The 1,073,491-nt window shown below is 32.2% G+C and overlaps 48 protein-coding genes, 3 long non-coding RNA genes and 4 other non-coding genes across 128 annotated transcripts; 25 read left to right on the forward strand and 30 right to left on the reverse strand.

Annotated features, from left to right (window-relative positions):
* Positions 1–63,221: 63,221 nt before the first annotated feature.
* On the reverse strand, positions 63,222–80,965 carry LOC140669691 (uncharacterized). Its single transcript, XR_012047379.1, has 3 exons — positions 80,867–80,965; positions 80,359–80,603; positions 63,222–63,290 (listed from the first exon to the last, which is right to left on the reverse strand). It is a non-coding gene; the product is annotated as an uncharacterized lncRNA (long non-coding RNA).
* A 40,479-nt stretch (positions 80,966–121,444) lies between these two features.
* Positions 121,445–169,280, forward strand: Ephrin (ephrin). Its single transcript, XM_072898820.1, has 5 exons — positions 121,445–122,869; positions 160,628–160,772; positions 161,944–162,247; positions 164,469–164,783; positions 165,783–169,280. Exons 1-5 carry the CDS (start codon positions 122,751–122,753, stop codon positions 165,935–165,937), a joined length of 1,038 nt encoding a protein of 345 aa, XP_072754921.1. The 5' UTR covers positions 121,445–122,750; the 3' UTR covers positions 165,938–169,280.
* Positions 169,281–173,155: 3,875 nt separating this feature from the next.
* On the reverse strand, positions 173,156–177,302 carry U3-55k (U3 small nuclear riboprotein factor 55K). Its single transcript, XM_072898819.1, has 8 exons — positions 177,152–177,302; positions 176,647–176,780; positions 176,447–176,556; positions 176,134–176,361; positions 175,870–175,982; positions 175,598–175,794; positions 175,160–175,506; positions 173,156–175,078 (listed from the first exon to the last, which is right to left on the reverse strand). Exons 1-8 carry the CDS (start codon positions 177,203–177,205, stop codon positions 174,846–174,848), a joined length of 1,416 nt encoding a protein of 471 aa, XP_072754920.1. The 5' UTR covers positions 177,206–177,302; the 3' UTR covers positions 173,156–174,845.
* A 625-nt stretch (positions 177,303–177,927) lies between these two features.
* Gstcd (glutathione S-transferase, C-terminal domain containing) lies at positions 177,928–179,793 on the reverse strand. Its single transcript, XM_072899521.1, has one exon. It carries the CDS (start codon positions 179,791–179,793, stop codon positions 178,081–178,083), a length of 1,713 nt encoding a protein of 570 aa, XP_072755622.1. The 3' UTR covers positions 177,928–178,080.
* An 80-nt stretch (positions 179,794–179,873) lies between these two features.
* Positions 179,874–180,712, reverse strand: Jtbr (jumping translocation breakpoint protein JTBR). Its single transcript, XM_072899522.1, has 3 exons — positions 180,495–180,712; positions 180,110–180,343; positions 179,874–180,036 (listed from the first exon to the last, which is right to left on the reverse strand). Exons 1-3 carry the CDS (start codon positions 180,548–180,550, stop codon positions 179,874–179,876), a joined length of 453 nt encoding a protein of 150 aa, XP_072755623.1. The 5' UTR covers positions 180,551–180,712.
* A 7,378-nt stretch (positions 180,713–188,090) lies between these two features.
* Lnk (SH2B adapter-like protein Lnk) lies at positions 188,091–195,676 on the forward strand. 3 transcript variants are annotated; one of them, XM_072898929.1, is made up of 6 exons: positions 188,091–188,254; positions 188,853–189,591; positions 191,037–191,914; positions 192,005–192,195; positions 192,275–192,532; positions 193,823–195,676. In XM_072898929.1, exons 2-6 carry the CDS (start codon positions 189,038–189,040, stop codon positions 193,961–193,963), a joined length of 2,022 nt encoding a protein of 673 aa, XP_072755030.1. In that variant the 5' UTR covers positions 188,091–188,254; positions 188,853–189,037; the 3' UTR covers positions 193,964–195,676. The 3 variants fall into 3 exon arrangements, with proteins under 3 accessions (XP_072755030.1, XP_072755029.1, XP_072755031.1); XM_072898928.1 differs by having other exon boundaries at positions 188,091–189,591; XM_072898930.1 differs by having other exon boundaries at positions 188,091–189,591; positions 192,275–192,616; positions 193,823–194,030.
* Positions 195,677–196,682: 1,006 nt separating this feature from the next.
* On the forward strand, positions 196,683–197,525 carry Atox1 (Antioxidant 1 copper chaperone). Its single transcript, XM_072898935.1, has 3 exons — positions 196,683–196,811; positions 196,882–196,957; positions 197,240–197,525. The coding sequence occupies exons 1-3, from the start codon at positions 196,800–196,802 to the stop codon at positions 197,368–197,370; spliced, it is 219 nt and encodes a 72-aa protein (XP_072755036.1). The 5' UTR covers positions 196,683–196,799; the 3' UTR covers positions 197,371–197,525.
* An 89-nt stretch (positions 197,526–197,614) lies between these two features.
* Poc1 (Proteome of centrioles 1) lies at positions 197,615–200,373 on the reverse strand. Of its 3 annotated transcripts, none has more exons than XM_072898933.1 (6): positions 200,295–200,373; positions 199,152–199,504; positions 198,872–199,082; positions 198,607–198,806; positions 198,223–198,510; positions 197,615–198,104 (listed from the first exon to the last, which is right to left on the reverse strand). In XM_072898933.1, the coding sequence occupies exons 2-6, from the start codon at positions 199,497–199,499 to the stop codon at positions 197,796–197,798; spliced, it is 1,356 nt and encodes a 451-aa protein (XP_072755034.1). In that variant the 5' UTR covers positions 199,500–199,504; positions 200,295–200,373; the 3' UTR covers positions 197,615–197,795. The 3 variants fall into 3 exon arrangements, with proteins under 3 accessions (XP_072755034.1, XP_072755035.1, XP_072755033.1); XM_072898934.1 differs by lacking the exon at positions 200,295–200,373 and adding an exon at positions 199,984–200,121; XM_072898932.1 differs by lacking the exon at positions 200,295–200,373 and having other exon boundaries at positions 199,152–199,553.
* Positions 200,374–200,517: 144 nt separating this feature from the next.
* LOC140669212 (putative RNA-binding protein EEED8.10) lies at positions 200,518–203,783 on the forward strand. 2 transcript variants are annotated; one of them, XM_072898833.1, is made up of 7 exons: positions 200,518–200,677; positions 201,386–201,456; positions 201,527–201,654; positions 201,742–202,022; positions 202,152–202,657; positions 202,750–203,026; positions 203,098–203,783. In XM_072898833.1, exons 1-7 carry the CDS (start codon positions 200,611–200,613, stop codon positions 203,640–203,642), a joined length of 1,875 nt encoding a protein of 624 aa, XP_072754934.1. In that variant the 5' UTR covers positions 200,518–200,610; the 3' UTR covers positions 203,643–203,783. The 2 variants fall into 2 exon arrangements, with proteins under 2 accessions (XP_072754934.1, XP_072754936.1); XM_072898835.1 differs by lacking the exon at positions 200,518–200,677 and having other exon boundaries at positions 201,386–201,489; positions 201,595–201,654.
* Positions 203,784–205,024: 1,241 nt separating this feature from the next.
* Dsor1 (mitogen-activated protein kinase kinase 1) lies at positions 205,025–212,600 on the reverse strand. Its single transcript, XM_072898836.1, has 8 exons — positions 211,894–212,600; positions 211,335–211,563; positions 211,125–211,237; positions 210,916–211,027; positions 207,208–207,384; positions 206,875–207,088; positions 206,644–206,810; positions 205,025–206,557 (listed from the first exon to the last, which is right to left on the reverse strand). Exons 1-8 carry the CDS (start codon positions 212,013–212,015, stop codon positions 206,441–206,443), a joined length of 1,251 nt encoding a protein of 416 aa, XP_072754937.1. The 5' UTR covers positions 212,016–212,600; the 3' UTR covers positions 205,025–206,440.
* LOC140669210 (sodium/potassium-transporting ATPase subunit alpha-B) lies at positions 207,560–210,652 on the forward strand. Its single transcript, XM_072898831.1, has one exon. The coding sequence runs from the start codon at positions 207,560–207,562 to the stop codon at positions 210,650–210,652; it is 3,093 nt and encodes a 1,030-aa protein (XP_072754932.1).
* A 131-nt stretch (positions 212,601–212,731) lies between the features above and the next one.
* Positions 212,732–214,150, forward strand: LOC140669214 (uncharacterized). Of its 2 annotated transcripts, none has more exons than XM_072898837.1 (2): positions 212,732–212,844; positions 212,956–214,150. In XM_072898837.1, exon 2 carries the CDS (start codon positions 213,017–213,019, stop codon positions 214,148–214,150), a length of 1,134 nt encoding a protein of 377 aa, XP_072754938.1. In that variant the 5' UTR covers positions 212,732–212,844; positions 212,956–213,016. The 2 variants fall into 2 exon arrangements, with proteins under 2 accessions (XP_072754938.1, XP_072754939.1); XM_072898838.1 differs by having other exon boundaries at positions 212,765–212,840.
* LOC140669211 (oxysterol-binding protein-related protein 9) lies at positions 213,231–221,782 on the reverse strand. The gene is made up of 13 exons (XM_072898832.1): positions 221,424–221,782; positions 221,058–221,273; positions 220,687–220,911; positions 220,534–220,609; positions 219,958–220,047; positions 219,491–219,605; positions 219,169–219,278; positions 217,120–217,149; positions 216,859–217,021; positions 216,448–216,719; positions 215,958–216,352; positions 215,529–215,756; positions 213,231–215,440 (listed from the first exon to the last, which is right to left on the reverse strand). Exons 1-13 carry the CDS (start codon positions 221,529–221,531, stop codon positions 215,348–215,350), a joined length of 2,121 nt encoding a protein of 706 aa, XP_072754933.1. The 5' UTR covers positions 221,532–221,782; the 3' UTR covers positions 213,231–215,347.
* A 975-nt stretch (positions 221,783–222,757) lies between these two features.
* Atpsyno (ATP synthase subunit O, mitochondrial) lies at positions 222,758–228,256 on the reverse strand. 4 transcript variants are annotated; one of them, XM_072899095.1, is made up of 5 exons: positions 228,097–228,256; positions 227,852–227,896; positions 227,535–227,645; positions 226,997–227,448; positions 222,758–222,889 (listed from the first exon to the last, which is right to left on the reverse strand). In XM_072899095.1, exons 1-4 carry the CDS (start codon positions 228,115–228,117, stop codon positions 227,002–227,004), a joined length of 624 nt encoding a protein of 207 aa, XP_072755196.1. In that variant the 5' UTR covers positions 228,118–228,256; the 3' UTR covers positions 222,758–222,889; positions 226,997–227,001. The 4 variants fall into 4 exon arrangements, with proteins under 4 accessions (XP_072755196.1, XP_072755195.1, XP_072755194.1 ...); XM_072899094.1 differs by lacking the exon at positions 222,758–222,889 and adding an exon at positions 223,069–223,216; XM_072899093.1 differs by lacking the exon at positions 222,758–222,889 and adding an exon at positions 224,791–224,926.
* Positions 222,814–226,816, forward strand: LOC140669342 (WD repeat-containing protein CG11141). Its single transcript, XM_072899091.1, has 9 exons — positions 222,814–223,038; positions 223,159–223,314; positions 223,389–223,520; positions 223,602–223,762; positions 223,835–223,970; positions 224,043–224,340; positions 224,417–224,579; positions 224,691–225,535; positions 225,621–226,816. The coding sequence occupies exons 1-9, from the start codon at positions 222,814–222,816 to the stop codon at positions 225,710–225,712; spliced, it is 2,208 nt and encodes a 735-aa protein (XP_072755192.1). The 3' UTR covers positions 225,713–226,816.
* A 3,171-nt stretch (positions 228,257–231,427) lies between the features above and the next one.
* LOC140669215 (uncharacterized) lies at positions 231,428–232,403 on the forward strand. Its single transcript, XR_012047315.1, has 2 exons — positions 231,428–232,056; positions 232,356–232,403. It is a non-coding gene; the product is annotated as an uncharacterized lncRNA (long non-coding RNA).
* Positions 232,404–232,830: 427 nt separating this feature from the next.
* On the forward strand, positions 232,831–235,151 carry LOC140669173 (protein arginine methyltransferase NDUFAF7, mitochondrial). Of its 2 annotated transcripts, XM_072898748.1 has the most exons (6): positions 232,831–233,579; positions 233,772–233,879; positions 233,952–234,233; positions 234,323–234,439; positions 234,520–234,546; positions 234,856–235,151. In XM_072898748.1, exons 1-6 carry the CDS (start codon positions 233,268–233,270, stop codon positions 235,015–235,017), a joined length of 1,008 nt encoding a protein of 335 aa, XP_072754849.1. In that variant the 5' UTR covers positions 232,831–233,267; the 3' UTR covers positions 235,018–235,151. The 2 variants fall into 2 exon arrangements, with proteins under 2 accessions (XP_072754849.1, XP_072754848.1); XM_072898747.1 differs by having other exon boundaries at positions 232,834–233,579; positions 234,520–235,151.
* Positions 235,152–235,188: 37 nt separating this feature from the next.
* Positions 235,189–238,751, reverse strand: LOC140669170 (CWF19-like protein 2). 2 transcript variants are annotated; one of them, XM_072898733.1, is made up of 12 exons: positions 238,626–238,751; positions 238,452–238,481; positions 238,153–238,326; positions 237,651–238,073; positions 237,053–237,562; positions 236,833–236,944; positions 236,610–236,752; positions 236,468–236,533; positions 236,088–236,396; positions 235,849–236,004; positions 235,579–235,761; positions 235,189–235,465 (listed from the first exon to the last, which is right to left on the reverse strand). In XM_072898733.1, the coding sequence occupies exons 2-12, from the start codon at positions 238,452–238,454 to the stop codon at positions 235,322–235,324; spliced, it is 2,223 nt and encodes a 740-aa protein (XP_072754834.1). In that variant the 5' UTR covers positions 238,455–238,481; positions 238,626–238,751; the 3' UTR covers positions 235,189–235,321. The 2 variants fall into 2 exon arrangements, with proteins under 2 accessions (XP_072754834.1, XP_072754833.1); XM_072898732.1 differs by lacking the exon at positions 238,626–238,751 and having other exon boundaries at positions 238,452–238,591.
* LOC140669174 (cytochrome c oxidase assembly factor 5) lies at positions 238,699–239,543 on the forward strand. The gene is made up of 3 exons (XM_072898750.1): positions 238,699–238,839; positions 239,147–239,248; positions 239,379–239,543. Exons 1-3 carry the CDS (start codon positions 238,732–238,734, stop codon positions 239,418–239,420), a joined length of 252 nt encoding a protein of 83 aa, XP_072754851.1. The 5' UTR covers positions 238,699–238,731; the 3' UTR covers positions 239,421–239,543.
* Positions 239,544–240,037: 494 nt separating this feature from the next.
* LOC140669172 (uncharacterized) lies at positions 240,038–270,804 on the reverse strand. Of its 9 annotated transcripts, XM_072898742.1 has the most exons (8): positions 258,342–258,743; positions 257,494–257,559; positions 255,812–256,918; positions 250,865–251,029; positions 243,073–243,310; positions 242,678–242,989; positions 242,114–242,415; positions 240,038–242,010 (listed from the first exon to the last, which is right to left on the reverse strand). In XM_072898742.1, the coding sequence occupies exons 3-7, from the start codon at positions 256,304–256,306 to the stop codon at positions 242,201–242,203; spliced, it is 1,425 nt and encodes a 474-aa protein (XP_072754843.1). In that variant the 5' UTR covers positions 256,307–256,918; positions 257,494–257,559; positions 258,342–258,743; the 3' UTR covers positions 240,038–242,010; positions 242,114–242,200. The 9 variants fall into 9 exon arrangements, with proteins under 9 accessions (XP_072754843.1, XP_072754844.1, XP_072754845.1 ...); XM_072898743.1 differs by lacking the exons at positions 257,494–257,559; positions 258,342–258,743 and adding an exon at positions 270,786–270,804; XM_072898744.1 differs by lacking the exons at positions 257,494–257,559; positions 258,342–258,743 and adding an exon at positions 264,415–264,433.
* LOC140669171 (gamma-aminobutyric acid receptor subunit alpha-6) lies at positions 245,406–363,114 on the forward strand. 3 transcript variants are annotated; one of them, XM_072898735.1, is made up of 12 exons: positions 245,406–246,213; positions 249,905–249,952; positions 355,537–355,604; positions 356,060–356,280; positions 356,728–356,810; positions 357,918–358,117; positions 358,222–358,309; positions 358,831–358,991; positions 359,485–359,664; positions 360,068–360,216; positions 360,880–361,140; positions 362,981–363,114. In XM_072898735.1, exons 3-11 carry the CDS (start codon positions 355,539–355,541, stop codon positions 361,100–361,102), a joined length of 1,371 nt encoding a protein of 456 aa, XP_072754836.1. In that variant the 5' UTR covers positions 245,406–246,213; positions 249,905–249,952; positions 355,537–355,538; the 3' UTR covers positions 361,103–361,140; positions 362,981–363,114. The 3 variants fall into 3 exon arrangements, with proteins under 3 accessions (XP_072754836.1, XP_072754835.1, XP_072754837.1); XM_072898734.1 differs by lacking the exons at positions 245,406–246,213; positions 249,905–249,952 and adding exons at positions 350,117–350,234; positions 354,160–354,392; XM_072898736.1 differs by lacking the exons at positions 245,406–246,213; positions 249,905–249,952 and adding an exon at positions 355,118–355,245.
* Positions 279,868–302,874, reverse strand: LOC140669334 (monocarboxylate transporter 12). 5 transcript variants are annotated; one of them, XM_072899076.1, is made up of 12 exons: positions 302,284–302,874; positions 290,169–290,319; positions 287,622–287,826; positions 284,827–284,967; positions 284,251–284,439; positions 283,721–283,964; positions 283,429–283,630; positions 282,632–282,799; positions 282,172–282,394; positions 281,505–281,744; positions 281,232–281,357; positions 279,869–280,956 (listed from the first exon to the last, which is right to left on the reverse strand). In XM_072899076.1, the coding sequence occupies exons 2-12, from the start codon at positions 290,298–290,300 to the stop codon at positions 280,796–280,798; spliced, it is 2,031 nt and encodes a 676-aa protein (XP_072755177.1). In that variant the 5' UTR covers positions 290,301–290,319; positions 302,284–302,874; the 3' UTR covers positions 279,869–280,795. The 5 variants fall into 5 exon arrangements, with proteins under 5 accessions (XP_072755179.1, XP_072755180.1, XP_072755177.1 ...); XM_072899075.1 differs by lacking the exon at positions 302,284–302,874 and adding an exon at positions 298,934–299,105; XM_072899078.1 differs by lacking the exon at positions 302,284–302,874 and having other exon boundaries at positions 279,868–280,956; positions 287,608–287,826; positions 290,169–290,303.
* Positions 303,983–327,615, reverse strand: LOC140669216 (monocarboxylate transporter 9). Of its 6 annotated transcripts, none has more exons than XM_072898840.1 (11): positions 326,160–327,615; positions 311,523–311,826; positions 311,000–311,143; positions 310,699–310,904; positions 310,339–310,567; positions 309,105–309,547; positions 308,734–308,956; positions 308,459–308,634; positions 308,155–308,377; positions 307,745–307,992; positions 303,983–307,609 (listed from the first exon to the last, which is right to left on the reverse strand). In XM_072898840.1, exons 1-11 carry the CDS (start codon positions 326,262–326,264, stop codon positions 307,460–307,462), a joined length of 2,451 nt encoding a protein of 816 aa, XP_072754941.1. In that variant the 5' UTR covers positions 326,265–327,615; the 3' UTR covers positions 303,983–307,459. The 6 variants fall into 6 exon arrangements, with proteins under 6 accessions (XP_072754941.1, XP_072754940.1, XP_072754945.1 ...); XM_072898839.1 differs by having other exon boundaries at positions 309,105–309,565; XM_072898844.1 differs by lacking the exon at positions 326,160–327,615 and adding an exon at positions 323,231–323,495 and having other exon boundaries at positions 309,105–309,565.
* LOC140669681 (heat shock factor 2-binding protein) lies at positions 329,659–331,543 on the reverse strand. The gene is made up of 6 exons (XM_072899715.1): positions 331,505–331,543; positions 331,246–331,411; positions 330,982–331,100; positions 330,627–330,731; positions 330,185–330,450; positions 329,659–329,974 (listed from the first exon to the last, which is right to left on the reverse strand). The coding sequence occupies exons 1-6, from the start codon at positions 331,541–331,543 to the stop codon at positions 329,659–329,661; spliced, it is 1,011 nt and encodes a 336-aa protein (XP_072755816.1).
* Lbr (lamin B receptor) lies at positions 332,579–336,603 on the forward strand. The gene is made up of 9 exons (XM_072899589.1): positions 332,579–332,948; positions 333,455–333,614; positions 333,773–334,016; positions 334,092–334,333; positions 334,480–334,834; positions 334,918–335,216; positions 335,304–335,557; positions 335,641–335,765; positions 335,853–336,603. The coding sequence occupies exons 2-9, from the start codon at positions 333,465–333,467 to the stop codon at positions 336,134–336,136; spliced, it is 1,953 nt and encodes a 650-aa protein (XP_072755690.1). The 5' UTR covers positions 332,579–332,948; positions 333,455–333,464; the 3' UTR covers positions 336,137–336,603.
* Lcch3 (Ligand-gated chloride channel homolog 3) lies at positions 337,819–347,266 on the reverse strand. The gene is made up of 10 exons (XM_072899562.1): positions 346,763–347,266; positions 344,725–344,920; positions 342,999–343,105; positions 342,257–342,324; positions 341,099–341,244; positions 340,791–340,948; positions 340,129–340,413; positions 339,587–339,817; positions 339,256–339,512; positions 337,819–338,926 (listed from the first exon to the last, which is right to left on the reverse strand). Exons 2-10 carry the CDS (start codon positions 344,796–344,798, stop codon positions 338,774–338,776), a joined length of 1,479 nt encoding a protein of 492 aa, XP_072755663.1. The 5' UTR covers positions 344,799–344,920; positions 346,763–347,266; the 3' UTR covers positions 337,819–338,773.
* A 2,223-nt stretch (positions 363,115–365,337) lies between the features above and the next one.
* LOC140669793 (Rab escort protein) lies at positions 365,338–370,069 on the reverse strand. The gene is made up of 11 exons (XM_072899909.1): positions 369,728–370,069; positions 369,559–369,625; positions 368,884–369,075; positions 368,607–368,793; positions 368,286–368,523; positions 367,976–368,198; positions 367,689–367,895; positions 367,427–367,551; positions 367,173–367,336; positions 366,904–367,074; positions 365,338–366,583 (listed from the first exon to the last, which is right to left on the reverse strand). The coding sequence occupies exons 1-11, from the start codon at positions 369,774–369,776 to the stop codon at positions 366,410–366,412; spliced, it is 1,797 nt and encodes a 598-aa protein (XP_072756010.1). The 5' UTR covers positions 369,777–370,069; the 3' UTR covers positions 365,338–366,409.
* A 323-nt stretch (positions 370,070–370,392) lies between these two features.
* LOC140669794 (translation initiation factor eIF2 assembly protein) lies at positions 370,393–372,426 on the forward strand. Its single transcript, XM_072899910.1, has 6 exons — positions 370,393–370,762; positions 370,859–370,963; positions 371,292–371,514; positions 371,643–371,765; positions 371,834–372,093; positions 372,204–372,426. Exons 1-6 carry the CDS (start codon positions 370,553–370,555, stop codon positions 372,258–372,260), a joined length of 978 nt encoding a protein of 325 aa, XP_072756011.1. The 5' UTR covers positions 370,393–370,552; the 3' UTR covers positions 372,261–372,426.
* Positions 372,427–372,915: 489 nt separating this feature from the next.
* On the reverse strand, positions 372,916–445,646 carry LOC140669792 (uncharacterized). Of its 2 annotated transcripts, XM_072899907.1 has the most exons (9): positions 443,913–445,646; positions 396,513–396,578; positions 392,953–393,095; positions 391,268–391,485; positions 389,807–390,033; positions 388,440–388,760; positions 382,162–388,192; positions 381,285–381,570; positions 372,916–380,939 (listed from the first exon to the last, which is right to left on the reverse strand). In XM_072899907.1, exons 1-9 carry the CDS (start codon positions 444,024–444,026, stop codon positions 379,367–379,369), a joined length of 8,979 nt encoding a protein of 2,992 aa, XP_072756008.1. In that variant the 5' UTR covers positions 444,027–445,646; the 3' UTR covers positions 372,916–379,366. The 2 variants fall into 2 exon arrangements, with proteins under 2 accessions (XP_072756008.1, XP_072756009.1); XM_072899908.1 differs by lacking the exon at positions 443,913–445,646 and having other exon boundaries at positions 396,467–396,574.
* A 1,246-nt stretch (positions 445,647–446,892) lies between these two features.
* On the reverse strand, positions 446,893–454,039 carry LOC140669496 (transketolase). 2 transcript variants are annotated; one of them, XM_072899388.1, is made up of 8 exons: positions 453,797–454,039; positions 450,039–450,184; positions 449,620–449,809; positions 449,153–449,387; positions 448,922–449,065; positions 448,573–448,746; positions 448,275–448,490; positions 446,893–448,194 (listed from the first exon to the last, which is right to left on the reverse strand). In XM_072899388.1, exons 1-8 carry the CDS (start codon positions 453,901–453,903, stop codon positions 447,523–447,525), a joined length of 1,884 nt encoding a protein of 627 aa, XP_072755489.1. In that variant the 5' UTR covers positions 453,904–454,039; the 3' UTR covers positions 446,893–447,522. The 2 variants fall into 2 exon arrangements, with proteins under 2 accessions (XP_072755489.1, XP_072755490.1); XM_072899389.1 differs by lacking the exon at positions 453,797–454,039 and adding an exon at positions 450,972–451,151.
* A 934-nt stretch (positions 454,040–454,973) lies between these two features.
* On the forward strand, positions 454,974–460,251 carry LOC140669625 (uncharacterized). 5 transcript variants are annotated; one of them, XM_072899629.1, is made up of 6 exons: positions 454,974–455,048; positions 456,843–457,077; positions 457,243–457,345; positions 457,442–457,706; positions 458,587–458,740; positions 459,012–460,251. In XM_072899629.1, exons 2-6 carry the CDS (start codon positions 456,843–456,845, stop codon positions 459,203–459,205), a joined length of 951 nt encoding a protein of 316 aa, XP_072755730.1. In that variant the 5' UTR covers positions 454,974–455,048; the 3' UTR covers positions 459,206–460,251. The 5 variants fall into 5 exon arrangements, with proteins under 5 accessions (XP_072755730.1, XP_072755727.1, XP_072755731.1 ...); XM_072899626.1 differs by lacking the exon at positions 454,974–455,048 and adding an exon at positions 456,218–456,303; XM_072899630.1 differs by lacking the exon at positions 454,974–455,048 and adding an exon at positions 456,218–456,303 and having other exon boundaries at positions 457,442–457,694.
* A 989-nt stretch (positions 460,252–461,240) lies between these two features.
* On the reverse strand, positions 461,241–691,684 carry Nrx-1 (neurexin 1). 3 transcript variants are annotated; one of them, XM_072899352.1, is made up of 25 exons: positions 688,739–691,684; positions 677,861–677,911; positions 601,158–601,299; positions 582,264–582,407; positions 577,755–577,915; positions 567,362–567,388; positions 561,488–561,646; positions 557,483–557,635; positions 542,289–542,363; positions 529,994–530,101; positions 528,579–528,771; positions 525,708–525,899; positions 524,306–524,449; positions 523,726–523,943; positions 515,529–515,637; positions 506,177–506,499; positions 505,364–505,655; positions 498,803–499,096; positions 497,479–497,657; positions 496,966–497,137; positions 477,488–477,729; positions 477,299–477,416; positions 474,404–474,577; positions 472,329–472,488; positions 461,241–471,569 (listed from the first exon to the last, which is right to left on the reverse strand). In XM_072899352.1, exons 1-25 carry the CDS (start codon positions 689,345–689,347, stop codon positions 471,149–471,151), a joined length of 4,860 nt encoding a protein of 1,619 aa, XP_072755453.1. In that variant the 5' UTR covers positions 689,348–691,684; the 3' UTR covers positions 461,241–471,148. The 3 variants fall into 3 exon arrangements, with proteins under 3 accessions (XP_072755453.1, XP_072755452.1, XP_072755454.1); XM_072899351.1 differs by having other exon boundaries at positions 477,293–477,416; XM_072899353.1 differs by lacking the exon at positions 542,289–542,363 and having other exon boundaries at positions 477,293–477,416.
* LOC140669846 (U6atac minor spliceosomal RNA) lies at positions 476,134–476,242 on the reverse strand. The gene has a single exon (XR_012047423.1). It is a non-coding gene; the product is annotated as a U6atac minor spliceosomal RNA (small nuclear RNA).
* On the reverse strand, positions 478,433–478,626 carry LOC140669844 (U2 spliceosomal RNA). The gene has a single exon (XR_012047421.1). It is a non-coding gene; the product is annotated as a U2 spliceosomal RNA (small nuclear RNA).
* Positions 502,134–504,470, forward strand: LOC140669688 (uncharacterized). Its single transcript, XM_072899722.1, has 3 exons — positions 502,134–502,633; positions 503,662–503,883; positions 504,066–504,470. Exons 1-3 carry the CDS (start codon positions 502,371–502,373, stop codon positions 504,070–504,072), a joined length of 492 nt encoding a protein of 163 aa, XP_072755823.1. The 5' UTR covers positions 502,134–502,370; the 3' UTR covers positions 504,073–504,470.
* Trnas-cga (transfer RNA serine (anticodon CGA)) lies at positions 525,141–525,222 on the forward strand. The gene has a single exon. It is a non-coding gene; the product is annotated as a tRNA-Ser (tRNA).
* On the reverse strand, positions 532,533–532,652 carry LOC140669845 (U5 spliceosomal RNA). The gene has a single exon (XR_012047422.1). It is a non-coding gene; the product is annotated as a U5 spliceosomal RNA (small nuclear RNA).
* Positions 691,685–713,705: 22,021 nt separating the features above from the next.
* Positions 713,706–740,528, forward strand: LOC140669475 (uncharacterized). 3 transcript variants are annotated; one of them, XM_072899349.1, is made up of 10 exons: positions 713,706–713,839; positions 719,633–719,728; positions 729,533–729,721; positions 729,955–730,308; positions 730,524–730,846; positions 731,614–735,754; positions 736,112–736,375; positions 738,104–738,291; positions 739,107–739,290; positions 739,670–740,528. In XM_072899349.1, exons 2-10 carry the CDS (start codon positions 719,687–719,689, stop codon positions 739,943–739,945), a joined length of 5,961 nt encoding a protein of 1,986 aa, XP_072755450.1. In that variant the 5' UTR covers positions 713,706–713,839; positions 719,633–719,686; the 3' UTR covers positions 739,946–740,528. The 3 variants fall into 3 exon arrangements, with proteins under 3 accessions (XP_072755450.1, XP_072755451.1, XP_072755448.1); XM_072899350.1 differs by lacking the exons at positions 713,706–713,839; positions 719,633–719,728 and adding an exon at positions 725,765–726,046; XM_072899347.1 differs by lacking the exons at positions 713,706–713,839; positions 719,633–719,728 and adding an exon at positions 726,831–727,543.
* Positions 740,529–742,181: 1,653 nt separating this feature from the next.
* On the forward strand, positions 742,182–745,337 carry Cabp1 (Protein disulfide-isomerase A6 homolog CaBP1). Its single transcript, XM_072899276.1, has 6 exons — positions 742,182–742,347; positions 742,606–742,799; positions 742,881–743,105; positions 743,252–743,458; positions 743,540–743,865; positions 744,249–745,337. Exons 1-6 carry the CDS (start codon positions 742,299–742,301, stop codon positions 744,571–744,573), a joined length of 1,326 nt encoding a protein of 441 aa, XP_072755377.1. The 5' UTR covers positions 742,182–742,298; the 3' UTR covers positions 744,574–745,337.
* Positions 745,338–747,681: 2,344 nt separating this feature from the next.
* Positions 747,682–748,576, forward strand: Mrps14 (mitochondrial ribosomal protein S14). Its single transcript, XM_072899277.1, has 3 exons — positions 747,682–747,802; positions 747,892–748,029; positions 748,291–748,576. The coding sequence occupies exons 1-3, from the start codon at positions 747,725–747,727 to the stop codon at positions 748,474–748,476; spliced, it is 402 nt and encodes a 133-aa protein (XP_072755378.1). The 5' UTR covers positions 747,682–747,724; the 3' UTR covers positions 748,477–748,576.
* An 870-nt stretch (positions 748,577–749,446) lies between these two features.
* On the forward strand, positions 749,447–757,029 carry LOC140669633 (gustatory receptor for sugar taste 64e). 4 transcript variants are annotated; one of them, XM_072899636.1, is made up of 9 exons: positions 749,447–750,008; positions 752,658–752,963; positions 753,263–753,494; positions 753,896–754,031; positions 754,741–754,943; positions 755,264–755,355; positions 755,489–755,706; positions 756,065–756,233; positions 756,379–756,622. In XM_072899636.1, exons 2-9 carry the CDS (start codon positions 752,709–752,711, stop codon positions 756,538–756,540), a joined length of 1,467 nt encoding a protein of 488 aa, XP_072755737.1. In that variant the 5' UTR covers positions 749,447–750,008; positions 752,658–752,708; the 3' UTR covers positions 756,541–756,622. The 4 variants fall into 4 exon arrangements, with proteins under 4 accessions (XP_072755737.1, XP_072755739.1, XP_072755740.1 ...); XM_072899638.1 differs by lacking the exon at positions 749,447–750,008 and adding an exon at positions 752,035–752,049 and having other exon boundaries at positions 752,694–752,963; positions 756,379–756,623; XM_072899639.1 differs by lacking the exon at positions 749,447–750,008 and adding an exon at positions 756,814–757,029 and having other exon boundaries at positions 752,077–752,963; positions 756,379–756,468.
* Positions 757,030–757,315: 286 nt separating this feature from the next.
* LOC140669207 (gustatory receptor for sugar taste 64f) lies at positions 757,316–803,770 on the reverse strand. 6 transcript variants are annotated; one of them, XM_072898824.1, is made up of 13 exons: positions 782,461–782,681; positions 764,582–764,752; positions 762,417–762,478; positions 762,203–762,347; positions 761,925–762,055; positions 761,657–761,851; positions 760,798–760,907; positions 760,308–760,478; positions 759,926–760,098; positions 759,453–759,615; positions 759,098–759,187; positions 758,788–758,883; positions 757,316–757,786 (listed from the first exon to the last, which is right to left on the reverse strand). In XM_072898824.1, exons 2-13 carry the CDS (start codon positions 764,668–764,670, stop codon positions 757,775–757,777), a joined length of 1,437 nt encoding a protein of 478 aa, XP_072754925.1. In that variant the 5' UTR covers positions 764,671–764,752; positions 782,461–782,681; the 3' UTR covers positions 757,316–757,774. The 6 variants fall into 6 exon arrangements, with proteins under 6 accessions (XP_072754925.1, XP_072754929.1, XP_072754924.1 ...); XM_072898828.1 differs by lacking the exon at positions 782,461–782,681 and adding an exon at positions 765,004–769,428 and having other exon boundaries at positions 759,926–760,080; XM_072898823.1 differs by lacking the exon at positions 782,461–782,681 and adding an exon at positions 765,004–769,428.
* Positions 769,564–782,892, reverse strand: LOC140669208 (uncharacterized). The gene is made up of 4 exons (XM_072898829.1): positions 782,688–782,892; positions 775,521–775,659; positions 771,120–771,383; positions 769,564–770,736 (listed from the first exon to the last, which is right to left on the reverse strand). Exons 1-4 carry the CDS (start codon positions 782,688–782,690, stop codon positions 770,678–770,680), a joined length of 465 nt encoding a protein of 154 aa, XP_072754930.1. The 5' UTR covers positions 782,691–782,892; the 3' UTR covers positions 769,564–770,677.
* On the forward strand, positions 782,967–805,280 carry LOC140669206 (nose resistant to fluoxetine protein 6). The gene is made up of 14 exons (XM_072898821.1): positions 782,967–783,450; positions 786,922–787,060; positions 789,030–789,785; positions 799,175–799,330; positions 800,191–800,411; positions 802,184–802,392; positions 802,838–803,093; positions 803,437–803,597; positions 803,680–803,848; positions 804,024–804,217; positions 804,303–804,432; positions 804,511–804,703; positions 804,781–804,926; positions 805,083–805,280. The coding sequence occupies exons 3-14, from the start codon at positions 789,512–789,514 to the stop codon at positions 805,227–805,229; spliced, it is 2,256 nt and encodes a 751-aa protein (XP_072754922.1). The 5' UTR covers positions 782,967–783,450; positions 786,922–787,060; positions 789,030–789,511; the 3' UTR covers positions 805,230–805,280.
* Positions 805,281–806,588: 1,308 nt separating this feature from the next.
* On the reverse strand, positions 806,589–811,393 carry Tms1 (serine incorporator TMS1). Of its 6 annotated transcripts, none has more exons than XM_072898989.1 (11): positions 811,176–811,389; positions 810,333–810,497; positions 810,047–810,228; positions 809,761–809,970; positions 809,605–809,689; positions 809,326–809,509; positions 809,040–809,234; positions 808,787–808,825; positions 808,060–808,210; positions 807,783–807,967; positions 806,589–806,839 (listed from the first exon to the last, which is right to left on the reverse strand). In XM_072898989.1, exons 1-10 carry the CDS (start codon positions 811,200–811,202, stop codon positions 807,829–807,831), a joined length of 1,377 nt encoding a protein of 458 aa, XP_072755090.1. In that variant the 5' UTR covers positions 811,203–811,389; the 3' UTR covers positions 806,589–806,839; positions 807,783–807,828. The 6 variants fall into 6 exon arrangements, with proteins under 6 accessions (XP_072755090.1, XP_072755089.1, XP_072755092.1 ...); XM_072898988.1 differs by lacking the exon at positions 806,589–806,839 and adding an exon at positions 807,478–807,682 and having other exon boundaries at positions 811,176–811,388; XM_072898991.1 differs by lacking the exons at positions 806,589–806,839; positions 808,787–808,825 and adding an exon at positions 807,486–807,682 and having other exon boundaries at positions 808,060–808,222; positions 811,176–811,386.
* A 57-nt stretch (positions 811,394–811,450) lies between these two features.
* Esyt2 (extended synaptotagmin-like protein 2) lies at positions 811,451–821,505 on the forward strand. 6 transcript variants are annotated; one of them, XM_072898987.1, is made up of 18 exons: positions 811,470–811,582; positions 813,753–813,830; positions 814,170–814,556; positions 814,685–814,825; positions 814,989–815,065; positions 815,145–815,211; positions 815,281–815,426; positions 815,537–815,657; positions 815,761–815,931; positions 816,503–816,588; positions 818,824–818,872; positions 818,954–819,043; positions 819,123–819,209; positions 819,289–819,447; positions 819,532–819,684; positions 819,787–819,910; positions 820,058–820,334; positions 820,415–821,504. In XM_072898987.1, the coding sequence occupies exons 3-18, from the start codon at positions 814,215–814,217 to the stop codon at positions 820,740–820,742; spliced, it is 2,418 nt and encodes an 805-aa protein (XP_072755088.1). In that variant the 5' UTR covers positions 811,470–811,582; positions 813,753–813,830; positions 814,170–814,214; the 3' UTR covers positions 820,743–821,504. The 6 variants fall into 6 exon arrangements, with proteins under 6 accessions (XP_072755085.1, XP_072755088.1, XP_072755083.1 ...); XM_072898982.1 differs by lacking the exon at positions 816,503–816,588 and adding an exon at positions 817,281–817,378; XM_072898986.1 differs by lacking the exon at positions 816,503–816,588 and adding an exon at positions 817,986–818,077.
* A 535-nt stretch (positions 821,506–822,040) lies between these two features.
* On the forward strand, positions 822,041–826,938 carry LOC140669494 (EF-hand domain-containing family member C2). The gene is made up of 14 exons (XM_072899387.1): positions 822,041–822,425; positions 822,646–822,810; positions 823,028–823,178; positions 823,434–823,657; positions 823,800–824,042; positions 824,208–824,434; positions 824,512–824,700; positions 824,769–824,911; positions 825,216–825,412; positions 825,848–825,987; positions 826,061–826,174; positions 826,356–826,535; positions 826,620–826,722; positions 826,807–826,938. Exons 1-14 carry the CDS (start codon positions 822,366–822,368, stop codon positions 826,936–826,938), a joined length of 2,268 nt encoding a protein of 755 aa, XP_072755488.1. The 5' UTR covers positions 822,041–822,365.
* An 11,010-nt stretch (positions 826,939–837,948) lies between these two features.
* On the reverse strand, positions 837,949–854,711 carry LOC140669692 (protein Wnt-11b-2). Of its 6 annotated transcripts, none has more exons than XM_072899728.1 (6): positions 854,455–854,711; positions 853,627–853,882; positions 845,911–846,155; positions 844,271–844,623; positions 843,786–844,057; positions 837,949–839,261 (listed from the first exon to the last, which is right to left on the reverse strand). In XM_072899728.1, exons 2-6 carry the CDS (start codon positions 853,710–853,712, stop codon positions 839,087–839,089), a joined length of 1,131 nt encoding a protein of 376 aa, XP_072755829.1. In that variant the 5' UTR covers positions 853,713–853,882; positions 854,455–854,711; the 3' UTR covers positions 837,949–839,086. The 6 variants fall into 6 exon arrangements, with proteins under 6 accessions (XP_072755829.1, XP_072755827.1, XP_072755828.1 ...); XM_072899726.1 differs by having other exon boundaries at positions 853,627–854,013; XM_072899727.1 differs by having other exon boundaries at positions 854,438–854,711.
* Positions 854,712–857,762: 3,051 nt separating this feature from the next.
* LOC140669162 (arylsulfatase B) lies at positions 857,763–864,747 on the reverse strand. 2 transcript variants are annotated; one of them, XM_072898717.1, is made up of 9 exons: positions 863,982–864,747; positions 863,121–863,280; positions 862,587–862,813; positions 861,839–862,100; positions 861,365–861,522; positions 860,839–861,130; positions 860,331–860,608; positions 859,698–859,911; positions 857,763–858,203 (listed from the first exon to the last, which is right to left on the reverse strand). In XM_072898717.1, the coding sequence occupies exons 1-8, from the start codon at positions 864,117–864,119 to the stop codon at positions 859,729–859,731; spliced, it is 1,698 nt and encodes a 565-aa protein (XP_072754818.1). In that variant the 5' UTR covers positions 864,120–864,747; the 3' UTR covers positions 857,763–858,203; positions 859,698–859,728. The 2 variants fall into 2 exon arrangements, with proteins under 2 accessions (XP_072754818.1, XP_072754817.1); XM_072898716.1 differs by lacking the exon at positions 857,763–858,203 and having other exon boundaries at positions 858,303–859,911.
* A 616-nt stretch (positions 864,748–865,363) lies between these two features.
* Positions 865,364–873,384, reverse strand: LOC140669161 (arylsulfatase B). Its single transcript, XM_072898715.1, has 8 exons — positions 873,073–873,384; positions 870,639–870,798; positions 870,030–870,256; positions 869,443–869,686; positions 869,113–869,270; positions 868,469–868,760; positions 867,787–868,106; positions 865,364–867,515 (listed from the first exon to the last, which is right to left on the reverse strand). The coding sequence occupies exons 1-8, from the start codon at positions 873,193–873,195 to the stop codon at positions 867,282–867,284; spliced, it is 1,758 nt and encodes a 585-aa protein (XP_072754816.1). The 5' UTR covers positions 873,196–873,384; the 3' UTR covers positions 865,364–867,281.
* Positions 873,385–874,723: 1,339 nt separating this feature from the next.
* Idi (Isopentenyl-diphosphate delta isomerase) lies at positions 874,724–877,347 on the reverse strand. Of its 3 annotated transcripts, none has more exons than XM_072898718.1 (4): positions 877,208–877,347; positions 876,881–877,131; positions 876,353–876,677; positions 874,724–876,093 (listed from the first exon to the last, which is right to left on the reverse strand). In XM_072898718.1, the coding sequence occupies exons 3-4, from the start codon at positions 876,632–876,634 to the stop codon at positions 875,635–875,637; spliced, it is 741 nt and encodes a 246-aa protein (XP_072754819.1). In that variant the 5' UTR covers positions 876,635–876,677; positions 876,881–877,131; positions 877,208–877,347; the 3' UTR covers positions 874,724–875,634. The 3 variants fall into 3 exon arrangements, with proteins under 3 accessions (XP_072754819.1, XP_072754821.1, XP_072754822.1); XM_072898720.1 differs by having other exon boundaries at positions 876,881–876,957; positions 877,208–877,294; XM_072898721.1 differs by having other exon boundaries at positions 876,353–876,659; positions 876,881–877,297.
* Positions 877,348–877,569: 222 nt separating this feature from the next.
* Positions 877,570–883,110, forward strand: Vap (RAS p21 protein activator vap). Its single transcript, XM_072898714.1, has 15 exons — positions 877,570–877,835; positions 878,331–878,512; positions 878,649–878,830; positions 879,149–879,546; positions 879,652–879,797; positions 879,881–880,214; positions 880,409–880,752; positions 880,831–881,022; positions 881,171–881,320; positions 881,388–881,436; positions 881,514–881,732; positions 881,808–882,040; positions 882,151–882,292; positions 882,447–882,584; positions 882,682–883,110. Exons 1-15 carry the CDS (start codon positions 877,788–877,790, stop codon positions 882,757–882,759), a joined length of 2,835 nt encoding a protein of 944 aa, XP_072754815.1. The 5' UTR covers positions 877,570–877,787; the 3' UTR covers positions 882,760–883,110.
* Positions 883,111–883,923: 813 nt separating this feature from the next.
* Ras85d (ras-like protein 1) lies at positions 883,924–888,213 on the reverse strand. Of its 2 annotated transcripts, XM_072898722.1 has the most exons (6): positions 888,028–888,213; positions 887,541–887,733; positions 886,708–886,901; positions 886,267–886,410; positions 885,968–886,174; positions 883,924–885,786 (listed from the first exon to the last, which is right to left on the reverse strand). In XM_072898722.1, exons 2-6 carry the CDS (start codon positions 887,614–887,616, stop codon positions 885,700–885,702), a joined length of 708 nt encoding a protein of 235 aa, XP_072754823.1. In that variant the 5' UTR covers positions 887,617–887,733; positions 888,028–888,213; the 3' UTR covers positions 883,924–885,699. The 2 variants fall into 2 exon arrangements, with proteins under 2 accessions (XP_072754823.1, XP_072754824.1); XM_072898723.1 differs by lacking the exon at positions 887,541–887,733 and having other exon boundaries at positions 888,028–888,211.
* A 1,628-nt stretch (positions 888,214–889,841) lies between these two features.
* On the forward strand, positions 889,842–987,904 carry LOC140669586 (uncharacterized). Its single transcript, XR_012047364.1, has 3 exons — positions 889,842–890,843; positions 891,352–891,432; positions 987,258–987,904. It is a non-coding gene; the product is annotated as an uncharacterized lncRNA (long non-coding RNA).
* A 15,059-nt stretch (positions 987,905–1,002,963) lies between these two features.
* Positions 1,002,964–1,039,105, reverse strand: LOC140669582 (LHFPL tetraspan subfamily member 6 protein). Of its 7 annotated transcripts, none has more exons than XR_012047363.1 (6): positions 1,037,685–1,039,105; positions 1,033,514–1,033,632; positions 1,028,834–1,029,009; positions 1,027,338–1,027,436; positions 1,025,238–1,025,485; positions 1,002,964–1,003,308 (listed from the first exon to the last, which is right to left on the reverse strand). XR_012047363.1 is itself a non-coding variant. In XM_072899574.1 (6 exons), the coding sequence occupies exons 1-5, from the start codon at positions 1,037,772–1,037,774 to the stop codon at positions 1,004,883–1,004,885; spliced, it is 585 nt and encodes a 194-aa protein (XP_072755675.1). In that variant the 5' UTR covers positions 1,037,775–1,039,105; the 3' UTR covers positions 1,002,964–1,003,308; positions 1,004,850–1,004,882. The 7 variants fall into 7 exon arrangements, 5 of the variants coding, with proteins under 5 accessions (XP_072755675.1, XP_072755674.1, XP_072755673.1 ...); XM_072899574.1 differs by lacking the exon at positions 1,025,238–1,025,485 and adding an exon at positions 1,004,850–1,004,983; XR_012047362.1 differs by lacking the exon at positions 1,002,964–1,003,308 and adding an exon at positions 1,004,709–1,004,983.
* Between the last annotated feature and the right edge of the window lie 34,386 nt (positions 1,039,106–1,073,491).

A 1,073,491-nucleotide genomic window follows, 5' to 3' on the forward strand; every position in this document is an offset into this window, starting at 1 on the left:
AAAGACAATAAAAAAATTTTAGATTAGACTTTTTCTCCGTAATATTTCTACAAATATTAAAAATATTTTTTTATCTATAAATGCATTCTACTAGTCATCATTAGCAGAGCACTCTTCGTACTTTTATTCTGAATTTTTATTCGTATTGTTGAGCGTAAACTATTATTTATATGAAAATTTACATTTTTTTTTGTAAATATATTCTGTTTTTTTTTTCAACGAATTATATATTTGTCGAAAGAAAACTGTATAAATTCTTCTTTATCAACTTCTTCTTCTATCGCCCTGCGCTCTTATATCGTTCTATTAGTAGCTCGACTAGCTGACGTTCAAATCAAAGTGTGTATGGTGGAAGACAAGAAGCTGCACGAGAAAGCCAACAGAAGATCCGTATCGCAATCTTGTTGGGCCGAATGAAGAAATGTAAACGTCAATTAATTACATTTTATTGATACACTTACGTCGTGTACTTGCGCGTCTGTTTTCTACTAACCACGTTCGACCGATCACTGCATCCGAATAGGCTCCTTTTGTCAGTACGTGTATCGTTAAGTAACGTAAAAGGGGAGGTTTTGCTTCTCGTGGACCTAATCCACCCGTCGTTCTCAGTTAATGACATCAGGAGATCGCGAAATCGAGATAGAATCGATCGTGTCTGGCCGACAGACGCGGAGCCGCGCTAATCGTGCGAAAACGATCGTGCCTTAATCGAACGTGTTGGCGACGACCGCGATACGACTATAATCATGCGAGGATCTCGAAAAAGCGTTGCGATCAGCAAGTAATGTTGCCACATTATTCACAACTCGAAGCACCCGATACGCTCCAATTTAGATACCGATCAATAATCGAGGTTGGTTTGTTAACGAGTGTCATGTATATTTACGCACAGTTAATAATAGTTCTTCTAACATGCAATACATATTGTAAATAGTGTAGATTGGAAAATTAATAAAATAACTAGGTAGTATAATGTTACGAGATAGATAAAGAGAAAAAGAAAGATTTATATATTTATTTTTTTCTACAGTTATAATTTTTCTCTCGCGAAAATTTAACCAAATTGAAATGAGCAAGTCCATAAGTTTGATATTGAAAATTATTTTTGCATTTTTTAAATATGAATCTTATATAAATTTTGACATTAACAATTTTTACCTCTATACTGTTTAAATACGCTTCGTTGAGTGATCTTTACAGGCTATAATAATGGGGTTCTACCCTCCGTCAAACGAGCAGACGTGATAATTCCATTTTCCTCACCCACGCGTGAAGAGTGGGATGTGTCGGAGGTGTTAAGCGAACCTAATAATTCTATAGAGAATCAGAAATGCCGTGTGAGTGCGATAAGCACGCAACGCCCCGGCCGCGGCCGGGCGCTGCGCTTATGCAATAAAATAATGCGCGTTGCTTTTCATCGTGTAAGTACTATGGCGTTATCGAAGAGAATAAATGCGCGTGTAAGGTGTCAGTCAAGAAACAGCGCGAGTCGCTCCATAATAATAACGTAACAACGAAGAATCCGTAACAATGTCGAGATGGTAGTGACGGCGGCGGCGGCGGCGGCGGCGGCGGTCTCCTATAATTGGAGGATGAACTTTCCGCGGGATAATTAGACGTTGCCACCTCGAGTAACCACGGAGATACGGAATGGTGCGAGAACTCAAATGGCAGGCACGCGCACATACGCACGGACCAAAGTATTTCGTGCGTGTAAGCATTGCACTGATGAAACCAACGCAAAGACGAGGGATGTCGGTCGTCAACCGAGAAACATCATCGCTAGACAACTCCGTTTCCATCCCTTTTCTCTTTAGGGGCGCTCTTCTCGGAAAAGAAACTGACAAACATCGCAGATCCGAGCCTCTCGATCCGCGGACTTGAGATCTTTTCGCATCAGCGTTTACGTAACGGACAATATGACTTATGCTTTTCCCACCCACTAGAGAATAATCGTGCCTGTCACGCCTTTTTTCACGAAGGACTACCGTATGCATATTCCGGGACGTTTCAATCGCGCGAGAAATCTTTTGCCGATCTAATCTTCAAATTATTGAATTTTTAGCTTTACTCGCGAATTTCTCACTGAATCAATTTAATAATAATTATCGAGAATAATTTAGGGACCTCAATCAGATTTTGTCTTTTAATATTTCGTACGTCAAGATAATTACTTCCTCAAGAAGATAATTCTCAATTCATTTAATCACGGCATTAAACTTATAATATGATATATAATACGTTTATTAATTATTATTAGCAATTATTGGAAGCTGATAGAACACTTTTCATCATCTCTAGCTTTTTAATACAATCGTAAAATTCTGTCATAATTTTATGAACAGTACATTATTTTACATTATTTCAGATACATATACTAAAGATTAGATTTATCGATTATAATTGAGATATATCATACGTTGCATGATGAACTTTTAAAGTTTATTTTTAACATTGATGATATCGACATGTGATGTTATAATCAAATATTTCTCTCTTCTTCTCTTTTGATTTAGATACAAGCATTTTCTTCGCATCAGCAAGTGCATGATAGCCGTAATATTCAGCCGCATGCTCTCTCCATCGTGACGTGTATGACACAGAATGTTATATATGTTGCATAACGCCAACCAAGAGCCAACCAAAAAAACCTTTTATCTTTTTGCCTTAGCAAAAGCTCATAAACATCTGTTAAAATGTTAAGTTATCATCTATGATATACGTAGCTTCGTTTCACGGTTTCAACTTGTGTAAATGTAAGCCTGTGTGTATGTATGCTTGCGAAGGCATGATGTGGTGTCACGAGTAAAGATAAATATCATCGGATAATCTGCAGTGGCATCTCAATGGTTTAAAAGTCGATTCATAGGTTCATAATTCATGCACTCGAAATTGCAAAATCTCACCGAACGGTCACGAGAAAGCATTTTCGATTATTATAAGAATTATTGAGGCTAATTCGAGATAATATGTTTTTTCTTGAATTAGACTTATTGTATATCGCGCGAGAAAACAAATTATAAATTTTTCTGCAACTTTTATCATTGGTATTTAAAAGTGTAAAATTGTAGATAATTAACTTTCGGTGACTACATCTGATATACATTTAATAACGTCGAAATCACGTTCATAAATTCGCCACGAGGATGCTGCAAAGTTGTTTGGAGAACTTCCTCCCCGCGATACTTGAATCCGACAGATTCGGTAAACGGATATACCAGGCGGATCTCCTCCATTCGCCGTTACAGTCCCGCGATTATCTCCGCTTTCCTGCCATAGATCTCTCGTAGTGGCTCCGTTATCTATGATACTCTGTTATCTTACATCATCTGGTGGCAGCATATCGCTCCAAAGATTACGAGTTCGCAAAATGGGTGCGCGTTTTTAATGCTGCGAAATCGCAAAAAAGCTGATATTGTTATTATTGTGATTATTATTACAATTATAAAACTATCAATTTATTTTTATCGATAAATTTTATATATATCGCTCGTTTTCTACCTCAAAATAAATTTGTTTTATAACGAAAATTATCAACAATTTTTTGGCAAATATCGCCTACTTTCGCCTTAAATATTAAAAAAAAAATACAAACTGCAATTTCTTTAGTGTGTATAAATTATTATATTTTTATTTTCTATTTATTTTTATACAAATGTTATATGAAAGTATGAAGAAACATTATATTTATTACGTAAATTATTAACTCGTCGCCGACAGTGCGACGATTAAATGATCAATCGCTGGTATGGATTAAATGATAAATCTCCGGAAATTTTTATATTGTAGACATCGCTGGTATGCGAAATAGATAATAAAATCGCGCGTGGCAGCATGAAATATAATCACGTACAAAGTCAAATAACAAATCTCTCTAGCTACTTGTCCCCATTATTTACTTCCATTCGCGCGGTCCATTTTCCGGTCGGTTGCGGCGGCGCTTATGCGCGAGAATTATCGTAGATGCGCGCGCGTTAAAGAACGCAGATGGAATTCGACGATAGGAAGAGACTTCAAACGGCGGCGTATTCACGAGAAAGAAAGAATTCAGAAAGAAAAACTACGATGATCCCGCGATTTCTCTTCTCTCTCCTTTCGTGTCCGTGCTGCAGAAAACGTGGGAGATTGTATGAACCACGTATTATATTTACTCACGTCTGTGACGCACCCCATGGACTGAGAAATGCCCATTGAAATCTCGCGTCGAAGTCTGCCGGAGTCGTTGGTGCGAGCGAGAGAAACAGGAGGGTATAGGGAAAGGGACAGGGTGAAGGAACGGGCCGAAGGAAGGCAAGCAAAACGGAACAATTGATGATAGCGAGCCGTCACGAGTGTACCGAGCCTCGACGGAGACGGAGACGGAGACTGAGACTGAGACTGAGACGGGTTCGCAGTCTTTGTGGGGTGTCTCACGACCGCGAACGGACCGTGACCCCACCGTCGGGGCCGCTCTCGGCCGCGAAAAAAAGACGCCCGTCCCGATGGATATCTTAATGCCGTTGTGTGTATGCGTGTTCGGTATGTCGCGGTTCATCGCGGACTTGAATCGACGCCCCGCACGGCGCCGGTATGGAAATGTAGTCTCGGCCAGGGTCACGGCGCTTCTTGGCAATGACTCGAATCGAGACGCTTAGAGCACTCGAGGAATGCGAAACGCAGCCCGAGCGCCTCGCGAAGAAAATCTGAGGGAAAGAGAGGGGACGAAGGGAGGGAGAGAGAGAGCGAGGAATAGGAGAGAGAAATTCTCAGCTCCTAAGCAACTGGCTGGTTGAGGAAACCACTCGGGACGTCATAGTGCCGTTGCGACTACAGACTGCAGCGTGGTCGACGAACCAACATTACGACACGGTCATGGATATGGAAATGCACTCGCGGGACGTTACGGTACCTCCTCGTCGGAATCGTGGCTACGGAATGGTGCTCTTCGGAAAGCGATGATGATATGCGCGTCCGGGCTACGAGCTACGAATCGAAGACACGACACACGACGTCGACGATGAGTCTGACAAACAGTTAACCCTTTGGGACTCGACGGTTACATCGTCGAGACCGCGACCGTTTGAAGTTCTGATTCGTACTGCTACCTTCGATCGAAAAAGGATTTCAAACATGTAGTTTCGTAGGATCCTTCCTTTTGAAGACTCAAGCGTGTACGATTCAATCCCAGTTGGTTCCGAAACAGAACTTTGTTCAAAGGCTAACTTTGTGTGAGAACGATTTCGTGCGAATGTGAAAGTAGCGGCATTTAAAAGAAGGGGTTAAATATCGCGCATCGCGTACGATTTATTCGCGGCCGTACACACGACCGGATCGTGCGATTCTTATCATTGCGAGTAGTTGATTTTTTCCTATCTATCACCCGCGCAGTTTATTCTTTTTCAAGTCTCCGCCGCTCCCGAATGCATTATTATCCGTACGATCTCGATCAGATCGCTGCCGTCCTTGATCTTCCAGCGCGCGCGCGTGTACTCACTTCATTCTCTTCGTCCATTCCTTTTCTCTCATTCGTCTCGTCTTTTCTCGCAGGCAGTCTGAAAATCGGTACGGGACTTAAAGTGCCGGCACGGCCAAACGCGCGCTCGAACGAATCGATGAAAAATAACACCTGTCCCGGTCCGAGACTGCCAAGATCGTAAACGCGCCGCGAATATATAGTGTGTAGGAAAGTATCGGGTCCTGTGGATCTATGGCAGGGTGACGGGGAGCGTGTAACACGAGATATATATTTCAGCATCCCGTAAACGGGTTGCACACGACCAAAACACAACGAAAACAACCGGGAAAGAGATAGACAGAGAGAAGCGTTTACTATAATATATTACATCCTAGGGCAAGCCCAGAAGAATTCAAGAATATCGTGGTAAACATGAAATGATTTATGAAACATTAATCTTACTATTAAAGGGAGCTATAAAAATAATATTTAAATTAGAATTGAATAAAATTGAGCAAAAAAATGATTTGAATGAGCATCGACAATTGTAATTGTAATTGTTAACGAGTGCTAACACTAGGATTGAGATTTGCGGTTTGTCGCAGATGGCAGAAGAGATTGTTTTTAAATGAAACAAGACTCGCGACTTTCTGTTTTCAAGTTAAGAAACTGAAAGAAAAAGAGAGAGTCGGTCTCAGTTAGCAGCGCACAGTTTGGTTTATAGCTGCACGTCCGATGACAATGTCCACGCGGCTTTAAATCTCTCCCTCTTTGCCTCCCTCTGTCGCGCGGGCCGGGTCGTAGCGGTGGTTTCTTTTTTTCTTCATTGTTCTTTTTTGCTTTTGCATTATATCATATTCCATTCCTTCCGCCGTGCGTTCCCGAGTGTTGCGTCGCTCCGCCTTCTTCGCCTGCTGCAACTTCTTCTTCCTCTTCTTCTTCTGCCTCCTCCTTCGTTTGCGATGACCTTTTATTTCTTTTCTCAATTTTTTGCTCTTTATACTTTTCGGTGTCCCCTCTCGACGCAGAAAGACTACGCATATAACTCGCGACGTGAACAACGACAGGGTGTACCAGCATGGAAAACGAATGTTTATGTACTGATAATTGACAGCATCCCAGTGTAGAAGATACCGATCTGACTGCGTTCTCGGAGCATATCTTCGATTATCCATTTTTCAAAATCTTTTCTGAATGTTTTATCTCTTCATGAGTATTGAAATATAAGTACGATAATATATGTGTGTTGATATGTATATATATTATTTATTTATTTATTTGTTATGCGTTTATATATTATTTTTAATTATCTTTATATATTACATCGTACAAATATTATAATTTTTTTTTTTTTAATATTTCCTATGCTTTGTTAACTTAATTCATGATTTCTAACTATATCTATTCTAGTTGTAAGTATAACTTATATATAAAATACTGAACATAAACTGTTCATTTAAAGTTTCCGTATCATTTAAATATATGTGGAGTATCACATATAAGAAATAATTTTTAAAAATTCCGTCGCAAAAGGATGAAAATAATTTGATATATTCGAAAACGATAATCAACTAATGTCCGTCTTGCGACTTGTCTCGAACGAAAGAAGATGACGAAGAGTTCTTATCTCGATCGACTAAGCCAGAGATCACAACGGCTTTTCAATCAAGGATTTATTTTTCTCTGTGAACCATTTCCTCGCTTACGAGAAATGTCGCTTCTCTGCCCTTCGTGTTGTTCGCTTTACTTCACGCATCATGCAAAGCGAAGAGACCTGGTCGCGCAACGTTTTACGATCGCAACCCGTTAATTCAGCGGTCCCGAGGCTCGGCCAGGAGATTTACAGTGGTGCTTTGGAGAGTCCTGTCCCGCGTGAGGACGTGCCTATGAACTCGAGCTCGCTATCCATCTTCCTCTTTTACCAACTCTCCGCCCGACACCTCAGTTGATTCTCCGACACCTTCCTTCTCTCGCGTCCTGCGAGGGCTCGTTGCGTGTGAATCGATGACCCCCTCACTCTAGTATGACAAATGTTATCCCCGATAATAAACGTCGCTAGTTTAGGCGCCATGATTCATGACGCCGTGGGCATAAGTCGGCGCTCCGAAGGGCCGCGCGGGCTTACTTTATTTGCGGCTTAATTTTATGTGCTCCTCGAAGGAACCATTTTATGTCCGGCATCTCGCGCTCACGCTCGGTCTTCTTGTCTTGTGAAATTTCGCAGTTGAAGATACATGTGCGCAGTTCACATCGTCGATCAACGACACGAATCGTGGAACACATGTTTTTCATCGTTTTCATTCCTCTTTCGTAAATAAAAAGACAAATAAAAATGTGATTTAATAATATTTCCGAGACTTTGGTCTGAAGAAATTTTTTAAAAGTCGATTACACTCAAACGATTCTTTGTATGAGGAATAGAGCGAATTTTGTCGGTTGTTTTGGTCAAAATAAAATGTTGGTGTACGTCGGACCCCCTCCGTGTCGGGGTTCATTGAATCGGAGTTGACTATGTCGGACACCAGACGACACAGCGCATCGTGTCACTCTCCGCATCCCTTATTATCCCTGACGAGATAGTACATTCACGATTGTATTAATCATAGACGATGCAGCGTGGATCCGGCAGACACGACCTCTCGAGACTTGAGACCTTATCTACACAGCCCTAAAGACCTGCGTCCCTTTCCCTTCCGTGTCTGATATTCCGCCGGCAGATCGATTATCTCACGGGAACATGGGACACGGTATATCGTCGCTTTGAGGGTTTCATCATTCCTCCGCGGGCCGACGAGTAACCGATTTGTCAACGTATAATCCACCGTGCGTTTCGGGAATCGTATTTTCCAGATAATTAATACGTCTTCCCGTGTGGCAAACGTCAGCTATTTGTAAAAATAGAGACGCGCTTGTTCAATCCTCGTTTATCCTTCTGTGTTTGGTGATAAATTAATAATAACTGTCAAGATGTTATCGCATTACATTCTTTTATAGATAATAAACAACACAACGAAAAGATAGTAAAGACTGTAATCATTTCCAATTTAAACGACGAGAAAGAACTCTATTCATCTAACCGCGATAACAGTAATCTTGAAATAGAGAATTGCATATGCTATGTGCTTAATTTTGCAACGACTTTATCACTCACCACAACATCATACTTGTCCTTACATTATCGTAAAAAATTCAGGGAGATCCCAGTAGTCTCTGAAATGGCAATAACTTGATCGTTTGTTTCGCGGTCATCTGTCTTCCACCAGTTCTGCATTTTCCTCAAACGAACGTAAGTCATCGTCTGTCAGAGACGATCTCGTCGTCATCAAAACAAACAATTTTCGGAACAATCTCGCGCGCGAATACAAGTTTTATAAAATACGCTTTGAAGTCCGATTCGATGGCCGTGGTATTTCCAGACGAGACTCGCCACGATAGAAATGTTCGGAATCTCGTTGACGTGATTATCTCTCCCATCGCCCAGAGCTCGCGCAATCGCCGACCAGATAATTACGCTATAAATCAGCTGATAAATAGACTCCCGCGCGAGCGCGCGTGTCACGACGTCGTCGACCGTCACCGTGCGTCGTCGTTCTTCGCCATCACCGCATAGTAGAAGTTCGCAATTAGTACGTTGGCAGGAATTTTACTACCAACGTTCCGAGGACAATGAACTTCACAGTACATTCGAACCGCGCTCAAGTATCTCTTTAATCTCTCAAGTAAATGCAACGATAGAAAAGGTTAAGTTTCACTTAATCATCACGTTCCGAGGAAGTTGGAAAAAGCTTATCCCGGAATTGCTTTACCATCGAAAATTCAATGCTTCCTGTAAACATAACTTTCGTCCTTGTCGACGCATGTTCAAATTGAGCTGTTACACAACATTTTGAGGATATCGAACAAGTAAATTCTAATAGATATGTACTATTCGAACGGAGAAAAAGATCGGAGCAGACGGAAGACGATAAACGACGAGAGTGAGAAAAGGAAGGACACTAGCGCGCAGAAAGACAGAATGTCGGCTGGACGGAGAGAGGAGGAAACTACATTCTTAGTTATCTGATCAGAGACTTAAAGTTACTTTGAATGAGATGAATGCCTTTATGTGTCTCTTGCGTGAGCTTACCTAGGCGCATCCATTCGCTCTTTCATTTCAAGCAATCCGTTGCCCTTTTCTGGGTGGCTGCCCTTTCTTCGTATAACTACAGCCATATCTATTACTTTTTCTACCCTTTCTCTTCTTCTCTTATTTAGTGTGGAGGCTTATAACCTGTGGTTTATGTAATTTAAATTTTTCATTTGTGTCAAAACTTTACGAACATCAAGCGACTTTGATTTCTGAATTTTTATTCTTATACAGCTCTGATAACATGCTATAATAATACATTTTCCGATTTAATCAATCAATTATAATTTAATTCATTAATTATTTTTTATGTTTTCTTTATAAAACTCTTACGTGAATTTTATTTCATAAATCTTATTTTTCTTCGTCAGGAAAAATACTCCTTTATATAATTGGAAATTGCCGTAAAAATTAACATTCTTATTCTAGTTAATGTAATTATGTTTAAGTAATCATTTAAATCAGAATTCATTAAGAACGTCACGCGCTACGACAACGTTTGAAAGATGCATGGCAATGTAAAGTGCCATTTGCTACATCTATACGATGACACTATCTACGATGAGATGAGACATGCGAAACGCGACAAAGTGTCTCCGTGGACATCTCGGAATGAAGAAGACGAGCAGAATGAACACTACTCGTCGCATAGCGGATCAACGATTGGCGCTAATTTAACGAGGTATAAATACAGCTGGAAGGCGTGGAAGGTTTGAGACGGAGGAAGTTGGAAAGACTTTGAGTAGGGTTCATAAGGAGGAGGAGGAGGAGGAAGAGAAAGATGACGAAGGGGGAAGGACGCGCTTTGGAGCCTGGCGGCGAGATAGAGGTGGTTGGACCGAAGGCTGGTTAGCTGTTTCGGAATGACAAGTTCATTTTATTAAGACGCCTTCAGCTGCATTATGGTCGTCACGTGTTATTCGCGGACCTGCAGCCGACCGGAGTTACCCATATCCTCCGCGGAACGCAAAATGTGTGTGTGTGTGTGTGCGCGCACGCATACCGATGCAACGATACGGTCCACGAACGGACAACCCAGGAACAGGAGGGAACATATATGAGTGCCGAGTGTGAACGGATATGCCGCTTTCTTTGATGTCTCCGTCTTCTTCTCCAATGACGATGAGGATGACGACTACGACGATGAAGAGGAAGAGAAAGAGAAAGAAGAAAAACGTGACGACGACGACGACAAAAAGCGTAGCGAGAGTATAGTTCTTTCTCTCCTTTTTTCTCGCAGTCTGTTTTCTCTCTCTTTTCTTCGACTATCCCTTGTTTCATTGTCTGTGTTTTTGGCTATGTCTTAGCTATTCACTTATTTTTTTCTCGCTCGGTGCTTGTTGGATAAGCGAGGTCAAGAACTATTATAGGTCTTATATCTCGAATGTGTTCTTTCTTCATGACTTTCGCTGCAAACGACACTCGCTTATTTCTTTATCTAGACATTTGCAAAAGAGAAAAATTTTTAAAAACTACACTATGCAGTTATCATGTTTTCTAGTTGCAGAAGTATATGAGATAACTACGCAATAATAATTTCTAGAAAAGATTATAAACGCGTTATGCAGCATATGATTGAATTTTGCATGTCATGCTATTCAATTTGAAAATTGTATGTCTTTATACTTTCATTAAACAATTTTTTTATTAATCTTGAAATATAGATAGATTGTTAAAAAAAAGTCGTGAATTTTCGCACATATTATATGTATATAAATTCCAATGATCTTGAATAGGTGACACCGGAAGTGAAAAGGTTAAATAACACAGCGTTCACACCATATCATTAGACATCTGCAGACAATCGGAGTACAATAATCCATTAATACCTTTCGACGAGTCCTCACGTGGCATTTATTACGGCGAACGAAATAAGCTGCTTTTACACCCGCTTTCTAAACAACGTCATATCTCGCGGAGTAATGCGACAACGCTTTAAAGAATCTTAATGGATGAGAGGAAAAAATATAAATTGAAGTGTGAGTGCGAGGAGCTTTTGATAAAAGATCGCGACGAGCGAGATGACGACAGTACCAATTCAGCGCTTTCTCTTCTTCTCTCTCTTTCGGCCGAGGAATACTGGAATAACTCGAACAAAGTTACCCTATAAATACGCGCTCGCCATGATTTTCTATTTTTTTTCTTCCTTACTCCTCGATATCGGAGCGATGAAATATTCCTATCGTCAATCCGAAATTTAATTCGCTCTCTTTTTCTTCTTTATTATTACTTTATTTTATTTCGACATTATTTTTCTCTCTTTATCCAATCCATGATATTCTTGAATGTTATCTCGCACATTCGCGTAGAAAAAGTTCTACGGTCTTTCTTGTATCTGATAGAATCGGAGAAGCGTTCTCTTTGAAAATATAAACATCATATTCTTTTTCTGACATTTTCAGAATATCACAATACATGATAATAATTTCGGTTATTCATACAATTAATATTTTTTATAGTTTTCCACGTGGTATTTTCCGGTCATATCGGCATCCTACAGATATTACATCGTGTTGTTTCAATATCTGTGACGTCTGTGAGTCGTGTTTCAAGCGCGAGCATGTCTGTATTCCGCCACTACCGCATGATTACGTAACATGGTTAAAGTGGCTTGCATGTTTTATGTGGTTCATTCTTTCATAAAAATAGATGACAAGGTTAAATATATTATTAAAATTTTTTAAATGAAAAAACATTACATATATATAAACTATATAAAAAATATTTATATTTCTTCTTTTTGTGTGTGTGTATATATTACGAAATGAGTAAATTTCTTATTCATTCGTTAATGCAAACATTTTATGTTAATACAAGCATTTGCCTTTACTTCTTTTTGTACTGCCTCGTATAAACAGAATCTATAAGAACGTCATACAAGTTAGTTTGCACAAAACTGCCTTTTGTCGTTTTGAAATAGTGTGTGTGTAAATGGATATTAATTAAGAAAGATTATATTTAAGACATTACCGGCAACTAATTAGAGACAGAAACTGTATACTTTTTAGCCTTTAAATAGAAAACAAAGAGAGATCTGAAATACGTATTTTGTCAGATTCCATGTAAGCGTTTGAGAGAAATATAGTTATACTAATTAATTATAATACTAATTAATTATTATGTCAATGCGATTTCCTAACATTATAAGCGGGAAAGAAATTCTTTTCTGAAAGTAAAAGACGATAGGAACATAAAGGAATCCTCAGAAACTAAGACGATTTCAAAGCCGATTCTATGAGCGAGCCTCTCTTCGAGACTCCTCTTGAGATCTTTACATCTTTTACGACCGTATGGCATTTTTCTTTCGCACAATTTTCATCGATGGCTGTGAAATTGTTGTTATCGTCCTGAAACCGGTTTGCTCCCTAGCGAGTGTATCCGCGCACGGTCCTTTAACTTTTATCTCTTGCGTGGCTTCGCCTGCTACTGCGCTCGTAATACGGAATTTTTACGCGTGTAAATTTTCTCGAAGGTATCACGTGTTCATACGTGCGAGATTTTTTAATACTACTATCGCACAAATTCTAGGTAAATAAAAGTACCGGTAAGTGCAGGTGGAAAAAAATTACTTTTAATAGAATAAACTTGCAGTTTGAAAAAAAAATGCAACGCTAAATTAAAGAACCGATGTTGCGTACAACAGGCATTTAATTAGCCGTAAAAATAAAAGCTAAACTTACATTCTCTATTAGCCTTGTGCAGTTGTGTAACTTATACATACATATTAATGCACAGTACATATAATTGCACAATATCGTCAAATTTTAGTCACAAGTTACTTACAAAAATTAATTCAGGACGAAATAATAACGTTGCATTAATGTTATTATTAATTCTGAGTAATTTTTTTTCCTTTTTCATTGATTAAGAAATAATATAAATTAAAAATTATACTTCATTTCATTTTTTGAATCTGTTTGAACATAAAATACGTTTGCTTTGTTTTCTCTGCGACACGAGAGGGAAATGGCATGCGCATAACTATTCTCACACAGTTGAACGTGCAGGTTTCCACGTGTCTAACACGGTACTCACTCACACAGAGCGCACGCATTCTTTTATGCGATAGCATGCGTATGAAGCGTCGTTGGTGCGCAGGTGTGGGCGTGATCACCTGCTCTGGTACATATCCGGACCTTTGCCCTCCCGCTGTTTCCAGCCGGCGCAGCTAGTGCTACATATTTCGCTCGGTATTTCACCAACGCGCCAGGTTTAATTTTCAACGCCGCTTTTCGGTGCTGACGTAATTTCTGAGAAATTCTGAAGCGACGTGTACGTGCGGATTGTGTTGTCACCTGCGAGAACACGATTCCCACTTGGCGTGGAATGTTCGCGATGTGCAAGCATATGTAGGCAAGATTTTATGACACTATATTAGCCAAGTTTCGAACCATTGAGTTTCCTTTGACGATTTTATGCTAATGATGAGTTTCTCTTTCTAACGCAATGTATAATGAAAAGTATGAAAAGATCTAACGGCATACTATTGTATAATAAGGTATTTGCAGATTCGTCAGTGTGACCTAAAATGCTCAAATGAGTTTCGTCGATTTATGATCAACGCAGCGATGCAATATCTTTTTTCGGCGTTTCATTATCGTTTCCGTAATTCTTCCGCTCTTCTTATCTTTCGCTCCTCCTCCTTCTTCATCCTCGATTTCAATCCCTTTTCGCTTCATTCTTCGCCGCTGTTCTCTTTCTCGTCTACTATCTTCTTTTCTTTCCATCGCTTCGTACGTTATATCGAAAGCGGCGGACGAAAGAAACCGTGACGTCGCAATTAGCGAAATTGCTAATTTACAGCCTTTTTAATCAAATTAATGAGAGGGTAGACGTGCACTTTTATGCCCCCGTCCAGTTATTTATGGTTTATGGTAACTGCCCGAAACGGACCTGTGCGTCCATCGGTCGTGGTCGGGACTTACGGCCGCCCCTTGTGCAAAACTCGCTTCCCAGGCGACCGCCCTTTTTCCTTTCGCAGGACTTTGCTCGCGCGCGCCTTTCGTACGTTCTTTATCACTTTCTTCTTGTCCTTTTGCCCATTCGCTTCTTCGTTTACCCACCTTCCGCGTTCGACCGTTCAAAGCTGCCTAATTAACGGCGTGTCCCAATCGCGAGGGGTCACCGGCTTGTAATTTTTTGTCACGCGCTCCTCCGCACACTGTCTTACTGCACATGCATGTCCATGCTGTTTATAAAGAATTGAAACAATGGTAATTAAGGCACATATACAACTAAAAGTTCATAATCTCAAATATGAAGTTTAAAATATTGCAAGAAATCTAAAGAAATGTCAGAATACAATATTTTTGTGAGTTGGGTCTCTGATTGAATTTATAAATAATAATAATATAAAATAACATAATTCATGTTAGATGAAATCCTATTTAAATATTCATTTTATTGTACGAATTGGAAATAAATATTTCAAAAGTATGTATTATTTTTCATTGGAAAACTAAAGAAATTAATTTTTTCTCGCTGACAATAGTTCCTCTTTCCGACTGAAAAATGAGATCTTGAAACTCGACTACGCGATGGCTGTTGTCATCCGAATGGACAAACCAATAGAAGACTTACAGAGATTTACTTAGATCAAATTGGTTATTTCTGCGGAATTATCTTAAGTACTTTCCACCACGCATTGATGATACCAACAAGAATCGCGTAAATCATGTTGCCTTTCGATCGAGATACGTACTTCTCACGTCTCGAGTCTTTATATATCGTTTCTTTAAATTATAATCCACTTCCTTGTGCTCCCGTAAACCGCATCGAATCCTTTAGAAGAAATATCCCGTCTTTCGCGATTTGTAATTACGACTTTAGCGGAACTCGATTCCTATTGTGTCTGTAAGCCGCTCCTAAATCGCGAACCGCAAGCTTCACGAGTAGCTTTTCATAGGTTTGCTTCCAGCTCGAATACAGTTAATGTGCATCGCGACAGTCGTCATTAATTAACTTCGCTTCTATTTTAACGGCGGTTTATAATAAGTTCTTTGCTGGGAGTGACAAAAAAGTTCCGGTGATATTAAAATTGTTAAATGCTTATCCCACAACATATTTTTATCTCTGAATATATTGTTAAATATATATATATATATATTTTAGTTAATATATTTTTTCTTAGCTTTTTTTTCAAATTCAATCAGCAAAAGTCTTCAGGACAACATGATTCATTTGAATATCGCGATGCAAATTCAAGACCTATATACAATATAAACGCATGTGCATGCATGTGATCTATTGCTGAGCAGGTATTATTCACAATCGACAAGATTTCAGTGCATTGTTTCGAGCGAGCCGATTCTGAAGTAAGAAAGTAGGCGGGCAAAGCAGGCAAAGTGATGCGCGGTCGCCGAGAATCGACAGAAGAGCCGACAGAGACTGATACGAGAGACGCGTTCTTATACACAAGTATCGCGAGAGTAACGTGTGTATATCGCTCAGAGAACAGAGATGCGCACATAACGACATAATTCATTAACAATTCGATTCACGGGGAACAATCGGATTCATTAGTACCCGTGGCGTGGTCTTCGCCGCTCCGTTCGTCCGTCAGTCTGTCTGTCTGTCGGTCTTCTCGTTCGTCTTCTCGTTCGTCCCTGAAAGGTATAAATACGTCTCTTATTGCCCGACTCACACGATTATTCGTTTTACCAATCAACGCTCGCGGTTATATCTCGCTTCGGTGAGCGAAAGCGCATACACAGAATCTCGGATCGATGAAGGACCAGAGGGGAATTCCGCCCGTTTCTATTCGAGAAACTCTTCTCTCTCTCTCTCTCTCTCTCTCTCTCTCTCTCTCTCTCTCTCTCTCTCTCTCTCTCTCTTTTCCTGCGGTAGCTTCTTTCTCTCGTCTTCTTCGCCTCTATCTATCTCTCTGTCGCGGCATCAGATGATAGACGCGGGGCCTACTATGTGGCCCAGTCGATCGATACATCTTGCGCCAGGAAGATAAATACCCGAGCGAGTACTCGGCTGAGGATTTAGACGAACAATCGGCTAATGATGTCAAGGTTGAAAAGTCGCTTCGTTAAGGTAACGAAGCAATTTCGAAGATCCCTTCGCGGATTCTTCCTATTCTTTCTCTTTCCCTCCTTGTCTGTCTTGCCAGGGCTCATTTGCGTGCCAATGCGCGAGGTGGCCTTCCGCGTTTTACATAATTTTAATATCTCTCGACAGTTGCATCTCGAGAAGAAGGAGAAGCCATTTTGCGGCCGTGGACTATTTTGTGTCTGAATGGCGTCGGCCATTTGTTTCCCGCACGCACGAATAAAGGAATCGATTATGTCGGCCATCGGGCCCCTCGCGTGGTACTGAATGGCCGTCGATTTACTCGGGGTATGTTGGCGCGCACCGCCTCTGACAACTCGGGTGTGGACGCCTTAAATGTATGCAGATTGCCCGCGGCGTGATATTTCGCCGGTGCCTTGTGTTCACGCGACAAGTAAGACATACGCGTATTATTAATGTTCCGTATTTGTTGCGAGAAGCTGTAGATATTTAAATATAACATATACTATCTCTCTCGCAAAGATTAACATAAATTTTCAAAATACATTTTTAATAATCGAATGGGTAATCTATGTTGCCTTGTTGTTTGAGGATTTAAAGTGACATATGATTATATTTTTCCAATTTTTATATAAGTCACGTGACTCAAAAATTTCTTTAGCACATAAATATTTCTGAAATAGAATAAAAAATATATACTATAAATTTTTGTCTCGTGCTGAAATTCTTTGTTCTTCAAAATATTATCGCACATTTGAAATAAATGTTTTATACGATTACACATTATTTCTATCAAGTCGATTAAATGATTCTAACAATTGTCTGGAAAAACAGTTTCGTCGATTGCAAATACTCATCATAAATAAATTTTTTGTGAGTTGAAAGCCTCGAATATCGATAAGAAGGCACATATGAAAATAAAGCAAATGTACGGTAGTAAAAATACAGGTAAGAGGATTAGTATACTGGAAAATAAAAAGAGAGAGAGAGAGAAATTTTGCTTCGTGTTGAATACATTCGAATTTCGTTCAATGCAATACAACAATGGCGGATGCCTGTTTGTCCATACACGCTGCTGCTGGTTCATCCATCCATCCAACCATCTATATTCTCGCTCGCGGGCCATTCGCACTTTGCCAAGCAATCCTCATTCCTATTTATCACTTCTTCCTCCGCCGCTCCTTCTTTTCTATCAGCCTGTTCTTCCTTGGCGCGTCCTTCTTTTTTAAACCCTTCGACTCCAATTGGTTTCTTTCGGGGCCTCTTATTCGAATGCCTCTTTCGTCCTTTCTTTATTCGTCTTCTTCGTCTTCTTCTTCTTCTTCTTCTTCTTCTTCTTCTTTTTCTTCTTCTTCTTCTTCTTCTCTTTCCGCGAGTCTTTGCTGCTCTTTCTTTCCTTCTTCCTTTCATTCCATCCTACGCAGATACGCAGATGCGAATTTGTTCTCCCATGTCGTTTCGTTCAGTCCAACGCACTTTTTTATTTCTGACTACCTCGGGGGAAGAGAATTTGCGAAAGAAAGGTGCACGACGATGTCCGAAAAGGGAGCTACCGAAACATTGGGCTGGACCAAACATTTGCACGCTTTGTTGCACATGAGAAGAGAATGTTCGCGATCCGACAGCGTGGAAAATCGATCGTTAGAATCGCCTATTATTGCGATTCTCTTATTCTCCACAATTACACCCTGATCATGCACGAAGAAACAATCTATATTCCATTCAATTAACCTTTCATTAGCAAGAAATTTAATAAGAAGAAAATATAAATATATAATATATGTATATAATATATATTATATAATATATAATATATAATATAATGCTGCTTGTTTTAAAGAACCAAACGACTAATAATAATATTATAATATTCTTGGCTTTGCTCTCTTGTCATGTTAAACTCAATGTCGCCACATTTTATTACGTATCTTTTCGACAAGAAATTTTGTTTGCCGTTGAAAACTTCTCGCGTGTCTCGTTGTTCTGCGATGTTATAACGGAAAATAACATTCCCGTTTCCTTAGAATATTACCAGATTCTTTTTCATTATATATCACTATAATGCGGCATTATTTCTAAGATCTTCGACGGTAATCACGGACGATTATTGTCCCGGTGGCCACCTACCGAGTATTAATAAAGCCGAAGAAAGGTGGCGGCAGGTCGCCACGTTAACCCCGACTGCGCGGCTTGACGTAGAGGAATCGAGATTTCGGTCTTGTCCGAGCCACCGTTGGGTGGCTGGACTCGGCCAAGGCCCTGAGGGAATATCATAAGGGAATAGCCCGCGTGCGAGATACGAGAGGGCCCTTCCTGGAAGAAATAAGCGGGAGAGAAGCCTTATCGTTTGTGATCGCCAGCCCCGGTCTCACAATCAATACTTAAGTTAATAATGAGGCTGCAGCATTCTCTGACATTTTATTATCATTATTATTTATTGTTAATTCGCCTCCTCCTGAGCCATACCTGCCATGGATAGTAATAACACCTCGAAAAGAACAATGCGCCCGTTGTTATATGGTGGTCAAAAGGAAAGCAGTGACGCCGAATGATTTGCATTCAACTCTGATTCTTGTTGTTCGACTGTCAGTGTATTTCACAACAGAAAATGTCCTTCCGTTTATTTCTTCAATCATTACTTTTTAAATTATTACACGTATGACAAATATACATATATACATAATATATAAAATTAAAATTATATCGAATTTTTTAAAAAGTGATGATGCTCATGCTTTCAATTTTTTAAAGAAATGATACGGTCTCGTACTTTCGACCTCTGAGAGAGATCAGTCTCAGTGACGAGCTATGAGAAAGCGAATATGCGAAGAAAAGCCGTTCTTTTTAGCCATATACTTGGCTTTTGCAGAATATTGTTAATCTCAGCCTTTGTGACATTTCATTGTGCCGCGTTCACGGAAGACAGCACAACGACGTATACATTGTGACCGCGCGTCGTCTACGCAGCTTATCCTCTAACTCTCTCCCTAAAGGAATAACTGTTATACTTACACAAAACGCATTTTTGTCCACGAAGGCAAAGATAAACCATTGCCATTTTGAGTACGCTATTATTCACAATATTAGTACTAATAATATAAGATGCTAAAAAATATCTCGATATTGTTTTTTCTCTCAGGCTCAAACTTATGATCTATATAATTTATGATTAGAATATAATTATTTTCTGAAAATAAATTGATAAATTGAAAACAATCACATTTGTAATTTTTATTCAATTAAATATCCAATTATGACGTTTTAATCCCTGTTTTGCGCGTATATGATCGTGAAATATCCTTTAGTGCATCTTGCGAGGATAATAAGCGGCAGCTTGAGGTCTTCGCGTTTTCAATTAGCTTCAGTGACGATGGCTCGTCGGTTCCTTCGGACACTCACGTGATTGCGATTAGAGCCGGCTTAGGCAAGGTATCAGCGAGATATTGAATCGTTCGATAACTTAGCACGGACCAGCTGCACCTTCAAAGACGGGACAAAGCAGAAAGTATCCGATCTTTCACGGTGTTTTCTTCCAGAGGGAGAAAGAGAGAGAGAGAGACAAGAAATAATAACTTAAAATCTGCACGAACAGACTACACTAATAGAGGATTTCATTTCTATAAAACGTGGGTGGTTTTGTGCTTGCTAGTATTAGTACTTTAAAGTTACCTAGTCATAGAATTGAAACGCCCACGTTAAAGATGCTTCAATGTCTAATTAGCAAACAAGAGGTATTGTCGCATCTTCTTGCATTGTGGTAAGATGTTGCAAAAAGTGACATGGAACGGGTACACTTGTGACATTTCATCATATATGTATAATATCTAACAGAGTAAAAGTGAGAAAAGGAAGAAAAAAATTATCGAGTAAAGCCTTCGATCGACTCAACAGAATATATACTCTTATCGGATTTCGTCTTAGCATTCAATCGCGAGAAGGGCGTCGAAGCTTTCGACAATTCAATTGTCACTTAAGAGCGCCGTCGTGTGTGTCACATAATTAAGGCGAAGCACAAGATAGGATTGTATTACTAGTTCCAGCCTTTTGTACGCTCTCGAGTCGTACCTCTCGCGCCCAAAGTTCTTGAACTAGTTTCGCGAAACTGACGTCTGAAAGTTCTGCACACAGTGACAACAATGCCGTCTTCGGTACTCAATCAACGTACATCCAATCGGATCCCTTGTTCCGTCTTTACACAGTTCGACGAGATAATTTCCAACAGTTAACCATTGCTACGTCACGTATAGAATAAATGCCAATTTAAATTTTCTATACAAAATAAAGATTAATTTATCTATTTGCATTCTCAATATATATATAAATATTAATAGAAAACTTTTGATGCACTGATATACATATATGTATATGTATATAGTAGGAAAGAAAATAAATATTGGTTTAAACATTTACAAAATTTTGCACATTTCATTTTTACTATAGAGTTAAAGTAGAGAATTCATTGCAATGCTTTGCGACGTGTATTCGAATGGGCGTTCCTCTGTATAACGAGCAGTGACGAGGTCTAATACCTTACATCACTCGCAATCATTTCGCATACCCGAAATGGCTTAAACCTATCGCAGGCATCGCATAGAAATCCGCCGAAGCGAGAAACGCCGAGAATCGCGTCCTTGATTATCCGTCACTGAAGAGGTCGCTTGAAAGGCGCGGATGTCTCAAACGCAAGATATTCCTCAATGCATTTATTTCTCTAGTCCGCCGACGGCACAATACTTGTGTCGTTTCGCGATGAGATTACAGTCACGTGTGTGACGTATCTGCGGATTAATGTGAAATGCCACGTGATCAACCGTTTCTAACTCGAGGCTCTTTGTGCGCGCTCAGTCGAGGATTCCAAACTTCTTCACCATCCAAGTTCAGTCGGCGATGCTTCAATGACAAGGAATAGCCTCTCTCTCTCTTTTTAATATTTCTCTTTCTCTCTCTTTTTCTTAATTAGATTTCGCGATATGTTGCTTATCATCGATAGCGAGGTAGATGCTCGTGCCGATTGAAAAATTCTACCAAAACCGTAAATTATTATCGACTTTAGTAATTATTTATACCCGACTCCGAATATAGGCGTGATATGTCGAGTTATAATTCTAGTCACATATAAATCATAAATACGACATGTACCTTCATATCATTCTAACCACGCGCTTATTTTATTACCGTGTCGGTTTTTCTCCTTGTGTATGTGAACGCGCCAATCAATACTCTTTCCGCGGAAGTCAAAGCGCGTAATACGATGTAATCCAGAAATATTATATGTCTGTCGTCGACAGTGCAAACGCATCGTAATTCAACGACAAAACGTATTTGATGTTCGCAGTGGCATTAGTATATGTTTACTAGACGGTATCGAAAGTACGATATATTTTTAAATAAAATTTCGCTAGAAAAAAAAATCTCTTCGTTTCGAAACCGATTGAATCGGAATTTTGCTCATTTGCTTGTCACAAAATTGAATCACGCCGTCACATCACGCCGTTCATTAAAAATCAATGGACAGCCACACTATTTTCGTTCTTCTGACAAGTATTTGTGAAAGATATTTGGAGACATGTGAAAACGTCTCTAGGAAGAGAACGAAGGCTACAGCGGTAAACGTTAGTATGTCACGAATTAATTAATGATTCGTCCATCCCATGCTTAATTGATATACGCGCGTGCACGATTAATTTATCGACATCTCCGATGAGACCTTCTACACCGGTAATCATCGCTCTCGACGTCCTAGGTGCTTAAGTAGTCATTATTATAGACGTGTTGACGATATAGGAAGGTATTTCATGCTCGCACACATGATATAATTAATAATAATTGCAAAACCGCTCGGCGACCCCGAATGTCTAGTACGGCCAATCACGTTATCGAATACAAGACATTAATTTAACGTTACTTAATTCGACGTTATTTACTATATCAAGAATATTTTTAATTGATGAAATTATTGATAAAATTGTATATTTGTATATAAAAAATTGATAAAATTATATATAATCTGTAAATTATTGATATTATTGTAATTAGTGTTTAATTTTAATAGTCATACTAAAATAATGTGTATGCGCATAAAATTATATAAAAGGTTAATAATACTTTGCTGATAAACGGTAATATAATTTTTATCGAATGACAAGTGTTGTTACGATCAGAAAATGTTGGAACAAATATTATATCTTTGCATCGTAAAAAGGAAGGAAATCTCTTGCCTTTCTATGTTTCTTCTCGCGTTTTATCTCTATGATATTTATTAGTCCTGAGATATTCAAACATACTCAGTAGTAGATACACTCTTGCTTGGCCAATTCAACTGTACAACGCAAATATTTACTGTCTGTGTGAGTTTTGACCGGCGAGAATGCCCAAGATGCTTAACGTACTTATCGTTGAAAAATATTTTATGTTTTTTTATCAATGATATACAAAATATTCCAACGTTCTGACGATGGAACGAACCGTGTAAAGTAATTAGAAGAAGCACAAAAAATGGCGCAAATAAGATTCCGAGATTTTTATCATTGACAAAACGAAATGATCGCCGGTCGTATCTCGTGGAAAGACGCGTGTATAGTAAAATTACTTGTCACCGCATAGCTGCACGATTATTAATTAATGCGAAGTTATGCGCGACGCGCACACGCGGAACGCACTTATGGGCACATGACAAAGCCTGCCTCGCCATTTCTTGAAATAAACTGTCAACGTGAAAACTGAACCGGCGCTGTGCAACGAATGCTTTTCTCCGGCAAAGCGAAGACGCCCGAAGCGTCGCGCTTGCATCCTCAACTCTTTTTTTATTCTCCCTTTTGCCTGTTTTCCTCGTTTATTTTGCCCACGCTTTGCGATGTGTTCGCCTCGAGAGGCTTAATGAAATATGACAAAAGGCAAAGACTTGCTTGTCTTAGAACGAAGTCTTTGAACGTCAGTGGCTTGTAGGATATACATTGTCCCTGTACAAAATAAATAAAGTGGAGTTTATTCAAAAAGAAACTATTCAGTAAGGGTTATCAGAATTATAAATCTGTTTAGTATTTAAAAGATTAGTTTATCTTAGTTTTCGATGCTTTTTTTTAAATTAAATTTAAATTTTTTAAATTTAATTATGTATATATGTATGTATAAAATATTTTTTTCTCATATTTTTGAGATTGTAAGAATTTTGTAACACTTAGCGCGTAGTATGTTCCCGTAAATATACTGTAATTAAATTTGTAATTAACTTCCCTCGCAGAAGATTCAAAACTTCATCAATACACTTCTGCTACTGATTCGCATTTTTTCAACCGCATTCTACATACGATGCCTGTTTTTTTTCTTACGATGACGCCTGAAGCAACGTGTACCTTCTCTTCCCTTCCCTTCGTTTCTCTTGGCCAGCACATACGGCGGCTCTTATCTTGTACGCGTATCATTACTCAATGACGAATGCCTCCGCCGGCGAAAAAATCATTAAGAACGCTCATCCATTATGGCAGCCGTGAAAGTCCCTGTGGCCGCCGTTGCTGCCGCAGCCGTAGCAACACCTTCGTTTTAGTGGCCGCGGTGTGGCCGAGATATCTTTCTTTTCATTACAGCCACGCCTGATCTTCGACATGAACGAGAATCGATAGTCACCGGATCGGTGGGAAATGATTCCTGGTCAGTATTCTTTCTTGAATCGATATGTTGAAGGAGAAATGGCTCGAATTATGTCCAACATGTTTCTTAATCATCTAAAAGGAATGGCCTTCCCAGTGTCTTTTACCAAAAAAGGCCATTTAAAAAATCATAACGTGTTAATTCTAGCATATTACATTTATATATATACCTAAATAAAATGAAAAAAATATAAAAGATATTTTTAAATTGAATACTTTGTAACAGTATTTTTTATTAATCTAATAGAATATGAGAATATTTTTTCAACTTGACAATAATTAAAATACTTTTTTATTTTCTGTCATATTTAACATATGCTTCTGCTTCCTTTATTTTTTCTACATCATGTTAAATTTATATTACAACTGTAAAGATAATCCTATTAAAAATAATTATTTCTTTCAAACAATTAATTAGCATTGACATGTTCGCATTATTACGATGTAATAATGCCGAACTTGATTCAGATCACTGACTTTACCGGCACTGTAATTAATATGATGGGTTGAAGCGTCTAGGAAAAATAATTATCCGCGGATACCTTTACGCGTGTAAACACGCAACTGGCGGCTTCAGCGGTTTGTACGCGTCGGTTGGAAAGCTTGACGTTAATGAATAGTGGTAAACCAATCCGGAAATAATGATCCTCAAAATAGACCGTTTCTCCGAATATATCCGATACTTTTCATTCATCGTAACGGGAATCGCTTATTTTCAAATACTCTGATCATTTATCATCTATCAAGGATAACAGATATCGTGCTAAAGAAAATGAATATAATTGAAATAGAAAATAACAAATAAATATTGTAATTCTTTCGAAATTTAATATATGAACGATACACAGTTCGCTGTGAGATTTTCTGCATAAAAATTTGATGCGAGACCATCTCTTTTGATATAATACTGTCAAATAGAAAAATGTAAAAAGCTACTTTCGACATAAGAATGTTGCCACCGTTGTTACGTTAAGACACATCTCGTAATAAAACCTACGTCTTTGACAAGACTCGATCTTAGCTTATTCGCCCATAAATAGGCATCATATGTCAGAGATCATTGACCCATCCCTAGCAGATCGTTCTCTTCGACGAGAAGGAAGGTCTTCAACCGGTAAGCATCTGCACGGTGCATTCAACGACGTGTATATACCGCTATGTGCACGGATATACACACAACACAGGACGGATATACACAGGACGTTCTTGCTGCAATACGATAAAAACGCTACGAGCTATCCACGAGAAATCCCTTTCTTACTCTAGACACACCGTTAAATAGAAATCTACATGGACACCATCGGCATCCAAGCCGGACGATTATGGGCGACAACGGCAGGTGAGGAGCGAAAGAAAATAAACGAGGATGAGGAAGATAAGTACCGTCTGATCGCAGCGAAGGAAATGGTGGGCGTAGGGTAATATCGTAAGGAAATTACGAGACCGAGGAGACTAATACATCGAATGCGCTCGAGAGAAAGAGAGAATGCATGACTGATATTCTGTGACAACGATGTTAATGGCCCTTCTTGACGCGGAAAGGCCGAGTTGATTTTGAAACATACCATTTCTAGATTCGAGTGCAAAAGATGTTAAAGCTTATAGGTGTATCATCGTCATGGAAAGTTTCTTTCGTTAGTTGTCTCCGCGATTGATGCCTTTTATCGTTATTACTTAAATTGTATATATAAATTACTATTCAATAAAACATTCGTTGCAGCGTTAGGTTTAATAAGTAAAAACAATGAATTTATCAATAAGAATAAATGTCTAAAATGTCTAAATCGTAAAAGAAAAAGAAATAGAAAGCACAAATTTATGAAATTAGTATTCAAATATTTTACTATTCAAGTAATGAAAAAACAATGATTTTAATTGATTATTTGATTCATATTTATTTTCTTTAACATGACTATCTGTTATCCTTGATAGATGATAAATGATCAAAGTATATTTGAAAATAAGCAATTTCCGTTACGATGAATGAAAAGTATCAGATATATTCGGAGAAACACTCTATTTTGAGGATCATTATTTCCGGATCGGTTTACCACTATTCATTAACGTCAAATTAATTAATTTTAATTGATTATTTTTTTTATATTTCAACTTATTGACACGTACTACATGTAACTGTTAAATTTATCGATTACCAGCACATACATATATCCTCAAAGTACCATTATTATATTAATTTGACGTTATATATTAGATATTAAGAAAATAACAATTAGAATGATAAAATAAGTTTAACAATGCAACTTGTTCATTTGTTTAGTTATTGTCGTTAGATATATAAATATGATCAATTAGTATATAAAAATGTTCACATAATTATGTGCAAAACGCACATAGTTATTATTGAATTTAATTTATTTGCGATAAAAAAAATTTTGATAGCCTAAAGAGGATAGTAAAGATATTTTCATGATAATCTCCGTAATACATTTGAATAGTTTTATTTTTTTCCGCAGAATCAATAAATCTATTCGCGATAAACGCGAAACTATTGAATTTCTGATCGCTTCCAGATCGCTTCCGAGCACAAAACGAGTTATTGCCGTTGGAAACTTCTTGACTTTTCGGCGCACGTGGAGGAACTAATCCCAGCTTAAGACCTAATACCGGCTTACCGCAAGCATAAAGTCGTCTCAAGTCGTGTCCATCTTAACGCGCGGTAGCCAGCCGCGTTTAAGTTCATCCTCGACTCTTAACCCCGTTGTCACATCGCGACAGAGTCGTAAAAGGCGAGCTAGCAAACTGCTTTACACATGGAGGAGGGTGTTTAAAGGGAAAGTCAAATGGGAATGCGGAATGAACTTCGACTTTACGATCGAATATATATCATACTCGCGCGGTCCGGAAGCCGATTAGCGGGAATAACTTAATTCACAGATTCGAGACGTGCTTGATACATCGTCTTTTCGTTCTACACGAAAATATATCTCTATACGTGTCACGTTTAGAGATTAATTTATAGCATTTGCGAGTAACTAGTTGCTCAATCATATTTTACAGGCGGTCGGAAGCACGTTTGAATTACGATCGGCAAACTTGAATTAACGTTTACGCGTCGATTACCTTTTAATCAAAACGCATCGACGCGTCTAAAACCGAGCTCGCTTTAATTGCAGGGCCAGCAGTGCCTGCACTCAATGGATGGCTAACGTAGTTATATGATTTCCAATTGGCTTCCGATCTCTGCATAGCCGGCAGATATTTCTACGGTTGAGTAACGAAGGGATAGCATCAAAACCGCTCGGTAAATTAATACTTTGGTTTTTTGCACCGTCATCCGCGAAACGAGTGATAATAATAATTATCAGTCGACGATAGGCATTATTCCCGTTAGGAATTACACGTTTACAATCATCGCTCGTCAAAGTTGTCTTCATAACGAAGTTAATAAGTCAATTTTAGTAGAAATGGCATTTTTTTTCTTTGTTTAGTAAATACAGAAATTTTTTGAAATTTCTCAAATTTGCATATAAATATAGTTTTTAGAATTTAGAATTTTTATATTACTCTCGTCACCAGGGAAAACTTAAATATTATACAGCTAGCTATTTCCTTACCGTTTAGTAAAGCAACGCTTTTTATGGTAACGCGAGAATCATGTTAACAACAGCACACACGACATCGCGATGTAGGTTTCGTGATTCAACCGAAGGTGTATTTCTGATGCAGCGTAAAGGAAGAATAAAGGGAGTTCATCGGCGCCAGGATCAGCTACGGATGCGAACGGTTCGTCGAGACCCTTCGCCAACTCACGTTTCGCAATATTTATAAGCCACATTTCAATGATATTATTCCGAGTCGTTCCATTCGTATCGCGCAAGCATTCAAGCTAGAACTCAACCACTAGCGGAATCTAACGCCATAGAAATTCAAATAGTGAATCTATCAGATAACGTATTTTTCTATTTTGGATGTCTTGAATAGTGGGAAAAAATAATCCAATTGCATTCATATTGTATTGAAGTTCTTGTTTAATAATTATAACTTTCAAGAATTCTGCATCTCTCACAAGTTATAGATAATTATAGGAAATTACGAATAAATTATGTTCTCGAAACACAAATTATACATGCAGCGAGAATATAAATGTTTAATGTGCGATATATAACTATATTACATGATCGTTGTAGAACATGCCTCGAGCATACAGCTGAGATATTTTCGTACATTTACTCTACGTTGCATCTGACACCAAACACAGATATACGCTTGGATATCAGAATCTTGTTAGAAACATGGCTCGATATTAACGCAACACGTTCCAAACATATCGTATACGATGCGGTTATATCAATATCTTATATACATATGCTATTGCTGTGTTCATTATTACGAAATAAATCGGTATATAATAGATGAGATCGAGAGATAAAATTTGAATTTATAATTATCAAACTATATATAGCGAAATTAAAAATAACAACTATATATATATATATACATAGATGAGAAAAGGAAATAAAATAGTCATGTTTTGTTTTTTACAGTGATAATGTAATCTTAATTCTTTATTAAAATTACAGAATTGATTTAGTGAAATTTTACTTCTCTCAGGATGTAATGGAAAAAAATAAATTAATAAAAGCTTTTTTACATCGTGGATCAAAACAAAGGTAACTTTTTTTTTAACTTTTTAATCTTAAATTTTTACTTTTTAATATCTCTGTAATATAATATTCGCAAATATGTTATCTCGTGATTAAGATAAAAATTTAATTTTAACACTCACCGGTACGATTTACAGCAGTGAAAAACACAATATAAATCTGTAAAAAAAAAACACAAACATAAAAATTATATTCAAAACAAAATAATATTTAAATTATATAAAATAAAACTCAAAATTATTAATATTTTAAAAAATAATAACTGCGCATACAGTAAAATAAAATTTTTATATTCTTCTGTTTAAATAAATAATTAACAAAAGAAACTATATACTTTAGAATAAGATTTATTTCAAATATAAGCTTTCTTGTATAAAATACATATCAGATAAAAAATAGAAACTTAATTCATAAATAAATCATAAAAAATTATAAATTCTAAACATAAAACTCATATTTTTATATATATATAAAATTATATATATATATATATATATTTATATATATATATATATTATTATATATATATATTTGATTAATTTATTAATTATTATTTATAAAATTAATTGCACGCTTATACTCGCAATAGTACAATCGATTTTTTAAGTTAGTAAAATATGTGTACAATTATATATATATATATATATATATATATATATATATATATATAATTGTACACATATTTTACTAACTTAAAAAATCGATTGTACTATTGCGAGTATAAGCGAGCAATTAATTTTATAAATAATAATTAATAAATTAATCAAATTATGAATTACTCACCGTATAGTTGTCGTTGTCAAATGTCTCTTCAAATTTCCTCCTCTTTTCTTGTTTGTCTTCTTTACTACTTCTTCATGGCACTCATACTACACTCACTTGCGAAAACACGATTAATTACGATTGCGCACGCATTAATCACCGGAATACGACGATCGCGCGGGACTTTATATAGCACTCTCGACGTTAATTGCATACGACGCGCACTTTATTTTGTATTATGACGAAAAAAAACGATAATCACAAAGTTACGATTCGCTTGGTGTTAAAAAATTAAGCGTCCAAATATATCACACAAATGAACTGATTTTGTGTATCACTTAATGTAATAATCGTAAAGAATGTAATTACGTTTAATATCTCCTATATTATATAATATTTTTCACGATCATATTTTGAAAGATAAATACGACAAATGGAACTCAACAACTTTTGTCACTTGCTGTTCGTTCTAATCTCACTGTGCAAATAATACAAGATGACCGTATATAAAAAATAGTGTGCTACGTTAGTCTTATTATTGTTGTTATTCACGAAATTCCAATGCGAAGATAGTGGCATGAGGTTCTGTTTATCGTCGTATTATCCTTTGAAACGCAATTTACGAAATGTTTTCTACGATTATTACAATAAGCGATTATAAATCCGCATTATAATTAATTTTTCGCATCTTCATTTAATTCGCATGATGTACAAAGCAATATATTCTTATACCTATATTATATTTTAGGAATATCTTTAATTTTAACTTGTATATTTATTTATATTAAATGAAAAAATAATAATTGCCATAAAATACGTATATTATTTATCAGCAACAAAGATAGCATTATGAATTCAGTCGCGATTTTCTAGTATCAAGTAAATCGTAGCTTTGTGTAACCATCTTTTATATTTCTTTATCGTAGTTGTAAGGAATTGCAAGAAATTTTACGGAGAGGATAAGCTGAAATCACAATGAAAGTTGCCTACATTGATAGAAAACAGTATATGATACGTCTTTCTTACCGTACGAACGTTAACAAAATCATAATAATTTTCGTTTTTCTGCACGTAGTAGGTCGTAGTCGTTGTCCTTTCCTCTTCTCGCTGCCTTTCGTTGGTAGAATGGGGCACGCCATTACTATATGCATTGACATACCAACAAGTATGTCAACAAGGACAGGTCGTTATTTCTTACACATATGAAATAAAGTACGCAACGTCTGCGATTAACGTCGGAAGTGCTATGTAAAATGTTGCACGATCGTCTTATTCCGGTGATTAATGCGCGCGCGATCATAATTAACCGTGTCTTCACGAGTGAGTGTCGTGTGAGTACCATGAAAAAGCAGTAAAGAACAAACAAGACAGGAAGAGATCTGAAGAAGCATCGGGCGACGATGGAGCAACGATGAGGTAAGTAATTTATAGTTTAGTTAATTTGTTATTTAAAAAATTAATTACTTTTTTTATTCTGGCAATAGTGACTTATTTTACATTATATAACACGATGAGTATAAATACATATTATAATATTCTACATTGTTTGATATATATTTTAAAATATATACTTAAAATATTTAATAAAACATTTATAATTGTAATAATTTATATTAATATATTATAATGCTTTGTATTTATTTTATATTCATGTAAAATATTTCAGTAGTATTTAAGATGTACAATTCGTTAGAGAATGATACTTAATTAAAAAGTTAAATTTCTATTTATTTAAAAAAAAAGGTTTATATCCGAATCAAATGTTTTTTGTAACTTATGTAATTTAGAATATTTTGTTTAAATACAAATTTTTTATTGAGCAATATTTATTGTTTAAAATATTTATTATACTTTAGATATCACTTAGATTTTATATGATTTCGATATATTTGTATTTTACAAATCAACCCTATGTTGCTCAATTACAATTCCTGTCATGAGTGAGTGTATGTTAAATTATTTTTCTTATCTTAATTACAAAGTAACACAGGTATTTGTTAATATAGAAGGGCGATTCCTGTCTTCTACACCTCGGTATCACATCTGCGCATCTTACTGACATAAATTCAATCGGAATCTTTTCTTCCGTGGTATGCGAGCAGCATAATGCGAGTCTGCACATTATGAATTTACAACGAGCAAGATGCGTTTGCACCTATGATGCCGCACGAGATTGGACGCATCGACTTTATACACACACCTTCGTTTCTACACAAAATGTGCGAACAAGTGCAAGAGAGGTGATACACGCGCGCGTATCGTCTTGAACATGGAAAATATTCAAGTTCCCGAGCCACGAATACCTTAGGCGGATTACGTATTATGATGCCCTATTGTATACAAATACGAATACATACCTTGTACTATATGGGCATAGACACGAAGATAGCCTTGTCTTGGAAATGCGCCATCGTCGCTGCTCGAACGGAAGCCTTCTGATTTGCCTTCCAGAATCGGCATGAAAAATCACAGTCTGTCGTATCTGAAGCTTGGAAGAAATGCCTTTCTCTGTTAAAGAAGAAGAAAATATAATGAGAAAATAACTATATATATATATATATATATATATATATATATATATATATGTATATATATATATATATATATATAATATATATATATTAGATATATATATATATATTATATATATATATATATATATATATATATATATTACATATGTTTATAATTTCAAAATATGTATAATTAAAAATAGACACTTTAATTGCCTTTTAAAAAACTATAGAATAAATACAGAGAAAGATTAGATTATAGTTACAAATCACCTGTGTTAAAACTGTTTCTTCGTTATTATATTTAATTTTGCACATTTGCAATCCTCAGCGTTAAAAATATATACAATATAACTTAAATATATAATATATAAAATATCAATTTTAATTTGTACGATAAAACCTATATTTCCATTAAAAATGACCATTTTTCATTGATCGGAGATTGATCTCGCGGACGTGCGTTAATTACAGTATAGCATCGCGCAATTACACAGCTCCAAGAGTTTTCTGAAAATGATATCTCTTCTTCGAATCGACCACACCGCTCCTCCTATTTCTTTATTCCAATATGCGTGATTCATGCGTAGGAACCAACCCGTAAATCAACGAGTGCGCTACTGCTCGTTATAAACTCTCATCTTTCAACTTCTCCGTTTCTTCTTCATCGTCGACCGTTTCTCTTGCCTCCTTGCGATCCGATCGAAATTTCGAGGGAGTCGTTAAATCATCCGTGGGCCACGGTGTTGATCGGCAAATTTTTTTCTTATCCTTTCTCTTCTCATTCTCGGCGTTATGATTGGAAGAGAAACACGAGATTAAAGAGATAACCGGAGAACAAAAACCAACGAATGTCGTTAATCAGTTCAAACAAGATTAATTTAGTTATAGACTTGAGAAAAGTATTTCTAGAAAATTTACTAAGGATTGTCAAATTGATCAGTGATTATAAACACATTTTGCTTTACTAACGTCAAAAATATTGATATTTAACAGCTATAACAAAAAGTGATAATAGGTCAATATTATATATTAGAGAATAATGAAAAAAGCTCTCACTTTTATTTCCTATGGGAGATATAAGGGTAATTGATTGACGGTATATATTCTCGATTCTCCACCCTAACTTAATCTAATGGCGCGGAAACCGTTGCTATTTTCTGAGCACTTGAGATGATAATACTTTTTCTAGTCAAGCAGAAAGACGTTGTTCGATGTAATTATTTAGATGGTACATTTACATCAACATAATTAACTTTCCCCCTCTCTCCTTCACAAATCTATTAACATTGTCATAGATTTATTCGTTAGATTATTTTGTAAGAATATATAGTATCTAAAAAGAATATTATGTAGTTTGTCGATCTAGTAGTATATTTAAAAAAAATTTATTATCTAAAAAACCTATTGCTGTAAATTAAAGATCCGCCTACGCTGCTAAAGTTTGATATAACCGTGCACAATTATTGCCATAAAACATTTTGATGAAGATACTTGTTACTGATTGAACAGAAGCACGTTTCGTAATAAGTGAGTTAATCAGTTTTTGCATAAAGTCGTTGCGTTTGGGATCGAGATATCGGCGGGCTCGATCTCTAGTCACGGAAGGGATGACCTATGCAAAGGAAGCACACCAGTGCCCACACTCGAGACCTTATTGCATCTCCTTTTCTTCGCGTTCGTGTCTCCTGCATTTTTGCACCCAGCAGCTTCATGCTACTAATAACAGCCGCTTTGCAAGTGTGAAATAATTACTTCGAATGGCATCCAAACCAGTTTCACCGACAAGATTAGCATAAGTGATCGAAATGATCAATGAGCCTGTGGCCTCCGCGCGACGTGACTCCTTCCTCCGCCCCCTCTCTTCTTTCTTTCTCTCTCTCTCATCTTCCTTCTCAATCTCCTCACGTGCGGTCGCTTTGCTCGTGCGCATATTATTCTCGCTTCCTAACTGCAGGTAAAAGGAGGAAAAGAAGGACAATCTCTATCTTTCATTCTCTCTCTTTCTTTTGTAAAGGTAGGTGACTTACTGTGGCCCTTTCGCGCATAACGTACGTACCCGCGTACATACTCGCGCGGATCGCTAATACAACCGGTAGGATTTACGATCGCGGAGTACGTCGTGCTCGGTCGCCGCATCGTTGATCGTCGTCATCCTCTCGCCGGGATTCTTCTCCCGCCTCCTCTCTCTAGGGATACTTTCTCCGGTGTAGATGCTTATAATTATTCCTACGCATTTTTCTCGCAACGACCCCCTGTAGATTATCCGGGTTGGGTTTGATGTCCGTGAGTAATATGGGAAAGTTTACTTGCACGCGCGCGTGACTTTCGTTTTTTAATAATAAATATATGCCCAATATTTGATTAAAGAAACCTAAATCGATAGTTTTCTTTTTATAGCTGCTTGTATATTTGTAGCTGAATGAATGTAAACTTTGACTGGTTTTATGTCATCTTACTAATCTTAAATTTGATTTTTTATATTATAATATGAACTCTTTGTAACTCTCTTTTTGTTAATAATAATTTTTTAAAATGTGTAACACAGTTGTTTTCTTTCATATTGATATTATAAATTAGACTTTACATAACTATCTCGAATTAATTATTTATTATTTGATTGTTCTTGTTAATATGGACTTGAAAAACGCATGTCTTGCTGTTAGCTTTCGCGTTTTTAACTGCTATTTACATATATGTATATTTTTTAGACTCTGTCGCACATTTTTGCGCATAACATTTGTATATGTAGATATTTACAATCGATGCTGCAGTTACAATTTACGATCACAGTCTCCCGCATAATCAATTACGCATTACATTACTACTAATCATTACATTCCCTTCAAAGGAAAACTTTCTTTTCAGTATCGTGTAGCGACGAACGAAACGTCTTATATTTATCGACAGTAAGTTCAAACTTAAATGTAACGTAAACTTCAGTGGATGTTTATCAAAGCAACGTTATTTTCCATTAGTCAAACACGTGCTGCAATGTTTAATGGATATCTCAAACCATTAATTTAACTTTTAAGAGTTTGCTTCCATATACTTGGCAAGTAGTCAAGAGTACTTAATAATAATTCAGTATAATTTATAATTAGAAATTTAACTTAGACATTACGAGACAAAATACAATTTAAAATCGCTGGTATAATATATGTAGAATTAATATCTTAGTAGGTATTATTATTTTTTTCTTTTTCAGTTATAATATAACTGAAGTTGCTGCGTCAAAAAAAACTTACATAATTCTCCCGTAATAAATGAATATGATTACGTTTCGAATAATTAAATATTTCAGCGACTTAATTCGCGCAGAAAATAGATGGCACTGTCAACCTTTGTCGATGGTGGCCCCCTTTGAGGTAATTTTTCTTCCTTCGCTCATCTAACTCGTTGAATGTGCGCGCGAGGCAAAATTTTGACGAGACCGTGATATATATTCGGCCCGACGACGAATAGCACATCGTTACAGAAACGCACAATCCTGACCTGAGGGTATTTATTACAAGTAGATGCTGATGAATGATGCGACGCATTAGACGCGCGCGCGCTGCGATTATCAGGCCCGGAAATTAGGACAATGAGAGAAGTACGGTACGCGTCGTAGCCCGGGGCTATATTCTCGATGACGATTAGCGTACACGAACACCATGTATATCCTCTTCTTGCCGACAGGAAAGCAAAGAGGACAAGGCAACCTTTCTTTCGGCCCCGGCGATACCGTTGCTCATGAGAACACGCTGTCGTCAATGCCACTCTGTTCGCTCCGGCTTCTCCTTACATCGGTCACCGGTGTTGTGTATATACGCAAATGTACAACAAGCTCGAAACAGTATAGTCAGAAAGAGAGAGAAAGAGAGAGAGGGAAGACCTATCCAACTAACGTTTGATTTTTAGCCCGTATCCTTAACGGAACATCCACGTTCCGCGATAAATCTCTCTGAAGTTTCGAGCACTCTCCGCGAGAAAGCTCGTCTCGTCACGAAAATCATCCTCTCGTGCCACTGTAATAAATTGAGATGGATTTGGGAAAGAAAAAGAGAAGAGAGAGAGAGAGAGAGAGAGAGAGAGATTAACTTGAGAATTAGACTTTCTTGCATTTTTGTCGTTTACATTGAAAAAATAAAGGAAAATAACACACGTTATTAGCCTTAATCACGAATGTTTTACGATTTTGAAAAATCGCATTTCATTAAACCTTTAACGTAGAATATTTTTAAATTCAAATTATCATAAGTTTAAAATTCAACCAGGATTAATAATTATTTCTCTCGGTATAATAAGATATTTAAAAGAAAATCTTTTTATCGGAAAACGACTTATATGTACTACATACAATATGAATATAATTAGTTGAATAAAACAAGATGACCGATGAATGACCTATAAGATTTTCGTTAAAATTCCAAAAGCGTGATAAAACAGACACGTAACGCTTCGCGGATAAATTCATCATTTTTTTCGATCTGAAGCGTAACCGAACTTATCGGACATATGACAATGTGATATTCATTTTATGAAATATAATTTAGTATAACGAGTTCAGCGAGAGTCAAGCAAAATACCGCACCGATATCTGAATAATAACGCGGATATAGATCGCGCAACACATGTCGTTGGATTAAATCGAAAATTGGCTTCGCCGTGCCGGCTGCACTCGCAAATCCTACTGGTTCGATTATAACACGGTAGGTCCTTTTTCGCGGTTCGAATTTAAATTAGCCGGTGGCAAACGTTCAATAGAGCGCGAGCATTATCTCCGACATCACGGTGCCTCGTAATCCGCCACTAATCGTTGCTCGAACGGATAGAATGACGCATAAACGCGCACAATGGCCAGATCATTAATTCGCATTTAATGATTGGCATTGACGAGCGTTTATTCCGCGTACGGTCATGTTGGATTGGTGCTGCTGTAATTCCGCCCATGGAATTGGCGATGCTTAAGAGTGACGCTTGTAACGAGCCGAAAACACGGACCGATACAAATTCATAAGCAGCAGAACGGCATATTCCCAGCCACGCAGATAAAATACCGCTATATGAACAATGGTAAATCTATAATAACCTTATGGCTATATGGGCACGTGTATAGTTGTGTAGGTATATGCGTATGAATATGCGCGCATCTTTTTTCTGTCATATTTAACACTTTAATATTGACGGAATAAAATTATTATAAATTTTTGCAAGTAATTTAATATCTTATCTATGATTTATAAAAATGGCATTCGATCATAAATTATTAAAATTTATGAAATTGTTTGACGCACGTAAGAAACTGACAGGTGTAATGTTTGAAAATTTATTTCTATAAACGATCCGAGTCAAAGTAAAAAATGCTAACAGTAATGATCGCGCATGGCATATCGTTATTCAACGAACGTGTCAAGTTAAGAGCGTTCGTGCGCGAACGCAATATACTCACGAGAGAGTTACGGTCTACCTGACGCAAGATCTCGAAATTCCTCGCTGAGGACACGGAAGCGACCTCGGCGGTAATTGGCCCGGTCATGCATACTATTACTTGGCGTCTCGTTGTCGTGAATGCCGCTACGAAAAAGTCGGGTTTAAGCTGTGTGTGAGAAGGTGTCAGCCAAGTTGATGGAACGAGCCTTCGAGAATGATTCTGGACAGTGCCTTCTCGAACCCGAGGAGGCGCTGCTCGCATTCTCACGACCTCACGGACTGTTCGGTGATATCTTCCAACCAACAGCATTTATGATGAATATCCCCATTATCGAGATCACAAATACAATATTTATATGACGCTCAGCAGTTTAGACTACATCTTAGCAGTTTGTGCAAAAATAAAATAAAAAGAGATAGTTGAAAATTTATTTTGTGTATTTAAGAGTTTTAAAATTTTTCAAGAGAGGGAGATTAATTTTTTAGAGTATTTAATTTTATTGCATCACAATACATTTTAATTAATTTATATTACTTTTATATACATATATTATATAAATATATATTTGCCAGTATAATATTTTTTTCTCTGTTACTTTTATTAATAATGATTAATTTTACTTTTTTAATTTTTTCTCATATATTGTACATTAAAATTATTTTTTTATAATGTCGCCACTAAAGAAAGCATTAATCATTATCGAAATATTCTTTTCTAGCTTTTGTTGCATTTTTAGCTTCGTACCTATTGTTAAATCCGATTTAATCTGAAACAAATTGCCCAACTAATCATGCTTTTGCCTTCTTCGAGAAGATCTTCCTCATATATTCACAAACAATTAATATGCCGTAGGCGTATTCACGTAGGACGTAATCGAGGACCAAAAGCCAGCTTTTTTAATGCAACGAATGCCGGAGAAAAATTCAAACGACAGATATATGATCGAAGTTTATTAGATTCAGGCGTTATGGGTATTTTTTAAGTACTAAATTAGCTAAATCTTGGAGGAATCCCAGTGTCGCGATGAAAGCGACCGGGAATAAAGCGACGTGTAGCACTCTTCCCGCCGGCGCTCTTATCTCCACGGCCGGTAAAGTTTTAGAGGCTCCGTCGTTCTCTGTATCGCGCGCTATTAACCAAGAACCGAAAACTTCTTGGGTGGCTACCTCACCCGTACATACGTACTATCGCGCACATGCACTCTTCGCACACGCGTCCATCCGTGTTTCCACGTGCCCAGGTCCTCCGTTTCATTTACTACCGATTCGACGTATCAACGCCCTTCGGCTACCGTTCACGAGGGAGACGCATCCTGAATTCCTGCCGCATTCCGTCCGGATGCGCCCGCCGGCTCCTATCCAAGAGTCTCGCGCTATCGCGCGATGCGTCGACGAAAGAGAGGGAGAGAAAAAAAAAAGGTCTCCAAGAGCACGTCATTCGTCCGTCCGGGTCCTTAACACGAAACGATACTTAAGTCAGGCCGCGAGTAAACCGCGAAATAACAATTAAATTTAATACCGTGTTATAATACCTTCGCGTTCAGATATAAGATATAAAGGCCGATCTGTGTACCATTGCAAGAAGCTGGCACTGCAAGGATATTTTAAAGCATCATCATATTCCTATCTACAAATATATCTGAGATGTTTCTAATCGAATTTTTATTAAATGATACTTTTGTTTTCTAATTATATTTAATAATACTTTTCTTTTTCTCTTTTTTTTCTGTAGTTATTTGTTACGGAATAGTTTTTATTTTTAGTATGTGGACGTTACATTAAATGTTTTTTTGAAATAAGCTTCGTGAATTAGCTTGTGTAATAAAGATACGCGTTGTCCAAATCGGCAATATAATGCATAGTTTCTATTTCTACATTTCCATTATGATTTTAGAGAAACTTTGTTATCAGAGCTATAAAGTATAAATTTACAGAATAAGTCCTTAATGCCTTTGCGGCTCTTTCTACGAACCCTCCCATTTATGGCATATCGTTGATAAAAGTACCATAAGATCATAATGGCGAATGATTTTTCCAGAAAGAAACTTGTATGTATGTACATGCATACCGCTACCGTGGAATAGTTGCGAAACGTCGCGATACCGTCGTAATTGAGCGAATTCGCACGCTCGTTTATCTCGCACGGACAAAGCGAGTGCATCGGCCACCATGATAATTAATAATACCTCCGTCGAGAGATCGAGAGAGCCGAAAGTCCTCTGAGGCCTTTGCGAATGGTAAATCGTGGCGTACGGATAGTAAATTGCGGACCGTCAAGTGACAGAGTACGCTCGGCGAAAGATGAAATTTTTTAAAGGAAGAGGGAGAAGGCGTGCGTACTTTCGCGAAAGAATCGAGAGTGAAGTCGTATATGCAGAGATTATATCGTCCCGCTTACTTGTCGCCCGTGTTACCGGTGACGTACATGGAACCTGCGCCCCGTGTACATACATTGTGTACGTTTGTTACGGTATCGTTCCATGCTCAGGCTGGAACGAGCGCTTATATCATCGTCCTCGAAGGAGAGCGCATGTACATTCGCCTGCTGGCCATGCGTACTCATACTCTCTCTTTTTCTCTCGGTGGATTTCAATGCCAACGAGAAACGTAGGTGTGCGAACATAAAAGGGGGATGTGCAGAGAGGGAAAGAGAGAGAATGCCTTAAGTCGAGGCTAATGATACGCGATGATACGCGGCATTCGTCACTGTCCGATGTCTGGCTTGATTGCCGCTACTGTTCTCTATGCTTTATCTTTCGCGAGCTCTCGCCACCAACGCACGCGTATACGCGTCAATGTGCGTGCAGGAAAAAGCAAGGCTTAATGATAGATCCGTCATGGGCAAGTTGCCGGGCCGGGCGAAAATATTAGCACGGCGATTCTCGGTTAATTGATCGATTGAACGATTAATTGAGATCTAATCAAAATTCGGCGAGAGAATATCGTTTTTAATAATATAATATTGTTTTAAATATTTATTTTATATACACTATGTATAATGTTGATGCTATCATGAATTTTATTTGATTTATTTTTAAATATTTTTAAAAAGTTATATATTATGTTAAATTAGTAAATAATTCTTATGAAAAGATATAACATTTAAAAAAAAATTTCAAGAATAATTACAATGACAATTTATAAATTGTTATTCATTAAATTCATTTTACAATTGTGAAACATTATGTAGTTGAGTATAAAACCACGTGTATATGGGTTAACATATAATCTCTAGTTTAAGATAAGATCACAGATACGATGACAAAGTGGATTGTGTGATACGACCGTTGAAAGTAATGGAGAGAGAGAAATTGAGAAAGATTCATTTATATTAATCTACGAGCTCTATAAAATTATTATTAAATATCTTTTAAACAATCATTATTTATTAATTTCAGATTTGATTTAAATGTATTTAATTTTATTTTTATTTTGAGCCTATTAAATGTAAAAAAATAAATATGATTTACTTTCAATAAAAAGATAGATTAATTCATCTGATAGATATATTAAGATTACTCTACGAATAGCAAATTTGGAAACTTAGGAAAAGTTTAAAAATAAGAAAAAAAGATAAGAAAGTGAACAGTAAAAAATCAGTTTGACACTCAAACATCGATATATAGAACTGCGTCTTTTGCGGCGAACAAGATTTAAAACGCTCGATCGTAATTTATCAGACAACTCCACGACTCGGCAACGTGGTCTGTTTCTCTCTTGTCTTCTGACAGCCGCATGCGAAAAAAGTTAACTTATTCTAAGCGTGAAACCCAACTGACTTTGGGAAAAACGTAACTATGTCGTAATCATGTACGTCGCTCTCCGTGGGTGCTCCAGTTTAATTCGAGATAAAACATATTGGGATTCACGAAAAAATGTTCCTCTGATTTTTTGTTGCATATACAAAATTAAACGAACGAATTTTTTTATTACAAAACAGATATTAAATGACTTATTACCCAAGGTCTCGACATTTCGACACTTTAATATTCTATTCATTTTTTCTGTCCATTCGCGATCAGTACATTCATCTGTCTAATATAATATCTACTCACTATAGCTATTGCTGACGCACAACATGACGAATCTCTTTTTTCCATTGTATTTGCAAATTGATTACAAACGATAGAACTTGTAATGATTGTCAAAACCAGATTTCGAAGATGTGCACAATTTATGAAAATATTATATATAATTTTTTGCATATAAAAAAGTTTATATTATTTTAAAAAATTATTGACGTAATATATTTTTAAAATGAAGAAAAAATTTCTATATTTCTTTTAAAATTTATGTACGTAACGTATTATCTAATGTCTTTCTTTCTTTATTCACTCACGATAATTAAATAATGAACTTATGTCCATATCATATTTGCACCGGCTCCTATTCTCGGGTTCGTCCCATCGTCGCTAATATTTCGCAGGCACGCAAACCCATTCTCGTGCGAAATAACCGACGATACTGCGCGTCGCGTCGGTTGCGACCATCCCGAGCCGCGATTAATTAACGTTAATCGCCGAATGAGACAAAACCAGTTCGCAACGAGCCCGCTCGTGTCCCTTTCGCGATACTGGCCGCTCCCGCTGTATTTCCAAGATTTGTTGAACGATTCGGGATGCCGACTTATCGCAGCGCAGCGTGCCTCTATTATTTCACGGTTTGTGTCCCACAAATATCTGGCCGTCACGCGATCTCGCGTCGCTCCTCGGTCCCGGCACCCGCGAATATATACTTCCCCCTTTCTTGCCTTCGTCTCTCTCTCTCTCTCTCTCTCTCTCTCTCTCTCTCTCTCTCTCTCTCTCTCTCTCTCTCTCTCTCTCTCTCTCTCTCTCTCTCTCTCTCTCTCTCTCTCTCTCTCTCTCTCTCTCTCTCTCTCTCTCTCTCTCTCTCTCTCATCCCTCGAGAATGGTCGGCACGATCACGGGGCACCGGCATTAATCAATGCTGTGTAGAAATTAATATAGCTCGCGGTGCTGTACCGTAACAACGAGCAAAGAGAGCCAGACCGATAAAGAGGCAGAGCAGGATTTTTAACGAAATGAAAGAGAGCACGTTCTTGTACGAGGCGTGGGCCGCCAAGCAAACTCGTCTCTCGTACACGACGATATATACCCTCCACCGATGCGAGAAATGCGAGACCTCGCGGTGCCCTGATACATCCGTGACGAAGATCCGGGGCCCTATTAAGCGCCGCATGATCACCTAGATCAAATATTTTATTCGTACGTCGAAGAGATACGTCTTCACCGGACGATTTCTTACTCTCCAACGCTCATTGTCCTCGTCGTTCTTCATGCCTACGTCCACGTCCACGTCGTTCTGTGTAGTGCGTGTCTCCTCTTTGACGTCCCGCACTTCGTTCGTCTCCCCGGGACATTTCCATCTCCGAGCTTTGTCAGATTAACTGATCGTCGAACTGTGCACGATCGATCGATACAAGTTCGATCGTCTATAACCAACTCGTAAATGCAACGGAAAAAGGAAAGGATCTTGTGCCGGAAACGCGCGCAAGAGTCGTAGTAAATAAATTAGATATATTAAACGAATGAAAAAATATATTGTTTATAAATGAGAATATAAAGGAAATATCAAAATGTCGAATGACGCGAACCCTTTGATTTTTTTCTTTCTCTCTCTCTCTCTCTCTCTCTCTCTCTCGATATATTTTTATACATTTTAATAAAATCTGTTCTTTGTTTAAAAAATAAAATGCAATTTTGAATCATTCAAATATTAATTGAAATTATCTCAATGCATTTTGTTACATTTTTACTCGAATTACTAAAAAAATTATAGAATAATTTACTCACCAATTGTTGGCATTTGTTGCATGGCATATTTGCTGTGTCGTCGGTATCAATTTTTATTTATTCAAAGTTCTACAAAGAAGATTTATTCACACACATGGATAAATCGCGAAAACACACTCGATCATGACTGTGCGCGAATATTTACACGATATACGATTTAAATATTACACTACTTTCAATTTACACACACACTTGCGATAATTTCCGAATCATCACTAAAAAATCGCCAGTAATATTTTATTTTCAATATATTTAATGTTTGTTAATGCGACTAATTATACTTCGTCGATCAATAAGTAATTACTAATTAGTATCATATTAAAGGGAGAGATTATGTAAATATGATATTTTGTTCAACACTGTTCATGCTCATCCGTTTTCGACGATTGAGAAAAGAACGCAGAAACGTTACTGCAATTTAACTCGACAATATAGGATACGCAATATAAACATATTTTCCTTATTCAAAGAAAATATCGCATATCGCGAAGCGAACTATTGTAACAAATATGGACTCGACGGACGATTCTTGAAATTAGAAACGAATTTACGTCGTATGTACAAACACGTGATGTTAGACGTGCCTGTCGAATGCGCGAGATATTCGACTTCGTCTACAGAAATCTAAATCCGCGTACTTATAAATTAAAACACGTAATATTAATTAGTAATTATCTTTCGAGCGACGAAAGATTCTGGTAGTGTAATCGCGATGAACATATCGTTGCGTCACTAAATAAATATCGACAAGAAGTTTGGCGCGCTTGTGAGCGACTAGGTTGTGTTCTAAAATTCACTGTCATCAGTATGTTGTCATCTTTGTCTAGTGAGTAAACAAAGATGAGGATATGTTGACAGTACTGTCAGTGAATTTTGGAACAGTCTTGCCGAGTGAATATAGAGTAACTACTAAAGACATTTCGCGCCTTTTTTAATCGGACAATATTAATCGTCTTGAATTATACGAAAGACATGAGTGTCGAAAATTGAAATTAATTACTAAAATAAAATATCGCGTATTCCAAGTATGTCGTAATTATAGAAATTTTGAATTTAATAGAATTAACATTTGATCGAATGTGAACGCAGTCGCGCATAAGCGATTAATCAGACACGTCGTCGAGATTATACGATAATAGAAGCCGTGACGATTGACATGTGAACCCTTAAAGTTGCGTTTTCACTCAGATGGAATTAAGTAATTAATTTCAGAAATGTCGAGAAAAATATTGTGATAGTGAGCTTTATTAATTAAATTATTGCGATGCATGTACCGCGGTTGACAGGCGCGACGATATTCAACGGACGCTTTAATGCGGTGTGTGTACGCGCCTTTAATGCAATCGCGCGCGTCTTCGCGTCTTCTAGTTGTCGAATGACCGCCATAACGGTTGGTTTGATTTCGGGAGCGCCGAGGAAAATATTGAACAATTAGCGTGATGGAAATCGAGGAGCAGTATGTATTTCCCGAATAATAGCGACGGATGTTTAATCGTGAATTAACAGAGGCTTCACGGAATGTCTCTCAGTCAGTGGCATATTTACTTGCGATACGTCTTCTAGTCGTTGAATGGCCGCCATAACGCTTTGACTGATTTCGGGATCGCCGAGGAAAATATTGGACAATTATCGTGATGGAAATCGAAGAGCAGTATGTATTTCCCGAATAATAGTGATGGATGTTTAATCGTGAATTAACAGAGGCTTCATGGAATGTCTCTCAGTCAGTATTTACTTGCGACACGTTGAATATTCGTGAATTCGCGACTGATACGCGTCATCGATCGTCGAATTAATAATTGTTAATTAATTACTATTACATTAGAACTCAAAGGAATTATTTTCCGCGATATTCAATATATTGTTAACGATATATCCACGTTTTTACTGGTAGCATATAGTACGTCTTTTTCTGGAATTAGCTCGACGCGAGGGTACGTAATGTAATATTATATTTTCTCTATTCAAAGACATACGTATCGCGCGAAGCGATTACTAGAAAACAAACGCACTTGGACTCGGCGCTCGGCAGGATTCTCGGAATTGGGGGAGTGGGGGGAACGCGCGAGCTGGCGTCGCCGTCCGTCGTCGCGACTCCGCACCTGCATGTCACGAAGTTGACGATAGTTGAATTTCGAGCGTTTTGAAAGTAAAATATCGAGCGATTACTTTTAAAATTAACTACTTCGTGATTATAGTAATGCATGAATCGCGGTTCGTCGAGCATCTTCTTTCGACAATCTTTTGACATCTTGATTATTAGCGTGTAAATCCTTCATACGTTTGCGTGTCCGCTAATTCGAATGGTAATCGTCGCGTATAATTATGTACGTGAATATGAAAACAAATTGCTGATTTATGCATCTGTTTCAGTCGTCGAATGATAATCGTATTTACGTGAATTTTGGGAAAAAGTATCGAATGAAGATACATTGATTGCACCGCGTTTTTTAAGTTAATAATATGATGCAAATTGTTATCAAATTGATCATCGTGCATAAATGTGTCGAATAAAAGTGTCGGGCAGTTACACAAGTAGGTAAATATATACCTATGTGATCAACATTTGATCGAAGAAAAGTGTATATCGTGGTGCGTGAATGTCGAGGAAAAATATATCCTGAGTTCTTTTTCGATAGTAGTTGATATCTGAATATAAATATGCATCGGGAGTGTCGGAAAAAAGTATTGCGCGATCATCAAATTTTAAACTGTCGCAAGTGATAATACCGTGAAAGTGATAATAATTGACACTCAATTGACTGATCCAGTTGCATATGCAATGAATCATCAATCATCGATAATCAAAGCTTCGGAGAAAGATCAGATGACGAGAAAAAAAACAAGGACAACTGGTGAGTCTATAATTATGATCACAATTAATTAGATCATATTTAATCCATACGCGATGAGTTGATACGATTATGTAATAATAAATTCTGTTCCTTTATAGATACATTAATGAAAATTATTTATTAATATAATAATTATTAATATAATAACATAACAACAAATTATTTTAAAAATATGTGGCAAAAATAAGATATATATTTCATATATAATTTTTAATCATTTTTATATTACTTAATTGTTATTTACATAACAATTAAGGAACCGCAGTGCATTAAATTTTATATTGTATAATAAAAAATACACAGAATTTACTTTTACATTTTATAAATTACAGATTGAAAAATGATATGAGTTTATCCGCGATTACATAATATATTCTGATACATAATAATACATTATATAATAATACATTCTGTTTCTTCTTTATGGATACATTAGCGAAAATTATTTATTAATTATATGACAAATTATTTTAAAAATATACATGAGATATATTTTTCATCTGTAAATTTGACACGAAATTTTTAAATTTTATATTTGCAGATTAAGAAAACAATATTATTATTAAATACTAATATAAGTATGATCAATTTTATTCAATCAATAGTAATGTAGTAAACATTAATTACTCACCAATATTTATTGTGGCTATTCTATATGTATAATCTATTCATGAACAGATTAAACTTAATACTAGGTATTATGTTTATAATACTACTTAGCCAATAGTTGATTTTGAATAACATTGTAATGATAGAGAATGTATCTAGGCACAATCTTTCATATATAAAAGTGTGAAGAGCAAGAAAATTTTCCAAGTAAAAAAAAAACATTTCTGAAAAAATCGAAATTCTGTTTAAATAATAATAATTGTTATTTTTAATTATTATCGATTACTGTTTAAAGAATAATTACTGTATTAATTCAAGCAATATCGATTATCATTTATTGATATTTGATAATGATCTATTAATTTAAAGCAACATTAATATTAAAATTTTTTCTTAATTACAGTGTCAATGCCCCTGAATAGCCTTCTTATATTAATTACATTTTAAAAACAATGAGCATGTTTTATTATTTTTACTTTATACATAATGTAATTTCGCGGAACGCTATAAAATTTTATTCACTGAAATCACCCTGATAAACTTCACACATTCTTAAAGTCAATTAAAGATGCATTTGATCTTTATATACGTTTCGAAATCAATTCACGTCGAAATTTAAAAAAAATAGACACGCGATAATTTAGATAAAATTCAAAGATCACCCTATAATCATCGAATATTAACGAGAAAATAGTATGCGATTTAGAGAACGGAATGCTTGTACAGAGCAACATGATACGAGATCATACGTATGTTTTTCCCAGATTTATTTTATTATTTCTCGACCTATCCCTTTTCTGGCTCGCTCGCCGCTACTCTCACGCTATCTCATCTATATGGCACGTTAGTATGTATGTAACCAATATGATTGACGTTACTTGACGTACTCTTGCCGAGTCTAAAGTTCTTACGAGCCACAAGCTAATCCTTCGGCGGTAAAGCCGTCGTTATGAGCTCTCCTACTGTGTTTCAATCTTTTCTATAAGCTTTGCGAGTTACGTTGTAAGTTACGGTAACCGGCCTTTATATTTCGTACACATATAAGAACGGATGCAATAATTCGCGTTTACTACGGCCGTATATCAGGTGTAAAAAGCACGACATCATCGTCGCTGTCATAGGTTTTTCCAGGAACTTTGAGTACCTGGACACTAAACTCGGAATCATCAAAACCGTTGAATCATCAACGATTATGTGTTGTCGAATTATTCATGCTACTCCACAATTACGTCAAAGTACCAGCGCAATAAAATTTTATTCAGCATTGGTGAATTTTTTGCGATTATAAAGAAATGTTCTCCCGAATTCCAGTCATGTTTTCGACAGTTTGTTGAATCGACTTTTCGAATGTAACCGACATATTCGCATATTTTATCGGTTATATATACATATAACCATTCAGTCTCTTCATATTATTATGTTTCGAAAGAAAAATCTAGATATATATCAAAAATTTATAGATAAGATCTCTATAAGAATTTTCTGATATTATACTTAAAAATTTGAGAAAAATATTTGACTTGAATACATACAAAAACATTGTTGGATTTTTTTAAACTTCTAAATATATAGGTATATGGGCGTTGCTTGTGTGCTTTGTAATTTTAAAACAATTTTGTTATACTCTGATCAGAAAAATACTATTTCTTAAAAGATTTTATATTGAAAATTTAAACCTATATAATATATAAATCGAGAGATTATTTGTATTTGCAAATAAATTTTTTGAATTAATAACATTTCTTTATTTACCACTTAATATATTTGGCATAAATTAATTCAATGTTAAAATTTTATTTTTTTGGTTTTATTTTAGTTTTTTACATACTCTATACTATATACAAAATTTTGGTTACTTATAAATTCTATATTTTAATTTAATTTTCTTTTGATATACGTATAAAGATCACTAAGAAATTATAAAAAAGAAATTCTTCATTTTTATAAATATTTTCAAAATGTGAAAAAATTTTCAAAGAATATCGAAATTAGATTATTAATACCGTTTATAAGAAAACTATTTTGACTTTTAATAATAAATACAATATAATATGATACCATGCCGTCTCTTCTTCAGCCTCGTACGATTATCATTTTAGAAGAAGCCGCGAAAAATCAGGACAAACCATTGTAAAGGTGAAATAACAAAATAACGCGGCGAAAACGACCAAGAAGGATCCGGTACAAGACAGAATCGATAGGGCTGGGTGTAGGACCGGCGGACAGGGTACGATCGTGAAGAGATCCGCGGGTAGATTTAACGGCTACCGCTGACAAGACAATAGCTGTTCCCCTCGTTTCCTGCGAGCACGCATTCCGCGGCCAAGTGTGCACGCTTCATGAGAAGCACAGGACGCGCGCGAATCGCACCCGGTTTCGAGAAACGTGTCCCGTCTCTCTCCTCTTGTTTCTCCTTGCTTTCACCCCTTGTCTTTTGTCTCTTGTCTGGTCTCCTTGGCTTTTGCCGTCTCTTCCTTTCGCGTTGCGCGCGAGGAATGGTCTCCATTCGTCTGTCCTGCGCCGATTCCTGCCCATATTTATCGCCGTCGCGAGAGTGACATTTTCGCATTCCCATTAAGCTTGGAATACAATAACTTTTACTTGAAGTTGTTACAATAGAAGCTAATCAAGGAACAGCAAAGTCTAACTGATTTCTATATACATATATTATATTTATTTAATGTACGTGATAGAATTTATATATTTAATTTTTTGCCAGTTTTTATCGCAATTTTTTAAGACAATAGATTAAAACAAAATTATTCCTAACGAAATAGTCATAACGAATAATTGCAAATCGCAGGTTTTTAAATAAAAAAAGTGTGCAACGCACGTGATATCGCCGTGAATAACGTCGTTTTGAATAACGCGAATGATGTTTCGGAAGTTAAAGAGGATCTTATTCTCTGTTTTTAAAGGGGCGACTCGTAATGGAAGACTCGTATATGCGTATCGCAGATTCGGTCGTATGTACGATGTTTTACTCACACACGCGGCGCTGGTAACTTAATATCCCGACGCAGAGACAAATTTCCGACTATCGATACCTGTTGCTCGCCATGGCGCGAAATCTACATTCATTAGCCCGATACCGCTTGCAAAACGTTGCATCTCATCTCGCGTCTGTTAAACTCGCTGTGCGCGAGTGTTTAAACGCTCGCGGTCTTGCGCGATGCTTCTCTCTTCTCCTCCTCTTTCATTCGTCTTCACGCACACACAGACGCGGCCTAAAAGCGCGTAAACTGGCACTGTAGCTGAGTGATAAATGCCGAAGAGAAAAAGAATTCGCGCATCTCGTCTTCGGGAGTCGATTCGCGCTCTCCTTTCCCTTCGGCGAGAGGAGGATCTGCGCTTCTCGATCGATGTCGTTTAAAAAGTGACTTCGCTCGTTCGTTATGTATTATTCATTATATATTATTGCGGGGACTCGTCGATTCATTTGCTGCCGTGGCGGAAGATTATTATTTTACGCGTCGCAAGATGGGATAAAATTACGGCGGCAATTTCGTACCGTGAAAGAAAAGATTTGGGATAGGATGTTCGTATATACAATTCGTCTATGAATTAATAAAAATATATCGCCTGGATATATATTTCGTAAAGATAAAGTCGGTGCCCTTGTAATTTTTCTAAATTGTTTTCCTCGCAATTCTCGGAATTGATGTATCCAGATCGAACAAATTTCGGCTATCAATAACGAACGTTTCTGGCAAGACAGCGATTGACGACGAATGAATCTCAAGACAGTCGCAATCTACCTTGCGTACTCCCGTTTGTACCCTTCGTCATCTCCCTCCTTCCTCCATCTCTTCCTCATTTGTCTCTCGACAGCACGACTTATACATGCACGATCTAAAAGCGCGTAAACTGGCGCGGCTGCCGGGTGATAAATGCCGGAGAGAAGAGGATTCGCACGCCGACATCGGTCGTCTTCTCTCCTCCTTCCTTCTTCTTGCTGCAAGCTCCTTCTGAAGCTGCGGATCGCTCGTTACCTCCTGCACGCGTCGCGTGTATATCGCATACTTACACACGTGCATCGTGCTTACATGTATGTGCGCTTGCTGACATATCGAGAGGAGATGCCGCACACACATGTCTGCACGTGCACGCACGCACGCACGCACGCACGCACGCACGCACGCACGTACGTACGTACGTACGTACGCATTCACTCGAGTCTCATTCTTCTTGAGGCTACTGACGCGCCAATAAGCGCGCGCGTTTCATTTGTAATTAGGGAGAATGTAAATCAAAGTCCTGGGCCGCGCCGCCTTCTGTTCCTGCGAGCATCTTCTTTCCTTCTTTATTCTCTCGTTGTCTCGCGAATGTATGCTTACGAACGTATGTGTACGCGTGAATGTGTATGCCCTCTTGATTCTGTGTCTAGTATCACGCACACGACAAAAAACGTTCGACGGTTAGACGCAATGCGCGTTGCAACCAGCTCCTACGGACGAGTACACGTATACACATACACATATAATTATTAACATTCTGAACATATGTGTGCGTGTGTAAAACGCACATACCCGACACACGTGGAACGGCTCGACGAGACTTCCTCGGGCTCGCGCATTAGTTAGCTGTCCATCTGCGTCCAGGTGTCCGCACAGTTAAATGTTAATTTCGTGCTTGGGTTGGAAGTTCGCTAATTAGAAACTATCTATCCAAACGCCGCGCAGATTGTGTGTGTATGTGTGTGCGGAGGTTCCGCAATGAGTACAGCTCTATTTCGGCCACGCGACGATTTGATCGGATTTGAATCAAGATATGCCTTATAAGTATTTATTCCGAGTGGCCTTGTTTTTTGTTTTGAGTAAAATTAATAAACTTTATATTGTAGAACATATATAGTCATTAAAAAGCATACAATCACAAGTATAGTAAATTATATAAATTAATATACATATAAATATTATGTTAAATTTATATTTAATTACATTCTCAAAGCTAGGACATGATACGGCGATTCAGCTCGATTAAAAGTATATTATCCATCATTGTAATGGCGCGGTCTAAATAATAATAATAAGAACGAAAGAATAAAGAATTTCGCCTAACTCTTCCTTCCTTTTTACTCATCGCGATTCTCCTCGCTTTATAGCGTTCGTGTGAAAGTGACCCATCGTCAAATAAGATTGGGAAACTTTTGTTAGTGCTATATGTGTGTTAACTTGTTGCATGAATTCGGATTTCGAATCATTTAATAGGAATTCACGTTCAAAGTAACGAAAAAAATTAAGGCTCAAGCAACAAAATTTGGATTAAAGAAACAATTAACACATATTAATACATATTAAATAAATTAGTACATATATAAAATTACATTTTCTAAGGCGCGATCTTATTTGGTAATGATGAAGTGGGCCATCTTAATGGAGATGAAGGGAGCAGGGAAAAAATTGAAAAGAAATAGAAATTAAGCGGTGAGATCCGGTTACGAAATCATCATCATTATTAAACGCTTCATTGAGCGTCTCGTGTATTATAACGAGCGCGCATTTCGGCGGCCACCGACACGAATTCTTGACTCGTGTCGTCGTCTGTGCGGAATTTCTACGTTCGTGAAGCGATGTGTGTAAGAAGAGAAAAACATTGCTACCGCCGCCTGCATTTATTTCACGGCGATCGCTCGGCTCTTTAGAACGTTGATTTATCATCCAACGAGAGCGCCCAATGATAGCTTTGCGATGTGGTGAGAAGCGATTTTTTGCGCTAGATAGGCCCATCAAACATCCGGTAAACATCGAATTTTTTTTTAGAATTAAACCGAAAGCCGTATATCGCGCGTAATATATCGGTTTGTCTCTCTAATTTTCTTCTATCTAATAATATCAAAATTTGATTTCACATTTAAATATGACTCAAAATTGATCAAAGAAACGTAACGGAAAAAAATGTGCAGATAATTGGATAATCTTGATTAGTTGGATAAATAGCATGTGTATAATATATGATAATAGAAATTCAGATATATTATTCCAGAGTGTCTATTTCCTGGAAAACCTGGAATTCTTAAGGATTTTTTTTGTATCTAGAAAAAAATCAGGAAAGTCTCGTGAAATTTTATTAGAATTTAGGGAATTTTTTTGATAATTCTCTTTTTGATAATTTTGCTCTCATATTTTGAACAGTCAGCTGTGTGTGAAACTGGCGTTTCTCACTTGAAATTCATTAATTGTTGAGCATCTCGTTTTTATTATTAATTGTTTTAGTTTTTGATAGATTAAACCAAAAAAATGGGACAAGCTGAGACGCCAAGAGAACACCAAGTTTATGCTGCTTACTTTATTTGTGACAATTTTTTTAAGTATTGTATTTCTTATCAGATTTTCAGTGCTTGAAAATTCTACAATAGTTCTACAAAAAGTTCTATGCATAACGATTATTAGAAAATTAATTTAATTAATTAAATAAATTAAATCTTCCGAGATGTCGGACATGTAGCGAACAAGTACCGAAGTGAACAAGACACTCGTATCTCCGCAAATAAATTAATTGTAATTAATTTATATGTACAGAAGGTCATTAATGTCTTTACAAATGAATTTATGCATATCAATACATTTATATATTTTGTATATGGAAAACATGTTCTTCCTATACGCTGTCATTCTCGCACGTATTTCGGCGGTCATTTGCTCGATCGACAAGTGTCGCGAGTTTTGTGGGATATTACAGGGGAGTACACGAATGTTGACGGAGACCCGCGAGTGTTAAGGAACGTATCTATAGCTACCATATGGATCCTGAATTCATCGGAAACAGTGATACGGATTGCGACAAGAAGGAGGAATAGTGAACATTGCGCGCGAACGAATATATCGGGAGTGTCAAATTCAAAAACGATCATTTCATTATACATATCTATTAATCCGAAAAAGTAGGCCTTGTATTTTTTGTATGTATACAACGCATTGTACGCAGTGATTTTATTATCATTCGAGCGACGATACCTAAGGGAGAAAGTACCGGTCTGATGTAGATTTCGTACATCTATAAACGTCGTAATATATGTCGAAATCGAGTGTTGCACAAAATATCTCGCGGGTGTTTTGTGAGTGCTTTTGAAGATGCAACAAAAAAGCACTCACAAAACACCCGCGAGATATTTTGTGAGTGCTTTTGAAGATGCAACAACGAAGGGTTAGGAAAAAAATAAACAGACCTAGGATGGCATCGGGCTTTGCGGGAGCAATCAGATTATTTATTATATAAGGTAATTTATTATTACTACGTATTCGCGGAGTTAATTTTTTTTGTCGCAATTATGGTATAGCATATTTCGTGCAATTTAAGTATGTGTGTAAAGCTGGCGTCTCACTTCGGAGACTCATTAATTATTGAGAGCTTTGATTTATTTTTAATAGTTCTAAAATTCTTGATAAATTAAATAAAATAGTGCCAGCTATTAAAAGCATGGCCTGGAAAAAAATCGAGACGCTAGATTCCTTTGTCCTTTGACGATTTTTTTATCTGGCATTCTTGCCAGATTTTAAGAGGGCTGCAATAGTTTTACAAAAAATTCTATGCGTAAAAATTATGCGTTAAAAAATGTTATTATAATTATACAAATTAGATCGCTGGACATAAATGAGACATGTTATACTCTCTCGGCGTCTCGATCTAATTTATTTAATAAATATTCTAAAAGTTTTTACGTATACCTAGAACTTTATATAGAAAGTGATTGCACATCGACACAAAAAGAATATCAAAATCTCATTTAAAATTGATATAACAATCGAAATATCCAGTGTCTCATCTCGGTATTTGTACGTTTGGCGTTTCAGATAATCTAATGTGTTTTAATAAATTTCTTATAAATAATTTTTACGCATATAAGACTCTCTGCAAATTAAAAATGATTATAGACTGATATGAAATCTCATTAAAGTAGAACTATCGAAATACGACCACTGCTCATCTCGGTATTTATATGTTTGGCGTTTCGAGCGATTTAATTCGTTGAAAAATATTCTAATTTTTACGTATTAATTTTTTGTAGAACTATTGCAGCTCTCTCAAGCGTTTAAGCCTTCATACACATACACACAGCTTGTCAAATAAATCATGCGTTTAAAATATATTATATATATATATATTTTTTTTTGTTTATATATTCCATGTCTTGACATAATATTGAAGTACATATTCTTTGTAATTTTTAATGAAATTTTATGCAATTAAAAAATTTATTTTACGAAAGTTATTCAGTTTTTTTAGTACATTTACAAATCTAGAAATTTAAGAGGCTGTGTGTTTTTTCTTTATATGAATGAAAAATTTTTAAATACGTATGTAATAAAAAATTTATTTTACAGAAAGTTATATTTTTAAAAATCTTGAAAATATTCTTTTTACTTGAAATTTTGAATAAAAATACTTAAAAAAAGTCAGAGAATTTTTAGATAATTTTTTTTACAAGATTTGATGTAAGATAGATACTCTGTATTCACCCATGTGTTACAGAAAATATGAAAAATATTGCAATGTTTGTGGATCACATGTTGCGTGTATTTATTAATTAAACACCGGAACTTGTCGAAACTGCTAATTTTGAAAGAATTAATTTGATTACTTTCTCCGAAATTTTATATCGCGCAATTAGTCGGACTTAATCGCTTATTTGTAGCGCAAAAACAACTCCGACGAAATATAGAAAATTGGCTCCACCATCCCGAGAAAGTAATTTCGCGAAACTGCGGCATAAATCTCGTTACGCGCAACAGCACACATGATAACGGAACGAAAACTATTCGTGAACATTCCATACATCAAGCGCAAACAATCGCTGCTCTGGCAGCCAGCAAAGATTTCCTCGCAAATTGCTTCTTGGTCCACGTCTTCAAACTTCTCACTCTCTTTCTCTCTCATCAGCCAGCAATTCTCTCTCTTTTTTTTCAGTCCTCTTTCTTCTTCCTTATTTAGCCCAGGCCTTCGTCCATGCGTCCTCTAAGATCGTCGGTCCTGTCGATCCTCAGGACCCTCTCGCCGAGGGATAATAATAAAATATCACAATCATCACGGCTAACTACTGTTTCATTAAACGATTAATTAATCCACGATATATTACGTAGATAGCGCCGACGATTCTCCTCCTCCATCCCATCGCTTGCTGATTGCTTCTATAGTGCCCACGATAATGCTTGCCATGCGGCCAAGACACGTCACGGTGGCAGTGGCCTCTTTCTCTGCTTTCCATCTTCTTCCTTTTTCCTTTTTTTTTTTTTTTTTTTTTTTTATGTCCTATCCATCTTTACGTTCAGAGATATCGGGAATCTTCTTGAAATTTGTATGCTTCCTCGTCGATACGTTTATGCACGAACAACGTAACAGATGCTTTGTTACACAATCGAGTGTTTAGATAAAATAAAAACATATACATATAACTTGAAAAATATATACATACAACTTGAATTTGAAATCTTTAATTATTTGAACGATATGTAAAATATTGTTTATCTCCTTAAATTAAGAATTGCATAGAATAGGAGGACATAATTTTTTAATACTTTATTTCACTAAAAATCGGATGTCTTAAAAATCATAATCAGATTTCAAAAAGTTATTAAACTATATTTGCTTCTAAAAATAGAAAAGATAAATGAAAGATCATAAAAAATCAAAGAAACTTACGCGATTCGATGTTTATTTTTTACATTCACGTGTAGAACTGTTTACTGTTACCGTTATGACGGCGCGTTTTGATGAAGAAAAGTAGGTCTAGTATAGGCATTATCCAATTATAATAATGAGCGACTCTCGACGGACCCACGTTTGTCGTCGCACTTCAATATACATGGACAGTTCTTCTCTTCTCTAATTCTAATAACGATATACAGCCGAATAATTCTGATAATCGCGTTTCTTTTTCTCTTTTTCTCTCTTCAGAAACCCGGTACCGCGTAATAATTTAATGACGGCTTGTGGCGAGTTTAACAGACTGACGATGGATTATAGGCTACCTGAAAATTTTGATTGCCATGATTCTTTGACATTTGCCGAATTGTATAATAGAACTACTTTGATTTCATCGCGCATATTAAATCATTACTTAAGACAACGTCATCATATATATATAACATTTTTTAAATAAATGTGATATACTATTAAATATCGGGTAGTAATAATGATCTAAACTATTACCTTTTGACATTGTACTAATAAATTCTGTCTCTATATATTTTCTCTTTTTTATATTATTTTCTATTTGGTTATGCACTTTCATTACAGTTAATATTATAATATTACATCTCTTTCGCTTTATTTACTTTCCCAAATTTCCTTTTACAATCATTCTTCTGCAGGTTTGCCATAGATATTTTTATATATCTATGATGGAGCATTTTTTATTCCATCATTGAATGCACCAGAAAGTCCTTGAACCGCGGACGTAAAAGCAACGTATTGCAAGATTTGGATCTCTCGTTTGTCCACTGACGACAGTCTCGTCGCTGCCTCGCGTCTATTATATCCGATGATTCGTATTATGCATGTTACGCCAATAAGCCTCGTTAATTAATAACAACTCATTATGTCGTTAGCGGGTGCATCCGCGCGCGCCGCTTCGACGAGATAAGGATTCGCGAACGGCTTTAACATCCGCTGAAAAGTAAATTCACCGTTGTCCAGCCGCGAGCACGCCATGGCTGCCTACCTGTCCGCCCGTCCTCGCGCCTTCAATTGCGCTTTATTTATCACAATTTGCTGACGTTGATGTATCGTTACACGGGCCGCACGACACATACGTACCGTGCCGTCGCAATTTACATTGGCCATCTCTCAATGTAACCGTCTTACTTAACGACCGGCTAAGAGGTACGGAGATGTGCTCTCCCTCCCATCCTTTTTGCGCGGAAGAAAATCCTGTAGTGGTCACTGAGTTTTCATTCGGCATATGATAGTACCTTTGAAAACCTCGTGCGATATGCTTATCGTGCCTTTTTTCATACGGCAGATAAAACCAGTCTCTGTCGCGCTTAATGCACGCGTGTAGAAATATTGGAAAGTGTTTCTTACACGCGCGCGATTAATCATGAGGAAATATCGCATCGCCATTTCGAAAAGACTAGGCGGGTTCTCGGGATTGTAGGAGATAGCTCCTTATGACTCTGCTTATTGTACATCTGTGACGAATTTACATGGCATTTATCTCAAAGAAACTCGAAAACTTTGCTTTCCTAATAGAGAGATTATGAGTTATGACATAATAAAGTCCTCAGACATAACGCAGTGGGTTTCATTCGAATGACATTTCAATTTCTAGTCAAATCGTATAACATCATTAATTTGATAATTACATTTGATATAAAATGTTTGTATTCTGTTGGAATAGAAAAATAACAAAGAAAAAATCACAGCTCGAGACACGAGGAGATAGGTGACTGAAGGATTACGATGTTAAATATTCACAGCAAGAATCGTATGTTATAGAACGAAACATCGCTATTCATCTATTTGTCAATGTGTGAGTCCTCTCATAACCCACGCACATTCTTTATTTCTTCACTATTTGCATATCTGAATCTGCGTTGTCAATCTCATGTAATTTTACACATTATTTTTAAAATGGCATGTATATATATACATATGTAATGTGTCTATTATAATATATATTATTAATTCTATTAATAGAAGAAAATGAGATTTACATTATTAATATCATAATTTTAAATACAAGTACAAAATTTACTTTTGCAAATTTCTTACACATCTTGGTTTGCTTGATATGATAAATACTACCAGATAAAGAAAACAATTAAAAACATTCGCGATACATATCGCATGTGAACTATAACATTGTAATTGTATCCATCGCAGTGAATCATTAACATTTCTTTCTCGTTTTTTATCATATTTCTTTACATTTTTTTTCTAAGCTATTCGATTGGTTTAAACGATTCGCGCGCAGCGGCAAACCAATAAAAAAAAACGCGGTTATCCCCATGTTTGTTATGCAAAATATTTTTGGCCGTCGAAATCGTCCCTTCGAGATCCACTTAGCCGACCATAATGATCGAAAATCATCACTTACGTGCGCGAGAGACCAGTACACCAATATCATTCCCCATCGTCCTCTCGCTGTAAAATGTAATAAACGTAGAGGGAAGCCCAAAATTTTACTATCCAGCTCTTTCAATAATTGCGCCGACCCTGTTTGCTGATATTCGTTCACATACATATTATTGGTTGACCTCTCATGGGCATCCAGATGATAGCGAGTAATTCAATATTTTTTGTGACATTCTCTCGAAGGGAAAAGACTTCTGCAAAATGATGTAAATCTCAATTATTTGAATTTTTTTACCGTATAATACGTTAACTTGCATTCATATAATAAATGAATATTACAAACAAGTATTGATATTAGAAAGAAAGCAAAAAGAAGTTCAACATTTTAATGATTTAATTTCGCGAAAATATACTTGCCATTTTGCGACAATATTTTTATATATTAAAAATATCTAAATTTTTTCCAAAAGATTATGAAATAAATATTTACTGAAAGAAAGAGAAAGATAAAATATTTATTGAATTACTCAAAACCATATAATTCGTAAGCTTTCGTTTAATGAGGAACTTATATTAATCGGAGTTGAAAGGATCTTTTATAACATCCACATGTTCATACAGACGTATATACTGTACGCATTTGAAACGATCTGTCATGGAAAAAATATTTGATTACGGACTGAATACGAATATATATAGGACGAGAATTTATCGATTTTAGTTTCACATGAATAAAATGACACACGGGGCTTATAAACATCAATAATAGAGTACTGTTTTCAAGGCATCGATTGCAAATGATGACCGGCAACAATCGCGACAATAGTAATCTCCAAGCAGCTGGACCATCTAATGAACCGACGATGATTCGTCGATAGATCTGAACATTTTTCGTGCGCTAGATTTAGAACTTGAAATATCCCACCGCGCGGTTATTAAACCTCAAAGGATCACACGGCTGGGAAAAAGTATAACGGGAAATATACATAACGCATATAAATTCTCGACAGATTTTTGATAATGGATTTTATCTAAATAATTAATTTTATCTGAAGTTCCTATATAATAAAGAATGAGAGAAAAAGAGACGAAACTTTTTATTATACACATTAATTTACTTAATTTTATAATTTACAATGTGAATTTTATATTTTAGTAAAAATATAAAATAATGAATATACATTTAAATAAGAACTTGAAACCAATCATCAAAATAAAGTATACTAAGGATATTGGTAAAATACTTTAAAACCAACATTAATTTAACAATAATTTAGACTTTTATATAGCTTTAAATTAACGTATCTATTCGACATAATTATTTCTCAGTATTGTACGGTCTGGATAACAATTAATCGTAACAAGATCGCTACGTTGAACGCGGAAACGTGCGTAGACACGCACTCGCGCAACAGCCGGAAGAAACATGAAGCAGATGGGTACCTTCCGTCAGAAGGCACCCAGTGATTGGTCATCGGAATAAAACGATCTGATAAAACGGCACTATAGATTATGTTCTGGAATTTTTGATCGCACGCTTATCGCTTAAAACGTACCTTTTTCTTTTTCTCTATTGTCTTCTCGTTTTCGTTAATCGTTCCTATTTACAATTATCTGTGTAACGCAAGAGCATTATTGATAAGAAAAGACTGCAGAATTTTTTTGTTCAAGAAAAATTCATTTCAATTAATTATCGCTAAGCGCTAACAATGACATGCTGACGATTGAACTGATGAACAATAATTCTTGTGATGATTAATTTAATAACCTAAGTTTAAATTTTTTTTTTCTTTCATGTTTCGTTTCAATAATCTCGGTGAACGAGAGGCTGTACTTGTAATTGTCAGGAACGTAATCGCGGCTTTACAATCTGTCTCATTCGACCCTCTCGAAAATGTCCAGAGATGTCTAACACAACGACAACAAGACGACGAGGCACCTATCGTTTCGAGTCTTCGATGCTGAAGAGGAACTCACTTTCTCGTTCGTTTAGAAAAAACAATACTCTCTTCCTATACCGGTAATGTCACACTTCGCGCCTCTCTCTCTCTCTCTCTCTCTCTCTCTTGCTTCCTCGTGTTCGTTCCGTTTTCGCTCGAATCATGGATCATGAATCGGCTGCTTTCCTTGCAATGCTGTCGCAATGCTTGTCAACATCGGTTAGTGGGACATTTCCTCTCGCGCGGGCATCGGTCCATTGATGTCACGCACAACGCTACCGAAGCGGAGACGGAACGGGGCTTCTTTTCATGGCTCTATCCCGCGGCGTTTTCGACGCATAAGCACACCTATGAGGCCATCGAGCCTCTGTGTTTTTCTTCCCCGCGTCTCTCCTTCCTTTTTGTGCCCTCTTGATGGGCCCGCACAGTACCGTGAGCGAGATGGAGAGACAGAGAAGAGGAAGAGAGAGATGGTATATCTGGTCTCTTTTATATTTCATGAGGCCCGCTTTGTCAAACGCATTCGCTCGAGTACAGGTTTCTTCGCGTCTTCTTTGTTAGCGAGGCGAGAAATTCTGCCTGTCCTTCACAATTACGCGGCCGCGACACTCGTTTTGCAGCCAAAGCAGCCTCCGGGATCGTTGGATCTCGAAGTGTGATCCCAACCACTCGCAATCGTCTTACGCAATTGCGCGAACATCTGAGTATGCGTGGGGTTCGTTGCATTCATGTTGTTCGCATTTCCAAGTGCCACACTCCGATTGGAAATGCATTCTAGAGCGTGCAATGCGTCGCCTATTCAATGCCTCGATATGTGCTCGAGTGCCGCGTAATCGGCCAACGACCGATCTACGATCGTATAAAAACATGTTTATGTATATATAATAATAATATATATATGTGTACGAGAAATTGAAGATGGCGGTCGGTTGTTTTTTTCTATCTTGCATATAGACACTAGTGAGATACGCTGTCTCACAATTAAACAATTAAAAGATGTACTTAATCAACCGCAAATTCATTGTATTTTTGCTACATTATTTTTACGAGTTCCTTATGCAACCTTATTTTCGATAATAATGCTAATAATTATCATACACAGCAGCATACATTAAATAAGATCGACAAAGGATCTGTGTACATTTTTCTACTCATAGTTTATGCAAAATGTTTTTTGCAAATTTATTGCGATACTGAAATCATATTTAATTCTGTGACAGAGAGGAAATAACATTATTTCAAGATTCTATTAAATTTAAATAATTATTAAATCGTTAAATTTAAATAGTTGTAATTTTAAACAAATAATTTTCACTTTGCTTATATTAATGTATATTTATTTTTTCTGTTTTAGGTAAGTCTTGATGGTTTTTCGTTACAACGCAGATTGGCACTTGTACCTGCAAGGATATAGAGTTCTTTAAAGATATCTATGAGTAAGTAACTAATTAGTGTAGTAATATTCTAAATTTGATAGGAAGAGATTGCGCAATCTGCGTGACGTTTCACGTTCAACCCTATTTTGAGGAAGGGAGCATTATCGAAAAACATTGACGAACGAAGTGTTCTACAGACGGATCAAAATTTATGTACTATGTATAATTTCGTCGAATCTCTTCATTCACTTTTCTCATTTTACTATTAAAAATTCCTGGATGAATATACCCCTGTCAATGAGATCAAACAGATAAATTGCGAGCGACAGGTTTCGCGAAAACAACTTACTGCGTTTCTACTCATTGCAATTAATTAAACGAATACGTGGCAGAATATCAAGCAAATGAAACTTTATAATATAAACAGTAATAAAGTTTGATGGTCGACTGAATGATTTGCAATTAATTGTAAAATGAAATTTCTTTAATAATATGAAATTGAATTGTTTTACATAATAACGTCAAAGCGCAAATAATTTTCAAACAAAATTAAAAATCAAAGTTTCTACTACAAATACTACGTGATTAAAATTACGTTATATTTTCTGAAACTAAATTATTCCGCAAAGTATATTATTCATTAATTTTTCACACAGTTTTTATACACATTTTATATACAAATATATATATTTTTTAATTTATTTTAATATCCAACTTGGTTGGAACAATCACGTCAACGATATAATACCGAGCGCTTTCTGAAAAAAACGCAGACAAGAAAGGAGGATACCCCGAGCGAAGGGGATCCGGTAGGTGCTATCGGTGGATAGGTAGTCAGCTCGCTCATACGTATATTCATGTGCCTCCGAATAACTTCGAAGCGATGATATCGAAGCTACAAATTACCAGGAGGCCAACCACGAAACCCGCGATGGGAGCCCTCTTCTTTCCTCGCGATTTCTCCTTCGCTTGGTAATCATTTTTTCTTCCTCTTCTTTTACCTTCGTCTTATCCTCTCCGTACGGTCCAACTTTTGCTTCTTGCTGTTTTTGTTGTGCCGCGAGATCGACTCTTCCTCCTTCTTCCCTTACCTCTTGAATCTCGCCTGGCTACCCGAGTCTTCGCTTCATCAAAGGTCCATCCACTGAAATTATAATAACAATAATGATAAAAGCAGAAACAACGTGCTGTGTCCGCAAGAATATAGGTAAAGGACCGCGGTAGAGGGAAACGGTAGGAAGGAGAGGGACGGTGACGGAAGGTCCTCCACCTGCCGCCCGGGAGCCATCGTCTTTTTCTTCATCTTCCACCTCTGGCATGTCTTACCATGCCACTCTGCGTTGAATCGCCCATCAGTATATCCGCGATTGATTGGAAAAGAGCATCCACTTTAAAAAGAACGCGCATGAACAGGAGAATGCCAATTAATAATTCATAATAAACCTATAATTATTCCGAACATTAATTAGTATATATAGTTAATAAGAAGCATACTCAGGAATAGTCTCTACTTCTGAAAAGTTTTTTTTTTACATTTCTAAAATTTCTGATGAAATTTATAAAAACAGAATAAATTCTTTTATCGACAGAAGATAGCTTACTAAAAATAACAATGCATCAAAAGAGTCTTAATAAAAATATTTTCCTCAAAATTTCTTTATTATTCATACGTCTTTTTAAAAATAAATTTTTCAATTATAATTATATATTTGTCTTTTAAATCTCTCAAGGAGGCGAACTCAACCTATAGTTAGATATTTTCAATGTCAATATGCGTCAAGACGTAAGAGGATTATCAGTGTCTAACAGACGATGCAATGTTGGGGCAGAATAAGCAGCTACGGAGCTGCTTTTTGATGCACGCAGTGTGCGAGAAACCCGCGGTCCTCCTAATAATTAATGCGGAGGCGTTTGAAATACGCCACACCCATCGGAACTCAATCAACGCGAAGCTAAAGATAAGCAAGGGATTTTGTAGAGGCGATGAGCAAACGAGAGAGAGAGAGAGAGAGAGAGAGAGAAAGAAAGAAAGAGCGAGAAGGGCTTATCTCGAAGAGGCTCGAGTCATCCTAATCAATAGCGTTGGTGGACGCGATGATGGTGCTCATCGTCTTTTTCACAGCACGCTGCAATATGATATGTATTTTCCATCTCTTTCTCTTGTGGCACGTCGTCTGCTATATCGCTCGCATTGTGTTTGTTTCCCGCATTGCAGCATTAATTAAAATGCTGTTTTTCATAGCCACGCATTTCTTTCGCGTCCATACGTGATACGCCTTTATACGCGCATTTCTTCGATCAAGCAGCTTAATCACGTACGAGAAGTCGACGTTCGCGATATCGTCCTCAGGTGATTTACACACGTGGATATTACGATCGCCGCCTATAGTATTGGGAACGAATCAATTTGCGAGTGTAACACAATGGTGACGCGAGCACCCGCCGGGTTTATCAATAACGATTGAACGTGACTGGAGCTTTACTTAAGTCCTTGGCGGGCTTCTAAGCAACTTTTATACTTGCCGGGTTTTTCTTACTTGAACAGATTCAACTATACCGATCCTATCTTGTTAAAGATTTAAAGTTCTTGCGAATAATAACGATAAATCGTACAATGTCTAGAGTTAAACAAAATAAAACTTCCAACAATAGTAAAACTTTATTGTCAGCAAATACATAGATGAAAGAATGTTTCGGAATCGTTCTTATTTAAAAACTCTATTATAAAATACTTGTTTATTTACTGAACTAATAACTCTCAGCTGATAACGACTAATTAACAATTATCTTTATCTATATATTTTGTAATTATAATTTTATTTATTTTTGAGAAAAAAAAACGATACTATAATGAATTTCCGTATGTCGGCAAAATAACCGAAGAAATTCTTTATTCTCGTGCACAAGTTACTTGCAACGATTGTTTCTGTGTGGTTAGAAAGGAGGCAGAGAAACGAAATGGACGCGGTGAGAAGAGACGAATGGAGAAAGAGCACATTCTTGGCGGAGAACTGATTTATTTCGCGGTCTCGTTAAGTCTCCGCACGACGAAGGGTATCGAAAAGAAGCCCCGACAAGAGAACGCAAAGGGAGTCCCTTTCTCCGAATTTCGTCCGCTCCTGTCTGCTCCTTGCGACAAACAAATTGTTTGTTGGAACACGCGGAAATCGCTTCGACATGCCACGTTTCCCTCCCGTAGACTTGCGATCCGACGGCGAGATTCGAGGGTCGAGAGATCGCGCGAGTGACGAAACAAGAAGGATAAGGTGAAGGGGATACATGGCTGGACAAAAAACGGCAAAACCGATCGTGATTTAATGGGCAATTTCTCGAGTTCCATAAAAGCGATAGTTCGTAAAACATCGATAACGTTGTGGATTATATGTACGTCACGTAAACCAGCGAGCCTCTTGTAGTATGCAATTATTACATAATACGTATTTCGAAATTATTCACACATTGATTATATATATCTTAATGCATTTTTGCTTGGATTTATTATATAAGTACGTCGTTAAAAAATATTACGGAATTATATTTTTTTTTTTTACATTTGATCGCGTGACTTTTATGAAAGAGTTATGTTACTTTTCTCTTACAATATATTCATATGAATAAAAAATAATCTCTTTATCATGACGTTAAATAAGCTTAGATATTTCAAGATGCACATGATCACACTATTATTATGTAATATTTCGCGAAATAAGCGTCCAAAGTAAAAAGAAAAAAAAGGAAAATATCGCCATTTAACGTTGAGAAGACCCAAAGAGAGGGATTACGTCGACGCGCAATTTAGGAAGGCACCGACGGCGTGTTACCCCCGTCGCGCGTCATTGTCATTTGTCATTGTCTCTTATGTTAATGTTCACCGACACTGGCACGATGGTGGGGGCTTACTAATAGCGGTAATTAGCGCCGTGGAGCCGGCCGCTCGATATACATCACTTTCAAGTCGCGTTCTCGCTCGGAGAGAGGAGAAACTCTCCTCGCCTACATCTTTCCTCTGCCACCTTTCGTCTTTCCTTTCTCACTGTCCGTCTATCCATCCGTTCGCAGTCTGGATGCGCGATGATTTCGCATACGTTGGCGAATCATCGCTAGATCATTACGCACGGCGGCGCTCGCATGCATCGATCCGTCTAGAGAATTGTTGCTGGTCATCGTCTGCAATCGATATCGGCTCTTGAGACGGTAGTTCGTGCGTATCTTATACCGAGAGAAGAACCCTTTCTTTCTCTTTCTCTTTCTCTCTCTCTCTCTCTCACTTCCTGGCCGGTGTACGAGGGAGCGACTAATTATTCTTACAATTTAGAGCTTGTCTTATTACTGGTGCGGTATTTACGCAGTCACGACGTTATGCCGATTCATGATTGCGCGGCGTGTGCGACCCATGTGGGAATGTTTTCTCGTCTCCGTCGTCGTCGCGTTGCGTCGTCGCCATCGCGCCAGTGATTAATATACGCATACGCGAACGAGCGAAGGCGCATACTCGCTCATACGCGAAACTCGTTTAACGAGTTCGATTTTGCCCGGCGCCGTTAATTCGTTTTTGCATCTCCATTCCATTCTCGCCGTTAATCATTTTTCCACTCGGGTAACGCGCCGTGAGACGTGGAGAGAAAGTCGAATTCGATTAATATTTTTTTTTTTTTTTTTTTTTTTTTTTTTTTTTTTTAACTCAAGTTCATTCTACGTTCGAGATAGACGGTGAGGGGGCGGCTGGCGATACGAGAATCGATGTTCAAATGTCGTTTCGGTTTTTATGATCGATTTCGGGAAATAGCCATGGCGATATAAACGAGTTCCGTTATTTCAAATTGAAAATCATCTTAGTGGCGCACTCGTTGATGCTAAAAACTAACTATGTCAAATCCCGATCTCGCGCCAATGAAATTTGTATCAATTCTATTCTGTTTTATTTGCCTTGCTCGGTTTTTAATACGTTGCGCGCGCGCGTTTGTTATATAGATGTTCTCCATTATACTTTTTCCCGGCCATAGCCTTTGATTGAACTTAATAACCGCGCGGCAGGTTATTTCGAGTTCCAAATCTGACGCACGAAACTTTTTCAGGTCTATCGACGAATCATCGTCGGTTCATTAAATTGCCTAACTGCGTGGAGATTACTATTGTTGCAATTATTGCCCGTCATCATTTGCAATTGATGCCTCGAAAACAGTAACATCTATTCTTAATATATGTCATGTGAGTTTTATGCGTCATTTAATTCGCATATTATCAAAATAGATAGATTCACCACATGTATATATATTAGAAACATATATAAACTATAATTAAATATTATTCCCGAATTGTTTCGAATACTTGATTATTATACATGATGATATATACATGATGAAAATATTATGTATGACAAAAGATCTTTTTAACTTTGGTTTATAAAGGGTTTCTTATTAAGCGAAAAGTGTGACTTGAATTAGATTTTGGTAATTTCAAAAATATTTGTACCTTTGTATCTCTTTTTTTCTTTTAATGAAGTAATCTTATTTGTAATGTTTTAAAATTAAAAAGAAAGAAAAAAACTAATATAAAGATTTTTATTTAAAAATTTAAAAAAAATTTTATTCTATAAAAATATTTTATTATACTATACAATTATGGTTTTTTTCCCATAAAATAGATAAATTTAGAAAGTATTGAGATATGTTACACAGTAATTGGAAATTCAAACTTTTAATATGTGTATATATTTTGTGATATATGTCACATATGTCTAATTAAAATTAATTAATATAGAGATATATGTATTTCCCCAAATTTGTTTTAAAACTTAATTATTTATTAAAAGATTTTGCTGAGATATTCTAAGATATTATATGTCATTAAAATTGCATGAAGCGCTCAGGCGATTTCGCTGCTGAATGTTCTTCATCATCTCTAATTGTAGCTCTAGAAGTAGCTGTGGAAGCAAATGAGTCGCCACGAAGACGAGGCTCTTTCTTCAGAAAGCGGAAAACAAGCGTGACCGTGTAGTGTGTACATTTATTGTCAATTACCGAGAACTCCCCTGTTGCGTACGCAAAGGAATTTTAGCCGCGTTTTCTCAATATGGCACGATAATCACGGTGCTCCGTGGCGTGCAACGTTAATTGTCATTATGTCAGTTTATTGCAGTATGAGAGTACGAAAAGAGAAAGAAAGAGAGAGAGAAAGAGACGTATACACTCGGCCGTAAGAGCCGTAAGCATATTCCCGCGAGCACACCTCGCATATTCATTCGCGTCCACTTTGCTACCAAGTTTACATTTGCCTCTAAAGAAACGCGTTTGTTTCAATATACATTTCTCCTATGCGAAATTTGCTCCGTATTTTCTCAAATAATTTTCCACAATTCGCAATCATTCTTAAGCAACTAACAATAAGTCGTTGCTTTTTGTTGCAACTAATTTTCGCTTATTTTCTCTCTATATAAGTTGAATTTTTATCGACTATTTCAAAAAAACCTTCTTTTTCTAATCGATGCAGTTATAATTTAACTTTGACCGGAAATTAGATTCTTTCCAATCGAACGTGAAAAATCGTTATTCAAGCTATATATCTGAATTCTTCTGTCAGTAAGTGACAATGATACTCGACATATTTAGGGCTTCTTCTCTACTTTGAGGGAAGCGCATTGGTTTCCCTCGCCCTAAGTGCACGTATTGCCTGACAATGAAGAGACTCGAACGTATAACACGCGCGCGCTCTGCATACATAAACGAATTAATTATTCTTTGTCGTGATCGCCGCCAATTACGCCCGAGGCGCCACAATCTTAATGAAAGCGCGCGAGCGAGCGCGCGCGCGCGCTCGCGCGCTGACCGCAACATAGATCGCAATTACGTGAAAAGCAGGACAACGACTTCGCCTTCCGCCTTTGGCCACTCGGTGAGTGAATGCAGTTCGATCGATATACAGTCGGTACATGGTCGACGAAGGGAAAGGGTTTCGTGCGTTCTATCGCTCGCGCGCTACACCGGGGCGACTCTTAACTTTTACATGGGCGCGTGAATACATTAAGCGCGCGGCTCGACGAGATACGCGGTTTCTTTAATCTTAATCAGAAGACGTATGGACATGGCGGGGCAACTACATTCGAACACGAGTACGCCATTAGCAAACAAGATCACCTGCCTGACCCTTACGCTCTTTCTACGGTCCGATCTTTCCCCCCTCTCCCCCACCCCCTCTCCGTTCTTAAAATACCTTTGTAAATCGGTGATAAACCAGCGGCACGAGTGTGTCCTATAGCACTGAAAACTCAGATCGAGAGTCGATTGTTGAATTATTGATGTTAACTCATGATACCTCTTGATACAACGGCAATAGGTGTTTATTAATAGTCGTGTTTTATTCACGTAGAGCGAATCTTTGTATAATAAATAAAGCACGTTCGCTAATATTTGCGTAGCAAATTTCTAGTGAAGGAAAATCTAAGATGAGAAATAGGTTTCTCTTTGAATAATGAACGAGTCATTATCTTAATATGAGATCAGATAGTGAGGTGAAGTACTGACGTTGAAAAGAATATTAATGAAGTAATACTGACGAAAAGCTATTAACGTTATTAACTACGATATTAATACTTTGAAGGAAAATGCAAGCTATACTTGCTACTTTGAAATTATTGTCGGTGTGCTGTTATTAGAAATATGCATTTCTAGTAGCATGTCTAATAGAATCTAATAGAATTCAATTCATTCTGCGCGATCACTTTCCTATCGGTCGATAATTAATATACATATAAGACTACATACGATTGCATTAATATCAGGCGCTAATAACAGCGTGCGATAAAGTGATTTACAAGTCATGATGAGTAGCGAAGCAGTCGATAATTGCTCCTCGCTAATCACAGAGTTTACTTCGCCTCGTAATATCTGTGCGCATTATCTACTATAAGAACCGGATCGCGACAGCCTCTTTGACTTAACGTCAAGAATTTCCTTGGCGCTGTCAGAGTCCTGTCGCTCTCTAAACCATTAAATGCGATCGCGATCGTGCGACGTACAATGTAATCGCAGATCTAAAGGCATGCTAATACAGCTTAATAGCGTATCGCGGATATACGTATGAGCAATTTGCAGCGTCGGATACGTCGAAGATGGGCAACCAGCCGTTACATTTTAAAGAATAATTTTACTCGCAATCCACTCGGCCGAAAAGGAGAACCGTATTTTAATAACGAAAATTCCATTTCACGGCCTACACATACATATATCTCGCTGTAAGTTACGAATAACTCACATGTGGATGCGCGCGGTCGTACGTTACATTTACACACACATAAGTACACTTTTGCAGTGCGGGATAGATACGAGCCGAAGGCCGGCGTCTGTTCTCTTATCTGCTTAATGTCTCGTTACTGTAATGATTTCGCCTCGGATCTGCGCCTCTTCATTTATTCGCCGGCAGTATTGGCCGATCGCAGGCTGATAACCGAGGCCTCTCTCTCGTTATACTAACGGTATTAAACTCACGGCTCACAAGCGCCTCTCAACCTCTCTTCTCCGTCTTCCGTCGTGGCGAGTTGCCGCGCGAATTTCGTGAACGAGTTAGCTACGAGGAGGTGATTTATCATCGACGCGTAGCCGCCGGTGATAGAACGTCGACGTCTGGTAATCCGCGAGAATTTCTCGTTCCGTTAAAGAATCGTTCCTTCGACAAATGACGTCGCCGCGTAACTCTCGCCGCGATGAAAAATGCGTTCCTTTATCGCATTCATGTCACGACCATGTCTTATGGTATTGCATATATTATCTTTCTCGCTACGATATCGTAAACTACACGTTTCTCTTTTCTCTCTTTTCTAACATAGTCTTTTATCTAAATCGATTTTTCTCGTAGAAGAGTAGAAAAGTGGAAATAGAATATTCAATTTCTCTCTAGTGCATTATTATTCTCAATCGTATCTTTGTGATATCACTATTATTATTTTTATAAAAACTACCAAATTTTATAGATTCTGCATCTTTTTCTTTCATAACTTTATTATACTGACAGTTTTATACGACGGAGGATCAATGTCATGTAGCAATTTTCGTGAGGTGGTAAAGTTGATCCATCACCGAGTCTATAGATCGGACGATCGCGAATCGAATGGGATCGTGTGTAGGCTGTCGGACGGACGTGAACTAATGATCGGTCATCCGCGCGTCACATCGTACCCGTCAGCGTGGGCGTCAGAAATCCCGTTGCCGCGTATATATCAGCGAGCGAGTCGTACGAAGCAGCGAAGCACACCGAAGTCATCCACGCAAATTACCCCGGCCGCCATTAATGAGAGGCTTCGGTCGCCACACGTCGAAAGTCATTGCGTACTTCAGAGATCAAGTCGAATCGCCGCGTCGTGCCACGCCGGTCCCTTAATTTCTCGTTACCGTATCGGCGCGGTGGCGTGAGGTCATCAGCCACGAAAAGAAAGGAAATGCGAGTTTAGTCTTTTAAGTAATTAAAACCATCGCATTTGTCACCAAATCGCCGCGCCATTAATTATCTCTAATTACTCATAAGGCATTTGCCTCTTTTGCATTTGCCATATCTTGTTTCGATTTCGGAACGCAAGAAAGAGCATTTTTTGCATGATCACCGAGACCGCGGCTCGTTAATAGCGGAAAATTATAATGAACGATCTAAAAGCGCGACTGAATTTTTTCTCGACGACCGTAAAATATCTTACATACTGCTCTCTGTTTATGAAGAATACAATTATATTTAATAAAACGTTAAATAAGATTAATAGGGCGTTATTTAATGAATAATCAGAATTCTGTGAATTTATATTTTCTCTATTTTTTATTGATGATTTAATTTAAAGCATAATTTTAAATAATTTATTATGAATTTTTTTCAAAGGCTAACAAAAACAGATTTATTTTCATCAATTTGTATTATTTTTTTTTTAATTATTTTATTAATCCATTCAAGCGGCACGTGCGAGCACGTTACGCACGATCGAACTAAACTTAAGATTGATTCGTTACACCTACATGGTGTTCGGATATTGGTGATGCGCGATAAAGGTGGCAGACGATATCCGTCAAGCATCGAAATATCAGCGTCGTTGTGGGATACGATGGGAGTCAACATCGTTAAATCGTTCCTCCTTTTCTTTCATACGTCATGATTTAATTATCCACCAGCGACAAGTCGGAGAGATACTAAACTTTACTGCTATCTTTATCTAGTTTCCTGCCTCTCAAAAATGCACGATCTCGTCGTGATAAGACTTAACGATATGAAAATTAATTCAAATGTTTTATTAAAATATCTTTTAGGAATTTTGCGAATGTATTATATTTTGATTAACAACAATGTTCATATTCTATTATTTTAATTATCGAATTATGAATTATTTTAAAATACATATATATATTGTGTTTTGTAGAATTTATTATTATCAGACAAAATCTTATTTCTTCCATCAGTGCAATGAGAAAAGTAGCACATTTTTCATTCCGTAAAAACTAATACAACGAAAGCTGCAAAGACAATATCCTCTTTCAGATACAGTGTCGTTGAAAACGTTTTTCTGCAAATTTATTCATATTTTATCCTCATAAATTTCCACATCTATCTTTTTCCAAAGACATATTCATTTTTTTATATCGTATTTCGCTAATTTTTCGAATGATTCTCTTTTCGTTTCTGTCTCTCTCATCACGTTTCTTTGGACTTAATTACGTCGATGTATTTTACTGTTAGTGACAATCGACGCCTAAATCGTTTACGAGAGCCCCTCCTTCGATACGATCGGCACAAGCGATATATATGTAATAGTATCTGACCCAAAGTAAAAAATTTGCAATGTACTGAAAAAGCATTTAAAGAAAAAGATTGAAATCTCAACTTATTCCGATTTTGTGACAACTTTTATGCCCGCAATATTAATTATTTTCAGTTGGTTTTATTGGAATATTCTATTGGTTATATCTTTAATCATATTTTCATTGTACTCCGCTTTTCGTTGATACATTCACTCAAATATTTCTCTTATCTGTTTTATATAAAATGATTGGTTGGCTAAATCTATATAGAATAGATATATACATATAGTCTAATAATTTAGGAAATATTTTATATAACATTGTATTTAAAATTTTATATAATATGTTTCCATAATGCTAATATTATATAAAAGTGATAATTCTAAATTAATTGGTTAGAAATAGTTTTATAATAAAATCATCTTACCATAGCTATCAATAATTTTTGAGACATTAACCTTCCAATATTACTAAATTATAAAAATATTGGAAACGTATCCCAAATATCAAAATGTTTCCAGATTAGTACTATTACGGAGAAAAAGAAAGAAATTTTTTAAATAGAATTTTTGCTATCGATAGATATATGTATACATTGCATTACGATACAGAGTTAATCAATATTAGTGAAAACGATTCTTGATATGCATATTCGTTGACGAATTTTGACACGCATTTTAATGCGTCGAGCCTCGAGCATCCATAGGATAACTAGACAAAGCTCGCTGCTATATCTATAGCTAAAGAGTTCGATCGATGGCAATCCGAAGCTCGGGTCTAAGCGCGCCCGCACACGTTCCGACCATTTACCTCCTCCATCGCTTCTAGCGAGGCTGCGGCTATATAGATATACCAATAGATGAACAGGCAACAGGTGGGTTCATGCTGAATCCGATCTGACCCATTTCAACGAGTTTCCTTTTCGCGGACCGTTATACAGGAAATTTCCTGCACGTTTCCGCGTAAACTTTCCTGTAGCCGTTGCGTCGATGACAGCGATGGTGACTTTTTGCTTCAGGAACTTTGCCGCTGGCACGACTCTACGCGAACGTCTGGAAAACTTTATTTCCTGCGGTCGTGCGTGGCAAAGCTCCCGTGAAAAAAACATTGTTGTGAAGCTAATCTTTTTTTCAAGCGATATTTCACGATACCAAGTCTAAGTTTTAGTTTACTTTGCATTATATTTCTATACATTCGTTTAAGTTGACTACTTTCAAAATTTGATCTTTGGTTAAAATATAATGGACACTGTATCTAAATCGTTTATATAGATTATAGATAAATGCTCGCGACGATCTTACGCTTATTATTGCATAATAATGAAAGGAGAGATTAGATAGATTTGAAAGCACATTAAATGGAATCGAAATAATAGTGCACAAATTTTCTTTAAATATTTGTCGGTATTTTCGGTCAGCACATACGAAATGTATATGTATAATTTCCCTTTGTCTATAATATATATCTTTTTCTATGTCTATATACTATATATTATAATAAAGTATATTAGTATATATTACATATATATATATATATATATATAAGTATTTTATAGAATATTTATAGAATTCTGTGCTTTTCTAATAATATTTTGTGTACTATTATTGCATACATATTTTTATATTTCTGTGCAATAGAAATATTTGATTTAACAAGTTTTTCGCGAAATGTAATAATTGTCTGTTTTTCTATCGTGGTGAGAATGCTTACAACTAAAAAGTTTCCTTTTCTTTTCGCTGCAAATTAACGCCTCGATGGACAGCACACGTTCATCCGCCAGGTGGGAAATTTTTTTCCGCGACCAGCCGGTCGCGCCGCGAGACATTCCGGCCTGGTTGCCGGGCTTGTATGATCTTCATTACGCGAAATTAGCGCCGCGCAAATACGGGCGCCGCACCCACGCGTCCTGCTCGTGTCTCGACGACAACCCGGACAGTCCGGTCGGTGCGTTTTTTCCACGCTCGGGAGAATTAACACCCAGAGCGGGTATTAATTTTACGAGACTACGCGAGATATCAACCGGTTGGTCAAATTTTTTTTTTCACGCGCAACGCGGTTGTGTAAGCGACTTTATAACTCGCAGATTAATTAAGGAATTTATGAGTATGTACAACCACTAATTCGCAAAAATTCACATAACCGATCGTTTTATGAAAGGCTATCGTAATTATATCTAATGATTTTAAAAAAATTGTTCACAGACTAAATCTGTTGATCCAAAATTAACACATATTTTTATATTTGTTGCATTATTAGAAAGTCAACAATTAAAAGTGGAAATTTGAGATTACATAAGTTAAGAGATAAGGAAAAGTTAATTAAAATGGAAATGCATTATATGAATCAATAATGTGTTTGCGACAAAAGTACTATTTTTATTTAAAAAAATACATACAATTTAATGCTTCCTTTATAATTACACATTAATATTTATTATCCCTATCCTCGATCAATATTATCAGGCTTTAATAGATAACGGAATTAATATTTATATAAATTAACTTATATTGGCAGGGGATAGATAACTGAATCTCTTCAAAACGACAATTATAAATGAATCCGATGCCAAGCCGGACGTCGGCATTTCTTACGGTACTTAATAGCATTAACAGTACGAGAATCCAGTAATCGAAACCGGAATCCAGCCGGCTGTATCGGACGTTGAGGAACATACGATCCCACGCAAGGCGCGAGCGATCCCGAAAGTAAACCGCCTGCTTGCTCTAGTATCATTACGCGATATTTAACAGAGCGCTAAGCAACTCGGACTAACTGGACTCGAAGAGCCAGAACGAAGTCCTGCTCGACCAGCTGCAAAATTTACCGCCAGGTTCGTGGGAATTTATGCAAAAAGAGATTGCGCCGCGATACGCTACACATTGCTATAGAAGTGAAATACGTAAAACGAAAGGTAAATTTAAAAAGCAAGAAATCTATTTTTGCAAACCAGCACGGAAAAACTCATCGGTTTGTGTATATTTTTAGCGAGTGACATCTTCTTTCTCTCCTACCAATACATTTTTCCGACGATGCATCATACTGGCTTGTTTTATATGTAAACTTTAGCGGCAAAAAAATATCTAAATATATACAAAAATTTCAATTATTACATTTATACAACTTGTAAGATAATCAAGTTTTAATAACAAACAACGAAAAATTTTTGTATGTAAGAGCAATCAAATGAAATTTTTTTATTTTTTAACAATAAGTCGTATATTTGAAATCCACGTGCAATAAAAAATTAAAATATTTAAAAAATTATGTATTACTGACCTTAAGATTCATTTAATTATGTTTACAAATCTATTAAAAATCTTTATGCTTGCAGAATATAATTATACAATATGTAGAAAGATATAGCTTTTAATGATAAAATTACTGAATAACGTTAATGTCTCGGCTATTCATTGGCATTTCATTTGAATTCGTGTTGGAATAACATGCAGAATGGTTTCCGACGCTTATGTGCATGGATTACAGCATACGACTATGCACATTCGACGCTATCATCGCTGAACACGAGGAATAATCGTCGCAACGAAGTTCAGTCTTAATGAATCGCTCGTTGGAACAGGTCCTGAAATGAGTATGCTCGGGAAATTTCTACCGAAATGACAGGTCAGAGTTCGCGGTCGACGGAACGGTTGGAATTTTAAGCTGGTTTCACGATCCGTGGGATCTGTTGCGAACGGTTTATTAAAGTGGTAGCGCGTACTCGCGTTAATATGTTAATAATTTTACAACTCGATGTTTCATCGCATATATGTATCTGTGATGATATGTAATTACTGGAAACTAATTACGTTGCTACAACTAATTATCTGGGGGTTCAGAATTAAAACGTGTCGTTGTTTGACATAAATGCTGAGATTGATATAAATGTTGTAAATTATTACAGCGAGAGAGTTTAAGAAAACATTTTCACAGAGTGATATACGTAGTTGTATTAAAACTGATTGATTTATTCATATAGTTAAAATTGTTATCTCTTTAATATTTATTATCTCTTTAAAAATTTCTACTTTAACATGTATATATATATATATATATATATATATATATTCTCACTTTACTAACACGATTATCTTCTAGCATACTTTACAAGATTTTTCTCACCCAATAAATATTATCATAAAAATGCATTGTTTAAAAGCGTCAATTAATTACTTCGTTCCCATTATGTGCGATCGTAGGAGCGCGCAGAACGGAACGGCTGAAGCGCTCGAAGAGCGTCGGCCGCATCGGTAACGGCTAATTAACTTCCCTCCTTTACTGTGTCTTCGCGCGGCATTCTATCACGATTCCCTATAACAGTTATTCCCTTGAACGAGAAAGGAGAAAGAGAGAAAGAGAGCGAAGCGTCCCGACGCGAGCTCATCCGCGAAACCGTAGCCTGCACTAAACGCATCCCGCTGGCGCTTTTCAACTGCTCGTTCGAGCATGGCGATCCAAACGAGACGTCGACGTGGTCGCAAGAAACTCCGCGAACAAACAGAACCGCAAGTAAGTGGAAGAAACTACCTCCATTACTCGCGACACGGCGATCCTTTTTATCGCGAATTCGCCTCGCGCGCAACAGATCATTCGCTCTCGCGCGGCCCTGCAAATAGGTAAGGCTAATAAATCCGCCGGTAAGAAACGGATAATCACCTTATGCCGACTCGCTCAGCGTACGCTCGAGTCGCTCCGCTTTGCCTCAGATGAATTGCCGGCAAAAACCAAACACTCTGGGGTGCAAATATAAAAGAATATCAGAGAGATTAATTAAGATAAGTGCACGCGATTATTGTCATATATAGAATTAGTACAAATACTTGTTTTAAATGAGCGTGCTTCTCTAAATTTTATTTAATTAACATAGATCAGCTGATATATGTTCTAATTGCAATGCTTTATTAATTGAGTAATCTCTTTTATACACGAAATAAGTCAAATTATTTTATTATACATACTATAATTCTTTTTACAGTTTAGGGGAATACTTTTTTAAAAATCTATTCTATCTTTATTTATATAATGAATCATTTTTAACAAAAAATATAATTTTTCTTTTTTCTATAGTGAAACGAGAAAAAATGAATTTTAACTATGGTTGCTAATTTTTTTTTTTTTTTTACAAAATTTATATTAATAATTAAACTTACTTTTAAATCTCAATTTTAAACTATCATTAAATATAATTTATTATTTTATTACTTTATTTGGGATATGATTAATTTTGTACGTAATTTCCAAGCAATGTGTAACTTAACGTTTAAGTCGCCGACGTTGTCTGCGGCCAGATTGATAGCCTGCGGGTGGCATAAGCGTGGTAAGGATCAGGAAGACCTTATCAGATTTTCCGACCCTTTTTTCATCTAAACGCGTGATAGTAAGACAAAGAAAGAGAGTCCGGCCCAAAGCTCATCGTCAACAGCGGGAGCTTAAATATTTGAGGAATCGCGCGGACCAATCACGCTTCAAAACAAGCGTCCATAATATCTCAAGTCACCCTCCACGTAGCCCGACGTCGTTCAAGGCATTAACAAGGCATCGTTATAACCGGTACACGTCACACTGACTACGGCATCTCGACTTATCCATACTGCTGCCTGCCGGGCCATTGAAAAAGTTTCGAACAACATTCAAGATGGTTGGAAAGAGTCTCTCCCCTTTTCTTATTTTCTTCTCTTAGGAAAAACATCGAGCCCTACGGGCGGCACTCCGCGGAACGACCGCGGGTGGATTTCGTAGGATTATCCCTTCGATCCTTAGGTACGCCCTAGCGAACGATGTCGTTGTTGGTCGACTTCCGCTCCGCCCGTCTCTCACCCTCCTTCCGCATGGCGACCGCTGGCGAAATCTCTTCCTTTGTCCTTGATCTTACGGCCTCGAGGAACATCCAGGCAAGCCTATTTTTCAGGAACGCTCTTCTTTTCTCTGTTCAAGTAGGGTGCACAGGGTCCCCCTATGATTTGGGTTATTATACTCTCGTCATCGGCCCCTGGATGGAAAATCAGGGGAACACGAATGGACTTCCGTGACTAGGCGGATTACGTACTTCGATGTGGAAAGGCGAAATTAATCAGGCAAACCGCTCTTTCTTTCCAGATCATCGAACGGAGCCGATTGAAGCCCCCCTGCGGCTCTTGTTCTCGATTGTAGCGGGATTTTTAGCGTCGTGATCTCGCGTTGAAGGATAGTGGAATTTCGTACAAAATTAATTTTATGAAAAATTATATTTGTGCTGACTTGCAGTATTTAAAATCTATTGTATAATTATCGAAATTCAATGTTTTATTTTAATTTGAATTCAAATTTTTAACAATGAAAAATTGAGATCTAAACAAAAAATGATTTTAACTATTACAATTAAAAAATTAAATAAATAATATTATATCATATAAATAATATTAACATAATATTATGAAATGATATTCGAGTATTAAATTGTGTCATAATTGCACAAATTACAAAAAGTAACTTTTTAAAAGGAAAAGACTAGTCATTTACTGTAGTTTTTTTTGCTGGAAACATTTTGGTCTTTAAAATGCTACTTTTGTTACTTTTAACATTTTGCTTTTAAGGTCAAAGTTATAAAAAAGAAATATTTAATTTTTAACGTTTAACAATTTCAACTTTTAACATATTTTATACAACCATGACATATTACACGTTGGGAACACTTTATTCATTTTTGTATAAAAAATATATTGTCTAAATTTTTACTTCTCAAAAAATATTTATTGTGAAGATTAAGCTTAATAAGATACTCTAACTAAATAATATTAGATCTGTGGGAAAGCAATGAATTATAATTTTTAATTAATGTTTGATCACAAAAATTTTGTTAAACTTTGAGATATTCACGCTATATTTCTTTTAAAAGTTAAAAGTTCTAACAATATAATTAATTATGAATAAAATAACTATATATATTTTTAACTATACATTTCGTTATATAAACTAACATTATAAGTAATAATAATAAGTAATAAATTATAACTAACACAAGTAACATGATAAATTACATTATAGCTTTTCTATTTTGTTTTACCCTAATTTTTTCGAGATTGTGGCATGTAATATTTTTAAGATTGTATTTAACATCAGAAACTTCAAGCAGTAATTATAATTGCCTTTTCTTTTAAAATTTATTATCAATCTTGTTTCTACATAATTCTTATAAAATGCCACACACTTTGATATTTTATTAGCATATTTAATTCCTGCTATCACTAGTTTTGAAAGAGTTAGTGCTGGTTCTTGTTCACGCACTTTAATTTTCGGATATACGGTGATAGAAAACACATGATTCACACGACCAAGACGGTATAAATTACCACGAAACCCGGGATATCGAATGTGTATATATCGAGACTAATCTCTTGGTGTCTCAGCAGCATCAGTTTGGGAGTGACAAATGCGTCCTCTATAGATCGAACCTAAGGTTATACATACCTGGCTATCTCGATACTTGGGCGCGTATACGCGCGTATATATCAGGTGACCAAGAGTATAAAGCCCTGATATTCCTTATCCTCGACTAGAGCCTAGATTAGACTCTAAAACCCTTTCTCCGATAACGGCATCCTTAAGCTGTCCATTCGTCTATTGCTGGTCCATTCGTGAACCGTATAATAGTAAAATCGAAGAACCGGCATAGTAAAATCGAATATTATATTGATGATCAGAAAATAGTTGGTCTGAAAAAACAGTTATTAAATAAATAATTTTTATATGATATTTGTAATTTAATAAATTGAATATAATTAAGAGTATTTGAATGAGAGTGAGTGTATAGTGTATTTTATTAAGAAAAAAAAAAATAGAAAAACAATTTCTATATTAATTCTAGTAATATTAATACTATCTTTTAATAACATTATTGCTAGAAGAGTAAAATAAATCATAATATATTATTTAATATTTTTACGGTCTTAAAAAATAAATTGTATGTCATACTTACTTGATAAATAATGTGTACTCTATTATGTATGCGATATGTTGTCTTACATACATAATATAGTCGTGTTACACATATTTATATTATTCATTTAGATATTTCGTCGAACAGTTCATTTCGTTACCGCGTATGCTTCCTGCTGTCTCGTCTGCATACCGTCTATTGACTAGGCAAGTTGTCCTTCATTTTTTCACATACGCAACGTTACTGGACGAAGTTACGATGGAAATCTTTTATGTAGTATTTTTTTTCCGTTGAGTTACGAGGGCAGATAGTGACGAGTGAAACGTACATAGATACTCGCGGCTGTGACAGTTTGACGACTCGAGAGATATTTGAGTTATCGCCAGAATGACACACCCGTCTTCGGTCTACCATAAAATAGCGTTCCAACGTGCTTTTACGACGAGGATATCGACTTAGTTACTTAGACAGTCGGAAATATTTGATGTTTATAGATTATTTCGTAGGCATTTCTCTTTAAAAGAATTGTTTTTTGGCTATCCAAAGTAAAGATAACTCATATATAATGTTACAGCAATTGATAAACTGCTAATTTTTCTTTACAAAATGTCACATAATCGTCCAATTCTCGATCATATTCTGACACTTTTCCGGTTCTCACGTTCTGCGTAATCGCAGAGTGGACTTTTTGTCGAGGGAAATCAAGACTGCGTACAAACTCATGTCGCAGGTCAGAGAAGACACACGCATCCACCGAACAACAATGGTGAGGTCTCGTGGGGTGCATCCCATTAGCGCTACTGCTGCTGTTGCTGCTGCTGCTGCTGCTGCTGTTGCTATTGCCGAGCGCCAGCGCCTCGAACGATCGGGCTAAGAGCCCGCAGTACAGTGCGGCAAGAACATGTCATACATTATTAACGTACGCGACGGACAGGACGCCCACTATCTAATAGCCAATATATATTCATCGACATAATTGATTTCTCGCACGCACACGTATTATCTTATCCAAGGCCGCGACGCGCACCTCGGCCGTTAATTTTTGCCCAAGTTATTGCGCAAATTTACGAGCGCTCCGTTACCGTAATATGCATGGCAATCCAGTTGCACGGCTAACTGGAAACTTAATTAGGTTTTATACGGATGCGCGGAAAGAGAGAAAGAGAGGAACGAGAGGAAGGAGGGAGCTCAGAAAACGCGGAGATAATGTTAATTTACGATAAGCGCGCATGTCTGCAACACAACCCGCTATAACGCGAACTTGAAGTTACTGTTTGAACGTTAAGTGCGATGTAAATCGTACGAGTGCAATAATAATTCCCACAATCGTAAACATATGTGATACTTTATGCTGTAATGAATAAATGCTTTGCATATGGATTACAATGCGGTTAAAATAAAGAGAGAAAAATTTTCGTAATATATATTTTCTTCGTGGAAACAACGGTGTTGTGAAAAAGCATTTATTATATTTATACTTATATATTTCACGTTATGTACGTGCGTGCGTAATAGCAAAATTTACTTACACATGTTGCTAACAGAAAACATCAAAGATGCCGGTATGTTAGAAAAGAAATTGCCAAGATAAGTGAACGTTGAGACATGTCACACAAATTTAAGCCTGTTTGCTTTCCGTATTCAAGTCATGCATTTTCCAGCAACATCACGGAAGCCTTTTACGTAAATCATTATGGATTATCTTGGTGAATACTCTCCGACAATACGACATACACGCGTGTTGACGATACGATGAACATACTTCAACAACGAAGATTACATTAAGAGAAATAACTTTCTCTTCTCCGGTTCTCCGCGCGAGCGAAACTCGACTGTGACGTGCTCGAGTCATGATCTCTTATGTAGATCCACTTTTTCCACCTTCCTTTTCTCCTTTACCTTTTCTCAACGTTCCTTTATAGTCGCCTTTGCTCCGGTATTGCTCTCTTACCTCATCACCTCGTTGCAATATACACCCGCGATCTTTGAAGACACGCTTTCTCGCATCTCGTTGTACGTATATGTCGGTCGCTCGAGTATCCCCACAGGATCGTAAATCTAACAAGCAGACTAGAAAGCAGTGTTGTATACTATACAAGCAGACTAGAAATAGTTATTTTTAGTAATAATTTACTCATACATATATAAAATACAGATATTAAAATATGGAGAATATTATAGTTATTAAAATTAAGTTAATAAAAACAATTATATTATATTAAAAAATCATGTAAAATTTTTCTTAATATAATATATTACTCGAAAAGTAGCATAAAACTTACTTTGAGAACCAACCGAATTATTTATTTTCTATGCAAACAGACGATATATGATTTGAATAGTATGGCTTTTCAAGTCGCAGCAGACATTTGCATTTGTTATACATATTATTTGTAATGACGGCAGGATACAATGTGACGTTTGGTCTGCTCACTTTGACAAGACACAATGCTTCAAGCGTGCCTGGTACGAGGAAACCGGTATACAATCGGGTCGCGCGATGCACAGTTTCTCGCAAAATGCTCTATCTCCGACGCAACATTTATCATTATTGCCGCTATTAGTGTTCTAGCATGGAGATAGCGAATCGGTAAGCTGGCGTAGGAGACCACGATCGACGCCTGGCGGGCTCGCGCGAAATCGCGCTTGCTATTAACTCGCTATTACCGCGCGGTATCCGCCCACCGGTGTATATTCGCCGGGACCCCCTCGTTAAGAATCGCGGAATATAATTTAAGACGACCAGCCGCAGCCTTTGTGCCCCCGCAGCAATAACTCCGGCGCTTCGGAACGCCGCGACGTCGCGACGCGACAGAAAACAAAAGAAAAAGGATCTTTATTTATGCGTTATTTAATAAGCGTTTACTTTACGCGCGCGAGGAAATTACTCTCTTTTGTCCGAACGATGAGAAAAGACGCGAAGCTGAAGAAACGTGCGATTACAAGCTCGGTATGTAATTTGAAGAACGCTGTCGTCGTTGGATTAATGAAGCTTCTCCTCGTTAATAGAGAATAACTTATGCGCTAATAAAACTATCAGCGACGCTTAACCATCCTGCCGCATGCACCGCCGCCGCCCAACGCGACTAGTTTCTCATTGCTCAACGCAGTCGGCGACCTAAATAATTACAGATACTGGGTGCACAATCGACATTCCGACGCCTATATATATGTAAGAACCGCCTACGTCGGCAACGAGACTCTCTATGAAAGCCACGATTTTGCACTCATCGACTTGTACACGCTCCTAATCGTCTGGATCTTTATGTTTGCTCTGCCGCAGTGGCTCGGAGACAATCTCTTGTCATTGATACCGCATATATTAAAACGGAGGACAAAGATTACCAATCGACTACGCTAAAGAACCTGTACTCGATAGTATCAATGGTAATTGGTATTAACTTACAATCAGATTTTGCTTCATATTTTATATTCACGTAATCCGATCGATTTTTACGGATTATTGTTACGTTTTGACATAAATTAAAAGAGTGAAGGTTTCAGTCACACTTGCATTTTGAATCACGAATTATTTCCACTTGAGATATGTCACTTTGAAATATTATAATCTTTATTTAATCTAAAGACATTTTGCTTGAAGAACAAATATAAAACTTTTAAATTAAATCTTAAGTTTACATATATTTTTGCAATGAATTTAACCATATTGCTGTACTTGAGATATTTCTCATTTCTCTTGAAATATCAAAATAATCTCAAAATTGCACTGAGTAATATCCACATAAGTTAACATCAATGATTATTAAATTACATATTTATATAATATTTAATTTTGACTCTTAACACAATTGTCAGTTAAATATTATCGTTAACTGTAGATACAAACAGATAAATTTAATTTGCTTCTATAATTTATCAACATACAGTAGCACAGTCACAAAAGAAGACATTTGCTTGTTCCCCTCTCATCTTGTAAATTTATAGTTGACGTTGAATGCGGAATCTCCGAAGAAAGCTAGCATCTTAGACTCATAAGTACTTGCAAATGATACAGTCGGGCAATTACGATTCCACGAGGAGGAGCTTAGATAACATTGTAAATGAGCGAAACGTGAAACGTTCGCGCAAATAACGTTTGCGGCGAATCGGTACAGAAATTTAGCCCACGCTCAACTATCTACCTACCTATACATACTTACCTCGTGTACGATCATCATGATCTTGCATCGCGCGTTCGCTTTCAGTCGCAGGGCGAATGATATCATTGCGGCGTTAAGGAGTGAGTCATTTCCTATTGGCATTAAGAGAGCGACAATCAAGCGCCATATTTAAGCATGCTGCTGCTATGGATAACTTCCATAGACTTCTTCTTCTTCAAACGCTAACTGGATGAATATTGTGCTCGACCTAAGGAGGTTGACCCGATTACGCAATCCCCTTGTTACACAAGGATGTATATACGTATTAACGAATCTGGTTTAAGCGTGGCCGCATCCGCGATGGATTCCGCTGTGCTTTGTTTCTCCTGAAACAGAGAGACAAATCCGTGATGCTCTGTATCGTAACGGAGAAAGTGCTTATTAACTTTTAATGAAATGTTAATTGGACACAATGTCTCTGCTTAATTCGTGGAGACTATTATATCGTAATGTTAATTCGACTTCAATTGTGAGAATTAATTTTAATGTCTTTATCAGATTAGTGTGTGACAATAAAAAGACGTTTTAATTTGTTTTAATTAGCTGTTTTCGACTTAATTTTGACTTCTTTCTAGGAAATAAATCCTAGAAATATATTACTCTCTTATCTCAAATATTTTAAATTTATATAAAATCTTATAAATATAATATTATTTTAATCTTGTGTAAAAGTTAGTTATAACTATATAACTTGTATAAAGTTAGTTACGTATAAATAGAAATTCGTACATATAAATAGAGATATGAAATACACAGACATGCATACTGTTAAAATAATAGTCACAAGAATTCTCTCGGTTATTGAATTTTGTATTTGATACAATTTTTCTTAATGTAATCATTGTTATTAAACTAGGTTTATTCTCAGCATTCTCAGCACGCATGTCGTATTAGAGGGCACGCGTGTCGTGTTAGAGAGCATTCATTGAAGTAATTCGATTTGCCTGAAAAATTAATGAAACTTGCAGGAAATGCATTATTTGCAAATTTTTCTTTGTAATTATATAAAAACATTTTAATATGCCTTATTTTTCGCAAGTAACTTTTTTATTTAATTTGACATGTCACTCTAATCAAATTTCAACATATTACGGATTAAATTTTTTATTCAATAAACTTTAATAAAGATATTTGTTTTGAGTAACGAAATATACGACAAGTAAAATAGATTTCATTTTAGTTTAGTGATACATTTGCGCACTATTAAACTATTAGTTCGTAATTCTTTTTCGGTATGTTTGCGTTGCTCTTTGACCTTTGATCTTAATCTTGTACCATTAGTCGCAATTAGACTTCGCAATGAATTTTCTATGAGCGAATAATCAGGCGTGTTTATAACTTGGAAACGTCGTCGAGCGATTACCCTTTCATGATCGAGAATCGGCGGTCGAGCTCGATGACTCGTTGAAACGGCTGGAAGATTAGATTAAGGTTTTTCGAAATCGCCAATCTGTTTTTATGGTGATTGTTGCTACCGATTTCGTAGCACCTAATCGATGGATCATACCGGCATTTTCCTTAATGAGTTGCAATCACAGGCATGCAAATGTTCTGAATGATCAGCGATTCACGATCTAAATATAACTCACAATCAGTTCTGATCGTCATCGAATAGCCAACTGTTCCCTAACTCTTTGAATTAAATAGATATCGTTGTCAAAGGATATCATCGTTAAAGAAATTACATTTTAATTTTCACAGATATTTTTTACTGATTTCTTAATTTAATCATTTCTACGACAATTACGCATTTTTACACGTAAAATATTGTTTTTGTTTTTTTCTTATCTTTATTTTAAAATTTAATTTGATTCTGATTAGAAGAAAATTGACGTGCTCTGCTTTTCATAGTTCGATTTTTAAGACACGATTTCATTCTCTATGTTCGGTTCATCCGCAACTTCGTGCAACGATATCGATAATTAATCGATAATGTCTTCTCGTTACTTGTAAGTAACGCCTACCACGTGGTAAACTGGCTCGGAACGCTGATCGGACAGTTATTAATAATTACACTTTCGAGAGAGAAAAAGAGAGAGACCGGTCAGATCGGCAAAGATATATCTAGACGTTTGGCTGATTTGTCAATATACGCAGAGTAATGTTTCGCCGCGTGGCCGAGCCTGATTACGATATTTGTTCGCCCGCGAAACGATAATGCTCCTCGCGATAACAAGATGCTGATTGTATTGCCATATATGTCGGGTTTGATTGACGTTGTTATCATTGTATACATCAGAATGTCGCAAATTTAATTTAACATGAATATTACATGTATAAGATAATATCATTAAGGGATACAGAATGTTTCTAATTTTTTATAATTTTAATTTTTAATACAAATTATAATTAAAACATTGAAGCATAAATGGTTTTTGAAATATCAGAGAGTTGAAAATAAGAGATTATTGCTGATGAATAAATTTTGAATATTTTTTACAAATATAATAAGATATTTATTCATTTTATTTCTTATAGTATTTTTTTTCACTGAATAGTAACATAACTGAACACGTGTGGTCTTATTACAATGTATATATCAATATAAAATGACGAACCAACTTATTAAAGAATATGTTTTCGTCGTAAAGAAAAAATTGCATTAGTATATCCACTTTCACCGTAATAAATCAAAATATGTCGATTATTAACACAGTTGGGTTAGAGTCTGCTAGTTACACACTCTAAGTTATAACTTAAATATGTTTATATTGTTGTAACATGCCCTATAATCCACTCTTTGTAAGAGATACTCGAAAAGATGAAGACACTTTAATATATCCTCTGCTTTTCTGTTGTGTGTGTGTGTGTGTGTGTGTGTGTGTGTGTGTGTGTGTGTGTGTGTGTGTGTGTGTGTGTATGGATTATTTCTTTTGTACGATGTCGTAAATTCTCGAGACTTTCTTGTGGTAAAGTAGAAAGCAGAGCTATTTTATTTCCAATCTGCTATAAATTCGATAAAACGAATTAAAAAGAGAGTCCCTCCTTCATAGTATTAAAATATCTAAAATTCCTGAATTACGAGCTTTAAAAGATTAAAAAGTTTGATAAATAAGAAAATGTAAAAACAGATTGAAAGAGAGCTTATTCTTTAAAATTTAAATTTGATTTTTATAGAATTGTGAGTCCTAGATGTCTCTATATAAACATATGTTTGATGGTAAAAACTGATATAAATTCATAATGTGTGTTCATAATTGCTATCTATTAATGATTGTGTATACGACAGATTATTAATTATTATATTATATTACGGTGTATACAACATACAACACACGCATCGTTTGTCAACGCATAATAATTAATCAGTTTGCTATGCTAAATGTACATTTGATACGCAAATTCTGTTAATGTAAACTCGTAATACTTTTCAATGATTGTCAGATGCTGTGGGTTGTATTGATGATTCAACAGAACTCTATGTTATGTCTACGTGATGCATGACTCATTGCCGTACCTTCATCACATGCGACGATACAGCCAAATTAAACCTTCATAAATGTAATTTGATAAAATTATATTAATCTGTTCATAAAATATACATGATAGAACGCATAGAATCGTATCAATTAACTATTAGAAGAATACAAATTAACATAAAATAATGTAAAAAAAAGCCAAAAATTGTCTTTTATGTATCTTAAATTGTCGATTTATACACACTTTTAAATATACATATATGTATACATATATAAAAGATATTTTATTTAATAGATTGTGAATTTGTCTTAGGATTATTAGGTATAATATTATGCAAGTCTTAAAATGTCTATGTCAGCACATTTAGCGATCACATTTTCGCCGTTTCAACCATTGTTATAGGCAGGGTAACCGACGATGTGCGTGTGCAAGATTAGTCATTGATTTCAGACAACTAAACCTATGGTTACAGACGCTCGCACGATACAGAGATTCCACTGCGTTGAGTTTAACTATGATTCGCGTAATGACATCCGTGTGCGCGCGTTCAGTTAAATCGTATCTTCCGTTCCAGCAGATAAACCCGGCATTTACTTCTTTTTTTTCCATCTGAAATGATATAATAATACGGCTGTCTGTCAATACGCGAACGCGCCCGCTGTTCCTTTCTGTGCGCGCGACGTAATTCGCACCAAACGGGTGGCACACCTATTTGACGTAAAAACTTGCCTTTACATAGACAATTCAGCCAATAATTACACGTTTTTAATAATGCAAATCGGTCTGACCTTGAACAGTTTCTTCCTTTGGTATTCCTGTGCGTTTTGTTAGAGCCCTTAGAATGATTTCTCTCTTCCATACTTTCGATTCCTTTTTTTCTACAATTATTTTGCAAACTTCTGCCGAGATCTTGTTATTATTTTTTTTTTGAATCTTTAAAAGATTATCCAAGATTTAAAGATAATTATATCCATTTAGCGTGCTTGCGTTTCATATTGATTTCCTCGTATTGTGGTTAGTTAATAAATATGCTATTATAAGATAAACGCTACCTTTTAATGCACTATAAAAACTTTAATAGGGAGCATTAGTTATTTTCAGTCAAGTTGTGTGTTCTTTTTATTCGATAATTTATCTCGTGACACACGCGATGCACCACGACGTTGGTGATGTTTCTCGTGCGGGACGATCGCCGGATACGAAGCAAAGAGATCGCAGAACTAGAATGATTTTCATTCGATGTAGGAGATAGGAGTAGCTTTGTTTCTGATCGCTGTCTCTGCACTCGAAGTAATCTACGTGTTTCTTCCCACGTAATTCACGATCGCGGATAATTGCCGATTTAACTATCGTTTGCTTACTCGACTGTACACAGACTGTTTCCGACGTCGGAATATCTTTTCACGCTCGTGCGTCGTGCAATTAGAAATTTCCCTTCTCCGGCTCATTGACACTAATTGCACGGACATCTCCGTTTTTCTCTTTTTATTTATTTATGTTACCCTTCTTTCTCTTTTTCCCTTTTTTACCTTTTTTTATTGTCACACCCGCACTTTGATATAACCTTCGATCATATATGTATGGTAGAAACCGATTAGTTTAATGATCAGTTACACAACCGCGCGTTCAATTATACTTTCGCGTCGCACGCAACGCATAATTTCTTGACAAATTTTCGCACTCACGTCAAACATTAACGAATATATGAATTTGCATAGTAGGTTGCGCGTTATGTTTTACGAGTTTCTCAATCTTTTGAAAATTTCGTATATATAAAAAATTGTGAGACATTTCAAAAATTAAATATTTAAAAACAAAAACATAATAATCTGAAATAAAAGTGCCAGATATTAAATAAATTTTGCAAAATTATTACCGTGAATATTTTTATTCATTTCTTCCATAATAGCTTTATATTAGTCAAAGAATTCAAAGTTGATTATTAATAATAATTTATACGATTCAATTATGTTTCTAAATATCAAGTAGAATATTTAAAAAATTGTACATTATATAATATATAAACTGTTTCACGAATGATATAAATACAAACGTGATTTTTTTATCTTTTTTGAAATTTTTTAATATATTTTTAATAACGTGCATGTTCATTTTTCCAACACATATTGCCGTCATATAATTACATATAAATTAAATGGAAATTTTATCAAAAACAGGTGAAAAATGTAATAAAATAATATATATATATTAAAGTAAAGCTATTTCTCTTCGTGTATAGTTTGTAGTATATAATTTAGTGTGAAACACTGCGCGAAAATAAATTACATATTTCTTTCATCAACATATTTCTTTTTATTTCTTTCTTTTTCTGTCAACGGCAGCGCTTTTTTGCGAATCATTCGTAGCTATTAGACCCGAGTTATCTTTCCTCTACTCTCCAAGAAAATCCAGTGGCACCACTTTCACGAATATTGTTAAGCGGTCGTTTCCACTGCTACCGCCATCCGAGTTAAATAATAGCTCCGCTTATTAGAAATTCAGAAAGAACTGCCCCAAGTCTAATGACTCCCCCAGAGCATTTTCGAAAGGGAGCCAGAACTCGCTCGCCGCGATGCGAAAACATAGCACGCCGAGTCGATTCTCACGGACCGCTTGAGAATGACTCGTCTCGGGGGCTCCTTTCATAATAGATAGTCGAAATTCGTGGGTCCCCGTTTACTCTGTTCTCTGTTTTGCTACAGCGGAACAAACGAAACGGACGAAATAAATGCGGGAAGAAAGGAAGAAACGGACTATAGCGTGGCACGCTCTAATCTCGAGCCAGTGTCTAATCGCGGTGGGCCCGCGGGGCCCGCGGGGCACGCAATAGCAAGCGGAGAAAGGAAGGTAGAAAAGGGCGGAGGAAAAGAGAGGACAGGCGGAGGGGAGGATTGTTGCTGCATCGGCAGCAACAGGTATCGGCCCGTGCAACAACTGTGATATCGATGTCTCGAATAGGATGCTACGACGGTCGACCGATAAAAATGGCATAGACGTATATTTTGACGACTGAAAATCGTCGGCTATCGCTATGAATGCGCCTCCGGGTACCCCGCACCTTTGACTTTTTTTTCCTTTTTTTTTTTTTTTTTTCTCGATCCGTTGTATTCCTACGCGCCGATCGAAATCGTTCCGTTCTTCGGACTTTAAAGATCAAGATTAACCGCGCTCTTCATCGAGAATAGCTCTCTATTATTTTCCAAGATATCGACCGCGAAGTTATAAATGCACGTTCGAAATAACGCTTGCTCTCTCGATTTCGTTTCCGAATGCTCGCAGGTGCATTAAAAAATGCGATGCGATCATTTTGCTCCATTTCGAACCGGAATATCTATGCGTCGGATTCAAATTATAATACACACCGAGGCGGAACCGCGAATTTTCTGTCGATTCGGCAGATGGTAATGAGACGGAATTAACGAGCCGTCTCCGTTTTGGGCTGCGTTTTTTTCGGGTAGCTCCCTTCAAAAATTCCGTGTTACTACCCCTCCTTCTGCTCTTACGCACTCTCTATTCGTCTACTAATTTTACGGCGCGACTATTAAGCACGATCTACAGCACGCATATCTAACGATCCGCTCGCGGTCGGTTGTTTCTCGTCTGGGGTATTTCGCGCAGTGCAGTAATAACACAAATGGCAGGTTCCTCATTTCAAACGGCGTGGTCTCGACGTTAAAGTCAGGATGCACGGGCGGCCACATTCCAGATGGAAATCGCCGTTCCGGTGTTTTTCGTTTGTCATGCTTCCTGTTTCGCGGTGCCACGCGGCGCGGGTGCGTTGAGTGTTCTATAGAACTTGGCGTTCCTTTCTCCCCTATGGGAATCGCTTCAAATTTTATGGACGATTTAAATAATATTAAATTCTTTCTTTTTCCGACAAGATACAATAGAAACAATTATGAATAATAAAACAATTTCCGCATTCTTACCTCGACTCCTTAAATTTAAATTAATTATATCAAGAATTATTTTCGAGCAGATACGTGATTATTTATGAAACTGTAATTCAAGTTTGCGAGATTGCGTATGAGATTTTATTTCGATTAAAACAGTTTTCATTAAAGCTACTTTCAGATCTCTCATGAAAATTTATCAAACATGTAATTTGTGTGAATTCATGTTTCTTTTATTTTTTAATTCAGTTTTTTTATAATCAGTTTTAAACATCATTTTAATTTGCAATTACTTTATCTTTAACACGTTTTTTTCAGAGATAAAAAGTGTTTTTTAAGCCAAGGAGATAAATACCTTCATAGTTTCATTTGTTGTAATTATCTTGCACTTCTGTAATGCGTATATTATTCTTTAGTAACGTCGATCAACCGGCGATACATTTAATTTGATGCTAGATTTGGTTGCAATAAAACTTAACGGTACATTCTGCGCGAACGGAAAGCGACGAACATAAGGCACAAGGAGAGTGAGAGTCGCCATAACGACGTATAAGCAAAGATTTACACCATATTAGAGACTAGAATCGATTTGCCGCGATCCGCATCGATGAACCCTAGAAAATTGTAGAAATTTGCGCTACTTTCTTACTTGCAGAGATGTTAAGCGATGATTATTACAGATGATCTTGAAATCGATTCTCATTATCTCGTTTCTGGATCAGCGATTCTAGGAATTTATGAAAAACATACTTTTCTTGTCTAAAAAAATGTATCCTACTGTGCGATTATTTGAAAAATATAGGCAAACGTCGATTTAAAGTGGATATTATTACTATATACCGTTAATCCATTTCTCCATTTATGAGAAATGCAAGTCCAAATAGCTGTACAATTTTATCATTCAAAATATAAAGATATAGTGTGAAGAAGATAATAAACAATAGGTAATAGATAAAAACAAGATTACCGTACTAGATTTTTCTATAACTATATATGTATACTTTTACATATATTATATAAGGTGTAATCCAAAGTTAAATTAAAAAATATAGTGAAATTTATTCTAAGCACTGATATATTGTAATTTGTCACACTCTTTCGTGATATTAAATCAAATAACGTTAAATATGTAATATCTTAACGTTATCCGTTTCCTTTCAGTTAGGAGAGGTGTCTACGTTTGATAAACGCGGGTTATAAGTATATCAACGTTCAGAAATTCTATATGATATCGCTGACATGCCTATTTTCTTATTTTCTCACAAAAAATTTAGAGCAATAGAGATATCTATTCTTTTCAAGAGTTTATTGGGAATCGATCTCACAAATGTATCCGAATGTTTAAAAGAACCCTAATTTTACACAATTTTTAATTTATAGTTTAATAATGGTTTCTGTTTCGTGGTTTAAAGAAATTTGCATTAATTAAAAAATAATATGGATGCGTAATTAAATTGGATCACGCACGTACTTTACATACTTCAAAATTTAAATGCTCATCGATATACAATCGTATACATATATTGTAGAGTACAGTTTGCAACTCTCGTTCCCTTTTCTTGCTTCACGACTATCAGAACTTTCTCTCGAGGCTCTTTGGAGGGCCACGTCTATAGGGATTTATTAGTGAGTTTCATAGCTCGCGCGATAAATTATGGATTTATTGGGTAAGCAGGCAGATAGCAGACGGCTTTGTGGCACGAAAGGATATGTATGATTGAGGAGAAAAGACAGAGCACGAAGAGATTCTTTATCGCTATCGCTTTGGTTGGAAGTCGATATTTCTGGCCGATTAAAAATCACAAGAGAATAAGTCGAATCGGTTCCATTGATTTTAATTAGATAGACGATCTCTTTCTATTTTTTCTATTTTTTTTTTTTTTGCGATGCTTATTGCGTGCACAATAATAATTCAGTATTTTTCGTGTATGTGATATTTCAAATCAAATTTGCGATACACCAGTACTCCAGTACATTTTCAAGGGACGGTACTTTAAACGTAAATCTTCTCGTTAGTCCGGTCACGGACGAAACTATTGCGAATAATATTAGGTGCCAGTACGTCACGATAAATTACACGGTTTTGTCTCTGTTCGTTTAGTTTATGGATCTTAACTCAAATGCGCGATAAACGTGAAATGAGTATCATTATAATTGTATTGTAATATATTATATTTAGATGGTACATTAATACTACTACTCTCGAAGATGTGAAAAATACTTTATTGACAATACTACTATACTTAAAATGAATTCTCATCATGTTTGCTACCTTATGAATAAATAAATAATGAATGTTGCGTTTTCTAACGATCATTATTTAAGCGAGCAGACATTAATTTAAAATGCAAATACTGTTTTTTTATTTTTTATTTTTAGTTATAATTATAAGTCATAATTTGAATTATATCGAAATTTCGCGCACATGTTTTAAGATTTGCATGATGTAATAATTTTTTTCACATCGGAACATGTAATAAAATGACAAGTTACACAACAAACCTGTCAGCACTGGTACGCAGGTTGGTCTGTTAATATATGTCTGTAAAAGTTTACATGTTATATGTGAAATATGTCTACATTATGCCATTCTGAAAAATTACTTTTCTAAAAAGACTTTTTAACTGTAAGCGAGAAGTTGCGTAGCACTTGGTTTAATTCTCATTCCTCAGCGAAATATTTCATATAATGTATTTTTTTCGAGTCTCAAATTATTAGAATTAACGATTGGTACGTCGATTAGAAATTAAAAATGGCCATAATTAAATCACCCTTTAATTAATTCGGAATATGAATTTATTACCGGTCGAAATATAAGGCCATATCATCGTTCATTATTTCCAACTAATTTGTGATCGCATCTCGTTAGGCCAAACGGTATGACCTCGGTTTGAAAAAAATGAAAAGAAAGACTCGCAAGGCGAATTCTTTCGATTAGAATTAACCTACTTTTTCGCCGACCTTTTTCCTCGGCCTCATGCCGTCATTTATTATAGATACGTGTATATATGTATATATCATTAGACCTTCCTCTCGTTTAGAATTCATAACTAAATAAACTAAACATTTGAAAGAAAACTTTCATTAATACAAGGTACATATTTTTGTATAAGAATATTTCATTCTTTCCATTATTTGAACAAATCAAAATAGCTTAATTTTTAAGCGAAATAATTTCCATAATTAATTCCATAATTTATTTTTTATATAAGAGCGAAACAGATTTACTTCTTAATTTTAGCATTTTTCATATGTATATAACAGAAGTGTAAAAATTCTCAGCCGCCCATGATACCACTTCTACACGCCAGCACATGCTAAAAAAAATTGCCTTGCGTTCCGTAGAAACCGCTTATTCCTCACGCTCCTTTGCGTGTGTGTAGATACGTCCTCGGCCGGAGGAAGAATTCCACGGCAGCCCTTCTTTCTTTCCTTTACTAATTTCTCGTCGAGCAATAACCAGTATATGAAAGTATTTTAATGATATACACACATAATCATAATGTACGATATTCTATGCGTTTCATTTTCTGTAACATCTTGTTTTCATATCCTCATAACTAGTGCACATACACACACACACACACACACCACACACTGTATCGTGCCATAATCCTTCAATCTTAAAAGATCTGAACTGAGTAATGACATTAGGTGAATATAATCAATTCACATCAGATTCGTCGTGTACATCGACAAGAAATATTAAAAAATCGCGAAAAGACGCGAAGAAATCTCCTCATTCTCCTCTCTCTCTTACCCGACTCTTACCTACCAGTCATTCTCACGAGGCGCGTATTCTATCTCGCGAAGCCTGCCATGTGTACCGGCAGCTCCTGCTTTTCGGCTTGCTCATCCGCACAGCCGCACTTCCGGTAGGTTGTAAAATATATCGCGCTTTGTTTTCCAGCCTACGTTTTTTAGGCGACGTGCCAGTGGCGCTTTTCAGGCCGTCGAAAGCACAGAATGTGAATTGCGGATAGTGCGAAATTGGAAGCAATATACATATTTCTACGGCTTTTATTTCCGTTGTAGATTTAACGCTAAATGCATCTGTCAAGTTGTCACGTTAATATTGCATACGCTCATCGCATTACAGAAATAAATAGGTCGGTATAAAATATTTTCTTCTAAATATGATTGCATAGAGTTTAAAATACATGCAATATAATACTTGAAAATAAAAATTTTCATAGCCATACAGGAATAAATAAATTCAATGATCATTTATTATTACACAACTAAATATTTTATCGGTTTTTATTGCTATCAGCAATGATAAAATTTTTGTGTTAGTGCAATGACAATGGGATAAAAGTTGCATACTAATTCAAAATAACGTTTTTTAAAAGCAAGCATAAATGTCTAAATGGATATTGAAATAACTGGGTTAATATATAATAGTTTTTTCGACTGATAAAATGCATTTTTTATGATGCATATTTATAATTATATTTAGCAGTTGCTAAGGAATAAATACCCGCATACGATCAAAATGTAAATAATAAACAAATTTTTGCCGCAACGATTGGTGAAGGAAAGCAGGAGTCTTGGAAATGGCAAGAAACTGCTCTAGAAAATTTTTACACGCAAGACTTCTCTCTTTTCTGAACGCGGAACGAGCGAACAAGCAAATCATTACTCAGCAGAAGGCGGGACAATGTACCCAGCGAGCAAGAAATTGTTTTCATGCACCGATCATCATGTCGATGTGCGCCTGGGGGTCTTTCAATCGCGAGACATAGGCTGCTCGATGATTTTTGTCCCACACTCGTTAACGATACGCGTGCATTAATTATTCCCTGCCCCGCGCCCGTCCCCTTGACACTTTTTTCAACCAGCCCGCTTCTTTCTCGCCTCGTTCGCGAGTCTCATCAGCAAATCGTGGCTTGTCTCGCGATACAACTTTTCTGCCTCGTTCCTCCTCCCGTATGGATAAAATGTATAACGAGCCAACAACGGAAGAGAGGGTGACGATGACGATGCATGCACGTACCCGCACGAATATATAAGGTGTATCGTAAACTCTAAAAATATCAGTAGCATCGTAATAAATCAGTTTCGCAATAAACTAAAAATTATCTTTTTTTCCTTAACATTTAATTTATAAAATCTATTAATCTCTGTGTAATATTTATTATTGAATATTTGTGTGTGAAAAGACAGTAAAATTTGTAAATATTTAAATACTATTAAACTATAGGGCATTTATCTGCTAATCAGTTAAACATTATAAATTAAAAGTTTCTGCTCATATAAATAATTTCATTAAATAATATATTCCTAATATCAATTTCTATTTTTTTTTTTACGACACACCCTGTAGAGAAAGACCCCATGTGCACCCGTATACGAATATATATTCACGCAATATGTATACGCGCACGTGTATATACGAGGGGAAAGGTAAGAACATCATGGTGTTCTCTCAAGCTTCAAGTAAGAAGACGCGGGCCAATGATTGGTCGACAGCACCCCTCGCACGCCCACATGCGTATGCATTACGTGATGTTAAGGGGTTACTGTACTCACGAACATGCATCCCCACGAGAGAGAGAGGGGCTGGAAAGTCATTCGGTTCCCCTTTTCACCTCTCTTTATTTACCTCGGGGCCGATCATTAAAATGGCTGCCGTTATGCTAGTCTCTCATTGGTCGAGAAAATCCCTTCCTCTTTTGCGTCCTACAAACTCTTTTTTTCTCTTCACATCTGACGCACTTATTCTCTATATCCACATTCTTAAGAAGCTCTCATTTTTTCTTTTGCAAATTGTACTTACAAAATCTCAAAAAACTCCAAACTCTTTCATCTCTTGTTGTTAGATCACTTTGTAGATATTCTATAGATATTTTTTAATTAAAAAATAAATATGATTTTTACTTGATCATTATGATATTTTTTATAGCTTTATTTCGTTATGCGTAATATTTTTATATTTTCATTTCTAAAAAAAATTTTTTGTCTTTCTTTGGATCCATATACAATAGTTAGGACCTTCGCCGAAGACAACAGTGTTTCTTCTCAGATTGCTTTTCTCGGTATCTATAATTTTTCGTTTAAACGAACTCCAAAGTCTCCCACATTTTTCGTCTGCTCTTCGGGCCCGCATTCCAAAATCTAGAGCGAACGCGACGAAGCGAGCGCCCGCCGGTGCCGCCTTTATTTGCTTATTTTCCTGAAGCGGATAGGAGAAGAAGATGAAGGTGAGGCGGGGAGAGGTTAGAGGAGATGGACTGTCACCGGTGGTAATACATCGTCGCCTTCGCTTGTTCTCTTATAGACGGACAGACACGGAGGACGGGTTCACGCAAACACGTGTTACGAACAACAGGTCCGTTACGTCCTCTTCAGCTTCTCATCCTCCTCGTCTTTTCCTTACCGCTTCGTTTCCACTCAGTTTCTCCTCCGGCCGAGATGCAGCATCCGTCTGGCAAGAGTGGCAGGTAGCTCGTTCGTTTCGTTCTGCTTCGTTCTGTTCCGTGGTTCGAATCATTCGAGAAAGAAGGAAAGAGAGAGAAATAGAAGAGGGAGTGAGAACAGTCAGTAGCCGCAGGGTCTTCGGCGGACTACAAACGAGTCGTATTCGCCAAATCCAGCTAACTCGAACCGAACTGAATCGAAGGAATCCGTCTGCCGGCCGAACGTTCTCCTCTATCGTTCACTATCCTCTTCTCTTGCAGCCTTTGAGTGACCGTTTCCTCCACGTTTGCCACCATTTCCACTACCCATTGAAATGTCTGGACGTGTATTCATCCAGGATTTCAATCACATTAAATAACGCCTGTATGGAATTAGCTCAGAATAATACGGTATATAAAAGGAGTAATTTAAACAAAGCTACACTTAAAAATTGATAACTTTGAATGAAAGCTGTTAAACTTAGTCGTATTAATTTAACAATTAATATTTATAAAAATTATTGACACATGACAAACCAACTTGTTTTATAATTTATATAAAAATTTGTAAAATTTGTTATATCCAATTCTTATAATATTACTAATTTAGAAGATAATAGATTAATATAGCTTAATATAGCTTCAATAATATAGCTTAATATAGCTTCATAAGTTATTATAAGCATATAAAAGGGAAAGATTTATACGATGATTTTGAGAGATGAACTCTTATATCTGATGAAAGAATATCGATTAATCTGTTTTGAACACGATTAAGTTTATGAGAATTTTTGTGAAAGAGCTAACTATTTTATCATTAAATTTGACATTGTTGGATGCTTCTACTTGCGGCATAAATTTCAGAAGAGTTACAACGCGGATTACTTTCTTAATCTACGAAAGGCGTAAATTAATGAAAAGTTATCGCGAACCATTTCCTAAGGTCTCCATAGGAAGCGGCTTCTCCGTAAGATTTTATTAATCCTATTCACGAAGTAGTTTGAGTTACTAACGCGAAGTACATATTGTATAATCTCTCCTGCAGTCAGTAGTTCGAGTTTCATGGAAGCGATTTTCCTTAAATTCTTTCGTATTTGATTCGTTCCTGGAAAAAAGGCTAATATCTGATCCTAATCACACAAAATTCTTTATATTAATATAATAGACATATTTTTTTCTTTTCTAATAATGTTGTTAAAAGTCAGAGTTTACTGACACATAAGAACATAACTGCAGTTTATATATATATATATATATATATATATATATATATATATATATATATATATATATATATATATACATACACACACATAAACGTATTATAAATTATTTCATATATTAATTATTATTCTATATATTATTATATTATTTATTATAATTATTCTTATATTAATTTGATCTGCACTCGTGAAGATATTCATAAAATCAAATCAAAATTTGAGTATATATGTTAATCTTAGTTTTCACACGATAAAAGATAATAAGGATGATTTTCGAAATAAATGTTAAAACATAAAATTTAATAAAAACCTAAGCATATCGCGTCATACTATTTGTATAATTTTAATATCGCTAAGTAAAAAAAATAAATGTTAAAGTCTTAATAGCTCTAGATTCGATTTAAGATTGAAGCGTATACGACAAAACGAATAACTGGAGCAGAAGCGAATCAGTCCGTGAGACCGAGCGAGAACGCAACCGTTCAATTCTCCGTTCATGCGCTTAATGAAATCGTAAAACCGTTTAATAAGTCCGCTGCTACTCGATCGTTAGATCTCGCCATCGTCGGGCCCCATTAAAAGCACAGAGTCGCGCAGAGTTACGAGGGCTTTTCGGCATTTCGGTCCGGGATTAATAAACCCGTTTACAATCTCTCTCATCGTAATACAGCCCCGCCGCGAAATTATGCTTCGTGATTACACTTCGCTATTCTTGATTTACGTCTGAAAACCGGTAGTACGCCGCGCGCGTAGCCGTCCATTTTATAGCGCGCTATTCTTGGTTTCGATTGCGAAATCAATCTCGCTCTCGCTCGTAACACGGCGCCCGCGCTCTCCCAGTATCGATATATAGACAGTATATCCGCCATACGTCTCGTAATTCATTAAAGCGGTATTCTTTGGACTCCGTCGCTGCGTCGCGCCGTGGCGGCGTGGTGCTCCGCATTCTATTCTGCCGGTTCCTCTATGCAGAGAATCGCGAATAAGGCTTCGAATTCATCTTGTGAATTAATTATTGCATACGTGAAATATACAAGCGACGTCAATTGATGCTATAACGGTAGATGCGGTCATTCGCTTTTATTCTTGTGTCTCTTAATGTTTCTTATACCTTATTTTACCTCTTCATGTTTTTGCCGTCTGAATCGCTGCATTTTTTTGCACGCGTACGAAATACACCTAACAATAAACCTTGATTTATCTTTAATGATATTTCGTGAATAAAAACGATGTTTGTGCGATATTTAACAATATTTTTGTTCGCTCATTAAGAATAATTGTATATGGATTCCCTCTTGATCAGATGTTGTTCCATTATTAATATAGGTCGTCAGTTATGTCAAAACTAGAACCTGACGTTAACAGTAACGAAATTTTTCAAGAGTTATACACTTGTTCATACCCTGTATTTTGCAATGTTTATTATTATGTACCTGTGTTCGATTATTGATGCAAACAACGTGAAATGAAATAAGTACAACGTACACACACACACACACACACACACACGTACATTAGTTCTCGCACGCCTATTGCACGGCTCGATTCTTCTCTTCTTTTTGTTCCTCTTTACCTGTGCCTGGCAGTTTCCCACCCGCGAGATTCTTCTTTCTAAGCGGATAAGAGAACACTTCAACGACAAAGTGGACAATTAACCTCGGAGAGAAGGTCGAGGAGAGGCATCATCGACAGATCGCAACCGCCTTCGTGGCCTAGCAGAACAGGGGAACGTCACGAAGATCCTCCCTCTTACCATTTCCCCTCCCCCCCCACCCCTCCGGCCATTTTTATTGCACCACTGAAGGTGAGAGCGTTGTCCCCATGAGTAACACGATAGAGGGTGGGCTTATGAAGATCAAAACCCCGTATCGGATTCCTTATATCTCTCAAATGGCCGCGTTGGATGGTGTTGGTTACAAGCATCAGCCATCTTAGCGACTCTTCATGTGCTTCCTTTTCGGAACTTGTGCCATTGCATGGGCAGAAAACACAGCTCTTTCGCTCGTGACTGACTGTTAAAAATTAACATCTCTCGATAATGTGAAGGAACATTTTATTGACAATGAAAATGAAGACGCTTGGATTATCAATGATACATACACATTAAACTTATGCAACAGAAGAACATGTATAGACACTCGAGACAGCCTCTTAGTCATAATGGCTGATTTTATCGACATACAATTTTAATTGCAAACAAGAGGATGGAAAGAAAAGATTAATCTGAAACAGTGGAATGCAGAAAATATTCTCCTTGAGAATATGCGTCCGGAAAGGGTTATGCAAACATAACTCGTACTTCCTGGATTCTAGAAGCCTAAAGCCTAAAGGAATGGGAGGTATGCGAATTGCGTCGAGGCGATGATACTAATAATTAATACACATGCACATACACCAAGAATTCTCTTCTCTGTCTTTCTTCTTGCCGGTTTCGCCTTCGTTCCTCGTTTCCCCTTCCGCGCTCATCTTCCTCGCCGCGGGTCGGGACGATAGCCGGCGAGACAGCAACTCTGTTGATGGCCGGAGTCCAAAGGCAAGAATACCGTTTTAATGAATTATGGGATGTACAGTAGTTATATCGTACCGTCCATACCGAGTTCGACGCGGCCAATCCTTTAAGAAATGCCCCTTTGATTTTCTTGCTCGTAAGAGAAAATACTATTCATTAATATATCAAATTAAATAATAAAGTGTATCTTTTTTTAAAAAAACAAGCTGTAAAGATTATCGAATTTTAATACTTACATGTATGTATATTTAAAATATTAAATTTAACTACTGTAATTACATTTACTTTGAAAACAGTTATACCGTGACGTATTCGAAGAAGCATTATATATAGTACAGAAATACATAGGAAATCAGAAGAGGAGTATATTAATGTGTGTTGTTACACATTATTTTATTGTTACATATAAATTTGTTATTTTATTTGCAGATTATGACCTTAGCATTGAACGATCTTATTACTGCAACTGCAATAATATATTGTCCGACGAACAGTTTCTAATACTTGTCCTTGCCTTATCTCGCGATCGCGCGTAATCCGGTCGAAAGTTATTACGACCAGTCGGTTTTGTTTCGCTACGAGCGAACCGTAGAGTAAGAACGATCCTATGAAAAGTGCTTTTGCCTTAATCTCGCGGTCATCGTTTTCACACGGTGTCTCATTTATGATATAGATATACTCGCAATTTGTCACATTGATTTTACACCTGAGTGTCCTTGATGACCAAGATGACAACTCTGTACTAATCTTACGATTCTATGTCAGCAAGAAAAAAAAAATATATATATATATATATATAAAAGACTATCTCAGTTATATCGTGGTCTAGCCGGTTTATGTCACACAAGAAAAACGCGTTGCACGCCTTCCGATAGAGTCCTCTCGTCCGTACAGCCGTCGAAGAAAGTTGCCGCTATCTTCAAGGTCATCGGCGTCGCACGGACACTCTTAAGGGTTGAATACGTTAGTTAGTCACGGCCGTAAGTTGCCATCTTGTTTCGCCGGCTTGTATCGAGATACGCTGGTTGGGATATACACGGCTCCTCGTCGTGTTGCCGGACAATTTAATTTCGAGCGTTGCGAGTTTAATGGTACCGCGAAGACACTCCGCTATCGGTTTTGCAATTAATATAGGATAATGGAATTAAAGGCACTCCGAGATCTGATTACGAACGTTCCTATCGGAGGAACTTTCACCTTGGTGGACTCTGCAAGTGGATCTTCAGCAGCTTAACTTCATTAGGATAGAGTTAAATTTGTTTTAATTAGTTTTTCTTATTTCTGAAACATGAAAAAAGCGCCAAATATATCTCAATTATTCCGTCAGATTAAAAATATTATTTTCTCTATTATTAGAAACTTTTACTAAAACGTGATATTCAGAAAGTAATTAATTCCAAATTTAATTTATATAAAAAATTTTACGCATTTATTTAAAAATTCTAGTTTTATAAAAAATATATTCAGTATGCTTTTATGAAGTAATGTTTTAAAATTATATAACTCATTTTTAATTTATATAATTATTCACGTATGTTGTATCATAAAATATTATGGTTTGTATTTTGCGATAGTGCATATGCTCGCTTCTTTTTACACAGCCGAAGAAACTCACCGCGAATAATACTGCTACGAAATATACTAATTAGTTATATATGTTTTGTCGTATAATTGTAGATTCATCTTTAAGTCGGCTTACTTCGTTTCATTACGAAATGTGAACGCAAAGCGAATTGATACATTGACATTAATATCGTCCTGTCGATCGAGAGATTTTCGGTCTGATTGGTTTCATTGGACATTGCCCGAAATCACGATCGACGAGCATATATCTCCTTTGTGAGGAGACTGGGCTTTCAAGAATACTACATCTGTTAATCTGTTGGGCAATTCACGCGTGAACGAAAGAAAAGCGATAAAGGTGACCAGTCGGCCTCACTCCTCGCGAGAGATCCGTTCGCACAAGCCTTTTTCACGCTTCGCCGGCTCTCTAGTTATAGTATAGCACTTGTATCGAGATAAAGGATTAAGCTCAGTTTTATATACTTTGTGTTACACATCTATTCATACTTGAGATGTCTTTTAAACGTAAAATGCTGAAATTGGTATTTTCCTTAATAGTAAAATTGAATAATATAATTATTAAAAGAATGATATTAATTTATTGTTTTGTAATATATTATTTTATCTGTGTTATTCTTAAGAGCTGTTAGAATTTGATTAATTCTAACATCAATATTTCATATCATTTATGGACATCAAATTTTAATTATTTTATCTCTATAGATACGTTCTGTTTGTGATAAAGTAAAAAAAACAGTAATAGGTATATACATATATTTACGTATATATTTACAAATTAAAATAATTTGTATAGATTCCAGCGATATCAGTAAAAAATAATATTTACTGGTTCTTACTCGTCCTTACACCTGCTGATTGGCTCTGATTTTTTATAAGATTTCTTTTATTTATTTACACTTGACATTTCTGATTTTTACTTATGTTATATGTGATATCTAGTCTATAAATACAAAAACATATATATATATTTAAAATTTTCAATACAATTTTCTTCATGATTTTTGCAACTTTTATTCTAATTTGACGTTTTTTAAAAGCAAATATATTTATGAATCTCCTTTACAATAGCGCAGCTCCACTTTACTTTCCATCTTTCTCTCTCTCTTTCTTTCTGTCTTGCGTATTGTTATAATTATCCGATAACATCAACCTTTCTGACATACAATGAGCTTCATTCTTTCGTTCTATTCATGTTCCCACCTCTTGTATGCCGCATATCTACAAATTTCCCAGAACTTTTTATAACCCAATATTACTAATCGCGATTTCGAGGCAAAATTTAAAAAACCTAATATATTCTTATTTTGATCGCTTGTAAGTAATTATGTAAGTCGGTTTAAGAAAGACGGATCAACTATATAAATAATTAATAAATAAATCTGATATATTTCGAGACTCACTAATTTGACATGGGGTACTTTTAGTCTTTTAAAATATAAAATTTTAATTTCAAAGTTACTTTAATTTTAAAATAAATATTATTTTATATTGAACTAACTTTTTTATAATGACTGCACCGAGAAGATTTTATAGTAACTGTACATAAAAATTCATGAAAATAAAAATTTTAATTCTACAAAGCAAATCTTTACTTTAACTAACAAATCAATTATTAATAATGATTTAATATTTTAAAAGGTTAAAAGGAACTTTGCGCGACGTTGAATTTATGAATCTCAAAAAATAATGAATTTATTAATTTTTTACCTGATCCGACCAATATTTTTTTAATTCTCGAAATGCACATTTTTTGCACAAAAGATTACTTTTAACTAATGTATTCAATTAACTCTATCTTCAGTTTTTTCCATTATTTATATTCTTACGAATTAAAGGAAAAAAAGTTTAATCACGTGAGAATTTTAGGATTATATTTTAGAAGAGAAAGTAATTAAAAAGCAAGTAAATAATAAATTTGTGTGCATTGTACGACAGTTTTGCAAAACTGAGTCAGCATTTGTCACAAAATTTAGCTCTATGCGTATCATTACAGCTAAATGATCTAGCGAAGGTCTTCGCGTGCCTTTATTCGACTTTTACGGAACCCACGATCTATTCTCCCTTGTCTCACAAAATATACAATTTCTCTCTTTTACCGATGGTTTAAGCGATCTTGCCGCGACACGTAAAAGGTGCGATAAACTAGAAGCTTTACTGGGTATTACGGAAGACGTTAAAACCTTATTCGAGCGCCACCAGCACACCAAACCGCAAAATTACGCCATAAAATTGCGTGAAATACATGGCACGCGCACTTGATCATGTCACATGATAAACCTTGAGAAAGTCGATAGTTATTTGTTATTTAATTATATCTCTCTCGAGACTATCACTTCTTTTTGCAACAGTTAACAAAGTGAAGCGCTTTGAGATCTTGTCAACTGAAGTGATATTTTAATCATGTTGGAAGTTTGGATTAGTTATACCTCTTGGTTTATCAACTCTAGTTAGCAATTCTCTGTCCCTCTGTAGATGTTAGTTTCATAAATTCCATAAATTTAGATTAACATAAATACAGAAAGAGAATTTAATTATTTAAGATGAGCGCGTAAATCAATGTTAGTAAAATAGAAATAGAGAACTCATTCTTTATTAAAAATTATCATAAAAATTATTATTTCTAACAAATCTGAATATATTATATTCCTACGAGAAATTATATTCTGACGTTGCCAAGGTCTTCATTAAAAACGGATAAAGAGACTCAGCACTTCCTTCTGGGGCATAAATAGTCTATGCAAGGGCATAAACGTCCTTCCGCTATAAGGAGATACTTGTAGCGGCCGACTCGTTATTATGGCTCTTCGCGTTAATCATTTGCGATAGGTTTTCCACGTGCAAAGCACGAAGCTCAAAAATCGTCTGTCTTCAATGAATCATTTTGAAATATAACGGAGGCGAATGAGCGCGTGTGTGCGCAACTTAAAAATTAAAAATTAAATTATTTGATAAAAAGCAACATTGTTTAAAATTAATCGTCAATACAGATAGATGTTTCAGTAAAATTACACGAAGAAAAGAAAAAAAGATGTTAATTTTAATCTGAGATAGAGGGTTGAACGCACGCATGGTAGAGCGGGCGACGGAGAATACGTGAAAGGGAGAAATCAAGAGAAAAAGGAAGAGGGAGATGAAACTGGTAGTACACACCGCGGCTAATACATTATTGCATTGCGCACAACTAGGTAGGCAGTTAATTTAGCAGTGGCATGCCTCCATCGTCGGCCGATTGCTTCTTGTATTGCCTTCCACTGGTCATATGCATAATGTAATTGACTTCATCCCGTGCTCCCCCGGCTTTTCGCCCGGTCTTCGTTGGCCTTTATTTCCGTTCCGTCATCCCCGATATTATTTCCTCGCCGTCGTTCGGACCTGCTCTTTCACCCCTATCGACGTGTATTTACAGGTACACAATAGTTATTGAAATAATATCACATCGATGAAAAAAACGAGCAATATTCACATTGACCAAGCCTCGTTTCAACTTGGACCTGAATAGATTTGTGGAGCAAACAAAAATAATTTTTACATTTGTTCCATTTCCAATATCAAATTTAAAAACGCTCGATGCACATTGCAAATTGTTGAAGGTAAAATGTTTTTTCAATCTTTTAAACACTATGAAAATCTTTTTTTATCTCCGATAAACTCTGAATGCGGCTATAGTATTTTTGAAAATAGCGATCAATACGTTTTGAAATAAAATAATACACATTGCTTTTAGTTCTTTAAACTTGAATGAAAATATCAATGCAGTTTGAAATAGAATTTGTTGTATTTGTTGCTGTATATTAATAATGTAATAACGCAAATTATAATTGATAAAAAAGTTATATCTAAATTTTTCGCTTGAAGAAAAGAATCATTAACATTGTAAGAAGTCGCTTCGATTTATATGCTTAAGAGGCTTTTAAAATTCTCGTACCGCACACGGACGCGCAGACGGAGAAAGACGAAAAGAAACGGATTGTGTTTCGTCTGATCGCGGTTATGCTCACAACGCGTGACGGAGAATTCTGATGGATCGTGGTCGCGGATCGTTACGGCGTAATTGTCCCGCGGGTGGACCTGATCGACAGATATGTCCGACCGACTAGAAAGGTCAATTTCATGTTTCAGCGATAGTTATGTCGGGAGGCACGTCAAAGGTGCCGGGTGTCGCAATCGAATCCCATCGGTGCTTTCAACGCGGTGTTACGGACCCTCTTCAAAGCCTGTTAATCGCACATGATACTCCATCGAATAGCACTGTAGAAAGTAACAATACACGCGAAATAACATCTCGTGTCTGCGATTGAATTTCGCGTGATTTGTAAAAAAAGAACGTTCGATTCTCGAGCATGCGATTTTCGAATTAATATCTCTTTCAATCGGAGATAATGAGAATATATATACGATATCAATATTTTACCCTATTGATATAATAAAAATTTTAACACTTTCCCTTGTGGAAATATAACAAGGCTTTTCGAGAGCATGCAGACATTCATCATCTATATATACAGGATAAAAGAATTAAAATAAAGATCTGATAAAAGAATTAAAAACTTTAGAAATAGATTATAATTTTAATTATACTCTAATTACTTTAATTAAGCTGAAAAGTTTTAAATGTAAAACGAATGATTCAGAATATCGTCTAAATAAATGCTGACTGATACTAATTCCAAAAATATGACGATGATACACATGAGACCCAAGAATGTTCCCATGAAAAAATTTAACTTTAAAGTTTTATTTTATAAAATTGAGTAATTTATGCCAGTCATTTAGCCGGTTAGGTTACTCCACCTGTCTCTAACCGTAGTCTTTTTTTCTATTTCAGGTACGTAAGATAAATCAATGGAATATTAGGATAGACGCTACCAGCAAGATCGTAAGTTAAAATACTCCATTAATTCTCGATACCCTATTTCCACCGGCTCTCAATTACGCCGAGTAAACAATGAGGGCCGAAAACTTCTCTTAATTTATGACATTGCTCGACATCGCCAGATAATCGAGAGAGTTTTCAAGCGTTGTCGAAATGGCCGCATTGAATTATTTTTTTATTTGGTAGATTAGTCGCGTATCTTGGCGATATCGAGCTCTGATGCGGTACAACCGCGGTAAGGACGAGGAAACAGAGAAATGGCAGAATGGTCAAAAGAGAAAAAGAGCGGTACGGAAAAGAGAAAGGGGGACAGGAGAGCGAAACGCCGAGCAAGGAGAGAGCGGTAGAGGAGGCACTTTATGCGTTTCTTTCGTCGCGGGGTTTCGTTTGCAATAATTTATGCGGGAAGACAGCTTGAGAAATGACCGTTGGCTCCTTGTGCAACCTTAATTTGCAACAGTTTACTTCAGGAACGTTTTGAGAAATGGCCGCTGGCGAGATACGAGGGCACGGCCCGCACTACGTTTGCGGCGGATCGCATGAAGACATTTATCGCGGATCGACCATTGATGAGAGAAAATAAAAGAGGCGAAAGATCTCGGTCTTTTATACGTTTCCGTTCGTGTAATTAACAAGTAAAGCTTCTTAATTCTCATATTTATAAAAACAATGTTTTATTAGAGAAAAATTTAATCAAAGTTTGCTGGAGTCTGTGATAAATCATGATATAAATCGATATCAGCCAGTTGAATTACTTCATATTTATTTAAAATAAATATCGTTGGAAAATCGTAAAAAGAGACGTTAATTCACTTTAAGCAGCAATCTCGTTCGAAAAATATATTTCTGTTATAAATTAGCCTCGCGAATGAGACCGCAAAAACGAAACGATTAATGGTTCAAATATTCGCTTGTTGACGTTGATGAAATGTCACGTCAAAATCGCGTACCAGTCTTGAAATATTTAGATAATGTGAAGAAGCAGATTACGATCTTTTCATTTAATATACATAAGTGTTTGACGGAGCGAATAATTTACAATATAATTTATGTCTTTTTTCTCTAAAGATTATTTTAACAGAAATAATAATCTGTTTACTTAAACAAATTACATACACTTGTATGCGTGCATATATAGTTGAATTCATATTCACAATCAAACGATGACTCGTTATTTATTCCGTCGAATAAATTGTTCCACGTGGAATAGCCGAAATCATTCGTTCAATCACAATGCGAATCTCACATCCCGCGCTAATAAAAAGTGCCGCGTGCCCCCGAGATTCTCGACAAGGATCATTCAAAGGAGAGAAAGAGAGAGCATTCGAAGAGGCCCGGCAGGACTTCTATAACGCAAAGTAATACGGTGCGGTTAATTCGACGAAAATTGCGAAGCTGTCTGCCCTTATCCATCAATTTTAATTCAGCTCGCGGCCCACCCACCGTGGGCGCGCCGCCTCTAGCAACTTCCGTTCGCGGTCCTTTCGTGAAAAGAGGCGCAGGCCTCTCCCTTCGTTTATTCAACGGAAGAAGGGTACCACGAAAAATCTCTATTAATCGTTGTCAAGCGAAAATGCGATCGCATTCAGCATCTAGAATTCAAGCTATTGCTATATTTCATATAGGAATTACTCGCAACTGGCGGTTACTAAAGCGGTATTATTAACGGAAGACATAAAAATATCCGAATGTGTGTTGTAAAACTTCGAATATCATTTGTCGATACCGTAAGAATCTCTTATTCTATCATATCTCCTGTCTTTTTAAACATTGCTTTGCTAAAACATCGAACTACTAAAAGTCGAATTTTATACAAATAATAAGAATAATATACACGTGAAATAAGCTACAGCAGTTTTTTACGAGCAGTTAATGGAAAAAGGTACAATACATTTTCGTTTAACTTTTTTTAAAAACTTTCTGAATTTTTTGCTCCTTTCTAGAATGTAAGAAAAGTGAGATTTTAGGATTCACTATATGCTTTTTAAATCTTTATACCTGGTACTTAACTCTTCTTTTTGTAGTTAAAATTTACATTGTTCAAAAGGACCTTTCTAATCCTCCACTTCCTTTCTTCGTGGTGAAAAACTAGAAATATAGTTAACGTACCGCTCGTCAAGTGGATTAGCTTTTACTGCCTTCGAGACTATATGGTACATCTACCTGTCAGACTTATACCCTCTACCTAGTTTCCTTAGCCGCTTTTCCTTCGATTCCCGAGACAATACTACCGTGTCCATTCGATCAACATAAATTAGAATAAATAATGATTTTTACAAGTCTTTATATTTAGCATAAATTATAAAATTAAAAGATCCCCTGATTAAATCAGTTAAATTAGTTATGAAATTATCTTTGAGCCACGCGCAATCTATAATAATCTTTAGATTTTTCTACATAAATAAGAAAACAAATTCATCGAACTGCGTGTGTGTGTGTGTGTGTGTATATATATATAGATATTAATATCGTTCATCAAAATATGTCCAGAGTAAAATTAAAATTGTTTACGTACAAAGTACAAAGAAATATAAATATAAATACAAATTTATTTTCTTGAAGAAAAAAGATATTTTATATAGAAAGAACTGTGTGTGTGAAAACATATAAAAAATATAATATATATAATATTTACGAAGATTCAAGACAATCAAATCAAATGTTAATTCAAATCAAGTAAAAGATATATCATTAATACAACTGTTCGCTGATTCTTTTCGCTTTCTGTTTCTTGTTAGACAAATGTGTATCGTTTACAATACAGTGTGACATTTTCTCTTTTTAAAAGAAATTATTTTTTGCAAAATTTATTTATTTGCAGCAGTAATTCTTACGGGACCACCTAACAGGCAAAGTAAAATTGAAAGAAAACTAACAGTAAGGGAAACTTTCTCACTTTTTTTTGTTTAATTTTTTGCTCCAATTTTAGGTCAGCATGGTCAATCTTGAGCCAATGTCTAGAAGTGCATTTGGGGAAAAATTCTCCTTTTAACGTCATGCTTTTTCGAAATTATCTAGTACGGTTGGCAATAATTTTTCCGAAACCCCTCAGACGGGTTTTTTTGCAACATTTGAACTGTCGTTCACCATTTTCACGAGCGATAGAGTGATTACGAAAGAGTATGTCATCTCTTTCTAAATTCATCTTTTCCTCAAAACTTTTGTACATCTTTGTATTATAGGATATATAATAGGATTCACGAAGAACTTAGTTTCAACCATGATATTCATTTTTAGGTTGTATCAATTTATAACAGTATTTATACAGTCTTTTATATAAATCTCGCAAAATAGTATAAATATATAAAATGAAAATAGATGTAACTCTATAATTTATATAAAATTCATTTTAGGTCTAAATATATTTAAAATAGGTTTTACAAATATACTTTTATAGAATTATTCTATATTTTCATATTACAAGTCTAATAAAATCTATATATAATTTTATGTTTTAAATAAATGTATCTTTTTTTAAAATATATATACATATATACGCGGTGCGTTATCGCGTAATTCACACGGCAAGAATTTAATTTCATGTAAAGCGCGTGAAGATATAATGTTCTCGGCTGAGTTAAGGCACATGTGATTACATAGGGCGCCCTGTAAGCCTTATTATTATCGTTCAAAATTTCCAGACTGCAATGTATAATCGAGTCGATTAACACGACTACGTAAGAGAAGGCACAGTTCTCGTTGGTCTCTTGCGAGCTATGAATTAACACGACGTGGTACACGTTCTCTTTCTCCGCTTGCGGGCTTTTAAGAGCGAGAGTGCTTCCTTGACTTACGATCGGCACTAGCTCGCGTTTCCTGTTACAATCTCGCACGCGCCGTGCGTCTCTTTCTAATTCTGGCGTGCCCTTGTCTTTGTGTTTTGCTTCAGAATAGTATCCCAAGGAAGTTTCTTCGCGATTATACGTGCTCGTCTAAATTACGAACAATTCTTTCTAAGAAATTTGGAATTGACTTTTACACGGCCAATATTTAAATCCCAACTATTTAATTATTTGTGTGAAATATTTTAACTAATTAGAGAAAAAATTGTTGAGATAAATTTGTGGAATTTCTATTGGAACAATTTTATTGTGTTAATAATTTGTCATAATAATTCTTTTGTATTATTTTATCTCTTTTCTTTAGTTTTTATACATAAAATAATTTTGACGAAATAATGTATTGTATTTAATTTTTTTAATATTAATTTAATGCTATTCACTTTAAATTAATTTTCTTTTACATTAACTTAATGTATTAATTTATTTTTAAAAGAAATTAAGTGAAATTGCTCTTTTTCTCCCAACTAAGAAATTTGCATATGAAATTAAATTCAGTGCGATTTAGTTTCTTCTCAATATTTTATGCATGAATTTCTACAATAAACTCAAATACATGGGTCTTGTCAAAAAACGATCATTATCCTCTCATGAGACATGGTCTCTCTCTCTCTCTCTCTCTCTCTCTCTCTCTCTCTCTCTCTCTCTCTCGGAAATCACAAAAACCGGTATTTACTCATGGACAGTCATGTTGATCATTAGTCGGACTAATGTTTCAAATTCTATCGGATGTTACGTTCTTCCTCCCACTGAAATGTCGAATCGTTAAGACACTGTACGAACATCTATCTGTTTTGCATTTTGTACGTGTTACATTTTCTCTCTTCTCTTGTCCTCTCTTCTCTGCGTCTCTCTTCTGATTTTCTAATTAACGCGGGCTCCGCCAAAACTCGAGATAAGGATCGGAGCTCGTTAGGTCGAAATCGACAGCGTCTCTTAGATTAATGTTCGCCGGTGCGAATGACAGCGATTTAACAAACGAGAGCACACGTAATATCGTGACATGTTATTTCATTAATTTATCGCGAAACGTTTAATAATAATTAAATGCTACATGTTAAATGGTAGCTTCGCAATAGTATCCTTGAAAATTACAATTACGTTTGTACGAACCATTGCCTGATTTATTAACACATTTGGATTTATTATTAATATTATTAATTGAATAAATGACTGTCATTAGATTATGCTTGTTGTATTAATGATAGCGTGCTTTCGCTTGCAACCCGAAATAATAGGTAGCAGCAGAGCGTGGATAGTTCAAAGAATAGAAATAAAACGGATATGGCGAATGATTATTCGCCCATTCTCCGTAGCGTTGATTTTTCTCTACAGTCACGGGCGATTAAGCAGACATGTTTCACCACTCCCGTCCGTGTATATTCATGATAAAGCTTGAATCTGCCATTTAAATCTGACCTATATATGGGCTCAATGTGATTTTTACATAATGGCAAAAGAAAAATTTAATAAAGGAAAGCGCAAAACGCGAAATGGAAAGAAACAAGAAATAAATTATTATCTTAGCGTCTATACAATGCTAATTTCCAATTCTGAAATGATATTAATTAATACAACACATGTATATATGTGCGAGAGAAACAGTAATATCTCGGAAAATAGCTTGCATTTACATATTTTCTCATTTATTTATTAGTATCTTGAAATACTTTTTCCAAGTATATTCTTGTGCGCTTTCTTTTTTATAAATATCCATATATTTTGCAAAAAGAAATACAATTTTTTTTTTACGAAAACTCTAGTTGAAAATTGGCACTATATGCATTATTGTTGACAAACGTTATTGAGACTGCGAAAGAATATGATAATAAATTGCTTACGTAAGGTGGCGAGTTGGCGCGTCGCGAGGAAAATAGTCTATGCAAGTAGGGTGAAAAACGATGACGTCATAAAAGAAGCGTAAAAATTGATTTCTATTTTCGCGGACGCATTGTTCCGCTGTTGACAAGTTGACGGGCATGAATGTCGGTTAATGGCTAATGGATCCTCGGGGCATCGCCGCGTTTCTCGCGTGGATCCACAGGTGCAGAAGAGCTCGTTGAACGTTCGATCGAATAACGGCCAGTCGATCGATCGATCGACGCGCGTCTTGTCCCGTCTCCTCTCCTCTCTCGTATCCTTCTATTTTGCTCGCGGAAAGGCCGCGAGCCGATACGAGGCGATATCGTCAGCGCGATTGACGAAGGTGAGAAGAGGCGAAGCGTTTATGCACGCGCGCGCCCGAGACGCCTCGAATCAGGATCGACGAGGATCGATGTAACGTGTCCAATCATAGTTCAAGGCAGGGTCAGGAAGAAGAGCCTCGGATCCTCGCGAGAGGAACGCCATAATGAAGCAAAATGGATTGGACCCGACCGGCGTGAGTGCGTGTACGCGCATCGACTAACACGCGCGTTTCTTCTCTTCTCTGCGCGACGTAAGTGTGCGTGCGATACGAATTTGGCGAACGGCGATAAATAATGATGATCGATGGCCGTTGAGAATTTCGTATTGTGCGAGCAAAGATCGCGATTACCTCGCAAATTAGGCGTAGCCAAGCTTTCGGTTCTTGGGACTTATTAACATATGATAATCCGTTCTCCAAGCAGATCGTTTCGTAGGATCAGTGACCTATCGGAGTAGGATAGTAATCTACGAGCTATCGGTCAACTCGTAACAACCATTTGTACATTACGAAAGAGATCGTTATCTGACGAAAAAAATACCTTGAGAAATTGTCTATCACATCAAAAATTTTTTCGGATCATCATCACTTTCATACGTACTTTGTATGGTTACGCTAATAAATTTCATGTAATTATCGAGCTGCGAAATTCCTTAAGCGTGACTTATCCTCTCTTTCACTTGTGATTATTCTCGCATGAGCAAATATAAATGTTGAAAATACACTATTCTCTACGAGTAATCGACAAATCCAAAATATTACTCCAAAATCTTGCACCTGTTCTTCTATTATAGAGCCATTTGCGTGTTCGTCTTCAGACGGGAGTCTAACAGTTAATAGACTCTCGAGAAAAAAATTCTTTCCGAAAAGAATCGTTGCTATTCATTATAAGAGGTTTTTACCTGCAATATCTATAATTCAAAAATGATGATTAGGACATTTTATTATAATGTGAAAGACTCGTCGCTATGTATCGTGGAAATATATTGTACGACAGTCTAATGAAGGTCGAGATATATATTTGTTGATATTTTCCCGAACCAACTCAGGTAACCAATTTTTCCGCAGCGGTATGATGTTTCCGAAAAAATCGCACCTGTCTTCCAGGATGCATCTGCGGTTTCTCACTCAAATGGACCCACAAAAGGGGATGTTCTTTAAAAAGCGTTCAAACCGGTGTTTCGAATATGTACATAAGATTTGACTTTTTCCCCGGCTTCCTTTCTCCGGCTCCTCGACTGTAAGGTCGATGGCGATCAATATTTGCGAAGCACTTTCATTTTCGTGATGCGTTGCTCGAGATATACTCACGTATTTCTGGTCAGAGCGCCGCTTTACCCACTACCTTACATCCATTTAATACCTTCATTGTGCCGCGCTCTCATGCGAGACTGCTTTGCACATAGGACAGGGAAAGAAGACGAAAGCGGAAAGTTGAGGGAGAAGGATAGAAACAAACAGAGAGGAGAGAATGCACAGGCGAGATGTGTAACAAACGGATCGCGGGTCAACGATCAAGGACCGGCCCGGGTTTGTTTGAGAAGGATTTAAAGATCTTTCTGTATGACTCAGCTTTATTAAAACCGGCCCTAAAGCGAATCTATATCTGGAGAAAGTAATCTAAGATTTTAATAAATAAACGAGGGAATAAGTAATAATGTAAGATGTTTTTCCCATCTCTTCCCATGTGCTACTAATTTTCGCGACCGTTTCGTCATTAAAAACCAACGACAATGTGTAGACGCTGAGACAATGCTTCTTCCCGTCATCCTTCATTGTTTCGGACGCGCGTCTGGAATCTTAAAAGACTACCCCATTATTATACATCCATCCGGAGAGGGACCCTCTTCCTTCGTGTAATCCCCGAAATCAAATTGACGAGCACACGAGACACCTGCGTGAAATCAGGCGGCATCTAAAAGCGTTTGCGCGAAATTTCACTAATCAAATTTTATCAACTTTCTAAGTTTTCAACATTATTTCATGCATAAAATATTGCATAATATTTATATTTCTCCGCGCGAGTATACGCTTTTTCTCATTAAGAGTCTATTGTATTCTAACGTGCAGTAATCGTTTCCAGTGTTTACGATGCTTTCTTCATTGGTAATATGCAAACGTAGTTATATATTAAAAAAATGGTTCACATTAAAAAATTAAAAATGATAAAAAAGAAAATTTTAACTATCTATAATTTTCAAGTGATTCAATAAGAAGAGGGAGGAGGAGGAAGAAATCTTTTACGAAATTAAAAAAAAAAACGAAATCATTCTCATTAATATAAAACTACTTTATTTTATTGCTCACTCAAATGAATCCTAATCATTCTTACGAAACACGTGCGCACCTGTACGACGTGTATAGTTAAAATCGCTCTCCCCAACGCGACCCATGCGCTGATGTCACGGATCGAAACCGTCGCTTCCTCTATCTCGAGCGGACCTCCGTCGTACGTGCTTATGTTACATCATTACGCATTTGAATGCTCGACAAATTATGCTCAAAGTACCACATACGTTGAACGGCGATGTGTCATGGTGCGTGAGCGAACAACAATCTCGGAATCTCTTTCACAACTCTTTGACGCCGCGCGAACAACGCTTTTCACGAGAATCGAAGAAGTAGCATAATACGCGTGACACGAATACGTATGCCGGTCGCATAATCACGGTAAATTTCTCTCGATGGGCGGAAAACATAATGGCTCGGCTACCATAGATGCATTACGAAAGAACGAAAATATGTGCTGTATCTTTCTTTCTCTCTCTATCTCTATATATATTTTTTTTTTTTTTGCTCATCCATGCATCTCAATACGCGCATTTGTAACCGCATACACGCATACACACGCGAGTAACCGATACGCGTTTGTACCCACCATCGGATCAAGAGAAAGAGAGAGACAGAAAGAAACACAATGGCAAATGGTATTCTATTATTCCAGATAGGCCCCGTGCGCATCTCTCCTTCGTTGCTCACGGGGTCCGAGGAATGCAGGCATGAAATCATTCTCCAATATCTCACCGTAGGACTCTTCCCCCTTCATCTCTCTCTCTCTCTCTCTCTCTCTCTTTCTCCCCTTGCCCTCCCCACGCCACAGCGCTCAAACAACCACCGCGTCTGTAACCCGAAAGTAAATCCTAACCACTGGCATCCCCCACGTCGCGCGATACGCCCCTGTCTGCGCCGGTCATTCATCACTCTCGTCTAATAATCCTCTTTGCTCGTCGAGGTAACATTAATTGTGGCATGAGATGCATCGCGCTGAATGCAGCGGACACGCGTCGAGATGTGCCCCGAACGATGATGATCGATACTCCGCTTTTTTTCGCGGTTTTCACTTTAGTCTGGATTATGGTGCTTCGGTATCTTTTATTTCTTGTCATCTGTAACAGCCGCGTTTAAGATTGAATGGTGCTCATCCAAGTCCTTTGAACGGTCGCTTTTACGCTCGACAGTTTTAACGTTATAGCCTTGACCGAAATTATGGGGAACGTTTGATAAATTATGGTAAGTCAAACTAGTCACTCTGAAAATATCAAATTATGGTAGATATTAAAATCTAATAGAATTAAAATATAGAGTCATAAAAAGGTTTCTTTTAAATTTATTGTAAAGTTTAAATATACAAATAAACTAATTAATTTGACTTACTTGTGATTTATTAAAAGTGCAACATAATTTCTTATTGTTAGCAAATTATTTCGCACAAATAATTATCAGCATTCGCAGCACTTGACAAAATTAAAAATAATGGTAAAATATAAAAATAACTTTACACAGACACACACACACACACACACACACACACACACATTCGAGTCAGTATTTTCATTGTAAATTATAAAATTATAGCGGTTTATTTTTTTGCACATGGATTAATGATTGTATTTAAGATCTTTTCTTTCTTTTTTCTCTCTTTCTCTTCGTGTTACATTTCGGAGGGAATGAGAAATTGCGAGCAATGGTTCGGAACAGGTTCTATTCCGTCTTGCGTTTTTTCGCGTTTGTTCCCTACGTTATTTTCAATTCTGGAAATGTTTTTTGTAACGAACGTCCGTCGTGAGACATATTTATCATTATCTTCATGTTCTTCTAAAGTTCCTGAAAAAAAGAGGAAATGAAAATATCGCCGATATTAACCCGCGAATTTTAACCATCTCTTCATATCGCTCGTATTTATTTTACGGTAGGCAGGAGATATCGGAATATATGCGATATGAAGAAAATTTCTATCTCAAGCCATCTTTGCAAAATAAATTATTATTGCGAGAATTCTCGTATAGGTTTTGCCTGCTTCGAAATATAAACTCATATAACAGAGGAAACAGTATTCCAGCGTTGCAGACGAAAATTGACAATGTATTTGCATATGATACTAACTTCTTTACAAGTTTCCATAAATTCTAATTTATACTCGAAAATATTCTCGCTGGTTTATTGCATGACATAATAGAATATTTAGCCGCGATACTCGTGTGAATTCAATGCTCCATTTGTTCGTGGCCGATATTTGATACCTGTTCGTAGACATGGAATATTATTCCGTGTATGTGACAGGTGCACATCATACGTTTATGGAAGAGGCTCTCTTCGCTTTTTCGAATGAGAGCAGAGATTCTATGCGTAATTCCACCTGCTGTAAAGTGACAGTGACGACGAGTCACGTCTCGAGGAGTGTAAATTTGCAGATTAATATTCGAGACATTTACCTTAACTCTTCTGCGTGATTCGGCCCATTTAATACCTATAATTCTATATCGGTAATAGTTCAGAATTTCAACTCAATTCCATGACCCATAAACCCGGTAAGTCTGGGAACGACGGTCAGCTCGACCGACAGCAAAAAAGTACCACAACGGTGTCTCATTAACGCGTGCGTATCCCACTTTGTGAAGAGGTTCCCTAGTAGCGTAGCCACGTTGACGCGGCTCAAAGGGTGCGAAATAATTGAGACTCTCTCGAGGGAACGGGAGAGAGTGCGGACGATCACGGGAAAAGAGAGCGGAAAGCCTTTCGAGCGAGAGCGTATCGCACGAGAGTCATCATCTTCCGCCTATATCGACCATATCCGTGCGTACATCTCTCGTTTTTCACTCCCCCTCGTCAGCTGTTCTCCCCTGGAACCCTTGCGTATTTCCATGGATGATACCCCGCAGTGCGTTTGAATGCTCCGCGACGCTCCAACCTCCGTAAACACGCGTGATTCGTCCCTTCATAAAGAGAGAAAGAGAGAGAAAAAGTGCAAGAGCCAGACACGCGGATTGCGGAGATGGCTCTCCCCGGCTGGATTATAAAAGGAAAAAGATTTACAACCCTCGTATGAGATTCATATACACTTCGCACCTACCATCGCCTACGGGTGGCATCAAAGAGTACGCGCCGTCCCCTTTTCTCTCAACATTCCTTCTTCTTCAGAATTGAATCTCTGTTTTTCGCCTTTCCGCGCCGGAAAGTGCCGAGACGAGGGAGCGTTGATGGCATGAACAAGAAATATCCCTGTCGTAATCGAACCTCTTTCTGCTTCTGCCTCTAAAATCGAAGATGAAGGGAAAATACTAAAACGAGAATTGTACGTAATGATTTTAAAATAGTGTTGCTGTGTATAATATTAACGCGTAAAAAATGAATATATACGACATGCTGTTTTTCTATCCGACTGCCGGAACGAATTCTGCATGGTGGTTGCTTTTCTTAATGAGTGTCAAACTACCCTTTTTCCCCTCGAGAATTGGAGAAACATTTGAGCTTGTCACAGCAATACTGTAGCCGAAATAACGGCCAGCATTGACAGTCGAGCTTGTTTGATCTGCCTTGTGTCAGTCCTGCTTCATTTCGATGAAGTAATAAATCTAAAAAAAATATTATAGCATTTTGTATGAAAAATTTAAGACTAAAAGATTATAGATTTCTCATTATTTATCTATAAAATAGAAAATGTCTTTTGTAGCATAAAAGAAAATATAATATATTTAAGTACAAAACATTTTATTCTTTTTAAATTGCAAGGAATAACATGTGCTATTTAATGAAACCTTTAAATCATTATTATTATTATTTAGCATTTTAACACGACAAGTTTAAAGAACAGATGTTTCACGTAATTTAAGTTAAATACATAAAACCTGTCCTGTCATAAATCACTATATATTCTTTTATTCGACTAGAATATTCTGCATCGAGTTTACGTGGATAATAGTATAAAAAAAAAAAAAGAAACGTATTCAGGCAAAATTTTTGTCACTGTAAGCGCAAAATCCCCTGACTGACCGCGGCGAACGAACACGTTTCTGCATAGAAAGAGGAATGGACAGTCGCTCCAAAACTCACATCTCGCGAGCGAGCGGCATAATACCGTCGCATAGCCAGCAAGAGCCAAAGAACCCGAGACTCGCTGACAAAGAGAGAGAACGAGAGATACACATATACGGGACAGCGCAAAGATTCGTCCGACTTCGTGCAAGTCCGCTGACGCTCGGCGCTCGGCGCTCGAGCCGCCGGCGCCGCCGACGACCGAGTCTGCCGACGCGAGACGAACGGTTCGCTCGACAGACGCGTCCGCGACGCCGAGCAGCGAGGTTGCGTTTACTCTTTAGTCTGCCAACTAAAGAGAGAATTATATCTCGCGGACATTCGCGTCCTATACTCTAACTTGGCCTAATGGTCATCGTCGCGAGAAATCGATCGTCGTAATATCGATGCAATAGTAGTGTTTCGTCGCGCGCGTTCGTTCTTCGACAGATTCCTCGCCGGCCGGAAACCTTCTTGGAATTCCGTGGGAATCGTCGCGAGTGTGACTTTGAAAGTGTTTATTCGACGCGTCGTCAGTATAGAGGATACTGTACAGTGTTTGTGCCGAGAGGGATAATATCATTCTAATATTGTGGGATTCCAGTATACCGATATCAGTGAGATTTACGCTGTGTGCAACTAATTCTAAGATCTGCGTTCAACAAGCTCCGCATTTCGCGTTTCAACGGATATGTGGAAGTTTGAGAGTTTCTCTTAAGGTGCGCTTAAAAAGTATGAAAGTTATGAATCTGCCGATCTAGCATTGTCACGGAATATTCATTTTACGCATGTTCTGCATTCCCGAGACTACTACTAGCCACCGAGAATCGGCTTTCGCTTTAACATATTGAGCGCTGTCGCGTGCCTTCGCTGTATCGAATGATCGACGGCGAGCGACGGGTAGCTTCGCGCTCTGCAACGATTCCTACCAAGAACACCGCCGTAGCGTTTCGCGTTTGTGTAGCGTGTCGTAGCAGCAACCGCGTATCGGTATCGTCTCTGTATAATTTCCGAAGAATCTCGGAAGAAAAACTGAACCAATGAACGGTCTAGGCAACTGTGCTCCGGGCGAGAGAAACACAGGCTGGATCCATGGAACCGGCGCTATCATCTCGGATACCATCGACAACGACGCGCCGAGAAAAACGAATCGCGTCTGATCGCTCCAGCTTAGATACGTGTGAAATCGAATCCTCGTCGATACATTGAATTTACGATAATTTTTTTTTTTTTTTGTCAAATATTAAGAATCGTTGTAAAGATCATTGGATTGGATTATTTGGAATGACGGTGTGAAAGCAACGGAAATTCTCTTGATAAGTAAAGTGGATAAGGAGGCGTCGCAGAATCAGTCGATTCGTCGACGAAAAAAAACAACGGTCAAAGTGGAGTGTGCATGTGGCGGGGGTGCGATAGTGGTGGAAGAAGTAGGTGGTCGTTGTGGACGACTGCAACGAGGTCGCGGGCGAAAGTGCAACGAGTGCTTCTGGTGGTTATTGTCGAATCCGAGTGCCCGTGGTGACGGTGTTAGTCGTCCACGTTGTTACCATGGTTTCCACGTCATTCGTAACTCTGGTGTTCCTCGTGTGTCTACAAACGGTACTACTGTCGACTGTGAGCAATTGCGCCAAGACGATCAGCATGTACTGGAACACCACTAATTCCATGTAAGTGCTCAAATGCGTGTAATCTTAATTGCGATCCTAACAATTGATCATATTAATTCTCGAGTGAAGGTTTTTTTAAACGAAAGAATGCGAGAGAATTTTCTACGAATTTGTAATCTCGTTAGTTTGTTCGATACGCAACGCAAAGGATATTGGACGGGAAAAATGAAAAAAGTTTGGTGAGAATTCGTGATTAACTTACTATAGTGAACTTGTGGAAGATGCGAAAAGAATAATGAATTAAGTCATACATGCGGCAGAATTTTTTTTCTTGAACAATCTCATTTTATGAAAATTCCTTTTTTAACAAAATATAATATTCGGAAATTTTGCAAAATTGACTATAAAATCAAGATTTTACTAATGAATCTTTTTTTTTAATTAAAATTATATTGAAATTTTAAAATTATATTAATTTAAAATTATATTGAGCGGAAAATCATATTCGGTGAAATATTAAAAATTCTCACATCACATATTTCATTCTAAATGTGACATTTCGGATATTAATTTTAAATATGTTATAAAAATTTGATAATGTCGTTCTTACAATTAATATTAAATATACAGTAAAAAAAAAGTCTCGTAACATATTCAACAAAGAATAATATATAAACACAGCTACATGTAAACTGTAAATGGACAAACTCAACGTATCCGCTCTTCCTACTGATATCGCTTAGAAATATCCGTTAAGCTCGAGACCTCATGACAGATCTTTTCCTGGCATTTTTCTCTGCCATCGCCCCAATGTCCCAAGTTCCAATCTTTTCTCTTGTCGTTAGCGACAAGAATCGCGCGGGCGAAGAGAACTATACGTGCATTTGGCGCGTGTGCCAAGACGTTTAAGGTCGCCTGTGTGTATGCTTGCAAGCGAGCAAGCGAGCATTTTACCGGCAAATCGATTTCTCACGGCGGAACCGGCGTCGTCGTTTCGAATAACAGCCACCCTCTTGCTCCCTTGCTTGATTCTCGCTCCATTCACTTCCGGCGTGCTTTTATCCTGCCGGGCGTGGTATCATCGCCTCTGCCAAAATTGCGGCAGCAGCGCCGCATATGTGTATGTACGTACGACTTTAATGCGCTGGCGAATTGGCCGATCCCGGTCGTGGCGAGGATTTCCTTCGTGACGTCCAAATTGCAGATCGTGGAGAAAAAGAGAGGCGGAAGCGACGTGTCAGAAGCGCGGGATTATGGCAGGCGCAATATCGTAGCCGATGTTGCTGCTGCTGCTGCTGCTGTTGCTGCTGCTGCTGCTGCAGTCGCGAACGTGCTGTATAGAACACTCGATGCAAATCGGAGGAAAGTTCGTTGTAACGGTAGTGGTAACCAATCCTGTGATTGACGCAAGAGAAGTAATTTCGTAACTAAAAGTCCAGAACTTTTCGATATCGAAAATTCCGCAGTTGAAAGTTGAGAATTTCTGAACTGCGAGCCGAAAATTTCGGAACCGTGAGCTTGAAAGTTAGAAGTTAGAAATTGAAAATTTCTGGCAGTTGAGATATTTCAATAGTTTTATACACACGTGAACAATCTCGAATATATTGAATTTTGTTGTTCTCAATATGTCGCAAGTTTCGAAATGTGCAAATTTTCGAAATTAAGAATTTATAATTTTATTAAGCAATGTTGCCAATTTTGTTTAATCCCAAAATATGTAAAGAGGATATTGTTTTATTCAAACGAATAATCTTTCTGTAATAGGATTATATATATATATATATATCTTTGTGTATTTGATGTGGAATGTTTTTGGCAGTAATTGATCGATATACATAAGAACGGCTAAACACGACTTGTCTAATCGAGAATAACGACGCAAAACTGCAACGAATCACGCATGCATGTATATATGTATATGTACGCGTGTGGATATGTAATATTGTGACCGACTTTGTAGCTGAACTCCTGTCCGCTTGCTTGCATAACTATACGCAGTAAAGTTAGCTGTCTCGCAGTCTCGTAACGTTTCTTTTTTTGGAAACACGGACCTTATATCGTACCTCGTTAACCCCGACGATTTCTTCTGTCTAGTGTGAAGCGGTTTGCGTAATTCGCGACAAACTTTTTTTTTGTTTTTTTGTCCTCGACGACGAGAGATATGTCTTGCCGACTATATTTGCTCGTGCTACCTGTATTTCGCATCTCGAATCTGCCGATCTCCGAGTCTTAACGAGTGTGAACATCCGCATTTTTGCGTTATAGAAGCGTAAGAAGCCGGTTAATTTCTTTCTTGACATGAAATAACATCGATTAACGACCGCAGTCAATGACATCAATTAACGTTTGATCATTTCAACTACTGCTTTTAATGTCGCATCGAACTTCGATAACACGCATATTGATTTCCTTATTTTGAATTATATTAAATGATCTAAAAATCTTACATATCTCTAATTATCCAGTAAGAAGACAAATGTCCGTTTCTTCGCTTTCAATCGCGATTACGAACTCACATCCTGTTGATGTCTTTATAATTGCATCTGTCGCTTGATTTCGCTTAACAGGATAATTTTTTTTATTTTCAATATGCTTTAATTTCGTGGTCGTGTGTCGCTGGCATAGCAAAATCCAGACATTCTATTCTCAGCTTACGAAGACCCGTCAAGTCAATCTTACCCTGACCTGACTTTGACGATCATGCATGCATTACAAGCCGGTTACAGTTTCTCGGTGAGCAAGCGAATGCGTGAATCAGTGAGTGAGTGAGTGAGCGTTGCACGCGTTCTCGCGTACGTGAATCCATTTCGCGCAGGAGAGGGACGCTGTCAGGCCGTCTTCCTCGTAGGGCGTATGAAGGGGCAATAAAAAAGCGCGTGCACCTTCTTCACGAGGCTCGAAAAAAAGAGTCCCAAGCATGCAGCGAGGAGAGGGGACATGACAAGGCGCAAAAAAGGCGCCCGGGCAAAACGGGAGGTCGTAAATCTCGGCCTCTTATTGGGAAATCGAAATTCGTTTTAAGAAAGCTATCGCGGCCGCTAGTGAGAAAAAGAGAGAGAAAAAAAGAGACAACCGATGCCGCTTGATTATCATAAATCTGCTTCCGCGATGATCGCAGCAACTATCGAATGAAGCGTGAACTCCGACGTTTACTGCCTGTTCGAGAATGGATCGCTCGAAAATGATTGCTCCTCCGTAAGCTTTGTACGGTTTATTAAAAGAGGAAAAGAAAAAAAAAAAAGAGAACTCGTGAAGTATGTTCTCGCGCGTTGTGCAAATGGTGACAGCGTCCATTATGAGAGCTATATCGTGCTCCGTTTTTTTAAATCGCTATGTCAGAAATACGCAGGCGAGAATTTTCTCTTTTTTTTCTCTCAAGACACTACGATGTAAAGTAATACACTTCCGTGATTCTCTCTTTTTCTCTCTTTCTTCGTCTCTGTGTCACTTTTCACACGCGAACGAGCGAAAAACAGGCGAAAACGAGAAGTCGTGGCATTTCGCCGTTGGAGACTTCAATGCTAACAACGAGATCCGCGTTCCTAGATTATTGAACTCTCTGCCTCTTCTTCTATCTCTCCTCTCTCTCTGCTCTATTGATATCGCAGTTGATTTTATCGGATTCAATAACAGCAACAACTAATGATAATAATTTGACGATATTAAAATTTATTCTTTTTTTTTACTATACTTTTTTTACACACTCAATCTTTTTTTCTTTTTGAAAAATTTGAAGATATGCCTGCTTTTTGTTTATTTACATTTTTGATTTACATTTCGATAAGAATATTGCTATATTACACAGTACCAATAACACCGATATTATAAAGAAAATCAAAATTTTTAAAAAGCGTATTTATATTTTTGTACAGATATAATGCTTTTTTTATCGAATGCTGACTTTTTACAACGTTTTTTACAATGTTTATATCATCACGATGAAACAATGATATCCGTGACAGCTGTTACAACATCTTTTCGAGTTTTTTTTCTGCATATGATAACCCAGTAGATATAATCGATATCTTTATATAAATATCAGGTTTCAAGTCTGGCGACATACTTTATTCCAATATTAGTTTTTTTGTTTGATTATTACGTTCGATATGCCAGACCTCGACGTTGCGAACAATCTTAATGAATAGCGAATGTTTGGCTTGATACCAAGCAGCTAACAAGTCGAATACCCAGAACTCGTGACCGTAACCTATTCGTCATATCGTTGGAATTGCCAGTGTCGAAATATGCTTAGTAGGTGGATTTATATATGCATCATTGTATAGAGCCGACTGGCCACATCATTCGAAGAATTCGTGCAGTGAATTCTGCAACTATACACATGTGTATCTCTCTTTCGCTTTATCGCTCTCTCTCTCTCTCTCTCTCTCTCTCTCTCTCTCTCTCTCTCTCTCTCTCTCTCTCTCTCTCTCTCTCTCTTTCTCTTTGTTCCGTTTCTCGGAACACGCGTGACAACGTCAACAAAATCTCTCGCACAATATAGATAACATCATATAAATAATCTGATACTTTGAGGACCGTTACACTCGTATACTAAATTAATGTTTTGGTTAAATTTGTATCATAAGGCAATTTTTTCTCAGATTTGTAAAATTACTAAACAACGATCTCTGTCAGAGGAAAGTTATTAATTAATTTTCCACGAAAATGCGGTTACTCGTTACACTTTAGCCCACGGATCCCGTTATTAAATTGCCATGGTACACACGAGAGAAGGTACGGTGAGAAGTTCGTTTTTGAAAGCCGCAGAAGCTTCCTTCTATTATCTACCTTCGTACCTACAGGTACCGTGGCGCTTTACAGCACCGAGTATTAAAGCAACATCGATTTACAGCCACCGCAAATCAGCGGTTTCCCGAGGAAACTAGTACCTTCCGTTCCTGAGGATTGAGAATTCGCTGGTCGATTCGTGGAAATAACCCATTGCTTGGGCGCGCTACCGTCATAGCGAATCACGCGGAAATCGACGGATGTTTCAGTCACGACGAGCCATGAACGGCAGCACGTAGGCGTAAAAATACTCATATCGGAATCTTAATCGCCATTACACGAACGTTGCTTGTCGCCGTAAATCTTAGATATCGCATTAAACGCCGATTGCACGAACAATATTTTATAATTCAATCATTTTGAATTATAAATTCAATAAATTATATAAATATGTACTTTTTAATCGCGTAAAGTGAGAGAGATAAAGAATTAATCTATTGCTATTTAACGGGAATTGATGTACGAGTGAAATAATTTTTTTTAAATATCTCACGAACACAAAAATTTCCCGTTATCGTTTGACAAAATATACATTGTAATAGCGGATAAATCATTCACAATGGCTAGAAGATTAAAGTTTTCTCATTTGAACTTTGACCGCGGAACTCGGTGCCACCAATCACCTTTCTTTGACGCTTATTAGCGAAAGCAGGTCAGCTGGAATACGACAGCGAGTTCGAAGAAGATCCAATGTAGCACGCGAATGCTGCGCGTCACCGGTAGCTTCGCACCGTGGGCTATGATTACGAGAGCGGTGTGAAATCTCCTATACACGGACGCGCGTCCCTTAAATCGACGGCTTCCCCGAGCAAAGTAACGCCTATCTTCCGTCTTGAAAATTGAAAATTCCTAGGTGAATTCGCAGCGATAATTGTGACAGCCGCCGCACGTTTTGCATTTCAAATGATTCGAACGCGAAACAAAAAGGTCCGTACAATTACTGTGGTTATAGCGAGAAATAAAAATCTAATTGAACATACACACGCTATATCGTTAAAAAGAGATGACCTATTTTAGGACGAGTACGGTGAGCAGCGTGAAGTCCGAGAGAGGTGAGAACGGTCGGCGCGAGCGCGACTTAACGAGCCGCAAATTAATTATTCATCATTAAAGTCTAACAGGCTGTCATGTCGAGCCGAGGAAAACGAGAAGCGAGACGCCGTGGCGACATTTACGAGTACGCGGACAGCGCGTAAATATCTCCGTGAACTTGCGAGACACTTTCTTTCTGTCTTACGGTGTCCTTCGTGTTAATTCTTTTGGATCGAGCGACGGAGGGCAATATATGCCGGCGGACACGACTGGTCATTATAAACTCGTTTAGAGGCTTATTTATCCGTGTAATACTTTTTTTTTTTTTTTTTTTTTTTTTTTCGAAACATATGTCTAACTATACTATTACGACGCTACCGTGACTTGATGCAAATTTTACTTCATTACCAAATTGATGATACAATCTTAATTTAGTAAATCTTTATTTCCCTCTCCCCCTCTCCTGAAAAAAACCAATGATTTATCTAGGAAGTATTTTTATTGCTAAAAGTAAAAAAAATTTATTAAAAAATTTAGTTTTATACATGATTTTTATCAATAAAAGCTATCTTGATTTAACAAAATAAACATACGAGATATATATCGCAAAGTCTGTTAAAGCATGTGCTACCGATGATATCAATATTACTTTGTGGCTTCAAAGTACAAAGAAAGGCAAATATTTTATATTTAAAGATTCCACTTTCAAGCTATTGACATTACCGTTATTTCCCGATCACTCGATATTTATTCCCGAAACGATGCAAAAGCGAATGGAGAATCGGGCGAGCGCGTTTTCCAGTAATTCAGGAAACTGGTTCCGCGCGTTTGCAATTGGTCGTCTGCGGCCAATTCGCGCAGGCACTTTATGAACCCGTTCGTACGGTAAAAATGTCCTGGTGCGACAGCCACACCCGCTAATCGCCACTCCATATTGGAGTAATCCGTTCCGACGCCACTTCCTGCTCGAAACACGACGAGCTCGCCATTCGAGCGCCAAGTCGTTCGAGTACGAACCACATTACATCGTCGAAAAAATGTACCGTCGCACATTACCGGGATCTCATTACGGTTAATTATGGCATCAGGAGAGCCTGGAAACTGGAAACTCGACAGGGTGCGATGGCGACACAGAACTCTCCGCAAAAGCGAAAAGCCACCACTGCAACGTAATCGAAAAAGTGTCGTCGTGGCTGCAGCTGCTTCCTGTTGGGGAGGAGCTTTGTGAGCCACCTCGGGAAAGATGAAGGGCTCGCCCTCGCATCCCCCGTGCGTCCCCCGAACAGCCCCTGGTTAGCCCTGGTTACTTAAAGGGATACTGTAGCACGTCGACCAGGGCAGCAAACTGTAATCCATAAAACGCGCGACCACTCAACCGCCAGAATTTACCGCCATGCCTAATTCGTGTCATACCACATTGCCTGACGAAGACGATGCACCGTATCCGTTTCTGTTATTCGAGGGTGGCGTGAATAATAACATTCCGGATGTCTGACGTAAGGGCTGCGACAGTGCCGTTTGTGGCTCGATATAATAGGGTGTAATTACGTAAATGTAAACTGTCTTTCTTTTGAGAACACCAATGTCTCGCCTATAACGAAATTAATTGAATTATTAAATATCATGATTGCATTTTTAGAATGATTACAGATATAATTAATTCTTTATCCTTTATAAAATTAATTGATATTATTTTAACCTTTCGCAATTATAATTTAATATTATATTATTGCATAAGCGTTAACCTTTGAACTCTAACGTCTTATATATTCATCATAAATTAATTTGTTAGTTGCAACATTCTTTTTTATTACATTTTATCAGCGTAATTGTTACTTATATACAAAGTGTCTTTATTAAAATTGAACAGTTATACTACACATAAATATAAAACATTTTGAAACATGTAAATTACTCTTACATACCCACATTTTATATACATATATATATATATATATATGAATAAGATAGTACCTACACAGTGTTCGAATTTCGCGAACGATATTTCGCGAATTGCAATTTTTCATAATTATGGCCATGTGGAAACGAGCGACAGCGTCGAGCGCCGAGTACTGGTACGACATCAATAACGAACGGGACAAACGTCGGTTATAAATTCACCGTAATGCTAAAAGCCACGCACCACGTATCTCCGCGAGGTACCGAGACGCGCGGTCAAAATTATTAACGATTACATCGACGGGCGATCTCCGGTAACCGAAACCTTCGCGTCTCAGCGGGCGACGGCGACGGCCCGAAGAAAAACTATATCGCCAGGATTCTCGGTGTACCGTAACGATCATTATTACGCCTATTAATTCACGCCCACATGCGTACGTATGTACATACATCGTCGTACACGGACGCGCCGCGTTATCCGCGTTCGGCACGCGATTCCGTCCGCGGGAACGTCATTAATAGCTACTTGGATATCGCCGCGCACTTAAAATAATTGCGGGCCCGCCGCGCGCACGCCGATGCATTTTCGAGCCTGCGTGCACACACGCGCGTCTATACGTGAACAGCGCGGGATAATTTCATTCCCACGGGAAGTCGCGGGCGCGAGAAGATACTCATCGGCGTTCGTTGGCCCAATTAGCGATCGACGTGTTTGCTTGCGTGCAAAATACATGCCCGACTGCGTTATTTGCGTGAATCTTAACGCGTTGTAATAAGTCGGTTACTAGAGATTGAATGCATTAAAAATATATCGATTGCGGAAAAATTGATGGTCTTTGAAAATTTGAAATATAGCTTTGTTTCTTCTCATTTCTTTTTCTTTATTCTTTATTATATATAATATTTAAAATAACGCAAATTATTTTAAACCACAATTTCTAATAATTGAAACTTATCTTTTAAAATTATCTGAATTAGTAATTTTCCGAATTAGTCCTTTTACAAATTATATTTATGAAAAATGAAAGAGAGAGATGAGAATTTTATTCAAGAGATATACTTATTTAAATAAATTTCTATTTTCATTTCTATATTAAAAATGTAACTCACATATATATATATATATATTCGCTTTCAGTTTATCGTGTATTATTCAAGAGATATACTTGTTTAAATAAATTTCTATTTTCATTTCTATATTAAAAATGTAACTCACACATATATATATATATAGATATTCGCTTTCAGTTTATCGTGTATTATTACACGTAAATAGAATAAGAATCGATTGGCTTGTGCGTGAATTTCTCGCGATCGAAACGTCTAATCAAAATTTCTTACACGCTACGCTCGACGAGCAAAACGTCGAGCGTGCGAGCACAATCGCCATCACGACGCATTGGCTCTTCGTTCTCCCCTTATGATTGCCGTTGCATAGCACACGTAGTGAAAAGCGAGTCCTCGCCCTGGCACGGCGATCCATTCCCTTCTTTCTTCCGAGGCGCGAGTCGTGCGCGAAGAGCGAAGAGCCATGCTAGCGCGACACAATGGCGATTTCCGCTCCGTCACACCCGGAAGACTCAGTGATTTCTCTAAAGCTCGGTGTGTCGAGGCAGGGGGATTCGTATGCTCTCGTCTACGAAGCGACATGCATAGTATGCGAAGAAACGAGGGTGGACATGGACTGGAGAGAATGCGTCAAGTGCGTATAAGTGCAGGTTTCGCTCGCGAAACCGTGAAGGAGATTGCACCTTGGAATCTTTCGTTCAAATGAAAGGAACGTGCGTATGTGCGTGCGTACGTGTATGATAACTGTCCTTGGTTTCCGACATATCCTCCGAATTATTCAAATTTTAGACTGAAAAGATGAAAATAAATTACCTGTGTCAAATTAATCTTTCGAGATTTGGTTTTTCTCTTTTAATTTTTTGGATAAACATATTAAAAACGTATAGCAAAACTTATAAATTACTTAAACGTAAGTTTTTAACATGGTTTATATATATATATATATATATATATATATATATATATATATATGAGAATAACAATTATGAAGTGTTTTACTCAATAGTATTAATGCAACTCTATTAAAAGATATAAAAAGATGTCATTCTCACGTTTACTGCGCGTTCGGAATACATTTTTTTATATCATATTTCTTTTAACCGCCCAGTTGAAACGCGTGTTCCTTTTCATCTTCTTTTGTCCTTCGTCCGCTTTTCTCATCCTCCTTCCATACTCTACACTTCCTCGTTTCGTCCTTCTTTAGAGTTTCGTTCTTTCTTCCACCTCGCTTCCAAATCGAAAGACCCAAAGAGCGAGAACGGGCTCTCTCGAATCGAATCCCTTATTGTCGACTCGGTAATTCGAGAAGAATCGAAATAACCCATTATATCGTAAGGAGCCACGCATTCACAATCGTCCTGCGCCCGTAAACTTATATATATGCGTATGTGCGTGTGCGTCGTTATAATACATTTATATTATATAGCATCGTTCATAAATTCGCGAACATCGCTGATACACGCATTAAATAAACAGTCTTTACCATTCGAGAAACTACATTGCATCAAATTACATTTATTGAAATTCTTGCGAGGAATTTACGTGGAAATTGCACTAAGTGGATGTAAATTAATACGCGAGTGTAATTTCAATTTAAAATCCATTCTAATTCCACTCAGTTATTACATTATAATAACTCGCGATCGTTATCATTGATATTATCGGCATTCTGTTTAGAAGTTGCATAGTTATCATTGCATCTTTCATAAATCTACTGTAATTTCTCCGCGAGAGAACTTGTGAACGCCAGCGTACACCGAGTTATCCCGCAGAGACACATTTCGAGTTTGACATTTGAGTGCGAATGAGCCACTTCTTTCGGCACAAGGTGCGATCTCCTTCTCTTTGGCTTCGTGTAATTGAGGTATATGCGCGGCTGTGCACGCATTTTTTTTTTGTCGCTCCGGGGAACTACTTTCTTTATCTGGAAGATTAGTCTTCGCGCGCAGCGCGACGGCTACACTGCAGCCGCAACGTGACTCTCGTCCAGGGCTGGGCGCATTGTGAGGGTATGAATGACGTCGCAATTATTGCGGCTGCACTTTGTTGCGCCGCGGAAGACGGAGGGTCTCGAAACGGGGAAGCGTTTAATGAGATAATTTGCGCCCCGAGTGCAGTTTGCGCTGCGTCGACTGCGCTGAAATTTCACCGCGCCCCGAAGTCTTTAATATTTACCCGTCTCATTCGCGCAATGTGCTCATCAACAGAAACAGAAGGAAAAAAGCTGTTATATAAATATGAAAACTTTGTGAAAATTGTAAAAAGTTACAGTGTTTAAAAACGCCAAAAAAGCAGAAAATTTTCCATTGCAGCGAATCGTACAAACGTTTATTATGAATAAGATGCAAATATATCATATATTACATTACAGTTTCTTCATTAAAAAAATTTCGCAATTTACGTAACTTATCAAACACATGTTTTATCTATCATAAATATAATATCGTATATTAACATTGTTATAATTAAAAGAGAGGCAATATTTATAGTATCTATCTTTCTTATTGTTTATTAAATTAATTCCATTTATTCCCGTAGGGAACTTTTAACGATCAAAAGTTTTCTACGTGTAACTTTACGCCGCTTCGAAACGACCGAAATCTCAGGTAGGAAAGGTAGTTGAACAAGTTATAAGACGAAAAATATTTTAAGCAATGCAAAGCGTAAAGCGTGGTAACACCATGTCTTTTGCGTGTTGTTTCTAAAGAATATATTCACGGGTAGAGAATTAAATGAGATTCTCGAATCTCAACCTGTTTTCCTGGAGCTACATAGGACGCCATCTCTGAAGACAACTAGAAACCACAGTTGACTGCGTTTTATAATTCATTCAAAAAGCAATGGTACCCCACTTTCCCTTTCGAACAGCGCGAAATTTTCTATATATGTATATTCTGATATATTTTTAAAATATATTTCTGTCTAAATAAATCGGACATGTTCAATTTTACACAGATTACAATGTTAATTTGTTTAAATAAAAGAAATGTAGAAGAATATAGGAAATCTTCTCCAGTATATTCGCACATATTGTATATAATCTAAGTTTAAAAATAGGCTATCAACGAATTTTTTTCTTTGCCATAATTATAATATATCTTGTAACTAATATTGTTATCGTGTCTAGCCAATTGTGAGTCTTCAAAAAAGTAAGAGAAAGAGAGAAAGTTTTTTATCTTATCAAATAATGGAAGGACTATCTTTTGTACAATGCATTTTCTCAATTGTTTACAGTTCTTTTTTGTCTTGCTAGGCGATTACAGCTTTCGTAGTCGCCTAATCTTCTGAAAACAAAAAAAAAAAACTTGCCAGAATTTTATCTACCAACGCATACTTGTGTCGCTTTTGATATTTTTCGAGTACCTTCTAATGGCGCTTAGAGATATAAATTCATATCCAACTTCTTCTGGACAGATGTAGTATAGAATCAGAAAACTCGCTAATGGATCGAAATATTGACACAAGTTTGTTTACAGGGACAACATCCCGACAGATGTTTTACTGCGTTTTTATAGGCGCCATTATTATAGGCGCTATGCACTAATCGTTGTATATCTTGGAAATGGACACGCTAAACGCAACATAATCTTCAGATAATGAAAAACAAAAAGAATGCAGAAATAAAGAATACGGGAATTTACTACCTGGTTTCTTTCGACGGTCGTAAGATGTCAACGATCCGATTTCCCGATATTTCGATTTTCAAATAACATTCTCCAAAATATTTACATATTTACATATTTTTCGTTCTTTGCTTCTCTGTCCTCATCAGTACTAACACTAATAAGCCAAACGCTGGAAATAACATAAATTTTAAAGAAAAATAAGATAAAATAATTTTATGCATGTGTAACTTGAATAATTTATAGTTTCTGATTCTATTGTCATGCATGTCATAGAGGCATTTTCGTCGTCGCGAATAATCATATGTTTGTCGAACGTCATCTAACGTAGAACGACGAATTGTAAAAAACACGAATGGAAAGAATAAGAACACCTGGATGAAACGCTACCTGTTCCGAATGATCGTTTCTTCCTAGATGAAAGAGAGAGGGAGAAATTCTCTCCCTATATATATATATATATATATATATATATATATATATATATATATATATATATATATATATATATATATGTATATTCCTTTTTTAATTTTAAATTTCTTTCGAGACGGAGGATTAATAGGCATTCGAGGGTCGCGATATATAGAAAGCGAACCGAAGAAGTGCGGCCGTACTGTTCGGTCTCTCGCAACACCCTATTCCATCCACCACGGGTTGCCTCGAAGCAGGAATGCCATAATCTAGATAACCTGGCATAATAGAATACCCGGACCCAGACTGGTCGCTTTCTACATCGTTGCACCTTCACCTTTTCCCTCCCTTCCCCAGGATCGATCCTCCCATCTGGCCCAGCTTGTTCTGCTTTTCCACGATGGTCGTCAACGATGAAGATTCTCCGTCCTTTGCTTCTCTGTCCTCATCATATTTTAGTGACGAGGATATTCCCTCGTGCTTGACAAGAGATGAGGAATGCACTGATCAACCGGATCGATCCTGCGCATGTCTTGTAGTCCGGGACATGTGTTTTCCAACGATCCGGCAGCCACCGAAACAAGGAAAAGTCCTGTCATTATGGGAAACCGTAGGAGGGAACGATCCTATCAGATTTCGTAGGTCGGGGAGAACAGCTTATTTATGCGGATGGAAAAATTTTGGTAAATACTGTCGAAAAAAAAGGTAAAAATGGAAACTTTTCAGGTAGTTGATTCTCGTTATTTTCTCGTTTGTTCATGATTTCACAAACTTCATTGTCCGTAAGTCGAGTAAGCTCGCATATTATTCACGGTTCGTTCTGTATACAAACAGCATAGCGTTACCATAATTATATAGACAAGAGACTAACTTCGAAGAAACTTACTCTTGTTTCATAATAGAGATCAAAGTTACCATATTGTACCGTTGTGACTCACCATTCACCATATCAGATTCAAGGTGTTTAAGGTCCAAACAAAGAAGAGTTCGATGTTATAATCTTGTAGTTTTACTATATTTGAAAAATTTGTTAAAATCTCAGGCATTTCTACAAATCTAGGAAATACAAGAATTTAATAAATCTAATTTCTTTAAAAAAAAAAAAAAAAAAAAAAATTTGATTTTTTTCTTGCAAAATAATAAACTTTAATTTACTTGATATCATTTAATAATAGCAATTTTTCTCTTCAGTAGAAAACTAAATTGCCGTGTTGTTTTTGCGATACAAGTAAAAAAAAACACGCTTGTTTACATTCGGTTAAGTTCGCAGAAGATTGTCATCGTCGCGAACGCGTTCGCAGAGAATTAAAATTTTCATTCAACGAGAACATTACTGACTTTTCCTCTTCTTCCCTTTCCCCTCTCTCATTCTCGTAGAGATAGAGCGAGGAAGGGAATTCCGCGTCCTGAGACCGCGATCGTTTACTTTTACGTTTATCGTCGCCGTTGCGAAATCTCGTTTCCAATTGTCTTTCACGTCCGTCGGATAGCGATATGGATCGCCGTTTATACTACGACTCTATCTAGATGGACCTGACCACCTCCGCTATTCCCTTCTTTCGTGTCTCGAGGCACGAAAGGGTCGAAGTTCCCCGGGCGCGTTATCGGTAGAGAGCCGATGGTAATTAAGCGCTTCCGCGGAGGAAGGAAGGCTTCTCACGGTGATTAGTCGAAGTACTGAGTCGCTTCGTGGCCTTTGCGGCTCTTAGATCCGGGGTTCGAGTTACTTGGACCTTGCTTCGCGTAACATTAAACCCAGACGCTATCTGTGCATGTTGTTTGTGTCTTCCGCTAACGCTGATAGAGCACCGCTAGCTTGCATTCGACGGATTCACTCCGGGATGAACTACTGCGTTACGTCATCCTCGAGATGACAGTCTTGCACCTGGTCGGATATACGTGAGAGAATTGTTTGAGAACTTCTGAATGTTATAGAATCACGTCACCGTCATGTCTGCGTTACAGATGCATTTTCTCATATTTCATTACACACGTGGCTTTAAATTAAATTAAATTCAAATAAGAGTATAAAACTTTTACTTTTAAATATATGTATATGCCAAAAATATAATTAGAAAAATTATAATAGGTTATATATTATATATGTACATAAAATTATAAAACGATACACAATTATATAAGAGTTAAAAAAGAGAATATTAATTATATCAACAAATTATATCAAATTATACATATTTAGTAAGATTGTTTTGCTTTCTAAAATTGAGCAACTCATGACAGCCATTTTAGAATAACTTCGTTATTGCTCGCGTCTGGTACGACGGCGCCATTTAACGTGTCTTACACACATGTCCTGAGTGAAACGTTAAAGGTCAGACCGACCGGCGGTCTGACATTAATTTCCCCTCGATTTTCTTCATTTAAGCGCGTAGCGCACACACGTTAAAGGGCCCGGTCGGAGCGTGACGGGAACGAGTTACGTTCCTCTACGGGAACGAACGGACTGTTCCCTTCGGGGCGATCGTGAATGGTCTACCGTGTTGGAAGCGCTTCTCTCTCGGCATCACGAGAAACCTTCAAGATGCAGCCAGCGATCATTTGTAATATTTAATTACGGGCAGGTCGCTCTGGGAGAACCTACTCGGCTAGTTTAGATTAAGTCTCTGAGTTTCTGGCTTCAACTTTTTGTCTCATTTCTCAGTTTAAACTCGCGACTTCCTCAAAAATCGCTCAAAATCTCGAACCAGAAACTTTTTTTTTCCCGCCCCGACTCTTGTACACCCTCGATAATAGTGTCTGACCAATCTGACGTAGAGAATTGAAATTGGTATAATATTAGTGCGTATCTCGATTTCGACATTGCGAATAAATCATAAAGATAGATGCAAATTTGCACATGTTTCCAGGATTGAAAATAAATCCGACTGAAATTACAATGACGTTAACCTATGATTTTCACATGGCACCACGCGTAAATTTATGCGACGATCAAGTACTAATCAAGAATAATGCGATTAACGATGAGTGACGTCCACGCGCTACGCGGCTTATTACAGAGACGGTCGTCTGTAATTTGCTCCTATGTTTTTCCATAGCCGGGTATGAATACTTTTAAAGCCGCATAGCACTGTAATTTAATCCTGCTCTATCGTTGCCGTTATGGTACCCTTCTATCTCACCATTTATCTGCCTAATGTAACACTGCACGTCGCCGTGTAATAACTTCCTCGCGCGCGCGCGACGCAACGTCGTCGAGCTGACGAAATTTGGAAGGCGACGGCATGCCATCTCGGAGATATTATATAATACAATCTGGCGAGAAGTTAATGCCGTTAATTCGTCGATACCTTGGATGGTCGCATCTCGTCGTTTTTCTCCACTGCGAGACCGGAAGAGCTCGCGGACTCGATCTGTAACGGCTCGACGTTGCCTTTAATACCGGGCAAATTGTCGGTTTTGCTCGATACGTGCGCGCGACGTGGCGTCACTTCCCGCCGGCATTCTTCTAAAATTGTCGATAACTTATCGGGGATTGACGGTAATTTTCCGTCATGTGTGTACGCCATCGAGCGAGGAACGATTTTCCCGTCCGCCTCTCTTGCTCGCTCGTCGCGACGCAATTCACGCACTCATACTTACTCTGTCTCGAAATCGGTGTATAAAATGGCTATTTCTTTACGATACGTTCTTATCCCGGTAGCAGCTCCGCTGCATCCTGTTCTCTTTTCCTGTATCCTAGCAACAGGACAAGTATCCTCCCACGTATCGCTCGAGAATCTGCACACATATATTACGATATATTATATAAATTAATATGATAAATATATTATCATTATATTTTCTTAATATTGAATGAAATACTAATTTTTTATTAACTTAATTAATTTGTTAATAATAAATTCTTTGTAAAGGTTTTAATCTATCATATTTTATTATGACAAAATATATGATGATAATATAGGTTTAATATTTTTTTTGCATCGTAATTTAAGGTATTTCGATTTTACAACATTGTGAAAACTAATCTCAAAAATGCTAATAATTATTATGAAATGTTCTTTTGATAATGTGAATGAATAAAATTGATAATAATGTACAGATTATCAAAAGTAGTTCTACAAAAATCACACGTGACAATTTTCATATATGCAAAAAACTAGGTTAATGCGAAATGAGACATCATTTGTAAAAATTACATTCATATAGCTTTATTTAGATATAATATAATAATATTTTCATTTTATTCAAGAGTTATATTTTTAGAAAGTATCATTTTAGCATTACAAAAAATATCCGAACTTTTGCCACGAGCATCTACATCTCTCTTACTGTAATGAAAAGAAAAAGTTTACTTTCATGAATATCAAATTTACTTTTATCTTTTATCATCTCCATTCTTTTATATAATAAAGATTAATTAAAAAGATTTTTGAAAATCTATTTTAATTTATAAAACATATATATTTATTTAATTAAAATACTAATTATATACACAGAGTTAATTCAAAATTATTTTTATGTCAAAATGATCTTAGTATTATCTTATTAAATATCTTGGAGATTTAAATTATCGAAAAAATAAACTTGTTCACGCTGTTCGCGACAACATGTGGCAAGACGACTTTTCATATACAATAGTCGAAAAGCCGATAATCTCTCCGTCGTACGCATCAAGATATACGTTTGTCCGAGGGATCGCTTTCTGGAGTGGCGCGTTTGTCATATGTGCGTCGGTATATTCATTCCTTTATATAAATCCCGATCACGCGGGGAAACGTGAATGAAGTACTTCAAAGACTCTAGTATATTTACATCTGCACCGGCATCCCTGAGATTTTCGTGCAGCTGAAAGTATACGGCTGCGACTTATTCGCATTTCTTGAATGAGGGGACCGAGAGCGAGGATTTACGTTTCGTTGAATGAAGCTTAAGATTCGATACAATACCGGCGAATGGTACCGGTCTTTCGTCCGCGCGGGACACGTTTCCACCAAATACACACTGTGTACACTATAACGCGTACTTAAGCGCAAAGTAAACAGACAGTGTACCTCTTCTCTTCCCGTCTCTCTAGCACAAATACCTTACTCTCGATGAACTATCCTTGAGACGGTGAACAAATGTCTGCGGAGCAACTCCGCGTGCCCCCTTCGTAGCACACGACGGTGGATTAATATAAGAAACTTGTCGGGAAAAAAAGAAACCATATTTTAATGCACATAAAGTATGATTCATAACTATTGGCTTATCATTCATCTCACATAAAATGTAAATCAGCTGCAACATATTTCTTATACTGTTGTAGTACATAATTCGAGAGACAAGTGAAAAGGTCCATTTCAAGAAATAACATTGAATGGAGAAATAATCCTGAACATGATTTGATCGAAAAACACGTATTCGATTAAATGTAACACGTACGAAACAAGTCTGTATGTCTTTTGCATCATGTCTAATGGTTATCATTTGATTACCATCAATTGTTGTCATAACATATTACTCTGATAACATTTCTTATAGAATACAATAATAAAATAGCTTGTAGTATCAACATAATCCATACCGATACTATCATTGACACATTATTCAATTACACCGGCGCGGCCGCTGTTTACTTTCATCTCATTCTAAACACATATACAAATCGGCAGTTTTTCATTTTATACGTAATAACACTATTTAATCATTAATGAAACTCCCGAAAGTAGTTATGCATATATCAATCTTACCGAAACGCTATGTTGACGAAACAATATTATGCCTATTTTATTTTCTCATGTATTTCACTTTCTTTCAAACATGCTACGTTTTTCCACATGATTCGCAGAATGAGGGCTTGCGTGTACCATATGATCACCCGCTATATTCACGAATATACTTCGCATATTACGCGCGGATCAAAATACGTGCAAGAGATGTTATTACCGTGCGTTCGTCGAACATGGACTCGGGAAAGGAGATCGACCGGTCGTCTTTTCGGTGCCGAGATCCTGCAAGAGGATGCATCTCGGAGAAAAAAGTGCCGCGTAATGCGCCGCGGGCCCAAAATGAGGATGACCGAAACGAGGGATGAGAGGCCGATGAGAAGGACGATGCACACGGGGTGGGAAGGAAGACCGGCAGATGCGGTTTCCAAGCTGCAGAAGAAGAAGAAGCAGCTGCACCCAGCCGTGGTGTCGTCCTCCTTGCGTTATGTGCTGTGATTCGATTCTCTCGATCGCCTCTCATACGAACGAGAAATTGTGATACTCTCGTCAATATACCGTCTCGATCATTTCTCTCTATTGCCTTTCGATTTCTCCGATTCCAGCCTGTCGTAAACATCATTCTTTGGATTTATATAAAGGAATGAATATACCGACGCATACGATAAAAAAGCATCACTATGATGGGTATTTCGTAACGCGATCCTCAAAGAGATGTCTATTTTTTTTTTGTATTGGCAGCTCGCAGCAGCAAGCTTGTAGATTTTATATCGTGTCGTAACGTCTAAAACGAAATTTATTATTTATCGTATGTGTATACACACACTTGGCTTTACTTAACTTTATATCACTTTATTTTTTACATCTCTCGCTCAGTCGTTTATTTTTATTCGTTATACTTTACTATATTTTGATAGTATACACAATTAATTTTTATTGGGAGTATTGTAAATTATTCGTTATTTTTTTCAATTTTTATATTATACGTATTATTACGTATTCTCAAAAGATCTAGAATATTTACATTTATTATATTATTATAAAATTTATTACATTATTTTATTACTATATTTATTACATTATTATATTATAAAATTTTTATTAATTATTTTTACAATCTATATCTTACTACTTGTCTGATTAACACTCTTAAAAAATAACATTATCTCTATATATCCTATTATGTTTCTCGATGCATCGCTACTACACTGCACAAGTATTCCTTCCGATACGATAAGAATATCAGTATCTTTAATAGAACCTTATCACTACTATTCTGAAAGATGGGGAGAAGCCTCTACTTTCCGAAAATTACCTGCTAATGCATGATGGAATTTTTCTAACAGATGCTGATATTCAGACGTGAATGTAAATATCATTTATTAATATACAAAAATATTTTTGTTATAAAACATTCAATTATTTTATGCCGAATCTTATAAAACCTTTAACAAATAGATCGTATAATAATGTTTGAAACCCTTTTACAATAAATACGAATATATTATTTAATTTTTCTATATACATATAAATATATATATATTGTATATAAAGTATATTATTCGAGAAGGAAAGAGATAAATCATTTTATCATTCTTATCGCAGTGTTACGTTTACTTTTCTCTTGTATCATCACATAGACGAGAATCAAATTCAAGTAATTAAATTGAACCATCTCTGTCGGTCTACGCTATTATTAATTCAGTAAAGTATTTAACCGTCAAAAATCAGAGATACATACATATACACACTGGTATAGACAAAATGAAAAAAATACCTAATGTCAAACTAATATTCGTAAAACGCGCGCGATAGTCATATTTTCTTAGTCCTACCGGAGGAGAGAAAGGGGAAAAGAGGGAAAGGACAGATAAAATCTAATTGCTGTGCGTAGGAGTGGCGCCAGAACGCGATGCGTTTGCTTACCCATTTGTAATGGACGAACAATATATAGATACGTGGAAGCGAATGGTAACAGTAGTTGAGCACAAAGGCAAAATGCAGAATCCAGAATAGCGTGTCTATCCGTGGCATCGCCCTCTCAATTAGCTGTTTTGCGTACGGAATTATAATTAGAACCAGGAATATCGAGTTACGCGGTTTGTTTGCACGCGAGTGTACGTGCGTATATACGTGGCTGAAGCCGTGTCCGATTCAATTATATCTTGCTCGTGATGTGCACTTACATAGTACGCGCATAGTACGTATTTCAATGTAGCGTGCAATTAACGACGCGGATCGCGTTTTAATGACGCTTCGAAAGACCTATCTTGGATTTTCATAAAACGTTTCGCGGTCTAGTAAGTGCTACGCAGTAAGGTTGTTTGTAACCGATTAGTATAAATTCACATATATTAACAACGATACGATCCAGAACTGGTCATAGTTTAATTTCACGTTGCATTCATGATTTTATATTTCTTTTTAGCTTATTATAATATTCCTCTCGATCTATTTCTTCCTTCTATGCCATTTGCGATCATCTGCCAGCAGATCGTGAAGCCAATCGAGAGCTGTGCAAAGCTGCAAAAATAGGCTTCTATAGCAGGTGTCAGAGCAACGTTTAATTAGCACAGTATTTCCGAGGTCCGGGATTACGTCCTTCGTCGCGCGGCGTAAGAAAATAGACGAGACTCTCGAGAATCTCTCGAGAGTAAGTCGAGCGAGAGTGGGTGAAAGGGGAGGAAGAGGAAGATGAGTAGAAAAGAGAGGAGAAAGAGAGAGAGAAGGCGAGAGAAGAGCGCCAGTTATCGAAGGTTCAATCTTCGGGCCATGGGGCCGGTCACTATATGGGATTCTGGAGATACAGGGGAGGTAATCGATTACCATGGGACCGATCTTTCTCCTCCTTCTTTTCCCCCTTCTTTTATACCCTGCTCTTCTCCTTCCCCCGCCTCCCGCGGCCTTTCCTCGTCTCCTCACCCACCCCAACGAGTGCGCGTTGCCGACGCCAGAATTTATACCTGGCGGCTGCTACGGAGATGCACCCTCGTCTGAATGGAGGCAGGGCATTCAACGGCGCCGCGAACTGTGAAACGAAAAATATATGGTTTCCGAAAGAACAGCCGTAGGTCGATTCTCTCGAGGGGCGAACGAGCGAAGGGAGGATGAGAGAAGGAGGCGCGGGAGAAAGAGAGCGATCGAGAAGGAGGCGAGGAGAACGATGCGCGCACAAGAGGCGAGGAAGAGTGAAATGGATTCTTTGTATTACGGAGACCGCCACCCGTTTCTGGATATCCATAATTGCACCTTGCACGATCGACGGAGATCCACGTGATTGATGATGTAGTTCGTGGATTTCGTCGAGAGCAGCCTCGACGCGCAATCTCTCTTCTCTCAGAATTCTATATCTATAAATATATTGCACAAGAAAATTATTGACAGACGTTTATTTAGTTATAAAAATCCGCATGTATATATATATATATATTTCTAAAAAAAAAAAAATAAGAAGATAATACTTTATTAATGTTTCCTTCAACTTTTTGAACTTGAAACTGGCATTTCTCTTTAAACGGAAACTTATTGAGCCTTTGCCGAAAACTAGATTTAACATAAACGGTCTAATGTTACAAAAACTACTCGTTATAAAAACAATAATCCCAAGTATACATACGATTTCATCATTTGTATGGAATAAACGGTTCCGCCCATTAGTGAACATCTGTTGTCAAGCCGCGCGATTCCGAAAAAATTCCAACAACAAACCACTCTACTATTAACCTCTGGACGACAATACCGAGCAAACAAAGTACGCCACTTCTAGCCGCAATATTTCTTTTCTCCGCGATATGATGCCTTGAATCTCGACAATAGATCTCATGTTTCCCTACGATACGGATGAAGCGTGCATGACAGGGATGTCCCTCGTATCTTTGCTTAAGATACCCACAATCAAGTGGGCCATTATTTGCTGAAAACTCGACGATACACCGAGGGGTTAGAGGGAAAATGCGAAGAAGACGCAGAGAGAAGAGCAGGGAAAATCTCCCAAAGGGAGACGCGAGCACAATTTGACGTACCTGGAGAAGACGGCTTGGAAATTCTCGCTGGGGGAAGAAGCCCAGGTACACGTGTGTCTTTCTATACGACTAAACCTTGAAAATCGAAAATCGAAAATGACTACTGCTTTATACGTTTGTCGTGGTCGGACAAAAGCAGCGAGCGCAGGGTCTTGTGCGTGCGCGTGTAGAGAACTCGCGTACGCACCGTTAAAACCTATTCATCTAAATCTAGGACATGGGATTTATGTCCGACCGACTCCTCCCTAGGTCCAAGCGAGATTTCCGTAGCCGAAGAATCTTGCGAAGGAAAAAAATTTATCCGTATAAATTTAAAAGCAAATTTAAAAAAGCGTAAAATAAAAACTTGTAATATTTTGTAATTTAATTAAATATGACTCGCATTAAAATATTCATTATTGTTATGCAAAAATAATATGAAAACCATACGCAAAAACAAAATATAAAAATTAGACGCAACTTTTTTCTATTTCAAATTCTTTCGATTTAAAATACCGCACAACAGTTGCATATTAATCGTATTGTCATCGTCATTTAAACCATTTAGAAGAAATAAGATCTTATTTACGATTCGCGTTTATCCTTACACCTCCTCTCTCTCTCTCTCGCTTGCGAACTCATTTTTCGTCTCAAATTTAACGCGAGCATTTTTCTATGATAGCGCGAATGAGATCGCGCTTATGAAAACTGCATCGACGCGAGTATCTGAGGATTGCAACGCAAACAAGTCGGACGCCGTTCGATGCATCGTCCTTCGATGAACAAAGAGAGGCCTCGTGGCATGCTCACGCAGGACTCCACGCAAGCACGCACCGTTACGAGGGCCTCCATTTGTCTAGGGCGCCGAGATTTATACCGTAGCTAGCCCGCCCCGGGTCCACGCGCACATCCAGGGCCCGCTTATTCCGGATCGACAAGGACGATCGAGATACTCGCGAAGAAAAAAAGGGGAGGGGGAGAAGAGAGTTTCTCAAGGTTAATTTCCACACCACTTGCCGGCCTCATATTGGCACAATCACTTGCCTCCGTCACATAAATAGAGAACCCTGTCCCCCACCGTGCGGATTATGAGACCCGGATTTCGGGACTCGGAGCCTTTGTCCCGAGGGACCGCACGTGGTGCAATCGAGGTTGCGATGGGCGGTGCCGTTTCTCTCTGTCTTTCTCTACTCAACGCAGCAGGAGGAAGACTCTGTGTCAGTTGAAAGTCACGTGCGGAAACCGGGACCGAGGTAAAAAGTCGAGGGAGGTAAGACCTCGGGTCGACTTAACGTCAACGAGAACGACGGTCCCGAGGTGTTTACCTTGCTTCTTAGCACATTGTAAAGGGATGACGAGTCTATTTCCTTAGAACAAGTGCCGGCGACGCTGGAGATTATAGAAGGCACACGGACGAAGGCATGATTTATGCGCGGAGAGGAGGACTCTCCGAAGGAATCGTCGAAATGTTGACAGACGGACAGAATGTGGCAAAGAGTCCTGTTCTTTGCGCACTAGGAAGAATCTTATCGAAAATAAAGGATAATAAGTACACTTCGCGTTCACGTGGACAAACAATAGTAAGGACATCTTACCAAGGACTGCGTGAAAAGAAATATCCTCGCGTGAAAAGAAAAAAAGAATGAAATAAGCTTGTTAAAATTTATAATAAAAATTCACATAAAAATTAACATAATATTTAATGGCACAATGATTGGCGGGAAAGATAATTATCATAATAAGTCATAATTACCACAATTATACGGAAGAACCCGCGATAATTATACTTAGCTCCTATTCTTTTACTTAATGTGTCTAATTTGATACATTTAATTATTTAATTTTCACGATTGTTTTTTAAATTAAATTTCTGATTAATGATACATAGTTACACTATTATTATCTTCGCAATATTCTTATGTTATTAGTCTTTAAATAAAACATGTATGCACACGATACTTTGCGTATTCTATCGAAGATAGAGCAAAAAAAATACTTAAATATTTAAACTTTATACTTCTAAACTTGTAAAGTTAAATGTGGTTATAATTTTTGCCAAATAATTTATTTCTTGCAGATAGAAATAAGATTAGAAATCAAATAAAACTTTATAAAATATATAAAGTATAATAAAATTATATAAAATAATAAATATAAACATCTACTAAACGATATAATATATATATATATATATATATATATATATATACATATATATACACACATACAAGAAATTCTATATAAATATTACTTTAATAATCATATTTTTTATATACCATTTGTATATTTTATTACTATATACTAGATACTATTAATCTATTCATTAAAATCGAAAGCATCATGTAAAATACTTATTTGATTCCACTCAATAATACATTAAAAACTAGAGAGAAACTATATCACAAAAATGTTTAATATAATAAAATTATTAAATATATATATATATACATATATATATTAAAATTGGAAGATATTAGATTAGAATTATAGTTATTTTTATTTTTATTTGCCTTCGTCGAACTACGAGTATTGCAAGTATACAAGTACCCACACGTCCATTCGCGCGTACAAAATAATATAGAAGCCGAGATTTCTCGCTCGATGACGATCGGAACGAAGATACAGCTCGTTCCGTTGTCGGGAACACGGCGCGGCGGGATCGAGTTTATCGTCGGTGATTTTCCGTGGTGCGGTCACGCGAATTCGTGACTGTACAACCGCTGAATCGCACCGCGCCAATGTGTCACGCTGGTGTGAAATGTTCCGACACTAGGAAGTGACCCCGAACTGTCGCGACGACAATGGTCCGGCGTACCTGGTACCTGCCTGTCTGCGCACGATGCCAACATCCAACGAATAATGGAGCTATCGCGGGGATATCAACACGACGGCGTAGTCCCGGGAATCTGAACTCTGAGGCCCGAGATCCGAAATGAACGGATCTCGAGACCCGCGGGACGTGGGTTATCCCGTTCGTATCAGCCCAACAGAAATGTCTCAATGCGGATCTCCTTGAAGTTCGAAGAAAATCCGGTCGTGATTAGTCCTATCATCCGGAAGACATCGAACTCGGAAAGCACCTCTATCGGATAGCTTGACATTACAATTGATGCCACATGGTTCAAGAAAGTCTATACTCTCTCAAGACATTAATCGTCCCTTCCTCCTCTTTACGAGCGGGATAAAAGACGGAACAGGAAGCTACGATTCGATACCGTGGATTTTACTGGCGTAGCTTTTTAGCAACATCGATATTTTCTATCTTCTTTAGGATCGAGCAGAATGTCCCCAAGTACTCCGTATTTTCATCTGATTGTTTAATCAATTTATAACCTTAGGCTTCCTTAGCGTAACATCGATTGAGCGTTATATCTTTTTCACATGAGTTCTTAATGCAATTTAAAGTATTGCTGCAATTTAAAAAAGATGTAGGAACGTAGATGTTATTTCCTGAAGTTTAATTTTGATTATATAGATTCATGCATCAGTGCTGATTATAACAATCATAAATAAAGATATAATACGATAATCTTAAAGATATCAGAAATATAATGCACCGTAACAATAACGCGTTTCTAAAGTTCTGTAACTAACTGGATACACGATTAAATGAATAATTTCAAACATCTAGATCTAAAAAATTAAACATAAGATGCAAGTATGTATCTGATTCACATAAATGATATTAGATTTTTTTTACAGATATATATCGTATTTATTATACCATTCTTGATATAATGAGGAATATTTTATAATTATTGCAAATGTATAAGTATGCACAGGTATTAGTTATATAGTTGTATGTTGTATACTGATAAAAACATGGATAGCTCATATCGTATACGATACTTGATGTTTCTCAATTCCATTCGATCGAAAATTTACTTAAATGTAATTATTTTTTTTTTTTTCATCTTTAATGCACAGGAAGAATTCTCACAATCGTAAAGCTTTCATCGAGTTTCCTCTTACACGGACTCGGTATCAGCCATAAACCTGAAGAGGTCGTAACATAGCAAGGTCGTCGCAAGTTCCGCGCTTTCTTCCTAAATTCGAAGACTAAGACCACGACAACTCCGCCCAAGAGTGGTTTCTCCTAATCGACTTTCGAGAGTCCCATAAAATCAACGATCGTAAAATTAAATCGTCGTCAAATGTCATCGTGGATCGCTCGGTTTCTCGTTGCTCTTATGGCGGTTATTGCCACAAAGTAAATCGCTTGAAATTAGGAAACGTGCAATTAAATCATTTTTAATGTAGCTGAAGCATCTCGTAATTTGGCTACCTTAAAAAACATACAAATTTATGCGGGAAAATATAATTTAATCGTTAATCGATATAATTCTTTTTACTTTATATACGCAGTTCGATGATGAATAATTTATAACGATATAAAATGTTATTATAGCTTTTAATTTTATGAATTCCTCGAATCGCATCAATTGATCTAACATATTAAATTTCGGGTATGGGTCAAAAGTATGGGTCACTCCCTCGCGTCTACAATACGATGATTGATGATTCGACGCGTACGAAAGCAACCAACACAAAAATAATAGCAGTCATAAACTCGAACAAATGTTTAACGCAACATGTCGTTTCCAACTGCAATAAATCGACGACACGAAGTTTTCGGCTATTAATCCTAGACCAAACTACAAATAATAGATTTTACCGTTAAATATTGAGCAACTTATTTATCGTGTGCATACAAAAAATATCAAGTATATAATTTTTAAATAAATGTTTTTAATAAATTACTTTATTCAATCTTTATATGTTTTTACAACTAAATGAATATCTTACTAATTATTTTATGAATTTTCTTAATGAAAAGAATCTATATATATGTGTATATATATATATATATATATATATATATATATATATATATATATATATATATATATTTATCTCAATCTTTCTCTTTAATTAAAAAATAGTTTTATTCTATTTGCAAGTTCGAGCTTAATTTGTTAAATTCTTTTATTTTATCTTTAATTCATATAATTTTATATTTACTTATTTTTATTATGAAAAACTAAATTATATATAAGAGAAAATAAACTATATATCAATAAATATCTTATTGTCTAGCATTCTACAATACATGTAGAGAGAGGAACATTTATATATATTTGTGTGTACATATATACATATATACATATATTTCTTAATATATGTATGTACACTATCTGTTAATAACTATAAATCATACATTTATTCTCTGTGATATTTCCGAAATCTATGAAAATTCGATGACGTTATTTAAGTATTAACCTGCAACGGCGGTGACATGTCTTGCTCGTGTTATCACCTGTTGAGCCACGACGTGAATGCAAAGGATGAAGGCTGTAAGTTGTCGCGGCTTTCGACGACGCTTTTGATAAATCGACGAATTGCGACGCGTCAAGGGAGAACGCGACGCAAGCTCCGAAAACACGTGCGCTACGCGTTTCTCCCCGACACAAAACTATTTCTTTCCCAACGTCGGCCCTCTGATCTCTCGCCGCGCCGGTACTCCGACACCGACACTCTGTCCGCGTCCGGCCACTTTAGTGCCTCTGCACCACGCCTCGCGCCTCGCGGCGGAGGTGGCTTTTAATAGGACGCTCGGCGTCGTGGCGCGCGTGGATCGATGAACTTTTGGCTATAGGCACAGCTAAAAGCCCTCTAATAAAAATCACGGAGTAATGTCAAAGTCGACTCGCGCACTATAGCTTTCTCCCCTCATCGTTTTTGAATAGAGATGGATTTATTATTGTAACAATAACAGTAAATTATATATAAGTTGTTTTCGACGAAAAAAAATAGCGAATAATAAAAATAACTTTCCACAAATATATCTAATCAAAGCCTAATTAAAACTGCATTCAAATGTATATTTTTTACGTTTTCTATTTATTTTATTTATTTATTTTTTTTTTTTAATTTTTTTATGCCACTTTTCAATAGTATAACTTCTACAGAATTATTACATGGTAAAACGTATGGCGGCATCGATCAGAAAACGAAAATGTTATTTCGCGACTCTTATTATTATCGTTGAATTCGCTCACGAGATTGATCGAGAAAGATTTTTCTCGAGTTGGAGGAGAATTTATAGACCTATTCCCCTCGGAGACGTCGCACTCTGCGAGTTGACGACAGGAAGATACGGATAATGTTGCGATAGATAAGGAGAAATGCAATGACGAGAGAGGCGGCGATGTTTTCTGAACGATGCTCATAAAACGGATTATATTCGTTACGAGTAAAAGACGAGAACGTAAAGAAAATAAGGAGGGTTGGAAACTTTAACGCCTCACTGAAAATTAATTTATGGACAAGGTTCAGCAATGAAGTAGCTGCTCTTTTTTTTTATTATAACATTCAAATATCACCTACCCCACTGTTCAGAGTAGATTTCATCATTATTGTCAACAATTGTTGATGAGTGATTCATTTCAAGTACGATTTCAAATGCACTCCACATTTGCATGTGAATTTCTTTTTATATTAAACTCGCGAGTCATGCAATTCTCTGCGGATTGCGCAAACGTCGATCTAACTCTTTGTAAAGTAAGAACTATCTCATTAATCCGTTCGCGAGCGAATCATTTCGTCGCGCGGAATAACGAACGAAACATACCATCGATAATGGATTTGTTCGAACAGCCGCGACGAAATTCAAGAAATTATCGGTATTTTGCCACGATATAGTTAAACTCGCCGATCAGGACGAAGTTTCAGCTCGATGAGGCGGGAAAGAGGGCGGATGGAAGGAAGTAAAATCACCCAACGTCTCATTAACTAGCATTTCCCTCCCCCGCTACATTACACCGGGAGCAGTGTTTCTTTCTCGGCTCTTTTTCCAGCAACATGCTCGCGCGATGATTGCCTTGCTGGCCGCGGCAAAAAGACACGAGAGATTGGCGTAACGAATGCGCAAAACGCGAATGATGCAACACTATGCCATAGCAACCTTTTTTTCCGAATGGAGGAAATACGCTCGAATTCTCGTACACGTTTCCGCTCGTCTTCTATTTCTTCTTGATTCTTTTTCTCTGCGCGAGTGCAAAATATTAGTCCAAGTTTAGACGAAATAAATATATTTAAGAAAAACTTGATTAATACTCGAAGAAATTAAATCAATATTTACTAAGTTATATTTACTAGTTTAGGAGACTCTCTACCGCTCGATTTTTTAATTATATTTGTTTTTATAATTATCAGGTGACATTTTATATTGTTCTGTATGTGTCTCATTCTTTCTTTTCTTAATATTTAATTACATTTTATTTCGTATTACTGACCAAAATATTTTTCTGAAATATTGAGTGATAATCTGATCTATAACTTTAGTTATCGATCTGTAAAACTATTTAATAAATTGCTATTTATTATTGTGCAAAGCTATATCTCACATCTTATTGAAATGATATAATCTAAATTAATCCATCAAATTATAATTTTTATCTCTCGTATTTATTAATTGTAAGACATAATAATTCAATAAATAAGGTAATATTAATAATTGTACGTATATAACGTATTACCTTACTCATTGTTATCTTTATTGAATTGTCCTCGTATTTTTAAATTGATTTTTGACATTTATTCAAATCCAAGATTAAGACTATATTATTTTTCGCTTATTGGATAAATCAAGTTTTACTTCTTTACAACTCCTTATTTAACTGGAATATAAGAATAGCCTGAACAAGACATATCCATCGAGCGACAGACGACAGAATTGGGGCGTGCGAAGGAAGAATACGATAAATATTTGAAGTTAACTAATAATAACGCCCTGCGAGTCGTTTTAAATGGAGAGAGACATCCAAAGACGCCGACGAGTCATCCGCACGCAGCACGCGAGACGACGCATTTACGTAACGCCTTAATGCCTTGCATTAAGCGGGCCGCTCGTGGAGACCAAGACCCCGTCGTTGTCATCCAGGAAGTTGTTGTAAAGCCGCGTCCATGTCGCTGCCGCCGCCGCAACATTTCTGAATATCAGCGGCGTGCAAGAATGTTGCCGCACGTTGCAGTTGCAAATGATAGGTGTGTAGGCGCTAACGACCAATTATTGCGTTTCTCTTTCTTAGGGTAGCGCAATACATGCGTGCGAAACACGAGATATTGCCGTGAGAGATCTCCAAACGGGCACTTGAACGGCAACTGCAAGAATGCAGAAGAATTGAAGGGTACGTGAATCGGATAAATCCGCTTTTCAAATGTTACAGAAGAGCCAGATGCTCCTCAGGATCGGATCCGAGAGTTTTATTTGTCTTATATGCATATCATATGCAATGTTATTTCAGGCTGAAAATCAAATAGAGCTACATTCAGTGTTAAGTATGAATGAGATATGAATACGCGTCTATCACACTGAATAAAATAATATTATACCAAAGCAAATTCTCGAAAAAGCTCATTTTTTTATTTTAAGACAATGAAGCTCGGTTGATTCTCGCACTAAAGTCTTTTTGAATAAAACTGAAAAGACATCCTGTATAAGCCACTACGCCATTACTAAATGTTAGTTTTTTTCAATCTTTAAAATTTTGCAAAGTATACATTCAAAGTAATAATCTTAATATTATTTCGCAAGATGCAAGATCAGATAGAACTATATTAAACTAACAATGAATACAGGTAAAAAAATTTTAAAGAACTGCAGTTTGCTGAACGAAAACAAAAAAAAAAAAAAAAAAAAAAAAAAGGCAAAAGGAAAGAAAGAAAAGAAAGATGTGATGATCCAGAAATATCGTCTTATAATTAAAAAAGTCTTCGATAGAAAAGTGATGGCAAGATTCTTCTCTGGATCGCGAAGAGAATCGATCACCACGTGCGTGCTCGACAAATTTACATCTTTGTGAGCCTCGCGGCGTGATCGACACCAACGGAAATTGGAAAGTGTCCCGAATGCAACTGTCGAAGGGGTAACAAAGGGTCCGCATATCGGGCGGAAATAAAATCATCCCCCCTCGAGAGAACCAATCACGGTGCTCTCTATATGTAGCACTTGCAACTGTCGGTGGAACCGGGCAGGTGCGAAGGATTCAATATACGTCTTCCGAGAAACGATTTCGTGTCCGTGAACGCGTTATATGCCAACGCCCATCATTTTGGGGTTTCACATGGAAAATTAACGCTTTCTTTATACGTCTTTCGGACACGATTTACGAGCGTGAGGAAGTTTCTTGACCTGATTACGATTGTTTTCTAATCGTGTCTCGCACATGGCGTGTTATCAGTTCTTTCGATATCATGTTTAAATATATACCTTTTATCTAAAAAAATAATTATTTCTTCTAAAATGGCAGCTGATTCGTTTAAATTGCGCAATATTTAATCTAGAATGAGATAAGAAAATCCAGAATATAAATAAATAAACTTACACGTTGACGTAACTATACAAACCAAAATTTATATCTTCGTTTACAATTTGCGGTTTCGCAAATTACGACTTTGTACGCGTCATGCAAGCGAAGAGAAAGAAACGTACATCACGTACAGACACAATACTCGTTTGTGGAATGAACATGATGAATGAAAGAGTCAAGCGATGGTCCCGAAGCCGTAACGTCCACGCTCCGTCCACACTGTTTTTTAAGCTCGCTTCTTTCCTCTTTCTTTCTTCCTTTCTTTTTTTCTCCTTCTCTTTCTATACGATCTCTCTTTCTCTCTCTCTCTCTCTCTCTCTCTCTCTCTCTTCACTTTCTTTGACGCGCGGTCTTGGCTTTGATATTCCTACCAAAATATCCCACTTATATGTGTATATACTATATACATATATAGTTGATATATATACGAGCGTCCATTCCGTCTGTCCCTCCGTTTTCTCTTCGCTAATAGGGACGAATCCATATATAAAGCAATGAAATTTTAGTCTCAGATTTACAATTCTGTTAAACAATCCTGTAAAAATAATGTCATTTAAAAATAAGTATCAATTTTTCTAATTGAATGAGAAAATTAAAAACATACAAAAGTTATCAGCTAATATCGGTGAATTATTACTTACTCCTGTTGTAAATTATTAATATAATTTGAATTTGTTAATATATACTTGAAAAAGTGTAAATATTGCATGTATAAAAATTAATAAATATATAATGATATAAACAAACTCTGAATATACACATCGCTATTCGCTTTCGTACTGATTTATTTATTATTATTATTATTATTTTTTTTTTTTAATCAGCCTTTCCATATTTCTCTTCCTCTTGGTGTCTCTTTTCTTCACGGCGCACGTGGGTACGCTTTCCTCACGGTTTCTCACCGAGTCTTCTTTGTCCCGCCGTCGGGTCTGCACGAAGTTGCACGCTTCGGAAATTGCGCGCGACTCTCATCTCGCACGCCCGAAGCCGCGAATCCTCTCTTTCAATTTGACGACACGCGAGGGTCAAGGATCGAGAAAGAACGAAAGGTTCTCTTTTGTGGGCGAATGTATCGCCTCGCTTTCGGTCAGGTAGGTTAACTCGCCTCCGCTTTCGTTCGCACTTTTATTTTGATCATTGTGGATCCAAACGGCAGATCGTGACGATTGCATTAACCCTATACGATGCACTTTGAAGATTGAAAAAGCCGTTACATATAATTGTGTGGTTTATATAATTTTTTATTGCACGTATAACAATGAGTGCACGAAAATATAAAAATTTATTTACAATTATCTTTGAACATTTTTACGCGAGAAAAAAATTAAATAAAAAATTAAATAAAAATTAAATATTGTGTAATATTTCTAATAATAAAAAAGAAAAATACCAAACTTATTCTTTAATATCAATTCTTATTTAAAAGATACACTTATATATTACAGAATGAAATAAGAGCATTATAGAAATATACAAAGTTATTGATGTTCAAATTAGTGGGATAGAAAATTGCCATCGCCGAATGGCTGACAGGAATTCGCAGGAGCGAACTGAAATGATGCTGTACCCCATCGAAACACGCCCACTTTTTCGCGATTCCAATTAGGAAGACCCTCTCACAGGGTTTACTGGGTAGTTGATTGGCGTCGACTAGATAGTGGTGGGAATTAATGAAGACAGTTGGAAATGGAGTGTACGGTACTATTACGACGTTGGCGACCAAATTCATTTTTGTATTCGTACGGAAATCACTTTTAAAATTGCTCGAAAATGTTTTGTCGATATGATAAAATGTTATTATTAAAAATTATCCATTACACATCATCAAAAAATCTATTTCTTTTTAATACCAGTGCATTTTACATTTTACAGGTATTTATTTAGCAGTTTGTTAGCATTTGCGATTTTTTTATTCATTCGTTCAATGCTATGTAAATATCAAATACAATAGAAAAAAATAGTATTCTAGCATTGCGTACATTTAATTTAATAGGTTTTTTATAATCTAGATAAGAACTTTAATTAATTGAAGTAAATACGGATAATCTTAAGTCTTAAATATGATAAATGTTTAAAAAACCCAGTGATATCTTCCACGTTTATTCATTCTTATCCATGAAAAGATGGCAATCAGATTTGCCTGCTATATTATTTCGATACTCCGTTATTCGTTGTTGCAAGACTAGGTCAATATAGAGACTCGCGGAATAATACGCGTATTCAGTAACATATTGTTAGGATCCTCTATGACGATCATAAGCATAAGAGATGCGTGACCACGAAGTGAGGCTCAATGTCCATTGCGTAGTACTTTCGAGTCGTGGACACGGGTCACCGACGAGGTGGCATACATATTCATGTCGAGTGTTTACCTAAGGCCAGAAAAGAACTGTTAAGGACCGAGGCAAGGTATCACATTAATACGAGGATACTCGAGGGCTCCTACGAATACGTAGATATATGCAAATGACATCGTTCCCCGGAGGGGAGAGTCTTAAATCACACATCGGGATTACCAATAACACGTCCGGCGCGACGTATACAAGACGCGTTCTTTCTGTCGATTAGAAAGAGAGAGAGAATAGCTAAGGACGAAAGAGAGGAATTTTTGAAAAGCAAAAAGAATGATCTTACTTTATAGCGTGAAGAAAAAAGGAAACGCCAACGTCAGCAGGAAAAGGTCGGTCGAACTTTGGCGATTAAGAGGAAGACGCGACCGAGGGTCTCTTTCGCTAAGTCTCTAACCCGGCGGTAGCAATAATCGGGCAAATAAAAAAATTCCTGCGTGAAGGAACGGACGGACGGACGGTCGAGCGAGGCAAAAAAGTTAAACACGTTTGACTACGTGTTTCGGCGGAAACGGCGATAAAGTTGCTCTCGCTCGAATCGCCTCCTCCGCGTACATTATCCGTGACAACGATGACGACGTCTGTCTAAAACCTTTCGCTCTTTTAACCGCCCTTTTTTAGGATGCCAGGCAATACGAGACGAAAAAAGAAAATGATGCGTTTTTATCGCGAGTAATTCAGGCTGCTACGCTGCTATTTTTAATAAATTCGTGAACCTCTAATAATGACCAAGTCGCGAACAAAATATTCTATACGCATTCACTACACACTCCATACATGCATGCACATGCGCGCGTGCATATCCATGCCGTTGTTGTGCTTACTTACGGATACCAGATCGATGAAGGTACTACGAAAAAAAAAAAAAAAAGAGAGAGAGAGAGAGAGAGAGCGAGCGGATATTATCGCCAAACGTTAATTTAGCCGAGGTCCGGCCTACCTTCCAATTTTCGAGCCCTTACACGCCCACTTATGAGATTGTCCGTTAACGCTCCGAAACGTCGGAACCGCGTATATTCGACGCCCGCGTTTCTCTCTGTAACAGCGTCGCCGTGCTTGTCCCGTGTGACAAGCGTGACTGGTACACGCGGGCGGGCTCTCTTGAAGAGCTTTATATCAAAATTGAGGATCGCATCGCGTTTGACAAATTTGCGGTCAACCTACCTACCTACCTACCTACCTACCCTATCATAATCCTGTAACTGAGAACAAGAGGGAGTACCTAAAATTATCGGTTTTGACATATCTATGTCTTTATAGTTAGGAGAAGTCACATGAGCGTTACAAATCATAAACGAAAATAACTCTGAAACGAACGCGCGCTTCTCAAATATTGTGTGTGTGTGAGTATGTCTGTGCATATATATATATATATATATATATATATATATATATATATAACTGAAGATTCTTTAAAGCTGTTACGCAATGATACGATGACTTGTATATTTTATATGAATTTAATATCGAAAATTGATAAAGTGTTTATAGGTGTATATATATATAATTAATTTTATGCTAAAAACTTTAAATATATATACATATAGGGAAAAAAGTAAATGAATACAATTTAAAGTTTACATCATGCGTGACCGACTATACTCGATCTAACCGCGGAAGCGCACGTGAACGTAATATAAAAAATAAACAAGAAAAATATTTATACTGTAGCGTGCGCGTGCGTAGTGGTGGTGCCGACTCGGATAAACTCTCTAAACATGTGTAAGAACATATATGTACCAACACAAAAACAAAATGTACATAAGAAAGAACGAGAGATAGAGAATAAATACGGTTATACGGCGTGTAAAGCTCTTCACATCGTGCGGCTTGGACGCGCTCGTAATGTGAGCGCAAAAAGTAGATGCATCAGACAGTGCGTGCACCTACAAACGCGTAAACGCGAATGAGAACGAGTGAATGAAAAACGGCAAAATAAAAGGCAGTACAATGCTCAACGTCCGCAACACGGATGTGAAATGTACTACTATTTAACGAAACCAGGCCGTCAGATCAAAAGATATATTTTGTTGGTGCGTACATCCTATGTACTACATACGTAATAAAAAAATTATATTTTATAAAAAATGCATTGACTATGTAAATAAATATTAATAAATAACGAGTACATTTTTATATAAATGTGTAATTATTATATAGACATGTAAAAAAATAAATATGTAATAAAAAATAAATGCTGGAGAATATAGAATTTTTAAATACATATTGAATTTTACATAGATATTGAGTTTATTTGAGGTCTAATTTTATTGGATGATAACGCAGTTTTTGTCGACTCGCGAATTTGAAATAGGTGGATGACGCGAAATATGGGGGGACATCGCTGTTACGTACACGTTCGTACGGACTTACGGAACGCGTATTAGCGTGTGCGAGAGTGTTCACGATGAGAGAACCGGTTATATAGGAACCGTCCGCCACCTCTTCTCTCTGCACCTACTCCTCTTCTCTTCCTATCATCCGCCGACCTTTCGTTCCTTCATCCTTACCGAGTATATCCTCTCTGGCAAACTCACCGCTACATAATGCGGCGATGTGCACGCCCGCGCGTTGTGTGTGTATGTATCCACGCGTATACAATTGCTAGCTAACGCATACTTGCACTTGTATAAATGTATGGGGTGTCCGAAGTTCGAACTAAGATCCAGGGGGCTAAACTAAACAAAAACATGATCGACATTTACACTTCAATGTGGAAGTATCTCTCAGTTCAGTTCTAAATAGGTAATAAGAATTAATTTTTTACTTTATCTGAGTTCTACAAAATGCATCGATATAATATAAAATAAAATCTTTTCAAGATATTAATATTAATGTTAATAAAAATAACACACCAAAAAAAAAGGCAATAATAATTCAAATTTTTATTTTATTCGGGAAATAATTTCCATATATAAAAAGAATTGTAGATTGTTTCTGAGACACTCTGTATAACGGTCGGTACGTACATACAATTTGCACGATGCTTCGACACCATAGGTGCCTGCCTATCTGACGTTGGGTACGAGAGCGAGTTCGCGTCTTTTCTTTTTCTTCGTTTCCTGACCTGGCTACCGACAGGCCGTAGGGACGCTAGCTCTGTCTCTCCCTATCTCTCTCGCTCCCTCCGAGAGTTCATTTCTCGAGGCGTCGGCATCTCGCGAATGTTTTAGATAGAACTCGGTATGCGCTGGAAACGGCGGTATGCACGGTATCATCATAGGCTGCGGAAAATACAATCTTTGTCGAAAAAGGTTTGCTGTGAAAAAGACTTTTGATTAAGATATGAAAATATATTTTCAGTAAAGCGCCTTCAAAAATTTCGATACACATTTTGAGAATAACACAAAAATAATTATGTGATATTTATTTTTTTTTTATAAATATCTATAATATTATATCATCCAATGTCATAAAGAGATATTAAAATGTAATATTTGAACAATACTTTATCGCCCGCACGCATACATAGAATAAATAATATTGTATAAGACTGCACCTGTTATTTCTGTTTATAATTAGAAAAAGATGGATTTTTATTTGCACATGTAATGAACAGAAATTGTATCTTCGATCGAGTTGCTTATGAATCTATTTTTCTGTTACAGATTTCGAATAGACAACACAGATCATATAATCGACGTAAACAAGAACAATGCAGCGTTCGAGTACGATCAAGTCAATATAATATGTCCGGTGTACCCGCCGGACTCGTATGTTGATGATGACGCTGAAAAATACATCATTTATAATGTAAGTTAATTTTTATAACTTTTATTCTAATATTGATAACTGCTATAGAGAAAACATTAATTAGCTATATAGCAAGAGATAAAAACTACCCTCTCTGTGAATATTATTTTTTATAAAATTTTTATAAAATTTTAGATATAATGCATTATTACTCTTTATCTTTTTTAATGTTTTATAAAAAATAAATTAATTATTTTATATATTTTATTCTTGAAAATGTATTAGATAATGAATATAAAAATATATCATGATATATATATATATGATAACATGAGGCATATTGAAAAAAAATTGTCAGTCAAAAACTCTATCAATATTTAGACAGCTGCTACTTGAAACTGGTTCTTTAACTAGCTTCCATTACTGATTCTTTAACCAGCTTCCATTATATTCCCAAAACTACATCCGCTCTTCAACAAGCACACTATGCTACTGAAATGAAAAATTTATTGATAAATTGGGAAAATTATATTAGACATAGTCTATATATACAAGCACATTGAACTTAAACACATGAGCTCTTTTTCTATTTTTAATCTTTGTATAAAATGCGTGGTTTTATGTTGGGATGAAAATAGGTATAGAATTTATTTTTCTATTATTTAATTTTTTTATATTTATTAAATTAATTATTTGTTTCAATTTAAAATATTTAAATATCTTTGTTCGTCACAGAACAATTAATCTTGTTTAAATGTTTATTCTGCTTCAAAAGTGATTGATATCAGAACGCGTAAAAATGTGTAACTTCGCATACTCGAGACAGAGAGATTACATACATTCTTATAAACTTTTATTCACAAAAGCCAATACCGGATATTGCGACCAATTCTCTCGACTTTCACAGATATAGCCATGGAAAATTCCATCTTCTCAAGCAAAGCAAAATCTCTCAAAGACTATTCGGCGGCGACTTAATCGCTTCAGTCCACTTGATTGTCCCTCTGCTCTCCGCCATCAGCTATCCCATTGTCTCCATCGTTCTTCCTACACGACGATTAGCTTCAACAATGAAGCCCTCTTGTGCAGAAGAACACAGGAATCGGTTCGCTGGGGGGATGCCAGGATGGCATCTTTCACAGCAGTCAATCAACGATTAATGTCGACAATCCACGCGTTACCGATCGATTATACCGTCGCATTCGACTGATCTCTCTTGAACGTTTTACAGGTGTCCAAGGAGGAATACGAGACATGTCGGATAACGAACCCTAGTCCGCGGGTAATAGCGGTGTGCGACAAGCCGCGTAAAATGATGTACTTCACCATCACCTTCAGGCCGTTTACGCCACAACCGGGAGGCCTCGAGTTCCTCCCGGGCCACGATTACTACTTCATCAGCACCTCGTCCAAGGACGATCTCCACAGGCGCATCGGCGGACGGTGCACCAGCCACAACATGAAGGTCGTCTTCAAGGTCTGCTGCGGTAATGAGGCCGAGACCTCGTCCTCGTCGGCGACATCGCGCAACAACTGTAAGTATTTAAAATGGATATGTCGTAGTAAAAAGGTCAAAGAATACGAGAATTAATTTTTAAGCAGAAAGAGAAATATTTTTTAATATATCAATTACTGTTGTGTGTGTGTGTGTGTGTGTGTAATAATTAAATGTTTTGTAAGAAACATTACAAAATTTAATACACACTTTAACACGCATATTCTGGTTACTACTCTATTAACAATAAAAATTTCAAATTCTTTTAACTTATTTTTTAGAAGAAATTTAGTTGGAAATTTAGTCGGAATTTTTATATATTTTTTTATATATATTAGATATATTGATATAATTGATTTTAAAATTAACATGTGCATATTTCATTTAATAAAACGATTTATTAAGTTGCGTGAGTGTGGATGCAAAAGTTTTATCAAGTGTTTTATAAATTAAATTTTCTTGTTTTAATCTTTTCTTAAAAGTTTTGGATAATTAATGACAGCAGCGAGTTTCCTTCGTTCTTTATCGGAGAACCGAAAGTTAGCAAACAATTCGTGTAACATAATTTGGTGTGTAGTTAACTCGCGTGCGTTTCTCATTTGCATCGTGCATCATTCACGAAATGGTATCCGAAATGCAAGCTCTTCTTCCCATGGAAGCCATTTCGCACGCAGCAATTATATTCTAATTTCTCAATTATCATAATCTAAAATTACAGGCGCCCTTTGCAAGAGGGAGACCGCCTTTTCATTTCGCGTGTAAATCACGTTTTTTAACTCTTCACGCTTTCTCGTTTCGCGCGACCTCTGTTGAAGACGCGCGTTCCAGAAAAAAAAAAGCGTAGAAAGGGAAGAGAGATTAAGGGGCGAAACAGAAATGATTCATAAATTCATTATCCTGCAATTAGTTACATGAGAAACGACTATCATAACAGGCGGTGTACTCGTTTGTTCTCCAGTTTGCTTATCATCCTTTCGAGCTCATTTTCACCTTATCGTTTTATCCAACTCTTACCTTCACCTCTCTCAACCGCTTTCTTTCTCTCTCTCTCTCTCTCTCTCTCTCTCTCTCTCTCTCTCTCTCTCTTAAATAATCCCTATCGATTATAATCTTCGTCGTGCGTTATTTGTTGCGATCGAGGCGACCAACACTATGTCCCGGGGCACAATAAATTCTACCATTTCATTTCAGCTCGCTATTCTCTCTCTCTCTCTCTCTCTCTCTCCAATTCGTTCCGAAGCATCCTCAAGAGAAGCGTCCTTTCGCTTCTTTCTCCCCTGCTTTCCCCCTCTTCTCTCTCTCTCTCTCTTTTTCTTCATGCCACCTCCGCCCTGGTAGAGACGATTCATGCGCCATAATGACCAGCTATTTCGCTGGCCGGGAACTCTGAACTCTCCTCCTCCTCGCCGTCTCGAGCATTGAAAATTCCACGGCAAAACCTGAACTCGCGTCCACGGTAGACGCACGTCGAGGGTTCGCGCGCAGCTACTTCCATACAATTATATCGCCGGGGGGTGCGTACCTTCTCGGTCGCGAGTTTTATTTCCGAAGAGTTTGCAGCTACAGCGTCAAGTTATGCGCTCAGAATAATATGAGAATCATCCTTGGCCTCGCGATGGGAAAGTGTGAATATGACGAGGGTTACCGTTCGCTATATTTGATTGCTGCTTTGGTAAAATTATTTATGTTCTACATTAAAAACGAAGGACTCTTTTGTTGCATTTTTTTTTGTTTATTATAAAAATTTATTACTTATTATTAGATGTAAAACTTTATTAATATATGTGTGTGACAAGGAAATTATTTGAATATAAATATAATAAAATAAAAAATAAAAAATGCAAGCTCTTAAAAGATTCTAAGTTAATTTATAAATTTAATAGAATATTTAATAGAAATTAATAGTAATTGAGGATAGAAGTAAATGCCATCTGCAATAATTTTAAATTGTAAATTTTGTTAAATTGTGTTATCTCTCTACACATAACAATACAATATAGTCCTTCGTTTGTTGAAAACAATCGTATAATTAAATGAAAATAAATAAATACTATCGGATAATTTTATACTTGTAAGACTCGATGATAAAATGTTCAAACGTCATATTTCAAGCAGCCAGTACATTTCAAAACATAACGGTCATGATGATGACCGTAATCACGTCACCAATTATATTCCTCAACACCTGCGCGACTCGGATCGCAAACGGATGAACGGACGAGAGACGTTTAATGACCGATACAATGCCGTCCGTTTTCCAGCCGTAGCCGTGACCAGCAGCACCGTACCCAGCAGCAGCTCCACGAGCACCGCGGTTTTGGGCAGCGGAGCCGCCGGTCTACCGCCCCCGCCGCCGCCGCCGAGCGTCTACAGGGGCGGAGATCGATTCTACCCGGGGAGCATTCATCATCGTCCCGATCATCATCAGACGGGCACGGCGGCGCCGACCCTGTCCCACGCGCCTCCGCCGGCCATCTACCCTGCGCATCCGCATCCCCATCAGCCGCCGATTTACAATGGACCGCCGTCCTCGATCACGCCGCCCAAGACTTCAACCGGCCAGAAGAAGAAGAACAGTACGTATCACGTCGTCAATATCACTATTGCACTCTGTCTATCTTACCAGTCTGATGAAATCTTGTTTTGAGACGCTTTGTCATTTCTATGCCTCGTATTTGATTCGAGTCATACTTGGTACTGACTCAAACCAGTCGAGGTCTGTAAAGTCATAAAAGAGATTTGTGAAAATTATCTTTGATTGCTGATTTCTTTTTGCATGATTGAAGAACATTTGGCGTAATTAAATCACACATATGTACGCTCGAATATAAAGTGCACTGCAATAATTATTGATGAATATCAATCGATATTAATTGTCAGTCGCATTGACAATAATACCAGTTATATTTAGATACCGTGGAAATTTTTTTTAATGCATTTAATTAAACTTTATTCTATGACGAGCGAACGAGCACATCTCTTATTATCTTCTATTATCTGCATAATGCTATGCGCTATTCTGTCCTTTTTAGTACTCATGGTAAATTATAGTAGAAATAATAATGAAAGATGACAACCGTCAATTATTACTGGTTGCAAATTATGTTCTTCCGAGTTAGTCCGTGCTCTTCAGTTTCTAGCTCATATTCTTAATTCATGACATGAATTTCCGCTCTTCTCAGTCGTATAATATTTATAGAAGTAAAAAAGATTATATTTATTTATAACGCTATATTTACACGTAAAAATCAGATTGCTTCACGTAAATTTATTGTTAGATATATGCTGTAAACCGTTTTGTCAGTTTCCGGTGAAGTATAATGTCAAGATCCGATCGGATGAAAATAGGCTGCAAGCCGTCTGTCGGTCATGACATCGCTTGCTTTTTAACATGTTTATATTTACGATATAAAATTTGCATCTTCTAAATTTGTGTTATGCAGTTTGATAAGTTCACAGACTGCTGCTTAACCATTAATAGTGATAAAACTCAACTTTCTTAATCACATCACTATCGCTCATCAATAGTAATGGGAATCAATGACTAACTTATGATTTTTATTCTTGTTTTACAGAGGAATATTCAGACCATCCGAACGAGGTGGTAAAGAACGAGGAGTTGACGTACAACGGCGCGAATTCGTACACACAGTTCCGGTACACACAGAGCCTAATCCTGGCAGTGGGCAGTCTGCTGATGAGCACATTGCTGCAACAGCTGCTACGGTGAAGCGATAGCACCGACAATGTACGAGAACGTCGTATATCCCATGCGTCGAAACCCCTTCTTCTGTGATTATCCTACGTTTAATTGATTTCTTGAGAAGCGCGCGAGACATACACATCGCGTCCCTCGGCCGTCCCTTGATCGTAGTAAGACACGCACGATCCATGGTCGCGCCGACTCGAGAGATAGCAGAGAAGAGAGAAGAGATAGACGGAGAGAGAGAAAAGACGAAGATAGAAAGGAGCGAGAGACACATCGAGAGAAGAGACACGCACGACACACGAGCGGCAACGCCATATTAACTACAATTAATATAAACTAGCAGGGTTCCAAGATGGAATACCATAGGGCGATAAAAACGATAAAGCCGAAGGTAGGACGGGAAATAGAGAAAGCGGAAAGAAAAGGAAAACGCTACTATTAAACACTACTTATAGTACACGCCCACTATTATTACTACTATAAATGGTAGTCGTATTGGTTGTCCTTTTTATCATTACGCTGATAGCTATTTATTCGAATACGACAGAGACCGAAGTGAGAGTCGTAGTAGCGTGCTAAGTATCCTCAAGCGAAAAAAGTGTACGAGAAAAATGGAGTCTATTAGTATATTAGCAGCAGGGCTACGCGAGAAAATCCGAGATCGCGTCTCTTTAATTCCAGCGTCGTGAGTCCCATAATCCAGGACAAAATATCGCGTAGACTCGACCAACAACGACGAACGATCCTTCGTTAAGGGGTCCTTGCACGGAATCGACAAAGTCATAGCTTTTTCCGAGTGCGATCATTTGAGCACGCTGCGCCCCGAGAAAAGAGTACCTGAAAATCCTTGAATATTTGCAGTTCGCAGCCAAGACGATTCAGAACGAACAATTGCGATCCTTATTGCGAGAGTCTCTCCTAAAAATCTCGTAGATTCTTCGAAAATCACCGATGCGACTTATCGTAGTTCCTCGATGATTGGTTGAAGGATCAAAAAATTAAAAGAATCGTGTAGGAATAATCAAGTCTCTCGCGTGGCGTTTAAGCTCAAATCGATCGCTGTGGATGCCCAGCTAATAGCAGGACGTCGAGGACGAAGGATCATTCGAGTTCGCGTGCGAGATCGTAAGTAGGATAGTTAGCACGCGTGTAAATAAATTCCTAATGAATATGTACAAGTGGCTCTTGGTCGTCTTGTATGCCGATGGGCAGCAGGGGGCCAGTGAGATTAAAGAAAGAGTGCCGTATTTCTAGATAAATCTTATGAGAGAAAGAGATAGTGAGAATGTGTATCAGAAAGAGAAAGTGTGAGCGATTATGATGCGAGCACTATAAAGGTACTCATCGGACAAAGCGACGCGAGACACGAATTTTTGCCATTATGTCGAACTAATTATGTCATTGTTGTCAGTTAACAACAAGAATTACGTGTATCATTGACTCGAGCTGTTAGATAAGAAAGATAATGGAGAAAAAGAGCAAATGAATGAACGAATGAGCAGCAAATAGAGAATATTATTGTGCAAGAGAGACTGAATTGTAAGTCGAGTAAGAGACAAATTTGTATAATAGCTGTATCATACCGAGACTTCTATCTATAGAGATCTGTATTATATTTATTATGCATGATCATTACGCTACGAATATTCAACACTCGATATTCTATATTCGCTAGTGAAATATCAAATTTAATAACAAATAAATTAACGTACTGCCGGCGCCGGGGGTAAAGCAACAATCGTGGCGCGAACAAACCCCCAAGGCCAATTCCTGACATTTGTTATTTTCCTCGTTTTTGATTCCGTTCCAAATATTATAAATATTATATATTATATATTATACGCGGATAATATTTCTATTAAAAAGAAACTCTATTCACGGTATCTAATTAGTCAGTTGTTCGATCATGTTTCTGATTTATTAATTCTATATAGGTTTTCTTTTTTTATTATTGTATTTATTTACTAAAAAAAAAAAAAAAGACTTGCGCACGTATCATGTCACACGCGCGTATACATATATTTCATGCCACATATTCGCGGATTCATCTTTCACGCGACGCCATTACGCTTCGAAAGCAAGATTACGCGTATACGCGTTTACGCGACACATGCGTGCGCAGACATGACATGCGAGAAAGAAAGATGAAGCAGTGAATAATTTTTTCTTTTCGTGTCTGCTCTAAAACAAAATTTCAACCGTAAATACACTAACGAATTATTGTAAATACGAACTTATGCGGAAAATGAGTACCGTGACAAGAGAATGTATATGAGTGCCTGTGCGGATGCGTGCGTGTGAGATAAGTGCGAAGGAGAACAAGAGGTCCTTACTCAGGATCTTTAGATAGCGAAACAATAGTCCTTACGAGTGTAAGATTGTTCAACGTGACCCGGCTCGCTTTCGACGAGTTCGTTCATGATTCGTCGTCCCTTGCGTCTACGATCACAACAGCGACTGATTACGATCAGCCGAGAATTGCGAACATGTAGTGGAAATTCAGCAGCAGTATTATAAGCCTAAGTGTTTTTTGTGTTATATCCTACAATATTATACAAGCAAACCAGGCAACGCGATTTTTCACGATTCCAACTGATTATTGTTTCGAAACTCACGTCTTTGTTTAGATAAATAATATTAAGTAAAATGCATCCGCAGACAATCATTATTGCAAAGTGTTTCCGAATTCGTCAAAATATAAATTCATTTATGTCACAAATATTTATCCTTGATTTCCTTGGTTAAAATGTTCGCATATCATTATAGTCGATTATTATTATATAGTTCATCAACAATCATATGCCTTAACAATAGAAATGTGTTATTTATAAATATATACGTCAATTGCTATACCAATGGTATAAAGCATCCCTTGATAATACTGCCAATAATTACAAAAACTGCCAATTGTTGCAATAATATCTTTTTATTGTTATCTTTATCTAATATTATTCTTGAAATAAATCCACAATCATAAAGATATCTAATAATTCTTAAAAGCATTTTAGACATTTTTCAACCAAGGTTATCATATCTTCTTTTAACATTATACACGTCATCAGTAATCTTATTTTGCGAAATTTTAAATTTCGCTTAGCGAATAATAAACGCGCTTATTGCGTTATGTTTGTGTATTATAAGGAATCGTGAAAATGTCGCCGATCACGAATTGAATTTATTTCTTGATGAAAAGAGAACCACCGCTTGATCGATTGTTCGTGCGCAAAAGGCGACGTGCGCAGAGATGATACGTGAATTAACGTAAATGGTACTCATCCGCGCGAACGATAAGCGAACACGCTATAACAATAATATAGACTCAAATTATTCGATATAGAAAATAGACAAGGTCACTCACTGCAAATTTATTTTTCTTTTTATTTTATCTATCCCTCTTTCTTTTATTTCTATTTCATTCACATCCATTATATCCACATACCCCGATGTCGCAAACCGCGAGACGTGAGGCGTCCTGCTGCCGACGAGGAAGAAAGTATTTTTTTAACAACAGATAGAATGTATCTTTGGTGGGTTTGTTTGTTCAGAGACATATGTAAATAGATGTAACATGTATACACAAGATGGAAGATATATACGATATGTATTACCAGTCGGATCTATATCGGTCCATGTGATCTGATGGATCCGTCACGATACGACTTAAACACGTGTAAATAAACGTCCGAAATAAGATTTAAAAAAAAAGAAAAAGCGATAACACAGGATACGCTTCACGTCCATCCCGAGGAGATCCGAATTCCCGTCTACTATTATGTTCGGTATGCCACCTCGCTTACGTAATCATCTACTCGTGTGCGTGTACAAGAACAAAAAAGGATGCCCGACGAAACGCGCGCGGATGCCTCTCGCACGAATGAGAGACACACCGCGCGTTATTTATGCACATTATAAAAGAAATATTTGTTCCTCTCTTCTCGAGATCGAGGGTAAAATATCCACCGCGCTGACAACGCGGTCGTGCGGTTTATAATGAATTAAATAATTAACATAAAAAGAGCGAGGAGATAAAGTGAATTTCGTAAATATTCGCGTCTCTGTAAATAAATTAACGATTAATAACGATAAACGCGATGAAATTTATATTAAAGTGCATAGCGAGTACGAGATAGGTTTCTAATAACGATTTATTATAAAAATAAAAAAAATGAATGTATGTTGATGTCTAAGATTTTTAACAAGATGGAAGATACAGAGTGGTTAATTATAACTATGATTAAACTATTCATAATCGAAGAACACTAATTAAACAGGAAGCAGATTCGAGTGTGGAGCAAGCACTTAGCCAGATCGTGATTTCTCACGTTGCGTATATTATTTTGTAACCGGAGCATACAGGACCCATACATATACACTCTCGACGTCACGGTTACCATACGCGGCGTTTTGTATCGTAAACTGAGCGAATCATTCAAAGATTATAAAAGAAAGATTGAAAACTTTGGCATACGCTCGATATAAGATAAAAATATGACAAATGGCATTAAAATAAAAGTATATTTAGTTTCTTTTTTTTTATCCCTAATTATAATATTTGCAAATTACATATATTAATTTTACTTTAATGTTTTACTTTAATGTTAATTTTTGCAGAAAGTCTCATAGAACGTTTTAATAATTCATTTTTATCTGAACATATATGATATATTAATATTTTTATTCGAGCGATTATATTTTTCCGCCGAATTCCGTGAACAATGAATCATGATGTTCACGTTTATGGTACTAGGATAATAATTGAAAATCTATGATCTCTCGATCGATAAAGCTCGTTAAAGAATGTACTTATCGTTTTTATTCCGCGCTCGGTTCGTCGCCGCGTATGGTATCCTTGGAACAAAACCTTATAGATTGCGTGTGTTCACCAGTATGCACATTCAAGTACAGTATCAGTCGTTCATTACGAAGCGTTACAGGATACAATACAAAGTAGCGTAGCATTCATAACGGTAGTTATCCACTATAGCGAAATAGTATTTAAATGAGCGACCACAGGTTGCAAAAAAAAAAAACAGGAAAAACGTCATAATCAACCAAAAAAATTGCAGATAACAATGTATAAAAAAGAGATAAACGTAAACCAAGTTTTCACAAAAAGGAGACATGCAGACACAAGGCACACATCACATACGTCACAAACATGCAGCTGTCGCGAAACTATGCAATGCAGTAAGATTATATACGCGTGATAGAGAGAGAAAGAGAGGGAGAGAATGCGAAATAGTGAGAGAAAGAGAATGTGAGAAAAAGCACGAAGATAAAGTGAAGCACACGATATATCTAAAACTGCGTTCATATAAACGCAATATGCACGCAAGCACGCGTGCGATGGATGCGTGAGAATGAAAGACGGGAGGTGAGCAAGATGTACGTGGTCCTACGCGAGGGAACGTAGGCTCGTCGGTGTTACACAATTTATGTAGGTATATTCTATATGTATGTCGATATATAGCGAAGTATATCGATGGCAAACGAAAGTAATTTAACAAAAAAGAAAATGAAAGGGGAAAAAATCGTGCGTCAGGTCGAAGGACTAGCTGCATCGTATTTTGGTACGAAATACCTTGCGGAAATCATTCCTGTTTGTCGGAAAAGGTCTGGAGAAAAAGATCAGAGAGAGAGAGAGAGAGAGAGAGAGAGAGAGAGAGGGAGAGAGAGAGGGAGACAAACAGGAGAAGAAAAACAGAAAGGACGGTCCAAAAGAATTGAGAAGAAGATTTCAGAAAGTAGAGTACTCTTATAAAAAATAGTACATTAATCGCATAGGTTTCTTATGATATGTATTTAAAGAATCATGGCTTGTCTAGTTTATAATATTCCTTCAGAATCTGTTATCGTGTAACGCGAATATATTGCAAATTAGAAAATTTTATAATTCTAGTAGTTAAGAAACGAAAATATTCAACATAGCAATATTTACCTTTTGTACAAATATTTATTTAATATATAAATATATGTTGTAATTTTTGCTCTCGCGCACGCTAAATTATTTTTACAATTTATAGCAAATAGAGAATGTTCACTACAGAATATGGACCGTCCTGTCTTACGCGCGATCTTGCTGTTAGTACAAAAAAGAGATAGTCGATGCACGAAACATGCACGATCTACTCGACTTGTGTCGTATAAATCACAGACAAATAACAACATTGGCACTAATTCATTACTCGAGTAATGCAACTTCTAGTCTATTCTTCTATTTTAATCGCTCGTTCATATTAATACATCAAAGTCAAGGATTATCTTAAATTTGCAAGAAGTTTCATTTCATAAAATATGTAATTTTTATTATATACATAAAAGGAGTAATTTACGAAAAAAGGAACGGTATGTTATATATGATTGCTCGGATATCTGTACGCCATTATTTATAACTCAATAACTACACATATCGATCTTGAATATGTTAAAAGCTTTATTAATCTAAAATATTGTTCCTAAATAATGTCCTAATTTTAATTCAAATATAATCTTTATATATTTGTATGTCATGAAAAGAGGCCTAAGAATTTTTATCTAAAAGAAATGTTTTAAATTGCAATTGAATATTCCTGCTATTGTCACTAAATCTAAACTAAAGAACGCTATTAATAAAGCTCAAATAATAATTTTTTTTATAGTATAAATGTGATATATATTTTTCATTCGTATAAAATAAACATATATACACTTTGCGCGAAATATAATAGAACAGTAACTGTGGAGATTCCACTACTAATTTGATGCAAGAGCGCAATTTTCTCGAAATAAACTGCTACATTTAATCATCAATTTCTAACTCAATTAATATGTTGCTAACAAAAAAGGAAGATACAAACAAAATCAGAAATCATCTAGGTAAAGAGAGCCAATAAACTTTAGTACATTCCAACAGAATAAAAAATACGTTCCAATGTTTTGCTATTACTGTTAATTTTAAGTTCATTTTAATAGAACTTAAAAAATAATAATAAATATTATTTCGCATATGCAAACTCTATTTTCTCTTTCTAGTTGCTTTTTCACAAACACAAAAAATGATACATGACGCGCTTTATTGATGATAGTATAACTATATCAATCTAAATGAATGCAAATCATTATTGTATTACTTAATGCTTTTATATGTAAAGTCTGTCAGCTATTTAAGAAGTTATATGATAATTAGAAAACAGATATTCTCACGAGACTTGTATGTGCATTTCTGCATTTATTCTTTAGTTATGCATTGCACATTTGACGTTGAAAATTTAATCGCATTACGCTTAAGGAATTATGTTACAACGCATATTCTTGATAACTTTTCTTCAACAGATTATAACGTGCTATAAATGTAATATCTTTTCGATGTAATATCGAGCCATATCTAACATGCAACGAGCGCATCGATTGCACACCAAAGACGCATCTCTCTTCCCGCGATTATTGTAATCCTTTTTGCGACGGCGAAAAAAAATCTAAACCATGTACATTGGAACGGAATTGGGCGAACATATTTTCTATAGCAATAAAATAATCGCTTTCGTGATTCTATACAATATTGTACAATAAGGCAACAATATATCACATAGTGAAATATCTATAAAAACAGATACTGTTTGTTGTGATAAAAAATAAGCAAAAAAATAAGTGATTTATCGATCAAGAGAAACGGAATAGCGCGCGCCCAATTTCGCTTCAAAAAAGGAAAAAGCATTGTCAGAGTTATTCAAGCGGTTCTGTCAAACACAAATCATTTATTATATTAGATCTTAGATTAAAACTTTTTTGAAACCTGATTGATTTTCAAAACAAGAGCTACGGTGAAAAAAATTAATGATCAACACAATACGAAGACTGGCGAGAAGAATAAAAAGTTGCGTCTGTCGCGACTAATACATACCAACCCCGTCAAAGGCCTCGAACAATTAAATAATATAATGTCGACGAAAAAAAGAGAGATGTAGAATCAACTATGGCAAGAAAAACTGGTGGAAGATAAACAAGATAAACATCAGAATCCATCTGGCTATTAGTGCTGGTTTAAAGAGAAACAGGGAGAGATTTAATCGCGTATTTTGCAGAAGACGATGTTGCTTAAGAACCTTTAAAAAAAAGGAACACATTGAACAGCACCCTTACGGCCTGAAGAGATAGCAAAGGAGTAAATAAAAAAAAAGGAAGAAAGGGTGGCATGCCCCTCATTAAGGATGGCCTATATATCGCACTCGTTTGAAAACTTATCGCAAGAATGCACAAGAAGTAGCGTACACTCGCTGTACTACTGTTTGTTGACTTGAATAAATATGCGGATTAAAAAAATCGGTTTGGTTTATATGTACATGGTGAGTCCAAAATTCGTGCAAACAGAACGTTGGTGATCGCCCGGAAGCGAAGCCGGGATTGCGTGTATATTATTTACGCAGAATAACTAGCGAAATATCGAATGTGAAAAAAAACTCGGAGAACGCTTTCGGACGAGTATGAGCGTTCCATGCGGCGATATTGTTATTATACGAGCGTACTCACAAGACGGCATGGTATACAAGACTAAGAACAAGACCTAAAATAGGGACATAATATTTTATAACTCAACTTTTGTACAGAATAAATAAATACTTGTACTGTGGACCAATATTTCTTTCATTTCATTCACACCTTGTTTAATGCATAGACCTTTCATCGCGATAAGATTGCTGACACCATCTTGGCATTAATTTTATTTTTGTTTAAGTATTAAAATATGATTATTACAAATTTATTAATTAATTTAAGTCAAAATTTTACTTATCTTTAATTTGAATATCTTTTGTTTTTAATATATTTGTTACAAATGAGGAAGGTAAGTATAAAATGTTTTACATAAATTATAAAAAAGATATATCGATCTTTAAAAGAATCAGATAAATTATATATACACATGCAGATATTGTGTAAAGTAATTTAATGACGGCTATTTGTCTTTTTTATTTATCAATGGTATAATAACAATACTATTTTTTGCTTCTGGTATTCGCCACCACCTACCACTTCTATGTTCATTACCTACACCAGCAATTAGCTGAGTCCCATCGGGTGTGAAAGTAAGTGCATTTATGAAACCTGTCAGTTTAACTTCGAACAATAAATTTAAAGACCTAAAATCCTGACCACACTGCCACAATTTGACGGCACCATTTCGCGATCCTAAAAATCACAATATAAAAAAAAAAATATAGAGAATGGTATCTTTATATCTAAATAGATAAAGAGACAATAATAATGTACCTGATGCTACTAAATCTGTATTTAATAATGTTGCGATACTTGAAATCCACATTGGTTGTCCATTAGTTTCGTCTCTTCCATGCGCGTCTGGTAGTGAATATAACGGCTTTTTTTTCAAACATCCCCAAACACAGAGTTGTCCATCATCTCCGCCGCTTAAGAAATTCTCTTCATTTATAAGCTTAACCACATCGATGGTATTACCTCCGAGACTATGTCCATTATATATTAACTGCGATCCTTCAACTATTTTCCATATTCTAATGGAACCATCATAACCACCGCTCGTGATAGCACGCTCTCGTGAAAGTGCGTCGATAAATGTAATACCACTTTGATGTCCAAATCTTTAAAGAGTGAACAATATTACAGTCAGAAATGATGTTAAAGTAGCAAATGATATCATCATTATATCATTATTTAAATAAAACTATTTACAGAGATTCGACATAAGCCATATCATCCAGATTCCAAACTTTCACGCTTCTATCTTCAGACGCAGAATATAACGTATGAGTATCTTTTCGAAATATCAATCCAGATACAAATTTCCTATGGCCTTGTAGATTCTTTATATGATCCAAGGTATCACCAGAAAACACTTTTATATCATTACATCCATTACCTCCTACTACCTAATATGAAGAAAATTACATCTTTATAGTTATACATATTTTATAAAATTTAAAAAAATTTTTATTTAAACTCACTAGAAATTTTCCATCTGTGCTAATTGCCATACATTGTATAGATTTCATTCCACCTTTTGTCTTTCCTTTCTTTCTTTTAATAGCTTTTAATTTTATCTTTTCCTTTACTGACCCTAAGAAATGAGATTATTACAATAAGACTTATCACATTATTTAAAAAGCAAGCATATAATTGATAGCAAGCATATATGCATATTATTTTTAAAAAAGTTCTTTAAATAACAATATCATTGTTTTAAATTTTCTATAAATTTAAGAACTTACATTTAACTAAACTGCCATCTTTGGATCCCGAATATAATGTACTACCATCACTGGAAAGACAAATGCAAGTAATAGGTCCTATATGCTCTTTACATCTCAATAATATAAGTTCTTTATGGCCAATATAATTTGATGCTACAGTTTTTTTTAATCGACCCTTTTGCTCTAAATATTCCTCTCGTAATCTTTGTGCAACTGCACCTTCTTCAAATTCTGCTCTATCCCTTTCTACAATTTTTGATAAATAATATAATTGTAAAAATAAAATAAAAATAATATAATCAAATAAAATAAGGAAAATTTTCCTTTGTACCTTGTTCTTCAATTTCTTGAAGATACTTTTTTGCAAGTCTCACACTCTTTTCTTGTGCAGTTTCTTCTTCCTCTTCTTCTGTTTCACTTTCAAACTTTTCTGTATTTTTCCTGTTTTTTTTTTTTTTAAGACAAAACCTCTTATTTATAATGTTTATATTTTTTTACTAAATATATATTTTCAATATATTTCATTATTACCTTATATTATCTTCCGCAAATTCTTCATCCGTACTAGCAATACTTTCATTGTCATTATGTACAGACTTATTTGCTTTCTTTAATCGCTTTGATGCAAACTGAGCTTTGGATGTCTTACCATGATAACCGTTGAGCTATACAATTGCATATTTTAAATTATACAAAGTAGTTATTAGCATATTAAAATTATATTTATTTATATTTATTGTTAAATTAATATTATAATTGATGTTGTTCTCTCTCACTCTCTTTAAATAAGTAAATAAACGCAAGGCATAGGCATTTGTATAATTACAACTATATATATATAGTTGAATACACAATAGATTATATAGAAGTTGAATACATATATAGGAGTTGAATAAGAATTTTAAAAAATAAAATAAAAATTATACTTATAATGTGCATGAATTTTATTCTAATCTCCAAATAGAGAAGAGAGGGAACCATGCACATAACACATAACAATTTTTCCAGAATAAAATAAAATAAATTGAAAGTTTACTTTGCGTTTTTGTGCTCCACTTCCTCGACCAACATTTCTGATAAAAAACGACATCACAATAACGAAAAATAATTTTGTCACTGATTAGCCTCTTTTAATTGAAACTAAAACCACGTGCGACGTAACTAAAAACCAGCAAATCAGATGCACACATCCATAAACTTAAAAACATTAATAGATGTAATGGAGGAATTCATATTATTTGAGGTACGACGTCCATTGGCTATCAAATAGAGAATTTCTGGAGTCCAATCCTGAGCCTAAGAAGTCTCTATCTGATAGCCAATCGGTATCCGTTTGACACGTCGACAAACGTTAAATGAAATCGTACTCTAATGTTGTGTAATGGGTGGCACGCACATGTGTTACATTTTGAAAAAATCAAGATTTAAAGCGCGAGAATTCAAAATATAGAAGATATATAACATCTGGATTTTTCGCCCAATTCAGATTTCTAAAATTTATTTGTCTAATATTTTTTTTCCTATGATTTTGGATTTTCAAGCTTTTTTTACAGTTACGTTATTAGTTTTTAAGATTTTGTATTATTAGTAATTATATTACATAACTGATACCTCACTTTGCATTTGTAAATAAATTTAAATAAGAATAAAGTTCTAAAAGAATTTGAGAATTTGTTTATATAAGTTCATTTATCATGAATGGACATTGATTTTGCTTGTAGTTGTACGTCTTATTTTATGTAAAAAAAACTACATATGCAACTTAATAAATATTATACAGATATATTTAAAATATTATATAAAATATTATTTTTATAGTTAGAATTTTTATATTCTCCTCGTATTATAATAAAAAATACATCTATTGATATCAATATACAAAAATTGTTGACGTAAAAAATACAATTATTATTTTTTTAATAATAATAATACCGTTTATTTATAACATGTCGGAGAAACAATTATTTAAATATTGCCATTTGCTAATTTATTGTTTGGTATACCAACTAACAAATGATTTTTAAGTGTACATGTTTCTGGAACTAATTTTGCAAAGTAAACTTTATATCCAAATTGTTCGGCAAACAATTTTCTATCAGTATCTACAATTGTCATGCATTTATAGCCTTGTTTGGTCTTAATATTCAATTCTTCATGCGTTTGGTCCGCGGCATGACTTAAAAATGAGTATTCTTTATTACCAATGTGCTTTTTAAAAATATCACTTCGTGGATACGTTAATTGATGGCAATCTTGCAGCGAGCCATAACAACATGGACAACTTACAAAAATCGCATTTTTTTGTATACAGCATCGCATAACTAAGTCGGTAACTAAACCACAAGCATGTAATGATGTGCCGATATCAAAATCTGCTTTAAAATAATCCAAATTACATTGGCAAAATTTAACATTTGTCAACTTTAATCTTTCGACCCTCTTCTTGGCTCTATTTAAAGATTCTTCTTTATTCTCTAGTAGAATAATCGTACAGCTAGGCAATAAGTATGCTATTAATATTCCTAAATGTCCACTACCCGAACAAAAATCTACAATGATGTCTCCTGTTTTCGCTAATTTCAGAACGGGTTTGCACAAGTTTTGTAATTGCTCTTGCTTACGTTGCAGTCTTGCGGGTGGCAACGAACCACCTTCTGGTGTGGCGTCGAAAGGCACATCGGACCAATCCAAGTTTATTTCTGTACCAAAGGGTTCAGCATCGAGCTCCAGTGAAATATTGATGTCTTCGACTAATTGCAACGAATGTTGTATATCCTCCTGCTTCGTATATGTACAATTTTTGGACTTGTACCGTTTAGGATCACTTTTGTATAAGCTTTCATTTATTATAGCTGGAAATGTATATTGAAGTATATTTGAACTTTGACTCTTTAACAAAGGTAAACAATTTAAGCATTTTATTATAAATTGATCTGCCAACATCCTATTATACCATTTGACTGTTAGAGGTATCAATTTTAGTATTGTTTCATTTGAAAATGTACTCAACAAAATGTGTATACATACAAATATGATTATGTCGGCTAATGTAATGTATGTGCCTTCTGCATACGTATGTTCCAACAAACCTGTTTTATCCTGTTTAGCTATATTGAGTGCAGCAAATTTTTTGCACATTGTATATTTATATAAATTATGCAATCTAACTGGTTGAGACATATGACATTCAAATCTGGCTAAACTAATGGGTAGTTCAGGTTTATCTAAATCTTTTTTATCTAAAGATTTCAAAGTTAAAATCAGATCAACTTCACAAAATTTAGTCCATATACTCGCCTCTGAACAGGCCATCAAGCAAGAACCCTTAAATCCTAATAATTTTGTACAATAGTGCATTGAATGTTCTGTGCTAACATCTTTTACAATTTGTCTTAAGACTGTACACAAACCAGCCACACAGCTGTTTTCATTTATAATGATGTTTGGTAATTCGCACAAACTTGCATAATAAGGTATTTCATTCACGTTTATAATCTCATAAGCAAAATTGGAGAGACTTATTACATAAGCTTGTTCAGTTAAGTCTTGCTTGGTTGGTATTAGCTTGATATTAATTGAAGACTTGCAATATTTTATGGTAAACAGAGTTATTATCGTTTCTATTGGTGCAAGACATAAGTCTGCTATCGAATATATTGCTAAATATACCTCACTCATTTCGCTTCTTCAAATGTACAACACAAAAAATATATAAATATAAAATATATGAAGACTCCTATTTCAGCTTCAAACAGTATTCACACACTAATTCGCAACTGTTTTGCTACTTTTCTGATCATTCTTTGTCTTAATATATTCTCTCTCCAATATGTGCTAAGACAAGAAATAATAGCTGAGGCAAACATGAAACCTTCAAACTTCCAAAATGTTCTTTCCTCTAGCCAAGCTACTTTGTCACAACTGTAATATAAAATATACATGTGAAAATGGTATTGCTATGTGAATATATTAAATCTTATCAATGCATTTTTACCTTCTTGTTAATGTCTCCCCACTTTTACACTTCAGCACTTCCTTATATCTTGCATGAATACAAACGCCGATACTTTCGCTAGCAATTTCAAAAGCTGTGCATGGATGACATTCAGATATTATTTCATATTCGTCATTCGAGATACAAGAGGAATTATTTTCAAAATTATCAACGTAAAGCTTATTTGAGCTGCTTGTCCAATGGCTCTCAATAATTAGTGCTAAAACTGTTAATCTGTAGGAAATAAAATTTAATTATTTATTCTTGTTATTATGTTTTATTAATTCTATGAGTTATAAGAAAAAAATAACATTAATACTTTAATAATTTCAATTTATATCACATTAATCTGTTATTTTAATACAGTACATTAGTTACAACTAACCCTCCTAAAAATGTAATACCTAGCAGCATTCGCTTTTTCGTACAAGATTCGATCATTTCTTTATTTCTTTAATTTTTACTATTTTAATTAAGTTAAAAAAATCAGTGAATGAGAAATGAAGAATGAGCCAACTCAATCATCGACCACTGACACCGATCACCGATTTAGTTTTGGAAAAAAAATCCCATCCGTTGAAAGCGCGAAGTTAGGAAATGGAAGCCTGAGGGATTCCACGCTGTTATTTTTCATACAATTTTTCCACATTGTACACTAGCGTCACATACATCCATTTTTATGGAACTACATGGCCACTTTCGTTGATGATAAAGCAGTCATGGATGTAGCACGGATATGAACCGGTCGGTTTAATGTAATCTTCAATAGAATTTATCATATACTGAATTAAATAAATATTTACTCTCCTATCGTAACTATATTTAATTTTTCCTAATATATATTTAAAAATATATATATATTTATAATTAAAAATATATATATATATTAAAAGTCTAACTTTTTCTATGATTTTTGCTTGCAAATATAAATTCGCTTGCGAAAGGATCATATTACGATTATTATTTTATTACTATATTATAAATATTATTTATAATATAGTACATTTTTTTCATATATGTCAGGTGATGTGATATACCAGCTATTCAGTTCTTACGATTGGGACGGAGTGCGGTTCCGCAACAGAGCGCTATGCCTGTCATGTCAAAAAGATCCTAGGATCGAGACCCGTCCCATATTCTCGTATTCCCATATATTTAGAGTGTTTAATAAACACTCCCAGCTTTACTTACTTGAAAATAATTTTAATGGATTAATGAGATTTTTATGATTAAAATGATATCAAACACGATATAAATCGGATATTATTTAATTAAATATATTTAATTTTTTTTATTTACATATAAATTTTAAACTCAATTATTTAATTTATAAAAAAAATTTTAATATATACTTAATTATATTATAACTGATAATATAAATAAACTTCCACATGAGTAATTTTTCCTTTTCGCCAAAGAAAACAAAAAAAAGTGTTATACAAATAATCGACTAATTATAACGTTAAGTAGAAAGGCAAGGTGCAAATAAAAACTTTTTTAATAAAAAAAGCATTTATTTAAAAGTTTTGGTCTATCTTCAGACCATCTTTAACATATATGAATATATATACTATGTAAGATGAAATATAATAGTTATATAAAGTATCTAAAAGTACGCAGATACGCAAAATGTAATACGTTTCTTGTGACTCTAAACTTTACAAACAAAAGTACCGAATGCTCAAATGCACTTCCTATATACGTTACAATGGTAAAATTGAAAGAAAAAACAATAGGAACTAGAAAAATACTCACCACAGATTTCCAACGCATTAGAAGATTTTAATTGTAACAAAGTGCAACACACAACTCAGTATATTTCAAATGTATTACAAAATATATATATTATACAATTAATCCTAAAAGTTACATATAAAATTAATAATACATATTACAAATATATTTTACGAAATAGAATTCAAAATTTAATATAATTTAAATAATTTTTTTTACATAATTTAAAATTTAATACAAAATAATTGTATTACATGAAATTACACGAAAATATTCGAAATACGTTCAATATAAAATTTAATAGAAATTTTTAGATCAAACTCTGATAGTCTATCACGACCAAAAGAATTATTAATAAATTTATCATGTTTCTCTTAATTAAAAGAACTTAGAATTCTAATAAAATTTTGTGTTATTGTTCGTGTTTTTTCAATTTCATGTAATTTAAAAGATTTTTTTATAATGGATATACAATAAATATATGTATACATGTAATATTATATACATATATAATATACAAATATACAATAAATACAAAGTTACACATATAATGTAATGTAACTTAAATGTATCTCATACAATAAAGTTCAATATTTTTTATGTTTTTTCATAATTAAATTTATTAAATATAAATTTAATTTTTACCTAATAATCTTTATTTATAATTATCTTTATTATATAATTGTTTTCTCAATTTGTTATACGTTATTTATATTTAATTTATATTTAATTAATTTTTTAATTAAAAGAACTTAGAATTCTTATTCCTCTATCTATCTAAAATATTATATATTTACATTTTTTTTCCTTAAAAATAAATTTAATTTAATTTTATAGCTTTTATAGTTCTTATAATTTTGATTTTCTTAAATTTTATTTTCTTTTTTAATATCCTAAGCTCTAGCAAACCTAACAGACTTCACTCTACTTGCCGACTACGCATCTAAAAAAATAATGAAGCGATATAAGGAGTTTTAATTGGAAATTCGCGATAACGCGAGATTTGGAAATTTGCGATCGCATTATCTTTTACGCATTGTGACCAGAAATGACGACGTATTTTCAAGCCAGTTGGACCTACCTTTCGTTGCTCCTGGCTATTCATTCTGACTCGATTTCTATGAGCCAGACGTCGAGGAAGGGAATAACTTCTTCCTCTTGCCGATTAATTAATTATATCGTCGATAAATAAGACGATATTCGTTTCGACGACTTATATTCGTTTCGAATCATACGATATTATAATGGTTTTATAAACGTGTACCGTCGTTTAATATCGTCAAAAGTTGCAAGAGGCGAATCATATGTACATACACCGAAAAAATTGTATTCTTAATGTATACTTTATAAGTCCTCTTAATAAGATCTAAAGATATTCTTAATAAATAGGAATAATTTTCTTTTTTACATGATAGTTTTTGAAATCTTATTTATAAATTAAATTAAAACTATTGTATATATATTTAACTTGTCAAAGTTTTAATAAATAGTAAATGTCTATTTGTAAAATTGTTTTTTGTTATCACTGGGATTAATAATTTCAAATATTAAATAATATAATGGTAAGATATTCTATTCAGTATATATTCTTATATCTATATGCTAAGAAATGTAAACTACTCTACTCCTTAGAGATTTTTCTTTTAAGAGGACCCTTGTAATGTTTATTTTAACGAAAAATAAGTAATTATAAAGATAAGTAAAAGATTCTTAAGATAATAATATAATTTTTTCGATGTATGTAAAATATATTAGCATGCATATTATCCCTCTGTCGGTGGATCATTAAACATCTGTATCTTTAAAATTGTTTTATAAAATTAATATATAATTGAAATAAATATTTAATGTATGTCTTGCATAAAATTGGAATAAACATTATATATTTCATTTTTAAAATATTTTTCCTTTTCTTTCAATTTTTATATACAAATAGTATATCTATTTTAATAAAAGTTAAAAAGTAAATAAAAAATATAATATACAATTTTCTTTTGGAATATAATAGATACAAAAAGAAATTGTTTTATAATTTAAAATTGATCCAGAGTCCGTCATGTACGCGGTTATGCCGCCGTCCGAGGGTTAAAGCAACGGATTTATCTATAATCTACATCAAATCTATTAATCTACATCTACAATCTACATCTATAAATTTCTAAACAAATCCGTTGTTTTAAAATATAATAAAAACTTTTTGTCACTCACCGACACTGATGCGCAACAGCGGAGTTGTCGATATTGAAGCTATGTTATCTGTAACATACAAAATAAAATCCAAATTATAGCAGCGATTTTAAATAATTAATATTAAAGAATTTATTATTATACTTAATAAATTTATATTTGATTCGTACAATAATAAGCAGATATATATAAATATGGAATAACTTTGTAAATTAATAAAACTTTTCTTTTTAAATAAAAACTTTTATAAGATTTATACAAAAATCTTTATCTCTGAATTTCTTTTAATTAAATCATTCAACTAAAAGAATCGAATTATTTCGTATCAAACATTTATTAATTAATATACAAATAATATTTACCCTGGGGTTGCTCCGCCGATGCAGGATGCCTCTCCTAGGCCTCCTCCTCCTCTCAGATTGTAAGGGACGTCAGGAACTATTATTTTATATGCGCGATATATTTTTTTAAATTTGTTTAAACCGCACAAAAATAAAATCGCGCAATATTTTAAACCGTACGGAAGTAAAAACGCGCGATAGTTTGGACGGCACTTCCGCACTTTTACGCGCGATACTTTGACGGCACTCCCGAATTTCTCAACGATCGAAAATCCTATTTTATCACGCGCGAGAATCATACTTGGAGTCGACAGGTCGGGCACGATCAAACTCCAACGAAAGAAAGATCAAAAACAGGATAAATAAACGAAAACACAATCGCGATCGCGACGAAGTCGAGACAAATGTCAAAAACAATAGCGCTCTATATGTCACTAAGATCGAATGTTATTATTTTATTTCGGAGTCATTTTAGACGTACTTTAACACGTTAAGATTAATCGTAATATTATTACATATTATTCGAATTATTATTACGTATTATCGTCGCGAGAAACGTGTACGGCGCGCTCGACCTCGAGGTGACCGAACGCGAGGCGCACGTGCCGACATTGGAGTAAAAACACGTGCGCACACTACGCCCGCCGGAGTAAGAATGAATGACTCATGGCTGTCACTAGTCACGTACGCCGTACGCGCCGGGCTCCCCTCTCTTACTATGGAATGCGTGACGTCAAAGACAAGGTCGAGTATGCTCATTCTCTCTCTCTCTTTCTCCTCGCGCCAGACAATAACAAATACGTACTATACTACGTGATATAATCTCTCGCGCGCGCGCGCACTATACTATGTGACAAACAAATTCGTATTATACGTGACAAAGCTTGATACGTTAAAATATATACGTACATCAAGGGATTCTAAAATGTGTAAAAATATGTAAAATTTTTTAACTAAAGTGATATTATATTCGATATATTTAACGCACTTTAAAGAGTGTATGTAAAACATGATAATAATAAAATATAATGCAAAGTACTTATCTTAACGAAAATAAACTTATAACTTGTTGTATAACTGTGTACAACGATTCTATTTTCTTATTACATTCATTGTAATGAATACATTATAATGAAAATTATTGTTAATTAATGTTAAAGATTATTTGAAAAACAGAAATTTCTATTATAGAAACAGGCATAAGTATATAGTTTATTAGACTTAATTAAATGTAAATTGATTGTGAAAAATAGAGAAAATTACGTATATATATAGTATACATATTTACAATGCATATAAATACATTTACTGAATATAACTCTTTGCTATTATAGAAATTTGTTATATTAAATAAATCATCTTTTTTTATCGTAACTATTTAATTATTTCTATATATAAACTATTCTATTGAATTTATTTAGTTAAAATATGAATTTTGATTTCAATTATTTAATTTATAAAAAAATTTTAATAATAAATAATTATAACAAACAATATAATCGACAAGTGACATGAACCGAAAAATATTTGAGAATGAGTTATGAATTCTTATAAAATTTGTATACAATTTTTAATTAAATATGTAACTAAAATTGTAATTACATATTTAATTAAAAATTATTGATTGAAATGAGATTGAAATGAGAAAAAATTATGTCATGTTTGGTGTGTTATATTTTAATCACAAAAATCTCATTACTATTAAAATTATTTTCAAACCGATAAAATATGAAATATGAGAGTATGATTGAAAGTATGAAATATGATTTTATTTGGTAAGATGGTAAGATTATATGTAAAAGACTATAATAAATAAAATAAACCTCATGAAAGAAATCTCTCTGATTTTGATATTACTCATCTCTCTTGTTCCTTATATTCATTTTCGCTCCTACTTTCGGCGACTTTAACATTGAAGATCTTTCCTTATCTCTTTATAATATAAATATCTTATTATTAATAAAAAAAATTTTATTTTTTATTTTGTCCGTTTAAATATAATTGTAATAAATTAATAAGATTTTTACGACATTAAAATGACACCAAATACGACATAATTCGAATAATTTTTTATTTTATTTCGATTGCAAAAATGATAACTCTAATAGCGTTTTTGAGTGAACGACTCAATCCGGATCAATTAATCACTTTTTTATTATGAATGACTATTCAAGTCTTTTATTGACAGAGAGAAATACAATGATCATTATAGGTATGTCATTCTCGGAGTGATTAAACCTCCCATATAGCAAAAAGACTAAAAAATGATAAGATATGTGTCTTTAAGTCGTCTTTTTTAGGAACATGTGTTATGGGCTGCTTCATTCGAAAACACTATAAAATTATGTTCTCAATAAAATATTATAATACTGCACAATAAGAGAAAATGTGTGTACACACACACACACACACACACACACACACACACACACACACACATACGTGTAATTTTGATATTTATATGGATTTCAATACTTTATTTTAAGTGCTTCCAACTCGTAGAATTTTATCTGACACATTTATATCTAGACTTTAATTCCAAAGTATAACTTTTTTATACAGTGTTATAATTTTGTATGTGTATCAGTGTATACGTGTGGTTGTGAATGTGTGCAGTGTACAGAACTCGGGACCGGGGGATCGTTAAACCCCCAACTATTGTGCACATCAATAGTTCCCTGCGGGAAGATTTTAATATAAATAATAATAAAAATAATATAATAATCTTTAATATATATTATCAATACTATATAATATGCATATCTAAATTTGCAGTAAAAATTAAAAGCATTATATATTAATTTATTAATATTGCTTTTGAAAGAGGTATCCTTCTTATATTTTTCTAAGAATAATAAAATAAAAGAAACAATATTTATTACAAATAACAATAATATATTTATTATACAAATAATATTTTTATTACAAATTTCTTTTACATTGTATTTAGAAAAAAATGTTTATTTTATTGTATATACATATAAATCTATATAATTTATGTGGCCGTATTTCTGTCTACAATTTGTGGATGTAGCACGGACATAAACCGGTTGGTTCATGTCCGTGCTACGACCACAACTGTTTCATCATCACAGATGTAGTCACATAGTTTCAAGCGGCTGAAAAATATGGATGTATGCGACGCTAATTTATAATGTAGAAAAAGCATCGTATGAAAATGGCACCTGTGGCACCGTGGCTTCTTTCAGAGCCACTTCGACCAAGTTCCGATTAATTTGCTTTTCTTTTTATGGATTTTTGTCTTCAGAGAGAAAAAGAAAACGAATTAATCAGAGCTTAGTCAAAGTGTCCCTCAAGCTTCTATTTGACAGAGATAAATATGTATCTGTTCTGCATTGACGTCGCACGTGTTCAAATCGACATATTATACCAGCCAATCACGGAATGACTGGTCACGTGACCAGTTAGCTCTTTTCTCTTCTAGAGGTTCTCCAAACCGCAGACTCAATGTCACGCAATTGGCTATTGAATAGAGAATTTTTAGTCCCGAAAATTTATCTATTTGACAGCCAATCGTGTGACATTGATTTTTCTCGCTTCCAAAGCTCTCCATTTTAGTAACACAAAATTATGAGAGTTGCGCTTCTGTATATATTGCTACGTCTATGACTATGGCTGATGACTTAAATGCGAATTTTCATGTGCGATAGCAAACCACGCGATCGCCTAACCTTAACGCATAATAAGCGGAGCAGAGAGCGCCAGTGGTACCAGTATCATGTACTAGTACGTGTGTGTCGCAACTTTATAATGTCCGTAAATATTTCCTGACATTTTCACAGAACGACGGTTTGGTCGCGTGTGTCTCACACACGAGGGAGACCGTTACTTTTAAAGACGCGTGTGATAAGATTAACGCCGGGTGCGTACTCAATATGTCTTGGAGAAAATCGCCGCCACCGCTGTCGATCACTATCATTCACCGGCAACGAAAGATACAGAGATAGAGTCAGGAAAAATAGGAGATCGTTCATAGATGCAGATAGACGCGAGTGATTAGTGAAATATCAACGAAGGATTTTTTCCTCAAATTAGATTATTTGAAAAATTCATTAGCGCTCATATATCTCTTAATATATATTTCGGTGCTCTACATTTTGCAGAGAATAATATAATTAAATAGAGAAATATATATCGAATAATGCGAATTGATCCAAGAGCAGTTAAGCCCAGCTGTCGCGACTCGTTTATTTTGCACGAATTCGCCGAAATTAACGTAAAATCATATCAATGTTCTCTCATATATTCTGTTACATATTCTCTTCCTTTTCCCCTTCCCCTTCCTCGACTTTAGTGTGTTATTTGACTGCTACGCCATTCAACAACCGTCGTATTTAGTTAGTTTTCCACCCGGTGGATGTGTGTACGGTGTATAACGTAAAAGAGAGACGCAACGGGAGTATCACACGCCACGCGGATGTGATATGTCAAACGCGTGAGCTTGTATTCTTTGTCAACAGCATCAGCCGCGAGGCTTGCGATCGCGAAAGAATCCCGTAGCTGATAGTGACGGCGGCGGCACTTCTTTGGCGGGGACGGTGGATGAGAGTGGTGGGCGACGGGTGGTGACGACGACGGCAGTGGTAGTGGCGGTGGCACAAGGGGGGGGAGATCTTCCGCCCCCTTCGCGAGCCAGACGCCGGTAATGAGTGTTTACACTGCGAACACGCCGAGTACCGCTATATCGCCGGCGATAAATGCGACGGCAATAGTGGCATCGACAACGACGACAGCAACAACAACGATAGCTTCTGCGGTTACATTGACAACGTCGACGGTAACGACGACGACGACGACGACGACGGCGACGACGGCGACGGCGACGACGACGACGACGGCGACGACGACGACGACGACGGTGACGGCGACGGCGACGACAACGGTGACAGTGACGACGACGGCGAGGCCGACGGCAGTGGCGGTAGGGGCGGTGGTAACGGTGGCACCAGTTACAACGACGACGGCCACATCATCCACGGCGATCGCCGCGTCGCCCGAAACAGCGACCGGTTGGATCGAGTTCTGCGAGAGACACGCCCGCGCTTCGGCCTCCGACTTTGCTAAAGCGTTTTGCACCTACGTCAATCTAAATTTGCCTGAGAGCGCCCGCACTGATCTTTCGCATCGCGACTTCCTTAGAAAGTTTGTCGAGAGCTTCTGCGAGCACTTCGAGAATGAGTATTTGCGTCAAAACGTAAGGTATGTCAGCCTGTAAAGGTAGTCGCCTGGTTTTTGTATTGTTATTGTTATGTGGCTATGTTAATTGTCATGTCAGAATCATTAATCTTTTAAATGTTGAGAAGTAAACATTGGAGTAATTCCCTAATTTACACACACACACACACACACACACACACACACACACACACACACACACACACATATATATATATATATATATATAGTGATCCTTATTTTATAGTCAATATTTTAATGTAACAAAACTTAAAATAGAAGAAGAAAATGTTATTGAAATATAAATTGTTTAAGTTAATTTTATTTTATAAATAAAATAATTTTTAAAGATAATATTTTCAGATAATCAATTTTCTGTTAATGCCATGATTGTTGAGGCCTTTTTTTAGAACCTTATTTTTCAACAATGCAAAGCTACATTTGTTACAATTTTTTACAAAATAACTTTCTAGAATTCAGAAGATCCCTATATACTAACAAGATTTACTTGTAGCTCATGCTCATTAATATATTTCTTTCTACAGTGTCTACAGTGTCTTTTTAGATAACATTTTTTTAGAACGATGAATAGAACAAGGAGAGTTTTATCTCTTTAGAATGCGGTCAAAACTATGCTACAAATATTTCAAAATATCATTCAATCTTTATTCTCATAGAATATAGAACAAAGATAGAATGATGTTTGAAAGTATTTGTAGCAAAGTCTTGACCACTTAATCTCCTGATTTTAATTTATTTTTTTTCCCAGGAACACTTATCTATTGTATGCAACACAAATCAATGACATTTATGATCCACAAGCAAAGATTAAAAAAGGATTTGAATTTATTCAAACATATGGAAAGGACGGGGGGGGGGGGAGCGGGGGGAGGATACTTTCCAACACACTCAAGTGCAAGAATCACTTTTAAGATATACCACAATATGCATTACAATGTCATTTTGAGTATTTTTTAAAATTATATAACTCTGAAAATATATAAAATTTAAAGTATTTAATAAGAATTTTTTTTCATTCAATATATAATTTATGAAATAATAAATTGAACATGTAGATGTATAGATATTCTTGTGTATGTTTGTCTATTGCATAAATTATACATAAGAATATGGAATGTCTATGTATGTGTATGCAAAGGTACTTTAATAACAAATTAAATAAAGATAATATACTAACATTATATTAAAAAAAGATAAATAAATAGAAACATGAAGTTTTTATTTTATACGCGAAAAAATTGTTTATAATTATGTTCATAATTTTTTCTCTTTACTATAATATATGCTGTTTTATATACATACACTTTTTCTTTCATTTTTTATATTTAAAAAATTTTTTTATTTTAGTCTTATAGTTTATCTCTAATATTAATGTAATTTTTTCTTATTAAATTTTGCATATTGAAATTATGTTTTCAGAGATCTATATGTTTTCTTATATTTTTCAGATCACTATCATTGCATGATACTAGGAGTATAGCATCCAATGAAAGAGATACAAATCTTGCAAGTCAAAATGCTACTAATGCACCAGCCCTTGCATCGTCGCACGAGGAATTCAGTGACTATTCTGAACATGAAGGAGAAGCAGTATCACCAAAACCTGCTCACAAACCCTTCTATCGCAGATTATCTTTTAAAGGACTTAAAAAAGGCAAGAGTTTCTTCCACAAACAACAAAGTGATGAGGTCGAATTATCTCATATTGAACATCGCAAGGATAAGCACTCTAAAGCCAAGTTATCGAAAATTGTGGTAGAATGTAGGAAGGAGGGAATTATGAATACTATAATGGGAGATAATATAGAGAAGAAAGTATGGGAAAAGTCGCGACTAGCATTGATAAAAGCAATCGGTGGGTACATGTTGGAATTTTATTCCCCGCCGAAAGACGTAAAACCACGAAGCGGCGTGTTTTGTTCTGCGATAACGGAAGCGAGGGAATCCACGGCGCTTGAAATGCCAGATCACGAGAATACATTTATTCTGAAAACTCAAAACGGAATGGAATTCATCATAGAAGCACATGACTCGACCGATATGAAATCGTGGTTGGCAACGATTAGATACTGCATGCGAAAGGTACAACAAAGTATTAGCGCACCTGGTTCTGGACTGGGTGATTCCTTAGGAGATTCCCTCGGCCACAGTTCATTTACTCTCGGATTTGATATTGATCGAATACGAGCCAATTCAGCGAGTAAGCACCGATCCGCTAGTCATGAACAAGATGACACGGGCAATGCATCAGAAATATCTGCAAGAAGCCATGATATACGTAGTAGCAGTAATCTAGAATTACGTTCATCTCAAGATGTCGATCAAAGTAAGAAATAAGTCCGTGCACGTATTATAAGGCTAATATTGACAAAGGTAAATCGAGATTAAAACAAGTTACATATTTATTTGTTTACAGCGAATGAGGGCGAAGATTTTTCGAGTAACTTACGAGATTACGCATGGTTTCATGGCACTCTTCCTCGCTCTGATGCCGCGCAGCTTGTATTAGATAAAGCAGCTAATGGTCACGGTATCTTTCTGATTCGGCAAAGTGAAACCAGAAAAGGCGAATATGTATTAACTTTTAATTTCCAAGGAAGAGCAAAAGTAATTATAGATATTTTTTATGCTTCTTCCAATGAATAATATTGAAACAATCTTTTTTATTAAACCGTTCTTGTTACAGCATTTACGGATGACACTGAATGATCAAGGTCATTGTCGTGTCCAACATCTATGTTTTCCTGCAATATTCGATATGATAGAACACTTTCGCGCGAACCCGATACCTCTCGAGTCCGGTGGGACTGCGGATGTTATTTTAACGGACTTCGTAATTATGACGAACCAGACGCGATCAGGACATCATACTGTGACGTATGGCTCGAATGTGCAACAGTTGGTGCAAGAAAGGAGACCTCCGGCAACCTTGGAGCCTAGAGAAGTAAGAGTTCGCAGTGGAAGTCTAACTCATCTTGTGTGAGCGCGAGTGGCCAACACCCACAGTCTGAAGTCTAATCTACAGATAGTGAGTAGATAATCAACTAAAGCGCCCATATTTATCGTATGGTCGATGATACAGGACAAATTTAATCGGTATCTTCATTTCTGTAAACTAAACTTGCTGTAAATTTCATGGAAATTTGTATAGATTGATATACAAAGTTAAATTATGGAATGCAACTTATTTATGTACTTTTCTTGACGAGCCACAATATTTGTTATAATTTATTTAATATAATATGTTCAAAAAAAGATTTAAAAACAAATTATATAATGTATTATTAAAATTCCTTATGTGTTCATATTTTTTTCTAATTTCCTTATATCCGAAATACATAATGTTTACAACATACACAATTACACTTTTTATTTATTTATTATTTTATAAATAATTTTTTATATTGTGAATTTGTATATCATTCGCCTAAATATACAAAAATATCACCATGTGATAAAATTCTTGTGAAAAGTTTAAAATGATATATAAATATATATGCGTGAAATATATAATTCAGAAAAAAAATATGACCGTGGGACAAGGAGCTCGCTTTTACGTGTAAAAGCTTTGTCTTGAAATTTCTGGTTTGCTTTATTATATTATAAAGGCTTATATGTTTCAATTTCAATGTCACAAGCAATATGGGAACGTCCAGAAATTTACATTGACTAATATCACAATGATTTAAAAATAAAGTCGCATAATGTACAATTTCTTACATCAGAAATTTATAACAAAAGTATTTGTTAAATTACTATTAATGATATTATTAATTTAACAAATATTTATATATATATATGTGTGTGTGTGTGTATGTGTATATATATATATATATATATATATATATATATATATATATATATATACATATACATATACACATATATACTCTGGACGAGAGAGATCCTATTTGCTTATTTATCTTACAAAGTGTTAAAAAAATTCCATGTCAATATTTTCGATAGTGAATCTATGAAATGTATAAAATACAGAGTATTGTGTTTAACGTAGAACATATCATGCTTAAACAATAGCAAATTTAATTAAATAACTCAAAATGCTTATTTTTTTCCATATTGTAATTTAGTTTTAGTCTCTAAAATGTTGACATGTATTTTTGACATTTTGTATATGTTTTACGTTACTTTCATTATCCAGAAACTTTAAGAGAAACTTTTGATAAAATAATAAGATTAAGAATATGTGGGAACTTATGAAATATTAATAAAATAGGTACGCACTTATGGTGGTTCTGTAAGAACGCGTGCGGAATCGTTGGAGAGACTAGAACAACAACAGAACACTATTGCGGAACAACAGGGCTCGGCTTCATCCACTGGCAGAGCAGTTCAGAACACTTATAGTTTTCTCTGACGTTGGATTCATGCTAATCCACCATCAGGCTACAATCCAGTTAGTCCGACGGACTGAACATAAATAATATGATGAAGTAATCGTAAAGTTTTTATTTCCAGAATTGCGTCACGCCGTAAAACTACTGTTTGACAAGCGCATCGTTCTACTAGTACAAAACAACTGCATTTCTTTTTTGGAATGTCTATCTTCCAATTATTGATTGTATGTATGTGTAGCATTTGACATCATACAACTTTATGATTTTTATGATTTATTAGCAACGTATTTGCATTGCGTTTACATCGAAAAATAATAAGAAATAGAATAGACTGCCGAGAACAAAACGAGTGTCTCAGCAATAATTATTTCATAATATTTATGTGCACAAATTACCACCGATTTACTTCTTCTCCAAGTAATGTTGCAGCATACTTTCCATGGAGCTCCCTTTCGCATGTCGCGTATATCTACGACTCGTCTTTTTATCAAGATTGAACTAACGGTTTCCTCATGTATTTATAAAGAGAGAATGGATATATTTTAATGAGGAGACTGAAATCTCGTTACATCGCTTAACTAATTTATGGTATATGTACTTACATAATATTACGCTTAAGAAAGAACATACATATATGCCACATGTACACAGTTTAGTAGGGAATGATAATTCTCTAAAATCACAAACTATGAACTGCCATGCAATCCCCATTTATGTCCATCATCCCAAAGACTTAACAAGTACGCCAAAATTAAAAATTAATACTATTAAATCCTGCTTTATTACAATTACAATTTATTATACAAAATTGCATTTTAGCCACATTGTCACTGGTCCTGCTTCATAGGGCGTTAAGTATAATAGACATGCCCTTTAATCCAATCAAGATAAGCATAAAATATTACTCGATATTTATTATTAATCCCAATATAAATTTTCCTATTTCTCGAACAAATAAAAAGAAGGGAGAGAGAAAGAAGCTATATTATTATCCTGGATAAATCGAAAGGAAAATGTATTTCGAGCTACAGTAAGTATATGGATTCCATGTATCCCTGCAGAAATAGCAGCATTATATTCGATAAGCGTATCAAGAAGTGTATTAACGAAATGTGTATTAATGATTAAGAAACTATTACTGATACTGTAGAGCAATATGACTGAGTGTGTGTAAAATTAGATTATAGATAAATGTATGAATGAATGGTACATGTACGATGGAGAGCAATGATTGACAGAATATCTGATTTGTAAAACGTGCAAAGCAGATATTCTCAATACGAGCCGAACTGATTACTGTGATAAGATCTTTCATTTGCACAGGCATCTAATAATCCCGTTGCCGTCCGCATACTAATCTTATCCAAAATTACTACACAGAAACAACAGGGAAAAATTTATCACACGTGTATATTTTAATTGCTTATTTGCCATCAAAACTTTGTATAAATAGAATTTCCATCGCAATATTAAAAGAAGAGAAAAATTGTACGAAAATTATAGTATCGATCTGGAAAAAAAAAATCTATATCACAAATTTACTCTTTAGCCAAAATGCTCGCAAGATCATGCTGTAAGTAGAATATAAGCTTGGTCTCTGTATATTTAAAACGCAGTTGAAACGACAGTCCTGAGATATTACAGAGTCTGACAACTAGGCATTCAATAAAAATACTTTTTTACCTTATGTTAAGATGCAGAGATGAAAATAAAAATACTAAATTCCCTGAGAATTTTGTAATTGTCTAATATTTTAATTTTTTACAGATATGTATGTAGTCGCAAAATATCGTCTTTATTAAAATGTGTGAGTTATATGATTATAAAAGATAATATTTAATTTACAAATATTTCCATGTTATTGAAATTAATTCAAAAGTATATTTTCACAAATTTTTAATTTAAAACTGAAGAAATGTGTTTTAATTTCTAAAAAAATATTGTGCAATCTACGAAAGAGCAATCTGCAAATAAAACATTTTATGACAAAAGTATTCTCATATATGTTTGAAAGAAATAGGTAAATTTAAAACTATATATATATATATATATATATATATATATATACACATGAAATTACATAGAGGTTTCTCTAAATTTCAGTTTTGACGATAGTATATATATGCATGCATTTGTCACGAATAAAAAAAACAACTTTTAATTTTTAAAGCTTTTTAATCGATTATATAATACTCGAATATCAATTCGATTTTTTCAATTTAAATGTTAACCGAGCTTATAGTTTCGGCGAACATAAAACATTTTATACTTTGAGACAAATATTATCTTTCTACGTTTCTGTAAATAGTGCGTACAAAATTGATTCGTTAATATATTTTACACCTTATTTATATTCAATATACATATATATTAGCTTATAAAAATCAGATATAATTAAATATAAATTGTTTTTTTAGAAACGTGTAGTTTGTTTTTAATTCTTTTTTATCTGACATGAAAGTTACATTTCGGTGAACATATATATAGGTATGTAAAATCATAAAAGTGATATACTTACGATTACACATACTATTACATAAAAAAACCAGTTTTACTAAATTATTGACAATAATATTTCCATAATTAAAACTTTTAGTGAAATATTGTGTTAATTGTTATTTTAGAAATATATATTAAATTTAACACCTTATTATCCCGTATGTGTGTGTGTGTGTATGTATGTATGTGCATATGTGTGTATGTATTACTAACTCATTCACAATTATTCTGTATTATCTTTTATAATATACCTCCACAGATAAGACTTCTGTTACACTTTTGATGCAATCTCTATTTCACCTGAGGCTGAGCTAGAAATAACACACATTTGCCACGTCAAACCATATTATCTTCATTATGGCAGCTCAGGTAATAATAAAATATAATTCGATCAAAGAAATTTAAACAAATAGAATGTTTGAAATGATCTATTTATAAGGTACACGAATTCAGCGTCGAAATGACATGTGAAGGATGTTTGAATGCTGTACAAAATGTGCTTAAGAAAAAAGTAGGTACGTATGTAAAAATATTTTCAGTCAATTTCGCAAATGTAAAAATTTTGTACTATGTGTGATTATGTTCTATAAATATTTTATTAATATTTTCTAAAGTCATCTTCGTAAAAATCGAATGTATGAAATGAGGTTAAATATGTACTTTGGTATATGTCATATGAAAGAGGAAATAGAAATATTAAAACAAAAATAATTTTAATAAAAAAGATGATGTCAATATTAAAGTTTAAATTTAAAATATCTTAAATATATAAATCACTGTATATTACATATATATAGGCGTCGACCACATCAAGATAGATTTACCAGACAAAAAGGTATCCGTAACTACTGCGCTTGATTCAGATGAGATATTGGAGACAATCAAGAAGACAGGAAAAACATGTCAATTTTTAAGGACACATAATTAAGGATCTATGTGATTATGGTGCTGCTAATATGTCAGGCATATATTGTAACAAAAATATTTTTTGTTATAATTTTTCTATAAAAAAAATTGAATTTTAATTATTCATTAATATGTATAAAAAAGTACAAAAATAATTTAAGATCTTATATAACAAAATATCTTCTATATACAGCTCACCTCACTTATATTACTGATTACAGGTTTTGAATTCACAATGCATTATATAATATTACATTTATATTTATATTAAACACGCTTGATATATTAGCAAAAAGAAACACTTTAATGTGATTGTTGTACTATAGTTTACAAAGTTATTCCCAATTCAAATTCTGCTTGAAAAACAGAATTATGTATAAATATTTCACACGCATGCACATATATTATTCTAATCAATAAGTAAAAAATCTAACAGAGAAATCAAAATTATTTTCTAATTGCCTCCTCTAATACCGTCAAGCGTTGTTCTAATATATTAACAGTATCATGTAACGATTGTACTTGATCACAGAGTGCTTCTACTGTTTTAATGGATTGACTAGACGAATGCACATAAGCCGATATCTGATCTTGTGGAACTAAAATATTTGCCATACTACGTTTTTCGGGAGATTTAATGTTTCTTGTATCGATCACTTCAGGTTCAATTTTTTTTCTTGGTATCTCGGCTATGGGTCCTTTACAATGATTTTCATCTGATTCCAAATCCAATTCTTCTAATGATTCTAATAAATACTGAAATAATACATCCTATAAAATTTACAGTTCCTAATAATATAAAAATTAACATTTTTTTTAATGCACACAATCATTAGGTTTTTAATATTATTATATTTGCATATCAATTTATTACTTCCTCTTGATCATGTTCCTCTTGCACATCTTTTTTTTGCTTGTCATTGTTTGCAAATGATTTTTCATCTTCATTGTCAAATTCTTGTTTACTAGAAGAAGGTATTAATCGTCTAGCAACTTTGCGAGGTTTGTCATCCTTACAAAAATTAGATTTCCACATTAGGATCTGTCGATCAGTACCACCAGAAGCAAAAAAATCACCATCTTGTGAAAATGTTATTGATGTTACATTATCAACATGTCCTTTCAAAGTATAAATTGGTCGGCCCTCTAATAAATCTAAAACCTAAATGTTTTCTAATAATTTTCTTATCTCTTATCAGTAAAGATAAAAACAGTTTACTAAGATCACTATATATAAAGTCATGAAATTTTAAATTACCTTCATTGTAGAATCATTAGAAGCTGTTAACATAAAGTTACCCTTTGGATGAAACTTGATCATGTTTACAGATCCTTTATGGGCAGCATAATGTTGATATAAAGAGCCTGTTCTTAAGTCATACAGTTTGATACATGCACCCACGTTTGCCGATCCAATAGCTGCACCACTTGGATGGAACTCTACGTATGCAGCAGGTGCTAACAGAAACAAACAATTTTTATTTTGGATGTTCAGAATTTCAAAATTATCATATCTAACAAACCTTTTATTTCATTAAAAGTCTTAATACATTGTCCAGAAATAATGTCCCATACTTTTATTGTTTTATCATCGCTACAAGACACTAAAAGTCTACCATCGGGAGAAAATTTTACGCATCGAACCCAATTTGTATGTCCACCAAATGACATGAGGAATCTTCTCTGACATACCATCCACAGCTTTATACTTTTATCATCTGATGCAGTAACCAACTAAACAAGCAATTAATCAAATATTATGAAAGAACAAATTAACTAATAATTAATTAAAGTAAGATTTACCTTTTCTCCATCTGGACTAAATTGTACCGATCTCACAGCAGAACTGTGAGCTTTAAAGTCTAGTGATTGTCCTGTAACTTTAGGAACCCATATTCGTACAGATCTATCCTTTGAAGCACTGGCTATAATTTCTCCAGATGGTGCATAGCACACATCCAAAATACCATCTTTATGAGCTATAAATCTATAAGCTCGTACCGATTCTGTCAAATTCCACACCAATAGTGTTTTATCCAGACTACTTGACACAAGCTGAATAGCATTTGGATGAAAGCATAAAGCTGTAACTTCATCTTTGTGACCTTTAAAGTGTCTTTCGAATGTAGGATCACAAGCAGTTGCCACCATTATTCCTGATAACATAATAAAATTGTTCAGAAGCAAAATATATATAGAAAATAATATAAAAATACATTAAATAAAAATATGCAATGTATGTATAAGCAAGATTAGATAATATATATAAAGTTTGTTAAACTAATATTAATCTAACAATAAATAATTTAACACTTATATTGAATAAAAATTAGTTCAGCGCATAAAATAATTCCAAGACATACATATATATATATTTAATTTTGTAATAAAAAAATATTAAATAAAAACGTGACCCTAATAAATAGTGTTAGATATATGTATCACTTTTTTATACATCCTTTAATGTTTACTTAAAAATACAACTTTCATAACATAAATATAAAATTGATAATAGCTTATTAAACGCGTTATTAATGCTTTCCACTGTATATTATTTAATTTGCGACGTTTCTTGACTGTATAACTGTTTACAGAAAGAATATTTTCTCTAAAATATATATATTACTTTACGTACTCGAAATATTTATACGTTGCGTCTGAATTAAAAATATTTTACATTGTTCGATATTTTTTCTATATCGATATAAGAATATCGAATAAAAATTTTTTATAAATCTCTCCGATATATTCTTATTTCGATATCAGATTATACGCATTGAAAATTGAGATTGAAGATTGAAATTAGACCAATCAGGACAAAGAAATGTTAACTCCTTTTGTTCCGATTGTCAAATTTCAATTTTTAATCTTTAATTTTCAACGCATAATCTGATACGGAGTTTTAGACGGATTAGATCTAAAATTATAAATATAATGAACTCATACCAAACGATAACTGTCATCGGCAATATCGAAAAGTTGTTTTGGGTTTTGGCTACATAATTCTACCGTATGTATGTTTCAAAATGAACGTAGAGTACAGATGGCGGTATTAAACGAGGAGAGTAAATGGGCTTTCCATTTAGCGACAAAAGCGTCTTTTTTTCAACAACCAATAACAATAAAGATAGAATGACGTTTGTGTCAACTTGTGTCGCTGAATGGAAAGCACCTAAATGTAGGCTAGATATTAGAATGACTGCTTTCTTCACTTTCTGTGTGCTTTTGTAAGAAGAGAGTTTGGATAAAATAGAAATCAACAATGATTGACATTATAGAAGCCGAATATGTCGAAACGCTTTGTCACATAAGTAAAATCGTGTCGGATGGTAAGTCTAATTTTATGCTTACGTGTATATGTTTATAATTTTACAACTTTTGATTGTTGTCTCATGGCGAATTTCATTCGATACGTTAGACAGGTCAAAGCCTGCTTTTATACGCTAATCTATTTAGATATATGAAAGAATAATACAGTAAATTCTGTTTTTTATAGAGCATCTTTTTTTATTTAAATATTCTCTAATGTCTGAATACACTTTTTTTGAACGAGTGAGCGAGAGCCTTGAGGTTTATATTTATGATTATTTGATATACAGCCGACTGTTGAAACTTTGATGTTAACCCATCTTGTTCGATTCTTGATTTCATTTTCTTGGCAAATTGTCAACACGATTTATGGATAGCTCCTGGTAGATAAACTAGTCTAGCATTTATATGTTGTGATTCACTCCCAATCAGGAGACGAAATAATTGTATAAACACCTGAATAAAATGTCAAATATACATATATACACACACATACACACACACACACACACACACACACACACACATATATATATATATATATATATTATATTATATTATATTATCAAGCAATACAAAAAGAATTGTATTTTGATTATATATAGACTTATATTATGATTTGTGTACAATATCTTTGAATGTATATCAATGTATATTGTGTATCAATGTATATATAGTGTATTAATCATGTTTATTATAAGACTTATATAGTGGTCTTTTTTTTCTAGATGGTTTGTGTGAGGAAACTATAGATGGTGTACCAATACGAAAATTATTTGTCGATAATTTAGCTGAAAGGGTTTGTCATATTTTCACTTTTTCTAATTCTTATGTAAGTACACTATTCAATTGTTTCAAATTGTTTACAGACAACTTTTAAAGATTTACGTAATTGTTTTTCTGCATATGGAAATATTGAAAATTGTTATTTACGTAGAAATCAAGGGAAAAAAAACTATGCATTTGTTACATTCACCAAAGTAGAAGATGCAATGGCGTAAGTTTAAAAACAATTATTAATAATTACCAGTAAATTATTAACAAATACAATAGTTATTTATAACAAATTATAAATAACTTGTAGAGCTATGCAAGATGGGAGTAGGAAACAAATAAGAGTACACAATAGGGACTTGAGGGTGATGGCTGCTGATTCCTGGCATCAACCTGATAGTATAGATCAAAAAATGTATACTATAGGAAAAGAATCATACAAAACTTTTGAGAAAAAAACTACTAATGAACAGTATCTTCAATGTTTGCAAAATGATACTGAAGATGTATCCATTCATATATTGAATGATGATTGTTTGAGACATATTTTTTTATTTTTACCAATTATTGACAGAGTTCGCATAGAAAGAGGCAAGCACTTTATTATATTAATGTTAGAGATTTTATATATCTATTAGCAGATCATATTTATTATTTTTGCTCTCTATAAGATAGACTTTATACATTATTTATATATTGTTGTTACTATTATTTTTATAGTTTGCAAACGCTGGAAAGATCTAAGTCAAGATTCTTGGCGTATGATGAAAACATTGGATCTTTCAGCCTCTACATGGGGTTTCTTAGAAACTCATACAATTTGTACTGCCATACTTCGTAAAATATTATTAAAATGCGGCAAGTACCTAACAGAAATAAATCTATCTGATACAAGCAATTTTTTACGGCAAAGTACACTGACCATTATTGGGAAACTTTGTCCTAATCTTACAAGTATCGATGTTACTGCACTAACAATTTGTGCATCAGGCATTAGTACATTAGCAAGTAATTGTAAAAATATAACCAAGTTTAAGTTAGGACCTTCAACATACAGCTGTGATAATGAATTAAAGAATCTCTTCAAACTAAATAAAAACTTGGAACATCTTGCTATAAGCAAAAATAATATTGCGGGCAAATCTTTACTATGCTTACCATCACAAACTATGCATACAATTATATTAGACAGATGTGATAATATTCAAGATAATCATTTTTCTACAGTAAGTAATAACTTCATTTAATTTTGTTAGTTTATTAATACTAATGTGTGTGTAGATATATGTAAGATACATATTGAAATTGTTATGTACAGGCATTAAAAAAACTCAAAAATTTGAAACATCTTGCAATAACTAACTGTACTGGCATAACTGTAATCACATTGAAAGCTATCGGCGAACATTGTAAAAGCCTGAATGAGTTAGAGATTGAAGGAAGTCTCCTTTTCGCAGAAGGAAAGGATGTGTTACATTTAACTAAGCTTGTCAATCTGAAAGTTTTGAAATTTATATACAATCCCCTAGTGTCAGACGAATTCCTTATTAATTTGACACAACAATGTCAACAGCTTACTTATTTAGACATTACAGGTAATTCACAATTATTATATGTATGATATATTCTACGTTAACGTTTTAATTTTATATTATTTATCCAACAGGTTCCCTCGATGTGACTGATGCTGGATTAGCAGCTATCGCTACATTACCAACATTGGAAAAATTAATAATTAATTATGTACGGAAAATTACTGATAAAGGATTGGAAAATATGTGTGGTCTAAAAGAATTAGAGTGTCGAAAATGTACATCAATTAGCGATGAAGGCATGTCAATGTTCATTAGATCCTCACCTCAGTTACAACTACTAGATATCTCTGGATGTCATAATATTACCAACATCACTCTCGATGCCGCTAAAGACGCCTGCAACACGCGAGCGAATAACTTAATGTTAAAGATGATTATTGGAAGCACATATATTTTCCCTACAAAAGAACAAGATGAAGAACAAATGTCCCCACTTTTGCAAATAGTTAATGTAGATTTATGTGACAATGACTTTATTATGTTTGATGATGATATGATTGATGAATATGATATATATCATGAATATACTGATAATGAATCTTGGATTGATGAAGATTCAGATTGGGATTATAATTATGAGAATGAAGATTTTTCGCCTGACAATATATATTTTTAAAGATTTGGCATATGTTTATTTTGTCTTTCTATGATTGTATAATTTTCTATGGAATAGATTAGATTTTCTATGAATAGTTATATACTACCAAAGAATAGTTATATATACTCTATTAATACTAATTGATTCTAAAAACTGTGTATAATGATATTTTACTTTATATTATACGAAAAAAATAAAGATAAATATAAAATCAATAAAAGAGAATTTTTTATATCATAAATCGATTCCATGTGTTATCACATATACATGTTTTATTAATAAAAAAAAATTTTATGACTCACATAAAACCATATTACATATAGCTACATTGAGTATTGAGTTATTAAACATAGAGTTACACTTACAATATTGTGATTATTTTATTATAATGCTTAGATAAACATAGTGAATCCATATAATTGCAATTATTATGCACATATTTGCAACAAGGAATGTGCACATATTTTAATAAGTGCTATAGGAATTACGAACTTTGCTGAAATTTATGATTTATCGCTTGATAAAATTGCTAAATTATATTGGCATATTATACATTTTATCACACGATTCTGCTGCAACTAAATATGTATATTGTCATTCTATGACAGATAATAGAGATCACACTTTACAATAAATGGCATTATATGCATGAATCCTTACTATTAATTATCATTGTTTCTATTAATTGTGATATAAACATAATATGAAATTTTACTTGAGCGTTTTACGCTTCTACATATTGTGAGAAGTATCTCACTTATAAACATTATGATGCATATCGTAATCACAATCTGGTGATTTTTAAGCCAACTCGCAAATTGCTCTCTCTCTCTCTCTCTCTCTCTCTCTCTCTCTCTCTATTACATACAATATAACACTAACTTGCAAATTGTATCTACAAAATATGTTCAACATAAAAAACTTCAACAAACGATAAATCAGTTCTAAAATTACAATTTAGTACATATATTATATTCTATTTGTATTTTTTTATAACAATCCTACTGTCTGTACCTGTGATATTTGAATTTGTTTTGATGAATATTTTAAATTCTTTTACCAATAATAATGTAACTATTGACTAAGTACTATAAAATTAAATGTGTTTAAATGCGAATTACAATTTATATTTAATGATGTGTACATATAAAGTGACAGACAAGAACGAAATAAAGAATTTATCTTAATATCTAGTTCCTCAAATATTCGTAAAATTCAAATTATTATTTATAAAGTGACATTTTTAAAATGCACTTTATATATGCTGTATGTACATACAAAAGGATTGAGCATACAATTAGATGCACAAAAGTCAATCCTCTTGCTGTTTGGGTAATCTTATAATAATTTTTTTTATAATAATTATTACTTATCAACAAAACGAAAATAAGATATTTCAATTTTATTCTATTATTATCATGTCTTTTATTTATATATTTATATCTTTTGATAAAAGGGCAATGGTGTTATAGTCCTCATCGCATATTTAGTGTTAAATGGAATTAAAAATATCACCCACTGTGCATACATATACATACTTAGCAGCAAAAGGACTCACATATATTAATTCTATTTATCTTATAAATCGAATATATAAACATGGTTCAAATTGTGTGTTATGAGAAGTATTGTAATCACTTATACTGTAAGGCCGCAATTATATATGAAAAATCAGGTTTGCTTTTTTTTTCACATAAGTCTGTATTGATTACACAATGATAACAGTTGGCCTTTTATATCAGATGTAGGATAATCTACTAAATCTAGATTTACATATCAGTAAATATATCGATAAATTTGCAAAAATTTAATAATTTAAAATAAGCACACAAATTAATATTTAGGAAAAGTAAAAATATAAATTATATTTTTTTTAACGATTATCTTATGATGAAAAACATTTCATTATATAGAAAAATTAAAATTAAATTTGAAATCGTTTCTAATCGCAGCTATATATTGATATAAAAACAACTTCTTAACATGAAGTTTAATCGTTTAATCGTGTAAATAACGTTCCTATGGATGTGTCAGGTACAAATGTTATAGAAGTATAATTCGATCTAGTTAATTTTCTCTCCAACGAGACATTCATAAGTTCGATGCTCATTCGTGTATCCTAATTATATCACGGGGAACATAATTTGCCCATGAGTTTCTAATAATAAACTTATATATTGCAATTTTTTTTCTTACATACTCTCAACACAAGCATAAAAAACGAACATATAAGGTGAAAGAAATTAATATTTGGCACAGTGGCGTGTTATGTGTAAATTGCTTGGACGATGATACATTTCACGCTAAGCGAGTAGATTTCAAATGAAACATGATTCGTCCTATCGCAAAAATTAATAGATAATAGAGACTTTACCTATATAACAATGTTTTATAGATTATCACTTTTATACATTACATGATTTAATCATTTTCTTCCTTTCTTATAATAGCAAGAAATTGACCAAGACAGATGATTTAAGATTCCTGTTTCCTACATTCATATTGAATTACGATCGATAAGGAAATAGATGCTTTAATGCGATATTAATCAATCGGGTTTTTTTATATTACTATTTTTTTTATAGATACATCCTTGGTAAACTTGAATCATTCACGCAGTGCTCAATGGTGATTCATTCAACAGAGCATCGTTTTAACGCATCCCGATAGATTTTATTAAAAAAAATTGCAATGAACGGATACACAATGGATATACGCCACCGTTTGACCGAATGAAAACCTAAATAAAACTAATAGATGACTTAGGAATACTGAACGCGAATATATGTAGTCAAGTATGTAAGAGTTACATTTATTCAGGATTGCACGCTCGCTAAATGCGTTGGCGTAGTTGGTTGTAAGTCCATCGTACGACACACCCAGCCAGCAAAGTCTACGTTTTCTGATTCGGCTTTTTTTATCCATTCGTGATTCTAGAATATATGATCGTGAAACATAATGTTTCTCTTTCCATTAAGCTATCAATCAGGTTTTTAATCTGAAAGAGAAAGAGACTTACCATTAATGTCTTTAGGTCTGCTCTTTCAGCTGGGTTTTTCTTCAAGCATCGATCGACGAAATCCATAAAAGCGTCGCTAAATATTCCAGGCGGCAGTTTCGGCGGTGGCTCGTTGACTATGTATTCCAACAGCTCGAATACTGCCATGGGTCTTGGACTGCTTGCACCTACGAGATGAAGAATCAACGATTAACAATATATTATTTGCAAAGTTCACGAGCAAATACTGACTGTGTCCTGGTGATTGTGTAGTCGGCGTAGGCACACTATTCGTTATCGGATTCTCCGTAGGCGGTTGTGCAGATTGCGGGCCGAATATTGAAGCTAAGGTCTTCTCGTCTGGCGGTGGTATCGGATACATCCCGATTGCCATTTCCACGAGCGACAATCCGAGTGACCAAACGTCGCTCTGTACTGAGTAATGCGTTCCTTGGAGTCTTTCAGGCTGTAAAGTAAAAACACACAATATTAATCCGTCTCGCAGATATTTGTATATCATTCTATATGATAGAATAATTATATTGATTCGTTATGATTAGATATGATGATTCACTATAAGCTTACCGACATGTAGCTTCGTGTTCCAACAAATGAATTTGCCATTGAATCGATCAGTTGTCCGGAAACACCAAAGTCACAGATTTTGATTTCGCCTGCACTATTAACTAAGATGTTGCTGGGTTTTACATCGCGGTGCATTATGGCATGTTTGTCTCGCAAGTAACTCAAGCCTTTCAAAACCTGTAAGAAGAACCGCAATAGTTCGCGTTATTATTTCAAAAAGAAATCGATAGCAAACAAGTAGGGAGATGACTTCGGATCGTTAATTAAATATGAAAAAGAAGAGAAGCGTTATGTGTGAACGTGTGAAGTTGTATCTCTATGGAAGTATCTTTTGCAAAATCCCGTTGCAAAAATGCAGCCGAGCACTTCGAAGGTGCAGCAACCGATCCATGTGCCCTCCGTACTGCATCAAGCAACTCGCCCGTCCTCTTTGCACCTGCATAAGAAAAAACTGACCGAGCTGGAAATAGAAGAGCTGCATCAAGAGTTAGAGACTATCGATCATATGATAGCTTTGGATATTCTATGCGAGAAATTGAATACGAATACGGAAACAGGTCTGACGAACGAAGAGGCGCTCAAAATTTTCGTACGAGACGGACCAAACGCTATGTCACCGCCCAAGGTCACGCCAGAATACCTCAAATTCTTAAAGTGCATGTTCCACGGATTCGCCGCGTTGCTTTGGGTTTGTGCAATTCTATGCTTTATTCTGTACGTTGTTACTTACTTTATGAGACAGCCCGATATTGGTATCGTATGGCTGGGCATAATCATCGTCTTGATATGCATCACTTCAGGTGTGTTTGCATACATACAGGAAAGTAAAAATATCAAAGTGATGGAGTCCTTCAAAAAGATGGTGCCCACTTTCGCTACGGTGATTCGCGATGGTGTAAAATTACGTCTAGGTACGGAAGAGCTGGTTCTGGGTGATCTGGTGGAGATACGGATGGGTGACAAAATACCAGCCGACATCAGGATAATAGAGTGTCGTGGATTAAGAGTCGAGAACTCCAGCATCACTGGTGAAAGCGAGCCGGTGACGCGCACCGATTATCCCACCGATAAGAATCCTCTCGAGTCCGCCAACATAGCCTTCTCCACGTCGTTTGCCGTAGCGGGCGACGGCAAGGGAATCGTAATCGCCACAGGCGATAATACAATGATAGGTCGACTAGCCGGTCTCACGTCGCATCTCGCTAAAATTGAGACGCCGATCGCCAAAGAAATCAGACACTTTGTCGAGATCATTACGATCGTATCGATTCTGTGTGGTGTTATTTTTTTCGGATTATCACTGCTGCTGGAGCCCAATCTCGTGCGGGCGTTCACCTATCTGCTCGGAATAGTTATCGCCAATGTACCTGAGGTATTGTTGGTGACCGTGACGACGGTTTTAACGTTAACTGCACAAAAAATGGCGATCAAGAACTGTCTGGTGAAGAATCTGGAAGCAGTCGAAACTCTAGGCTCGACGTCGACAATCTGTTCCGATAAGACAGGCACTCTTACGCAAAACAAGATGTCTGTGTCTAATATGTGGTTCGGCCATACTAGGTACAAGTTCCCGCCGGGTGAAAGTATCGGTGTCGAAAGAGACTTATTGCTGGAGAAGCCGGCTTTTGGTATTATGCTGAAAGCTTCCACTCTCTGTCTGCGTGCTGAATTCACCGCCGAGTCCTATAGATTGGCGCCCATCGAGGAGCGTAAGATCATCGGCGACGCGTCCGAAACTGGTATCCTCAAGTTTTGCGAACATATACATCCTACACAGAAGTTTCGTGAGACTTATCCAAAAGTAGCTGAGATCCCTTTCACTTCTATGACCAAGTATCAGATGTCGATACACCAAGATACCGATGGTTATACGATGATACTGAAAGGTGCTCCGGAAGTGATATTGGAGAACTGCACGACAATACTGACGACAGATGGAGAGACCAAGAAGATGACTAGCCACGACTATGCTATATCTCGTAGAGCCTGCATGGAATTAGGCTATCTCGGTGAACGTGTATTTGCGTATTGCGATATATTTCTGCCAAATAATGTATACGGGCCGAACTACAAGTTTAATACCGATTCCCCTGAGTCCTACAATTTTCCTACCATGGGATACAGATTCGTCGGATTAATAAGCCTGCAGGATCCGCCGAGGCCCGGCGTACCCGAAGCAGTACAGAAGTGCCGTACCGCCGGTATCAAGGTGATTATGGTGACGGGCGATCATCCGGTGACGGCGATGGCGATTGCCAAAAAAGTGGGTATCATAAGTGAAGGTCAAGAGACTCGTTACGAACGGGCAATCTTACAAGATAAATCTTCCTCGCAAGTGACTGATATGGATACCGGCGCGATCATTATCACTGGCGCCGAATTGAGAAACATGAATTCAAACGAGTTAGATAATATTATACGCCATTACGAGGAGATTGTGTTTGCGAGGACATCACCGCAGCAAAAATTGCTGATCGTGGAGAGCTGTCAACGGTTGGGAGAGATCGTGGCAGTCACCGGCGACGGCGTGAACGACTCGCCGGCATTGCGAAAGGCTGATATAGGAGTTGCGATGGGTATCGCCGGTTCCGACGTAGCCAAGAATGCTGCTGACATGATACTCATGGATGACAACTTTGCGTCGATTGTTACCGGCGTCGAAGAGGGCCGTCTGATATTCGATAATCTGAAGAAATCAATCGCGTACACTTTAACATCAAGTGTACCGGAAATGTTGCCGATGCTGAGTGGTTTGATATTTGCGATTCCCCTACCATTGGTCATCGAATTGGTCATCTGCATAGATGTCGGCACTGATGTGGTTCCTGCCATCGCTTTGGCGTATGAGAAGGCCGAATCTGATATAATGCGTCGCGCGCCGAGAAATCCTCAGTACGATAAGTTGGTGAACAAGCGTTTAATATCTATTACTTATGGTCAAATAGGAATGACGCAGTCCTTTGCTGGATTCTATACATACTTTATGATCCTTATGCTGTATGGGTTTATGCCCGATCGTCTATTAGGTTTACGAATGGAATGGGAGAATCCATCTATCAACGATTTACAAGATTCCTGGGGTCAAACGTGGACTTATGAGAATAGGATGAACTTGTTAATGGAAGCGCAAAGTGGATATTTTCTCTCCATCGTTATAACACAAATGATAGATTTAGTAATGTGCAAAACTAGGCGCAACTCCATCTTTCAACAAGGAATGGACAACTGGTTCGTCAACTTCTCTTTTGTCTTCGAAGTTGTTCTAACAGGAATCTTACTCTATGTTCCAGGAACAGAGTATGTTTTAAACACAATGCCGCTGTTTGCTTATTGGTATTGGCCTTGCTTGCCACTTGGTGCGTTTCTTTGGACTTATGATGAAATTAGACGATTATGTATTCGTCTCTTTCCTGGTGGAATTATGGAAAGAGAAACGTACTATTAAAAATTTTTTTTTCTATTATAATTTTATAGAAAAACTTATATACTTTCCAATGTATAATTTAACACACTCATTAATCAACAATCTATCACATATGCATAGTACCTCTATTTGTAGTTCATATTTGATATCTTATGTTTAATTAGAAAAGTAGTTGTTATTATTAGATTGTAAGTGTATATATATACATTGTATGTTGTCATATTTAATTCAGACTGTTCCTCTCTTCTCTCTCTAATTATATTAATAATAAAAATTTAACTTACAGCAGATGTTATTGTACCTAGGATAGGTTCTGGAATTCGTCCTGCTTTTTTCAAAATTAAGTCTAATGATCCACCATCCATATATTCCATGCATATGCTAATTTCTCCATCACTGAAATATAATATATATATATATATATATATATGTACTTGACTCTTACAAAAAAATATCTTTTTTATGTATTTTAAAAATAATTTTTAAGAATTACCTATAAAAAGCACCATAAAATCCAACTATATGTGCAAAATTACACTCGTGAAGTACTTTTAATTCTCTGATTATTTGTTTCTTAATAGCTGGCTTTACTTCCAAATGTATTAACTGAAATATAAAAAAATTTCAGATAAAAATGCATCTATCTTTAACTAGTATTTTGAAAATATAAAAATTTTTAAAGTATACAACACAAATTATTTACCTTCCTTGCCATTATAAGACCATACTTTTTGTGCCTGACTTTCATAACAACACCACCATTACCTGCACCCAATTCACCTAATTTTTCAAAATCGTCATCACATAATTCCCCAACTTTTTCTTTCTGTCCAAGAAAGCTTTCTAATCGTTTTCTCTGCTCCTCATCCATTTTTAATTCCTCTAAACTTTCTTGAATAGCATCTATGCTCATTTTACCACTCATTACACCACTGCAAAAAGTTTTATTTTTAGAGTTACATCTAAAAATTCTATGTAATTATTTCATACATATATAACAGAAGAGAAAATTAAATAAAGAGAAAAAAATTCAAATATAGAAAATAAAAGTTAAGATTGTGTATCATTCAAGACTCGCTTAAATGTTCACAATATTTATGATGCATATATAAAATTTGTTCAAACTTTTTATATATCAGCAATATTCTAAATTTAAACTTAAATTTTTTAAAATAATTAAATCTTGAACCTTATATTACATTCAAAGAGAATATTAATGCTTGACTAATGTAGCGCTTGAAATAATTGAACCTTCAACTTACTCAGGTATCACTGGAGGTTCCGAGTACGTGGGTAAAGGTGGAACTGGCGGTGACGGTGACACTGCTGGTGCCGGTTCTATCGAACCAGGTGGTAGTGTCAAGTTTAGTTTGTTTTTTGACATTTGGTCTGCTTTAAAAGCGTCAGTAATAAATAATATATACTACACGAGATTATCACTTGAAATCAATGTGAATTCGCGAATCATGTAACACTTATCTTTTTTATATGTTTGTTCCTCTTCTCAAGTTAATATTTAATAGTAAGATATTTATCGGAACGATTAATTTATATATATTCTGTCCGCTGATATTCTCTGCAATTCTTCCACACGAACTACAACTTTCGTGTAAATCTCAAGTCTGCATTGCGTATTTTTTTTTTCATGAATTCACAAAAGGAACGAATCGTTCACTCGGTATATGTCGCTGATAAGAACGAGATGTCAGCTACCCTTGACTATTGTCAGGTCAGATCATCAATAAATTACTTCATTTACCAACGATTTTGTCATTCTGTAAGAGACACGTTTCTATTACGTGACAGTTACTGACAATCGTCGAAACTACATACGATACGGAAAAACACGTCGACGTTGTAGACGTGAAACGATCGAAAAAGCTGAAGTAAAGAGGTTATGCGAATCTTCGCGGGAACATCGCGAGAATATAACATAACGCCAGAGAGTATGTCCGTACTACTGCCACACGCCACACGTTACATTTGTGAATCAGGAATATAGGAATTTATGCGATATATATGCGCATGTGCAATAAAATAAATGACCAATCAGAACAAAGAAGTCTTTGTCCTGATTGGCCAATTAAAATGCTTCAAAACTTTCTGTCAATTTTTAGAACGCACTTCGAATAGCCGATATCATACCTTTTTGATTTTATGATAAGCACGTGTTGGATTACTATTACGTCGTATGACAAATGACAATATCGTAGGTAATTAGTATTTTTTTAAATAAAATTATATAAAATATATTAGAAATAAAACATATTAACATAATAAACGCACTATAAGAAAGAAAGTCTTATTTTGTATTGTATTTTTAGAATTACAATTGAAGAAAGATGCATTACACCATGACACGGTTACATCAGTGAATGATAACCAATGGAGTTTATTACGTTAGAGTTAAGACCACGATTGCAATCTTGCAATGCGTTTATTGCCGTACGAAAAGATCTCTGTTTAAAAAATGTTCGAATTAAACTCTTGGAAAGTAACATAATATTAATACTCAAAGATTGTCACATAGATCTTTTGTTGCCATCTGTAAAAGTTATACCTACTTCTCTATCTATGTTAAGTGTAATAAATAATTGGATTTGCTTTCGTTTACAAACGGCGCCATTAGAATCTGTATTTGGATCATTTAGTACAGAAATCGTAACTGATACACATACATCAGCAGTTCAATCGAGTAACAGTCAACAGCCATTTTTAGATAATATCAAATTGTTTGAAACATCAGAATGTATTATGTTATGTACTTGTTGTAAAAATGTTCTTTCAAAATCGATTAATTTTAAGAGATTTTTATCTTTACCCGATCTAGAATACGATCCAGATGAATGGTTCTGTTGTAAGCATAGTTCCAATGTCATGACAAATTTACAATTACAGGAATTTGACTATTTATATGGCTCTTGTTTTTCTGTATTGCATAAAAATATTTTTGAAAACCATGTACATATAGATAATAAAACATTAACTTGCAATAAATGTTTATTACATATAGGAACACTTCATGCATATAATTTATTTAAAATATGGAATTGTTGCGTGGATTACAAACCACAAAGTAATGCATTGAATATTGTAAATGCTACTGATCCACTCAATGATTTTCTAATACTTATAAAAGAATCATTGAGTGAAATTTTAGGAGAAGAAATTATCTTGCAAACATCTGTTGGCAAACAAATTCATTGTCTTCTGATAAAACCAATGGACTGTAAATTAAATTTAATTACAGAGCCTAATCACAAAGTAATGAATATTGACACTATTTCCTTACAACAGAAATGTGTAGCTAAAGTTTTATATAAATATGGAACAAGTAAAATTACTAATACTAATTATTCGAATATTAAACATCTGGAAGTAAGTTTACCTATAATAGAAGCTGGTTTAAATTACTTGTTATCATCGACAAAACGACTGCCACATGTTTATAGAACTGTTGCTATAGACTATTTTCTTGGTTATATTGTGTTACAAGAACTAAATACTATAGCTAAATAATGATGTATAATAATTTTTATATATTACATATTTTTGTATACTTATTTTTTATATGTAATAAAGAAATATTTGCCTGTTTGTGTTATACATATTTCATAAAAACAAAACTAATATATTAATTCTAATCTCTCTGTTTCAAATGGAACATTTAAAGATATCAAAAAAATTTAAGAGATATATTTAGATACAATATTTCTAAAATGTAATAGAAATGTTATTAATTTAATAACCATTTCATTATATATATATATTTCTATTATATCTTAGAAACATAGTATCTATAAATATCTTATTCAATCAAGAAATTTAGATTGCATTATGGACATTGCATAATTAATAGTATACTAATATGCCTATGTAGAACATACTTTACAATATATTTCTATTTATTATACATTTTTATTGATAACTTATTTGACTAAGAATAAAATTAGAAATTTTTTCCAGAATTTATAAAATGAAATTTATATATTGCAATAAAAATAAAATATTAGTTCTTATTTATGTTTTTTGTCTAAGAAATGCATATATATAATTTATTTATTTTAAAAAACCATGATTATGAAATCTGTGAATTATTTATTATATATTGAAGATATGTATTTGCCAATAAGAAATCAGCAAGATTTCACAAAAATAATTTTATAATTTTTAGAATAATTATATGTCTAATCTGACATCATAAACTTTTGTGCATACAAGCATGCAATCTGTACAATACAATATACATAGATTTTGCATTTATTGTACATATAATTCTCTTCTTATACTCTTCTATATAAATTTAACGTCAAATGTTATATACATAAAAAATTATCATATATATGAAATATTAATATAATAAAAGTTTGAAATCTTTATCTGTGAAATTATTTCAAGGATAAAGAAAAGGCAAATATAATTTTATACCATAAAAATTCATATTATTAATGTTATTGAAAAGATATATGTTTATTATATGTATATAAACTAAAAACGTGACGTGAAAAATAAAATGACGAATAATATCGTTGTCTCCTTTCTAATTGAGCTAAATGACTATTATGCATAAAAATATTCAATAAAATTATTCAGATGCATGAAAGTATGTATTTTGAATTAAGCTTATTTTATTACAGCTCTTATGGCCTTTTGTTAGGCCATAATCTTTCCTCTAATATTGTGCTGTATCTGCTGTGTCAAGTATATAATGTTATATTACGTGATATTCATTTGATCATTAGAACTACATATTCTATCTACAAGAGGTTTTATGTACATCCAGCCACCGTCTTTGGTTTCCTTAAAAATCTGTTGAATAAAAATTAAAAAAATATTGTCAATAAGTTGACAATAATCATATGGTAAACAAAAGGATCAAATAAAAATTTTCCCTTACTTTCGTTTGCCACGCCATATTATTCTCCTTTCGAAATCGTGCTTCGTCCCGTTGTTTTTGCTCAATTGCAATTTTCGCTGCTGTAGCTTTATCCATATCGTTAATACGTAGGCCAACTGTTACATCGCGCCAAACCCTTCGTGACTCGCATTCTTCTTGCTCGCATACTGTCTTAACTAATTTCCTTTCTGTACTAAGCTCTCTTACATCAGCAAACATTTCACTCCTCTGTAAAAAAAAAAAAAAAAAAAAAAAAAAATACATGGCAGACAATTAGCTTTTATGAATGATTATATTGTATACATTAGAATTCTTTAATAGTTTTTACAGTAACTTATTACATATGATATTGAAACATTCAAATTATTATATTATTTAATTTTTATTAATTAATATCATGTTGAAACTATTTATAATATTTCAACTTACACCATCCGGCCACTTTGCTTCCATTGCACCACTCCATTCTCCGTTTATAACGAGAAACGGTTTTTTATCTCCTGCTTGAAACGCTTGACATGTAATCCGATTCCGTTTGCCACCATAAAAAGGTTTTGTTAAAAATTCTACCGTTGCATGGTAGCCAGTTTGTACGCAATTTATTGTTACAGTTCCTCCTAATTCTATCCATGGTATAGTAAGGATAGATCTGCCATAACCATTAGGAAAGGTTAGAACATATTCCTCCCCGTGTTGTAGAACATTTACCCAACCCTTTCCCACGTTGTGTACGCCTATGCTTAAGCCTAAGAACTTGCTCTTTGTCCAAACATGAGCTCCAAAACTAATTTTTTTTCCAACATGCTCAGCATAAAATGCACTAACTGCAAAAAATATAGTAAAATAATAAGTCATTTTATATGATCATATATAATTAGATAAAGTATATTTTAGTTAAAAATACTTAAAAAAAATTTACCTGGTGGATGATGAGAGACTTGCTCAGCAATAAAAGAAAGTTGATTTTCTTTACACCATGGTACTGGACCATCTGCAGCAAGTTTGCTATAATCTGTAGCATTATCAGAAGAATTAACATTCGGTATGTTCCAATGACATCGAAAAATTTCACCTAATATGGGATTGTATGGTTTTTTAGCTACACCAGATTTACGTCCTGCATGAAAGCTACACAAGTACCAACGGATTACTTGCACCATTCTCTCCCGAGGTGTAGGCATATCTGCAATGCTAAATTAAGAAAAATACCATTATTTTCAAAAGTATATCATGCAAAAATTTTAAAACAAATACAATAATATATGTTGAATAATCTTATTAAGTCAAAGTTATAAAAAATTATAATTATAATTAATATAATAAATAGTACCTCACAAACTGATCAGGATGAGCAAAATAATCGGCGTACATCTCAAGGAGTGATCTGCGTTCTAGGATAAATGTTGGTAAGGCAACTTTTGTCAAATCCATACCAATCTTCACTTGGGACAGAAGATGAGTCACGACTGATCCATGACTCTCCATGGAATCCACTATAAATAATAAACATAAAGAAAAAAATATTAACATATAAAACTATTTTTTAATAACAGTTTATACTTTTATTGTTTATTTTTTATATATTACTTACTCTCTGTTTCGCTTTCTTCTTCGTAAAGAGCTGTAACAGACATGCATTCACAGTTTAAGTTCATAATAAATGTTTACAATATGAGGAAATTTTGAAAATACTGTCAATTTGAATTCATAAATCTCTCTCATTGCAACAATATCATACAAGATATGTATATAAAAGTTCTAAATTTGCAGAAACTTAACCTGAGAACTTTTTATTGCATATATATATATGTATATATATCTGTACTAATATATAACTTACGACTTGAAGTTATGTCCAACATATTGTCTTGTAAGAGTAAACCAACTAGTATCCATTCCTAAGCTCCTTAATCCGGAGGATCAAACAGTTTTTGATTAACGCGAAGTATCTTGACGGATGCTTCGATTTAAAAACAAACAACAGAACGTGAAATTCTGTCGTAGTTCTCTTTCCTTATTCACCGTCATGATAATTAAATAGATGCACACACTCGCTCTATTTACTTAAAAGAGAAATGAAGCGTTCGCAAGTGTCTGCTTATAGAACGCTAATACGTCAAAAGGAATTCATGATCACCGAGAGATCAATAATTGTCACGGCGGATAAAACAGATGATTAGACGTATAAAACACGGTCTGCATTATCGACGATAAAACTATTGTACATTTGCATAAATGTTATGCATATATCTCTATTCTTTCCTACACTCATTATAACTGCATTATTTATTAAAGCAAATCATATGTATATATGGTTAAATATACAATACGATTATATATTTAACAAAAGGCATGCAAGACATTAATTATATATCCTAATCGCAAAACTCAATTCTTCCTTGTACCATAATATGTACAAAATGTACTCAAATCTTGTATCATATCTAAATCTTATATCATATGCAAATATTTTGCACATGCAGTCTTTATCAATATATAAATATTTTATACATGCAGTCTCTATATTCTTCATGATTTTACAAAAACTCATCTTTAAAAGTCATGCATGTTACGTCAATAAAAATGTCTATTCTTAAACACTATTTTTATTTTCAGTTATTTTTAAATTATAAAGGAAAAAAAATTATATATAACTTTCTTTTCCTTCATCAATGTATGCAGTCACTATCAGCAGCACTACTTTTTATTTATTCATTTGAAATTGATTTTTCTTTTCTGATGAACGATGTCATGAGAAATCGTGATTTCTTGTGGTTTGCTTCTACTTTTAATATTACAGTGGATATGAGATATTCTATTTATATTCAGTAACTATAAAAAAGTATTCATATAGTAACCAATTTCTCTGTCAGCAAAATCTTTGTATAATTTCATTAATTAATTTTATAATTTTAATAAAATAATTTTTATAAAACAATGTATATAGATTATTAGAAAAAGGAATATATTATATATATATATATATATATAAATAAAATAAATACTTCTTTTTCTTTCTCTTTTTTGTGAAAATGTTATTAAAAATTTAAAAAATAGCAGAAATGATAAGTAATTGTGTGTAAAGATTTTCATAATATACACATTCTTTTTTGCATTATTAAGACTAGAATTTTATAAACAATTTGATAGATTATTCAAAGATTAAGACCAAAGTGTTGTAAAAATAGATGAACAGTAATGCACTTGCATTAAATTTTAATTTCACTGATTTTGTAATCAATTTATCAAAGATATCTGCAAGTGAATTAGCCATACACATATTTCTCTTTACTACACTCTAGCTTTATAAATCAAATGTACATATAATGACTTTATTATTTAAAATAATGATACTTTAAAACAAACTTTCTTCTTTTTTTCCATTCTAGAAGTTTTGTTATTTTATTTTCAACTATATATGTATATCAAGATATTATTTTTATAATTTAGCAATTTTTCTGGTACAGATATCACAATTAACAGACTGTGTAACGCTGAATGTAGTGCCAAATAAATTCGGTGTTACATTTCACCCGTAAAATTATAACTTTCTATAATCAATAGTAATAAAGTTTAAAAGAAATTAAACTAACAAATAATATGTAACAAAATCTATATTAAAATGGAAGTGTTGACTCACCATCGTAATCTACTGATCCATCACCTTTGATAGGCGGTAGAGGCGGTTCTTTGCGTTTATCTCCGATGATGTTTTCCATAGATGAATATAATCGCTCAGAATCTTGACGTCTAAAGAAAAAAAAATTATATTATTTTATCATATAATGGAATACATCTATGTTTGCATATATAATTTTGTCAATACCAATGTCAGCTCTTTATCAGAAAGATTACAAAGTTTGTATTAATATGCTATATTACATAAACAAAAAAAAATATTCTCTATGTATTTCATATAGAGATATATTTATTAATTATTTGTTATTATCTATTATACTTGCAGAGTAATGTGATTCTGAATCGGAGTTTGTATTTCGTCTGCTGCATCGAAATAATCGTCATCTTCATCAGACGATGAGTATGAGAACTGTGGTACTGGTAAATCTCTGTCTACAACTGAAAATGTAAAATAATTGTAAAAATAATGACCTTTAATACCACAGACCATATATAATATACAGACTGCGCGTTTAGCTCAAAACATCAAAAATTTAATAGAGAAAGCATGCTTTAGGTCACCGTTGGTGACAAAGACAGTTTTATTTAACAATAACGGAAAAATTAGAATGGTGATTAGAAAAAGATAGAATAATGATTCAAAGTATGCTCTTTCTATTTTCTAATGCATCTTGACAATTGAAGACATAGAGAACGTGTAGTTTATATATTATATTTATCTATGTTCAACACACAGTTAATGAGATGAAACTAAATTGTACATTTTATGTTAAAATAAATATTAACTAACCATTTGATAATATGGGTACTCTTGGTTCCACACATTCTGAGCCTAATTCAATACCAGTTTGCACTGTTGCTTCAGGTGTTCCAGCTGCAACTGAAAATATTAAATCTTAAGAATACAATTTTTTATAAATATAAGCACATGTGCAAGTAAATTAGATATCATAATACTCCTAGTTACACACTCCTCTTTACTACATACTATGTGTACATATATAAGGTCTGTTTTTTATTGCTAAACTGCAAACAGTGTAGCTATAGACTGGCTCTTATTTCAATATAGAAAGAAAAAGATATCTTCTGAACTGAAGTGCAGCCTAGTTCAGCAACAAAGAACAGATATAATATTTAAATCAAATGTATATATAATTTTAAAATAATGATATTTTTTAGAACAAATTTTTTTTATTTTAGAAGTTTTATTTTCTATATATGTAATAATAATATAAAAATATATGTAATAATAACTATATATGTAATAATTATGTATATCAAGATATTATTTTTATAATTTCATTTCTTCATAGACATAAGCATATTGATAAAATAAAACACAACTAGAAATGCAAAATATTCTTACCATGAGGGAGTTGAGGTGAGACATGTATAGAATTTGATGGTCCTCTATATATGCCATTAACAGGTATTGCTGTGTTCTAAAAATATTATTTAATCCATACATAAGAATAATAATTACATCAAATAATAAATAATAAATGCATATAATAACTACCTTTGCAATTTGTAATTGAACAATAGTGTGTTTAATGGAATTGAGCATAGCATTAGCCTGTGACAAAACAGCAGAATACTTTTCTTGTTTGTCTTCATTTTCGGCTGCATTTCGTTTGTCTTCAATTAATTTAATTTGTTCAATCAGAAGTTGAAGATAGACATCAGCCTCTGCTACTTTGCGATCAAAATCCTGTTTAGGAGGTGATTTTTTAGGATCCCATCTCTGTAACAATTAATTTTCTACATTGTATTGCATTTTACAATATTAATTTATATAACAATCTTTTATTATATTATTTTTTTAACATATTATAAAAAATATAATTATATTATCAATTTAACAAGTCCTCTCTCTATATTTCTTCATACCGTATGAGAATGTCGAAGTATTGTATCTTCTAGCGCACGAACCCAGCGTTCTCTTTCTTCACCATTACGTGTTTGGAAATGAAACGTTTTTGGATCATCTTTGCAGGAGGTTGTTGTGATGGTAAATGTACTGTCATCTTCATCATCGATACCAATAATAGCACCTCTCAATCGTACGCAACCACGACGGGCTCCACGCATCATTTTCTCTTTGCTCTAAATAAAAGTAAATTTAATTAGAGATATAATAAAGGTTACTCGTAAAAAAAGAATGGAGCAAAGTATCGCATGCATATATTGTGAAAGAAAAAAAAGTAGGTTATAATTTATATTTAATGTAACTGTATTCTTGCAGAGATATTTTACCGTATAATATGACAGAAGGCCAGCGTTGTCGTCCAAAACAAACCATCGATATTGCCATCCATTAACAACATTTGTCCACTTGCTGAGCGAGCCTTCCATCGTCGACATATTTATGTATTTGCTGCTCGTCGATCGGCTATGGCGAATTTCTACTGATTCTTATATATAATCTCACAACACATATCTCAAAGAAAAAACCATCTGGACTTCTATATAATGGAATATTACCGCGTCATTCTAATCTCCCTAACAAATTGCACAGATACAATAAATTGCATCTTACGATTTACGATTTGAGATCTTGTATCTTGTACTATAGTCCATAAACATAAGAAAAATAAACAGAGTACGAAGTTCGATAAACGGGATATATGTATTCAATCTAGTACCTTTGTTTCTTTTTCTAATAAAAGAAAGTGTGGAAATCACTAACTGATAGAACCACCAATCCACTCGTTTCCGCGAATGCGTAGACGCGAATGAGAGGAAAGCTTTGACTATATATATAGTCAAAGGAGAGAAGAGAATTCCTTTTGTCATTTGCCTCTTTTTCTATCTTGTTAAGGCACTATGAATATAAAGTAAATATTTATTAATCGTTCTTTGATGAATGATAAATTCTTAATTCTTCTTTAATTTTTATTTTGATCAAGAAAAACTAGACATACGATTGATTATCGAAGAAAAAAAAAAACAGAACTTCAAAAATTCTCTATTTACTAGCCGTCATTTCCGTGTCCGATATTTGCGGATCGAACGATATTCTAGATATTTGTGAATCGTGACTGCTAATTTTTGACAGGAATTGGCAATCCAGCATGTCGGCAATTTTGCGATAAACAGCTGTCTGACCTACAATATAAGGTTAACTCGTAGAAGCGTATGAAAAAATTGCGAGTGCGATTCACAGACACGTAATCGCTCTAGATACAGTTGTACAGCTGTTATATGCAATTGACGTAATCGTCGTAGACATTCGCGAAGAATTCGAATGGGTTTATAATTGAAAGTGCGTAGCGTTCTTTCAATTATAAATACGATAGAGATTAGATACACTTTGCAGCATTAATTGTAGTCGAGTTTCGCAATTCTCTCTTCCATCTCTCACATCTTGATTAAAACAAAGGTATATTTTCTGCATTACATTACAATAACTTGAAGCCACTTTGACCAAACTCTGATTTATTTACTTGCCGATTGATCTATAAAATATCTGTTATTAATATTTTTAATAGATATAGATAGAATTTTTATATATAATTTTAAAAATCTGTCATTTTTTTATACTAAATATTGTTCTTTTATATATAGTTGTATGCATTATTGTCAAAATTTTGATTGTGGAACTTCTGTCATAATCTATTTTTGTGACATGTCTAGTTTTGCAACAATGACAACACCTATGTGCGAGGATGGTGGACCATTAAGGGAATGGGCACCGCTTGCTGTCCTTTTGCAACAGATACCTGCCAAAATACAAAATGGTATTTTTACACAAGATATTAATTTTACCTGCATCGCTGCCCTGACTGAATTTATTGCTATTGGAACTAATCATGGACTTGTTTACTGGTATAATAGAGAAAAGCAGGATCTGCAAAGATTACGTTGTGAGGTAATTGAGAATTTTGGAGCCTATTTTCAAAAATTAAGCTTTATTAATATTTTTAATAGACATAGATAGAATTAATATATTTAATTACTTTGATACAAATATTTTTTCTCTTGTTAACAGAATCTTAATTCAAAAATTACAAGCATACAAATAATATCTACAGTCGATTACATGGTTGCTGCTGGCAGTGAACATGGTGTTGTCACAGTTTTCCAAGTTCCCAAAAGTCCACCCGATTCATTGCCAGACAGTTTAAAACCAAAACAAAAAAAACAGGTAAATTATAAAAATTTTGATTAATAAGATGCAGAAACAATACATAAATCTTGTGCTATTATTATTATTACAAGGTGGAAAGGTATAGCATAAGTGGTTTACACAATACTGCAGTAACGGCAGTAGAGTGGTCTAAGAATGGTATGAAATTATTTAGTGGAGATAAAGATGGTTTAGTGGTTTTAACCGAGATTGATTTTTATATGGTATGTAAATATTTAAAAAATCTGAACGTATTTTTTTAATTTTTTATAGATGCATATATCTCAACATTTCCTTTTTTATAGCATTTATCTAAATCATCAAAATTATTAAATGAGAAATATTCTGTGGTACAATTGAGCTACCAGCAAGGTTTGTTATTAGTTTCCACTATATTACGTACAATTTTGGTAAACAGAAATGAAAACGGGAAGGTGACGCAAGTTGGCCAAAAAGAACGCAAAACGTTAGTATAAATTCGAAATTGCTATATCATTCATTTTTTAGGAAATTTAAAATAAATTTTTCAATGTTTTAGACTAGGTAAACTAGGTGCAGTATTTGGTTCTCGACAAAATTATGTACAAGAATCAGTAATCTATGCAAGCAGACCAGGGTTGCGTCTATGGCAAGCTGATAAGAGTGGGACTGTATTGAAAACACTCATATTTAAGGTATTAACAGCTAATATTTATATTCTTTTTTAATATATATTAATCTCTTTATGTTAAAAATATTTTAAAAAGGATGCAGTTAGATCAGGTCATACAGAAGTGGAGTTATTAAATCCTGCATCTGAAGACTTGAGAAAGAATCGCGGTGAACCTTCGTTCGGCATTGTATTGCCATTTTGTGATGATTTATTAGTAACATATTGTCACGATGTAGTCTATGTTGTAAATCCAAACACTATTGCAATAACATCGATCGTAAATGATTTACGGCGTGTTACTGATGTGGCTTGCACGAAAGATGAAATATTTATATTGGAAGGAGAAAGAAATATTTTGCGTATTGGCTATTATCCTGAAAATATTATATCTGGTATGTACTTAATTACTATGTCTTTGAGATATAAATGAAAAATTTTATAATGCATCCTAATTATTTTATCACACAGGAGAAATAAGCAACACTCTGGATCCTTTATCGTCGTTTGCTGAATATAGTGAACCAGTTGCCAATAGTATACTAGGATTAACTTCAAGATTAACGGAAAATAATATAGTACCAACTATTCCCTTTTCTAAAATCAATCCAACCAATATTATTCAATCTGTAGGGTAAGCAAAAGATAATTTGATTTCTGATATTGCATTATATTCTCTTGCTAAAATTAAAAATTTATTTTTTTTCAAAGTGAATAAATGAAAAATTTAAAAATTGCATTGCAGCATTTTGCCAACTGTTACGGTCGGTACCGATGCCAACATTGCGAATGCAGAAGAAGCTGTGGAAATACCTCCAATAGTTCCAATAGATTTAAATACTACACTCATAACAGATATTAATAAGATACCAGAACATAATGATATCAATAAAAGAAGAAATGTGGAAGACAAGAGCAATGATCGCCGAGAAATATTCCAAAAAATTGGCCAACAAGCATTCGAGGACGTTGTTTTTACGCCTGAAAGAAAACAGAAGAAATCTCGAATTAAAACAGTTAATGGTAGCGAGAATGTCATATCACCACACAATAACACTGATAATTTATCAAGTAGCTTAAATATTGATCATGTAAATAACAAGACAACGACAACTTATTCTTCTTTAATGCAATTGAGTCTCGACGATGATTTTATATTGAAATCGGATCGAGATTTAGAAACAATTCAACGAGATGTAGAAGATAAGGAGAAATTATTAGCAGATGTTCTCGATTTTGACTTATCCAAATATATGACGAGTAGTCGAATAAGCGAAGATAATTCGAATGTATCCAATCATATAGATACTATAACAGGTATCAATTGTAATGTACATTCCAACAATGAGATAAATGAAGAACAAGATGCGAACAAAGAAAGCGAGAATATCGAACAGAGTGATCAGACGGGAACCGAGTCAGGGGAGGAAGATGTTAGCTATCGCACCGAGCTAAAGCGATTAGAAGATCTCGGAGAATGCAGAAAGACTCTTTTACAAAATAAACCTGACGATATCCCACCAACTCGTAATAATTTCGTTAATATTCCACAAGTACAAGATCGAGACGAACTAGAACATCAATTTAATGGTAGATAATGACTAGAATATCTAAGAACATATATCGTTTATGATTGGCTATAAATAATTATTACAAAATATTTTTGTGCTTTTAGCTTTGGCAAAGGAATGTGCCACATCCGTTATTCTCGAGGAAGAAGATTGGGTTTTAGTCAAAGATGACATACCTTCGATCACGATGTTTTAAGCAAGAGTTGCTTCGCATCTTATATAAACATAAGTATATCATTGTTAAAAAATAATAAATAATTTATGTGATATGTATGACAGCAGCAATTAGTAATCTTTTCACTATCAGTTGTTTCTTCTATAAAATATCTCTTATTAATTATAAAAAGATTAAACTTTTTTGGCTGTTGTCAACAATTTATAAATTATTGGACTGCACAAAAATATTATTTCAAGTAATTCATAAGTTTAGATATCACAAATATTAGGAAATGAATTATTATAAAATAAATAATTACAAAATAATGCATATTGTGAAAAATGCACAATTATAAATATTTTGCATATAAAGACATTATTATTGATATTAAAAGAGATAATATTAGTCATTGCCTTAATATTTTAATATAATAATAAATGTAATAATAATATTAATACATTTATGATTATACACAATTTCTTATGACATTGAGAAATTCAGAGAGAAATTTACTTTAAGAATATACACAATCTCTTATGAATTGATTATTTTATAAAATGTAATCAATGTTATATAATACTATTAAATATTTAATAATTCTTTATACAACATAATTTTTTGCATAATTGAATAGTATTTTTGCATAATATCCTAATTTTGCTAAACTTTCTAAAATTTGCTATTTATCTAATATTTTGTAAATTAATACAAACAAAAAATCTTATATAAGTTTGTGTATAACAGTTATTATTGGCGCCTTTGTATTATAAATTTGTAAGCTTTTGTACACACATACACACACGTGTATATATATATATATATACATATATATATACAAGCAACAATTTTAAACATATTAAGCTTTAATATCTTTTGACATTATTACTTTGAACATATTGTTCATTCATATTTAGTTTTGTAATATATACTTGTTTGTAATTGGAGAGGATTAAAGCAGCAGAAATAGTATGTAAATATGAGAGATTTATATTATGTGACTCTAAAATAAATTATTTCCTACACATCAATTAGTATGCTGTATAATATGAAAACATTATATAAATTGTGTTAATAATAAGTAACAAAACACTTTTGTGCAATTATTTCAGATAATTATACTTTATCAACTAAAATAAAATAAATTTAAAATTGTTTTACATATACATTTATATTTTCCTATCATGTATAATACACAAAAAATAATCATTGGACTTATACCAATTTATTATATTTTTTTATTTATTGTTTAATCATTTACACAACATTTAAATATGTTTCTGTGTAAATAAAGAATAATTTATTTCATTGCTTCATATTACTGACCTTGATTACGCTGTGGCTTGAATGATATCAGTGTATTTTTTAATTTTGCTAGCAACACTCATATCTACATATTTGTCACCTATTGAGACCACCATGCCACCAATAAGTGAAGGATCCACTTTGGCAGTGAGAAGGATAGTTTGACCTTTCTTTAGAAAACCTTTTAAAGCTGACTCCAATTTGCTCTTTGTATCTGCATCAAGTGGTTTTGCAGTAACAACTTCACACACCACCTCTCCTCTGTTAGCAGCCATAATCAGTTTATACAAATTGATGATTTGGTTGAGTTTTGTCAATCGACCATTCTCTGCAAGTAATGTCAGTAGATTTGCAGTAGCTGGATTTAAATTAACTTTGCTTCCAATAGCCTTAAAAGCTTCCGCTTTATCCTTTCGTTTTATTGAAGGATCCTTTACAAAGTCTGTTAATTTGGCATTTGTTTTCAAGAGACCCTAATTTACACAATTAAAAATTAACATTTCAAAATAAAATATAAATACTTAATCATCAATATAATTTTCTGTTTATATAATTATACCTGAAAAGTGATCAAATCCTTTTCCACTGCATCTAAAGCTTTCTCTTTGGATGCAGCTGAATAAAGAGCCATTGCATATCTGCCTTCTAATCCAAAAACTTGAATTGGAGGCTATATTAACATATGAAATGGAATGAAAATAATGATCATACATATAAATAAATATCTGTTTATAGAATTCATAAATATTATAAAACACTACAAAATAAATACCAAAAGTTGAAAACTACAACTTGATACATAAAATTTATTAGAGCATGTCATGAACTTATCAGCTAGAACTATTACATAAAAGTCCATTAAAAAATTAATATTACCTTTACCAACTGTTGCGCGACAGACGACGCAGAAAAAGCTCGTGTCTAAAACAAAAAAATTATTCGTATCATTGACAGATAGGTGTAAAATAAGTAGTGATATGCCAAAAATACAAGGGTGATATATCTTTCAATTGTAAATATAAATATAGTTTAACAGTACATTGTGTGCAAATAAACAATTAGTTTTTATAATGCTACAGTGTATAGTTTATATTTCATTATCCCAATGAATATGTACTCACAATTATTTTACTAATAGACATTTTTACGAATTTCCAGCAGTTCACAGAAATGTAAAGAGAAGCAAGGTATATAAGCTCACACACACCATTATATAATAAATGCTTCCATTTACATGAATTCTAAGGCAGGATTCACATTGCATCCGACTGATATTCAGAGATCTAATAGCAGAGAGAAGCCACGGCCCAGTTTTACGCACAGACTTCTATAGTATAGAAGTCTGTGGTTTTACGTAATCCCTGAAAGCGATACGCCCTCTGTGGACGTAAAAACGTGGACATTGAACTACATAGCCAATGTCCACGAATGTTCTCAATGGATAACACATAATTCGAAACAGTTTTGGTTGCGATCCGTGCTATGTCCACAAAATTTATTAACACATTTTGCTTATTCACTTTCACCTAAAAATAATTTGTTATTTCTCCAAACTGGCAATAATTTACTTTTAATATTGAATAACCATGTAAATATTGTCAATATTCTAATTTTGCCAATAATATCTTGATTTTTGGTAATTCTTTTTTTTTTATTAAACGCTATTTTTACATTCTACAATTGACTCAGAACTCACTAGAATACGTTATCCTGCCGTCCGAGGATTAAAGCAACGGATTTATTTACAATCTACATCTCTATCTACCAGAATCTCTACATAAATTCGTTGCTTTAAAATATAATAAAAGCTTTTTGTCACTCACCGACACTGATGCGCAACAGCGGAGTTGTCGATATTGAAGATATGTTATCTGTAACATACAAAAAATAAAATCCAAATTATAGCAGCGATTTTAAATAATTAATATTAAATAATTTATTATTATACTTAATAAATTTATATTCGACGCGTACAATAATAAGCAGATATATATATATAAATATGGAATAACTTTGTAAATTAAAAAAACTTTTCTTTTTAAATAAAAACTTTTATAAGATTAATACAAAAATCTTTATCTCTGAATTTTTTTTGATTAAATCATTCAACTAAAAGAATCAAATTATTTCGTATAAGACATTTATTAATTAATATACAAATAATATTTACCCTGGGGTTGCTCCGCCGACGCAGGATGCCTCCCCTAGGCCTCCTCCTCCTCTCACATTCAGATTGTAAGGGACGTCAGGAACTATTGTTTTATACGCGCGATATACTTATTTTAATTTGTTGAAACCGCACAAAAATAAAATCGCGCAATATTTCAAACCGTACAAAAGTAAAAACGCGCGATAATTGAACGGCACTCCCGCACTTTTATGCGCGATACTTTGACAGCACTCCCGAATTTCGGAACGATCGAAAATCCCATTTTATCACGCGCGAGAATCATACTTGGAGTCGACAGGTCGGGCACGATCAAACTCCAACGAAAGAAAGATCAAAATCAGGATAAATGAACGAAAACACGATCGCGATCGCGGCAAAGTCGAGACAAATGTCAAAAACAATAGCGCTCTATATGTCACTAAGATCGAATGTTATTATTTTATTTCGGAGTCATTTTAGACGTACTTTAACACGTTAAGATTTATCGTAATATTATTACATATTATTCGTATTATTATTACGTATTATCGTCGCGAGAAACGTGTACGGCGCGCTCGACCTCGAGGTGACCGAACGCGAAACGCACATGCCGGCGCCGGCGTCGGAGTAAAAACACGTGCGCACACTACGCCCGCCCAAGTCGGAATGAATGACTCACCGCTGTCACGAGTCGCGTACGCCGTGGTCTCCCCTCTCTTACCTCTTACTATGGAATGCGTGACGTCAAAGACAAGGTCGAGTATGCTCATTCATCCCGCGGGAAGAGCGATACCTTTTTTTGCGAAATATGTTCTCCTAATAACTCAGAAGCGAATTTTCGAGCATTTTAAAATACATTACTGCTCCTGAAGTATATTGCCGATATCTAAGTAAAATATTTTATTAATAAAAACTGAACTTTCGAGGATATTAGAAGACACATATTACTAATCGCGTACAAGAATATGTCAATTGCATAATCGGCATTAATTAACAGTGATTAATAAAGTTTCTTTTTCCGAAATTAATATATCAATCGTCCTGCTCTTAAAATTGTAAATTCAAAGCGACAAATAGATGAATTAAATGACTCAATTGATGATATATAAACTTATATATATGTACAATGAATAGCGCGCGCTTGTGGTTTTCTAGTGATATAAAAAGAATATCATTCGATAAAGAAATAGTAATTTAAAAAAAACTATAATGTTAAAGACTTATAAGCTTGCCAGAGAAAGTTGATAATATATGTCTCTATAAAACTATTTAACGAGCAATTGATTATTCTTACAAATGTGGACCCGATGTCTGTTGACTAATTAGCTGAGAAATCATTCAATAAAGAAAACAAATATAAATTGCCGAATTGAACTTTTTCATTCTTTACAGGTCGCGTTCGGGGAGACACTATTAACACTAACAGCGTCGTTATGTAAGGAATGAAAAACGTGTTTAAATAAATTACAATGAAATTGTTGTTTTATATATAATTCTATACATTTTTTCAAATTTATGAGAACGACGCTGTTAGTGTTAATAGTGTCTCCCCGAACGCGACCTGTAAAGAATGAAAAAGTTCAATTCGGCAATTTATATTTGTTTTCTTTATTGAATGATTTCTCAGCTAATTAGTCAACAGACATCGGGTCCACATTTGTAAGAATAATCAATTGCTCGTTAAATAGTTTTATAGAGACATATATTATCAACTTTCTCTGGCAAGCTTATAAGTCTTTAACATTATAGTTTTTTTTAAATTACTATTTCTTTATCGAATGATATTCTTTTTATATCACTAGAAAACCACAAGCGCGCGCTATTCATTGTACATATATATAAGTTTATATATCATCAATTGAGTCATTTAATTCATCTATTTGTCGCTTTGAATTTACAATTTTAAGAGCAGGACGATTGATATATTAATTTCGGAAAAAGAAACTTTATTAATCACTGTTAATTAATGCCGATTATGCAATTGACATATTCTTGTACGCGATTAGTAATATGTGTCTTCTAATATCCTCGAAAGTTCAGTTTTTATTAATAAAATATTTTACTTAGATATCGGCAATGTACTTCAGGAGCAGTAATGTATTTTAAAATGCTCGAAAATTCGCTTCTGAGTTATTAGGAGAACATATTTCGCAAAAAAAGGTATCGCTCTTCCCGCGGGATGAATGAGCATACTCGACCTTGTCTTTGACGTCACGCATTCCATAGTAAGAGGTAAGAGAGGGGAGACCACGGCGTACGCGACTCGTGACAGCGGTGAGTCATTCATTCCGACTTGGGCGGGCGTAGTGTGCGCACGTGTTTTTACTCCGACGCCGGCGCCGGCATGTGCGTTTCGCGTTCGGTCACCTCGAGGTCGAGCGCGCCGTACACGTTTCTCGCGACGATAATACGTAATAATAATACGAATAATATGTAATAATATTACGATAAATCTTAACGTGTTAAAGTACGTCTAAAATGACTCCGAAATAAAATAATAACATTCGATCTTAGTGACATATAGAGCGCTATTGTTTTTGACATTTGTCTCGACTTTGCCGCGATCGCGATCGTGTTTTCGTTCATTTATTCTGATTTTGATCTTTCTTTCGTTGGAGTTTGATCGTGCCCGACCTGTCGACTCCAAGTATGATTCTCGCGCGTGATAAAATGGGATTTTCGATCGTTCCGAAATTCGGGAGTGCTGTCAAAGTATCGCGCATAAAAGTGCGGGAGTGCCGTTCAATTATCGCGCGTTTTTACTTTTGTACGGTTTGAAATATTGCGCGATTTTATTTTTGTGCGGTTTCAACAAATTAAAATAAGTATATCGCGCGTATAAAACAATAGTTCCTGACGTCCCTTACAATCTGAATGTGAGAGGAGGAGGAGGCCTAGGGGAGGCATCCTGCGTCGGCGGAGCAACCCCAGGGTAAATATTATTTGTATATTAATTAATAAATGTCTTATACGAAATAATTTGATTCTTTTAGTTGAATGATTTAATCAAAAAAAATTCAGAGATAAAGATTTTTGTATTAATCTTATAAAAGTTTTTATTTAAAAAGAAAAGTTTTTTTAATTTACAAAGTTATTCCATATTTATATATATATATATCTGCTTATTATTGTACGCGTCGAATATAAATTTATTAAGTATAATAATAAATTATTTAATATTAATTATTTAAAATCGCTGCTATAATTTGGATTTTATTTTGTATGTTACAGATAACATATCTTCAATATCGACAACTCCGCTGTTGCGCATCAGTGTCGGTGAGTGACAAAAAGCTTTTATTATATTTTAAAGCAACGAATTTATGTAGAGATTCTGGTAGATAGAGATGTAGATTGTAAATAAATCCGTTGCTTTAATCCTCGGACGGCAGGATAACGTATTCTAGTGAGTTCTGAGTCAATTGTAGAATGTAAAAATAGCGTTTAATAAAAAAAAAAGAATTACCAAAAATCAAGATATTATTGGCAAAATTAGAATATTGACAATATTTACATGGTTATTCAATATTAAAAGTAAATTATTGCCAGTTTGGAGAAATAACAAATTATTTTTAGGTGAAAGTGAATAAGCAAAATGTGTTAATAAATTTTGTGGACATAGCACGGATCGCAACCAAAACTGTTTCGAATTATGTGTTATCCATTGAGAATATTCGTGGACTTTGGCTATGTAGTTCAATGTCCACGTTTTTACGTCCACAGAGGGCGTATCGCTTTCAGGGATCACGTAAAACCACAGATCTCTATACTATAGAAGTCTGTGCGTAAAACTGGGCCGTGGCGTCTCTCAGGCTTTTCTCTGTTAATAGAAGAGTTTGTTTTCTAGTGATTTTAACTATGTAGTAACAAAAACTTTTCTAATTCAAAAAATTCTCTATTCGATAATGTGTAATGTGTGATTGTGTCTAATTTCAAACAGATCTTATGTTCGTAATTGTTGGCAATTGTTGTTTACAACTACTATTATCAGGTATCAGCTGATATATAAAGTAAAATTTAACGTTGATTTAAAATTGAAAATTTCATGATTTTGGATCATTGGAATAAAGGAAATGTTTGGATGATGTTATAATAAAAAAAAAAAATCAGAGGAAGTCGATTGTAAATTATAAATACAGCAACATGAGATTACAATTATTACACACTTTTGAAAAATGTGTTAATACTTTTTCAATAATGAATATACATACAAAACAATATAGAAATTTCATTTTACTGAAGAGATTATGCTCATCAAACTATTTAGACAAAAAAGGATCAGATCTGTATCGTCAGTTGTATGCAAAAATATTAGCATGTGGTCCTATAACACTCGCAGAGTATATGAAAGAGATTTTAACTCATCCTACTGCGGGTTATTATACAACTAAAGATATAATTGGACAGAAAGGTGATTTTACAACTTCTCCAGAAATCAGTCAACTTTTTGGAGAAGTATGTAATTCTTATTATCTAAATGAATATAATCCATTTATTATTTTATAGTTGTATGTTTGATTATATAAAGGAATTATATAACTTTAATATTTTTTGTAAAAAAAAATTTCTTTTTTTCTTATATGCATTATAAGAACAATAATTATTACATAATAATAATTGAATTATTTTATTAATTATTGCTGATAGATTATAGCAATTTGGATAATCAATGAATGGAGGAAGATTAGCAAAGAATCTATCCAACTTGTAGAATTAGGTGCAGGAAGAGGTACTTTAATCAGTGATATATTACGGGTATATTTGCAGTATTGTTATATTTATAAATTAAATGTATAAGTGAAAAAATTATAACTGCTTATTTTTTAGGTATTTAAAAAACTAAATGTTTTGAATAAGACATCAGTTCATTTAGTGGAAATTAGTCCTGTTTTATCTATGATTCAAGCAAAGAAATTGTGCACAGAAAGCAGAGATAATGAACTAAGAGTCAATGAAAATCAGAAAAATTCCATCACACATTATAGAGAAGGTGTTACAAAAGATGGAGTAAAGATATATTGGTATTACACTATCAAGGATGTTCCCAGAAAATTTAGTGTATTTGTGGCACAAGAATTTTTTGATGCTCTGCCAATACACAAGTTTCAGGTATCCAAATTCAGGATGTTAATACATAAAATGAAGAGTATATAAAATATATAAAGAGTAATTATGGCAAAAGCTATATTTAATTTTAGAAAACTGACAAAGGTTGGAGAGAAATCTTAGTGGATATAACACAGGAAGCTAAACAAGAAAAATTTCGATATGTACTTTCACAAATGCCAACAGCTGCTTGTAAAGTATATTTATCTGTAAGCATTTATTTATTATTTTATATTACAGCATTTAAATTCTGTACACAATAGATTAATGTCAAAGCATTATCTTCCAGCCAAATGAGAAAAGAGAGCATGTGGAGGTAAGTCCACAGTGTTCTATAATAATAGATTATATGTCCCAATTTTTATGGGAATGTGGAGGCTTTGCTCTAGTGATTGATTATGGTCATGAGAGAGAAAAGACTGATACATTTCGTGCATTTTATCAACATAAATTACACGATCCCTTGTTAAATCCTGGAACTGCAGATTTAACTGCTGATGTTGATTTTTTATCAATGAAAGAGATTGCAGAAAAAGATAATAGATTAATCACATTTGGTCCAGTAACACAAAGAAAGTTTCTTAAAAGTCTTGGTATTGATTTACGATTAAAAATGATTTTACAGAATGCTACTAATGTTCAGAAGCAACAAATTGAATCAGGATATCATATGATAACCGACGAAAACAAAATGGGAAATTGTTTTAAAGTATTGTCTCTCTTTCCTTTTGTCTTGAAAGACTATTTGAAAAAATGGCCAGTAGCAGGATTTCAGAATCAAGATTAAATGCAATCTTGAATTGTTTTTACACATTACTAGGATATGTATTTATATTTTTCTAATCATATTAATTATATAAATAACATACATATGCAGAGTGTATATATACTGGGAGAACTATGCTTCAATAACATTGTAGAGAAATAAATTTATAAACAAGATTTGTATATATGTTTGTATATGTATATATAAATATTGTGTATGCTTGTATTATACATTTCTGTTGTATCTTTTTAAGAAAAAGAAGTAATTATGTATTAAATCTAAATTCGTATAAATCAAAAAGATATAAATTTTTTGAATATAATTACTAAATATCTTCTGATTGTGAAGAATCATATTTTTTCCATATTTTTGTAAACTTTAGCGTTTTTTCTCTTTGTTCATCAAAACTCTGTTTTTTTGGTTTTCGCCATAAGTTACAATCCAAATCCAGCATTCCACCTATTATTTCCTAGAATAATACAAATAAAATTTGAAAATATTGAAAATAAAATGTATTTTCAGTATATCAATTGACATTTACATAAAAAATTATGAAACTTTAGAAATTTTATTGACTCTCACCTCGGCAAAATTCTTTGGAAACATGTCTTCATCCTCAATTACATGAGCATAACCGGGATGTGAAGCAAACTCTATCATAAAATATGATAGACCGTTTGGTAAAGCGTGACGTATATCTTTATTTTTTAAATCAATTATTTTCTTGTTAATGGACCATTCAGTTTCACATTCCAATAAAGCTTTCTATTTAAAAAATCGGAGATAATATATGTAATTTCTTTAAAGATTAGAATAGAACATTTTTTAGATTATAATTCAATGATGTATTACCTTAAAGTACATTGGTGCTGATTCACCAGTTTCTTTTGGCAGCGGAATACATTCTAATTGCATATGTGAAAATTTACGACGTTTTTTATACACTTCAAAAAATACTGGGTAAAGATCTTCTTTCATAAACATTTTTATCAATTTTCTTTTAAATTCCTGTAAAGAAATGTCATATTATGTTAGAACAGCTAATTATAAAAGTATAATAATTTGTTATATATAATAAAATTAAAACTCACGTTCAGTTTATACCATACATCTTCATCTAATTGTAACTGACAAGATATGTGCTCCATAGGTGTCAATATACATTGATTAGTAGTCAAGGAAGTATAAGCAGGTAAACTTAAGCAAATCATAGAATCCATTGTAACTATCATGTGTTTTAACATGTTCTTTGAATCTAAACACCACAAACAATTTTCCATTCTATTAGATAAATATTTGTGCTCTTTAATTGCATGCGAACGCTCTCGCCTGTCTTGTTTCATTTCAGAATCTGTTCGTGCAATTTGTTGTTCATATATATCGTCTACATGATCTGTTTTCTGCAAGAGGATATAAAAATATTTATTTTGAGTTTCAACATTTATAATTTTAAATTTATTCAGTATGTTACCTTAACAACAAGTTTAGTAAACATTGCATCATCTTCGTTTGTAAATCTTCCTTTTTCTCGTTGAAACTATAGTGAAAATGTATCAGTTTAAATTTATATTATTAAAATCCTCTAATCAATATTAATCAGTTTAATTACTTACTATTTCTTGTAAGGAATATTTATCATCGTCTGCAAAATACCGTACTCTCTCACCAGAAACATGTGTCTCTGCAGGTTTCTTCTTTCTATAACTTTCTGCAAATTGCTTAGACTGACTTCTAGATTGAATTGGTCTTGCAACACCTAGTACAAAGTTTCATATTATTTCTAACAATAGTTATTAATTTTTACAGTTGAAAAAAATCATTGAAAAGAGAACATACCTTTTGCATCAGTTTTTGTAAGAATCACAGTTTCTTCTTGTACATTAATATTGTTTGCTGCAACAAGCTTTCTTGCCTGCTCTAATTGCACTTTAAGCTTAGCTGCCAATTCCTAGGTGAATAAAATAATTCTAGTAAAAATAATTCTAGTAAATATAAAACACACACTGAAATAAGTTAAAAAAAAACAATAAATAATAAAGACAGTGTAATAGCATACATTATCGCCCATTATTTCAGCTTTAATAATTTTTGCTCCTAATTTGTTCATTTCTGCTTCTGTTAAAATGCCAACAGTTTTGTTTTGATCCTTATTTATATTACTAATATTCTCTGTTTTGATTTCTTCCACCTTCGATAATTCAATTAACTCAGATTCATGCTTTCTCTCATCTTTTTTATCTTTCTTCCAATTTTTTATATGATTACTAGTAGATCTGTGTGTACTTTGTTGATAATAATTGTCATTATCTTTGGGTCTTTGATAGCTTCGTTTTTTCTCTATGTGATGTGAGAAATAGTCAGGTGTATTATATTTTCCAGTGTGTTCTCTACTTCTAGATTTAGATCTAGATCTACTTCTAGATCTAGGACGATTTCTTAATCTTGAAATTCCACGTGAATCTTTGTTATGTCTGTCATTGTAATGTTTTTTAACATATAGTTTATTCTGTTCAGAATTTGACATTTTTTCTGCATTGATTATCATTGACTGTATAGTTTCTAGAGACTACAAAGAAAGATTCATCATTTATATTATTATATTAATAATTAGTTTAAAGCATTTTTATATTATTTTTATATTTTAATTAACTTACACCCCAACGTTCTGCAGCCACTTCTTCTAGAGTTTTACCATCTCTATGAGCTTGTTCCTCAGCACGCCGGAGACTTTTTTTTAGCCAGTTTGCATCCAAAATTTGTGGATTATCAAATCTTCCTGGGTTAATTTGAGGTAATCCATCACCTCCATCTTTCCAATATGGATTTAACTCTCTGTCGCTTTGTCCTGGTTTATCCAGGAGATTTTTGGCTTTGTCTTCCTCTTTCTTATCCGATTTTTGGTTTTTTACATCAGATTTTGATACATATGGAAGAAAACTTTCCACATTCATCCATTCATCTCTTTTAAGCAGATTTTCTTGTGTCTCACTATTAACAAGATTTTCAATGTTATGTAAAGAAGTTTGGTCTTCAACTTTTTTTTCTACCCATTCCAATTTGTCACTGTCATCAGAGTCCTACAAAATATATTGCATAATTTCTAGATCACAAATTCATATAAGTATTAAGTATAACATTACAAGCTTTGATACTCACACTACTTGAAGATGAGCATTTCTTCTTTTTCTTATATTTTTTATTACTTTTCTTTTTATCGCTTTTCTTCCTTTTAGACAAAGACTTTTTGCTTGATTTTCTATGTGTAGAGACAATATCTTTATCGCTAGATTTTACCTTGTCAACTTGCAGTGTACAAGTAACTAATTGTTCCTGAACAAAGAAATTACAATATTATATACATATATATATAAAATATATTTATTATATGTAAATCTATTTACTATATTTACAATTTTGTATTTATAAAAAAAGAAATAAATTTAAATAATAATTACCATAATTGTAAGTTTTACACAAGCTGTAAACTATAAAAAACTTGTGTATTTTTAAATGATTTAAAAATTTTCTTAATTAATGTAGATATTTACGTAAAAATCTTTCTTTACGTATTTCTAATATATTAAAAAAGTTTTTCGATACTATAATAATAATAGGTTAAATCTGTTTACGTCCACGGTCCACAGAGTCCACTGTGACTGTCTACTGTCCACACGCGTCTTTTAGGTTATTTGAGTCGAATAGTCCGAGTAGTCGAAGAGTGTTTTGCTATTCAAAATGATGCAATTTGAAGAAGAAGGCGAAACATTGAAGGACAAATCTCGCTGCGCAAATATTCGCGCTGATTTAAAATTGTGTTTGCTCCAAAGTAACTGCTGCAAAATTGTAAGTAAACACGAATTACTATTATAACCTAGCAATATGCATTCTAACGTTTATTATGCGCGCATAAATAAGATGTAAATATGAAAATAAAAAATAGATACAAGTTTTAGATGAAAAATAAAATGTTTTATCTTCTGGTAATATATTTTTTATTCTTTGAGCGACGTATTAAATAAGTCTCAACTAACAATAAGATATCCATTGATATCCAATTGTTACGTATTTCCATTTCCGATTTTCAAAATTTTTCTAAATTCAGAAACTTGTATAAATATAAATTAAGTACGTTATTTTATTTTCTTTGCAGTACAAGCATACTCCTAGAGAATGCCTTAAGATACATGATGGTTCAGTACCTGACGAATGCTTTGCTTTGCGAAACACATTCTTTGATTGTAAACATTCTATAGTAAGTATAAATAAATTTGCATATTAAGTTGTGGATATTAGGAAAAGAAATTGCAATTTTATTTTTAAGTCTACAGGATTTATATGGATTTACATAGATTTATTTTGCTTTTTTTTTTATCTTTTCATAGATTGATGGCAGAAGAAGGTTTAGGGGTCCCAAAGGATATTAATTGTCTAATAATATATATTTATGTATATATTTATATATAATTTATTATTGTATACAGTTAAATACATATAATTTAACTATTAATGAATAATTGTATTTCTCTTTAATTGAGTAATCATAATTTTGGGAGGAATATTTATGTAAATATAAACAGATAAGAAAATGCTAGTGTAACTTATTGATAAGAAAGAGAAAATAAACTATGATGTTAGAAGATTTATTATCTGTTATATTTCGTTGTATGTACATGATTTAATAAATTTATTATACTTATTAAGTAGCAACATGTCATCAATATCATATAATTCATTGTATTTGTTTATGTATATTGTAATATAATTTTCAAGAAAATTGTTTTCTTTTAAGATAACCAATTGTGATTTAATAAATACGATGTTTTGTATGATAAAGTAGCAAAGCTATCTTAAAGAGGCATGCTTTTCTATATAGAACATACATTTTTTTTTGTAAGCAAACAAGAGACGTATCTTTTCTTAAAGAACAAAAGTGGTCCTATTTTAACTCTTTCAGTATTCTATAATTCAGATATTAATTTTTAACGAAAATATATGATAAACTGATTTTTTTTTCATTTTACGATGCTAAGTATATAATAAACCATACATAAAATCAATAAAAATGATACTGCAACAAAAAATAAAGTAAAAATGTTTTTAATAATTAAATAAAATGAAACTATATATAAGAGAAAGATTATATTTTAAATTATATTTAATCTGTTACTGAAAGGGCTAAATGTGATGTCCAATCTCTTTTTTTTTTAATATTAAAATTTTTCATATGTTCCCACGAAATATCATGCAAAATCTAAACATATTTTGGTACAGATATGCAATAAAAAAATGCGAATGTAGTAGCCAAATGTTTTATTAGCGCAGTTTAATTATAATCAATGCTTCTTGTTTTAATGATGTACATATTATAGACTGGACACCATTGTGTGACTACCGCTTTATGTACCATATCTCACAATTGCGCTTTTTTGTTGCAGTGAATCGTAAACACGAATGCGTGTATCGAACATGATACGCATATAATCACAGTAAAATCGCGAATTTTCCTTACTTTCCATTTTTTCTTATAGTTAAGAGTTATCTTGTTCCACTTTGTATTCAGCGAGTACGAATCCAGCGTATGATAAGTACGCCATCGAGTCGGGTAATTACAAATCTACTGAGTGACGATCACGCCTGCGTAATCATCCTAGCTATTGTCTGTATGCAACACAAGCGTATATTGGCTGTATGATTTTTTTTTGTACTACAATGCCAACTCACACTACTCTTTCACTCATTATGGCTATAGGCACCTAAAAAATGGGATTTGTATAAGCTTTTCCCGCACATGCCTTTATTCTATTCTCATTTCTTTCCAATAGAGAGAGATTTACACTGAATGTGGATAAAATATGAATTTAAATAACAAAAATAAAACTGTATTAAATATAAATAACTTTTTTTTTAATAGTCGGTTATATTTTCATATTTTCATAATGCTACTATATAGAAAAAGAAAGATTAAAACTTTTTATTTTTTCAAAAAACGATTATACCTGCATGTACTTAACATCGTTTATTCCTTCAAAGATAAAAATTATCTTTATCTAAATCATAATTTTTACAATAAAAGAATTGTATCTTTTTTATCATTTTCTGAAAGAGTAATATTATAATTAGATAAAAGTTTGTTAAAGTTTTTTGGAATTGTAATCCACATTTGCATTTGCCGATCAAATTTCGCGAGCGTCAATAATCCGCATATCTGAATATATAATATCAAATATAAAGATAATCGATAAAAGGCTTTAAATTACACTCTATTGCGTCGGCTTTCAAAGTTTTACTACCTTGTATCTAAATCATCTAAATTGATTTTAATAATAGCATTTTCAAGAGTAGATTTCAAGAAGATTTATCTTTCATTGTGATATATACGCTCGCTCAAATATCACAGTTTATCGAGTATGATATGTAATTAGCGATTATTCGATAGTTACCAATAATGTAAGAAAAGTACGTTGCATATATTAATATGGTTATGTATATCGCGCGATACCCATAGAGTAACCAAAAATCGTTAATCAATAATACGGTACATCGTTATCTATTCCATGTTGACGCACTGAATGTTTCTACTTCCCAAGAAATTAAGTATCAAGGATTCTTCCACCTGTATATAAGGGATTATTTCTTGGATACCTGTTTTGCATTAAGTATAAATGCGATACTTTCTGCTGCCTACATATCAATTTTATCGCTATTTGTTCTGTACTTCCGTTTCGTTTGGTGATCCTATTTGGGTAACGCTCGTTTGTATGATGAACGAAATAGTAAAGTCGAAAAATACAAACAGGTCCAGTGGCGTATCTAGTCGAGCATGCTGTTTCGTCGATTATTCGACAAGACTTATCTAAAGCGTATACGAAGTTGCGCTTCTTAAAATAGATAGTACGATAGTAGAAATCACAGTGTCTCGTTTGTAGGCGGCATTTGCGACGATATATTTGACGATTCCTGCAAAAATCAGTATCGTGCTTTCTCTTGGCAACCGCTATGACTTGGATTGCCTTTCTGCAATCAAAATGACAACTATTAATATTAAAAATATATTAAGATATTAATATCTATTTTCAGCCACACATAAAATGTAAAGGATTTAAATGTGATACAATACCGTTTCATTTTGATTTTCCTGTGGAGAGATGCACGTAATGCAATTCGATACAATACTTCTCGCAGAGTCTAATAGCTGGGTAAGAAATCAGAAACACACGGAGGGTCTATAAAGCCCGGTGTATCCGCACAGACGTGCGCGAAGTGCCGGTAAAAGTATTGCCGCAGCAGATAAATTGTCCTGCAGTTGCGAACACTCGCAGATTAACAGATACATCTTGTCGCCTTGCGATATCGATTTGTGCAAAGTGATGCGCCTCAGACCCACCGATTTTGGCAAATATCGATACATCATTCGCGCGCCTATGATATACAAAAGGTCAAATCATATCTTGATATAGTATCAGAATAAAATAGAAAATAATTGTATACATCTCTATACATCTGTATCAGAATGTAACTACTTTATATATATATATAGAGAGAGAGAGAGAGAAACATATATAATAGCACTTTCTATATACAATAAATAAGAAAAATTTTATCATATAGATTTTTAATTTTTAAAAGCTCTCGAATTGAGGTATTGCTAATAAAAAAAATAGGAAGAAATGTATTTATTTACCCGTCCAATAGAGCCAATTTTGTTCAAATTTAAGACCATCGTCACCCTCGAAAACTTTGAAAATCGACACTATGTAACCGGTGGACGGAATGGGTGGTCTTCCACCGGGTGGTTCGAGCGGCGGTCTTGCGATAGTTGCTACCTCATTGAACAGATCCAATGTGTGATTGGCCGCATATCTGAGATCTCGGGGCTCAAACTTACGTAAAGCCGCACATTGCACTTCATTGTAAAAGTCCGTAGGATCCGTGTTTTGCTTGTTTATTAGATAATATGTGATGAATGGGAAATCCGCTGAAAGAGATGAAAAATCTTAACTAAACAATCTTAAAAAAGACTCTTCACATATTGTCACATATTCTCTAAACCATGAATATTCTAAAAACTTTATGTACCGTTTTTCTCCATATTCGTGAGCAAGATACTTTGTGACGCAGTGGGTGCTAACTCGGCGACTAGTTCTGCGGCGGTATCGCGTTGTAGAACCAGCGGACGAGATACTGGAGATTCAATTAAAGGATCTAGAGGCTCCAACGGTGTCATAAAATGCGCGAGAACACACTGCTTCGGATCCTCGACCTCGAGAACTGATAGAGGACTTCCCGGTCTCTTCTTGTCAGCGACAGGAGCATGCTTTGAATAAATAAAAAGTCACAAAATAAAATTATAAAACAGAAAAAAACGGGAATTATATTATTTAAATATTGTGGTAATGTTTAAAGATTTGTTGTACAAAAATTATATCTTATGATTAAAACAATTTTTCATTAGCTAATTTATCAAAGAATTTGAAATAATTTTTTATGATTGCATATTATTTATTATTAGACTATAGATATAATAAATTTAAAAAATCTGAATAAAAATGATTGCAAATATTAAATTTAGGTAATTTTTTATTACTCATATTTTTTTTAAATGCTATGGTATTAAAATTTAGGAAATACAACTTATAAATTTAAAAATTTTTGCTTTTTCGAATTAGTTTTGTCTCAATTCAATCAAATTTTCTATAAAATAAAATTATATTTTTTATTATTATTATTTTATTAATAAAATAAAATTGTATATTTTATTATTATTAGTTTTTTTATTATTTATTATTATTTTTATTATTATCATTATATTTGATAAATAATGACAGATTGTATGAATAATAGTGTACAACAATTATAAAAATAGAATTTTTAGAATTGTATATATATATACATATATAAGATAAAAAATACAGGTAGCCTATTTAAAAAAGCTTGACTACTGTTAAACTTTATCAACTTTGTTAATAATTATAATATAGATATAAAAAGTTACTTTTTTTAAAAAATAGGAATTCCTGTATTTTTCATCTATTATGTATGTATATATACACTGTCCGATTTTTGTAATAAATTAATTCTAATATCTTTTTAGCATATGTACACATTTTTTTGTAAATCTAATTGAAATTATTTTTGATGAATTGAATTAAAGAGTCAATTTAAATAAACTTCAATAAGTTTGTAATAAACAATTTTCTGATTAATGTTATGTTTTTATTTGTGTGATCATGTTCTTTTAACAAAATTTAATTATTGATTTAATAATCAATGTATGACGAAAGAAAAAATTGATAATAATTGATACAATTGACTTTTTCTATGAATTTTCGTTAAAAAAAATAATGTTTGAATTAAAGAAAGTTCTCACGTGTACAAAAACTCTCGCCCTTTTTGTTCGTTTTTTTAACCGAAAAGGACGATGACCATTACGTTATCAATATCTAGTCCATCTTTTCCTTCGTTGATAAAGATATCGATATGAAATAATGCAATATGATGCAACCTCATATTGACAAGGTGTTCTCAATCGTATTCTCGTACACATAAATTAAAAGTTTGACAGTTAAAAGCCTTAGTAGTTGATATATTAAATACTACATTATATAGAAGAGATTAATTCCTAAAATTAAAAAAAATATTAAATCACTTTAATTTTCAATTTAACCATCGGATTGACAGAACATGATAGTATATATTTATAGCAAATTATAATTGTATTATACAATATCTTCGATGTTTTTCTTTTATTACCTGCTTTGACATCGTCGTTAAGAGAAAGATGCTGTAACCTCATCTTCTAAATTCTATACGCAATTGCTATACATACGCTGTTTTGTTTAAAGTGGCTTTTATCGCATAAGTATGCAAAATTTTAATTTATATTTTGAATTATGTATATACATATTGTATCCTGTTCCCTACCATTGCGTACGTCAAGCTATTTTATTTTTTTCATTACAACTGTGGTTATGTATTTACTGTAGAAGTACAATAGATCTTATCAACTCCACAGTCTATGATCTTATTCCATAAAATATAAAGATAGACTATTGACTATGCATTATTTGTCTTAAGAAAAAAAAGAGAAAATTAGAATTATTTTTGTGTTCTCTTTACATCAGCAAAAATAAGAATATTTATAGCCTTGACCCTTTCCCTTCTCGCAAGTTTTTCCATTTCGATCTAATATATAATACAGAAAATACAAAAAATTACGTTAGATCTATTTTTATATTTATCATATCTATGTCCAATTCGAAGTATCTATGAACACGTGGTGACATCCTCGCGCTGATTCGCGGACCGCGACATTGCCTCACTTCGCTCATCTCGCGTCGCGAGGGGTACCAACCGTGTGTTATACGCCGAGAAATTTATTATTGCAAAGTTGCCATAAATTTTAAATTTTCGATAAACTCAAGTTCGCCTAAGAAACGTTGCGAGTGTTGGACGAGGTAGCGGACGTTTCTTCGCGATCGCGTTGATTTATGCGTTTCGAAGGTGCGTCGTGAGTGCAATAAGTATTCCGAAACGATAAACAAGTAGCGGGCAACTGTCAGATCGCGATATTTGACTCGCGTTTATCGTAATTAGCCATACTTTTCCATACGTGAATAAAGTGGCAAAAGACAGTACTAATGGCGGCGTAACGGATACCGCGATACAGCGAGAAAAGACAGAGTTATTTGAATATCAGTGCACCGGCAAGTGTCAAACTGTGACAATTCACCTCCGTAATCATAATTAATTATTTTTCCAATTAGCGTGTACATACATGTAGGAGTAAGTGTTCGAAATAATAGATCATCGCCGCGTCGTATGTAACGGATTTGCCGTGAAAAGTGATCAAAGATCGTTGCGTTTCGCGTTGATTTATTCGCGTCGAATACGTCACGAGTGAAGTAAATCTTCGGGAGCGCCGTGCAAAGTAACGTGCGAGTATCGAATCGCGACAATTAATAATACAGTACGCGCTTTTTCGATCAACACGTGTGTATATATATATATATTTATCAGTATCGAAAACAGAGTAGAAGCAGTGCTCGAGTCGCTTCGAATTTCCGAGAATCGAAGTCGTGTCGCGTTTCGTGCAACGTCGCGAATGTGTATGTGTGCGTGTGTGAAGTTACAAGAAATCCGTGTGCAATAAAGCGAGTATCTAAAACAATTGGATCACGTGGATTAAGTAGATTACGGAAGGGATAATAAGGACGGCAGGTGAGAGAGTTGATTAATTATTTAAAATTTTTTTTCTTTTAATATCCATTGCTGAGATATCTATATATATAATGATTAAAATTTTGAAATTCATGTCAGCGTCTCTTTTTCTCTCTACGTAATTTGAGGTACATTAGTATGTAAATAGTACCTGCTGATGCAACAAGAGGTAAAATGCAATGTGAAAAAGCGAAATATTCTCATATATAATGATACGTTATTTGCTTTGAATTTCTTTTGGATATCAACGATATTTTAAATTTATTTGATGTTTGAAAATATATTCTCAAAAAGAAAATCTTAAGTTTGCTAGTATATTAAAGAGGTCTATAAAAACTGTTACATATAATTGTAAAACAATAAAATTATTAAAAGTAGCAAAAAACAAACTTGAGAGGTAAATAATATAAAAAAAAACTCAAAAACTGAGATCACAAATTTTTGTAAAAAAATCAACATTACGTACAAAACAATACATATTTAATTAGTTAACGCATTATTTAAAATATTTCATGAAACAATTAAATTAATAGTAGTTTTATTAAATTCGATATTTTCACATATACACAAAGAATTTTTAATAATTGTGCCCGCATTTTATAACAGCAAAAATATTAAATTTAAGTTTATAATAGGTAAGACATTTAATAAAATATATTCATATTTAATATTTTTATATAAAAAACAGAGAGAATAAAAAATTTATTTCTGATATTTTTTATTTTTTATTATATCATAAAATCAATTTTAACAGAATGTTTTAGCATTATAGTTGAATGTTGTATGCATTATATGGCATAAAATTAGTATAAAATTATCAATGTCGCAAAGAGAGACCAAGTTTACAAGAAATATTGAATTAATTTGTAAGTGTTATATATTTTTCGTTCATCTGATGGTTACCTCTGCTATTGTCTGATATTTTCTCGAGTCTGCTCTTTTTTTGTTATTTATCCTTTTGTTTTTTATTATTCTTTCATGACACCAACAATATTTACTTGTAAAAATACTTTTTAATTATGACACGCGCGCTAATTAGCAGAATACGATGGTTGTGCGACACATATACATTATACATTTTTGATGTATCGCACACAATGCACGGTTTATTATATACGTTAAGCTAACAGATAAATATCCCTGAGTTGTGTATGTAATATTTGACAAATATGTAAGTTCGACTATTTGCACGCGATCGATCTTGCCTGAATAAATTTCACGAAACACATAATAAATGTTTTGACAAATTACAATGACATAAAAATTATTTATAGTACGCGGTTGTTAAATTATTACATAGCGATTATATTTATTAATTAAACACGATATTTCTTAATTACTTGAATATATTTACTACATTCTTGTCCGTAATGTTTTATTAATGATCGTAAAAAAAAGGATCGATACTTTACTCTAATACCGTGCAATTATACGAGTCGAGTTAATGGTTAATTAAAAAATATGTCTAAAAATACATAAAACTCCATATTGCACACCTGATACAGTTCTGTTATTTTATATATTCTACATAAATCCTGTGTAATAAATGTATATTATAAATGATCTTTTCTTTGCTCAATTATTCGCTTTGGTGAATTCGGTTTTGTGTATTACTCTGTGTTTTTAATCAGAAAATGATTAATTATACTTTATTTAGCAAAAAGCTTAATCAAAGCACGAGGCAAAATATATATAATCGAAACATTATTCATGAATTCATGAATGAAAATTTATTGTTTTAAATGTAATTAATAATATAATCGCAATAAGTATTAGAATTATTAACTCTTACCTCCTGTCGTTTCGATTTTTATTTCAAAGAAACATGTTGCGCGAAAAAATAGTTTTTATTTCAGTAAATAGCCGTCGCCGCGATACGCATACGGATTATTAATCGCGAAAGTTATTTAATTACGCGGATAGATAATCATTATAATTGTAATGATAATGATTGCATGTCGCGCCCGGTACTTCTTGTGATCACGTTTGGACGTGTAATGAAACAATGTATGAAACAGCTCGCTCGCAGCAGCGTTGCTGTGTTGTGTCTTTCTCTACTTTTTGTACTCCCTATTCTTACACACACTAGGTCGTCGCGTACTCAAGGCCACTATGTGTTTACAAAGCGTAATACCGTGTGACTGTTAACTCATTGTTGTAGAAACAATTAATGTATTATAAAATAAAAGAATGCGATATATATTTTTTTGATCTTCCAATTAATTATTAATAAATGTTTTATGCACTACAGTTTTTTTTGTTATTTGATTCACTTTATCTTATAATTCATACATGCTCTTAATTCGAAAATAATGGAAAAATTACATTTAAATCGGTGTCAAAGCTCGATGTAACATCTTCGCAAATTTCTCTTCACAAATATATTTAAAGAAATAATTATTACCCATAAAAAAAAATCGCGATGAAATAATAATGTACAATTCTTTCGTTTCGATTTCTGTTTGAAATGTATATAAATTGCAAAAAATATCTGCTAGATTTAATAAATCGTCTCGGTTCAAATCATTAATCGCTAAAATTTATTAATCGTGCGAAGTACTTGTCAATAATTATCGTTAGGTAATAATCCCGTTTAACATCTTTCAGTGTAGCATCTTTTCATCTTTTCTTCGCAATTATATTTTATCGAGAAATAATATCCTACAACGACACTCAAGTAAGCACATAGTGGCGTAAATTTTATTCTGTATCATCTTGTTATCTCCCAATATATGACTGCATTATGAAATGTTTTAAACGTAATCATTACTTACATTTATTATAATTAACGGTTATCAGTTCAGTCAATCGATTAACTCCTGCGATAAATAACATGTATGTACAAATTGATGATGATTATTTATCGAAGCATGTATTTCGCTTGATTGTTTTTTTTTTAAATAGAAAACGATAGGAAATGATAATCTAAATTATTTAATTTATAATTAATAATTAAATTGTTCAATTCTTAAATGTTTAATTTTTAATTTCTAATTTCTATACTTAAGAAAATATTGTTTTTTTGAAACTTGGATTTTGCATTGTATTTTAAATTTTAATTTACATATATAATTTGCAAATTAATTATGTAAAATTTATAGAATATAGAGTAATACACAAATTATTAAATCGAATAATGGAATAAAGGAAAGAATAACATATTGATTATTACTGATTATTAATACATTTATTTCGTCGAATTTGTGTTTGAATTGTATCGGACGTGCAATATTGAATTTTGTAAATTTTCGGACTACTTTTTTAAGTAGTTCGAATTTATTAACTCGACTTATGTATAACATCCCATGATAACAAAATAAAGTGTTGATGTAATTTTCAGTCATTAATAAAATATTACAGGTGCGAGATTAATGCATAACAAAAGTAACGATATTTTATTTTAATTTTTAATTATTTGTTTAAAAAATTTGTTGAAAGAGTAAAATAAATTTAATTGAACGCAATAATTATGCATATTTCTAAATGTTAATTATTTACAGGTGCGAGATTAATGCATAACAAAAGTAACGATATTTTATTTTAATTTTTAATTATTTGTTTAAAAAATTTGTTGAAAGAGTAAAATAAATTTAATTGAACGCAATAATTATGCATATTTCTAAATGTTAATTATTTTGGACACTGTGTTATATATAATTTGGATATATTTATATATATTTATATTTTACAGATGACGTTGTGTACTACAACTCCGTTGTTGCGCATCGCGTGCGTACCGGTAAGTTTTAAATTATTTATTTTATATACATATATATACGTAAAATCGAAAAGATCAATTTAATGAAATTATATCAGATATGTATGTAGTACTGAGTGAGAATAGAAAAAAACGCACAGATATAATTATGAAAAATTTTGTTAATCGCACATCAGTAAAATATCAGATACAATAGAACTTTTCCAAATTCTGATTGTTATTAAATTGTTTCTTGTATATTATAAATGTCATTCTAAGGAATATTTATTAATTAATGAATATTAAATTTTAATGATTCAATAACGCTATAAAGTTTGACGAGATGTTAAATTTTACTTTTTAATTATTATGCTTATATAAAAATATATAAATTATTATGTTTATAAAAAATTTGAATTACAATATTTTTTTATTAATGGGGAATGGAAATATTTTGAAATTAAATATATCGAGCTAGTCTTTTTGAGTGATTTTTGGCTAATAATGTCTGACAAGTAGGCAAACAACATGATCTATATAAATATTCACTCTCGTTCGTACACGTGTCACGCACACTCACTCCACTTATCCAAGTCCAACATATCTATATATAAGCTATAACATCAAGATTTAAAATCTTGATATATGTATATACATATATACGTACAGCTTGTCCTAGAATTTCTTATAAATTTTAAAGTTAATCTATACTCGCAATAAAAAACATGAAAAGACATTATCGTTTATCATAACTTCTCAACAATATATAACGGTTTATTCCAACACTATTAGAATATTTTATTGATATTTTAGTAAATAAAATACGCTTTTAAATTTTGTAAAAAAATATCGTATGTAGATTTACTTTCTACAAATTAGGAAGAAATTTTTCTGTAAATAAACATAATATATTTTGAGTTAAACAAAATCAAGATAAATTTTTCGGTCACTCACTGGTACACCCGCTGGTAAAAAACGCTCGAGAGAAGCGAGAGGTATGATAAAGCAGTCACGGTCCAAAGTGGCCAAGGAAATTGGTTCGCCTCGCGGTGGACTGTTTCCAGAGACCACGAGAGGTGTGTAAGTGCCGGAAGCACGGTTACCGCTGAAAGACACCTGCTAAAATAATAATACAATTAGAGAATTATATATTAGATGTAACACACGCTAATATTTGCGAGTATAAACACTATAAGAGATTACTCTCACATCAGTTACATATGTACACAATTTTATCTTTAATATTTTATATTAATATCAAGTTTGCAACACAGAATGTGCTTAAGGTCAGTAATTAGATAAACGTGTGAAATATTATTTAGAATATATGTGCACAAAATAAAAATACGTTTAAGTCGGCCTATTAATTTTAATTGATGTCTATAGACTTTCGATTGTAAGATTTTTAATTCGATTGTAAGCAAGTAATATTTATTGACTCAATTATTTTGCAATTTATAAATCAAGATAAATAATATATTTTGTCTAACGATCTCTTTCTCTCTCCTTCTCTCTCTATTAGATTTAATATATAATAATATCATCAATTTAGCCAAAAAAAAATTAAAAATGAAGTTTTACTTGTTACAAAGGTGAAGAAAGAACTCTTAATCAAGGTGTTTATTTAAATATCTTTTATTAATTAGATTTAAGCCTATTACAGTTTTTAAAAAACACATATTATTTACATTTTTACATTATACAATTTATTATTTCAAATTTATAATTTAGTTGATAAAAACATTTTAGCATAAAAATTTTGTATGTTCTATTTAAGAGTATACATATACTCAACATACATAATTTGAAAACTAAAAATTACTCCAAGCACCGTGCTTACAATCGAAAGTCAAAGTACATTCAACTAAACGGGTTTAAATTGTTTTTTAAATTTATTTAAAAATTTGAATTATTTAAAAAATTAATTTTTTTATTAATAATCAAATATAAGTTTATCCTGTATCATCTTAAATATATTACATATCTTGCAATAGTGATATGATTATAAGAGGGGGATATGAATAATAACTTGCTTGTATAAATTTTATAAAAGATTCTTTCTGGCTACGTATAAATATATTTAAAGATATTAAATAAACTTTACATAATATTCTGCAATCGCTTTTTATAGGCTAAAAAAATTTCACTGCGTTAAAATAAATTGACAATGATTTATGATGTAGGTTATTATTATCGCAAAATTAGAAATAAAAAAATTCGGATTTCAGTATGTGCATATAAGTATGTACATACATGTGTGCAATATGTGTAAATCGGTGTAAATATAGATTCACGCTCATGAGGACTTGTCCAAATAATTTATATTAGCAATAATAAAGATGTCAAGAGATAATATGTGTTCAAATAAAATAAAAATAGACTGTGGTATAGACGGAAAAGAATAGCGTAGCATGGGCAGATGTGCACGTGTGCGCTTGGCGTCTGACTCGACTTGTCTTTTACTACTTGCGCCCAAGCACAAACGGTCACCATGGTAGGTCTGGTCGCGTTTTTCCCACTGTACGTTTCACCTCTTGACTCTCGTAAAGTCTTACAGTTTTATAGTTCACGTACGCGCGATGCTGCATGGTTTACGTTGCATGTCAATTTTGCAAGTACGCTCGGCGTTAGCGATTGATCACACTGCCTTGTAATTTTTTATTTCTCTACAACTTGGTAACTGTGAAATGTTGTCTTTTATAAAGTAGAATCGGATAAAATATATACGAAAAATATATTTTAGAAGTAAAATAATTTATTGCTATTTTTTCTTAATGTATACAAATTAAAACTTTAATCTTTTGATTGTATATATTTCCTTTTAAACAATCTCATTAATAAAGTTCTTCTAATTTTTTGCAGTTAAGTTTTCGCTAGAATGGTGAAATTTTTTATGTTTATCTGTGTATATCTATCATTAAATATATGTATATATATTGTGTATATATATATATATATATATATATATATGTATATCACTGATTTTATATATTATTTCAATGTTACATACATTATGGTAGAAAACACTCTAATGTGCACATCATTAATGTATTGTGCGAAATGCACATATGCAAAGAAAAACTGACAGAATCGATAACAATTTACATGCTATTTAATGTGTAAAAATAGTGTGTCGGATAACGCAATAGGGACTGCGAGGTTTCTACTTGCATTATGTTTACACGCACGGCACGCAGACACACAAATGTGCAATATGTCTGTATTTACTACTTTACGCTTCCAAATTTATTTGTTATAAAATTCAAATTACTTTCCAAATATACATCTTGATTATTTTTATAATTAGAATATAAAATAGCAAAATAGTCTAAAACTGTCTAGTGGAAAGTAAACTCAGATATTTCATTACAATATATACATTCGTTTGCAATATTATCTCTCGTTTGTATAATTATCTCTAAGTAAATACACACACACATACATATTAAAAATATCGGATATTATATACATATAGATCTATATGTATTATGTATGTGTGTGTGCGTGTAGGTATTAATTAGGATGACGAACAGCCAACTATTTAAAAATAATAGCTCTACTGGGAGATGTTAACACAGTCACTTTTTTCTCATACAGATTAAGCAAACACTTTATTATCAGTTATGTATAATTAGACGCATGCAAATTTGCTCTATGTCAACACGTTATCAAGCATTCTGCAAATTTTCCAAGTGTTTTCTCAGAAGACATTTCTTAAGAAAGAGAGTATTGTAGCTTGAGAAAATTGATATGATAACGATAGATAAAAATGTTTAAAAATCGAAATATATACAAATATAATTTCGTTTTCCTTTTTTTAAGTAGAATTTGCACTGTGATATAAAAAAATAAAATTGTCTATTAATTTTATAAATCTAATTGCAATTTGCAATTTCTTTTTCCATAAATTGAATCTGCAATAGACAAGTAAAATATCAAATTTTATAAATGTCCATCTATATTACTTTTATATATTATTTTTAAATTAGCAAAGAATGTCGCGAATTTAAAAATTAGCAAATTATACTCGTTTCATTTATAGAATGCGCATTTATTAGAACGCAAACTTTCGCTTCTCATGTTGAAGTAAGATAAGCTATTGGCACGCGATTCTCTGCGTTGAAACATTTTTCATTTTTTTACATTTGCATAAATACGCGAAAAAAGTATGCCTAGTGTTTTGATCGTGTTGCATTGCGGATATACTATATAACGGTAAATGTTCACGGTACGCATCGTAAAGGTCAAAGATCGTTATATGACACTGCAGTCTTCGTTAGATTGTAAAAGCCGCAGCAACAACTTCAATCGCGAATTTCCGCACGTTACATTTTTCATGCTGCACGTTCTTTTCGATCACGCGAAAAGTATAACAAGGAGTTTGCTATTTCATATATCGTTTTATATGCTTCCAATATTTCTTATCTGCATCAATTTATTTCTAGGTTCGATTGTAATAATGTGGTACGCGAATGTTAATATAAAACATTTTTTTTCCTGATGTTAAAATTAATAAAAAATTATCGTTTTTTAAGAGTAAAATCCTATGACATCATTAAATGAATTATCATTGTCTTTCAATGATTCGATCAGTTGAGGATCGCTGTAAGACGTGAAACGTTATTATAATGTAATTTTCAGGTTGTTACTGAACTTAAACGTTCTTTAAATTCCGTTTGTCGATCAAACGATGCGATCGTGAGCTTTATTGCACTATTATACTACGAATCCGGCCCGAAAGTATCTTTTCTTGTTTGTAGAATACGACGTACTAAACGTTGGCGAAGAGACATCGCGATGGAATGCAATGTCAGGAGATTTTCAACGGAGTTGATAGCGATGAATTAAGTGTCGAATACTTGCATCGGGGCGAATTTATAACACGTTCTTGAATCCACTATGACGCGCAATAAGATAGTGACTTTGCGTGTTGCAGAGCTAGGTACTACTTTATGCCACTCCTCCTATAAATTATCTACATATTTCTCCTCTGTAACTTTACTTTATTTTTCGCTATCTGGTGGCCCACTTTAAACCATGACAATATAGCACTTGATTGTAATAATGACAATAGCAATTGAATGTAATTAATTTCTGTTAAGAAACTTGATAGTTATTATACTATATCTTATATATTTTTCATATATATTTTATTTATTATACTATATTTATAGTTCATTTTTTTAGTTAAATTATTTACTTTTTAATTAAATCGTATTACGAGTCTTAAAATTATTTATAGATCTAAATAAAAAAATTATATGTCAATACAAATTAAAAAAGCCATTATTGCGTGAACATAAAATATAGAATTATCCTAAATTAAATTAGTAATTAATTAATGTTTCATATAGTGGAACTTTTAATTTTTATGTAAATGATAGTTCAAGAATAATAAACCACCTACATATGTATAATGCATCGTTATGATTCGTTTGCTACAAACACATTCGTTTCTTGAATCAAATAATTTTAATGTCACAATCGCAGATTAATTTTGTTCCTCTTTCCTTTGATCGATTGTAAAGGAAATTATTATAATTATGATTAATTGCAGAATATGTATAACATTACTGCGGTAGTTTTCCGTGCATTCAAAGATATAGACATTAAAAGATAAATATCCTTGATAATTTATAGTATTATTTTCTATCATACACCGCAATCAATGTTATTTTTAAGAAATTTTTCATCAGTAGATAGTAGTCATATCAGAAGATAAATTAAGGTATACATATATTTCTTTAAGAATATCTTATATATTTTATCATGCAAACTTAATTATGCATCTAACAATGAAGGATTTAGATAATTTTCTGTAAATGAAGAAATGTTAAAAAGATCGCTCATCAGGTTTTTTTCCCTTTCGAATTCGTTAGAATTTTCAAATTATATACTTACTTGCCTAGACGCAGTCGGGGTCGGTGGATCGGAAGATTCCTTCTGGTTTTGCTTTCTTCTGGCCTGATTCTGCGCACCCTGCGCAGAACCGCCGACGGGTCCGCCGCCACCCCACTTGATTACATGAGGTCCCGAATTACGACGTGGCGGCGGACCCAGCCGCTCGCCCTGATCCTCGGGTGGCGAGCCAAGCGCCCCACCTGGTGGTGACAGGAACAAGTGAGTACGATAGCCGTGCCCCTGGTGCTCGTGATCGCCCATCGACGGAAAGTATCCGAATTCCCGGCTGCGTCGTATGGGTCCACGTGCGCCGCCGACCACCGACTGGCCGACGCGCGCCGCGCCAAAACGCGTTCCTAGCTGACCGAACGAAGCCGCACCGGTTCCGTAAACGCTACCCAGGACAGGCCGAACTTCCCCTAGTCCTCCTCCACCTAGTCCGCCACCACCGGATCCTTTCTCGCCTCCGAAATTCTTGCGGAACATAAGATTCATGACTGACTTCAGTGCACGATTTCAGATCGCTATCAGCATATATTTCTCGTGGTGTGTATGTGTGTTTGTTTTTTTTTTTTTTTTTTTTTTCCTTTTCTCTTTTTACTCGACCGTATGATATGTTCGGTCGATTCGGTCGGGTGTTCGAGGATGCGCGTGGAAGAGAGACATTTTGGTGGTGGCGGTGTGCGACAATCACAAGGAGGTATGGAAACGTTTAGCGTTTCTTTAAATCTTTCTTAAAGATTCCCGATACACGATTTCGTGTCTAGGATTTTGCCGTTTTTTCGACACAAAATCTTTTCTTTTTTTTTTTTGCGCACGATCCTCTCTGGGCACATCGATAGCCGTGTCTAACTCATGGCGGAATGTACACTATGAGATTAACGACACATTGTAAACGCCAATTTTGGCGTATGATGTTTCGTCCGAGCCCAGGAGAAATCGGCGTAATGTAGCAGCGGACATCATTGAAATCGGAATTGGAGTTTAAGCCGCTCGTGCAAAGGCGCTGACAATCAATCCCCGATAGGGGATACTCGCGGAAATGTTCGAGTACTTTAACTTTTACCGACTTCTGCCGTGTTGTACTAAAGCACTCGCGTGGCTGATCTAGGTCGAATGAAAAGAATGATAATGATCTGTCGCGCGATCTCTCGACCGAAATACACGGAAGATAATAGAAACTTTTGACTTCAGAATACTGATTGTGAAAACGGATAAAATCTTTACGTATATATATATATATATATATATATATATATGTATATTTTGTGGAGAGTATATATTAAAATACAAACGTGATAAAAATTTAAACTTTTTAATATTTTACGAAAATTATAAAATATTAATATTGCCTTAAAATGAAGCACAAAATTATCGAATAATCTATTCTATTTAATAATATAATTATTTAAGATATATACGTCTGCTTTGTCAGCGTGTGTGAAAATTATTGTTAGTATTTCAAAATATTTTTACTCTGTTGAATAAATGTACATTTTATTAAAACTTTATTAAAATTTTATTAATATGTAAATTTTAGATATGCAAAAACTAGATTAATTTTTTCGCGACGCCTATTTATCGATGTCGTACTCTTCGTGTTTTTAAAAAGCGTGAGCGATATAAGAAATCACGAATTTATATCTGAATTTATATCTGAAAACTAAGTTAACGGCACTTACACGTTATTTCTCCGAACTATCCATAGTTTACAAAGAATGTACAAAAGAAAAGAAACATAAAGAAACCTGCATAATTAAACAAGATCAATACCCTGAAAGACGACTTGATAAAATACTATAAATACATAAGTATAATTAAAAATATAACAACGGTCTGTGTATTATTTTTTTCTATTAATTGACACCTTATATTAAAGAGTTATAGGATAATTTTCTTTACTAACAACAAAATGAACTCAGGATATTTTCATACAGTTGATACGTACATATAAATAAAGTACAAAATAAATAAACTGCATAATTTCAAAATTAAATAAACAACGTTATAAATCGCGTTAGCTTAATACATATTAATAGTTTCTCTAATTTTGTACATGTAAGTGATAATACACATCACACAGTTGAAAAACAATAAGATCGCGAAAATCGAAACACTGATTCAATATGCGAAATAAATATTAAATGATTCGTTAACATTGTTGTAATTCAATTTCCAATTTGCTCTTTATCAAATATAAGCTTTATAATTCGATACACTGATAAAAAGATAACGGAAAGTACTCGTTAAATCGAAGTTGTTGAATGATAACTTAAACAATTTTAACACCTAAGGTCGCGTGTAATTAGATTTTGTCAATTCGATACACATTCTAAAGAGCTATATGCAGATCGTGCTATTAATCCTTTGCGTCAGCTGCACTGGATGAAATATTATTTTGAATATTTAACAATATTAAATTATTCGTTCGTGTTAAAAAATATTTATGCACTGTTCAATAATTTATATATTTTACATTTTATTAAATTTATTTGTGTTTAAATTTGTTTGATATTATTTGTAATCTCACTTTTTTGAAAAATTAAGTTTATAAAAGTAGGACATTTAAATTAACCACAGAGAGTTATATATAATGCGTGACATATAAGATTAAATGAGGCACGAAAACGCGTACGTTGACTAACGTTTGCCACTTCGCAGTGAACTGTCTCGTTGTAGAAACGGCACGAGCTTTAATAGTCTCTCGATTGATCTAAAGCAGACTGCTTTATCAGTAGCATACGACGCAGACATAGATGCGTAAAAACGAAAAAATTATTTAATTCATTTTAATGCTGCGCGTTTTAATCGACAATAATAAAAAATGTAATCTATATTGACTCGAATGTTATAATAACTGAATGTTATAATATCTGAAGAGTATTTCTTGTTTAACAAATCTTGTTGCGACGATATTTTTGTAGTAATTTAATTCTAATAATTAAAAACTTGCAAAAAGTATTTGATAAAACATTCTATCCAAAGTTTGTGATATGTCGAATGACATTCTAATGGTATGTTTTATAAAAAAATTTTACAATTTTAAAATTCTAAGATCAGTTCTTCCAAATTATTTTGAAATGAGATAGAATTTTTGCAACTTATAATTTGTTTTAAGCACGTGTTCCATTACTTTATATGATAACGATGCAAATCAGTTAACGAGGTAAACGTCTTTTACTATTTTATTTGATCTATAGGCAAGGTACGTGACCGTGAGTTTATATTAGTTACTGGACTTAATATACAAGGTTATTGTTTCCTCTGTTTATATCTTCTAATGCAATATGTCACATTAAACTAAATTATATGTTTAAAAAAATATTAAAGCATTTATATAATAAAGATTTTTTAATCAATTTTACTAATTTCAAGCATTATTTGTGTACGTGTTATACTTCAATTTTTATTTAACATTTTTTAATTTTAATATATTAAAACAATTAGCAAAAATAACAAAATATTAAAAAATTTAAAGTTATATGATACATATATTAGTTTCGAATATTCTATATCATGGTATAAAAATTTCATGTAATTTATTTTTCATATTGTAAGATTAAATAAATGTGTAATAGTACAAAATATAATGTAATATATAAATGTATAAAAATAATTTATCTCGTTTGTTTGAAGCAAATAAAAATAATTCGAAGCGGGAAAGTCATCATCTAAGAATTTTAGTCAGTAACTACATGCGAAAGAAACAAATTGCTTGAATGCTACAATACTGTGGCAACAAACTACGGCAATTTATCTCATTGACTTTTTAACGAAATCCGCCGAATTTACTCTGTTATCGAGTCACGTATCGTGGAGAGAAAATTCAACTTTTCCTGGCAATAAAGCAAATATCGAGATTAACATTTATTCTCGGATTTGCACTAAAGCAGTTTATGCGGTTTCAAATACTGTCATAATAGTGACTATATATAATAATTAAAAGAAGAACTTTTAATTATTATAAATATAACTGTTCTCTTATTATATTAATATGTTTAATGGACTAAATTTTAAACATTAGATATATTAATTACATTCTAACTATAATTATTCTACTCAATAATAAATAAATATTTCGAGAGATTTAACATGCAAGTTTCAGATTATAACCTAAAACAAAAATCTCTCTTTAATCTTTCTACAATTATTCTTAATATTAAATTATTAAGTTAAAATGTTTTTTTCCCATTTTTATTATTGTGTTAAATATAGATGTCAATTTTATTGACCTGTCAGTTTGATGGCCATATTTTGAATGAAATTCAAAGCTAATCCCGATCGATTATTCTGGCTTCATCGTGACTTTTATTTTTTTCTATGTAACACAGTACACACAGACACACAAAATAAATATAGTTTGATACGATAATGATTTTTTATTTCGTCGAAAAAAAACCTTGCACTTCAAACTAATTTTACATATATACTTTCTTCGCAAAATCTCGATTGTTAAACTAACTTGGTAGACTATGAACGGCTTCTACTACTAGAGGAAACAATCGTTCAAACTTTATGCAAATTTTGGAGTTTTACACGAGTAAAGCAAGCGAGCAACTGTCTCCGTGATAATATGCGAATATATAAGGACAAGGACGAGACTGTCGTCTATCACAGCTGTCGGAATGCCATTACAAGCGATGACCGATATAAAACTCACGGTTGATCAAAAACTACAATTATATACATAGAGAGAGAGTACGATAGATCTAGAAATATTTTTCACAACATAATGAGGACACATTGCGTGATAATTAAATGCACTATTATACGACGAAAACGAAAGCTGGAAATGGATAGGAATGATCAATGAATGATTTACAGTTGATTTATATCGTTTTAAAATATTCAAATAAGAGAAGATGTTTAACATTACGCGATATTCGATTATATGAATAAAATATCACTTGAAATATTCTTTTAAGCGCGAAAAAATCTATAAAATTTTAAAATTTTTTATACTTTATAATTTTATAAAGTATAAAAAATATATAATTACATATAAAAATTATAATAAAAATGAATGTGCGAATATCTTAATTTGAACATTCTTTTGTGATAAAAAGTTTTCAAAAACATTTCGCGTATAAATCGTATAAACTTAAACCACGGTCATTCTATCAGAAAAAACAAAGTTATATTGATGTGAAAGCACGAATACTTGGACGTCTACTTTGCTCTGTAGATCGATACTATATTGAAATATTCACGAGTAACTCGATTGGCATGAGTGCACAGCCGCATTGCAAGGATGAAGTAAAAGAAAATGACGATTAAAGACTTTTATCTATTTGTGTTTCCAGCATTGGTGACTATAATGTCCGTCTTATATGAAAGAGCTTAAACTCTGTCATATCATTTCACATAATTCGCAATATAAAAGCATAAATGGTATTATTCATATCAGATATATTCAATGCCATTGAATTCCGCGTTTATTCTATTCATACGAGACAAGCGAGGAAAAATAACGTCAAAGTCACGATAGACAGTACAGAGGCATTTATGAAACACGTGTTCTGTGCAGTCGATCGATCTTGTATTGTAATATTCACACTACACACGCGATTGTCGGCAAGGTTCGGATTCGGCATCTTTGAGATAACGGGTGATTTAAATGAACGGTGTACTTCAATGGTATAACTTTATTGGTCGCAACGTGACATGCATTTCGTATCGATGAAATATAGAGTAACGGGAGTGGCATATTTATGCTAGAATTCGTTTTGTAAATGATATTTCGGCAAGTTTCTTTTCGGTTCGGTAAGATAACTTGATCTTATAATTCAACAAAGTAATGCTGCGTGCACAACGCGATCTCGCAATTTGAGTAATCTTGTGACAGTCGTATTAATACTTGGGCAAGTTAATCTCGCGCGAAAAATTCGATCATAATTTTCCATTAATCATTGAATTATCGAAAGGGTGAGGATGATCGGTATCATACACGTTAGTACTCGTGAAACCTGTGTTTTGCGCGGTAAATCGATAACGCTTTGAAATATTTACACGCGCGACACGAAATACGCACATTAATCGCGAAGGAAATATTTTTTTACGGGATGACAGAATGACAGCGCGTATAATGGTAATCTGATGTGTAAAACTGCGCATAGGATGGAAGGCAGATTTTTCTACGAATACGACGAGTACACGATAGGATTGGAGAGAGAGAGAGAGAAGAGTACAGACACATGACACACACGTGTTCCAGACGCGATAGATCGATATACTGATTGAAATATTCACTGTATAACGCGATGTGTGCCGCGACGTCAAGGTCTCTCCACGAAGGTTATTATCTCTGCTTGTCTTGACTTGCTTGATCCAGACATGCGATGCCACGCGATGCCACGCGATGTCAGCTTGACGGCGTGTGTCACGATGGTACCTCGGTCGAGAGTGAATACGGTCCTGGCGACGCACGCATTCACTCGAGTGAGAGCGCGTTCTTTCGCGTTACTTTGAAAGATCGCGGCAGGGTGCGCGGAAAAGAAAGAGAGAAATGGAGAAAGAATGAGAAATGGAGAAAGACGGAACGAGCGTAGAGACGCGGCGCACTCCTGGCGAACGACACCTTCGCACTGAGCCATGGCACGAGGTATCGCGACGTTTCTCAGGGCCGTCGAGAAACTGTAGCTCCCCGCGAACGTGCTGTGCGACTAGATAGACGAAGACACGTGGGAGTCGCGCTACGTCGTCTGCCTAATTCAAGCGTAGCAATTGCTACCTCGCGCGCAGTTTCGATAATGTCATTTTCTTATGAGGAGTGATTAAGTTATTACGCGTCATTGTATAATATATTTGGCAAACGTCACCCCAGACGATATCTATTTTAGAAGCGCGTTCTGGCGCAGGCAGAACTTTTCGGACGCAGTTAAGTTAAAAATTAATTTTTATCAGTTAGAATTATAATGTGAGTCATGTGAGTAATATGCAGTGTGATGTTATCGTATTTGCTTATTGAAGAAAATATTTATTCCATGAAAATGACGAAGAGATATTGCAGTATTTCTGAATTTAGACGTTTGCTTGCATAAGGTTGACAAGTCAAACAGATATATTATATATGACAATGTTTATATATTAATATTGATTGAGATTTTTATAGGATTTTATTTGTGTTATAACAAATATAAAAAATATCATAAAAGAAATTTTTTATAAAAAAGATAAAAGATTAAGTATATGAAGAATAGAAACGTGAATTTCTTGATTAAATTAGATGTCGAAAGACGAAAACTATTTTACACACCATTATGAACATACATATTTTTTTATCATTTTAAAATCATTAATTAACGGATAATATCGTGCTTGTAAATATTCGAATATTTTTTATTTATATTATATTTTCTTCTAATAGCTACTAATTGACTTAAAGATCTTCAATAAAATCATCTGCCTTTTTTTATTTAGAATAATCTAGAATACAAAAAGATTGAAATTCTATTTTTAATGTGTATACTTTTTATAATTATATATATTAAGAAATATTTAATGAAGAATCGATAAAATATCTAATGAAATTATTTAAACGGGAATAAATGCAAAAATATTTTTATTTAGTTAATTTATAATTATATAAATTAATATTAATAATTATATATTAATAATTATATAAATTAATAATATATAATTGTATTATATAATAGCGAATTAAAAATTAATACGATCACATGATTATTCGCTGAATATATTTTTTGGTATGTATAAACGTATTCTAAAGTATCTATTTTTATATTTATGAAACAAAAACGATAGCATTAATTCTAAAAATATGGCATTTTGTATGTGAGTGACATATTAATTATCTGACAAGTATCGCAATTTTTATATGCAACTGTTTAATACTGCAGAAAGAAATACTTTAAAAAGAAATCTCCATCGCAAATTGAAAAAGTAAATAATGTAAATAAATTTTCCTACATATCATAGAACTATTTAATTACTTTCACTGTTTAAATTCTAAGATTCTAATTTTGTGAGTAAGGCAAACACAAAAATAATACTGGTAAAATATAAGAGTCATGAAACGCATGGAATACAAAACACAGGTCATCATGTTTCTTTGCAAAAGTTAATTTACAAGAGGTAGAACAGAAAAAGATATATATGTATATGTATATTTATGTGTGCAGCGTGTTGCACTAATAAAAACACTTGTGCCACTTTTTTTACTGGATGTATAGAAAAGAAATAATCATAGAATGTTATCATTTCAAACTAATGAGTAATTCAAATAGATAATTAAAATATTTGTTTTATTATATATACACACATTTAATTGATTATGTATATTTTTTATATATTTATACATATTTTATATATATATTTTAGATTATATATACATTATATTTACACAATATAATTATAAATGATTTGATTATTGAAATATTATAATTGATATTTAGTTATTAAGATAACTGTGTAAATTAGATCGAATTAAAAACACATTAAGTTGTTTATACTTTCAGCAGTATAGATAAATATTTTTTTCACGTTACATTATTGATAAATGTAACGTTAAAATGAGTGCCGAATTTTGATCACAAGTTTGCTGGTGAAGCCATCTATTTTTTAGAATTGGTAGTTTTTCTTACATCGTTCGAAAGTCTGTCTGCCAAGAATCACACGTTCACTGCTGACAGACACAAGGTAGTTTTTTTATTTGAGGAAATTCGTCTTTCACGGGTCAATAGTTACTATTCGACACGACATGCATGTTGAAAGAAAGAGAAAGAGAGAGGAACAAAAGTGGAAAATGCTCGCCGTACCCAATCGCGATTGTTGCACTTCAAAAGATTTATACTTTAGTTGCCAAGAATTGGCACACCTTCTGCCTTAATAAAACGAGCTACATTCCCGGATATATGTGACTTCGATTTATCTCTTTCAATTAATGGTATCTCTGTCGTCGTCTTTATTGCTTTACTTATTTCCTTGAACCTATTTGTGCTGCTCTTAAACCACACACCCGGCCGATACAAGATTACAAAGAGCTGAAATAATACTACTTCTGTAGAGGTATTAAATTGATAGACATAAATGTTTTTTTCCGAATTTTTAGGCAGATCGGTTATTTGCAATCGATTTAACTTCTCGGCTTCACCGTCGCTTCTGAGATCGAAATCTTTCGGGGGAGACACAACTTATCGTTATATTTATGTGCCGCGACGTACGTTTATTCTTGGCAAACGTTTGAAAACTAAAGTTGTCTCAAGTATTAATAGTGCGACGGTAATATGGCAGAACTATGAATACCTCAAGGTGTTCGTGACAGACGGCTCATGCTGGCACAGACGTGTCAGACGACATTTCAAAATCATTGATCTGATATTTTGATTTAGTCGAGTCAGTTTACAATATGACTCTTCAATTCGTCTTTTTTTCATTTGATATTTTGAGGTGGAAAACTCCTCTGATATTTATATTATCAATTGCTATAACAGAATGAAAAATCGATCGACTTTGATCGAAGGGTTTGAGTCGATCGAGTACCTCCATTTGGACACTTTATAGATGAGATACATTTTGACACTTTCTTCATGTATTTTATATACTCAAAATAAGGAAGCATTACCTAATGGTACTTTAAAAGCTAAAGTCTTTTGTATTGTGTTCTCATATGGCTTAAAATTAATTTCTTTTAATGTAGAGTATAATTCTTAAAAATAAAAATAAAAAAAATATAAATAAATAAAATTTACGAGCACACATTTCTTAATAAATAGTCTTAATAGAGAAATGTTTATCGTCTGCGGAGATATATTAGAAAAGATCTGCATTGTGTAAATATGTGAGGAATGTTACATGGATATAAATGTTACGAGCTACGAGCACTTTTATCATCGACGAGTCGCAAAAGTCTATAAACCGGAAAGTAAATTTGAAAAACGACCGTGTGCATGTTCGTTTTTCAGATTATGACATATTTGAAATTGCAAGAATAACATGATCGATTAATAAGTTGTAACTTTTGCATGTGTTCTTCAACCTTGAACAATTTATATTTGATTGTGATTTTTTTATATCCGTTGGTATAATATGTCACCTTTTTTATATGTAGAATTTAATAGTTGTATTATTTTAAGTATAGTATTCTGTTTTTTCGTTTACACAATTTCTAAACATTTAAAAACTACGTTGATTAGTTTAATTAATGCGAAAAAACAATAATAGATTAAATGCATTATTTGATTGTTTCTTCTAGAAATGAAAAGAATAACGACGCGATTATTATTTGTACAAAATAAAATTGTAACATAAAAATTAGCGTTTTTTTTAATTTATAGTTAATTTAATATTGAATTTAAAAAAGCAAAAGATTGTTGGATATTTTTTCTTACATGTCATTCCCAAAAATAGATTTGGCAACAGTAACGATATTCAAATATCACATCTGTTAATTAATTCAATTAAATAGAATTAAATATACTTTGCCGCAATTTATCATATTTCTCACTCACATTCATTCATTATAAAACCACCTGTGACGTGTTTGGCACTCTATCTACCACGGTTTTTGAGTATTTATTGGAGATGCGTAGAGTCATAAATAATTTCTGAATCATTTTAATTCGAGGGATTGGTCACTAACAGTTATAATGTACAAAAATTACCCTTTGATACGGATTACCCTTAAATTATACCTCGGATTACTTAAGATTACCTAATAGTATCTCAAATTAAAAATAAATTTTGAAAAAGAAATTTTACTTTAAATTATTTTAACGCTAAAGATTATTTAGATTTACCAAAAATAACCTTGGATTACCCAAAATTTTGCTGGGATTGCCGCTGAATTACCTAGCCCTTGTACAAAAATTACCTCAGTGACCAACCCCTCGTTCTAACTTTTTTGTGAAAATTTAATTATATCAAACTTTTCAGTATCACGTAAGAATATACGTAACACGTAAGAATACATATATATATATAATATTCAATATAGCTTTTGTGCACCCATGAAATATATATATATATATATATATATATATATTTATTTTAGTAACAAAAAAAGTTACAAGAGAAAAAATAAAAAATTCCTTAATCAAATATTTATATTTTTAATTTTTACAAATGCAAATTAGATATTTAAATATATATATATATAACAGATTAATCTGTTTTTTAAAAAAGAGGAAATTTTATTATATTATGATTAAAAATATATTTTCGTTTAATTTAACAAGATAAACTTATCAGCTGTCTGCAATTTTTTGTTTTAAAACAGAACCTTGATATTTATATATTTTATATTTCGTGCGATCTGATCTACGAACAGTCTCAAATTTATTATTTCATTCTGGTTGATGTAAAAATATTATGATGAAAAATATCGTTTACGCTAATATGAGATACGTAAATTTTTATTATGATCTTCGGACGAATCTACCACGACTAACGCAATATCACTGTAATTACAATCTATTTTCGTGTCTAGCTTAATTCGTATATTAAAAACGAGTCAAATAAATTTTTTACTTCTTTGATTATTTAATTGCTAAATTATTTTTTACAATGATTTATTTATGCGACCAAACTGGCAAATCAAATTTATTATTAAAAGGTTGACATCGATGACGTTTCGACCTTTGGTTTAGGTCCTTTTCTAGTCTTGATTGACACTGACGGTTGAGGTGTTACATTAAACTTACACGTCAGAAAGTCGACTGAAAAGGACTTAAACCAAAGGTCGAAACGTCGTCGATGTCAACCTTTTAATAATAAATTTGATTTGCTAGTTTGGTTGCATAAATAAATCATTGTATAATTTTCATTACTGGTGATATAAATTAATATCAATAAATTATTTTTTATTTAAAAATTAGTTTTTATATGATAAATTAAATGTAAAAACATTTGTAGTGTATTCTGTTTATTCGTATAAGCGGAAGATATTAATAACGTTATATAATATATTATGTATTATAACAATATTAAAATTACTGATATAATTATAGCGACATTAATAAATATTATTCTTTTCTCTTATGAGAATTTATAAAAAAAGCATTCCTTTCTAGATCATATATTTTGATTACAAAACAATAGTTAATAATATTCCTGTTATACAAATGAAACATTATCACATATATTTAACTAAATTTCGAGTTTTTAAATTTAAGATCGAGATCTAGAGTAGAGCCGATGAGATTCGCAGGATTCACTGAAATGCACTATCTCTAGAGTATACATTTTCGATATATTTCTCAAGATCTAGCGTTTATATGTATTTATGCCATGTTGCAGGCTAGCCGTGTCCGATCATTTCCTGATCCGCTGCATATTAGAGTGCTACATTCACTCGATTTAACTATTCAGTGTATTACTAAAAAAATATTTAGATAAATTTTTAGAGTGTTCGCGCGAAACAATATAAAATATATAATAAAAATTCTGTTTTAAACATTGAATTAGATAGTATATAATTTAGCCTAAAAAATATAATAGATAAGTATGTATTGTTGATATAACAGATCATTAATTAAAGTATTATTTTATGTCATCTTTTCATATTTCTGTTACATATATTGTATATTTAAGTTTTAATTCCTTCAAAACCTAAGAATAGTATTTATTATAATATAAGTTATATATTCTGGTATTAATTAATATTACTAAAAATGTAGAAGGATAATATTAATGACATAATTAAGGTAATATTAATTCTCGTAATGTCTGTTATGGTATCACGAATGTGTTAATTAGATTTTATTTATTTCATCTGACCGAAGTTTTTCATCTACAGATCACATATGTGATAAAACAAGAGGTCCACTCGCGAAATTCATGTGTATATATTTAAAACAAATACGTTACACCTGGCGAGATACGATAATTTATTCGCGCGCAAAAAGCTCTAGAGGATCACGAGGTATTATTTACCGAGACAATTATGCCTGTCTCCCGGATTTTCATTTCGTCGCAGAGCACATTCTTGTTTCAAATTTTATGCTATTCACCACAGCATAATTTGGAAATAGCGTACATCATTCTGGCACACAAATAGTTTTGAGGGTTTTGAAGAAATTAAAACTTGAATATATAATATATGTATATAGAAGTGTGGAAAAGTGACGTAAAATAATAACTCACTAATTTAGTTTAAAATAATATCACCTTTAATTAATAATCTGTTACATCAACAACAGATATATATAATTATTTATCTATTATGTTTTTTTTAGATAAATTATATATGAATAAGCAGAAAATATTAATAATTACATATATGATTTATTATAACAATATTAAAATTAATAATATAATTGTATGTATTAATGAAATTCTAATTCTTCTCTCTAGGTGTTCTGGAATTATTTCTTTCTTGACAATATTAAATAAAATTGAGCATTTATTAAAAATATTTTATTTACGAATATAAATAAAAAATAAATTTAAAAAAGATTTTTTTTAAATTATAATATTTATGCAGTTATTCCATGAAAATTAAATCTGTTGGTTAACTTTTGATTAGTTAAATGGATTAAATTTTATTTCTTTAATCTGTAGTAAGTAATGAGTAGATAATTACAGCAAAGATTAAGCTTATCGCTTGTTTCGTTGCAATACGGTGCAGCAGACAGAAAGTATAATTAATCTAAGAGTACGTGAAACTGGTTAGCACGCTTCATTCCGCATTAAATTATAAATTTTATTGCATGAGAAAAAATGCGAAATGCCAGAATACGACTTTAGTTAAATTACAAAGTACAATTGCATGGAAGAATAAAGAATATTAATGTTTAGCTTAATGCATCAGAGCATATATCAATAAAATGTCTTAGATTTTTATCGAAATTTACAGTATCATTTTTAATATTTGGAGTCAAATTTCTCTTAACTAATTTTATATATTATATACATTATGTATGCACATATATTAAAGATAGAATACGTAAACTTAATATAAAACATCATTAAAAAAATAAGTCTTAAGTGGTTATATAGTTTCAGTAAATATGCAAATAGAAATTATTATGTACATCGCTGTGTTAGTTACACTATACACTATTAGTCTAAAATTCGTGCATAATAATAAATAAAGCAATTGAAATTTTTCTTTTTAATGACACGGACTTATCAATTATATTTACATTTAACTCAGAATGAACTTTTGGAATACAATATAGAATTACGTATTTGATAGTGAACTATTCAAATATCATTCTGTAAACATCAAGAAGTTCGTTATAATTGATAAAACCCTTTGATTTACATACGAACAATTAATTCTCTCTCACGTAAAAGGTTATACATTTAATAATTTACGATCGTGATGTTTAATTTTCATTCCGCACAATTTTGTGTATTATTATAGATATGTACATACATCTAATACAATCAGATCTATTCAATAATTTGATGTATTATACTATAATAATCTATACGGATAATCATGTGTATGTGTATATATGTGTAATAATATACAAAATTTATACTTTTGTTGCTTGACAATGCCTTTTTTAACGCGCCATATTTTAATAAACTTACTTTTCCAACTTATTTGAAACTATATCGCGTTATCTTGTATTGACTTTCGCATAGGGCCTATCATCGTAGATCGATCACGAGCACCTGTCTTTAGATTAATCCTAATCGTTATTGATTATGCTATGTAATTAGTTATTATATTCACTTAATTGTAAAAAATCGATCATACAGTTCAAGATAGAAAGATAGAAAATCTAATAAGCATAAAATAAAACTGATATCTCACTAATAATCAAACAATTATTAAAATTATGTATGTGCGATAAAAATATTTCTATATTATATCCAAAGGAAATTTCTCAAAGTTTCTAAAATTTTATATAGAATTGTAAAGTGCACCTAAAATTGAACATGTGATGCATGATCATACCGAATTATGCAGAGTACAGTGAGTGATAGAGGAGAAAAGATAGAGAGAGAAAGATCAAAGACAAAGCGATCATATGGTCATATATCAATTATATGGTGCACTTACCGGTGTCATATAATGGGCATGGCATATAGCCGTATCGTTGTTCGGGATGTACAACGGACTTGTTCCTCTGTCCGCTGGTCATCGTGGCGAATTTGGTCACGTACTGCAGGAGCTTGTCATAGAACAGCAGGAAGGTCGTGCGAATTATCGTTAACGAAAGTTGCAAACACACGGGCTTTTAAGGCGCACTTTACAAGGCTCTTTATCACCGACGACAAATAGAAGGATGATTATCCTGATGTGGTTACGTGTAACTGCATTTTGCGATGACTGTTCACGACGTGGTACATCGGCCAATCGAGCCACACCAACGAATTAGTAGGCACCGTTTCGATGCCAATTAGCCGCCTCCCTCTTTAAAACCAAATGTGGACGTCGTTTAATTAGCGCTAAAATAATTAGCTACGACGTCGTCGTTGACGTACAATCTCTTTTTCGTCGCGTTTCGCTACTTTTCGTCACTGTGCAGGTGGCCGATGTTTTGCTTAAATGAGGAATGCACAAATATTAAGAATGCGTTTACAGAGTAAAATCGTATTTGAATTAAAGTGTGAGCTAATAACAACAAACAGAACGTTTTCAGGAACAAAGAACTACCTAAACATGGAATGAAATTCACAAATTCATTTACAAAATGAAAAATGGCAAAAAATATACGCGCTGATGAACTAAACTTGATTACAAGGTTTTGCAGTTTATCTAAAAATATATACGTTATTAGGCTTTTATACATACATATATAGTTACGACTCGCACTTAAAGAATCGAGAACAAATCTAATTTAAGAACTCGAGAAAATTAATTCGAATCTAAGATGAATTTTCTGAAATTCTTAAAAAATAGATTATAGCCTATTATTTTATTACATTTTTAATTGAAAATTTATTTATCTCACAGCTTCTTTCTGAAAGTAATTCGATTTTTACATCATATATGTATATGCAGCGACATTAAAAATATTTGCCTAATTTTTTGATTAAAGTATTTTTAGTACATAACATGCGCTGCGTCCTCATAAACATTTGATAAATTACAATGCATTATCGTTTTGAATAAAATGGAAATGATAAGTTTATATTAAAATGCAAATTGGATCTGCTCTATAGCAAATAAGTTGATATTCAAAAGCTATAAAAGCTGTTGCGTGAAATTGGCGGTCTTTAAGAGTCAGTAATACACGAACAATACTTGCTTTAAAAGCTTTTTATGTAAAGGTTTTTTTTAGCTGATAGAGGATTTATCTTGCGTATTCGGTTTACACAAAAATATACTTCACTATTTTATTATTAAAAAACTTGCGGATATATGTTTGCGCGAGTATATGGTTGTGGAAAAAAATGATAGGTTCAATAGACGCAATCGATAAACGCAAATATAAATATAAATTTTCTGCTATTAATTATAAAAATATTTGCTGACTTGAAAATAAACTTCTTTTTTTATTTATAGATGAATAAAATATTGATATATTCATTAGGCTATTTTTGCGAGCATGCTTTTTAACACAAATTTGAAATAGACTGATACATTTTGCACACACGGTATTGTACATTTCACGCGCCTATACTGATTCTGACATTGCATTGTAATTGATATTAATACACTCATCTATCTCAATTATTTGATTTTCTTGTCGGTATGGTAATTTTAATCGCGATTTGCAATATATATATATATATATATATATACATATTAGTATAAATGTAATACATTTTTTTTGAAAGCCAAAAAGTAAAAACTTGAAAATAAACGTTACAAAAAAAAACTCGAAATATCAATATTATATACGTATATTATGTGTGTGCGTGCGCGCGCGCGTGTGTGTGTGTACACACACACATACGTGTCACTTATGTATTTTACAAATTTATATTGTCATTATATTTTATATATTTGAATTATTTACAATTACTTATTCAACGGATCTACTCTCTCTCTTTTTCTTATTTCAGAATTTTATTACTTTATCTCTCTCACATTCTAGTCTTCTTGAATCCGTATTTGAAAAATTCAATTTCGTGATTAAATCAGGAAAATTTCATTCAAAAACAGTCTTAAAATCTCTACGATCTCACTTCTGTGTTTTATTTATCGAAGCAATTCGCGCATTCTTTTTCTCTCGTAATTTTGCTTATTAATCCGCATTACATAAATATCCAAGTTTTTTAAAGAATGATTTTAAAAGAAACAAGATTAATATGTACAAGTATCCATGTTTTGCAGAATTTTTCTATCAAGTCGTTTCATTATTCTCGAATTATTTGAAAACCAATCGATTAATTCTTGAGAAAAAGAATTAATTCTAAATTGACTTCTGTATACTGCAGAGGATTTTTTAAAGCTTCTTGAGTTCTTTAAAAAAATTTCTCGGAAAAACAAGATTATAATTTCTCGCCCTGAGTCCTAGAGCGAATAAGTTCACATGCTGCCGCGAGAGTACTCCTCTCTTGCTCTGGCATTTAATCTATAAGTGTACCACGTGGATGCAGTCGTTCGATTCAGCGATTTCCTTTCAATCCGTCGCGGGCTTTTTCTTCACTAGCGTAGCGCAAAAACGTCTTCACGAGTGTATTGTCGAACGTGAACTGTGAACGACATCGGTGCACGCGTGATCGACGTGCGTGCCCGTACTTGCAACTAGACGCACTACGAACCGCTTCGTGCACGCTCCAACGCCGTACTGGACCGACTGAGGTGAAATGGAGAAAGGGAGGTGTAATAGAGAGAAAGAGAGGAAGAGAAATGCGCGCGAGATGGAGAGACGAAGGCGACGAAAACGAATGTAAAGTGTAAAAAGGAACGAGAGGAAAGCCGGAAGAGAAACAAAGAACTGAGACGAAAGGACAGAGTAGTATTATCGAAAGCAGGCAGATAAAGAGAGAGAAAAAAAGAGTGAGAGCGAGAGTAAATGGACGACAGGGGATGCTGCGGTTGCGGGGTGGAAAATCGTTCTGTCTTACTCTAGCCTTTAGCCCGCAGCGGCGCGCATCACGTCCCCCTCTTTCCGAGCCCCGAACCCCAACTAACCCACTACCCCGCCGTGTGCCTAGTGCGCTACCCTCTTCTCCGCAGCCGCGAGGGAGAACCTCTACACCAACCACCCCCCTATTCTATGTCGCAATGCATCCGCAGTCGGAGGCAGAAAACCCGGTGGCTTCGGACCGGTACCAAACGATTCCGCATAATTTCATGACTTTCGTAAGGATATCGTATCATTATCGCCGGCAATTACATTTTTTTTGACATATTTTTTTACTCTTAATAGAACAATATAATTATTTGATAAAAATAATGATTCAGTCTCTCAAATATAACTTGAATTATATTCAATTAAATATTATAAGCTTTAAATTATAAAGTAATATAGCGCGAGACAGTATCGTGTGTCTGTTGACTCATTATTTTCAAAAATATTGATAACCTCGTACTAATTTTGAACGTTATTTTTGTGTATTAAAATATAATTGTAGAAAATAGCTTTTGATTTTACAGCTAACTATAGAACAGAAACTAATATTATAATTATTATGATAATAACAATCATGACACTAACAGTTTGTATTATTTATTTCGAGATGTGCTATTTTGAAGTTGAGTGTAAAAGTATTTTCTGAGTAAGAAAGAATTATGGCCAAAAAAGTAGTGTTTTATGTATATTCGCGAAGCATTAAATACCAAAGGGAGAGATGCAATTGTGTCATAAACACAATTTGATTTGAAGTGATGCCAAGTGTTTTTTAAGATATTTTGTTACATGTTATTGCAGGATGTGTGGGGGATATATATAGGCAAACAATAATGCGGGCGATGAATTGAGAAATATATTTGGACAGATCTTTGCCAACAATGTTAATACAATTTTTTGTTCGCGCAGGTCAGGAAAAACAATCATGGCATAGAAAGTTGAATAAAGCCAATTTAGAATTAACGAATGAACGTAAATATAATTACTATGAAATTAACTTTAAGGCATTGCTTGTTGATGTGAAGTTTCCCCTTTATTAATTACACGCTAACATGCTGGTAGTTGATGTGAGATTATGATAACATAATATTTGTCGTTATTTGTAATATTTTTAACTCTGCTATATATATATATATATATTTATTACATTTATATTCTATTTTAATTGATATCATTTTTAAATATAATAATTCTCTGTAAGAAGTTAAAAGAAATGGACTATATTAATTTTAATATACATATTTATACTTTATAGTTTATTACAGTTATTTTTTTATGCACACATTTCTAAAAATATTTTTAAAACATGAATATCGTCAATTAATTTCACTACATTTTCTAATAGTCTCTAATAATAGTGTTTGTTTTAAAACGTTATTATTAAAACGTTCTTTATGTTTACAGTGAAATTTCTAAAATAACATAATTGCACGCTTAAGAATATAAAGTAAAGAAGAAATAAAATTTTCTAACAAAAATTATACATATTTTAAATAGTAATTTCAAGTATGTATTACATCTTATTACATGATCTCGTACAGAAAACATGGTACTTATATAAAAAACTCTTTGTCCAAACTCGCCTTTCAAACTTTTCTCTCGTTTAGCGCAGTTTGTTTAAATTGAAAAGCAAAAGAGAACTCTTGCGTGTGAAATATTGTCGCAATTTCACAGAAAACGCACGGTCGAAGGTGGCTTTAAGAATACGCACGAGATGGAAAGTGAGTCGCTTTTAATGAAAGAAATAATTTATGCTTTTACTTGGAAAATTTTTTACTTTCGGTGTAGGTGTTTCGTAAAACTTGTGTTTGAAATTTTTTTTCCATATTTGACTTATAAGTAAAAAAAGATTGTTCAAGGTATAATAATGAATTTTATGAAGTAGAATGTATAATACATCCTTTCTAGTATTCCGTTAAATTTTTATATGATTATACATATATTGGTTTATTAAATAATATACGTATATAAATTTATAAATTAAAGAAGTAAAACACAATTTGAGTTTAAAATAAGAAAAAAAATGAAAGAGAATGGTTTATTTTTATTGATTACATTTTTTATAATCTCTACGAATAAAATAAAACTTATAAAAATGATGTATCTCTTGGTGAGAGAGTAAATTAAAAAAATGTTTTGTTAATATACATGTCTTTCAGTTACTGGGCCCTCGATAATATTCACGATGCACATACTTTAATATTTATTTGTATTATTACGGATATGATGGCTTAATACGAAATAATGATACGAGATTTTGGGATTTAAAGTTTTATTTAATGTAATAATTCAAAGTAGATTAGATTTGTGATATTTTTACAATTATGTCTCGTTATATCTTCTTAAATATTTTCATGAGCGGCAGACAATTAATTTGCGATAAAATTCCCAGAGAAAGCATCAGAGTAAATTATGAAAGTAAAAACCGTCTATGCAAATTTAACAAAGAATCAAAAGGCTCATATATACAAATGTCCAAATATTATATAATTAACACAAATGTCTAGAATAATCGATGCTTGATGATATCTTTATTGATACATAAAAAACTTTTTATTATTATAATGCAATGTTTTGCATGCTCTATATACTCTCAGTTATAAACGTATAGAAAAACATTTAGAAATTTGAAAATCGATCGGAATTTGAAAATTGATCTGTGTACAGTTACAATTCTCTGTAGAAAAGGTACAAAATTGGAAAAGAAATTAAAAACAGGAAGGTCAGTAAAAGGAAAATTCTACCAATTTAAACGAGGACAATAATTTAGTTTGAACATGGTTGTGCGAAGAAAAAGAAAAGAAACACCCTATTAATACTGATGAAGGTGCTGAAATTGGTGACCTCGTATAATACAAAGCGAATAGATGCTACGGGTGGCAATTCGCTTTTATATATTCTGGTAGAGTCCATCTAAATTTCATTAGAATCACTTGAAAAATTGATGAGATAGATAATTGAAGAGAATAAATAGGCGAAAATATATGAGAAAGAATAGAGAGTATATTAACTATAAAGTGAATATAGAAAAGAGTAGCAAGAAAATCAAATAATACAACTGTGCTGCAAAGACTGTGTTATAAAAATGCAAAGACTACACATTGTAAAATTGTCCATATGTAAAACAAATATGTAATTTATGTCAAATTATTATGCCCAAAAAAGAGCTAACAATTCATACATATTTGCCGTAGACGTGTATATAGATTGCGTGTTCCTTATGTCTTCAAGATGAATCAGAAAATATAGAGAGCATGCTTTGGATCACCATTCTTTTTTTAACATTTGTCAGATACACTTGTCTTTGTCACATCAACGGTGACTCAAAGCATGCTCTCTCTGTTCAATATTTTACGTTGAACTGAACGCGTAGTCTATATATTATACGTCTATGATATTTGCATGCATTTTATTTGGATCCATGTTCGTCGAACATTCCATTTTGATATTAAGGGAATTTTCACTTCTTGTGTTTTATTTCACACAATAGTATTTCGAATTGTCTTTTTTAGTTATTATTATAAATATAAATTTTGGAAACATTGATAGAAGTATGCCATCTGGCATCTCAGCAAACATTGTAATTTATTATATGTTCCTCAGTCAGCATGCGATTTTCTACAATAAATAACACAGCATGTCGAGTTACTTTGCATATGTCATATCGAAGAAAAACATCGTTTGCATTCCTACTGTATTCCACCTTTCGTTATGTATCTGACATCTACACAGCGCGATACGTCACTTTGTTCGCGGTAAATATGTTTGTTCTCGAGCATATCACATTGCAAATGAAACTAGTACGTGGCTACGTGATAATTCACGATTTCATGCGTCGACATATGATTCACATCCTGTCCCAGGAGACGGAATGACTTTGACGTATTGGCAAATGTTTGTCGCTATATAATATGTATATGTAAGTACGTATATATAATATTATTATTAGCGAAATACATAAATTGATCTTGTATCATGTGCGTGAACCTGTCGTATTATTTCATGGAAACTCGTAAATAATTAAGAGTTCTGAGTTTAATAATTTTATAATTCCTTAATTCTTAATAACTTAAACCTTAAACAAATAATTCTAGTCGTTAAATCAAAGAAAATACCTCAAGACAAACTGAGAAGCCAGGTTATTTACGAAGTATTTTTGTTTTGCAATATTTTCCTTATTTTTCGTAAGATTTTCAAAAATGTATAGTTTTACGTTAGTTCTAGAATGAGCTCTAGAAGAGTTTTTTTAAAGCAAAAAAATATTGATTAAAATAAAATAATCATCAGCAAACCCGCACATGTACATATATTCATATAAAATACTGGTCGATTTTCGAGAAAATTCAGTTTATTTTATTCTAAACCAGTTTCTAAAACAGTTTTTATATAGTTTTAAACATAACTATTTGTTTCAACTATCAAGATAGCTTATAAAACTATTGGAAATAATGTCAATGAATTTTTAATTTTTTATATCTTTATAAAATGATACACCAGCTTCACACTAAAAATGCTTTATGTAGATTTTATATAGAACATTTTAATGTTGTTTTTTTAACAGAAATTGAAAAAATCGATAAATCTTGCGTTTGATGTTGCTAAATTGATTGCTTAATTAAAATTGTTAAGTAAGAGCATTATATTAATACATTATATTTTAAAACATTAGTTTCCAAATTTTACAAAAATGATTTAGATATTGAAAAGTGAATAGAATAGGCTAGTGTACAAATTGATATAAAAATGATGCGATTAACTTATGAATTCTCTTAACGTACTTTAATTTTTAAAATTATTAGACATATTTTATTAATGTTATTATATCATTTTATCTTGGCATAAATTCTTTGAATTGTGCACAATGCATTTCCGAAGATTGCGCACATGATTTTATAAAAATAAGATATAAGATGTGCATAGGTCTATTACTTGAATTAATAATTAGAAAGATTTATTAATAGAAACGGATTTTTGAGAACTTTTGAGTAAATCCTTACATTTAATGGATAAAATGTCATAATTTTACTTGATCAATAGATACTCAAATTGATTTTAAAATGAACTAAATTTTTCGTATTTATGTGATAATAATTTTATAAATATAAAAATGCATTTACTAAATTGTTTAATAAAAAATTAAGTTATTTGAATGCAGTAATGTCTTTGTATAAAAAATGGACTTAATTATATCATTGCGAAATAAGCTGTTTTTGCAAAAATAGATTTTTCAACAAAGAATTTAGCCAGTTTTAAAAGTAGATAAATTGATATACTGTCTTTTTACATAACATTATATCGAAAAAATGCATGTTCTATGAAAGAGATGACGTAGAAAAGTACAACTCATTGATACATACGGACACATGCATAATGCACATCACATACTTTGTTTTCTTCTCTTAACTTTTACTTATGGCATATACACAAGTGAATGATGCAGATGTTTACATAAAATCTTATGAAAGACTAACAATTATATGATGTATATGTGGCAGTTTATATATATATATATGTACTATTTTAGCATAATATATTTTGCATATAACGTCATCAATATCCGAAATAAAACATTGTGCACTTTATTGTAATGAAATTATATTTTAATTAAAACACAAACATTACTTAAGCTCTAACATCTTTTGCAAGAGAAAAAGAAAAAATTTCACTTTATAAAAATACGAACTGAATTGTAACAAATTCAATCTATTCACATCCTACTTTCTTGCGAAATTTTCGTTGCTAAAAAAATCTTCGATTAAAACAATGTTCTTTTGCTGTTTATATTGTTGCGTTTCATTAAAGTTAATCGTGACATCACAATTTTCAACGACAAAATTAATAACTATTTTTTGCGATGTATGTGACTATTAAATTCTTATTTTATAATAATATTTATTATATTATTTTCAATATATTTTATTCTTTTTATACTATTACTCATAAATATTACATATTTTTTAATAAAAAGAGATTAATAATATTTTTTATAATTAAATTTTAGAAATTTAATTATAAAGTCTAGAATCATAAATAATAAATATTTGTGTTATTACATTTAAATTATAATTACATAGTAAATTTTTTATTAAGTAATAAATATTGTGATATCACAATTATCTTAACAATTTTATATCGTTAGTCGCGTAGTGAATTAATAAATCAACAATTTAAATGGGAGTTTTTCGAAAGTTTTTTGTGCATAACATGATTTAAATTGTATATTTAAAATTTCAAAAATTTTTAATAATTATATTTTATACTAAATATAAAGTACAAATACCTACACATATAATACCTGTGTATTACATGTATTACTGATGAAATAAAGATGTAAGTAAATGCAATTGAATCTGGATTACGAAAAAGTTTTCTATCATATTTCTATGTTTTTTAGTAAATAAAAGGAGAGTAGCTAGAAGAATAACTTTGCTAGTAAATAAAATTACAGAGATCAACAAAGTGTGTATGCGTGTGTATGTGTAAAAGTCATTTTATCTATTTTTATAGAAACATAAAAATTTTATAAAATTCAAAATTTTGTAGTTATTTTTTTATTATTTTATAAAAAGAAAAATTTTATATATTATTAGAAAATTGGAATCACTGTGGTCAACGGAATGCATAAATCGCTTATTAAAAATTTAAAATGCGGGAAAATTAGAGAGAAAGAGTTATTGATAAAATTGCAAGATGATAAAATTATTGATAAAATTGCATGAATTACGTTCTGTTAAGGAAATGATCAAAGCTTTGATCAGTGTGGATTACAAGCATGTCAAAGGCACTTTTTTTCGCGTATTCGTTTTTTATAAGATGAAAATATTTTCTAGACAAATTGAAATTCTGCTCTAAGAAGTTATTTTTAAGTGCCAGCAAACGCAATCAATCGCGCACGAAATCGATCGTTTCTTATTCGGTGGCGTGAACGCGTACGGTATAATTACATTCTCGATTCAAACGTGCTATAAATTATGCATCAATATGTACAACGCATATGAGCACGCTCATGGAGTATGTTGAGTGTGGCATAGTTTTGCGTCTTTAATCAGGACGCAAAAAGATCCGTCGCAACTGGATTTTTTTCGCCACGCCTTTCCCACGTGTTGATTCTTTTTAACGGGTAACAAATCACAGCTGATAGGAGAATCAAGCTGCCAGATAGGTAGAATGAGGCGTCATAACTTCCAGTCGCATCCATGAACGCACCTGTTTACACATGTGAATATCATTTGAATGAATTGAACTTTTGTAATTGATTAATTATTATATCGTAAACTACAATTTATAAGATCGGCACATATAATAATGAATAACGAACGATATAAACATTTCCTGGAATCGAAGAATAATCGCTCTATCGCGGTCAGATAAAAGTCGCGATATGTAAATCAGTACTATTTCCACTAACTAAAGTGGATTTTTTTGTATTACTGTTTACAAAGATATATTACGAAGAATATAATCAGTATAATTATAATTACCTGCGAGAGGTGCGCCCACAGTCGCTGCCACGCCTTGAAACAGAAGAAGCAGTCCAAAAGCATTTGTCAGTTTTTCTAAACCGAGCAGATCCACAACGAGAATCGATCTCAGAGAAGCAAAGACGGCTGAAAACATGTTTTTGCAAACTTAATAAATATAAAACTAAATCGGTATAAAAATTCTAAATCAAATCATTATGAATCATATATAAGATACATACAAAAGATATATTTATATAGAGAAAAATTTAGAAGTTCGCATATACTACTTACATATACTGAGACCAAAACTGGCTGCATAAAAGAACTGATATTCCTCCGTTAGAGAAATTCCGGAGAGTATTGTGACTAAACCGCCGACACTAATAAACATATTATTCACGACTAGAGCATTAACTCCAGGCAAGCTGCTTGCTAAACCACAAACGATACGACCGATAGTATTACCGATACCAATCACCGAAACGAGAAACATGGCCGTAGAAGCATCGATGTTAGCTTTTATAGCTCGATCTACAAGAATGGCGAATAAAAGATATTTATTTTATAATAAATATTAAATCTAATAAATATTTATAAACATTTATTTTTTATTTAAATAAAAGTAACACGTAAAAAGAAATAGGTTACAGAGATATAAAATATAAATAAATAACGTAAAAAGATTTTAAAATTTAATAATAAAATCAAAATAAAAATTCTTTATTTTTGTTTAATTTGTAATATTATTTATTTATTTATTTATTATTTTACTTTTGTTTTCTAGTAATTTTTTAAATCGCTTTTTATTAATTTATTATTCGAATTTTATGTATTATATTATTAGAAAAAATTCTAATTTACAAGTTCTTTTAACTTTACATGTTTTTTAAACATGTAATTAATTGTAATTAAAAAAGCTACAAAGAGCAAATATTATATTGATCGATATAATACATACCTGGCACATACATAAAAGGTGTATAAAAACCCATCATGGTGAGCCCGCCAGAAATCGCTAGTATTAGAAAGGAAGGGCTTTTTAGAAGGCTTAAATCAAGCATTGTGGTCAGAATTCGTCGTACACTTTCAGGACACAGGTAGCAACTTCCACTCTCTTCCTCTGCCACATCCGTCGCCGTCGGCAGCCGCGTCACTGACATGTGATAACCGACTGATGATTGCTGCAAAATTGCAAGCTTTTGATAATTCTAAATAAAATGTATCTATACGAGATCGCGGATTTATTAACATCAATTTAATTTTAATCAAGTTTAATTTATTATTTTGCGTTTTTATAGAATTAAGATTAGAAAGAAGCAAACTTTATTTTCACGCCTCAAAAAATAATTTGTTTTTAAATATAATTAATATACATATATGAAAGTATTACATGTGTGAGGCTAATTGATAGAATTTACCTGCGATCTGTAATGAGAAAGTCTGTTCAAAGAGCCTCCATAAAAAATATCGTCCCTATAAAACGGTCTCTGCGGATCTTTTGGATTTCGTTTACCCATCTTAAGAGATTTTTGACTGCATTCTGAATCCGTTCGAAGGCGCCTGCCGCTAATCGTATGTCGGCGGATCTAAAAAATAAAGTAGAATATTTGTAATCAATCGCGCGTGATTTTTTTTTTTTAATATTATATATTAAGTATTTTCGTGAATTATACAAAAATATAGATGTTGGCAAAAATAAGTAATTCATGTTTCAAAACTTTGAGAATTTTCTAGGTCATCAGATCAACTTTTATAACTTGAAAAGTGCTAAATTTTCGTTTCTTGGCAATAGTAAACAATGTTACTTTTTCTTGTACGTCCATATATTTTAGACATTCATCACTTCGAAAATAACAAAAGAGATAAATGAGATTCGCGAGAATCTGGACTAATAAGTTCGCAATGTTCGTCAAGTCCGATGTAAAATTGAAACATTTTCCCGGTATTGTTGTTTTAATCTATCATTTAGCAGTTAAATCTAACAATCTTTAATTATGTATTTTATTAATCGCGACTGCATCTCAAACGAATTAGATAAACAATATATTTATGTGTCATATTTTATATATCTTTATTATTTACTGTGACAGTTTTAGGCAAACATTTGTTTTGGTTACGGTATCTTACGGTTAATTGCAAATTGCTCGAATTTACAGAGCTTTTATTTTTCATTCTTCTAACAAGTACGTATACTCTATACATATGTCGATCTTACCGTTGGTACTTTTCCATTTAACCGTTCCAAGTCGCCGCTGAGCAGATTGTTCTCCTCTTCGACTATCTTTTCTTCGTTCTTTACAACGTCCAAGTCAGGATATATTGGCACGGATAGCCGTTTCTCCGAAGTACTCACCTTCCTCTCCAAAGTTTGCGTCTCCACGTGCACCTTGTGCAGCGAATGCAAGGACTTAGATACACTGAAACATAAATCGATGAATCTCGTGACGTGATGCGTTAAAAGAAACGATTGTCACTATTGTTATTAATCGGAATCTTTCATTTATTACTTTACTATATTAGGGTTACTTCCGAAAAGTTCCGCTGCCGTCGGATATTCCGTGTTATTATTTGTGCCAAAGAAACCGCTTCTATTTGGCTGGGCGCAATGTAATGAGGTCGTTGACACATGATTTCCCACCAACGTGGTTTTTACTTCGAGCGGGGCGTTTTCTGGAGTGTTCTTCACCTTAATCCTCGTTGGTTTCAAAGGACGGAACATTGCACCGAATATGGCGCAATTTAACAGCATGCCTATAAGCCACACAATTCGTTCCTTCATTATCCATATTTACACCAACATGAATATTGTGTGTGTGTATTAATATTATATATAACTTTATTTTATATTAATATTTTAATAAATATTAATATATATAAATATATATGTGTGTGTGCATATATAATATTATATTGATTGATATAAATATTTATTCATTAATATGTTTCTTTATCATATCAAAATGGATTATATAAAGAGATTGTTGTAATGGATACTACAATTACCTTTAAATTTTTTAACATTATGCATAAAACCCACCTGCTTGAAATAACAAAGCTCCCCTCCAGCCAAAATTCTTTATGAGTATATCCGAGATCGGCGCAAGCAAAAATGCACCGATACCAGAGCCACATACCGCGATACCTGTAGCTAGTGCTCGCCATCTCTCGAAATAAAATCCGGTGGTTATTACAGCTGGAACGTATATCAGGCCCGCACCAATACCACCTAAGTTTTTGACAGAAAGTTTTCTTAAAGAAGGAGTGTTTATTATATATAAATCTCTAATATTTATGTTTTTGTTCTAAAATATATAATCTGAGTCGATTTCAGTGAGAACATTCTATTTATTATTAAATTTCTTTACAATATATTCTTTAATTTTTAATACATGTTGTATTATCGTGTGTAATCAATTTTTATATGTATTATTTTAAAATATATATATTAATACAAGATGCGGTCTGAATCTTGTAAAGAATTTTCTGCGCAAGATTGAATAAAAAAAAAATCACTGAAAATATCGTGTATATATATAAGAAAATTCTTTAAGAAATTCGATGGAGACATCAGACAACTGTGGTAATAAGAAATATTTGAGATAGAAAAACTTACCGATAGCACCATAAGAAATGTAGAGGAATTCGATAGATGTACTGAAATACGAGAGGACGAAGGCGATGCAACTTATTACGCTTCCTAATATCGTGACCAGTCTAAAACCATATCGGTTGGCAAGGGCGGATACGAAAGGACCTAAAAAAAGTGATACATAATTTAAGGAGGAAAAAACTGACAGATCAGCTATGTCAAAAGTTAATAAATCTAATACATTTGAGATAAATTCGACATTGCACAAAATACTTTTAGCCTTTTAAAATATAAAATTAATAATTGATTTGTGAGTTGAAAACTAAATATTTGCCCTGTAGAAAATATAATTTAATCTTGAAAACCCTAAATATTATCTTATATTGAACAAATTTTTTTATACTGTACCACGAAAATTTTATAGTGACTATACATAAAAATTCATGAAAATACAAATTTAATTTTATACTTTAAAAAGCTTATACTTTTATACTTCAAAAAGTGCTTTGCACAATGTCATTCATTAATCTTGAAATATATTAGATTAATTTTTGACGTAACTAATTTGTCCAGTTTCTCTTTAATTTATGTCAATAGTTTACTTTGTCGATGATTATGCATAGATTTTTAACCTTCAAATATCCGGTCAAATGGAAACATGCAAATCATTCGTTACTTTTATTATCGATCCGATCCTAATTGACTTTATTTAGCGACTGTTGTGTATATTGATTATTTGACAATATACGCAACTTTTACAGTTAGCACAAATCGTCAATAACAGAAAATTTAGGAAATTTGTAGAAATAACATATACCTATGTCATATATTTATAATTCTATTAATATATTGTTACCGTGATAACGATGGTATATAATATCAAATGGCAACATGTCATATTTAAAGCTATTAAAAGAAAAATATCTAAAAATATATCTCGCATATATATAATTAAAAATAAAAAATATTTATTAAATAAAAAAATAGAAATATTTTTTAAATAGATAAATAAATAAATAAATAAATATATATATATATATATATATATATATATATAGAGAGAGAGAGAGAGAGAGAGAGAGAGAAGTATAATTTAAAATATTTATTAAAATAATTTAAACTATTTACACATAAATTCAACATTCTTAAATAAATAGTATTTATAAATATTTTCCATGTTTCAACGTAATTTTCTAATTAGTTTGGAGTTTAATTTTATATTATATGGTAAATATTTGGTATTTTTTATATAAGTTAATAGTGAAAAAATTGCGCTTATAAAATATGAAATATATATATATATATATGTAATATATAAATAATTCTTAATTTTTGGGGAATATGAGTACATACAATATTAAAGATAAATTGTAGAAAATAAATAACTTTTAAATTATTATTCTTTATCATCATAGATAATTAACTGCATTTTTGGAACCCATGCATATACATTACTATGCTAATTACGTCCTGTACATGAAGGGTTCGTGGTATTTTTCATAATAACACATAAATTGTCATGTATTTTCTTTCAAATCTTAATTTAAAGTCATTAGATACTACACACTACTACACTTGAATTAAATTAAACGCCTTTATTGTTTATGAAATGCGATTACTAATTATTGATATCTTATCGCTAATCTGAGATTATAATACCTTAACAAAAATGTTGTTAAAAACATTCATTATACATTAAATTGAGCGCTGAATGAAAAAGTTTTCGTGTATTTTCCTGAATTACACTGCGAAAATCATCCTTGAGACTGATCGTATAAACAGTTACTTATTGCAATGCTAATTCGAGTGCAAATACAAGTGTCATATGCTACTTTATTGATCGATCCGATATGTATCAAAAAGATTCCACAAATGTGAGTTTATTATATCATTAATAATTTACAAACAGATTTATCAGTTACGTACATTTGGCAAAAACACAGCTATCTTTATCGTGTATTTTCGGCATCTTGTACAAAATATATTGCGTCAATATTGTAATTTGATCTCAAGGAAAGTATAAACTTTAGATTGTAGAATATTTTATCTAGAATAGATGAATTACATATTCAATCTATTGATTAAACGATGTGGCATATTTTATATCTCACGTTTTATTTATGTTTTTCTAATTTAAATATGAATCTGATATGAATTTATGACTCAGGATATATTTTTTTGTACTAATATATATATATAGTTTTATATATATATAGTTATATACATACTTGTTTAATAGCAGAACTGATAAAGCATATCATTATGTAAATTAAGTCTATAAAAAGACTTAATTTTATCATTATTGTTAAGAAGGAAATCTAAAATCTTGTATATTTTTTAAACAGTCTCTCTCTCTCTCTCTATATATATATATATATATATATATATATATATATATATATGTATATGTATGTATGTATAATATTCTTTATTTTTATTTCCAGATTTTTTTATTAAAATCTTATTAAGTTTATTGAATTTTAGGATCACTCCTTTGAATTTCTAATTACTTATCTCATTTTTATTTAACAATTTTTTTTAAACTCATTTTTATTAAACAATTTTTTATTTTTTTCAATTATTTTATATTTGAAATTGAAAAATAGTTTTGAAATCTCAAAAAAAAAAGCACGACATTGAAGCGCTAGGACGAAAAAGTATTATTTTAAATTTTCTAACAATAAGTATACAAAAATACCACAAAGATAATATTACATATTTTTATGATAAAATTAAATATAAATCAGAATGCAGCGTTATAAGCTTATATTAATATTTCTAGACTTGCTATTAAATATTACATACATGTCGCTACTAACCAGCCATGAGATAAAATCCAGTTTGTAATGAGCCGACAAGAGCGACTCTCGCTTTCGATATGGAAAATGCATCCGCAATATGATTTAGAAATACGCCGAAACTGAAGATGATACCGTCGACGAATAAATTGCACATGAAGGAGGCTGCGACAATTACCCAGCCCCATCCTCCATCAGGTGGTACCACCATTTCCACTTCGATGGTCTGTTGACCCACAAAACTTTTACAGTGATTCATAAGTATCAAGCAAAAATTACTCATTAAATGTTTTGCATAAATGTGTATTTATGCAAAATTGTTATAAAATAATTATTTTCATGTATAAACAAATTTTGTTGCAATTCTGTTTTGCTTAAGATTGAATAAAGATATTACTACATTCAAGAGTTAGAACAAGTTTTAAAGATTTTATTGATAATATATCGATTACTGAGAATATTAATAGGAATGTATACATACATATAAATAAGATGTTAAATTGAATTATCAAGATATATATTAGAATAAATCAAGATATTATATTAAAAATTATGATACTAGAATGATTAAATAAATAAAATGTAGATATAACTCTAGTAACAAAATTATTTTTTATTACAATATAAAAGACTGATTGTGAGTAATGTGTGATAAGAAATTAAACATTAACATACATGATATTGAACATGAAAATATTGTGGATAATATTCTCATATGCAATTTGTGTAAGCAATCATATGATAAACAAATTAAAATTTGCTGCGGCTCGATTTTTCAAGAAAAAAAATACAATCAACGAAAACTTGCTTTGGATTTATATGGACAAACGTTATAATGGAAATTGAAGACCTGTGACTTCTAATTAGTATGGAAATTTTTGCAGCCAGTGTTTGTTCATGTTTGAAAGAAAATGAGGGTTTATTTAAATAGCTATTAGATACAATGCTTTTAGCTACAATACTAAAAACAATAAAATTAACGAGACTATTCTCGAATATAAATTATTTAAAAATATACAAGAAAACAAATTTATAAAGATCTTACTGATAAACTATTGTAAATCTAAGTGTATTAGTTTTAATCTAAATTTTTTAAATATAAAAACTCGAATTTAAATATGATAATCATAATATTTTGCTTATGCGACAAACGATTTTTTATAATTATTAATAATTTATTGATAATTAGCTTTAGAAACAATTGTATCTTCTGTAACTTTTTGTAGATGTTATGTTGTATTCGTTATTTGTCGGAAAATGTGTATGATTTTTGCGCAAAACAAACAACAAAATTAAAATTTTCATACCTCAATCATTAATACAATTTAAAGATGATAATTATTGCGTAAGAAAGTTGTTTTTTTTGTTTGTTAGAAAATACGATGCATTATGATTTACCAAGGCAAACTCGGTAAATGTGACTATTTTCTGATATTTCAACATCAATGTCCGCTCGCTAAAAATTTACAAGGTGCTAAGGTCAAGGCCGCTCAGAAATCTGCCAAGAGACCGGCCTTTAGTATTTCGGTCGTTTCGTGACCCAAAACTTCGAAAGTTATCAATTCAAGCGCCAAGCCACATACGCTTAAAACATTAACTTAACCGTACATGATATATTTACTTCGATAGCTTCAATAATGTTTTACTTAATAAAATCTAAAGAAAAATTGAATTTAACAATTAATAAGAAATCAATATCTTTAAGTTTTTAAACAAGTTAAAAAAATTATGCAATCAAGTTACATTTTAATCATCTATATTGTCATTTGTAACTATAATTCTTAAGAAAAGAAACGAAAAAATTTATCTGTAATAAATTAATAATCATATTTTCATTTCTTATTTTTACTTTTACTTTTATCTCTGCTATACATTGCATTGCTTGCTCTCTATTGTCTTTATCAACCATTTAGTTTATTATAAAAGAGAGCCTTGATCTTATTTATTTATTATCTGTAATATTTAATGATATAAATCAATTAATACAAAAATATAAAAGATAAAAACTCAACGCGACTAAAGAGCGCAAAACGTTTCTTACAGTTTCTTTCAGAAATTGTCTTTTTTATTTTTTGTAAAGTTTCCGTTGATGAATATGAAAGTACTTTCTCACGAATCGAAAACACAAATGTATAATCCGGAGAGATTTTGTCAGAAAGATCTATTGTTTGCATACAGAAGAACGTGTGCCATCAGTCATTCGCAAAAAAATCAGAATGATTTTTTATTGTCGCTTGTGCGATGACATTAGGAACGAACGCAGGCAGCAATAATTTACGTTGTTAACTTTGAAGTGAATTGATAACGAAAAATTCAGTGGGGAATGCGTGTCCGCCTCTAGATGACCTACAACGAGACAAGGACTATCGGATCCCATTAGTATGTCGTAAATACAACGATATCGCGTTTGCAGTTTTTAATACATATGTATAACGATCCGCCCGTCACTTTCAACATGAATATACTGATCGCTGAAGCTGTATCGCGAGTAATCGCGTGATACGTTTTTTTTGCAGCTTTTGCATTTTGACGCACCTACAGTGCGCGTGTTATATGTTGTCGGCTCACCTCATCATTGTTATTGTCGTTAATGTCCTCGAGCTGCAGCTCCTCAATCTTATTGCAGTTGCGATTATTTTGCTGCGATTTGCTCGTATCGAAAATCTGCTCTTCCGTTTTGCTAGCTATCACCGTCGACATTGTCGTACCGTTTAAATATCTGAAACACATTCGCATACATTGAAATTGATGTTACAAAGACGAATGTAATAAATTCAATATGACTCGAAAAGTCAGCTGCTACAAAAAGTTTAAATTTATGTATATTTGGGAATATTAAAATTATATAAGATTTCCTTTCCTTTTCTTTCTTTTTCTTTCTCTTAAAAATGTTAACAAAAAATTTTATTGATTTAAAGTACTTGAGAACGCTTTTGAATCAAATGTTTTTTAATAATTTAAAAAAATAATTTTTAAATTTAAATATTTATGTAATGCAACACACGCACGCACATACATACACACAAACATACATATATAAGTGTTAGGATTACATGATGAAAAGAATATTTAATAATATTTTTATTAAATAATATTTATAAAGCATTTCACGCAACATCTCGATTGTCTGAATTACAAAAGTATTCAAATAAATTTAATTTGATGAGCAAATATTTATAGTTTTTACTAATTTTCCTGTTATTTGCATTGGCATTTCACGATTTCATTAAGAAGCAATAAAAATTGAGTAACACACAATGAAGTTCAATTGTCGCTCAAAAATAACGAGTAATATTCGAAATGTCTATGCTTGATTATTTCTCGTATCATAATTAAACAATTAAACTTGAATTATTTCTATTATATAAATGTCTATTTCATTTAACATTTTCTATGAAAAAAATACGAATACTTTTACGAACAAAATTTTATAATTAACAATATATTGTTTTATCATTTGAATAGTTTAGTGTAGTCGTAAAATATATCGTTGAGCAGATATCGAAAAATTGATATCAAAGATTAATGAGTTGTGAAAAAAATTGCTTTTCTAATTGATTCGTTTTAAGAAAATATCTTTTATCAGTGTCACGTGATACGTTGTTTTTAATTCTGGTAATTACTAGAGAAGTAAATGAGAGAAGTAGCCGATTGGTTGCAATAAGTTACCTTATCAGGAAAAAAGTGGATAAACAAACAATTATAGAATTAGATGATTTCGCTATCGCAATCAGTCGTTACGGTAACAAGCAAAATCAAGCAGAGTTAGCTTTAAGAGAATTCTTTGATGAATTTAGAATTGATTGTTTTATTTCGAGAATATCTAAGATTATTATTTATGTTATTAGTTAATTTTAGATATATTAAATATTTTTGAAATTAATTTAAAATAAATATAAAGTTTCTATTTTATATATATATATATAATTAAATAAATTTTACTGTATGTATATGCTTCAATGCAAGTAGTTTTTTGGAAAAGATTTATAATATTCAGTCTCTTATAGTTTATATAAATTGTTGACCTCACAATTAAAGAAGTGCAGAAAGATGCTAAATTGAAAGAAATTCAAAGAATTTGTATTAAAATATGACTTAGTAGGTCTGAGATAGTTATGTATGCATATGTGTGTGTTGTGATTAAACTAAAAAAAATCAAACAATTGTTCGTTGAAACCGTACTTATTTACTAGCCCAATAAAAGTTCATGAGGACTTATTGAAATAAGTAATTATAATAATGGTTGACACGTCTGAAATGTCGCCACGTTTTAAGTATCTTGTATTTTATAAATCCATGATAAGATAAATCCGAGAAAATATTTATTTCTGATATACCACATACAAATAACTTCTGCAAATCAGAGCATCTATCTTATATTTGATACTAATTTTATGATGTTTCGCAATATACATGTGAATATGTTATCTATTTCTCAGATACAATATCAAAAATGATTAAGAATTACGACCTCATTTTTCGCGCACGCACGACGCGACATTAAAAAAGCTATATTATATGCACAACAGCTTCCGTGTAAACTTTAATTGATAACGGATGTTTATTTTTAACTAACTTAGTTTAGATTTCGTTCTCTCTTACTAAGCGATAATCAGCAAAAGGAGAAAGTAAATTCTAAAACTTTACAAAGCATTCGAAATATTAAATTCTAAAACTTTGTTTTACTTTTTTGCTCTTATTGGACGATTTCCTTTAACTGTAATGGCTTTAAATAAATTATAACAAAATATTGATGTTAAATTTATAGATTTGTAATATAATAAGAATGAAATATAAACGCGTAATATTTTACGGGAAAATATATATTATTTAATTACTTTTTATTTTATAACAAAAAATTAAATTGGCGAAAGGCTGTAGAGAGCAAGGAAGTGAGTCAACTCAGAACAAAGCATAATGTAGTGTTACAAAAATATACATATAATTCAACGAACCAAGATATAAAAATGACAAAAACAAATAAAAAGTTTTAGATACGGTAAATAAAGCAAAACTAAAAATGAATAAGCGAACGTTTTGGGCTCCTGTTTTGAGCCTTCTTCTTTGACATTGTAAGTACATTACCAATCATCTGTACGGTTTAGTGACTTGTATCATGTTAAAATGAAATTGAATATTTCTAGGATTCAACTGGTACTGTAATCAAGTAACTAAGCTTTTTTAAACTACATGAATTAATTCTTCTCGACCTACCAACCGTGGAGTTTTATTTAAAGGACACTCGTGAATTATTTTTGTATGCGTTGTTTGTAACTGCGTTTCGCCGACGTTTACTCATGATTTTTTAATAATTCTGTAATTTTATCTTTATATTTTTATTATTTTTTTTTAATTCTACACATTTATACTTCGCGCTGAAGAAGGCTCAAAACAGAAGCCCGGCGAAAGTTCGCTTATTCATTTTTGATTTTGCTTTATTTACCGTATTTAAAACTTTTTATTTATTTTTGTCATTCTTATATCTTGGTTCGTTGAATTATATATTTTTGTAACACTATATTATGCTTTGTTCTGAGTTGACTCACTTCCTTGTTCTCTACAGCCTTCCGCCAATTTAATTTTTTGTTATTTAAATGAGAGCTCTTTTTATGTTTTTTTTATTTTATATTACCTAAGTTTATATTAATTTTATACTTATTTATTTATTTTTATATATTAGCATTATGTATTGTTATACTTCACTTATAATCGTATATTTAAGAATTATTTTCTGAATATTTATTTATTTTTATTATTTTTCTGAATATTTTTTTATTACTCTGTCTGAGATTATTGAACATGTATGGTCTGTAGATTTGAAGAACTATTATTTTTTTAAACACACGATGTAGATAACATATAAGCATTCATGATCCATGCTATTTCACATGTAATTAGTTACATAATGCCGATTTTTGAGTTTTAGATAAGATATAAATTATTATCGTACTATTTACATATTACATTAATGTGTGATTGACATCGCACAGAAGATTAAGTTATCTATCATGATTGAGTTACACTCAAAGACTTCTAATTAACGCGTATTTTATATGTGCATTACTTTTTTTCTACTTTGTTTGACATAAGTTTGACTTAAAAAAAATAAGACTAGTAAAAGTAAAACGAATACATTGTACGATACATAGATATAAGATATTTGCATATATGCTCAAGATATTATATTATGTTCCCGCTATAATGACGTAGAGATTCACATCAATGATAATAAAGAAAATAATGGAGACGAGAAAAGAAAAATGTGATGAAATAAGGCAATCGCAGAGATTCGGACATGGCCCTATAGTATAATCACTGTTCTAGAAATAAGGATGATTTTTGCAAGAATGCTGATTACCTCTTTAAACGTCAAGATAAACCATTATCGATGCGCAATGGACAATGCAATTCTGCTAACTTACTGATAAATTATACTTATTATGTATGTATTTATTGAGCAAGCAGACATCTTACTTTTTACTAAAGATAAAATGCCAATAAAACTTCATAGTTTTACACAATATACCATAGCACGTGAGTATTGCATCGATCGACAATAAATTATTGCCACTTCAAAGAGAATTATCATCCGCGAGGGAATAATGAGAAGATTAAATACTCATAATGATAATTGTGATCGCAACGTGACCAAACTCGCCTATACGCCGAATGACGGTTATTATATCTTTTCATAAAAAGAAATAAAGAGAACACAATACTTGCTCATACTGATACATTTTTAATGTTTGATAAACAATGCAGTATTGTAAGCGATTGATTGTTGAAAAAAATTTAAAGATATAGTGTATTTATGCGTTATCGCAACTACAAAGTGAAGCGGCAAGATTTTTATTGATAAGAGAAGTAATTACCGCGGAAGTTGAAACGCATAATTTGTGCGAAATTGTAAGTCATAGTAATAATTTTATAGATTTTGTATTATGGTCTTGTATTATTATTATTATAATATGTTTTTTGTATCTCCTTTTTCATGGAATACGTCAATAATTTTTTTTATTTTGAATTATTTTATACTTTTAATTTGTTTCTTTAATAATATTATTATGCACTCCTAAAAAATACGCGTACTTCCTCCGTTTTTTTGGCAACCTTAAGTTGACAGCAATCGGGAGTAAAAACAATCGAAAGAATGATTTTTAGATTATGCGCAGTCATTTTAACTTGTATTGTCGATGTACTGAAATTTTGAAGCTTGGAATTCAAAGTGCAAAACAGCATGCAAACAGAAATCATGTCTCAAATTTAGCCGTACTACTTGAAAGTTGTTACTTCAAAATGCTTTTGTTTCACTCTTGTACGATGATCTGTTCGTCTAATATGGCCTATTAAAGTTTAAAAAGAATTTTTTTGTTTAAAGTGGAATAACTTGGCAAAAAAAAAATCGTACGAAGAAAAATAAAAAACGAAATTAAAGCTAAAGGAATGATAACCTTTCTCTTGAAATTTGTTTGATAGACCAGAAAAAAATCACTTCATTCGATGCGATGCGTTAAAGTTGAGATTTCCATTTCCTTATTTGCCTTATTCCGCTTCGAAGTCACATAATTTCAAAATTAATAAATATATCGTCATTAGGCTAAACGCACCTCAAAGTGGACATTTTAAACTTTAATTTGCTTTTTTGTTCGTTTCAGTAGAATAATTTTTCGCAAAGTTACAGCACTTCAAAGTTTGACAATGTTTTTCGTCAAAAAATTGTTAATTTTTTTGAGGAGTGTATAAGATTTTAATATAGGATTTCCATAATATTTCAAATTTTGTAAAACATTATCCGCTTAATAAATAATAAATAACAAAACTTCTTTAATTATATGCTACAAAAACAATTAAGAATGTTGAGTATAATTAGGTTATCTAATTTATTTATATTCGAGTTTTTTTGTCGTTAGTTAGAGACTTTTCATTTAATATTCTCTTACAATTCTTTATTTTCAGAGTCTCTCGTAGTCAGCATTTTTTTATTTCATGAGAATATGTACATAAAAATATATATGTATATAAATTAGATTTCAAATGTGATGCAAAAAAGGATGATATTTCTGTAAATATATTTTAATTGTCATCTCTTAAAGCGCTATACGTCTCAAAGATCATATGTAAGTAATATTTTTAGTATTTGAAAAGTGTTCGCATATTTATTTTATGACTATAAGTTGTTGTAAATTGCATTCTAAAAATTAAAAACGTAGTAAAATGTTTCTTTGATAAGTTTAAACTGCATAGTACTTGCAAGAGTTTTCGTAAAATATATTTCTAATAAACTGTATAAAATGCGCGCTGGCCAGACTATTTCGATAAGTATAATAAACGATATTACACTTCAATAAAAGATATCCACTCTGCTCTTTATGATCTGACTCTTTCCAAGATATCTACAATCTTATTCCATACTTTCACGTCCTCAATTTTTCTGTGCAAACCGATGACATATAAAGACCCGATCTTCATTTACTTCATCAGAAGTCGATAAATATTGATATTTGCGTGAACCGATTTACGCTGTGGCTGCAATAACATAATTATCGCAAAAGTGGTTCCGAAATAGTTTTCTGAAAGTTCAACAAACATTATAAAAAACTGACCATTCGGAAGATGTTTTTTGCGAATTGTCATTAAATTATTATTGTAGAATATGTTAAATTCGATATTATAAGAATCACAATTTATTGTGAAAATTTAATATCTTATGGTGTTTTGGAAAAATTTTAAATTTTATATCGATTCAAAAGATGTTTGATTATTGATAGAAATATATAATAATCATAACGAGATTTAACAAACTATCAAAGTGACATTTTAGTTATCCGAAAAAGATTTTAATCGCTATCTTTAAATAAATTGGCCAATAATGAATTGAAAGTGTTCGCCGATTTTTATCTATCTCATAGCTGATTTCTTTAAATTTATAGAGATACTATCGAGAAAAATTTATTACTCCGAAATTTATGAATCAGTTCAATTTCATTGCCTCACTTTACGTTATGAATGAGATACAACAGGAGATTGAGTATAGTAAAAATAAAAAGATATAAATAAAATATATAATCTCCATGTAATATAATAGCATCGCTATTTTTTATATGTCGTTTAATTAATATATCAAAAAAATATATAAAATTATTGAAAATCAAATACAAAACGTCAATGTCATTTTTTTAAAAATGTGTCTTTATAGGATTGATTTATTCAGTTGCACTGAACTAATTTGGCAATATGTTTTTCATACACATTTCGTCACTAATAAAGGGGGGAAAAGTTGAATTATATATATCGGGATCAAAGTTCGAAGAGACTTATCTAACGACTTTGCGTGCACTGCATTTATTTACTAACAATACTTGCGATTCATGATAACAACACGTGTCAAAAATTTATACAAGATCGCTGTAGAAATAACCACAGACAGGTTATTAAACCGTATTCTTCTCACGCTTTTGTCATTTTCTTTTATACTTTTATTCCTCAGTTAGAACGAGATTGAAAATTTTTCTAAAGACACAGATTAAACAGAAAAAGTCTAATATACTAATGTGTGATATGATTAATGTTTGCATGTTCTGTGATAGGTGGATAATTAAGATAATTATAATAATTTAAAGTTTAAAAAAAGAGAAATGTGTTAAATAATCTTTTTAATTAAATTTAATAACTGATAATTATATAAATGTATATGTGTGTACTTATAAAATTATATATATAATTTTATACGTTAGTTTTAAAGTTATATTTCTGGCAATCTTGCTATCTTATGCACATGAAATAGTCTCTGCATCTGCAGGATTATCAAGTGTGCGAAAGAAATGTCATTTATATAAAAGACCTCCAAATCACACGACTTGCTGATTAACTTTTAAATTCCTCACGTAATGAACTGGATGGATTCCATCATGTTCGGTGATGTAAAAAAAAGAAGATACGCCGAAAAGGAACCAGATGATGGCCTTACTATTAAAAATATTCGTAACTATCTTGAGTCTTTTGAAACAACTTTTCTACTATCTTACGTTCTGACATTCCGATTAAATTTCATAGTTTTAAAAAACACCTGCTCACGGTATTCAAATTTACGAAACATTTTTTTGGACTGTATCTTGTGAAAAAATCCACGCTAGAAATAATTTCTTTATTTTATAGTATATATGTATATATCTTTGCAATATGTGTTTATGCAACTGATTATGAGTAGTTCCGTATTGCAAAGTTTAATTAATAGATGAAAGTAGTTTCCTAACGTAATAAATGCATGTAAAAAGCAACAGTGTTCAATAAAATAAGTAGAGAGAAATTGATAAATATATGATAAATATATGACTATATATTATAATATATATAGTCTATAGGCTATATATTATAATATATATTTAAATTAAAAGTAATACATATAATATATATAATAAAATTTTAAAAAGAGAAGTCTTTTAAAAATATTAGAAAATATAAAAAAACTTTAATTTAGATTCGCTTCAAAATAAATTCAGCATCAGATTCACGAGATCTTGAAGAAGTTACAATGCTATGCCGTGGTGTTGGTATAAAAATACTTTGAATCTAAAAATAACTATAGAGAGCAGATCATGATCTCCCACAACAATGCGCAGACACACAGATATATTATATATCCTTTCATTTATGATTTTATCGATAAATTCTGGCGGTTATTTAATTATTTCTTCCATGATTTTTAACATTAATTGCTCTTGGCATACTATCGATTTTAATATTTGGTTAAATATTTAAAAGAAGCTTTCGATTTTTTCGGATGTTTCTTAAGGAGACTAAAAGTGTAAAATTTTTCCTTTCTTAAGAATAGCTATTTAAATATTTCTAAATATTAGAGGAGGAAAATATACATATATATCTTCTTACACATAAATACTTTATCATTTTTTACAAATATTTCGGATAATGATTGCCGCGTTTTTAATACACTATTAATGAATATTAATGTACGCTGTATCATAAACAGCTGCGCGCAAACATTCGCGTTTACCATAATGAATCGAATATCATATAAGTAATGATACTTGTAAATTTTCATTAATTTTTTATAATTGTGGTTCACTGGGGTTTATCGATAGTAAAATATTCAACGCACGTGTAAATGTGCATTGTGTACGCATGCGTGGCTAAGTCTGCGCGGGAAACACTCGCAGAAGAAATTCCACATGGCTATGATATCAGATCCGTCATTCTTTTTACTTCTTCCATATTCGCACTCACTTTCTAAAATATTTCCAGCTGATTTTCATGCTCTTTGTCTCTTTGTTTTAAGAAAATAAAGTACATTTAACATAAAGACGGAGACGTATTACCTATTTATCTTTCCGAAATCACTGTCACCGACCGCCAAGTCCCGATGTGCCGAAAGAAAAGAGAGCCGAAGAAACGAGATACACTACTCGCCCGCGCGTACGTGTGCGTAGACGCGTGCAAACGCGTGTACTAAAGTGTCGCGCGCTCCGATTCCGAACGGCGCGACTTTACGTCGGTGATAACGACGGGATGTCAGATTGGCCCATTTTGGAGTGGAAGTGTTGCGAGTGTCACGATGATTCCCGTCGGGCACGAGATATACAAAAGAGATTTCTATTTTCTTCCTTCCTTTTTTTTCTTCATTTCATGACGTTTCTTCGGGAAAACTGTTTTTGCCCGATAAGCATTGAAGTTAATTAAAGATTATAATCTTTGAAGAGAATCTTGATAAATAATTGTTTCTCGATTTAAAAAGTCAATCAAGAGTTTGTGCAAGCGCGAATAATGTAGGTTAATCATTATTTTGTGATCTTTTTTTTTATTTTTAATTAAAATGAATTATTTAACTGATTGATATATCATTGATATCGTTATGGTTCACGACATGTGAATTAATTCGATATTAAAAAAAAAGATACTAGATTACTAATAATATTGTTTTTATTAGCGTGCAAACATATATTTAGATAAAATATCATAAACTCTGAAACTGATGCTCTATTTCAAAATCATAGTTGATAATTATAAATCGATCGCATATTATATCTCCTATACGATAAGATTTTAAATGCTCATATTAAAACGAAGCACTGAATATTTAATTTGCACGTCTCGTTGTGACGGTTCGGAATGACGCAATGATCGTAGAAAGTTTCGGTGCTGAAAATTCAGGGTCGACCGTTTGTGAATGAATCGTTATTTATATATTGCGAATTTAACGACTGATTGCCCTAAATTTCTGCAGTCATTTTATATATCGATATATTCTCAGGATGAGATCATACGAAAATTAAACGTGATCATTAACAGCATTATGAGGATTTCATAAACAGATATAAAAATATAATTGAAACATAAAGATGAGTTTGTTAATGTAATTTTTATTTTTTATGGATATTATATAGAATATATGCCGGATGGAAATATTTATCATAAGAATCTGCCATACCTGCCGTACGGTGTGATTGAAATAGGTCACCAAATTTCAAGTGACTGCATCTATTTATTATACGCATTACTGATATCGTTTGCTGATTACGCGAATACATTATGTAAATTTTAATTAAATTTGATGATTTGTATTTCACAGCAAAGCGCAACAACATTTGTTTGCTACTAGCAATAAGTTTCCGTTAAGGATAAAGAAAATATAATGTGAATAAAAAATTATTTATTAGAAAAAATAATGTACCAAAGTATATAATTTAATTTTTACATTTTAAATAAATAATTATATAAGTAAATAAATAAATAAATATATATATATATATTATATATAATACAAACATAAATGAAACTAAGAGTAACATTAATAATGTTATGTAATGTAACAATGACTAATGTAACTTTTATCGTTATCTAAAACAAATTTTGTTATAAAATAACAACAATTTAAACGCTATTAATATTTGTTTGTTTTATTTTTTAATTCTATTCTCGATTTTATAATATTTAGAAGACCTGTAGTCAGTTTGTAGCTTTAATGTCAAGATTCAAGTTTATACGTTTTATATTTCAGATTTACATTATGTAGTAGCATGCGTAAATATGTACATAGGTATTTATACATGTGCGAATTTATTATAGATTGCAAATATGTCTCTCGACGTCGATCAGATACACACTATGCATAACTAAATAAAACCTAATGTACCGAGCCAACTTAAGCAATATACGTGTACATTATATATATTTTGATTATGCAAATTTAACTTTAACTGTGCGTGCTCATTGTGCGTACATCGAGCTGCAGGCGCTTTTAGAAATCGCATTGCGATCAAATAATCGTATTGCATGATTGAGTCGTTCATTTGTCATAATAGATAGTCTTACTGTGTCGAACAAATGTGACAAACATGATGAATAATTTCCGATCATTCTTATCTCCTTGTAACCTACAAGGCGATAGAAACCGAACAAGTATTGTGCAACTACATAAAATTAGTAACATATAAAATAAAATATTCAATTTCCGAACGTATATATCTTTTTTCAAATGTACATAAAATTTTAGAAACTGATTTTTGTGTGAAGAATTTTTATACTATTGGATAAAAAATGTCGAGGAAGATATCAAGTTAAAATTATATAGATTAAAGCTTCAAGAGTAGATCGGATGCACATAGTATAGCAGGCGCCGCGTCGTACATTAATTATACAATGGCGCAAGTGCCGTCGATCAACGATAAGGATTTCGTAGGCGACTGTCCGATAACCCGTTTCACAGAGCAGGAGATTGTACGAACGCGCAACTCGTTTTTGAAGTTTTCAAGCGTGTTAATAGCAATGACATTTGGCGCGACATGTGACGTAACGACGCGATTATAGATTGATAAGTGAGCGACGACGGTGAAAAGTTTGCCGATGAACTCAATCCTTCATCTTGAACGGATCGAGATCCATGATAGAGATCTATAGATCTTCATTATTCACTCGCGTCGTGCTCATTGGCAAATAATTACTCAGTTGCAAGTCGCGAGGACAACTAACAGACCATATGCGAAAAAGCTGTTATGGGGCGATTCAAACACACTTATTGCGTGTGACACGAGATCGTGCTACGCAAAAGTACGCACCGTTGTCAATTCGGAGTGTCATGTGATCGTCATTTTCTATAATCAATTAATTAATCATGACTTTGATCAATGCCGGTTCGCAAAATGCTTATTTTTTTTTCTCTTTTAGAAAACAAATTTTCTAAATATTGTTTATGATTTTGCATTCTATGAAAGTAGAAGAGAAAAATGCGGAAAAATTGAACATTTATTTTTTTACTATACTAACTAATTAATTATAAATAACACATGAAAAGTGTTTTTAGAAATTAAGGAAATATATTATTATTTTAGACCAATTAAAAATAATACATACACACTCGAATAACAAAAATTATTTTTATTTGTAAAATGTGGTTTATTTAGTTTGTAAAAAACTATAGATTTCTTTTTGTTAAAGAATTGAAATATTTTCTATTATTCAAGAATTTATATCAATTTGTTATTGTATTTTATTTTTGTTATAAAAGTCTTATTTTTTAATAGAAAATATAGTGCATGTATCTTTTCTGAAATTTCATAAAATATACCGTAACAGTTTCTAGATTATTGGAAAACGTAAATGAATTAATTGCATGTAAATTACATATTATTTTATCGCGGTGATATATTTTATTGCAATTTACTGCACTTACCGTTTTATTCTGTCAGATGATCGCGAATTTGTGCGGTGATTTTCCTTCTACCACATAGGCAGACAAAGCAAGACGCGTCTTTTTTCTTGGAGGCGCTTCCACGGTTTTTTTAGCAACAGCTCTTTGTTTGTCTTTCTCTCGGACGATCCGCGGTACGTCAGTGGTCCACATGCGCGAGTGATTCAATGTATTATCGTCATGTTAAAACGAATCGACGCGCGAACAAAATAAATCCTTATCGCTCTCATTTGCGCGACAAAGGCCAATACTTATGTGAATTCGCTGTTATTTCTTTTTTTTCACTTTTTTCACCCAACACTAATTACTATACACCTTCGTAAAAAAAAAAAAAAAAAAAAAATGTACGCGCGTGTACGGTGATATGATCACACGTTTCTGTTCGTACGCCAAGAGTTGACGATAAAGAAGGTGGACAACTCGCACGGTATAACTTGTAGTCGCTCAGAATTCTCGTTGGTTTGCAAGCCGACGATTCGCGACTTGCGAAAGCATTTTTCTATACCTTCCGCGCGCAATTTCCTCGACAACTTCGAGCTCCCTCCTGCATTATCCGCTTGAACGAAAGTACAAGTTTTACTTGCGGGACTTGGTCATGCAGACTTGGCTTGAACCCGCTCTTCTCCCTCTCTTGAGAACGTATAAGAAAAGAGACAAAAAATGAGAGAATCAAGTATTTTCGAATTGCACCTCATTCCCGATCGAGCACATGTATGTTACATACATATGTAATACGGCGATTGTATAGTTAAAATACTTCCTGATAGTGGGCATTCTTGTTAGTTTTGTTATATAATATTATATATATATGTATGTATATAATATTATATTAATATATATAATATTAATTTGTTATATAATAAATATATTTCGTTCTGATTTTCTCGAAATAGTGCGCGAAGCGGATTGATAACTAGTGTCACGTGTTAGATGGCATTCTATTTATATGGATAATTGGAACTGCATTATTAATTAATTCGTAATCATGATACAAAGATTCATTTTCCCCTTTTCTAAACAGCTGAAGAATGCGCAAAGAATAAAATATATATATATATAAATACTTTTTCTCTCTTTTTCCAATGTACGCCAAAGAGGATTATTATATAATATAGTATATTTATTAACGTAAGTAACGTATTATTGATGTAAGAAATTTATCAGACTATTTTTTAACTAACACAATAAGAAGTATATAATTTATAACTGCGTATAATCTATATATTTTAACAAAGCTTATTACGTTGCGACAATTAATAAAGATTTATGGTTATCTATTCACGAACCGTATAATTCATCGTAAATGTATGCTATCAGATACGAGTCTCAAAAGAATTAATTAACTTCAATATACACACAGTAAGAACAATTCTCGCTTCTAATATCATAATTTTCAAAGGTATTATGCAATAATAAGCCTAAGAAAGAGCCCATTTGATAATTTATCAGAACGAAACACGTGCTGTATTGCAGCAATATAACGCCATGTAATTTGATACAATAATTTATTGCTGATAATTTACCTCCAATCTACGCTATTTACATGCAATGAAATAATTTCCATATTTACATGCTACCTATGTACAGAATCACGATTCGAAAAAGTCGATGTGTTGCTAAATTTTTAACTTAAATAATGCTAAATATGTGTGAGGTATACATGCAAGAAATAAACACAAGATTTTCAATAATAAAAAGTCATAATTCCTCTTCTCAATTTTCGATAAACGTTACCTAATACATTTGTCCTTCTTTGTACCATATCATATATTTAACATACGCACGGAGTAGGGCGTACGTGTTCCTTTTTTTTTTTACGCTCAGTACACGGAGAGAATAGTGTGGCAGTAAGCGGCAATCTATATCGGATTACGAGAGCGTGGACCGGCGTGTCGTGAGCAGACGGATCTTCGACAAATAATTCGCTTGATTGCATATTATTAGCGATTTTGTGTACGCGCGTTAACACAACGTTCGTGTTATTATCTATACTAACATATTTAGAAGCCATTACACGATATTATGTTCGCGCTAAACGTTCTACCTACTGACAATGCTACACGTTCACCTGATTCTAGAACCTCACACTAAAGTTCAGTATTGTGGATCTCTACCTTTAAAAAATGTATTCAAGAAAACCTAATCCTATAAAGAATAGATGTTGTAGCGTCTCTATCATAAAATTCATAAACATTTATCTTTTGATTAAAGTTTTGAAAATATTTTTTGCTAAAAAGATGTTTTTAGTCTACTGAAAAAATTTTTCTCTCTTCTTTAGGTATTAGTTTTTTTTTCTTAAAATTAATTTTAGATAAAATTCAAAGAAAAAAGCAAGTAATTAAGCTTGTAGAATCTGTTGGACCAGTGTGATGTTCGAGTGTTAGCTTTTGAGATGTGGTGCTCGATAGTTAACGCAACTACAGTACATCTAAACTATAACTCGTACATATCTCGATTTCTTAACTGAATCAAGTGTATTTAAAAAAAAATTTTACTCCAAAAATGTCAAAAACTTGTTTCTAGTGTATGTAGTGTTTTGTATATAGACATACATTCGTGTATAAAAAAGATGTTTCAGCCATTGGCGTAGTAGTAATTAAAATACCTCTATACATTAGTTTTTTTAACGCTTTCAAGAATATTTATATCTTTAAAAAATAAAAATTTTTTGGAGTAGTATTTTTTTTTAAATGAATTCATTTTATATTCAATAATATATATATATATAAAATTATATATATATGTATATTATTTTATATATGTGTATATAACAAATTAATAATAATTTTAAATATTATATATAATATTGTTATATACATATATATGTATGTAGGTGTGTGAATATTAATATTTAATATTATTACACTTAATAATATATAATAATAAATATATCTCGATATTTCTTTTCAATAATAATATATATTCTGCTCGTTGCGCGCGTCGCCACAATATCTCTCTACGTTGTGAGTGTACACGCACATTGCGCGCACGTTGCACACATACCACTGTACATCTAACGCACATAAGGTGTTCGTTCCGCCTCGTACGTCCCGCACGTACATACATATTGAACATAAACGTGCGAATTGTCACGCGACACGAGTGCATGTGCGCATCGATATATAATTTAATAATATAATGTAACTCTTTGCAGGGGATTTTCGTCGTGATGCGCACGTGCACGCGTGTGTACACGCATCTTTTTGGATGCACATTTGTATTCTATAATCGCGTTTGATTGTAATCACAAAACATAATTTCTTCTCCCCATTTTTTCTAACTCCGCACAATATGATCGTAAAACGGGAACGTAAGTAACGTGCGTTTTCATAATTGTACTACGGTAATATTTTAATTGTGTGTGTGTGTGTGTGTGTGTAATAAAGTGTGTGTATGTGATAAAGTGTGGTAATAGCGATAGCAGCAGCGGTGGCGAATAGCGTAATAGCACTGTTGGTTCTTATAGCAAAATTCTTCTTTTCTTTACCTTTTTTCTTTACCCGAAATCGCGCGTGTGACGATAAACACACATTTAATTATTACGAAATCATATATACATTGTAAATACATGTGTATTCTTGTCATTCAACAAGATTTACAACTCCTCGATCTATATGTATGCAGAATCGCATACGTAGCAATATATTATATACGCACATATATGTGTTTATATTGTGTGTACATTTGTAGGCGTACATTCGCAAACCATACCGATCCAATAATGATCTTTGCCGCCGTAAGAAAATTAGTTACATGTAATTCGCACAAGAAACGCTTACAATCGCTTGGCATACCACGTGGGACACGTCAGTCCTTATTAGTTTTGTATTATTTAATATGCTTGGTAAGTGATCATCTTACAAAGCACAGTCACACAGTTCCATTCACTAAACGATTAAATCTATTCATACCAACTAGCTGTAACAGGCGAGACGTATTTTATACATTGATCAAATAAGAATTCTGTGGTTTGAAAATAATCGATTATTTAATCTACCTAACAATACGTTAATTGTCCCTTAACGAATACATTAATTGCGAAACCTTCCAGCGAGCGAAAAACTTATAACTTCACTTGACTTAATTCTAGAGTTCGTTATTATCATTTTGTAATTCTTTATAAATTATTTACATTTTATCCTGTGTGCAACATAGCAACATATATTTGTTGCATGTAAATTAATAATTTACATTCCTTCGCATATATATATATATAATTATAGGTATGCATATGTACACACAAAACACATACAAACACACGCAACATATGCGTACACACATACACATAAATCCACACATACATATACATACTTCTATTTTGTCGCAAGTACGCAAGAAAATATCTCTTTGAATTGTCAATAATTCAAGTTGCATCTTTGGATGTGGCCAAAAATAGATTTAACTAACACGACAGATCATAGGTGGGATCTTTTCGATGAAGGATGGGTCAATCGTACATTGATTAGACTAAAATATATTTTAGACTAAAATACTCGTGTATGACACAACATCATTTTTATCAACAATACGCCATTGTTTCATATACGAGTTACTTTCGCAAAATAAAAACATGTGTATGCTACAATTAATAAATGTAGAATACATATTTTATTCATGTATATATCATTAAAAGTCTCATTTAAAACGAGCGAGTCCGATTAATGATACGATGACCGATCCTTGTACATATAATTGCGTATATTATATAATTTTCGAATTATTTAATATTACATTCCTATGATGCAGATTAATAATTTATCAAGATATGCATGGTATAAGATCATTTTTTTAGTTTAATATTTTTTTCTTTATATATAATATACATATACTGCTGGATCGATACTGATTAGATTAATAAAACGCTCTATTATTTTTTCACTATTACACGTAGGCAATTAAGTATCTATACCTGATGGGATTTCATGTAATATAACGTTTATCAGTTTTTCAATAGAAAAACAAAAAAAAAACAAGAAAAATATACATACAAATCTAAGTACGTAACTACGATAAAAATTCCATCAGGTATGCCACTAATTTGTGCTTTATCAATTAAATGTGTAACAAAGAAGTACATTTTTGAGACTTTAAAGTAGCAGCCCTATCACAGTGTGGCTCGGAGTGAAGGCGATTTTTATTTAAAAATGATCAGAAGTATTTATAAAACAGACTCTATTTGCTTGATTTCTTTTTCAGGTGGTTCTAAGGGTGACGGCGCAGTTTCTATTATTTCCGGTAAGTCCTCCTCGTTCTCTTCCTCGATATCTTCGTCAATTGGAGTCAATGTATCTAATATCACAGGTTGAGTCTATGATGAAGAAATAAAATAATTCATTAATGCCATTAAATGCTATTAAATGCAAACGCATGCTGGATACATAATAATTAGCTTATTTATATAAAATAATCTTGAATATTGAAAAGAAAGATTAATATAAATTACCTGCGGCGTAGTGCACCGTTTCATAGCAGGGGCCATGAAACTAGTAACAGTGCTTATAAGGAAGAAAAACCCTGCCATGAAAAACGGGATGCTATAGCTTTGCGTTGCGTCGTAAACAGCGCCCGCTAAGGGTGAGCCAACTATAGCAGCAGCCCCTCTGAACAGAATTAAAAGGCCGAAAGCGTTCGTTAATTTATCTAATCCCAAGAGATCCACCAAAATGATCGATGTTAATGAGATATACCCAGCTGAAAAATTATAAACAATTATATATTAAAAAAATGACAAAATATTAAATATGTATATTCAAGACAAAATTCGCGAATATAACATTTTAATAATCACTTAAAATAATAGTTTCCAATCGAAAATTCATAGATATTAGATAATTGTATAATTGAAATACTTACATATTGCTATTCCGAAAAATATGCTCATGATAATATAAGCTGCGTAAGTATGGCAAAATGGCGTTGCAGCTACTGCGATTGTAGATATAATTAAGCAAATATTGTTTAACAGTAAGGAATCAACTTGCGGAAAGTCGGCGACATATCCACAAGCAACACGACCTATAGTATTCGTTATTCCAATAATGGATAATAAGAACGATGCAGAATTGCTTTCAATTCCCTTAAAAAAAAAGAAACAAATAATTTAACGCCTGATTATAACGTGATACAATAATATAGTAAAAATTAATAAATAACGTACATCTAAGACCGCAGCATCCACTAGATATACAAAAGGTACATACAATCCAGCCATACCAAACACGTTACTAATACCAATTAGAAGAAAAACAGGATCTTTCAACAAAGACATATCCATCATTGTCGCTAGAGCTTCCTTAAACGAGTCAGGCAATACCAAGCAAGGGCATAAAGGTTCTAAGAAATTTAAATTTATGTTAAAAATTTTTTGAAATTTTTAATAATATTGATTGAATTTTTTAAGATTGGAAACGATATATATATATATATACATACGTTGTTGCCCTTTTTCCATATCGACTACGTCACCACGTACAGATTTGGGAATAGATATAACACTTTGACGATAATTGGCGAGAGATTTCTGGCTTTGGTATTCTGGTAAATTGACTACGCTACCACTGTAGAAAATATCCTTTCTCGACAAGGGACGGACCATCATTGGTTTTTCCTTTGGAATACTAGTTTTACTGGTAGTAAAAGTAATACTCTCACCATCCTAGTACAAATAATTATTATGCGTTATTATTATTTGATTAATAGAAAATAAAAATATGTGATTAATTTGTCTAGCAATATATATAAATCTAATTAACGTTTCTTTCTCGTAAGATAAAACGTTCAAATTTGTAAATGTATAAACTTACATCAACTTCAGCGTTATTATTTCGCGATCCCAGCATACTACTTGTGGAAAGTCTCAGATGCAAGCTCTTTCTGATATCTCCATTAGAGTTAAGCGTTGTCCTAGAGTTTTTTATTGCACTAAGGCTGGGCTTGTAGCGCTCGCTGGTACTCGTTTTACGAATTCTATCGAAGAATGGCACAGAGCCGTTTTTAGGCAAACCTTGAACGTGGGTCGTGAAAGCCGGCTGCGATGCGTTTCTGGGGATTATCGTCTTATTAAATTCATTCTCGGGCTTCTCCGCGTCCTTGGTTTTCTCCGCGTCTTTAGTTTCCTCGATATTTTTGCTTTTAGGTTTATTCGAAATATTCTTTAAATCCATGCTGCTGTCGCTGGTATGTCCACTGGAAGAGTGTTCTTGTACCTTCACTTCGGATATAGTTGGAAGGGTTGGCACCGTTGGAACTGGTGTTAAAGGAGTTCCTTTAATATTATGGGTATTCAATGAAATACTTCTTATGTATTTCTTATAATTTATATATTATTTTCATGATGACCGGTATATACTCCTCAAGTAATCGAGATGATAACCATCTTGATTATTTGAGGAGATATACCCGTCATTATTGAAAACGGTAATAGAAGTCATATATTTTTATTTTGAGATAATTAGATTTTTGTATATTAAAAAATATTTTTTAATAATATCCTCAAAAAATTATATTTAATTAAAATATTATTCTATTTTTGTATATCTTATATATATTACATTATAAAATTAGAATATCTAATTTTATAATGTAAAACTAATGTAAAATATATGCATATATAATCTAATTGGTTTTATATTTAGTTGTAAAGTATACAAGACATGTAATGTATAAAATAAATATAAAAATCTTAAAGTATTATATATATATATATAATACTATAGTATAATAATAAGTGTATTATATATATATATATATATATATATATAATACACTTAAGATCTATTTATTTTATATATTATATATCTTGTATAATTAATAATAAGTATAAAACTAAATATAAAATACTAGAGTAATATAAAAAATAAACAGAAAAGAGAAAAAAGTATAATTTTAGAAATAATAAGAGCAATTTTTGGCTTATTATCTCTCAGAATAAATTACAATAAACAATGATTAAATTTTATTTCTGTATATTTTAATGACTTGTGCTGTTTTCACAATCAAGAAATATGAAAGAGAACTGATTGCCAAAGAGTTTCTTACCAGGCACTAATTGGTCTAAATTGAAGCTGGAATGAACACCAGGATCAATATTGATGGGCATTTTCATTCTCTTTTCCATAGATCCGTCTGGTAATTGTACCATAAAATAAGAACCACCGATGCTGCCACGTTCCATCTGAAATCTCTTCTCTTCGGCCATTCTTTGTAATAATGGTTTAACGGAGGAAGCTTTCGGATATTCCAAAGGCCTCATCATGGCACCAAATACCTAAAAATCATCTGTTAGAATTATCAGATATACGAGATATATTATCTTTATTAATCTAATGCGTTGTATTGCTCCTGCATAAGCAAAGTAGCGAAGCACAATGTGAGTGAGATATTTCACTGTTTACTTACTGCGCAATTTAAGATGAGGCCAGCCAGGATTAGATTTGCTCCCTTCCAGCTGTACGTCTCAAGCAATATGGTCGCGAGAGGCGCGAATGCGAACGTGCCGAATCCCGATCCGCATACAGCGATACCCGTAGCTAAGGATCTTTTAGTTTCAAAATAATAGCCTACGCAAACTACTGCAGGTAGATATATCAAACCAAATCCAATTCCTAAAAGAGCAATAGAAATATGAACTAAAAAGAAACTGGCGAGGCATAAAAAGATTGCACGAATAATTGGGAAAAAAAGATAGATAATTACGCACCTCCCATAATACCGTAAGTCATCATAAGCATATTTACACTGCTTGAAAATGTTGAAAGTACAAATGCGGCGGCGCCTAAGAAACTTCCTGCCATACACACTGCTCTACAGCCATACTTATTTGTTAAAGCACTGACAACAGGACCTATGATAAAGAAAAATTATTATATATCCATTATAATTTATTTTAGCTATTTAATTTCATTAATTTAGTACAAATTAAATTTAAATAATTTAGTTTTATCCTAAGCATCACCTATAAAAAATTCGTAACTTTTAATCTTCTTTCACTGATTGTGAGATAAAATACAGTTGATAAAAAGATAAGATTTTATTATTCTCGATTGATACTAAATATCTCGTAGTAATTATATCTTTTTAAATCAAAATTTTCGCTAAGAAAAAATTAACTTCTCATAAAAAATAAGAGATGTTAAAATATATTTTTGATAGTGATTGTAATACATTTTATATTTTAAAATTCAGTGCAAACGAAATTTTGGAAACATTCATGTATATCTTACCAGCGCTAAGGTACATTCCAGACAGCAACGAGCCGACCCAAGCTGTCTTGCCCTTTCCTTCCCCAAAGTATTTAACAAACTCCCCTAGAAAGACGCCGAACGTATAGGCAATACCGTCCACTATCATGTTGCACATAAACGATGCAAATACCACCACCCAACCATAACCACCGTCAGGTGGGGGTGGTATATCGTGATATTCGCAGAGTGAACCTCCTTCATCTTCCGGCGAAGCTTCATCGCCTCCTGGTCCATCGGCCCCCGTTAATCTCGATTGTTCTTCTACAGAATATTCGCTCTCCGTCTGAAAAGAAACATAATCAATAATAATAATCTGTTATTTTTTTACAAATATATAAAATAACATGTGAAACATATTTTTTGCATTTTGAAAGTACCATATTTTTCTAAAATTTTCTATAAAACTACTTTTTATTTATTAAAAACAAATAATTCTTAATATCATAAAAAAAACTGCTAGAGGGAAAAGAATAATTTCAGCTATTTATTTTTTATTGTATTATTTGTATCATAATCTTGCACTTAACGTTGTTAAAATAAAAAGAAACTGATATAAATTACTCTTACTATATATCTCACAATTCAAACTTTTTATGCTCCAGTAATTTAATACCGATAATTTTATGACACAATACAGACTGCGTATAATAATTTCGCAAAAAAACCGGAAAATGCATATAACTGAAGACTATCTTATACTTTGCAGCATAAACTCATTGCTTTCGCCTTGAATAAGATTTGCAGTTTACCTTGAATGCTCTAAGAAAAAGTCTCCTTTCATGACGATGTATTACAAACAAGTATTTATTTCTACAATTATCGACTTACGAAATGTTGTCGATAAAATTATTCAGATCACGCATGCATATAAAATGCGATATTTTTTTCAATACATTAAAAGAAATGCACGTAGATTTAAAATCAAGTTTTAAATTTAATAAATTTACTTTTTTTATATATAATGAGAAAGAATCTCTGAGAAATCGCGTACATGCAAAATCATACAGCACGACTCGACAATGATTTCGTTAATCTTGGTCCAGAAATTATCACGGAATGTAACACAAGAATAACACCACGTGCTACTATGGTAGGATGATATCATAACGCAAACGCTAGCATAGATATTAAATAGCTATTGTGACTTAATCGGTCTCTAAGGCTACATGTAGTCAAGGTGATATATAAGAATGTATCTCTAGAATCAAATTAATGAAGAAATGATTGTTTTCAATTTAAACTGCGTTTCTTCTGTAATATAATTGGATTTATCGCTAAACTATTAGTATGTGATTCATATGAAAAAAAAAACAATATTTTAATTAGAATAAATTTAAAAAAATTTTCTACTACACGCATATGCGAAGAAATAAAGTAAAAGATTAATTTAAATGTACGTGTCTGTATTAAAACTAATGTTTATTAAGATAAAAGTTATAATAAAAATAGGATACATCGCGATAGATTTGCTATCAGTGTGTTATATAAACACATCACATAAATTAGTTCTATTAAAGGCGTGTTTCTTTTATTTAGATTTTAGATAAACGAATACTGTTAAGAATGTATATACATAATGGAAAATCTGGAAATATTACTGGCATTTCAAACAATTGGAAATTCACAACTTATATTAACCTTACAATGAAGTACACGATGCCTCAAAAAGTAATTTTAGGAATTTTTTTTTTATTAAGAGTTTTTTGCTTATATTTGTCAAGTATTATATACTCTAAAGTGATTCTTTTTTGAAAACATTTTGTATATGATAATGTTTTTTTAAGTTATTAATTATACCTATTTGTTAATCTCTATCATATTAAATTGATTTATAAAGCATTATATAACAAAAATAAAAATTTTATTTTTATCAGATATAGCTTTTTGTATCTGAGATTCTATTTAATGGATTTTTGTGTGAGAAGGTAATGCATTTGCTATTGAAAAAGCTACATATAAAATATATTAGTTTATTTAATTATCAAATATCATTTAATTTAAGTCTGACTATATTGTCAAATGCTACATTAAATTAGATAATAATTCCAATCATATCGGACTTTAATAAAAAAGCATGTTAATATATATATATATATATATATATATATATATATACACGGAGATATTAATACCATTATAATCAAGAAGGGGAAATATCGAACTGCGCCTACACGATATGATTAATCGACATTTTAACATTTGCATGTCTTCTAACATAATTATAATTACATGAGACTGTTAAATTATAAAAATTAATGAAAGCACTTAACATATTCGAATGTTGTTAATTACTTTAGCAGTCTGAGAAGATAAGCAATTATTTTAATTATTATTTTAATGATATTAGTAAAATAATCTTCTATATAATTTTATTAGTTTTGTTCGTGACAAGATTAAGTATAATAACAACGATAAAATATTATAAAACTATGTAATTTTCCAGTATCTAGCCATTAGTAAATGATTTATTTGATAGGAAAAATTGCGGGAAATTGTACTTTTTTCTTTTTAAAATTTTTGTAGAAATGTACAATTACTGCCTCTTATTCTATATCTCGCTCCTGTGTATTTCACTACGAGCAATATATAATTGATATAGTCTTATTATTATAGATTTGGATCAACGACCTCGTATATTGCGGCCGCGAAGACGAATTTAAATGCAGCGCGTGTGCTCGCGTTTGCGTCCGCGCGGATGACTTGGCCGAACGGAAGGTCACAGCTGATCAGCTGATCGTGCTGTCATTCCAATCGCGCCACCCGACGACGAGATGCGTAAAACTTACCGCGAGAATCGCTCATGTTCACATCTGACCTTGCTGTTTTTTAGCACGGTATTACTGTTGTACACATGGTTTTACTGTGTTACGCGCCATTATAATGCGTACGTAAAGTTCGTTACGGATCGTGCGTAGGAATACAACAATGTATCCTCTCGTCACGGACAGCTGCCTGTCAACCGTCAAGGCTGTCACATGTCACCTTTCTTCATAAAGAATTGTGCGACTGCGCCAATGATTATAGATGATGCATAAAAAATGATTATCATCCAACGGTTGCGAGACTACATAAAAATACACGCAAATTAAACGGCTCATTTAGATAGATCGCATAGGAATCGGTAACGAAAATATGAAATAGAAACGCAGGAACATATCGATAATAATGTAAATTTTTTACTCTAACATTAAATTTTATGTATTTTTATGACAAAAAAAGATTCAGGCATATCAAAGATGTTCTTTATGTATCTATAATGAAGCAACATGAGACTGCAGAATGTAGCATTTAAAAAAAAGGATTTATTATTTTTTGCATGTCTTTCAGATCTCTCTTCTAAGCTTTTGTTTTGCTCAGGTAGTCACTGATCGAATCGCCAATATCTGACAATAATCACGTAGAAAACGAGAACGTTGTGTTCCAGTACTCGCAAGACGGAGAACAAAAAGGTAGAGAGGAATCAAGAATGTGGTGGGACAGATTTTTGAATATAACCGACAACACCAACACACAATTATATACGATATACAAACCGTACCGAGCTGATCTTGCGGACGCGACGCGAGCCGTACTGCGACTTGTTGAGTGACACGCGCGACATTCTACGAACCGCCTTAAACCGTCAGTTACTCTTCTCTCTATCTTTCTCTCCGGTACCCTTTTTCCCTCCCTGCAGCCTCCTCCTCTCTTTTCGCTCGAAACAACGTTCTATTTTCGAGCACGCTCGACGCGACACGAGCGATCTAATGCCGCTCTCTTCGCTCGCGAGAGCGGCTTTATCCCCGGCAGATTCTCCGCTCCTTTTATTGTCTATGTTCCTTCCGCACTTTTTCTCACTCTATTACCACTCACACTCTCTCTCTCTCCTTCCGGCCCGCCAAACCTCCCGTCTACAATCTCACTCGTCGTAATCCGCTGCCATGTCGATCACGACTGTTCTACTGGCGCGCTCACGTCGTCGGCATTCGCTCGCTTAGCGCACTGCCATTGCGCACAGCGCACGCCGCGTCGGTATCCGATAACTTGCTTCGTCGAAGTGGAACTGGTGGGAGAATGATCCCTCGAACTCTTCTGCTCCAAGGAGAGCACCTTGAGGACAAGATACCGACTCTGAGAATGTCCTCGATGCGCGAATATAGAGTTTTTTTCTCGCGAAACGGCTGTTGATTTTTCACGCACACATTTTGAACTTCTTTCTCTTTGAAAGTTATTTTTCAGTTAATGTCGCGTCTAATTTCGTCAAAAAGATTGAATAAGTCTTCTCCTAATTTTCTCAATATGTCAATTTTCTTGATATGCTCCAATTTTTCCTGTGACTTTTTAATACAAATATTTTTTTGCCAAAAATTATTTTTATTTTTGTGTTTTACTATTTTATTTGTATTCCTCGTAATCAGTTAAATAAATTTTTCGTCGATAAGTATTTCAATACGTCAATATTACAATTTCCACCATTTGTGTATCGTGTTTTTCAATATTTTCTTTCCAAATATTGCTTTTTATAAAATTAATTTTCTTTTCACGAAATTTTTGTGTTTAAATTTTTTTCCCTGGAGAGATTCTTAGAACTTTTAATTTTCGTTGCACTTTGACGATAATTGGTTATAACTTTCACAAAATTTATCTTATTATCTTTCTTATTGCCTTTCTTGAAGTTAAAAGTTTAAAATAAAGATAGTTTTTTTTTTTTTTTTTCTTTTAACGAAAAGACACCAAGCAGCGTCGTATCCGCGACGACTGCGCAGTGATGTTTCCTCTCAAAGTATACACGTGCCAAATGACTCACGTGTGCCGCGAACAAAAGGTGCATGTGCATATAACGCACTCGCTTATGAGAGCTTTGTCTAGTACCTTTTCTTTTGTTGCGTTTTGTCACGTCGATATAATACGCTACTTCTGTTCGGATACTTTGTCAACCTTTGTCAGGAATCATTCAAGCGAACACTTTACTACTTTAGAAACGAAAATGTCTTATTTTGATATTTTCTCGTAGATAATGCAATTATCACTTTTACTGCATCCTTTCAATGCTAAGCTTCCGACATTTAACAAATATCTTCATTTCAAAAAAAAGAAAAAACTAAGATAATTTTTAAAAAACATAAAAAAACACGAACATTTAATCAAAAGAATTAAAAACAGTTTAGCGTTTCTTTCTAGCTTTCTTTGAAGTAAGTTTTGATGTATTTTTGCATCAAAAATATTACAAGTCACAATCAGCGTGAAAAATGACAACAGTATAATTTTTCACGCTGTATCTCTCAAAGAGAATAATTCGCGTCCACGTGCTCACTAATGTCGGAAAAAAAAATACGATGCACTCGTGCACGGGACTATATACATATATATCTAATCACTCAGTTTTCCTGGTACTTTTATTTTCCTCAGTTTTGTCTTCAAGATAGAATCGACGTTTCCTGTATTTTCGCGCGATCTTGATACATCTCCTTTAAGTTTTCTGCGCAAGACGGTCGAGAGCCCTTCACTGAAACGTCTCGATACACTCACGTGCAACGGTTGCGGATAATTGCAGGCAATTTACTAGTGTTCTTTCGAATTACGTAGCTCGAACTTTCTCGATACTGACAATTTGCGCATTATCAAGAACGACACGGCATGTTAATATATATCCAGAATAACACTATTGAGAATATCCACGACGTAGCAGATTCTATTTATATTCGAGAACGCGGCGATTGTCGAAGCTCGTCGAACTTCCGCGAACAAAGCGCTCGTCCTTTGCGTTTTGTTCTTTAAATCGAGACTGCTTTCGTGTCACAATGTGTCAAGAAGTGAAAACGATCATTGGTCGATCATGATATTGTCCGATTACGAGCACTAAAAGTAAAATCAAAATCAGTAATCTCGATTTCTCAAAACAAGCAGAAGTGAACAAATGTCACTTGATTGTTGTTTAAAGCATAATCCCAAGGAAAATCATATATTCGATTCAATGTGATACTTTCGAAGCGAATCGGAGCGAGCCTCGTGATGACAAACATTTTGCCACAACGTTTGCGTTGTATGTCGATTTAAAATGTGATTTTTCCAAAGTTAATTATAAAGAAATTATACGTTCACGTTGATGACATTTGTTGCGCACAAGACGGAACGCATGGTTCAGGTCGGAGCAAAGCGCGGCACTGCGCGAAGCTCATCTATCATCTACCTACATGTCATGAAAGGCATGTTGCACTCTCGCTTACGCGCGTGCGTTCCCCACTCGGACTCGAATTGCGTGGCGCGTCACGGCGAAGCGCGTTCGCTTTATGGTGTCAAGGGACGCGCGTCATCCGCTAATTTCTTAACAGAGGCGTTTCGCATTATTTCAAAACCCTAATTTTCATGCACATTTATTTTATAAATTTCACTTTTATAATCTTGGAATCTATTATACATATATATATATATATATATATATATATATATATATATATACATTGCTCTGAATAATAATAATATTTGTTTCTTGGTATTGTATTTGTGTATACGTGTGTGCGTTCAAATATAATTAGTTAAATGTATTTTATCATTATATGTTTAGAATTCGAATTTTTAAAACCATTATTGTATGCTTAGATTCGGATCTTTAAAAACATTATTCTTTTAGATTTTCTCCTTTGCATCATAACTATAAAAAGAATGTCACTTCACTCATTGTCAGTAATAATCTCGAGAATAGTTTTGTTTGGCCTGGAGAGAAAATAAATGAGAAATAACAGCTTGATTAAATGAGTAATTTTATAGGCTTATCTTTGAAGGAGCAAATATTTGACGCATTTGTTTTCCCTTCAATTAATGGATGATTCATTATAATTCACTGCGGTACTGTCGTATATAATAACAAGACATTAAATATTGAGACCTTTCAATTGAAAAGAGCTTTAAACGGATTTCGTCAAATTTTTGAATGGATAATTAAAATTAGATAGAGCCAAAAATTTATGTTATCAAGTAATTTTGTAAAATTTTATCGTAGTTAAGATAAAAATGAATATGATTGGATCTTATCATTCTTCGTTGAAAGTAGATGTAAGAATCAAATAAAAAAAAAAAAAAAAGAATTATAAAGCGCTTAGTAAGGGCTGAGTTATGCTGAATGCAGTCGTTTAAATAATTTAAGATAGATAAGATAGATACATTTTTTAAGATAAAGATATAGCTAATACATCTCATTATTATCAGACAAAAATTATATCTTACATTTAAAGTAATTCTTATGCACATATCTTTTTTTATATACATACTGAATCTTTTATCAAAAATATATAACCAAATTATATATTACAGATAATATAAAATCTCTTTTATACTTCAAGAAGTAAAAAATGTAAAAACAAAGAAATTTATAGAGACAGCTTCTTCTCGGACAGTTGGAATAAAATCTTAATGGACCGTTTGTCTACATGTGAGGTCTTCAATCGAATCAAAGATGGAACTTACGATGAAATACTCTAGATGCTGATCCGCTGAATCGGCCATAGTCTGTATCGCGTCACGATAAGCTCGTATTCCTTGAATTGTCAGCCGTGAAGATCACGGTAAGAGAACGTATATTAACGACGCCAGTTTCATCAGCGAAATGTAAGATGAGCGGGACAATTGCGGAACACACAATGTTCATAAATTTAGTCTAACGCGGCCGCGAGCTCCGATCACGCGAAACACTGTGCAGCAGCACAGCGCGATGCTTGTACGGCTGATGACGCTTATGAATTAATTAGATAATAACCAGCGACAATTAGAGGCAAAGGCACCGACACATGAAAATACCATCTGCTTCTCATCTCTGTGTAAAAGTTTTCTAGCAAATTCCCGCGGTAGCATGAGAACGCGCAAATACAGTAGATATATCCATCCAATGAATTCTTCTATAGGTTTTTACATAATAATATTTAATTGAAATTTCGTAGGAAAATTGCTAATATATTATTAGTCTATATTCTCAATTTGCAAATATAAATATCATGATTGAAGTAGGTAAAAAAAAGTTTTATTATGCTTGAAATTTTAAGTTATATATTATAATGTAATATAAAATATCTCTGAAAACAAGCACTCTCAATTTTTTTATAAATCTAAGTTTATAACTTACATAATTATTAAGTTTACATTACGTTATTGGAGTTTTAATTTTCTTCTTAATTCCTTAGACTTTACAAATTTCTCTTGAAAATTCCCAAGATTCTCAATCAAAAACACATTAATAAAACAAAATAAAATTTTTAAATTTATAATTTGTTTTGAATATATTTTGATTAAGTTGTTGAATATTTATTAAAAGAATGATTATTCTCTTCGTTCAAAGAAAAGACGTTTAGGACAGATCATAATAATCAATTAACGTGTGTTAAAACGAATTTAAAATATTTTACATCACCAAGCAGATTGACAATTCTAACTAAACAGTTTGTGAAGTCACTCATTTATGCTTATTGGTCTGACAATTTGTTCAAAAGGTCACATAAGCTGATAAAAATTAAAGTAGCCATTCCCAACGATAAAAGAAGGATCGATCACTATTTATCTAGTATGAGATATCAATTTTTTTGTTATTTAAATGAAGTTATCTAGATAACCAATTATTTAAATGAAACAATTTCTTATTTTATTTTTTTCTAGATAATAATGAGATGTATTAGCAAGGAAAAAGTGTTAGCTATCTTAAATTATTTAAAATAATGGCTGCATTCAGCATAACTCAGTCTTTACTAAGTGCTTTATAATTCTTTAATATGTTTGATTCTTACATTTAGTTTAAACGAAGAATGATAAGATCCAATCATATTTATTTTTATCTTAGCTATGATAAAATTTTATATCTTATCTTTATCTAGATGATTTCAATGTTATCTACATGGAACACGTGGATATCACCTATTCTTTTTCCAGCATAAACGCGATTTAATCGTGAACTCGTTATTGCTATTTGCTTTCAATTATGATTATTTGGAGTTGTTATAAAAAACGCGGTCTAAAGAGAAGAGCAACGTTCTCGAATGCATCTGATGAGTCACGTTAGTATTATTTGTGCATGCGTTCTAATTACTGCAACCTTACTGGATTGTACAGCCTGTTGATAACGAAGTCCGAGCATTTCCGTACTGCATTCTCAGACAAACAATCGCTGATTACATTCAACGCGGTCATCGTAGAAAGGGCATGTCGGAAAAGAAATAACATTTTATCAGAAAGTTTTTACAGTTGCAGTTGTGAGATGTGAAAAAATTTCACTAACTTGAAATAATAAAACTTTATGCACAAATTTTAGTGTTATCAATGATATCTTTTTTTATAGAACGTGTAACTTGACTTTTTTTGTTATGATTGCGATAAAATCTTTAATTTAGTTCATGGAAACCTTTTTTTATGTAATAAAACAAATCTTACTTATTAAGAGTTATTTATGAGATGGAGAATATTATCCTCAAAAAATAATCTGAGATAAAAATAAAATCTAATATTTTTCAGTTGAACAGTCACAAATCCGAGTTCCTGTTCGACATCGATAGAGAATGATAAGAAGTTCAATAAACACTTAAAAGATAAAAGACTCGCAGAAAAGTAGATTTTAATCTCTCGAATCTCACGAATGCGTTATAATCTATCGTGTTAGACTTCGATAAAAGCCAGTCTTAGCCAGTTTAGCAAAGCTTCTTCTCGAGTCGCTTTTCTGTGTTTTCAGAATTAAAGACTTTTATTAGAGGATTTTTCTAATAAATATATTTATATTTAATATAATGTTCTTAGCGAACGTGGCAAGACAGAGAAAAAGAAAGAGAGAGGAAAATAAAAGAGAAAAATAGAAAGGGAGAGAGAAAAGAGTTGTATTCGCGGAAACAGTGTAGCGTATCGTCCAGCGGAATTTAATATCGTGTTTGTCAGTACTGCGGCGTTACATTATAAATTTTCCTCGTCAATTAAGCCTACAACCCACTTTCACTCGCGCATTTTGCGATTGTTCAATCATTACGCAGATTTTTATCATTTATCTTTTAAAAATCAATTGAGAAATGATTGTCAAAAAGACATGCGCAAAAAATGTACATTTTAAATAAATCATATTACTATGTTCTTATATTGTATTATTACGTACACACTATATACTTCCCATTGCTCCATTTTTTAGATAAGATATAGAGAATATCTCATACTCTTATTGTTAAACTCTTTAATACTTTTTTATACTCTTAGAATATCATTTATATTACATAAATAAGTATTAATGAGTATTAAATAAGTACAAATTTATATTAAATAATTATCTTTATAATAAATAAGATTTAAATGAATAAAATAACATACATATATTTTGTGTTTAACATTTTTTAAAACAAAAAACAAAGCAAATTTAGGAACTTTGGAAAGAGAAAATAATCTTTTTCACGCTTTTTCAGTTCGTAAACATTAATTTTTTTATACGCAATTGATTTTCCTCACCATTACATTATACTTACTTGTTATACGTGTAATTAATTTTTCCTATCTTTTAGTGACAGTGCGTAAATCGTCTGGAAATGCATATCTGTTTAGCGAATATATGTGTATATTAGACGAGTGAATCACAACGTAAAATGTCGAGTCGCCGTAAAACAATATGATTACACAAATAATCTAACACAGTCTCGAATTAACGACGAGGAAACTTTTAATTTCAAGTTTATTCATTTCATTTACTTTTTCATGATATCTAAATACATATTATATTCAACGGCAAATATTTGAAAATTGTCTAGAAAATTGTCTAGTAAATGATGAATCTCTCGACATTTTTCAAGCAAAGATAATAATCTGAAAGACTAGACGCACGAAATGTATGAGGGAATAAAGTTATTATGCATAAACGGAAAAACTAAATGCGTCAACGGAATAATTATATGTTGTCATAAATGCGATAGGTTATTACAACAAAATTCTATCAAAGAAGAGACAGAAAACTGGATTACGCCCACAGAAATAATCATACACCGTTGCTTCGCTATCGGTTCGATTCAAATTCCTGCTAACGTTGCTGAGACGTGAGATTGCTTGAGAACACGTAGTCTTACGTGAAATATATCGCTCTTCGTAAAATTCGGCATAATCTTTTGTGAAAGAAGAATGATACTACGAAATCAAAGCTTTCATAAAATTTGTAACGTTACGTAGAAAGCAATGATTTTGCTTTCTATGTAACGTTACAAATTTTATAATGTGGAATTATACATTGAGTTACCATCAACGATATTTTTGAATAATTGTTAATAGCATTATATATTAATTGTTAAAACATTGTTAAAACAGTCATAATGTCATTGCCACAGTATTCCCTATTATGTCAATAATATTTACACATTGGTTATCAGGTTTTGGAATTTATATAGGTTGAATTCAAATGTTACTAATACACGAAAATATATTTCTTCTTATTCGGACATGTGATAGAAAAATATGATTATTACAAATATGTAACAATTTCTAATTTGTTAAAAATAATAGAATATCGCAATTATCTAATGGTATTTTGAACATGCCTGTGATTACGTCATAATATTAAAAGAAAAATATATTTGGAATTATTTCATGTTAATTGCAGCATCATTAAATATAAGCGATTATATAATATTATATAACGACGCTTGCAATTAAGTTTATGCAATGTTAATATATTGTTTCGAGACGATTTTTCAAGCGATCATTATGATTACCTTATTTTTAGGCGACATGATGGTGGTAGGTTTCTGTTCTCTTAGTCGGAGGCGAATGCACCCTCGTGGGCGACAACGTGAATGAACGACGATGCGAGACGTGCGTGAATGAGCGAGATGGTACGCGAGATGGTACGCGAGAGCCGCGGCACCTGATCCGCGCGATATACACACGCGTAGAGGAGGCGTCGGGAGCTTAACTCGGCGCGAAACGCGAAACGCGAATACGCGCTACGCGCCACAAAATGCGCTTCGCTCAATCACCGAGCAACTTAATCACACGGACACAGGATGCGTAGTCCATTCGTGATTCCCCACTCTGGGGAACGCCGCACATCTTGCCGCGCTTATCCCCGTCATCATCGTCGTCATCGTCATCGTTGTTGCCATTTCGCTTCGCGTGTATACCCCGTATCTCCCTTTCTTCTTCATTGTCCCATCATCTCCCCGCGCTGCATCCACCAATCTTAATCGTCCGTCTTTCTCGCCCCCGCGCTTCTCTAAACACTCCCGGCGAGATATTACTCATGGGTATGCGTTTGTGCGAAGAAAATCGACGAATAATACAAAGTTCTATATGTATAATGCGCGCGATATTTTTTGATATTTTTTTTTAGGTAACATAAGTTCGCGACGTGTTTCATAGATAATGTCTTTTGTTCTCTGTCTCTTTCTTTTTCTCTTTTTCTTCCCCGCGGGAGGTTACGTCGTAAGATTATCTAATCGTCACGTGTGAACGATCGTGGTAATCGAGTTTATGAGATGTAGAAGCTCTATAATGCAATTTTGAATGCATCTTGAATTATTTAGTACAACATATACATATATCAGTATATTGAAAAATTTTATCTAATATGGATCTTTTGATTCAAGTCAAAATCGATGTAGCATTTGAATATAAAAATGTTTATCGACGAGGAATAAGATATTTAATAAAATAATATGTATTATTATATGTGTGTATATATATATATATATATATATATATATATATATATTTTTTGTTAAGGAAATTGTTTAAAATTTGACTAGGAAATATCTTAATCTCTTAAAGAACAATGCATGATGGGAATACAGTATGCCCATATGTGCATAATAGTGTTCTTCATATATACATTAATATATTTTTGTCGCAATGCTGTCAAAACTTATAAAATTTGGAACCAAATTAAAATGTGGATTAAATTATGCTAAATTATAATAAATACTGATACTGTAATTGCGAGCATGAATAGTAAATTTGATTTAATTATTGTTAAGGATAAGAAAATAATCGTAATCGATTTTTCATTGTGATTCTTATCAGCATATCGCATGTAATTTATTCCATAAAATTACTATATTATTTTGATTATCGGATATTGCGATGGTAATGTATGTATATATTTTTTTCTAACATGATATACAGTAATATACATAAATTATAAAAATATCATGATAACGTTATCTTAATATGACATTACCGCAGTTTCTCATATTTGCAAGAATTAGATGATTTCATCGACGTTGACGAAGCTTTGGAAGAAATGCAAATATTGCTTTTGTATAAGATATACAATGGTGTAAAATTCAAAATCATAGTACAATTGAAAAATGATTGGTTTATCGGATGAAAATAAAAAATATGGAATGAAATTTTTTTCTACAAAGCTTTGTATTCGTGAAAATTGAATTTGAGCAAATTGGGAAATTAATATTTAATATTTTTTAAGCTTAAATAAAAATAGAATAAAATTATATTCTACATCAACTTATTTTTGCCCGATAAATCACCTTTCTCGATTTTGTTGTAATATGATTTTGGATATACCTAATATTTATTTTGCTTTTTCTCTTTTATTTCTATTTTAATTTATATATTAATCATAAATATCATAAAATAATTAATTCAATTTTTAATAAATTATAGAAAAATCGAATTGTATACGTATTATTAAGAATATATTCGGAGATATATTGAGACTTTGAAGATTTAATTTTGCATAAAATAAAATGGTAAATATAGTGAAATATCTAAATTTTTAACTTCTTGTAGATATATAAAATCAGGACAAGTTTAATCCTTTAATTATGAATATATTATAACACAATATGTACAATACAGACTAAGATCATTAAGCTTACTATTTCATTTCTTAGTGATAAAAAAATGCCTAACAAAATTATTTACTTTAAAAGAATGATTTTGTAGTCAATCCGGTTTTGTTCGAAGTAAAGATGTTTTCGTGATCTAAAGATCAAATGAGACAGCAGAAGGCCACTTTCTTTTAAATAAAATTATATGCTGATATCAGAAAGCAAGCAACTTTTATCTTATTCTTGCTTATCTTGTATATATATAGTAGAATCGAGGTGTATATATATATGTAGTAAAAAGCAAGTAAAATTTTAAACAAATAACTGATTAAGACTTTATTATTTTAATTCAACATTGTTGTTTTATTAATATGGAAATAATAAATAAGGATAAGTACGTGCAACATGCAGAAAATCTCTATTTGTTGATAATTAAAAAAAAAACTTTTATATTAAAATAAAATAATATAAATAAAATTCTGATATGTCTTTCTGAGAATCAGAATATCATCGCAGATGATTATGTTTGTTTTAAAACTAAAAGAGTAACAAAACGGCTAAGAACAATTTGTTACTATCAATGAAAGTTAGTATCAATGATACAGTCTAATTTCATATTTCGTTATTATAAATTAAATATAAGTTTTTTTTTTTAATTTCTTATATTGTAATGTGATTTAAATTAATTAATTAATTTATTTTGTTATACCGTAATGTGATTTTAATTTATTCAAGAAAAAAGTTTATAAATTAATTTTAACAGTGTCGCTCATTTCTCAGTGAAAAAGACTGCTTAGTTAATATTTTCTAATATTTGATATAAATTGTATGATGATAAAAACGAGATACTTACACTTACGATATTGTTCGCCAGTATCATCGGCTTCGGGTGGATCTGTAGGCCATCGTCGTCACCGATTTGCTCGCCAATCTGCTCGCGACTGCTGGCGGGGCCCATTTCAGCGCCGCAGCACCTCCCGGACGGTAGACGAGGCCTTTCCTCCTCGACGCTTCGTCGAAATCGAGGTGACGATTAAGCAATCGCTTAACCGATCGACCGATTCGAATAATCGAACGCAGTCTTAACGGCGACTTATGACGTTTCCATCGGCATGAAATTTGTGACAGGGATCCTATGGAAGTCAACTTCCTCGGTCACGTTTATGTCCATTTGTCTCACAAAAGCGATTGACTTCCAACTTTTTCCTCTTGTATCTGTTTTTAATTTTCACGGTGTTATTTCTTATTTTTGTCTGTTACTTGATACGCTTAAATCTTTGTCTCACTTTATGTGATAAAATTAATTTTCTCGGCACTCTCTCGCAATCGCACTTTCAATTCAATGATCAGGAGTGTGAAAATAATCGATCGTGCGGAATCGCAAAATTCTTCTCCGCCCACGCCTTCTTGGAAAAATTACTTCCACGCAAATTATCGTCATCCACTGATGAACTTTAAAGTTAAAACTTAGCGTTAAAATTTAGCCACAGCAGCAGTTAAAGCGATCCTCGTTTCTCTATTTTGTGCTATCTTTGAATGATTCCCGAACGCCGGTGATCTCTTTTCGTTATTTTCCACAGCGGCGTTTGAAGGAGGTATCTGGGGCAACTTCGATTTAATTCGATATCTCGGTATACCTGCCTGCGCTGACTTCAACGATGTAAGTATGAAACATATGATTTTCCTTTTGTAATCTCTTCGATTTCACTGTTTCTTCACAAAACCGGTTCTTCAGTAGTGACGAGAACGATTTTCCAGCGTTATCACTTTTTATCCTCACAGTCCTTTTATAAATATTTTGTAGATTCTTCTCTATATAAATATTCTTGAAAGGTGCTCAAAGAGTTTCTGTAACGTTGCGACAGCAACCGGCGTGAATACTTTACGAGAAACTTTTCTGGTTAGCCTTTAGGTTATTCGTTCGCCCTTCTTTTCACTTATTGTGCGATTACACGTCCCACGACGATCGATCGTGCCTGTTTCCTGACCGCTACCAAGAAACTGACTGATACCGACGACGACGACGACGACGACGGTGTCGTTGCACACACCCACCGGCCGGCTCCAAGTTGCACCGCGAAAAAAAAGGGGAAGAGATTCGAGAGGCCCGATATCGCATGGGGTGGAAAGAACGTCGGGGGAAAATCGGCCCGCCGGTTTCGGAGGTTCGAAAGGACGAAGAGACGATGAAGAAAATCGTCCTCCTCCAGGGAGAAGAATTTCCTCTCGCCAGCAGGCTCTACCCCGCCGCGGGTGGGTAGCGCCGCGGCGCCCCAGAATCAATAAAACGCCCGTCCGGCCGTCGCCTGTCTTAGGTCCTTCCTGTCTGGTCTCTGCCTGCCGAGGTCTATCGTTTGCTCGCCCGACGCCGGACGTCCCGACGCGACGCGTCACGCGCCTGCCCGTCATCCCCGGCGCGCACTCCGTGCGCGCCAATCCCTGGACGCGACGGCACCGCGGTGCCGCGCCGCGCTCCGACGCGATCTTGGTGCACCGAGCGCACACTCCCTCGCGTGCGGGACTCGCGCCGCGGATCGATATTCAACCCCGCGGTCAGGAGCGTCTGCGGACGAAGATTTAAGTGGAAAACGCGTTCGCAAAATCCGATGACTTTTCTAGCAAATTCAGGAGTGGACATAGAGGATGCCTTACGTGAAGAGCGTCTTCTCTCTCTATTTCTGCTAAAAGATAATATTTTTTATAAAATTTTTTAATTTATCAAGAAATATAGATAATGTGATACGAGGGAAATGGTATTGAAAAAAAGGAATGATACAATAAAGAAAATTTTAATTTTTTTTTCTTATAATAGGTATTAATATTGAATAGAATATGTGGACTAAGAAAGGGAAAAAGAGAATTATAAAAAAAGACGTGCTTTATTGAGATATCATATATTTAGTATTAGGTGCTCTCACAATCGCACTTTCGTTGTGATTGGATATTCTCATTACTGCATGCACTCCTGCATGTAGTATACTTGCTGCATAATGTCATACACATACACAATATATTATAAGAACATTAGAAATATTAGTTTTTTTTCAAGAACAAGTTAGATAAGAGATAAAGCTATACGTATAGTAACAAATTGTACATGGAATATCATTATATATATAAATTTCACGAAAAAATATGATACGATTAATTTAGTGAAAAAAATGTTATTTTAAACTATATCAAATACATAAAAACTATTATTTTACTATTAGAATTTTTAGACTATTCGTTTTATTATTATTTTTTATTCTATTACAGTTTATTTCAGAAAGAGAAAGGAATTAATATTTTATATTTTTTATCAATAAAAAATGGTATCTGAAATATATATTTTGTGAAAATATTTCTGATTTTTTATATAGCACACGCTTAAGATATTTAAATTAAAATTATGCGCATTGTATTATCGAATAAGTATGAAAGCATACACAAAGTTTTATCTAGAGCGGTCGGTCATTACCTCAATATACCTTCTGGGTCAATGCAATTGATGTGTCTCGCTTTTCTTTTATAATTTGTTATGAAAACAAACCAATAGATTTTGAACGTATTAATAATCAAATAAATTAATAAATTTGAATTACAACAACGCAGTCTTAATTGTTAGAATTGATATGCAAAGTGCATATTTTATGTTATAATCGTAGTTAATTATTCAAGAGAACCTAATTTACACATTTTTGTTCCATTATTATGTGTAATTTATTTTTCATCATTATATAATTTATTTTACATACATTGCTACATAACTACTATATTATATAACTCGTATAATATCGACTTGTCGTTATAGTATACTGCATCCTAATCGCTTTCATTTTGTTTCTGCTCTTTGCAGATCGATATTGCCGACAACCCTCGTGGTAGTCACGAACATATGTTCCAAGGATAGTCTGTATATATTCTGGCGATATGTTCTATTATTAGATAGTGAAGAAAACATGTCTAAAAATTTAGTGCAGTAGACTATTAAATAGACTTTCTAATATGTAAACTCTAAATTATTTAAACAAAAATTATATATAAATAAAACTTATATAAATAAATAAATAAAACTTAACAAACATAACGAGATATATATTGAATATATATCAAAAAGTATTGTTATAAATAATGTAATTGACATAAATGATAAACATATTTATAACATATTTTAATTTCTATATTATATTATATTATAACAGTATTAATACATTTTAAAAATACGCATAATAAAATATTTCGCCAAACGCAAAAAAATTATTTTAAAAACATTTAATCGTTTACTTATTATACGCGTGATTATATATTTATTTTTGCAATGATAATGCATTGGTGTGTTACAGAATGCATCAGTGTATTATACATTATAGTCATTTAATATTTTTTTTAGTATCTTGTATATATTTTATAACTTGTTTTGCTGCATCGCTGATATCGCTGCGTTTTGAGCACGTCATAGTCTCGATTCTTTCGATCGCAATTGTTGTTGTCAAAGCGTGAATGTACTTCGGTTCGGTGAGACCGTACGTGACTGATTGTAGAACGCGAAGACAGAGCAATTGCACCTCTTCCGAAGACGATTCATCTTCCATACAATGACTTAACGTGGTTTCTAATTGGGACTCCAGGAGATATTGCAAACCGGTCTTATTCATACTCACGTTGTACAGAATCATTAATATTAATCTGCAATTACAACTGCGTTTGAGATTTTAACATATATCAACATACATAAGCGTATTGTAAAAAAGATTTGTCTCTCTTTCAATAAAAACATACATACTATGAAAGTTAGAAAAAAAGATATTTTTTATATGTAAAGATAGAGATAAATCACATCTAGAAATATGACAAGAGGAGGGGGGGGGAAGGAAATCTGTTAAAATATATTTATACCTCTTTAGAGATAATGATCCGGGAGCTGATGGCAATTCAGGCGTTAATTTAATTATTTTTTGTACGAATTCTCTGCCATTGGAATTTGTAATTAAAAATTCGCGACCTTCCGGACTCGCGGATATATTAGTAACAATCCCGAGGAGTCCTATTACAAATTGGTATTCAATATTGCTCGTCGGAGGAAATATGTTTCTATAAGTATTAATGAACGCACCAAAAGTGCCGTTTACTATCGACAAAAATTCTCCTATTTTATTCTGAAACTAGAAATATTACATGATTGAACTTATATATTGCTTGGCATTATATATAAATATAAAAAATGTGTAATATTATATTTTTATAAAGTTTTAATTAGATTTTTCTTTTTATTATATTTATTTCAAATACAATAAAATTTACTATGCTCTTTTACTTAATATTTTCAACGTATACTTACGGTCGTTAACCAAATATCGACTATTTGCGGAAATCTAGAAGCACGCCAAGTCAGGTTACTTAATACTGCACCTAGGCTTGTGCAATAGGTACTCTGACTTATTATCTATTCGAAAGTAAAGAGACATAAATAAATTAATGAACAGTATTTTCAAAAAATGATTGAGATACTGTACTTATAATATTTCAGCAGATTTTCGAAATGAAGAATAAATAAAATACATTCGAAAAATTCTTAATTTAAAGAAAGCTACAGTATAAAAATGCAGTACAAGAACATAGTCAAATAATAAATATATAATAGTATAATGATGCTATATTAAAATTAATAAAGAAATGAAATTATAAAGTTTTACTTGATCTTTTAAACGTTCTATTTCTTTGAATGCAGTTTCTTTTTCTTTCGTTAAATGATGAACTTGATCACACAGCTCTTCGCACTTTGATTCCAATGTCATTATTTTATTTGTATTATCTATGCATAAATTCAATGTCTAATTTATGTTAACGTAAAAATATAACAACTTATAATGCGTTTAGTTGCAAGTTCACTGTTATTAATTGCAAAAAAAATTTAATTATATTTTATAGTGCGTGGACTAAAGTATTAAACTTATAACCTTGTGACGCATCAGATGACGTTATTGAAAAGTTATTAAAAAGATTTTGCTTTTCATTCGTCTCTTCCTGAAACTTGAGATTGTTAGTTGCAAATGTTTGTGGAATGTCATCTATGAATTTGTGAAAATTATGTTCGCTGGAATTTATAATTTTCTCTAAAGAATTCTGAAAGTATGAAATTTAAAAAACCTGTCGTTATGAAATAAATAAGTTACGTACATAAATAAAATTAAGTATCTTATCATCTGAAACACATACTAAGAGTTCAGATTCATTATTTAAATTGAATTCCTCCATGTGTTTTCTCTCTCTTTTGCGGTATCGGGAAAGAATAGCAATTTACTCGCAGTCGTTATAAACAAATGCTTTCCAAATTACTCGTTGCAATTTGATGCGTAATGTCAAGACTTTAAATTACTCCCTTTGTAACCTATTAATTAATTTCGCAATTAATAGAAGGGGAATGCAATTTTTGAAACAGATTTTACATTTATATTTTTAATATTTCTCTACATATATGATGAATATTATAATGAAAAATTTTAAATAGAGAGAAGTTAAATTAAAAAATAGTATATATATAAATATTAGAAATTTATAAAAACCTTATATATGTGGAGACATGATGTTGACGTTTTTTAAATTTGACATCTATAATTCTATACTTTCTCAGAAATCTTCTTCATGTGAGGATATAAAATTACTAAAATCACGCATACACATTAATTTTATTAATATATTTAGAATAATTCTAACTTTTACTTGATACAACTTTTGTTTCCAATTTGTATTTAACAAACTTATTTGGAGCAAATTATACAACTACGTGCCTATACGTGCATGTATAATATCTTGACATCTCGAATTTTGTTCGAATTTCAAGATATATATTCTAAAGATAATTTATTGTTTAATAGAAAAAAATTATTTAATAACTTTTATATTTATATTACTATATTATTAATATATACTTTCTCTAATAGTAACTCTTATAATTAATATTATTATTAAAAAAAAGTAATCTAAAGTATATTATTATTAATTTATGGAATGATACTTAATTACTTTTTTATAATTTGTTATATTTATAATATACGTTGTTAATCCAACGTTTTTTTCTTTAAAATAAATGTGGAAGAAATTCTGTATTTAAATGCTTCTATTATAAAAACAAAGAGAGTACAATTTTTTATAAAGTTAAATTTTTTCTGTTTATATTAGAATAATATGTGTATGAGAATATGTGACATTAGTTTTAATATTAATAAATATTTACTACACAGAAAACTATGTAGTTTAAGACCGCTTAATTACCGGCAAGGTTTCACCGTAACGCAATTTCCGTTCATTATGATAAGATAAAATGTACTCGACTGGGTATTCGTTACATATATTCGGCTCGAATATCATGAGGAATCAGCGCGCTGTAGTAAAAGGTCGAATATGAGCATCGCAAAATGTGAACGCACCCATTGACGTAACGGTAAGTTGTTCTGTCGCGTGGCCTACATCGGATGTATCTCGGAACGCATGGCGTGTGCGTGCTGCGTGCATTTGCGCGTCCCTCCCGTATATTATATTATGATGCACCAGAGCGGTATCAGGCGTAACCTCGCGACTTGTGGAAGTTTTATTATTTTTTACGCATCGTGAATATCTGCCGAGCAGAGAGAGAGCCGACCGTCCCGGATCAGCACGACACGTAAGTCGCACAGTGAATTTTATTCCGATTAAAGATTTACTTGCGTTTTAATGCAAGATTGAGATTACTATAAAAGCGCGCGATGACGCTTTCCCGCTTCAGTTTGCATACCTTCGTTCGATGGACAATTATACAAAATTTACCCGCGTTACCGCTTTTTTTGTGATCGTGAGAATTTCTATCTTGCATAATTATTCGCCAATGTGATCTTATTTATGTATAAAGCGATAATTAATTGTGATTGTTCTTTTTTTTAACTAGAATTGTATAATTTACGACTAAATCTGAAGTAAATAATAAATAAGCCTGATCGAATAACGTTTTTTTTTAGATTATTGCCTTATATCTAATACGTAATTTGACAGAGAAAGTTTAATTATCGAGATTTTGCTAATAAATTAATAAATATAATTAACCTTTGATAATTTTTTATATTTATATTTTAATATATATATATATATATATATATATATATATTATAAATAATTTTTTTAATATTACGCTAGATCTTGCGCAATGAAGTTTACCAAGGGTGAACAGGTTCTTGCCAAATATCCGAATACTTCTGAATATTATAAAGGAAGGATTCTCTATGGTAGAGGTGATCATTACAAAATACAATTTGAAACAGGCATCCAACATATGGTTGGAGAAAATGACATAAAGGTAATAGTTAAGTGCTATAAAGAAATATTACAAAAATTATATATAGTTAGGAAGAATGTAGAATAAATTTTGGACAAAAATTTTGTTTGTTTTTAATTGAAGATATATTCCATATTATAAAATGATACACATTTGTAATCCTCTTTATATTTTTTAAGTATGAGAGAGTAGGGAGAAGTACGAGTAGAACAAGTAGGAAAAGTCCTTCGAGATATTCGCCTAGCAGGAAATCACCAAGTAGAAGATCACCAGCTAGACAATCAGGTAGATCACCTGGGAGATCGCCTGCGAGATCGCCTGCAAGATCGCCTGCGAGATCGCCAACACTTACATCTAGAAAACTGCCTATTCGTAGTACTCGCCTCGCTAAGATCTCTCTATCGCGCATAGATGCCGAAAGTGGTAAGCATATGCTATATTTGCTATATGTTTGCTATATATATTTTTACATACAAATTTGTTTTTACTAATAAACAGATAAAGTAAGCAATCACAGAGAAGGAAACAAAGGACTGGAAGAGAGTCCAACTGAAGCAATGCCTTTGCAACAACGCTTGCAAAGAGAAGTAACGCGTAGACCGACTCTTCTAAAAACTGAGCAAGAATACAAGAAATTATTCAGAAATATCGATAGAGCTGTTTCACTTCCACTAGAAAGGAAAAGTTATATACATGATTATCCTTCAGGAGAAAGGGGATATTCGATGCAAAGAGATCAAGTAAATTTTTAATTTATTTTAATATATTCTTAATATTATATTCTATTAATATTTCTCCATTTTTGCTCCATTTTTATATTCTGTATCGTATTGTTTTTATTCTATGTAAATGCAGTTTACCTAATGTGTTAATAATTATATCTTAGGATTTAAAACCCTTATTATCGCAAGAGACTGAAAAGTGGGAAGAAACAGTGAAACGTGAAAAAGAGATTAACAGAGTAGATGAACCGCAAGAATGGGGTGGATGGATTGGAACAACTTTTCTTATTTTTATCTTACCAATGTCTATAATCTTACCGCAACTCTTGTGCTCGAAAGGACAATGCAAATTTGCTCGCATAGAATTTCCTACTAACTTGGAATCTTACATAAATTTACACGGATTATTATCTTATATTGCATTCTTAATATTATTGACTTGTATTTCAATTATACCAATTGGAAAAACTGTAGATGGACAACAAAGTAAAATTGGGAGACTTCAATATCGTATAAATGGTATATGCTTAATAATGCGTGATTTTTAATTATATTTTGGTGTTTTTAATAATATTTTTTATAAATTTTTATTAAATTTTTAGGTTTTTTATGCGCTTTATTGATTATAATAGTATTTGGTTTATGCATGTCCAAAAATATTTTGGTCAGTGATTTTATCTTGGATAATATTATGCAGTTGTCAGTCAGTGGCTGGCTTGTGGGAACGTTTTTAGCACTGGGATTGTATATCAAAGCAGGAAAAGCTCCGATAGCCAATTTAAATATATATGCATCAACTAAAAGCAAGATATATAATTTTTGGCAGGGTAGAGAAATCAATCCAAGAATTGGTGTTTTGGATATTAAACTGTTATTAATACGAGCTTCTCTTATTGGCACGGTAATTATTTTATATTTCTATTATTGCGAAAGATTTTGAGGATTTGAAAGAAATGAATATGATTATAATTATTTTTTTATTTTACAGTTAATCGTGAACATGGCTGTCATAATTAAAGTTATTGGCGATATAAAGAGTCTAAATATTGAGCAACATAATGTAACTGCATTGTTGGTTATCTTATTGCAACAATTCTATATTGTAGATGGATTAATATTTGAAGCTACTATTTTTACATCCTTTGCAATAATGTATGAAGGAACTGGATACATGACATGCGTCAGTCACTTGTTATATCCATTCTTAACAACTCTTACAACAAGATTTATATTATATCAAAAGTAAGCATATAGATAATATATAACATATATAAGTATATAAGAATTTAATTTAATATATTAATCTCTGTTTAATGTACTTCTAGGATAAAATTTAATTATTTTGCTGGAATATTTGTTTTAAGTTTTATAATGGGATATGCCTTGTACAGGATTAGTAATTTGCGAAAAAATGAATTCAGAAAAAATCCCGTTTCGCCAACAGTACCTTGTAAGTGTAAGAAGAAATAATGATTATTTTTTCCGATTTTTCCTATTTTAAAGTGAATTAAAATATATCTATTTTTGAAATTTATAGATTTAGAAACCATCCCAACATCGCGTGGGAAAAAATTGATGTTATCTGGTTTATGGGGTCATGTGAGGCATCCTAATTATTTGGGTGACATTATAATGCAATGGTCAATCGCGGTTATAAGTTTGATGAGTGACATATTACCGTATTATGCAGCAATCTGCTGCACATTAACACTGGCTTATAGAGCTATAAGAGACAATAGACGTTGTCAGAGACGATATGGATATGCATGGGAACAATATTGTTCTCGCGTGAAGTACATGATCTTGAAGCGTATATTTTAAAGCAATAGAACACAAGTAGCAAAGTATTTTTTTATAATACCGTAAATCCTATATTACAGCTTTATTTTTTCAAAAGTATGCTCCGAAGGTACGCTCATTATAAAGTACACATTATAAGATCTCTAAACGTGCATTTTTAAATATTTTTGTGAGATAGTGATATAGTAGTATTATAAAATGTAGAATTACAAATGTAGAATTCGTTAAGAGCCAAAAATATTTTGAGATTTATAATATTGAGAGATTTTTCACATTAGAAATATTTAAGTTTATAAAAGAAATCTCTATATATGTGATGATGATACGCGCGATAGAAAAGAGAATAAAACGATGCTGCACGTTTTTGCTGAATGAGGGAAGAGTTTATGTATTTGTATTTAAAAATAAGTATAAAGATATAAAATATTTTATAACAGATTGTGCCTGTAATGTCGAGCATTATAAAAATATAAATTAAGAAATTTTATACTTCTATATATATATTATATATATATACATATATATATGTGTATGTATTATATATATATATATATATAGATACACATATACATACTTAGATATATACTTAGATATACATTATAATTTTTTCATCTGACATTATGATAAGCAAACTTTATTAAAGATACGTTCTTTTTTTAATAAAAAAAATATATATATATTATTGTCTATATTTTTTCTTGTTTGTAATGCAGTAAATTTCAACAAGGATATACTTTTACATTTTAACAAAATCATATTTTTAAATTATTTAAGACATAATATAAAAAAAAGAAAGTCATTTATATAAATAAAACAGTAAAAATAAACGAAATATTACAAAACTACTAAATTTCTAAATAAAGTATCAAATTAACTGTCTGCATGTAAAAGTGAGATAAGTAAAATTTGAAAGAATGATTATACACGTAAAAAAATATGTATTATAAGGATATTATATATATATATAAATAGAATGAAACAGATTCGAAGTTGTAAATGGATCGTTAATGATACTATATTTAAAAGTATGTATTATATATTTATGCACACTTATTTTTTATTAAATTTTTGTTCGTATATTTACATATGTACCTAATTACTATAAAAACAATTTTCGTTAAAGTGGATTCTTAAAAATGTGTCCACTTAATTCATTCATCTGCAATATAATCGTCAAACTAAAGTTTGAGTATTCTTATATTGTGTGTAAATCATTATGTATCTTAGCCAGTCATTGATAAGATAGTATTTTCTGTTCTTTACATACATGTCTTTTTTTATAATAAATATTCTCTATCTTCTAAAAATAAATAAAATTCTTCCAAAATTGCGTATATGTATGATTTATTTGTGAAGTAATAGAAGCAAATTTCTGCCACATATATATCTGCATATCTATTCACAATAGATGCGTGATTAATCGTCAGAATAATTATATTTAGTTGCTATTTTTTTTTTGTATTTGATATTTGTTAAAATTATGTTTAGAAATTGTCGCATTACTTAAGAGCTTTACATTTTTACGTAATATTCTTTAAATTATGTGTACTTTTTTCATAAAAATATTTTTTAAATTTGCATGCAATATAAATCATGTCTCTTTTCAGTTATATGATAAAAAAAAAATTATAAAAATATATATCTATAACTTATCATTTTTTTCGTACTTTATATATTTTATATAAGTATGGAAAAAATGATAAATAAAATGATTATAATTGCCAATGTGTTAAATATTGTCGATACAGTTCCCTAAATTTTTATTAATTAATATATAATTTGTTAATTATAGCCAATTGTCATTAAGTTAATATTGGTAATTTTTTATCTTTAATATTTGTTTCAATTTTATCGGTCGCTATTAAAATTTGTAATGTAATTTATTCATTTCGCACTTTCAATATTGATTTTAAATGTACTTTATAAAATTCGAAACCAGAGAATTTGTGAGCTGGTGATTAAAAATGTGAAATATATATCACAAACATTGAAAAAAAATAATATATATAATTTTTATATATTATTTTACACGAAATATATACTTATATGAAATACTGCGTCTCAGTGCAGAAAAACAATCATTAAATAATATTCTCTTTTTGATGTATTAAAAAAAAATACATATAAACGAAGAAACAAAGTTTACATTTATCTCCAAAATAAAAGATATGACATAGATTACTTTTATCATCATGGGTGCAAATATCTTATTCTAATTTATCTTTATTTTATTTTTGGATTTCATTGCGACTTTTCTCGTTCATTACCAAATTATTACTCATTGGTGCCTTTTTCATGTAATGCACATGACATAGCTATCACGTTTCATTAGGAACATATTGTCGCTTGTTCGTATCTCTTATCTATTTATATTGTACGCTTTCTAATTAACAAAAATCTCGTAAACGCTGTTAACACACATAAGTCTCACAAGTACATTTTATTTCTATCGATAAGTGTGTTTCATGGCAGTACTTTCGATTCAGTACTTTCATCACCTGTTTGTATATTCGGTGGATCTTTATTTCCGCGAAAAATATTATACATCGCTCCATATGTATATCGACGTGCTCGAAAACTTGAAAGAATCCTCCCGAATTGATTGGTCCTTTTTTAGATACAGATGTGGCCGAATTCGATTTAATATCCATTCGCTGCTCAGAAAAAATAGAAGATCCAGTACACGGCATTGAACAGCATAAAGCTGACTGGGAAAATAATTCGCGAATACTTATCTATCATATTCACATCCTTGATCTTTGGCATTGATACGCGCAACACGGAAGCTCCTCTACGTAGAGCATGTAATACCTATCAAAACATATAAAATAAATCAGATCACATAATGAATTAAATTGAAACCATGCATTATAATTGCTTCTTTTTCTTTAGCTTCAATTTTTAGAGAAATCAGCGATAGTTCGTTTTAAATGTTTTATCAGTTTATAATTTTTCAGAATACTTCTATCATTTTTTCGTGTAAGATATTCTTTTTTCTTATGATCTGTTAATGTAATGGATATATTTCCTCACAAAAATGTGAAGCGCAAAAATTATGTGGAAAGACTTTTAGACTTTTTTACATATTTTCTAATTGTGCGTTGTGTGTTTAAAAATACTTTTAGTATAATTGAGCATACCTTTGGTTTGTGCGGTCTCGGGCCTCTGTACCTGAGACCGCTATTTCGAGTGTGCGTGTTGTAAGCTGCGACCCTGGAAATACGAAAGCTCGGCGGAAACTTGGCCGGGTCGTGATCCCTTCCAGCTCCCGGCGTCAATGAAGCGCTGACTAGGCCTGACCTATTTCTAATGCTCGGTAAAGGCGACATTCTGAGATCCTGAAGCTCTATGATATCCGCGTCCGTAGAATCAGGAAAAGGCGAACTGGCTTTACTTCCTGAAGAAAAATAAAAAGTCAATCGAACAAAAAAAAATAATCTAAAAAAAGATCCTTAATTAATATTCAGTTACCGATTTTAGAAGAGAGCACTTTCTTCTCGTCAGTTTCTTTTTTCTTGGTCTTTTTTTTCGCTCTGGCGCCCCAATATGTATAATTGACCGCTGCATATTCCAATAGAGCCGCAAATACGAAAACGAAGCACATCACCAAATAAATATCGATGGCTTTCACGTAACTAATCCGTGGCAGTGAGCTTCTAACACCCGTTGATATAGTTGTCATCGTTAACACGGTCGTAATACCTGAAAGAATATACTGTATTATCTACATATTTAACGAGAATTTCTTTCTAGAGAATTTTATAGAAAGAAGAAATTGAAGAGAGAATTTTATAAATTCCTAATTTCAGAATAAAATAAAATAATTTACTAATTCTAAATTAATGGAAATTTTATTTTTAATTTAAGTAATATATAAATAACTTTGATAATATGTTTTTAAAAAATTATATAATTTATGTAATTACGTATAAAAAACAGTTTATAAATAGTTAAGTAAAAAAAAAATTAATTAAGACAAATGTTTTAGAAACAAAATTTTATCCCAATTTTACCGAGAGCTACTCTTGCGCTGGTAGCTTCATGATTGATCCAGAAGCTGACCCAGCTAAGCATTACGATTAGTATACTCGGCAGGTATGTCTGAAAAACGAAATAACCGATGTTCCTTTGAAGTTTAAAACTCAGTGAGAGTCTCTGGTAGATGCCTGTTGCCAACTTCTCCTTTCGATCATTGGTCTCGTAGCCGATTATCGTAAATTGTGGCAATTCCGCTTCCTCGACTCCGCGAACGGGAGTTTCTTTCCAGTACATTACTACGTCGAGAACTGTATATCCATCTAAATATTTAAAATAGCATAATTTATAAGGGAACATAAATTATATTTTATTGGAATTCAATCTTCTTGTACTTTTCTCATTTATTGATCAATATTTAAATAATTTGTTTTCTAAACGTTCTATTATATATATCCTAAAATTTATATATAGGAAATTATTTAAAATTTAATAATTATAATTTTTAGACATAAATCTACAGAAAAATTTAATTTAAATGAATATATAGAAGGGATATATGTGGGTATGTGTATATCTGTTTTATATATTTTACATATTTTATATAAAAGGCCACTCTTTATGAAAGAATGAAAAAAAGAATTTTGATAGATATTTTATTTGCTCGAATGATATATTAGATACATATTTCAATACGTACAGCTCTCGATTTCGACGGTGCAATTTTGTGAATCGAGAGGATAGTAATGCAGATCCATCATGCAGGCTAGGGTTGTTGTGAATCTCATGCCATATGTGACCGAACCGTCGCCCGATAATCTGACGAGTTTATTGCGCTCGGTGACGTCATGCAGAAAGCTGCAAACAGGTGAAAGCAGTTCAGTAAAACGGTATAAAACATAATTCACGACAAAAAAGAGAACAAAAATTCAAAACACGATAAAACTGTTACGAATATTCAGCAAGTTTTTGAAGCGTCACTCATGAGTTATTCATTGCCGCAATTACCTGTTTTTATCGTTTGCGAAAAACGTATCTGGAACCCAAATCTTTTCCGCGAAATCACCGCTTAACGTCAAGACTTCGTCTTCATGCGAAAAAGCGAGTCTCTCGTCCTTCCAGTATTGATTTAAGTACATCGTTATCGTATAATCCTGAGACGCAGATAACGACATCAATGTAATTTATTATTATAAATTTATATAAATGAGTACAAGGTGTGGAGAGCTGTAATATACAGCTCTCTACACCTTGTACTCATTTATATATATTTTAATTAAGTTAAGAGAGCTTTTATACACCGTTATTATTGTTATAATTAATTGTGACTTATTATTATAATTAATTATGAAAAAGACTTCTAGATATAATTTATCTTATACATAATATTATTATATCTCTTATACATATAATTATTAAATGTTTTTTACATCACAACTGTTCTCAAGACTTTTTACAGTTATTTATCATGCATAAGAAGATTCTTTGCGGAATAGTGATAGAAAAGAAATATTACTCGAAGACTATCAACAGAGCGATATTGAAGAAGATGGAGGAAAAGTTTATCAGAGGCCTCAAGGTAAGAATCGATTCAAGAAAACGCTGATAAAAATGTTATATGAATATTAGATTGTGTGAAAGTAGTTTTTGTATTATTATACATGTAATATTCTAAACAGACATCTTAATTTACATTTGTACAAGAATATAATATATATATATATATATAATGAACGAGATGTAATGATATAAATAAAAAATATAAATAATGTAAATAAAAAAAATAAAAAAAGATAATCAAATTTAGAAATAAATTTACATATAAATTATATATAAAGAATTACATATAATTTACATATGAAGAAATTAATCTAACACATCTTTTTAAAAAACTATCTTTTTTCAGATGTTTAGATCTCTTTCAGATCTTTTTAAGAAATAGTTTTTCAGATGATTAGATTTTCGTTACACACAATTTAATTTAAATCTTGCATTTAACACAAATTGACACTAAAGAAGTAAAGTTTAAAGTTAAAAAAAAGATATGAAATTTATATTATTTTCTAAAAATGTTAAAAAAAGATAATTATGTAAAAATTTTATATTGAGAAGAAAAAAATTTCTTTCTACTGTTTAAATATGTATTTTTTTGTTTTATTTTCTTACCATATTGACTTCTGAGATCGCATCGAAACTTGCAATGGTGAGATCCATCCCGACTAATAATGGATCACCTTTAAATAACAATCTCTCATTAAATGTTGAATTATCTTTTGTACACGAAAAAAAGTCAGCATCCTAATTCCCTTATTTTTTAAACTGTTTATAATGACGAGCTATTAAATTAAGTGAATAAAGAGATAGATTAAAGCCTTTTTCTAATCCTGATGATAATATCGGCAAATTATTTCCCCTCGTTGCATGTTCGATTAAAAGCGCTGATTGCGATCGTACTTCGTTGAATGGTGTGGAAAACTTTATTAAAAGCTTTTCTAACGTTATATATCTTTGCCTACCTTCAGGCGAACGGGCTCTATTTTAGAATTTAGTTTTGTCACAAATAGCTTGATATCTAAGTGTGAATAGTTTTTCAAAATCCCCAATATAATTGATATATTTTTTTTCTTTGTGTTATACTTTTAGAAAATATATATATGTATACGTAACTATTAATTTTAACAAATATAATTTTAATCATATTTTTTATACATTTTCTAATTTTACAATTTATAGTGTTTTATTATAACTAAACTATTCTTTAATTATATATAATATATGTATACTCCTTTTTGTATATTGAAATTAAATAACATAAGAGTACACACATAATTGTTGTAACAAACATATTTAATTTTAATTGAATAATTTTCAATAAAACGTGCAACAAAGTCACAAAGCTAGAGCTCACCGCCAAAGTTTGGCCTTAATCGAATATCATAGCCGTCGAGTATCCTCGAAATCGTCTGCGTAACGTTCTCCAGTCTATCGGACATTCCGATACTCTCTAGGGAAGCCCTGTAAAGTGTGAACTTTCAAAATACGAAAATTGGCTTAAAACATTGTTAAAATATTCTTGATGAAGAGCAATACATTTATCAGGTTTCTCAAATATGTTATATAATAATATAATATAAAAAATAGATTCGGGAAAGTTCTTTTTTCACATACATATAACTCAAATTTTTAATATTAATACATTGTAATATTTATATTTAAATTAATTTTTGAATTATAACATTTTAATATTAATAAAAATATATTATGAATTAATTACATATTATATTTATCGATTGTACGATAAAATTATATAAACACTTGATAATTAGATTAATTTCAATTAGAAGTTTTACTTTTTGAAGTATGCATCGAAACATTTACATCTTTGATGTTCATTTCTGTTAAACATGGCGAAAAAAATCTAAATTATATATTCTCCGTAATATAATACAAAAATTATTCATATCTAACAGACCTTTATTTCTCTCTCTCTCTCTTTCTAATACTTTTATACAGTAACAAATTATTAGTATTATTATTAATATTTTTACCTAAAACGCAAATAATATTGCATATGTGAAATGTGACGTGTGATACGCAAGGATGCAACGATATAACATCGAAGAATAAAATAAGACAATATTGAAGAATAGAAATTAATACATAAACGAAGAACCATGGATATAAAAGAGATACTGGCACGCATTGCAAAATTTCTTCCATTGACTAATTCAGGCACTGTCGACTTGGTCTGGTCCATAGCGATTATTTTACTTGTGACTGTAATATGTTTTATTATTATGAGCAAATAAGGGAACATTTTTAAAATTGTGAGAAAATCATGAGATGGTTTAAAATCCATCGTTGTTTAGAAAGGATTATCAGGTTCGTCTTTTGCCCGGGAAATGGAGCTTTGTTGTCTCTTGTTGTTTACAGTGGACTGATTGGAGTTCTGATTGCCCAAACAATCGCTCGTGTCGCGACTCGGGCTTAATTCAGGTATTTAATTTACTTCCTTTTGTTCCTTAATTATTTTATGTCATTTTATTTATGTATATATTAGCTCCCCTTTGTTGCATTTATATATATTTTTAGTTGAGTTAGCCTATGTTAGTTTATAACATTATTATTAAGATATTAATTTAAACTTTATTTTAACTTTGACCGCGTTGTAGATTATTATATTAGATGTCTAATTTGCCAGAAGGTACTTTGAGTATAATTTCTTTATGCTTGGAGTTCGTTAAACAACAAATGAGTCTGAAAAATCGGCATCTTTCGTAGACATTCAAAGTAATTTGTCATTGTTCTTTGAATTAAGAGAGTAACGATTTTATTTTTTAATTGTATATTTTTTTAAATATATCATGTGTTTACATATCTCTTTCTTTTTACTACGTTCTTTACTTTTGATTGTATGTGTCTGTGTGTTTTATTTGAAAATAATTTATACGTCACATTTACACACAAAAGTTTTCCTTGTCTCAAGTATGTACCTAAATACACTTACGGATAGAAAATTGAAATCGCATTCGTTACGTATTCATGCCACGTGTGGGCAAGGCGGGAAAAGCATTCGCGTTATTATTTGCCGCAATTTTTTATATTAGGGGAAAAATTTGAATGTCGGTGCTCACCAGATGAGACGGTAGCGTAGCTGCACGAGGAGGAAAACGATCAACGACAGCCCGCGCAGCAGCATCCTGCCCATCCTCTTCGTTATCCGACCGAGATTACGTCAGTGAATGACGAGCGCGATGGAGAACGTCATCTCGCGGTATCCTCGCATCCCCTCGGCATCCCCGTAACCGGCTCGTCGCCGCTGTCGTCGTTCTAAAATCGCAGATAAAAGGAAAGACCCTGTATCTCTCTTTCCTTGCCGCCCTTGACCTTCGTATGCCAGTTCCACGCGTACTCTCACTCTACGCACCCTCAAGTTATCCCGCTCATGGGACAAACACACATATATGTAAAACTCACCACATCTGTAATAAGTTCTCTACCCGGTTTAACTCTTGCATGTGACGAGATGTAGAAGATTTAACTTATCGATATACACATGTATATATATATATATATATATACTCGTTTCTTGAAACTTACCAACCGGAAATAAGTACAAATTTATAAATAAATTTTATGACAAAAATATTTATTACTTAAACTTGGTTTCTCTCTTTTCTCTCATTAATTGTTATTAAGATTTAAGAGAGCTGATTTGTATGTATACAAACAAGAATTATATTGTTGTGATGTGTATTTCAGCTTTAAAATATTATTTTTTATCTTTTTCTTTTTAATTTTCGAGTATGCAGAAGATCGATTAATTAAGAACTAGATATATAACTCCATATTATTCTAGTGATTGATTAGATTCAAGAGTAAAACAACAAAATGGGCCAACATGATAAAGCATTACAATAGCATACAATACAGCGTGCGAAATAAAAATCTCGTATAACACGCTCTACATATCGCCTGTGCTACAATACATTATTCACTTTCCATTCAAAGATCGCGCACGAACAGAGCCGATTTTCGCTTACGTAAACTCGATGAATACGTCAAACAATAATAAAAAGTTGTAAAATATATTCTATATAATATTGTATATTCTTGATACAATTATTCTCTAAGGCAATCAAGATGAAGATCTTGTTAGTCACGAGACACCATAAATAATGACAGGAGAATGTTTTTCCCTCCCTTCAGTTGACTTTATTAATGCTTGAGTTTTAAATCGACGACAGAGAATATTTCATGCACATGATACCTTATATAATTTATTATTTTACCCCAAAACAATGCGAAGTAGCTTTTTGGTTCTTTAAAATATAAAATCTAATATAAAATAAAATTTTTTGTTGTTTACTGTTCTAATCTATATATACTTTTCTAATATCATATAAATATGAATCTTCTCACTAATATTTAATGATTAATCTTTCCGAATAATCAAAATGTACAATAAATATTACATTTCATTGTACACATCATTTAAATAATGTGACAATAGATAGTATAAACAATAGACAATTAAATATATATATATATATATATATATATATATATATATGTATACAAATAAAAATAAAAATATAAATAAACAGATTATTTTACTTAATAATTAATTTATATAGAATATTAACTTGATTTTTTCGAACTTTGAATTAAAAATAAAATGATAAACTAATTTTTTTTAACAGAAATAATGATTTATTACAAATATATTTTCAGAAATTGAAAATACAAGTTATTTCAGTCATTACAAGTAAAAGTAGTGATGTAATAAGTAAAAATCAATAATATAATATTGTTACAAAGATATTCTGTATGATACATATGGCGTTTGCAAATGTATAGTTTTTAATGTTATATAATACAACATTAGGAAAATATTTGAAATAGTTTTTATAAATATTTGTATATTTGGAAATATTATATATATTCGTAATATATTATTTAAGATTTAAATTATGTAAGAATAATACAAGAAAATGCAATGCTATAAAATTTAAAAATTTGGATCTGAATGTTATTGGCTTTTTATTGGAAAGCATACAAAAATCTTAGGCTTTTTTATTGAAAAGCATATAAATAAAGTAGCTCGATTTGTTTAAAAATCGTTAACTCTATACTTTTCTAATGAATTTCTTATTTAAGTTTACACTATACCTGATGCATCCGACGAAAATCACGATGCGGGCGACGATTTCATTGTCAATTTGATGGAATCGGAATATTACACTGAGTATCACGTTATCGACTGGCGTTATCGTTAACGCGCACTTTAGTCCATAATTATAACTCGAAGTGGATCGCAGCGCAAGATCGCAATTTTTCGAACATTGGCCCGCCGTTATCAGCGTTCACGGGGGTTCACTGTTATTAGCGTTCACAAGACCCGGCGTTGTTACCACTTCATGAAATACGGTCGAGCTCGCGACTTCGAACGCGTTGTCACGAGCGCCTGTCATTGATCGTTGCTCATTGTCAGCATCACTTTTCGTTCTCGTTCACGTTATCGTCGTCGTCGTCGTCGTCAACGTTGACGTTGTCAACGTCCTCTGACAGATACGAAAGCGCGAGGTATTCCCATGCGCCACTAGTCTCGCGGAGTTTGCTGCCTTTCATCCCTCGGTAGCTAACGCGGATCCACTGTCGATTTCTCTCTTCAGATTCTCCCTCCCCCTCTCCTTCTCTGTCTCTCTCTTGCTCCCTCCCCTCTTTTACTCCCTCATTGCGAATGTGTTCTTTCTCTCTCTCCCGCTCTCTCCTGTTCACTCCGGAAATCATCCTCTCGCTCTTATCTGCTAACATGCTGGTTACTATCTTTATCACATCCACCCTCTTCTCTCCCCCGTCCCTCCCTCTTCCAACGCTCTCGTTTTCGTGGGTCCTCCGTCCCTCTCGCTCGCATCTACTTTTTCACGTGCAATCGCTTCGTTCTACCCCGAATGTTTCCTCTACCCGTTTCCTCGCATCCAATCTCCCTCTGTCCCTCTCTTGCTGCGCCTGTTCTCTTGGATCGCCTTGATGCTTCTCTCTTTTGCTCCTCCGAGATCCCTCCTCGTCTTTCGTCACCATTCCCCGGGCTTTCGTCGCGACTTGCGCGCATGCACAGTATACCTATCTCGCTATACCCTCTATCTCGGCCGACCTAGTGACACACAGCGAGTGATCGGATTTTCAGAGGGAGCCGATCAAACACTATCGCCATCACTATTACCACTCATCTCCTCTCCAACATCCTTAGAATGTGGCAGGAGGTGTCATTAACCTTTGAGAATTGTAACGCGGAAAGAATCGGAATGATCGATACTTATTTTGGGATGCGCGACAAAAACCAATCAGCTGGGTATTCCTGGCGGACGTGACGAAGCTTCAATAAAAAACTAACAGGGAAGAAAAGCGACGGAGTTTCTTTCCTTACAAGTTACATATTTCTCAATCAATCTGCTAACTTTTTTTTACATGCACTATTATTTCTATAATAATAATGATCTGATATGTAATATACAAAATATATAATAATATATAATATAAAAAATTCGCAAGCAGGAATTTTCGTAACATCTTAATGAAAATAACGTTTTTAAATGAGAGTCTCTTAAAAATAAGAGTAAAAAGTAGGCATGAAGATAAGATCAAATTAATAGGCGCTCGACTAAGCATTAATGAAGATTCACTTCCGCGTCATATCACACACATTACCACGACAAAGCTATCCGATAAGTGAACTATCGAGATTTGGGGCACTTTTCAAGAGTGTACAGGGTGATTTGTGGCTAACATTAAAAACAGATTCTTCATTAAAATCTCGAACAAAAATTCTCTTATAATAAAAGATACTATATTACAACATATTTTAAATTTTCAACTAATATTTAATTAAATATGCTTAATAATTAAATCGCCTGAAATTTAAAAAATGAGAGTTTGTTTACTCTGCTTGAATTTATTTAAAAATTTAAAAATTTATTTAGAAGTTATTAGCATATTCTCCTTAACTATTCTCATTTTAAATTTAGAAAATTAGAGAATTTCTCTAAATCTGTCTTTGACGTTTTATACGTTGGTTGTACATCCCATGTGACATGATAAAGTAATAGTGGTTAGATTCATAATCGATAAGCAAAGAGACATCCATCGTGCCGCCGGCAGGATAGGTTCACTTATGTATCTTCGCGAGAGACGATAAGAGTCTTCCTGTCGGCAACATCGATGTTGGTCGGAAATCATTTCCACCCCCGGCGTCTTGGAAGACGCGTTTTCATCAGTTTCGAAATGTCCGCGAGGAAACTCGAGCGAAAAATCACAACATTATATCTTTGCAACGGCAGTTTCCAAATGAAGGACCGTTTCTGCAAAATTCAATTTAAAAAAGAAATGTAAAACTATCAAAGGAAAGCACCCATATCCATATTTTAACTATTATTTTAATAAACATATATACTATCGAAAAAAGAGAAAATTATTTTTAAGACTATATTAAATTTTATTAGTTATATAATTTATGTATGATATATTATTATTACATCTTTGCAAGACTTTTAATGAATGATATCATCAATGCTTGTTATATTTCTGTAATATAATGTACATATAATTTATTTTGATATTTATTTTAATTGCACATCCATAAGATTCACAGACTTCAGTGCAGTTTAACGTGCTATTGCTCTAGATTGTCCTCTCTATATATAATTTTCACACTTGAATGTAAATGAAAGCAATCCTTCTAAATAAAGCCTAGCTGAAACATGACACGATCAGAAACACGCCCAGAAACTTGCTAATTAACGTGTTTAAATTTCGTAGCTGCTCGAAGTTTAATGTGATTTGACGAGAATAGTGACGCGTGAAATTTCGTTGATTGTAGGTACTTTGAATTATCTCAGAATTAAATGCGCTTAGCTAATTTCTCAAACCTTGACGATTTAATAATATTATAATAATCAGAAATAATGTGCGTATTAAAATATAAAATAACATTTGTTTGCTATATTTTTTTGCTAAAATAATATTTTATTAAAAATTGAATGTCCACTTGTTATATAAAAGGAAAAAGAGAGATCAAGTTTTTATTTAACTTATAAGATTTAATGAACATAAAATCCTTTCTCTTCAGCCTATATATGACATGAACATTTTCGACGTTGGAATTTGTCGTTTTCAATTTTCTCAAAATTAACTTAATAAAAATATTTCATAAAACTTAAGTATAAACTTTAAGTTTATTATGGCTTTAAAATTATCCTCTAACCGTACGAATACTCGATATATATATATATATATAGTATAGACGCGAAGAGGATTAAAGATTGATTAAGCTCCTAATTATTCAAATCGCAAGTTTATCGTGCGATCGTCGCGAATACGCATGACGTTAAGAATTAAAAGCGTGAATATATTATATATGATCGCGATTTCGGGACTTGCGCGTCGCGACTCCGCTTGAAACTCCGCGTCTTAGGGGGTTCGCGGTAGGAAGATCCACGCGGCCGCCGCAATGGCCTGTAGCACCTCGTGACGAGTGTCAAACTCATCGGTATCATCGACAAGTACAAGCGTATCCCATAGAATTCTCAAGTGAAACGAAAGTTCTTGAATCAATATCGAAGATGACACCAAAGAAAATATCATTGTGAGTAAAACATAATTATTGACGAATTATCATAGCGAAAATTATTGCGTCTTGCGACATTTGCGAAGGATACGCATCTTTTAAATGCATATTTTTATTTTTATATAATGTATGTGTTATAAGAAGACGCAATAAAATAAACAAAATAACTATTAACGTAAAGTTTGACGTATAAAAATCATATACAAAAATTGAGAACTGCATGTACTTGATATATTTGCTTCATATAATTGAGAATTCTAATATATATTATTGATAGCTTTAAATATGTAATATATAGTAGATAACGCATACATATTGTTTTTTATATATGTATTTCTCGTTGCACTTTATAGAATATTATTAAAATAGATATTTGAAATAATTTTGAAGCAGATTAGATAAAAATCGTGAACATATTTGCGTACATAAAATTTAAAAAAAAAATTAAAATAAAATATTAATTAATAAAAACTAATTATTTTAAATTATTTTATGATACATTTAAAATATACATATTTAAGCTATCAACAATATATATTAGAGTTCTCAATTATATGAAGCAAATATATCAAGTACATGCAATTCTCAATTTTTTTATATGATTTTTTATACGTGAAACTTTACGTTAATAGTTTTATTTTGCTTATTTTATTTTATATCAATATTTTTATAATAGTCATCAGTTATGCAATTTTCAATTATATGTAAAGATAATTGATAAAATATATTGATACACAAGTTAAACTGTTAAAAATAACTATATATTATCATTAAATTGTAATTATAATGCCTTTTTTGTAGCATTAAATTATATCTTGTTTAAATTAATTCATTTTAAGAACATTTTGATAACATGAAAAAAAATTATTCTCAAATTATGTTCTTTCTTGTATGGAAAACTATAGTACCGATTGTTATTCAGATCGCTTTTAACTCATTTAATGTAATCGTTGTTTTACTCCATATTCACAAACGTTTTGTATCTTGAATTAATAAAAATCTCAATCGCTGTATATCAAAGCCAGCGGCTTCTGACGCATGAAACTCAAAGATGCATCTTAGGCAATTATAACCGTACGTGTAGATCGCGAAACTTGGAAAAGCATCTGAATATTTCAAGAGCAGATTTCGAGGCAGTCATCATAGGAAATCTAATTACTCTTTGAATATAATCGAGCATATTTAACAAGTTATTATTCATGCATACAAACGTCGAACACATCCAAAACATCTTTTCGTAAATTATCGGATTGTAATAATAAGTATAATTGTAAATTGCTTTTGCATGTTTTAACCAAATAATAACGATATTTTTAATTTATAAGAATTTATAATATAATGATTTTATAATGATTTTGGTAAATAATAAAAAGATCTTCATATTTGTTTCATCGACAATTGTAGCGATAAAATTGAGAGAATGTTGTTTAAAGATTATTGAAAAATAATCAAATTTAGGCTATAATAATAACGTAGATAGTGAGATGATTTTGTCTATTCGTGAATTCTTTACATAATCAATACGGTAGTACATACGCAGATACTTTGTTAATTTAATATGTTATATTTTTACAGATAAGCGCAATAAATTTGTTTTTCAAATAATAATGTTTTTACATTAATACATTCAAAGAAAAAAAATACTATTTACATATAACAATTTATTAACTCTTTAAACTCTATAATTAAATTTTAAAATTTATGTAACAATGAGTTATGGTATCATGGTGTCTCTTACAAGTAAATCTTTGAATTTTTTACTTTTTGATTCGTATCATATGATTGTATTATTCGTTAGTAATTAATCAAACTAAAAATTAATTTATGATTTATTGATTTTAATGATATAATTATTTGATTGTTTTATTTACAATTATTTTATATTGACACTTGATTTTGGAACATAAAATTTCTTTCCTCATCATTGTTTTTTTATGATAGATATTTTTGGATAAATAAAATATTGTCTACGTTCTGCCATTACTATCGACACTTTATACAATTACTTGAATGGTCCGAAAACGGCAAGTAAAATGCTCATATAATCTTACAAAATTATGATGTAACAAAGCGTAACGTTCTTCCGAAACAATGACGAACTCTTGTGGATCACGGACGGATGCTGCTGAATCGGCGAATGACAAGAGGCACTTTCGTGCACTTTTCCTTCCCGCCACGCCGCGATTCCAGCCTCGCTTTATATCTTAAATCAAATGATGCTCGTCGTTTACCCCTTTGCGACTCTATTACGGCTTTTCGAGTCCTTCACGGTGGAAATTAAAACGGATACAAAGTCGAGTCATAATGAATAGTAACGTAAAGAATCGTAAGTTGATAAAATTATTAATATTCTATAAATCTTTCTACATGCAAAGTTTGGAGCTATAAAATTATTCGATTTTTGTAATCTGTAAAATATTCAGTTTGGTCAAATTTGTGTACATAAATTTTATTACACGTTTTTTTACTAAATAATGTGTGTACTAAAGTTTATTGCAGTATCAAAATTTTTCTTTACATAATTGCTTTAGAAAACATTTTGTAGAAGGAAGATTTTGAAAGATATCGCGCGCAATAATATGTTTCGATACGCTTACAATTAGCAAGCGAATATCTTTAAACATATGTTACAAGCTGCGGTTTATCTGACCCCCTGTACGGAGAAATATTCTGACCCCTGCATGAATAAAGTTCTCTCTTGGCACGTGGACGATGCTATTTCGCGGTGGCTATGTCAAAAAGATGACAGAGAATGTGGACAATAGAGGTGAGGGAGAGTAAGAACGTGCTTCACATAACTCCTTGTAATATCTTTTAACGTCGTCATTATATCATGTTACACTATTCGAGAAGCTTTGAATATTGTGCGCATCTTTCGAGTCTTTCGTCGATTTCTACTTGACGAAAAACTCGCCGTAGGGTCCTTTTGAAAGTGATTAAAAATAAATGAAATAATATAGGATATATAATATAGAATCTATAAATGATTACATATGAAATGATTTTTCTTTTTGTGGATATAAACTGGTGAATAATTTAAAAACAAATAATATTATAAGTGCATGGGAATAAAACTAGATGCAAGTAATGTTCGTTTGATTTATGTCATTATGTTGTAAATAATTAGAAATATTAAATAGAATTAAATTTTTTGTGAAATTTTATGTGAATAATTTAAAAAATATTACACGTGGTTAATTATGAAAAGGAATGTTCTCGTTACAACGAAGGTATTATAAAAATTTGAAACTGAGGATGGTATTAATTGGTTCTTTTTAGGATTAAAATACATGCGTAATCGATACGGCTTGAAATGAATTTCTCTCGATATGCAGAATATCAACTTTAGAGGCGAATCTAGCAGCTACGAGATGATCGATCTCACACAATCATAAAAGTGCACTCACGTTTACTAAATACTTAATGAATTTCAATTATCGACATTTAGGACTCATTTATAATGCTGAATATAACTATCAATCATTACTCAAATGTATATTCTATTTACAATTTTTAAAATATTATCACGCGGTACGTGATATATCTCTCTAATCTGTCTATTATTATGCTTTGATTCGTTAATTTCAAATATTAAAAAAATTTTAATTTATCTTTTGTGTTTGATTACTTTATTTATTATTTGTTTATGTATATATCTTTTAATTAATTTATTTATAATTTTAACATAATTAACAATTATATTAAAAAACTTGAATAAATAAATGAATAAATAAATAATTAATAATAAAAAGTTATATATACCTAGACTTCTAATACACATAATTTCTCACATTGTGTGTATCAGAGATCTCTCTAATTCTCAAATTCAAGTTGTTTATTTTTGCGCAGGATACCTATACTAATTTTGTATAAAGATAATACAATAAAGATAAATACAGGCCTCCGGTGAAATAATAAATGTATCTGTGCATTATTTGCATAGCTTTGTTGTTCTCGTGTCGCTCACTGTGTGCAAGTATCGTTATTACGCATTCGAACTCAGAGCAACATCGGATTTTGCGTCATCATCATTAGGATCATTGGAATCAATGTTGACGGTCGATAGAAGGATACCCAGGGCCACCTTGAACGACATTGTCTCGAAGAACATCACTCTGGTTCTCGAAAATCTGCTGATGAATTACGAAAATAGTCAACTGCCTACTCACGGTAAAGGTAAAAAAATTAGGAAGTGCAGAATTCTTTCTATTACAATTACAATTAGTTTTCAGAATCTCCCTCTCAACCGAAATTTATAATTAAAATGTAATTCTTATATTTAATGTAATATAAATAAGATTGGGGGGGAATGTCATATTTCTTTGGCATAGATTATCTATGCAAAACATTTTTTTGGGGGAAAATATATATTTATTTATAAAGTGTAAAAGAATTTTTTTCTGTAAATACAAATTTATGCACACACCTATTACATTTTGCTGTTTCTTTTGTTAATAGATGTGACATTTGCGGAAATTTATTTACTAAATTGAATCTGAACTTGATGGAAATGTAATGGAACTGGGGAACACTTTACTTGTATACTGTTGTCACATGTTTCACGTTAGGTTACTCCTCACATGTGCATAACGTCCACCAGTATTATCCTTCGAATCATTTAAAGTTACGAATCGCCAAAGTTAGAATTGTATATGTTGCATTGATTATCATATAATAATTTCAGCAATGATTATAATAATGTTACATAACAAATTTTATTTCTTTAATTTTGTTAATATTTAATATTTCAATTTAAAAGATCCATTTTTCTAGAACATTGAATTAATAAATAACATTAAATACAATAAGCATATATTCAATATTGATATTAATATTACAAATGTGATGAACGTGCATTGTGGTCACTAGAACATTGGAACTGCATTTCATTATTCATTATATCCTATATTTGCGCTAATCGCAGCCTTATGCATACGACGGAAAATAATATCGGAGAATAATTGAATTCCGAAGAGTCCAAGAAAATAGTCTGATATGATCTAACCGCCGATTAATTGTCGATCAATAAGTAATATAAACTACAATGCCATAGATTAATGATAATCGTTTAATAATGAGTTGCAAATTAAAACTTTTTTAAAAAAATATATATTTTAGTTTTTTCACTTCTAATTAAAAATCTGAATAAATAATAATCTAATCGTCATCTACGATTATTACAATTATTACTTTTTTTCAAAAGCTGTATTCTAAATTTTCCTTAAAATGCTGATCTTGACATTTTATAATTATGAAAAGTTGCATGTCAAAGTTTTGATATTAATCATATTACGTATTGATATTAGTCATACTTTTTCAGGCATGCCTACAGTGGTAAAAACCAATATCTTAATTAGAAGTATGGGTCCAGTATCCGAGCTCGATATGGTGAGTTTTAAAACTTTTTATTAGGGAAGATATGATAATGTTACTTTATTTTTTTACGATCACATATAAAATAATATAAGTATATATAGTGTCCCATAATATTTATATAATTATTATGTATTTAAAATGAGACCCAATTATTTACAACTAATGATCGCTAAATACTCTCATTATTTTAACATCCTTTTTCATTATTAATCTTAGATAGTATATATTTTTAACACAAAGTGTTAACAATATTTAACGAATTTAAAAACTTGTATAAAAAAATATAACATATTGAGAAAAAGAGAGAGAGCGATACATATTTATTTATTGCTATATAAATTTGATTATATAGCAATATATACTTTTTTATTATTTTTTAGTACTAGTATCCTGTATTACTTCCTAACAGATAAATCTTTATCTGATAGCGAAACTAATCTACTACCGTTTGAAAATTACTTTACCAGGATTATTCAATGGATTGCTACTTTCGACAATCATGGCGTGATTCGCGTTTAAGTTTTCTGGGCCCAATCAAATCTCTCAGTCTCAGCATCAAAATGCTCGAGAGGATCTGGCGTCCTGATACTTACTTTTACAATGGCAAGCATAGCTATGTACATACGATCACCGTGCCAAACAAATTGTTAAGGATCTCCCAGGACGGCGATATATTATACTCCATGAGGTACTCTGTTCGCGCGTAAATTTATGCATCAAATATTATATCGCGCGATTTCACCAATTCTAGTTATATATTTTCGGATTTTACATCGTTGTATTCGTACGCTCGACATATAGAAAAATTTAATTATAAACTCGATAATATATATTTCTCCAAAAATAATGTTTTTATTTTTCAAATAATTATAATAGATAAATTAAGTTTTTGTAAGTAAATTTTTATTCTAGAAAGGCTTATTTATATAGTATAATGAGAAGATAAAATTACAAAAATTAGAGATGAATTAAATATTATAATATTGTCCAATTTTATAATATAATTAATATTGTCTAATTTTAACATAAAATTAATGATATAAGAAAAATTTTACAATACAAAAATTGTTATATATCAATGTCGGGAAATTTTTTTATTTGCTTTTTTAAAAATATTGTCTCATAATATGTATAGGCTTACTATCAAGGCTAAATGTCCCATGGAGTTGAGGAACTTTCCTATGGATCGACAATCTTGCCCATTGATAATGGGAAGCTGTATGTATAAATTTCTCAAGCAAAATAACTAGCTAATATATGTAGAGCATCTTGAAAAGATAAGAGTGTTACAGTTAGAAAAAAAATAATAATTAATTTATGTGCTTAAAAAAAATGCATTTAATTCTATAAAATAGAATAAAAGAAAATAAGATGGAATAAAGGCAGATATTGTTAGATACTTTTGATCGATAATATCGCGGCTTTTCCTTTTAAGTTGCAATTTGATAAACATAAAATATTTTTATGCTTTGTCATTAAATTGAATCAAAACTGATGGAAACGTAATGAAACTGGGGAATATTTTATTTGTATACTGTTGCACGTCTTCACGTTATGTTACTCCTCACATGTGCATAATGTCCACCAATATTATCCTTCAAATAATTCACCCCAAATTTACGATTGCAATAAATTTGATATTACTTTACATTTCGGCTTTACGGTGCCTCTGGTGAGCCACCTTTTGTCACAACAGCTGGTACTAAGGCCCATCATGTGATGTAATATCAGAATTTATCATAAGCGTGTCGAACTTTTTTCAAACCGAAAGACATGATTTAAAATTAGTCATTGATATTCGGGTAGTGAATAAATTTCCGAACAAAATGCTATATAAACGTCTATTTAGCGAATATGTATCGTAAAAGATTCTCAGATGTTCAAGATTGATATAATCTAGAAATAAATATAAAATACCATATTGAAAATAGTTATGATTAGATGATTTGTTTATTAAATATTTTGAAAACTTGTAATAAAATATCTTCATGTAATAATATTTCTTAGATACCATTATATATAAAATTGATATGAATATCTCTCTTTCATTTTTTATATAATATATACTTATAATATATACTTCATTGTGAAGCAATTTTTTCTTCAGCTAATTGTAAGAAGAAGATTTAAGTTTAAAAATCAAAATACTAATTTTGTAGATGTACGCATCGCTGAGAATAAATTTTCAGATAAATAATATATTATACTTCAGGTATTGTATTGCACGAATATTACAATGCTCGAAGACTCTCTGCATAAAATATTTTATGTTCTCTCTGCCCTCTTACTTAAATTTCTTTCATGATATTGTTACATATTTATTAGATGCATACACATCAGGACAGTTGGTTTATGAATGGCAAGAAGGTTCATCAGTGAACTTTGTGCCTGGAATGGCCCTTTCGCAATTCGATTTGATGGGTTCGCCATATAGAAATCTCACATTTGTTCGCCGCGAGGGCGAGTTTTCGGTATTGCAAGTATCTTTCAATTTGCAACGGCATACCGGATATTTTCTTATACAAGTAAGCACGCGCAAATTGTAGCGGTTATTATAAATATTTAACTAAAACAATAAATATATATATACAAATTAAAAAAAATTTTTGTATATTTTATATATTGACAGGTTTATGTACCATGTGTTTTGATAGTTGTATTAAGTTGGGTATCTTTTTGGATTCATCGTGAAGCAACAAGTGATCGAGTAGGTTTAGGTATGTGCTTTTAAAAATCAATCTTTAAAATCTTCTTTTCTTTTTGATTTCTTAGCGATTTATATATAATTATTTTTCATAAGTTTCTTATATCGTCTTGAATATATATATATATATATATATATATATATATATATATATATATATATATATATATATTTTTTTTTTTTTACATATAATATAAAGAGTTAAAAATTGTCAAAAGTTATGTTAAGTTTTTGAAATATTTTTTTACTTTCTTCCAGTATAGATATTTGAAGAAATCATATGATATAATTTATATATTTGACTTCTTTTTATTCATGTTTACATTATTTTTCAGTCTCATAAGCTTTTGCTTATCATAAAGAAAAAGATTTTAGGTTTGCTTTTGTTATTATTTATACTTTTCTTATCTTCTTTGTCTTTTTTTATAGATCTTGAAAGTTTTATAGATTGTTATAATGCACAATGCTTCTAGTATCTAATGGAAAGTCAGGCGAGGATGATATTGTATTATATTATGTATTATATGTATTTAGGTATCACTACCGTTTTGACGTTATCAACGATAAGCCTCGATTCCAGAACGGATTTACCGAAAGTTAGATATGCCACTGCTTTAGATTGGTTTCTCTTGATGAGCTTTGGCTATTGTATTGCTACCCTTTTGGAATTTGCTGGTGTTCATTACTTCACAAAGGTGATATTGTTTAATTGTGATGTTTCAAATATCTGATCATTATTCTTTATAAGAAGAAGAAGAAGATAGAAGATGTACTGAATTTCGAGTTATAATTAATGAAATTAAATATTTTAGAGAAATTCAATTATAAAAGAGTATTTATAAAACAATTATAAAATTAATAATAAAATTAAATAATGTAAAATCGTTGATAAACTAATATTTTACGATTTTACATTTTATATTTTATGTCACAATATATTTTATATATATATATATATATTTTTTTTTTTTTTTTGTGAAATATATATATGTGTGTGTGTGTATAAAATTAAATTATGAAACATATTTTTAATAAATTTTTTATTCTTTATAATTTTGTTTTAATAATCTTTGGTAGAATAATGTTGACAAAATCAATTTTTGTAAAAGAAATCTTTTTGTCTTATATATAAATATGTATACTACAAGATAAAAGATTTATATACTAATAATGTTGATTAATTTGCAGATTGGTAGTGGCGAGATTCCCTTGGATGATGAAGAGTGGGAAGATTGGGAGGGCATCACGAGTGAAGAATTCGAGGATACATTTCACACAATGATTTCTTGCAGTCCTCAGACTGTTCATCCGGAAATCGTTGACACGAGTACTAGAAGACGTGGGTCCCTTATGTCTACACTGTATAACGTAAGTTAGAAATGTCATTAATAAAAAGATTGAAATAAATAGAACATGCAAATATGAGACATTTTTGCCTTTTGGAAAAATAAATGATATTACACACAAAATATATTTAAACAGTTTCTAAAATATTTTTAAATACATAAAAATATTTGCGTGGTATATATTCAGCTTCCTTATAAAAATCGATATAAATTAATTCATGTGGAAATTAATTATGAATAATTAATGTATAGTCTATCTCCTTTCTCCTTCATGTAAATTTATTAAAATTCTTGATCTTTGAAATTTTATAAATGAGTATAAAAATATTTTATTTTTTTTATTCTTTTTTTAAATTTCTACAGTTTTTCTTAGAATTATTTAATAGAATATTAATTATAATACATATAAATTTTGCTTTTGGCAGGATGGGGTCACATATGAAGATTCCTGTCGTTCTATAACAGTCGCTATTTCTTCAAAACCGTCAACGATGGAAAGACAGACACAAACTGAGCTCATTTTGCCATTGTGGCGGCAGTTTCTCTATTGCTTAGCAGGAGATGATGCTTTTAGGTATCTGTTGCTTGTGTAGAAAATTAGTGCTTGTATAGAAAATTATATTTATGCGGAAAAATATATATTTGTATTATAAATTATTTATAATATTTATATAATAATACATAGGACACAATTGCTTTATGTACACATACATATTATTAATAATTAACACATATTTATTATTTTTATTATTTATTATTAATATGTTCACGGAAAACAGGCCACTGAGTTTTCCGCGGCGCGTTTTTCGTAAAAACAATCTCTATTTAACTCATTGTTTAAGCGCACCAAGTTAAAAAAACATGTTGCATATGTTGCATAAATCAATAGATGTTTTCTTGTCCTTTTTAGTGATGCTATTATTTTGATTGAAAAAATGTTATTTTAATGTTATTTTAAGTCAAAAACGGAATTAAAACTTTACATATGCAACACATTTTTTTCTAGCTTGGTGCATTTGAACAATGTCGAGTAAGGAATGTTTTATGCAAAAAAGTGGGAGCCCGCTTTCTGTGGACGCTGTCCTATATGAATATATATATATATATATATATATATATATTCATATAGGACAGCGTCCACAGAAAGCGGGCTCCCACTTTTTTGCATAAAACATTTCCTATATATATATTCGTAACGAAATGTAAGACACATTATAATTAATATTGAATATTACAGACGCCGTCGACAACGGGAAATAGCCAATAGCTATCGAAAATGCGGTGATCGTATATCGAGACACATAAACAGCGTGTCTTACATCGATAGAGTGGCGCGAATAGTCTTTCCCGCATCTTTTGGTCTACTTAACGTTTGCTACTGGGTAGTTTACGTCACTTATCAAGAGGAATTTAAATGGCAAGACCCACCGATCGGATCGATAACGCCAATCTCTCATTAATAAAATCTGGATGGACAAATGACAATAAAGCATAAATAGTATGTATATATACATACATTACAGATCAAAATTAGAAAAACTGTATGCATGTATATCCAACTCTTCTTCATAAATTGAATGTCTTAAATTGAATTAACTGATTAATATATCATATATTACATTTAATATTATATATTTCTATAATGTGCATCACATTACTTGACATATGCAAACTGATATATAGCGTTTTCGAATGGTACGTATATATTAACTCGTTTTTGTTAAATTAAATGACTATGATTGGTCCATTTTTTAAGAAATAGCTATGAGTGGTCATAGATTTACCCAGAATGGATTAATGCTACTATTTTTTTTTATTATGATAAGGCCATCCATGCCCACCAGTTATATAAATTGGACATGTCTTAAACGGAAAATAATAGATGTATAAAGTACAATAATTGTATGTGTGTCAGTGTATTTGGATGTGTGTGTGTGTGTGTGAGCAATGTAAAGAACTCGGGACTGGAGGGACGTTAAATCTCGACGTTTATGCACATCAAACATCCCCTGCAGGAAATTCTACCCATTCGAAAACGCTATTAGAACCATACATCGCAACAACACAGTATATATATATATATATATATACAGTAGCGCAACTTTGGCAATTTTAGCACATCTAAAAATGAATTGCACATGCGTGGACTTGATAGATAACTAGTCATGGGAGAGAGATCTTCTGTCTTAGTTCCTCTCTATTTAAGTTCTCTCTCTCAATTTTATAGATATGTCTGTATAATTGTATATATATCCAATTTATCTTTAAATAATCTTATGAAAAGTTATTCTTATTATATATATAGAGTGCCGAATCTACAAATCTGAAATATTTGTTACTTTTAAAAATGCAAAAAAATTTCTAAAAAAAAATATTTGTTTTAAATAAATAAATAGATATAATAATAATTTTTTCTTAAGATAAAAATGTTTGTTTTTGTATTATATTTATTCATTTAAAACAAATACTTTTCTTTTTAGAATTTTTTGCATTCTCAACAGTAACGGAGATTCAGATTCGTAGATTCATCACCCTGTATAGTAAGTTAGAAAGAGAAAGAAAAGTGAGGAAGGTAGAGTAAGTGAGACAGAGACACTAGCTATGATTGGTTACCTACCAAGTCCTCTTATGTGCAGTTCATTTTTAGATACGGTGACATCAAAGATGCCGACAGAGAGTTATGATACTGTATAACTGTGGCAATAGGCTTTGTCGAATGTATTGATTGGTTGTTATTGCAAGAAACTTTCAAAACAAGAGAAATATAGTCCATATCTTCGATAGCCAACCACTATGTTCGACAAACTCAATGTGTACAGATTTCTATACTATAGAAGTCTGTGTAAATGTCACGTCAGCCTCTCTAGTTTCTCTCTATGCTATGTTACATTCTCTTCCAAGTTTTGATAAGTTGGTAAGTCTGATTCCATAACACATAGTATTGTGTGAATAAATAATAAAATTCTAAAAAGTTATTCTTTCGAACAGTTGTGTAAAAGATAGAAATGAAAATTTTTTCCAAGTATGTTCTATAGAATAGCATTAAAGGCTTTTTTTCTATTTTTCTTATTTTTTGGTATAAACATATAAAAAGATATATATCATTTTTTAATATTAAAAAGTAATTATTTAGAAAGATAAGTTTTAATTAATGACAATAAAATGATTTTATTACAGTGAAATTTTGTTATCATTAATTAAAACTTTAATATATTAAAAATTATACAAGATATATGAATTTGAAAGTTAACACATCTATTATGTTAAATTTTTTTCTTAACTAATATAGCTTATTGATTTAAAAGTTATATTTTACAATATAATATTTTTTATTGTAGCATCAGAAATAAGAAGAGACCAGAGCATTTCAATATAAAATTTAATGTGCAATAATCAAAAGATGGAAGACAATGACAAGGTAGTTTGCAATGAAGCATTGGAAGAAATCGACCAGAATATTGTCAAAGTTGAGTTGATGAAATGTGAACAAAATTTTGACACTGAAACTCTAGCAGTTGATCTGACCCCTCCAATGGAGCAATATAATACCACTGTTTTACCAAAACGTAGAGGCAGACGTAGCAAGAAATCGTTAGAGCTTGCTAAGTTGCAATCTTCAACACTAAATTACTCCACAGACTTAAAATTAGGATTATGGAAGGAGCGCTTCCGCCCAATACGACCAAAACCTTTACCATCTAGTGCTTCACCATTAAAACATAAATCACTTGGAATATCATCTACATTGAACATGCCTACCTTAACACCAAATGTGACTGTGCCAATTAAGGATAAAACTTTGAATAGTCCCAGCAAAACAAATAATTGCATTAAAGCAGACAATGATGATACCGAAAGTACTACACCAACAATTAAGGAATGTAAGATTAACAAAAATATAAATGCAAATTTGCACATCATGGGTAACAGTAGAGGTTTACGTAATACTAAGACAACGTCTATATCCCATAAGAATAGTATCGAATTATTTTTTGCAAGTATGGCACAGACTGTATTGAATTTGCCTAGGGAAGTACAAGCAGACATTAAAATGCAGATCTGTAAAATTGTTACTATGGCAGAGGTAAAATATTCTGGATTACAGATTAAAGGCTGATTAAATTTTGAAAACTGATAAAACTGTTGTTATCTATCAAGTTGGAATTTGTGTGGTTTTTTATTATATATGTCAGATTTTGTAAAGAAAATAATTGAATATATAATTTGAAATTGATATAATATGTATGTGAATAGAGTTGATATATATATGTATCATATACATCGCAAACATTTTTTTATTTTATTACAAATAAAATATAAAAAATAAAGCTTAAAGAATATGCTTATGACTTTTTTTTCTTATTGTTAACTCTATAGTTTACTTCTTGAAATTGACATATAATTAAAAATCACTCACATATGTACACACACACACACTCACATATACGCGCGCATGCACACATACATATATACATACACACACACACACACATGTATATATACTTGTTATCAAATACAAATATTCTTTTAAATCACAAGTTTATTTTTAATAAGAAACAAAAGGAGAAGGCACTCGTGTTAAATTAAATTGACTTATACATATATAATGAGTTTTTATATATATATATATATATATATAAATATGTGCTCTTACATTTTTATATCTTGATTGGATAGTGCGTTTTTTTATATTAAAAATGTAACGAGCAACCTATGTACATCGATGAAAAAGAAATAAATATATAGGTTTTATTACAGTTGTATATGAAATCAATAAAAATTAGGTCATACATTTTTTATGTATCTATTAATCTATTAATTTTTTGAACAAGTAACTTGTAAGAAATAATAGTGTATAAATAAAAACATTTATGTCAGCAGTACATAGTTTTGTAAAAAGATATACTATAATATATATAATTAAATATATAGTATAACATTGTAAACAAATGCTGATGTATTACCAAAATTATGAATTTGTTAAAAACTATTTACATAAAAAAAAATCTCACAAATATCTGAAAATTTGTGTTTATGTTATTTAATTCTTATTATACTATTAAATAATATAAATGTTGTTATATGTATAATATAAAACGCAAAATAATAAATATATTTGTAGGATTTAGTATAAATTATTTTTTGCAATCCTATAAAAATGTGATAGTAAAGGTATTATAAGTATATCTATAAAAATTAAAAGACTCAATGTATGTGAGGTAAAACTCAAATTAATTAAATTCAGTTTTTGTAAATTTAATTTTAATAATAAATTAATGTTCTGATACTAAAATAAAAAAATTGAATTAATCAGTTTGGCTTTTAAGGCTCATAAAAAGTTGCGAAAAAGATTATAATTTTACATTTATGCTATCTATATTAAAGCTTGTAAAATAGTAGTTTAAATATTAAAATATTTAAATATAAAAAAATAAAACGTTTCTCTCAGAGCTATAATTTTTTCTTTACTTTTAATAATGAAAAGAAATATATAAATAGTTATTATACTGAGAAATTTTATATAATATATATATATGTGTGTGTATATATATATATATATATATATATATATATATATATATATATATATATATATGTATAAAATTTGATACAAAAGAGCTCTAAAATAAATAAAACATTAATTGATTCTTCATAAAATTAAATTATATAGGATATATAAATAATAGACCATAAATATATTAGATGCTTTATGTCTGAAAATAAGTACTAAAACCATTTTAAATTGTTATCTTATTTAAGCCACAAACACGTTGGATGAGTACAACCACGTTCTCTTATTATATAGACAAATATAAATTTAAGAAAATAATCAATGCCTTTTTCGTCGTAAAAATCACTGAAAAAAAATTATTATAACATAATGCATTAAAAACGACAATTGTGCACTTAACTATTAACAAATTATTCATTTCAACTGAGTTTAGAGTTGCGCACTTTTTTCATGTTTATTACAGATATATCGTGACAAGTGCATTGAAGATAACAAATCCACTTATGTGTAATGCACATAATACAAACTATCAATCCCAATACATAATGACGATTATCTAAATGACTTTTGCACATACAATACATTATATATAATTGCAGTGTACCATTAATATCTATTGAAGTATAAAAGCGTGACGCCATATTTTTGTATTTTTATCATTTCTGCTGATATTGTTATGTGATCTATAGATATGAATATCTTGAATCTAATGATTACGAGCGCTATATCTACTTCGAATTTCAAAAATGCATCTGAATTTTTTTTTATGTAATAATGATTATAATTGCACAAAAGGAATTATTAATGTATATAAAATGAATATTACATTAAGATATAAACTTAATAAATACGTGATAAGTTTATATTTACTTTGGTAAACGCATTTGTGCTCTCCTAACGAGTCTGTGTCCTTGCAAAAGCATAATACTACCTGCTCGTATTATGAATAAAATGTGAAATGCGAAAATATCTATCTATATTGGCGTGAGATAAATCGGAGATACGCAATTCGATAATAACAATATTTTGAATAGACGAAAAATAACGAGTATAATAAATAAACAAGATAATGTCGTGAAATTTCTCCTCATTATTACTGTCTCACATAGTATCTCATTGTAATTTTTTCTTTTTTTTTTTAATTATGTTTAATTTCATAAGGAAATGCAATAACGATAAAGATAAAAGACACTAAAGGCGCAAGCCTTATCTTCTCTTTAATATTGGAGACGCAAAAGCATTATATGATAATTATTCATTCTTCCTTTTCGGCCTTTTCAACATCTTGCTTCTCTTCACCTTCTGCAGGCTCACCACTCTCGAATTTCGGACCTGGTGTTTCATCACCTTCCAAGACGATTTCCTCTGGATCAGGTGCACGCGGTAGAAAATCTTCATCTGGATACATAGATTCAAAAATATTCTTGGCCTGTAAATAAAAAAACAAGTTTTTTACTTAAAAAAAAAAGAATAATTTTAAATAATAAAAGAGTATATTATTTATTAATTTTAAATAGTAAAAGAGTATATTACTTATTATATAGATTAAAGCAATCAAAATAACTAGTTTTGTACTAGATATATTTAAAAATCATATAATTATAATTATTTACAGGAAGAAGAAAACATTTAAATAATTTTTTTTAATTGTATTTTTCACAGGAATAAAGTTATTTTATTATGTTACTATATAAATGAAATTATTATATTATTGTATGTGTAAGATTTTATTATTAATATGTTTTATACCTGATTCACAGCAAAATCAAAATCAAGTTCAAGATCCGGTCCAGAACATAAATGTATGTTACTCGGCGCAGAATTACTTAATTTAATGTCGCTTGCAGGTAAATTCAAATATAAAGACCATAATACTTGAGGTAATGGATATTCACTTTCTTCCTTTTCTCGTTGATCAACCTATATATCAATATAATTATCAAAAAGAAATTGATTAAACATATATTATATACTTACTTTTAATTTACTTTTTTTTTCTTTAATAAATTTTTTATTACCTGAAGATGTCGTTTATCAGGAGAGACCGTTTGGGTATGAGAATCAGATAAATTACGTACAGCATTGGTAAGATCGAGTGGTTCAGCTCTCAAGAACTTATTCACGACATATGCCAAATCTTCCTTTGCGTTCTTAGTACGTTTACATGTCATATGAACCATGACTAAAGGAAAAACAGAAAAAACACGATACAAATACAACTCGATTGTAAAATAGCAATTGTGAAATATATTCACATTAATTTTATACATACACAATCCTTGAGGACAAGCATTAGTGGATGGACCCAATTCAATTAGAGTAACAGGTTCTTGGCCTTGTTCTTCTGGTGGATAGTACAAAAGAGTTAGACTTTCTTTTTCACCTTGCATAATTGACCTGCAGAAATCAAGTAATGTCTAATAAAGTATATAATATTGTGTGTGCATACATATGTGTAATACTATATATAATTTTTTTTATAACTATATATGTGTAATTATTTATTTTAAACTACATAAAAAAGTAGCAGATACCTATCGGTAATAAAAATTCCACGCGAAATTTGATTTTCTCCCTCAGAGGCTACAATCTCCGGTGGCAAGTGTCCTTGCCCTACAACTAAATGTTCCAAAGCTAATCGTTGTTTCCCAGTAATAATAGCGTTGCATTTATCTTGATTAACTACCACACCGTCTAATTGTCTTTTTAAACAATAAACTCCACCAAAGACTGCACACAGTCTAAAAAATGCAAAGAAAATTATTTTCATAACACAAATCAATTATTTATAAAAAAAGTTTGACATTCTTGCAAAATATACCTGCAAAAGCATTGAGGCAGTTCCCCACTTCCATACATAGGCCATAAAAAGGGTGTATTTCCATAACGTCCAAGACTGTTGAGAAAATGCTTCGTACGATTAACACCACTTCTACATGATGTTTTGTCCGTTGCCATTGCAATAGCTTGTACAACATAATGCTGCACTATAGGTGTAAGATTTTTCGTATTAAGATATTCTAAGAATGTTTTGTCACGGAAACCTACAAAGTAAAAGAGCTAGATTAGATTCAGTTTAAATAAAAAATGAAATAATTAAGTCATGAAACTAACTTCTTCATGTTACATACCATCAAACTCTGGACTATCGGCACCTTGTTCCATGCAAGATGTTAGAAGTTGCATCAACATTCTCTTCTCGACCACGCTAACAGTTTTGTTCGCAAATACATCGGCTCGAGAACAAGGGACTTGCGTAAGTTTACCATCCATATAAGTGGCAACCCTAGAAACTGCACGGAATTCGGCATAACGTGCAATGTTGCTAGAAATTAACAATTCTACTAATTCTCCACGGGCAAATAATAGCTGTAATAAAAATCATATGTATTAAAAGAAATATATACATGTGTGTGTATTTTCTTATTTCTTTATAGATATAACAATTTTACTTTTGGTGCCAAATCAATATTAAATCTTCTATATTCTTTTTTAATACGGTCTATGCTCCATTGTTTCACATTTTCCTTCTTATCAGCCTTGTCCTGATCAGTCTTTTCCGCACTTTCGGCTGCAGCGCTATCTCCCGAACTTTCAGTCTGGGTATCTTTTGAGGAAACATCAGGTAAATCTGCATCACTATATAGAAATGAAAAAAAAAAAAACTCTAATTAGAATATACAAAGTATTTTAAATTCATTAAGCCATTAATATATGTTTATTCCTTACTTGGAAATGTACCAGGTTTCTCCAATATTCTCAACTGTAGAATATTGATCACTAGCCTTTAGAAATTTTTCACCCTCTTCCAAATCAACATTTGTATTTCTAGTGTTATTCTTAGCTGTTTTTAAATCTTCTATCCATTTTTGTAAGCCATCAAAGTTAAATGTAGCCCAAAGACCTCCATAGTATTCGTTGCTAAATTAAAAAATAAGACTATTTAATACATAATTATTGTATTATAAAATAATGTAATATATATTTTATCTTTGTTATAAATGGCTTATCATATCATTCTAAGAAATGTATATAGATCTCTTTATCTCTGACAAAATGATAAAAATTCAAGATAAAAAAGTAAGATTTTTTCCCTTTTCTCAAATATGAGCAAATCTATTTTATTATAATCTTTTTGATATATATTAATAAATCAATAAATATATATTTCTTTTTACATTTTAAAAAACATATTTAATATTTAATTACAAAATTATCAACTGTAATTAACATGCAATTAATAGTATATATAGCAATGCATAATTATTTCATATACAGTTTTGACATTTTCTGATATTTAATGAGACAATGAATGCAATTATATATATCGAGTATATGTGAGATTGTGATAGTAATTAACGATGCGAGAGATAGAAAAAAAAATAAATGCCGGTCGGACATTACCTATCCAAGTGTAGAACCTTTTTGCCGATCCTGCTTGCTGCCGCGGCAACGATGGACTCGGTCATACCTGTCGGAAATCATGATAGCGAGAGTGATTACTGACAGAAAAGTTGGTTTCCCGGCGAATACGGGAAACTCGTTTCTCTCTCGTATTGATAAAAATCAATACCTGTTCCTACGACGACCACGTCGTATTCGGTCGGCAAGTCGTCCTCCATGGCTGTCTTCCCCGCAGCTGTCACAGATCCGATCGAATTCACGGGCGATAAATCGTGTAAAGGGTATATAATTCGACGATACTAGTGCGACAGACACGGGCCGATCAATTCATCTTCTTCGGCGATCGCGATAATACCAATGAAATTCCCGCAAAAGAGGCCCCACCCTGCACGCAAACTTTCACTCGCTCGCAACTTACGGGCTTTCACCCCTTTTTGTTCTAAGTTTGACAGAACGGTGGAATACGCCAGGCAATGACAGGGAGAACGGGGTCGTACGAAGGGGAGAAGGGGAGAGAGAGAGAGAGAGATCGTTAACTCACCGTCTCGCTCGTGCCAGCTGTCGCGTTGCTTTGCGGACACATTGACGTTAGATGCCCGTTTTCATCAACACGATTTATTTTCATGATTCGCCACTTTGTCCTTTCCATTTGACATTACAAAAGTTTCGAATCGTTTGACCAATCAGAACGAAAGAAGAAAAGATCTCTCTGTTCTGACTGGTCATTCACAGGGTTCACACTTTCATATAGGACAGACACACTTTTTGTTTAATATGATACTCCTTCTAGTTATTTTTTTTCATGGTTTGAATCTTGATAAATGATAGATTCGCTAATCTCACTTTATTTTCTTGACAGACTTCAAATTTTAGGAAAAGTAAAAGCATTCGTCTCGTTTTACGAGAATTTTTTTTAAAGCATTTTAAATAAAGTACGATAAAGTATTTGTATATATAAATATATATATATATATATATAGAATCATTCAAAAAGATGGTGAGTGATTTAAAACCGGAATGTTCCTTCTCGTCCTGGTATCCAACATTCAAGAAAAATTCCTTAGAGGCTATGATCCTCGATATTCCTGATGATGTCTTAAAATACTTGGAACAAGACGCATTTGTGTTGCCTATCGAGGCGGTCAGATCGTTAGCAGAGAATTCCGAATGGACTGACGGCTCACCGGTAACCGGTGAAGAAGAGGTGCTTACATTCTTTCTGTTTCAAAAAAATTCATGATGGAATTATAATTAGAGACAATTACTTAATTTAAAAAAAAAATCTCTTTAATTATTATAGGAAACGGACTATCAACCAACATTTCCTGAATTCAGTAAAAAAATACAAGACGTATTAGATAAGTATGATGCAATATTCATCAAAACCAATTGGAGTTCACCTGCAGTAAGTTATCTTTCATTGTATGTTATTATGTCTGCAATTAAATGATTTATTTTCGAAAGAAAATAAACTTTTTCCCAAAATGCTTATTTTTCTAGAAGTATAAAAAAAAGAAATGCTTTGGGTGTAATAAAAATCAAATTTTTTCCTAAAATAAGTGAATCACGATTCATGGTTCAACTAACATATTTATAAATTTTTTATTTCATATTAAATTCATTTAATTCATTTAACATAATGTACTTTTCTAATAATTATTATTTTAATAATTGCACAAATATGATATGAATGTAATTGCAACAATTTACAATTGTTTTTAATTATCTTGCAGGATGCAACATGGGTTGCGCCAACAAAGACTCTAAAATGTAAAACCTTGGAGGAAGTCTATTTATTGTTGAAGAGTTCTGATAGAATTGCTAAAGATTTGAATACTGTACAATCTTTAGGAGATTGCGAGAATCCTTTGTCATTCTGCTTAGTATTGAAACAATGGCGAGACATCAATCCCTGCACAGAATTTCGCTGCTTTGTTATGGACAATGAGCTCATTGGTAATTTATCGACTCAATTTTTTTCTTCAACTATTAATTTTTATTCAATATCAACTGCTTCCACCTGGATTTCTGCCTGTTATTACAAAGTCAACTCTTGTTGTAACAAATTGCATTTTATATTGCAGCTATAAGTCAGAGAGATATATCGCAGTACCACAGTTCCAATGAGTCAGAAAAATATAGTATACAGACAGACATCAAGAGCTTGTTTTCAGAGCGCATCAAAGGCAGATTTTCATTGTGTAATTGTAAGTAAAATTAATAATGAAATTAGAATATCTATAATTATATCATCCATAGAGTTTGTCTCTTATAGATTCTTTCGATGTCGTACGACATAAAAAGGACAAAGTAAAAATAATAGACTTCGGTCCGATGAATGCATCGTCTACGAAAGGAACGCTCTTTACATACGAGGAATTACAAAATCATATTAATGACACACCAGAATTTCGTTTTATCGGAGAGGAAATAGGTATTCAACCAAAACCTCCTACGCACTTTTGCATTCCGCAAGAGATCAGCGAATTTTTCCAATCGGATAATAATGTCACATTATTGGACATTATTCAGAGGGTATGTTTTGCTGAAGAAATACACCTGAAAAATTTAGCAACTTTTTTTACTGTTATTTTTAAATTTGATATTTTCAACGACAATTTAGTATTCTATTTTCTTTGTTGCAGGAGGTGGAAAGTCAACGGAAAGAACATGAAAATACTAACAGTTCAGAGAATACTTGATGTATATATATATATCAATGTTAGATGTAACTTTCTTTCAGCAGTAACTGTCTTATTCATATTTGTATAAGAGATACAAAGTTTAAAAAAAGAAATGTAAATTCTCGATATATTTTATCTTTTCCAAGAAAAACGTAAAACTAGCATCTAATGTAAAAGCTAATAAATATATAAACGATTATACAATAAATAGGTTCTTTGTTAATTTTCATATATTACATTTCTAGCCCGTTTAAGTCCCATATTTTGAGATCATTCGATTAATATCAGAATGCTAAGAGGAATAATCGAACTTGTTCAAAAAAATTACTTGTTAAAATATCAAATCTCAAAATTCTCCCTTGCACAGTTTTTTTACTCTCTATCTCGTGATACGATATATAGGAAGAAATCTTGTTTTTAAATCACCTGCATGCAACTTAGACGATATTATTTATCAATTAACTTAAGGCCGATTTGTAGTATAATTTTTGTTATGTAACGATAAATTACGATCCAAAGCTTCTCCGAACTATATAGTTACAATTAAATGCTCCTGATCATCATTAAATCGCTCGCACATCTTGACGATGCGATATATATGTGTGTGTGTGTGTGTGTGTGGTGTGTGTGTGTGTATACCTGTATATGTGAATGAATATACACCGACAAGATATTTAAATACAGAACTTTCACTTTTATTCTGCCAGACCCTCTTTCTATCATTACATTACATAAAACGATTAAAGGCTATCCTACCGCTTGAAAGAATTATCATAATATTGCAGTATTTTTTCGAGCCATCGGCCTGTTTACCGAGCGACGTTCCTTATATAGAAAATATGTCTTGTTTATGTACAATATGCAATCCTTAATACTTCAGTTTTGAAAAAGGATCCTCGATATATGTATCTCCGGACAAGTTAATACGCTGTACAGTCATATCCACGGAGTATTTTCATCATTCTCTTTCGTCCTTTACAATCTCCACAGAAATAAAATCCATAGGATAGGGCGACTACTGCTGTGTGCGATTTTACAACTTCCACCAGTGGATCATGGTACATTTCTAAAATTCGACCCTTTTATCGCAAAACGATTCTGCAGCTTTTCGCATCGCACTTTATCTGTACATTTTCTGTAAAGTATTAAGGATAAAAACTGCACAAATGCTTAAATTCTAATTTCTCGTAACGTACATAAATTTTGTAAACTTTTTATCGATAGCAGTAATGCAAAAACACATTTCTCTCAATATTATAACATAGACATATGTATAATTACTTAATATACACAAAAGTAATATATATATAAATATATATTATTAATTTTTTGTTAGCTTTTAGAAAAATTTTCTAAACAAAATTCTACACTGGTATTATAATACACATAAAAATAATTACAAGAATACAAACTATTCTAAATTCTGAATAGATGTTTAAAATTTTTTACTACAAGAGACCAGTTTTAATCGCACTACAGTTTAGTTTTAATGAGTTTGATGGAAAATTAATTATATTTTTTTTATCGCGCATTTAATGTCAAATCTGACCATGTAACTCGGAATTTTATTCGTTTAGCATGTAAAAGCTATATAAACACAAGGTCTGAAATAAGACATTGCACTTAGTCATTAGTTCAACTACGAATTAAAGATTCATAAAAAAAAGCGCAATACGATGAAAAAAGTTGCGAAGTCGCTTCGCGAAATAAAGCCCTATTTACAGAGCGTCCTCTTTTTTTGCGAGCAAAATACGACAGACTGCTTCGTCACTACTTCATTATACAGAAAACTTTTCCCATGTCAGTCACAATTTGTGCATCGATTTTTTGCTTAATATACATGCAAATATCGGCGGAACGGATTTTATTTAAGAAGGTATCAAATGTCTTATATTAAATTTAAAAAAAAAGGAAAGAATAAGATTAAATTTTTTTTAGACAAAGAAAAAATATGATGTTATGTCGCATAATAAGAATAATTTGCCACATACATATCGCTGTTTCTAAATAACAACAGATAGTATCGATAACGTTGTGTGCATAGACGTCAAAAAAAAAAAAAAAAAAAAAAAAAAATATATATATATATATATCTTCAATAAAGTAATCATTATATCATCGATTAATCGAAGAATGGGGAAGCAAATAATTTCCTTTACATATAAACCTTTTCGCGACTCAAATTCAGAGAAAAGTCCCTTCTCGCGAAATATATCATGAAGGAACACCCTTTCGCATCGCTCTCGAGAGACACTTGATACAATTTTCTTACAGTGCATATGTATAGCGGTGATGTACCGTACCTAGAAATGTTCCCTTCTTGCGAAATGTGATTATATCTCGTCTCTTCTATTATTCGCGTTATGTACACTGGAGCGTTTCTTTTTTTTTTTCGCGCGTCTTCGGAGATGACTGTACCCGGTCTCCGTCCGGTCTCTCCATTCATTAATTAATATTTTACGTCACGTTTTTATATACTTCTTTCGCGTACTCTCTCGGTTCTTTACTCGAACTTTACTTTAGTACTTATTCCGATTGTTCAAAATGTTTCGACTGATTTGTGCTAAACGACATTACGTAGCTTAATGAATGAACATTTTGCAACGTATGGCCGTTTGCTTGTCCCTTCCGAGTCTCTTCTTCATTTTACATCTTTTTTTTCTCCACCCTTTATTCGCTCGCATTAGCATATTTATTCCCTTCGTTTTTATTATATACGTCGCTCGTTTTAATGATACTAAAGTGACGTATAACACTCGCACATTCTCTCTCTTGTTTTCCTTTTTCGCTCTCTTTCACTCGCTCGCTCTTTTTCTCTCGAATACTGGTAGAGTGTTGAGTGGAAAAAAGAAAAAAAAAAAGAAAAAACAGTAGTCTTAACAAACATACGATACAAAACTCTTAAGTTATCGCTTAACGGCCAGTGTAAAGCGGTTTATTAATTTTATCATTTTTTTTTTTCTTCTCTTCCCTTCTCTTTAAGTACCTGAAGAAGCTTAGCTTTGGAAATTCTTGCCTCAAATATAGGATCTAAAACCGATAAAATTTAGGTGAAGTCAAGATTTTTTTTTATGATGATAATCGAAAAGCGACAATTTGGCGGTTTTTCTTCAGCATCAAGAATTGAACTCACCGAAATTATACGGTCATGATCCTTGCTTCTTAAACAATTTCGCGTATTCTTTCTCTTGCTTCCATCCCCAATTTGCCTTAACAACAAAGACTACACATCCCTCTATGATAAATGCGATTGGTACGACTAAATTGGGTGGCGAAAGGCCAGACTATCACCGACGAATCGAGTGTACGCGCACGCATATATCTAGCGTGCGAGAGCTAGAAGCTATATCTCTCTTTTGGAGAGACGTCTCATTCAAAAAATACGCATCTCTATTTGGTATGAGACATTCGCTCGGAATTTTATACATGCATACGAAGACATGCCGTTTTGACATTTCTCCGTATTTTTTTTCGTCTCTTTCTTTCTCTTTGCGCACCTTTTCTTTTCTTCTCTTTTCTCTCTCTCTCGCTCTCTCTCTCTCTCTCTCTCTCTCTCTCTCTCTCTCTCTCTCTCTCTAATATACAGGAAGATATAATTCGCCTTCTTATCTTTAGCATGAGAATAAATAGACTGAACTTTATACAAACGGCTCCGGTAGAAACGCGATTTTCTTTCTTTCTTTTTTTCTTTTCAAGAAACGCTTTTCACGATCAAGAGTGAACAAATATTAAGGTCGTAGAAGAAAATGCCACATAAAATTGAGATGCAAATGTAAATTGAGACAATCTATAGAAAAAAAGAACGTCTTTTCTCCAGAGATCAATTTACTTAATTCAAATAATGTTTGTAGAATAACTTTTCTTAAATTAAAAATTAAATCATTAATTAAGAGATGTTTTTCTTCTCTATAGATCAGCTCAATTATACACAAGTTTAATTTTAATATAAAAATAAATAAAATAACTCAATATGGTCGAAACCCGGCTCGCTTAACGCAAAATAAAAATGCACTCTTCTTCTTGTCGTGAGAAGGAAGAAAATTGAATATATGTATATCGATTTCATAATATAGATGAATAAAAATATAAACAAAATACTGGAAAATGCTCTAGGCCATGCTACAATAAGATTATTGGATTAATGCAATAGTATTCATCAAAAACTTGTACCTTTTAATTATGTACCTGTAGCAAATATCAAAATTAACATAAATACTACTCAACATATTTATTTACACATATTTAATTACAGAATCTTTCTTCCCGAGATCTATACTTTAACGCTTTAAATCGTATAAAATAAAAATTGATTTGGATTAAATAATTGCAGATATTATAAGAAAAGAAATAGCGGCAAAGTACTGTTTTTCGATGCATATCGCGTTTTTACACCATAAAATAAAATGCTGTCGAGCAAAAACTATCACGTTTCGAGTGATGTTTTTACGTATAGATGTTCAAACTTCTATGCTCTCACGAGAGAATTGTTATAATCAAAATAAACTAAAAAGGGATTAAGCGGAGGAGGTAGATATTTTTTTTACTCATCATTTAACTACTAACTGAACGAATCAAAAGGAACGTGATAATTATTCACATTTAGCAAAGCGATTATATTATATAATCACAGAAAAAGGATATTAGTCATTTTATTCGCAGTGTTAGCATACGTGTAGAATGTAAATTATGAAAAAAATTGGAATAGAAAATTATATTGATCACTATTTTACTTATACTCATTGTCAGATTGTATATACAAAATAAGTTATAATAATTAAAACCAAATCGACTGAAAAGATTGTAGCATTTAAAAATTTTTTTATATTATTATTTCATCAGAAAAAATATGATCACTATAATATAAATAATATATAAATAATTATATATTTCTTTTATAAAATTAATTTTTCATAATCATACATATAAAAGACTATTAAAGAAAAATTAGAAGTTTAGTGCTGTTTAGTGCCAAGTGATTGATTGTGTGTAATTTCTGTATTAGATACATGTATAATAATAGTGTCTAGTTTTTGATCTCCTTAATTGTAAATAATATTTATAAAACTACTGAAAAAATAATTAAATTATTATTCTACAGAAAAAAAACAAGAAAAAACAAAACGAGCGTATAGAGTTTAGTCTAATACAATTTACATACTCTACACGTGTGCAATGCTGTTCATCTACCACATCAATTATTCGCGTTTCTCTCATCTCCTTCTCAACAGAGTCTTTACTTTGGTTCATATCACGTAATGAGACACTATTCGCAGGAACAGTTATACCTCGATTACTTGAAGCTACAATTTTTTTGCAACATCGAAAGAGAACAGAAAAAGAGAGAAAGAACAAATCGCAATGAGTTTTCTCTATATGTGTATATATACATACATGCATACATATATATATATTTGTATATATATATATATATATATATATATATATATATTTGTATATATATGTATATATATATATGTACATATGTATATATATGTATATATATATATCTCGCGTGCCGAGTAAAAGTTTGGAATGGATATCAGCGTTAATTGCAATTATTACAACAAAACGTTGGATAAACTCATACTCCCACGCAGCCTTTTTCACGAGCTTTTATAAGTTATAAGTTTAGAGTAAGTCCATATAGCAAAATTTACGGCCATTCACACGATAGCAATCTCACGATAACACACCATATTAATACGATGTAAATGTCATTTTCATTCGAAACAAAGTGAAGCATTTTTGTACTAAAGTGCAGCGAGATATATATGTATATATATGTATATATATATATATATATATATATATATATATATAAAATATTATATTACTTTTTTCCATGAATTATTTATGCAATGTTGTTGTGTGTTGTGTACAATTTGTTGGATTTTTGCACGCACCATAACAAGGTATGATCGGGCCGCTACAACAGACAGCTATTAAAATGATCAATAGAACGTGTTATTGCCATTTCATTTTTTTACTTTTCTCTCATGTTGCACTTAAATTGTGCGGATGTAAATATATATACATATACATACATATATATATATATATACATATATACATATATATATATATATCTTTTTATCGTTCGAACAATCCCGTTTTTTTTCAAGGATTGCTTTGCAAGAGCAGAGCGCCGAGAATTTACAACGATAGTTTCATCTCTATATATAGAGTTATACAGATACAAGTAAGCATTACACGAAAGGCAAAGACGATGCATTCCAAAGAGATTGCACATCCTTGTTACTATGTTCTAATCTTTTTTCGGAAAGAGAACTCTATTATTATTTGTCTATTCAGTCTGACCACACCATGTTACAACGTGGAATAGAGCTTTGTCATGACAGACATACTGTAGATTGAATTATATAAATTCAGGCTCTCTCTCTTTACTCTGCGAGGGATCTATTAACGATCGCATTACGGTATCTCTTTTATGTCATCCATAATAATTTGTTTATACTCGTCGCCCACATCCTCGTCACAAAACGACTTGACTAGATTGCATCGCTAAACGGTCCTTAACGATTTAAAATCTAAGTCTGCCATACATAAATGATCTGTACCTTACAATCTAATATCGTAGTTAACACCTAATGGTAGAAGGATTGATCTACTGTTATATCGACGAGAACTCTAATATAAATCATACGTCTATTATACCCGTTCTCTCTTATACGCACTTACATACATTCATACATATTCATATGCACATACACACACGCAAGCACGCAAGTCAACGTGTCAACGTAAATTTATCATTAATTTATCATTAATTTAAACTCACGGAGAATATTTCTTTCGGCTAAATCTGCATGTAGCCGTCAAATGTTTCAAATGTTGCAAATGTGGTAAATCACGTAATTCACGCATCTAAGCGCGTTTCTAATATTTACAATAACATGTCCAATCGATATCTTTCGATTTGAGAATAAGATCATTTACTGTTCAAATCATCTTCTCCTCGGCGAGAGAAGTACAACATCCCTGTCGATCCAATTTCGATCGCGCTGAAACGCTCGTGTTGTTTCAAAAGCCATCAATGACAATGATGATACGTTAATGATATAATAACATGTTGCGGTGCTCATACGAGCGTTCGATCGCTAGGACTACCTTCTCTTACCGGGCTGTTTCGACGATAAGCGTTTCTTCAATTTGTGATCCGTCGACTTAACCGTCGTCGTCGTCTTCTTCTTCGGTCGTTCCGGCGAGCCGTTGCAACACGCGCAACCTTTCTTCACATGGCCACGCAAACTGGATCTTCTGGCACGGCAATCCGCCGGCTCCATCAGCACGATATTACTAGCTTCGTCTTCAGACGCTTCCGACGCTTTGTCGCTCGACACCACCATCGACTCTGTTACCGCTATCGATTCCGTCTTGGGAATTCGCTTAGGAAGCGTTGCCACCGTCGCTTTATGATCGGTACGATTTAAAACTACTCTCGCATTCACTTGTAGCTTATCCTTCTTCTTTACGTAGGTGCAACGTCGATCAGTGGACAGGGATTTTAATGTCTGTACACTGTCTTCTAAGCCATTACTCAATGCAACGTTGTCCTCCGGTTGGCTGCTGATTGACTCGCTGATGCTCGAGTCCTCGTCCTCGCTGCTGGACCTCGTGCGTTCAGACATTGGACTCTCCCATGACATATATGAGTCCATGCGCATTTTGGATGACATGCGCTTTTTGTTGGCGTACGTATACTTGTGCGTGGATAACAATGGCCCAGCCGCAGCTAATGGTGATAATGGTGATGGTATAGTATGGTGATCCGCGGTGTTACCGCTAAGTAGAGTTAGACTTTCGTCACCTGAGCTCGCTGCTGATGTATTGTTAACGTTGATGCTGGGTGGCAACGATTCCGAATCCAGATCAATGTCCAGTTTCATGTTAGACGGTATACTGGACACGCTGCTAGGTGTACCTTCTTTTGAACCGCTCCTTGAGATCAGTTTGACGCGATGATGACCACTCATGTCTTTCGACGAGTCGTTCTCCAACGAGCCGAGATTTGTCGGCGATAGTCTAGAGATGTCCGAGTTGCTGTTCGACGCTTCGTCTTGACTTAGATTGTCCAGAGTAAGTCGCATATGTTTTGCTGGGTTTTCCAATTGTAAATCCTCCTTTTCTCGTTTGCCTCTTTTCAACGAATCCTTCAAAGTTCTAGCGCGCTGATTCATACTCCTTTTACACTCGTTTGACTTGAAATCGCTCGTCGGACTAGCATCTCTGCTGCCGCTCGATGAGTCTAGCGACCGGAAATACGAGCTATTATATGGCTTCATGCCCAAAGACTGACTGCAGGACGCATCCTGCGAGGAATGATCGAACGACGGTGAGTGATTCGTATCAAATAACAAATCCGCCTCGGGAAATAGATCGCTGGTACTGGGTTCGTCGACTCCCAGATCTTCGCATTCTTCTGATAAACTCTTTTGCAACTTAAGTTCGCGCTCATACGCTGCGGTTTTTCTCTCTATCCTCTGCTGCATTAATTCCCGGTCCAATCTAGGAATTAGTTGCGTTTTCATCAGGTTGCTTTTATTGGAATACGAAGTATCTAGAGTGTGATTCATAAAGTATTTTTTCGTGTTTGACTGGTAGATCTGCCCGCTCGCCATCTCGATGCTCTGGCCCTTGTTGATGATCTGCAGCACGCTTTCTGAGTTGTCACTGTCCCTGAAATTAAATATAGTCTTTGAGTCTCTCTTTTCTTCTATTTTCTCTACCCCTCTCTCTCTCTCTCTCTCTCTGAAATTTTCAAGTAATCTATTTATTGTAAAGTTTAATTCATTTCAAATATTATTTATATAAAGTTAATCATTTTTATAAAGATATAAAGTAAATGTAAAGTAAATAAAAGAATATGTCAGTCAAAATTAAATCTTTCAAATTTTTCAAGATTTTGAAGAATCTTTAAAAAGTTTGACAATATTTAAATTATATAAAAATAATATATGTAAAATAAAGTAATATTTATATGTAGAACCAAAATTCTTTTTTTTTGTTAAATGAAATTGTTACCTGGAATAGCCTTTCAACGAGTCATTGCTCAGCGTATTCATCGATGTAGGAACGTATCTCCATGGCGTGTCGGGTGAAATTTTTCCCTCTGATTCCCAAGCTTCCTGTAAGCGCGCGTTTTCATACAATAATCCGTTTCCGACTTTGCAAGATCCGTCGATTGTTTCGGTGGATTGTTGCATAGACGATTCTTGACTATCTGAACTGCTCGGTCCACCGGTTACCAAGAATTGTGTCGTGCTGTCGATGACGCTAGATTGTTTGTTTGTGGAGGTAATCGAAGACTCTATAAGAAGAATAATTTGTATTAAAAAAAAAAAAATTAAATTGTATATCTGCGAAATCAGCATATGCTATTTATGCGATGTAAGATATTCTATAACAAAAAATCTGTAAGTATTATTTTTATCGACATTCATTTTTCTGGAAATTATACATTATTTGAATGTAAGTATAACAGTATACGAAGTATACAGATCTCTATATGATTTACTTAAAAACTTTTAAGAATACAATTTTATTAAAAATTTTTCTTTTTAAATTTGAACAATAGAGAATTATAAAACAATTGTATAGGATAATTTATATAATATACTTATAACTACATTATTCCATTGTAAAAACATTTTATTTGAGAAAAATTTCTTTAATTATATTATTATGTAAAGTATAATTTAATTATCTATAGATTTTTAATTATATTATTAAATATAATTATCAATAGATAGCTATACTTAAATAATAATATAATTAAAGAAATTCTTTTACATAAAATGTTTTTAACTACAACAGAATAATGTGTAAATGTGTCGTGCAAAAAAAGAAAAAAAATCATACTCACACAAGAAAGGTGTAAAATAATATTTCGACTACATACCAATTTTAGTATTATTCTGTAATGACGTGGCAATGTTCGTGGAAATCAAAGTTCTCGGCGATATGTTCTCCTGTATGCCGATAACATCATTGAATTTTCTCTTTTTCGGGGAAATAATCTTGCTGCCGGATGTTATCTCGGTAGACGTCTCCTTCGTGTCTTTTTGCTGTTGCTGACTAGCGTCGTTGAGTATGGCGTTCACATCAGTCTGCGAGGCAAACGTCAGTGCGATGGTAGCGCCTGTTGGTATAGACACCGGTTTCTCAGCATGAATCTCCCGTCCGTCCTGAGATGATTTCTTGTCTGGTGGGTGAGAGACTGCAGCAGCCGCTGGCGCTATGCAGACCACATTATCCGCCTTCAGGGTGGCAGGCGTCGATAGTTTATGTATCCCCGAATTGAAAAGCCTCGTTGTGCCTTGCAGTGTTGGATTGCTAGTGATGACGCCGCATATCTGCTGATTATCTGATATCTCGTTGATGGTCCGAGTGCCAATCAGGCTGATAGTAGGATTATTGCTCTTGTTCACTACGATGGCGGTATTCGTTGCTGCTGATTCAACTGCGATCCCGCTGCCAACAGATACGGCCGCTTCATTTTTCAACGTCAGGTCAGCGATCACGTTCGACTTCACGTCTGGCGACGTTACTGTCGCCGTGGCCGTTTCTCCGACGAATTGCGCGCTTCCAGTTTGAGGTATTACTACAGACGTGCTCTGAATGTTTTGCGCACCAGTCAGCTGATTGTTACTCGACAGTGTCTGCAAGGTGGGTTGCATTTTCATCTGTTTAACATTCGGCTGCGTGATCAGTTTGGTACTCTGATTAAGAAATGACTGTAACACCAAGGTGTTAGCATTGCCACCAGCACGCACAGTTGTTGGCATTGTCGCAAGTAACTTAGATCCAGATACTATAGTGTATTGAGTGCCCTTGGCTACCAATGGTAGCACGATACTGGTCGGCATCAATACCGATGCGCCGCCCATCTTGCTCGTGACTGCAATTGCCTCGCTGACGCTCACCGAGTTTGGTTGTATCGCTTCCTGCACGATTACTGTGCGCGGTTGGCCCGACTCCGTAAAGATGAGATTACGCCGTTTCACGTTCAATTCAACGCCATCGTTCGAATCGTTCGTCAGGCTGCGCACCTCCGCGCTCGCTTCCGCAGCTACGTGACTGCTGGCATTGACATTCCCTGATGGTTCCTCTGGTGCGGAAAATCCGGCCGGACTATCCTGCACGTGTACAACACCGCTAGATGAATCCTCGCTGCCCATAGTTCTGCCGAGATCGTCCGTACTAGGGCTCAATTCGGAAGTTTGCTGTCCCACTGGTTTACTCTTGTTCGAGCTCGACTTCTTTCTTTTCGATGATTGGCTTGGATTGGTCGGTGGATTTGACCTTCTTCGAGGCGCCGGTTTATTGTTAAGATCCGGTGAATTTCTCAACTGTTCAGCATACTCGTCGAGGATTGCGTAGATCCGCTGGGCAGTCTGCTCGTCTTCTTGCGGTTTTTGTTGCGGTTTTGGTATCGGCGACGCTTTGGACGTGTTAGTGGCGCTGGTTTTGACCGTCTTTGGCGTCGATTTCTTCACGCCGGTCTTGGCGGCGGCGGCGGCAGCGGCCGCGGCTACAGCGGACGGTGGCGTCGGAGGAGTTTTACCGGCGGACGGCGCCGGTGCCGGCGTTACGCATGGACTCGATGAACTCTGTGATGTAACGCTTAATGCGGGTGACGCTGCCGGTTGACAATAACTAGTGACCACAACCACCGGCGTTGGCGTAGAGTTAGCTGCCACTTTGGCAGTAACAACTTGGTTACCACTGCTCGGATTTACATAGGCTACAGAAACCTTCTGCGAAAACACAGATTCTTGCTGGAATGTCACAGTATTACCATTACTGGCGAATGATTCGCTATTAGCGCTAGGTTGCGTAGGCATCATCAATTGTTGTGCTAGAGCGCTAACGGAAATTTGTTGTTGTTGCTGTTGTTTGTTCGCCTGAGTCTGCTGGGTAGTAGTCTGTGTCTGTACGGTTGTCGTGGTCGCGCTGTTGGAGATCGAATGGTGAGCTTGCGGCTGAATGCTTCTCTCCTTCACCTGTTCTAACACACTTTCAAACTCCCGTAACTGTTCCAAAGTCGTCGAGCTCACTTGATTATTCACTTCAATCGGAGAACCAATTAGACTATCTGTTCTTACAGTCTGTTGCTGCTGCTGTTGCTGTTGTTGTTGCTGCAGTCTCGGTGTCAGGACAGCCTGAATAGCTCCCGTCATCTGTCTACTAACCGGACGAATGATGTTAAGTTTAACCACTGGAGTTCTCCCCGGTATCGAGTTGGTGTGCGATATGGTCGGTATAATATTGAGTTGATTCGGATTATTGGTTATTACTTTGTGCGTGTATATGACACCAGTGCTAGGCGAGTTCGCATTCTGTACGAGTTGCGTGATTGTTTGGTTAGCGGCCTGATTCGAGTTGATGGCGGTGTTTGCCGGGCCGTTATTACCGGAGCTTGGCACAATATTAACTACTTGCCTATTGGCTAATTGCAGATTGGGAATGATCGATTGCACATTAATGCCACCAGCATTTGTCTGCTGTTGTTGTTGATGTTGTGGTTGTTGCTGATTGTTCGGCACAGATGTTTGCACTGCCTTTGATAGATTCGTCGTCGTTTTTTGTGTGGACGCGACTGCTGTCGTTTGTTGGATGTTGCCTAGAGACGTATCATTTGGGGCGCTGGCGACGCTTGCAGGCGTATCAGTTGACATGGTATAGAGTGTTTTGCGAAAGGCCTGATTAAACTTGGGCAGAACAGCATTCTGACTGGACTGTGATGCGCTCTTCACAGAGGAAGTAGTAAGTCGATCGTAAGCGTTTCTATTAGACGACGCGCTGACTGTCGCGTCTGTGACACGTTGTTGCTGCTGCGTTGTTTGTCGCGCAAAACCAGTACCGTCGTCCAGATTTTGCAAGCCTAAAAGATTCCTCTGGTTGGGATTAAGCGATGTAATGTGATAACTGCCGTCCGGTTTGCAGATGACGGCCTTTAACGGCTCGGACGTGATGGCTGTCGCGGCTAATCCTCCTGGAGACGTTGTCGTAGTCGTTGTCGTCATTGTCGTGGTTATGATCGCAATCGTACCCGTGGAACACGGAGAGGAAGGTGATTTTCTTGGCGACTGATTGTTGTGCTGATTGCTCGCGCGACGTATCTGTGATATTGTTCGCACTGTACCGGATGATTCGATAACAGCGGCGGTAGCAGCATCAAACTGATGTATCGTTGAGGCATTGTTGGTGGTCATCGTCGTCGCTGGGATCGTCGGACTGATGGTCGTCGGCGACGCAGCATCCGGCAGCTGATTGGCGTCCTCGCCAACCGCGTCCGGCGGGGTTCCGAGATTCGACGATGATCTCAGTGGTGGTGTCTGGCCAGCTGGACTCATACCAACGCCACTATCATGGCCGCCTGTTGAGGACGGCGTGCCGGGTAACTGCATGCTATTATTGCCACCGCTGCTACTTTGGTTACTAGCCACGCTTGGTGTGCGCGTGGGCCGTGGCGGCGTATTGCCGCTAACATTAATAGTTGTCGTCGTGCCCGTGGCAGAACTTGGGCTCTGCGAAATGCCACTCCTGGAAAGCTGTACAACGTTTACCGTAGAACGCTGCCGCGGCGGCACCATCATGTCCAGCGAATTCATACCCGGCACATTTTTAGTCAATATGTCGGAATCCCTAACGGCCTTTGCAAGAATATCATACTTGGTCTTACCCAAATTAGACTTGACGGAGCTGAGACGACGATGGCCGTCGACTACCACGGAACAGTCTAAGTCGTTTTTACCATTGGCATTACTGTTTTTACCACTCGTGGCGTGTTCCTTTTGTTTCTTCTGGTACGTCATTACGTTCTTACTGTTCGGTGAAAATGGCATCGTCGTCTTTATATTAATCAGTTCGCTAGTAATGTCACCGCTGCTCAGCCGTTGTTGCTTTTTGGAGCGGTTTGTGAGTTTGCGGTCAACCTCGTCTGTGCGTGTCAACACAATCTTCGGATTTAGATTTAGCGTGCTCAGCATCGGTGCGAATTTCGCGATGTTATTTGTTCCTTGTTGTTCAGTGCAATCCACCCGATTGCCGTTGTTGGTATCCTTGTTCTTATTTAACAGATTCTTTTGCAAGATCTGCGAGATCCTCGATGGCTTCTTCTTTGAATTCTGCGGTCGGTACATCCTGAGAGATTTGAGCACTGCCGGATCGCTTCGCCTTTCTGTAGTCGTGATGATCAACTGTGCCGCAGCAGTATATGCTGAGCCTTTGATCGTCTCGCGTTTGTTTTCATCCATATCGGCGGAGAAAAGGGTAATGATGTCATTGCTGCTGACATCAGAGCCGCTGGCATCCTCATGCGTGTTTGTGCGTCGAGTGTCTTCATTTACTAGCATGTGAAAATGCGAGACAGATTCGACGGTGAGTTTCGATGCCTTCGATCGTTTTTTGCTGGATTCTTTGCCGCTCGATTTGTTGGGTTTCTTTTTAGTTTCCAATCGGCAACCGTCGCTACCTAAGCTATCAGTCTGACTATCTTGCGTATTGCTGTCGCTATCCGATACCGAGCTGATCCTATCTCTAAAGCGCTTTGGTTTAGGCTCGGCGCTATCGTAATCACTTTCAGACGATTCTAACCGATGGATCTTGCGCGTTCGTGCAGTACGTCGCACGCGCAGTACACTACCGCTGTCAGAGTCCGTGGTATCGTCCAAACTACGACGCGTCGATGAGCGCTTGTAGCCGGCCGCCGGTTGAAAGCTGCCAAATTGCTCTGAACTGTCAGATGGCAGGTCGGCCCACTGCTCGTAACCCTTTTCGATGCCAAAAAAGATATCCTTAGTGTCGTCCTCCGATGGCCAATCCTTGAACTGTGAATAATCGATGTTCAGGTATTTGAGCTCCTTATTCGTATTGCGCATTTCTTCGGCATTTTCCAGATATTGCTCGCACGAGTTCTTCAACTCTTTCCAATCTAGCACCCAGCTGAGCAAGTTGAAACGCGGACTATTCAGTACTACGGCCAGATCGTCACATAGTTGTGGCGAAAGACCTAGTTTCTCGCCATTTAGAACTTGGCTGGGCACAGATTTCTCGTCATAGTTGGCCGAACCTGTCACTGTCTCGTCCTTGATCAGAGTTAATGTATCTAGTGGTTTTTCCATGCTGTTGTTGCTCGGTATCGCGCTGACTTCGCTCACTTGTGATTTATCGTCGTTCAGTTTGCTGTTCCCAGTAAATTCATCACAATTGAAATAGAGTTCGCTTAGCGGCTCATCGGACGAAGGTTCGTGCTTTGGATGTAACGTACACTTGTCGTTTGTCGACGCCACGGTTGTCGTATTATACATCATCTTGTCGAGCTTCTTCGCTGTTAACAGACTTTTCAATAATTGATCGGTTTGTTCGAACGTCTTCGTCACGTGCTCATTTTGAAAGTCTATGTTCTTTTCGATGTTCGAATTTTGATACGACGGTTGTGTTTCCGAAACTATCAAACTTGACGACTGTGCTGAAAATGTCTCCGTGACGTTATCAACGCTGGTGTTGACGTCATTACCCATTATCTTGGATTTCACGTCGATCCTGATAGTTGATGTAGGAAGATCATCCTCTCTTGAATTTTTCTCTTCAGTTTTAACGTCAGGTTCCTCTTTCTTAGGGATTTCCTCCTCTTGCGAAACGCCATCTTCCTTGGCCTTTCCGCACGCCACTGCTAATTCCTTTATTCTGTCGTAGCAAGCTCTGGTAGGATGTAAAGAGAATGCCGTCAGGACGCATTCCTTGGCGATGCCGATATTACTATTTACTACGTCCGCCAATTTGAGGAATTGCGTACTAAGACGCTTAGCGGTCTCGCGCTCCTTATCCTTGTCTGATTTTGCCTTCTGACTTTCGAGCTCGTTCATGTCCGTTGTTAGCGCTCTAATATATAATTCGATCACCAAAGGTTTTATTTTCTCGCCAAACTGCAATTAAAAAAGAAGTCAATTAAGTTTATTAATTATAAAATTGTTTAATTATTAGATTATTATTTAATTTCTTTATATATATATAAATATATACACATATGTATGCACGTATGTATGTATGTATAATTTTATTCTTATAAATTTATTCTTTCAATAAGAAGAAAAAAGTAGTAAATAAAAAGAATATTTTAATTTTTCATATACTTTTAAGATCTTTAATTTTTTTAATTAAATCTCTACTTACATGTTTTGCAAGTACTGCACAGAAGATATAAATATGTTGAGCACTTTCCGCGGGTTCAATTAATTTCCTAATCATGCCGGGTAGAGTAGCGTCATTCAATTTTGCGTGTAATAGCGCCCAAGAGTTTAAGATCTGCTCCAAAATATTTGCACCCGATTCTGATATCGGTCGAACCATCCCGGCAGTAACAAGATATTGCGCGACCAATTCTGCCGCCTTTATCGAATTTTTCCAAACTCGCGTCGTTCCATATTTGGTTGGTTTTTCACCGCTAAGCCTTTGGACCAATTCAAGCCCGTCGTTGAGGTCCATTAATTTTAACTGTAACAAAGCCCAGTTATGAATTCCAGGATGACAGAATTCATATAATGCAAGACATGCATGTCTGCGATTGCAAAGAAATTCTGAATACACTATGCATAATAATTCTAATAAACTCAATTGATTTAAGAAAATGTTTTTCATATTTATAGCTTAATTTTACAAAGCCTTGTATTTTAACTTTTCACAAAATAAGTAAATAAATCAATGTGACTGTGAGATGGTTGAGTAACCTAATATTTTCCACATTTCGAAAATGTTAGATGTCATAATGTTGTAATTCTAGTTATTTAAATGAGTCAAATTAGTTTAAGAATTTTTGAAATTCGAGAATCTAAAGAAATTCTTGAATATTTACATTTTAAACAAGATTGGCTGGAAAAGTCTAGTGAGTGAAAAAATTATGGTAAATTTCAGATTTTGTTGTGTTAAACTTTATTCATAATAAACTGGCAAAAAATATAAAAATAATTAATATGTACTAAAATATATTTATATAACTTATGCAAAAAGATATTTTGCTTTAATTAATATCAATGAATATCATATTAATATCATATTACTAATTTATTAAAAAATGAAATCAATATAATAATAAAGTCTTTTTTAATTCAAATTAATATAAGAAATTAAAAAAAAAATATATATATATATATATAAGTATTATTAATTTTTATATTAATTTTTAGTTTAATAAAAAACTGTAATAGTAACAGAATTAAAAATTTTTATCGATATAGATTAGCATTTATCTTTTAACATCGTGTAACAAACTTGTTTAATTTGCTATGTCAATTCCTAATATATTACGGATTTTATTTTGAATAAAGCTTAAATTAGAAAATACTTTCTCAATCAATAAATATCGATAAAAAATGTTTTCTATTTATTTTTACATTTTTAATAAAAAATATTAGTTTTTGCTAGTTTTCACCATCGGTATGGATTTTATCAAAAAAATGTAGAACTTTGCCAATCCTGATTTTAAGCGAATGACCAAACGGGATTTGGGATAAAATAATCGGATATCTTCAATCGATACTTACTTGAGCGAAAATATCTTGCGTGCGTTTCATTTTGTACAAGAGGATAATATACACGTCGATCATGTAGTGGACGTGATGAGACTCCGAGAGCGATCGTAGTCGATCGCTTCGTCTGAGGGAGCGTACGCACGCAGCGGCGAGGTTCACCGCTATGTCCTCGCAGCGGTCCTCGCAGAGCATTTTCAGTCTCATCGTCAGCAGCTCGCCTTGCTCCGAACAACAGAATTCTAAAATCACGACACACGTGCCACTTTAATAAATCATCCAGCGGTGACAAAGCATCAATTTTTTACAAAAAAAAAGATGTTAAAATTCTTCATCTTCGCTTATTAAATTCAATCACTGAAATATTTACTCAAGTACCGCAAGCAATTTAATCTGAAGTGAATGAAAAATATCACGAAAAAAAAAAAAAAAACAGTTGGTAAAAGTTTCTTGATAAAATTATACTAACAATATATAAATGTAAAAAACTTGTACTAATTTTCTCAGTGAATTCGCAATAAACATTCTCATTGAGGATCGTAAAGATACTTTAATAACAAGTTAAAGAATTTAAGAAGCACAATTGAACAAATAAAATGACTTGTTACTGGTCAAGAACAATTAAAGATCTAATGTATTAAAGACAAGCAATTGTCATATATGCAACTGCTATATAGAAGTATCATGCCACATGTTATTCTATGACTCATCTCTTACTCAACATGAGAGAGAGAGATTACAACTCATGGATAATCTTATTAGTTGCAATCATATTCAGTATATTTGATAACATCGTCAAATATTTGATATTTAAACGCGATAACACATAAAGGAAAAACATTCCTTTTCATTACATAATTAAAAAAACATACATAAATGTTTAAATAATTTTTCTACAGAGATAATACAAAATACTATAAAATTAACGAAGTCATCATACTTTCGTTTAAATTTCAAATGAGATTATATTGTAATAAAATATAAAGTTTTATCTTTTTAAAAAATTCAAAGAACAAGTTTTATATGTAAAATTAAAACTTCATTAAATTATATTATTGATTATTTTCTAATATCTTTTAGATATCTTTTGTTATTTTCTTTCACAAAAAAGTTCAACTAGATTTTGCAGACTTCCAGATTTTCAATTTCTTCTTATTAATTTTACAAGAAAGGTAATGGTATGTATCTATATTTGATTCGAATATTTTTAATAATAAAACATAATATATGTCGAATTATTACTTTTTTTCATTTTTAAACTTATACCAAACGTGATAAACAACTCATTTTCAAACTTTTTTTTACTAATATCTTAAAATGTCAACTTTCAAATTACATATACGTGCATGAAACCGAAGCCAAATGTACTCACATAACGCGACTCTAGAGTCAACCATTGTCGAAAAAGAAAAAGAAAAGACAAAAAGACCTTTTGGCTGACTCAATGGTATTAACATATACTTCGTCTCTTCTTACCCTCTTCATGTTCGGAATCCAGTTGCTCGTTAAGTAAACTGGTGAGAATGGGATGCGTCCATGGATTGTTCACCAGAGCCAGCAGAGCGGTACACCTGGGCGCAGCGGGGTGTTGCACCAGCTGAGACGCACACCTCTGTAGTGTTACGGAGAGGTGCGTTTTGGTGACGGGTGCTAACTTCGGCCACTCCCCGCGCAATACCAGTGTCAACGTATGTCTGCACAACAGAGGACAACAACGTGAGTGAGTTGCGACGCGTAAAAGAACGTGTTTGCGCGCACTTGTTTTCGTTTACTTCTCTATTTACGACACCCCCGCCTAAACATTGTGAGAATATTAAAACAAAAGAGAAGAGAGGAGTCTGTATCTCGAATTAGATAAAATCAGAAACGCCATATATTTAAAGTATTTTAAAACAACCTTTTTTAAAATTCATTATTTCTAGTTCATCATTAATAATTTATTACATTGTTAATTTATAAGTATTAACGAGAAACAGAAAGAAAATAATAATTTATTTTATCTCAATTAAATGTTCATTCTTTTTAAAATTTAAATACTATTTTGGAAATCACAATCTCCTTAATCTATTGTGATTTTGTACTGACAATGATAAAATAATAAAAAGAATATCCACTAGATTAAACAAAAAACAAAATTTCGTTATTTATTCACGTCTATGAGTATATTTAATACATTCGCGTCAAAAACAATATCGAATAGCTCTCTAATTAGATCTTCGATAAAGGGGAAGCAACTGAAGAATATTTCACGAAGAATAATTTTTCAGAATAATATTTTCGTATATCCTTTCCGGACCAGCCTGTATCTGTAAGGTGTCTCGGTTGTATACCTGTCACGTTAACGTGAATTTGCGTCGCATTGCTATTCAAAATTCCAGGATCGTTTGTATGACGGTGCTACATACGTGCAGATTCATTACTCTCAGTGCAGTCGGTCTCTCTTTTTCACTCTATCCCCTCCCCCTCTCGCGTTTTTTCTCTCTCCCGTCACGTTCATCTGCCGTAGAATGACGCTGTTACATCGAAACTCGTTACATGCTACCTTTGTGTCGAAAAAAGTTCCGACCGAGTAGTAACAAAAAAAAGTCGAGTATACATATTACCCGTTAAATGGGTCATATGCATATGTAAATATTTTATAATGTAATAATAATGCTAAAATTAAGTGACAAAAATAAATAAAACTCAACAATTTGATAAATGTTAAAGTTAAGTAATTATATATAATATATATAATAATATATATGAATAACAAAAATAAGAATAATGTGATAAAAGCTAAAAGAATTTTTCTTCCATACACTTCCAAAATATTCATTCGATATAATTCTTTAAAAAAAGTCTTAAAAATTAATAGCAATAAAAATAAGGGATCATTGGCGTTTATTATGTAAGCTTGATTTATCATATTTCTTAATCAGAATATAGATTTCTTACATAAAAGGTCTTTATATTAACAATTATAATTTACGAATTATGATAGCTCTTTTGAACAACGATGTAACTTGATAAATGATTCTGATATATAACAATATGATCTGATATATTCCTATAGTGCTACTTTTGAAACCCTCTTTTCCCTAAGTCTTCACGAAGCGAGTTTGCCATTAATTGAGAGCCAGCTGCGTAATTGCAACCATCGATGAATGACTTGTACTCACCTGTGAGCCCATTCTATGACAGACTGGATGGCCTCGGGCGGTGCCGCAGGAATATAATTGGTGACATACTCCCACGCTGACAGAAGTGCATTCACCTTGTCGGTGTACTTTTTCTTGCTGTCACTTAGTGTCGCCTCGAGGCCCTGCGAAAAGAAGAAACCGATTAAAAGAAACCGGAAAATCATCGAAAAATGGAAATGGAAAAATTAGAATCATCGTATGAATGTACGAGATGCATCATGAGATATCTAGGATGATATTACATTTTCCATATTTACATTGCACTGAAATTTCAATATTATTAAATACAGATTACTTTTTCTGATTGAAAACGTATTTCCTCGTCCATCTAATTACAACCTATATTTGTGCACAGATATTCTCTATTTGTAGACGGCAAATAATCAATATTTGTGCCTTAAAGTAATTAATTAACCAAATGTATACCTAAATATCCTATGTATCTCCCAGCTTTCAATTCCAATTTTCATATTTCTATTCTATTTCCTCTCTCTCTCTCTCTCTCTCTCTCTCTCTCTCTCTCTCTCTCTCTCTCTCTCTCTGTCTCATTTAATAAATTAAATTTATAAAACCAAGATATATATATGTGTGTGAAATTGTTTGATTTTGTAAAAATGTTATGTATATATTTTAGATAAAAGTCTAAAGTTCCTTTTCATTACATCAAGATACTTTAAGTATTATTAATCTAAGATTCGAAATATTACACTAAATATTAAAATCTATAAGATAAAATAAAACGGTCAGACACTGAGCTATAGTTAATCAATATTAATAAATCAAATTATTGATCATATTAAATCTATAAGATAAAATAAAATGGTCAGACACTGAGCTATAGTTAATCAATATTAATAAATCAAATTATTGATCACATATTAAATTATGATTTAAAAAACTAAGAGAATATTGAGAGATGTGAATAACATAAAAGAAATAACCATGTATCAATATAATCGATAAAGCACAAAAAAGAAGCACAAAATTTCCAATCGCGAAAAAAGCGGAATATATATTAAAAGGCATAACCTCATAATATTCGTGTTCCTTAAAAAACGATATCTTTTAGTGTCGATCGATATTGTATAAGCACACCTGACAATTTTACGTTAACGATAAAGTGTGTGTTAAATAAAAAATACAATATTATCGCGTGTGATGGAAAAACACTTTAAAAATTTCACAGTTACTTTGACTCTTTGCAATAATGTAAATGCAAATGCAATATGCATTTTATTTGTAATATTGTCAAAGAAGTATGGAAGCATCTCTCTCCTATCAATTTAATGAGCTTTCAATATATTGTAAGATAGTTTATAAAATGAGAGACACATATCTTTTTACAAATAATTTCTCGTAAGAGTTGAAATGAGAACTATCAAAGATACCTTGGTATATTTCATTTCCAGTGAATAACATCGAAACCGTGAGATATATGAAAAATCGATTCAGATAAAAGTCTAAAGTTCTTTAATGGCCTTTTATAACATACTTAAATTTTTAGAAAATGTACTTTTTGCAATGTACCACCTTTTCCCAAATGCCTTGAAAATCTGAGAGGAACTCTTATATATTTTTTAGTAAGATATAACATATAGCTCTAATTTATTATAGACATGTATCTCGCGATAAAGATTTATAAAAATTTAAATAAACAAAAATTTCTAAAATTTTAAACGCTGCCAAAAAAATTACACTAAAATTACTTAAAAGAAGAAACAAAGAAAAATAAAAAAAACATTTCATCTAAAAATGCAAAAAGTTATTTAAGGCTCCTTTTTTTAAAAAAAAAAAGAAAACTATCTTACAAAAAAATCTTAAAACAAAAACTTCTTGTGTATTATTAATGCAGAAATCAATTACATCGGTTATTAAAAATTTTTTAAAATTTTCGGGTTAAAGAAATCCTACTATATTTGTGCGCTTATTTATTCTTTGAGGAAAAGCGCAGTCGCATGTAACAAGCGTTGACATTTATCTAGAAGACTTTGAAGCGACGTTCCCTCAGCAAACAATGTTTACCTAGGGCCATATAGTTTCGCGGAGCATTGATAACGCAGTTAAAGCTGCGGGGTTATTCAGGAATCACATTATTCAAAGCAATGGCGTGCAAAGTTTGCGCAAAATCGTACAAAAAAAGTGATCTGAATTGCAAAAGAACACTAATCTTCTTTATTGAAAATTTGACATGAAACTAATTGCATACAATTTCATAGAGCTCCTGGCTAGCTTCAAGTTTCAAAAAAAAAAGTTAATTTCTCCATTGTGATTGTAACTAATTACATCATAAAAAGTAATTACTCAATCATAATTATTTATAACAATAATATTCAATCTGCATTAAATTCAGTATATATATCTATATCTAATGAAAAACAATATTGCTTCAAATTCGTGTTTTAATTATATTTATTATTAAATAATTTCACACACACACACACACACACACACACACACACACGCACGCACATATGGAAAAATATATATGTATTAATATTATAAAAAGAATATTGCATTCGAGTAAGGCTTGGTGCATCGAGATATTCGTTTTTTGCCTGAAATATTTCGAGACTATAATGAAATGGTCCACAGGATAAAAGTTTGTCGTATAAGCTGTGAAAAACATCAGCAAAGAGATTTGTGCGAATCCGATTTACTATCATAAACATATTAGACAGGATAAGATTTTGTAATAGTCGCAAATATCCAGCAATCAAAATGAATTTGGCATAGTGCTGGCAAATTAGTCAAATAAATGCCTTGATTTTTATCAGTTTTTTGTTAATTACAAATTGATGCATCTCTTTCGCAAAGTGCCATCTATATATGCAAAAGACACGGCCAAGCTATGTGTTTGTGTTTTGTAAGCATTTCTTCATTATGAAAAATAAAACAATGTTACGAAAATTCCTAAAAATATTTTTATTTTAATTCAATGGAAACTGCATGATTCATACATATATTTTTTGCCATATTAATATAAAAATTCATAAAAGTAATAATTAATATAAATTGCAAATAAATATGAACTATGACAGTCTTATAAATAACATTAATGATAATATTGAGAGAGAATTTTCTTGTGTTTTATCAATTATTAATTAAAGTTATGTAGCATTCTGTTACATTTGTGCTTATAACGTTATCATCAAGCATAGAAAAGCTTTTTCCTTTGTTTGCTAACATTCCTCTTCACCATATTTGAAAGAGGTATTCTCTCTGTGAAGAGATGAAGAAAATATGGAAGTTCTTATTTATCTCGTAAAATCTTAATATCATATAATATTATTCTGTTCTCTCTCTTCTAGAATATTTCATGATGTTCATGATGCGCATCTATCACGTTAAAAATTGCCACAAGAATTAATAATATTGAAAACAAGAAATAAAAGATTCAAATAATCCATAAATTAAATAAAAAATATAAATTGAATAATTGGTAATCTAAATATTAATTTAGAGAAATAAATTTAACTAAATTTAACTAAATTACCTCAGCTATAAAATTCATCTCTTCTTCAATTTTGTGCTAATGTTACCTTTAAAAGATATTCTTGTCCCTTGGAGCTCACAAATGGGCCACTGTGCGTCGTTGATGATTGCAGCTGTAAATAAACAATATAGAGATTAAAAAATATTCAGAAGTAAAAGGTGGTTTTTGCTAATATATCATTATATTTTATATTAAAATTAAACTTTACATATAAAATATTTAATAATTAATGCATTATATTATATGAGCACTTAAAGAATACAAATTTAATTTCAGGAAAAAAGTATTTTTCAATCAAAAATATAGAGTATATGACGTAGTTTAGAATCCGTCTGTATATTACAGTCTATAATCAAGATAGTTTTTTTATTATTATAATAAATAAGATTGAAACTCATTGTCAGTCGTATTTAAAATTGAAATTATGCGGTGGATATAAATACGAAATCGTTGTAACATCGATGTAACTCCGAGTAGAAGAGAAGGAGAAAAAGAGAGAAGGAGAGAGAGACAGAGAGAGAGAGAGAGAGAGAGAGAAAGACCGAAATGTCATCCTCGTTGAGAGACGTCGCGACGCTTCGCAGGAATACCGCCGACGGTATTCCTAGCAATGTATATATTCAGGAACGTACTCGACACGTCGCCCACAAATTCCCCGCGAATGTGCCTGATGTATCGTGTATCCGGAATACCGAGCGGTATATAGCGCGCGCAAGATTCCCCGATAGGTGTGTGTGCGTATATATGTGCGTGTGTGTGCGTGTGTGTGTGTGTGTGTGTGTGTGTGTGTGTGTGAGAGAGAGAGAGAGAGAGAGAGAGAGAGAGAGAGAGAGAGAGAGAGAGAGAACACATTTTTGCACGATCAGCGAAAAATCTCGATATATAGGATAAACATAATACGAGACACGATGACGCTACTTTCATCCACCAATGCACCAAATTTCCGCAAAAAAATTCAGTATTTCATCACTTACTATGTGATGAAATATATCCATTGTAAACATGTGCATGGGAAGGAAAAGTTTTTTGGTTCGAAACTTTATAAAGGAAAAATAAATAAGAATTTTATAATATTAAATTACAAATTAAATTTACAACATTAAAAAAATTAAACATCATATTAATTATTATATGTGTCACTTTTAAAATCATATATGATGGTTTAGATATATATGTATATATATGTATCTTCATACAAGTAATATCAACAAGTTTCTTAAATCTTTTAAAAGCTGCAAGCACGCGAGATTATTACAGTGAATGCTGCAGTATATCTAGCCTATGCAATAACCTTAGCAATGGCTACGTCACAAATCAATTGTAATGTCGGCTTTTATTATGAAATACAAGTCAATATAAGTTCTCCTAAAGCAATTTACCTCTACACTCATACGTATGTCAACCACATAACTATAATGTTTGTCGCATGTTATATGCAATTGGGATAAATCACAGTTACAATTTCGGTGCTTATGATTTTTAGATTTAAAACATTAAAATTTAAATTCAAGAAAATAACAATAACATGGTTGGCAAAATTTTACATTTTTTAAATAAAATTTTTTAATAAAATCCATGGCAGTGATAGAAACTGGTATTTTTCGGAAAAAAAAATCAGTAAAAACCGATATTTTCTATTAAAAATGTTAAAATAAAAATATGAAACCTTTTTAATATTGGTCAATTGAGAGAGTGTTTTCTAATTTAAACTTTATCTAAAATAAAATCCGTAATAAATTAGAAATCGACGTAGCAAAGAGTTTTTTATTAAAGAAAATGTTGAAAGGTAAACGCGAACCAGATTTTGATAAAAATTTTTAATTCTGTTACTATTACTGTTATTGTTATTTTTCTTATTAAACTAAAAATTAATATAAAATTTAAAAACATTTATATTTTCAAAGCTTTTGTTTTAAAAATTTTACATATTAATCTAAATTGAAAAAAACTTTATTATTATATTAATTTTTAAATTATTAGGGATCAGTATTGTATTGTAGTATATGATTTATTAATTAAAGTAAAAATATCTTTTTGTATAAAGTTATATACATATATTTTAGTGTGACATGTTAGTTATTTCTATAGTTATTTTTACCAGTTTATATCCTTGGATAAAATCTAATAGAGAATAGTCTAATAGAGTTGTTATATTTGAATCAATTACAGTCTCTCAGCAAAAATATTTAAAAAAAAAAAAAAATATATATATATATATATATATATATATATAGGTAGCTTATAAATAAATACTCTGTATTTTTTAAATTTAAAACTTTCTTATATTTATGAAATACCTATACTTATTATTTTTTTCGATGTTAACATTTATTTTACAATTTTTTTCGTTGAAAATAATTTCTTTCTACTTTTTTTTTTGCAGATACTGCGAGACACTTTTAGGTAGCTCCAATTCCACTCTAGTTTATTCAATTTTTTTAAACTTTTTGCTAGCGATCATATTAGTTTTAATCCGTTGCACGTTTTTGCGATGTGTAAGTTTTGTTTTCAATCCGCTTAGCGTTATCATGTGACAAAAGCGTTGAAAATATCGAGCGCAGCCTAGACTTAATTTCGCAGCATTTATCAGAATCGATTTATCCATCGGGTGATCTCGTTCGCGAATCTATGGATTGGTCTTCGATAGTACGGCCAACTTTCCGGAGATTTACGAATCTGGGTCAAATGGATCCACCGCGTAATAACTTTTGAGGTTGACATTGAGGTAGCACGAAATTCCTCGAGGGCTTCATCCGCTTGAACGATAATATGACAAAAAGAATTGCTCTTGTCATATAAAAGATTTTTGTTCATAGTGTATTATTATTGTACTTTATTATTATCAACCTAAAAGTATAAGTATAAAACCTAAATATATTTCCTAAATTTTTTGAAAAGTAAAACTTTTCAAAATTAATTAAAATTTCCTAAGTCAAAATATAAGAAAAAACCTTAATTTTAGCACATCATAATTTTTTAAGATTTCATATTAGGAAGAAGAATTGTTTTTTTTTTTTTTTTTATTTGTTCCTATCTTTTGTATCTTTATCTTAATTGAATATATCTTTATATGAAACATTAACTACAGGGCGCAGAAAAACTTATAACGAGTCAATCAAACGTAATCCGAATGGCAATAAAAATTTCCAAGAGCAGGTGCAAAACTTACAATTTCTTTTCCAAGCACGCACACTGGTCGATCGTTAGACTGGAGCTTTATTCTAAAGCACAACTTGCAAGCTCGATTACTTACACGGAAAGACCTCCGATTCTGCGCCCCGCGTAACTTTGATCATTTGCAACTTTCGTGTTGCGTTCCGACGAAGCTTTCGTTCTTGCCTTCTCTGGAAAGCGAACCTCGTTTTCCTTGATTTTGTTTTCTTTCCGATGAAAATAGTTTTATATTCTCACATAACAAACCTTACGGACGGCGCGAGAGAGCGAGAAAGAGAGACTCCTTTAATATTTCCCTTTTCTCTCTCTTTCATAATATCTTTTCCAAGCTTTTGAGATAAACAGATGTTAGAATAGCAATTCCGCTTTTCTTCAAAATGCAATTGTACGAGATGTGAAAAAATAAGCGTACAACACGTATGATATAAAATAATAAGAAATTTTTTCAAAAGAGATTTGAAGTTGAATTTGTGTTACACAAACAGTGCTTATAGAGTTAATTCAGCTATTAAAATAAATATTTGATAAAGCTAGTAAAATAGTTGTGTAAGATTATAAAATAGTGTGCTTGATTATAAATTTTAAAGTACTTAATTTTTAAATGCGTAAATTTATAATATCACACACACACACACACACACACACACACATATATATATATATATCGTTGGTAATTATAAAAACTAATAATTATAAAAATTATAATAATTAATTATATATCTAATTTTATTGTTATAAATGTTAAACACATTTAATTTTAAAATTAGATTTAAAAACAAAATTAAAAAATTATAAAAAATTGATTCAAAATTATTAATACTAAAATCAAGTTAAATCAAAATTCTATATTCAAATTGGAAATATCTGTTATATATTAACATTTTTAACTCTTAACCTATAACGGTGTTCGATCTTTTTATTACATAAATTTATTCCATGTATCTTGAGACTTCATTGAATCTTCTAAGGAAACGTATATTTTCTTTAGACAACTTGAAAATTAATTTATTTTGAATAGTAGGTTCAATGTCCTGCCATTCCATCTAATTGTAAGATGGAATTCATGATAGAAACAATCGTCTGTGTTACTAATTCTTCAGTCAATTCTTAATTAATAAGCATTATTGTTTACCAAAGTACTAGCATAAATGGCTGAATATGCGCCAAATCAAATAAAAATTAAAACTGTAATGTCAAGATTTAATAAAATAAATGTGCTATATCAGAGTTTTTCATAAAATTTATCAGCGCTAATGAAATTATTGTTTCCTATAATATGATTATTAATTGGCCATGTATTCAGAGTGTATCATTCAATATGCAATGAATGCAATGAATTGTTCAATATGTAATATAGGAAAGAGAATCGTATCAGAATCCAATTATATATTTGCTATCTTTTAACAATTATTCTTTCTTTGTCTCTTTTTAGTATAAAATATTTAATTTTATTATACATACATATATTATTTTAAAATATAATAACCAAATATTATATATATACTATATGTATATATATATGTATATATATATATATATATATATATATATATATATATATATACATACTAGTAAATTATATATTAATCAGTTATATATAAATTAAAAAAAAAATAGTTAAATTATAATACATTTTTTACTCAATTAGAAAATAAAACTATATTTGCCTGTATTTATTTACTTTATTGTAGAGCTGAAATTAATTAGTAAGCTCTTTAAAAAATAATGTAATTGTTTGAGATGTATTTCTAAATATCTACGTCGTTATTATTTTGGTTTTATATCATCTAACAATTTTAAGTAATGTTTTAACAACGTTGTTCGCAATTAATCATTCATAATAATGTAATGTTCTCACATATAAAACCTAATATAAATAAATTATACAAATATGATATATAAATTTGTTATTAAATATGTTATTTCTTAAGCATCTGCTAATATTTAAAAAAACATTAGCAAAATAATATACAAGAAAATAGTTTATTTCATCAATTCTCTGGATTACTTCATTTTAAATAATATAACAATATAAACTTAGTTTATATCTCAAAAAATAAAATAAAATAGTTAAAATATGTTTACAGAGAATTTAACCTTAAAATATTTTAATTTCAATAATATAATTGATAGATAATTATTTGTATCTGATTGTACTATATTTCATTTTGCTTTTTGTTCATTTAAATATTTTTCAAACTATTGCTCTTTCTAGATGTTAAAAAAAAAAAAAAAATATATATATATATATATATATATATATATATATATATGTGTGTGTGTGTGTGTACGTAGCTGATAATTTTAAAAAATTATAATAAATTAGATTATCAAGAATTGCTAAATGCAGTAATTTTGAACTCTTTGAGACAGAAACAAAATAAAAAAATAGTAGAAATAATCTATGTGTATTATTAATTTTTATTTCTTATAAAGTTACCAATTTTTCATATCGTTAGATTTAAAAGAAAAAAAAGAGAAAAGAAGAAATTTTCTTTTTATTAGAAATAAAAATAAATCGTGCAACAACATCAAATGCAGGTCGTATCGGTTTTCTAATTTAGAGCAGCATCCAGCCGCACACGAAGCCGACAATCGATACGTTCAATTATTAATAAGAAATTACTATTTTGAGATGCAGTTAATTATATTTGGAGAATTGATGTCTATCGTTGAAGAAATGGCGCGTGTCATCAACACGTTTTGCAATCTTATTCTCGGTAGTCGATGTCATCGTTAAAGAATTTTCGATATCAATAATATCTCACAAGGAAATAATATGAGATACATAAAATGATAGGTTGTATATTGCCACATACGCATTTAAAAATACTATCGATTCATTCGTGAATATTGTATTAAACTATACAATGCGCAATATCGTACGCGTATTATTAAGCACAACAATAACTCGACGATATTTGTGAGATTTAAATTATAATTTAATTATTTAGGAGTTAAAATGAGAAAGAGCTTTCTAATTTTCTCGATGTATATTGAAAACAACAATTATTATTTATTCAAGTGGTTGAGCTATGTTAAAATTCATTTGATCTCAGCATGTAAACCAATGCTGAACTTAATAATTAACTTTATGATGTAATGCTTTTAGCACTTATCTAAAATTTCTTTGCGTAAAATTCAAATACCCTTTGTATCCATGAAATGTGTAAGATAATCTAAATAAGTAATTGCAATAATACAAATATGACAATAAAAAATATTTTTTAATATAATAAATGTGATATTTATGATTAATATTTATAATTAATAGATATTTTTCATAAATAATATTATTATTTATAATATTATTTATTTATATTATTTATAATATTAATGTATATATTAATTTTTTTTTTTTTAAAGAAGATTGAAGATGTTATATCTGTTTTTCAATACTTTTTTTTAAATATTTTATGTACTACGTATGGGACAAGATAGTTCTATTTAACAACATTATTATATATTATATAAATACTTAACAGTATTACCCGTTTCGATTGCAATGTTCTAAATTTTATTGTCGCTGAGAATAAAATGGGTATACAACTTGAATTCTAATACTGCTATGTGTGTGATAAGTGCAAGTAAAAATAAAATAAGACTCAATAATTATTCCATAATTATCTAGACATTAATATATAACTGATATGTACATATATAACTCAGAATATGTTTAAACATATAAATATTTTAACAATCTGTTGTATAAACAAAATTGAAGAAAATCTCATTTTCGTTTATTTTGAAAACATAGTATTTAAATAAGAAACTTATATTTAATGAAGTAGTAAGATCTTTCTAATGGATTAAAGAGATTATATTTACATTTCGATAAAAAAATGTTTTATCACAATTGAGGACAATGAACTTTCAGAGTGGCCTCCATGTGTTTTTTCCGCATAAAAAATAAATCGTTGCTAAGTGAGAACTGTTCACATATATGTAATATTCCATTCTCATATCGCAGTCAACTTTTTTTAAGAATCTGAAACATTACATTTCATCTATTTGTGAATTTGGAAAAGATAGAACAATAAAGAAAATAATGCTGAAATATCAAAGGGAATTTTTCTGCGTCACGTTTTGTACAAAACAATCGTCCAAGGAGAAATGGCATGAAAGCAATGCACCAGCCACGCACTCTTTGGGAAACTGCCAAGTCAAGTATAATGCTCAGTGGAAAAAGTCGATTCATCGAATCGGTGAAGTTGGTATGCACGGCATTCATTCGAGGAATATTCGAAATATTCATTTGATTACACTCTTTTCTCAATATACTCTTTCTACTTTGCTGTTTTTTGATACACGATAGTTCACAATTTCGTAGCATAAAATAAAAATAATAAAATACGCTAACACAAGAAACAGATACAAATTTTTGTTTGTATTCTTAGTACGCCGAATCTTTGAACGTGTCAAGATTTTTAGAGAGGCATAAGATCGATTTTATTTTTGATACGCATAATAATAGGATTAATGGCGCAAATCAAAGTCGGACAGTCCAGTAAGTCTATCCTTTATCCCGATTTGCTTACGTTTGTCACATACCGGCCAAAAAATCATCATGTCACCGATCCTTATGTGACCTTTCATTCATTAGACCTGCAAGTCTTGTGATAGTAGACATTAATAAGTCGTTTTTATTTTTTCACTTTTAGTAATAAATAATAGAATGTCTTCAATATCAATTCTCCTCTTCAGTAATGAAATTTAAAAAATTGCAATCAAAGCGTATGTATATATGTATATACATGTATAAGATGATAATAATATATTGCAGTATTAAATAATTATTTAGATTTATCTTGCCGTTCATAGTATGTAATTTGTTTAAAAAAAGTATTTAAAAAGATATAATTTTTTTCCAATATTCTTTAAAAAAAAAAAAAGAGAGTTTGTATATAACTGGTAAATTTTTTCTTATTTAAGAAAATAAATTACAAATTTTTCATCAAGACTATATTGCTATTTGATAAGCTATAAATGTTTAATACTATCACAATAGTGTTTTTCACGTCAATGAAGACAAAAGGATCAAACTACCATCGAGTTACACAAACAGATAAATCTTAATTCCGGAAAAATAGAACGGTAAAATACCATGCCGTTTTTCCGCGATCCCCTTGATCGGCATTTTTTCAAATCGAAATAAAATACGCGCGGACGGTAACGTAAACCCCACGGCGCTTATTGCACAAGCGTTCATCCGCCTCCCTTCCTCCCTTCTTGTCTCTCTCCCTTGCACACACAAGTGTATAAAAATGGACCAGCCAACTGGGAGATGGTGGATTATTCGCATGGAATTCCGCGGTTGTATACGTCCAAAGCTTTGAGCTTTGAAATTCCTTTCTGGCGATACTGACAGCCAATTAGCGCGATGACGCCCGCACGCGCGAGCTCCCTCTTTCTCTCTCTCGTGCCTGTAACATCGTGAAATCGGAAGCAAAGAGGATTAAGCTCGCCACGTGCTCTCCTTTCCTTCCTGATTGCCGGATTCAAAGTTCGTGATCCTGCGTCAATATGAGACCGTAAAATAAGGTTAAATTGCAACATGATAAATCAATAGCAGAAGACAATAGCGAAAAACAGAAGATTAAAGAAAATTAATCGGTGCCAAATGTTCTTTTATATTGTTTAAAATAAAAAAATAATATATATATCTTGTTTTTATCAATGGCTAAACATACGATAAAAAAAAAATTTCTCATACAAAATTCTAAAACGTGGAGTAAAATTTTTTCGTTGATATTATTTTTAAGAAAATTGACTCTTTCTAAAGACTACAACATTAATAATATATTTATGCTTTGTCAAGAGAGAATATACGTCGCAAGAGAATATAAGAGTCGGCATGGTATTTTAAATTATAAATGCTCAAAAACAGAATAATAGAACGTATTCTTATAGCTTTGAAAATATTTATAAACCTATTCTTGCATTAAAAGTGCAAAATTTTAAGAAAGCATTTTTGTAAAAGAACAAAATTTATTTTTTATCTAAGGAACGTTGCGACAAAAAATAATATGTTCAACATTTTAGAACGGCATATAATCAGTATGTAATAAATTTGAAGGAAAGTTATAATCAAATGTGAAAATTTTTAAGATTTTTTTCATTTATTTTTGTAAATTAAAGTAGTGAATGAGAAGATCGAATAACTACAAGATAGATTGCTGCTTGAAATAAACAGAAGCTTTAATTTTTAAGGTAAAAAAATTAGTATTTCGTATATTAGCTGATGTTTTAATTATATTTAGTTTAATTAATCAATGACATTCGTCAATAACATATCAAAGTTTTATAAATACATATTTCGGATTCATTGATGCTTTAAACTACTTTTAGCATATAGGATTAAATTCTCGATTGAGCGCATCGTCTGTAGATATTTGCACTTTAGATTAATAGCTAATACTTTTATAGTGATATCGTCCAATTAATATATTACAATAAATAATTTTTCATTATATATTTCTACATTTAAAAAATTATTTCTTGACAAAGTGACAGCAATGAAACTCTTAAGCAAAAAGTTTTGCTAAAATAAATGTAAAGATAACGTTTAAAATTTAGTGTCAAAGATGATTTAACTATAGTAATCACGGATATAGCAGTTATAATTCTATATTCTATCTATTCAAATATTTCGATTAAATGATTCAAAACATGCTTGTTCCTATGTTCTATGATTTTGTGATAGACAATCCATTTTTAAATCTATTTTTCCGAAATATATAATTATAATTTCTGTTTGTAATAATAGGAACTTTATATAAATTTATTATAATCCATATATTAAAGTTTTCCAATATATTCCTATTAGAACAGTCAAAGATAGAGATTTATTATTTTACGATAGAACATCAAATTGTTTTATAATTTCTGATAATTTGTTTCAATAAAAATAATTTTTTAGGTATATACACATACTTTATCTAGTGCACGCGGATTTGCGTTTAGTCAATGCCGATACCAAATATCAGGCGGGACGAGAATAGCAGTGCCACTAAGGTGGACGATACTTTATTTTCAGAATAGGAATGGTCCACGCGTTTCCGTCCAACTCGAATTTCGATAGCATATCGCGCGAGTCAGATCGATTCTTTCGCCGGGAAAGTTAGTCTTTTATTCTGAAAGAATAACAGTGGTTTCTCTCGGTCCGTTCTTCCCCGTGCGCTGAACGAGGCTGTATTGGATCTGCGTCTTACAAAGAGAGAAAAAGTATTTGATTCATCCAAGAAAAGAAAAATATTTTCCAACACATACGCAGCTAACGTAATCTCATGCCGGAGAAATGTAGAAAAACCGTATTCATTTTTATATATTTTTCTTTTTATTTAATATATTAATATGCTTATTGCTATTCGAATCGCAACATAATTTTTTATATATAAATAGATTCAATACTTTTAAGTATTAAACAGATTTTCAAGATTTAATATGTAAATACAAATGAAATATGTTAAAATATTAAAAATGTTTTAATGGATATTTTAAATGTTAATTAAATTTATATATATTAATTAATTAATATTAATAGAAATAAATCAATTAGAGAAATAATAAACCGACTATTTAAATTCACAGTTAAAATTTGTATAAATTTGGTATTAATTTATACCACCGATAATTTACAATATCTTGTTTGCCTCTCTGGAAACGAATTTATTTCCATTTATATTTACAAATATAATAGATAATAAAATACTAAATATACATTTTACAATATTTCACAATATTTGAATATAAAAAAAACCTTTCGTGAATTATCTTTAAGTAATTTTTATAATTTGAAAATAATTCAGCAACTGAAAAAAAAATGTCAACCATCATTGAGATACAAATTTTTCCGCTACTTAACATTTGAATGACATTATGTCAAACCCAGACTGTAGTTGCTCTTTTCTCCAATGAGAATAAAAGCACTTTCATTGAAACATAACTTCTATTAACTTTTAGTATTTTCAACTAGTTATAAACCGGCCAGATTATGCTGATAAAATAATGAACAGATAGAGTTTCTTGCTTGTGTGTGTATCCTTTTTAGCTTTGTCAAATATCTACTGCTAATCCTCTTTTCTCCCTCTTCTCATCATCATTTCTCTCCGTCTGAAGTGCTTCGCGTAAGATTAATCGGCGCTGTTTCTTATTGGTCGCTTCTGCTTATTCGTGACGAGCAGCAATTATTCTCCCTTCAACGTCTCACGACGAAGCTAGGCCTCAACTCTCTCATACACACATACATACACACATTTATCTATCGATTACTTGATTTCAAATATACTTTACGCGAAATTTTGGTTTCAGATAGTTGTCTAATGAATTTAAGTTGTTAGGAGTTTGTTTAAATTTTAAGTAGATGTTATAATCAAAATAATATCTAAATATCTATGTAATTAATGAAAAACGATTAACTATTTAAAAGCTGAAATATTTACACTTATAAATAGTATCCTTAAAACTTGTACTGAATTAGTGTTACTACTTTGTTTTTTATTTTACAATTATAGTATTCACACAAACTATTAAAGTTACTATTAAAGTACTATTAAAGTAAATTAAAAAAATTCAAGTTCTTTATTAAAAACAATTAAGTAGTTAAAGATAATTATATAAGCATTATGGAAAGAGTTGTGGATTATCAATAATGTGATTTTTAAATAAAAGCCTTGAAAAGAGTGCAATTTTTAATTAGGTTTTAACTCGTAAGATTAAAGATACTAATGTTAAACAAGAACACGACAAGATGCGATCGTTTGAAGCCTAATACGGCAGAAACAAGGGAAGTTTATCTTCGTTCCCGACTTGAAAGCGAATGTCGGCAACGAGTAACTAGATCCGTTGGCGCGACGTGTTATCACTTCGCATTTTAATTCGCTATCGTACCAAATTGCACGTGAATACTTTCTCGCGCGTTATATAATCGCGATTTATTCCGCTGAAATTCCTTGAAACTACTCAGATTTCCGGTTCTATACACTAACTAATGTTAAGATACCAGAAACATTTGAACCTAAATATTAAAAGTTCGAATAAAAGTTAAAAAAAAAAAACATTATAAATATTGTTATTTAAATATATAAATTAGTACGTTAATTTTTGCCTATCAAACTTTTTTTTTATTATTATTTCAGCGCATATGCAAAATATCATATATTCTATATCCAAATACTCTGGGATATTATTTTTGACTTATTAGATTATTCTTTTATGATTTTACTACAAAGGTACATATTTAAAATTGTAAAAATATCGATTATTTCATTACAAAAAAAAAATCAATATTTATCCGACAATCTATCTAAATATCTGAACATTTGTTTATTCTGAATCACTATATATATATATATATATATATATATATATATATATATATATATATACATATATATAATAGCTGATTAATTATGGTAAAAATAATTATTTGGAGCAGCAAAATTTTGATGCATTTTTGTGAAGCTGCGTATTCACAAAGATGCATCACACATATATGTCTGTCTTACAGAAGAACTTGGCATCTTAAGCACGGACAAACATCTACGAAAAGAAGGAAAAGCATTTTACGAGTTCGACTAAATTTTTACATATGTGCGTATATATATATATATATATATATTTACATACGTATGTGTGTATGCAGTTTAAAGCACCATTCCACCGGTACTTCATCGACAAAAACTGTTCTGACCGTATTCGCATACATAGAGAGTCATGATATTTTGCACGTGCATCGCACAGTGCGCTCCATATTATGCGTAAATTTTCACGTGACCGCGCACACGAATGGCTGCATCATTCACGGCAACTCGCCGAATAGCCGGCGTGTTATTTCAGCGTGAAAGCAAATATGTTTGCGGGAGGAAGGGTGGATAGACTCTGGGTAAAAAGGCACGTGTCGCTTATTTAGCTCATGCCACGTTCGTCCAATGTTTCTAACCCCGTTATTGCGCTGGTTTATAATCTTATAATATTGGAAACGTAGTGGAACGCGCGATGCGTTGAAACTTCCATGTTTCGCTCGCGTAAAAATGTTTAACGACTTTTTAGTTCGCGGAATAAAAATGAAAGTTGTTTGTTCCATGGATGCTACTCGGTAATTCAGCTTGCTTTTAATATCTGCGATATTAATGTTATATATTTTTCGAAAATATTTTATTTATCTAATAATTAATGTATGTAATGATAAAAGATACATTGATAAATTTATGCACACGCTATAGAAGAATTAAAAGAGAAATAACGAAAGTTTAATGTCTGTAAATTTGAAAAAAAATTAATGCTTTAAATTAAAATTTAAATTAATTAAAATTAAAAGTAAGTAATTGCGCGTTATTTTGCTTTTTCCAAATAATATGTAGGGCAGCTAAATATAATCGACACGTTATGTAAAAAGGGAAACTACCTTTACAAGATTGTTTTACTCTTCTCTTCTTTTTTTTTGCTTCTTTTAACTTTCGACCTTTTAGCGACACCATTAACTCCCCTTTTTGGGGAAAGCGAAAGCCAAAGAGTCGGTGAAGCGGTTTGCCTATTTTCAAGAGAATAAAAACAGGGTTCTTAATCTTATAATATATGCACTGTATGACGTCAGAAATAAAGGTAGTTGTGTGAAAAATAACGGAATCGAAATGATTCTCGTATTCTTTGTAGCATGAGACTGTGTGATAAAGGTAGTTGTGTGAAAAATAACGGAATCGAAACGCTTTTCGTATTCTTTGTAGCATGAGACTGTGTGCAAGTCGAGTGTATGTGTATGCAAATCGAATGCATGTGTATACGAGATATTCCAGAAACGGATGTGCAACAGAGCTGCGTTCTAGTAACAAAATATGTTGCATTTGTTGAAACAGTTTAATTTTTTAAAATTTTTCTCAAATTTCTAATTTTCTATAAATGTAGAATTTTTTAAAATAAATAATATTAAATTTTCAAACATTTTTTAAAAGAAAATAACATACAATTTATTTAATTTGCTTAGTTGTTCTGCTCACTGTGCTCACTTTTAATTAATTTTTAATTGACTTCATTATGAAAAGTGTGCAAATGACAATTCAATTGGATGTTTGTGTAAATAAAACTCTATCGAATAGATCGATAAAAATAAAATTTTGTAAAATATATTAAATAAAGTTAGCTCCGAAAAATTTTTTGTTTATAACTTTATTATTAAATAAAAGTTCAACTCGGACGTCAATATGCAAACGAAAATCTATCAAATTAACTAAAAATAAAAAAAAATTGTTTAAAGTTGAGGGAGGAGGCAGTATAAGCTTAACTACTTTACATTTTTTTTAATAACTGCTTCTCTAGAGATATGTAAATAAAAATTCAAAAACAAATATGTGCAAGCAATTTACAATCAAATAACATATAAAAATTTTTTAGACTATCGAGGGGTTAATTTTATGTTTTTTTTTTTAGAACTTATGACTTTTTCAAAACTATATACGAACGTTATTGTTAGAAAAACACAGTGCAAAAATACTCAAGTTACCGAATAATTTAGTCTCAAAAAAATTCATTATCGAACACGATCATCTTGGGAAGAAAAGCGAACAGAGAAGAATTTTACAGGTACCTCATAATTAAACGTGAACTGTTTCGAAACCATCCATAGGAAAACTTTAATCACGATATCAACTTCGTCTTCCTTTATCAAGTGGAAAGGGAAAAAATTGCAAGTATAAAATATAAAGCTCGTGAAATGCTTTACTGAATAATCCATGTTTTATATCTCTTCAAAAATATATTTTGAAAACTGGAATACCAACTTTCAGATAAATGCCATTATGAATTATATCTTAATTTTTTCAATAAAATAGAAATAAAATTGGAAATAAAATAGGTAAATATATATTTGAAAATAAAATATTGAACAATCTTTTATCTTCTACAAGTCTTATAATATTATTACCAAAAGTGCATAAAAATAAATATGGCAAAGTTATTGTTCAGAAAACACAAATAAACTATTATTGGTGTTTTTGTCTTTCTTTTTTCTTTTCTGCAGCATTAATTTGGTCTGTCAAGGCAATGTATCGTATGTATCGTGACTTTCGCGTGCAACACGCGAAAGGTCGCAAGCTTTAACTGTGCTTTGAAGCTTTAAAAACTACGATTCGTCGATCTACACGATCTTCAGATTTGTTACTTCAGATGTTTCAACCGATGAGTCAGATAAATTAAAAGACTAATATTGAAAAACTTTTATTTTGATTTTTTCTTCTTTTATTGTACTAATGGATACAATTATTCAGGCCTATATAAATTATACATTAGAGAATAACGCAAAAAGAGTTCGGATTGTCATTCAATAATTACAAAAAACAATTTGCAAAAGCTGGAGAAAAAGTAAAATAACTGTGAAATTAATTTCTGTCACTAATTTGTGATATATCTATTATTGCGTGGCAACAGATAAAACTTCATGCAAATAAATAAAAAACAATCTTAATCAGTTTCCCAGACATATATAAATAATCTCACGCGCTTAATAATTTAAAAATGTGAATCTTTATTACAAAAAAAATTTTTTTTTATAAAAAAAAGAAAAAAATACAGACAAGATAATTTACTTATATAAAAATGTAAATATTTTTCAATCTCTTTTTAATTTTTTTTATATTATATGTGTGATGTACAAATATGACTTTTTTATTGTACGCTTCAAGTCAATAAGAAAATGATTAATTTATAAAATTATAAATTGTATGTAAATAAAATTTTTATCGACAACTCCATCTTCGTCTTGAAATTATAGTCTCAGTTTTATTTTATTTTTGTTGCTTATTAAGATGTCATGTATGCAGATATCATATAATCGTCATCAATCTCTTTGATATCAAGCCACCGTTTGATTTGTCAATATAAAATAAATTATAAAAAACTTAACTTTTCTTTTCTATTTCTTTTTTTTACGTTTTTTGCTGCTTATAACCATAGATGGTTGTATTCTTGTTACAATCTATCTTCCTAAATTCTAAAATGTTAATTTATAAAAATGACATAATATTCATCCGCACGTTATAATAATAATAATGCACATTAAAAACTCAAATGCTACAGATGTGGCACAATGCACGTTAAACTTTGCTAATATTGCCAAACTTCTATCATGAACTACAGTAAATATAGTTTTCGTGTAGTATTAAAATGTGACGCTGAAAATGACTATATTGACTTCGTTCTAGATTATTTAATGACACGGGCGAACGTCAAAGAATTTTCTTGCTCTTCTTATGTATATCCCCTTTAAAAGGTACCCTAGAGTCAGGCGGACGCGCTGAAAGAAAAGCGAGCGGTAAGCAGGGGAGAAAGACCTACCCTATCTGAGCACCGAATGTGGGAAGAGCAAAGAGAGAGGTACTCTTTCTCTCTTGTTAAATATCACATCGAAGAACCTTTCCATCAGAGACTTTCGAGGACAAAACGGAACGTCGGTCGCTTGCAAAATATTGCGAGTTACAGCATAGGGTACGCTATTGTTCTTCTCAAAGGGAGAACGAAAATACAGAACAGACAGAAAGGAAGATATGTAAGAGAACCGAAATTATAATTAAATTTTCGTTCGTTTGCAAATATTATCTGAGAGTGGAGATAAAGTGTTATCTTTATATTTACGCTAAATATGACTACACGATAAGATAATCTCTATATATGTTTAGTATTATAAATATGACTATGCGTGATACTGATCTTTATATGACATCATTAAATAAGTCATTCAATTAACGTTAACTGGAAGAGTTCGAAAAAATTCTTAATAGATAAGCCGCGAATCAGATAATTTTCGAACATAAGTGATAAAACTGCGGTCCGCAATATATATATATATATACATGTATTTTTTTATTGCATCATATTTTATTACATGAACATAAATAGAGACTATTAATCGATACAAAAATCCATAACTTTATATTAAACTATAACTATGTAGCTTTAATATATCCTTTTTGACAATGTAGATGTTGAATGTTTAGAGAAAAAACAAGCTTTAAAAAGCTAATATTATAAGATTAAGTTCATAAAATCCATTTAAATCAACTAGGTTTATAAAAAATATAATTAAAAAAATACATGATTAAAATCTCACTTTTGTGTACATTTAGAGTCTATTATAATCATATTGTACATATTATAAAACAAAAGCGACAGCAAACATTCCTTTTTCATAAAAAGAGAAATAGTACAAAATAATTCAGTGAAAGAATATTTGTCTTTTTTGCATTCTTCTTGCACTTTTGCAATCCAATATATATCTCGTTGCTGGGATTTAATTAAATCACATAACGGCGATTGTAACATGACAAAATAAAGTTTCATTTCGAATATGGGTTTCCGCGAAGAGAACATTGTCGGTAAAAATCCTTTGTTGGATATTTGAACACGACTAGTGTAATAACAACTGCGCCTCACGATCCAATTAATTTCGCTGCTTTCAACAGAAAGAAGTAGATGTATAACGTAAAGCACGATAACGATGATTAGATATGCCGCGAATTTGGGCAGTTGCAACACAACAAACTTCAAAAAGTTGTTTCGCGGTTGAAAAGTTATACGAGTACAAGTTGGTGAATATTCCTTTGTTAAAAACACGTTGCGCACGCGCAACAAGACTGTTTTTTTTTTCTCTTTCTCCCTTTTCTATATACTTTTATACAGTTTTTTTTTAAAAAACCTTAATTTTTATCTCATTTTATCTCTATTGTTCTAGCGGGATCTTACTTGATCGTAGAAGCTCGTACTTTTTGCAAGAGTATTATATTATTTTAATTTTTATAATTACAAGAGATATGGTATATCAACAAAGTATATAAATGAGAAATATAACGATTTTCTTTTTGAAATATCACGTTTTTAAGTCAGATAAACGTTTAAACCTTGACACGAATTCATATATATTCTGAAAACTTGCTGCTTTTATTCTGCAGGCGAAATAAAAGTCACACAGCGTGAAACTTATGTGTCATGATTTTATTGCGCGATAGTGACTTATGCAAGTTGCATTAAGATATCCGATGTTATTAAAATATAATATTGTTTAATTTCGAGTAATAATATTTCTACATATTCGCAGATTTTCTCGAGAAAAGATTTTATGAATTCACAATCCTTCTGGGTTTCAGCCATATCAAAATAATAACGCCATTAAACTACTATCATTACACAAGTCGGGAGGAATAGGGATAATTAAAAGCTTGTGCGCGCGATGGGAAATTTGTTTCGCCGGACTGTGCTCAATCGGGGATACGAGTTTTCAAGAACAATTCACCGAGAAGTACGCGTACGTTTCAGTCCGAAACAGACGCGTGTTGCACGCGCGCACATGCAAATTTGTACGCGAGAGCAATGGAAAGCGGGGGCGGGAAGAGCGAGGGGGAAGAGATGTAAAAGCGCCGTAACAATTATCGGGAGGCATCGCGCGCGCGTACTTCGGGTTTGCACTCAGACGTAAAAGCTTACAATGCATATCGCCGTGTTACAGCAGCGTCAGGCCGCTTTATCATGTAAATGAAACGTCAACCATGAAGAATAACGATAAATCCCAAAGACGAGTGACACGGGAGCGTTATATAAATGCACGAGCGCGGTGTATTGCAACGGCGCGATTAATAAATAATGTAATTTGCAATTTTCGCGTGTGCTACGTACGCGTATTTGCGCAAGATATTGATATTTCGAAATTGTAACGAGCGATGTCGTGTTTTGCGTAGCGATTTCGTAAGCAAACAAATTTTACATACGTATAAACATTGCCTTCCTTTTGGCTTTAAACCGCAGGATGATATTAATTAATGTTGCTTTTAGAACGATTAAAAAAAAAATATCATGAAATGTTTTGAAAAAACGTTTGTAACGTTTTAAAAAATATATTACAAAGAAAAGACATGTAATGATGCACAAAGTATTTCGCATATATAACTAGCATATATAATGCTTTATATATTATTATATATATTTCAGTATAAACAAATTTTGTATTATTAGTAAGTTGAAACAATTATAAAAACGTCGATTACTAAATATTTTAATTACAGATTGAAGTTGAAAATTTTTCGTAAAATGACGATTTAAGGATGCAGAGAGCTAAGAAAACTTTATTATTCATTTAATTTCAAGCACACTTTATAACGGAGTTTTTTAATTCCACATTTACTTACCAAGGAATTTAATATCATAAATTACGAGATCCTAATAAATAATGAGGTTCTTCGAAATTTTCATAAGAATTTTCATCTTAGATTTAAATAACAAAACTAATGTATTCTATAATGTTTTATAGCGAATTTTACCGTACAAAAAAGCAAAGTATCAATATCTAAGCTCGGAAATAGTAGTTGATAACAAGTTTATGATTGTTGTACCATCATACTACGTTGTTCGCTCGCGATTCAAAGCCAGAATTGCAGAATATCACGCAGGTGCAATAATTAATAGCATCTCATTATCGATTTTTGTAAGAAGATTATTTGCCAGCAAATTAATAATATACATGCACAAATAATATAATTACTTACACGATATCTCATCAATTCAATTAAAATATATTTTAACGCGGTGCAGCAATGTTATTTTTCCACGGGAGGAAAAAGCAGTTTTTCTGAAAGCGCGTCGATCGAACTCCACCCACCGACGTGTTTCCGGCCAGCGGGGCGAAGGAGGGAAAAGAGGCCGAGGGTGAAAGCCAACGGCAGAAAGGTCGACCATCAAAAGCCACAGTGTATCCCCTTTAAGCCCGTGGAAAAACGAGTACGTGCGTGCATGCGTACGTATATATGTTTTTTGTATGCATGTTCATGTATGCGTTCTCATGTGTGCGGAACTTGTAGTAAGAAGGCGAACGACGGAATCGTACTCCGAGGCGATCTGCGCACTTTACCGGCACAACGCTGCCTGATTAGATAGCGCGGATAATTGTAGCAGCGTGGTAAAACCTCATGGACTTTTAACGCCGAATTAACTCAATACATGACTCGTCGTACAGCACACGCTGCCTTTTACGAAATAAAACATGTGATAGTGTTAACATGTGTGAAACATATGTGAGTTTTGCAAACGAAGAAAAAAAAGATTTAATTTCCACATTTCTAGAATCAATTTCATTTTTTTTTAATTTTAATCGTAGAACATATAATTAGAGAGATAGAGATAGAGAGAGAGAGAGAGAGAGATAGAGATAGAGAGTTCTCTGGTATTAAAATTAAGAAATTTTAAAAAAATGAAGTCGATCAGTTTAGCTGTTAATGATATTTTCCTCTTAAATTCGATATATAAACGTGTTTACAAATAATTTAACAAAAACATATTTAAAAAATCTGGAAAAGAATATCCGGATGTTCTATTTTTAGACTCTATACCAACATTATTTTTGTATCTACAATATTGGTTTTAAACCGTTCGTATCTGTCTGTGATTTTTATAACTGCAGTGACGAATCTCGTAACGATATACATATGGATTTCTGATAACAATAATAAAAGTTCGTAAAAAAGAACCAGACTTGAAAAGATGTTAATAAGCGCTGTAACTGTTAATAAGCATGTAATTACGGCGTATAATTGGTTTTTTGATGCATAGATTAACTGTAAGCGCCTGCTGTTTCGTATGCAATCTTAACTTCGCTAATTGCCTTTTCTAATGTAACGGTAAGACGTAATGTAACATACGAAAACGTAATCAACTTACGATAAACATCGTAATGTTACCTATCCTAATTCCGATGTATAATTTAAATAAACAGAATACAATAGCCAGAGAACATATACTTGTTTCGGTATGTACTTGCTTGATAATGAACTAAATGACGTTTGCACCCTATGCTCGATTAATTATTATCGATATGTAATGGTCACAGTATGTGATATTGCAACATGTACTTTGTAACGAGCAACGGAATACTTGTTGTTATAATCATGCTTGTTGAAAGCAATTATTCGATACGATTAAGTTTAACTAATTATTTGAGCTGTAATAATCCTGCGCTGGCTATTAAATTATGTCATTTGCTACGTTGGTAATTGGCATAATTATTTATTATTTGCATCGGAATAGTTATAAAAAAGTTTAATATACAAAATGTTAAACTATTTTGTTGTAACTCATTCAATTTGGCTCTGGCATAAATATATAATACTTTGTACGATAGAACAGTAATTTAATTTTTTTAAATTAACATTAATACTGAATTTCTTTGATTAAAGCAATAAAAACATATAAATTTAGTGGAGCTTATTACATATTAAAACTATCTGTAATCTAATATTATTTTATCATATTTATATATACAATTATATGATAAAGCAATTTTATATATCTGTGTCATCAATTTAAAAAAAATAATTAAAAATTAATTAAAAAAATTTTACATCTCTCTCTCTCTCTCTCTCTGTATGTGTGTATCTCATCAATTAAAATTCTTACTATAAAACATTTTTGCAATTAAAAGAAATTTATCGTTTTTTTCTCTAATTCATCATCGGAATTAAATTAGCCTTTCTTTTGTTACCTCTGTTCTTTGTTGTATCTTTTTTTAAACTAGCATGAAAATGTAATGAGAATTATTACATGCTAATTGTCGCTCAATTTCTAGCGTAAATTACATAGGTCAGTCGAAATGGCAATATTATCGATGCAACATCGATGCGATAGTTATAATTAATTACTTTTGGTTCGCCAAGGCTTGGTTCGCGTGTTAAATAATCCAAATATTGTAGCACTTTAAACAATGGACGTGCTGTTTAGCCTATTCGACCAATTATACACGTTTTGCACACGTCACGTCTGCTACTCACACTTCATATTTCATAGACTTGTTTCATGTAATGCTTTTTCTTTATACGATTCCATATGTATCGGTCTCAAATTTCTAATAAAAAATTTCGAAAATCGCGCATGTAAATATAACTGTCAAACTGTGTGTATGTGTGTAAAATACATTACTTTTTTTCTGAAAAATATGTATCGCGTTCTAAGAACAATATTATATCAAGTTATATAAACTAGAAATAGGTGAATTTTTCAGAGGATACAAGATTTTAGAAATTGATAGAATTTTTTCTATATTTTATTCTTACACAGTTTAAACTTTTTCTACAATTTAATTTTTAAAATATTATTAAAAAATTTTTGTATTTATATAATATATAATATATAACATATAATTATAAGTTATTTATTATACATTTTATATTAAAAAAATTTTTTAATTTTACTCGCATGTATTATAAAAATTGTGTAAAAATTAAAACTGACATTTTTCCAAATTATAAATAAAAAGTATTTATACGAATGTAAAAATTTTAAATTGATTTTTTGAGCTGTAACAAAAAGTCTTCTTTCGAGTGCAATCTATATGCGCGAGCCATATATGATATTTATTCTCGCTGGTAAATTACGATAAGCGGTATTCGAGTCACGATAAGCTTTTCATCGTCACGAATATTGATTGACATCGACGTGAGTTTGTAATAAATAAATCGCACCAGAGAGATGATTTATAGCCATGTGTCCGGAAAGTCGATGTATGGGTACATATTATATTGACTGTTAGAAATTATAACCAATGATTATAGATAATAGATACATAAATTGATAAATTCGCGGTGATTTAGTATTATTACGAATGAAGAAAGAAAGAGAAAGATATCTAATAGCTGCATATATTTAATAGTTGAAATTATATTATATTTTAAGTAGTAAATATCAGTGTGTGATACACATATTGTACGTGTACAGTACACACACATATAGTATGTATGCATATATATATAAAATTTTCTCACATATATAATATATTCACTTACAATATCCATTATAAATTGGTTCTGAAATTTCCAAAGAGTTATAAATTTATTATTTAAATATGTAATTTTTTATTAGTCTGTATTATTATATAATAAAAATAAAAATATAATAATAAAATAATTAAAATATTTGTATCATTTTAATTAATAGTTCTCTGTAGATACATACAAAATATTTTAATTGTGTGCAAGATTTATAATCATTTAGATTATTTATATAAAAATTAAATTATCATATTATTCAAAAGTTTATATTTTAAAAAACTTTTTGATAATTATTTATTTATCTCACGATATTTTATTAATTATTTGTTTAAAAATTAAAGAAAAAAAATTTTGTTTACTCATATTAATTAACTTTTAAACATTATTATATATATATATATATATATATATATATATAAGTTGTTATATAAAAATGTTAAAATTACAAAATAAATATTAATAAATACAAAATAAAATTTAGTAAAAAATTGCAAGAAGAAATTATAATTAAGTTCTATTTAAATTGTATAATAATATAATTATCTATTTTGCGTTTGTTATTTTCTCATAATTGAAATCTATCTTGTGCCATTATCGTCGAGCGCAGGAAGCATTAACTATGGCTATTCCTGACAGTGGCGTTTCACCCTCCGAAAATGTCTATAACAATTGTTCAGCGCTGTGTTTGCTTCTGCATTCGTCGTCTCGTCACGAAAACCCAGAAACCCAGAACATTTCGTGCACCCTATATATCTACCCTCTACTGCGAATCACCGCCCCAGTCCAACCCCTCGGTAATCCAGCTAGAAACACATGGCGTCATCGCGTTCGACTGCCTGGCATATGCAGCAAGATGCCTCGCGTTTAAATAAGAGCAAAAATCATCAAACCGATCCTGCATGCATACATATATAGATATGTACATGTAAAACAAATAATTAATATTTAAACCATCAATTATTACAATCAATTACATCAATCGAATTTTTCATTATTTTTTTAAAGAAATATTTAATAAACTAGATAGTATAATTAGCAAAAAAGTCTTTCTTAGTTAAATAAAGCTGTTGATAAATATATAATAAAAATAAAAATATAATTATTATATAAAAAAATAATCTACATAATTATAAACATAATATATTAATAAATATTTTATTATAGATATTTTAAGTATTAAAACAAATGTCTAAGTACAAAAAAAATAATTTATGAATTACTTACTCTACAGTTGCTCCGCTGTTAGCTGACACTTCTATGAATTTCTTTTTCATTCCTTTTCGCTCTTTTGTGACATAGAAATCGGTTAATTACCATTATCATGTTATAATAATTATTCCATATGACTCTCGATATTAATTGCACGCCGACACAGATTTTATATCGCCATGAGAAAACAAAGTTTGCCGATTATTCATTATGATAAATTTCGATCAAACGTTTTTGCGCATAATACGATTTGACAAATTACAATAATGTGAATTTGCTGAATTTAAAACACAGTGATTAATAAATATTAAAACACGCAATTGAAATCCACCCAACATAAAATTCCGCAACTTATTTTGTAGTTAATATTTCGCGTGACAGCAAAAAACTGACTGACTTACACGATGTTCGACGCTTGTTTCTTACATGCTTTGTTGACACGCGGTGGTCTTGTTATCACTCACGTCTCGAAACTCAGAAGTAGGGAGACCGGTACGAGTCACCTTTCGTACATCATTGTACTATCCTTCAAAACGCGAATATTTTCTATAATATTACAATTAATATTACAATTAACGATTATAAATCTACAGAGTTAATTAATTTTTGCAATAATACATAAAAATATTGCGGTGATGGCCATTTAACTCAATAAAAAAAAAGCATAATATATATCGTCATTTTATGAATAACAAATGTATTTCACGAAATTACATTAGAATACACTATGTTTTTAAAATATTGAATTTTTATTGTGTCTTTTATCGCGTCTTTATTAGTCCAATAATTCCATTCGCGTAGTATCGCAAGATATCAAGTTAAAAAGGCTGAGATTATAATTTTCGTATTTTTCAGTCATTAACAAAACGTTACGAGGTTATGGATTAAACAGTCGAGACGCATTTAATTAATAAGTATATTCGTAATTATTCCCGTCATTTGTCAATAATTGATTAATCATGATCATTTATGATCATGTTATAAATGAGGTGTTTATATATTGTTATAATTTGTCAAAACGCATATTTCGTGAGATTTACTTGATCGAAGGCTGTCGTGTGACTAGTCGATAAATTTATCTATATTCTTGAATATTGCAATTTATATGTATTTCCCTTTAATTTTAACTTGTAACGAAATAAAAAAATTGTCCTAAAATAAATGAATATATAAGTATAATAAAAAATGAAACATTTTATCTCAATGAGTGGTGCATGAATCTCAATAGATGAGTTTTTATCAAATTCTAGTTTTTGCATTATTTTCTCATTGCAATATAAAAAAGTGCAATTGTGTGCAATTAACATGGGGAATGTTATGCGAGTATCGTATTCTGTTGATTATAATTATTTCTTCGCGAATGAGAGCCATAAAAGAGCAATAAAAAAATGAAGAGAAAAAGACCCGGAGAGAAGGTCATCAAGCAACCGTGAGTAATTTAGCAATTATTTATTATTTTGTTAATTTTGAAATTAATTGTTCGTTTATCTTCATATAATAATAAAATAGTTTTAATTAGTAATTTAGTTTAAATTGTAATTTTTTAATTAATTATATGTTTGTTATTTGTAAATTATTTTAATTTTTAATGAAATACGTATATAAAATGTTTCATATTTTATTTTTAAATACTTTCATTTATAATAAAATATTCGTAGATATATATCTATTATATAGGTGTTGCATATGAAATGAATATCGAGAGCAATAAATATTTGGGTATTTGATAATCCATGATTATTATATTAGATTATATTAAGAAAATGATCAATGTTTTTTTTTAGAACTATATTGTAGTTTTACGTTAAATAAACGCTTGCAATTTTTTTCAAATTGCTGCAAATTAATGTTTTATAAAAAAAAATAAGAATAATTTTTTGATATGCAGTTGCCAAATATCATGACAGATATTTGATATCGTTTAATTATTTCAAAAATATATGTTACAGAATTAAAAGGTAAGAAATCTTTCAAATTAAGATCGAATTGAAAAAGTCTATTCGCATGAGTTTTTAATCTTGTTTCACCCAACGCCAGTTTTTCAGTTGAGCTCATTAAGTGTCCTGACCCTTCACGCTCGTAGATTAGATGGCCATCGTGATTAGAAACTCCCTTTACAGTTCCCTTCTGCGGGTCGCTGCGTTTTGTGAGCTATGCCCCTATAACGCTTCGTCAGCGTTGTAAACATAGGAGTTCCTCTTTTTTATCGGATGTACTTTCGTGATGACTTTCGAAGAGCCCACAATTTACTGCTTAAGATTTATTATTACGCGTAGTCCAAAATTTAGACGCTATTATTTGCGCGAGTTATAATTATATGGAACTGATCTTTCCTAAAATTGAGCTGTCCCACATTCCTAAATTATACGCCGTTCCGATTTTTAAAAACCTTACTTAAAAACATAGATTTTGCTCTTATTCATTCATCTATTTAACTGCGTAACGCTCTTATATTTATAAAACGCGCTTTAATAATCAAATTATAAAATTATAAAATTTATTAATAAAATAAAAAAAGTTAATATTACCCGTTAATTTAGTTTTTATGTCACATGATCTAAAAGAATGTAAATATTCCTGACTAAAATAATATTTGAAAAAAGATCAAGCGTAGATATTTTTATATCACTCTATTTTGGTCAACACGACTTTATTTCTTTTTTATTTTGAATTATTAATACAGTTATCTCGTAATGTTATCAGGTAATCTTGTCAGCTTTGTATTTTTACAAAGGCAGATAACGAATTATATTCCACGTAATTCAATTTAATAGCGAGAAATTTTAAGTCTGCCGACTTTCTCTTTTGAATTTTTGATTGCAGTCATACGGAGAGTAAAAGTAATGAAATTTTTCCAAGTTTTCTTCGATTTGTCCCTCTGCCGGCATGAGTTTTAACGCATGCGAAAATGAGATCTTCGTCTTTGAACTCCCAAAGCTTCCTAGCGAAGCTTCGGGAAAGGTGCTCTCACGCGTATTATCCACCCACACTCAATTCCCTTTCGTTCCCCATTGCTGCTTTACTCCTTTTTCCCCCTCTCGCCTACACGCGCCTTCTCCTCTCAATTTAATCGAAGAAAAGTGGAGAGATGTCTCAAAGATGGCGTATCGACAAATCCTTCCTGGATGCTTTCAAATATCTTCTTAAAGCAATCGTCCACGAAATTGAACCTGCAGGCTAATGTAAGAGACGAGCGGAATCAATATTATTGCTCCAATAATAATACTTCTCTTTCACATACATATTCATTTGACGTTTTTGTCGTTCGTTTGTCGTCTCACCTTTTGTTCCACCAGTTATAGTTTAATACATCGTTAAATGCGCAATCGAGAATTTTATTTAATTTTCGGAGTCAAACGAGTTATATATCAAATTCATAAACGAAATATATATCGCACGACTCATTCTGAAATACCTTAATAATATATTTATGAAAGCAATTGTTAAATAATAAAAATGTCTATATTTGTCGAAATTAAATATTAGTTATAATAAATACTCTTAAAAATAAATAATTGGTTATATAATAAAAAAGTCTAAGTAAATTTAAAAATATATAACATTAAATACATATTAACTTTATATGTTAACTAATTGCATATAATTAGCTTTGACGCCAAATTATTATTTGTTAAAGAAATAATAAAATTATAGGTTAAATGTAATTTTATTATTCATTATCTGTTTAAACCTAATTCATACACACACATTCACTTAAACTTATCGGTCTTTATAAGATTATAAGCTTTACTGTGAAATAATCAAGTAGTTTTAATGTCTTTCTAGGACGAAAAAAATTGATTAAACATTTTTGTAAACTGCTTATAATTAGAACTCTTTATAAAATAAATGAATCTGCTCAGAATTATACGAAAATTATTTAGAATAAATAAAACTTTCAAAAATCGCTCTTTATTTCATAAAAATAATGTGTGTGTGGTTTTATATAGATATATGTCTTTCTCAGATAAAATAAGTTGTTACACATGTATATGTTTGTTCATGAATATTTGATTTTAATCAATGTTTTTTTACTTTTAAGAGATAAAACTCTTTTTAGAATTCGAAAAAATATAATCTTTTTAAAATCTAACGAAATTGATAAAGAAAACCTTTAAGCAGGACAAAGTCTCACTTTGTAATTTCACAGTGTCTCACTGTAAACTTCTGTTTATCCTGAAGTATTTTCTTTGGTGTAATAACTAGAACTATTTGTTTAAACTATTAGGAATTGGAATTATTAAAAATAAAGTTATAAAAAACTTTTAATTATTTATGAGTTTCCACGACGTACAAGCTTCACATACATATGAGTCACATATGTGGAATAACATTGTGTATATGTTAGATTTAAAAATAAAATTTAATAAAGATGTAATAAAAACTAATAAAAATAGCAATTGCAAATTGTGTCTATTTACTGGTCTGTGATTGTTCGGGGAAAACAGTCGTGCATCCGTTTGCTTCAAAAAGTTTTGTATTGACCAAACAAGACCGGTATCGGTCTTTGAGGAACCAGTTACAAAGAAGAAAAACTGCTCGGTATCAAAGAATAAGAAATATTATATAATGCGCAAGAAACATAAATGTGTTTGCAATTCTTTCTACATATTTATAATGTCGAAACTGTTATAGCGGCGATCTCGAATGTTTATGGAGTCTAAAACAAAGAGACGAAATATCATTCGAAGAAATATGCATATTTGTTTATCAGCCGTAATTGAAGCAGCTCTCGAATAAAGTCCGTTCTTGATACACAAGCGATCATTCATTTTCCTTCATACATCAATATATATTAATGTTATTTAATATATTAAAAAAGACAAAATATTAGATTTTTTTTTTCAATAGGAAAAGAAAAAGGAAAAGTTTTTTAAAACATGCACATATTAGTATTATATGTATTTCTATTAAGACAAAATCCTTTGAGAAAATAAAATATACAGTTCTGGTACAAGATAAAAGTATATGTAATTTCAAGATGACATTTCACTGCTATCAAAAAACTTTAGGAGAGAGTTACTGTTTATAGTTTTTCATATAATTTCACTGTCGCGTAAACTATATATATTTATATAATAATTATCAAAAAGTAAAAATATAGAAGCGTATAATAAAAAATAAATAAAAACAAAGATATTATAAAATAAAAAATAAATATAAGAAAATATAATTAAAATCTACATTTGTTTTTTTTATCAATACCTATGCATAATAATTCCTTGATAAGTATCACTTGTTTTTTGAAAAATAGAATTAAAAAATTTAAAATATACAAGTATATTTTAAATTTACCAAGGGATTATTATGCATAAAATGCGATAAAAAAACAAATGTAGATTTTAATTAAATATATATATGTGTGTATGTTTGTAATAAATAACAAATCTGTATCTTTTATTAAATTTGTGACGAAGTTATTGGAATAACAGCTCGTGGAAAACTGCGGCAGCATATTTATTGCAAAACTTTAATAACACGGTTTAAACATTTTTTTTAAGTTTACTCGCGCGAAAATCACGTGTGTGTATAACTAATAGACGAATAAATTGAATTTATATTTAAATAAAAACAATTATTATTACTGCGAATTTAACGAAATTCAATCATTCAAAATAATTAATACAAAAAAAAAATTTGAATCCCTGCGAGACACTCGAAAAATTGAAAATTTATACAACGATATGCGTGTTCATGGATAACCCATCTTGACCTCGATATAACAAGTATTTCGAATTGTTTGTAGTCCCCTATCTGAATATCCAACTGTACAGAATTCGTAACTGTCTTATATATAGACAGATATCGACTATCGACGTTCAATATCTTAAGAACGATCCTCTAAAAAGGGAAGTAGTTCGAATATCGGCTACTTTCTAACGTGTTCTGACTTCTTTTTTCTGTGAACTTTTTACAACCGTTCTTGAAAAGGTTTTGAAAAATTTCTCCGAGATTACAAAAATGATTTTTTTTTATAATGTAAAAGTATTAAGATAAAATTTAAAATTAACAGTTTACGAGATACTTGATAATTTATTTTAATATATTGTGATAAGGTATAAAATATCTTACAAAATATTTATTTTTTCATTAAAATGTTTGTTAAATTTTAAACAGACTAATGAGTAACATCAATTAATGGTATTATCATTATAAACAAGTCCAATATTGCACTTTAATGTGTAAATGTATATCTCTTCAAATTTTTCATTTTTTTATATGAAAATTTATATTATGCAGTTTTTTATATATAAAATTATCTTATCACATTTTGCATATAAAGGTATAAAAATAAAATTATCCTAATATACTTTACGAGAGAATAATTTATTATTCACTTTCTCATAAGCTCTAATTAAAAATGCAATAAAAAACATAACGTGTGTTTAACTATGCGTGTTTTGCATTTTCAAACGATTCGATTGAAATAATGCAATTATCTCATAGTTTGCCAAATGCCATGAGATTTTTGGATTTCCTTATTAGAGTGTGATCGATAACGACTAATTAATTTATTAATGTTGATAGCGCAGCATTGTGATGGTAAATTATGGTGGATTTGCTTTAATTAGCTTGGGTTACCACAGAACATGCTCTCTTAATATCGGTAAAAAGTTAATTCAAACATTTTATTTTATTATATCATGAAATGTCTGCATAAATTGATGAAGCTGTCTGAATAGCACACAATTTTTACAATTTTTCTATTAAAAAAGCAGATTCCTTAGTTTCTTTCTAAAATGATAAAACAACAATTACAATAAATAAATAATAATTCAGCTGTATTTTTATTTAAAAGAAACTTATTACAAAGATTTAATTTCTATTTTTATAATAGTTATAATTATCTTATTAATTTAACTAAAATTTAGGAACCGTTTTTGTTACTTCACATTACTTTTGGGGAAGGTAAATTAATTAATATATTCAACTTGTGAGTAATGTTATCTCAGAAGCATTTGAAATGTTCGAATACGTCGGTTGCATGAACGAGCGCTAAGAGAGATTGAAAAGCAAACATTTTCAGGATCTACTGCCAGAGAGATGTATATATACGAATACATATACATCACTCACGTTGAAACTGCTATCCGCGCGTGTATCCATTAATATTTGTACTTTCATATTTCATTCAGCAAGATCTAAACCAACCAAATTTTATTCAATGCTGAAACTTCTGATGCACATGTAAATTTCTAGTATTTACGAATACTTTTAACGATCACTGACTATAACGAATATCTCTTTCTCATGCTCACAATTCACAATCTTACGTGACAACAACAGCAGCACAAGGGTCGTAAAATTTTACGAAAACAGTATAACGATTTATAACTTTCAAACATTTCTTAAAGTATTTATTCATTTTATTTCTCATTGCTTTGTCGTCAGCTCAAATTAGAATTAAATTAAATTTAATTATTAGATTACATTTAACTAATTTTAATATTAATTACTTAATTTATATTTAAAAAAGAAAAATTATAATTTAAATGTTCCTCTGCTACATAAATAATAGAGTGTTTAGATAATATAATAACCATATATGGAACACTTGAAATTATTAAAAATCATCACAACTTTTGGCCTCTCTTCTCGCAAAACGCCTCATGTTTTTCTTTCCAATAAAAATAGTAGTTTGACAAGAACGACTGAAAAAACTGTGAGAGCATGTCCCATTTTCTCCGACAAGCCCGAAGAAAGGACACAGAAAGAAAAGCAATCAGTTTGTTATATAGGGTTGTTCAAACATCCTTTTCACTGGAAAAGATTGTTCTTGAGACACAGATTGCTTTCAGCCAGTAGTTTGGAATTTTTCATGTTATGCATTCATCATAATTATTTACATCTTGTTCAGCTATCTTTGTATTGTCCATTAATATAATAATAAATTCTTCAAAGCTGAAACTTGTTTTTAGATACATAATTTTTAAAGTATATGACTGATTACAATTAAGCATCGAATATGATTCTGATATATTTTGATATAAAATATAAAGTACAAAATATTCACTTTTATTTACACAAATAAAAAAAAATTTATTTACGTAAGAAAAAACGTATTGTTTTATTTAAAAAAGAGAGGTAACTTTTAAATTTCTAAAAATAACTTTGACAAAAAAATATTACTATTACTCACATATTCGTTCCTTTGAATAATATCATATTCTTACCTATTTTCAATATCATCAAAAGCAATGAATTATATATGAATTATAATAAGATTATATATTTCAAATTATATCGTTCAACTTGTACACTGCAGAAATTGCATTATCGAAATTCGATAAATAGAGACAGTTGAACATTTCCACGTGCACCGGAAAATTCGAGAGACGCACGTGCGATCAAAAGAAATAGAAATAGAGAAAGGAATGGAAAAAAGAAAGAAAGAAAGAGAGAAAAAAAGAGGGAGGGGAGACGGAGAAAAAAAGAAGAGGATAAAAAGGAAAGAAAAAAAGAGAAATACATCTTTAGATTTTTTTAATTCCGAAAGCGAGCCGCCACTAAGCCGCTGGACAGACGGCAGAAAGTTAAATCGCGGTAACTTTTTAATTGAAATCGAAAAAGTTTAAACTGAACTGAAAGGCGCCAAGCAAAGAAATAAATGTCCCGTTGCGTCGCGTCGACCCGTTCAACTTCTGCCATTTTTTTCGTTAGACTGACCAGGAGTTATTCGAATGTTAATACATAATACAATCACATTTTAGTATGTAGCCTTCTTTTACTGTCTTTGTGTCTTCGCAACTTCCTGTTCGTCCTTCTACAATGTCGTTTATTAGGGATATCAATATTCAAAGCTTTTTTAAGATTTAATTAATTTTGATGGATATCAAAGCAAAAATTCCCACTTTCCATTTTTCAAGAAATTTGATGCTTTAAGAATGAGAAAATTTTTTTGAAGCATAAAATAGAGTGTTTCTGTAGAAGTGTTTCTTCAGCATCGCGTACACTGTATCCTAAACGAAAGCAAAAATTATCAAGAATAAAGAAGATAAAAAAAGATCGTCCATGAAATGAAGAGAAAAATACATTAGAAAATTTACGCAAAGAATGGAAGAAATTGGCGAAGAAATCGCGGACCGATCATTGAGAGAAAATGAAGTGGAAGAGATAAAGCTAACGAAACAAAATGATTAAACTGGCGTCTCTAATTGTGTGATTTCACAAATCATCTTGAAAGAGAAGAGAAAGAAATATTATAGTGTTATTTAATCTTTCCGTGAACACTCTTAAAGTTTATTGGATTCTGAGCAATTTTCAATAAGGAATTTTAATCGGTATTATTTCGATAAATTTTCAAAGAAACAAAAACAGAAAATAAAATTAAACTTTTAGTATAATTAATTTCCTGGTTATATTTGCGAAATTACCTGTCTACATCTCTCGAGTGAGATAACAGAAGAGAGAGAAAAAAAAGGAGGGAGGAAGGGAGGGGAGAGAGAGAGAAAAAGAGAGAAAGAGAGAGAGCTCTCTCTGCTTATATTTTTCTCAAAAATTCATACGACATTTTAGTAATTAAACTATGCGCCGACAATTGTTATTTTAAACGTCGAAATATTCAAAACATTTGAAAGCAATTTGTACTGCAAACAATATTTAGAAAAATAGTCTTTCAATGTTTTCCGTAACAAAAAATTAATTATAAAATAATACATTTCAGTGATATTTTTAGAGAATAAAGTTTCTTTTAAATTAATAAATATAATTAAGTAAACTGATATCATGACACATCAAAATAGATGCAAATTAATACAAAATAAAAGAAAAAAAAATGAATGCGTCGTCAGATTTCATAAAAATATTGCTTTATATAACAAGCAATTCTTTAATTATTATTACTATAATAAGATGTCTAATCAAATCTTGTAAAAAAATTCCCTGAAAATTCCTTGATTTTCCAGATATTTTTGTTCAAAATTCTAAGTAAAAAGAATATTTTCAAAACTCTTTAATACGATTTTCTATAAATTTTTGTATTACATACATTTTCTAATGTTTTTCATTCATATGAAGGAAAAACATGGAGCCTCTTAAGTTTCAATGTTAGATTTATAAATGTACTAAAAAAACTCGATAAGAAAATTTTTCATTTATATAAAATTTTTATTTCTTTATTTTTAAAAGTTACAAAAAATACATATTTCATATTCAATATTATGTTAAGACATTAAGTATATAAACAAATATATATATATATACACACATACATGCATACATATATTTGTACGGGACAAACTGAGACGCCAAGTTCACATTGTCTCTTTATCTGCCGACGATTTCTTAAGCATTTCTTATCAGATTTTAAGCGCTTAGGAATTTGACAATACATATATAAAAAGTTCTATACATCAAAATTATTAGAATATTTATTAAACAAATTAGAAAATAAATCGCCCGAAATGCCAAAAGAAATGCCAAACGTATAAATATCGAGATGAGATATTGATCTTATTTCAATAATTCTATTGACATTAATGACATTTTGTCAGTCTATAATCACTTTTAATTTCCAGAAAGGATTCTACGCGTAAAAATTATTAGTACAATAAATATATTGTTTTTTAGCATTCTTGCTAGATTTTAAGTACTTGAGAATGTGTCAAATAGTTTTACAAAAAGTTTTATGAGTAAAAATTATTAGAATATTATATTATAGAATATTATATTAGATTAATTATATAAATTAGATCACCCGAGACACTAGACGTAAATGAGATTCATGTTATATCAATAGTTTCGATAATTTATTTGTTTAGTAATTATTCTAATAATTTTTATGCATATCTTAAACTTTGTTCAGAAAATAAAAGTATTGCAGAACGACACAAAAAATAACACGAAATCTCATTTAAAGTCGACTTATATTTTCTGAACAAAGTTTAAGATATGCATAAAAATTATTAGAATATTTACTAAACAAATAAATTATCGAAACTATTGATATAACATAAATCTCATTTACGTCTAGTGTCTCGGGTGATCTAATTTATATAATTAATCTAATATAATATGATATTCTAATAATTTTTACTCATAAAACTTTTTGTAAAACTATTTGACACATTCTCAAGTACTTAAAATCTAGCAAGAATGCTAAAAAAAATTGTCGAGGACAAAGTGAGATGTAGCGTGGAACTGGCGTCTTAATTTGTCCCAATTTTTTCTCGATTTATTCCTTTAATCGCCAGCACTATTTGTTTAATCTATATACCAAGAATTCTAGAATTATTAAAAATAAAGTCAAATCTTTAAACTCAATTAATGAGTTTCCACAAAGTGAGACGCCAATTTCACATTCAAATGGAATATACTATGTGATAACTGCGACAAAAAAAAATTAATTCCGCGAATAATAAATTATCTGATTGTTCCTATAAAGTCCGATCCTAAGTCTGTTTATTTTCTCCTAATCTTTCGTTGATGCATCTTCATAAGCACTCACAAAACACTCTGGCGACATTTTTGCACGACACTCCAGATTTCTATACGTTTATTGATACACGAAATCTATGTCGATACTTTCCCGCTTACGTATGTCGTTGCACGAAATAACAAAATCACCGCGTACAACGCTTTATGCATACAAAAATTGATGTGTTAATAGACTTTTTCGCGAATTAATAGATATGTATAATGAAACGAACGTCGGTCTTCAATTCGGCACTCCCGACATTCGTTCGCGCGCGATGTTCACTCCCCCTCCCCCTACCCCGCAATCACTCGAATAAACCGTTTCCGACGAAATGGCGATTGTTAGATCTCTCCCTTGATACTCACGGGTATCCGTCGACACTCTAGTACTCTTCGAAATGTTACAGAACTCGCGATGTTCGTCGGTCAAGCAAATAGCCGCTGATATATGCGCAAAAGCAACGGCATATAGGTAGGAACATGGCGGCGAAACGGTGTAATTGCAAGATCAAACGTTCTCGAAGGTCGCGAAACACCAGCGGTTGCGAAAAAATGCGTAAACAAATCTGTCTCGAGACTATGAGCATCCCTCGATCACTTCCGATATACACTTGTACGCGATATGCGCTCAAAATTGACGAAAGCGACGACGACGCGGAGCATAAATTTTTCTCTACACAAAGAAAATATAATAAAAATTAGAATATATAATATTTGTAATCAATATTAATATGTATACAAGAAATCACGCGCGATATTTTTATTCAATAATATGTAGACGAATATTATATACGAATATTGTCTTACAAAGGAATAGTACAATTATTCAAATATTTTGATATAAACAAACAATCGGTAACAAACAATAGAACAAATATATAATTTATCATTTTTAGTTTGCACAGAAAGGGTACGTTAATGCCTTTACACATAAATTTATGCACATATTGAAACATATATATTTTCCATGTATATGTATGTATACAAAATATATAAATGTATTGATATGTGCATAAATTCATTTGTAAAGGCATTAATGACGCCTTCTGTACATATGTACAATTAATTTATTATAGACGAACGAAGATACGAGCGTCTCAATACTTATATGTCCAACATCTCGAACAATTTAATTATTTAATTAATATTCTAATAATTTGTACACATAGAACTTTTTTGTAAAACTATCATAGAATTTTCAAGCGCTTAAAATCTGATAAAAAATGCTAGAAAAATCGTCAACGAGCAAAACAAAATGCAGTTAACTTGACATCTCACAATCAGTTTGTTTCGAGCCATTTTTTTTAATAATCAGAATTATTTGTCTGTGTGTTTAACCTTATCAAGAATTCTAGAACTATCAAAAATAAAGCTAAAACTCAACAATTAATGAGTTTCTGATACAATGAGACGCCAGTTTCACATACACGGCTGACTGTTTACAAGATGGAAAGCAAAATTTCCAAAAAAAAAAAAGAATTTTCGAAAAAATTTCCTAAATCCCAATAAAATTCCATGAGACTTCCCTGATTTTTCCAGATACAAAAGAAATCCCTGAATATTCCCAATTTTCCATATTTTTCCAGGGAGTAGATACCCTGAATTTATAATATTTTCTAACAAATAACGCGAACATGTCATATATTGTTTTTATGCTTCCTGTATCTTTGATTGAAATAATAAAAGAACGACTGATGTATAAATTTGAATCTCTGTGTAGTGTATGAGTTTGAAAATAGGAAAAAGGATTTTTGCAGACGAAAAAAGACAATTATCGATAGATCATGCTATTAATTGAGTTTTTTATATTTATGAATTTCAAATTTGTAATTTCAAAAGATTGCGAAAAATTTTGTTTGAGAAAAATATATTGTTTATCTGGATATATTTACTCACACAAGAATTTCCGCCCAACATATATTTACAGCTATTAATTTGATTGAAAATCTCTCTTGCAAATTTAATAATGCAAAATATTTTCGAAATGCGTTTGTATCAATCGAATGTGTATTTCGGCATATAATACATGTTTGGCTTTGCAAAAATGTACGAATCATACAAAACATCAAATGGCAACAATTACTGGCTGATTTATTAAACATTAGACATATAGTATTAAACTTTCGTATATGATTAGATAACTTCGGAAGTAGGTATAATATTGTTATTATACTACCATTAAATAATTATAATTATATCATTGTTAAAAACAAATCAGAATAATATACTACAAAATTAAATAAAATCTCATTTAAACCCTTTTTTATTAACCACGAAAAATATATTTCTAATAAGTATTAATTCAAGTTTGAATCAGTACTCAATTTCCATTTTGTGCAAAATTATATTTGCATATAGTTACGTAAATAATTTAATCAAGAGAAGCGTATGAAAATAAATGTGTATAAAAATAAAATCGCATTTCTGTCAAGAAGCCGCGTTCGGAGAGAAGAGTCGCTCTAAAGCGCTATAAAACGAATGCGTCGACGAAACAAGATTGAAAAATAAATGAAATTGGCAGTCGATGAAAAATCACGAAGGTAAAAATGCGCAAGAAGCAATTCTGTCGGAAGTAATCAGACTGAGAAGTATCTGCGATTTCGCGCGCCGGCAAGAATGATGCGTTCGGAAGTCAATTTATCGAGAGTATGTTTTACGGAAATTTTATTTCCCATACGTCCCCCCCCTCCTCCTCCTCCTCTCTCTCTCTCTCTCTCTCTCTCTCTCTCTCTCGGGGCAATTTTAAAAATTTTTATGAGCGTCGTTAGAAATTAGTCCCGACGTTCCGTCTACTGAAATGCAAAATCTATTTACCGGAAAAAATGTTACAATCATATAGTTTCTATAAGAATCGACATTTGTACAATATTCCGATTGTAAGCTTACAGCTTACAGCATTCTTCTTTCACTTGTGCGCATTATAAAATAATAGGATCATAATAGTCATATTAGTAAAAGTATTTGTGGAGTTTTCTAAGTTTTCACACTGAAAATTTTCGTGAGTAAAAAGAAAAAAATAGTTATTTTTTTCGCTGCATATAAATATAAAATATTTAGATAAACAACCTGTTTGTAACGTTGCAGCTGTTTTTGCAGCGCAAATGCATTTCATTTAATTGCAAATAAATATAATTTTTAATTTTTAAATTCTCTTCAATAACAAATGTGTAATTTTTAACTTTTAAACTCTCTTAGGTAAGAATTTTGGAATCCTATATTGTAGTTTGTTTTCAAATGACAAACTAAATAAGTACAATAAATAGTTTTTTAAATAATAAAAAAAATTGTTTTTTTTTAAATGTTTCAGATAAAATTCAATATTTCAGATATCTTTTTCATACAATTTTTTATGTAAAATATTAGATTTATGTAATCACAAATTACAAATTCTTATAATCAGTTTTTATGATTAGTATCTTGTGATCTTGTTCCACAATAAAGAAAGCCTGAGCACAAGCCTGAGCATGTCAAAGATATGTCATGTACATACATCTTGTGAATCATGTTAAAACGAGAACATAAACGAGCGCGAATGTCAATGTCAGGCATTTCACATGTTTCGCTTATTGTGGTATAATCGTGTCCAAGACCCACACGACATTTTACTAATTGCATTGCATCGACGATCTTTATTCTATGACAGTAAAGAGATTAAAACCATAACATTTCTGATTAAATTTACGGAAAATGGATCTTGTTTTCTTCAGAAACTCGGAAATTTAGTAAAACTTCCAAAGTAGCGAGCTAGTAATTCCCTCCGCCATTAATCCTTTCATTCTGCGTTGATAATTTTGAAGCTTATCCAAAACTTCTTCAAAGTTACAATATTCAATAGCTTGCTAATTAGGTTCGATTTCATTTCCCAATGCCCAAAAGTTTTCTTCATTTTCATTGACTGTTGGATAAAAAGTTGTTCGTGTAATAACCTTATCCTTTTCTTTTTCTAAATCTCGCATAATTTTCAGATTATAAATATATTAAAATAGTATTTCACATTGTTGATGTAAAAACAAGATCTAGAATAAAGTTAAAGAATTTTAAGGAAACCAAAACTATGACAAATCAATTATAAGTTGTACAAAGAACTAAACATGTACACACACACGCACGCATGCACACATACACACATACACACACACACACACATATGTGCTTTTATCACGCCCGGCGAAATACCCGCGTCTGATATTTCCGAGCTCGAAAAGTCTGTTACTTATGTGCGGAAACTTCTAGTGGATGAATCTTCTGTGGAATTGCATACTTGGCGAGGTACATCAACGGTTGTCGAACGTTCCCGAGAAACGTAAGATCGAAGATTGATCGAGTAAAAACTCTTTTATCATATCGATGTTTTCCTTGCCACGAGAAGAAAGTCTCAATGGCATGGTTTCATAAAGTAAATAATATCATTATCCCTCTTTATACTTATGGTAGTAACTTTTAAACTAGTATAAGTTTTTGTAACTTTTATTTTAACGTTCGCAAATTTTTATTTTATTAAATTTGTTTTAAATATTATACGTATGTGTGCAATTTAGCTTTAAACAGAATTTTTATATTTTACTTGTTTATATTAGAAATATTTTATAAGAGATATACGCGTTCCTATCGTATTGTAAACATAAATTTCTACAAGTTTTTTTAAGAAAATATATTAAAAAAGATTTCACGAGAGATACTACTTATTGCAAAAATAACAAAAATCTACTTGTATTAAATGCGAATTATCAGACTGTATTATTAAATTACCAAGAAAAGTAGAGAGACATAAGAATATTTAGCGAGATACAGTTCAGACAAAGTTCTCCGAATGACGACGCAATTCTACCTTCTTATTAATAACACGTAGACATTTCCGTGTCTCGAAGCACGAAAATTCATCTCGAGCTTAGATAAGAGAATTTGTGCGGTTCGAGAATCGGATGTCATTTCGCTGGATGAAATAGCAGCGGTCTACTTGTCTCTCTCTCGCTCTCCCTCTCTCTCTCTCTCTCTCTCTCATCTCAACACACTTGTCTCGCCGGTTACGTATATACGATACCATGTGTATCGCGATACATGCATGACATACACACACGATTATAGTGCAGCAAGAGCTGTATTTACGAAGCCAGGCGTACGAGAACCTCTCGTGTAACTAATCGCGTATCTCGCACTATTGATTGCTAAGAAACGTGCCCGAGAAACATCCCTCTGAAAACAATCTTCGCAATCTTTAGCATATGTTTATGTATTTCTCTATACAAAAGTCATATATTCTCTTTCTATTACACTCTTATAGCATATACGTATATAAATATATCATTTATCATCGCGTTATTTTTATCTTTCTGGATTATTTTATTTTTCTAGATTATCTTTATAAACATTTTACGAATTATGAATGATTTTCTGAAAATTGCAAAAAAGAGGAAATATCTAGCACCTTTTCTAAAATTAAAAATCCATTTTTTTTTTAGTAAAAATATTTTAGTTTTTAAGCAATAAATTCATTGAAAATGCAGGATTTCTTGCGTGTTAAGCATAAATATTTAAATAACGAAACACATTTATCAACGCGTTCACGTCCCGTGGAAATCTGCAAATAATATGATAAATAAAATTGTCGCCCTCTTTATCTTTTATTATTATACTCTTTTAACAAGTCAACTATACTACAAATAATTAAACCGTAATAGTACGTATATTCACGGATGCATTTTAACGTGGGTACATACATTTCAGTGACATAGATGGAATCATGCGCTACATTCTGTTACTAAGCAACAAGAAACAAATTCTCTTGAAGACTCTCGAGTTACGCGAGCGAAGAAGCGTCAAGTACGTAAACCATAAGGAGACAGTATGCGACGAAACTGAGAAAAGTAAACAGCGCGCAGGTGTGTTTAACCGTTAAATACGTAATTTAACTTTTCTCGAAAAACATTTTATCATAAATACGCATTACGTCATCCTTTCGAATCAAGATTATATGCTTTAAGAAACGATCGACGATAAGAAAATTCTATTAAAATTTAAATTGTATTATTGAAAATAAAAGGAAAATAAATGACAATTATTTTTAGCGTACATTAAGACATATACATATATACATAAAATTAGAGAGAGCAAAGTAGTAACAATTGCAATATGTTTATTTTTCTGAAAATAAATTTCTGAAAAGAAGAATAGCACACTTTTATTAGCAGAAAGTTAAAGTTTAATATATAATATATATATGTGTGTGTTTTTTAAATATATAATATACGTTAAAAGAAAACATGTTTTGAGCTGTCATTTTGAAAGAGAAGGTACGAAGCGGATTTGAATCTCAGAGTGATCGATTATACCGCCTATTCACGTTGTGAAAAATTGCGCCGTTATTCCCGGGTGTTAATAACTTTTCTAATGGAAAGTGATAAAGTACTATTTTAACGTGTTACATGCATTCGACGGAGACTGAGTATAGGAAAGCCCATTAACGGTTTTTGTAAACCTATGACTAACACGATGAGCCAGCAAGATGTGTTACATAATCATTCAACTATTAAATCATGTTACACGAAACATGCTCGTGACTAATAAACAAGCAATTAAATTTTCCAGTTAAAAATTAAAAAAAAAAAAAAAAAAAACCAATCAATTCCAAAATAAAACAAATTCTGTATGCAAAACATCGGATGTAAATTAATAACTTTTATTGTTTTTGATAATAAAATATTGTTATTGTTATTATATATCGACAATTCTGAAAAAGAAAATTTAATATTCAAATTTTACTTTACGTTATTCGAGTTAATAAAACAAAGATCATAAAAAAATCACGAATAATAAAACTCCTTTCGTCGTGAATTATATGTAGTATAACTGCAGTTTTAATTGCGAGAATTCTTTTCAGGAATATTTTGTGAAGCACTTGTCTCGCGTTATGTCGGATATCCAATACGTTGCGCAATGTAGCGTTGCAAAATTATTGCATTATACATTGTTACACTATAGTTTGTCACTGTGAATATATATCGGCTTTCTCTCACCGACTGTGGAAATCCACGTTAGAATGTTATGGAAATATCATATGGGAATATTATGTTCGCTAACTATTGTGTGTTGTTGCTGCATAATGTACAATTATTATTTGACAGATGTTAAAATTAACATAAACTCGCATTGGGTACCGTAAATATTGTATTTATCGAATGCAAACAAATGTATTATATTAAATATTAAGAGATAATGAATTATATTATATAATGTACACGCACACACATGTACGTATAAATTAATATTTTGATATGAGAGTTTTATAAAAGAAGTATCTTTTCTCTTTATCTATCATTTTTATTTTCTACCTCATTTTAGAGACAAAATCAGAAAGAAAGAATTAATTACATCCTAGTTAACTACTTGATGCAGTTTAACTCTTTAATTGCAAAGCACATTACGAATATATGCCATTGCATGTACAATATTGCTCATGCAGATTCTGTAGAAAACCTCACAAGTTATTGTTGCAATTGCATATCATTGTGGCGTAATGCTATTATCATACAACGAGATTAAAGTATTTCGATAAGATAAAACAAAATGTGGTCGAATTTACACACTGAATTTACCCATCAATTTTCTTCGATTATCAATCAGTAATACAGATAAATGTGAGATTACGCGTTCTCGTATAAAAACAACCAGCATTGTAATAAAATATCAATATATAGCAGTTATAGCTCTATGCAGTTTCCGATAAATTCAAGCAATAATCCTCGACAAATGCACAATCCTCAATGTTATTGTTCTCCAATTACATAAGTTATTTTAACTTTAGAATTTACTCCACATATAATATGTGATACAAAACATCGTGATCCACATGAATTTAATTATTTCTATCTTAATACAATTATTACTACAAATAGGTATTTCTAAATCTGTTTTTTATAAAAAAATGTAGTAATTTCAAATGTCACAACAATTAAAGGTGACGTGCTCATTTCTCTGTAGAATTATTTTATTTCTCTTTCTTTATTTGAGATTATAGTTTGATGAATAATTTATAACTACTACATAGACGCGAGAAATTAAACCTATTCATTTCTTATAGCAGCTTATTATTGCGTTTTTTTATATTTAAAACAAAACTTTCAGAGTTCGGAGAGGAAAAAGAAGTAATCTGCGGAAAATGTGCGATTGAACAGATTTAGTATTATAGCATAATTCTATTGTATATTGCATCGTCGTGTACTCGATCGAATATAAAGTTCCGAGGAATCGGCATTTCTGTAGCCCGGAGAACGTCTCTGTCCGCGGACATGACCCCGATGCAGGTCATATGACGTAATTAGGGATACAGAAACAATGCACGCCTTTACCAACGCCGCGCGTTCTATTAATGCCGCTTAATCTACGATCCCAATAATTGCTCTCGGACCGAATATTATATTGCCTTATAAACGTCGCTATCCACCCGACATGAATTCAACCGACCGTGCAATTTCATTTTAATATATCTCCTCATGTTTTAGTCATAAATATGACTGCTGTATGATTAATTTATCAGTTCATTTCAATTGATAGCGTAATGCAATTATTACTCGATTGTGAATCTTTTAAATTTCGATAGTATTTAATTGAATTGCTGATTTGAAAGAAATCAGTTAGCTAGTAAAAATTCCTGGAGGAATTAAAGAAATACCTTGCTTCGTAGTACTTATTTTTACATTCATAGAAAAAATTCAGTTTGTATATTTCTTTTTATTGTATTGCATTTGTAATGTATATATTTTATTTTATATTTTTTACATTGTCTACTGGTATTAATTTATATTCACTTATATATGGAAAATAGAGAATTTTATTCTCTTTTACAAATCAGTACAAATCAAGTTTTTATCATGTTTATTCGCACAAAGAATGCATGAGATTTAAAAATACGCGAAAAATACGCCATTCATTTTGCTTACGTTTTTCCTCACGCAGAGAAAAACATAATTGCTCGTTTATACGTGAACAATCATATATCGCGCTCAATAACTGGCGACAATAACAGAATCAATAGCACACATCGTGTTTCAATAAATTAATGCCACGCGTTTTATTTCTGCCACTCTCCGCGCGCTGTATGTTCAGGCTATATTAAAACAACGTGCTGTTGCAGGTATTTACAGTGAAATGCCAGTTTCCGAGTAATTCTTCCTAATTGCCAGAGCGGCGCAGCCGAGGGATTAAAATGCACGATGCGTGGCGAGATAGTTAATGCCACACAAACGAAATAAAAGTTTCCTCCGTTTTCTTAGATTTATTGTTTTGATAGAGTAATTCGTATAATGTAAAGCCATCATAATATATCCTCTAAATAATAAAATCGTATATCGCGTTAAAGAATAGATTTGTATTAAAACAAAAAAAATTTTTTAAAAAGACTAAAAAAATTAATATATTTAACCGTAAAATTTATACTGTGCGCGATATAAAAAATATATATTATGCGAAGTCAAAAACAATGAGCTAAGAGGGAACGTACCCTCGTCATCATGAATTAAAGTAAAAGGGCAAATGGTGCAGTGGGACGCGCGGTATTAAAGAGGCCGGGGTGTCGGAAGGGGAATGATTAATCGTCGAGCAATCTCTCCTACGCGTATGTAAAAAAAAAGAAAAAAAAAAGAAAAACCGCGTAGGTGAACAACTGATGATGTGACATGTTTATGAAATATATCACACAATCTTGATCTACGGTTTTTATTCCTTGACTAATATGACACTTATTATGTATAAATTTATATATTCAGAATGTCCAAAGAAAAATATATAATATTTTAATCCTTAAGAGTAATTTCAATAAAAATTTATATATATATATATATATAAGAAAAATATATACTTTTTTAATATTATAAAATTTTATAAAATTTTTTATACATTAATTTAAACTGAAATTATTCTAACAATATTATAATTAAAATAAATAAATAAAAAGTTGTGGATTTACAAATGTTTATTATATTTATAACTCATACAATATTTGTATGTAGGTTAAAAAATACTTGGATTTTCTAACTTATTAAATTATTGTATCTGAAATTTAAAGTTCTTGATGAAAGCTTTTTGAATTTTACTCATATATTTTGAATGAAAAACTAAAGCAATTTGTAAAAGAAAAACTTTTTTCAAACATCCCATATGGAAAAGTAAATGTGTTTACGCAGCATCTTTAAAAGATATTTTTATATATCACAATAAAGTATATTATTTGACTCGAATAATATTTACTTGCAGTATTTAAGTATCAAAATTTTTTATGTTTTAAAATTACGTTACTTATTACACATATTAAAAAAATAACAATATATGGCAGAAAATTGACAATAAATAATTTTAATAAAATAAAAAAGCTAATATATACGCACACAATTTTGTGTATAACTTTCTATCATAAAAATAGTTTGTTCAATTTTATTGTCAAATAGTTCATCATTATAATGCAAAAATAATGCATCTTCTTCAGATAAAACATACATAACAAAACATAAAAGAAAATACATATTGCATTTATAATATAGTTTCGCTTTATAATATTTTATAATATTGCTTCAATAAGCAACCTAAGTGCAATGTCACACGAAAAAATAATTTTTTTTTATTTGCTTCATGTCTAATTGCTATGCATTTAGATGCTTTGTAATACATAAAAAGGAAGATATAAATAGGGAAATATAAAAAAATATTAAGAGTGTCATTACACATTAAGCACATTAAATATTAATAGCTTCTCTCTCTTTCATGACATTAAATAAATTCTGGCAATAATTGAAATTTAGAAATGAAAAAAATTTATAATATTATAGATATTTTAATTTAAAATAAAGCAACACTTGAGTTTGCGAAAGAAAAAGTTACATGTCAATTGAATTGTCAATCTATGTATTAATTAACAAGTATATTTTAATTGTCTTTCTGTGTTCTATTCATTGAAGCATAAGAGATTAAAATATCGCTAAATATTTAATTATATCCAAGTGTAAAAAATTATAATGTTCTAATACGAGTCTTATTCCATATTATCATGTTACCCATTATAAACATGTCAGCGAAAAGATTACATGCCTTGACACATCAATATATCTAATCAACATTAACAAACATGAAAGCTCTGCATAGAGAGAAGATTACATTGCAAGACACCTCAATGTGCATAATCAACGTGAACGAGCGCAAAATGCTGCTCTGTTTATCCGTAAATACGCAAGGAGGGAATTTATTTATACATTGATGGAATGTTTAACATTATTCGAATGACGAATATTTTGTCTATAACTATAGATCCAAAAGATATTAATTATACATTTTTGAAAGTTTAATATATCCAATTAACATAAGAGTAAATACGACTATTGTGCGTTCCTAAATGATGTGAAAAAAAATTCTTACATTACACGTGATTATGTATAATCAACATGAGCGGAAAGTTTATGTCGCATAGAGAATTTCAACATCTTCAATAATATTTTCGAATATAATTAAATGCCACTTGCGTGCTCATGGATATGATGAAAAGAGATTACAACACCATGAGGCTCTATATATATATATATATGTATGTATAATCAACCTTGACAAGCATGAGAAAATCTGTCACTGTGCGCATCCACGAAAGATGGATCACATCGCGCATCATTTTAATGCTGATTCGATATGGTGCTCCGAATACACGATATCAGAATACGTACACCAAGGAAGAAAGAGAGGTTACGTCGCGAACGCTCGCGGGCACTCATGCTGCCCGGGTGATGGGAAGCGCGGCGCGGCGCGGTGCGCGCGCGCGCGAACGAGCGAGCGAGCAGTGGAAAATACACAAGATATGCGTGCGATATGTGCGTACTTACCGTGTGGCTACCATAGGACCTAGGAAGGGTAATATTGCTGCTGGAGGTAGGGGTAGACACGGTGGTGGCGAGCCGCTGTGCTGTGTCCGTGCGACGAAGACGATGCGTAGACATGAGGCGGCACGGGACGCACCTCGTAGACTATGTCGGTCGTCGTACACACAGGTACCGCGCCGCACGCACTACGTACACGCACCGTCATCCGGCGATGGTGATTTAAAGCGTAGATGCGAGGAAGGAACGGAGAAAAAAAAAACAAACTTGACGGGTGACCCGGACTCGCGGCGACCTCGCACCTCGCACGCATGCATGCACGGCACCCCGATCGGCGGGAGGGGTGGCTGATGGAGAGAGAGAGAGAGGATACACACACGCGCGCTCGTCGCTAAATATTCGTCACGAAACTCCGGGGAAGCGCACCAGGAAGGATATTCTGACAGCGGTGACGACGACGACGACGAACACGACCACGACGACCACGACCACGACGACGACGACGACGACGACGACGACGATGACGGCGGTAGCGGCGGCGGATTAATATGGCCGTCCTTCGGTTGACACAGAGGCTCGGGTCGCGCGTAAAAGCGAGCGGCTGTAACAGCGACGACGGTTGCTCGTTGCTGCTGGTGCAACGGTAAGATGGCACGACGACGCGACGACGACGCACAGCACTGGCAGTCCCGTCGTAACACGACGCGCACGCATTTGTTTCACCCGCGAGGAAATCACGCACCACTCGCGATCACGATGACTCTGCTCAGCGCGACGCGAAACGTATCGCTCTCTCGTTCTTCTCGCTCCTCTATCTATCTATCTATCTCTATCTCTCTCTCTCGCTCTCGCCGGATTTTTTCCACGCGCTTTTCCCGATGATGTTTCCGTCCGCTTGCTTCTGTCCACCGATACACCTTCTCGCACGCACGCTCGTACGGATCTTCGTCGCCGGTAAAGTGCCGATCACGCAATCTCTTGTTTTCGTAACGTAAACGTGTATCCGACTGTTTTTCGGAGCTCACTCGCGACACGTCGAGTTTTCGGGACACTCGTTTCGTATCTCTCTCTCTCTCTCTCTCTCTCTCTCTCTTTCTTTCTCTCTCCCTCCCTCTCTCTCTCTCTCTCTCCCCCTCTGTTTAGCTGATTGTTGGTTCGTCTCTGTTTCTTTCGCCTCTTCACCCTGTCGCCCCGTGACCGTCGTCTCGTCGTCGGTCACTGTCGGGCGCACAGACGACGAGAGATACTGTGCACGAGACGTACGAATCCACCGTACTCAATGGATGAACAGGCACCACCTTCACTCGCGTTATCACACTTTCGTCTGTTCGTCGCCCGCGACGATGCTCGATGCACGACACGGTCCACACGGCGCACGCGGACCCACGCACGCACGCACGTTTATCTTTACGCTGCGCGAGGACGTGACGCGACCTCGGTGCGAACGACAACGTCAACATCACCACCGTACGCTTTCGTGGCGGCCATCTTTTTCGGAGATACGGTGGCGAAACGCGGAACGTGAAACGCATGCGCGTACATGGGTGTATGTGCGCGAGGGCGCTGCGCGCAAGCGAGCAGGGCTGGCGTGTGTGCGTATGCGCGATAATGAAAGAATGACACGCAGGGACGTCGCAAACGTAGAGCGTGGAGATATGAAAATATATAATATATATGTATAAAGCTAACTCTTTTAAATCAAATCAAATATATAAATATATTCAATGTACAATACAATGTATAATATTTTCTCTTGATGTTATCTTTTTTTTTTTTTTTTTTTTTTTTTATAAAAATATTAAAATTCGAGGGAGTCAAGTTTTTACTACTTTTATTTTTTTTTTTTTTTTAAACTCTCCACGAAATTTTAAATTTTACACACATACACACACACACACACATCTGTTTACACAATTTCAAATTTATATAAATTGCGAAAGAAAAACCTTGTATACAGCAGATGATCATTCTTGAATTCTTGATGCATCCCTGGTGATACGATACACACGCGCGTGTCACGTACGCGGCCGTCGTGTGAGCACGCGATACCGGCTGGGATTTGCGAAGAGGGGACGAAATACGAAATGTGTGTACGCACAAGTGCACACGCACACACATACCTGGCAGCGGCCATGTCAGTTAATATCAGTCTAGTTGACCGAGCAGTCCTGGCAAAGGGAACGTGGGACTGATTATCGTTCCGCGTGTTTAACGCAGAATTGTGGCGCTGCGTTTGTTCTATCTTATGACTAATTATATTACTGATAATAAAGGATTTTTAATTTGTTGAAAATAATTGAATTATTTATTGCGTAAAAATTGAGTTAATTGATAAATTAAAAAGATTAGATGTATACATAATTTGGTTGATAATGTAAGAAATATTAAGTTTGAGCTTTATTCCTTCAAAATTGTTACTCGATAAATATAAAAATATATAGGACCTTTTTTTGGCAAAAATATTTCTCTCGAGAAAAACATATTTGCGTGCATTAAAAATTGATAAGATCTTTATTTGTTATCAATGATCGGCTGATATGGATGATAAACACAAATTTCTAGAAATATTTCCCTATTAATTATCTTTCTATTAAAGAAATCATCGAGATATTTATGCATAATATTGAACTTATTAATATAATCTATCTTCTTTTGTTATCTTTTGTTATTTTTTATTAGTGTATCTAGCCTTTTTATCTAAAGAACTTAAATCTTCTAAATTTCACAAATATAATTAATTCTTTGCATGAAATTAAAACTTCCGCTGTATAAAAATAAGAAATTAATCGATATATGTAACTATACTAATACAACATATATATATATATATATATATATATATATATATATATATAATTTAATTTATAATATATGATAATAACATATATTTGTAATTTTTTTAATAACAACTTAAATATCTCTCTTTCTTCCTTCTTTTTTTTTCTGGAAGAGTTGAATGGAATGAACAGTGAAAATTAAAAAAAAATAGAATTAACCTTTATTTTTATTTTTACTTAATGCTTTACAAGAGAAGTCCCAAAAAATATTTTAATATTTTACTCTGGTGTTTTGTAACAAATGTAAACACGCCTTTAATATATAAAATATCAAATATATGTCAAATACAAAATTTCTTTAAGGAATAAACTTCCTCATATGTTATATGTAAGTATCGTACAATATAAATCTGCTACAAAATATTCTTTTTTTCTCACATATAAAGTTTAAATATATTTTATATATATATTTTGTTTGCAAAATATTTATTTTTCTCTTATTCGATAGAATAAACTTGTTTGTTTATTAGAAATAAATGTTTTGTTGACTAACCGTTTAATATACTGTTAGAGCAGAGCTTGGAACAACTTTATATAATTTTACTAATATTAGATTTTAATATTGTAGATGCTTATATACGGTATCAAAAAAAATTGAGCTTTATTAAAATTGTACAGTATCAGTTGTAATCATTGCTTTATATTTTATAGGCATCTTGAAAAAGATGGAATGTTTATCACGTTATTCTATCGATGAGATTTATGCTTTCAAAAAATAGAATATTATTTGTACATGTGCAGCTCCTGGTCGATCTAGCCAGCGATCTCCAGTCGTAGAGCTAATATTTCAAAATTTCCTGCACCGCTGCGACAATATTACGAGCATTAATGCCGTAATTTTCGAGCAGCACTGTTGGCGGGCCGGAACGCGGTACGTTCGGTACTGCCAGTTTTTTCACTATTACATTTCTTTCCAAAGCGACGGCAGATTGGACCGCTTCTCCTAAACCTCCCTGTGAATAATGATCCTCGACGGTGACAATCCTGCCGCCAATTTCCTTTGCGTTCTTTATTATTGTTTGCGCATCGATGGGTTTGATTGTAAATGGATCGATCACGCGGACATTGACTCCGGCTTTAGCCAACTCATCGGCAGCTTTGATTGCCTCGTGCAGTGTCACACCAGCGCCGATCACGAGTACCTGATCGTTCGTGGAAGACTTGATTACTTTAGCCTTACCAATGTTCAAAGGTTCGTCATTCTTGTATAAAACGGCCGTAGCCGGGCGAGAAGTACGAATGAAACAGATGCCTTTGGTATTGGCTGCCAGTTCCACGGCACGTTCCGTCGATACAGCGTCGGACGGATAAAAAATAGTTGAACCCGGGATCGCGCGGAACATTGCGATATCCTCCAAGCCCATCTGCGAAGGCCCATCCTCGCCGATAGATACGCCACAATGCGACCCGACAAAGTTTACGTTCGTCTGAGATATCGCACCCATACGGATCTGCAATATAAATTGTCATATTACATACATTTATCTATCTGATTGCGTATTACTTTTTTACATGATAGTTTGTGTTTTACCTGATCGAAAGCACGAGTGAAGAATGTCGCAAAAGCAGATACAAAGGCGACGGTACGGTCTCTGCAAGCGGCACCGATTGCTACTCCTACGACATTCTGTTCGGCAATGAAGCCTTCGATAAATCGAGTAGGGTCAACACTCTTTAGCTTTTCAGCATAAGTGGAATTTTTTGTATCACCGTCTAGAGCTATAACACGAGGATTGGCCTTCGCCAACTGGAATAAAACGATTAAAAGATACATCTTCATTATATATTTTGTTGATTATTATTGTTGATCGTACCAAAAATCTACGAACCTTCGCAAGAGCCGTGCCATAAGCCAATCTAGTAGCTACTTGTTCACCTAATTTATAATTTGGAGGAGAAGCTAATGTAATATTGTTGATATTCACAAGAGGAGCATCATCTACAAGCGGCTTTTGTGGATGCAGTCCAAGAGGGCCAGAATTTTTCAAAAGTCCATTCAGGTGCTGTATAATTATAAATACAAATATATAATTACAAATATATAATTAAATATTAAATATATAAATGTAATTACAAATATATATAATTATAATTACAAAAATATTAAAATCTAAAAAAATATTATAGTAAATTCTTATAATTAGATAATTAACATATTAATATCAGTATAATATATACCTGAATAACTTCATTCGCTTTATTACCCAGAGGTTTGCCGTGCCAGTTTTCTAAATCTTCAATTTCAGGGAAGTTTTTGCCCTTAAATGTCTTAGCTAAGATGGCAGTGGGGCGTCCTTTTGTAATATTTGCTTCGTGGAAAGCCTAGAAATATATCATTTTTTAATAACTATTTCATTCTTATTTTTTATTTTTTAATAACTATTTAGTTCGTATAACTGTCAAATTTACCTTAGCCAATTCTTCCACATCGTGACCATCCACAACTAAAGCATTGAAACCAAAGGCTTCTAATCTTTTGCGATAAACTTCCATATTATGTTGCAAGGAGGTTGGTTCGCTCTGTCCAAGACGATTTATGTCGAAAATAGCACAAAGATTGTCCAATTTATAATACGATGAAAAATGAAGAGCTTCCCAGATGGAACCTTCTGCCGCTTCTCCGTCACCAATCAAACAGTATACACTGAAAAGTAAATAATATATATGTCTTAATTAAATATAGACATTAATTTAGTAAATAAGTTATATATAGCGATATTTTAATTGTTCGAGTCTTTAGTATTTAAATATATCTTTCTCTATTATATATATATATATATATATATATATATATATATATAAGTATATATGTATATAACAACTATATAACATATTATTTATGGATACTACAAATTACTGGACATTAATAGTTATACCGATAACTGGCTTTATCATAAATCTTCCCGACGTAGGCCATGCCTGCAGCAACTGAAAGGCCTTGTCCTAGTGAACCGGTTCCTACATCTACAAAATTAAGCCGTGGGGTAGGATGTCCTTCTAGATCACTATCAAATTTTCTCAAATTCAATAATTCGTTGGAAGGGAACAAGCCTGCTTCCGCCCATGCTACAATATGCAATAAAATATTAACATAAAATATAATATAGAACATGTTATTATTAAATACTATCAATAAATATTTAATAAGACACATTATATAATATAGGATTAAATAACTAAAATTATTAAATTTTTAAAAATTATATTTATATTAAAATATTTAATTAATAATTAAATATGTAAAAAACCTAATCACATTAATAAATATAATAATTGATTGAGATAATAAATTTACCTGCATAAAGAATTGGAGCGGCATGGCCTTTACTGAGGACAAATCTATCACTACTCGGATCACGTGGTGCTGATACTTTGTAACGCATTGTATGGAAGAAGAGAACAGACATAATTTCCGCCATTGACGAACATGATGTCGGATGCCTGGAATAAAAAATATAATAGAAATAAATTTTATATATACATGAAACATTTTAAGTAATATTGTTTTGTCTTTAGAAAATTATTTTGTGCGCGTATTGACGATAATTTTGTTGATATGATTGAATAATATCTGTTTTCTAAAATTATTTGCTATCGTAAGGTTAAAATATCAAAGGGTATCGTCAAAATATTATATCTTCAACCTTTGGTGAAAGTCATGGAGATATTATAATATCATAATAATGATAAATATTTCCCTTACATTATATAATGTATTATAAAATTTATTTTCTATCCTTATATCTGCTATACTTTTGTTTAAACGTGATAACAGTATCTACATAATTTTTTTAAATGTATTTTTATTCTCGACTGCTATCACCTAAAGTTTAAATTTTTCTTGGAAATTATAATAAGAAAATAAGTAGAGAGTTGATAACAAATAGCGAGTTGATAACTAATAAAGAATTTCATAACGATTTAGTATACATATGTAAATAAAATAGAATGTTTCACAATATATATATCTCGTTCATTGAATTTTAATGATTTGCTACGTTGTAGAAAAATCAATTTTAGATTGATTAGAGAAGGTACTTTTAATTGCTAATGAAATTGATAATGAAATTACATGGTAATATTTCATCTCGTAATTTTTTAATGCAGCTAAATAACTTAATGTTATTATCGAATATTAAAAATAATTTAGGCGAGAAAAGGGAGGGAGAGATTTGATGTTTAAAGAAATGACGTGTGTTATTTAATTATAATGATAATTTCGGCATACCCGCTTTTTGACGCTTCTGTTGCTCGTATACACTCGATACGTAGAATATTAGCGAGATCTTGGAGTTTTTCCATGTTTGTGTTTCGCACCATCGTGAACTAAATTATTTAAATATTATCTAGGTCTTGAAACCTTGTCGCTGACAACGAACGTTCGATCGCAACTGCCAACGAGAAGAGTTTCGGCAAACGAATCGACTGTGCGGATATCTCCCTACCTCTTCGACGCAATGACGATGCGTGTATAAAGGGTGTTCCGAAATTTAACGTAGAAATACGAGGAGTAAGCGTCTATTTATATTAAACTTCTTTTATGTCAAAAGAAAATTTATGAATATTCCAAAATATACTCACGAGTAAATTTTTTTTATTAAAATAGATATTTCTATTCTAAAAATCAATTTTCATCTAACAATAAGTTTATATTTTAATAGTATAATTAATTATATTTGTATTCATTCTTCTATTCTAATTTTTATTTCTATTAATTTGATTCTCGAGATTCAAAATTATCAATTAATAACGTACAATTTTTATTTTTTTTCAAGTTAACTACGTTTTGGATATTCGTTCAGCGAGATATGTAAATGCAACTTTACATCATAATGAAATGCTGTTTACCTTACACAATACGTTTCTGATTTGCATTTCTAGCAATTCAGACGTGTTTAATATCTTATAATGTATATATATGGATCTTATGTAAGCGTAACTTTTTTTATCATTTGCTTTTTTCAGAAACAAAGAAAATAAATAATTTCTTGAAATTTGTATAAGTCCTAAACATTTTTTTACTTTTCCATAACATTTATAGAAATATAATTATATTTCTTGCAAATTTTTTGAATGTAATTAAGATTTTTTCTACTTTGAGATAAAAAAGAATTGCCTCACCCCTTATAATTATTAAATTTTAATGAAATATCTAATAAAGCTTGTGCAATTTTTTCATCATAATAGTTATTGTTCATTGTTCAAATTATGCACGATAAAAATTATTTGCTAATAAACCTGAACGCACACATTGTTATTATCATATTTCCGTCGTGATGCGTGACCTCGACGTAATACAAGTGTATAATTCCTTTATTTCTGCGTGTCTAGTTTTTACAGTCGCCTCCATAAATTGAAAGATATCGTAAAATGACAATTAAAGGAAAAAGATTGAATAATTAAAAGTTTTCTTGAGATATATATATATATATATATATATATATATATATATATATATATATATATTATATATATATATATATATATATGTCATATTTTCAGTTATTATAAATAATTGAATAATTTAAATATTTTACTAAGTTTATAATTAAAAATGTTTATCAAGTTCAGCACTATGTAATAATTATATATGGCGAAATTGTAAAAACGTGAATCTGTGCATGTTAATAGTCTGAGAATGTTGAAAGAAACACTAATGAGCTAGCATTTTCTTAAATTAGATCGCTTCTCGCATTCCAGTAGCGACGCGATAAAAAAAAACTGGAGTGTTACGTGAGCGAATTTTAATTTTCTTTTAGTTTGCTGTACAATATAATCTAGTACAAGTAAGGAGAAAGAGAAATGATGTGTGTGTGTAGATTATATATATAACGCGTACAAATTATTTTCTAGTTAAATAATATATAATATAAAAAAAAAAAATAATAACGGGCATACTTGTATTTTTTCATCACTAAGATAAATGTCCCTATTTTGTGACCATGACCCTATTTGTGACCACTCGCGATTTTATTAAATTAATCAAAAGTTTTAAGTAATTCATCCTTGAAAAGAATATTTATTGTGTTGGATTATTTGCCAAACACAATAAATATTATTTTCAAGGATGAATTACTTAAAACTTTTGATTAATTTAATAAAATCCGCGAGTGGTCACAAATAGGGTCATGGTCACAATAGGGACATTTACCTTAATTGTAAGTAAAAATTGAAATTGATAAATTATAATAAATGCAATAAATTAAATTATGTACATACAGAGAATACATAGTTTATAATAATTATCGCGTTCGTTTTCATTATAAATAAATATAGAGATTATTTATGCATGATAACAAAATAGACATCTAAACTCAATAAATTAAAATTGTTGGTATTAATATTTGTTTCAAAATTATTTTCTCAAAAATGTTGTTATCCAATTTTCATTTATATCTTATATGTACTTGAAAAACTTAGAGACTCTATTTTTAGATTAACTTTTAATATAAATAATAATGCAGACAAAAGAGTTAAATGTAAAGTTAATGATAGAAATCGAATGATCAAGTTGAATGCTGAATTGGCATTTTGCATAGTGTATTTTGATTCGATAATATTAATTATGAATAACTATGCATAACTCGCGTGATATTCTTATCAAGAATTGCGAAAATCGGGTCAAAAATATGTCTCAAAAAATACATATATGTTCTTGATTGAATGTTCTTTAATTATTTATTAAATGCATAATCGTACATACGTGTTTCTTTTAGTTCTTTTATATACCTGCTTTTTTTCTCTTGCACTTTTTTTCCCTTCTCTGCTTTTTTTGAAAGCCTGCGAGATTACTTATTTCTTTCCAAATATAGAAAGTGTAATTATATAGTGCAGATAAAAAAGCAACAGATATAATTTTTATGAATTACAACGCACGCGATTACCTCGATCAATAGTATCCTGTTCACGCATAAATTTCCAATCTGGCAATTACATCATTATTGTATAATAAGACACGTTCTCGCTTATCATCATCCGACCGATAAGATAGTGTTGCTAACGAAATTGTTACAACCGCATTGTCGCCGGTTATAACACCGGAAAAAAACTTACCCGGATTTACTGGCTTGCGTAGCCTCGATCGAATGAATTCTCAGCTTGTTCGCGATGTCTCGCAACTCTTGGATGGTTTTCAATTCCGGCTTGTGATAATTCGCCATTTTTTAAGCGCGTGCGTGCGTGCGTGCCTATGACACAATTTCGTGATTTTTTTCGAGGATCTCCGCAAAAATGCAGCGAGCACGTGAACGTGCAACAAGTAGATTCGCGCGACCGAGCGTGGCTGATTGCAGTCGTGATGATCATAGATATAATAATTAGTAGATTTGCGGCAATCATTTCACTGCAGATACATTAAAAGCTGTTATACATGAAGCATCTAAATGCACAAAGCATAATTTAAGTACTTTGACAATGAAAAATAAGTAATGTATATTCTACTAAATAATTAATATATTATTATTGATTCTTTAAATCAGTTTAAGATATTTATATTGTACTTTTATATTTAAGTAGCTTCATGTATAACGGCTTTTAATGTCCACAAGTATGGTCCTCCATGTAGAGAGCAGCCTTTTCAATATTTCTCGAAGTCTTGTTCAGTAATGTCATCTACATTCATTTCAGAGGCTAAAAGCCAAGTACATTTTCTGTTGCCGATAAAATTGATGCTTGTGTGTATTATATTTATAATTATGACTCGAAACATCTAAAAAATAAAAAATAATCATTATTTTTGTGAAATTTTTATTAAATAAATTGCGTGTGTAATACGCACATTTAAAATTTATTATAATAATTTATTAATTTCCTTATATTAGCTGTTTTTAATAGAACGATTGCGTATTAACATTTTATACTATGAAAAATTGTTAATTACAATTCCATTATCAATGATATTTACTTTATTACTGCTCTAAAATATTTAACAATTCATAATATAAAATTTACATGCAGAGTATTTTTATATTTTAATTTATATAATAAAATTATTTAATAAATAAACTTTCTCTATCATTACATATAAACTTTAACGTTCAGTCAAAGAATAAAATTTATATATTATTTTGTGCAAGACATTTATGTTAATATAAATTAATAGAGACAAACATACTATTCATAAATATATAAAAGTTTACATAGTTTGCATTGCTAAATAAAAATAGTTTATATAAATATCACATAATAAACGTCAAAAATATTATTAAAAAATTTACAAATCTGATGTGAATATCCTCTAAACGGGTTCGAATCTCTACTAAACGAGTTCGAATCATTGCTAAGAAGGTTCGAGTCTTCACTAAATGTAAGTACAATTTTTCCACTATAATTAGAATGTTTTATTTCACATGAAATGCACATGTCGTGATAATACCTTTTATATTTTTACTATTTTGACATTTTAATTTACATGTCATTAATTACATATAAAATTTGAGCGGCACAATAAATTAAAAAGGACGAAATTGTCTAGTGGTATGCTAATCATAAATATTGATTATACAATTATCGCGTTGTACAATTATTTCCTTTTATTATCTAGGAGTTGTATCCTATAAAATATTTGAATAGTCTATGTAATAATATTTACTTTTTACATAACGCAGATGAATATGGAATAGCAACGTGCGTTAATAGTAGTGGACACAATTCCAGAATTCCAGGCTAAGTCACATTTAAAAAAGGTGTTTAAAGAACGTACTTATGCACTTGAAGCTGATATTATTAAACTATTTTATTTTAATAAAGAGATTGCGTAACTTATAAATCAAATTCACAAATTATACTATATACACACATTTATTTGTATATGAAAATAACTTCTGTACCATGATAACATCGACAATTAATATTTAGTAATAAGCATTTTTTATCTGATACAATATCATATTTTTGCTGTTCTTTTTTTATTTCAACATTAATTATCTTGATATTAATTACATTTCATTTTATTAAAATTTACATAAAATTAATTAAGGATTTTGTTATTTACTTGCATTCCTGAAACGTAATTCATTAAACACTTTTAAATCAGAGTCCATAAATAAAGATCACAATTCATGATTTATTTGAAATTGTCAATACACATTGTTGCTAAGAAAAAATATTTAAGATATTTAGATTAAGATTGTCAAATGCAAATTTTAGTATATCTCTTTGATTATAAAATATAATAAGATAATATTTATTTTCTTATTTTTTACGCACAATATAACACAATATAAATTTTTTTTATAATTAAATTTACATTGTTTTTTTAATATGGTCAATTAATTTAATCATATACTCTAATATCTTAATAAAAAACGCAGTAGAATTATAATTCAAGTATAGCATAAAAAAATTTAAAAACATACATTTTTCGCTTACGATAAAATATTTTTTACTTGAAATTGAAGCTTAGGATTTAATTGCGTAAAATTCGCTCCTGTAGTCGGCCCTGTAATATTATGGTTGTCCACTTTTACCGGTGCTTTTACGTTCAATAAAGACGCGCGTGCGCTCTGCACTAATCTCGTATACCCTGCGATACTAGAGTCTCACAGGGCTAGTGCTCAATGGTAAGAGTGAATTTTCTTATCGTAGTAATATTTTTCTCGATTCTGCTTGTACATGATATGTGACGCGTGAAAAATGGACGAATTTACTTGAAAATCTTTGGTTCATTTTGTGTTATTAGTATTCGGTTTAAAGACGTAAAGTGAAGACAGTTCGAGGAGGAAAAACAGAAAGATAGAAAGAAAAAGTGGATAAATATTTAACATTGCTATTATTTATGAGAAGGTTTTATATAAATTCTTTTAATTTTATTTATTATACTTTGGTTTAAATATTTTATGTAATATAATATAATGTCTTTTTTATTTAATATTTATGTATTTTATGTATATACATATATATATATATATATATATCTTTATATTGTTTCATGATATATTATATATATTGTATATATAGAGTGTTGTATACAGAGTGAGAGAGGATATTAAAAATTATATATATATTTTATATTAGAATATGTATTTCTATTATTTCTTACACATTGTGCATAAAATATCTCAATACTTTTTCAATTATAATTATTAATTATAATTTACAGATGAGAGCACTGGACACAATCATGAATTCAACCTGTGCTTACTGTACCTTCGAACCACCCCCTGACATCCTTCATATACCTCCGCCACCATTTCCGGCTATTCTTCAGCAAGGTTCCGATTTTTATCCAAGCTCTGACATCCTGCCATTTCCACCGCATTTAAATGACAGTCCCTGCAAGCATTTCTGCGATCGGCGCTCTGAAGGGGTCCAATATATAGAAATGCCTCAACAAGGTTGGTGAAAACACAAAAATATTTATATAAAAAAGTAAGATTTACACAATTTAATACAATTAATTTTTATGCATTGTTTTATAAAAAAAAAGCTAATACAAATGATCGAACATGGAAATAAGAAATGTAGAATTTGAGTGAAAATACTTTGTATAATTTTATCAGGAACTGTATTTGACGACACGTGGCTCCTGATTCTAATTTCGTCCTGCGTCGGTGTCATTTTTATCGGCATAGTACTTGCGACGTTGCTCTTAAAGTGCAAATTGTAAGTATCTCTGTTTATCTTATTATTGGAAGCTATAATTTACGTTTATACAAAAAAAAAAAAAAAAAAAATAACAAAAAATGCGAATCGTTACAGCAATAGAAATGGCAAAAGCGGAGTGATCTCTATGCCGAATGCAACTTCTGGGATGCAAGCGAAAAACGGAAGACTCCAGAATGAGGCAGTGCTTTATCCGTGTACGACAGACACCATGCAAGACAGTCGAGTTATGTGGGCCACCCTCACTCCACGTGGGACCACAAGACACTATCTGGAGGAGCACACATACGAGACCATTGGAAGTGGGCAGTTCCACAAACGTGCCAGTGCGACCACACCAACTGAACATGTAAAACTCAAGGCAATCTAACAATACGTTTGTATTATATCACAATTATTTGTATACAAGGTATCCCAAATATAGCGCGAGCAACTCTTCATTTGTGAGTTATTTATGTTACTACGAATCTTCTTTCTTGTATCAATTTGATTTATTTTAGTAAAGATATCATATAATTTTTTGCAGGTTTTAATTCTTAACATTACATATTCTTGTTACAAATAAATTACACAAGTCTATAAAATCTGTCAGAAAAATTGAAACTTAAATTAAAAATCAAAATTATATCAAATGGAGCTGTATGGAATTAAATAAAAAATAAAATATTTGTTTACACTTTTTGAGGCTTCCAATGACTTTTAATAATCAATCATAATTTGAAAATGATTATCAATGCATGTTTTGGAAAATAAACAAAGGCGTTCTATCAATCTGTGAAACTTCTTATAAATTATAAGAATTTTAACTTGTTTTAATTTTAATTTGCTCTGTTTTTATAGATAAGTAAAAACAGAGAGGTTTAATTTAAGATAGAAATTGTTCTATTTTTTAATGTCTTTTTATCTAGCTTGTTTAGGATCTTTAGATCTTATTTAGAAAATATGTAGTAAGCCTTTATTAAAACAGAGAAATTATTTATCATACATATATATTATTATTTTTATTACTTATTATTAATTTTATGAAAAATCAATTTTATGTTTATGTTTTTTAGTAATGTATAGCGGAGTTTTGACAAAAAAAACTTTTTTTCTCTTGAAATTTTAATTTTCGGTAAATTTTGCTTGTTGGGCATTTAATTTAAGCAATAGGCAATATGTATAATGCTACGAATTCATTTCAGCAAATTATTTTATATGTAAAAACATACATGTGTGAATATAAATTAATAATCTTCTAGACGTATGCCGATCCACCAGCTATTAGTCCAGTGCAAAATCGACCAAAGGATGATAAAGCTTTTGATAACACTGCGTTTGTGGATTATGAGGAACCTTTGTCTATCAAGACTGAGTATTATCAGCTCAACGATGTTTTAGAGCCAAATGAATCTGGTAAGAAAGTACTGTAATGATATATTTTAAGAAAGTACATACACTTATAATATCAATTTTTATAAAATATATTTTTTCGACAAAACAATTATAAATATTTTTCCTTTCATATATAATACCTTATTCGACTGTAATTTAATGTATTGTTAATTATTTTAATTCCACATAATTTAAAAATATGTCGAAAAAAACGCACGTAGATATACATAATATAAATATTGATATTCTTGAAATAAACAATGTATTATTGTGCTCGATTGCATAATTTTAGGCATACTTACGATTCAGAGAGGAACCCTCCGTCCACGCGTGAGTTCCCCGACGAGAATCGAACATCCGAATTTACCACCGTTGAATCTTCATCCCCATAAACGTGCATCTCGAAAAGGTTCCGCCACGCAACATACTTCGGATACGCTGCTCAGAAGCAGCATCACATCATCCACTTACATACCTACTATTTAAGTATTTCCTCTTTTTGTTATATTTCAATCGCCGATAAGCAAAGTTACATTGTGCACCTTTTACATCTGTTACATCATCGTATCTAGTCATCGTATCTAGTAAGCACGTACTGACTTATACAAGTCGCATAAAGAACGCGTAGTCGTGAAAAATTCTTTTTTATCAATTAATATAAGATTGTGATTGTGATTGTGTAGATGTAGGTGTAGACTAAATAATAGAATAAATAATGTATGTTCGCAGAAAATATTAAAATATGTCATAGTAGTTTTTAGTATCTAAAAACATATATAAATAATGATAATTTTTTCAGTTATATATCGTAGGTTTTTTGTGCATTTTTTAAATTTATTGTTAAATTATTGTGTAAGATAATATTGTTAAATAATTTTGGGAATATTTGTTTTTCTTGGTATTGTAATTTATTTTAAATTTGAAAGTTAGCTTTAAGAATAGAATAATAATGCATAAATGTTATTAATGTTTTATGTTTATAAGAGTCATCAAATAATAGATCTATGATTTTATCGGCACTGATATTATATACAATGAGATGGCTGCCCAATAGTGATTATCAATATAAGACTGCGAGCTAATTTTGATTATATATAATTGGTACCAATTAATCATACATCCAATTTTCCAAACTGCTCTGCAACATTAATCGAAATACTGTAGTTAAAATTAAGCAATATATGATTAAAGAAATGAAGATGTATCTTTTCCAAGGTTTTCTTAGGCTGGCATAATATGTATACATTGAAGCAGAATCAAAACAAAGATCAGAAAATAAGTCACTAAACCAATCCTATCATTACCTTGCAAATCCTATTAAATCATAAGCAGCAAATATAATTTTATATTTTTCATTAAGAATTCTTTATTTTTTGTAATATATTTATTAGTGCACCACTATACAATAGTATTCGAGCAGACATATTGTACACAGAGAACTAGTGAGTTCTACTAAACATATTTTTTGTAAAACTTTCTTCACAACAGTAGTAAACCGAGAATAAATCATCTTAATTTGTACTTGGTACTTTAATGCATTGTCATTCTTATTATATATCACTTAAATGGAAAATCCAAGAAATAGAATAATTAGTTTTTTAATGCTAATAAGTTTGGTTTTAGAAATACTTTATTTCACGTTGCAACTGTATTTATTTTTCAGGAAACTGAGATTAAAATTGTAAAAAAGATTATTTTAGCATAATTTTTACAAAGATATTGTTATCGTTTTCTATATAGATAGGGTGTATGATGTGTTCTAAAAATTTTATATTTTTTATATTTAGTTGAGAAAATTATTATTAGAGCTTTTAATTTATAAAGAATATTAGGTTTAATAATAATTAAAATTAATAAAAACATTGTAATTATATATTGAGTAAATTATATGGTAAGATCGTATTAATATATTCTTTTGTTGTCATATTCGGTGGATTTCATCGAATATGCGGCAAATTGTAAAACATTAAATTTATGTTTTGAAAAATACTTATATATAAATTTCTATAAAAATATGAAATTTTTAATTTATTAATTAATTTTCTATTTTTTTTATAACTCTAACAATTAGATATACTTTTATATGACATACGAAAAATCGATTGATTCCGAAACAGGGGACTATTTTATTATAATTTTTATAATTTTTCCATGCATTTGCATCTTATGAAATAAAGCAATTAATATAGCCAAATAGTGTTTATATCTACACATTAATTTATTAATTATTAAAATGTTTTGGATGTATAAATATTGAATTTTTGAAGAAAGTTATAACAAAGTTTACATTATTATTTGTATTCGTTTATTAGTGCACACAAATTTTGACTAATTTTACTCTGCTCAGAGAATCTTTATTTTTCAATTTCAAGAAAGCGAAATACTTCAAAGTGGCTAAAAGTAAAAAGAGAAACTTTTCGGGACAATATCTCATGTCCTAGATTTCGGGATTAGAATTTTTCGGGACTTTGCATGTCCTCCGAAAAGGATATGCCAAAAGGGATAAAACGAATCTCTCGTGCACAGTTTCAATACTTTATTCATATAATTTCGTAGTTACGTCATTATTCCTATGTATTTACAATGTCTCCGATTTCAGGAAATCTTTGTAATGCGTCAGTACGCGCACTACGATACTCACATGTGTATATGCATGTATATCTGCGTTCCCTCTTTTTCTCTTAACGTGAAAACGTATCGTCTTTGAAGCTGATGAAAAGACTATTTCAATATTTAACTGATATGACAAACTCGTTTCTAAACTTTCCTCCACGTCGCGCTCATGGATCTCTTATATAATAATACGAATGCATTACCCTATCGCTTTTCCTACTGTAAAATCGCATAAATATGAAAAAATAGTCGTTTTACTCAGCTCCGAGCATCTTTTTGCAACTGTAAACTATATACCGGGCGAAATAATAACACGGTAATCACGTGATTGCGAGGCCCAGCTTAAGATATACACCGCTTAAGAATGCAAATGCTAACGAAACGAGACTCTCATTTGCTTGCCTTAACGTGTAAAAAATCTAAATGCACCACATATGCTTATTCCATTTTATTTATATTTCTGGAACAGAAGGGCTGATTTCGATCTTGCGGGACAGTGCTAACGCAATGGTACTTCTTGTGTTGCGCAAAGGAAAAATGAGCTGTCATGGAGATTCAATCAATATTTTATGACGTGCGGAATATATTTGAATATCACCTTCTCGCCTTTTTTTCTTTTTCACAACGACTTGCAGTGCCATTTTACATAACACTCGATTCGATTGATGACAAGGTCTCCCTGATCGGGATCAGCCTATCTTGCACGCGCGTGTATACATCTCTATTATACATACACGTGTCGTAGAAATTCGCAATCAACAGACAACAAAAGTGTGTCTGTTTCTGTGAAACTTCGCACAGAATTCACTTAAATCTAACACGTCTTCTTTAGCTTATTCTTCTTTTTCTTCAGTTTTCGTTTCTTTTCATCTCGCCCACCCGCGAAGATAGTTTACTATCTACCTATAGTGCATTTGTATATGTACGACTGTACAATGTAAAATATAATTCCATCTAACTATAGCAATGCTAAATACAGCTGTATGAATATGAGCATTTATTTTTGTCGTTCTTTGCTCTTATTTCGGGTATTATTCAGATTGTTCGTTAAATAGCGTTGACATTTTGGTAACTTTACGCTTTGCTATATCAACGATAAATAAATATGCATTTCTGTGTAAATCTCTTTACATTTATTTAGCAAATGTTGCAGCAATTTGTTTATCATTTTATACGTGTAAAGTATTATTTTCTTTAACTTCACTTGCTCACACCCATTTTAAAACTACCTTTAAAATTAAAAATATTTATAAAAAACACATTTTACATTATTATATGAGAAGTATAATTCCCATAAATGTAAGAAACAGAGTGTATTTCTTATACATTGTAATGAGAATATTTTTTTGAAATTTTTTATAATAGCAATTTTACACTTTGCGCCCAACAACTTGCTGTAATATTTAATATACGAAAAGAGCTTTGAAATGCATATTTGTGTTTATATAAATGCTATAGCAAAGTTGCAATTACAAAACTCGTGATTAAATCTCATGTGATTCGATATTTCCGTCTTCTTTTTCATGATTTTATGTAGTCGCAAAATTTCTAGCTTCCTTGTCGTAATATGGATAATTGATAGCTTAGGTGAAGCATTCGCTAGAGCCATCAATATTCGAGCAACTTGCTACTTAAATATATACTTGTAATACAAATGTATCAATATTACAATTAATACGTATATGTATGTAGAAAGGACTTTTTCATAGCTAGATCTAATGTGCCTGGTCATGTTTTCATTTTCTTTTGGATTAAACTTTGTTAGGCTACGTATGATATTATCGTATTTTCGAAAAGGATTTGGCATCCCCTTGTTTGTGCGAGCGACGGTGATATAGTGTTTTCTTCGTGATTTCTAATCGCGTCGTCAACTGATTGAGCTATGAAAATGTAGAAAGAAAGAAATTGACTCTCACAGGTCGGATAGCAGACAGAATTCTAAAAGCCAGGAAAATAATAAGAACTTGATCGCGCTGACATCCAGGAATATCGGTTTAGGCTTGCAAGGATTATATTATTCCTTCGCGTAATTAAAATCAATTAAAGTAATGTAAAGAAAAAAAGTGAGAGATTTTCTCTAACTCGTCCTTCCTACATATATACCAGATATGTAATAATATTATGTAATAAATAATAAATTATCATATTAATAACAGTACTTAAAAATAGCAACAAATTTATGTAATATTAATAATCTTGACAAATATCTTGATTAAAACGATATTAATCTAATAATTATAATATTCTGTAACTTTACAGCATGACATTTTTTTCATATTTATTCACAACTTCTTCTTGATTAACATCTGATATCTTAATGAGTTTATAATAAAAAAAATATTGTTAAAGGTAATTATTTTTAACAATATGTCGCGAGCGCATTATAATTTTATTCATTAAATTTTTATATTTGGTTTTTTAATATCTGGATACGTGTGCAATTGTTATGTTCTTTATTGTTAAACTTAAAAATTCTGGGCTTTGTTATTTCTTTTTTAATTAAAAATTTAATATCTTTTCTGTTCTTATGTCTTCGTAAAACGTGTTTATAATATTCAAAGTTCTAGATATATATAATAATTAGATAGAAGCTCCTCACTTTTCATTTATTTTCAGCATTATAAGTATATAAATCTTCTAACATCTGTAATTATTTTGTATGCAGTAGTTTCTTTTTTAAACGACTCCTACATTTGTTTGTCGAAAATATATGAAGAAAGTAAACACGAAAACAATATTCAAGAGAGAATATAAATAATGTTAGGGTATATGTTTAAGATATATACTCATCGATCTCGAATAAATTCAACCGCTCCAGCATTTATTCGCGACATGTTTTTAAATTCGATATAGTGTATAAGTTAGTTATAGTAGAGTAACACACTGCTCACTAAATATATCTTTATAGAAGTTAATTTAGTTTAATATAAACGTTAGTCATCAGAGTACATCGAAGGATATGCAGATAGAGAATCAAAGGGCAGTGATAACAATATGTTTAAATTTCTGTTATAGGTGCTTTCCATTAAGGAAAGAGATTAGGAGAAGGAAAGATTCTGATGAGACGATACTTCGTAGTAGGCATTATTATTCCTTGTTATTGTTATGGAAAGAAGATTCTAATCTAATAGATAATTTTTACAGGAAACATCAGGGATCATCTAAAAACCAGTCGATTATCGAAGCATATGCGAGAATAAAGAAACATTTCTATTTGAATATCGTTGTTATCGATAAAACTATATATCGTTAAAACTGCCCACGCAAAGGTTCAGCCACATAAATATATACAAAATCCACATTAATTTGCTTATTCATACGGATAATTTTGAAAGGTGATACGAGAGATAAATGATTGCGAGTTTGACGAAGACAAGAGAGTTAAAATTTATTATATCTTGTTAAGCGTAATAATTATCCGCGCAAAATGGATTATGATAATCAAATGAAATACTTTTCGTCTCAATGATAAATTTGAATTGTGTAATTAAAGATTAAAGAAGCTTTGTGCGATGCATGGGATTATATGATTGTGCACATAATATTTTATCATTGAATTTATTTTGTCTCGTTAAAGACAATTTACTCATCTCAAATGAAGATATTTAAAATTAAATCTATTTCAATGAATTGAAATTCTTAATTTTGTCAAAATAAATCTGCAAATTTAATTTGAAAAACAAAACAATTGTCATTTAAAATTAAAATGTCAATCGATAGAAGAATCAAATTTTTGAAAAATATCACGATTAATAAATCACTGCTAATAATCAGCGAATTATTAATTGTTTATAAAGTCTTAATTAATTTTAATTTTAATTATGTCAATTATGTTTTCTGAGGATTATTATTATTTCGAGATACGTGCATTATCGACTTGCGATTTTTCAATAATCTCTGAGACAAAAAGTGAAAAAAGAAGCGAAAAAATATTAAAACAGAGTGAGATAAAAAAAACTAAGAGAAACGAGCAATCACGATTTCGAGATCTCGTGAAACAATAAAGAAGGAAGTGCATTATAGAAAGTGGGTCATGATTTATATAATATTTGAAAGCATTTTATAATAATCGTATAATAATCGGACGATTTTTTTTCGCCTTTGATTAATCGTCGAGAAAGACTCTCGATGTGCAAAGTACTATTTCCATTCTCAAATATTAATAATTACATTTTTCATCAAACCATTAGTCATGTATGTCGATTTATTTAGTTATTAAAGTTCAAATACTGAAAGTATAATATACCTAATCCATTTCTATTATTTATGTGACAAATACATGCTGATTTTGAAAACATTTTTATTAGATTTTTATATTAATAATTTAATTTAATAATTTAAACAACAGTTACAATTTTTAAAAGAAAGTTATTAACAGACATTAGTTACATAATAAGTTTTTTCAATCATTTCTTCTGTATATATATATAAATGTATATATGAGACTATATTTTTTATAGAGAATTAGATAAACTTTATTTACAAATTAAGATATTTAAAGATAAAAAAAATTATAAAAACTTTAAGTTTTTTTACCTTGTATAAAATTGAAAACTATATTTAAATAGTGTGCATTTCAATAATATTTAATTATAGTAAATAATTTTTAGTAATAACACAAAATCATTATTTGCATATTTTCCGAGAAATATTTGCTAACAAAATATTGTGAGAAATATTTAAGATGTATTTGTTTTCAAATATCCTGTGATAGTTTATTTATTTCTGGCGTGGAAGAGAACGATTATTTGCATACACACACACACACACACATTCTCTCTCTATTTTTTTTGTTCATTAAAGGTATGTTTCTCTCAGAAATACTTTTTACACATTTTTAATAAAATGAAAGAAAATAGGCGTAAAAAGCATAGAATTAAAAAAATAGACCCCTAAAAGCGAAAAATTGTAATTGAGACAAGATTACCAGGACTTTTGATAGATTGCAAGTAAATCGAGCGGAAGTAACGATTCAGGAACTGAATAAATTGCTACGTTTTAAATTAGCTTAAATGCTAAACCCCATTTTATTATTTATTGCTTCTTTTTTTGCGACAAGTCTCTTTCCGTCACGTCTTTGCGTCACGCAGCTTGTTATTACTATTAACTATATTAATTGTAATAACAAATGTCAGTTACATTAAAATAGTAACAATCTGTCATTCTTTATTTTGTAACAATTATCGTACGTAATAATTACGGAAAATTAAAAATAAATATAATAAATTGTATTTAAAAGCTGGTCACATTTTGCCAGTTATTAATTCTTTTTCTATTTTAATTGTATTTTATATTAAGTATTTTAATGCAAATAGAAATTATCGAGAGTTATTTCGCGAGTAAATAATAAAATAGTTAACAGTTACTTTTTCTTTTTTTATATTTTTGAGCTCCGTTTATAATTCACTACCTTTAATCCTGCAAGCAAATCTTCTGTTCCATAATAATAAATGAAATAATATTAATAATAATAAATGAATAATATTATAAATTGTTTTATCTCTAAATTAAATTTATATGATGTATTACCCTATTAATATTTTGTTTTACTAAATTGTAAATTATTTTTCCGTAAACTATAAGCGTTATATCAATTAATTAGTCAAAGATCAACTATATATACATTAATATAACAATAAATTATAATAATTGGACGAATTATATTTGGTTTTAGTTTATCCCATTGCTCTCATAAATAATTTTAAACTATTACTAATAATATTAATCGTTTTTTATTATTGATTAATTATGTTAACTTAACATTGTATGTGGGGGATGATAAATTATCTTCGAATTTTTAACAAATTTTGTTTAACTTTAGCTTCAATTAAATAGTTTTAAAAGATCTTTATTATCGTCAATTACGTCAATGATTAACTTTGTTAATGATAATACTAAGTTAACAACATACAGCTATATATACAGGATGTCCCAAGGTATTGTTATTTTATTTATAAATTCTTATATCAACCTAAAATTGATTCTTTTTTAATAGAAATGACATATTAATTTAATTCAATCTAATTTAATAATTCTTTTTTGTAACACTAAGAAATTTTAAATATAAAAGTTTGTACAAAAAGTAAACTTTTATTTCACTTAAATTATTAAATTAATCTTACTAAATTACTAAAAAATACAATGTACAAGAATTTCTTAATTACAAAAAAGATAGTATTTAATTAAATTTTCATTAAAAAAAGATAGCTTTAGAATTTATCAAAGAATTTATAGATAAGAAAATATCTAATACCTAAAGCCATCCCGTAAAAACAAGCATATCGCGAATTTCAATCAGAAGGAGACAATGCAACTTGGTAGAAACAACTCGGTGCATTTATGTATCGTCGCGCAATTAATGCTCGACGACATTATACAACGGTCAAACATTACCTAAATCGTACCGACAATACTGCATTCACACCCTGTATTTATGTATATAAGCATATTTGCGTATGCTATAAATCATCTATTCGTTAAGTTTATTTTTTTCTCTCAAATTACTTACAGATACTTTCCATATTTATAAGAGTTACTTACTTAGGGTCACTTACAGCAAATTTCGATTAATTTACGTAACGATTAACTTATCGAATAATGTCTGCAACATTTTTATTAATATTTTAATGCTAATAGAAATAGAATTAACAATTTGTAAATTATCTGGAATATGAAAAAAGAAATTAGAGCAAAGACGAATTATATAGTTAAAATTGTATAGCTAAAAATTTTGCTGTAGACAATTCTACTCAGTTGAATTAATCGCCGATTAAGTTAATTGAAATTTGATTTAAGTGGCCTTTAGATATAATTTTCCGTAAAACACTCGATTGTGAAATATAATTAAACGAGGAATACTGATTATATTCATTAACCAATAATGGACATGTACAATTGTTACTTAAACTATATTTAATATTCACCAATGCAAAGATAAAACTAATGGGTATAGATTTCGGAAATTGTTAAGTTTTTCTAAGCAGTTGATTATATTCGAAAATACAATAAATTACGAAGTAATAATCGGATTGCCTTAAGTAATCTTGTTTTCTTAAATTACTCTATCAATTCTTTTTTTTTAATTATCTAGTTGAATTAATCTAGTCACTATTCATTATTTATATTAAAAAATATACTTTGAAAAAAGTTGAGGCGTAAAGGCTTTAATGGATTCAAAAGATTATGTATTTATGAATTTATATAAAAACAATGGTTTATTTCTAATGTAATTTGACCATGTCACTTAATCTTGTACATGACTGAGCAAGCTATTTTTTTTTGCAGAATATATTTATATCTCTCTTTCAGCATAATATTATTTCAAACATAATATGCTCTTTATTTCTTATAAAACTAATAAAGATCTTCTATGTAAGAGGAAATTTTATTTTTAAAAATCATTCCTTGAAAGTATAATATTATCATTACTTATCTATAATAGTATTTTTAGATTAATGAACAATTATTTTTATAATAATTAAAATGCAAAGATTATGACATTATTTAATAAAATTATTTAACAAAAATCAAAATTTCTTGTTTACAAATATGTTACGATAAAGATTATATATATATGCGTATAATTTATAATAAAAATGTACATGTCTTAATATTCCTCATTAAATATATTTCACACTCAAGTTGTTTAAATGGAACTCTTATGTATTGTGTGTCTTTTGTTTAAAACAGATTTTGATAAAATCTACTTAATTTGTCAAACAATTTCTATAGACGCATAACATAATAAATATATGTGTGTGTATGTGTATGTGTGTATGTCATATACATATATATATATTTTTGTTTTTCTATACAACAATAAATGTGTAAATAGGACAGAATAAGATCATTAGATCACGACATTTTCATCTTCTAACGTTTCACTTCCAACATCATGTTTTTAAGAAGAGCGCGTCGAGAATGGGATATTTTAAGTTTTTGCTACTATAATAAAAACATTATACATATGTGTATAATAGAGACATTCTACACATGTGTATAACAGAAACATTACACATAATACTAGAAACTCAGCTTATCAATATATTAAATTGATCAAAATTTATTCAGAAATATCACATTTTATAGTTTATTTTATTTTATTTCCTAATTTAATATTCCTCATCATTTTTCTTAGAAAAAAAAATTTTTTCTGTAGTATAAATTGTATAATATTTCTGTAAAGATCTTGACTTTATATTTCAAATCTAAATAAATAATATTTATATTCTTGGTATATATTACGAATGAATAAATTAATAAATAAATTAATATAAAATATATTTTTTCTCTAACAAATCATCAATTATTTCAGAACTTTATACTTAACAGCCATAAAATCTTATAGAAATAAACAAGGAAACATTCATGCAATTTTTTAAATTTCTTACTGAAATATTATTATCTAAAAGATCGTACAAATCTCTCGAACAATGACTTATTGTCTAATTCTTAACGAATAGATATACACATAAAATCGTTATATAACTATAAAAATTAATATTATTCTTCAACGCGTTCTTAAGAATCCTGCGCACAAAAGATGTTGGAAGTAAAATTTGCAAAACAATATATAAATAACTTATATTATCGGTGCAAGTTGCTTCCTAGGATCCGTTCATTAATCACTGCTAATATCACCTTCAATGTTTCTTTCTTTAATTAATTAATTCCTACGTTTAATTTCACGATCTTCGCGTTTATTTCCTCCTCTTTGTTTCTCTTCGGAAAGTCTTTCTAGAAAGAGGCAAGAGCCACGTCGCGTTGAACAATGTCTTGCTTGCAGATACTGACTTTTCTCGCCTGCTGCGAATCGTCCTTGTCTGCCTTTAATTATAATACGAATCAAAGGATCGAGCAGCGTCGCAAACGTTATTCGATTGTGGCTCGAAAAAATTCGCGACAAATGAAAACGAAGAAAAGATCCCTTTTCAGGATCTTTTGCGATCGATACTCGATCCTTGCCACATGTCTAAATTTTATCCTGAGATTTTGTGTCGATGGAACAAGAGAAGCGGTGCTAGATCGCTGCTGATCGATATATTTCGCGTTTTATTGGCTCTCTTTACGAGAGCAAGCAAGTTCGAAAGGCTCTTCCAAGTTTGATCTGCCTTAATTTGCATTAGAATTAAAGGGAGTTTCTTTATAATCACGATCGATACTTTGTTATGCTTTTTTCGAAGAATGAATATGTCCTTGCGTCTAAGCATATAGTATATGACCTATCGATTCCAATTTTAAAGCAAGTCTTTAAGAAATCCATTCTCGATCACCGATCAATCTTTCGTGCGCATTAGATCCTTTTCGAAATTGTCGCAGGAGGGTATAAAAGGATTTTAAACACGAAAGGGGATGCTTCTTCAAACATGCCCTTCAGCTGTTTCGGGGATCGCACGCACGATTGTTTCATCGATCTTCTCAGATCTCACGAGGCATCTCCATAAAAATTGTCTACCGCAATAAGCACAGCTCGAGGAAGATTTGCAGAAGAACATTCAATCACTTGCTAGGTTGCGTGTGTATCGATCCTCGGGACAGATCCTTGAAATTCGGGATTCGCGAGATCTGTTTATTATTATAGTACACAATTGTGAGGCAGAAAAAGACTCTCCTCGATAATGTTCGATCAGCGCTCACGTTCTTTTGCACACTCGCGATATCAACGGGGACCGTTTTGCTATGGAAGAGGGATGCCTCTTTTATATATGTATAATTCACGATCTTTCCCAACGATAAAAGGTGAAAGGATGACGAGAGACGCGAGCATTTTTCGGACCTCGATACGTAAAGTAATGTCTTTGTCGTACAGACGATTCTTTACACGTACCACTCTTTAATGTCTATCAGTTCTCGTTTCTTATTAGGTTTACTGCCGTTGGCGCCGTTCTTAAGGGCACCGTTGAAGGGCTGGCCGGAACCTGCAGCGCCCAACAAGGCCGCGTTCGGATCCTGACAGAAGGTCTTCGTTTCATCCACTTTGTAGCTCGTCTCTGGCCGGTTCTTGAACTTGAGGATTATTAATATGATGAGGACTATCGCTATCAGCGCGGCAGCTATGATGCCGATTATGAGCGCGGCATTCTCGGCCGCCTCGGAAGTAATTCGCTTATTGTTGTTGTTTTTGGGCGGAGTGGGCATTGGAGGATACATTGGCGGAGGAGGTGGTGGCGGCGGTTCCGTCATCTCCGTCGTCGTTGACTGCGTCGTCACGGTCGTCGATCGATGCGTCACGACGCTGCTGCAAGGTATAACGAATAATATATGTTAAATCATTGTTTATTGTTTGTTTAATTATTACCTCTAATTAATCTCTTATAGAGTAAATAACGATTTTCTTATCATTAGACACAGAACAGTTGCATCAGTTAGTAAGACTGTTTTTATTCTAGAAAATTAATATAATGTTTCGTGCTTTTTATGGCATTTAGCCAAATCAAATTTCTGATTAAATTATTTTTCTTATCTTTTTCTTCTTGCAAACAATATGTAATTTAAAAAAAAAACATTTGTTAAAAAAATTTTATTTAATTATTCAAAATTTATAGAATTTTTAAATATAGGTTTTATGTAAGTATACATATTCTTTTTTTCTTTTATTCTTCTCTTTCTCTCTCTTTCTCTCTCTCTCTCTCTCTTATATATAATATTTTAATTATTTTATCAATTTAGGTTTGCTTTGTCGATATCATCTATAATATAAAATAGATTTTTTTATTGAAAGAGATTTTCCACTGCAACATTTCTCTAACGTACAACAGATTTTTTGAAAAATTTTTTTATATAAATATCTGTCAATAATTAATTAACAAAAAATAATGCAGACCGTATGGTTCACAAGTCTTGATAGTTCTAAGAAAATGCAGAGTTGGGCGATTTTGCGGTCACAAAACGTCTTGTTATCCCTGATTACTAATCAATAGCGAATAGTCAATAATTATAATAGAAACGACATTATGTAGGTTCAATTGTGGATGTGGATCCTGACAGACGCACGCACCTGCCATGGCTGGTCTCGAGGTCTGTGGTTGACACATTGTATTGGACGGAGACGGTGACGACGTCGCGGCTTAACGTTGTCGACGATGCCGACGACGTCTGTGTGCTGATATGGCTCGTCGAGTACTCCCGAGGCGTCGTGTACGTCACCGAGCTGATATCTGTGAGAATGAACAGAAGAAAAAAAGTACGTCAGGGGGGGGTTGTAATTTCACCTTGTTGTATCGCATTTGCGATTCGCGCAGAGGGGATGATCCGGGTGATGTAGAAGGGGGATGGAGAGCAGTAGGAAGGCATGGAAGTAAGAGGGATGATCGGGATATGAAACGTGGAGGCGGCACAATATTTACGCGTGCGTAGGCCTGCAATATTCACGCGTGCGTAAGCAGGAACGTTGCGAAACGAACGGCCGAGAGCCGAGGGCACCAGGAGCGTATATATTATACATTTTGAACGAGACGCCCACGCACGAGTAACGCAACATGTTTCTGAAGTTTTGAATGTCATTGAATGTAAATAATATTTCGTATTTTGCGTCGTAATTTACAAGTTAAGATTCTAGAGATGCTAAATACTGCCGCAGCAGTAAGCTCTTAAAAACACCTGTGAATATTCTCACCAGGAAACAATAATTAAATATCTTTAATTTTAACATATGTACACACGTGATTTTTTAAATATTTATATATTTAATTCTCTGTATTTTCTAACAAAAAAGAATGACTTAAAGCAAGAATTATTTTGTTAAGATACTTCTCAATAACGTAAAGTCTTTTAGATGTGTGCTATATAAATACATTTGTAGAAGAAAAAGAAATTACGCATATTATAATAAACATTTTGTTGTCTATAATAAATAAGCTCCTTATGAAAATTTTCCATTATTTTAAACAGTACAGAATATATTTTAAAATTTAAATTATGTTTTTATATTATATATAGAGCTTCGCGCCTGTATATTGATTTCCAGCCATTCCTTCTTGCACGATTACATACATACTATACATATACTTTTTAAAAAAGACATACTCTTTTACAATCACGCATGAAAAATTTAAATTATGCAGGTATGTACAAAAATGCAACGGAGAATATTTCAGCTAAAGTCTCAAACGCGAGAAAATGTCTCGGAGTTTAAATTCGCTTTTATACGGTTCTATGCTCGGATAAAATTAAGGACAGTATCTCATTTCATGCTAAGATGAGGAGAGTATTGCCACTGAAAAGCATTTCGTTCTCGTAGCAGAATAGTGCCATTTTCACAGTGGGCGAAGATAGGTACGCACGTCACAGAAAGTTGTCTGGACTAGACGCCCACGTTATAGTCTTGTAATGAGAAAGACTCTTCATTTAAAGCTGATGGACAAGAACCATAAGATCGATCGATGTTCTCGCGGCAGTTAATTAGTATTCGTTTTCGATTTAAATTTTTTAATTTAGAAGTGTTCCATGTTGTCTTATGCCTGTCTAATTTTAGGAGAATGGGGGAGGGAAGGGGATATATGTCAGTATGATTTAAGAAATGTATTAGATAGATCTGATATTTTTATAATTATAATTTCCGATATCTAGCTGATATCTTTATATTAAATTTCTTTAAAAAAGATATCAAAATTATTAAAATGTGTATACTAATAATTATAAAAGACGATGTTTATACTTTAAAAATGAACCGTAAAAATATTTGTTTAATAATTTCCGAGATAGAACTATAGGGTATTATCTTATATTCATAGATTTTAAATATATTTAGAAAAGTAATTATTTTTCGAGATTTTTATTTTGGCACTTGTTAAATATTCTTGTGTCACGTTATTTGTACAAAAACTATTTTCAAATGCATATTTATGTAAAAAATAAAGATTATATATAACTTTTCATAGCATATATTTTTCATTATTAAAAATATGCAAATTTTTTGTGATAGAAATAAGGTCTTTATACCTATAGTATATTATCATTTTTAGATTTAAAACTGCAGAATTTGTGAGCTATTGCGTTTTACACTTTAGTATAAATTGGAGAAAAAGTGAGTTTAAGAATATATCAAACAGAACAATGTTCTGGAATACGGACCGGTGGACGAGGTGACAAAAATCTCTTCCGTTGTTCTGGAGTCACCTGAGCCCTCCTCGCAGTCTTCCTCATCGTCACAAGATATTTTCACTTGCATATTTTCCTTGTGAAGCTTTGGCCTTAATGTTGTCGGTAATCGCGTAGGAGCTACGTATACTGGCGTGATGATGTCATCTAGAAATAAAAGCGGTATAATTATCAAGATGTATGAGGTCACGTGAATAATGTATAAAATACTACGTGATTTAGTTTGATATAAAATCTCCTATCGTGCAATGTCCAGTATTCATGCTTAGTTGATTATAGCAAATTATTTTTATCTAATTCTATTAAAATTTGTGTTTTTATTGTGTTATAAAAATCAAATAAGAATTACAGATAATAATTATTAAATGATATTAAATATTCAATAATTATTAAATGATATTAAATATTCAATAATTATTAAATTATTAGATTGATTATTTTAAAAATAAAAGATTATAGTAGTACAAGTCAATTAATATAAACTTTCTTGAGAAATGAATTCAAACTGAATCGCACAGAAATCTTTCGTGCGAGGCAATCAGATGTTTGGTTATCGTGTCTCATTAAGATGTCGCTATTAATTTAGTTTTTAGTCAGTCAAAGAAGATTTTGGAGCGGGGCCTCAGTCTGTTGCAAGAGGTTTGCAGGAAGGTGAAAGGAGGGGCTGCCAGGCTTATCTCCAGCTGGCGATCCTAAATATGTAAATGAATCGAAGATACAACCGGGCGAGCATGAAGACGAAAAGGTGGCATGCCATGCGATGTGCGTGCCTGAGTGTGTATGTGTGCGTGCGAGCACACGCATGTTGGAGGAAATCGATGTACAGTGATGTCCCTAAGAGGAATTTGGAGACAAAGACTTTTTACAATCATTCTCTTTTAAATAGTTTTCTTCAATTTCTAATATAATCTTTAAACATAACATTTTTTAAAACGTAATTTTTAGTAATTAAAACAATTTGAAAATTAACACCTACAGTGAATAAATGCATGTATATATACAATTATTTTATTAATTAAATATTTATATAATTAATATTTTTTTCTATGTCTCGTTTCATATCAACGTGGTACATATTTTATTATCATCTGTCTTTATTTATTATATGTATATACATATAAATTTGTTAATGCTAATGTTGGGAAAGTTTTAAATGTTAATTATTCTCAAGCACATTTCTAGTTTATATAGAATAGTCTACATATTTTTTAATAATTTTTTAGACATTGTTATTGACATTTATGTGATAATCGATCGATAAGATAAAGTAAAAAAAATATTAAATTTAATCGATGAAATTAAAAAATAGAATATCATAGCTTATAATTAAGCAAATTTTATTGTTATATTACTAAATAACAAAAAAAATATTTTAGTAAGTGTCGCCAAATGACGACGCTTCATACCAACGTGTGATACATATTTTATTATCATCTCTCTTTATTTATTATAATACATATAAATCTGTTAATGCTAATGTAGAGAAAGTTTTAAATGTTAATTATTCTGAAGCACATTTCTAGTTTATATAGAATAGTCTACATATTTTTTAATAATTTTTTAGACATTGTTATTGACATTTATGTGATAATCGATCGATAAGATAAAGTAAAAAAGATATTAAATTTAATCGATAAAATTAAAAAATAGAATATCATAGCTTATAATTAATCAAATTTTATTGTTGTATTACTAAATAACAAAAAAAATGTTTTGGTAAGAGTCGCCAAATGACGACAGTGCCTTACCAAGTACATATGTTGTCCGTCCTTGTCTAGGGGAGTGCTAAACATCTCTCCTTTCATACAACACGCTCGAAATCGATAGCTCCGTTCTTATATACGGAACGAACGGTTCACAAGCGCATTCGAGAAAGCTGTTTTTCGTAAATAATTTCTAAACTAATAATTTTATTGCAAAACTGTAAAGGGAAAATTTTGTTGTTAACGTTATAACGCATCTTTCTGTATAAATTTTATCTTCATACATGTAGATTTAACATATACTATATAAGACATACACTATTATATAATTACTATTATATAATTAAAATAGTTATTTTTACATTAATTTTTCAAATTCAATCTTTTATTACTTAGACTTATATTTTCTGCGGATTTAACTTTATGGTATTTATATTTCAATTAACCGATCGAATGCTTTAAAGCTGAACATTGAGATAATAATATTTATATACTGTAATATATACATTAAATATATTTTTTATATAATTTTAGAAAAAGTTTTTATGTTCAATGTGTGACAAAAATTTGCAAGATAATTCTATATATATAGAAAGATTTGTCACAATAAATAACAAACTTGCTAAAATAATGTCTTAAATATTTTTGAAGTTTAATAATAAAGTTGTTACTCTTATTTGTTAGAAAAGATAAAATTAAACTATTAATTTTTATACATTACATTAAGATGTGACTGTATAGAGAAAAAAAGGAGTTAAAGTAGGAAATGATGGAAATAGAGAGAGAGAAAACCTGGAAGATATACAAGTATGCGTGTGTATGTTAATGTGAAAAAATGTAAGAGATTAAAAATCGAGAGAAATAAAAAATCTCAGAAAAATTAAAAAATATTAAAATTAAAAAATGCATTTTTGAGAAACATATTTAAAAAGAAAACTCTTTACGATGCTCATACATATAAAATATAACCATTGACAAAATACTTTCTTATAAATAAAGTCTGTAGATGAAACATTACATCGGTGAAACTATGCGGAAGATTATAATGATATTTATTAATAGATGGTGATGTTACAAAATAAACGCGCGTGGGGGTAAGAAATTGGCTCGCAAACAGAAGTGCAGATTTATTACTTACGCTCTCGGAAATGTTACTTACACTTACCGGAACCAGATTCGTAGATTGGGGTGCATTCCTCGTCCTCGTCATCGCCAGCGCAACCACTTCCGGCACCAGAGAATATAAGATCATCTACGACGCCGGGAAAACCGGATGCAGGCGTCTATGTATACATATCAAATTATATAATTATAATGCTATTAAGTTTATTAAGGAAATTAAGCGATTTACTACCTGTTGCATTCTTTGTAAAGGCGCGGCCCGATCGAGGAGACTTCCGGCCGGCAAGAGCTGCGCGTCTCCTCTAGTTATAACTTTACCATCTTTGGCTGCCGCCAACTCTAAGATTTTTACACCATTAAAGACCAAACCGGCTATTACGCCTAAGAATGGCCGCTCCACTCTGCCCTTGCTGCGATTCCATTTACCGCCTACTTGAATAGTAGACTGGCTGTTGAACACTGTCAGCTGATGACCTGTCAAAGAATAAATTTAAATTTATTCTTGTCCCGGACGTTTTCATTCTATATTATTATCGCCAATTTTTTTATTAAAAAACTTGTACATATATAAATATTTTTTATATGTAAAAAGATATCTTTTCTTCTCTTTTCTTTCTTTTTCTTTTATTAAAACTTAAGAAAAATGATTTGGATAAAAATATATTAATTATAGTTTAGTTGATTACGAATATATTAGATAAGGCATTTATTTTGTTTATGCTATTAATTCGAAATGATATTTTTCAGATAGATTCTTTATTGAATTTATGTTTTGATTTACGCCTGTCTCAAACACATTTGATTTATTACCCAAAAGGTGTCGAAATATTTCTTGAGAGAGAGATCCATGTAAAAATGTTTGAAATCTATGTGTAATGCTTCATGTATGTATGGTACATAATTAAAAATATAAATATCGTTAATGAAACTTATTTAAAGAAATAATATTTTTCCTTTTCTTTCTTTCAGTTATAACTATAAAACAGCATCCTACGACAATTTATTCCGGCACATAAAATAATCCAAATACAATAATCAAAGATTAAAATTTACTGTCTGCCATGTGGTATTGTTATATTCATTGTTTTGACCACGAATTAAAAAAGATATTTAATTCGACTATTAAATACGGCTATTTTAAGCGAATCTGCAAAGGAATATATTTATTTTTAGAATTATTTATTAGGCCAACTCCGACGTCACTGCAATGTCAGGTCGACCCATGGTAGGGACGGAGCAAGCTCCAGTCTCCCACCTCATTACAAAAATCGCATTAATACTCTGAATCCCCAGTGGGGATTATATCAGATATTAAGCTGATAAGAACAGATACTACACATTTGATCTTAGCTCAAAGAGCCGAGAAGCGATGCTAATTCGTCCGTCTCCACACTTTATATACACATGCTGATGGAAACTTGAATACGAGAAAATGCGCCACGTTGTGATGAACGAGCGAACTACCGAAGAACGGTCGATTCGGCTGTCTCTTTCGCACTGTGTGTGGACTCCGATTCCCCTTCTCATTCATACTTGAGAGTACGTGGCTCTATATTTACTTATACATATATGTATGTGCATACATACGGTGCAAATTCGTGTTTTTTAATATATATGTATTCCGGTTTTTTCTGCTTTCGCTGATGATTACAATTTACACGTGCTTAACAGTTGACACTCGCGCTGATCAGGCATAGTCAGTCCACCAGCATGGCATAAAAATGCAGCTGGTACACTCGACACATTAGCGTTTCCTCGTGTAAGAGACGGTACCGAGCGATGACAGGTAGATATGCCGTCACGTGTATATGACACCCGTATCCCGAATTAGCTTGCTCGGTCAAGCCGTCCGAGTTCTTTCTCGTATCGAGATAAGGATGTCATTGACGCCGCATTCCGATCTGAAGAAGTCCAATAAACTGTATCACTTTACTAGGAGAGCATAAGTATGTCGGGTGTGGCCCCGTACGTGCCAACTGACACCGGTCGAATAAGCGTCGAGCCGAATCTAAATGTGGAACCACAATCCTCGTGATCTTGTCGAGAATCGAAATTAGCAATCGTAAAATCAAATCAAAATAATAATATCGTTATTTCTATTGATTTGTCCTATGTTAATATCTCGGCAAAAATCTATTTTAATATCCTAACATCAATATTAACATTTCGTTTAAGAAAGTTTTTGTAAGAAAAAAATACAGTTTTAATATTTGTATAAAGTAATGTTATAGCTGTTGTGTGTCTATAAATGAAATTTGATTTAATAATATATGAAATTTGTTTTAAAATTGACGAGGATAAATTTTATTATATTTTAGTATAATTTTAATATGTATTCAAAGATTGGAAACACAAAACTCCGAGATTTCAAAGTGTAATTAGCTCTTTTACATAATCTAAATTGATAAGTAAACTGACAGGGAAGTATGTTGCACTGGGAGGTGCCGAATCCAAAATTGGGTTAAGCTGTCATGTTTATGATTAGAGAAGTAGCACATTCGGCTAAAGTGAATCAACAGACAAAAATGTATCTGCATATTTATATTTTGCAGCTGTATATATATATATATATATATAAAATAAAATAAAGATTCTATTACAGATATTTTGCTGCGTATAAATGATGTCTTAAACTTTTTCTGAATTTGTTTTAATTTAAATGAATCGAATCTATATTTTTATTCATAATTAATTGTTTATTATCAATATTTATGTTAAAAATTTAAATATAACAAAATCGTTTAGCGGTATTAATAAATGGTCAAACAATCAAACAATTATGCAAAATAAAGATTGCTGTGATGGAGAATATTAATAAAATCTGTAGAAAGAAATAAAATAAACGTATTTTAATCAGAATCATAGATGAAAAAAGATAACATTTTATTTATAAATATTATAATTTAAATTTTCAAATCGTAGACAACCAGGATCGCGTAATCAAATGTGGAATCAATTTCCTCAATTTCCGAATTTTTATTCAAAAAGGCCGAATTTCAAACGAGTCTCACGGATGCGAATTGGGAACCGTCTGGTTTCACATCGGTTTTATGGGAACGTCGAGAGTGCTGGGTATGGGAAACGTCGATGATTCCCAGGCGATGGTAGCGACGTTTCTCTCGCATACGATGTGAACAGCGAATGTAAACGTGTCGCACGTGCACGTATATTTAAGAAGACCGGCTTGTCCGGTTGTAACATGAGATAAATGTGTAATGCGGAAACTACAGGCTCATTTCAATCGTCGCCAAATCGTTTATCTTATACTATTTTACAGATTTGAACAGATGTAAAAAAATAATAATAACATAAGCATTTTATTATTCTCTCAAATACTGTTGATAAGATATTAAAGCAATGTAATATGCAGTTAAGATAAGAAAAATTACATGTTACTTATTTTATCGAAATATTTATTATGATATAGACATGCAAACATGTAAAAATAATAAAGATCAAATTGCAAATTAAATTGCAGCTTGTGAACTTGTATTTTGCCATTGATGAAGTGCATCAATCAGAAGATTTGTCTCGTCTCGATCGTCTTTGATTAGTAGTAGCATGTTATCACTGCATCAAAATTAATTACTGCCGAGCCATTAATCACATCTTCATTTATGTACCGGTTGACGATGAATAATGAGCCAGGGAAATCATTTTCGTACACATTCGCTAAACTAACGAGACTCGGTTAATTACGGCTCTCTTCCAAGATTAGAAAACTCTTTTCCAATATCCAAAGGAAATTCGAATCTCTCGAACCTTTTTGTAGCAAAAAAGTTTATAATCAATTAAATGACAAAAGAGATCATATGATATGTTTGACTTTTTAAATGTATCTTACAATTGTCAAACGCACATATATATATATATATATATATATATATATATATATATATATATAATTTCTTACAATTTCTAAAATCTATTATTCCCTGGGAATAACAATAAGTTACAAATACTTTTATTCTTTAAATCTATAATATAAATAAGCTCTCCATAAAAATCAAAAATTGGTAATCATAGGCTTTGGAGAGCTGATGACATTAATAAATTAAAAATTCTTACGTAAAAATATTAATACGTAAGAATTTTTAATTTATTAATGTCATCAGCTCTCCAAAGCCTATGATTACCAATTTTTCATTTTTATTCTTTCATTTTACTCGAATTTTTCTTTATAGATTTTTCATGTGAGAATTTTCGGACTTCTATACATGTATGTAAGATATTCCTCCTTGCTTTCATGTTTCTATCTTTAGCTAACAAGAGCAATAAGCGAGAAGACGCCGCGGGAATCGGCGTTCTCGACCGGTCGCCGAGAATCCTGTCTGGTAGGTTTAGAACGACCTTGAAATTCCAAGGCTGTTCCTAGCACGAGCGCAGCTTAGACCAACTACCATCTCACGATGTTCGCCTGGTTCTTCTAAACACGTAACTTAGAGTGATGCTAACCTGTCTGCGATGATTCGAGCTTATCGCGCTCATTATCGTCAAATATATTATTAGTATGTTATTATTAGCACATATTATAACTTGCGGAGTCGAGAAAAAAAAGACAAAAACGATTACTTTTTACATTCTTGTTTTATCTTTATGCATTGCAGACTGTGAGCGATCAAAATTTTATAAAAATATATTGATAAAGAAAAACATTTAATTTAGCACAGTTTAAAGTAGAAAAAAATGTTTTTTCGCGAAAATAACTGCATAAAATATATATGCTAGGAATAATATAAGAGCACTTTTATTAAATAATATCTCAAGATTAATTATTTACTAAATTGAACATTTATTAATTAATTTAAGCTTTATTTTATTATATCAGTCTCTAATTTTAAAAGAAATATTATTTTAAAAATGCGTTCGAACAAAATCAATCCGTGCTAGAAGTACATTTTGACCTTTTTTATCAAAAAAAAAAAAAAAAAGGTAAAGACAGAAAAGATTCATTCGTTTTTACGTATAATATATCTTTTAATATAGATCCCATAGGTCGTTTCTTGTCGTATGTTTCTCAGGCCGTTTCATGTCACAGCGTAGGTGTGGCTGGGACCATAAAATCATCAATGTCAGGTTTAAATCGGGAGTCTAAAAAACGTTTCTAGAGGCAAGGGATTCGGAAATCGTGAGAAGAAAGTCTCACTGCGTGGTTTCGGTATAGTCCTCGTTCTATCGGCTTTCCCATGACGCCGATACAAAAAAATAATAAGATTTCGGAGGCGCGACTCAACGGCGAGATTCGAGCGTGAGAAGATGTTGAACTTGGGGCTGAAATCGTCACTTCTTGTAACAGGCATGTATCAATATGCAAGAGCGATTCTCGTGTCGTGTCCTTTAAAAGGTTCTTTAAGCTTTTACCTGCAAATATCGTATAAATATGTAGAATGATTTATTAGCGATAAGTTTATGTAGCGAAGAAAACAAATCGCAGGTATAGAATAAAATCTTATTTGCGCGAGACTTTGTTCCTGAGATAATCTGCTTTGAAACCTATATAATTCTCTTTCATCATTTCGAGTTAAATAATTTCTAAATATCTTACGATAAATCTATAAATTATTATCTATAATATTATTCGAGATCTTAATAGTAATTATCTAAATACAACCTCTCCATGGATAATCTGCACGAACAGTCCTACAGAAATGATTGCGAGAATTAAATCCTGGAGAGAAAATTTACTAATTAAATGGACCTATATGCAAGATGTTTTAATCTCATAATATTAATTTTGTTGGGCGTATCAAATGACATAGAGATTTTATTTTGAAAGATTACGAAATCCGTATGTCATTCACATACGGATTTATATAGATCGTCTAAAATAGGCGTGACAATTCGAGAACATATCTGTACCCTCCTGACAGAGCGGCGATCTAAAGAGAACGACGTCGCGCACGCTTCCCGCGTTTTCTCACGAATTCCAGACGCAGGCTGATTCCCACAGGCTGGTCCCAGACAACGTGGGACACCATCCCTGAGGCCAACCAAGCGATCTGGTTCGGTAGTAGGCTTGTAGACGAGCGAAAGAGTTTTCGCGGCGATTCGCAGCTTGCGTGTTGTAATTATTTATCGAATAAATTGATCTCATTCGAATTTAAGATAAAATTACAAAAAAGATGTAACTTATATACAGCAAACAACACATCAATTTTTTTTCTTTTTGCCCAATGAGACAAGGCTATTTCCCGTTATTTTTCGTGAACCGGAGATCGTCATTCGGCGACGATACAATCAGCTTCGTCGAGCCGTACAATTAGAAGTCAGAGAGGAATGGATCATGATAAGGGTCAAGTTTTACGACGGGGCATTCAATTCGAAAGGTCGGCGATCTTCGACACGGGGGGTTAAACGGCTTAAAATGACCAGTACTCGGACGAAGAGAAGATGAAAAAGAAAGACGGTGGAAGGAAGATAAAGCAACATCCTGGGACAAGGCTGCCTCTTCTTAAGCCAATTAAATTGTTCCCACGGGATCGCACCGTGGGAGAGTCTCTCCAGGAACGCGAGAATACGAGACTGGGGACTGCCAGGACTTCATCCGCTCTCAGGAAGTCTTCCCGGATCTGAATACTTATTTACTTGAGATTTTGAATTATTTTTCTTATCTTATAAATATTAACTAAATAACTGATTAATTATTTCTCGATAAATCTCTTTGAAATCCCTTTAAATTATTATTAAATAGTAAATTAATAAATTAATATGTATCTTATCTTTTAAATACATAAATATTTTAAAAATAAATTATAAATAAATATTAAATACTGTTTGAATTTTTTGTGAAATATAAAAATATAATTATATGTATTATTTATTCATTAAATATTCAAGAAATAATGAACAAAGTTAAACTCATATATTAATATGTAGTTTCATACATATCCTGTTAAGAGAGTGAAATATTTGATTTCTTTTTATTAAGTACATTCTTTTAATATGTTAATGGACAGGATGCGCTCTATATTGCAAATGTACATATATACATATATTCTTCAAACAAGAAAAGTATATAAATGTATATATTTTTATATTTTGTAAAATCCTACATTTTTTGTATTCAAGAAACAGAGATATGCATGTGTGCATTCTCGTTGCGTTTTACTACGCGAGGGAATGCCATTCTCGGCGGGCATTTAAAAATAATCTATCCGATCGTGCGACTCGATCGACCGAAGAAAATCATTTACTATTCTTACCGCGACCCCCTCCCCTCTCTCTCACTCTGAGCCAGGCTCTCTTTCTCTCTCTCTCTCTCTCTCTCTCTTTCTCTCCTCTTCTACCGCGTTCTCTCTTTTTTTTACATGTTTATATCGAGGCACACATGAAGGAAGGGAAGGAGTCGCCCGCGTGAGAACTTGAAGAGGGCTCGTGGGAAAACCACGAAGGCGCATGGCGCTTCTGCTACCAGGGTATCATGAGAGTCCAACAAGTACCATGAGTACTCTCAATGCTTTTTATATCACTCACCCCCTTACACTCTGTAATCGAGCAGGTGAAATTAAATGGATAGATTCACAGTAGGAAATATAATTAATTTTTAGAGAGACGAAAATCAGAATCTTCTTTCAATCAATTCGATATCTTAATTTTGCTTGCTTGCACACATAAACATAAATATAACATTTCATTATGTATATTAATTACATATCAAGTTATTATTTATAGGTATGTATTTGTAATATTTCTATATATTAGAGTTGATGAGATATGTATAATTATCACACATTAAAATTCAACGAATGAGAAAACATGGTGTTACTATTTTATAAGCTGATAAGATGGACTTTAATATTAATTAAAAGTAATTTGCATGCATTTGTAAGATTAATATAATTTACATTATATGTTTAATTTAAATATTTTTTTAATTTAGAAACTTGTGTATGTGAAATATACATATATTGACATTCGAAATAACGGTTTTTATGTAAATAAAAATTTTCTAAATAAATAAATGTATTTGATAGATTCTAGCAAAATTATTGAATACAGTACGATTTATTTATAATTATGTTTGTCGTGAACATCTTAGATGGAAAAAAAGATCTTTGTATTTTTCTTTTATAATAGAGAATCATCGATAAAAAAATAAAATACAAATTCCTAATACCGATTTAATAATAAACAGTTAATCATTTTTATTTTCTAAAGTGTTCTTTTAGACTGGAATTGGCTGAATGAAAAATTTGAATAAAACAGTAATCTTACTTTAGTATATTTTTTTAACGATAATATATATATATAAAATAAATTAAATATTAAAATTTTATCGATGCATCAAGATTTTAGAATAAAATAATTACTAATATACTTTGATATTCGAAATATGAATATCAATAATTATAAGTATAATTAAAATCGATAATTTTATATAAATTCTTTTTTTTCTACTTTCTTTTTTACTTTTTTAGAGATGGGCAGTTAGAAAGATGTTCCAATATTTTTCAACGGATATCTCGTATATTCCAATGAGCAGGACAGCAGAACAAACAGAAGGTTCCAAAATCATAGGACAGAAACGACAACTCTTAACAATAATATAATATAATTTATGATTGGTTAATGTAGCTCGAGCTAAGGAAAAAAGTGCGCTAACGACCGCTATTCATTATACTGTTGTAATTCATTGAGAGGCGTGAAAAAGCATTGTAAATATAAATTAGTATAAGATTTTCTATCAGGCTAGCAGAAACATGAAAGTGGTCCTCGAAACACGACCTTGGCCAGGCCCTAAAATGCTTCAAGAAAATAGGACTGCTTATAAGAGGCACTTTTATAAGCGAGATTCATTATCTTTTCTTATGCGTTTAATACATTTGCATTAGCACATGTTATTTGCATATAAATGCAGATGTGTATCAAGAGATACTTTTTTACGTTACATATATAAAATATTATCTTTATCTTCGATTTTATTATATAATTTTTTCCGTGAGCATTTTTATAAAAGCAAACGTAAAAAAATCCAACCATTAACTATTATTCGCGAGTTTAAAAAAAAAAATGATTGCATTTGTAATTGATCAATACAAATTTATTCGTTTGATTTATTAAATATTCGGCGAATATTTAAAATCATCAAAAAATGTCGAATAAAATTCTTATAACTACAGTTCATAATTATTATTCGCAAACATATAATATTCTGCATAACACTGTACTATAAGCCAGAGAATCAGAAGCATGCGCTAACGGAAATTTTACAGCCTCCTTTTATCAGGTACGCATGCTGTCGAGAAAGCGTCGGCGTCTAAAATTCGCCCACGCATATCGCAATGTAGTCATGTAAGTCAGAAACATTATTTGTTTCGCATCGGTTACATCTTGTTAAATTAGGTCTGATATTAAAACGCATCGATAATGACATCGTTAATGACATGTTTAGGGCTGAATTGAGGCGTGAAGAACATTGTAAACACGAATTAATCGAACACCCAGTACCAGGAGGCTAGAAAACGCTAAGAACATCGTGCGAAAAGAGATACGACGCATGTCAAAGGAGAGGTGAATTTTCGTCAATGGTTGCCCAGAATTCCTTAACTCTTTCAAAGTATTTTATTACTAATTGGTCTCATTATTTGTTTTCTTACTTCTTATTTATATTCCGGTATATCATTATACGAGAATAAATCAATATAAAAAAAGAAAATCGAAAAGCTTAAATTTTACAACTGCGTTGTATGTTTAAAAAAAAAAAAAAGAAAACCAAATACGCATTTGGGAAAAGATTTTTTCTTAAATTAGAAGTGTTAATATAATCGCCTCATATCACTAAATTTTGCTAACACCTCGTTGCTGCATCACTTACGAACATACGATTATTTGATTATGGTCCATGATTTAGCTATATTTTTCGAGTTTATTATTTTGATTAATTTGCTTATTTGTAACTATGCTTACAATTTATATTCTGAGTGTCTCGTATAATAAGAAATTTATTTAATATTAATTTAAATTTGTTTTTAATACATATTACATGCCATATATGGCTATGTAATATATTTCATTGTGCTTATACATCAACAATACAGAAAACTTTATAATTGTTTGGTAATTTTTGTGTGTATTGAAAATTTTAGTCTTGCAACTTACTAATTAAATCTACACAGTTACGACCTATTCAAGTAAGATCAGAATCAAGCAGTTTAAACTTATTTTATATATTATATATTATTAGAGAATATATAAGGTAATAAATGCAACACTAATTTAATTATGTTGTTTCAGGAAAATCATCGATAATTGAAAGTCAATATCATGTAGTATGAGAACTAATATGGACAGATTACATGGTAAGCAAGTTTGAATTTTTTAAAGAGGTTTCGAAAAGAAAATATATTGATTTATAAATGTTTTTTTTAAGAAGATCAGTCGAGCGTATCATTCTTATTGGGAAAACAGAATACCCTGAAAGTTTGGGAAAAGATCTTTGTTTTCATCTTAATTGTCAACTAATATATTTATTAGATAAATTTAAGTAATTATTTTAATTATATTCTGCATAAAAATGTGATAATAAGAGAATTGTATACTAAAAGACAAAAATTTTTCAAACGTTGTTTGATATCGTGTTTTTAACTGTCACAAGAAATCCGACAGTGGTTGCCACATGGCTGCCAAAAAATTTGCTCCAATAAATAAGTTTGATATCTCTTTAACAGATATTAACAAATAAGCCTGTTTTCTATCTGAAGAAAAACACGAGAAAAATCAAGAAAAATCATTGTCAAAAAATTTTTAATTTCTCTCTCAGATTATCAAACATTCAATTATTACGTACGAATCTTATCTTTTACCCTCTAACAATAAGATGTACATATAGGTGCGATAATTTTTATACATAATGAATTGTGTTATTATAAGTACAATAGTTGTTATATATAAAGAAAGGACGAATGAAACAGAAGCGTAGAGAGAAAAAAAAGAGATTGGGAGCTGTGTATTAAATGTATTATGTGTTGAAAATCATATAATATATAATATATTTGAAATATCTAAGATATTTCAAATTGTATTTTTTATGTTATTTAAATTGAATAATAATGTTATTTAATTAAGTTTTGGCTATCATTTTGCAAGAATTTATATGCTTTATATACTTTAACAAGTTAGATATATACATATATATATGAACAAAAGTTGATTCTCTCATGTTAAATTCCATTATGTTAATTAAAGAGTATAATGACTAAAAAATAAATTTGTTTATTTTACGTACCGACTAATTACGAAAGTGTAATTAATCCGATTACTTAATAACCTTCTTGCGGATGCCTGCGCATCAAGAAGCTTCTTAGCTCCGAATGATTCCCTAGTAACCCTGAGAAGATTCGATCTCTCTTCGAAGCTGCTTTCTCACGCCCGTGGGACTCGTCCTTCGATTCCCACGAGCCTAACGGACGAGACTTTGCCTTTCCACGAAAAAAAAGAAAAAAAAACACAGAGAGGAAGATCCATAGTATCTTCCGAGAACTTTGACACCTTGGATTTTTTAGCGATCGCGAGTAGGTAGGTAGATGAACCTGTCTCGGAATTCCTTCGGGATATGACACGCTGCTTAAAAAAAAATTACGGCATCATCTTTTAATCATCTTGTGTTGCAGAAAATTAATTACATATAACGCAATGAGAAAAGAAACTGTTTATTAATTGGCAATTTGTATTAAGCCTTTAAACACGTACTATTCTATATGACGTCTAATATAGGTCAAATTGTACTATGTCTGTAAAAGTAGCACATTTTTTCCTTAATATTTCAATAATTCATAATCACAAATTCAATCATGAACTATCACTTCCGTAATACTTTCATTGTAATTTTTATTAAGCAAAGTTTCGCGATTATATTTAAATATTATATTTAAATATTTTCTAGATCTCCAGATTTATATAATCAAAAAATTCCAATCTTGTCCGTTCAGATACAATGATATATAATTATATTTCGCGTTTTATTTCACGCGAAATTGCTTCTTCATAACATTAATCTCTTGATATAATATTTTTACATTATCTCTCGATATATAATTAATCACATAATATATTTTTTACAATATAAAAACAGAGGAGTCTCCCAGGAAACTTTTACATGAAAATAAATTTGAAATATACGTAATTGGGAAAATATTGACAATAGTCCTTTATACTTTGAAGGAGCCAACGATTTTTCGAAAAGAAAGAATTCTATCATTTTATAGCGTGGATTATTTTGACGCGACATCAAGCCCAGTCTCATCGTGTTGGGAATTATCGACACGAAATTCTACGGGTTCAAAGGTCCTCGTCTATATACCGCGCGCGGAGGGAAGATCGCGAAGGAGGATCCGAGGTTCGAACCCTCTCACGACCCCTCGGCCATATCGGAGGACGCCTCCGTCGAGGACGCCGCGATCCTGCCTCGAGCGTGAGAACGATCCTCGCCCACGGTCAAATTCTGTTGATCGGGTATTAGGGCGTCAGGGTTCCGCAGGAAGAAACTTTAAGACGCTCTTGATGAGATGCTAAAGATACGGAAACTTATATTTAAATAAATAAAATAAGAGTACTCCAGAAAATGCTAAACAAACTCGGCGTAAGCGTCCACGATTATATTTTATTATTTTATATTTTGTAATCGACCGATTTATAGAATAAACCATATTCTTAGCAGCGATAAAAGATAAAAAAAATTAATTATAATTACTCATAACACATATATTACACGGTTTGAAATATTAAGTTTCACTTAAATTTTATATCATGTTCTTTTATAAGGTCTGAATTATAATAAGACGAAATGAGAGGAAAGAAATAATAATGTTCTAATTTTTCATCATTATCACATTTCTTTCAAAGTAATTAGCCATATAAATCTACAAATAGATATATTTAAGATTAACTTTTGCTATTTATATCTTTTTTTATTTTGCGAATATCAATGAAGTATTTGAATGAAATGATAGACAAAGGAAGCTATTATTCTTACATTAGAATGCATAAGCGGTCCTATAGGGATGCGGATCACGTTACCCCTAGGGTAACACCATGAATAGAGTTCCTTAATTAAAGACCAGGATAGTATGGAATTCGAAGAAGCATCCTCGCAATCTCCTAAGCAAATCCTGTCGTCGAACAACTTTATATTCCTATCGCGAATAATTTTATATTTAAAGAACGTGTCATCATCAGAATATTAATAATATTAAAAAATGTATAACAACAAACAGATATAAGCTATTTAAGACAGAAACACATTAGATTCCATTACGGAACAAATTTAAATAAAAGAAAAATTAATAAACATTTATTTTTACAAGGAACTTATTTTATTTTATTTATATATTATTTTATACCATTTCTCTATATCGAATTAAAAAACTTATTATAATTTATACGCAACGCTATGCTAAGAAAAAGATTACTTGAAAGAAGAACAACGAATTGCGCCAATTTTACAGACGATATGTAATTAGCGAATTATATTTTACAGATGTATGCTGCTTAGGATTTATGGAGATGAAAGAATTGATCTTTCTCGTTAAGTTGATCTACTTAGATATCAGGAAGATAGGACGATCACAGAGAACATGGTTGCCCTTCTCATAAGATGCTGACGATTTTATTGCCAACCTTTGTTCAGTATAGCTGTATAGGTATATTCATATAGTTATATATTTTTATATAATCAATAAATTTCATTTTGCTTGTTTTTTTCTATTAATATATATAATTTTTGAACAATTTAAATTTCTCAATTAAAAATTTAGGATGCTGTGAATGCTTATATACCATCTCGAGGTACAGATATACTCAGCTTCAGATATGTTTTAACATGTCAAATTAGACACATTTGGAATGTATCCTTTGTGAGCTTAAATGTCTACGCTATTGTAAAGATAAATATTAGGTCACACAGGACTTTGACATTTTATAACGTGTTGTACGAACTGTTTGATGAGGATAATATAGAGGGTAAGAAGTGGCATAGGGGTTGAACACGTGGGCGCCAGAGCGAGGAGTGTAATGAGAAAAAAGGCCTACTGTGTGACCTTTTCCATCAGAGATGTATGCGACGTAAGAAGTTTCCGCCTGAGCTTTCTCGATTGGCTCAATTAATCTCGAAAGGGTGATCTGATCGAGTGCTGGATAGGCATACCATTGCCTATTTCCCATGTCTTTAATGAGTAATGTAGATCCCATCTTTTCAGCGTGTTGAACATATTTAATCTAGACGTGAAAACAACTGATCGTGCTATTTTCTTTTCCTTTTATTCTATAATACGAACAGCACAATCCAAATTGATTCTGTCGATATACCGGAATTCTTTTTCCCGAAGAAAGACAATTTGTTCAAATCGCAGGACAAGCCGGTTTTGTCTCTGACAGAAACATTTTGTTTTGTCTGACAGAAAAAGGAAACAAAATTTTTGCTTAAAATGGAAGCTTTCTTCCTATCTGTCAAGAAGTTTCGGTGATGCTTTAAAGCATGTTCTCTTGAAGCATAATCATGTTTATCATACACTTCATATAACACTTTATTATGATCTGATTAATCTTCTGAAATATCTTAAATTTTTAGTTGTATTAAAATTACACGCGAATATAATTTATATTAAAGCATTTTTGCTACTTGACTCAACATATTTAATTCAACTTCTTTAAATTGAAAAATATATTTTCTTTTATCAATATATAAATAGAAAATGCCTTCAATGATTTCCTTCTGAATTTATAGCATTTTTAAATCGAACATATTGTGTCTAGATATTGTGACTGTTACTTTTAAAAAGAATTATATTACGTTATATTATGTTCTCTCTATATTACTTTTTATTTTATTTTATTCAAGTAGATTCGAGACAACTGTCAAACGCTCTCTCTATTCATTATAAAATTGTCAATTTATCTCAGAACTAACAGTCATAATGCGTCAATATATACGATGCATTCGGCTCGAAAATGTTTAAATAAGTGAAGACATTTCTGACACTTTATGTCGTTTGAGAAGATGATACGTGTGAAAAAGAATACGTGGCTTGGGGATAAGCAGTCTTCCACACATGAAGCAGAGCAACAGAAGACGCGAAGAGGATTCACTTCTTGCGTTATGTGAATTGTATGGGGTGGAAGAAGGGTCGTTGCATCATGAACACTCTGAAAAGGGCCTAACTTTCTAAGCTCGCGCAAAATTCTGAGGATCAAGGCAGCAGGATGTGAAAATCAGAAGGCTCGTCAAGATCTAATGCATAAGCATGTATGGAGATCCAAGTCTTAAAACGAAATCTATATCTTTTGTAAAATACATTATATATAGTATATATAATCTAGAAATTTATTATATATTATTTTATATTATTTTTGTTGTATTTAATATATTTTATATTTTATAATTAACTTACTTATTTATTTATTTATTACATCAACAGATAAGCTGCTTGTATAAAATAAGTATAAAGTAAAATAGAATGTAAAAATTAAATAAATTATTGATAAATTAAAACAACACGTGTAAAAAATTTTAAAAAAATTGGAACAGTAGAAATCAGGTCAATTATTTAAATTATTTTGAAGATATTTAAAAACAAAATAAAAATAACATTCTCTTATAAATATAAAACTTATCGTTAACATTTAAAAACATATCGACAAATTTGTTTTGCAAAAAGAAATATAATATTTATCGTTTAAGCATAATAATAATAAATCATGCGCCGTATCTGGAGCAATTAGCTATATTACGTTAATTTATAGAATTAATTGAGAACAGTTTGAGACATCCTACAAAATGTTTAATCAACATCTATTGGCATCCTTAGCTCTTATTAGAAAGACATAAGAGGACCTTAGTCTCAAAGGGTTCTAGGTGATCCAGAAAGTTATCAGGACAGCAACGTTAGTCAGGAGTTTCGCTCACGCGGCATCGCTAAGCAGGCAATTGGGGTGGGCTCAAAGGGTTAATGTGACAAAGGCGTATATCTCTTGAGGTCAAAGGTCTCTCATGGCATCTAAACCACGAAAATTTCACACAATACAACGATATACAACTTCCTTAGTTTCCCCGATAACCTTTGACTTCTCTTGGTATTCGCTTATTTATATTTTAACTTGCGCTCTGTTGAGGAGATAGCATTCGATGAATTTTAATTAAATTACTTTATTTTAAGAGTTTAGAATTACAAAATATTTTATATATCAGAATAAGTCGATTTATATGTAATAAAGTATATAGAAATAAAAAAATATCACCATATAAAATCATACAAGCTTCTATTTTAAAGAAACTTTGATAATTTTAAAAGTTTGAAAACTACGATATTGAAAAAAAATAACCTTAAAGATGTAAACATTATCTTTACATGTTTCTGCATTATTAAAAACAACAGAAATATTGACAATTGTTACGATAAAGAAAGCATTTCAATTCAAAAGATCAAGAAATAATTTAAATTTCTGTTTTAATAATGTATATCAATCTGTATTTTTTATCTGTATCCTGTGTTCTGTATTTTTCACAACAAGCAAATAAAATGTAAATTACATGCAACATGAATTACATAACTGAATCATAAAGTTGAATGAGAATATGTATTTATGTGTAGTATATATTTTTGGAGATATATTAGTCATGTGAAAATTGTTCATTACGATTTCGACATTAATTAATTGTACTACTTATCAGGTCATAGAGGAAGCAGATTTAGCGAATGTTCGTTGAATTTTAAGCACACATATGCGCACACATGAATTCCGCAATGCGTAAACGACGCTCACGGGACCAAAAAGCTCGTACACTTATGAAAATGCATCGTGCATTAGTCGACGATAAATTTCCGCGGGTCAGGAAAACGAGTGCAACATAGTATATTACGCGCAATGCTGCATCGTAATTAATATCTGCGCGCGAATATGCGAACATACCGTCTGATTATGTGGTGAAATAAATCTAGTTTGCTGACATAGTCGAATGAGAAAATATGGCAATCAATGGCACCTGGTAATATTTTTTATTTCACTGTTGTGTAGAGATATATTCATCAAATATTGTCTTACACGCATGTTTGACATACTACATGAAATAATATCCACACAACTGCATGTAGCAATATATGAAATGATTATCGAAATAGTGTCGGAATAGTGTTGTGTTCCAAAAAGAAGGGTAAATATTGACAACATCATATTAATTTGCAATTTATGAACATACTGGTAGATGTTAAATTATATTAAGTAAATACACTAAAAGTTTATTATATGTTTCAACGTAAACAATTTGAGAGTAATGTAATTAAGTGCCTCACTTAATTACATTAACGCCCACGCCGTGGAACGAAATGCAATTTCTGGTGAATGTAATATATGAACGACATTATAAAATTAATTGTACACGGAAAATAGGAACTCCGCTTTGTCATTTGTTAATTAAATACACACACATATATATATATATATATACACATATACATACGATTCTTACCGCAAGAATTCTCTTCTATTTGTACATATCTCTTTGAAATTAATTTACGTTATCCAAGATCAATCACACATTTGTTCTTTGCGATATGTCAGCGTTTACTTAAATTTTTGACAGTGTAAAATGTGATTTGTATTCCTCATTTTTAACACGCTGATTGAGAATGAAGTATGCGTCTAATTGATATATTAAGCTAATAATTAATTTAATTCCAATATTAACGCAATTAACAGTAAAGTTTAAATAAATATATGTTATACAAATTGCAAGTTATATTATTTGTCATTTTTATTAAATTTTATGTATAAAGTACAATACTTAAAATAGACTTTTTAATATTCCACTTTTAATTTATTGGCTTAGCTCATCTCATTATCCTTTTAAAAGGAGAGTTTCGCGCAGATATTAGAAGTAAATAGAATTGATATAAGCACACAAGCTTGATAGAAAAGCAAAAGCGTTTTTTAAAGGTCAAGTTATCAGGACAGCATGTTATGCATGGAAATTTCAAAGGATGCAAGAGTAGAATAGACTTAGCTCGTGTTCGATGAAACATCGATCGGTCAGTTGAGCATCAGGATTTCATCTTGTCAAGAGAATGAGAAGCACGTCATTGCACACTAGGGTAGTTTATTAAGAGTTTTAAGTATCGGTATTAATTAATAATTATAAAAGTATCAGATGGTTAGGAAAGCGAAGATGGTCGCAAGGGATTTAAATAAGAAAGAAAAATTAGTAGTATCATAATTCTCTTGATTAATAATTATTTACTCGCTGTTAGCTTCAGTGTTATTTTAATATAAGAAGTAGTAAATTTTTAAATATTTAAGAAGATTTTTTTGCACTTAATTGTATCATCAAAAATTGTTGAATAAAAATGATAATAAAGAATATATTATTGTGCCCCCCTTTGTATAAATTACATAATCAACGAATTAATTTGAGTGTAATTGCGAAAGGAACATTTATCTCCTGATGACAATTGATAAATAAATTATTCCTAACAGGAACATCTTTTCGTAGGAGCGGCTTCGCGTTCGTGAAAAAAAAAAAAAAACAATAGACAATGGGGTCTTGTGAACGACCGATCAAGGCCGTTTCCCATGGTTGGGACAAACAGGTCGATGACCGGCATCACGAAGTTCATAAAAGAGCACATGGGATCCTTCGTCCTCAGTTTCTCGGCAGTTCTCGAGCCGTCTGGATCGATTCTTGTATTGAATACATATTTACGCGCGATATAATTTTACAATTCATGCCGTCGTCGGACTTTAGACATTACGTTTGTTTACGTGATTCACGCATTCCATTCTTGTGATAGAATGATTGACAATATTGTAGCAATTGAAAATCACTTGTTTTGTACAATATTTTTAATTTATTTCCCGCGAGAAACTGCAGTTTTTTCGTTTGTTTGTGCTTCTAATTAAATATAATATTTATGTAAAACAATTCTTTATTCAATCTTTTTCAATAATTTTATTGTAGTAGTCAGATATTTGATATACTTATCTGATATTTTTTTCTTTCTAAAAAGTACACTACAGAGAAATAAGAAAAAGAAAGAGAAGATGTAATTTTTTTTTAAATTTGTACTGTCTATATTCTTTACTTATTAATAATAAAATGTTTTATAATATAAGTAGATAAAATTTTACAGAAAATTTAAAATAGCGTACGAGAATAGAAGAAAAAAATAATATAACTATTTATTCTATCTAATTGTGTTTTGTGTATACAATTGTGTTTTGTGTGTTATGTCGAATTTTGTATTGTGCACTTGACTTTACATAAAATATACAAAATTTTTTATTGTTTCTCGAACACAAATCTGTAAACATGTTATTATTGATTTTTAGCAATAATTATTATTTTAATCAAATTACTAAAATATGAAAATTATTAAGATACAAAAAAGTCAATGTAATCTTGAAACAGAGAGTCAGATAGGATAGATAGTTATACAAAAATCTTTTATCATTTTTGTTATATCTTTAAAGTTATAAATATCAGGAAACATCTTATACATTAAAAGTATTTGATATTGCAAACGTACAGTATCCGTAACATACAATCCGTAACAAATAAAGGCCTCTCAATTTGTTTGATACAAGGTTTATAAATAGGAATTTCTTATCACGTACGCATATATGAAAGCTTGACGACACAATCAATTGGCGATAACTTATCATGCACAATAGTATTGGTTTTTGTATAATTTTACACAATGCATGCTATGTGTAAAAATTACTTACCCAACGGGTGATTAGATTGCAGGTTGTAATCATCGACTTGTAATGTGCTATTCGGTCCTGTCCTAGTGAATCTAACCACATGATATTGGTTGTCGTTAACTTTCACACCAACCTCGCCAATTGGATGATCATTGGTGCCCATGTTGTAAACCGCGAACACATTACCTTCCACCTATGTGACAAAAATAAATTATAATTTTTAGTTACTCTTCGTGCAAGTAATTTATCAGAATAGACAATTATATAGAATTATCGGAATAGACAATTATATAGAATCAACAAAATTGAGATAAATTAAAAAACGCGCTTGAAAACGCTGATATTAATATATATATATATATATTTATTAATATTAATATTAAATTATTTTTATTAAATTCTTACTAATGAGAGTATGGAGTGAATTAGTTAGATATACATGACATATTTGTATATTGAGATTAGTTATTAATTAATTAATTAAACTTATTAATTAATATAATAAAACAATTATATATTACATCGTATACTAACAATTTCTATTTCGAGATAATCATTACTCGACGCGGATTCTATCCTAAGCAGCACGGCATCATTAACGCCGGTGACGAAACCGAAGGCCACTGTGTCCCTCTTCATTTCCGGTCGACGATCAGGCGGGAAAGTATATGTGATAATCCCTCTTCCGGCCCCAAATTCGTAAGCGATAGCCTCTGCAAAAAAAAGATTTTGATAATACCCTTAATTAACATAGTATCTTTCATCTGTTATATTTTAAACTTTAACGTTTGAGAAGCTATTTTCTTTCCAATATGATATTGTTGTAAGTTAAAGTATTTTAATTTTTATTTAATTTCAGAAACTTTTATATATCAAATTTTATTAATATTTATATATACATAATCGCATTTAATTTTTCAAGAAAGTATTTCTTCCCGATAACAGAAATCGATTTTATCCAAGCGATAAACTAGTTTTACAATCCTGTAATATTTATTATATTACAAAATAGTCCGATAATAATATTAGTAATTTTAATAATGATATAAACGACGTTATCATGTCATAAAAAATATATATCTATACATATGTGGTAAAATATTAATAAAAAATAATAAAACTAGATATTACTTATTACATTTATGTAAGAGACAGAAAATCTTTTTTTTGTGTATATATATATATGTAATTTTATAAATATATAAAGTTAGATGTAGAAAAGATATATATGGATGAATGTAAAGATATACATTTGAATATTGAGACTAGTTATTAACTAATATTATAAAACAATTAATATAACATTATAAATGCATAACTCAGAAACAATACTCCTAATTTTCTAAATTATGTTATATTTCATCAAAATTTAAAATAAATATTTATATGTATATAACATGTTTATAAAAATTTTTTATTCTTTTGAATTTGTAATATTATCAATTATGTCCTTAGAATTAATTTGCATTTTATTCATTTAATTGTCATCAGCTTTTAATTTCGTTATAATCAACGCAATCAATTTTTTATGCAGTTGAATATTTCTGGCCTCGATATTGCGTGCATTATAGCTTCGTTTAATTCAGAAAACTAATATTTTATCCTTTATTCTTTATATTTCTTATATATTCTGTATTCATGTATGTCAATGAATTTATATATTCTATTTAAATCGAGATAAAGTCGCAAAAAGCATTAGCATCTTCTGTAATAAATGTCACGATTGCGAAATCATAGCTGATTTTTAATACGTCTACAGATAAGTGCGATTCTATTACCAATAAAATAAAGAAAGCGTAAACTGAGTACTGTAATTAAGTACTGTTATAGTCGCTTTGCACATTTTTTTTTTCTTTACCATCGTTACAGGTTGGTCCAGTGAAACTCGTCATGTCACAATCACATGTGTAACTATTCCACTGCTGTACGCATGTGCCATGATTGGCGCAGAAATCATGCGTGCATTTTTTGCCCGGGTGTAAATTGGTATAAATGTCACATCCGGATGTGACGAGCGAACTCGGCACGACGGCATCGCTAATAAGATCGGTGCTTTCCCCACTGAGATCCAACGACGCCAGACATCCCTCGAATCCGTGACGGCTGAGAATCTGCTTCGGCAATTGGCCGTACTGCGTTTTCTCCACTCCGCCTAAAAATAAAATTGAATAAGCATTAAGTCTCTTTGACGTAACTCTGTTGATTTCAGAAACATAAAAATTCCCAGACATAACATAAACGAAACATAAAACGCCCACGAATCGAAATGTAGTAAAGTTAAATCGAGATCATCTCTCTTGCAAATTTGCAACCTCGTGATATCCGCGGATTCTCTCGCTGTCGCGGCTGCTCGACGGACCGAGACGACCGCATGTCCGGTCGATCTCGCCGCCATAAATCTTGCGGAATCGCCGTTGGCCGAAAATTATTTCGACAGCCGTCCGTCCGTTGGTCACACATTATACTCTGCACACACGTGTGCAGGAATTTCGAAATGAGACTGCTGGTTAGGTTGGCTTGTATACAATTTCGATGTTTCCCGACAACTCTATTTGATGAAAAGTAAGAGATATTTTTCGAACAAAACCGTAAAAATTTTCTAATTTCAAAGGATTGTTTAGAAAAATTTAATGTATCAAACATCATATATTAATGTGGATGACAAGGAAAATCGAAAGAAATAACATAAGTATGTCTACTGATACATATTTTCGCAAAAAGTAAAATCTACAATCGATTATATTCTGTACATAATAATAACAAACTAGTCGAATCTTTACGAGATATTTTATGTATCAGAATATATTTTGGGATAAAATATATAAAATGTATCATACAATATTGGTTTTTCTCTCTCAGCTATACTTTTGACCAATACTTTTCTACATAAACGATAGAAATCTATTTACGTAAAGAATGAAAAAGATAATACGACTTTATTTAAAAAAACTTTAATAATTTTTAAGTCTTATTAACTGTATAAAACAAATTCTCTAAAACAAATTGACTGATAATAATTTGAAACAAATTCTTATTAATCATTCTTCAAAAAAAAGAAATAATTTCTTTTTGAGACACATTCTTATATTATTTATTTCGTTTTCGTCTATTATAAAATTATTAATAAACTTTAAAATGTTTATATATTGCATTTTATAAATTTAAACATTATGTTTAAAAGTATTAAAGTATCTTAACAAAGCAATGATTTTAAAAATTATGATTAACTGGAATTTTGAATTTTGACCGACAATTTATGGTCTCCTGCGACAGATCTCGCAATGCGTGACCACGATTTTGCAATTGTGATTGAAGAATAATTGATAGTTGATTTGCTAATTTATGCTAGTCCGACGGTGACCGATAGATTTATTAATGAATTAAGCAACAAGACTGGTATGGTATGGATCTAATTAATGATGATTCATAGCACGCTATAATTCCATAACTGAATTACAAATTAGAATTGTTAGTATCATTAGTATTGTAACGTTATTATCAGAGATACAGATTGTACATACATATCGATTTAATGTTTTGACGTTGAGTGAAAATGCAAGTATCTATGATAGATGTTGCTTTATGAATCAATATCATAACTTATCAAAATCGTGATTTTTGATTTTCATTGAGAAATTAAATTCTATACACTTTTTATTACGTCTATTACAAACACCAATGAATCATGCATCTTTTTATCGCAGATACGACATTGTCTTTCGTAAGCGTCGCGAATAGTCTTAACAGATAACAGGCTTATTCTATAGATGTGTCTATTACAAAGATAAAATCAATTAACGCTCTACACGGAACTTTTCCGTCGTTACTTGTTGATTATTTGAAGAGTTACTTGCTTGTACACAAATGATGTAACAATCGTGCGATGTCTTCGCGAAGTTTATTTTACTACTGTAGCCTTCAAGTTAATTGCACACTTGCGTCAAAAGCGTACTTGCGTCAAAAACAAAATGCTACAAGTAATATCCAGTAATTTATAAAATAACTGATGAAAATGAAAATAAGTATAATTTCAAAATAAATATAGATAATTAATGTATATATATAGCTGATTAATATGTGCATATATATATATATATATACATATATATATATCTTAAATATGTATAAAATCATCATACAAGAAATAATAACAATAGAAAAATTTTTCATTTACATAAGCAAATCTAAAAAACCAATACTTTTAAAGAGCCTAGTCAGAACAAACTTACAATTAATATCTACACCTTTACATCAAGGTCAAGATTATCAAAGAGAGATTGGTCAAATGTAAATATAATTACCTAGCGAGAAAACGACTTTATAAAATATAATATTTAAGACAATGTATTCATAACATTTTATAATTGAAATAAAGTTATATTGTACATATGAAAAGAGAAAATACAATCTCTTGTATTTCACAAGTAACTTCTTTGTAGCATTTTTAATTATAATCTTTTATTAGAGAGGAAATATAAATTGAGTTTAAATTTGTTCCTGATAATTTTAATTCTAATTTTAATTTTGATTTTAATTTTAATTTTGATTTTCATTTTGATTTTAATTTTAATTTTGCAATTTCAATTTTGATTTAAATTAAAAAATTTTTTAATTTAACTTAAACTTCAGTTTTGATTTTAATTGTAATTTTGCCTAGTAGTCTATGATGTATATTTTATGTTTATATAATTTGTTTTATTTTTTATACTTTATACCATTTGTTATACGCTCACACACAATAGGGACAATTTTAACAAATGTAAAGAAACTGGAAGTTATCCGAAGACGAAAGGCAAGGATTAATAAAAAAATTATAATCTCTTATTATTACAAACATGATAAGATATACTCGGCAATGAGATGATACTCTTATTATTATTAATAGAATGTTAAATTTTTAATTTATACTGATAAGCGCTGTTTCCAAAAAAAACATCTTTTAGAAAAAAATCAATCCTGTGTTTATTTAATTTAAAATTATTACACAACTCGACCATTTTTATCAGCTATATTTCTGGGAGTTTTGTCGAATTGTCATTAAATCGCATTAATCATGACAACCGTGCTACAACCATCATCCGTCTTACAAATTTAATCTTATATTTGCGGGTGCGCTGTGGTCGAAGGCCGGATGTGCGGCCTGCTGAGTTAATTGTAGTCACGGTGCCGATCATTTCGCGCCTTGAACAGTCGTCTATGCACCGTCATTGAAAGCGCGTGAACTCGAATTATAAATCCAAGCTTGTCGATAAGATAAACTCGAGAAACTACGACGGTGCTCCGTAAATCAGTCGATGTGTAATAAGAAGATAATAATAATCAAGATATATATGTAACAGATCGAAATTTAATAATTATTTCTGTAAGATTAAATTCAAGATTATTAAATCGATATTACACACTTTCGTCATAAGTTATATATAATTATGTCTCTTCGCGATTTTATCTTGCTAATCTCGATCGTGAGTTTTTCAACGTCATCGTCGCTAGTCCGACCGCAAAAACTGTTGATCGTACATCTCTTATCGAAACCAGTGAGAAGCATAGAAAGTATACCAGATAGATTGGAAGAAGTGCATCCGGAACCGAAAGCACCACAACTGCAGATTCATTTGATAAAGGGTTACGTCTCACCGGACGAAAAGTTGGCATTTAGCAACGAATATAAATATTCGGGAAAACATTACGAGTATGTATAATGATAAAGAATTCATGTGAAAAAAGCTCATCAAAAGTGGCAATCAATGTGTGAATGTGTGCTTGCGTACATAATATGCGCATGTGTGTGTGTGTGTGTGTGTGTGTGTGTGTATGTGTGTATGTTGAGCCGGCTTAGAATTAGTTTGCATACCGCGCGTATGAAAAGTTCATGATTCTGCGAACTGTGACCTTTCAAGTCTGCGGTTTAAAGTCCGGCTTGATTGCTGTCGAGTGGTAACATCAGGTCAAATATAGAGGGATTAACATTAGCTTAGTAGCAGGACATTTTGAGGGGTACATCGATGAAACGTTAAATTTTACTCGACATTCCGTTCCGAAATTTCGCGACAAAAAAATCAGGAATTGAAATCGTAAGGTTCAGAGTGCATTATACTGAATTGGGTTTGCGCGTGCTTAGAATTCGCGTTATGATGGATACACTTTCTAAGTTTGATTCTGAGTCAGTAATTTGAATCCTACATCCCGAAATCCATATAATGTTTCCCCTTCGTCATACATTAGAACTTTGCGTTGATTTCCAAATTATACATTTGCACAGAGAAGAATTTTTCGCAAGTTTCTCGAAATTACTAATTTTACATTTCAATGTAGACGTCGCATATGTTTTAACATTAATTATAAAGACATTTCTTAAAAACAACTGTTATCTGATAAATAAAATGAGTCACGCAACTCCAACCAGTTATATAAAACATTTTTGAATCAAACATGTTATGTAATATATATTGAATATTTAGTTCTAATAGTTTGATATTTTTATATGTTTGACGTGTATAAAAAAATGACTAAAAATTAATGACAATAAACATAATATTAAATTAACTAATAAAAATGTAATTTTAAATTTGTCAATAATTTTTTAATAATATACGTCGTATTTTATCCGGAAATGCGTAAATCGAAAGTGAAAGATGTTATTGACGTCAAACATATATATATAGACGTTTACTAATATTACGATACAATCTAATCCAATCTTTATTACGAATAAATTAGCACCACGGTGAAAGTGACATTGACGACAGATGAGAAGAAAGTTTCACGAGTTGAAAATGATGATATGGATAAGAGAGGAAACGAGAGAAAAAATGGTACTCAGGATATCGTGATGCCTGATAAGTTTATTCCAGAAATTGGATCTAAAAATATTATAACAGCGCCTACATTTTGCCCGGCAGGAGAAAAAAAGGATAGCAAAGGACGTTGTAGAACTGTCATGTGAGTAGTTTCTTTCATTTAACGATACAAAATGTTATTAACATCATGATCGAGAGTTTTGATGCACTCTACATAATTAAATATGACTTTTTTAAATTTTTTAATTATGATTATCAACTTTCTAATACGTTTTCTACATATTTATAGGTTTAATAATTAAATATTTTGTTTTTCTGTTATAGAGAGTAAAAGAAAGAAGAAGAGAAGATAAAAAAAGGATTAATTAAATAATTTGATTATTTTAATCATCAAAATTGATTATTTAAGGAAAACATTTAAATAATTGGATTATTTTAGTTATAACCAACATTAATGTTTTTAAAAATAAGATTAGAGAAAATACAAATACTGTATTTGTTAGAGTTAAGGCCTGCACAATTTTGACAAAGAATATGGTAAGTCATATAAAAATGGTTCACAGTTCAATGAACTAATTAAGAATCCAATATACGAATGACGTATTTAACTTATACAATAAAACGGATTGGAAATGTAAATTACGATTGACTAATTAAATTAAATTAATATCGGATCGCTGTTATATTTTATTATCATAATATATATCTCAAATGAAATTGTCAAGTAGAATCCTAATTAAATGTATTATATGCATAACAGAAGCTTTAAATAAAGAAAGTATGACGCTCAAATTATCATAATTAAAAATTATAAATGTGTGTGATAGATAAATAGATTATATATATATATAATATAATAATGCTTTAGAAAAAATATAAATAAAAAATGTTTAAACCAAACTAACTATGAAAAAGATCCTTGAATTCTTAAAATTAATTATATTATATTCTGTAATATTCATTGTTTAATTTAACATTGCATTGCCATGAACCTACTTATGTCGTGCAATAAATAAATATATATTTCAACTACAAAATTATATTATATACATAAAATTAAATTATACATATATTATTCTGTCATATCAATATTTAAAAAAGAGACACTTAAAAAATTATATAGAAAAAAATATAATTTATAACCAAAAAGTTTATTTAGAAATAATAAAGTAATAATTAAAACAAAAGTTTTAATTTAAATTTAAATTTTATCTTAAAATATTCCTTCAATATCTCTTATCTTTCTTAAATTTATTTTAATTAAAGAATGTATTTGTTATTTATATTTATTGTTTTTAGATTTTAATGTTCTTTGTTTTCGACGCAATTTGATGTCTTTTCAGTGTTTTTTTAAAAATAGATCCAAATGTTTCTACTCGTTGCTATTGTCGCTTTCACACTAAGTTGTTCTGAATAACAACAGAACTCCATGGAACTTTCCATAGTCTTCATAGGAATTATATGAAAGCCAAGACAATACAAGTTTAAATTTATAACTATAATTAAGAATTTAAGAAATACCTATCTTGAGTACACAACAAAGTACAATATCTATTTCTTAAATAATGTTAAAATAAATAGTTATTGCACTTTATTAAATTTGTGTAATCTTCTTGACTTACCTATGTACAAAATGCCGTCGAGATCGAGGTTTTCATTGCTGCCCTGGCTGTTAACGGCAGTTACGTGATCGTCTACAGCTAAGGTATGTCTCTTTGAGGCAGGTCTACCGATGCTGACAGCATGCCACTTGCCATCATTCAATTTAGACTTTGAGGTGTCCCTGACCCTGACGGCCCCATCACCAAGGTCAAACACGTAGTGAACGTGTCCATTAACTAACTCGACTGCAATGAAGTCATGCTCCCTTCCAGCGTTATAAAGGATCAGGCCATTCGCCTCACGCGTTTTAAACTGTGTGAAAAATAATTTATATAGATTTATAAAACGGCGAGTATTTTGTAGTTTGTCATCGCATTCTTTTTTTATTTTTTTGGTTAATTATAGAACCTCTACTTTTGATAAAAAAAAAAAAAATACATAAATATACTTAATCATCTTAAACTATTTAATAATTTTTTTCGATAAGTCTGCAAAATGCATTTACAAATTTTTTAAAACTTTTTAAACGTTAAAAATTTTTTAAAAGTATCTACAATTTTCTGTATACAAATTTTTCTAGATCTAGTATATCCGCGTATATGTTTTCAGATAAATATAACCATTAAAAAAATGAATATTTCACAAAACATATTTCATATTTCATTCTGATATATTTTATTCTCTAACATATTTTCAAGTTCTAAATTTAAAAAAAATATGATAAATGAATAATCTCTGTCGACATTTCCACGAAGCATTGTTGCAAATTGGCCAAGAAAAACTGTTAAATGAAAAAAATAAATAATTTGTTAAATTGTAGTAGCAATCATTACCTGAAAGTAGATGTTGGTCTCCACGTACGCTTTGAGCACCGGAAGGCCTACAAAAGTATGCTTGGAGGTGAAGGTTACCGGATGATGAACCGGGTGATTTCTCTTCCCGAATTTTCCAGTGACCCTGATGATGGGCGTAACACCCTGATGGGAAGCTTGATGGCTTCCAACGCTGCGCGCAATCTCCAAATACGGATATCCATTGAACCAAATCTGCTGCAGTTGGCCCACGAAATGCGGAATGTCCTCGCCTGCATGAGGATACCCGCCTACGTGGAGGGTGCGAAATTCCAAAATGCTCTGCTTTCCCAGTTGCGTCTCTTCTACATTTTTGCAACAAACCATTTTTTGTTCATAATTAAGATAACAAGAAATAAGAGCTATTTCGATGTGTCATTAATAAAAATAAAAATTAAAAAACATTTTGTATATATAATCAAATCATACAAGAATATTTTGTTATATAGATTTGATTAGATTTTCTTTCAGAATTTTAGTATTAGACTTAAACGAGTCTTGCGCTATTTTGGGCTCAAGGCAGAAACCGCATATGCCTCGCAGTAATTATCGTTGTTCCAGCGCGATCGATTGCACCGAAGTAAAGGGCTATTGCAATTTAGGCTATTGCCACCTAACTCAATATTGCCGGCACTCGCCGTCAGTTTAATAGGGTGATTTGGCAGACAGCTTTGCGAGGTGGCTGTTTCACGACGGCTACTGTGGTCGGTTATGGAGATTGTTTTATACATAGATTGGAACCGGGCCGATCGGTAAGCCCAGAATATGTACCATTTATCAATATTAATACGATATCCTGAGATATACTCATTGTATCCAGTGTTTTATCCCGATAAAATTATTGTGTTGTCACCGACAATAATTATCTTACGTATAGAATTACGTTATTTAAAATTTACATTTTATTATTATTTATACGCGTAGTGGTTTTAATGACCTATCGATGAAATATCGATATTAAACTGAAAGACGTGCATGTAATATTAAAAGATAATATTGATATTACAGTCAATATATACCATGTAAAAAGCATATTGAGAGCTTTGATATTTCTATATTATTTCTATATTATTTGTTTATTTGTAGCGTGTTCATCGTTTGTTAAACGAAAACTTGCGCGTGACAGTCTCAAGAGAATTTCTGCAAAAAGCATTTACTGCTGATGGAATCGCGCGTGGGCTATAATTTACTTTATACTTGAAACGCATCGCTTCGCGATAGAGTGCCGCGCATGCCGTACTGTCGACCCCATCGCCGATTTTGGATGCATTTTCTCGTTGCGTCAGCCGACGGCGGCGTGAAGAGCATTTCGAGGAGTCGGCACGATAAAAAGCGCATTTGCATGCCCGCGATTTGTAATCCGTCCGCTGGATGTCGAGAAAATCGATGGCACCGACTCGTATCTACCGCTCGTAAATAATACGGTCGGTGGATCGGCGTAAACAGAGAAAAATCGACGGTCTTAGACTCACGCGAACCGAGAAAATTCTCTGCGTCGAGAGGAACGTCCGAAAGTAATGCGTGCTTCTTCAAGTATTGATCATTTGGTCGTTCAAAGTAGTGCAACATATATACTCTTATATTTAGAAACGAACGCGAATATTTTAAAATAAATAAATAAATATATATATATATATATATATATATATATATATATATATATAGCGTAATTTATTATTAGTAATACACTTGTAAAAATAATAATTTTATATAAAGAGAACTAACTTGAAAATATAAAATAAAATTTTTTCATGCAAGAATTTATTTTCAAGAAAATCGATTCTAAGAAATTGAAGAATTAATGAGATCATTTTATAGGACATTGACTTAAATGAAAAATAAGTTATCTCGGCACAAAACGTGACGCGAAAGGATAAAGAAAAATTTTATCAAATGACTCTATACTGAATTATTTATTCCAATAATACATCTTGTGTGTATTGCGGAATATGTCATAAACTATTTATTTTCCTTCTTCATATATAAATTTTATAACACCTTTTACAAAAAGCTTTTTTTCTTTTTTTTTTATTATAACTCAATTATTCTCTAAAAATTATTTAAATATATATATAGTAAAAGTAAAGATCAATATTATACATATCTAAAGAAAATAATTCTTTTTAGAAAGTCATTTTTATCTGTAAAATGTTTTTTTTTCATAACTATGTATTTGTTAAATTTTTTTGTTTTATTATTATATTTTATTTTTTATTATATTTTATTATTTGATTGCGTTTGTATAAAGCGCTTTATATTTTGACTTATTTTTCACATCTTTATTACTTAAAATATTTTTATCACAAACAAAATATGCTCATCCGTTGATATATTTTTTATAACTGATGTAGTAACACGTAACTTGGAAAAATCGTCGATTAGTATTCGTAAGAGTAGCTTGATTCAAAAAGTCAATGGAATGCAAAAGCGAATTCGATGCGCTATGCATTTTGAATTTTTGATTGCAGAGAATCGAGAGCGCCTGCGGAAAACTTGTAATTTATTTGATAGAGGAAGCGTGAGTTCCCAACAGATGCTCTATCAAAATCGAGATACAGCAATAAAGCGATATATTTTATGGATAAAACTATGCAAGTTATTATTCTTTTTAATTGATTAAATACATATATTTCCAAAAACAACTGGATACTACCTAATAATACTACTTGATAATATATTTTATACAACTCTTTTATTTTTATTTAAAATTTTGTAATTTAAATTTAATAAGAAATAGAGTTTCATTATTTGTTTTTCTGTATATATATCTTAATTCCTGCGCTTTATTTTCAATAATTTAAGAAACATAACTCATTCAAAGAGAGACTTTGTGTAAAAAAAAAAAATTGATTTCAAATGAATTATACATAATCTAAATTTGTAATAAATAAAATATTAATTATATTCTTAAAATAGAAATGCGCAAATGTATATCTCCATTAAGAAATTCCATTAAGAATTCATTAAAAAAATTTTAGATATTTATACGTGTATGTGAAAAATACAAAATATATTTGAAAAAAATACGTATTTCAATATCTCATAGAAACACATCAATCTTTCTAAGTTTTGTAATATAGTTGCTTATTTAAAGCAATATGCGTTTCAAGTTTTCAGTTTAAGGAAACTTATATTTTGCAACAAACTAGACCACAGCTTCTAATTCACCAACCTTTCTCCCATTTATACAACTTACGAGGCGAGTGCGACGAGAAGGTTCTTAAAACTTGCATGAAAAATTGCCAGAAAAATTTTTTAATTTTTGTGACGTGCGCTCGCCCGCTCGTCAATCTTGCAAAACTTTCTTGATTTTCATTAATTATTCAAATCTATGGAACGACCACACAATCTTTTCGCTTGCCATATCATCTAAAGATGTCCTTGCATTGTAATTTCTTGAAAGTACTTAAATATATATATATATATATATATATATATATATATATATATATATATATTACTTCATGTAACGTGTTTTAGATATATACATATATTTTATATTGTTTTGAATAAATTAATTTCACTCAATATTTTGCAATTAAAAATGTTTACTTCTACATATGATACTATCGGAAATTAAATATTTTAAAAGATATTTTATTTATCTACAATACTTATTCACAAAGCTTTCAAGAAATGAAAGAAATTCTATTAGAATAGAATACTAGAATATTACAAATTTTTTTTATTTTAACTTTTCGGTTATTAACTGATAACTTTTTGAAATGTGTTAGAACTTATCTCTTCAAGGAAAAAAACTGTATTATACTTTATATAGAATATATATTACTAGTGTTTTTTTAAACTTATTTATTTTTTATATGGTATAAACTATAGATCTTTTTCTTTGTAGCGTAATAGAAAAAAATCACTATAGCAAAACGAGATTTTACGTTAATTATCTTTGTGTATTTTTCTGTTTTTCAAAATCACAGGAAGACTTATCCAATTATTATAACGATCGCTGTTATTTAATCACCGCGCTAACAACAGTAGCCGAGGACGGCGAGACGATTTAGTTCCAAAATGTTCGCCAATTTTCCCGACTCGTCGGTTCGACAAATAACAACAATTTAATATCGCACAGCGCGCGATGATCGAGGAAAGCGGAAAATTATTTTCCGCGCCAGAGCGTCGTTCCTATACGAGGCCATGGCTGCGTCGTACGGTGTTCGCATAAATCTTGGTAGACCGAATGATCCGCCGCGCCGCGGTGAATCTACCTACTGATAAATCTCGATGTGGAAATTGATTATCGGAAGGTAGAATTCTCTCCATGGCAAAATACACCCTCAGCTTCGTGTACACTTGTATTTATACGTTCAGGGCAATTTAGTCGTGCGATGCAGTTAATCCTTACCCTCTTTGTGTCTCTCTCTCCCTCTCTTTCTCTCCCTCTGTCTCTCTCTCTCTCTCTTTCTCTCTCTCTCCCTCTCTTTCTGTCTCTTTATTGTTCTTTTCGCTCACCCTCCGCTATTCCACCGAATACACACACATTACACTCGATATCCATGAAATATTCCTGTTTTCCAATTTCGAAGGTATCGTAACTTTACTGTGAGATAATTAAGATCGACATTCGTATCTATCATTGTTGTTTGCTTGTCTTTCTACAAGATAATGGCCCTTGGAATATATGGTCCCTTTTATTTTTTATAAAAGAAGTTGCCAGAGATATTATTTAAAAGTATAATATAATAAGATATAAATATCTATAAAAAATATATACTTAAAATGAAGTGTAATTGAAAACAATTATTATTTAACTAAAAAATATTATAAATTCTTATCTAAAACAATATTTAAAATTTAGAAATTTGCATTCTTATTCTTGTCATTCGAACTTATTTTCTATTGATAACTGCGCGAACCGCTCCAGGATACTATTACAAAATGTTAAACGTGATCATTCTTACAAGCAATTAAAGATTATCAATTAATTATCTCTTACGACTGAAGAATCATAAATATAAGAGGCGATGACTATTTATCAAAGCAAGTATTTCGTGAGATTTATACATTTAAAGTAGAAATCAAAGCGATAATGGATAGGAATTTAAATTATTATTTCATTACTTTATGGATAATAGTTATTTTTTCTTTAACGATGCTTGAATTCGAGTATACCGTGCTTTGAAATCGCCAATTTAAATGTAATTTGTCAATCATTTTCAAATTGAGAGAACGCGCAATAATACACAAATTGCAGCATCGAGTGATTCAAGTAAAAAGAAAAGTTGTTATATATTAATCGTTTAATAATTAATAATTAATTAAATAATCATAGACATTAACTGTTTAATAATTAATAATTAATTAAATAATTGATGTAATAATTCATGCGAAATTCAAGATTAATAGAATATTTCATATAAATACATTTTATAGTACGCTAAATATTTCATAGCGATAATAAATTGTCGCGTCATATTTGATCTTGACGACTTACAGCGCGTTATTGTCAACAATGACATGACTTTGCGCGACGAGATATTGTCAGTACGCAGTAACCTTCTACTATCATTCGTGCGGCGAGGCTCGAACCGAAAGGTAACAAGCCTGGATCGATCTTTGTCTCGTCATTATTCTTCGAGAATACAGATAATTCCGTGCGATTATTCCAACAAACAATTAATAATTGTTCTAATAATTAATCTAACTAATATACACTCTACATATAGAAATATTGTTCTTTAATGCAACCGCCATTCCATCTATCCAATTGGCTCTACAGTTCAAGGTGGATTCAGGCCACCTCACGATTGATTGATGATTCGCAAACATGTCGAAACGACTATTTACTGACGTAAAAATAAACAGAAAATAACAAATATATAAATAAATAATCATTTTATTATAAACTTTACGAACGAATTGTTTCCTTAACAAGACTTAGATCGGAATGTATCTTGTGTCAGGATTTCGAAATCTTCGTCCGATTTAATTGTAATTTGCATACAATTATGGGATTAAAGAGAAGCATGGAATAATACACAAATCACAAATTAAATTACACTATCTTGGTCGTATGTATAGACCTTTATCTTGTCATTTAATGAAAAAAACCAAGTAAAACAAGGATATAAAACTCGACACTGTATTGCGTACTATTTGTTATTTAATGTCGCTATTACAGGTGATGCATGAATTTCAAGCGTTAAAGGAATTATAGTTTTATGCAACATAGTGCGACGCAGTTTACGTGTTAGTCTCTTGTCGCAATATATTGTAAACGTGTGTCACGTGCAATCAATGTCGGGAGTGCTGTGGAAAGTGCTGCGCGATTAACGTTTAGTGAGTGTTTTCGCAAGTGATCGTTTTCGTGTGAATACTATGAAAGTGCAGCAAAGGACGAACAGGAGATAAATAGAAGGCCTGAAGAGGGAAAAAGAGAAAAAGAGAGAGAGAGAGAGAGAGAAGAGAGGCATCAGGCAACGGTGGAGCAACCTCTTTTAGGGTAAGTTTATTTCTTTTGTAACTCTATTTATTTAATATTTTATTTATTACTTGTGAAAGTAATCGTTTATTTTTATGATAATTAATTATATTACGCAATTATATACAAACGTTTCTTGAGATTTATAGTTATTCGAATTAAATGAATATGTGTGTATGAGAGAAAAAAAGAGAGAGCGCATTAAATTTTCATTTAATCTCACATTTTACAAAAATTTATTTAAATAAATTGTTTTCGTAAATTATGCAATATTTATAAATATCTATTTAAAAGACAAAAAAATTTAATTACGAGCAATAATTATTTTCTAATACTATAATAATTTTAAACATTTTGCTTTATATATGTAAACATATCATTTAAATGTATAATATATAATATATTTAAATATAATTTATATATTTTTATTATTTTTTATAGTTTAATATGTTGTGTATAACTCTGCTGATGCACATCATACTGTGAATCATTAGATAATATTTTATCTTTATCTTAAGATAAATAATTCAAAAAAGGGAAACTGAAATTAATTAATGCGTTTTCTGAATATTTTATACATGAAAAAATTAAGTAACCGATTAAGTGTTAAGATTTTTTATTAAAATAATGAGTTAAGTAATAAATTTTTAAGAGAAGTTAAAAAGTATACATCAAGTATAGAAAAATATTTAAAATTTTCGCATGTGTATATACATGATTAAAAGTTCTAAGCGTTCTTTGTGTATAACAAAGCAAGAAAACAATAATGTTAAAATTGTTCCAATATTTGAATAAAAATTTTATAAAAACTTTTATAAAGATAAATTTTTTTTAGTATGCATTTTTATCAATATCCATACTTTTCCCTGCAATATTGCTGTATAATGTTAATGATAATTAATGACATTTATAAAAACATTAAACACTGTCTTAAACGCGAGTCTCTATCTTTGTTTTCACTTTCCACATTTTTCTCCGCGTTTTTGTATCTTTATGTATTTCTTTTCGACTTCTCTCTCACTTCGACTCTCGCCGGAAAATTTCCGAAGCCGCGACCAGATATTTATGCTAAATTGAGATTTTGAAATACGATATTGTTCCCTTGCGCGGTCTCTTGCCTTGTAACGAGAAGTTCGAACGTGCACATGCATACGATATATAAGGATCCTTCGAACCGATGCAATCGATGCGACGTGCAAAACGCCTCCGCATCACAAAAACATTATAAGAAGAAAATTTCTTTTCTCGAAACTTGTATAAAATACACCGTATATAAGATTCATTATTAAAAAAAGTTTCATTGTGACTACATGATAACTTTTTTTCTCTAACTTGTCATATCAATTGCAAAAATAATTTATATGCAATTATTCTTTATTAAACGCATTTCTTTTAGATTGTATATTATATATATATATATATATATATATATATATATATAGATAAATATAAATAGAGTTTTCTTTTGTCTAAACAATCAAGGCAATTTAACTTTTTAAAAATAATTGAAAATAAAAATTAAGATTAAGGTAGAAATAGATATATAATTAAAATTATATCTCTCGGTTATTTGAATTATAAAAAGATATTTAATAAATAAATAAAAATAAAAGCATTAGTTCTGCTTTACGTTTATATAATTTATATAATTATTTTCAAATAATGAAGAAATTTTTTTCTCAAAAGATCAATAAATATTGCTTCGTGTAAAGATAATAGAAACCTCGTTCTAATTTTCTCAAAGCATCGTATGCTTTTACGCACGTTATGAATTCAGGCTTAATTATGTGCGATTTTTAGCCGCGTGTAAAAGCTTTAGTATAGGAAAAAGATAATCTATCGATTACCGTAAAAGCAAAGTATCGATATTCTAAACATGCAAGAAAATCGTTTAATAGATTTATCGCTGTCACTGTCGTGGTCATTTTATACATAATGGAATTTGTGATTCCTTTGAGAGAAAAAATAATTTATTTTTAATGTTGTTTTTAATATTTCGAAAAATATTGCTTTAAACAATCTATTTTACTACAAAATTCGAGACAAAGTTTTATTTATAATTGTGTGTATCGTGTAATATAAAAAAGATACATTTAAATAAATAAAATACATACATAAATATTATATAAAGAAAAAAGAAACACATGCACATTAGCACATTATAATATACTGTTAAAGACATAAAATTATGAATAAAATTCTGTCTTTCAATTTGTCATAAATTATAAATTGTTTAAAGTAGGCCTTAGATTTCACATCCGCCTCAGAATATCACATATAATAAAAATAAAACAATTAATGTGATACGAATAACAAAATCAAAACTTTAATATATTTCTTTTAATATCTACGATTTTTTTAATAAAAGATAGATAGATATGTGTTTTTGACATTTATTTTTTTCTCTCTTTTGCGTTGACGTCCTGAAATAGATTTATTTTTTTTTCTCTCAATGTTCCTTATACTTTGCGATCGATGACGCCACTTGCACCACTGCTTCACAAAACCAATCAACTGTTTTGCATCTGGTACCGACATACAATTTGCTGCACTTTACACGTCCAATGGCATTTCATTTCCGTCAAGTTAATGTATTCGTATCTAAATTAATCGGCTTTTGCTTTTATTCAATTTTCTTTGTATTTAATTTCCTTTCTATTTGATTATATATTCTCCAATATTCGTTATTTTGTATGTTACATTTAATTATCTTATATATTATTGCACACACGAGGTATTTATGTAATTACAAATGTTAAAAAATATTTATTAAGATGTAAAAAAAGATATCTCGAATAAAAAAATTGTATAATCGCTAAATGTTTTTGTAAGTGAAAAAGTATTTAGCGGTTATAATAATTTTTATTTTCGTAATAATATAATTTTAAATATACATACCTCGCACGGGTGCTTCGTTGTCTACCTCGAATTTGAGTGAATTGGCCCGTCTAGAGAATCTCAATGTATGCCACATGTCATCGTTAAGACCCTGTCCAGCTATCAATAACTGAAATTAAAAAGTATCAATTAAGTTTATTGCAGGATGCTGGCTGTGATAAACATCTATAATAACTATAACTATTATATATATTAAGCAAAGAGAGAATTTAAAGTCACGCATGCCAAATCCATATCTTGGAAAATTTTGATTGGAAGAGAAAATATTAAAAATAATTATAAATTCTATACAAAGAAAATTTATTTTCCAAAAAAAAATTTTTTTTTTTTATTCTAAAGTTTAAACAATAAAAATATCCGAAGTTCAATATATTAACTGAGTTTTATCGCTTTTTATTTCAACGTCATCAATGTGTCGCAATAGCTTTAAAGCTATCGATAAACCATCTCTATGAGATGTCTGTCATTCGGCCAAGCTCCATAAATCCTACCAACTCGTCACTATCTGACACAGTTCCCATTGCAACATACGATATCATGCGTCGTGTAGCACCTGACACGCGTTTGTCATCTAACGTCATCTATGCATCGTTGCTATTGCCGGATTGAATATTATTATTACAAATACTAATTGTTGCAACTGTCGTGTAATTTGCAAATTGTCAACATGCTAAATATATTTCTTATCCTGTTTCTACTCAATATATAAATTCAAAAACAATTAATTGAATTTTCATCGTGTGTGTAAAACTGGCGCCTTATTTTGTGGAAATAATAATAAATATTAATTGTTGAGAGTTTTGACTTTTTCAATAGTTTTAGAATTCTTGATAAATTAAACAAATAATTTCGACCGAGACGTCAAGTTCATGTTACGTCTCACTTTGTCTCTATCGATTGTTTTAGTATTTTTAAAATCAGATTTTAAGCGTTTGAGAGTTCTACAATAGTTCTATGTGTAAAAATTATTAGAAATTAAACAAATTAGATTGTCCGAGATGTCAGATGTATAAGTACTAAGACGTTCGTAATAAATTATTTTCCCGCTCCTAATAAATTAATTATGCGTAATGTACATACTATAAAAATGCTAAATTATGTATTTATTTTATTGTTTTTGTTAACAATTATATATTTATTTGTGAATCAAAATATTTAAACAATTGCAATATTTGTTCGTAAAACATAATCATATGTAATATTCGTACATATTATTCAATAAAAATAATGCGCCTGATATCTTGTATATATGGATATATATATATATATATATATATATATATATATATATATATATATATATACCAGATATCACACGCATTATTTTTATTCAATATATATATATATATATATATATATATATATATATATATATATATGTTTACACATTAAACAGTATATTCTACGATTACAAAATATTATATATTGCAATTTTTAATATAATATTTTCTTCTTGTAAAGAGAAATTACTATTAATATGATTTCGTTGGAGCAAAGAATACAGAGATGTAACACGTGCAGTGCGATTACGAGGAAAAAACATCGCGAACGATTCTCAGAATTCGTCGACTACTACACGTGACACAGTTCTTCCTATCACGCACGCACAGTGATATGTAAAACCGAGCAGTTTTTCTTCTATATGCTACCGCGATCGGTTTCTAACATCACTGCTAACGTGTCTAATATTCTATTGAACTGGATAGTGTATCGAATTCGCGCTGAGATATTTTCCGTTCGTCTCTAATAAGTGCATTATATATAAAAATTAGAAATTAGAAATTATTTATTATTTATTTGTTCTATTTGTAAGCGTATATGTAATTATTTGTACAAGATATTTGAATAATTGCAATATTTCTTTAAAATATAATGTACTTTAAAACTGCATAATCAGATTTTTCAAAAATTGAAGAAAGGAAGGAAGATTTCGAAAAATATGACATTTTAGAAAAATCTTATTATGCAGTTTTAAAGTACATTAAAAACCATAAAATTTTTATTCGAACTTTTTTTTTATATCTCTTATTGTTTTGACGGTATTCCTTCAGAAATATAAAAACCGATCTTTTTCAAGAGGTGTTTCACCCTCTTAACGGCCGTAACAGCACATATAAAAAAATACGTGTCTCCTATTTTGACCTAGACTATAACATATTCAAAGCTCATTAAAATCGGAGGAGGATACTTCCAACCCTTTCCTTGTCAGTATATCTATTGATTTGCGCGATCGCGATTTACGTCTTTCGATATTCGTATAGATGACATTGAGATAATTTACCTTGTTATTTCAAATGGCGGGTTTCGAGCGAGTGTCGGGAGTGCCGAGTTGGGAAACGGACGATCGTTTCACAATCAGTGTACTATTAATTCGCAATCCTGAATGTCACAAAAACCGTGACAATTGGTATCCTTGAAAAGTGCGTCACACGTCGCCGAACAGTAACCGTCGTGAGTAATTGAATTTCGGGAGCGTCGAGCAAAAAATATCGCGTGAGTGTAATTAAACCTCGCAAATAATAAATGATTGATATTTTCTCAGTACATTAATCGCGTTTCTCATCGAGTTTCCTTCTTCGACGAACCCCTTGACGAGTAGCCTGAGCCCCCTGTAATCGCGTTTTCGTTAGACGCCGAATTACGTGTAGATTGATTTCGAGAATACCGGGTGAGAAAAATATCGAGCATTGTAACGTATCACATCGAGGGATTAGGATCGAGATTCAATCGATGTGTGAGTGTGATTTCGTTTTGGGGATTGACTTGACGTGAGGATATATACGCAACATAAACGTACTTCGAAAGCGTATTGCGAAGCGTTCTGTTCGACAAAAAAGTCTTATCGGACGATTTTCGAAATTGAGAGGAATAGACGTAAGCTCGCATTATATATATATATATATATATATATATATATATATATATATATATATATGTATATATAATTGTGTCTATCGTGTTAGAGTACAAGATATTCCGTCGATTGTTGCCTTTATCTCTCTTATAATTAGTCATTCGTATAAATCTTTCACACAACCGCGTCTCTGCTAGATATTAAAATACAATCATTGAACGATCACGAATATGAACACGCATTTTTATTGCCGAGTGGCCATACGCAAATTACGGTAATACAGAGAGTAAATATCGGATAGAAGTAGATGCGTGTGTTTAATGTCGCGAGTGATAGTGAATAATACGATAAACGTGAGTACATTAACGCGCATAAATATCGTCGGGAGTGCTGAATAAAAGTGTCGGGTGATTATTATAATTACGCGAGTGCCGTAAATATACATGCATAATCGATATTCAATCGAAAGTATGTACATATTTCGTCGCGCGTAAAATGAATGTCGGTATAAATATCGCAAGATTTTATTTTTGATATCTAGCTTTACAGAATGATATCTGAATAAATAAATTTGCATCGGTAGTGTCAAAAAAAAAAAAAAAAAACAATACCGTGTGATTGTCGAATTTTAAGTATCGCGATTCGTGAGTAATAATTAATTACCCAATTGATTGATTCAGGTGCACATGGATCATCGATCATTGATAGAAAAATCAATGGATTAAAGACGAGAAAAAACAGCGAGTCTACTGATGAGTCTTAAATTAATCAGATATATTATCATATTTAATCCCTACACACAAGCTGGGTTAGATTACGTATCAATCAGACGAGTTATGATTGAGTAATAGTAAATATCATTATTTTATGAATTTATGATTGAAAAATATTTATTAACGATAAAAATAATTTCAAAAATATACAATAAAAATTGAATATATTTTTCTACAATTTTTATATATTGTGTTATTTACATAATAAACATATAACTAATATATTACAATTTTTATATAATGCGTTATTTACATAATAAACATGTAACTAATAAACCGATTAAATGTCGTAAAAATGTACATACTTTGTTTTTACATTTTTGAAATGCAGATTACAAAATAGAAAATTTTATTATTCTATATCAAATATTAGTGTAAATGGTATATGTAAAGCTTGTGTTTCACTTCGAGGAAACTCATTAATTAAGAATTTAGACTTTATTTTTATAGTTCTAAAAGTGAATAAATTAAACAAATAGTTTTGGCTATTAAACAAAAAAAAATAACTGAGGACAAGTTCTGTGTCTTACTTTGTCCTTCGACTATTTTTTTAGCATTTCTTGCCAGATTTTAAACACTTGAAAGTTTTACATTTTAAAAAAATTCTATGTGTAGAAATTATTAGTATATTAATTAAAAAAATTATTATATATATTTCAATAGTTTTATCAATTTTAAATGAGATTTCGTGTCAGTCTGTAATCATTTTTAATTTTCGGAGGAAGTTTTAGTATAAAAATTATTAAAATATTAATTAATAAATATTAAATAAATAAATTAGATCGCCCTCGAGACGCCGGACGTGTAAGTACTGACAATTAAGATGAGATGCTAATCATATTTCGATAGTACTATCGACTTTAAATGTGATTTTATGTTATTAATGAAATGTTATGTTATACATCCGACATCTCGAAAACGATTTAATTTATTTAATAATTATTCCAATAATTGATACACATAGAAGTCTGGCTAGAAATTAAAATTGACTGCGAATTAACACGAAATGTCACTTAAATTTGATAGACCTATTGAAAGACGACTAGCGTTTCATCTTGATACTTATACGTTTGGCATCTCAAGCGATTTAATTCGTTTAATAAACATTCTAATTATCCTAATTATTCTAATAATTTTTACGCATACAATTCCTGCTAGAAATTAAAAGTAATTGCAGAATAATATAAAATAATACTTAAAGTTGATAGAATGATCTTTGACTATCGAAATATGACTAGCGTCTTATCTCGGTATTTGTACGTTTGGCGTCTTGAGCAATTTAATTCGTTCAATAAACATTCTAATAATTTTATGCATAACTCTCGCTAGAAATTAAAAGTGATTGCGGAATAATACGAAATCTCATTTAAAGTTGATAGAGCTATCGATGACTAGCGTTTCAGTTCGGAATTTATACGGTTGGCGTTTCGGGCAATCTAATACGTTTAATAAACATTCTAATAATTTTTACGTAAAACTCTCGCTAGAAATTAAAAGTTATCGCGGAATAACACGAAATTTCATTTAAAATTAATACAATTATCGAAATATTACTATTTAATTTAGCAATTTAATTTGTTTAATATTCTAATAATAAATTGTTCAATTTTTTAATAATTTTGACGCATAGAACTTTTTTATAAAACTGATGTAAAACTTTCAAAAGCTTAAAATCTGAAAAAATTCTAAAAAAATAATCAAACGAAAATATGAAACGCAGAACTTGTCCCGAGAAATTTTTTTGATTTAATCAGAATTATTTGAAACATTTTAATCTATCAAGAATTAAAATTTTTAATGAAGCCAGAACTCTCAACAATTAATGAGCTTCAACAAAATAAGATGTCAATTTCGTATATAAAAAAATCAGTTTCTCAGTTACTCCGTCTAAGTTAGTGAAAAGTTATATTAGATAAATTATCTGGACAAATAATTTTATGAACCTATTTTTTGGACTTTATTCAGAACATTCTAAATTTTATTTAAATGAAAGTCAAACTATCTATAAAATATAAGTCTAACTTTAGAAAGCTTTATATAATATAAAATGTAACATTATAAAATACAAAATCTATATATGTAAAAATGTTGATAAAATTTATTAAATGTTGAAAAAGCTTACTATAAGTTTGATTAGTTGAAATATAATAATATAGAAATATAATAATTCTCCTATGGAAAAATTATTAATAATTATTATAACACTATTATAAAAAGTATTACATATTATTTAATATTTATTATAAAATTTTTACAAAATACTAATTTATAAAATAAATTTAAAATTAAAATTAAAAAATATAAAGAAACTTTTCTTTTTGTCACATATTCTGACATATTTATTAAAATTACTTGAATATCATCTTTATAATTTACAATTTTTTTTGCAATAGTTAAAAGAATTAATAAATTATTGAAACTTGAATAATCTCGACGTGGTCGAGAAAATCAGAAGCAAAACACGTTAGAAATCTTCATTGAAACGCTCTTAAACTTTGTAGGAACTCTACAGAAATCCAGTTTTCCGTAGAGTAATCATCAAGCTTGCCGCATTATCATATCAATTATTCCGCCCAATTAACGAGTCCGTGTAGGTACAGAAATTGAAACATTACCGTAAATTATCGCGTTCCTTGTACGTTCGCGTGTACGTGTATGTCTGGTTACTCATTCGCGTACAAGGGTTGCAAGTGACTTCGACCTAAGATTGTTAATTCAGGTTGCCACTGCCGCTTAATGCAATATCTAAGGGTTTAATGCAATATCTGAGAGTTTAATGTAGCAACAATGCAACGCGTACGAAGGATTAGTGCTTTTCATGACTAATTATTCTTAAAACTTATCTTAACGATTTATAATTCAAGAATGAGTTAATATATATATATATATATCCAGAATTTTAGATACATCTTGTATGAATTGTAAAATCATAATTAAAAATATATAATATTAATTTATTATTATATTAATCACGCATATATATTTAAAATAATGTATATGTACATTATTGTATGCATATAATTGAAAATATTTTTTTATCTTTTTATTTTCAGATCTTATTTTTAAATATTTATGCTTTACTTACTTATCGGACAAAAAGTTAATGATAATCGTAACATTTTTGTGAGAATTAAATATATTTGCAAATATTAATGGAAAGAAAGAGAGAAAGATAAAATGTACATTCACGCATCATCTAATGAGATAGCGAAATCGAATCGAGCGATTTACTATTCATTCGACCGGAAACGTCGCGATTGCAGAATTGCTTATGTATTTCCACGTACAAATGTGGGCGATAGAAGGGAGGGATGACGTTGGGGATTGCGTGAATGAGGGGTTGCGAGATGCATTCAGAAATGCATTTGGCTCCCGGGAAAACGATCGATGGAGCAGCAGAGAAACGTTCTTTGCGACCTTGGAGAACGGTATTCTTACTGATTCTTAATAAAACTCATCAAGATTTATTACTCATTCCAGATAAATTATATGTCGCGATGATGAAAGTATAATAATATTATGTAGATTTATTATACAACAGTATAAAGAAATAGATTACTAAAAATATATATAATAATCAACAATTTCGCAGAGATTCGAATGAAAAGTGAATAATTTTGTGAGATAAAATATTCTATAATGTGTGATAAAAGTTTCATAAAAATAAACGTTTCCAAAAAAACCGATACTATGATATTTATAGTTATATCGAAGATATTTGAAATTTTTTTTACGTTATATATTAAAAGTGTCACTTATTCGATTCTACTTTACCAAAATTTTTTCAAATCTTAAAGATTATAAGTCCAATTTATTTAAGTCTTTCGTAATGTCGTGTTATTGAAAGAGTTAATGTAACGAAGCATGAAAAATTATTGCGCATTATCTGATGTTTCGGAAGCAATTCCCGAGAATACGGTTTACGCGTCCAACATTTCTGTCGGAAAGAATATTCCGTTACATGGCGACGAGAGCCGCCAGCCATTTACTTGGCGGATGTTCCTGCGAGTGACGTATTAAGTTAATGTCATGATGTCGTTCGCAACTGAGAGAACGATCTACGTCAACTATACTGCGAGCAACGTCGAAGATGCTTCTCAGGAATGTAAATCTTCGCGAACTACACGGTCCTTTAACTTTTGAGCGGGAGACTCGTTGACATTAAGTAGATCGAATTTGTCCGAGCTAAATCCAATATCTTGTCCTTTCGCCGACAACACGTTTTTATTTGCAATAATATTTGTTTAAATAGCGCTTAATAAAAAACATAAGGTCTATGTAAAAAGGGATAAAATCTTGCAATATTTTGATTTGATATCATGTTAAATAATGTAGTAAAAGTGCAAGAAAATTAAAAGAGTAATTAATCTATAAAAGTTTTCAATTATTAAAATTATTTTCAAAATCTTCACATTTGATGATATTTGTTTAAACATTTCATCATACATTTTACACTTCATTCTGAGTTGAAATGTAAATGTTTATCTTTGTAATATAATTCAGAACTAGTTCCGTTATTTTACCGAGTACTACTGAATGATGGTGAGATCTGAATATCTCGTAAACTTACCTTTTCTCGATCTCCGATGTGAATTAGCATTTGCGCTTTGCCTTCGTCTAAATAAATCTGCAAACGATCGGCGTTGTTCTCCAAAGTTGTCGCTAATAGAAGGCCGCGTGGTTTAGTTGTCTTAAACCGTATGATGATTTCCTCCGCCTGTGTTCTGGACTCTTCCGGCATCAGTGCTGTCATTTGCTGAGTGCCGTTCAAATGCAGTGTCGATGCATCTATATGCATTTAAATATATAATAGTATATTATTTATAAAAAGAAATTCAAGTCCTTAAATATATGGATAGGATATAGTAGGATCATTTTTTAAACATTATTTTAAAATTGATAGTTGTTAAACAAAAGATCACAAAAAGTAAATATATATATATATATATATATATATATATATATATTTATAATACAAAAAAATTAAAGCATAAAATAAAAATTATTATATAAAATATTAAAAATTATTTCTTAGTTCCGCGAATATGCAGATATTAATTATCCTCTAAAAAAAGAAAGCTATATTTGTATAACTCTATCATAAAAACCATTCGTATATACGTATTTGATTCAAAATTACACATACTTACCTTTGCCACAAGTAGGGCCTGTGAAAGGTGTACTAGTGCAATCACAGTGAAATCGATTCCACCCTTCGAGACAATGGCCACCGTGCATACACGGTTGCGAAGCACAATGTGGGGGTTGAGTGTGACATGCGGGTCTCACTGCACCTGTGTGTACATGCGTAAATATAATCGTAAAATATTCAATAATATATTATCAATGCTGACAAGTGAAATAACTTATAACTATTAACATCTATTATTAATTATTCTAATTATTAACATAATTATTATCATAATGTGCTATTATTATCGCTTTAACTAAACAATTTAAATAATAATCTAAACATAAATTATTACTAATTGTTAGTAATTGCGTATTTCAAGTAAAAAAAATACATTTAAATATACCAATAGCAGGAAATAAAAAAAAAAATTTATAATTCATATTTTAAATATTTTTAAAATTTTATGAATAAAAGTAAAATTTCTATAAAAAATATATTTTCAAATCGTATAATAATTATACACTGATTGTTTAATTAAGAAAATAAGAAGAGAGCAGATTATATAAATAATTATTTTATATATGTATATTATCACAGGTTACATTATTTTGATTAAATAATAATTTTGGTTTTTTTCTTACTAGTATTCCTATATTTATTTATCATAACATTTTTTGTTTATTTTTTAAATAAATTATAAATTCGATTATTTTCTTTATGTAAATATATTTATATTTTGTGATAATTTTGGAAGTATAAAATTTATGATATTCAATAGGTACTTTTTTTATTTGGCCGGGGTGAATTATACCGTGCAAGAAGTTGGTTAAAATAAGAAAGAGCATTTGTAAGCTGTGGTGTCCGAGTGGTTAAGGAGTCAGACTCGAAATCTGATGGGCTATGCCCGCACAGGTTCGAATCCTGTCCGCAGCGTATTATTTTTTATTTACGGCATCAAAACATTGTATGCTTTTAATTTTGCTTTTCTGTATAAATATCAATAATAGCGCACGCCACAGGTTGTTTTTATGAACAAATAGTTAACAAATATTGTTATATGTATATGACACATGCAGGATAAAAAAATATTTTATATCAACAATCGTTAGTGACGATATAAGCGTCACGTTTAATTACGTTATTCTAGAAATATAGCTAAAAGTTTTTATAAAAAACATGCTAAATTAAATATTAATTTATAGAGATTTATTATGTGTTTGTAATTGAGATTATATAATAATAGACAAATACAGCGAGTTTGTTGTGTTATAGTACAATTCAGAAATGTAGTCATATATATTTTTCGTTTTATTTTTATGTAATCAATTACAAATCATTTCTCTTATGTGTAGGTGGTATTTTTTTTTGGATATGCTTTATCCTTTTATGAATAACTATTTAAAATTTAAATCTCTTACCGGAATCCTGCTGTTGCGCATATCCTGCGATATCTATCGGATGTCCATTAATAACGAGGTCTCTCATGCAACCCACATAACCCTGTCGAAGGGCGCCCGTCCATAGAACGGGCGGAACTGTTAAGGGCGCGAATGGAGCACCCACACCACCGATATATAACAAACCATCCAAGTCTAATTGCGTGGAATCACCTGTCAATAACATTATTAATGTGTATTTAGTTGAAAATTGAAATTTTTTATCTAAACATGTAAATACGTAAGAAAAATAAGTACGTAGAAAATTTTTAATCATTCTGTACACAATCGTTGGAATACGATAATAGATAAATAGAGAAACATTCCATAGTGTAGCGAATTTTATTTAATATTAGCATTTGATAAACGAACAAGTATTATATACATGCGGTTATACATATAAATGCTGTGTAATTAATATCGGTTAGAAACTTTTATATTGAACGTCGATCAAACTTGGTGTTTTAATTTTTCCCAATATTATCTGAAAATTATTTCGACATACTTTGGCATACATATTCCATAATATATTCAAGCATTTTTAAATATTTTTTTTTTATTTAGAAGATAGTTTAGAAAAGAGAAGGCGAAATGTAGGTCTATAAACACAACAGATTTATTTTATTATTTTCTATAAAAAATTTTATAGAAAATAATATAAATCTGTTGTGCCTATGTTGCACCTATATTAGGACTGAATTCATTTTTTAGTTCTACTTGTTTATAAAGCATCTTGAGAAATGTACATCTACAATTCTCAATTTTTTGTTACATTTTTTTTTAGAAAAATATATTTTTAAATGTGTTAATTATATCTGTGTGTGTTTCTCAATTTAAAGTTTATTATTTTATTATTTTTCGTTTATATTGAATAAACAATTATTTCAAGGAAATGACTAAAAGTCTTTTTTTACGCCTGGCAATGATGCGCGTTATTTGCACCGCGGTTTTATTATACAAAAGCGTGAGGACTAAATTGCTTCAAACTACGGTGGTATGATTCAAAGGCGAGTTTTGTCGGCAAATTAACCATCCGTATAATTCGACTAACCGCGACAGACTGTGACCGTAGTAAGGTGAAAACGCTTGTGTGATAGTTCAATTAAAGTTACAAATTTATCTCGCGAATACTCAACGAAAAGGAAAAATAAAAAAGTAAAAAAAGAGATAGAAGGTAGACAACAGACTGATAGATAGATAAGGAAATTTATATCATTTTTCGAGAAAATTTTATCAAAAAACAAAAATCAATTAAATTTACAATGCAGCAAATGAGCATAGCATATAAAACAGCTAATAAACAAATAGATTATTAACGTATAAATAAATTCGATCATTAGACGTTGACTTTATATCTGTATCTGTTTCGAAAAATTATTTTAAATGTATAAGAAGACATTAATGCATTATTAAATTTAATTTTTAATATTTAGATTAAATGCAAGAATTTAGAATATAGGTAAATAGTTTATATCTTGGGCAAAAAAAATTAGAAAAGAAAAAAGTAGATATATGCGGAGAGGAAGTTGCTGATGAGAGGCAGAATTTAACAGAAAAGCGGATAAGTTAGTCTTTCGTTCGGTAAATTTTAGATAAAAAGTTACTATTATCCTATGCAACGTAGTTAATAATTTATTGTCAGTTAATTAATTTTTTGCTTCAGAGAGTCGGATTAGCAAAAAATACTTTGACGTTATTAGAGGATTACAAGAAAAAAACCCGCTAATGCATGCAAAGTGCATGCGTTCGTATATGTGTACGTACTTCATAACATATAACAAGGATAAGAAAAGCATATACTTGTTATTATTATTATCATTTTAATAATTAAAAATTTTAATCAGAATTTATGCACTAAAACAATTAAATTTTTTTCTCAAATCAAACGTCTTTATCTATTGATGCAATTACTATTATTATTAATTTTGATATTGTTCGCACATCTATTTTATAACAACTCAAATATAAATTAGATTATTTCTTTTCTTTACAAAAAATCGAAGCAATAAGCACTATAATAACATCTCCAACAATCTAAGTCACTGTTATCTGTAAGAGGATATATGGATCCTCGTTGTCTCAATGAAATTCTTTTTACCATTTTTGCGGTATCGTTCGTGTGTTTGCGGCCGTACATACGTAGTGCTTTATCACTTAACCACGGTGTAGTGAGTAAATTCTGGACATCGCGGTCCAGCGACGTAAACGGCGAGCTGAGCGGACCGAGTCGCTCATAATTCAGAGTTACACGCTCGAGGACACTTATCTACTAGGTCGAGTTAGACATTTTATGTGTATAAAGAGTGAGATAGTTCTTTTTGAAAAATCACCAGTGTATATATATGTACGCGTATAAGTACAAGTACGATAGGTGTCGGCATCGATTACGAAGTTTGTGTTTCGAGAAAAATATTAAACTTTTCTCTTCCACGAAAAAGCAATATACCTATATTACTTTACAAGACAGTTGAATATAAATGAGAGTATCAATCTGAAAAACTTCCTCTCTGTTGTAGAATATGAAGGTACGAAATTAGAACATACAAGCATATATAATATATACGTATGCTTGAAATTTATCTTTTTATTTCTATTTTATATAATTATATATATGATTTACATGTACCAATGTATAAATAATAAATTAATTATTTTGAGATCAACAAAAAAGAATTGTCTAAAACTACAAACTTGTTCATTTATTGGACTACAATAAATAAATTTTGCCACAATAATCCAGTAACAAATTAGAAAAAATTATTTTGATTTTCATTGAATTACATGATTTTAATAATGCACTTTGAGAAAAAGTAATCAAGAAAAGTCAGGCAAGAGAGATTCACATTACGTTACCTGGCGTACGAAAATCAGCTGAGTAACTATCCACAATGACTCGATGATCTCTCTCGACCCTTCTTAGAGCAACGTCGTGCCAAACACCATCATCGATGCGTGTCTTTGACGATCTTACTTTAACGGGGCCACTTCCAAGATCGGTATGTAGATAAAGATGTCCGCCAAGAATTTCGAAGGCAAATAGATCTTGCTGCATAAGTAGAGAAATAGATAGATAGCCCATTTATATTACAGCATTGTTAATGCAAAATAAATTGTGTACACGCCTTTTTATAGTGCGTTTATATAATTTTTAATAATAACTAATAATTTATGGAATTATACTTTTTCAACAAACTATTAAACTTTGTATAGAAAGAAAATATCATATTAGCAGGGTTTTTTTTTTATATATCTAGTGATTTATAGCTAATTGTAAGTATAAGGGGATTTAAACTTTGTATCTATATATAAAGAAAAGCTCATTGTCACAATTTATTGAATTTCTGTTTCTACAGCTAGATAGATGAAGATATATTATCGTATATATGTTAACGTGTCATTGTTATTAATAGGATTATGAATAAATGAAGATATATCGTAGCAATCTAGGTTTATCAACTATTAAAAGAGATTTAACTTGATAAATAATATTTATAATTTGTTAAATAATTCAATTAGATGAAAACTCATATAATCCTTTTAGCATTTACTTAATAAAGGTAACAATTATTTACAAAATATATAATTGAAAATACAATAATTATATAACATTTAATTCAGATTTAATACATTAATTAATAAATAAATTTGTCATAATAACATAAAAAAAAGTTTTATTTACAATTCATGGTTATTGAAATTATTTTTTGCCTCGGTTTATTTTCGTTAGTTTCACTACAGAAAATTCTAATTTTTACGAAGTGTGATTCTTATATATTTTTTCATTTAACGCAATTACATAATATGTTAAAAGATATTTATTAGAATGGAGTAGGAGAATGTTTCAAAATACTTAATAATCGTAAAAATCAGGCGCGTAGGTCGCTGACCATCAGAACTCATCGATCGTTAAAGTGTCATAGGAGAATGGAATTGTGCATCGATAATTAAATTACTGTCAGTCGAGTGTACAACCGCGGCTGGAATGAGTTTTGGGACAAAAGCGGCTTGTTATTTCGAAAAACGTTTTCAGCAGCCAATAATTGTATAGGCGCGTAATCACGCTTTGGCAGCCACATTCGGTTTTATTATCTCTAAAGCCCTCTCGAATTATCCTTTTTTTATATACAAAAAGTTACTTTTAAATTTGGTAAATATGTTTAAAAAAATTGTTGCTTATTTGATATTCGACTTAATAATTACAACGACTGTCGATATTGTAATTAAAAGACTGTTGATATTATAAAGAAGGATAAGTAAAAAATGCGTACCCTCGTGTGCGCTCCGCTGCGGCTGTACATGATCAATCCGTTGGGTTCGTTGGTACGAATTTTGAAGGATATACTTCCGGACTTGGCGGCTTTCCAAGGTGGTAGAACCTGAAACAAACGAGACAGATGGTTCTTACGACGTCGCTTCGGGGCCTAAAGAGGAAAAAAAAAAGCGGCGAGAAAGAGCGAAATGGAAGAAGCCGCATCGTCCTCGAGAAGAATGGACGAGCTAGCCTCGTCGTGCTCAGCATCCGCAATCTCTACGTGCAATCTTACGAATTCGCCATTCATCATGAAGTGCTTGAAAGAATCAGATCACTCGTTTGGGCATAAGCGGCGGCGGAAAATCGCATTGATATAATGTGGTGACTTGCGAATTTATTTATTTATCTTCTCATTTGAAATGCTGACATCTTAAATTTTATAATCTTTTAAGATGGTCGTTATTTTGAATTTTATATGCTTAAAACACTTGGATAATTTATAAATTATTGAGAAATTTATAAAATCCCGATACATATACATATAAAATCTCGAATAATCTTTTGAAAAGTTTTGATTGAAGTTCTAGCTATGACTTTTGAAGCTAAAATTACAACGATTTTTCGTATGTTTATATGTGTATAACTAAATACATCTGACATTTTTACATATAAATTACTACAAACAGTTAATTGCTAGACATAGGATTCATACATATCACACACAACACACATACTTATGCACACGTATTTATACATACCTTTAAACATTTATGCAAAAAGTAAAAAATTGTTTTGGTCAAATATTTTTTTTCCATATTACCTCCAATATTTCAAATAGTTTAAAAATTATTTGCTTGTACACTTTTTTTTTTATTGAGTACAATAATCATTCCTTTATCGGTCGTGTCTGACAAGAATGTTTTTTTATATGCGCAACGAACATTTGAAATATTTTTGTATGCAATATTTGTTAGGAATTGTTTGTTAAAGAATTAGCAATGCTGGATGTGTATCCTCTATTTATACGAGACAAAAGATAAAAAAATATATATCTTTTGCAAAAGTATGAAACTTTCGACTATTCTGCACGACAACAATTTGCGAAATAATAGAACGTTGACAAACATGCGTGGAGAAAAATCCGAGAAATTCACGTATTGCTGCCGCAGTTTCACAAAGCGAGAGAATATATGTATATACACATACAGAATGTACCAACAAAATCAGAGACAACGAGAAAAAAAAATACGTCGTATTCTGCATGAACTGCATCGTGCAAAAACCGGAAATGGTCAGTCGAAATAGTGGGTTACGTTCAATATATTGGGTGACGAGTATAGTTGTTTTTGCGCTCACTCGCAAGAATGAACTCTGCATTTAAATTTAAATGAAGGCATCTTTATTTGCTTTTATTACTTTTATCGTGAGACCCTTGTAGGTGTGTTTCTCACAAAGAAACTCTTCATTAATTTAATCTTTTATTCTAATTGTCTTTTATTTGTTAAAATTTTAAATGCAAATGTATTACTTGTTGAGATCACAGAACGCATAATGTTATTTTCTTTAACACCTTCAGTTTTTCTCATGTATGAGAATTGAAGAAAAAATGCGCGTTATGTCCTTTTTCCAATAATTTAAACAAATTAGAATCCGCGTTATTATTTTATTAGATAGTTTTTGTAACACGTAATAAATAATTAATTAAGCATGTTTCTCGGCATATTTATTATCATATTATTATATTATTAAACTCATTAAAAAAAAAGAGATATTTATTATATATAATTTAAAGTTATACACAATCTAATAAGTTTTTAAATATATATTATGAGATTAAGTCTGGAATTTTGTGACAAATAAAATAAGAATAAAACTTTATTTTATTTCTTTTATTTCATTATCTCATTAGATGTAAGTAATATCGCAAAATTCTAAAATTAATGTTGTAATGTATATTTAATAACTTATCAGATTGTATAATCGTAAATTATATAACTAAATAAATTATCTCACAAAGAGCACGAGATATTTCAAATAAAAAACAGAAACAACTCAGATATGTAAATACACTGTAAAATACACTGGCCATAAATTCGTTTCATTTTTTCACGTAAATCCTATGCTGCATCTTCTTTATTCGATTTTGCTAGCCATCAATGCAACTGAGAGAAAAGTATGACATGCCGCATTATCCGCTTTGACAGTCAAAAGTGGTGCAACCATATTTAAAGTCGCATGACGTTATACGGTCAGGTGCGCTCTCTGAATAATGCAGAGCACGTCTAACCGCTATGAATCAGCATCAGACGGAATGGATCCTCTCGTTGTAGAGAGCTCATACTTCTTCTCTCTATCTTCTCAGCTCCAATAAAGATTCAGTATGAGCAGTCACAAGGATGAGATCGGGTGTATCTTCAAAATCGTACCGATCATATTGATATGCGGAAAATAAATGCAAAAAATTTCTGAATATTTTAAAATTGTCTAAAGTTATTTTTATCGGAACCTTTTTTGGGTATTCTTCTCCTAGATAAATTCATTTTCTGTTGATTTACGACCCAGCTTTCGCTGGGCTCACCAAAAATTCTCAAAAACTCATCGAGATATTCCCCTCCACGGAAATCTTTAGTAAAAGGCGAAAGATTTATTCGTGCATTGAAGGGAAACCAGAGTGAAGAACATAAAATTCGCAATGTCCTTTGTAATAAGAATACTGAATTTCACTTACGAGAAGCGCTTTGACTAGATTGGCCATCTGTTGGTTGTATTCAAAACTAACAGTCGTTTCGATTCGGACTGTGCTCGGGGAACACGTTTTTAATGCGTAAACGTGTTGCTTAAACGCAGTCTTGAAAGGTTTACAAATCGATACTCTTTGCCCCTCTTCTTTATAAATTTAAAGAAGGCCTAGAATGTCAAGAAGATCCAGAATAAAGCTATTAATTGACTACTCTCCGAGCAGAAAAGTAGATATTTTTATTTTAGGCGATTTTTTTTTTATTTCAGAGAAATGATTGAAAAATATACATTTTCTATATATGTATATGTGTCATTGTTTGCAAATTTTTAAACCTGCAAAATAGTACAATTTTTAAAATAATCTCTGGTTACCAATAAAACCATAGTTACATAGTTTACATAGTTCAATTAATAAATAAATTTATCTAGGAAAATATATCTATTATATATAGTACTTAATAGATTTAATAAAAACTTTAATAAAAATAAAAATTATATTTATTTAATAAAAACATAAATATAGTATTTGCATAGTATTTAAAGTGTAATTTATCTAATTTCATAATTACGAAGAACGAAAGGTAAAAAAAAAATCTCAAATTTGAAAAATATTATATTTTATGTATATTATAAAGAAATTTTTTCTCTAATTCGACAATTAAATATTTAATGTTTAATTACATACGGATAATATATTGACTAAATTTAAAAATATATATAACATAAAATTGTACACACAAGAAAATATAAAAATAAAGGTAAATTTATGTTTATATAGAAAAAAAGGGTTAAGCCTTTAATTTAATATATAATAAAATGATCAAAAGTTTAAAAAACCAGCGATGACGGTCGATACAATAAGGAATGATTGTTTGTCTTTTGCGAATAAAGTAAAAATAAAATTACAAGTACAAGGTAGGATATTGTCTCTATTGAGTTATAATTGAATAATATACCTTCGATGCCATCTCGCAAGAGATTCGCAATATAAAAGAATCGTCATAGAAATGAGTTGGTGCTTTTTCCCGGTTTTCCTTTTTTATTTCGTTGACTTAAACGTCGTGCGCTAATTAGGCCATTAGTACAGACTATTCTACAGAACAAAGGCTGACGAGAAATATTTTCTGACAGAAGTAGAGAAATAGGCAAAGTAATCTGTTCGTCGTTATTAGTCAACGATGAGATGGCCACAGCTCCTCCGTCGTTATTTGCCTCTTTTTATTCATAATTTATGTATTTAAAAATACGACACGTTTATTTTAAAGTATTAAGCGTGACCTAAAATGAAACGAGGTGAATCAACATCTTCTGTAGTCGCGACTGCTTTCTCTTTTTGATAGTAGAAAAATATCACATTATCATTTTATTATATATATATATAAAACATGTTCTGTATGTATCTATAGAATAGTTCGAAAGAAATGCAAACGTTCTAGATTATAATAGACACTCTATATAAAAACAACAAGATACAACGGCAAGAAAAAAAAAATAGAAACTAAAAGAGAGTTTTTGATCTGACTTTCCATTAGGGAAATTAACTTTAATGAAACTCCAATTAGACTTTGTGTTGTGTGAATGTATATGAAATCCGTGTTTAACCTGAAACGCAGACGTGAATTTTTCTACCGTAGAAAAAAATTTCCAACAGTATATTTTAGAGTGATTACAATATATTTTTGCAAAAATGATATGATAACAAATCAAACATAATTCTAGTTAAAACAATTATCAATTCTTTTTATCTCTCCGAAAGACTCTAACAATAAGTATTAAAATACACAATCTTTTAAAATATACCTCGAACACTATATAGATCGCGACATGAACATTTCAACACACTTGAGATACTGAAAGTCCGCGAGATTGATACCACCCGCAGAGGCATCCACACAAACGGAAAAACTTTTTCCAATTTCACCTTTGGGAGCGAGCCGTAACTCGCCACGAGACTTGAGGCGGTTATCTTGCACCTGGAAACTTTTCCCGCGTTACTACGAAGAAAGTAGAAAGAAAACAGGTTCTATGCATGATTTTTCTCTTGCGTAGAAATTCGACGCAAGAACAAAAAAACATCTTATTTTAATATTAGCACAGCGCGTATAAAAAAATATTGAATTTTTTATATTAAAAATCACATACCAGATTCGATCATTTCCTATATAATTTCTACTTACTTTTGCATGTATAATTATCTTTCTTATTATATATTATTAATAACAGATCAACTTTTGCAATAGTAAATAAATTTTGATGAATATTTTACGAGAGGTACTTAAAAATTAAACTTTAACACCTTTGTAAATATTAATCGTACTTAAAAATTAAACTTTAACACCTTTGTAAATATTAATCGTAATCATAAAGAGAGTGCAACAAAAGTAGCAAAGATTGAAAGATCATTGCAAAGAAACCTACAGCAACTTTAATAGTAATAAAACTCTTTTATATTTCATGGCAATTTTTCTAAATTTTTTTTCTCCTGAAGAATCAAAGAGATCGATCTCGAGTGACTTCTTCTACGTTGCCATATCTTCAGAGCCTTTCTTTTCGAATGTTTCTTACGTTCTTCTCTACCGGAGCGAATATCTTTCCGAACAACAATTCCCAAGAACGTGGTGAAGTACTTCTCGGCTTCTCTTGTTCATTGACTGGGACTTTTTCGTTCTCACTTTCAACAAGTTTCCAAAAGATACGTGTTAGTCGAAAATGGTTTTCAACGAAATCTTTTTTAACAAACGAATTTTTGTGGAGTTATGAAACACGTTTTGATCAATATAGTTTTTTGTTAACTGTCAAATTTAAATGCTAAAATAACGTTATTTATACAACGTTTGCATAGTTAATACACGCGATTATATTATTAGATGTGTAATATCTTATGATTATCATCGATCTCATTATATCTCGAAATCTTTCGGATTATATGGAAACTAGAAATCTCTCGTCCGAGACGCCGAGAAATTCATCTCCCTAGTCCACTGCACAAAGTGCGCTCCGTCGAGGATATTTCATCCTGAAACTAGCTACATTCTTCCATTCACCCTTCTGTCTGCACACTACGCTTCGGCCTTTTCGCGAAACTCTCGACCGAGCAGACGATCAATTAGAAAAGTTAAATTACTTCCTGAAATAAATTATTTACTAATCCGCGAGTGACGCGCCCCTTCGTGCCCCTTTTCCATTTTGCGGTCTACCAATCCTTTCCGATCTCCGCATCTGTCAGCGAATGTCAATTATGATTATGCGAGCTTTATGACAAATGTTCTATTATACTGCGCTTACTGCGTAAGTTTCAGTTGTTTGAGGAAAACATTTCTCAATTCAGAATTAAGGAAATTGTAAAAGTAAATTGCAAAATTAGCAGTTTTACAAGTCATAACTTAAAATAATAATAAATAATAACGTTAATAAATTACAGTAACATTGTATGATAATCTATATTAAATATATTAGTTAAAATTTTAAAGATGTTTCTTTTGAAGTTTATCATATATCATTGTGGTTTAATAAATGTAACAGTAAATTTAATATAGGATATATCTAAAAAATCTTGCATATTTTAATAAAATAGAATAAATTTCTTAACGATATGCAAAATGTCGTTAATGTCAACATCGAAAAATATGTTTTATTTTATGCTTTTATATGCATAGAGACATAACATGTTGACAGGATATGACATTTTTTCACGATTCTTGTTGAATTTTCTTGTCGTATTCTGTCAAGAGAAATATGTTTCTCGCATACAAAATTTTTGAAAGAAAAAATTTTGTTATTTTTCGATATCATTTATCAATCCCATACTATTAAAAAGTTTATTTACTTAATTTCATTAAAATAGACACTGAGACACTCTTAATCTCTGTTAATACTAACAATGGCACAAAATTCATTAGTTAATTACTAATAAACAAAAATAATATTCTACATTCTTTGTAGTTAGGAGGATCAAAAAGATTAAGAGGAAAAAAGGCTCCAAGGATTAATAAAAAAACACGTAGAATCTAAGAAAGTAAATAGACAACCTGTTGTGCAGGCGGGTAGGTAGGTCGCGACCACGTGGGAGTACCTGCCAACCATCTGATTGCGTTACACGACCCGTGAGAATTTCCAGCGAATGGAAATGCGTCAACGTGGCGGTAATATCGGTAGCTATCGGATAGCATGTCTCCTTCTTGGCGAACCGATTCTGACGGATTAAGGTCGACCGGTGTACATATACGCGTCGGTTGGCTGATTAGTTTCCCCAACTACGTCAACGTGAATCCGCGACTGATAGCTGACGTTCTATCCCATCTAAACTAATCGTCGCGCTCGCCCGATTATATGTTGAGTTACTTCGTGATCCTGATCTTGAACGCTGTGAAGTTAATTATACAAACTGTCAGATTAGCTAAATATATACTTCTAACTATGTATTAATTATTTGAACCCATATGTTAATTACTTTGTGTAATGTCTGTTAAAAAGATGCATCATTTTTTCAGAAAAATTTCACGATCGAACAATATTCAACAGCCCTGCTTATTCCGATGATTTTACAATCTTTTTACGAAAACTAATAAGACATATTTAATGTAATTCTTTTTTTTATTGCAAATTAAATTAATATTATTTCGCGAATTTAGTATTCTTTGAGATAAAGCAGTCTAGATAGAGGTTTAATAAAAGCGCTTAATTGAAATGACATGTGCTGAATAGAAGCAATGACAAATAATAATTTATAAAAATGTTCTTGATTTAGACAATTGGTGGTTCAATTAACTTAACCGCTATTTTACTTAAACATCGCATGTGACAGCTTTTGTATATATTAATTCGCGTTTGTATTTGCCTGTCGCGCTTCGAGCAAAGCTATCCAGAGTTTAGGAACCGCAAGCTGCTTCCTGTGCAAGCTACTCCAAGCCTGATGCGCGGAGCGTTATAGCTCGGCTTACAACCGCAGTAACTGTGTCATGCTCCGTAACACAGTGGCTTTGTTAAAAGTCAAGTGTTTACGCGCTCTCGGGCTTCGTATCTCGCCTCAAAAGATCGATTAAATGATCTCTCACCTGCAAACTCCATCGGTGATGAAGAGCAGATCCGTGCGAGCGATCAAGAATCCTGAAATACATTGTAGAAAACTCGAGAAGAATGGACGAAGGAAAAACAAGGGTTTCATAAAACTTTGGATAGGAATTTTTTCGAGAATAAGTAAATGCTTTTCTAAGCTAATTTCAGAGCCCTGAATTATAGATCGCTTAAAATGGACGTAAATTGTTTGAAACAAAAAATGTTGATGAGACATGACGTTAAATATAAATTTTTAATAAAGTTTACAGACATTTTGTTGCGTAAAAGAGCTCGACATTTTTATAATGCAGCAACATTATGAAAGCTAAAACGCTGATAACAATTGTGGAGCGATTTTATTAAAATAATATAAATGTAAACAAAATTGGCCATGTATAATGCAGAAATGTTAATAATGATTGACAAAACATAAGTATACAGAACTGGGCTTTGTAATTAAAATATGTTAAATAAAAATTGTGTGTTTAAGTAGTTGTGTTTATCTGTTTGTATAATTGTATTTTTATTTTATTTCTAGAATTATATTTTTTAAAACTACGATTTTCACAAAACTATACACAAAATATTCAAATTTCTCCAAATACAAGTTGTTCAGATCTTCCTCAATCTGATAAGAAGAGAGCAATTTAGGAGTATTAAGCAAATTTAAATTTAAATATTTATTTTATAATCTCTACTTTTTATATCTTGTATATACATATATATAATATTAGAGACTAAAGTGCTTGCATTTTAGTTTATAAAATATTAAAATACTAATTAGTTAATTTAGAATTATCTTTTCTTAATATACATCGAGATGACTCTAAATTATCTTCAATCTGAATTTATTAAACTATTGTAAAAATACATGTAAACTTTTTTTTAAACACTGAGAAAAAAATTGACCGAATGTGTAACTTACAAATAAAAATATTCAGTATTCACGTAAAAAGTCTAATTTCAAGAAGAAAGGTCGTTCGAAGAACATAAAAGCATATTGATGAAACAAAGCAAAGCATACGTCGTAAATTAAAAAGAAACCTCGGAGGAAAGATAAAGGGTGGAAGATAAGTGCCCCGGGGGATTGTTGTCGGAATGAGAAGGTGGGGAGAAGAGAGGTGAAGGAACTTTTGGCACGGAGTAATCGAGAAATATATATTCAAAGTTATTCCAAGTGTTTTCTTACCCAGAGCCCCACCGTGTTGCAGCTGCGCAAGAGTTACGATATTGGTATCGTGGTTAGGCGCGGTGTGTATATATATATATATTTATATATATATATATATATATATATATATATATATATATATATATGTCAAGGCTTAGTAGACGAAAATTTAGGACTATCTCGCGAGATGGTAGAAACAAAATAGAACATGTACACGTATGTATGTGTCACGTATGGGTAGCGTGTAGGTATCATGTGAAACGACTGTGAGACGGGCTGGGATTGATTCTGAAATTGATTATTGATTATGGCATATTTCGATCGATTTAAAACCTCTCTCTCTTTCTCTCTTTCTCTCTCTCTCTTTCTCTCACTCTCTCTCTCTGTCTCTCTCTTATTCTCTTTTTCTTTTCTTCTCTCTTTTTATATTTATATGTTTCAGTAGATGTACCGATATATCGATAACATAACGCGCATTTCCCATTGTTGTCGAGCGATGCTGAAACAGTGATTTTTAATACTGCAAACACAGTATTTAAATTATTTCAAAGCAGATTTAAAAATTTATATATTAAAGCTTTATTTAAAATTGATATTTATTTTTATTAATTATCCGCGATAATAATATTTTAAATCTAATATTATCTAATACTATCTAATATTATCTATGTTTGTATAAATTTTTTAGTATAATATATTTATAAATAGAATTACAATTGTAAATGTAATAATAAGAAAGCAATCCTATACAGTAACACCCAATATTCTTATTTATAATTTTTTAATAGCATTATTGTCATAGATTTATTTTTATTATTATGCTACGATAAAAATTACATATACGTCTAGAAAATGTAACTGTATAGATGATTTCTTAAAATAATTGTACTTATCTAAATCTCTAAAGAAAAAAATTTAATAATTATTCTTGAAACATATAATTAAAAAAAATTACAATATTAAATCAGCGCAGTAAAAGCGCAAAAAATTACCAACAATTTTTATTCCAAATTAAATATGAACATTTCGGTTGAGAGCCTATTACAATTTTGTAGTAAAAAAAATTAGTAATGAATGTGATTTAATTGCAAGTTAATGTTATATACTGTGCGGAATATAAATTTTATATATCTTATTACCTTTTGTGTTTTATATATATATATATATATATATACACACACACATTATATGTATATATATATGTATATTATATGAATAAAAGCTATTTTGTAGCAAACAATTTATAAAATATTTTTTTGTATAAGAATTTTACAAATAAAAACTATATTTAAAGATAGAAATTTTCTATGTCAAGAAATTTGTACTATTAAACTTAATAACAATTTTAAAATACTTGATTTAGTTAAATCTGCTTCTTGGTATTTTTTCGAAACATTATGTTTCAGCATAACCGATAACAGTGGGTCCAATCGGTGTCGATCTGCTCTTTCTTCCTGAAAATACAATTAGACGTAATTTTTGGCGTCAACATGCAGGCGGGTGCATTTCGTTCGTTCTCCTTTCCTCATGCAGCTTGGTGCTCGAGCTAAAGGCAATTGTCAGACGCTCATTAATCATTCATTCCGTGAGGCAGAGAGGATGATTTGATGAAATGATCGCTAATATCGATCGATAAAAATCAAGAAGCACAACAAGCCTCATTCTGTCAAAAATTAAAGTATTCGCCGAGAAATAATTTGATTTTTTTAATCGCGCTCACAGTCATTTCGAAGTAAACAAATTAGATAGATTGTTTGAATTGATCGATAATTAATTCTATTAAATTAAGGTGAGAACTCTTTTTTTTTTTTTTTTTTTTTTTTTTTTTGTAAGAAAAGATGGATGCAGTAATAACAAATTATTTTTTAGTAAAAAAAAAATATAGTTTTCAGAATAATAAAAATTGATTTTGATTTAAGTCCCAATCTCTTTCATTGTATTGTATAATAATAAAGATATATCTGGATCGCGTCGATGATAGAGATGATGATAGTGAGAGGAGCGTAGATTATTGCGTGCATGTGCAATGACCAGTGGTGTACCTAGAGCTAGCTTTAAGTGTCGTGTGCGTATATTATCCACGTTTGAGCTATGTACATATTGTGGCTCATCTCCTAACCATTCGCAAGAAAGCACTCATGGAAACAATTATAGATACTATTATTGAGATAAGAATAAACACTTTTAGTAAAATATACTATCAATTAAATCAAGTTCTCTTTTTATATTTTGCTGATAATTTATCGTTTCAAAAATAATTGTGTACAATATTAAATGAAAAAATTTATATTTTACATAAAAATGTTAAAATTATATTTGGATAGTAATAAATATAATATGTGTATATGATAGTACAATTTTAATCTTTCTTTTTGTCATGCATTTTTTTATATACGCAGCAAAAAAGTTTCATATCAATAATTCTTTCCACAAGCTTCGTGTCTCCTCGATACAGGAATAAAAAGAAAAGCAGAACGAAATAATAAAGTTGGACGTAGAAAGAAGATAAGAGTCGTAAATAGATACATATATATATATATAGATGTATTCAAATATTGAAGCATTCGATCGTTCGAATATTCTATACGTGACTCCTTCACATATATATTATAATATAGTATACATAATTGCAATATTTTTATACACTCACAAAACATATTTATAAAATTTAGAATAATATTAAGATTTATTCGCGTATATTTTGAATAAAATAATTGGAATAATAATAAACATATAGTAATAATATGATAATAATAATAGTTGATAATATGTTAATAATAGAATATTTAATACATACATAATTATTTTCTTAGACTGCGCAGAGTTATGGTATATTATTATCATTCACAAGAAACAGTTAAGTTAGAAAGCAACGTGCGCGTTTAAACGTTATTTTTCCCTATAAATTAGCAATACATGCACAATAACAAAAAAAAAAAAAAAAAAAAAAAAAAAAAAAATTTTATTATCAAATAATCATATGTTTGAACATACATATATTGATCTCAGAAGAAAAATCTTAAAATATCTGCAAAGTTTTTATTTTCTACTATTCGAATATCATCTATTTTAAAGATTAAATAAAAGAAGTAAAAAAATTAGAAAAAAAAAATAAAAATAATAGAAAAAAAGAGAAAGATAGAGGAGAAGAAGAATAAGAAGAAGAAAAAGAAAGTGCTTTGGTGATCACTCCTCTCTAAAAAGCTAATTTCTCGCGTGAAAGTTAGCCAATTAGGTATATACAGGTGCGTATCCGGGCCAATCAAATGAGAGCTCGCGAGCTGAGCTCTCAGCTTCATTTCTTTCACTTGCTGATTTTTTTCAAGCTTGTGATACTGAGGCTTACCAGGTGGGACTCTGGGCTGGTGAAGGTGACCACAAGGCCGTGGAGTCGCCTCATGTTTATCGTTGTTCCGGCCTTCTTTAAAATGGCAGTCCAACAGCGTGCGTTGGCCCAAGTTCGACCACGTGTGGGCGCACAAGGGTCAGCAACATTGAGAATCGATTTTAGAATGATCGGCGTCGCATTATTGTGCGACTTATGTACTCATTGGTGCTTTTTTCATCTCGGTGCCAGTTTTATATCAGAAAAGTGTTAAGAATCGTTTTTACTTATATACGCATAATAATATACATTTTACTTAATACTTTGTATAATATCTTTGAACTCAATCAGCATCTTTGATTAGTTTTAATGAGTATTTTCATTATAATTTGTGTTTGCTTAAAAAATTCTAAATTCTGTTAATAGGGTAACATGCAATATATTTAATATTTATATAAAACGTAAAAGAGTGATTTTAAAATGCTTACGTCATACAAATTGAAACATTTGATTTTCTTATTTTCTATTTGAGTCGTAATGTTAGTTTAACGACACGAGGAAGTTGCCAAGTTAGAGAATTTATTTTGGCACGAACAACATTCCCAACAACATTTCCAATATTCGTTCTTTTCTACCAAATTTGTCTCTCACCACATTTCGATGAATTTCTCGTACGTTTTTCGACACGAGGAAGGAAATCAGGACGCATGATAGACAGCGCAACATTAACAATCGATTTGGGAAATTCATTTCCTCGTAGATTTATGAGAAATCTTCGTAATTTCCTATCCGTTCTCGTATACTCGCATGAGGAATTGATTTTCGAGCCTCTGCGTTTTGACTGACGCGAGATCTTATCTTGTAGGCGTTCTATCAAGTCCAAATCCGCAATTCAAATGGGGACAGGTAAAAAAGGCGGTCTCTCGGCTAACATTTTATTTTCATTTAAAACTTTCAACATTAACTTCTTACTTTGTGCAGAGCTAAATGCTAAATTCGTTGATTGCCAAGTTGTTGCGAACGAATAAATTGCGGATGAGACAATAAAGTTTCATTCACGAGAGGTAAAAGTAAGTACGACTCTTAACAGTAGTTTAAGAAACATTCGTTGTCGAGCACATCCCTGGTGGATAAATCCTTAGAGGTACCTCGTAACGTAACTTTCGTTCGCTAAGCTCTGTAGGATTGACCCTTTGCAAAGCTTCCTTTCCATTAAAGAAATATGTATACCACGAGATTTGAAAAGAAATTTCATCATTTGCAAGTTCTGTATTTATTAAATTTATTTAAATGTTTTAAATTTTAAAATATTTTTATAAAATAAAATTTATATATAAAGATATTTATAAAATACATTAGCTTTCTCATACATATAAAAATAATAAATTTTATATCATAAAATTTAGATCCATGATATACATTTATTTGCAAAATATTATTATTCATTTATTAATTAACTTAAATATTTAACTTGAAAAATAAGAAAAGGAAAATTTGCAGAAAATATTTATTATTGAAAAAAAATATTTATTCTATATTTTATTACTTTTTTTCCAAGTATTATTTATTATAAATTATTCACATATAATTACAAATCTTAAAAGAGAAAAATAGTAAATATGTATCAGATAGACAGATGAAAAAAAATGCATTAAAAAGTGTATTTTATTAAATCTTTTAAAATCAAAATTGTTTATTCTATTATACATAGTATTTTTTCGATATTTAGTTTTCGATGTTACATTTCTCTTGATATTTTATTTTACTTAAAAATCTAGTCCATGTTAAAAGTTTTTTTTTAATTATTTATAATTGAGAATTATTAATATTGATATAAAAAATTTGCTTGTAACATAATCAACAAATCTATTACAAAAATCAAAACGAAGGGTTGAAGCTCTGTTTAAATATAATCTACCAAATACAATTGTGTAGTTAAATTCATATATAGATCACAAATAAAATACAAAAAAATGTAAAAAATTATATTGTTATAAAGAAAAATTGTATTTTTTTATTAACTGTTTTGTTGTTAAAATTGAACAGAAAAAAGACTTTATAAATATCACATAAAGAATACTTTGGTAAATATATTTTTATTTCACAAGTAAAGGTAAGGTATTAGTAAGTCTTTTTTAAACAAACCTTCGTAAAACTAACGCACAACGCATCTTTGGAACGAAACGAGTATAAGGTGCATCGTTAAACACGTCGCGGAGTATAATGCGTCACTTTAAGACGAGAATTATCTTTCGGGCGGTATAACGAGAGGAGTAAGTCGCTGAAAGTCTCTGTGGCAGGGGTTTCGTGTCGGCACATCGTGCCCGAGCATTAAGGTGCTTGTCATAAATATGAGGAGACACGCGTTCATCTTGAATACCCGTAAAACTTTCAGCGAGCCGCAGAGTTCGCACACAAAATGAGAACATTGTGAAAGTTACGCGCGCGTAAGTAAATTCACCGACAAAAAGCAAACGACGGTGCTTAATGTTAAATAAGAGGAGGGAAGAGCATAGCATACGAAGATTAAAATATGATAAAAATATCAAGACGAAGATCATAATGAAAATTGCTGTAAATATATTAATATTAGGAATATTTTCAGGTCAAAAGACGAAATCACATCAAATGCGATGACAAATCTCACTTCCTGAAGTATAAACTGACGGAAATATTATTGGAGCTGTCTGAGATGAAATCTAAGTACACGAGAAATACCTTCGGTATACCGCGGTGGAATAAAATCCACCTGTGCTAGGATTTAATATCGCGGCCATCTCTCGTCGAGACGCTTTCGAGACGTCACGTAAGCTCGAGCTACTCGAGGCTTAGCGATTTCGTGACAGATTATGCCGGATTATTCGATGAGCACGCACACACGAATAAGAAAATATATCTGGGAGGATCCGCGACGACTTAACCCAGATACCAGCCAATTTTGTGTGAGGCACAAAATTCCGTTTAGAAAATTCCGTTAGCAAATTCTCTTTGGGTCGTCAATCTTCCGCGTCTTGTTTTCACAAAGCTCGTATGTACATTTGACAAATTACACGTGTGTCAAGCAGAATATGCTACCAATTTTTCAGCTTAAAGTAAATATAAACTGCTTTAACATAATTGCGTCTTCAAACTTTTATTCTACTGCAAAATTTCATACTTTTATGTTGCCATAAATTAATATATAATTTAATACATAATTGCTAACTCTTATTCTATCGCAAAGTTTCAAACTTGGCCGAGGTTAAGAAATTAATCGTGGAATGTTTAATTACCAAGGAGAGAGATAGTAATCGATAAATATGGTTTGTGTGCACTAACATGCATATATAATTATTTTTTTACAAGTTTTATTGTACTTTCCATAAAAAACACTTTTGTAGTATGCCATTAATAAAAGCATTTACATGACACTTATAATTTTAACTGTCTAATCTGTATGTCAAATTTTTAATTTAAAGATTTGTTTTCCAATTATTTTAAAAAATAAATAAAAAATTAAGGAAAATTAAAAAAAATAAAGATTATGCTACACAGCTTTCAATAATATATCATACATGCATACTCTTTATTTTGAAATAAATTTTTCAATTTATATATCAGATACTATTAACTCGGCAAATTAATTTCACTTGTTGGTACATTATTTGAATAAAGTTTCACGAAGCATTCGACAGTGCCACGAAACTTAGTCACGATAGAAATTAATTATTATGCTACCTGTAAACATTACACTCGCGTTTATTAATTCTTGGAACTCGGTCGCCTTGCAGAGAAGTTCATTCGGTTAATTAAACCAGCACCGAAAACGGCTGGCGCGTTAATTAAAAGACGGAAGGGCGTCTTACAACCGTCCCGATTGCTCGCACTATGAAGAGGAAGGGACGGTACTTGGCTGTGAGAGTACTTCAAGGAAGATTAAGTCACTCCACGGTACGAATTGGAGTGTAAAAAACGAATAGAACATCGATTTAGAGACGTTCTTAATGTCATGTCTCAATAAGAGAAAGAAAAATATTAATATAAAATAATAAAATAACCTACGGGTTTTGAATATATTTGTGAATCACTTTTGTCGTTGTACGGTATTGTAGATGTAGTGTAATTCCTTTTTCTCTCTTTTCTGTATATTTATATCTAGAAAAATATCATTAAATACTGGAGAAAGAGGACGGCTGAGTTGCCATTTGCGATGTTTTCCAATTTTTCTTCAGTCGATTTCCCAATTTTGTGATAAAATCAAAGATAATTACAAGTAGACTACAAATATAGTTTCAAAGTGTAGCCTTTTACAGTTCCAAAGAAAATAAACTCCAAACTGTTGGACTTGAAACTTTTTGAAGCCTATTTTCTTTGGAATTGGTTAAAAGCTACACTCTGAAATTTGTATTATTTGTAATCTACTCGTAATTATCTTTGATTTTTATCACAAAATTAATTCGGAAATCGACTAAAGAAAAATCGGGAAACATGACTGGGCACATTGTTTATTATATTTCAGTTTTTACTGAATATTTCATTACGTAATATTTTTATGCCAGATTTTGAGATAGTTTTGGAAAACTATTTGAAATTGAATCATATAAAAATTTCTGTTAATTCAAATATCTGACATATCTATTATACATTTTATCTGAAATATATTCTGTCTTTAATGAAATTCAATACACACATTATTTTTGTATACGCACTGTTTTTCTTGATCCAAATGTGAGATTTAAATAATTTATGAGTTACAATAAATAAATAAATAAATAAATATATATATATTGTCGTAGGCAAATGGTTATTTTAGGAAAATAGCTTTTGACTAGGCAAATGGTTATCTGGCTGTACTGTCAGTCTTGGTAGTTTCTGCGCTCTCAAGTTTTGTTACATAATTTTATGGGGACGGAGCTTCGCCCCGTCCCCCTATGCACTCTGTCCTTCTATGGTTAGATGGGAATCTAAGCGTTCTTTTCCAAGATGCACTTTTTAGTACGTACACGCCAGATAGCATTTGCCTAGTCAAAAGTTATTTTCCTAAAATTACCATTTGCCTACGACATATATATATATATATATATATATATATATAAAACAGAATCTTATTTTAACATTAAATAGACTTCGAGAATATTTAATATTAAAAATTAAAAAGTTGTAAAGAAGCATAGCGTTCCAATTAAACTTTTCCGAAGGAAAAATCAGTCAAAGAGTTCAGTTCTCAAAGCTTAGTGACCTATTTTAAAATCATCCTTATATATAATAAGATTTATTTGGCAAAATTACTTTTTCTTATTCAGTGTTAAATTAAAGATGTAATAAAAGATTCTAACAAAAAATAGCTTCAAGTTTTTTCATAATAACGATTTAAAAAGGAGCTAATTGATGAGCTTCAATAAAAATGTTCTTTATTCTCATTTTTATATAAGTAATGTATTTCTATAGACAATTTCCATGAATTGTCTATGTTTATATATTTATTTTATGTTTTATTGGCACGTTATGTTGAGCATTTTCTGTTATACAATAAGTTTTGAAAAAAAAGAACATTTTAAAAATATTGTGATTAATAATGCATTAAAATCTCGTCGATTCCGCGATGAGAGAGGCAAACTCATAATTTTATTGAAAATCGTTAAATCTGCTCAAGCTGCGCGCGAAATTTATGAGTGCGGGCTAGATTTACTTTCCAGCGGAATCGTGACTCATAATTCTCGATCACGCGTGTCGCGAGGTAACGATCGAAGTAAACCATCATTTCACAATGCACGCGATGTAACTATTTAAAAAAAAGCAGCTTGATCCATAAGAATATAGCGGTTTATCCATTATTCAAATTGATATACAGTCGTAGTTTCTTTTTATAAATCAAGTTACGTAATTCCTCTTAATAAAAAATAATTATTCTAATATACGTTGCGCTTAAAATTAATGCAAGAGATTATGTTTGTAAATCAAGTTGGAAAAATGATAGTTCAAAATCGCTCCTGTTATTTAAAATAATCGTGATACACATATGTTGATATATTTTCTTTATTTAGAAAGTAATTTTCAAGCCTTGCTTTAGAAAATATAGAATCTAATAGACAAATTGTTTGCTTAGACAAAGAAAGTTCTAATTTAAGAAATAGTACTTTTGTAATCGATATGCACTGTATTTCAAAAATAAAGTTAAGCTTTTAAGCGTAGTTCCGTTATTTGAACGATATTAAGGCTTCTATAGGTAATAAAAGTCAACTTATCGTAGATATGGGAAACCTACAAATAAGAGAAAAAAAACAAATGCGTGAAACTGAAAAGAAAAAAGAGGGAAAGAGAGAGAGAGAGAGAGAGAGAGAGAGAGAGAGAGAGAGAAAGAGAAAAAAAGAAAAATCAGGATTGCAAGCGAGCACTATATCCGCGCTATTCTTTCCGACACTTTTCCCAGATGCAACCCCGTCGCGCGCTTTCTCGTCCATTTATCCTCGCGGTGCACTTCGCACCCAGTCCCGACAATGTTTTATTTAGCAGGAACGTATATTTTCCGGCCGGCTGAGATTCGTCGTCTATCCGGGCGAAAATGTTTGGAAAGAGCGACCGCGAGAGAGACGGAGAGAGAGAAAGGGAAAAAGGGATACAACGTGAAACGAGGCCGAAGGGCTAATCTCGTTGAATAACGACGACGTTGGTGCTGTTGTAACGTGCGCGTGAAGTTGTGTACACGGTCGATTCCCTGCGACTCACGATAGAAATAATATCGTAAATCGCCGAGTGTGAAACCGAGTGCACACAAGGATCGCCACCCCTACAAAAAAAAGGATCATAAATACTCGTTCAATTTCTTCGCAGCGGGGGCGAAAGCGACGACCTTTGATGGTCGCGTGGGTTGATCTCGTCTGGATTAACGATCTGTTGGAGTGGAAACGGTTGAGTTCCGGAAGGAAGTCAACGCCGTATTCTGAGACCATCTCGATCAGATATGGGTAAATCTTGGCGGTTCATAAAGAGACCATAAGGATTTTATGTGAGATACTTGATGAAAAATATCTATCATTCTGTATGTAATATATAAGTGATTAATGAAAGATGCGTGATAAAAAGAAATGAAAATTGAATTACTTAAAATTTCGATCAAAAATATATATAATTTCCCTCTTGGAATATAAACTCACATTTTTCTTCGAGTCGATGACACGAGAAATATATTTCTGGCGTATTCGTTAAAGTCATTCGGGACTCGTTAGCTTTCCATCCTACCGAAGGAGGTTGAATGGGATTGAATTGTTCTCGAATTAGTCGGGGGAGAGGAAGTCGGGGATTGTGCTGAGGAACAAGCGTGAATCCGAGAAAGGGGATTCGCGGTAATTCGCGCGTCTTTGCCTAATTGGATTACTGGAAATTCCGGTGTTTTGCTTATAAAGGCATACTGTGCATTCTCGGTCGGCGGAACATTTCCGGTGTTCTTGCCATTGGGCGCTCGATTTTTGCCGTTCCATCTCACTAGTTTCGCCATTTTGTGGCGGCAATCTCGCAATTCTTATTATTAAATTGTATTTCGAAGCAAAATAAACGAAAATGATATTGTAGCAGTGAAATTCAAGACTGAATTTAATTCGATCATCTCGCACAACTGGAATTTTCATACATTTTTTTTTAGCAAATGCAACACAATTTCATATAGATCCTGCAAATTTTTCTCCTGTTTGTAAATACTATAAATAATATTATTATTAAATTACTTTAAATATACTCGAAAAAGTTTACACAATAAATCTCTTCATTTTTAGATTCTTTTATTTATTTTAAAAATAAATTTATATTTTATGTCATGCATTTTCTTATTATAAATAGAAAAGAGAAAAAAATATATTTTATTATTTAATAAAACTGTTATATTATATTTGTCTATCCAATGAAAATATTTCGAATAAATTATTAAAAATTAAATAATTATTTAAATAAATGTATGTTTTAAATATTATATATAAATACATTTATTTAAACATTTTTTCAAGGCTAATAAATTCAGATATATAGAACTTATTAAAAATGTCAATAGAAATTATGAATTATGTGATAATTTTAAAAGAATTATCAGAAATTTTTATTTTTAAAATAATATCTAAAATTTTTAACATTAGCCATTTTAATCATATTATATTAAATATTTTATTTTGAATATTATTTATTAAGAAAAACAATTTAAAAAATAATGAAAAAAATGTTATTTTTCTTTTCAAAAAATAATTATTATCTGTCAGGGGTTCATAGTTATGAGTACGAGCTTAGCACACTCAAAGAACCCGAATTATCCTGGATTTTTTCTGGCCACTTAAGTCTCCGAGGAATTTAAATAGAAAAATATAACACACAAATGTCAGTCAATGCCTATATTTAAAATATTTAAAATTTAGTACTCTGGCGTCAGAGATAAATATCATCATTAGATAGATCATTTATACGTTCCAGTAAGAGAAATATAATTACTTATGTTCTTAATAGTTTATATAATATAGAAATAGCTTACATTTTTATATTTTAATATTCTATTGTTCTTACTTCTCTGCCTAATTCTCTGCAATCTCATTCTCTGCCTCTTTATATATGCTCGTGAATTATTAAATCTTGGAAATTTCTGAAGAATAATTCTACTGCGGCCATCCCTGTGCATTTTACATTTATAACATGTATCGTAGGTAACTATATAATGTCGCGGAAGTCAGCCGACGAAAACGACTGCAAGCTGGCTAATAATATGTCGTCCAGCTCGGCGGTAGTTTCGCGAGTTTTCTACTTTAACTGGAATTAACTTTGCGCTAATGGCCCCTGCTCTGTTGGTGCCGTGGCTACGGTAAATAAGCGAATCGGGACGTCCAGTTTTCGACTTTCTCGACAACGAATTTTCGTGATCTATGCAAGCGCGTAGTGCAAGCATTGTAATATGTAAAATTCTATTCCACGTACTTTTTAAATAAATTTTTTAATTAATAAACATTTCATGTAATACTAATTAATAATTTTTATAAAAGGGTGAGGGTAAAATTAGACTTAAAAACAAGAACTTTGAAAAATGTTAATAATTATAATAGAATATTATTATGCATTATATTTTTTTTATAGAAAATATGAAAACCAATATCATATTTTAACTTTTGTACATAGATAATGCGTGCTAATTATATGTACATTTAATTAATTTACATTTTATAAAAAAGAAATAGCGATATATTTATATCTGACGAAGAAAGTGTATACACATTAAGTAATGGATTTAGTAAATTAAATAAAAGAAAAAAAATTATATTATTTTAAAAAAATTTCTATCTGATAAATATCAGAACCTGTTTTATTTCGTTTTGAACTACTGCTTAATTATAAACCGAGATAATGCGTCGGATTAATGACACTAATTCTACAGAAAGTCTAGAGGAAATGGGCGGATGAAAAAGTGCAGTCTCGAAGTTTGCTGATGCATGTAGCCACGTGTGCAACAGGATAGCTATATGGCCGTGGTGCATTAGATGGCCGAACACGGGAAGTTCCGTAGAATAAATCAGGGGCATTGCCGTGTAGACGAGGAAAATCGGCGTGTAACAGCGGCGATGCATCCGACGCGCTCGTACTGCAAATGTGCTCCGTGCACGTAATGCAGCTAGGGAACAAGAACCCCCTGCAGAACTATACAATGCGCCGCAAAATGTAAAAAAATCTTACGTGAGATACCCTTTGCGCTTTTGCATCATCGTTGTAATCAAAGTACAAAAATCATTAAGTTTATGTACTAGGAAACAAAGTTTCATATTGCAAATCTTAACATTCTTAAAATATTATATATTTATAAAAAATGACAGACTTATCGAATTTTTGAGACGCTACTAATTGAGACTAATATTGAGTGAGATATAGCATTAAGTTTTTGCACTTAGCTTTACTTATTTAAAAATGAATTTAAATTATATTTGAAATGTCAGAAGAAAAATTGACATTTTATATGATTTATTTACATTTATCTAATTAATTATTTAGCCAGAAATATTTTATATAGATTGTAAAATGTTGAATAATATTAACCTATTAATAAATAGTTAATAAAAATCAAAGTCTGAAGATGCTACACACATTGTAATAAAATAAGAATAATTCTGAGAAACTAATATTACATTTTAGTTAGGCCATTTTGTGAGAATTGAGAAGAAATTGCACAAGGGTTGATAAAACATTGTTTTTTAAATTGCTAATAACGTACACAATTTGCTTTTGACAAGTGGAACGAAATGACAGTATTAATATGATAATGCGATAATGCTGGATACAATGCGATGCGGAGTAATTTCGAGTGTAACGAGTTTCAATTAGAATAGCCGAGCTACAAATGACGACGAGCCCTTTCACGGTTATATTAACATGCAAATAACAGTTTATATAACTTAAAGCTATTTCGATATTGCATTGGTTGGCGGATTATTTTTTGTTGTTATTATAGTTTTTATATATAAAATCAAATGCAATATAATTACGCAATATAAAATAATACAATATAATCAATTAGGCAAAACAGAACAGAAAAGATAACGTCTTAAAATATTATCAGAAAATTTTAATTGTAAAGAAACGTTGTCTACATATTATTGCATATGTAATATGTATTTTAATACTTATTCTCTATAACTTTTTAAACAAATTTTATATGCTAATATACATAAATTATTTAGTCTTAAGGATTCAAGAAAAATATTGATTTTTTAATCTCTTTTATTTCTTTTTCTGTTCTTTATATATTCTTATTTTTAATTATATCAAGATAAATAATACAATAAAAAATTACAAAATATGAAAATTTATATTAAAGATAACAGTTATACAAATATGCATTAATAAATATACCTGGATTGAAATAGTTAGCTCTAACTTAACTGTAATTAATAAATAATAAACTTTTTTGTAATAAGAATTCCTTGAGAATATAAAACGAAAATTTCTATTAATAAATTCCGATATATATGAATATATGTATGAGTATATGCATGAGTATTTGACAAGAAACTAACTTCGATGGCCATCGAATCGAAGCCACGATACGGTTCTCGATAATTAAAACGCAACCACTGTAACGTCCGCATTGACGTTTGCTTGGACTACTGACGTTATCCAGCAAAGCAGTGTTTCGATCTGTGGGGAGTTTCCCGCAAACGTCTCATCTTCTAATTACTCCTTTAAAATAGTCCACCGTGTGGTCGCTATGATGTTCCAGCACTGATTTTCATTTGCGAACGGTCGCGGTACGGTATAACACATAAAATGTTATTTAACAATTCCTAAAATCTTATGGCCTCTAAAAGCAAAGGTATACGACAAGCAAACGGCACAGAAAAGAATCAAAGACCTATCGCGTAATATCGTGACTAAGACGTGGTATCGTGAATCTACGAAATGATGAATCAACAAAACGCTCTATTCATCTCAAGACATGTGCATTTAATGAATCATAGTTTAATTGATTTATTGGTTTTAAGGTATATAATGACACTTTGAAATATTTATCTATGACTGAGTCTCTATCTCTGACGGATCGAATATTCAAATATATTTAAATGTTAAATTTTTATCTAACTTTTGATTATCAAAAATGCAATATTTCATATTATAAGTTAAAACGCAATATTATTCGTATTATGAAGACCAATAGATTTCAAGATAGAAAAATCAAATAAAATTTTTCTTTCCTCGAAAATATCTCTTTATTGCTGATGTGTACGTTTTCAGAACTATCTATGGTACTTTAATCTCGGTATGAAGCATCGCGAATGTAATATTACGATACATATATATGTATATAATACAATACATTCTCGTATGCCTATTGATTTCAGAGTAACTCGAGATATCGATATCCGAATATGGCAGGCATCACAGCTTTCAATCTAATTATGAATGTACCAACAATACTGGCATTCGTATTCATATGTTCTCTTACTGTGTTGCCGAACGTAATATGCGGAGTACGAATGCAGCTTTATGATATAACTGGGTAATTGCGCCTGCATATACCGATATCGATATTAATTATAACTGAATCTCGGACACAGTGTGTTGTCCATTTTGAATGGCCATCTGCTCGCTATCATAACGAGTTTAATGCATACTATTCACGCCAATCGAAAGTAATATCGATCGTATTGTGGTATTGATGTGGATTATGAAGGTTAAATAGTACTCTATGACAAAGGATATTCTATTGTAATCATTTTTTAGTTAATATATGTAAATCTGTATGTAATTTCAGCTATAGTTTAACACACAAGAGTATTGTATTGTTAGGATATATAAAATCTCTTTATTATAAACTTCTTGCTGAATTAATTGCATATTAATTTGTTTATTAAACTGATAAAATATTATCCGATATTATCTATATCAAGTTGGCTATGCAATTGCATTTATATTAAATTATCGGATATTAAATTTAATTAGAACCCAAAAGCAGTGATCCATTAACTCTAGGGTTATGGTAAGGTATATTTTACGTTATAAGTAGCTCTTATAAATATCGAATATGATATATAGGTATTTAAAATATATTTAAATAGTTATGAGCTGCTCGTGGGGCTCTTTAATATTCTTATTAAATTAAAATCTCAGTTGAGTTGTAACTAAAGTAGTTGCAGAGTATTATGTGCACTGGCTTCATTATTGTTAGAATATTTATATCACGCATATATATTATACATGTGATAAAAAACCTACACGATAGAAAAACGGTTTGTAACTTATACAAGATCCAACAATCAAAATCAAATAAGCTTTTCACTAAGAATTCTATCTGGATAATTTTTACCTTTAGAAAAATCTCATGAAACCATTTATAACTATCAAGTAATTAGTTTGTAACTGTAATTATGGAAATTATTGAGATAAATGAAAGTATTGAGATAAATGAAACAAATTATGCTTCAGGTAAAAAATAGTAAAATTATTATACATATATCTCTTAATGAATTTGAAGTACATTTTGATTTATGTCCATATAATACTCTAATTAAAGAGTGAAATATTAGGAAGATATCATACATCAAAATTATTTAATTTTGCTGTCAGTGGAAATAGCGAATGATATGATATCCTAAATATGAGCTATTTAAAATAAGATAAAATGTTATGTTAATCTAAAAAATTATTACAACTCTTCTCTAGATCTTCATTTAATTTTAACTTTTCGTAGACGAATGTCGATTATATAAAATTTTGATTTATCGACTTGTGACTCATGATATTCTATATTATGTTGCATAATCAATATTTGAATAAGCATCGGGACTTTGAGACATTCTGTACTATCTGGACAGACAAAGAGGCAGGCATGGCTGTTGTAGGTATTAATGCATCAGTTGCATAAACCGCGATGATAGCAAGCAGCGTAATCCAAGAACGGTTATACCCGTAAACAAGCTTCCGCATGAGGCTGGCGAACGCGCTTTCAGAGAACGTATACTTTGACAGTATGATGGCCGATGTAACAAGGATTTGCAATGGTAACGACGATGCTTCGTGACCTGTAAAAGCTCACGAAGGTACGCACTGTGCGAAGCGCACTCCGTGTTAATATACTGCGTCGAAAACGTGACGTACAATCGGAAGTGTGTGACGACGAATAAAGAAAATAGAATTTTTGAGAATAAATTTTCTAAAATTATAGTGCATCATGTAAAATTTTCCCACAAGTCAATAATATTTTTAGTAATGTTTAAAAAATTCTTATACATTTCTTTAAATCTATTTCTTCGAGAATTTCTAAGGAAACTAATATGTAAGATAGCTGTCCCAGTTATAAGTCATTTAAGGTTATTGACTATGATTTCTTTTATGTTTAAAAAAAGAGTATAATAAGTCGAATATATATTTTACACAATAATTCTCTGAACTTTTAGTTATTATATTTAATTAAAATAAAAAGATTTTTATTTATACATAAAATAATTATTTAAATTTTAATAAAATTATAGTACATCATGTAAAATTTCCCACAAGTCAATAATATTTTTAGTAATGTTTAAAAAATTCTTATACATCTCTTTAAATCTATTTCTTCGAGAATTTCTAAAAAAACTAATATATAAGGTATAAATATCAATCGGCGAGGGATGTGCTCAAAAATCACACAAAATTGACAGTGCATTATAACGTTAATATATTTGCGCAACAACAAGACATAGGTAGAAAAGAACGAAATGCTGAGATTTCAGTATACCATAAATTCCAAAGTGAAACTTACGTAATACCTTATGTTATGTATTTTCCTGCATTTGTATTTTTCGATAGCTCACACAATGTAGTGAACGTATATATATTTATAAGTAATTAATTTACTGTATATTGTGTTGCCCATTTAATATTTGTCTTTGGCATTCTTTTTCCTGAAAATTTAAGTGCTTCCGAAGAGCAAACTGCGTATTGGCAATCGAGTACATGTGCCACGTGCAAGAGTTCGAATGCGCCTCATATAAAAAAATCTTGAAGACCTCTAGTAATTTAGAACGAGGACATTGGTGAAGTGTTTCCTTGACCTCGGCTGTTTTCGAGCAATCGAAGATATTCGCGAAAAGCGAGATTAGAAAGCAAACTGCGACGTAGCTTGGGACAGTTATTTGCAGGTTGCACGACTCGCGCAAAAACTTGTTCGCGCGCGAGTACATTCCCGATTTAATCGGATATTTCCATCGTCACGATTCTTTACTCGATAATGGAACTGGATCGTATTTCTTTTCCTTGCATTATTTAACAAACATGTACATTCAAGTGCTGCCCTTTACGAAGCTTTCTTTCGCTCCCGAGTAAAAAAGATTAAGCTAGAATGGTTGTAGCATGTTTTATTCACACATATGTGTAATGAAGATCGATAGCCTTGCATATTTTATAATTTCACAATTTTAACTTAAATCATCGTATATTTAAAAAAAGAAAAGCATCTATTTTAAAAAGCAGATTTGAGAAACTAAATCGTGAAACCCAGTAATAATTGTTACTTATTTTTAATAAAAATACGTTACACTTTAAAGTAAGTTAAAATGATTTTTTTCGCGAAAAATGTTAAATTTAAATACAGTACAGTCTAAAATGAGAAGATTTCTATTTTGTGAACAAGCTTGCTCTTTTTTTTTTTTTTTTTTTGATACATAATTAATGTTACAACGAGTGTGCGTACAAACATTTTTAGAGAACACCACGTTTTATTGCAAATAAGAGGAACATGTACTCACGAGATGCGAGTCCCTGGTGGTGAACGTGATCGGATCGGAAGCTCTTGGCTCACGACAGTGAAAATCCATCTTCCCCCAAGCCGCAGCACCCGCTGCTCCGCTCCTGGCTGCTTCGATCAGTTCCATCTTGATTCCTTCAGCAGCAAACTCCACCTGCGAGCACAGTAAACAGAGTCATGACAGCTAGTGTAACACAGTAGTAAATAGTGGAGCAGAAAGAGAAATTTAAATTATAATTTTTGTATCAATTAATATTAATTACCATAAAATGAGAGAGAAAATTTTGCAGAAGCATTTTTATCGCAAGTTTTAAAATATAACGTATTATTTAAGAAATATTAAAAATTGATTTTTCTTTAGAAATAATGAATAACTTTTGTAAAATAATAAATAAATGCTACTTGTTTATATATTAAAATACATTAGCAGAACATTTTATCATATTATTAATTAGTTTTTAAAATCTCTAAATTGTATGTAACATAATTTTATCCAAGTTTACAAAAAAATTATTTTCTATGCATTGTGGAAAAAGCATTTTTTAATAATTTTATATTATGCAATTTTGTAGACAACGTAATTAATGTATGGATCGTAATTTAAACTTTGCAAGAGAACTGAAGATAATTAATTAAGAATTCTCTTTTCTAAATAAAAATTTGGATGTGTACTTTTCGCGTAGCATGTTCCTCATTTAAAACTTTTGTGTTAATTATTCAGTAATGTATGTCCTTCTAAAACTTAATTTAAAATCACTCTTAAATTGGAGTGTATGCTCGGAGAATATTTGCGAGAATATTTTCATCTTCTACAAATAACTCTTTTCTTTATTAAAAACGATATAAATGACAGCTTTAAAATGATGCTTGTCTTATGTTTGTTTTTTTCAATTATTCTCAAAAGACAGAATCGGATAAGCAAACTAACGAGATCATTTTCCTATATAAACTACCGATTTTGGTTCTAAAGATTACTGATCACATCAACAGATATGCAAATGCGCTTAATTCACACACATTAGCCGAAAAAGATATTTTAATTTATATATAAGATTCTCTCGAATATATATTTATAGTATGCGACTGTCACAGGGTAAAGAATTTATATTGTATGATACAAAGTTATAATATTTTAAAGAATTTATATAATAATGTTAGAAAAATCTTTCTCTAACATTTCGTTTTTGATAGTAATAATAATTTAATATAGTAACTATTTTATATAGCTAAGAATTCAATGCATTAGGAAGCTAAGACTCTTACAAATAGAGTCAAATTCTGAACAATTTACATATCGCCAGCGTGCGCATGCTCGTAAATAAAACTCGTAAGAATAATTTGCCGGAGACGATTCGCATCGTGCTACTTAAGCCGCAAATAGTCAGCAAATTACAGTCGTCGTTAACCTTCCGGTTACGCAAAGCTCTTTATTGCGTCGAGTTTTATCGCTTTACTCGCGTTTTTTTGTCGCCGCCCATGGCGTGTTAGTTCGACTTCACTTCTCGGCGAAACTCTCCAAGTAAGTTGCTGGCATGAATATTTCATTGCGTTGCGATGACCAAGTCGACACCTCGTTGCGTTGGGTGGACATTTTTATTGATCCAGGATACAAGAAGTATGCATTTGATAAGAAATAATTCCAGAATTTTCGAGAATCCACGATGATGACACTCAAAATAATATTTTGCTAATGTAGATAGATTTCTAGATGTCTCAATTAAAATTTATCGCTACTTTTTGTATCTGTTAGAATATTGTTTGTCACGTATAGAATTTATAGCAGCAATATTCTAGCAATACCTTTAGAAAATTTAGATCCCATTGCCAAATATTAATCAACAAATATAATTGTCCTTGACAATAGGCCTTAAAAATAGGCATTACAGATTTTCTGTCTAAATTACATTAATGGTATAGATAATAAATTCTGTCTCTGTCATTTAAATTGATTAAGTGCAAAATATATGTAGATATACAGCATTTGCTAATAATTTATCTGTTTCAGTTAATTTTTTGCACCTAGACAATTTTTGTTCAAGTTGCAAGATCATTTTTTTGAGTGGATATTGTAACATTCAGTTAAATAATTTTATGCACATATTACTCGGCGAATTAATATATGTTAGGTTCATATATTGGTACAAGAGCATCCGATTTTGTCATTTTGATTTTTACTGTTATTAGCGTTTCTATCAAAAAGTTTTGATTAACACAATTTGATGAAGTTTAAATTTTTTAGCAGTTTATTAAAAAAATCAATATAAATATTTAACAAGAATTTACATAAGATTTTTGCATAACTTTACATGCAGAAATTGAAAAAGATAAAAACATTCTCTAATAATATCTGTATATTCTTGTTTTATATATATATAATATTATTATATAAATTATAAACTTGTGTCCACTCACACACACATATATTTTTTTAAATTACTTTGAAAGATTAATTTTTTCTTATCAAACTAAATGTGTGAAAGTAGTACAAATGTTTAAAAATCATTTTTTACTAAAAATAAACTGCAATTGCTTAAACAGATAACGAAATATTAATTATTATTTAATCTTCAGTGGATTTTAACAAAAGAGATTACAACAAAAATTTAATTTCAAAGAGAATTTAATTATTAATATATTTAATTGTATTCGAGATAATTGAACAGGTAACACCCTTCTAAATTATCGATACAGAAAAATCAACATTATATTTGTTAAAACATCCAATACAAATTATAAAAGTATATGCAGTTTTCTTTCTTGTGCAATATTACATTTTTGTAATTAAAACATTTTAGAAAGACACCGCGCGCATGTGTGTGTGTGTGTGTGTATGTGTGTAATCAAACTTTAATAAATTAACAAACATTTTTTTCTAAATTTATTTTGTCTCTGCAACGTTAAACAAACTCATTATTTTATAAGTGTATCGTATTATATTACTTTCCACATGTAGCAGTTATCTTTTTAATTAAATTTATTATAGTTTAAAATGTTTACGCAACACATACACTCTTGAAAGAATTCAGGAAATTTATAACGATTACACATGTTGTCTGTACTAATATTGTCTCTCGTAAAAGATTCAATGACACAGCAGCGCGATTCTCCATTTCGATAAATCAATTAATAGAATTTCTGGATAATTATCGTTCAAATTCCGATTCGAATAAAAACAGGCAATATATAATTACAAAAAGACAATTTAATAATTACAATGAATAATGGATGAAGTTTTCTAGCACTATTATTGTTTTATATAGCAGAGAAAATGCAGAAAATTATTTTTTGTACGATAAGAATAGATAAAAAAATATATAAGTAGTGAGTCGTATTTTAAGCTATTTTTATATTGGCATAAAACGAAAAAGAATAACCATTTGATATATACGAAATCTTAAAATAAACGAAAAATTAAATTGTAATAGATAGTTAGTAATTGCAGAACTAGTTGATTCTTCTCAGCAAAAATGTCGAGGGTCATCACTTAACACAATCTTGCAAGTTTGAACATCTTCGTACTTAACTTAAAACAAGTTTGTGAAAGTAGAGTCTATTTAAAACTAATTAAAGAATATAATTTTGATCTATTTGTTTCCTCGACTTTGTCTATAAAATACATTCTATTTTGCATCACTAATTATTTATTATCTGCTTAATAATTACATATACGTTTTTTTAAAGCAGAATCAGAATAATCATTTTATCTTATCTAGTTTATCGTTTGACGTGTCTATCTTTAAACTGACGTATCTTTAATAAAAAAATTAATATTTAAAAAATTTTACAAGTTTCCTGGCATTTTATACTATTTTCTTATACCAAATATTGATTTTATAAATTATTTTTTTTCTTTTAATCTTTGTAAACATTTGACATTAAAAAGGTTAATGATCTCTATCACGCTTTATGCAATATTTATTGGTTTATTTAAAGATTAAGGCAGAAGATACGGTGGAAAGTTAGCGGAAAGTATAAATAAATCATTCTATCGCGGGTAGCTACCTACCTTTCTCAGACATCCGACGAAGTTGTGGATCCCTTTAGCGCCCTGCAAAGATCTCGCATCGGCGCCTCCACCGACGAGAAGTCGATCGCTTGCTAAATGCGCGAAAGATCCTGCGGTATGTCCGTGATCAGCGTAAATCCCATCGACAATAGCTGAGAGCTGCAACAGAAAGGACCAGTATTTTGAAAATTTTGTTCACGGCAAATTGTAAAAATGTATAATTTCTAACTCTACTTATCACAGTTTGTTGAATTCAAATAAGCGTTTTATTTTAATATATTTTTCCGCTTTTTATTGTATAAATATTATTCTGTTTTTTAATTTTTGAAAACTTTATATATAACCTTTTTTTTTTATTTTTTATTAATTTAAAAATCATAAATCATCCGAAGTTTATATACTTATTGTAAATAAAGGTATGTTAACTTTATCTGTAATTTTTTGCTGAGCAGATAAATTACAAGCATCGTCGTGGTTTGTGCTTGAAAAGCGTAACCGGTATTAACCTTGGTATCGCTTTGATCCTTAAAAAAAGCGAATAAAGTTTCCGCACAGCGATCATGCGGGTATGCCGTAAAGTTTAACATTTAGACAATCGCCGTTCTTGAGGAGTGGTCTATTACGACTTTAGCAATGGCATCGTTATCTCTCGGTTATTCTCTTCCTTTTTCGTCCATCGCTCTAACTAACAGGACCGGAGGAGCGAACAGGGTAAAACGTTAGAATGTTATGTCTTCCCGGAGGCACCTAATCGAGAGGAAGATACTATCCTCTTACTACTCTTCATCTTCACTTACCACACCAGGGCCGTCGTGATGCAGGTGTATAGATTTTCGTAAAATTTTCACTTTAAATGCCAAAAAGAAAATTAAAACATTTAAATATATTCTAAATTTTAAATTTATACTTTAAATTTTATAGTAATGAAGTAGATCGTAAATAAATAAAAGTTTTATAATATAGAATTTATTGTTAGAAATTGTTTAACTTTACATGCAATTCGGAGTTAGTAAAATGTTAGATTATTTCCAGTTTAAAATTTTTATTAAAAAGAAATAGAATCTGCTTATTTTTCGGGTTAAAATCCATTTTTAACAAAGAGAATGTGAAAAAATAGCGCTATAAAATAAGATATAAACTATATAAATATAAATTATAAAAGGGTTTTGTGAAAAAAATTAGTACATCGGTTAATTTAGTTCCAAGAAATAGCAGAGCATTGAGCTCTGGTTGTTGGTAGGGTCGGCCCTGTTGGGGCTTCCGCTTTTCCTCATCGTAATTAGATAACTCTCTTGTCGAGGGCGTTTCCTTGGACCGCAGTTGAGCAATCTCCTTCATAATCCTCGAGGCCTTATCTCCGATGTTTCTCAGTGAACAAATAGATCCCGCACTCATCGCGATAAATTTAAGGAGCTGTCTGCGTATAACCAGCGTTCTACACCGCTTTGCATAAAGATACGTTGTTGTAAATGTAAATGTTACTACTTACTATCATTACGAAGAAAATGATTACATATACAAATATTAGTTTAATATATATGTATATACATATATTTCGAGATTTAAAATGGCACAGTTAAATTTATATAACTTTAAATTGGAAACTCGGTTATGGTTTTCTTGCAGAATCACATCGACAATATGTAAACTAAAATATGCTTTACAAAAATTATAACTTATATTTCAAATATAGATTGACTTTAGAAATTTTATATACATTTTACACTGGGATCATTATGTCAATGAATTAGCCCACCTGGTAAATTGCTAATTTAGGTGGAAATTTAATTAAGCCGAAGTAAATCAAAATTCGCAGCTTTGATTCGAATCGGGGTACCGCAATATCGCGAGGAAGAAATTAATTTTCCGTCTTAATTAATTTTCCATCTTCATTAGCCGCGTCTGGATTTGCCGACTAATGCTAATGGAGATCTTAAATATTATAACAGTGTCATAATATATAAAGTAAACTAGCAATTTAATGAAATTATTCTTTTGTTTTGAAATTAGGCTAACGCTCAATAATATCACTTTTGAAATACCTATCATGTATTTTATTAACTAGTAAAAGAATTCAGTATACTTCTATAAATAATTATCATAATGTTGGAGATAATTTCCCGATAAAAGATTAATGGCGCATAAAATAATAATAATATTAATAAAATAATAATGATACTGAACAAAATTCTTACATATTTTTAATTGAATTTTGCGAGAAAATCTTCTATTTAAATATTTTATACGCTTATAATATTTAAATATAGATGGTTATTTAAACTATTACTTCAAGCGAAATTTAATTGAGAGTGGCAGCCACAAAAAAAGAGCACCTAAGGTAAGGTCGATTTGAAAGAAAAGCAGGTCCTTTAATGTGCCCTTTTTCTCGCATCGTGGTAATTGTGAACCACCGAGCGTCAGCAAATATTCCTCGCTTGCGCGCACAATGTATTTGGGGCGACACAATAAGCGCAACCGGGAAAGTGGGCCGCAGACCCACACTAGAGGGAACCTACGCGCGAAAGCATCCCTCTTGCAGAACGGTATGCTGATCCTTGTTTGACGAATATGGAGTGAACAAAGTGACAAGGGGATGGAGTAGACTATTTATTACATCCAGATGCGAGCTCTACTTAGCCGCTCATGGATGATGAGTATTGCGCGCATTTGTATACGTTTGTAGTGGCATAAGAGTGCATTGCATTTTGTTGTTGTCAACGATTTTTATTGTTTCGTAAATTTATACCACGAATCACATCTCGTATGAATGTAATAACATATAAAGTAATATATAAATAAATTAATTGCGTCGACAGTTTTTTCACTTTTAATATTATTATTAGAAAATAAGAAATATAAGAATATAGAAAAATCATATTGGAATTGGAGAATCTTCTTCTTTAATATATGTAATATACTAATATAATTTACAGTTTTGAAAGAAAAAAAATTCAAAAAATTAAATATTTTATAAAATAAAGTTACGCAAAATTTAAAAAAAAAATGTTTTAAGAACTTATAGATAAAAGCCAAAATTTAAAAAATTGAATAGTCAAATTAAATTTGATAACTTTAATAAAAGAGTAAGAATTATTAAATTCTTGTATTTAAACATAATAAAGATAATAAAATTTAATCACGTTTATATACACACACATATATATATATATATATATATATATATATATATACGTATGTATGTGTCATATATTTATATATACATTATATATACATTATATATACATGTATATGTATGTCATACTTTTTTTATTAAATTTTTTATTCAAAGTCAAGAATATAATTAAAAATTCTCGATAAAATGATATAAATATAAATAATTTATAACATTTTTAACATTTCATACAGCTGATATTTTTTTTGTTTTAAAATGCAACGTGTAACAAATAGCAATTTGTTTTATTAATAATGTGAAATAAATTGCTTTCGCTATTGGTTTCGTTTACCGATGGTTCTTTTACATTATGTCGTACGACGAAAATAAATGATTACTACGTTTTTAACGAGATCGTAAATTATACCCGACACCATGAAAGACTGTCTGCGGAATGAGTGAAAAACAAGGAAAGGGATTCGCGAGAAGCTGAGGAAAACCGGGGAGAAACGTCATCATCGAATTTACTGGAGCATCGCGAGAACCTTAAGGGGGGTTTCAAATTCAAACATCGAGGTGAAAAGACAGAAAATGTGAAAACTTCCACGCGCATACTCTCTCACTAGAAAAGAGACGGAGTCAATGCGAGACCTTTTGCTTTTTGCATCATGAATGATTTACTTCTGCTTTTTAGAATGACAGGCATTAATATGACATCAGACACAACTTCACAAAAGAAGAAAACTTTTATGATATGTATAGCGGATAAATTAATTTCTATTTGTTGCGATTGTACAATTTAAGAAAATATTTTCACAAAAAAGTAAAAAATTATTGTTTTATATATTACGTATCTATAATTTCTATAATTTATATACACATATACATATGTATGTGTGTGTGTGTGTAAATTATTTATATATTTATTTGTTGATTTCATTAAATGATCTCATTAAAATTATAGAAATGTTATATATATATATATATATATATATATATACATATGTATACACACGTATATAATTCCTATAATTTTAATGAGATCATTAATTTTTAGTGCAACAATGTCATTAAAGAAAAAACACATACGAAATAAATATGTTATACGCAATAAAATTGTTAAAATGGTAAGGTATTTGAAAGAGTTATTTCGTAAGCTATTTTACGTGGGGGTCGCATTCAGTTAATGGGAAATTGTCAACGATAACTAAAAGAAGTAATTTACGTTTACGTGACAAGAAATTCTCATGATAACGTCGGTATTTTCAGCTTGCGGGCCGCGCCGTAAATTATGCAATCGATCGGTTTCGCGCCCATTTGCATTTCAGAATCTTTTTCCAACTCCCCGCTTGTGAAAGCAGTCAAGTGCAGACTAGATGCATCAGCTGCAACTTTTTCTGCCATTTCTTCGAAATCGATGGTATATTTCTTTAAGACAGACAGGTGATAGAAAATTCATCATTTATTGGAATGTTATTTCACTCACAATATTGTGTAAAATAACTGATTGTTTATTTTCTAATAATGGAAAATATAAAATGCAACAAATTATTTTTGACAATTTAATTTAATCGTTAATTTTGTTCATAACTTTATCACAATATATTTGAGCTTTCTCTTCGACAATTTTGTATCTGTATATAGTAGTCTCGCAATATGTTTTCCATTTTGTAAAATATAATCGTCGAATATATAATTTAACTAAAAATATTTACAAAAAAATTTAATACTACAATACATATTATAAAATTAAAGTTGATTAATATTTAGATAATATTTTGCAGTTTAATTGAAAAAAAATCCGTTATTGATAAATCATTCTTAAGCGATCAAAATTCAGGAATATATCTTGAACAGCTTACATAATTTATAATCCAAAAACATTTGCGTATGTCAGAACTTAACGGAATTGAGTTAGAATAAATAATGCGAAACATTTGTCAACCTATTTCTGTATGCCACTCTTGTGGAAATACTTTCAATAAAAAATTCACACGGGATTTTCTTTCCGTCTGGAAACATAGTGAGCCAGACAACGACGCTTAGGTGGGAGGACGAGACTCGAATAGAGATCTCGAGATCACCCGCGTGCTCCTATAGAACATGAGTGGAACAATAAGGGAACGTGGCCGGAGGATCTAAACGGATGGATGAATTCTTGTTAAAAATGTCCCGGCATTTTTCTCTGAAATGCAGGCAACTTGCTCAAGAAGAACGTTTGGCAGGAAGGAACAAGAATATATATTGTACATGGAGAGACACGGTGAATAAAGCGCGACAGGAAGAAACGATTCAACCAAGCGGGACTCTAATATTTTTTATAAAATTTAGAATAATTTATTTTTTTGAACAAATTCTTTTTTTCTTTCTCGGATTCTTTGGCTCATATTTTTAAAATAATACTATATATTTTTGCCACTGCAATATAGATTATTGTAGATGATATAAAATATATATGTATGAGCATAATTGAAACGAATTAAAATAAAATAAATATGTTGTTTGTTCAAATAAAGTAATTAATTAGTAAGCGTGTGAAATAGCTTTGTGTAAAAAAAAAAAAAAAAAAATACGTATATATACAGAGAGAGAGAGATCGTAATTAATTAAATAGTGCAAACTCAATTAAAACCGCATTCTTTTGCGCTGTTTTTTTTTTTTTTTTTTTTTTTGCGGTAACGTTTGCATTGCTCTCAAGAGCGAGCACAATTGGAGACATCAAAAGCTACGTACGTACAATATAATAAAAATTACACACTCACCCTGCAGAAGCTGGTTATTGAAGAGATCTGAAACAAAAAGCATAAATGTGCGATCAGTACAAAATGTTCGTATACATTTTATCTGAGTGTAATACCGGCAATTGAAATTCAAAAGTTGCCCCTCACGAAGCTGATCGCGAGCTATTCGAACTTTTTCTCTGGATTATCATAAGAACTTTTTTTGACGCGAGAATGGCTATGTCGCTCGAAGAAAAGGCGCAAACGTATTTTATGTATTCGCGGAAACTTCAAACAATTTTCATTTCTCGTGAAAGAGACTTGCAGTTTGGTGCACGAAAAAGAGCTTGATGCATCGAAATCGAACTCGGAACTTAAATTTTTCTTTTTCAACGCAGAGATTTATTCAAAAATTTTAATCACCTGATAATAATAACGTCAATAATAACATAACGTAATAAGGCAAATTTTGAATGCAAATTATATTAAAAATAATTAATGTTTTGTTTGCATAAATTATTAAACAAAAAATTGATTTTCTTTTATAAGGATGATACAAATATTTGTAACACAATAATGAGAATTATTAATCAAGATAATAGTTTTAAATAAATTAATTAATAAAAATTCTCTTTTAAAATAATATTTTAAAAAAGAGATTTTAAAATTGCGAAAACGATTGATAATTTTAAATATATTTTATAACATTTATCGCATTATTTCAAATATAATTTTAATGCTACGTGGAGCATGAGAAATAATTAAAACAATAACCAACCAGCAAAAGTCATGTTCGTTTTTATATATACATCTATTTTAATAAAAATCATCGTTTATTTAATGCCAATTTGTATTTTTACTCCAACAAATAATTTTCTTGTTAAAAAGTATCTCTCTTTTTGTTCTCTATTTTATTTTCATTGGTTACTGTACTTTCTTTCAGAGAGTTTAGAATTAAAATTTAAATTGCTTTAAAATGAATGATGAAAAAATACGAAATTTCGTTAATAAAATCTCTACTATCAATCCGCGTAACACATGTTTGTGTCACAAAGTGCATTTGCTTTCTAAGCGCGGGCGGTTTGTAAGCCTGCGGCTGTATGCGGGCCTTATTAAGGAATCCCTTTGATTATGTGGCGATTAAACGACTGACAGAAGGGCAATAACCCTGGGAAGAGAAAACCGATGACGAGGCGAACTCTTGCCTTTGTGCTGTTCGCTATAGAACGATCGCAAAAAATAAACTCACGTATTTGTACGTTTTGATTATCGCGCGGAAACTTATCAATGAGCTGTGAATCAAGCAATCTCTATCAAACTTTTCCATCGTTTGTTTAATGATTAAATCGCGTGCGAATCAAATTATTATCATGCTACGATGTGTTATACACTCATTTGCACGAATACAACTTTTTTATTTATTACGTATTATTACATCGATTATCTCGCTTCACTTTTGTTGAATTTAGTTTGTGAGCATATCTTTCATTGTCAGTATATGTATGTTTTATACTTAATGAATGAATACATAACTCTTTCGTAAATATAACCATTCTGTATGTAGCATTATTAAAAATAACAGTACCATACATACATAATATATAAAATATAATAATTTCATAATATTCTATTTTTTGAGAACACATATATAATCTGTAACTCGTTTCTGAATAGTTTCATACGAACAGCATAATGCTAAAATTTATTTTATTATGGTAAATTTAGAAGCATTAAATGTAGGAGCTGTATTGTTATGAGATGAAGTAAATAGCTTCCGGAGGCAGCTGCAACGGCCCTGCAAACGGTTCCTGATTTGGCATTATGTTAATATCTCGGTAGGCTAGGTCAGTCCGCTTATTGTTTGGCTTTGATCAGCTATCTGCTTAATTGGCTCTCGATTTAGACCGCCCTCGGGCATCGAATAATATTCGAGATTTCCTATGCTGAGTAAAAATAGTCAGAGGACAAAGGGATTGCAACAAGCTTCGATAAGCTTCTCATCCGATAAAGCTTAACGCTTTATGTTTACATAAATTAATGTAGTTAAAGACAAATTTATGAATAACAAGAAGTCATTATTTTTTGGAATATTTTATAATTTATGTTTAAAAAAAAAAATATATATATATATATATATATATAAAAGAAAATATGAAAATCTCAAACAATTGATTTAAGAAGAATTATACTTTTTATCGTGATGTATATTTAGATGAGGCATTCGAAAATTATCTAGTCCATCTAGTAAATGCGCAAGACCATTTATAGCTGTTAGTTTATACTCTTGATACCAAATCTACATCAATGCACTACTGAATGTGACTGCAATTTTACATAAAATTGGCATTATGCGATGACCCGTCGGCGATCCGGTGGGATTTTCATCGAGCGCCGTGAATTTAAGGACCTACTTTGCACCGGCAGATATCAAAGTAACGATCCGACATTCCGGACTCTCTTTCGGGTGCGCCAATGTTTGCGCAGCTGAGTCGTACGTAACGAATTAAACGCTCTCCGCGAAAGGAAACCGCTCGAACGCGTTACAAGCCTCTCTTACTCGCGAGAATGATTTAATGCCGCGGATTTAGATCGCGTATTTCAAACGTTCCGCAAACCAAGAATCGCAAATCCTTCTATTCCGTCGGAATTTAGCACACGATGATCTCTTTCTCTTTCCGGATATTTCAAATATTAGACCAACGACGAATAATAATTTATTCTATAAAATTCTTATTTGAAATGTTACACAGTGTGTCCATAAATGGACTATCAATTTTACGCAGTATTATTTCTTTTAAAAGGGTAATCTTTTAAAAAAGATAATAAAAGATTATTAATCAAAAAGACGATCAAAAGAGAGAAAATAGTGTATAACTACACTTGCATGTTTTCAGAAATGTAAAAATGCATGCATTAATATGTAATATTTCAAATATTATCGTTTATGGAGTGTGTTTTTTGAAAAAATATTTTATGTCTCGATATTTTCCATATCTTTCATCAAATCTCTTGAATATTGTTCTTCTAAACAAAGACAAAAATAATGTTGATAAAATTTGAAACAAAAGATATAAATATTTAAGATTTACATTTTACTATTAATCATAGATGCATATTTGTTGCGTTACTTTTTTTATAATTATTATTCCTCTTGTTAAACGTCATTAAAAATTATGCGAAATATTTAAGATCAGTGCAAATCTTGAAAAATTATATTTGAAATATAAAAGAGTTGTTAATAATTAAAATTCTTATTTTAATTAATAATTTCAATTAATGCTTTACAAATTATATTTGAAGTATTCTCACTAATCTCAAGCAACTTTTTTTTGTTCACGTATTTGATCCTTTTTTGCGCGCATAAACGCGCAATCTTTTTACGCAAATTTTCTCGCGTTCAACGAGCATCATTACACAAGCATTCTCTGTTTCCTGCTTCAAGAATCGATCGTGACAACAAACATATCGTGGATGGCATACTTCGATAGTGAATTCTCGAAGCCTCTATGTCGTGAGAGCGTGACAAGAGAGGAATGAGGTGCTATCGTCGCATGTAAGTTCGATCCGGCAGGCGACGAATTGAAATCTTGATTTATAGTAGGATATACATATATATATATATATATATATATATGTCGCCAAATTTCTTCGAATTGCTCACTGTACTGGGTGATTCAGAAAAGCAATATCTGTAAGAAGTTTTATTTAAAAAAAAATTACTAAGTCAAAATTGAATATAATTTTTATAAATTATAAAAAATATTTGTTATATTATATGGGAAAGGGTTTTTATAACAGGGGGGGCGTTTATCTTCAATTTTTTTTTAAATTGATCTTGATTATATTTAAAATAAGATATACAAATATTAAGATTTATATATATATATATATATATATATATATATATATATATATATATATTAAATGAGATAATTAAATGAGATATTAGTATTCCTAATGTCTTCTTATTCAAAATGTATAAAAATTACATTCCTGTGTATAAAATTTAAATTTTTAAATATTTTTTCTCGTTCCTGTAAAGTTGCGATTTTGGGCTTATGTTCTTCGGTGATAAAACATGATATGTAAAGAACAACATATCTATATGTATACATATCGAAATTGATATTAAAAAGACAAATAATATAATATGTACGTGAATAAATTCCATATAATAAGTAGATTGTGAATTTTTTTATTGTTAAAACAACGCTGTCCGATTAATATAAACTACTTTATGCTCATCATATGTATAACAAAACACACAAGGCAATGTAAAATTTCCTAAAAAATTTATATTTAAAAATTTTAATACAAAAATTGGGTAGTATATTATATAATAAATTAAGTCGATTAAACATACTTTCTAATGTTGAAACTTTCTCGCACATTTAAAATTTTAATATCTATTTTTTTATTAGATATGTGATGGTAAATTCATGTATATAATAATATCAGATGTGTGATTTTCGTTTTAAAATCAACATATGAAGAATATAAATTCTCTACAATATTACGTAAGATTATGTACATTTCTATATACTTGATTTCTTGAGAGACTTTATCTGCTAACGCAAGGCTGAATTTTCCAGTCAGTGCACCTTTCACCACGAAAAAGCGGCAGATGAAAGTACCCATGCTTAAAAAACATCCAGTGATCTAGTGACATACGAAGGATGACGTGCGATCCGCCTCCGCCACTACGTAAAAGCGGAGAAATTTTGTTGCAACGAAGAACGCGAGGAACGAACGGTTGCACTCGCAGGTATGCAGCGGATAAAATTCGGAGTTGATACGGTGTTAAATCTTTCTGTCAGAGGTCGAGTGAATCTACCCTCACTTCAAAACGAAGCATGCGGCGGGTTTCGTCCTTTGAGGATTTCGAAATTGACTACGAACGCGTTTTCTCTCTGATCGTTAAATATATCATAGATCGAATATTACTCTTTTTGCTTTAAAATATATTAAAAAGTATAATCGTACTAATTATATACATACATATTTATAAAATATATATTATATATAATTAGCGCGATTATATCTTTAGTTTACTTTTATTACTATATATATATATATATATATATATTTATTAAATATGTATGTATAGTTTTAAGAACGAGCGCAGAGAAAAGCAATTATATTTATAAAAAAAAAATTAATCCTCATTGTTCATACTCATTTAAATTCATAGTCAATTAGCAAACTTAAATTTCAAGAATGCGCACAATTTTATTCATTTAACAATCTCCTTTATTAAGAAAATAACCGTTTAATTTTTGAATTGGTTTCATTCTAATCTTGAATTATAAATGTTTTTTTCTTGATGTTACTGTAAAAGTCATATTTTTTAATAGAATATTTTTTTAACATATTTCATACATAAACTACATATATCATCCCTATATATATATATGTTGCTGATACATGCAACACAATGTGCAGAAAGATAGAAAAAACAAAAATTAAAATATTATACAATTATAAGTTGTATAATTACTAGTTCAATTTTAATTTATAAATTATTTATTTTTTATATATTTTTTAAGAAGTTTGATAGCACCTCTATACAAATGAAAGTATTACAGATGTAAATGATATAATATCGTAGATATGTTAACATTGTTGATGCTTGTTGTAATTTTGATTGATCTTTGATTGATAATGACAAGGAGTAGAAATTATTGAACGCTTTTTTTTGGATGATATCGTATTCTTTCCCGATTCTTTTATAGACGAACTATGAAATTCAGTGATGTATTATCTTAAATTTAATAAAAGCTACGTGACATTAGCCGATAAAACTTATCTCGAAAGTGGAAATCGGGTGATCGCATTTAAGGGCTTAATTTATGGCGCTCGCGGGCAATGTAATCGATTGAAATCTCAGAAGTTTGCATGCGGAACGTCATCAGGGTATTCGTGTTGGTCGATGCTAACGAACGTTACCGCGAAGTGCCATGCATTAAGTGCACTCGTGCGTGTCATCGTGACGTCAGTCAGCCGGATCTAAGTTTTCTCTCCGTTTCCGAGTTCGAGATATTCTTGAATGAATGTGAAAAATAATCTGACCATATGCGTTCAAGAATTCCGGAATGTGATTCAAGTATGCAATACATTAATTCTTTGGATATATATATATATATATATATATATATATATATGTATATGTATATATATATATATATATATATCCAAAGAATTAATGTATTGCATTCTTGAATCACATTCCGGAATTTTTGAATATATATATATCATAAAAATTTCACAATGTGAAAACTCAGGAAATAAAAACAATTCCAATAGTTTTTTGTTACAACTAGTAAAGCGCCCGTGGCACCAACCACGTTTAAACTATCGCCAGGATAATAGCGTCCATGTTTGCGACACACGACGGGTGTAAACGCTCGCGGGTGGCACATAACAGGCAATCTATGGTTACAGTCAATCCACGCAGCTTGCAACCTGCCGGAGGCACCAGTCTAGCGAATAGAGATGTCTAGACACCCAATCTCTTTTCCTAACCCTTCTAGTCCCTTTGTCCACGACGTGGTATTAACCTTTACATGTACTGTGACAGTAACTGATCCAAAGAGGACAGTACGCTCGAGGATGAACAGGGGCTCTCTTTGCTCTTTGAATGTCCCCGGCAAGTGCGTAGCACTTGCGTAACCACCGGAACGCTCGCGGCGTAAAAAGGTTGAAGAGTGTCAGGCGAGAATTCTTGTTTGATGAAGAGCGACGATTAATCTCGCTGAAGAGATACATATTTTTCTTACCTCCCTTTCACGTTCACGGAGCCGAGTATCTATTTATTAAAAGCACGACACCAATTTTTCACAACTTCTTTTTATGCAAAATATTCAGCTTGAACAAAAATCGAAATTAGACATAAAAAAATTGAGAAAAAAAAAACACAGTATCTTTCATCTTACATATTTATTATTTTACTATTGTAAAATGTATGATTATTCGAATGTTCTCCAATTAACGGAAAATTCTTGGGTGAAATTTGTATTCATTCTTGTTTTAAACTAACAACGAAAATATCAATTTTCTCTAAAAAAAAAAAAAAAAAAAAAGGAAAGAAGAGAGAATATCATTTTCTATATTCTGTATCTAAAAATGGAAAGAACTAAGATTAAGCAAATAGATTTTTATGATTCTTTATATATAACTTTAAAATAATAATTTTTTCAGTTAAATACTCTAGTTAAATACAACCCAATTATGGAGTTTTCCCATTCGGCGCAGGATGGCGCGATAATTTCTTAAAATTTAATATCACATAATGACACGACGATTCGACGGTGCTCACCGCATGGTGCACCTGCGGTGCATTATTAATAATTCTATAGCCGTGTTCTATAAATGGTCACGTTGGTATCACGTCGAGGTCAGCATTTTCCGCGAAGTCGGCATACACATAATATCGAATAAAAAGCGGGACAGGCGCGTCGTGCGTGCTTCACGCGATATAAATGTTCCTTTTTTTAATTTTTTTTATGGTGAGACTGCGTATACTGCCATAAACGTGTATTGCCGTAAACGAACCTGGAATTGTACCCAGCCGACACATTTGCATGCGTGTGCGTGTGCGTGTGTATGTGTGTGTATTTGCAATTTAATATTTAATATTTATCTTTTCTTATTAAAATGAGTACAATTATTTTGAACCCGAGATATGTCGAAACATGTCGGTTTGTAGCTGTATAACAAGGAGTACGATCGTTAATAGAGTGCACATATGCGTGTGTAATATATATTGAAATGCCATGCTGAGAGAGAGGATATCATCATTTATCGCGTAAGTGAAGATAACTGGAGCGCGATAATAAATAATAAATGTGTTTGTAAACGTAGGTTAAGTGTCGTACACCTTCGTGATTACTCGCGGTTAGACTAATTTGTCATTAACATTATTTAATGATTACGTCGCTAAAATCAAAAGATAAAGTCACTGTAGACCTCTTATTTAAGTTTCCTGGCAAACGCGTGCGCGGGTATTTGAAGATCAGATTGGTGAAAAAAGAAACAGGTCTTTTTTAATCGTCTGATCGCCAGAAATGACGCTGTCAGAATGTTGAACGTTTGACAATAATATCTAATATTATACTAAAAATGTACACATTTGCTCGCGAAAGAAACATATGAAATCCTTATATTACGATGTCGGGATAAATATTGCCATAGTTTCGTTGCAGATGTGGACGATCCTTCGGCACATGCTTGGGGAATCGATTTCTCGTTTACACAGCTGCGGAAGTGACTCAAACGAACAACGTATGCTCAGGAAAATTATCCAAAGCACAGCGACGGACATTAGCTATTCTCGACCCAATTCAGACGCTACACATCCGCAACCCTTTAAATTGTCGTCGCGTATAGCGGAGTGGTTCGTCCTCTTCCTGATACGAGAGATAACGAACGGCAGGGCAGAAATAGATAAACTTAGAAGATTGTATGTGTCATTGCACGTATTTCTCTCAAATGGCGGATTCCTGTTGCAAATTGTTGGGCGGACTTTTTCTTTATAGAAACGTTAAGGCACCCTTTTAAATTATAAACGATTAAAAACTAAAAACTTTCATAAAAAATTTAGTTTCCGAATTTTCTGAATCCAACTTCAAAGCAATAATATTTATTGAAAGACATTATATACTACGGGATCCTTTGACTGATCGCGCATTTCCTATTAACAATACGTAAACAGTAAAGATGGCTTTTGAATGCAAAAGAGATAAATTTAAGCCCTTTCATTGCTTCAACGCGTTCGGCTGTGTGACGCTATTTTCGTGCCATTGTTCGAGGTACATTATAAACAACCGCTGTAACGAAGCGTATCTATACTCATCGGCCGCTTCTACCATTCGGTTAACTTTAATCATGTAATTTAACTTTCCTTGTACTCTCTCCTTTCTAATTTTATCTAATTTGTGTACGTATATGTATTATATATAATATATAAATATATGTAAATATATAAATATTTACTCACATGAAAGGGTAAGATTAGAAGAATTCAATATTTAATTCAAACAATACTAAAATGTTTATTAATAAGTATGATGCGATAAATACGACATCATATATACATATTCAGGGTGTCCGGTAATTATCACCCCACCTCTCTAGGGCAGATAGAACAGGTCAAACTGAGCATAAAGTCCTGTACCACTTTGCGATTTGCGCAATAATTATTAAACTATTAATTAAAAACACTCAGCGAACGAACAATATTATATATTCATATATGTATATATATATATATATATATATATATATATATATATATATATATATATACAAAGTGTCCGGTAATAATCGCCCCACCTCTCTAGGACAGATAGAGCAGGTCAAACTAAACATAAAAGTACTTTAACATTTTACAATTTTCGCAATAATTATTAAAATATTAATTAAAAACGTTCAGCGTATGCTGAGTGCTATATGCGGCGCGCGCTCATTCGGTGAGCGTTTTTAAATAATAATAGTTAATAATTAATAGTTTAGTAATTATTGCGCAAATCGCCAAATGGTAGAGGACTTTTATGTTCAGTTTGACTTGCCCTATCTGCTCTGGAGAGGTGGAGCGGTAATTACCAGACACCCTGTATATATATATATTTTTTTTATAATGGATTGTAAATTAAAAATATTATTTGATTCACTTGCTCATTTTGAACTCAAATAATATTTAAAAAGAGCTATTTTAAAAATTGAATAGCATAAAAAAAATATTGATATTTGTTAATGCTATTGTATATTTATTAATGAACATTTCAATATTGCTTTTTTAAATGTTATTTGCGTTAAAAATGTTCAAGCAAACCAAATAATGTTTTTAATTTACAATCCATTACTATACAAAGTCAACGGATCCCGAAGTAAATATTAGCTCACTATAATTGCTGCAACGAATCTCTATAACATCCATCGCAGTTCCAACAAGAGGTGCCAATATTTTGGCGATGATAAACCGATAAACTCACGTCGTTTCGCAGTTCGTGAAACTCACGCGCAATGGAGACGCGTAAATATAATTGCATTATCTATTCTATCCACTGCACGTAATGCACGATGAATGTTGCTGTATACTCACTGGCATTAACGAAATTGTTCCCACGTCCGTTAGCCGATCCATTTAGATCGCGACAGTGTGAAAATTTAACGCCTTTAACGTCCGGACGGTATCGGATTTTCCACTCTCCGATATCGTTAAAATTGGATATTTAAAGTTAGAAGACAGACCGGAGTGATACGTATATCCATTAATTTAAGCATATGACTCGCTTGTCCTGAATATTGTACACTTTCCGTCTATCTTAATATAACTCATTTCCGTGTCAAGTTATAATACTTTAAATTCATCAATGTTGTTTGCTGTTTATTGTTTATTTAAGCACCTACTCGAGTAAAAATAAAATACGATTGTTACCTCCTGGACCTTCCTGTGGACGACAATCTTGTGCCACTGATTATCGTCGAATCGCACTCTGGCCGGTTTTATGTGTAGATCCAATCTTCCTTTGGCCAGTGTCATTCCTACCGCGGCGCCTCCGTCTCTCAGCGACACGGTAAGATAATCATCAGCCTCTCCTGTAATTAAACACGGGACTAATGAAGTCAGAGTGAATATAGCGCGAGCTCAAATATACCCTTATTTCGCTTTCAGAAGTGGAGATAAAATGTTCTATTAAATTAACGTGACAGCGGCCGCGACGCGAGATCGTTGGGAGCACTCGCAGCCTCCCGTTTCAGTCCGTCACGGATCGTCGTTTTAGTCATGGACATCTGTGTTGACGCGACTAGGACATTACTGTCCATTGAGCGCAATCCCTTTTGACGCGTTAACGTCGCACGCATTGCACAGGGAGGGGAAAAAAAAATACACAAAATCTGCAGCGCACGCACGCGAATTCCAATGCAACTTTTTAATCCCCATGGCGACATCGCGTCCATCGATTACTCTCGCTCGCTCCATTTTTCGTCGAGCTCGCACGCCGGATTACATCGCGAAGCGATGCGTATAAATCGATTACGACCGTTTAACCATTAGTTTCAGGGCACTTAGTGTCCGGACGCGACCGGTTAAAACGTCCAGCGATTGTCGTTAATAATTATCGTGCCAGCCTCGGCTGAAATCCTCACGGATTATGCTGTTCAGTTCGTAACGAGTTGGAGAGTTAAGACGATTTTGCTGATGGAGTATACTTTTACGATTAAATGTCAGCGATATATAGAGAAAGAAACATTTACACAATTGATATCAGAATACCATTTACATAGATTATGTTCTCTCTTGTAGAAAGTTGAAAGTAAAGTAAGAAGCGAAGAGTAATTTATTCTATTATTTTTACATTTTTATTTAAAAAAATAAATAAAAATTGTGTATGAAATTTTGTTTAATATACAGAGAATCCTGAAACCAAGGAACATTTTTTAAAAATTAGATTCTCTGGTCGAAATTTTAGAAATGATTTTTTTTCAGCAAAACTATGGAGAGGGCTCATCATTTTTTGCTAACTTCCAATTTTTGCCATTATATATTATTGTAACTAAATCTTAAATTAAGATCTTATTAAACTCCATCTAAAATTAACTGCAGCATGTAATTTAAACTTTTAATTCTAGTTCGAAGTTCAGTTTGCGAAAAACTACTTCTTTTCCAATTGATAACTCGAAAATTATTGATGTCTCAATATTTCCGTTGAGGAAAATCCTCTCCAAATTGGCCAGACAATCCGTCCTTAAAATATGTACAGTGGTTTCAGCGGATACTCACAATCAGTATACAATCTTGAGAAATCAGTTTATATTTCAGTTACTTACTTTTTTTTTCAATCTATCGCATCAATCTGTTTTTTAATCTGATTGAATTCAAAGGAGCATTTGTGCGCTAGGGTATTTTTCTATTAATTTTCAATCTTCTCTTTTTCGCAGCAAAATACAGAGCGAATAATAAAGACGCAAAAATACGAGAGACATCAATTCTACAAAACAGAGGTAATAATTCTCGCCGTCGCAAACAGGCGAAAAAAAACTTAAGACGCGTCGCGCGAGATGCGCGGGCGTGTCATTACGCTCGTGAATTTCGCAAACGCCAACGTCGGATATTGCCGCAGTCGCTTTAAAATCGGGCCGTGACCGCATACTAATTATCTCGCTGGAGGTGACGGGGACGGGGAAGGGGGAGGGAGGATGGTCACCGGAGACCGGAGCGTATAAAAGATGCAGACGGCACTTCGGACTTAATTGCTGCCAGCGTGGCGCATTAGCATGCGCTTAATTGTAAGTGCATTACGCGCGGTATCGCGCTCTTCGCTCGCGTAGCTATCGCGCGTCCCGTTTATTTGCACGATACGCGGATCCCTATCCGAAAACAAACGCGATAACACGCGTTATTCGTGGAGCGTCCGTGTGGCGGATGGGAGAAATCGGCAGCGCGAGCTTCCGTCGCGATTACATCGATTAAAACGTTCCTATATATAAGCCACTCGTTTTCCTAAATGTCGTGTAAGCTAAGGGCATTTTTCAGCAAATATTTAATCATTTATAAAGCAAATTTTTTAAGTTAAAAAATAATTGTTGTATACTAGCCCCAAAGTACATTTACACGAATATGTATTATTTTAATTAAAATGAGAGACTAAATATTGCTGATATTTAAAATTGTTATATAATATTAAATACGTGCAATATTTATTAATATTAAAATTAGGTTATTTGTTATTAGCTCGTTGTGCAAATTTATTCTGCTTAATTACTGCTCGAACGAAATATCCGCTCACGAAACCTCATATCTCCTTCGTTACATTTTCTAGAAACACCGTTGCACGATCGTGTTATAGATAGTTATTGCGAAAGCGGGCGAAACAATTTCGATGCGGATTTAACGCACCGCGGCTCGCCACTCGCCACGCGAACCAGTAGGAAATAGTGAGAGCGCAAGTAGTGAAAGACGAAGATGGTCAGACATGTTCTAAAGGAAGTTATTTCGCGTGGAAATTCCCTTGCGAAGCGATACTACGAGATTTTGAAGAAAGTCGCGCGACGACGATTAGCCTCCGTGAAAATACACGTAATCCAAATGCACGGCCACGGCTGTATTACAGCTTATCTCGAGAATAAATGAGTGGCCTGGTGCGAGAGCGTGCCACAAGGAGATGCAAGCTGGAGAAACAAGTGCCATGTATGGGTGTGCGTTTATTTGCGAGTGTGTGCGTGTGTGTGTGTATGCATCGTGTATGGGTAGTACGGCATTGCGGCTGCGGTATATAGGTTTCGAGTTGCCTCTGCAACCGGAGCGGAGGTGCAAACTCCTCCTTTTACTGCGGATGGTGCAGTCTTGCCGTCTTGGCTGCGCTGATTCCCCACCGTTCATTATGTAAGTATGCTATAAACTGGAGGTGTGCCTGTGCATCTGGAGCATAAGATGAAGAAAACCGTGATACGGCACTATAAATGAAGAAGCGACGCGAATATAATAAAAAAAAAAACAAGATAATTGAAAAATCTGATTGAAACGCAAGCGTGGAATCCAATTTTTATCATGATTTGATTTGTTTTTTTTTTTGTCTTTTTTTTTTTCAATTTGATTTCTTTCCAACAAAAATTTGATCAAGCAATCTATGTATGTTCTTGCAGAGAATTTTGTAACTTTTTAAATTTTGAAAATTAAAACTGTATTAAAATTTATTGTAAATTAAAATAATAAACTATAGAATAAGAATTAGTAATTTCGTCTTTATTTATCTTTTGTTTTATTTCTGCAGAGCTCTTATTTGTTGCAATAATTTTACACACTTGTAACTTATTAAAAGGATTATTTTTACGAAAGCGGGCGATTTGTGTTAAGATAAAATAAACTAAAATTTTAATGTAGCACAAAGTTGAAAAATTTTTACAACTATCTTGAAGGTAACATGTATTTTTAAAATTCTATATTAAAGTTAAATATAATTAAAATAATTATAGATATAAAATTTGGCTTTCAGAATGTTAAAGATAAATAATTTGATTAGTTTTCAGTGACTTATGTAAGTTGAAATATACGAACTTATACGAACATGTGCTATTCTGTTTAGGAAACTCTAAGCTAACATTTTCGAAATCAAGATTAATTAAGGTCAACCAAGAGCTGTTACTATAGCTTACTAAAATAAAAGAGAAAGGTTAAATGAAAGAAAAGAGAGAGAGAGAGAGAGAGAGAGAGAGGGAGGGAGGGAGAAAGCGAGAGACAGAAAATTTCTCTGGTTGCCGCATATCCGGCAGCCGAACCACTGGAACGTCCTAATTGGCTATAATGTCGCCACAGAGAAGGAGATATCGCAAAGATTTAATATGCGACCATTGTCCAAGATGGTACCATTGTCTATCCGCATTCTCTCGAAGGATATCCGGCCGTCCGTAAGTCACTCGATTAAATGCGACTCCATTGTAGACCCTCTCGAATTGTTTTCGATTAATCGTGCGCTTCTACGATAGATCGTCCATTTCCAGAACAGAAAATTCACAATAATATATATATATATATATATATATTATTGTGAATTTTCTATCGTACATATACATAATGAATTAATTTGTTTTATTAATTCAACCATGTATATTTGTATTATTAATTCATGGAGGTTTGTGTTGGAAATCCAAAATTTATTTAAATAATTTTTTCATCTATCACATAAAAGCTATATTTCAGTTATTATCTTCACGTTTTTGATTTTATGCTCAATATTTTTGTATCAAATATTTGTTGATTACACAAATTTTTTTCATTAACTGTCAAAAATCTATTTTCTCAGTTGCAACTAATTTTTGTCTGTAACTCTGTTTTTTACAATTTGACAACTAAAGTGAAAATGAAATCGTCACTTACAATAGAGAAAAGTTATTATAATCGACAAAAGAAGTCATTCGCCGCAGGAAGGATATAGGAAGTACTTACCGGAATAAAATAAAAGTCCATTTGGCTGTCTCGTTTTGAACTGAAGGCTTATAGATTCCTGTGTACTGAGCACTGGTTCTCCTTTGCTCAAATCTATCGTGAGGTACTCGGTCCCTCTGAAGGACGCTTCCGAAGGGGCTTTGTCTGGAACAGAAAAGAGCCACCGGTCTATAAATCGGTCAATTCGCCACGACGTAGTTTCGTTATAGACTAGCTTAGCGAATTGGCTAACAATAAGTCATGGACTAAAAGATAAGTAGAAAGTCTCCTTTATCTTTATTGGAACAATATAAGAAAATCTTATAAAGAAAATTCGGATAAAAAGGATAAAAATATTCCATTAAAATTAATAAATCTTTTTCATCCTATTGCAAAAGAATAAATTATTAACTATTAACTTAATATTTACTATATTAATGTTTTCACTTTTATAATTTTTACTATAATAAGATACATATCGTAATTATTTCCTAGCAATAATTTGTCATGTATAAATATATATTTTTATTGTTTAAAATAGGAGTTATATTTTATAACTTAATATATTATACTTTTTACCACAAATTAATAATACATATAAGTAATCAAAAAATATGTAATTTTTTTTAATATACTAAATGAAAAATGATAATTTTTTAAATTATCTTCCCGTAGGTTTGTGAATCACAATAATAAACGCCGAGAATCCCAACCTATCATCTTGGAAGCAACGCGCCTCTCGAGAGAAAAATCGACGCGGGCGGATTTATCGCGGCGATTCATTCCTGGCGCAGTTGAGTGAACTGAAAGAGATACGAAGTGGTGGATATATAGTACACAGCCGGTTCTTCCTTCCTTTCGCGAATCGGCGGGATGATTTGCGGCGGTAATGAACATTTCAATCGGTGCATTCGAACCCTCGCCTCGGCGCGATTTGGCAACGTGCCAATGCCATTAAGGCCCATCTTACGAATCTTTTTGTGCGACCAAGCTTACCTTTGTTTCGTCGCGCGATAACAATGGAAAATGGAAAATAACGGAGTAGGCGAGCCCATGACACCGGAAGCTCTTCCGAGCTCTTCTCCCGAGCGGAATCTCAAAATCCGATTAAGTATTCCCGTCGAGTTGGATAAAGAGCGTCGGGACTTGTTTGCGACACCGCGAACGATGACGAATTTGAAACGAGCAGATCTTGACACTCAACAACTATGAAATAGAAGACAGAAAGAAAGTTTCAAACGTGAGAGAAATATAAAAGATGTTTGAAGTTTTTAGAATGCAGAAAACGCGTGCGCTCGCTTTAACGCTCTTAAATCGAATCGATAAAATTTTAATTTTTCTTCTGTCTATTTTTCTATACATATAAATATCGATAAATTTGTGTAAAATAGTTTATTTCGCTTTTAAAATGAAAGAGAAAACAGCAAATAAGAGCAATATAACAAAGAAACTTTTCATATGTTGTAAATAAAATAAACTGTTAATTTAAAAAAATAAAATTTGATCGAACATAACATTGAGTCGATTAAATATAATAATGTTTTTCTCTTTTTTTTTTTTTTTTTAAATTTGAAAATTTATATGCGCTATAATTTCTTGCGTACGGCTCTTTTATTTGTCTGTTTATATTTTATTTTGGTTTTTTTATGCAGCATTTTTATTATATAATCCTATATAATGTCTTATTTATTTTGCTTTTATTCTTGAAAAAAGAAGTTATATATAGAAAGAAACGTTCGTTTCATTACAATACAATTCTATCTATAGGATGTTTGATAACAGATGCTTAATCCCTCAGGAGCTCACAATGGTGAGTACGGGCTTAACGAGGTATCCAAGCTATTTTCGAGCTAAGCCACTTAATTTTTTCTAGGGGTTTAAATAGGAAGACATGATGCATGTTTCGACAGATACCTAATATTTAAAATAAGAGCCATTAAATAGGTTGTGTTTTATTTTCTTATTTATTATATACGGTTTTTAAAATTCTTTTTTTCGAATGCACTTAAATATTACACGGAAATTTCATCGATCCAAACTGTTAAAATCGCAAATGTTTGTTGAATTATTGTAAATGCAGGTTTCTAGGTACTACATAAAAAAAATTTAATTAAAAAAATGTTTGGTAACGATATTTTTGTAGTAAAACGTTTGCTCCGATCGTGGAGACGATGCGACGGCCGCGCGTGTTTCATTCGAGCTACTCTATAGAAATGTCGAGCTTACTTGGTCATTGTCTTCTATGGGCGTGTAGCGGCAGTTTAGTGGCAAGATTTATGATAAGAGAGGAACGCGCGCGCTCGCGCGCGATTGATCGCGAGAGTGCGCCAGGTGCAGAATTACGCGGCACCCACTGCTGGCTTCCTAATGAATGGTCGGCGATTAATACGGATTATGGCGAAGGCGCGTGTATCGCCCGCGCTAAGGCGTACTTAGCCGCGATTTATGCGCAACTTTGTCAACGTGTTTCTCGATGCGCGCGATAAAAGGTACAAGAATTTTAATTGAGCAAAAGCGAAGATATGTAGCTTCCGGATTGCTCGGACGCGTCTTTTATCGACAATTAAATTGGTTTTATACAAAGAATCATCACGACCGATTCTCTAAATTTTTTAAATCGATCTTCACGAGACTATGTCAAGAGACACTGATAGTTTTAAGCGATTAGAAAAACTGTGAGGCACCTTTTTAAAAGTTTGTCCGTAGGATTGCCCGAAACGATGTCGTCGAGAACAGGCAATGAACTCGTGTTCATTGTCTCGTGACAATTATCATAAAACGTGGCATCTCGCGCGCGCATGTTATCCTGCCTAGATAATTACACGATATCCAGCAGAATGGTGTTACCAGAGTTGGTTTTGCTCCATTGGGGATCATTTAGCGTCTCAACTAAATCGATCGCCTGATTTTACAGTACTCGCGCGTATAACGCACGTGCCGGATAATTAACATCAGCCGCGCGTAATTACTCGAGCGAGCTAAGCATCCGTTCAGTTCTCCCGAGAATTAAATTTCCAGAGTAAAACAAGGAAGGAGTGCGACTCGCGACTGAATGAAAAACGATTTAAATGATGCGTGGAGTACGAATTATTCTTTTATCAGTTATAAAGGGATTTATAAATTCCCTTGGAGATTGGATGTTATTTCTCGCGTTATTGTTAACTATATATAATAATTTTATCGATCAATTTGGAATTTAAGTGGATTTTAACATACATACACAGATATTCATTTTAGAAATTATTTACAATAATGTTTTTAAACTGATGTGCTTAAGATTTATATGAAAAAAATGACGTTTAATCAAATTTTCATTTTATAAACGAAAAATTAGCGAAACTCTTTTCTTGTTTTTAATTAATTTTATTTATTATTAAAAATATAAACGTTCGGAAAATATAAATAATACAATATTAAAGATACTGGATATAATCTGAAAACTCCATTTAATTTGTTACTCGTCAACAATCTTATAAAATATTTGCTCGATAAGCTTCTAAACTATGTCATTATACGAAAGCAAATGTAATATGAACATATCACAATGATAATCTTTATCCACATCTATATCGTATATACTTCCACTCGTTATTATCTTTCGATAGTGATCAGTGTTTCTTCCATTCCTTTTTACGATTCATTCTATGATAACACAGATAATTTGCCACATCTATTTTTCCTTGTCTTTCAGATGTTAAATCATATAAAATAATGAGAAATAAGAAAACAAAGAAAAGCGAGTTATTTCTAAAAATTTTATCTGTACTTACATTTGAGACATAAAATATTTAATTTAAACAAAGTAAAAAATTATTTTATTAAGGAGTATTATATGTTTTATCTTTACAAAAACTGTACAATTTAAAAATATATAAAATACAAAAATATCTTGCCTTTGGCAGTACAAAAAGATGAGACAAATAATATAAAATAAATATAAAATAGTTATACTTTCTTATACATATATATATATATAATAAAAAAAATGATTTTTATATAATACATATGTTTGATATTTAAAATATTTCGTTATTAATAAAAATAATATTTCAAAAATTAAAGCATTTTTTGTTTATGATAATACATTTGCAAAAAAAATGCCAATATCCAATAATGCGCTACAAAATATCGGTGTTGTATAATAATCGTAACATCTGTCAGATATTAATCTGAAATTGTATTTTTATATCTTACTTTTTGCAACTTGAAACTTATTTTTAATTCTTTAAATTAAATCAATAGCTACCGCGTGCGCGTAATAGAATTACCATTATTTTATGATTAAATTAAAATATTTAAGAAAAATGTTAATTATTTTAAAATAATAAAACAATGTTGGCTTTCTTTAATATAATATAATTAATATGTGTTTTGTGATATCAAATTAATTACAAATTATTTACTCTATTTGCATATATATTTACACTTTATCGAATCACTAAATATTTATTTAGTGATACACTAAAGAGTAACAATTTGAAATTTTTAATTCTTTATTAAATGAATCAAATAATATGATTTAGAACAGAGAAAGGTTAAACGTTATAACATTAATCAAAACATTGAAGATGAATATTGTGTTATACTTTAACCCAATATTCAAACTGCTTTTAAAAGAGAAAATTATCTGTTTTTCTTAAACAGCAATAAAACTCATTTGTTTAACTTAAATTTCAGCGAACTTGCTGGCCGAAGTAAAATAAACCGTATCGAAGCTTAAGCTTAAAGCAGTAGATGCGGAAGTATATACATCAGGTTTAATAAATCTCGACGGCTCACGCGGATAAAAGCGTGCTAAGGACGTCGTCCGATTTATTTAGTTCCTCCACTTTCGAATCTTTCCACGTCGTATTCGGCCTGCATTTAAAGGATTACCAAGTTAATCCTCGCAAACAGTTTGCTGCGCGAGAAGTGCCTTTGGCGAAAGTAATTTACAATCTTTCACCATAATAAATTGTAATAATAAAGTATTTAATAAATAAAAAAAAAGAGAGAAAGAGCAAAATTCGATGGAAGAATACAATGAAATTAAAAAAAAAAATTAATTGTTAATTTTATTCAAATTGTTCAAAAGACATTGGCTAAATGTTATTTATGATAAAGTTAATACAATTTTTAAATACAATTCTTCATGTAGAGAATAATATTTATTAAAGTTATTTGATAATATATTAAATTAATATTTTAAATAATTCATAAAATTTAAATCATCACTTTAACATTATCAGAATTTGAAGAAATTTAATAAAATCGGTTTATTATAAATCTCTCATAAAGATTAAAGATTATATATATATATATATATATATATATATATATATATATATAAACTAAATATAAAGAGATAAATGAGTTTGACAAAAGTTGTGCAGCACGTAAATTTGCATATTATTAATTTGAATTAATACGTTTGACTCAGTTTTATATACTTAATTTTATGTGAAAAGGAATGTTTTTTTTTTAATGGAAACTTGTATTAACGTCAAACTAGCGTTTGTTTACTACGGTTTAATTATAGTCGGAGAGATTCGGTTCGTTTGCCTTTACAACTTGCACAGAAATCTAACCCACATCGTAAATATAGCTAGAGACTTCTCTTTGTTCTTGTCTGTAGGAAATATTGTAGCCCGCGGAGATCCCTTACAAAACAATAAAACCTTTTATCTGTATCGTTGAGAAGACAAAGTTCTCGGTATTAAAGCGGGGGCCAGGGAAAGTATTACCTTTTTAGTGTATCCTGAATACGATGTACGTATCAAGAAAATTGAGTGACACTTTAATGGAGCTGCGAAATTAGCAATTGTATTATATTTTTTCAGCATTTACGACTCGAGATTTTTTTAAACGTGTGTAATAATTAAATAGCGTACTAGTATAAAACAGATAGAATTTCTCCTTATTGTTCTTTTTATTTTCAAGTAAATAATACATGCACGCACGTATATACCAGTATATTTTATACAATATAAAATATCCTTGTCATATAATTGCATATACATATTGCATCATGGTAATTTCATGAATACTAATTGTGAGAAATTTTCATAGATCGATAATCTTTTTTTAAACCTTTTTAAAGTCAGTAGAGCAAGAAAAAGAAACTGCTTGAAATTCATGGGCGAGAATAATCAATCGCCGCGACGTCTTTCAAAGATCCGGCAATAGAATCTCTGCATTTTCTGCCGGTATCCACCTCATGAACTGACTAAAGCTATCATATTAGCATGTATATTGCGTCATGTCGACGCGACACATGACGACATCACTCACCGGAAACTACCAAGGTGGATACGAACCGTCGTTTTACTATCGCACGCTCCGTTGCGGCCTGCAAGCTCTCGGGTGCCTTAATGCAGAACCGTCTTTCGGTCCAGTTTGAACCAGAACACTTCGTTTGAGAAAGGTACATTGTCGTTTTGCCGCGAATCCTCGCAATGATGTATTGTACGTTTCAACTCTCGAGCGAGAAACGCGAAAATTACTTTCCAAGTGCATCGGTCTCTGTGTACCATCGCACATCGTGTCTTATAATCCTCCTGTCAGAATTTTGCGAAACGTCTGATATCACTGTGCGAGATGTCTCACATTGTTTCGCTTATTAAAAATATTCAACTCGTCGTCCTAGAAACATTTAACAGCGTCATGTCGCATAATAAAAATTATGAAAACCTTGCTGCAATACTTTTTGACAATTATATAATAATAATAATATCGATAATAATAGAATATAAATAGAATATCTCTTCTTTTATAATAATATCTATTATTCTCTATGTTTTTGTATAGATTTTTGTGAATCTACTTCATATTTGTGTTCTCTATTTTATGTTATGATTTTATTGTGTTTTTATAGTTTTCAATAGATATCAGTTTTTGAAATCAATCTTTCATCTGTATTTTCGTTTAAAAAAAAAAAAAAACAATTTATATTCAAAAGTTTGAAACAATATTTATTTTAGCTGTAAATATCTATATATAAATTTTATTTTAAATTTTCAGTCGAACTCTAAACCCCATAAACAAATAGCGGTCAATTTTAGTATTTTTTTTCCTAATAATTATATGCAATAATGTTATGTAACGATAGATTTATAAAACAATTTTATTAATTTTTGTATATCGTATTAAGAAATTTTTTTCGTATAAAAAGGATTTCGAGATAGAGAGATGAAGAATTCATAGCGCGAAATTTTCGGGATTAAGTAAATTCGTCACCGGAACAAAGTGGGGGAAAACAAATTATTAGGGCAAGGCGACGCGGCGGAACATCAATTCCATGCATGAGTGCGTGACGAGAGGCGCATTCGCGCCGAGAGAACGCGATGGAAATTACCGGTCCTACTCTGGCGCGCGATTGTGCCCAAACCCCGGTTATATTGAGTTCTGCGAGTGGCGGAATTCTCGGCGTATTCGTCCTGACCACGACGAGAACAGAATGGCCGGAAATTCTCTTGCATAACGGTCGCGGCCAAAGACTTTCAAGGCTCGATCCCGCGAGAATGCATCCGAATCGAAATCCTGCGCCCTCCCGCAAAATGCTCCCAGGAGCATGAACAACATGAAGCACGTGACAGGAATTCAACCGGAACTCAATAACTCAATCTCTTTTTCTTTCTTTCTTCGCGAAATGCAACTGATCTTAATTGATTTTCCTCTCTTTTATTGTGTCAAAATTTGTCTAATAATTTGTGTCTCGGAGAAACTTCAGTATTTCAGAGCTGCACGATATCTTCGCAATGTCTTTTGACAGTTACCGGAAGAATTGAATCGATGTATTTTTAAACGATTAATATCTACGAGAGAGAAGCGATTCTTCAGACTCATTTCATTTCTGATTAAATCGTAAATATTTTGATAAGCTTTTATGTAAAGCATAAAGGTTACAGCTAAATGAATTTCATTTCATATCAATAACCATAATTCGCGCAGCATCCGATTCATGTATATTGACAATTTCTATTTTTCATGTCTCAATAAAAAGGAATACAGTTCTTGTTGCGACTTATCACCTTTTACAGTCTGCTGGATACTCTAGAAACACCCCGTATATAAGCGCGTAGTGATAGTAAAGGATATAAGCGGCCAATAAACGTAAACAAGTCCCACGGTACTTGGCCGACCATTTTCGCATCGGGAAACTCTCTCGGAGGAGCGTGAAAATCAATAAATCCAGACTATGTCTGGATATAAAATGATGTAAGAGTGTCGGCTATCTCACATGTCAATTTTGTCGCGTAGCGTTACAGCGTGACGTATACAAGAGTCATCCTATCGAAAAATGCTTCTTGCCATCGCAGTCGTGTGATGTAATATTAAAAAAGTTTTCGCGACGCGGAAAGCACTAAGCCTGATTTATACCGTGAGTCTGTAAGACTTCTGCGACAAGCATGTCCTTGCGCAATCTGCGAGCGTGGTGCTTTCGAGCGAGTCATTTGATCGTTTTGAGAATTTTCACAAACTTTCTTTTATATAAAATCGAAAATTGATATAAATTTCAGAGAAGTCTTTCAACTAAAATAGCTCAGATATATATCATATACTAGGTAAGAAGTGTACACAGTGTATTTCGAGATGTCTTTTTAGTGACAGATTCTTTGATCAATTTGTTTTCTTTTCTACCGGAAATATGGAGGTAAATTTATTTTACAAAAGAAGTAGAAAAGTTATTTTATCTCGATTGACGTCACATTAAATACGTTACTAATTTATATATTTCCAATTCTCTCGGCAGCATTTTTTAAGAATAGAAATCAAATAGAAACATTTTATTACAAGCAATGCTATAAAAGATAAATTAAACATTCTCCTTAAATTACATCCAAACATGAAACGAAGTCGAAAGATCGCGGTGATGTGTATAATTGCGTTGTACAGCATTGCGGCGACCTATTTAATAAATTCCTGCAGGACGATAAAAGCGGCATTAACGCTGTCGTTCGATCTCATCCTCTAGACGTTGTCGTCGTCGTTGTCCCTGCGGGATTAGCCGAGTAATCTCTCGAAGAGCTTCGAGGAGTAACGAGATCCCGCGGGAAACGACACAGACTTTTTCTCATCTCAGGAGTAGTGCATCCTGCGACGCCACCTCGCAGAATTCGCTGTTCTCTTTTCTGCACGTGAAGCGCTTTCATTTCCAAGGAGCAAAGCGTCGGAATAAAACGTCGCTCCTTTTCGGAACGTAAGCGCATGAAAGAAGAGAAGAGAGCGAAATTTTCGCGCGACATTTTGATGAAATACCGAAATGAGTTACGCTTTCCATTGAAATTGGTAACAAGAAAGCGATAATTAGCGAGCGCAAAATTGTTTAGCTTGAATTGTTCTGTTGTTCAGAGAGGAAAATCAAGAGTGCAATGAGTGGAAAATAAATAAAAGTAAATTAAAATATCACAAAATTAAAAGATCGTTGTACAATATATAGAAACATTTTGATTTTTATTTTCATATTTTATATATTTGCCGGAGATAAAGAATATATGTAAAATTTATGCAACTTTATAAATGTAAAAATATAATAAAGTTGTTTAGATTCAAAAATTTAAACGGAAATATTGTAATTATAATTAAAAATTTACAAATATTTTAATAGAAATATTTTACTGCTTTGTGTAATTTTGATTTAATACTTTTATCAAAAGAATATTATTTCACTTGTCGACAAGTTCTGTTGACCAAATGCGAATATTATCGAATATTCTGTATAATGTGTGCCGTTGTATAATGTTATGTTATGTACATACACGTATAACAGACCGTATATGGAAAATACGTGTATATATGCATATAGTCGTTAATTATCGCGGCTCTTTAATAATTTTGCTTATCAGGTTTTCTCTTACCGATCGAATATCGAATTCCTTGTCGAACGAGTGTTCATTTCATAAATATTGATTATACATATCGCGCGGCAGTTATTGCCAACAATTCATTTATAACCCAGAAATCTGAGCCGAGCGACCCTCTTCGTAACGTCTCTTTGTATCGTTGCAGCGGAAAATTGCAACCGTCAGACCGTACGTGTAAAATCGGCCTAAGCCCCAAAATTTAATAAAGCCGCTTTTTCTCGCAAGCACAAACGCCTTCTCCACTGACCCAATTGACACGTCGGGCGCAAAGTGGCCTAAGCCGGCAGATGTAATAAAACAGTCTAGTCTGACAATAAACTAAAAGTCTGTTCGAAATAAAGTTGCACGAAATCTTTTCTTGCAGAGGACGAATGAAATGTTAATGTAAAAATTCATTTGCGCTTAGCAAAAAAATAAGTTCGTAGAAAAAGAATATAAATATCATTCATTAATATAAAAAATATATCCCAGACATTATTATGATGTCTATTCTTTTTTTAATCTATCGTAAATCTTATTTAGATTCGTTTCATAAACTTTAAACTAAATTAAAAGAAAGTCATTTAATAGAGAGAAAAGTTTCATTAAATATCTTTGTATAATAATAATAATTAATAATAAAGAGAAAGAACGAGAGAGAGAGAGAGAAAGAGAGATAATTGCAGCTCATCCTGTGTTTAACAAACATGTATTTCCTACATACTTAAATAATTCTGTCATCAATTTTATTTAACTGAGATATATATATATATTATCTGACGTGATACATTTATATTCTTTTTTATGTGTGTAATAGTTTTAATTTTAATATATCTGTAGATAAGATTATTGTGTATTACATATTTATTATATTTAGTTACTCTCCATGGGACATTTTTCCATAGTTCTTTTAACTTTCATCAAACTGCTGTTATAATGCCAACTAACGCAATTCGAACTTAAGAAATTTGTTTTCCGTCTTCGGTGTTCATTAATAATCAGCAGAATGGTGGACGACGAGTGCATTAATGAATTATATATCGCTCTTACACAGTTTTAGCACGGCTGAGGCGTTAAGGAATTAAGGATCGGGCAAAGTTCGTCGTGAGTTTGCCGCACTAGAGAGACCATAATTCTTCGCAACCGGAACGTACGAGTAATTGCTCCAAGTCTCTTCTCACCTTATTTTCCTTGTCGTCACTTCGTCGTCCTGACAATAAAGGGCTTGGAAATTGCTGTACTACTTTAATATCATGCCACTTAATTGTTTTGTTTTTTTTTTTTTTTTTTTTTTTTTCAATACAACTTTTATGACGCATACGAAATGGTTTTCCTTCCAAAAATGTCGAGATACTTGTGGTCTTCGATTATTCAAAGATCGAAAATAAATTTGACGAACTTGAAAAGAAACTTTTGACGAATAAAGTTTTAAGGAAAAAAATAAGTGAGAGAAATCAAGAGTACTATATTCCTTGTGAGGATCTAAGAAATATGTCAAATGAAACTTGAGGAGAAGAGTTCTTTACGTCTTGTTGAGAGACTGTTGGAAAATTCCTTCGGGATCTCCGCGACTCAGAGATGCGGCGCACGAACTTGCGCGAGAAAAACTTAATTAACGAACGTTTCCTCCCTCGTAGTCGTGCCAGATATCTGCTAACAACGCAACAAAACGGTCGTTCATAATCTACAAGGACAGCATCCTTCTGACAGCGACCCGCAATTGCTTCCACCATGACGCGAGTCGGTTGTTGCGGCATAAATCCTGCGCGAAGAGAATATCACGTTCCTCTTCCTGTTGCAGCCGACGAAGGGAACTTTAACTCCGACTATTGTCGGAAATCCACCGTCCCTCTGTCTCTACCGGTACAACGTATCCAACTATTTCCGACCGGGCTTTTTGCTCGTCTCGGACGAGACACTGTGCCGTTGGAAAATGAATTTTCCAACCGGATGCGGATAACTCTTTGTCGGCGATCCACTCTCTGGTGGATAACGACGGACGGGGATAATCATGAAGGGCGCGGTGAAGCGTAATCCGCGTTATTAACCCCGATGGTAGAGGGTACTCTTTGCCGTCACATGATAGCGATTACATTCAACACAGTGACAAATACTTATATATCGGACTCAATAGATCCGTAGATATATTTCAAACGCATACCATTGAAAGTAATTATTTAAATAATTTTATTTTAAAAGGGATGTTACATGAAAATTTATTTATTATCCACATGAGAGAAGATAAATGGAAATAGAATGTACATAGAATATTGGCTAAAGTGCAATAAAGTTATCAAAATTCAAATAATAATTTTAAAAAAGAATTATTAAAAATTCTTTATATTTAATATAATATATATAATTTTTAACTTTTGAACTTTCATTGATTATTTTGAATATTTTCTTTCATGCATTACTTCAATTGTTATTTCAAACATGTATAAAATATTATTTTATATATTTATTATTTATATAAATCAATATAAGAAAAATAAATAATGGAGCGCGCATATATAAATATTTTTAACTTGTTTCTCAAATATTGTTTTGTTCATCTTTTTGTAGCATACATATCCGTGATAATTTCACCTGCATAAAAATATCATTTGATTTATGCATAAATAAAATTAATGCAACATTAAATATATGCTTTTACAATTCAGAGTAAGTAAAAGTGTAAAGAAATAGCTTTAGCATAATTTACCGGGAATACAATCTTACAATCTTTTAGGCAATTTTGTGCAAAAATAAAAACCATTTTAGCAATCTCTCCTGAATTGTAGACGAAGCTTCGCTCATCAGGGCTATGGTAATGGATGGTGGACTCAATCGTACGATATTGCGGGTCATTACGAGCAGATTCGGCACTCTCGAGTATTCGCGAGTCATACGAGCCTAATTTTGAGCGGCTATAACCGCCGGACTGACGGAATGCATTGGTACTCGCGAGGTATGCAAATTAGCGACTAAACTGCACTGTTGACGTAGAACTACCATTGATACGGAGGACCAACCTAGCCTCGCCTAAACCGTTCGATTCGCGCCGTTCGTCGCCTGCCCGTTGTTTACTGTGTGTTTAAGTACACAGCACTCGGAGTGTTCTTGGTGATTTACGTGATTTCGCCGCTGATCCGCGCTTAGAGCTTAATATTGTAATCGAAACTGCACCGACGGGAATTTAATGCTTTAAAGTTACAAACGTTCTATTGTGTTCGCTATTTTTGTTTCGTTTTTTATTGAACAGAAAATGCATTTATGAATAATAGAAAACGATTTCCAATATATATGTAATTGTAAAAATCAATTCACGAGAGAAAAACAATTATTACTCTCGTAAACACTTTACTATTTCGTTTATCATACGTTGCACGATTTTCCTCCTATTTTCATTTTATTAGCCGCTAGCATTGCGAATATGAGCGATGTTTATTTGCTTCAACCGGATTATAATGGATATTTGTATATTTATATATATGTTTTATATGAGATTTATTCCTTATACAGCAGTTTTATTATTATTGCATTTACATACAGCATAATAGATTAATTAAATACGTAAATTTTCAAAATGAGTGAAAAGATAAATTATGAAGTTTAACGACTATACATTTATTATAACGAAAGTTATTTAACACATTAATTTCTTTCATTTTTTCACTTTTGTGATGAATACTAATGAATATGTAGGATAGCTAACAATATCTAAATGTTTCTACGCGAGCATAGAAGAAACACAAAATAATTTTATCTAAATCAATTCTAACATCGATGATAGATGAATGGTAATAATGGATAATGGTAAACAATTAATCAGTGATTAGTATGTAAGTTAATAAACGATGGAAGGATGATTTACACATAAAAGAGAGAAGTTACTAAGATACATATATAAATAATTAAAATTTAAATGACGCAAGATTATATATATACATACAACAAAAGTTTCTTTTAAAATATCATTTATAAAAGTTTTTATATAAATGACATTTTAAATTTAATTAATATTTCAAATAATATTTTAAATTTGAAATATTGCATAATAAGTTTATATGTATAAAATTACAAAAAATAGAAACACATGATATGAAAATCTAATTTAACTTTTCAACAAATATATTGTAATTCGGCTATACATTTGCGTGTAAATATTATATAAAATTTAATATCTCCCTGTAAGTAACATCATTAGCGTTATCTGTTTTTCAGATCGTTAAATTATACCTTGTGTTACCTAACTTGAACCATTCATTTTCGCATTAATAAAGAATCTATTCGCCTAAGGATCTAAATATCATATGTAGGTACACACACCTATCACCTATATACACCATCAAGCTAGAGCTACAATCTACTGATTAGTTATACTGATATTTCTACCATTGCCGCATACCATTATCGCGGATGTGCTTTGGATTTGTAATTAGTGAAACTCACTGTAATCCCAGTAATCGCCAGCACCCGACGTAGGCAGCATCGTGCTCCATGCCTCTATATGCAAGAACAGAAAGAAAAAAAGGAAGAAAGAGTGAAAAACTGAACCATGCATCGATCGCTCGTATATCGAAGCTCCTTATACATTTTCTAGAAAGAAGAAGTAGAATGCGCCCGCTTTCTAAAAGCTTTCAGTAATTTAAATACTTTAGAAACATTCGAGTGATTGTGTTAAATTAAAATTGCCCTCCCGCAAACGCGAATATCGGGTGTTAACCAAGTTTCTCTACGTGGAATGCCGTGAAAAGTTGAATTACTTTGCCCAGATAACGATTTGCCGCGAGCATAAACTCTTGATTATCTAGTTTTAAGATAATGCAAAATAAACGGTTTATCTTAATCTGTTTTACTTATTTATATTTTGTCTTTGTTTTATCATATTTTCGACTTGCTCATTTATATTTATATCTTTTAATCTCTCTTCTATGAAGAAAATTCAAAAATAGGAATGAAAAATTAAATGTTAAATACTACTCAATATTATATTGAACTTTATTTTCAACAATATGTTGACTCTTGTATATTTTTATGATTGCTTTCGGCATATAATTTTCTATTTTTAACACCAATTTAATGGAAGTTTCGTTTATTTAATGAAGAAAAAAAAACACATTTCTTTATCATTAATGTATCTATTTAATCTTAAAAATTCGGATTTAATTGTTTTATTTTTATTAAGATCTTGATAATAATTGTACATGCAACATATTAGTTTGTCGATTATCTTCTTTTTTTTCATCTTCTAATTTGTTGTATATCCTTTCTTTTTTCATAAAATAGCAACGTCAGTTTTTTGCAATATTTGTTAAGAAATCTTGATAGACTGATTATTTTGACCCTAATAAATTATAATGTCCCTTTTTCTTTGTGCTTCAGCCCTCATTTCTGGCTTCGCTATTTTATCTTACGCGCCTGTAACACTCATCCTTTCTCTTCACCATCCCATTTTCTTCTTCCTTTTTCCTCCATTCGTTTCAACATGGTCATTAAGGCTGGAAATTACATTATATCGCGTATAACGGCTGTGCCTGTCAGGCAGGACGAGGACAATCGCGCCTTGCAAAAAGCTTAAGAGAGGAATTAAAATGAAATTGTCCTGGTTCCTTTTACGAGGAGTCCTCTTTGAAGTTTCGCGTTCTTCTGGACGATATCTCAGTAGCGACAAAAGACTCGGCCGTGAGTTTGTAAAGACTTGCAATTATCAGTGAAGTAAGTCTTTGAATAAACATTCCACGTTGCAATCTTCGATAAAAGAAAATTGTTTATTTGAAGCATGAAGACCTCTTCCTTTTTTACTATCAAACTCTCGACTCTTGATATCGAGAATTGCAAAACCATTTCATTTAGTTAGCAAAAATCATTATATTCGTTTATTGTATCAAGTGCTACAAAGAATATTTTAAATACTATTTACAAAGATAACTTTGCATAATATTTTAAACGCGTTTTCTACGATTTTCTTTCAATGTGAAAAAGTTATAATACATAATCGATTAATCAAGTAAAGTATAAGCGGCAGTATTCTATAGTTATTTGTCGAAAATAAAGGAGAAAAATTTATATAAAGCTCTAAAAAAAAGTTTTGTTATTAAAAATAATTTATAACACCATATATCAGAAATATATTTTAAAACAAAATAGTAGGAAATTCTCAAGATAGTAAAATTATCATTAATGTACACGGTCGAGAATATTCTTTTTTGTGAACAAGGTGAAAGCTCGAGAAAACGCAGAATTTTATTGTAGAGAATAAATTGCAATTAAGGTAGAGCCGGTATGTTGCTTATCCGTGAGAGAAATGTAATCTCGTTCTCTACTATTAAATCTGTCAAGTGCACAGTCTTCTGAATCTTTTGTAAGAAGAGATCTATATCTCGACAATGCACATTTTTGCAAATTAATATATGTATACATATATATATATATATATATATACATATACACATATATACATATATATAATTATTTTATTAATATTTTTATAATTTATATAATATATAATTATTTTATATTCTCCATTCTGACACTAAATAAGAAACCTCTAATAATTATTTTGATTGATGAAGAACCTAAAAGAACTTAAAATTAGTTTGCAATGATTGAAATCACACTTTGATACAAAAATATATCAAGGAAAAAATATAATTAAATTTCTTACAATAACACACAATGAAATTCTTTTTACGTTTATTAATAAAATATCAGGATGTTAATATATTTCTGTAATAAGCACTAAAACATTTTTTTTATTAATTATTAATTATCTCCAACCCTTTTCTCACGACGATCGAATTTTCTCTATTTCGAATGCCGAAAACAAATATAAAGAACAACTTTCACATATTTCGCCAATCCTATTCGTAACTGCCGAATTGCCTCTGTTAATGACTTCTTAGTGAGCGCACCTCATTAACGAGGAACAAGTCTGATTGTAATTATCGGTGAAATGTCTTAGGAACGACCTCGACATGCCTGGCTTCTCTAATTGCCGGTAGCTTAAGAGAGGGAAAAATCATTTGGGGACTCCACCTTTCGTTTCTGCAGCTGTCGGCAATTACGCCTCATTAGGTGACATCCATTTTCTCGTTAATATGCAAAAATTAACAACAAAAAATATGCGCTATATAGTTGGCCCAATGTATTTTAAATGACAATCAATCGGACAGAATAAGAATAAAAGCGAGATTGACCTAGACAATCGTGTGACACGTTTCTTACATGACAGAGGATTCAAAATTTAAAGAGATAATGAATATTTGAAGGAAAGAGTCGCCATTTGCATGAATCTCGTACAAATGTGTGTGTGAGATTGATATTGTATTTAATGAAACGCGATTCCTGCAATAAATTATCGACAACTAAATCGAAGGACATAAAACTCGAATGTCGCGGATAGGTTGTATATTAATAAAATGGTGAAATATAAATCATACTAAAAATAAAACTACAATAGCAAAACCACATACAAAACCCATTTAGATAGATACAAATGTCAAAGATAAAATTAAATACAACAATAATCTTAACAAAGAAAATAGAGCGCTTTTAGTAAACTGTACTAATAATTCAAGTTGTTTGATTCTTTTAAAATTAACAGTAATTATAAATATAAATTTTTATATAATTTCTATATTAAACATTGTAAATTTCTACAAATAAAAAAATATCTTAAAGATTTTTTTATCTTTTTACATCTGCAAATGTTATTTTAATTTTTCATAATTTATTGATTATCTTATATATACATATGACTTTGAATATATACATATATATATTCAGAATCATACGTACATGTATTGCATATGCTCCAAAAATAGTAAAGAAACCATCAAATATTAAATAAAAAAGCAATACAGGCAGTAGAGAGCAAATTATGTATCATATAAACGGAATTAGGTAGCACTTGAGAAAAATTAGAACTGTAAATATAATAGAATATTTAATGTAGTGACAAATTTAATATATTAACAATAAACGAAATCTACGAATGTGTTGTGAATTGGTATGATTTCAAAAACATAAAATCGCAAAAATATATAAAATCGAACGTTTCGAGCTCATTTTGAGTCTTCTTCAGCGTACATTGATAAATATAACTAATAAATAAAATGTCGGTTGCAGTATAAATTCATTAAGACTATAATTGAAACTTAAATAAATGGAACAATAGCAGCGTTTGACAGTCTTCAAAGAATATTTGTAAGATGTTAAGCCAAGATGATAATTTTATAAATGTAGTTTATATTTTGAGAATAGTGACTCGATTACAGTGCCAGCACGTTCGATTATATATATATTTTGCGATTTTATGTTTTTGAAATCATACCAATTCACGACACATTCATAGATTTCGTTCATTGTTAATATATGAAATTTGTCACTACATTAAATATTCTATTATATTTACAGTTCTATTTATTCTCAATTGCTACCTAATTTCGTTTATACGATACATAATTTGCTCTCTACTGCCTGTATTGCTTTTTTATTTAATCTTATTTACACAGAGAGCTTTGACACTATTTATTTATTTCATTAAATATTATGTACGGATTGTTCAATTAAATTATGCTCAACGCATACAAGCAAATCCATATTAAATTAAAAAAAAGCATATTAAAAATCTGCATTTTCGTTGATCTTATAGTTTGTTATATTATTATATGTCATATATATATATATATATATATATATATGTGTGTATATATATATAGAGTATGATGAGAATTTATTCTTTTGTACTATTTTTAAAGATTTATTTTTATATAATTTTTATATGTTTCTTATAATAATATAATACTACACAAACATAGTTTTAAAACAAAACGCGTATAAATACATAATAATTTAATCCATATTAACCTAATGTATCGTTATAAATAGCAACATTATTAAATTAATTTAATTCTCTAAGTACGTTAATGCTTTTATTATTACCAGATGATAAGATATTGTATTACTATTGTATTAAAAAAATTAAAAATAGTGTTTATGAAACTTAAGTTGAGCAAAAAATTTTTTGTTCAGCGAAATGTTTTTTTTTTATTACTTTAATTAATTAAAAAAAATACAGATATATATTAACGAGCATATATTTACTAACCTTTTTCGCAATATGCACCCTCGTAATCGCCGGTGCGACATTCGCAGATCGGTCCGCTGTCCGTAGAAATACAAATGCCACCATGCTGACATGGATCGCGAGTCTCGCAAGCGTCTGTTGTATTAACAATGTTGCGCAAACTCTGTAACAAACATCATATCATAACGTTATAGAAAATTATTGCATTACCAAATTATAAAACAAACATTCAAATAATGATATAGAATATTTTTAGTAATAAACTTGTTATTGATAAACAGTAAAATTATTTGAATTATTACTTTATAATATGCAAAAGCACTATGTAAAAGAGATAATAAAATTAAGTATTACATTAGTATTTCAATATGTGCAAGATAATTTAAAAAACTTAGTTAAAAATATTATACGGAGGAAGAATTTTCTCGCTCTTTATAATCAAATTACATTTAATTAGGCATAGTTAGCGTAATCAAATGTAATTTTAGTAAACTAATTTCAAGTATAATTAAATTAGCATATAATACAATTAAATTCATGAAATATAAGTAAAAAGAAAAACAGTAGCATTACACACTTCTTTATAAAATTAATGTATGATAATGTATAATAACATGGAAAAATATTACAGATTGAAAAATATAGATGGAAAAATATTATATTTCATCTGTATAATAATTAAAAGTATTTTTGAAAAATTGTCTTGTACAACTGCAAATTCTCGCTATTATTGCATGTTGTAATTTTCACATTGTATTATGCAGCAGATTTCTTGCATAAATATGTTGAAATAATCTAACTTTTTAACTCGAAAAACGCCTGGTGTGCGAAAAAGAAAGATTAAAATACATATACACAGACATTTTTTATTTTCTATAGTACTTCTTGTGATATTTGTTGCAGAATTTCAGGCATTTCGATTGATGCCACTTAAATATTCAAGACTATACAGCAATGCTCCTGAGAAATTGGTATATCCTGCATGTTCTCATCGCTTTTGGAACAAATTTGACATTTAACTTTCAATGTATGTGATGCCTTTCTATTACTTGATATCAATCAACATAAAGTGCAATATGTATTAAAGATCTTAGATTTCTTTAAATTTAATCTTTAAATGCTGAAGCAAAATATCATTTGAATTTCTTTTGAGAAAGATGATATCGATCGATTGCAAGTGAGTAATTTTAAAATAATATGTGATATAAGAAATAAACATTTTTTTCTTTTTTTTATTTATTTGTAGAGCAATTCAAGAGTTCAAAATTTATCATATTATAATATATATATTAAAACTTAACTTAGTTAATATATAAAAGACTTTGAATATTTCTACGTGTCTAATTTTTTTAAATAAGTATTTCTTTAAATAATTTATATTTTGATATTTTTGGCACATATTAGCATTTATTTTTCTTAAATAAATAAATATTTGATATATATGTTTTATAACATTTATTCATAATATTCATCGCAATATTACGCAGCGAGAATTAAAAAGAAAGTAAAAAATAGTGTACTTTAGCTTGAAGAATAGCTTCCGTATTTCCTCAATTTACATTTATCTTTGTTTTGCAAGCTTACGTGCCATTCTCTTCGGAACAACGAATAATAAACGAACGCAAAACGCATCGGTGCCGCGGTGAACATCCTTTTTTACGATTCATTTACCTTAACAATGCACTTTAATGTCTTACTTACATCCACACCGTTATGTTTTAAATTTTGCAAACGTTTTTTTTTTATTTTCAGAAGCCGACCACAATCGACTTTTATGAATGCTCTTTGTATTATAAAGCAGACATACATTGATCTTGTTTCCAAAGTTCTAATGTTGGTCCAATTTAGTTCAAATTTTCGTAATCGAATAAAAGCATTCGCCAATATCAATGCGAGCCAGTTTTAAAAAATCATGTAAAATTCATATGCATAAAAGCCCATTTGACATTCGGGATATATCATGAATTCACTTTTACAATAGATTCTCTTATCAAATTATATTTTTTGTATTAAGAATTTATTGCAACAAAATAAATAATATAATTTTCTCCAAAATGTGGGAAAGTTTTATATAAAATATTATATTTATTATATAGAATATTGATATAAAATATTAGTTTTTAATATAAATATGTCAGGTAGAATATGGATAAAACGTATATATGTGAACATACGTAATGATTTAATTAAAAATATTAAATAATTGAATATTTTATTCAAAGCTGATAGCTAGCATATTATAATCTCTTTTTATTTATCATTATTTTATCATACACTTATATTACCTTATTTAACTGAAGAGTGTAGCGAGAAATCTTAACTATATACAGTTACTGCTTTTTTATCCGACGCGTGCAAAAGAATTCAATATTATTCGACGAATAAATTTACAATCTTATTCATTAATTCTAAGTTTATATTTGAAGTAGTGCAGCCGCTAGAAATTTTACATTAGTCTCAAGATATTCCATAATTTTGCAGCGATCGGTAAATTTATAGCTATCTTTCTAGTATCAATATTTCTAGCGAAAATAGAATATTTTTAACTTTTGCGAAACCTGCAAATCGAACTCGCGAATGAATTCATCTTTACGTAACGAGCATCTGCAAATTAGATGGATAAGACAATCACGGAGATCTCGATCCTTGTATCTCTCTTTCTCTCTCTCTCTCTGTTTTTTTTCCTCTCGTTCACTTACTGGATGTGAACTTTTGCCTAGTTCGCAGTACGTGCCTGTATTGACCGATCGAAAATAAATATTTGAACTTCCACTCACATTTTCAAGGATACGCGGTATAATTTCTATCTCCGCGAAGAAATCACTCGTTAGTATTTGCAACTAAATGCCGCTGGCTGTATTTTAGTTTCTATTTTTTTGGAAAACGCGATGGACTGCATAATTAATCAATCATTAGTAGCTTCTTCTCCGTAGGTTAATGAGTTGTTATGTTATCTTTACCCCTCTCGGGGACTTTTCTTCGACTTTTTTCGCTTCAACAGACAGTTTGAAATTTTCGCAAGGAATTTAGTGAAGCAGTGCGGATGCACGTGTCGGGTCACGGGGTCAATCGCGTCACTGCGCTATATTATTGCGGCCAGGCTGGGATTCCACAGAGTTGGCAAATGGCCACATTGAAGGATACGGAATAGTAATTTTAGCGATGACGCGAAACGAAGGGTAACGATATGGGTTAACTCCATCGTGTATTGAATATACGAATAGGCAGCATATGTTCAATGTTGCCAGAATTAGTACAATAGTATTAAATTTTATAGTAATAGTAAATTTTAATTAAAAGTACGCTAGTACACGCAATATTGAAAAAAGCCATTTCGTATGTATTACGGTTTTAAAACACATAAAATACATTTAATTAAATAAATAAAATACATTTATTCCAATATCATTCAGTTTGTACAAATTGTTTGATACTGTATGCATTTAAGATTGAATTTTTTTCTCTAATATATCGAAGAATACTTATTATATACAAGTACGTATATATGTTTCAAATTCAGATTGCTAACAATATTTTAGTATAGATTTTCATGTAAAGTCTTTTATGTAGTCTTAAAATCTTACTCTAAATTTAGATTCATTTCTTTCGTCAACTTTTTGTTCGTTTTAATAAAATTTTACTTAACAACTTAACGATATATATATATATATATATATATAGAAACAAATATAATAATAGTTAAAATGGCAAATTTGTCATAAACGATAATTTGTCTTGATATTCTTTTTTCTGAAAAAAATATTCAGAAAAAATAAACTGCGGATTTAACAAAGCATCCATTAAAAATAAAATCAAGCATTCACAAAGCGAATCGTATACGTTTAACCATATACCTGATAACTATATATCCTGTATATATTCTACGTAAAGCAAAGGAGTAAAAGGACTTAGAGTAACGAATACACTCTGCACGAATACGGCCATCAAGCCTGCTTAACGAGTCGACCGCATTAATCATACTGGACCACACGGCGCAGCGGATTGTTAACGAGATTTCCTGCGAGAAAAGCTAATTGACGTCTAGTCGTGGCAAATTGCATTTTCGATACGACCCCGGCTTAGCCGTTTCTGACCTTCCTGCAGTTAGTAAAATAATACGTTCATAATACAGTAATTTTAGTGCAACAAAAAGCAGTGATCAAAGTATTAAATACAAAGAATTAATTGAGATATAGTCATATAAATTTCGTATTGATATATATATATAATATATAGTACTCTACAAGGCTAAAATAAATTAATTTACTTCTCAAATATATAAATATGATCCTATGATAAAATCATAAACTAAACTCTTATACATCACACATGTATGCCTGTGAGAGAGATAAAATAATGTATATATAAAAATAAATTGTATCATATATAAAAAAAATAAATTTAAATAAATTCATTGAAAAAATGAATACAAAACTATTCTCTCGCGAATTTAAAAATATTAAAAAAGACATAGTGAAAGACCTACTCCGTAGATGATAATTTTCTAGACGGCACCATTTTATGAATCCGCCTCTCGAGATTACAATCGTATTTCCTTTGAGATTCAGTTCGAAACTTGCAAATAATTTATGGAACGAAATTAATTAACTGCAATTAATCCAGCGTACACACGAAATTCAGTGAGAACAAAAGCTGCATAATGTTTATGAACTATGCGCGGCATAGTTACGTAAGTATGCCTACCGCAGCAAGATGAAAGTATTCAAATAAATCAAGCAATTTAAGTTGATCGCAATTAAACGTTACGATTAGCTCATCCTCATGTCGGCAATTTTCCATGCCTGCATATATGTATAACGGCGATTTGTTCCAACAAATTAAAATTAAAAATTGAGTTGTATTTCGTCTACAACTATAAATCAAAAATTTCTTCGACATAACAATTGAAAATTATAAAAGCATGGTAAAATCATGATAAAATAAACGAAAACAATAATAAAAAAAGATTCGCAAACCTATAAACAATAATGTATTATGATTAAAAAAGATATTTAGAATATATAATATCATTTCTTTAGAAAAATCGCATAGGAAAGAGAATTTTGAAACTTTAAGAATCTCGATTCAAAACGCTTTAGGACTTAAAGGAGCAACGAACGCACAAATTATGCGTATCTGATGAAGTAAACTAAGCAAATTAAATTTATATTAATTTTAATAAAGTACTTGATTGCCGCAGAAATACCAATTCGAAAGACTTATCGATGTTGATACATTTTCTCCGTCATTCCCAAGTGTAAGTAGAGAATATTCTGTAAAAGGTAGAACGATTACGTATGCGCCGCCACGAAGGATACAATTTTCGCGCAACACAAGTCATCGTGTCTCCGAGGACGTAACATCCCAGGTGCCACGTGCATTCTTCCGACCGCGAAGCGCGCCACGAAATACGCTGAGGGAGCTGCGAGCCACGGCAACTCTGATAAAGTCAGAGAAGAGACGGCTTAGCCTCTTGTCAGCCTGTCGACAGAAACTGAGGCGATAAATAAGGCCCCAACTGCGAGAGCACTACTGCCTTTCAAAGTGTGGGCAACATGGAACTGCGTCATGTCAAAACTATACGATCCAACCCCGGTTTTGACCACCGAAATCCCAGACACAGCGCGTACGCGACCTCGGGGTATATAAACCAACGCGGAGATTCACAGCTGATGCGAATAAGTCGCGTCAAAGGGAGGAACTCACTCGTTGCATTCGGTGCAGTTTACCGAATTAACAACCGCGATGGCTAACCACGTTAACGTCAATAGTAGGAATGATACAACCATCTCCCAGGACTGATTGCATAATCCATTAGTTGCTTCGTTAATTACCATTCTATGAACGAGCGTTTCGAAAATTAACTCTGTCCTTGATTTCCGAGAAAGCGTAGAATGTGATTGCACAGAGATAATAAAATCAACATGTCAACATTAATATTAATTTTAAACTAAGAAAAAAAGATTTTAAAAACTGTATCCAATTATATAACAGCTTTCATTTATTATTAACATTTTCACAACAAAGTCACAAATATATTGAGTTTGATTATTTAATTGGTTTATTTAATTTCTCTAAATTAACGTTATATATATTGTTGAAAAATATATTAAGAGCAACTCTTATCGCGTTATTTATAACTTATCACGTTATACGATAGATTATCATAAAGAAAGTTAAAAAAAAATTCAAAATGTAAAACGGTTTAATGTAAAGATGTAAAAAATAAAGTAAATTTGAAATATAAAGACACGGAGAGGGTGTAATTTTAATGAGAAGGAAGAAAAATGCAAATATCAGCATTTAAAATCTACGGTTTTACATTTGGTTAAATAAGCACACGAGAGTCTATAACAAAGTTTGACGTTGACTTTGACTAAATCGGAAAAGTCTGCAACTCTACTTCACTTAAACTTTAAATCTTCCTATTAAACTCGGCCGATTTCCTGACGCGGCTCTAATAAAAATTCATATTAAAGTTCTGCATCTGTATTACGTATACCTATGCAGCGATTTTGCTGTTCGAGATGTTGCAGAACATCTTATTAAAGCGTATTATTCAATAATAAATTCTTCAAACAATCTCGAAATATCTTAATGTCAATCTAATATTTAAATTTTGCAAAAGATATATTGTTCTGCGAAAGATATTAAAATTTGGAGGCAATACGTGTCGACTTAAATGAAAATTCAAGAAATATTCTTATGTATTTTTATTCTTTTACAGTATGTTCTTGTAGCCTAAAAATCTAAAGATGTGTATAAAGTTTTTTAGAAACTGTTTTCATTCTTGTAAATAAAATATTACAAGCTTCGCATCCTTTAAAAAGCAATCTCTTAATGAAATGTCATAGTTTGTCAAATATTGTGCACTTCAATCTAATAGCATATTGTGCTCAAAGAGACAAGAGAAATATAGATATGCATATATACTGCTGTAATCGTTGCTGAGATGTCTGGCGAGTATTTGGCAGAGTTTCTAGAAACGGCATAACAGCTAAACGCGATGTCTCGCGGTGTTTGGAGTTTCATCCAGCTTCGACACCGCGGTCTAGTCCCTCGAATTCGCGGATTTGTTTCTAGAAGCAGCCTTGTCGTCGGTTTCCATTAAGGAATACGTGGTAAATCTTTGGGCCCGCGATCCTTCACACACACGGGATATAGCGAAAGTTTGCAAACCGATTTCGAGACTTGTCACAGAGTTTACGATATATATTCCCACCTCTTGCCATGTAGTTTCCATCCAATTCCTGTGCACCGCCGGCACCTCGTTTCCTCGAGATGTTGCCGACGGTGCAATGAAATTTACCGGCCAGTCAGGACTCTGCGGAAGGGAATTTCTACGATAGTAAAATCGAATCGCCCGCAATATAGCAATTCTACCGATTAATCTAACTGTTGTACGCTCTGGTTTTAATAATCATTGACAACAAATATCATTTCAAGTCGATATGTTAAAAATTTACACCAAATATTTCCACAATATGCTTTAATTACATGTATTTTTATTGTAAAATAGAAAAATAAGAATGTAATATATTCGATCAAAAGCAGATGCAACTTTGGTATTGTAATATTTATTTAATAAATTAAACGTAAAGATTCTTTCAATCATTTAAAGAGAAACTTTTGATAGTAAGCGACAGATTGAAAACTTTTCTTACAACAAAATTTCAACGTTTCAGTTATTTCTTAAACTTTATACAAATGGAATTGCCATTTTTAAAGTATGTGCATTTAAGGCAGCGTGATTTATCGCAACGCAAACGAACTATTTTCATATTCTCTTTCATATTCTTCTTTCTGCAAAAATAAATGTTTATTACTATTTTATTTAACCATGCAAGAAAAGAGATTAATAAACCATGAAGTAAGAAAACAAAGGAGAGAAACGCATCTTAAAAGATATTTATTTTTTACGCCGTGGTATTATAACAAGTTTCAAGTCCTATCGAAATGTAATTAAGCGCATCGGTTACGCAGTCGTTTAGCAGCCTGGGCGCGCGGTCATTATTATTAATTGGCTTTAACTATCACGCGCGAGAGAAGAAAGATAAAAGGGTTCGTCGCGCGCATTGAACGAGGTCGCCCTGCGCTCCGTAAAATGCGGCCCGACCGTTACTCTACATCGTGCTTTTTTTTTCGCCATTATCCGCGCGCCAAGTTACGGAGGACTTGGTAGCATGTGAAAATTGTTTTAACGAGTTGCAGAGATTGCGGCGTGTAACAACCCATCCCCGTCTGCAAAGTACTTCAGCCGGAGAAATAACTGGAAGAGGCCGGAAGTTAAATACGTTTACCGCGGCCCATTACAGACTCTCGCGTTGAGAAAAGGCATATATTCGCCACTACCCCATCGCACTTGATGAATATTACTGCCTAATATTACCATTGCTCGTTATCGTTTATTCTCTCGCCTCCGTCGAAAAAAAACGCGACGTTGGAAATCCAAATTGCACAAATTTCAACCGAGGAAATAACTCTTACATGAATTTTAGAGTACTGTATATACACGTAGCAGAGAAATATTCAAATTAATTAACACTCTATATATGTACTACATATATATATATATATATATATATATATATATATATATATATATAATATATAGTATATATAGAAGAATATAATATTGTATAATTAACTGCGATATTCTATATATTTTTTCGATGAATTTATTTTTGTTCTCTTGTGTGCTACTTTTTTTTATTTTTCTGCTATTTTGACTGTAATCATAGATATAAGCGTGAATGCTTCAGAGACATAAAAAAATTCAATACAATATAAAAGTACATTATCCGGATCGGTCGTTTAGCTAAATACTATCCGATACTAAACATTTCTTTTTATTTTACTTCTACCATTCCGTAATATTCCTTGACGACTTCTGATTTATTTACCGCCAACGATCGATACGATTAGCGTTCCAGACGTTTGCTCCACGGAGAGAGAGAGAGAGAGAGAGAGAGAGAGAGAGAGAGAGAGAGAGAGAGAGAGAGAAAGAGAGACAGAAAATTCGCGAACAAATACAAGTTCCATTATTTCTCTGAGAGCTCATCGAATATTCATCCCATCGTAGACATGCCGTGGCATTTTTACTGAACGTGAATTTTTCGATTCACGTTGTCAAAAATTATCAAAATCAGTTGATCGATATATATATTGCGATATTCTTTGACTATGTAATTATATACTCCTTTACTATATACTATATTGTAAAAGGTGATGCTGTAAAGTGAGTTTGAGAAATAATAAGGGCAAACGTACTTACAATTTTTTATATCATTTCAATTAACATATGTTAATACTTTGTATCAGTTTTAAATATAATTATAATATTTATGTGTTAAATTGTGTATTTTAGCTTGATTTAAGACTTCTAACTCCACTGTGATCATATTTTATGAAGGTCATCCATAAAAATTAATAAAAAATTTCATAAAAAAGAAATTTTTATTACCGTTAGGTACGGTAAAATAAATTAGTTTCTTCACTTATTTTTGATAACATTTTCTTTATAGATATTTATATACATGTAGATATTGTAGCATAGACATATCTGTGCAATTGATAAAATATACATATCACAATTTTTTTTAAAAAATGGCGGTTATTAGTAAATAAATTATTCAATTTATACATATTTTACCTTTTCATCTAAAATTCAGTTTTCCAGATAATCCACCAAAAAGTTTGCAGCTATCTACTAATTCACGAATCCCTTCTGTACAGTTTTCATAAATATATTATATATAAAATACCACTCATAAATGTATATATGCAACGTTAATTACATTCTCATGCAATGAAAAAAAATATTTAATAATTTTTTACTTCCAAGAATATTTAATAGTGTTGTTGTGACATAAGTTTGGGGGAACAAACTTATTCCAACGCTTACAAAATTTCTAATTACGATCAATCCTTTTTTCACTCTTTCCGCGTAGTGTCCCTATTCAATGGCGGCGTCCAACTTAGTTCTGTACAAGGCTCGGCCATATTACAGGCGTGATTACGAAAGTTGTCAACTTGATTAAACGGTTCTGCTTCGGCCAAAGTTGGCTCAAAGGGATAATCGTGTGAGGTGTTCGCCCGAAGCCATGCACTGGAACTTTCTTAAACTGGACAGAGATTGGAAGAGACTCGTTTTTCGCGATGGAAATTCGGCGACACTGTTTCAGTCACGGGCGCAAGCAACATCCGCATAATTATAAGCTACAATACTAACTTTGTTCGTAAAACTTTAACTTTTTTTCCGCGTTGAAGCGAGTTTTCTTCAAGCTCTTTCTATCTTGTTGTTACACGAACGACGTGCATTAACTCGACTCTATTTAATTATACTGAGTTAAAGATGTAAACGCTGTTACGTACGTAACAGCTTCTAGAAATTTTTAGTAAGTAGCGAGTAATATACTCGCGAGAAAAAAACTTGAAATCCCTATCTGATCATGACGTGCATATATTTACTTAACAAGATAAAAAGTATTCATTAAATAGATACGATTATTCAGAAAGACTTATTATTCAAGAAAGACCATTGTGTTACGAATCAAGTGACGCGATATATAGTCTATAATATGTTTATAATTATTCGTTAGTCTCACTAAAAATTTAAATAGCCGGTTAACTACTACATATAAGATTTAATAAAATCTAATTAAACTTAAATTTGTGAAAAATAAAAATTATCTTTGTTATATAATAAATATTATATAATTTATTAATTTTAAATTTAATTTTTTTACATACTAATTGATTTACATGATCTTAAGAAAAAAAAGAAAAATAATCTGTCACTTGTTTTGCAATAATCAAATTTTATTATTGAGTTATTAAAATCAAAAGATAAATTCTTAATTTTTAATAATCAAATAAAATTATTCATTCCAAAGATTGTAAATATTAAACTAATTTAATAATGGTATAATAATATAGTAATAATAAATAGGTTCTTTTAATTAAAATGAAATAAATTTAAATGTTAAAATCTCAATCTAAAATTATATTTATGACAATATCTTATGTGTCAAATTTAATTTAAAATAGAAAATATAGAATTTCCAGTGTGAATTTATATTGTAAAATGTTAAATATTTTAAAGTAACAAATTTCTTCTGATACGAAGGTATTTGACCTTCGCAATGTACAGCAAAATTATTGTTGACCTAATCGATCAACTTGTCACCTTTCGTCGAGTTAAATAGGAAGAATATTGCTTTGCGTATCGTCGAATTATTCTTCGAGAAACGCGATTATTTCTTACATTTATTATAATTAGGGATGCGTAAATGTATTAAAATAATCGTAATTATCCGTATTTTTAGTGATAAGTATCAAGGATTTACCTTGCTTAAAGTTATTCTTAGTATCTTGACTTGTTGACTACAATTCTTATGGAATTCACAGGAGTGCCGTGCAAAGCATCGCGCATTCATTTTCATTGTGCGAATGATTCGTCGTCTCTTAATTAGTTTAGGAGTGCCATGCAAAGTGTTGCATCTTAATTAGTTCGATAGATCCATGTACAAAATGTCATGCGTTTGAATTCGGGAGTGCCGTGCAAAGTGTTGTACGTCTGTACTTAACGTGCCGCATAATGAACAATAATTAACCACGTTGTCGCGAGAAACAATGCAATGAAACTTTGTAAGTGCAATGAATCTCGACAACTTAAAAGGAAGAGGAAATCTGGAAAGCTACGTCTGGAGAGCAACATCAGAACATCTTTGAAATGAGTAATTTAGTAATATATATTTGTATATTATTCATTATGTATATATTATATTTTTTTGGGGATATTATTATCTTATATTTTAACGTTCTACATATATAATACTATAATTTATATATATCAGGATTAAATGATTAACATACATACACACACACACACACATATAACAAAAACCTCGTAATATATTAATTGTTTAATTAATAATTAATCTATAATTCAAGAAATAAATATAGTATAATATATTGTGCATAATTTATTTAGATTATTTATAAATTGATATCACATAATCAACTACTGACATTAATTAGCTGCTGATCATTTGTATTGATTTCACCTGGTTTTGTACAATTAATTTTTAACGGTATTCACGTATTTTTTTTTTTAAACTTCTTTTATATTTGTAGCAAATTTGGAAATATTCTTTTATGTACCAGGCATATTTTTGTACAAGAGAAGTTCAGAAGAGAAGTTTTTTAGTAGCTAACACAAAAATGTTTCGCTGAAATAAATTGTTCGTAAAGTCTAAAATCGGAACGTAAAAGATCTATACTTACGATCGACAATTATTACATGCGACTCACGCGAACAAGCTTAACCAACGAGATTTATAAGCACGGAAATGAAATCGGAAAATGAGCGTCACACCATCAGGGACGTCGTGACACGGATTCGGGAAGGTAGCAGCGAGGTTTAAACATCGTCGCCAACAGGGCCGGTTATTAAATCGCGCAGCTATAAATTGCCGCGCAATTTCCCGCAAAACTTAGTCAATTTCCACGAAAACGTGAATACTCGCACCAGCAACTATTTATATACCACCCACGCGTGCCTATTTGGTACGCGCATTTCGTACTGCGCTTTAATCCACGATTCCGCGGTTGATTTACATATGATTTTCAAACGTTTGCGCTTCATCAAACGTTTGAGGATGATTGTGGTTCAATTTTAACATTTATTGAAAAGATAAATTCGTGTAAATGTATCGTGACGATAAAAATGTTAATATATAGGAATAATAAACTATATAATCTCTCTTTTACATTTAATAGTTGTTTGCCATATAAATCATATGTATAATATACATATAAAAAATATATCTGTAATTTCTTATATAAAATAATTTAGACATTCACAAGCTTATTTATGCAGATCATTAGAGGTCTCAGAGGCCCAATCAGCTTGACGCGACGGATGAATTCAGATCTCACTTTAATGCTAGTTCGAAGATAAGGCCCGTACCCGTGGGACAATACCAGCGAACGCTTCATTAACAGGTGATCGTAATGAGGCCCGCACCGTATCAACAACGATGCTCTCCACGAAGTCGTCTAACTTCATTTGACGATGTAATCATTCTCCTGGGACGGGACGGTGTAATATCGTGGGCACTGATAGCTTGCGAAGCGAGCAATATGGATACCGTACCTCACGTCGAAACTAACCCATTTTTTTCTACTGCAATGCGGCACGATGCAACCAGGTATTACGTTACGTTACGGTTCCTCGACCCACGCTATGATTAAATATCTCATCGTAAGTGCCTTTCCGTGTGAAGTATTTTTATTGCGCTTAACTTTTCAGTATGCCCGGAGCACTCTGATTTATCGGCGCTAGGAACAGACTTCCAAGTACAACTTTAACAAACTTTATATCGAGCGCGATGACCCTCTCACGCTCAAGATTTTCTCCAAAAAAGAGTGACAAACATGACTTATACAAGTGATGTACATCACCCGTATGTTTAATATGCTCGAAAGTAATTTTTAATTTGTAGATATATATATTTCAAGATCTTTCTAATAAATTTATATAAAATTTGAATGATGAAAAATTATGAATGATATATATAATAAAATTAAAGTACAACGCTTTTTATATGATTCTTATAAGAATTCGCAAGGCAGAAAGACAAAGAGATCTTTTATCAATTATAAGTATAATACAATATAGATAGATATTAAAAAATATACTATGCAAGAAAAAGCGTAAAAATATTTTATATTATAATTATAATTAGAATTAGAATTAGTTTAACAGAATTACAAGGTCAACATATTGCCTATCTTTATATTTTTGGACTGCAGTAATGTACATTTTCTTGGGAATGGCGATACTTAAATATAAAGATAACTTTTTTTAACATGAAACTTTATATTAAATTAATATGAATTCAACGAAAAGTGAAACTACTATTTACGAATAAATGGCACGTTTTATAGAAAATTACAGATGTCATCTTTACTACGACAATGTCACATCTTTTTGCGTGGATCTATCTTTCTCGTAGAGTTTATTAAATTACAATCATATTCCTCAAATATGTATTACGATGACCCTCTAATAGATATAGAATTCACGCGACGGCATGTTGACTTGATTAATGCCAAGTGATAGAGTCCCGCGACTTCATTACGATCGACTGTTAATCGAGCGTCCTTTAAACATTAGCTTATCGTTCGACCTATTAAGATTGGAATGATTAGAGCACGGTGTCTATATCGCGCATCGTATTATCAAAGTCCACACCAAGGTATCCTCTGTAACTTGATCGTTCACTAATCAGGACTTCGAGCCTTCTAATTTGCAGCAAACTCGAGGCACGCGAACCAGGATCTTACCTTTGATATTAATCCGTCCGTGCCCGCATTTTCAAAAATACCCGTTTGAGCTGATCTTAATGCTGAACTTTAGGAAACTTTATTGATCCGCAACTCTTGATTCAGAACTTACATGCTGATTAACAGATTTCATCAAGTTCTTTTTTGTCTCGTTTTAATTAGAAGCTTTAATTTAGTTAGAATCTAACCGAGAGTTATTATAAAACAAGATAAAAGTTTGCTGCAAATGAGTCTCGATTATCAACATACGAATGATAAATATTTAATTACGCTTATGAAACATTTTTTGTTCTAAATTTATGAAATCTCACTCAATTCTAAATTATAGATAACAAATTTTATTTAGTAGATAATTATTTAAATTACTAATAAACTACAACAGCACAAATTGCATAAAAATATAACTATTAAATTTAAAATTCCGTTTCATATTTCTCGTTTTATATAATATTTTGTAAATAGCATACCGCGTGGAATTAAACCACATCGTTTTATTCGCAACAGGTGCCGAATGTGTAATCTTTATGGCAACACGGAAAATATATATTCGTAACCTGCACATATATTTGTTTAACATGGTCCTACGATCTGACAATATATATAGGTCAGATTGATCATTATTACCGAACCTTGCTAGAGGTAGGTGAATAGGTATACGAGTCGCACATATTTCATTTCTTATCTATCGGCAACAAGCAATACATTATGCTACAATGTCGACGTGTGGTATCGGTATTTGGTATTCTTTTGCGACTAGAATTTCGTGAATACTCCATCGAAAGATCGAAGGTAAAATATACGTACGACTAGTATTTCATATAATCGAGCGTTTACTTGATATCTCGATGTAGTAATATACTTTCGTTAATATACTTTCAATCACATATGTAATTATAGAAAATATATTTTAGGTAAATGGAGATGTGTATAAGAAAATTTGTAAAATATATTGAAATTATTTTCAATGTCTAAAGCATATTTTTTATAATTTCTCTAAAATATTCAAGTATACTTGAAATATTTTCACGAAATATCTTATCTATATAATTCTCTTTAAATGGAATTATATGACTTTCCTTACATTTAATTTGATTTTTTTCTCAATTAAACAAAAATAAAAAATTTTAATCAAAGAAAAAAAGATAATAGAAAATAATTTTAAAAAATAAGAAAAAATTGAATCATAGCCAAAGTTTCTCTTTTTTTTCCTTTCATACACTATAAATATATAAAAAATTAAAATATTTTAAATAAATATATGATGTAGAAATGTTAAATATTTCAATTAAATAAGTAATAATATTTATTTATTATCTTTACTTACTAATGTAAATTACAATAAAATTTAGTTTTTATTTGCAAAAAAAAAAATTAATATTTTTGCAAAAGAAAGTAAAATATAGAATTTTATTTTAATTAATTCAATTCTTTGTATTGCAGCTTGTCATTTAAATGTCGGCAAGTTGATTCCAGTAATTTTGACAAAACATGTCTCGTAGATATTCCACTACATGCACGTGAAATGAGCATCTCATTTGACGTAGACACGTAAACAATTATTTGCTAGAGTTCTGATGAAAATGCCGCTTTGCTAAGCGCTTCAATAGGTCAAACGTAAAGGGAATCAAATATGGCAAGCACACGAAAGGGCAGAGATGGTAGTTACATACATGGAACGTTGAAGGAATATGTACATGTAACGGGAGTGACACAGTTAAAGGTAGATCTAAATTGAAGCACGCACGTAGTGTAACGGTATGAGTGGGCACGTACATTTTCAGCTTAAAAGCTTCCCCTGTTTAAACTTTCGCAACTTCTCAGCGCGTATACATGTCCCAGAGCTATTGCATTTTGCCCAGGTATGAATTTCTTCGTAATTTTGCAAACAATCTCCACATAATAAAAAAAATCAAATTACATTTCATCTTTTACATGTACAGTTTGCACGTCATATTTTCAGCATCAGGTATCTTCTGCTGTCGAATCAGAAAATTAGAATAATCCTCGAACTGAAATATTATTTACAAAATAATTAATGTAAAATTAAGCAAAGAGATTGTTAAGTAATACGATTATTATTCTACTTTAAGTAATATGATTATTATTCTACTTCACAAACAAGAAACACGTTGTACTTAATGAGATTATTGTTATCTAATAACAAAGATTGCTACAGAATATTTAAAGCATTATATCTAACAAAACCCATTTAATATTGTTAAAGAGAAGAAGGGCGTGTAACTTAAATACATATTTATAAATTAAACACATAATTAAATTTAAATTTAACTAAAATTAAAATTTTTTAATTATTTTATATTATAAATTCAATATTTTTTATTATAATATAAATTATTTTAAATCATATATATATATATATCATCTCTTCCTATTTATATTATATTCATATATAATATTTGTGTGCATTCTATTGTATATACATATAGATATATCATCTTTGCCATTTCTTCACGATATCTTTTCAAACGTCTATAAAACGTGTATAAAATGTAAGTAACGTTAATGTTAAATTTTATTACACGTTTATTTATGAGTATGTCCAAACTTTATTACAAACATTGGTGTTATTACGCTTGATGTGACTGCGAATCGAAATAAACATAAGAAGCATATTTTTTGCCATGCACATATCGCTGTATATATGTCGCGTTCGTGAGAGAATAAAGGTAACCGTGCGAGAACTCGAGGATTTGTCGCTTTATCGGGACTATAATACGTACTATAATTCGAAACGATTTCCGCGGGGCGACTGAAATAACCAAGAAGCTCGTTCTCAATGCTCACACTGCTGCCGTAAATGTCGCTTCGAGGAAATCGAGTTCACCTTGCTTAAATTGCCGCAAAGTTCTGTTTCTTGTTTCGCAAATTTCGAAAAAAGAAATAATATGGTATTCATATTCGTTAATATAGATATTTGATTTATATGTAAAAATTGTCCTATATACGTGTCAAAATTACCCTATCGATTGTTAAGCATTTAATAAATTAGTATTAAATAATGTATAATTTGCGATAGGATTTATAAATTCTATTTATGATTTTTTATTTGCCATGTATTTTGATATACATGTGTGTATTCTTCTATATGATTTTTATACATGTAGTATTCCGATCAAATTTTTTTATATTAAGCTCGTTTTAAATAATCTCTCTCTACAAAATTTGTTACAGAATTCTATATGTAATAAAAACATTGAAGAAGAATGTGTGTACATAAATGCAGACTTTATATCTACATACATAAATATACATATGATCAAAATGAATACGAAAAATAGAATCTGAAATAAAATTCTATTTTAAATGCAGTTGCAAATTAGATTATCGTTTAAAGTGAGCTTTACATAGAGAAAGCACATACATAAATTGAAAACGTTATAAATTATAAATTACTTATAAAGTAGAGTTTTTCTCTACCCTTTCTTTTCTTTTAAATTAAAGATAAGGACCATTTTTAAATGATCATCTAATTCGCAACTGTATTTAGAATAGAATTTTATTATATATATATATATATATATATATATATATATATATATATATATATATTTGTTATATTTATTATAGATATATAACTATAACACATATATTATACATTCGCAATCAAATTTATTAAGAATTATAAATATTACAATAGTATTCACGTTTGACATTTGTAACGATTAGAAATTGTCACATTTTTTTGGCACACACATATTAAGTTTTTTACGACTGCCGATTTTTCTGACGCCAATTGATATATTACGTTAATTAAAGAGACTACGAGTTTCAAACTGATTAATGTTTTACCTATTGCAAACCACCAGGATGTAAACTAGATCACGTTTAGTGATGATGGACCTAAAACAGTGCCTGTCCTGCTAAAACTTTCATATCGAGTGAGAGGATAGGTGATACCCAATGTTCTCTACGCTGATAACGTTTTAGTGGCAAGATCGAGACTCTTCCATCGGAAAAGTTAATTTTGAGTTTACACCGTTATCACAACTTGCGCAGCATGAGAAAGTAGGGTAAAATCGGATGAAATTGGATATTCTGTTATAGTTCATATAATATGTATTTAGAACTCATCAAATATTATATATCTAATTTTGTTTTTGAAATAATGTTCGAAATCGTGATTATAAAGAAAAATAGGATATTCGTAATTTTAGTAATACAATAATGAATGAAATTATATTTAGAAGAATATTTTATTTGAAATTAATTGCATTAATTCGTAATTTAATAATACAATAATGAATGAAATTATTATTGAAAGAATATTTTATTTAAAATTATTTGAAAAATATGAATTATATATTTTTATTTTTCTTTCTGGGGTTTAATTTGTAATAGGTATTTTTCTTCTTTTTTGATAATAATTTTTAATTTTAAAAAATAATTTATAGATTTTCAGGCTTTGATACTTTTGTTAAAAGAAAAAGTATAATTTCAAGATTATTATAAGAAATCTATCATTAAAATTAATATGGCAAATATATTTTACACATCAGCAATTAATAAAGTTGTTATTATTAATAAAGTATTTCTATTATGTCATTAAAATAATAGATCAACAATTTTGATATTATAATGAATGAATGTCTCTTATTCAGTAAAATATTATTTCAAGGGCTATTTTTATATAATAATTAATTTAAGCTTAAATATGAATAAAGTCAGAGTACAATCCCATTATTAAAAATAGGGCAATCGTTTTAACGTTACTATTTCAATCAAGATATAAGGTCATTTTTCACGAAAATAAATTTCTATCTTGATTTATCTTGTTTCAATTATGTATTTTTGATCATTATTATATATTCATGTCTTATCTTTATACTCAATTGTTTTGCATTATAAATAGTCTACTCTAGTTGAATCTCCATTAATATTTAAACAATTTTGTCAGCCATTAAGATGACTATTATTACATAATAGTAAAGTGATCCGTTCTTGTATTTTCGACGTAGACCAGCAAATTCACCAAGTCTAAAGTTTAGGTTGAGTGGCAAACCATCAGAGAATTATGCTGCGTCACGTTCTCTCTCATAAATGATATTATCCATATTATAACGTTGTAACTTTTTCGATCTTTACTAAGAGATTCCTCTTAGGAAGCTGAATTTTGAACGGAACGCTACGAATACTATGGTATGAGATAAAAAAGTGGAGCAGCGTTAAACGAAGTAGATGTGCTTTTTATTTAGCCTCGCTTTTTCTTGTTCGTAATCGGCGAGATTAACCTCGGACCAGCTGCAAGTACATCCAACGACGGCTTATTCCGCTATTCTGTTCCAGCTGCGTCGCTTTTTCTTAGGCGCGCCGACTGCCACAGCCGGTGGCAATCGGACAGCAAAAGAAGTTAATTGAAAATAAGATAATGGCGGTAGAGAGTAAAGCGTCGGTCGAAAGCAGGGGATGATGTTGAAAACGGACGCGACGCGCGAGTCTGAACTGCAATCCTTTAATTAAGTCGAGCTTCCTTGCACGTGCACGCAGAGCGCGCATAAAGAATTACACGCCAGAATTATTATTCGTCAAACAAAAGTTATATTAACGATAATAAAATTGATCAAAAAATTCGCAAGTCCATCGTTTATAAATTATCTACATTTTGCACAGATTGACTTATCACAAGTCGTCAAAAATAATATAAACTTCACGAATATTGAGATTCAAATTTCAAGACTTTTCCTGAACAAGTAAAATTCTTTTAAATAAAATTTTTTGTATAAAAATGTAAAATTGTATTTTTTTCTCAATTAAAATACTTTAATTAAAAAATTATACATTAAAAACAATACTTATATAAGAATATTACAAGAAAAATATCTTAGAGTAGAGAGAGAGAGAGAAAGAGAGAGAAAGAAAGAGAGAGAGCGAGAGAGAAAGAAAAAGCGCTATAATTATTCTTATATTTATTTTAATTAATATATATATAAAATTAAATTGCGAAATTATGATAATATCTACATACGTACAAGAATAAATATTTGAGATTTAAATATATTTTAATTTTTTTAGAGAGAATATTTCAATATTATTTTTTCTTTTATTAATTTTGAATGAATGAATATTTTCTCCAAGAAAATTAGGACATATTTAAATCTGAAATATTTATTCTTATACGTATATGTAAAAATATGACGATACTTTTGCAATTTGTTTGGCAAAGTTCATCCACACTAGAATCATGAAAGTTGTATTGAAATACAACAATCGGAAGATTACATAACCATTAATTAAGAGTAATATGACGAATTATGCTTAATTATTGCAATTATTAAGCGCCGAGCACGAGATAATAGTAGAGCCAAGTGAAAGCAAGGTAATAACAACGATAAGTTTCGATTTATAGTCTCCAGCACTATATGAATAACTTTACATAACATAAATATGGTAATCGTTGCCATAAAATTTCAATCGTGTGGTTATAGCAAGTTCGCTCGCCGCGAATTTTCACTCGCAGCACCCGCGAACTGGAGCACAAGCAGCACACGACGAATATAAAATACATGAAAGCAGGCTACTTTTTTTTTTTCCAAAACAGAGAATGATAATAAGTCTTTGGATTGTTGTTGATTTATTCTTATTGCTCTCTTTCCCTTCAAGTAAATATTAAAATCGGAAATATGTCGACAAATTTATTTTAAATTATAGCCATTTTTGATCTGACTTTTAATGTAAATGCGCAGGCTTTTACTGTGAATGATTTAATAATACAGGTAAACGACTCTGTAAAAGCTCTTCAATGGCGTACTGGGTACTATGTGTGTCTTGTAAGAAATAATGTTTTAAATAAATGCAGATTCAACGTCTCTTCTCTCGTTACATCGTAAAATTTCAATTGCGATTTATTTCCGACGAAAAAGTTTTCACCTCACGGGGCGTATTGCCTTCGCATGAATCGCCGGAAACGAATATAAAACGCAGACATGGGCGTTTCTTTTTTTCGCGAAGAAGCCGAGTGGTACACCAGGGAAATCTACCGAGTAGTTATTAAAATTCCATTCGCGTCGTGATCGCGCAACGACGAAAACAATCTCGAACGCTGCGGATTTTTGCCACCAATTCTTCTCGCCGTACGCTCACCGACTCAAATTGGAATTTTCAACTGAAAGGCGAGCATTATCGCGAATTATATCTGCTCCACTGTCCATAGGTGGCTATGACGCCAGAGGCATCGTTAAATTAAATGCGACGGACGAAGGTACTTATCATAACAGCCGCATAATGCTTTTAATTTTATAGTAAAAAGCTTCTATTCTAATTTATATAAAATCTATTTTTGAAAATAATTTTTCAGAATTATTTTTCAATATTAAAGATTATCTTTTCATTACATTCTTTTTATATCTTCCAGTTCTTTTATTAGAAAATAATAATTTCTGGGTAGATGTTTTACTCGCTCTTAAAAATATATTCTACGGTATCAACTATATATATATATAAATTTATGAATTAATTCATAAGAGATCTTTATCTCAATTAAAGCGAGAGATATATACATACAAAAGATATATATAAAAGAGAGCTTATCTTAATCTCTCGTTTCTTCACATTTACCATATTATGTATTCATCTAGCATTTTGAAAATTCTTATCTGCACCTTTTACTTAGATACTTACATTAAATATGTAATTATATGTCAGAGATGTCAAGAGAGTAATTAAAAATTAATTTAAAATAATACTGAGAAAATTAAAGCACAAAAAAAACATTACGGATTAAAAACTGTTGCCTGTTATATCTGGCAAAATTTTTGGACTCGTTTAGCTCGACCGGTAAATATTCATAAGCCGACTATCTCGAGTGAAATAGCAAATTTTACCGTTTCTGAGCAAATTCGGTCGTCGCGTGTCTCTTCCTGGTACTACTATCCACTGATATCGCGAGAGTCACGGCTTTTATTATTTTTCAACCGGCGAAGTTTGCTCGCGAACACGCGCCATGGAATTACAACTATTCTCGAAAAGACATCTCCATCCAGCTTTGTTTGTAATTTCCCTAGAATGAGTCTCCGGAGAAATTTCTTCTCCTCCTGTTATTCGAAAGCTCTCGTAAATGAAAAGTGTCGCGCGATCTATTATTTAGAGACAAGCTTACGCGCTCTTCAAATTTTTATACACTACATTCTTTTAAATTTTTCATTTTTACTACTAATGTTTTCTACAAAGCTGAGATTGGATTTACGTATCGGAAAATTATTATGAAATTATTTATCATAAATTTCATGAGTTATTTACGTTACGCAATACAAAATTATTTAATACATTAATTGTCTCGTTAGATTTATGTAATAGCACGTAATATTCATATTCATAAAATTGGTTGATATTGATAAAAGATAAAAGTGAATATCTCATCGTTTTGTTTATATTGTACGAGAAAACGTCATTGCGATGTCAATAATACTCGACTAACAGCAAATGGCAATCGTGGTGCGCATCTTCTCGATTTGTCGAAACGGCAGTGTTCGCGCACCGGCGAGAATTTATCCCGAAATTCCCGACCCCCCCGATAAAACCGATTGGCCGCGCGCGGAATCTGGCCTCATAGCAATTCGCCTCTCGATATTAAACGCTTTAATATCGAGAAAAGATGTGGACGAGAGAGAAAAAAGGGCCACCGAGTGTTGTCCGGCACACAAGTGTGAGTGTGTAAACCGCGGATGAAAGTGGATATATCCGCGGTTGTTCGACGAATAAACGCGATGCATTGTGCACCACATATACCGGTCATATATACGTGCGTACGTACGTTTTCAAATGCGCGCGTGCTAGTAAATACATTCGATTTATTGGAGAATGCTGGCCAGGTAGAGCCATACGTTTTTCGTACGATACCTAAAGCTTCTTTTTGCACAGCTCTCGCATTTTGTTGTTGCACTTTTCACTACCGACTACTCGTCGTTTTGTCCAGTTCTATTTTTTTCTCTTCCTTTTTGCGCGAGCATATACACCCCTGTCTCGTCCCCTCCGACTCTGGTTGTACGCGTCGAGGTCGATATGTTCTCGTGCGGATAAACCTACACCCCGTTTTTACATAGAATGCAACGTAGAAATATGCAGTCCTATATCTATATTAATAAAAAAAAACTTTCCTTTTATCTCTATTTCTCTTTGCATTTTTCTCAGGTTTTCTTGAATTAAATACTTTTTTTTAATATTTCTTATTAACTAACAAAAATTTCCATTTAATATTGTTTTTGAAATGAAATACATTAAGCATACGAAAGTTCATCGATTAAAATATCTTTAATAAGTTGCGATACATCATCATCTCAATAATCAAAATCAAATATAAATTTGTAAAATATATTTGATTAGTATAATCTCATATATTATATAACTTAACACTTATAGTTTAGTATATAAAAATTTCTCTATAATCTATAATTCTGTATAATTTATAATTTATAATTATTCTGTATAATTTACAGATATTGTTCAACAATTTGATGTAACACAATTTGTGAAAGATACTTCATATTAAAAATGCTATATATGCTTGAAAAATAAAAGTAATTAAAATTTGAAAAATTGGTAAAAAAAATTAATGAAAATTACAAAATTACTAAATTTGTTTGAAAATAACACTTTCTATTCTTTATTTTGCGTTTTTTTTTTTTCTTTAATTTTTAAATACATGTTTGCTTCGTTTTGAATAAAAACAATGCAGCAGCTAAACTGAATAGACATATCAATAACAATTTTTAACTTTTTCCTATCTTTTTGTTAATAATTAATAATACATATCGCATTTTATTCATTATTTATTTTACTTTATTTTTTCCAACTACAGTATAATTAATAACCGATATCACTTACACAATTTAACAAGCATACCAGCGATGGCTTAACAAGGAAGGAAGCATATCGTTTCACCGTTGTATGCGTTATCCTTTTCTCTCGTGGTTTCACGTCTTGAGAAAATGTCGGATGACAAAAAGAGAGGACGTAAATTAAGAAGGAGAGAGAGAGAGAGAGAAAGAGAGAGAGAATAGAAAATGAAAGATTCCCTTGATAGATGATCTTGGTAATTATTTACGGACACATTTCCTTGCTCCTTGCTTTTCTCTCCGCAGGTGTACCAGCCAACGCGATCCTTTTTGTTCTTTATTCTCGCTAGCTTCTTCTTCGCGGTTCTTTCTTTTATCGTCTCTTTCCTCCTGTCATTTCTGTCTTCCATGGTCGCGGTCAAGATGGATGAGGACCCATCCGCGTTTGTAACCACTAGCCCGTGTTTCCTGATAAAGAACAATCGACGAGCGTTCTTTCTCACTGTCGCCGGGGAAATTATCAGCTCCCGATTCCTTCTTTCGAAGCATTTTTGTCGCCAGCCAATCTCGACAGAGAAAGAAAAAAAAAGAAGAAGGAAAGCGATATTTCTCTCTTTCTTTCTTTCTTTCGAACTTAATACATCTTCGTTTTAATCATAAGTCGATGTTCCATTTTATTAAAGTCAAAGTATTGAAATTTTCCTCATTGTCTAATAATCATCACGTATCAAGTCGTATAAGAGATAACGTTTAATCAAATTTTACATCAACGTTAGGAAGATTTATTTAAAAGCTTCAAGTAAACGAAAAAAATCTGTAGATAATCTGAATTTTAAAAATTCACCGTATATGATAAAAAAACACGCGTAGAAAATAAATAAAGCAATCAAAAATATACAAAGAATTCCCAGTGATATTCACGAAGCTTGACAGTTTTCGCCCGTGCGGTTTTCTTTCACGACATAATTCTGTTTGTCGAGACTTTGTTGTCGATATTTATCAAGTTTATTGAAGTTTGATATAATTAAGGAATGGCAAGTTGGACGAGTGCGTCGTCTAAATCTCGTTGAGTGCCAACGGACGGCGCTGCGACGTAGTTTAAATGGGCTTTGCATGCTCCTTCTAAAGGAATAAACAGGTACTGTTTGCCTTTCGTCTATTTTGAGTCGCCTATTGGATGCTGCACGCGAACAAGCGATATATTTTTCTTGCTAATTGTGCCCCGAGCTAAGCAATTGCCGGCACAAGCAATTGTCAGCGTTGCTTAATTACACACTGCGCGATTAGAAGTTGGATAATTTCACTGTAATTACAAAATCTGCTGTCTCGGAGATCCTCTCGTAATCCGTCAGATATACAGTTACGAGTTGATTTTACTGCATGAACTTAGATCTCTAAATCTTACGCAGAAGACACGCGGCTCGTGATTCAATTGCAAGTACAAATCGCATGTTGCTTTCGGGTTATTCATTAATTATCTGACATTGTGTGAATCACGATTGTGAGATTGCAGAATGCAAGATTTGCAAGTCAAATTAACAATTTATAATATTAGATTAATTAATTAGCATTGTAAATATCGAATCTATTGAATCCGACGCAAGTTATCGCGTATTTTATCCAAAGTATGAAAACTGTATGGCATGTTGACATTTATTCATACTATTAATTATCATACCTTGTATCGGTTTTCAGAGTTAGGCGCGGTCCATGTTTTGTATTTTTAATACAATAGATGTAGTCGATCTAATTACATCTAATTATTATTTGAAATTCGATTACCTGCCACCGAATTTTACATTATATGCAATAATATATATAACAGAGAAATAATGTAAATTATATCGCGAGTATAACCGTAACAAATATTCAATATTTAATATAATCGATAATATTGGCAAAATGGTACGAATCTATAGAGAATTGTTTTTAACTGCCTGAATATGAACACGGCAAACAACCGATAGTTTTCGCTTTTATTCCGAAATATTTTTTGAATAGGTAAGTTCGAATATTAAGTTATTTTTTCAAATTATATAAAATAAAAATATGAGAGAGAATAAAAAAGTAGGAGAGAGAATTATTCTTATATCAAAAATTTCATTTTTTTAATAATAAAATATAAAAAACTTTTCATTAACCGGAACGATAGTTATATCTTTTTCGTGCAATTCTAAAAATTCATATTAAAAATTTTTTACTTATTGATTTTTCGAGGAAAATGACTATTATACTTACATATTGAAATTTCCTAGCTACAATGTGATATTTTATTGATACTGTTCCGTATACTACAAATGCATGCATATGTCTGTAGTATATTGGATAGATCGATAGCATCTGGACCGTTGCATATTTTATCTAACGACTGCTATGTCGGAGCTTGCATGTGGATTACTTAAGTCATATGCATCTTCAAAATTTTACGATTCTGCGCGCATCCCTTTTCCAAACATGCATCTTCGACGCATAGTGTTATTCAGACAGATAAAATCTAAACTTTTTGAAATTTATCCAGAAAAAATACATATTTTCTTTTTAATAATAATTAGTAAATGGCTCAATAAATTAAATAAATAATGAAATATTCGGCTCTGTTACGCCTCTGTTACTATTTCATTATTTATTTTCTTTTTAATTTCTCTCAAACTGATAGTTAGGATATTTATATATGTATGATTAAATAATCAAAGTATCTATCTCCGAATGAATATAGAGTAATATAAGAATGCTTACACATATATAAGCTTCTTATATATTTACAATATTGAAATCTTAGGAAAGCAAAATTACAATCAGTTTAAATCTCTGCATGTTTCTGAAATGTCTGCCGCAAATGATTTACTCGGATTGACCGTCGAAGTGTTCGAAATTACGTAGAAAATTCAGCGAATGGCTATCGTGAGAAAGAAATTCTTAAACTTCCGTGAAACTCTTACGATTTGTTGTAACTGCAGGGTACAAAATTGCTGCCGCGCCGCGGTTATTATGAACTTTCGCGTGGCACGAACGTTTTCCCAAAACGCAGAGAAGAAAGAGAGGAATGTGTGGCTATGTATGGAAGTTCTTGTGCATGCACAGGCCAGATTGTTACACATAACACGCGGCAAGGACCGTGAAACGTGATCGTCCGACCGCAGTGCACTATCGATGCACAACAAAGTTTCTCGCGTATTTGTAATCGTGTATCTCGATCACATCTGTTTCGATGCACGTGCACGATGATGCACGTTGTTCGTTTCCGTCGATATTCTTCCCGTTCGATTACTCCAAGACCAATCGATCGTACAGTAAGACATTTTTCGCAGAGAGAAGAGAACAAAAATGTATTTCGCTTCGTTGCATACAAAATGCAAGTTCTCTTCAGTTTTGTCTTTATTTTAGTTTCAATAGTTTCATTTATTTGAAATCTGAATTTAAAATAGATATCAAGAAAAAATATATTTATATTTGCATAAAAATATATTGAGAAATAGATAAACCATTATTCCTACAGTAAAAAATATATATTCTTAGTATAAGTTTTAATATAATTATAGGAATATTGTACGAAATTAATTATTTATATATTTTATCATGTTTAAAATTTGATAATAATACTAAATAAGATTTTGTGACTGTTCTCTTTACAATTTTTGAGCATTCATATTATTTATTAAAGACAAGATACAATTTCTTCTGTAACTTTCAACCGATATTTCATATTTTTGTACTAAAGAAATTAAAAACATTTTTTAAATAATTACAGAAGTAATGCAAGAGAAAAGACGAAAGACTAAATAGCTCGGAAAAATTAAATTTCTTAATAATATCACTGGTATACATATTTTTATGCTAAATTGACGGTCGGCGAACTCATTTTTGTAAAGCTCACGATGTTCACTTATCATTCAACTCTTGCATCATGTAACGTGATGGAAATGCAATCTAGCGCGTGCACAAAATTAAATTTGCAACATTTAACGTTTTTCACGTTCGAGCGTGTCAAGAAATGAATGTGCGAGAAATTATTCAGACCTTCTCCTTCTCTCTCTTTCTCTGCGCGAACATCTCGCGTATGCGCGACGAGCACGTATAGAAATTGATCCGACAGTGACATATGGCTGCGCCCGGGATAATAAGGAGCGACGAGTAACGAGAATGGGGTCGTTATCGCGATCCGCAGACAGAATGCTGCTGCTTAGGTGGGCCGCTTCTCGTCGCTCGTTTATCTTACGCTGGTGGCTGTCCCGCGAATCGTTTGGCGGGAGATCGAAAATTTGCGTTCTGCTGGGTCGAAATTTCTCGCTCGTACGAGAAATTGGCCCAATTAAATGGCAATATAATTGACAGTGACTCGATTACGCGGCAATAGCTGAAGCTGGAAACGAACGGAAGATGGGCGGTGTGGAGGAAGGGGAAGGAGAGAGGATGCGGTTATGAAGCTGCTGGCGGAAATACGCCATCTTCAACGTGGCGGGTAACGAATTGCAACGGAGACATGTGTGGTTCCCGTCAAATTTAATATATCCATCCAGCGTAGTACTGCCTTAATCGCTATGTCGGCGAGATCGATCGAGATAAACATGCGAAGTCGTTTCCTCGTACTGAGAAATCAGATTATCGTTGATGACTTGAATATTTTTTTAAATTAAAGCAACCGACGAAATTTATTAAATCTGCTCAAGCGAGAGAGAGAGAGAGAGAGAGAGAGAGAGGAAGAGAAAATATTAATATGCGAATATCCTAAAATTGATAGACGTGGCCAATTTAAGATTTAACTTCTGAAAAAATTTTACGTTCTTATGATTGTCGCTTTACTTATATATTTCGAAACTCCTCAATCACTATTTATTCTTGTCACAACAAATATCATGATATTCAAACGTCTTGATATAATCACCAAGCAGCTGCTTGAGCTTTAACATTTTCCAAAGCGATGCTCGCATGAGCTCACCGCGTCCAATTTCTACTTCGCATAGAGAAATAATAAATATCATAGCGCTTTTAAAGAGACTTATATAAGGTGGCTGCGTCGTTCTTTGTATATACACGAACGACAATCCCGTGGATTTGTCCATTTGCGACGTCAGGTTTGTTGTTTCTTCCGGCCCCGCCAGTCTTGCAAGGAATCGGGCAAACGTGCCTGAGATCGGAAGTAATGAAGATTCAGACACCGTAACAACATTCGTGCGCACAACAAATCCGTTACGTGCTTGCAGCATTTATTGAGTTTATTTTTGTGCCCTCTCTCTCTCTCTCTCTCACTTTTCTTTTTCCTTCATATATATATATATATATATATATATATATACAGTAAAGTCCGATACTCTCATTTTAAAGCCAACAAAATTCTAAAAGACTTCCTGTCGGAGCTTACATATTTTCAAAGTAGCCGTGATCTTCTTATACAGGGATGAATTGTATTCTCTCTCTTGTATTAAAATGAAATGGAACAATATTTCTTTACCAGATTTAACTTTGTTAAATAAATTTAATAGAAAGTCTATGTTTTTATAAAAAATATATGTGTATAGTGGATATTACTTGTACATTTTATTATTTTATTTTATTATAATTTCCTTTTTTACATTTGTCTATGTATATGTATTGTATTCAATACTTTTAAGTCATCTACATTATGATATTTTGTTAAATGTTAGGTATTATTAGGTATTATTATAATTTAGGTAATATTAGATATAGTAATTATCATTAAAACTTTATGAAAAGTATTTTCGTTAATAAATATAATCCTTTTTAATAAAAAATATAATATTTACGTATACGTCAAAATTTAAGTAAACTCAAAGAGAATTTAGACAAACGTTTCATAAATCTATAGTATTTTATTATATACAATATTTAGATACGTGTATAATATTAATATGTTGATATCAGTAATAATGTAATATTCAATATATAAAACAAAATTATATCCGATATTATCTATATATGTATATAATATTGCAATATAATATATAAGAGAGAGATAGTAATTAAATAAAATTTTATCAATATATTATAACTGCGCTATCAATGTAACGAATTTATCCATCAAAAAAAGTATAAGACAAAAACCACATAAATACATCAATAGACATGATTTATACATAATATATCCTCTGAATATGTGTGCAGCAGTAATTGTTAATTTGCCTGTAAATGTGCTTCTAGATATGACTCTTTTCTGATAAAAACTTCTCATCTAACATTGACAATAAGATATTCCTGTATAATCGATGTACACGCTGTTCTCTTTTAATAATAAAGAGATTTTGTTTCGATATATTGAATTATAAATACTACAATATTATCAGCAGTAATTTTGAATTACATCTAATCTATAAATACACATATATCAATAATGTACATGATAATATATGATGAGAATATAATATCGTAATATAATATTTAACAAAATATATCTTTCTATTTCTTTTTCCTTTTTTTACAAAGAAAAGTAAATCGTAAGAAGAAAAAAGAAATAAATGACTTTACGCACGACTGTCGACTTTGCCTGTCATTCGTGGATCAGCGGTGCGATGTTCCGTAAAATCACGTCGAATGCGCGATATCCCGCGCGAACGCATTTGCATGAGGAAAATAAGAAAGCGGGGCAACAATTCGCGGCGTCGCGATATTGCGGGAATATTGGAAGACCGCCGGTACACACGAGAAGTCAGGCGGAATACATACATATATCCTTGCGATTCCCGCCCGCTGGCGAATAAAAGAAGATTGTGAAGGGAGAAACCTAGGGTGTGCGCGTTTACTTTTGAAATCGAGGCGCAGCGTGCGTGAAAATCGAAGCGCGAAAAGTGCCGGCAATTGGAACGGAAACGAGAAGAGAGAATATGGTAATATTCTCAGGGTGTAATGAGAGCTATATTCCGAACACGATTCATATTTTTTTTATTTTTTTTTTTTTTTTACAACTCTCAGTGCTTATAAAACTAACAAGAGATATAAATTTGACATTGTTACAGAACGCCGATAATGACAGTGCTAATAAAAAAAAGAAACTTGCTGCAAAATATGAAAATATTTTTTATAATTGATCTGATATGGAGCATTATTTACAAATATTCGAAATTAATGGCAATTGTGTTATATGGTGCAGAGGAATTAATAAAAAAATAGAAATAAGGAGAGAGAGAATATATACAGCTCTATTTACAAACGGTATAAATTCACGATAAAAATTAGTAAGAAAGATTTAGAAAGAAAAAAAACTTTACATATTTTGATATTTTAGAATGCAATAAAGCTTTGAAACTATTTTAGTTTTTAAAGTAATTCCAGATTTTCTTTATGAAATTATTAGATTTTAAAATCTTAACATTTTTATGTAAAATCTAAAATAAGACAATTTTCTACGTTTTCAATTAATATTATAACTGCTTCTATAACGAAATGAATCTGATTATATCTCAATGTTAGCTCATCGATTCGCATAGCGTACAAACACACAAGCAAATACGCTTTGTGAATGCTTTAATATAAGCAAATCTGGATACAACGCTGTAGAGACTGACGTACCTTCAAAGATTCGCGTTCCCCTTCTCTCGACTTATTTGCTTGGCAGTCGAAGTACTCGATTATCTGTAGCCGGATAGTCGTTCAACGAGGGTCGTAAGGGGCATAAAACGGTATTACCTTCCGGGAAATCTGCGATAAAACGGGCAAAAAGAAGGAGAAAGGACCGACAGGGAGCGGGTGAGTTCGCGAAGGGTGAAGCAGGAAGAGGGCGGGATAAAAGTAATTTCCGGGTTGAAAGAAGCCGACTCCAGAGTAAAAACATAATCAGAGGGATGGTCTTAAGTCTTTTAGAGAGAGACAGATTGATGGATTATACGTCCAATAAATCAAATTTCTAGCATATTCGTCGCATATTTGTATTACAAAATGTACAAATCAACTATTAATTTAATCCAGGATTATACTTTTACAAGATGACAATATAAACATACAATATAATGTATGCATGTATGAGTGAAAATATATATATGAAGTACAGTTGAAAAATTATATTGCTTTAATATCCGTTTTTTTTTTGTTTTAATATTGATATCTATGTTAACGATATTAAAAAGAAAAAACGGGAGAAAACCTGTTTATTCTATAAAAATAATTTTCATAAATACGATACACGTGTCGACTACATCTACTCCCTAGTACGCCTTCGCGCAAGTTGAATGGTTCACAGTGATTAGGCTTAATAGGTGTTACAACATTTGTTGTTCACAAAACAACAAGACATGTTGCGACTCAACACTTCGACCTGTCAGTGGCAGACAGCCTCACACATTTGAACAGAGCGTCCTAAACTAGCACCAACAATCGCTTGTATCACTATGACACGATGCATCTTTTTGACTTGTGCGAATTACTTGCTGTCATAAATTAAATGTTTTTTAATCTGTTATATTAATAGCTACAGACTTGCGAGAAAGATAGTCATTGTCGTGGACAAGACTCAAAATATATATTTTTTCATCTCTTAATCTTATATACAATATTATTAAGATTTTAATTTTATTAAATTGTACAGATTTGCATATTTGTCAAATAAAATTGGAATTATTCACACTACTTAATAATGAATTTAACAAGAATAAAAATTTTCTTAATCAAGATATTAATATATTATTTATAAATGTAAAAAATATTAATACCATTTAATATAGCTATTCCATTTTTATTTACATAGTTATTTCTCAATTTACTTTTTAAGAATATAATACTAATATGAGGGATAAATTTATTGAAAGAATTTGATATCTAAAAAAAGTAATATTTTGCCATGAGTAATTGCACGGCAAAATCAAAACCAAAACCTATCAATTAATAAATACCGAGACCTTCCTCTCAGTGCGTTCAATTGTTCTGTTCGAATGCATAATATAAACTTTACATTTAGTGGATTTTATGCCGCGTTAAAACATATGACTTGGCACCATTTCTAAACAATATTCGGCGCACACCTCGCGACGCAGTGTTAGCATGGTCCACTCAAAGGCATTCGTTATAATTAGCGTCATGAGCACACCTCGTTGTCCACAAACCACAGCGCGCGAATTACTCTAATGTCTCAGCCGAAATCGTACATACAGCTGTGTTGCATAATGCCGACGTTGCATACCAGAAATGCAAAATCGACTGCAGCAACAATGATATAATTTAAACGCGTGTGTTGCGCGTCATCAAGAAGTTAATAATTGCAAAATCTATCGCTGCAGGAAATTCGAAATGCTTTGGGAATAATAGCAAACTTATTCTCCATTATAATTTCTAATTTTAATATTATCGTAAATTTGCAATCTTAACTAAGAAATTGTTTATAGTAAAAGATATAAAATGTTTTTATATATTTTCCATTTATATACGTATATTATATGTTTATCTCGAAAATTCCAATTGTGAAATACAAGTTACATCAACCGATTATATCGTTTAATTGGATACTATTATGATCGATATGGTTCTATAGACCATATTAATACTGTAGACTAAATTGTGTACATTATTCAGGAAAATTATGGTCATAATATCAATTCCATTAAGCTCTCAAAGATCGTATATATCACGGCTCTAATACTGAAATATCTTTAATAAATTTAGTGCAATAAAGATACACTCGCAAAAAAATTGTGATACTATCGATTTATAATATCACACAAGTAATATTAACAATAAACTTAGTAAACGCTAATACTAAATAAAAATAATAAAATAATTATTTTTAGCATACATTTTTATGAAAAAAAAACAAATAAATAAACAAAACACAAATCTTCGCGAATCTTGTTACTTAATATCTCATTGAATTAAAATAAAAATATGTATAGATACATTTGTTTATTCTTATAATGACGTGCGTGATATTCCAGATTGACAACGTAAAAACAAATTGGGAAAAATAATAATAAATAGCACGTAAGTACGTTGTCATAAATTTACGATGAAATTGCTTTACGAAGTCGACGAAATAGACGAATGCGACAACGAGAGAAAGGGCTCTATGTATGGCGAATACTGCTGCGGAAGACGCGAAAACATGAAAGAAAAGGTAAAAAGGATAAAAGACGCGCAAGTCTGGATATGAAATATGCGCGAAAAGTCCGAGCAAACACGATCGCAAAGCTTCCAACCTTTCGCCGAGGCTCTCCATCTTTCCTCCACATGCCCTTCTTCCATCTAGGCGCGCCCTATGCAAGATTCTACCTCGTGGAAATGATGGCAGCTCGTTTGCTCGTGGAAACGGCAATTCTTTTCGGTCACGAGAGCATCTCTTCTGACCCCCGTAAGGCGTAAGCTCGCGGACAAGCAGCTTCACGTTCAATATCATCTTTCCATCTCTTCGTGCAATCTCATACCGTCGACTAGCAATTTCAAAGTCTAACCCCTTAAGCTGTGGCATACATTCGCTCGGCAAATTGCCATCAACGTTTTACGTGAAACATGACTATACAGATTGTCTCGTCTAGAGCTAGCAAACGCAATTACTACGACGTTTAAAAGCAGCTAATCTTGTTCCCTTCCTTCTTTTTATAAAATCAGATTACACAGATGCACGCGAAAAAGTGAAATCGATCTTTTCTCGACGATAAGGATCTCTATTTGTAATTTTTATTTAGATCATTGAAAATTATCAATCATGTTATGTTTAATTTATATATTCTTCTTATTAAATATCTCGAAAATTAAATCTTGAATTATATTTTTGTTAAAAGATGTAATAATTTTATACAAAATTAACCAATAAATTGAACTTTAGTCTTTTACATTATTCATACACTTGAAGCTTAATTACATATGATGCGTCTTTTCATCTAAAATTTGGCAGAAGCGTATAAAGAACATTATTAAATGCAAACTAAGAGCAATATATTTTAATATGAAATGCTCGCTATCGAGGAAATAATCGGGAATATTTTCATTGGATTAATGGCTTTATTAATTCGATAATCTGACCTTCATCATCTTTTCTTTACGGGCTTGGAATTTCGGTGTTCGTTAGTTTAATTAACAGCTTTATCATCCATTTCGACAGGGAAATATCCTTCCAATCGATAAGTTTTCACTAATTGAAATCGTGCTCGCATCTCTGTAATCTAGCCACGCGTACACCTCCTAATTGGAGGGCTAAAGCCACGAATTATGATCCGCTCGTTCGTTTATTCTATGCGATACCCTGTTCGATCAGATAATGTCGAAAATGATAATCGATGAAATATATGCCGCAATGTAGAATTCTCACGTTGTTAAATAAACCTGGACTAAATAGATTGTTTTGTTCATCATTTGCAGAGTTCAATTTTATCGACATTATATCTCGTCTTTGTTATTCTAAAAAAAAAAAAAAAATAACAATAAAAAAAGTTATATAAAATTATTTTATTCATAAAAATGTACATATTTTCGCAACTTCAGATTTGTATTGATATGGATGATAGACATATAAAATATTTTTGACAGGAAAATTGAAACGCAAAAATAGACTTACTTAAAATAAACACATTTTTACATTACTTTATTTCTACCAGTATTGATTTGATAGATCGATATTAATCCCGTTAATTTAGTCAAAGTGTGTCGTTAAATTCATTGATCTTTTTTGTAAATCATTTTGTATTTATTAATCGTTAAACTTTCTCATTTTTTTCTTTTCTTTTTCCTCGTACAAATTTGCTTTGTTTTTAAAGCTGTCATTATATTATACAATTTTTTTATCATGTTATAAAAGAAAATAAAGTATATTACTAATTTACATGACGCACAGAAAAAATAACAATGTTTATACGTCGCAAAGTGGAACAATAAAAAAGACCCTTGTTTATGCCGATAATATATGGTCCCTCCAATTTTCGTAGATCGAAACGACTCTCGTTCTCGAGAGCTAGAAGTATATTCACGATCGGGTGACTGTAAACCCGTAGGGCGAAGATACGTCGTTTCCGCTGAAAAAGGGAGAGAACGTCGTTGAGCCTGGATGTCAGCGAAGTGCTAACGGCGAAAGAAGACGAGCCAATCGATAGCTTCGACAAACGAGGTACGACGACCCGACAAAATATTGACTCGTACTACTTGGCAGTGTAGTTCCCGAATTTTGGTAAAATTTCCGCAACCAAAATCTTCTTTCCTCTCTTAGCGCGAGGATTGCGTTTGCAACGGTAGAAAGTTACAAATTTTCATATTTAAATTTGCGAGAATAAATATTTTCCATACATTTGCTTTGTTTCTTGAAATAAAATGTACAAAATAGCGAAGCGCATATCGCGCACATGACGGAATAAAACAAGCTTGCAAATAAAAAATTTGCAAATGTGAAAAATAATGAAAGAGCGGAAAAATATAAATCTTGAAAATTAAAAAACTACACGAAATACTTTAATAAAATACAAATAGGAAATGACAACTCAACAAAGATAGTAATACAGGAAATTAAAAAATGTTATCAACGTATAAAAATATTGTAATAAAATATATAACAACCGTTACACGAATGAATATATTGGGAGCAAATATTTTTAAATTAATTAAGTAATTTATAAAAGACTGTTATTGAACACATACTATAAAAACACATAACATTTATAATATTTCAAGCGTTTGCTATTTATTACTTTCATATTTTATATATTATAGAATATTTTTCCTTAAATATAATTTCTTTCAAATTTCAAAAACGTAAAAGGTAATTAAATAAAATGAAAAATAAAAGTATTTGTCTAATATAATAAAAAATATGACACACAAGAAAAATGAAAAAGATATTAAATATTAAATAATGTTTAACATATTATTTTATATGTCTTTAAACAGTTAAACGTGAGAAAAATTTGAAATTTTTAGATATTTTTATCACTTTGAAAAGAATATAGAAGCGTCGTCAAGAACATAGCAAACGAGCCTAGCCTCGGAGATAAAGATAAGACTTGATGAGAAGAAGGGTAGAATTCAATATCGTTGCATAGAGCATACATCGACGTCATTTCTACTTCCGGTATACGGTTCATTCTGTTCTGCTTTATCGCGAGTTACGACAGTCTCACGGTAAAATTATTTTTTCAGGGCATACGCTACTGCAGCGTAATGTAAACATACAATACCGTCTTTCCTGTTTTATTCTGGCGTATTAAAGCGCAGTCTGCGAAATATACAAGACACTTTGAAAGATACGATCGTAATCTTACGAAAATATCTAAAAAAAAAATTACTGAAAAAGAAAAAAAGAGATTTTTAATATAAATTAAAATTATGCTAATGATATAAAATAATATATATTATATATTAACAGAAGATATTGAGATTTGTATAGTTACTGATTAAAAGTGACACTAAAAATATCTTGGTTATTCCATATGCCAATTATGTATATGCAACGTCTAATTAATAAAATGGGTCGATGCGATATAAATAATGATGTGTCACAATAATGAAAATAATAACTTATTACAGTATTATATATTAATATTTCCCGTTTAAACTAGAATCACCCTACTTTTAGGATATTCTATATGGTCGCTACTCAGAAATTCCCGCGGCATGACTGCACCGGAAGTTTCTAACTGCCGAAGTTAGCAGACACGGAGGCTATTATAACGTTGCATCGAAACGCCAAGCTTTCCCTCGTGCAAAATAATCAATTAAAGAATCATCGATGAAAAAAACGATCGTGACCCGTTTCTCTCTGACGCTAAATCCCTCGCGTGTTCAAAAAAGCATCCGATTAATGGTCATGGACGAATGTAGGAGATAGCTAGAGGAGGAAGAGCTTTTCTCAGAGAGAGATGGAAGCTCAAGGTCACCGAAACGCGACAGAATCGCGCGTACCTGGTGCCCGTACCACCCTATCTTCCGAAACTTCCCCTTCTTCCCCTGCCACACCCTCCCCTGCCGCCATATTGATCGGCGGCCCCTACACTTCGCAGCACCCCCTACTGCGTCTCGGCCACCCCTGCAGTCGCTACCGCGACGTTGCCGCGTCTTTTTCCCTGACAATTTGCTGCGTCCTAACATAACATTCGGATATGTTGATAGACTAGGTGATATAAAAGTATTATTAAAAAAAAAAAAAAAAAAAAAGGTTAACATCGCAATTGATGAAATTGTTTATACCGTTGACAAATTACTTTAATATCGCAAAATTGTATGATTAAGTATTTATTATTTACAGCAATCTAGATCGTATTTCGCAGTTATTAATTATCAATCATGCTTGCGAGAAAATTTAAAAGAAATTAGAATAGAATTAAAAAAAAAGAGCAGAAAGAAATTATATTTATTCATATAAACACATAGAACATTAGAACGTCGCTCAGTTAATTGTAAAATAATTCTCTCGTTAAGAGAATCTTTTTTTGGGTCTCTTCGATTAAAAATTAAAATGTAGCATTAAAGGTCTAAGTTAAAAAATCTTTTTTGTAGGTTAAATATCAAGTTGCAATGTATCGTGTATATCTACATATATAATACATATACAAAGCAGAATGGAAGGATATTTTTGTACGTTTTATTCCAAGAGTTGTGTGTGTGTCCACTTTCGTATTCAAGAATTGATAAGCAAATGAGATTTCTTCGTCGCAACGATAGACGTTTTCTCAGGGTAAAAAGTGCCGAGAACATATACGTACAATCTATTATGTGTACATACCATAGCATATCTTACTTATATTTGCACTTTTTGACTCAACCTCATGATACACGATAAGGCTGAATAATACTGGATATAATGATATAATAGATAAAAAAAATATTAATATCATATATAAATATATCGACTTTTTATTGAACATTTATTTATAATTTTTAATAAAATAAGTATATTGGAAATGATGCTTTAGATAAAAAATACTCTGCTCATATTAACATTAAAAGTTCAATGGCCACGCGCATTCGATGCTTTCCTTTATTCTCGATCCTGTTATCCACCCACGCATCGTCTTTTATCTTCCGCTCACTTTCCTGTTTGTACTTTGAAAAAGAGAAAGGGAGAAGAGAGAGAGAGAGAGAGAGAAAGAGAGAGAGAGAAGGAAGGAATCGATGCTATTGCAAGCATTCCGCGCAACGGCCAATAATATTGCTTTCTCACCTTTATATCTTTAGAAATCCTCGCAACTACCTCCCCTCTTTTGACATTAGTCGCAAAGCGCACTATTCTACAAAATCCCAGCAATAAAACATCTATAATTCTCGATCTTTTTACACGACCACGATTTTATACCTCTTGTTCGTACAAGACAATAGAGCTGTTTTCTACCAATTAATTAATCTCTTCCCTGATAGTTTCTTTTATTGCATCTTTTTGTCACGAAAATTTTTCTTTCACATTAAAAATCGACTTTATTGAAAACGTTGACTATTTAAATGCCTAATAACGAATTTTTCAAACAAACAAACAAATGTATACGTTATATAAATCTATATTTGTTAGTTTGTTAGTAAAATATATTGACAAATACTTTGTTTTTGTACATAGATCACACCATAACATATAATTTTTAAGTAATATTTGTTTAATATATTAGTAAGGTAAAAAATAAAAGTGAGAAATAAAAATAAAAAAAATTTTAAATTGTAAAAGGCAAAAATGTAAAAGATAAAAATGTAAACAACAGTATTGCCATTTATAAAGATACATAATATTAAAATACGTTCAAAGTATAAATAACCATGTAAAACATATTTATGTGGCAAATCTATCATTTTTAATACACTTTATAACACTATAAAAATTTTTATTTTTAATTAGGAATTTGTTATTTTCAATTTTATATTTAAATATAATTTTATCTCTAATTTGCGTGATTACAAATTTATGACTACAAAAGCAGGTATTGATTTTTTTCTGTATTTGATAACAAGAGCATTTAATTGCATGCAATGATATTCTTTAATAAAAAATGAAATAATTTCTCTCGAATAAAAATATTGAGACGTGAATACCTATATTTATTGAGCTGCAACCAATTAAAAAGAAGATATTTTGGCAACTTGCGTTTCAAAGATATAAATAATAAACAAAATATTATTCTTTAGATAATATGCGAATTATTTTTATTTTAATAAGAAGTAAAATTAAAATTAAAATAAAATTTTGTGCACAGTTTCTGGTTAATACTTGTGTATTTAATATTTGAATACAGTTGAACTAGTTTTTGAAAATGTAATTCTTAATAAATCTAAAACACGTGGATGAGAAAAGACAATTGACAGATTACGATTCGGATTAATTCGCATCACCGAGACGCTTGGCGGAAGAAAAGATAAAAAACTCATCAATAACATCACGGCCGATTAATTTTGAGTTACCGATGAGATGTGATCTTGGAATTTCGAATCGAATATTTGATCACCGAAAGGTTATAGGTTGCCAAAGGTCACGGAGCATTGCTGCATTTGATTATTATGCATCTTTTTTTAATAGGTTAACATGCACGTGTATGAAGGCAAGCTAAAAAGAGACTGGTCTTTGAAACTTTTTTGAAAAATTTAATAAGTGCCAACATAACATACATGACATATAAGCAGTTTATTTTCAAATCATTATAGACAAAAAGTTTTAGAATAATTTTACAGCAGTATATTATTTCTTTTCTTTAAATATAAGATGTGTGTGTGAGATTTAAAAATAATTTCTTTATTTATAGTGAATATAACTGGATTTAACATCTTATATCGGTACGTCTTTTTTAAATATATTTTTGAAAATTTTATAAAAATATATGTCGCTATTTTCAAGCTGTTAAATAAATCTTGAAAATAAAAATCAGAGTAGCTATTTTATAATAATAAAGTATGACTTAATATATATATATATATATATATATATATATATATATATATATATATATATAACTCTATTTGTAAAATAACTTTTAAAGAACAGAAAGTAATATAAGCTTTATCACTATTTTACATTAAGTTATCTTGACTTTCTGAATGCCTTGTCGGTATCAATAATGGAGTGCCGTATTCAATAATGGTTATTCAAAGTCCGAGTAACTGCCGGAAGCAGAAACTACTTCGTACTGCTACCTATACTCAAGTCTCTCTCACACAACTATTTCTGGAAGACCGAAACTCTGAATTTATAGAACCGTCGTTGGACTTGCTATGACCTATGCAGAGACTCGTCTGACGAAGAGAGATAAAAAGTGCTTCCGAGAATTAGCAAGTAAAAAGCAATATGTGAAGCTGTAAACTGAAATGGTTGCAATCATGTAGAAGGTTGAAAGAATTTTATAGCTTCTCGTGAACACACTCTACATATGAAGGGTTATTTAGTGATATTAAAAAGTCGCTATATGTTAACTTTATTTTCTCAAGTTGTGATATCAGTTCAAAGATATAACAAATAGTAAGACGCTACTTTTGGAAGCTTTCAATTCCAACGGCAACTGAAGTAAAAAATCCGCTGTAGCGATTGACAAATTGAATCCATATTGCGATTTTGAGGAAATACAATAACCACCGGATAGCTAAATGCGGCAAAAGTGGAACACGAACTTTAATAACCGGCCGTTAACGAAGTTTGATATATTGTCGGGATCTCGCGAAGTACCGAGAAGAGATCATACGTATCGGGGTTAAGGATCGCCGAGAAGTTTCTGAAAATACTACGTGAAATTTCGCGAACATTATTTCCAAATTCGCCAAATATAATTCGGCGCGTTGCGCCTTGGTAAAGTTTCGTATTTTTCATGTATTAAAAATATGACGACAGAGATATTACTATTATTCCAACCGCGAAAATTGTTTCTACTCAAAAAGTAAAAGAAAATAATTGATACAATTATTTGCAAAGTTTCAAGTGTATGATAAAAAAAGTTATCTTTTCCATCGCCGCCGGCAAATCGATATAAATATCATAGACCAATCCTTCTTTCTTCGATATATGCGCTTTTTCATACGCCTACGATTTCCCCGATAATGCCATACAACACGCCGATCTGTCAAGCTCAAAGATTAATTGAGGTCAGTATCACAGGCCAGCATCGACGTTGCAGGTGTTCTATCGCATCTTGGCATGGATTTACGCGTGAAAGATGTATCGTGGTTCTCTCATCCGGTAGAAATCGAAATATAAGACATCGATCTTTAATCTTAAAGCGGTGCAATAGAAGACGACCATTAAGTTAATAAAAAGCAATCTAAATAATGAAATATGCGATCATGATGTATAATCATGTGTTAATTTAAAGATTTTAAGAAATTTAAAACATATAAAATAAATCTTATAAAAAATAATTGTCAAATTCTGCTATTATCGAGAAGATCTCATTCTTATACTCTATCATAATAGTATATTAATTGTAAGCGTTAAAAAAGTTAAAACCAAAAAAAGTTAGTACTATCAATTTATTAAATAAGAATTACATTTTATGGATTATTTTATGATGTATTTCTGTATAAATATACATATTTTTTATTTAAAGTGAATATATAAATGTTCAAAGCAAAAACATGCCATTTAATGCTGATATTACGCTTCTCGTTTTAATCAAATATGTGAAATTTAATTCCGCGCCGTTGAATCTTCAACTCGATTAACTCGAAAAACATGCGTCGTAGAGAACGGATTAAATTTTCAATTATTATATACGGTTATATTTTTAACGCAATGGTAGTTAATTGCTTTGCACGCGGTTCGTGTATTATAACCTCCATGTATTGTATTTAATAAATCATCTAAATTGATCGGTGCGCTCAATTTTGTAAGATGTCTTTCGGCAACGAACAACCTTCGCAGTTGTTTCAAATAGATTTTCAAACCATCAAGCTTTGTCTCAGAGACTATTTCGGAATGTCGCTGATGGTTATCGTCATCGTCGTAGTACGACATACGGATACCAGCAGGTGAGTACGTAGAAATGTCCAATGTCTCCTTTGAAAAATTGTCCGTAGAGTGCAGCCTTTGCCGCGAGTAATTCCAGTGATGAATGTACTACGGATTCAACAATGGTCAGCCGAAGCACATTGTCAACACTTTAGAATTACATTCTTGTTAACTCTGAGTCATCGACCGCGTACACTTTCAAAAGTAGGTATCTCGACGATCTTGTGTCGCAGCGAGAGATTTTTCTACGTGCAAAAAAATGTTTGGAACCAGAATGCTTTGTAATGACGATAAATTCTCCTGTCTAAGTTTCTTAAAGGAAGAAGGGAAAAAATTTTTATAAGAGACTCGTCTGCATAGTCAGCGTTCCATTCGCTAATTGCCGCCTCGTAAATCGAAAAAAAGATGAATTGCATTCAATTATCTCGTTGATGAGTTTCGCGCGACATAAATTAAAAGCTGGAAGAAGCCGACTCGCGCGAGGAAGAGAGAGAAGAGCACTGGTCTGTTTTTGAACGTGTAAACAAGCTCCTAATTCGGTAAGCGTGAACGCTATGACATATTTTAATTCCAGTCACGGGAGACATAAAAAATCTATAACATACTGCACATGTACACGTGGAACGTGAGAAACGAAATTCTCTGTCGCGTAAAGCATTTCTCGTTCGCATGCCAGAGGAGAAGGACATCGCGGTAAGGAGGAAACGGCGCACGAGTGTGGGCGGACATTTTCTTGACGTCAAAGGTTTCTAGAGCCAAGGTTTTCTAGCCGGGTCGCCCGATTTTCCAGTCACGAACAGTCAGTGTGGAAAAAAGCATTACGGGTGCGCGGCGGAAGGAAGCGATATCTCGTTACACTTCTCTCTGACGAAGAGAAATTGCCATTGGCCAATGAATTGGAAGCCATTCATTGATCGAATTCAGGTACCCAGCAAGTAATTAAATCGTCGCATAAAGATGCTCGCGGATATATCATATACAGTGGCATGTGCAACAGTTCTCCGCCACAAGTCCAACTCCGCTCTTTGAAAGTGGAAAAAAAAAAAAAAAGATAAATTCTAGATAATGTAAAATCAAAGTAAAAGACAAAAGAGCAGAGTACTATATTTATTATATATAAATATATAATAATATTTTTAGAATATATGTATAAATCAAGCTGAATTTCACGATATGAAGCAATTCAAGGAGACAAAAACTAATACTAGAATCATCAATATAGCTGATATTGTTGGCAATTTTGTTCGCGGGATATTCGCGACAGTGCGCCGCATATTTTTGTTTATTTCTCCGACAAATCCTACACAATATACGATAATACATAGCATAAAGAGTAACGTGGATTAATCTGATTATATCGGTAATCATCCCGTTGTTACGTGGCACGAATTGTCGTGCAAAAGACATTTTACATATGTGAGTATTTGTAATTTATAAACTGAATTATATTGCGTATTCCGCGCTAGTAGTCGACAATCTTAGATATAGTACATTATTAATGTATACCTTTACCTTTATCGTTGACCTTTAACAATCTGAACGTTACATCGATCGCAGAGTTTCTCATACAAATAAAACAAGTCTTTTCGTTGGAGATGATGATCCGCTTCGATGAAGGTCGAGAGAATCATTATTTTCTCATAAACGAATCTTATTGAACAATTGAGTTCTGCACGTCGTTCTAATAATCTTATTATTTCACGACGTTAACACAGTTATATTGCAACACTATGATAAACAGATTTATGCCACAATTGTATTTTGCCAATATAAAGGATTACTAATACTATCCGACAATTATGTTTTGCCAATATAAAGGATTAATCTATTTAAAGCGCGATTATCTTATAATTAGTAATAATTATAATTAATTATTTAACAGGTTATCACAGAGCAAAAATTTTAAACGAACTGCTAATAATACAATTTAAATAATATTCTTTTAGTACCTGTTGTAAATTGCATAACTAAAATTTTTGCTTAAAAGTACAAAAATAAAAAACATAAAAAAAAAGAAATAAAAATATCTGAATATATAATAAAAAAATACTTATTTTGACAACTCTTTCACAATGTGCTTAAACTTTAAGATAACATACATTCAGATAACGTGTAGAACAGTTAAATTTTTATTGTGTCATCATATAAAGTCGCTACCGTTCTGTGTCGTCAACTATACACAGCAATAACATAATAAAGCGTGAAATCATTGAAGTGTAAATATGTACATTATGAAAATATGTACATAGTATATACTCAAGCGAAAGTAAATATATACCTTATGAAAATACAATAAAAAAGATTTAATTAATTAAGTAAAGTTATGAATTAATTTTCAAATAGTTATCATTAAGCTTTTTGCATTCTACATACTTGCAGGTTTAAATATTAATTATTAATAAATATTTTTCCTCTACTCTCATTAAGATTACTTGACTAATTTAAAATCGATTTTTTTAAAATGAAAATATCGGAGAACGTATAATTTTCGAGTAATTAAGATATTAGTGAATAAAGTTTCAAGAATAAAATAATTTAAAAATCATATCATACTGGTAATTATTTAATTGGTTTTCAATAGCATTTAAAAATGTAGTAATGTGTTAAAAATTGAAAAAATGTGGTAAATAATCTCTCTCTCGACATTTCTTCTGAGAAAAACATATTTTGTAATCGACAAGAAAAACCGCGAAATGAATATTTCATTCTAGAGTACCTTGCATAATATAGAAGAAAAAATTAATAAATATAATATTACATGATTACGCAAAGACTACTTTTATGATAAAAATAACACAAATTACCGTCTTGTGTTCTACCATTCATACAAAATAAATATAAATAGTCAAAACAGGATACACACACTATATATTTATACATATATATATATATATATGTATAAATATAGTAAAAAAGCAAGTGCTATTATATAAAGAATGTCTCGTGTATGTGTGGCGCTTGACATTTTACCCTGATGTATTTTTAATGTATTACTTCGTCCTTCGCGCTTGCATGCTATAATCTCTTCGCTGAACGTAATTATATTCTTCAATGAATAAACGTCAGCCGGTTTACGGTCCATAATATAAGCAAGAACAGAAAAATTCATTCTCAACACTTGCACTTGATTGGATTCGAACGGATCAGGCGGTTTCGAGGAATCTAAATTCGCACGCACTTACAATAAATGTATATCATTGAATTAATTTCTGTGAATCGCTTGCATATTAAACATAAAGCGTCTCTGTCGATGTACGAATGCACATTTACGTAATGTTGTCAATTTAATGGATGAGCTGTCGTTACCACGCTATGTTCTTTGCGACTTTTTCATTTACTCAAATATAATTACATTAAGATCTACCGTCGGACGCGCTTAGATCGATAACGCAAACTATTTCCGACTCATTCCCCAGCTCCTCGTCCTTGTTCCCTGTCTCCTCGTTCCCTTGAAACTGCAGCTTCGCGTTATGTAAGAGGCAAGGTGAAAAAAAAAAAAAAAAAAAAAGAGAAGAAAAAAATATATACAAGACCCTGGAAACAGTTCTATTCCAGTGTTTCTGCAAGGAGTGCGTCACAAAATCAGAAGCTACGCTTCTTCTTAACAATGTTTCTTGCTTATCTTTGCCGCTGCGCGGAAATAGCGTTGCCGTGGCAAAACATTTTCCGACGAAACGGCATTCAATTTTTCTATCCGTCGTTGCCCTTTTTCTCAAAACTGCCGCAGCACTCTTCGTTTCTCTCGCGAAACGTCGAAAGGTTCACGAATCCGCTGCAAGTGTCGAATCGAAAGCGAAATTGTATATATTTATGCTTCTCGTGCAACAATGTTTTATTAGCAACATTTTGATCTTAATTCTCAGACATTCGTGTTCCGTAGAATATTATATACAACCACCAGTGATATCGATCTTTCCGATTTAACCAAATTTCATAAAGTTGTTTCTCTTTCGTACAAATAGAGATGTTTGTTAGAGACTTAACGACTTGGAATTATTGCACAAGTTAATGCAGAAGCTATTTTACAATGAAGGATGGAAAGGAGTTTCTATTACAAAGGAGAATAATGTCTTCGGTTGAAAAGTTTTAATTGAGAAATATTAGCTACACATATTTATATGATTAAAATGTACGTTAATGTTTCCGCTGTCGCATTGTCCGCGCGCGAACTAGTTCGCACGCGAATTATCGCGCGGCGATTTAATCCGTCCGTCATTGAAGCACGAGAACGTACGCGCGTGTGGGTCAGGTATACAACATTATACTGAATACACACGGGTCACGTCTCAACGCATTATGTAAATGCATGTAATAACATTACCTAAGTGCATACGTTTATGTATTACGTTTCGAGTACGCGCCAGTCAAGTTGTCCTCACTGCGTAATTTGCACGACGATACTGCTCGCTTTTCACAAACTGTTCGCCGAAATTACGACGTATTACAATCCCGTTTGTATGAATGGTTTGGTTTAACGGCTATAGTTTACTTTCGAGCCGATGCACAATGACACGATGTAGGGATGGATGAAACGTCAGGAAATTCTTTCGTGAATTATTTCTGTAAGCGATTTCCATGTTACATTCCTAGACCTCTAAAAATATTTGTTAAAACCGGCCTTTACCTACTTGAAGTTCAGATTATACGTACTGTGTGGTCTACTTTTCTCTATACAAGCTACCTCTTCTCTTCCGCGAAACATTAATCGCGGCTCTCTGACTATCGTTAGAAATGCATCCGTGTACTTTAACATTTTGCCTCGCGTGCAACCGTGGTTCACATTTAAGCAGAAAAACGATAAAACGTATTTTTACGCGCTCACGTTCAGTCGAACATAAAAGCAAATACGTAAAAAAGGGATTTTATGAATTATGATTTTATGAAGATCTCGCAATTTTCTCTAATTGCCTAGAACTTATTAATGTGTAATATCCTGATGACTTACGGATTTTTCTCTATGCTAAATCTGACGACGAAATGTCGTGATGTATTAATTATCATTTTTAACAAACAAATATTTCACAATTTATACAATTTATTTTATATATCTGTATATTTTATTTTATATATTTGAATTTTTATTAATTTACAATTTCGAGTGATTACACGGGTGTTTCCTTTCTCACTTATATTTTTAGAATATATAAGTTTTAAAAAATACGCATAGGTATCAACTTAAAGATTATCGAATGTAGGTCGATTCTCAGATTTTAACCTGAATTCATGATATGCCCAAAACTTCAGTCTCTATCCTTCTAACTCGGACCAGAGACAAAGAAAGAAACGGAAGAGAGAGAGAGAGAGAGAGAGAGAGAGAGAGAGAGAGAGAGAGAGAGAAAGAGAGACGAGGAAATAGCGAAGGCGAAAAGTTGCATGTACGGATGTGGAGGTGGTTGAAAGTGGTACTAGAGTGGTGGATATGCGGCAAAGGTAAAGGTCAGATAAAGAGAATGCTATCGACTACTTTGTTCGTGGAAACGCTTTACCGGCTTCCATTGTACCTCGATTATTATGTTTGTTCTTAGTATTTGTCATTACCCTCTATTACTACTACTTACTTTCGTTAGCGTTTTTATCTAATTATTGCTATTAATGCTGTTATAATTATATTTTTAATGCTGTTATCTGCAGTTTAATAACTCCTCGCTAATGTTTAGTAATTTTTCAATTTAAAAAAAGAACTTTTTTTAATATCTCATATTGAGAAAGTTACTCGTTTAATTTCTCTGTAAGTTCGACTAGTTTTAATATTATTATAATATTAAACGTAAATGAAAACTTTCATTCAAATATATCGTGTATATCACGTAGCCGAATTTTAACTTATTTAAGAGATTAAAATGTATCATAATATATATCTTTCAAAAAAATATATTTCCTGTTTATACATAAATCTGTATAAAAATGTACGACTTTTTTATGCATGTGCTTTCAACCACATTTTAGACATATTCTTTGTTAAAAGTTTCGACAGAAAAGGATTTCAAAATTCCGTCACATAAATACGGGCAGGAAGAATAGAAGACGGTAAAGAGAGAACGTATTAATCAAAATGGAAATAAAGAGAAAAAAATGTGTGGAAAAAAATTTTGAGCGATGCGGTTGGTTGATCGTTAAAATTCACCGCGCGAAAGAGGCGGACTGGAAGATGCGACGGATAGGGGCTTGATAAGAGAGGGTGATAGGGGGTTAATCGTCGCGTTCACACTCACCGCGCATCAAAGCCGTTCGACTACATCATACACACTTATCCACAATCTCCTTCCTCCGATCCGGAAAAGGGAGAATCAATGAACAACGAAATTCGATACCGGACCGCCTAATGTCGCTGAGTAGAACGCGAAGAACGGATTTATTTATTATACAGCAAGTTACACACACATACACGTCGCGATATTTTCGTTCGGATCAATATTAAAACTAGTTGTATAGCTGACATTATTTCAATATTTAAAGTTTCTCTTCTCTATTTATGTATAGTAAAAATTATTAATAGCTAAACATTAAAATATATAAATGCTCTTAAAAAAGCCTGGACTGTTTAAACTATTTTTCACATGAAAGCTACATCAATTTTTTAACATTTTTAATGTATCTTTTGCACTTTCAAGTTAGAATAAACTTACAGCATATATTATATTATGTAATAATTAAAAAAAATTGTATATTGGTAGTATAAATTCTTTACCTCTAACTATTGAAAAAATAGTACTTGTAATAAAGTTTTTATATTATAAAGTCGTCTCTTTTTCTAATAACCTGAGGGTTGTTAATTAAAATAGAGCGCGCTCGTTGAAATTGCGACATTTACATCGCAAAGAAATCGTAATCAGGAACGGTCGTTAGGGCTTAACGATCGATGTGGTCGGCTATGTCAACACGAAACTAATCGGCATAGTCGGAGAGCCGGCGGTTATCCCGGGAATCCTGCAGGATCGGTTATCCCCGGCGCTCCTGCGGTTGAATGTAACGATCCTACTCCGAATATCGGCCTCAAACAATTTTATAACTTAAAACATAACGTTATTTAAAATTTTAATTTTGACCCTAACTATGTCACACTCATTATCATAAACATATTAATTATTTTATTATGTTATACGCGTTTTTATATTGTAAATTTTATATGTAAATATTATCACAGACTGTTTATAGATAAAAGGAAATAAAACAAACAAAAAGAATTTTTTATATGTTATATCATATGCGATCAGTAATCAATTAAACAATTTTCGTAATTGAAATAATTAAAATTTCTTTAACTGTCGTTTGTAACAATACTATGACAACGTTTTAAATAATAATTAATCGCAATCACGACGACAATTAAAGCGAGTTATTTTCGAAAATTGAGCAGCAGTAGGAAATTTGCTAGATTCGAGCACTTGCGGGTACAGTCTTACTGCGAATTGCAGGCACAACTTAGACTTGCGCTTGAGATTCCTCAAGTATCTGGCATCCCTCATTTCGATACGTAGGATTAACGACCGTCGAGCGCCTTCGAATAATGACTCGTCAACTTAATTAAATTTAAACTCCCTCAGCTGCGCGTCGAAGTAGTTTTCGAGTGGGCTCAATCACTGTGACGTCTTCGGGAGAGGGATTAATGTCTAAGCACAAGCCTTTCGAAATATCTAACTCGGAACATCTAACTCTCTAATTGTGTTCTCCCCGTTCTTGCAACGCGCTCACAGTTTTCTTCAACATCGATAAATCGCGCTAATTCGCGATATATTTATATTTTCTTGGCTTTCTTTTTTTCAAGCAAATTATTCGCTGTGTTCAACCGCATAAATAACAAAAAAATTTGCGCCGCGTTGTCTTGCGGTTATTTAGGATGTGGAAAAACCGCGCTGCTTGGCAAAGAGCACGAACGTTGGAGAACACCTTCGTTCCTGATGACGAGAAGGGTTGAAAAGGCCACCCTTCGTTACGCTCGGCACCATCGTCGAGAAAGATTTTCCGCGGCTTTAACAGGAGTACAAACGTTTCGAGTACGCTGCCAGGAAGGACGATTCGCCTACACTCTTCAAGTTGCTAAGGGCCCGACCTGCACACCCGCGGTAAGAGTTGCTTGACATTGTTTGTTGGGTTTTCCACTCCGAGAGAAACTCGACCCCGTGTGACGGGGAAAAAAAGATTCGCATTTTGTCTGCAATTTTTGCGGACAAACGTCGCGTTAGAATAATAATAATAAAATAATAATGAAAAGTTTTATCATTTATTAATCCCTTGTTTCTCCTCTTAAGCGAAGAGATGGCGACTAGTATCTGTGCGAGTTTGCTACTTTGAGAAACGCCATTGCTGTCATAACTTTGCAAAAAAAAAAAAAAAAAAAAAAAAAAAAAAATCTTACCGCGGAATATACGGTAGTAAGTAACTTTGCGAACTTTCAGCCAACCTAACCGGTGACAAACAGTTTATACGTGAGTAAACTGTAACAATAACGATAACAATCTATATCTCCGTAAGAGGATAGTCCATGTAGTTGGACAAAAATTTTATCCTGTAAATGTGACAATCAATACTCGAATTACCAACAACAAATTTTTATAAATATATCATAATCTAACTGTTTCTATAAATTGTTAATAATTTAGTACACGTTCAGTGAAGATGAAAAGTGATTTTTTGTCCTTTTCTTTTTATGTAGAATATTTCATTTCATATTAAAATATGGAAAATATAAATTTTAAAGAAATATGTCCATATTGCGATATATCTCAATATAAATATATAAATTCCGTAAATTTTTAATTGTTTGACTCCATTTTATATGATTTATTAAATCATGTCACACAAGAGATTATAATTCTATTAAATGACATGAATTTTTACTGGTTACTACGTGCGAGTGCATAGTTTATACATATTTTAAAATATTCTTTACGTGACATCTAGCGTTAAAGGAAAATGCGAATATTCAGAGACAGATTCTTCGTGTGTACGTATACGTGCATGTGCGCGCGTGTGTGTGTGTGTGTGTGTGTGTGTGTGTGTGTGTGTGTGTTTGTGTGTATGTGTGAAGGAGAAACCTCATTTTATTTCGTGCAACGCAATATGTCAGAATTATATGTTATATTCATGACAGAGGTTTCTTTTTTTAACAGTTGGCCCATTTCGCTAGAAATGTCTTTTCAAATAAAATACGTTTTAAGAGTGATTCATTGTTGCCCGCGGACACGTACGCGATACACACATACACGTACGTACCGTGGGAGCTTTTGTCGATCTCACGAAGAACGAACTTGCGACTGGATATACGTGCGAGAAATTTCAAGAAAGTCAGACCGCAGCCTTTGCCGTCTGAAAGTTGCAAATCCTTGGCGGACTTTGCACAATGGCGCGCAAGTTGGTTCGCGCGCAATAAAAAATGGGCCACCGCGATTTCGCGCGTGAATTATCCCGCTGTGAGCAAATTGAAACTGCCGGCACGACTTCCGAATATATTGCGAACTTGAGTTCGTTCGTTCGTTATGCGGGGGAGGAGTGGTGGATGGGAAAGGAGAGGTTCATACTCACATATACAGGATTTGCGAGAGATACTCAGACTGCAAAATTAAGCGCATAACGCGAAAACGAGAACAGAAACGCTGAGCGACTTTGATCAATTTGGTTTCGCGATATCAGAATATTCTCACAACAAATGTATCATTCCTTCAATTCGACAAATGCGAGATATTTTTTCAAAAGATTTTTAAATAGAATTTTCAACAAATAATTATAAAACTAATATTTATCTAGCTAATATTATCCGATTACTTTTATTTCTAACTCATTTCAAGATCATGACGATCTATATTTCATCAATTAATAGGAATAACACTAAAAAGTAGTACACGTCAAATATAAAAAGCTTTTTTTAATAATTTTATTTCTATTACAAATATAATAACTTTTAATTTATGTTATATACTAAATTATGTCAAAAAAGAGAATGTTTACGAGAGCATAATTTATTTTCTTAATAATATTCAGTATATGATATGTAAATACATGAAACAGAAAAAGCGAATTCATTACTGAGATAATTATAATAAATTTGCTTTTTTACGTATAATCGTTCGATATATTTTATATTTTTCGTTTAATTTATTTCTTTTGATATGCATGCCGTATTAATTTTGGCAAGTTTATCGTGTCTGAGAATACAGCGTAATATTATGCAGATTATTACCACTGACGTATCAGTAATTCTGATTTAAAATATTTAATTAAAATTAATAATTAAAATAAATATAGTTTAAATAACAAGAAATATTTAAAAAAGGGTGCATATATTTTTACAATTAATTTGAATTTTTAACATTTCTATAACTTATTTTTATATTGTAATTTTTGATATCAAATATTAATAATGAAAAATAAATTGGCTGCATTTTTAATTTGTATCTCACAGTGCAAAAGATCAAATATCATGTTGTCGATATATGGCGGTTCGAGAATAGGAAACTGTAGTATTCCTTATCCAATATCATTGGTCACACCAGTTTCCTTGTCTCGTACCATCGACCACAGATTAAATCATTTTATTACTCGACCGTTGCGGTTCTCCTTATATTCCGAAGTCGTAGCTGAAATTCTCGTTCCTCTCGCCTGTCAATCGATATTTCTACAAGATGTATAACTGCGCTCGTTTTTCCAGCACAATCCATCTGTGCTAGGACCTCGAACTTAGTTCACTTGCCACAGTCACTATTCACATTTAGAAAAAACTGCAGAATTTATAAACAATTTTTTTCCGTTAAAATTCTAATTCTTGTATTTGATTTTACATCAAGGATATTTCATAACAAGAAAATCACGACAATAAGAAAATTTCTTTTTCTTAAGTGAAATCTTTACGGAGCAAATTCTATTACAAAAACATTAAACCGTAAACTATAAATGCAAAGCAAAAATAAAGTATTCCAGTAGTTATAAATCTTCTTGTAGTACCTATGCGTTTCCATTTGTACTAATCCATTTCAAATTCGGAAACGAATAAACTTAAATCGCATTCGCGTGATCGTCTCTTCGCTTCGTTGAAAAATATTGAATCGACGACGAAAGACGATCTATTTATTATGCAACTTTTTTCTAGAACTGCTGCACTTTGCCGAATCGTCAAACGACCAGTGTGGCAATTTAAACATTTACTCGGTTCGCGAATTAAACTTTGTTTGCTCAAACTCATGAAACCCGCATTCTTTTCTTTCCAACTTCGTACCAGAATACTGCACAAGGATATCCTAATCTTAATTCCGATCACTTTTCTTGTGCCAGCTTCGACAAAAATATACTTCCAAGTTCCAAATATACTTCCTAATTCCATGTTTGATATTATTTTGCTATTTTAAGATAAATAAGAGGAAAGAGAACTATTACATAAAATATTAAATTATTTCATAGATTATAAACATTTAATTTGAAATATTAAATAAATTTAGTAGAGACTTAACATAAAATTTCCAGTCTACAGATTCTTGCAGCTCGACAAACGTAAAGTAAAACAATATTTAACATCTGCAAGATCTGAGTCAGAGAAAGCTTCCGTATGAGGCAGAGAATAACGATTATTTCCACTCTATCCCAAGCCAACCACGAAATTCTCCCTCTCTACATCAAAGCCTGCTTCACGCCCACTTTCCTTCCAGTCCGTATCCTTGTTATACCTCGTAGACACTCACGCGAAGACCTACGCTATTACGCTTGACAAGCTGACAGAACATATCCTCGCATCCTGTTGGAGCAATGGAGCCGCGTGACTGCCCAATGAAAAACGCATTTCGTTGAAACGGAAGCAAAAATCCGAAAAACTAAATCGGCGAAGTTTCGTGTCACGTTTTCACGTGGAAAAATTATTATATCATATATCAATTTGTGGCTGATTGCGCATTTGAAAGATTGACGTGATATCTCATCTATATTTTCTTTTATAAATAAATATTTTAATACGTGATTGAATGTATGCAAGTTTTCTTAAAAATACTAATAAAGATAATAAACTAAATTCAATTTTTTTTCTTTCTCCCTTCCTCCGGTGTTTTATACCTAAGAAAATTTCTTTTTTTTTTTCTTTTTTTATAAAACTTCATTTTGGAAACAGAAAGTGCTATAGAGCTGGAAATTTTTTTGATGACTTAAAAAGTAATATTAATTTATAATTAAAAAAAAAAAAAAAACAAATCGCAAAATATATCATAAAAGATAATATTTAAAAAAGGGAGAAAAAATACATTATTGTAGAAATGAGATTATTATAGAAAAAGAAATTATTAATGGTATTGTTAAATCAAATTAATTCATCATAATTGTCTTTTTTTACATTGTTTTTCTTTCTTTAATCAATAAAATTATCTATGCCGCAGAGAAAATCGAGAAGAGAGGAGCTATACAAGAAATGAGAAATGGCTTTACGTTTTTCATTCACATTTTCATGTCTTTTTATTCAACGGTGAGAAGACTCGAAAAAGCGTGCACATCCGTGTCCGTATAAAATAAAGCAAACGTCGGCGAACTTGCTGAGGGAAACTGAAGAGTGAAAAGGAGGAACAAAGCAGCGCGAGGAAAACGAGAGATAACTTCCGTGACACCGTTAAACGTCGCGACGCGGCCCATAAATTCCTTTAATTAAAACTTCATATCCCGCATCTGCATAAAGAGAGGAGAGCCTACGAATCTTCCACTTTTCTCACCGTTCATTCATATTAACATGCTGTCGCATGCGAGACATCGCGTTGCGTTCATCTCAGAAGCAGAGAACTAAACTAGAGATTGCTGCTTCTTGAAGGTTTCATGACGGTCACTGGAGAATTTGTCTAAAGCTATATATATAGTCTTCATTTTATTAATTATTTCCGCGAATAACTGATTGGATATTTCTTGCTTGAAATATACATACTTAGATTTTTTTTAAATATCACACTCAACTTTATAATAAAGTTAAATTAATTATAACTTTCAAAACAGTTAATAAAATTAATAGACTTGATCAAATTGATTAATTGATAATTAATAAATAATTAGTATATAGCAATATTAGCACAAATAGAGAGAAATATAAAATTAATAAAAATTGAGTTTTGATAATATATTTGATGATAAATATTTGAATGTATTATACCAATAATAATGCACTATAAATAATGACACAAATGTATTGTTTTACAACGGCGAAAAATTGCGAGTAATAATCAGGCATAATTAATTCATGAAACTTTCGACAATGGCAAAGTCGAGAAAGGGGAATGGTTATGTACACATATTCGTGAAAATTATTTATACTTTAGAGCAGAGCAAACGCACATACAAGTTAAGCTGAATATGCACGTGTCACGTTACATACATTAAATTAAATTGTGAATGGCAACCGACATCTAACATGAAACAATGTTGTCTGTTACGTTGCAAACATAAACAACTGTCTTGTCGGCTATCGAGATAAAATTATCTAATACGAAAGTCAAAATATCGATAAATTTACATACTTTGTTGAGACATTCATAATGAGATATAATATACGTGCTAACTTTATATTATTTAATTTTTATATGTTAAAATATAAAAATCAGTTAAAGCAAAATTATAATTAATTGTATAATTCTTACTTTTTTAAATTCTATCTTTTAAGAAAAACAAAAAAATAATTAAATATTTTTACTTTATGATATTACTATATTTTTACTTTATAGTTACCGTGTTATATCAATCTGTTTGCTTATTATAGAAATAAATGGAACAAAACCCTACAATTTCAAAATTAAACAAATATTTGTGTATGTATGCGCACACAGACACAAATAAACACACACAAATATCTTAAATATGCTAACACAAATTTTTTTTTTTGTTGCAACGATTTATTTGCTCGGCAAATAAAAGAATTTTTTATATTTTACATCGTGGTAGTTATTCTGCAAACAACAGACATTTGAAATAAAAATATAAAACAAAAGCAGAGATTTTTAAAATAAAAAAATATAAATATGTAAAAATTATCGAAGTTATTCTCAAATTAAGTATATATATGTATACAATGTTAATACATACAAATATACATTAAGCGCGAAATAAATTCCATGAATCAAAAAAATTCCATTTATTTTATCTATTTATTTATTTTAATTGTATACTTCAGGCGTTACCTTGTATTTTTGAAAAGAGCGAAAATAAAGTTCCGTTCTTATAATTACAATGAAATATTGAGAATGCAAGTTGCATTATTTATACAATCGATATCGCAGAACATGCAACATCGATAAAACGTATTAAAAAGAAGTAAAGAACGAAGGCATCAGCCGTTTTTCGCATTGTCGGTTCTACGATAAAAACACGCATGTTTGATATTCCGTGAACACACTTTCTCACTTAGCGTGGAAAGCTTTTCGCTTATATTATCTCGTGTTTTATCGATGCTCGATGCAAAGTGAGAAACGCTGACGCTCCGCTATAAAATCGTGAATTACATATTAGTGTATATAACGTAATGCGAGCATAAACAGATGAAAGGGCAATCGTCGGCTGATCACACGCGGCATTAACTACTGCCCGCGCGAAACTTGCCTAGAGAGCTAATGCTAAGCTGAAACACGAATCGCATTAAATGGGTGATTTCATCCGCAACAAAATCCAATCCCGTTGAATTAACTAATTCAACTTAATCGTCAGGATATAATATGTTTCTTTCATTCAAGTAATGTAATTAATCGTAGTGTTGATTTCTAATTATTGTTTACAAAAAAGTGGGAAAAATTTTTAATTTACTAGAAAAACGTAAATAAAAATAATGTTCCAACGAGAAAAATATAAAAAATACTTTTAAACATTATTTGAGTAATAATGATATACAATAAATCGATATTTTCTAAAAATTATGTTACTTTTGTCATTATGGTTAGCATTCGAAGTGTTTAATAAATAAGTTTTTTGGACTTTGACGCACATAACGCACGACGGTAAGCAGGCGTTATTGAAGCTGCGACGTTGTCGACAGTTAGAGAGCAACATGTAGCCTGCATAATTGTATGCAGATGCACGAACGGTCGTATAATCATCTACCAGACTCCATTCGTACTCTACATGCAAATCGCGCACTAGTGGCAAAGCCGCCGGCGATAGTTAGTACTGTATGATAGAGCATGCGACGCATCTCTTTGTGTTGATGTGACAACATTTCCTATACTAATTCGGCCACGAGCGATTCCTTTGATAAACTCATTGCTGCTTCGCCGCGTCGTAATTATCGCGAATTTGTTTGAGCGGAACGTACGTTTAATGTAGATTAATTTATTTCACACGCATTCGAAGATTATGGCACTTGGCACTTTGCCGAAGGCCTCATCTAACAATAATTACAATGCTGCTTCGGTCATAAACATGTTTTTTTCTAAATTAAAAAAATATTTATTGTTATTATTATAAAAATTATTATGATCTGTGTCTTCATCGATAATTTTTTCGAAACAAAGCAGTAAGAGAAATTGTAATTTATAATCCATATGTCTAATTTTATTAGAGTAAGATAAAAATTGATTAAAATTATAACTTTTTCTTGTATGCCGAGAAAGCAAATAAACGAGTTCTCATCTTCTTTCTGATAGCACTTGATACCCTTTCAATCTTTCTACTTCATACAAACCAGTGCAAAGAATCCGCTAATGAAATTTTATTTTATTTCCGATAATAAATTTCAAAATCGCGATAGACGATAATTAAGAATGAGCTTAGATGCAACGAGCAAAGCGTTATTGCCGATATCTCTCCTCCCGCCGTGTAATCATTTTTGGCAGCGAAAATGGGCGAACGTAAAAACCGTTTTGGAATTGTGCCAAGGATTTTCGCCGCATCGCTCCACCTGTTACCGTTCCCACATACACACGCATATGCATGTACACATACATAGATATACATTTGTCCGCGCGCACTACTTCGCGACATCGGGTACGTCACCGTGTTCGAGAGTGATCTTTTTATTTCCGGTGAAACCGAGCTTGTAGTAATTTCTACTTTGCCGCGACGCCGAAGAAGCAAAAAGTCTTCTAGTCTAGAGAGAACTCATCGAGAAAATGCACTTCCGACAGAGCGGATATCGACAAGAGCAATATTTTCAGCATGGCCATATAATCCGTATATTAACGACAATGTTTTCATTATAAATCATGCAAGACTAACTTTTTGCAACGCTCGTTGATTTTTTTTATCATTAATTGCACGCTTCAATTATTTCAGACTCTCGTGAAGCACGAAAAGACAATCGGAAATATGTGTCATGAATTTTTCTCATGATGAAAATCTTCCTAAATAAATGACTTACGAATAATTCAATCTTCTTTCTCGTCGAAACGGTGTGAAATGTCGCGAGATGAGAATAAGGATGAAAACGTTGCTGCGAAATTACAATGTAACGCGCTTAAGAAAGCTATTTTCCTCGGCGAAAGCCGTTACGCGAAAAACGACGCTATCCTAAACTGTGTTTACGGGTGTTTTTCATACGAGAGCGAGAAGTCCTAGCAACACCACGATAAACGCTACGATAAACACGATGCAGGTGAGTTATCGCAGGGTATAAGATATTTTTTCGCGGATTAAATCGCGAGAAGTCTCATTATCTTTGCGTTAATCCGTTGCAATTTCAAAGTCATTTGAAACGCGGATTATGCACGAACCTACACATATCCCCGCATGAGAATACGCATTATAATACATGCTATATATCATACAAGCTTAAAATGAAAATATTCATAACTTGCCTCGTTAATATAACCGACAGAACCATTTTTTAACAAGCTCTTTCTATGTTCCCTCTACGTACTTGTAAATTAACATTGTACAGGTACATGTATCTTTTAGTTGAAATTAGATTTAACTGAATTATTAGCCGAAAACTTTATAATGTATGTAATTAGTAACAGTGAACGGTAAAAAGAATAATTTTTGTAATTTCGGATTTATTATCTTATTTGTAACATTTTTTCATATTTCACATAGATATTTTAGACAGTTAAGTTAAATGAAATGCTCTATATAAATCTCCGCTTATCATGTTTACGTGTGGCCAATTTGTTGAAATTGCTGGCGGTTGATAAAAGGTTCCTTTTTAGTAGCGTCCCTCGAAAACGTGGCTATTCGTATCATCGCGTCCCATTTTCGCGCTCGATAAGAGCATGCGATCTTAAAGGACGTGGCCTCCAGCGTTAAATCTTTAACGAGCCAGAACGCTGAACGTAACAAACCAACCATGTCGGTCCTTGGAACATCATAAAGCTCGACTCTGCCTATCCCAAAGTGCATATTTGCTCGCAAACCGCGTCGCACTATTGCGCGTATGCAAACTAACAACTTCCCGGCATCTCTGCCCTTTGCTCTTCGAAATGGCGTGACGCTTAAAAGCGCTATATTCGAAGAAGTCTGACATTTATTTTGAGCGTAGAAATTAAATAAATAGCTTTATTATTTCGATAAAAAAAAATGCAATAAAATTTTACATCTCGGAAAAAGCCCTTTATATAAAGACATGTATTTAAATTATAATTATTCTCTGACATTTTCCGATCTATTGTACGTTTCTGCAGGCAATTATCCGAATAGTGAAGTTTGAACCAGTTCAGAGCTCACTCAGCCATGAAATTTGAAACTTGTACATACACCGTGTTATTCTCTCTCTGTCATGTTATATGTATATCTATGCGCGATTATATTATATATATATATATATATATATATATATATATATATATATATAATAAAATAGCATTACTAACATTTTGGAGGATCGGATGTAACGACTGATATAAAATTCACAAAGGTAATTAATGTAATGTATATACGCGTAATATATTTTCTCATTATATCTATTTACGATTATCATTTATGTAAATTGTTTTGTCATTTTAGAACATTAAATATCTCCTATTAATTTGGCTACCAAATGCCAAAATTATAGCTACAAAATAATGAGAAATAAACACTAGATTAAAAAGATGTCGATTCTATCTATCATCTTGAACGCTCAGAGTTTACAACACTTTGCAATGAAATAATAAATGTTTTGTAGAAGAAGATAAAAATGTTTCTATAAATACTATCGTTCAACAATTCATTGACCATCAACCATGGAATACAGTAGAGATTCCAAATCACACGGAACAATAATCTCTCTCTATAAATGATAAAAGTTCACGCGTCTAACCGCAAATCGAATAACACGTATCACAATGATCGAAAGAAGAAGTCAAATAGAAAGAGTCAAAATAAACAGAAAAAGATAAATAAAATGTAAAAGAAACAGGAAACGTATTAATGAAACATGAGATTCAATACGAATAAGTGGTTATGCGAGCCACAACTATGTCGATGAAATTAATTGAAAATCTGTTTATTTACTGACAGCTCGATATTTATAACGAGTATCAATGTTATATAGGCCTGAAGTAATTAGATATGAAATCAATTTTACAAAAGTAATTATTTTCATACTATTATATGCTTCTGCGTACTATCGTTAATTAATTATATTCTCATCAATTTGCTGTAAATAAAATTTTGTATATTGCACATATTAAATATTGTAATTTGAAGATAAATATATATAAAAAATTGAAATAAAACTGTCTCTCTCTCTCTCTCTCTCTCTCTCTCTCTCTCTCTCTCTCTCTCTCTCACACACACGTAAACAAAACAGTCATTATCTAACGTACGTCGATATGTAAATACATATCGGATGCACGTCACTTTTCCGTCGTAAATCGTTCTCCGTCACGCTTCGCGATCGATACCTATCGCGTATAACTAGATTGGAACTTCATCCGTCGCACGATCGGCTTGCCTAAGAAAAAGAACAACTCCATCACTCCTCGGGACTTATTGAGCAAGAAAGACACGCTCCCTTTTCCCTCTTTCCATCCACGCGACTGCAAGGGTGGCTTAAAACACAACCCCATTACCGGTAATCAGATGGACCTGATCCCTCGGGGATAGGGGGCTTAAGGGACTTCGAGTCAAGCCAGAAGGGTATCGGGATACACACACCGACACGCTACGCGAACGTAATTGAAAGTTTCCCGACGTCGCTACCGCGTTGCTCGCTTCCAGTTTCGCTTCTTCTTCGGCGGAACTTGGGAAAGCTCGCTCAGCGCGCTGAAAGAAAAGGGCTGAATGAGACTTAGCGTACAGGCAAGGGCAGGAAACAGACCGTAACGCCGCGACGGCGACGCGACGACGTCTTTACAGTCGACAGGGCTGACAAGTCTTTTAGACGATACGTTAAACAACATCGACGAGAAACGAGCGGCGAAAGTACTCTTGAACATAAAGATTCGCGATGAGGAAGAAAAATAAATAATTACTAGAAGATATCCACAGCGTGGATACTGCTGCGTCAGATAGTCACGCTAAAAGTACGCGTGTAACTTTTATATTGCTGCAGTGATTCGCAAAGTTGATCAAATATTTCGAAAATTAAAAAAAGAAAGGAAATTATTCTGGAAATATATTATTTTTTACTTCTTTTTTAAATTGCAGAAATATAAAAACAAACTATAAAAATTTGTATATTCTTTTGCTTTTTTTTGCTCTCTTTTCTTTTCGTTGCATTTAAAACTTTTTATAAAATTATCAAAATATTTGTAATCATAACTCCCTAAGCAATTATCTAAGGCAAATATAAACTATATTCCATTATAAAGAGTGTATCTTAAAAAAACTTAATTGTAAAAAGGTAGTATATTATTTTTTAATTAATTCATTATTATTATTCATGTTTTTTTTAAGTTTCTAAAATTTATTTTTTAGGTTTATTCTAGATTATATTTCCTTTACTTTGTTTAACTTTCATCTTTTAGCGACAAAAGGCGAAAATATTTTATATGCATATTTTATATGATCGCATCTAATTGTAAGTATAAAAATAATCAGATAAAATATTTGTATCCTTCTGGATTGGGCAGATTTCACACTTGTCACCTGTGACGTACGCAAAGATGACGTTAATTAGATATTGTTACAGATATTTTCTTTGATGTAGTTCATTCCACTGTATTATCGATCACGGTACATCGGAGAGTATTGATGCATCGATACATTGTTATACATCCCAGGTATTATCGCTCCAATCCAGTAACCGCTTAATTAAGGTGATCGCCCTCGTCGCCTTTGACATGGTCTTCCATGCAAGCACAATGACGACGAGCGTTTAGTTCGTGTTGATGAAATAATACCCGCTCAAAAGCTTCATATAATCGATTTAACTTTATAATATATAGATGTAGACTATATAGTAGAATAATATACCGGAACGTGTGGGTGTTTTCTTTATTCCGATAATGTCATCATAATATTAAGACTCCATAATCTTGTATTTTGTAATACATATATTAACATAATTTGTTCATAAATTTTCATTTTACAAAATCTCCAAATGTAAAAATCTGAAAATTATTTATCTTTCTTATTTTTCTAAATCTTTCTTAAAACACACACGCATATTAACTAACAAATTTAATAAAGTTTTATATTTTTATATTTTAATTTTTACATTTTTTAATTAACTTTAAATAATTTTTATAATTTTAAATTAAATATAAATGTTTATCTTTAAAAATATATATATATATATATATATATATATATATATATAATGTATTTAAATAATAATTTTAATTGGTTATATTACACAAATTTAATTATTATATATTGAATTTCCAGCACGGATTATAAAATGTTTAAGTCACATATTTAATATTTGAAAAAGAAATTTAAGAATTAATAATTTAATGTATAATTATAATTAGAAATAATACGCAATATAGCTTTATTATATAATTAGAAAAAGGACATAAATTAAGTGAGTAATTCAAATTTTATTGTATCTAACTTTGAGACTGAATCGGATTTCTTCGTCGATCGTACTTATTTGTCCATGGATATCGTAACGATGTTAAGCATTCGCGAAGCAAAATGCGCGGAAGTCCCCAAAGGAATGTCAAGATTTCTTTGATCATGATGGATAAAAGAGAGAGATAAAAATTGTGAGGGATCGACACCGTGAGGTAGAACGCCACTATGGAATAGAAGATTTAGACGAACGTGTAATACGGAAACGGAAGGGAAGCGCGAATGCCTTTGTGAGTAGAGTAGATCGAACAGAAAAGGAGATAAGCGGGTTAAGAAGACGAGTACACGTGAGAGAGAACAAAAAGATGACAGCATCAGACAGAGACGACTTCTTTATTCCATCCAACTACTCTTCCGGCTGGATGGAATAAATTTTAAGAAAAGATTTAAGAAAAAGATTTTCTCGAACAAATTGATCGCGTCTTCTACGCAAAGATTCTATCGAGTTAAATAACTTTTTGCCATAAAATAATGTATCATGCATTTAAGATACATTATATGTGGAAATTTTTAATTAAAAAACATTGTTTTCCAAAAAAAGGAATAGGAGTCGACAAAACGCCTGATCGGCTAGACGACTAGCTCAACGTGCCGGTTAGGTATGTTCAGATACCGTCTGATTATTCCCCTCGAAAGCCGAAAGCACGCCCTGGAAGCGAATATTGTGAGGAGAATTCCAGACGTTATCCATTATTCTGCCGAGATATGGCGGTCGAGTAAATCGCGCGATTTTCATCGACGAGCCCGACGAAGGGGTGCGCAGCACGCCCCTTCCGCCGCCTCTCACCGATTCCATGTCGGAAGGGTGGCAATCTTCCCCCTGCCCTACGATCCCAAGATTTCCTCTCGATCTCACAGCGAGATAGAAAAGCTCGCTGTTCGCAGAGGAGCTTCCACCGACACCATCGAAGGACGCATCTCTTGCTCCTTCGACTCATACTCGATTTCCTTTATACGGCGATGCCACGATTCCGATGAATATTCCTTGGAAGGATTCATAACGTCCATTTATATGCACGGGTCAGTAACTCATATCCGGATCGTTCCGCCGACACAAACGAACCTACGGACATATATCTGACGACTCTTCCGTGGATTTTGACCGGCGAGCTTTTTTTCAAAGGCATGCCGGTAAAGTAGCAGCACCTTTCAATTTCGCCATGTTACATCTCATTACTTTATGTTCTCTTATAGAAAAATGAAATTCAATTCCTGCAGATAAAGTTTTTACGTCTATCTTTATAGCATCAAAGTTATATGATATAGCCCCAGTAATGTAATAAAATTATATATTATAGCAGTATTATTTACAAGAAACAGGCTTTTTCCATACAGATATTTATTAATCCAAATTTTTAAAAATTTTATAAAAATTTTTAACGTAACAAGAAAAAAAGAGAGCTAGAGAGAGAGAGAGAGAGAGAATAAATAAAACATGTATAAAGAAATATTTTAGGCATAAGAAAATAATAATTAAAACGATGTACAAGATTAGAAATCTAGAAATTATTACAAAAAATTCGAGAGCAAATTTATATTCACGTTAACGCAAAAGAGATAATCTAATTGCTTGCGCGAGAAATACACCGGTTTTAAATTGGTCGAGAGTCCCATTCATTTCATTTCGCAGACTTTTAAACCAACGGACATACATCAGCGCGGATGTGACAAGCGCTAAAAAATGGCGGTACGACGATAATCCACAAGCGGCATGCTCGCCCACCCATAACGAAAGCGGCATACATCGCTGGAAGCTCACGACTTCTCAACCTACGACCTACGACCTCCTCCAACCCGCGCGACCTCCACGGGATCTCTCTTGAGCATCAACCTATTTTCATCTTGGGTCTTAGAGGAGGACGGCGGAGAGATGTTGGAAGAGTAGACGTCGGCTCGGGATGGGGCGTGTTTGGGAGCCCTTTTGCGGTGCTCCGAAGACAATGGAGCGAGTGCAAGCAGGGCGAACCCGAGTAGAAGGAAGAGTAGTTGGATGATATAAAGGAACTGGCGTCTATATGTATACGAGGAGGAGCCGCTCTATTGTCTTTTTTCACCATTTCTGGATAGGTGTTCTTCCTCGTCTTAACTTGCTTATCTCCTTTTCGCTTCGATCTACCTGGCGAAATACCGAGCTTCCTTCTTGAAAGAGAACTGTAGGACGACTTCGGATGCGATATTAATAGAGTTACATTGCCGTGTTGCTTTTGCGTTCGCGAGAAATATATCGATATTCGCCATTATATTAGATAAACTTATTAGATAAAAAAATTATATTAAATACTGTCTTTATATCAATGTAAAGTATATACGGAAAAATATTCTATAAGAATTATTAAACGTGTAAGAAAAAATGTTACGTCATCTTTGTTTGTATAATATTTAACTATGTATTAATAATAAACCTATATAACAGTTACAGTTGAGCTATGACAAATATCTTTGCATAAAATATATCAATATTTTGACAAAACAAAATTTTTCGATGGACACGTACATTGGATAATTTATTATAAAACTTTTTATTCCTATCAATTATACTATTACAATGACTGTTAGACGCTAACAATTTCCAATATTCAACTAAACATTTATTCAATATAAGAATAAAAAGATCACGGGATAAAGAGCAAAACGATACAAGAAAATCGCAAAAAGGGAATTACTTTACAAAGAGAAGAAATGTAACAATTTGATATTCTAAGTAATTCTTGAGAACAGTTTCATTTATAAAGAAAGAAGAAAAAGGGCAAAATCTTTGACTTTCTTTTAACCCAATAATAAGATACGATTGATTCTAAAAGTACCGTGAATAATAAACAAGAAATATGCAAACTTTATATTCTTATTGTCAGTAATAAACTCTATTAATAACTCTATTTATTAAATAATAATCTCATTCCTTTAAAAAAATCCAATAGAAATTAATACAGTAATATTAATAATAATAACTATTATTTTTCAAGTAATAACTTGAGTGAATAATTATTGCATAAGCAAATTGATATAAAAATATTAAAAGAATATAAGTTTTTAAAAGAATGTATATTATATAAGTTTTTAAAATACTATTATATATATTATATATCACCATTTCTTTAGTACTTAATATCAATATCACAACAATATTTTTAAAACTTAATCGAATTTATATATATTTTACTCTAATATATATTTTTATATTACTTGTATTTTTCTTTAATATCTAATAAATCAAGACAAGAAAACAGAGAGAGAGAGAGAGAGAGAGAGAGAGAGAGAGAGAGAGAGAGAGAGAGAGAGAACAAGATTATTAAATCAGTCTTAAATCAAATTATTATATTTTTTTTGTAAAAAGTGCGATAATTACATTTGAGACAGTTCCAATATTTCTCTATAAAACATTTCCTATAAAATGACGATGATGACTAATATAAAAGAAAAATTGTCTAAATTGTGAATCATGGAAAGAGACGCCGATCTCCTTGCATAAATTTGCAACTCACTGTGCGGCATGCATTTAAGAGAATAGCGTCGTCTAGTAGAACACGCGCAAACTTTTCGACCTCCTGCTTTGCATTTTACACACGAGGGGGGAGCGCCGTTAATTTCGAGTACGTCAAACTCGAACGCTCGGTACACATACAAGGACCAGAGAAGCTGCCCCGATTATTCAGTTCTGTATAATGGCGCGATGGGCGATGCGATATTCAACGTAGACGTCCCCTCGATGAAAGGCGACCTGTTCTCTATCGATCTCGCGAACTCCTGAACGACGAGGTATGGTCGCACAATCGCTTGACGGACCCATTGTCGTTTCGTGTCCACTGTCTTGGCCCTCAGTTTCGGTGTCCTTAACCTACGGAGTGGAATCATCGTCCTTCCGCCTCTTTTACTTTTTCGCGAGCCTTTACTTTTCCACCTGATTCTCGCCAAAGAATCTTTAAAGTGTGGTCCTTCAATTCGACAAAATTCGAATATTGCGTATAAGGATAATTAAAGTGCACTATCCATTTGCGATAAACTATAGATAATATAGCATTGCATTGTAAATAGCGGAAAATTTCTTGATAATTAAAAAAATAGATTTATATAAAAAAGAACTCGATAGTTAAAAAAAAAATACAAATGCAAATGCAAATTCGACAAACGTCTAATTTCATAGACAAAGTAATTAGGATACACAGCAAATATAAAAAATAACATTTAATGAAAAATAAATATATTTATATTGTGTAATTTATTTCTCTTACTCTGATTTATAAGTAGTAAATATAAAACAATAATTTTTATTTATGTATTGAGTAAAATCCTATTACAAGCAGGTTTTTATTTTTATTTTACAAATTTAAAATAAATCTTTCAACTATATGCATATACGTCAATGTAGAATGTAGATCGAGACAGATCATATGCGGCTCTTAAGTTAATTATTATTATATCACTTCCTGATGATAGTCCAAATTAGAAATCAAAACGTTCGAAATTGAAATATCAATAAAAACAAATTAAAAACAAAGAATTTGCGCTTTATTTATCGTGCCTAGCTTTCAGTTCGATTTTCCTACTATTACTGACATTACACATCAGAGTCTTCAATTTATATTTAGAAAGATTTCAAATAATCAATTATTTTTTGTACTAAAAGTATTTAAATTACTATTTTTATAAACTTGTACTTATTTTATTTATTTCTCTATTACGGTTTACATTTTAAATATATTTATGTTCATATTTTAAATTACTCCGTTAAAAATTTTAAATTATGTAATAATAAATTATAGTTATTTTTAAAATACAAACGCACGTTTTTCCACTTTTCTAATTACTCTCCTTAGTGTAGGTAATATTTAAAATAATTAGGTATTTTAATAATATCTAAAAAAAATTATTCAAGTATTTCAAGTTCAGAAAATGTTAAAGTATTAATTCAAATAAAAATTTTCAATAATTGTTTTATACTTATTATCTCATTTAATAATTTCAAACATGACTTTAAATAAATATATCTTATATACATATTTTTATCTATTATTTTCACATAAAATAAATAAATAAATAAATAAATATATATATATATATACTTATATATTGTAAATTTCATTTATTGTAAACGTTGATTAAATTAGAAATTAACATTAAACGGAAGATCCTGTCGCAAAACAGAGAATGTGACGCTAGCTACCTCTGTTCGCTCCGTGGGTAATTCGCACTAGCTTCACTAAATACAATCAACTCGAGACAATAATACGTCGGGCTTGCAGCTATTCGCGATCATGTCTGTGATCATCTGTCGGAGGGCTCAAGCAGGATAGTCCGAGAAACACGGAAGTGTCTTTGAGACCGGAACGTCGGAAGTGCAAGAAATGTCTATCTCAATGCAAAGGAGAACAAATACAATGTCTAGCCACCGTTTTCTGTAAGAGGGAAGACAACCGTAGACAAAGCTTACAAGGCACATTATACTAAGATCCGGTGGTTTGCATAAAGACCGACGATAGTATTCTGCTTGTCACGTGCTAAGGATGAGATGCAAAGATAAATCACCGACAAGAAAGCGGAAATCATAATTATCTAATATAAGAAAAGATAGAGATGAAACGAGAAGAATGGTAAAACACAAAAGTATAAACTAGTAAATAACAACGATAATACTGCAAATTTTGCTGAACTAATTTTATTTAATATTAATGAATAAATGTTATGTGGGGAAAAATTGAAAATATCCTACTTACTCGCAGAATTTTTGCAAACCGTCATTTGTGTAACACATAGTCTATCTAATTATATTGTTATTAGATAAATTAGATAAAATATTAGATAATACGCGTAACATATACATTATATATGTACAAATATTATCGAAATATCGTCTCTCCTTATTAATGGAAATGCATATAACTTCGACTGATTGGGTGCGTATAAGTTCTCCGTACGCCTTAATTAATACGTTCCCTTCAGACTCGCAAACGCATGCATATATCACCGAATGCACGTTAATGAAATAGCGGTTAGCGGCTGTTGAAGTACAGCGAACATGTCTGTGGAATCAGCCTCGATTCTCTGTGAACTCGCAGTTGCATTTGCACACATGATGTGCACGTCTTACCTCCTTCTGTCAGAGAATTATTACCTACATTTACACAACTAACGCTACAAATTGTGCACTTGCGCATATTTATTAACACAATGTCTGCTTGATAACAAAAGAAAATATTTTTTTGATAATGCAGAAGAAATATTATGTATATAATCGTTCAGTTTCATTTCTTTTCTGTTAAAACTTATATATGTATATTAAAAAAACATAATTACAACTTTTTAATTTGCCCCTATCAGTTTTGTCCAATTATGCTCTAATAAATAACGAGTGATGAAAATAAAAATAAAAGACGAATTGAAATTGGCATATTAATTTATGAAATATATATTTGCGTCACAAGTTTCTTGATTATTGTATCGATTTCAATCTTATATTCCGATGCTGTGTCACTGAAATAGGAAAATACCTTCCTCTTCATTTTATCGTTCTTTACAAATTAAATAATTACAAACTGGTATCTTAATAATTAAAAATTGATATCTTAATTACAAACAATATCTTAATTATTTAATTCTAATTTTGTGAGAAATTACATTCATATTTTTCGCGAAAATTACGTAATATAATGGTGAATAAAGGAAACGACTAGCACAATGGACAAGAATGATTCACTTCAATTTTGCAAATTATAACTCGTATGCCACGTGTAGATTTTTTGTTTCTTTTTTCATTTCTTTTTTTTTGTTCAGATGGATTATATTCGATTCGAGCAGATTCCCACGCAGGTCGATAACCGAAGTGGGAAAAACCTCTCTGTTCTGTATGTATTTAATCAAACCCACGTACAACGTATAATAATCTCGCGAGAATATTGGCCGTTGTTATTTCGCCAATCGCGGCGGAGGAGATTCACTGACACGAAAATGGAAATAACAAACGCGCTGTTTTCAACGGATTAAAAGCGAAGGTGGTCGATTGTGCACTAATAAATTGTTGATACTAATCTATAGAGATCTTTTTGTCGGCACTTGTACGTGGAACGGTTCTAATACGTTTTTAATGGAGCCACATTATCGTCCACGATGAATAATGAAGCTGGAATTTAATTTGCGTCACCTTGAGATTCATCTCAATCTAAGGTGAACGAGATTCGATCGCATTGGTGACAAAATGAAACGAGCTGAAGATTAAATGATTTATGAGTGATCTAGACATTTTTTTTACTTAAGTCACTAAATTTAAAGTTCTAAAATTTCGCATACTCTTGCAACTCTTACTATTTCCAACATACATAAAAAGGTGCAGTGCAAACTAGTCTGATTTTTTTATCTTGGAGATTATATTTAATACGAAATCGATTTTTCCTTCATCAGATATTTTAATACTTAAGAATTTTAAATTCTATCGTTAAGAAGAAAACACACCAATAAAAGAACATAAAATATATATTTTATTTTCTTACATTTATAGCAAGGAATTAATATAAAACATAAAGTATTAACCAATTATTTTAGCGGGTATTACGTTGCAAATACTGTATATAACATCTACGGATTCTATGTTGATCGATAAGCTATTGTATTACACGCGCTAGGCAGCGATTCGATGATTACGGGAACGCAAGAGGCAGTCACGGCAGTCTTCATCGAGCTTGTTTAAAACGAGTGGTGTTACGTGATAAATCGAATCTTTTTTTGTTTTATAAAATGTCGTGTACTGTTAATCGATCCAACGGATATTACGTGTCCACTTTGAAGCGTGCCATTTTAAAGCGTCGGCGTTGCTACTAGCTTGCAAATTGAATTCCGAAGTCATTCTACTGCATCGACCATCAGTGAGCATTTTTGCAGGAGGAATATACAAATAACTTGTGCGAAAAAAAAAGCGACGAGAAACTTTGTTGCATCCAATAAATATCTTTCGCGTTAGAGATGTTGTTTAAAATTTTAGTATTTAAAAGATGTTTTTAAAGTTTCAGTGTTTGAGATGTTGTTTAAAATCAAATTGCAGTTGGAAAAATACATCAATATCGATATACTAATGCAATAAAAAAAACGTTTGGACGATTTGTAATTTCAATCGCAATGTGACAGCCTTAGACATCGCGTGTAAGAGATTTCGAAAAATTTACACATAAGCGATATATAACTGATAACGCTACGAAACCTTCTATTGTATTACGTTATTCTTCGTGTTCATTAAGTTTAGATTCGTGAGACCTTAATCCAACTATATTCCGGCTTAATCTAGCCACATTCCAGTTCTGTAGATAAAATCGCGTTAAATTTCTTATAAACGTGAGTCTGAATGAGAAATTCCATCGATATTCGATTTTCTCATTTAGCGTAATATATTTTCTCTTTATGACCATCCTTTATAGGACGAAGAAGGAATAACAAATCGCAAATTCGTGATTTTGGCATTTTCGTTATGCGATAAATTGCGAATGATTGTTCAGTGGTAAGAGGATTACGTCGTCATTATATTGATCATGTAAAAGTGACTTTTGCCCTGCAATTTTTGATTTATAATTTGTTTCAAGATAAATTAATCGATGGCCTAAGAAGAGTGTTAATAATGTAAAATTTTCATTTGAATATTATCGCGCTATTAAACGAATTTTTATTCATTCTGTGGAATCTAGATGGAATATCCCAGAGTCGAGAGTTTCACGAAAGAATCTCATATTATATGAGAACTTGGTTTAATATTTGACAGTTTTATCGAGTGAACAATAATCTCGCAAGATTATTTATCTTCAGACGAAGATAGGAATTAAATCGATTCTCTAAATTACTAAAAGACTCCTTCCTTGAGGAGTCCAAGCACAAATGAATATTTAAACGGTGAAAAGGCAGTCAGAGCATCAAAGACTTTCTTATTATTGAAAAGTTCACGACAGAAGATAGCTTATTATTTTCAATGAACTCAGGTTTCCCGATAAGTCTCGTTATTTTGATACTTTTGCAAATTATTCTCTCTCTCTCTCTCTCTCTCTCTCTCTTAAGAGATATTTTATTATTAAAAATAATTATCTGTAAAAATCAGTTGTAATTACTATCGATAAGTACATGTGTGATAAATTGTACATGTATTATGCCGAATACGAAAAATATAATAAATTTGCTTATTTTATTTTTTCCGAGAAAAAAATAAGCATATAAAATACCTACTTCTTAAATTGTATATATTTAATAATACATTCTCTTTTTGATCAATTTGAAATTGATTCTTTATCTCCCTGTAAAATTAGCATCCTAATTTAAAAATTTTTCTATAATTGATACACTTTTGATTTTTCTTTTAAATTCTGTAAATTAATTAGTTAATAAATTCTAACGATTAAGTGTAGAAAATAGAAACTCAAAGATATAAAATGCCTATTTTTTACATTTTTATTATACATGAATATGGACGAATAGTTGTATTCACATAAATTAAAAACATAATTTTTTAATTTTAATATTTTTTTATGAAATTCTGAATCTAACCATATAACATTTTTATAAGAATTCTAGATTTTCTTACATGACGTGGAAAATTTACATGCAAAAATCCGCAAAATCATTAAAACTTTATTGTATTTTTTGTATGAATTCAAAAATTAAGAATTATCGTTAAAACTTTCAAAAAATTAGAAGCAATTGAAAATTGAAAAGTTACGATAAATGACCAACTTCCTCGACATCGAAAGAAAAGTCAATATCAATTTCTTTTTTATCTTTTCTTTGTTTTAGAAGAAAATATATAATTAAAACTAAAGAAAAGAATATTAGAGTACTATTACGTTTGACGATTTATTTTAATTTTTCACTCTTCAGATCTTTTCTAGATAAAGATACGCTTATGTGTTATGTTTTTCAATCTTCAGCTTCCGTAAAAGAGAGAGAATAAAATCTTGTCTCTTTGAAGATTGCATTATACGAGTTAATTTGCAATTTGACACAAACTCGTCCATGAACTAAAAAGGAATCCGTGGTGTCTTTTAAATATAAAGGATAATATACAGACCTTCAATATCGATGTTCTCTACTCTTGCGTTTCAATTTATCTCGGAAAGGTATTCTTGACATCCGTCTCCTTGAGTTGCGTGAAAGAAATTCGAGAAGTCGAGATTCTTTTCTCAGTTTCGCTAACTGTTCTTGGCTTTGAAATCTGACGAAATTATAGCGAGAAAAGAAGTATTAAATATCTCGTATTTTCTCTATTTTCTATTCTCGCAAACAAACGAGACTGCAATTGAGCGACCTCCTTGCAAAGAACGTACTGTCGTTGCTTCGCGTTATACGTATCTCATTAATTTTTTTTCTTCACATAAACGATTTTTTTACTAAAAATTATTTAAATTTTTCGAAAAAAAATAACGATGTCTTTCGTGAGAATATTTTATCAGATTTAGTAATTTCGTTATCTAATCTAGAGACTTTTTGTTTTGCTCGTAAACAAATAAATAAAACAAGCAAACTTTGCATGTATTAACTTCACAAGCACAATCGACCGTCTAACCTAACGACGTAACAAATACCGTGCATTTTTATCGCGCGCCATTTCTCAAAGTATGCTCAAATCGCCACAACGGCCTACTTAAAACCAACCCAGCTAGGCAATTTATTTTCATTTCTCCTAACGAGTCTCCTTAACCTGTCTTCCTTTCCGCGCTCCACTTTCTATACAGAGGACGAATAATTTCGAGTCCCTTCCGTGTGATTTATTCTTTCCGATCGATAGCATTAATTTGTTATGGTTCTGAAGAATGTTGTAACGCGATTACGAGCAAACTGGAAAAAGCATGTAATGATTTTGGTATCTTGAATTCAGTATTAAATATTCAGAAATGGCATCGATTCGATTAAATCAAGTTAGTATTATTATTATTTAGAACTATTGTTAATTTTTATTATGTAGGTATATAGATTATCCAATTTATATGAGGATTTTTTTTTTCAGAACATTATAGACAGCTGTTGTAACCCATGTTTGAAAACCTCTCACCTTTTCTCTTGCTACACGTCATATTTAGAAAAATTCATGTATTAAACTTTTAATAAATATTTTATCAAATTTTGTTTAACAATTTTAAACTTTACTGTATATAAAATTTTATAGGATAAAACATTGGAATTATATGTTGTACATATATGCCTCGAAATATGTCTCTAAAAAATATACACATCAACAAATGTCAATATCTTTATAATCCATTAATTATCACATATATTTGACGAAATGTTGTAATTATTACTCTATTTAAAAATTACGTTATTGTATTTTAAATATAATTTTAAATAATACTAAACATTTTGATATTTTACATGATATTTTATAAATGACATATTTACAAAATGTGTTGATAAGTGATAAATCAAAGTTGTAAACATACAAGCAATTGAAAGATAAGATGTATAAGATTATGAAATGTCTCATTTTATTTCATATAGATATTATAAGCTAACTGTCTTAATTAATTTCAAGTACAAATACATTTTAATCTAACTATAGTTTAATCTTAATAATAAAGAAATCTTAAATTATAAAAGAAGATAATACTTCATAGAATTTTTAGGCAAAGAAAAACACAGTATAAAATATGCTGTGCCAACAAATCTCTCTCTCTGTACATTCCTTTTCTCTCATTCTTTGCTCTTTTCTCTTGCCCTTTCCGCGAGATTTATGATTGCCGTAGCTCAATTGTACTAACTGCTTGTAATACGTAAATTTCAACGCATATGATTTAGACGAATTTAATTTCGACGGCATAATAACGAGGCACATAATGATAAAAGGAGTTGAGAGGAATAAGAAATAGGAAGGATAAAGTTTGGTGTACTGTTTGCATACTACTGTATAATATATTTAACTGCGTTACGTAATATACAATGTACGCATTAAGGAGAGAACGATATGTCGTTTTCACGTCGCGACATGTCTTTCATAAGATTTGCATTACTTTACATAGTTACGATATAATAATCCGCATCGCTTATTTATTTCGTGAAATTGTTGCGCAATGGTTTAATATCAAACAAATAATTGTTTATCTATTATTTTTCTTTATGAGAACAATCGATGCAAAAAAATATAGCAATAAAAATTTGATTAAACACTTTTGCGAACTAAATTCTTCGAAATAAGTCTCCTCTCCAGAGACTTCGCGACGTCTTTGTTGCGTAATCAAATTATCTGAATCCGATTAATAGTTCATCGATATACGACGATAAGTCGAAGCGACTTGACTTGCTCATCTACCGTACATCCACGATCGTAGTTAACCACATAGTCAACGTTATGTACGTAGAAACCACGCGTTGTTTGTCACCGGCAATTCGGGGCATGCCTGATTGAACGTAACACGGCGCATACAACGCATCCGTGGCGTTGTACGGTTGTCTTACGAGATATTAAACCCTGAATCCGGTCGTCCTGTGTCACGTAATGTGAAACCGGCCCGTGCGTGCAACGGGAACAACGAAAATTGTTGTACAACAACGCATTGGCAAGAGAAACCGATATATCGGATGCAACGCATACGCGAGGCAACCGTATTCGCTCGTGTATAAAATCTGTTTGCCGGCTTTATCGCGCACGAAGCTTTATGGCACGTCCATTTAAAAAATAAAAGAGCCCAGTATACCGAATAACATCGTTGTTCTGTGACAGCTCTTATTGCCAATCACTTGCGGCGGCATTTTTTTTTAAATTGTGTAATACCTCGTAGGTTTTTTTTAACAGTATGCAACGATTTTTCAACTTTTTTTAAACAGAAAGATAAAAGAGTTTGTTATCTTGTAAATTTTTTTTCTAATTCTGCTCTTCCATCTATATACATATGCTTATTATACACTAGAGTCATGGAGAAAATTTTATTACTCACCCTCGGTGATTTGCGTTTGTTGACGCTCTCGACACATGGGAAGCCACCGCACTGAAATGCATACATACATATATTGTATGACATCACGGCCTTATCTAACAATCGTATTTAATAATAATACAAAAACGTGGAATATTTCAAAGAAAAATCATTTTACGGCTAGAGATTTTGTGTCAGGCATTACCTAACCATAGTTAGTATGCTGAAAAACATTTTTATGTAGCAAGTATCAGAACTAGATGGGTAACATAGATTGGTTTTATAGCATAATAAACAGTAGATGGCATGATATAAACTGTATTCGAGGTTTGCGCGATGGCGGACTTCATAGAATAGTAAACTGTACAGTAAACACGCTGCAACGAATACCTTATCAGAAAGGTGTGTTTTAATTTATACAGCTATATAAAATCATGTCTGTATATGTTGAGAGAATTTAACGATCGATGTAAGAATTCATGAATTATGGAATTTATATATCGCAATTATATTAACTCTCGTCTCGCAGACGCAATTGCACATGCTCAGTAATACATGACATTTGCATAACATATTTTTATACATTAAAATGTATAACGTTATGGAAAAGATTTATTGTACAGTTCAACAAAAAAATAGCTTTTGGACTATAATATAAGATTAAAAATATATATTAAAATTTACATCATATTAACCATTCCTATATTATTGAATAAATGATTATATTTTTGAAATAAATGTATATTTGGCTTGACATAGTTTAATTTTTAATATTATTTTTTCGTCTTTACGTTAATATTTGAAATAATATTTAAAATAATACAAAACATAATATTTAAAATTGTCATTGCAAGTCTGAAAGCTTAAAATATTATTTTAAATTTAATTTTAAATAAAAGAAATTTCTAATAATTCTTTTAAAAAGTCATCATTTTAATTAATAATTTTCCAAGTATAGGAATGGTGCTCTCCAAATATTACTATTAATAATTTTCTAAGTATAAAAATGATGCTCTCCAAACATTATTTATTTAAAAGTGTAAATATTTATACTTCTTTTTTTCTTTTAAAAAATAAATATCTAACTACTGTTAGTATATAAAGTCTGCATTTTGAAATGTATGCATTATTGTATAATACGTGATAATTTTTATGTTATATGTTTGTTTAGATTACATAAATATAAATCTAACGATTAAAATAAGAATGTATAAAATCAAAAAAATTGAAATATAAATATATATTAAACAGAGAATTATATCAATGTCATTATATATGAAAAATTATAATAAAAATAAATGATTCCAACATTTCACAGACAAAATACCTATCGAGTGAAACTTAAAAAACACTATATGTATTATTATAATCATATGGCAGAGAGATATTCGAAATATTATTTCGTGTAAAATGATTTCATCAAATTCGTCAACATAGCAATAAATCGGTGTATCTTCGTCCAACTTGTGTCTGTTTATTACAACATATAGTTTAACGATGGAAGAAAACCGCTCGGCTTTTCCATCCGCTTGTTGCGAGCGGACGGAACAAGCGTCATTCCGAAACACGAAAAGTTTGCCACGAGCAACCATAGCAGCCATATACAAATACCGCAAGTGCGGTTTATTATTTTATCGTGACAGACACGTAAAAATATGTTGAGCGCTCGTGCGCGATTTCTATGCGTGCACGCGACGAGTTTAATGCGCGGATAACCGAGTGGAATGGTTGTGCCATGCGGAAATATCACTGACTAACGCGACAAAAATTTTCTTCTACATTGAAATATTTTAATTTTTTTAACTTTTCGAGTGTAAACAATTTTTTATTAATATTCGATAAACCCCCTATCCTCTTATCATTTCTACATCTTTGTCTTTTTTTTATTGTATATATACAATAGTTTATTAATAAAATATTTTTTCACTTTACTTAAATATTTTTTACCTGAATTTCAGAATGTAATTTAAAAAATGGAATATGAAGCTACTTTCTTTCCACTTCTTTTACAAATCCATTGAAAACGGACTTTAGCAAATTCACATGAAATTTACATTAGTATTTTGCATATATTCTGTCCGCCGAAATGCAATGTCCCTGTCAAAAATATGAAATTCAAAACGATGTCTGGAACGTGAACAAGTTATGAGAGAAGGATGCGAAAGAAGGATGGCTCGGTTTTGTCGATGATTTGCCGAGCGGTCACAATGAAAGAATAGAATTGTTTTCCGCTGCTGCCGGAATTCCTACCATATTCCCCGGACATGCTACCTCCGATTATATATAGTATATATATATATATATATATATATATATATATATACATAGTCTTTTCTAGTTCTGTCGAATAATTTAAAAACTGCGCTACTCTTTCTTTTTAATTATTTTAATCTAAAAAGAAGAAGAGAAAACGAATTTATATAGTATATTATAAATAACAAATAAAATCGTTAATCACTTCACTTAATCATAAAACACTTCGTAAAACGCAAAAAATATGCTAGAAGGAATATATATACAAATAAATTGGAAAACATTTAGTTGATTTTTACAAATGAAAGAGAAAGTAAAATCTTTTCACGACTTCTTATAAAAAAAAACTTACAAGAGACTTAATTTTTTTATAATATTAATTTATATTTTTTTTTTTTTTTTTTTTTTTTTTTTTTTTTGTATAGAATCTATAGTAACATAAAAATTGCGAGATGACAATTCGATCTTTCATTGTTGCCAGTCTCTTTTCACGAAAGATTCACGGTCGACAGGAGGGAGAACAGCACTTTATTCCTTCGCTCGGTCCACGCTTCGCGATGATTAAGTCTTTCCCGGAGTTTTATCCTCGGAGGGCGGAAAAAAGTTCCACGGGGAAGACTTGAACTCCTTCTTTCCGTCTAGAACGGTTTTATCTTCGATCACGTTTCGTGCTGCGATGCGGTCTCGTTTGCGCAAAGTCAAGCGAGATAATCGATACGTCTTCGTCCGCTCTCGCCACCTAAAAGCCGCCGAGATGCTATTTCTCGTCGTTCCCTTTGCCCTTCCTTGTGCGATCTTTTATTATTATGCGCGTTCAAGGCTAAAGAACGATTTGCACATACACACCCTGTATCACTTTTTTTTTCTCATCACTAAGTAACAATGCAAGCATGAGGGAGAAAACGCGCAAAAATAAAAAAAAAAAGTTCAATTCATTAAAGAAACTTAAAGTATGAAATTTACTTTTTTATTAAAATTAAAATATTTGAGTTTAGCGATTATAAAATAAGTAAGAATAATTTAAATTTTGCTAAAATTATGTTATAAATATTGTTTATAAATAAAACAAATATAAGACATATTCTTTCTCCACTCTAGAGAGTATGAATGTATAAAAATATAAAAATATAATTAACGTGAAAAAAAACTTTCTTTATAAAATATTAATAAAATCTAAATAAAATCTTTTTCGCTATTTTAGAGAATCTTCTTATAAAAAGAATGTACATTCGCAATCTGACACAAACATAGAGATATTGAACAATACGATTTAAAAAAAACGCACTTAATATGCGAAACGTTTCCGTTGGCGCAATATTAATAACCGGTCGTAAATATCGAATTGTGTAGCCGAGACTATGACATATGTTTGAGGCAATTCCTCGAATTTATTTCCGATCAACTACTCTGATGGACATTCAATCGCTAGCACTTCTGTCAACAAAATTAGCCATTGAAATTGTATTTTCAGTTTCGAGGAAAAAAAATGTTATTACCGATTCGTTTTTAAAGGAACGAGATATCGATCAATTCGTACAATTCTCGTGTAATAATGTTTTGCATAATAATGTAAATGTGTAACAAGACAAATTCATCGCTGTCTACTTGCATAAACCATAAGTAATTTAGAACGCACTCGATTAAGGTGAATGGCATCACCGGTGCAATGTTTACCAGCAATTGACAAACTTCACTGGCTGTAAATCATCAAAAGGCCCATGTCAACGGGGATTTTCATTTTTGATCGTTGACAGGAATAGCCGACTGTCATCTCGCTCAACAGAAATTAATTCAGTTTTACAAGCACTCCCCTTACATTTACGCCTCTACTCTCCACAGCCAGCGTATGTCTGAACCACGTTTGAATGAACGCTTGCTACCAGGATGGACAGCAATCACGATTACGCGTGTCATAAAAAAAGACGAAAATACATTTTAATTGAAACAAAAAAATTATACACAAATTTAATTTTGTGCACGGGTTTATTGCAGTAGAATACGCACAATTCTGAAAATTTCGTTATTATATAAATCTGTTCATTATAATGGAGATAATATTCTGTTATTTTCAATATACACACACGAAATCTACTTGTTACGCTTGTATAGAGATGGCAAATTTTTTCACAATAATTGATTAAATGTAAATTTCCATACGGATTTCTGTTAATCTTGGAGTTAAATTCAACAGCGCGCGCGCGCAGTTTAATTATGTCATCGATCGTCTGCCATTACATTCTCAGGATATGTAAAAGATATAGCTGCAGTAAATGTAACCTCTCCACTAATAATGTTAACAATGACTAAATCGGAGAAACTAGCACGTAATAATCAAGAATGAAGATGATATTGAGCGAGAGTATAAAGAAAAAAACGATACATAAATTCTGAGTACAACCTGTCTAGTACAAACTGTCTTGATATTAACTCGATACTGTTTTTTATATCAGTAATTTTTACCTATATCTTGTCATGAATAAATTAATATTCATAATACTACATTATACGAGTATTAAAGCTATACATTTGGCTTATCTTTTTTTAAAAGATTCTATAAAACTTCTTACATATGTACTACTAGCCATTAAAATTGCAACACTGTATTACAACATTTATATATATATATATATATATATATATATATACAATATATATGTGTATAACGATGGCCACCGTCAGATAACTGGATGCAATCATATAATAAAAATTAATTAAACGTGGATCGTTATAGAAGCACAAACTTTTGCACTGGGCAATTCTATACATTCTCGATTTTCGATGAGATTGTGTACGACGTTTATATATATATATATATAGTTGCTGGTTACATCATCTAGACACATATTCGTTGTTTCCGAGGATGTACGAGCGAAATTTATCTCGGCATATGGAATTTTCGTTCAGCCGCCTTCATTAACGAGTTTCTGTATTAATTATCGCGCCGCATTTCAGTTTGTTCACACATTTGACCACATATCATTGCAGATAGAAATTACTTTAACTTCTAGCTTGTCGAAGAAAATATAACCGTCGATTTTTAAACCAATATCAATTTAAGAAGATACCGAAAATTTACACCATATTAATTTTTATTCAAACCTGATAATTTGAATAAATTATACAATTGTACAATAAATTAAAATACTTTCAACTTTGACTATTTTTTGCTTTCTAAATATCATATATAAAATATGTAAACTAAACCTTTAGCATTATTTAGCAGCTACACATTCTGTTGCATGATTATTTATTATGATATGCTTAATGAGGGTATATTCACACAATTTTCTCGTTTTAGTCAGAAATCATGTTTGTGATTTGACGGGATGTGATATCGTATCTCATTAATTACAAATCAGCGTATTCATAAATTGCAGCAGTTAACATAATGAATGCTGTATAGTATGTACGTCACTCAACGCATGATTATGTACGTGCGAAGAAATACGATCGACCGACGAGAAAAAACCTTCGTCTGCGTCAAGCGAGCATATAATTAATGAAACTCAATATTTTTCTATTGCTTAGACGACCGTCTTTCGATTTATGCGGCGATTGCTGCGGCTTCGAGAATGTTAGATCGGAAAACAAAAAGAAAAAAAGATAAGTGTGATTAATAGCGTAGAGAGAAATTATGTTGATGTTATAACAAGTTTTTCCTTCGACATTGATTGATAGCCACGAATTAATGATCATCCTAATCAGGTATTTTTTTCTCTATGTTTAATGAAAATAATAAAAACTTATTTAGATATTAAATGAAACGTAAAAAATCAAGTTTTATACATGTACAACATGTGCACTATATTACTTTTTTAAAAATATTTATAAAAAAAATATATCATTTTAATGATATCGTATTATGTAAAAATATGAATAAAACGCACACACACACATATTTACAAATTTTAATTAATAATTTAAATAAAGTTATAATTATACTGTTACTTTGTCATTTATACATATATTTATTTCTTGGATAATTTTCTAGTTTTACATGAATTTTAGATGAAACAAGCAGTCAGCTTATAAATAAAATTGTAAATATGTCTAATTGTAAAAGTTAGACTGAAAATGGAACTATTTTAATTATTGAAATGTTGAATTTGAAATATTAAGTAATTTCAACAATTTTAATAATTTTCTGAATCGATATTCGTTATTTTTGAATTCAAGAAAATGCAAATATTATCATAAAACCAAGTAACCATAGCAGAGCGATTAATGGAAAAAACTTTATCCCAATTTTGCAAACTATTTTTTTTAAATTTTTTATATATTTTATTCGTTATTATTTTTTTCTATATAAAATGTTGGAAATGCTATGCGAGATAATTGAAACTTAAATTAGTTTGAGATTTAAATAGCACATACAAATGGAATACAGAATTTGTATTCGTAATTATCTTTAAAGAATATGAGCTATTTGAATATCGACCAAAGCAATATTCTTGCGCTTAAATGACACTTAAAGTATCACTCTTTTAATACAATACAAATTACATAAATATTTTGAAAAGTATTGCCATACTTTTTAACGATATCAAGTATAATTATTAAAGATCAAACCAAAAACTCTCTCTCTCTCTCTCTCTCTCTTTCTCTTTTATAATTACCCAACATTTATATATTCTGATATTAAACATATGTGCAGCTGCTAACGTGCATCTCATTTATATATGTATACAGGCTTCGTTCATCGCGCTCGTCATGTATATGCAATACATTATTTCGCTCGAGTACGGCTGTACGCATTGGCGTATCTACCCTGTAATTAATATTATCTATAGGGTTCGTCGTTCAACATTATTATCCGATAAAGATCTATATTGGTTGTTTTCCATTATGCAATACTTGTATGTACATTTCTTGAAACACGTGCAATGTTACCGCGAAATAACATTCACGATCCCTATTGTGCGATCCTGTGCAATGTATTTCACAAATTAATTAATTTAGCTTCCCATTTAATTCATAATATTAATTTTATTGAATCATTTATATCACGACGGATTGCAACTACTTAGCTTGTTTTTCGATATGACTCGTGAGCTTTACAAATATATCTGAATTAAAAACGCGTTTATTAAATCTTTTTATATATTTTATTTTTATATATTATTAAATCTTTTTATATATTTTATTATTTATTATAAATTGATGTTTGTTGCATTTTTCTAAAATTATCTTTAAATCAATTTTTACTTGTAAGTAATTATTACGTAATCTTTAACTAGTGGTTAATACGGAGATAATATAATAAATATTATGCAGCGGTTAACTACATTATCTCTTTCGCAATTTAGTGATATTGCTCGAGAACTAACATCATAGAACATTAAATAATATCCTTTGTTTCGTTATCTTTATCTATTTGCTGACTATTTATGTAATTCATTTATACACAACAATATAGTCACAGTGAAAGTGTGTAACAGGTATGAAATAATTGCTTCCTATGTGTAATTGCTCGTTTTTTCCACGACAGTCATTTGTAGCAGTCCAGTGATTGCGCTTATTCCCCGTTCGTCTGATAATCGCTTTTCGTGCCACGCGTACATTACAATGTTAACGACAGAAAAAAATAATATTAACACGAAGCAATCAGCGTTGAGAAGGCGTTTCGCGCGGAAATAGCGATTTTCTGCCGACCAAGAAAAACTTACTGCAAGCCTTATCATTTCTGCTCAATAACTCAAGACAATGTATATGTAAATGCGAACGCTATAATAAAGATTAAAGAAAGAAAAAAAGGCTATTAAAGGATAAAGTAAAAATAATAATCGGCTATTCCATTATACATTACTGGAACTCGAAAAATTCAGATCTCTAGTCATATGAATTTTTGTTATTACTATTATTAATAAAATATGCTGGTTAAATTTAACCAGACGTTTCAAGAACACTTTAGGTTTCAACGGGAACTAATTAAAATAATAATGTTGCTGCTAGTACAATTTCTTATACGTACATTGATAGATCTAGGTTATCTATCAATGTTGCTGCAACGTCACGTATGGATGTACAGAGGACGATAACGTCGACCGGGTTACATCGTTGCACCGGTAATCGTATGGCGATCCTCCTGACGGATATTCTCGATTTGTCGCCTTATCTAATCGTAAGCGGATATGCGCGTCGTAACCGCATGTGGCCAATCGAGCAGCGAGGTGACTAAATTTACAAATACGACGTCCTACTCAAACTCACCGACATTCTACGAGCAGTGAAGTATATATCCTACCTGAGAGAGAATGAACACATCTTATTTTACTTTTATCTAAAAACGTAGAATAAAATATATACGAAAAAAGAGAAAATAGATAACGAAATTGAGTTATTTTCTACTTCTCGGACAATTGTTCTAAATAATATAATAATTTAACATCTAACATTAGTTACGTCAATATTTTAATTAAAATGTTACTTCTAAGTAAAATTTTCTCTTCTGTTTGAATATTGCTGCTTCCGAGATATTAGAAGAAAAGTTATTTGCACCTTTTGAAAACCTCGTATTAAAAACAAAATTTACAATTATTATCAATGTCAAAATATCGGTTATCATTACGAATAACAAGCATGCCCGATTAGTATTTGCTAAATAGTCGACAAGATTACTTTCGGAATAAGATACAAGATTGTAAGGATATTCGGATAAAGCAAGAAACATAGCTAAAGAAAGCAGATAGAGGAATTCTTGGCAGACGGCCACTGAGAGAAATATGAACTGAGACCTTTGCTTCCACGGTAACACGTAATAAATTCTGTCATAGAGTGCCAGCAGACAGACGCATGGAATGGAACGTATTATATCGTTTATGGAACAGAGAAAGGAAGTCGTTTTTATTGACCTACAAGACACGCGTACTCCTATCATTACGGTTAATATTAGTATCGTTTCAATATTATCGTTCAATCAAATTATAACATCAAATAATTAAAATAATTAAACTTTCTCCAAGTTTAATTATAAGACAATATATATATATATATATATATAAAGTCATAAATAAACAGATCTTTCTTGAGTAATACATAATCGAAAATAATTAACAGTACTTTATATAAATAAGAATTTGATGAAACTGTTGAAGAATAGAAAAGGAGATGTCTTTAGAAGGCTGAATCATAACATGTCTACTAATTATCGTAAAAATCAAGGAAGAAAAAGTGCTGTGATCCCAAAAATGTTTCCTTCCCACCCTCCTGGACAATGGAAGGAGCATCGATCGTCGGAAGTAGGCGATAAAACGGCACGGGGGAAACCCCTAAATGACAGGGGTTTATTTTTAGTCTCTTGTGTACGCGGCTCGCGATAGAGAAAGTCTCGATTTCGTGCTGACGAAGCGCACGCGCCTCTCGTAGCGCGTCAAGAGGTATTTCTCGATGAACCTGACTCAGCCATCGGTCGCGCGGTGTTGCATACGGTCAATGACATCGCTGAAACAACTTTATTGTTCCGACCACGCAAATATCTTGATCAATTCTTTGAACAAGATGACAAGGAAAATAAATAATTAATATAATTAACAGTCTGGTCGTTGATTAAAGTCAAATTGAAGGGACAGCCAAGTTACCTTATTAAGGTATTAAGGCATATGTTAAAGCTTTTACAAGGAAATGTTTCGATTTTTGATGTTTTCTTCAATTACAATTTGTTTAAATTATTAAAATTCTAATTAGTAAATATATATAGCAAGACCTGAAAGCACACTGAGTAAATATAATAAAAATATAAAAAAGAAACCAAATATATAATTATTATTATACAATTATTTAAAAAAACTTATATATTAATTTATTCATTCTTTCCCGAAAATAATTATAACTTTAAATATCATAAAAATGATTCGCATTTTACTTTAATGCAACATGTAAGATATCTATTAATTCACAGTACAATAAGTAAGATTTTTTTTATGGAAGAAATAAAAATCACGTACAAAAAAAAGTACAAAAAATTTTCTTGATGAATTGTATACTTTTTGAGAAAAACAAAAGTATATTAAATATAAAAAATTACGTGTGACAAATCTTTTACGTATATCTTGCTCAATAAATGTACATACATAACGGTAGAATAAAGCAATTGTGATGCGAACGAACAAACGAACGATGCGAAAATATATATACTAGATTAGTGAATTATTTGATCTCCCCAAAGCTTGAAAAAGCTCTATTTTTGTTTTTCGTTATAATCGCGCCAGCGAAATCGTGCCCATCAAAAGTCGAAATGTAAGGTAACTCATGATTGGCACTTTTCCAATCTGCCAGCAAAAAATGTTTTCCTTTGTCATGTATTGTTTATAGTTACGGAAATGCGCTACTTTGATAAAATACATGTCAAAAAATTAGATTATAAATTGTATTATAAATTACGAATTTCAGAAAACTATAAAAAAAACATTAAAACAAATTCGTAATTTAATTATTTATTATATTATTTCAGGATAAATTTTCGAAAGTGTGATCATTAATTATTAATTATTAAGCATTTGCGAGGAAAAATCTGTGAAAATCTAGACCTAGAATTTAAATCTGCATATTTTTTATAGAATCTAATATATCGAAAAGTATTTCGTGGGCTAAATAAATTAATGATTAAACGTGTCTAATATCACATAGATTTGAATAACGATCGCATACCTTGGCATCCCGACTCTTCATCTCCTGCCTCCTGGGCATAGTATTCTCCCCGTCGGCGTATACGAGATTCCTAATAAATCCATTGAATCTCGGTTCGAATATCACGCTGGGCAGTGCCAGCAGTGTGAGCTTGCTGTTATACCAGCTAGGCATACCGCCCACGTAGACGTCCGAGTTCCCGGCGAGCTTGCCGAACTCGAACTCCTTGCCGCGCGACGTAGATACCGCGCCGACACCGTCCACGGTCAGAGTGGTATTTTCATTGCACCTGGTGATCTGCACCTTGTGCCAATGACCGTCGCCGAGATCGTGGCCCACGGTGACAATCTGTGCACCGCCGCCGAGGTTGTACCTCAGCCTGAGCGCGCTCTCGACCAGCTTTACCTCAAAGAAGTCATACGTGCCGCCGTCATCTGTGTAAAGCAGCAGCCCGTTACCCTGCTCGGTCTTGAATTCAAATTCTAGGGTGCCGTTCAAACCGGCGTTCCATTTGCGAAATTGAGCGTAGCTGGTCGCGGAGCCCTCCAGCAAGAACGAACGGGCCACCTGGCAGGCAAGCAAGAGCACCACCGGCAGAAGCGGCGCCGGTATAAGCGAAGGATGACGCATGATTCACTCTTGAATCCAGATCCTTGCTCGCTAGATCCTGCTCATTCGCCCGTTAAATATCGGATGGCGGGATGGATGACGTCACGCGCTCATACGCATTCCGCGTAGGAGTCCGAAGCGTGGATGCGTGACGTCGGCCACGTTGTGACACCCGGCTGCTGCATTCGTGAGCACGTGAGCACGCACGCGCGATTCACTCGTACGAGATGCACCGTGGTGGGCGTGATACGTGAGAGTACGCGCTATTTCTCTCTTATATGCGCTTTTTGTCTTTCTTGCAATGTAAATATCTTCAAATGTCTTCGATTAGCGTTTTCTCGAGCTCTTTGTAACTTATTAGTAGATCTGAGAACGGGAGAGTTACTTCTCGGCACTGTTTCAAATAAATTTCTGAACGTTTGTAATTTATGTTTGTTGTTCAATTTCAGGATCTCTCGCTTTCTCTCTTTCTCTCTTTCTCAAGATAATTTTCAATAATAAATGTTTATAAGAAAATGCTTTGATAATAATTATTCACAAAATGATACTTTTATTTTCGATAAAATTACTTTAATTAATTAATGAAATTTATTCATTGCTTCAATACAAATCGATATTTCTGGATATGTCTTCAATTTCAGGTTCAGTCAGTCAATTGGATACATCAAAATTTGTAAATGTATACGCTTCGAGTACACTCTAAAAACATTGGAAACGCGACAAGAATATACGACATCAGTTTCCCTCGATTAACATGCATATATAATTTTGAATTATGCATCAATCAGTTGACAATGCAAAGTTTTCTGAAGAGAAAACGTTTTAATCAAACGTTTATACTGTGTCACTTTTTTTTCGTACGATCGAAAAAAATTAAACAGATCGAGAAATTAGGACAGCATCTTTTTTTTCAGAAAACATCAATTATATTTATATTCTAACGCACTGCTTGATTACTATAATGTAACCTTTTTAGTATAATTAATATATTTTTACGGAAGATTAATCAACCACAATCACTTAAATACATTTGAGGGACAAAAATAATATTGACGTTCTAATCGTTCAATGCAAACATTCTTTACAACTCTTACAGTTTTTTTTTCCAAGATTTTAATTTCTGCGATGAATTATTTCACCGTATTTATTGGATAGACGACAGTCGTTAACATCGAAGACGGCATACAACTGTTGAGAAAGAATTAAAGTCTCCAGGAGTTGATGATAAAATAATTCACATATATGCACGTATTCACTGAAGAATTTTCGATTTATTCGAGAGTCTTAATGAGCGAATTCTATCGGAAAGATAAGGATATGGAAAATTCAATAATTATTAAAGGACAGTCAATATGACTTTCAGTTTCTTCCTATCTCTCACGGGTCTTGAAAAATCCTCGGATTGATTGCGTATAGCAATCTAAGCAACAACTTCCGCGACGTCGAGGGAGCCGTTATCCTTCGTATTGCTTCGTGTCGAGGGTGCCTAGTCGTGATCCCCTCGGGTCGTCTCGTAACACGTCGCGTCGCGATGGCACACTTTCTCCTTTAGTGGAATACACGGGTATAGGTTTTTCGGGAAAAACGGCCGCGAAACGTCTGCAAATCAGTCCGGAATCGCGAGGGACGTCATCTAACCTCGACGAGCTTCATCTCCAGCATCGAAGGTCACTGGATAGAGAGCGGTCCCAGCGACACGACCTCGACCTAATCACGCGATGAGGCACTTTCACCACACACCAGCTCTCTGTATCCCTCCCTCTCCCGGCGTCGCGACGCAGAATCGCAGAGAGAGAGAGACACGGGGATGATCGCACAGCGACGTTCGTGACGACGCCGTTCCCGACGTGATGAACTCGTGGTTGGCGTCGAATGGCGCCGGCACAGCACGGATCGCTTGTTCAAACCGTCAGACGATCAGTACTCTGAACGCGGTTCACTCTCGAGTCAGCCATCCGTTCGTATCGCGATCGATCCGGCCGCGCGCTCCATTTTTCTCTCTCTCTCTCTCTCTCTCTCTCTCTCTCTCTCTCTCTCTCTCTCTCTCTCTCTTTCTCTTCCTCTCTCGCCCTCGTTCTCGCTCTTCACCACCCGGAGGCTCTCTCCGAGGTGAAACTAAACGTATCAGTTGAACGCGCGCGCAAAATCCACGTAAAATCCTGTCCTACCGTTACCGTTCTAATAGCTGATCACAGTATCAGTTAACCGATTCTCAGAGGGTTGGATCAGTCGACCCTCTCGACGACTCCCGGTTTGATACTAGCTTGGCGAGACAGAGCGACGCTCGGTAGGGACGCTCGCCTGCCGATGACGATGGTGCGACGCCCCCGGCATGACGCCGACGCCAACGCCGACGACGACGTCGACGCCGACGCCTCGCGCCGTTCCTCTGCGCAGTCGCGTATCGGGGATGAAGACCGGAGGAGGAAGAGGGAAGGAAGCACGGTGGTGCGAGAGGGTTGTTCTCTTCATGTCGGTGCCTGTCTGTCTGTCCGTTCGCTCGCCCTATAACCTACCTAGGGCCTGATCAGGGTGACGGAGGGATGCGGAAAATGTGAAGGTGTACACCTCCGGCGAAAACGTTAGCGACGAGACGCGATGAAAAATTGTTGAGCGAATCCTCGATCGAAGAACGGAAAGAACCTTTAAGCAAAGCTACGTCAATTCACTTGGGACATTCTGCGAAACTTCCGCTTCGTGAATCGTTGATCGATGACGGGTTTCGTTTCTCGAAATCGATAGAGAAACACCGTATCGGGAATTAATCGATCATATAAAATTTTCAATTTTAGACGTTGGCACGGAATATATGAGAATCTTGGAGAAAAATCAATTTTATATATTTATTGTTAGTTTACTTGTCTCTTGTCAGAAACAGGAAATTGCTCATTTCCATATATTTTTTTCTCAATAACATGTCAGACGCACAAACAATATTAAACAGTTTTACACAAGCTTACATTATGCAGAATTTTCTATGACAGTTTTCCGTTACCATTTAAGCTATTATTATCTCATTGACAGTTCGATGTAAACTTTACAAAAAAGTATGACATACATAAAGATAAAGAAACTATTCTAATATATTTGAAAAAAAGATTTTTTATTTCTCAAAAAATTTAATTTCCTGTTTCTCTTTTAAGGGGATCCAAAATTACCGACAAAACATGAATTAGAGATTTTGAAAATCTCTTTTTTGGCTACAAGGATTGGCCAAATGGATAAATCCTTCTCCACGATTAAAGTACTTGTAGAAATAACACGCGGAGGCTAATAATTTCATATAAAAAATGATAAAAAATTAAAAGATGACAGTTACGTCGTAACAATATTTATTTAATATAAAAAGTTCTACGGTATGAGATACCGTACGTGCAAGAGATATAGCGTCCGCGTTTGGAATAACATAACAGAAATGACTTTAGAAGCCTAGTAAAAAAGATTTTCAACATTTGTAAAAAAAAATTACTCTCGTGCATCTGTGAGTGTGCGAGATTGAAACACAAACTCACGTCAGACGTCATCTCTAAAAGTTCACAAATATTCCTTCATGTAATTTTTAGCAGAAACCTATCTTATTTTGTGTGTATAAATTGCAAAACTTTTATATTAAGCAAATATATTGTCATGATAAGTTAAATTTTGGTCGATAATATAGAACAGCTTTTGGATCCCCTAATATCAAATTTTAATATCAGTACATATATGTATAAAAGAGGATTTTAAAATGTAACAAATATGATGAAAACTTTTTTATCAATCCGATGATATTTCTTTTTGTAACTATATTTGCTATTAATACACACACAAAATAATTCGAGACCGAATAGCGCAAAATTGTTTTTGATTTACACTATTAATTCGACGGTATTTGAATAATGCATCAAAAACAAATAGAAGAGTGTGAACAATAAACTCAAATAAAACAAGCGAGGCAAAAGAAAAAGATGTTGCGCAAAAGTACTGTATAAAGGTGGTTCTCTAATCTGAATAACAGAGTGATGTTTAAATGTCTACCGAGAGAAAGGTAGAACCACCTAAATTCGTAACTTGAGATGCGCTGAGAAAGCATGGTCGTGATCGCAGAAATCGTCGATTCGAGAACGATACAACACGAGTCGAGCGAGATGGCGAACGACGATTTCGCCTGGTCAGAAATTCAAGAAGAACCGTTGAGAATCTTTAATGTTGATTCCCGAGTCTGTAATTTCTCTATTTTGCATCGAAAAAAATCAAGCTTGAGAATGCATAATTAATATGTTTTATTAATACTGACTTTCACGCTTCATGCGCATTAATTGCAAAATATCAAATCCATTTAATTGTAAGACTAAAACTCTTATTGTTTTATAGTTGTAATTATATTCCGATACATTTCTTATTCTTGTTCTTTCACAACTGATTGAGAAAATTATTAATTCTAATTATCTTGATTATTTAAATTGTATATAGAATCTCCGTTAAAAAATAAATCCTACAGTTTTACAGAGAGAAAAATAAATTATACATCAATTATTTATTATTATTTATGACAGCTGATTATTATTAACGCCAGTTTAATGCTCATATGCCTCGAGATAATAGCTCCCATTAGTCTGTGTCGTTTGGTATAATTAACACTTTGAGTCCGGCGAACTACATTGCAAATCCCACCGCGGTGTTAATACGCTCTCCGGATTCAAAGTATTAATTAGTATGTTGTATATTAATAATGTATCTATAAATTGAGGGGAAATGCCGAAGGCAATACATTTATCGCCGATTTATTCCTCTTGCTAACAAAAATACTAAAATCAATTAATATTTATCTCCGAATTCATTGTGATTATTTTGAAATTTCTCAATAGCCTATCGATTTATTACCGCAATTATCAATACAACTCTATCTAACAATAAGTAATTCAATTGTAATTATAATATCAATATTAAGATGGTAAACCCTCGATGACAGATAACACAGACCTATAAATAAGATACAGGACTCATCGCTACGTCTCTTCTTCAATTTGTCGTTAGTATTTTATCCGCCAGACAATGTTCATCCGTATTGATGGATCGCGGTAAACTATCTCTTAAATCTTAGAAAATAGGTCGATCCAACGGATGTGTTTACTTGATAGCTCGCGATACTTTTGGAAAACGCTGTAAGACACAGAAAGCGCTCACACTCGAACTGCAAAAGTTTTCGTCGAATGTACGTCGACATCCCCGAGCAGACTTCGCGTCGAAAAGTATGCCCCGATTGTGACTCGAAAGTTTTGTTCCCTACGCTAGTACCGGGTGATCAGATAGAAATCAACAAATCCATTTAACAAAGTTTCATACTGCGTTTATAGATTGCGTTTAAATTGCAACTTAGATATTATTGTATGCACAACATATGACATTGCACGACTTATACGTTATTACATGTATTAATAGCAATTCGAGAACCAAGCACATTTTTTTAGTATATAATCAAAGTATTGTGAAAAACATTCACACTAAACATTAAAATATTCTATAATTTTTTTCTTATTTTTTTAGATACAAAAAATAAATTTATTCTATAAATACGTTTATTTCTAAATTTTTATTTTGCCATACGGTATATGAATGCATGCATACATAGGGAGTAAAGTCGAAGACGTTGAGAAACTTCGACGATAACGCAGGACAATATGTGAAGAATATCTTTCCGTGTTTTCAACAAATATCAACCCACAGCTGACCTCTCTCTGGCTTAATAAAGATGAAAAAAATTTTGAGAAAAAATCGCCCACTAAGAAAATGGAGAAATTTTTTCAAATTGAACCAAACTAGATGCAGCAAAACTTGTCGTGAATGTTTCATTTTTTCTTAAACAAACTACATTGTTTGCACAAAAGCATCGCTGCGCAATTTGTTTGATAACCGAGATAAAAAGTGCGCAAGTGTATACGTTTTTATCTATTCCGACCGTTTGTTTTAATCTCGTAATGCGTGTTTTCGCACAACATACCGTCGAAATATCGTTTCACGAAATGAACACTATCGACCTTCTCGCAAATATTTTCCTTCCAGAAGTAGAAGCATCCTATGCAAGAAAGATAGAAAATTTTTAATGCTACGATATGTTTGTATATTCTCTATTGGACTTTAAATCTTCCAAACGTTTTCATTAAAAAATTTTTGCAAAAGATACAAATAAATAAAAAAGTAAATTATTTTATGTCAAAAACACATTACTAAATTTAATCTATGTATGTAAATACAATAATGATTATTTATATCAAACCAAATAAAAACACAAATCTTTTTTAAAATAACAATAGAAATTTTGTATTCAATTTTTAATCACAATAATTTTATGATTTTGTAAGATTTTATACATTTAATATAATTGCATAATATATACACTTATCAAAAATTTTGTTACAATTTCATAGTTTAGAATAATGCAGGTATATATTATATATAGTATTTTCTGCTTTAACAGTGCTACATATCTTTGTTAGTAATTAAGCAAGAAAGAAAATTTGTGCTGAAAAAAATTTAGTTTTATATCTAGAACGACTATCACACGATGCGCGAAAAGCGCTGACTGCGAAAATAATTTTAATCCTTCAGTCAAACCCACGCCTCTCTGACCCGTGATCTTCTATATACTACTGAATTCCTCTTCACAAAAAACCGTGACAAAATTGTACAGTTAACGATTCAATCAAAACGAACGTTAATTTTATCGCTTTGCGCAATCCTTTTACAAATGCACGAGCGCGATTTTTCTCACCCGTGAAACGTCGAGCTATGGGCCCTATTATTATCTCCGCTGTTCTCGAACCCGCTCACTCTCGGCGACAATATAATTACAACTCTCACGCGACTCTACGTAGGTGTGTAATTAACCTACAACCGACCGTTTCTCGCGAAATGGAAGAAATTTAAATACCAATAACCCAGAACGCGGGCAGTCAGTCTTGGAGGACGCGCGCGGAACAATTCTCAACGATCTAATGAGAGTGCCAGATGCTCCGGAAAACTTCATCAGAGTCGCTCTAAAAATGTCACTTTATTTTCGCTTCTTTTTCCACTCGATTTTTCTTTGTCACATTTCGTTATCGTTATTTAATACCAAAATGCTGAGGTGCCTTGAAATATCAGTTTTGATAATCATGGATAAGCTTCTCGTGTGCGCGTGAAATGTCGCGATAAAAACCAATTTTATCTTTTTTTTTCGTAAATCTATTGTATACGGCATAATCATATCTCACATATCCGAAAGCGTGTTTATATTGTTTTGTATTTACAGCAAACAGTCGGCGAATTAATCTGCGGATCTGTCGCATGAAATAATAATCAATATATTAATAGGGAAATTAATTAACATTAACAGAGAAATTACGATCACTCGTTGTTGTCGCAGAATATATTACGATAAATCATCGTTATTAATTAAATCAGTTTTAATTAATTGTCGTTCATTTCGATGAATCGCTTCGTTTGTATCGCATTTTTACAAAGATAATGGAAGAGTGAGAGAAAAATAGGACGCTGCCTTATCTGCTTTTAATCTATGATTGAATGCAGCTGTAGACATATTTTTTCGAATTTCCGAGTGAGCTGCATACTGCGCGCGCGTATTATCTGCATATGTATCGCGGTTATCGCGTGTACGCGCGAGTTTTGTTTTATAGGAATTATTTTTAACGTTGAGAATACATAAGTACATGTACATACACACATACACATTTACACAACGGCATATAAAGCATCGAAATTTTAAAACCCACAGTAATATCGTTAAATATAAAAATCATACACACAGTTCGTAATTTTACAATTATTATTTACATTGACAGAAAGTTTCTCGCTTTTTTAATCTTTCAATACGAATAAAGCATTTGAGCTGGCAATATTAATGAATGATATTTCGATCTAAAATAATAAATATTTGAGTGCGGTAATATTTAACATTTATAACATTTTAAGTGGCAAATTGATGCCATTTTATAATTATATATAAAATTCCATGATCATAAAATTTGTCTATTCTTTCAAAGTAACGCAATTTGCAATATACAATTTATATTAAATTGTATAAATTGTATAAATAAATTTCTCGTATACAGAGTTATTTAATTTTACAGAAAGTTTCTCACACTTTTTATCGTATTGTATTATTCGTGCTGTGGTTAAATCAAAATATTAAATACTCATCATGAGTTTTTCAAAAAACATATAAATTAAATATAGTTTAAAAAAAAATATAGATTAAATATAAATTAAATTATAGAGACAGAAATATCGCGCCAATGGCGATACTTTCAAAATTGCTCTATAGCCTGACACGCATATAAGAGGAGTCGACGCCGCATTATTCGCAGTCATCGATTCCTCTCACGATGCCGAGAAAATGAGAAATTGAAAAGATGGGTCAATGATATGCGTTCCTGTCGCATGCTTTCGACAGGAACTATTTTCCAGTTTCCCTTCCCGTCTCTCTTTTCTACTTCCTAGACCTAGCATCGCTCTACTGCACTGGTTCCATTTATTTCTCCATTTATTTCTCTCTATTCGAAAATGAAGGTGTTACATTTATTACTTCGTTGATAAGACAACTGTTACGCAATATATTGTATATAGTGTTATTAAAATTCTTGAATAAACTCCTTTATTTTTAGTTGTAATAATTTAAGAACTAATTAGTGTTTGGATATTTTATAATACTAATTATTTTTGCTAAAAAAAAGAAGCAAATTATTATTGCACTGATTTAATAATATGTCTACAAAATTAAGCTAAATGTTTTTATAGGATCCTATATATTTTCTTGTTATTGCGACATTACAGAAAAAAAATGAAATTGTGAATCTTGCAAAATTTTGAAATGCTGGAAGTCGATTACGATCAGCGAAGCACAATAATTGCGAGATGGGCATAGATGCAGATGCGAGCGATCATAATGTAATGCGGCAATTTGTTAGATATTAGGAATTTATTTTTCAATAAGATCGAAAGAAAGAATAATGTACCACGACCGCAAAATGCGAAATGCTTGCTGAAGAATCTTGCGATCTGTCGAACTGCGAAATGAGACGAAAATCCGCGCCTCTTCGAGTTCTGAAATAAAGAATTCGAGGGATTGGCTGACAGCTGCCGTATAGAATAAGATTTCCATTTTTAACCAAGCATCTATATGGAATCAGAAAAATTTTCACTCATATTTTATTTTGTTGGATTTAAATCTTTTTATTTAAGTGGTTTCTATTTTTAATTTCCCATCTCACTTTTAATTTAAAAATTACATAATTTAAATAACTTTGTTATATAAAAAATTAAAAACTTTTAATAATTTATGAGTAATATGACTAATAACTATGATCAATAAGTATTACTCGAGTGCTATACGTGGCATACAAGTGCTAATTGAAATTAATACTGTAATAAGATATAAAGAAAAATAAAATATTGTATAATAAAATATAAATGTAGTAAAATTATAAATAATAAAATCTTACATATATATCACAATGGTACGATTAAATTCATTTTCCCTTATAAATCTTTCAATTTTAATGAATACTTTAGATGGGATCATTAGAGACCGCGGTACCCTGAGAGCTTAACAAAATTTATGGTATCCGCTGAGGGTTGAGGAAGACGAGGGTACACATAAAGGGAATGCAAAGAAATCGGAAACCTGAAACGAACAACGTTTCCCTTTCGCGAAAGCCGCGTTACTCTTGGCGAGATAGAACCTATTGCAAAGGCAATTCGGTGCATTCACGGTCGCTTCCACCGCTAGTTAACCATTGTAACATTCGCGCGGGGGAAATACGTTGTTAAAGCCCACTCTCCTCCCCTGTCCCGCGACCACATCCACATGAACATTCAATCCGCACGCGAAACTTTTCGCGTACCGACCGATCGGACCCTCGAACTGCGTAATTCAATTGAAACTGCAGCCGCGCGATCGAACTGCGGCAGCGTAGTCGGTTGTTATCGATTAAAACTGAAAGAGAAGAAGAGAGAACTTGAATAAAGAATGTAACAAAAATAGTAATGAAAAATTTGCCGTTTTAATAGCATCTTCAGATGAGACTTATTCAATATAAAAAAATCCATTCTAAGAATCTATTCTGTAACTTTTAAAACATGTGTTATATATCGTTGCGCAAATTTTTTATATCACGTAATAGCTGCGTAATACATCATACATGAGTTAAAGGTTACAGAATAAACCTGCAAGAGATTGTTTTGTAGAACCAAAATTTCATATAAGATAATGTTGCATCTTGCAATGCAAATTGTTATAACAAGGAAAGATCGATATCGAAGACGAAATGTTAATCAAAGATAAAGAATTTTTATTTTTCACTATAACATTCGTTTTACTGCTACGTGCTTTTCGTGCGTTTTCTGTCTCCGCTACAAACAGTGCAAAATCAGATATGTGAAAAAAGAAATGTTTATCATAGCGTGATACAACGCAATGCAGATAAACTCGGAAAAATATTGCATCAGCGATATCTCGAAAATTCCGTACTTCATCTCAAACGTTAAAAACTAAATTTTAAACGATAGAAAACAATTTTTGTTTTAAGAAATCTTTTTACACTGCGTTTCCATACTTTGAATTCTTTAAAAAGACTTTTAAGATGAATTCTTTAAGTATACTCGGCACCCTACGTTCCTAAAGAAAATAAAAAGGGGCAAAAAATCAGCGCGTAAAATTTTAAGAAGAGAAAAAGTGGTCGTGTGCAAAAAAAAATATGCGTAATAAGTTTATTAACTTTTGGTATTGCTGATTCTGCTACATTACTAATTGTATACTATATTTTGTTGAAATGTCTCCACGAATGAAAATAATGTCATGGCAACAAAATATTTTCTACATATATAATATTTTACTAGCGAAATTATTCTAGTGTCACGAATAAATCCCGCGCGCTGAAAATCTACGAACGCAATAAAGCTCCGAATATTATTAACACCAGGATAACACGAATATCCGTGTAAATACGCCTGTAAAACGAGCGTAAATAGACTTTGCGATCCCGACAGTATAATATGCCCTTACGTAACGGATACATAAAGCTCCGCATAATTATGACCAGCGAGATTCAAGAATGTGTGTGCTATCAAATAATCATAAAATTATACATACAATATGACTTTCACATTCTTCGCGTTTCCTTCATGATAAACGCGCTATAACCTCTTTTTCGATTTAATATTAAAAATCATAATTAAAATATAAAAAATTTTTTTACGTTAGCTTGACTACATAGAGCGAAATCTTCGATTCAAACATTTTTATTACTAACATAATTTTTAAAAATATACAAAAAAAGTCCAGAAATGTATAACTTTTGAAAAACCTTTAATATGTTAGAAAAAAGATATATAATACATAAAATATTATACTAATAAGTATATAAAGTATATAAAAAAATTATTTTTCAATTATTCTGTGTGAAAATAATTTTATTCCAGCATAAAATAGAATTTTCTAGGAATCACTTATTGATATATAATTCTTAAAGAATGTATGATTATTTCTCTAATGTTTCTAATACGTTTAAAAATTAGGTATTATATGTGTGAAGAAAAAAATTATTAATTTATATATTAAAGATACTTAGCTCAGAAATTAGACATTGCTATTAGATTGAATCGAAAATATGTTGGCACAAATTTTTTTAACTAATCTGATCATATCAGTATCGATCACACTATATTTCTGTTTCGCGTTCGGATAACTGTGAATTTTTTAAACGAAATGGATAATGGATCCGTATTCTCAAGCTGGCGTGCGCGACCAACTTCGAAATCGCACGAAATACTCGTATCGCTCGTCTCGAACGCGTCGATCGCGTGATGAAAAAATGAACGAACGATCGTTCACTTTTGTGTCGCTCGATTTAACTACATCTAGCTGACTCTCCAATTCTGAATGCAGCGATACTTACGTTATCGCGTTTCTGCATGCACTCGGGATATTTCGTGACCAAGGAAAATTTCCAAAAGTTGAGCGATCAAAGTTCTGCCATCTCGTTGCGTCGTGCATCACACGATTTTTAATATAATATTATTACACTGCTGTAATTCTGAATCAGTTCACCTTTTAAGTCAAAATTTGTCATTTTTAAAAATTTCAATACTATATTTAATATGATATTGCTCTCCACGTTATTTTTTTTTTTTTTTTTTTTTTTTACATTCGCGTTCGTCTATTTTTTTATCCTCTAACGCTATCATATAGATTAAATTCTTTTGTGTCCACTGGAACTCGAATCTGTTAGTTTCGGTTTGTTTAATACCTACGTAGTCTGATAGGTAACGCATAACCGAATAAAGTACAATCCCATCGGAATGTCCGATCACTTCATAATATAATCCAAATTCCCGCATCAGCATCTCGGTTTTGATGTAACACCTACGCATTATCGCCTCATAATGCTCACAGATTTGTCTTCGTTATCGCAAGCATCATCCATCAACAAAGACATTTGCACGAGTTCGTTGCCCGATAAATGCGGTGAACGATACGCGCGATAGTTATCTACGAGTATCGATTGCGCGCTTCGGAGTTGCTCACGGAGTTCAGAGGGTTCGTTGATGAGAATACAGTGATTTTGCGCAAAACCTATTAGGATCTCGTAAATTTTTTATAGCGATCAATCCGAAGTGAATCACATGATCGTAATCAAAAATAGCTTAAGCTGAGATATAAACGCTACGAAAATGTAATTATGTTAATGACTTCAAAAACTTAAATTTTACAATTATTAATTTATTACAATTTAATGAAGCACTTACAACACGTAATGAGTAAGGTATGATGTTTTAGACACATATATAATACAGATATCTTAATTATTGTTTAATTGTATATAAAACAAAGCGAAATTAAAAACTTTCACTAAAAGCCGCTCGTAAATTATTAAAGTACACAACGCACATACTTGATAATAATAAAATTTCGAAAAAAACAGTTATCTTATCAAATCATAGCAATAAAATCTTATAATTTATCGTATATTCAATTGATATGATACAATATTAGGGAATAAAAAAATTAAATTTTTTAATTGTATTTACAGTACATAAAGTATTAAAAAAAAATTCAAAATAATATGTTTAGAAAATGAAAAAAATGTAATGATATAATTTAATGTGTATTGCAAAAGATAAGATATATCCTATTAAAGTATAATTTGATGTAAATAGCAAATAAAAGATAAAATATATAATAAATTACAAAATATACAGAATGTTACAGCTATTTATTGAAGCAAAATAACCTTCTAAAAATCTGTGTAAAAGATTTAATATCAAATTTTAAATTGGTACAAAATTTTAAATTGTATATATAAATAGTAAAAACGGAAGTATAAAAAAAGACACCTTCTCGTGTAAATATCAAATACCAACCATATTAGAATGCGTTTTTTTTTCCTTTAAAGCTGGTTGAGGGGCGAAATAATCGCACGATGTAGTTCACGCGTAGGAGTACAACGTACTATGTGCACATACTAAAAAGGAACCCTCTCGGAGTATCGAAAAGCGACGTAATATTGCGTTGCTCTGCGCTCGTATGTTGCGTATGTGTACGAGTGTGTGTGTTCGTTACTTTGGGGGCGAGCAGCCGGAAACTGTGAGTATCGCACGTGCACCTGTATAATCCGCAATATCCCTCGTGTGATATCACCGTCGACAGCCCCGTGTCCATTTACCTATCTGCCCACGCGCGGATACGGGATGCTCTAGTTTGCGTAGTCCTTTTTTCCTCCGTGCCTTGCGCGCGTCCAGTAGTTTAAACCAAAACGCGACTTTTTTCCGTTTGAATTGTTTCGTGTCGATTGCTCTGTCTCGCGCATTGCTTTTTGCAAAATAAAAATGTTACTTTTAAATGCAGGATTTCTTTTTTTTAAGCGTTTCTTGTATCTTGCAACGAAACGCAGCAGCAAGCAGAGTGTATTAAGAGAAGTTTTTAAAAAGATTTAAAAAAAATTTGTTCATTTCTTTCAGTTTCTCATCAAATTGGACCGTTACAATATATGTGAAAAACTTTTCTTTTTTATCGTGAAAATTGTTATCAATTATATATATTGACAAAATAAGCTACTTATTAAACAAATATTTAATTAATGTTTTATTCCTAATTTCATATTAATATAACATATTTTTTGTTATCTTTTTTATTTTCTACAGGTGTTTTAAACCTAAACATAAAACAAAATATTATAAAATATTTTGATTAGTTAATTATTCTAAAGCATTTATAGAGCATGTGAAATAATCTCAATAAATTCTTAAGAAAAGATAATAAATAAATAAACAACTATTCTTACATTTAACATGTCGAAGAGATTAATATTATAATATAATTATATTTATAATTAACTATTACAGAAAAATTAATTACTTTTTTCATAAGTAAATTGAACGTCACATTAATATGTGCATCAATCAATGTACATATAATATATATATATATGTATTTAATATCTTTGCAAAAAGTGTCGGAAGCAAAAAAATATTATAAGACCATATATCAACTTTCTGTAGTATTTTTTCCTTTTTCATACAAATTTCCCATTTTTATTCTTTTCATCCGCGACGTTAGCACGGTTAAAAATAAAAAAAACTAAGCGAAGTTATCGTATAACCAATTCTACAGCTCTACTAAATTTATCGTCTACTTTACTGTCAACATTGGTCTCTCGTTTCAGCATCATTGTTGTTCTTGTTTATTGAAAAACTGAACATTATCTCTAGATTTTTACCGAGTCGACTCGAAAGGAACGGAGAGAAAAAAAGCCCCTTTATACTATAATTTTCTCACGTATTTCATTAAGAAAAATCGTTACATAAATGCATACATATAGTCGCGCCGTTGCCTCTACATCAATCAAAATCGCTAAAGATGCAAAATTAAAAATACACAAATATTTTTATTACAATGCAGTGTTAGCGGATACTTGTTGACGAATAATTTAACGCAATAAATATTTAAAATGGCAAATAGACAATTCAGAGTGAATGTGTGATAAATCGTATAAATCAAGTTAATAAACTAAATAACTAAATATATATTTACGAGAGTTGTAACGCGGACAGTTAAAGTCACGCGATAGCACCCCGGAAATTCGCATATAACTTTTGATCTATTAAATGCTTTACGGTAGTTTAGTAGTTTAGTAGTGTAAAGATATATAGTCGTATATATCAAACTGCCATATCTTGAGATATATGTAGTCAGTTTGACGGATCTATAATCCTTCGTCCTGTCTCTCTCTGCATCTATAACGTCTTAATATATCTAAATATTCAAATATCCGAATGTCTCGTTCTATTCATATATATATATATATATCCATATATCGAACAGTTTAAAGATACTAGACGAGACGTGTACATTAGAGGATATTTAGCGATTAAAATATTATTCTTGAATTGTTTTTTTTTTTTTGCTAGAATAATTCGATATCGGTCTCTTATCAAAAAGATATTAAATGGTTGTATAAAGATTTCAATTGATTTAAAGATATCTTTCTAAAAATGTTCTCTTTTCTGTAAGGCATTTAAATATTTACTTTAATATATTTCATATGAATTTATTTAAAATTTGTATTTTTACTTTCATTGATAAATGATTTGAAATTAATAGAGACATCGATTCTCTTATATAATTACATTTACATTATATTTGTATAATCATAAATTAAAATTATCCAAACTAAATAGTTTAGTTAAAGGCAAAAACGTTCTTTGATTTCCAATAATCTAGTAAAAATTATAAAAGATCAAAGTTTTAAATAAAAAAGCTAATATCTATTTAATCTTTCTATTAATAAAGTTTTTATTCGCATAGGTTCTTAGTTCAAATAAATTTACTTGAAAGGTTATAAGCGTTTTAATATTTTCGTTTAAGGAAACTCGATTTTAAATCGAACAAAAAATTTAATGTAGTGAATCCGATGATTCTGGGACACCCTAGATAGCAAGAACTTCGGTACCTTCGTGGGGTGCATCGTCATTTCTTCCCTCGAGCGAACTTAATAACTCGATTAATCGATGGCGAGTATGCACAGCGTGGCTTGCGCGTTTGCAAACGCGAACTGCCGATTTGTCGATCGGAGACCAAACCGAATACTCAATTAGATTCGAGTAGTTTTCCAATAGTTCTAACTTTCGAATAGAAGACTGGCCCGCCCTATTTGAGTCCCCTTCGGACCGTCTGAATAGATCAAACTATTTCGAGTAGGTTAGTATTAGTCGAATCACATTCAAATATTCCTAGTCCCATCGATGCATTTTCAAAGGATAAATTAATTAGATATAATCTATATCTAATTAATATACTGTTTGCAAAATTTACGCATACAGATATTTAATCCCGAATGAATTATACGCAGATGTTTAGCAAAATATAAGAAAGCCTACCGTCAAGGCTGCTGACGCAAGCTAATCTCGCAATGCTGGTCGCTTTTTCAGGATCTACTCGCAAAATACCGCACGTATTCTGCAAATAATTCCGTTGTTTTCAAGCGCGTACGCGATGAAACGAAATTTCGTAAAGTGAATACAAAAAGCCACGCGGTATTTCGTCGACTGTAATTTTCTCGGTTGAAAGCTCAGGAAGAATCTCGATTCGTTGTCTATAATTTGAACCTATTTGAGAGCATCGAAGCGGCGAACAGATACGCACGCAATGAACGCAGGGTTTGTTGCAAACGTTATCATCGCGGTATCACGCAATGACGCTCCAAAAAATCCGTCAGCTCCAATAAAAGCGAATATTCGGATATCACGTGTTACACGTGACAGTGTAATGTCAGTGCAATTTAATTACAGCATAAGATAATTAATATTTTACTTGCGTAGTGCAAAGAAATTTTTTCGAAATTACTCGTGAACGAGAGATCAAAATGCACTGAAATATTGTGCACCCTCTGCTAAGATTTATTATTTCTACGTGTTAATCGATAAAAATATGTGTTATCATTCCCGTAGTGATAAATTAACTATCTCGAGGGGGCTTAATTCATATTGTTCGCTAAAATTCTACTCGTGTTTACCTCAAATGTCTCGGTCCTTGCTGGACGATACATGTGCGGCGACGATATCGCAGTTACAGGTTTAAATTGCGAAAGCACGAACAACCGCGACGTTAATTCACTTGAACGAGTTGTTTTTATGTAGGTGAGCTACCGCAATCTTCCATTCGCGGCCAGTAATTGGTAATTTTCGAGAAACAACGCGTTATAGACGCAAGAATGTAATCGCGATGGGATGAGGTGCGCTCACAAAGGCTTCCGTGGTATGCGAGCTAGCAAACAACTGCAATTTTCCCCTCTCGAAAGCTCGCGCGCGTTGCAGCTCGCAGTTCGTAAATATTTACGACGGAGAAACGTAGACAGTATACATTCAAACATGGAATTAATAAAATTTATTCTCTTCGACAACGATAAATCCTGTTCTTTTTTTTTCCTTATCACTTTCTATCATTGGTTTATCTGCGTTTATAATGCGTCATTTACTGTATCAAAAGGCAATCTACGGATGTAAGCATATCATACATGCTATATTTGCATAGTTGCAAACTAATCCGACGATATTATACGAGCACAAAGGCTTTCTGGTGGTATTTCAACGTAATTTCCTACACTAGAAAATCGTTCACGATTTTCTTATGATTCGTGAAAATTATGATAAAAAATTTAAATAATCCGCGCAAAATAATAGCACAGTGCACATAAAAAATGTTTGCAAAATTCGGAAATCTTTTTTCGAAGAAGCCTCATACAAATACACCTCATACAAATTTTCCATTATAACAAAAAAAAAAAAAAAAAAAACTTTGTCTATAAGTACATAAATTCTCATAACACGCAAAGTTTATATGGCATATAATAAGTATTAAAATTGATATTAAATGCTTTTTAAAGAAAGAGTCGATTATTTTAAATGCTCAATGGAGATCAATGTACCTAATCTCCATGCAAGTTCCGGCAGTGCAAGATTAACAGTTTTACTCGTAACTTAACTATTTTCTATGTATACGATGAGAAGGGCGAATACTTGGGAGATCAAGAAACGATAAACATCTACCGAAAAGCTGGGTGCGATAAATGTGAACCGGAAAAGAGGCCGGATAATTAGAAAGATTATCTCGGGTAAAGATCCTACCTTATTCGCATTAATTATTTCTCTCTCTCTCTCTTTCTCTCTTTTGGAACGAACAAAATCTGATTAAGACGGCCAACCTCGACTCTTTGGACACGAACTAACGAAAAATGGCGTAAATGGAGAAACAGATAGAAAGAAAGAGACAGAACTGTTGCTAAAGAGTAGTGCAAATTGAAATGGAAGAGAAAAGAATCGCAGTTGAAAGAACGAAAAGTAGCAATACCAAGGAAGGAAGAAATAGCGACAAAAGAGAATAAAGTGACTGGCAGGAGAGAAAAGGAGTGATACGGAAGAAATACGGAATTTATTGTAGAAACCGAAACGGATACACTTTCTTGCGTAAAATTCCTAAATTCCATGCGTAGCGAATCTTGTACTAAAGAAAACCATCTCAATCTACGCAACAAATTTTAATCAAGATAAATACATTGCTCTATATATGTATATTGCTATTCCACAAAAAGTGTAATAATTTAAATTAAAGATTAAAATAAAATTTTGTACGCAGAAAAGGAAAAGTTAATTAAATTTTATTTTTTTCGTTTATTCAAAAATTAAAAAGTTGTTGAATTCAACGCAACATTTTTCGATAAACATATTGATATTCCTTCGATTGTTCCCTGTACTTTATTGAGATTTCAATAAATATTATTATTAATATTACTAGTAATTGATATTAATATTAATAATAAATATTACAGTAATAGATATTTAATCATAATATTACGCTATTATTTATAAGGCTATAATTAAAATTATTCAATTATACATATTAATTATAAATTTTATAATATTCAATTATAAATTATTCATAAATGCTTTATTATGTTTCAATATAACACTATAGAAATTTTCTTGTAAATTTTTTTGAAAATAGAGAATGACTCTTTCTTTTCCATGTCCTAAAAAATCAATTCTAAAACTGTTGCATAAGCATTGTAACTGTTTGCGATGCAGCTGTAATAACTATAATTCTGAGTATTATTATTATACATACATTACCAATAAAAAACTTTGCTATTCTTTTCATAAGTAATTATTAAATTTATTATTAATTTGCATTTAATTATTAAAATTCTCAGTTCAGTATATTTTTTAAAATAATTCTTTTAATATTCTTGTTATATTTACAGAAAATTAAAAAATCGATCTAAATATAAGTTTCTAATTATAACAAACAAGTCAGAAAGTCGAGTTTGACAATAAATTTACGAGCAATGCATAACACACGAAGTAACGCTTTCTCTAGTAGAAGCTTGCAAAAAATACTGTGAAAAAAAATGAGAAACGTGCTTCAAACCTGAATCTTTAGAACACAATCGGTCACGGCCATATAATTGGTTAACATCCGCGCGGCAGTCTGTTAATTTCTATCTGTCCCTCGCTGAGCCGCGAGGTAATGGAAACTGTAATTCCCGACCTGTTTCGACGATCACGTACGATGTCGTCGTGACGACATTAGAATCTGGTAAAAGAGCAACTCGATGCATTGCATCCATTCTCGCGTACTGACCTAAATCTCTGAAATACGATTCCCTTTTCTAGATAGCCATCGTCGTTTCAACCTTTCAATAAAGTTATCGAATTTTGAGAAAATTTTAACATTTAAGAACATCGACGCAAATGTTAATTTTCCGTAATAAAATTTGCATAAAATTTAAACATAATATAAATATTATTACACATACTCTTTTATAAACAATGTAGAATATTTTATATATAAAATATTTAATATAAAAATATTAAAATAGATAAAAATTATGCACACATGGTTTTAAAAATATAATAAATATTATGAATACAAAATACAGCCTTTGCTAACAGTTCATAAAAGATAATTTACAATTTTTTTTATCAAATATACTTTATATAAATATATATCTTAAATAGAGTGATATAACAGAGAAAAGAATAACAGAGAAAATTACTTCCTCGTTAATTGTTCGTATAATGTTTGCTGAAAGTAAAAATAAAATGTCACGTATAAAGCAAAGTAGCATAAGACTGTGTTAGATCAGACTACTGCCATCTGAATTCATCGCGAAGAACCGTGAAGAACCACAAGAAATAGCAATTATCTTGCTATCATAAGACTCGTAACAATGTGAAAGCAATATAATGAAGTTAAGTGATGCTTTGTATATGTATTACATTAAACATAATAAACGCGCGCGCGTGTTTTCCTTTATATAGATATGGAGAAATTAATGTATTCTTGTATTTAAATATAGAAATATAAAATAGATTTCTCTGTTATACACAAATTATACATATACTGCAAAATTAATAAAAAACTTATAGTACAATTTTGTTTTATAAAAATGTCAAAAGATATAGAATAGAGATCAAACTTTATTAGATACAAATTACTATAATTTAATATAAATATTATATATACGTATATTTAGACAATAAGTAACATAAAGTCGCAAAATTCATATATATATATATATATACAGAATTATAATATAATATGTTATAACTATAAGAGATTTATTTTATTTACTGTAAAATACTAACCATGTCATTTTGGAGCATTGCTTTTCAGCAATCACGTTCCACGCTTTCGAAACTGGCACGATCGAAAATCGTTTGGCGATAGGCATTTCGAGCCATATGATATCGGCGACAAAAGCGATTTGAATTCCTTTACGCTTTTACGGATTTTATTCGCACGAGCGACACGCGCTTATCCCTATTTCTCCAGTTTTCATCTCGCGAGGAAGCAATCTTGGCAGTCACGTCGCCCGTTATTCGATCTCAACCGAACCTAAGTCGAAGCACGGAACCCCAGAACCTTTGTCGATCGACTCCACTTGGGGCGGCGGTCGGAATTGCCGAAACTGGGCCATTCGCGAGCCATTATTGGCACATCAGATGGATAATTCAGAGGTATCGAATCAATCGCAAAACTAGTGAAAAATTCTCTTTAAAATTTCTTCACTTTTATTGTACATTCTTAGATTCTCTTTTAAATTTGTTCACTTCCATTATAAATTCTTAGATTTATTGATTTCTTTTAATTATGAATTTTAAACTTAAATAGAATTTGATATAAAATTTTTTTTTTATAAGTGCTGGAACTAAATTTGTGCTTTTTGATGAAATATAAAATTCTTTTCATAGACACACACACACACACACACACACAGAAACGAATCAGTTATCATAAAAAACAAAAACTTAACAGATTCTTACTCTTTAGGAAATCAAAAACTTAACCAATTCTTATTCTTTAGAAAATCAGAATCACTTAGAAAGCTTAAACTATCATCCGAAATGATCAAAATTCAAAAGGTGTTTTCCCTGGCGACATTTTTAAATATTTTGTTATATGACCTTCTATTTAATTCCAATATTTGCTGATAAATGATATTATAAAACCTTCAATTTTTCGTGGTATTTAAAATTAACAATTCAACAATTTTAACAAAATATATCTTTAATTTAAAAAATTGAATTAAATATTTTTCAAAACAAACGTTGTATTTTTATTTATATTTTTGTAAGCGTTGTTGGACCTAATTTGACGCATATTCTTTCATAATTTATTGCTAATGTCATCATAAAGTCCTATTGTGTCGCACGAATTAGAATAGAAAAGATCAATCTAATACATCTTGAAAGAAGTATGATGTAACATTTATGTAACACGATGAACAAAAAGATATGAGTCACGCGTTTCCTACCACCTACGAAACAAATCGGTATAACGGAATGAAAATAACTATGATTCGTTTCACATTTCACACGTACAATATTTGATTAATTTATATTTAATAAATCAACTATTTAAAAAGTTTGGGGCAAAATTTCCTGTAAGATGAAATTCGTGTGTCTTGTTGAAAACAAATTTGCGAGACTTTAGCATCTCGCCGACAATTCATACATTTGCTCTACGAAGGAGTTAAATTACAGCTTTTACTAGAAAACTTTGCTGCGACTTTGTCTCCCATCTCGATTCGCAAGAGGTTTACTTTGCGTGAAAGTTCAGTCGCACAAAGCATATTTGAACAAAGGACGAGCGAGCAGTCTTAAAAAAATATTGTAATCATTAAGATGGTTCTCTTGACCGTTAGTAAAAATTTATAATCCACCTTTATAGTTGTTAATTTAAGAGGAGAGGACTACTGAAATATTTAAGTTAAAACTATATGTACTCAAATATATTTAAAATTTTATATCTGAGATATTTCTGTGAGAAAACACTAAGTATCTTCGACACGGTATATATATTGTTTTTTCATTCTCTATATAAAGATACTTTTTTTTGTTCTCTATATTTATATAGAGAGCGCTGTATTTATATGTATGTATTTTCATACTGCACTTAATGATTCTCGTATATCGATTTTACGTTAATTCAAAGTAAAATAAGGAAAAATAAACAATTATCTCTCTATTATTAACCGTATGAATTTCATCATTGATTAAATCAAGTGTGTTAATAATTGCATAACACAGAAATGTCATGGTGAACCATTACAATGTGGACATTGCCCAATAATGGCATCCTGAAAAAGACTTCTGAACTAGCGTAGCACCGAGCTATTAATCAATGGGCATTAAACTAAAGCGTGTTGTAGATTATACATATATAACGTTATACCGTCAATTATATTTTAATATAATTTTCAAATATTAATAGCGATTCGATTTTGTGACAGTCAGTTGTATTGCTTAATTGAAAAAAATATAAAAATATGTATTTTACATTACGTTCACATGATATGATATTATAGTGTGCAACATGCTTAATGTTCCGCGACAGGAGTTTACAATATTCGAAGTCTTTATTTAGACGAGATGTTACATTATGTAGAGATTTCGTTATTAAATTCTGTCACGTATAAATGTACGTACACATATACCGCCTCTCACAATTTTTAATTTAATAACAAAATCTCTGAACTCGATAATAAATATTTTTTTATCCGTTTGTAGTTCAAACTTATATCCAGCTCACACATATTGACCTTTCTTAAAATATTATAATATCGAATAAACCGATGTAAATGACTTTATCGGTAATTGGAGTACATATAGACTCGTACTTGTTAATATTGTACGTTTGGGCGATTCACGGTTACAGAACAAAAGCGATAATATTATTGTCTGCGATATTATCCTTTTTCCTTCCCTCCAGGAATAACGAAGATAGGTATATGAACGGGGAATTAGAATTAGATACTGCTCGATGACTTGGTCGCTTACTCATCTATTGAATATTGAAACGCCATTATCATAAGCGATCAGACAGACTCGATAATAACTCGTTCGTGCAAGTAGAAGTGCGAGCTGCACTGCTAACCCTGGGTCGAATAAAATCGATTATGATCCTGAACACCAGTAAATATAAGTACACTAAATAGGTAATCAAGAGAGATAAACTTTAACTTTCCTTCTTATAAAGGTGATAAGAATAAATAAATTTAAATAGATTTAAACATTGTATAAACATCGTATAAAAAATCTATTATAAAATAAATGTAACAGAATATTAATGAGAAAATGTTGTATGCAGAAAAAAGTATTTGTTTAAAAAATCCTATGAAAAACAAATTTTTTTTTATATGACATCCAATTCCATGAGAAAAGGTAAATAAATTAAAGTAGTACATTTCTAGTAGTGATAGTGTTTCTCTCGTCATAAATTGAAAGCTTTCAGTCAACCATGGAAAGTTTCTCTAATAATTCTGTTATTTACAACACGCACGCACATACATATATAAAAATAATAAAAATTAATAATAAAATAATAATAAAATTAATAAAATTAATAATAAAATAATAATAAAAATTACTGAAAGAGTTTATACACATTATTTATATTCTTTCACTATTATCATCTTCTGTATTACCTCTCTTTGCTGGATTAATTTCGCTTTACCGTACTATAAAATATTTTTTAAAGTCTTCAATTTATCAATCATGACCAACCAGTTTATCATCTTTGGATGATCTGTCATGGCGATAAATCACTTTGTACGAAAAAAAAACTTTATTACATTTTTGACGTTTTTCCAAGGATACAAAATATCCAGCGGAAAGATCATACGAGCCGGCTGTCCGAAGGTCATCATATTTCTAGCACGATACTCGACGTTCACCTGATACACTCTATCTCCCTCCCCAGGTTCCCTTTCAGGTTCATAAACCCTTCTCGTTCACTCTCCGTCGTCCTCTTACTCTTTTACCAAACCGACCGGGAGGGAGAAGGACGGAGAGGGAGTCGTAGGATGAATTAGAGAGGGACGGCGGAACTGTCAGTGCTGCATTGGTCCTCCTCGCATAAGGATTGCAGAGATCATCTGTGATTACCTCTCTCGCCGAGTCCTTTTTCTCGAGACGACAGTGAGTTTACTCTCTTTTTCTCTCGTGCATGCTTCACTACCGCGCCACGCCACGCTGTATTTTATCCACTTACTCTATCACGAATTCTGTTTCAAGTACAGCATGTCTGCTTTATCGTATTTTAATAATGTAATTTTAATAATGTAACAAATATAGTGAAAGAGACTCTGAAACTGATCCAGTATATTTCAAAAATTTCAATAATTATTTAAAAATGCGTGTTTTATTTCAAAAATATATTATTTGAATTTTTTTGGGGGGGGTAATATATAAACTATAAAAAAATTATTTCTTTTCTTGTTATGTTAAAAATTTTTATAAAATTTCTAAAAAAATATTTGATCAATTTAGTACTATACATTTAACAATAAGCATAAATTGGTAGAATTTTATATATTATATTTTGCAAAAAAATTGAATACTGTGTAATATAAAATCCAATTTTTTTTATTTTAATTATTTTAAAGGGCTTCAAATTCATAAATATTCTTTAATTAATCTCTTTAACAAATGTTCTTTAATTAATATATCAAATTGATTCTCCTTTAACGAAAACGTTAGGGCATCTAAAAAATTGATCTTGCTTTTTAATACTACGTATTTTCAGATGTAATTTTTTCAGACAATTTTTCAATTAACCGCCTTTATATCACGAATCATTAACGTTTTTCGGAGAAGCATAAATCAAATTTTGCATGCCACTCTAATTCCCATTAATTTATCGTGCTGTTGAAAGTTGGTCATAGCGTTCTCGCTTCCAAAATTCATCCATCTTTTATGAAATATAATAACTATCCCCAGCGTGGTTAACGCCGTAACTAATGATGACGCCATTATCTTGTTCATCCTTTTCCTAAAATTGTGGTTGATAAGCTATGTGAAAGCATCATTAAATTGTTAATTTGAACAGATATTTATTTTATGGACGCGATGAAATATTATGAGGCGCCATTTTAAGACGTATAATTTGTTTCTTAATAATTAAAAAAATAACCCACATATATAAACAAAACTAACAAAAAAAAGTAGATATTTTTTTTCTTTTTGAAAAATTTAAATTTAAATTTAAATTATCTTTGATATATCAAATATTTTCTACGTTTGCTGTAAGATATTTTTTAAGACTACAAAAATTCCAATTGCTAACCGTTATAATCTCTTGTCAAAAACATACGGAAAGTCATCTATCTTTATAACGTATAAAATCATGCAACTTGTCACACGCTTAAATTCCAGTATAATGCGCACAAGTTTAAACGTGAATAAGCGACGCGAATATAATTCTCAAGTGCCGCACACGTTTTACGTCAGTCTTCTATGTTAGACTCTGATAATTACTGGCAATTATTCCAAGAAAAAAAGAAATCGCGTCTACCATGTGTCTGGTTTTACCGAGCTGAGATGAGAGATAATAACGAATGTAAGAGCAGAGAATTGCCAGACGAATGTTCTTAAGATGCAACTATTTAATTGCATCGTTACGCACAGTTTCTTAAATCATCCCAAGCATCACTGTTCTCTTATATCGTCCTCTGTTCTCAAAGACGCTATTAAAGCTATATAACAATAATTCACTCAAATTTGCTATAAATTTGCAGCTACTAAATATTGTTTTTATCGTGTAATGCCATTTACCAATTAATCAATGCGAATAAATTATAATTTAACTTGATTTAATTAATCATTTAACTTAAATAAAAATGAATTATTGATAAGATAACATATATTTAATTAGAAATCTAAATATACGATACTTATATAGTACTATATTAAACTTTGACAGAACACATTATTTATATATATATCCAAGATTAAAAAAAAATCTTTATTAGATTATAATATACCGAGAAGTTTCATCCCGGAGGCATGTAAATCCGAAATCATAACTTTACAGAAACGAGAAACTTTACACAAACGTAAAATTTAAATTTAAATTTAAATTTTATATGTAAGAATACAATTTTTATTTACTTTTTAATAAAAAGGCATTTAAGAATATTAATATTTCACTTAACACGGCATTTATAAATAAAAATATATAATACTATTTTATATCTTACTTTAATTACCATTTCATTTCTTAAAAAAATGAGGATATACTCTTCTGTTATGAAATCCCCGATATGTTATTTAAATTTATAAAAGACTCAAAATTAATACTTCATTAATAAAAATTCAGATAATATATTCTCACCAGTAATTATTCGTATGAAAGAACTCTATCGTGCTTGTAAAAGGTTCAATAAGAACTGCATTACGCATGGCACTGTATTTCTGTTTTGATGCATCAAGTGCATTCAACTACATACTACAAGAATGCTCGCGCCTTTTCTCCTCGTTTTCGAATCGAGCATGTGCATGCCATGTGCGAATACGAGTCTAATTGTGCACGCATGCACGCGAATCGCACTTGCCAGTTGTTCGTACATGCATGGACGAGTAATAACATTGAAAATTCTAATACCACAATTTGCATATCATTAAGTTGCCGTAAGAATTTTTACTTTTCATGATAAAATCTTGTAAATTATTCTATTATAATTAATTTAAAAAATTAAAGGTTTTTCTTTCTATGCACGTTTTTGAAACTGTTTTTACTTGCGCGATTTTATGCGATGTATAACTTAGTTTTACATTATTTGCTCACGTCCATTATTCCGCGTAATTTATCGACGTAGATACGTCGTTTCGCAAACTTTATCGTAAATGACCGCGCGCACAGTTTAATTATAGAAATGGAGTTGTGTACCTGAAAAGAGAGAGAGAGAGAGAGAGAGAGAGAGAGAGAGAGAGAGAGAGAGAGAGAGAGAGAGAGAGAGAGAGAGAGAGAGAACGGTGACCATACATGTATGGGAATAGCTTATGGTAATCCTCTCGCGAAGAGAGTACGTTTTTAGTAAAACTATAAATAATCCATGCAATAAGAGCATGTGAAAGTTGAATACCTGGGTCACTGGACGTTTTCGTTCGCTTGTACATATGCCATCAAACTCGGACAAATTCATGAAATTGTATCGAATCAAACATATGTATTTTACTATCTGAACCATGGTTTAATCAAATAAAGAATTTATTTTAATCAAATGAATGATTTATTTTAATTATAAGTGTACCGTTATATGATGAATTGTGAAAGAAGTTTTTCAAAAAGAACAAATAAAACAAACAAAAAATCAGTTTACGTTTCTTATTGTTAATTTATGACATTCTTATTTTATGTTGGTTGGTAATAGATATATATGTGAAAATTATATGAAGAATTACAAGAGACTTATAAAAAAGACAAATCGAACGAGCAAATAATCAATTTACATTTTTTATTTGTAATTTATGACATTCTTATTTTATATATATGTATATAAAATAAGAATGTAATAAATTAAGAAATGTAAATTAATTATTTGTCTTATCTATATATAAGCCTCTCGTAATTCCTTATATAACGCATATAGCATATTTGTAATTAAAATAAACAACTTATTTAATTAAACCATGGTTCAAAAAGTAAAATTTGAAATAATATTTTAAGTTGATCATATGAGATATATATATATATATATATATAATCAATTAATTTATTGTGTATCTTGATTGTAATACATTTATATTTTATTTACAATAATCTAAAAAACTAATTGATTTTTTATGCGATTATCTCTTCATCTATTTTTAGCGCACGATAATGTAGAGATGTATTTTTATGTTCGGACAAAATTGCAAATAAGTTGTGAGCCGCTATGTCTCTCCGTTCTTAACCATAAAAGTCTCATGATTACGTCAGGGGTCGCGTGAGTCACAATGCTTGCTGGCCTAAAAACACTATTACAACCAGTCACCTCGTGTCAATAATTTCCTGAAGAGAATCTTATCAAGGACGCTGATCGCACGAATTTTAATGAATCGCGTTATGGATACATTGCTCTTTTAAAAAAATGAACGTTATCATTAACCAGATATTCAATTAGTAATTATTTTCTCATTGTGTGGAACAATATAAGATTTAAATATTATTTTTATACACGAATTATATTCTATGTATCATTTATTTTTCTCTTATATATTACGTCTAGTTTTGCTCATGTTTTATTATATAAAATAGTTTTATAAATTAACAATACAAATAAATAATTATTTGTACTTTTATAATAAATGTGTATTTGTTTGATTGCTTTTCTAGTTATTTTCTTTTTTAGTACATAACATTCGAGAAAGAAAAATATTTATAAATAGTACAAGAAATAAAAATATATATATATATATATGCAAATTTGATAACTTTTAAATATTATTCCAAAATAACTTATTATTCCAGAATAACTGATCATTCTTTAAAATTTATTGTTTTAGTTTATAATTTAAAATAATTAATGTTTTAAATAAATATTTCCCATACATTTTTCAATACACGTTTTGATACGTATCATTTTTAGAAAAATAAATTTTTAAATAAATATTTTATTTAAATAAAACGTTAATAAAATAATTATTTTCAATAATCTAAAATATGTCCATCACTGGATGAGAAACATATGAAAACGATAACGTAATAACATATCAAACGCGCCCACGTTACTGATCCACCCACGTTTAAACGCGTTTGACTTTATAGAAGGTAGATCGCTCGAAAGAGTAACAATAGCCGAGTTCAACCGCTGCTCCACCCGCACAATTCGAATTTGTTCCATTACAATTACATTTGCAAACCGCTCGTGAATTACGCTCGGTAATGTGACAGATGAAACAAAAGTGAAAGCTACCATACGCCATTGAACCTTTGATATCTGTCCGCTATAAAATCACATATACTTATGAAAAAAAGTTTCACATTCTTTTTACGTAATTTCAAAAAAAATATATAGTATGGATTAAAAATTCACTTCTTTTTAATTTAAAAATTTCATAAAACATTAATATACTATTTTTATGTGTTATTTAATATATTTTTAATTAGTACTTTATAATCGAAATATCCAATATATCGTTGAATATGTCAAATTCTTGTAAGAGTGAAAAATTCTGAACGGAAAATAAAACATATTTGATTGTTCAGTAGTTGTTATGATGTATTATGGAAGCACTTGCTTTGTAGCTATAATACCGCATACAACTCTATTTTAAGTATAATTATTTGGAACTCGAGGAACTACATCGTTTCCCGCGCATACTGAAACTGAGCTATTTTCATCTGCAATATTACTACTCTGCCAGTAGCGAATTACAGATACGCAACATTTGTCTAAGTGCGTTTTAGTTTATGATGCTGGTATACGACTACCTTTATTGAAACGTTACAAGACATTTTTTAAACTAATTGCAATATTTCAATTTAATAAACAGAAAAAATGACTCGCAACCTCATAAGAAATGTGCACATTTGACAAAATTTTTTACTTCCAAACATTATTACTCCTCGAATAAATTGTTCTTTTTTTATTTTCTTCTGAATAATTATATTTAAATATATGTATGTGTGTAAAAACACTGTATTATATTGAAAACATTGTTTTCCAATATTAAACTAGTATTCTCAGATATCAACAATATTAAATTAGTGTCATATAATACAAGATGTCATATTACTAATATTTATATAAAAAATTAATATAAATATTTATTAAAGTTGTATCGGTATCATTCTTTCAATAAAAGATAATGCAAATTTTTTATTAAAATTAAGATTAAAAAATTCAAATTGGCAAAAATTACATGTGAATAATGCATATTAAGATTAACATTAATGTTCATTTTGCTCTCTTTAGAATTGAAAAAAAAAATTTTCGTTATATTTTTCAGAACGAGAACATCTCCCGTTGCGCGAGTGATCGCAAAGTAATAGACGACTGAAATATGGCAGCATCACAGGCATCATCGCGTCTCGAGATGCTACAGGTAAAATAATCAATTTTGCTGTCTTTACAAATGGTAATATTAAAAAAGATAAGTTTCTATCTGCAAATAAATTAATAGTTTTATTTGTGAATAACATGTAGCATGGAATTCTTTAAATATTTTAGTATATAATTAATAAAATAAAATATATAAATACAATAAGGTACAAGTCAATTCTCTTTTATCATAATTTTTTAAATTCCAATAATATTTTTTTAAAGTCATGACATAATAAATTAATATTTTATTTATGTAGTTCGATAGTTTCGTGAAAATAGATCACCGCGCGCGAATTATTTACGAAGATGTTACATAAAATAGAAACATATCCATGATAAAATGTTGTTTTTACGAAAACGTAATAATTTGTACATCGATTATTTGCGTTGTATGGTTCTGTTTCTCTTTCCCTTTCTCTCTCTCTCTCTCTCTCTCTCTCTCTCTCTCTCTCTCTCTCTCTCTCTCTCTCTCTCTCTCTCTCTCTCTCTCCCTCCCTCCCTCCCTCCCTCCCTCCCTCCCTCCCTCCCTCCCTCTCTCTCTCTCCCTTTCTCTGTCTCTCTTATATTCTCGAAATATCTGGTAGACCGCTTAAGGTAACTCTGATGCGTGTTCTTTTGGCCCACGTATCGTTTCTGTATCATGCGAATGCTTATATGGCATCTTGTTCAGGCAACGCACGTGCAATGTGCAACCCACATACTGATACATCAAAATCCGATCGACAGCTGATATTTCGACAAGGTTAGACCTCTTCCACCTACTCTTACATCTTACATAGTATGTTTCCTAACACATAAACATAACTTCAGATATATACATAAATAATTTTGTTTTTACAAATTACAGATGTTTATGTTTCGATAGTTTTTGTATTTGAATAATTTCAATAGTTTTAGATAATTTCCTTATAATCATTTGATAAGAATTAATGACAGTATACTTACAGAACTGTGTTAAACTGTGTCTACTCATCACTTTTAACATTTTCTGTAAGAACAATTGTTTCAATATAAAAATGTACGCAACTCATGTATATAAACAATTAGATAGATATAATCTTTTTTTGTTTCTGAGTGTTTTTAGTTTTGCTGAATTTATTTCTAAAATTATATCCACATGGAAAATGCATTACGTACTTTAATAACTGACTTTAACTTCTCACACGACACACCTCTAAGGGCAATTTTCTTGGAAGAACGCAGTTCCAAGTTATAGAGCGAGACAAGAATCACGAGACTTGAAGACAAAAAAGTGGACGCTTGGTTTGTCAACCATAACAAACTATTGAGACTCGTAACCATAATACTGTGACGTCATTTCCTTTGCATTGAGATGCGACAGACAGATTTCTCAGATATTTTTCTTTCGCGTACATGAATCTCTTTAAAAAAATTTTTTACTATTGTTTATAAAATTAAAGCATATTCTATTTTCATAAATATATTCATAATTCTGAAAATATTTTGTATGCTTTAATAATACACCAAGTATACTGAATAATAATTTTTGTTAATTTTTTGTTATATTTTTCGTAAATATTTCTATTTGTAGTTATGTATGTAATATTAAATGAATTAAAAATCTTTTGATAATATAATGTAAAATTCAAAAGTTATACTTAAAAACGAGATTTAATAAATCATTCTCAGGAAAAATTTCTCAACAGTTTGATTCAATTCTCAGATTCAATGCTTCATGTTCATATTTATCATTTTTCATGCCTCGGTTATTAGGAATAATAATATTCTTAACTAAACTTTAATTCTAGCATTTCCATAATACATGTCATTTGTCTTAAGAGCAAGAAAACAAGTAAAGTCATATTAGATAACTTAAATAGCTAGTTCTATCTTTGTTATGATTTTTATGTTAATACAGCGAATGGCTTCGCACATTTGTTTTTAATTACCAGATAAGGAGATTAAATCTCGATATAAAATCTTTTGAATTTTTTGAGCTTGTTTAAATATCCAAAGTATGAATTTTTGGTAAAAAATTATTAATTGGGTCTAAATCAGAAATAATTGGTAAAGTTCGAAATATAATCTACCTAGTATGCCGAATTAAATTGTATACAACTAACACGCATGGTATACTATATTACTAATCTACCAAACTTATGAATATTATCATTATCACAAATTGAGATTAATTTTATTACAAACTGCAATAAAAAATTAACTATAATAAAAAATACAACTAATTATATTATATATCACATAACAAAAAATATTTATATCGTAATAGAGCGTAATATAAAATAAATCAACAGTCATGCATTATAGAAGAAAATAATTCATTTTTTATCAGTTAAATTCATTAAGTTGAACTAGTAAATTTATTCAGTGATAAAACTTGCAACTATTCATGATTCGTCATTGCATCTCTTGGAAGTTGTTGTTTTGAGTGTTGTATAAGGTATCGTTGTGAGAACAGAAAATGAATATATGTAATAATTCTCAATAAAATCTGAGAATATTAATGCAGAGGAAGCTAATGCGCACTGCATTATACGCAACATATTATACGATTCGTTTCCAGGCGTCTCTTGGTACTAACGCGCATAAACGATCAAACAACCGAACGAACGACGCACGCAGTTTACGATGCCCACGCTTGACCTTCCAACATTAGAGGAAGGTATAAGTCGAAAAAAATCTCGAGCGAATATGAATGCATTACGTCATTATTACTCGGGGAATCCGATTCGATCATAATTATGTACAATTATATTTTCACACATAATTTATTGACTTGCCAATAAATTTCAGAGATATTTTCAAGATCGACGATTTATAAAAGATTAAAAAAAGTTCTGAAAAATCTTTTTTACAAAATTATTAAAGTGCATAAGAGAGAATCTGACAAGTATTTATAATTTGAGACTAAATGATGCAACGATTAAAAAAATTTCTAGAAAGCTACCTCATTTTTTACAAGATAATTACAGTGCCAAGTAATTATAACGTTTGCTAATTATAAGTCATTTTGAGACATCATGAGGAAATGATATGTATCTACAAAGTATTCTAGAACTACCGGATATCATTTACATTACATATTCTTGATTTTTGCTATAAAATAACACAAAAGAAGAATATTTTCATTGAAGGAAACATCCAACATAAAAGAATTTAAAACGAGATTTTGTTTTATCAAATCCGTAAACACATTTTTCTGACATCCTACGGGCACGGGGATGTTGGGCACGTATATTTCACGCGAGCGTACACATTCAACACGCACTGATACGAGAGAAAAAAGGCGCGTGCGGCACGAAACATGAAGCTCGTACGTATAAATCTGAAACGCGAATTTGGAACAGCAAGGAGGACCGCGGGAACGGTAGCGGTTGGCTTATAAATAATTGATGAAGAGAGGTACGATGCAACTACGCTTGCCGCCGATTTGTAATTGTAATTTCGCGAGGTGCATGCCCAGTTAAGCAAAGTAATTATGGGCAGATTTTGTTATCGGGACACGTGCACGATCTATGGAAAATAACGAGATGCGATTGTGCCACAAGATCTTGATCTCAAAGACCATTATTTTTCTTTCTCCATATTCTATGCTACTTGTTAACGTCTAACTTTTCTTACAGTACAGTGCATTGCAAAACAGGGATTAAAATCGATATACTACCGATAGAGATTTAGATTTTAATATTGTAAAATATTTTTTCGTCTTTTTTTTGATAATGAAATCACCACGATATCGTGTATATGACGTAAGGTCATATTTTTTTTTTCACATGCGAAATATTTATCAAACTAACACAACTTTCAAAATTCATTTCCAAGAAATGCTTCATCGAAAGTATAGAATATATGTATAAAAAGTTTGCATAGTCACACGCGAAAATTCAATTCGTCTTCAATAATGCAAAGTTCAAGGTTCCTCGAGAGCATTGTCGGTCATGCGAAATGATTGGTTTTCGGTCTGTCGAACGCTGTAATCGCAAAAAGTACCTGCGTCCAACATTTCCACAACTCTCCTTATCCCTCTTCCTATGGCAAACAATAAATTTTTAAATTCATCGTAGCGTTATTTTTAAGCGCAATATTTGAATGTAGGTGACTTGTAGGATCAATATTTTGCAGGCCATCCGCGAATAAAGAACAAACGTATAAATAGATAATTTTCAAATAACGATTAATTCTCGTATAAACGGATAAAAAACCATTCTCTTGGCAATATATTTTATTTTGCATTATATTTAAAAAAGAAAAAAATAGGTTATATATTATTTGGCAATGTTAAACATATTTAAAAAAGTGTTCTTCAATATTGTGAAAAAATAAATATAATGATGACACTTATGAGATTGATATAGATTAAGAAAGGACCATGAGATCATTTATATTATCAGATAATATTTAGCGATGTCTAACGATATTATGAAAAAAGAATCTTAATTTTTTCTACATTTACAATAAAATAGTAATTTAAAATTTCATCAATGTCTTTAAATATAAATTTACCTCCTTATTCAGTATTGGTGAAAATATTTCACTCCATCTCTATTTTAAAGAAATTATATTTCTTATTATAAATGCTTCCACAGGTTGTATTGACAACTAATTTCCATGGTAAAGCTTGTGGCATTTCCCGGCAATAAAAATGAAATTTTATGCGGAAAGCGCGCAAGATTTAGAAGAAAAATCAAAATAAATAGCACAAGCAAAATGATTTCTTTTTTCGTATTTGCAGTAATATTGTGAACTTGGTAGGCGGCACAAGATTACTTCCCAAGAAGCATTACAAGAATTTTCCCTACAAACTCGTCCTTGAATATCGCACGTAGCACTCTACTATATAAAATAAAAATAAAACCCGCACAGTGTATAAAAAGATTTGACAGCTTTAAATAATATGTCTCCATAAATTATTGTAATTTTGTAAAGTAAAACGTTTTATATATGCCAACTAAATTAAAATTAAAATTTTTAATAGATTAATCGATTTCTACTTGCAACGAACAACCCTATGTATTATCGCGAAATGCAAATGCGATAAAATTTACCTTATTGAGGTAAATTGACATTAACCTGTCGAAACAGTTAATCTTTTATGTTAGTGAACGAAGTCTACCGACACGGAAGTAATAAATCTTGATCTAAACCAACTGCCAAACATACGACTCGTTTATATCAATTCCTAAGATCACCTCCATTACTCTTTCCAACCTTGAACTTTATACTTCGATGAAATTTCCAAGTAACATCAATAGGTTGTCTCGAGCTCTTTGCGAGCAATATATTTGACAAATATTCTAACTATAATAGCTATAATGTCGTGAAATTTATCTTGTTAATGTTATATTTAAAAGTCTGTTAATATGCAATATATTAAAAAAAACATTATTTTTTTTTATATTTCTCTCAAAATATATTGAAGTATTTTTTAATAATGGAGAAAATATAATTTTAATAATATAATAATTGTCTAGAAAGGAAAGCACAATCGTTTTTAATATTAAAATATTTTTAAATTACGAAATATTTGAATATATCGCACAAAATAAAATTTATTTTTTTGTAATAAAAACGTATGAAAAAACTAGTAAAGTAAAACAATAGAAATAATATTTTTACCTGAATTAAAAATATCTCATGTTGTGAAGAAACAAGACTATTTTTTTAGAACAATTTTTTAATACAAAATATGTCAAAGTATTATTTCTAAATATCTTTAGTATTAAAAATTAGAAAGACAGCTCCTTTTTTACACAAGTTATTATATTAATAAAATTATCTTTTTTCAGTATTATATAAAAGCAATAATATACACGTTTTATGCATCCCTCTAAGTCAGTGTCTATTTAATGATTCTATTCACCTAGCTACTGATTATGTCATTGATTACAAAAATAGGAATGAAAAAAAAGTATTGAAGCGAATTGTTGTATGAGTAGCTCGACACTTGAGTCACGAGATACTTAGTATATATATATGTATGAGTTTCTTTTCGATCGCCTGCCAACCCACATTAACTGTCATCGTAGTCGTAAGGGTAGTACTGAGATGGACATGCGCGCTGCCACACAATATCAGTACACTGTAGTTTGTAACAACACAGTTGTGATGGTAACATTCACAGTGCCGCAGTTCTATCGACGCTGCAATGTGCGCGTTAACCGATTATTAAATCATCCGCCCCGGCTAATCGTATTTCGTAACTTTCGAAATTCATCATTTCGCGATTAACCACGCGATCGCCTGTGAAAACATTCAACTGCATTCACATACAAGTTGTAGTGGTGTATGTTCGCGTTTCTCGCTTCAATGTTGACATTGGACGCGTTTTGTCATGTTTCGTGTATGTGCAAATTTAATTGCATGAGTATCAGATTTAAATTTAACATAATGAATGCATATTAACGTAACGTTATTTCAGTAACGTTTCATTTTGTTTCGCAAAAAATGTTTTATTTACTCTATAATATTAGATTGATACTTTCTAAAAATTCGCGTTTTATTATTGTAGCTACATCGATTTATCAGAAACTGCCCTCGATATATGTATTTGTTAACGAGGACAAAATGTAAATAATCTTCGACTTAAATTTAGACTGAAATTAATTTACAGGTAATTGTATTTTTTTTTTTAAATAATCGACGATTTTTAAAGATTTACACTTTAATTATTTATGCTCTTTATTGCATTTTATCGATTAAACAGAAATTGTTCTCGTTATATTAATTAAATAAATTTTAGGAACTATAAAATAGTCTGTGTGACGTTATTTCATAAATGAATGTATTATCTGCTCTAAAATATAAAACTTTTAAAATTCACATAATTGTTTTTATTCTTTTTTTATTGCAATCTTATATCGATATTTAATAAAGAATGATTTAAATATATTTAATGACTAAATTTAAATAAATTACAAAAATTGTACTCTTTTCTATGTTAATAAATACAAAATTGTCATTATACGTGTAAATAATTAAATTCAGATAAATTACATGAAGGTATAACTGAATAAGCATAAAATTTATAATTAATAATTAAATACAAATTCATTAAATGCGTGAATAAAATATACTGATACGGAAAAAAATTATTTATAAAAATTTCAAAGATAACAGCAGCAAAGACATATCGTGCATATCGTGGCAGTTTAACTAAATTTTCGATAAGCTACTTTAATAAGACACTTTTTAATAATGCTCGATCTGCCTATTGAACACGTATGTAAGTACTTTCTTTTGCAAAGTTTGAGAAGAAAAGAACTATGAACTTGATGTACAGCGTCATGACCTTTAAGTTATCGATACAGGCTTTTCTCGTGTATACTATACATAACTTTATATTAAAGTTCTTTCGTGCATTCTCTGTTTTAGAAACTCAATGTTAGCTCTGCAGAAAAACATTTTACGAAACATAATTATATTTACTATATATTTTTAAATTATTTTTTGTCTAAAACTCGTAGGAAATTTGCGTAATCGATAAATAATGATGTCATGTGGAAATGTAAATTATAGATTCTGCGAAATCTGTGAATTCGACAAACAAAATTGAAATAATGATACGGATGAGTGCCAAAACATCAGATATCAATGATTCGTGATTGGATGAACATGCAAGTCAAGTTTTCAATATAAAAAAATTCGCGCGAGGGTTCCTTACAATACGAAGGTTCCTTAAGACATATCCAAATGACATCCAAAGAGAAAATTGATTGAGAAATTAATAAGAAATATGCATATTCGACCGCAACATCTGGGCGTTCGCGGAGTTTCCATGGACATGAAAACATGGGCTGCTCAGGAATGTGACTCCACGTTCACTAATTTGGAAACCATGGTATAAATTTTAAAAGCTTAAAAATTAATTAACAATATAGTGTAAGGGATATCAAGATATCGATTAATGTAAAATATCGAGATCTTAGAATACAAAAGTAATGGTAGTTTAATTAAAATTACTGGTTTATATATATTATAATTGCAAAATTTAATCAGTTAATGCAAATTATTGATCGATTGATACAAAATTAAACGTGAACGAAAATATCTTTCAACAAACATACTTTATTCAATGAGAAAACGAGAAAGACACATTGCAAGTAAGTAATCGTAAAACGGGCCAACGTCAGGCCTTTTGCAAGACACGTTGCGCGCGTTTATCGGCAATATTCTGAAGCGGAAAAGGAGAAACCGCAGACGCGAGAATGAAACGGGAATGTTACTTCCTCTATATATGGTTATGTATGTCAGAGTCATCGACTTCTCGAATCTCGAATAGCCCGTATGCCTACACGATACCCGATCCACCGAACCGTTTTTTTTTTCCATTTTAGAAATTGCTTACGTGCATTTAAAACGTATACAATTTTAATATGATCGCAAAGAATTCACCTTTTATTTATTAATCATTTATTTATTTGCAATTAACTATAAGATATAGAGTCACTCTATTTGCATTCCGTTCTATTCGCTCCTTTACTGTTTATCATCGGATATATTCTTTAATGCTTAGCAATCAGTTATTAATGGATGTACTATTAGCAAATATTCATGTCATAATATCATGTTTCACCAGCGGGTATAGCTATCGTGTTTGTAATGCACATCGATTGCCGGAATCTCGCAAAGGTATATCAAGGATTTGTCAATGCAATGACAACGTATTTATAAACACTTATTAGGTCAAGAAATGACGATAACTCTATGTAATCAATAACATAGTAATGAATAATTTAAAAATCTACTAATATGCTTGTTTACTGCATCTGAAAAATACTTCTGTGTAATGTTTCTACTATGAAATAATCTAGTAATACAATTGATTATTAAAACTTTAAACTCATCTGATAAAGTTTTTAACAATTTTTTATCTTTTCCGATTGGCCTATAATCATGAGTGTAATTAACAGTCTGTTGTCATTATTAATTACCTTCTGCTGAATCTCGAGTTTGCGTTTGTAATCGTAGTACATATATAGAGACAAAGTGTCCAATATGGCAGGTTCATTAGGAATGAATCAATTAGTGGCGCATCTGATTGCCAATGCAATCATCGATGAGATATGCAATTAGGAGAACTGAATGATTAGTGAACCGCAATTGATCTCTGTTCCATTTTTGTTTTCAAAATAACTATGTTGAAAATTCCAGACTCCCTCTCTCTAACTGCGTATAAAACTAACACAAACAAACTAGAAAAAAGTAATCAAATTGGTAAAAAAAATATTGCTTTATTTTAATTTATCTTTTTATCATAAAATAAAATTCAATACAAAACAAGTATTCCACTCTAAATTTTTCCGTGAAAAAATCTTCGTCCATCATCAATTATACTATTTTCTTGCATAACTAAAAATTGATTTATAAATTGACTATTATAAAAATTTCAAAACAGCTGACAAAATTTCATGTAAAAAACGAAGAGCACCGTGCATCAATTTTACCGCCAATTCTTCTACAAATATAATCAGAATTTTATTTCCTTTCACAAGCACAATTGTAATCGAATGAGTTCAATTATAAATGCAATGTCAAAAATAACATCGATGCCCTTTGAATTGAAGAATTGTAGAGAGAGGGTTGAAGCGAACGGCGCGAGGGTTAAAAAACGGACGATCCGCTTTAGCATAATAACGAGTTTACTAACCCCCTCGCATGTAGGTTAGAGGTGAATCGATGAGACGGTTGCCGTGTAACCTGCGGTATAGAGACTTGAGCGCGATACCGTGCGCTCACATGCGAGCCGACGTACGTAACCGCGCGACGTCGGTCCGCATTTCCACGCGACGACATGCCGAAACTCAAAGCGAATTATTCGGGAACACAGGCCCGCTTCCAGCAGAAGCAACTGCAGGAGAAGGAGCAGAAGCTGCTGCAATTGTACGACCAGCAGCAGCAGCGAGCCTATCAGGTGGTGCAACGGGGTAGCGCGGGGTCCAACAGTTCTAATCACGGTTCCACCGCAACTAGAACGACGTCGACAACTCATACGACCTCGACCTCGCAAGGTGGTAAGGTGAGTAATTTCGCGGAACGAGAGCATGGAGAATAATGCGATAGTAGAGTTTTATCATAATTTTACACATGCCAGCTTGGATCGTGATTCATCGCGCAATGAATTATTAATAAAAGTAATTCCAAGAAGTAAACAACAATTTTTTTTTTTTTTTTATTATAAAGATATACAAGCTACGGTTTTTTGAATTGTATCTATTTGAAACTTCAAATGTGCTGTTATAATCACGCAAGGTGAGGCAAATGTTCGATGAGAGGCGGCAAACCACCGTCAAAGGAATCGACAGGAGTTACCCGCTGGAACCGCTCGAGAACAAGTCGCGGAAGCAAACGAATACGAACAGTTTGACGCAAAGGAACGGAAATTCGATAGTGAATCGACAATCCGTCAACGTGAAACGTGTAACGCGCGCGGATGTCAACAGTAATGTTAACGGCGGCAAGCCCGTCGTTTCCTATCACGAAGAAATTTTACGCGAGTCATTCGGACCATCCGTACGTCGTCACGATGACGAGGATGAATACGGCGTCGAGAATCGCGTCGCCACGTTCGCTAACGGATATTATCGTCACGAAGCTGATAATGAGGTTGGTTGCGTGCAACAACATAATGTTTGATTTGATTCTTTCTTAATTTATGAGTTACTCATATGTGCGGGATTGTCGAAAATTATTGAAAATATTGAAAAATATTCTCTTGAAACGTGTAGCTTTATTCGATACAACAGTTATTTTCATCAAATATATTTTATAAATACATCTATTATTTTTTATTAAATTGATTTTATTATATATTAACGCAGCAAGAAGAAATATTGGATCGGGAGACGGCGGAGAGAAATCGCATGATGGCGAAGATCCATTTAATGGGATACGATGAGAGCCTAAAACATCCCGTGAGGAACGATTTGGAAAATGAGGAGTTTCCGGAATACCTCATGGTGGATGTGCCCGATAGGCTTCCGAAGAGAAACGTCACGAAAAAATTGTCTCAAGCAGAAGCGCGACTCGAACGATTCAAAAACGCAAATGCCAAAAGGAGCAACATGCCGAAACAATTAACTTCAACGAGCAACGTGATAAAAAAACGATCGGAACAAACGATCTCGACAAGATCGAACTCCGGGTAAGTTCGTAATGGTAGATAAAGTAGCCAGTACATATTACAAATTTTAATAAATCGTTAAATTTCATGTAAAGGATACTTTTTGTCGCAATTGAAAATTAAATTTATTTATACATTATTTATATAATATGCGTGCAAATCATTGTGAATCTCAATCATCGACAACCGCTAATAACTCGCCGCTAATAACTTGCCAGAATTAATTTCATACGCCACATTGATACAATTGCTACCCTCGACTATTACAGATATACTGCGCTAACAATGTGTATTATGAGAAATCCGTGAGAAGGAAAATAGATCTGAAGAAGAATAATATCACATGATTGTCTTGTTGTCTAATACATGTTTATCTAACCTTCGCCTCATCGCAAACTAGAATGTAAACTAGAACAAATATTAAAAATGGACAAACAGTGAATAACTAATTCGCAGAATCATGAATATTAAATGAATGAGTACTCAGAAGAGAATTAATTCCATAGTTCCTCTATTCCAGTTGGAAAATGCGTGTAAAATTACTTCACAAGCTTAATTATCTTTTCGTACGTATTCATTTAACCACAATTTACACGACGCAGATTTAACATTTCGGGTTGCGAGAAAAATAACTAGCCGGACGTCTATCACAAGAGCAGCTAGCGCTAATTAACTTGGGCGCTGAACCAAAATAAGGTCGACCGCTGTAAGAAAAAGCACGCATTTCTTAGTGTGATCTTGCTTCAGAAATCGTTCTACATTTTGCTTTCTCGACTATACGTTCTCAGACGGAGTGAGATTGCCGGAACTTCCTCAACCGGCACGAGAAGCGGAAGTAGTCGGATCTCAGATCGCAATCAAAGGATTCTCGAAAATGTGAAAAATTTTCTGCCGACTGAAACTCGCGTCGATAAAATAAGTAAGAGACAAAAGGAAAATTCGAATATCGAAATATTTAATGGACGCGACAGTTCGCAAAGTTTTTTCAAAAGACCTATAAGAGCAGAAAATACTTGGATTTATCCTAGAAAAGCTTCAAATGGCTTTAAATCACTAACGGCTGATGGAAAAATATTTATAAGACGTAGCATGAGACCACAATATTTTTGTAAAGAATCGGAACGATCTGGAACAATTATGAGCATTGATCGAAAATCTGATTCGTCAGGTTCACCATTATTTGATCAAAAAACGATAAGAAAACAAAGTAAAAGTCCGCATTTTTTCCTCAGTGAATCTGAACGATCTCGTACAATAAGTGAATCTAAATCACCGATATGGAATATAGGAGTTTCATTAAAACGAAGCACGAGTCCGCAATATTTTCATCATGAATCCAAACAATCCGAAACAACTGTGAGTTCTAATCAAGAAACCATCGATCGAGGAATATTAAAAAAGCAACATACAATTAATTCCGATAAAAAGCTTCAAACAAGTCTCGATCGAAAAACTTCGTTTAAATTGCCGTTATATGACAGAGAGATATTAAAAAAGCGAAACACCAGTCCGCAATTTTTTTCTAAAGAATCCGAACAATCTGGAACAACTATGAGCATTGATCGAAAATCTGATTCTTCAGAATCACCGTTATTTTATCAAGAAACATTAAGGAAAAGTCCGCATTTTTTCTTCAATGAATCTGAACAATCTCGTACAACAAGTGAGTCAAAATCACCGGGATGGGAGAGAGAAATTTCATCAAGACAAAGTACAAGTCCACAATATCTCCGTGAATTTAAGCGATCTGAAACAGCTATGAGTACTGATCGAGAAACTAAGGGATCTGAATCGTCAGAATGGAATAAGGAGATATTAATTAAACGAGATACGACCGATTTCAATAAGAAACTTCGAATCTCAGATACAAGTCTTGATCGAAAAACTTCATCTAAATCGCCATTATATGAAGGAGAAATATTAAAAAAGCGAAGTATCAGTCCGCAATTCTTTTGCAAAGAATCTGAACGATCTGGCACAACAATGAGTATTGATCACAAAATTAATAAATCTAAATCGCCATCATACAATCAAAAAATATTAAAACAAAGCACAACTCCAATATTGTCAAACGTTGATCGACAATATGACGAGTCTAAATCATCGGAAACGATTCGCAAAAAACGTGAAAAACACATTGCAAGTCCGCAATTTTTCTGCAAAGAATCCGAAAAATCTGCTACAACGATGCTGATCGAACCGAGATCGAGTTCATCAGACTCCTCTAAAAATATATTAAAACAGCGCAGTTATACTCCAGATGTTTCTTATAAACGATCCATGAAACCTTTACTGTCAGTTAATAAAATTAATTCCGTACACAGTAGACGTAGTCCGAATCCTTCAATCGTCAAACACGAAACAAAAAAATCTTTAAAAAAGGACGAAATCCCTAGCATTGTTACAGAATCTCGCAGATCATCAAGGATTTCGGAAACCTCCGCAGCATCGACCAATTCGATTGTAAGTCTGAAATATGGCTTAGAATTTGATAATATTTTGCAATCAGCAGGACTTGTTCGTAAATTTATAAAATCTCAAAATGGAAAACAACGCGAAGTCCGTAAATCTCCTCCGAAACAAAATATTAAAAATGTAAACGCTTCGATTGCAAAAAATAATCAATTAAAGAATCGATATAAAACTTCATCACCTTTCCAAAAAGCGAGTTCTCCATTTCGAGCTATCGAAAATAGAAAGAGAGCTACGCCAGAATCGCCTCGCAAAAGTATTACTCCAACAGAAGTCGATATGGAGATTCAAGAGATTATTATGACCGATCATCGTATCGAACACAATAAATTACAAAAGGTTGCGAGCCCAATATTGAGACCACAAATTGATGGAACGTATACAAAATTCAGCGATAAAACAAAATTCAAAACCTCATATACCTATCCCGTTCGCAAAATACAAAAGCAGAGAGCATCTATTTTAAAATCAAATGTCTTCAAATCAAAAGAAAATTACCCTGCAAAAAATAAAGGATTAAAAAATTATCAAACGTACCGAGAACGTAGCAAGGAAAGCGCGATCAGTCTGAATAAGCTTGATTGTAATCCTGTAAATAAAATTTCCCAACGTATCATAACTCGACCAAAGCAAGATGAAAATCGAATGAGTAAAGTTAAAACATCTCAAACACAAGAGCAAACATGGAGTAAATCCGTAAAAAATCAAGCTGACGATACTGCATTTCCATTCGGGAAACATGAAGATCGTCAGTATTCTACTCTTCAATCTTCGAAACAGACACGGGATCGATCTACGGAAATTCACATTTCGAAAGCGAAGTCTCCTGATTCTTCGAGGGAAAGGAAATATTCTGATGATATAGTTTTAAGTTTACGCGATCCTGAGGAAAGAAGCGGAGGAACGCGTACAGAATTCGATCAACTGCGAAACTTACATTCTGCGCGATTGGTGCAAGATTCTTTAAAAGAAAAAAATTTATCCGCGTCTGATGAATGTAATCGAAAAAGAACAGAAAACAAGAATGAAGATGTAGCGGTAAATGAGGTCGACGCCGGGATTGACGTAAAATATCGAAGTATAGCTGAAACCGCTTTGAATGAGGAGATTAAGGATTATCGAAAAATTACTCGCCCAAACTCCACTGATCAAAGTAGCGGTAAAAATATCATCCTTCAGGGAACGCGAGCGTCATCGAACACTTCAAAGGAAACAAAAAAAGAATATGGTATACAACATGACATAAAATCTAGAATTTCACCGCGAATCACGCCTTTAAGAAAAACTGCAAAAATTTCTCATAATGCCGACGCCTCAAAGATTTTGCCATCACAGAGAGTTGCATCGAAAATGAATCAAAATTCCACGTCTAAATTTTTAATAAACACCGTCAAAGGACACAAAAATAAAAGTGCGCTAATCGCGAAAAAATCGACAAACTCATTTAATAAAGCGATTGTAAAATATAAGATCGAAAAGTCGGAGGACACTACAAGAGAGCTTTCAAAAATATTAACATTAAATTGTCGAGAGAATAAATCTGAGAAAGACTTCGAAAGAATGGACTCTGTAGAATCGGCGTTAAAAAGATTTGACTCTATCGGCGTAGAATATGAACGTTCAGGCCCGACAAGGGCATCTCCAGAGATTTCCCTACAGATGATGGATGTGCAAACAAAAAGTTCTGTTAAGCAGGCAATCACTCCAGCAGGATCAACGTTAATTCCTTCTGAGATAACAGATAATACAGTTTTAAAATCGACTGCGAAATCTCCAGTCAACAAAGATCTCACAATTGAAAATTATCTGCGTAAAAATGATTTAAAAATTTCCAGCAAAAAAATTTGTTCTTCTAAAAAATTAGAAAAAAGAAGTGGAAACACGAGCCAAAACAAGAAATCGACACAAACTCGATCACCGACGTGTAAACGACGGTTATTCGAATCTGATTCAGGAAAAGAGATTCAAGATTCAAATTACGCAAAAATGCGTAAGAAAGAAAATTATTCCCCTGTAAGTTTTAGATTTCATAAGAATAAAGAGATTTCAAAGTTCAAATCTTCCAAGAAGGATGCAAAGGAATCAAAGAAATTGCAAGAAATGCCAATGTTTTCCGTAAAACCATTACGATCTATCGAGGATATTCGAAAATCAATTGATAACGAAGCAAATAAAATAATCCCTATAAAAGAATCGAGGTCAGCAATTGCAAATCGGCGTTCGGTTTCGCGACAGGATGTCGACGCGAGGAGATCGATCTCTGCAACCGATGCAGCAAAAAACGTATTTCTCGGGGACGATCCGGCGAGATTGACTAAAGCTAAATCCTGTGTATCCAGGATCATGAAAAGCCCGAGTCCTGATTCAGCTACGAGAAAGCACCACGAAACGAACACGCGAGCGACAAGAGGAAGCGCACCTTCGTCTCCTTCCAAAAGTCCCGATATTGCTTCTAAAGTAAGTATCTAATTGAAAAATTGAATACTTTTAAAACAGAATTACTTTCTTTAATCATAAAGATATTTTTGTAAGAAAGAGGGAGAAAGGGGGGAGAGAGAGAGAGAGAGAGAGAGAGAGAGAGAGAGAGAGATGTATCACTATTTTTCTTATCTCTATTGCGGAAAAAAACCGACTGTCCGAAAATATATTTTTATCATATACAATTAAATTTTTTACATATTATATATATATATATACATATATAGAAAAATATATTATTAAAATGCATTTTAAAATAAAATATCTCATAAAATAGTAAGTTTAAGTAATTCGTGTAACTTTTCACAAGTAATATATCGTAATTTGTTCCGTCAGTATGGCTCTGCAGAGCCAAAGAATCAAGAAGCGAAACCTTTGAGAAAGTCAGCGATCGCGAAAGGCACGGATTCGACCGGAAGTAAAGCGGCCACAGTCGAAGTTGTCGACACAATTGATGATGTCGCTCTCCAAAACGGCTCGCTATACGATTCTACGACAAAGAAATCTGACGCCTTTATGATCGACTTTGACGATCAATCAGCGAAAGAAGGTGACTTAGTGCCGTCGAAAAAATCGCCACAGAAGAAATCTTCTAGCAATGTAAGATTAATTTTATTTTAAAAAATTCAATACAAGCATTATTTCAAATTTCTTTATTGCATGAACCAAACGATATGAATAATAAAGACCCATTTGTGGTCTTTCGTATTATCTATGTAAAACTAACCGTTATGCATGCAATTATGTAAAACGTAAATTATTCTGCAATTTTTTTATATAAACGGAAGAAATCAACAAGAAAACACAAATATTAAAGATAATTGAATTTCATTAACATTTAATAAAATAGTTATTTTTAATTTCCACGTAGTAGTTATTCGTTTCTTAATTTTTAACATTGCATATTTCTTTATAACTAAGTTTATAAAAGTGCACTTGTGTATAAAATTAATACAAAAATGTAATTTTATTGCTCATTTTCTCTTTAAAGTTTAATTCATCAACAGTGTTTTATATGCAATCATTAATTGTATTAAAATATCTTATTCAACATTTTTATGAAGAAAATAATTAAATACTTAAAAAAGAAATATTTAAAGAATTTAATGAAAAGAATATCTAATGATTTTAGAATATTTTCGATCTATTACTCTAAATATTTGATATCTAAATTAATTGTAAAACAAGTGCATAGCCATGTTTTTGATAAAGGATATTTTTTAACATTTGTTTTGTATAACGAGGCAAAATTATTTTATATTTGGTTCTGTAAATAATAAACAATACTAAAAGCACAAATATTGCTATTGATAATACAGAAATGCATTATTTCTGCAGTTATATTATATATAAATAAATATATATTTAAATTATATTATAATTGAAAAAGTACATAAAAGAGTAAAAATTTTGTTTTAAGAAAAAATAAATTCTTTTTGTGATATTCTTGGAAATTAAAAATAATTATATTTTATTAAAAGTTAATAAAATTTAATTATCTTTAATATTTTGTATGATAAAATAAATATTTTTTTATCTTTCTATATTTTATTATGTTTTTTTCTTGTTGATTTCTTCCGTTTTTTTTTAAAAAGATAAAAAGTATAAAATAACATTCATAAAAATTTTTACATTGTCACAAAAAAAAAATTATTACACAATTTAATAGTCAATCCATTGAAAAATTACTAAAAGAGTGAACGGATTAAATGCCACAGTTTTATTACTAACGTGCAATTTGTTTCGACATTATTGTCGTTTCGAAGTAGAAATAAATCCGTATTTATTCGATCAAATCGTGACGGGTCGGCGGTGAAAAAAGACAGTGCAAGAGTAATGCTCTCTGAAACGCAGCGTCAAAATAAAATGTCGCTTCTCGTGACGCTAACCCGACCGGGCAGTTAATCGTGCATGGATTTTCCGCCCCATTTCCAAATTGAAAGTCGTATTGTGCATGTAAAAAAATCAATCAGCAGTGAATGCCAGCCAGGTATTTGACGTAAAACTGAATTATATTGCTACGGTCTTTTCACGACTGTGTAATTTATTTCGCAAACAATTGCAATCAGAATCAATTTGGAAATATAATCTGTCAAAAAAAATTGAAAATTCCCAATGTTAGTTATAACATCAAATCTCTTCAAAAAAGAATTGATGAAGACAGCTTAAATTATACAAAGTAACCTAAATTTTAATTTCACCGTTAAAAAGTTGTCAAAAAAAAAATCAACAAAAAACGTATTCAAATGCAAATTTTTTATAAAAATATAATTTTATGCATTTCATCTATTTATTTAATTTATATGTGCAATTTGTTTACTTATCTAGAAGCAACAAACAGTTTCCAGTGCATCAGAACGACCAACCTCATCAGTGTCATCAAACTCCAGTGCTAGCTTAACTCATGGTCAAGTTTCTAGCACGAAAAATAAGATGACAACAAGAACTAAGGCACCCACTTCCGGTGGCTCACAAACCAAAGGACCATTTTCAGCAAGATCCACCGGAAATTCCGCGTAAGTCTTTCCGAAAACCATATTGTTGTTTTGAAGTAGAAATAAATGTGTATTTATATATATAAAACAGTTTCAAATAAAATCTTTTTAAGTGCAATATATAAATGAATATAGATGCATAACAAAAAAAAATATATATATATAGTAAATAAGTAAATTGCATTACATAAATAATATTTATATTTACAAACTTGAAGCAAGAAATGAGTAGAACAAAAAATATGCGATGTTTGCAATCAGAATAATTATAACAGGCAAATAATGTTTTTTGAAAAAATATATATAAACATACTAAAGAGAGAAAGAAATGAAAGGGCAATTATACGTGCGCTATTTAGATAAATAGTATTAGTTGGTCATAAAATTTGAACACCATGAATTCTTGGTAGAATTTAATAGAGTTTTTATTATGGACATTAATGTTCTTATTATGGTGGATCTTAATAATATTTCTTATATTTTCCGAAAAAACTAAAAGTTTGATTTAAAAAGTATAAAAGCCAATCGATTACTTCCATAAAAGTTATTTACAACGATAATTTGTCCTTACCTCCAGCCAACGATACGTATGTCTATATATCAACGATACCAGCGATTATATCTAATGTTCGGATTATAAAATAAAGCTAGAATAGGTCTCCGCGCGCGCAAATAGTTTTAGTGTCAAGTGCGAACATAAATCGCACAATAAATTAGTGATTAGTGTATGAACGAACGCATATAAACATAGTTGCTAGAAAAAAAACTTCCAATTCTCGCAAATAAGAATTTTATATATTTTCTAATAAAAGATATTTGTGCATTATTAATTACAGGGATAATTTGGTAGCCTGTAAGATGTGCGGACGTACTTTCGCAGATGATCGAATCGGCTACCATGAAAAGGTCTGTGTGAAAGTAGTGAATACGAAGAGGAAGAAATTTGACGCAATGACGTTCCGAATCAAAGGAACTGAGCTCGAGCCTTTTGCTAAGAAAAGCTTGAATAAAAAACAGGAGGTCAGTATTTTTTTTAATCCTTGATTTTTATCATCGATTTGTAATTTATATCGTTTCATATTTTGCAAACACATGATATCGGTATGATTTTTTCAATTTCAAATTTTATTGACACATTTGAGTCATTTGACAGTCAATATAAATAGGATCAATTGTCAATTTTTTTAAACTAGCGATCGCGTTATTTATTTCAATCAATGAATATCTTCGAAAATCGATAAAAGATTTATGAATTAAATTTTATTGAATTTAATAAAGAAATATTATTAAATGTTGACGCGTAAAATGTAAGTGTTAGACAAATTGTCATAATTTCCGTCGAAGGCTGGAGGTATGAAAAACAGAAAAAAATAGTGATCATGTACTCACGTTGTTCCAGACGAAGAAACCGCAGCTGAAATCCGATTGGCGGCGCAAACACGAGGATTTCATCAACACGATACGTTCCGCCAAGCAATTGCAAGCACACATGGCAGCAGGCGGTAACTTGAAGGACTTTCCGCCACCTCCGCCCAGTGATACTAGTGATTACATCCAATGTCCGCACTGTAACAGAAAGTTCAATCAGGCTGCCGCGGAACGACACATTCCTAAATGCGAAACTATGCTTCATAATAAACCAGCGCACTTACGAGCAGCAAGACCGAGACGCTAGCAAGATTACGATGATCTTCCCGGCTTAAATCTTTCGCGAATCAATTTTGTGCTTTCTAATAGATTAATTATAGTCACTGTCTAAATACACCGTTTAGGTTCTTCCCTCTTCGCGGATTTACAAGCGTAATGTTTGCGTTACAGAACGCGATTCACTCGATTCGGAAATTTATTAATTTTTGCCCGTGTTTGATACGCAAATAGAAGATTATTCAGTTGAATTCTTAAAGATTATTTCCGTCTTATAATTGTCTTAAACTCACATTTTTGTAATAAATAGAAAAATTATGTGTTTATAAGTTTTTCTATATAATACAAAATCTACATTATTTTAAATATATATGACAATTTTTATAAATTAATTCTTCAACTAGAGCGTTGTTTGCATTTTACTACAATATTATAAATTTTATAAAGTAAATACTTGTATAAAAAGGGCAAAAATTAAATTGATAGCAATAAGAGTTGTTTATATGAACTAGCGGTATGTCTAGTCGCAAAATTCTAAATTTTTAAATTTTATTATTATAATAATTAATAAATGTTTAATAATTATAAAATCAATAAAAGTGCCTCTCTGCTAATCAGTATTGCTTTTTATCTACAAAGCTTTTTTTCACTCAATTGCAGTTTGAATAACTATAACTGTAACTATTAAATATTGATAAAATTTTTTACCAACATTTTATTCATCACGTTGAATTTTCTATTTATTAGAATTAAATGCATTTTTTAACCGTAAAGATTATATACTGAGATAATAAAATAAATGTAAAAGTGCGCTGATATTGTATACATAAAATAAATATATTATACAGCACGAACATAGTAATCAAACTGATTTTTATTTTATAACACGTAAATTTGTAGTGTGTAATAAATTACACGGTATAATTAAATATTACATTATTAATGTTGTAATATTGTAATCTTTTTATTTAATATATAATTCTTGTTATATTGTAACCTTTATAAAATACCGTGTAATTTTATATTTAAAAAATTTGATTATAATTTCGAAAAAACACATTGAGAAATTATATGAACGAATGTGATGTATTTAAGCTTTATATAAATATATTTAATTGTAGGATTAATAAATTTTTATTTTTATGTTTTGTATTTTCTACTAAATATTGTAAAAAAATCATAATACTTATAAAATTCTATAAATTTTTAATAAAAAAATTGCTTTTTGTCAAAAATAAAAACATAATTACAATTTTTTTATAATATAATAATATATTTTATATTAATATATTTTTTATTTATATATATATATATATATATATATATTTTAATTTTATATATTTGATAGTATCTTATAATATTTTATATTTCTTTATTTCTATATATATTTAATTTCCTTTACTTTTATATATGCATTTAATATTAAAAAAAATTTTTTTTGGAAATGTAGAAAATACCAGTAAATGCATATTATTAAACTTAAGTTTTTTTTGTTAAACAAATATTTTAAAACTTAATTGTGATTAATATCATATATTGTACTTTATTAATAAATAACTTAATATAAAAAAATTATTATATTAAACTTTTGAGTTCTTATGCATATAATAAATTGCGTTCTGTAATGTACTTTGTCATGATATGCTAATAGTCTTTAAAACTCTGCAAGTTTCTTATTATCATATACATTTTATTTCTGTATTACGGTATTACTTCTTGTCGTTTTTTGTTCGAAAGCGGCAAAACGCAGAACGTAAAACGGACGCTTATTTATGTCCTGCTTATTTGTCTACCGCTAAGAATCATAAATATTATAAAAAGTATATAATCAATACATAACTACAGAATAATAAACAGTTAATTAGAGAATAATAAGTTACACATAAATATGTGCGTACCTGGCGCGATGATGCCGTCGTCATATCTTCGATGAACGTTGGCGAGACGCGCAAAGAGGAATTTTTTCGTACCGAAATTGCGCGTATAAAATCGCGAAACTATACGCATAATTTATATTACGGCAAACACTTTACGCAGTAATTTCGACAATTCCTATAATTTCGCACGGCCGATCCCACTTTCGGGCAATAATCGCGAAAAATATCGGACGAAAACGTTAACGCGACGCGCACTTTTTGGCGGGCACTCTATGATGACGTACTTCAATCTATCGAAAAGCGATATTGCGATTCTCGAAACGACCACTGTCGATTATCGTTCGTCAATGGCGAGCCAATGAGAACGGTCCACGAAACGTTAGATAGATATCGGCTACTTGCTACCGCCAGTGCATCCAGAGAACTTTATATGGAGACGATATAGCGCGTTCGTGTCGTGTAGTTCGTGTGCTTGGCTGTAACGACAAAAGTGAATGATTGTTAGCGATGTCTCGAGTCGTCTGTGAAATCTGCAATAAAATGTTGGGGCTCTTAGGTGAGCGATAAACGCGCGCTTCTTGTTAATTTGCCAGCTCGAACATGCCGGCCGCTTTGCGATGATTTTTTGACGTTGCAATCAGTAAAATTTGACAAGTTTTCACCTAGCTTCTGTATGGGTGATACTGCAACAAGTGTCCCTGTTGTTAAGTCTAGTTTCACTAAAGTTTTGTAATTCCTGCATTATCTTTTAGTTTCCATACATAATTCTAAGTAATTACATGAAATCTTCATCTGCATTTCTTCTTTCTTATAGGTTTTCTGCTGTTAGTTGCTGGAGCAAATTGCATGTATGCGTCCAATTCAGCTGTCATTGATCTTAGGCCAAATAATTTTGATAATTTAGTCTTAAATAGCGATCATATTTGGGTGGTTGAATTCTACGCGCCATGGTGTGGACACTGTCAACAATTGACACCAGAATATGACAAAGCTGCTACAGCATTGAAGGTGGATCCCCATTATATACTCTATTATTATTATTTTTTTCTTTATTATATACATTGACTTATTAACTATATATTCTCACAGGGTATTGTTAAAGTTGGTGCAGTAAATGCTGATGAACACAAATCTCTTGGAGGTAAATATAGCGTTCGTGGTTTTCCAACAATTAAGATCTTTGGACTTGACAGCAAACCGGAAGATTTCAATGGCCCAAGAACTGCAGCTGGCATTGTTGAGGCTGCATTAAATGCCGCCAATCAAAAAGCTCGAAGAGCCTTAAGTGGCAAGAAAGCAGAAAGCGATTCTAAGGTAGGCTAAAATTAACTGTGTGATTAGCTCTAAATATTTACTAAGAGTATTTGAATAGACAATGGAATATATAAATAAATAAAAGATAGCTGTTTTGATAACATATAAATTGATAAATAATATTAACTGAATATTTACTTATGCAGAGTAAAGATTCCAAGGACGTAATAGAATTGACAGATGAAAACTTTGATAAAATTGTTTTGAACTCCGAAGATATGTGGCTAATTGAATTTTATGCTCCTTGGTGTGGCCACTGTAAAAACCTAGCACCTGAGTGGGCAGCAGCAGCTACTGAACTGAAGGGCAAAGTAAAATTAGGAGCTTTGGATGCTACTGTAAACACATTAAAAGTAAGATACATGCTTTATTAATATCTTTCTTACAATATAATCAATTTAATGTAACTATATTTCAACTTATTAATGTTGCAGGCTAGTAAATATGAAATCAAGGGCTATCCTACTATCAAATACTTTACACCGGGTAAGAAAGATGCCGATTCAGTACAGGAATATGATGGCGGTCGCACGAGCAGTGATATTGTTAACTGGGCTCTTGAGAAATTAGCAGAGAATATCCCAGCACCAGAAGTGATTCAAATTACATCTGAGCACAGTCTGAAAAATGCCTGCAAAGACAAACCAATCTGCGTGGTCTCTGTTTTGCCACATATTCTAGATTGTCAATCTGATTGTAGGAACGGATACTTGAAGATTCTGAACAACCTGGGAGAGAAATACAAGAAGAAAATGTGGGGGTACGTATGGCAAATTCATATTCATTAATTTTAAAATAATCTAAGAGTGAATTTCTTCTTTGATTTGTGTATGATTATAGAACTGATTTTTTTTTTACTTTTACATTGTAAATTTTATTTTATATTGTACTAACAATAAATAAAAAGATTATAATAAAATATTAAATTAGCAGAGAATAGACTATAATAATTACATTTAGAATATAGTAACTACTTTTAACCTTGAATAAATCTTGAATAAAATCTGATTTTCTAAATTTTTAATTTTTTAGAAGAAATTATAGTAAAACATGAAACATTACATACTCTAATAATTTATATAATTTGTATAATAAATAATTGTTACAAAATTATAATTAATTTTCTAATTAATTTTTTTATAGATGGGTTTGGTCTGAAGCTAGTGCTCAACCAAACATTGAAGAAGCTTTAGAAATCGGAGGTTTCGGTTATCCTGCACTAGCTGCTGTCAACATCAAGAAGATGAAATACTCCTTGCTGAAAGGCAGTTTTTCATATGATGGAATAAATGAATTTCTACGAGACTTGAGTTACGGTAGAGGTGGTACTGCACCTTTGAAAGGTGCTGAATTGCCTGTTATTTTCGAAACAACGGCTTGGGATGGCAAAGACGCCGAACCTCCGCAAGAAGACGAAATCGATCTTAGCGATGTTATTCTAGATCTAGATGAAAAGGACGAGTTATAAATTTATCGAAAGCCAAATGGTAAATTCTTTTTAGAAGAATCTTATTTACCATATGTGAAGTACATTGTTTCTATATAAAGCTGATTAGAAGCATTAATCGTGAATCGCAGTATAAATCTCTCTCGCTCAGAAAATTTATTTTGTATCAGACTTAACATTTATACTTGTAAGATTCAACATCGATTCAATGATAATTTCGTGATAAAACTTGTGGTACAATGGTAAAGAGCAATTCCATTATTTGATGATTTTGTATGGAGACTTAATATAACATATATATGTATATATATATATATATATATATATATATATATATATATATATATATATACATTATATAGTTATTTGTCGCTCTGTGTCTAAGGAAAACCAATTCTCAGGTGTAATCCAGTTTTATAAAAAACACATGTTTAATTAACTCTTCCATCTAAAAGCCAATTTTAGCCAATTTTCCATAAAGTTTTATATTATTGAGTTGCTTTAGAAAATTTAAATCAAGAGACGCGGTCTCGAGATAAGATAGCGTCTCGCGTTAAGTGTATTAATCTAGACTTGGCATAAACATATCCATATAGTTCTCATATTTTCAATCTACATGTGTTTAAATAGAGAAAAAAGTTCGAAAAACGTACATCGTGTGTTATGCATTTGTTAGCCTGCTTATTTTTTATGAAGAAGTGGGTTATTATAAAATACACATAGTTTATGTAAAGTCGTATATAGTTTCCTATTTGTAATAAATATACATCATACATTTACATGTACATTGTTTCTAAGTCTTTTTTTACAAGCTTAATATATACTGATAGCATAAGAAAAAACTTTTCAGTTTGCGGAACTAATAATTGGTTCTCCCTGTAATGGGACCAAATTTAGAGATTGTAAAGTTCAGTCTGTCATTAGAACACATGTTAGTCTTTTACACTTGTAAAAGTAATATTTTGTAATATTATGTTTATTATCTAATTAAATGAACATATTTTATAGTCTTCCATTATGAGCAAAATTATCATACATTGATTATTACTTCTACAAAGATTTATATTTAAAAAAAAACATTTGACAAATGTATATGTACTTATTCAAGATATATATTTTCAGTTGTATAACGCAATCTAATCTTTTGCAACAATTTGTAAATTTCAATAAAACATTATTTCTGCATTGAGTTTTGTAAATGCACTTGTATATAATTTATAAAAATTAATTCATTCTATTATCTATATATATGTATATGTAAAAAGTAGTACAAAAACAATCTCAATGTTTAATACTATGCTACTCAGAGATCATAAAACTGCCATTAAATTTATGTAAAACTTAATCACTAAGTTAAATTTATATAAAAATACTGGTATTTTAAGTCAACATGTATAGTCATGCTTATAATATTTATAATAATACTTGTATAAATTTTTTTTCTTAGTCTTTCTCTTACTGATTTAATGGTACATTTGATATGTCATTTAATTCATCGTTTGAACTGCGATAGAGTGGCATACTATTAGTATTGTCACTGACAGTACATACAGAGTTAACTTCTGTTAGCTCTATGATATCATAAGTCTGAGCTCTCTTACATATGTATGGATACAGTATAAATATATAATACGTTATAGTACTGAGTATAATTACACCTAAAATTATTCCAATTATTCCCCAAGCTGAAAGGCTAAGTTTACGAGCTGGTAATGAATCTGATGCTGTTGTGGATCCTGCTGTCTCTGCTAAATTTTCATTCTTATAATACTTGGCTGGTACGCTACCATAATCACTGCCATGGTCATAATTATGTTCTGTCTTATAATTTTTCCTCGGCTCATGTGAGTATACTCCACTCTCAGCTACGGAGAAGGTTGCTGCACACAATCATTTTTGTAATTAAATATTAAAAATTATTCTGCTAAGAATATACAAAATATTATCACTGAACAAAAGAAATAATGTTTGCAATTAATAAAATCAGTCTATAAAAACAGAGCTGTAGCATCAATCTTTAATATAGAAATTCAAAGTGTGAAAATATATTTCATTTATAAGAAATTATTAATACGGAAAAGTTTTAATAATTTTAATATAGACTTACCAACAACCACGATAAAAAGAATGAAATATGTCGCCGTCATATTTGATTTTATCTAGCGGCAACTGATTTTATTATAAATGTGTAAATAAGCCGGTTTTCGTTACTTTATCGTTAATGTAGATGGAAACAACTATTCACAATTATAAAAAGTAGCTTTTTTAGTATGCAACAAACAAAAGGAATATATACATTCTATACATTCAATGCTAGCTATGTTCCATTTGATATTCGACGAGCATTGCGTTCGAGAATACTATCTTTGTCTTTGTTTAATCTTGTTGGTCACAGCGTTGGCCACCAAAAATTAAACAGAGACGGAGATGATGCTCGTGAGCGTTGCCATTAGTTGCCATTGTCAAATGCAACATGGAACGCCATTTTTCCATATAACTCTTTTCCTTGCAATATGCTAGCGCCATCTAGATCCATTTTAGAGCGAGCAGAACTACATCCATTTATCGGTGCCACGGTAAAAGGACCGATTAGTTTATGCTAAATTCATATACATAAATATGATTAGAAAAATATACGGAAATATTATGGGTTTATTAATATATAGTTTATTACATATTATTTTAGCTGCGTGCAATCTTTTTTTATTTTAATACATATTATAAATAACAATTAGGTATATATGTACTATTATTTTTATGTATATATATATATATTACATATAGATATTATTTTTATAATTTTTTTAATAGTTCATATAGCTACCTATTGTTATCTATAACATTAAAATAAAAAAGATTACGCGCAGTTAAAATATATAATAAAATATATTAATAAACCCATATTAATTTTTTCGTGTATTTTCAATCCACAATTATGGATTTAGCACGGACATGAACCGGTTGTTTTATCGTAGCATCGAAAAATAGATGTCATCATGTAGTTCCGCCTGTTCTAAAATGGATCTAGGTGACACTAGCGTATTGCAAAAAAAAAGCGTCGTTCTCAGGCTTCTCTCTATATGCACTTATAAAGAGAAACTTTAAATATCCCTACCATCACTATAGAGAATTTATCTGTGTAATAAGAAATGTGATAGAGACAGCTGATTTAATGAATATGGCGACGTTGAAAGGATGCATTTCGGCTATCTGCAATATTCCGAAAAATATAAATTCATTAGGATATAGTGTAAGCATGATACAATTATGTATCATTTATACAATTATGTTGATAAACTGTATATTCTTAGAATCCAATTGCATGTATTTTTCGTACAGTTTCAGCAAGTACGAAACTATATTGGCTGCAGACAAGTGCGTGACAGAAAGCGTAGAAGATGGGCAAAGCAATATGCTGAAGAGCGTTTACGACTAGTTGCTTTGAAGCGAAATAATATCTTGCCGAAAGAGATAATAGTAAGTGATAATTCTCCATTTTCGTAATAGTAGATTCAGATAATAGAATCATAGTTTCAATTATTTACGAGTTTAAAAACTGCAAAGTATACAATTTATACATGTAACGTATTGATATATAACTTGTTATTGATATATGATTTTTATATGACATATTAATGCTCTGTTAGTTATAACAATATAATGCATATTGCTTGTATAATTTATTTATGTAATATTGTAATTGCCTGAATAATTAAAACAATATAATGATATTTCTAGGAACTTGCTGGAAAGCAAATAGATGAAACGATTCCTAGACAGACTGCTCTGAGACAATTGACACCAAGATGTGTGGTAACTTCTCGAGGTAAAGGTACAGTACTTCGATGGAGAATATCACGATTCATCTTTCGTGACTTGGTCGACTATAACAAAATGGCTGGAGTACAACGTGCCATTTGGTAGATTGTAATATATACATCAAATTATACTTTCATTATGTTTGAATATTAATGTAGTGTAAATAATACACAAGTGAATGCAAATAAAATTTTATAAAATAAAATTTATCTTTATTACATTTCTTTAATTTCACTTGTTGCTTTATTTAATATTCTTAAAAAAAATGTTAAGTGTTTTTTATTCCTAAAATTTTATATTGTAAATGTCAAAAATTTTTTTATATTTTAAAGAATAAACTATTTTTTAGATATATTTAATAATTTAATTTAAAAAATTTTGAATATTTAATTAACTGATGAAATAATTAATAAATGCTAATGTATTAATTATCAGACATGAATTAGGTATCAAAATTTAATATTAATTATTGATTGCAGTTTGTACGTAAGTTCTATTTCAAGAATAGTTTGAGATATGTATTGATTTTAATTATTCGATTTTATCTCACGCATACGTTTTTCATAAAGAAATCGATTCATAAACATACGTTGCATATATAAACAGGTCTCGTTGTTTTGCTTCATTACTCATATCTCATTTATTACATTTCCCATAACTGTTTGCGGACAAGCCGCATACTTGAATATTTTATCAATCCTAACTCACTCTAATACAATCGCTTATCTCGTCTCATCGAAAAACGCAAATATACCGTACTGATCTAAAGATTATAAAGTGTTTATACAAATTTGATATAATAACAATTGTAATGCGAAATACAATGACACGAAAGATACACGCAGTCTTATCAAGATTAATTTTAACTATCTCATTCAAGTATTCTTAATATATTATATGTTCTTAATATTCTTTAATATATCTATTTTATAAGATAGCAATGCTCTAATAAGAATAATTATTAATTATCATCAAATCTCTAATCGCGTAAAATATGTAAAACAGCTAATAAATTACGTAAATTTGCATAAATAAACATTATTAACTATTATTTATTATTTTATATATTCGACTTTATTTTTGATTGCTTAAGAAAAATCTTCGATAATAAAATTAGATTTAAAAAGAAAGGATTAAAAAAATAGAGTTGCAAAAAATAAAAAAAGAATTTTTTTGGGAGATATAAATTTTAATATTTAAAATTGTATATATTTTTATGTGTTTTCTTTAAATTTGATATTTTTACATGTAGAATCAATTTATGATGTGTCATAACGATCAATCCGAGGATCAAATATTCAAAAAAGCTTAAGACAGATGATCGGTCGTAATTTACATAAAAAGAAAGATAAATAACACAATCATATGATCATATGGTATCACGCGCATTGTATTCTCAGTGAAATTCTGCGCTTGAGTTGTAAGTGGTATAGTCGACTATCTGATCAGACATGCGTCACCTGCTTCAGCGTAGTCGCTCTTAATTCAAGTCTTTGCTCGCCAGTACACGTTCGACATACACGTTGTTCAGGTTTATCCACGACCATCAGCAAAATTAATCTATTTCTAAGCCGTTGTCTGTATTTGTGGATGAAAATCACGGTTACAAAAATCAGCTGCGAAAAACAGGATTTCATGTGGGTACAAATTTTGCAAAATTCGAAAATATTAATGTCGGAAAATCTTGAACGTTGATTCCGAAATAATTAAAGAATAATTGAAAAAGAATCAATATGCTTAAATACACTTATGTACTTATATAGAAAACATTTCTGTGGATAGATTAATTAACTATTAATTAATTATTTCTGATTAACTTTTTGAAAAATTCTTTGATCAATCTAAAACACAATTGAAAGAACTGAGAGTCGTAAAACATTTTGCATGTACTACAGACTTAAACAATTAAGGTGCTTGTTTAAAACTAAACTTAAACTTTAGTACATGTACATAGAGATGTTTACTTTTTTTCATATATTTTAGATACATATTTACTTTTTTCGTAATATATTATATTCGTAATATATTCGTAATATAAACTATACCTCACCACATCACAATACATACATTTTGATATTATATGTAATCAGTATTTTTTAAATATTATCTCTCTTCTTAATTCTATCGTATGCAATAATAATCATTGAGGCAAGTAAAATGTATAATGTATAATAATTTATATTTCGCCTTAAGGAACATTTTGAGTATTTAGAGTATTTAAATACTATGTGTACATATTTAATGTAAAATTACATTTATTATTTATAACTCATGTGACAAATATATTCTGGATTTTATATATATTAAATTAATTTTTAACTGAACCATCTAAATATTTTAGCACATTTATGTATTAATCAATCTAGACCCATAAACACATGTCAATACTACTTGCTATAAAACGTGTTTTAAAAGAATTGTGAAATCGATAATTATTTACGTTGATGTTGAGCTGATTGTGAGATTAACAATAAATGATTGATAACAATCAACTGTTGAAGTCGATTGATATAATTTCAGTGAGAAACGTGAGTTATGTAAAATATGTTTGAATAATATCTGATATCTCCATGACACGATACATTGCAATAACAACGTGCATATATATCACTGACTGACATAAAAACAAAGCATGAAATATTAATATATAATTTATAATATTTCTTATTCTTTTCACTTTGGTATTTTTAATATGATAAAATTATAGAAAAAGAAGACTTATAATGTCACATTGGCTTTGTTAAATATAAAATATTTTTAAGAAAAATAATTTTTATTTAAAAATATTTTTTTTAAATCTTTCTTATTTAAAAATATCTGTATGTTAATCCAATAAATGACAACCAAGGAACCATATATGTATAATCAAATATAAATATATAATTATATATATAATTTAATATGAATATATTATATGTATATATTATATATATATTTATAATATATAATTATAAATTAATATAGGTAATTATAAATTTAAATATACAATTATATATGAACAAGTTTTTCTCATTTCTTCAAATTTTATTTTTTCTTTTAAAAAAACGACGTTACTGATACAAAAAAATATTCTTCTAGTTATTTATTCAATTATTTTTTCTGTATATATAGACAGAGATTTTACAAAACATATAAATGTATGTTATACATATATAATTGTATATATTTATATATTTAATTGTATATATATAAACTTTTTTTCTGGAAAATATTGATGAATAAAATATAATAATACACTAATTGTAATATAAATAAATTTTTCGCTTTAAAAGTATTTTTCTATGTTTTTAAAACTGCATATATATACAGGTGCGCCGATATTCACCATAAATTACCATTTATTTTCCTACACTCCCCAGTTTTTTTCTACGAATACAGATACGCGTGCACGTGCTATTTCATAACGTCTTAATGATAGTCTTATAATAGAAGTTTATGGGCAACATAAGACCGTACTCGGAAATTGCATCGGGATAGCCACTTAATAGCGTTTGATCAAAGTTATTCGAGAAAATAAACGTGAAGTGAGACATTGGACTTGACGAGCGAATCGACTGCCTGCATCAACATATTGAGTTTATTCTCACGCTAGACAAACCACCAACCCTTTCCTGTAACGAGATGTGATACCTTTCTTATATCTATTGAAACTTGATGATAATTAATTGATCAAGTCACGTATGTATTATGTATCATGTTTACTGTAAACGAATACATAAGATGTACATAAAAACAGTATAAATCTTTCATATTAGAATATAAAAAAAGAATACAAAAATTAAAATACTCTAAAATTTATTAGGTTTTTAAGATTATTTATGTGAATTTTCATACTACATTACTTACTACGGTTCTCTAAAATATGTATAAATTTTATACAATATTAACCGACTATCTATGCATATAAGCTTTATTATCGTGTTAATTTCCATTTAGCAGCATTCAAAAAAGTATACAAAGCTAAAATGAAATGTGTGCGTGTGTGTAACAAGCAATTACTTAAACTAATATCATTTTTAAAATACACATTGCACATTACTATATTGCATGTGTATGAGGAACAATCATATGCTTTAGTTAGTCTTTTTCGCACTTTGTAACGAGAATTGTGGATGCATAATTAATAATTCTCTCAGCACTCAGTTTAATCAATTCTGAGAAAATTCAAATTAATGTTTGATAATCATTATTAATAAACTTTTACAAATTTTACAATGCATTTATACTTTTTTCAATGACTTTTTGTGTAAAAGGCAATTCTTAATATACTTTCTTAATGTATTCAGACTCTCTGCGAAATAATTAATTCAACTATCAATCAGGAATTTTACTAAGGAATGGTTACTTCCCTAAATGTCAACGAGGAAACTTCTAACATGATGTTGAAAGCAAAACGGATACTCACTGCGAATTCCAAGAGAGCGACTTGTCAAAAATTGTTACCGTACCTAATACGTCAAAAAAAAGACCAGACAAAAGAGATGGAAACCCAATTTTCGCAATCGCATCCTTCGGGTCCGCCGAGGGTGCGACCTTTTCTTCGTAGCGGTTTATTGAATGAAAATTCTCAAACTGTATCTGTGAACAGTAATGTAAGTTGTCACAAGAAGACTCGATGTTTATATATTGCAAGATATATACTTATGTTTTAAAATATATACTTATGTTTTAAAGAAGAAAAAAAGAAAGCATATATCTATAAAAAAATGTAAAGACTTTACAGAAATAAAATAAAACTTAAAGAAACATTATCAACAATGTCTAAAAGATGTTTGAAAGAACAGAACATTTCTTAAATGTGTGTGTATGGCAACTAATATCTTACATTCATATTATATTAAACATATATAAGAAAAATAAAACACAATATCAAGAGAAAATTCTTTTGCAGGATCCAGAGAGCTTCCAATGTGCAATAGGGCCCATTTTAAGATTCGCCCAACTATTCGGAGTCTTGCCGGTCTCAAGAATAAACGCGCCGACCCCGTTAAAGCTAAACTTTAAAAAATTTTCATTTCTTACTGCTTACTGCATTTCCATAACCGTGATGGTGCTCGTTATGGCAATATTGGCGATTATGCACATGATAAAAACGCTAAACTCCACAACTTTCGAAATGCAAGGTAAATAGAGATAAATCCTTTGTATGCTGTGTGCCACACATGCCACATCTATCTTATCCAGAAAGCAAACATACATTTATTACATATTAAAACAAAGAAATGAGTAGTTTCCAGAAACATTAATTAAAGTTAATTGAAATTCAAGATCCGTTGTCTCTTTCTAAATATAAGAAAATTAATATAGATCGGAAGAAACAAACTAGAAAAAGTAAGAAGAATTGATTTTATCTTTTATTTTCATGAGATTGGAAAAGAGATCGTTCTTTTAAAGTTAAAATCTCAATTATGGAAATAAATAAAAGACCTTTTATTTTTATTTAATTTCGACATATTAATTATCTCCATATAATGCACTTTACTTCATCAAACTCTAAATTCTTAAACACGCGATTGGATTTTAGGAGGAATAACAGCCGCAACGGCAGGCGCGGTATTTTATGGGAATAGCGTAATAGGCTTGATCATATTTTTCTGGCTGTCACCACGTTGGGTAACTCTTCAACGCGATTGGAGAGCTATGGAACAGTTTATAGACAGGTAGGTATCAATGCACATTTTTCAAGAAGAAACTGAAGATTATTGCAGAGTGAACTGATCGATAATAGCACGTGTATGCATATAAAACCGCATAGACTCGGCAATCAACGAAAGATTGCGATCTGCGTAAGCTTGCATACATTCATACGTAATGACAAGCAAATGTTACGAAAACAATCACAATAAAGTGTCATAATTTAAATATTTTTGATGTTTTTGCGATAAATTTTAAAGTAAATCAGAAACAATTTATAAGTATATCTACTCCATGCAAAAATAATTATATATATGTATATATTATTATAATTTATGTATATATGTATTATGTCTATATTAGTATAATTTATATATACATATATACTATTACAATTATTATACTATTATACTGTTATAATTATTTTTGCATCGAGTGTATTCCAATTTTATTGCCATAAATATGACAGTATTGAAATGTGTGACTCATAACTATCTACAGCATCAAAGTTTGAGTATCATCAAGATATCATCGCTTGCTTCGGCATATATAAATGTTTAAAAATCCCCTTTCATTTTAAAATTATTTCTCTATCTTTAAAAGATCCTCAATAAGAATTAATTACTTCTTCTTGTGAAGATTCTAATAGATAATATTGTTTTTAAATTGTGATTAATCTGCTTTACAAAATTTGATAGTATAATGTACCTGCATCCAAATCTTGCGGTTTTGCAGCAATAAAATGGAACGACCTAAACTTCGTTGGAGATTTTATTTGATAACTGCTTCTATTCTACTCTTGGCTCTTGTTGAACATCTCTTGAGTATAGCGGTGAACTCGAAGAATTATGATTGGAGTGGCAAAACGGAAAATTCGACATTTCAGAATTTTCTGCAAATATATTGTATGTCTTCTCACGCGTTCATCATGGATGACCGTAAGCGTTATGTTATATGAATTTATATGCATTATAATCTGTTAATTATTATTAATTTAAAAATATCATCCACAAGAAATTACATAATAATTTCGGAGGACTATATTCAATAATGAAAATCTTACTTATTTCCGTGTACAGTTAAATCGCAAAATCTACTTTCCTTATAATTCTGATTTAAAAAAATGACTTCTTCTGTATAATAATTACAATTTTTTTTTTTCACTCTTGTTGCAAGAGTTTACCCTAAAATTGTTTCGTCTTTTCTAGGTTTAATAAACTCTGGTTATTTTAAAAATAATAATTTTGTTTACTTTTAGTGAGCTATAACTTGGCGCTCGGAATTTACATTTTTATCATCGCCAAACTTGCAACTTTCACATGGAACTTTACTGACATTTTCGTCATGTTGGTAATAAAATTTTTATTGACCAAAAACAAAAATTTTAGTCTAATCGGAAATAGTTTTTAATTTAATCGATTTTATCAATTTTATAGTTATCGATTTTATTTTTTTAATTCAATCTTTTGGTCGGAGTCTTCAGGTGGCTACCGGCTTAGCCGAGAGGTACAAGTCATTGAACAAGGTAGTAGTCGCTTCTGCATTGAAGCATAGAACAATGGACTGGTGCGGAATTCGCGAAGATTATGCTACTCTTAGTTGTATGGTGAAAAAGGTGGACAACAATATGTCACCTATAATCCTTCTGTCATTTGGGAACAATCTTTATTTTATCTGTTTACAACTACTCAATGGATTATCGTAAGTATGCGGATGAACCACAATTGTAAACTATTAATAAATGCATTTTTACTTTTACGAAAATTATATTTGCTTACTCCTCTGTATAATTCAGATAAAAGAAAATTCGCAAAGACGAGAAACACTTCTTGTAAAGACAAGTAAATTTGTTTTCTTTACATTGATTTATCGATTACAGTAATACAGTTTAGTATTATAACAATAATATAGTTTTCGGATAATTTTATTTAAAGTAAATAAATCAAAGATTTATATAAAACTGATATAATGTATTAATATAAAATATAATAAATATTAATATTAATATTAATATAAAATATAAACATCAATTTCTAAGTTTTTATTTTGATCCATACAGTAAGTCAGCCGATAGTACCATCGTCAATGATATCTATTTCTTTGGGTCCTTCTTATTCTTAATCGGCAGGACAGTGGTCGTCACTCTACTCACTGCTAGAATCAACGATCAAAGCAAAGTGGCATTGCCGGCTTTGTATACTTGTTCGGCTTCTACTTATAATACAGAGGTATGTAAATGATCCAAGAGAAATGGTACAAAGAAAGAAGACTTCAAATTCTTTCGACATTGTCTTATTTTTACAATAGACAATTTATTTAATTAAATTAATTTGTTGTTTAAAATCCTTTACTTATAATAATTTTGTTTTACAGACAGAAAGGCTGGTATATCAACTCACTACTGACGACATCACACTTACAGGAATGCGCTTCTTTTCTATTACACGAAATTTCATGTTAGCGGTAAAAATAAATTATTTTTTTACAATATTTCATATACAATATACACGCCATAATTTTAATATAAAAAACTAATGTTACAACTGCATAACTTTGTGACATTGTGTAAAAATATTTATACGAAGGAAGTATATTTGCAAGCATATATTTGCAAATATTCTTTATGTATTTATATACTTGATTTAACAGAAACAAGAAAAATGATTAAAATTTTGTTTTTCATATATTTTTATCATATATTTTCCATTATATGTTATTATATAATACATATATGTACTTTAGTCAGTAATATCTCATTGTTATGATAAAATTATAATACTACTAAATATTTATTAAATTCGCTTGTAGGTAGCTGGTGCAATTGTAACGTACGAAGTCGTGCTACTGCAATTCAACGTCTCAATGAACCATTGACTGCAACAATGTAATATCTAATATTTATTAAAAAAATATTATTATATAATTTAAAAATGTAAAATAATAAAAATATTTATATTCTCTCATTAAAAATATATAAAATTGATTAATATGTTAACTAAAATATATTTTAGTATTACAAATCCTTGTTATAAAAAATTTTTTATAATCTGCATGTAATTTATTATAGCATTTCTCTTAAAAGTATATCTATATTTCAGAAATATATTTTGTAAAAACATTAATGTAAAAAGTGTAAATTAATAACTACACATTATTTTAATAGATTTTGTGTGATACATTTATTATATATAACATAAATAATTTACAATTTTCATAAATTATTTAAATATAACTATAAAAGTTAAGATAGAATGTGTCTTTCCTACTTACTTTTACATTTATATTTAAATCAGTTAATAATTAAGTATGCTTAAGTTTTTTAATAAAAATTTTATTCGATCAATTATTTCTATATAAATATAATTATGTAGAAATAATTGTTTATTCACAATTATTCAAACAACATTTTTCCTTCTAGATTTTTGATATTATGTTTAAATACCAACTTTATATTTATTGTTTATATGCAATGTTTAAAAGTTATTGCAGTGCAATATTAATCTAACAGGTGTAAATAATAATATAGACTGTTGCAATATATATGTTAGATTTTATAGTACGTATTCAAACATACTGCTACGTTAGATTTTATGGTACGTATTCAAAAATACATCTATATGTTTTTCATCCATTTTTGCAAATGACGATGTGGTCTCCGTATCTAGATGTAAAAATGTGTAACAATGTGTGTTGTGTATCGTTTTGTAGCAACATGATTGAATGCTGATGAAAAATATCCAGTTCGTTTATCTCCAGAGTGTATCTCGGATTATATTTCTAACTACAACAAAAAATAAATTAGAAAGTAAAATCATGCAAAAATAATATTAAGTAAAAAATATATATTGCACGGTTATGCCGGAAAACTAAAAATAACGTACTAACATCAAGGAAAATTTATTTGCACAATTCACATACTTATCTTGCTCTAAAAATTGTGGAAAAATTGCTAGAAGTAGGATAAAAATAGAAGATTGAAATATAGCAAAAAGAATCTTTTATTATGTGTATAAATAAATATAAGAGATATATATCATATAAAAATAATAAAGTAGTAATAAATTCCATTATGTAAAGAAAAAACCATAAAATATTAAGATATATGTAAAGAATATTTGATAAAATTAAAAAGAAATGAAAAAAGTAGGCAAAGATAAAAAGTTATCAGATTAAATTGTAACAATGTAATGCAGTAGAATCCCAGAGGGGACATGTCCCTAAAAGATGACTTAAACATGACTTAAAGACGTCTCATTGTTTTTTAGATATCTTTAAGATGTCTTTTAGCCTTTCTGTGCCGTATGGGATTTATTCAAAATAGCATTATAATAAAATTATGCAATTTATAATTAATGTAAAAAAAGATTTGTCAATAAAACAAACCAACAAATTTCAAAATAAATATCTAAAATCATGTTATAATTTCCAAATAATAAAAACTGCCTACATACGTATACATGTATGCAAAATATAAAATTTAACAAAAGTCAGATTTAATAGTTTATAAAACACACACAATTTCATTAAAATGGCTATTAATGGGAGAGTGCCGGAAAAAGTAACTAAATGTGTAGATAAGTGATGTGTGTAAATGTGTAAATAAATGTAACGTGTACAAGTTGTGAAACATAAAAAGAGTGGGCCAAAAACAGTTGTATTTGCAAGGCAAGACTTCATAAAATATGCCTATTACACAACATTCTTCACAAAACTTGTGTGATGTAGAAGCAGATATAGGTAGCCGAAATCCTTATAAATCTTTTCGAAAGCTTTCTACCTCACCTCGCAACTACTGTCGGTAATATTTGATTGATCCACTTGCTGAACAGAATTGAACTGCACCAAAACTAGTTCATAAGTCACGATAGTTCCAGCCACCTAAATCAATCATTTTACAATCGGACAAAGGTAATATTAAAGATCTTCAATCATAGTTTAAAATTAATTTAAATTGTCTCAATAATATTAAAAAAGAGTTTTTTTACTTCTTAAATTAAATATAAAATGATTATATCAAATAAAAGTATTTTCAAATTATTTCTTAAAAAAAGTAAAATATAATAGATTAATGTCTCGATAAAATTATACTTACGGTTAACACGAGACTTCTCGTTACGGAGAAAAACTTCATTCCTGTCAAACTTATATTATCTGTCGTTACTTGGGTCAAGAATCTAGAGACCTGCGTGACATTGTGCAAACTTATGTACAAATAAAGAAAGAATTAAGAAAATTAATTTTTATAGTATGCTGCTATTTTCTTCCATTAACTAATATCACACATAATTTCTTAAATCTCTCTAAATATTTCTTCGAAAAAGAAAGAGAGATATCATAAAAAAGAATTTTCCTTTAATAAAATGTTTGTTTAATTTATGAATAATGTTTAAAGACTATTATCAATTATAAGTTACTAATTAAAATTGTAACAATATTTTATGACAAACCTCATTGCTGTAACTAGAACCAGAGACGCTGTACAAAATCGGTGCTGGCAAAAGAGACTCATCGTGAACGGAAGCCACGTACAACGATACCGCCGTTGTTCTTGCTAGTAAAAAGCCGAAAGAGAGGCAATAGTATATCTTCCGCACAATACCGCGTATTGGGCTGTTAAAAAAATAGATACACAATTTTATACAAACTTATTAATTAATTTTAATGTTAAATTATAATTAATGTTAATGCAAATTAATTATTTATTATTTATAATTTTTTTTGCGTAAATTCTATCTTTTAAAGCAATCTTACATTGAACAAAATTAATATTAGCATAGAAGCGATAACAATTATAAATAGGCATAAACATAAGTAAAAAATTTTAGATTAGTTTATAGAGCAGAGACTTTTTGTTTAAAGAAAACAAATTTTACGTAAAAATATATAAGCAATATTAAAATGGTATATATGTTAGATATACTTGAAGGAAAACAGCAGTTGGATACAGATAAAATATAAGTTGGTAGCGAAGGAGAGAAGTACGATGCAGGAAACGTGAGAATCCACCCTGCGTGTTAAAGTTGCCAAATGATTATAATCATTTCTTACTTCAGCCCACCACCACTCCGGCATCGCCTTAATAACGACATGGTGCTAAGTTATTAATAGCAATAAAAATTGTTAATAAAAGCAAAATTTTCAAAATCGATTTTTCTTGCAAATAAGTTTATAACATTGTATGTCATTTAAATTAATAAAAATATAATGCATCTTCAAGAAAAACTATCGTCAATAAAAAATATAAATATTATTAACGCTTTCATAAAAGAAAACAAATATTGTTTATTTCACATGTATTTTACCTTTCCTCGTATTGAATAGAGACGACTATTCAATTGCCTGAACTGATTCGCCAAAGCAATGCTAATAAGAATAAGAAATAGATCGACGAAGTTCCATGAAAATGTACTAAGGACATTTATAGTTTCGACCAGGATTCCCTTCCAAATACTGTAAGATACTTTTGTGAAGATCTATAAAATTTATATATAAAATATAAACGACTCATACAAAATTAATAATAAATAATATTACACCTTAATTTAATAATAATTGAGTGTACATGCTAATTGCTTTTTATGCAGTTTGAAAGAATCTCTTTTTTAGATTACTATAATATATAAATAAAATATAATATAATATATAAATAAAAATTAAAAAATTTTTTATATGCATTTATTTAAGAATATGTTTATTCTTATATGCAGTATTAAATAATCTATTTAATGTATCTACGTATTTATTATGTATACATATATATATATATATATATTTATTTATTTATTATATTACCTGAGGAAATTGCATTTGAAAGTAAGTACCAATGATATCTGTATCGCCGCGAGTATCTGCACATTCTATTGCATTGATATATGCAGAAACTACAGCAGCGCTGTGTTCCACTATTTATAAAAATATTCAATACAATATTCATTACATGTATAACAATATTCACTTTAACTAACTTTGATATTTAACGTCAAATAAGTACATAAATGTGTTTATTAATTACACAGTAATTTATTAACAAGATATTCAGTGATAGTGTATGAGAGCATTTTAATAAATAAAATAAGACCTGTTATAAAAATACAAGTTTTTACAGAACTGTACAACTTGTAACATATCATTGCATATATTTCTTACACGTGTTTGAACATTTTGTTCTACTAAAGCATTCGATTCCAGCAGCGAAAAAATCAGTATCGAAGTCAAGGAGGCAGGTGCTGAACAGTCTTCTCTATAGCCTTAACTTTGCACAAGTGATTTTTATCTCTTTAAACTCTTCATTTTTATCTCTTTAAATTTTTAACTCTTGAAGAAGCACTTGATTGGAAAACGATATGCAATCGACGTCGCAGTTCTGCGTTCTTTATGCCGTAATGTTTTCAGGACACTAATTTTTTCGCTGCTGGAATCAATGAAACAAATGCCTGGACACATATGAGGAATATGTGTAATCATATACAAGTTATAATAATAATTATATGAATACATGTATTCTCAGGTCTTGTTATCTTATGGAAATGCCTTTGTATATAATTATATTTATAACAGATAGGTTGTCTTGCTATCAATGCTATTAATTACAAAATAATAATTAAAAATGGCTGTGCATAATTTTTATTTCATTTACCAGAATAGTACTCACCTAATGCAAGCAACATGACAACAATAGTTACGATTTTGAAACGAGTAGCGAGAGTGATCTTTGAAATTTCTCGATATCTGGAAGCGAGTTCGCGCTCAAGTTTCTCCCAAGTTAATGCCAAGCAAGGCCATTGCCACGCCAATCGTACGAACAAGACAGTAGATATAAGATTCGTAGTGTAAAAAACAAATGTCGCTATTCAGGACAAGTATCACTTTTAGAAAATGACTCAGTGAAAACATAGCAGTTACTGAAAATTATTACTTACTCATTGATTTACTCATCTTGCTAGAATTTGCCCCTGTAGAGAGCAACCACAAAACATTGTAAATCGACATGAAGAATACTGTCAGGAAAACAATGAATGTGTAGAGAATCTTCGGACTTCGCCATGTAAATCTAAGAGACATTCAGAGAACGTGAGACGCGCAAAGTTCACACTCGAGAGACACAATGTTAAAATCGCGAGAAAATTAAATCACACTATCTTCAAAATAAATATTTTCTAAACAACTTAATTATGCACTGGCAACGTCCATTATTTACCGGAGATACGAAGCGTCTGATTTATTGACACCGCACACCGGAAACATGGAGAAACATTGGGCCAGCATAATGATCGGCCTTATCGATGCGTACAGACTATCAGTAACAGGGTTGAAGGTTTGCGACTGGGGTACAACAGCCAGCACTAAAAATCGCGACGATTAATAAAATCATCCGCACGGTTAATACGAAATAAATCTAAGGCCCAACTTACTTTCGGGTGCCACCACGTCGGTTTTTATGGGATCGAACCTACGCAGGTTACTCTTGGGCGATCTGAAAAAAAATTGCTCTTATATTTTGGACATATCTATCGAGACAATCAAACCAATTGACATCCGAGATCGCCCAAGTATATTTTTAAAAATAGATGGATTTTTATAAAAAAAAAAAAACACATTTTCTCTTCAATCTCTCTTATTAGTAGTGATTAGTTAGTAATGAGTTAAGAATTCAATCTTATTATCTCTCAGCTAAAAAGAAAAATTGACGTTTACATCTATAACTTAATGTTACAACATAATCTGCGGATAATTCATTTAGATCTGCTGTGAAAAAAATTTCTCCAGTGTTGCAACAGATTTTAACACACAAATATAAATTTTGCTTTTTCGACTTTAGTTTAATTATGCTTTATTCCAATATCAAATCCATGCAACATGATTTTTTAAACTTTTCTCTTGGCTTAATAATTTTTTTATCACTCAAAGACGCACCTTAAACGAGGCACGCTGCGACTAACGTTGTGTACGCTACACGATCGCATGACGGACAGAAGACAGAACTCGTTATTTCTAAGCTTTATCATGCAGCAAAGTGACAGGGCGGAGGGCGCTTTATAAACATTGGAGACTCAATAAACGTCCACTTCGGACAGCTAGTGGAAACTCGAGACTGCTGAGACCTCGACGACGAGGTGCGAGAAACTTGCGCGCAAAGAGGGAGACATAAATGCGTCTTCGAGAAAAGAATCCGACGTCATCCTGATACATGATAGCAAAAGACGATTAAGCTTATAATTTACCGTTCCAAAAACATATTTAATTTTCAAGAAATTTGGAAAACTAATTTCTCTTTTAAATAAAATAATTATAAAATTAAATTAATAGAAAATTGTAAAAAGTTTATTGCCAAAGTAATTTTTAAACTTAATCCTTTCCAGTACATTTAACAATTTCAAAGATATTAAAATATAAATATAATTTATTTCAAAAAAATTTAAACAATCTTTCTTTAAAAAGTTCAATTTCTAACACAATTTTTTTAGTAGCAATGGTAGTTAATTCTAAATTTACAATATAACATAATTATTTTATATTTGTATAAAATTTAAAAATTTTGTGATTACACATTACTGAATTTGCCAGTTTCATTTCCATCACTCAAATATAAGTATTCCGTTTACGTATTACTAAATATTAATTACGTTTCTCTTTCATCTAATTCTGTTTTTGAGAGATGTTACATTAATCCTGCATGTAACCATTTACGAAAAATAAGGTCGCAATATTTTTAATACATAAATTTTCATATTATTACAGAGTAATATAACAGAAACATGCACAAACGCTCATAACAAGCTTTTATAATAAATAATTAGTTTTATCTCTACATCAATCAGATTACGGAATATATCAAAATCGATTGACGAGTCTAAGCGAAAAATTGTCAGTACGCAAAACTTAACAATTAGAGACAATTTAAATCACACAATGTTTATTTGCTTGCAAAAAAATTGCAAAGAAAATAGAGCATCTACATAATAATATTTACAAAGTATTCGTAAAAATGATAAAATTTTAATTTATCTCTGTCAAAAGAAACCTTAAAAAATCTGTATAATAATAATGTTAAAATAAAAAAAAATATTTATGTAAATAGTTATATAAGCTTTGTGTAATAAAAAGATTAATCACAACTAATTTCGGGACAAGTTTAAGCGCAAACTACACGACTATTAGCCGAGAATGTCCTGTCATTAAATTGAAATGTTTGTACACAGCACTCTTTATTAGAGAAGGCGGTTATTTGAGAATCATAATTGGTAAATCGATTTTTATTATATAGAGTGCTTGTTCACTCAGTCTTGCTTTTTCTAAGCATTTCATCTGCTATATTACTATAGTTTTTCTATTTATTAATAATTAAATAAAATTAATTAAAGTGTTTCCAACTAAATAAAAATATGTAAACTGATTATCATGCTTGAATATTTAATTGTGTTTTGTATGCACGTATGTGCGTGTGTGTATATGTATGTGTGTGATCATTTTTGTTTACTCCAGCGACATGATAAAATAGAATCTAATTATGTTGTATAATTTTAAAAATATTAATATATAAAATATATAAATCACAAAATGTCAATACTTGACTTACTGAACATTAATCGTTACAGGATGCCAAGTGTTTGCAGGCTTCCATCGTGGATAAGGCATTTCAGAAACATTTTTTTTATCTTCGTTCATTTTGTAATGTTATATAATTTTCTTAGACATCGCACGATTGAGAGTTTCTTCGCTAAATTCAAGTCAGCACGTTTTCTAGAAACTTTAATAAACAGTATGGTTATAAAAAATTGATAAAAGTATCCTTTCATAAATAAAAAATAAAAAATAGAAGCATGTAATTCGGGAAGCAATCAAAAAATATATTAAAAATGGATTAAAATACTCTATTCATTTGCTATAAAGTATTTTTGCGAAAGATGAGTAAATTGGAAAAATTGGCAGAAAGTCGTTTTGCGAATTCAAAAATGCCTAATTTTTAAGTTAAAAATTAAATAGTTTTTTTAAACCAACCTTCACATATTTCGCCGATTTCAACTTAAAGACATGTAAAAACTAAAAAAAAAACTATATGCCAATTTTTAAAGATTAATTATAAACTTTATCTTTTTTTATTTCATAAGAATTAGAGCTGTATATCGTTTTTTTTTTTTTTGCAAATGTCCTAAATTTTGCCATTTAAAATTTATTGATCACTTAAGTCACGTGTCTTTTGTAGGGTGTAACGTAATACATAACCAGAGAGTACTTTAGTATGCGGAAGATAGAACAATGAAACGCGCGTATGTCGCAAAACAATGTCATCTGTCGCAGTACGCGTTTGGATGTGTACTGACAGTCGTGAAGGAAACCGCTATAACTTATGTGCTTATTGTTTCTATCCCGCGTCTAATCTTTGCTTGCATTGGCTGGAGAAATAACAGTTTCTCATGTGCGGTTATAATGACTCGCACCTGTGTGCGGCGATTTGACACACTTGACACGAACCACATTCATTGTCACTCGTAATAAAGAGGTACTCAACTCGTGTGCTTGCGCCATTTGCGATTTACATATCTGTATCTTCTGTCTAAAATTTAAACAGACATAATACGTATTCGTTTCATACTTGATTGTTATTAATATACCTAAAATATATTGCCTAAAATGTTTGTAAATAAAATGTGATAATACAAATTGATTTACAAATTGTGATAATAAAAAATAGCAAATATAAGAAACTTTACAAATAGAATTTTTTATATTATTATTTCACCTAATTTATAAAATAAAAAAATTATAAGATTAAGATACAAGATTAATTTTCTGAATACGAAATTTATAATTTTATGAGACAAAGAAAGTTTAGTATCAAGTAATTTTATTTAATACTAATTATGTACGTATTGAGAACATGAGATTTTAGATAAAAATTATTTATCATCGGCGATGATAACCGCTTCAAATATACGGAAGACATCACCTGCCAAGTCTCAGAATTAAACGCATATGAAATACGCGTTTTTATACTGTTTATTCAATGAGCCTAACGAGCTATTATATATACATATACATATACATATATATGTATATCAAATAAAAGTATACACATACATCCATCATTCCTTTCATTCTGATCTATCAAAAATGTACGAGCTCGCGGAACTGAAATAAAAACTCGATGTCGATGCAAATGTCGACCACAATTCTGATATACGAAATCTCTAAACACTGATGCATTCAGCAAATCTTGGCTACAGATGAAAATATTACGATTCGTAATAAATCAAATATTAATACTTGCAAGTTCTATTTATAACATTCAGAAATATATAATCTGAAAAAGTGAATTTTATTAATTAATTATTAAGTTCGGTGAAGGATAACTAAACATAATTGTTTAATTAATAAATAAAAAGATTTTAAAAAACATTAAGAAATTTGCCGATTTGTGCAAACGTTAAAAAATCAAGTTTATTATTAATAAAATTTAATATAGGATTTCTTTTTATACATATAATATAATCTATATTTAATGATATAGATTCAGTCTTTATAAATGTTTAAAAGATACTTATGCGATAATTAACTACGAAAGCAACAACCGCGTATTATTTAATAATAGTTTTCCGTCTCACTTTTTGTGAGAAAGAACTCGTATTATTAAAATGAGTCATTCTCTGTGTTTTTTTGTGTATATATGTGATAGAGCCTCCCATTTTATCTTTATTTCAGTCTCTCACGGGCATTTTCCGGGACGATGCACGTGTGGACAGTCTTGTCTCTTCCTGACAAGCTGTGCAAACGGAATTTTTCCAATGTCACACACGTACATATACATATCTGCCGTTGTTTCTGATACGTACTTTTCGCAAGTATACACTGCGACTTGTCTCGCACAGATCGGTGACCTACTTTGATATCCTCCCTTTATATTATGCACGCGTATTAAAGACATCGGATTAAAAACAGAATAAACCTATTTAATTTCTATTATATAATCTATTTAAACTTTCTTAAAATTTTTGTTTTCCTTCACTCAAATATTGGTTATAGAAATTTTGTCCTTTATATTATTATATATTAATAATTTCGGTAAAAAAATTATATAGATGTTTGCCATCTCTGCAATCTAATGGAAATTTTCCGCTTTCTATTTTATGTATATCATTTTCATAGAAAATAAACATTTTTTATACAAGAATAAATAAATAAGAATATAAATGCAGCATAATAAAACAATAAACTAAATAAATGTCACTAAATTGAATAGAGATTTTATCTGAATAAACAACAAATTGAGAGTTTTGCAGTCAAATTTTAGATTGTGATCAAAAGATTCTTTTAATTTTGATTTCACTGTGAAACTGCAAGTTTTAAACAAATGAAATATTTTGAGTGTACAATTTTGAGACATTAATACTTCCCGTCTTACAGGAACAGGGATATTACGATGATCGGGTTATGATGTAAGGAATTTACACGTACGAATCAAAATTGTATTGTGTTCCCACAGGTAGAAGTAATGTACACATTGTTTTACAATCGTGTCAATCTTCTCCACGCGCGCACAAGAAACACTAGACCATTCACGCACAAAGGCCATGAGAATACGCAACTCAACCGTATTCTGGTGTCGCTCGCTAATCGATCTCTATTATTTTTGTAGCGATAATCGCAGCAGTATCATAGACCGTTTTATCAGTGCATGTATCTGCAATCGCGGGGGCGTGATCTCGCATTATGGTGTCAGATCGTTGGTATACTTTGAATCATTTACGTCAAAAAACCACTAATCACTATCGTTCGGATAAATCAAGTCCATTAAAGGTTGCGTTTATATCTACAAATCCACAGTAATGATCATTATCTTGAAAGCGTAATTATACCGTTATTGACTATGAAAAACAGGTACGTGTGAAAAAAAAAAATAGTATATCATTGATGCTCAAATCCCTGTTTGTAAAAACACGAGACAGAAAAATAACGCGCACTTAGCGACTTTTAAATTAAAGCGTCGTACAATAAAATAGCGCGATATGAATTTCTTCCATTAGAGAGATCATTATCAATATCGTCGCCTATCACACGTGTCTCCACTATTCCTAGCGTACTTATCCGATAATATGGCCGAAATACAAAAAAGCGTTAAAGCCGCGTCACGTATAAGCTCTCGGATTGACCTTATCGAGAAAAAGAATTACAGGTAAATGTCAATTATTTAGTTGTATCAGTAGTTCCTATAAAAAAAAAGCGTCATAAAAAATAAAGTTATACGATTATTTTCTCGCTTGTTTTTTTTTCCAATAATTTCGTTGGATACTTCGACCTTTTCAAAGATATATCCAAGTCTAAAATTATTTGATTTTACTTCAAGAAATTTTAACTCTCCAACATAAAAGATGTGTTCACATACAAATGCGAGATGAGAATCAAACAGCCATATTTAGTGTAAAATGTACCTTGAGAACAAGAACTAATTACACGGACGATTACACGTTACAACGCGATACGTGCCTATGTACAGACAGACTTAATTGTATGCTAAAAACATATCTTATTTATTGACTTAATTAACTAGTCATGCTCATGTTTGTAAAAATCCAGGACAACGTCAAAACGATACTAAAACTCTGAGAGATGAAGTATATCACTCTCAAATATCTATACGTATGTATGTACACATGTCCACTATATCATGCACAATTACATGCTTAATTCCATCTGTACAAATATCTAATCATGTGTTTCAGCCGCTAGAAACATCTCGGGGTTCGTATATCGCTTCTATAGTTGTACAACGTTAATGAGAACGGACACTCGTTAGATAACGAGTACTCAAGTTAAGCGTTAATGAAATTACGCGACAATATTGTATTTCATAATTAAATATTACAAGCCCTTTCGTAACAGTTTTCGCAATAAATGTATAAGAAAAGTTATCACCGTGACTCTTCTCAGAATTAATTTTACTAATATCATACGTGAAAATATATTTTATATACTTCCAAAACTGTGTAAAAAAAGAACAGTTATCAAATCTCGAATATTTTGTCATTTTCTAAAAGTCTGCGATAAAATTTGTTAAAGGAAAGATGAATATTTTTCGCAACGTATAGAAATTCCGATTGCGCATTAAACTTTCTCTTTGACATTTTGTTAATGAAGGTTTGACATTTTTCGTTGACGGAATGAGGTCATCGCTTGTTAAAATTTAAATCTTCAATTTAAATTAATTAATAAATCTTGAGATTTAATGCGATACAATATTGCATATTGCAACGATGTCATACGTAAGATGAGTATGTTAGTTTTAGGAAAGATGTATTTTTCGTACTGATTTATAATTAATACTCGTATTATCACGAATATTATATTAATAATACCAATATCGATGCCGTTCCCAATTATTCAAAATGTAATTCTCTCGCTATATTATATAGGGCGGAACTTGTAAAATTTAATAATAGCACAAAGTTTAAACTGGTTCAATGAGACCTTTTTGATGGCACATATTTTTCATTGGCTCTTTTCTCGCGATATCCATTAATCAATAATCGCATATAAAATAAAAAAGCTTTAAAAAGTAGAAACTTGTTAAAATTACACTATATATTTTTTATACATATATTACAATATTACTGTATTTTTTTAACGGTATCATTGTTAATAAGCCAAAATCGACTTGAGCGCTACGCATTTAGCGAATTTAACTGCCTTAATATTTTGTTTCATCAATTTTAATACACAATGTACGATCCAACTAGAAATACATAATAAACATTTTCAAATACTAAATAGAGAAAATACTCAATAAATGTATTTCAAATTCATTACTCGAATCTAATTTAGTAATTTCTGTATTTCAAAAAGAGAGAAAGAAAAAAAATAAATCTTCGGTGTCCTCTACTAAAATCATTTACTAAGTCGAGTCACAGAAATATATAATAAAAATGTTATGTTCAATTATTTAACATGAGAAATGCTCAATATGTAATATACATTGTTCATACTTAATAATTTTTATATTTCAAAAAGAAAAAAAAAAAGAAAAATTATATCTTTCGTATCATTTACTGAATCGTTATTATATTGTATTTTTCACTTTTTATTATCTGAGATCCACAATATTCTAATATTTCACACAAATTATTAGGATTCTTTTATGTAGCAAGACTAATCTTCTTGTCCATGTCTTTTTTTATTCAAAAATTGTGAGTCAATTACCTTAATAGCGAAAATTATTGGTTTTCTTCTAAAGAAGTGTTTGGAAAAATTCAATGCAAAAATTAAGTAACATTCACTTATAAGATAGTTTACATAAAAAAGTAATAAAAATTTATAATATTTAAGATGAATTTTAGACTTTAGAGTTTACAATCTTTCTCGTAGTTAGAAGTGAATGTTACAATTTAGACTTTTACATTTTTGCATTAAACTCTTCAACTTTAATCTCCTGTCTTGCGGTTTCCTTTGAATCAAAATTCTATTTTCATCCAACGACAACGAAATGTTATGTCATATGTAAATATGTCATATTCGATTTGTCATAAGACACGTCGATACATTCTATCAATACAATATGAGTCAAGAAGCATAGATGAGAACTTTTCAACGTTTTCATCGTGTTCTCGTTATCGTCATCGGTGATGCTCGGAAAGGCTCAATGTTATCACAGCGAAATTCGCTACGAAGCCTTATGAGCATGTCAGCCATGCTGTTTCGAGGTACCCGGTATGCTTGGATCTTGTCCACTGTTAGAATGATCTGTAACATACAGGGGGGATATTCAAGTTTTCTTGGAACACATGTTCCGGACAACATAGATGCCTAAAAAATATGCAGCCATCTAAAAACTATAACATTGTTTTGCGATAAAATTATTATATCACAAAAATTGCGATAACGAAGCATGTTACATATTTTAAATCATCAAAACATAAAATTGCAATAAGCGAAGCATGTTATAATATTTTTGTAAATCATTAAAGCGTACTACATAACAGAGAATTGAAATCCAAAAGAAAACAAAGTCACTAATATTTTATATTTTTCTTAATCATTATTTCTTGTTTACAACTATATTTAACTATTCTTTACAACTATATTTTAATCGAGATCGTAAACGATCAAGAAATATGAATTGACACCTGTGTCCGTGGACATCTCCCTAAACTGATTTGACAAATCAGAGAGGCCGGTCTCCGCGTGTCGACCCATGATATTTGGTAACGCGTTTCTTCTGCCAGTCCTCCCCGTCGACAGAAACTCCTTAGAGTTATCGCCGTGCTCGTAGGAGCCGCCTGGAGTAACCGAACCGCTCGTCGCGTTGCTCGCACTTTTATCGTCGGGACTGTTTCCAATCTCCTCGGGGCCCACTGGCTCCGCTCGTCTTGGTGTCAGCATCCTTAGTACTGAAAATAGACGGCAATCTTTTTTTCATGCTTCGCAACTGCTGTCTCGCAAGTTCATTCAAGTGATCCTTCAGCGGATATATGTATGTATATAATACTCTATTATTGTTCAAAGTCTTCAGTATGTAAAACATTATCTGACTTTTTTTATTAGATAACCGTTAAGGATAGCTCTCTTATAAATAATAATATTACGAACATTAATTGCTGTAGAAAACAAGGACGAATAACAAATTAAAAAGCAGTAAATTAATATTAAACTAAAATATAATTCCACATATAAATAAATTAGTACAGTAAAATGTATAAAATTAAAAGTACTGTCAAAATTCTTCAAGATAGTCAGTATATATATATTAGTTTAATATTAATTTACTGCTTTTTAATTTGTTATTCGTCCTTGCTCTCTACAGCAATTAATGTTCGTAATATTACTTTTTTATTAGACTTCTTTAACAATTTATTATTTCTTTTAGTACCACTATTGTGTGTTTTAATATTTTAAGGGTACATATATAAATAAAATATATAAGTGTGTATATAGGTGCGTATATATAAATAAAAATATTATTCTCATATATTATTCGCATTCAATGTTATTATCTTTTATAGCATATATATATTAATCGTTATTATATAGTATATATATATATATATTATGTATAAAATATACAGAAATATTAAATTAATATTAAAATTAATAAAATATAAAAATTAAAACAATAAAATATACGCTGGCTGCAATAATAAAATAATCATAATATTATATCAATCAAGCGACATTATCATATCATATCAATCAAGCGACTAAATAAATCAACACTCAACAACAAAATTAAAAGAAAGGAATAGAAAAAAGACAGAGTAAGCTTATAGAGACAAACAAGTTAAAGATAATAATAATGTTGTTAATTATAGATTTCAATATTACTCAATAATGTTAATTAAGTTTCACAGGAATATAGCAATCTATCGGTCAACATCGAAAGGTTTCAGATATGATGTAATAGAATTAATTGAGATTTGTAGCGCTAGTTATATATAGACATAGAAAATTTTAGTGCATTCAATACATGTGTATTGTAAAAATATATACTAAATACATACTAAATCCATTAAAATTTCCTGTGTCTACATATTTATTACAGAGTTTTAATTAATTAATATTATATATGTATTTCAGGATATATTATATATTATGTGTGTTGAAATATACATGTACACAATTAAATTAAAATTCTTTAATAATTCTGTTTCCAAAGCTTAACTATTTCTCACATATAAATCGTTGTATTGAGTAAATTATATAAAATAGAGTAATTATAAATTATATGGTGACATAAATCTTTTTTTACGCGACACATTTACTTTTAATTAATTTACCATTATGTAAATTATAATTTCGAAAAACAGACTATTCTTATGATGAATGTACATTGGAATATGTCACAATTATTTTAATTCCGGATCTTGTGTATTTTTTTATACTTCTCTCTTACATCATAACATGGTTGTTTAACTCGTTTACATTTTCAATTACATCGAGGCATTTTAATTACGTTTCGTGCTTTACGGCACAAATACACGCGAAATTGATCATGAGAAAACACAGCATTAGAGCGATTAGAGTGGAATCTTCAATATCTTTGTTATAGTTACTGTATATTGAATGATTTGTGATTAAAGAGAAAAACATTATCTCTATGATTTTTAATTCAGTATTAAAAGGATGTTAAGATCTAAGTTTGTCGAAAACTGTGATATTAAAATTATTAATTTATATTTTTTTCATGCTTCGAAAAAGGAGATTCTTAATTTTCATAAATTATTTTTTGTAATAAATTCCTTCTTCCTATATAAATATAGAAAAAAATTAATTTTGGAATATCTTAATCTTTATGTTAAAAAAAATCTATCGTTGTTTAAAATTGTTGAACAAGACAAAACATCAATCTCATGCATGAGATTGTGCGTTCCTATTTTAAGTTGTAAATGTGTTGTGTTAATTCTTTTCATGAGCACTCACCCGTGTCTAAACTTTTCGTCGATCTGAAAAGTTTTGCCAAAAGTCGGCGCGAGTTTAAGTGTGGACACGATGGCCACCAACTAATCTAAAACGTTACCTTCTTCATGAAATGACAGATATCCGTCGTCGAGAACTTTATCAGCCTCCTCACGAGGCTTACGTATCGGAACGTAACCCATATCTATGAGATTTTAGAGTCGCGATAAGCCGATTATGCTACGGCAATGATGATCGCAAGGTTCACCGCACGAGACTACTTTGAAAAAAAAGATCGACGCAAGAAAAACTCAAAATGCTGACGTTTAATCGCTAATGACGTCAGTATGTACACAGCTGACGATGTGGATATACACAGGGTGTACCGAAACTATCTTACCTGCAGATACGTTGATTAATTTGGAGTTGATTTAACGAAAATTTGGTTGACACAACATGATTTTCTATCTTACATAATTTTTACATTTCATATTTATACTTAATAAATATTTTGATAACTATAAGGATTTTTTATTGAAATCTTTATTTGCAATTAACTGAAAAAAAATATCATTGTTTATTAACAGTTTGAGAACTTCTAATATTTAACTTTTAGATTTTTATAGATTCATAACTCTCTAATTAAATTCTATTTTTAAATTTATGATTATTAACATGGAAAATTTGCATTGGAGTACAAAAATTTTTTTATATTTCTTTTTTTTTAATTTGCGACGTATTTTATCGATACTTTCTTCAATTGTAATTATTTGTATACGTGTACATACGTAATACGAGATCTGTTCTATATTCCATGAGAATAAAACTAGAATGACGTTTCGAAGAATTGTAGCGCAGTCTTGATTGCAGTCTGTAATTATTAATATATCGAAAGATCATTTTGTGGACTGAAAAAGCAATAATTCTGGAATGTGTGTTATATATAAAAATACACACTGATGCATTTATTTTTATATTTGTTAAAAAAAATCGAGATAATAGTGCATACAAAATCATCAAAGTTATATTTGTTTCCCTGTTATTTTATTACGTGTGCAATTTTGCATCTAAAGCATATTATTTTATTAGTACACAAATATCTCGTATTACGCATATGTATACAAATAATTATAAGAAAATATCGATAAAATACGTCGCAAATTAAAAAAAAAAAGAAATAAAAAAAATTAATATTTAATTTTTGTACTCCAATGCGTGCAAATTTTCCATTTGTTAATAATCATAAATTTTAACATACAATTTAATTAGCACTTATTTATATGTGCTATGTTTAAAAAAAGCATAACAATAAATGTTTAAAAAAATTAATAAAAAAAATATTATGTGCCGTTAATGCACTGTTAGTCACTTTTTCAAACTGTAACACGCACTTGAAATTATTTCAATCGTCATATGAAGTTAAGTAAAACTGTAGATATGATGTGTTATGTCGCAATAGCAAAATAAATTATTTCGTAAAATAACATATATTTTACTCAAAAGTAAGGCTATTTAATCTAATGACTCCGAAAAATACGTTAAGTAGATATAGTTGCTGCAATTAGAGTAATACATACACTCGGCTTGAAAATACGCATGACATAACAGAAATTTAATGGATTTAATGTAGATAGAGCAGCAAATGCAGATAGAGCATGAAAATCGATAAACCATCGTCGCAGACTCTCGTTTTATCATGAAATTTGCCTTATCTCGTTTCACCTATTTTAATAAAAATTACACTGCGAGAACATTAGACATATCATGTAACGTATTTTTACATAAAATATACTGCATATATCACATATTGTGCACAGAATATTTACTTATAAATTACCATCCACTAATAATTAAACCGAACATTTATTAAATTAAAATTAGTAATTTATTAGCGGCGTATTATATCGCCTATAATGTTTTTATATACGTCACTTTTTTAAAGGTACGCTATTAATTCAATTAGACTCAAATTATAAGATGTATTATCGATTCTGCTGCTGGAATTATTTTCAGGTTTATACAGAGGATTCTTTTGCAGAACGATTCACAAAAGGAAAAATTAGTCGAAATGTTAGTGTGCGAGACGCCGAGAGTTTAGTTAGTTACAATAAGAGCACGATAGGAGCAAACGATACCTTGTACACGTGTAAGATGTTTTCTCCGATATCCTTTGCGCGACGTATAGCCGGAAATGGCAAGGCAATCTCCGGCCACATTGAAGAATCGCCGCCGCGAAGAACCACTGCCATCATCAGGCACTTTGCGCAGCTTCACCTAATCGGACGTTTTTATCGTATTACACACACAAACTACTCCTATTTCAGCATCGAAGATGAATTAAATCTGAGCGATTTAACGTTTCGTCGCGCGCGTGCCAAGATTTATCGAGTCTGCAGAAAAATATTCTTATTCTGCATAAAAGTAAACCGCCTTCCGGAAGTTCCAATAGATTCCAATGACTCATTTCCTTTGTTCCTTTTATATGTTTTGAAAAATAAAGATCTTTTATGTTTAAAAGTACTCTTGTTTAAAAATTTAAACTTAAATTAAAAATATTTTAAAATATAAATATATAGTGGCAGAATGTTATATATAATGCACGAATTTAAAAGAAGAACAATCTAGAAATATGTATAAAATAATTTTAGGAAACCTAAATGTTTGAGAAAGATTATTCGTATAAAAGATACCTATTCAACTAATCGTCTCGCATAATTTAATTATTGTTTATCGAATTTTTGTATAGTTTTTTCTTGCTGATAACAATAGATTTGCAAAATAATTACAACTAATTGCAATTAATGTAAATCTTCATGTAAAATGAATAAAATTAAGTGTTTATATAGAACAAAAAAATTTCTATAGACTTTAATATAGCGTCGTTGAATATCTTATCCTAGATATGCGATTTGTGTGATTAGTTCCTTGATCTATCTTTAAAAAATTTAACATACTTTTTTTTTAATCATAAATTTATATGCGCCCACATAAACGCAAGATACATTTCCATAAACCATCATACCGTTGTGCACATCCAACCTTGAAAGATAATACTAGTCGTAGCAATACACACGTGCCGGCGAATGCGAGTGAAGTACATAGACAATCGCATTGGTGCTTTATACTCATTCATGATTCATGGCACCCACACGAAGCGTTCAATATACATGATAAAACTGTTTACATTGTCAAAGCTCAGAATACTGGCGGACCAACGAGAGAGAGAGAGAGAGAGAGAGAGAGAGAGAAAAGAACGGAGAGAGTTGAATAACACAAATGAGAGAGCTAAATACATTGTCACCTGTATCAAGATAATAACGTAATTACAAAAGGCAACGAACGAGAAGTTTGACACTTTCATAATAATTTCACGTTAAATTCTTGAAAGAGAGAATTTTCGTAATTATCTAAGATTGATTTTTTAGAGATATCTTCGTAAATCATAAAATTCCTTCTCGCAAGAAACAAGAAATCATCTTATTGTTAGTTATGTAAAAGGCAATTACGTCGAGAACTTTGATATACAGAATACTCAATTAAAAAAGTTCAGATACTCTGGAAAAGTATTTTTACAAATTTATTATCAACATTTCTTTGACGAATTATAACTTCAATTTTCGAGTTTTAAGTTTTAACTTTCTTCTAATTTTTTCTTATATTTGTCAAAGAATAGACTCTAATAAATTAATATTTATTATAAAAAATATATATCTTTTTTGTATAATAAATATATAAATTTTTTAAATATTGAGAAGGAAATCATATAAAATTAAATAATAGTTTTGTGATAAAAATTTCTTGCACAAAAAATTTTTATATACAATGTTCATAAAGCAAATACTTACGGGTTAAGAGGCACAATTTGAAACTATTATATATATATATTAAGAGTTATTTTGTATATATGAATATATGTTCTATATTCAACTAATATTAAATGTACACCATATCCTAAGGAAGAAGCCTAATTCCAAGAAGAATATGCCTAGTCTTAAAAAAGAAAGAAGACGATGCATCACGAGGAAAAACCGTTGACGCAAATCAATCTTCCACTTCCAATTCATAGCATGCGCTTGCTTACATAAGCAAACAGTGATACTTCCGGTATTTAAACTTATTGCAACGAAATTATAAAAATATATATTAAAGATATGTATGCAAAAAATCACGTTTTCACATCCTAATACATTTCATACAATCACGCAGATTTTTAATTATTTATTATTAGAATAATATATTTAACATTATTGAAAAATTTAAATCTTAAAAAGAAAATAAAATATCTCTGCTCAAAAAATTACTCAAAAATATAATTTCTCAAATGTATGTAAAAAAGAAAAAAAAAAGATAAATATATTTTAAATATATTTATATTAATAGCGCAAATAGTAATAAAACATTATATTAACAAAAATATTATTTCTTATATTTCTATTGGTAAAATATAAAAATAAAGACACAAGTATTTTTCTATTTTACAGAAAATATTATTTAAAACAATTCATACATATTTTTAAAATTAGTTTACGATATTATTAGGGAGATTAAATGCAAATCTTAAATTTTAATTTGTTTTGGTTTCTATATAAATTTGCTACCTCTAACGACATCTCTCGCAAAACTCGAAGTTGAAATAAGAAGTATATAAGATGTATATATGTATATGTGTGTGTGTGTGTGTGTGTGTGTGTGTGTGTGTGTGTGTGTGTGTGCGTGTGCGTGTGCGTGTGCGTGTGCGTGCGCGTGCGCGTGCGCGTGCGCGTGTGCGTGTGTGCGTGTGTGCGTGTGTGCGTGTGTGCGTGTGTGCGTGCGTGCGTGCGTGCGTGCGTGTGTGTGTGTGTGTGTGTGTGTGTGTGTGTGTGTGTGTGTGTGTGTGTGTGTGTGTGTGTGTGTGTGTGTGTGTGTGTGTGTGTGTGTGTGTGTGTGTGTGTGTGTGTGTGTGTGTGTGTGTGTGCAGTGAAAACTTATCCCAATAAAATAACCTGCTAGAGTAAAGAACTGCACATCACACCACATACATCAACATTATTAATATTGCATGTCTTATTTATTATCGATACGAAAACCCAAATTAAAATCTATTCATTACAATAAAATTATTAGATGACGTCAAAAGCGACGATTAAACATTAATTTTTTCTCACAATATATTATTCGTCCGAAATCACCACGTTTTTCTTCGAACCCCACATACATAGCGTTTTATTTAAGAGCTAAAAATAAATGATTGATATTTATCAGTTTCAATTTTTTTTTTATCGGAACTGATTCATCTATTCTTTAAGATATGTACACTATAAAAAATTACAATTATTTTCAGCTTTAATATCATAATTGAATATAATTTTATGAACAAATTGACACTTTAAAGTTTCAATAATAATAAAAAATGCAAAGGCTTATTTTATAAATTAATTTTATTTAATACAATACCTTTACCATCGTTTTCCACCAGGCACAAAAGCTCTTTCGATGTTCGATTTTCTTCAATTATTTATTTATATTTTCGAAACAAGGTCTGTCATTCAAACAAATGAAGGCGCAAGTACATCGGCTATTTTTAGCGGGTCAGGTGGGTGCTTCGCGTGATATACCTATTTCCTTCGCAACGGGGGAGCAGAAAGCAAGCATAAAGTGCCGCCACTCGAAAGAAAGCCGTTGTATAGATAATTAGCGAATCGATTCCTTTGTTTACGTATCGTATGAATCGTATATATAAAGTCACGTAACTGAGGAAAGTCCTTTTGTACTAATTGAAATCTTAATGCCTAAGTGAAAAGTCATTTATAATCGTTAATACTATACAACAGTAATCAATACAAATAATATATAGTGACTCAATTTTTATACGTTTTGTATAAAATTAATTTAATTTGCAGATTTTTGATATGCGTTAATAAAAATTTCTTATAATTCTATTTAAATTTAAATTGTACTATATACATACTATAATTATAGAGATAAAAAACAAATGAATTATTCTAATGAAGTTCGATTTAGGCTTCTATGTACATTTTTTTGTAGACTTTACTATTTTTATCTTGCACATTTTTCTCTTAATAAAGCTTTTTAACTGTACTTAATTCATCGTGATGTTAAATTAGCTCTAATATATATTCCACAAAATAACACATGAGTCATGAGTAATATTCTACATATATATATATATATATGTGTGTGTGTGTGTGTGTGTGTGTGTGTGTGTGTGTGTGTGTGTGTGTGTGTGTAATAATATACGTGGAATTCGATCGAGTATAATAATAATGTTTATTGAATCAATATTATGTTGTCATATGATGAAGAAGCTAGTTTGTCATCCATTTAGCAAAAAAAAAAAAGAAAATATATATTATATATAAATTCAAAATATCAAAATACTTCACGACATACATAAACGAATTTTCTGTGTTATAATAATATCAATTTTAATATCGTGCTATTTTTTGCAAAGTAAATTTTACTTATTCACGATTACTTATATTATCTACGAGAGATCGAGCCAAAGAAAAGAGCTTCAATTTTGACTACTAATGATAGCAATTGACAAGGGATAATTGCAATCTATGTCATCGGAATAATTAATTCCTTCCTCTTTGACTTCTCGGAATCTTCGTTATTATCGGTATAACATGTATTCTCGTTCTCAGTTGCCGATCGATACTATGACAAAACGAGAGATAAAACGAGAAAACTTACTTCAGATAATAAGATCTAATCTCGGGAAAATGAAGTATTTAGGAACAGTATATCGATTATGTCGTGCACGAATATTTTTGAACGCCCCTCATTTTTGACATTTTGATCGACGTTTTAGCTACCACTCTGTCGTCTATTTATTCAAACTATTAAAAGTTTTGCAAAATGAGATGAAAACTTTTTAATTGCACAACTCGCATAAGAATGAACGAAAATACACTAATAAACAACGTTCTGTATATATCATGCAATTTCCATGGAAATTTAAGTATTATTTTAATATTATTAAGCAATATACTTTATAATATTTAATTATTATATTATTAAATAATATATACATAGGTACATTATAAAATCATAAAGTGGAAAAAGTTGCAAAATGTAACAATCGAGAAATTAAAAAATCCTAATTTATCCTAAATTATTTTACAAGCCAATTTATATATGTTAAAATAAAAACATTCGATAAATATATAAATTTCAATCACATGTCGGAATTCATCGATATTTTATCTAATAGTCGTTCGACCTCGACATATGTACGTTCACATAATTTAACCTGAAAAAAATAATCAAACAATCACGCCTACAACATAGCTTTGATTGATATTTTAAAATAGATAGGGAAAGGTTTCCCTTTTGATTTCTTAATCGTGTGTGTACACTCGTTTCCCTCTTAACATATCTCGGCAATTATGGTGTTCGTTTGTCATACTTGCACTTTGACATGTCCACAAAGAAAGAAATAAGCAATTATTTCAGTATCATATAGCATAATATTATATACATATATATATATATAAGATAACCCCTCTCCCTCCAAAACTTTATCATATCATTTTTCTCAAAAATGTTTTAATTTAATTTCGAGCCATTCTTTTCCAGAACAAGAAAGGATGTCAAGCAATTGTCTTCTAATCATAAAAGCAAAAAATAAAGATTTTTTTATAAATTAAATTTTAAAAATGTAAACAAATAAAATTTATTTAATTCCAAATAAATTTTACTCTTAATTTTGTAGCTTAGTAACAAAGATATTCGTGTAACGTAATAATAGAAAATTGATTTGCGATGAATTCTTTCGATTTAAAAAAAAAACCGACCATGAAAAAAAAATTACAGATAAAAAACAATTTGCTAAGTCTTACTAGAGGCACCCTGTATAATATTAAATTAAATTTCTGATTTTTCTGTAATATATACATTAGTTTATCATAATGTGTTTTCACAACTTATTAAAAAATACATACAGTTTTCGATTTGAAATTCAAACAAGACTTATGCAATGATAAAAATTTATTTATTAATTTAACACGTTCTACATCATCAAAGGAAGCATATCGTCATGATTAACAGTAAATCACTGCTTTAGAGATTGCAAGTCGCATTAATTCCTAGTATTGAATCGCAAGCAAGATGGCGAGATATAGAAACTACGCCAGAAGTCTTAGAATTTCAATCGATTACTAACTCCAATTCGAGCAAGAATGAGACTCAGATATCTAGAGATATTTGGGAAACAAAATGTGATATAAGGATATAATTTTCGATTCCAAAATTAACATATTTTACATCCATACATCAATATTCTAACAAAATAAAAAGGCAATATAAATGAATTCAGCATAAACGATTTGGACAAAACCCCCTATAATCAAATTTAAAACTTATATTTAAAACAATAATAATTACCTTTAAAACATAATAAAGAAAATAAATGAAACAGATAAATACGAAAAAATTGTAATAAACTATAAAATACTCTGTGTATTTAGAAAGACTGTATAGCTATATCACAAAAGAAGAATGTATTAAATATTGATTATATATATATAATCTATCTTGTGTCATAATAGTGATATTGTTCTATAACTATAATTATAGACGCAATATGTGATAATGTTGCATATAATTACATAATATAAGATGTATCATTAAGTTTAATATTTGCGTTTTATATTTTAATGGATATTTATTCATCCATCTGAAATTTAACAAAATTGACATTAACATATATCATAATAAATCATTGACAAATTATCGGATAACTTTAATTTCTAACTTTGCTTTCGGCAAAATTTGATCTCGGATCAGAGTTCAATTTTATTGGAAAACAATAAATCGTGACCGCCGCGAGGAATATATCTCTCGTTAGGAAAGATTTGGTGGGAGAATGAAGCCATACCTCGTATTGCGCATTTTATATTTATGTCACGAGTCTCGTCTTCCGTTTCGTGCTCGCGCTCTCCCACACGACAGCGAACGGGCAGAAAATAGAAATGAAAATAAAAAAAAAAATTCTCGAGAAGTCTCAAATGACAGATAAAAAGAAAAATAAATAAAAGAAAAAACGAAACTCCCGACAAATGATAAAATTACCTGGCAAACTCCAAATCCGAGAAAATAAGAACGGGCGGTGCGACCTTCTTTCCTTCCTACCTTTCTTCCCGATAGTTTATATCAAGCGAATTCGTCATCACTCAGGCTTAGTAAGCCATAAATGAAGGCACGCGAGGGAGAGAGCGAACGAGCGAGCGAACAAACGAGTCAGTCGCGTGTACTCGCCGTGACGCGCGCGTGACGTAGATGCCGATTCACAGACTCACCATCGAGATGTGACGTCGTTACGGCGTGTGTGCGTCTCTTCCGTGTGCGTTATCGCTGCGACCACACCGAGACGTGCGTCAACACTCAGCTGTAGACGAGTAGCAGGCCGCCACCGCCGTCGCCGCCTCCTCGCCAGTGATCGCGGTGCGATGCCGCCGGCTGGCGGCGAGGAATACGTATGTTTACGCGTCGGCGAGGCGTCCGGCGTCCGGCGTCCGTCGTGCGACGCGACGCGACGCGACACGACGCGACACGACGCGACACGACGCGGCGTCGCGCAGAGCGACGCTTTCGCAAGACGCTCTTGTGCAAAGTCTCTTTCTCCGTTCGCGCTCAAATGAATCGATACCTCGTCACGGCGACGGCGACGTCGCACGTGCGACGGATGAATGTCGGCCGTCCTCGATCGGAGTAACACTAATAAAAATTTACCTCGCGATTACAAGGACGGCGAATGCATCGTCCTTGTCGTCATCGTCAAAACACGGCGAACGTAATAAACGACCCGCGCACTTATCGCGGGCTCGCGACTGAAGGAGATAATGGTCGGTGACGCGCGCAACAAAGACGGCGACATCGTTCCCCGATTGTCAACATCTGACTTGGATCCGCTCCGGTCGTCTGACGACGGGTCACAGCTCACGAGCTCACAGCTTTGGCGGTTGGCGGTCGGCGGCGCACGCTTGTCGGCTGAACGCCGCCGAATACTGCCGAGCACCGCCGAGGACGGCCGAGCGCTAACCGGCGCGCATTGAAAGAAATGTAACACATAACGTAGATATTATTTAATATAAAAAACATAAACTTTTTCACATAAGTCCTATTTTTCCTTATTGGATTTATAAACTGTGAGTGTAAAATAATAATTTAATCGTTAGATAAAATCCTATTGAAATATTCAGTTAATTTTAAAAACGACTTACGAAAAAAAATTAGAGATTTCTTACATATGATTTTATATATATATATATATATATTGTATGCTTTTCAATTTGACATAACAACATGTGACACAACATGTGACGTTCTTTGAATACAAATTCTGAGAAATTTCTTTGAAATTTACGCAAGATTTATATAACACTTATATAAGATTTGGCATATATGTTTGTGAATATGCCGACTTCGATAGGAAAACCGATAGGAAAACGTGAGACCACAATGCAAAACAGAAATATTTTGACATATTTACAATTTTGCTTTCACAAAAAATAACTTGTAAAATCATGCTCGAGAACACCTGCAATCTCGCGTAGAAATGTCAAGAATAGTTCGACAAGAGAGCTCGTAAGTAATAGATAATAAATCATCAGTCACGGCATACATATTTGCGGTAATCGTGATTGCTTACAGTATCCCATTGTTAACTCTTTTTATCGTTTTTGTCGACGCGACGCGAGAAAACGGATCGGTCAGGGCATTAAACGAGTCGCCAAGAAGTTCAACAACACACGCGTCCCGTTTACATGCGACATAAAGCGAGACCGCATTTCATTTAAATAAACGACGTAGCATATCGCGCGTGTCATGAGCATACGAGGCGTTGCGCTAATCCTCGATTAATTATTTTTGCTTTTTTTATCGAAAGATCGACTTCTATGAATATATGTATATGTATACATATATACACGTATTGAATATTATTATTAATCCTCCGGTCTGAATTTTTCGTAAAAGAATAAAAAATATCTTTTAGTAAAAACATAACAAAAATATAAATATACTAAAAATACATATATAAACATATAATTATACATATATTAATTTGAGTACTTTTCTTATCAAATTATCTATAATCTATTCAATTTTTATAACGATAGTTGATAGCGTAATTGACATGCAATCTTTATTCAGAATAAAGACACAGGATAATTTTTGTTTAACTCGCTATATTTCTTACTAATAGCATAATTGAATTCATACTGTAATTGACATGATATTACAATCAAGCTAATGTCTTTACCTCGACCAAATGATATGTTATAACAAGAATCCCGATGGAAGTAGCGAATTATCCGCTGATATAAAGCTCATTGTATGATGTTCTTGATAAGATTATGATGTATCCTCTTTTCCGGTGGAAATAGTGTGCGATTTAGCGAATTCTATTTCAGTCATTACGTGCACAGTTTGTTTACTAATTGTAAGCTATACTAGCTTCAAATTAACATTGTAATACATTACGCACAATGCGTCCATATGAATAGTTTATAAATTATTTTTGCACCTGCTATAATTAATGCACGTGACTCGTATGTCTCTGTTATCTATTGAATGAAATTTTTTGAAATACCCAATCTAAGAATGAATATATTCCAATCTCTGAATATACATATATACATTCATAAATACCAAATTCAGAATAAAATCCACAAATCAATTTACAATTCAATTATAAGATCCATTTTAAATAGAGATAACTATGTATTTAAAATAATTATAAATTATAGATTATATTATTATGCAGGGAAAGTAATTATATATCCTTTCATAAATATTTAAAAAAATATTTATGAAACACTATTAGCAAATTAATCTTTTATCACAAAAGATGTTGAACTAACTTTTTCAAATATGCAAGCAAGCTTTAAGTCGTTTAATCTTATCGAAAATTTTCTCCTTTAATTCTGGTGATATGTTTTTGATAAAGAAAGACTAATTTGCTAATAATGCTTTTTAATATTTGAAATAGGTATATAGTTACTTTCTGAACATCCTATAGATTTTATGATCTAATTTTACACTGACAATGAGCTTTCTACGAAACGTAAACAAAGATAGATAAAATTATAGCGGAATTAAAATAAAATCCTGAGAATTCTCTTAAATTCTAAAAAGAGAGGAATTTTTTAATATTAGAAAACAGTTCTATTGAATCAATAAAACTTGAGACCAAAGTTCTCTGATTACAATGCATTCAGCTTATAAAGTATTTGTCAAACCGTTACAGCTGTTGCATCGAAATGATGCATTCATTGATACAACAGTGTTGCAAACAAAAAATATATGACAACACAACCAAATACGTTACATAAAGGGAATCACGATTTGGATTTATCGAACATGCGATAAGTAAACGTGTACTATTTTTTGAACATAAAGTATCACAGTGCGTGACGAGTATTGTCAATACTATTGCAACGAGAATGCGTTGCTAAAGAATGTGACTCGCGGAAGTCCCCGACCCAGTATTACGATTCACATGTTTGTTTAGAAGAGATCTCAAGCTACAATTAAACAGCGTGTACATATTCATTCCATCTTTTAGAAATTTTTTGTACAAGCAAAATGTGTCGAGAGATTTATGCAATAGTAACTTTGAATTAAATGGATAAAGTTTTTTAAATAAATTTTAGCAAGTTTATTTTATTAACTTAATGTAGATAAAATAAATTTCAATTCTCTAAAGTAAAAAATTTAACAGTAAAATACATGCTTACGGATATATTGATACATGTGTATATATGACGTTTGAAAAAAATTGCAGAAAGTACTAATATATACATAATGGAAATTCTTTGATTTTGCAATAATATATTAAATTATAATAAGAAAATAATAAATTAATAATTAATTTTATTAATTGTAATAAATAAATTATTATGTTAATAAAAATAAAGGTGTTTTTAATGTTTAAAAATAGATAATATATTTGAATATATATAGAATATGTATAATCTATTTGAATATATATATATATATATATGTATACGTATTATAAATCTCCTCTCTGGAAAGAAGATACATAAAATCTAGGATTCTGTTCTATAGAATTATTGTTTAAAATATGTGATTTGCAAAAAATAAATTTGGAGTATAATATTTCGCGTGATATATTTTAACATCGACAATACAGTCATGATTCTGCAATTGATGACCAAGTTTCTGCAAGTTGAATTGGGTTAGCATTTAGATTAGAGGATGTTTGTGCAATATATGCATAGTGCAATGACAGCACGTGTCGCGTGATAATTCGATTTTCAAAGTGCCAAAGCCTACATCTTTATACATAGAAGTGGATGAAGTAATACATGCGTATAATTGTAAATGCAAACAAGATAATTAACATGCAATAAGGAACTTGATTATTACGAACGAAAAGTTTTACGTACGAGTTTTATGTACGAAATTTTGTGAAAGATCTTGCACCATGTGTGATATATTTATATCGGTATTCGTAGTCATTGAAAGATTAAATGTTGAACTAACACATGATTAATTCTATATTTTCAGATAGAGATGGGTGAAGGTCTAGTGAAACTTCTTAAAGATGATCAAGAGCCGAAGGTTGATCACCCAAGAGATCAATATCCAAGGCTACATGAAGTCGAATGCCTTCGGCTAAGTTCGAGAAATCGATTGCTTTCGAAAAGTAATTTTCAAATTTAGCTAGTGCATATCTTTTTATAAGTATAATACATATTTTACTATATACATACCGTATTATTTTATTACTCTTGAGCTACTAAATTTGCATGCAATAGTTTTTAATATCTCTACGTATCTTGGGAAAATAGACGAACGTAACACTTCAATGTCTAAATATAGAATAAAAAATAATGCGATATCACATGCATATAATCATTTTATTATGATGATATGTAATTGATTTCTCAATTGCTCGCAAGTCGAAAATATTTTATTTAGTCGAATTACATATATTTTATATATATCTCGAAATAATTGATCTCCTTTGTGTAAGGAATAAAGAAGTTCAAAAGAATCAAACGAAACAAATATTGTACAATATTCGCTTGCCGCGTTTATTGTTAGTTCTTTCTTTTTTGTTATCTAGTATGATTTACTATTTGTTCAGTTATTCTCACATTTATCCGACAGCAGAATTTTTTGACATCTGATTGTGACATTGTCGATCGTTTGGTAAAACAACAAAATATATTTAAGCAATATCAATTAATCAAAAATAAAAATTTGCTCTTTGATTCTCTAATCTCATAAAAAAATTGGTTTCTAGTACAAAATAAACTATATAATTCTTTCTTTTTAAAGATATTTTAACCTTTGAAACTACTATTTTTAAATGTAAAATAAGAGAAGAGAACTAATATGTGATTAACGGACATATACATATTTTAATCTTTGTTTGACTTTGCATTATTTCTCGATTAAAGAGAGAGATGAAAACTCATTTTAAAAACGACTTTATATATAACATAATAATTATACAAATTTTCTTATTCTCAAAATTTAAGCTTTATAGTTTTCCTAAAATGTATAAAATCATAATTTTAATATTAGTATTAATATAAATATTAGTTATATAAAACCTTATTTTAACATAAACATTTAGAGATGTTATACGAAAAAAATGTTTATTTTGTAGAAAATGTTTCTTTTGACTTATAGCTATATATGATAATGAACATTTATCCAGTTTTTGTTTCTTTAGAGACTAATAAAAAGTTTTGAAAAGCTTTTTTTTATTCTATGGTACCTTATATAATGAAATGATCGATCTTTGATGATAATCGCGGTTTTCCAAGGTAGTGACTGTTAATAGAAATTGTGGTCAGTTAACAAAGACGGTAACGGAATGCGCTTCAAGGATAACTTTAATTGTACGCTGATCTCGAGTCATCATCAGCACTGCTTTGCTTATGAATGACCACACTAAACTGCCGTCGAATCTTAATCAATGGTTGTCGCGTAGAATAATATCGAATCTATCTAGACGCACGTGCAGGCTTTGTTGCAATTTAATTTTGCAGCAATATTGTATCAGAAACATTTTCTTCTATATCGACTTTCTTTCGACGATGGCTTAATTTGTCATTTATTTTTATGTAAATATTTTTGTAATCTTTTTTATAATCTTTTTTATCTTAATTAAAATATATCGTATTTTATTTGTATGCATAGAAATATTCTTCCGAATATGAACTCTATCTCTTTAACACGCGTCCGAATAAAAAAGAGATATGTTATTCTCTATTTTTAAAATACGAGAAAATTATTATTTTTTTCTTAATACAAAAATCATGACAAGCATGCAATTTCAATAAAGCAATCAAATAAATACGTCTGTGGCGGTGTATCAATAATCATTTTTTAACTTGTTATTTAAATGCTGATTTTTTTTCCTGTATAGAAAGATGTTCCTGCGAATAAAAACTAATCTCATTAATAACAAAGTTGATCTCATCGGTACGCATCTCGAAATATCGACCTGAATCTCTCATTATATTCACCTTCTTCATCCTTTCGGTCATCCTTCTGCTTTCTCGAATGCTCGAACAAGTATTTTGTCAATTTATAAGCAATATTTTCACATGGTCTATTCACTTTTATTTTACTGACGACCGAGGTCCTTCTTGATACAGAGTGGGAGAGGACGAGCATACGTGCGACAGTATTCAACCCCTCTTCTCGGCCTCCCTATTGGCAAGGTGGCACCAGGTGACTTCGTCGTTACGCGATCGTGCCGCGATCACTCGTTAAGCTCGCCTTCGAACAGCCGGATAATTCGCGAAACACTTGATATAGCCCGTGCGATTTTCTCGATTGATCTAGATCTTGCGCGACGATTCGTTATAATTTCATTCTTTTTATTTATTTATTTATTTTTTTTTGAGTTTCCGGTGACTCGAGCAGATAGCAAATTTCCCAGTTTTCAAAATTTTAGTGAATATTTTCGATGACGTCCGCGCAAGTGCAAACTTGATCCACGATTAATCTTGCCATCTCGGTCCTATCAGTAAGTTGAAAGGTCCCAACGATATCACGATACAATTAAAATTTATCTGTGCAATCTATACTCTTGTGCGTGTAATACTTTTTGGCTCAATCTTATTGGAGGGGAGAAATGGGGACGATTGTGAGAATTTGGGTGATTCTCAGTCTGATCGGTTTATCGCACACAGACAAGTCATCAGTAAATATTTTAGCGCCTTCAGGCAGTCTTAGCACCTTTGAAGAGGAGGACATACTACGTGTGCTTTCGCGCAACAAGACCGATACGACAAAGAACTTCACTTTCGTCGAACTAATTAGTAGTCTCGGCAATTATACAATCGATGCCGAAAATGATATATGGAGTGATGGCAGACTGGAAATGTATCACACGAATCCGCATTACGGTGAGTCCAGAGCGCTATATTTTCACATAAGAAATGAGAAATACAATATCTCTGCTAATAGCTCGTAACGAAAAAAGTATAATTTAATTTCATGTTATTATTAGCAAAATTAACAATATTTTATTTTATTTAGGTAATGATATCTATAAAGTATATTTTGTATAAAGGTAGAGAATTATATTTTAACAAAAAGTGCTAAGTTAAAAATTTTCTTGTCACTCTTTTGTCTGTTAATTATAATCTGTCTGCTAATATCCATAATTATTAGACTGTTTGCGTGGGCGCATTTCAAAGACAAATTGCAACATTGTAGGTAATCGAAACGTATTCGAAGTAAACGAATAAATAAAACTTCTTAGTAAGCGACATATTTTTAATCAAGCGAATCGTGCTCAAATCGCGAACGGGTAAATAATATCGGACTCGTTGACAGGTATGTTGACAAGTTGCACCGTGCTATAAGAGACTCTTATATAGAATTTCTGCAATCGCGGTGCATATCACCATTTATTTCACGGAATACATCAACTTCATCTTTTGAACAAACAATCGTTAATTGTAAAATCTACTCACAATAATTCGAAATTTGCACATTTTCGCATTGTTAAGTATTTCGTAATTAACAAAAATACTATTAACCTTTGATCAACTACGAATGGAGTAAATATAACTTCGTTCGCTTCCTTAGCTCTTGGCATCTCATTACTAATTGACTTTGACGATCGATAAAATTAATAACAGAATCGAAATTCTTTACGATACGTTGGCACAGGAATAACCTGCAGATGCTGCTTTAGCACACGAGTTGTAAAATGTATTACTTCTGCATTTTTGTCGAAGGTCATACGTATTTATTCAAATCGCGTACAGTGATATGCGTATAACGTGAATACCTATTACTGATTCACAAATACATTTTTAGAGAGAGTATCGGCTCTATTTTCTCGTTTCTGCTGAATGTTTAAATAACTCAATCAATGAGAAACTAATATCGAAAAATCATTTATTTATTCGTTCAACTTAAGTACATTTCGTACAACATTTCTTATGTTGCAATTTGTCTTTGAAATACGTCCACATAAACAATTTAACGATTAATGTTAATAAAATTAATCAAAACGACTGTCGCTTATTAAAATTAACAATAAAACATGTTTTTATATATTTTTTTAATCTAGATAAAATTATAATGGCAATATTTATTTATTAATAGACAAGGCAATAAAACATTTTTTAATATTTTTTAAAACTCGATAAAATTGTGATAGCAAATATTTATTTAATAACAGACAAGGCGAAAATTGACATCGATATTTTTTATCAAAAACCAATATAATTTTTCCTTAATAAAAATATCATAGCATAAAGACATGAGTAATTTCTGCATTATAAACAATTTTATTTTTAAAAAAAGTGTGTTTTTTTTTAGTAAATCACAGTTTACATATCTAAATAAATAACATTTCAAAATCTTTATTTAATTTTACGTAAACTTTCATAAAATTTTGGCTTAAAAATTATGAAACTATAAAAAAATATGTGATTAACAGTTAGAATAGTTAATAGTTATTTTTAATTAAATTCTAAGATAAAGAAAAAATTTCGATTTTTCACAAGAAATATCATTAATATCATATTTATCAAGTCTGACCACAGCTCCCGGGAATAAAATCCATATATAATTAAATATATATATATATATATATATATATATATATTTAACTATATATGGATTAATTATTAGGCGTAAAGTACATATACAATCTAAAAGTACTACAAATCCGAATGCTCGATGAATTACATTGTGTAAAATCAGTTATGTAAAACCATTGTTATAAAATATATATATATATATATATATATATATATACATACGTACATGTATAGATATACTCACATACCAAAAAGCAAAAACTTTTGTTTGCAACTGTCAAAAAATATAAACATATTTTCAACAATGCAAAAATATTTTTAATATTTTGTACATATGCATGTTCGAAAGTAATTTTAATCAAGATGTATTATGTGCCGTTATATTACGAATAGTTATGTGCATTAATACGCGTTTGCAACAACGCGAATATATAATATTATAATAGCGACTAAATGTTGAACAGTTCAATGTAGGAAATCAATTTACAAATATATATTTGACATACTTTTAATACAAGAGTCCCCGGTAAACTTAAAAAAAAAACTTAAAAAATGATATCAATATTTCCTTATTATTCATATTACATACTACAGTCTAAATGTAATATAAAATGATAATATACATGTAAAATAATACACATATAATAATATAAAATCTTTCTAAAAATGTGAAATGTGTGCAACATTAATTTATATTTAACTCATTATCTAGAAAAAATGAGTTGAATCAAGATGTTATAAAATCTACTCAGATATAAAATAAAATCTTAACAAAAGTAATTAATTATTAGGCGTAAAGTACATATACAATCTAAAAAAAGTACTACAAATCTGAATGCTCGATGAATTATATTGCGTAAAATCAGTTATGTAAATCCATTGTGAGAATGTAAAATTTGTGTGTGTGTGGCCATATTAGATGTAATATTAAAATTTCATAATACAAAGAGCTGTGTCTATTAATAACTATCTCTCTGTATAAAAATATACATATACATTAAATATATATTTCATTCTTATATCACATTATATTGATGGATTCCCCCGCATATCTATTAATAATGACTATTACTTTTTTTTATACGTTGAGATCGATTTTGACGGAGCAATACAAAAAAATACAATTGCATAAAATTTATCAATGTAAAACCGGTATAATTTATTCAACAACCAATTTTATTTGCAAATTATAAACGTATAGTTGTCGATGTAAATCAAGACTCGATAATTCTGTCCATAAAATCTTATACATTTTGATAAAACATTTTTTCGAGCAAATAAATTCCTGTCAGATTCCTATCAAACTTCGTTTTTACAAAGAAAATTGTATCGATTACACATTTATACATCCGACTTGTATTGAATTTTTTAGAATAATTCATATTTTTTTATTACGTTTGATAGGAATTTCATAGGAATTTATTTTATTGCGGGTATTGAAATATGTTTTATTAAAATATATAAAGATTTTATATGGATATAATACCACTGAATTGTTTCACATTAACAACTACACGTTTATAATTTGTGAACAGAACTGATTCTCGAATGAGTCATGGTTTTAGACTGATTAATGGTATGCAATTGTATTGTTTTTGTCACGCTTCGTCGAAATCGGTCTCATCGAATTTTAACAAAAAATATTCAAACAAAAATACTCAACATTAGTATTAAAAAACGTTCATACTTTCGTTCAAATACAAAAATAATTATTATATTATTTTAAAAATTTATAAGGGAACTGTTAAGAATCGCGTATAATTAGATAATAATACTAATAAATATTTTGACTTATATCATGTTTTTAATTAATTTAACTTTTTCCCATCGAATAATCCGCATACAATAATTAATACACGTGTCATTAATAGCACATGATAGAACAGTATATATGTAATTAAAAATAGAATGTATGTATACGATACAAAATTACACACTGCTATATTAAGCAAATGAGTCATGAATGCGGTTATATCCGTTAAGATTGAGAATACTGATTTACACATAAATTTAAAGTTGAAAAACAGCTTGATATCGTTAATTATCAAAAGATTAAAAAATTCTCGTTGACGTATTGTATTATCAAAATTTTACTGAAATTTTATCCAAAATAGTTTTCCTTTTTATATTGGATTAATATATAATAATGCCTATTGATGATTGATATGTCTCTTAATATTGACAAGATTATGTCAGCTTATGCTTTACGGATTAGAAAAATGCCTTATATCTTGATTGTGTACTATCGTATAAGTTAATGTTGTAATTTTATTCTTATACTCGATAAAAAAAATTCACTGAATCTAATAATAACAATATTACAAGAAAAGACATTACGATAAAAAACAGCTAACAAAATATTTGAAAAAATCTCTTTCGAAGACATTATTTAAGATTTAAGATAATATTTAAATATATATTTGTGCCGATATAAAAAAATTTTTTAAATAATATATAATATAAATATACGTCATATTATACGATATGAAAATATGAAAAAAATATTTATAAATCTACATAAATCTGTGCTTCTTTTATGAAATGCAATTTCTGATAATAAATTAGCATTTATAAGGATGTGAGATTTATAGCTATTTTTCAAAGACGTACACAAACGTATAAATAAAAAAAAAACTGGCTAGACCTGAATATATCTATTGTATGCAATTTATAAAAAATATTTGCGATTAGTCAATGATCAGATTTTAGCATTGTCGAAAATAGAATTATTATTGAAACTATCAAAGGACCAGTTTTTTGATACCATGCTATCTTTTGCTTTATATCTTTTTATATATATTTTATATTAAAAATTTTTTTTCCTTTTTTCTTTTGTTAAAAATAAAAACTGCAATTTACCTTGATTCGCACTTTATTCTATGATTCGACGGACTTTCCTGTTAAATCCTGAATCAGGTAATGGAATTTCCGAAAAAAAATTCGAGACTTTAGTCATAATTTATTAACGTTTCAATTTATGCTTTACAACACTTTTTAATTTGGGTTTTTCATAGCTAAAGGACAACAATCAGATGTCTCAACATGATAAATTACAGAATTATAGAAACATCAATAATTTTAATATTGACATCGCGAATAAAAAACACTTAGTAAGATTTATAATGATCTAATTGTAAGAGAAAAAAATAAATATATTTCACTGATCAACTATAAAATATTCGACTTTCATGTTTAATATGATACTATATGGATATCTTCGTATATAAATTTTTCCTTTTTCTAATATAGATTTTAATTTAATTTAGTTTAGACATATGTTCTATGCTTGTTTTTCAATTATTTTCTCTAGATTTGACAAATAAACTATTTTATATATTATTACTATTAACATTATTAATTGCCATGACATTTAACAGCATTCATCTCCGAAAACGTATAATAATAGTATAAATAAATAAATAAATAAACTAATATCATTATCAAAATTTATCGTGCTCTTCCTTGGATCATAAATCTATTTATAACTACAAGTGGAGTAATGAGGTGACTTAATTAGAATTAGCAGCAATGTTAATGCAATTGGCTTTGTAAGCCGTTGTTTGCAATGCACGTTGCAACCTCATTTATTGCCACATCATATATTGTTAAACGATGCACATTGCGACAAATTTCGTCTCGGGCTGCCACGACTTTGTTCGCGGCTTTTTATGAACCGGGCCCGTAAGGAAAGTAAATATTACCGCATGTGAATTACGTAACGCATGTGGTACACGACGCAGCATTATTATCGATGGACCAAAGGAAGGTCGTGAACGCGGTAGTCTAATAATTCAGGGTCAATATTATTAGAATAGCTATAAAACGATACCTATATATGTATGAAAGAGGTGCTAAAAAAATTAGACAAATGAAGTTATGTGAAAAGATTTCCGTTAAGCATCGACAAAATTCAGTAGCAGATATTTGAGTGAAAGCAGTTTTAGCATATATATAAATACTATTCTTGTCATTTATTTGTTTTCTATTTTTAACAATTATTTAATAATTAATATATGCTATTTTAATGTTGCATTCAATTTTAATTCGCTACGAGAATTTAATAATACAATCGAGAAACTCGACGAATCTCTTAAACCGGTTTAATCATTCAAAAAATATGTAAATTACTAAGAATAAGGTCAAGAGTTATAATTAGAAATTCGGTTTTGAAATTTATGTAGCGAATAATTATCTTTCTAAAGACTATGTATACTATTGATAGAAGTGTATAATCATTTCGAAATTAAAAGTTAAGCTGTTTTTTTACATATTTCTGAAATTTCTAATATATCGAAATCTCTTCTAATATATCTAAAGTCATAAAGTCATAAATAAAAGTATGAAGTCATAATTAAAATGATTAAATCTATTGTATATTAATCATACATTGTCTTTGCGAGAATTGAACTGTCTGTATCAAAGAATAAAGATAACAGATCGTGGTATAATTAACATTTACCGAAAGGAAAATATAAAATAAAATAGATTAATTAGAATAAACATATAATTAAATATAGAAGTATATAATATAATTGAATAAAATAAAACTTGTTATTATAAATCAAATTTTAGATGATTTCGAATATAGATAAAATCGAATTTTAAACGAAAATGAAATATTTCATAAAAGATCAAGATTTTGAGCAGAATAAGTAGCTAATCCGTAATTTTTTTTCAAACGTATTGATTCGTATTTTGAACAATAATGAGATGCTCCGACAAGAGTTTGAGATGTAAGTCGGTGACCTTCGATTAAAGGTGTCAATTACCTTAGGGTCGTGATTTATGTGCACTGTATACACGTGAAGGTGCGTGTAACGGATAAACAAGGACGTCTCTGTACGATTTATGGAATGTACACATACATAATACAATTAAAAGAGAAGAGAGGTTTCTCGTCCAATATTTATACAATGTTTCGTAACATAGCATCAGTTTAAAACATTTCGTGTGCGATATCAGATATTTTTAATTCTTTATCTGAATAAACTTATAACGGATGATGCTAATTCTTTTTATAAATTCTTATCATTGCTGTACGTTGATTTGCCAAATTATCAAAAAGTTATATAATATACTTTAATACTCTTCATATCTAATATATGAAATATATTTTGTTTTTTTTTTTAATAGACTATAATATTAATAAATAATTTTTTTAATAGAATAATTTCAGACACAATATTTTTGCGGAAGATTGTATACGTATATTACATAATTTCAGTAATAAGGATGTAAAAAAGTAGAATTAATAAATTATCAGTAAAAATGGAAAGACTTTTCTTTTAAAACTTTTTTTTTATTTTTATGAATAAATTTTTTAATTATTTTGTTTTTTTAAACCAGCTATGCAGCTGGCAAGAAACATGTTTAATGACAAGCTAATGAAGATGCATAGATACACATCTGATCCTCCTTGTCTACGCGTTAATTGCTTACAACAAGACATAAACCACGGTAAAAGATGTAATATCACCACATTTATAGGACAAGTTAACGCTGCCGATTATTATCATGCGTTTTGTAACATAATTTGTGAAATATATATATATATATATATATATACACACATATATATGTATATATATATATATATATGTATAATATAGACTTTGTACTTAAAAATGTTCTAATTATGGCACGTTTTGCATCATCACGAAAATACGAGATTACCTTATCACTTATTCTCCCTGATCGAGTCAGCGTTTTAACAGCAAAATAAATAAAATTGCATGCTTACTGTGCAATGCTTACGCAATAGCTGTCATTTGATATTATGATACATTGATACTGTGTTCAGATTCTCAATTCATTGCATGTATGTACATGTAAGTAAAAGAATTTATAAACATAAAATATATATATGTAAAACATTCAATGACGTGGTAAAATAATGATAATATACGTGAAAATGCGCATTTGTTCCCTCTGTACTGTACTTATTGTATTGTATTTTATGCGGTTACACAGTTAATCGAGCAAACTACGGCGCTAAGTAATTCCGTTCGCTCGGAGACCGTCGTCGTGGTTTCGACATCGCGTCATGCTTGTCCTCTCTAAACGTCCGGCTTCATTTTGAGTTCAATTGCCACACATTATTGCAAGAAAATGTTATATCACATTATAACAATGAAAATCAGGTCGATCATCCGTTATTACGGAAAGACTGATGATACAATTCAAAGACTATCGCGAGCTCGCTCGATTCTGGTCGAAGATAACATTATTTAATTAATAATCAATGACAAGTATGACAAAAAATATATATATAAAAATGCATACAATTAAAAAATTAGGGAGAGACATAGATCATATTACAATATATTCGATGAACCTCTCAATGCAAAGTTTATGCATCTGTGATGCAATAACTGCAATAACTATGCAAGACCATGTTGCAACTTTCTACAGTCACCCATTGTCGCGCATGTTTGCGCTTTTGAAATCAATTCAATCTGAGTTCACCAATGCAGTAATACTATATATATGTATATATATATATATATATATATATATATATATGTACACATTATTGAAAAGCCTGTATCTGACTTTAACAAATTGATTCTTTTCAATATTTTATAATATAATAGTTAGAAACAAATATTGATATAATTAAGAAAATAGTATCAGAGTCACTTTATTCCCTAAAATCTTCTTAAAATTAATGTCATTTATTTAAAAAATCATAGATTAATTTTTAAAGAGATATACAGAGACTAATATTAAAAAATGAATAATGATAATTATCTGCAAAAATGTGACTGGATAATTTATTATTAAAAAACTTTATTTGTTTCGCAAATATAAAAAATGGATATAATGTACTTTTTATGACGAATTAAAAAACATATCCGCTTTTATCTATAGTTACATTATGCAAAATAACATGTTTTTCGCATATTAAATTTTTTAAAGAATTCTTTCTTGAACTAACCAATTTGTATATATCGGTTCAATGACATCCTGAGAACTCTCTTGAAAAAAATCGTACAATAATCTTCGAATTTTATTATAAAATGTGAAGTCACACGATACAGACCAACGATCTTACATATCTTCAAGAATCCTTACTTATGCGCAATTTTACTGAATTAATTTATCATTTTGTTTACGAAATTTTCAATTCGTTTTATTGTAAAAAATCTTACCTCGTGAAATAAAATTTAGATATATGTATATATATTTAGATATATGTATATATATACAAAAGAGAAGGAAAAATATAAAAAAGAGTAACAGAATCTCAAGTTAAAAAAAAATCAATCTATGTTACGCGTGTGAACATTGCAAAGTAGAAATTGAGTCATGTTTCAAACATAATATTTCTTATGCAACATCCACTGAAATGTGTATTGAGCGACTCGTGCATCAACCCAAAAATTTTGCTTTGTTTTCGTAAATATAACATAGTTTACGAACAACAGGCACGTCGAGAGGTATTTTAATGGCTCTCTCGCATTATCATGTCAATGTCAAAGGAGTTGGGTTTTACGTCGATAAAATTTCTTACTTTCACGTTTGAACCCGAGGCACGTAGTGAGTTTCGTGCGATTTATGTAAATCCCCGACACGATATATTAATTCGAGAAGAAGAGAATGAAAGGTTTTTCTTTCATGAAACTTCCTTCGATAAGTGCGAGCATGTTTTAACACAAAATAACTTCCTTAATTGTTCGAAATTTCCTCGATATCGAAGATATTAAAAAGGAGATGTTCTTTTTTGATTTTTTCAGAAAATTTCCCCGAAGAAATCGATCTCGAGGCACGAAGATTATTGCAAATCCTTCCTGCTTACGATCCTGGTGCAGGTGGCGTCAGCGCGGAATGCAAACAACATTCCGATATCTTTCACGAAGAACTCGCAAAGTTTACATTATGGGCTCTCAAAAGTAACTCAATTATCTATACATAATTCTTAATATTTTTAAAAACACAATCCGCATAATATAGTCAGAAATTTGTAAAATTAAATTATGGAAGTAGTAATTATAAAAGTTACATTATATCTAAGAAATTTCTTTTCAAAATATATTAAAAAATACATAATTGTAAGACTAAACTCGTATTCTCTGTGTGAGACGAACTCTATGATCAAACTTGAAGTGATTGAAAATAATCGAAAATTTAATGAATTTATATCTAATGATCTTTCACAATCGATTCATATGGTTATATAAAGCATTTGTAAATGAACATTGAGTCGTTATTCTGTACGCATAGGACATTTGGCAATGGTTACTTCGAGATATTGGTCTTGCCAGATTTCTCTTTTGTTTGAATATTCACCTTACGATGTATATAAATATGTATGCATGATATCGATATCACTCTATAATTGTTTCTTCAATCAGATTAATATTTCAATATATTTAAAAACTGCGGATGTTTAATTTCGAGATATTAGTCTTATAATTTAATTTAAATAATAATTGAAATAGTGTATTTTACACATGCAATTAAAATGTACGAAATTAATTTCTTAGAAAGTATCTAATGTAAAATCAAATTAAATTATTGGTAAATCTAATAAGAGTCTCCACGAAAAGAAAAATTAAAGACACATGTAAAAATAATTCTCACAATATCTCTAAATATATTTTTATATCATTATCTATAGTTACACTTAATTTAGTCACTTTTGCATAAGGAACTGATTAGCTCACAATAAAATCGTCCTTCGTGGACTTAAATTTATAGCCAGAGGCAAGTCTAGATTTTAATATTTTCATAATATTCATTGATTTTTTAGTGTATGACGCGACCGCGAAGGTACCTTCCGGTCTGCTGAATGGAAACATTAATCAATTCGGTGATTTCGACGAGTGCGTTGGTGTCGAGGGTAAAAATGGTATTCAAGGGCAGTATTGTTTAGCGTATCTACAATTGGATGTCGACCAATCCCGACCGGATCTTAAATACCTGCATCGTCTGCTACATTCGCACTATGCATTCCGTAGTAACATGACTGACGTGAGTGTAATGCACATTTTTGTGATACGCTACGTGAATCGGCTTGATCGATCGTTTTGCAATCAATCACCGCTTCTTATCGCGATATCTCACGTTCATCGACGAAACAACCGATCGCTTTAGCACGTATATATCAAAGAATATATATCAAAGAATATCAAAGTCGTCTTGTTGTATGAGTCAATAAATATTATTCGTTTACTTTTGACAACGTGGGATTGCGATAATGTAAGCAGCTTGTGTAAATATTCTGATAAATATTATGACGACATGTATACACATGAAAACACATTTTCACAAAAATGCTGCTTATTCTCGGTTAATAATGGTAGATGAGTGTATATAACAAAATTAGAATCGGTTAAAAGTCTAACAATAAGTCTTCTGCATGATAATTATTTCTTCATTTAAGCGTAATAAATATTTTTTTCTAAGCGTATTCACGGCATTTTAATGATTCAACGAATCCTCGTGTGCGTTTAATCCTCAATGAATATGTAGTAGACACATAAATCTGTGCCGCAGAATTTATGTAAATCGAAAGAGAAAGACAGCGACGCGGGCGGATGTCGACAAATAAAAGACGTTTACTTGACGAACATCCACGATGAACATACAGAACGACACAGAATGAATTTTAATAGAACGAAACGAGCAAACTACGTACAAGAAAGGACTGTTACTCGCAGAACTTGAAAGCTTGATCTAAAAAGTTGATTTAAATTTGAAAGCGAAAACTTGAGGAATAAATTTGTAGAAGATGGATGTATTACATGAATCTTTCGTAACACTATTTGTAGCGATAAGTATCATCATATGTAATTAGAATCTTATAAGGCTTTTAAATAAACACTGAATTCCGTTAGAATATCGTGGATTATATAAAATTTTTTTTTATATCGACAATCTCCGGTTTATGGTAATAATACATCGTAATATACATCGTAGTACTGTGCTCTGACAATCGTAATGTTGCATGTTGAATGTTGCATGTTAATGCTAATAATGTCTATCATTGTTTATCTTTCGTCTCGGCGAATCGAAGCGTATCAATTTTATCGTTGCTTAACAAGATAAATGCATCAATTATTTTTTGAATTAAATTACTCGTTCCGTCTTCATAAGAATCTTGTAAACGTGATTTATGAAGCATCTCCGTTTGCTTTATTCATATACGTCTTCATAAGCGAATGCTTTAACTGACTTCCGTAAATACAATCTCAAAAGCGCTTATATGAGTATATTAAAATTCTCATTACTATGAAGGTCGGTTATGAAATCGAATCCTTTAAAAAAATATTCTATTATTATTCTGTTTATGCATGTAATCATGGTAATAAACATCGAGTTTTTCCTATATTTTTTCAAACAGTATTTCCGTGAATTTACATATTTTTCAATATATTATAAATATTTATTTCTGAACCAATACTTAATGATAATTTTTCTTTTTTTCACTTACAAAAGAAAGCTTAAGCATGCATACAAAATAATGGAGATGGAGTTTAGATGGCGGAATAAAAATAATATATGTCACACAGTGAAGAGTGTATTATTGACGATACCTAAGACACTAATCTATCAGCTTCATATTAGCAACTTCATATTTACAAGATTTCTACATTGCTTATATATTTAATTTTTTCGTTAATATATAGTTTTAATATCTATCTACGTTGCGACAGATTTACCTTTGTAATCTGACCAACAGCTTTGTATAGTGTGTAATATAAAATTAAGACTTGACATTGTTATTTTATTTTGATATTCAGCCTGGTCATAGAGTGCCGCGTTTTAGCACAGTAAATTGGGCCGTATGTACACCCGCATCATGTACAGCTCAAGACGTGAAAGCCTCTCTTCAACATGCTATTTCCAAGTACACGACTCAAAGTGGTCTAAAAATTACGCTGCATGTGGACGAAGAAATGTGTCAAGTGAAAAAGGAACTTGTTCTATCAAAAGCGACCATCGCTGCTAGGTAAGAAAATACTTGCTTTACACGGAGAAAATTTTATATTAAAAATTATTATGATGTGTAACAGCTGCGGACCATAAAGACATTCTAAAGTAAAGTGCTATGTAAAACTAGAAAAATTACATGTACGTCAATTTACTCAATTCTTACAATTTTACATAGCATTTTAACTTATTATTGTTAGAATGAATAATCCTAATGGTTCACAGTTACTACACACCATAGTAATTTTTAATATAACATTTTTTCCGTGTAATTATGATAAAAATTGCAGTACAAACCCTAATAAAAAATAAACGAATATTAAAGTTGGCAGAAACTTATTCAATTATTTATAATAAATTTCTGTCAATTTTCTTCATTCGCGCTTTTCTAAAACTAAGTAATTACTGCAGATCCTTAATTATAAACTTTCAAAGTTAGATAATTTCCATATCACTTTCCACAGTCTTTTCTTCGCCACCGTGTTCATCCTATCTCTCGTAGCTGCGTATTATGATCATTGCGAAATATCAGTCAGTGAATTACTTCTATCATTCTCTCTGAAGCGTAACGTTCGGAAACTTTTCTCATTGGAAAGACCGCAGGGTGACATAGCGTCGCTCCATGGTATACGATTTTTAAACAGCATTCTACTGATTATAGCTCACAAGAGCATGGCGACGTTTTTTAATCCCTACGTGAACCGGACTTATATGAGTGAGGTACGTCGTTATCAATTTTTAAAGACGAGTGTGTAGAAAATAAATTTAAAATAATATATAAATGTGTATTAAACGTATTTAATTATTTAATAAAATATAATTGCAGGAGATTATAATTGTCTTGAATATAAAAATATAAATAGAAGACATATTTAAAATAAAAGATGTTATTAAAATATACAGAATAGAGAATATTATTTCATTAATATATTATTTTTACTTTGTATAAATAAAAATTTTGTTTGCGATGTACACACATATATACTTTAAATCGATTACTTATCAATCTTTGTAATAGACACAAATTATTTTAATTTGGAAATATGCGACAATTTTGGCGCAGTTTTTAGGTAAATCGTGGTCTGTCATAGCAAGAGCGGCTAGTCTTTATACCGATCCGTTCATCATGTTGTCCGGTCTGTTAACGGCGTATTCGTTCGTAGGCAGATTGAAAAAGACCGGAACATTGAATATTAAGAACGAATACTTGTCGCGCCTACTGAGGTACTGATAATAACGTATATGTTTTAATTAAATAAATGTAAAAAATGTTTTTAGTTTTAATATGCATAATATCTGATTTTAGATTGGTACCGACTTTAGGAGCGCTAATATTATTTTGTACTCACATCATGCCGTACATCGGATCCGGTCCACAGTGGCCGTTGGTGGTGACCAATCACGCGAACATCTGCAAGAAAACGTGGTGGCGAAATTTTTTATTTATTCACAATTATTTTGGATTCGAAAATATGGTAGATATCGCATAAAATGTATAGAAAAAATAATCTTTTACGCGAGAGATAAAATTATTTTTCTGAAATGCAAAAAACAACTTACGTCTAGATTAGTATTTAAAAAAAAAATTGTAATGTTATTTCTACTTGTCTACATACGTAAAAGTGTAATAAATAAAGTTTTCATTTTCAGTGTCTTACGCATACGCATCATGTAGGAATAGACACACAATTGTTTGCGGCTTCACCCATGATGGTGTTGCTCCTATATAAAAAACCAAAGATCGGTGTCATTGTACTTGGTGCAATAGCCCTGATATCTACAATATTGAGATTTTACGTCACATATACCAGATATCTTAACAATTATGTATATTTTGGCACATCGTAAGTAAATCACATATGTCATATTAACATTTAAAAAAATTGACTCCAATAGTCATTATTCATATTCTCCTTTTCTTTTTGACAGAATAAGACAGTTATTCGATACTGCCGATTTCTCCTACTCATTACCATCACATAGATTAACCGTTTACATCATAGGTATCTTTGCGGGATATTTACTTCGGAATATACCTAAGGATTTCAAACTGAGCTCAGTAAGTAGATTGCACTAATTATAAATACACAATATACTTTTTTGATAAATATACTAATTTTTAATGCACGGATTTTAGACAGCTCTCTATACAGGTTGGACTGTGTGCACTATAATGTTCTTGGCGTCTTTTATCGGACCCTCTAAAATGGGATCAATCGATTATGTATACGATCCCATCCATGCAGCTACTTTTAATGCGTTCGCTCCTATTGGATGGTGCGGATTTTTCCTTTGGATAGCCGTAACACAGCATACTGGTAGTTCAAACGGTAATTACTGAAAATCAATAACGCAAAATTGACAATTTGCAAATAATACTCATTTGAAAATAACGTATTAATTACAGGATTTTTCAATAAATTCTTCTCTTGGCGAGGATTTCTTATTACTACGAGGATTAGTTATGCTATCTATTTGACGCAGTTCCCGGTATTTTTCTACAGTGTTGGACAAACCCGCACTGCGGAACATTATGAATTTTTCAGGATAATGGTAAGTCTTCTAAATAAATCTAAAAACAACGTAGAGTCTTCTCAAATATATGTACATTATTTCTTTTATATAATAATATATTCATATACATTCATAAAGTTATTTAATTATATGTAATATTAATTATTACTAATACATCTTTAAATTTTGTTTCAGATAAATTTGAAAGAAATAATATGGATTATTTTTATGTCTATAATTCTCACGCTGTTCTTTGATTCACCGTTCCAAAATTTAAAAAATTATTTATTAAAAAAACCAGTGATGCAAAAAGATAAAACAAAGCCAGTCAAAATAGAATAGAGTTTTTAATTAGAATGATACAGACTAAATATTCTATCTTGATCACAACAGTTTTTTTTAGAATTTTGTACATAGTTTTTATTAAGTTTTTAATCCTATTGATATAATTAATGTATATGAATATTATTAATAGAAAGAAATTACTATGTAAAATTAAGTAAAATATTCATAAATCTTTTTTCTACGAAAAAATAATTAGCGAAATAAATCAAAATATCCTTTAAAAAAAAATTCTCTTTTTTCTTGAAAATCTAGATATGTACTTTGGATATAAATTTTTCCATTTCTGCATATGTAGTTAAACAAATATAACTATTAGTAAATATTAATTACTCATTATTACATACAATTGATAAACTTAACATGTTTACAAAGAATATTATATATTTTACATTTTAGGCAATAGAGTGTCATATAAATTATAATTTATACAGATTGACATTGCATTCTTTAATTCCTCCGGCCTCGCAATAAAAAAATAGAAAAAATAATTATTTAAAAAGTAACAATATTTAAAAATAAAAGCACATGATCAAGATATCTTTGTATCTATAAATTAAATAAAAATGTAATTAACCTAAAGCAAAAACAATTAGCTATAGTTACTACATTTACAATAATAATCACATTATATAATTTATTATATATATTACTAGTACGATACCATCAATGAGAAAAAATAATGTTAATATCTTGTAAGTGTTGTGTATATATAAATGCCTTTGGAATATATTGCTTAGAAAATTTTAGACAATAAAGTATAATTATTGTTGATATTGAATATTAAATATATGCTTCATATACCTATAATTTTTGTCTTATTCTCTACTTCTATGTCTTACATATATTGTTGAAGAAAGTTTATACATAATTTCTTAATACAATCCTTTATTACACACAAAAGAGTATAGTAAAAATAAAAAAAAATGTTTAGATTGTTCTAATATTTTATATTTATACATACATACAGATATACAGAGGTAAAACTTAAATTAAAATCTGTTTTATATGTTCCGAGTATCACTGAAAAATATTTTAATCTTGTCAAACATAAAATACATCATGTTTGTCACATACATATATGATATATAATTGTTGCAACATATCTTGTCAAATAAGTCAAAAATATATTTGCAACATTAAAGTAACTTATAATCTTATAATAATTCATAATACATTATAATATAATTATTATCTGATAATTATTAAGTGTATTTACATAGAATATATATTTATATGATTTAAAATACTTCTTTCTTTCATATGTTCCTTTGTTTAAACTTTTAAACCAAAATTTTAAAAGTTTAAACAAATGAACACATGAAAGAAAGTATTTCAAATCATTTAAATCTGGACAAAAAATGCAGTTCATTGATACACACACTTATAGTTATCTTTAAATGTTTTACAAAAAATTTTTTCAAGAAATCCTTTTTTTTATATTATAGAACGCAAATTACATCGCATATTATCTCTTCTTATACTCTTAATAGTACTCTCATTCAATGAAATAAGTTGTAATTAACTTCTTTTATAGACGTTGTTATGTACGTTTTGCAATAGGCAGATGATATTACAAGAAAGCTCTAAATTGAGGCTGTGTGTTTTAGCTGAAAATGAAAGCATAAAACAATATAATTTAAAAAAAAGAAAAACAACAAATGTATTAATAAATAAATTACAGTTTTGATTATTATTCTACATATCAATAAATTCCAAATGCTATAAATTTGAATAAACAGCACCATTAAAAATATTTAAATTTGCCATATTACACATGAATAAGATCATACTTGATAAGAATATATATGCAATTTATATATATATATATATATATCTCAATAACACACAACGCACAATTATGCGTCAGTTTCAGTTATAAACTAGTTATAAATGCATCAGTGGTACAGCAATATTACTTGAGTACATGCAACATATTGCATAGTATATAAATCGAATAGATGCTGAAACGACTTTTCAAATAATATCATAAATTTTATCCTAGACATATAAGTATGTATTTTTGTATTATATTTTTACACGTACTGTAATTTTTCATATACGTATTATTTCACATATATGTATTAATAAAACTGACTTTCTTATATAAAGCATGTAATAATAACTGTTAGTTTCTCAGACTAAAGCACATTATTAAAAGTTAAATCGATTTGCATAACTTAAAATATTAGTTAATAAAAGTTTAGTGCTAAATTACATGCAGCATATGTATATAACACATAAATATATATGTATATATATATATATTCTCTGCAATATAATATCTCTATATCAAAGACATATAATTATTGAGGAAGCAAATTCGCACATAAAATGTGTATCTATTTCCTATAATATTAATATACTTTTAATATGCAATATTTTAAATTGCATTATTTGGCGCAAATAATCGTGATTAGCATTTCAATGTTAGATCATAAGCAGAGAAATGTCTGTAACATAAGATTTTTAAATTATATTTAGATATATAGATACATCTATTTACTGTTTATCATAATTCATTTACATTATACGAGACTGAATTATAGATACCTGTTTCATAGGCTGCTGGATTTTCGTTTCCGATAAGTCCAGAAGCTTAAGAGAAATCTCTGTTCGGAAAAACTGCAGGTGCTATCATCGACCATACATAAAGACCCAAACACATCCATGAAGAAATAATTTTCACCCACATTGAAGCAGCGTTTGCATTTAAGGTATCTAGACTGGAGTTTGGTCTATGAAAATAATATAATGATATTAATGCAGATTAAAACAATATGTTAATAGTTCAATATAAAAGTACAGATACATATACCAATATACATACTTATACCAATTTGTAAGCGTCATCATAACATACAAAGTAGCAAGAGCAAACATGAGATGAAAGAAACTCCAGTTATATGCCACTTTCTCTTCTTCATTATCCCAAACTTTAGCATCATTCCCACCTTCTGCATCGTGATTGCGTCCTTCTACTGTAGTATAATCTGGTTACATTTAGGAAAACGAGAAATAACACAAAAGAAAAAGCTACTAAACTACAAATAAAAAGACTAAAGCAAGCATAGCTTTTCATATAAATGTGTTTTTAACAATATTCTGTTGTAAAGTGCATGCATATGTGCATAGATGCCATTTTATCACATACATATATACTGAAATTATAATTGCAAAAATAATAAACTTGTATTTTCAACATTTAATTTTAATATTATGAAAATTATATAATAACAATTGTATAAGACAACCATATTTATGTTTGCAAAAAATATATGTTTAACAATGACAAACAAAAATAGACTAACAAAACAAACAGATGTAACATAAGCAAAGATAAACACACACTAATTACTAAGCAGATTCAATACTACATAATTATAAAAATATAGAAGATATTTTCTATTACATGTATAAGTAAACTTGAATAAGTTTTATCTGTGCAAATATATATATAAACATATTAATATATATTTTTTAAAGATGTAAATGCATATAATCAAAACATATGATCAGAAAATAAACTCTACTTATAAAGTGTAGTGTGTGCCTACCTTCACTGCCAATAAGAGACTGTTCTCCTGCATTCCTAACTATATAGAAAGATCGATATTTAATACAACTATTTTAACTTTTACAACATTAAATGTATAAGCAAAAGATGGAAGGTAGAAAGATAGATATTATACACTGTCAACATATTAAAAAACAAATACTTTTGTGAAGATACTCAATAGAAAGAACAATATATGCTTCCAAAATTGTTATTAAATCACATACACAAGCAGATATTAAACTAATATTTACCAGCTCCGTTATCTTGAACAAGCACATTTTCGGACATTGTAATCTTTGATGATTTAGATGCTGTACGTAAGGAACTGTATAAAACACAGCTGAACCAAATTATAAGTCCAATAATACTTTCTTTGTCAAACGTGACACGATTTTTTGCATCATTACCAGAGAATATACCAAGGAAACCAGGATTGCACTGATGATCTATAAATTAATGTAATAATAAACAAATAATAACGATCAAAAATAAAATATGAGTCACATGTTCCTTACTCTGAATCATTTTTATACCTACCTGGACTGTTTGATATACCACTCCATGTTAAATATACCACATATAATGTTACCACAGAAGACTGAAGAAGCCCTGATCGCGGTTGATGTTCTTGTACAGTCGGTAATACTGACAAAATACTGGTAATGACACACAGAATCAAATTAAATGAAATGAAAAATTTGTTAAGGGCACATGTACTTTCCTATAAATATAAAGAAAATAAATAAGTACATATATATATTGCCTTGTGGCAAATCTATAAATCTGTACTAAAATAAAAAAAATTAATAATCTTACATGTGTATAATATATATAAAGTAACACCACCCCAGTGATAGAAACAGCATAATTGAAGAAAGATGCACCTAATAGTGCGGCATACCTAAAAATATTTCGTATATTGATAACAAGAATGTCTACTGCATTTATATTATTAAAAAAATATCTTCTTACCATCCTTTCGATTCAGTCTCCTCATAATTTCCTACCCACGCATCAGCCCAAGAATGAGCAAAATCAACAATCAGAATCAACTGAATAATTATAAAGAGAAAACCTCCTATCATCCCAAAATACATCCAAGTAGATCCAAATGAATTTTCCGGAATAAAGAAAGCGCCAATAATTCCTCCAATTATCAAAAGATACTTAATTGCCCAAAATCTGAGAATTTTGTATAAATGTTATAAGAGTCTCAATTTTAAGCAGTAAAATGTAAACTGTAAACTATCTCAATTACCCATTTTGTATCGGTGCTCGTGGATCTTGTGAACTTTTCACTCTGATCATTATTACAGACATCAAGAAAAAATACAGGGAAAGAATAAAACATATTCTATAAACTGCTAAATAACCAACTGCAGAGTCGCAGTCCAGAGCAACCTCTGATGGAGCATAACTGGAACTATTGCAGAATGGAACCTATTTAAATATAGTATGTATAAGACATTTGGTCTTTAAATATAGTATATATAAGACCATTATATATAAAATGTTTCTAATTATTAACAAGAATATTTCTTTACCTTTTTAAGAACATTCTGAAGTCCAGGAGCCAGTGTAATGCAGGCTGCGATAGTTCCGAGCAATAAAAGCAACGCATACATGATGCGAGTACTTGTGCTGTTCCTGCATGTGGGACATTGAGAACAACAGAAACTGCAAGCTGTGCTTCCACACAAGCACGCAAGCTATATAGTAAAAGAGAATAGTATAGGACACAAATTCATGGTATTTATAAATAGATAAAGCAAAAACATACAATAGTAATTTCTCAAATGATATAACTTATTCTTATGTCTTATAATAATATTAAAATCTTTGTAATAATCATTGGTTTTATCATACCAAAAGATCTTGAAAAAATATAGCACTTATATACTATATGCATCCTAATATATATAGTATAATTGCATACAATATTTTAGAGATACATATATAATCAAAACATACAAGTGATGTATAGAATACATCGATCATTTGCACACATGAGTTCATAAAATTTCCAATGATGCATAGCAAAATGAGAAGTTGAAATTGATTCAACTATATTTTTAAAAAAGTCCAGCATATATAAAAAATCCTGTATATATATATATATATATATATATATATATATATATATATATATATATATATATATATATGCACTGGATTTATACATATATATATAAAGCTTCTTTGTCCATAGAATATAAAATAAATACAACAATTTCAACAATGGAGTATAATTATAATTACTGCATAATCATAATAATCTCGCTAAGTAAACAATGATGCGTAGTTCTTTCCTCAGTGAGAGAAAAGAAAAAGTCTATTTCTCTAGAAAGTGTGAGTCAGACAGCGATATCTTCGAATCTTAGCCTTACCTGAGCTGTGGAGCATACGAGACCCATGATGAGATTTTCTCGTCGTTCAGGCTATCGCAGAAAGACGGGACGATGCTTCGCGAAAAATTGGAAGATCTTGAACAGGTAACCGAAATGAAATCTCTCCGAGCGAGAACACCAAGGAAAATCACCGCGAGAAAGTCACTGTACGACAATAATAACAATAACGGACTGACAGTAGCTACTTACAGCTTACCGACAACCGACAACTTCGCGTAATCAGCTGACCATGACGTCATTCGCGCTACCGCGCAGCACTTCAGGCAAGAGGCGAGAGGCGAGTCCGATCATGGTTAAAGCTTGGTTAGGTAGGGAGCAGTATTGGAGCGGCAATCTGTATGTTCATACGCGTGTTTGTCATTTTGTCATCATCGCTAAAAAAAAAGGTAGAATACAAATACACATATGTATATGTTGCTCGATTCCAAGTATATTGTAAGCAATTTATTTTCTCAATTACTGCAAACAAAGCCAACGCTGTACGTTGGTTGCTTCATCAGTGTGTAATTGTCTCGAATGTATTAATTCTTGAGCGATTGATTTTCCGAAACAAATATTTTAATACGGTATAGGCGAGGAATGGATACATAAATTAGTGACGTGTACCTAATTTTATATTCCGTCGAATATATATAGAGTTAATGGCTAAAATCTATAAAAAAAGGATAAATCAAACCTCAATTTACGATTTGTGACGTGAATTATACGTATGTAATGATGATAAATATATAAATTTATAGAACATAATTCGTGTTAATATACAATAAAAATTGTTTTTGTGTTTGTGTGTAGTATATGATTTTATAATTTTACTGCTCGAGATATACATTCGATCAAATACAGATTCGCGTTTTATGTTTGCATACCATATATTTATATTTTTAATACAAATGTGTTTATACAATCGTGAAATGCAGATGAAAAAGAATACATGAAAATATTATTCTAAAATTTATATGTCAATATTATCGAAGGGCAAATCTATTCCAATAATAGAACTGACGGCCTCAACAACCCATACAGGTTACAAGAATCGCTTGCGGCTTTTTCATTATTTATGACTCGAATCGTTTTTAACAGAAATTTTAAGATTTTATTTTTTTTAAATTTCCTTAGAAATTCTTAAAAAATACAATTGCTTCTTCAATGCTTTTTGCAATAGTTCTTTACAAATAATACTTATTAAATGATTGGTTTATGATAGCAAAATTTGATTGCAAAACTTGATGATTTTATGACATTTTTACTTTTTTTTATATTAAAATGGCCTATGAAAGTATATAATATGCATGGAATTACATATATAATAATTATAAAATAAATTATTTAGAAATGCACATGTTGTGTGTATACAGAAGTTTGTATGACAAATTTTGTTTATATCTGCAATAATTTAATAAAAATCTTTTATATTAAATGTTTTCTACTATCGTTTCAAACTATATTTTTATTAAAGTATTTTTAAAAATTATTGCAAACCGAAATTTTTTTGCTCACATTTTGTTGAAGTTTAATTATATTTAATGTTTTAATTCTACTGCGTTATAATCCTCGTTTATACGAATTGCTCGGAATATCTAAGTAGTACACGTGTAATATGTTATTAGAAAACGGAGCATCTGTAAACTATATACATCTGCGTGGAGATTGAGCTATGTTTAGATTTCAGTTAAATCCCTGTTTCATAAGAAGAGAAATCAACAAGTTCTATTTCCTTGTGTTTGGAGAATCGATTTTTGTACCATTTTGTAAATGCGAATCACATCTTTACCAACAATTACAATTGCCATAAACGTTATCTTATCGTTATGTGAATCATTTCGCAACGAGAAACGCAAACAATAACTAGATTGTTGTGAATCAGAAACTGGAATGTTATAAAGTTACAAAAGAATTCGTTTCTCATGTTAATCACTTTTAATAACTTTTATATATGCATGTCACAATATTATGATTACGGTTGTTGTATTCCCTGATTTTACTTTATTCACAGGCGAACCTTTTACTTTTTCGAGAAGAACATATTATCTTTTGTGATAGAAATGTAATAAAAAAAATCTGAAAGTGCTTATTTGTTGTCCACTCTCATAAAATTTGAATTAAAAAATTATTAGTGATCAAATGATGACAATAAACATTTTCTAAAAATATAAATACAATAGTAAAAAGAGTAATAACAATATAAGAATGATAATAATATGGACATAACAATACAATAAGTAGCATAAAACGTTTTTAAAAATAAAAAAATGCTATTGTTGAATATTGAGTTTAATGATTTTTAATCATATTAGCAAATAAAGTAAATATTTTCGTTTTGGTGAATTGTTAACTATTTGCAATAAAAATATAAATGTAATAAAATATAAATGGTATGCTGTAATAAAAATATAATTGTAATATGTAGTTGTAATAAAAATATGTTGTTTTGACGACATTTATCACGCTTGATATTTTACATATCTTGTCTAGATTGGCAAGGTTAGTGTGTTAATGTGTGGACAATCTGTGTCGTCAAAATTGTACGTTCTCATCTCTCTCTTTCTCTCCTTAAAGGTCACCATGAATTGCGTTGATATAATCTAATGTGCGGATAGAGGTACTCTTGTAACTATACAATAGAGCAATTTCAAAGTAAGATAACTATCTAAGCTTGGCAGTGATAATTAATAGCGTTAATAAATATTAATTAAATGAATGCATGCAAAATGTAGTGTTATTGTTTCTGCAGAATTGATAATTAAAATGTAGTTGTGTAAAATTATTATATGTGTTCTCAAATATAATATTTATTTTTATATGTAAAAGTAACTCCTTTAAAAAGTTCTTATTTAAATCAGAGATAATTATTTAAAGCAAACATTGGCTTAAATATGACTCGTTCACTGAGATGTTTTCTGTATAAAATTCCATGAATAAAGATATTTCCAAGTTATTTTATAACAAAAAAGATTACATATTTTTTATTTACAGGTAAACCAAGATCCGGTTGCTAATAATCGATAATAATACTCGATAATGGAAGGAGAATCAGAAAACAATACTTCTAATAAAGTTTCTAAACCAATTACTTGGCCATATATGAACATCGGCTCGCTAACTATATCATTTCTAACTAAACTGGCAGCAGCCGGTATCATCTGGGGATGGGGATACTTCAACTATAGCATAGCTTGGTTGATTGCGCCAATCGCATTTTCCGTATGGAAAACAGAAAATAAAAAAGACAATGAACTGAGAATGCTTACAACACAAGCAAGTGCATTGGCTAACGAAAAAGTAATGATTATGGGCCGAATAGACGAATTACCATCATGGGTGTATTTTCCTGATTTCGATAGAGCTGAATGGTTAAACAGAGTATGCTTTATAATTTATTTATATCATATTAAATCTTATTTTTTATAAGAAATAAATTTTAAACTGTTTAATCATTTTAGAAGCAAAAATCAATTGAATTTTTCACAATTTGTTTTCTATATTTTCAGATCTTATATAAAGTGTGGCCAAGTATGAATCACTTTGTTCGTCAACTGTGTAAACAAAGTATAGAACCATCAATTGTTGAGAAATTAACTGAATATAAAATAAAAGGCTTTCAATTTGATCGACTAGTCTTAGGTCGCATTGTAAGTTTAATTTTCCACTTTTATACAACTTATTTTTAAAGTATATTTTTACTTATAATATATATATATATATATATATATATATATATATATGTGTGTATGTGTGTATGTGTGCGTGTGCGCGCATTTTTTTCTTAAAATTTACAAAAGTGATCTTTTACAGCCACCAAAAATTTATGGAATCAAAGTATATGATAAAAATACTTCAAGAAATGAGATCATTTTAGATGCAGATATTATGTACGTATCTCATTGTTTTTTCACAGTATATTAATATTTAAAAAATAATATGTATTTTATAAAATATTGTATTTTATAGGTATGCTGGTGATTGTGATATTACCTTTTTTGTTGGAAACATTAAAGGTGGTATTAAGGATTTTCAAGTAAGCATATTGAAACTCGATTGTATAGAACATTTTTTATAATTTTTAGTAAAAATTGAATATTTTCAGATACGTGGTTTGGTACGCGTTGTTATGAAACCTATGTTATCTGTAATGCCATTAATCGGAGGTGTACAGATATTCTATTTGAATAATCCTATTATCAACTTCAACTTAGTAGGAATGGCTGATGTATTAGATTTACCCGGATTCAGGTAGGAATTTTTTTAATACAAAATTATATTTTCTGTTCTGAAATTGATAGCTAATTAAAAATGGCTTTTTGGTTGAAGAGATTTAAGCAAAAACATGGTATTTTTTTCAGTGAAATTTTAAGGAAGACGATTGTTGAACAAGTAGCAGCTATTGCTGTATTGCCAAACAAAATAATTATACCATTAAGCGAAGAAGTACCAATGGAATCTTTAAAGATGCCTGAACCTGAAGTAAGATTTATAATAATATTTATAGCAAATTTTGTATAATATTATATATCTGTTTATGAAATATTTTCATGTGTTTCGTTTTTTTTTGTTTTTTTTTAATTAGGGTATTCTGAGAATTCACGTTGTAGAAGCAAAACATTTGATGAAGAAAGATATTGGAGTGTTAGGTAAAGGCAAATCTGATCCATATGCCATCATAAATGTTGGTGCCCAAGAATTTAGAACGAAAACTATTGACAATACTGTTAATCCAAAGTGGGACTTTTGGTGTGAGGTATGTACAATATTTCATACTTTAGTTGCACAAAATACATATTAACAATGTTTAATGCATGTGCTTCACCGCAATCTATTGACATGTATCTTTCAAAAAAATACAACACAAGGTCTTCTACTTGGTAAGAAAAAATAGCAATTTAAATCCATCAATTTAAAAGGCAAATTGTAAGAATTATCTGTACACAGTTATTTTATTACAATAATCAATTAAGTTAACGATATATTTTTGGATATATCACAACATTCTTACATTTACTTATAAATAGAGAGATAAGTATCTTTTATATATTAAACATTCAATCATTGCTAATCTAACGTTCTAAACAGCCAACCCTTCTGCTTTTTTACATAATTTTTACATACACACATATAACTTTTAATCAATCGCAAACACTTGTTTCGAAACAATTTCTACGACCACGTTTCCCTATTTTCTCTTTTTTAATGGTTAGTGTTACCTTTTTCGGATTGCAGATAGAATATATATTTTAATTTATGTTAATATAATGTTATTCCATACGTTGGTATGTATGTGTGTATGTGATGTGCATATTATATGGGACTAGTGTGCCGTGCCTTCAGCCATCGCGCAGCAACTGACTATATTGTTGTGGGACTATGATGACACTAAGGGCGATGAAAGTCTTGGAAGGTATAGTTATATACAACATTCTGTACCTTTTTTCCATTATTCATTTAAAATATTTCTGCTTCCATATCATCAATTAATCACATAAAAATAAATTTAAAGAAACTAAAAATTTTTTAAAATTTAATATATTCTTGTTAATTAATATGTTTTTGTTACAAACAATTTTATATATAATTTATTATATTGTACATACATTATTTATTTTATATTCATTAAATTTATATTATTATATTATTTATCCATTAATTTATATTATTTATTCATGAAGAAGCTTATTGCATGATGTCTCATTATGTGTGTGGGTATTTGATATTTGAATTAATATTTATATTATTGGTTTAAATGTTTTCATGATATTTGTGGATGCATGTTGGTTCCATTTTTTAATTTACTAATTTTCTTTAGTAATGCTTTACACATAAAAAATATACAGTAAAATCGTCACATTATGAAATACACCATCACTCATCTATTTAGCGGCATATTGCAATTATTACTCAAATTAAATTACAAATATATTATATTTATAATTGAGAGATGGAAATATTATGTTAATTTTTTATGAGAATTTATATATATTTATAAAGTATTATAAATACTACATAGAAGGAAATAATCAATATAATTTAAAATATATAGTTGCCATTAAAAGAATATCATCTTTATATTTGTTATACATCATTGGCACACAGGCTATAATCAGTTCATGCAATATGCAAGAAGCTGTGGTGTCTCTTTGGGATTGGGATCCAAATGTCCCTGGGGTACTATGTGATGATTTCCTTGGCAGGTGGTAATTATAATTTGTAAATGAAGCAATGCTTGCATATGCACTAACAAAAACTATAGATGTCCATTTTGATGTTATTGTTCGAGCATGTCATTTAGTCGTGCGTCTTCATAGTATAAATGTGTTATTCGTATAAATAATAAAATAGATTTCTTTATCTCCTTTCCTAATGTAGTATATACTTGTGTTTTAAACTTATATTGATATACTTATTTTGATTGGCGCTATACACATATTATATATAGCTTTTAACGCACGTGCGAACACATTTTATTTTATTTTTAATTCTTTTAAGAAAAAAAACGTATATTATAATTTTTTGGAGTTGTTATTAAAATTAATTTTTTTTTTTTGTATTTTCTACATCTGCATACTAATTTTGAATATATTTGTAGTAATTTTGAATATTTCTATAATCTTGTATATATTGAATATTTTTATTAACTTTTTTGTTAATATAATTATAATTAATCATTTTTCGTTTTTTAAAAATATTTTAACAAAAACATTCCTACATTTATTCTAGTTGTGATTATTTTAGTTAATTAATCAGAGTGATCAGGTGACTTAATAAGACTAGCAACTAAAATAGATTATGTGGTGACAGTTTATAGTGAAAGAGGGCTTGGGAGCCTACAACACGATGGTTGCCCAGCTCTTTGACAAAGACAACGCTGCTCAAGATGATCCACTTGGCAGGTATCACTAAATGTAGCAAGTACATCAATCCTAGACCAGATCAATATATGATGCATTTTATAAGAGACTTGTATAGAAATGTGACTTAGTATATGCGCAAATACTTTGCCACTGAATATAGTAGGTTACGCTTGAAAGACTGCATCTTCTCCTTATTATATGAATTATTTCTATGAAATATTGCAGCATTTATAAAAAAATTTTAAACGTAAGCATTAATCATGTACCTGTGATGCATGCTGTTTCCTCAAAATACATATGGAAAAATCTGGTATATGAAAATTTCAATAAACTTTAGTTAAGCATAATTCTAAATTCATGTCACCACATTACTCTTATTACATATTATATAAACACATTGAAACATCTATTTTATTTATGCAATAAATTAATACTGCGGAATGTTGCATGTTTTATAAATGTATATATAATGTGTATTAATATGCTTTTGTATCCTTCTTAAAGCCAGAATTAGAAAAGTGCATCAGAATTGAATAATATAACTGCATTATTGCTGCATGAAAAATTCATAAAAATGCTCATCATGAATATACAATATGTATTTACAAAATGCAATATATATAGACATATATTATATTTTGTAAATTGTGACTGTACATCATTATCACCAAAAATCATCTGTGAAACTGCTGAAATAATGTTGCATAACATTCTTAAAAATTTAATAAGAGTTTATATAATCAAAGATTTTTAAAAATCTGTTTATGTTTCAAATTGTTTGACAGAGCTACCATTGAAATTAACAGAGTGAAGAAAAAAGGCACCATTGATACAGTGAGTATGGCATTTATCTCATATTTATCTCTATTTAAAAGTTTATATTATCTTAATAATCAAATTGATCCTATTTTGTAGTGGGTCTCTTTGGAACAAGCAAAACATGGTATGGTTCACTTGCGATTAATGTGGTTACAACTTTCAAAAAATCCTGCTGACTTGAAAGCTGTAAGTAAAGAAAACCTATATAGATATTCCTTTAACGTTAATGTTTATATACAAGTTTTAATTAATAACTTTTGTGCAGGCTTTAATAGAAACTCAGGAACTTAGAGTTACATCGATGAGTACAGCCCTTCTTATACTCTATATCGATTCTGCTAAAAATTTACCAGTATGTAAACTATAATATGTGTAAGAAAAAAATTATCTATTTTTAATGAAATGATTAATATTGCATTATGTGTGCATAGTGCATTCGAGGAAATAAACAACCTGATGTTTATTTGGAAGCAAGAGTTGATGGAAAAAAAGAAAGAACGCCTACTATACTACGTTCTTGCGACCCAGTATGGGAACAAGGATATACCTTTTTAGTCAGCAATCCTGAAACTGGCGTTTTATACATAAAGGTTTGCTATGCACTTTTTAAAAGAGAATATGTGAGAGAAACAAATTATTATTTAATAATAATTCAATAATTGTTTACATTTTAGATTATAGATGAGAAAACTGCCATGACAGTTGGGGAAATGAGTTATAATCTTTCCTTACTTTTGGAAAAGAATAATTTGGAAGTAACGCAACAACCATACGATCTGCAAATGGCCGAAGCGGATAGCAAACTTGTATTGTCAATGTCATTAAATGTAAGTAATAGAAAAAAACTTTATATATGTACAAAATTTGACAATTAAATAGAGATATCAAACAACAGGATCGCAAAACAACAAAACAACTTATTTTTATAGATTTTGAAATACGAACAGCCGGAACCCACTTCCGAAGAAGATGAAGATGATCATGATATCAATCAATTAAATAAACGAATTGATCGTCAGGAATCTAACATTAGTAACGCATTATCTTCTAGTGGTAAGTAGAATAATATTAATATTGTTCGAATGGCTTTTATTTTTTTAAATTGAATAGAACTTAATTTTTCTAAATAAAAAAAGGTTTTTTAAACCCTATTATATGGTAAATGTATAACGCATTATAATAGTATATGTTTTCTTACAGTACCTCCTAGCCCTCTCAAAAAACAACCTTCAAAAGAATCAGTCAACAGTCAGTCTCATAATAATGAAACCACGCTTTTACCAGAGGAACCGACCGCAGTAGAAGAATTAATAATCAGTACTAGCGCTCCGTCCTCTTTGACCGGAAGTCCTCAGCTTATCCACAGAAACTCAAGCATAACGTCTTCTCAGGGCGAAGCAAAATTAGGCAGAATGCAATTGACGTTACGTTATAGTGTGCAGAGACAGAAACTTATTGTTGTTGTACATAGAATTGCGTAAGTTAATCGATATCTCATTGTTACATAATGAATCAAATTAATATTATCTCTTATTATATGTACATGTTACATTACAGTAATCTACCACTCCCTCAAAATGATCCACACAATATACCGGATCCATATGTAAAACTCTATCTTTTGCCGGACCGACACAAAGAAACAAAGCGCAAGACTGCCGTAATGAAGGACAATTGTAATCCGACATTTGACGAGCAATTCGAATATGTGGTTTCGCAGGGAGATTTAAACACGCGAATATTAGAGGTATCTGTATGCACTCAAAAGGGTTGGCTGTCAACTGGAAGCAATGTGATAGGACAACTTCACTTGAAATTAAGCGAACTTGACGTTTCAAAGGCTATTACTTCCTGGCACGATTTACAACCGGAAATTAAAGACTAGAAAAAAAGAAGAAGTAAGCGGGGCTTCGAACGTTTATGCAGTTGTCTGACAAAACAACCGCTTCAATTCCCGCTGAACAATTTTTACAAACGATGAAAGTTTCAAATATTACAATTATAAAATTCCGTTGACTATGTTATGTTGTTAAACAAACGATTTATATATATGTATATTAAAATAAGAAATATGGTGCTATGTGAGACGCGAAACGTCTTATAAAATAAGATCTTATTAAATATTTGTACTTACGCCGTCCAATGGCATAGAAATGATCCGATTTACATCGTTGCTGCAACCTTCAAGAAGAGTAACACAAATTGGCTTAGTAGTATAACTCGAACTGCTATTCTCTCTATACACTGGTCAGTAGAACAATACCTGTAAATGCATAAGAAATGTATAATTACAATATGCATAAAAAAGTTGAGTTTCAATAGATTTTATAATTTTATATATGTATTAAATTTTATATTCTCTTTTTAGAAATGTATTTAAAATATTCGATCATTGAATGTTTAATTAAATACTACAATTGACAATGTATGTTAGATTCGTAAATCTCAAATAATATGAGTAACATTCGCAATCTGCGAGAATACGATTGTATATTAATCATAACTGTGATTATGATTAACTCAATGCATATAAGAATTATTGCAAATTTCTTCATTCCACAAATTTTGTCATTAGATATTAAATACATTTATTATTTTCTGTTATATGTTTGAATTAATGATTATATGAGACAAAAATCACAACATTATATGTATATGTTACTATAGAATAATCTGTGAATAATATATATTATGATTGGTTTGTACGATATATTCATATTGTAAAAGTCAATCATAAAAATAGTTTCATTGCAATTGTATTCCCTTTTTTTGTTACGCTGTTTCAATACTGCTTTCTCAGAAAATTGAGTAATGTGTTACATATTACATATTAATTGCGATATTAACTAATAAGCAATTAAATAAGTGATTACATTAATATACATGCTTTTATAAAATACATCTTATCAAAGAGATACATTAACGTAGTTAATATAGTAATAATTATATAGTTTTAATATAGTATAATTCTCTTAAAAAATTGATATATATATATATTATATACGCTTTATATTTGTATCACAGAAAGATTTTGCTATAGATTATATATATATATATACATCTAACAATATCTATGTATCTATAAATATATTCTGTGATGCGTTACATAAATTGTTAAAAATAATAAATATTATATATACAATGTATATGTGTCTTTTTATTATCGCAAAATTATTTGCATTTATATAAAATATGTTGTAATTCAAATAAAAATAATTATTTCTTAGCAATTAAATAAAAAGTTATATCTTTCTATTTCTCAGCATTAAGTTGTAAAAGATCATATCTTCTTACTATATTACTGTGTACTGTATAGATCTAACGATCACCAAGGAAACTCAATGATATAATGTATAAATATGGTACTTTTCTCTCTTATCGCTTGTCGGTGATATTCTCGCCGTACAAAGCTTCGGGTACATATACTCGTGTACACATCTTCTCTGCTATTATTTGTAATTAATTTAATATGATAATTTGATAATAAATTGATTGAATTTTTATCAGTATGCATCGAGTATCGCAGATATTACCTTGCCTTCCAGGATTTAGCTTTGATGACAAGAATGTAAGTGCTTTTATATTTATAATAAGTTTATAAGTTATAACATATATAATCAACCAAATATTACATTATTATATACTAATAATATTAATTGTAAAGAGAAGTGTATAATAAAATTTAGAATTCTTTTTATATAAAATATAAGCGCAATATAAAAATATTGAAATATATACAGAATGAAAGAGTTTAATGTATATCATAAATATGAGCATATCTTGTGCAGCTTGGCAGAACTAGATTTCACAAAAGACAACATTTCGATAAGATACACGATGGAGTATATTATTTATCCGAGAAAGCAGATACGAGCGTTTACAGCCGTTATTCATCCATTTATCCCCCAGAAGAGATGCCAGAAATCCCGCCATGGCTGGCATACGATGGCCAAGTATAATTGATAATAAATACATTTTAAAAATAAAATTTTATTAAAAAATTATATTTTACTTTTAAAAAAATAAATTCTTTTTTAAAAGAAAAGTGCTATAATAATTGTAACAAAAAATAATCATTATTCAATAAATGAATTACATTTTCGATTTTTTTTTTTATTTAAAAATTAATCTAAATTAATAACATTACTTTTGCTTTGATTGCGTTTTTAGAGACTTATGTTCAAAGCGTTTTTTCAAGAAACTGTGCAGGAGAAGTGGAAAACTGCCTTTCACATTCGCGTGGTGAACATCAGTTTTTTTCTAGAAGACGGAACGATAAAGATCGTAGAGCCGTCTGTGGATAACAGCGGTCTTGAGCAAGGTTCAACGGTGCATTTCATTTTTATAATTTTTCTCTGTTTCTATTTTGTTGACAGCATTATTTTATTTACATATATATATATATATATATATATATATATATATTTAATTATTTTCTTATATATTTGTACTTTATTACATCTAACGCAAACACCATAATAAAAAAAAATCAAAGTATAAATAAACATTATAGTAATTATTATAAATGTAAAATAAAATGTTTATTACAATTATTATAATAATTTTTTATGCAAAGGGATTCTGGTTAGACGGCAAAGAATACCAATCCCCGATCAAGTGAAATACAGATATTACGATATACTTGATTTAAATATTGGCAAGGAACCTGAGATATACGGACGAGTGTACAAAATCGTAGACTGCGATAAATTTACAAGACATTTTCTTAATCGCATGGGAATACCAGTACCCGATCCTATTGACATACCAAAAGATCCGTATTCTGAAGTCCGAAAAGTCGTAAGTATATATAGAGTTTATATAAACATGCTTAAAATAAAGTATTTTAAAATAAAATTACTATACAATTTACTTATTGTTATTATATTAATACTGTATTAATTTAATTATACCAAATTTATGTTATATTTTTTGTGCACAGGAAATATTTCCAAGAAAGCCTAATCGCATGGTGGACACTCTTGGCAACTTTTTAAAGTATGATAGACAGGTGCTCCGATTTTACGGATATTGGGATGATACTGAAAGCTTGCACGGTATCGTCCACGACCTCGAATTGCATTATTATCTCTCTGATAATACAATGGAGATCAAAGAAAATGTACCTACAAATGCTGGCCGCGACTCGGGTTCTATGTTCGTTAAAAGAATGAAAATACCAAAAGTATGACAAGTATAATATTATCGCGAATTTTAACTTAAAAGCATGAAACATATTATTAATAAATTTTTATGTTATACTAAATATTAAATGTGATATATATTTATATTATATTATAATCAAATATCACAAATTTTCTATTTAACTTTATTTTTAAATTGATTTTAGTTTTATACTGGATTGCAACCTATCGGCGCAGAAGATCGTTTCACGATTTTAAATGTCTTAGGTGAAGATACAAGACAGGGTTATTATATGGTGGATTCTCTCGATACTGGCAAAATTTCCGTCAATTATTACAAAGATAATGAATTAGGTATCGGAGCGGAGATCAATGTTTTTGGTAGAAAAATTGTTATTACGGACATGGATGCTTTTACGAAGGAGTATTATCGGTAAAATTTCTTAAAAAATTCTATTCTCAAAAAATTCAAAAACTCACTTGCGTGCATATTTTTAAAATAATCTTTAGAACAAAGTACGGTTTGGATGATTTCACGACTTTGATACAACCCCAAAAAGATGAACAGTATCAGAAGGTAGAGAGATACATACCACCCTACAATGGTTTTGGATCTTATGAAGATTCTCTTGGTAACTGTTTTACAATGATACCAAAACCACCCAAGGCAGATTTCATTAAGTTTTTATATCACGACAAGTAAGTGAAAAGCAAAATATGGTTTAAAATTTTTTTTATTTTTAATTCTATTTTTATTATTATTTCAGGCAGGGCTTTAATAGTTACGTCTTGAGATTTCGAGCGAAAATGATATCAAAAATTCCAGTTAACGAAGATAGACAATTCATTATAAGAGTATTTCTCATGGACGATACAATATCTATTTTTGAATTAGCCAAACGAAATTCAGGTATCTACAATATTCGAAAAAAGCTTAAAAAATTTTAATATATAAAAATTTACATAAAAAATATATGTCAAAATAAGGCTGAAAAAAAATGTTTAATTTTTATGAGTAAATAGAGAACTAATCATCAAGTTACTATAATATTAATAATCTTGCATAAATATTTCATAATATTAGGAGATATATATACATACATACACAAAGAGAAATAATATTAAAATAAGATTAAAATAAAACATCAAATCAAAAATATTATCTAATATATTATATAAATCTTACATATAAATCTAAAAAATTAAATTCTTAGGCTTTCAGAGATCCTTGTTTCAAAAACGAATGCCGATAATGTTGCCTGATCAAGATATTTTCACGAGCAAGAAACCGCAGTACTATAAACCACAAGATTTTTATATAGGAGCATGTATAAACCTGAACGACTTTCATTTCGAGATTACGTCTGCGGATATTTATGTTCTCCGTTACATGGAGTTACATTGCGACAAGGTTTGTGAAAATATGCATATCCTCATTATCATTTTAACTTCCAAATAACAAAAATAGACAATTCATTATATGAGCCTTTCTCATGGATGATACAATATACTTATTTTTGAATTAACAAAAAATTTAGATATCTACAATATTCGCAAAAATCTTGAAAAATTTTTGTATATTTTAATACATATTTTAAATATATTTCAAAATAAGATTGAAAAAGAGAAAATTAATTTGTTAATTTTTATAATTAAATAAAAAACTAATTATCAAGTTACTATAATAATATTGAAAATTTTATTATAGTAACTTGTATTAAATAATATTAAAATTTTTTATTAAAAAATTTTTTTATTTTCAAATTCTATTTAAAATTCTACTTATAATTCTGTTCCATATTCCAGTTAATTTTAAATGAAAAAAATAATTATTTTTCTATTGTAGTTTCCCAAAGCAAACAAAAAATTAATAATGAAAAAACTTCGAGAGCATTTACAACCAGTCTATACTGAATTTATCCAAATTTATGCTCCACCTAAAGATTTGAAAGATGACATTCGGATGTTGGAATATGAAAAGTTTAAGTGCGTATATAAAATAATTTATATATTTTTTATTATTTTCTATGATTAAATTTTCTGTGATTAAATTTTTTAGAGAAGCATTGCGTCGGTATATGGGAGATAAAATAACAGAACATGAAATAATTACGATTGCTCGATATTATTCATCTCACGAGAAAATCGAACATAAGTCCAGAGAATATGTGAGGTATGTTATAAATCTTATCTAAATGAAATTTTTTTGTAAGATATAAAATATGAAGAATAATTTTTTTAACGTAAAAATATGTCGAAGATTTTTTATCTTATAAACATTTAAAAATAAAACGGAAAATTATTAATATACCTATAATGTATAAAATGGATAATTATTAATTGTAATCTTTTAGACAATTATTACATACGGAACTATATCGATTTCTATGGCATGATCTCGATCGCTTAAAAGAAGATCTACATCATTGGGATAGAAATAAAACAGGATTCTTACCTCGAGAACTCCTGTATACGATCTTGCGCGGTTGCAGGATTCCCATCGACGTAGAATTATTGAATTCCATGCTAGATCAGTAAGTTATTTTTTTTTAACGAATTTGTAATTTAACTAATCGATTTAACAATTATAAAATATAACGTGTTATTATTCTTACAAGTTTACATAAAGCCGAGGACGGTAAAATCGATTATAACGACTTGCTGCAATTTATGAACGCGAAGATCGATCCTCTACCACCTACTGTACCTGTAAATGTAAAGGTATTGATTAGTGCATATATATATATATCATATGTGAAGAAATTCAATGAAAAAGTAATGTTACATACTATTTATTGTTTACAGACAGCACTTTGGTGGGCATCCGAAAAAGAACCAGATTGTGGAGAAGGAATAAACTGGTGTGAGTTTGTTAAAGATTTGAATATAAAGGACGAAGGAAACGCGGCTGAAAATAACAATGATATAGAAACGTAACTCCTACACTTGACAGATTGAATATGCCGATATGAAGATCATGGCTTAAGTAATTTTGTTACTATAATATTTAATAATCTTTTATAATATAGAAATGTTTCTGTGAATCTTCCTCGCGATTGAACATATTTTTTGTCCAAAATCACTAACGCATTCGACAGCCAATAGAATTTGTCTACAAAATTTATTAACACATTTTACTTATTCACTTTCACCTAAAAATAATTTGTTATTTCTCCACACTGGCAACAATTTACTTTTAATATCAAATAACCATGTAAATATTGTCAAAATTCTAATTTTGCCAATAATATCTTGATTTTTGGTAATTCTTTTTCTTTTATTAAACGCTATTTTTGCATTCTACATTTTACAAATTAAAACTTATTTTATATGAGAAAAAAATTTTTTTTCAACAATTTAATAATTTAGATTATTATATTGTTCCACAAATACAATAATAAACTATTAGATATCGATAGATTCAATTAAATGAAATAAAAATCAAATATATATGTATATGTATATATACAAAATTTTTTTAATTAGAGAAAAATGTTAATTTTTTACTTATTTAAGTAAAAATTGTCCGAATTATATCGTGTTCGCTGTCATAATCGTAAAAATTTCATTAATTTTTATTACACATTATTTTAAAAAAGATAAAATAAAAAATAAAAGTTTTAATTTTTACTTGACAAGCATTTTAATTTATATAACTAAAGCATTAGAGCTAAAAGAAGGTCCCCGCTAAATATTTAATCGTATAAATTCTTGTATTACTAATAAAAAAAGTTGATGCGAGACACTTTCTGTAACAACTAATCGAGATTTGAAAAAAAAAAAGAAAATTACTTATCAAAATTAATTAACCCAGATCATTGTTGCAAGAGACTCTTATGTAACTATATATATATATATATGATATATAAATATATATTTATAATATAATTTTATTTTATTTAATTACTGTAATTCTATTCATTGACTCATTTAATTCATTTAATTACTTGTCGCTTTGAATTTACAATTTTAAGAGCAGGACGTTTGATATATTAATTTCGGGAAAAGAAACTTTATTAATTACTGTTAATTAATGCCGATTATCCAATTGGCATACTTGTACGCGATTAGTAATATTTAATTCTAAACTTTGTAATATTTTACTTTAGAATATACTCATATTTTTGTGCGATCGATATCAATATCAATCCGGCGAATGTCGCGAGGTTGTGCGCGCTTCGGTGGGCGGAAGGCCCCGACCGATCGATCTATGCCGGCGCGTATCGATACGGGTATGGATCCGCAGTTGGATCGTGATTGGCGGCTTCTCGCGGGGCACGGTTTCGTCGGCTCGTTCGGGTGGCCGACAAGATAGCCGGGAACGGAAAGGACCGCTTTGCTCGAGACTCGTAGAGCGCTTAGATATGATTAAAAAACGCTCTGCGCCTCTGCCCATTGTCCGGCGGGTGTTGGCCGGGTAACGAGGCCAGTATTTGACCATGTACTTTTCTAGCCAGTTGGACCTACCTTTGTTGCTCCTGGCCATATTCATTCTGACTCGATTTTTAGCCAGATATCAAAAAAGAAAAATAATTCCTTCCTACTGCTGGTTAATTATTATCGCCGGCAAATAAGACGACCTATATTTGTTTAGGATCGTACGATATAATGGTTTTCTAGACGCGTTGTACGTCATTCAGTCGTTTAAAGTCGCAAAAGATAATATAATCATGTATATACCGAAAAAATTATATTCTCGAAATATATACTTTTATAAACTATCCTTATAGATATATTTTTAATAAACGAGAATATTTTCTTCTTTACATATTAATACTTTTTTGACATATCTTATATATATATAAATTAAGTAAAACTATGTATGTGTATATATATATATATATATATATATATATATATATATATTTAACTTGTCAAAATTTTAATAAATAGCAAATGTCCATTTGTAAAATTGCTTTTTTTTATTATTGGGATTCATAATTTCAAATATTAAATAATATAATGATAAGAAAATATTCTATTCAGTATATAAGTATATTCTTACTTGCTAAGAATATCTGAAAGTTATCTCTTTAGAAGATTTCTCTCTTAAACTAATTGTAAGAAGATCTTCTTAATGTTTATTTTAAAGAAATATATTATAAAGTTAAATGAAATATTCTTAAGCTGAGAATATAATTTTTTCGGTGTATGTAAAATATATTAGCATGCATATCAATCCCTCTGTCGGCGGGTCATTAAACATTTGTATCTTTAAAATTGTTTTATAAAAATCTAATATATATAATTAAAATAAATATTTCATGTATGTCTTGCATAAAACTGGAATAAATCATATATTTTTATTTTTTTTAATATTTTTCTTTTTCTTTCAATTTTAATATACAAATGGTATATCTATTTTAACAAAAGTTAAAAACAAAGTAAATGAAAAATGTAATATAAAATTTTCTCTTGGAATACGTACAAAGAGAAATTTTTTTATAATTTAAAATTGACTCAGAGTATGGCATGCATGCATTCCGCCGTCCGAGGGTTAAAACAACGAATTTATCTACAATCTACATCTTTATCTACAAGTCTATTAATCTACAACTACAAATCTCTACACAAATCCGTTGCTTTAAAATATAATAAAAGCTTTTTGTCACTCACCGACACTGATGCGCAACAGCGGAGTTGTCGATATTGAAGCTATGTTATCTGTAACATACAAAATAAAATCCAAATTATAGCAGCGATTTTAAATAATTAATATTAAAGAATTTATTATTATACTTAATAAATTTATATTCGACGCGTACAATAATAAGCAGATATATATAAATATGGAATAACTTTGTAAATTAAAAAACTTTTCTTTTTAAATAAAAACTTTTATAAGATTTATATAAAAATCTTTATCTCTGAATTTCTTTTAATTAAATCATTCAACTAAAAGAATCGAATTATTTCGTATAAGGCATTTATTAATTAATATACAAATAATATTTACCCTGGGGTTGCTCCGCCGATGCAGGATGCCTCTTCTAGACCTCCTCCTCCTCTCAGATTGTAAGAAACGTTAGGAACTATTGTTTTATACGCGCGATATACTTTTTTTAATTTGCTGAAACGGCACAAAAATAAAATCGCGCAATATTTTAAACCGTACGAAAGTAAAAACGCGCGATAGTTTGGACGGCACTTCCGCACTTTTACGCGCGATACTTTGACGGCACTCCCGAATTTCGAAACGATCGAAAATCCCATTTCATCACGCACGAGAATCATACTTGAAGTCGACAAGTCGGGCGCGATCAAACTCCGAGCAAGAGTTTAAGTCCGAATCGAAAGAGGACGGAAGATCGAGGGAATCGATCGCGAATGGGGTACGCTCGATTCTCGTTCGTGCAGTTCCGCATCTCAGACCGACTCAAACCCATTAGGCACGATTTCGGATGAGCATATGTGTCTATCATACAGACAGTCCACATGATACGTCATAGGGCTGGTAGACGGATCAAGAGGAACACCCATTTCATGAATGTTCAACAATCTGAACATTTATCAACTGGATCGGACCTCTTTACTGAGCGTAAATCATGACCTAAATCCTCCAGTTGACGTCCTCAATACGATACGTCGTATTACCGGTACAAGAAAAGAGACCCATCAACGATTAATTCCAACAATCGATCGACCTCTAATCGACTAGGACCGAAACCCGTTGCCGAAGCAGAGACCGTGCTCTCAACAACCGATTATCGAGCGTTAGCTCAATATTAACCGCGCATTCATGTATCTCTCTATACTAAACATACGTTCTACGCGGTCGGCATTCGCCTCAGCCGCGATACTGAGGCGTGTAAACGTTGTTGCCCGGTAAGAAATGACGATTGAAAAAATGCAAATTAAACGCCGATAATCGACATCCATTTGGCAACATCTTCCTCAATCAATCATTTTTCACTGGAAAGCAACGCTGAGAGAATCCCAGTTAGTCGGCATCAAATATGATCCCCGACAACATAATTTCGTGATCGAAATCAGGAAATATGAACGAAAACACGAAGACCGCGATCGCGATGAAGCCGAGAACCGAGAACCGAGAGTCGAGAGCCGAGACGAATGTCAAAAACAATAGCGCGCTATATGTCACCAAAGTCGAATGTTATTATTTTATTTCGGAGTCATTTTAGACGTACTTTAACACGTTAAGATTTATCGTAATATTATTATCGTATAATAGTATATTATCGTCGCGAGAAACGTGTACGGCGCGCTCGACCTCGAGGTGACCGAACGCGAGGCGCACGTACCGGCGCCGGCGCCGACATCGGAGTAAAAACACGTGCGCACACTACGCCCGTCGGAGTATGAATGAATGACTCATGGCTGTCAATAGTCACGTACGCCGTACGCGCCGGGCTCCCCTCTCTTACTATGGAATGCGTGACGTCAAAGACAAGGTCGAGTATGCTCATTCTCTCTCTCTCTTTTTCTCCTCGCGCCAGACAATAACAAATACGATAAAATCCGCGGGAAGAACGATACCTTCTTTGCGAATCATGTTTTCTTAATTATTCAGAATCGAATTTTCGAGCGTTTTAAAAATAAATTACTGCTCGTGAAGTACGTTGCCGATATTTATGTAAAATATTTTATTAATGAAAATTCATATTTTAATCGAATAAATTAAATAGTATAAGCTATAATAAAAACAGGCACATCTAATAAAAAACTTTTTAATAATAAACAAATATTAAAATATTAATAAATTGTATTTAATACATTAATTTTTAGAGATAGAATATCTGTTCTTTTTTTCTCTTTCTTTTTCTTTTTCTGATAGAAAAAAAACAAACATACGTAATATATATAAATGAATAATTAAATAGTTACGATGAAAGAGAGAATATTCATTTAATATAATATGACAAATTTCTATAATTACAGAGAGTTATACATATTTAATAAATGTAATAAGTACAGACAGTAAATTTGTACATATTTTTCATTATTAATTTATATTTAATTATTATACGTCTATAAATATATGTGTTTATCTATAATATAAATTTCTATCATTTTTACAAATAATTGTTCACGTCATTGATATAATTTTCAACGAATATAATAAAGAAATCGTTAAACAGTTATACGGCAAATGTTATAAGATTGCTTTCGTTAAAGTATTTTACACATTTCGTAATCGCGTTTTATGTATTTTAAATATATCGCATTAAATCGAATAATAATATCATTTTAGTTAAGGAATTTTACATGTATTTTACAATCATTTGATTGTGTACATATTTCAACGCGTTAAATTGTGTCACGTAGTATAGTGCGTATTTGTTATTGTCTGGCGCGAGGAGAAAAAGAGAGAGAGAGAATGAGCATACTCGACCTTGTCTTTGACGTCACGCATTCCATAGTAAGAGAGGGGAGCCCGGCGCGTACGGCGTACGTGACTATTGACAGCCATGAGTCATTCATTCATACTCCGGCGGGCGTAGTGTGCGCACGTGTTTTTACTCCGATGTCGGCGCCGGCGCCGGCACGTGCGCCTCGCGTTCGGTCACCTCGAGGTCGAGCGCGCCGTACACGTTTCTCGCGACGATAATATACGTAATAATATTACGATAAATCTTAACGTGTTAAAGTACGTCTAAAATGACTCCGAAATAAAATAATAACATTCGACCTTGGTGACATATAGCACGCTATTGTTTTTGACATTCGTCTCGGCTCTCGGCTTCATCGCGATCGCGGTCGTGTTTTCGTTCATATCGCATTGAGGACGTCGACTGGAGGATTTAGGTCATGATTTACGCTCAGTAAAGAGGTCTGATCCAGTTGATAAATGTTCAGATTGTTGAACATTCATGAAATGGGTGTTCCTCTTGATCCGTCTACCAGCCCTATGACGTATCATGTGGACTGTCTGTATGATAGACACATATGCTCATCCGAAATCGTGCCTAATGGGTTTGAGTCGGTCTGAGATGCGGAACTGCACGAACGAGAATCGAGCGTACCCCATTCGCGATCGATTCCCTCGATCTTCCGTCCTCTTTCGATTCGGACTTAAACTCTTGCTCGGAGTTTGATCGCGCCCGACTTGTCGACTTCAAGTATGATTCTCGTGCGTGATGAAATGGGATTTTCGATCGTTTCGAAATTCGGGAGTGCCGTCAAAGTATCGCGCGTAAAAGTGCGGAAGTGCCGTCCAAACTATCGCGCGTTTTTACTTTCGTACGGTTTAAAATATTGCGCGATTTTATTTTTGTGCCGTTTCAGCAAATTAAAAAAAGTATATCGCGCGTATAAAACAATAGTTCCTAACGTTTCTTACAATCTGAGAGGAGGAGGAGGCCTAGAAGAGGCATCCTGCATCGGCGGAGCAACCCCAGGGTAAATATTATTTGTATATTAATTAATAAATGCCTTATACGAAATAATTCGATTCTTTTAGTTGAATGATTTAATTAAAAGAAATTCAGAGATAAAGATTTTTGTATAAATCTTATAAAAGTTTTTATTTAAAAAGAAAAGTTTTTTAATTTACAAAGTTATTCCATATTTATATATATCTGCTTATTATTGTACGCGTCGAATATAAATTTATTAAGTATAATAATAAATTCTTTAATATTAATTATTTAAAATCGCTGCTATAATTTGGATTTTATTTTGTATGTTACAGATAACATAGCTTCAATATCGACAACTCCGCTGTTGCGCATCAGTGTCGGTGAGTGACAAAAAGCTTTTATTATATTTTAAAGCAACGGATTTGTGTAGAGATTTGTAGTTGTAGATTAATAGACTTGTAGATAAAGATGTAGATTGTAGATAAATTCGTTGTTTTAACCCTCGGACGGCGGAATGCATGCATGCCATACTCTGAGTCAATTTTAAATTATAAAAAAATTTCTCTTTGTACGTATTCCAAGAGAAAATTTTATATTACATTTTTCATTTACTTTGTTTTTAACTTTTGTTAAAATAGATATACCATTTGTATATTAAAATTGAAAGAAAAAGAAAAATATTAAAAAAAATAAAAATATATGATTTATTCCAGTTTTATGCAAGACATACATGAAATATTTATTTTAATTATATATATTAGATTTTTATAAAACAATTTTAAAGATACAAATGTTTAATGACCCGCCGACAGAGGGATTGATATGCATGCTAATATATTTTACATACACCGAAAAAATTATATTCTCAGCTTAAGAATATTTCATTTAACTTTATAATATATTTCTTTAAAATAAACATTAAGAAGATCTTCTTACAATTAGTTTAAGAGAGAAATCTTCTAAAGAGATAACTTTCAGATATTCTTAGCAAGTAAGAATATACTTATATACTGAATAGAATATTTTCTTATCATTATATTATTTAATATTTGAAATTATGAATCCCAATAATAAAAAAAAGCAATTTTACAAATGGACATTTGCTATTTATTAAAATTTTGACAAGTTAAATATATATATATATATATATATATATATATATATATACACATACATAGTTTTACTTAATTTATATATATATAAGATATGTCAAAAAAGTATTAATATGTAAAGAAGAAAATATTCTCGTTTATTAAAAATATATCTATAAGGATAGTTTATAAAAGTATATATTTCGAGAATATAATTTTTTCGGTATATACATGATTATATTATCTTTTGCGACTTTAAACGACTGAATGACGTACAACGCGTCTAGAAAACCATTATATCGTACGATCCTAAACAAATATAGGTCGTCTTATTTGCCGGCGATAATAATTAACCGGCAGTAGGAAGGAATTATTTTTCTTTTTTGATATCTGGCTAAAAATCGAGTCAGAATGAATATGGCCAGGAGCAACAAAGGTAGGTCCAATTGGCTAGAAAAGTACATGGTCAAATACTGGCCTCGTTACCCGGCCAACACCCGCCGGACAATGGGCAGAGGCGCAGAGCGTTTTTTAATCATATCTAAGCGCTCTACGAGTCTCGAGCAAAGCGGTCCTTTCCGTTCCCGGCTATCTTGTCGGCCACCCGAACGAGCCGACGAAACCGTGCCCCGCGAGAAGCCGCCAATCACGATCCAACTGCGGATCCATACCCGTATCGATACGCGCCGGCATAGATCGATCGGTCGGGGCCTTCCGCCCACCGAAGCGCGCACAACCTCGCGACATTCGCCGGATTGATATTGATATCGATCGCACAAAAATATGAGTATATTCTAAAGTAAAATATTACAAAGTTTAGAATTAAATATTACTAATCGCGTACAAGTATGCCAATTGGATAATCGGCATTAATTAACAGTAATTAATAAAGTTTCTTTTCCCGAAATTAATATATCAAACGTCCTGCTCTTAAAATTGTAAATTCAAAGCGACAAGTAATTAAATGAATTAAATGAGTCAACTGATGAATAGAATTACAGTAATTAAATAAAATAAAATTATATTATAAATATATATTTATATATCATATATATATATATATATAGTTACATAAGAGTCTTTTGCAACAATGATCTGGGTTAATTAATTTTGATAAGTAATTTTCTTTTTTTTTTTCAAATCTCGATTAGTTACAGAAAGTGTCTCGCATCAACTTTTTTATTAGTAATACAAGAATTTATACAATTAAATATTTAGCGGGGACCTTCTTTTAGCTCTAATGCTTTAGTTATATAAATTAAAATGCTTGTTAAGTAAAAATTAAAACTTTTATTTTTTATTTTATCTTTTTTAAAATAATGTGTAATAAAAATTAATGAAATTTTTACGATTATGACAGCGAACACGATATAATTCGGACAATTTTTACTTAAATAAGTAAAAAATTAACATTTTTCTCTAATTAAAAAAATTTTGTATATATACATATACATATATATTTGATTTTTATTTCATTTAATTGAATCTATCGATATCTAATAGTTTATTATTGTATTTGTGGAACAATATAATACTCTAAATTATTAAATTGTTGAAAGAAAATTTTTTTCTCATATAAAATAAGTTTTAATTTGTAAAATGTAGAATGTAAAAATAGCGTTTAATAAAAGAAAAAGAATTACCAAAAATCAAAATATTATTGGCAAAATTAGAAGTTTGACAATATTTACACGGTTATTTGATATTAAAAGTAAATTATTGCCAGTGTGGAGAAATAACAAATTATTTTTAGGTGAAAATGAATAAGCAAAATGTGTTAATAAATTTTGTGGACATAGCACGGATCGCAACCAAAACTGTGCACATTATGCATTATCCATTGAGAACATTCGTGGACATTGGCTATGTAGTTCAAAGTCCACGTTTTTATGTCCATAGAGGGCGTATTGCTTTCAGGGATCACGTAAAACCAGGCCGTGGCGTCTCTCACGCTTCTCTCTGCTTGGAGTTTGCCGCTCTTTTCTGATACTTCGAATGTCATGACGCCTTTGACATATCGCGTATATATTTCTTATTGTATTGTCTAAAAGTGAAATATACTTATGAGAAATTCTCGAACATATCTCTTAGTGTAGTATTCTAACCTAAACATTATCGCGTATAATCGTGTCGAACCTTCAATAGTATCGCGATTTTCAGTGATATTTTTTTGTGTGCGCGAAATCGATCGAAAGCATCTTTATTTCGAGGTCTTTTTTCGCCAAAATGCATTGAAAACGCAACGAGTGCAGAATAATTACCAGGTATGTAAAATGTCATTGTTTGATAAGAATTGAAAGCGTTACAATTTCAGTAAATTCAATTTCCAATGCTTGTGTACGTGAAAAAGAACCTTATGTCTAATGTCACGTTTTATTATTTATTCACGAATATAAAGAATTGCGTGATATTAAAATATATGAACTTAGCGAGATTATTATTTATCAATCCTTGTTTTATACTTTATTTTTATGTTATGTATAAAATAACAAAGAATTATAATTATATAACTTAATATTTATGGTTGCGCAAAGCACAACCGGAAATAAGAATTAATATTTGTGTGAAATGATTAATACAAAAATAATTATTTATGTTTGCGATACTGTGTATTTGGATCGTATCGCAATAATTACGTATTATTACGGAAACGTCTTATATATACCTGCTGGCACTGACGAAATACTATATGTATATTATCTTATCAATGCTGTTTTTCAATAACATATTAATAAAAAAATATACTTTTAATAAATATATAAAATATACATTCATATATGTCGATCGTGGCTGGAAATTCAAAGTATTTCCAATATGTAATTCACATTAGGGAGATGAATTGCATAATAATTAAATCAGTTGCCTGATAAACGGCTTGTGCTACTTCGTAGTTTAAGATTACATATTTGATAAATGACATTTTTGTCACAGATTTCTTCTCAATCATTTAGCATATTTAATGTTAAATTAGTCTTTCATTTTCTATAATATCAAATGATAACAATTTACATAATAGAAAATATAAAAATTATTAATAATTTTATGTTAATAATATTCAACAAATTTAAAAAGACTTACGCTAATAAATTTGCTCAAAATAAAAGCAATTTGCAAATACATATATAGTACAAATTATATGCGATAATGTTATGCGATTTATACGCGCGCGCGGAGATGATAATTTCACTGCTATTTTTTCAAATAATTACTTCTCTAGCTCTTAAATATATAGAAATCTTTTTAAAATTTTTGAATATTATTCAGAAAAATTAATAAATAGTTTTTACTGATTAGTGCTATCATAAACAAAATGCTGACGAAATTAATTTAGAAAAAATCTGAAGATAATGTTTCTATATAAATTAGAAAGAAATTGGTAATTTAAAAAGAAATACAAAATTATTCAAATATACTTGAAAATATATTTTCAACTATAGAGAAGGACTGTATAAAATAATTTACCTTAGTAACACTTTTACACAGATAATAAAACTTTTATTTAGTCATCTATACAATGAAAAGAATGTAGAGGAAAAAGCGATTCTTACAGAATATTAATCAAAATTTTTCGATTATTGTCTCTTACAATAATAATCTAAAGTTTCAGTAAAATTTGATCAAATTTGCAAGTGGGTATCGTTATGTTTATTGTATCATCCATACGCATTCCAGCAGACATAATGCATATTCGATAAAATATACAAAACGCGAATGGCTTTGTCATTTCATTTGATCATCGACAAACTACTTTTCCTGGTAATCGTATCATACAAAAGAGGAAAGAATTTAAACTGATAAGATATTGAAAAATATTTTGATAAATGTACGAAATTCTTTCCGGCGATAAACCGAATCTGGATGTCGCTAAATCATTTATATTCATGCATAAATTCCTATTTCTATAAAAATTAAATCCTATCGTGTATCTAATTAAACACAGTGTCAAATTGTAAATTCCATCGTTCGAGTTATTTTCGCTTGGCAGGAAACGATTGAATAAAATTGAGATACCATTTCTAAGCAAGGTATATTGCAGAATGTATTAGGTTACATTGAATTCGAGCATTCTATGTACATTGCTCTGATCTACATTTAAAGTCGCGAAATGTCGATAGCTATGACGATTCCTTCGATTCGTGACGCCACAATTTACATTAATTCCGCAATTATCGAGAGGCAAATGGGTTATCGTCACTCGTCATGCGAACAAACATAATATTTCCACGACACACACACACACACACACGCAAATACACGCGCAAACGCACCCACACACACATGCATGCACACTCACATACATTGAATAAATAGCAAATATAGCATAGTATAAATAACTCCTCTATTACGTACTACCATGAGTTATATATCTACGATAAATAATTTATCGCCTAAATAATTAGCATCGCGTTTTTCTCATTCGCGCGCGAGATCAGGTTTTCACTCGCTACCGAATGCACAAATCTCACTCGCAACTTTCATATCCGCGCGCATCTCGTAGCATTAATTTGGTCTTAGTGTATGTAATTTATAAATCGAATGGATCGTTACATATGGCGCGCGCGTATGTAAATCTAATTCATTAACCCTTCGGCGCTTCCTTCGAGCAGATTAAGGCTGTATTCATCCCGCTCGTACATATTAATATATAATAATTTCCGAATCTGCGTCATATCTTCAATTACATTCGTATGTTTGTATGACTCGTCTGCATGTCTTGCACCTCACGTAACAGCAACTGATGTACTTGCAGTCGCATCTCTCTAGGATGCTCTCGGTCCTGGTAATGTGACCACGTCCACAGCAAAGATATTCGCACCCTTCGTAACCAGAACTGCTGCCATTACATTGTCTGTGAAATTTTTTATTTTTTATAATTATTTTGCTGCAGATATATTTAGAAATGGTAATTTCTAATAGCTTCCTACAAATTTTTAATAGTAAATGATAAATAAATCAAAAATATGTATGTACAATATAAATTTAATAGTAACATAACGAAAAGAGAGAGGTAAAATCCGAAAATTAATAATTTATAATAATCGTATTGTACCATACGTAATCCATACTGCCAACATTTTTTACTTTGGATATTTTTAATATTATTATACTTTTTTATTCTAAATAATATGAAATAGTTTAAAAAGATTTAGATTAAACTACATGCATACACAACTAAAAGAAAGAAGATTGTATATACAGAGTAACATCTTTTTTAAATTACTTTTCACTATAGTATTTTTACTACACGATAATTAATTTTTTATTATTTGCAGAATTATTCCATTAATATAATCACATTTAGCGAATATTACAGGGACGTATTAGAAATATTATAGACTATTCATCTTACGTTTTGTAATATTTCTTTAGAAATTATAATAATCGAGAAAAGGAGAGAGAGAGAGAAAACTATATAATTTTAATAATTGAAACTGCCTCCGGTTACTTCGATAAAACTTCTCAGACTCTACTATTAATCGATTTGCATGATGTCCATCTGATATGTTGTAAAGATGTTCGCTTTTTGCAGATGAGACTATCCGCGTAATCTACGGATATACGGTGTTAAGAAAAAAGAATCACGAAAAGTCTGTTTCGTCGTACATGGAACGATCTGAGGAGTCCCGCGTGATAAATATTCGCCACGCCTATTTTGTATAATTATACACGGGTTTATAATTATTGGGTTGTAAGTTGTAAGCTGTAAACCGGCGAGGCGAGTCAGTGGTGCCCAAAGAACCTGATACTATATATTAGTAATGGCGAATGAAATATCGGCGAAACAGATCAGATTAGCTTAGTTTACGAATCACCTCAAAAATAATCATATTTCGTTTTATATGTCTTTTAAGAATAAAAGAAACTTCTCACGCTTCACGGAAACGCGCGATGGTTTGCATCATCAATAAATCTCGCTACAAAATTGAAATGTGAAATCGTATTTGCATTAAAAGAAACTAATATCCAGGCTAGATAGGCTAATATAAGATATATTAACCAATCGAAGGAATAGAGAGTTGGCATATTTATTAATGAACTAAAGCTTGTGTGTGTGTTTTTATTTATGTAACTATATTTATGAAATCCAAAAGATATGTTATTTCATCTCTAGTAAAACCAAGTCAAGAAAAGATTATTTTATACATTAATTGAATTCAATTTTTACTTTTTATTTCACCTTTTAACACATGTAACATACTTTATTTCAAATTAGGAGATAAAAATATAATTAAATAAAAAATAAGATTCAAATCTTATCATTTACAATTGTGCGAAATCCTTTGTTATATTTTTATAAAAAATCACATTCTTTATACGCGTGAATGAAATAGCGTAAAGCATGATAAAATATACAACGGAAATATGGGTTATTATGGTCAATATAACAGGAAAATCTTATGACAGGCGATATCTTATTTATATCAACATCCTTTCACACGTTTTCCATAATGTATAAAGCATGCGGAGTACAAATAATAAGCTACGGCGATTTATGGACCGAGCGAAACGAGATAAAGAATTCACCGGATCTACCACGTGCATCCGGTACTTCCTCCGTCTTATAGAATGTCTAGTCATTCCTGCCGTGGGTGATCTTAATTCACGCGGAACAAAGCGTAGATAATTTGAGATGAAGAGTCATTTTCTGTGCTGTCGGAAGATCCGTAGCAAATGCAATCATCATATATTACAAAAGTCACTCTTCTCGCTAAACCGGATACGACTTGCATCTTTCTTTCATGTTCATGATAAATTAGTTAATGTTTCTTATGCAGGATGATTCAAACACAGAGTTCTACATGTAACAATCTTTAGAAACATATTAGACAAAATTAATCTTTTTTTAATTAGAACAATTTTCAGTTAGATAAACAATTTTTATATAATATGTACGGTTTAATATTAAAAACAAAGAATATTACTATAAAAGAAGATTTAAATACAGTGCATATTATTTAAATAATAATTTATTAAAAACGAGAAGAATATAAATGACGATTTGATATTCACTTTAACGTAAAAAGAAATTTGTTCCATATTTATTAAACAATCCATGACTAAAGAATGATGTGAGTCTCGGGGAAACCCTACCTTATAGCACAACGGCTTTTCAAGAGATCGTAAAGTAACGTCGTTAAAAGGGAACAGTAGCGCTAGCTCGCGAAACGACACGTAGCGAAAATTAATGTTAGCACCTTTCGTAAAAAAGCGGAAATAATACTGTGAATGGACGTCGTAACGGTATTCAGCATCGTAAAACAGGTATATTCATTCGATTTCGAAAACAGGTTCGGACCGAGTGTCGTCATCGTCGAGATGATAGGATGCCCTATCTCTGACGTCTTCTCTCATTCTCGCTTCGTGCGTAATTACCGACGCGTTCACATAAATAAGCCTGACATTCTGGCTAATGTCGAAGATAACTAATCGAAACGGCGAAGTTTGTTCAGAGTGGCTAGGCATTTTATGTTACCCGGAGACAGTAATGAATGAGTAGGATAAATGACATATTTTATTTTAATGCCTGATACGACTTGACACTTCCAACCGATATAACAAAAAAACGAATTAAAATGATGATTGTTTTACACGTGCTCATTTAAGCAACCAACAAATTAGAATCCTGAAAGGAACGATTAGATAAGTTAAACATGCTTTAAGAATTAATATTTAATAAAATGAATCATTTTTTTAAATTAGAATAATTTTCAGTTAGATAAATTGACAATTTTTATATGATTTTTAGATGTACGGTTTATGTTTTATGTTAAAAGCAAAGAATATTAATATAAAAGAAAGAAGAGGAATAGAGAGGATTTGTTATTGAAATAAAACTAATAAAATAGTTATCATAACAACATTTGAGCCAGTTTTTCATGGAATGCTTAAGGAGGCTTGCAAGTTGTAAAATAATACATGAAAAAAATCTTTATACTAGAGATATTATTTTGAAATAATGATTATTAGATTACTGCGATTGCAAGATGGGTATAAGATAAAAAAGAAATCGCAAGTCACAGTAGTGACCAAATGCCTCATAAGAGACGCGTTATAGCGTCTTTCATCGCACTTTTATATACCGCCAGCTCATAACCCGGATTACAAGCTGGGAAAGTGCATGCGATAAAATCACACGAACTTACTATCAGCGGTGTCTTTTCACGAACCGAAGTCACGCATTAACAAAATTTTGTAAAAAAAATCCTAGAGAGTATTTCAGTATTCAATGTTTCATAATCTCAGTATTTTTTATTGTTCAATAAAAATTCTAAAAATTCATTACCAAAGACTATAATTATTAGCTTTCCAAATGATGTGTTTTCGACAGAAGTTAATGACCTATCGCGAAAATAACTACTGCGGCTGAGAAAGGAGACTCTCCTGCCCGCGGCTACCGAAAAAAGTGGATCGGTTGCAGTCTTCATATCTTTCCCTCCCTTCATACCCGCCCTTCACTTTATGGAGTCATGGCATACCTCTTTTCTGCCTGCTAAGTTGTTCGCGCTTTTTTTCAGTCGAAAAACGAGAAAGGCCAGGAGAAGGATTTTTGTAGCGCTAAATTCTCTTAACGCATTCTCCTTTTCATTCGTTAAGCTCGATTTATTCGTGTTTAAACATTTTAAGAGAAAATAATTTTTGTTTTTGAGAAGAAACATCACTGTGTACATTAGATACATATATTAACGAATACTTATATTTTTGATGATTGTATATAATATAGCGTATATAATATCGCGCGATTAATTAACGTAATTAATTAAGAATAAATAGCGTCGTAAAATGTGAGTTTATCTTGCTTCTTCTTTCGTCAACAGATGGGAGTTGTACGAAAAAAAATTATTTCGCGCAATATAACTTGATAAATATTCTTTTTTTCTTCATGTTACCGGTCATGTTAAAGCGCGATAGGAGTCTTATTACGCGATATTGCGATTATAATAAGAGATATTAAAATTTAAAGTGCGCTAGTTGCAATCGCGAGTTATCGGTATTATAAAACGGTGTAAACTAAACATTTTTAACCAGTTAACGTTAAAAGTAAACCGATTTATGTACTTTAACGAATTCTATTTTGAAAAGTTAATCGTTTTAAAGAAAATAGTATCTTCATGATTATATGGAATTTTCAGACAATATGCAAATATCCTATTTTGTGATAAACTAAATAAAAATTAATATCTTAAATATGTAATATATTCAGACACATTATAACTATCTATATCGATATTCTTTCATGCATTTTTTTGTACCTTCAAAAAATGTGAGAAACATATGTATTTAAATATCTCATTTTTGACGATTTATCCTACATAATTATCATCACTACATGATCAAATATAATTTACATATTACATAAAATAATCTCTCTAACCTGCCGATCGTTCCGAGGCTGCCTTTCTTTTTATCCGGTAGACAATAGTCGGGACTCTTGGTGGTGTACAGTAGATTGTCGTGATGGTATAAAGGCGGTAGTCTGCTGCCGGATCTCGGTCTAACTTCAGCCGCGGTAGCGTATCTGCGAAGCAAACGACTTCCGGCGGCGGATGGTCCTGATGCGCCCAGACCGCGCCAGCAGGTACGCACGCTGCAAGAACCCGACACCCCGTGGCACTTGCACTCTAGAGTCAAAGATTGCTCGACCGCCTGTCACGGGAAACATTAATTATGAGTTATTTTTTCGAAGAATAAAAAAAAATACCAATCGATAATCGAAATCTTATTCTTCAATTAATTTCATCTCGATTTGAAGATATTTATATTTATATTTATTTTTTTTCTTAAGATATTTTAGTGATAAAAATTTGAAAATTCTCTGCGAGAATTTTATCCTTTTATCCTTCCATCGCAAACACTTACCCTTCGACCCGCCCTATTATTATGCATATTGACAGCGTGCATGAACTTAGCGGTTGCACCGGTGCCGAGCGGCGTCGCGCCCTGAAGAAACCGCTTCGCCATTCTCGAGGCGGATCTCACGTCGTCTCCGCAGCCACCCCATTTGAAAGAGTTCCTTACGGATAACGTGTCGAAAGAGACGGACATCGTAGTGAAAGATGAAGGCGACATAAGCGCCGAGGGTGAAGGCGGCTCTCTTCGTGGCGGAGTCGCGCAAGAACAAGCTGCGAGGTTTCCTAAAGCGCATCCTCGTGCAAGTCGCCAAACTGCAGCAGCAGCCGACATCGCGTAGACAAAGGCTTGCTCCCTCGTTCCTATAATAAATGCACGCAAAAGTAGAGACACGTACGTGAAATGTACGTTTTTATAGCTGATGAATCCGTACTCGCAAGAAGATAAAAATATACTATATTAAACATTATTATTTATTCTCTAAATTACATAAATATTAATTAAACTCGCACAATAAAGAAGAAATGTGAAGTAATGTTTTCACATATATTTGATAGAAACAATTTCTTTTGAAATATTTACACGTATTATTAAATGAATTATAAAATTGTCGCATTTATTAAATCAACGTATACTATAAAAATTATTATGTAAAATAATCATCATTGCAACAATAGTTATCAAATTTCAATTTTAATAATTTAATTCATTAATTACATCCAGATTATATTTAATATATCATTGTAACAATATTGAATCAAATTTTATCTTAATATTCTCAAATTAACAATTACATTTATAGTCTTTTCTTTGCCAATTGAAATGTGATTGAAGAAAAGCCGATTACTGTATTATCGGAAATGAAAAGTAGAATAGTGAGCATTACGTTCGCGTGGTCATGATATATCTCTCATTGGCGCTTCTCGGTTTTCTCATTAACGGAAGATATCTTGATATCTCTCCGGGCACACTTTTATTTACAATATAATCATCGTGAAACGCGAGCGATTAATCCAACGGAGGCCGGTCACGAGGCAAGAGGATGAAGACCGAGGGAAGCTAGGAGGTTTGTTAATGATCGCTAATTGAGGCGCGCCTGCCAGGCGCTTCCTATTTACGTCGGAAATCTCTCAAAGGACATTCGATACGTTTCTCCGGAATCTTCATCGACTTTCTCATCCCTCTGTCCCGGAAAATAACTGATTATAAATTTATTATACGTAAAACATTGATGCATAATAATACGACTACATAGTCTAATATATTTATATTCTATATTGACATTTTATTATATTATATAAATGTCAATGTTATAAGTAATATTAAAAAATGTTTACGACTTGTGTATTTCTTTTTTAACAATTTAAATTTTTCAATTCAAATCCAAAATCCCTAATTTTTAAGAAAGAAGAAAGTCTAATATATCTAGTTTATTTTTTTTCTGTATTGTTGATCTTTTTAGAATAAATTCAGCAGAAGATATTTCTAAAATACATTAAATAGAATTATTTGTAATTATTATTAATTCAATTATTTTTTAGTTATTATTTGTAATCCTCGGAAAAGATTAGATGGACATTTCGTAATATCTTTAATTCTATTAGAATGTTTAAAAGATTTTTCGACAATATATGATATTTAGGACAAACCTGTAAGCAATTCGGGCGTGTAGTCAGGAGCACGTTCGATGCTGCTACAATTCCACCTGCGATGTCGGAACGCCTGTTGGCATACTATAAACGTATCTTTGGCGGCTTGCACTAAACTGGGCATCACATCCGGCGTAGCCCTGCAGGCTCTCGCTTGCTTCCTTTCCAGCAGACCCGCACTCTTCGCGCTGGTACACGCCTCTCTGGTCCACATATCCTGCGTGTCGCCGGTACGACCGAGACCTCTAAATACAATAATTTTCCATTTTATCCATCTAAATATTATGTAATTCTTCATTTAGAAAAATAACTGCATTATTGGTGGCCGCACGTTTATATCTTATTATTATATAAAATTGAATCTAAATATATCCGATTTAACAAGTGCATAATGCAATATGTGTAAGAAAATATTTCGTTAAAATTAAAATTTAAAATCTGAAATATACTTATTAAAAATATTATTTTTACAAACAAATTGATTCTTGAAATATATTGCAATTGTTACAATTATTATTAGTTAATTGCAATATACATTACATTATAATTAATATAATGTATGTATTAACATACATTACAATTATATATTATTTAATAATTGTAATATATTATATATTATATATTATATTATAAAGATTCAGAATTGATTTATGCATTTGAGATTGAGAATTCAACAATAGATACAACAATAGTTCTTAATAAGTTTCAGCATGAAGGATCTTATTTCTCCCTTGCCTTGTTCAACACTTTAGAACACGCGATCGTAGAATTCGAGGTGAAACACTCGGCATATACGACTCTGTCGGACGGATGATCGTCGAAAGGCCGACAGCCGTGAGCGATTCACCTCTTCCAGTCCTGGTACGACCCGCACCGTGCCGTAAATCAGGGGGTGAATTTCGAAAATTATAGGGCGCGAGAGGCTGAAAAGGGCTCGCCTTTAAGCGCCGCGGGTTGAATGCCGCGCGGCTCTAAACCTCGGTTCGCAACGCGCGAGAGCGCACACGGGGGATAATAATTACGGACACCTGAAAGTCGAAATGACCCGTGCACACGGTCGTCGCACCGCGTCTAGACGTAACAACCCTGGGAATGGCCGAATCGCCAACCCCGTGTCACGGAGCCCCTTGAAATTACCCTATCAAAAGCCCGCGGCTCTCTAATTCATTATTATCATCCTCGTCACCGTCGTTGATGCTACTGTTGTTATACAAGCTCACGCCAACTTGCTCCTTTTCTCTCGATGACATTTCGTCGAGAGATTTGCCACGTGTTACGACTCGACTCAGGAATATAATTTCCACATAAACGCTCGCACGAGCGTGCATTTACATTGCCTTACAACCTACGCGAGAACGTGATACAATTTGCATAAAACTTGTAACATTCGCGTAATGACTTTCTGGGTCAATATTAAGCTATCTTTACTATTTGTCTTTTCATATTAAAAATTACAATATCAAATGTAATTTTTACATTTGTATCCTACATTGTTGTGGCATTTATTTTAGATAATATTGATTCTGCAATTTTCTATGAAATAATTACTTTCATTTCTTTCATACAATATTCCACGTCGCGCGAAACAATGTGCAAAGTACATTTTGCTCGGTAAAAATAAGAAATATTGTATAAGGATGGAGTAAAAGTTTATATGTCTTTTTACGAATATATCGCGCGTGCGCATTCTTCGCACGCACGGCTCATTAAAGCTACACGCATGAAGAGCGCTAAAGCTTCGCAAAATTCTCGAGTATGCGTCTCGAATCATTTGTGCGTCACAAAAAGAAGACGAAACGAGACGATGGAAACATTCTTACTCGGAACGGTCGAGGAATTTCTACGATATTTACTCTTTACGAACTATAAATATTCGATTCAAATTATCAGTTCATTAAAACGCTAATCCACGATGATTACTTCGGCAATTTGATATGTACTAATGAGGAACCTTAGCTCGCTAAGAAAATAATAAATATAGCATGTCAAGTTTCGTATTGTAATTAACTGAGAGTTAATTATCAGCTTTATATTATATTAACGGTAAATGCAAAGTAAAAACTAAATTTAACTGATCTGTGTGTGAACAGATTCGACCTACGTGGATTATAATTTAATTTTTTACAGCAAAATTTTGTATCCATATAAATTAAAAATAAAAAGTATTTACATACACAGCAGTATATATCCTTTCTATTAATAAAATATATTTAATTTTAATAAAGTTTAAAAATAGTTGGATTGAAGACAAAATTGTTACTACTAAAGTTAACATGTATATAATGCAATAAATTGAATTAACCACAAGAATGTACATATCAAATTTTTATAATTAATCAAGCTATGATTAGAACATGCTTTCTAACGACAGGATTTTGATCTTCTTGTCAGAAATAATAACGGAATAATGATAAGCAACGGCTCAGAAGATAATTACTTGAAAATTAGAAAGCGTAACCAGATATTTTCGTCTGGATTTTAATTATGATGTTAAACAAATTTTAGGCGATATATGTTTTAATACAATATAATAAAAAGAGATATAATTATTTTGAAAATTATGTTATTGTTTTTATGTACGTTGAAAAGTTGTTTTTTTAACTTGGCGGCAACGCTTTATCGATTTCTATTAGCATTTACAACGTACATATTATATATCAGACCATATCTAACATTTATTATATCGTCAATTATAATAAATCATATCACAATACGTCGAAAGTATAATCGATATAACACGCATATTGGAATTAGTTCCGCATTGTTATGTAATTCATAGCACAAGCAACATTTATCAAACGGACAACCATTTCAATTAGCCATAATAAACTCAGCTTTAGCACAATTACGCGATATTCTGGTACGTACAAATAAATATATCTTATATCAACCTACATAGAAATAAACATAACTGAGCGGTATTGATAATGTTAAACTTTTAATACTGCTTTTTTTACATTATGTATATTTATAGATTTTTCTTTTTAAAGATTATGTAGTTCATAGGAAAAAATATTTTATATTCTTTACATTTTACTTTTTTATCTTCTGAACAGTTATATTACAATTTAGTTAACATTCTTCTAGTTTTTATCGACAATATTCTTGGACATATTCTTTTTAGATCTACTATATATTTAGTCGGTAATTTCGAAACATAATAAGATAGATTGCTTTGGCAACCGGAAAAACAAAATATCAAACGCAAAATACGATTTAATAAGCAATCAATATACAAACACTTGTGTACAGTAAAATACATAACAGGCTACTTGTGTAACTAATTGTAAGTAGAATTTTCAGTTGCGTTATGCATTGCTCAGCCTGCAACTTTGTGCGTGAAATAATTTATGAGTGGTTCTCTCAAGACGAATGCGCGACTACTTGCTATCGTATGTCAGATAATTAATTATCAGCGGCCAATGCGTACCATCGGGCCAATTATGATGCTTAAAGCGATAGTTTATATCTGATTAATTTCGAGGGTTTTGTTACGCACATGATAATTAACATTGCAAATATTAATAATAGTTTGTCTGCGAATAAGAGATTTTTACATAAACAAAAAAAAAAAAAAAATATTTTGTTATAAAATTAGTTATTGTACAGAATAACATTAAAATTTTGCAATATTAGATTAATCGATTTTATTGATTAGCGAATAAGGCGCGTTAAAGAAATATACTGTGTAAGTATGAACAATTCATCTAATTGTAAGATAGATATCTTTTAGAATAATAAACTGAAGCTCGTTAGAGAAAGATCTATACAGATCTGGATGGAAGGTGAAATGTAACGCTCAGGATAGAAACAGGATAGAAACAGCAAAGTGATTTATGGAGTGCTTTGCAACATAATAATTGCCCATTGTAACGCAGCTAATAATTTACAAAATACAATGAATACCACGCGCGTGCGTGAGTAGCTTACGGCCAACTTATCTCTCGTCATTTTGCGATCGCATTCGCATTGTTCAATAACTACCTTCGTTATGGGTAGCTCTAATGTTTTTTTTCTTAACCTTTGACGAATAATATCATGCCACTCTACGGGATGCCGAGAATAATGCTACTGATGAGCATTGAAGCTGCACCTTTAGTTTCGCTTCTCACGAGATTTTGAAATAGTTCAACGATGGCAATATTCATTTTCTTTTACAAAAAAATTTCTGTTACGTTAAAGAATACATTTTTTTTTTTTTAAATTGTTCCAGGTAAAATATATTATCCCGTATTATTCCTACGAAATAATTTTTTTAACGTAAACCATGCCCATTACCCTCGAGCTCCCAAGTAGGATTTCCATTTAAATGATCGCTATCATCCAAGAGAATAATAATGTTATCGGGTATATTACCATTTTACATAATTTGATTTGTATACCGTTGACCATTTCATTTTACGCACGAGAATCTCGCGACAGAAGGAACTTCACGGTCATTTGTGGCAGACATTCTTATGAAAATGCATGGCAATTTCTTCGAAAAAAAAAGAAAGATCACAATATATATTTCGAAACTGTGTATGGACCAGCTGCATTTTCGAAATTCATTTTGACTGGTTCGAATCGTAAAACGTAGTTTTTACGAGACCGATAATAGTCAGGCGCCTACGAGTTTGTCCGATCGAAAGATTGAAAAGAGAAAGAAGTGTTCAAAGGCGTATTTGAAAGGACAAGAAAGAAAATGAAATCGGTTCGTGTATTATCCTTAAACCACAAGCGAACGGATATTCATATTCGCTTATATTAACGATTAACAAAAAAATGGAGAACATAGGAGAATGTATTTATAACGCTATTAATCGAGACGATATCTCAAAATTGAATCACATCTTAATTATCTGTCCAATCTTATTAACATTTTTTACTTTATTCTTAAAGAGATCGTGCAGAGTCGTGCTTCATTGATTAACCCAACTTGTTTCGAAATTAACGTCGATTTGTTTATAATTCCCTCGACGTTGGTGTCCCTTGAATGACAAATTAACTAGACGAGGGAGTTAGGATCTCCTTGCGTAGGACGCGAATTCAACGTTGTAGCGATATAATACTGTTGCTCTGCATATAACTCGCGTTAAGCAAGAATGCGTGATTTACGAGCGATGCATTGTAGAGATCGCCTCGTCAAGAATGATCTTATAAATAGCAACTCGCGTGTGATTCAACGTGACCCTTCGGGCGTTTGTTGCGGGCGTTGTAAGTAAATTATTATAAATCGATCCTTGGCCTCGATTCTACGAAGATATCCACATGATCCTACTGAAAGAGCCGCAGATTGCTCAGCGAGAATGCTATTCGCAACGTAGTCTCGAAGTCATGAACAACAATCTTCGATCTTCCAGACGATGATTAATAGATCTATAGACGCAGTTCAGAATAGATTACTGTTTTTTTTTTTTTTTTTTTTTTTAATTGCGAGAAGATTAGAATATTGTACTAAAAATATGCCTTGAGATGTAAGAATGAAAATGTTCATAAGAAAGATAATTATGTTATTCTTAAAATTTTATTTTTATCTCTAAGTCTCCTTAATTTTTTCCATTACTAAAAAACTATTGTTTCATTTTCAAGACAAAAGTATTGTAAATTATTATTTATTTAAATTCTACTACTTCCAAATAAAAAACTGTGCGACAAGTTTTGAAGAAAGGTCACGTCCGATATATTGCTACCGGATGCCTTAAGACAACGTAGGATTGATGATTGCTCGCCCTAGAAATATAACAAAATCAAGAATTCGAATCACCCTTCGAAATTATCCGTCAATGTCGACCACGATAATTATAAACAAATGAATCGCGAGAAGACCTGCGTAGGCTTTGTTCCTAGGGCGAGTTCTTGGAAAACGTCGTTTATAAATCACGATTTCTAGGCAACCCCTAATCTTCCATCCCCGGCTATCCTTGCGCCGCTCCCCGATCATCTTCCTTACGTATTTTCCCTCTCCCCTCGTCATATTCCCCCGTACTTTCAGTTTTGCACGCAAAAGCACCATCACTCCGCCATTCATCATTTTCCACCGCTCAACCTTCTCTCTGTTTCCGCTTTTTCCGCTCTCTTCCCCTTTAGTCTTTACCTCGCCCTCCTTTGCAGACAATCAAATTCACCACAAATCTCGCATGACAATTAAAGTATATCCAGAGGCCGAGAAATTCTCGAAAAAGAAGGTTAATCGACAATCAGTTTCACATCAGCTTTAAATGTTAACGAAGCAATTCCGTGCATAATTTTAATGGAAAAAAGAAATGGAAAATATTTCTTGACTCAGGAATGATTGATAGAAATCGGATAATGAGAAATGACTTGCGAAACAATCTTAAGTAGTATAAAGAAATAAAGAAATAAAGAACCTACAAGTAACTGTCTTAACAAGAACATTTGCTATCTAAAATAATTCTTTGTTCTATTTGTTTTAAAATATTTATTTTTATATTAATCTTGGTGCACGATTGTTACTTCATAATCAATAATAATTTGAATCTAGAAATTGATCTAGCTAAAGATCAAAAGTCCTAAAGAAATAAAAAAGCAATTGGGAAGAGAAAGAAAAATTCAGAAATAATTTTTTGAAAATAAAAAAAACTCGATAAAATGGTTAAAGAAGGTAGTTTTTGCATTAAAATAATCGTGATAACAAACTAATATTTTTCCATCATTACTACTGATAATTAAAAAAATGGTTGGTCTGAAAAATAAGAAGTGCGATAAATTAGTCACACAATGCGAATTATTTTTAAAACTTTTTTTTATTAATAATCATCTTTTTTCATGTACGAAATATCGCCAGAATTAGAATACATTCCCGTGTATTTATGCAGCCTTATAAAGCGGTATCAACGATATCTTTATTCGAGTACGAAATTTATGTCGATCGCCTCTAAATCTCGCCATGGTCCGATCTTTTTGATCCAAGGAAAATAATGATTAAGATCGAGAGGGGGAGGCTGCGTCTCTGACTCGCGTTCTCGAGAGCGTTTCCCTCGGCCACTAATCTATTTGTTTCTCATTAACGGACCTACATTAATCTTCGAACTCGTTCGGAGCCACCGCGAGCGAACGTGAGAGCGCAAATGGAACTCATTATTACGAGGGTTCGCTGATCACAGAGAAACTTCTCAGATATCTCTGCTTGATTCAATGATTGAAGAACGTTTACATACGACTATGCATATATATTTTTGGCTTGCTACTGTAATTATATGATTCAATATTTATTCTTTTCTTTTCACCTAATTTTTTATATAGCGCACAAGTTATGAATTTCTACAATTTTGTATATATTTTTAACAATATATTACAAAAAACTAATGTCTATCTTTCAGACTATTATTTAACTTAATTTTTTTTATTATTAAAACTTAGATTTAGCTTTTCGTATGTACAGTAAAAAAAATTACATTGCAATAAAAAAAGACGATAAAAATAAAAAATTTGAGCTTGAAATGAATGTCTAACGATAGCTAATATAGCGGCTATTTTAATTTAAAAAATTGATTGAAGATTATTATTCTTATAGTCGTAAAATGAGTTTCCCCCATTTTAGTCGTGCTAACCCATTTAATCGTTATGATTGACATTTCGGAGTTCGTGAATGTCAAGACATGTAAAGACTGATTTTATTAGATATTTGTTGTACAAGATGAGTTATGTCTAAACATGCAAAATACAAAAAATATACATTTAAATAATATACTCTAAAGATAAATCAGTACTCACAGCCATTTTATACATCTGCCATCTTGAACCACCAACACGAGCAGCAGAAACCAGACTTTAGCACCGCTTAGTTTCTTTATCCGCATTTTTCCCGTTTCGCATTCTAAAAGGTTAACATCGTCGCTCTCATTCCAGGAATACCGCGAAGACGATTTTTATCCGCGTCTTCAAAGACCGCTAGCCATCCCTCGATGCTGCGTGAATCGCTTCGCGAAGATTTGGAATCTCTTCGTCACGTTCATCATTCAATTTGTCTCTATTAAAAAGTCACAATATTTTCCTTTCTTTATGAAAAAATGGAGATTTAAAAAAACTACGTTAATGCATATAATACAAAAAGTCTTTTTTTTATAGTCCTTTATAGCATCCTCGTCGAGATTGTTGATCCTGTATGTAACAATATCATTATACATATATTTAACATCGCATTCGATCATTAACTCAATTACTTTTTTTGTCAAATAGTTTTATGATAAAAATAATCCAATTGTTGTTAATATCTTTTAAATGTTATTCCGCAGAACAGTTATATTTGACGATATTATTTTAAAAATTTTCGAAATTAAATTTGAAAGATTAAGATTTTCTATTGATTTAGGGGAATCAGAAAATTTGTGAATTTTATATCTTATATCTTTTAAATTAATTAATAATAAAACAAAATATATACAAAAATTGTTAATCGATCCTTGTACCAAACTTTGCTTATTTATCGATGAAATTGTCCTTAATCATAACTGAATACACTTTTGCTAAAAGCCAAGGATTATTAATTCCTGTGAATTCAAATTGTGTATATTAAATAATTTACGTTTAATATCTAATAACCCTTTGTAACATTTCACTGATTAATGAAATTATCTTCAAGACTTTCTTTCTTTCTTTGAACGCGGTTGATAGCTAATTAAAAGACTAAACGAGAGACTGTACAATACGCGCACAGACACCAGGCATCACTTTCGTTGAAATCGCGAGTGAAAAACACATGGACAGTACGCTTCAGGATCCTTCAGGATCTGCGACGATTTCGACCAACTTTCTCGTGCACCGTGCGTCCGGCTCGGCAGGGAGTCTGCGTGCTTACAGGTGTCTGTCGGAGTAGTCCCGCAGGATTTGCCAGTCGGTGGTGGTGGTGGAGTCCTCCTACTCTACTTCACTTCCTCCTACTTCGCCTCCTTCTTCAGTCTCCTCTATTCTCGATATATGAGGAATTCGACGATCGACACGGGAATATCGTCAAATGAAGAAAAGCAATTGTTGTCGTAAACTTCTTTTCTAACACCGAATACAGATTTTTTTCCTTTTTATTCGCGATATACAAATATATAAAAATCTCTTTTATGCTTTGCAGCTTTATACGTGGAGGAAATTGCAAGATAGATTTTTATTTAACATATATACTTTATATATATGTAGATATAAAATGATTGACATTCTAGAAATTTTGAGAATTCGAAAAAGTTGAAAGGCAAAAATTGCTTCCTTATTCAATTTTAAATAAGTTTGACACAAGCATACATATTACTAGAAAAAATGTTATTGCACCTACTTCAAATCTAAGGAAATATTAATTTTAAGTTTTTATTGATCAAAAAGTTACACATTAAGAATTATACATAAAGAAGGAAGAATTGCAAAAATAAATAAATAAATAAAAATAATTCGTGGCTTCTAATTCATAGCATTAGTTCGAACTATTATTTCTATTATAATTTTATATAATAATAATCTTTCTAATATGAATCAAAAAGGTTTAAATTATTTATTGGTATACACATTATTTGTGTTTTTCAATCACTAATTAATTTCAACACACTGCGCTTTCCTAGAGTTCTATCGAAAATTATACACCTCATATAACGAGGAATATCCTATAAAAAAAGAAAGGAAAACCAAGACCACCCTCGCAGGAATTTAACGAGCAGGCGGTATCTTTGTGATCATTTGTTTTACTACAAGGCGGAGCCAAAACAATTTATCCTTGCCTTTACCGTTTAAAGATTAGTAAGCATTGGTGCTATCCTGCTTTGATTCATCAATCGCGCGCGGATTCGAGTATCGATCTCAAATACCTCCATAGAGAAAAAGAATAGCAAATCTCTCCCTCTGTTTTCTGCTTTTTTATTCAACTTGATTTTATTTAATTTTGACATAATTTATTTAATACTGAATTTTTAGAATTAAAATATTTTCTTCAACAACTTTTATTTGAAAACATAAAAAATATATTGTTTGATAAATTAATATATTGTTTTATAATAATCAAATAATTTCTTCACTCAACGTAAATTTATTACGTTGGTGAATTATTGTCGACTAATAATCATAAATAGATCTACTTTTTATATATTCTATTAAATGATAAAAAGTAAATGATAATTCGCTTATAAATAATTCAAATATATAATTTTAAACTCTCTCACATCTCTTCTAAGCTTTTTGGATACGCATTTTCTTTTTCAAATTTGTACGCACACATATTATTTCGATCAGACAAATCAACAGCATACAATTAGTAAGCGAATTTCATCGTGTGCATCAATTAGAAGAACTCGTAAGTCCCTTGCCCTGCGCTAATTACCACGCCAATTTTGTCCACAGTGTCGATCGTTCGTCTTCCTTCCTATTCTCCTTAGGCTGGTACTTCGACCGGCCCTTCCGCTGCCCCGTTGCCATCGATAAATAATCCTCCGTCAGACGTTCATTACGTCGTTAAGTTTCGGTTCGGACTTGTATCCACCGTTCCTCTACACGTGAAACTTAACAAACGGGTTCGCCTTCAGCAGTATAAACTTGGAAATATTACATGCCGCGTAAAAAGATCGCGTAAATACTCTAGTTTAATAAAGCATATTGATATCAGTACAGACGAGGAGTGAAAAGTGAGTTTGCTTCAATCAGCGATTGTCTGACTTTTGACAGAGAAGTCGTAACAAATGATAGAAATTTAAGTACTCATTTGAGAGGATTAAAGACAAGAGAGAGAAAGAGAAAATCACAATAAATATACTTCACAAAATCTTCAAGTTTCTTATTGATTGGATGTCAAGTATAAGTACTTATTATTACATATACTTATTATTATTTAGGAATTAAATCAAATATAAGAAAGATACTCTATATTATTATTATAAAGCAATTATTTTAATTATAAAAATTATGTAACAATAAATAATTATATTATAGTTAAAATATATTATATTCTTTTTTATTTAGGCGATTAATACCGTTAATTATCTACTTACGAATCCCTAATTGGGTATGAAAATCTGAATTACTATAATTATAAAATTAATTAAATTAATATATGCCGACACGCACACACACACACACACGCGCACGCATGCGCACGCATGCGCACGCAATTTTTGAGTTCAATATTGTTCTGAGTTAGAATTTAAAAATAATAAAAAAATTAACTGACAGATGAAACAAGTGATAGATTACGTTTTCAAGCCTCGGAAACGCGATATGCAAACGAGCACCAGTAATTACCGGCGATATTGTAAAAGTACGCATTCGGAGAGACGGCAAATTTCTTGCCACACGAGATCCTCACATGCAGTTAAAATGGAAACACAAAAATAGGAATATCTATTTGTTTTATAGCTCTCGATTTGCGGAATGAATGGAACATTAACTTATACTTGCTTTGCAGTTTGCGCAATGCGTTTATATCTCATTAGTTTAAGAAACGAGTGAATGCAACATACGAATGTCAGATCCGTAAAAATTTAACTCGCAACCATATTATGCGCGCCATCAATTCTGTTCTGTTTTTTATCGTTATTGTCTAATTATCTTCTCGCGATCTCAAGTAATCTCTCTTTCTCTTTATTTTTCTTGATTTTCTCACGATATATTTCATATATTTTTCACTGCGAGCGAAATCCTTTCACTTATGGAAAGGAACACTTGACTCTCTGTGAATGGTGAAAAGTAAATTGATAAGAGATATTAACATTTATCTCGTTCTCTCTTCTCACTTTTAAACTTTTAAAATTAAAGAAAATAGATATAAATATATAATAATACACTTTGATACTATATATATTAAAACTCATAGTAAAGAGCATTAGTAAGCATTTTATTATAATTGTCAAATATATAGTGCATACTAAATAATCAGGTATATAATGAGTTAAAGACATGAAGAATTGTGATGCAACGTTAAAATAAAAATAAACAGGTTAAAGGAAGGTACAGCTTTATTAGCAGAAAAAAAAGAAAAACTGACAGAGAAAGAGAGAGAGAAAGAGTGGCTCCTTTTCGTTTTAGATTATTTCCTGGCATTATTCGCCAAAGAAGACATCGGCCATAAAAAAGGAACAAGCAGATCTGGCAACAGCTGCTTCGCTATTAAAAGCGACTTAAACTCCAAACCCTTCCTCTGCGATCGTAGAACGTGAAGATACCTCCCTTGCCCGTCACCCACTGTCTATATCTCATCCACTCCCTTTTGCTTCTTTTTGTTCCTCTTGCTCTCTTCCTTCTCGTCATACCATCCCCTTCTCGTGATTACGCACAAACAAAGCGTAAAGCCACAGATACGCATATACGCGCCTGCGATTTCTTGCCTGTAAATAAGCGAATTGCTAAATGAGCCGTAAAGCTGTGCCTCAGGAATATAAAAGAAGAAGTAAAGGAAAGGGCCTCGCAGTTGGCCTTAGATTAGAATTTAGAGCTGGCATCTCGTGACTCGAAAGCGCTGCGGGCTTGTGAAGAACGGCAGTAAAGAACGTTTAACAAGTATAATTGTTTTTGAAATATTAAACGTGAGATGAAAAATGGACCGTGCTGTAAGTAAAGAAATCTGCGTGGAGATCTTCCCTTTTTTTTAGGCATCTTGCAATAATTGTTATGGTTCGATGAAATTGATTAAAAAATGTATTTTTTGTTTTTTGCGGTTATTAATTATTCGATATAAAAAATTTTTATCTGAATTGAATGATGCATTGGTTTAAAGTAGAGGTATAGAGAGAAAATTTTTATTCGCTTTTATTTCGTATAACTATTTATTGTTATTTACAAATAAAGAAGAGGAACACGTAAAAAATGATTGTTATACAAATAATTGCTAATAGAAATATGTAAGATAGAGAAAAGTTCACGGTACTTTACCTTCATCGACAAAGTGGACGTCGCGAAAGTTCAAAACTGTCTATTTGCATGAGATACGATTAATTAATACGATACCGGTAATTAAATAGATATCAACCTTCTCAGCGCACAACGACGGCATCTCATCTGCATAATCTCTATACAATAACGTCAGTGAAAAGAAGAGTTTTGTCCCACCAACGATAAACTTTTTGCCACCCTTCTGTATCCTACGGTCAACACCCGCTACGCCGTTAATAAAGATATATCGGGTGATTCGTAACTAGCATATGAAACGTTAAGGATACAATGTTTATTTAGATCTGGAACAAAACTGCTTAAAAAACAAATTAAGATATTAAGCTATTAAAAATGAAAGTAAATCTTTATGTGAATTTAAAAATATATAATAAAACATTTGTCTCTTCTTTTTTTGTGTTTACTTTTAAATAAATATAATTCTAATAGAATTTTAAATTTAATTTTATTCTAAAAAATAAAATATTCATCAAAATTTTTTGTAACAATTAAATTGTAATGTATTTCGGCATTACTTCTGTGTTTAAACAAGGAAAATCTCTCTTTCCATCTCTATCTCTCTATCTTAATCTTTCATCAAATCACTGTCATTACTTTGTATATATGACAGTTTTGAATCACCGTACATACGCAGTGGCTTTTCCGAAAACATTCATATTTTTTTGTCACTAATAAAAGATATCATTAATAATAAGTCATTTTTTATTTATTTATAAATTATATTAAAATTGTATTAAATGTATTTAAATGATCAAAATTTGGATTTATCAAAATTGTGTTCTAATAAAAAATATATATACAGACTTAACTATAATAATATAAATATTTACGTATAATTATTACGTATAATTATTCAGAAATTATTAATGCAAAGTATATTTCTGTCTGTCTTTTTTCCTTGTTATACTATTCCAAGATAATCAGCACTTTACCACTTCATAAGTCAAGACGAATGAAGCGTCATTACGGCGTAACTTTATTCATCGTGAAATGCATTTTGCTGATCGACTGATAGTCATCCGGCAACCAGGGCATCCAAGTGTCGTTAAAGTTACACGGAAAGCCAGCCGGATCGACGGGTACGTTTGTCTGGTTCATGAGGACCGATTTATAGCGGTCGATGAACACGTTCAATCTCTCCACGACCTGCAAATGGAACGACGTATTCCTGAATTATTTCTGCTATCACTTCCATCTCGTTTGTACTGACGATGAGTACCGACGTTTACATTTTACATAATATTGATTCACACGTCATTTTTTTAGCAATTGTAAAATCACAAATATTGTGGATACACATTTTACTGACATGTTTAATTTAATAATCATTATTATCTTAATGCAATATTATTGGCATAGTTAATTTAAAAAAGTCTCCGAGACTTTAGAATTTATTCATATATTCAAATTAGAAATTAATTTCTTGTTACGCATTGATTATATAAAATATCATTTCATATGTAATTTATAATCTCTATTTTTTGTTTTTAATAATTTAAAATATAAATATATAAATATATATTTATTTCCTATCTTTATTAATTTATTATTAATTTAAATGTCACCTTAGAATACTTTGAAGATAAATCCGTAGTTTCGCAAGGATCCTTATAGACATTGAACAAACAGGTGCGATTCGTACAATTGGAGAAATTCGTAAAATTCTTGCAAACTACTATGGCGTTTTTTCGCAACTGCATTATTTTATTTGCGTTTAGCAGATAAGTCGAAATACTTGCGATAGCGGACGCAGCTGGCGACGCTAGTACGTTCGTTGTATTGTATTTGGGATACAATACATTGTTACCGCTATAATTATAATACTTCTGGTACTTGGAGTTATCTATATTAGAAAAAAATGTAGTATATTTTTTCATATTATTTTTACAGTACGTAATATACATATATCTATATTTGTATTATCTTAGGTAAAATTTAAACTTGGTGAAATTAAAGATAAGCAGCATGCGTGCTGAGGAGGAAAATTATTCAAAATTAAATTATGTTAAATAATGAAACGTGAATAAGATTATTTATATATTACATATATTACATATGCATGTGTATACATACCTCTAACAAGTTTATAATATCCTATTAACGCTGCTTCGCTATTTTCCTTTTCGTCAATATTTATGAGAACTGATTTCTGTTTGTCATTTTTCGCGCCCTTGATTGCGGACCATTGATCAATGCCATCCAATTGTTTCAGATCATCCGGATTACCACCAGCCGCAGAATATAATGTCGGCAACCAATCAGCAATATGAAACAATTGAGTAGAAACTCTCGACGGTTTATCAATCAAAGGTGAGTAGATGCATGCCACGCCACGAACACCGCCTTCGAAGAGACTGAATTTCAACTATAGAAATAAATAAATCGTTTCAATTAATTTTATATGTAATTTCAGAATCTATATAATCTATTTTCTAGTTTTTCCCTCTGTCGTAATTTTTTATTTAAATAACTATTTTTATAAATTTTCAACGTAACAGATTTATATTATTTGGCAGTATTAATTGTAAAAATGTGAAAATCCTGTGCGAATATTAATCAAACGTAACGTTATAATCTCAGTTTATGAAGCTGCATTTACCCCTCTAAGTGGATAATTGGATCCATAATTTTGAAGCATTCTTTCAGTTTGCGCTCCATTATCGGCTATAAAAATGACAATCGAGTTTTTCAACATATCTGTTCTTCTTAAAGCATCGACCACTCGACCGACTGATTCATCTAATGTGCCAACGACACCTAAATATTTATAATTTCAAACATTATAAAATCAAATTATTGGTATCAGCAAAAACGCGAATAACATTGTAACTACTATTATAGTGGAAGTAAAAATAAAGATAACACACACGTGTGTGAAATAATTAAAAAAAAAATTCTGTTGAACAGTTTGAAATGATAAAACTAATTAATAAATTAAGAAATTATTTTAAAATTACATTAAATAAATATAAAAAAAAGAGAAACATCTTTTGCGTAAAGCTTTGATTTTTATACGTTAATGCGCATGATACTTATGATAATTGCAACTAAAAAAGAATATTATATTACATACTTGCGTACTTTCTTCTATTTATATCTTTGATATGACCGAAAGTAGCATTCGTTTCTTCCCAATTACGTACTTCCATTACTTCTTTGGCATCGCTAGAATGGACCGCAAGATGTGCCAGTTGCAAATATAGAGGTTTCGCAGGATTATGAGACGAAATAATATTTTCAGCCTCATCGGTTATAAAATCAGTCATATATTCATATCTGTATTCAATTTTGTGATCGTCACCCACGATACGATGCAAATCATAGCCGACTACTTCCTGTTTAATTTTATTTTTTCGAAATAATTTATTCATAATATTTTATGATGAGAAAGAAAACTATAGACTGATTAAACTTTTTCGGCAGTTGAGGCAAGTAATATTTCTATTATTATTGTATTGTAGCATAATGCAGAAGAAATGCATATCAACGTATTATATTTAAAGTAAGATATTTCTAATACTTCTTTCCTTAACCCTTACTCCGTATTGTTATTTTTGGCACCTTCTAACTGTACAGGTGGGTCAGCGTATTTTCGATAAGTTTATTAATATGTAAAAGGGTTTTAAAAAATCTGAAAAAATGTATATACCTTCTTTGAACATTCTAAATAAAGACTAAAATAATAAATTTGAAAAATAATTTACTTAAATATATTATTTTATGATTATTTGTTTTCGAGAAATTGATGTTGTTTTAGAAAAATCACAGACAAAAATGACTCATTAGTACGGAGTAAGGGTTAATAATAACACAAAACTTACTGCTTCTTGGAGTGTATGGTTGAAATATTCAATGTAGCCGTTATAATATCCAACAAAAGTGTCGAAACCACGACGAGTAGGTCCATAATTCCTTGTATGATAACCAACATGCCATTTTCCCACCAGGTGAGTGGCATATCCGAATTTTCGAAGATACTCGGGTAAAAAGATATTGTTCAAAGGTATACCACGTGGCTCAGCTCCTCTCAAGGGATAGCCCTGCATACCTAAATATTTGATACATTTCAATTGAATTAAACTTTAATTGAGCTCTTTTTATGAACAAGTTTTGAAATGCATTTTTATGCTGTAACCAACTTATAATTATTATTGAGAGAATCAAGATGTAAATTCTAAATAAAGAAATATAAACGTGAACTTTTGCGAAGAAACTACTATTTAGTTGAATTTGAGATAATTTTAATTATTTTTACCGATAAACATGTCAATACAATATGAATGATTTTTGCAAGTTTGTTGCATCGTACAATGAAATATGCCACGTTATTAAAAATGATAAATTAATCAGATTACCCGTTTTTATTGGATATTTCCCAGTGAGAAAAGCTGTTCTTGATGGTGTACATATTGGTAGTACATAATGTCGATTTAGTATTACACCATTGTATGCAAGAGCATCTATGTTTGGCGTAGGAATCTCATCGGCGCCATGAAAGCTAACGTCGTTCCATCCCTTAAATTATCAAAAAAAAGTAATAACAAACTACTAATTTTTTATTATTTATATTTAATGATACATTTTAACATGTAACTTTATTTCTGAGCCTTTATTTTTTCCTAAATGACTACTGTCTCTCATATAACGTTGCAAAGCTAATGCTAATGTGATAACTCGTTAGTCAACTTCATAAATAAGCGGATTAAATATAGCCTCGTGTAATTTTATCTAACTATGTGTTATATATTACATAGAAATGTGTTTCGTTGAATTGAACCTACATTTCAAAGAACCATTAAGAAGGAGAGTTGGAAAAGCAATAGAAGATATGTATATGAGGAAAATAATTTGAGGAAAGTAATTTGTTATTAATCTTGATAATATTTAACATACAAAGAAACTTATGAATATACATGGTGTCCTTAATTTAAGTGGCAAAACAAATCTCTAAAGAACTTTTTGTTTTAGTTTTTCGGTCCCTTACACACTCCCGAAATTTGGCCATTTTAATTGGGGACACCCTACATATTCCAGAATTTAAACCGTTAATTAAATCTCACTATATTTTTTAAATGAACAATTAGAAAAGTCTATTATAAAGAAATTCTTTGTAAGTATTATTAGGTTTTTCTACAAGTAAATTTTAAACTACGCAACTACATTTTTTACATAAACGCGTGCTAAGTTATTATATATTAATAAAAATTATTTCTTACAAGATCATCAGCAATGATGACAACGATATTAGGTGGCTGCCTAAAAACTGCATATTTCAAACCAAAACAGATGCATAAAACACTCAAAATGATTACTACAAACACACACATAAATAAGCCTTTTCTCTTCAAAATCATTGTTTTAAATATTTTATCAGTTTGATGAGACCACCGATATTAATCAAACTCACAAAATGTCGCACATTAAATTATCGATGATTGATACACTATGCATATATAGCACTAATACTTATATATTAAAGTTTTCGATTAGTCAACTGACAAATACAATTCGTCTTTCTTATTGTTAATGTTGTTAATGTTGTTTTAAATATTTTATCAGTTTGATGAGACCACCGATATTAATCAAACTCACAAAATGTCGCACATTAAATTATCGATGATTGATACACTATGCATATATAGCACTAATACTCATATATTAAAGTTTTCGATTAGTCAACTGACAAATACAATTCGTCTTTCTTATTGTTAATGTTTTAATTTATGTTATTTTAATTTAATTATGGAGAATCAAAATAATCTTGCAAAAAAAATATTAATGCCAAACGAAGTTAGTGAAAAATGTCTTCTCGTTCGATGATATAATTTGAACACTCTTTATTTGAGGTCTTGGCTTACACTGGTGCAGAATTTATCTTTCTCTTTCTAATTTGAAGCAAAAAAGATCTATAAAAAATCTACAATCTATTATATAATTTATTATTTTGTATTATTAGTTATTATCTACAATCTTATCATTCGACGTTCGAACGATAGTCGGCAAAGACTGTTTGAGTGCAAATTAAATTTGATACTGCGAAATCCAACATACATTGCTACATTTATAATGCTAACACAGCATGTAGTGTTCAGACGTAGTTTAATGACCTCATTATGATAATTTACAAAACTGCTTACAGTCTAATAAAATTTGTTTTAACAAACTTTTTAAATATTTATCTTTTGTTGCAGCTGTTATGCATAATATATATATGTGTGTGTGTGTGTGTGTGTGTGTGTGTATGTGTGTGTGTGTGTCAAAATAAAAAAATATATATACATATAATACATATATGTATACAATACAATACACACACACACACACACACACACATACACATAATATATCCTTACGTATTATATAATATTTATTTATGCAAATATATTGTCTTAAATAAAACTTTTTTATGCGATGCTTATATCTAATTAATATGATAAGATATTCGAAAAATTTGTCAGGATATATTAAAAATATTCAAATAATGATCATATTTCGATGTACATGTTTATTTATTATATATATTATATATGTATTGATATAATAATCAATTATAAATTATTATTTATACTTACAGGACTGTATATTATTAATTACAGGAATTACATTAAAATATTATAAAATATTTAATAAATTTTAAAATAATATAAAGTATAAATTAAAAAAGAAGTATCGACACAGATTTTTATATTTTATCTTTTCCGATTTCCAACGTTTCTAGGATTTATAGTGCAAGAATCATGTGAGAGCTTTAAATAATAATGCTGTGATAAATCATGTCTTAACCTAAATTTACTGATATGTGATTAAATTAGCGATAAGATAAAAACATAAAAAATTAATATCTCGCTTTTCATGGAATGTTGTTTAGTTCTGTTGCAAGTTAAATAATTTGATAAAAACTTTTAAAAACCGTTTTTAATACGAAGACTAATAAACATAAATGTAACACTAATTACTACATTGTTATTTAAACTAAATTAAATTAGTGTTATTTTAACCAGGAAAAAATCTTTTCTGACTCTATTTACAATTGCGCGTTTAACTTTATTGTGCGCACAAATGTAACAAAATAAAAACAGCTTTTGAACATGCGCATTAAGGGGTTATAGGCAGTCATAAATTGTGAAAAATCGATTTTTTCGACAAATTTTTATCTAAAATTACAGCTGGAGCTGAGGACTCACTTTATGGGCCTGAAATAGATGACTCTATGTAAGTTGAAAAAAAAAATTTTATTTTAATTTTATTTGCATTTGAAACTTTAAACGCGTTTTTCTCAGAACTGCATTTTTTAAGTCGATGAACACGATATCTCAAAAACTATTGCACCGATCTTAACGAAATTTTGCATACTTATTTTAGATATAAAAAGCTAGTGCTTGAACGAAGGATTTTATTTTTCAATGACTACATCTTATTTTACAAGTAAAAAATGGTCGATTTTTTTTAGTGAAAATCATAACTTTGACTTCAAATTGCCGCCACTTTGTAAAAATTCCATATTTTTCAAAATCCTTCGTTCAAGCACTAGCTTTTTATATCTAAAATAAGTATGCAAAATTTCGTTAAGATCGGTGCAATAGTTTTTGAGATATCGTGTTCATCGACTTAAAAAATGCAGTTCTGAGAAAAATGCGTTTAAAGTTTCAAATGTAAATAAAATTAAAATAAAATTTTTTTTTCAACTTACATAGAGTCATCTATTCCAGGCCCATAAAGTGAGTCCTCAGCTCCAGCTGTACTTTTAGATAAAAATTTGTCGAAAAAATCGATTTTTCACAATTTATGACTGCCTATAATCCCTTAATTGACATAGGTATCTTTCAGCCAGCATAATTTAAATAACTTCCAATCCTGAATGAGGTCATATATTCTATGGAGGCAATACGCATTCGAGATCTGTTGATAATCACAATTATGATTAAAAACTTAGATAACTAAAACGATGTTAAAAAATTAAAGAAATGTTATGAAAGAAATGTTAGACACTATCTGAAGTCATCTACAAAATTATCTATTCACGATAAAACAGACATTGTTTCAACAAACATTTATCCTTAAATAGAATACGATAGATTGCACGCGTCCGTCATCCTTTTATTTGTAAATGTTTCTGCAGCAGTTAAATCAACAGAACAGTAAATAATACGAAGCAAAACCTAACAAAAAAAATTGACGTTATACAGCAATGAGAAAAAAATGCTATGTAAATGTTAATTCGCGAGAGCATTTTGACGTAGTTGGAATTTAATATATCTATACATACATCATTATTCATTTAAAAATAAACTCATTGCATATATGTCAAGATATATATATGATATGTATACGCGTTTTATTAAAAAATTGGATGATTTTTTTTTAATGTATGAAGGAGGAGAAGAGAATACAAAAAAACACTTTAAAATATAGATATTTTTATATGTGAAATCGATTCCACGAAGTTGCTCTAAATTGATCAACGCATTTTTTTCAACTGCATTGAAATTCGTACGTATGTTTCGCGTAATATTCATTTAAATAAAACCATTGCACGTGACTGTTACGAGAATAATCCCAATGTGAACGTAATAGACCAAACTGGCCAGTTGAGTTGCCGAATTGTTCAAAATAATTTCACTCGTTGTTAGCCATGGCTCCCACGTATTGTTCGTTCTTCTTGGGTCTGCCAGCCAGTCTACCGGTATCTTGAGCTGTCTCTTAACGATATGCCCATATTGTTCCAAGAATTTATCCAGTTCCCGAGAGATCTGCAAGGAGGAAAATGGTACGATCTAATTAATCAAAGCTTAGACTATGACGAGCAATTATACAAAATGGCTTATTATTTAATAAAGCATCATTATTAAAATAATAATGTATAATTCGATCCTTAAAGTTTTAAAAACTAAAACTTAAAAGATTTCTTTTTTTTTATTAAAAACATTTACTAATGATATGTTTAAGATGTGAGAACATTGATCTCAATAATTAATTTCAGTTAATTACAGTTAATTTAACTTTAATGTAATGCTATCTCACTCTTGAATATTGCTCGGCAATGTTCTTTGTTTCGCATGGATCATTATTGATATCAAAGAGGCACTCGGTGACATTGCATGTAATAAAACTGTCTCTAGGCCGGCAATTGACAGTTGCTTCACGTCGTAGCTGAATCATCGTGCTGGGCTGAGTGACTGGATCACCCAGGTGACGCGTGATACTTTCCGATACTGCGCTCTTCAAAACGGTGTCAGTGTACGACGGTATGTCTTCTTGTATGAACTTCTTGGGATCATTAGGCATCATGATTCTTTCAATATCGCGATAATATCCATCGTAATATCCGCCTTCGATTGATCCTAACAATAAGACATATAGACATGATTTCTCGCAAATATACTACGCGAATTGTTGCCAATAAATGAACGAGCTATAATGTCGTATCTATTGAAAATCATAGATACAGTATCATAGCTATACAGCATTTTATGAGTCTTGAAAACTATGAGCTTGTGCAGATGTACTTTCAAATTTTAACATTTTAACAATTTAAGATCTAAGTCGTTAATAATACTTAATAATTCTAAATTTTATTTTTATGTGTGAATTAAAACTTCAATTAAAATAATTATCTTTACGATAATTTGTTTATATTTTATTTCTTTACGGGTAAATTAAATTATTATTTTGTCCAATAATTCCAATCATAATAACAAAATACCCCGAAGGAGCTTGAATTGTTTGTATATGGCGCCTTCGGTCCTAGAGACCTCGTCGATGTTAAGCAATATCTTGTCCCTGGCACTCGGTAAACTGCCATTTAACATGCACCATTGATCAACCCCGTCGATCTCTCCCAAGTCCCTCACATCACCACCAGCGATAGAATATAGAGTCGGCAACCAGTCGGTTATATGCATCAGATCATCGCATACACGTGCTGTCTTACGCAATCTTGGTGACCACAATACAGCAACTCCTCTCACACCTCCTTCATACAGCGTATATTTCATCTATCATCATATAAATTATAATCTTGTTTTATTTTTGTCTCTTAAACCAAAGTGAGTCATAAGTTTGGCATATTTTTTTTTTAATTTTTAGAAATTTTTAGAAATTTTTAAATATAAAAATTAAATATAATATAAATAAATTTAAATAAAATTAATATAATTTAATATAAACTAAATAAAATATAACTTATAATTTTAATATAAATTATACATGTATATATTTTTTCACTATTAATCATATAATTCTGTTAACATCTTTTCTTATTCTATCTGACAAGAGAAAATTGATTCTAACGGACATATTTGATTACACATTTATGTATGTCAGTTGTGTGTAATTAAATATACATACACCTCGTAAAGGATAATTAGAACCGTAATTGCGATATTTGCCAATGGATGCTGCACCGTTGTCGGTTAAAAAAAGGATCAATGAATCCTTTAACATTCCTCTGTTACCTAAGGCCTGAACGATACGTCCAACGGAATTATCTAATCGCGATACCATTCCTAATAAAATAACAATAAAATAGGATGAATTATCAAAAAAAAATGATAAATTATTTTTTCATAAATATCCTGTTTAAGGGAAACTTTTATTGTCTAATTTTCTGATGATGAAATTATCAGATATAATTAATATTTTTTATCCTAACTTTAAAAACAACATAATATTACGTACTAGCATACTTGCGGCGATTTATTTCCCGAATATGCATAAACTGTCTATCGTAGTGGCTATAATCGTGTGGACTCTCAACAGGTGCGTGAACAGCGAGATGCGATATTTGGAGATAGAGCGGCCGAGATAGCTCATGATACTGAATGATCCTGATCGCTTCGTCGGTGAAAAGATCAGTCACGTATTTGTCACTTGATCCGTAAGCTGGGGCATCGCCACGATGCATATCAAATCCACTCATGTTCTAATATAATAATATAGAAAAAATATCGACATATCCTATATAACAAAATGTGTAATAATAGAAAATAAATTGCAACTTAAACATGAATTTTTATAATTATTATACGAGATTATATACGAGTAAAATGTCTTAATATATATCATTACGCTATGTGCTATGTTATATATTAGTCATTTTTATTACGACAGAATCATGTATATTTAATTAATTTTTATTATTTATTATCTATTTAAAAATACGACGCGTTAAAAACAAAAGCAATAGATTTTTATGGACATTTTAATTACACGTTAATTTGTTACGACAATAATTTGCTCAAGTAATCGAGATATATGTGCCATACCTGAAACGAATACTTATAGTCATAATACGTAACATGACTGTTGTAAAAACCAAGGAAGGAATCGAAGCCCCGATGTAAGGGAGTGTGCTGAGTTGTGTAGTATCCCACGTGCCATTTACCGATCAGTTTTGTCATATATCCTAAACTTCGTAGGTATTCCGGTAATATTCTCACATTGAGAGGAATCCCTCTGGGTTCACCACCCTGTATACCTTCTCCTTGCATACCTGTATGACGTAACATTACATAATATGTTCATATGAGCGGTAAAAAGATGCGTAGATGCTGCATTAATTTTTGTGGCGTCATTGCACATATATGTATATGGATGTGCTTATTATCTGTAGCTTAAACGCGCGATAAATTGACGCATCCTGTTATCGTTCCTGTGAGAGCCGGTCATAAATATTCATAATATAGATAATAATATAAAACATTTTCTCTCGATTTTTTGCACAGCAAGAAAAATTTTTTCTAAATTAAAATAAGTACAATTGACTGATAAATTAATTTTTTTATTGAAAATTTTGGAAAATATATTTGACAAGCACTGATTCAGAAACACTGTTTTATGATATTTATCATTTACGAAGCGCGAATAACACATACCCATACGTATCGGATATTGTCCAGTGAAAAAGGCAGTTCTAGAAGGTGTGCTGGATGGCAAAACATAATGTCTGTTTAATATAATTCCATTATATCCTAAAGCATCTATATTCGGAGTCGGTATCTGATCCGAGCCATGAAAACTGACGTCATCCCATCCCTAAAAATTTGGAGCTTTTATTTATTTTTAACATTTGAATTAAATGAAAATGAATAAACAATAATTGCATTAAAATGTTAATAATTTAGTGTTTTGACAGAAAATAATTCTTTCTGTAAAAATTTTATTTATAATGTTACGATAAATATGTATGCGTACACATACATTTATCGTGGTATATTATAAAGGAGATTTTTATAGAGAAAATTGATTTCTACAAAAACACACCGTATTATTAACATTTCTATGTAATTAAAGTATAGAAGGTACTTTCCTTTGCACATGTGGTGTACCGGAAGTTTAATGTATAATAATTACATGATCGAATTAAAGTATAAATTGACGTGTAGGAATTAGCATTTGTCAAGTAGTTGGAATGAGTCACAATCCACAACTTGTTCGCGGAGGCGTGGATAGTACGTAAGCCACGGTAATTAACTTAACTAAGGATAATTTTAATCATACTTTCGTACAAACTAATCGGGCCAAATTAAACGTACAATATAAGCACAAATAACAACAATAGTTTATGCCAATCGTTATATAAGGCATAAATAATTTTTAGGTCTTCTGTGGATGTACGTGTATGTTTCAATATTCTTCGCAAAAAAAAATAGACAAATTAAAATTAATTTATTAAAAAATTAATTCTTTATGTGTAAATGTTAACTTTTAAAGATTGCTCTGAAAAACTTTATTTTTTCTGTTTCCTTTTCCATAGTAGTACTATTTAATTATATAAATATCGAGTGGAAGAGAGAGAGAGATATTTAAGCATTTGATAAAGGAATAACAAAATTCTGAATTAGTAAATCTTCCTTGTGAATTTTGAATAGAAAAAGATTTTTTTTATGTTATAATCATATTACATATCTTTTTACTTATAAAGTCTTCTCAAAGTTAACAGTGCAAGATATACATAATCCGAAAAGAATTAAATATAAAAATCTGTCATTAATTTTTAAATTTTATGGACATTATTTTAAAAAATGAGAGATTATATAAATAGCCGATCCGAGAGAGTGTTCGAGACTGAATGATTTCGATTTTTATAAATTATACAAACCAAATTGAATACATGAATATATCGAATTAGTACTATATTGAATACATAAACATATTGAATATTGAATATATGAATTTTCTAAATAATAATCAGAAATTTAAATAGTTTTATTACATATTCAGTAAATTTACATATATGCCCTATTAACACGCCACGTGTCGAATTTTTACATTCATTTAACTTCTATATTCGATAAAAAACAGGGACGTAACTCTTGTTATTATTTTTATGCTAATATTTCTATGAGTCTATCTCTGAGATAAATCTCTGATTTTTACATTGTACATGATATTTTTACGTGTTCCCATATAAAAAAACTGGCTTAAACTATCGTTCGACAAGAATCACAGATTTGTGTTCAGCCAACCATAAAATGCAATTAGTCTCCTCTAATGATGATTTAGGCAAGTTTTCTTATGGGGACACGTGAAAATATTATGTATATTGTAATTTACACTATCTCAGAAATATAATTATATAAATAATTGCAGGAGAACTCTCGATGTTCTTGATCGAGTGTAGTTGAATGAATGTAAAAATTCTATTATGACATGTAATGTGCCCTTAATAGGGCGCATATCAAAATCTATTGAATAAATAAGAAAACTGAGTTGCTGATTACTAAACAAAATTTATACTATAATATTTAGTTTCTGTTATTTATAAAAATCGATTGAAATCCCATCATTTGTTCTCAAACATTCTGATGTATGTATATAAGTATATATACTATATTTTAATTTATTAATTTTTTCGAAATAGTTTAATAGAGAGTACAAAAGTTTTTAAAGTTTTACATTGCCATTTTCAGATGAGTCGAAACGTAAAATGTATCAAAATAATTTACGTGTATTGTTGCTTAAAAAAGATTGTCGATCCAATCTATAGTTCACATTGACAGTAAAACTGATTTGTATAAATATATTTTGGACTACTCTTCTGAGTAAGGTTTTAATTATTTTAATTACTCTTTATCTAAAAAAGTAATAATTATCCAAATATATAAGTATATACGTTCTACGATATTAATCATGTAAATTTTAATAATTATTATGCATTGCATTCACAAATCCGCAAAATAATAATGATAGAGAAAGAATAATTAAGAATTTATTAGAGAATTCTTTACTGTTAAGAAGTATGTATACATTCTTTCAAGTACGATTAAAATACATATACATCATTATATGTCTTCATTTTCATCTTACCAAATCATCGGCCATGAAGACGATTATGTGCGGTGCTGTTTCATATAAGCCCAATGTAGTTCCAAACAATAAAATAAAACATGAAACAAGTGTACTACTCCGAATTGTAGTTAAACACATCATCTTTGAGACGATTTAGAGGTTTTTCAGATATTTGAAAATATACGCGTACTGAGAGAAAATAAACTTTCACGTACTTCTTTTCACTCTACGTCACACGGCAGAAATAAATTCATATGCAAACAAAAGGATGATATAATTATGTACACGATGCATATATACATCTACGATGTCTTGCAGGATACAGAAGAGCAAGAAGAAGACATAAACAGGTTTATATATAGTCCACCTACGAAAGAGCACGTCATGAATGGATCATGCGAATGGGAAGGGCAGATATACTAATGATCACGACAATGACGAGGGTATATAATGTATCTTATAACGTAACTTATAAACTAGGTTACTTCTCATTTTACATCCTATTCTCCCTAGTTGCTTAATTCCCACAGCCGACTTACGATTATGAAGAATTTAGGGAACAGAGCGTAAAAGTTTTTTCTTTTACTGACACAGTTTTATTCTTTTTCTTTCTTATATCTAAAATTTATTGTCTGTACAAAATAATAGATAAACTGAAAAACAGAAGGAAAAGGTGACAAGAATTTATTACGTAATTTGTAATTACCAGAAATTTATCTCGATAAAAAAATCTTGAAATCTTTTTCTATTTTAAATTTCTTCTTAGTTTTTGTTTTTTTACTCATTCCAATTCTTTTAATAGAATCAAATATAATCCTTTAATGAAATATTTTATGATTTCATAGTAAATTGTTTTTCTATTTCTTTATTTAAAAAAAAATATGTTAAAGAAGGATAGATTTTCCTAGCATTTTCTTCTTTCTTTTACAAATATATTTGGAAAACGTAACATAGAAAATGCTCATTAAATCGTGAGATTACTGATAAAGATATACTTCCTCATGAAGAATATGCAAAATATAAATTTTTTCATTCTTTGTTGCATAATTGTCCAGAAAAATAATTTTATAATGATTATTAAAATAAATTGCAGAGCTATATATTTGACTATGTTTTGATATTTATGCGCATCTATTAACTGATAAGACGCTTTTTACTTACTTTAGAATTTATTTACATACATTTTGCATTTGAACTATTATTAGATATGAATATTGTTAATTTAATTATTTTAATAATTTAATTTTCAATTATTAACTATTATATAATAAGAAGCGTCTCATCTGCGTCTTTCTTAAATTTATTCAAGTTTTATAATATAGTAAGATAATCACGAATATATACTGATATATATATATATATTACGTAATAAATTTTTGTCACTTTTTTCTTCTATTTTTCAGTTTATCTATTTTTTGCAGATATTTTTTACAGGGGCAATAAATAAATTTTAGATATGAGAAAGAAAAAAAATAAAATTGTGTCAGTAAAAGAAAAAACTTTTACGCAAGTTTCTTTAATACAAGTAAGTTGCAGTTAAAATGTCGACATAAATTCTTAACGTTAAAAACATTATTTAACTGCAGCTTACTTGTGTTAAAGAAACTGTATCTTTCAATATTAGATATGTACTTACATAGATAAGTTTAATATAATTAATAGCATGTCATTTTTTATGTTCATAATAACTTTATTCAAAAACTCAAAATCAAACAGAACAATTTATTCTATTTTTGTTTACGCACAGAAAAAATAATTAATTTATACAGATCGTACAATTTATTGCGCACAAAAGATATATAAAGTTATAATAAATGTAAGCACCTTAAAGTGCTAGTATATTATAAACGAACGCAATAAATAACGCACTAATTAAAACATCCAAATATATAATTGAAAACATTTCAGCCGAAGAACGAACATTTATAATCTCTATATCAACAAATAGTGTAGTGTTTTGCTAAGAATTATAAATAATTTATGATCTAGAAACAACGTGACAAATAATAAACTTATAATAAATATTAAACAAGAATAAAAATTAATTAAACAAAATGTAAATAACAGATGATTATAAAAAATATACAAACAGAAAATGCAAGTTATAATAACAAATATACTTATAATTTAGTTACAATTGTATGCTTTATAAAATTTTTTAGTTACAATTGTATGCTTTATAAAATTTAGTTATAATTGTATGTTTTATAAAACATACATGTTTTTTTTGTAAAAAGTGTTTAAATTATGTATAATTATTACATTTTTTGCTTGATGAAGATCAAGAAAGGACTAGGTTAAATATTCTTTCTATTTTACTTTTTTATACAATATCCAACTTTTTATATCATAAAAAAAATTTTTTTCTAGAAAATTTTTTTACATTTGGATTGCACTATACATGTGTATATATGTATATGAAAGTATACATATATACATATATAAAATATTCAAGTTAAAAAATACAGGTACGAGTAGATCCCATACATTCAATATTTATTATTTTAAACTACAAAAAGGTTGTAAAATTGCAATATGTGCCTGAACAAATCTTTGGTGAGCAGAATTTGCACATTTGCATCAGTTCAATGTAGTTATATTATCATGATCTTGTAATTTATTTATAGTGTCTAAATTATCCCACCAATGCAGCAATTTGTATTCGTACATTAGACGGAACCATGGTGTCAGTGGTACCTTAGTATTTACAAAGTTTTGAATTTCTGATCTAGACATCCATCGAACCTCGCTCACTTCATCGGGATTAGGATCTATGGTGATATTATCCTTTCGCCAAAACAACACGTAATCGATCTCATGTTCACCCCAACGAGTATTACTCATTGCTTCATAGTAGATTCTTGTCAAATAAAATAGATCATTAGGTTCAATTGCATCGCTGGGTATACCCATTTCATAATTGAGTCTTCTTATTGCTGCTCTACGTACACCCATAGCATTCTCTTCCTCCATTTCAGAAGGAATCTCTGCCAATGGATGACTGCAGCAAGTATTTGTGTAATGATCTGGGAACGTTATCTAGATGGATAATAAATTTTTGTCATAAAAACAGATTTTTAAAAATATATATGTAGCATATTATATATAAGAATTCTTTATATTAATTTAATTTTCTTTATTATAATCTTAAGATAAATAAGCAATTTTACTTTGAATTTTGATTTTCAAAAGATATATAATGTTATATATGAAAACTGAAGCCTGTATTTATTAATTTTCATAGTGATTACAATATTCAAAATTATCTTAAAATATAATTTTAACGTATAAATCTTACCTTATTACTGGATCGTTTTTGGAGTAACAACTCTCCTTTGCTATTGAACAGGAAGACACTGAATGCTCTATGAAGCGGTACACTTCCTGCTGAATTAACTTCATGACAGAATTCTTTTGTAGCTTCGCCAATAGGTCTATCCTTTTTGTCTACAAGTATACAACGTTCCTTCAAAGCAGCTTGTTGTAATGGTGCTATTTGTGCCTTTCCATAATTTTTACTCGTGGACGTTGTAATCTTATGCATGATACTGAAAAGTTTCCTGGATACTCCTTGTATCATGGTAACAAGCACGAATCAACTGTCTCTGCCAAACAGCAACTAGCTATAAATATAGAACTCCAGAAAATTCTTATCTTTTTTTAATAATATAATGCTAATATATTTACATATTAAAATGAGACCTTGCACAGCACTTAGCACAATATATATTTCGAAATACCAAATGTTTCAGAAAATTAACATAAGAATAAAATCTTGAATAAATATGTACGTTATACACGATAAAATATTGGTGCATGCTTTTACCTGGATAGCATTAGAAGCACTGTCGAACTTTCTAATTAAAAAGCCAATCACGAACTAGTTCAGTACTCGGGTATGCTCTACAAAATGATAAAAATCAAGAGACAGTCTACACCAGTCTACACATGTGATTAGCTATATTATGCATGTCATCATGACAATATCGTCGGAATCATTTATTTTTTGTTTATCACTTTTATAGTCGTTTACACACGTAGCTTTTATTTATCCCCGAAACGATTAGGAAATGATTACTATAACCGAAAAAAATTTCACTTATTTATATAAAAATATATATCAGACCCAACACACATTTATTAATCAACGTACTTCTCAATCTCGTATAAACAAATATTTATAAGAATCATAAGTATGCGTTTAGTCACGAGTGCGACTTTTTCAATCAGCTGTACACTTTAGCTCCATCGATAACGTCGATACGTCACCTCTCGGGCATAGACATAAGTTTGTAAAGAACTACCGCATGGTAATCCGTGTCGATCACTTATTGTCATCTGTGTAGGCATAGAGATATTATATATAGAGGGGCACTTGTATCAGCTTGCGCATGCGCGATAGACAAGGACAGCAGGAGCCCATATGCAGCGTTCTCTTTCTATTTCTCTATCGTATCCACTTACGGGCAAGCATAGGACTTGCCTCCTCTATATATAATATCTCTATGGTTGTAGGTTGTAGCTCTTGCTCATGCATATATCGTGGTCGGCGGTCGGCGCGTGCAATAGTAAAATGGCTGCCGGGAAACGTCAATATATTTTATATTAATAAAAGCCTGCCTTAGTAAATAATCGCGCGGCGCAGGGTTACATCGCAATAAGAACGTATGCAGTTCAACTAACCGGCTCGACTCTTATCCGTAATCACGTGTATGTGAGTGTGCATCGACAGGATGGCGGAATTTGTGCGTGGCGGACCCAGTGTGTCTAACAATGCTAAGGTATGTGTGTACGAGGAGTATTATTCATCGTCCGCCACACGTCATTTCTTTGTTATACATTTCTTTAGGAAAGAGAAGCGCGATCATTGTAATCGAACTGTCTCACGCCACCCTTATTTAATATCTTACCTCCTTTCTGATTTTTATAAGAGCGCTTTGTATATTTACGACTTATCTCATTGTCAGTGTCTATCGTTATCAATGTCATCTGACCGATACTCTTAATTTCTTAATTAAACATGCACGTGATAATGAAAAATGTGCGTGCTTTATACTATACTTTTTTTTGTTTATTTTGGAATTAGTATGCTAGTACAATATACTTGTTAATAAAATTGATTAGTAATATGTCAAAAAATGGATCAAATTATTTTACACACACATATATATATATATATATATATATATATATATATATATATATGTATAAAATAAAGTCAGTAAAAAATAAAAATGAAGGATTGATCTCATTGGATATAATTACATTTTTTATAGATGGAACATAGCAGTAAAGGTGGATCTCCCAGTACAGGAAGCGAAGATGGAGGTCAAAATGAATCATTGAATGCAGAGAATGAATTTGATCCTTTTCTCGAAAATATACCAGATGATATACAAGATACAGAAGAACCTGATGGCGCAAACTCTACTTTATTAACAGCTCCACCAGAAAATCAGTGAGACTAAATTTTTTACAAATATATAATTTCTTTGCAATAGAGTTACATGTTAATGCAAAGCTAATTATATGACTGAATGCATTCACAATTATAGAATCAAGATTAAGATAAAAACGTACAATTTTTCTTGTAGATGGTATCATGGTAGATTAGATAGATTTACAGCAGAAGAAAGACTGTGGGATGCAAGTAAAATGGGTAGTTATCTAGTTCGTGAAAGTGACAGGAAGCCTGGAAGTTATGTTCTATCTTACTTGGGAAGAACTGGAATAAACCATTTTCGAATTACAGCTGTCTGTGGAGATTATTATATTGGTAGGAATTGATGTAATTTAACAATTTTCAGTAATATATAACATATTATATTTAAAGCAACTCTTAAAGAGTTATATGTGCTTTAATAGTTATATATATTATTTGAAAGATATTTTATTTTTGCACATGAAATTCATTTATTTTGAAAATGATCCAAGTCATATTTTGAAGTATAATATTAAATTATATATGTATAATATTAAATTATAAAATATATTTGTAAAATGTTTCTACTGTAAATGACATATATAATACTTTCTACACTTGCGTTATTTTGTATGCATATAAACTGATATTTTCTATTTTGAAATGTTTTAGGTGGTCGGCAATTTAATAGCTTATCAGATCTAGTTGCATATTATACTCATTGTTCGGATCTGCTAAAGAGAGAAAGACTTATTCACCCAACACCACCTCCTGAACCAGTAAATGATAAGAAACGAATTGTCGCGATATTGCCATATACGAAAATGCCAGATACTGATGAATTGAGCTTTCAAAAAGGCGATATATTTTTCGTGCACAATGACATGGGTGATGGGTGGTTGTGGGTCACTGCCCATAGAACTGGCGAACAGGGTTTAATATTTCGAGAATTAGTAGAGGATCTTGATGATTCCATAGATCCTAACACAGTGTTTTCCTGGTTTCATCCTAATGTTACCAAAAGCGAAGCGGTGGACATGTTGGTAAAAGCAGGACCTGGAAGTTTCCTAGTAAGCAAATAATGATTTTTTTTTAAATTTTATAAATATCTCTTCTGTTCTATATTTTTCTTGATTTTATTTATTTTTGTAAATTATTTATATCTTCTACCACAGGTCAGACCATCGGACAACAGTCCGGGAGATTACTCACTTTTTTTCCATATAAACAATCAGATACAAAGATTCAGAATTGAGAAAAAAGGAGTAAGATACCTAATGGGAGGTAGAACATTCGAATGTCTCGATGCTGTAATTAACAGGTATACCTTTTGCTATTTTGATTCTGCACAGAAATAATAGTTTTGACATAACTTTATATTAATATTATATCGAAATAATATAGATATCGAAAGGAACAAATTGTGGAAGGACATACTTTAGTTCAAGCAATGGTAACCGAACCTGATGGTAGCGTCAGAGTAAATAGAGAAATTCAACATGCCGAGAAAATATACGCGACTCTGAGGGAATGTCGGGAGCAATCGGGAGCGAAGAAAAACAAAGGAATTAAAATGCAGGGATATTTAGAAAAGAAATCTGAGAAAAATAAAAAATGGAAAGCATTGTATTTTGTATTGCTGGTAGATGCTACCGACACGCATCTTTATTTATATGACAATCCTAAGAGAACCAAACCAAAAGGTCTCATCGACTTGAGTTGCGCTTACTTATATCAGGTGAGAAATATAGATTGGAACAGTATCATATATTGACATATTAAAATCTTAGATTCTATTGAAGTTATTAACAAAAATAATTGTAATACAATTGTTGTAACACGCATGACATACATGTGCAATACTTCATGGGCAAATGGAGGAAATAACACCGTAGAGTAAACGCGAGATGAGTTATTCAAGTGTCTTTTTAGGTTCACGAAAGTGTATTTGATAGGCCTCATTGTTTTCAATTAGTTGAACGCGCTTTACCTTGTCTGGCCACTATAACTTACTTGGCTGCCCCGAATTCCGAGAACGCATTAGACTGGATTAATGCCTTGAAACCATTATGTGTATCACAACTCACTCGTGCTCCAAAAGTCGCTCGTCTCCGTGAATTACGTTCGTTGCACCTGCATATCTTAGATGCACACAGGCTTCCATACAAGCTAGTTCCGAGTCCATTTATTATAGTGGCTCTAAACAATGTTAAAGTTGCTCGTACGAAAGTTAAAACGGGATTACATCCACTCTGGGATGAGGAATTCATTCTAGAGTACGTATGCGACTTTTATATAAAAATAATTCCATTTTACAAATTTTATTCAATTGCGTTTATTAATATGCTCAACAGGGATGTACCACCGGACGTTATGTCCTTTTCGTTGACTCTGTACAATAAGGGCAAGCGCAGTAAAGACACAGAGGTTGCGGAATTAACGGTTGAATTGGCCAGTTTAACTAATGGCGAAGAAATGGACGAATGGTATCCGTTATCGGGAGTTACACCTATCGGAGAATGGGGAGCATTGCGCTTACGCATACGGTGAAGATTAAAAACCTTTTTTAAAATATTAATATATTTCGAAAATACATTTATATTATCTCATATTAATATAGTTTCTTATATTAATAATAATAATAATAATATATGTGTGCTTGTATGTATGTGTATATGTATATGTACTTTACAGATACAGACACGATTTAGCTATGCCTCCCGAAGAGTACAGTCCTCTTCAACAGTTATTACTAGATCCAGAACTGCATGTTGTCAAGGCTTTAGCAGATGTGTGCCACTTAGATAGAGTACCCCTGGCAAATAGTCTTCTTAGAATTTTTAGGTACGAATAATTATCTTATGTGATCATCTAATTTTAAAAATCAATTTTGATATTATTAATCTTTTAGGCATGAAAGAAAAGAAGCAGATCTTCTACGATCATTGAATCAAGCAGAGGTAAGTTATGATTTGGCTTCAAGCATAAAATATAACTGTAAAATGTTTTTTTTTTTTTTTTTTTTTTTTTTATTTAGGTCGAAAAAGAAGATGAAACACCAACATTGTTTAGAGCTGCTAGTCTTACTACTACTTTGATGGATTTATATATGAAATCCGTTTGTACTTCGTTTTTAAAAGCAGCTTTGCGTGATACGATTGTAAAATTAATCGAAAGTAAACAGAGCTGCGAATTAAATCCAACAAAAATGGATTCTCCAGAAGATGCTTGCAGTAATGCAGAATTTTTATTACAAGTAATTTTCTCTGCAATATTATATATTTAATGCTATTAGCGACAATTATATTAATACATTTTTGTTTTGTTTTAGGTATTGGACGAAGTTACATTGAGTATTTTCACGAGTCCCGACGCTTGTCCGAGAACTCTCAGATACATTTGTGGATGCTTGCAAAGAGCAGTAGTTGCTAAGTGGCCACATGAAAGACTAGTCAGAACTCGGGTAGTCAGTGGATTTATATTTCTGCGCCTTCTCTGCCCTGCCATATTAAATCCTAGATCATTTAATCTAATAGCTGAGCCACCACCTCCATCTGCTGCAAGGTACATTATATTATACATAAATTGAAATTATACAAATGTAAGATTTTAATGTATAATTTTGAATATTTTTAATTTATCATACTTTTTTTGTTAATTTGAATTATTCATAGATCATTAGTCATGGTGGCAAAGTGTCTTCAAAATCTGGCTAATTTAGTGGAATTTGGTGGAAAAGAACCATACATGGAAGTTGTAAACCCATTTATACTCAAAAATAAAGAACGAATGGTAGTGTTCCTTGACCAGCTATCTGTAAGTTTGCTTTATATGTTTATATGTTTATTTTATATTATTTATTAGACTTTTTTTATTTTTATTATTAGATAATAATATAAATTTTTTTTATATTTTATTGATAAAGATTTCAACATTGAAGTAATAAAAATTTATATAATTAAATTCATAGAATGTTGCTGAGAAGCCAGAATCCGAGATTACAGATCCAAGAACCAAAAGCGTATCTGACACTGCAAGAGACTTGGCGACATTACATCATATTTGTGTCTCACATTTGAAGGAACTTCAAGTTTTGTCAAAGACGCAGGTATGTAAGATTCTACATTTTATATAATTATGCAGATAGGGCATATGCATATAAAAAAAAAGAAAACAATATATATATATTTATTTATTGCTTATAGCCGACGATTAAACAACTGGTAACAGTGACTGAAATGTTGAGCAAACATAAGCAGAAATATATGGAGATGATACGGTAGTGCTAGAGCCATCAGCCATGAATAATGCCAAACAATAAAACAATTTATAAAATTTGACGGATAACATATAGTAGTATTTAATAATTATAATTAAGTAATTAAACGTACAGACTGACGTGCCATATATATTACTGTATACACACTCAAGCCTACATTTACTATTTCATATGTAATTAGAAGTTAGTTTATATATATAGTGACACACAGTAACATGACAGTGATATAGATACATACAGAATCATATAGGCGTATAACAATTTTATATTTACTTAGGTGCTCGAAAATAAAACTTTAATCGAAATATTTCAATATTTTTAGTAATTCTAAGCCCACTATCCCAAGAGTAATTAAAGTCGCGCACTATTACACACATAATTTCTATAAAATTGCAATTACTAAAATACTTATAATATTGATTATAAAAAGTATATTTCTCTCTCAAGGTTAATAAAATAAGTCTTATATTATCTCGATATTATTGTATATTTCAAGAACAGATATAACTTTATTATGAACATTTTCACATATCATATATCAGATGGGAGATGAAATATATTAAAGATAAGTTTATATATCTATATATGTATACCTTATAATACAATTTTGAAGAACTTTAACAAATAATTAATAATTAATAATTAATAATTAATCGAACTTTACATAAAATTTTTGATTTATGATATGAATTTTGACTGTAATTATATGTATCTAAAACATGAATATCATTGACTCATATTATATATGAATGATTCATTTCTATATAAAGATTCACGTATCAATGGCAAAATATTGTTAGATGAAATTACAAAGATGTGTGTGATTTTATATAATTGATATTATAAAAGTAAATAGTGCATGTACATGAGTCATATAACGATCTTATAGGCAAGCATTCGACAAGTGAACGCTATATAACAAACGGGTTTTATACAAAGTTTATTATGAAATTGAATTGTATGTAATATCTCTATACTGTGTGTGTGTGTGTGTGTGTGTATGTATGTATGTATGTATGTATGTATGTATGTATGTATGTATGTGTATATATATATATATATATATATATATATATATATATATATATATATATATATATATATATATATATGTGTATGTATGTATGCATACACATTTCCTCTTTAGCCGGAAACATTAATATTAAAAAATATATATGTATATGAGAATATGCGCGTTTGTATACATTAATATTAAAAAATATTACATGTATATGAGAATATGGAAGTTTATGTTTGCATTGTTTTAACGAAGGATTTAACCCTTGATTGTCCATTGAACATATAAAATCTAGCCAGCAATAGTTACGTTGTATGTTGATTGTAAAATAAATTCATTGTATGTCGAAATTATTTTATTGTCAGGAAAAAAACTCAATTAACTTGAGTACTATATTACTAGTATTCGTCGTTTATAATAATTTTATTTATTAAACTATGAGTATATCGCAATAAATCCTGATTATTTTAATGAATTATTCTATTATCTATGATATTATAGTGAATTAACAAACTATTAATAAAACAGAAACGAAAGAATTTATTCTTCATTATCTTAACTTTGTCCAATAATAGTGTCTATCTTTTACTTTTTTTTTAAATTTAAAAGCAGGTTATAGTTTTAAATTTATATTTAAATTAATATTTAGATTCTTATATAAACTGTAGAGAAAGATACATTTATATGCATATATTATCAGTAATTATAGCAGATATAGCTTTCTTGCAATAAATTCGTTATCTCTAGAAATAAAGGTACATTAGTTGAATATTTAAGCCTTTGGTTAATAATATGTAGATAGCATGAGAAATTAATACAAGAAAGCGATATTCTGTCCAAATTTAACAATCAATATTGCGAGTTTATTTCGATATTGTTGTACAATATACTCGCGTAATTTGATCCATATCTATTTCCAAAAAAAAAGCAAATTCCTTAGAGGATACATTTATATATTTGCGCGCATATATTCTCCTATAGCTACTAAATAAAGTACTATTTATGTATATATATATATATATAAAAATTGCAGACTTAATCACACAGTAACGCCTTAACTAACTTGATGTACTTAAGAATATCTAATCACAGCACATAATGAATTAAGTTTGTAATATCTTTTCTGTGACTCAGAGTTTCTTTTTCTGCTTTAGAATAATAGTTTTATTTGCTTAGCAAATATTCTCGATAAAAAATGGCAATTGATCAAAAAACTTAATTCATAAATTATAAAACAATTTATACAGCGATTAAATTTTACTTTACTAACATATTATAATATTGCTGTTTGATTAAAATCCATTAGTGCGCGACAAGTGAATAGTTACAAATATCTATAAGATAAAAAATAATATATACATGTCACATTTTATGCCACATGTCATGTTATCAATGGCCTATTTATGCCCTGTAATAGATTTTTATATTTTCCTCTGTATAAAAATGACAGTAACATTGACAAATATGAATATTAGCATCAAATATAATATTTGCGAATTAAGCTAAGTTTTGCAATTCTATAATTTTATATGTATATATATATGTGTATATATATATATATATATATTTAACATGTTTTTTGTGTTAACATCATACATATGTATAACAGAGAAAATCAGCATTATTCTTTTATTCAATCAAGGGTTAAGATACTTCAATATAACGGAATTGCCTGACAAACTGTCACAGGTAAACGTTTCTTATAAAACAAACCCATTAATAAAACCTACTACATAATTTGTTCTCTTCTCTCAATATATAGAAAAAATTGTGCTTGCAATTTATTACAATTTATTGCAATTTATTCTATAGAGTAAGCTGCAAATATTTGTGCACTGTGAACATAATGTAAGGCTTTTCTCATATTCTATTTCTGCGTTGTAATAGAGTTTTGAGTGAAAATATATATTGGTGTTATCCAAGAAATTATAAAATACAGCATCGACGTCTCTTATGTCCGCTACTACCGGGTGGTTTACCTGTACGTTCTTTATCTTTCCGTATTTCTCTAACCTGAAATGCATGTATGATGAATTTTCGTCATTTGAAATTTTTCCTAAAGAATCTCACTTAAAACATATATAAAAATTATTATTGTAGAAATATGATACTACTAATCATAAAAATTTTCAATATGTACTATTATGAGTGTTGTGCCATATTGAAATTGGTAATACTAACAAATGTTACTTACCAAAGTATAAAATGCATCATCTACACCCATTCTTGTTTTTGCTGAAGTTTCTACAAATGGCACACCATATTGTCGCGCGACTTCTCTCGCTTGAGTCATATTTACTGCCCAAGACTGCTGAAGATCGCACTTATTTCCAACTAATACCATTGGTACTTCTTCCGCATCTTTTACTCGTTTTATTTGTTCCCTATATGTTCCAATGTCCTATTAAACACATAATGCAATTACGTCAAAGATGTCAAAAATGATAGTGGATAGTAAAATGGATGTAATTATATATATAACAAAATTCTTACTTCAAAACTTTTAGCAGAATTTACAGCAAAAACTAACAAGAATCCTTCTCCTGTTCTCATATACTGATCTCTCATTGCACTATATTCCTCTTGTCCAGCTGTGTCTAATATATCTAGAAGGCACGTTTCACCATCAATCACCACCTGTTTAACAACAATATATGAATATATTTAATGTATTAAGAAAAAAGATATTATACTTGTAATGTTAGATTCTTTTTAACTCTTAAACATGTAAGTATTCTGGTACTACTTGGCACTGTTCGAGTCCAAAAGACTCTAGCATAAAGACTACACCATAGTTGATGTTTTTTAATGACATTGATTATAGTTCTGGCCTAATAGTTTGAATATTTCAATAGAGAATGACGAGTTATTTTAAACTCTTATAAAAGATTAAACAAACAAGTTAAATGTGTGTGAATAAAATAATATGCTTACTTGTTTTCTATATGAATCTTCTATAGTAGGATCATATTCGTCAACAAAGTGATTCTGTATCAGTTGAATGGTAAGTGCTGATTTTCCGACACCTCCAGCTCCAACTACCACAAGCTTGTATTCCGTCATGATGCAATTTCTTAGTATACAATTTAAGTTTTTATTATTTTTTTCTAAGCAGTTCCTTGGATTATCTATAAAAAATAATAGAATATATTATATATTAGCAGTTTATGTATACTTTACAGTTTACTATACAGTTATTGTATATTTCAGTTTATAGTTAATATCACAGTTATAGTTAATACTTTCAGTTTAAATTTCTTTGATAAGATTATATATATTTAATCAATAAGAAATCTTATAATTTAATTTTTGGAGACGTTTAATCAGAGAGATTGAAGAAAATTGAGAGATAAAGTATCTAATAAAATTATATCTATATTTCTTAAAATATACATGTTAATGTTAAGATATAAAGATTAGTCTACAGAGAGTATTAATTAGTATTATGTTTATCCATTAATTAACTTAATTAATTATCAAATTCAATATTAACTTTATTTATTTCCTAGAAACAACATATCAAATATAACTACATTCTATAGTTTGACAATTTTAATTGACAGTTGTTATTATTATTCCAGTTTACAACAAAAAGAACAACTTAGCAACTATTGCATGATTCTCTCATTAAGCTTTATCTTTTCAATTTGATCTGCTATTTTTTAACACGTTAGCTAAACGAATACTAATTTTTCTCAGTGTATTAGATTCAACTACAATTATTATTTATCAAGAGGAGAGCATTCACGGTAGAAACAGTTTTCAACCTATTGGCAATATAATATTAAATGTTAACTCAGTGCTGTCTTCTGCTGAAAGCCAACATTGTATAATCACTGGCATTAGTCATCCAATTATTACTTAATAGAACCAGAATGCGCGATATTCGTTACTTATAAACTTCTCCGTTATCCGTAACAATTTCGAAGGCGCGATGCCTCGAAAACATCTTTAAGAGAACTGAAAAAAAAGCGACATATAAATAAAAACGGATTCAATAATCATGCAACGGGCAGACGTAACAGATCGATCGTAGCGTCTTCGCGCGTCCCGACATATTATTGTCGGCCAAGCGCGAGGAGGAATCGTCCGATCAAGTATCCACGACGTGCCATCGACTGGGTGCTATGCGTGGCTTCGTATTTCGGCGTAAACAGTGCACGGCATCGGCAGAGATGAACGACTGGCGAGAAGAACGGGAGAACAGGGTAGGACGCGACGACAGATCGGACGATGCGTATTTAGCACACTTACCGTGACTCAAAAAATGCTCATTTCATGAATTGCACTGAGATCGCTGGGAAACGCTCCGCCTCACCGTGGTCCGCACCGTCACGAATTAGTCACTGGAGATACCATCTGGAAAGGAGCATCGTCAGTGTTGCCAATGTCACTACTCTCCCATCTCCCACCGACGACGACGACGACGACGACGATGACGACGACGACGACGACGACAACGACGACGACGGCGATACGGAAATGTCGGAAAGGGTGTTGACCGTCTCGCGCGGCTGACAGACGACTTTCACAGATGGTGCGAATGTCGATGCGATTATTGCCAATTATCGTTGGCGATATAAACGTGTGATGTTTGAGAGAATCCCGCTGTATTATGCTAACCTTCTCTCTAGATATCAGACGTAGAATAAACAATGTGAGAGATTGCGATCTCTATTATTATCTCGTTATTATATTTATTATGAATTTCTTTATTTTACTTTATATTTGGAAATGATACTTTTTAGAATAAGCACAAAATATATTTGGCTTTTATTTTTACATATATTGTTTTTTATTTATATAATTATTGTGATATATATTTGAAAATATTTTTTTAAAAAAGGAAATTATACTTGTATTTATTTTTTAATATTTCGCAAGTGATTATAGTATACTATAATAATAAATTATAGATTTATAAATTTCTAATACACGTGAATCAGACTTAATTTTTATAGTGTTAACTTGCGAAAATTTGTTAATAATAACGTAAGATATTGCATCATTTATTATTATTATTCAATTGTAAAGGAAACGAACAATACGTATATTTCAATATTATTGTTATTGTGTTGGTATGACTTATCTATTGCAGATAAAATAGTGTCAATATTCGAAGATCTGTATTATCAATGGAAGCAAAATAATTGCATATTCTCTCTCTCTCTCTAATTATGATAAAATGGTAAAAAACTTATATCGCGTACAAACACTTCCAATTTGGTGAATTATATCACGGTATCTCTTCTTCCAAAACTTTCTGCTTATTATTATACTTAATTCTGCATTGAGTTGGAATTATATAAATCTGTTTTGTTTTTCTTTTATATGTCTCACACAGAGGACCATTAGTTTATTTTTATTTTTACATTCTCACATTTTATAGTTAATGGCTTTTCGGTCGCAGTTCATTATAGTTCAATAAGTAATATCACGTCGTTTATATGTATTCACATATATATATATATTCTTTATTTTCTGATATTTTATCAAATAGTTTTTCCATTTTCCTTGCACTGCAGGACACATATTCTTTTATGACATTTGCGTAAGTCTCATTATTAATTCCATTAATGAAAATAATTTCTATATATTTGCGCGTATATAATGTAACAATAAAGTATATATAATAATCTATCTCTTTCTTTTTATGTCTTATTATTAGTAAAAACAAAAATATATGCAGTTTACTCATTACGTTTTTGAAACTGTACAATTAACAAGAATCTACTGTGTGATCGATTCCAAATAAATGACATTCATATATTATTCATTCATACATTTGTTATTTGATACACTTGCATGAGATACGTTACACTTGTATATACATCCCGTGAATAATCGGCTAATTAATATCAATATTATGAACTAGAATGATTAGCTAAAACGATTTATTGCATATTATTAATAGCTTACGTGTGTGCAATAAGCTATTTATCACATGATAGGAATTAATATTATATACTATATACAAATTCTGAAAATAACCTGTCATATATTAATTCGCGCTGTAAAATTTAAGCGATGTCAATCGGCGTCAATTTTTAGACCCCTATCACATGTATCATTAATAGTGTAAATGTAAATTGCGCCGTGACGTTGCGATTGTTGACATAAGATGGCTCTCTTGTTTTTTTAGATTTTCCATGACCGTGAGCACCGGCATAGTTGATCGGCGTGCCTGGCGTTATTTGCTTGGCAAAGTGCGTGCTGCGTAATAATACGCATGCAAGAGTGTCATAGAAAGTGAGTCGCGAGTGTCGCGGCGAATATTAATGAACGAGTACATGATGTAATTAACCGCGATTTTCCGCACTAATGTCACCAAGTACTTGATAACCATCATATGTAGGCTGCTATAATTCGCGCCATAAACCGCCGTGAACCTTGCGCCAATCGGCGTAAGATTTGCCAATTACGTATTAGATTACGTCATCGGCCATGAGGAATTTTGCCGTGACGTTGGTAATAAGACACCATCTTGGTTTTTTTGAATTTGTTACTATTCGACGTTACTGTTGTGCGAAGGACATTGTTGGTGACAGACGCTCGTCGCGTTTCGCGTTATTTATTTGCGTGGAATCCGCGCTGCGTGCAACACACGTCGGGAGTGTCGTATAAAGTGAGTCGCGAGTATCGTAGAGTGTTAATTAGCGAGTGCGCGATCGTAATCAGCCGCGGTTTATATGTAACACGCGTCGGGAGTCGGGAGTGTTGTGCAAAGTGAGTCGCGAGTATCGAAGAGTATTAATTAACGAGTGATCGTAATTAGCCGCGGTTTATATGTAACACGCGTCGGGAGTGCCGTACAATGTGAGTCGCGAGTATTTTGGAGTATTAATTAGAGGATGCGCGATCGCAATTAGCCACGGTTTATATGCAACACGCGTCGAGAGTGCCGCGTACAAAGTGAGTTGCGAGTGTCGGAAATATTAATAAACGAGTACGCGATTCTAATTATTAGTCGCACTTTTCCCTTCGAATTGCATTGTTGTGATCGAGGTACTCGGGAACCGGGAACAGCTGTAATAAAATGGCGACGATTAGGGCGAGGTGTTGCATCATCGGTGAGTATATTAATTGTCTATTTAATTATTTGCTTATTTGTGATAATTACGGAAGACATATTAGTAAATGGTCAAACACTAAAAATAATTGCAAAATTTGTCTTTATAAAAATATATGATTATATATATATATATTAACAATAAGTAAAAAAAAAGGAGAATTATATATGAAATATATAATAAAATTTTTTTTTCATATATTGTAAAATAAAAATATATAAGAAAGCATATGTAATATATCAAAAAATTTTATTTTAAACTGTTGATAACATAGCATCGCTGATATGAATAAATGTATAATGAATATAATGTTGATAAATGTAATTAAATTATAAAAACTTATATGATCTTATTCTACAGTGAAGTAAAGTTTTATTTTAAATTATTATCTAGTAAACGCAATAAATTATGTAATATGTTGCTAAACATATATTGTAGAGAAATGTAGTAATGTAAATTAATTCATGTTTTATACAGTTTAATAATAATTTATAAAATATAATTTCAGTTCGAATTGCATTGGTGTGAACGAGTATTCGGGACAGCTATAATAAAACGGCGGCAATTAGGGCGAGGTGTTGCATCATCGGTGAGTGTATTAATTGTCTAGTTAATTATTTGCTTATTTGCGATAATTACGGAAGACATATTAGTGAACAGCTAAATATTAGAAAATAATTGCAAAATTTGTTTGTTTATAAAAATATATGATTATATATTTTATATATATTTATATTAATAATAATTAAAAAAAGAGAATTATATAATAAATATATAATAAAATTTTAAATGATATACACATACAGGGAGAAAATTTTATATTTGAAAAACTGTTGGTAACACAGAAACTAATATGTGAGTGAATATAAATGTAATGATGTTAATGAATGTAACGATAAATTGTAAAAACTTGTCAATTTATTTTGTTTAATAATAAGTTATAATAACTTAATAATTTATAAAGTATAATTATAATTCTAGTGATGCTAGAAATTATAAATATATATAATACACTGTAATATGTGTAATTATATAATATTAATTTTTTTCTGAATTTTGTGATCTAGATATTAAAACGAATATACTATTATCGCAAATAATGCATATTTTAGACTATAGTTTGATTAATCACATGCAGATTTCTCTGCTCTGTCTTTTCATTATTTCTCTAATTAGTATGTTGAATTAATATTGCTAAAGCGAGATAAAAAATAATTCAGAATTTTTCTTTATATGCGCAATTCTATTATTTAAAACTTATTATTTTTCGACGCGACGCTTTTATTTGCTGGAGACAGCGTTTTTTTTTTTTTTTTTTTTTTTTTTTGAAGATAATTGTTTTCCGAGAATTCAATCCGTTTATCTAAACACATATTTTACTAGTTTCGTGCTGTTTCGTAGTATCTTTCTATAACTAAAGTGGCGGACAGGCAAATCGGTTGCGGCAACACGAGTTATCTGATCGCAGCATCGATTTTGGGAAAATACACCGTCTCTCGATTTCGACGTAAACTCGCGACGCTACCCGCAACAGGCTAAGCTGACTTTATCCCGAGGTATCATCTCGCATCTCGTTCCCGAGGGGCGACGGTCGCGCAAATTTCTCCTCTATATCTATACCATAAAAGCCGATAAGGATATCGCGCATTTTTCCTCGGCTATTGTGTCTATTCATAGTGATTTATAAATTTATTTTAAAGTATCAGATACATAATAATTTATAAAGTTTTAAATGTTATAAATCTGTTGATAAGTATACAACAGTAAAAAGTATATACAAGGGTTGTATATTTACTATTTAATTTTTGATACATTCTTTAATCATTCATATTCAAAGATCCGTTTCAAATTATGTTTAATTTATATATTTAAGAAGTTAATATTTATTTTTAATAAAAACGTAGAGGAAATTGATTTTTTTTATTTTTAATAAAAACGTAGAGTAATTATGTAAAATATAAACGTAAAAAGTTTTAATAATCACTGTATTTTTGTTAGATTATTTTAAATTATTTCTAATGCAAATTTTATTTAAAAGCTAATAAGCTAGAACTTACAAATAATTAACTACCCTAATATTATTCCATTATTATTACTTTTTATTACTAAAAAAAATAATGGAGTCTCAAAGTGTATAATTTTTATCATTATTTCAAGAATTTTTACTAATATGTATGTAGATAAAAAATTATATATATATATATATATATATATATATATATATATATATATATATATATAAGATTAATTTGCGATAGATAAAATTATTGTACGTAAACGATGAAATGATTGAAGAATCTATCATCGTGATTTAATACGAAGGACATTCTCAGAGAGAAATCCCGTGAATAATCAATTGGAAATAATATTATCGATGTGACACGGGGAAGATGGTTCAGCTAAATAATGAGGACGGGATCTCCTCTTTCCCCTTTTTACCCCGCCCGATCGTATTTACATTGCGGTTATTCTGCACGTGCAATTACGCGAGCCTCGCTATTGAATCAATTTGGTTAGCTATGTGACGCCGTATTATCGCCCGCTTTAAATCACCTAAATTATATACCGGGTATTCCCTGTCGGCCATGTGCGATGGCTGTCATTCGCGCGCCGTGTATCGCAGGCTGACGGGCGAATTATGAATTATTGAGTGAATGAATAATCGTCGTTGTAAATAGCGTCACACGGTTTTCGCCCGTTTTCGAGCATATACCGTTATGAGAAGGAACATCGCCTGTCATTAGGAGGCGATGGAGAGAACGGATGTACAATATATATATATATATATATATGAATGTATATGATTTTTAGTCGCGTTCGCGCGCCATCACACGTTGTTGCAATAATTGAGCGTATCGAATTATATTGCGTATCTAATAACCATTTAGACTGCAAACGTACATGCATATGTACATACATACGTATATACTAATTGATCATTCGTCGTACGCGCTGGACGATAACGCGCTAATGATATACCGGTGCGTTTGGTAAAATCAAGATCTATCCCGCGAGCGTAACGAATAGGACCCGCGAGAATATTTATCGACCAGTCGACGTGCGATAGCATTATTCCCATGTTTTTTTTCTTTTTTTCTCTCTACACGGATGTCGTTAACTTCACGCAGCGGAAAATGTGCGCCCAGAACGATCACGTAGATCTATATGTATATGCACGGAATGCGGGAGGGGAGGTACACAGCGCGTGCAAGTAATTCGGGACTTTATTACGGAAAAGCACGGTAATTTTACGAGTTTTCCAGCGAGAAACGAATTAAGATTTGCATAACGCGCGCCGAACCACCGCCCGCATCTAAGTGTCGAGAAATGCAAATGGTCTCATCTTTAGGACTATCTCTTCCTTCCTTTCTCACTCTCTTCGTCTCTCTCACTCTCTCTCTTCCCTTATTCTTCGTTCTCTCTTTTCTTACGGATTGTGTCGAGAGAGAGAGAGAGAGAGAGAGAGCATGCAATATAGAAACTCGGTGTGGTTATATCTCGCTATACCGGTACGTAAGATGCGAGAAGTCTTCTCCTTTCTGCCGGCGACTCGCCTCCGTCAACTGAAACCAAAATCTCACTAAGATCCGCAGTCTCAAAAGCAAAGAGCCGTCTACTTAGAACCTTACAGATCCCCTTTGCATTGCTTACTATCGAAAGCATCGTTGATTCTCCTTTGCTTCGCGATATTTGACGAGACAGTAACCTGATGCATGTTCAAGCGAGCGAGAGAAATTTTGAAATATTCTACTACGGTATTGTCGTGGAATTCGCGGATGGTTTTACTGGTACTACTGCATAAAATACAAGAGAATATGCGCACCCGAGGGAGGAGAGATGGATAAATTAATAGGATCAAATTATATATCATATTACATAATGTATCAATGTAGGAAAACATAAAATAGTTAGTTATTTCTTAGACTTCAAAAATATTTCGAAGAATTACTAAAATTCGTGTAGCAATTTACTTGAATGAATGAAATAGTAATTTCTAAATATTCTGAAGATACGACACAGTTAATTATTCATGTTTAATCAAAAAAATACATTTAAACGACAATTCGTACATTTTGCAATCGAATATTACTCGGAGAGATATTTATTACGTTTCGCATACTAATATTTACGTTACTGGGAAATAATTGTATTTCGGACAGAAACACTGGGGTTGGCACAATTTATCGAACCGTTGGAAAATTTTCGATTTGTTCGCGCGACGCGATGCGAATTAGCGTTAGTGTTTTTTAGATAATGGACCGAGAACTCATTATCGGGCATGGTACAATCGGGAACTATACAATCGGACAATGTAAAACGACTTCGGTCCAACGGCAACCGACGTGATCGTTAACGTTAACTGCTCGCGTTGAGGCGTATTCATGCATGACTCAGCTACATCTGATTACGTTAATAATGAACACAATTGGTGCTCACCTGCGTGACTCGCCGAATGCGCTTTAATCTGTTTACCGATTGCTCGTCGTATAGTGTTATCATGGTGCGAAAGCGCAAATGCGTATATATTCGGTGCGAAAGCCATGTCGTCCATCCGTTTTGCGCGCTGAATTCACTCGATTCTGCCGAATGCCATAAAACACAATGAGGGTGATGCGTTTCCTGTGCTGAACAATAATGAGGTAAAGCGACAGTATGTACAGAAATCGACTTTACAAAGCGGTTTCTGCATTTCTCGCGGTGCAGCATCAAAGTATGTCCTTTGATGGAATAGCTGTTTTGGTAAATGAATTATGTATATATTTTTATCTAAATAACAATAACATATGACGTATGAAATAATGTGGTAACACAGTTTCGTGCATGATTTTTATCAATAATTTCGTTATTTTAAATTCCTTTTCTTATATGCGTCAAAAGTTAATAATCGTTCAGAAACTTCAATTTGATCTGAGAAGTAAGTGATAAATTTAACGGTAAATATATTCATATGATTAATAATTATTTTCAATTACATCTAGAACGAAGAAGAATCATTCAAAAAACTATATACCTTCTCGATTATATACAATGCGATATTCGCGAAGCGATTATTCGGTCTTATCGTCTATAGCGCCGTGCAAATACCATCGAGAAACATACACGTTGACGGTGGCGGGAAATAGCGTAAAGGTACGTGAAAGTGGAAAATAAGATCAATTTTCTTGCGCGTTCACCGATATGTGTCTCTTTCTCTTTCGGCGTCGTCGAACTTGGTCATCGTAGTGTCGTAGTCATCGGTGTCGTCGGCTCGGTCAACTGTCGACTTTTCGTCGCGTATTCTTGGCACGCCATGGAGAGAAACAGCGGCGGGTTTATTTTCCGCGGAAAATCACAACGTGTCCGGATAACGTCGGTTATCGCGCGGCGCACTGAATACAATGTCTCGTGTACCTACGAAAGAATCGAAATTTGCCCTGTTTCTTGCCCTGCTCCTGTGTCGAGAAGACATACATAAATATACATTCGCCCCACACGATCATAAGATTGTACTTTAGATGTACAGAATTGTAGAAAAAAATTATTTAAATAATAATAGAGTGATACAATATTTGTTTCGAATTTAAAAGCAAGTTTTTTCACAAAGATTATTTCTTCAGCTAAATTTAAAATTAATAACTTGTTTAACATGTATAAAAATATGCTGAAGGGAATGTATTCTTTTATAAATATACTTAGAAAAGCATACATATATATGAAAGACCTTTTTTCGATTTGAACAAATTTGAATTCCAACAAATCCGAGCAATTGCGTGCAAGGCAATAAATTCAAATCTTATTGAATTATACAATAGAAGTCAGAGTGATCGTTTAAAAACAACACGAGAATGCTTTCACGATCGACATTGAATTTTGCGTTTCTCCAACGTTCAATTTTGTACGTACAGGCTCATATTTTAGAATGCAACGGATTTAAAACGATCAAACCTGATATTGAAATTGCCAATTTACTATAATTAACCATGGTTTTACAATAATACTAATTATTCTTATAATAAAAGCTGATTGCAATCGAAGACTACAATCTAAAATAGTAGATATAATTAGAATATCTATGGAGATGTGCTCTATTTATTTTTCAGAAATGAATGCACTTTTGTGTTAATTGTTTTCTTAATTTTCACAGGAAAATTTCAAACAGTTATTATATATGGACTGAAATAAATTTAATATTCTCATGAATTTTTTTTACTTTCTACGGACAGTTGACGAGTTATTATCTATTCCGCGTTTTTAATTACGATACAGTATCTGATATAATTATTCTTTCAATTAATCTCCATATTATATTTCTGTCTGTAATGTGAACGGAATTATATGGTACATTTCTGTCATGCGCAGACACATACGTCGAATTCACATTCGTTATTCGAGCGTGTGTGATCAGTGAATCGCGTGAATAATTTTGCGTACCGATTTTGCATTTGGTGCCACTATCAGATTTCCGATTATATTTATTGTCTTTGATATTCGTTAACATGTAAGCGGCTTACCCGAATACACGGATAAATTGTTCCTGCATTGAAAACATAGGTTACAAAGACTTTTATGATATTTACGAGTCCATTAAGTAGGCTTTCATTTTGTATCACCGCGGTTATACGCTCTAAATCTCATTATTTTCTTCTCTCCTCTTTTTCTCTACTTTTCTCTATCCCTCTAAATAATATTACCGCTTTTTGCAATGAAAATAGCAACCACGGCAGATTACGGCAAATTGCGCATAATATTTAATTCCTATGAATTAAAATACCTCTGAGAGCATTTATTACACAGAATTTTACACTCTTGTTTTATGCTCGTGTTAAGTTTTAATCGTAAATCTTTTTAACTTTTCTTTGACAAAGGTATAGTAATGTCGATAGAGCTTGCGACTCAAAATTTCTACAATTTTTGTTAAAAGAATTTCTTTAAAAAAATATGTGTTTTCACATATTTTTTTAATTTCAAATGTGTTATCATCGAGAAATAGATTTAGACCTTTAGTATCATGATCATCAATTCCGTTTGTACTAAGACCCTCCATTAGCCAGACTATAGCCATGCTGCGCTAAGGGCAGTACGTGGCGCATGTAAATTGCGGTTCCACCAGCTTTGCTCAACGTCGAATTCGATACCCAGCCAGTTCGTGTTATGGTTAGAATGGTCTTAAATGTGGCAACGGAAATTTCTGCCCCTGGTTGCACCAGATTACGGGTACGCATATTACGGGTACGCATATTACGGAGATACAATGCGTGCATGAGAGAATCCCACACATGTTTACGAGGGAATATTGCAGAAGGTTTACAGATAACGCTGCAAAAGGAATTAATAACAAATAATAATACTTTACGCGTAACGCACAGAATTCTCCGAGATATTAACAAACAGTAAATGAAAAAGTAGCTACGTAGCTTTAAATAAATGTTTAAAAATCGTCTTCGGATTTTTCCTAAATCCAATGATTATATTCCGCATGCTTTTATTTTTTTTTTTTTTTTTTTTTTTTTTACGGTGATTATAATGCGGGTATTGTTTTACATAGTGTTGAACGTTTAGAGCTTAGAGATTAATGGCCACGTTTAATCGTGATTTATCTCTCGGCCGTTTAAGGCCCTAAACACGGCAATGAATTCTGTAACCAGCGCCCAATTACAGCCATCCACTGCACAACACTTGTACATGTACTCGCGCACCTTCGAAACAAGGGATGCATTTGTCGTTGCCAAGCTTTTACGGCTTTGTAACCGCGTTTGACGTTCTTCGTGTGTGAGTATTTTGGGCCCGCAGAAACAAATGATGCGCATTTTATCATTTCAACACTTCTCTCGATTACAGATATATTTTACGCACCAAGAGCCACCGAAGTACGGTAATCCTCCTTCTATTTTCGAATGTAACTACAGCACTTTTTTTGCCAATCTGTCACTTACGTCATTGCGAAAATGTCACGCGCGATCTTTTATCGGGCTCACGCTTGTTATATATCCTTGCCTTCTCTCCTCATTTTTTCCTTTATCGCAAATCATAGCACTCGTAAGTACGTGTGATTCATGAGGGAGATGAAACTCAAAGCTCAAGTCGCGAAGATCTAGAAACGAAAACAAATAACACATAATAAAAAGTAAAAGAAGGTTTGAGATTTAGAAAAGCTTATTTTTTCAGAAGAGAATTTTAAATAAGAAACATTAAAGTCAAAGTATTTGTTTTATTAGAATTTCATTTAAATATTTATTAAATTTATAGATTGAAAGAGAAAAGTAAAAAGATAAACAGAGAATTAACCAGCTTTTTTCTCTCTTTCTCTGTTTATATATATATATATGTACACGGTAAAAAACATTTTGTATTTTTGTTGAAATTTTCTCGTGTATAAATTTTGGTGTTAAATTTTTAACATACTCTTAATATAACTGTTAATATAACATACTGTCGTTATGTTATTTAAACTTTTCTGCATTGAGTTAATATTCACCGTTTAAAACAACAATTAACAAGTAAATCTTGCACTAATTTACATTTTTGTGTTAATTTTTTACATATTATTTATGTTATTTGTTTATATATTTGCTTTTTGTTAAATTAACATTAAAATTAGAGTGAATAAATTGGGACACGAGAAATGTGTTAAATTTAAGATAAAATTTTTTACCGTGTATGTATAAAACTAGAGATATTTTAAAATTATACCATCGAAGAAGTTTCCGATTTCGCGACGTCAACCGACAATGAATACTTTACACGTACCGAAAAATAGCTCTCTTTGTCACGCCATCCGTATCGATTTTCTCACATTTCTCCGTTGATCTCACATTTCTACTTTCCGATACCGCATACTCCCTGGCTTCTTTCGGAAGCAATACGAGCATCGAGTGATACTTTATACACTAACTCTTAACGTGCGCGTACTAATGGAATATTTGCGAAGATCTTTCTTTTTTTAAACCCTTTATCGGAGAGCCGATTTCCTTTGAACGCGTCCGTGCTCGCGTTTCCCTTACTACGCAAGGTAAAATCATCGTGATTTATTGGCAAGAGGGTGGAAACTTAAAGCGCGGCTTAAAAAGGTCACCGCCGTCACGGCGACGGTGGGCGACAATGGGTCCCAAAAACGGTTTAATACCAGCATATCCGTATAAGCGATATGATCTATTGTTTCCCAAGACGAGCAAGAATATAATACCACCAGTGATTTATCGCTGCATTATATTCGACTCCGTGCTGCCTCTGTGTTTCCGACAAAGTGGCGAACGCTTTAGCTTCGCGTAACTCGTAAATCTATAAAACGTTTGTACCTAACGCGTCAAACTTGTTCGATCTGTGCCGCAATAATGGCGAAAGCACAGGTGACATAACTAAAATTGCTATATCCATGGTTAGGTTTTTTTGTCGCCCACATATATACATTTTATTGTAATAGTTTTATTGAAATAGAGTAATGAAGTATTTTTATTATTAAATATCATTAAAAATCTTAAATATATATTTAGAAATTAAAATATTTTAACAAATTTTGTTTTTTACGCCGATTTAATAATATCAATTGGCTATTTTTCTTTGTCATTGTAAGCAAATTAAAAATTTTCCTACAAACTTTTTACACTTCCAAGTAAAATATTTCTTATATAGATGGTGTCTTTGAAAACTTTGCCTGATGTTTATCTTTATTGTTTTACTTCTTTTTCTTGCTTTTATTTTCAAGCTTCTTCTCGATAATAGGTTCTTTCGGAATAATTATGGACGGGGGAGAGGTAACGGGATCTGGTAACGGGATATAATTTCGCGGTGATTTAAATTCCACCTCAAGACTGTGTTTCATATCATCTGTGAGAGTAATCTGCTTCGTTGTTCTTAGTAATAACATTTCTTCCTCCGGTTTTTTCAGGATAGGTGCTTCGTTATGTATTACATGGACTTTTGGACAGCCTTTTTTGCATGTCTTGCCTCTTGTACAGAAAAAAATATATCTCATAATAATTTTTAATACATTGTAGCATATATATATATATATATATATATATACATGTTTGTAATTACACGCATATTGAAATAATATAATTATTTTAATTTTATATTATATTATAATATTAATAATATTAATTTAGCCATAATAATATTAACAATACACATATTAATAACACACATAATAATATATGTATAATAAATAATTAATATATATTTTACCATATTTATCCAAACAATTAACATCGATTGTAGGTTCGGCAACTTTTCCATTCACAGCTTGAATACGATGTCGGTCCTTGGGTAATTTAATAGATAAAATATTATTGTCAATCTCGTGCGATACTTCGTCGTATGTCGACTTTATATTATTAGGACACATGAGTTGACGATTCATCATTTTTTAATAAAATAATTAAAAGCCAGTTATTTTTATTTTTGTAAATATGAGTTATATTTGGAATTTTGTCGCGTATTTAAGGTTATCCAAAACATGACTTTAGAGACATTTACATTACGCTTTGAAACAAATTCACGCATCTCATCACAGTATATTGTAACATCATTTTGTTTGCTTTATTTTTTATGTTATATAATATTATTGAATTTGTATCTCGCACATGTTAACTTACTTTTTCATCAAATATTTAAGTCAAGTTAGCCGTATTATTTATACTTTATAATCTGGTTTTTATTTCCCTTTAAATTGATTATCATGCTTGGATACACAACAGTGGCTATTGTCTCCGAAACACTGTTTACGAATTATTTTCGCCGTTGAAATTTTTACATGTTAAGTACATAAAGAGAAATATCTTATACGAGCGAAATGCTTTTCTTCCTTCTGCCTTGTCTCACTATGTAAAGTTGGCGCGAAAATAAAGAAAAAGAAAGTACATATAAAAGCAAAATGCAGATGAGAAAAGACTGTGACGGGAACGGCTCCGTTCTCATAGAACCGTGAGACTAAGAGTGGCAGAGGAACGGTTGTCGGAATGGCTTCCCTGTTTTCTCTCGAAAATTTCTTCTGGACATAAGACGATACTGTCGAAATATCTCTTCCTCCCGTTCGCAAAGCGTTTTCATTGTTTCGTTCTCTTCCTGACGTTTGCCGGTATTGCGGCGGAAGAGCCCACGTCATTCCGCGAAGTGCGTGGAATCGCGCTTCACGGATAAATATGCAAATATTGTCTCAGTTTTGTTCACCCGTCCAGCTTCGGAGAAATATATCTCACCATTTCTTCATAACGCTCGGCTTTAATTTTTCTCTCTCTTTCCCCGACAGCCTTTCATTTTTTCTTTTTTTCTTTTTTTCTTTCCTTTTTTTCTTTTTTTTTTTTTTTCGAGCGCACACCTCGCTAGGAGAACTTAATATTCTTGGCACCTAAACTTCTCCTTTGTTACGTAACTTCATAACGTTCTTAATGTCTGCGCTTTTAAAAGATAATATTTCAGCTTCTTTCGCTGACTTATTCTCTCGCACGCGACATGGTCATTCCCCCAGTTCTCTTCACGGTGGAAATGACGACGAATGTTTTTCTGAAAACAAAGCTTTTTTCTCTCAGGAAAATATACTAAATGTGTAACCCGGAAGACGGTAGTAAAAGTAAAACATTTTTATGAATTTGATGCAACACATGTGTAGTAGTACGTCATAAATTTGCAACGATATAAGTTTACGCGCGAAAAGTAATATTAAACGTGGTTGATACGATGGATGGGGATAGAATAGAGGAGAGGAGACGAATATATTTGAACCAACTTAAGAATTCCATTAATCTCTTGCCTGTTCATTCTTTGGTCGCGCGATATTCGACGTACTCCATCGCGGAGATACGCTTCATGTGCGACCAAAGAGGTATGCTAATATCCGGCTCTTTCATAACGTAGGGTCCCGCACACGCGTGTTTTACTTTCATGAAGTTCTTTGGTGTTCGGTTAATACTTTTTCGACAAAAGGAAGAACGAGGGAAGGAGAGAACGCTCCTTTTTTTTTTTTTTTTTTCTCGAATGATAGAAGAATGCGCCGCCCAATAATTCGCTTGTGGAATCGTTGAAACGAATCGATAGTTGTTAGTGTGCGATGCATAATCAGCTTTTAAAACATCTTTCTTTAGAACGGCACAATCGGCACTCCGCTCGGCTTTGTCCGCTTTGTGCGAAGTCGCTGAAAAGTTGGGGCTGTTAAACTTTTAATCGGTAATCCGGCGGAAAGTCCTGCACACAGGTCGGTATGCAGCAGCAAGTTTAGCCTTTTAACTTGCGAACTTCTTCTCATCATTAAATACCAGCTCGACGTAAATACCTTGTGCTCTTCGAATTCGCGCGTTGACGCAGTTTGTACAGCACTAAAGTTAGGAAACATTGTTTTAATCTTTCAGATTAGTTTGCAATAACGCGCTTTTAGTACAGTTACGATATTTATTATTGCCTCTATAAATTCTATTATTCGCGCATATTATCATCACAGCAGTTTTTACTTTTTTGCTTATTGAGATACTTAAAGTTTTTTGTAGATGAAAACTCTCTATATTATAACGAAATATTATTTTGTTTTCTTAACGTGTGAATTCTGAATTTGGATTGAGAGAATTTCCATAGGAAACTAGTTAACGTAACATACCGGTATGCAGTTGGTCAGTTGTTTACAAACTTAATACTGCAGGCTAAATACATCATAGTTGGATAGCTAATGTACATCGAATATATGATGATTTCGAATCATTGATTTATCGATTGTTTAACTTTACCGATGTTCCTAACTTTAATTATCTATTAAAACAATGTATGCTTTGTTATAATCAATATTAAAAATCTTGAATACGCGTTTAATTACGTGTATCATAATACTAAATTCGCGCCTCTGATCGAATTCTGCAGCCACATTTGTGAAAATAACGTTGAACGTGACTGTGCAAATTCGGGAAACGGCGATTCATTCTCTTGAATAATCATAGTGCTAATAATCAGGGAATATTAATAATTGCTCGTATACCGTCAGGCTATGCTGTTAGCTTATGCTTCGTTTAACTTATTTCGATCAAACATTACACACATGATTTATTAATGAACGTTAAACCAATTGCGTTACAAAGCGTATATAATTTCGAAATAATGTATTTGATCGAAAACAGTGAGGAAGGAAGATGGGGAAAGAAAAACACAATGTGTGCTATCGATATTATATTCATCGATTTGGTACCAAGCTTTTTATGCGAATTAATACAAACGTAAAAGAGATTATTGTCTCTGGTTTTCAATAAAATTATATTTTTAATGCGTATTGTTATAAATGTAATCATTGATCGCGAATGACAGGAGCGCTGCAAGTCGATTTAAGCGTGAAAAATTTATTCTTTTAAAGTAGGTTGAACGAAATCGCCGAGATACCGATTATGATCGATTGTTGTTACCTTGCTATGTTTATTACCATACTACAGTGTATTATATACCATGCAGTTTACTGTATTGAATAAATTTTGTTGCGATATTTTTATTTAATTTTTTTTTTTTTTGTATCTACAACGACGTAACATATTTAAAAGCGTTTCAAATTCTATTTTAACGTCTTGCGTCAGTTTTAGTCATGGTGTGTGATATTTGTTTCCTCAATACCTACCTCTCGATATCGGCAATTGTTTATCTTCGGAGGGAATCTAATATACTTCCAGCGACGCGGTTTCTATTTCATTGAACGTGCGGATGAAGGCGTTTCCTTTTTCTACTTCTTGAAACTTCGTACCTTTCGCAGAGTATTCAATGTACAGTGGAGAGACTATTTTAAGAAATAAAACCTCATAGAAAATTAAGTCCCTGGAAACTTTTATATAAACACCGAACATTTTACGATACTATGTAAAGTTTAACTTGGAGCACGCGTAGAAAAAGGGCCTGTAGTTTTTTCTCAGATTTCCTTCGGTAGACTGCATCTAATGTACAAACTCGGAAAAAATAATATATTACATAAATAACGTAACAAATACATAAGAAAAGTATGAAAGATCAATACTGAGTTTAAAAATTTATAGTACGATTATGCGCGTTCATTTTTTACACAAAGGTATTTTAATAAAAAGAATAAAAAAATTTTATCCTAAAAGATAAATATCGTAGCGGAAATGCGCGGTGACATCTTATTTTTCGATGACTTATTTATCTAAATTTATATCGACGTATCCCGCCAATACGTTATATTTTGAGAGAAGCCGTGTCACGTTGGATATCGCAATACCTGGAAAAGGCGCTATCGCTCAACGTAATAAGTTCATCACTTTACATAGGAGAGGATGCGTGAAAAATATATTTGTCCCGGACTCTCGTAACGCCTCGGGGTAACATTTGTCGTCGTCGTCGCGGCGGGATACATAGACAGAAGCTACTTCAGTAAAAGTTCAGTAGCTCCCTCCCTTTTCCCTTCTGCAGTCTCATGGCATTTTTTCACCGCGTCGACGAAACTACTGCTTGTTATGTTTCTCTTGTGTTTCCGTATATCCGGAGGTACCATAACTTCCGCAAATAGTCCGCGCAAGTCCGTACTCTCATGATTTTACGCGACGTTGGAGTTGTTAGAATGCAAATGTGATTCGGCGAGTAAAAACAGAAATAAAACAAATATAGCGTTTTAAAACTGTAATTGTATGAGCTTTTATATATTACAAAATAAAATTTGATAAAGAGACATTTGTTAGTACGTATTAAAACGTAAAAAAATATAAAGATCCAAGTCTCTTCGTGTTTTACTTATTGGAAAATTCAAGACGATCGTGGTACTTTTTTGTCTAAATAAATTTTGATTCGTTCTCTTTAGTTATATATTGATACTTATTTCGGAAACTTTCGTAAATTTTCATATTACCTAACCAACGAATTTATTGCCAATGAATTTGGCCGTTGTTATAATCAATGCGAGGATAGCGGCTCAATGAATACAAAGTTTAAAGACCCAAAGTCGATGCTAATCAATTACCACACTTAGCGCAATATCTTTATAGAACTGCTACTGTGAGACTATCGTCTAATTGGAATTTTCCTCGTAGTTTAAGAAATTACTCTTGCGTAATTGTTCGTTACGGCTTATTCATTATGACGAAGAGGAAGGAATTGTTCTACTCGCTCGCTGTTTATGGCGAGAGAATGGAGGAAAATTTATTGTCGATTCGATGGAAGTAAAGTCGGCTGGCCACTTATCGGATTAAAAATTATTCAGCGCCAATAATGAAGACGTAACGAACTACATTTCCATTCATTATTAACTCAAATTACTTTACACAGATAAGTCGTCTTATAATTTGCTCCAGTGATTCGTGTAATAGTTATTATATAATTATAGCTCTACGATTTATACGATTATACGAACTTAATAAAGATATTGCATAAAAATTTAGGTTGCTACATTAGCAGTCATTTTCTACATAATGGCTTATCGATATTCGAGCATCTAGACTCGTGGTTGCCGAGGTCACTTTGATCGTTGCTACATTTAGTGCTTATATATTGCCATTAATTATGGAATATATAAAAGTACACGATGTAAAGTGCATTGGGAAAAAACGTACAGAATAATAATTCTAAAAATAATATAAATAATCCTTTTGTACATGTTAAGTATATATTTATAATTTTCCCAGCGGGAAAAAAATTGTTAATTACTATTAATTATATTGAAGATAATATTATTTGAAAAGATATTAAAGCTGACAATTTAAAAATATATAATATATAAAAGTATTATTTAAAAAAATAATTAATACTTTTGTGAGTACATATACAGGGTAAACTCTTGCATCTATAAAATAGTAAAAAATATATCAATAATAATTGTTTGAATTATCAATTTAAAAAATGTGTAAAAGTATTATAATCTTTATTAATTATCGTTCTATAGTTCACGCGAATGGTCCACTTTTACTTTAATTAATTTCCAAGATTTGTGATTTTGCTCGCGGCGCCGTTAAAACAGCGGACGCGGTCGCGCCAATTTGCGGAAGTAAAAAGTCGGTCGTTCGTAATTAATCTCAGACCGCTCCCTCTTTTTTCCGTTTTCTCTTATTAAAGCTGGCAAGGCGACAAAGGGAGCATGAATCGACTGTTTTTCGAGATACGGGCAAGTATTTCGCGTTCGTGATGTTTTACGAAGTAAGCCAAGCGCATTTTTCTTGCAAAAGGAATATTCGTAAATCCTCTGAATTTTATAAAAGCTAGTGGAAAAATAATTTGAACGTGCGTTTTACAAGCCTCCAAAGCTGTAACCACTCATGGCTATATTGAGGGCCATCAAAGTTAAAACAATTTTTTTGCCCTATACAAGTTTTATAGTTTTAAACGTACAGTAAAAATGTTGGAAAATTCACAAATAAATGTTATCTCTGACTTCTGACATTATGCGGATAAAGTATATATTTTCCAGAGATTTTTGTATTAATAAATAAAAAAAAAACGTGAATAACATAGCGAGAACATGTATAATAAAGAAACGGTTTAAAATTATTTTTGCTCTATGAAAGTGGATTAAAAATGTATCTACTATAATTTTTGACGAGTAGAAAGAGCATTTCTCATTAGACTGTCGGGTAACCAAAGGTGAACGAGAGAAAATGGAATAAATAGGTAGGTTCGTAGGGAACTCAACGCTTGACAAACATTGAGTCTGTTTATTTTAGCCTCCTACATATACATACATACATAGATAGCGAGTAGCTTCGAATCTTCTCATGGTATACTTACAGATCTCTTTTGTCAATGGTTTCGCTTTTCTCAGCTTTCTCTTCTTGTTGTCGTACATCCGTTTCTTCAAACAGATAACGAAAATTGCATACCTTAAATACAGTGGCCACCCCTTAATCTGCGAGTGCGCTGTCGTGTCTAATTGACGCAGTAATTAGCAACGAGATGGACTATTTGGTAATTAGCGAAAGGTCAACTTACCACGTTCGTGGTAAGGAATGCTCATTACTCTTGCGTATGTCGACGTACCTATGTAAGTAGTTCCGAGAAATATGACATTCCTATGTCAAGGGAACCATCGAGACGTTCTTCTTATCCCCCATTTTCCTCATTATTTATTACAACTTGTCAGATGTGTTCTTTTTTTCATTAAGATTTAAATTATTAAAAGAAAATTAGTAAAATTTCATCTTTTAAAGTTTGACGCTTTCTTATTATTGAACGAAAATTTGTCATAAAATACGACATATAAAATTACAGTAAAATATATAATCTAAAATAAAAACAAACTTAAATAAATAATTAAAAAATAAAGAACATCGAGATTTCCAAGCTTTAATAAAAATTCTGCATTACATATTAATAATATAAATGTGTTAACATTTTTTGAACGTTTTCTTTTTCTCAATTGCACTAATTAATTTCCGATTTAATCGGAAATGATGCAATCTTTTCATATATACATATACATATATAGATATGTGTAATATATATAATAAAATAAAACATAATTGTATTCACTAATGTGCAACAACGGAATTGTAGGATACAACATTGATCTATAAAATATAAAAATATACTTAAATTAGTTGTATATTTAAATTATATTTAAAAATATATTTAAAAATATATTTAAAAGGAGAGCAGTATTATAAAATAATTAATATCTCAAAAAATAATTATTGTTCTCAATTATATTTTTTGTTTTTTTTTAAATAGATATTTAATTAAAAACATATTTCTGAAATCAATTTTTTTATATAAATTTTCGTAAAAAAAAACATTGTAATAAAAAAATGTAATTTTTATATAAAAAAATAATCTAAATAACTATACAATACAGTGCTAGAAAAGCTGATACTACCACAGAAATCAATTTTGGATTATTTATTTAATTTAATTCCTTTCACGGTTGTTTTTTCGTCATTCAAGATCTTTCTAGATCTGTTTTTTCTACTTGTTCCAAATTATTAAATTATTTTTTGTTCTTTTTTTTATAACTTTTTTATTCACTTGTGAAAGCACGGATAATTATTATGCGAACACACTAATAGAATGATTGCGAAACACTTTGCATTCCCGATAATCGCATGTAAATCGAATGTGTACATTTTATTATATTGTGGAAATACAACGCGAAACTCATAAAACTTCCATTTATTGACAAATTGCATGAGCAAATTCATGCTGCTATTCGGCAATATTATTTTGATTCAACATATATACGTTTTAGAACAATTTTGTATATATAATTATTTATATATAAGTGAATAAATTCATAATTTGAAAAATTTGAAAATGACAATGTCGACAATATTAATTTACTACGTGAATAGCGTTTGGAGCTACTTTGTAAAATTGACGCGACCATCCGTAAAAATATATAAGCTAAATTCACAGGTTCAGTTAATTTCAAACGCATAAATTTCGTGAAACACATTTGCCTAATGTATTTAATGTTGGAATGGCACTTTTACCGATTTAAATATATTATATATAAGATTATATTTTATTTATTTTTTAAGTGAAAACGCAAAATAATGTACGAACCATAGGATCAAGCGATTGAAGTAACAAAAAAACAATTATCTATCAACCACATATTAATAATTAATTTGAAATTGAAGGAATACAAAATATTCTGTGTGAGTTTTACTTTGTAGTTTCTTAAATATTTTTTTTTTGTACTAACAAGATGATTGTTTTGCAATGGCGTTCGCTTTTGTGATGTATAGTGCTGTTGTTTACATATTTTGGTCTACATATCTTGTTATCATTCTTCCGATATGACTAGAAAGGTTACGATGTGAGTCGCTCTGTATATCTTCATATTATGCTTTAAAACGCGATTATTTTTTACAATTATTAAAATTAGCGATTATAATTCGTGAATTAATTAATTCCTATGGTCAACGATGTATATTGCGGTTATTTGATTCAAGTGATCAAAAATTATGATACATCGACTATTCAATAATGTGTAATATTACACAAAATTTATTATTATGCATTGCAAATAAATTATGCTTACAATATTGAATATCATTTGTATATTTTTGGATGGTTCATTGCGTTTTAACTCGATTCCTATAATTTTGCATGGTATCAGGATATTATTGTCGAAATAAATTCATGCATAACATATTTTCCTTGAATTTTAAATAAATTATTAATAAACGATTAATGTATTACATCTTTATGTACTTTACTTGATTGCAATTGGTACCTATACTAATTCGCGTTCTCAGTCTGAAAATAATTAGCAAAATATTGAAATTAACGAAAATCTTTGCGAGGAAAAATGTTTTACTTTAAGATACTCTATGATTAAATAGTATTATTTATTACTCTTTATTTAACAAAAATAAAACAATAATTTATAATTTTTCTGTCACTCCAAATTTTATTTGAAAAAATAACGTTTAAATTACATATTTTACAAATAGCAATTATCTTAATACATTCAATCGCAAGACCTAATTAATCGTGTGAGCTAATATTATTTATAGACGATGATCGCATTTGATGTCTTTTAATCTTTCTATGATCATTATGAGTATTTTGATGTACAGAGAGAATCATATTTTTATTTAGTTAATACCATAAAATTTAAATGTTTATTTTATATTTCTAACATTAACGAGATAGAATTTTTTAGTTAAATTTTTAAACTATTAGACACATTTGGAAACTAACAAATAAAATTTTAATTAGAATTGTGATAACATTGATAACATTCTATCTCTTTACGCTATTCTTTCGCAGTAATAAAATAAAATAAATAAATTTTTATATAACCAAAGTGTTATGAAGATAAAATAAAGAGTTGAATAATGATTTTTAAAAAAGGTTAGATATAAAATTTATGGTAACGAAAAATCAATGGTATTTTTTCTTATAGATCATTCGCTTGCCTGAGGAAGTGAGGAAGAGAGCGAGAGCGAGAGAGAGAGAGAGAGAGAGAGAGAGAGAGAGAGAGAGAGAGAGAGAGAAAATGTGTGTATGTGTTTGTAACGAGGTTCAACTTTTTTGTACAAAATTTTTTCGCAAAGAGCCCGAAGTGACGGAAGAGGTTAATGCTCGTCGATCATACGGGCGATAGATACGGGTTACGAGAGAAAAAGAGAGCGAAAGAGGAGGATCCCGTAATCGACGGCAAATTGAATGGACGCACGGACGACGGCCTGACATCCGGGCGCGTCCTTTAAATTCGAATCTTTTTTTATCGTATTGTAACTCCCAGTGGTCCGAATTTTAATATACGTACCAACGCGGCGACAGCTTTCATGGTAGAATGGCGGGATTTGAGAGTGAAGGAGGGACGACCGTTCGGGAGGCAGTGCGATAATCCGCGAATAAATTCTGCTGGGCTTTTCTTGACATGACGGTAATTTATGCGTTATCTTGTCACCGATATCGAGAATATGTTCCTCGCGAGTTAGCAACATTTTTTCTTAAATATCTCGTTGTTGCAGTAATCATATAGAAATTATTTGTAATGTATATATTTAATTTTTGAAATTATATATAGTATCATTTAATTATGTCTTTTTTAAATAAATTTAAAATGAATAGATAATTAATTTTTTTCTAAAACTAGATGTTAAATTTTAATTATTACAACGGATTAAAATTGTGATTTATAAATGAATAAACAGATTTTTTTTATGTAAAAGTAATAGAAAATTATTTTGTTCTTCTACTTATCCCACGACCTTTGGTGATCATATACTGTAAAAATATAAATTAAAGGAGATATATTATTACAAAATGATTAGTAAAGCTAACTGAAAAAGAATACATTATTTGAGAAAAAAAATGAAAAAATTATATAGATCGATAATTGATAAATTTTGTTTTGTGGAAGAAAATTTTTGTTAGCACATCACCAAAGATAAACTTCTATGTATTTAATAGTTTGTATAATACTCTGTGAGAATATTAAATTCACATTGCCTGTCTCTTTCTGTCAATTGGAAAATTGACGATTACTCTGTCTCGATGATTATTAATAAATACGTGTGCCATACATTACTGCAATAACACTTGAAGTATTTAAGTTTAAATAAAATAAATAATTTTTTTTTTTTTTTTTTTTTTTTTTTTTTTATTTAAGTTTCAGTGATGCAATAGTTCGCTGTGAAATGTGACGAATATAACGTCATATCAGTAGGAATTCTAGATATATAGAGAAAGGAATGGGGAAGCGAATTAACAAAATATAACCGCAAGTAATAACACTTAATTGAGGATATATTCGAGAAGTGTTTCATGTTACAATGAATATTTCGTGTAGTAATATATAATATGAAACTAATATCGTCGCACGTAATTGGAGATCGCGCACGACAAGATTCTAATTTAATCACACAGCATAGTTTCGTACACTATTTCGAACATTATAACTATTTCCTATTCCTCTCTCTATCTATTCATCTATCTACCTATTTATCTACCTATCTATCTATTTATTTATCTATGTCGTCGAATTATTCGCCAGACATGAATAAAAACTAATGATAGAAACATCGTATTTAGAATGGAGGAATTTAAGGATATTAAAATCTTAAAGGACATAGAAGATTATTGCGTTATGTGGGGCGGATAGTCAAACTTCGATAAATCATTTAACGCTCGCTCCCCCGATGACGTTCGTCATCGATCATAACCGATACAGAAGGAGAAGACCGTTGACCTCGCGGTCGCTGGCATCTGAAGCTGATCAATAATCGACCGTTAAGTAAAGACCTTTAATTATGGTCGATAACACTTTGATGTGTGTTATTATGACAGCCATTCACTTTGACGCATTCATGGCAGTATCTCGATAGTCTGGCGTACCTACTGTTTATCAATACACGTTTATTTACACTTCCAGTCTTTGAGGGTGATTACCATTGATGCAGACAAATATTAATTATTTGTCTTTGTATGTATAGATATAGTTTGGAGTAAGTTCGTAGCTTGCGTGGCTCACGCATCTTCGCAAAATATTGTCTATTATTACTTGTAGTAAGCGTAGCTTCTCTCTTTGAAAGAAAAATGTTATAAATACTTTAGTTCGCGGAAAAATTGTCAGTTTTTTATAATATTTCGTTGAGCGAGCAACTCTGTTTCTAAATATTGCTGTTATTAAAACATTTTCGTTAAAATGTTATAAAAAAAAGCATTAAATATTTTCATTAATATCACTTGCGTGATATCTTTTTCTTTCTTTAAATTGGTGTCTCTTTCCTCTCATTTCTTCATTATATCTTTGATATTCCGTGAGGCGAGAAATGAAACACTCGGCAATAAAACAATAAGATCTTGGCTGAAAAAGCATAACGTGGAGACAAGGAAAAATATAATTTTGCGACATGTCGGCTTAATTAAAGAACTTTGATATCTTTCTGACATATAGCTTAATTAATCTGCACCCGAAAAATACGCGATAAAATATATTTGTAACGCTTCGTCGAAACATAACGATGCGATATTTCGAGCCATAACGATGACATGGCGTGTGCAATATTTCATCTTCTTTGACGTACAAAAATTGCGCGCCGCACAAATGTATTCTTGGCGAAAAACGCGCTAAACTATTATACAGCGGTATGTATGAGAATCCGCGGTTAAGAAGAATTTCACTCCAAGTAACATGAAGAACGTTATTGTACGTAATATTTCTTTGGCGTGTATTTGTGTGCATCTACAGTATTAAATTCTTTTGCACATGTAAGAACATATTGTGCCGTACGCGATAAATCCCGGGGGAACGAAGTAATATTGGATATAGCAAGTGCTGACAGTTGGACATTATTTATGGAGAATGTTTTATTGTATTTACGCGAAAACGCGCTCGTGTCTCGCCATCTTTCACATATAAACTGGCAAGATTTCGATGTCCCGTTCTCTCTCTCTTTTTCTCTTTTTCTCAATGCTACGTTAAATTTATATTATATGAAATATTACTTAATGAGAAATATCTTTTGTTATATTGTTACCACGATTTTATCTGCAAAATAGACACATATTTAAATCGATGTCATGTTTGCCGATGTAAAGATAACCATTGTAGAAAATCCTTGTGCGTTTATATATATATATATATACACACATATATACTCACTATTTCTATCAAATCTTCATTCGTAAAGTACAATTGCTTAAATATTTAATCATATTTTATTGCGAGTTAAAAATGAAAAATCGTTACTAAAATGTAACTACACTAAAGCATGTTAAATTGTACAAACGTCATATATATATATATATATATATATATATATATATATATATATATATATAGATAAGATTTGATAGAAATAGTGAATGAGATTTAATATCGTCTGGACATGAATTAATAAATCGCAAAATGAAGAAGGGAGTTATAAACAAATTATTAACAAATAAGACGAAGCTTAAATTTAATTTGACTATTGACTTTGATCAATCTGATTAGCTGACTACTTATATGTACCCTCTCAGTATAGCTTTATTTTTTGATGGCTTAATCTTTTACGTTTTTCTTTTTTATATCCAATTTGTATCAAATTAAATTGACTAACTTAGACAATAATATATTAATTCGACATGTATATATGTTATCAGATATCGTGTTGCTAAAAAATATTGTAAAAGAAAAACAAATTCTTTTCTTTTAATTTATCACTAAGTTTTAATTACGCACTCATCAATGATAAGGAGTTAGCAGACTTTAAAAATTTAATTCGCAGTTAATATTTCTGAAGATATATATAATATTTTAATATATATATATTTAATATATATATTATTTTTAATGCATATTCAATACATACCATATATATTGAAAATGATTCCGTTTAATGAGAAAGTCAATATAAAAAATATCTAAAAGAATTAATAATAATTGTGCATTTATTAATACATCTGTATTATTTTCTCGAGGATCTAATTAAATAGTTTCTTAAACGTATCAAGAATATCAAGATAAATATATACAGGAAATTAATGACGTTCTGTCTGGGCAAACCGCGCTATCAACTATTTACTTCCCACGGGTGGCATTGTAAATTAAAGTACGAGTTACGCGGTATCGATATATGTCGGCTACAGCGTCACGGTAGGTAGATATTAACGCGTCAGGGACAGGCGCGTACATAGTAGCTCTTACATTTATTTATATTCGTCAGGTCGCAGCCACGGACTCATTACTGCGGCACATTACCCAAATTGCCGACATTTCCTAGCGTGCTCTATGGTTCTGCTGTTATTCCCCGCTCTCATACGCTCGTTTGTTGGCAACCCTTTTCGCCATCGTGGCAGAAAATTTATGAGATTCTTGCATGAGATCACTCGCAAACATAATCCTTGCCCTTTAAGAAGAATGTCTGTCCGACTGTTACGGCGGCGGTTTCATTCCTTTCGCCCTCTTGCACGGCTCCATCTCTCTTTTACCCTCTTTGCACAGCTTCCCGTTCCCAGTCTTCTTCGTGTTTTATCCGCACGCCTTCGTTCGTCTCTGATCGCTCTTGAAACTTGACGGCAGTTTTACTACGGAATTTAATATATATGTTCCCGCGCGTAGTTAAGCGCGCATATAGAAAATATTATAACGATCGAGAAATTTGAGAGCTCGAGCAACTCATATTCCCGCGAACTAACGAAACCGAGATCAAAAATGAAGAAATATCAATTCTTTTATTATATTGTCAAAGTGATATCATCGATTTGCGCAATATCATTTTGTTTATCCATTCTGATGTAACCACGCCCAAATTTTTATGCTTCTTTTGTTCTTTTGTTTTTTTTCCTTTCTTTTTTTTCTTTTATGAAGCGCGCGAAGCGACGCGCTAAATTGATGTAAATTACCGAGTATCAATCATGTAATTGTCGCCGTGTCGGGCCAATGAATGGCTGACTGGTGTCGGAAGTTGCGCGACACAGCGATTTAAACGATGTTCAAACTACGGAGACTTACGAGTCTGACCTATATGAACCTCGCAGCGCAGCTAAAGTTACAGCTACGGAAATAAATCCAGTTTAGTCCCGCGGGAAGAGATAGATTTATTTCCGAGCGAGACTCAGACTGTTCAACCACCGACCCACCCTTCCGGTATCGTACCGGCAATTTACCACGATCCACCCTCTCTATGGGAAAAGAACCGATTACGAGAGCATATACTTCAAGCATCGGGTTTATTTTCGCCGATCGCGCAACGGCGATCGGTTCTTATTTATATCGATTTTCGTGTTTCTATTAAATATTCACAGCGCGAAATTCAATATTTCATTAATATTATAATATAACATAGCGCAGTTGATATCTTTTTGTAATAATATTCTTTTATGTATGTACATGGTCACAAAAATGAAACTTATATATTAATATATTAATGTGCGAGAAAAATTGATTGTTTAGTCTGAATATAATTGTACGATGTTTAAAAATGATAAAGTTCTTTCTCAAATTTTCTGTTTAAAATTTATATTTATTTGTGCACATTAAATGATAATGCGAGATAAATTTCTTTATCTATAAGTTTGTGAAATGTTACTGTAGTTTTAGATCACTCTTTGCATAAATTTCGTGCAGAATAACGTTGAGCACGACAGATTTATTCTTGTTATACGTCACCCATATACCATTTATACAGAGAGTTACATCAAAATATTCTTTAGGTACGTATATAGAAACTATATATTATACAATATTTCTACGGAAACTTGAGAAGAATACTAGATATTGCACGGTATCAATAATAAAAATCGAATAGTCGCCATTTATCCCGATTATTCGATATAACAAACGATTGAAATAAAATCGATCAGCAGGCCCAGAAACGTCACACCTACATCCGGCTGCATGTCGTCGTCGTAAGGACGACAGTCAGAGTTCCGCCCGAGTTAACACCGCGTCGAAATCTCCTTTTACATCCGCCAAAATAACAGATTTACGAGGCGGAATCCCCCTACGTGGTCTCAGAATGACGCCGGTAATCCTTGAGGATACAGCTAGCGAATACATATGTACACACGTCTACGTCTGGGGACAGAAGAGGGAGACAAGGCGAACGACAGCGGTGAAAGTCGGTGACTGTGGGTATACGTAGACACACACACACACACACACACACAGCGAATGGAAACATGAAGCTGCGTCCACGTCTTCTTCGCGGTGAATGTGTTTCGTGCGATTAAGACCGGGGTAAAGGGAGATGTAACGAAGAAGGTCGAGGACATAAGAGGAGAAGCCTCACCCACTTAAGCCGTCCACAGCCCACGGTCCAAGATAAATTCCCCGACGTGATACTCGTACTAACTAACGAGATTGCTTGAAACGGTGCGCTTAGTTACGAGCACGTTCGCGACGGCGACTTCTCTCTTGTCATCGCGCTTGGTGCGCTTCATGACCTTCATCGCTCTCTGTTCGTTCGATCTCGCGATAGCGTCTATTACTACTCTTTCCATCTTGCTCTCGTTCTCTATTTATCCATCTCGGCGTCACAACATACCGGACGGTTATACCGAGAAACTACGACGTTTTACGATGGCGGAGGTGATGATGACGGTATTGTCGCGGTGAGAGTTTCTTGCGAGGGCGGAGCACCGCGGGTTCTCCCTTGACTGCTGCGGAAGAGCGATTAGTTTTTGTGGGTCACTCGGTTGTGGTTGATGAGACGAAAGCATTCGTCTTAAGACGGTAGCGTTCCAATTTACTCGGAGACCTAAAACGGATGTCGCGTCGATTGTCGACGATTCATTCTCGTGACGAAAGAGACCCTAGCGGCGTCATCAAGCATGGGATTAAGGTTGGCTGATTCCGCTTTAGCTTGCAAAATTGAACGCATGAAAATAAACGTAAAACGATAAATACGTAGCGAAATTACGACAAATGTGTTAGCAAAGTCCTGACAATGCGATACAAACGGATACACTAACTAAAATGCGAATCATTTCATTTCACGCGAGATACGAGAGTTACGATACACAAAACGATATCACGGAGTTTTGCGTTACATTTTAAACGTCGAATTGAGACGTTTGTTTTCCGTTTTTCCTCGAAATCCATTTTCTGCCGCGTTGCCGCGAATTTTCTTTCGAAATTCCACCGGTTACAGGTATTTCAGGGATTATTCCGCCAAGGGATAATACGCGCGATGGAAAATACGCGTGTCAGACGAATAATGAATACCACGATATGCGGACGGAGTTTCCAGTTACACGATTTGATCCGGTAAACCCGTTTTACATCCAACTGCGCACTATTTCATTTCCGTGACGAGTATGCATTCGGATCTTAACTTTGTTACAGCGTTAGTCCGGTTGATTTTAGAATGCGCGCACGCTTCGATACTCCGTGCGCATGGTTTTAGAGTTTTTTTTTTTTTTTTTTTTTTTTTTTTTTTTTCGTTATATTGGCCGCGCCACGATGCATTCCGTCCGCGAGTGGAAAGGGAATAACGGAAATTCTTCATATTTTTTTTATCTTGTGTGCTCGGTCTCGGTGGGGGCTGATTCACGGCCAGAGTAGCGCCGCACGCATAATTGTTCGCTCGTTACTTGTTTGATAAAGCGGCGGAGTAAACGAACTGACTGAACGCGGTAGATGAGAGGGAGGGGCAACCTCAGGATTTTGTTGTTTTATTTGAAAACCCGGGACACGGTTTTGCAGCGATGCTCGTAAAAATGTAAATTTTATCGGACGATTAAACTTCCATGGCCGCAATTAGTGAGCAAACACGACGGCCGGAATTTATCCGTTTATAATTACGATTTATGCTTCTCCGACCCCGCGAGACGAGTCCTTCGCTTTTTGCGAAATTTAAGCGGTAGATCGGAAAGAATTACGTACTGTCATGGGTCACCGTAATTACCGGTTCCTACAGATTAGTTCAAAAACTCTCTTGTTTCCGAGTCGTTAAAATTAAACTTTCTTAAGTCGTGGTACTTGTTGTTTAATGATACGTGTAATCGGATATCCGAGAGGCTGCGAACGCTATCGGAACCTTACGCTGTCGGTATTTTACGAGGAAGATAATACCAGCAAATTCTAGCGTACCTTTTCCATGTTTTCTCATGTATTCGAATACGTTTCGTCAATCGATGCACCGCATCGAGTAAATATCGATTAGTCAGTGATAACGTGTTCAATATTTATATCGTGCATGTTCGAAAATAATTAGAGAACTGATAAAGTGATTTCCACGCGATGTTTAATTTCGATTAAATTTCTTCTGTTTGTGGTAAATTCAAGCACCAATACGACCTTTTTTATTCATATACGAAAATTCATTGATATAAACTATAAATTGAGGAGTAATGCCTACAAACATCCCAGACATCTTGTTTTGTCGTGTAATACTATGATGTATGTCACGTAGCATTGCCGATTATATAAGTAATTATATAAGTAATTTGCTATATAAATCGAGATATAGGAAGTAATATACTGCAAAATTGTTTTCTATGAAACGCAGCCGTTTCAATATTTTTCTGATCAAATTGATATGTACAATATTAGTTGTGTAAATATTATTAGAACTGAATAAAAAATGTAGAGATTTTTTTTGTTAAATCTGTATATATATATATATATATATATATATATATATATTTTTTACTATTTTTATTTACTTTATATACTTTATAATCATTTTACACATTATTACATTTCTGTGCATAATTATATTTTATAAACTATTATATCTTTTCGATATATACATTTTTCATTATATTTCTTATATTACATAATTTGTATTACATTTTCAAAAAGAGATTCAGATTACGTATATAAGCAAGGAAATTTGCATGCTTAATGATGAGGAAAATATTCGTTGTTATTAAAGATGAATATACTGTTTACATACCATAATAGCAATGAACCAAATAATACAATCCAGTAATCCTAATTATATAGCGCGAGTTGTATGGTACTACGAAATTAAGTTCACGAAACGTGATTCACGAGAATGTTTAAGAGCGAATACGTGTAGAACGTAGGGAAGAGCGGTATGCGAAACGCGATAAAAACCAGAGCCACATATACACAGACAAACAATACCTCATAATTAAAAGGAAAGCAGATTGCATACTCTTGCGAGGAGCACCGCTTGCATTATCATATACCACAAACAAACAAGCGAATTCCTTGTCGGCATTTAATCTTCGTATCTGCTTAATGCATGCAAATGCTAAAAAATGCACTAACGCCCAACCCAACAGCCGTTATTCAGCGTTACTCGCGTGATTCACGTTCCGTCCCTTTCGTTTATCCACCCCTCTCCGTCTCGCGATGTAACTTTGCGTTTTTCTTCGTTTTTTTTTTTTTTTTCGTTCTGGCGGCCCGCGGATAAATCGACGGCGACCTCCATCCTTTGCGTTCCCGCTCTTCCCGCGAAGTTATTATTTATGCACTGCGCGGTACGCGTCGCAGCATAATTTTCTCGTCCATTTTTGCCCGCCCCTTCAACTCTTACGTCCCCCACGTCGCGGGTCGCGGGTCGCGGGCCGCGAGACACGGTTATGCTCGCGTCAGGAAAACTCCGGCACGGGACGAGCGACTCGTTTCGCTCGGCGCACATGCAGATGTAACCGTAGCTAAGCATGTTTTAATTATATGCAAGCGCAAGCAAGTCGAGCCGGGTGTTTCTGCGCATTTGCGTTGGTGGTGGTTGTCGCGAGGCGAATTAGTTGGCGTCACGTTATAGCGCTTAAAGCTTAAAGTCTTATTTATTATTCGCCGTATGTTGACGCGAGGGATTGAAATGTTGGTTGAAAAAACATCGAAAATGTCATTTCGCTAATTGATAAATATTATTTGGCATATTTTGCGAGGAGAAAATAATTTCCACGTGAATGATATAAATTTCTGTATTGTTGTATAAGAGGATATAACGTTACATTATATAATTTTATGTAATTATTTTGTATAAATTTATGAAATTAAGTAATTTAATGATCGTGCAGTTTATGCGTTAATTACGCATGGAGAACGATGCAAGGCTTTGTTGGATATCGAAACTGTGCTGAATTCTACATCGTAATATTCGCGGATCGTTGGGCAATGTCTATTACTACCTGTTACGGTATTTCGGCTTCGAATTGTGCATGATGAGCAGAGAACGTTCTATGATAAGCTCAGGTATCAATCAATGTTCTACCGCATTGTAGTCCAACATTCGTATAGGTATCCAGTGATTTTTCACTCGCGCGTTACTAATTTCCTTTCCATTTCAGGAGCAACTAGATTGGCGAGAAATTTTAATATACGTTTGCATTCGCGGCGAGATGCCCGATTTAATAACGGGGCCTACGGAGATTTCGAATATCTTTCTCTTTCTCTCTCTCTCTCTCTCTTTCACCGATTGCAGCAAAAAGAGCACGCGCGGCTGGCCGTTTTTAATTTTATCCGTGACGTTTTCTCCACGTGTTTCTTCTCCCTTTCGTGGTCCTAGCTTTTTTCTTTCTCCTCGCACCAGGTCTCGTGTTTCTGTACTCTCTTCAACCCTCTTTCTCTCTCTCACACACACATTTTTTCACCATTCTCCACGTTTCTCTCGATTTTCCCTCCCCGTTCTCTCTCCGTCATCTACTTCCCGCTGGCTCTCTTTCCCTATTTCATTTTAGCATCGCCGAGGGAAAAATTATACACCTCTCTGCCACATTTCTCTTGCCCACTATACTGGTCGCAGTTACGTGCTGGTGCACAACATTGCCCTACAGTCAACGACGAAGACCTCTTGGCAGCTTTTCGCTTGTTTCACGAGAGAGATACGTCTCGCATCGTGGACTTTGCCCGAAAACTATGCGACTGTCATCTCGCGATGTATTTACTAACATTTACAGCATGTAAACAGCAAGAAAAGGTCTTGATAAAAATTTTTATCTTGTAGCGTGAGCGCTATTTTAGTCTCTGTTTATATAAACGCATGCAATAAAAACTAACAGTCTATCTTATATTTATGATATTTTATTAATTGGAATTTTGTTTGCAAGCATTAACACAAATAATTTATATATTAATTTTGTAATTAATTAGTTGTAAAAAGTATCATGTTTATTTTACATAACACACAGTTTTACAAATTTTCTTGGATACTTTTTTAAATGCATGAAAAAACATTCTGCGATGTTAATATTTATTTTAAGTTTGCATCATGCATTGTTTTCACATCTCGTTTTTCTATGCGATATTGGGAGGTATAAAGTTTCTTTCTTTCTACGCCATTTGAAGATACTATTTTGAGGTTTCAGTATACCATCTTCGAAGTAACTTTTTCCAAGTATTTTACATACAATATGGCAATTTCCTAAATCGTGTCAATTTTCGTAGATCGCATTCGGTCGAAATATTACAATCATGGGCTTCGTCGATCGACAAAGGTTTGCGTTTCGCATACCTATCTACGTACGCGATTTACAAGGGTCGTCAGTTTATTCGCGCTCGTGACGTTGCACACGTATTTTTACTCAGCGCGTAAAAATACGCTCGGCAGGAAAAATTTTTCCCCCACGCGAAATCTTTGAGAAGCCGCCGGAATAGCTCCCGCGCGGTGCAAAACAGTTTCCGGTGCCTAGAGAAAACTCGATCCAAGCTCCGAATAAATTCTCAGACACGTACTCAATTTTTCCTTTTAAAATGTGTTAAGATTTTTATCTCGACGGGAATATGTTGAAAGTTTTGTACCGGAAAGCAGATTCCACAATTGCACGTAAATTTTCTTTAAAATATAGCTTGAATTCTTTTTGACCGCGCGTATTATATAGTGATATATAGTGCATAAACGCGCGATGGTTTTCAACACGTTTATATAGCATACGAAGCGTTTTCTAGAAATCTTTCATCTCATTTGTATTTCTTTCTTTCCCTTTCTGTTTCGAATGACATAAATTACGTAAATATGATAGATTTTCGATTAATATATCAATAATCATAGCGCATTTAACGTATATGATTTGCAGTGTTGCGAGAATAAGCTCACGGTAGAGATCCATCACAGTCATAACAAAAGCGAAACTCAATAAGCGAAATGAAAAGTATCCAGCTTTCACAACAGCTTTTGAAGCTCAATTGCGCACGTTTATTGGCAACGAAACGTCCTTCTCTCCTTGTTTTCTTTTTTTTAATGGTATACAGTTATTTATCTGTACTTTTTATCGTCGAGCAAAAATGACTTTCAATTAATAAATATGAATGTGTCGACATGAATGCAGCTCTCTTGTTACCCGTTTGTTTCAATAACTATCTAAAATTAGGTCATACGAACAAAAGTGGTATGTACAAATGCATTTTATTACTTTTATTTATCAAATGCGCTTTGAAATAATTTTCGAAAAGCAAGGATATAAAGATATTTGTTTACGCTCGAAGTCGATGCATTTCGTTAAATAAACAATACGTTATAGCAAATAATTCATAAATGTATGAATAAATCAATATTATGAAATTACATATTTATACATCCCTTTTATTACATAATCCAACATCATATGATTTCGACTGTATATTCACGGGATACTTCCTATAAAATTTAATATATTATATAATATTTGTTCCAATATCAAATTTATTTTCTATACTTTTTCTCTTCGGGTCAAACGGAAAATATTTGTTCGCGGGCAAATGAATATATAGTCGTGTACGTTAGTGCCGATAAATTTGCGCAGGGGCTTGGTTTCCGTGTAATATCCTTTATCGATTACACAGCTAACGGTCTCGAAGAAGCGTTAATAAACCGCGGTAGACACCCGTTCACAAATGGAGCTATATATTATCAACGTCTCGTTAAAGCAACGGTTACGGTAGAACGAGCGACGGTTTCTCGATCGTGAGAAATCATAAAGATGAACGCAAAACACGTCGCACGCATCCCGGATGGCAGTTTAAAGGGCTCATTATTAAATATTTCGTGCATGCTACTATCGTGTTTCTTTATACACGAACGTGTAAAGAACAATCTTGCACAAAGGAGATTTATGGCGTCGAAGTAACGCGCGTCCAAGTTATCTTCTGATACATTTTTCAGAAGAAATTTGCCCGAAAAAATAAACCAAGAACACACATTTATTCTCAAGACTCATATTTTTATGTAATAATAATTTGTTTGAAACAACGGATACATACATATATATGTGTATGATGGTTAAATATGAATAATATCAATTTTTGATATAATTATGAAATTTCGCGTCTTTTTAAAATCATCATATTAAAGTTCGGATCTATTTGTCGCGGCTGAGATTTGAGATTGGCAGCGGCGAGAATTCTTAGTCGTTGAAAAATGGTGAAGTTTCCATTCGCAGAAGACTGAGTGAAAACTGGCGAAAAGCGCCATTTATTCTCATCGACGTGCCTTGACAAAACCACTTTGAGAACGTCGGCCAGACGAATAACGTCCCCGGTCCTTTCGTACAGATGATGCACAGCCACCATTGCTTCTCCGTGAATCCTTCGTAGCTATCCCTGACAGGGAATTCCCGAGGTGGAATGGAGGTGGAGTTACTCTTCGACCTCTCCGTTTCTTCAGCGGTGGTGGCGACCGTCGCCTTCCTTCCCGCCGTCGTATTTCACTCCTTCGACCCAGACTCGCGTGTGCAAACGTATCGTGTAGTGCCACTCTTGACTGTAATTCCGTTTAAGAGAGGTACTATGGAATAGCACGAGTATCACGCTCAAGGAACGATGCGAAACAACTCGGGAGAAGGGCGGGAAAACACGAGTCCAGATAGTATGAGTTGTAGGTCAGATTCCGTCGAGGAGTCTCTGTTAAGGAAGGGAGGCGGAACGCGAGGGATGGAAAGAGGAAAGAAAGAGAAGAATTATGAAGAGATGGCGGATGAAGAGATACGGTGTGCAAGTCCTTGAAAGAGATAATTGTATTTTATGAATTCGAGATAAAAACCAGGGGAAGAATAAGACGACCGCTTTCGCTCCCGTGTCGTCGGAGGTCAGAGGGTCAGAGAGGATAAGGGCGACGGCACAGTGGTGATGGTGATGACGGCGCGAAAGGGGGATGCGGCATAACATCAACATAATTTTCAAGAGACGCGCGAGGTCACATTACCATAATGGAATGCATCGAAAGCTCGGGTGCTCGGCTGGTGCTCGCTTTTCATCCCCTCCGGCACCATCTCTCTCTCTCTCTCTCTCTCTCTCTCTCCGTGTCTCCGCTGTCATCCTCGGAGCTTTAGGATCTGGAGCAAAACGCGCCGAAAAGGGGGTTACCCCGCATCCGCAGATGACACAGCAGAGATCGTTCTTCCTCTCCTTTCGTGCGAATTCTCGCGTTCTTGTGTGATGGATGAGGTTGGGGTATCTCCTTCCTTGTTCTTATCTCGCGCGAAAGAAGCGGTATCGGTATTACGTACATTCCGGACACGTGTCTCGATCCCGCTCCATTTGCGTTCTCCCGTCTGCTGTGCGATTTCATTAGACGCGACGAGACGCGATTTCTCTCGCTGCGATTTTTCTCTCTGTTTCTCTTGCCGCCGCGCCGCGTCGACGGTGCATTCGCGTCAAACTGATGTCGTTTAATGCCAGATTTAATCAAGACAGCCGGTGGCCGTTGTCCTGTCAGTATATCGGCCGAACGTCACGTCACTTTTACGTTGTTACGCAAATTGAAACGATTGAATCTTTCTAATACGATACATTCTACAGGATGTTGCGTGATGTTGGCTACGTTTATAAATTTGCTTTGTTTCTTGTGTTAATAAATTTTTAATCTTGCCGCTTTACACATCATTGTTTTATTACTTTACATCGCTTTACAATAAAGAAAGTTGCATCTATATATATATATATATATATATATATATATATATATATATATATATATATATATAGAAAATGTTATTTTTTATTTTGGAAAATTATAATTCTATATAGTATATAATGATTTTATATGTTTCTTCTTGTAACGTAATTATTATGTTATTAAATGCGTAATATATAAATATATAATACGTACCATAATTATTACGTTTTGTTTCCATAACAATACTACATTATAGCCGTTTTACATAATTACATTAACTTACAACAGAATTGAAGTTCGTTAATTGAACATTATGCGTTTAGCGTTACGATCTATATAGGCTCTGACGTAACTATGGCATAATTTGCATGAAATTTATTCGCCGTCGCAGCCACCGTAGCAAAATTAGGTCGTTGCCGGGAAATCGCGCGTAACGATATTTTTAATTAAAAATAAACGGCTAATATGCATGAGATGAAATTTTGTACGAGGTGCATCTCGCGCGTGCTGCTTTCGGTCGACCCACTCTATGGTCGATAGATGATACAATATTGCGTTTCACAATACAGTTGCGGGAAAATTTGCTACGTCAGCACGATATATATTTTTTTTATCCACCCTATACAATTTCTACGCTAGACTTCCCCGGCGGACATAGAGTCCTATCAAAAAGATGCTGCGGATAACGGGACGCGGTCTAATGGAGATTGCTATGAATAACACCTGCGAATACGTGATTGTGCTGACGATTTGCGATGAGCGGGACACTTGGAGCAATTGATAAATCTTTTTCGATTTGCGATTAGCGTACCGTCGCGTGTCGCGTCGCATCGCATCGCATCGACGGACCCATTTCGCGGTGACGGTTCTTTAAAGGGGATCGTATGGAATTGGCGACGAGAGCAATTGCCGATCTCGCTCACAGTTGCGAGTCGTGGTTTCGATATCGTGCGCGAAAATCGAAAGCGGATTTTCTCATTGTATTTTCCTCGGCAGCCTGGAGAGCACGCCTGTGCCATCACGGGACGGGAAAGGATTTCCTTCGCAACGGGAACGGAGGCGCATTGAATGAGAAAAGGATACCCCTCACTACTGGTGCGTCTGTGGAAAATAGAAAGGGGAAGAGAGTAAAGGAAAGAAAGAGAAGACACGATTTAAGTGGCACTCTCGTTTCTGTAACGATCGCGCCCGTGGAAGGAAACGGGTATATTCGTTCAGTTACTGGCACACTCTTGCTATCGTAGCTACCGCAAACAGTCTTCTCTTCCATTCGCAGTTTGAACTGTAGCTGTAGAGAGAAATACAGCGATGCTCTTACTTCTTACTATACACGAGACTTTCAGGGGTTTGCAGAATTCAATCAACATGCATAGTTTTATCGCGAGACTGAATCTAGACACGGATATTTAGAGTCTATTAATATTAAACAATATCGGTTAAACAATGAGAAAATTTTATCATTCTATTATATTGTTTTATTCGACAGGAGAAAGATATAAAACGTATGTATTACGTACATGTAACGAATGTGATGGAATTTTATTAAATTGATGGAATTTCAATGTATAAATAATGAAATGCACGATTATAATTATTACGTCTAATTACGCAATCGTGGAAAATAGTGATTATGTTGGAAAACAATGCAATGTCCTAATTACCCCTCCGATCGACTCCGATATTATTTGTCGAGTTTTCGATGGATCACAATGAGAAAGTTTCATCATTTTGCTAGCATTGTTTTATTCGACGCGAAAGAGGTGTATGCATAAGAGTATAACGAAGCGGAACGAGAGCTTTTGAAATGCACGGGGAAGGGGAAAGTGGAGAGTAACAAGCAAAGTTTCATAATGAGTATGCATCGTTAGCATAGGTATATCACTACATGAATCGGGTTTCCAAATTCCAATTTTATTCACCCTTGTAGATTATACTTTTTTTTTATTCTGCTCTTGATTATATATAGGTCAAAATATTTTGTCGCAGTTTTAGCTGTCTCGAAGTATTTGAAAAATCTACAAAAATTTATTTATGTTTGACACCTGTAGAAAATGATTATGTGCAACAAAAGTTAAAAGATAAATTCAAATTTTTTTTATTGATTATTATCACTACATAAATATTATTGATATATATCACTACATGAATCGGGTTTTCAAATTCCAATTTTATTCACCCTTGTAGGCCACACTTTTTTTTTATTCTGCTCTTGATTATATATATATAGGTCAAAATATTTTGTCGCAGTTTTAGCTGTTTCGAAGTATTTGAAAAATCTACAAAAATTTATTTATATTTGACACATGTAGAAAATGATTATGTGCAATAAAAGTTGAAAAATAAATTAAAATTTTTTTTATTGATTAAGGCCTTCGGGATATTCTATTGTTAAAATATCGACAGGAAGAAACTTATAGTAAGAAATGATCGTGAGACACGACCAGCGGGTTCACCAATTCCGACGCCAAATTACATCCTTTGCCAAATTTTCTTCCCGCGCGAAACCACGGCAAATAAACCGTCGTACTTAGGGATCTTGGCGAACAGGTTGACCGCGCGCGAAGATGTCAACGTGAGTTTGCTGGCAGCGACAGATAGAGCGAAGATGAAAGAGAACCGAAGTAATTACGTTTGAAGTTGCGCGGGCAAGACTTTAATCTTCGATCGTGGAGCCGAGGGTCGAGGAGATACGAAGAGAGAGAGAAGGAGGAAGGAGGAAGGAGGGGAAAAGAAAAGAGGCAAGCGGCGAAGAAAAAAAAGGCGAGAAAAGAAAAGAAAAGGAAAAAAAAAAAAGTGACACGAGCCGACCAGCATCATCGCGTCGCCATTTCCGCTTTCTCGCTTCCGACCTTCCTTTAGAACTTTGCCCATTTTTGCGGCATCGTCGGTTGCGCCTCGCGTCGACCTTTCGCGTTCTCGCTCCACCTTCTCCTCCCATCGCATCGTCGTTCTCTTCCCTCCACCCTTTAAGACCGTAACATGCCGCCGCCCTCGCATTTCCCTCGGAATGGAAGCGGATCCATTCTTTCTGCTTTTCATTCATGATGCTTGAATCGCGGAAAATGCAGTTTCCAGAGAGAATAATACTTGTATCTTTCTTTTGCTTCTCTCTCTCTTTCTCTCATCGCAGGGTTCCTTTGGCTGCGATAACCTGCGAGCAAGCGCGGCCTCCAGTATCGCTCTAAATAACAGTATTTAGTTTCGTCAGCCTTTTGCCTCGACGGCCTCTTCTTGCCCCGATTTATTTCTCAAACATATTAAAGAGCTAAAAGCTATTAACTCGTTTTTACGGTAAACATTTGTTAATTTGTATTGCAGAATATCTCTCTCTTTAACTCGAGCAAATTACATTTAACTCGTGCTCTTGCAATACCATGAGTATTAATACAGAGTTTCATACATTAAATTGCTAAATGAGTTTGTATTTAATGAGATTAATATAATGAAGGATGCTAACTTATGTTTGCAAGATTGCTCGAGATTATTCTTTCATTGATTATATAGCGCTTCGTAACGGTTTAACAGATTAAACCTGTAATTACTGCGTAGCAGTGACGTTTACCAAGAATTCTCTATTGCAGCTGTTGAAATAGCTACACCCACAAGAGTGTGGGATAGCAGAGTCTGACAAATACATCTGTGTAATTACCGTAAGCCGCAGGCAGTCTGTGGAGTTTCTTAAATAAACTGCATTCGCTATTTACTAACTTTAATGTGATGAAAAGATGATTTGAAGGAAGATGGAATTTTACTATAACATCTAATATAATAATACAGTATAAATTTCACGAGGAATAAATAATACAATATTTATTATCTTATATTCGCGAAAATTTTCCAGTTTTAATAATGTTAAATTAAAATAACCTTTATTATTGTCTATGGAGAGGAACATAAAATCTAATATATATATATAAAAGAGAGCCCTCTCTAAATATACTCGCTAAACTCTAAAATATATTAAATCACGCAAGATTGTCGAATTTTACGTCGCGCCATTTTACTTGGGAGAGAAAATCACGCCAGCATGAAACAGCGAAAGTTCAAAATTATTAACCGAACTTTGTAGACGATGGCTAGGGCTAAAACGTGCTACATCGGCGTTACGCGCGCGATCGTGACGCAAGATCGTATTCTTCGGCGTCAGCATACAATTCGAGTATCTGTTCTTTTATAAGTAAAAGAAAAAAAAAAGAGCTCTCTATATCATACACAACATACGTAATTGGGAAAAAAATACAGGACACATTTGTAGTGATTGGCTGATAATAGGCATTTAAACATGTATGATGCGTTACATAAATTATGATCGTAGAGTATGCGCATAAATTACACAGTATGAACTATTAACGCGGAACCCCCTCATCACGCGGTATAAAGAGAGGGGGGGGGGGGGAGAAAGAGAGATAGAGAGAGAGAGAGAGAGAAGCCAAAACGTATAGAGCGTTGACTCTCCATTAACCATCAGCGCGATTGAACAATTTGGTGGAAGCTGCTAAAATCCCGCTATAGAGAATATTATATTAAAATTAGTCCGGCGCGTAGTCTATATGGCGTCTAAATTTAACCGGGCACAATGTCCAATCTGCCGCGCGACCCACCAGCACCCGCGCTATTCCATTTCGCTCCGGCGAAAGCAATTAGTTCCACGGTTTACGTTGGAGATGATAACGGCGCGCGCATAGTGACTCGATTCGTTAAATTTACACCGAGCTACGCCTGAGATTACACGGGCCGTTCGCTCGCTTCGGAAGCCGGAAGAAAGATCCGGTCGCGTCGCGACGGTATGAAAATTAGCCGAAGCTCCTTTCTGGTCAATTTGCGAGTCAAGATACCGTGCCCCGAGGTTATCCGAGTTTATGACTTATCGGCGAGGACTATCGTTATGTTTTCTTCCTTTTCTTTCAATTTTCTCTACGTCTCTCTTTCTCTCTCTCTCTCTCTCTTTCTCTCTCTGGCGTCAAGGCACGCTAAGAAGAGAAGTACGTCAACCCAGGAGCAGACATATTCATCTTAGTATAGTTTCATTAGCGCCAACGAGCATTATCAAATAATAACTTGTCTGTTCACCGACGAGGGAAAGGGGGGAGGGGGGATCTCACGGCGTCACGGATCCCTACGCGTCGCGGCATCCCTACGGCCTAGACACGAAGATCGATAACAACACGCTCTATGCACGGCTCGTCTCGCCCCGCTAAATTCGCTGTGCGAACATCTTCGCCGCTGTAGTACGTTATCTACGATGTGTTTCAACGCGATTTCGCATTTATGTCTCGCTGAATATGCGACCGTCGCTATTACGCAAGGTGTTACCTCGCGTGCGCGTTAAACCGTTGACGTGCATTACCTTCTGGTATTAATCGCGCTTTATCTCGCTAAATAACGCCACCGGTTATTATTCGCGTTAACGTTTGCGTAATATTGTTCCGCTGTCGTCCCTCTCGGCATATTTCTCCCCCCCCCCCCTCTCTCTCTCTCTCTCTCTCTCACACACACACTCTGTCTCCTCGAGAAAGATTATTTCAGATATCTCACGACATTTCAGAGAGAAAGAACGACATTTCGTCGGATTTCGTTACTTATCCGACTATAAAAAAATCTGTTCGTCAGGAAGCTGTCAGCTTTTAGCCGGCAGTATATTTTAGCACTCGTTTTACGCGTGTCTCGAAAAAATATGGTGGTTACGTGAATCTAAGAAATTCTTTTCGTATATCAAGGCTCTTTTATTTTAGTATTATTTTATATATATATATATATATATATAATTTTTTTTTAATTATTTAATGCTACATTTAAATTTGACAAATCTACTTTCTTGCAACTACATGTAATGACGATAATGACGATTATGGATATTCGTGTATAATCGATATATTAAAAATGATATAAATATATATATATATATATATATATATATATATATATATATATATATATATATATGTATATTTTTTTATGTATCATTTTTAATATATCGATTATGCACGAATATGCATAATCGTCATTATCGTTATTACATGTAGTTGCAAGAAAGTAAATCTGTCAAATTTAAATGTAGCTTTGAATAATTAAAAAAAATTTTTAAAGAAAGCTTGAGATACTCTGCATCCGTGTGTTTTCTTTCTCTTCCTCTTTCTTTCTCCCTCTGTCAATTCAAGAATATGTGCATTTTTTTGTGTACTTATTATCGGATAGTAAAAACCGATTATTCATATGAGGAAATTGCGAAATAAAAACACGAAAACAATGTCAAATATTGCCTTCGCGGACTTGTGTGCTTACGATTTGTTTGAACGCAATCATATTATGGGTGAAGAAACATCCTGACTGTTTACACGAGTAGCGAAACGCGACCGGTGTCTGTGTTCATGCGTTCGAAAAATTTGCATTTTATTTAATATTGGAACCGGACGTGGATATTAAAGTCTCGCGTTTTTTTCCCCCTTGCGTGTTTACCTCGAGGATTGAAATTGAAAGAGAGACCGAGGAATACGCAGCGCGCGTCCATATAGTTCACGGAATCCATGTGCATGGACCGGTATTCGCCTAAGGGACCTTGAAATACGGTTAAAAGGAAATATCCCACGGTTTTCAAGCAGAATTCACCGCGGAAACGTTCTCGCTCACACACACAAACACGCATTCTCTTCCTATGCTCTCTGTTACCGACCTTGTCAAAAATACGGAATAAAAGACTATGGAGTGAATCAAAGCGATGGCACAAACATAGGATCTCTTTGAGAGGGCGAAAGAGCGAAGGGGAGGGGGAAAAGAGCTACGAGGACTGCTTGGGACGAAGAAGAGAGAGCCGTCCGTAAGATTTGCCAAGATTTACGTGCCCGGAATTCTCCGCATGGATGCCCCGAGTGCAAGGAATTCTTCGTGCCCCTTTCGCTCGTCCTCGATGCTACTACAGCTGCAATGTCCATGAAAACCGTTCCGGGGCAACGGTTACGTGTTCACGTATGCCGTGCCCATCTTTTGCCAGCGTGCGTGACTGTAAACTATTCTTTGACGATAAACCCACATCGCTATCGCAAACTTCGTGTCAGACTACATGTACTGGCATGCGGTGTATCGTTTGCGATGGGGACGTGTCCTTTTCCTTATTCCGCGATATAGTTCAACCTTAAAGTAAACATCTTCCCACGACTACGTCGAGTTATATTTTTTTAAACTTATCTCGTGGATATCCGGATCGATGAAGTTGTCAGTTGCAGCAAATATTTGTTTCGTAATTAAATTTACAATGCTGATCTCTGCATGCTGCAACAATTTTCATGTTGATCGTGATTTTGCAAGTTTATGGCAGCTTCGAAACGATACACAAGTAGCTGATAATTACTTTCCAAAATATTATACGTTACTGTAATAATTTTTGAAAAAATTCAAATTCAGAACCGATACATTTTATTAATCATTGGAATGCCTAATCTAACATATTATACATATATCAATGCTAATATAATTTGTATATTATTTACATACAAACATATAATTTTTTCGATCGTTTATAAATTAGAATCTATTAATGTTTTAAAAGCTTTATTTAAAAAAAAGTCTCGCGCCCAAAATTAACTAGTAAATCTGCTATTAAACATGAGAATATAATATTTTTGGGCGCTCTGTATAGCGTAACGTGTATTATCTTGTTGTAGTAATTATTGGCGCTTTGTGAAAATGTCGGTTTAAACATTGACAAATTGCTTATTCACTCGGATAATTCTTGTTCATATTCATTATAGGTTGAATATCATTTGTCACCCGATACAGACGCGCGTATTTTATATGCACGTTTAAAGTGCAGCTAACCGATAGTCTGCGGTGAACGCGCAATATCACAGTGCGGCTAGTGAAATTGTGGACGGCGCGATGCCAAGTCCGCGGTAATTACGTCCGATTGTCAACAAGTTAACGCAACGGGACGTGTATCGCGTTTTGCTAACTGTGCAGATTGTCCTATCAGTACCGACGAGTAATATTTTGTATGCTCGGCAATGTGAGCGTTCGATTGCAATAGAGTGCATTGAGAATTGTAGCTGCGTGCAGATCGAATAGTCATATTGCATCGAGCGATGTGATTCGTGTTAACATTTCTCTTTGATTTATATTATAGAAATTGAATGGCGGATCAAGTCTTACGAAAGATTGATTAAAGTTTAATTTCTGGGAATTTGTAATCATATAACGAGAGAATTTACGTTTTAAATTATTAATTCACGCAATTTTACTCATTCGCTGTTTATGTAGAGCGATTTGATACGTGGCGAGAATTATGAATACACCATTGATCAGCTTGTTGTCGATTGGTTCATTCGCTCGATTGGTTTTCCGAGCTTAAATTATACCGAGGTTTCCTTCGCCGCGCTTCCACGCCGAGGGAAACAATCGATAGGATAGCATAGGTATCGAAAATAAGCATAAATCACAATGTACGTGCGCGGTACGATAACAACCCCTGTTACGACAACTATTCACCTATACATTTTCGGAAGATATATAGGTGTAGAAAGGAGGACCCACGTATCCCCTACTAACCGTCGCAAACGCAGCGCAATAATCCTCGAAGGGAGGCAAATCCGTGAAACGATATTACGTTTGATTTCTCGAGCACCGCTCGCTAATATTTTGTCGAAATAGCCGCACCTCCTAGACTGCATTGGGCTTGATAATTTTACTTGCGAGGCTTTTCGTTAGAGCGGGAACTAATATACGTTCGCGAGAGGAAGAGAGAGAGAGAGAGAGAGAGAGAGAGAGAGGGGGGAACTGAAAGACATAAAACATCGTTTTAGGGATAACGTGGCACTGGCAGCGCAGGTACCGTAAGATGACAAATTGCCACCGCGGTTGTTAATCTATCGTTTTTGCTCTAGTTGGTCGAGGTCAAACGTGTCGTGATGTATTTTCTTTCTAGCAAGGCCGCGATAAATTCTCGTTACGTCCAACCTGCCATCTTGTAACTCCGCGGCTAGCGCGAACTTGCACGGGTCGCAGCAAATCTTCGTAACAAATGGATTTGTGGTTGCGCTATGGCCGATAAACGCGATTCCCACGACGGTTGAGTTAAAATGAAGAGGTAAGCGTGGAGGAGAAAATGTGCATGTCCAGAACGAACGCGTCCTGGGTCCTTTGGAGATCGGTCGGTCGGTCCGGAATGCGCGATCTATCTTGTTTTGTCTTGACGCGATATATCGGTCGACTCGCGCTCGATCTTCATAATCAAATTCTTATATAAGTGAGCGCGAGATGCGTCGGGGGCAACATTTTTCTCCGGGTCTCTTCGAAAGTATATGCAACCTTCATCCGTCTTGTTTTATCTGCGGATGCTCTTTCCACGATTCTCTGCGCAAGCGCGCAATGTTGATGAAATGTCAAGCAGCTTGATATCCTTATGATTAATGCCAAGTCTGATAAATAACTCTCTCATTTCTGATGAAGAGTGCTCGCACGTGCCTCGCGCAATCTCCCGGACGTGGACGATGTGAGTGTCGGCTGACGTAGACTTTGCGGAAGCGAGCATACAGTCGCTTTTGTAAACTCCTCGTATACTCGTGTACTATTGTATTTTGATATAAAAATAAATTATATTATTTCTTGATCGATAAAGCAGTTATATGTTGATGTGTTATTAATTATTATTCGTGCGAAAAAAAGTGCGCTATCAATTTATACGAATAACATTCCTATATTTCGGACAAATTTCTTGAAGACCCGTTTCATTGTTCTAATTAATATTTAAAAAAAAATCAAATTTTACAATCACACGAGAGGAAAAATGTCTTTTAAAATAACCACTCATGTTTCCAGCTCGCTTGCAAAATCGCGAAATGAAATTCTCTTTTTGTACATTCGCGCTATGCTTCTCGTTAATTTGTGACGCTCTCTCAACTCGATCAATATTCCAAGCGGTTGCACGATTGAAACTAAATTTAGCTCAATGCGCAGATGTGATCTTCTCTTTAGACTTCTCTAAAGAGCCAGCAGAGCGGAATCGCATTCTCCCCCGCGGCGCTGCAAAAGGTGTCAGATAGGGAGAAGGAAGGAGAGATGGACAGTGGAACCGCGGAATTGCACGAATCGGTCATCCGTCGGCAGTTCACGACATGTGAACTGTAAATTGTGGCGTCGTAGCCGCGACGTTCCACTCGAGTTCGTAATGCAAACGCAATCTAACTAAGGTCAGCGAACGCTGCTTTGTAGGCACTGATTCGGAATTAATGTCAGTTTAACAATCTGTTCAACACTGTCTAAATTCTCACGTTGTTAGGCTTACAGGTTGATATTTAAAGGAGATCGATCGATTAAAATTTAAAGAGAAAACTGACATATTGTACGGATGAAATAAATATTTTAATCTAAATTTCTGACTTTGGAGATTAGAATTTTATAACTTGACATCATTATGAAAAATAAATTTCTATACAATTTTTTAATTTCTTTATTTTATATAAGTAGATGAAACTTTATAGAAAAATTAAAGAAATTTTTCAAGTGTCGTCAATGTAAATTAAGAATCAGCTGGTGTAAATTTGTTATTATTTGTTCGAGTAGAAAAACGCGGATGCACACACGTGTAAATAGCCGTGAGAACGATCAAAGGGAGCGCAAAATTATTCCACTTCTCATGAGGGATATGTTTCTCCTAATTCCGCAAAGGGCGTTAGTTGGCTTCTGGAAAGTAAATTGCGAAATTACGGAGTGCGGACCTTGCTTTGACATTATCCGATTGAGATACGTTTATCTTTTGGCCGCAAAAGCTGCTGCGTTTCCTATTCAGAGACAAATTTCTAAGTGATACGCGTACACGTCACGATGGCAATACATATAGCATAGAGATTTTTATATCACAAATTTTTAATGACTGAAACTAAATACAATTATCAACATCAATATATAACTGCCACTGACAGATTACATACTGAAAATAGATAAATATTTATAGTAAACGCGATGTGCACGCAGCAAAATCTCGACATAAATTACATTTACCATATTATCGATGTTTTTTATATAAAATTTTCAGTTCCAATTTTAGAATAATGAAAAATCCAATACGTTTGTCGAAACTATATTTTTTAAAGCCTTTCCAGCTCTATACAATTAATTACTTTCTCTTAATTTCATAAATAAAGTTTCTTCAATTTTTAATTTAGTTCACCTTTACATTTTAATTTATACATTTATTTTAATTTATATTTGTATTATTATGAAAATAAGGAATTGTATACGAGAGGGGAAATTGTATGGATTTCAATGAAACTTGGGAAATTGCGTGCTTCATTGCGCAGTGTGTTTTTCCACACAGAAAATAGATTGCAATCTGGCGATCCTTTGAGCTCGCCAATTCGAGGCAGAGACAACCGAGATTTCACGACCAAGATATTCTAGACGGGGCATTAAAATACAGCATACCGTAAGCGCCGTAGTAAGATGCTTCTCGACTTTGCGGTTCTCGTGTTTGCCGAGAGGCGGGGGGCTCTCATGCTATTACACCGAGCATGGAATTACTGTAAGCTGGTCGGTGATGTTTATAACTGCTGCGGATTTAATCCCGCCTGTTATATGCCGCATCCCGCGGGCTTGCAACGAGTTTCACAAGCCATGCGTATCCTTTGACTCCTATCGTGGATTTAAGCAACTCATCGTTTTACACAGCCGCATTGTCGTCGTGAAGTTAACGAATATATAGAACCTGGAAACTTTTCTTCCATTCCTGAAATGTTTTCTGTCAGTTTTTTATTTTACATCGCTCACATATCTATATTTATTATTATTATTATTATTGAAAAAAAAACAATGTAAAAAATGAATGAAATTGTATCGAGATATCCGTAGAAAGTTTGAAACAAATAACTGATTAATCGGACGCGATATAAATTGCCTTGAAAGTCTTGGATAGCGTCGATAACCCGTTCTCTCAGACTGTTACGTTTATATTGGATCACTTGAATTACAATCCACGCATTACACGGAGATCCAGCGATTCGGCATGAGAGTGATTCGAACGAATGCGACGAATCGATCTCGTTGGAATCGAGTCAATTTAAATATGCCAATCCTTGCCCCGTCACCGTCCTTGTGCATGCAGACAGACACACACACACACACACACTCTCACATATATATATATATATATATATATATATATATATATATGTACACGTGCACGTTCTACCACACATAAAAGACAGCTATATTATATATCGTAGAAACTCTCGATTTGCGATCAAATATGGCGAGACGCGACGCGACGATGCGGCGTGTTCCGATTTTCATTTCGTCCGAACGTGTACCGTCAAACGCAAACTTTCATTCCAGCCTCGCCAGCTTTAAATTGAACCCCTAATCGGACATTGGAATCTTGCGAACCCTTACTCTCTTCTTTGCACGAACGCGAAGCGGCTGCAACTGGGAAACGTCACTTCCATCCGTTGCATCTCTTTCTCTTTTTCACTTCTTAACCACTTTTCTCTCTCTTTCTCCCTTTCTTGCACAATCCATCTATTTCTCCGCATCGAGTGTAAATCCTTCTTTGAGATGGAGCTAATTAACAAAATAGCGTATTCCATTAATGAAATCACAATCAACGCGGTAACATGGCTGGGACAATATTTCGCAGTGCGACATTTTTTATATTTTATTAGTGGATTATAGAGAGAAATTAGAGAATATTATATAAAGCTTCTTTCCTATATTTTATTTCTGTACATTCTCTGGGGCGTGAATTATACATTTTTTCATCGAGAAAAATTTTTATCTATAAAAGAAGATTTGATTGACAGCTGCGGTTTTTTCAATGGTATCTTCGGCACGTCTATACCGGTGTACGAGTAATAGTGAAAAACGTTTTTTCAACAAACCATATGTGTCACATACCGAAATATAAAAGTGTAAAATACACTCACCATGAACTCGTAAAATAGTGAAAATATAGTACGACCAATAAAATTCATAAAAAATTTTGAAATTATATTCGAAAAATGACATTCGATGAATTTTAATATAAAAATTTCCCATCTATTAATTTGATTTCTAAAAATTCTTCTTTTTAAGAGAAAGAAAATTTTGTCCGAGTTAATTTAGATAAGGCATTTATTTGGTAATTACAAAAGTTGATGCACATTGAATAATTAAACGAGTATTATATTGCAAACTGAAAAGGGCTTATGTCAATGCTTGCAGTTAATCCTTTCCGAGCATGATAGACTCCGGTGCATTTCATTCTGCTAGACAGTCGGTCGATATTAGTCAGTCGGTTGGCTGCCAACGAACAGGATAAGCGCACCGAGCAAAATTAAACAAAATAGAACTTGCACGCATTTGTCTCTCTCTCCCGAGGGTTAACTACCGTCTGCTGACCTCCGTTTATTTGCTCGTTTATTTACTCAGTGTTGGTAGCGTTGCATACAGGACCATGATTGTGGCAAGTCTCTTGAATGCGATTTCAATTTTGGAACGTATTACATTTCGCGAAGCAGGCTGAATACATTTAAGAACACTTGGGCAAGATTATTTATTATATCTTGAAAAAATATATTAACTTGAATAGTAATTACGTAACTATAATATACACATATACATAAATATGATTTATTGTTGATCGTAAATTTACATGATACAATTTATGTTTTTCTGTGCATTTCTCTCATTTGAAAGTTTAAATTCAAAATTTTTAAACTCTAATTAAAGAATATATAGGAAAGTGGAATATTAACGATCACATATGCAATTCATATATGTGATTGTGCAAAATTGTACAACGCTTGATATCTATATTTTCTCCTTCTTAACTCACATTTCGAGTTAAAAATTTCACGTGTAAACAGAATGCTTGATGGCCATTTGTCTTCAGAACGTTTTCCTAATCCGTTTTTCTCCAAATTGTTTCCGAATCATTCCGATGTTAATGTCCTCGTAACGACGAGATTATCGGTTCTTAATCGCGCTTATTTACAATACAACTGTGGATTTTAGGTGAGACTTATCTACTTGAGGGATATACAATCGGCTAATGGAAAAGAAGCGCGAAGGACGAGACTGCGAAGGAAATGAAAATACGATTGAAAGTGGCTGTAGAATGGGATATTTTCTTTTCGTTTTCTTTTCCGCGCGTTTTCCATTCGTCTTCTCTCTTTCCTTACTTGTCGTGGTTTCGATATACATACACACACGTACGATACACGCAAAGACCCACTTTCCGATACCGCATGTCGTCGGTCAAAAACGTATGGTCGGATTTTCGAGCTGTCGGAAGACGAACGAATGTGGCGATGGCGCATTTAAAGTTTCGTATTTGCCCGTTCTTTCGGGATTAAGCTTTATCGTGTCACGAAGAAAATTTTCAGAGATAAAACGCAATCTCTTAACGTTCAATTTAATATGATTTACGGTCCATTGAGTAGAATGCTGATATCAAATCTCATTCAACCAACTATGTCGCTTCTTTATGGCATTAGCAATTAGAGCGATTATTGTTGTTACGTCGATAATGCCCTAATTCGAATGCGTTATCAACTGCATTTAATGGAAATGCGCTATAATTAGAATATTGTGCCTTTATCGCAATGAATCGTGCAGAATTATGTGAATAGAGATTCATGCACATATTTTATAATCGCCAAAATGAAATACATCTGATGACAATCTTTTTAATTATAAAAGTTTTTAAGAAAGGATTAATGTTTTTCACAGAGAATATTTCATTTTATTTAAACTAGGTGATATATTTTATATAATGATTAAAGATCAATTTAATGTTTGGATTTTATACGCTACAAAATGATTACGAGTAAACGAGGTTAATGTATGCGCTTATCGTTAGTCGTGCAAATACCACGAGCGCAAGTAATCCGCATTTTAATCCGTTCGACAAAAACTGAATGTTCACGCTGCTGGTTAGCGTAAGCCAGATTAAGCCGCATTATTTTTATGCGAAATACCGGAAGATTGAATGGACGAGAAGCAACGCCGAGATGTTTTATGAGGATTACCTACTTGTAAGGACGGAGTGAAATGAAAATTTCTCGCGTATAAACGGGATAATCGCACATTGACAAATTCTTTAGCTTAAATCGACTTGGAGGTGATCATAGAACCTGCGAATGAATAAATCCGGATGCTATCGTTGCTCACAATTATATACGAGCGGTGTATAAATCGATCTCGACAACACGCAAACTTTGGGCGATCAATCGACAAAGCGAAACGCCTGCCTGCCTGTCTGTCTATTCGTAGTCCATTCACAATCTATACCTGTATGGATCACGATCGTGATCGTAATCGCGGCGGACCGCTCATGCGAGCAGATTTGCCTCGTGCCTATTCCTATTATTTGCGTCAGTGATTGTAGACCACATGGCAAGACCATCGGGCAATAAATCGATCTATCCGCCAATTCCGCTTCGATCAGCTGACGCCGAATTGCTCCCGAATACGATTTTATCAGAATTCTATAAAGGACTCTCTCTTTCTCTCTCTCTCTCTCTCTCTCTCTCTCTCTCTCTCTCTCTCTCTCTCTCTTTCTCTTTTATGCGTGTATAATTTCATTCCTCTTGCATCTTCAATGTTCTATTTTCCTCCTCTCCTCTCCTCACATATTTGGCTGATATTTTATAATATACATTAGCGTGTGCCTCCTAGCACCTTATAAATCAATTTTTGTGTACTGTCTCCTGAATCGAATTTAAGTGTCTCAGCGGGATCGGGATCGGGATCGGGATCGGGACCGGCGGCCGCAGACGCGGGACAGGGAAACGCTTTTGAATACAAAACAAATTCGATCTTCGTATCGTTTCGCCGGCGGTTACAAGTGTCCTCTTATAAAATCTGTTTCCAAGGATATTGTTGCTCGAAGTCCCGCGGTGGACGACTATATGGCAAACTCATATTGTTCGAGACAAGCATCGATTTGAATGCAACACCGTGTCACGGGGGACTCTCGCTCGCGTTTCTTCTCCAATAAAATCGATAATGGTGTTTTCAGCTTTAAGAGGGATTGAAAATAAAGAAGATATTACGCGATGAGAGACGGACGATATCAATGCTGGAAATCGTACAATATTTCAATGATAATTGAATATGATAAATTTCGCATATAAATTACGCATAGCGTACGCTGCTTTAATTTATATGCGCAGCGCATATAATCTAAATAATATATTATAAATTTTATTTAATTATACACTTTTATATATTTTTTGACTGATTCTCATATATCAATATACGTATTAACTCACGTATATTGCACGTTGATGAATCCTTTAGAGTCATTAACAAAGAGATATCACCCGCAGAATGAAATTTATCAGTCGCATTAACATGCGGCATTCACATAATTGGTGTAATCTCGCCATTGGAATTACGCCCAAAAGGGTTGCTGCGCACCATTCGCGTTGTTCGAGAAGGGGTATAATTGTGCTAGTTACACGATACAATGAATGATGATACTCGTGAAGAGGGATGAAGAGAGAAAGGAGAGAGGAGATTTGACTAAGCGCGCAACCCGATATTCCTAGAAGAGGGATGGGAAGCTGCTTTCCATTCGTACGAGAATTAATCATCTATTATGTATATTATTCGCCATCTGATAAAGGCATATCGTTCGTAATTACTTTACAAATTGTGAACTTTCATGCGGTATCGTACAACATTATCGCTCATCCAACGAAAATCGATAAATGCATGTATACGTCAAATTAATGGAGTGTGCAAAATAACATTAACGAAGCAAGATAACTCTGAATCATTTCATTGCGCGCGCGGCTCTGCGTTCGCATTAACGCAATCCGATTAGTTTATTCCGTTTAATTAATTCGCTGTTACTCAAAGATACCGTCGACAGCTTAATAATCCGCGAGATTCTCCATTATCCGCGTGTTTCTGGCGCACCGCACAATAAAGATATGGCGGTATCGTCCTTCGGCCACATTTTACAAGATTCGTGTAAAATAGGGCGGGTAATCCGCGATATCATTGTTACCGCGAAAGCACACCGCGCGAATATTATATTACGTCGGCGAACACAAGAACTCTGGTCGTTCTTTCGAGTAGAAACTACACGAATACAGAGAGAGAGAGAGAGAGAGAGAGAGAGAGGGACAGAGGGGGAGGGGGAGGGAGAGAAAGGGAGAGAACTCGTATTACCTCGCTAAACATGGTCGAGCATCGCGCTCCGAGTCGGACAAAGTCGGTGTCCCGCGTCTCTCGTAATTGCATACGTTTTCGCATTGTAGTAATCCGCTTTGAACAGACACACGGAACAACGTACTGCTCTTTGTAAGATGTTCCGCATTATATTTCAATTTGGAGGTGCCGCCTTTTTTTTCCACGCATACGTACATTTGCATAGTAACATTTATTTTAATCATGAAAACGTATTAATCGTAACTGTTATGATTACTATTACGTCGCTTGATATTATGAGCACACTATGTATTTTTGCGAGAAAGAAAAAAGTAACACGACCGTTATTTACACGCGTATGATGTTAATGGATACGTGAGACTTTAAAAAAATCAAAGAAACGAGAAACAAGAAACTGATCACGCGAGGCTGACACGTCGAATCAATTTCCGATTCGTTGTAGTATCCGAACGATAGACGAGCGAACTGAGAGTGCATCTTTTGAATTTGTATCTGGTTGTTTAGAATAGAAAATGATCCCTCGTTTGGCTTCATATAGGTATTTTATTTGTGAGAAAAGTGAAAAAAAAGAGGGACTCGTAATGTGTCGATATGAATAATCAATGACTATCGAAATATAATACCTACTATAAAATTCATCTGACAGGTATGTTTGAACTCTCTTGTTAGAAGAGACGCGAGACACATCGCGTCGCGATGGAAATATCATATTCTCCTGTCACATTCTCAAAACAAACATGTTTGGGCGATTTTCCTTCACACACTCCACACTCTTGTCATCCACACGTGTCTCCACGTGTCAGTGTATACGCATAAATATGTAACGTTGCACGTCTGCGATTTTCCTTACACGTCGTGCGCGTTACAAGGATATTAACACGTTGTAACAAGCACCCATTGTCGAATAGCGTGTACGTGATGTGCGTGTACAAATTGAATGAGATGCGCGCGCGGACGCATGTACTCGCCAAGCGAAAGCTTGGCAAAATAGTTAACGGCATGCATTCGAAACATGTACACTCGCTGTCATAAATACTTGCTTCTCGTTACTTCATAGATAGCTCTCCAATTTAGAAATAGTCCTAATCACAATTGTTCACAAAGACAAAATTATTTGAAAATATTACGTTTAATTACAAATATTTTTATATTAAATTTGATTGCCAAGATGACCCTTTATGAATATTAGATTTATTTTTAAATTTGTTTAGTCGATATGCAATGAGATAGTTTATGTGATTACGTATTTTGCTTCTTAATCTTATATACATATATATATATGTATATATCTGCGCTGTCGCATATACTATATATTAATGGTCAATTATTTTTAAACAGATATCTGTTAATATTAAACATTGTCTGTGCATTTTTCCAACTACGAGTAATCATGATTTACAAGTACCTGTACATGTTGCAATCTTCCTAAAAGCGCGCAGGCATTTATGACGCCTGGTATACATCCAGGCTTCATCGCAGCGATATTACCGTCGCTGTTCTCTCTAGCTCGTTTGGGGTAGGTATGGATCCGACAGGCCGCAGGAAAACTCAGTTTCCGCGGTGCGGAAGTGACTTGAAGTCGACACAAAAGCGTCCGAGCAACCGAGCGAAAAAGTACTCTTGGCTACGGGAAATTGACGTTTTGGATTATTTAGCAACGCAAAGCGGCCCGGATGAAAAGTACTTTATGTATTGGACAGGATTAAAACGCGTTGACAAATATTTTTATGTCTCGTTTACGTCTCATTTTCACACATTATTTCATTTGTTGCGAAATTGTTCATTTACCGCGAGATAATTCACACAAGAGTCGTCTCGTTCGAGAGAGAGCGGAATTATATTTAAAGTATAACACAATAATTTTGTATAATAATTATTATATTATTATTGCACAAAAAACGTGTTTCAAGAGAACAGTTACAATATGCGTAATTTCAGCAAACTTAGTGATGTGCACGAGAATAAAATAGCGGGAATGAAATATTTTAATAATATGGCGAATTAAAAATATGTTAGGCATAGAGTAAAAAAATATTTTTCATAAAAAAGAAATTAAATATATAATTATAATTTTTAATAATGACACAAGAGACTGAAATTTGTAAAGTGGGGCTTGATTAGAGTTTTACCGAGGAAAAATTGATTGCAATTTGGCCAAAGAGGATGAGACGAAAGGGAAGTGTAGGGTAAGTTGTATACATTTCTGAGATACATTTATAGAGCGGCAGTGAAGGAAGAGCGATGAAGCGGGTGCGAACATCCTGATTCTGTGACATCGGGCATTGTGACGACGGTTTTCCCTCGTTTCCTCCGGTCCATGGGAAAAGATCCTCCACCCGGACGCTTACCCATCCGGACTTCAGCGGAAGCCGGTACAAAAGCTCGGCGGACGGACGGTGCCAAGTCGGTATGGTGTGAGAACACGAGAGGAAAACGGGAAGAATCGCCAGGAAATACACGTTTCTCGACTATCTATTGCTCGGGACTGTTGTCGCGTTTTCTAACTTTGGATTTAATTTCCTTTCGCGAGTAATGTGTAGAGCTTGGGGATAATAAATAATTTCTAGCTATTTTAATAAATGTAATCAGTAAAACCAGCGGTTTCAGGAAAAATAAACGCTATAATTTTGAATTATATACAATATACCGAAATATATAAAACTGATTAAGTATAATAAATCGTATCTCTCGAGTTGAATTTACAAAATCTCTTACTTTCAGCATGATGCTGCTATTATGAATTTATAGTCGAAATCTCGTTGAGAAAAAAAAAGTCTAATTCATTTAATGTCCTTAAAAGATCAGACCCTTCCTAGTGTAAGCCTCATAGAGCATTCTGTATAATTTACGAATGTCTTCCGTTCTACAAATGGAGCACATCATGAAACACGTTCCGCGCAGAAGCATGGTGGGGAAAGCCAAGAGGAAGCTAGTAATTCGCGTAAGGCTGAAACAGACAGCCGGACGAATCGCTTGCACCGTGTCGCTACACGGGTGCTTGTAGATATCGCGGTCGAAAGGTCAGGTCGGTGATAAACGAGGCCGTTAATCTGCGCCCCGGATGTAAGAAAATGAAGTTTCCTTCCCGCGCGCGCCGCGTCGCTTTGTTTCGTCGGACGCGCGCGCTTTATCCGCTGTAAATTAATCTCGACTGCCGAGCGCGTGCGTGCACCAGGTAAACCGGTAACCGCAATTGCAGCGAGATCATCTGGGACCGCTAAATTCGACAGGAACCGGCGCGGCGGCGCTGCGGAACGTTATTAATATCGAATATCGCCTAAAACTGTTATTTGTCTCGTGATATTGCGCAAATTGATCGTATGCGAGAAAAGCGTAACGAAAATTGCTAGGCAATAGCTCGTGCAGCCAAAGCACAGTTACATTCTGTTTTGTTTTGATTGTTTCGATGTAACATGAAAATGCTTTTCAGGCTCGACTAAAATATTATTCTTTTCCTATACTTGTTTTTTTTTTTTTTTTTTTTTTTTTTTACAAATAACAGTTTTATAATAGCGTAAAAAATTGATTGATGATATTTAATTGACGGGTATATTAAGTGTTCATTTTGCATAAATGTATTCGTATATTATGACGATTTCGTATTTTTGTTAATAATATTTATTTTATCATTTATCATTAATTTTGAAGTTTTAATGGAGAGACGTAATAATCCATAACAAATTTTCAAAACAGAACAACTTTGATAATGGCTTATCAATACTATAATATAAATGTCATTTTATTTACACATGATATAAATACAAACATATAGTCATTTGATGGATGAATTTTTGGCGCAATTAATATAATAAACGTTATATTACATGACGGTCATGTACCGTGTGATATAATATCGTGATCATATACTAAAAAATACGCTTTTAATTAAATTTAGCAAAAAAAAAAACAATATATACTGGTTGAAAACGCCAATTTAAAATATTATTAAACAGAAAACATATATATATAAAAAAAAACGGAAATGAAACAGTTTGGTCAACTATCACAAACATTAATATACAAATATTTTGCTGCCAGTGCAGTTTTAGCTTCACCTGAAAAACCATTTACCAGATATCTTTTAGAAATAAATTCCATATGCGTGATTGTACATGTAAATATAATGTGCATGGTGAAACTTGGTTAACGAATACGCCGAATCGGACAAAATTTGATTGAATTCCTAGCCTGTATCATATACCAAAGCGATATAAACTTCAAATTCAATTTGAGCACTCTCTGTAGTTCATTGAAACTTTACCATTTCCCAGAGTTAAATTTATATAAGACAAATACATATAGCGTAATATATATATAAATAGTAATATATATATATATATATATATATATATATATATATATATATATATAAAATTAGAATTATAAAATAAAATTTACAATTTATTATATCTATACAATATATTTGTTTTACAAGTATTATTTTACTTTTGTAATTAAAATTTTTACATTAAAATGCAGTTTTTCTCTCTCTCTCTCTCTTTCTCTGTATTATATATATGTGTAAAATAATGTTAAAAAAGATTGTTTGATACGTTATTGGTTTTTGAAAATAGAGACTAAAGTCTGTCGTCACGGAAGACAAGATAGATTCGTTAAGTCTCCGGGACAACGACTTTAGCTTCTTCTTCTTCAGGTCGGAAAAAAAGCAACTCGGTTATGCAAAAGTGAGAAATTATGCAAAGTACTCGCAGGGTTTGACGCGACTGGTCGCTGAACAAAGGACGCGGGGCAAACTGCGCGGGGTCAGGCCGGGGAACGAAGGAATAAGGACGAAAGAGAGGAGGAACGGAACAGACGTCGGGGGTTGTTTTTGCACGGCGGGTTATTCGGCGCGAAACTCTGACGCCACCGTCGTCGCCGGGCGCGGGGTTGAATTATCGGGCCGCGAAACAGGACTTCCCGGGTCGAAACGCGTTAAATCTTAAGCTCCCTTAATTCCAGACTTGCGACGCGAAAGCATTTCGTCGGTCCGGTTCGCAGACCATGGTCGACTATGTAAATTCTTTGGCGAGAATTCTCATGTAAGTGCTGGACGCGTGCAGCTTCCCGCGCAGCTCACCGAGCGAAAGGAGATTCTGGAAAGATATATATCCGACGTCAGAGGGTAGACTTATATTGAATTTCGCATAAAGTATTATTACGATTTTTATAAAAAAATAAATATGCAACGATAATTGCATTGTGATTTAAATGAACAAGCTTTTTCTGCAAAAATATTTTTTACAAAACGTTTTTTTAAACGCGTGTTTTTTTTTTATTATTACCAAATTTATTTTTTCTCACATACACACACATATATAATTTTATTTATTTATTTGAAAAAAAAACAGTTTTGAATTTTGATAATTTACAAAATTTTAATTTCTTTTAATTAATTTTTTGAACGGTTGCCTTGCGCTTTAAACTATTAATACAAACATCGTTCATATAACTCCATAGGTACGTGATGCATTTCTTTTAAGAATCGTTTTACTCGATCGATCATTCAGCAACTTTTCGACCGATTGTGTTTGCAAAGCGAAAAATGTCTTTACTCGAGTGGATATTATTTTGAAACTTCTTAAAGAACTAGTCTTGCGGAATTAGTGGCAGAGTAAGAACAGCATGTGTAAGAGTTCGCAATCATCGTTCGAATTTAACAAGTTTACTGCTGAGAGTTCAGTTACATAAGGCGATCCAAAGGCGTTGCCAGTTGCAAAGCGTCCAGTTCGACCATTTGTAATTTTCCGCTCGATGTAGCATAAGCTTGCTGGCATGATTCAGAGTACTTTTCGTTATTTGCCGAAGCCCGGCAGAAAATATTTCATTTCGTCGTGAAAGAGGAAGGGAATGTCGCGCGAAAACAGTGAAAGAAGACTTCGCGGATAAGAAACTTGTAACACTCCACGTAGCGCGTCTTTTATTGAAGCGCAATAAAAAAGTATATTAATTTTTCTATTGCAATAACATATATATAATAAATAAAAGAAAATTACTATTGCGCAATCCTTTCCAAGTAAGAAGGAAAATGTAAATATTTTATGATTTATTATGGCAAGAATACAAATATTTCAAAAGCACAAAATTTTAGAAAATTATTTATTTTTTTTTTTAATTTGCAATATATGTGTTTTGTACGGCGATCACACAGAAGAATATTTTAGGCTTGGCAATTCCATGCATCGGTCGAAATATGGCGCACGAAACTCATTTAGATCCGTCGATGTATCACGGGAACCGGTAGCAGCGATCGAGTAGAGAAAAGCGCGGCGGGTGTTTACCATTGAATTTGCATTGTAAAAGGAAAGCGGTTGCGCGATTTTGCATGAAAACCTCCCATACGATTGCGAGAGTGGGCTTCCAATCGTGCATAATTCAGGCTTCCACCTCCTCCGTTCGTTCTGAATCTCCGTTCTGCTACCGATTCCTATCGTTTGCGGGAGTAGGAGATAAACTCCGGGCAGTATTTTATTGGCTAGGTGACTTTTTTTTTAGCCCGCTAGAAGTAATTTATGTTTTGAATATGCTAAAACTCTCTCTCTCTCTCTCTCTCTCTCTCTCTCTCTCTCTCTTTCCCTTCTCTCATAAATATGAAACAAGTGTCACGAGTGTCGCCGCGAAGATAACGAATTTTACAAACGAGTCCGTCTCTCTTACTACTTTCCTGTTCGCTTGGGTGGCTTCGACATGTCACACGAGTGATAGATGCGATCGCGATAAACGCGCCCTGTGATGTCGATCACACCCGTAAAATCCAATTTTAAACTCTTATTTCCTATTTTTCTGTCAATCGGCTGTAAAAGTAGTAGAAAAGATGTGCATGATATTTTGAATTTTATTTTATACTAACAATAAAATTATTTTAACAAGTAAAATAATTATGAAATATCTGTGTATAATTTATAAGATCTAGTTTAGATGGGATTTTTATATTCAAAACGAATATATGACAAATTATGGCCGTCTCTTTTCTCATTTTTGCATTATTTATTTGCATTGTTTTTTTCCCTATTTTTCTGTCAATCGACTGTAAAAGTAGTAAAAAAGATGTGCATGATATTTTGAATTTTATTTTATACTAACAATAAAATTATTTTAACAAGTAAAATAATTATAGAATGTCTGTGTATAATTTATAAGATCTAGTTTAGATGGGACATTTATATTCAAAACGAATATATGACAAATTATAGCCTTCTCTTTTCTGATTTTTGCATTTTTCTTTTGAATCACATTGTTTGTTTCATTATTTAAATAATGCATACATGTATACATATACTGTTGCACGATTCTTGTCACTCTGACATAAGTGATGGAAAAGTCGACGCAGACGCTTTGCTTTTATACTTTGGGCAGGACGCACTCAAGTACTCTCCTAGTCAAAGTTTGCGGTGTCGATCATCACCAAGAGTCACTGCGGTTCTCGATCTTCGTCGCCGATGTGCGATCGATAGCGAAAACGCACGAGATACGTATAATCGGATTAAATAAATTGACGGATGGACGGACGCGGGGTGGTCTCTAAATCCCGAGAGTACAGAGTTTCAGTGTGTGATGTGTGCGCTGTAAAATAAATCTGCGTGGCGGATTAAGGTGTGTGCGCGCGGAACATGGATACGAATGCCTCCTGTCCGTGTGTGTACATGCGTTCTACGCGACTACGGCGGTGTCCCAGCTGACATTAATTCTTGGTCGGACTGCGTGTACTGGAATCGTCGCCCCGCGGTGGTTTATTACCAGTAATCATATTTGTTATACGAAGTGCAATTGCATTCAAGCTCGTCAATATATACGGGTAATCTCGAACCGATCCGTCGCGCGCACCGTCCTCATCCGTTCCTATTTAAGAATTTTTCCGCACGTTTGATCGCGACACGCGCCTACGTAATTTAACCGCGAGATAATCTAAATAAATAACAATATTTTAGAACAATGATTCTCGTACGTTTATTATATAATATTTTATATATTTATAATCTCTTTTTAATGGACACTTTTCTTTACATTAACGGTAATACTTTTAATAGTACATTTCAATTATTTCATGGAGAAATTTCAAACGTCGTCAACTATCGCTTATATAGTCCCTTAGACGTAATGAGTTACATTGGCATAAATCAGCTGGAACGTTCCTTTAATGCAATCTTAATGGAATTAACCGTGGCTTTGTTATAGTTTCACAGTGCCGTGCGTCGTAAGCTCGCTTAATTGTATGAAATATAGACGAGAAGGAATTATGTGTGCACAGCTTAACGATAAATAATTATTCACGCATCGTTAAGTTAATTCAATCGCGCCCATCGAAATTACACAAATACTTATTTGTCTCTTAGTTCTCAATTATCATTTTGCGATAATTATCTTTATAATTCTGCATCATTTAACAATTGAGAATTTTTTTCTTTAAATATTAACATGTTTTATAAAAATTAATACCATTACACACGGTAAAAAATATTTTGTATTTTTCTTGAAATTTTCTTGGGTAGAAATTTTTGTGTTAAATTTTTAACATACTCCTATGTTAATATAACATACTATCGTTGTGTTATTTAAACTTTTCTGCATTGAGTTAATATTCACCGTTTCTAAGACTTAAAACAATACAATTAACAAGTAAATCTTACACTAATTCATACTTTTGTGTTAATTTTTTACATATTATTTGTGTTATTTGTTTACATATTTGCCTTCTGTTAAATTAACATTAAAATTAGAGTGGATAAATTGGGACACGAGAAATGTGTTAAATTTAACACAAAATTTTTTATGCATATATTTTTAATCCGCTGTTTACAGTTAGCATTTCATAGTAATCGTCTGAATCGCACTTTACTCGCGCGGATATCTTCAACGAAATTCTGCAGGACCAGCAGATATTCGATTATCTTAATTCATCGGCAAGCGACATGGCGTTGGCGGACCGGTGTTGTCAGCGAACCGGCGTAATTTCCGTATAATAAGCTCGTGTAATGGCAGGGGTGAACCCCCGCTAGCCCGTTGCGTTTTCATTACCTCATAAAACATCACTCGACCCTCAACGTGAACACGAAGCGCTCAGGTGTCGGCACGTGTATCCACTTTTCCGCGTCGTATAAAAGCGCTTACATCTTAGGATTTAGAACACCGTTCGAAGGGTCGAATTATACAGAGCGAACAAAATGCTTAGAGAGCTTCTTTCTGGGATTGCTGCGACAGGTTTGGAAAAGCGGGAGAAAATCGGAAAAAAAGTCAGAGAAATTGAAAACATAAGCTCGTAATTGAATCGCAAAAAAGAATTTTATTTTTCAGATATTATTACAAAATTGTTACTCATTTAATTTTTGCGGATATTATTACATTTATGTTTTTTTGTAAATATTCGACATGAAAAATATTGGAAATTGTGGAACTTGTGAAATGGCAAAAAAACACAATTTTTTTTGGAGTATCGAGAGTTTTTTGCAAGTACAAGAAAATTAAATAACGGAGAGAATGTTGGTTTAAACTAGCCTTTAGGGGCGGATTGGGTGCGCAACCGCAAAACATCGATCTCCGTTCAAAGTCGTTATCGCGATCGTGAAAAATATTCCATAAAACACGAATGCCCGACGGTTAAACGCGCGCGACAGCAAATGAAAAATATCTAACCAGGTGCGGTAAATGTTTCGCTCGTTTTATACCGCGTACACCGCCGCGACGCGTGAAAACGCTTCATACAGTTTACATAGAGAGTCCTTCATATCTCTTCTACTAATATCATGGGTATTTGCGAAGAAATGCTTATATAAACTATTCTCTATTTAGAAATGAGTCACAGTTCCGCGATTTTTCATGCTATGAAATCGATTTATCACAAGCGCGTTGAAATTCACAGGAAACTTTTAATCTGTATTTTTCGCAACTCGATAAAAACTCGAGTTTTACACAAAATTGTTTATATATTATCTTATTTAATGTTATTGAAATAATTTAATTTTTCTGAAATTAATATTTTATTGTAGTATATATTTACTTTTCTCATATCGATTACAAAGCTTTTATCGTAATCAATACTAATTTATATTATAAATGAATAAAATAAAATTAATTATATAATTATATTTAATTAGTTTTAATGAATTATTGCGTAAGGTTATATGATTACAGAAAGAGATAAGTATAGATTTGGTATTAGTTTCATGCATCTATTTCTTGTATCTTCGTTACTCTTTTTCGACACACAATACGAACAAACGGAATTTCGCGAAGATAAAGCGCGAGGATAAAGATAAGAATAGTCCGTATTTTCTCGCTATACAATGAAAGTACTGCTTGGCGATAGGTAGAAGAGATTAAGTGCCATTAATACGACCCTCTAAAGTACGCGCGAAGGGTCCTGTATTGCCACGCTACGTAAAATCTTCTAATCTGTTACCGACGTCTGACCGCTCGTATTTTTTCGTAGAAGCAGCTACACAAGGATCTACAAACACCGTAAATCCGTGTCCTCTGTTAGCTTCTCAGCTCCTTCGCGTTTCTGTATTGCCAATCCGAAGAAAAATAGTGGAATCTTTTCTTCCTGGTCGCAAATTTTTGAAATATTTCTCTCTCATCCGTTTCTGTCTGACAATCCATTCATGCATTTTCGCGAATGATATTTTATATTTGCGACAACTAACCGTCACAGGACCTTCTCGTATTTGCTTCACGAGATTGTTCGTTAAATTAAATTGACGACAAGATTTACTTTATCGCGTCTCCGTGTAATATACACACGTCGCATGTATATATAAGATATATGTAAATAGCATATTTAAAATTTGATCACGTATCGCAATTATATTCGCACCTCGGAGAGATAAGTGTTTAGTCTCTTAATTGTCGCGAAACTGAGAACTTTCACACGCTGGTAAACCATATACTCGACGTAATATTGCGACAAACTTTCTTGGAATATGTACTAAAATTATTCCATGTAAATTACATATATCGTAAGTCGTGTAACGGATCGTAATGAGATCCCTGGCATTTCTCATACATGGAGAATTGTGAAGTTTTGATGCAGTCAATTTATTGAAGGACGCGAACATTTATTGAATATTGGAATATTAAAGCAGCTAGTAAAATACGGTTAATTGAAAGCTTTTTAATATGCGGATAAAGTACAAAGAGCTGTTTGTGATTTTAATCGATATTTAAAAATGAATATTGCGAACAAAAGAGTATGGCATTGAAGGTATAATGCGGCATTACGATATACATATGTATGTATTTTCCACATTTCCAATTTTGTCTCTTCCTTTGGGACGAAAAATGTGCTTTATCTTAGCCGTTTGCCAATGTAATTCGTACGATGTAATTACCAAGCGAAGCTCGAAACGAGTATCGGAGGTTTTACATCGGCGAAACATCGCCGCTTAGCTCGGAGCGATTTTCATTTCGTGTTAATCACTTCGCAGCGCCGCTCTTTACTTTGGTGGGCCCGTTTTTCACGGAAATCGATAAATGCCAGTTGTGGAACGGTGAGCAGTTCCGTTTAGCGAGCCAGTGAATATAACAGTAGGATATGAGTGGCTGTAATATGAAACACGATTTGTTTCGATAAAAAATGCACATCGTAATTTGCCTTTTGATTTTTACGTACTTAATTGAAACATGATATCACTTTTAAATATTTTTATTTACATAAAAACACATTTCAAAAAGATCTCAATCTTTATCACACATTTCTTTATATGATTTTATAGTGTAAATAAAAAAAAATATAATTATGTAGAAAATGTGATAAGGAATTAATTACATTATGAATAATCAAAATTGACGTTAAAAAGGAATAAAAATTAATTTAAACATTCTGAAATTATTTTTGAAAGAGACACTTTTGTCTGTTATTGCGGATTAAAGGAATCAAAAATATATAAATGTAAGAGTGAGATGTTACTGAATGAGAAAGCAGCGGAATAAATCGAATGACAGTCTAATGGAATTTTATTTGTCTTTGCTTTTGTTTTTCCTGTTTATCATTCAAAGTGCCTGTTTATTCAATTTTTTTCTCTCTAATTTTATTACGACTCGCACAAAATTAGCGATCTTTTTAATTTAAATTTCACACATTGACAAATCTATACATATAAATCTGTAATTTATTTTACAATGACAAATAATATTTCACTGGAGAAATATTTTGTGGCAGACAATTTGAAGGATGATATTTGATGTATCCTACTTCTGAAAGCTGCTCGTTACTCAGATGTTACAAGAAACATTTCTCTCCCTTGTTCATTCATGCAAATAAATTATATCGACACGTAATAGTCGTCGCGTCGCAGTCGAAGAGCAATCGTTTCAATTGCACCGCTTGACTGGTTTCTCGAGTACATTTCGCGCGCAGGTTTTAGCAATAATTGTCCTCTTCCCTTTCCGTAGACATGTCCGAAAATGTCCGTCGTCGACTCGCTTGAATAGACGCGGTCGCCTGGATCGATCCCTTATCCGGCTCTCGATGGGTCGGGGCGATTAATTGATCAAGCGACGGGACGGCAAGGTCGTTTGCCGGAGATGTTGTTAGGATCTCCTCCAGGATCAGGGGGATTCACCTTCGCCGTATCGGCTTGCCTCCGAATCCCATCGCTTCAATACGCGCGGCAATTCCTCTCCGTTGACGGAACGCGAGAGACGACGGCAGCGGATTGTCGTATAACTGGCGTTGTCGTAACTTCCAGCAAATTGACACGACGCGACACGAGACACGATGCGACCGGTCCAATAAGCAACACAGGAATATCGGACTGGAGGTAGGCATTCTTGTGTGCCGGACAGATTGTGCTGATAACATGTTATTGGGAAAGGGCTGACATCCGTGCTATCTCCGGTTAGATGGAAACAGCTTGCAAGAAACGATCGTTTATGCGCTTTCGATATATAAATTGTCCCAGATTTCTTTACCTTTTCTTTTGCAGATCTTTTTTTTATGTGATTGAAATTGGAGATTACTTTTTCTTTATAAAGATCAAATTAAATTTGGAAAATTTTTGAATCGTAAGCAAAAAAATTTGCAAAATTTTGGTGACTTAACCCTTATTCCGTATTGTTATTTTTGGCACCTTCTAAATATACAAGGTGGGTCAGCGTATTTTCGATAAGTTTATTAATATGTAAAAGTGTTTTAAAAAATCTAAAAAAATGTATATACCTTCCTCGAACATTCTAAATAAAGTAATAAAGACTAAAATAATAAATTTGAAAAATAATTTACTTAAATATATTATTTTATGATTATTTGTTTTCGAGAAATTGACGTTGTTAGAAAAATCACAGACAAAAATGATCCATCAGTACGGAATAAGGGTTAATAATGTTTATTGGATTTTTCATTAATTTTTAATTAATTGTACGATCCGTTGGACCCGCTAGAGATAATTTTCATATTTTTCCAATCGGTTTTCAATAATTTCTTTTTTTTTTTTAATCGAATATTTTCAAACAGTAGAGATATACATAGCGAAATCTATTCGCCTGTTATTACTGTTGCAATCATAAAATGTGAACGTTTATAGAAGAACGATGATTTGTTTCGTTAAACAGTAAGAAGATAGTATCGAAGAGTAGAATTTGTTTTTTTTCCATTTGAATTTTAAAATCCACACGACTTAAAAACACAAGAAACGTTTTCACAAAGAAACGACGCTGTGAGTTTTTATTCCTTCATCCTTCGATCCATAGTATGTCTTACGGTGTTCGAGTAATTCAGAGGGTCGTGGTCTCGCAGTGCGATAAAAATAATGTTCTGCTCGTTGTAAACAGCGCGTAAATGAAAAAGATACGAGATGGCAGTTAGATATAGTTAGAGGAATCTCTTATTTTGTTATCTCGCTCTCAGCCTCTCGGCTTTCTCTCTACGCAAGGGCTCATAAACTCATAAACTTTTCTCGTGGACCCCCTACACTTCATGTCACTTCTCGGCTTTTCTTCTCTTTCTCTCCTCATCTTTCACTTTGTCGCTTCGTCTCTGTTACACTCTGTTTTTTTTTTTTTTTTTTTCTTTGTCAGTTACTTTTGCATTTTCAGACCACAAATTCATCACTGTAAGTCAGTCTCGTGTGCGATAAACGAAAACATAAAGAACATTTAAAAAATTATTTTTCACCAGCTCTCAAGAATCCAAGAAAGAAAGGATAGATAGATAAATAATAAGTAGATATTTCGATAGATGGATAAATATATAGATAAAGGGAAGAGGGAGAAAGAGAAAGAGAGAGAGAGAGAGAGAGAGAGAGAGAGACACTCGTGATCTTGTTAAATTAGAAATATCAATTTTTCTATTAAAAAAATTAAATTTCTACTAAAAATCAACGAAAAAATATTATCATAGAATCAACCATGCACCGTTCTTTAATTTTATGAAGTTAATAATGTTTATACATTGTCATCTTATGTATCAAAAGTATAATGGAAGAATAATATGAAGAGTCAATTAAAATATTTTACTTTGAAATTTCTCCATATATACGCACGTGTAATTTTATTATTCTTTCTCTTCTTGTCAGTAAAAGAATTAATTGAACTGTAGCTAATAAAAATCGGAATTTTTCACCGATTGATGGTTTCGATTATATTTTCATTCTAAATAGATACATTTATTTAATAGTTTTTCTTTCAGGTGTTTTATTTCCATACACTTTGTTTAATCTGTATTTACAGTTTAGCTTATTAAACAAGAATATATTACATTTATTTTTTCACTATACAGTTCTAATCTATAAGAATTGTTATCCAACGAGAGTATAGCGTTACTATAATTGGTTCCATTGTTGTTTAACCATGACATTGATATTTCGGGGTCGTTTTTGTTCTTGTTGCTCTCGTGCAATAACACGGCAAAATGATCAGTTTTCGTTATTTCATCAATGCAAAAGTGATGTTTGTGAAATATGCTATCGGACCAATGATTGTTAAATCGATCGATCGCGTTTAGCGTAGAAAAATCCAGAAATTGCCGAATGGTAGTTTGTTAATTTGGAATACTGTTTGACGTGGAACACGAGGAGAGAATGAAACTGAGCCAGTACTAATCACGTCAGCGATAATGAAAAAGTTAATTGGGCCACGCGAAATGTCCGGTTGGCGTCGCGTTCGACAGTCGCTTCGCTAATCTAAGCCGCGAACCGATCGCGAAATACTTTGTGTATGTGTATGTAGGTTGGGATATAGTAGATTGATGCGGAAAGTTTACTTTCTCTCCGGCGAGCTGGATATGAATATTGATGGTCGTGCAAAATGTGCGTTCCCGGATCGCTATTATATTATGAACGCTAATGGATCACGATATCGAATATTTGTAACATGATCTCGGCGATACATCTCGCATTAATCGAGCTATCTCGTAAAGTAAATAGTAAACCGAAGTAGCTATTTATATACTTGTTGTATCAGGCTTGCGGCAAATAAATCGTCAAAAGATCTCCAATTTTCGCGATGAGTTAATTAATTTAACTGTGAAACTCGAACGGGATTAAGTAAAAAATGAACAGGTAGGAGTATAAAATTTTACGATGGGATTCTAAAAGATATATAATTGAGTTCTTCGCAATGAATTACGCATGCGATGAAGGATTTAACTTTTGAATTTCTCATTTATATATTTATGAACGTTAATTAAATATCGATCGCCGTTATCGTGTCAAATTAAATGACTTCTTTTACAGCTTTTGCAATTATTACGGGAAAATTTATCGAAATTCAAAAAATTGTAATTTGCGTGTGTGTAAAACATTTTTGCAAAAGTTAAATTAAAAGAGTTAATGTCATCTACAAATTAAAAGCGTTAATTTTACATGGTCGGCAATTATCCAGAGAGAAATGGTCAGCCAGGCCATTCTGGCTTGCGTTTGCTGGAATGTGTGTACTTTTTCTTCGAGATTAACGCGTCTGGTTTTTGGCACTGCCAAGTCGTATTCTCTTGTACGCAGTAGCATGCTCTACATTTTAGAGGGTTACAGGGGCTCGTTGAATGGTACAAGGTACCTCTCTGCTCATGTCCAACAAAGTTATCTCGACTAGCTCGTGTAACAAATCCGCGTTTCGACTGTTCGCGCCTACACATACTTATCCATTTACGCACTTGTATCTACACACGTATGTAATACATACAGCCGCACATAAACACAATTGCGACTGCTTCAAATGCGCATCACTCGGATTTCAATTGTTTTAGTGTCGATTGCATTCCTGATGCCTAGGGCGTTACAGAAGTACTGAAGGAATTTGCAAACAGAACTGTCGTAGCTGGCTGAATTATACATGAGGGTGATAATTGTGAAATGCTATACTTATATATTATAAAACATATTTTAATATATATTTATCAAAGAAGGATATGAGAAATATAAATTTCAAATATATTCCCTTTTTGCGAGCGCGTAAAAATTTAATAAATTACTTAAATTTATTATTTATAGTGAAATAAACATATGCACTACATATTAAAGGATATGAAAATTACAAAAGTTACAGCTCGGATGACTTAAGGTAACTGTCCCAATTGTAAGTTATGTCCTAATAGTAAGTCATTTTTCATTTATTTTATTAAATAATTAATTATTTAACATATTTATTATAATTAATTATTAAACATATTTAAAAAGAAACATTATCACGCCATAAGTAAAATATCATCATTTTTAACTTAATTATAATATTGCAAAAATTTAAAAAAAGAATTTTTAACTGGCGATATTTTTGTTTAATCTACAGCGTAAATGTCAATCATAGAAGACTACATATTTCGTAAATGAAGTAAGTTTATATTTCTCTGCAAAACAAGAGGTTGTTTCGTATTGCAATTGGGACAAAAGAATTATAAGTGACTTAAAGCTTAAATAATTATTTTATATATAAATAAAAACCTTTTATAAATATGATAGCTAATAGTTCAGAGAATTATCGTGTAAAATATATATTTGACTTATTATACTCCTTTTTTTAAACATTAAAAGAAAATCGTAGTCAACAACTTTAAATGATTTATAACTAGGACAGCTACCTTATACTTTGTACAAATTAATATTCAAATTGTTAGGTTTTAATACGCGAATGCACAGCACGATAGTTCGGTGCATATTGACGCGTCGGCTGACTGAAGCAAAAATACTCTCCTTATTTTTGAATAAATTCCCAGTGACCGACCATATTCCATCGATGCCCTTTGAACGATTACGTAGCGAGAACAAAGAATAAGCTCGACAACGTTGAAAATAACAAAAAGCAGCAAAGTGGAAAAAACGAATGATATCTCGTTCGCGCGATAACTGTCGACAGTAACGAAAAATCGTTTCAGTTAGAAGTACGTCGCGAGGAAAGCTCGATAGATATCGCGAGCGCGCGCATGCTTTTGAGAGTGCATCGATTGGACGAGTCGCTCTTTCTCTCAACTATATCCTGCCACTTTGAACTTCCGTTGTAAAACGGACCTCGGGATACGTTAAAATAGAACTTGTAACACATATACGTCGGTCCGCGATATCAGATCCCTCGCTCCAGGGTATCACTACGGTGTGCACCTTCTCGAATGCACTAACAAAAATGAGCTTGAACTTTTAACCATGTTATATCGCAGATGAAAGCTTTTGCCAGAGGAAACCTATGAAATATATATACAGACACATAAAATCGCGCTGTTTGAATTCAATTTCGATAAGTACCTTTAAAGAAAGCTGTAATTACGTAAGAAAAATCTATGTTCACAAATGACTATTTTATTTTTATATATATTTTTATTTGTGCATACTTGAAACAATTTTTACGTTTAGAAGAAGGAATTCATATTAATCGGGGGTATATTATACTTTAAACAAAAATTCGATTTTCTAAATATTTTCTATATCGATTTTTTTATGTTATATAATTAACAGTTATGCAATTATACTTATATGTACGTAATCTTCACACGAAATCTTATCACTCTACATATATCTTTTTCGACAAGCATATTAAATATATTAAATAAATGTTATTTGTTATAAACAATGTAGAAAAATAACACGCATCGGTTTACGCGACAACAATGGATGGAATTATTATTCTATTCATTAAATGCAGCATCTTTGATGCTTTCGAGGTGAGAGCTCAGACTACTCTCTCGTATTCGAGCCCGAGCTCGAAGAAGAACGTGTCGTCTTTCGTGTAACGAAATCAATGTTCAAAGTGCCAGGACTCGAACTCTGGCATGTACAGCTCTCTCATCGTTGCTTTTCCTTGCTTCCGCCATGCCGGCCGGAAACGAAAGGAAACGCCGTATCGCCCATGTAGAGACGGTCAAAGGAAAATCGGGCGAACGGCGTCGCTCACGACAGAAAGGCCTTTCGTCCTTGTTTGCACGCTCCAGGGAGAGGTTCTGTCATTCGCATGTACTCCCAAGCCGAGCGGTGCATTGCCGCTCGTCTTCTACTTCACGCGACCGAAATAGCTTTCGCCCATTCCCCCCCCCCCCCCCCGCGCACCTGGCCTCTCTTATTCAGCCGCTCTCTCGCGAAACATCTTCCTCCCACGTTTCCTACATTCTCGTCGGTTCGTCTTCCCGACTCCTGCGGCCCGGCTGCATCTCGCTCTACAATCATGCATAAAACAGACGTTCGCGCTTCCACGTCGTCCTTGACGCCCTGCAAGCATTTCACGGACGCGTATGCGTTTATATTATATGTGCTCCGAGATAGATATCAGGTAGCGAAATTTAGGATCGTTAAATTTCGATTCAAGTGGTATAAATCATACGCGCAAGAGATTCCGAAATTGCCGAGTTTAATTTCTCCCAAGAGATTTTTCCACCAAATGTAAATTTATTTTCCGTAATTAAAATACCTGTGAATTTTTTAAACACGCGTTATATATTTCTTTTCTAAAATATATGTTATTAAAATAAAAAGCGTAGAAGAGGAAAAGCTATTTGATGTATTATATAAAAAGGTTTTCGACGTGAACGAGAGAAAAGGAACTGGTAGTTTTTCTCGTGCACGCGTTATGTGTATGTACACATCCAAAAAGGTTAACTAGATAAATTCTTTGACAAACTTGCGAAGCCATCTTTTTCATAATTAAAATGTCAAGGTAACAATTTCTGAATTAAGTAAATTAAGACCGTAGAAACGCGGTTTTCGCGAGCTTTTTATATTTATTAAGTAGTAATATAAGATTAAAATGTTGCAATGTAATTAAAAAAAAATAATAAAATATTATTATAATTGTCAAAACTTCAAAAATTGGAAAACATTAAAACAAAGCATTTTAATATCTCGGTTGAAAAATTCTGGTTTTACAGAGTATTTTAAAATTGCAGGATGTTTTTAATAATAGTATAGTTAATTTATAGACGCTTTTTTCACGATATCATAAATATTTTATCATTAATAATTTTTAATAATTATAAACGATTGAAAAGAAGTACTATATAAAAGTATTATACTTTGCGGCATCAAAAAGTTAACAAAATTGCATCTCTCTATTAATTTTAGGTCAAATTTATTTTATTAAAATTTTCATCATTTGAGATTTGATTATAAAGATGAACGAGTATGATGGAAAATAATTGGAAACGTATAAAAGTGATGATATCACATTTTTGCTAAAGAAAAATAAAGGCCAGAGAATGTGCTGTTAAAAGAACATTTAGTGTTTTGATTATTGCTGCAAAGTTATTGCTGCTTTAACGTTCTATATGACGGAGTGATTAATGGTGAACATCATTTTTGCAATTTCTCGGCACGCGGAAAACAAAAGCATCGAACGCGGTTGGCGCGAGGGAAAGAGGGAATACACATATGTATGCGCACAGTTAACACACGCTACCGCGCTTAATTAATTTAGTGGGTCACATTATCGTGCCTGCGGCCACGCCAGTAAATGTAGGTAAGCGCGCGTGCGTGCACCATGTGAATTGCTATCGCTAATTTTCGATAAACTCTCGTTTCCGCGCGCAACGACTCGCCCTCGAGATCATATTTCAGTTTTCACATGCAAATTGCACAAAAAATGCAAGAAAGATCGTCGATACCATTAATTAAAATAATGGAAGTGTATAATATACTCTGATATATACTCTTCTATGTATATACCTGGTAATAAAAGAGACTTGTGTAACTCAATATCCATTATTTAGCTTTCATCGAAATATCACTTTAGCATTTTATTTTCTAATTGAAAAGGTTTAAGAGAAGCTCCCTAGTGTATTACATACGAAATATGTATTATATAACATATTAGAAACATTATCTGCGCATATCAGTTACAATAGTGACATTAGTTACAAAAGTGAACAATATCTTAAATAATAAGAGAAAGTAAAATGTAGCGACGGTAATAATGTGTCAGTACAATGAAGACCTTTGATATTGATCAATAACGTAACTAATTGGCGATCGATATTGCTTAAGAATAAGTCGGTAATACTTTCATGAGTGACGGGCCGATGCAAGGATTACGAAATAATTAGAAGCTGACTCTAATTTAGGAACTTTGTAAAATTTTACGAGCAATTTTTTCAGCGCAATTACCGTTAATTATTGGAAAATACTTTTTGCGAAATATAGTAGATAATACGGTTTGCAAAATTCCTCAAACTTCCACTTGCTGGATATTACACAGTCCGCGTAATGAAGACGCACATTTTTTTTTTATCTTACTTGCTTTTCTCTCGGTTTTGCTCTTTTTTATGCTGTTATACATGTCTTACGATATATATATATATTATATATAAAAGATTACTCTCTCGAGTCAATAAAAGAACAAGAGGATCCCTCGGCTCTCTGTCATGTAATTTAAATAGACTACGTACTTCCGTCAATGGACGGAAGCGTCCTGGAAGGATGGAACAACTCGAAGAAGACGATTAAGTGTGACGAGGAAGAACAAGAAGAAGAACTGGGACACCCTTCTCTGGAAAGCATATCGTTCTAATTTCGCTATTCTGTTGCGATGGTTAAACATCCGGTCTGCCTGCCAATTACTGTAGGAATCTCAGAACGAAGGAACGTGAGACGCGCGATATATAGTCGGCGACAGGAATGGTTGCGCCACCACAACCGGAGGGAGACCGGTGCTGTCCGCCGACGAGAGCAGCGGGAGATGTGGCTCGTGGAGACGAGGGTAGTGGCGGGGGGGGGGGGGGTAAAGGGGGAGAGGGCGAGGCGAAGTCCGGGAAATTAGCTGTTCCCGCGATAAATTGGAGTTTCTGATTTTCGTTTTGCGGTCGTCAACGTCACGTCCCCGATGGCCATTGCGACCTCCAGCCCCACCTTCCTCCCTACCTCCGAGTACTCTTGGCCGCCGGGTACATGGGCCAACCTATTTACCAATCTCTGATAAATTGAGTTTCGCCCTGCGTCATCCTTTCTCGTCGTATCGAGCGCTCGATGTTTGTATGTACGGCCATGCGTGCGGAGAAACTCGAGAGAGAACACTTACATAAAGGAAAATAAAGTTGCATTGCATGACAGGTAAAAGGAGCCAGTATTGAGGTACTTTCTGAAACGTCATCTACTTATTTCGCATGGTTATGCTTAGAGAGATCTTTCGATAGTAGTGAACATTATTAAACACGATATGGTTACTTCGTAACGTGCATTTATTAAAGAGACAAATTGAGTATATTGAATGTATATTTATACAGTAAAGATTTAAAAATATTACGTTTTAATTAACTTTACTCTCCTCCTAGTATTAAAAAAGATTGTTTGATCTGTTTAATTACACAAATTTACGTCGTACAATATAAAAGAAATATCTTAAAAATATACAATTATTTGTTATGATAATCAAACACTGTTTTTAGTTTTGTTTTTAATTATAAACTATTGTATATATGTGCATTAAAATATCTAAAGTGTTGATAATCTTCGATTTTGCTGTGTCATGAACTGCATTATATAGCGATATTCGATGGCTATCTTCAAATCCAGACATGCCACGCACAGTAGCTTAATTTCACTCGCTTGCTGCCTGATAATGATCTTGCATAAACCGTTACATTGCAGTTATGATCTAATCTACATCGCCATTTACGAAAACTACAGATGCGTAAAATTCGATGATTTAAGCTTAAAAGCATATAAAAAAATACATATTGTTTATTACAAGATATAAAATTATCTTAAAGAAACATAATATTTTATATAGAATACAAATATATTTTATAGGAATATACATAAAAATATAATAAGATAGACTTGATGTGTGCATCAAAATAGTTAGTGAAATGTAATTATGTTATTCAAATATTATATCGAGATCTACATTAAGTATACCTGTATCTAGCGGTAAAATTGTTTTTTGCTTTTGTGTAAACTTTCATGCAAAATACTTTATTGAGTAAACGTACTAAAATGGAAATGGATATCTACACGCAAAACCGATGACGTTAAGGCACTCGAATGGAATTCGCATCAGAAGTCAACTCCTCTCTATTTGGTGTATCGGATTGCCTCTCGTGAAAGTATCAATCAATATTCGGGCATCACGCAGTATTGAAAGCACTATTATATCGGGTGGTTCTTATTTCCTCGAATAATATCATATATCGAACTTATCCGCAATGCAAATGCTATAAGAAAAAAGTATCGATATGCTTTCTTATCTCTTAATGAAATATCATTTCTCTGGTTATATTTATTATTCATTAACTTTACTTTGAAAATACTTTGTATCTGTCAAATTAGTTACAACAATTTTACATGCCTTACATTCTTATCTCTCGGATGCATCTCAATTTCATCAAAGGTGGAGATCGACTTTCGATAAATTCCTTGCGAAATTCCGCGTCACCCTGTGTAACTGTACGCGATTGCCCGCCATATACGACATACCTTGATGATGGAAACCGAATGTCTCGCCAATAACTTTGGAACGTGGCTATTTTATCGAATCGTATTTATTTCCTCGGCATCAACAACACTCGCGAGTCAAAAGGGTCTTCAGTAACATAATGACAAAATCGTTAAAATGGTTGGCGCCACGCGCGATTTTTCTTCATTATTGATGAGCACGGAATAAAGAGAAGTGATGTAAATGTAGCTACGTATATATATATGTCGTAGCCAGATTATAAAATCCGTCTTTTTATAAAATGCCTAGACGTTTTCTTAAAGTATTTTTATAAAATGCAACGATATATAAAATAATTGTATTTGATAATGTGGCGGGTCGCTTGTTAGCATTTTGTAAAAAGACTAAAATTCTTAGCCAGATTGTAAAATATTTCAAATCTAACCACGATTTAAGAATATGGCCGCACTTTATAAAACGTCTAGGCATTTTATAAAAAGACGGATTTTGTAATCTGCCTACGACATATACATTTAAGTAAGAAAACAGAAATATAATTCTCCATAGAAACATTCGAGTCAGGATTTGACATTTCCAAAGTCAGTGTGAAATTTTCGCCCAAGTTATATCATTTTCGATTAAGTAAGATTTCAGTTGGAAAGTTGTTTAATTCAGAATTTAATTAGAAAGTTATTGCAGATTTGCAAAGAATTATTTAAATAGAAAGATATTGTACGCTCTAAACAATTGTGTATACATACAATGAATTATGTTGTGGACAAACTTTTTTTTTTATTACAAATGCGATAAAAAACAAGTATTGTGAGCGTTTTAATAGCGGATACAACGCATGCTTTCACGTTATATTTACGTTCTCGCAAACTTTTGTACGCGGTGACTTTAAGTGATACACCCGTAAGATACACAGCAAGATGCCGACAAAGTCCGTAACGATAATAAAAGCCGCGAGGTATCTTATCTAAAGTCGACGCACAGAAAGTAAAACGGGACGGGGACGGGGAGGGGGACGGGGACAGGGACGGTTTCAACGCATCGCGTGTAATTGCGGGAAAGAGAACTCGCGCGGAGAGAACACGACTTCGTGGCTGAAGGGCTGAAGATAGAAGGGTAACAGTGAAGTTTTTATCGTTGAAACTTTCCTCGCGCAAGTTGTATTGCGATGAGGTTTTAACGCAACTGTACTCGCTTAACGAGTTTTTAACGTAACGACCTCAAACCGTATTACGGGATCCTCGCGGCTCCAGCTGAGATACTACGCGCGCGTTCGTAAGAATATGATAATTACTAAAAGCCCTTTCGACACTTACGCATACGAAAATGAATTTTGCAGCGCATAGCTGTTTTTTTTTGCTGCAGCGTTGCTCGCTTCATCGACTGCCTCTCGTTAATTTGGTTATACAATATTATAATGCTTTGTGGCCATGATTGTACTAACGCGAGTACTTACAATATTTTTCTCATAATTTACAAATTTTTTTCTGTACAAATTAACCGGTTAATTTATTCGAGAATATTCACTCCTTACTCCGTATTGTTATTTTTAGCACTTTCTAACTGTACAGGTGGGTCAGCGAATTTTTGATAAGTTTATTAATATGTAAAAGCGTTTTAAAAAATCTGAAAAAATGTATATACCTTCTTTGAACATTCTAAATAAAGACTAAAATAATAAATTTGAAAAATAATTTATTTAAATATATTATTTTATGATTATTTGTTTTCGAAAAAATTGACGTTGTTAGAAAAGTCACAGACAAAAATGATCCATCAGTACGGAATAAGGGTTAATTATGTTACTTGATTTTTTTCCTTTTTTTAACGAAAGAAAGTTATTTAAAATAATTTGGAGTTTTTTGTCAACTCGTTTATTCGAACATAAAAGGTTAAAGAAGCTCACACGAAAACGATCGATCAGCAACAATGAGTTGCGGTTAGAAGAAAGATTATAACGCTCGAACGGCGATGCATTTTCCAGGGAAGTGGAAGTCGATTCCCTTTAATATCCCAAGGAGCGGTTATATCACCAGGTCGCCGCAATAGGTGGCAAAAAGAGGCAAAGAGGGACGTATAATTTCGAACTTCCGTTTATTCGTAAGAAGAAAAAAATACTTTTAACAAGCGGCGTTTTTGTTCCTTTTTCATGACTTTTTCCCTCATATTTTCAATAATATATATTCAACCATAACTTTATTTCGCGCGCATCCACGTGTACAGTGGCAAATCTACACGTGCATATACATTGATAACCGTTAAAATAGGGATCTATAGTAATCGTGATCGTGTTATCGTCGTGTTATCATCGCCAGACGAATTATGTTCGATATTTCAATATCTTGAAACTAGAACAACATCGATGGAGTGCAATGGAGTGCGAGAGGAGAAATATAACACGTACGCACACATTAATATATACAGTATTAATATATTTAATATATATATTTATACAAAGATAAATTATAACGTGGCATTTTTAAGAATTTGAATATTACATGTATATAAAGTTATTATAAGAAAATTTTCAACGAATATTACTACGTTTTTAAAATTAATGTAACATATATAAAAATATTGCAAAATTGCATTTTCAATAATCAAACGATATTTTGAAATATTTATCGTTTCTCAAAATTGCAATTTTACTATCACGTAAACCGTAAACGATATATTTCTGCATTTCAATTTAATATACTGCTTTATATATATATATATATATATATATATATATATATATATATATATGTAATAGAAGATAAAATATTTTCTTGCATGGACGAAAATAGTACATAAAGAATTCATGAAATCTGCACGAAATTGTATTACTCTCAAAGTTATTCTTCAATCTTCCCTGACTTATGCGTTTGAGCATAATCTTGATTTAAAAGGATATATATTGTATATATATATTCAATAAAAAGAATGCACTGCGGACACAGATACTGCAACGCATTAAAAGTGGCATGAGGCTTCGTCATTTTTCGCAGTTAACTGTAGCGATAGCGGAGAATGCGCGCGTGAATTGCGTGTATCTCGAGTGATCCTTCTAAAAGACCGAAAGTGAGGCGGAGAGAAAACAAGCCGGTTGGCATAATTTTATAAGTGTTCCGCGAAGAGAGCGGCCCGCAGAATGGCGGATGTAAGGCAGTTACAGGGAGTGCGGAGCAGCCGAGGCAGTATTGCATTAAAATTTACATAATAGCCGACTCTAACCTCGGTGCATCGCCCGACCAAGCACTATCTACCCCCTTCTTATTCACCCTCTTATCCTATTCGCTTTGCCGCCCTTCGCGCCCTTTCTCAACTACATTGGAAACGAACACCAGTCTTGTGTCTACATTTATATATATATATATATATATATATATAAAACGTACATTTTCTTCCTTGGTTCTCAAGATTTCAGTTCGCGAAGAGATTTCTTTTCTTTTTTTCGTTTTCCGTCACTTAGTCAAGAGATCTTACTATCTCTTTTCCGTCTTGAAAATAAATTAAAATAAGCACCAGAACTCTTGATTCTGAACGCTAAAAACGTGTGAGAATAAATCTATTTCTAATGGCGAGAGGATCCTCTTTCCGTGTATCCCCGACGAACCCGATATTTCTATAACGCATCAAACTAACGAGTATTAATTAATGAAAGGAAACTCTTGTAAATTTAATCTGTTCCGTTTATTTAATGAATGCAAAAGCGTAGCTCAAGCAGAGCTATGCGGCTACATCATTTCGAGGGATTGAATAATCGTATTACGTAACGCTATATCTCTGATATAATATGTAAAAAGTAATATGGAGAAAATCCTATAGAAATATTCATGAGATACTTTTTGCATCTACTTTTAGCAAACTGTGGATTTATTAAATTCATCTAATAAATGTACCAGCGGAGAAAGTTTTTTTTCTCGAAATTACGAACAACATTGTACATATGTAAAATAGCCATTCGAAATGAAATTAATTCTCCATTAATTATTGCATCATAACTAACCTATATGACATGGAGTAATCTGATGTGAGGATTAAGTCGCTCAGAGATGATTAACGAGGTATATTAAGCTATCTAAGTCAAATTATCAGAACATAATAAATTATATATGAATTATATATTTTTTTATTGTTTTTAAAAGTATTGTTATTGTTTTTAAAAATAATTTTTTTGCTACAACTATTAAAAAATTAGGAAAAACCTAGATAGCTTAAAATAAAGCTATCAAATCATTGTAACCTAGTGTACAGATAAATCAAAGTAAAAAATTAAAAATAAATAATTTGTTATTTCTTACTACTTTTACCTTCAAAAATGTTTTCTTTTTCTTTTGCTTTCACTTATGTATACGCTATTTTTACAATGACTTGTTAGCTTAATCTTAAACTAGTTATCTGTTTTTTAATAATTAGAGCAAAAAATTACTTTTGAAAGAAAAAATTAGCAAATTATTTTCATATATGATTTATTATGATTTGATAATTTGGCTTGGATATCTTAATATACCTTGATTAACGAGACTGTACTTGTACGAGTCTTCACAATAACGCGCATCGAGAGTACGAGAAAGTTTCGGGACGCTCCGTAAGAGAAAGAGAGAAAGAGAGAGTTGCGGCGTTTCCTCTCGTCCGTGTCTAAACGTATCTGCACCCTCGTACGCCGGAAACACACCCCAGGGATGTGTAGAAACACGAACCTTCCTGCCATGCCTCTGAGTCGAAACATTGCCCTTCTCGCGCGAGTGGAACAGCCAAACATAGCGCCGTGATATATATGTTACAACGAATAAAAATCATACACGTATGCGCGAGCTAAGCGGGCTTCAACTTGGTCGAAACGGTAGAACTGAAATTTTAATCAAACTTGCGCGATCCCAATGGCATCGTCGAATTGCGGGGTCGGATTCTTGCTTTCGTATTTAATTCCGGAATTATTCCTACATCTCGGAATATAATGCTATTCCAAAATCGCATTTACTTTATATTTACGATTATTACTCGGAGTCAGAGTTTTACACAAAGTCAGATTAGAGCAAAATTCACTAGTGTTGTTTATTCATTTGAATAATAGAATAAAATCTTGAGAATAATTAATATAATAAAATTTATATATATGTAAAATACATATATTTATATATCACTTATTTTAAAGATAAAATAAAAAAAAATCTCTTAATTTTTAAGTAAAGAAAAAAGAGTTTTTTTTTCGTTCGATTAACATAAAAGTACTATATGTTTTATTTTTTTGGACAATCAGACGTATAGATTTGCAGGAATGCAATTGATGTAGTTCGACGCAGCTGTTCCGAAGAACTACATTTTTGAAACCGAAATCATTCTCTATTGTGCTCGCAATAGCATACACGTTGTGAATTCTACAAAGCAAATGTCGCCGTTGTATATACATATGTATAATACACACACACAGAGAAAAATATCAAACCGAAATATCGAACAGAGAGCGCGAAAGCGACTAAAGATAACATTTCATAGAATTTGCAGAGTGATGCAAATGGAGTTTTTTTTCGCGCAAGTCGTTTCTTACCGGGAATCGGGACAAAAATGCGCTTTTAGTTCATTAAAGATCATCTTTCCTGTACCTCTCAGTGGTGAAAGTTTCTTTCGGCTAGGGAAACAAAATCCACAGAGAAAAGCACTAACGAGGAACTCCTTCCGCTCGACTTGGTCGCGAAAGAGAATGCGGCGTAGCAACCATTCGATTCTCTCTCCATCGAGTTTATTGCGATTCTCCAATCCTTTCCTTGGCTTGTTCTTTTTTAGACACGCGCCGTCGGCGACAATAGACGAACTTGCAATTTCCAATGCCGCGATCAGAAACGGAAAGGAACTGTAAAAGGCAATAAAGAAATCGATGGATAGCAATAGCTGCAAATGTTTTCTTTTTTCTCGCTTTATTGGTTTGCGTTATCATCTGATATGAATTAGTTGAAATTCAGTATTGCACACAATTTCTTTCATTTACAAAGGGTACGATATGAAAATTTACTTAGATTGCCAATTTATAATTGCAAAGTTTAATAACGTTAACATGGAATTTTTCTCAGAAAATATAAAAATAATTTTTTAATGCTAATGTGGTATTCGTATTATTTTCTATATTACTATGTTATATCAAATCAAATGTATATCCTATTTGATAAAACAGTATTAAATATAACATGGTTCAGTGGTATATTGTTACTTCGTAAATATTAATTAACGCAGGTTTAATATAGTCCCTTGTTATTGAATGCGCTAATTATTCTCGCTCCGTATCATTTCGTATGAAAGTTTTAATCGACTATATATAGGGTGTCCAAAATAAAATAATATATTTAAATAACTCGCAAACAGTAGATGTTAGAAAATAATCCAAATAAGAGAGAGAGAGAGAGAGAGAGAGAGAGAGAGAGAGAGAGAGAAAGTTGGGGTAGTAATGGTATGATGTGTCATCACTACTCTATTACTCTTCACATTTCATATATCTATCCGATTCAGTTTTTTAAATGGACTCATCCTAATTTCAATATATAAATTGATTTTTACTTCGCAATCTTCCGTATAAAAAGTGCATAGAACGGTCAAAAATTGAATATTTTACCAGATATTTCATACTTCATAAAATTATGTCAGATAAAGTATAAAATAACTCGTAAACTATTCAATTTTTGGTCATCCTATTCTTATATCTTTTTGTCAAATATTGCGAAGAATAGAAAAAATTCTGATACCTAGTTCCATTTAAAAAAAAAAGATGTCTAGATGTATGTCGAAATATCAAGTAGTGGAATGACAATGACATCATATAGCTTGTCCCTTATATATCCCACAACTTTATTTAAACAATTGTTTCCTTACTGTTTACGAATTATTCAGGTATATTATTTTATTTCGGCACCCTATATAATCAGATACCATATGATTAAAATTATGAATCTGCTATCCGTTCGTGTTTCCGGGCAAATTAAAATTATAGTGCGTATATTATAGTGCACAATAGCGAAATGTTAGAATCATAATGTACGAATATGAAACTTTCGAATAAACGTTTTGCATATTAATGTATTATAGATGTTCTGACTACAATACAATGCCATTAATTTTCAAAATAGATTTTCAGTTATATTTTATGTTGAAAGCACGACGGGAAGAAGATATAAAATTTTGAAATTTAATTTTTGTATTTTTTAAATAAATTATAGACGCATGAATGGGAAAAAAAATTTTTTTAAAAGGCGTGCATACAAAATTTTAAAATTTTTTAATCTAAAACATTTCGTTTTACACGTCCCGCTTTTTTCACTATGGACTTTAATAAAAACTGTATATATTTTTTTAAATAATTTTTGACAAAAATTGACTAATCCTGAAAGAAAATATAATTTTTGAATGCGTGATTAATTTATCCTTGATTGAAGTATCTCATTTGATCACATCGCTATATTAAATCCATGTGTCACCGCCGTCGCTCTCGCGTGCATAAATGCATGAGAAAAGAAGTGGCGTGGCGGCGGTGGATTGATCTTAGAAACAAAAGTGAAGGGCCACAGCGTAGCACATACCAAATGATGCGCACGTGTAAGTACGTGTTACGCTTCTCCATTCTGGTCAGTACCTCCTGACAAATATAGGCGATATCAGAAGCGAAAGCGTACATGACATAAACAAGATCCGTGCACAGCGTACCGAAGCGAACAAAGCTAGCGCGTCGGTCGGTGGCTGCACGTATTTTGTTGGTTGCGTTTTATTTATTCCAGGTAGGACTCGCGGATCCACTATTTTTTACTTCTAAATATTCGAAATATTTGAAAAAGATTTGATCCATTGAATTTCACGATCCTACAAATGATCTTCGTATTTTAGCTTCGTTATCGTTACTTGTTCCAGAAGAGATTTATTATTTTATCAGTATAAATTAGAGTGCCGTTGATTTATTTTACTGACTTTTTGGAAATTTAAAAGCTAAAATTAATTTTATTTCAGTAAAGTCGTGCTTTTTAAATAGCTATTCCAATATATTTGTATTATATACTTTCTTTTTCTTTTAATTTATTATTTAAGTTATTATTTACGCTAGACCGTATTACTATAGATACAGTATGATTGGAATGGGTGTTAGTTCATATTTTCATATTTTCAATAAAACATTTGTAATTGCATCATGTTTGCAATTTACGGATTGATTTCCCTCTCGATTCACGTGCTGCCTGCAAGTCTTCTATTCAGTTGCACAGCGTAGAGAGCAGCGCTACCACACGATTCCGAAATAAATACACCAGAAATGCTCGCGTCGTAATAACGTGCAACGTCCCTATAGCTTGTAGTACCGCTATTTTATTGCCTACTGCGGCAGTAACAGAAGCGCTCGACATTTTATGAGCATTCGCGCCACAATGTGCACCTCGGTCTGAGATCTAGTGCGATCTCGATGCAAACCGAAAATTATTGACATGTTTCTCATCTATGTCCCACTTTTGTCTCTTCCTAAATTTCCTCCTCGAGTCAGAAACACACACATAGCGATAAACTAGGTTGGCTTGGAATTAACGGTCGACTGTATTTTTTACTATAAAAATAAATTATATAAAAGACTATTTTTTAAACTTCATATTTTTTATTTAGCTAATTTTTTCTTTCACACACAGTAAGTTTTGCTCTAAAATAATTTCTAATTTTTTTAAATTAATTACAAAGATATCAAGAATACAAATTATCATAGCGATAAACTAGGTTTTGACTTGGAATTAACGGTCGACTGTATTTTTTACTATAAAAATAAATTATATAAAAGACTATTTTTTAAACTTTATATTTTTTTTCACACACAGTAAGTTTTACTCTAAAATAATTTCTAATTTTTTCTAGTTACACAGATATCAAGAATACAAATTATCTCAAGGATTGAAAAAAAAAAAACGCTGGCTTACTCTTTTGTCAAACAAACAGATTTTACTGTATGATTTTTCACAGATGAATATTATTGAAGATCGATAAAACGTAGTGATGAATTACATTCCGCAATATTTCATAGTTAAACTAACTTTTCCGAAGCTGGATTATGATTATTGCGTGAAAAATTATTGTGATTAAATATCGCACATCGTATGCGCGATAGTTTATCGATACTTGGAGGAGAGATGGTCTTCAATAGCGAAATATTTTCATACGTCGACTCGGAACAATGAATAGCATTTTCTTCCGAATCATTTGCTTTTAGTGGCACTATATATTTTACAACACCGATTTCAGAATAAGTAGACATATTATACCAACCCCACGACAGAATATAGTATATATATTTATTTAATATTTAATATTTATTTTGAATATTTTATACAACACATATTATAAGAATATATATATATATATATACTTTCTATATATTTCCGATTCGAAATACAGCCACTATATTTCCATATATCTTCGAGAATGCGAGGCTTATCGCGGGCGCACGCCGCGTTGCCTTATATCTAGAAAGAATTCTCGAAGCTCTAGGTATATCCTCCGGAATTCCATCGGGGAATGGTCACCGAGAGACTTTCGGAATAGCGTTGCAGACAGACAATAATACCGAGAAATTTTTATTATTTATAAGCCAATTTTATTTGCGAGTTAAACTTCGTGAAATATGCGTTTCGCATTTTCCATCCATATTTCAAGAACTTTTAATGCTTCCAGGGCGATAAAGTTCCTGTTTATTTTGTTGAAATAACATATACATATACATATATTTATATTATGTTATTTCAAATGTACTCTGTTGTAGATACGTAACGGTATCAAACAATAGTGAATTTCAGTCCGAATAAGCAGATTGTAAAAAAAAATCAAGGAACATTTTCTATTCTCGATTATATATTTTTTTATATTGAATAATGCAAAACTATATTTACACAAACAAAATTAGACTTACATAATCTAAAAAATATCAAGTAATTTTACAAATAATTTTTATAAACGTTCCTAGTTGTTATATTTATAGTAGATGCTTATATTTGAATATTCAGATTTCTTAAATATTTATACAAATATATTGTATTTGTTCAAATTTCACAGTAACATCAGCCAACGATTATACGGGCAACGTGTGTTACAAGCGTTGCATCCCATTGCAATCGCTGCAACTACCGGCCGTTGTCGGACACGTGCAAGAAATTCGCGAAACCAACATGTCGGTTTGTCATTTTCACTCGGTTCTACCGCTTAATGATCGCGTTTCCTATCTCTCTGTAATCTCTGCCGATTACTCGCTCGACGTATCCGTCTCTAATCCGCTATCCAGTCATTTGTGACGTCCGCTAACTACTCATCGACACGTCAGCTGATTTGCATAGAATAAAATAAAACAAACTCTACTTACTAAATTATATATTTCAACAATATTTTATATATTGTATACAGATATGCACATATAATTTTACCTATTTATTTTTAAACGAAGAAAAACTAGCAGAATGAGACTCACTGTGCTTTTGCATGATGGATACAGAGCTATAAATATAAATTATGTAAATTTTAATGCATGTTTATATTTTTATTGAAAAAAAATATTGCGCTTTCTGTTCGACTCTGCCTCGGAATTTTTACTACGTGTTATATTTTTATCAGTTTTGATATTCTGATATTTTTATGATGGTTTTCTCTATCTCTATTAAGTTTCAAGATGCACGATCTCGTGGAACTTGAATCGTAACGCCACGTATATACATACTTTCTGCCAAGCGAGACATATACGCGGAGCTCTTTGGTCCGTTTGCTCATTTTTCGTGCAATGTTTAAAGTCGCGCTTCCTGGCGTTTTCCAACGATGCGCGAAATATCCACAGCCCATATTTCCTTTGAAAGCTTCCTACATTTTCTCTCGTCTGCACAAATATACAGATAAATTCATGCAAAATTTCTGATGAATGAGGTTATCTATGTATTTTAAAATTTGTTTTTGAAAGAAGCATATTTATTATCATATAATTGTGCCATTTTTATAATTTCGTGTTGATAATTCTTGATACAATGAAATTATTTCTATTAGACAAAATTTATAAACTTTTTCCATTTTGCACAGACGAAAATTTCACGACTCCGACAAATTTTCTAAGAGACTGCTTCATACGCGATACAATGTATGTTACACATGGCATGGATGTAATTAAACTTGTACCACTTTACACTATATATATGTATGTGCTCTGCATGCTTTAAATTATTAAATTTTATAAATTTTTCTGCGTTATGTATATACATATATTTATGTGCATGCATTTATTTCTTTCAATTAATTTTGATGAACTTTCTCATAGGAGACTAATAACCAAACGCAATGTTTATACGAATTCAAGTATTTTTGAACTAACAATAAGATTGAACACGGAACCATTTTCATTTTGCAGTTTCTTTCTTTGTTTTTCATTTAATTTAGATCGTAGATTCGTTTTACCGAGACTTCCACGGTGATACAGAGCCAATAAGTTTTTGCCCGGTTTGAACGCGAACCAAGAAGTTCTCGCGGAAAAGAAAAGAAGATCGATTACACACACAACACACACACACACACATACAAAACACACACACACACACACACACACACACACACACACACACACACACACACACACACACACACACACACACACACACACACACACACACACTAACATATAAAGACATGATTTATTTGCATACATTTTAAGCGAATAATAATAATGGTTTAAGAAAAGATGTAACATTCTTGCAAAGCTCGATAATTTCCAAAGTAAAATAATGTAACCAAATTGAACATACAATATTTATATCTAATGACATATAATTATTAGCTCGAATTATTAATATTAGAATAACATTTTGTTTAATAAATAATAAATTAATTTAAATTTGTTTCTTTCTTAGCTGTATCTCTGAGCTATATTTATTTTGTATACAATCATATATTTTTTTATGTAATCGATTATTGTATAATCGTAATTATATGCAATTGATCCGTAAAGTAATTTATTACGATGGAAAACAGAGTTTCTTTTCTCCTGCATAGAAGGTCTACTTTTGTTTCAAAAATCAAACGTAAGAAACGAAGCATCTATCTATTTACCCATTTGAATCTCTTCGTGTTTTCCTGTTCTATATTCCTCCTTTACATACAAGACAGTCAAAGGACTTATTGCGCAAGTTTTGATCGTATGCGAGTTTACAGACAGCTTAGTGCCGGGTATAGCAAAATTCTGCGTCTCAGTTGGCGAAATTGAATCCAGCCTCCGGGGAAATGTTCCTGGAGTCCGATTCCTACCGGTTGGACCAAAGAAACTTGATTACCGAAGACGTTGTGTATGTACGTTTGCGTACTCACACAAACAAGCGACAGCATGAAAATTCGAAAAAAGAATTGAAGATTACGTTTCACATCTTGGACAAATAAGTTGAAATTATTGTTTATATACGCGGATATTGTCTAATCATTTATCTCTACGTTTGACTATATATAGATCGAAAGACAATATATCATTCTGCAAATAATACGTATAATATGACATGAATATATAATTATAAATTAAATATTAACTAGGAACTAAATATTATTTTAATGTATTTATATTTTTTATAATTGTGTGGTGTTTGCCCACCATGAAATATGTTACGAAAAATTTAAATTTTAGATGCAATATTCGATCCTTTGTTACTACCATAGGACGTAAATGGCACGAAGAGATGTTATTTCTCAAATACAATATAATAGCATTTTAACTTTATGTATTCTGGACAATTCGCGAGTGTGTATATACATGAGTTCACTTTCCATGGCGACGTCGCGTCGGGATGGTAGCTTCGGGGCGCATATCTCCGTCCGCTGTCACATACGGAATCCATAGAGCGGATATATCCCGTTATGTCGTCTATCTTGCATAATACTTTTCCTTATCCGGCCGCGTCATCTTTGCGATTTCCGTCGCGTGGAGGCGCAGTCTCAATCCACGACGGCGGATATCCGCGGCCGTATTGCCTTTGATGTTTGCCATCGGATCTATATTCGATGCGTGGAATACTCGTTTCCGCGGAAACAGGACGTCGGATGTTGCCAGTACCTTCCGGTTGGCTGTCTGTGTCGCTCGCCAGAGAATTGTGTAATGTTTTTCATATCTTCCAGCGACCAGACATAATTTCGCCGCGATTGCGAGCTGTCTGCAATGATGGTCTCGAAATAATATCGATGGCGAACAAAAATTAAAAGATGGGGAAAAAATTTATATATTTTTCCGATGTTTTTTTAAATTTTAATCTTCAATCTCTTTAATTTTATTAGTTTTGACGAAGCTTTCCTAAGTTTGAAATAACTTTCGTGTAGAAGAATAAGAATTATGTTTTTTTCTTCTTCTCTCTCTTAAAAGCAAATATTATTTTATCAGCACAAAACTTTTAGATTGCGAAATTGAATATTTTTCTCTTTGTGAGTCATAGAGAAATATATTTTATAATTAACTTAAATATATAATTAAAAAAAGATTAAAATAATACAAAAATAAATTTTCTTAATCTTTTTTGAAAAAAAAAAAATCTTTATGTAATATAAAATTTTACTGGAATTATGTATAATAAATTTCTTTAGAGAATTGTTAGTACATTTCGAAATATGAGAAGAGTACAGAGCAAACCCTTTCAAAATATAAAAGGATTTGATGGAAGAGCTAGCTTGGAGCTTACTGTTCCATGCATGTACTGTACATGTTTGTATTCGTTGTAAAAAGCTCGTCGACTTTCGAAGAAGCAAAGAAGCGCTACAGCACCGATAACGTGTGCTGTAGCCCGCAAAGAAATATTTTTCAAACGAAAACGCCGTGCCTCTCTCGAACATAAAAGCTCTGATTTCTTATCTATCATGTGCTATTATGAATTTTTCTGTAGGATGAGCTCCATAAAGGAAAGTATTCTGACGCGTGCTACATAAATTATAAATTCTAATCTCTCGTATATTTCTAAAATACAGCTTAAATTAATAGAATTGCGTATACAAAATATAGCATAGTAAATTACATATTTCTCTCAACTCTTGCATAAAGCTTTTATTTCATTCCTTAAAAAAACCATGAATTATACATGTCGGATATGTTTTTTACGAGATATTTCAAAGAAGAATTAACGCAAAATAAGATAATTTTTACAAGTTATACATTACGACTTATTGATGATATATGTTCTTCTTATTAGAGTTTTAAAATTATACAGAAAAGATTACGCATAAAAAGAGAAAGGAGTGAGGGGGGGGGGGGGGAAGAGAGACAGACGGCAATAGAGGATTGCAATTTCTTTTTGCCCTTTCTCGCGATCCGTTTCACAAGCGATTTTTTTGTATTTCGATGTATAATTTCGTCATATTTTATTTCAAATGATCTTAAATGGCAGTCAGGCTAATACCCGATAACGAAAATTTTCCGTTTTTTATTAGCTTGAGAGAGCATTCAAAAAAATAGGCGAAAAATATGATTATTATTTATGTAATATGATAAAATAAAAGCTATATATTTTTGTATAAAATATAACAATATGATTTAAATTGATAAAATATAAAATGCTTTTAAAGTATAATATTATTAATAAGTTTTAATACTTTTAAAAGAGTAATACGTATTAAATAATGGAATGACAAAATACTAATAATAATTTAGAGTTTATACATACGCGCGCGCGCGCACACGCACGCACGCACGCACGCACGCACGCACGCACGCACGCACGCACGCACGCACGCACGCACGCACGCACGCACGCACGCACGCACGCACACACGCACGCACGCACACACGCACACGCACACACACACACACACACACACACACACACACACATATATATTTTTTTATTGCAATAAAAAGTAAACATATTTTTATATGATTTAAAATATCTATCAAAAGAAGCGCAAAATATGTTTTTACACTGAAAATGCTCGAGTTGATTCTTTTTGAACGATTTCTCATTTCCTCCTAATTTTGAAGCTTCGCGACTGAAATATTTTCCTTTACGTACACCAACATTAGGTCCCTCCGAAATCGAATCTACTCCCTCTAAGTCTGCGACCTCCGGCGTTCGCCGGAAATCAGCTGTAAGGACCGGCAGGAAGTTGGTAATGTCTATATCGCAAAGATGGGAGCTTAATTCGATCGTGAAACTCATCTCGTGGAAGCATCGTGTAACTATACTAGCGGATATATCGAGGAACTTTGACCGTAAATCAATCGGATCTGCGTCCGTCGGGTAAGGCAAGGCAAGTTAGCCGATCGGCAAAAAGAGAAAGACCAATCTTCGGTTAATCTATTCACGCACAACGAAATTACAACGCCGTCGTAGATGAGCGTCGACGACGACGGTGTCATAGTTTTTACGTGGGTGTCTCGTACGGCTCGCGGTGTTACCATTTTTCACCGTAAAACTCGCAACAGGTGTAAACTTCGCAAGGAACGCCCGCTGTTATGTAATCTACCAGCCAGATAAGTTCTCCTTAAAGAGGACGCAGTAAATAATGGCTTCTTCTCATAGAAGCGCGCGCAACTAGAAAACTTGGAAACTCGGATAAACGTAGAGTCGCAACGAGTATAAGATTTATGACGATATTACAATAGCGGAATCATGGGCGATTTACTCGGCTGTGATTCTCTTGCCTTGCAAAATTAAATCTGGAAAGTAATCTGCCAAATCGTGCAAATAGAATAATCTCTTATTCCTCTTCGTATTATCAACGCAGAGTCCATGATAATTACAAAGGTAATTTCTGTAAAAAGTTAAATTAAAATTATTATATTTAACTTAAATTAAGTCGATATTTTCAAGAGAGAAAGGAAATTACTACAATGTGAATTGACATTATATCGACATGAAGAATTGCAGTCGATTACTTAATCATAATTTATATGTATACTTTAGGTATCATTCATACGTCGCTCTTTCGTCGATATTGGGTAATATATGACTGATTGAATAATAATAACGTTAACTCTGATTTATTTTCTCGTTTCGAGATTTGTAATTTGTCAAAAGGGCGAATAGTAAGATCGAGATGTGACACCGTTTGTATACCCTGTTACGCGACATCGAACTTTTCGATGCAAGTTAATTTCGAGCTCGTTTGGCCGTTGCTCTCGTAAACAAAAGTTTGTCGTGCACGAGAATGAAGGGAAAAGACAGAGAGAGAGCGAGAGAGAGAGAGAGAGAGAGAGCGAGAGAGAACGAGAGAGAGAGAGAGAGAAAGAGAGGGAGAAAGGGAGAGAGATCGGAAACACCGGCAGACAACGGACAAAAGGAAGCGAAAGGGTAGAGAAAGGATGTTTGGAGGCAAGATCTCGAGTGCGCGCTAAGAAGAGCTCTCGAACTTCGAAACTTAGCGCGCCTATAAATAAGATCTTTTCTCCTCTCGTCACAGTGCATTCTCTCTCGACCAAACTTAACGGGACCGGTGTAAAGGAGAGGCTACCGGTTATTCTCAGACAACCGTGGATAACGAGCGAATAAAACTTTTCCCTCGACCGTATTGTCCGTCTCCCTCCCTTCTTCTTCCCCGGGTACGCCATTTATTTCCCCGTATATCTCGTCTAGATGCCATGCACTTTGTGCGCAAAGATGAATATATACGATTCTTGGACTCGGGCGTACAAGATTCCTCGTAAAGTTTTGAGTCAATTGTTTTTGAGGAAATTTACAAACTACCTGAGAGAGGAATGTATAAATATAAATTTCACTACATTTTAATCGGCGATTGCGTGTTGTGTAAATTACAGAACTGAAGCTGTGGTTATATCTTGACGAATCATTCTGTATACTCAAGCAGTTCCTGACAATTTCATTCGCGCGAGGTCGAGCTAATTAAAAACAGCTGGGATTAAAGTCAGGCGAGAGAGCGGAGATTCGAACTAAACCGCAGCGCGACAGAACAATTAAATGAAAGTCAGATAATCCGGGCTTAACCGTCTGCTTTTACACTCGGTGGAAAAGCGTTAAACAAATGGCGGACGGGGATGCTACGCATCACTTATTCCCCGTATCCTTTCCTCGAGATACATAACTATTGCGTTGTTTCGCATACGTTATACGTCATGCGTATTATCGTGCGGAATATCGGGTGATATAAAGATGCTCGTTATATATTCCGCCGTGAAAACGATGCCTCTCTGTGTGCTTCACCTTGGCGTATATTTCAACCTATCTTCGGCATCCCGAGTAATTACGACGTGATATATTGTTTTCATCCCCCGGGAAACTCGTGAATGCTCTCGGCTTGCCATCAGACTTCACGATGGCAGTTTTCCATCCCCGAGTATTATACGCGCCCGACGCGCGATTATCCACTTTTAAGGGGATATCTTTCCGGCAGTTCGCGTTATAATGCTCGCAGCTTACCGTTATTTACATGTTTGGTCTCTCTCTCGAGGCATTTTTACGAATCTCGTAAAACGCTTGATTTATTATTATTACTGCAGATGTGTGGCTTCAAAGTGTTGTGTGAAAAATCATATCGGATAAAATATAAATGAAATCCATGTACAGTTAAAGCTACGAATAGAGATTTTGATGTAAAATCAAGTAATTTGATATTATTCGCTTTTCAAAATCAAATATTTCAAAAATCACACAAATATTTTTCGAGTAAAATGGAATATTGATCGCGCCCTTCACATCGTCAATTTTTATCTACGTCGCTATAAATGTGAGATGACGTGAAGCTAATAGAGCGTGATGAAGAGCGATAAGTTATAAGCAGCGAGAATATAAAGAGAATTAACAAAAAATTCTAAAGTCAACAACATGGGTCGTTCGATTCGATAAAGTATATATTTTTTTATACTCGAAGAAACATACTTCTTTCAACATAGTCAAGAGCAACATAAAGCTCACGGACTCGCGTCTAGCTGCAATCAGACTCTGTCTAGAGATTCGAGGATGACGTCCAAATCCCTCGGAGTGGAGTTTCGTAGCGCTCGGCGCGGAAAGCCTTTCCTTCAGTCAGTTGGCAAAACTTTACGAGTTGCGAAGCGGACATAAAAAAATTTCCAACATCACATTATGACATATCCCTGCTTTCTCCTCCTTTCCTTCCTCTTTTTCTTTATTTAGCATAGCGATTTTATTATACTTCAACACGATATTCCGATTAGCACAGCTCGCTTCGTGCAAGCTAAATTAAATTATTTGTTAAAATAATTTACTCGCTATTTTATGTTTTAACGAAACACTTACTTATTAGCGAGATTTAAGTATTTAAGGGAATATGTTTCCGGCAATTATAATGCTCGCAGCTTACCGTTATTTACATGTTTGGTCTTTCGAGCCATTTTTACAGATCTCGTAAAACGCTTGATTTATTATTATTCCTGATGCAAATGGGTGGCTTCAAAGTGTTGTGTGAAAAACTATATCGGATAAAATATAAATGAAATCCATGTATGTATGTACATACAGTTAAAATAATTGCAATGTGTGTGAAACTAGCGTCTCACTTCGTGAACTTATTAATTGAGAAGACTTTATTATGTCAAGATGCCAAACGTATAAATGCTAAGGCAAAATGTTTGTCGGTTTTCGATAGTCTATTGACTTTAAATGAGATTTCATGATATTTCGCAATTATTTTTCATTTCTAGTGAAAATTCTATGCGTAAAAATTAATAGAATATTTATTAAACGAGTTAAATTCTTAAGACACTAAACGTATTATATGTATAAATACCGAGGCGAGATAGATGCTGGTCGTATTTCGATAATACTATCAACTTTAAATTAGATTTCGTGTTATATGTTCGACCTCTCAGGCTATTTAATTTGTTTAATAAATATTCTAATAATTCATGCACATAGAACTCTCGCTAGAAATTAAAATTGATTGTAGAATAACGAAATTTCATTTAAAGTCGATAGAAATATCGAAATACGACTAGTGTTGCACCTTAGTAGTTATACATCTCGGGCGATTTAATTTGTTTAACAAATATTCTAATAATTTTTATGTACAAAATTCTCTCTTTCTGGTGATTACAGAATAACACGAAATCTTATTAATTGATAGAATTATCGAAATATGACCAACGTTTAATTTACTTTGTTTAATATTCTAATAATTTTCACGCATAGAATCTGAAAGAATTGTTTTAAAAAATCATCAGCGGACAAAGTGAGACGCAGCGTGAACTTGGCGTCTCAATTTGTCCTGAGCATTTTTTTTTTTTTTTTTTTTTTATTTAATGACCAGAACTGTTTGTTTAATTTATATCAAAAATTCTATCATAAGAACTATAAAAAATATAACCAGAATCGTCAACAATCAATAAGTTTTCACAAGGTAAAACGTCAGCTTCACACACATGATTGCATCAACGTTTATCAATAACTCGATTCTTTTCGTTTATATCATCGATAGATCACTTATTTAAAAAGATGCATTACGGGATTCACTATGCAAAAGGAAGGGGGAAGATTAATCCGTCTGTTAAATTGTTAACGCAATCCGTTCTAAAGTTTTTGCGTTCTGAAAATTGGCGCTTTTTGCGGCCATAGTGGCATTTGGTATTCCGTGAATAAAACGTGAAAACACTGACAGCCGCGATTCGCGAACGGAATCAAACGGAAAAATATCGGTGACGGAAGAGCGAGATGTTCCTCCCTTGTCTATCCCAGAGACAAATATATTACTTTATTATCGATTGCGATCTATATTTTCTCGCGGATGTATATTGCGACGCGAGTATCCTCGTGGCAACTCTGGTAGCACGATACACATCGTCCGTATCACATTGACGTCGTACTATCGACAGCCGGATGTCATCGTGACTCGCGTTGTGGACCGCTGAATGCAGTAGAAAGATTAATAGACTGCCGTAAAGTTGAAACTTCATCGACACATTCCTGAATATTTACGCTGTATGTGTTTTTATAGCCACTCGCGAAGCTTTATTTCGCAAAGGACGCGCCGTGTTATTTTATGGATCTATTACTGTTCCTTCCTTTTTATCTTCCTTCTATATCTCCCTTTCTCTCTCCTTTCTATTTGCTTGTGTTCTACATACCGCATTCTCTTTCACTCTATTATCCGCATCAAGCGCGCAAAATCGATGAAATACTCCAGCTATTGTCACAAGTATTGACTTTACTTCGCTTACGTTGGAAAGTAACTTTCACAGATCTCAGTGTTTAACTTTGAGTAACTGCTAATCGCTTTCGAACCAGAGTTCGAGAATACAACAAAGGAAACCAATTTCCTTATTCACGGTGGATATAGCAAACTGTGCGTCGCTTGGTGATAATTTCGCGATAGTTTATTATCGATCAAAGGTAGATATTTAATTAATAAAATATTTAATATTTAATTAATAAAATTCAGCAGCGATAATAATTTAGATGGAAATTAATTTACTTTTTACGTGCTATTATTACAGAATTTATCGTCAAAATTTTTACGTCGTCAAAAGAGAGAGAGAGAGAGAGAGCTATTATATAAATATAAAATGAAGTAGGATTAAATAATTTGAAGATAAAAGGGAATAAAAAGTTTTGCAATTTTTTAAATAACTTAAATATCATCAATTTTTATATATATTTTATATTTTGCTGCTTAGGGTGTTTTCGTTTAAGTAATAATCGCCCGCAGGTGCTTAATGACCAGCTCATTGCAGAGTATCGTGTTCGCGTTTTACTTGCCCGTCTGTCATTCTTCTGTCCAAGGACGGACGGCCACTTTACGTTTATACTCGTCTGCAGACAAGTTCCGTACAATGGCATACGCATTCGCGCACCTAGAATTTCGCAGAGTATCTCGTCGGCGGCATTTAAACGGAACGGCATTAGAGCGGATGGGAGAGGTAAAATTTCCCCCGCGGGTGTAATCTGGCTGTGAAGTCGACGGTTGGGGCCGGTTGGTTGGTTGCTTGTTTGGTCGGGCGCTCGGTCTCGAGGTTCGCCAAGACGTCGGTGGATGGAGCGGAGAGGTGTCAGGAATCAGTCGAGCGATAATAGTGGGCTGAAAAGGATTGAGGAGGAGGACCTCGTAGAGATGCGCAAGAAAGAAGGAATGACGTGAGAGAGAAAGAGAAAGAGTTTTCTTCGGCCGCCGACTGATCTCGACAAAATGGACAAAAGAAAATGCTTAAAACAAAGGGAAGCAAGCTTTAACGAGAAAGATCGATGAAGCTACTGTTCGCCCGAATGTTGTTCACTGTCCTCCGGAACTATCCAACAGAAACTACCCCTCCCGATTCCTACCGACCATCTCCGGTTGTCGGTGTTCCTCGCATAGCATCCCTGCAACTGCACATCTGCGATGCTGGCGTAGTTGAGCTATGTTAACATCAATTTAATGATAGCTCGTTAAGAGAGCGCGGACCTTTAGCGATTAAATAAACCGACGTAATGTACCATCATGGTCGGTTCTTTTTCACAGCGTGTAGGGGAGTAACAGGAGGGAGAATACAAGGAGATAAATCGTAAGTTCGCAAAAAAGAAAAAAATTTGTTTCCCTATTAGTCTGTTAATACTGACGAGACTATTGATTGTATACGGATTTATTTATGGACGCAATATATATCAATTGAAAATAAATCATCAGAGGTGCTCTGTAATTCTCAAAAAATTTTTTCAAAATATTTGTCAATTTTCTATTTATTGTTTCTGAATTGTATGAAAATCTAATCGCGAATTAGAGACTTGGCTATATAAATTGAGAAGAATCGCGTCGCGATTATTTCTTATTTTTAGCAAAACTCCTCTTTATATATTTTGCGCGTATTTTATCACTATTGAAATGGCATATATAAATAAAAATAAAAACCTATATATTGTCATTTTTTTGGTAATACTATACTTTATAAAGATACGTGTGGAGTAAGTGATGTAATAAACTAGCTTAATGTCCAGTAACATTTTTTTCTTCTTTTCAGGTAAGTGCGCGATCTTTTTCTTTGGCGGGGTACTTTCCCCTAAGGAGCTCTTTCGACCTAATTTCATCGTAATGCGAGCGTAACATGTTTGCGGACTATTGCGTACTGTTACTACGTAATAAGGCAAGTATTGCAAATTTAATCGACATTTTTATATCATAAAACTCTACGAGTAGACTTGCAGTCCGCATGAGATGCTTTAAACGTGTAATGCTGCTTTAAACGTATTTTAAATTTAATGTGATGTGAATATAAAGGAGGATTAGATTGCATCGTATAACGGTATAGCGCTTTCGCTTACAATTATATAATCTTATATGCACATCAGGATAACACTTATTCTGAATGTGGTCATCCATGTTCATCGTTAGATATTTTATCTAGTCTTTTCATTATGTACGAGTATGCGCTTGAAAAATCCACGTTATTTTTCATAATGATGCATTTAAGTGAATGATACTCGCAAATATAATAAATATATTAATTAATTCATCTAAAAAAATCACATAGTATCTTCTTTATTTACTACATTAAAACATAGAATTAGTTTACTACTTTTCCATTAATATTATCGATATTACTGAGCATATATCTCGCAAAATTGTTATTGATAATTTTTCTAATTTAACATTTACTTTTCTTGCAATGCACGACCTTTTAAAATACGTAGAATTATGTGAAAAAGAAATTTCGCTGTCTTTGCCAAGATCAAATGATTAACATGAGAACTCTCTCTCTCTCTGCAGCTGAGTTAAAATGCAGCTTATTAAACGCGGCAATTTTGAAGTTCTCTTTTGCTTACTTCGTCAGTGACGAATTAATACGGTTTAAACTTCTTTGAAGTCGCGTACCATCCTTTGTTTCGTAGGCGTTTGCATAATAGAATTTCATTTAAGCAGTCTCAGCGTAAGAGATTTTAATATTTATAATCCTAATATTTATATAACTTTAATCTTTGATTTGTTCTTGTGTTTTTATGATATACGGGTATTGATTTTTTCTTTAAATCTCTCAAATTGATATAACATAGGCGTTGCATATTTCACGTTCTTTTATTTTTCGCAATATACTTCTCATTTTATCGTCAAACTATTGCCGAACGTAAATTGCAACCGCGTGAAATTCCGTTTGTTTTTCCGTTTACAAATACAGTTACGATCGCGGGAACGAATGGCACACAGAAGTGATTTTGCGGCTCTCGTTTCCGATACTTTCGCGAATAAAGTTTTGCAAATTTCTGTAAACATAATTTCAGTACACTGTGCATGGCAAAAGCAGTGTTATAACAAATAAAATTTCAAACAGATAGTTAAAATTGATGAGTTGAGAAAATGAGAGGATGGCTACGTCATCAGCTTTTTCCGGAGAGCGTTAGATTTATTATTTTACGCTTGATAATTTAATAAAAATGTAAAAATGAATAATCTTACACATATACACATGTAAATGATTAATTATATTCGTTAAAATATCTACTACGTATATTGGCACGAACGTGAATCGCATACACTTGCAACTTGCAACCGTAATAGATGCAATGCGCATAACATCGTTTGCATCGTGTATTACGCGGAAACCTCCCTTTGTATGCAACATTTACGACCCGGATATGGAGCTCGTGAATGCGACTGGCACAATAACGTAATTTTCCGACTAATACCTCTCGCGCTAAGTTTTCGCTCGTAATGACAAAGCGATCGTTTGAAAGCAACTTTTCTATAACTTTCGAATCTCATGGTTTCGGAAAGTAGCTCTCGTAACAGTTTATATATTAAAGTAATTATGCGTGGTTGACGTATGACGTCGGTTTGTTGGACATGTGCACGTGTCGCTTAATTATGCTTAAATCTATTTAGCCTGCGCAAACTCTAGCACCTGATTAACTATCACTCTGATAGTCGAAGCATTTAACAACTTAAATCAATCAACAGAACGCCGAGATGTTTTCTCATCTATCAAATTTTTACCACGTAGCCGGAAGCAATTTATTTAAGCGTCGTATCGTTCACCTCCGTTATGATCCTCAATAAAACTTCGGAACGCGAAACTCATCCGACAAGCTAAACAATTCCGCCATATATTTTCGTTATGGGAGTTTTCGTATTTTTTATGTAAATTTTTTTGAAGAATTTTCAATAAAGAATTTTACATATTATTGGGAATGCTAATTAATGTATCGCGTTAGTATATTACGTTCAATTAATTATCTCTCGAGAAATTTCATTTGTACATTCAATTAAACGGCTGTTTTCTAAAAGCAATAGCTAGTAGATTTATGTGGAGCATGTTGGTCGGTACATAGAGGAGACTTAACGTAACTTCACAGGACTGGTTTCGAACTAGTCCTGTCTGTAGTTACTGCTTTCTGGCGTGGACGTTCCAAGAATAATTAGTAGCTATAACAACGGACGCGTTGAAAACTAAGTTCAAGAACAGAAACTACGCGGAGACGGGATTGACCTCAAAGTAATGAACAGTGGTTCTGGCAATGTATCGTCTCGTATTTTGACTCGACGCTCTCTGTGCGTGTTTACTCTATTGTATGTACGGCAATGTGTCATGATTGATTTATTTTGTGAGACGATTAATAATTAATATCCCGCGTTAATTCTTAACATTTTATGCAATCCAACATTTTTATGCCAAAAATAATTTTCAAAATTTCTTATCACATCTCTCAAAAATCATTTTTAATCACGTATACAATATTAAGGTTCCAAATTATCAAGTGAATTCCGACGAATAATTCGCACATCATTATCATTACACACATTGAAGTATGAAGTTAATAGATAGATATTCATTTGGAAAAGCAAGTTTTTACATGAAATTATGTTCATAATCGGTCCTTGTGTTTCCGCGGAAATCTTTTTAACTACATCCTCTTTTGTCTGCACTCGTTTCACTATTCATACGGGATCTTTATTCAAATCGTTCTCGCGAGCCCTTGCGAGCCCCGGACTATACGACGTAGGATTTGCATTATGTTTGGCTGATGGCTGCACAAAGCCAATCAACGTGCAAATGCGGCGAGGCTCCCACCGTTTTTAGCGAGCTTCAACGCGCAAATCACCGGAATACGGAAAGAGGCATGTGGTATTCATCTATGTATATGCTTCGAACAATTTTAGACTTTACGCGCCATACATATTGCATTATTCCAATTAGTTTTCTTGCGACTAATAATTGTTTATCTATTTTATCTATTTCATCTATTTGAAAATATTTTTTCAAATAGATTTATATTATTCGAAGAACTTTATTGATACTGCGTGTAGAAATTAAATTTCTTTTAAATGCTCATATTTTCATCATCTTTATATTTTGATCGCTATTTATGAGGTTCTCGTTGCGTTAAATATCGCGCATTTGTTTTAAATTAAAATCGATATCCATCATGTGGCGCGTGAGACGGCATGCTTAGCGATGGCGTCTAGGTTTATTGAAACTCTGTGGCTTTCGAGCAATTTCGCGGAGCTTTGCTTTAATCCTACAGGATGTGCTTCGTCTACCTCTCTCGCCCTTATTATTCTTCCTTTTCTCCGTTGCGGCTACCGCGTTCGTGAAACCGCTTACATTTTTCACGCGTCGCTAAGCATATATAAATAAAATTAATTACAACCCATGGACACGTATGGAATACTTTAAATTACAACGTAGGAATTTATATTCGTCCGACAGAATATTTCTTCGAAATTTATTCAAAATGCGTAAGAAGCCTTAAGCGCGCCTTAGGGCAGAAACCAATAACCGTGTAACTGGGTACATCTCGGATAACCAAACCTTGCCTCGGTTCGGGCAAGAAAACGCTCCTCCTTCACATCCGGTCGGGGGAAGGTGCGGTGCGAAGCAAAGAGAATGGGCGAAGAATTCGCGGAGGAGGGTGGAAGGTGCGTGTAAAGGTGAAATAAGAGTAGCACGATGATGCTCCCGACTCCCGACAGAAGAACGTAGCGTAGGGGAAAGGGTAGAAAGATTGCATCGCGGTAGGCAGGAAAGTTAGCTTCGTGTGTAAACCGGCATGCGATTCCGCGGCAGCCGTTAGACATTCTCGGCGAACGAACGACGAGCCACCGCGCGAGAGAAGAACGTAAAACTTTATTGAAAGCACGCGCTCTCGCGCAACTTTGCCCCTCTCCCCCCCCCTTCCCCCCCCCCGCCCGAGCGGAAGCAAGAGAAGCCGCTGTCGGAAAACGCCTCGGCCACGGAATGCCGCCGCGGTTTCTGTCTTCGAACGCTACCACCCCATCGCTTTTCCATCGCTCCCCGTGCATGCCGGTTTATTGCAATATGGACTGCGAGTTGCGGTCCAAAAACCCGGGCGAGTCGAAACTCATTACACGCCCTCTTTCTCCCTCTCCCCCCCTCCCCCTCCCGTTCGTTCCTGTTTGATTGATGCAATCTTACATTTCTCCAGTACACGCTCATTTTCGCTAAACCTTTTGCATTGAGGGTTCCGAGTTTTTGCTCATCAAAACCCGGAATTTCCTGAGATTTTTTGACCAAGCTACATTAGTTTTAGCTTTAAATGTACCATAGATTTTTTTTTTTTTTTTTTTTTTTTTTTATATGAAATATTTACATTCAATATTTTCACAATTTTAATAGTTTTTAAAATATTATTCAAAAATATGATGGAGAAGTAAAATCATGGCAACCAAAGTTGTCAGTGTGGGCAGGTTTAATAGATAATTTATACAATATTTTTTTCTCCGCCTTAAACTCCTGTTCTTAATTTTAATAACAAATTTTTCTGGACTAAAACGCTTTTTAATTTCTCAACAGTTTGCAAACAATTTTTTAATGAAAGTTGCTGAATTAAAATGTCGGGATGCTGACATATTTTAAAGTTACAAATTGTTTAAGATAAAAAGCATATTTTATTGCTTTAATTACATCAAGTTTTATTTACATATTAAAATATTAATAAGATAGACAATTTTCTAATGTAATTTTAATTATCAACATTCTAAATGTAATTTTCCAAATTTTAATTCGTGTATTTTAATTATCAAAGTCTTTAAACGCTAATTTATTTAAATTTCCTGCGCCTGTTTTTTCACCGCACTCGCTGCCGTGTCCGATCGAAGATTACGGCTTTACAGTACATTATTGTCACGTTATATATTTATGCAACGCGCTCTCGCGACGACGAGCGCGTAAAATTGCGGCTGTAGAGATGAAACTTTGGGCATGAAAAGAAGAGACGCGATGTTTAGTATATTGAAGTTTCCACCGCTAGTTTTCCTATATTCAGCATCAAGTATTATTTCGCGAAAAGTGTTGTTCAGAGCCTGCGGGGAGATAGTGTGAGCGAGCTATTTTTGTGATATACAAGAAAACAAGGTAGAGTCCTTCGACGCCGATATTTTAGTTTTGGCTTTACCAAATTTACTTCTGGTTTTTCAAATTTCACGTCACGTGGAACGTACTCTGCCGTTGCAAATATTTTTGATTGAAGCGCCACGATATCAAACAAATCGTCCGATATATCTCTGGCTGGACTGTTTGCCAAAAAGAGGAAACCGCGGACACATGGACCTCGACAACATCCGTGTTTTCTATCTACGATTATATATATATATATATATATATATATATATATATATATATATATATATATATATACACGTGTATGTATATGATGATATCGACAGACAGGTTCATGACAAGTGTTTTTCTCCTTTCGCTTTTACCGTTACATCCCGTTACATTTCAACTATCGGACTATTTTCCCGCTAGGTCGCGGCCTCACCGCGAACTATTTGTAATTTTCCGCTCGGTATGTTCCAGGAACTTCGGGATATTTTATACCTTGCCCTATGCTCTCCCATGCCGTACGACCTGTCACCGAGGAGAATGGCGACGCGACGAGATAAATCTCGAGCAGTCGCCGCCGTTCCTTCCGCGAGAAGGAAACCGCCGCTTTCCCCCATTTTCTTCATTTTCTGCGCTCGTCTCCCCCATTTCACCCTCGAACGGCAATCGAGTCGCGAACGAATCGACGACACGTAGAATACATAGTTACCCTCGTATCGCATACTCTCGTATGCGACGCGTTCAACAGCTAGTTACATTGACAACGCTACTTTAATTAGCGCAATGCTCTCGAATGAGAAAATAAATATGAAAGAATACTATGTTTATTTAGAAGAAAATTGAGTTAAATTATTTATAATAATGTTCTTTAATTCTATATCAGAGTCATTTATATATACTTCCGTTTTAGAGAGCTAGAGAACAGCGAAAGCTAAATTTAAGACATAAAGCTTGTTTCGAAAACATGTTAAAGAACATTCTTTTCTAATCTTTATTTTATTGTCTCGCAATCTTTTGCAATCCTCGATAATCGATGTAAACTGTATGCTAAATGCTAACTATCGCTAGGGTATTGAGAAAGGTTGGACTTTCGCAATTTATACTTTTGGATTGACAAGGTAACAGCGGTGGTGAGAGAGACAAAGGCAGAAAGAGAGAGAGAGAGAGAGAGAGAGAGAGAGAGAGAAAGGAAGGAAACGATATTAGAGGCAGACGCTCGCTTCCTCAAGCACTGGGATCATTTCGTCGCCAGAGTTGAACCGGCGGGTTTCGCGTTTCAATTTTCTACCTCGATGAAATTCGACGAAAATTAAAGTCACGTAAAACTCGAGTCGCTCTCGCCGAGTCGCTTTTGACAAAACGCGTCCACATCGGTTGCTCGCGTATTCAATTGGACGAGGCTGTGTCGGTTAAATGCACGTCGTATTTTCCTTCCCTCCATCCAGATAATCGCAATCAGCTTTGCGACTCTGCAGGGCCAACCCTAGAGGCAACCAACGCGACATTTGCGCGTTTGTTTGTCCATTACGGACTCGGCAACGATCGCCGTCCAAAGTTGGATCAGAAATTGGATCCGGTACGTTCCCTGAAAATATTCGCGATTGTCGCATTTTCAATTGTCCTTCGATTGTCGTACTTTTCTCGATAATCAAGCTTGAATGCATTGAAATTGCGCTGATTTTATAATACAGTAGTACCTATATTCTCCAGTATATATAATCATTTTGATCTTCCATTGAATTCCATAATTACCTTTAGCGTACCATTACCTTTAATCATAGGCATTGTATAATATGGGATAATTAATAATAATGATACTAATTAATAGGCTTGGTGTATCTATTTTCTGAAAATGAACTGTATAATGTATGTAATTATATAGGGAATCGTATTTGCGTAAATCAGGCCCAGGGCAATCTATTTAGTATTCGACAAGTGCACGTTTCCAATCGATTTCACGATATTATATTTAAATCTTTCGGAGAGGATTCATCAGATATTAAAATTTCAGACGGTTGGATTTATAATCGGCGTCGGATAATTATATTTTGCAGGATGAAACTTCTCGTGGGATAAATGTCACAGCGTGCGGATCGACGAATAAACGAATATGCCGGCAAAGATTTCCGGCGCACAGACGGTGGTGCGGCTACTCGTTAATTATTCAATGACATCGATGATGCGAGATTGATCCATGATGGAAATTGTTCATTTATGTCGCACACGTGCACTCCTTGGATGAAGCGATAGTAATAATAGATAATTCATCGTATCATGAAGCGATAGCTCGAGGATTTATACGTCAAGAATTTTCCATCCGCGATTTTATGTAGACAAATTTTAGAATTTTGCAATATAGAGCAAATTTCTTGACTTTTGCATTATCTATAATTACTGATTACATTTTACATTACAATAATATTACATTTCTATAAAGTTGGAACTTTCATTTTTTAAGTAAAAAAATTATTATAGTTTTTGTCCTGCGCAAAAAGTTCGAGAGTTTTCAATTTATTTTAGAAAGAATTCTGTCATTTAAAGTACTGAAAGCACCATTTGAAAAATCAGAAAGCTAATTTCGATTTTTTAGAACTCTGAGAAGATGTTAAATATTTCTATAATTCTAGATAAGTTAAAAAATAGTTTCGCACAAAATACCGTAAAAATTAAACTTGAAATTCTTGACTCAGTGGGAAGAGAGACAAAAAAATGCGAGAACTTGTTCAATTTTGGTTTTAGTGCTTTGAGTTTTAAGAATAATTGTTAAATATTACAAAGACATGTCTGTTCACTCGCTGGCACACTAATAAGAGAAGGTTTATAAAAGGATATATTTTCAAGCGTAAGCATCATGATTGAACAAGCATTATTCACATATTACGTTACAGCTGTTTATAATTCTCACAGTAATATTTGAAAAATATTTATAATGAATAAACATAAAATTAATAAACGATAACTGCGTAACATATCAATAATTATTTTATATTGTAATTATTATAAACATGTTTGTATTTTGATTGATGTATCGAGATTAAAATGCAAACGTCAAATCACCAATTTGTAAAATAATGCTTAAAATGTTAAAATGCTTTTTAGAAATAACTGCTTTCTTCAATAATAAATTACACACAGCATAACGTACATGAATATTTAAATGTGTGATGCATTTGAAAATATTTATTTGCACAAATTAAATGTCCCTACTGAATTTTGAATTGATATATCTTGAAGAATCTTATACTTGCCCAGAGAGATAGAAAGAGAGAGAGAGAAAGAGACAGAGTACGCGTGCAGATTACAGATAGAGGCACAAGCAGCTTAGCTCAGCATTTCTCGTAGAAACTGCTGTTTCGAATTTTAAGTCTATCATAATACGGCAACTTGGTTGGTGTGCATTATTCCACCTTAGGCTATAGGAGCGTCGAGCGCCAAGGAATTACGAATTTTCCTTCATCAGACCGGATATCCAATCTCGGGTGTTACTTCAAGACCGGTAACTGCGTTCAACCATCTGGATTATCACTCGTCTCACTTACAATCAAACGCAAGAAATCGGGCTATAATAGACATGTTACTTCACACCGAATTTCAGAGAAAAGTATACTCTTATCTGTTATTTATACCATCTCGACTGTTAACGTTTTATTAATAAAATAATTCCCATTTAATAAATATTAATTTCTTGCTACAAAGTTTTAAATTCGCTTTTTTATATCTTATATAAACCGTACATTAATTTCGTGACTAATTGTGATTCAAAGTTTATTTCCTATGGAGAAATCTGATAAAGAAAGAAGAACATTTTACGGTCTATACAAATTAAGATTTATATATATTCAGTGTAGTTTTTTATTAATTTTATTCTTTTTATAGACACATCCAATTTTTATCCAAGTACTTAAATTTTCATCGTGAACTTTGTTAAAAGTGATTACGTTCACTTTACTTATCAGGAGAGATTAGGCGACAGCAAGTTGTAAGACATCGAATCGATGGATGTTGGGCGGAGGTCTAATTTTCTCATTTGAAAGGCTTAATGGCATATTCCTCTTTCCTTCCACGCAGAGACTTTCCTGAAATATATAGATAACGCTGTAACATGGTGTGCGCTGGGCGGTAAATGCGCAGTCCGTATCTGCAAGTTCCTCGCAGAGACGACGAAGGTTCTAATCGGCTTCGAAACGAGCTTGTCTTCTCAGGTTCAATTAAGCAATCGACGTTGGTACGCGAGTAAATTAGCAAGAGCGATCAAAGTTATCATTTCGCGCTATTTAATTTGGCTTTTATGTATTTCTTATTTGTTTTCCCTGTGTAGAAATTATTATATTTAGATAATTCTTGCATTTAGAACTAATATAATTACTATATTTATAAGTTTTAAAGATTTTGATAATTATTGCAATGTTTAATATTAAAAGATAAATTATGTGGATATATATGTATATAGAGTTTTTACATATCGAAAACAGAGATCGGAGGAGAGAAAGGGAAGTTATAGAATAGACAAACGTGTTCGAAGAGAAATGAAGAAAGTTTGATAGCACGCGTCGTTGACTTAGATAGCAGAGTTGTCTCTTTCGAAATATACCCGAGATGTATATCTTCCGTAAAACTTCTACAACACGAGTTCGCGGTCTCTAGAAGGCAAAGTTAAAAGTGTTATCTGTAGAGCCGGTGAATAAATAAGACATCTATACCCTCAACATATGTTAGTTTTGTTACGCATTTAACCCTGTTACTTTGTATTTGCAAATTTGCAGAAAGCTCTTCTTGTTCATACCTTTGTTGACGTTTACTAAAATCTGAAAGATGATCTCTCTTTGAAGATGAGATCCGATCCTACCTCTATCCCATTTCGCTTCTCCTCCGCGTAGATAGAATTATCGAAATAGAAAAATAGACTTATCCCATCGCCGCTCATCCTCTGCGTTGGCGGCGATTGATACTACTCGACAAATGTCTCGACTCCCGACTTTGCCTTTATCCGTCTTAGCGTCGGTATAGTTCGAACGACACGAGGATATTATCCAGGCATTCACGACGAAGCAAAGAGAGCCGCTCTTCCGTGTTGCTAGGAAAAGATGATTCTGTTTATCCTGCTAGAAATACGTTTCTCTCTCCTCGAGAGAGAGAGAGAGAGAGAGAGAGAGAGAGAAAATAATATTCTCGTCTTTCTCTTCAATCCGTTCAGGACGTCAATTTTTCATACGCTCTCTCATTTCGTATTCCTCTTCTCGCGTTTCGCTTCTTCCTGTCGAAGTTTGTCGCTCCATTTCGAGACGCTTTTAATTCGACGTTACTTTGCGGTTCCTCACCTTCCTTCTCGCGGTTGCCTACGAATATTATGTTTATTAAGTTGACAATTCGCGTTGAAGATTCCCCAGAATATGATGCCGAAACGTTTTATAACGAAACCGTGCACACGTGCGTTACATTTTATCACTAAATTATATTTTAAAGTGAATCTGAATATTTTTTGAATACTTTTCTGGAATATTATATACGTCAGTAGTGCAGAGTATTCCGTAAGACATTAACTAAGAACGTATTCTTAGAGCGGTTTAAGAGACAGTTTTGTTTCAACGAAAATTCGGTTGGTCGCGTCATGCTATGTTTCGCAACTCTTGAACTCTGCACATTAAAGAAGTCTCAAATTAACTTTAGTTAAAGAGGACTTTTTAGTTTAAGTTAAAATCCACTTGACATTAACTAAAGACTTTTGCTCTCCGTTTCTGTCCTTAGGGAAGTTTAATTTGTCAAAGTTTTTGAAATTATAGCGGTAAAAAGTTGCCTTGTTATTTTATTATTTTCCAATCTAAATTTTTAAAAATATTTATCATTATTGAATGAAGTAGAAACAACGAAATCAAAACAACCCCGATTTATAAATATTAATAATGTACGTGGAGATGTATAATTGCATTTTTAATTAAGATTAACAATTAAGTAAATTTGCATAAACGATATTTCTTGATAAAAGCTAATAGAATTTTAATTATATCTTACAGATTACTTAACAGATTTTTGGGATATGAAATTTCCTCTGGAATTGTACCACATTCTAAGATTTACCTACTACTCTATGATGTAATTTATTTCTCGGTGCACTTAACTTTCCGCGATCACAGCAGGATAACGAATTTCATCGGGTTAATCGTTCTTCCGGTGCGAGAACACGCGCAGAATACACTCGGGAGAGACAATTTCGCGCTTTCGGGCTGAACAATTTTCCAGAGGGAAGAAGAGGCGGAAGGGGGGGGGGGGATCGACAAGATTTTACAGCCCGTCGTTTCGCGAAAATTCTCCGAGGACGAATTTCATTAGGATCACCGGGATTAATCCAAGCTTTTCGCTCGCCGATCGCGAGCGAGCGTACTCGCTCGTTCCGTGGGATTATATCGTCGGCCGATCGCGTTCCCTCCCCTACCTTTTCTCTCGCTGATGGAGGAGGCGCGGGTTTGGTTTGATTATGTGCGGTTGATTATACCCGCTTAGAGGACCCGTGGAGTCCTGCCGGACTAGTCAATCCCAACGCGATCTTTTGTGAGACCATGGAATTGCCAATCAAATATTCAGGCTCGCTTGTTTAACTGCCGCAATAAAGAACAGACGGCTCGAGCGGGCGCGAGCAGGTTCTTCCCTCGTCACGACCACCATATCACTAGGGCTGTTTGCACCCTCTATGCTTCTACGGGGCTTTTCAACTCGGCACTTGAACCGTAAGGTAGTGGCGCGCTGTTTTCGGGCACGAGTGTTTACACGAAACACCAACGTCGGATGTTCCATTCTTAATGCGAGAGGAGAGATATGGCTTAACCCGGCCGTATCCTGTTGATTAAAGTCGAACTTTTTACAATCCTTATACGAAGGCGAACAATTCAACAAACAACTTCCGAAAAAGCTTCTTCTTTTTGCGATTTGTCATGAATTTTTTATATAGTGTTACTCTTTTATTTTTATTTCTTTTTTATTTTGTAAAAGAGAGGAAAGATCTTATAAGATTATTAAATTCAATACATACTTTCTTGAAAAACAAGAGAACTTTTTAATTTTAGTCATCATTAATAAGTGAGTAAAATTGTTTCTTAATTATGCAGATAAAATTATTGATGCTTCCTGTGCAGTAAAATATTTGCCAATAGCAGCAAAGACGAACGAGATAAAAAACGTAATTTGCAATTAGCATTAGATCTAGAATAGAAGATTTCATTAATGAAAAGCCCTAAAAGAGACTGTAATGAGATAAAAAATATCGAGAGCGGGATTAAATTCTTTTTACAATTAGAATTTATCTTTAGATGCGGGAAAGGAAGGGAGGGTTTAGAGTCGCCTTCTCGAGTTGTCTTACGCATCGTCAGATGATCTCATTTGTTGAAAATTAATGAGCTACCTTGTTAGTATGAATTGCATCTGTATATGTGTCTTTGTACATCAAACTTTCTTGAGACAAGGCGGCATCCTCTCATTTGTGATTTGCGCTTGTACTAAGAAACGGAACCAGTCGCCTTCAACTTTCAGACAACGTTAATTTCCTGATTGTCGAGAGTCGGAAAATTAAACGTGGAAGCACAGATGAGCTCTTGTTTATCTCTCATTAGAGAATAAGACAAAGCACCGTCGTTTCTTGCCATATTTTTCCGCATTATGCAACGTCGCAGAGCCGTGCGATTCGTTCCGTCCAATGTGGTTTAATGTTAATTTAAATTTTACAAAATTACATGATTCTCTTTTCAACGCTGCATAATATTTAAGCAACACATAAAATTTAATCTGCTCCATTGATTAACAAAATATCTGTGTGAAATAACGGCATTCTAAAATAACAAAATGTTATGCGGAGGAAAAATTTGCTTTTTTTTTGACGAGTAAACATCATCCTTGTCTTTCGCGAGATCATCTAAAAAGCAATTAGCCCATTGAATGTAAACAATGAGGAGACCGAAGCAATGGCGAAAAGCAGCAGCACACTCATTATGCTCTTTAATTGCTTTTAAGATAAGAGCACACGCGATATTTAGATGACAAGTACAAACCATGGTACACTCTCTTCAAAGTGGTTCTCTCTCTCTCTCTCTCTCTCTCTCTCTCTCTCTCTCTCTCTCTCTCTCTCTCTCTCTCGCCGACTCTGTACCATTAGCATGTCTTTGTGCAACGAAGCAAGAGCCTCGCGAATCTTTGATATAAATTCTGTCATTAGTTGATTAACTAGATACCAGATTTAAATGTCTCGAGTGAATCCAGTTTATTATAATCATAATTTTCAAACACAGCGCGTTGATATAATACTGTCCGAGAACTGTTACCATTTGTCAGACTGTCTCATTTCGCAATCAGATGATATTTCATGCGGGCAATAACAGCGAGCATAATATCGAGACTGTTTTTAGACCTGTGCAATGCACAGCGATTGCAAACGTGCTTGAATTCACGCTCACTCTTCCTTGCCCCCAACATCGTTAAAATTTCATGAAACTCATACGCCATGCCATTCTCATCGCGAGCCACATTGTACGGCTCCGCAGAAGTTCTCTTACAGCAATACCGTCACGAGTATCTGGCCTGCGCGAACTACTTTTATACGTTTTCCTTTTTCCCTGCTTTAAAGTATTCACGGTATATACAATACGTTCTGAGTGTGCACGTCAGTTTTTATTACATGTATAATATATTATGAGCAACGCAGACAACAAACGTATCATCGCGCAAATAATAAGCGCGATAGCATTGCTTGTATTATTGAAAACTGTATAATTATAACACTATACATATAAACGATCATTCTATAACTGACGTAATCTGAGATTTCGTGATTAATCGAAGAGTGAAAATGAAGAGGCAACGCTATCGCCGTGTAGATTTTTACATCGCCCGTTACACTTATTTTCACGGATATCCAGGAATCAAGGAGCGAAGGAACTTGATTCACTCGAGGATCGAGTGCAATTAACGGAATCTATGAACGCGCGTCTTTGTCTGGCTTTTGCCGTTCTTTCTTACTTTCTTTTTCTGTCTCTCTCTCTCTCTCTCTCTCTCTCTCTCTCTCTCTCTCTCTCTAGCTTGGCAGAGATACTTGAACTCGGTAATCGTTACTCATCCCCTTGAGACTCGGTCGGCTCATTCTATCTTTTTCTATTTGTATGTTTCACTCTGCTATTCTTTGAGGGCTTAAAAGTTTTATTTCCTATTGCTATCTGATTTCTCTCTATAAATGCTACAAGATAATTCCAATCAAACAGTTAACTAGTCAGGATAAAGTTTCAAATAATTCCAATAATCTTTGTAAGTTGCGCCGCACATAATATTACTAAATACTAATTATTAATTTAGAAAAATTTCGAAATTAATCGATAATATAATATTTAATAGAATTTTACAGAAAAAAGTATGAGATTTTCGGAAATGTATTAGAGATTAAACGTCATTTCAAAATTACAGATTTCTTTTAATAAAAAATCAATTAGCTCTCATTTCTTTATTCGCAATTAAATTTTTAAAAATTGTACAAATATAATTTTATTTTATTACATGTGTGCTACTTGCGTTTTTCATTTTTTACTACTTGCTGGAGAGCAAGACTCTCGACGCGAATGACTCTTCGTTGTAGTGAGTTGCTTCGTCTTGTAAAGCAGTTGCCGAATCGAAACTCTGTATCCTGTTCGCACCCTCGGCACGTCTTTCAGTTGGGTTCCATGAGTTAACGAAGCACTCGGCTTGACTCTCTCGGCCGACTAGAGGACCGCCGCTACCGTTAATTCTGCGTATACAGAGGAGGCGAGATCGAGCTTGGTCGGTCTGTCTATCTGCCGAAACTGTGCTTCGGTTAGAATTAGAACGTGGCCTAGGACCGGTGGGGTGATCGTTCGTGTGGATAGTCGACAATTTTGCAAGGTCGGTTTGCATTTAATTCGATAAGTCGCCCTCGCGCAATCAGCAAATACTTGCGCCATCATCACGACGGTGCGAGCCCGCGATGAATTCCGGATTCTCGCACGAATCCTCGCAAAGACGACATCGTCGATCTCGACCGCTTTTAAGAGATCGCGCGCTCTTTAATGAGATTTCATTTACTTGTCGTCGGCACGAGAGTAGATCGAGAGCTCTTTGCGCGTCACTGCACTCTCCGTCGTTTTATGTAATTTTCGCAACGCTGCGCTGCAGAGATGAGAGATATATTCAGAGGGAAATTGACGAAACATCGGTTTTCTTAATATCCAATGTAATCCAATATAAATACTAAAGTAAAAATCTCAATTTTCTAAGCTATTAACTGGTTTATTTTTTTTTTTTTTTTTTTTTTTTTTTATGTACATACGTTTTGATACAAATTATATTACTATAAAATATATAAGAAAAATTAAAATAAATATTTACTTATTTTTCTTGTAAAATTAATATTTTAGCCATTATATACATTTGTAGGATAACTTGCGCATGTACAATATTTTCAGCTCTTGAAAATTATAAACCAATAAATGTATTTAGGAAAGCATGACGTGCGTTTACAAAATGTCGCATCCGCTAAATGACATTGAGATATATCTAAAGCTTAATCACGCAGTTGTCCAGACGGCGGAAATGCGATGTCAGCCGTATGCCATACTGTTATTTGATGATGATTTAAATCCAAAACAGCGGGTAGGGAATAACTGTGATTATAGTCTGACAGCTGAAGAGTATCATGCCCGTCGCACTGTCGCATTATTGCATCGCTTCCTCTTTCTTCCTATTACTGCAACATTTTCATCAAAAATATCGTCAACAAATGCTTATCAAAATATATTTTATGAAAGATGAGACGATCTGACATTGATTTTAATCGTTAGATTGAGCAAATGCGGAAACGCACATAAATCATAATCGTGCAATTTCAAGTTGGTTGAAGATTTAACAAACATCTTAACGAGACTCTTTTTCGTTAATCTCTCGTTAATTGGTTGAATAAATAACGAACAACAATGTTGGGCTAATTTAAAGAATAATTGAATTAGACAGAACAGTAAAAAACGAGTAAAAAAATGCAAACATTACGCGTCCCGGAGTAATTGTGTATAAATATTTTAACATTCTTTTCGCTCAGACCGCATTCAGTATGAATTAAAACAATCACCTGTAAAAATTGAAAATGTGCACACAGCATCTCTTTTCTCATATCTGCGCATAGAAAACATTCTTTTTTTTTGTTAAATGAATGAGTTGTTTACATGCCGGTTAATCAAGGTAATTTAGATTAAGAGAAACAAGAATAGTGACTAATTAAAACACTTGTTCGTATAAATATGTCATTCACTTTATTTACAATATTAAAATACTTACTACAATATTAAAATATTTTTTTGAACGATAGAATTAAATTTAAATTTTTCCAGAAATATGTAAAAGATAAGCGATCCAACTGTCTGCAATTTCGCAGAGAAATAATCAATCGTGTATCTGCTAATCGAGAGTTATTTCAATAAATATGCAACACAAATAATCATAATTAATGAATTGATTTATGAAAAAGTAATAAGTAATATGGAAAAATAAATAAATCTGTCATGATTATGTATGTTCCGCCATCGGTTCTGCATCAAATATTTTTGTTTATTATTATTACCTTTTTACCATTCTGTATGTAGATTTAAATTACGGTACATAAACGCAGATACATTAATTCGCTACCTTTTGAAACACATATCGAATTGCTATAAAATGTAATTGCTTAAAATGCATCGTGTTGAAAACGAGACCATTGCCGTTCGAGTAATCAAACCTGTTGTTCATTAAATTAACGCAATAGCTAGAATGGATAATTTATGATAGTGGAACTGTATCAATTGATATTTACTAATTAAATACAGAGTTATTATTATATTAAAGTACGCTTATCAATTCATCTATGTAAACACTTACATTTAATATTGAATTAAATTTAATCTTAATTATTGATGAATTTGTATTAAGTCAGATTTTTCAAAAGATTATAAGTTACAACATATTAGTAAATTCATAAATTAGCATTTGTGATTTTTTTATAACAAATATATATATATATATATATAAAGATATTTGCGAGATACGAGAAAAATATTTCGTAAAAATGAATTATCTATACATATAATGGATAGGTAATTGAGAATCAAATAATGTTTGTAGGTATACGAAATGACGATTAAAAAAAAAAATTAAATAACGGTAACTAAACTGCGGTAACGCAAATCAGTCTTCGTTGTCAGAAACACGATACGATCTAATAAATGTGGGATAGGACTGAACGTTTCCAGAAATTACCTGTTGTACTAGAAACTTCTTCGATCGGCAGCGTCATTTATCAAATTTAGCCCATATCTCTCGGCTCGGTCTCGAACGAGAGAGGAACAAATGGCCAGCGAAAGTTAGCGGGCAGGCAGTGGTAGACTTGTGGACTGTGGACGAAAGGTAGAACTATTTGTAATTACATTTCTTTCCACTCCATCTGTGCCGGCAACCTGAGTCCTCCCGAGTTCCGTTATATCTTCGCCGTTCCCTTTACATCGTATTTCACTTACATTTTTCCGACCACCCCCTACCTTCTTTTCGCATCGTTATAGGACACGGTCGCGTCGAAGGCAGACACTCGTCGTCCTATCGATACTTTTCTCTGGCAACATATAATATAAAGTTGCGGAATTCCGATAGTCGCGATTTTCCGCGGAAACGTCAAGACCTTTGTAACAAGAATTTTCATTTAAAAATCCAATCTGTGAGTTATTTAACAATCGGACGCGTATCTCTCTCAACAATGGTGAAGTACTTTCGTCAATGTGCAATTATCGTATGTTTGAATGGTAATATTATTTACGCGAATATCGAAGAGAGCATTTATAGAGCTGTGAGGTGTATATATATATATATATATATATATATATTTACTCGTGACGTATATATTCCTCTCGGGGATAATGGCATTTAGCTGTCGATCTTCAGCGCGGGATTTCTACGTTCCTAGCACGTAATATCAATTTCGCGACGCCGCCGGCGATTGAGGACGCTTTCGCGTCGAGCGGGATTCACGCGCGTATATACGACTTTTATGCAATCGGTTCTTGATTAAGATTAATTGGATTTTTCGGTGAATTTACGTGCGCCGGACGAGCGCGCGGCGCTGGGTGATTGCTTTGACGGGTTGTCGGAAAAAGTCGACACAGGAATAAAAAAAAAGAAAAAAACGCCATACCGGGATTGTGCCGACATTTCTATTATACTAAAACGCCGATGTGGACGGGACGTGACACAGAATGAAATACGAAGTTTTTGCATAGTGCGCTTTATTATTATTATTTTTTTTTTACATCTGCACTTCCGATGATATTCATTACGTTCCCCACCTTCACTGGCACTCGAAATCGATGCGAAAATGTCACGGTTCACGCATTGTTTTATCTGCTGTGTATTATTGTTTTATACAAGCAGTCGTGTATGATATAATACGCATCGTGATAATTGTGATATTATATCAGTGAAATCGTAATTGATGATTTTAATATTAGAAAAGTAAATAATTGGAGAGATAAAATAAAATTATCCTCCTATAATTAAGAACAATCACTTTTTTTTTTTAATTTCACTGTTTTTAGAAAACACTTTAGAAATGATATAACTTTTCCATCAACAAAATTGCATTTTTTTCTTTGTAATTTGATCTCACGCAAAATTGGATGAACTCGATGAAAGCAACGCTCTCCTCTACTCTTTCCCACCATTTTTTCCCGTGGATATTTGAGCTTACATGGTCACAGCATTGATCGACAACCGTTTTATTTGTCCCGACATATTCGACTGTGCTTTATGGGAATTTCGCGTGCTCTCTTCTTGCCACTCTATACGTTATGTAATACCCGTTCTTCGTTGCTCCTTTCGTTGCGAAAACTGCAAAGAATTTTCACCGTTTCCGCTTCCCTATCACTTCAATCTCTTTCTACGTACACCTTTCTTGATAAGCTACACAAACTTCTAGCCGCGAGATAGCAAATCCGTTCAAGTTTCGCGCCGTGATACCGAGCTGCTTTATGTCTTTTCCTCAAGTCAGTTTAAATCAAAATGAAACTGACGTATGCTTTAGATTGGTTTAATATAAGATCGTATATATTTTAAATACATAACTACTTGCATAATAAACGTACACATTATCGCGTATTATATTGTCAATATATGGCAGCGTTAAATTTTATACATTTGATTGACGTTATTTTCGCGAGATCTTATTTCGGAAAAAAGCGGATATTTCACTGCAAAAGAGAAATAAATACGAGAATGGGACTTTTCTAAAAGAGATTTAGTTTGGTTAAAAGAGAACTTTGGTAATTCCGGATACAGTTTACTAGTGCATAAAGGCAATGTAATTAGCGATTCAGCTGTACCTGATAAAACTTTAGCTCGGTAACGACATTGGCGAAAGGAAGCGGATCCGAAATAGAGCGCTTGGACGAACGGGAATCCGCTTCCGCTTTCGAGCGAGCAACAGTATTATTTCGGACAAAATGCACGATTTTAGAATAGAATTGCTAGGACTTTAGCAAAATCTATCCGTGTAAATTGCCGTCTACACACTTGCTTGCGATTCATTAGTCACGTAGTACGTGATATATGTTTCATACATGCGAGCACGTACGCGCGATTCGTGATACGTGTTGCCTAATACGGACGATGTTAAAATGAAATTAATGCGAATGATATCGTCCGAATAATTCGCGTCTTTGTGATTGACGCTAGTTGAATAAGTTAGTATATTCACGTTAAAATATCACTTTTACTTTCATAGGATTTTTAATCTACATATATTACGATAAAATATTCTTGTATGTGATCATCCGAAGGAAATGAGATAACATTACGAGGAAACTTTTAACCGTATAAAAATAGCGTGTGTGTGAAACTAACGTTTCACTTGGAAACTCATTAATTGTTGAAAGTTTGGGATTTTTATATAGTGGTTCTAGATAAATAGAATTTTTGATAAATTAAACAAATAGGTTTAACTATTAAGCCAAAAAATAGCTCAAGACAAGCTAAACTGATATGCCATGCTGTGTTTCATTTTGTCGTCGATTTTTTAAATATTTCTTATAAGATTTTAAGCACATGAAAATTCTACAATAATTATACGAAAAGTTCTTTGTATAAAATTATTAGAATATTAATTAAATCGTCCGAGATGCCGGACATGTAAGTAGTATACCGAGGTGAGATATACTCGAACCTCCGCTCATCTCTAATAAATTAATTGTGCATATGTATATACTATAAAGAGGATAAATTTGTTCTATTGTTTGTTAACAATTATGTATTTGTTTGTGCATAAAAATATTCGAATAATTGCAATATTTTATCGTAAAACATAATATTGGTATATTATATTATTGAATAAAAATATTGCACGTCATTACTTGTGTGTGTGTGTGTGTGTGTGTATATATATATATATATATATATATATATATATATATATATATATATAATATTAGTATATTCCAAGATTGCAAATGTTATATATTATATATAATTTTTATTATTATATTTTCTCCGTGTAGAGAAAAATTAATATTATTTTGTCGCGGAGCAAAGAATATAAAAAAGTATGCGCTCCGCGAAATATTCATTGTTTGTGTACGATAAATTAATTGCACATATATACAGTCGAATTAAAAAAACGCGATACTAGTAATTCTCTTTTAATGAAATATTCTAATATTTGTGGCGCGATAATCATATCGTTATATTATGTTATTAAATATAAAATGACAAAAAACTCGGCAAGCAATTGAATTGTGAACGAATCGCATGTTTAATCGCATATTATTCATTTTATTTATCGCGCATGAGAGACGTGAGTAAAATTTTATTTCTAAAGTAGAAATCGGACATTTATTTCGATTACGATAATAGTTATGGAAATGTTGAATTTAACGGAATAAATATTTAATATCGGACAATGAATGTATAAACTCGTGTGAGTTAGACGCTTCGTCCTGAATTTTCCTACAAAAATCGTGACGATTGGTATCGTTGAAAAGTGCGTCACACGTTGAACATTAACCATCGTGAGTAATTGAATTTCGGGAGTGTCGAACAAAATATATCGAGTGATTGTATCGTGATTACGTATTGAGATTAAACCTCCCGAATAGCAGTAATCGATATTTATCTGGTGTATGAATCGCGTTTAACATCTTGTCGAGTTTTCTTCTTCGATGAACATCCTAACGAATAACGTGTGAATCCCATAGGGAAATTGCGTTTTCGCTAGTCGCCGAATGGCCGCCATTATGTGTAGATGGACTTCGAGAGAGAGGCGACAGAAATATTGGGCGTTGTAACATATCACGTTAACAGATAAGTACCTCAGGATCGAGATTCAATCGCTGTGTATAGGGTAAACTCGGGTAAGTGGCCATAGTTTTTTAAAATGCAAAAAACATACTTTTATTTTTGTTATTTTTTAATAGTGTTTGGCATATTATCTTCACTGAAGCTTAAATTACGTAAGATTATCGAAATTAAAAGGAAAATATTTAATAGAAATTTTATATTATCAAAATAGTACAACATAAGCATTGGCCATCTTACCAACTTTTAAGGAAAAGATGACCATAAGTGACGGAAAGATGGCCATAATATTTATAAAAAAATAGTGGAAACAAAAATAAAAATTATAAGTCATATAACAATTTACATATCTTTATAATATGTCTAACGTCGATTACGATAGCTTAACTGTAATTTATTCGACGTTATAACAGTTTTTAGTGGCCAAATGAAAAACTTTGCAAGTAGTCAAAAATAAAAATATGATATAAGATTCACAATATTGTTATTTCGAATAATGTATGCATATAAAAACTGTAAATATCGATTATCTTTGATAAGGATTAAAAAAGCGCACTATGTAGGGATTATTAAAAAAAATTACAGCCTATGGCCATCATACCCTAGTTTACCCTATCGGGACGATTTTATATACGCAACATTAACAAAAACGAAGCCTCGGACAATTTTCGAAATTGATTGAAGCGGCGAGCTCGTGTTATATACAGACAAATTGCGTATGTCGTATTAAACGACTATGCATGTTTTAAGATATTCGAAGTTTCGTGGAGTGTTGTCTCTATTTCTCTTGTTAATCATTCGTATAAATTTTTCACATACTGTGTCTTTGTTAAATATCAAATGGCAATCGTTGAATTATTACCTACAACAATGTCAACGAATTTGGACGCGCATTTTTACATTCATTGTCGAATGGAAATGCATATGAATTACGGGAATGAATAAATAACGAATAAATATCATCGGACAAAAGTACATCGCAGATACGTATATTTTAAGTGTCGCGAGTGATAGTGAATAATGTGATAAATATCTTGAGTAGATCAGCGCGCATATCGTAGTGTTGAATAAAAATATCAGGAAATTATTATAATTACACGAGTGCCGTGATTACAAGTCGATAATCGATATTTGATCGAAAGTATGTATATTGTATACATGTACATCGTCGCGTAAAGTGAATGTCGGTAAAAGTATTGCGAGTTTTGATTTTTGCACTTTTTATAGTGATATCTAAATAAATAAATGTGCATCGATGTTGAAAAGTACCGTGGTAATTGTCGAATATTAAGTATCGCGATTTTCGTGAGTGATGATGATTGATTATCCAATTAACTGATTCAATTGTACGTGCGATGGATCATCGATCATCAATAATCAAAGAACTTTAGGAAAAGATAAATGGAGGAGAAAAAAAACAGCGGGACTAGGACTGGTGAGTCTATCATTAATTGGATATATTATGTTAACTCTTATTCCGTACTGATGGATCATTTTTGTCTGTGATTTTTCTAACAACGTCAATTTCTCGAAAACAAATAATCATAAAATAATATATTTAAGAAAATTATTTTTCAAATTTATTATTTTAGTCTTTATTTAGAATGTTCAAATAAGGTATATACATTTTTTCAGATTTTTTAAAACACTTTTACATATTAATAAACTTATCAAAAATATGCTGACCCACCTGTACAGTTAGAATGTGCCAAAAACAACAGTACGGAGTAAGAGTTAAATCTCTATGTGACGAGTTAGATTAGATTAGATATCAATCGGACGAGTTACGTCTAAGTAATAGTAAATATCATTAGTTTAGATGAATACATGATTAAAAAATATTTATTAATAACATGATAAAAATTATTTTAAAAATATACAATAAAACTAAAACGTATTTTTTACATATATTTTTCTACGATTTTTATATATTGTATTATTTACATGATAAGCACATAAATAACTGACATATATGCATTAATTGTTATATCGTAAAAAATATAAAAAATTTATTCTTATATTTTATAAAATACAGATTAAAAAATAGAAAAATTGTATTACTACGAATTAAATACTAGTGTAAATGGTGTGTATGAAGCTGGCGTTTCACTTGTCAAAATTCATTAACTGTTGACAGTTCTGACTTTATTGCGAAATAACGCGAAATTTTATTTTTAAAATCGATAGAACTATCTAAATACGATTAGCGTCTTACCTCGGTACTTATACATTTGGCGTCTTAGGCGATTCTTATTTGTTTAATAAATATTCTAATAATTTTTACGCATAGACCTCTTGCTATGCGTAATTAAAATTAATTACGGAATAACACGAAATTTTATTTTTAAAGTCGATGGAACTATCGAAACAATATGATGAGCGTTTAATTTGGCAATTTAATTTGTTTAATTAATATCCTAATAATTTTTACGTTAATAAAACTTTTTATACAACTATTGTGAAACTCTGAAGTTTAAAATCTGATAAGAAATGCTAAAAATCATTGATGGATAAATTAAGAGACAGCGTGAACTTGGCGTCTCAATTTGTCCTGAGCAATCTTTTTTTGTTTAATGATCAAAACTATTTGTTTAATCTGTCAAGAACTCTATACAATTATTAAAAAGAAAGTCAGAATTTTTCAACAATTAGTAAGTTTTCACAAAGTAAGACGCCACCTTCACACACACAAAAATAACTTACACATTTTCTTCATTACTATGTGATGACAGTTGATATTGAGTATCGTAATAAAATGTGATTTATAAATGAAAATATTATAATTACAATAAAGTGAAAAATATTAATTATTATTCAGGTTATCAAGATTATTCTAGAGAGAAAATTATTTATAAATAATAACGAATAGAGAGATTATCACTCGCAATTTTAACCCGCTAGATAGCGTTGGTTAGAGGAAAGTTTATACATCACAGCGCGGAGATACTTCCTGAAAATGACTGCAAGTAACGGATAATAAGCGCGCGCGTACAGGTAATCGCTCCATTAACGAGCGCCGCAAGGATCAAAATAATGTTCGCAAGGTACAAGACTGGTGGAGGCACCGCTACACCGTGAATCCTTTGATAATTATAATTAGAGGTGTGGTGAGCGGACACGAGCCTGTCGCCGTCGCGAGAGCAGCCTTGCGTTATTATGTTACCGCATTATACAACATCGATGCACGCGCACGCGAAGGAGGAGGAGTCGGTGGCCGAAGCAAGGACGAAGGGACAAAGTAGCTTCTCCGAGGCTTCCTTCCCTATTATCCGTGCTTGGCGGTCCGCTCACTCGGCATGCATACAAAGCAGTATTTATAGCCGTCGTATACCGGGACGGTGCCTGCCCGATCTATCTCCCGGAAGGGAGAAGTCGAGCAAATATTCATTCAGGTCTCGAAACATAATCGTTCTACCTGCCAGCAAAGTTGCCCCTAGTTGTTACGCTAGCGGAAACGATGATGACATGCAAGATGACGCGGAGATGTACGGGACTTTACGGTAGCGCGGAAAGAAAAATACCTGAGGGAAAGTATCGTGATGTTATTTTTCGTATACACAAGGATCTTTTATCTGTCAATTGAAATGTAAATTTTTAACTCTCGTAAAAGTTTATTATTAAAGAAAAAAGAATAGAAACGTAGAAAATTAAGATATTAATTAGAGGTAGGATTTTTCAATTTTTTTATATAGGGTAAACTAGGGTATGATGGGGGAGGGGGGGCCATACGAAAAAGATGGCCATAGGCTGTAATTTTTTCAATAATCGCTACATAGGGCGCTTTTTTAATCATTATCAAAGATAATCGATATTTACAGTAATTTATGTGCATACATTATTCGAAATAACGATATTGTGAATCTTATATCATATTTTTACTACCTTTTGACTACCTGCAAAGTTTTTCATTTGTCTACTAAAAACTGTTATAACGTCGAATAAATTGCAGTTAAGCTATCGTAATTGACGTTAGACATATTATAAAAATATGTAAATTGTTGTATGATCTATAATTTTTATTTTTATTTTCACTATTTTTTTATATAATAAATATTATGGCCATCTTTTCCTTAAAAGTTGGGTAAGATGGCCAATGCTTACGTTGTATTATTTTGATAATATAAAATTTCTATTAAATATTTTCCTTTTAATTTCGATAATATTACGTAATTTAAGCTTCAGTGAAGCTAATATGCCAAACACTGTTAAAAAATAACAAAAATAATAGTATGTTTTAAAAAACTATAGCCATCTTACCCGAGTTTATCCTAATTCTTTTCAATTTGTAATTATAGAAGAATTGAAAATTCTATGCCAATATTGTACTTATATATTTTTGAAGAAGAAATATTTACTTTTTGTAAAAAATACAGGAGACGAGAGAATGTTTATAATGTCACGGTGAGATCTCTCGATACACACTCCTAGCATGAATGCCATTATATGCACATAAGTAGTAAAGCTGCGCGTGTGCTCGTACGCGGCAAGTGTGCACTTTCGAAGATTTGCGTTCGCGTGCATAAGCAAAAAGGTTATTGCACTCGGCGACCGACAGTAAACGTTACAAGCAATTTATGCCGAAAGTAAAGTAATTAAAAACAAACTTCCACATGGGAGCGAAACAATATCGGCGAACAGGTAAGGCGGATTTAAGGGCAGACTAGGACGAGGTATAAGGGAGCACGCCGCGAATGTCTCGTGCGCTGAAACGCAAGGAGTAAGGTGCCGTATCCGTTTAATTCATTTACCTCGATCTCGAGGAAGTTTTTACTTCCGCCAGGTGGTAGTCGTAGCAAAGTTCTTCGCGCCGAATAAAGTAAAGGAATACCGTCGCAGGCACGGTGAATTTAAATCGCCAGAACAAAGTATTTCGTTTCACAAGTCGCCTCTGCGAGAGAGAACGAATGGAAACGATACACTTCCCGATTATAATAAAAGCCCCACCCTCCGTCGGAATTTGCGCCGTGACGAAAATAACAATCTGCAAACAAACATCGAGGGAACGTTTAAGGATCCCTTCACAGAGAACCGCGATGCCCTCAAGATTTCCTTCGAAAGCACCTTTAAGAGGTTTCGCCGTTGTAATGGATGCAACGTCGCATGGAAAAGCCTGCGTACCGGTAGATCCTTCGTCTGTTTACTTTGAAAATGCCATCGTTCTCGATGGCATCTTGTCGATATTTCGTGTTCGAGTTATAACGAATTTATAACTTCCCACCCCTTCGCCCAGGCTCGATCATCGAACTCGAACTAAGTTCATAAGCTGCGATAAAACCGCTCGCAGTAGACACGATACTCGGTAAACAGCTTAAAAAGTTCACGTAGTCACGTAGTCCGCGGCTCGTGTATGGACCATTTGCGGAAGACTCAAGAAGATAGAGATAACTGTGGATTGCGAAAATACGCGGCGACGCGACGTAGAGCAGAGGGTAGGAAAGTTCGCGCGCGCAAATTATACCGCCTATAAAAATTCACTGTCTTAATGAACGCGAGTAAATATTAGGCGACGATGAAGTCTGAATAGCTAACCATCCTAGTTAATTAGTTACGTCAATTTTTAATCTCTCGTGTTTATTTTTTTGATAAGCATCACTTTATTCATTTTTTCACGCGAAAATTGATTCAAGGTATTTTTCATAAAATAAAATTAAAAATTGTGAGAAATATTATATATTTCATTTTTTTACCAAAAATAAAATTTTAATTCAATTTTAATGATTGCTATGCCTTCGACATTATCGATAATGTTAGAATTAAATTATACGCTTGGTCTTGATTTTGAGCTTTAAAACTCCAGGTTTTTTATTTATCAAGAGTTGGGTTATTATAACTGAAGCATTCGATATGAAAAAAGAAGACAGGAATTGGCAGAGACTTTTGTTTTTTTTTTTTTTTTTTTTTCGAGAGAGAGAGAGAGAGAGAGAGAGAGAGAGAGAGAGAGAGAGAGAGAGAGAAGCTACGGACAAACTCTCCATCCACTCGAATCACTTTCCGAGTTAAGCGGCACTTTTCACGTTGTACGTGACGTGCCGGGCGAATGTATATATTGTATACATACACACATACATCAGCGGACACATACATATACACACGTAATTCTGCTCTTCCACTTTCTCACGAAATAGGAATAAATCTTGGAATATACGAATGTAACACTTCACGTCGTTTAGAGAGTACGATTCAGGATTTGAAAGTTTAAGATGTATCACGAACATAATTCAATAGATGATACGCAAACAAAATGAATAATTTCGAATATTTAAAAACTTTTTATAAACTGTAGTTATCTTCTTAATAAATTGCAATTTAACTGCGTAGAATAAAAGATTATCTCTCCGTCCAACGAATTAAGTTAATTCAGTTATTCAAATAAAATTTACCTTACGCGTTTTAACACGCGCAAGCTTTTAACATTTTATTTTCCGTGAAGCACAGAGATTACAGATTTAAATCTAATTATATTTCGGAGAAAATAAACAATACACATTTTACACGAGAATCCTCAGTTATGGCACACGTATTTTGCATATCGAATTACGAATTTATAACTTACAAACTAGAAGCCATGCCGTTACATTAAGCCATTCTGTGGGCAAGTTGACAGGGGCAAGATAACCATAGTGACTTCATAACTGCATAACATATGTATAACTATGCATACAAGAAGAGCCGTTCTACTACCAAGGACAGAGAATGTAATCATATATTTCGATCAAATAGCGGTGAATAGGTTCATTATTTTGAGCTTTTATCCTACTTTATAAGAATTTGAATAATTTTATATATAATTTATTACCCTTAACGTTACATTTTAGAGTTATAAACATGACTTATGTATGAAAGTACGGGCTTACGCTTTCGCTAAATAATTTCTTTCATATAAATGATTATATTCTCTAGGGAATAAACAAGCTGAGAGAGATTGTTAAGCGTGGCGAAAGCCGGAACCATAAAATTCAAGAGCGATCTAGTTTCTCGGGTTTTACTTACCTTAAGGTAATTCGATACCGCGCGCACCGCGATTTCTTGTTGTAAGCCGCGGGGATTCAGGTTCAGGCGCGAGCTGAAAATGTGCAAAGAGGAAAGATATCTTCGGCGTCGCGCGCGCGGAGAGAGGACGAGAGTATGCAACGACAAGTGTTACTTCGCACGTAGATTCCAGTTTCCAATCTCCTTAGCAATGCGGTATCTCGGTTCGCGACGGACTCGCCTTTCCGTTTTGCATTATCGGGGCTTTACCTCGATGCTGGCGCCAAGTCTACTTGATGCTTTGCATTACTTTGCGGAGACACTACCCTTACACTCGTCTTCTAAATAGAGTTTATCGAGCACTTGAGATAGACGCAAGAAACGTTAAAAGTGGATCCGCGTTGCCGAGACATTAGAATATAATTAGATTCTTAACCCTTGCTCCGTATTGTTAGTTTTGGCACCTTTTAATTGTACTGGTGGGTCAGCGTATTTTCGATAAGTGTTTTAAAAAATCTGAAAAACTGTATATACCTTCTTTGAACATTCTAAATAAAGACTAAAATAATAAATTGGAAAAATAATTTACTTAAATATATTATTTTATGATTATTTGTTTTCGAGAAATTGTGACATTAGAAAAATCACAGAGAAAATGATCCATCAGTATGGAATAAAGGTTAATAAATCTGAATAAACTATAGAGGACTAGAACACGATTCGTATCTTTTTTGAATTTATCTTATTTTTATCGCGAACATTAATGTCTTTTTCTATATACATATAATATCATATATTGAATATATAATAATCACCGCAAAAGTCTTCGTCTTTATCAGATTTGGAAAGGAGATTTGAAGAAATTGATGAGAGATTAATAGAATAATCATAAATCACTTTGACGCATAACGCTACGATGATCTAATAATTTCATATAGCTGACAATTTTCTCCATTGTTAATTACAATTTGCTCAAGAAGCGTGCGCGTAGCTATCAGCAAATGTCGGCTAATTCTGCCGTCTGTTCTCCGCGATTGTTCTAACGAGCAAACTCTAATAAGCGTTAGCCGTTCTTGCGGAGTTTAGAACACGAATCGCCAAGCCCGTCGGGATCTTGGCATAGTCACGGATTACCTTACCTTACCTTACCTTATCTCTTCTCCGGAGAACTCCTAGAGAACGCCTGGTCTGCAACCGCGAAAAGTCTTCTTATTATCGCGTATCAATTTTTGCGGGTAGCCTCGGCTTTCTTCCAAGTTGGGAGTCAGATACATATCTATGTGGAAACTGCAGGGGAGAAGTTCAAATATTTTTCAAGTTTTCAAATATATTTCTCTTTTTTTTTTTTTTTTTTTTTAGTGTTTCCTCTCTCTCTCTCTCTCTCTCTTTCTATTTATTCTCGCGGATCAGTTTTTCATATAAGTAAAGTTTTAAGTTAAATTTGATCCCATTATTGAAAGCTTTCGATAAGTATTATTACATTTCTCTTCTCACAATAAAAGCATTTGGCATGAAAATTGCTCCTCATTATTTGCACTTTTATCATCGTCGCTTTCATAATGTCTTCCATTAAACGATTATTTGCACGCAGTGGAAGAACCGTGCCTTCAGAAAACACACATTATTGAGATAACGGAATTCTTTTCTCACGTATTTTATTTCATTTTGTTTTAATATTACTCATCGTTGCGTCACATTTACTTTACGTTTATCTCTCACTCTCGCGTATCTCTCTGTACATCAAATATTATTGAGTTAATGAAGCAGAAATTTTTCTCCTCGATCGTTATCGATCCAATTCGTTCATCTGCGTATGTACAATGCAGCTTTCTCTATCCTCATTCTTATCTCGTCATCTGTTTTTATCGTGACATTGATTCGCCGCGTTACCATGTTCCTCTCTTCCACTTTTCTCTCCCTCTCTTTGTTTCAATGTCATTATCCTTCTCTACCTTCTCTTCTCCGTTACACTAGTCCGCTTATAGGAAACTACTTCATACCGTAAGAGCATTTGCTCTCAAAAGCGATCTTTCCCATAAATCCTCTCATCTTATCCGCCCTGTTTGAGAGAAGATGATGCGATTGGTGAAGACTACATTTGCAATTAAGTTGCTATCACACGATGATTGGACGATTATTTATGAATACATATATGCATATGTGTATACAGAATGCAAAAATTAACCATGTATTAAAATATTTTAAATTAAATTATAAACTGAATAAAATGAAAAAGATGAATTTTAAATTTTATATAGAGAAAAATATAAGGGAAAAAATAATTTTTAAATTAATTTACTTTTACTTTTATCAGACATACGTATAATTAATCGAAGAAAAAAATTGGCAGAAAAATCGATTCAATTCGTTATTTTTTTAATATATATATTTCCTTTTTATTATAAAATATATTAATACCTAACAAAAAATTTACATCGGATGAATACATGTAATAATATGTACACAATCGTCGTTTACAAGGAAATAGTCACGGGTGACTAGGTACGAAGGAAGGGCCAGTTCTAATAATGTACCCTATATGCAAATGACATGTCGTACAGCATATATCACTGATTTTTGCAATCAGGGCTGTGTAAAAAATAAAAACAGATGATCCCAATTAATTGTGTGTCGGATTGCACATCGAACAGCATTTATTTACCTTCACGTTGAATGCATATGCGCGCACTGTTATTTACACGAGCTCTAACTAAACGCACGCTCGTCACGCTCCTTTGCATTTCACATATGCGGATCACGCGGGTCTCCAAATATTTTATATACGCTTGATCTTCTCTGCGAATGCGACCGATGAGATCTGATTAATGAATTTTTCCGAACAAATTATAATATCGCATAAACGTGTTTGATGTTACGATGTTATGTATTATAAAAAAAAATTACATAACAAATCTTGCTAGTAGAAATTAACATTGCGGATACACACTAAGGTCCAACAAATCTCGACATTTTTTTCTTCCTGTTACTTCTCTCCTTTTTCTCTCCATGTAACTATACTTACAACTTCAACGAATAAATTTCCATTCTTTTCGTTCTAAAGAAAAAAGCTAGGAAGAAGTTGGAGGCAACTCTGAATGTCTCGTGGGCTTTGTCAAATCTTAATATGCACCATATCAAAAAATTTACATTTTTAGAGTCAAAATCAAATATTGTTAGTTCGAAAATCTTTCTTTAGCATATCCGCTTAAAATACTGCTATCAGCGAAATATTGTTATTATTAGGTTTCAGCATCTAATCACGTGCGCGTTTAATACACATTAAGGAAACAATTATCTTTGACGCTGAAACGTATTGATTGTAACGATACGATACGACGAAATTCCACGATGTGAAACACGTTATACAAAACAACGAAAATTTATATAAGAGAAATTAATACTTATTGTATAGAATAAACAAAAATTGTACAATTAATAATATTGAACTTTAAATCAATATGACGTTCAATCGTTTAATAAAAATTTATGGCTAATAATATTTGTTAATGAAAATATATATTTTATAGAAAATTTAAATATATCTATTTATATTTAACTTTTAACTATAAAACTCTAGGTACTCATCGGGTATACAAAGATATAGTATGTGTACCGAATACTATTTTGTGCAACGTGCTTCTCCGTGAAAGTTGTAAAATATATTTCATAAAACTGTGATTCGCTTATTAACACACAATCATTTTTTTTTTTTTTTTACAAAAACAATAGATGTAATAGCAATGGTATCTCTTTTTCTTTTTAAGAACTCATATTTACACGCGCACTTTTACAATGTACCGATCGAATTAGTCTGGTCCTTAATTACTCCAATATGAAGTCTCGCACTAGATGACAATACGTTAATATAGTTAATATTCGGTACACTGAATCAGATAGTATTTCGAAGATGAAAAATGTACATATAACGACATTTGGGAAGCACGATAGATTACGGCTGTCATAATTTGCCTCGTCGATTTCGTATACGCGCGTCGCTCGGATATATCGATCATGGCTCGATCAATTTATTGTTAGAAGAAAAGAGGAATAGAGAAACCTAATTTTAAGAAATCTTTGTTCTCCTCTTTCATATAAATGTTTAACATTTAATATCTCATATTGTAATAATTTTTTATACTTTTAATCTATGGAGAGTTCAAAAATCATATAGGTGTAATATAACACTAATTGACAATTGTCTTTCTCCGAAGATGTTGCGAGGAAAATGAACAAACAATTAAGGATATGGTAGATAATAACCGATCGATCAATTGAATCTTTATTGCCGACAATAACGATAATCATCTTATGGAGTTGCTAGCAATTCGACAAGATTAATCACAATCACTCAGCCATCGTTCAGGCGCTCAGGAAACACCGTCAACCAATATCCTTCATTATTGGATCGCGCATCGAAAGTGTCAAATTAGCGAGAAAGCTTTACGCTGTTCGATCACAGGCAGAAGCTAATCAAAGGGCACATCGTTTTCTCACAAAAGATGAATTAGCATAACTCTTTTACGCGATCTTGCATCCAAACAGTTCAATTTGTAATCATTCTGTCAGATCAATAACAGCATAATTGAATAATGGAAATTAAATAACGATTAATTAAAACTGTCGAGTATTGAAAAAAAAAACAATTATCTGAATCTTATAGGTGTAAAATTTAAAAAATTTGACCGAATATTATAATCAGGAGAAAATTAACACACGCGCATTCTCCAAAAAGATTATGTTCGATATGTAACATACATTTAAAATTTGAATATAAAAAAGTGAAAAAATGTAGTTGAATTCTATAAGAATAATAAAACGGGACCTAATCAATAAAGTAAATAAGCCACAAAATTACATAAGTGATAATTACAGTAGCAATTTACATAGATTAATTAATAACTGTAGAATCATAGAATAGACTTTAAATAGAAAGATTTAATAAATAACAGGACAAAGGAAAGATTGTTTGATTGCACGACAATCACTGCAAATTGTTTCGCGATCGTGAGACATATAACGGAAACTTCGCGAAAGGTGAAGATATCGAAATCATTTAAGTTATAAAAAGTTTCTTCTTTCGTTATCGAAATTGATATCTCTTGATATACCGTGCAATCGAGTTAACTATTTTCACATTATCCGTCATTATCGCTCGCGACAAAGTACGAGTGCAATAATACCCTTAGATCTGATTATTGTTCATATTTTTTACTTCCGCAAAAATGAATATAAATGTATGTTGGACAGAAAATTCTCGCAGACGTTTTTTAAGTAAGATGTAGTCTATCGTTGTTCTCACTTTTCGTTGTCGAGAGACCGAATTACGGTGGGTAAGCCGAAACGGCTTGAGCAAAATTAAGATTAAACGGAGGAGCGGCGAGAGAATAAACCGACACAGGAATTCGCTCACGACCCTTATGGCCTCTCTAAGGACAACTAGGCAAGGTAACCGGTTACAAAACGGTACGTTTATGGAGACAGTGAAATGGCCGCCACTTGCTCTGCCCGGTCACGCGATAAGTGCTCGTGAGTCGAGCGAGCGAAAACACAAGAAAGACGAAGGAAGGGAAACGATGGGTTGGCTCGCTGAAACATTCCTCGTTCTGCTCCTGAATCGTTCCTTCCTCTAGATGTGTCGTATCTCTCTCTCTCTCTCTCTCTCTCTCTCTCTCTCTCTCTCTCTCTCTCTCTCTCTCTTTCTTTCTCTGTCTCTCTATCTCCTCTCTTTCTTTCTCCCGCAGGTAAACCGATAGCTCAATTAGTCACGAGAACGAACTCGCTTTTCCGGCTATCTCTTTTCCCCACCTTCCATACCGGTCGGCAGTGGTCGCGGAGAGAAATGGCCGGGCGAGTCCTTAGGTTAGGAAGGAAGGCGGAAGTCGATAAGAGGCAAAGTGGAATCGGGCAGCGACGTGTGGAAGCGCGTAGCGAAAAATGGAAGAGGGCAAGGGATCGGCGTGATACGAGAGTAGAGCGGGAGAGCGGGAGGGCGAGAGAAAAAAAAAAAAAAAAAAGGAGAGAGAAAGAGGAACGGGAGACGAATGAGAGACGAGATGTTGGAGAATGCGCATGCGAACGGGAGAGGTTTTACCGCGAAAGTTTCTCAAGGGAGACGGTACATCCTATATCCGCTCTACGAGCGAACAAACTGACTCATCGATCGATAGATCCCGAACCGGCAGCTCGTTTCCTTCCCATTTTTTTCTCTCTCTTTCTCCTTCTTTGTGCTAAGTTTCACTCGGGGGACGGTACATCGACGAAGCCTAAAGTTATAGCTCGCGAGAAAAACACGATGCGGTAGTTCCATCTTTGGATGCTGTCAGCGAATCACGACTTAACGAACGAATCGAGTTAGAGACTTGAGATGCGAAAGTCTTTAAAAGTCTTCTTGGAAAATAAGAAAATGACGTGAGTATAACTGATGTGAGAGAAGATTCAAATGGAACATCGATTGTCACGTATGTGCATATATAATAATGTTGCCGATTTTATTCGATATAACATTTAAATTCGGACATTCCATTTTTTTTTAAAGTGCTATTCTCGATCCGTGACTCCGTTTATTCATATTTACATATTTTTTTATAACCTTATGCATTAATAAATACTTTATTCAGATTAAACCCGTGAAGCATGTAATTTAAAAAGCTTTCAGTTTTATAACACTTTGATCAATTGCGGTTTCTAGGCAGTCCTCGGAAAATTCGCGTCGACGTGTGTAACGTGACTTCGTTTTGCCTCAATAACGAGTAACCGAGATATTTTTCGAATTTGCGACGATCTCCATGGTTCGCATTTTTCGAACGCGCATCGAGAGAGAGAGAGAGAGAGAGAGAGAGAGAGAGAGAGAGAGAGAGAGAGAGAGAAAGAACCTATATACCAAAGTCAGAAACTACATCACCGCAGATTCTTTTATTCACGACAAAACCATTTTGATCAGAGACATAACCAGGACGAGTACGTTATTTCGTGCACAATACGCGCGCACGCGTATATGGTACGCACGTGCGGTAGAAAAAAAGCCGCGATTAATCCCCCGATGCAAGAAGTAAGCGGTGCATGGAGATCCCGTGCGAGCGAAGCGTGCTCCGGTCTGTTTGTTCAGCTTGGATTTTTATCCGGCCAATAGCGATGCCTTCACCGAATAACGCGCGCCCATCGTTTGTGCGCGCCATTCCGTCAACACGTAAAATTCAACCGCGTCCGCAATTGTGAATTTCACTGAGGCTACAGTTATATACCTTGGTCACATATACGCATCCCGAATATTACATTTTTTACATCGCGCACAAATACCACAGACTATTTTTTACCTGAGAATCGTACAGGGTGATTCAATATTCGTGAATGCGTATCGTGTACGGCGAGATTCCGCGATCGAATTGCACAATCCTTTTTTCTTCAACAAAAATTTCAAAAGCTCCGATTGTTTCCGAATTTTTAAAAGCAACGAAAAATAAAGGCGTCTCTGGTGAAATGTTGCTTTTACAAAGATCGTTTAAAAATATCACGAGTCGTAATTAAACCATCGATAGAAGCTCAAACGAGGCAGATTAAATATAAAACGAGAAAATACTTTTCTTTTCTTAACTGGTGGACTTAATCTTCTGATTCTTTCGTTTGGAAAAGAAAACGAAGTCTATGGATAGTTTAGATAGGAGCCACGATACAAATAAACTACTACCCGCAGCCATAGAAGTCCAGAACTTCGACCTCTTCTGATCCCTTTATCTTTTAATTACGCGGATTTCGCTAGCCGCTAAATTTTCCGCATCTGGCTTAAATCCAATTTTCACAACACTTTCTCTCCCGCGCGATTCAATATGGACAACAATTATTTGTTTGATAGAGTAGCTTTATGTGAGAATTACTCCTACATATAAAACACCTTTCTATTTTACAAAATTGTCGGGAGAAATTTTATTTTAAAAAGTATAATAAATATGACACATATTATTCGAAAAAAAATATCTGAAATTTTATATTTGGATAAATTCTAAGAATTTAAACGCCTAAACACATACTGATAATCATCGTTAAATCAATATCATTATTTTCACCAAAGAAATATAGCACCTTGAGGAGAGAATCCGAGACGAGAATAAATAAGAAAAACGTGCGAATCTCTAGAGAGTCGAAACGTTCTCCACGTCTGTGCGATCGATATATCCGAAAGGTTTCTTCGGGGTCGTGGGATACACATAACGATTCCCCGGTCTTCGAACGAGTGTTGCAGTCCACCTGGATACCGTGATCGTTACGACGCATCTGAATGCAGAGTTCTGGCGCGAAAGAAATGTGTGTGTGTGTGTGTGTGTGTGTGTATGTGTGTGTGTGTGTGTGTGTGTGCGCGTTCGTATTTCTCCTCGGTCCGAATCCTTTCGCACCACCGCCCAGCAAGCGAATTGAAAGTGCTGAAAGGCGAATTGCCAATTGCTTCGTCTCTCGTCGCTTCCACTCGAGGCTTACTACGGCACCAAATTGAAAATACCGTAACAGTTCTCGTGAACAGTCGGTGCCGCGAAACAAGACTATAAGATTCACTTTAAGCGCGATATATACATACGTACATATACAGATCGTGTATACTATATACAGAAGCGCAGGATTTGCTTCGAGAGGATAGATATGCGTTAACCTGTCAAAAGTTTAATCGATCTTTCGAGATCCGGAATGGATTTCGAATACAACTCTGAGATTTTTTTATTTTCACAGAAAAATATCTAATCATATTATAAAAAAAAATTTCTTTTCTTTATGACTTAACAGAAACGTTTTCTTTCTCGCAAAAACAGGCTTGTAAAGTTATTTACGAAATTTAAATACATACATCTCTTTCGTGTTTGACAGATGTGATACAATGCATTCAGAGTACGCAGAGGAGAATTAATTTTTTTTTAAATTGTCAACTCGTATCTACCCACTTAATCGTTCAATAGTCAATCGTTTCGTTTATCGATGAATTATATTATGAGCGCAACGCTTATTTATAGCGTTCACGCCACACCGACCGTGTGAGATGGGGAAGGGGTTAGTCACGCAGGTGATGCGTTGCGTTAAACCATGCATTAAACTGACGTGAAATCGCACCAAAATTTGCATTCTTTCCCCGAATCGAAAAATACATGTACGTAAAATATGTATGAGATGCGAGCTCGCGCAACTCGCAGTCGTCACGCTAGTACACCGCGACACACGCGAAAATATTCCGCGCGCCCGCGCGCGCGTGTGACAGATCCCGCGCAAATGTACCATGTGTTTATACGTGCACGATGACATATGTATATCTCGTTTCGCGCCGCGACGTGGATGGACGACAGGCGGCGGCGACGGTCGCATACTTACACGCACGGCGTATGCACGCAACAGGCGCGACGATCAACAGACTGTGACGATGGAGAGCGTGGTGGCCGTCTTCGGCGAGGCGTAGGCGTGAATCGACTGCGAGTATCTTGATTGTCAAATGCGCAGAGGATCCGTGTGCGAGTTCGTAGGCTTGTGCCGCGCCGCGCAAAAGCTCAGGCCGAAACATAGCATCAGCAACGCCACTGAGCCGACGAGCAAGTGGCTCGACCAGGACACCGAGCACTTCCCTGAAACAGATGGCATCCGTTTGTCATCGACTCGGCAAGTATTCTGCGGCATCGTTACCTCCTCCGCTCCCCTCCCCCGGGAATTCCTCATGGGCGAATAGCTCGACGATCTAATCGTCGTGCCGAGAGGTTGAATCTGATTGTCATCGTAATTAGGTTAATTAGTGATTTGCCCAGTAGATTAATAAACCAATCCGCACGGATTTATTCCATGAGATATATTGTTCTGAATGCAAAAAGTATAATTTGAAAAAGTTATTTTTTGATAATTGCGAGAGAAAAAGAATTATTTTTTTAATAATTAATAACAGCTGTTAGAAGAAAGAGAAATGAAAAGGAAATATTATTAGAATATTTCTTAATTGCCAATTTTTTAAAATAATATTTACTTTTAATTTTATTTCCTTTATAAATAATTGCTTTTGCGATAGTAATGAGCCAAGAAAAAATATGATTTTATTTAAACAAAATAATGATATCACGTTGACGCAAATGTATTATATCTACATTTCCAATTCAACACTAAAATAATAGAAATGTTAATTGCGAATGTAGTGACGGGGGGAATGTATGGTATAACTCGTACTCGCTATAACATGATCGAGTCAGTTGGCTTTGAATAATTTAAACTATGACATTATTTTCGTATTTCTATCAAAGTTTAAAATAAGTCCAATTTAACCCGCAGGAGATATCATTTAACAGACAGAACGTGCTATCGAAATATATACGATCCCGTCATTGCTTTGACATTTGGTTTGATATCGGTTTGAACCGATCTATTCCCATGGTATTCACCTGGGGACGCTTGTCACCTGTATATCGAATACAGAACATATATGGACTATATTCTCTCGGTCAAATAAACTCTAGAAAATCTTGTCGATATAAAAAAATGAACACACCGCGTTCACGTAAACGGTCCCGAAGTTTTTTCGGAATTAATTTTGCATCGATAGTTTCCTTTTTTTTTTTTTTTTCCAAATATATATAATCATCGTTCTGCAATTCTATTTACAAAATATCGATAGAATTTTTGAATTACAAGTGAAAAATTAAAAATTTTTCAATACGAGAATTCGAAGTAGCCGAATATATAGACAAATATTTTCCCCTAGTTATATCGCATGGCAAATCTATCGGATGCAAATTTAGTATCAGGGATGATCCTGCGGAATACAACAACGTACGTATTCGCAGTGACGGCAGCAAATCCGCAGCAAATCAATAACAATCCCCCGGGTATTGAAAGGCAAATCACCACCGAATCGCCGATGTCGAATCTGATCGTTACGGGAACGCTGGAAAATTACGGGAAAATCAGAGAAATTGCGTTCGAGATCGGCGTGACGTGGATTGCGCACCCCGCAAAGTTACAAGAGCCATAAGTCTCGACCGGTTTACGTAAAGTCTCGGAATGGCTGTAGGTCGTTGAGTGCTCCGTAAAACGCTCCGGGAATTCGCCTGCGAAAATGCGGAAACTTCCACCACCGATGCTAGTCCGTCGCCGTTGTCGTCGTCGTCGTCGTCGTCGTAGTATAACGTCTTAAGAGTAATCACGTACAGACACACGTCCGCGGATTTCTGCTTCGCCACATCGGAACGGCAATTTCTCGTTGAAGACGTCGTTAAACTAGGAAACGAGCAACTAAAGCGCAACTTTCCCCCTCCTCCCGCGCGCGCACGAGTTCGTCGAGTGTTAATTAGTTATCGAATTAGATCGATAACTCGCGCCGCATTCCGCCGGAATTAAGTTCCGGGCTGCCATTCTCCGCTGCTCGCCGTATCGTTCGTATCGCTACGTATGCTGAATACGAGTATTGAATACGAAGAGTACACGGAGAGTACTCACCGAGATTGTAAACATTGGCTCCCTTTCCACAAGATTCACGTACTTCCCGATTATCCCAGCCGATGGGATACATGACTAGACCGCCGCATATCATCGCTGCTGTAACAAATAGATATTAAAGTAGTCAATGAATTAGAAAAATTAGGCAATCGAGAGTTTAATCTGCTTTAATTGAAAAGCGCTTTAATATTAGATTTTTTTAATTCCTTTTTTCCGTTAAAATATTTTTTGCAGTTTCCTCGATGATATTATGTATTAATTATATAAAAATGAAGAGAGAAATATATATATATATATATATATATATATATATATATATATTTAAGTTGCAGAATTGCGCGTTGCGTTTACTTAGAAAATAGAAATATTTTCGAAGGAAGAAATAGTAGCGAATTTTTCAACTTCAACATTATGTCACGCGTTTTTCTCCCGAGAAATCAGTATTACGAGATCCCCAATGTCATCCCGCATCGATCATGTCGTACAGAGACCTGCGGGCGATTCTGTCATTTTTCGAAAGCGACTCTCGAACGCAGATAGAAGCAAATCGAGAACAACGAACTAACTTGAAGCGCGTAAATGGAATACGTCAATGCACTGGAAGAAGGATGACGTTACCATGATATCTATTTTATTCGGGGACAGTTCATTATTTCGTCGTGAGATGTGAATTTCTCGTCGGTCCATTACCTTCACCTCGCATCAATTTGATGTGACTAGACAAACGTTTATTTTTAAGGGATTATCTTCTTTTGTGCTCGAAATATAAAGAGCTTAAATTATGCATTTTGTACAATTTAATGATATGTATTTCTCTTTCACATAGTATTTACAACACATTAACACGTAATAAATTAATTTCGAAATTAATTATAGGAACGATGAAAATAAGGCTTTAAATATTACAAAGTAATAAGTGATAATCAAATAGGCAAGTGAGAGTGAACGCAGATCAAAAGCGTGAAATAAATATATATAATTAAAGATTTATTTAATTAATTTATACGTTCTGTCATCATTATTTTACTGAAGAAAGCCCGAAAAAGGATTGAATATACAACAAATTAAATTAATTAAATAAATCTTTAATATCTTTATTTCACGTTTTTGATCTGCATTGGCTCTTACTAACCTATTTGATTATCACTTTTTAATTAAGTACAGAAATAAATTTTAAATTAAGTTACTAAATTTAACCCTTACTCCGTACTGATGGACCATTTTTGTCTGTGATTTTTCTAACAAAGTCAATTTCTCGAAAACAAATAATCATAAAATAATATATTTAAGTAAATTATTTTTCAAATTTATTATTTTAGTCTTTATTTAAAATGTTCAAAGAAGATATATATATTTTTAAAAATTTTTAAAACACTTTTACATATTAATAAACTTATCGAAAATACACTGACCTGTACAGTTAGAAGGTAGCAAAATAACAATACGGAGTAAGGGTTCATCATAAAATATAAAAAATGCACGTATATAATATTCACCAGCCAGCAGTTGCAAGGAACCAAGAATTCTTGTATGTTTCGGCGTTTTTAGAATGTGTGGGAGGAATGATGACGCCGCTGCCAAAAGCGTCAAGGCGCCGATCACTGCAATCGCGACGCCGATTCCCATCGTAACTGTACTCGCTTGCCACCAGGCACTCGGTATATCCCAGAAGCTGTAATGTAACATCACTTATGATAATAAATTTCTGAAATCGGTAACCGTTCACATTAATGTTCACATTTTATATTTTGAAATCTATTGAATTTTAATTGACAGGGAAAACGCTTAAAATTAGATTCGTCAATATTTTTGGCACTTCTCTAAGATATTTTTACATTACGTGACATTAAATAAGATATTTTTACATTGCGTAACATTAAATAACAATGAAAAGGAAACGTCAAATTGGACAAGCTACTTGCGCGAAAATGACGTTTTATTAATGTAATGGAACAATTCGAATAAAACTCTAATCGGCGTATTTATCGCAAACTGGAATAAGCTTTATTCATTATATTATTTACGTATTCGTAGTTATTCTATATTAATTAATATAACAACCTGTGCAACTTATACGACGAAATTAGCGCGGATTTATTGAACCAGTGTTTCAAGCAAAACGAAAAAGCAAATAAATTTTATTCTAATTACATCCCGATGTAATAATATTACGAGAACTAACTCAAACGTGAAATTATATTGTATTTTGATGTATGTAATGAGTTAAAATTTTCATGACGAAATTAAACAAAGTTCAGCTAAATCACATTATTGCTTTGTAGAATTTAAAATAAATATGATAATTAGTAATTTAATTATATTATTTCATTAATTGCTACGTTAAAACAATTTCCCAATTGAAATTTTTCTGTCAGAGACTTGATTCAAATATTTTTAAATGTAGAAGATATTCTGCCACAACGAGATTCATTGATGTGAAATGTGATAAACAATCTGTTCCACATTAACAATTATGTAGACTGCAAAAATATAAATTTCATATTATTATTATATGTAATAATTTGAAAAGTGTTGAATATTCCAAATAAAGAATCAGTGAGATTAACGATGTCGAGAAAATACATGTAACTATGCAGAATATTTTTCGTTCTGCGCAAATATTTTTTGCGGGAGATATCGTGGCGTAAAATATCGTATTATCTGTTTTTAGCTTCCGAAGTTTTGACCCGTTAAACTGACCAAATGCGATATTTTTTTCGCGGCGCGCATTCTGACGTAAAATATCGTATCGTTCGCCCCTTTTGTTTCGAAAAAAATAGAATATTAATCATACGCTACATAGTTATGAATATTTCCTGTTACTCTATAATATAGATTTTCGAGATTATTTCCTGTCAATTATGTTGTACATAATTCTAATTAGATAATTTGATTTTTATTCTTTGTACCTTTGAATATGATTCTGTATAATTGTCTCAAATATATATAATATTTCTTATTAAGTTATAGAATACAGATAATATCTAATAATCTAATAATAATTTGAATACTATTTTTTTACACTCAAATATTTGAAATTTTTTTTGTAAGATTTGTAATGAAACGATTACATAAATTTTCGAGTTATCATAACTTTATATTGTGATAGAGCGGGGGATATCATAGAAACAGATGAAGTTATCGAATCAATTCCAATTTGCAGAGAGGTTACTATTAATATTTATCATGCTTGTACCAATTAACCTTTGGGATGATAAGAGGGAGTTATAGAAGCGGATTTTACGTGCGTATAATATATTATTACACGCGCTAGTCAATCGAGAAATCGCTTATTGTACCCGATTCATCGAAAATTAAATATTGCAACAAATATAATCTTGATGTGTCTAAATTACGATGCACACATAAATTGCATTGACATACAAGATACATTTTCCATGTGAAAAAAAAAAAAAAGAAAAAAGATACCAAACTCTTTAAAGAATTTTTTATGAAAATAAGGGAGAGACATTGTTAAAACCTTATCGGATTTACCGGAAAATCAAACATCACGAGATCACGCATCGCTGGAACTCTGTCTCGCTATATTCAATTGAGTCTCTATCGGATGAAATCTGACGGAGTAAGTAAAACTTTGCTCGGGTCGAGTACATCGCCATTGCGATGAAAAAGAAAGAAGAATGAGAAGCTTCGTCAGATGGTACTGACATCAACGAAGTCGACCTACATATGAATTTGCGAAAATTAAATCAGAGATCGCATACGCGAGTTATACATTTTTATCGTTTTTCCGTAGCGCACTAGTGAGATTTCGTGTGCAAAGCGTGTACCTGGAATTAAATTTGCGGTTGACTCATTGTTAGCGCTTGCCTCCCCGTACAATTCTCTCGACGAAAGAAGTACATTTTATAACGATATCTTTTATAGATGTTAATGTATATAAACAAAGCGATATTTGTTATAATTTCAATCCTTAATTCATTTTATAATTTTTAAAAGACTTTAATATTATGTATGATATTAACGTCAACATTTTTATCATGTTTTCTTTTAAAATAATTTAAAAACAAAATGTATTAAAAAAATAAAGTTTATATCCATTGACGAGCGCTTTGAAAAATACGCAATAGTAGTGTATGCGTTAACTTTATTTTCTATGCTTTCCATCATTGTACATGTGCTGTCATGAAGTAGGTTGTCGGAACAATTTCCATACAATTCTCCGACGTCATCAATATATATTGCTGAACCGACTATCATATGTTGCCTGTTACAATTCATATAACGTGAAAGTTTCAATTCTCGCAAATATTTACGAAAAATGATTAACTAAAAAAGTACATATCGTCGATTCAAGTAAAATCAAACTTGACAGTTAAGTTATTCCCGTGATCACGTGTGACGCATGTTGTGCAAATTGCGTGTAATCTCATCAACTTTACGCGAATGCACAGTGTGTCAGACGTCGAGTCGATAAAAAAAAAAAAAAAAAAGACGAAAAAACTTGTATAATTTATCACGGATCGTTACGTCACTTTTACCGCGTAAAATCTGCCGCGTATTTTCGACCACGTCTATCGAAATCCTCTTCGGCAAACGGGTTGTAGTCGATAACGGGCGATAATACGAATGCGCGGAATAGTCCAATTCTTGTTTTTAACGCTTTCGCTGATCCTGCGAAGCGAATACGGGGATTTGGTATGCATCGTTTAGCTGCCGCTGCCGCGATCGGATAGAACGGTACTCGAAAAACACATGATTCATGGATACCTTAATACATCGCATTCCCAAAGCGCAATCCAATTCTATTAATCTCGCGCGCTTACACACCGTTATTGTGATAATTGTTATTCCCGTTATTATCGTTATCAGTGCCATAACAGAAATAGAGCGTAAACAAATCTATATATTATCAAATTAATTTACTGTATTGATATTAATACTCTCGTAATTATTATTAATATTTGAAAATTTATTTTAACGCATGCTTAATGCATTTTAATGCAGGTTACATGTAACCTGTACTGCATAACTGTATTTTTTATTAAATAATATAATTTAGAGTTATTACAGTTTATTATTCCCTTTAATTGAAAATATACCCAGATGATCAAATGACGAACATTTAATTTAATTATTCGTATTACGTATTTAAAAATTAAAATATCCGGATTAATTCCTGTATTTAACAACCGTAAAAGTCTCTTATATTTGAATAAAACAATCAAAAAGTCATTATTTTGACTGAACTTATGATATTTCATATATAATTCCTCGCTCTATACGCAAAAAAGAAAAGGATCGTACCGTTTCTCTATCTTCTCTGTTTTTTATAATTTTCTTTGTTAATAACGGTGTTCTGTATAATTTTAATGCCGCGAGCCAACTGTGATTTTTACAATCGCTCACGAAGAAAGTTCTTACGCTCCGTTTTCTCAGCCTGCACGAGTATTAGCCCGAAATTATTCTGGTCGCGCGACACGAATTATACAAGCCACTTGAGCTCAGTTGAAATTATTTGAATTCGCTTTCCGAACTTAAATTAACCCGTTGTCGAATTTTAAATATTCATCCTCGTAGAACGCGAAATGTAAAATTCCTCTTTTTATCGTGTACAGAACAATTTGTGTAATTAAAATGTCACGTATAATTTGCGTTAAATGCCCATTTCTTACAAACTCTTAATTCTCCATTATTCCACTCTCGGTTGGATTGTATTATACTAATTATTTAATCCAAAAATATTATACGTCTGACAAGTATACCTTATCATATTAATTTGAAATGTACTTTTTATTTATTTCTTTTTCATTCTTTTATATATTTTTAATTAATTTATTTTTTTTTTTTAGATATCTTTAATTTTTTATTCCGTGTCGCTTATACGATATATAATTTTAATTTGATATAATTTTAATTACATTAAAATGTATAAAAATTTATGCGTTGTGTAAGTATGATTATTAAAAGTATGTTTTCTTAGATAATTTACAGTTTCATGAGATAATTAAGACCGTGTTCATTGTAATAATTTGAAAGAATAATCAAGAAAATTTACTTGTCGATTGTTCTTCCAAATCGCGCATAATCTAAAAATAAAGTGCTTAATACGCGAACTTTGCTCTTTTCACACGTTAAAAATTGCGGGCAAAAAGAAAACTGCCTACACTTGGGTGTGCTTTTACATGAGAATACATTAATGCGAAAATACGTACCTGGAGTACCTCGCGCACTCGTAAACTATCTCAGGCGTGGCGTTGGGTGCCCTGATTCGCGGGTAGTTGCAACGCCGAAAGGAACTGAAGTACGCGTCCGCCTTTCCCAGTAGTCGTCCCTGAAATGTACAACGTCGCAGAAATGGTGACGATTATGCTACTGCGTTTTAGAGCCAGATTTTTTTATAATAAAATTCTATAAAATCAAAAGAGTTTGCTAACTATAAACTTGGTAAAAGGCTTGAAGGAGATGTACTTATACAATTATACTATTAATAAAAAAGTTGAACTCTAATAGATAAATATTATAAGAAATTTTGCAGCTTTATTTTACATTTCTTTTTAACGCAACCTTTTTAACACTTTCAACACCTTTTAAATCGCGCATTTCTGAAATAAAAAATAATAATAAGAATTGAAATGTTTGTAAATCCATAAGATAGATGTGTCAACATTATTCAAACACTGCTCGTTTCTGACACGAAAATCTTTGCGTCGATCGAGTGCGCAATAACATCTGGAACAAGCTACTTAGGCATTCTATGTATTTTATAAGCTGTATTACAGAGTGTATTGAGACCATTTTTTTTCCTTTTTTTTAACAAATTTTGCAAGCGGCGCCAAAGAAACAGGAAGTGTCTCGCCGCCTTGTTTGAATGCTTTTGATTGCTTCTCTTAATACGGAAAAAATATAACGCAACCGTCTGTCGGAAAAACTCAAGGAAGGGGAAGGAGGTCGTAATAAGCTTGCTTGTCGTTTACCAAATGTCGTTTTCTTTCAGACAGCTCGTTTTTTTCGCATTTATTTTCATTAACAAACCGTAATAAAAGTCCTCGAGTGAAATTGCATGATTTTGCAAACAAGCTCTTTTTTAAAGTATTTCAATATTTCATATCCATAAATAAATGTATAATATTGAAAAGCTATATTTAATAACTAACTGTAAAAGAGTGCATATCAGATATTTTTTTATTAATTTTTTATATTAAAATTGATTTTTCGACATAACAATAGAAACAGATTAAAAAAATAAATCGTTATTTACAAACAAAATTGAAAATAATCATATTACACAATTAATTAATATATTAAAAATTTATTTTTGAATGTTGATATATTATAAAGTATATAAAAAATTATATGTGACGGAAATTTAGAAATGCTTGATTTATGTTATAAAATGTTGAGGAAATTTGCATTTTTTTCTAAAATTAACGAAATCTAGAAGAGATAATAAATGTTAGCCTCAGAAATTGCATTGAGAAAATAATTTTAAAAAGAGGCGCCATTGGTTAATTAAATATTTTCGGTAAGGAGATTTTTCTCTTTGCAAGAGTTTTCTTATGTCTAGATTTATTTCAATGACTCTATTATGCAAACACTACTACATTATCAATTTTAAACAGTATAAACAAACTCTTAGAAAGAAATAAAAATATTTCTAATCAATATTATACATTTTAGAAAAAAGAAAATTGTTTATTAATTTTCTGTAATATTCATTATCTGTAAACTTACTCGTCTTATAAAAAAGTTTGTAAAAAAAATTACACAAATTAGCTGTCTAGAAGAGGCAAAATAGATTTATCGAATGGAGAGAGTCGCAGATCCATAATGATATAATTGGTACATAAAACTTTATTTTTCAAGAGCGTTTCGTTTATCATGCGGAGAAGATGAAAAATTTGCTCCTTCGTTAAGAGTTCCATCTGAATAGGACTTCGTTTGTAAACTGTATTTTGTATTTTGCAACAACATCAACCAGGGTAGGATCAAGGCAAGTAGTCGCGCGAAGTACAAAGTTACCCTACCCAACGGTATTCGTCCCATCAACTTCTCTCTCGACCAAGTTGCCGGTGCCCGAAGCGTTCTTGTCTCGTTCAAGAATCTTGTACGCGTAACGAGAACGTCTCGGTAAGTTTCAAGGACCGAAATTTTGCCTCGCATCACGGCCAGAACATTGTTACACTTGTTGACAACGCTATACAGTTATATTTATACATCGCGAAATTATTTAATTATCCGAATTATCATCTAAAGTAAATGCTACATTGTTCCATTACGTAATCATAATTGTTACGACGATATTTTGTATAAAATACATTTTTTCATCTTAGTTTTGTGCTTTATTAACTTTGCACAGTCTGACTTAACATTATTAAAGAATATGTAAATAGGTTCGAGTTCTTTTTATCGTATTTGTTAGCGCTGAGAGATATTTCTTGCATATATCTTTCGTCATAATTCTTCTTTATTTCTCAGCGTTTTTTCCTCAGGTTAAGTTTTAAGACGGAAACAAAAATCCGTATTAAGACGCGTGTACTGTAGAATTAATGTTTCAGTTTCGTTGTTTCGTTCACCGTTTAGAACGAAGAATCCGATTACTATCGCCGCTCCACGATCCATCTTGTCAGACGACTCGAGCTTGTTCGATTTCTCACGTTTTCTTTGCCGTCCTCTTATTTCTCTAGCTTCTCTACTTTTCTTATTTTGCCTTGAGTTGCTCTTTTCTCACTACGTTTTCCCGTGTCTCGCTTCTTTGTCGCAGATCGCTGGTATCTCATTTTATATCTCGCGTGCACGAACAAAACGTGCGATGTGAAAATGAAAAGTAAATAGTATACGCGAGGTAATGTTGTATTTTCTTGAATAACATTGCAGTCTTAACGTTAAAGCTCAGGTGCAACGGCGCTTTAAAACAAAAATTCATTAATCCGTATTTTAACGGAAGTACACGCTCTACCTCCGGCTTTTAACTAATTTAGTGAAATACATCGATACATGTATAATCGGATTACACTTAATTACGCAGCAGGAATCAAGAATTAATGGATATTGTGGAGTGTAACAGCCGTTGCGCGCCGCGCCGCTCTCAACATTCCGCGCGAAACTCGACCTCGGCAAGTCTTGAAATTCGAGTTCGCGAGTTTTAGCCATTCGATTTCCCGATGAATACCCCGGGAGTGATAAATGGACCGGTCAGTTAAACACTCGAATGTAGAAAATGTAGATCGAAATAACATGAAAAAAACACACATATATATATATATATATATATATATATATATATATATATATATATATATACACAATGTATATATATATAGGATAGAGTTTGTGTATATATATATATACACAAACTCTATCTTCTCGTAAACTAGAATTTTACATCAAGATCGTTATTCAATAAATCAAGAATCGTTATTCAATAAATTTAACGTGTTGTATTGCAATCGTGAAACGTTCTCGGTGCGTCGTAAGGTCACGAGAATGTCGATGCTGATGTTTTACTGGTCGAGTACGCAAATTTCACCAGTTTTATCGCAATGCCTGTTAAATTGCTTTACGATCGTGCCGAAGAAATTGTCGGAGTCATCAAAATCGTCGATACAAAACCCCTCGACGATTCTCTGAAAAGGAAAAACGATTTTCCCCGTAAGTCGTTGTCGTGTTCGTATATGTTACGCGAATAAAAATCCTGAAAATGCGCGAACTATGATCGTACAAAATCCGGAATGATCCTTCGGCGAAGTTGCACGAACGCGAGAACGATATCGTATAGTTGCACGGCGATGAAACGAGGAAGTGTCGCGGCGGCAAAGTTTCCTCATGCATTCAATAAGTATAATTTTAGAAGATGTCAGTTATCGGTTGTTTTGTAACTATTCGCTAGTTATATGGAAATTGAACGCAATGAATCGTCAAAATGCGTATAGTCGCGGGGGAAAACTAATTCAGTTATAATCGATAATAATGCTATTCTATCATATTATTTGACTCGATAGTATATATCATATTTATTGACATGGCTGCTTTATCGGTCCATTAATATCACACGTTAATGACCATCAAACATCGGAGCGCCATGCGGTGCAATAAAGATATTGATTTAATTATAAGGGAAACATATTTTTATAGTACTAATTTTAAATCTAAGGACAGGAAGAAACGAGAGAGTAAAAGGAAAGGAAATTTTAAATTTCATTAATTATCTATGGCTGCTTCGAAACTTTTTTAAATTCTTTTGAGATTATCTAACTCTACTCCAATCTTCAAAAAATTACTCTAATAACGCTAAAAAGTTAAAGAACACTTTCGGAAGATAGTTCTGAGTTTTTTTCTCAGAGTGTGTCATAACGCGATTAAAAGCGAAATCGTTAGGTCGCTCACCTGAATCCAGTAAGGCAAGTAAAAACCGGAACACGCCAGAATCGAGGCTATGGTGGACAGAGTAGCCCACAGCACGCACAGCACTGTCATCTCATCGGTTTAAAAGCGTCCGCCTCTCTCCCTCACGCACTGCTGTTCATCCTCCATTCGTGAATAATAATCAAGGTCTCCGAAAGTAGCGTCGAGGATCTCGATTACGTACTTCGCACGAAGAGCGTCCCTTCGTCTAATTACGTTCCAACGTTTTCGACAACGTTGAACCGTCGTCTCTGTCGCTTTTAAATCTCTCCCCCTCTTTATGTCATGGCTGGCAAAAGGCACCAATCGATCGTGCAAGTGACATTTATTAGGGTATTGATGGTCTTGTCGCGGCTCGCTTGATGTTCGCAACAGAAGGGGAAGAAGGAGAGTGTTCGATCAGGGTCGATCGATCTTGTAATCACGCATCAGATCATGTCGACCATCTCTTTTCAAGCATGAATGCTTTAATCATCGTTCGGTTTGCGTCGTAGTTCTCCGCTGGTGAAAATCTTCGGCTCGTCGTGGTTAATTCGGTCTCAACGAGATTATCCCGCTCGTAAAACGTGACCGAGAGTATCGCTTCTTCGAATGAGTCACGCAGTTAATTTCGATTTCCGTTCCGTAATACGCTTCGCACTTTGGCAATTGATATTAAACGACGATGAAACGAGGGTAAAATCTCTCAAGTTACTACGTATATTTATCTGTGTAGAAACTAATAAGAAAGTTATCCTTCTAGACATCACCCACTACGTAAGTAGTAAGTTTTCACGACCGATCTGCTCCGTTTTCACGCTATAATATACTGCCAACAAGATTCGAGAAGTTCATTATTCAGTAAGCAGCTAACGCTGTTTATTCCAAAGAGATTGTCTTATTATTTCATATCGATCTCTTAGTCCGCCGATAAATCCGCAATTCATCGACCACATATCCTTCACTTTTTCACTCTGCGTCTCGTTGTTGATTTATCGAGATGTTTTCATCGAAAGCCGGCGCGGCTTAATTTCTTGCAGGGATGGTACCTTGCTCCGCTGCCAGACGCGTCCTTCGTTGTTAATTATAGACTTGACCACAACACCGCGGTTCACCACCCACGCCGCGTGCTCGATAAGCATTCACGCCTTCCTTCGTATCATTCCTAACCGAACGATCCGTTTCTCGGAGCACTCTCACGTCGACGACGCGGCAGATGTCGAAGAAATCGCACGCAGCGCACCTACGTACATGAATGAGATTTCGCGACGGTTTAAATTTAATTTCAATTCGCGGACACTCGGGTAATCCTTTCGAACGAACGGAGACGAGAGACGACCGACGACGAGAAGAAATGTAACGTGCGCGAATGTCCGACGTCGCCGTCGTTCTCGTCGTCGTCGTCGTCGCGTACGGCGCTGCTTCGTGGCTGCGACTGAACGGTTCCGTTCTCCACATTCAGCGCGTTCCTCCTCTTCCTCCTCTTTCTCTCTCTCTCCTGCCCACCCGCGACCGCACTGCGTGGGAGAACCGAGAGCGCCGCGACGCAGCATCCCGCCTCTCGGACATCTGGCCGGCACACGGGTGACGGTGTACACGCGTGTACGTCACACGAACGTGTGCGTGCGCAATGTAACACGTGTACGAATCACATTGCCGACGTACCGTTTGTTAATGGAGATCAAATAATCGTTCGCACCCTTGTCTCCAAGTTTCCGGCGCGATGAATGCGCGATGCGTGGTGAACCGCGAAAAAGTAAATGGTGATTACGGAACATTGTCGCGTTAGCCTATTTTCCGTGCTGATTATCACACAACGACAGAGTTCATTGTTATCCCATTGCTGTTTGAGCATTAATCATGCCTGCGTGTTTTTTTTTTCTTTTTTTTTTTTTTTCGACGCGTACAACGCGGCATGTCAATCGATAGACTTGACGGACTTTAACAGGGTCCCTGGTGTGTCAATTTAGGGATGAAGAGCTCGACGCTTCAGTTGTTATGTGCTAAGCCAAAATAACTCTCTGAGAGTTTACCTACGTACTACTACTCGTTAATATCGCGATACGTACAATCGTGATTTATACAAAAAATATGATGTCGACTGTTTTAATTTGTTATACATACATATGATAATTGTATTATTGTACTGTTTACATTATAATTTTATTATTAAGTATTATTAGAGCAGTCCACAGGAAATGATGAGAGATAATTAAAGTAATTTTTCATAACCGTACTCTTGGTACAGTCTACAAATAATAGCATAAAGCGTGATTTTGTTTCTAAATGAAGTCAAAGATTTTTATTGCTAAACTCCCCTATACTTAATACGAGAGCTTATAATTGCCAATGAATCTGTAAACTCCAATTCCATGTATATCGATTTGAACGCTAATGCTGCGTCGCGCTCTCCTGCCGTAAAACCCCCAAGGTCGAAATTGAGAACGTTGACCTGCGTCACTATAACTGAGTCATTAGAAACCGAAAATCCCCTGAGTAATAAAAATATTATTTAAAGATTAAAATGATCGGATCGTTTAATAATACTTTACAAAAAATTAATAATTTTCTCGTGGCATTAAATTTTATGACATACATTTTTTTAATATACATTCATTATTTATCTATATCTCTTAAATTTATATATATATATAAACCGCGTTAATTGATCTGCGATCGCATCGTTATTCCGGCTAGTTTTGCTCTACGTCCATCGTAGAATCTCGTTAACATTTCCATCATCCATCATGGAGACATAGAGATGCTCTCGTTCATTCTCGTGTTATCGACGGACCCTAGTGTCCCTTTTGGCACCGCTATCAGTCGCATTAGGAAAATGAACCGCTGTATTTTTTTCTACGAGCATCATTGCGATGGCAGATATAAAGAGATACTACAAAGCCTGAAGAAATAAGGATAAGAGCGACACCGGAAAATGCGGTGGGAAAAAAAAGAGCAGACTGACAACTCGGAACAGAAACGGCGACGATGTTACGTTTCATTTCGCGTGGAACGGTATAAAACTTTTCATTTTGCCGAGAGAAAAAGAGCGCACCAATGCTCGTTTACGCGCATGTTTGTACACGAATTGAGGCGACCCGACAAGCAGAAAGAGCAAAGTACATAGACGATTTCGAATAAAGACTCATTTCCGTGTAAATTTCTAGTTTTACCAACGACGCGTGTGTAACGCGTTATGTAATGCGCGAGATATCTTGTGTGTTTGTGCATAAGCATATCTTTATATACAACATTTTTACGCGCTACATTAACGACGCAATAAATTATAATATCGTGAAAGTAATTTTAATTATACCGCTATATGTAGAAAAGGGTATTTGTTAGAGAAGAGATCAAGTAATATCTGATATATATTTCTAAATGTTCAGCAAACATTCAGCGAACGTTTTCAGGAAAATCAACTCAAAGGAAAGTCCGAGATGGAGCGATGAATGCAGCGAAACTTGTGCGAACGGCGAGCAAACTTCTTTCCTACGACATCATCGCGGTGGTCCCGGTGATGGCTCTTACACCATCGTCGAACGAGAAAAGCGCTATCCCCTCAAACAGATTATGAGTCTGAGATTTATTTTTACGGCCGGTTGGATCCCAGCACTCGTATCTGCGTCGTGGATGTGGGGCAAACTGATACCGCTTTCCCTTGATTCGATGGCGATGCTTCGAATCACGACACCGTGAAATGTATAGCGACGCTCCTCTATGGCAAGCAAGACGAGCGCAAAATAATCATCGTCGAACAACGTCCAACAGTCGAGGGAATCAGAGGAGATCGGAGATATTACGCTTCCCCTTTCACGGGAGATAGCATTTTAACGCGAAAGTAACTGTATATATAAATATATGTACGAATCGGTTTTAATACGCATTTATCTCAAACCGCACGCGTGCGTGGGCAGTTGATCGCATGTAGGAAATTAAGATCTAGAGATCTCTCCTTCCATCTATCTCTTCTTATCTTTCTCTATTTGCTCGGATAATGAGCTCTTCCAATTGCAATATAGCCGTCGGCGCGACGTTTAACGTTGTGCCAACTGTACGGACGATGCGTTCGTGGAAGATGCGCGTAGAATAACGAACCGTTATTTCCCGAGCAAATTACGTATCGCGCTAGGATCAAAAGACGGGTAGCACTTGAAAAAGATGATTTATCGGATAGAGGCGCCGCGCTTCCGGCTGTTACGGTACGGTGATGCGTCAAACGAAGTGCCCCGGGCGTGAATCTTTATCTCTCTCCCATCTTCTGATACGATAGATTTTACAAAAGGAGATCGCAAGACTTGGGATTTCGCTTCGCGCGCGCGCGGCCACTGGATGAAGAAAATAATCTTATCTCCGAACATGAGCGGTCGCGAGACTGCTGAATAAATACAGATCAAAATCTGCCGGCGAAGAGTTCTGCGATTCGTTTAGTTGGACTCGAAATATCGTAAGATGTAAAATATGGAAATCTGAAAGCATGCGCGTGCGAAAAGAAGGAAGAAAAATTAAAATATCGAGAAATGTGATATCGCTTTATTAAATTCCTTACAAGAATATATTCTTATATAGAAAGCGTGAAAGGGAGAGTGAGTAGATATTTCAAATTTACAAATACCGCGAAACAGTCGCCGTTCTTGTTACATACGTAACATTCATACGAAATGATTTCAAACTCGCGTTTATATCTTATATTGTACATATAAATAATAATTCACACGTCATATTTATGTGACGGATCAATATGATATTGAAAGTTCGGCAAAATACCAGCAGTTACACAGAATCGCGTATGCGTATATAATAGAGGAACTTCTCGTGCACACACACGACAAATGACCGAGTCCCTTCCTCCCTTCGGGCTCAATCGAATTAATCGTTTCACCGGAAAGAATTCATTTCCCCGTAGGCGTCTAATTACGCGCTTTTTCTCCATCATTCTACCCATCCAATCTATCCCCGGCCATCTAACATGAGAAAGAAAAAGAGTCGTGCGCTGCCCAATGGAAAGAATCAGTCATGAATCACTAGTGAAGCGAACGTGATGCGGAAGTTAAAACAATGAAAATTTTTATTTTAGTTACGAATGATCGATCTTTTGTTCGAAAGATTGAAAAATTGTAGTAATTTGCTATAAATTAATATTATACGTAATTTGTTCAATCTCCATATTGCTGTCGAGCACTGCTTTTGGCAGTGTTTAGTCATACTTTCAACGAGTTCTTCTAACGTAGCCTCGGTTTAATGGTCGCCACATGGCCCCAGCATGCCAGTTTTAACGCCACTTAATTTTTTTTTTTTTTAAGTCTCATCGTTGTGGCTGAATCCAAAACGGATAATGCCGTCATGTTAAGAAACTCATGGAAGGCACTATCGAGCTATATTTGGTATAAAGCGATCCACAAATATCTTTATTAAATAACGGCTCGTATTTCAGAAATCTTGATAAGATGACATTGTTGTTACATACTGTAACAAAGATTGGATATTTTCTTAGATATATGATTACACGATGCGGAGTTTGGCGCTACCGAATATTTAAGCGACAGGAGTCTAACTTGTATCGACATTGGGATCAACGTCGGTCGTCGACGTCGGTCTTGCCATCAGTTCTGACGTAGACAACAAGCGAGAAACATGTTAATAAACTCGGCTATTAACGCGGCACTTATAGCAGTTTGCTAAAGGCACTTTAATTAGAAAGCAACAAGCAATTACAATAATTTCCAGAACAGTCTTTTCCTTCAATCGTCTTGAACTGCCATTTTGTAGATTTCAAAAGAAATGCACCGATATTAATATACATTATAGAATTCATAATTATTATTAAATAATGGTTATTGGTAAAAATAAAATAATGATATTTAAACATCATTTTGACGTGACATAAAAGTTTTCAGCTTATCTCTCCATGGAATTATAAAATAAATCTCTGTTATTCGATGCACTGTTATCATCGCACATATAGAATATTAATATATAACGTGTTAACAAGTTTTATTATTTTCATTTTTGTACATTAAATAATAAGAATACAAAATGATTTATAATGTCGAATTGTCGAAGTATAACGGAGAGAGAATATTCAATCAAAAAAAGATAGTTGCAATATAATTTACGATTACGTCTTCATTTTGGTGAGATATCAATTATCGGTATAAAGAGCTGAATAGAAAGCAGAGGTAGAAAGCAGTGATAGGATGACATGCGAGACACAGAGATAAACGCGAAACCAGACGAAACTTGCGTGACAATTTGAATATATCAAACTAATCGTATGGCAATATAGCGCTACATCGCATGCATACATATGTATATGCATCTGTACGCGTTGCAATTTGATTGTATTCGATTCTCGATAGCCGAACGAAGTTAGCAAATACGTGAGCGAAATTTCAAGCCGTAACGACTCGAAACTTTCTCGAGATTGACGCTTTAGCCCCGGTGTGTGGAATCACCATTGCCGTTAACTCTCGTACACCCATGCATATGTGTCCATAAACTGTTCTATCCATTAGTTAAATCCGAATTGAAGTTCGTACTTAACGCGTAAATCGGATAGATAGCACGTCGTTCGTTTAACGCATCTGTTTAAATTTTCACGTCGAGACAGTTGCAAATTATTACCATACGCGATAATAGTTATTCTATTTTGTAACGGGTAAGTTACAATGTAAGTTGCGAGATGTAAACATAATATTATATTATATTTCGAAATATATCATGCAAATAGCCAATATTTTTCTTTCGTTGAAAATTTTATCAGAAAATAATTGAAAATAGAAATAAATTTTCTATTGAATAAAAAAGTTAATGTACATATGGTAGAAATATATTTGGTTATATATATGGGATGGCAGTATATTGCCAATATATATGTATGTATGTGTGCGATACAATCAATCGGAAATTTCATCATTTCACATTACTTTTCAAATATGCCTTTCGCATATTCGCTGCGGTTAGGAAATCAAATTTTGCAATATTTATTTTGTGACGTTATCATGCTAATAGCGTTTTCATTAATATATCATTCTACACGATTTTTTACAACTTTTTGTTAATAATTTTTTTTTAATTTATTTCGATTTATCAATAATTTTTATTCTGCATTTAAACTTTATATGAAATATGTATAATACAAATATATATAAGTACTCTAGTTTCATATGTATATAATGGGATTAAAATTATATGCATATACCTTTTCTATTTTTACATACACTATCTTTTAAAGATTTTATTGTAAACTCTTAGAAAATGACAACTATTATCAAGTTGTCTACAGTGAATTTTTTATCGTTTGCTTGATCTTTATTTTGAAATTCCATATTATTATGATAACTCATCTTACACATTTTTTTAATCGAAAAAGTTTGCGCAGAAAAACGTAAATTAAGCGTGAATCATAGGCCTGCTGCTTCATCGGGCCGTCAAATAGAAACGAACATGTTACGCCTCGGAGCGTTTCGGTCGGTATGCATAGGAACAGCAAACATCCCCCGGAATTGCACTTTTACACCCCACGTTTTTTCCTAGATGAAGCAGCAATAAAAATATTGTTTACGACAGAAATAAAACCTAACATTCCCCACCTCGTTTTCTCCTTCCTATCCCGTCCATTGCCCGTCTCGTCCCGTCTCGCTCGAGAACCGCCAAATAAAAACGCTGAGCAAAAAAGAAAAAAAAAGAAAAACAAAAAAAAAATAAACATGAAAACGAGAAAACGTCGCTTACTGCGCGTATTCGCACAACGTAACGTGCGCGCGCGATATAGAATGAGATGAAATGAAATAGAATGAAACAAAATGAAATGAAACGAGGGCAACCAAGTTGGTGGTGGAGAAGAAGCGGGTAGGACGACAAAAAGGGTGAGAAAATGAAACACGGACGAAATTTGTGGGACGGTGATACGACACGCGGCACGCACGTTCTCGTAGCGTGTACGCTGATAGCGATGAGCTTATATGCTTGATTTAAAATACTGTTGTTAATTTTTCGTCGAAATTTATGAATATCCTTGTCTCTTAAATTCACATATACTCGGCACTAGCTGTAATTTTTATCCGCATTATTTCATATAGCGCCGCTTACGTTGGACCGTTTTCTCATCTTGCTTCTCTTTCCAAAGTAGTTGGAATCACGCGCAGTTGTATGCTATGCTCGTTATTATTATTATTTTTTTTTTTTTTTATTAATTCGATCATTTAAAGAAAGTATATAATTAGCCATTTTTTAATTGAAATTTTGAATTGGATACAATTGAAGGTATTATCGACGGCATCGATTTAAAAATACCAACGGCTGAGATTGGAACCCGACTGAATCCACGTTAGTTTCTGAATTAGATCTGGTAGGCGAGCACGTAACGCAATATACGCGTGCAAACGCGATATTGCGGTAAGCGAACGGGAATTATTGACGCCGCAATAACTCGGAAACACTAAAAGGCTATGAATGCTTAATGAAATGCGGATATTCGATCGGGCGCGAGTATTCGACTATTGCTTATTCTGTGATGAACCTTTCGACCTTCGAGACGCATTAATTTCACGCTTACGTGTCACGGAATATACGGACGACGTCGGATACGGCTCGTTGTTTTTGTGCTGCCAGTTTCACGACGAGAGAGAGAGAGAGAGAACGGGGGCGTACTGAAAATTTCGACGAAATGCAATCGCACGGAGGCGTGAATATATAACCATAGGATGTGTGCACGGTTCTCATCCACCATATGGCACAACCACGATGCGCATGGCTGACTTTTTCTCCCGCAAACTTCGTTGGGAAGTTAAAAGATATTGCGTAGCCGTCTAGCAGTGAAAAATAACGAGGAATGTGTTTACAGTAAATAATTTGCATACATCGGGCGCATAAAACATGATATTGCAAAAATGTAAAAATAGGTGACATCGTTTGCGGATAGAAAGGCCGTCATTCGCTCAAAGGATTAATAATAAAAGAGCACGCTTATATATTATTTCAAAGATTTCTAATGAAAATAACCCGCTTCTCTTGCTTCTGAATTTAATGTACTACATAAAATTGAACTGACCTGCCATTAAAATTGTGGACCTTACGCAAACACTGTGCGTACACAAAATATCTGGAGAATGTATACGTTCCTCTTGAATTTCTCATAAACTGGCATAGTAAAAAAAGGTGAAACAGAACAGTGCTTCCTTTGTGCGAGGATTATGTCAAAGCGATTCTATGTCGAGCAATAATATCAGCTTTAATTCACGCACACTTTATTAAAAAAGTTAATTTGTCTTTCGTGATTTGTTCTTTGTTCGAAATCTTTGATATTTCACAATAAAACTCAATAAAACGGTTCGTGTATCTGCATCCGCATCAACGCGCAATATCTATAATTCTCTCCTTGAATTTTACCGTCGTCCATACGCCGCAAAAATATTTAATATTAAATTAGATCAGAAATTTGCGAAGGAAAGTATAAAGTTCGCATAGGGGGACGCGGACGGAAGGTTTATGAATGTTTAATGACATTAAAATATTCACGGGAAATGCCACCGCCGCCGGGATTTCCACATTACGTATTTCGTGATAAAACTTCGCGTCACGTCACAACCGGCGCGCTCTTGGCGCGTCCAACTTTCGAGGAGCATTAATTTCACGCCTCGGTCAAATATACGACCAAATGCTCGGTTGCGCCTCGCCGTTTTTGCGCGACGGTACCCAGCCCCTGTTCCAGTAAATATACGACAACGCAAATCCGCCCACTAGTCATCCCTTCGGCGCCATGAAGTTTCATCGTTCCTAGCATAGGAATGTTTTAATATTATTGTATCATTGCGCAGAGAGAAACAGAGAGAGGGAGAGAGAGAAAGATTTTTGCTTGAAAAAGATTCTCTGATAACTACTAATTCTGGCTATTTTTATACTTTGTTTTTTTTTTTTAATTTATATGTTAATATACTCTCTTCTCTTTTCTCAAAAAGTTTTCAAATTATCACTTTTTAATTATTATATAATCATAAATTATACATCAGCGATATTTTGCTAATGATTCTATTAGAACTCTAACTTTTATTTTATATTATTTACTTTAATATATATTTCAATATTTAATAATAAATATTATTAATATTTAATTTATAATTAGCTAATTGTATGCTGGAAAAATAGTTTTTAATTTGATTTAATGAATCGAATTGCTTAATAATACTCTTTAACTAGCACGCGTTATTTTTTCACCGCGCACATTTAACGTATAACTTTGATTTACAACAATCTCTGTTTTTTAAAAACCGATAAAATAAGTCGTAAAAATTAACCAAGAAACAACAATAACACAGTAACGCGTAACAACCCGTCGTCTGTGTCATATTGTGCTTGGGTCATATTCAACATCGATAAAATTCGTCGAGGTAGGTACGAAAAGTACAAGGAAAATAAATCTGCGTTGTAAGAAAGATTTTATTACATATCAAGTAAATTTTTATGAAGCAAAATATTAAGAAATAATTACAAAAAATAAAGGAAGCTTTATCGTTAAAAAAATGATGAAATTTTTTAATAATTAATGATTAAATAATTACAGAGATAGCTATGAAATCAGTGATATTTTTATTGCATTAAAGCACGAATTATTTACTTTCAATAAAATAATAATTTAAATGTAATGGAAAAATTAAATTAAAATTGTAGTTTGTAAAATTGTAATTAGATGAGACAAATAATTTGTATGACTATAAAATTTAAAATCATGATCAAACATAATCATTCTATATTTATAATTATATTATTTTATAAATATATTAATATTATTAACCATAATGTATGTACATGATTGTGTATTAATTATATTATACATTAATACATAGTTAATACACAGTCACAAGATATATTACGGTCATAAAACTCTCTTGTCTGACTACATCTGAATTACAATTTTAAGTTAGTTACAATTACATCTGTATTATAATTTTATTGAAAACAAATATCATCTACAAATAAGTCTGTATCAAGAATGCGGAGAAAAAAAATCTCGTTTTATTATGCATAAATGGAATATATCACGTCGGCAGTTCTGTCAAATAAACTCCGCGTAACCGTAGATGCAAATATCATAAAGTGTAAGCTTCCACGAGTAGAGAAAAAATATCATTTACAGGCACTCGTGACTATACTCGAAACTTAGACTCTCCCACTCATTGTCAGTGGCTATTCTACTATTGAGTCACTTTATCGCTCCGTGCAAATAATCCTCCATTTGTTTGTTATATTACATATTTTATGATTACTACAATACTTTCAAAAGTATCGAAAAAATATCAAATAACTATTGTACTATGCGCGGAAATATGTATATATCGTATCGATAATAATAGGAATGTGCAATTCGAGAATATTTTATTTCTACGTTTAAAATACATAAAATATATGAGTTTTAAATAAATTTATAAAGTAACCTCAATATATATGTACATATATATACTGAACATTTACCGAAAATTAGTTCTTAGGGTCGACAAAGCTAATGTTATAAGAACCGGTGTTTATGTGTATGAGATCGATTCGGAAGCGAGATTAAATCGGCGAACTTTCGCTATCGGATTAACACTATCAGGATTGTAATATCGTCTGACGGAATTTCGATATAACTTGACGCCAACTTCTAATTTTACTGTTCCTCTTTGAGATTAAATAGTAGAACTTGAGTGACCAACGTTGTCGTATATCGTGTACATATGTATTCCGAATATTTTGACGCTGACAAATTTTATTATACTGCTTTTATTTATTCAGCAAACTGAATATATTTTGCACAAATGTACATATATTCAATCAATAACGCAATTCGGCGAAAAAATGTTCCATTCATTTAAATGTGCATACACGTTTATTGTACGATATATAAATTTTGTTGTACACAATGTATCGAAAACTGTATTAAATATTTACAAAAAATACGACATTTTCGTCGGCTATATATTGCGCAATAAAGAAATAGGGGAGAGAAAGAGAACGTAAATAAACGTAATAATAAAATATCTGAGACGCTGGCGCGGCATTATGATGACAATAACGGTATTTTTAATTTCACGCTGACATTATTTTCAAGAACTATTTTACGGCCATTTACTCCTCTGTGCCCTTCGGAAAAATCTCGATTTGCGTCAGCAGTGCGCGTACCTTATTTGTCGTGGAATTTTGTCGAAATGAAATCTTGTCATAGTCGTCGTCGTCGTCGTCGTCGTCAGCAGTTGCCGAGAGAAGACCACGACTGATGTCATAATGTTGTCTCATGCGTGTCTCGGGACGTGGTTTTGCCGCTTTTAATGCCCTATTATCAATCTCTCGAAATTATTTCGCGCCCTTAGCTCCCGCAATGAAGGACGGAATATTCATGAGGCAATGAGAGCGGCACCGAGTCCTGTCAAGTCTTTTATGCAAGTCGTTCGACCGTCCACTTCACGATCCTTTGTTTAAGCGCGATAATTATTAATGGTATTTCGCGCTGTCGTCCGTACTCTACCACCTCGTTCCCTCGTTTTCCCGGATACCATCACTCGTCACTCGTCGGTGTCCCTCGCAGACGTGAAGTTCCTTCTAGCTCTCAGAAATAGAGCGGCGCGAGTTTTCTAAAGGTCTCATTCTCTAGCTTCCCTGTTGGATGCTATAAATTATGGAAGAAAGTTTGAAAGAACAATGTGAACCCCTCCCTCCGATGAGAAAGGAGAGTTAATTGAAAACTTCTACATAGAGACTGGACTTTGGACGGGAAACCTATGCATACGCTTAATGAGCAAATTGATTAACTTTTGCGATATATAATAAAGACTATTTTGAGCGCGCACACGTACGTAATTTTCTGCGCTCCTGTAAATTATTTCAGATTAAAAGAATTTTATTTGAGATATTTTCCAATTTTGTCATTTAATAACATTGGCAATTTGCAATAAAAAAATGCACATTTTGTGTAGAAAAGCAGTTTGCATCAATCTTTATAAACGGCAGCGAAGTTGGAGTTGGAGATAATATTTGACAATTTATTGCGACGAATCGTGCATTGATCTCGTTAAAATATATATATATATATATATATACCATTATTATTCAAAGAAAATATCACATATTCAAAACACGATTATATATGATTATATATGATTGATTATCTTGAGTTAGATTGTATAGAGGCATTTCAACGCGATATTGCTAATAAACAAAGCGTGTCGTGCATCGGCGTCATACTATTTAATAACCCCTTAATTCGGTAAACTCAAATCGAGTTTCATGTTTCATGTAGTAACTCACGATACGGATGTATGCGCAAACGATACGATTACATAAACGAGCAGATACGCGTAAACGGCTGTACAACGTTGCGCTACCGTAGTATTTAATCATTCCCTTATCCGGCAAACTCAAATCGAGTTTCTCGCCGTAATTCGCGATAGAGACATATTCGATAACTACGCAGAATGGCCACGCGCAATGAAATTAACAGAGTTTATTATCCCGAAATGTCTGTTACCGGTAGGTAAATGAGAATAATAAATTAAAATCAGCTTATTAAAGGAAATAAAATTAATTTCATTCATAGAGATTATCAAAAAATGTACGATGTATAAAAAATTATAATTATATATATATATATATATATATATATATATATATATATATATATATATTAATTTTATTATTTATAAGAGAGTCAAAGAATATAATTTTTACATACGAGAATCTTTCACGTGAAGAATATGTAAATATCAGAGAAAAAAAAAGATTAAAAGAGGAAAGTATACTCCATCATTTTTGCGATGCAAGGATAAGATAATTATTACAATTAAGATACGACATATACGCGATTCTTCAATTTTCGTCATAACTTGCAAAGTCTTGTAGAACCTCGTGACATAAGATCGCATGTGAAAATCCCATTACAAGGATAACACGCGGGATGGCAAATGGCATGTACGAAGGCAGAGGAGAGTCTCGTCGAGATCGTTCTTCGTCTTCAAGTGCTTCTCTAGGTAACTTTACAGAGGTGAAGGCCTGAAATCTGCCACACACAGACGTATGCCACGCACCAATACGTCTCACCATATCAACTTTGAAGTGAGAACGCAATAAGGGAGAAGGTCGCCTGTTGTGGAAGGTTTTCACCGTAATTTCCGAGCGAGAGAGATTTTATTAGCTGTACGAGCTTTTCGCGAATAACGTAATGAATTAATAAGTAGTGCACTTAGTTGAATAACATGATACAACGTCTCTTTATTACATTTAATTAAAAATTTTAATTTATTAACAAGGACGAAAACACACATATATAGGTAATGCCGAATTATTGTACATTATTATTGTTTTGTACCTTAAATATTGATTAAATGATTTTATAACGTGCAAGGCTAATACCGTTTAACATTAAATGATGAAAGTAGAAAATACATCTATAAATAATTATTTTGTAGCATCTCTTTTTGAAACACGAGAAAAAAAGTATCTACATTTTATAGATAGATAGATCTCGACGCACATACAATAATTGTTATTTTTATAGCTTACTTTTGATGCCCTTATACAAGCAACTTCCTTTAAATTGCTAACTGACTATCTGTCCCCTATTGGCCCCCATTGAACAAACGCGCCTGTGTCTCATTCGCGAAACGCGCGATCGATCAATACTCCGAAAACCGAAGCGTGTCCTCGAAGGCCGTGACAGAGGAAAAAACGGTTCGTCGATAACGAAAGAATCAGCGGGAATGGGAAGACCCCACAAGACGAAGGGTAGCGGTGATGGGTAGAGCGGACGCCGGTAGAAAAAAAATGAATTATGCGAAGAATCGAAAATGCCGGTCACGATGGATGCCGGAACTTCGTGGTATTGTCCCGACATCCGAATCGTTTTCCTTTCCTCGTCGCGTACCTGCGTTTGCTCTGTTTCTCATTTCTCCCGTGCAGGAAGAGAGAGGAGGGCGCAAAAAAGAAACGCAAAGAGCACTTGTGATATATCGCGTATGTACACAGAAGTCTTACGACGTCGTTTTCTGATGGATTACCTATTTCGCGCACTTCTATCGCCGTGCGGAATTGGTCCGGAAATCGTGCATTCATAGTGTTGCCGACGACGAACGAAATACGCTTCCGTGTTGAATTACCAGCAATCCTATCCTCGAATGTTCTATAAATCTTGATGTTGACGGATTCGATGGATCCTTTTGCGTAAAATCCTTTTACGTATAAAAGCTCTATACAAACCTGAAGAAAGAAATCTAGACAAAACATTGGTGTTTAATAAATTTTTAATTTTTAATCTTTTTGTTATTTTAAAATAAAATTTTTAGTTTATTAAATAAAAAGTAAATACGTTGTAAAAATACGTGAAAGCTGGGGCTGACAAAAGCGTCTTATCGGTGACAAAAGCATCTTTCATGTGAAGGAAGAAAGAAAGAAAGAGGGTGTACGACTTGAAAAGTTAGTAGCGGGATAATATAATGTACAATCTCATCCCGATGGATGACTCGTTCGCTATTGTCCAAAAAAGCAGCCACAAATGAAATACGTGCATTGCTCGTAGAAAAGAAATTTCGTAAATCTTTTTTTAAACTTGGAATGAATAATATTCGCGTGACTCTCAAAATTGTATAATTCCAATATTGAAGTATATTTATTTTGAAATTGAAAAATATGTATTTTCAATTCGAATATATTTTTAATAATAATAATATAGTAATTGTTCTATCCTAGATTCTGCCTTTCTATCAGTAGAAATCGCGTAGTGATTTGACTTTTCTTTGACAGTAGTGACAGTGTTTTCAAGTCGGCCAGTCCGCACAGTAGTACAACCAAGAATGTGCGCGACGTAAATAGCACAAGCAAGTAGTATTCACAAAAAAAAAGAAAAAAAAAACCTACAAGATTCTACAGTCACACGGCGATAAAGACAAATGGGTTTTCTAACAAATTTTTTTTTAATCAAAATTTTTAAAATTCTCGTAGAGATTAAAACTTTTCAGAAATCGAACATTTTCTTTGAAGTTTTGAATAATGGTTGAAGAATTATGCAAGTATTATGGCCCGAATCGATTTCATTATATATAAAAGTTATTAGCAATTTTCGTATAACGAAAATGTTAAATCGATGTCCTCCCTCTCGTCCCCTCCCCTCATAAAAGAAATGTTAATTGTCAGAGATTGTTTTTAGAAAAAAAAATATAAAAAATCTAGAAGATTTTTTTTACAGAAAAGATCAGACTGTAGTTTTTAAGTTGACGTTGTAAAAATAGGGTGCTAACTTTACGAAGAAGAACAATTTCAAAGTTGATTCCCGAAGAAACGATGAGGTCGGCTTGCCAATTAGTGCAGCGGACGAAGATGGAAGGCGGTGGCCGGAAAGCAGAGCGCCGTATTTTCATTTGGCCGGATCGGGCTCGTCATCCGGCAGTTAATCCTGGTCGAGGGGACAAGCCCAGGGATGAACTAGTCGACGCAACGGGATCGTTAGTTTTAATCGTTCGACTGCTATTAGTTCGTGTCATTCTCCCTCCCCTAGCCGCCGCCTTCACCGCCGATCTGGTATCCCTCCTTGTTCATCGCTGTTGCCTCTTCGTCACTCGCTTGTCGCTTCTTCCGCGGCCCGTCTTTTCTCTCTCGCTTCATCGAGCCGGGCTCTTCCTCTACCTCATTCGCTCCTTAACTGCGTACTCCCTGGTGCCCGGGCTCAGACGACATTATCGATGGCGGGCATTAAACGTCTTTTGCCTTTTCCACCCCCGCTCTCGCTGTCACCCAACGCGCGGTGCGCCCACCCTCTTTCGTTTTATCCGGCTCGACGTTCTCGCTGGTGTCGCTTTAACGTGGATTTCCTACCCGGTGGCTTTTGATAACGACGCGGATGGCAGCTTCTTCCGTGTTAAACGACGAAACCAAGGCTGGTTGCCGGCGCTGAAAAATGGAGTGACTTGTGTATCCTGTTCTCGATAAGAGCCCACACGAATAGAGGCGACGTTCTTTTCTTTGCCCGCGTACGTGAATAAGACTGAGGGTAAAAACGCTACACAACGTATCTATATGTAATCAGTCTCTGACGATTTTAATTGAATTTTGATGACAGCGGACTATCGACAAAAGTTCCACGATCGTACAAGAACGAAACGTTTCAGGCTCCAATGCTTCCCGTATAAATAGAATTCGTTGGATACACACGAATGCCGAACAATGGCAATCATCTCGCACGAAAATCGAAAAAATGCAATTCCACGGTATTGTTCACCACACTATTACTACATCGAAAGGTGACAATAACCACTGTAATTGTTTCGCAAATTGGAATTGTTAAATGATTTTCTTATGCTCGTTTCTCAATTTTTTTGATAGCCGATAAATATATAAATTTCACGTTAATAAATTTAAGATTCACTCGATTGATAAATATATAAATTTCATTGTTAATAAACTTGAGATTCACTGATAATTCATTTAACAATTATTTATTATTTTTAAAATATGTTTCTTTAATTACATCTTGAAATATTATTATAAATAAGATGTTACAGTTTATTTGCGATAATATTAATATTTATATTTATATATTATATACGTTTTATTAATCATACATTGTTCAATATTTTTAAAGATTTTCCGCTGACCTACTGCATTACTGCAGAATTTATAAAAAAGTTTCTTTCTCTCTTATATTATGATCTTAGCATGCATAATTTAGCAAAGAGATAGAATATTATTAATGCATTTGGCGAAAGCTCTTCTGAATTCCGTCGACACCGCAGTGGGCTTAGCTGTTTTAAAACAGTGAACCTCTTACAATTGTGTCGAGTCCTTTGAAAGTGTACGTGTGAAAATCCGACCAATGCAGACGACTACGTGCTACGAGCATTTTAATGCAAATGCACATCTCTCGACAATCTCACTTTTATGCAAAAACGAAAGACACTATTTTCACAGTAAGATTTTTCTAGCTTTATTGGTTACTACTAACTGTCATTCACTGCCACGATAGTTGAATTTGAAAGGTGAATGTGATAGGATGTCGATTAAAATAATAAGTGATATTTAAAGTAATTTATTGAGTTTAAACACGAAACGCAATGGATCTATGAAATATTCAATCTGCAGTTCAATATATCATTGATTGTCATTCAATTATAAATTAAATATAATAATTGTAATGCCGGCACAGATATTTTTAAATAGAAATTTTCTAAATATATATACCATTTCTTCGTTTGAAATGTATTGCCATTTTTTACTCTATAGCTATTTTTTTTTAAAATGGTAGGAAACAAAGGTAGCGTTAAATATTTAACACGTGTTGTGGAAAATTCAATTCTACGATACAATGACTATTCGCGTGGTCATGTATGTTGCACGTTTGTAATTCTACATTTCCAAATGAATTTGTGTTAATGAGAGAAACATTTCCTGTAGTATATATATACATATGTACTACGCTACCAAAAATTTATAATGCAGATAATATTTCTGCTCTGCAATTACTAATTTCACATTATGAGAAGCACTTATATAAAATGTTACAATTTTTTTTTTTTTGCATTTTCCTTTAACAACTCAAGATAAACTAGTGAATATATATGTTGAGAATTTTTAAAAATATATTTCCCGATGCAATCCGAGGATTATTCAGATATCTCTTAACGTGCGAACGTTGGCGACTCGAATGCTGAAATGAAACTTGAAGTATTAATCCCGTCTCGAGAAGATATCGAGAGCAGCCGGTGTGCGGGAACCGTGTGCCCAAGGAAAATTACACTCGCTAACGCAAGGTAACGGAATCTTAATCTCGTTGGTCCCACCGCGCCGTACCGGACGGAGAAGAAAAAGAAAATGGAGAAAAGGAAGCAAGACTACCTGCTTTCGCCTGCCAACGAAGACTTGACGGGACAGCAGATGGCCATCTCGCAGATTTTCCACCTGGCGGCCCACGCGCAGCCTTGGGGTGTAATTTCAGTAATTTAATTTCACGGCCTAATAGAGGAGCTCGAGATCGCAAAGAGACGAGGCACAGCTGGAACGGAAAGAAACGCGTTCGACATGAAAAAGGAGAATTACAATTGAGAGAGAGAGAGAGGGAGAGAGAGACAGAGAGAAACATGAAAGTGGCACATCTGTTAATACCTTGAGAAAATTACTGTGTCACTGCTTATAGTGATGATAAACTGTAGACGCAACGATGGGAGAGAAAAAGTTTTTTTCCTTTCAACGTTATTTTTAATTTTTTATTGGTTGCTTCGGGCCTTTCACAAGTATCATAAAGAAAAATTATTAATATTCTTTATAACAGGGAGATTTCAATATTTGCAATATTTTTTAATTATTGTAAGCATGAATAATCGCGTAAAGAGAAAAGATCACGCGACGAGATGCTATTCGATAAAATATATCGGATGCATATAAATCTTTTATTGCATTATGTAAATATTATTACGTAGTAGTGGAAAGCTTGTTTCTCGCGAAAGAATAAATTTTTACATCTGTAGGCGATATAATACTCTGTATCTACGTATGTGTACGCCAGCAATGTATCACTAGAAAAATTATTAACACCGACATGCGTAATGGGACGCTATTGTTACCGCGTAAAACCTATCTTAAACGAATGGATAAATCTCTACATCTGTGTGTATACGATATGATCTCTCTGTTTCGTAATACTCTGCCTCGTTATATATTACCGTGACAAAAAATAAACGCAACGGAACGCAACACGGAAGGGGTGGTCGCGGTTTTTGTCTGCGACAAACCGTCAGCTTTAACGATCGCATAGAAGAGCGTCGGGCGGCGCGCGTCCTGATTTCATTAACGGTTTTAAATACGGTCGGCGGGCAATTCTGTCTCCCACGTAAAATAAAATGCAACTGTAAAGGTAGAAGAAAGGTACAATCTTCACGATTGAGAAGATAAACATTTACATTTTTTTTTCTTTTTTTTTTTTTTTTTTCTTTACGATCCCCATTTTACTCGTAATTAAATTTCATAAATCACTAAATATACTCTCTTTCTTTTGATTTATTTAGTCTGTAAATCTTTGCGTTTTATACAGTACGGTTGAACACAAGTACTGTTATATATCTGTGGATTATATGTAGAAATGTAATAAGCAGAGTTAAATTTATGCACATAAAATTAACATTTTTCGAGAGCAATTAGTTGCGTGTATGATTCAAGTCATGTATGCATAAAGTGCTCTTTTTAATCAAAGTAAATAAATTATCTGAACGAATTAAAAGCTTCTCGTTTAAACGAAATACGTCTGCCTAACTACTTAATCTGATTAAGACAGATACACTTGTCTCTGCCTACCATTAACGTGCTTCTGACTACGTTTAGTTGGATATTCCGCGCGTACGATACATACTGCATAGTGGATATGGAGTGCTCTAAGCTCTGAAATATCACGACACTCTCTCCCAAGTCGTCGAGACCGCTTGCAAATGATAGATATACGATGCACGAACGCACCATATATTCAGCTGTACTCCGTATAATCTACTTTTCCTTAATTTATCTTACTCACACGTAACGCAACCGCGGCCATGCACTCGTAGATGATGGGCGCACACGTGCACGAGATACACAATGTTTCTGTTATTATGTTGAGAACTATCGTAAAGTGTCAAATAATAATCATATTAAAAAATATAATAATAATTCAATTATTTATAACGATTTATACATCCTGTCATCGAATTAGATCTCGTAATCTGTCACGATCGATAAAGTAGCGGAGATCTTTAAATACAAGCGAGATTTCAAGAGAAATATCAAACGGTTTAATAATCGAGTCTTTTTTATGTAATGCGAACGAATGTAATTATCAAATAATAATATATATGCATGTATTCGTTGATTACACTTCGTGTATAGCAAACGTAGTACAACGCGTATACGTGCGACCTAAACACGTGCATTTATTTATTATTATTCCACATCATCTGGCACTCGTCGTTCGACAATGACGCGTCGGGCTGATTAGAATAATAACGCAAAATTATATCGCGATTTGGGATGCGCGAGTGTTCTCTCTCTCTCTCTCTCTCTCTCTCTCTCTATATATATATATATATATATATATATATATATATATATATATATATATATATGCAGTGGCGTCGCACCTACTAATTCCGTTGTCTCTGCTTCATTCGGTCCTATGCGAATCGATCGCGGATACATATCTATATAAACCCTTCGCTTACGGAGACGTGCATAAATCGCATTCCGGTCGCGTTTGCGTGCGGCACGCACCGTCGATTCGCCATCCTGCGGCGGCGATGGTGGCTGACAACGACCGCATCGTCAGGTTCGTATTATTAAACGATTCGACCAACGGGTACAAATTGCGCCCGGATTGCAGACGAACGCCTACGTAAAATGCGCCCTGCATAAACTGCCCCGATAACACGTCGTTCCTCCTCTACGTGCGCATTTTATTAAACCGCGCACGAAATGACACAGTATCGCCGCGAAATACATTTAAATCGGCCTCCCGATTATTCCAATGATACGCGTAGAAATGGTCAAAATTAAATCAGAATTACGATAAGAGTTACCTAAATATCGCTTTAATGTATCGAACAGATTTGTATGCCACACGAAACACTAGCGCAATAGTCATGTTTCCGCTGAAAAGCTTCGATAAACCATTCGCAACATGCGCTCACGCGCGTATTTTTCTCACAGCTACACAAATTTCATCCGGCAGTTCTGCCTCTCGCCGACAGGAAGCGGAATTCGATGCACACCGTTTACTCTGTACCGTTTATTCTGTCACATGTCAGTTGTTACCGAATAACGGATGATTGTTTTTCGGAATAAAGTTTTCATGATGCCTCGACGATCCTAGCGACGGATGCGTTATCAATATTTAATCGCTCTAGAAACTCTTCTTCGATTCAATGTTACGACGATCGTGAGAAAAAAAAAAACTGCTATTTCTTGTCTCTTTCGAGACATTCTATTTCCATGAAACACGCGACAGCTTGAGCTCCCGCCGACGATGATGAACAGCATTGATCGACTCCCTGTTATTGTCGAGCGTATTCTCTGTTAACTTGATAACACAAGTTAGGACGATGTATGTACGAACCGTATGTCTCACAATCTTCTGTAACCGCTGGAATATGTAGGAACGGTAGGAATATCAGGCAGGAATATCGCGCATCCTGCCGTTAAGAGAAGCGCAGCCTCGACACGTATCCTCGGTCACGTGGAGACGGTAATATAGAGCCTGAATGCTCAGCGTTCTCTCTACGTGCGAACGTTTGCCGAAATGGTCAACGACACCAATATTATCGTGAGTCACCCTTAACGAGCTGCTGGACCTCGTTCATGATAACGGCCGGTATGTAAACCTCGTTGCTGCTACGACACGTATAAGGTATATAGTCCGATCATGTACCTACTTATCTACGATTCTCCTTGTATTTCATGTACAGTTTTGGAATTTTCAATATTAGTTTTAACAAATCATTTTAAATATCATTGCGAATAATTCTGTAAAAAATGGTAGATACGGTAGATAATTGTCTTGATATTTGAATTTCGGTACAAAGGATTATTATGCAGAATATCCCTCATGCCCGAATAAAATTTAATAATAATTTCAATAGTATAATTAATTGAAGTAAAGATTTTTTTACTGATTAAAATTAAAATATTGCAGAAAATAATCCAGAAAAAAAATTATATTTATTTATTATATGAAATATAATATAATATAATAAAATAATGTAACGTATTGATTAATTCAAGGAAAATTAATAATCATTGTTATAACTTAAGTACTTAAGTATCAAAGGGAGGTTTAATATTAAATGCTACTACGTGATCATATACACGATTTCTGATGATATCAGAAACAGATTAACATGTGGCGTTGTCTCACGTACCAACCGGACACAGTTGTACATACTATGGACATACCAGAACGCATGATACAGTTACGTGTAACACGGTGGTTTGGTGCATTACAAGTTAATGCATCAAATGGCGAATTATTTTCAGATTTGCGAGTAATTGCAGTTCGCAATCCATACATGTATTTACCAATACATACAAATTTATCGTGATGCCGCTTTAATTAATTAACACTCAAAACTCTCGCTTACTGTTAGATCTGTGAATGTTGCATCGTTTGTTTTCATACAAAAGTTAATTGCGTTTTCTATAAACCATACTGGATTTCAATCAATCATTTTTTTTTATGTCATTATGTTCACATAACGAAGCAAATAGTTATTTTGGAAATCTTTCACGTCGCAATTAAAAATTATTTATAATACAAGGTGGTCATCCAAAAAATATATTAAGCACATATATTTCACAATTTTTTAAATACAAACTTATCTTGTGATTTCTTATCGATAGAGATATTTCTTAAATAAATATCCTTTGACTTCATCAACATAGAATCGCATCACAGCTCATGTACATCAACCTAACGTTGAAACGTAACTAATTAATGTCTCTGAAACAGTATCTCTCTCGACATGTACGTGCATCACAGATGGAAGGTGACGTAAACGCAGTAGAGTCGGCTGCAATTCCCGACAAGGAAATTCACACTGAAATTGTAATATTGTTGTTTGGTGAAAGATCCCAACGTGATAATCTTGCCACGTATACGCAATCATATACGTCTAACGAATCATATCATCAATGACGTACATCGAATACGTATAACTTTTACTTTAGAGTCAGAAAATTTGATTACACAACTTTATTTCTTATAATTTTACCTGACGCTATTTTTTTCCATCAATTTGTATACATTGCTAATTGTTATGTAATATCTAACATTACGTTGTTTTGAGTATGTATATATATTCGTCTCAGTTTTCTTCAACAATTTCTGCATAAACAATTTATTTCTTTATTATTATTCAGATTACGCATTATATTAGTACGCTAGGTAACTGCAATCTCGCCTTTTGTTTTACATGAATTAAACTAGTGTATTATTGTGTATTATTGTCTTGTATGACTTAAAATAAATTATTATTATTAAATATTTTTATAGGATGGATAGGATCATATTGGATATTATTGTAATATTATTTTATCCTCCTCGTAAACTAATGTAATTTTTTATTATCGTAGACTTTTATTAATCTTACACGCGTGCTTTTAGTGTATCGCGATGATGAAAACAGCCTACCGACGTAGATCGACGGCAAACTGTCCTTAGGTAGCGAAAAATGAAGTACGGCGAGGCGAGAGGGACGACACATAAATATGAGCACAGATACATGCGCGTGAATATATACCTATGTACTTGTACACGACACGCCCGGAAAGAGCATACGATCGTATCGGATAAAGGAAAAAGGAGAGGGCAGAGACGAGATGAGGGATGGGTGGGTTAACAACGTGATCACGGTTCAAGCACTCCCACAGGATCGCCACATCAGCTAGCCGACTCACCCTTTCTCACCACCGTCATCCAACCTCTTCACCATCCGGTATTTTGCTTTCCCCTCCTCGCTGCTCCCCTCCCCTCCCCTTCCCCGTGTGTGTAGGTGCTCTCCGGGATACACTCTCGTCTGCGGTCTGTCAAGATACTCCCGCGATCGTTTCCATCGATGCATGCGCGACGCGCTTATATGCACGTGCGAACCTGCCATGTGCAGATCGCCAGTTGTCGATTAACGGTGGTCTCATGGTATGTAGCGAAACGTATCTCCCCTTCCCCCTCCCTTCACCGAAAACGCGGGCTTTTGGAAAAATGACGAAACCTCCACCCCGATTCCACGAATCGTGTATATTTCAATATTCCTCTGCCTCTGCTTTTTTTTCCTTGCTTTTATTATATCGTTTTTCAGGTCGCGCGAAATATTTTACTATTTTTTTTTTTTTTGTGTTACCTAGCTACCGAATACGCAGACCAATAATGATTACTTCGCCCGAGGGACGGTGAAATAATTGTCGTACGTTATCAGGTGTATTAATTGAGAGATTTCTCTCGATATACATATTTAACAAAAGTTTAGAGACGAAGGGAATCAAATATTCACTCTATTGCGCGATACTTTAAAAAGATTGTCTCATAATTTTTTCGACATTTAAATTGTATGCTTCTATTGATATTATATGTATATCGTTGCCTGTTAAATATTATTAACGATAATTCTGCTATGCATTAACGTTGTGATTATTATTTCTGGGTAGTTTATTCTGTTTATGTATAAACGATCCACTTGCTTTTATGTAAGCAAGTCATGTTTCGCATCAGTTTACATATGTTAATTATTTATTTTTTTAGTTATTTATTTATTTCTTTTTTTCATTAACTTTGTATGCATTTTTTAATTTGAAAAAACAACATCCATATGCACGATGCACGTATAATGTAATATTAACAATATTAAATATGTATGTAAACATATAAGTATTTATTACATTTAGAATATGCTTGTACAATAATGCGCATATTTACTTGGCATTATGCGTAAACACGATGAATAACAATGACGGTGCATTATGATTTTTGCCATGGACGTAAATATTACCAGCTAGCGGAAGTTATCCATAATGAAATTTCTCGATTAGTTTACACCGTAACCGAAGTTTGCTGATGCACGTTAATTGATCTCATCATCACTATCGTCTTAAAGAAAACTAGATACTCATAATGGATAGCGAGCTGAAAATACGAGTCGGGATTTTCTCATCTATACTCGATACTCTGAAGGAGTATCTGCGTCCGATCTCGCGAATGCAATTTCATTAGTCTAATGGATTTCGATGCTCGAAACGGTAATCTGCCATTTTTTGCGAACCACGGCACGGAAAATTGGATAATTCATGGGTTTGAAATAATGAAAGGAAATGTAATGCGCGCAAGGAGATGAGGCGCGAGCGATCCGATAACTTTAAGAATCAACTTTACTACATAAATGCAAAAAAAAATATATAAATAAAAAAAAACATGATAAAAAAAGAAAGAAAAAAAGCGGACGACGGAATCCGGACAACTCAGGAACAACGCTATTACTCTTTCACAATAGACTCATCGACTACAAGTTCTCTTAGCGTGACATCTTATAGGAACGAACAAATTCGCACGAGATCGAAAGAGAACGTTTCGGCCCTTTTACCTCTCGATTAATCCGACTGAAGACATTGGAGCCGTCGAGTGCTCTCTCGAAATGTCGCCGAATCGTACGACAAATGCATTAGCGTATATTGTGAGTTGATCCTAGGATTGATAGACAGGAAAAGAGAGAAAGAGAGAGAGAGAAGAGAGAGAGAGAGAGAGAGAGAGAGAGAGAGAGAGAGAGAGAGAGAGAGAGAGAAAGAGAAACAATTTCGAATAATTATACATACAATAATAAATATTATGCGAGAATTCATATAGGAGTACGTTTGACATTTTTGTTTATATGTCGGTCTCGCGCACGTCGGTTTTATATTAAGCACCTAATTTGGAATTTAATTGCATTCCGCTGACGCTAACGTCGGCTACAATCGCCTTTTACATATTTTACTTCTTTCGTTAATTAAACTTCGCGCGCGTGCGCAAATAAAATGAATCTGAAATGTAGATTTCGTGGCACTGTCGTTATAACACGCACCAAGGGGAATAATTTACTTTTTTCAACAGCTTTGCTGTATGTCGCGTTCAAGCCAGTTTATACTGCCTTTTCACGCAGAACTTTACAGCTCGTAAACACAGGAACAGTACCGGTGCACGTGGCTGTCGGTTAATTTAGCGCGGTTTCGCGATACGGTGCCGCGTGAGTGCGTGCATTCGTGAATGCATGCGATCGCGTTCACCCTCGACGTGCGTTATTTTGGTGCTTGAATTTTTAGTGCTGTTTCTGTCGTTCATGGTAGCTATACTCTCTGAAACTAACCGAAGAACGATCAACATGCCGTCAGTGTTATATTAATATTGTTCGATATTTCAATTAGAATTGAGAAGTTAAGCATGTCATTAAGAGATATAAAAGTAATAGACGTTCTGACAATGACAGGAGAAAAAAAATAATTTATCATTTTTTTTTCTTTAATGTCAAAATATGATATAAAATATGTACATAAAAGTATTATCTAAAAATGTTTTTTGAGTATAAAGTTTTTAGATTAGTAATATGATTATTCGTGAATAAAAAAAGTTGTATTAATAATTATCAAAAAAACATTTAATTACTTTTTACCGCGACCGATTTTAGATTCAAAAGCATCATATAATAAATTAATTGAGAATAATGATACAATCTGATAACATAATACAATAAATTTTTTCTTGAAGCTATTTCTTCTTGATTTTTTCTTCAGATTTTACTATCAATTATATTATCAGTATATTTTCTTATAAAATAAAAATTGTTAGAATAATTACATATATTTTTGCGATAACGAAGCATATTGCTGGATTTAGAGTTACGAGCGAGAGAAATCTGATGAACAAGCAGGTGCTCTGCGCTGATCGATCCTGCGTGTCCTGTTTAAGTGGAGGACGTCGTTTTAGTGAAACCACATAGAGAGTGATCGAACCCAACAGAGACTAACGGAAGGAAAGTCCTCTACAATACATGGTACGGTACATTATGTACAAGAGATTGCAATGAGGAAATAAATCGTTCACTTTCCTTAATGATTTTCTGCTTGTGCTTCTCTCTGATAACACTGAAAATTAAGGAAATTACATTAAAGTTAACGTATCAAAGTTAGTGCGTATTGATCATTAATACTTTGAAGTAATATCAATCAATGGAGCTTGGTACGTCAAATATTTTCTTTCCGCTTTTTAAATTTTCTCTTGTAAAAAACGAAAAACTCGTGAAAAAAGATTGACAGAACACAGTGCAATGAAATTAATGAGAGAGAGAGAGAGTATGGACGGAAAGGGACAAATTACTTTTCTGGCAGACGTTCCATTTCACGCACAATTTAACCTCTGCGATCTCCGTAAAAGGCGTTTGCATGATTGCTTTGCTTGCAATATAGTTGAAAAGAAAACGATCAGCGGCAGGAAACGGGATCAAGCGAGCGCATCACCCGCCCTGCTTTTACCTAATCACTTTTGTGATGGCTCGATTAATCTTTCTCGCTGACGAAATCAGAACTGTTGCTCAAATCGAGAATTTGTTTGAGCAAACTACAGAACTATGTACGTACAGAAAATCGAGATAACTATAAAGTGGAGAATGTTACATTTAAGCTCTTAAATTTGTAATTAATTAATTCAAATTGTAATTATATAAGAATAGAAATTTATTTCAATAGATAACTAAAAAATTTCTATAATTAAATTAAGATTTATCTGAGATATTTGTTTATATCTTTCAAGCACTCGAAAAGTATAATCGTAATAAACATGAAAAATGTGAATAAAATCACGAGATTTGTCGAATTCCTTGCAACGATAGGATGTCACTTTTAGTAATCATTACGCTATCGTTCTCCCTTTGCTATTTATTCAAAGTCGGCTACGAGTACAAAAGAGGACAGCTGTTTTTAAGACGGGTTGCTAGAAATGTGCTCATAACCCTAGTAAATCCAAAAATAGTTTTTAAAATCATTTCAATGTCTCTATTTTTTTTTTTCCTTAATTCGACATAAAACTAAGGAAACATTTTTTGAATTAATATTCCTTCTTTCTTTAAAAAATTTTTATTGTCATGCCATGCATTATTATTACGCATAGACCTGAGAAAACAATATCTTTTGACGTCACGCCGCAGAAAGTGTCTTTAACAAAGATTTCATCATCGTGAGCGTAGATGCAGTTATCTATTACTGCATAAAGGAGTCTCTACATATCGTTTTAAAAATCGCAAATTATAGTAGGTACGAGAAATAATAATATCGAAATATTACATCATCTTTGTGCTCTAAAATGAAGACGCAGAGAAACGAAATAGTTTGAGCAAGAAAGGAGATGTTGGAATATTAAATTGGACCTACATACACGCACGTAGTGATGTAATGCATTATACTTTATAATATTATCTTATTATTGTATAAATTTTTTTATTATTATTCTGCGTTTTTGCGACTGACAGTTTCCACTTTACTCTGACAGTTTTACTCGGCGAGTTTATTTCTACAGCCAGATGAAAGCACTTCGTACTAGTTTTTTCTTTGGTTACACGTCGCGTCTCTTTCGTGCAGCTGGCACAGCATTTAAATACTTGATTGCGCTCACTCCTTTTTCCTTCGCTCGCCTTCGCGCTCGTTGTAATCTCTGTCTTTATTTTTGGTCATAGTGAGAATTAGAGACGGACACACGCGACAGTTTGATGAAAATAAGCTAATTACGCATGTTAAAATCTTTTTCGGAAACCACAGCGGTGAACTGTGTAATGAACTTAGCACTACAAAAATTTGTCGCCTAATTTTTCCGGTTTATTGTCAGAGATACATGACTGTCGTTAAATTAAAGCATATAGAAATAATTGACAGCTTGTCGACGTTCAACATTTTGCGAGGTTTAACAATTGTATCGGTTTGTTTATGATTTACTACCTCGACAGCGACGACAAATCACCTCTTTCGCTTACTTACTTTACCAGCTATTCGATGTGGTTATTGGCCGCTATAACCGATTTTCGGCATAAAAAGTCTCACTGAGATTTTGTCAGAGCGAAACGACCATATCATGCAGATCATCCTGATCGGAGCAAACAGGGCGTCTATTCTCTGGAAAAACATGGAAAACCGGGAATATTCAGGAATTTCGTTTATATCTGGAAGAATCAGGGAAGTTTCATGGAATTTTATTGGCATTTAGGGAATTTTTTCGAAAATTTTTTTTTTGATAATTTTGCTTTTCATCTTGTAAACAATCAGCCGTGTAACTGGCGTCTCATCTTGCAGAAATTCATTAATTGTTGAGTTTTGGCTTTATTTTTGATAGTTATAAAGTTCTTGATAAGATTAAACAAATAATTCTGACTATTAAACAAAAAAAAATGGCTCGAGCAAACTGATTGTGAAATGTCAAGTTTACTGCATCTTGCTTTACTCGTTGACAATTTTTTTAGCATTTTTTTTGACATTTCAGGCGATCTTGTAATTTGTTTAATAAATATTTTAATAATTTTGATATATAGAACTCTCTTTCTCTTTCTCTCTAGAAATTAAAAGTAATTGCAGAATAACGAAAAATAACACATCTCATCAACCGATAGAATTATCGAAATAGGATCAGCGTTTAATTTAACAATTTAATTTGTTTAATTAATATTCTAATAATTTTTACGCATACAACTTTTTATATAAGTATTGTGACTAGCGCTTAAGTCTGATAAAAAATGCTTAAAAAATCGTCGGCAGATAAAGTTTGTAACTTTAAAAGATAAAGAAATGAAAATTTTATATAAATGAAAAATTATCTTATGAAAATTATTCAGTTTTTTTTAGTACATTTGTAAATCTAATATTAAAACTTAAGAGGCTTCGTGTTTTCTCTCTGTATGAATGAAAAACATTAGAAAATGCATGTAATAAAAAAATTTATTTTAGAGAAAGTTGTATTAAAAAGTTTTGAAAATATTCTTTTTACTTGGAATTTTGAAAAAAAAAATACTTGGAAAATCAGGGAATTTTCAGGGAATTTTTTTACAAGATTTGAATAGACACTCTGGCAAGGGATCCTTGGAGAGTCAAAGTCAAGCGCGTCAAGATGTGAATATTTTATCCCGATACTTTAGCATGTCGCGACTGCACGACCGAGTGTTGTTTCCGCTCGTTCCCGGCTCGCCCATTCGCGTAATTAATTTGTTCATTACTCGAGATGACGGAGAGAAATAGAGAAATATTATTACGTGAATTAATTTCTGCTACTTACCTCGCAAAATATACCTTGTAAAATTGCATTTCAAGATGGTAGCGAGTCTTTCATTTAAAGCGTATTAGGAACAGGTTATTCAAATTTAAATGTTTGCTTTTTTAATACGAAATTTACCTTATTCGCGCTAACAACATTTCCGTTTACATGGAAACAAAAAGAGATTATGGACAGCAGCTACTAATGTAAATTTGAAATTGCTTGATCGGCGTATACGGCATAATAAGGATGTCGCGCAAGTAATCTGATGATGAAAATAATTTGCTAACGAAAATGTATTTCAGTCGAGAGACGTGGGGAGGAGGGATGAGGAGGGGGGAGAAAAAAAATAGAATTTGTGGCACGATTTAAAATTTAAATGTTCACCGAATCCGCGTTCGCGTAAAACAAGTCGGCGGTTGTTTATTTGCTCGCTGTGCATCCGATAAAATTTCACAGGCGAACAGAGAACGAATCGATACGCTTATAGATTGCATTTATTTACATCGACGAAGAGTTATTAAGGAGTAATTAAATTACAGTTATATACACTATCGCGGCAATATCACCGTTTCGATATTAGCTCTTTGTGCTCATCATGATGGTCTTGTATTATACACGTTTATAATAATATATATTTTACTCATTTATTGAGAAATTTTATAATCTGTAAAGAATATTTACATATTAAATTTTTATAAAATAATATACGTAATAGTGATTCTTATATTGTAAAAATGTGATAGTACTTACAATATTTTATAAAAAATACTTTTTTTTATTTAAGACAAAATGAAGACAAAAATAATAATATAATAATATAATGTACTATTTTTCTAAAGATTATTTTGGAGCGCAAGAGGTTAAATGGTGATATTACAAATGTATTTATCTCAAGAGACGGTATAATTTGTAACAGAGGCTCTTGTCGCAGCTCACATGATTGCACTTGCATGCTCGATCATGAATTCCCGATCCTTGCGACTGTTCGAAACGGATATCTAACGGATGTCTCTGTTTCAGAAAGGTCGTTCGACTTCCGGTGCAACTTCAACGAGCCATAGCCACGAAGGCGGAAGCTGCGAGGGAGGCGAGGACCAAAGTGATTGCGGCGGAAGGCGAAATGCGAGCTTCCCACTCCTTGCAAGAGGCCAGCGATGTCATTTCCACGAGTCTGCTGCCCTGCAGGTACGTACATACACACTCACACATGCACGCTCGTATTTTGTCCCTTGCAATCAAAAGCTGGACACTAATTGATAAATGCTATTAATTATCTACTCGAAAATTCTATTTTATAGTATCGCCTTATTATATTTTGTTTTCCTAATATTAATATTATGAGCGGAGCGCATTAATAATTAATGTAATTAATCAAGCAAAATCAATATTTGCATTTAATCGCGACTTTGAAGCGCCGTATTACAGTTTTTAATTATTAACGGAAAGCATAATTCTGCTCACATTATTATTAAAGCGTAAGGATAATTTTAATTATTCACTACGTTGACACTTTGTCTTGAGACATTTTTTATGACATAAAAATTTCAAATTATAGAAAACTTTATAAAAAGAACAGGATCCAACACTTTGATTATTCGTTTTATTAATAACGCAGCATTTCCGATGCATGTAATTTAGAATAAAAAAAAATCCTCGAATCAGATATCATAGGTTATTAAAAAATAGTAAAAAAAAATTCGTTATACTTTCAACTCTTGTTGCCGGCGATATTTGGAAATCCTGAACAATACTTGTAGTGAGAAGAACTCAACGTTATAACTTAACGGTTATATTTCTGCCAGTTAAGTTATTTCTGACGTTTTTACTCATCTCCAGCTTGCAATCATCAAGAAACTGTGCAGATGGCCGAACTTTTACCTAAGCACAGGATAAATATTAAAAATTATGATCCTCTCTTTTATCACTAATGTAAAACAGGATAATTATATTTGTAGTATAAAGATAATACGATGTTATTACTTTAAAAACAATCTAAATTACTTTGAAAAAATTCCAATGTAACAAAAATAATTGGAAATATATATATATATATATAGATAATTTGTTACTTTATGATATGATGATTATGTGAGGGAAGTTATATTTACATGTATAGTTGTTTTATTTTTGACATTTAAAATCTAAATGCTATGTAATTAAAAATTAATTTAATTTTAATTTTTGTCAATGACGCATATAATCAAAATTAAGAATAATTATTATTCATTTTATGCATCTTTCCTCTTTTAATATTCAATATATGAATATTAAAAGATACTTTATCATATAAAAAAATTAATATTTTATTATAATCACTTTTTTTACATTTATTTTCCAATTTCATGAATGAAAAAGTATTTGATTGATTTTGGATATCCAGTATAAAATAAATATATCATACAAGATAGAACGAACTAAATAAAAACGAATTATAGAAGCGATTACATTGTTTTTGACGATTCATCAATTAAGGCAAATTAATTACGCAGTTCTCGTGATTCAATTCACCGCAGATGGAGATTTGATAAACGTGCTCCGAGATAAGATCGTTTTCAAGGCGCATCTTCGTTCAACTAGATTCACTGACCCGACTCATGTGCAAACTACATCAGATAGGGTACGTATTTTCCTATAGAATTAGGAAATGTATAGCCAATCGGTGAACGAGTTATGAGCACCATTATTGTTATTTGCATTCGATCCATTTACTATTGCATCTCTTTTTTTTTGTTTTAGCATTTACTAAATACCGTAGAGCTCCCTTAAAGTTTCGTCGGTCACTCTTTTATCTCTTGTTCGCCATTTAACATTTCCAACATTCTGTGGTTTTTACGCTTGACTACATTATAGCTATTTTAAAACTGTGGCCTTCTTTGTTTGTCTTTCTTTTGAAATTTAAAACTAGCATTTTAGACAAATTTTAGCAAAATCAGTTAAAATTGAAGAAAGACTTTTGCAATAGTGAAAGAAATCAAAGTACAAAATATACAACGTAAATATTTATATTTAATATCTAAACATTCTCTATTTTTAAATGGAAACTAACGTATTTTCTAAAAAAAAGAAAATGATGTGTGTTATTATATTTTTACTAATGAAAGTTAGACTTAATTAATATTTTACAATTTATCGATGATTAAGATATAAAATTCATTACATTATTACAATCAACGCTTTAAAAGTAAAGTTTGCTTGACAAAAGTTAGAAACTCAATATAGCCGCACAACATATTAAACGACGGTTAAACATATTAGCTGCTCTTAGTTTTATTATCCTTTTTCATTCCAAACATTCGTGGTGCATCGGTTTTTATTCGCTCGAATGCACAGACTTTTTCAAGATTGCCGTTCGTGACACGATTTACCGACGTTTATTTCCCGGAAAAAACCGCATGTCAAGCTCTTTACTTCTTTTTTTTTTTTTTTTTTTTTTTTTTAAGTTAACTGCAACATACCAATTTGGAAGGATATGACGACATAAACGGGCATAAAATCGACATGCGCCGTAGATCTTTTTATACGTAGCGCAGTAGAAGGACGCTCTCAGCTAGCGCGGTTTTGTCCGACGTGCATTCGATTATGCTCGTAAAGAGAAATGCCATTATTCGCCAAACGCACAAAATTTGATTGCAAGGAACGGAGCGCTTAAAAGTGGAGAGTAATATTCTTCGTTTTTCTACATCTCTTCGCGTACAGGAATATTGCTCTCTCTCTCTCTCTCTCTTCCCCTTTTTTTCTATTTGTTTCCGATATTAATCGAAATTTGTATTTTTAATCGTATAATTCGTAAGTGAGGAAGGAGAAGAGATAGATATTACATTGGAATAATCGCTTCATAAATATGTGAAAAGCAGATAAAGATTAATTATCCAATAGTTCATCGAAGCGTGCAAAGTTTCAAACGTAGCCTACTTCATAAATTCTCGCACCATATTCCATAATTTCCAAAACGTTTCGACGCGTTTCCATTTAATCGCGATAAACAATGCACGGTTTCGGGAAAACGATTCTTTGTGTTATACTTGTCTATGTACACGTCGTTATGCGTACGGGCTTTGCTATCCGGTGAAAACGCTAATCGTTCAAACCTCAATGGAAAGAGAGAGAGAGAAGAGAGCAGAGAGAGAGAGAGAGAGAGAGAGAGAGAGAGAGAGAGAGAGAGAGAGAGAGATGCTTGCATTATGCTAATGATATTCGACAAAACGAATAGCCTGTTTGTGCAAAAAGGCAACCGTATCATATATTAAAGAAATTGTCTCTCCCCTTCGTGCGTTCAACCCTGCGCACGAATATTCATCCCAAGAGGGATGAATTCCATTCCTCCCCATCCTGGAGTCGCATTCAATGGGGAGACGAGTATTCAACAAACGCGATAACTTTGTTCCTAGCCGACCTGCCTTACTGTACCCCACAGCATGCCGACTGCGTTTTTACTCAGCCCGGTGCATCTCTGAGTACGAGGAATACCAACCAATTAAAAGAACAATGGAGCCTGCAAATACCATTGTCGTACGCGCGCTCCCCATCGAGCGTATTCATAAAACTTTTTTGTACGCATCTCGATTTTTTTTCTTACAGCGATAATCATTCCGGAACGAACAGGTCTCATTTCCCGCAATGATACGTTTCTCTCTCTTTCTCTTTGCTATTATTAATATAATTTTGTAAGGATGGAGATAATTAAAGAGACAAAGCAGTCATCCCTCTGTTCTATCTTCATTTCTCGTAGTAATTCACGATTCTTTTTCTTTTTTACAAAGCTTTAAACACTTTGCCGTCTGCAAAACTTTCATAATTATAATTTCTCAATATATCTTTCCATATAAAAGATATTCTTAATAAAAAAAGCTTTTGATTCATTTTTGTATTTACAAAAGCTATTTTAACTATTATAATATTTTTCGAAAAAACCCTAATATATTTAATTAATTAATAATTAAAATAGATTTTATTTCCTTCCGCAATTAACAAATATGTTAATAAAACATAATATCACTATATATTAGAGGAGTAAAAAACACATATGTGCGAG

Source organism: Anoplolepis gracilipes, chromosome 9, assembly GCF_047496725.1.
Source record: "Anoplolepis gracilipes chromosome 9, ASM4749672v1, whole genome shotgun sequence".
Taxonomy (NCBI): domain Eukaryota; kingdom Metazoa; phylum Arthropoda; class Insecta; order Hymenoptera; family Formicidae; genus Anoplolepis; species Anoplolepis gracilipes.

Excerpts from the sequence above, each read along its gene's own strand:
- Ephrin (XM_072898820.1), top strand. The coding sequence starts at position 122,751 with ATGGTTTCCACGTCATTCGTAACTCTGGTGTTCCTCGTGTGTCTACAA. Across the intron at positions 160,773-161,943 it reads AAAAATACATCATTTATAAT|GTGTCCAAGGAGGAATACGA; the intron begins GTAAGTTAATTT and ends AACGTTTTACAG. Across the intron at positions 164,784-165,782 it reads CGGCCAGAAGAAGAAGAACA|AGGAATATTCAGACCATCCG; the intron begins GTACGTATCACG and ends CTTGTTTTACAG.
- U3-55k (XM_072898819.1), bottom strand. The coding sequence starts at position 177,205 with ATGTCGTTTTTTATCAGAAATGTTGGTCGAGGAAGTGGAGCACAAAAA. Across the intron at positions 175,795-175,869 it reads GCACAGATGGAAAATTTCTA|GTAGTAGGAGGTAATGGATG; the intron begins GTGAGTTTAAAT and ends TCTTCATATTAG. Across the intron at positions 175,507-175,597 it reads ATGGCTTATGTCGAATCTCT|ATTTGGACATCAAAGTGGTA; the intron begins GTAAATAGTTTT and ends CACTCTTTAAAG.
- Gstcd (XM_072899521.1), bottom strand. The coding sequence starts at position 179,793 with ATGAGTGAGGTATATTTAGCAATATATTCGATAGCAGACTTATGTCTT.
- Jtbr (XM_072899522.1), bottom strand. The coding sequence starts at position 180,550 with ATGATCGAATCTTGTACGAAAAAGCGAATGCTGCTAGGTATTACATTT. Across the intron at positions 180,344-180,494 it reads GGTATTACATTTTTAGGAGG|ATTAACAGTTTTAGCACTAA; the intron begins GTTAGTTGTAAC and ends TATTTCCTACAG. Across the intron at positions 180,037-180,109 it reads GGGGAGACATTAACAAGAAG|TTGTGACAAAGTAGCTTGGC; the intron begins GTAAAAATGCAT and ends TTTATATTACAG.
- Lnk (XM_072898928.1), top strand. The coding sequence starts at position 189,038 with ATGAGTGTTTACACTGCGAACACGCCGAGTACCGCTATATCGCCGGCG. Across the intron at positions 192,196-192,274 it reads ATTTCCAAGGAAGAGCAAAA|CATTTACGGATGACACTGAA; the intron begins GTAATTATAGAT and ends TTCTTGTTACAG. Across the intron at positions 192,533-193,822 it reads CAACCTTGGAGCCTAGAGAA|GTACGCACTTATGGTGGTTC; the intron begins GTAAGAGTTCGC and ends TTAATAAAATAG.
- Atox1 (XM_072898935.1), top strand. Across the intron at positions 196,958-197,239 it reads TGTGCTTAAGAAAAAAGTAG|GCGTCGACCACATCAAGATA; the intron begins GTACGTATGTAA and ends ACATATATATAG.
- Poc1 (XM_072898932.1), bottom strand. The coding sequence starts at position 199,514 with ATGTTATCAGGAATAATGGTGGCAACTGCTTGTGATCCTACATTCGAA. Across the intron at positions 198,511-198,606 it reads CTAATGATTCTACAATGAAG|GTTTTAGATTTATTAGAGGG; the intron begins GTAATTTAAAAT and ends GAAAACATTTAG. Across the intron at positions 198,105-198,222 it reads AGGAACATGATCAAGAGGAA|TATTTATTAGAATCATTAGA; the intron begins GTAATAAATTGA and ends GTATTATTTCAG.
- LOC140669212 (XM_072898833.1), top strand. The coding sequence starts at position 200,611 with ATGATTGACATTATAGAAGCCGAATATGTCGAAACGCTTTGTCACATA. Across the intron at positions 201,457-201,526 it reads TCGATAATTTAGCTGAAAGG|ACAACTTTTAAAGATTTACG; the intron begins GTTTGTCATATT and ends AATTGTTTACAG. Across the intron at positions 202,658-202,749 it reads AAGATAATCATTTTTCTACA|GCATTAAAAAAACTCAAAAA; the intron begins GTAAGTAATAAC and ends TGTTATGTACAG.
- LOC140669210 (XM_072898831.1), top strand. The coding sequence starts at position 207,560 with ATGCAGCCGAGCACTTCGAAGGTGCAGCAACCGATCCATGTGCCCTCC.
- Dsor1 (XM_072898836.1), bottom strand. The coding sequence starts at position 212,015 with ATGTCAAAAAACAAACTAAACTTGACACTACCACCTGGTTCGATAGAA. Across the intron at positions 206,811-206,874 it reads TACACAATCACCAGGACACA|GTGCAAGCAGTCCAAGACCC; the intron begins GTCAGTATTTGC and ends TTCATCTCGTAG. Across the intron at positions 206,558-206,643 it reads CAGACCTAAAGACATTAATG|AATCACGAATGGATAAAAAA; the intron begins GTAAGTCTCTTT and ends CATATATTCTAG.
- LOC140669214 (XM_072898837.1), top strand. The coding sequence starts at position 213,017 with ATGGAGTTTATTACGTTAGAGTTAAGACCACGATTGCAATCTTGCAAT.
- LOC140669211 (XM_072898832.1), bottom strand. The coding sequence starts at position 221,531 with ATGTCGACGATGGAAGGCTCGCTCAGCAAGTGGACAAATGTTGTTAAT. Across the intron at positions 221,274-221,423 it reads GCCTTCTGTCATATTATACG|AGCAAAGAGAAAATGATGCG; the intron begins GTAAAATATCTC and ends ACTTTTATTTAG. Across the intron at positions 216,353-216,447 it reads AGTCTCTCATCATCCACCAG|TTAGTGCATTTTATGCTGAG; the intron begins GTAAATTTTTTT and ends TATTTTTTGCAG.
- LOC140669342 (XM_072899091.1), top strand. The coding sequence starts at position 222,814 with ATGACAACACCTATGTGCGAGGATGGTGGACCATTAAGGGAATGGGCA. Across the intron at positions 223,521-223,601 it reads CCGAGATTGATTTTTATATG|CATTTATCTAAATCATCAAA; the intron begins GTATGTAAATAT and ends CCTTTTTTATAG. Across the intron at positions 223,763-223,834 it reads GGCCAAAAAGAACGCAAAAC|ACTAGGTAAACTAGGTGCAG; the intron begins GTTAGTATAAAT and ends TCAATGTTTTAG.
- Atpsyno (XM_072899095.1), bottom strand. The coding sequence starts at position 228,117 with ATGTCTATTAGTAAAATAATT. Across the intron at positions 227,897-228,096 it reads TGTCTATTAGTAAAATAATT|ACACGAGCTTTTTCTGCGTC; the intron begins GTGAGTACATAT and ends TTTTTGTTTTAG. Across the intron at positions 227,646-227,851 it reads TCGCGCAACAGTTGGTAAAG|CCTCCAATTCAAGTTTTTGG; the intron begins GTAATATTAATT and ends ATGTTAATATAG.
- LOC140669173 (XM_072898747.1), top strand. The coding sequence starts at position 233,268 with ATGAGATTACAATTATTACACACTTTTGAAAAATGTGTTAATACTTTT. Across the intron at positions 233,580-233,771 it reads TCAGTCAACTTTTTGGAGAA|ATTATAGCAATTTGGATAAT; the intron begins GTATGTAATTCT and ends TATTGCTGATAG. Across the intron at positions 234,234-234,322 it reads TGCCAATACACAAGTTTCAG|AAAACTGACAAAGGTTGGAG; the intron begins GTATCCAAATTC and ends ATTTAATTTTAG.
- LOC140669170 (XM_072898733.1), bottom strand. Across the intron at positions 236,397-236,467 it reads TTACTAAACTTGTTGTTAAG|AAAACAGATCATGTAGACGA; the intron begins GTAACATACTGA and ends ATCCTCTTGCAG. Across the intron at positions 236,005-236,087 it reads ATGTATGGTATAAACTGAAC|GAATTTAAAAGAAAATTGAT; the intron begins GTGAGTTTTAAT and ends ATTTCTTTACAG.
- LOC140669174 (XM_072898750.1), top strand. The coding sequence starts at position 238,732 with ATGATGCAATTTGAAGAAGAAGGCGAAACATTGAAGGACAAATCTCGC. Across the intron at positions 238,840-239,146 it reads AAAGTAACTGCTGCAAAATT|TACAAGCATACTCCTAGAGA; the intron begins GTAAGTAAACAC and ends TTTTCTTTGCAG. Across the intron at positions 239,249-239,378 it reads TTGATTGTAAACATTCTATA|ATTGATGGCAGAAGAAGGTT; the intron begins GTAAGTATAAAT and ends ATCTTTTCATAG.
- LOC140669172 (XM_072898743.1), bottom strand. The coding sequence starts at position 256,306 with ATGAATCTTATGTTCCGCAAGAATTTCGGAGGCGAGAAAGGATCCGGT. Across the intron at positions 251,030-255,811 it reads CCCCGACTGCGTCTAGGCAA|CAGGTGTCTTTCAGCGGTAA; the intron begins GTAAGTATATAA and ends TTATTATTTTAG. Across the intron at positions 242,990-243,072 it reads CACGAATATGGAGAAAAACG|ATTTTTCATCTCTTTCAGCG; the intron begins GTACATAAAGTT and ends TGTTTAGTTAAG.
- LOC140669334 (XM_072899076.1), bottom strand. The coding sequence starts at position 290,300 with ATGTCGACGGTGATAGCTAGCAAAACGGAAGAGCAGATTTTCGATACG. Across the intron at positions 287,827-290,168 it reads ACGACAATAACAATGATGAG|ACCATCGAAGTGGAAATGGT; the intron begins GTGAGCCGACAA and ends GTGGGTCAACAG. Across the intron at positions 280,957-281,231 it reads TGTGGGCGCACCTCTCGCAG|GTGCGTTCATGGATGCGACT; the intron begins GTAATTATAATT and ends ATGTGTAAACAG.
- LOC140669216 (XM_072898839.1), bottom strand. The coding sequence starts at position 326,264 with ATGGGCCCCGCCAGCAGTCGCGAGCAGATTGGCGAGCAAATCGGTGAC. Across the intron at positions 309,566-310,338 it reads TTTAGACCAATTAGTGCCTG|GAACTCCTTTAACACCAGTT; the intron begins GTAAGAAACTCT and ends ATAATATTAAAG. Across the intron at positions 308,635-308,733 it reads TATGGAAAAAGGGCAACAAC|AACCTTTATGCCCTTGCTTG; the intron begins GTATGTATATAT and ends TAAATTTCTTAG.
- LOC140669681 (XM_072899715.1), bottom strand. The coding sequence starts at position 331,543 with ATGGAGGAATTCAATTTAAATAATGAATCTGAACTCTTA. Across the intron at positions 330,451-330,626 it reads TCGATATTTGGTTAACGACC|TTTCAGAATAAAATAGGAGA; the intron begins GTAAGTATACGT and ends TAATATTTCTAG. Across the intron at positions 329,975-330,184 it reads GGATCATTATCTCTAAAGAG|ATTAATATTAATGATTCTGT; the intron begins GTATAAATATAT and ends TTGTAATTGCAG.
- Lbr (XM_072899589.1), top strand. The coding sequence starts at position 333,465 with ATGAAGTTTACCAAGGGTGAACAGGTTCTTGCCAAATATCCGAATACT. Across the intron at positions 333,615-333,772 it reads TTGGAGAAAATGACATAAAG|TATGAGAGAGTAGGGAGAAG; the intron begins GTAATAGTTAAG and ends ATATTTTTTAAG. Across the intron at positions 335,766-335,852 it reads CGTTTCGCCAACAGTACCTT|ATTTAGAAACCATCCCAACA; the intron begins GTAAGTGTAAGA and ends TGAAATTTATAG.
- Lcch3 (XM_072899562.1), bottom strand. The coding sequence starts at position 344,798 with ATGGGCAGGATGCTGCTGCGCGGGCTGTCGTTGATCGTTTTCCTCCTC. Across the intron at positions 342,325-342,998 it reads ATTAAGGCCAAACTTTGGCG|GTGATCCATTATTAGTCGGG; the intron begins GTGAGCTCTAGC and ends TGTTATTTAAAG. Across the intron at positions 340,414-340,790 it reads CACCGTCGAAATCGAGAGCT|ATGGATATACAGTTCTCGAC; the intron begins GTACGTATTGAA and ends TTAAATATTTAG.
- LOC140669171 (XM_072898734.1), top strand. The coding sequence starts at position 350,212 with ATGACACCAAAGAAAATATCATT. Across the intron at positions 356,811-357,917 it reads CCCATTGATAATGGGAAGCT|ATGCATACACATCAGGACAG; the intron begins GTATGTATAAAT and ends CATATTTATTAG. Across the intron at positions 360,217-360,879 it reads GCAGGAGATGATGCTTTTAG|ACGCCGTCGACAACGGGAAA; the intron begins GTATCTGTTGCT and ends TGAATATTACAG.
- LOC140669793 (XM_072899909.1), bottom strand. The coding sequence starts at position 369,776 with ATGGAGGACGACTTGCCGACCGAATACGACGTGGTCGTCGTAGGAACA. Across the intron at positions 367,337-367,426 it reads TGCTTGTCCTCAAGGATTGT|TCATGGTTCATATGACATGT; the intron begins GTATGTATAAAA and ends TTTTTCCTTTAG. Across the intron at positions 367,075-367,172 it reads CTGATAAACGACATCTTCAG|GTTGATCAACGAGAAAAGGA; the intron begins GTAATAAAAAAT and ends ATTGATATATAG.
- LOC140669794 (XM_072899910.1), top strand. The coding sequence starts at position 370,553 with ATGGTGAGTGATTTAAAACCGGAATGTTCCTTCTCGTCCTGGTATCCA. Across the intron at positions 370,964-371,291 it reads CCAATTGGAGTTCACCTGCA|GATGCAACATGGGTTGCGCC; the intron begins GTAAGTTATCTT and ends ATTATCTTGCAG. Across the intron at positions 371,515-371,642 it reads TATGGACAATGAGCTCATTG|CTATAAGTCAGAGAGATATA; the intron begins GTAATTTATCGA and ends TTTATATTGCAG.
- LOC140669792 (XM_072899907.1), bottom strand. The coding sequence starts at position 444,026 with ATGTCTACGCATCGTCTTCGTCGCACGGACACAGCACAGCGGCTCGCC. Across the intron at positions 393,096-396,512 it reads GACAAGAATATCTTTTAAAG|GGCCTCGAGGCGACACTAAG; the intron begins GTAACATTAGCA and ends TTCTTTTCGCAG. Across the intron at positions 390,034-391,267 it reads GGATTCCGAACATGAAGAGG|AATTCTGTTGTTCGGAGCAA; the intron begins GTAAGAAGAGAC and ends TCGTGATTTTAG.
- LOC140669496 (XM_072899388.1), bottom strand. The coding sequence starts at position 453,903 with ATGGCGAATTATCACAAGCCGGAATTGAAAACCATCCAAGAGTTGCGA. Across the intron at positions 449,388-449,619 it reads TATGATAAAGCCAGTTATCG|TGTATACTGTTTGATTGGTG; the intron begins GTATAACTATTA and ends TTTACTTTTCAG. Across the intron at positions 448,195-448,274 it reads TCACTCGTGCTTTCGATCAG|ATCCGTATGGGTGCGATATC; the intron begins GTAAAACACAAA and ends TTTATATTGCAG.
- LOC140669625 (XM_072899626.1), top strand. Across the intron at positions 457,078-457,242 it reads TATAGAAATGCCTCAACAAG|GAACTGTATTTGACGACACG; the intron begins GTTGGTGAAAAC and ends TAATTTTATCAG. Across the intron at positions 457,707-458,586 it reads CTGAACATGTAAAACTCAAG|ACGTATGCCGATCCACCAGC; the intron begins GCAATCTAACAA and ends ATAATCTTCTAG.
- LOC140669688 (XM_072899722.1), top strand. The coding sequence starts at position 502,371 with ATGTCTCTTCGCGATTTTATCTTGCTAATCTCGATCGTGAGTTTTTCA. Across the intron at positions 502,634-503,661 it reads TATTCGGGAAAACATTACGA|CACCACGGTGAAAGTGACAT; the intron begins GTATGTATAATG and ends CGAATAAATTAG.
- Nrx-1 (XM_072899351.1), bottom strand. The coding sequence starts at position 689,347 with ATGCGTCATCCTTCGCTTATACCGGCGCCGCTTCTGCCGGTGGTGCTC. Across the intron at positions 557,636-561,487 it reads TCGTCGGATGTCTGAGAAAG|GTGGAGTTTGCTGCTGAAGG; the intron begins GTAGGTAGCTAC and ends CTGTGCTCGCAG. Across the intron at positions 472,489-474,403 it reads TTTTGTCACCTCGTCCACCG|ATATCAGCTCGGTGACGTAC; the intron begins GTCCGTATTCCA and ends TCATTCTCACAG.
- LOC140669475 (XM_072899347.1), top strand. The coding sequence starts at position 727,439 with ATGCATATTCGACCGCAACATCTGGGCGTTCGCGGAGTTTCCATGGAC. Across the intron at positions 730,847-731,613 it reads TCGACAAGATCGAACTCCGG|ACGGAGTGAGATTGCCGGAA; the intron begins GTAAGTTCGTAA and ends ATACGTTCTCAG. Across the intron at positions 738,292-739,106 it reads AGATCCACCGGAAATTCCGC|GGATAATTTGGTAGCCTGTA; the intron begins GTAAGTCTTTCC and ends TATTAATTACAG.
- Cabp1 (XM_072899276.1), top strand. The coding sequence starts at position 742,299 with ATGTCTCGAGTCGTCTGTGAAATCTGCAATAAAATGTTGGGGCTCTTA. Across the intron at positions 742,348-742,605 it reads TAAAATGTTGGGGCTCTTAG|GTTTTCTGCTGTTAGTTGCT; the intron begins GTGAGCGATAAA and ends TCTTTCTTATAG. Across the intron at positions 743,866-744,248 it reads TACAAGAAGAAAATGTGGGG|ATGGGTTTGGTCTGAAGCTA; the intron begins GTACGTATGGCA and ends ATTTTTTTATAG.
- Mrps14 (XM_072899277.1), top strand. The coding sequence starts at position 747,725 with ATGAATATGGCGACGTTGAAAGGATGCATTTCGGCTATCTGCAATATT. Across the intron at positions 747,803-747,891 it reads TAAATTCATTAGGATATAGT|TTTCAGCAAGTACGAAACTA; the intron begins GTAAGCATGATA and ends TTTTTCGTACAG. Across the intron at positions 748,030-748,290 it reads TCTTGCCGAAAGAGATAATA|GAACTTGCTGGAAAGCAAAT; the intron begins GTAAGTGATAAT and ends TGATATTTCTAG.
- LOC140669633 (XM_072899636.1), top strand. The coding sequence starts at position 752,709 with ATGGTTACTTCCCTAAATGTCAACGAGGAAACTTCTAACATGATGTTG. Across the intron at positions 752,964-753,262 it reads CTGTATCTGTGAACAGTAAT|GATCCAGAGAGCTTCCAATG; the intron begins GTAAGTTGTCAC and ends ATTCTTTTGCAG. Across the intron at positions 755,707-756,064 it reads CAACTACTCAATGGATTATC|TAAGTCAGCCGATAGTACCA; the intron begins GTAAGTATGCGG and ends TGATCCATACAG.
- LOC140669207 (XM_072898822.1), bottom strand. The coding sequence starts at position 763,010 with ATGATAAAGCTTAGAAATAACGAGTTCTGTCTTCTGTCCGTCATGCGA. Across the intron at positions 761,852-761,924 it reads CAAGATGAGTAAATCAATGA|CGACATTTGTTTTTTACACT; the intron begins GTAAGTAATAAT and ends TGTCCTGAATAG. Across the intron at positions 760,099-760,307 it reads TCTATTCAATACGAGGAAAG|CACCATGTCGTTATTAAGGC; the intron begins GTAAAATACATG and ends TTAATAACTTAG.
- LOC140669208 (XM_072898829.1), bottom strand. Across the intron at positions 771,384-775,520 it reads ACATCTTACACGTGTACAAG|TACTAAGGATGCTGACACCA; the intron begins GTATCGTTTGCT and ends GTCTATTTTCAG. Across the intron at positions 770,737-771,119 it reads GGAGATGTCCACGGACACAG|ATCATTCTAACAGTGGACAA; the intron begins GTGTCAATTCAT and ends TGTATGTTACAG.
- LOC140669206 (XM_072898821.1), top strand. The coding sequence starts at position 789,512 with ATGGGGACGATTGTGAGAATTTGGGTGATTCTCAGTCTGATCGGTTTA. Across the intron at positions 804,218-804,302 it reads TATGTATATTTTGGCACATC|AATAAGACAGTTATTCGATA; the intron begins GTAAGTAAATCA and ends TCTTTTTGACAG. Across the intron at positions 804,927-805,082 it reads ATGAATTTTTCAGGATAATG|ATAAATTTGAAAGAAATAAT; the intron begins GTAAGTCTTCTA and ends ATTTTGTTTCAG.
- Tms1 (XM_072898989.1), bottom strand. The coding sequence starts at position 811,202 with ATGGGTCTCGTATGCTCCACAGCTCAG. Across the intron at positions 810,498-811,175 it reads TCGTATGCTCCACAGCTCAG|CTTGCGTGCTTGTGTGGAAG; the intron begins GTAAGGCTAAGA and ends TTTACTATATAG. Across the intron at positions 807,968-808,059 it reads ACGCTTACAAATTGGTATAA|ACCAAACTCCAGTCTAGATA; the intron begins GTATGTATATTG and ends TTATTTTCATAG.
- Esyt2 (XM_072898984.1), top strand. The coding sequence starts at position 814,215 with ATGGAAGGAGAATCAGAAAACAATACTTCTAATAAAGTTTCTAAACCA. Across the intron at positions 814,826-814,988 it reads GACTAGTCTTAGGTCGCATT|CCACCAAAAATTTATGGAAT; the intron begins GTAAGTTTAATT and ends GATCTTTTACAG. Across the intron at positions 820,335-820,414 it reads GTTGTTGTACATAGAATTGC|TAATCTACCACTCCCTCAAA; the intron begins GTAAGTTAATCG and ends GTTACATTACAG.
- LOC140669494 (XM_072899387.1), top strand. The coding sequence starts at position 822,366 with ATGCATCGAGTATCGCAGATATTACCTTGCCTTCCAGGATTTAGCTTT. Across the intron at positions 824,701-824,768 it reads AAGTTTTTATATCACGACAA|GCAGGGCTTTAATAGTTACG; the intron begins GTAAGTGAAAAG and ends TTATTATTTCAG. Across the intron at positions 824,912-825,215 it reads ATTAGCCAAACGAAATTCAG|GCTTTCAGAGATCCTTGTTT; the intron begins GTATCTACAATA and ends TTAAATTCTTAG.
- LOC140669692 (XM_072899728.1), bottom strand. The coding sequence starts at position 853,712 with ATGCGGATAAAGAAACTAAGCGGTGCTAAAGTCTGGTTTCTGCTGCTC. Across the intron at positions 846,156-853,626 it reads GGCAGATGTATAAAATGGCT|AGGTCTCGGTCGTACCGGCG; the intron begins GTGAGTACTGAT and ends TATTGTATTTAG. Across the intron at positions 844,624-845,910 it reads CACGCCCGAATTGCTTACAG|GAACGAGGGAGCAAGCCTTT; the intron begins GTTTGTCCTAAA and ends CATTTATTATAG.
- LOC140669162 (XM_072898717.1), bottom strand. The coding sequence starts at position 864,119 with ATGATTTTGAAGAGAAAAGGCTTATTTATGTGTGTGTTTGTAGTAATC. Across the intron at positions 862,814-863,120 it reads GAAATATCCAATAAAAACGG|GTATGCAGGGCTATCCCTTG; the intron begins GTAATCTGATTA and ends TCAAATATTTAG. Across the intron at positions 861,131-861,364 it reads CCAATTATCCACTTAGAGGG|TTGAAATTCAGTCTCTTCGA; the intron begins GTAAATGCAGCT and ends TTATTTCTATAG.
- LOC140669161 (XM_072898715.1), bottom strand. The coding sequence starts at position 873,195 with ATGATGTGTTTAACTACAATTCGGAGTAGTACACTTGTTTCATGTTTT. Across the intron at positions 870,257-870,638 it reads ACAATATCCGATACGTATGG|GTATGCAAGGAGAAGGTATA; the intron begins GTATGTGTTATT and ends TACGTCATACAG. Across the intron at positions 868,761-869,112 it reads CTAATTATCCTTTACGAGGT|ATGAAATATACGCTGTATGA; the intron begins GTATGTATATTT and ends ATATGATGATAG.
- Idi (XM_072898718.1), bottom strand. The coding sequence starts at position 876,634 with ATGATACAAGGAGTATCCAGGAAACTTTTCAGTATCATGCATAAGATT. Across the intron at positions 876,094-876,352 it reads AAAAACGATCCAGTAATAAG|ATAACGTTCCCAGATCATTA; the intron begins GTAAGATTTATA and ends TTATCCATCTAG.
- Vap (XM_072898714.1), top strand. The coding sequence starts at position 877,788 with ATGGCGGAATTTGTGCGTGGCGGACCCAGTGTGTCTAACAATGCTAAG. Across the intron at positions 877,836-878,330 it reads GTGTGTCTAACAATGCTAAG|ATGGAACATAGCAGTAAAGG; the intron begins GTATGTGTGTAC and ends CATTTTTTATAG. Across the intron at positions 881,733-881,807 it reads ATGCAGAATTTTTATTACAA|GTATTGGACGAAGTTACATT; the intron begins GTAATTTTCTCT and ends GTTTTGTTTTAG.
- Ras85d (XM_072898722.1), bottom strand. The coding sequence starts at position 887,616 with ATGCCAGTGATTATACAATGTTGGCTTTCAGCAGAAGACAGCACTGAG. Across the intron at positions 886,411-886,707 it reads AAGATTCATATAGAAAACAA|GTGGTGATTGATGGTGAAAC; the intron begins GTAAGCATATTA and ends GTTGTTAAACAG. Across the intron at positions 886,175-886,266 it reads ATTCTGCTAAAAGTTTTGAA|GACATTGGAACATATAGGGA; the intron begins GTAAGAATTTTG and ends TGTGTTTAATAG.
- LOC140669582 (XM_072899572.1), bottom strand. The coding sequence starts at position 1,037,774 with ATGACAGTGCTGTGCGTGCTGTGGGCTACTCTGTCCACCATAGCCTCG. Across the intron at positions 1,029,010-1,033,513 it reads GAGTGCGCGAGGTACTCCAG|CTTCTGGGATATACCGAGTG; the intron begins GTACGTATTTTC and ends GTTACATTACAG. Across the intron at positions 1,027,437-1,028,833 it reads TTCCTTGCAACTGCTGGCTG|CAGCGATGATATGCGGCGGT; the intron begins GTGAATATTATA and ends TATTTGTTACAG.